The sequence below is a fragment of the Peromyscus leucopus genome, chromosome 4, assembly GCF_004664715.2.
Source record: "Peromyscus leucopus breed LL Stock chromosome 4, UCI_PerLeu_2.1, whole genome shotgun sequence".
In the NCBI taxonomy this organism is placed as follows: Eukaryota; Metazoa; Chordata; class Mammalia; order Rodentia; family Cricetidae; genus Peromyscus; species Peromyscus leucopus.
The window spans coordinates 35,427,559-36,580,991 of record NC_051066.1 but is presented as its reverse complement, the minus strand read 5'-3'; the positions used below and the strand labels follow the sequence as shown (position 1 = coordinate 36,580,991).

Here is a 1,153,433-nt window from a genome sequence, read left to right as displayed (position 1 = left end):
TTGAAAAACTAAAAACCACCCAACCAAACAAACAGAAAAGTTATATTTATTTATTTTTTTTTATTTAGGTGTGCATGTGCATGGAGGCTTATCATGAGCTTGAGGCCAGCCTTTGGGAGTCGGTTCCCTCTTACCATGTAGGTCTGAGGGATCACACTCAGGTCCTCAGGCTTGGCAGCAAGCACTTTTGTCCATGGAGCCATCTCAGCAGCCCCAAAGCTTTCTCTCCAACTTTTAAAATGTGTGTGTGTGTGTGTGTGTGTGTGTGCCATCTGTGTATGGAGTCACACGAGTACCACTGTCCTTGTGTGGTGTCAGAGGTCAGGCGACATCTTTGTGGAGTCAGGTCACAAGAGTTCTGGGATGAAACTTAAGTTGTCACGCTTGTGTTGCAAGCCCTTGACCCACTGGACCATCTCAGCAGCTCCTCCTCTTCCTCCTTCTCCCCTCCTCCTCCCTCTTCTTTTAATTCTTTCAAAATGTTGCTGTTTTATGTGTGTGGGTATTTTGGCCTCATGTGTGTCTGTGTACCACATTCATGCCTGGTGCCCAAGGAAGCAGCCAGATGAGGGCATCAGATCTCCTGGAACTGGAGTTGTGGATAGTTATAAAGCCCCCATGTGGGTGCTGGGAATAGAACTTAGGTCTTCTGAAAGAGCAGCTACTGCTCTTAACTGATGAGCCATCTCTCCAGGCTCTGATCTCTTTTTTCTAATGAAAATATCTTAATAGAATTGTAAGTGTGCACTTATGAGTCAGTCAGTCAGTCTGTGTGTGTGTGTGTGTGTGTGTGTGTGTGTGTGTGTGTAGACTCATGTACATGCATTTGGAAGCCAGAGGAGGATCCCTCTCTACTTTATTGGCATTATAGGGTCTGGCTGAATTGGAAGCTTATTATTTTTGCTAGGCTGGCTGGCCAGCGAGCTACCAGGATTCACCTATCTCTACCACACAATGCTGGGGTTCCAGGCATGTGCACCAATGCCTGGTTTTTTACAAGGGTACTAGGGATTTGAATTCAGATTCTCTGCTTGCACAGAAAGTGCTCTTAGCTAGAGATACTGATATTTGATATTATAATATTAATACTTATTTGATATTATAATATTAATAATTGTTCTGCTAAGGATTGAACCTAAGGGTTCACACTTTGTAAACACATACTTTGCCACTGAGCTATACCCAAGTCTTAATTTATATATCTATATATGTATGTATACATATATATTTGTATATATATATACATACATATACATACATATACACATGAATGTACATATATTTATGTATATGTTTCTTGAGACAAGGTTTTTCTGTGTAGCCTTGGCTGTCCTTGAACTTACCAAGATCCACTTGCCTCTCTCTCCTGAGTGCTGGGATTAAAGGCATGTGCCACCACTGCTCCGCTTATCTTTTTACTGATATAATTATATATAGAAAATTCAACTAAAGAAACATCACATTATAGATTGTCTTGCTATCATTATTCATTTCATTGTATGAAAATGATTTTACCACATATGGAGGGATTCATTAAAACTACTTCATCGCTGGTGTTAACCATGCTACATGGCTCAGTAAATATTTGGGTATCTCCAGACACCAGGAAGGAAATAGTAGCCTGTCTCTTAAAGTGAGTTCAAACTCTCTTACAGCTAGCAAGAATTCAACCGATTGTCTTTCCTCTTCGGTGCTATTTCAAAAATAATATTTCTTTCTTTTTTTTAAGGATTTATTTATTTGTTTGTTTGTTTAATATTCACTGGTGTTTTGCCTGTATATACTCTGTGTGAGGGTATCAGATCCCCCGGAAATGGAATTACAGGCAGTTGTGAGCTGCCAAGTGGGTGCTGGGACTTGAACCTGTGTTCTTTGGAAGAGCAGCCAGTGAGTGCTCTTAACTGCTAAGTCATCTCTCCAGCTCAAAAAAGCATATTTCTTAACAAAAAGGATGATGCCATTTTAAACCTCTTACGAATAAATACCACATGGTAATAAATAAAGGGACTGTGACAATGAGATGCATTAGATTTTTAAAGAACTAAAACAGTTTCGAAGGACAATTAATTTACCAAACCTATGAAATCTCAGGTCTTCCCCTCAACCAATTAGACATTATTTTTAGGTAAGGATAACTATTGACATGTTGTCTCCAATTTGTGTCTGCTTGTTAAGAAGCCGAAATAAATTTTATTCTTAAAGCGGATTGCTGCTTCGCAATTTCCAGAATACTGTTTCGCCGCATTGATTTGCGGAGGGCTGTGCCCCTTACCGGTCTACCCATGTCTCTGTACATTGTTTCTCTTATGCTGATATTTATTATAAACATGGGGATGGGTCCCAGCCTGGCTTGAGTTACTCCTCCAGCATTCTTTGGCCAGCTAAGCCCCTGAGCATGCTGGGACTTTTCTTCTAAGTTCAGGACAGAGACACCCAGTCAGCTTCTGATGGCATGGCGCATGTGCAGAAGCTGAGTACCAATTGGTGGCAGCAAGGAGCAGTTTTCTCTCCTAACTTTACTTTTCTTCCTAGCTCTTTTAATGCGCACTCTCTTTTTCTACGGAATTAGAATTATAAGCCAAGGTAGGGACCTAGCCACCTCATTGCCGTGACTAAATGCACTCATCATCGGTGGTTCTGGGTGGATTTGCCCCGAGGTCCATCGGCTTGGCTACTAATGACAAAGTAGGGCACTGATGTAAGTGGACTGTTTTCCATTTCCTCCTCCAGATTGCTTTTTCCCTTCCCCACATAGGGTTACAGGTTTAGCAAAATAAAAATACAAGGTGAAGAGTGAGGCAGGCTTGTCTGACCATTGCCTCCCTTTTATGACCCCCGAAGGCTGTCTGTGACCTTCTACCATGGCCATGGGTCCTGCGGGCAGCGGATCTCACAGCTACTCACTCTCAGTGCCCAGTGAGTACTTTCTACGCTACAGGTAATCCCAAGACACGTCACCATTCTTTCCTGGTTTTCTTTTAACCCTGCCCCGTACTGAAAATGGTCCCATCCTTCAATTCTCCTCGATGCCTATTAGGGAAGTGCCTCTTGCTTGTCAGGTCTCTAACTGACAGAGTGGTTCTGGCTACTGGCTACTGGTACAGCATGTTTTCTAAAAATACAAATTGTAAATTGAACTACAGAGCTATCAATTTATATATTCTGTGGCTGTGTGTTTATGTAACTTCGAGGATGCTTCAGTTTAGTTTGCAAATTAGGTCACTCCTAATATCTCTGGTTGGGAGGCCTTAGAAAGGCCTCTACTCTCTCACAATGAGACATCATTTTACAGTGAAGGTATCTTTCTCTCTTCCTTTTTTTCTTCCTTTCTTTGAAACAGAGTCTTGCTTTGTAGCTGTCTGGCCTGGAAATTGCTATGCAGACCAGGCTACCTTTGCATTTGTGACAATCTTCTGGACTCTGCCTCCCTAGTGCTGAGATTACCACACCCAGTTTTACAATAAAGATTTCTATGCATTTAACATCCTCCTCCCATTCTCTTCTTTGAATATATGTAATTGCTTGATATTTATGGCATCCTAGCCACTTAATTTATTGACCTTTCAAAAATGATGTACATATGTGTATATATGTACATATATTAATTTATTTATAAATTTTCTTTTCTTGTCCTGAGATCTTATATGAATATCACAATATAACACAATTCAAGTTTAAAAGTCCCACAGTCTTTAAACATTTCAACACATTAAAAGTCCAAGTTCTCTTAAAAAATCCCAAGACTACTGACTATGGGCTTCTGTAAAATCCAGAATAAGTTATATATGTTCTTATTCTGAGAGTGAAGAACCAGGACACCTTTATAATGAGATCAAAGCAAAACCCAAATCCAACAGTGTGCATAACTCAGTGTCCGACATTTGGGACCCAGTCATGATCTTCTGACTCCAAAAGGCTGGGCAGCTCCACTTCTCTGGCCCTGACGCCCAAAGCACCCAAAGCTTTCGTCACAGGCTCGGTCAGCCTCACCCCACACTTGCTGCTCTACTTCCTGAACATTCCATTGTCCTGGCACCTCCAATATGCTGTGCTCTCCACTGCAATCGAGGCTGCACCTTCACCAGCGGCCTCTCTCAGTCTCTCTGTACGGAGACTCTGATCTTGTTACACAGTGCCAAGCCTCAGCTGCTCTCCATGACCCCTTCATGCCTTCAAAACAAGTACCATGTGGGAGACTCTTACACATTATTTGCCAAGTTCTGTTGCCAGTTTGGTGTGCAGTCTTGGCCCCTCACCAGATAGAGTGTCTATGTGCTGACTTTGAGGAAAAACTTCCCAGAAGATTTTTCCTCAATGACGCTAGTTGGCCTCTTATTAATCACAGCTGATTTTTCAGCTCCAGCTAATGAGCATCCATTATTCCAGTAAAGAAAAGGCTTCACAGATCCTTAATTCAAATATATCGCATGAATGACATTGATGGAGTTTTTAAGGAACTCTCAAACTTCCTTCAGAAACTTCACAAGCGAGGCCTCATTCTCTCAGAGCTCTTTTCTTCCAGGCTCCCACAGAAACAGCTCGTTAAACTCTGAGAACTCAGTATCTTTTCCAGATCAAGGTTCCAAACACGTCCAAAATATTCCCCCAAAACAATGTAGTTAGGTCCCATCACAGTCGGACCTTTGCAGGCTGGAAGTCTGAGGTTGGATGCTAAAATGGCCAGATCCTGGGAAGAGCCGCTTCCAGGGTGCTAACTGCCAATTCCTGTTCTTAGGAACAAGGAGAAGGCGCAATCGAGCTCTTTGGAGCCTTTTCAAGAGAGCACTAATTCCATTATGAAGGCTCTACCCTCTCATCCCAATTCTCTCTCAAGGCTCTACTGACGTTGGGGGGGACATAGCTTCCACACATGAATTTGTGGAAACTCTGAACATTCAGTTCATCATAATGTCTGACAACCAGAGAAGAGCTGTACAGTACAGCACACACTTGTTTTACAGATAGTCATCTGTAAAGAGAAAAACAACCAACCAGGTTAGAAGTTGTTTCTCTCTTCAAAGAGTCTGTTTCTGGAGCCAATTGTTATCGTCATTGTTTGTTATTATAAGTTTCATAACATTATTTGACCATTCAAATCATGCCTGAGTAGTTTTTGATTACCTCAAATATTTTTACAACTAAGAGGAATTGTGTATGGGATGATTTAAAGCACATTCATGGGGAAGATTTTCTTAATTTTTCTTTAATAAGGCTGGGCCTGAAGAAATGTCTTGAAAAGATTTTACTTACTCGTATTGTGTTTGTATGCATGATGAGTGTTTGTGAGTATGGGTGCACACATGACAGCATGCATTAGTTGTCTCCCTTCGTCTTTCCTTGAGTTCCAAGGACTGAAATCGTTAGGTTTACTCAGCAAGTTCTTCATCCACTAAAGCCACCTCACCAGCCCTGATGCTAAGAAATCTAATCTAAAGGAATATCTTGATGCTAGATTACCTAATAGTTGGCATTATATTTTTCTTCAATTCAAATCACTAGGAACATTCAGGAATATACTTTATTATATTATTTAGAGAACAAAATATTTTTATAAATATAATAGGTCCTTTTGAAACAGCCTACAGAATCAGATAATTCTGTAATTTTATTTTACTGATTTCTGTGGGTTTTCATCATATTCTCTTGATAACCATCAAAAGAAAGGGCCATGGATTAATACTTTAAAAATTAATGAATAATCAGACATATCCTTTGGAGGTATTTAAATGTACTATGTCATATCATTTCCTCTGTCTAATCAGAGATGAAGCATTAATATCCAGTGATATATATATATATATATATGCTTGAATTTCTTTAAATTACCTTTCTGTAATCAGTGGTCTTAAAATAAATGTAGTTATACATCAGACAAACTGAAGGAATACAGCACAGTGGTTCTCTAGAAATTGGAACTGGGGAGTTTTTTTTTAAGTCTGTATGTATTTTCATTTTGTTTTGTTTGGATTTTTGAGACAAAGCCTTACTGTGTAGATCAAGTTGGCCTCAAACTTGTGCTTTGCCTCAGCCTCTGAGTGCAAGGATTACAGGCATATGCCACCATACCTGTGTAGCATGAATCTTAAAAGTTCTTATTAATGAAATCAAACCTGAGGCCAGTTATTGGGGTGAACACTGGAAGATCAGAGAGCCAGAACAAGCCACAGCTACCTCACCTCACCGGATCCTCAGCTGGTCTTGCTTCTTCAGACTGGAGGCCTCTGAGTCCTCATCCAGAATGGGTCTCAGCTGAATTGCTGCTCGATAGCCTGAATCCTTAACCAGGCCAAATGCTTAACCAGCCAAGTGCTTCTAGTTTCCTGTCCTCATACCTTATATGCCTTTCTTCTTTTTACCATCACTCCCTGGGATTAAAGGCGTGAGTCACCATGCTTGGCTGTATCCTTGAACACATGGATTTCTGCCTCTGGAATGCTAGGATTAAAGGCGTGTGCTATCACTGCCTATCCTCATGTTTAATATTGTGGCTGTTCTGTCTATGACCCCAGATAAGTTTATTAGGGTGCACAATATTTCAGGGAACACAATATCACCTCATACCTGGGCCTCTAAAGTATTTTCTAATACCCTATGATTGTTATCACTTTTGAGTGGGTGCATGTGCATAGGTGTGTCTATACACATGAAGGTTAGAAGTTGACATTGAGTCTCTTTTTCAATTGTTCTCCACTGTGTTCTTTGAGACAGGGTCATTCACTGAACCTAGAACTCACCAATTGGCTAGACTAGCTTTCCAGTGATCTAACCATCTCTGCCCCCACCCATCACTGGGATTATAGACATGTGCCATCATGCCTGGCCATCATGGATGCTGAGGACTGAACTTGAGTCCTCATGGTTGTTATGAAAAGCATTTTACTGACTAAGCCATTTTCCAAGCCCTCCAACTGTTAATCAATTTTATAATCACAATACATCCATATGTGTGTGTATGTCTATATTGTCAAATTAAAGAGGGAATCATGTCAGTAGACTCTATTTGGATAGGGTTCCCCTTTCTTCTTCTGTGCTAGGAGTTGGCTGTGTATGCATCTCTAGGCACATGGGCCTCCATCTCTGAGCTCTAGCTCCAGTACCTCTTACTATATAGTTCTTTACAGTGGTTTCACCACTGTGTGGATGCTGGGGACTGACTCTGGGTCCCCTGCAAAAGCGACACATTCTCTTAATCACTGAGCCATCTCTGCAGCCCCTCCTAAGGCTGTTTTGTTTACAAGAAAACACAGATAACATCTCCATCTTTGTGCCATTTTCCTTCTGACATGAAAATCAGCTTCCTTGAGAACAGCCTTCTCTCCTACAAGGATGACTGGACTAGTTCATTGATTTCTTTCTTTCTTTCTTTCTTTTTTTTTTTTTTTTTTTTTTTGGTCTCCAGGTCAAATAACAAAGGAGTTCTCTGCCAGATGCTCTTTGGTTTTGTGTTATTCTTCCTGTCCTTCATATACAGATGTGGCTAGCATGTGTATGCAGAAGACAAAGGTTCTGTAGGTAATTTGTGGCCAAGTCAGGATAGAACTGTTGATGTTCATTTCTCCGTCCCTGCCCCAAACAGCACAGGATACAGAAAATCCTTGGAGTCTCCTTGGACAATGCTAGCTAGATCTCCCCCTGATTTCCAGCCAGTGTATTAGCACGTCTCTTCAGCTTGGCCCTCCATGGCTGTGGTTCCACATGTGTAGAGCCAACCAGTTGCAGACAAAAAATATTCAGAGAAAAAAAATCGTGCCTATAGTAATCACATTCAGATTTTTCTTGTGCTGGTCTAAAAATAATGTGGAATAACAACTATTTACTCGCTATTTACCTGTTACTTGGTATTAAGTATCAGATGATCTAGAGATGACTCAGGCATATCTAACTTGTGGTCCACAGGCTACACGTGGCTAAGAACAGCAATGAATATGGCTCAACACAAAACTGTAAGCTTGCTTGTCCTAGTTAGGGTGTCTATTGCTGTGAAGAGACACCATGACCATGGCAACTCTTCTAGAGGAAACATTTCATTGGGGTGGCTCACTTACAGTTTTGGAGGTTCAGTCCATTATCATCATGGTGAGGAGCATGGCGGCATGCAGGCAGATGTGATGCTGGAGAAGTAGCCGAAAGTCCTCCATCTTGGAGGGAACAGAAAGTGGACTGAGATACTAGGTGATATCCTGAACATAGGAAACCTCAGAGCCCACCCCCACAGTGACACACTTCCTCTAACAAGGCCATACCCACTCGAATCAAGCCACACTTCCTAATAGTGCCACTCCCCATGAGATTATGGGGGCCAATTGCATTCAAAATACCACATTAGTAAAGATGTTGTGAGACGTATTTGCATGTTTTGATATTTGGTGTTTGGTTCTGGAGTATGAGTTTTCTAGATAAAAGCCTTGTGTTGCAATGGCAGGAAGGTGGACATATCTGATCGGGGAGGATGCTTATAGATTTGCTGCAAACACTGTGACATTTTATATGAGACCTTAATACCTATGGACTTGGGGTATCTGTGGGGTTTCTGGAACCAGTGGCCCATGGACACTGAGGGACATTTTATCATTCCCAAGGCTGGATATAATGGGCCTCTTCTTATCCGTCCTCACCCCACCTCCACCCAGGTTGGTTATCTGGGGACAAAGATAGTCAGAACAACTATGTCATCTCCAAAGCATTTTGCTATTGTCCCTCCCACTTCTCTTTGAAAGTTTGAGTAGTTTCCCATTTATGAGTAAGTGTGAGTGTGAGTGTGTGTGTGTGTGTGTGTGTGTGTGTGTGTGTGTGTATGCAAGTGTGCATGTACCATGACGCTCATGCAGAGATCAAAGGACAATTTCCAAGATTTTGCTCCCTTCCTCCACCATGCAGATACCAGGGACTAAACTCAGGTCGTTAGACTTGGCAGCAAGTGATTTTACCCCAGTGTTCTGTCCTGCTAGCCCTATTAGTCAGTTTTGTCCAGGGTCAATTTATGTGCAAGAAACTGACTCTTTGAAGGTATAAAATTCTCTTTAGCAAGTTTACATCCTTTTGTACCCAAACCTTTCTCTCCTCAGAGCCCCCAACCTGATCTATGTTTTGTCCTGTAGTATAACACTTTTCACACCACAGAAATGAAAGTGCACAAGCCGGGTATGGGGGCACATACCTTTAATCCCGGCACTCAGGAGGCAAAGGCAGGTGGGTTGCCGAGGGTAGCCTGGTCTATAGAGAGAGTTCCAGGGCAGCCAGGGGTACACAGGGAAACCTTGTCTTGGAAAAAAACAAAACAAAAACAAAAGAGGAAGCACACGTGAGGAAGGCAGGTTTCCTTCTCTTAGCACAACGGATTTGAAATATAGTCATGTCACTACAAGTATCAGTGGTTTACCCCTTCTTATTGCTAAGTCGTATTGCAGTTACAACACTGCCCAAATTATCAATACAAGTTGCTAGGCATTTGGGTTGTTCACAGTTTTTGGCAACTATGGTTAGAATTGCTATAAACACTTGGGTGCAGGTCCACCCATTTTTGTGTGAGCGTTGTGCAAGGCAATCTTCATTTCTCTTGGTTACTTACACAGGTATGGGGGCTTGAGGGCCCTAGGGTAGATATGCATTAACCTTTATTAGAAGCTTAGACTTTTTCCAAAGTGGAAGTACCACTTTGTATCCTCACCAGCAGTGTATGAATTCCAGGTGCTCTGAACCCTTCTCACCATTTGACGATGTTGATTTAAAGCTTGAGCCTTTCTGTTTTCATTTGCATGACTCTAAGGACTAGTGAGGCTGGGAATCTTTCCACATGTGTACATCCCTATCTTCTCTGCGGTGATGTATGCAAACTTGTTGCCTATTGAGAAAAGGAATTGAGGGGCTGGAGAGATGATTGATCCATCAGTTAAGAGCACATGTTGCTCTTGCAGTGGACTTGGGTTCAGGTCCCTGCACCCCACATGATGCCTCGCAACCATTGATAACTCCATTTCAAGGGAATCCAATACCCTCTTCTGACCTTCCCAGGAACCAGGCACAGATGTGGTACATAGACAGACACGCAGGCAAAACACTCATACACATAAAATAAAAAATATACCTAAATTAAAAATAAAGTGTTGTCTTATTGAGTTGCCCTGCTATTGGAAATAAAAGTTCTGAATAGAACTTATAGGGATGTGGTTGAACAGCTGGAATGATTGAAAAGGCCATTCCTCATGGGGGAAATATATATACCTATGTATGTATATTAGAGCACAGTACACCCGGGATGACATCCTTGGATTTTTGTATTGTTTCCTCAGTTTCACAATGCTCTAGGTAAGGGATGAGCAGTAGTGTGTTGAACCAGTCCCCTGTTGGTGGACATTTGAGTTGTTTATAATAATTTCCTTTTCCTCCTACAGTTGGGAATCAAATCCAATCATGTCTTTTTTTTTTTTAAAAAAAAAAAAAAAAGATAAACTTACTTTTATGTTATGCATGTTCATCCCCTGATGAAGAGGAAGGACATCAGATCCCCTAGAACTGGAATTAGGGATGGTTGTGAGCCACCATGTGGATGCTTGAAAACAAACCCAGGTCCTCTGCAAGAGCAGCTAGTACGCTTAACCACTGAGCCATCTCTCCAGCTCCTGGATTTCTATGTCTTAAACCATGGTCTTCACTCATACATAGCATCCCCTGTTCATCTTGATGCTACCAGAGGGCCATGTCTAAGTCCTATTTGTGAAACTAGAAACTTGATGTGTGGGACAGGAGAGATTAGGGCTATGATGGGGAAACTCTAACCTGGGTCTTCATAATGCAGGCTCTACCCGCCAAGAAAGAGCTGTGAAGGAGCCTTCAGCTCCGCTCCCCACAGGTCTCCACTGATGGTGGCATTCTTTGAGGGGAGGATTGTTGGTTTTGTTTTGTTTTGTTTTTGAGACAGGGTCTCACTATGTAGCTCTGGCTGTCCTAGAACTCACTATGTAGACCAGACTGGCCTTGAATTCACAGAGATCCTCTTGCCTTTGCCTTTCTGAGTGCTGGGATGGATGGAAGGCGTACAGCACCACACCTCGATGGTGACATTCTAAGCGCCTCCCCATCTTCTTCCCATTTTTTTTTCCTCCATGTATTTTACAGCTGATGTCTCTTGCTTATATCCACGCCTTGGCTTCTGATCTCTATCTACAGGGAGATCTGCATTTGAGTCTAACAGTTTATGGAGTTCGCTCTTAAGTTCCTCTTTTGATCATCGTTCACCCTCAGCTAATTTGCTCAAGGAAAGAGCAAACTCCCAGGAGGAGATTAGCAAGAAGGATCCATTTGGCTCTATCAAGTGAAGTGTTTCTGAACGTGATCGTTCACTTCTCACTCGAGGGGGCGTTTAGGATGGAGCAGCGACTTCTTTGATATTTGATATTTAACAAGCTCATTCTTTTTTCTTAGTTTTAAAGAGCTAGGATGACTTTAAACACTAATTTGAAGAAACAAGTTTCAAATGTTCAAGCATAGGAAGTTAACGCTGAAAAACAGCCCACAGCTTGCCTGCCGACCAGTTCTTAATTTAACCCCCACGGACCTTTGGTATTCTACACCTTTTCACTTCAGTTTTTCAACTCTGTACACAGGCTGAATGTCGCTCAGTGGCGAGGCAGTTACCTCGCAGGAGTCAGGGCTTGGCTTTGATCCCCAGCACCAGAATAAATAAAAAATAAAAACCAACACACTCACCCACTTTGGTAACTTGTGGGTTGATTGTATTTAGGGAAAAGTGAGCTCAGAGCCCTTCGGGCACACGGCCCTGGTTCACATCTCTGGCAGGGGTCATATTCAGCCTCGCTGTCAACAGAGTCCACCATATTTTTCTTTCCACATTGTTTATTTAAAGAACCATCATGAAGAATATCCATACGCCCAAGATGTAAACTCCACACGACGGCTTCGTTCGACTTGATGAAGATGTGCGCTTGGAGTCGCCTCTTCCCTCAGGCCTCACCTCTGCCCCGAGAGAATGTCAAACCCTGAAATTTATGGGAATTCTGACCTGTGGGGCCAGGAAGTGCACGGGACTGGAAAAGGTGGATAGGAGGGAGACCGGGCCCTGGTGGGGGTGGGATGTACCTGCAGCTCTGGTTTCCAAGCACTGTTTTTAAACTGCAGAAATGGGTCATTCTGGAAACAAACGTAGCACATAAATGTCTCTTTATTTAAAGGACTTATTTTCTTCCATACCATTTTAACTGAAGAAAGAAAAGAAAAAAAAAAAACATCGATACAATCAGATGAAAACTGTAAATACAAGCTGCACATATTCAGTCAGACAAAATGTTACAGTATATGATCTCTTTGGGGCTGAAATTTCTTGCAGAATTTTTTATTTCCAAAGATCAATCTTGCCTTCCCTGCTAAGCTACAAGGCAGAAGGCTGAAAGAGGCCTCAGAATAAAGCTCTGGATTTAAAAATATTTTTAAATGGCCTCATTGAGAAAATGTTTCAAGTGAGAGTCACCCTTGAATGAATGAATGAATGAATGCTGTATCAAATTATTGAGAGACAAAGAAGAGAAGCCATTTTCTCAGAACAAATGCAGTAGCTTTGTTCGGGAGACAAATCATTCTTGCAGCCTGTTTGGAAATGTCACTTTTAAGTCAATGAGAGTTGTGTTCCGATAAGAAGGGGATGTGAGACCCTATTATACTCACGAGGATGCTATGTTTTTTGCCTCTGAATAGTTTCCACAGTGCATGAAAATTCCTGTTTTGGGGTGGGTGGGTGGGGAAGTCTCTTTTATGTCCTAAACTGTTTTCAGGTTTTACAAAGTACTTCAGTTCCCACATTTAAAGGGCAGACATGACCACACTGGAACACCAGCCAGCTACAGAAAGAAGTTCTGGCTTTTTTAGACAAGCCTTTTGAACCCTTAACATGGCGAAAACAGAATCCTTGGCTTGCCCGGTTACTTGTCTCCTGGAAGCCATCCAGGGCTTACCATTTTCTCTGGCTCTTGGTGATACCCCCCCACTGGAGCTGGGGCCGGAATGGAGATACTCAGAGCAGTGATGGTGTGGAGCACAACATGACCTCTAGGCGTTTAGAGGTCAGATGGGACACAACTCCATGGGAAACTCAAGCCGTTGCCAAGAAGTGACCCGATTGGCTGGCAGCTGTGGGATTCTGGGCCAGCAAAAGCAGTATGGCCCTCTTGACTCGGTACATCCCCCAAATTATCAGTAAGCTCGCAAGATCAATTTGCTTTGTTGAAAACAATGTTCACTGTTTTCATTGCTCAAAGAGACTACAAGCTTGGCAACAGTTCCACCCCAGCATGCCCTTCAGGTAGATCTAGTAAAACGTGAAATAATCGGGGGCATTTTTATACGAGCTAGTCATGACCTTCAAAAAGACAAATCCCCTCTAGAGAAACAGGAAGTAAGCCTGCACCGAGCCCTGCGCCCCTGCTTAGCAGAGTCACCCTTGCTTAGGGACACGCAAGAGCCTGGCAGCAGAGGGCAGCTGAGGGAGGAGCAGACACTTTGATCAGTGAAAGTCAGTCACAAAACAGACAAGGAATGATGCTTGGGACTCAGCCTCTTCGGGGAAACTTGAAGATTTTGAATGATTTGATGGAAAAGATCTACTTCCCAAAAGAGAACAAGTTTGTTAGGAGCACAAGTCATTGTTGACAAAGACAAAGCTCTCCACATAGACCCTCCCATTCTGGTGTTCAGTCAAAGCGAAACTTTAGAGCGTAGTAAGAAAGCAACCGGTCTGTGGCCAGCCCAGAAGTCAGAACCAGAAAATACATTTCATGTTGCTGTTTCTCAATGTGCCTTTAAGGTTAGCAATAGTGTGAATGTAGCTCTACATTTTTGTCACAAATCTAATGATAATAATAATAATAGTAATAATAATAATTTCATTTGTTATTGTAAAAAGTATAATACAAAGTGTATAAATTATATTTTACTGTGTGTCAGGCACTGTGCTGATTGTGTGTACATTCACGACCCAAGCATTTGCTGCAGAGTTGATCCTGTTAACTCCGTTTTATAGATGGAGAAACTGAGCCCGAGAAGTTGCCCAAATGACCAAGCTGTTTGTCTTGGAGAAGGTAGTATTTGGGTCCAGGCAGTGTATCCTCTAGTGTGTTCAGCTTTCCTTAGAGTGAACTCAGAGTATGCTCACTGTTTTAGTTAAGTAGCGGAAGATTAATTTACAGATACACAGAGGGGTCAGGGCTGGAGAGATTACTCACTGGCTAAGAGCAACTGTTGCTCTTGCAGAGGACCCAGGTTCGATTCCCAGCACACAGGGCAACTTACAACTGTCTCTAATTCCAGTTCCAGGGGACCCATCATTTTCTTCTGGCCTCCTAGGATTCCATGGTGCAGACAAAACTCTAATGCAGAGACGGGGTTGGGGTGTGTGGGGGTAGGGAATGAAAAGTAAAAGAACTTCAGGGTGGTAACAGTGCTGTTAAGGGTAGATGAAGCTTAAATCTAGGCATACTGACCCTAGACTCATAGTGCCTAATGTCTACGGCTGTCCATCACGAAGAACACACACATTTCTCAGTTTTGAGGAAAAGCACTTCATTTTCATTTTGAGTTTTTAAAATGCGAGGCCTGAAATGTTTTACCTAAAATCCGAGTTATAATCAAGCTCTGGTTGCTTACCACCTTGAGACCCCCTCAAAGCCACTGCTACCTTGGAAGCTTGGGCTTCTGATTGGTCTGTACTACCCTCTAGTGGTTGCTAGAGAGCTGTTCAATGTGCTCTCTGATGACAAAGAAAAGCATCTTCAAGAAATTCCTTTTAAACCTGCAGAGCAAGCATGTGTGATTGCATTTGTGCTTTTAATAACATTTGGCTGAGAAAAATACACAAGGATTAAAAGCTACATGGATTTGGTATCTCTTATGAATGTGCTTTTATTTTCATTCATCTCAATAGTATATATATGTCTATGCACACATGCATGTGTGTATTGTGTGCTTATCTGTAGACAGTATGTGGGGGTGCATGGCTGGATATTGAAGCTCATACATTAGGCTTTCCCTTCAAGATCCTTTGGCTAGGTCAGCAAATACCCGCGTTGGACCACTCACAGCCCAAACACTATGCTTCAGCGTTTTTGACTGAAGAGTGCATGAAGGCATTGTGGAGAACACTATCAACCCTGCAGAATCAGGGCATCAGGAGATGGCTCTCATGAAAGATGCTGGTCCACTGTTGCCAGAAAAACTAGATGGAGCAACATTTGACTTGTTGGGTCATTTCCCTCCAGCCAGAGACTCGTTGTAAAGTCAGGTCCAGTCAAGATTTATTATCACTCAGCCATTTTCCCTGATTTTTGCATAAGAAGAACTTGGAATGTTTTAAGGGAATGCAGAAGGAATTTATGAGGAACTTCCCAGAGCAGAATCTTGAGGTTGGTTTGTTTGACAGCTGCATCCCATAGTAGCATTGTGGGTAGTGTCACAACCTCAGCCTCATTGGGAAGAGAGACTTTTGTGAATTTGTTAATCTCGTCTTGACGCTTACTTTTCTTTCTTTTTCCTTTTCTTTTCTTTTCTTTTCCTTTCTTCTTCTTCTTCTTCTTCTTCTTCTTCTTCTTCTTCTTCTTCTTCTTTTTCTTCTTCTTCTTCTCCTCCTCCTCCTCCTCCTCCTCCTCCTCCTCCTCCTCCTTCTTCTTTTTGGTTTTTCGAGACAGGATTTCTCTGTGTAGCTTTGAAGCCTGTCCTGGATCTTGCTCTGTAGACCAGACTGGTCTCAAACTCACAGAGATCCACCTGGCTCTGCCTCCTGAGTGCTGGGATTAAAGGCATGTGCCACCACTGCCCGGCAACTTTTCTTAACTATTTGTGTAGGTATTGTTTCATTGGAAAGCTTTGCTTCAAACTGGGTTAAAATATGCTTTGCTTGGTATGAATAAAGACAACCGTGTTTACCATCTGATGGTTGATTTGGGACAATTCTGTTTTTTTTTTTTTTTTAAATGATTGACATGTATATTTTATTTATTCTACATTTATCCAAATATGAAGATGAATAATATATTTAGTTTTAATGTATGCCTGTTTAACACACAGCAAAACCTTCTACACATAGTTGCAGCACCTTTTGAATTGATTTTTTTAGAAATCTGTTTTTTGTTTATTTGTGGTTTTTTTTTTGTTTGTTTTTTTTTGAGACAGGGTTTCTCTGTGTAGCTTTGCGCCTGTCCTGGATCTTGCTCTGTAGACCAGGCTGACCTTGAACTCATAGAGATCCACCTGCCTCTGCCTCCCGAGTGCTGGGATTAAAGCTGTGAGCCACCACCGCCTGGCCAGAAATATGTTTTTAATTGAAATAGAATTATATTATTTTCCCTCCACCCGGTCCCTCCTAGGTATCCTTCCTCCAACCTTTTTCAAGCCCCCCAGAGTTGATAGCTTCTTTTTCTTTTATTACTACTGTTGTATATGTATGTATGTGTGTGTACAAATATGCATAAGCACAACTTTCTGCGTCTGTTTTTGTTGAAGGTGTGCATATGGTTTCAGGGCTGATCACTCTGCAGTGGACAACCAATAGGGGGAACACCCCCGGGAGGGGCTAAGTCTCCTTCTCCTGGCAGTCACTAGTTGCCTGTAGTTTTTTGTTTGTCTGTCTGGGAGGTGGGACGTCATGGAATTCCCTCCCTTCTGTATTAATATGCCCGTTGGTGTCAGCGGCATTCCTGTCTTACGTATGCAGCCCTGAAGACTGCGTCACTGCAGACTTCCTGGAATCCTGGCTCTTACAATCTTTCCATTCCCTCTGCCATGGAGTTCCTCATAGATGTCAGAAGTGTGATGAGACGTATCCCTGGGGCTTGGGCTCCCCATGATCTGTTGATCTCTGCACGGTCCAGTTGTGGGTTTCTGTGATGGCCTCCACTTGTGTAAAGAGAGGCTTCTTCGATGAGGGGTGGTAGCTACACTCATAGCTGAGGGTCTGGATCTCAGATGAGAGAGAGTATAAGGCATTTGCTTTCTGGGTCTGGGTTAAGTGTTTCTGGAACTTAAATGAAAATACAACAAAACAAAGCTTTCGGGGCATGTTAAAAGCAGTTCTAAGAGGAAAGTTTCTAGATCTAAGTGCCTATATTACAAAAATCAGAATGAGCTAGGCAGTGGTGGCGCATGACTTTAATCCCAGCACTCGGGAGGCACAGCCAGGCAGATCTCTGTGAGTTCGAGGCCAGCCTGGTCTACAGAGCGAGGTCCAGGATAGCCTCCAAAGCTACACAGAGAAACCCTGTCTTGAAAAACAAAAAACAAACAAACAAACAAATCAGAATGAGCCAGGCAGTGATGGTTCATGCCTTTAATCCCAGCACTTGGGAAGCAGATGCAGGAGGACTTCTGTGAGTTCGAGGCTAGCCTGGTCTACAGAGGGAATTCCAGGACAGCCAGGGCTACACAAATGAGCACAAATAAATGACTTAATGATGCAACTCAAGAATTTGGAAAAACAAAAACATATCCAAACACAGTAGAAGGGAAGAAATAACACAAATTTAGGCAGAAATTAATGAAATTGAAACTAAGAAAACAATACAAAGAATCAGTGAACCTAAGACAATCAAGATAGACAGACCCTTGGTCCAATTAACTGAGAGAGAGAGAGAGAGAGAGAGAGAGAGAGAGAGAGAGAGAGAGAGAGAGACTCAAATTAAAAGCACCAGAAATGAACAGGGAAGCATTGCAAAAGACACTAAAGAATTAAAGACTATTATAAAGGTATACTTAAAAAACTCACACTCCATTAAATTGGAAAATCTAAAAGAACGATGAATTTTTTGGTTCATCCAAACTACCAAAGTTAAAACAAGAAGGACCAAAAACCTAAATAGACCCACAACAAGGAGGATACTGAAATAGTAATAAAGGCCTTCAGATTTTTGACAATCCTGGACAAGTTTGCCGGAGTTAAGCATTGAACGTAGAAAATGTGATGCTGTTCATGGCTGCTGTGACGGGCCAAATGTTGGTGTAAGTTCTTTCGCTTCTCTTAAGAAATGTAAACATATCACTGGATGGTGGTGGTGCACATCTTTAATACCAGCATTGGAGGGGAGGCAGAGGCAGGCAGATCTCTGTGAGTTGGGGCTAGCCTGGTCTATATAGTGAGTTCCAGGACAGCTAGGGCTATGTATTAAGAGCCTGTCTCAATGGTTCCGTTCCCCCGCCCTGCTGCCATCAAGATATTGTTTATTTTTTGTTATGTACTTTTTTATCTAAAAAATTTTTAAATTGTGTTGATTGGTGTACACATGTGAACACAGGTGTCTGTGGAGGCCAGAGGCACCAGATCCCGCCTTGAGCTGAGTTACAAGTCGTTCTGGTGGTGCCTAACGTTGAAACTGGGCGTTGATCCTCTATGTACCCTTAGCCACTAAGGTATCGTGTCAGCTCAGTGTAATTTTTTTTTTAAAGACAGGATTGCATTATGTGGCCCAGACTGGCCTTGAACTTCAGATCCATCTGGCATTGCCTTTGAAATACTGGGATTTCTGGCAAGTGCCATAACACCTAAACTATACTTAAAAACAAAAACAAAACAAGACAAAAAAAAAACCCCAAACAAACAAAAACCAAAACCCCCAAACCCCCAAACGCTAAACTTTTACTTTGTCCTTTTTCCACTTACTTTATTATTGTTAGGGCTCAGGCAGTGTACATATGCAGAAATGATGGTCTTGACTTAGCTCCTACTGAACTTCTGGTGGTTAGATCAAAGCAAGCATTCCTCAGGGGCTTGTGAGCCGGGTTCCCATCTGCCAAAAGGAATCTTTTCCTTGCCTCTAGCAGAACGGACACACGGCTCTCTGTTGACGTATACCTGGAGTTGCCTATCAAAGCACATGCAGACCTCCAGGCTCCCTCAGTCCCTACCTACAAGTATTTGTTATACACCCCAAAGCCTCCACACTAGCCTTCTGGCCCCTCTTACCTCTGCCACGAACTGCCAGGCCTGCTCCAGCTGGTGGGCTTCCCGCTCCCCAGGTGCTCATCTTCTTTGTAACCCACGTGATTTTTCCACGCCCCGCTTCCCTCGCCCTGGCCATGTCCAGTCTGCTTCTTTTTCTCTATGCTCTGGACTCTTCCAGAAGTCTCAGTTTGTTCTGTCTCTCTTGTCCACCCCCACCCCCAATCACGGAGCAGCCAATTTTGGTGGTTTCTTTACTACGCTCTCATACAATTATGTTGTTGACTTTGATGTCTGATGGAAGCCAGTATCTTGACCAAAAAGAGGCTAGAGAGATGGTTCAGGGGTTAAGAGCACTTGCTTCTCTTCCAGAGGACCAGGTTCAATTCCAAGTGCTCACAAGACACCTCACAACTCTGTAACTCCAGTCTCAGGGCATCTGATGCCCTCTCCCGGCATCCAGGGGTACTGCATGCATGTGGTTCACTGACACCCGCAGGCAAACACTAACATGCATAAAATAAAAAGAAATAGAATCTAAAAATCCAATCTTAGCAGCAGAGATGTCAGAGGTAAAGTTGATTTTGAAGTTTGTGGGGTCTGGTCTTAAGGTGGGTCTTTGAGTGTCCGGGCTTGACTGTTACTGGACCAAAGTTCATGATTTTATAGTCATTAGTGAATAAAGCAGAGTTAGGATTTTGACATGAGTCATCCAAAAGTAGACTGTTAAGCTGGGGATATAGGAGAGAGAGAGAGAGAGAGAGAGAGAGAGAGAGAGAGAGAGAGAGAGAGAGAGAGAAGCACTTGTCTATCATGAGCCAGGCCCAGGAACTCATCCTTTGTACTGTAAAACAAACAAACAAAAACCCCAACAAGTAAATAGTCATTGGATAACTGTAGTTGAGATCTCCGTTGCCATGGGGAAATGCTACTTCCTAGTGTCAGGAACTGAGTTCTATTCCTTACATGTGCTTGTTAAAGCTCTAATCTTCAACATGGAAGTGGAGTTTGGAAGGAATTAGGTTTAGATGAGGTCGTGTGGGTGGGGCCACCACCTTAGGGTTAGTGTCCTTAGAAGAAGAGGGCCTGACACCAAGAAAGGGCACTAGATGTCACAGGGAGGAGGCAGTCAACAGCAGGGCAGGAAGAAACCCCTTAGCAGGGACCACATCACTGGCACCTTCATCTAGAACCTGCTGGTCTCTAGAACCCTGAGAGAATGAGTGTGAGTCAAGCCACCCAGTCCAAAGTATTTGTCATAACAAGTCCACCCGACAAAGACACTCCGGTGAAGAGAAATTAAGTGTCTATTATTTGGATAGTTTTTTTTTATGTATATTCAACTTTACCTTCCTGATTAAGCATTTTCTGGAAAGGTAATGTCGTGTTAAGACAGATGACAGAAAGCTGTGTGGCAATAGGGTGGAAGGAGGGAGGAGAGGGGAATCTGAGGTTGGTATGTAAAATGAGTGGAAAATCTCTTAAAAAAACAAAAAGAGTGTGTGACAATATCAGTTCCCAGCATATCCAAAATCCGATACAAAACACTCCCTGTGTTCCTCTTCAGTTTGTCCTCAGTAGTTTCAGAAAATAATTTCAGTTGCATCGATTCATTCTGGTTATTCTATAGAGGCCTTCTAGAAAATAAACAAAATATATCTCCCAAATAAACAACAACAACAACAACAACAACAACAAAATGAGGCCTGACAGATGGCTGGCAGGTAAAGGTACCTGTGGCAACTCGAATTTGATCCTTAGGACCCATTTGGTGAAAGAAGAGAGCTGACGTCTGCAAACTGACCTCTGACCTCCACACACATACGCCCATTCCCTTCCCCACAACAAACAAACAAATAATTTTTTTTTTTTTTAAAAAAAGAACCCACAGCTGTAGGGATGGGAACAATGGGGCCATGTGACCTTGACCTCAAACCTACAAAAGGAAGTAAGATTCAATAAACAACTCGGAGACATTTTGAAAGACCCACTGGAGTTACCTGTGGTGGTGGCACGTGTCTGTGGTCCCAACTTTTAGGAAAGCTGAGACACAAGTCTCACTTGGATCAGAAGTTCAAAGCCAGCCCAGACAACATACTGAGGTTCTATCAACTTAGTAAGAGCTCATCTCAAAACAAAGCTGTACAAATAACAACGAACCAAAGATCCAAAGGAGTTATCCACCATGAAATGTTTTGCTGTGTTACTAACTTTTAAAAAACTGGACTTGGTATCACATGCCCCAAACTTCAGCCCTCGGGAGGCAGATGTAGAAATATTGTGAGTTCGAGGTCAGTGTGGGCTATAGGCAACACTTGGTCTCAAAACAATTTTAATTTGTACCCTTATATCCTGTGGTAGTTTGAATGTAATTGGCCCCCATGAGCTCATAGGGAGTGCATGACTTTGTTGGAGTAGATACGGCCTCGTTGGAGGAAGTGGGGTGGACTTTGAGGCTCAAGCCATACCTAGTTTCCGGTTCACTTCCTGTTGCCTGGGGGTCAAGATGTAAGACTTAGCTCCTTCTCCAGCACCAGGTCTGCCCGCATGCCATCATGTTGCACTATGATGATAACGGACTAAACCCCTGAAAAATGCAAGCCACCCCGATTAAATGTTTCTCCCTTAGAAGAGTTGCTGTGGTCATGGTGTCTCTTCATAGCAATAGAAACCCTAACTAAGGCATATCCATACTGGTATGATTTATAACAGCTGAAAGAGAGAAACCAAGAATCCACTGATATTTAAATGAATGAGTGAATATATGGATAACTTCGTTGCCATGTGCCAGAAAATTATCCTAATTTGTGCTCAAGTCTATAATAACCCTAGTATGAAGGATCACCCCTGGAGTTGTGGGGTGTATTCCAGTCACGGTATCTCTAAGAATCCCCAACAGAGACCAACACAAAAAGCACAGACCCAGCCTCTTTCCCACCTGTTCTGCTAGTAGTCTAGAGTACAGGGGCCCAGAAAATAAAATAAAATAAAATAAAATAAAATAAAGCGATTTTTTTTATATGACACAGAGACTTTGAATTACACAGGTTATAGCGGCGGGGGAGGCCTCCAAGTTAAAACGCCAAAGCCACACACAGGCTCCAAGGTGCCCAGCTGGCAACTGGGAAGGGAGCTTTGAGTCAGAAGTGGTGGGAGTGTTGTTAGGAAAGGACAGGGAGCTGCTGCTGGCAGGCTGTGGCCAGAGAAACAGGTTGTCACGTGGGCCTCTGCTCAGAAGTGGCTTTCCTAGTGGCTAGCAACGCCCAGGTTTCTAATTACTTCTGGGGTCACTTAGAGACAATTAGAAGCACGGAGGACCTGTGGCGCCCCCAGGTTCCAGCCTCTCGCTTCTCACATTAGACACCAGCGGAGCAAAGACGTCCAGAGCCACACGCGCTCACACACTGGCTGGTGCCCGGCTTTGATCTCCTGAGCACGTGCAGATGGAGAGGGTCCTCAAAGAGTGAAAGGGCGTCTGAGAGGGAAGACAGAAGATTCCAGAGGCAAGAGGGTCCATATCTCAGTTAATGTCATTTCCCTTTCCCACAATCTCTGTGCCCCAGGAAGGGGAAGGGGGAGAAGTACCAGAATATTGAGAAGCATATTAAAGTTTAAAAAGAAACCATAACTATGGGATAAGATTTGGCTTTGTTGTTGTTGTTGTTGTTGTTTTGTTTTTTGAGACAGGGTTTCTCTGTGTAGCTTTGGAGCTTATTCTGGAACTTGATCTACAGACCAGACTGGCCTCGAACTCACTCACAGAGATCCGTCTGGCTCTACCTCCTGAGTGCTGGGATTAAAGGTGTGAGCACCACCGGTGACCCGGCTAAGATTTGGCTTTTTACTCATTAATTTCCTACCTATAGTATGCTTGAAGATCATATATCTACTGAGGAAACGGATACAGGAACACGTGATTTATAGCAAAGCGTGTGCTGTGCTGTACTAGACTTAGGAATGTAGTACTGAGGGGACCTTAAGCAGGTGACCATATCTTCTTCCTATGAAGGACTTGGGGACATTTTTCTAGAGGGAAGGACATTAGAGCAGGTCTTGAAGGGTGAGGGAGAGTTTGGCAGGAGGGGAAGTCTGAAATTCTGGGTGCCCAAGGCAGCGTCTAGAGAGGGGATGATTTTAAGAGTGACGGGGACATTGTGTCTAGTACTCTGTGGGAGGTGACCCAGAGCAGGCCGAAGAGCTGTCCTTGCATCCTGTAGCAAACCAAGTCGACCCAGGATAGTAAGATGCCCGCCGCTTGTAGATGGTTCTGTGTTGAGGGGCATAAGCCTGACGAGGGCAAACGGCAGTGGGAGGGGGTGGAGGAGGGGACGCCAGGGAGGCAGGTGGCTGTTGCCGTCTGCAGGCTGTGCCTCAGCAGTGAAAGAACTTGCCAGGACAAGCTGGGCAGGGGGCGGGGCTGCTCAGCCTCACCTCCAGGCGCCATCTGTTCCCGCCCTCACAGGGCGCCTCCACCTCCAAGCCGGCAGAACTTGTGCTGTGACATTTGCAGCCATGGCCAAGGCTCCGAGTGCTCGTCACCAATGTCCACCCTGGCTGTGGGTCTGCGTGTGACACGTATATGGCTCTCTGGTTGAGTACTTCACTCTAGCAGGAAGGAGGCCGGGGAGGGAGGGGAAGGGACGGACCAGCTCCCTCTAATCCAGAGAAGAGCTGAGCGCTGGATACATGTCAAAGAAAAGCACCCAGTGAAGAGAAAAGGACTTGAATTTGGTAGCTGTTGGTGTAACCAAAGGCAATGGGTTCACATCTTGGTGAGTCCAAGGTCCAAACTGGCACAGCCAAGACTTAAAAGCAGAGGAAGGAGGTTACGGCAGCAGGCCAGGAGAGCCAGGGGTCATTTCCAAAGCAGAGCTCTCCTAGAGCATGTGAGCACATGGCTTTTACAGAGGAGTCTGTACGTATGACTCAGGGGTAGGCCCATTCCTGAACACGCTCAGTTTAAGAAGAAGGCTAGAGGCCGGGGAAGGCGGCTCAGCAGTTAAGAGCAAGTACTGCTTGCTCTTCCTGAGTCTCGTTCCCAGTACCCATGGCCTGTGGTTCACAGGTGCCTGTAACTCAAGATCTAGGGGGATCTGAAGCCTTTGGCTTCCATGGGCACCTGCTCTTGTATGCAGGCAAGCACACACACACACACACACACACACACACACACACACACACACACACACAAAATCTTAAAAAAGAGAGGGAAAATTAGTAGATACCTTTTTGGGCATACTTAATTCAGGATCATGGAGCACATGGTCAGAGGTTAAAAGAGTGGACAGAAAGGCTTCTGGGCATACTCAGTTTGCATCATGAAATTCTAGCTGGGAATAATTAAAAGGACACTCTAAAGTTGCATTAATATGGCAATGTGCCCCCCCAAATTGCCTGCCTCCATAACAGCTCATACTGATGAGTCTATCGGAGAGAGCTAAGGCTGAGGCAAAGGTCTTGTGGTTGGAGAATAGCCCTGACTCCAGGGGCCGAGCTGATGTGTTCAGTTCTTGGCTTTGGGGCTAATGGAACCCTGGCTTTAAGCAGTTGAGGATCTGAGGAGAGATTTTTCTTCTAGCCCCCATCTTGGCACAATGCTAGGTTCAATGATTGCTAAATGGTACCAAACACAAGTAGCCAACCCACTGATACCCTTCACTCCTGTTTCTCATTTCTCATGGTATTTATTATTCCAAAAATATTGCTTGTTTGTTTATATATTGAGATGCCAACCATATTTCTTAATGTAAAGAGTTCTATATGGCTTACATACTTTGTTTTAATTTTAAAAAACTCAGAGTGTTACACAAATCTTATTTGCTCATTGTGTGTGTGTTGGAGGCTTGTGTGTGGCTCTGTAGAAGTTGGCTCCTCCGTCTGTCGAGGCCAGGCCTCCCTTGTTTCCGCTCCACAGCGTACTCCAGGCCAGCTGGCCCATGAGCTTCCGGCCAGTTCTTTCTTTCATGGGGGGGAAAGCATGATGACAAGAGCTTGAGGTGCCTGGTCACCTTGCATCTGCACAAGGGAGACAATGAACGCTGATGCTTTACAGCCTTCTCCATTTTTTTTTAACCCTGTACCCCGGCCCATGGAATGGGGCCACCTATATTTGGGGTTGGACTTCCACTTCAATTAACCAGTGTAGAAACTCCCTCCCAGACATGCCCAGAGATTTGTCTCCTAGACGATTCTAGGTCTTGTCAAGCTGACAATATTAACCATCCTGATAACTTTTAATTTTCTAAGCTAAGCATTGTTTGGTGTTTTTTAAGCTTTTCTCACATGCTATGTAACTTTTAGAAGTTGGCAAGCCAGATGGCTGGTAGGTAAAGGTGCCCATGGCCAAGCCTAACAACCTGAGCTCTATCCCTGGGTCCCACACAACAGAAATCGAGAACTAACTCTAGCAGGTTGTCCTCTGACCTCCACATGTACATAATGGCACACGCATTCCACCCCCCCCCACAAACATGCACACCGGATAAGTGTAAAAAAACAACTAAAAACACCTGAAGTTAGGTATAATTTATAACTTTTAATGTATGATTTATAATGGACAGAGGTTTATTTTGGCTCAGTATTTTGATGTTAGAAGCTCCAAGATATTGTGACCACATGGGCCGCATGCCATTTCACCTCATAGAAAAGAAATGACTGTGTGCCAGTAGGGGACATGTGCAGGAGAGTACAGGGAGGGGTCCGGCTTGCCTTGTCTGGCCCACTCTTCTGGTTTCTAATCTGGTTCCACAAGAGCAAGCATTCTTGTGAGGGCCCATCATGGTGACCTATGTCTGTATTCCCAGCACTCGGGAGATTGATACAGGAGGGTCACAGTTTCAATGCCAGCCTTGGATACATAATGAGGACACTGTCTCAGAAAACAAAAATAACCAATCAACCAAATAAAAGACTCCTGTTAGACTGTATTCATCTGTTCTGAGAGTGGAGACCCTATGGCCGAATCACCTCTTAGAGACCCCACTTGTCAATGCTGCTAAATTGAGAATCAAAGTTACACATGAGTTTTGTTTTGTTTTTTTAACTTTCTTTTTACTTATTCTTTGTGTCTTTCACATCATGCATCTATATCCCATTCATCCCCCTGTCCCTTCATATCTGCCCTCTGCCCTTGCAACCTGGCCCTCAATAAAATAAAATAAAATAAATTTTAAGAAGAAAGTAAAAAGAAAGAAAAATAAAAAGAAAAATCTCTTCATGGAAGCTGAAGTGTGACAGTGAGTCACTCAATATATCCTTTTGTCCATATATCTTTACTTGCAAGTGTTCATTGCAAAGAGCCATTGGTTTGGTTCAAGGCCTCTGGTTTCTGCTTCACCACTGATGCTGGGCCCTCACTGGGACTTCTCTTGGGTATCCTTTTGTTGCCCTGTGTCATGGAGATCCTGCAGCTTTGGATCTGCAGGACCCGCCCCTTCATGTGCTCCAGCAGATTATCGATGGGGTGGATGTTGGGGTGGCTTAACTCATTAGCCCTAGTTCTGAGCCTGGGTAGTTGCAGGGTTGGTCAGCCTGCTGGCTCTCCTTTCTCCCCACTGCCAGGGTGAGCTCTCCAGCATGGCCCTGACTAGTTCACCCTATGCAACAGGGAGCAAGGGGTGGGACTGGTTCTCCTGTTCTCATGTCCTCAGGGCTGGCTCACTGATACCTGCACCATCAGGGCCAGTTCTACTCTGTTGCCCAGGTGAGGTGCAGGGGTCACTCTCCCACATGCTACAGGTAGTGAGGGGCAGGGACAGCTCTCCTGCTCTTATGACCTCAGGGTTAGCCCAACTGCCACAGGTGGAAAGGGGAGGGGGCAAAGCATCTCTCTTTCCCACACCACCCCTTGCCCCCCCCCCCCACTTCAACAGGGTCATCTCTACTGTGCTGCACAGGTGAGGTGCAGGGCCTGCTTTCCTGAGTGCTGCAGCTGGTAGGGGGGAGGGTGAGCTCCCTTGGCTGTTGCAGGTGGCAGGGATGAGGTGGGGAGGGTGTCTTTTCCTTGCCCTCACCACCACATGGCAGACAAAGGGGTTCAGGTCCAGCTCTCCCACCTTCAGAGCCAGCTCATTCGCCCATACCCCCTTGAACAGAGTCAGCTCTATTGTGCTACCCAGGCGAGGTGTAGGACCCCCTATCCTGGAGTGGGGCGGGGCCAGTTCTCCCTAGTGTTGCAGCCAGTGAGGGGCGGGGCCAACTCCGTGCATCCCTATCCTCTTGGCCTTTGGTGGTAACAGGAGTCACAGATATCAACACAGACCTCGGGGGCAGCAGGGCCATGGACCCAGACATGGCCATTGGTGACAGCCTAGGCCCGGACATCACAATGGCCCCAGGTGGCAAGCGGGTCACCCACCTTAGCCCACTCCTCACCTCCTTCACCTCTTAAGATCTGCCTCTCTCCACAGGACACGAACCATACCCCTTCATCAATCGCAAAGCTGCTGTAGGAGGCCTTACACAGGTTATAGTAGACTGGCAATTGTTTTTGTTGTTTTGTTTTTAATTCCCATGAGACAGTGGGATGCCGTGTATTTTTCATTCTCTTGATTTTTTGTGGCACAATGAACTTCTCAATTTAAGCATTTGTGAAATAGGGATAATTCTACCTCATGGAATTGTGATAAAGATTAAATGACTTATAGAAGCATAAGGAGCTTGGAACAATGATAATTACTATTATTACTGCCTCTTTTCTCTAACTTAGACATGACATTACAGTAATCTGTTGTGTCATTAATGTGCCTCTTCTTTTTGGATACAGGGTCTTTCTTTGTAGTTCTGGCTGTCCTGAACTCACTATGTAGACCCAGCTGGCCTTGAACTCACAGAGATCCTCAGGCCTCTGCCTCCCCAGTGCTGGGATTAAAGGCGTGTGCCACCATGCTCATGAATATGTCTTAACAAATTTTTAAATTTTTTTACTTGTTACTATTAGTGTGTATGTGGGTGTGTGAATGTGGTCATGTGTGTGCATGGAGAATGTGTGGTGGTCAGAACACAGCTTCAGGAGTCAATCCTCTACTTCCCTGTTGAGTTCTGTGGTTCAAACTCAGCCTGTCAGGCTTGGAGGCAGGCACCCTTGCCCAGTGAGCTGGCCCCTTTTATTTTACCTCGGTCCTGAGGATGACTCCAGGGCCTTGTACACACTAAGAAGCAAGCACTCTACCAGGAAGCTGTAGTCCAGACTGTTGACAAATTCCACAGTTGCCCTTGTCCTAAGTCTTTGCTTTCCCCCACTTTTGACTCTTAGTAACAAAGTGCACCAATATGGCCCTAATAGCTATTTAATATACCGAGACATTTTCATTCACAGATACAAGCCCATCAAATACCTACCACAATGATTTAATTTTTAATCATGCAACCAAAGGTTATATACCTTGAGTACGTCTATCTAAGGAGACCCTAAAGCACTTTTCATCATGGCTCCCCCTTTCCCCCACCTCTGATTTTCATTCCAGACCCTAACCCCCATGGCTTCTCCCTCTCCCTATACCAACCTGTCCAGATACTGTGGTCAGTACACGTGGAGCCCAGGCAAGGAGGAAACATAGGCCGGGTGGGCAGTTGGACCTTGGTACCTACAGAGACTATGCCATTGGAAAGTACTAGCTATCTCATTCAACCTCACGCCCTCCAGGGATCAGAGAAGAAAGAAACATTGAAATAGCAACCAGGAGTAAAGATAGAAACAGCAGGAGAAAGAATTGACAAGTTGAGCGGGAATCTGAGTCATGAGGGTGCAGTCACTAGATCAGAAACAGCAGATGCTCAGTTCTCATGGGCACCGTGAAACAGTGGAGTCAGAGAGCAGCTGATACATCCTGAACAGCCAAGAAACCTGTTCCAGTTCTCCTTGAGGCCAATGGCCCTGGTGATGACTCACTGTGATTGATGATGATGATGATGACATGATGATGATAATGTAAAAATATAAAACATGCAGTTTCATGTTGATGTGTGATTTAACATAATACTGTGTATACTTTTTTTCCTAAAGTGCTAGGACTTAAACCTAGGGCCTTGATGGAGGCAATTATTGTACCACTGAACTACACTCTCAACCCTACATGGATCTTAAGGGATAAGTTCTATGGATTTTGAAAAGCAAGTCTAGCCATATAAGACACGGGAAGTCATTTTCTCCACCTCAGAAAATGATGCCGTATCCCTTGCCAAGTGAATGTGCTTATTCTTACCGTTTGTATCGAATGCCCTTTTAAATCTGGCTGCTTTCGTTCAATAGGATAGCTACCTTTCTTCTTGTTCCTTGTAGGCATGGTTACCCTCCTTTCATCTGCTGATGGCTATTTGAGTTATTTCCACTTTAGAGCTTTTAAGAATAAGGCTATTAGATCCCATACGCGGTGGTGTGACAGAAATCAGAGGCCTCAAGCCACACCAATGACTCGCAATGAACTCTTTTACATAAAGATGAACGGACTAAAGGGTTAAACTGTGTGTCTCAACAGGCCACGCTACAGCGTCCATAACAAGATTCTTCTTTTGTTTTGTCTCTTTGTTTTCTCTTAAATTTGGTTTTGATTTGTGGGGAGGTTGGAAGAGCAGAGGGCCTAGCTGAGAAGGAGACAGGGAGATAAGCGGGATCAGAATGCATGATATGAAATGCCAGGGGCGTAGGATGTCTGGGAAAGCTGCAGGCACCGCATAGGGTGGACCAGGTTCCTTCTGGAAAGGTATTCGGATGTGAGGCTTGACCCAACCTGTTTTTTTTTCCTTTGAGATTCTTTGAATAGTCTCTCATTATGTAGCTCTCGCTGCCCTGGAACTCCTTATATTGACTAGGCTGGCCTTGAACTCGTGGAGAGCCACCTGCCTCTGCTGCAATGTCCAGCCTCCTATCATTTTCCTAAATCCTGCTCATAATTCGCTTCTAAAAACACCCTCTTCCTCTCAGGAAGCCTTCCCCACTCTGTTCTGTGGTATAGGCAGCCACATCATCCCTGCCAAGGATTCACACTCTTGGTGCTCTTAAGAACTTCCTGTATCCAGAAAAACAGCATCTGAACTTGTGCTATACAATCCTTTGCTGCAACTCGGTGATTTGAAAAGCCCAGTAGCGGGAATGCTTGAATGCACAGAAGGGCAACAAAGAATGTGATGTGTTTCCAATGGCTACCCTGGCACTAGAGCTTTTGAAGTTGGGGATACAAAAGGTTGAGGAATACCTGTGTCTGTGGGGGCCGGGGCATAACTGCATGCAGCCAAAGGCGTGAACTGAGCTTCCCAAAAACTCAAGGGAGAACTCATGGGTAAGAAGGCCCTGGGCAGCAGGAGAGCTTCAAGGTCCCTGAGCTGAGGAAGTTGTTTATGTGCAAAGGGCAAAGGGTAAAGGGAAGAAGATTCTAGAAGTACTGACAGGACAGTGGGTTTTGTTCTGGGCTCCTAACGAGCAGTATAGACACTAGGAGACGGTGTTTGTCTCATGTGAAGTGACTTGGTGTTTATCTTAGCTTGACTGGTCCCAAAGCTCGAACTTTCCAAGGCTTTGCAACCGCCTTGCGCTGTTTTTTTCTTCAAATCCTTATTCCTTTTCACTCATCCTTAAATCCCAACATTGAGAACCATAAATATCTATTCCTTTGGGCCTTCTGGCCTTCCTCTAGCATTATAATTCAATCATATAGATGAGTAAAAACATTCCTAAACCTTTTTTTCCCTGCCCTGGCATAGAATGAATAATGAGCATTTTATGAGTAATTGATCAAATTCTAATTCAGGAGCGAAAGCTAAATGTGTGGTACCGCAAAAAGAACGTGCATCTGAGAGACACTTAGCTGCTGTGTGACTTGAGGCAGGGAACTGCCTCATTCTGAGCCCTGGTCAACGGGGCTGATAACAATGTCTGATGGGAATGTCGCTCTGTATGCTGTGAATGTGTTGCTCTGATTTGGTTGATAAATAAAACGCCGATTGGCCAGTAGCCAGGCAGGAAGTATAGTATAGGCGGGACAAACAGAGAGGAGAATTCTGGGAAGAGGAAGGCTGAGTCAGGAGTCTCCAGCCAGACACAGAGGAAGCAAGACGTGAAGGCAGAATTGAGAAAAGGTACCAAGCCACGTGGCTAAACATAAATGAGAATTATGGGTTAGTTTAAATGTAAGAGCTTATCAGTACTAGGCTTGAGCTAATGGCCGAGCAGTTTTAATTAATGTAAGCCTCTGTGTGTTTACTTGGGTTCAAGGGGCCGCAGGGCCACAGGAGCTTGGCAGGACCAAGAAAACTTCAGCTACAAATGTCTGCCCTTTCTATTCACTGTCAGTCTTAAGTAAGTCATCAGAAGTACTTATACCGAGTCCCACTAGGCATCGAATAGCTCCCACTAAGCGTCAGTCTCTTCCCTCTCGGCCTCTCTCCCCATGGAAAGCGGCTTGCCTCACAGGACTGCCAGGAGAAAATACACCTGCAGATGTTTTGGAAGTGTGACGTGCCACTGCAGATGCTGCTGTTGTACAAAAGGGCATTCTATTTTCATATTTGAGTTAGTCACTCCTCTGTTCCAGACCTTCTGTAAAGTCTATACACAGCGTGACTGGCAAATCACTCTGGGCTCTCGAGCCATCTGGAAGGGAGAGGAACACAATGTAGCAGCAGGCCTCTGAGGTTTAAGTAGCAAAGAAAAGAACTCATTTATTTTATGTTACTTTCCTGACAAGGTCTCACTGTGTGACCCTGACTGGAATTGAAGTCATAATCCTCCTGCCTCAGCCTCCTGAATGCTGTGATTATGGACATGGACTGCCATGCCTAGCTCCCCAGAGTTTTGACTGGAACAAAAAGCCCTTGTTAGCCCCCTACAGAGAAGGAAATCTCAAGTACTATCTACAACATTCAGCTTGAAAATATATTAGCTAATGAAAAATTGGCTAAATGCTCTTGTCAAAGCTGTGAAAACTCAGGGACACATCGATCCTCAGCCACTGAACACCAACTTTCACATTATTGGCTTTGAAAATGCTCTCTGAAGACCGACAGTGGTGGCACACGCCTTTAATCTCAGCACTCAGGAGGTAGAGGCAGGTGATCTCTGAATTCAAGGCCAGCCTGGTCTACAGAGCTAGTTCCAGATCAGCCAGGACTACAAAGAAACCCTGTCTGTCTTTAAAACCAAAAAAAAAAAAAAAAAAAAAAAAAAAAAAAAAGGAAAAAAAAAAAAAAGAAAAAGAAAAGGAAAGCAGATGTTCCCTGAATTTGTAACCACCGCAGGATATTACAAAGGAAGGCCCAGCCAGGTGGTGCAATAGAAATAATATTCCAAAGTTAGGCTGTGGACACCACCTATAGAACAAAGACAGAGGTACCCTGGAATGGTATGTACATAGCACGTATGTGTGGGTTGCCAGGGAGGTAGGGATGCAGGCCTGTGATCTTGGGCATCCTTACTTCCTGTGAATTGTGACAGAGACTCCCATGGTGGAAGCTCTGAAAAAACACACAAAAGCCCCCTTCAGGGAAAAAAAAATCAGTTGCACTCAATGTCTTAGTCCATTTGCTGCTGCTCTAACAAAATATCGGAGACCTAGTAACTTAAAAAGTACAGTGGTAGTTATGGCTCATGGCTCTGGAATCCATGACTGGGTAGCTGGATCAGGTGTGGGCCTGGTGCTGACTCATAACATGGCAGAAAACTGAAGGGTGAGTGGAAGCCTGTATAAGAGACAGAGCACCAGGGGTGAGTACCTCATCACAACCTGCTCACTCCAAAATACACTCAGTCCTCCAAGAAAGGCTGTGACTCTCCTCAGGATCAAAACCACATCAAAACCTTCACCTCCTAAGACATCCACAGGAGCGGCCAAACTTCCAACAGGAGTTTCAGAATGGACTCTGAAACCATGTTGGAATCATAACATCAACCCATCAGCAAGAAGTGTGGAGAGTACCTCTTATTTTTTTGGTTTTTTGGAATAGGGTCTCATGTAGCCCAAGCTGGCCTTGAACTCACTGAGTAGCTGGGGCTGACCTTGAACTGATCCTCTTGCCTCCAGCTCCCAAGCACTGTTAGGTACTGTTTGGCCCCTCCCCTCCCCCAGTCTTCATCAGCTCAGGCCATCAAGCAGGGAGTGGGGTCATGGAGAAGTTGACAGTTCCCTTTCTCCACCACTAATCTCCTCGGGAGCCGCCCTAACCCTCAGGGTTTACGGTTTTTACCTGGGACCATACATTTGATACCTAAACCAGAGCTTGCTTGTGACCTAAGAAACAATTTCTCCCTGAGGACCTGAGTGCTCAGATAAGCATAGTCCTGCCTGAGGTTTTTGGCAATGCCAACTCCCTAGGGGTCAGTAGGAAATGTGTGGGAGTGTGTTTTGATTGTCACAATGGTTGGCGGGGAGGATGCGGCAAGTCTACATAGAGCAAAGGCCTGGGATGCTGAGCATCCTAGACTTCCCAGAATTGTCCTGTGTGAGATTTGAACAGCCCTACCCCCATGGAGCTGCACCCTCCGAGGCCAGGCCCTGAAAAGGACGACGGCAGCCCAAAGTAAAAGCATGTTTTGATTGTGTTCCATTTGTGCTTATCTACCATGTCCATGACACGGAGGTTGAAATTCCTGGGCTGACCTATGAACTCTTCCTGCTCCTCAGTTTTCCAGGCTGCGGGGATGAGGCAGAGGCAGAAGCAGGCTGTGAAAGCCAGGCAAGGGGCTCAGAAACCAAAGGCAGCCCTGAAAGACCTGGCCAGGCTTAAACCTGCTGGTGGTGATTGAAGTCTGGGACTGGCCGTAGACTGAGAAAACCCGGCTTCGGGCTGGTGTGGTCCACTGAGTCACCTGTTCCTAGTCTCTGAGGTCTCAGAATGAGCCAGCTCCCATAACAAGGTAGCTGTCTATGTTACTAAATTAAGATCCTGGACCGGACTAATAATACCTGATTATGCAGGTGGGCCAAGGACATCCACAGCGACCCTTATTACAGGGAGCGGAGAGGGTGGGAGCCCAGAAAAGGACATTCAAAGGCAGAAGCAGCAGTCGGAGAGGTGTGTTTTAAAGATGTACATGGCTTCTGGAAACTGGAAAAAAACGACCTTCAGAAAGGGGAATTGACCTGCCAACATCTTGGCTTTAGTTTCTGAGACCAACTGGGGGCTTCTGATCTCGTGTGTGTGTGTGTGTGTGTGTGTGTGTGTGTGTGTGTACACATGTGTGTGCACATGTGTGTATGTATTCATGTGTGTGTTCATACATGTGAGTATGTGTGTGTGTTAAGCCACCACATTTATGATAATCTGCCACAGCAGCACTAGGAGAGTACTAGAGGTACCTACCTGGTTTGAAGTGTGATGGAGTCTCCCTCCCTCCTCAGGGGGCCCTGGAGGGTCTCAGTGTGTCACTCCAGGGATCTCCAGCTACAGCATACACACAGTTTTGAAGTTTCCAAGGAGACAGTGAAGTAAGCCTGGCAGAATTCCTTCCTCAGCTCTCATCAGTCTGTAGCACACGACTTTATGATAGAAATGTATGTGTGTGGAGGACAAGAACCCAACAGAGCAAGAAAGGAGTCCTGTGCCATCCATGGTTTTCTCACACAATGTGGCTTCTCTGTCGCCATGGAAAATTAGGTGATACCTCTGTTACATCAGTTGCGGGCTTTCAAGGGTTTCCCTTACCTTACAAACTCCTACATGATCCAATGCTGGCCTCACAGATCTTGCAAAAGCCGTGACTAGCAGAGTAAAAACCAGAGAAATGAAATGGATGGTATTGATAAACAACACCTCCTTGGCCGAGGCAGACTGAGCATCTATGAGGCAGGAGCTCCGAGGGCCATTTTCCACACTGCCTGAGGCCCCGGATCACAGGCAGCATGGTCTCCCCTTCTTCCCCAGAACATACATAAATGTTTAGCTGCAAACTTCAGAACAGAATAAAGCCAGACCTTCAGTTCATTTGGGAAGAAAATTTCATAGCAGATACTTAGATCGTTAAAGAGAAAAGCCAGAGGAACGGCTTGTAAAACTGAAGATTATCGAGGAGTCAACACAAATTCTCTCAGGGCCTGGTCCTCCCCACCCTGCCACCCCCAGTAGGAAAAACAGTAATCTCTCCGAATTAGATAGAGAGATGGGGCAGTGAAGTCTGGCTCCCTGAAAAGGTCTGCTTTCTCTCAGGAATACTTAGTTTGGCACAGGGAAAATGAAAGCAAGATTAAAAAAAAAAAATCATTCCTGATTTCATTTTCTCTGGGAAGTTAAAAAAGACATTCGTGTTGAATAAAAGCTTTCTCTGCAACCTCATTCTGGATGGCAAGTGAAAATGTCCAGCATGGCCTTTCCAGCAGCTAGCTCATGCCCACCTTCAGCGATCTGGAGGCAAAACCTTCCATACATGACTTAGTCCCCATACATGACTAGATGAACGAGTGGAAAGAAGTTTAATTTATAGTGTGTGTGCAACAGGACACGGGGGCCCCCACTTTTCCTGCAGCATGTTGCGAGAGAAGTAGCTAATGTGTGTTTCCCAGCACATTTTACAAAGCTTCACTACATTAAGAAGCATGCACGCACGCACGCACGCAGAGCTCAATATTACATGGCTATCGGGCTACACTAGATGGAAGTCCAGCCTTGGGATTGAGACCGTCAGTAAACTGAATACGTTACACTGCGTGCCTAGCATCGGAAGGAAGGTTCTGTGGCTTCCCACTAAACTTTGGTATCTGACTGGCTGGTCCTTACTTCATCCTACAACCCGCTGCGTTCTGTGTGACCTTTGCAGCAAGCTTGTGTCCTTCTTTTCCCATCCAGCCGCCCATCTCTACGGCACAAGGCCAGAGCACAGAGCCCATCTCTAGGAATCTCTGACCATAGCTTTTTTTATACCATCCCTGGCTCTGTGACCGACCTCTGATTCCAGAGAGCACCCCTCCCAGCTCTGATGCCTCCATTCCTTTTCATCTTGCAGTATTCTCTGTTTCTTGGGTTATTCAGAAAGTCAGGGCCAGGCTAAATGCGGCAAGGCCCTGAAGAAGTTCTGTGTCTCTGGGGGAACTGAGAAAAGGCTTGTAAGAGAGTCCACTTTCTGAGTTGTGGCTTGTGATGTCTGCTTAGTGTTTTTAAAGAAGAGGCAAGGAGGTAGGGGACGGAGAATAGGATATGCTTTAATTTATTTTATTTTTGGGTGCCCGACATAATCTATGCCCCATGTATGGGTTTGGACTGTTCATTGGGTAACTGGAGTCTTCCCAATTCCCCCTTTCATTTGGGACCGGGTCTCATGTAACCGAGGCTGGCCTTGAACTTGCTTTGTAACCAAGGATAACCTTGAACTTCCGATCCTCCTGCCTTCCCCTCTCAAGGGTTAGCATCACTACCATGTGCCATCACCTTCAGTTTATGCGGTGCTGGGGACTGAACCCGGGGTCTTGTTCATGAGAGACAAGCATTCGTGGAAGTTAATCACCAGCGCTGGAACTGATCTTTCACAAGCATCCTTGGTGTCACTGCGCTCTTCTCCTGGCTCCCGGGGTGGGGGCTGGGGGTGGGGGAGAGGGAAGGGGGGCTTCCCCTCCCCCTCCCTCCAGCCAGGCAAAGCCCAGCACTGGTTTGGCTGCTCTCCAGTCAGTGGTCTCAGAATCGCCGCAGTGGGGTCGAAGCCTTTCTCGGACCCCTTCAGCCGCACAGGCTTACCTGAAGCCTCTGGTGACATCCTATAAGCCTTGGTCACATGGTCATTGCCGCAGAGACTGACCCTTTGCAGTTGGTATTCAAATGCAGCTTCTGGCAGGGCCACAGGGAGTCTGCTGGTCGCTGTTCTCTGATTGGCCACCCTTTCTCTCCTCGGCATAGCTCAGGCTTTCCTCTGGGGGAACCCTGCGCTCTGTCTCACAGAATTCCTTCTCAGGCAGGCTCTGATTGAGTTGGCTACTTCCTGTTGGAAGCCCGGGCTTCAAAACCTCGCTTCTGCTTCGTGCTTTTTTTAAGGCCTATTTTGTACATCACATTCGGTCAATAACGTTCCTTCTGTTTCTGAACTGTTTTCCCATGAAACAAGCTGAGGTGAGTTAAAAGATGCAGGACAGGGGGAAGAAGAGCTGGACACACACCTGTAATCTAGCTCTCCAGAGGCCGAGGGAAGAGGCTCACAAGTTCTAGGACAGCCTGGGTCACATGGGGAGACCCTGTCAACAACAACAACAACAACAACAACAACAACAACAACAACACCACAAAGCCCCGTGGTTACAGAGTAGTTTTAGAAAAATAAGTGTGCCCCACCTCTCACTTCCCTCGTGGGCCACCTCCACCACAGGCTGACAGGTCTCCTTTGGTTTCGCAGTAGGTGAAACAACATTTAACTGGTTGCCAATGCTTTTACTGGGACGATTTTATTTAAAAAGCTGTATTTCTGTCCCCTTTTAAAAAGCTTGACACTGGTCCAGGGCAATCACCAAGATCCACGTCAAGTAATTCTCTCCCCAGTTTGCTGGTGCCCCCTGCTGGTCGTTCTATATATAGCCACTTGGCTCAGTGATGGGGGGGGGGATTGTGAGGGAGGGGAGAACTTCACACTGAGTCTCAATTGTGTCCTTGGCTTACACGTTACCCTTGGCCTTTGCCCCCTCTTTATACCTCCACCTTCGCTGACATCAGTTCACGTCTCTCTCACCAGATGATCAGTCTCACTGAGAAAACCAAGGCCCTAGTTACTGAATGTTCCGTCCATCTCCAGCTTCCACACTTCTAGCTATATGTTCAAATCTTGCCTTCTCAGAGAATGGGACCCCCAGCTTTTAGTCAAAGGAACCTCTTCAGTCACACTGTTTAAAAACCCTTTTATTAAATATAATTACAGAAATGATACCATTTCAAATCATTTAACAAAAGTTAAAAATAAGTCACTTCCTCTACAAACCCACAAGGATAACACTGTCCCAAAACTTACACAATTAAATTACTGATAAATATTTCATAGATTCATTCCTTGTCTGTTTCCACAAGACACACTCACTAAGCAGATTTTTGTGCACAAAATTTGTTTTTCCAAAATTAAGATTGCACTGGGCAGTGGTGGCACAAACCTTTAATCCCAGCACTCTAGAGGTAGAGGTGGGCAGATCTCTGTGAGTTCAAGGCCAGCCTGGTCTACAGAGTGAGTTCCAGAACAGCTATTACACAGAGAAACCCTGTCTTGAAAAACCAACCAACCAACCAACCAACCAACCAACCAAATAAATAATAAAGATTGCATGCTATTGTATGTAATGAGTCTTTCTCTTTCCCACCAGCCAGCTTCCAAATTATGACATGGAAACTTATTATTAATTACAAATGCTTGCCTGATAGCTTAAGCTTGTTTCTAACTAGCTCTTATAACTTAAATGAACTCATTTCTATTAATTTACATGCTACTACTTGACTCACGGCTTGTTACCTCATATTCTATAGGTCATGATTCCTCTGCATCTGGCTGGCAACTCCACTCTTCTTCTTCCTAATGTTCTCTTTGCCCCAAAATTCTGCCCCGCTATTGGCCATTCAGCTTTTTATTAAACCAATCAGAGTAACACATATTAACAATGTATAAAAATATTATTCCACAACATTCCCCTCCCTTTTTGTTAATAAAAAGGAAAGGTTTTAACTCTAACATACTAAAACCATATACAATAAGAATAATTATCAAGTAAAAATTACATTTACAATGTCCAAATTTGTATTTGGCAAATTTAGAGAAAATACTTCATTATCTATCCTCTCTTGATGAATCAAAGTTTTGTACTAATTTATCTTCTATCACAACTAAGGAAAACTATAACTATCTAGTCTTTAATTCCATCAAAGACCCCAGAAGGATATAATACTACCTGAGTAAACAAGAAATGCAGAGAAAGCAATTTCCAAAACTATAGAAGTGACAGACATCTGGCTGCCTGGACAGTGACCCAAGATTCCTCTGCAATGTTGGGGGCATTCATCTTTGGCTTACAGCCCTAGAATACCTGACAGACTTTTCTGTGAAGCAGAAATTTTGAAGGAATGTCCTGCCTAGTCTTGGCAAAGTTCAGTAGTCACTTTCCTGTGTGTTCTGCTTGTCCATTTTGAACAGCATACTGTCAGCAGTTGAGGTAAGGAAGTTTCCTGTCCAAATGGCTAGGTTTTACCAAAAAAGAAAGCAAACTCCATATGGAGGTTCTTCGATGCCCATTATCCTTTTATGAAGTAGATTGGTGTGGCCAGGAACAGATATGTCTCACTGTCATGAAAAACTTTGTTATTAAAATTTTAAAATGCCAGCCGGGCGGTGGTGGCGCACGCCTTTAATCCCAGCACTCGGGAGGCAGAGCCAGGCGGATCTCTGTGAGTTCGAGGCCAGCCTGGGCTACAGAGTGAGTTCCAGGAAAGGCGCAAAGCTACACAGAGAAACCCTGTCTCGAAAAACCAAAAAAAAAAAAAAAAATTTAAAATGCCATATTCTGTAGGTCTCTCAAGTGTTTGAAGACCATCTATCTATCTGTTTAAAATGTGTCTCTGAAAATATACCTAACATGACTTTAAGTTTGTTATAGGTGACTAACTACTAACCTGTATTTCTTTATTATCCTAAATAGCTTCCAAGGACTAAGACTTTACATTACATTTATAAATGAGCTGCATAGGTACAATACCTTAAACAAGAAATAGAAACATATAATATGGTATAACAAAAATAACCTTAAATTTGTATCAATATACAAAAATATCTACATAAGAGTAGAAACATATATACAGTATAACAAAAATAACCTTAGATTTGTATCAATATAAAAAATCCATACTGGTTCGTTTCTCTTTTTCCTTGGACTGTCGCGGCTAGGTGGAGAAGACTTTAAAAACATACACACACACACACACACACACACACACACACACAAAACAAAAAAAAAACCAAACAAACAAAAAACCCCAAAAAACCCCAGGATTCTTCCCGGGCCTGAGAAGTAGATGATACCTAGATACAAAGGACAAGAAAGATGCTGGGCTTCGGACCGACACCGACTCCCCATGCCCGCCCGCAGCCGCCTTGTCATGCTGCCCAAAGTGGAGACGGAAGCTCCAGGACTGGCCCGATCGCATGGGGAAGAGGGACAGATGCCGGAAAACATGCAAGTGTCTCAATTTAAAATGGTGAATTACTCCTATGATGAAGATCTCGAAGAGCTATGTCCTGTGTGTGGCGATAAAGTATCCGGGTACCATTATGGTCTCCTTACCTGTGAAAGCTGCAAGGGTTTTTTTTTAAGCGAACAGTCCAAAACAATAAAAGGTACACATGTATAGAAAACCAGAACTGCCAAATTGACAAAACACAGAGAAAACGTTGTCCTTACTGTCGGTTACAAAAATGTCTAAGTGTTGGAATGAGGCTAGAAGCCGTAAGAGCGGACCGCATGCGAGGAGGCAGAAATAAGTTTGGGCCGATGTACAAGAGAGGGCCCTAAAGCAGCAGCAGACAGCCCTCATTCGAGCCAATGGACTTAAGCTGGAACCATGACTCAGGTGATGCAAGTGATGCCCTCGGACCTGACCATCTCCTCTGCCATTCGGAACATCCATTCCGCCTCCAAAGGCCTACCTCTGAACCATGCTGCCTTGCCTCCCACAGACTTTGACAGGAGTCCCTTTGTCACCTCCCCCATTAGCATGACAATGCCACCTCATGGCAGCCTGCAAGGTTACCAACCATATGGTCACTTTCCTAGCCGGGCCACCAAGTCTGAGTACCCAGATCCCTACACCAGTTCGCCTGAGTCAATGATGGGCTACTCCTACATGGATGGTTACCAGATAAGCTCCCCAGCCAGCATCCCGCACCTGATACTGGAACTTTTGAAGTGTGAGCCAGATGAGACTCAAATTCAAGTGAAAATCTCAGCTTACTTACAGCAGGAGCAGGAGAGCCGAGGCAAGCCCGACAAGCTGAACACATTTGGGCTCATGTGCAAAATGGCAGACCAGACCCTCTTCTCCATTGTTGAGTGGGCCAGGAGTAGCGTCTTCTTCAGAGACCTGAAGGTTGATGACCAAATGAAGCTGCTTCAGAACTGCTGGCGTGAGCTTTTGATCCTGGATCACATTTACCGGCAAGTGGTACATGGGAAGGAAGGGTCCCTCTTGCTGATTACTGGGCAACAAGTCGACTGCTCCAGCATAGCCTCACAAGCCGGAGTCACACTCACCAACCTCCTGAGTCATTCGCAGGAGCTAATCCTGAGACTTCGTTCTCTACAGTTGGATCATCGAGAGTTTGTATGTCCGAAGTTCCTAGAGCTGTTCAGCTTAGATGTCAAGAATCTTGAGAACTTCCAGCTTGTGGAAAATGTCCAGGAACAGGTGCACACTGCCTTGATGGACTACATGGTTTGTAACTACGCCCAGCAAACGGAGAAGTTCGGACAGCTGCTGCTTCGACTGCCGGAAATCCGGCACTCAACCTGCAGGCGGAAGAGTACCTCTACCGCAAGCACGTGAACGGGGATGTCCCCTACAATAACCTTCTCATCGAGGAGATGCTGCACGCAAAGAGAGCCTGAGGAGTGGCCACCCCTTGACGCTTGCTCTAGGAACAGAGAGACTGGAGGGAGAAGAAGAGGAGGAAGAAGACAACGTAATACTCTGAACTGCCCCAAGCAATGCTTAATCAAACGTGGTTTAAAGACACTGAATTTTAAAAAGCATAATAACCAAATACTTAATAGCAAATAAATGGAATGTCAGGGTATTTGTACTGCAAACTGTGAATCAAAGGCTTCACATCTCCAAAAGGATTCATATGAAAGACATTGTAATGGGGTGGGTTGAACTCACAGACGGAGTCCAATACCACATCAGAATAAAATGGACAGGACAATTCTTTTTTTTTTTTTTCTTTGAGACAGGGTTTCTCTGTGTAGCTTTGCGCCTTTCCTGGAGCTCACTTGGTAGTCCAGGCTGGCCTCGAACTCACAGAGATCCGCCTGGCTCTGCCTCCTGAGTGCTGGGATTAAAGGAGTGCGCCACCACCGACCGACTGACAATTCTTGTATATTTAAACTGATTTGTTATTAATAAATTCAGCAGTTGATCGGTGTTATTAATTGGACTTGTCCAGAATTCCTCCATGGTGAAGCTGAACATCTCTCAAAATAAGAATACACAGGCTGTGCCTTGGCAGCCCCTCTCCCCCGCCCAGAAGGCCCTACACCTTCTGACCCGTGAGCTCGGAAGCTGTACTAAGGACTTTGTTCAGCCACACCCAGTAGTAGTTCCACTAAATCATGAGTTCTGAATGTCTGTCTTAAACCTGCCAACAGCTAATAAGAACAATGTATAAATATGTCAGCTTGCCATTTTAAATATGTTCTGAAGTTGTTTTGTCCTGTGTTTGTAATTTAAAAAAAAAAAAGAGCAGACAGTATCCCTCCTCTATATAAGCATTAGTTAATAAATACGAAAGGAAATCAAATAAATTAAGCAAATACTCCTAGCAAAAAAAAATCCATACTAATGTAAAATATTTGGGACTACTGGTTGTTTAAAATTAGACTCAACAATTGTATAATTTTTATTTTTCTACTCAATGGTGGTTGAGTGCTTTTTGTATTAGTACATTTTTTTTTTACTGTAGTTCAAGTGTTCCATGATTAATTTACTTATTAAGACCATAGAAAATCGCAAAGTAGCATATTCTTACTAAAAGCAACTTAATTAAGTCACAGAGAAAAGAAACATGAAAATTCTTGCTGTTTTCCAAGGATCCATTTTCATGCCCGTTCTGACTTTTGAGATGGAATCTCATTGCCTTGCAGTCCAGGCTTGGCTCGAGTTCTCAATTATCTAGCCTCAGTCTCCTACACAACCGGAATTGCAAGTAAGCACCACCATACCTGGCTGTAAACTTTTTAAAAAATTAAAACCTGGCCGGGTGGCAGTGGTGCACGCCTTTAATCCCAGCACTTGGGAGGCAGAGCCAGCCTGGTTTACAGAGCAAGATCCAGGAGAGGCACAAAAACTACACAGAGAAACCCTGTCTCGAACCCCGCCCCCCCCCGGCCCTCCCCCCCCTCCGTCCCAAATTAAAATCTATAGAAGTAAAATTCATATTAGTAGCGTTCACCTTTTGGGGCATATAGTCTGTGAATCCGTAAAGTCCATGTATTTCCTAACCATTGTCACAGTTCAGAGATGGGCCATTTCCATCACTCCCAAACCCTTCTTGTTTTGCGACCACTTCTGGATCTTCCTACCTGGATGCTGGCCTTGGCAACCACTTATCTGTTTGCCGTTGTATAGATTTTTTTTGTTATTGTTATTGTTCTTTCCTCTACAGTGAGTCACTGACTATTATGGTCTAGATTTTATAGGTCATTGGAGACGTGCCCTTGAAGTTGGGACCCCTGCCGGTCCTCTTTCCCAGAGGTCAGGAGGTGAGTAGCTTCCTGGACCACACATACACCCTGTCGTATGAACTGTTCTACCACAGGCCCTAAGGCAACAGATCTAAGTGATCATGGATGGAGCCCTCTGAGACCATGAGGCAAATGCATCTCTCCTCTTTACAGCTTCATATGCTCAGGTGTTTTGTCACAGGGAGGGGAAGGTCACACTAATAGAATTTTATAGTCCGGAGCCTTTGGAGTGTGGCGTCTCTCACTTAACACAATGCACCTGAGATCTGTTCATGCTGGTGACTTATCAAATTCTTATTCTACCTAGCACGTGGAAACAGTTTTTATTCCCCTAAATGAGATTGGCTGCTTAGCTATTTTGTTTGTAAACTTAAATATTGTAAACTTACTTTCATGTAAGTTCTTCCATCTAGATCTAATTCTTTTTTATGAACTGCAACCCAGGATTTCATGATATGCTTAATTCGTTTAACTGTTTTTCTCTTAGTGGATCTTCAGGTTGGGTCCACCTTTCCACCGATCTAGGGAAGTGGAAAAGCGTGAAGAAGTGAGGTGCTGTTGACAGCTTCTTGAGTGTGTATGCAGATGAATTCTTAGAAGAACCGCTGAATCAAATGGTACATCAGAAATGTTGACAGACACTTACAGATTGCTCTCTAAGAATGTGCATGTTTACCCTCCACCAACCTCTCTCTTTCTGCATTACCTTACACCAGCAGATGCCCATCTCCCTAATTTCCATTGGTCTTACCAGCAGAATGAGGGGCTCTCATAAAAATATGCATTAGCCATTTGCTTTTCGTCTTCTGTGAATGCCAATTTTAGCTTTTACCCATTTGTCCATTGGGTTCTCACTTGCAGACAGGGATGGGAAGGAGTTTATGCATCGTATGACCTTTCCTGTGCTTTCTTGTTTGTGGACTCTTGGAGGCTTCATGTGTTCTTTATGTATTACGTTTGGAAACATTTTCACTTCAAACTTCTCTTTCCATTTTTTTCCAAGATAGGTTTTCTCTGTGTAGCCTTGACTGTCCTGTAACTTACTATGTAGACCAGACTGGATTTGAACTCAGAGATCCACCTGCCTCTACCTCCCAAGTGCTGGGATTAAAGGCACACAGTGCCATGCCCGGCTCTTCTTCTTCTTCTTTTTTTTTTAAATACAGGGTTTCAGTCCTGGCAGACCTGGAATTTGTATATATCCTAGGCTGACCTCAAACTCACAGTGATTTTCCTGCTTCTGCCTTAACAGAGCCAGGGTTGTGAATGTTGCCTTATATGGTAAATGGGAACTTTCAGATGTGACCAAGTTAAGGACTTGGGACAAGAATAAGCTTGGGATTATCTGCATGGACCCAAAGTAATCATAAGGCAGAGGGAGACTTGATTCCAAAGGGAGAAAGCACTGTGAAGCTGGGATAAGAAACCATGAGACTGACTTTGAAGATGGGAGAGGGGCCAGGGAGGCAGGATGCAGATGAGCTCTAGCAGGAGTAAAATGCAAAGACAGAATTCTCCCCAGTGACCCCTGGAAGGGGCTGGTCCTGCCGATTCCCCGACTGTAGCTCAATGAGACTGATTTTAGATGTGACTTTCGGAACTATGAGAGGATAAATTTGAGCACACTAAGCTTGGAGCCATTCACCACATCAGCAGTAAGAAGTGAATGCTGTGCTCACATTCTGTCTTTCAGACAAGAACTCTCCTCTGTCCATCAGAGCCATATCTACATCTGTTTGTTCTTGGATCCAGTGAGACCCAAACAGAGCTCAGGACCATCACCCTCTTCCTTTCTCATTTCTGATCTTCATTTAACGGAGCCACCATGTCCTGTGTCTCACAAGTGAGAACCAGGGTGTTCTGTGGGAGTCCAGCTCCCACTTTTTGAAGGGTTCTTAGGTGGAGGAGAGAGGGATAAGAAAAATATCAGATAGAAAGAGAGATCTAGATGACAAGAAGAAAAGACAGAGACACAGGGTAGCTTCAGGAGGGCCTGGGTCAATACCCAACAGCCTGGTCCTTTATTGAAAAGGGCTTTTTATAATATGCCAAGGGGAGAGGCAAAAGACCCCCCCACCCTGCAAGATCAAAGCACACCGTACTGCCAAGTGTAGACCCTTCCAAACACCTGGTAAACACTCCCTGTGGATAGATCATCTCATGCAGCCCTGCTGGGTAAAGCAAGCCCAGATTCTTTGACCTTCAATAAGTTCTCACTAGATAGCCTCTGTGGGTTCCCACAGTGTTCCTGACCTCCTCTTATCCACAGCCAGTAGTCCTGAGGCCTTGGAGTGTGAACTGCCCGATGCCTCCTCCAATATGCCTCTCTGTCTCTGACGTCCCTACGGTTCTTCTCTTACAGATTTAGTCTTCCATCAAATCCTACACATCCAAGCCTACACGAACCTTCTAGAAGGCCAAGCTGACCAAGATCCTTCCTGCAGACACTGCTCAGAGTGAGTCCAAGCTCCAGGGCAGGCCGTAGGATGTAATCCACACTGAAAGATATTTTGTTTGAGTATCTAGAGGCCAGAATCAATGTCTGTGGAAGCTCAGTGATTTGTCAAAGGCCCCCCTGAGTGTTTGCGGAATTGAACTAGGTTGTATTGCAGACAGCATGAAAGTGTTTCTTTTGGTGATAATATTTCTGACATTTAGAAACCTTCCTTTTGTAAATGTGATCTCCTTCAGCAGTACTAGGCTGTCGCCAAGAATAAGGATGAGCAGAAGCCCCAAGCAAATATTGTCTAAAATTTTAAGAAAAAATAATGGGAATGTTAATAAACACCGTGGTCAAACCATCTTCTCTGTGTGTTTTTATGAGAAGTATTTGAAGTTTTATGCTTCCTTGATGTTCAAAACGAGACAGTTTTTTTTTTTTTTTTGAACTGTTTGGACATTTTGAATTTGACCTTTGACAATCTTAGAAGGTGACTTTTCTAATCGTCTGTGAAGTGTAAGTACACCATGTAGTTTATTTAATTCACACTAAGGCTTCGGGTTGGGCGTCGTTTCTGAGTAAATGATAGAAGCCGTGAGTAGCATCTCTGTACTTAACCAACAGGGACAGCATCCTATGGTGACTGCAAAACAAAGAGCTGCCCAGGATGCTCTGCTGCTGCTTGTTTTTTGTATGACCAAGCCACACAGAGCTCTGTGTGCAGGGTGCTCAGTTTCTGAAGAAAAGGAAGGATGATGCAGTCTCACACGTGTACAAGTATCACTGGAAAAATAAATCAGAAATGAGCAAATATGGAGGCTGGTAGCATGTGAGAACGACCAGAGTAGATGGGGTGGAGGCCGAGTGCGGTTCTTTGTTACTTATAATATCTGGAATTTTGACTCACGTAGTATCAATTTAGAGTGACCATGAAAAGTACGTGCTGTTTCGGTGGTTCGGCGGGGAAAGGTGCTTGCTGCCAAGTCTGACAACCCGAGTTGATCCCTGAAACTCACATTTGAAGGAGAAAATCACTTCTCAAAAGTTTTCCTCTACCAGGAGGCAGAGACAGGCAGATCTCTGTGAGTTCGAGGCCAACCTGGTCTACAATGAGAATTCCAGGACAGCCAGGGTTGTTACGCAGAGAAACCTGTAGCACGAATCTGAAAAGGTCTTATTAATAGAAACAAACCTGGAGCCAGGTATTGGGGTGAATGCTGAAAATCAGAGAAGCAGAACAAGCCACAGCCACCTCACCTTGCCAATTCCTCAGCCCATCCTGTTTCCTCAGAATGGAAGCCTCTGAGTCCTCATCCACACTGGAAACAGCCAGGCATGGTGACTCACACCTTTAATCCCAGGAAGTAATGGCAGAAAGGTATGTAAGGCATGAAAACCAGGAACTAGAACTGGTTAAGCTTTTAGGCTTTTAGCAGCAGTTCAGCTGAGATCCATTTGGATGAGGACTCAGAGGATGGATCTCTGCCTCCAGAAGGCTAGGATTAAAGGTGTGAGTGCCACCATTTTCTGGCCTCTATGTCTGTCTAGTGGCTGTTCTGTTCTCTGAGCCCAGATAAATTTATTAGGGTGCACGATATATTGGGGAACACAATATATCACCACAGAAACCTTATCAAAAAACCAAAAAAAGAGTTGTCCTCTGACATCCACACATGTGTGCATGTACACACACACACACACACACACACACACACACACACACACACACATTAAAATGTTGGTCATTTGAAAACTAAGATAATGGAAGGTGTGGCCAGTAACAGTCCTCACATGCCATGTTACTGTTTAAGAAGCATCGGAGTATTCTTTGTTTCTGGCCTAGAGAGCCTTTTAAACAACTGACTTAGAAATGATTTCAACTTAAAAGAAAAACATAAAAATAAAAGCACAAAGAAGAACCGTGTCCCCTTTAGCAGACTCAACCCGCCGGCATTTTTCTTGTCTGAGTTGTTCTATCTGCCTCGCTTTCTCTCCAGACCCAGTTGCCTCTCGGGCCCATCTGGGATCTTGTTCTCCTACGTCTAAACGTTGATTATGTTTGGTATCTGTTGTTGTGACGAAACACCTAACAAAAAGCCACTTTGAGGCAGAGGGGTTTAATCTCGGCACGTGGTTTGAGGGGATACAGTTCATCCCGGCCGGGAAGTCATCATGATAAGACCCCAGGCAACTGGTCAAGAATCGGAGGATGATGAATGCAGGTGTTGGCGCCCTGTCTCCTTTTCAGTCAGTTTGGGACCCCGGGCCATGGAATGGTGCGGCTCAGGAAGGGTGAGATCTAGCCGATCCCTCAGACACACCTAGCGGCCAGTCTCTTCCAATGCTGTCAGCTGATAATCATTTTAAGTAGCACAGCGTCTCCTAAGGATGTAGCAATTGAACAGTTATCATCTTCAAGAGTTTATGGTTACTCACTGAGGGCAAGAGTCTTTTTGTTTAGGAAACAAATATTTCTAAACCAAAGACCCTTTGAAATATCTCTATTGTACAAAATGGCTGTGGAGCAATTTGCTACCACAGGTCAGGAGATCAATGAGATGTCACATGGAGCTTATTAAAGTCTTCAAATGGGTCCATTTGTTAGCGTCTCTTAGGTGTTTTTCCTCTTTCTTCCCTTTGCTCCAAACCAGGCCATTCATCTCACAAAGCCAGCAGCTCCCCTGCAGTTCTAAATGGAAAAGTCACATCGTAGTTCTGCAATGGAACTGGGGGGAGATTCTTCAATTACACTTTGTTTAAAAGTAATTAAATAAATGGTGCATTGTTTCAAGTGCGTCTGTTCCCCTCTGTTGAGTGCCACGGTCAGTGGTCGGTCTGGCCCCTGTTTCTTCCCACTCTGGCTGAGCTTGAGAAAGGGGAGACATGTGCAGCTGATGATGCCAGAAGCTGGAAGGAGCTGGGAGGGGTGCCTTTCCTTCCGAGGCTGCGTCAAGGACCCAGAGCCTCACCCAGCGGCTCCGACTCCCTGAGACAGTGCTATGCGGTCTGGTGTTTCAAACAATTTCAGAAACATTCCACAGATGCTTCAGTGCCAGATGCCATGTGGCTAAGTGGCTCTGCCGTTAATGGACACTGTTCCACAATCCTGTGGAGACGTGGTTGGGGCGCGGGTGACGTAAACCAGCCAGGCTGGACTTGTGACCTGCGTTGGCTTTCCCCTCTGACTCTGTTTCTGCCCACTCCCTCTGCTCTCTGTTCTCCTCAGAACAAACCTGAACTTGGCCAGACTGGTCGGGGATGTGCTTTGCCCTCATTAGTCAGGTCTTTGTGGACGGAGATTAGAGTTTTGAGCTAATTTCGACACTTGGAGGAAAATCATGATGTTTATTTGTTCAACTTTCTTTAGATTTTTTTTAAAAAAGATATTGGAGATTTAATGCTGGGCCTCAAGTATTTGAGGTAAGAACTCTAAAACAAAGCCATATCCCTAGCTTTTAAGAGCATTCATTTTGAGGCAGAATCCCACCAAGTTATCCAGGCCACACTTGACCTTTTGGTCTCTCAGGTAACTGGGATTATAGGCAAACCCTGCTTGGCAACAAACTCATGGTCTCGCATCTGCACTGCAGCCCCTCGCCAATTAAAAAAAATATTTATTTTTATATGAGTATGAATGTTTTGCCTGCATGCGAGTCGACACCACATCATGCAGTGCCTGTAGAGGCCAGAAGAGGGCGCCGCATCCCTGGAAGTGGAGTTAGAGCCGGCTGTGAGGCACCATGTGGGTGCTAGGAATTGACCTCGGCATCTCTGAAACAAAAATAAAATAATTTTCGGGCTGAGGAGATGACTGAGTGGATGAAAGAGCCTGCTACCAAGTCTGACAACCTGAATTTGATCCCTGGGACCCAAAGGTGGACGGAGAGAAGTGACTCCTGAAAGTTGTCCTCTGACTTCCATGTGTGCGCTGGAACATGTGTACCGCACCGTCCCCCCCCCCCCCCCCCCGCAAATAAGTGAATAGATAAATGTAACAGTTTTTAAAAAAACAATATAATCTAATTAATAAAATTGGTAAGTTTTCACAGACTTGTACATCTGCTAATCCTATCAATTTGAGAATATCCTCGACATCCCCAAAGATACCCCTTGCTGCTTAGGTCTAAAAATGGTACCTACCACTTCCCCGCCCCCAGCCACTACTCACTTGTTTCCTGCTTCTGTGGATCTGCCTGTTGTGGACATCTGGTTTAGATGTAATGCATGACTCCTTGTGGCTGGCATCCCGTGGGCAACAACATCATCTGTACATGTCGGTACTTCAGTTTTCTTTTGATTTGTTCATTTGGTGCTGGGATCATAGGTGGGTCCCTGTGTATACTAAGCAAGCCTATCCCCAAACTCTTCATTGGTTTTCATTGTCAAATAACATTCCACTGCAAGGAGAGACTACAGTTTCACTTACACATTCATCGCTTGATGGACGTACGAGATCTTTCCGATTTGGTGTCATGATGAATAGCACTATTGCGGACATTGGCGCACCGGTTTTCATATCTTGTCAGTTGCTGGTTTTTAAATATTAAATGTAATGTTACCATGACTATCTCGGTGAAAATATAATTTAGAAAAGTAGTGGGGAGATTTCCAGTCACAGAAAAAGAGCATAAGTAAAAGCCCCCAGGCGTGGCTGTTTTAAGTCATAGGTCCTTCGAGCAATCCCTTCCGCATTAAAACGGGGTACGGGAAATGTAGTGATCAGATCTAGTGGGGAGCCTCTGGCCCACAGTAATTTTCCAACATGTCTTAGGCACATCACATATCCTCCAAACCAAAGAGAGAAAGAGAGAAGGGTGGGTGGGAGAAGTTTCTTAGTGTCGTGGGCAACCGTTAATGTAGGGACTGGTTAGAGTGTGAGAAGTGACAGTTGATGGCCCAGTCCTAAGTGGGGTCCCTATATCCAGGCCTCCGCGGCTCAGGGTACGCTGTGGAAGAAGGATGGAGAGAAAGCAAGAGCTGGCTGGGGAGGAGTGTTGTGAATGGTTTCCAGACATGCCACGCCGTTGCACGCAGGAGCGCAGAGTCAGCTGTGGTTACCTGCACAAGGTAGGGCCCATCAGCAGTCTCTGGGGTGGGGGAGGGCCCGTGAGGCCCCACCTCGGTCGGTTGGCAGTTAACTATCCTGAGGAGAGGGAGTTATTTGCTTCTGGAGGTGTGGCTGCTGTAGGATGGCCGGCCTCCAGTCTCCTGTATCTGCAGCCAGCATGAATTTGATTCAGTGGGTTAAAAATAAGATATGACGGCGGGAGGGGGGATGTTTGCGGGGAGGCTGGGCATCGGGACAAGGGACTAGGGGAAGGTATGGATATGTCTACATGTGTGAAATTATCAATCAACCAATAAAGAATAAAAAACATAGTATGGGCCTTTCCTCTCTTTGGAAACATTATCACCAGGTCCATATGGCCCCTCACCAGGACACTTGGCCTTCCTTTCCAAGGTCTGCATTCAGCCAGACATGACACCTGCAGACCTGGGAGCATGCCCCTGCTTTGAAAGCCAGCTGGGTCAGGACCACTTGACCGTCTGTCCGTCTGTCCGCCAGACTGCTTGCTTCTTGTCAGCCCACAGCCAAGCTCAGCCCTCAGCTCCCTTGCACTCGCCGAGGCATTCAGTTAAACCCTCCATTATCTCTGCCTTTGGATGTCTCCTTATTCTGCCTGTCGTATCCATGCAGCAGTCTCCTGGGCCTCAGCTGTCAGAGGGAATGGTTTTGTTCCGGAGTGACCTTTTTCTGCTCTCCTTTCCCCGGATCTGTTTGCATCTGCTCTTTGATTTTGCTATTTCTGCCCCAGGGTCACCACCTTCATTTTCTGTCTTCGCGCTTCCCCTTAAATGCATTCGCAGCAATATCTGTTTTATTCGTGAAAGCCCCTGGCTAGAGTCCTTTGGAAAGCTCTCTTTATGACACTAAAAATGTTCCATTATTCGGCAGTCTTTAAAGGGGAGAAGGACTTCTCTTCTCCACATCCTTTCTCAATTTTCTATGCTTTAAGGAATTAATTTCGACCCCTGCTCTTGCATAAACAGGAGCGACACAATCTTTTGCTTTACATCTACTCTCTTAAATGGCACCTTTTGTTGTTATTTTGTATTTCACTTTACGAGCAAAGGTCTGGCTATGTAGCCCAGACTGACTTTGAATTTGCCATCCTCCTCCTGCACCTCTTGAATTCTGGGGTTACAGATGGGTGCTTTACCACATCTATTTTTTCTGGTCATTCCGTCCTTGAGTAACTAATGGACCCTTCTTAAAGAAGAAAAGGAAAAGAATTAAGTACTAAGAATGAAGAATTACCGAAGTGATTTTATTTATAATAAATGACAGATAAGATGCTGCCTACTGTGGGTCATTTCTTGACTTTAGCAAGGTTATGATGACTCAAGTCTCATGTTTCATATTCAAAGCCTTGTGAAATTTGCTCGTGAGGAAGATGTGCTGGGTCTTTTCTCATCAGTTTCTGGTAATCACAATAGTGGCATGTTGTACCCAGTGGGCTTGACAGCTCCAGAACCAATTTGTACCTGAGGTCCAGTGTCATTCTGGCTTATTGGATGGGCGTCTGGGTCACCCAAAATATGTTGTTATAATTACTGATTGTTTCGGGAGCCCTTGTGGGAAACATTACAATCTGTCGCTATACCTTGGAGTCTGATGCTGTCCGCTTTAATGCAGAGACCACCCTTTGTCTCCCTCTCCCCAGCTCATGCCTTTCGAGGTACCCAGGCAAGGAATCCTGTTCAAACCTCCCCTTTAACTTTCCAATGGCCCTTTGAGGGCTCACATCAGCGCATTGATCTTTTTTCCCACTCCTGTTCACTTTCATGGTCTTTCAACTCTTACCCTGCTCTTTTTAAACAAAACCCTGAAAGCCTGAACTTACACAGCTCTTGCCCTGTGGGGGAATTTGGTTATTTCCCCACCCAGTCTTTTCTCTCAAAGATTTCTTTCTTCAAATTCAGTTCTGTTTCTTGTCAAAATTATACCAGACCCTGTCTATTTGGAGATTCTTGGCTTCTTCTCTAGCTTTTGTTCTTATGGGATGGGAGAGACAGCTGTGGATTTAGGACTAAGGCATTCCCAGAGAAACTGCCCCCACCGAACCTCAGAGACTCTAATGACCTTCCGGCTTGTTTCCCTTTCAGGCCTTTGGTATTTCCTTGAATGTTTCCTGCGTTTTCTTCTGACTGCTCACTTCCCTTTGTTCAGGTTCTGCCACTTCACTTTTTCTAATGAATTTTTCATCATTTAGCCATTCTATCATATTTGGATGCAATGCTGACAGTTGATGTCAAACTTGTTGGGGCTGGGAAGCTATTTTGGGGTAAACCGACTCCCTGAAGTATCCAAGGAATAGCTGAATGGCTGAGTTGGGGGACAGCCAGCATGAAAAGATGGGTTTCCAGATCAAGGTGGTGGATGGGGACAGGAAGCAATGAACGAATTTATCAGAAATCAGAGGTGACTAGGACAGTGCAGCCACCGGGAATTGGCAGCCATCTTGAGGACGGTTTGAGCTCCCACTGCAGATGGGACGGGTGTGGGGGACCACAGGGGTAGATCTGAGGCAATCTTATCTAGTCAGAAGGAGGCAGAGACACCAGCTGATGCTACATGCACCATATGCACCAAATGCAAGGCTTGCCTTTGGGTCCTTCTGAAGAATGCAGCTCATACAGAGAGCCTTGTGAGTGTCTGTGGGGTAAAGGCAGTTTTATTTGCCATTCATTAACTTACTGTGGTTCTTGTTCTAGGTTTCTGAGTAGCCTCAGAGGTGGTTCTTAGATCATTTTCCTCAGTAAGGATTCGTTTTTCTCCAGCACTTTCTTTCCATCCCCCTTGTTAACTCGCTGCGACCTCTTGCTTACTCTGTTGCTCCTTCCGCTCCTCCTTCCTCTCCTCCTTCCGTCTGAGAGCCACCTCCTCCTCTGTATTCTCTCCTTGGCATCTCCAGTTTCACGGGCTCAGCTGTGTGTCTTTCTGTTTGCTTTGGCTCCTGTGGCCAGCGTAGCAAAGACAATTTTCATTTTATGGTCAAAGGTTCCTGGTGGCTTACAGAAACACTCTTTTATTCCACTGTATTTGGGAAAAGGCTGTCCAAGCATCAGGGAAGAGACAAAGAAATGGGGAGAAAGTAAGAGAGAAGAGAGAAAGGGAGGAGGCGCTCATCTTTTAGAAAGAATAGACTGAAACATTTCTAGGGGAAATTGCATATTTGGACCATGCTCTAAAATACCCCAGGAGGAGAGAGGGGAGGGAGGGAAGGAACTATGTCATGGTTAAACAGTATTGGTCACATTGTCAAGCTCTGTAATGAACACATACAGATTCAATAGCTGTATTGACCCCAGCTTTGAGGATGTTTGACATTTCATGATAAAAAAATGTAACTTGTGTTTTATTAACGTTTTGGACATGGGTTATTGGTCTCCACAGTCACCACAGTTTTGTTTTTTTTGACTGCATGTGACTCTCAGGTGACTTCTTAAACTCCATTCACAGCATCCTTTCCTAAAACATGTCTCAACTCTTGCTTCCTAGTGACTGATTGTCACGCCTCTGGCACTGTGGCAGGCACAGTGCCTGGCTCATCTTCGGAGCGCACTACCTAGCAGGTTTTATTGACTTGAAATGAGCTGAAGGAAAGTATCTGTCAGGAAATCCGTGGCCCATAGACACGCCTTCCCCACTGCCATGACTCTTTCTGGACCTGAGACAGCAGAAGCTCCTAAGGGAAGCCACAGCACATCTGTGCAGGGTTTTCCTCCCTGAGTGTGAGAGGAGACCCCTTGGCTTTCTGTATACATGGCCATATCACTATGAGATTTTCTCATAGATCTGGTCCTTTTTCTTCTGGTAATTCCCGTTTCCTTTCAGATCTAAAGGTCACATTAGACTTGCTGCTTCCAGTGATTTATAGTTAAATAACTCAGGTGTGGATGTAAATTAGTGTTTTTGTCTTCTCTGTATAGTATGCTTTGAACGTCCTCTATCTTAATACATCCTTCATCCCTGGACAGAGAGATTGATGCTCTTTTTCTCTTCTCACATCTGTTGGGTGCCTGGACCCATTTCATATCTTTGTCATTTCTCTTATGGTCCCAATGTTTCTCCCTTCAGACCCAAATCCTTGACACGCCCCCTGAATTCTTTCTGTTGGGATCCATCCTTTGTTTGAGGGGGTCCCTGCAGGTGTCACACAGAGAAATGAACTACATGAAGAGATAAGAATAAAAACCTGTTTCAGATTGACTTCGTCAACCTGGATCAGACTTCGTGAAGTCTAATAATAGGTGTTTTATTCCCAATGCATTGAAGCCCAGTATAATTTGAAAAAAGTTTCCTGGTATAATACAATCCTCATCACACAAGGAAGAACAATTATATCAAAACTCAACTCAGGGTACATGTCATTTCTTCCAAGAAGATGGGTTCTAGAGCTAGGCTACCTGTATGTACTAGCTTAAGGGCCTAAGGGTCTGGCCTGGTCTCAGTAACACAGATAGTGTAGAGGTCATTTGGGCCATTGGCCACCTCCAGTTCTGATTGTGGGAGCTTGGGGGAGCTTCTGGCTATAAGGGTCATTTAGATCACTAGCCATCTCCAGTTCTGGTTGTAAGAGCTTGCTATGGCCTAGAACAACAGACTGTCAATCACTTCCAGTTCTCAGCTTTCTGAGTTTCTCATCTGTTCCATTGGAAAGACAATCCTGTGTGCATAACAGTCCTGGTTTCTCTGGAGATCTGTGGGCTTCAAGGACCTTCGTGCTGTGCTCCCAACGGTTGTCCATCTCTTACTCGTCTCTTCTGGCAGCTTCTGCCTCACTTCCACGACCTTAAATAGCTTTTATGAATCTTAGGGGTCACTTTGTCTTCAAGGTTTCAACTAGGGAGACATGTATAATTGCATCCATTTGACAAGGGTCACAGAGGGTCAGTGGCGTGTTTAAGGTTTCAGAACCAGCAAGAGACAGAAATAGAACCCTGTCTCCTAAATCTTAGGATTTTCTGACAATAGCTCAGAGACCAGGGCTAAGCCTAGGTGGAGTAGTTAAAATTATTTTTTGGACTCATGCTGATATTGACTAAAAGCTTGATATTGTTTCCAATTAATTTTCTTATTCCTGAAAAAACCCTAACAAGCCAGAGGATGAAATAGGTTGATCTGTTCCATCACCCCATCTGAGTTTTACCAGGTGCCTTTGTTGTGGAATACTATTTTAAGGTGTGTTACTTTTGTTTATGTTGCATTTGTTTAACTCTGTGAAGCTGTGTTACTGCGCCTGTCTAAAACACCCGATGGTCTAATAAAGAACTCAACAGCCAATAGTGAGGCAGGAGTGAGAAATAGGCAGGACTGGCAGGCAGAGAGGATAAAGAGAAGGAGAAATCTGGGAGAAGGAACAAGAGAGAACTAGCCAGGGAAGGAGGAGGACTCCAGGGGCCAGCTACCCAACTACAGAAAGACCCAGAATTACTACAGAAAGAGTAAGATTTACAGAAGTAAGAGAATGGGAAAAGCCCAGAGAGAAAAGGTAGATGAGAACACTGACTCAGGGTAGTAGATGAAAAAGTTACATGTCCGCCAGGTGGTGGTGGTGCACACCTTTAATCCCAGCACTTGGGAGGCAGAGTCAGGCAGATCTCTGTGAGTTCAAGGCCAGCCTGGTCTACAGAGTGAGATCCAGGACCGGCACCAAAACTACACAGAGAAACCCTGTCTCGAAAACAAAAAACAAAAACAAAAAAAAAAGTTACATGTCCTGGATCCTTCTCTCTCTCGAATTACATACAATTCCAGAAGGATCCTGATACATAACAAAAGGAGCACAGGAATGTATTGGATTTATAATTTTGGAAGCTTTATTATCTGAACCAAAAAGGGAAGATACAAAAGTTGCTTTATTTACCAAGCAAAGGAGCAGACCTACATGGAAGTGTTGGCTATTTTTTTCTGAACTGTTAGATCATAGGAAGGTTGACCAGATGGCTGAGTTTTATATCCTGGTCCATCATTTTCGAGGCTGCTGGATAATGTAGGCCCTCTTCAGCGGAGCGGCCTTCTCCAGGGCAGGTGTGGGTTTTTGATGTGCTGTATGAACTGTTGCTGGAAATTTGTGGTTGAGCTAAAGGTGAAAAGGGAAGAAGAGATAAGCATATTGAATCCATTGAGTTATGAAATATTACAATAATAGAAAACAATACAGTTGGTTAAGTCACAGTTTTCTTTGCTTCTCTGTCGAGACCTTCCTTCCATAGTACTTCCAGTCTTCAGCCCACGGAAGTAAGAGTGTGGGTTACATTGTTGTTTCCTTCATTAGCTTTTAATTTTGTTTGTTTGTTTTTCGAGACAGGGTTTCTCTGTGTAGCCTTGAAGCCTGTCCTGGAACTCACTCTGTAGATCAGGCTAGCCTTGAATTCACAGAGATCTGCCTGGCTCTGCCTCCCGAGTGCTGGGATTAAAGGCGGTGCGCCACCACCGCCTGGCTAGCCTTTAACTTTTATAATCATAAGAACATATGACATATATAAGTAAAAGTCTAGGCTAGCTTTGAACTCGTGATCCTCCTGCCTTAGGCTTCAAAGGGCTGGGATGAAAAGCTTGTGCCATCACACCAGGCTATATATTTGTTTTGAGGTCCCATTTTGAAAAGCAGAACTGGTGACTCATATCTGTGCGAGTGCTCTGTAATATAGCAGTGATTCTAGCACTAGTGTATGTAATACATTCATTATAGTTGAAGAAGGATGTGGAGACATTAAGGAGAGGTTCTGAGGATGGGAAAATTCTTTAATCATCAAACAATCAGGAAAACGAGCCTTTGGAAGAAGTTAGAAAGTGTCAATTTATTCATTAGGGCAATGCATTTTAAAATATATATATATTTTTTTTTCCAGAAAAGAGTGTGATGGTGGCCATTCCACCTGGTTCAGATGACACAGCCTGGTAAAGGAACACTGAAGAGTAGCTTACTAGCTTCAGGTGAAAACAATTCTCGTTAGTTAGCTGTGAGGAAGTGCATTGAAATAAACACAGTCTGAAATTTTCTGACAGTGAAAGATATTTCCTATCAACCAAAGATCCCGTGGGATTTACATTCAGTGCAGCTTAAGATGGCGAGGGTTCAGAGCTGTGGGGTGATTTGCACCCCTTTCCTAGGAAGAGTTTGACTCAGTGACCTTTGGGTCTGTTCAGTGTTGGGTTACCAAGCTCATCAATATTCCCCAAAGTACCTCAAGACACCACTGTTAGCCAGCTGGGAAGTGGGCCTTGGCTCGCTAGGCATTTAATTTATCACTGTTGAATGTGAATGTCCTTGTTTTGACCCTCAAACTAAATAAGAGGGGAGACAGACTGTTAGGACTCTAAGCACACTGATTGGGTTCTTCTAAACTAGGGAAACATGTGCCTTCCATCTCTTCTCAAATACCCCTGGCCAAGCTATGATGAACAGTGACTTTCACTTGAAACTTGACTCTGAGAAGTCTCTTCTTGGTCATTAAATGCACATGTGTATACACACACACACACACACACACACACACACACACATACACACACACACACAGTATAGAATTATGAAAAATTCTTAGTGCTTTACTTATAAGTATTTTTCTATTTTTGTCTTTTACAACAAGCAGATACAGTATATACTAATTAACCCCAAGGATGGTCCCCTGCTAACATTCCAGCAGAAGGGATCAAAATAATTTAATATTGATTATAAGTGTTGCTTTAAAGTGTGAAAAGAATGGGGGACTTTTTTTTTAAAGTCAGAGAAATTATCATTTGTGTATATGTGTTTTGTACTACAGTAAGGGAGAATTTTATGTTTTGTTTTTCTTTTAACATTAGAGCCCAAAGGAAATTTCGGAGGTCACCGACTTTAGTGGTTTATTTCCAGAGTGGGCGTTTTTTTAGCTTCATCTAAAATAGATGGGTTTTTTCAGGTTGATTTTAAATCACACTAAAAAAAAAAGAAAAAAGAAAAAAATCACAGATAGGAAGGAGAATGTGGCAAGTTACTGAAGGTCAAATGTGGGGCCCAGGGTGAGGAAAGAAACAAATGCAGCCCCTGCTAGACCTGCTGTCCAGGCAATCAGTCAGGATGAGGAGGGCCAAGACAGGAAGATGGGACAGGAAGGGGAAAGCCACAGCTGTCATTGTTCTTCAGGTGTGAGAGGCGACAGGTGGAGCTAGGTAACCGGAAGGGAGGAACAGCTCCAGAGCACCTTGTTTCTTGACTTAGCAGGAATTTGTTAGTGGCCATGTCCTGGATGATCTCAAAGAGCTTAAAGGGCTCCATTTCTGGGGGTGGTTTTATAAACTGTGGTAACATATGATAGAAAATTGATCATTTTATCTATTTATGAGAGTGTTTTACTGTCCAATACCTTTAAATGTACTCCTATTGTTGTACCATCACCACTACTACTCATCTCTGGAACGTGGTCTCCAAGCTGAAACATGGCACCCATTGTCTTAGTTGACCAAAAGCAACTTGGGGAGGAAAGGATTTATTTCCTCGTACATCTCCAGGTAAGTCTATCACTGAGGGAAGTCAAGACAGGAACTCAAGCAGGGCAGGAACCTGGAGGCAGGAACTAAAGCATGTAGATGTAGCCAACCGTCTTATTAAAATAAGAAACACAGAACCAATGTAAAAGAGAAAGCTGAGAGGTCAGGGCTCAGAGCTAAAATCTTATCTCCTGTGGTGCTCCTACCTCCCCGAAAGAGAGCTACTTCCTGTGTGTATGTCTTTAAATAGTCTTTCTGTTCTGCCTTCTCATTGGTTGTAAACCCAAACACATGACTGCCTCGTCACTGCCTGTAAGTACAGCCCTCCCCGTCTTAAAGGCGTATGTCTCCAATGCTGGCTGTTTCCCTGAACACACAGAGATCTACCTAGCTCTTCTACCAAGTGCTGGGATTAAAGGCGTGCGCCACCACCGCCCGGCTTAGATATCTTTTATAAGTGGAATTCAGGCAGTATATTTCTCTTTACTTACTTCAGTTAACATGATATATTCAAGGTTCATTCATGTGATAGTCCTTGTCAAAATTTCCTTCCTTTAAATGTGAGCAATACTGCATTTTATACCACATTTTGGTTCTCCATTCATCAATCCATAGATATTTGGGGAGGGGTTGTTTCTACTTTCAGGCACTTGGGAATGATGATACAATGAACATTGGTGTACAAATGTCTGTTAAAGTCCTTGCTTTCAAGTTGTGTGTGTGTGTGTGTGTCTACCCCCCCCCCCGCCACCACACACAAAAAGAATTGTAAGAGAGAGGGAATATGAAGTTGGGTGGGAAAGGAGGAAGGGGAAGATCTGGGAGGAGCTGGGAGAAAGTAATGGATATGATAAAAACATACAACATAAAATTCTTTTTTTTTTTTTTGGTTTTTCGAGACAGGGTTTCTCTGTGTAGTTTTGTGCCTTTCCTGGATCTTGCTCTGTAGACCAGGCTGGCCTTGAACTCACAGAGATCCACCTGCATGAAATTCTTAAATGATACATTTTTAAAAAATAAAATAAATCTTGAGGAAAATTAGTTTAAAATTCTTAAAAATGCAGCAAGGAACTAAACAGAGAGTTCTCAAAAACTGAAATGTGAACAGCTGAGAAATATATATATATATTGTTTTTTGAGATAGAGTTTCTCTGTGTAATAGCTTTGGCTGTCCTAGAACTTGATTTGTAGATCAGGCTGGCCTGGAACTCACAGACCTCCACCTGCCTCTGCCTCCTGAATGCTAGGATTAAAGGTATGCCCCACCACCACCGGGAGAAATGTATTTTTAAATGTTCAATATTCTTAAGCCATCAGGGAAATGCAAATCAAAACTACTTTGAGACTTCATTTTACCACAGTTAGAATGGCTAAGGTTAAAAAATGACAAAAGAATCTGGTGTGGATGTGGGGAAAGCAGAACACTTGTCCAGTGTTCTTGTGGGAGGGTAAACTGGCGCAGCCACTATGGGAATCAGCGTGGAGGGTCCTCAACTATCTAGGTAAAGATCTACCACACAGCCCAGCTATACCATTCTTGGGCATATACCCAAAGGGCTCTGCAGTCTTCTACAGAGACACTTGCTCATCTATCCTCAATGGTGCTGTATTTACAATAGCAGGAAATGGAAAGAGCCTAGGTATCCATCCACTGGTGAATGAATAAGGACAGTGCAGTGCATTTACACAATGGAATATTATTCACCTCTTACAAATGAAATTAAGAAGTTCATAGATAAATTTATGGAGCTAGAAATAACCATCCTCAGTGAGGTAATCCAGACCTAGAAAGGCAAATGTCACATGTTTTCTCTCATATGTGCATGCTGGCTCTGAATCTTTAGAGATGTGTGTTTCATTTCTAATACCATTTAAATGTTAGGAAACTAGTATGGGGCCTGGAGGTGGTCTTTCAAGGGAGGGAACTAGAATACGGTGATATAAAGGATCAAGAGGAATAATGGAACAGGAAGGGTTAAATAGGATGGAGGATGGGAGGGCAGGGTAGGAGGGGAATTTAGAGAGTTATAACTAACACTAAAGAACTTTTGAAAAAGTTATATGGAAACTTGATGATGTAGAGTCTCATATATGTGTGTGTGTGTGTGTGTGTGTGTGTGTGTGTGTGTGTATAAAAGATACACCCCCCCCACACCTCCTACACATACAAAAAGAGTTGAGTATTCTGTAATAGGATGAGGGGAGCCAATGCCCCTACTAGACATTACAGACTAGCAAATAAAAAGCTGAGTGCCAAGAATGAGTAACCTATTTTAAGGTTCTTAAACAGTGGGGTCCCATAGGTCCCCAAATTGGCTATTGCCATTGCTCTTGGTTATCCCCCAGAACCTGATAGTAATCTCTATTGGTGAAGATACTATATGCTTGAGTCACAGAACGTGCAGAAGTCAGATGGTACTTACCTGGAAGCTTAGTCACTTTTGGCTGATTAAGCTTTCATAGTGCTTGAAGGTGATATACACACTACTGGAGAGGAGGAAGTAAACATCAGTCTTACCCAACTGTGAGCCCAGTGAGTCACTGTAATACCTGGCCTGGCAAGATATGCCCACTGGTGCTGTAGTGGCACAAAATGTCAGGGGAATGACCAAATACTTTCTGATTGAATTTAAGGCCTTCTCCACAAGGTGGAACCCAAGCCTAGCACCATTATCAGGGCCAAGAACCTGGGTCTAGCCAGCTTATATACCCTAGGGGGGAATTTACTACTATTATTCTCATAAACAGACACGGCATCAAAACAACTCCCAATGACTTACTGCTATATCCATATCTCAGAAAAGCTTCTTTCTTCAATTAATGGAGACCCACAACTAGTCAAGGTGCAGAGGAAAGAGACTGCAGCATGCTCAGTCCTATGAGAAAGCTACATCACACCCCCTCTTCCCAAGCAAGGCTCAGGCATCGTCGCGGAAGAAGGGGCGGAGGGAATGGTAAGGAAGCCAGAGGATGACGGAAGCGAAACAGCGATTTTCAAATACAGTGGGGCAGTCACACTGTGAACTCACAGCAATTGTGAAAGCATGCATAAGACTGGTACAAGTCTAAGCCAGAAAACAAATCCTAGCATGGACGGGGGAGGGAGACCTAAAGTTCTACCCCTACCTGAAGAGCAATTGATAGCTGCCGGAAGGAGGGTCAGTTTTCTTTAAGGGTGTGGTCTCTGGTAGGTTAACCATGCTCTAAGGGATGGGCCTACAGTCAAGAGTGTCTGGGCAGCACAAATTGGATTCCATGGGTTCAAAAAGACACAAAAATGGGTGGTTGGTGGGTGGGGGAGGATCTGAGAGGGGTTGGGGAAGGAGGGTGAGTATGATCAAAATGCACTGTATGAAATTCTCAGAGAATTAACATGACTAGTATTAAAAACAAAAACAATGAAAAACAATTGTTAAACTAAAAGTGTGTAGGTTTGGGGTGTGGACACCAGAGCTGCATGACAATTTTTAATAATACAATGACAGCGAGTTAAGTTCTCCTTTACATATGCCCATCCCCATCAGCAGGGACATTCTCACGTAGCAGTGACAATTGTGGTGCTGGGGCACACCTGTAATCCCAGCATTTGGGGTAGTGTCAAGAGGCTAGCCTGGGCTACAGAGACCATAAATAAAATGGTCAGTACCTAAGTGCAGGGTCTTTGCTATGGATTACATGTCATTGGAGGTACTGAGATTATAGTTTCAAAACTGAACTGGAAACCAATAGAAGCCAGTTTCTAGAATACAGTCTATAACCATCTATATTTTAGTCTAGCATCTTATCTTGGGAGAGTTCTAGAGTTTTAATCATTGGTCATCATAAAGTGACAGTGTTAGTAGAATGAAATTTGTTTCTTATCTGAGTCACTAAGGTACCTCACAGAACACAAGAGGAAGAACTCAAGGTTGAGTTGTGTGTGTGTATGCACGTGTGTGTTTCGTGTGTGTATCTCTGTGTGGTTTCTGTCTCATAACTTCATTACAGAGGTGACATCCTGGACATGAAAAACACATCAAGAGAAATTCCTGTGTTGAGAATTTTCCCTCCTTGTTGACACCTGTGAGTTCAAAACCCCTATTTTTAGTTTCAGGGAAAACAGCCTAAGAAGTCTGATCAAAGCTTGTCTGCCCGGAGCTCTGAAGTAAACTCTAGCTGGAAAGAGATGCAGAGCAGGTTCTGCTGTTGAGCTGAAGTGTGGTGGTCTGAGCGGATGCCAGCTCGTCCATCCATTTTCCTCGGCTGTTAAGTTCCAACTCCAATGTTGGTGCTTACATTTCCACACCCTATTAAGCAAAACACTTAAAGCCATCCACACACTCCACATCAGTGACATTCAAGGGCACTCCTATGGAGATGTTAATCTGCAGAACAAGAGGAACCCTCCTAATTTCACAGATGCCTTTGATAGTTCTCTTTCCTAGGATCCCATTTCACAGGCAGCTGGGCAACTTTGGCCAGTGGGTGACCCAATGCCTGGCAATTTGGAAAATGTCACCGAACTTTAATCAGACTCTAATATGGCACCTCTACATAACATAAATATTATTAATGTTTAACCAGATACCTTTGTGTGGTGACAACTCACTATCACCGCCCCCCCCTTAAAAAGAGAAACTTAAAAGCAATTATGTAACATCTCAAAAGTCCAATTGCCTTTGAAAGTGGCCAGTTGAAGATAGTCTTGACCATGTCTCCCAGATGTTAGCACAGAGAGCATCCATGTTACACAATGCCTTTCTACAGTGACATCAGGCAATGTGTGCTGCCACTGGACGGTGCGAGTATTCTGTGTAGGGGTGGAGAGGTGGGAAGGACTGACAGGAGAGGCAGAGAAGGAGGAGAAGCAGGGTGGGGGAAAAGAAAGGTCTATATGGGAAATCAGTGGGAGGAGAATGCCCAGGCTGCTCCTCATCTAAACTAACCCAGTCCCAGCCCTCTGGGGGAGTGTTTTCAATCTCCCAAGGCTTAAACCATAGATTAGTAGACAAATGACTTGAATGGTTGGTGAGGCCTTATGGGAAGTGGTTATCTTAGACTGTTATAGATCCAAAATCAAGATCATAAATACCAACCAGCAAGCCGGGTGGTGGTGGCGCACACCTTTAATCCCAGCACTTGGGAGGCAGAGGCAGGCGGATCTCTGTGAGTTCTAGGCCAGCCTGGTCTACAGAGCAAGTTCCAGGAAAGGCGCAAAGCTACACAGAGAAACTCTGTCTCGAAAAAACAATAAATAAATAAATAAATAAATAAATAAATAAATAAATAAATAAATAAATACCAACCAGCTGAAAAGTGAGAAAGGATGTTAGCAAATACAAAAAGCATGGCTCTCAATTGTGCTCCTGTACTGCTTCTGACCAGTCATTAGGTCTTCATGGTAGTGTGGCCGAGGAACCACTTTTCACACAAGGGGAAAACATCAAAAGAGGTGTAGATCTCTACTTTTTTGGTTTGGGACAGGGTCTGTCTATGTAGTCCTGACTGTCCTGGAACTGGCTATGTAGGCCAGGCTGGCCTTGAACTTATGGAGATCCACCTGCCTCTGCCTCCCACGTGCTGGGAATAAGCATGTGTGACATCACCACCTGCAGATTCCATTTTATCCTTACGTACCTGTGTGTGAGAGCGCAATGGAAGACAAGCGAGGCAGCGGCCTCAAAGGGATAGGCGGACTGTGGTCGAGGATATCTGATCCCCTCTCTGGTCTCTGTGTACATGCACATCTGCCCACACAGACAGACAGACAGACACACATATACACACATACACAGACAGACAGACACACATACACATATACACACAGATACACAGACAGACACACATACACATATACACACAGATACACAGACAGACAGACACACATACACATATATACACAGACACACAGACATAGGCAGGAAAACAGACAGACAGACAGACACACACACACACACACACACACAGGCATGGCTCTTTCTAGAACTGAGCTGATGCTTCCAAGATCCTGGTTTTGGCAACACAATGCTTCAGAGTATGGCCCCCTCGGCACACTGATACCTCACACTGGGAAAGCCTAGTAGGCAGCAGGTGCAGGAGGGGCTTCCACTAAAGTTGTCTTTCTGCCCAAAGGCCAGACCCCTTGGGACATTCTCTGTTGCTGTGAACCTCTCTCCCAGATATCTCTCAGCCGAGAAACTGATGCAGACCTCAGGAAGGGAGACCAGAGTTGACCACAGAGCAGACCTAGTGCAGGCTGTCAGCTGTTCTAGACTGTCCAGTCCTCTAAAAGTGATTTCTACTCGGAGTTGCTCACCTTCTCTGCTTCCTTCCCCTTTACGCTACAAGCGTGTGTGTGCTCCCGCTCTGTGCTGGGCTGTTGGCTAGTCACTTTTCTCATTTAGCTCCTGGGCATGCAATAAACTTCTAGGCCTTCCTCTGCTGATCATCACTGGTTTATTTCAGACTAAATGCTGATTCTCAGAAGTGTGGGAGAGACGTTGGAGTCGCCCTTACAATTGCAAGTCTTCATTAAACAGAGGCAAGCCTGTCCTGTTCCTTCAAGTTATGGGTGAGCAGAAGAAAGAGAGTGATTCTCTTTATCACCCTTAGGATAAATGCACTTGCTTCCTCAAACTGGAACAAGGGTGCACCAAGTTTTCCTACAGAGTTTGGTGGGATGGGGGGTGGGGCCGGGGAGCCCGGTTGGTGGGGGACACACACATGGATGGACAGACACACAAAGGATGGGGACAGGGATGGGACCACCCAGAGTCCCAAACTCCAAATTGCTGTTTGCCCAATATGACATTTTTGAGCTGTTTGACCTACTTGGGGGAAATTCAAGCTCTAGAAGGAAAAATAGTAGGGGTCACCATCTTTAGAAATGTGGTTTACTAGATGAACCCAGCTGGTGTCTGGCTGCCTTCAGCCCCCAACCTCTCAGTACTCCACTACCCACCATGGCCACAGATCAAGTATTTCCCATGGAGATGCTGAGGTACGGAGGAAGGCCAAAATGGCTGGAGTCTCGACACATGCGCTATCTCTGTAAACGATGCCAGTCTCTGAGAACTATCTGGGAGGGCAAGGAAAGTTCTGCACAGTCAGCATCATGGTTTGCACTTCATCCCTTACCTTGCTTTGAAATGATTTATTTAATAGACACTTTAGGGATTTGGGAGAAACAGCTCTTCTATTTAAACTATTTTATGTTTCTCTAAGTGAGAACAGATCGATTTCTTTCACAAGGACATCAGACTCACAGGCTGGAAAAATCTCAATTAGTCATCAGCCCGGCTCACAGGGGCCACTTGACCCACTGGGGAAATGCAGAGTGAGAGTGTTGTGTGAGTCGCCTCCTGGATGGCTCACCTTGTCCAGTGTGTCGTTCAGAGCATCCAACATCTGTATTTTGGCAGCATTTGAGATGGCACTGTGAAGATGAAAAGGAACTTTAAATAAGATCCGAAGCTCGGGGCTGGGAATGTAGCTCAGTGGTTGGCAGAGGGTGTACCTGGCACCCGCAGACCCTAGATTCAGTCCCCGGCACCGCCCCCGCAAAGTTACTTATTGGATTGGGGAGATGTTTTGGCCTAACTTTATAACATCAGGTCATGGTAGAAGAAGCAGGGAGGAAAACAGCCCCAGTGTTGGTAAGCTTCCAGGCTTTGTCTTAGGGTTTCAGTCACTGTGATAATCCATAAGCAACTTGGGGAGGAAAGGGTTAATTTCATCTTACACTTCCAGGTAACAGTCCGTCCCTGAGGGAAGTCAGGACAGAAACTCAGGCAGGGCAGGAACCTGGAGACAGGGACTGAGGCAGAGGCCGCGGAGGAATTGCGTACCGACTTGCTCCTCATGGCTTCCTTATCTTGTCTTCTTCTAGCACCCAGGACCAGTAGTGCAGGGAGGCACTGTCCACAGTGAGCTGGGCCATCCCATATCAGTCATCAGTCAAGAAAACGTTCCACAGGCTTGCTTACCAGCCTGTTGGGTGGGTGGGGTTTTCTCTACTGAGTTTTCCTCTTCCAAAATGACTCCAGCCTGTGTCAAGTGGACACCAAACTAGCCAGCACGTGGTGGCGATTTTCTTAAATAGGTGAATGGTGATTTCAAAATTTTGAGGCAGCTATTTTTTAATTCAGGGGATTTGCTTTGTCATAGAGCATGTTATGAAAAAGGCCAGATGAGGGGCAGTATTTTAAAGAGGTGGCCAGGTGGCTACAGAGAGGAGAATGGGTAGGATGTGATGGGAGAAACACTCCAGTCCGTGTCCCAGAACCAATATTCATCACGATGCTCACCTCTACCCAAGCCTGACTGCCTTCCCGGAAATTCTTGGGGCCTTGGTTTGTCCCCAAATAACTTGTGGAGGGAGAACTATAAGCGATCCCTACCTTGTTTTCTCCAGTCCTGTTTTTTTGGTGTGTCTTTCCAAAACGCCCATTTCTTGTTTTTTGGAAATTCGCATTCCTCCGGCTTTCACTGGAAACAATAAGCAGTGAGCACACGCACGTTAGAACAGCTTTGTTTTCAGACAGGACTCCCATCTAAGGAGAGCTTCCAAATTTCTACAGAAAAAACTTTTATCTAAGCAACAGAGTAAAAGAAAAATAAAACCTAAGGAAACCAGGGCAGGGAGGGGAAAGGCCCGGGGTTTGCTTTTTTTCTGCTCAGAGAGGTGGGATCGAGGTTGAAAGGGCAGAAGGTCACACCTTAGATTTAGGAAGAATAACAACACACTCCCTCAGGCATTTAGCTGAAAAACATTTTTTCTCTTGTTATCAAACCAATTACATTCTTCAAGATAGCAACCCATAATTACAATGTGACCCCTCTGTTTTCCCACAAGATTAAAGCTTTTGCATGGCTTGCACTTCTGTTTTTTCAACCGAAGTTTTCAAATGCCAGATTCTGAGAGATGAGCCAAATTCCAGGGTGCTGACAGACATTTAATTCAAACAAAGGGCTTTGAATTCCAGGGGATAGCCACCTTCATCTCAGACCCCAAATCTCCATGTTGGCTGAGCTCTGAGGTTCTAATGAGTAATTAAACTGTATTAATAGTCATGTCATTCAAGAGTTCAATTAGTGTTAATTAGGCTACAGACGACCTAAAAGCAATTCAAGTGTTTAACAATGTCAGCTGAAATCAGCTTTGGAAAAGGAACAACTCGCTTCAGATTGCAAGTCAAAACAAATGTTTTCCTCTTTTTTCAGAAAAATCACACATCTAAAATCTGACAAGCTCAGATGAGAAGTGGCTGGCTACCCGGATGTTGATTTGTTTGAACCTGATAATTCTCTTTGAGGAAACGCCACTTGGGCAGTTCTCTAAAACAAATTCCCATAAGGTGAAAAGTAAAGAAAACCTATTTTTCAAGCCTTTGTGTGCTGATTTTATCACTGTTCTTATAAATAGTAATACTTAAATCTTTTGATAGGGCCTACATGCAGAAGAAATCAAGAAACATGAAAAGATTTGTGAATCCCTGTCACCATCCCCTTCCAGCCTGAGGACAATCTCTCTGGACATTGCTAAATTCCAAGTTCCTAGTTCCTAGACTTCACCCACAGATGTTAAACACATTATTTGTTTTAAATGGTAACATAAGATACTAACTATTCCCTATTTGGTTCATCCTGCCCCCCCCCAACCATACATTTTATAGAATGTTCTACATTTCTTTATCGTTATCTGTCTTCTTCTCTTCCTCCTCCCAGCCCCCCCCCAAGACAAGGTTTCTCTATGTAGCCCAGGCTATCCCAGAACTTGCTCTGTAGACCAGGCTGGTCTCAAATTCAAGAGATCTGTCTGCTTCTGCCTCCCGAGTGCTGGGACTAAAACTGTGTGCCATAATGCTCTTTCTTCTTAATATCTTTTTGCAGTTCCATCATGAAAACCTTTTGTGTTTGCATAGCCACTTTCCTAATGCTAAAGCATCTCATGCACTTCTAATTCATAAACAACGCTGTAATGAGTATCCTTTTTATAATATAACTTCACACTAGCACACGGCTATCTGTAGGATGTATTTCTAGAAGTGACTTTGCTAGGTGCGTTTGGAATTTTGCTAAATCTTGCTGAACTGGCCCTCACAGAGGTTGCCTTAGTTTACAATCTCATCAGCTACAATGGCAGCGATTGTTTCTCCAGTCACAACGAGCTAGAAAATATTTTCTCTTATCAACCAGTAAGCTAAAAACTAGAACTATAATTATACACATATTGTCTTAGTTAGCTTTCTATTGCTGTGAAGAGACATCATGACTGTGGGAAGAAAACATTTAATTGGGGTGGCTTGCTGTAGCAAGCGTTTTGGTTGGGACCGTCAGCTCACAAATAATGACAGGAGACTTACTATTAATTATGAAATCTCGGCCTGTGCAGGGGAATCCATAAAAAGCGGCCACAGACTCCTCCCCCGTCTTCTTCTTTCTCTCTCTCCCTGCAGTCTCCATAGGCCTAAGCACATTCCCCTCTGTTCCTTCTCTTAATAAACTCTTATAGTGGGTTTTGTTGTGCCTCGTGGCTTTTCTTGCATGGTAAAAAGCACTGCTTAATGAATAGCATTGTGCCGCGTAAAACTACCATTGGTGCCGAGATGAAGCAGGGCCTCCCAGCACTCTGCATCCGGGACCCTGTACCAAGGTTTGTTTCATCTACGATCTACAATCTACAACTGCTTGCTTTTTCATTTGCCTGACCGTGGGACCACTTCACACAATACCGGCTGCTCCAGTTGGTGAGTTTGACCTTTCCAGTCCCTAGCCATTTCCCAGGACTGCAGCGTGAGATGTATTTCTTGCTATCAGACCCCAGGGGTGTCCTTGGGCTGCGCACACACCGACTAATTCTCTCTTGATGAAGCACTGATTGCTGTTGGACCCTCCGGAGGGGGGGGGGGGAGGGTTCCCTGTGCTACCTACGTATGCCCTGGCCCTTACCCTTCTCTTGACAAAGAATTGGGTCACTTGTGCCAATCCACAGATCCTTCCTTGATCTTGGGGACACCTGAGATTGTGGTCTTGGATCACATTTGTTTGTTTAGTAGTTTATTTTTTTCTCTCTGCCGCAGCTGTGGGAAATAAGGCTTTTTCCTCTTAGTCCCACTCCTCCTCTGAAAAATGCCTGAAGTATCCCTCAGACAACAATAAACATGGCCACATAACGGCTCCTTGGACCCCGATATTTCACAGGAATTATCTAACTTCTGCCAGAGAACGGTCAAATGAAGAGTTACTTTATCCCCAAGCTTGTTACCTAAGCTCTGAACCCTCCCTTTTTGATTCTTTCTCTCCTGCCCACATGCTCCTAGCCATTCAATCTGAACCCGAGGACTCTGTGACTCCAAAGAACCTCCGCCGCCGATCTGACCTCCGCTCCCAGTCTCCGGTATTGGGCGGGCCGCTCCAACCGCCCAACTCGTCTCCTGCCTCCACTCTTCCTGTCCCTCGTTCTCAAGCTGCCCTGAGCAGCACAGACTGGGCTAGGAGCAGGCTAGGATGCATGCAAATGAGTTTCACCAAACCAATGCGGCCCACCCACCTGGAGCTGAGGCGGTTCATGATCAGGACCCACACTGGGATTATAATAGCCTGGGTGGCTCTCGAGCTAGAGACCAGGTTATAACCTGCCTCCTGGCAGGTCTTCCTAAGGCTGCCCTCAAACTAGTAAGCTATAAAAAGCTAAAAAAAATGTAATTCAAGATAAGGAATAAAGTCTGTCTCATGTCTCCCAGAGCTTCCCTGACATCAGGGTTAAACTTAAGCATCTGGAGAGGGGTTCCTCCCACAGGCAGAGGTCTTAGCTGTGGCATTCAAGGTGTACCATGGGAGAGATGAGAAAGCCTGTAAACAGAAGTGCACACTGCTGTACACGATAGCTGACTGGCTGCCTGACGGCTTCCAGGTCTCTGTTTTAATTGTGGTTAAAAAAAAAAAAAAAAAAAAAAAAAAAAAAAAAAAAAAAAAAAAAAAAAGCCACTGGGCTCATGCGTGCCCTGCCCCATGAGGGCCACCAACTAGGCTTTGTCCAAAGTGCCACCAAGAGGACACTGGTCAGCTGACTGCCCCTGTGCACCTTGTGGCATGGGGACATCAAACAGAGACCACCCTTCCAGCTGATCTCCTAGGCTTGGCCATGGGCTCACAGGGAACCCAGGATAGCTAATCCACCGTCAGGGTGACCCATTTCTTTCCTTTTGGACACCGAACCACTTACTCAGTCCTGAGGGAGTTTTGGGGTCCCACCTCTCCTTCTCATTTCCCTGTTGTTAGAGTAGGGGCACAGCCTTACCTACCTCATCAGACCCCACCACTTAATTGTATTTTCAGGGGCATCCCTCTCCCCCCATGTTTCTAGTGGTGCTAACCTGCCCTGTGCCCCTAATGGACAAGATTTTCTAGCTAAGGCAAAAGCTTTTATTTCGTTTGTTCCTCCCATTTGCCTTACTCCAGACTCGTCAGCTTCAAGACACTCTCCTGTCTCTACTGACCCTATTCTGCTACATCAGCTTCCCTCTGGGTCTCTAATAACATATCCAAATCTCCTAATTAACTACTCAGCTACTTGTTACAGGACCACCATGGAGCCAGAGGCCAAGGACCATCAAGTATACCCAGGCAGTAAGAAGCAGTAACAGTCCAGAGGTATTTACACCCCCAGACTCAAAAGGGTCTTGACTCTGCTAAACTACTAAAGAAAACAGGTGCCTTGAGGTTTGTCTTAGATAAGGCTTATTTCAGGTAAAAATTAAAAGCATGTTCTAAATCTCTGTCTCTGTTTCTGTCTCGGTCTCTCTCTCTCATAGAGCACTAAACATTATAATATCATGGCTACCAGCTCAAGATTTTAAATTCCCTGTAGCTGCTTCTTAACATGTTTAAAAATTCTTCTGAGCTCCAGAGCCAGCTTGAATCCATCTGTACAGCCCCTTGTCAGACCCAAGCAGACACAGAGCCCTAAAACAGTGAAAGATGCTGGATGATTCCCAAAGCACCAGAGGACAATCCACTACCTCAGGATGTCTGGCTACCCCAAAAGCTCCCTCCCTTACCCTCAAGAGTTAACCAATGCCCACTGAATCAGCAAGAAGCAGTTTCAGGAGACACAGTGCCCCCATTCCCGTTCACCTGCCATTTTTTTTTTTATAATAAGCAAAGAGTCTGGAATGTTGCTACATGACCGTACATGCGCTGTCTAGTAGTCAAGCAAGAGCCTTAGTAATCCTGGGGACTTATGTCCTACGTAATCTGTGTGCTGCGTGGTCACATAATTTGCGCGCAGCGTGATCAAGTAATCTATGCGCATGCATGGCATAGCTATGTAGTGTGCACACATATGTGCGTGTGCAAGGGAATCCATGAAAAGCGGGTCACAGACTCCTTCCCCCTCTTCTTCTTCCTCTCTTTTCATGCACAATCTCCATAGGCCTAAGCACATTCCCCTCTGTTCCTTTTCTCTCTCTCTCTCATCGAGACAGGGTTTCTCTATGTAGTTTTGGTGCCGGTCCTGGATCTTGCTCTGTAGACCAGGCTGGCCTCGAACTCACAGAGATCCGCCTGTTTCTGCCTCCCGAGTGCTGGGATTAAAAGCCCTGCTCATAATAAACTCTTCTAGTGGGTTTTGTTGTGCCTCGTGACTTTTCTCGCATGGTAAACAGCACTGCTTAATGACTATCGTTGTGCCGCATAAAACTAACAAAGGGAGCATAGGAAGGAAATACTGGACAAAAGCAATACCGAAGAGAAAAAGAAAAAGAAAACCAGCTGGGCAAACTCCAAGCTTTGTATCTCCATGTCTGATGTTGAAACACTCTTTGGATCTCCAACTCTGTTCAGCTTTGTTGACTACAACATACTTTTTTCTCTTGGGCTGGTTCTATCCCACAGCTCTGGCATCTCTGTTAGGATACTGCCGCACTCCAGCTGCATGATCGCACATGTGCAGTTCAGGAGCTTGACAAGGGGTCTTGCGTCTTACGTCATCAGTGTGCACTGGTGATTACATAGGTGCAGCGTGATCATGGAATCTGTGCATGCATGGCGTAGCTCTGTAAGCCCGCCTGCACCTTAAAGAGCTGTGACTCAGACCTCACCCTCTTTCTGTGTTCTGTTTCCTCTTCCCCCACCATCTTTCTCTGCTTGTGCTCCTTCCCCAGGCCTGGTTCTCTTCCTCCTAATAAAGCTCTGATACTGGGTTCTGTCGTGACCATGACCTTTCCGTAGGGTAATCAACGCCGCTTATCATTCTTACACTAACATCTTGGGTTCTCCAAGGCAATCCAGGCTTCAACTTCATAGCTTCACACTACAGCCTCTCTACTAGGACTGCATTCAGGGACATCTTGACACATGATTGGCCTCAGCAGCATTTCTTAGGCACAGAGGCAATTTCTATAACCCGTTTCTTCTGTCCTTAACTCTAAAGTCAGAATCATGTGCCTGAAGTTGCCAAGTTTTCCTGCTTGCTGGGACTGGAACATGGCCCCCTTGTTCAATTACATCTTCACCAGCTTTCTGTTTACCACCCTTCACTGCCAAAGCCTGGCTGGTTTTGAGCTTGCTCTCTATATCAGGCTGGCCTCAAATTAAGAGATCTGCCAGCCTCTGTCTTCCAAGTGCTGGAATTAAAGGTGTTCACTGCCACACCCAGCTCTAAACTTTTCTTAAATCCTTTTCCACAAGTTGGAAACTCAGCTGGGTGAAATCTGCCTGCCTTTGCCTCCCAAATGCTAGGATTAAAGGCGTGTACCATCGCACCTGGCTCTAAGCTTTTCTTTAGTTCCTTTTCACTTGTTGGAAATTTAGCTGAGTAGAATCTTGCCCTGAGGTCCCTACTCCCTTTATTCCATTTCTTTTATCTCCTTGAACAGAGAATTTAGCTCTATTCTAATTCCTGGTGCTCTTTTTCTCCTCAAAATTTTCATTTTGTTAATTTACCTTGCTCAGCTTGCTCCTTTTCATTATTAATCTTCATTAGCCTTACCACTAATGACTATAGGACAGTCTATATTAGGCTGTTTTGAGATTTCTTCTGCTAATGGAATTAATCCGAAACTCTTCACCTTAGCCTCAGGCAGACTCTTTGGACAAGGGCAAAAGGCAGCCACTTTCTTCACCAAAATATCATAAGAAAGATCTCTAGGCAACATATTAAAGTTCTTCTTCTCTGAAACCTCTTGAATGAGTCCCCCATAGTTCAAATGACTCTTAGCACCTGTCTCCCATGCTCCTCCTAGTATGTTCCCTTAAGCAGTGCTTAAAGCATTCCACTGCTTTCCAAAACCAAAGTCCCAAAGTCCAAATTCCTCCAAGCAAACACATGGTCAGGCCTGTCACAGCAATACCCCACTTCAGGTTCCAACTTTTGTCTTAGTTAGGTTTCTATTACTCTGAAGAGACACCAGGACCACAGCAGCTCTTACAAAGAAAACATTTAATTGGGGTGGCTCACTTACAGTTTCAGAGGTTCAATCTATATCATCATAATAGGGAGGATGGCAGCATGCAGGCAGATGTGGTGCCGGAGCTGAGAGCCCTACATCTTGCAGGCAACAGGAAGTCAACTGACTGTCACACTGAGGGAAGCGTGAGCAAAAGAGACCTTAAATCCTGTCCCCACAGTGACACACTTCCTACAGCAAGGCCACAGCTCCTAATAGTGACACTCCCTTTGGGGGACATTTTCTTTAAAACCCCCCCCCCCCACATACACATACACACATACACACACACACACATACACACACACACACACGTGTGTATATGGGAGTATACAAGAGTATGTCAAAACATGTACATCTATGACTATTTCTGAACTTTCTGTTCCATTAATTTGTACAGATATCACTATAAGTGTATTAGTAGTTAAAGCATTTTAGTATACTCTAATAGTTTGTCTTGTTATATTTTATGTAAAAAATTATACTATCTATTGTTTATTTTTTACAAGAACTTAAACATTTGTCAATTCCCTATAAAACCTTGTTGATGTATTTTTTATTTATTTATTTTTTTAATTTACAAGGTATTTTTTTGAGATACAGTATTACTGTGTATCCCAGGGTTGTTTTGAACTTGTGAACTCTCCTGCTTTAGCCTCCCGAGAACTGAGATTACAGATGTATACCACCATACCTGGGTAAATTTATGGATGTTTTTAAAGGGGAAATTTGTATCCTTGTCCTCCTGGTGGCTCTGTATCTGAGGATGTGTGGGGTTTTCTATTGTTTGCCTCTTCTCAGACCCTTGGAAATTTGTCCAGACCAATTTTGTACATTTATGGTTAGGTTCATCCTTTATGAGCATTTTGTCCGTGTTGAGTTGATACTGCTATTGTAAATCAGGTCTAATCTTCATGCCCAAACTAAGAAGTTGAAGCTGAAAAAGTTAACTGAATATCAGTAAGCTTATCATAATTGATTTTATACTTAAGATGTAGCGAATTCTAGAATTGCTTATTATAGCTTTCTATAGATTCTCTAGGATTTTCCAGGTGAAAAACAGATGTAACTTATAAAGAATAATATGTCTCCTTTAGAAAAATGTTAAATAGTGGTGATTGTGAACATCTTACCTTTCTCATTTTTAAAGTCTAGTGTTTCCTTATTAAATTTAATATATTCTTTGGGTGGCCTTTTTCTATATATCTATCTATTTACATACATACACATATTATAAATCTTTCATTACATTTAGGGAATATCCTTCTATTATGATTCCATATCATTCTATTATTTGAATAGATATTGGATTTCAACACATGCATTTCAACATTTATGGATATGGTCATATGGGTTTTTTCCTTAACGTAGAGCACTGTTTTTGGCACTGCTAAGTTCATTTGAAAGGCCTCTGAGAGTCTCCAAGGGAGAGTCACTAGAAAGAGGGGAGGGAGTTGGGTTACAGCAAGAGCTGTGGAATCCAGTAAGACTACTCACTAGTGGGAGGTGAGGGTACCATCACCAAAGTTCTGAAGGGCTATGTGTCATGTTGGGGATCGTGGGAGTCATAAGGAAATGCTGTGCAAAGTAGGGCATCCCCACTGCCCCGAAGTCATGAGACTGCTGTGATTGGCCTATGGGTTGAGTTTGTCCTCCAAGGGAAAGTGGTCCTCAGTGTGGTGATAATGGAGGAGGAAATGACAAGTGGTAGGGCCTCCTGGGAGATCCTTAGGTCAGTTGGGATTGGCCCTTGGAAGGGATAAAGGGACCCCAGTCAATCTTCCTCTTGCCTTCTGTGGTTGATTCTATCCCTGTGGTACATTAGTCCTGCCTTCTACCATACAGTCCTCACCAGAGAGCCAGTCTCCAGAACTGGGAGCTAAAGAAGCCCATTTCACTCATAAAGTTAGCCTGTCGGAAGTATTTCATACTCATGGAGAGCAGACTAATAAAGTGACTGTGAGCTAAATGCCTAGTTCTCTTTCAGACTTGGTTTCCACCTCCCTCAAAAGGGAGTAAGTCCCACTGTTCAGAGGTACTCTTGAGAATAGAGATACATAAACCAGACAGGCAAAATGACTCAGTGGGTAAGGATGCTTGCCACCAAGCCTGATAACTTGAGTTTGGTCACCAGGACCCATATGGTAGAAAGAGAGAATGGACTCTTGTAGAGTGTCTTCTCACCTCCAGTGCGTGTGTGTGTGCTGGCAGGGGCGGGGGCAGGGGTGGGGTGGGGTGCATCACTCATACATATAAATAAATGTGAAGTTTTAAAAATGGAGAATACTGAAAAAAAGATATGCAAACCTTTGGTGCATGGTAGGCACTTGATGATTAGTAGTTGTTACTATTTAGATTTATTTTGGGTTGCTCCAGAAGGGAAGGGCAGAGTAAATATCAAATAAGGAAAGTGTCAGAATAGTTTGTGTTAGTGTGAAGCACGTTGGTGGTACAATGGTCAGTGCCCCTCAACATACTAGAGCAAGGGAAAGAGGTTCGCCTGCCATGAGCATCCTAGGAGGATTCGGGAGAACTTAGCAGAAATTGAGTCACACGGTCATTGTCAATGAGGTCCTTACTGTGATCCTCACCCTGCTAATCTACTGTGAAAAGAATATCCATCACTTGCCTCACTTTGGAAAGGGCATAAGCACTCAACAGAGAAACAAACACCAAAGAATAGTTTGGAAACCCACACTGCAAGAGTTCTTCATTTTCAAGAATAAAGCAAAGACATTTAGGGAAGACAGAAAATATCCCCATTCTGCGAGTGGATGTGCTGGTTTACAGAGTAAGGCCCTCACAAACTTGGGGTGAATGAACCAGTTGGAACCAGTTTATGGGAGGGTCATCTTCAAAGCTCTGCTGGAAACACTGGTCTCACAGGATCTAGACAAATCACCACTATAGCCCGTGACAATCACCCTGGCCTGTTCTTGATACGACGGATGACTGGAAGGTCTTTCCAAGGAGCCTGTGTCTAAATCAACCCTTTCAAACTTACATGCACCCCCACTTCAGCTTCATATCTGGACTGTATTTTCTCTAGAATATTTGTGTAAAAAACTAACTGCAGTTCAACAAAGTAAAATGTGACTGTGTTTACTATCTTAATGGAGAATAAATGCAAAGTTGAATATAAATACAGTAAGATTTTTCAGGACGTTTGATGAATAAAATGAACTAGAATCTACAGAAGTATAAAATGATGTTCTTTTGGGTTGTTTTGCTAGAAAACCAATGTTGATACAGGAGGACTGAAACTTTCCCTTCCTGTCTTGGGCTAGAGCTAAGTTCTTGTGGTAGATTTCATGGTTTGTAGGTTTTCAATGATGGACCTTATAGTTTCAAATTATGCATAATTTCCGGTTAAGATTTTTTCCCAGTATTTGGTAGAGAATAGTCAAGACGAAAACCAGCCTGTGAGAAAAATTAGCCCCTTTCCTTCCCTAGACCATGGGAATGTGTATATGAAAGCCAGAAAACATGAAGTTCGTGCCAACTCTGTTTTACGGCTGGAAACTTATTTGAAGATATAATTAAGAGGTCAGTGCTTACAGACTGCCCAGTGTACAGTCAGGGTTGACTCGTCAGCGAATTTTTGGTGGCCAATCAAGACCCCTGGAAAATTCTCAAGAGAAGAGACTTTTTTAGAATTAGAAAATTTTGTCACAAAGCCAATTATTTTCCAGTCTCAGGGCTGGGTGGCATTAGTAGAGTCTTTTTGCTGCTCTGCCTTTTAGTTTGCTCTTTTGTGATGCTTCTCTGCAGAGCGTCATTTATCTGTAAGGCTGCTGCCATGTCTAGAACTTTCTATGCTGTGCAGGTGCAAGGTTGACTCTGAGTGAAGGGCCGCTGCCCTTGCGGTCACCAGCCCCTTCTCCTCGCTGTTTTGGACAGTGGCTCTCATACACTTCTCTGTCCTTGCTACTCTGCACGAGTTAACCAGCTCGACTGAGAAAAATCAAGGCTTCATTTTGTTTAGTTTTCATGTTTTTTTTTTTTTTAAATTAATTTTTTTAGGACAGAATCTCACTGTCCTAAAAAAATTCTCTTCTCACAGAATCTCACCAGCTGGCCTGGAATTTTCTTTGTAGATCAAGCTGAGCCTGGATGCACAGAGATCTGCCCGCCTCTGCTTCCTGAGTGCTGGGTGTGCACCACTGTGCCTGGCCTATTTTTATTATTTTGATAGAATGTCTTTTATGTATTCTTTGACAAATATACATACATACATATATACATACATACACATATATATATGTATATACACACACAGTGTATCTCATACCCACCTCCAACTATTATAGCCTTTTTATGTGTATATGTCGTTATAGTGTGTCCTTATTAATCTCCCTCCTTCTCGGATCTATGCCGTCCCTCCCTGCCCTCCATTTTGGTTGTTTTAAATGACACTGGTCCTTAGGCAGTTGACCACCTCTGGGGTTCTTCATGATAACCCTTCCTCATAAACTTTTCTCTTTTCTTCACAAGCCAGAAAATGCCTCTTGCCATTCACAACTGACCCTCTGCACATTTCTGATTCCTTTGACTTAGTCAATTTAAGAAGTGCTGGACTGGAGATGACCTGAGGAGAGACTGTTAGTCTTCCTATTCATCTTGCATTTCACTTGCCTGGACCACCTCACAAAACTTTGGTATTGCAAGTCGGGTGGTGGTGGTGGCGGCGGCGGCGGCGGCGGCGGCGGCGGCGGCGGCGGCGGCGGCGGCGGCGGCGGCGGCGCACGCCTTTAATCCCAGCACTCGGGAGGCAGAGGCAGGCGGATCCCTGTGAGTTCGAGACCAGCCTGGTCTACAAAGCGAGTTCCAGGAAAGGCGCAAAGCTACACAATGAAACTCTGTCTCGGGGGGCGGGGGGGGGGGAAACACACTTTGGTATTGCTGATCATGTAATGGGGTTCTTCTAAAACTAAGAGAAAGGCAAATTGAAACAGCAGGAAATTCAAAGTTATGCTTCCCAGAGCCCAGGCTACTTCCTGGTTAACATTCTCTTGTCTTAGGGCATAAATGTAAAATCAACAGTGGTGTGATACAGTACATTAATACACGTAAAGGAAGCTCTCAGCACACATGCGAGTGGGGTGTGTGTGTTATGGCTGGCTGATTTCTGAGTGGTTTCATTCACAACTATGCTGGCAAGCACTGGTGTCCTTTCCCATCGCAATTGTTTTCTGTCCGGACTGCCGGTGAGGCTCCCACATCTGGGGGCCTTGGAGTCCAGAAGGATCATTCTGCATTCTGCTGACTACAGTGGGTTTTACGAGGCCTGCATTTTAAAGGGGTCAACATTCAAGTGTCAGGTCCTTTATATTCACAGTCTCTTCTCACCCACACAGTAGCCTTATCAGATTGATGTTATTTATTTTCCCTTTTCACAGGTGAGAAAACAGAGGCTCTGAGATGTAGATTGAAAGTGAAGTCCAAGCCCTACTCTGTCAGGTTCTAACCGCCACGCCTGACCTTCCCACCATATGGTACTAGCTTCCTGCTCTCAGACATCTGTATTTTGCTTCTAAATATCAGATGAAAATTTAATAGAATTTTTGGCATCTTATTAGTTTTGTTCCATAACTAAAAATTTGCATCATTGCAAACTGGTTCCTAAAATAAAAAATATGGAGAACCAGCTGAAGGGTGAAGTTTCTTTGTTCTCTTGAGCTCAGTGGGAAAGCAAGTCTGCCTGCATCTCCATTCCAATTATCCCAAACCTCTTATCTGCGGTGTCACAGTTCATAGTAATTCATTGTCATGCCAGAGGCATTGTGACATGCTTGATGGAGTCACGGTGTGCTGTGTACACAGAGTAATTAGCAATCATTAGTGACGGGGACAGGAAGTTCCGGCTGGTGGTGTTCAAACTTGCGCTTTTTAAATTGGCTTAAGCCAAAGGAATCATTTGTCTAAGTTTAACTTTGTGCATAAATGTACTGTAGCAAATCGGAGTTTTCAGCTGGAGCATTTTCTGAAAGACTGGCGTGGAGGAGCAGGAGAGCGGTGCATTTCTTTCCATCTGTGCAATGGGAGTTCCTGTCCTAACACCTGTATAGACAGCCCCCCCCCCGTTCGTTTGCATCAATACCTCTCCATTTTTAATGTAAAAAATTGCTAAATTCAACAAGTGTAGAATGTCAGTGGACTGACAAAAGAGATTGGACATGGTGTCTAGAGCAAGCCAGAAAACTCTCGTTCTACTGGGCTGCCTTCCAGAATGCCCTGGGTCTGGATCAGATCCCCACCCTCGCAAAGCCTGGGCCTGTCATACCTGCCTGCGGTGAGAGGCCGAGACCTCCTCTTAGAGGTAACAAAGAATTATACAAATAACTGGGTTTCTAAATGGAGACAGGCAAGCACAAAGCAGCCAAGCTTTTGAGATGTCAGGAGGAAAGGACAGCAGTTGGAAGGATGTAAAACTGACTAAAAATAGGCCTGTTCATGCCAGCCAAGCTATATAAACATATGCTTAGTTGCGGGAGAACCAGTGTCGATATCCCACAGAGTCGATGCGAATAGCATGAATTTAAAAACAGGAGACACTCTAGATGTTAGAGCCCCTCCAGTCCCTGGGTACTTACTTACTAAAGAGTGCTCCTCAGCTGGTGGCCTGATAGCATTGCCCAACCCCAAAGACTCCAGAAGCAGAAACGGGCACTGTTCTCTGCACGGAGTCGGTATGAAGTCAGCTAACCATGGGTGCCTTGCAGAATCTGAGTGTGAGAGGTGGAAAACGGAGTGGGGTTCCCCAAGGTGGTAACTCACTCAGGTGAGGGTGTGTCCCGGCTGATCTACAGCCGCAGAGGAGCTCAGGCTGCCGGAAGTGAGAGCACCAGTTGTGGGCTGACAACCTTGGCTCCGCTGAGGTGCTTCTGGGAGGACGGATGGGGGCGAGGGAGCAGCTGCGGGAGCCAGGTCAGGTGTGTGTGGGGGGACCTACCTGCTGGAGGGTGGCGCCCTTTCAGCGGCGACAGCGGGACTCGCACTTCGTTTGCCATAGTGCCTGTGTGCCTGTGCCTTCCTGGTGCTCTGGAGGCTGAGTGCCAGAGGCGGCCGCCTCACCTCACCTCACTAACGCTTTATAGCTGCAGGGGGCGGGGCCCCTTGAGGGCATTGCTGAGCAACAACCAGGCTCAGATGCCCTGGAACCTGAATCTTCTTGGCAAGCCTTCTCCTCTCTTCTTTGATTTGGGAAAGCAAGGTAGATGTCTACAGGGCAGAGGAGGAAGTGGAGAAGATAAAGCAACATCAACAATTCTCTCCAGAAAGTGTGAGGCTCTTTGTCACATACAGTCACGAAATGGTTGACAAGGCAGGGTCTTTGCTTCAAGACATCTGTGGTCTTTCCAAGAGAGCACTTTCCAAGTGAGCACTATGCCTTTTGGAGGGCTTCTCAGTGATGAGCATTCACACTAAGAAGATCATCGCAGGTGTGGGCAGAGGCTTCTGCGCAAGTATATCGATCATGCATTTCTTTTCTTCCTTATTTGGTTTTTCTTGGAAGGGAGTTAATATAAATATACCCCAAACAGAGAGGCTTAACTAAATTAAGATGTGGCCAAGAGAATGCTATGTAGTGCATATTCCAAATCGTGTTTCAAGTAATATTTAGCGATGAAAAATATTAGTGATGATACAGTAAACTGGTAGATGGAACTGATGGATAGAATTTTTGTTTATTGCTGTAGCTCCAGGGCCAACATTTAGCAGATGGTGCTTAAACAAACTGTTCTTCATCAAAAGCTGCTCCTTGGCTGGGTGTGGTGGCTCAAGCCTTTAATCCTAGCACTTGGTAGGCAGAGGCAGGTGGATCTCTGTGAGTTCAAGACCAGCCTGGTCTACAGAGTGAGTTCCAGGACAGCCAGGGCTGTGTAGAGAGACTGTCTTGAAAACAAAAATGAAGCAAACAAATACTGAAGAAAACCATGAAAAGGGAGAAAATGTTTATAGAGTACAATTTGGATGAAGTACCAGCATCTAGAATATAGAAATAATTTTTACAACAAAATCCACAGTGTAGAGGGTTCACACTGAGCACCTAAGAAGATGGTCAACTGCATTATCAGTTAGGGAAATGCAAATTAGAGTCTGCTGAAATATCACTACCCATGTGCTAGAATGTCTCACTAAAACCACTGAAATATCACCACTTATGTACTTATGTACACAATTGCAAAAAAAAATTTACAAAATATCCGTGAAGATGTTGGAGCAATAGGAGCTCTTATACAATGTTATAAGACTATAAAGAAGTAAGAATGTTAGAAGTCAGTTCAATATACTTAGCATATATAACCAATAATGCAATTGCTGGAAATTTTCCTAAGAGAAATAAAAACTTTCGTATACATAGAAACCTGTGTATAGATGTCGATAACAGTTCTTTTCAGAATTGGCAAAAGTTAAAAACAACCCCAAAGCCGCTTAATTATGGAGTGGACAAACAGCTTATGCTACATTCACAGAACAGAATACAAGTCAGTAACGGAAAAATATATCAAGAGGGACCCCCAAAAATGTTATGTTAAATGAAATATGCCAGACTAAAAAAAGTCAGGGCTGGAAGGATGGCTCAGCTGTTAAGACCGCTGCCTTTTAGAGGACTGGAGTTCTGTTCCCAGAGCTCACACCACGTGCCTCCGGTAACTCTAGCTCCAAGGGGTCTCACACCCTCTTCTGGTCTCTTTGGACACCCACTCTCACACACACTTGAATTAAAAAGAAATAATGCTAACGGAAGGGCTCATTGTCAGAGCACTTGCCTAGCATGTAGGTAGTAGACCTCTTCAACCCCTAGCATGGTGGAGAAGAAAGGGGGGGCTTCAGATACAGCAGCAGTAATCTAACCAGTGACTATGCAGGGGAGGCAAGATTAAACTACAAAGGAATGGGAAGGGACTTTGGGGGGTGGAACTATGCTGTATCTTGGTTATAGGGTGATTACGTGAATCACAGATCATGTATACCTTCTATAAAAGTGGTGAATACTGCTGCATGTGAAAAAACATCTCAATGAACAAAATATCTGCTTATTAAATAAGTTGATGGATGTGTAATATAAAATGTTAAGGGGTTATTTATAAGTAGTCTATCACCTGTTGATTTTTTTGAAAAAAATCTTCTTTAATTTTTTTATTAACTGTGTATGCAGGTGCTCACACACGTGTATGTGTGTTCGTTGGCATAAAATTATTGAAACATCATGTGTAGACTTGATTCTGCTTACAGGTATTTGTGATACACAATGGAATTCATGTTTAGACTTGGAACCCATCTCGGAAGAGATTTCATGTGTGGATTCCAAGATTTGAAAAAGCACAAACTAGACACTTTGGTTCCAAGCATCTCAGATAAAGGCTGTTCAGTCTGTAATGGGTCATAGGACCACTTGGTTTTTTCTTTACCCCTAAAACTCCAAGTTTATAACAGGACTGTAAAAGTGATCTATAAGAGAGTGTTATAACCCATGAAGAGACAAACCACCTGCTTACCTGTAGGAGGGGGAGGGGGAATGAGGCCACTGTGCATTGCCTTTCTGGTGGTCTCTTCCCACACCCTTGCCCATCTCTGCTCCTGCAGCATCAGGAGCCAAGAGTCTGTTCTGACCGCCTTGGTGCACAGTTAGCCCAGAGGTGGGGAGCTCTCAATGCCCATCTTTAGGTCAGTCATCTAAAGCCAAGGTCTGTTTTGCGAACCATGAATTAAGGGGAGTCAGCATTATTTGCTTTGGAAAAGGCTACTAAAACTTCTGTAAGGATGAAAGTCTTTCCAAAGAAGAGCAACATGTTATTACCCTGGGAGTTGGCTTATAAACCTCCTTTTTAAAGGAGGCCTTGGTGTGGGTGACTCGGGGGTGGGGGTGGGGGGAGGGAAGGGAGTGGTCCTGTTAGGACTAGATCGTTTGGAATTGTGCTTAGTAATGTTAAAAGCCTAGTAAAGTGGATTCTCACGACACAGAGGTTTCCAGACAGCCCTTTGACTTTTAAATGAAAGGCCTATATAACATTAATGACATTAATCAGGCTTCGAGTTCACTACAGCACTTTCTTCTCTTCATTTGGGTGTGGTGATGTTATTACATTTCTCATGCACTTTTATTTTCATTTTATTTTATTTTTAGCAGTGTGCATCTCATTTTTATGTTTTACTTTCTCCTCCCTAATGTTAGTTACATGGTGTATCTAATGCCAAGTTTTGAAAGTGTGAATAATCTGTGTCAGAAATCATAGGCAAGCAATACTCTTCCCAAGAGGGTGCTGACTCCCATGCTGGGGTGGTTTAGAGGGAAACCTCCTACAGATCTGGCCTCCTGTTAGGAACATTCCTGGGCTCCCAACACCTCTCTGTTTTTAGATGTCTCTCCTCCTAAACATTGGGATTTCCCTTCCCTCCAGACATAGTTTTTTTTTTTTAAATAATGAAATGAAAATGTAAGTTGACTGAAGTCATTATTTATTTTTGCTTGTGCAAACAGTAGTATATGTGTGTGTGAATGCACAGTGTATGCATGGAGATCAGAGGACAAGCTACGGGAGTCAGTTCCCTCCTTCACTGTGTGAATCCTGGGGAAGGACCTCAGGTTGTCAAAAGGGATTGAAGGTAAGCACCTTTGCCTGCCAGTCCCCAGAGAGACTTTTCATTCCTAATATTCTTTTTGTTTATTAATTGGTGTGTATGTGTGGCTGGAGTATGTGTGCATATGTGTGAATGTGCTTGTGTGACTGGCTAGGTATGGAGGCCAGAGTTGATGTATGGTGTATGGTGTCTTCCTCAGTTACTTTTCACTCTATCTATCTATCTATCTATCTATCTATCTATCTATCTATCTATTTATCTATCTATTTTTGGTTTTTTGAGACAGGGTTTCTTTGTGTAGCTTTTGAACCTGTCCTGGAACTTGCTCTGTAGACCAGGCTGGCCTCAAATTCACAGAGATCCACCTGCCTCTGCTCCCAAGTGCTGTCACCACTGATCAGCCTTATTTATTTTATTTTTAAAATGAAGAATATTAATTCATCATAGAGCTGGGTGGTGGTAACACATGCCTTTAATCCCAGCACTTGGGAGGCAGGTGAATCTCTGTGAGTTCGAGGCCAGCCTAGTCTACAGAGCAAGCTCCAGGACAGCCAAGGCTACACAGACAAACCCTGTCTTGAAAAACAAACAAACAAACAAAAATTTATCATAGAAAATATATGAAAACATTAATTTCTGCAGTCACCTTATGTTTTCCACATTCCGTAAGACAAAATGTCTTTATCCCACTTCATAGTCAGGAAAGAACAAGGCAAGATGGCAGAGAAATGGTTGAAAGCTTGAAATTAGTTTTTTTTATTGGCCCAGTCGTCATCATTGTGCAAGAATTTGAAACATCCATCAAGAGTCTGAGAAGTAATACTGGGAAATCTGTAGTGGGTAGCCATTCCAGCTTTGGTCTGGAAGTTCCAACCCCCATTGAGGCTTTGGTAACTGTCACACCTACAAGGCAGGGCCAAGAGAGGGCCCTGAAGACCCAGGATCCAGATGCGCCGCCCTCTCTTGTTTTCCTGGACCCTGGATGCTAGAGGTAGACCGAGGAGAGTTCTCCAGAGAACACTGCTGGACTGTGCTGCGTCTTTCCCAGAACCTGCAACCTCCCTATCCCTTCATTTGTAAGTTACACCACTAAATAAATCTCCCTTTTCACTATGTAAAGTGGCCTTGATAATTTTACCAATAGAAATCTGTATAACGCACCCAGACAAGACAGCCAAGGAATGGTACACACTGAGTAGTGGAGGGTACTTTGATACATCAAAGAGATGTGTGGCTCTTCCATGGGTAAGAGAGGCTCAGATACTAAAGACTGTGAAAAGGAGTTCAATGGCACAGATTGGGATGAGGGGAGAGGAGTAAAGAGATGGAGGGGTGGGGGGAGATGGGGAGGGAGAGCTTGAAAGACTCCAAGACACCAGCCTTTTAGAGACCGGTGTCTGACTTTTTTTTTCTTTTGTGACCCTGTTATCTGCTCCACTGGTGGCTCCCTCCAACTCCCCCCCCCCAACCCTTAGGTAGGCAGCCTGCCCTTCCTGTTAAAGGAAAATCTCCTGCTGGAAATGGACAAGTCAGGTAGATATTTGGGCTTTGTTTTTAGACTTTCTCTTATGCATGCTTTGGGTGGTGGGCTGCAGGGAGCAATTTTGTGGAGAAAACATCCTCCTAGTCCTTGGTTAAGAAGACTGTGGAGGTTTTTCTTGGTTTCACAGAAAGTCCAGTGTGGGTTTCTGAGCCTGGGAATCCTGGTTTCTGACTGGACCCCTTTCTCCTGCTGGGCGAGGAATCAACTGGGATATTCACTCACTGTTTTCTGTATGTCTGTACATCTCTTTATTGGCCAAACCCTGTGTTAATTAGTCATTCAACTGAGCATCTCCAAGATTGTTACATTTTTACTTAATTGAACAGTGTCTTAGTTATTGTTCTGTTGCTGTGACAAGACACCACGATCTAAGGCAACTCTTATAAAAGAAAGTATTTAATTGGGGGTTTGCTTATACTTCTGGAGGGTGGTCCATGATCATCATGGCAGGAAGCAGAAGACATGGTACTAGAATAGTAACTGAGAGGTTTGTATCCTGATCTACAGGCAGCAGGTAGATGGGGCGGGGCATGGGCTTGAAATCTCAAAGCCCACCCCCCAGTGACACACCTCCTCCAATGAGACTATATTTCCTCCAACAAGGCCATAGTTCCTAATCGTTCCCAAACAGTTCCACTAACTGGTAATTAAGCATTCAAATGTATGAGCCTTTGGAGGGCATTCTCATCGAAACCACCACAGGCAGGTAATACATTTGTATAATTTAAAACTCAGAGGATAAAACGGGGTTTATAGTAAAAAATCCACGTGCTCCTTACATTTATTCTTGTGTGCCTAACTTCTTTCTGCCCTTAGAATATCCCAAAGACAGTTCTCACCACACAATGGCTTCTCTGTGCCTCGGGTACTTCCCATCCTCCTGTTTCATAGATGGATTGAAATTTCCCAGTGTCTTCCTGTTGAAGATTTGTGTAGCATTTTCTATTCCAAAAACTGTTACAGTAAACAATTCCTTATAAATACAAATTAGACATTGCATATCATCCACAAGAAAAATTCCTAGGAGTCAATTTTGGGATCAAAAGACGTGTGTGTGGTTTCTTCAACATTGCTGGATTGCCCTCTATAGCTCAAAACCATTGAGCATCTTTTCCCTTAGTGCTGTGCCTGTATGTCAGTCTTTGTTCTCAACAGAGCTAAGGGAAAAACAAGCGCTTCATTTAATTTGCTTTTAGTTTGAATTTCTTTTTGTAGGAGTGAGTTTTTTTCATCTTTTCATTTTTCTTGTTGAGAATTTCATACTTGCATATAATGTGGATTTTTCATTCATTTGTTTTATTTAGGCTAGGTTTCAACTTTGTAGCCCCAGCTGGCCTGAAACTCACTATGGGAACCAGTTGGCTTCAGACTCACAGAAATCCACCTTCCTTTGCTTCCTGAGCGCTGGTGTAAAGGCTTGTGCTGGACCAGGCTCAGTCCCTAGAATGTGTTTTGATCAGATCCACTCTTCGAACCCCCCCCTTCCAATCCTTCTCCTACCCTCTTGCATCTGCCTGCCACTTTCCATTGCCAACTTCCTGTGCTTTGCTTTTAAATCCACCGAGTCTACTTAGTGCTGTCTGTAGACACGGGTGGAGGACCACCCACTGCAGTATGGGGAACCTCTCTGGAATCACAGAAGTGAGGCAAACTGACTGTCCACCAGCAGCCATCAGTTACCCATACCTTCTCAGCTAGGGGTGCTTTTTTTTCTTTTTCTTTTTGCCCTTCCCCTTTCCAAACATCTTAACACCTACCACTGTCTTCCTCCCTGGCTCCCAAACGCCTACAAAACTTTCTTCTGTCCTTGGTTGCAAAGATCTATGGCATTTATATACTTTCAATAATGATTATTGCCAATAATTTTCAAATGTTACTATGTCTTTATAAAAAAATGAGCCATCCTTAAAAATATTTTTGAAATTTATTTTTAAGTGTGTGTACGTGTGTGTGTGTGTGTGTGTGTGTGTGTGTGTGTGTGTGTGTGCATGCCTGTGTCTGTGTGTGGCTATGGCATGTAAGTGTAGTTACCATGGAGGCCAAAGGCTTCAGAGCCCCAGGGAGCCAGAGTCACAGGGCACTGTGAGATGCCTGACCTGGGTGCTGGGAACCAAACTTGCTCTTAACCACTGAGCTGTCCCCCAAGTCCCTAGGAGTCCGTATTTAATATCACTGAATATTCAGTCAGTATTTAGATTTGTCTGATTGTTTCATAACTTTCTGGTTATAGATGGCAGCTTGCTCACACCAGAAACCAAGCAGATGTATGCAATGTGTTTCTTTGATGAGTCCATTTATTCTTTTTGTTGTTGTTTTGTTTGTTTGTTTTCAAGGCAGGGTTTCTCTGTGTAGCCCTGGCTCTCATCCTGGAACCTGTTCTGTAGACCAGGCTAGCCTTGAACTCAGAGATCCCGCCTGTCTCTGCCTCTGGAGTGTTGAGATTAAAGGCATGTGCAACCACTGCCAGCTTATTTTTTCTTGTTTTGGGGTGCTCCAGATTGAACTCTGGGCCTCCTGAATGCAACATTTGCTTAGTTAATAACCTCAGCCACTGTTAAATCACAGTGAAATATGTTTGTGTCCTTCACTTTATTTTCTAAAAAATATTTTTGTGCCGGGTGGTGGTGGTGCACACCTTTGATTCCAGCACTCGGGAGGGAGAGGCAGGTGGATCTCTGTGAATTCCACGACAGCCAGGGCTGTTACACAAAGAAACCCTGTCTTGGAAAAGAAAAAAAAATTATTTTTTATTTATTTTTATTTTTTAGCAGTTTCTCATCGAAGGTCCTGGGTATTTAGTCCAGCAATTGCTACATTCAAATCTTGATGGGTTAGTTGCATTTGTTTGAATATGTTTTCTTGTTCTAGTCCATGCAGACTAGAGGCCGGATAGGTTTCGTGTTTGTTTCTTCCTTCCTTCCTTCCTTCCTTCCTTCCTTCCTTCCTTCCTTCCTTCCTTCCTTCCTTCCTTCCTTCCTCCCTCCCTCCCTCCCTCCCTCCCTCCCTCCCTCCCTCCCTTCCTTCCTCTCTTCCTTTTGGCAAGCATACATCAGCAGTGTTTTTGTACACTTCCTGTTGAGTCACATCTGGAGGCATATAAGTCTGGTTGTCGTTGTGTGCTGTTGTGGCTGACCGACCTGTCATCGTAGCTGACATAATGGTTTTTTTTTTTTTTTTTTTTTTTTTGGTTTTTTCGAGACAGGGTTTCTCTGTGTAGCTTTGCGCCTTTCCTGGAACTCACTTGGTAGCCCAGGCTGGCCTCGAACTCACAGAGATCCGCCTGGCTCTGCCTCCCGAGTGTTGGGATTAAAGGCGTGCGCCACCACCGCTACTGTTTTTAAAGAACGATGTCAGATGCAGAAAATGGTACTTGTCTCAATGTAGGAAACGAAGCGTCAAAGGAGAAATCCATAGCTTTGCTTTTGGGAAGGGAACATATGCAACATGAAGAGCAGACTTGTGCATTTAACACAGCAGAAGACTCACAGAGAAGAGCGTCTTTGTCCCCTGTTTAGGATTTTGCTGTCAGGTGTCTTGAGGAATAATTTGCAGGCTCACGATGACAAAATGTGTTTCAGGCACTTCTCTCTCCGCCTCTGCTTTTCCTTTCACTTAGAGTAAGTAATGGTTTATTTCATCCTCATATGTTTCACTTTTTAAAACGTTCCTGCTAGCTGCCTTTCAAACGTCAGTGAGAGTTTAGGGGCGTGGAAAGCATCCGGTAGGAGGCTGCGGCTGTGGTCTTGGTGATGATGAGCTTTGTGGATTTGCAGTTCCTTAATGCCTGCTGCTCTCTGTGTTTCCACATCTTTGTTTTTCTCTTCCCTCCATCCTCTCTAGCTGGTGATCAAGTCCCAGACTCCCACATGCCATCCGTCCGTCTGTGAGTTGCCCCTGTGCAGCCCACTCTGGTCAGCTGTGATGTTCTGAGAGCTTGATGAACTCAGGGACCTTGGGGTCTGAATCAACCCGTACGTCTTCCAGAAGCACTTGCTGAAAGGGAATCAAGTTTGTTTCATGTAACTTTACAGCTATGTTTCTTCTTAGACAAGTAGGCCAAGTGGTTTCTCAATGGGAAATTGCTTTCCCCAAACCATTGTACAGTGTCTGCGATGGCTTGTCTATTTAAGTGAATTGAATGTAGCTGAGCCGACATCTTGGGTAAGAGATAATTTCCCATTTTTTAAATAAAGGAGAAGCACAGCTCTGAATAATTATATCTTGTAAATCGTTTTTAAAATCCCGTCAATCCTTAGTCAATCCCATTTCAGCCTCTGTCTGCCTGGTGATCCCTAAAGATAGACTGATGAAAGTTCCCATAAATGGCCCTCTTTGGGCCTTCCTCCCTTTCCTGTGGGTATATAAGAAATTGAAAGCGTTTGTTATCAAGTGCGGATCCATCCTTGTGTGGGCTGGGGAGCAGACAGGCATGGAGAGGAGGCAACATGCTCTGTTCTCTCTTGTATGTCCTTCTGTGGGTGCTTGTGGGTCTGGCTACACAAATGGCCACTATTTCTTCATTGGTTGGAAAATAACTGAAAATGGAAAGATGCAGACTGCTCTGATTTCAGTGATGCTGTGTGGAGAACTTAGAAGAAAATACCCACTCTCTCAAGCTGCATATCAATAGCATTGGTTAGAAGCTTTAAACAATGTTATAAAACATTTTAAAAAATTGTTTTCAAAAACAGGGTTTCCTGGAACTTATGCAGGGACACTTGGCTTAGTCTGGGAGGAAGGGACTGGACCTCCCTGGACTGAGTCTACCAAGTTGATCACAGTCCTCGGGGGAGGACTTGTCCTGGAGGAGGTGGGAATGGAGGGTGGGCTGGGGGTAAGGGGAGGGCGTGGGAGGGGGGAGAATAGGGGAACCCATGGCTGATATGTAGAACTGAATGGTATTGTAAAATAAAAAATATATATCACAAAAAAAAAAACCAAAAAAAAAAACCAGGGTTTTACTATATACGTTAAGTATGTGTGGTTGGCCTGGAACTTGAGATCTTCTTCCTGAGTGCTGGAATTGCAGATATGCAGCTAAGATTTAAGTTTAATTAATTAATTAATTAGTTAATTAATTGATATTAAGTGTGTAAATGTGTGTGTGTATTTGCCTGTATGTGTGTCTATGCACCATGTACATGCCTGGTGCCTGTGGAGGCCAGAAAAGGAAACTGGAGTTATAGATGGCTGTGTGCTCTCATGTGCATAGCTGGGAATCGAACCTGGGTCCTCTGGAAAAACAGCCAGTGGTCTTAACCATGGAGCCATCTCTCCAGCCTCCCAGCTTTTAAGTTTTTATATCCCATTATTAATAGAGTTACTGAAGTATATCACCCAAGACTCTGATGTCTGGGAGAAAAAAGCTTTCAAACATCGATAATGATCAAACTTGCCTTCTTTCCCGCCTGATCACGATGATAAACTGAAGACAGAGATTGAGAAAACAGTCCTTTCCTTCAGCTCCCTGTAGCAGAATCTTAAATGGTCTTATTAAGAAAATCAAACCTGAGCCAGGTATTTGGGGTGAATGCTGGAAGATCAGAGAAGCAGAACAAGCCACAGCTAACACCTCACTTCGCCAGTCCCTCAGCTGGTCTTGTTTCCTCAGACTGGAAGCCTCTGAGTCTTTATCTGGAATGGATCTCAACTGAACTGCTGCTAAAAAGCCTAAGAGCTTAACCAGCTCTAGTTCCTGGTGCTCAGACCTTATATACCTTTCTGCTTCTTACCATCCCTTCCTAGGATTAAAGGCTCACTTCCTAGGATTAAAGGAGTGAGTCACCATGCCTGGCTGTTTCCAGTGTGGCTTTGAACTCACAGATCTCTGCCTCCCAAGTGATAGGATTAAAGGTGTGTGTGCCACCATTTTCTGGCCTCTATGTCTATCTAGTGGCTGTTCTGTCCTCTGACCCCAGATAAGTTTATTAGGATGTACAGTATATTGGGGAACACAATATCACCACAGCTCTCCATGCTTTGACACGGGCTGCCTCAGGGTTAACCTATGGAAGAATCCAGGTGGCAGAGAAAGACGTAGCTTGCACGAGCTAGCTTACAAAGGAAGACTGGACGCCTTGAGCTCCTGATGGGCTCACCATGCACAAGGAAAGCCTGAGCTGTACAAGCTTGGGGGAGCTGAGTACTTTATAAAGGTCTACCAGGTCCAGCTCCTGGGAGCCTAGGGCCTCAGGGTTCTTCCTTAGCTCCCTAGCCCACTCACTCTTGGGAGTGGTTTCCTTTCTTTATAAGCTGTCTTTATTTCTAACCATGTTTCCCTGGTGTAATCCTTTGTCCTGAGACACAGGAGCCAGGATTTGGGTGTCCTCTGAACTCAGATTCCGCAGCTTGAAAAAACATGTTTCTGTTTTTCCTTTTGCCTGATACCAGGCAGAAGCCTAAGTTTTCCCTGACACTCTGGGATATTTCTCTGATCTCCAGGCTTCAGAAGGCAGGTTTTCCCTAAGCCATGTTAAAGACATAGGTGAAATAATTATACTTTTAATGAGATACTATATATTTTCTTCCCAGAATTCCTGCCTCTTAACGAGGTCCCAACGGTTGCCATAAGTTTTGGTTGGGTTGGTTAGCTTGCGGTCCTGACTCACAACAGGTGTATATTCCCTCCCCTCCCCTCCCCTCCCCTCCCCTCCCCTCCCCTCCCCTCCCCTCCCTTCTTCTTCCCTCCCTTCCCTTCTCCTCCCCTCCCCTCCCCTCCCCACTTCTGTCATTTTCTTCTGGGTGCTGCCAGAGCCTCAGTATACCCTTCCTGGTCCTTTGGGTTTGTTTCCCCATGACTGCTTGCCCACCATGTGGCTGACCATTGTGCTGGTTTCCCATCTTCCTCCGCTGGGCAGCTGCTGAGATTCACAGCTTGTCTGACCTGGGGTTCTTTTTCTTTTAAACTAATAAAATTGTTCCCCCAGTTTCCATTTGATTCTGTTCTTAAATCCTTCTATTAATGAGACTAAGGACCCCAAGAGAGGACCTTGATTTCCCTGGTATCATGGGCAGAAATCAGAAGCCATGGGTCTTAAGATGTAGAACAGTCAAGAAAAGAGTTTTATCTCTGCCCCGTCAGCCACTCAGCGGACTTAGCACTGGCTAGCCTGCAACACCAGCTTTTCCATTTCTGCACACGTTTCTACCTTCCAGGATTGGGACTTACGAGAGTAGGATGTTTGTTATTCGGATCACATGGCATCGGGCTGGCACAAAATAAATGTATGTTATTGACAGTGCCGACAATTCTGGGACAGACAGCCGTGGGAAGCGTCTCAGTCTTAGATGTACGGCAGAAGTAGCAGTCAGTAGGAAGGCCAGCTGCACCCACTTCTAAAATGCACTCGAGAAAGGGAGGGTGACCCACGCTGGTCACTGAACAGTCTTCCTGACGGCAGTGAAAGGCGCGGTGGTGATCGATTGTGACAATCATCATTTGAAGGGCACCTTGCTGTCAGAACCTAGTCTAAGAAAACAGAAATGCCAAGAAAAGGAACCTTAAGCCTGTGAGCTATGGGGAAGGTTAGATACAGGGTGGCAAGCTAAGGATGGAAATGTCAGAAATTGGGCAGGAGAACAGGGTGTCACAGGAACGGCAGCAGCTAAGAATGCTTCACATAACGTGGAAATTGGAGGGGTACAGAATGAGGACGGAGAGGCAGGCTGCTTTCAAGGGCAAACCACCCAGAACAGTGGCCCCCTGGAAATGGTAGCATTCAGCATCCTGTGCTTCAGAGCCCACGGGAAGTCTTCAGAAAGGCAGCCATCTCCTGTGCCGTTCACCGCCTGCGCCCTTTCAATTTAAAACTGGAAATGGCAATAGGGCTTGTGTGTCTGTGTTCTCAAGTCCGGGAAGCTCATGCTTTGTGTCAGGCAGTAGAAAACAGAGCCTTCACGTCTCCAAGAACATTTCTTCTAAAAAAAAAAATAGCCTGCTGAAAATCAGGTTTTATTAAATTCTCTTGTATGATCCAAATGCATTCTGGTTTTTCTCCTCGCATGCCAGGTTCTGACTCATTTGGAGAGAAAAACAGCTCCATGTTAAGCATTTTTCCCAGTGTTTGCTATCCCATAGAGTCTGTATTTTGAAAGATTCTGTCAGCCAAACCTCACTTGAGACCAAGTCATATGTCCATCTTTCTTAATCAAATATCTAAAGCAAAGCTTTGCTTGGGGATTTACTGACTTCTGATAAAACTCTGGCCAACAGCTTGGAGTCTGGGGTAACCAGGTCAGAAAAAGATAGAGATATGCAGTAAAGACAGAACCAGACCTAAAATAAATAAATAAATAAATAAATAAATAAATAAATAAATAAATAAATAAACAAACAAACAAACAAACAAATAAATAAACCTCTAAATGGGTTACAGTGTGTTTAAAAATATACATAGACTTGAGAGAGAAGATAAGAAGGGTAGAGACAGTCATAGATCAAAAAATAATTTAAAAATAATGAAGTAAAGTTCTTAAAAAGAAATAGAGTAATAAAGAATATAATAAGCCTCGTAAAGATGGAAAATACAGAGAGTCTGAATTCTGTTTGTTATTGTGTTGTCTTTGAAGTTTTTGGCTGCTAAGAGACACTGGATTATGAAAACTGCTAGATTCAACCAACCTACACATTTTAAAAATATCTTGACTTCAAAAAAGTCAAAAGATATGTTACTTTGGAAAAGAGATTCTGCTTTTATTTCCAAAGAAAATAAAAGGCTGTGGCATATCTGACCTTGCAATTAGGTAATTCATTCAAAGTTAAAGAAAATCAGGTTTGATTGAGGAAGACTCCCTGAAATCCTAACTGCAGACATAAAGAAATAAAGCTAAAAACAAAAACAAAACTACAAGACACATGATGTATATTTTATCTGCTCAAACACATAACAAAAAATCATCTCTGGTTGAATTGTATACAATGCACAGTCTATGCTTTTATTCATGCAGATATGTATGATACTTTTAAAAGTTTATTTTCAGAGCGAGGAGACCAGACACAAAGGAAAATTGATGGCCCAGGTGACCCAACATTTCAATATGCCCCTGTTACAGTTTCCTCAGAATTCTGCATCCAGAACAGCTTCAAGACTGCCGGCTGAGATGATCCAGCCTCATAGAATATTTCTGTCAGGACTTGACCATAATCCTGAATTTTCTCAGGGTCCCCCAAAGATTACCAGTGCCCTCAATTAACAGGAAGTAGTCTACAGAACTATGCCCACATTCCTAAAAAATGGGTTATGGATGTTTATTATCATTTAAGGGGGGATGGTTACAAGTTGTTATTGGTAACGGTCAGGAAAAAGCTGGACAGAGGAGATTTGTAGATTATTGAACCCACTTTATTAAAAAATCTATTAATTTCAAAATATTTTACATTGGTATGGATTTTGATACAAATTTAAAATTAATATTGTTATACTGTATGTATACTCTTATTTAAGGTATTTTGTTTATGTAGCTCATTTTAAAATATAATGTATAATTAAGAAATACAGATTAATAGTCATCTATTATAGACAAACTTATAGTCATGTTAGGCATGTTTTCAAGGTCATACACAGATATATTTAGATAGATGGTCTTCAATCACTTTGAGGACCTATGAAATGTGGCACTTCATATGTTTAATTACCTAAGGCTTTTCAAGACAGTGAGGCATGTCTGATCCTAGCAGCACCAATTTACTTCAGAGTAGATAATGGGCACTGAAGAAACTCCACATAGAGTTTACTTTCTTTATGGCAAAAGCTAGTCACTGGGCTAAGAAACTACCCTTGCCTCAGTTGCTGATAGTTACTCTCCAAACTGGACCAGCAGGACTGCCAAACTGCCAAGACAATGTAGGACAGTCCTTCAAAATTCCCTGCTTCACAGGAAAGTCTGTCAGATATGCCAGGCCTGTAGGCCTGAGTTGGCCCTAACATTGCAGAGAAACCTAGGGTGACTTTCCAGGCAGCCTGATGTCCTTGCAATTAGGTAACATTTCATCCTTCTGGGGTCTTTGATGGAGCTGAAGACTAGATAGTTATAATTATAGTTTTCCTTAGTCATGATAATAAGCTAATTAGGATACAAAACTTTAGACTCACCAAGATAAGATAGATAAATTTTATCTAATTTTTGCCAAATGCAAATGGACTGGGCATTGTAATTCTTACCTGTATATATTTGTATATAGTTATTTTACTTAGTTTTTTGTATATAGTTTTACTATGTTTAAAATATTCTTTTTATTTAGACAAAAAGAGGGAAATGCTGTGGAATACTCCTTTATGCTTTATGAATATATGTCACTGTGATTGGTTTAATAAACAAACTGACTGGCCAGTAGCTGAACAAGATAAAGTCAGGTGAGAAAGCCAAACTGAGAGTGACGGCACGAAGAAGGCCAGAGTCAGAGGAGTTGCCAGCAGATGCACAGAAGCAAGATTAGCATGCCATGCTGAGAAAAGGTTCCAAGACATGTGGCAAAGCATAGATAGGAAATATGTGCTAATTTAAATTTAAATTTAGCTAGTAATAAGCCTGAGCTATTGGCCAAGCATTTGTAATTAATATAAGCCTCAATGTGTCAATTTGGAAGTGGATCCTGGGACGGGAAAACTGCCTACATGTGTAGCACGAATCTTTTATTTTTACTTTTTATTATTATTATTATTTAAGACCTTATTAACAGGTGCTTGCAGTTTGTTGAACTTTTTTTTGAAAAAATCAAGTTGTAAACTTTTATTACAAATTAAAAATGAAGTTCTTAAAAATCTCAACTTGACCAGATATGAAACAATTTAAAAACCATTAAAGGTGTATTGAGAAAAACCAGACCTTTTAAAAACAAAAACAAAAACAAAAAAACCCCACATTTGTCATTACCAAAAAGAGACATCTTTAGGTAAAAATAATAAAAACTCCATGCTGCATAGATAATGCAGATAGTTCTAGTGTATCTGGTCAATGGGCAAAAAGCAAGCACTTAAGGTCTTCAGCTCCAATCTTTTTATTTATTTATTTTTAAATTTTTATTTTTTTAAATTACACTCATGATATTCATTACTTACACTCATATTAATCACATTTGTGGTATTCATAGATTACATTTGCAGTATTCATTCAAATATATATATATGTATATATATATATATTATTTTAAATGTTGAATGTCATTTCTTGAAGGGGGTAGGAGGTTAAATACAGTCTTACAGCACAATGAGAGGACCCTGGAGGGCAGAAGTTCGCTACTGATGTTTTACAATCTTGCATCTAAGCTGTTAATGCCCATTATTCAGGATACACAGACAAGGAACTTCCCTTAAGCATTCAGGAGGGTAGAACCTGGCAGGGAATTAGCATTGGGAGGATATCAAGGTCAAGGTCTGCAAGTAAGGCAACAGTTACCCAAAACGGGGGCCAGGACCCTGCAGGTTCCCCTTTTATTAAAAAATGTCAGCTCCAATCTTTGTTCATTTCTGTTTGTTTGTTTGTTTTTGTTTTTCAAGACAGGGTTTCCCTGTGTAGCTTTGTGCCTTTCATGGACCTCACTCTGTAGCCCAGGCTGGCCTTGAACTCACAGAGATCCGCCTGTCTCAGCCTCCCGAGTGCTGGGATTAAAGGCGTGCACCGCTGCCGCTACCACCACCTGTCCTTTGTTCATTTCTTATTGCTGGAATTTCATATCATTTCTTCTTGTTGGATGACCAAACCGGATGATGGTAGAGATGGTAAGCCATTAAAAGGTCTTATTAATAAAAACAACCCTGGAGCCATGTATTGGAGTGAATTCTGAAAGATCAGTGAAACAGAACAAGCCACAGCCACCTCACCTCACCAATTCCTTAGCTGATCTCATTTCCTCAAATTGGAAGCCTCTGAGTCCTCATCCAAATGGATCTCAGCTGAACTGCTGCTCAAAAGCCTAAAAGCTTAACCAGGCTCTAGTTCCTGGTCGTCATACCTTATATACCTTTCTGCTTCCCACCATCCCTTCCTGGGATTAAAGGCATGTGTCACCAGGCCTGGCTGTTTTCAGTGTGGCTTTGAACTCACCGAGATCCAGAGGGATCTCTGCCTTTGGAATGTTAGGATTAAAGGTGTGTGTGCCACCATTTTTGGGCCTCTATATCTAGTGGCTATTCTGTTCTCTGACCCAGATAAGTTTATTATCATGCACAATATATTGGGGAACACAATATCACCACATACATGTGAGATGGCTCACTGGATAAATGTGCTTGCCACCAAGACTGATGGCTTGAGTTCAGTTCCTGGAACTTAAGCTGAAAGGAGAGAACCAACTCCAAAAGTTGTCCAAAAGTACACAGGCAGACACACACACACACACACACACACACACACACACACACACACACACACACACGACTATCACCACTACCACCAGCAGCAACAACAGGGACAAGAACAATAACTACAGTAAATGAGTGGTTGGATGAATGAATAAATAATTTTTTAGGGTCTTTCTTGGGGGCAAAAGCTGGTTGTGCTTATTTGCAGCACTTTATAAAGTTGGAGTTTCCTAATCTCCCATGTGAGTCAGGCCTACTGTGTGTGCAGTGTCCTCTAGAGCTGTTCCCTAGTCCCTTTGTGAGACTCACAGCAGGCATTTGAGTGACGGACTGCCCTAGGGTTACATTAATTACCAATGCTTGGCCAATAGCTCAGGCTTACTGAAATAGTCCTGAGAACCCTGGGATGGCTGGGCACCCTAACTCGGAAACTGGATTGTGTGTGAAGTTCATGTTGTCTGTGGTACCTTCATCTCTGAGTCAGTCTCGGGTCTTCTGCAGACAGGTATGAAGTCATGGATGGTTGGTTACTCTCCGTGTGCTAGGGTAAAACCTCAGACCCTTCCCAGTTCTGACAGAGAGCAGTTTGGTGGACATTTTCCTCAGCCTTCATTCCTTTAACTGTAAAGCACAGAGAACATCTGCCCTTCAAAGTTTGGGGACCGAAATGAATGGTGACTATAAATCTAAACGCCCAGTTCATACTCTACATCTCACTGGAAGCTGTCACCATGTCCCTGTATTCTTTATTAGACACAGTTGTTCTGATCTAATTGTCTCACTGGATGTGTTGTGTTGTGTGTGTGTGTGGCTTGTGGAATCCTTTTCATGTTTACATGGTAGAGAATAACAGATTTTAAAATGCTCAATTAAGCATTTCTATTATTTTTTTAAAGATTTATTTATTTATTACGTATACAGTGTTCTGTTTGCATGTATCCCTGCAGGCCAGAAGAGGGCACCAGATCTCATGACAGATGGTTGTGAGCCACGATGTGGGTGCTGGGAATTAAACTCAGGACCTCTGGAAGAACAGCCAGTGTTCTTAACTTCTGAGCCATCTCTCCAGCACCGATTATTTTCTTTACCAAAGTCAGATTGGATTCCTTAGCTGACTCTGGTTACTAATTAAAACATTCCCCAACTGTGATCCTACACAGTCATGGCATGGTTTTTAAAGTACATTTATCTACCAAAACAATATCATAAGGCATTTACCATCCTCCGTCGGTCCTTAGTGACCTCTGGTTTCCTCCTTAAGATCCCTGAGAAATAATAAAATCCCAGGTAAAACTCTTCAGAGATTCTTTGCATGTAGTGATGAGATGTATTTCACATCTACTGTAGAACAGAAGATAAATGTTGCATGCACGTCAGGTAATCTCTACTTCTGTGGAAAGCAATGCTGAAAAATAGCGTTTCTCGTCATTACCCGCATTGCCAGTGATTTTATAGATGTTGTTGTTAGAGCATGTGGTATATTTATGATCCTTTCTTCTAATAGTCAGAGTCAATTTTCTCTAAAAGACAAAAGCAGTGCATATTTCCTCAACTTGAAGGATCAGAATGTTAAACATCTTGGCAGTCTTGAGCGTGCAGAGGCCTGGGTAACATTCACATTCTGTGTGACAAAGGAATGTGACAGCCTTTTCATGGGTTATGGGCAAAGTACATTTAAACTGAGTGTGGTTATGAGGTGATTTGAAGCTGTCTAGGAAAATGAACCCACTTGGGACTTTGTGATTATACCTCAGTTAGCCAGCTCATTTATGCATGGTACGTCAAGAATGACAAGCAGAAAAGATGCCCAGCGCCTCTGCTTCTCCTCAGATGTGATGGGGTGCACAGAGCCCCTATATTATTCTATTTCTGTGCTGAAACCTATTTCCATTTCACTTGTGGGCTGAACTCATTTCTTGTTCCACAAATGTAACGTAAGACTCAATGTATTCCCTCTGAGGCCATCTGACTATTCCTTCTCAGCCGGCAACTGTCTGGGTAGTTCTCACCGAGCATGGGATTACGGTTTGGTGTTTATCCAGAAGAACTAGAAAACTTTCAATAATGTTGCCTAAAGGGGTCAATTAAATGTTTGTGTGATACAATATATAGAAACATGGTGTCCCTGTATCCCTCTCTGGCTTGAGTTGGAAATCCCTCAATGGCCTCCAACATTCTATTTGTTTCTTTCTATACATAACAAAGAAACTACACCCACTCATGGGATGACGATTAACACATTTGTAGTTTTTTCTAATTAACATAAATGGATGTTTTTACCAAATGTCTGTGAATCACATGGATGTCTGGTGCCTATGGAAGTCAGAAGAGGGGGTCAGATCCCCTGGAACTGGAGTTACAGTCAGTTGTGAGTACCCATTGGCTCCAAACCTGTTTTTCCTAACCCCAATCCTTGTCTTTAGAGCCTGTCCCTTCCATTCTGTAAAGGTTCCCTGAGGTGTTAGTATCATGCCTTCTTAGTGCTCTCTTCAAAGGCTTCAAGCCTGCCGACTCTGATATCAGTTCCTTTTGTGTCTCCCACCTTCCTCCAGTGTGGCCCTTCACAGCTTTGCAGGCCTAAGCCCTTCCCTACACCGCTGTTCACCTCAGCTCACAGTTTCTACAGCCATAGGAGACTACTCTAGACCAATGGCGACCTTTGTTGAATCCTGACCCTGTGACTAAAGTCACACCTGGAGGGACTACTGCCTTCTGCCTGAACCCTGGTGTTATCCATCATATTATTTTTCCTGGAGCTGCCCTAAGAAAGTGTCACACGTTGAGTGGCTTAAATAATCGAAATTTGTTGTCTCCTGAGGCTAGAAGTGTGTGAACCCAGTCTGCCAGCACACTATGACCTCTCTGATGGAGAGAGACAATGGTCTGTCTGTTCCAAGCTCTCTCTCAGCTTCTGGGACATCAAGAGTCCTTGACTTGCGGTTGGCCATCTCCTCTATCTCTTTAGATCATCCTCTTTTTCTGTGTATTTCCCTTTGTTTGAGGACAGGCTGAGAGGATTGAGGCTTATCTTAATTCTCTCATCATTCATCTATCCCATTTCCAAATTAGGTCACATTTGTAGGTGCCAGGAACACATTCCAAACCCATAATAGTCCCATGGTCTTTATTCTTCACACTTGTCTGCCAGAGAAGGACCAGAAAAGCCCATTAAGAAATTGATCTTGGGGCTGCGTGGTGGTGGTGTATGCCTTTAATCCCAGCACTCAGGAGGCAGAGGCAGGCAGATCTCTGTGAGTTCGAGGCCAACCTGGGCTACACAGTGAATTCCAGGAAAGGCAAAAAGCTACACAAAGAAACCCTGTCTCGAAAAACAAAAACAAAAACAAACAAACAAACAAACAAAAAAGAAAAAAGAAATTGATCTTGGCCAGGAGAGATGGCTTAGTGGTTAAGAGCACCTGCTGCTCTTGCAGAGGACCCAGGTTCAGTTTCCAGCACCCATGGGGGTGACTCATAACCATTTATAACTGTTTCCAGGAGATCCAACAATCTTATCTGGCCTCCATGGGTACCAGTCGTGCATTAGGTGGATGCATGCATACATAGTTTGAGGCAAACACTCATACACATGAAATAAAAAGAAATCTTAGAAAGAAAGGAAGGAAGGAGGGAGGGAAGGAAGGAAGGAAGAAAGAAAAAATGAAGGGAGGGAGGGAAGAAAGGAAGGAAGGAAGGGAGGAAGGAAGCAAGGAAGCAAGGAAGGAAGGAAGAAAAACTGATCTGAGGCTCATTCATGGGATGAGCCTGGGTGATAGGCTGGGGGTAGTCGAGGAGCCACAGCAATCTATGTGTCTTGAATTGCCTTTTTTTCCAAAAAGGAAATGTTTCTCCCGAGGCCTTGGCAACCTGAAAGTACTCCTCCAGCCCGTCACTCCCTCCTTCCCCCCTTTCTGATTTACACCAAAGTGCTTGCCAAGCCAACTGAAGTCCTGTGAGGTCAATGTCTGATTTATTCATGGGCATTAGGGGTATTGGACAGAGATCTTTTTTTTTTTTCCCAACACAGGCATTTCTGTATTTGTATTCAGGAATAAGCTGCAGTTTGTTTTGTTTTTAAAATATGTCCAGCTTTTGTCATATTAGAAATAGCCTGACTATCATTACTTTTATGATCAGTTCATAGGTCATTTTCTGTAAAATTTCAAGGTTAAAGGGAAATAAGCATAACAAACCGAAACCATGTATCAAATGAACTGCCACCCTGAGAAGCAGTTCTGGAATCCGGCCGCCTTCCGATCTCAGGAGCACGTCACAGATGCTCATGCGACAGTCTGGGAGGAACAGTTATCCCCGTTGTCACCTGCATCCAATTGTAGACTGAAAATTAAGATCTGAATTTGTTTATCGTTTGCAAGATGGTAAATACATTTCACTAATGGTTTGTAATTAAAATGGAAAATGCTACATACGACAGCGAGAATTGCTCTCCCTGTGGCATGCTTGAGTGCTGAAGCATTTGAATCACGCTCGAATCTTGTCACTGTCCGTTAAATTCACGGGGCAACAGGAGCCCAGGCTGAGCTTTCTAATTTTGGGACTTGGCAACTAGGAACAGCATCTCAGTGGTTTAGTTGGGATGGGGATGCCAGCTTCAGTAAGACCAGCCCGAACAGCATCTGCCACTCCATTTAGTGCTGACTCTGCTCAGTCTTTCTGTGGGTTTATTTGCCAAACCCATGGGGCAAATCTGAATGGAACTGGAAGCCATGCCCATAGCCTCTCCAGAGGGCTCAGCACTCTGAGATAATGACCTACTGATTTACCAAGGTGAGTGGCCAATGTGCAAACAACAGGTTGTTACCGTTCTTAAGACTGACCCAGGGTAAGTCATAAAGAAGTGACGGTATGTCCGAGTTTCCTGTGGGAACAGATTCAGGCGTAGATTAATGATTTTTGTCAGTGTGTACTGCTTTTCTAATCAAGTCTGAGCATGTCTCTCTGGTATTTTTAGACTTGGAGGATTTTTGCATTCCATTTTCCTTATTTATCTATAGTGATGGTATATGGCCTCACAGAAGAGTTCTGTGCTCATGAACTGAAATGTTCACACAAATATTGGAATATGGTATTTCCAGATGGCTAACCCAGAGACCCAGACATCCCAGTATGGACGGGGGTTCAGACAAATAGAGCAGAGGTGACTGTCCAAGAGGTGTGATGAATGACCTTGGGAAGAGGTAACGAGGAGGCTCACTTTATCGCTGACCTGAACCATCAAGAAGCAGGGGCTGTGGGGGAGTCCTCCTAAAACAGCAGAAGTCCCTGAGCACAGGCCATGGTACAGGGCCTGAAGTGTCGGCAGATGGGAGACGGAGACACAATCGTGCTCAAGGACACAGCTAAGCTTCTACCTACAGACCATGTCTGCACCGTGGTTTTGGCACTGTCTTAAATGTCTAGTCTCTGAGCAGGCTTTCCAGACTGCCTGACAATTTTGGATGCACACCTCCTAATCTTTAAGTAAAATTTCTCTTCTGTAAAAGTTGGTCATGGCGCTGGAGAGGTGGCTCAGAGGTTAAGAGCACTGGCTGTTCAGTTCTCTTAACCTCAAGATCCTGAGTTCAATTCCCAGCAACTACATGGTGGATCACAACCATCTGTAATGAGATCTGGTGCTCTCTTTGGCCTGCAGGGATAATGCAGACAGAATACTGAATACATAATAAATAAATAAATCTTTAAAAAAAAAAAAGTTGTTCAGGGTTGGTTTCTATTCCTCTCAGGTAAATATTAGATATTCTGATACCAAAACAAAAACTTGAACCCTGACAGTTGGTACAGAACCCACACTTAAGCTCTGTAGATGCCAACTGTACTGGAAGCTATCATCATGCTGACCAACAGACTATAGATGCCTTGCTGAAGTTTCTTGGAGATTATTGCACCAGATGGAACATTTTTTGAGAAATAAAAAGTTTTTTTTTTTTTTTTTAATAATTAAGTTGCTATTGTGGGCAAATGAAATGGTCTTTTTTACTTTTTTAAACCCTACTGAAGAATTGTACCTTTCTTCTTATGCTGTCAAAGTTAATGGGATCTTCTGAGAATTATATTTGTGTTTTAAGTCACAGATCTGAGAGACTCACTTCATTTATATGTTTCCCATATATGACAGTAAATTTTTTATATTCATTTGGTTGGGCTTAGGATTGTCTAGATACCTCATAGTCTTTCTATATTTGTCAAAGCGTCTCTGGAAGAGATTAAGCATTTAAATCAGTAGCCTGAGTAAAGATCAACCCTTTCTAACTGAACATCAATGCCTAATCATTTGGAAAATGGAATAGACCAGAAGGATAGAGAAAAAGGGACAAATTTTCTTTTTCTTCTTGAGCTGACACATCCCTTTTCCTGCCTGGGACACTGGAACTGTTGAGTCTTGAGTCTTCAGTGCTGTGGGATGTTCTGTATACTGTGAATGTGTTGCTCTGATTAGTTGATAAATAAAATGCTGATTAGCCAGTAGCCAGGCAGGAAGTATAGGCAGGATGAGCAGACAAGGAGAATTCTGGGAAGTGGAAGGCTGAGTCAGGAGATGTCAGCCCCGGCCATCAAGGGAGCAGCATGTAATGGCATAGAGGTAAAGCCACAGAACATGTGGCAACGTATAGATTTAAGTGTAAGAGCTAGTCAGTGGTAGGCCTGAGCTAATGGCTGAGCAGTTTTAATTAATATAAGTCTCTATGTGTTTACTTGGGTCTGAGCAGCTGCAGGACCAGGCAGGACACAAGAAAACATTCAGCTACACTTAAGACTTCAACTGATATAGTCCCCTCCTCAAAGTCTGCATAGGTTCTCAGATCTGCCTTCTGATACTGAATTCCACCATCAGCTTTCCTGGTTCTCCAGCCTGCAGATGGAGGACTGTAGGATGCACAGGCTTTGGTAATGGTGTGAGCCAAATGCCAAAATACATCTCTTAAATACATATAAGACTATATAGTTGCTGTTTCTCTGATAATCCTGGGTAGTATATCAAGATAATCAAGGTAAAGTCGGCAATACTCATTCTGTTAAATGGCTGTTTAATTTCTTCACTAGCAAATATTAATGTCCCATTTAAGAATCAGACTTTCCTAGAGGGATACTGCCTGTCTTCAAATACAAATCCAGAACTGTGTTAGATTCTGCTCACCAGGAACAATGAGCTGAAGAAAAACATAAAGCCATTAGGAAAATGTTGCATTCTTTTCAACAAGTCCATGAGTTGACAAACTGTGAAATTAATTGGTAATTGAGGAGATGTCCAAGATTAGTGGGGTTGAGGGAATCATACCTCAGAAGCATAAAGAGATACTTATTCTCTTCACTTCTGGTAGAGTATCCTTTGACAAGGGCATTTATTGCATTTCCTGAATTAAATGCATATGACAAGCTTGAGAGAAGGATGAAGCCACAAGGGACAATGGAAGCCACAAGAAAGCTCAAATGCTCTCTTAGAATGGGGAATATGGAGGGAGAATAAAGAGGAGACACACAGGGGAGAAAATCCATCATATAATAACACCACTGGGGGCAAAGCTAGAATGAGTCTTTAGGAAAAGAGAAAACCAAATGTGCTATTTCATTTGGCCTCTCTTTGAAAGTCATTAACTCTTTGTAAAGATCAAAAAATTACCTAGAGGGCAGTGGTTCTAGTGAAGGATCTCTAGTGAAGAATCTCTAATCTGTCTTTAGGTTGACATGGGGCAAAGGTGTAGCTGACAGGTGACTCACTGGTGGATGCCTTCTGTGCTTAAAAAAAAAAATCTGCTTGTTTTAAATCTGAGCAGAGAATTAGGAGAGGTAGGGAGGAAAGGAATGTCAGTGGGAGACTCCAACTCTCCAAGGGTTGACACTAATGACAAGAGGATCTCTTTAACTGTCAACTTGACCCAACCTATAAATTACTTGAGAGGAGAGCCTCAGATGAGAAATCCCCCACATCAAACTGGCCTGTGAGCACATGTGGAGGGGATTATTGTCATTATGAAAAAATAGAGGCGGGTCCTACCCCACTGAGGGCGGTGCGGTTCCCATGGTTTCTGCTGTCCTCCCTTGGCTGTGAATGAGTTCCTGGGTAGAGAAAATTCTGCCTGGAATAGCGAGCATGTCTGCCTTCAGGCTTCGGCTTGAGTTCCTGTCCCGACTTCCCTCAGTGATGATCTTCGACCTGGAAGTGTGAGCCAAATGAACCCTTTCATCCCTAGGTTGCTTTGGGCCAGAGTGTTTTATCACAGCAACTGAAGGGAGACTGGAGCAGGGGGCAACATGGTGGGAGATGGAAGGTTCCTCAAGAATCTGAGCACGGAGCCATGTCATCAAAACTCCAGCTCAGGACAGACACACAGTGACAAAGTGTGCCAGGGGAAGGGACACGTCCAGATGTCTGTGTGTGTGAGCCAGGCTTTTGTGTTCCTGACTGAGATACATGAGACAAGCAACTGTTGTAGCTGTGAGGTCATGTGACAGAAGCTACTTACTTCTGGTAGACAAGAAGCAGAGAGTGAGTCAGGAAGGACCCGGGAACAAAATCACTCCAAGGATCCATACCCAGTCACCTACTTACTCCAGCTAAATCCTACCTTCTTGGGTTTTCTACCATCCCCAAACTACTACTACATAGGGACCCAGCATGCAAAGCACAGCTCTATGGGAACCTTTAACATGTAAATCATCCTAACCTGTGTCACCAAGACTTGAATGGCTCATATCATGAGGGAAACATGAGGAAGAGAGCAACTAGGGAAGAAACCCACCTTGGGAAGATTTTTTTTCTAATTATGCCAAGTAGATCAATCAATCTTGTGATTATTCTTCTACTCCTTTGCCCCACACTCACTCTTAATACCTGCCCAATATCCAGACCAGAGAGTACAAACATTTGTGAGATTATTCTCAAAAAATTTTAACCAATTTTCTAATGCCAAAAATCTTCAGAGAAACTATAAGAGCATTTGTTTCTTATGATTTAAAACACGTCAAGAATGTGGATAATCTGCTGGCAATGTGGGGTGGGCAGGTCCTTAATCCCAGCATTTGGAAGGCTGAGGCAGGTGGATCTCTGTGAGTTCCAGGTGAGCCAGGACTACATAGTGAGACTCTGCTCACAGCAAATAAATAAATAAATAAATAAATAAATAAATAAATAAATAAGACTAATCTAATAATTAAAATTGATAATATCAATTGGATATTTATCTTATTATTCTTGACAGCATCTGAATATCACGAATTTACTAGAATTTGACCTCTGTAATAGATAACCTGGAATATGACAGTAATAGGGAAAATTCACATAAAACTGTGGCATAGCAGTGCTATGGTTTGAATGTCATCTAATTATTTAATCATGTTCCCAAAAGATTGGCTATGATTGAGAGCTTGGTTCTCAAAGTGACCCTATTCAAAGTGACAGAACCTTTGAGAAGTGGACCCTGCCAGGGGGTCCTTATATTTTGGAGATGTGACTTTGGAAGGGATTATGGGACTTCAGCATCACTCTCTTACTTCCTGTTTGGCATACCTTTACAATGTGCTACAAGAGGTACCAGAGCTGAATGGATGTAGGCACCATATCCTTGCACCTCTGGAACTGAACTAAGTAGACCCTTTATAGCAAAAACTTTAGCTGCCTCAGTATTTCATTATAGTAACATAAACCTGATTAATACAGGAAGCTCTTTGGTTCTTGGCACAGGAGGCCACTTCCAGATTTTGTTGGTGGTGGTTGTATGTAGTGGCAAAGGTAGTTCATATGAGACTTGCAGTTTCTCACTGAACTACATTTTACTTCTAGTTTTGGTTCATAATTGCTGAAGTGTGGCTTTTATTGTTAAGGTCCAAGATAGAATTCTGTCTAATGTTTCCACCTCTCAAGAAGTTTGGTGAAAGGCAGGAGAAAAGTGAAGGGCACACATTTCAGTTGTCTCTTAAGGAACCATTTGGAAATGTCCATGTAACCTTTCTTCTTTTACACCAATGGCCAGAACTTAGTTACTTGTTTATGTCTAGCTGCAAGGGATGCTGGGAATTGTAGTCATTATTCCTTGGCTAAGATAAGCTGAGGACACTCTGGAAGGGCAAACGCATATTGGAAATAACTGAACTTTCTGCTTCAACAAATGTATGTGATTTGCTCACTTTCCCATATCAAATGTCAGGACTAGAGAGAACTCAGCTCTCCTGGGTTCCCAGGTGGCAGATGGCATTTTTATTATAGCTTCTTATCTTTTCCACCTCTTAGTGCATATACCTCTATGACAAGCAGAAGCCTCTTGGGTGAGTTAGTGGGTTTGCTTAAAACATCATTTTCCTTTTTCTGTGTGAGTCATTCTGATGATCTATATGATACTGTATGTATGCTCTCTTGTCATACTTAACACCACATAACAGAATATTCTCAAATCACTAGAAATTGGGAGGTTGGGGACTCAGGTTGTTCCCTGGGTGACTAAGAAAGTACAGAGAAAGTGAGGAAGCAAACGAGAAAGGATTGGAGCTCACAGAGGATGCACAAGACAACCAGGAGAGGTGGAACTTGACAGACACTGAGATGGGACCCATGGATATGTCCTGTAACCAGGTGAAATATGTAGATAATAAAGGGAATTTTTCTGCTCATGGGGATTCCTCATGTAATATATTTTCTAAAGGTGAAAAAAAATTTATGATTAGTATGTTGTTGTTGTAGATAGCTTGAGAATAAAGATTGGAGTTTATCATTTAAACAGGGCATAATAACCATGGATTCTGATTTCCTTTCCCCAACTGCATTCTTGTGAACTAATAAGCAAAACTGAGACACCAATATTTGCAGAAAAATGATGCTCACCCTGCTTGATGTCATCCTTGAAATATAAAAAGGACCATTTTATTTTTCATTTTCTCTTTTTATTTGTTTGTTTGTCTTTGTGGGGGGGCAGGGTCTCAATATGTAGCCAGGCTAACCTTGAACTTGGGGCAATTCTTATGCCTCAGCCTCCTGAGTGGTAGAATTACAGATGTGCACCATATGCCGAGGTTTAAAAAGGACAATTGAAAACTAAGAATCTCTGAGTCCCTTTATAAAGCCAGGCCTCTAATTTTCCTTCACCGTAGAGGGCGTGTATGGAAACTTTCCCTAAAGGGTTTGTCTCTGTGATGAGAATTGCTGCTAGCTCTATACATCTTTCATCACGAAGAGGTACAAGGTGAGCTCTTGACTGGAGTGAATTCTATCTGGCTGAGTAACTGCTCCCATCCAGGGAGTCAGCACTAACCCAGGCAAGTAAAATTACTAGGAGCTTCATAGAGGACAATGGTGGGAGAAGCTAGTGAAGAGTCTGAAAGGAGGACCTGGAGGATTGGAGAAATGTTGCCAGCCTGACTCCATGGTGGACCATTTGGAAATCATAGGGAGTCTGAGAATGTAGCTAGATCCCAGCAGAGCAGGCCTGTGAAGGGAGGCTGCCTGGGAGATGCTGTTCAGTACGATTGTTGCTTCTGAAGGTTGCAGGCCAAGCATCCCAGGGTGGGCTGTAGGACACTGTTGGCCAGTGGTTGGGGCAGCTGTGCCACAATGCAGGCGGCAGTGAGCGTGGGCTGGGCACATGCCACTCTGTCCTTCTGTCCCTTTGGAGAGCAAGGGCTGCTCCTTTGTTTCCATCTTCCAACTTCTGCACAAATTCCCATTTTGGTCAAATCTCTCTGAGAACCCTAGGTGGCAAATGTACTTCCAGCTGAAGCAGCTTGACACAGAACACCTTCCCAGAGTGAAAGAGTAAAGGGGGGTGGGGAATCAAAGCTGGAACACTTAAAAAATGTGGGGAGCCAAGGAAACCCCGAGTAAATGTGTGCTTTTGAGATGAGCATGGCCATGTCAAGAACCCCAGAGCCTCATACCCATGGGAGTGGCAAAAACTTCTGATCTCAGTGTGAATGTTGACCATGTATATAGAGACTATCAACCACAGCTTCCTCCAAGATGTTTATGGCCCGAGACTGCTCCCTTACCAACTTCCTACTGAGAGGAGCTAAGCCTGCCTCCTTATTCAGCTGTACACAATGAACCTGTGTCCTTGTTCAGTGCACACAATGAACCCGCCTCCTTGTTCAGTGTACACAATGAACCCACCTCCTTGTTCAGTGTACACAATGAACCCCACCTCCTTATTCAGCTGTACACAATGAACCCGCTTCCTTGTTCAGTGTACACAATGAACCCGCCTCCTTGTTCAGTGTACACAATGAACCTGCCTCCTTGTTCAGATACATAAAATGCACATACAAGGGTCTGGGCTGCTGCTGCAGTTGGTGCCTCCATCAGAGGGGGGCACAGACCACCAGATCCCAGCTTTTCTGTACTTGTGCCTCTGTGCCCATCCTCAGCCCCTCATCTTGCTAGTTTGGCTAATCCCTGAAGACTTGCAGAGTATGGCAAAGAAAAGGTTAATGGCAACTGACCCCAGTTCACCAAGTTCACATATTTGCAAGAAGAACAAGAAATTTATTGAAAAATAACCATGTGTAAAACATTAGCTGATTGGGGTGGAGGATTTAGCTCAGTGGTAGAGTGCTTGCCTAGTAAGTGCTTGGGTTCAGTCCTCAGCTCTGAAAAACAAACAAACAAACAAAGAAACAAACAAACAAGACAATAATATCAGATGATAGCATTTATTGTATGAGTATGGAATAGCTGTATACGTTTGCCTTTTACATTTCCATTAAAGGATGAAGAGTGCTGCCCAGGCCAAGAACATTTGTCTGGCATGTGCAAAGCCCTGGGTCTGATTCCAACATCACAAAAATTAGATAATAAAAAGTAAATCCCATTATAGGGATGGTTTTGATTTCTAAATAGCTTCAGGGGGACCATCCAGGAAGATTAGTGGAAGTGCTGAATGCTCCTCTGGATTTGACAGAGTATCAAACGGAGGCTGCCATCTGAGGGTCACAAAGCATCCTACACCATTTGCCATTTACAAAGATGATTTATCCCAGGAGCAATCGCACTAATAGTTTCACACTTGGTGCTTATTAATGCTCATTACAGATGATTTCCCTTAGCTTCATTAAACTTTAATCTCAACTGTTTTCTGGCACATTAAAATATGTCAGACCAACAAAGGAAGACTAGCCACAGATTTAATTTTATGAAAAAAAAAAAAAAAAGGTCAGTGAATTAGATGGCTTTGAAGACCAGGCTGGCTTCAAACTCATTATGTGGTCAAGGATGACGTTAAGCTTCCCATACTCCTGCCTCCAGCTCCCAAGTAGTGATATTACAGGTGTGCAACAATGCCTGCTTCTCACAGTGCTGGGACTGGACTCAGGACTCCAGGCATGTTAGGCGCTCTATCAACCGAGCCATATCTCCAGCCCTGGAGACAGCCTTCTGCTGGACCAAACAAGAACAGTCAGTTAAGAGCTCCAAGAGGCCTCTTGGGTTTTTATTTTGGGGGCATTCAGATAACTTTGGAGAGTACAGGGGAGACTTTCAGCCATGGCACTGTGCATCCTCCCCTGCTCTGAGTAGGCTGGGAACCACTGGGAGATGGGTTCTCATCCACCAGCTATTCTTGGGACTGGCTCAGGGCTGAAGAGGGAGAACTCCCATTGTCTCTTGCTGGTCTTTCCACTCTCTTTCAGACACGCCTTCCCGTGGTGTCAGCTGTTCTCATTAATCTTTGGTTGCCCAAGGTCACTTACTGCTGTTTGTTCCTTAGGTCAGCTTTGATCAGGCAATGCTTTGTGCTTCAGACTTTCCATGGCCATTTTTTGGGCTCCTTTCCATCATTGCTTCGAGGTCTTTCTTCAGCTAATGGAGCAGCATTGCTAATAGGCTCAAAAATACCCACTCAGCAAAAATCTCTTTAATAATGCGGGCAACTGGGTGTGTCTGCTTTCCCAGATTTCTCTGCTGGCTCCAAATTAGGCCTTCTGATAGAAAGATAATTTAGACAGTCCTTTGGCTCTTTCCACTGGCCACCTACTCTGCCTACATGTGGGCTAAACCACAGATGCAAGTGTCTGGTTAATTATTAATGTGATTGATGGTTACCTATTGCCCAAACTCAAAGGTCATAAATGTTTCACATCTACGGACACTTAATAAATGCTTGTTGGCTGAACCAACCTTCACGGTGTCTTCGCCCAATGATTTTAATGTGTAGGTTACAGAGACAGGTGGACATCAGTATTTCAGCAGACACAATTTCAGTAGAGAAGCAGCAGAGCTGTGGGGGAAGAGTTAAAATCATGGAGAACAAAACCAGGTCTCCGAACAGATTAGCAGAGTAGACTGCAAAGACACCTGAAGTTGTAGGCCGGGTACGTTAGCATGCCTGAGTTTGGGGTAAGGTTTGGAAAAGGTGGGGAGTGGTTATTGGGGTCTGTCACAGGAAATGATAGAGAAGGCGAGGTGGCAGGCAATGCCAGAACAAAACAACTGATGAAAACCAACTCAACCAGTGCCTGGAGGCGTTCGAAGCATCTTAGGAGCACATCTTTTTGGAGTGTCTAGGATCTGTCACATTACCATCACAGGTCCATCAGCATCTCAGGCCTACAAGGTTCAGGTCCTATCTCTAGGAAACATGAGACATCATGGGCCTCTTCATATTGAATGAACACATTGTGCATTCTTCACTAAACTATCTGGGTAGGAAAAGAACTGATTTCAGTAACTGAGTCAGCTCAGGGTTCCATGTACAGGAGGAATTGAGAAATAGTATCTGGGTCTTTGGTTACTTGATTTGATCATACGGTGCAGCAGAGTAAGAAGCAGAGTTAGAGAGGGTCATGGTTTAGTTGACTAGTGTGCTTTAACTTTGGGCCACATACACCCTCTCTGAACCTCATCTTCCTCTTTTATATGATAGAAGCCTGACAATTCTACCTGCCTGCCAAGATCCTTGAGAAGGTCAAATCAGGTCCTATTTATGAGTGCTTGGTCTGGGCCAAGGAGATGACTCAGCCAATAAAGACATTTGTCTGTAGTCATACTTTTTTTTTTTTTGTAGGAACCACTGGCTCCCCAATAATGACACAGAGACTTATTAATTATAAAAGCTTGACTGATAGCTTAGGCTTGCTAAGTAGCTCTTCCAACTTAAATTAACCTATATTTATCAATCTATTTTTTTGTCTCATGGCTTTGTTACCTCTACTCTGGATTGCCCATGCTGCTTCCTGTCTGTCTGTCTGGTGACTTCCCACTTCTTCCTAGCATCCTGTGTACTTGAAAAATTCTGCTTAGCTATTGGCTGTTCAGCTTTTTATTAAACCAATCAGAATGACACATCTTCACAGTGTACAAAGATTATTCCATAACGTTTCTCCCCTTTTTGTCTAAATAAAAAGGAAAGTGTTTAACTCTAACACAGCAAAGCTATATATAATAAGAATAATTGTCAGGTAAGAATTATGTTTATAAGTTTAGTTCATTTGTATTCAGCAATTTTAGAGAAAATATGTTATTATTTATCTTATTTTGGTGAGTTCAAAGTTCTGTACTTAATTTATCTTCTATCCTAACTAAAGAAAACGATGACTATCTAATCTTCAACTCCATCAAAGTCCCCAGAAAGATATAATATTACCTTTGTAAACAGGAAGTACAGAGGAAGCGACTTCTAAAACTAAAATAAATGACAGAAACAGTTGGCTTCCTGGACAGTCACCCAAGTTTCCTCTGCAATGTTGGGGCATCTCTCTTTGGCCTACAGGCCCAGAATATCTGACAGACTTTTCTGTGAAGCAGGAATTCTTGAAGGATTGTCCCACCTTGTCTTGATAAAGTTCAGCAGTCGCTTTTCTTTGTGTCCTGTTGGTCCAGTTTGGACAGCATACTGTCAGCAGTCCAGGCAAGGGCAGTGTCCCACCCAAATGGCTAGCTTTTGTCATAGAAAAAGCAACTCCATATGGAGGTTCTTTGATGCCCATCATCCTTTTTTGAAGTAGTTTGGTGCTGCCAGGAGCAGACATGTCTCATTGTCAAGAAAAGCCTTATATTATTAAAACATTTTACATGCCATATTCTGTAGGTCTTTGAAGTGTTTGAAGATCATCTATCTATCTAAAATATATCTCTGTATGACCTTGAAAACATATCTAACATGACTATAAGTTTAATAGTTATATATGACTATTAACCTGCATTTATTTTCCTAAATAGCTTTCAAAGACTAAAACTTTTACAATACCTTAAACAAGAATAGAAACATACATCACAGTATAACAAAAATAACCTTAAAATGGTATCAATATACAAAAATCCATACCAATGTAAAATATTTGAGACTAGAGGTTGTTTAAAAGTAGACTCAACAATCCAATCCCTTGTCCCATCATTTCTATACTATATTCCCCCTTTTTCCTTTAGAAAGAGGCCCTTGAATCTAACTCCATTGTTTAGCATTTTTCCTGACCATGACCAATAACAACTTGTAACCAACCCCCGACCCCAAACAATGACAAACATCAAATGACCAAAACCCACTCACCCCCTCTCTTGGGAATGTGGGCATTGTGTTTTCTAGATTGCTTCCTGTTGTCTGGGGGTGCTGAAATCTTTAGGAGACTCTGGGAAAATTAGGATAATGGTCAAGTCCTGGGACAGTTAGCTGTATTATGTGTTGTCCAGTCTCTGTGCAATGGGAAAGGGTAAGGCTTATCTGAAGTCCTGGCTGTGGTAGTCCGTGAGGCTGGATCATCTCAGCCAGCAGCCTTGAAGTTGTTCTGGATGCAGAACTCTGAGGAAACTGTAGCAGAGGCACTCAGAGATGCTAGGTCACCTGGGCTACCAGTTTTCATTGGTGTCTGGCCCAATGACCAGAAAACACATAAACTTTCAAAGGTAATATATATATATATCTGCATTAACACAAGTATGGAATGTGTGGTATGCACAAATCAGTTAAATTTTTTATTCTATGTTTGAGCAGGTAAAAGGCACCTGTCAACTTTATAAGTCTGTTTGGACTGTATAATCAAACTGTAATATAAATCTCTATCCATGTCATATGAAAGGATGGCATGTAATAATAAGTTATAAAGATTCTGTAGCCAACAAGATTTATCATGTCTCATCCAGTCTCAGAGCTGTTTCCATGTTAAGGGATAAGCTTACACGTTATCTGTCCTGTAGTCATTTTTGGCTTCCTCCCCCATGTTCCTCCCCCCAGGAGGGAGCTCCCCCGCACTCAAATCTGTCTCTATTAATCTGGATAGAATCCACAGCCTTTAATTTCCTATGAAAACAAAAGCATAACCTTTCCCCAACACAACACATTGCCTGACTTCCACTTTGAAGTTAAGACATTTTAAAAATATATAGGTTGGTTTAATTTAGCAGTTCTCATAATCCAATGTTTCTCAGCAGCTATTGTTTTTTGTACATTAGCATTTTCTTAGGAATGGGTCCAATCCTTATCTCTCTCCTGCCTGGAGGAGGTGTTCTTCGGCAGAGCTGCTGGCCATGTAATACCACTGGATGTGCAAGAACCGACTGCTTTTCAAGTTTGGGCTTCTTCTCTCTGACAGCTGCAAAATCACACACGTAGGGTGGAATACATTGTTTCCAAACCCATCTTTACATCTTTTAAATTTTGTTCTTAGTGTCTTGATTGATTTTCCTAAACAGGAATCCTTTACCCTCACTTTTATACACTGTTGTCCTGCATAGTTACTCTGATTGTCCAGGGTCCTGCTGCCCTTCCTGAGGAAGCTCTCAGGAAGCAAACCTTACTGCTGATGGTCCTCCACAGGCTGGAAGGAGGCCACTTCCTCCGCTGAGAATCCATCTCACGGGGAGAAAGAAACCAGACCGAACATGCCTCCACCTCCTTTCAAAGCTTTAGACTTGATCACTGGCCTGCTTATTAATTCTCGGGGAGCTTAGATGGAGTGATGAGCTCGGGTTACACGAGGCAAACGGTGTCAATTCCCTGTGTGCACATGATGGAGTAACCCAGGCTTGGCTTTGTTTCTCAAGTGTCTTTGGAGCCAGTGACTCCCATGTTTACCACTGTCTTGACTCCTTTCTCCTACACACATTCTCCGGACAGGTTCCTGCCTGATGGACAGGTTCCTGCCTGATGGTGTGGGTAGGAAAGGGGTGCCGGGAGGGACACTGGAGCGGGCGCGGTCCTCTTGTTCAGCCACTCCTTAGGAACTTGTCCTGACTTGGTGCAGGGTAACTTCCTTACATTCATGATGCTTGACAGCGAGGTGCCCAGACCTTGGAATTCTGTTAAGGGGGCTGTTCTTCTACACTTGACTAAAACGTTTGATACCTCATTGGAAATTATTGTTTCCTGTTTTGGAAAAAAAGAAAAATCCTTTGTCACCTCAATGCCCAGCATGGTGTGTACACATACACACTTTAAGGAAACTAAAGACCCCAAATAGGCGATATTATGTATGCAGATATAGTATGTGCTTGTAGCTTGAGTTTTCCTGCCTGGCCCACAGTCAGGACAAATTTCTCTCACCTGCCAGTCCCACAGCCGCTCAGACCCAACCAAGTAAACACAGAGACTTATATTGCTTACAAACTGTATGGCCGTGGCAAGCTTCTTGCTAACTGTTCTTATAGCTTAAATTAATCCATTTCCATAAATCTATACCTTGCCATGTGGCTGGTGGCTTACCGGCATCTTCACATGCTGCTGGTCATGGCGGCGGCTGCAGTGTCTCTCCGCGTCAGCCTTCCACTTCCCAGAATTCTCCTCTCTCCTTGTCCCACCTACTTCCTGCCTGGCCACTGGCCAACCAGTGTTTTATTTATTGACCAATCAGAGAAATTTGACATACAGACCGTTCCACAGCATGTGCTTTTATCACTTATAATTAAAACCATAAAAAAAAAACTACATAAATTCAGTTCTTCTTTTGAGATAGGGACCAAAGGACTGGAAACCATGAAGCCAACCCAAACTAGGTCTGTTCTCAACAAGGCTAGAGACAGGGAGCTGGCGTGGGAGATGCCCTAGGATGAAGGAAGGGCTGGGTAAAGGTTGAGTAGATGAATGTTGCACTAACTGGGCTAGAATTCACTGTGTAAGCCAGGTTCGCTTTGAACTCTCAGCACTTCGGCTGCCTTAGCCTCTCAAGTGCGAGGATGACAGGCAGGAACAGTTACTAGGGGTGTGCTCAGATGAGGCTCTGTCCCTCAGCAGAACGGAGAACCCAGCTGAGAATCTCCTGTTCACTAACCCTGGGCCGTGACTCCCTGGCCATGCCCTCCATTCCCGCGTATGCCCACTGCAGAGTCTGTGATACCTTAGGTGACTGCAGAGGTCCAGACTGGGCTCCTGGCAAGGGGATGCAGGACAATGAAAAGCCCCAAAGGTCCCCTCAGTGAGCAGCGTGGTTTTGCTGACTGGTGTCTGCTTTGGCAACTGCAGTTAACTGTTTCTCTTAAATATGGTCCAGTATCAGCTGCCAGGCAGAATAGCCAACAGCTTGTCATTTGTCTGTGGCCCAGACATATGAAGGGGATCACACGCTGGAGGCTTCCTTCGTTTATTCCCACCTGTACTACGCAGGCCTTTTGTCACTTTTATTTTGGGCTTTGTTGTCCTATGTAACGGTTATAAAGGACCTCTGTGCTCTCTTTCTCTCTCTCTGACACATTCCTCTGTAAAATGGTCTTTGAACAATTTCTGGCATTTACAGAGGTTAATTCTCCTGACCAGTTCCCTTTCTTCTGAACAGCATTCTGTGATGGTGACTTCTAGACTTTTCCACGGTTCACCCTGACCTCTTCCAAGCCGCTGTCTGGTTACACCATCTTCCTTCTCCAAAATCCATCCCAGATCTCCTGACGCCTCATATCACAAATGTGAGGCTATTGTCTTTACCTGAAAGTGTAGATTTATTTTTTCACCATTTGACCAAAGACTCTGACAAATAATAGTGGGAAGGGTGATGAGGTCCCAAGGCTCATCAAGACTGGTCCCAAGACTGGGTTAGACATCCACCCTGATAGAGCCCTGTGACTCATTAGCCCTGGAAGAATGACATCGAGTGAGCAGTGATTGACAGAAAGAGCACTGAGTGACATGGCCATGTACCAGCGGTCCTCTCCGAGTGCATGCTTCTGTGTTAGGATAATGGCTCCTTACATGTGTCATGGGATTACCTTTTTATTCAGCTTCTGAATTTCTTATCTCTCACCGTCTGCTGAAGTTCACAGGTGCCCATCTCATTGGATCAAGAGCAGACCAGAGTTATGAAAAATTGATATTCTAGGACCATGTTTCTCAAATGGCAATGTATACATGAGCCAACCTGTTAACATGCTGATTCTCTCTCGGTAGGACTGGGTTGGGACCTAGAATTTCACGTTTCTTATACACTTGTATCAGTAAAACACCACAGATGAGTGACTTAAGTAACCGGGATTTACCTCCCTCCCAGTGCAGTGGGGAGTCCAAGTTCAAGGCCAGCTTCTGGTAAGGACACTCTTTGGGCGGCAGCAGATGGCCCTTCTGGCTGTGTCCTCACACGGCCTTTCTTCTGGGGAGGTATCAAGATGGAGGGTGTACCAGTACTCTTCCTCTTCTTACAAGATGCCAGTTCTCTTGGCGTCCCCATCCCTTGTCCTCACTTAACTTTAAGTAGTTGTGAAAGTTTTTTTCTCTAAAGACAGTTAAACTGGCTGTCCAGACTTCAATATGTCAGAGGTGGGTTTTGTTGTTGTTGTTTTGTTTTGTTTTTCTAGTAGGAAAGTGATACATTTTTTTTTTTAAGATTTATTTATTTACTTATTATGTACACAGAAGAGGGCACCAGATCTCATTACAGATGGTTGTGAGCCACCATGTGGGTGCTGGGAATTGAACTCAGGACCTCTGGAAGAGCAGTCAGTGCTCTTAACCTCTGAGCCATCTCTCCAGCCCGAAAGTGATACATTTTGTCCACCCCCTCCAACTCATCAGTGCTGAAGAAGCGAGCCACAATATAATGGAGTCCCAGGAGAAATACCATGCTGGGAACACAAAGGACTGGCCTAAGAGAAATGACCCACACCAGGAAACCAGGTGCTTTCCCAGTTTCAGTAGCCAGCCCACAGCTTAATCTATATATGCATATTTCCTGTGATGTCAAGGCCAGGTGGAGACAGATTGGGATGCTCTCTCTCTCTAGTTTTGGCCAAATGATAACTTGCTTTTTCAATTCTTGTGTATTTTATATTGTTTTTTTCTTAACACAGGCAAGTGGGGGGGGGATCCCTGTAATATTACTGTACAAACGATCAAATGAGTCCTTTCTATCAAATGCTGTAAAACTTGTGTTTAGCATGGGGAATTAAAATCTTCTATCTCCCCCACCTTGTAAGACTTTTATGTAAATGTTTTAATCCTCCCTACCTGGTAAAACCTTTGTTCACATAAAGGCCCACTGCCCTATCCTAGGAATTTGATGGCTTGATTCGGCCATTCCTTTCTCCTTCTTCCTTCATTGGCTCTATGCCAATTCTCACTAACCAACTGAACAAGACTGTGAGGTCAGACCCTAGCCATGGGGAGAAGACACAGCCATCACCTGAGTTAGAATCAAAACAAGGGGTTGGAGAGCTAGCTCAGAGGTTAAGAGCACTGGCTGCTCTTCTAGAGGTCCTGAGTTCAATTCCCAGCACCTACATGGTGGCTCACAAGCACCTCTTCTGGCATGCAGGTGTACATGTAGATAGAATAAAAACCAATGCACTTCCTGCCTCCGTGTTAGTTCTCCCCAAGAACACCTTGATCATGAGTGAAGTTTGCTTCGTCTAGACACTTCGGTTGGAATGGTGGTCTCTTTCTTTGGGACCCCCAACTCATTTCTAACACCAGAAGGACCCGGATGAGCAAGGCAAGGCACAGCAGGAACCCAGAACCCCATTTTCTGCACTCAGAAGGACCTATGTATGTGGTGGATTCTGCTGTGATTTCACTCTCTGGTGAACATTAAAGATATTTAGTGTCTCTAATTTGGCAGTTAGTAGCTATTTGGTCATTTTCTAGCTGGTTCAGGGATATTTTTCAAGTAGCTTCCCTTCAATTTTGAGAAGAAAACTTTTTGTAAAGGCTTCTCTAAATGCACCCTACAGCCTCAGCTTTGCTCTGGGGAAGCCAGCTGGTGACAGAAGATGGCCAACCCAGCCTCTCTGCTTTATGTTTTGTGCCTAGAGAGAAGCATAGGCTGTAGAGGGAGAAGGGACATCAAAAACCATTGCATCACACAGGGCACCATTTAATTTGCTAAACGGCTGCAGACCTACTATGGGATGAATTGTGTTTCTCCAAATTCACCCCTTCAAGTCCTATACCTCGTACTTATCATGTACTTACCATATTTGGAGATGAGGCCATTAGGGTGGGGTCCCGACCCAATGTCACTGGTACCTTTAGAGGAAAAGGAAGAGACACCAGGAAAACACTCACAGAGTCAAGGCTATGAGAACAGTGAGAAGGCAGTGTATGCAAATCAAGGAAAGAGGCCTCAGGAGAAACCAGGCCTGTTCACACAACTTTGATCTTGTCCTTCCAGCCTCCCAAACCATGAGAAAATAAATTTCTGTTGTATCCAGTCTGTGGCATCTGCAACAGCAGCCCTAGAAGACGGTACAAGCCCTAAACAGCTAGATTCCATTGCCTTTTGTGTTGACTCAAATGTTAATTTACTCAAAGGACATGTGCAAGGCTGAAATGACACTCACATGAAGAAAGTATCACCCCCTTGCCCTAGACTGCCAGTGGGGACAGACCAGTAAAAGACCAGGGCAGTTGGGGATGGGCTGAGGGAGGAGAGAGCCTGGTGTGCTTGGGAAACTTGGAGCCCTGATGCTCTGTCCTGCTGGGAGATCAAGTGCAATGACGGGGATGACTCATGATAAGGATGGAAGGTCCCTGGAGCCAGAGGGCAGGGTTTGGAGGCCAAGCTAAAAAGTGATGGGTTTTAGATGGTGTGGTGAAACTTGCATTCCATAGAGGGTTTATTAGTTGAATATGGCAAAGGATTAGAGCAGAGACAGGGGACCCAGATGGGGTACAGATGGAGAATAAGGATCCAGACAGGGTATAGACATAAGGATCCAGAGGGGGTAGAGATGGAGAGTAAGGATCCAGAGGCCTATGGATGGAGAGTAAGGACCCAGAGAGGATATGGATGGAGAGTAAGGATCCAAAGGGGATATGGATGGAGAGTAAGGACCCAGAGAGGATATGGATGGAGAGTAAGGACCCAAAGGGCGTATAGACAGAGAGAAAAGATGTGACGCGGCGGGGGGCGGGGGGGGGGTAATAGACAGACCCAGTATGAGGAGTAGGCTCACAAAAGCCAATAAAAGAGTCGGAGACAGCCCCTGCTCCCACTGTTAGGAGTTCCACAAGTAGACCAAACCACACAACTGTCACATATATGCAGAGTGCCTATGTCGGTCCCAGGCAGGCTCCCTGGTTGTCGGTTCAGTCTCTGTGAGCCCCTATGAGCTCAGATTAGTTGATTTTGTGGGTTTCTTGTGGTGTCCTTGACTCCTCTGGCTCCTACAATCTTTTCTCCCTCTTTTCTGCAGGATTTCCTGAGCTCCACCTAATGTTTGGCTGTGGGTCTGCATTGGCTTCCATCAGTTGATGGATGAAGTCTCTCTGATGACAATCGGTCTAGGCACCAGCCTCTGAGTATAGCAGAATATTGTTAGGCATCATTTCATTGACATTTTTCCCCCTCCAGTCATGTTTGCTTCTATCCTAGGTTTGGGTCATCCAGCCTGTGGGTCCTGGTGCTCCAGGCCATGTCAGGAGCGGGCTTACTGTCCTGGCATGGGTTTTAGGCTAGACCAGTCATTGGTTGGCCACTCCCTCAATCTCTAGGCCACCCTTACCCCAGCATACCCCATAGGTAGGACAGACTATAGGTCAAAGGTTGTGTGGCTGGGTTGGTTTCCCACTCCCTCTACTTGAAGCCTTGCCTGGTCACAGGAGATGGCCAATTCATGCTATGTATTTGCTATTCCTAGGAGTCTTAGCTGGGGTCATCCTTGTAGATTCCTGGGAGATTCCCTTGGGCCAGGTTTTTACCTGACCCTGAAATGCCCCTCCTTTCCAATAGTCTCTTTCAGTACCTTCCCCCTCCGCCAACCTAATCACTCATGTTCTTGAATTCTTTATATGTTTTGGAGATCCGCCCTCCGTCAGATGTGGGTTTGGTGAAGACCATTTCCCATTCTGTAGGCTGCTATTTTGTCCTATTGACGGTATCCTTTGCCTTACAGAGACTTTTAGTTTCACGAGGTCCCATTTATTAAGTCTTGATCTTAGTGTCTTCCCTGGAGTCCCTAGGACCAGCCTGGCCTTTGGTAAAGTTGCCGGGGCTGTGGGCCCTAGTGTGGAGCCTAGGGGAGGGGTGCAGTCTGGCAACTCCTATCGTTATTCAGTGCAAATGTTTAGAATTGCCTTTCACAGGATATATACTTAGTGAACATAAATCCACCATCTATTTGACTTTCTTGGCAAAAATATTTGCTGCTTTTGTTAGCGAGACAGGCTAACATTAGAAGGAAGAGCAGCAACCTTGGATTGCACTTGTTTTGGACTGGACACACATCCTTCTTCTGAGCATGCTCTTGGTAGCCTGAGACACTTACCTGTTAGTGCAGTGCACACACACACACACACACACACACACACACACACACACACACACACCTCTCTGAACAACTCGCCTAACAATCTTTTAGCGCCTAACTGCCACATGCTTCAAACAACTGGAATAAATTACTCCTCATAGAAGCCTCTTGTCATGCACCATTCCTCTTCGGACATGGCGGGGAACATGTCCTGAAACCCAGAGAGATGGTCCGATCTGGCCCGAACTGGTTTGAACTGGTTTGAACTGGTGCTGCAAGGCAAACTGTCCTCTAAGTGAACTTGCAGGGAGACTCCTGTTTCCCGCCCTGTGCCTCTGCATAATTGAACATGCAGAGGACTGCAATCGACTTCACTACAGGAAAGGACACGCACGCACGGGAAGCCTGGACTTATATAACCCAAACCTGTTAATCAAAACAGAACTGCCCAAGCCACACCACTTAGAAACCTAGCTCCGCCTTCTTTCAAAGCACAGTAAGAGAATTCCCGAGCAATCATCAGGGCCCTCCAGTGCTCTCACTCAGGTGGTCCGCTGTCATTCTTGACAGGGGTCTAATTTGTACTACTGCTTTGCTTTGAACAAAATGTCCCCATCCCTTGGTATATCTCTGTGTATACAAATAATGCTTTGCATAGGACACCAAACACCTGGAAATAACCAGCCCAGCTAGTGACTTTGGCCACCAGTAACAAGAGTCTTCTTCCAACCTCAGTCCCCATGTGACCCCTTCCCCTAGTATATAAGACAACTCAGGGCAGCCCCGCCCCATGTTGCTGGCTTTATATTACTTCTTTATTACTATGTTGTCTCAAATGGTCCCTTCTAGAATGACACCTGACAAGATCCCATTGTCCTGTCCCAGACACCTGTTGTCTAAAGCTTCACTCAAAAATTTTTTATTGAAAAGAAATTATTGGGATAAAATTCACATACTGGGCAGTGATGGCGACTACCTTTAATCCCAGCACTCAGGAGGCAGAGGCAGGCGGATCTATGAGTTCTAGGCCAGCCTGGTCTACTGAGTGAGTTCTGGGACAGTCAAGGCTACACAGAGAAACTCTGTTTTGAAAAACCAATAATAATAATAATAATAATAATAATAATAATAACAATATTTCACATAGCTTAGAATTTACCATTCTGAAGTAAAGAATTCCGTGGTCTATAACACACACAGTTACTACACTGCTGTCATCTCCCCCAAGTTCCCAAGCACCCCCAAATAAAGCTCATGCTCACTAAGCAGTCGGTCCCTATCCAACACTGCTTGCCGCTGGAAGTCTGGATTGTATCTGTATAATTTGCATATTCTTCATATATATCAGATTTTACAACGATGCCTTCGCCGCCATCATCTTTCCCTTAGCATGATATTTTCTAGGTTCACCCAAGTACTCTCTATAGGTCAGAACTATAGTTCAGAACTAAGGCTGAGGAATATTCCACTGAATGCATATCTGTAATTTGTTTCTCTCTCCACCGGTACCTAGCATTAGTGCTGTTTCTACCTCTTGACTCATGTGAATAGTTTTTCTGTGAATCTGCATCATCTAAGGCATTTTTTTTCCTGAGCGCCCATTTTCATTCCTTTTGGATTCTCTCTCCACTTTCTGCGGTTACAGTTGGCCACTCCAAGCTGTGTTGTTCTGGGGTGCAGGTAGGTATAGCACCAGCGCTGACCACATGTAGGTGACTGGTGTGAGAATGAGTAACTTGGAGGGCGCAATGGCTCCCCCTTGTGGTGAGCAGCAACAAGTCTGCATATTCCTGTCTTCCCCGGTAGTGTGCCAACATTAACAATTTATTGACTTTCTAGGGATGAACCCAAGACAAATAAGATACCAGGGGGGTAGGCATACTGAGATCTTTGTGCAAAAGAAGTGGGATAAGGTTACGTCTTTCTTTTATTGAAGAAACAAGGCAAATGACTCCAAATTCTCTTTTCTTTGTTATGCTTGGAGAAAAAGAAATATGGATGATGGAAACAGCGTTTGGTGTTGACTGAATGGCTTATCATGTGGAAAACATAGGACTCCTGGGTAATCTGTGCTTTTGGTGTGCTGTACCACGTGCTGGAGTGTGCCCATGAGTGCCCTGCAGGACTATATCCCATCTTTTCTCTTGTCTCTTTTTGTAAAGCTGAAAGAATCACACAGATCATTCTTCCTATCTGCCCGTGCCCCACTCACAACAGACGCCAGGAAGTCTCCCGGTCCAGCACAGCGAAGATACATAAAACTTCACCTGGTTCTCAGTAACTCTTGTGTCAGACTGCGCATGCTCTGAAGCTGTAGCTCTGCAATATTGCAGAAGAAAGAAATCTTGTCGGCAGGGATCAATACGTTTGTTCCCGGGCTCACATGAAAAACACGGGGAAGAGCGGCATCGTTATTTGGGTTTGATTTGGTCAGCTGGGTCCCATCCCCAGACAAAGAGCTAAGTAGTTGTCAGATGCGTCGGCAGCTTTCGGGCTCTAGTTCTGGCATTAGTTGAAAGGCTGTATGATCGGAGACGAGCATTTGACTGCAGTTTCTCTCAACTCAAGTTAATTTCACCGAAAAGAGGAGAGAGGGATGCGGTCTGCAGTCTGCGGTGAGGGACCAGGGAGCAAGGCCAGGTCTGCTTCAGGCTGTTCACCTGGACTCTGCCCCCGCCCCCGCCCCCGCCACTTCTCCGTGGAACCGAAATAACTACACCCAAGGAATGCCAGCAGCTTATCACATTCCTTTAAGATACAGATCTGTCCCTGAACCCCAAATGCCTCACTTCAGAGTTGGCGTGGACCACTGCCACGGTTCCTTACTGTTTCGTTACTGTGTGAGTGTAGGCATTCGAGCTGGGGTTACTAGGAAGTCTGGGTGTGGTTTCTAAACAACCGCCACCCCCAATTTCTTTCAGGCGCCAGAGATGGCACTAGGCCTTGTGTGCACTGTACGAGCAACCCTTCTCTAAGCTGCGCCCGGGAACCCTAGACATTGATTTCAACCTTGCTTGTGTCTATAACTGGCAATAATCTGGTTCAAATTGGTCTGACCCAGTTACCGGCCAGGCCCCCTTCCACCAATTCTGAGTCCCCAGGCTTCCCTCCTTGTATGATCTAGCCTGTTTTCAGTCTCGCTTCAATCCTGGAGCCGAGCTCCTCACGCAGTCCGGAACAATCCCACCAACTACCACCGAGTAGACTAACGCGGGGGTTGGGGAGGTAGGGAGGGAGCTTGCAGGCGGAGGAAGCGCAGCCCTCCTCCCTCTGCTTTTCTTGCATTTTCTTTCACCCTCTTCCATTTCGCAGGAAGCACTAAAAAACAAACCTTCTGTTCCAGTTTCTTATCAAATCTTTTCCCGCCCACCACAGCCTTCCCTTCCTGGGAGGAGCCCTGCGGGGTGAGTTTTCTTCTGCTCAGTACCCTGGCTATGGAAAGCCATTCAAGCGCTAGAAGGCTAAGTTCAGGACGACTTCCATAGACCCGCTAGGGTTTGTGAAAAGCTCCGAAGTCTATTTTTACACTCACGACCTATATTTGGTTTTCAACGAACGGTGGCTTCCACAGTGACAGTTTATTTGGTGTCCTCTTTTGGTCACACTTGACTCTGTCAGCGGGTTCCTGGCTGTCTTCTGGTTGGAACTTCCTGCGGATGACCACTAGAGGGCACATGATTTCCAGCTTACAAGGTGCTTTCCACAGCCAGTTTCTGGGGCTTTGCGGACCACAAGGACCAGTTTTTTGTTTAATTTGTTTGTTTTCCCCCAGAAGCAAGAGCGAGGCATTTGAAATCCCCTAGGTGCAGCTAAGACGTTCTCTATGGCGTTCGTCTGTGAAGTGCTGGCTGCGAGCCGCAGACTTTAGAAAAGAACTGAAGAAGGCGGCACCCACGAGTCATGCTTTTTCTACGTTTGCTGAAGAGGGTATACGTGTAGCTTGTATGTATCTATTCAGTTCACAGTAAGATGGTAATGCTTCCTGGGGTCTCTTCCTCTATGCCCAGGCTTCCAGCCAGCACAGTAAGCTAAGATGGGCAGCTGGCAACATCTCCTAAGTCAACGTGGACGGGTGCCAAGGCAAACTTGAGAAGAGAGTGGGCTAGGGAGACCGAGTGGCATGGAAATACCATTGGGTTAAAGTTCCCGGGAGCACTGTGGGGCTCCGATCTCAGACGTGGGGTAGTGTGGGCGCTGTACCCCAGTCAGAAGATATGGACAGCTACGGCACTGAGGAATTAAACAGACAAGATAAAAATCAATATGGATCCAAAGCGAAGACTGGTCAGCACAGGTCAAAATCAGGGTGCTGTCTTTTAAGGCAGCAGGTAGAAGGTCAATGGGAGGCAGCGGTTACATCTCAGCTGTGTAGTGTAGTGTTGCCTATTCCCTGCGAGGGTCTCAGTTCCGTTCCATACCCAGCGCGGCAAAGAGAGAAAATAGGAATTCAATGGGAAGTAGAAAAAGAAACGTAAAAATCCTGTGCTATGGGTAGACTGTCTGAACTAAGATACTAAAGATAGTCATTGATAACACAGTCAAATAGGACTCAGCGTTGGTACTTCCTAACTCTGGCCTTTGCTAGGATGCATGCTTTCCTCGTCTCTCATGGTGGAGCTCCCATGGCCCCCGTTACTGGGAAGATTCCACATGATGCGATGATACACATTAAAGGCAACCTTTACCTCTGTTCTTTCTTATTTAGTGTCTAGTGTACTTAGTGTGGAGGACTTGTTCATTCAAACACATGACCTAATGCCTGTAGTAGTTAGAAATGCACAGTTTTAGGAGACAGAAACCACTAGGTAACAAATCATAGGAAAAGGAATCCTGACTCTGAGTGAGCTGTTATCATATGAGATAACAGCCCTGTCATGATCCCGATAGCGTCACCAAAGTCATCTCACCCCAGGAGTCTAGGCGGGACAGCGACAGGGCTGATGGGTGTAGTCTTAGTGATGTCACCAGGGACTCAGGTCCTCTCCATACCTTGGTCTGTCATTCCCAGCAGGCTGACATTTATGCTGTGCCCCTGGTTTTGTGGCTGCCAGGAGCAGGTTTGGGCTCCTTTCTAGCAACTCCAGACTCTGTCCTAGAGTTACTCCAACAGACCTTCCCTGCTGTTGCTGATCACGGCCCATCCCTGTATCAGTGCCTTGGAAGGTAAATACTCTTCGGGGAAAAAGTTCCATGGAAGGTCTCAGGCGGGGCTCTGATCTCAGAGGTGGGGGTAGCATAGTGTGGGTGTTACAGTTTACTCAGGATTAGATGCAATTGAGAATTCACTCTGAGACACCTGCCCTGTAATCTTCTGGAGGTCTTGATACCAGAGAGAAGCCAGGGCTCAATTAGGTTAAATAAATAAGGAATGGCTTCTGTGCAGGCAAGAGTGAGTGTTTTCCACACCTTGTAGTTGCTGGACACACAGTAGTTAATGTGTCAGGAGCGCTGAAGAATGGGAGGTCGCAGGCAGGCAAATGTACACGAACCATATACAATGTATCGGTTCTTCAGGGAGAGCTGGAATACAGTAAATCCTAATGGGTGCTTAGGGCAGACTAACTGGAGGGCGGCTGTTTAGATGAGATCCGAAGGACGGACAGGGTTGGAAGAGCACAGCAGTACAAACAAAGCCTGGTTATAACATTCTCAGGCAACCAAAAGTTGGCCATGAGCAGCAAGCCGGGCATAGAGTGGGTTGGGTGGGCAGCAGGCACCAGCCATGAAGGCCTTGGCAACCACACTGGAGTTCTGTTGTGATGATAACATGTAGGTGCCTCTACAGCGACACCCTTCCAGATTTGCGAAGTAAAGTCAAGATAGTGGTTTTTATGTCACCTTGACACAAGCTGGAGTCATCTGAGAGGAGAGAACGTCAACGGAGAAAACGCCCCCTTCAGATCAGGCTGTGGGCAAGCCAAGCCTGTCATGCATTTTCTTAATTAGTGGTTGATGGAGGAGGGCCCTGGTCACTGTGAGTGGTGACCCCAGGGCTGGTGGTCCTAAGTGCTATAAGAAAGCAGGCTGAGCAAGCCATGTGGAGCAAGCCAGTAAGCAGCACTCCTCCATGGCCACTGCATCAGCTCCTGCCTCCGGGATCCTGCCCTGACTTAAATGATGGACTGTGATACGGGAAATAAACCCTCTCCTCCCCAAGCTGGTTTTTGTCATGATGTTTTATCCCAGCAATTGTAACCCTAACTAAAGATAGTGGCTGGCAAAAAGCACCTCAAGGTATGAGAAACAAGACAGATTCTAAGAGACCATGACTATAGTCAAGGCACTGTTTGCAAAGCTTTATGTATGCATTGCTGTGATTACCCATGATCCTCCAGGGCTGGTGCTATCATTCTTTTCCTTTTGCAGACAAGGACACTAAAGCACCCGTGCAGTGCTGCTGCTGGGTTGAACTGGGTCCCTTTAAGATGGAACGCGACTCCTAACCCTGGGTCCCTTAGTGTGTAACATGCATGAGATGAGGATGTAATGGCATGCCTGGCATTCTTGTCAGAAGGTGGCAGCAGAGATTGGGGTGCTCCACTCCAAGCTCAGGAATATTCCAGACTGTCTAGAATACACATGGGGCAGGGGTATAGAGAGTGTTTGCTGAATAACCATTGAAGGAACTATAGAGAGTGAGGAACTCCAGTGAGATTTGCCTTAGAGGTAGCCATCTTGACAACCTTGTTCTCCTGGTCACCCCAACAAATGACTACAACACCAAACTCCTCACAACATTTCTCCCTCATGTCCTAACTGACTGCAGTTTCCCATTGTCCCCTCCTACTCATGATCAACCAGAGGAAAAGGACACATCCCTTCAACAATGAGCTAAGTGTTCCTAGCAGCCCTGAGCCAGCTGCAGGGACATGTGTGACACTTGTGGATGCCCTGCGCTCTGGTCTATAGAATGCATGATAGCACTGTGCACAGAGCCTCATCTGCTAAGACCATGGTTCCATCTCATGGTGACTGATGGGATTAAACATGGTCTAGCTAATAGGAAGTCTCAAGGGGATTGATCATAAAGAAATGTAAAAATTTCCTTCACACCCAGACCATTGCCAGGTTAATGTCAATTTTCCTCCCTAGGTATAAGGATTGACTTAGACTTTTAAATGAGGAAGCTGGTTCAATCCTCTGTCCCAGCCAGCCTGAGAGCCACCAGGCCTTGCCCTTTCTCTGTGTGCGGTCTCATGGATGTTGGCTGCTCACAATGTAACAGGGTGCTGGCAGTTATCTAAAGGATAGCCAAGCTCATTTTCTGGTACAAAGAATTGGACATCCAGGAAAGACAGAGGACCAAGCAGCACAGAGGCAAAGTAACAAGTTTACCTCCTAAGGATGGGAGCGGCCTACGTCTGGACGTCCACTCAGTGGATGCTGGCTTAAGTAGTATTTTATAAGCCCGGGGATCTTACCCTGTTCCCTGTTGGTCTTGTTTAGATATCCACCATATAGTTTCCTGCTGTTTCTCTTCCTAATGCCTTCTGGGTACAAGAAGCTGCTATCTCAGGGAGACCATTTTTTATTTCCTCGTCTACCGATGTCTCTAACTCTCCTTCATCAGATTCAACACAGTGACATGGCTGTCATCTACATTTTGTTCTGGGGGACACGGTCTGGGAGAGGCAAGAGGAGGCCAGGTAGGATGCTCAACTATTTCAGTCTGCCAAGTTTCCACATGGAAAGTTTCTCGTCTGAGAGATCCCCAAGTCCTTTAGCAAGGCCACCCTAGCTTGTCCCTCCACCCTTGGGCAAGTGGCATGTATACACACACACACACACACACACACACACACACACACACACACATTCATACACTCAGATACTTTTAAACCTCTAACTAGATGCAGTATTCTAAGTTTGGGAACCAGCAGCACTTCCTAGGTGAAAGGCATGATGACGGATAGAATTCATCTGTTGCACACAAGAACGCGATTAGCAGACATTTTCAGTGGGGGATGCGGGACCTGTAACTTTATGTTAAATACAACACAGACACAGATAATCACATAAAACAAATGTAAAGTCTTAAGAATCGCTAACTAAGGGGGGCTGGAGCGATGACTCTGGAGTTAAGAGCACTGGCTGCTCTTCCAGAGGACCCTGAATCCATTCCAAGCACTCACGTGGTCGCTCACATTCATCTGTAACTCCAATCCCAGAGGATCTGATGCCCTCTTCTGGCCTCCTTGGACACTGTACACACATGGTTCATCGACACACATGCAGGCAAAACACCCCTGCACATAACAATAAACAACAAATTTGTAAGAATTCCTAAGTAGGAGGCCACGTCATAGCAGCATCTGTGCTGGCTGCCGGAACTCCAGCTGCTCCCTGAGGGCTCCCTCACTGCCCAGCTCTACCCTTCTTCTTCCCCATGGGTAGTCTAGTGTTTGAGTTTAGAAATAAGCTGTTTGGTTGCTTTCTTCATACAGTGAGTTGTGGTGTGGACTCGCCCATCACCACACTCAGAACCTCCTCTCGAAAACGGAGGGTTCCGCGTCTCCCTTCATTTCCTTCAATGCAGGAGAAAGAGAAAACACAAGCAGAACTTCTAAAGGAAAGGGCACATGTCAGGATTTACAAACAATGATGTCCCCACTGTGACTCTGCGCCCTGCAGCCTGGAAGGGGCGTATTGAGCTCCAGGTTGGTTGCTTAAAGAAATAGACAATAGTCACAGGCCATTAAGATCCCATCTGCTCCTCATGAAACAGGAAAGTCATTACTGCCGAGGCAGGGGTCTAATATCACCTGCGGCTTTCCAGCTCACACCTTGTAGCTTGAAGATGGGGCTCAACTCACCCCTCATTTTCTTAGTAGAGCAGTGTTTTTTACACCAACTCATGGCTCTGTTGTTTGAGACATTACTAATGCTGTTTGGAACACGGCCATGAAGAACACGGAATCTGAGTCTGTGGTTGTGGTGGTGTTAGATCCAGAAAGGGAGAGGCCAGGGAGTGTGGAAAAGGTCACTGGGACTTTGGACTTGAATCAGACAGGCTGAGAACATTCCTTCCTAGGGGATGGGGTGTGGAAGGGAAATGGGGCATAAAGGAGGAAATTATACACAGATAAGACAGGCATTTACAAGTCAAATCCAAGAAACACAATTTAAAATAAGCATGGTGTATGTTAGCCCTGGCTTCATCTGTAGAGGACAGAAAGTCACGAGTGGATTAGATGCCACGAAGGCTAAAGTTACTTCTGGAGTCATGGGCCAAGGGATGGCGTGCTGGTTCACAGGCCTGAAGAGCCTAGACTTCTACTTTTCTGCCTTGTTAATTATCAGTGAAGTAGCATTTTTCAAGGACACCTCATGGTCTCAGATGGACCCTGACATTCCAGGTACCACCTCCAAGCATTAGGCAGGCCACAAGAGGAAAAGGCCAACAGGGGTGTGCTTGTACCAAGTATTCTTTAACCAGCCTTCCCAGAATTTACGGCTTCTACTTCACTGAATGAGTCTGGCTGAATGCAAGCCTGAGAAATATCATCTTCTCTTGCTGGAATAAAACTGCTTCCTCGGGACGAGTATTCAGAGAGCCTGGATGGGGAGTGGGGTCAGGCCACAGGCAATCATTTCCATTTGAGTTGAGACAGTGGCGCACCTCATGATTACGGAGAGTCCACAACAGCACAATACTGGGGTTAACGTTCAGGAGTGACCATCTGCTGGCAATAATCTCGGCGACAGAGCAGGAAGCCTTTCTAGGAGGCTGCGCCTTCATCTGTAAAACGAGGAAAGTGCTGGAAGCTGCTGAGGTCTCTGGAGAGTCCGACACAGGCAGAATCAGGCACAGGGTGGGCGGCCAAACCCAGCAGCTACTGCTATGACCTGAACTTTAGGGCCTCGGAAAGCAAATTCTGACATATCAAAAAAAATTAAGGCCCATTAAGTAAGTCTGTCACTCAAACAGTGTGATGAAGGAGTTTCCAAACCTGTATTGATGGATGGCTTGAAAGGTTCCTTCATTTCCTTCCTCCCTTTTTCCTTTCTCCTTTCTCTTCCTCCCTCCCTCCCTGTCTCTCTCTTTCTTTTTTTCCTTTTTTGAGACAGGTTTTCTCTGTGTAGCCCTGGCTGTCTTGGAACTCACTCTATATTCCAGCTTGGACTTGAACTCAGAGATTTGCCTTCCTCTGTCTCCCCAGTGCTGTGACTAATGGCCACCAGCTCCCAGAGGGTCCCTGAATTTTCTTCCTTTTCTTTCCTTTCCTTTCCTTTCCTTTCCTTTCCTTTCCTTTCCTTTCCTTTCCTTTCCTTTCCTTTCCTTTCCTTTCCTTTCCTTTCCTTTCCTTTCCTTTCCTTTCCTTCTCTCTCTCTCTCTCTCTCTCTCTCTCTCTCTCTCTCTCTCTCTCTTTCTCTCTCCCTCTCTCTCTCTTTCTTTCTTTCTTTATTGGTTTTCAAGACAGGATTTCTCTGTGTAGCTCTTGGAGCCTGTCCTGGATCTCACTCTATAGACCAGGCTGGCCTCAAACTCACAGAGATCCACCTGCCTCTGTCTCCTGAGTGCTGGGATTAGAGGCATGTGCCACCACTGCCCTGCTGGGCCTCTGCATTTTCATGTGAAGGCTGTGACTAGTTTGGGAGGTCCCTAGGAACTGGGGGAGGAGGCTGTGGGCTCTCCCCAGACTACCTGCTGTCACATGGGAAGGGTGGAGGACAGAAGTTGGACATCCCAGTAGAGTATCTCACTCGGGGAGAGCTGCTTTCAGACCTGTCCCACATACCCCAGGCACACACCCTACTCTGCTGGGGGGGGGTCTCTGGTCTGGGAGAGGCAAGACAGCTGTTTGGTTCAACAAGATGAAGTAACCAATGTTAGTTCAAACTTTGAGAATTCGACTCTGAGCAATTCAAGCATAGCACAATTGGATGAAAAATTTCTGGTGATAATTAACTTAATCCTATGTGCACAATAAAGCTTATGACACAACTGCATTGAAACTCTTTATAAAGTACTTGTGACACCTTCCATAAAGATAGGTTCTATAGATCGATAAGTTCATGATAAGGGTCTGGGGGAGGATCCAGTGTGGTGTTGGCCACACAGATAGTGTGAAGGTGCTGTGGATATTGCTCTGTATAAATAAAATGCTGATTGGCCAGGCAGGAAGTATAGGCAGGACAAGCAGAGAAGAGAATTCTGGGAAGTGGAAGGCTGAGGTAGAGAGATGCTGCCAGCCGCCGCCATGAGAAGATGTTAAAATACCAGTAAGCCACGAGCCACATGGCAACTTATAGATAAATAGAAATGTGTTGATTTAAGATATAAGAACAGTTACCAAAAAGTCTGCCATGTCCATACAGTTTATAAGCAATATAAGTCTCTGTGTTTACTTGGTTGGGTCTGTGTAGCTACGGGACTGGTGGGTGAGAGAGATTTGTCCGTGGCCAGGCAGGACTGGAGAAAACTCCAGCTACATGAAGGTTACCAGGGTATTAACCACATTTACTCCCAGCCTTCTGAGTGGAAAACAAGTTACACATCTCTCTCTTTGAAGAGACAACCCCATGTGTTTAAGATTCTTGGTTCCCTAGTGCTTATCCATGAGGCCAAGGACCTCTGTGCCTCCCACATCTCACTTCCTTTTTATTTTTTAAAGAGGAAATTGTGGCGGTAATAGGGACTAAGGTTAAATGCGATGTCTGTATGGCTAGTCTAATTAGTACAGGCAAGCAGAAAGAATTCTAAGAAGAGCCAACAGAGGACTAAGGAAGGAGAAAGCCATCTTAACCATGATGGCCATTCAAAGGTCGGTTAAGAGACTTTATCTCCTTATACAGATCATTTATTTTTTTTTAAAAAAGATTTATTTATTTATTTTATTTTATACATGTGTTCTGCCTGCATATATGGAGTCAAATGCCCTGGAACTGGAGTTACAGATGGTTGTGAGGCACCGTGTGGGTGCCAGGGGTTGAACCTGGGTCCTCTGGAAGAGCAGCCAGTGCTTTTAGCTACTGAGTTATTTCTCCAGCCCCGCAGATTAATTTGACCATTGATAGCATGAGGGAAATCTGACACACTAAAGCAAAACATGCCAGGAAATTGTTGACACCCAAAATTATGCTTGAACAATGAATAGTCTATAGTAGATTATAGTATAGTAGCTCCATTTTTCTAATCTGTGGTTCTTAATTCTCCCATCTCTTGATTAATTTGTTAGTATTTTTGCTATAATGTTAGTAGTTTTACTAATCTATAGGCCATTTTTGAAACCTCTCTTTCTATTCCAGGAATCACTCCTGGGACTGGCAATGAAAGAACCTAAAGACAGTCCTTAGCATGGCAAAGCAGCAAAATAATGTCACCTATTACGGGTGGGTCTTTTATCCCCCCCCCCATGAAGGGCATTTGGGTTCTGCATCGACAAGCTGAGAATCAACATGTAATATAGTCAGTAAACATAACAGCCTCAGTTTGGGGTCGTAACATTGTGTCCTTCTTGTCTCCCCAAGCCATTGGCTTATTCTTCCTCTTGGGACATCTCTAGACGGCTTTGTCATCAATTTTCAGGTGATTTTCATGTCTGGTGGTCTCTGGGATGCTATCCTGGTCGGATATATTGGAAAAGGAGCCATCTGTGACTTTATTCATTTTCTGGAGAGATACAAACACAACTTCACCCTGATAGTACAAGACCATCAGGCCTTTGCATTGACTGCTTTCTAGATCTTTCCATGTAACACATACTTTAGGCTGTGTCTGCCTCCTTCAGGGCAACATGCTTTGGGGGCAGCAGCAGAAGTATTGTCCTTTAAAGTGACAGAAATGGAAGTTACATGGCTAAATGTAGCATGGCCTGTGGGGATTTAGGTGGGTGGATATACCCCCTTTCATTTTTAAAATTGCCACGTAAGTATTTGGTGGTGTCATTCCTACCAAATGACCCTGCGGATTGTAAGGGATTCCAGTAACTTGATTAACATTACATAAACTGTTGCTCATGCAAGCAGAACCGTTATCAGTTGTTAGTCCGAATGGGAGTCCTAGAAAGGAAATGCATATATAAAGTCAAGTTCCAGATATGACCCAACGATATTTTCCTGGAGTTCTGCAGCTGACTAGTTAGGGAGAGGCACTGTGTATATCTGCAGTGCACTCGGGGGACAGAGCTCTGAACACCCGACAGCAGAGAGAGAAGGCCCCAGACATAGACGGCCCTAGCTCCAGATGTCAAGCTGATGTGAGAACTACTCACTACTAATTATGCACCAGAAGCCTGGAATACCGTGTAAAATGCGTCTTCACTAGAGGACAGGCTCTTGTGAACCTCCTCTGACTTCCTCCCTTGCCAGAGTCTCATTATTTATGTGAGAGCAAGGATAGGCACAGAACTAGAGAACAAATAAACCTACTTAATGAACAATGGTCATTTATTTCTAAAGCTTTAAATGTAAGGCTATTTACATGAGATTTGGGATCTTCAAGGTTCAGGGCAATTTTAATTCTGAGCTCAAAAAGACTGTCCTACCAGATAGCTAGACACTCAGTAGTACCGGAGAAATAACCACAGGAAATCCTGAAGGAGAAAACAATTGGGTTTTCCCATGCAAGCTTGAAGTCTTATCTGGCTGATACCGTAAACAAAATCAAATGTGAACTCTATCAAGGCCTAAGAGTTCCACGGAGAAAGAACTCGCTGGGAGGTTCTAGTTCTTTCTACATTTCACAGACAGCCTGATGTAACAGATTCCCAGGCTGTATTAAAAATAATTTCAGGTGAAAACCTTAAGATGGTCTAATTCCTAATGATGGTTCTTCTGGTTTAACCCCTTCGGCCTCCAAAGGAACTTGAGAAACATGAAATCATGTTTGCATTCCTTGGCCACTGAATTATCCAGAGGAAATCATCTAAATAACTTCCTTGATTTCAATTCACCCCGTTTTCACTCTTCAGTCCCTCCCAAACCCTGCTCATACTGTTTTTTTTAACTTTTTTGTTATGTTGTACAAAACCACAAATTTTTAAAAAAATGAAGTGTTAATAATCATAAATACCAAGAAATCCGGGTGATGTTTGGGCTGTCAGTGACTGGAAGGCCTGAAATGAGAAAGTCTCCACTCTTGACGTAAAGGACAAGATAAAGTTCCTTACGTTGCTAATGCTTCAAGTGCACCATTGGATGGGTATGTCGTTGGACCAGACACCAGCAGAGAAAGAATCTCATCCGGTCTCTTAGGAACAGACAACCCATTACAGCATCCTCCTACCGGCACACACCTGAAACCACCTCACAATGAGTCCTGGCCTTCAGAGCCTCCGGAGGCCTGTCCAGCCTCATCCCTCTGTAGACGGACCTCCTCCTTACCAACATTTGTGCAGGGCCAGCCCTCTGTCATCTTTCTCAGTGTATAAGTTACCTTGTTATTGCTGTGATCCAGTACCTAAGAAAAACAGCTTCAAGGACGGGAGCTTTACTTGGGTCATGATTTCGGATGGTCATTGTGGTGGTGGGGGGGCGGGGAGGGGAGAAATTCAGCCACATGGAAGCAGGTCAGGAGTAGAGGGCGAGACAGGAGGTTTCCAGTGATAACAGACCCGCTAGGGCCTCTCACCAGCTAGGCCTCACCCCAACAATCTCTCAGAACACTGCCACCCCATGGAGACTAAACTTTCGAAATATGAGCCTTCGGGAGTGTTTCATAGTTAGTCTAGAACCCACAGGGATCCTTTAAAGCTGGGCCAGGAAATGCCAACTAAGGCCTGAGTTCTCTGCGCTCCAAACAATGGACTCTTCTGCCTGGAGACTTCTTCCCAGAATGCTGAATCCGTTTCCAGAATCACACCCAGTCAGAGAGTGTGGCCAGGGTGGGGCGCCAGCAAGGTTAAGTCAATTATGTTCTTTCTTCCCCATTTTGTTTACAGACGATGTGGAAAGGGAAGCCAGGTCTCTAGTGCTAAATTGGCCACTACGAAAATTACTTCGCTAAAGCAGACACCAAAAGACAACAAATTTGATTTTACTTGTGTGTGATACCTGGAATAGGCAAGTCCAGACAGACAGGAAGTGGAATCGAGGTCCCCAGACACTGGGGAGGGCAAAGCAAGGAATTGGGGGAATTGGTGTTTCATGGGGTAGAGTTTTTTGTTTGAAGTTAAGTGAAATCTCTGGGAACGGGTAGCCATGATGGTCACAGAGCATTGAGAATATACTGAATTCCTTTAAGCTGCACATCAAAAGAAAGTCGAAATGGTACTTTTTGTATTGCATTTACTTTGCTCTGGGAATGTAGACCAAGGAACATGTTGACTACTGGGCTTAGTCTTGTTTTTTCCTGAAACAGTGTCACTGCTGTGGGCGGCTCCTAACGTGAGTTGGGTAGAAAAGGCATAGTCCTGGGAGGGTGCCTCACGGAAAGGCCCCTTCAGTTATAAGCAATTGAGATCCATATAGGAAAATCACAGCTGAACGTGCCACTCAGCTGTGGGTGGACAACTCCTGCTCTGACAGTTCCCGGGTATGTGGGGGGGGGGCGGGTAAGGGTAAGGGTGGGGGTAGGTAGGGGTGGGAATGGGGACTGGAGGGTCCCACTTCATCACCTCATCATTGTTAAGTAGCTTCCTTGCTGAGAAAACATTAGAAAAAGTCTTTTGCTTTGGTACAGCTGGGACACACTGGGAAGGCCTGGGGGTGTAGCCTCCCCCACATCCAGGAGTGCTGAGAGGTGTATGTGGGATCACAGCACCCCAAATTTGGAAAGACAGGGACAAAATCTAGCATACTCTGAGTTGAGTCTTCTGGGAAACAATCAGGTTGACCATGGGATGAGTTTCAGACAGAGGCCTCTAGGTGGTGCACAGACCGTGATAAATGCCCGAAGAGGCAGCCCTTCATCTGGAATTGGAGCCTCGAGGCTCAGTTCAGATGCAAGGACTTTGTAATACGCTGCTCCCCACTCCAGCTGAGTGACACCCCAAAACCCCTTCTGAATAGTTTCAAAGATGGCAGCTTTGGTCATCTTGAGGACAGGGGTGGAGGAAGGAAGTCAATCTACCTGAGGATGCCATGGAGCCATGGTTGTGGCCCTCTACCAGGAGAGAGGCCAGGGATGTCCAAAAGCTCCCAGGAAAGGTATTGCCCAGGCTACAGTAACTCAGAGACAAAGGCCACCGGGCACTGGCTGAGCACCAGAGGAGAAGGGACAACTCTGTTATCTGTGAGGAGAGAGTGCCCTCCAGTCTGGAGTTCTGGAAGCAGTGGGTTTCTCCCCTCTTTTCAAATATGTGTGGCCTCAGTAAGAGCCACAAGAGAGCCGGGCACAGGATGGAGCTGTGGCTCAGAAGGCAGGACCAGCATGCAGGAAGACAGGGCTGGATGGCGTCTCAGCTCAGCAGGGCTGTTCTCACACACACAGCTGACACACACAGCTGCAGGCCCAGGCAGGGACAGCCTCCATGGTGGTCTGGAGAGTACTGAAAGCCACCGCTGTGAGGACAGAGAAAATGGGGCTCGTGCTCAGTCTGTGCCCGTGGGGACCCCACATTTCTCCATGGCAGCACACTGATGCCTGGGCTTTCAATTCTCCTTTGCAGAACGGGGCTGTTCAGGAATCTGTGCAAACAGAATCAGCCAGTTGGGTGGGTCAGACACATTTCCAGAGGCCCCCCCAAGGACTCATGTTTGACACAACCTGTGGTGAGGTAAACAAAGGCAGCAGAGATGGAGGTGGAGTTTTTCACCAGGACCCAATCAGCTCTGTCCCACCAGCAGCTCCCAAATATCTACACAGAGACTTAATATTAATTATAAATGCCTGGCTGATAGCTTAGGCTCATTTTTAGCTAGCTTTTACAACTTAAATTAACCCATTTCTATTCACCTATGTGCTGCACTGAGGCTTGTTTACCTCATCTATGAACTTCCCATGTTGCTTCTTCCACATCTGGCTGGAGACCTTTAGACTCTGCCCTCCTTCTTCCCAGCATTCTCTGCTGGGAAAATCTTGTGTAGCTATTGGCCAATCAGCTTTTTTTTTTTTTATTTTTTTATTTTTTGAGACAGGGCAGGGTTTCTCTGTGTAACAGCCTTGGCTGTCCTGCAACTTGCTCTATAGACCAGGCTGGCCCTGAACTCACAGAGATTCGCCCACCTCTGCCTCCTGAGTGCTGGGATTAAAAATATGCACCACCACTGCCCGGCTCTGGCTAACCAGCTTTTTTATTAACAATGAGAGCAACACATTTTCACAATGTACAAGAGGATTATTCCACAGCATAGAAACCTCTGCCTCAGGCCTCAAGAAGATAAAGTTTACAGGAAGAACCATCCAGTAGAGTCATCACTGACTTTTTGGTGCTATTATTAAAATTAAAAATAATTAAAATCAATAATTTAACTTCTAAGTCTTATTTGTCACATTTCAAGTGCTTAATAACTCTCCCCGGGGTGTGTGTCTGTGTGTGGCTACCTTGTGGGTAGTACAATAGTCACTGTCATTGTGGAACATTCTATTGGACAGCACTGTGGCACTGTGGCCACTATGGGATGATACAAGTCCGTTTATGAAGCTGACAAATAGCTAATAATGAATTAATAGGAGATAAGACTTCCCAGAGAGTTGTTGACGGTCATCTAACTCCTAGAGTTCCAAAGCATCCTGAGGATGTTCATGACTGAACTGCTCTGGAGTGGTGGTGGGTTGGTGGTAGGAGACAGAATTTATAGAAATTTAGAAGTGCACTCTCTAAACTGTGGTCCTCAAATGTGTGGGGCCTCGTTTCTGGATTCACCTCATCTGTGGTATTCTCCCCTATCTTCTGCTTCTGGGGGCCTGGGACTTACTGCATGGGTGTGGCCCAGGCAGGGCTAAGGATTTCCCAAATCGTATTTACTTCTCTTCCTTCTGAGAGGTGAGGACGAGGCAGCAGAATCATTTCCTCTCCCCGAATACTATCCCTGCTGCTTCCCAGCCCTGGTCATTCCAGGAGAGGATTCCACTCCTACCTCCAGGGGCGGGCCTAACTAGTCCAAGATAAATCCTTTGCCATCAGTAGGCTGAGCTCAGGGCCAATCATCATGGGATATGCTTCATACCACAGCAAGTCATTAAAATGACACATAAACCAGACCTGTAGCACAGGCCTCAAAAATCTAACCACGAGGAGGCTGAGGCAAGAGTATCTTGAGTTCAAGGCCTGCCTGAGGCTGCAACTCAATGATAAAATGCTTGCATGGCATGTGTGAGGCCTTGGAATAATACCCAGCACAGAAAGAAATATTTGTGACTTCTTTGGGCCACAGGGAACAAAAGGAAGGTGCCAAGGATTAGATTTCTGAGGCACAGTAGAGAGACAGAAGGCAGGAAGACAGGAGTCTGGCCTTCAACAGACGGGACTGTGCGTGTTAGTACACACAGTGAGGGCATTAACGTAAGGGCTGACAGAGGGAAAAGCGACGGTGACCCTTTACGGGGGCAGGGTGAGGGGATTGGGAATGAGGAAATTGTTGAGCCCTAGAGTCTACCAGCAGTCTATCCTGCATTCCCTCCTTCCTGGACAGGACAGACTTATCCTTTCTGGGATGGCCAATACAGCTGAGCAAGGTCATCTATAATCTGGTAGACTCCTGTTTTAGAAGAGATGCACTTTATCACCAAGGGCCCCGTGGAGTGGGGGGGAGTTCACCTCCCCTTGAGAGAGTGACTACAGGGAATGGCCTTCTTTCTCCCAACCTTGTTGGATGTGGGTCCAGGTCTTGGAAGTGTGTAGCCACTGAATACATGATGAGGCGGAGAGCCAAGATTCTCACTGAGAAGGGAGCAGGAGGGCCAGGCTGGGTTGCCTGGCTTCTGGGCCCAGTGCCCCAGGCTAGTTAACCCCTGATTGCTTCAGAATTGAGCCTGCTAGGCTTTTGTGAACCTCACATAATTATCTCCTGCAGATAGTAAACTTGGGCTGAGAGAATGTTGGGAACTTGCCCACAGGCAGTCACCAAGCCAGTAAAAGGCAGAGCCAGAACAGAAACATAGGTGTTTCCCGTCCCAAACACATGCTTTTTGCTTTCCACCAGGCTTGCAGGAACTGTGTCTGCATTTCAAAGGATCTGGGATGATGTTCTCACATATCAGAACAAAATCCAAGAATGATCTTTCCACAGCAGAGAAAATAGTATTTTACCTCAGATGTTTCTTGAGAACGTCTCGACAGCCTGGCTCTCGGCGGTATTTGCAAACCATAGGCAGACTTTAATATGTCTGTGGCAGCTACCTTCAGTGTGCCTTTCTCTTTCATGATTTTTCGTAGGGCTATTAGGAAAGTCTTCTGCCATTTTTGTCTTTTTTCTCTTCTCTCTCTCTCTCTCAAGAATGGGCTTGAAAATTCCAGAAAGAACTGATGAATCTCCATGAGGGCTGAACTAAATAGTTTGGCTCCTCCCAAGAACTCAGCAAACTGACCCCTGCAGCCAGACCTCACCTTTGTTTACTCCTTACAGGTGAAAGAACCCGCCATTGATGTCAGGAAGCTGTGGACTATGCCCAAGAAAAGGTTCTCCATCTTTCTGGATTCGGTTCCCATAACTGGGGGGCAGGGGTAGCTAGCTATAATCCTGTTCTCTTTGTTTCGTGGCTCCATCCCCCAGCAGTGCACTTGACCTTACCAGCTAATGAAGGTCACCTTTCCTGCAAATATCACGTTATATATTCCGGGCTCTGATCAACGGGGAGCTTTCCTAGCAGAAAGGTCACAGCAGAGAAGCATCATCCTTCCTGCTCCCTGGGCAACAGCACCAGAGGACAAGCCCTGAAAGGAAGGACTCACACGGGAAAGCCCTTTGGAACATGTGGGATTGCCACCCCCTACACTCTGCTGCAGAACTAAACAGGACCAGCCTTTGCCCTAAACAATGCCCCGGTTGGAAGGAGAGCTCACAAGGAAAGCCAACGCTCTAGAGAAATGCTTTTCTCAAGGCTCGCTTCTTGCCAATGTCAGCTGGCTTGGTGGCCCTGTCCATCGGCTGTAACCCCATGGCCCCATGGTTCACCGGAGAAAATATTTGCACCAAGAAATCATCAGTGGGTTTTATCAACTGAATGGAGAAACTGCAATTCTCCTTATGAGGAGTGGGCCCCCCCCCCACAGGCCAGGAGACTGAGGCAGGAGGATGGCAAGTTCAAGCCTTGCTTGGCTTATAGGGTGAGTTCAAGGCTATCCTGGGCAACTAAACAAGACTCTGTGTGAAAATTAAAAATTAAAAAAGACCTAGGGAAAGCTGGGCGGTAGTGGCACATGCCTTTAATCCCAGCACGGGTCTCTGTGAGTTTGAGACCAGCCTAGTCTGCAGAACAAGTCGCAGACAGCCAGAGCGACACAGAGAAATCCTGTCTCAAACCAAACCAAGCCAAACCAAACCAAACCCAAACCAAAAGGCCTAGGGAAGATAGCTGAGTGGCGTAGCTCAGCCTAGCATGTGGGACTCTAGGCTCAGTGGTCAGTGCTGCAAATAAAATGACATTCTTAATGAGACCAGTGCAGATGGAGTCACAGCCAGAGACAGCCAGATACCATGTGTGTGCTTGTGTATGTTTGCATGTGCTTGTGAGAGGGTGTGAGCATGTGCATTTGTGCTCTTTCTGGTGTGTGAGAAGAGATGTATCTGCAGTTGGTCAGGTGCAGATACATCACAGCCTCTGAGACAGTCCTCAGAAATGTCTTCCACCTCCCCCTCTCCCACCTCCAGGATCCCCAGTGAATGCCGACCCGGGGTGTTTGTGCAGCCCAGGACACGGCTCTTCCTGGGAGCTGTTTACCACAGTTCTGGATTCCTGGTACAGTCAGCTGCATCCACTTGATTCCATCTCAGGCTCTTTGTGCCCCGCTTCCCAGAGAAGCTATTTCCTGTTTGGCAGCATCTCATGGGTCAGGCTGTCCTTCACCAACTCCCCCATAGACACCCAGAGAGTAGCTGCACCCCCATCCTCTGACCTCATGAAGGGTTTTGCCACCCTCACTCTCTGAACCTGCCTTCCTCTGTCCTCTGTGAGCCTCTCTCGGCCTCTGCCCATAAGCCTTTGCTTTTCTGTTCGAACAAAGCCAGTTAACTCTTTCAAATGATCCTTCTTGTCAAGGCAAGAGCAGCAATTCCTAACAAAGCATATAATTAAATCCCCCAAGAACTCTACAGAAGAGGGCTGCTATGAGCACACACACACACACACACACACACACACACACACACACACACACGGAGAGAGGGTAATGGCTCTTCCCTTACAGTGAGAGTGTGCTTGGGATCGCACACAGATGGTGTCAACCGTGGTCAGATCAGGCAGTTCTGCTTCTCTTCTGAGGCCCAAATGCCAGGCGCAGAGAGGGGGCCTTAGCAGTCAACTGCTACTCAACTACCTAGTCCCTTGGCTGAGGGAGAGGTAAGGAAAGCCAAGAAGCTTAGCCCAAAGGGCACTGCAGTGGGCATGGGCAAGAGCAGAAGCTGGCTGGCCCGTGCGCTCCTTGGAGCTTGGATGGCCTCTGTTCCCTGCTTCCAGAGCTGTGCCTGTGGGCAGCAGAAACTAATGTTATCCCAGCTTCCAGGCATGTGAGGCTGATACTGCCTTCCTTCTTTGTTCTGTCAGCCGCATTACCTGCCTGGCAAATTCTAGTGGTTTTTGTGGGTCACTCAATCACATATTTATGATATTAATCACGAAGCCCCCTTGATGCCCAGTACCCAGACCATTCCTATCCTAACCATCTTTCTAGGCAGATGGGCCCTAGTTACCACTTCTCTCCAGTTGGAAGTTGTCAGGTGGCTCTGGACATCGGCCTTTCAGAATTACAGACTCACTTGGTGCCCTGTGTTTATGGTCAAGCTATGGAAAATTCTGGAAGAAGACCACAGAACTCACATCTCAACCCCTTCACTCACCGTGTGATCTCAGACGAGTTCCTCCATCTCTTTGTACTGCAGTTATATAAGGTGGGCATTATTTTAATAGCCACCCAATTGTCATAACTAGTACTAATAAATTAATAACTTGCTATATTCTAGAAAACATCAGCTATGCATGTCCTGTACCACAAACAACTTCCCAGAGAGTGATTGTCCCTAATTTCTTTGCTAGCTAACTCAAGGGCAAGTATTTGGGTAGCTTGTATCCTATAGCAGCAAGACTGATTCCCAAGGACACCTACCCTGCCCCTGATATTACCAGCATGGACAGTGGCACCCCTAAAGTAGGGTGGAGTTCCTCAGTCTCAAGGAGGCTGCTGCTTACTCATTAGCATGGAGGACTGGGTTGGAATGAGTCAAACACAGAGAAGTGGGTATGTGTTGAGCCTCACTGTAGCCTGGCCGGATGGTGTGCTCCTTGGGTCGTGGGTTGCCTTGTTTCCCTTCTGGTGAGAACTCGGCTGTCCTAGACATAAATGCTAATCGATTTCTTGGTTGCAGTGAAGGAGAGAACACATATTGGGGAGGAGTGCTGACCACTCATTCTAGTAGGTTCTACAGCACATGCCGTCTACTGACCTTCAGTGGAGACCAGCTGGTGAACTGTTCACCGGGCAGAGAGATGTCTTCCTTGTGAACCAAAATCATCTCCTTGTATCTGTAAAACTCTCCTTTGTTTAAAAGCTCCAGGGCCCGGGATAGAGGCCCTGTTGTGATAGAATCCCAGTTCCATTCCTCAAGGATTCGCCCCCTGCTTGAAGATTAGTACCTGGAGGAGTTAATTATCTGAGTATTCCAGGCCTGGAGCCAGAGGGTCAGTTAGTATAAGTCTGGTAGGACATCCAAAGTTTGCTTCTGGCATATTCTGCTCAGAGTATTTGTCTGAGCACTTCCTGGAGAAGGCAACTGCTGTGGGATGTTCTGTATGTCCTGTGGGAGCCCTTCTTGGGTTCTTTGTGGCGTTACCCAGCAGGTCCGTATAGAGGATGATTAGGACCATGGGCCTGAGTGCAGGTGTCTGAGATGGTCTGCACTTGGCTGTGCTGGGGGATGGTCTGTATGTCAAGTTGTTCTGATTGATCAATAAATAAAACCTGACCGGCTGTGGCTAGGCAGGAAGGATAGGCGGGACTAACAGAGAGGAGAAATAAAAGGACAGGAAGGCAGAAGGACTGACTGCCAGATGCCGCCATGACCAGCAGCATGTGAAGATGCCGGTAGGCCACCAGCCACGTGGCAAGGTATAGATTTATGGAAATGGACTAAATTAAGCTATAAGCACAGTTAGCAAGAAGCCTGCCACGGCCATACAGTTTGTAAGCAATATAAGTCTCTGTGTTTACTTGGTTGGGTCTGAGCGGCTGTGGGACTGGTGGGTGACAAAGATTTGTCCTGACTGTGGGCAAGGCAGGAAAACTCTAGAAACAGGCAACGCTTGGATAAGATGGATCAGATGAAAACTCTCCTCTCATTTTTCCTAGCTGAATTCAAACTCCACACTATTCTGCAGGGCCATCTTAGGGGATCATCATGCATCCAGGTTGAGGAGGGCAGAGCAGGCTGGCACTGGAGGCCCCCACGGCCAGGCAGGGATGCACACAGGTCATCAGCCCAGATCAGGAAGATCCCAGGGACTGTTGAGCCCAGCTGGACAGGTGAGTAGATTCAGCTTACAGAGCTCCAGTCCACCTTAAGGCTCAGAACTTGCTGGGGCAGCCTGGGCTCTGCTCAGCCTCCCCTGAGACCCCAAAACACAGTTCTCTGGACACAGTTTGCCACCCCTGAACATAAGTGAGAAAACATAACTGACCTGTTTCCATTCAGGCTCATTCTTGAGAACGGTCATGTGGTCAGCCAGCAGAGGGATCTCAGAAAGATGCCAGACCTGGAAACAGACTACCACTCCTATAGGTTGAGTCTAGCACTAAGAAATAAGAGTTCAAGTCAGGCATAGCGGTGGTGCATACCTTTAATCCTGGCACTTGGGAGGCAGAGGCAGGTGGATCTCTTTGAGTCAAGGCCAGCCTGGTCTACATAGTGAGTTCCGGGACATCCAAGCTACATTGTGAGATCCTGTCTTGAGAAACAGAACAAAACAAAACAAGAAAGAAAGGAACAATGTAACAAAACAAAAGGATAAACAAACAAAACAACAAAACTGGAGCAGAGTTCATCATCACAAAAATGCTATGAGGCCTGAGCCTGAAAACTAGCCCTGCACAGTCCTCTTCAATGGCCCTCATGACCTCACAGGAGGGGTGTTGTTGTTTTTTCTTTTTACTCTTTTGGCTCTTTTGGGGGGCCTGCCACCCAGTTCCCAAATAAATACATATGGAGGCTTGTTCTTACTTATAAATGCCTGGTCTTAGCTTGGCTTGTTTCTAGCTAGCTTTTCTTAAATTATCCCTTCCACCTTTTGCCTCTGGGCTTTTTCCTTTTCTTCCTTCCGTATATCTTACTTTCCTCTTACTCTATTGTAGCTGGAGTTTTCTTGCTTTGCCCACAGTCAGGACAAATATCTCTCACCTGCCAGTCCCACAGCTGCTCTGACCCAACCAAGTAAACACAGAGACTTATATTGTTTACAAACTGTATGGCCGTGGCAGGCTTCTTGCTAACTGTTCTTATAGCTTAAATTAATCCATTTCCATAAATCTATACCTTGCCACATGGCTCGTGGCTTACCGGCGTCTTCACATGCTGCTTGTCATGGCGGTGGCTGGCAGTGACTCCTTTCGCCTTCCCGTTCTTTCTTTTTTCCTCTCTGTTAGTCCCGCCTATACTTCCTGCCTAGCCACTGGCCAATCAGTGTTTTATTTATTGACCAATCAGAGCAATTTGACATACAGACCATCCCACAGCACTCTATGACTGGCTATGTGGCTGGGTGGCTGGCCCCTTGTGTCCTCCTCTTCTTGTTCTTCTGCTCCTTGATCTCTCTTGCTTCTTCTTTTTATTCTCTCCACCTGCCAGCCCCATCTACCCTTTCTCCTGTCTTGCTGTTATCATTCAGCTCTTTCTTAGACCATCAGGTGTTTTAGACAAGCACAGTAACAAAGCTTCACAGAGTCAAACAAATGCAACGTGAAAGAATACAAAACATCTTTGCATCATTAAACAAATATTCCGCAGCATAAACAAATGCAACACACCCCAGAACTAATATTCCACAGTAGAGGAGGAGCCTGGGGGACAGGGCTAGATCTTTGCTGCTCACAAGGAGCTCCATTGCCTCAGACCCTGCCAATGGCCAATGGCCAGTGAGGGCCAACACACCTGCTGTGCATTGCATTGCTTCTGCAGACAGACCGCAGAGGGCTGTGCTGTGAATCATGGGCTCTGGCAATCATGTCAGCTGAGGGAGCTGGGCTCCCGTCAGGTCCTCAGGCTGAAGAACATCTGCTGCTGCCTTTGTGAGCATGTCGAGAAGAGACAAGGCTTGTAATAGTGATTTGCAAAAACAGGTGGAGCGCTTTGAAGAAAAGCGGTGTACAAACTGAACAGCACAAACAGGAGTTGCTCTGCCTTCAAGCTCATCCAATCCTATCCCACCCCTGGCACCAGAGGCCATTTGAGGCCGAGGGCCGAGGGAAACACGAGTGTATCATCAGACTCACAAGACCTTAAGTTGACCCGCGGTGACCCTTCTGGACCATCTGTGCCGTCACTCAGCTCAGTTCCCCAGCCTTGTGCTGTCATGGGGGAGTGGAGCAAAGCCAAGCCACTTGTGTGCCATGTCAGGGTTAACTAGATAATGGTAATTGCCAGAGGTATTGGTGATGGGTGCTGTTGGACAAAAGAAGTTTCCATTACTTCTGCCATTTGTAGTTTCCCGCCATTTGTCTTTTTGGCGCAATATGTTCAGCACCATTACTTTTTGGAGGGTTGAGGTTGTGTCTCCAATTTATTCCTCTTCCCCATGGCCAACAGTTACTTTGAAGATACAGATGATGTGGTCCAACTCTGACCTATTTCCAGATGAGAATCCTGGAGCTTAAGTGATAGTCCAGGCTCGTTCCAAGTCCCCTAGCTAGCTGGAGCTGGAACCTGGGGGGGGGGGGGTCTGTGCCAAGTCCACGTTGGTTTGTCCATAGGAGGAAGGCTCGCTACAGTGCCTGCAAGCACAGTCAGGGAGATGTGAGAGGGTCTAACTCATGGGCACTGCCCCCCATAATGAGCCGTGGCTCGCTCCACCACAGAGAAACCCTGCGGCTGTCTCTGTGTGCGGTCACCAGTGTCTCTTCAGCAGCATGAGTGGGAGGCAAGCATTCAGACCACGAAAGGCCGCCACTTATGGGAAACACCATGGAGAGCATTCGTGTCAGTGTTTTTTATGAACTGCTTAAAGCATAGACTTGTGGCTCCTGGTGGGGGGGCTGCCCGTGGACGGTTCGCTGCTCCTCATCCAGAGGGGCCAGTGTGCCTCCCTGAGGCCCAGCTGTGACTGCCATCTACAGGGGAAGCTGGACAGCGGGGCTGGATGCACTAGGACAGGTATACAAAGCAGGCCGGCTGTGGAGCTGAGCTGCAGATCCGTAGTCTGTAATGCAAGCCGACAGCCATGCTGAGCTGCGGTCTGCAGTCTACAGCGCAAGCTGGACAGTGGGGCTAAGCTGCAGTCCTGCGGGTCTAGAAAGCAAGCTGGTAGCTTGGCAGGGGCAACACTAGCCGGCATGCGACAACCTAGGGGAGATGTCTGCAGTTTTCCATGAGCTGTTCAGTGCATACTATGGGACCTGTCTCCATGTGACTGAGGGAGCCCAGGGCTGCTCGCTGCTTTCCTTGGAGGTCAGCATGGTGCCTGATACCAAAGAAGAATGTCAGGGCCAGTGTGTCTGCACCTGTGTGATATACATACACACATGCTGGGCAACTCAGCATATCCCAGGGTGACAGCACCCATCTCCTGGGTGACTCTAGGTACCTGGTATCATGATGGAAAGGGTTGAAAAATCTATGGAGCCCATCAAGAACATTGCAGTGGATGGTTCTTTTCAATCTCTGTGTTGGGTTTTAATTACTGTTTAACAAAAATAACCCAGCCTGTCTGTAATCAGTAACCAGTGAGGTCAAGCATAGCCATCACAGAGACCTGTGGGAATGGATAGTGGATTTAATCATGAAAATGGCCTGGCTGTGCTCTCCACAGAGGGCCCAAATGATGCCTTGGATGGCTTTCATTCCTTGCCAAGACACCGTCTTCATTTCGGTGGTGAGCTTGCTGGCTGTGCGGGGCTGCTGTTTCTCAGTGTCTGTGGTGCCAGGGGACAGCGAGAGAGGCATAAATATTGAGTAACAAGCTCCGTGAGAGCAGAGGGGATCTCAAGAGAACTTGAGAGACGCTACAGGTGAATGGAGCTGTGTCTTCCATGTAAGGGCTGAGAGCCGAGGAAGCTGGGGAGGGATTGAAAGGGAACACACACCCCACACCTTTCTGGAATGAGCAAAGACTCCCTTCCATTTAGGCCAGCGTAGACCGGAGGTCTAAAGCAGAGGCGGGGCTGTCTAGAGAAGCAGATGAGGAAGGGGCCTGGGAGGGCAGAGGAAGCTGAGCTTTGACTTGAGGGGAGATGCTGGGTCCTGACTGGATGCCTGGTTCTAACTATGACAGATGAAGAATGGGGCCCAATTCAAGCGTCCACACTGCCCTTCGGCAGACCTGGGGTTGCCATGTGGATCCACACAGGTGGTGGACTTCAGCACAATGCTATCCACGGCGGCTGGCAACTAAGGAGCATGCTTGGCAATGAGCAGGAAAGCAGTGTGAGAAAATCACCTGGGGCTCTGGGGAAGGCTTCCATCCCTGCCGTGACCCTTCCTGTTTGTCAAGCCAGCCATCCAAGACAGTCCAGTTAACTGCTTCCTCTGTCCAGTCAGAGGTGACTTGGCTCCTGGGTCTCCTTCCGTACCCTGTCCCCCAGCCCCATGAGGACTCCGTGGTCACTAAAGACAGCCTCAACGCGTTCCTTTCTCTGTGTTCCTATGTGTGTGGCTTCACACATTGTGTGGCTTCTTGGCCAGGTGGAGAGCACATTCAGGTGAAGGGCTGGCTTGCATAGTTCTCTTTTCCCATCTGGCCCCTCTTCCTAGTGAGCTCTGTTTGAAGCCACACAACTCCTGCTCCTGGCCCATGCATGCTGGGAGAGGCTGGCCCCCTTCCTCCCCGTACAGACTGCACACACCTGCAAAGGACAGATGGAATGTTCTAACCACACCTTTTCCAACATTTCCCTGGAAGTCTCCAGCTTCCAGAACACGTATATATATACATATGTATACGTGTGTTGGACAAGTTTTGCCTACCTTAAGAACAAAGTACCTCAGCCGGGCGGTGGTGGCGCACGCCTTTAATTCCAGCACTCGGGAGGCAGAGGCAGGCGGATCTCTGTGAGTTCGAGGCCAGCCTGGGCTACCAAGTGAGCTCCAGGAAAGGCGCAAAGCTACACAGAGAAACCCTGTCTCGAAAAACCAAAAAAAAAAAAAAAAAAAAAAAAAGAACAAAGCACCTCTAGCTGGGCGGTGGCGGCGCATGCTCCCACCTCTGAAGGACCTGCGGGCACCACAGTGAGGTCTCGTCACACCTTCTGTGCGAGCTGCCATGTCTGACTGCCCCCCAGTAACAAGCACAACGGTGGAAGGAAAGCTATTGCCACCACTGGGGTCCCCTGTGTGGGACACATGTGCGACACAAAAATGTCAATTGTCTTTCTCGGCTAATCGCTCATATTAGAGATATACCTCGGGGCCCTCCCCTCACAGATCAACTTAATTACAGGCCCGAATGCCCACTTGGGTTGGGGAGCCACCTGGGAGCCTTGGATTTCAATAAAGTCCAAACTGCTTTGAAATCTAAATACTGCCAGCCTTCAATTATCCACGCCGAGGAAAGGGAGCATGGATAATCCCGAGCAGCAGATGATTAAAAAACCATTTCTTTTGGCTTTTGGGAAGTACCATATGCTCTTTGCAACAGAGCAGCAAACTTTCTTCTCCAGTGGCGTTTTGCACCGATTAATAATGCAGCAAACTTGCATTTCTCTGCATGCACCTGCTGATGGCAGGGTGACTTGCACGGACCGGGCTTCTCAGGAGCAGGCTGAATGGAGAGGGAGCTGGCATGATGGGGTGGGCGGGACTTGAAGCACTCAGCGAAAACCAAGTTCCGGTCCCTCTCTCTCAGAGAGAAGAGAACGCAGAAGGAGAAGCAACAAGTTAAATTCCAAACTCAGGGACTGAAGTCCCCCTGGGGCAGCACCTCGGGCTGGTTAACTGCTCCAGCTGATATCTGATCTGGTTGCCTCGGACATCAGTTCCCGCACCAGGACTCCTGTGTCTGTGGCACACCGTGGCTATCTGACTGTCTCCATCCCCTGGCTTGTGTGTCCCACCTGCCCGAAACTCCCTTTACCCTCTCATCCCGTGTGAGCTTCGTCTATTCTTTAAGACCCAACATGAGCCGGGTGGTGGTGGCACACGCCTTTAATCCCAGCACTCGGGAGGCAGAGCCAGGTGGATCTCTGTGAGTTCGAGGCCAGGCTGGGCTACCAAGTGAGTTCCAGGAAAGGCGCAAAGCTACACAGAGAAACCCTGTCTCGAACCCCCCCCCTCAAAAAAAAAAAAAAAAAAGACCCAACATGCTTTCCGCTTTCTTTACAAAGCCTTTCACTAAGCATGCCCAGGGGAAGCAGCTGTTTTCTTGTTTTCTTCCCATCTTCCTCTCTCCTTCTGACTGCCCAAGGCACTCTCTGACTTAGATGGAATACGAGCTTCCCAGCAGGGTAGGGAGGAGGAGGAGATGCATCAGACCTTTGAACATGTCTGCTCCGGGGTAGGTGCCCTTCTACACACAGATGGGAGGACACAGTCCCACAAGAAGATGTAAAGACACTGAGAAACACACCAGGGTTGTGACTATGTCTGCCATAACTCCCAAGGCATATTTTAGCCTTGGTTTGTTTGTTTCTTTTTGAGACAGGGTTTCAAAAAGACAGGGTTTGCGCAGCCCTGGCTGTCCTGGAACTCACTCTGCAGACCAGGCTGGCCTCGAACTCAGAGTTCCACCTGCTTCTGCCTCCTAAGTGCTGGAATTAAAGGTGTGTGCCACCAGTGGCAGGCTAATTTTAGCCTTTTTGGTTTAAAAAAAATTGTGTGTGTGTGTGTGTGCGTGCGCGCGCGCACGCGCGCACACACATGAGTAGAGGTCAGAGAAGAGCCCTGGCATTCCTCTACTTTTCCCTTGAGACAGGGTCTCTTGCTTCCTGCATCATATGCCAGGTTAGCCGGCCCACAAATTTCTAAAGATTTTCCTGTCATCGCTGCACATCTTGTCACGGGAGGGGGGCGGGTTGGGAGTGCACTGTGCATCATGACTGCAGAATAATTCAATAGATTATGTGCCTTGCTGGAGGGGCATGCCTTGAGTTTCACTGCCACTTAAGTGATTTCAAAAGATTACATTATGATTTGGCGTTGCAATGAAAATTGCTTTCAACATCAGCAAGCTTGGAAACAGCGAAAATTTGACATCAGCAAAACAAACATCTATTGGAGGAATACTCACACACACCCCCCCCCCCCCAGATTTGCTTGCAGAGAAGTGACCAGTTAGATCAACTGAGCTATAGCTTTATGGCCCAGGCTGGGTTCTGGGCTCAGTGGTGTCGGCCTCACCTGGGAGCTTGTGGGTTTCAGCCCCTAACCCAGACCTATGTTAACAAAATGGCCGGATGATGCGTATGAATATGAAATTTGAAAAGCTTAGCCTTATGGGATTTAAGGAGCATCCATATCCCAAGGGCTGTGGCTGAATTGTGTTTTGTTACCAAGATTATTGTCTGTTCCTGACTAGGCAAGAAGTTTACAGGAGAAGTATCAGCATCTCAGAAGGAAATATGAGTGCTAATAAAAAAGGATGTCACCAACTTCCTTGAAACCCAGAGGGCCCCCGCTGTGATGCCTGAAGAGTCACCCAGGAGTGAAAATGTGAAGAAGTTTGATGGAACACCTTCACCACCTCATCTCACTTGCTTTCCTTTTCAGAAGTGTGTAAGAATGATGCATAGTAACAAGATGTGCTTAAACAAATGGAAAAGTTCAAGAAGAAAAGGTATCTGGGAAAAGACGTCACATGGTTTACTAAGAGCACAGCCTGCCTGTGTTGTCCATGAGGTGACTGTATCTTATAAAGCATTTCAGACCTCACAAAACACAAAATCACAACGCCTCTCTAAATTACCCTTTGCCCAAGAGCTTAAGTTTCAGTGAGCATTGTCTCCATTCTGATGATTATTTACTACATCAAGATAGTCTACATAAAAATAAGTTTTGAAGCCAGGCAGTGGTGGCATATGCCTTTAATCTGAGGCAGGCGGATCTCTGTGAGTTCCAGGCCAGCCTGGTCTACAGACAGCCAGGGCTACACAGAAAAACCCTGCCTCAAAACAAAACAAAACAAAATCAAAAATAAACACAAACCAAAACAAGACAACAATGACAACATACATTTTAAGCTTTTGATTCTGCTTTTAAAAGATTTTTTAGGCCCGCCCACTCTGTCATTCATCTACCAAGAGAAGAACAGTTTGTTCCGGGTACTTTGGAGTTTGTTACCAACATATACCCGGGACCATTGTCTGTCACAAGTTATACACAAACTAGCATCTTAGAGAAAAACATGGGAAGGTTAAATAAGAGAGAAATATCAGATCAAAGATGAGAGTAAGGGGGCGTGGAGGGATGGCTCGGCAGTGAAGAGCCCTGGCTGCTCTTCCAGAGGTCCCAGGTTCAATTCCCAGTACTCACATGGCAGCTCACAATTGTCTGTAACTCCAGTTCCAAGGGATCTGACACCCCTGCACCAGTGCATGTAACATAAAACTTAAAATAAAATAAATAAATAAAAATGATGGGAGTGAGACTGGAAGATTTTGGTGTAGTCATATGTTATTTTATTTTTGAGACAGGGTCTCCCTATGTATTCCTGGCTGGTATGGAGCTCACTGTGTAGCCCAGGCTGGCCCTTGAATTCACACAGAGCTGCCTGTCTCTGCCTCCTGAGTATTGGGATTAAAGGACTGCACCACGGTGTCCATCCTAGACTGACATTTTGCTGTAGATTGTGGTGTGTTGGGGAGCAAACCCAGGGTTTCATTCATGCTAGCCAAGCGCTCTGCACTGACCTATATCCCTGTCTCCAGGCTGTCTTCAACAGCCTCACATCCCCTTTGCTATGGCAACCACAAAACTCTTCAAAGCCCTTAGTAGCTGTTGTCCTGTTTGTTTTTTTCTTCTTCATCTTCAATTGGACACAAGCTAGACTTACCTAGAAGAGGAACCTTAACTGAGACAATGCCTCCATCAGATGGCTTGTAGGCAAGTCTATAGGGCATTTTCTTGATTAACAATTGATGTGGGAGGGTCCAGCTCATTGGAGGTGATGCCACCCCTGGGCAGGTGGTCACAGGCTGTATAAAAAAGCAGGCTGAGCCAGCCAGGAGGGGCAAGTCAGTAAGCAGCATTCCTCCATGGTCTCTGATTCAGTCTTTCTAACAAAATTTCCTCCAAGTTCCTGCCCTGACTTCCCTGCACGAAGGACCATAATCTGTGAGTTGAGACAAACCCTTTCCTCCCAAGTCGCTTTCGGTCGTGGTGTTCATCGCAACAACAGAAAGCAAACAAGACCGCTGTTTTCAACGGCTACAACAGGCAGTAGCCTTATTTTTACAGATGAAGGAGATGATGCAGGGAAGACGAGGCAACTCCTCCAGAAAGACAAGGCTGGTCGGGATGTAGAGTCCCAGGAACATTGCCAATGTCCCTGTAAGGGCTGCCCTGCCGCTGTGGAATCCGCAGGCCGGGGTGGAAAAGCCTGGTGGTCTCCAGTGACAGACTATTTGAAAAGCATTGTTATCACCAGCCATCAATCACCAGTCCTCAGGTGAGTTATCCATGGTGCTGCCTGGGGCCTAATAATGCCCAAGGGTGGGAGCCCTTGCCCTTCACACTCAGGACTATTTGCTACCTGCTCTTCCCTGTGGAGAAGCCTCCAGTACCTCAGGTTTTCTCCCCATGCAAATTCCCATGTCTTGCTGTTTTTTTAGAACTCTTATTTCCTTTTAAGTTGAGTTCAGCTTTCACTGTGTGACCGGCCCCATGCCCAGCCTTGGGAATGCCATCTCATTACTGACCCTTGGCCATGCTTCCTGACCTCACTGGGATAAACCCAAGACTCTCCCTCTTTTCTAAATTAACTGAGAATGCTGGTCTCAGAAGTTAGCCCTCTTACTTTTAATCATTACTTAATGGTAATGGTCATCTTTGCTGACAAGGGAATCACCCAGGGCATTAAAAGCCCTCTGGGACTCAGGCTACATGTCCTGCCAAATGAATCTGAAAGTCTGTGATGGATTTCAAAGCCAGGAGATTTCAAACTTTGCAAGTGATCCCAATACTCAAAGGAACGCTCAGGGTAGTAAATCATGTTATTCACCTCCTCTGGCTTCTTCCTAGTGAAGTTTGAAAGCTTTTTATTCTTCTCACCTATACACAGCCACTTTTCAAAAACAACTTCTGATTTAAAAAAGAAAGAAAGAAAGAAAGCCAATACTTAGCATCCAGTCTCTAGTCTTTCTAATGCAGAGGAGCAAAGAGACGCCGCAAACCACTGGTAATCTTTCCAGGAGGCACCAAGTAGCACTGATGATCTGGAGGTACCCCAGCATCTTCTCCTCCTGTGTCTCTGGCGCATGCGTGTGCACCTCCTTGCGCAGTCCTTTTTAAAAGCCTCTTTTCTCAGCTGAACATCTTCTCAGCTGCTTTCGACCTCTTGCCGTTCCTTCTCCATCCTGACATCCGTATTTCAGGTAAATCAGTCTTTCCTGAGCCTTTCAACCTGACCTGTGAATTCCAAAGCCTCCTTTTATCCCAATGGCTGATTCCCTTCAGAAGCATTGAACATGCCCCTTCTGGAGTCCCAAATGGCTCTACCATCTGGCTGCCCAACTGTTCAAGTCAGATGTACCTGAGGTCACCTTAGGTTCCTCTAGCTCTCACATCTCATGTCTATCAAAGCATGTCCATTGTGCTTCATACATCTTTAAAATTCACATTGTACTCTCCATCCATGGTTTTGCTTCAATCTGGGCTACAGTCATTTGCTTCGACTGCTACAGTCTCTTTGTGTTCGCAGCACCCAGGTGATGCCAGAGAATCACCCCCATTGTCTTCAAAGTCCACAATCCTTATCACAGGACCCAATCCTTACCTAAGTAGTGCCTCCCCTATGCCCCCTACCCCCACCCTTTGTCCTGGTCCACAGCCTTTGAGATACAGGCTGCTCTCCTTTGTCCTGCCTAAAACACACATCGTTCCTTCTGGTGGATGCCTGCTCATGGTGTGTCTCTCACATGGCTCCCCGGAGAAGTCTTCCCTGACGCCCAAGAGCTGGATTAGATGCCCCTTCTGCTCCCCGAAAGCCCTCTTCTTTCTACAAAGCACCCGCCCCACACACAATGAATCACGTTGCTCTCTCTGTTTGGCTGCCTTGGATTTACTGTGGACCTGGGAGCCGTGTCCGTCCCACTCACCATCATGTCCCGGCCCAGGAACAGATACCGAACACACAAGTGGCCGAGTCCTGCCCTCTTTTTAGTGTGCTCTGCACTGTGCTCAGCGTGGCTGGGGGTCTGGGACCCTGAGATGAGGAGTTTCTCTTCTACCAATCCTTGCTACTTCTTCTCTCCCCTCTTCCTGGCTTTGCAGCATTCAATTCAAATGAGCGAAGTTGAATTTTGCATGAGCTTAGTTTTTTTTTTTCTTGGTGGAAACTGCTTATCTCTTCATTAATAATGGATACTATTGTAACCCAAGGCCCTGTAGCTTTTCAAGTAGAATCATGTTAATAAGTATCTGGTGTTAGCTTGCTAGCACTACCAACATCTCCAACACTTTAATATTGGTTTAAAAAATAAGGGCTGATAAATCACAGACAAGGGTGCACGCCTTGCAGTCTTTATTTCCAGGGGTTTTGTTTTTTTTCTTCAAAATGTAACTCTTTAGTCCCATGGATTTAGCTGGAGGTAACCGTCTGGGCATGCACCAGGTTTACAGTCTTAAGGATATGTAATTTGGGGGCCTTGACAAAAAATAATAAGCATACTACTTACAGGCTTTGGAAATAGTTATGCAAGCCTTCCCCTCTGAAAAGTCAGACTGCATCAGAGGAATCATCTGTCCATCTTCTGCCTTAGCATTTGTACCTAGGGAAGTTGAGGGCCAGAGTGACGGATCTCATTGAGGACTGTTGCCTGGCCTCTCCTTCTGTGGCTTGCTGGGGAGCTAGATGGATGAAAACACCAGTAACAAAGTTCACCCATGCCAAAACGCAGGGGCAAGAGAGAGAGGTCTAAAAGAAAGGGAGGGGATGGAGAGATGACTCAGTGGTTAAGAGCACTTACTGCTCTTGCAGAGGACTCAGGTTCTAGTCCTGGTGCCCACCTGGAGACCCCAAATTGCCTGGAACTCCAATTGCAGATGATCTTATGCCCTCTCCTGGCTACTGGGAGCTCCTGCATGCAGCTGGTGATCATACACTCAAGTAGGTGCACATACACACACACACACACACACACACACACACACACACACACACACACAATTTAAAAATCTTTAAAATGAAATAAAGAAATGTGTTTGATTCCACAAAAAATTTTACGAGGATTTTTTCCAATAAAGCCTGCTTCTGTTTGACAGTAGGAAGAGCCTTGAGTGAAAATTCGGGAGGAGCAGATCTTACACCACTGAACCACTGTAAAAATAAACCCGAGGGGACTGCAGAGACGGCTCAGTGGTTAACAGCACTGGCTGCTCTTCCAGAGGTTCTGAGTTCAATTCTCAGCAACCACATGGTGGCTCACAGCCATCTGTAATGAGATCTGGTGCCCTCTTCTGGTCTGCAGGCATTGCAGACAGAACACTGTATACCTAATAAAAAAATAAATACAGCTTGGGGGGGGGGAGTTAAAACCAGATCTGCAGACAGAACACTGTATACCTAATAAATAAATAAATAAATCTGGGGCAAGGGGTAAAAATCAGATCTGCTTAGAATTTTGAAGCCGACTAGTCTGCAGCCTGACAATGCATCTCCACCTCTGGGAGGTGGGGACAGAATCCAGAATGGGCTAGTGGTGTTGACAATGTAGTTAACTCTCCAGGCTTTTTGTTTGTTTGTTTTTTTGAGACAGGGTCTCTATTAGGAAGCTCTGGCTGTTTTGAAACTCATTGTGTAGAGCAGGCTGACCTCGAACTCACAGAGATTCACCTTCCTCTGCTTCCTGAGTACTGGGGTAAAGACATATACCACCTTGCCTGGCTCTCCAGTTTTCTATAGAGGAAAATAGGGGGCACGGCAAGGGGGAGGGGGGAAAGGGCAGTACAGGGGTTAATACAGTCAGTGTACTATATGACTGTATAAAAACATCAGAGTGAAACTCATTCTTTTGGGCAGTTAAGATGCCCTGTGCAAATGGGAGGGAAAGAAGGCAGGTAAGCAAATGCCAGTACATCGTTTAGCAATGGTGAGGGAGGAACCCAGTCCCCTGGAATGCTGGGGCAGAGGGCTGCTTCCGAGCCCTCCCCGCCTGAAAGCAGATTCAGTGGCAGTCCTTCGCTGCTGCACCTCTCTGGGGAAATCCCGGCCAGTCTACACCTGTTGCCGACTTTAGTTTGTCCGACAACTCTTACTTGTCTCCTCACTCCCCTAGATCACATCTCCTCAATCAGCTCTGAGGAATCCCCTCGTCCAGGGCAGAGGCGAGCTCCTCACTGAAGCAGAGTCCTTCTGATAAGATTTCAGGCTTGCACCTTGTCGTGGAGCTTGTCATCCTGTGAGCAGGACGGATAGGGACTTGGGTGTGGGCAGATGTGTGGCACAATGAAAAACTCCAGTTCCAGCTGTGTGCCTTAGGGAGGGGAGGCGGTAGGGCCCTGGCTTGCTGATGTATAAAGCCAGGATTTGCCCTCACAGTCTCACTGGCCCTTTGCATCTCCATCCTCCACAGATACCATGTAACATTTTAATCAGTATAAGGGAAGGTAGCCAGATGTCGTGGATTACACCAGAAATCCCAGGTTCTCCAAAGGCTATGGCAGGGCCATTGTGAGCTAACCTAGGCTCTAGAGCAAGACTCAGTCACCAAAACAAAACCCAAAGAAACAGAAACAAACTAAAACCAGCACCCCAGCCCCGCATGAAAAAACAAAGAGCCAAAGCCAAAGACAACAACGAAATAATGTAGAAAGTTCGCGTGCTTGGCAGGAATGCCTATTTGTTTCGTTACTGATGTCAAGATAAGCAGGTCTAGGTTGAACAGGGCACGCTGCTATGCCCGCAGTCCTGGCTATTTTAAAGGATGAACGCTGAGACACATCAAGTTGTGATAAACCGAGAGTCATCTGCTGCAAGTGATTCTGGGCCCGCGTTCACTGGCTGCTGACATTTGGGCCAGGCTTGTGGGCACAGGAAAGTGCTTGGCAAGGAAGCAGCAGGGAGCTGAGGGGACTGGCAGCCTCCACCCACCCTCTCTGAGGACCAGGGAAGAAGCAGAGGCAGGGCAGGAACTATGACGCCAGGAGGGGGCAGTAGGCTGGTCCTGAGAGAAGGAGGATCCCAAGGCATGCTGCCAATAGCCTAGGGGCCACTTGTAAGGTATTTCTCTAAAGCTCTAGCCCCTCACATATGATGGGAGAGCAGGGGGCAGCACTGAGCATCCTCTCCTCTGTAGACGAGGGAGCTGCCTCCTTTTCCACTTGGGTGCGAGCTGCTCCATTCCCTTATTGACCCACTGCCAGACCTTGGGCGCCTGAGATCACAATGGTTTCCCTGTGGATACCCCCAAGCTTGTGACCTCCAGAGTCAATGTTAGTCAGGCGATTGTCACACCAATCCTGTTCTATAAAGCTCTTTAAACAACTTGGACAATGGCAGGCCTGTCCCTCAGTTGGCTTCCCGGCTTTGAAAGACACTCTTGTTCAGGAAGAGCCCCCTAGAAGGCCCGGGGCACGGAGAGGGTCACCCCTGCTTTATGCAGTCTGGCTGCTAGCCCACACTGGCAGCCGGCACTGGGTGTGTGGCTGACTTGCTGAGAGGCTCCGGATGAGCCAAATGGCACAGTCCTTGAAGCCTATCCAGCTGATGTGGTACTATTGGAGGGAGGAGGGTGCCCCCTGACCTCTAATTTCTGAAGGCCAGAGCTGGTTCCTGGGGGAGGAAAAAGGCCAGGGCTGAAAGGGTCCAGTTGTCAGTACCTCAGCATTTCCCCGGCAGCGCAGAAGCCTTGTCCTAACCCCAGCTCAGCAAGCTGTGGATCACAGCAGAGATGCAGCCCTTGCCCCTGCTCGCCCCCTCCCTACAGGAAAGGGGAGGAGGATCCCGGTGGAGCGGCCCAGCTCAGGTACTGGGCAGGTTGGGAAATGTTGACATTCCTTATCTGTGTTTTGGTGCCAAACATTGTAGGCAGTACTACATTGATCTCCACGTTTAACCCCACACAGTGGACACTGCTGGAAGCAGGTACCCACACTTCAGGGTATGGAAAGGGGGTACAGGGAGGTGATGTCCAAGGCCATGTAGCCAGCAAGGGACAGGCTGGAGCTAGGTCTATCCTGCTTCACTTGGAGTCCTTCACCTTTACAGGGCTCTAGGACCTTCTTGGAATAAAGTGAGCTCTCACCCCGGCTCTCTGTCCTCCAGACCTGGGTCCTGTCATTGGGGCACAAGAGGTCAGAGTAGGAATATAGTCACTTCCTGCTTCTTATTCTTCCCCCAAGCATGGGACCGTGGTGTGCCTGGGTTCCTGTCTGTTCAGTCAGGATCTGTGAGATTGGGAAAGTGACCTCAGGATCCTGGCTACATCTCAGCCACCTTGACAAGTGGTTCAGTCTTGAGCCCAGTGCTCCCATGAAGAGAGGAACACTCACCCAGGCAGGATGGCAGTCATCCCCCTGTGCCGCCCACCCCACCCTCAAATCCTAGTATGTGATTTTCTCTAATTCTCTTCTCATTCCCCATATTGGCCTCACTCTCTGGGAATATGCTAACAGACAGGGTGCGTTATGGTCCCAGAACATACCCACTGGGGCCTGTGGCTATCATCTTGTAAAGTGAAAAGGGACTTTACAGCTGTGATTAAATTTGGGGTCTTAAGATGGAGACATTATCCTGAATTATCTGGTGGGGCACACATGTCCTGATGCTGGGAGAAACAACACACAGAGTGAAGAATGAGGCGTGGACTGGGCAGCAGCGGCCACAAGCCAAGAATGCTAGCAGCCACCAGAGCTTGAAGAGTCAAGAACAGACTCTCTCGAGAGCCTATAGACAGAGCAGAGGCTGTGACCCCTTGACTGTACCCAGCAGCGCTGCTGGTCAACATCTAACCCACAGAACTGTGAGAGAATACATCTCTGGGTTGATGTAAAGACGTTGTGTTAGAGTATGCATGCCTTAGTGAGGGTTTCTACTGCTGTGATGAAATACTGTGACCCAAAGCAACTTAGGGAGGAAAGGGCTTATTTCTTACAATTCTCAGGCCACAGTCCATCACGAGGGAAGTCAGGGCAGGAACTCAAAGCAGAAACCTAGAGGTGGGATTGGAAACAGGCCATGGAGGAATGCAGCTTACTAGCTTGCTCTTCACGGCTTGCTCAGCTTGCTTTCTTAAAACACTCAGGACTGCCTGCCCAGTACCCCCACTTCAGGGTACTTGCACCACCCACAGTAAGCTGGGCCCTTGCACTTCAATCATTAATAAAAACAAACAAGTAAACAAACCCCAATAGGCTTGCCCACAGGCTAATCTGGTAGGGCCATTTTCTCAATTGAGGGTCCTTCTTCCCAAATGACTCTTAGCTTGGGTCAAGTTGACATAAAACTAGGCAGCACAATATACACAAACGTCATGATGTTAATCATTTTGTAGGGTTTGGTGGTATTGAGTGCAAACATCATGATGTTAATCATTTTGTAGGGTTTGGTGGCATTAAGTACATGCTATTGTACTGATACTATTGCTATTCATCTTTAGACTTTTCTCACCATCCCCAAATTAAGCTCTGTACGCAATGATGAAGAATTCCACCTTTCCTCTAGCTCTGGGAAACTCTGGGCTACTTTCTCTCTCAACCCTGGCTACTCCAGTACCTCACAGAACTGGAATAATTCAACAATTGTCCCTTTGTGTCTAAGTTATTTCATTTACTATGATTTTAGTGTCCACAAGTTTTGCTCATGCCACAACATACATCAAAATTTCCTTCCTTTTAAAGCCTTAATTGTCTATATATACTACACTTTGTTTATCCATTCATCTTTTGATGGGTATTGAGCTTGCATACACCTTTTGGCCAATGTAAATAATGCAGGAAATTTGTGGTAATTTGTTCCAGAAGCTGTAGAAACTAAGAGAGTTAGTCACCTGACCTGAAGCCTTCCTGAATTCTTCACCAGAGGTCATGTGGGAGAGTAGCTTTTGCAGGGCACAGGCAGCTGACTCCTAGTTACAACTACCTGCAGGGGGTGGGGTGGGGTGGGGTGGGGAGAGTAGCAGTCTATAAAAACACAAAATTCCTAAATTTTACATAGGTCTTAAAAATCAGATTGTGCCTGGCAGTGGCGCACGCTTTAGTCCCAGCACTTGGGAGGCAGAGGCAGGTGGATTTCTGTGAGTCTGAGGCCAGCCTGCTCTACAGACAAAGGGAGTTCCAAGACAGCTGGGGCTGTTACACAGAGAAACCCTGTCTCGAAAAACCGAAAAAGAAAAAAGAAAAAAAGAATCAGATTGTTTCCAGATAGGGCAGAGAAGCTGTGTTTTCAAGATGTGTAGATTTCCAATACATTAGAGCATAAGAAAGAGTGAGTTAACATTCCCACATGAAGTGTTTTCGTGATTTGGGATGTGGTACCTAACCTAAAGGATGGGGCTAAGAATTTCTCTGAGCGTTCAAACCACTCATCGGAGTGGACAGATGACTGAAGTTGAATGTACTGTTTTCTGTTGGTCCAGAAGAAGAACAGAACTTCTGCGTAGGAAACAAAACGACACCCCCCCCAACACACACACACACACACACACACACACACACACACACACACACACACACACACGATGGTGAGATCCCCAGGCTTGAGTTGGATGCATGGTAAGTGCTAATGGAAAGAGTTAAATTGTGTGTGGAGATGAAGTTTTGTTGGATCAAGCCGGAGGAAGAGCTGAGCAGGCAGAAGACCAGAACAGCCAGAGTTGGCATGGTGTCTTGAGGGAGGCTGTGTGCAGCTTTGCCGTAAGGCACGGGGTGGGGTACACGGAAGACAGGTTAGGAGGACACTCCCAGGAAGCAGAGGCACCAACAGGCATGAATCTGCTCCTCTCCTTATACTGCACTTGTTCCTACCTCTGCAAACCCTGCAGCCAAATCTCTCTTTTGGCTCCTGAACAGAGGACTTTGCAGGAAAGAAGAACGTTCCATAGAAAATCTCAAGAAAGAGGAGTGTGGGGCACCGTGGGAGTTGAGTGCTGTGAGAAGCAGAAAACAAGGGAACCCCCCATCCTGGAACTTCTACAGTCAATGGAATGAAACTTTCCTCAGGGCCAAGGCTATTTTATTTGGTATTGTGGGAAAGGAAGGATGTAGACCCAGTGGAAGAATATGGTACATGGAGCGGACTTGTCTATCTGGAGGAGTGAGTCCATGAAGGATGCTAGGCATGTAGGCATCTGGAGCACTGTTTCTAGGCTAGCTAGCCCCACCCACATATGTCACTGAATTGAGTTTTCTGAGATCACAGCTGGAAAATCCTTGATGACAGATGACAGTGTGTGTGTGTGTGTGTGTGTGTGTGTGTGTGTGTGTGTGTGCATGTAAAAGAAGGTTCATCAAATTATTCAGAGATTAATAAAAGGTATTCTGACAATAAAAGACACACACTTTGCGATATTTTCCCTACTTCCTCTCAGGCCAAATGCTCAAGAATATGGAATTTAAATAATTGTTTGAAGTCAAATCAATTTGAAGAGGGAGAGTTGGAGGTTTATAGACTCCCCTGGTTGGCAACGGGTTGCTGATTAATGACGCCGAAGTCTGTAATTATCCTGCTGTCAGGAGGCCGAGCATCCTCAATAAATCCAGGCTCATCTGCCTTCCCAAGGCTCCAGAGGGGAGTTTCTTGATTTATTTCCCAATTGGCCCGTAGTCTCTTTACTGTACCTTAGGGAATGCTCAACTACTTAATGGCTTGAGAGGTCAATTTTCATATTGCTTCTATTGAGCAACCTAGAATGTAAATATCCTTGCCCATGACTGTGAGAACAGGAATTGGGCTTTCTTTCTTCTTGCCTTTGCTGTTCATTTCTCTTTCCCTAACTTACTGGTTTCATTAGAAACCCGGGTGTGGTAGATCAAAGCCAGCCTACCATCCCCTCCTGAGTCTTGGCCCTTTGATATGTGTCCTCCCCTGGGAATATGGAGTCTGTTTCTCTGTCATTGGAATCTGAACCAGCCTTGATATTGCAGCTGTGAGGATTTTGTGGAAGCGACTGTGTGCCACTTTTAAGGCTGGCCTTCAAGAGGCCTTTTATTTTTTCCCCCTCTGTGCAAGGACCCTGCCAGACTTGGTTTCCAATGAATCAGCCCATTGGCTAATGAGAGGCACGTGGCCTCTCCCTCCCTAACCGGCCCCCATCCCTAGAAGCAGAGCCTACAAGCCCTGAGCTCAGCATAGGCCAGAAGAACCACCCAGCAGAGCATGGCTTAAACCGTTGAATTGCTGAATGGGTCATGCACTAAATAAATTACTGTCTCAAGTTTGGTTTTCAGTGCGGTGTTATTAGGGCAATAGAGAAACAGTGTTGGGTGAGGCATAGATTTGGCCCATAAGGAACTCACCATCTGTTAAGGTGAACAGTCTGGTTTACATGTACTTCTAATGGGAAGTAACAAGAAGCAGTTCTTGTTGAACATCACCTGTGACCCTGTTGATAGGCATTTTATCTATATCACCTCCCTTAAACTTTGCTACAAGCCCGTGCAGCTGACCCTAGTACCACCCTTTATAGATGAGGACGCTAATGATGCTGCCTCTAACCAGCCCCTGGCTTCTGCCAGCCCTGATGCCCCTCTATAACTCACAACACAATTAAAGAATTAGAGGGAGGGACGTTCAGGAGTAGCCGGGAAAGCCTGCCTAGGGCATGGCCAGTTGGAGGGACCAGCAACCCGAGTTCGCAGGACACCAAGTCACTAGAGGATGGCGAGTGTGCTCAGGAACTGGAAGACACATGATAGTGATGGACTAGACTACCCACGGCTCACTTGGGGATGCAGGCCAAAGAAGACAGAACACAACTGGGGGTGGACAGGGGTGCATGGGACAGAACAAATTTTATTTACTTTGTACAACCAGAAACATTTCTCTGATTGAGTGTTCAGTGCTAGACTGTTGGAGAATTTCTGAATGCAATGGATTTAAAAATAGAACACACTATCTTAATAGGAAATCGAGTTTTCCTGTTGCTTGTTTGTAATGTTCTTCTAATGTGTTTGGTTGTTTAACTTTTATAATGCATTTATATGTTTGTCTGGGTATACTCACGTGTTTCTGTGTCAGTGGTGTGTGTGTGTGTGTGTGTGTGTGTGTGTGTGTGTGTGTGTGTGTGTGTGTTCAGAGGACATCTTGCAGAGTCTGTCCCCTCCTTCCACTATGAGGGTGTTCAGGGTCAAACTGAGTCAACCAGCTAGTCCAGCTTTCTTCTGAGGACTCAGCTGGGTGAAGGGGGGCATGCTGGGATACCCACAGTCTTGGGCGGCTCTTTACCCAGCTCCTCTAGCCAGAGTCCTCTCTCTCTGCAAGTGTCCACATGGGGACACAGAGCCACCACCACGTGGGTCTCTCCATTTGCACGACTCGGTTTAATCTGTGAGTTCCCTGAAGGAAGCAGCCAGGGCTGCTATGTTTACTGTTCCTTGCTGTGAGGGAGGTCAGAAGCAATAAAAATCAGTGGGTGTGGGCACAGAACCGTGTCTGGGCACTTCGTGTCTCCAGGAGTTAATTCCCAGCAGCCCGGACACCACCACCACCACCGCTGCCCCAGTTTTGCGCATGAGCAAGCAGACAGGAGGGGGCCGCCGCAGCTACGGCCTCACAGCTGGGAAAGAGTGGAGTGTGGCTTTGAACTGGACCATTTGGTTCTGAAGCCCGTGATCTTAAACTCTGCTCCAATAATCTGGTAATTAAACCAGGGAGACGATGACCCAGGGACAGGGGAGAGGGAGAGGGAGGAAGAAGGGTTGGCTTTTGGTCAGCGTCCTTCACCCTGTACTTTCGATGGAACACGGAACAGAGAAGGTTCCGCCGTGACATTCCAGTTCCTTCCTCTTGGCTCCACCCAAGGACAGGCTACAGCTGGGCTGTGCCCTGCCTAATGTCTCCCAAGTCAGCCTCCCAGGCTGCTCCAGGGGCCCAGGGTTCTCGGGCTGGTCCTGGACTGACCACAGAGACCGACTGCTGCCTGGGCCTGCTGTTTACGACACGCTGCGTGTTTTCCTGATGTTCCTTCCTATCCAGTCTGCCCGGCGTCCACATCTGATCCCTCAAGCCCATCTGGCCAAGCTGTAACAACGAATTCAAGATGAGAATAAACAGCCGGCGCTGTTTTCCTCTTACAGGTTGTAGCTGGCGTTTATAGCTACAGGAGCAGGCAGGTCTGGAGGCTGGGGACGTGTTTCAGATCTCGAAGCCTCAGTGTCCTTGGGGTCAGGAGTTGCTAAAACATAATAACTAGTTGCAGGGCCACATTGATTTCATTTCCCTGCAAAGCCGAGTGGTCAGACCGGCGATGGCAACCACAAAATTCCTTGCTGTCTCTCCTCATCTCCTCCCTCTAGGAAGAACTGCCCACTCCTCCGACTGTGTAGAGAAAAGGAAGGCTGAGGTAACCATGGAGGCAGATCAATAGCGTCTTTCAGACAGTCTCTTTGGGACAAATGCTTCACTTTTACAGTGTCATCCTGGGCCTCATTTTCTGTGGTGACCTTTTGCCCCCGTACTGAACTGTCCTCCAAACAAGAGTGAGCGGTCATTTCCTCCTCCGATTGCCGAGGTGCACAAGCGGACACATCTCTATTGTACAGTTCTGGAGTGGGGGCATGTTGCTCTTTTCTTCCCAGTAAATCCACTTGCGGAGCTCCCAGCCACTTCCCCTCTTGACGTGCCGGGGGCCTCCAGAGTGGCTAAAGGGGAAGTGAGGCCAGGGAGTAATTTTGATCCTCATCCTGTATTTAGGACTCGAGCTTCCTTTCACCTCCCTGGAGGTCCTGTTCTGGAAAACAACAGTTGTTTTCCATGGGACAAAAGCTTCTGGGAAGCCGGAAGGCTATCCCAGCAGAGCCCCGTGTGGGGAAATGAGCAGGGGGTAATCTGCTAGAAGCACCCTTGGGTGGTTTGGAGCAGGGAGGATTTAGGATACAGATCCTGGAAGCCTCGCACCAAAGGTCAGGGTACTCACACTCCTCTGGCAGGACAGAGCTCCAGCCTGGCACAGTGAGAACTCAGGCATTATGACAAGCCTTTTGGGTCAGTCTGGCTCTTGAAGGATACTAATTTTGTTGGACCATGTCACTCACAAAATGGAGACAGTAGTACTTCCCCCTTTTATCTTGTAGGGTCAGATATATATTATATAATATAATATATGATATATATTAAGATAAAGATTATTATATATATATACACATATATTTAAGGTAAAGGTTCAGAAGTTTCTAGAGTCAATAAAATGCATAGAATTCCCGTTTCTCTCAACCCTGCTGGGTATGCTCCATCAGGATGGAGTGCCCAGCCACCCCTTTCCAAAATGTAGTGAGATGCCAGTCCCCTCTCTTCCAGAGGCTAAGTCCTGAGCTAGTTCTCTGAATCATGGAGCTTCTGAGGTGGCTACTATGACAAGACATCATTAGAAGGCCTAAAGAAGAATCTTCTGTTTGCTTTCATTTGGGAAATCCTGGATTAAAAAGCTGGGCACGTTCTTTACTCAGAACATTAGCTATGGGGATTTCTTAGAGTTTGTCAGGGTGAGGACTGAATTCAGCCTTTCTGGGCACTGGAGAGGTGGTTCTGCTCTGAAGATCCTATACTGCTCTTGCAGAGGACCTGAGTTTGGGTCCTAGCAGCCATGTCAGGTGGTTCAGAATTGACTAGAACTCCAGCTCCAGGGGATTCGATGCCTTCTTCTGGACTCTGTGGGTACCTACACTCACATGTGCACACAGACATACATATACACATTATTTTAAAAAAAAAAAGATAGACAAATAAATTTTAGCCAGGTGTGGTGGTACATGCCTTTAATCCTAGCACTATGGAGGCAGAAGCAGACAGATCTTTATGAGTTCTAGGCCAGCCTAGTCTGCATAGTGAGTTTCAGGCCAGCCAGAGCTACACAGTGAGATCCTATCTTTTTTTTCTTTCAAATGTGGCTTTTCTGAAATATTTTTGTTCACAGAGGAATTTTTTTTTAATGGCACAACTGCTAAGATGTTTCAGAACAGTGTAACATTCTGGTGTTTATTTTTGTGTTTCCTGCTATACAAAAATATCTATAGTCTTTATTGATTTTGACTTAATAAGACTAAGTATGCTATTTTTATCGGCCTCATTAAAAGAATCTCCGAGTTGAAAACCATTCTTTTAGATGTCTACTTCAGGGAAGATGAAATAAAATATGCTTTTCCCTTACCCATCTCTCTTAATGCAATTTAAGCCGATGGACATTTGATCTGTTATGTAGCTACTTTCTCTGAATTGATACGTCCCTTCCTAGTAGGAGGAAGGAGTTTGGAGAAACTCACTGAACTTAGGATGCTCAGGAAGCTCATAAAACTTACAAGACCCAAGAAGCTCAGAAAGTCACAGGACTAATGGGATCCTGCCATGACGTGCTGTAGGCAGTAAGCCACTTCAGTGGGACTGCCTGCAAGTTGAACAGGAAGTTCCAGAGATGTCACTTTTTTTTTAATGAGTCCTGAAGCATGATAGGATGGGTTTTTCAGTGAAGGAGTCCAAGAGTCTATGTCTCCTATAAGTAACATCTCTCCCATGCTATTGAATTTGATGAATTTAACCCAGTCATCTTACTGGGTTACCAAATAGACTCGGGCAGAATTCTTTCTTTGGCCCCTTGAACCCTATTTGGGATGAATAGGCATCTTTCTTTCCACGTCTCCTTAGGAAATGTCCCACAATTATCTCATGTAGATGTAAGAGGACTCTGAACAGCAGAGACTGACTGAAGGCCAGACTTGAGGAGTGACGTGGGATGGGCTCTCTGGGCTGAGCTTGTGCCGCACATACCCTAGACGAGAGAGACACAGTGGCAAGTGAGAGCCAAACAGCCTTCACAGAGGCTTCTCCACTGCAGCCAAAGGCCTGAGAGAGTATCCTCCTCACAGGCTGGGTCTTTTGAACAGCAACAGCTTGACCCCAGCAGGGCAGTACAGGAAAACTGTGACCTATTTGCCAGCAAAGGCCAACTGAAGAGTCCAGACCTGTGCCCTCACAAAGCCTAAAAGGACCCTAGTGTCTCCCCAGAGTGGTGCCAGAGAAGACCATACAGGGAGCGAGAGTGTTTGCCCTTGATGTCTGGCAAAGGTACACCGTCACTCCAGAGTGTGAGTGGAAACTGCACAGGAAGTCTGGACTCTGACCCGACACAAGAGTGAAAATGTGTCCTCTGATCCTTTGCCTAGTGGACAGTTAGGACGTTTGCCCTCTCCCAGTGGTGATCAGAAGAATGAAGGGAAAATCAAGAAACTCTGAGAGAAAGGGAAATGGACAGAATTGATTGCAGGCAGATGTAGTCCCCAAACATGGCTAGAGGAAGCTTTCCACACAGAAAGGATCTCATTTTTTTTAAAAGAAGACATTTTGGAATATTAGGGAGGAAAGAATATAGGGTTGAGAAAATGAAGATAATTGATTGCAACAGGCTTTGCCCTTCTTCACAGTTTTCTAAGCTATAATGCTTGAAGTAAAAACCAAAACTGTTTAATATGATTCTGAATGTATATAGCAGAATCACTTAAGACAATAATATTTTATAAGAGGTAGTCATAAAGAAATGTAAAGGGGTACAATAGTTCTAAATTTTGTGTGTCCTGCTAAAATGGCACCAATAACCATAATAAATCATGTATATGTAATGCAATGCCTACAGTAACTGCTAAAATGCTATACCAAGACATAGATATTCTGAAAACAATACATAAATCCTAATGGAATTCTACAACATGTTCAAAGAATCCACTAGGAGGTAGGGAAAAAACCTGAGGGTCAATGAGATGGCTTAGCAGGTAAAGGCACTTGCCACCAAGCTTGATGACCCAAGTTTGTCCCTGAAGACCACATCCAAGGAGAGAATCAATTCCTGCAAACTGTCCTTTGATTGTCACACATGCATGATGGAATGTGCACACCCACACCCCTACCCAAAGGAATAAATAAATAAAATGAAAAAAATTTTAAAGAAAAAAATTGAAAACATGAGAACACATAGAAAAGAAGAAATAAAATGGCAGATGAAATCCTAGCATGGTAATAACTGTCAGTGATGTAAAATACCGAGGAAAAGTATTAGTGCATTAGTTACAGATGAGTGCATTGGTACTTTTCTGCTGCTGTGGTAAAACACCGTGACCAAAGACAACTTGTAGAAGAAGGGTTTATTTTGACTTATAGTCCTGGAGGGATAGAATCCATCATGGCAGGCACAGTGGCAGGGGCAGAAAGCCCAAGAGTTCACATCGTTAAAAGCAAGCAGAAAACAGAGAACTATCTAGAACCAGGATAAGGATGTATAGTCTCAAGCCCCACCCAGGGATTTATTTCTTCCAACAAGGCTACATCTCCTAAACCTAGCCACATAGCTCTACCAACTGAGAACCAAGTGTTCAAATACCTGTGCCTATGGGGGCATTTCTTATTCAAATCATCACAGCGAGTGAATAAAAGATAAACACTGCCTATCAAAACTTCTTGAAGTATCGCAATAAAGGCAATTTAAAAGTAAAAGAATAGAAACATTCTACACCCACTAGGATGCCCATTGCTCACACACACACACACACACACACACACACACACACACACACACAGTAGTCAACTGTAAGAAGAGATTCTGACCTGCTACAGCATGACTGGGACTTAAGTGAAACAAGCCAGTAATAAAAGGGCGAGTTCACTTACCAGAGGTGCCTACAGTAGTCAGACTCCTAGAAATGGAAAGTAGAACTGTGGTTGCCAGGGGCTGGGGAGAGAAGCAAAGGGCAGCCGTTGTTTAATGGGTTCAGAGTTTCAATTTGGAAACATGTGAAAGTTCTCCAGGAAGGTAGTTTGTGGTGATGGTTTCACACAGCGATGTGATCAAAGTGGCCAACAAGGAGCATGTGTGATATGAACATGAACCAAGGGGAACTACAGGGGCTCTATTAATAGGAAACAATGCAGATGTCAGAGAAAATAAAACACCAGAGAAACACAAGGACAGTATAATGTGGCCAGTTTTCCAATACAACATGATCATTCTAATCGTGCATATACAACAGAGACACACAGACAATAAAATCATCGCTGATGGAATAGAAATAGGAATGTCCACAGTTACAGGTGGAGACATCAACACCCCTCTCTCAGTAATTTCTTTAAATATCTAGAGAGAAAATTAGATAGGATATAAGAGCAATATTAATCAACAGGTGGTAACTGACATATAGAAACCTCCCCTCAACAAGAGCAGATTTCACACAGCTGCCCACAGCCCGTACACCAAAATAGACCATAGCCCAGGCTGAAACAAAACTTAACATACGTAAAAGAACAGAAACCATTCAGAGTGTGGCCACAGCAGAGTAAAATTAGAAATCAGTAGCAGAAAGGCAACTGAGAAACCTCAACACGTGGAAACTAAGCAACGCATTTCAAAGTAACCCATGGGCCAAAGAAAAGGTCTAGAGGGAAAGACAGATATCTCAGAGGGAGTGAAATAATGTCTCAGTTACTTTTCTACTGGTGTGATAAGGTACTGTGACCAAATCAACTTATAGGAGAAAGAGGGTTTTTTTTGGAGGGGAGAGCTCACAGTTTCCAAGGGTTAGAGTTCATGACCATCACGACAGGGAGAATGCACTAGAGCAGTGGGTGAGGGTTTACATCTTGAGATATAAGCATGAGGGAGACAGAGGAAAAGAGGGGGGAGGGAGGGAGGGAGGGAGGGAGGGAGGGAGAGAGAAAGAGAGAGAGAGCTAACTGGGAATGGTGTGTGCTTTTGAAACCTCAAAGCCCTTTTCCAGTGATCCATCTCCTTCCATAGGTCACATCTTCTAATTCTTCCCAAACAGTTCCACCAGCTGGAGACCAAGAATGGGGCCATTCTCATTTACACCACCACATATAGAGAACGCCGTGCTGACAAGAGCTTTAGAACACTAAATACATACATTGGAAACAAAGATAAGGGGGCTGGCAAGATGACTCGGTGGATAAAGGCATCCAGTGTGCAAGTCTAGAGACCCGAGTTCAATTCCGTGACCTCATATAAAGGTGGAAGGAGAGGACAGAGTCCTCAGAGTTGTCCTCTGGCCTCCATGTGAATGCCAGAGGACATGTCCCTCCTTAATAATTTGTTTTAGAAATAAATGAAATCTTCAATTAACGGTCTTAGCTGTTGTGAAGACACCTTAAGAATATAGACAAGGAAAAGAAGCAAACCAACGAAGACCCAAAGAAAACAGAAAGAAGGAAATAATGAAGTAACATCGGAAACTCATGAAATTAAAACACAAAAACGATCCAGAAACATCACTGAAACAGAGTTGGTGTTTTAAAAGAACAATAAAACTGACATTTTAAAAGCTTCATTTAGAAGGGCAGTTGAGATGGCTCAGTGGTTAGCAGCACTGTTGGCTCTTGCAGAGTACCTTGGTTTGGTTCCCAGCACCCACACAGGGCCTCACAAACACCTGTGACTCCAGTTCCAGGGGATCCAGCCTTGTAATATTGAGGGACTTGAATTTATAGTCAGACCTCCCCCACCTCAAAAAAAAAACTATCTCCAGGTCCAGGTAATTTTGCTGGGAAAGTCTATCAAATATTTAAGGAATTATTAACACCAGTTCTATACACCTTCTCTGCTAGAAAGCAAAGGGGAGGAGCAGTCTGAGCAGTTCATTTTATGAAGTGGGCGTGACTTTGATACCATGCTGTAAGGATTCACACCCCTAACTGAATGCTTAACAGAAAAAAATACCGACATTGTCAATGACAGGAGAGGGTGTAGAGAAATGAGGTCCCTCCTGGACTACTGAGAGGAGCACAACATGGGAGAGCCACAGTGGAAAGCAGTTTGGCAGCTTAAAGGCACACAAACACAGGGCTGGAGACATGGCTCAGCAGTTGGGAGCATTGGCTGCCCGTCTAGAGGACCTGGATTTAGTTCCCAGCATTCACAGGGCAGCTCACAGCTGTCTGTAATTCCAGTTCCAGTGGTTCCGATTCTCTCACACAGACATGCAGGCCAAACACCAATGCACATAAAAATAAACATTAAAAAAATTACTTTAAAGATAATGCAAACATACGACTACCATCGGAGCCAGCAATGACACTTGTGTTTAACCCAGAGGGATGATAATTTTACATCCAACCCTAACATACACATTCATAGCAGCTCTTCTGTAATACCCTTCCAATTGGAAACAGTCCAGATGCATAATGGATGAATAATTAAAATATGGTATATCTATATCATGGGGTACTATTCAACAATCAAAAGGAACAAATGATTGATAAAAATGGCAGCCTAGATCATCTCTAGACGATTAAGAAAGATAAGCAGGGGAAAGCAAGCTCCAGAAGTTATATTCTCAGGGACCCATTTATATGAAATGATATAATTATAGAAATAGATGATATACTAGTGGATGCTTAGAATTAAAAGGGGATGAGGTTGGTACAGAATGGTCAGCTTCAAAGAGCAGGTTGAGGTCACCCCACTGGTCAAGATACAAATTGTGTTGATGTCCTGGTGATGAGACTGTAGTATAATTTCATTATATTTTGTCATTGGGGAACTGGGTAAAGGATATACGAGGTATCTATCATTTCTCATAACTACATTTAGGTCAATAGTTATTTCAGTATAAAAAAATCTAATCAAAGACATCTATTCTGAGTTGATCATCATATCATATATCCATGCATGAAAAACATCACCCCATAAATATGTACAACCATATGTATCAATTGAAAATGAAATAAAACTTGAAATCATCCTACGTGGTTATTAGAAGAGAGCAGATAAAATTAAAATTCTCCATCTGCTTGGCATGATTGGCACTCACTCAGGGCTGGTGATTATCTCCAAGGCAACTTGCAGTGAGATGCTGAGCATCCTAGATGGCTTAGTAGAAGGGGCAGAGCATATAGAGGAGAATGGCCTTGAGGTTGACAACCTGGCTGTGGCTCTCAGTTCCTTGGTTACTTACTCTTAATAGCTTGTGATCAGGGGAAGTTAATGTGCATTGTTGTGGACACTGGTCAAGTGGAGATAACCACATCCTCCAAGATGCCGGGAATTGCAGGTAACAGCTCCTACACAAACATCACCAGCCCTTAGTCTGGGAAGGACGGATTCAGGCCAACTCCAGACTCTGGCATTGCTTGGACAGTGTGTATTCAGGAACCTCTGCAGCATAAAGTTAAAACAGTTATTAATGTAATTCAATGACCAGGTTCTAGCCTGCCATGGAGAAGAAGGGTATTTTTCTAAATGACCCAAGTAGCTTTTTGGCGAGGTGATCCCAGGACATAGTGAAAATGTGGTTATCTCAGAAACCAGAACTCCTTCAGAAGAGGCAGATAAAGGGATGATGCCGTGTGTGTGTGTGTGTGTGTGTGTGTGTGTGTGTGTGTGTGTGTGTTGCTTTTTTGAGGTGGGGTCTTGCTGTGTTCGTCAGGCAAGCCTTGTACTCACTATGTAAACTAAGTAAGCCTCACACTCACAGAAATCCTCCTGCTTCAGCCTTCCAAGAGCTGGGAGTAGGGGCATGCATCACCATACCCAGCTTTATTTTTCATTTTTCTTCAGTGGTCCGAATTGAACTTAGGGGCTCACATGTTTGGCAATTGCACTACCAAGAAAACAGGAGACATGTCCCTATCCCTTGAATCGTTTTTAAAAGCCAACTGTACATGACTGGCTGAGAAAATTGAGATACACTAATTTAATAGAATATGAAAGATGTTTCAGAAGACTTTTAATGTTTATAAATGTTCTCTTAATTTAATGAATGAGAAATGCAGATTTTCAAAGAGTAAATTAATAAGCTTCATGTTTTGCGAGCAGGCTTAGCTTTATCGAGTATTGAATAGATGTCCAAAGCATTCGTGTGCCCTTCTCCCCCACTACACTGTCCGGACATCCTTCATTACTGTCCACTGATGGACCAGCAACAATACCTCTCTATCAACTGAAGTCCATGGTTCATAGCGGGGTCCTTCATGCTATTCTATGGGTTTTGATCACTGTGGACTGTCACATAGTCACTATTACAGCACTGTGAGGAATACCTTGGCTCTCAAAATCCCCTCAAGTTTCCAGTTCCTTTGGATAAATATCTGGGCGTGTGATCACTGGATATTGGGGGAAGAATGTGTTAGCTTTGTAAGAAATTGCCAAGTCATCTTCTAGACGGCCGGCACCATTTTCTTCTTCCACCAGTGGGGCACGAAGTTTCCTGTTGTTTATAACTTCGGTGGCAGCTGTTGGTCTTGGCTCTTTTGGGAGGGGGGTTCCATTCTGATGGGTATGAAGTGGTATTTAACTGCAATTATCCTCCCATGCTAGCAGGGGAAATTCTGGAAAGTTAACCAGCGATTATGGCTGGGCAGGATTTTTCCAACTTGTTTTTGTTCTTGCTCTTATATGTATCCACAATAGTATTTATTGTACATTTAGTTGTAAAGGGTTGTTTCCTTACCTTTGGTTTTTGACAGTTTGAACACAGTGTTCTCGAGTGCAATTTTTGGAATTAATTTGCTTAGTATTCTCTGAGCTTCCTAGACCCATGTTCATTGACATTAATTTTAGGAAATCCTATTACTTCTGCTTCTGCAGCTGCTGCTCTTCCTCCACCTTCTCCTCCCTCTCCTCCTCCATCTCCTCCTTCAATTGCCGCTCCTCTCTTATTTTCCCTATAGTTCTTGTATATTCTGCTCAGGATTTTCTTGTTTTTACAGGCATATCATCAAGTTTACTACTTTTCCTTTAGTACTGTTTATCAAAAGCATTTTTATTCCTGTTACAGTCTTTTTTTAAAATCTCTGGTCTTTCTATTTTATTCTTTAAACTTTCATCTGTCTGCTTACCTTATCTACCTAGCTCACGCCCGTGGATAGCTTCTTCCCTAGGGGCTTTGCTGTAGAAAGATACTTTAGCTCTTTGGTCTGACTCAATGAGCTAGGCTACGCTGCTTCTTAGGTCTTCTTTAGCTGTTTCTTTTGCCTTTAGGATGCCTTGCGAGTTTTTGTTAAAAAGCTAGACTTGAGGCACTTGATAGAAGAAATGTGACCCGAGTGATGAGATGGTGAGGTGTGAGGGGAGAATCATCCTACAAAAGGAGGGTGAGGTGTGAGGCAGAATCCTAACCCGAAAATTAGTCTTGACCTTTTGATGAGCCAGTGCCCAGACACCCACCCCCCCAACACACACACACATTTTGGCGGGGCAGAACATGAGGAAGGGCCACACCCATTAGATGTCTCATTTCTCTCTTGTGGAGCTAGGTTGATGATTTTCCTTTGTCCCAGCAGGCCAGCCTCTGGGGAAGTCTGTTTTCTTGAAGGTGGGTCTTGCTAAGGGCAAAAACAGCTCTGTGCAGGGAGCATGAGGGGATTTTGTCTGATCTTCATCATAAGATCCTAGCTAAACTCCTAGAGACAAGCCCCCAAAGCAAGGAGGTCTAGGAATCTAGGCCCCCTGGAGTTTGCAGTTAGCTTTGCCTGCCTTTAGGCTGCAACAATCCGAGACCACAGCTAGCATCTTCACTGTAGAGACGGCTGCACATGAAGCTTCTCTCAGATTTTACTGTAAACTGTGATGCCCAGATCTGCTGTCCTGCCCTTCAGGATGGGGAATTGCTCATTTGTCCTCTTGGTTCTGTGACAGATCTGAGAAGAGCTGTTCATTCTGGTTTTCCAACCTTTTACCAGTTAGGATGGGGTAGCAGAGTCAAGTGGCAGAGCCATGAGAGGTACAAAGGGCTGTTGGGATGGCTGTGGACCTGCTGTTTCTTCAGCTCTCTACTTCAGGCCAGGTGACAAACAAGTCACTATGACTTTCCTTCTGGACAGCTGCCACCAGGTGAACTGAACAGAAAACCTCCTAGAGGGTGGGTCTCTTGGAGGGGTGGAAGGATTTCTAAAGCCAGCAGCCACTAGGTTTCTCTTTCTCTCTCTCTCTCTCTCTCTCTCTCTCTCTCTCTCTCTCTCTCTCTCTCTCTCTCTGCTCAGGAAACCTGCTGTCAGCCTGGTTTCCACAAGGGACAGACTTGGGAACAAGCCCTTGTCCCTTGCAAACTCTTTCACTGTCAAGGAAGATATTTGCCACGAGCTTAAAAACAAAACAATCTCGAAAAGTGAAGCAAATGAGCAGTCTGTGCCGGCTTGGGAAAAACATGCCTAGGGATGTTTTGACATGCTTAATCCTCCCGAGTTGCCGTGGCTCTTTCAACAGTACTTTAATTTCGTTGTCTTAAGAACACAGACTTGGAGAAAATTTAATTTAGACAAAGACTATCTAGGTGGTAACTCTGGATACACGGTGTTCAGGAGCAAGACAGATGGAGGCTGGGGATAAGGGCTGAGCTTCAGACCCAGCTGGCTCCCTGGCTGGTGGTGTCAAACCTTATAAGCCATGGTTTCCTGCTCTCTAAATTAGGGAACATAGCAGCCACCTCCTTGGGCGACAGTGTATAAACGACATGACACAAGAAACGCAGGGCATGGAAGAGGATTAATTAAAGCGGCTACCGTCTCGTTTCTTGGCCTTCTCTGGGGCCGTTTTCTAACACGGAGATCCAAAGGGAGAGGAGGGGAAGAGGAACAAGGAACTAACTACAAGATGAAACTTTCTTTCTCCTTCCCGGGTTCGGTTCCCCACTGCTGTCCGACGACCCGTCCCCCCAGGCTGTGCTGCCAAACCATTCTGTGATGCCCACCAGTCAAGAACGAGAGTGGGTTATGGTAGGTACGCCTGGTCCCTCCTCTGTGATGTTTGGACCACCAGCTACAAGGCTTGGAGGCCAAGGGTGAAATTAACTGAAGGTTTCTCCACTCTCACATCTTGGCCTTTGGGCTGAGATTGCTTGAAGGAAGGGTGAGAGGCTTGTGGCCATTTCTCCCCACCCCCGACTCTCTCCACGGTCCTTCCGTTGGTCTCTCCACCACGATGACCTCAAGAGAGTTGGTCTCCTAACGCCATACCCCTGTGGACAGTGCAGAAGGCCACTTGTGAGCCAATGTCATTTCTTCTGCTTCTACTGACAGCTTTCATACAAACTCACGGGGGTCCAAGGGAAGGGAACCTCAGGTCTGCCTTCCAGTGGGAGGTGTATATGAGCTTGTGGCCATGCTTTAAATGAAAACTACCGCTGATGTCATCGTGGGGGTTCACATCTGGAAGCCTAACCCTGGGGAGGCAGGAGGATGGCAAGTTTGAGGCCAGCCTGGCCTATATAACACGATCACATCTCAGAATAACAGCCACCAACAAAGACTATGAAGAACACAAAACATCGCCACCAAAAGTCCTGCCTCAGGTACCAGGGACTCCCGACAGACCCTGGCATTCCTCTTAGCTTCATTTGTCACGCTCTTTATGAGGAGAAAGGCTCTGTATAGGAGGAACACGGGAGGAGAAGGCCCCAGCATCAGGAACATCAGCCACAGAGAGCCGGAAGGGGCGGGGTCACCCTTTTTCTTTCCCCTCGCTTCCCTGCTGAGCTGCTGGGTGGGGTCTTGGGGAGTTTGCCACCACTCCCAGCCAAAAGGCCATTTCCTCCTAAGGTGTGGTGGCCTGAAAATTCACACTCAGCTTCAGAGGAGACCTTATTTGGTGTAGAATTTTCTTTTCTTTTGAACTATTTCGTACTTGTGTATCTGTGGTATAGGGTTTTTATAGATGTAATTAGGGGGAGAAATGAAATTATCCCTGATTTGTAGTTGTGACAAATCAGACTTCACAGGAAGAGGTGAGAACCCAGGGGAAGGCCACGGAAAATCAGCAGAGTAGGGGTGAGGCCACTTGCCTAGCATGTGGCAGGCCCTGGGTATAAGGATTCTATCCCTATTACATCATCAGCCTGCCACGGCGTCGTCCCAGACTAAAAAGCAGATGTGCCCCCCCTTCTCCTAATAAAGCTCTAAAAAGGTAACCATGGCTCGTGATTCTTCTGCCACCGCAGCATCCAGCGCCAGCCACGAGCGCCGCTCTACCCCTTCCCTGGGGTCTGTCCCCCACACTGTGCAAGGGACAGAGGCAGGTACTGATTTTTTTTTTCCCAAGACAGGGTTTCTCTGTGTAGCTTTGGTGCCTGTCCTGGAACTCGCTCTGTAGACCAGGCTGGCCTTGAACTCACAGAGATCCGCCTGCCTCTACCTCCCGAGTGCTGCTGGGATTAAAGGCGTGCACCACCACTGTCTGTCTAGGTTCTGATTTTTAATGCCATAAGCCAAGGAAAGCCTAGAGCCACTAAAAATTGTGAGAGGCAGGAAAAGGTCCTCTCCTAGATCCTTAATAGGATGGTGGCCTCGTGGCACCGCTGGCCTCTGCGGCTATGAGAAATAGACTCCTGCCTCAAGTCACCTAGCAGTTACCACAACCCTAGCAGCTGATGTGCTGGGCACATGGAAGAACTTCCTGACAGGACCTTCAGGTCCACCGAAGCCTTAGAGGGAAGGTGGTCACCTTGGCCAGGTCACCATTGCTATTTGGGGCCGGCTAATATTTTGTGCCCGCTGGCCTGGCATGTAGGATGTTCAGCAATACCCCTGGCATCTTCTGTCTAGGTGCTAGTACCCTGCCGCCCCAGATGTCACCCTAAGACAATATCTAGCTTTGTCAGATGTCCCCTAGGGAGGCAAAAACAGCTCCCTGGTGGAGAGCCACTGCGGGAGACAGGCAGGCTGTGACCATGGAGACAAGTGGTCTGAAGAACTAGAAACAGAAAAACAATCACGTTTCTGCCTTTGAGGTTGCTGGCAGGCTGGTGGGGTAAGGTAATAGATTGACGAGATGGTGCGTCGGTCGGCCCTTCTCCTGCAGATTGATTCCTCCCCTGTCCAGGACACTTTCTAGAGCTCATCTCCAGAGGGACTACAGGCTAGTTCAGAGGAAGTGTGAGCAATCAGCAGAGGGTAACGAGCAGGTGGCAGAAGCCAGAGGCCTTTTGCTATGGCACTTGCAGCGGCTGGGCTGGGGGGACTTTGGAATTCAGTCCCTGTGGCTGTGGCTTCTGGGGCTGGGACAGGGAGTCTCACATCACAGGCCTCACCTGCCTCTTGAGGATGCCTGTGGTAGACAGGGAGACAGGGGAGAGGGGGGCTGAGCACAGAGAGACAGGGGAGAGGGGGGCTGAGCACAGGGAGACAGGGGAGAGGGGGGGCTGAGCACAGGGAGACAGGGGAGAGGGGGGCTGAGCACAGGGAGACAGGGGAGAGGGGGGCTGAGCACAGGGAGACAGACAGGGGAGAGGGGGGCTGAGCACAGGGAGACAGGGGAGAGGGGGGAATGAGCACAGGGAGACAAGGGAGAGGGGGCTGAGCACAGGGAGACAGACAGGGGAGAGGGGGGCTGAGCACAGGGAGACAGGGGAGAGGGGGGAATGAGCACAGGGAGACAAGGGAGAGGGGGGCTGAGCACAGGGAGACAGACAGGGGGAGGGGGGCTGAGCACAGGGAGACAGGGGAGAGGGGGCTGAGCACAGGGAGACAGAGGAGAGGGGGCTGAGCACAGGGAGACAGGGGAGAGGGGGGCTGAGCACAGGTCTAGCTCATAGTGCTTAGGAGGAAGAGTCTGTTTAAAACGGGTTTAACATACCCATGGATTTCTTTCTCCCTTTAATCTTTTTACTATTTTATTTTATTTTGTGTGCAGATGTGCAGAGGTCAGAGGACAGCTTGCAGCAGTCACTTCTGTCTTTCCCTGACTTGGGCAGCAGGGACGGCGCTCAGGTGGTCAGGCGCTGTGGCTGGCACCTTTTCCTGAGCCACCTCACCGCCCCTCCCCGTTCATCTTGACGTCATCATTCCTTTCCCAGGGAGGCGACACATTCATTAATTGCACCGTGCAGCAGACTCTTTTATTAGTTGTGACAGGAGTCAGTGATGTGTAGCTATTGGAAACCAAGAGTGAGCTCAATGCCCACTGGACGCCATGGCTATGGCATTTACAGGAGATTCCCCAAGGAGAAAGACGTGAGACACCTGGGAGAGCCACAGAAGTGACCGGATCAAGCTAACAGAGAGAGCTGTGTGTTTTGATTTATCTTGTGTCCTTGGTCCTTTGAGATGTGCATCTGTTTGGCAAGGGCTGACAGCACAGGCCCACCCCACCTCACTGCCTGGCAGTGCTCAGTGTACCTCAGCCAGTCCTCAGGGTCCTGGTGGCCCCAGTGATGGTGAAGGGAATGTCACTCTAGACTTTACAGTCCTGGCTTTAGAGCTGGGCCCATCATCTCACACACATACACAGGCACGTTCGTAGCCTTCCCTGCCTCCGTTTACTAAAAAACCCACAGGAGCTCAAGTCACACAGGACCTCGAGTCCTGAACAACTGCAACCTCAGCCAGCTCTGCTCAGGTCTGGGGAGAAGCCGCTCCACATCTGTTGCCATAGACTATTCAGATCCCTGGAAGGGAGACCGAGGACCATGACTGTGTACAGGGCTGGGGCAGGAGGAGAAAGGCAGTCATAAGAGGCTCAGCAAAGTTGAATTCTGCCATATCCAGAACAGGATTGCAGCAAGTTATCGTAACATAAAGGATCAGACCCCAACTGCAACAGGTTCCCATTCTGCACGTCTTGCTTTTCTTTGCATTTTTGATTTTTATTGGCCAGGTCAGCTCTTTGTTCTGGAGTGACCATTAGCCCAGTGCAAACACAGTTTTGGAAGGTGCTGGTGCAGGGAGCGCCTCTCATGAGCTCAACTTGTGACTTGGTCACCCACATTTTATGAGAAGAGAATTACATAAAATAAAAATCTACCCTACACTTGTCTTAATTTGGGGGTCACCATCTACTCACTTGAAAACCTCATTTGTATCTTTGGGGTCACCATCTACTTGCTTTAAAACCTCATTTGTATCTTTCATCTTTGCGCGTTTTCTGGGCAGCATCCTGGGTGTTTCTTCAGAAATACTACTCACTTCACTAACTTGCCCTTTAACCGACTTAGATGCCAACAGCATTCATCTTTATATCTAAGAAATCTATTTAGATCTTTTACAAGCATGAACTGGTCATTTCTAAAGCGGCCTACTCCGTAACATATTAAATATGTCTTTGGAATTTTACCTGATAGTGGCATTGGACACAGTTTTGTGTGTGGTTTCTCAGTCAGAGTTCTGCTGACTCTGCTCTGAGAGGCTTATTCCCCTGTGCCTTTTCTAACTCGATCATGGAATTCATCTGTCTTTGAGAATCCTTTAAGTCTTGGATTAAAAGTGAGTCTTCCAAAAACTACACTTGTATTTGTCTTTTTATCCAGATTGTTAAATCTCTGGTGCCATCTTGTTTTTATTTAAAATTTGTTTACTTAATAAGCTTTTTAAAATGAAGTCGTATTCCCTATATAAATATCAAATAGTGTTATCTAAGCAAAAATTACTTATCCAGATCTCAGTTTCTATATAAATATCCAAGTTGTAAAGGAGGTCATATGTTTAGAAAATGTTGCTATTTAATTGATTACTGAAAGCCTTAGAGTTTAAAAACTCTTCCATATATATCATATACATAATCAGTAATTATTCATTTATTTCTTGTTATAGTCCTTCAAAATTGTATTTTAAATTGATACACAAAACAAAAAAATCACATACATAAATGGTACCATGTACTTTTTTGATATATGTATAAATAATGTTTAAATTAAGTTAAACATGTTTTTCTCTCAAACGTTTATATTCCTTTATGGTGAGAGTTTTCAAGATCATTCTAGTGTCTTTTTTTTTTTTAATTTTTTTTAGGGTTTAAAGAATAAATCAAGGCATGCAACTGTAAATCCAGGTAGCTTCCCAGAGGAGGAAGGTGGAGGAGAGGAAGAGAGAAGGCCATGCTTTTTAAAGAGCCATGTGGCAGAATGGGGGGAAAAAAGAGCGAGAAAGCCCAGAATGTCTATAGAAAGTAAGGCTTTTTTTCCCCTAAAATAAAGAGACAAGACAAGGAAAAATTACTCTTTACATATTACCCCAGGCACATGAACGTGGCTCCTTAAGCAACCGCCTCTCTGGTGTGTTTTAACACACAGTGCATCATTGTTATCCATCCTCACCTACTTTCAGTCCACATTTGTTCCCACCTACCTGTAACTTTAGACGCACTGGTGACCCTCTTCCCACCCACCCACTCCCTATACCACCAACCTCTAATAACCACCATGGTACTTTCAACTTCTATGAAATGAGACAATTTTTTTCTTTTTTAGATTTCATGTGAGTGAGATCACATGGTTCTTGTTTTTCTGTGCCCAGCTTATTTCACTTCTAAGCTCTTATGAATGACAAGACTTCATTCTTTTAATGGCCGGATACTAATCCATTGTATAATATTACATATTCTTTATTCATTCAACAGTTGGGGGACACTTGTTTCTACTTCTTGGCCATTGTGACCAGTGCTGCGATGAACATGGGAGGGCAGATGTCTATAACATACTGATTTCATTCCCTTCAGATACATATCCAGTAGGAGGATTGCAGAATCATATGCTATCCATTTTTAGTTTCCCAAGGAACTTTCAAATGTTTTCTATAATGGTTGCACTCATTTACATTCCTTCCAGCAATATGCAAGAGTGCCCCTTTCTCCATGCCTTCCCAGTAATTATCATCTTTGTTTTGTTCACAGGCATCCTCATTGGTATAAGGTGATAGCTCATTGTGGTTTTGATCAGTATTTCCCCAACGATTATAATAAATACAGTAAATGTGATACATCTTTTCTTACTGTCTGTTTCCATTTCTGTTCTGGCCATTCAAAAATGGCCAGTTATTTATTTTTATGCTATGAGATTTTGGAGTTCCTTATATGTTCCAGAAATACATATCCCAAATATTTCCTCCCATCTGTAGGCTGTCTCCTACTCTGCTAATTGCTTCCTTTACTGTGCGAAAAGCATTTTAGTGTGATGTGTTCATGTTTTCTGTTCAAGCTTTCATTTCTTGTGCTTTGGGGGTCTTGCCCAAAGAACCCTTGCCCATTCCAGTGTCCTGAAGCATTCCCCAGGCCTTTTCTTCTACTAATTTAATAGTTCTTAAGTGTAAGTCTTTAAGTTCAAGTTTGAGTTGAATTTTTGTAACTCCTTAGAGTCCAGTTTTATTCTTCTTCATATGGATTGTTAGCTTCTCCAGCAGTATTTATTTGTTGGAAAGATTGTTCTTTTTCAATGAATGTTCTTATCACCCTTTTTGGCCATGGATATGTAGATTTACTTGTAGGCTTTTATTCTGTTTCATTGGTCTGTTTCTGATAATATTGGGCAGACTTGTTACAATTTTTAGTATGTTCTGAAGTCAGCTAGTATAATGCTTCTCCCATTGACTATTTTTAAATTCAAGATTTATTTATTTACTATTTATTTATTTGTGTATGTATGGTCCCATGTAAATTTTAGAGTTGTTTGTTTCTAGTTCTGTGAAGAATTCCATTGGTATTTTGGTATGATTTGCATTGAATATGTACATCTCTTTGGATAGTATGATCATCTGGACAATGTTGATTCTTCCATCCATGAACATGGGTCATCTTTCTGTTGTTTTGTGTCTTATTCAATTTCTTTCATCAGTGTTTTATACTTTTCATGATAGAGAGCTTTTTACCATTTCTGTTAAATTTAAGTCCTAATATTTTTTTGCAGCTGTTGTGAGTGATACTGCTTTCTTGGTTTGTGTTTCAGGGAATTTATTGACACAGCAATGTTACTGATTTTGTATGTTGATTTTGGTCCTGAAACTTTGCTGGATTCCTATATCAGTTCTAATATTCTTTGGTGGAGTTTTGTGGGTTTTCTACCTATTAACCCATGTCATCTGTGACAGACTGACTTCCTGTTTTTCAGTTTGAATGCTCTTGATCTCTTCCTCTTGCCTAGTTGCCCTGGTGAGGATTTCAGGGACCATGTTGAGTGAAAGTAGAGGAAGTGATCCTCCTTGTCTTCTAGAACTAATCTCTCAGCTTTCCCCAATTCAGTGTGACATTAGCTGTTGGCCTCTTATGAATGGACTTCATATGGTGAAGTATATTCCTCCATACCTCATTTGTTCAGGATTTTTTCATCATAAACGGATGTTGATTTTACCCAGTATCTTTTCTGCATCTATTGAGATGAAACCATGGTTTTTGTCTTTCATTTCTGTTCATGTGTATTATGCTTATTGATTTGCACATATAGAAGTATCCTTCATCTCTAGGATGAATCTTATTGGGTCATGGCAAATATCTTTTCAATGTGTTAATGGTTTTGTTTGTGAATATTTTATGGTGGTTTTTCTGGAGCTATGTTTATCAGGTCATTGGCCTGTATATTTCTTCTGTATATGTTTCTTTATCTTGTTTTTGACATCAGGGTCAGGTTATCCTCATAGAATAGGTTTGGGATAATTTCTTATTCTTATTAGATGGGAGGCTTTTATTAGAATTCATTACTTCTTGTTTATATTATTTTGTTACTTGTTGGTTTCCTTCATTTCTTTCTATTTTTTTTTTAAGAGTCTCACACCATGTAACCAAGGTTGACCTTGAACTCACTATGTTGTATAGGCTGGCTTTGAACCCAACAGTTCTCTTGCCTCAGCCTCCCAAGTGCTAGGATTACAGGCCTGAGCCACCACAGCTCACCCAGGTTTTCTATTTCTTTATGATTCTGTTTGGAAAGGTGTATGTGTGTCTAGTTTACCCTTTCTTTTTTTTTTTTTTTTTCTTTTGGTTTTTTCGAGACAGGGTTTCTCTGCGTAGCTTTGCGCCTTTCCTGGAACTCACTTGGTAGCCCAGGCTGGCCTCGAACTCGCAGAGATCCGCCTGGCTCTGCCTCCCGAGTGCTGGGATTAAAGGCGTGCGCCACCACCGCCCGGCTAGTTTACCCTTTCTAACCATCTCTGACGATCCCAAGGGTTCCTGTGGTCAGCCATAACATCCCCCTCTGGTCTTCTGTCTCTGTTTCTTAGTTTAGATAAGTTTTTTTTCTCTTTTGTTTATATTTTTGGAGAGCCAGTTCTTCATTTTATTAATTTGGTTTTCCAGTTTTTGAGACAAAGTCTTGGTATATATAGCTGAGAATTCATAACAATTCTCCTGTCTCAGCCCCCCAAATGCTGGGATTGCAGGCACGAGGCACTGACTAGCTGATGGATTTTTTTTTCCCTTGTGACAATATCTTACTATGTAGCTCTGGCCAGCCTAAATTTGTTATGAAGACTAGGCTGACCTTGAACTCATAGAGATCTGCCTTGTTACAGAACATTTGTTTACACTGTGTGAAGATATGTAACTGTGATTTTCTTTTTTTCAAGACAGGGTTTCTCTGTGTAGCTTTGGTGCCTGTCTTGGGTCTCACTCTGTAGACCAGGCTGGCCTTGAACTCAGATCTGCCCAGTTCTGCCTCCCGAGTGCTGGGATTAAAGGTGTGTGCCACCACTGCCCAGCTGTGATCAGTTTAATAAAGAGCTGAATGGCCAATAGCTAGGCAGGACTTCTGGGCAGATTCTGCCAGCAGACTTGGAGCAAGTAAGATGTGCTATGCTGAGGAGAGGTAACCAAGCCATGTGGCAGAACATAGATTAAAAAAATATGAGTTAATTAAATTATAAGAGCTAGTTGAAAATAAGCCTAAGCCAAAGGCCAAGATTTCATAATTAATAGTAAGTCTCTGTGTCATTTGGGGGCTGGTGATCCAAACATAGTCTGGCAAGGAAGCTTGCTACACTGCCTGATTAGGCATGTACCTCCATTGCGTGCGCGTGCATGTGAGTGTGCGTGTGCATGAGAGAGAGAGAGAGAGAGAGAGAGAGAGAGAGAGAGAGAGAGAGAGAGAGAGAGAGAGATTTGTTATGTTACGTAGTTGAGGCTGGTCTTGAACCTATAAACCTCACACCTCATCTTCCAAGTTCTAGAATTACAGGTGTGTACCATCATGGCTGCATTTTGCATTGTTACTATTTTCGAATCTCTGTTTAACTTATTTCTGCTGTGATCTTTATTTACTTTTCCTGCTGCTGATTTGGCGGTTAGCTTGTTTCTGGTTCTCTTAAGCTGCAGTGATGGTTTATTTGTGCTCATTCCACTTTTCGGATGTGAGCCCCGATCACTATTCACTCCTCTCTTAGTGCCATCTTTGCTGTACTCTATAGGGTTCAGGACATTGCGTTTCTTTCGTTGTTTTAAGAAATTAATCTTTTTATTAATTTTATAGGTATAGGTGTTTTGTCTGCGTGGATGTCTATGAGCCATGTGTGGAAGCCAGAAGTGGGCATTGGATTCACTGCAGCTGGAGTTACAGACCATTGTGAGCTGCCATGTGGGTGCTGGGAATTGAACACAGGTCCTCTAGAAAAGCATTTTCTTTTAACATTCTCTTAACCACTGCAGCATCTCTCCAGCCCACAAGAAAATTTGATTTTATTTTTTGTTCATCCTTTCCTCGACACACTCACTGTTCAAAAGCAAGTTGTTTCATTTCCAATTATTCACGATTTCCAGGTTTTTCTCACTCTTTTTCTGCCTTTTTTTCATTATGGTCAGAAAGATATTTGGTGTGATTTTATTTTTTTAAAAAATAGGTTGAGTCTTGTTTTGTGGCCTGGAGAATGTTCCATGTTCTGATGAGGGGAAAAAATGTATCTGGCAGTTGTTGGATGGAATGTTCTTTAGATCTGGTGTAGGGAGCAGTTTCACCCTGCTGTTTGTCTGTTGGTTTTTATCTGGGTGATCTTTACTGAAAGTGTCCTGTTAAAGCCCCTAATGACGAATGTATGGGTGTCTGTTTCCCCCAGTTCTTACTAATGCTTTCTTTCTATGTGGGGAGCTTTGACACTGGCTGCATACCTCCTCAGAATTGCTATTCCACTTGCTGAATTTACTCTTTTGTCTCTGCAATGGCTTTCCTCGTTTCTTTGTATTGCTTTGATTTGAAGTGTGTTTCCTCTTGTATACTTGTGGAAGTATAGCTACTCCTGTTTTCTTGTGGGTTTTACGTGCGTGTAATTTATTATTCCATCTTTCATTTTCAGTCTAGGTGTGTCCTTAGAGGTGAGATCATGTAACCAAGCTCTATTAATAATGTAGATAGTCTTGTCCTTTTAGCCTTTCAGTCATGATGTCTGGAAATTTCTCCCTCCCTCCCTCCCTCCCTCCCTCCCTCCCTCTCTCCTTCCCTTCCTCCCTCCCCCCTTCCCTCCCTCCTTCCTTCCTTCCTTATTTTTTTTTTAATTGATGGAATCTTGCTGTGTGACCCAGGCTGGCCTCCAACTTTATACCACTCTTCTTGCTCAGGCCCCTGAGTGCTGATCACAGGTGGGGATCACTGTGTCTGACTTTCTCCTTCATTCTGTCTCAGGTGAGAATCTCATCCCTCTCTAGTGCTGTCTGAAGTTGCTCCTGAGATGTCCATGATCAGGCAGTTGGGACACCCTGTATGTTTACTCCAGTCTCTTGAAGCCTTGGGGCTCCTCTCCGACTCTTCACTCTTTTAAGGTCATTTCAATTTTCCCACGAGTGTTCTTCATTCTATTCATTCATTTCCCTTTCCCTTTCTCCTGTTACTGTGTTTTCAAATAGCATGTCTTTGAGCTCACAGCTTCTTCTGTTTGATGCCTTCGACTACACTTAAACTTTCCTTGACGAAATGTTGCAGCTCACGAACGTGTCTATTCCTTCTATTTTCATTTCTTTGTTAAAATTCTCAATTACAATGTTGAGACATTTCCCTGTGTTTTGCCAAAGCTCATCGAGTTACCTTAAAACAGTTGCTTTCATTTCTTGGGGAGTTTTCCCAGAATGAGTAGTCTGGTCAATTTCTGGCTTCTTATTTTGAGTATTCAGATTAAGTCCTAGTTTTCTGAAATTCCTGATGCTCCTGAAGGCTCTCCATGGGCTGTCACACAGCATTAAATAGTCAGGATTTATTCTGATCTTCACACTCCGGCTTTATTTGGGTCTGTTTTTCCAGAATTTCTAGGTCTGGTGCTTAGGCTTTCTGAGCCTGCAGTCATGTCCACTATTTCACCTGGACTGCTAGGAGTCCACTGCTGGCCAGCATCACTGCTTCAGTACTAGAGGGCAAGCCAAGTGTATTCCATTAAAACACACAATTGATACTAGGAGAGTGTTTAGGCATGGTGTACAATCCTAGTGCTCAGGGTGCTGATACAGTAGGAAGATACGTTTGAGGGCAGCCTGAGCTACATAGCAAGACCCTGCTCAAACCCTCTTCCCATGGTGGGAGAGAGAGAGAGACCTAGCAGAGTACCTGGGGAAGGCAGTTTGCTCCAAAAAGTCTCTTTCCGGGGTCAGGATGGGCCAAGACGCTTCATTCACAATTAATGGACTTATTGTTCAGCACTGTAGGATTCTGTCAGTCTCTGGGATGGATGGATAAGCTCTAGCTTCTATGCTATGTCACATGCATGCTATGTTCAGTAGTGCTACCAAGCTGTGGTGTATAGCCTGAACCAAGACTGACATAACGAAGGTGTGTGTGTGTGTGGGGGGATGCTAAGGATATCTGCTGTTGAGATGGTCTATTCCTCTGCTAACTGGAGTAGAAGTTGAGGAGACTGGGGCTGCATGCCATTACTTAGCACAGGAGCTGGTCCAGAGGTCTGGTTAGAATTGATGCAGCTGAAACTCAGGTCTATCCCGCTAGCGTACCAGCCTCCACCAGATGCCAGGTTCTGGGAGGGACAGAGAGTGTTCTCAGCCTTCCGGTTTAACTGGGTTGTGTTGGCTTACACATAAGTATTGGCCTGGGGAGAGGGAGTATGGAGCTTTGTCCAGCACCAGGCTTCATTATGGTGGGCCTGGAACTGTGGTTCAAATCTGAAACCCAAACTTACTTCTCTTTTGCCTTCTCCAAGTGAGAGGTGTTTCTCTCTGATCCAAGAGAGTGAAGATATGGGCATTTCTCTCCCTAGCCTTCTTCAGCACATGTTTTTATTTTGTTATACTAAAAGCAGGCACTATGGTCTCTTGTCTGGCTGATTTCCTGAGGTCTTGTGGGGGTATTTTGATGTGTGAACAGCTGTGTCACCCTATGTCTTTGGGAGATCATCGCTGGAGAACCATACTCATCTACCATCTTTCTTGGTTCCTATTTTTGTTTCACAAGAAACCACCAGACTATCTTTAATTTATTTTTACATTTTTATATATTTTCTGTGTATGCTGGGGAGGGTGCGAGGAGAGAGAGGCATGCCACAGAACATATGCAGAGGTCAGCTTGTGGAAGTCAATTCTCTTCTTCTACCATGTGGTGCTAGGGATGCACCTCAGGTTGCCAAGCTTGGTAGCAAGTATCCTTGCCCACTGAATCATCTCACCAGCTCCTGAACTAACTTTAAATCCACTGTAGCATTCTGCATCGATACTGGCAGTGAACAGGCATTCCGGTTCCTCCACACCCTCATCAGCATTTGGCGTCGTCAGTGTGGTCTTGGCTACTCTAACAACTGTGTAGTACTATCTCTCTGTTGTTGTAATTTGAAATCCCCAGATGGCATATAATGTCTTCTTTTCATACGCTTGCCTACCATCTCTGTATTTTTTTTTTTTTTGGTGAGGTGTATGAGGATTTTGCCCATTTTAAGATCATTTAAATTATTGTTGCATTTTAAAGAATTCTTTTTGATAATTCTTCTTAATAAGTTGTGCTGTCTACAGATATGTCTGTGACTGGTCTTCTGTTTTCTTGGTATTATCTCTTGAAGAATACAAATTTTTAATTTTAGGTCAACACATGACATGCACTAGCTTGGCAAATTCTCCAATTACTCACCGTACAGGGGATGAAACGAAACTCAAGTGGGCCATATCCTGTGTCCCAGGCCACCCTGTTAGACACTGACTGAGTCAGGATCTCTGTTCTACCCACTTAATTCCCAAAATCAAACCTTGCCCTCTCCATGTGAGAGGTATTTCCCTCTGTTCCAGGAGGGTGGAGATATGGGGAATTATCTCTCCAGCCTTCTTTGTTCCTGCTTTTCACTTTATTATACTAAAAGCAGCTCCACAAACTTCAGCCTCACAGACACAGAGTCTTACAGAGGGACCAGAGATCTAGCTGTAACTAGGGGATGAAGCAGGGTCCTTGGGAACTCCTTTTCTCTTACTTTGACCCAAGGGAGGAAATTTGCTTGCTGTGTGTGCGAGTTCACCTTGGGTCTCTCCACCTGTGTTTGCTTCTCGAGACCCTTTCTTCAATGGGTCTTAGGGAGCTGGCCCAGGGGAAGGGGCTCTGCACAGGGCAACTGGCACCATATGGCTTTTACACTCAGCTCTGTTGTTTTCCTTTCCCTGGGTTCAGGCTCCCTTTTGTGTCTAGGCTTCAACCTTCCACAGGGCAAAGATGAAAGACTGTTTCATCTTCTCCTATGTGTGAAGAGGAACAAAAGATGAATCTTCTCGGCTGCCTCATATCATGGAGCCATGGGAACTCTGCAGGAGAACAGAGCATGGATTATAGATAAAGCTTAAATCCATTTTTGCAGGAATTAGGCGGCTTACAAATGAAAGCAATATCTGTGTTTGGACAATGACTATCTTGGGGCCCAATGGCTTTAATGAAATTCTATAGATCAAAAATCTTTCGAATCCTCCGAGGCAGGAATAGACACGCTGACCTCTGCTCTGCTGGATCCCAGGGACCACAGTGGACAGTGACTGGGAGGGGTAAGGGAGGAATGCTAACTGGAGGTTGATGGACAGGCTGACCTCACAAGAGGTGCAGCCCCATCGTGGGGAGTTTATTAGGCTCAGGAGGGGGGAGATATCTTTGCCTCTACTTCTCTCGTGTATGTGCAAAGAGGGAAGGAAGTGGGCCAGTGGTTCTTAAAGGGTAGGATAGGTCCCTGGGATCCACAGACCCTTTCAGGGAGTCTCCAAAGTCAAAACTATTACCCTCTTGCCATTTTCCATTTTTACTTTATCCTCTCATGAGCACATAGTGGTGTTGTGTGGAGTCTCCATTGTTTGGAAGGAGTCTGGCGGAAGATCCAATTCAACTCCCCTCCCCTATCTCTTTCCCTAAACCCGCCCCTTCAAAGCCCTCCAAACACAGTCCTCCTCCAGAGAGGCTCAAGACCACTCCCACAGGGGATATAAGTGGCATCTCCGAAAACAGACATGTGTTTCTTCCGGTCTTGCATCCTAGTCTCCTCTCTGCAGGCCGGGAAATCGCGCCGGAGTGCTTTACCCATTAAACCTGGGCTTTCCAATTTGGTCTGATTGGTTTTGTTGCCACGGCGGAGAAGCCTTCAGGAGGCCTAAAACTTATCATCCATGACCTGTGATGTCACAATAGATAGCAGAAGTTGGAGAGAGAATCAGGCCAGACACGAATGAGATGCACAAAAACCAAACTAATCAAACCTTCTTACTGAATTTTAAATTACAGTTATTTTTCGTAACTTTATTTATTGTCAGTTTATTACAGTGGTGACTTATATACTGGGTGTAGTTTTATAAATGAATTTTTAAGTTTCAGAGTTTTAGCTTTTCTTCCTTTGCTTGCTTGGTTGAGAATCAAACCCAGTGCCTTGCATATGCGAGGCAAGCAGTCTCCTAGTAAGCTCTGCTGCCAGTCCCAGAGTTTCTATGTCTAATGTCATACATAGAAATACAGAGAACACTCATCCACAAGTATTCTCTGGGGTACTACTGAAGTTACCTCGCGTATGGCACACTCACGTCATTAATGTCTCTGGGCTAGATTATGTATCCTCACTTGACTGCTACAGAATAAATGAATGGGTTCCGATTTTTAGTTAGACTATTTAAAATTTCAAATTTAGTCTAAGAATGTATATTTTAATTAAATTCATACACTTGTAAGTGAAAAAAGAACTCTCACTTAGAGTCGGGGGAAATAACTTTTATATACTCATATTTCAGAAGTATTGTATGTCTGAATCCGGTTTTTACTGTGTCTTCTTAAAGCCTTCAATGCGAACTTTAAGGCATTGTGAATCTCTGTAGGAAAGACACCACATTACACTTTCTAGACTTATGTAGTCATAAGCCTTCTCTTAGGGATGTTGGATAGATCTAAGGGTGTAAGGAGCACACTTTGGGAAAATGCTGAACTTGGCAGAAGAATGAGCAGGTCTCCTGAGACACCGGCCACTGATTAGTATCCAGAGGTATATAAAAAAGTCTTGGTAATTACTTTTCTATTGCTCTGACAAAGTCATGACCAAAGCAACTTATAGAAGGAAGCATTTCATGTGGGGCTCATGGTTCCTGTGGGTGAGAGTGTCCATGACCATCATAGTGGCAGAGAACATGACAACAGGCAAGCATGATGCTGGAACTGGAGCTGAGAGCTTATATATGATCCAAAAGCATGAGGCAGAGAGAGAGAGAGAGAGAGAGAGAGAGAGTTAGTTCACTAACTAGGGATGTTATAGGCTTTTGAGACCCTACAGCCCATCCTCAGTGACACACCTCCTCCAACAAGGCCACACCTCTTAATCCTTTCTAAACAGTTCCACCAACTGGGGACCATGTATTCAGATAGATGAACCTATGAGAGTTATTCTCATTTAAACCACCACAGCAAGGGACCAACAGGGCTGGTTGTACCCTGTAGTAGTCTGTGAATGTGCAGGTGTGATTTCAGTGGGGAGTGATATAGACTAGGAAGCATCCACCCCAACCTGATGGTGAGTAGTGAAGCAGGGGGATGGACAGGATAGAGAGTAGATTCTGAAGCTTTGAAGGGAGACACAGACATGGAGGCTTTCTAGATTTGGTCCTAAGCGCAGGATCCTAGAGATGGTAGAGTAGAACTATCATGGGACATCATGCTATAAGGGTTGGGAAGCTCTGTTTGACCTATTACCTTGGAGGGAACATCATTGGTAATCCCATCTTGGCCAGAAGAGCATGGAACATCATAAAGCTGCTGACGGGTCTCCTTGATCCTCCTTTCTGGTGCTTGCCAGGAGGCTGGCAGTTGCTAACCTGATACGTAACACCCTGATGCTCTGTCACTGGGGTAGGTTTCTTAAATTCTCTTTGCTGGTCTTCTCACCTCTGAATGAAGTCAAGACAGCAGAATTTTCTTCTCACCACCCTGCTGAGGTAATCCATGTGAAGATCTTGTTTATTGTTTCTTGCAAGCCCCTGGGCTAGAGGGGAACCCCCTCCTTTGTGTTTTCTGCCCGCGTATAAAAACTGGTAGGCTGATAGAAACGTGCACGGAGAGGATGGCTGTGGGAGGCCCTCCCCTCTGATCCCTCTTGTGGACTCTGCTTGGTTGGGAAGTGTACTACCTAGTTTCAGGTCAATTTGACACAAGCTACAGTCCTCATAGAGAAGGGAACCTCAATTGAGAAAATGCCTCTGTAATACTAGGCTGTTGGCAAATCTGTAGGGCATTTGTTTGTTTGTTTGTTTGTTTGAGACAGGGTTTCTCTGTGTAGTTTTGGTGCCTGTCCTAGATCTTGCTCTGTAGACCAGGCTGGCCTCGAACTCACAGAGATCCTCCTGGCTCTGCCTCCTGAGTGCTGGGATTAAAGGCGTGTGCCACCACTGCCCGGCTGGGCATTTTCTTAAGTAGTGATTGATGGGAGAGAGTCCAGTCCAATGTGAGTGAAGCCACCTCTGGGCTGGTGGTCCTGGATTCTATAGAAGAGCAGACTGAGCAAGCCAGGAGGAACACTTCTTCACAACCTCTGATCCGCTCCTGCCTCTAGGTTCCTGCCCTGACTTTGATGATAAACAGTGATGTGGAAGTATAAGCGAAATAAAGCCTTTCCTCCTCAAGTTGTTTTTGGTCATGGTGTTTCATCATAGCAATAATAACCCTAACTAAGACAGAAGTTGGTACCAGGATCACGGGGTACTGCTATGACAGACCTGACCAGGTGTTTTTGGGAGGACTATGGAAGGACTTTGGAACTTTGGGCTGTGTGCTAATTTGAATGTAATTGACCCCCATAAGCTCATAGGGAGTGGCACTATTAGGAGGTATGGTCTTGTTGGAGGAAGTGTGTCATCGTGGGGGTGGGCTTTGAGGTTTCCTATGCTCAAGCCACGCCCAGTGCCACAGTTCACTTCCTGTTGTCTGTAGATCAAGATGTAGAACTCTTAAGTTCCTTCTCCAGCAACCATGTCTGCCTGCATGCTGCCATGTCCTATCATGATGCTAACAGACTAAACCCCTGAAACCGTAAGCCACAAAATTAAAATGTTTCCCTTTATAAGAGTTGCCATGGTCATGGTGTCTCTTCAAAGCAATCAAAACCTTAACTTAGACTGGAAAAGCCATTAGGTGTTTGAAGCTTCATGAGCTGCTGTGAGAACTTGGAAGATGAGAGGATAGAGGATAGCCTGAGAGCAGTATAGATGATGGAGGCTTTGCCTGTGAAGTTTCAGAGGGAAGCAGAGACTGTAGGGGCCATTTGATCTTTCAAACCAAGAACCTGTGCTTCTGGTCAGCTCAGGCTGAGGAATCAGATGTAATTAATAAGATACCAGAACCACTGAAGTAAATTGTTACTTTTCCGGGACTATGCATGCTGGTCAGCTGGAGCTGAGAAATTAGCAGCGATTAAGAAGAGACCAGCATCCACGAGGTGAACTCTGTAAGGTGTTTCTTCAGGGTCAGCACACAGAAGCTGTGTTCCAGAGGCCAGCAAGGTGATACCTCATGCCGGCAGCTGAACTTCATATTGTGAGTCACCCAGGTGGTACTGGTTATGAAGGCCATGGAGAGCAGCTGGGGCTTGGCACTGTGTGGCAGGACTGGAGTCCCTGAAGAGTGCCCAGGAGAGGCTGTTGGTGAAGTGCAGCCCAGTTGCAGCAGATTTCAGCATTTTGGTGATTCGAGTACCAAGGGCTGACCACCAAGGACACCAGAAGCAGTGGAGTAGATCCAGCCTGAGCCTAGGAGACAATCTGTGTGGGTTGCAGAGGGAAAAGAGCTGAAGACTTGACCTTTGGAGGAACCCATAGATGTGAGTGAAACTGAGTTATTTACACTGCTGCAATTTGGTTTACTTTGGTTTGATTGTGACTGTGGCCTGGTTCTTCTGTCTTAGAATAAGAAAACGTTTAACTTATTTTAATTTGACAGGAGCCCATAGTTGAGAGACCTTGAATTTTTAAAGAGATTTTGGGTTTTAGAGATTTTGAGCATTTTAGAGACTTTGAACTTTTAAGAGTTTGAATTTTTAAAGTGTGGGGGACATTTAAAAGTTGGATTGTTTTTATACAGTGATGTTGATATTAAGGTGTGATTTTGGGCATGAACAACAAAGGAAAGGTTATAGCTTAACAGTGATGTATTTGCATGTCTGGTTGACAAGGGGTCAATTGTGCTGGCTAGTTTTATGTCAAGTGGGCACAAGCTATAATCATCGGAGAGGAGGGAACCTCAATTCAGAAAATGCTGCCGTAAGATCAGCAAGCCTTTAGAGCATTTTCTTAATTAGTGATTGATGGGGGAGGGCCCAGCCCATCGTGGGTGGTTCTGTCTTTGGGCAGGTGGTCCTGGGTTCTATAAAAAAGCAAGCTGAACAAGCCGTGAGAGCGAACCAGGTAAGCAGTCCTCTTCCATGGCCTCTGCATCAGCCTCTGCTTCCAGATTCCTGCCCAGTTTGAGTCCCTGCCCTGCCTTTGCTTGGTGGACTGTGAATCAGGATATGTAAGTCAAGCTCTTTCCTCCCCACGTTGCTTTTGGTCACGGGGTTTCATCACGGCACTAATAACCCAAAACGGGAGGTCAGCTCAGACCCACACTGTGGCTTCGCTAGTCTCAGAGTCTACTTGGGGTTGGGAAGACAGAAGTGGGAAATCCACTTTTATTCTCAGGCTCAGTCATTCTACCCAGAGACTTCTCTGGAAGCTTTGGCCTGTGTGTCCCTTGCATCTAGATATTGTAGGAGACAGAGTTGAAGTGATTCTTTTTCACTTGGGTTTTTAAGAACCGTGACTCTCTTATCAGTCGGGATGCACACACCCACAGGCTTTAATCCTTCAATTGTTTGACCCACATTAGCAAGGTGGGATTTTTCCTTAGTATGTGCTAGCCCCAAGGCACTGGAGGCGAATCTCCCCTTCTTTCCCACTCCCAGGGAAGAAGTCTGCTTTCCCTTTAGATATCTAGTTTGGTCTGTGTGAGCTAAAGAGGCAGGCCACAGGTTCAAGTGTGCTGAGCTTTCTGAAGACTCAGGTACAGCCCTGTTCTCATCACATGGTGGGGGGTGCAGAGGGGTCCATGTGTTGGAAGATGTGTTGGCTGTCTTTGTTGTGAGATGGCTTGGGAAGATAGCTTAAATCAGAGCAAAACTCAGGCTTCTATAGATACCAGGGTGAGCTGAACTCATGCAACCAAGACGTCCAGCTGAATGACTTGAAGATCCCACCTTAAGAGATGGGTGTCAAGTGCTCTGGACTTCACCTGGCCAGCTGAGCCTGATATAGATATATAGGATATAGACATGATAGGATAAAAGGGTAGATTGTTGAACATACTTTCAAAGAGCAACAACTTGTTTGAAATGTTTTACATGGCTATGGATTTTAGTTTATTGATACAAATTTAAAGTTAATTTTGTTATACTATATGTATATTTTTACTCTTGTTTAAGGTATTATGTTTATACAACTCATTTAAATTGTAACAGAACAATTAGTCTTCTATGGTAGTCAAACTTATAGTCATGTTAAGTTTTCTAGGTATACATAGATATATTTCAGATAGATAGGTAATCTTCAAACACTTCAAAGACCTACAGAATATGGCATTTAAAATGTTTTAAAAAATGTAGACTTTCTGGACAGTGAGACATGTCTGCTCCTGGCAGCACTGATTTACTTCAGAGAGGAGGATGGGCATCAAAGACACTCTATATGGAGTTTATCTTCTTCTTGGCAAAAATAGCCATTTGGGCAAGAAACTGTTCTTGCCTGGACTGCTTGATTGACTGGACATGCAGGACCCATGGGAAGGTGACCACTGAACTTTGTTTGGCAAAATGATCCTTCAGGTTCCTGTTTCGCAGAGGAAACTGCCAGACATTCTACAAGACACAGAGAAAAGTCACTAAGAGACTCTAGGCCTGTGGATTGAAGACAGATGCCCCAACTTTACAAAGGAACTTTGGATGACTGTCTAGGCTGCCAGCTGTCTCTGTCTACTCTCGCAAGACTCCTGAAAGTTGCTTGCATCCTTCTCCCATTTCTCAGGTAATATTATATCTTTCTGAGGTCTTTGATGTAGTTGAAGACTAGATAGTTATAATTTCCTTAGTTATGATAAAAGATAAGTTAGATATGAAACCTTAGACTCACAAATATAGGATAGGATATCTTCTTTAATTTTGCCAAATACAAATAGACTAGACATTATAAATAGACTAGACAGTATAACTGTAATTCTTGCTTGATAATTGTTTTATTATCTGTAATTTTACTATGTGAAAGTTAAAACCTTCCTTTTTGAAAAAAGAAAAGGGGAAGTGCTGTGGATATCACTCTATACAAATAAAATGCTGATTGGCCAGTAGCCAGGCAGGAAGTATAGGCAGGACAAGCAGAGAAGAGAATTCTGGGAACAGGAAGGCTGAGTCAGAGAGACGCTGCCAGCCGCCACCATGAGTACCAACGTGTAAGATACTTGTAAGCTACGAGCCATGTGACAAGGTATAGATTTATAGAAATGGGTTAATTTAAGATATAAGAACAATTAGCAAGAAGCCTGCCATACAATTTGTAAGCAATATAAGTCTCCGTATGTTTACTCAGTTGGGTCTGAGCAGCTGTGGGACTGGTGGGTGAGAGAGATTTGTTCTGACCGTGGGCCAGGTAGGACTGGAGAAAACTCCAGCTACATGAGGCCTTGAACTTCCCTCAACTCATCAGCTGGCCTCTTCTGATACTGGAATGTGATGTGTCCCCACAGTTTCATGCTGGTCCACAGCTACTGGTTCTCTTTTGGGAGGTGTGACCAAGCTGGAGAAAGCAGGTCCCTGAGAGTGTGGCTTTGACTGTTCTACCTGTCCCTGGTCCTACCCACACCCTCTGCTTTCTGGTCACCATGAGGTGAAAGGCTTCCTCTGCCACATGAGTTTCACTCCTACAGTGTTTTTCCCAAGTGTATGGGGGTCAAGGACCATGGGCTGGATCATGTGAAACCACAAGATAAAAGGAACACCCTCTCCTGATGTTGTTGAAGACATTTGTTTATGACATACAAACGCCTGTCTAGTACACCTCCATGACCTTGGAAAAGCAGTGAAGAGTAAAAATGTCCGTGAAGAAGATAAGAAAGAGTATCTACATCTTCCAGAATGTCTGTAACATCCGAAATTCCTCTTTGGTGAATGAGCTGTTACCAGGGATGATCCTTTCCCATAACAGCTAGGCAGGCTAACCATACTTCTCCCAGTTGAGTTTGACAGCCCCATTCCCAAGCTGACCTTCCTAGTCTCCTGCCCGGGTCAACGTCCAGGTGAGCTGCTTCTGGAGGCCGACCTAGGGGCAGTGGATTGGACAGGGCACAGAAAGGTCTCTCTTTTAGAAGTCTTATGCTACAGATCTGTCTTACACAGGTCCCTTGCTGGTTTTCTTCTTAAAACCTGTTAACATGAGTTAATATGGTATTTTCCTAGTTAGCTTTACTAAGGCAATGTTCCAACTGGTTTGCATTCTTGAAGCCTCGTTAGGTTGGGAAGCTAAAGGAGACTCCTGTCTGATACGAGGGGTGGCCAAGGGTTTAGGTTGGCACTGACTTAGAAAACACAGGGTCCAAAGGTGACACTCTTCAGCTTCCCCAGGGGAAGGCTAACCAGGCAGAAAGTACAGACTTCAAACCTTGGTTGGCATGACCCTGAGGCACCTGTTACACATCTGAGGGCAACTTTCTCTACTCTCGTAACCATGCTGGGATTTTTGTAAGTGGAATAATGTGGTTCGAGCCCATGACATAGTCCTTGACACCTGAGAGCCTAGAAAACACTCAGTGAGTGGGTGCTGATATTTTTATGATTAGGAGACCAGCTGCCTGCCATTTATATCATCCTGACCTCCAAGCAGTGGCAGGAACCCGGTGTGGCTCCCTCCTGCCTCTCACTCTCTACCCTCCTCTTGAACTCAGTTCTCTGGGTTTCTCCTTTGTGCACACCCTGCCAGTCCCACAGGTCCCTTAGTGCCTTTGCTTTAAATAAAACCAACGTTTAATTCAAATTTCCCTGTCTTCTCTGAGGCTGTCCTTACAGCTCACCCCAGACTTGGCAGTAGGTCAAGGCTTGCACAGTCTCGAGGCAAAGATAAACTTATCAGCTTCCCAGCTCCCCACAATGTCTAGAATATTGTAGAAGGATTCGCCAGAAACAGAATTGAAGTGACTCTCCTGGGTGGCTGAGGACACAGGAACACACAGCCTCAGGCTTTAGGGGGTTACTCATGAGGTTCGGCACTGGCCACACATGATCCACCATTATATTTTGAAACAAGATCTCTCTATGTAGCCCTGGTTGTTCTGGAACTCCATACGTAGATGAGGCTGGCCTGAAACTCATAGAAATCCACCTGCCTCTGCCTTTCAAGTGCTGGGATTAAAGACGTGTGCCACCATACCCGGCTGTACCATTATTTTTATCTTTGCTGTGGAACCCTTCCTCAGATGACCTTTTATAGGCATGGGATGTGGAAGGGCCTACAGGATACAATGGATGAGGGGTCCAGGACCTTAACACCTGTGAGATTCCCCATGGTCAGAGACTGTATACCGCCATGAGGGTGGGGTTCCAAGTATGGATCTCTGATGGTCATTCATTTTCCTCCATTAACCTTTAAGCTATGAATTGCCTGGGGTTCATGCCTAAACTTGAGATTTTTCAAACCCAGTTTTGTTGTTTTTCATGTTTAGAAGAGATGGGCACAATGGCTTCTGCTCAATCATGGAACTGGTACAACACAGGTTGGACCTTCCATTCATAGGAAAAGAGTAACAGCAGTACAGAAATCACTTCATTGTGAGTAGAACTGGCAAGGGGCCCAGGTAGAAAACTTTCCCTTGTAGGTAGGGTGTCCAGTGAGATACATGGGTGGGGATTCCAGGGAAGTGATTTTAAAGAGCCTGACTCACCTGGCAAACTTGACTTTTTCAACTTGACACAGAAGGTGTCTGTTTTCGTTGGAGTTCCAGAAGCTGGAAGGGAGACATGAGGGTAAGGGTACATGGGGATAGCAGGACAGAACTTTGATCTATGCAGACACTGGTGGAGCCACCATATTAACTTTAGAATGCCTGGTCACCTCTGAATGTAGTGAAGACAAGACACAAAGGAAACACTTTACAACTTGTCTTGTAGAGCCAACCAGTTGCGTTAGCTTTCCACCACTGCGGCATACCTGTGATACATCAAGTTGAAATGAACAAAGAGGGTCTGGAGCGATGGCTCCAGAGGACCCCTGTCTGGCTGCTCACAGCTGCCTATAATATTAGCTCTAGGGGATCTGATGCCCTCTTCTGACCTCTGAAAGCACCTGCATACAGGTGGCGTGTGAGTGTGTGTATAAAAAATAAAATAAAGGAAAATATTTCTTTCTTGAAAAAGAAGGATTTATTTTGGTTTATAGTTTAAAGATTTTTGCCCACGGTCAGTCGGCTCTGTTGTCTAGTTTCTGGTGGGGATGGTGGCAATGCAGAGCATCTTGGGTGAGCTTATGGTAATGCGAACTCTTTACCTTATAGTGAACAAGAAGCAGAGACAGGGCTCTGGTCTCTCAACAGCCCCTTCAAGGTCACTCCCTTAGTGACATAACTTCTTCCTACTAGGCTCTATATAGAGGTTTTACCACTTAGGACTACAGGCTGGGGAGCAGGCTCTCCCCTCCGAGCCTTTGGAGAGCACTGAAGAGTAAAAACATAGCATTCTATCTCTGACCTCCCAAAGTGCATGCCTGTCTCATCCCATTTCTGAGAGTTCCCAGAGTCTTAACTGTTTCAGTATTGTTGAAAATCCCAAGTCTCAATTTTCTCCTGAAACTCGAGGCAAATGAGCTGGGAGTGCCTATAAGAAATACTAGTAACATACTCAAATATACAAAGGCATGGGGGGTGAGGGGGGATCTTCATTTCCAAGTGGAAGGAATAGGAAGATAGAAAGATTAGGCTGATTGATGCAAGGCCCAGCGAGGCCAGATCCAGCAATGCAAGACCAGGCAGGTCAAACATTAACTCCTGTAACCGTGTCTGGTGTCTGGGGCACAGAGTGGCACGATATGAGTACCAAATGGTTTCCACAGGCCTGTCCTCACAACCCTCCTGACTGAAGCCTTTATGGCCTATTTCTTGGGCCCCTTGCCCTGGCTGAGGCTTCCCTGGTCAGATGGTCCACATTCCTGCTATCTCTAACTTCCAGAGGTCTCCAACGCAGCTGCTTTCACTTCAGGCTCAGACTTTGCACTCTGGGGGCCTGCATGCAGCAGCAGCTCTGAACCTGAGACACAGGGCTTAGCCTCCAAGTCGTTCCTTTGAAACCTAGTATGCCTCCACTCCCCGAGGCCCTTGTATTCTGCAAGCCTGTAGGATCAACATCATTTGCATGCTGCCTGAGTTTGCTACTCCAGTGAGCAGCCACACAGCTGCAGTGCCTCCAGAGAAACCTGACGACTGCACATGGGGAAAATAAATCCCAAGGAAACTATCCAGGTAGCTCCATGCAGCAGGATGCTGCTGGGGTTTCTTTCAAGCTAATTCCTGAGCTACCCTTAGGCATCTGTCCTGTTCTCTAAATGCAAAGTGTGGTACATCTTTCTCTCTTAACATCATGCTTCCCCTTCCACCCCCTCCTAGGTTCACCCCCAAATTCCTGGTCCTTTTTCTTGAATTATATATATATATATATATATATATATATATATATATATATATATATATATATGAATAAGTATATGAATAACTTGCTGAGTCTGTAGTGCTGCTCGTATGTATATATTTGTATGTATATTATGTATATGTTTCTATGGCTGGCTACTTGGTATTAGCTAAGCTCAGGCTCATCCTTGAAGATTCATTCTCTCTCTCTCAGCGGTCTTTAATGAAGAGCCTGCAACTCTTTGTCTAGGGGCAGAGCCCGGTGAGACTTTCCCCCATCTGCACTGGTTGCATCCCTTCCTGTTATCTCAGACTTTAGGGCCATCAAAATTCAATGCTCTCCATTCGTCCTCAGAAACCTGGGCACACCTGAACACCGTCCTTCTCACTCCTGGAAAGGAGTATCAGCTCACCGGGATTGGTCTGGGACAGTCCCAGCCACTGAAGAATCCTAAAAAGAGACCCTAGAGGGCCTGCTTCCTCCCTGAAGTCATTTTTATTAGATTAGCACTGAGTGGGGATGGCAGCCTATCAAGGCACTGGGAGCCAAACACATTACATTTCATTGCCAGCAAACAAAGGCCCATTTCAGGGGTGTTGCCTTCTGGGGAGTAAACAGTTACAAGAGATTTGTGTGGGGAGCACTGGATATTTCCCCTCTGATTTCAGAATAATACCTGTGACCCCGCATAAGCTGTGATTAATTTTATTTTCTGAGCCAATGCATCGGTCAACTCTGGGACGAGCTCTCCATCTATGAATAGAGAGCAAAAGAGTGCATCATATCATTAAGTCTTTATCAAAATTCCCCTAACTGTTGGGTGGGAGTTTAATAATGAAAAAGCTAGTTATGGCTTATGCAAACGATTATGACAGTACAGAATGTTTTTCAGTGGTTTCAAGTTGGAATTAGGCAATGGCAGTAGGCACAAACAGCCACTTAGGGGACATGCCAGCTGCTTCTAGAGAAGCTGCTGACATAAAAACAGGGGAAGGCACTAAAACAGACACAATTCAAGTCATAATTTGCTTGCTAAAAATTTCCTTTTTGTGTCTGCAGCCTTTGAGGAGGGTCCTGAATGAGGGCATTCATAGTGTCAGCCAATCAGATCAAGCTGTCACAGGGTAAATCAAGATGGAGGTAAAACCAAGAGCTGGAGGGAGATGAAGAGGCCCAGGCTCTGCAGAGCTGTGTTCTCCAGGCTCGGAGGCCCAGTTCAGCTCTGGGCCTGCATCAGCAAAGGGTAACTAAAAAGCTCTGTCTGTTGAAGCTGCTCTGGAATCCCCAAGCTCCTCTACCTCCCACATCCTCTGAATTCCCTTTCCATTTGCACACCAATTAACAGTTCAGTTTGCTTCCTCCTCAACAAGGGTCTCCTTGACCAGAAGAAAAGCTCACCCTTGGTTTCCAAGTCTGTCAGAGAGCCCAAGGACTTCACTGATCTATTTGCTTTCTGACAACACCTCTTCCAAAAGGGCTCTCTCCCACACTCCTTCCCTTTGGTTGGGGGCACTCGAGGCAGATGGGGTGTTTATTTACACATCTCTTTGGATCATTAGGTAAAAGGGCTCCATGCTTCTCTCTCTTGGCAATGCTTTTAAACATAAGTCTGAGCCTTCTTAAATTACATTCTTGTCAACACACATAAATCTGTGCCATGGCAGCTTTGCCGAAAGCTGCCCCCATGCTGGTTTACACACACGTTTTCCAGAATTCTTTTTAAGTGTACCTTAGAAAGCAGCAGTTTTTTAAATGGGTTAGTGTACATAACAAAAAGATATTTTTGTCTAGAAGCTTTGCATGAGAAACTAAGTGGCTACTTTGTTAAGATTTGAAGTAAATTGCATTTTTCTTAGAAGAGACAAATAATTAAAACTTTAATTCATTGTCACTAAACCATGTCTCAGGCTATGTTATTTCTTTACTGACTATTGTTAATGTATTGGGGTAGCTTTATTAGCATATATTTGTACATAATGACAGGTTTCACTATAATGTTTTCATACATGTACACACTTTGGATCATATTCATTCTTCATTCTTCTCCTTGCCCCTTCCACTTCAGATCCTTCCTACACCCCCTCTCCCTTGTCCTCTGAGGTTCTTTTGGGGTGACTACTGACATCATCTGATACACTGAAATGTAGCTCTGATGTGTACATTCTGAAGTCTTACAGCACATATGTACCTGGGTAACTGGCATCCCAATCAAGACAGAGAACATTTCCATCATCCCAGAGAGCTCTTGCCCATTCCTACCTCTGTGGACAACGTGGATCTCAACCCTATTGCCTTAAGGGAGTTCTTCCTGTTTTTGCATGGGAATCACTCAGCATGTTCACTCTGCCAATCTCTTCCTTCTTTTGAACAACATGTTTTTTGGTTTTTGTCCAGGTCATATTTGTGGCTCATTGTTTATTGTAGACTAATATTTTATGATAACAAATGTATGTTGCAATTTTTCCCACTCTTGGATAAAATTTGTGTTTATCCATTCTGCTGGTGGATAGTTGTGTTGCCTCCAGTTTTTGGCTATTAGGAATAATGTTACTATAAACAGTGCTACTCAAAATAAATTGAATAAATGAATAGCAATGGCCAAGTTTTCAAATGTTTTTCTCTGTAATCCAGTTTGATCATGGAAACAAAGCCACAATCTCAAGGAGGGACAAGAGTGTTGATTTAAGGGTATCACTGAGGCCTCATGATGCTAGGATCACACGGTGACAGACTTTGTTTCAATGGGCCTTTGTTAATAGACATGTCTCTCTACAGAGAGAGTTCCCAGTCTAGCGGGAAGCATCGTTCATAGTGATCAGGACTCAACTTTCTTCCAGAGAGGCTCTTATGACATCATGGTGAACAAGACAGATTTGGGTACTTCTTACCTTTAATAGCTGTTCGTTTAAAATATTTAATGTTATTGTATATATTGTGTGTACACGTGTGAACAGGTGTGCCATGGCAGGCATGTGGCAGTCAGAAATCCTCTCCTTCTACCTCCATGTGAGATGGAACTCAGGTTGTCCATTTGCCTGGCAAGCACTTTATGTGCTGAACCAACCATCTTGTATGCCTTAAATATTCAATTTTTGGTTACTTTTAACTTATGGATAATAATAGTTTCCTTTGGTAAATTTAAGGTAGTGATGAACAATGTCTAATAGACAGTATGTAGGTGGAATTCACAGGCCTGAATTTGCCACCAGCATTTAGTTTAGACCACAGAGCTACCCCTGCTTTGGTCACTTACTGGTGTGACCTTTAGTAATTTACTCTCATTTGTTTCAGGGTTTATAATGTGGATACCATGCACTGGCTGTGAGGGTGAACTGAATATGCATGTGTAACCATCAGCACTTGGGGAATACTCAAAAACTTAGTACTTCTGAGCAAGAATCAGCAATCAGGTGGACAAACAATGGCCAGGGATTAATGATGGTGGTGCTGTGTGGTCATGATTTCCAATACTTAGGAGAAGCTCGTGTTCTTCGAAGGCTGTAACCTCAAACAAATGGGCATAGGCAAAAATATGCTCTAGGGGGCTAGAGAGCTGGCTCAGCAGTTAAAAGCACTTGTTCTTGCAAAGGACCTGGATCTGTTCCTAGCACCCACATAATGGCTCCCAGCCACCTGTAACTCTAGTTCCAAAGCATGTAATGCCTTCTCCTCACCTCTGTGGGTATTAGGCACATAACTGGCACACATACATACATGCTAGCTAAACACACACACACACACACACACACACACACACACACACACACACACACACACACACTCACACACTCACATATACATCAGCAGAAAAGTCTCATGGCTTTCCAAGTTTAAGATAGTTTTCTGTGACAATACTCTGCACTCACTGCTCTCTCCTAGGCAAACTCCATATCCTGACATCAAAGTCTAAATGCTTTGGCTGTAGGGCTGGACGGTGTCCAGGAAATGAAAGGTCTGTGCATGTCTGCACTGCACACCTACCCAGGGAGCTCGTGAGCAAGGACTGAGGCTTGGTCCATACCATGTGTTCTGTTGGTCATGGCCAGCTGGAACCTCACCTCGTGGAAGTTGCTCAGATGCCTTGAAGGTGGAGTCAGGTATAGAAGCCTTGGTCTAGCTTTCTGAACTTGGCTCTGTTCAGGTCTTGTTCTCAGCTGACCCTGGCTCTGCAGAACCACACACCTCTTGCTGTGGGCTGGTGCTCTTTGGTAATATCAGGACTGCTGCTTGACTCAACAGTTTTAGTAGGTTGTGTTTATTCTCACTCCTGAACGGGGTTAGCCTATCTTTATGATCAATGATGCAGGTTTCTGCCTGAAATTTCTTTTTTCAAGTCACGAGTTAAGAGATTTAAAGACCTCAGATCTTCTGCCCAGTTCTCACCACGGCTCCAATGCGTTCTTCCCAACTGTGATCTGCATTAGTTGCAATATGGTCTTAAGTGCCAAAATAGTCATTAAGAGAAATAGTTGCTGTCAGTCATCCCTGGAGGCTCCAGTTTTTCTGACTCTGAGCAAACGGCCTTCACTTAAACCTAGATACCAAGGAACTGGGTTCAGGAACGTGAGATCAAATAGGTGTGATTTCCAAAATCTCTGTCAGTTCCTCAGGCACATCCAGTGACCTCTGTCATATAGAAGGCTGTTTCCTCTGTCCAGCCAGGGCACATGCAGCAGAGAGCATGACTCTGTCAGCCGTCTTAGATGTCCTTTGGAAAGCCTAAAGCTCAGAAAGGCTCACCACTCATTTGTAGACTTCAGCTGTTTTCCTGCCTTGTGGGGCGTTTACCCACCACCCCCACAGTTCCCCAGAGTTTTCTTGAGTGCAATCAGCAGGAAATATTAGATAGAAGGATTTATTGTGGAGAATATTGCAGAGATAAACAGATAGAAAATAAAGGATAGCCTTGAGAGGGCCTGGAACCTATTCCAACGGGGGCCCGACTATCTCTGCCCCAGGGTTTTTATAGAGACACCAAGGGATGGAGCAAAAGACCTCCTCCCCCAGCACAGCCAAGTGCAGACCATCTCAGACACCTGCACTCAGGCCCATGGTCCTGATCATCTTCTATTCGGACCTGCTGGGTAAAGCCACGAGGAACCCGAGAATGGGCTCCCACACTGCCTACACTTGGACCTGTTTTACTTTGAATCCTAACCTCGAGCTGTTTTCCACTCAGGAAAATACTGTTTCTTGGGTCTCTTTCTATAGTCACAATGCTGTAGAGTAGCATTGGAACATGCCTACAGTGTCTGTAGGGATCCCCCAAGGCCATCTGTAATCCAACAAGTATTCAGCACACTAATTATTTAGAATTAGTGTTGGCTTATAACATGGATGCCAAGCAAACAAATGCCCAAGTGCCCATATGTAATGACTTATTTCCAGAAAATGATGTGGTAAGTGATCCTTGCCAATGTAGTGTGGCCGGGATGCCAGATGTAATTTCCCTTGGGGGAAAAGAGATGTTAAATACACCTAGAAGGCTGAAACAAAGCAAAACCTGCTAAAACTGTAGAGTGTATCAAATTAAAACAAATAAACAAAAACTCCAAGAAATACACAGACTAAGGTAAGTAAGGGAGCAGCCATATCTTCACACATCGTCCAGTGTGGCCCATCTCACAAGGGCCTTACTAAATCTATTTTCCATATCCCACCCAGAAAAAGGGGCCCAGAACACATTTTCCAGGATGAAATTTCCACATTTATTATTCTTCCATGTGCATAGAAAATGGCAGTGAAGTGTCCTGTGAAAGGCGGGATGAGCATGGCGTGGCTGTCACACTGAGGCCTGTGCTTCCGGTTCACTACACACTGAGGACAGGATGCCAGAGTTTGTTGTCAACTGGAATGAATAGTTCCTTGGGTTTCCCATTTGTGTTTCAGGCTGTCAGTTCTTCAAATCTCTTCTCAAATGACACACTGCATTACAAATGATGGCACTTAACCAATGTGGCATTTCCATATTTACACCAACAGAAGAAATTTTTACAAGACATAATAGCATACAATCTTGACATTTAGTAATAGCAATAAAACATGAAGGGCATCCATTTTATTATTTTTTTCTGTACAAACTATCTGAACATAACTTTATTCACATTAAAAAAATCATCTGTAATTTGATTTGACCTACACATACCCCATCTCGTTTCACCCATTTCTCAAACCTCTCGACACATCACCCACACCTTCACCACTAGAATCTACATGTAAATAGACCTAACACCTACACAGAGCTCAGAAAGTCCTCTCCCAAGGGTTTCCTCACTTCCCTGAAAATTCCTCAAAAAGAAAAAACAGACTCTTCACTCATTCCTTCCATGTCACTTTCACATTTCATCATCAAATCAGCAAGACGGACTTTTCACCTCAATCCAAGCAAAGTTAGAAAGACAGAGTTTCCAGGCAGGCGTCTTGATGCTACACCCAGGAGTCTGGGGACCCCGGGTACTGTTCGGCTCTGTAAGAAGGTCGTTTAGTGGAATAGAAGTCTACGTAATTTGTGGTTGATTTCAGTCCATACTGTGTTGAGTAATCAGTGGAAGCTGGAAAGTGAACTCGGTCATCAAAATAAGGGTCTTCATAGCTACGAGGAGACTGCAGGTACAATCGGTAGGCATCCAAGGTCTTCCTGGAGGAGTCATCTTGATAGTACAGCTGTTGGTGCTGCTGGCAAGATGGAAAGGCAAATAAGCGAGAGCATTTAAAAACACACATTGAAAGCACACTGATGCGGGCAAAGGGGAGAAGCTGTTTCAGGAGCACACCCATGTTTACTCACAGCAGGGAGGGTGTTCAATTATGTTTATAGGCAAGCTGGCTTTGTTTGCTCAAGTTCTGTCCTGGGGCCTCAGGAGAGCTTAGGCCCTCAGTGGGAGGTGGCATGGGATGTAGATTCGGACCAAAAGAGGAAGCAGCTTTTGCACAGGGAAGTTAAGCTTATCATGGAAATACCCGAGTGCTGGGGATTTGGTTTTAAATATTCAGATAACTGTAATTATAGGGTTGCATTTTAAAACATTTACTTCTTGATGAAGATTTGAATCCACCACTCAATTTTAAAAGACGTAATGTGGTTTGGTGAGTTCGGCTGTACAGTGTACTGTTAGAGGATGAGAAATCTCAAGGCAGGAAGATAAAAAATTAGCAGAGACTTGGGAACAAATACAATTCTGGAGGCAAGGCCTTCCACTAAGGTCCTCTGAAGAAGGCGAAGCAGCGTCACATGTGAGCACCCACACAGGGCGCCTGGTCCTCATTTCCCGTTCTGCTGTCTTAGCTTTGACCTCCCCAGGATGCCCTCAAATGATCCCAGCTCTTACGTGTGTCTTCATGTTGCCCAAATCCTCCCAACTCAGTAAGATGTAAGAATTTCCCATCTAGGTATTGGCATCTGACTTAAACTCAGTCTAACATCTTGGTATTTCAGAATTAAGAGTCTACGTGGCTAACTAGCTCCTCTTTCAAAGGCAGTTAGATTTCTCTTGACTTCAAAAGAAACAGCATAAGCTGGGTGTGGTGGTGCATGCCTGTAATCCTGCTTACTCCTGAGACTGAAAACGGAGGTTTGAGTTAGCTCAAAAGTTTGAGATCAGCAGGAACAACAGGAAGACCCAGCCACAAAACAAAATCACTCAAAACTAGATTATTGAGGGAAATTCCTTTTTTCCTATTAAATAAAGATTATGGTGTAGACGGGGGTCTTAGAACACCCTTATTTGGAAGGACACAATGTAGTTCTGGCTGGGAAACCCTCATTTTGTGGTTGAAAGGGGTGCACGTGGCTGTCTAGTCTTAGGGGACAGCTCGAGAAGGCCCTCCTGGAAGCAGAGTCCCCTCATAGATGGGCTGCAGACTCAGAGATTTTAAACCATGGAGCTTGGATGAGGAGGAAGTCACGGTGACGAAGGATGAAGTGTCCAGAGCGAACAGTGAGGTGTGCTCACCAACTCTGCCTCACCCAAAGATGGAAGAGACTTTCTAGGTTAACAGGAAGGGGGAACGTGGGAGAGGGAATCTACTGGACAAAGAGCGTGCACTAGAGCTTTCTCACATCCCCAGGGGCATGTGGCCCCAGAGCACTGATGGAAACAATTATCTAACCATGTGGGTCTGAGGAGCAAAGTCCCTCGGGGGAAGCTCCTGGGGCCTGCATTGAGGCCCAGCTCTCACCAGTGCCCCCTTCCTGTGTGGCTGCTAACCAGCCTTCCGGACAAACGACATTACAAATTCACCTGTAGCCGTCTATTTTGCTCTCTTGCTGGTGAGGAATAGGAACTGATGTAAATTGGTGAAGGTTTGCTGGAGCCTGTAAGAAAATAGTTTATTCAATTAAAACTAATGTTTATTACACTGGTCCACCAGGTTGTGTGGGTCCTGCCTTCCCTAGTGCCAGGGTAGGCAGAAGGGAAGCAGTCCAGACTCCCTGGATCTGGAGGGTACATCCTGGGCCTGGGAGGCTAGCGATGAAAACAGGCCAAGTGTGTGTGGCACAAGGAGCTTGTGAATGCAGAGCCCATCCATAGGGGGGCTGCCTCAAGCTCTGCTCAGTCTCGGGGGTTTCTATAGTTGCCTTTGAGCAGTAGCATGGCTCCCTGTGCTGGGCTGAGGAACATCACTCTTCCAGGGCCCTGAGCCACAGTGTGGATCAGAGAGACGGGAAATGTAACATTAGAATGCACTTCGTGCCTTCAGAGCAGCTGTGATTTAGAGCCCGGGGTCTGGAAAGGGCAGGCACAGGCATGTTCAAAGCAGCGAGCGACACAGAGGCCCAGACTTGGGTCTGCCATGGCTAAGTCTGTTGTAAATGGAAAAGCACTCGGTAATTCGGCAAGTGTCTTCAAGAGCCCAGAGCAGACTCCTGATGACATCACTAGCTGCCTTTCTAGCACTGCTAAAACTAGCAGAGGTTTTAATTGTTTTAATAAGGAAAATAAGGCACACTCCGAGCGAATTAAGTTCATCGAAGCAAGCAAAGATAAAGGGTGCATGCTCAAGAGGCGGCAGTCTTTCAAACGAAGCAGGCTGCTGCACAGCGGACGCCGCCTGCGCTTCGGTTTGTGCGCATGCTCCCTTCCGCAGAGAGCTTGGTATTCGAAATGTAGCATCTGCAATCTTCTGAGCTATTAATTGCCATGGCAACAATACTTGATTAGTAAATAGTCCTGTGAAATCACAATTTCAAAGACAACAGTACACTCAGACCCCTCCCCCAGCAGTAGTTAAACTGCCATCAGCTTTAATTGATTTCTTTTTAATAAATAGGTAGTTTCCCTTCCTCCCCCCACCTTTTTTTGAGGGAAAAGTACTTTTTGTTTTTCCAGTAGCTCATGACTTGTTCTGGAGTAGTTTTAATTTGCTAAATATGTGAGAATAGACCAATTACCTTTTGGGCTGGCAACTTTAAAATATTTTTATACACATCTTTCTGAATAGGATATAAAAATACTAACACTATAATACTATTTTTGGTCTTAAAAATAATTACACTTGAGGAAAATTAAAAGTTAGTCTACAATTCACTCAAACTGTTCCATGAAAACGTAAATGGACTCAATTGCTATTCGTGAGTCTGAGTTTAGAAATGGGTCGGTCTAGAGGGTACACGCAGCTCCCGCAAAGCTACATCGGGCGCTCGGTTCCGATGCATAGGGGACTCTTATAGAGCAGGAGGGGACAGGGGCAAAGGGAAGGGCACCTGGGGCGGCCAGAGCCGTCACTGGATCCAGCCTCCTTTTTATTCGTGGCCATCCCATCGCTCTATTAGCTTGACTTATTGAAAACAAGCAGAAAAGGCAACCATCCCGAAAGTAGTCGAGAAGGGACAGGGATATGCTTTGCTCGATCTAAGCAGAGGCTAGTTTCCAGGACACTGGCTGAGCGCACAGAAACGTGCTTCCTCCGGGTACTGTATCACACACCCCGCTGGGTCTTACCAGGGTACAGGCCTTTGTGTGTGGTGTCCCCTTGGCTATTGTAATACTGCATAGGTGGCTGGGTCCTATCGTATTCAGAGCGAGGGTCTCTGATTCCTAACAGTGCTGGTGAGGAAGAGGTGCTGCCAACTGAAGGGAGAGGCAAAGGAGGGAAGAGGGAAAGAGAGAAGTCAGATCGTCAGCTCCGGAAACCAAGTGCTCATTAGCATGCCACAGTCAAATCAGCTCTTAGAGCTGCTGAGGGGGAAGAGCGGCCAGACCCTGAGGACCATGAACACACCCTACATTCCCACACCAGCAAGGGTGACATCTGGGCACACCCCCGAGCTGCAGCCAGCTGTAGAGGCCCAGAGTAGAGGGTGGCAGGCAGCAGTGTGACTCAGAGACTTGACCTACCCTGGGAAACCGAGTGGAGTAAAGGCCAGGCAAGAATTACCTCTGCCTGATGATATCAGCATTTATATACAGATATTTGGGAACAGGCTTTATGGCCTGTTGTGACTTTTGATCATTTAAAATATATCTGTATGTGTCTAGCAGTGGCCAGCCTATAACATTTATAGTTCTCTTTATGGTGATCTAATGTCAGGAGATCATGTGACCCCTAGCCCAGATGACTTCTGATCCTAGCCTAGGCCACACATCTGATAATGACTAGCCATATACTGAAAGGGTCCCCTTTTGGACATTTTTTTTTTTTTTGGCCAGGAAGGAAGAATGAGGTGAGCATGCACAGCCAGGCCTCTGAGCTACTTCTAGCAGGACAGGAGAGACCAGCTTCCCTTTGGGATGACAGTACCAAGGCAGCGGCATGCCCAGAAGCAGATCCCTCCCCAGTGCTGATGATCAACCCTCAGACAGTTGACAGACAGGAGCGGCACACATTTTCCCTCTGAACAGAGTCTGGGGGCCACCGAGGGACTGGGGTGGGGGCCACTAGTACTTCCGCTTGTATGTTTAGGAGGTCCACCTGGCGGAGCTATGTGCTAACCTGTTTAAAAGGATTCTGAGCTTGCACCCCCCCCCCCCCCCCCGGCAGCCAACTCTACTGGCTTCCCTGACATCCCTATTCCTAAGTCCTCAGACACACTGAGCATTTTTTATAAGAAAACAGCATAAGGGCTTATCGGGGTGTCCAAAACAGGTGAAGTTCTTATTTAATGAAACAGCTCATAATTTTAAAGCAAGACATATCTATCACACACAGTAGGAATAGATAATGTTTGAAGCAAAAAACAAAGCACCAAACCAAACCACAACAAACTCCCAGCACAACTACAGACATTCAATTATGTGGCTAGAGCCCCGGGCATGGATATTAGTCTTTTTGTCCACATTTGTCCACATGAGCAATAGGACTGTCAGAAGCCGCACAGCTGACTACGACAGATAATGTATGTGCAGGAGTGTGTGATTTAAAGCCGAATCAAGGTAAGAAGCATCATTTTTCCTGTTTCATTCAGGTAAGAATGAAATCCACAGCCCTGGTGTGACTTGGCACTCACAAGGTTCCTTTACGTGTCATTTAGTGTGAAGCTCAAAGCGTTCATTCCATTAAGCTCAACTCTACTAACGGGTGGGCGGCACAGTGGCCGAGACCTCGGCTTAAAGTCCAAGGGACTTTCTAGAAAGCCACATTCTGAGGTGGGTGTGGGTGGGCGTGGGTCTGCAAAGCAGCCAGCAACATGCCGCGGCAAAGCTAGGATCCTGTTCCTGAGACGTTTCACCAAAAACTCCGGCGAAGCAGCATCCAGGTGCGGGGACAGGCCCGGAGCATTTTTTTTTTTTTTTAAAACGCACTGCAGCTGATGTGAGCTGCGTTCTGTTCAGATGGAAGAAAGTGGCTGTCAACAGTGCTGACGTGACAGGCTGAGTCAGCGCGTGCTCAGACCTCTTTCTCTCAGAACCATGCTCTGTCACACAAATGCCCACTGACCTGACTGAATGATGGGTGACATCTGTTGGTTGGTGGTGGACAGAGAAGGGTGTGATTTGAATCGGTCTCGCTCCAGCGTGGACACGGGTGTAATAAAATGGTTCTGATTCCACCCATCCTGCGGAGTTAGAAGAGAAAATGAAGAGCGGTGCGTCACTGCAGTGAGTGATTAGAATCGTGTGCTGTGAGGGATGCTCACGGCGGCACCACTGTTCTCGGGGGGTTACCTTTTTGTAAATGCTCCGGAGGTCCCGATACTGCCATAATGTATTTAAGACCTGGGCTGCCGCCTTCACCACTTTCAGCGAGGACCTAGGGAGAGATGGTGGGTGTGTGAGGATGGGTAGCACAGCCACTCACTGAGACACTCAGGCTGCAGACCAGCAGTCACAGGAGCAGGATGCAGTGTGTGCAGACAGCGGAATCCCGAGAAGGGCGAGGGTGCCTTCTCACCTTTGGAACACAGGGGGAGCCCCTGAAAGCTGTTACTCACACCTCCAATTCCTCTCATCCTCTTAAGCTCACAGCCTCCATATTATTGCCTCCAATGGTCAGGCCTCAACCTCATCCTCCATGAATAAGTAGGGGCCTGATTCTTGCCTACCTTTCCTTCCACTTGGCCTCCGAGTCACTGCACGCTCCTGGAGACTCATGGTCTGGCTACTCCTTTCTGGGGTCTTCATCTCCCTGACACCCGTCAAGCTTTACTTCTATTAATAAGTCACTCAGATGCTGCTGACTCCCAAGTGTCATTTTGCAGCTTGAGCGTAGGCCCTGCACACCCAGCCTGCAGCTCTCCCGCTGACCACACACTCACTGGATGTCCAATTCTCTCCCCAAGCATCCAAGTCCAGAGCACATTCGTGGTGGTCCTCCTGCAGGCTTCCCTGCCTTGGGATGACCTCTGTTGACAAAAACTTGGGAGTCAGTCACAACACTGCCCTTTCTTGCCACTCACTTATCTATCAGTAAATCCTGTTGTCTTTCAACCCTGCCAGAGATGCTGTCCTCTTCACTAGTCTTCAGTTTTTAGTCTGTGCGTGGGGGGGAAGGAGGTCATGCCGCTCTTTCCACAAGGGGAACGGACCGTGTCCTTCCCGTGCTCCTGCGCCCCAGTGGCTTTGATTTCATTCAGAGGCGGACACAACTGAGCCACCAGGACTTATTGCTTCTTGGTCCTATTGCTCTTTGCTCTCCCCTGTTCTCTCTCACACTGGCGCTGGCTCATCACACTGGATTCTGCTGTTCTTCTCCCCTGACACAGCTCTCTTGATGTGCCCTCTGCCCACAGGCTTCTGCCCCAGACAGCGGCACTGCCCATCCTCTCCCTCCCTTCTCTAGGTCTGTTCCCCATGGTCCCCACGAGGCCTTCCCTGGTTTTGTCGTTTGCCCCTGTAGGCACCATCTACCAAGCTCTGCTGCTGTGACTCACTGGGCACCTCGTCTGCCTTGGCCCTGGGAGGCTGTTCTGTGATGTGCTGTAAGCCTGGGGCTGAGAACAGCACCCCGACATGCAAGTAGGTGACAAATACGGGGAAGAACCGTGAGGAAGTGAAGTGCGGGGACACCAGCCACAACCTGATTTGGTTCAAGACTTTCTTCTCAAAAAAAGGACTTATTTATTTTTATTTACGTGTACGAGTGCTTTACATGTATATTTTTACATGTATATTATGTGTACCATGTACATGCCTGGTTCCTCAGAGCCCAGAAGAGGGTGCTGGAGACCAAACCCAGGACCTCTACAAGAGTAGCAAGTGCTCTTAACTGAGCCATCTTTCTACTCTGCCTGGGCCTAGACATTCTGAATCTTTGGCTTTCAACAGGAGGTTAGATTTACATACATATTTATGTGTATATTACCAACGCACACATTCATGCACACCTTGTCACTGGCTCAGCATCTCTACAAGGTAAACTTTCAAGAGTGCATAAGGTGATCATATGACCGTGTGTGTGTGTGTGTGTGTGTGTGTGTGTGTGTGTGTGTGTGTGTGTGTGTGTGTAGGCTGCAGAGGGAGCCAGAGGAATGGGACCTTAACTGCCTGAAAAGTTTCATTTTCTTAAAAGGAAAGGCAGGGTGCAGTGGCTTACTCTTGTAATCCTAGAACTCAGACGACTAAGGCAGGAGGACTGCTATGAGTTTGAGACCAGCCTGGACTACATAGTGAGTTCAAGGCCAGCCTGGGCTACAGGGTGGAGCCTTATCTGAAAGAAAAAATTATCAGAACAAACAAACAAACAAACAAACAAACAAATCGTATGCATTTGTTACTAATGAAATTTTAAAAAATGCAAGAAATAAGGCTGAAAGGCAATATTGTTTATGCTGACAGATGTGACTTCTAGTGGATAAAGCTATGGTTTCCTGCATTATTCCTATATTTTAAGAATTCCTTCAGAGGTATCACCTGAAAGACTAGATAAGCTGTAATGTGAATCCTAGCACTGCCATCCAGCTAATTAATAAACTGCCCCCCACACCACACACTCCCAGGGCCAAGCTTTCTTCTTGTTGTCAAGGATACAACAGCAGATAAAAGGACAAAGCCCCAGCCACTGCGGGAGCCAGGATGCTAGAGGAGGACTCCAACACCACACGAGGGGAGTCAGTGCCAGAGAGAGAATGCGGGGGTGGGGGGGTGTGTGGGGGGGTGTGTGAGAGCGGCTGCCGACCTACTGTTGGAGAAGGTACTGGAATTCCCACTTCCATTTGCTGACCTGACATGAAGACGAATTTAGTCACAGCTACAGCCCCGTGACAAGAAACCTCTGTTTGCACCCGTTCGTTCTGCCCACTTGGGCTGCCTCATCTGTTACTGTCACCCAGGAGCAAAGGCAGGAGTGTGACCAGGCCCAGACTCTGCACACTCGTGCAGAGTGGCGGGTTCCATGCTTCCTGGGCACTCGGCAGCAGAATCAATCTCACAAGTGAGGACTTAAAAAGACATTCTTGCAGAGCAGGACTTAGGCTTGACCGAGCTCAAGGTGCAGGCGGAAAGGTGCCCGAGACTGTGCCCGCCCTGGTGTGTGGTTCTTCTAGGAGCTGACGTGAACAAACGTGGCTTTAGAGGTGGCTGAAGCCCGGAGGTCGGGATCTCTCTGAAGTTCCTATGTACAAGTCCTAACTCTCAGTGTGCCAGTGCTGGGAGGTGTCACCAGGAAGTCTTCCGTGTGAGAACAAGGTCACTCTATAAAACCAGAAAGGGGCTCGCACCAGACATCACTCTATTGATGCCCTGATCCTGGATTTCACAGGTGCCAGAATTGTGGGAAATAAACTTCTATTTTTCATAAGCTTCCCAGCCCACAACATTTTGTTACAGTAGCCCTGAGTAGACTAAGTCAGAGAAGAGAGCAGGAGGAGTGAGGTACACTATATAATAAAGGGAATGCCAACCCATGACAAAAGGCACCTCTTCCCACCATCACAGGTCTTAGCCAATGTAGACTGCTTAGCTATTCAGCATGTGAGAAATACAGAAATGAATCCTTGAATTAGGCATGGATCCTCCACAAAGGCCCTCACCACAAGACAGTCCAAGAACCGAGGCACCGCACACTTGCCTGTCTCCTCTGCCTTTGGTTATGTTCACAAGCTTCTCTATCCCTCCTGAGTCAGCCAGCGCTTTGGCGTTCTCCATGTTTTTGCTGGTGACCTCATGAAGAGCACAGCAGATCGCTGCCACGGTCTCGTCGGACAGTATGCTGGGGCCGTTGCCACCGGGAAGCCGGTTGACCAGGTCTCTCATGGCGTATTTACCTGCAGGGTGCACAAGAAGAGGGTCAACTTTTCACAGGCACCGGCTTTTTGTTACTGATGTTGAAAATCCTGATAATCTGAAGGTTTAAAAAAAACTTCAAGAGACATGAATGGGGCAGTGGGGGGGGGGATGACAAACAAACAAACAAACAAACAAACAAAGCCCCACAGCAAGGAAGCAAAGCACAGATGTGACTTTGAGAGAAAGGTAACACTCACTGTCATGTCACTTGAACAAATGACTACTTTACAAACCATTACTGTCACTGGTGGAAAGAAGCATACATCAATGCTTAGATCCACTGGATGTCATCCCACATTCCACAGAAACGGTTCTACTGGAAGATTAGGGCAGGAGTTTTGTTCTTAGTTCCGGTATCAAATACTTCAATTTCTGATCAGTGCTTTTCAAAACACTTGGAATCTGGACTAAGGTTGCTAAAAATACTTCGCAAGAAATCTTCCTGGGTGAGTCTACCAAGTTCCCTGGGAACAGTCACATACTTTAACAAAGCTGAGGTTTAGCTCGGCTGGCCTGGTGTCAGCAGGTGACCATACACGAGGAAAAAAGTCTTCTAGTGAAATTCCAGGTATATCATCTCCCAGAGGTAACAAGTAATAATGAAGTGCACGAGGAGACAGAGCTGAGGGAGTCTCAGCCAGGGGAGCAATCCTTCAGAAACACCCAAAGAGAGATCTTCTCCAGCCTTTTCAATGTCAGTTACCAACTGACAAAGTGGGACAAATGCACTACAAACAAAAGAAATTAACCAAGGCGAAAGTAGGTATTTTCTTAGGGTCCCCACCACGCTAAGCAGGGTTTTCCTCAAAGGCTGTTTCTATGCCGTGGTGGAGGAGGCAGCAGGCGGGTCCTAACTGCACGCCCTGTCATTTCCTGCATCTCACAGGCCAGGCACTTAGAGCAGAGGTTGTATGAGTGGAGAAACAGCAGTGACTCTGGAGCCTAGGAGATAAACGTGCATCTTGAGGAGGGTGAGAAGTCAGCAGTGGTGATTTCTGAATACTCACAAATGGCCAGGATGTATGAGGTCATGTGATCAGCCACGTTTCTCAGCAGTAGAAACCCACTTGTGAGTATTAATCTTATAAGAAATCAGTGTAGGTGTAACTTCTAAGTCTAGTTGGGACTGCTCTGAAGGAAGTGTGGGAATTGGGCAGGGCTGAGCCGTAGACTTCCTCTCTGTGGGGCTGATCTGCTTCCAAGGAAAGGACACAGTCATCTGGACAGTAATAATTTAAAATGGCATTTCTGCCAGGCAAGCTGTGAAGGACTTTACCTGTAAGTCGCTGTACCCCGTTCAGTTTTCGATTACACCTTTTTTTGGCTGGACTAGGCTTGAACCTAGGGCCTGTGTATGCTATGCAAGCCATCTACCATGAAGCTCTATGGCATCCCTCTTTTTACGTTGAGACAGTCTCACTACTGTAGACTGACTTGAACCTACACTGTAGGCCAGGCTGGCTTTGAACTCATCTCTCTGCTTCAGCCTCCCAAGCAGCTGTGATTACTGGCTTGCCCCACCAGGCTAGGATCACAGCGAATCTTTTTTTGTTGTTTTTTGAGACAGGGTTTCTCTCTGTAGCCCTGGCTACCCTGGAACTCACTCTGGAGACTAGGCTGGCCTTGAACTCACAGATCTGCCTGCCTCTGCCTTCCAAGTGCTAGGATAAAAGGCATGCACCACCACCATTCGGCAATCATAGTTAATCTTAAACTAAATATTATTCTCATTTTTTCTCATGTTTTCTCTTACTCCACCCCCGACCCTCCCTCCCTATTCTAGCTTGTGTATTTTAATATAAATTGGGTCTAAGGTCACAAGAATCCATAAAAAAACAAATCCCCCCCCAAGGTACCACCCATGGGGCTGGCATGGAACTTGAGTCGATGTAGGGTACTGTCCTTTTTCTTACTTTCTCCAACAGTGACCCTGCAGGCATGCCAATTTCCTTTCAGACACGGGCAGAGAGGGAGCTGTGACCACCTAGAAGCAGGAACCGAGTAGCACTGGCGTTCATAGGCCACTCCGGGCTATGAGGTCAATGAACTGCAGGTTCAGAAGGGAGGGTCCAGTCCATGGAGTTCCCTTCTTTTTTTTCTGTTACCCCTCAAACTGTTTGGGGCAGAGCAGTGCTTAGAGACCAGCACGCTGCCTGGTGTGCAAAGCTGATGAACTCATTCTTGGCTCTATGTGCTGATGTACTCTCTCCGAGCCAAGAGCAAAGGCCTCCGAAACTACTGTGTCCTAGTGCCCAGTCCTTACCTCACCTCCATCCTGACTCAAACAGACTTGGGAGGGAAAGCTACATAGTATCCACACGGTTTCCTATTAGAAGATGCTAGTGTTGGTGAATGAGTAGGTATCAGCACCAACACTGGAGAAGGAAAAAATATTTTTTTCTTGTTCTTGCTGCTCAGGATATAACTTCTCTTAGGGACTAGAGACACCAAATTCATCAAGCAGTGCTGTTATGTACACCTGAAATCGCTGGAGATCGCTGGCTTTTCTCAAAATTTACCTTCTCAGATCCGTGTCTAATTAATGAGCCTGCCTCTTGTTGAAAAGGAATGGGTGAAGAGCAGGGCATCCAAATATGCCAGGAGTGGAGGAGGCGGCTCAGGTGTAGAGTTTTGTAACTGGCATGGCTCCTTCCTTTGCAGTACTGTGGCGGACCAGCCGCCACTTTTATGACCCAGGTACTCTTGAGTAGGGAGAAGTGAGAAATACTAGCTAGAAAGAGATACCTCGACGACGACGAGAGGAAAGACAGAAACGCAGGACAGCCTGGGGGGGGGGGCTGGGTCTCAACCCACCAGCCCCGAACTTTATTCCCAAGGGCTTTTTATCACAATGCCAAGGGGAGGAGCAAAGACCACCCCCTTGCGAGATACAGCCAAGTGCAGACCCTTCCAAACACCTGCACTCAGACCCGTGGTCCAATCATCCTCTTTAGGCAGCCCTGCTGGGCAAAGGCACCAGGAAACCCAGGTGGGCTCCAACACAGTGTTCATACCTATGAGCTCCTTGTTTCGAACATCCAACGCCATATTCCTCAAGGCGGTGGCCACGGAAGAGACAACTCTGTCATTATCCATCCTCAGCAGCTCAACAAGGATGGGGAGCCCTTTTTCTTTGCGGACAGCTGCCCGGATGTATGCTGCGAACTGGTGGACAGAATAAGGCATTAGTGACTAAAACGTGGAGACCCAGTCTCACAGGCTACTGCAATCTGAAAAGATAAACTCATAAATTAAATGTTTTCTCTCCAGTGGAGATTAAATCAGTGCCACGGTTTGGGAGAGAGACAGGCTAGGATGGCTGATTTAAAAAGAAATCTCCCAAGCCACCATCTGTGGAATTTCTGTGCAGGGCAGAGGACGCAGCAATTATTTTCCCTCTCCGATGAAGGAAACAGCCCGTTTTCTTTGCTGTTGGTCCCACACCAGGTCCAGAGGCTAGAAGTAGGGATGGCAAAGGCGTCCCCCCAGCATCCCTTAGGGAGGAGCCTGGCTCTGCTGAGCTAACTTATTTTTAGTACATGCTCCAACAATATCGGGGAGTTTGGTAACCAGTCAAAAAGATTGCTGGAAAGCTTTCTGTACTCAGGAGCAAGGGAATTCTCCACAGACACCAGGCACCATAATTGATAGCCACAGCAAAAGCAGGTTTGGGTGCAAAAGGCATTCTCACTCAACATTAACTGGCTACTTTTTGTGCACCCTGTGAACGGGAAAGCAATACTAAGTTTATTTAGAAACCACTTTAGAAACAACAACAAAGTAATGTTAGAAAATAGACCAGGAAAATTCAAATTAGTTGCTCAAGTCATATCTACTATTTTTCTACTGTGGTCAAAGCATGAAGACAGAGCTCCATTAGCTCTCTGCAATTACTGTTAGTGTTAAAATATATGATTGACTGCCCAGTTTCTTGAATTATCTTAATAATATACATAACAGGGAAAGATGCCTTTCAAAGATTCAATTAGCATTAATTGTATTAAATGATAACTTTTATTTGCCAAATCAAATGAAATCCTCAGGGAGGAAATACAGTACAAGCTTGCTACTGCAGAAAGCACTAGCGTAGTGTGATCAGCTTCCTGAACCTGCCGGAGCCACTGCTTCCTCTTTCCACTGAAGACGGCCTGGCCTGGACAGTGGGCCTTTCCCAAAACATCGGTTCCTTGCTTACTTATGAAGGCATGGCTAACTCGCTAACTCTAACTCTCTCTCTCTCTCTCTCTCTCTCTCTCATACACACACACACACACACACACACACACACACACACACACACACACACACACACGACCCACATGTATAAGAAATATGTATTTCTTAACTATTAATTATGTGCACGTGTATGCGAGTGCCCAAAAAGGCCAGAGGGCATCAGCCTCCCTGAGCTGGAGTTAAAGGCAGCTGTGAGCTTCCTGACACACCCTGACACACCCTCTGAAGCCCCCTTTATGGACAAACTCTAATCAAGTGTGTCCCTCCCACCACATGGACAGAAACCAATGTGGACAAGGAGGAAACATCCCACCTTCCAGTTGCCAGCAGAGAGGTTCTGGAGAGATCCGGCAGAGCCTTCCAAGGTGGCTGGGTTGGAACTTTCTGCTAACAGAGTCAGATAGGGTTTCACCACTGACGGGTGCCACAGCATCTCCACTCCTTTGGGGGACTTGGACAGTCCAGGGATAGGCCCGACTCCATCCCACTGAAAGACAGATGGTACACACGCAGTGAAAAGGAAGTGAACAAGACCCCTGACTGCTGGAAAGATTCATTTTGCTGGACTCAGCTAAGTAGCAACAATCTTTTCTGCCAACTATATGACTTCTCACTCTCCAATAGATATAACTGTAGAGAAATAAAATGCTAACTTGATCCTCTTGTGGAGTTCTCTTTTTCTTTTTCTTCTTCTTGCCCCAGCAGCTTGGTTCCGAGTCCTTGCTGGGAGATTCTTTTCCTAGTAAGTCATCCAGTTCATTGAGTCCGAGCAGCCGGGCCTGCGGGACTTCCAGCTCCAGCCGATATGACAGGTTCCTCAGGGTACACACACAGTTCTCCACTGTCTGAAAGCCAACACAGTGTGTAATTAAAAACATCACCCCAAACACTCTGGCACTGCATAGACTACCAGGAAACAGCGCTGTATTTCTGTGAACGTGACACAATCGAAGGGAAGAAGTCTGACTCTACAGTTTTGTGGGTCAGGGCGCAGCTGTAAACCGAAGATGTGCCTTTATACCGACCAAGACACGTCAGGCCTGTTCAGGGCCACACGGCACTCATGATGCTGTGGTCACACTCTGGCCCCTGTGCAGACCCTCAGCAGGACAACAGTGCCTCCGCCTCCCCGTCTGGGACCGGTCCGATCACCAGGCCTTATTTCTGCTGTTGCCTCAGTTTCTTATCTCCCATCTCTAAGGAATGCACTCATTTCTTCCTGTTGATATTTTGCCTTCTGCACTGGGTATTTTGTACTTTAAATCTTTAATTAGGGGCCAACTGTCACTTCAACTCAGATGTCTAAAAGTCAAGGTTGGAGCTGTTGAAGTTGGCCCACCTGGCAAGTTCTCCTTCGCAACTTGCTGTTTCTCTCAATTTCATCTTCAGGTCTTGTTCAAAGAGGCTCAAATAGACGCTTGGCTGTTACCTTGCCTCACTCACTACCCTCTTCTCCCTGAGCCTATCCTCTTCTCTCTCAGACTCAGTGACTCAAGATCTACCAATGGTTTCTCCTCACCCAGCCCATCCAAACGCCACATAGCATGCACACCTCAGAACTCCTGACGTTCTAGCTCTGTCTTCCACAGCCCCTGGGGCGGAACTTACTAGAGTGTCACAGAGGAAATAGGAGGGTACACAGAAGATTTGGGGTGGGGCTAGGGTGTATCTGTGGTGATCTGGTGTATATAATAATAATGGCAATAAAGCTTGCCAGAGGATCAGAGGACAGAGCCAGCCACTTGATTAGACATAGAGACCAGACAGTGGTGGCACATACCCTTAATCCTATCACTGGGGAGGCAGAGATCCACCTGGATCTCTGTGAGTTCAAGGCCACACTGGAAACAGAGCCAGGCAGTGGTGGCACACACCTTTAATCCTAGTACTGGGAAGCACACACACACACCTTTAATCCCAGGGCAGAGAAAGGTATGTAAGGTGTGAGGAGACAGGAACTTACTCTTTAGACTGAGGATTTCATAGAGGTAAGAACTTGTGGCTGGCTTGCTCTGCTTCTCTGATCTTTTAGCTTTCACCCTAATATCTGGCTCTGGGTTTTTTGTTTTTTCTTTTATTATATGACCTTTTAAGTTTTGTGTTACATGTATCTGTGTCTGGGAGTAGGAAATGTGGCATGGAAGAGAGCACAGGGTTATCACCTGAAAATGAGCACCTGGAAACCAGAGAAATTCTGGACCCGTGTGAGGTCCTTCACCAGTTACCAGGATTCCATGGTTCCAGGCCTGCTAAGTTGCCACATCCTTCCCAAATGGTAATGTTTAGAGAGACTGATCCTTTGGTCTGGAGAGCAGCTCCAGGCTCCAGGATTTCAGAGACTGACGGAATGCCAGTCGTGAGGCCGTGGCTGTCACCTGCCACCGGAGTGTAGGTGGCCAGGACACTGACCTTGCTGTCGTAGTCGGAAGTGTTCACGCACGTGTGGATCACATACAACAGCGAGTCCACCAGCCCCTCACAGGACCGCATCTGCTTCCGTGCTTCCTCCCCCGCAGAGCTGAGGTTCCTGAGTGGACGGAGACATGGAGGAACTGCTGAGACCATCCACTCACCCTTCAGCCATGAAGACTAACTGAATGATCCCCATCCGAGCGAGAACGGCAGCAGAGAGCAGCCACTGCAGTGACTTGAGAGACTTCCGAGCCTGAACTTGAACATCCGAAACATTCTCAACATTGGCCAGAACCCCATCCTACCCACAGACAGAGAACATGACATCTGAACTCTAACTGCATCAACCTCACAATTCCCTGAGGCCATTATTTACTGGCTATCTTCATCAGCTTCATCACAGGTAAGTGGAAGAAATAAAAATAGCTATCTGAGGGTTGTGATGAGGAAGAAATGAATTGTATATTAAAGCAAATAGAAATGTGTCAGGATGTGTCACTTATAGCGGCCATTGGTTTGGGGTCTGTTTTTCCTCTTAGGTTAGCCATTGTGTCTTTGTAGCCCTGTGCTTTTTACAGGGGTTTGTATGCAGCAGGAGGTCATTATATGTTTTCTTGGATGAACAGAGGAAACACATTACTTCTTGTACAAAAAGGTTATATAATCACATTTGATTATATTCAATATGCTACATGAGATGTAACCTTAAACCATCAACAAACTCAAACAGCCCCAAGTTTTAATCCTTTCAGTTTCAAAAACCCCAAACAAAAAAACTTAGTTATTTTGGGTTTCATTTATTTGAGGTCTTGTTTTTGTTTGCTTTTCTTTGCCTTCCTTCAAAAATGAATACCAGATTACAAGTCTCTATTTTTATGTTCCAATTACAACGGTTCTTAGGATATAACACTGAAGCAGGGCAAACTGGGAATTCGTAAAACTCAACTAGATGGCCTCCTGTGCACTGCCCACCAACACTGTCATTCAACAGCTGACCCCTTCCCTTTACCCCGGGCTTCCGCTTTCCTTGGTGGCCTCTTGTGACAGCGAACTCCCTTGGCCTTAGCTTTGGTTCCTTTGCTTTTATCTCCGCACTTTCCTGGGTGCCTCCCCCTCACCCCCGGTGTCTTTATTTCAACCGAGGGCCCATGATGACCAGATGTCTATCTTTGCCCGACCCTTGAGAACACATGTATCTGATTTATTGACATTACTAATTCACTTTCTCAAAATGGGCATGGCCATAATTCGTGGCAACTCCCCCACTTCCCTGATTCCTGCAGTACATTCATCTAGCAGGCCAGTCAAAGACTGAGGTGGAACCCTTACCCCACCTCCATCTCTTACTTCAACCCATTAGCAAGTCCTGTTAGCTCGTCTTCAAAAAGCAATTTATCTGTAGCCTCTGGCCCAGGCTTTGCCTGGAGCATGCCTGGACCACTCATCTCATTTCCATTTTTGCCTCCACTCAGTCTTCTACAGAACAGGAAAAGCCCTCCCCATCTCTCCCTGCTTTAAACTCTCCTGGCTTTTCATAGTAGGTGAAATAAAGGACAAGCTCCTTCCATTCGACAGAGATCTGACACCATCCATGGCCACTTGGCCCTTTGGTCATGGAGTTAGCTCATTGCTTTCCATTACCAGTGACTTGTCCTGACCCCTGCTCCTCAGATGAGCAGCTTCTGTGGTATTTCAGATATAGGCTGTGGTGGCTACTCTTGGTTGTCAACTTGTCTACATTTTGTATTAACTAAAGCCCAAATCACTGGGCACACTGTGAGGGGTTTTTCCTTGATTAAATGATTCTAATCTGGATCTTTAAGGTGGGAAGGGACCCCCACAGGGTTCACCAATAATTCTTACTTCACCACATTTTGTTATGGTGCCTACTGTCCTCGTCCTCTTCCTCATTTGTGTCTTCCTCACAGATGGGCTCAGTTGATCGTGTTCCGTGCTGGTTTGACACAGTGACGTTTACCCAGGACTATAGCAGGTCACACGAGAGCCAAGGCTGTACCCTGATCTGGGTACTCACTGCCTAATGGGTGAGCTGGGGGGGGGCAGGGGAGTCATACTTCCCTGGATCCTAGGGTGGAGGACGGGATGCTGTTTCCTGCTGACCACAGGCTACCAGACTCACCCAGGACCAGCCACACGAATGCCTTCTGTCACCGTGTAGAAGGCTTGGGGACAGTAGCACAGACCCTCTCCCTATGGTTCAGACTCTCTGCCCCAGAGGTGTTCAGATGTCTTATTTTTGTTTTTCTTTTCGGGGCTGGGACTTGAACTCAGGGCCCTGTGCACGCAACACTGTCACTTCTGTTCTGCAGACGAACCCTAAAGCTCTGCAGGTCACCCTGCCATTCTGCTAAGGCTTCTGTTTCATGTGCCTAGAGCAACAGGAGACTGGGGAACAGGGTCAAATGTGAGTGGAGAAGCAAACAAGGAGCCGTTCCACAAACAAACAAAAGAATCACAGATTTTATATGTTAAAGGTAATGACTCATGGAACAGCATTTGGGTCGACTTATTTATAGAACTCAAAAGTAATAGCTGGGTAAGTCACACATCTCTTTACTTCTCTTTAAAAGTAACACTACATACCTGAACTTTGGTGATCATAATTGGAACTGAAAGAAAAACCAGGCTACCCCAGGTCTGCAGTAAGCATGTGATAGTCAGAAAAAGGCTCCTATAGTAGAAAACGGTGGAACTGCTGCCGTGCCCTCAGAATAAATGGGCCTTTCTAAATAATTCACACAAGAGTCATATGCGAGACAGTTGCCTTGGGGCCACCAGCCTGTGCTCAGTGTTTCCTCACACAGTGACAAAGTTCACACTCTGCTATGAAGGAGAACCATCACCTCCAGGGGATGCTAGCTAGGTAGCGCCTTCTACAGTCAATTTACTTATGACACCCATTCTTTAATCACGTAATTAATTGGGAAGAAAGTACTTACCTCAGGCAACCTGTCGTGTTCCGCAGAACCAGCGAGGTCTGAAATTTAATTTTATGATCATCATCGAAGGAAGAGTTATTCCACCCAGAATGTGGAACGATCACAGTGTTCGTTAAGGTTGAGAGAGCATCTCGAATGATTGTCATCTTTACAGCATCACATGAGGATAAATTCCAAAGAACTCCTAAAAAGAGAAAGTTCAGGTGAACATTATCAGAGATTCTGCAGCTTTAAGACAGAAACAATCGGCTGGGCATTGGTGGTGCACGCCTTTAATCCCAGCACTCGGGAGGCAGAGGCAGGTGGATCTCAGTGAGTTCGAGGTCAGCCTGGTCTAGGTCAGCCTGGTCTACGGAGTGAGTGTCAGGACTGTTTCACAGAGAAACCCTGTCTTGAAAAACTAAAACAAAGAAAAAAGAAAGAAACAATCACACACGTGCTCTAGCTGCTCTGAACCTAACCTACTGGCTAGATCTATACCCCACCTTTGCAACTGGACTGGGATGGACCGGTGATAACGGCTGCACACACACACACACACATGCTGGCTTCTACCATGCATTCCAAAGTCTCAAGACTCACGGTCAAGTTCCATTAGACAACTGTGGGCTTTGCAAGGCGAAGTAACCTGTCCCAGGACAGGGAGGTAACCCCAGTACAGGCGTCATAGAGACAGCATGCCTGGGAGTTTCACAAAGCTCACTTTTCTTGCATTGTCCCTTACACTCAGTGGCTGATGTGACAAGCCTCTAGAATTTAAGACTTGGGCAAAATTTCTTGTTCTCAACAGATTGGCATATTTCTCATGAAGCCTCCTTTCCAGCATTTTCTCAATTCTCACTTCGTTAGCAGGAAGGAAGTCCAGCTTCCAGAGTTCCTGGAATACAGTGTAGTAGTACAGCATCATACAGTAGTAACCAGCTGTACGGAGGATCACCTTATCCGCTTTATTCTCTTCTTCAAAGAGTTTTACTGCCATGTGTCTGAGAAGTGTTATTGCCCTTCCTTTTTTTGATATAGGAGAAATTAATGGATGAAGTGCGTTAACTTATTGCAGTAACTCCTTATGATTCATACAGAAACGGGAACGAATCTGAGACGTCACCTACTCCAAAAGCATTTTTACGTCAACGTGCTTTCTTAAGTGAGGAGGAGGTGGAGGGGTGGCGCAGCTGACTTTTTTCACCCAGAAGTCTCTCAGCACCGCACACTCCTGATGTGTTTGTGACAAGCTTCTCCAGAGGCTTCACCGAACTGCCAGCACTGTACACTTGTGGGTCTGTGGAGAGCAGGGGCTGACAATGTCTGCCTTTGTGTGTGGGGGTGTGCTGGGCCTCTGAGCAGAACTGACCAAGCACGGGGCCAGACAGACAAGACTGGACACTGCTGCTCCAAATGCTGTGACCTAAGGAGCCAGCTCGGAGCCAACGTGAGCAGCCTTCTCTGGATGTAACGTACGGGGGGGGGGGGTAGCGAGCAGACAGTAGCCTTGTCTCTGTGGGAGGGGGAGAAAGCAAAGGACAGCTTTAGAGTAAAGACCCTGACCGTGCCCACGGGCTGCCTTCACTGCCGTCCATCCCTGTGCTGTGGAGATGTGGTCAGTGATGGAGACGGATGCTGTGGATGTTCTGCTCTGCCTCTGTGCCTGCTCCTCTCCTCTCCTCTCCCACTTGGTTTTCATTTCTAGACCTCATTCATTTGGTTTCTCGGCCCCCTTCCCCAAGGACTTTCACCCTTGGCCTTTCCCACCCCATTCTGAGCACAGCCCATTTAGTTGGACCCAGGTTAGTTCTTCTTTAAGGAGGGAGGGTTGGTATAAAAGGGAGATTTAGAAAATACAGAACCTGCTTTGTTTCTGAAAGCCGACTCTTCTCACTATGACCTTTGTTCACAAAACTGTATCGAGGCATATGGACACAAGGTCCCACTGAGAAGCCTCCATGATGTGCATGGTGCTTAGGAACAGAGCTTCAATTCCACTGTCAGAGTTACTCGGCCGTGTTTTGGAGTGATGGCTGGGTTCTGGGGGTCTGGCCAGATTGTCTTAGCTGGGAAAGAACTGACTGAGTGTGGCCATATATATCTTTGCTCCACAGTGGCTTTCACTGTCTATTTCTATTTCCTATGTAAAAGCTGAACATCTGAGGGAGAAACATTGGAAAACAATGATAGACAAGACCCAAGAGTGAATTATCGGTTGGTGCGTGCTGACCGAGGGACCAGAGAAAAGGAAGACGACAGAAGAGTGGCTTGAGGCACAGCAGGGTGGGGTCAGGGCTTTCAAAGTCCCTGCTAATGAAGCCATCGTGCTGAAGAGTGCTAGTGGTGACGAGCCAGGAGCTTCAGCCAGCTGCTGCTGCCGCACACAGCTGCCTGGCCATTGATGGGGAAAATGTTATTACCCAGAAACCACCCCTGCTGACAATTTGGGAGCATGTGATTTCCTAACCTGACTGCTGCAATTCTCTTTCTGTCAAAGCCTTTCACATTCCTCCCTTCACAAAATACAACTTCTGGGGACAGCTTCATTTTCCAATAAGCGGCTTCTTTCTTCACGGAATGAATGCAGTCCAGTCAAGTTAACTACAAGGCAGAGTTTATGCACAGCAACATCCACCATATCAGAGGCTGTAAGTATGAAATCAGATGTATGGCTGCCCCTCACTATCCATGGGGGCAGGGACTGACTCTAGGTCCCCTCTGTAGTTACCAAAGTGGGCAGATGCTCAGGTTCCTTGCAACAAAGTGGCATTGTAGTGTTTGCATATAATCTATGCTCATGTCTACTGTAAACGCTGCATCTCGCAGCGCAATACCCAATGCAATGCAAACTCTGTGTAAATATTTGCTGTGCTGTAATTTTTAGTTGAATTTTTTTGTTGTATTGTTGTCTCCTTAGTATTTTCCTGCTGCCAGTGGCTCTGTGGATGCTTCTTATAAACAGGAAGTTAGCTCTTTGTCTCTACAAGAAACTTAACAGCCTGCTCCAGAAACTTCAGGTGAAATTACAACCACAGAAGGGGGGCATTTGGGATGAGAAATTACCTTACGCTGGCTCCAAATCCCCCCCCCCCTGCTTTTTCTGCCTTCATTCCTAGGTACTCCTAAGCTTTATTTATGGCAAGAGGGTATCTTTTGTATTTCAGGAGTCTCCTGATTTTTCTTTTTCCCCCCCAAGGTCTCAGAATGGCCAGCAGACTCATCATTCTAGTTTGTCAGCAATCAGTTTGGGACTGACATCAGATAACTGTGTTCAAATTAACAAGAATAAACCCATCATCACCTGATTTATGGTGGCTTTATTTTCCATGTGCTTAGAGCTAAGCAACATGCATCCAACCAATTATCTTTCCCACTTGATAATTTTATAAATTTTATAAATGTGAAGTTCCTTAAAGGAAGATGAACATTTATACTTTTGAATTTATCTAGGCACATGGGGGCAGCTACCTACCTACCTACCTACCTACCTGTTCCCTTTCATGTTTTGTTACACACATGCAGGACAGTTGGTACCTGCACATACTTATTGATGGATTCATTTTACGTCTTACATTTGTTTATAAATTCCCCTTTTATTTCCTGCCTATTAGGCTTAGAGGACAGGAGTGTGACTTTTCTTGAAACAATATTTAGGAGTGCTTTTAAGGTCCACAGCTGCAGAGAAAGGGCCAGAACAGTGTTCCAGACCTTTATTAGAATCCACTGGTTTCTATAGGCCACCTTGCACACTGACACTACCATCCTGCTCTTCCACTCCCCAGCATCCAAAGACTAGGATTCCCATCCCTTAGAGTGTGAGGCAGAAAGGGACGGGGCTGTCAAAGCACAAAACGTCAAGTTGTTTAAAGACATGCAACCTTCCAGCAGATGAGCCGATTATGCTACCTATCTTTTGATTAACTGGGGTGACTGACTGGCCACAAAATGGATCTACCAGTGAAATGCAGGCTTTCATTTCTGCAACCCCAAAATTGGTCCTGTTTATTCATGACTTGAAAAAAGGAGATTTTGCCAAGTATGTAGTATTGAAAAGACCCACCCAGCAGCAGCTTTATGGCCCTATAGTTTGTGCTATACACCACGCATTAGATCACCCTCTAATTCTGCCCTTTACAAGTCACGCTGAGCCCATTTGCTGGACTGAACTAACTACTTCCAAGAAGGCTGAAGTAAATCTTCAGGCACTGGTTTTGATTTCTTACTCCCCAACTCCACAGTAGAGTTCAAAATGACTAGTTCTGGTCAACAAATACTAGATGAAAAAAGACTCAATGAGACATAAAAGCCTCAGAGAGGGCTTTTATGAATTTGGCTCTTCTACTCAAAGCAAACAGCACCATTCTTCCCATTGGCTAATGAATCCCTGGGCACACTCCACCTTGCTGGAGTAGTAATAAAACCATGCTCTCTCCAGTTTCTCTAGGGATCCAGGACAATGGGGAGACTCTTACAAGGGCTGTAAGTGATGAGTAGAACTTACAGCAGCTCCCAGATGTAGCAAGACCGAGGAGAACACAAAGAGCTGTGGGCCTAGCATTCTCCATCAAACATGGCACCTCCAGCTCCTACATCCTAGTACAAAATTACCTCAAAAATTACGGAGTGGCACATTCCATCACCTCCTTGTTCCCAAAGAAGTTAAACAATTAAAAGCAAGCTATAATTTGGTTTAGGAAGCTGGAGGTTTTATTTATTCAAAAGCAATTAGCTTTGTTCTGAGGACTGAGAATATACACATACAAATGGAATTTAGAAAGTATTAGGAATTTCCATGTGTATTACAGAAAACGCTGCTTATTCTCTACCACAGAAAAGGTTAGAGATAATCATGAATAACCAATAAGCAAAATTAAATGGTGCCATGGGAGATGAAAGTTTGTTTTCTTCACAAAGAGCGAATAAAGTAATTAAAATACCATTTCACATAAATCCTACACTGTAGAATTTTGAAAGCGCTCGTGTTTAAAGCTGGCTGCATAACTAATCTAATGCCTAACTGATAGTTTTATTATTCACATTAGAAGCTGATTTTGCTGATTAATTAAAATAATAACAACTACTTGAAAGTACAATTTTAAAGGAACATTAGAAACCAAATAACATTTGAAAAGTGCTTTCACTGTCGGAATGAATACAACAGCCAACGGACGTGCTTCTCTCTGGCCGCAAGGATCGTTTGATCCATTTATGTTTATATCGCATTCAGCTTATGCTCTTTCCAAATTATCAAAAATCAAGCACCTGCAGACACCGCCGAAGGAAAAAGCCTACGAAGTCCCAGCGCTCCTTACACGTCACTCGCTGTACCGTCTTCCTTCTCACGAGCGAGCATCATCTCCTCGGCTGTCTGTTTTGTTCATCTCTGCAGTGCCGGGGTGGGGATTGAACTTACGGTGTCATGCATGCGAGGCAGGTGCTCTACCTCTGAGCCATATTCCCAGCCCTGACATTCAGTTCTTAATATTCTTTGCTTCAGCACCTTTCTCAAGATGCCCACAAGGTCAATTGAACTACTCCAGCCTCAGAGATGAGGGTGAAGATGACTGATCTTCCTGTCCTGGGGCAGAAAGCACATCCTGCTGGGTCAGCCAGTGTGCCTGTGGTGCTTAACAGGAATGGCTGCCGTAGGCTCATCGATTTCAATGCTTCGTCACGGGGGAGTGGCATGACTAGGAGGTGTGGCCTTGTTGGAGGAAGTGTGTCATTGCAGGCGGGCTTAGAGGTTTCAAATGCTCAAGCCAGGCCCCATGTCTCTTTTCCTGCTGTGTGCCAATTTGGATGTAGAACTCTCAGCAACCTCTCTAGCTCCTATATGCCACCATGCTTCCCACCATGACAATAACGAACTAAGCCTGGGGACTATAAGTCTGCCCCAATTAAATGTTTTCCTTTATAAGAATTGCCATGGCCATGGTGTCTCTTTACAGCAATAGAAACCCTAACTAAGACAATGCCTTTGCTCCTGCTGCCTGGGGCAGCAACAGTGCCCAGTATAGACCACGCCCTCATTCCAACAATGTTTGCATCCATGGGCTTATGGGAACATGATGCTGTCCTATACACCCATCCTGGAAGCACTGTTGAAAACCAGTGGTGGGAACATAGTACAAATACAGTAGTACAAGGGTTTTAGACTGTGTGCAAGGTGTGCTGCATTGTGTATCATTGTAAAATAGTTTAAGATGTGTTACATTTGCTTATGCTGTGGAACATTGTTTAATGATGCAAAGTTGTGTTGCATTCCTTTACATTGCATTTGTTTAGCTCTGTGAAGCTGTGTTACTGTGCCTGTCTAAAACACCCGATTGGTCTAATAAAGAGCTGGACAGCCAATAGCAAGGTAGGAGAAAGGATAGGCGGGGCTGGCAGGCAGAATATATAGAGAAATCTGGGAAGAGAGAGATGAAGGAGAAAAGAAGGGGCCAGACACCCAGCCACACAGCCAGACATGGAATAAGAAGGAAGGAAAAGATATACATAAATAGAGAAAGGTAAAAGCCCAGAGGCAAAAGGTAGCCAGGATAATTTAAGAAAAGCTAGAAAGAAATAAACCAAGCTAAGGCCAGGCATTCATAAGAAAGAATAAGACTGGTGTGATTTATGTGGGAGCTGGGTGGTGGGCCCCCCAAAGAGCAAAAAAGTAAGAGTAAAAAATACCACACGTTGATGATAACCGAATATGAAGGAGGTCTCTAATCCAAGACCACAGCCTGCTCTGAGGGTGTACTCCCTATTATTTTGCAGCCAGCCTTTGGCTGAAATACTCAGAACCTGAGAAAGCCTCACCTCTTCCCTGTGGCTGCTCCTTAGGGTCTCCCCTTTGCTTCAGTGGGGCTCTTAATGATCCTCGGTGGCTTTTTGTTGGGAAAAAAGTCATAACGAGATGCTACAGTGAGTACTCAGCCACAATATAGCCACCTGCTACTGCCTGCCAGTCTTAAATCTACAAACCATAAACACTACCTACCTTTTAAATTTATACCATCTCCACTCAACCACCATAGAGGCTGAGTAACTAATATAAAAATCCACACTCTGAAATGCTTTAAAATCTGATTTCAGATTCAGGATGCTAAAGTAAAGTTCATGTAACTATTTTTAAAATTCTAGGAAATTCTTTAATTTGAAGCACTTCTGACCCCTAGAATTCCAGGGAAGGGATATCCAACTTGTATCCAACTTGTGCTGTCTAGCAGGGCAGCTCAGCCACAAGAGGCTAAGGAATCACTTGAAATGTGGCTAGTCCAGACTGATTTGTATAAAACATACACCAAATTATAAAGACTTGGTATAGAATCAATGCAAAATATCTCACAATTGATTTTCATATTGATGTAACATTGACAAATTCTCACTATTGGGTTGAATAAAATACATTACTAAAATTAATTCCACTGTCTTTGGGTTTGTCCTTTCTTAAGATGGCCACTGGAATACTTTAGAAGTGCGTGTGCAGCTCCGTCACGCTTCTTTTGGGTGCTGGAAGGTCCCTGGCGGAGTTGTACGTTCTCAGGAGGCCTTGTGACAATGTCGGAAGATCAGTGAGCACAGCCTGAATATGCCACCTACCAGGCACTCCACACACCTCCTCGCAAAACCACCAAGCACAGGTACCGTTCGCCACCAGGGACAAAAAGGTCCACAGAGGTGACATGCCTGGATCCTTGGGCCTGTACGGAGAGCTGACCACCTGGCTCCGAATCCCAATCTCACACAACACTGAGTTGCCTTCTCCCGGATGGTATTAAATTATGGGAGTTCCTGTCTGGTAGGCCTGGAGGTTACGGCACTGAGCTGTAGGAGGAAAGGGTATGGGTCAGAAAGAAAAGGGGTGTGAGCCCTTGGGAAGACTGTAACCATGAGGAAGAGCAAGAGGAGGAGCAAGGCTTGAGGCTGGGGATAGCCTGGAAGGTGGGCGGGCCAGACTGGGACTGACGGGTGGGAGATCAGAACTGCCGCCGCCGCCGCCGCCGGGGTTACTCCAGTGAGCCAGGTACCGCAGAGCCTATGGCATGGGACTCTGGTTTCTGGGTGAGGTAGTGAGGACCCAAAGGTGGGAGGAAGTAAGATAAAGAGTCAGCTGCGAGAACCTGGGGCTGGATGCAAGCTGCTGGTGGTGGGTAGATGAGCCGACAGCTTGCGTATGTGCCACACCACGGTGCTGTTGACAGAATAAGGAAGTTGAGGGGCAGGGAGGAGAGCCGACTGCTAGGAAAACGCCTGCCATTGCAGCTTCAGACCAACCGCTCAAGCTTTCTACCAGGACCACTCTGCCATCAGCAAATTATAAAAATGAAGTGGAATTGGAATAATGGGAAAGCAATTATTATGAGAGGGACAAAAGTACTGTCTTCAAGAATAGAAAAATGCCCTTCTGTGGATAACTTCTGAGGAAAAAATATCATGGTGGCATACAATAATTTCCAGGGTTCTGGAGGTGGGACACCGATGGGGAGGGCCCGAGGGCCCTACAGCAGGCTGCAGAGAGCTGCTCTTGGCCTAAAGGCGGGGCACGGGCCATGGTGTCTTTCTTCCTGACAGGCCTCCTGGGTGGGAATCCTTCTCTTGGCTCAGCTGGCTTTGGCATGGCTCTGCCTGCTCACCTCAGAGCTCTGTGGAATTTCCTGTACATTTGGTGCAGTCTCTGTCAGGTGTGGGAAAGCTCCCTCAGGTGTGGCGTTCACGGTGCAAAGGTGTCTGAGGGGAGGGAGCTTCCTAGAAGGCAGCTGTGGAGAACGCAACATGGGGCTGGCTATGGCCGCTGCCCAGGGGGGGCCCTGCCTACGCGCTCAGTCTGAAGGTACTTGCTTCTGCTGCTGAGAGTTGTTCCCACACGAAGGCCATGAGAGGGTTAGATCTTCGGTGTCTAGAAAACATAAGCATTGGCTTGTTTCTGTGATTTCCTAATCATAAAGGTTGATTTGCCAACACCGAAGGGATCCCTCTACGGGATGGCATTTGTATTTCAGCATGTTCTCTACTGAGGTAACTTTGCCACTTGGTAGGTATTTTGAAGGGATTAATGATACCACATGGTTATGTAGTTCAATGTTCCTGCGAGTGACATTTCTTCAGGAAATAAGCTTACAATCCAGGAAGGCTGAGAATTGCCCATGGGGGACACAGAGCTGGCTCCTTCTGCTGGAAGCGGGTACAAGGGGACAGGCTGAGTAAGGGAAACAAGAAAGGTCTGCTGAGGCAGAGCTGGCAGGGAGTGCAGTGGCCCCCATCTCCCACCCCTGTCCTACTGGTGACACTTTCAGATTCTGACAAAGAGTCTGGTCATTTACATGAACACGCAGATTTATCCAGAGTCACTTAAGACATATATTCTCCACCTGACTTGTGAGGGCAGGACACTGTTGCGTCTCTACCTCACTAAATCGTCCATCTAGCAGTCCGCTGCCGGCAGAGACAAGCAAGCAATTAAAGCTGTGAGCTGCAGGGCATCAGACCGAATCAGAGCCTTTGGAGGACTGAGGGGTGTGCTGTGGAGTCTCCACATGTGTGCCCACTCTCTTCATATTTATAAGCTGTCTAGGCCACTGAGGGAGTGCTCCATCGCAGGCCTCTCTTTTGCTGGGAAATTCTACTCTGACCAATGTTGGCTAACCAGGTTCTCCAAATGACTCTACTTTCCCACTTGACTGCCTCATTTTGCCGAGCACTCAGATGTCTACATCTGAAGACCTAGTCCATGGAGAAGGGTGCGTGAGACTCAGACTGTCACTTCTGACAGACTTAGAACACTGCAGCAAGCTGAAACGTTATGATGGTGTCGGGTTGCTAGCTTGACCTGACTGCACTGGTAGAGATCAAGGGTGATGCAGGGGAAAAGTCAAGTAGTTAGGATACTGAGATTCCTCCTGTTGGTACCCAGAATGAAGGGAAGTAGTTGAAACAGGCATGTGCATGCCCAGAGTTGCTTTTGTTTAGCACATCTCAGTGGCCTGTGCTGGGGGAAGGGAAGATTTTAGCCTGTGTGTTAGGAACTTGACCTCCCTGTGCCCTGAGTTTCTCGTCTGTGATGCAGGGTGAGCAGGTGCTCCTCTGTGGAATAGACATCTCTTCATGGCATTTTCTTGTTCTAAGTTCTTTATGAACTAAGAGCTGGCCCATCTATAATGAACTATTTTGGGATATTACCAATTAAACACACTTTTTTTGGGTGGTTATTTTTTCATTACAAATTTTCATGGCTTGAAATGAGGTAGAGAAAGAGGGAGGGTGGCCAGAGACTGATGATGAATGACTGTTATTATTACTTTAAGCAAACCAGGTGGTAAGAATTCTTACTAATTTGGGCTGGGAAGTGGGAAGGGCTGTTGCCAGATTTCTGAAAATAACACACAGCTCCTAATAGCTCAAGTGGTCCAGAAAAGCAAGACAGAAAGTAATGGACTGTCTCCTGTCTAGATCAGGTAACAAATGACTGCATAAAAAGCATATTAATGAGGTCAGGGAAACAAGAATCGAATTTTTCATCCTGCAATAATGTAGCTCTTTACACTATGAATGACCACCTCTTGCCAGGACCTACTGTTTGCTAAATCTTTGCCTGGCTCACCTGGTTTTCCTTAGCACAAAACTATCTTTAAAAAAAAAAAATTAACTTATCAGTTACTACACTTAAAGCAAATGCAAGGCATCTTTTTCAGAATAAAATTTCTTCACTTGTATAGTAAAAATTGCCAAACTAAAACAAAGAGGGCAAAGGGTGGTGGTGTGGGAACCACAGAGGCTCCCTAGTAAGGCCTTACTCAAGCTCAGAAAGTCTGAGTTTGCTTTGCCCAGCAGGGCTGCATAACAGGATGATTTGGCCAAAGGAGTGGATCCTAGGTGTTTTGAAGGGTCTATACTTGTTGGTACTTTATACCTCGACCTTGGAAGGGGGAGGTCTTTTGCTCCTCCCCTTGCTGATGGATAAAAGGCCCATTATGAATAAAGTCAAGGCGACTAGGTATTGACCCAGGGCCCTCCCGAAGCTATCCTGTGTCTTTGTCTGTATCATCGTCTCTGTCTATATTTCTATCTAATACTTTCTCATTCCTTCGTCCTTCCTCTAAGAACCCTTGGACAGGTCAGAGCTTGACTCCGACAGGGTAGACTTAGACTTAATAAATATGGAGTCAATGATGAGGGAGGGATGATGTGGATCATGTTCTGCACGGTGTCTGTAATGCATGGCTCAAATTTCAAAACCATCAGCATGGAAATATTCTACTAGCCATATGAGTGAATAATCACTTGCTAAATTGGAAAAAGTGAATACAGAAGTTATATGAACTCAGTCTATTAATACTGAAGAACAAAGGCTACTTTTTGGTATTTAACACTGGCATTAATAGGGAGGATTAATAACGTGACAGTGTTGGGACATCCAGTTCATTACAAAGCAGGCTTCCAGATTCTTTGCAATGTCTCCAATTTCTATAGTTTAAAATAGGATGTTTTCAGAAAGCCCAATAACTATAATCTCGTATTTCCTAGCTCAGAAACACAATTTAATAATCCTGAACAAATGGGCTGATAATACCATTTTTAGTGACAAGATGCTTCCACTTGTAATCACAGTTGGGGCCCAGAAGACATTGACTTGCTAGCCTGATAGAGGGGCAGCTAGACTTTGTACAGCTTTTGTGTTTAAGCACAGTAACAGCAAAAAGCCCCTCGGGGAAGGAAGATCCAGTCAACGCACCCTGCACACAGCAGAAAGTACCTGAAAAGCACAGTGTATTCCACCATGGAAAATGTTCAACACAATGAAGGAAACACAAGAGTCATGTTACATGTTAGAGAAGCATTTTAATTAGCAAAGACAGCCACACTGTCTTGAGAAAATAATCTTGGCAAAAAGTTTTGGTTTTTTCCCTTGAAAATGCAAAGGTGGCCAAAAAAATATACACCCTGGCAGTTACTACACTCAAAGCAAATGCAGACATCTTTTTCAGAATAGTTAAAATTTCTTCACTTGTATAGTAAAAATTGGCAAACTGAAACAAAGAAGATGGGGAGGCGTGACTTTAGACTTAATAACTAGGTTGAATCGCTTAATATTGTGAATAACAGAAGACCTACTTTCAAGTGAATAGTCCTTTCTTCAAATTATTAGTAGTTTGAATTCAACAGTTTATTGGCCTTAAAAATGATCACTGATGAACTCCTAGTCCACACCTGCACAGGCCAAACGTGAAGCCCGTAAAGCCACCGTCTCTGTGGACGGCACTGGCTGAATACTGAAAATCGGACAGATGACACTCTGTTCTCAGGGAGGGTTCTCTAGAACACGGGCAGCTGTGTTTCTTGGAGTGAGGGTAGTTCAGACCAATGGTTCCTGGTTAGGAGGGGACTGGGAGGCTGGTTGTAGGGCAGAACTGGTTTTTAGGGCTGTTCTTATGAGCTCCCCAGGGCTTGTGTCCTGTACCTTCTCAATCATAACAAATGTACTGTTGCTTTCGGGACAAGCTTGATGATGCCCAAGCTTGTGCCCGGAAGTTATGCAAGTTTCCTGTCCTGACCAATGCAAACACATAGTGGGGCTGAATGCGGAAGTGGTACAGACATTCACGTCTTGCTTGGGTGGCTGATCAGACAGGAGAAACTGGAGACCCCTTTCAACACCGCTGTGATTCTGCAGTTTAAAGAACTTGTAAATATTTGACTTGGAGAAGTGTTAATGAAAGGAGGATTTAAGGTCTCCTGAGGCTTCCTGCTAGATGACACACACGGTTTGCTTTTCTTACATTTCTTCTGAAACATCAGGTAAGTCTGGGTCTACCAAGTGTTACGACTGAGAAATGGAACAAGTAACTTTACTTTCTCCCTGGGTTTTGGGTTTTAACAAGTGTGTACCCATACCATGTCCACATATACACACATAAGCAAGTTCTCTAGATTCATAGTATGACTTGGTAGTTTCATATTAACCAGCCAATGTTTACACAGAAATCAAGCTGAGAACAATAGCTTTTGAGAACTAGAATATGTTTAAGTCCATATGAGATCTGAATGATACATTTTCATATTGAGCATTCCCTTTCCAATATTTTGAAAGGACCATCTTATAAGCAACCACTCCACTTAAAATTATTACTGGCTACAGTATATAGTTATAAAGTGAGTCTTGATTTCCTCTACCATATACATATGGTTGAAAAAAATGTTTCTTAAAACTCCAAAAAGTTTCTGGTAGAGGGTTCTAGAAGAAATATCAGAAGGTATTTGTAGTTTTATATTGGAAGATTCCATGAGGATATAGCTGTCTAAAATACACATTCACATTCCTCTCTTTAAGGCCAAGACCCATATTTAGAAAACCTTGTGTTTAAACAAACAGAAGAGTCCAACACTCAGGAGTGATGAAACATCTAAGTGGGCACTTGGGTTAATATGCCCCAGGCAAAAGGACAAGAGTTCTTCTCAAGTGCCGACTGCCTCTATTTCAGGTCAGTTTGACTTACTTTTTAGTAATAGAACACAGAAAAAGGCAATCACTGAACTTTCATGCACTTTTCTTCCTGTTTGGCATTAAATCTTATAAATCCTTTGAGGTCTGCTCAGGAAAGACAATATAACAATTCCATACAAGGAAAAACACAGCAATGAAAGTCCAGCAAGGCCTTATTTCTTCTATGAGAAACTATGAGAGAGGAACAGAAAAGAAAGCACACATCAGGGATGTCAGGATCATGCCAGGAAACATCCAGCTGGTTAAATAGGGGAACCGAGTGTGCATTCCTATGAACTGATACGCACATTAGCTACTACTGACACAATACCGCAATGTCTTCTGGGGACATGACCTCCTTCACAGCTGTGAGCTAGCCCACCCACCTGCCCAGTGCATCATCTACTTCAACACTGCTTCCAATGGCTTCTCAATGCTACTCTGCCAGGGCAGTCTCAAATGTTTCCAGCATTCCCTCTAGACAAGATTACATTCTCTACCCACCTGTAACAAGCTCCCTTACTTCTGCATCAATTGATTTTCTCAACAGTCGCAGCAAGGCAGGGATCCCACCGACATTCTTCATTGCTATTTTATTTTCATCCGTAGACTTGCCAAACACAAGGTTTCGGAGGGCACCACAAGCATTCTTCTGAACTTCCAAAACTCTGTGGTCCAAGAGGTCAACCAGATGCTTGATTCCCCCTAGCTTGTATACCTGGAATGAAAAAATCCCAGGCCTGAGGGATATGCAGTAAATTGATGGCTGCACAAGTCTGTTAGGGTGAGATCATGGGTCAGACACACTTGCTGAAAATTTGAAGGCTACTCGCTAAGATGGCGCTCCTTCCCTGTGCTCAGGCTTAAAGAGAAGGGAGATCTGGGGGACCGGCTGCTGCACACAGGCCACAGTCACATACCAGGGGTCTGCATCCACACCAGGCCTGACACTTCCACTGTATGAGTGTGTGGAGTGAATATACAGATGCAGCACCCAGACACTCAGAGCCAATGCAGGAATTGAGTTCTAGACCTGCTTCTTCAGGCTACTCTCTTCACACTCTTTTCCACTTGGAATTCTTTAGTATTTTACTTTATTATTCATGTCCACCTTTAGGTCTGAGGCTGTTATGTGGTTTTACAGATTGAGCAGGTAATAAATGTCATTGCAGGATAAGGCCTGAAATGTTAAAAAAAAAAAATCTGCATGCTCCAGAACACTAGCCAATAACCAGTAACTCACTGTTTCTATAAACACCAAAATACTTGTCTTGACCAGAGCCTCGTTGATAGATTATCTCCCCAGTTCAGTGAGTGCAGTAATTTTTAATCTAATAGATTCTTTGAAAATATTTCTAAAGCTCAGATTAAAGTGATCTTTGCTTCATGTTTGATAAATATGCTAACTAAGTGGATGAGCTCTGACAGGCTGAAAGCACTCCAGGCAGTCCACTCATCCCAGGTTTGCCTGAGAGGCGATGATGCAAGGCACAGTCAAGATGTAAAGGGTGTCTGGAATCTCTTCAAAAGGAAATTTTATTTTTTAATAGTTTTCATGGCGCTAAGTGTAGTCAGAAGATTTTCCTCTGTCCCGCCCAGTCTGCAGCCGCTCAGCCACAAGTAAACACACAGAGGCTTAATATTATTTTTAAACTATGGTAGACTGGGCGGGACACAGGAAAACTTTCGGCTACAGCTAAGGATTGAACTTAGGGCCTTGTAAGCACTTACCCTGTCACTGACAACACCCTCAAACCCTAGTCATTTTGTAATTACTTTTATGTTTTAAAAACTTTGCTATTACTTTATGTGCATGGGTGTTTTGTCTGCACGTATGTATGTGCAGCAGGTGTGTGCAGGACCCACAAAAGCAGAAGAGGGCATTGGGTCCTGCCTAACTGGTATTACAGATGGCTGTGAGCTGCCATGTGGGTGTTCAGAATCAAACCCGGGTCCTCTGGATGAGCAGCCAGTGCTCTTACCTGCTGAGCCATCTTTCCAGACCCCAAAACCCCAGTTATTTTTAAACAGCAAGCAAGCGAGCGAGCAGCTGCTGAGCGGAAGCCATAGTGTGCCCGCCCGCACCCATCATGGTGGGCTCTGGGTCTGGTACCTCCATCTTCACTTTGTTATCTCCGAAGCACAGGTGCTGCAGGTAGGCCGCGGCGTTGGCCTGGACGGATGGGAACTGGTGCTGCAGCATGTGAATGACTTCTGGCAGCTCGGGGTCGCGCCAGGCAAACTCCCTGCATGGAAGAGACACAGCTTCAGAAGGGAAGCTCTGGGTGGGACAAGCCGTTTCTGATAGGACGGAAGAGTTCAGCAGAGGCAGAAACCAGAAGTTACAAAAATCCTAACGCATCTATTTGGAAATGATTTCTCCCGATCATGTATACGGAGGCCCAAATGCTTAAGATCCCAAAGAAATCATGGCACACAGACACAGAGAGAGCGAAGGGAACAAAGGCAATTCTCGATATGGACAGCTTTTCCACTTCAGTGTTCCTCCTCTGGATTTTAATTTTATGCCTTTCTACCCATCTAAGAATGCAGCCGATGCCACACACAGGTAAACAACTGCAGTTTAGCTAAGTGAGATGTCATGCCCAAGGAAAGGAAGGCCTGATGGGAAAGGACAGAGCTGTACCAGCTGCTAATCACAGATAAGGTGGAAAATCACAGTGATTGTTCAGAAACTTAAATATTCATAGCTGCTCTTGATTACGAGACAGAAACACAGAGTAAGAAAAAAAAAGTATCCTGTCAGGAATGTTCTATCCAGGGAAAACCATTTCTGACACCCCCTGGCCTTTCTATTTTCAAGAAACTGTATTATTAGCAAGTAGTTTTTGGTATGTCAAGAATCAGGAGCACATATTCTGTGTCAGACACTATCCCAGATGTGACCTCTCTAGTGCCCCAAAGCCATGTGATGTGTGCAGAGGAGAGTCCAGCCAGCTGGGAACACACTGACGAGCAGCGACACCTGCACGTCCCCACCACCAAATGCAATGTCTTGTTGTTCTATAATAATGAGCGCACATTACACTTACTGCAGATTCTTTTAGACTTTGTTTTCAGGTAGCATCTCACTCTCCAGATTTTCTCATGTCTTTGCAACATGTCTATTTTACAAGGAGGACAGTTTTTTTTTTTTTTTTTTGGTAGAAAATGGTTCACAGAACAAATATGCAGGTGAAAGGATGCCATTAAACTTTAATGGAAATAATGAGCTCGGGCTAGAGAGATGGCTCAGTGGTTAAGAGCACCAGCCGCTCTTCAAGAGAGCCTGGGTTTAATTCCCAGCATCCTTGTGGCAGTTCACAACTGTCTGTAACTCCAGTTCCAGGGGAACTGATGCCCTCACACTGACATACATGCAGGCATAACACCAATGCACATAAAATAAATTTAAAAATTCCCATAAAAAAGAAAATAACGAATTTACACTAAGTTAATAAAAATTACTTTTCATATTAATAACCAATTGAGACTTCTATTGGTAGGTTTTTTTTTTTTTTTTGTACATGTTTGCTGATAGACATCATTGGTGGCAGCTTATTTGGAGGTAGCCCAGTTGTCCACCAGAGGGGCATAAATGAACTGTGAGGTAGCTGTATAATGGAATAATACCTGACAATAAAAAGGAGTTGACTGGTATACCCAGTAGTGTGCATGCACTGACCTTTCATTTTAAACAAAAGAAGTCAGATACCACAGTACATGATACAAGATGCCACTGGCAAAGCGAATCAGTGCCAACAGAAATCTGAGTATAACTGTCTCCAGAGCAAGCAGTGGTGTGGCAATGAACTGGAAATTATTAGAAAAAAAACTTTCTAGAACAATGGGGACACTTTAAATTATTCTTCCTCTAGACAGGGCCTTATACTCTAGCTCAGTCTGGCTTTAAGCTCAAGGCAAGTCCTCCTGCCTCAGCTTCCTTACTAGCTAGTTTATATATCCAAGAATGTCACTTGGGTAGGGAAGGCTCCAGGTATTAATTTTTCAGTCCTCTTTAAGGGGCCATTACATACCTCTGCATATGTACACATACCACTTATGCAAATGAACATTTGGTGCATCACTATTAAGTTATAGGAATCACCATGGCTGCTAAAGATCCAAATGCTCATTATGACATGGCCTTTGGACACAAGCTCCCATTCATAGCAAGGGCACAAGTTACCGTTTATCCAGTTTTCCTGCATCTGGCCCCATCTCTGCCTTGACTGCCCCCCTGAGGAGGCAAGTACTACTAAATCCCATGGGATACAGACAAGGAACTGGGGTAAGTGGAGGGTAGTGAGACCCCAATAGTCTATGTGTTCCTCCCTACAGCAAACAGAAAGTGAATGCAAGTTTTGCAGCTGGGAAATGCAGCATGGCCACATTTATATGGGAGATATCAATTAGAATGTGCTGGAATCAGAAAGGATTGGTGGTAAGACTATGCATACAGTTGCTCAAAACACAGACGCCTGTAAATTAAGTCTTTCCTCACCACCCACCCAATCTGTCAGTGGGCTCAGTTATCCATCCTTTCTATCTTTCCTAAACCATTTCAAGACTCCTAGATGTTCCCTCTGCTTCAAAAGCCACCTTTCCCAGATTCAGTCTTTGTCTGGCAGCCAGATTATCTAAAAAGCTTCCAGAACCCATGTGATGCTGGGTAGCTATGCCAGTCTGCTTGCACTCCAGCCTCAGAAGGTGGAGATGAGATCCCCACATCGAGCCGGCTAGCAGACTCATCACTGATAGCCTGCCTCCCTGAGCAAGGTAAAAGCCACTGAAGAGGATCCTGAACATCAACCTTCAGCCCTCCATGCACCCACACATATGCAGATACACACACACACGGGTATGCACCACACACACACACACACACACACACACACACACACACACACACACACACACGTATGCACACCACACACACAGACAGAAAGAAGAAAAAAAATCAAAAGAATTGGAGTTCTACTGCTTTGGCCAAATCCTTAGGGTCTCCAATCACTGTTATCTGGACATCAGCTGATTATCAGAGTGCAGTTCCCTTGTCTGGAAAGTAAGAACAAGAAACTGTTCTCTGGTTGCTTATGGGGATGGCTCTAACGGCTAAGCAGTGTACAGTCATTAACATTCCCCTCTGAAAAACGAGGACTTCCAAGGAGGAATATTTTCTGGAGCAGTCTCTTTTTTCTACATTCAACTGTGGTAACCATTTCTGATTACCCATGTAGGGTCTATTGTGTAAGACAGAGTTGTAATTGACGGAGTGCCAGGAGTGTGGCCTAATCTTTTCTGATAACTCACATTTATTGCAAACATATATTTTTCCCTCTTTAAATGGTACAGTGATGGTTAAGATTTCCTGACAAACCTGGGCGCCAGGAAGACCAGATATCAGAAGAGAAGCTTCCAGTAGGAATAGGGCAATGGTTGGCATCAACATCACCCTTGAATTAAGCTCAGCAGAAAATTTACCCTGGGAAAACTGCTACCAGTTTCTATGCTAACTGGATGGTATCACTGCAAAGATTTGCTTAATTACAACCTAAGCCTAGATTTTTCTTTTTTAGCTATGGTTCTGTATTTTGATGTCCCATAAACTACAACAAAACTGAGGTAAATGTGTGAGGGAACTGTTTATAGGCCCTGGATAGGTAACACAAGAATGAAATCCTTGAGAGGAGGCAAATACCCAAGGAATCCCACATACCTAGCTGTCTCCTTAGGAACATTTTCTGCACCATAGTGCAAGCGATTGAGACTCAAAGAGTACAGGATGGAGTTGCCGCACTGGGACAGGAGTAGTGGTGAGAACTGGAGGAGGGGGTGGACTGGAATCTGTTGGTACTAAAGAAGGTAGAGACAGGGCACTAGTGAGGCGAGGGCTGGGCAAGAGCAGGGCACTCAGACAGGACCGACCGCCTGGTGCAGTGACTACTGTATGACGGAGTTGATCACCCAGTAGGTGATACTGCACTCCAGACCTGTGGATTGCAAACGTGAGAACCACAGAACAAGCTCTCAGAGGCCATGTATGAGCAGCCCAGACCATGCCACAGAATAAGGTGGATACTCTAGGGCTGAAGCACATCGGAAACAAGACTTTTCAAAGGGCAAAACCAGTGTTGGCAGTGTTAAAAGCATCTACTGGTAACTTAGTTATCTGTCTGCCTCAAGAAACTTGCTGCCGTAGCAGGAGATCATCTAATCCAGGTTCCCTTGCTCACAAGAGGCAGCAGCTAATCAGAAATCACTGGAGATGATGGGACAAGGAACAACAGGAGAAACAGAACCAGAGGCAGCCCTGATCCTGGACCTTTCAGAGGAAGAACTTGGAGCAACTCCAGTTATGTTCAAAGATTAAAAAAAAAAAAAAAAAAGAAAAGAAAAAGAAAAGAGGAGCTGAGCGTGGTGGTGGAGCCCTGTGATCCCAGTGGATACAGGACTCTGCATGTTCCAGTGAGACTCTGTCACAAAAGCCACGCCACGCCACACCACACCACCACAAAGACAACTAGTGGATGAGTGAGTAGATGAGGACTCTTACCAGAGGCCTGGGAACTACAGAAAAAGACTGGGATGACTAAAAAAGGAAGGTGGTCCAAGTATTTGAAATTAAAAATAAAATGGCAATCAATGTATAGGTCAAACAGATACAAGACTACAGTAAAAAGCAGAGTACGCTAGAAGACAGACCCCTAGAAGCTATGTGGCTGAGGGAGCTTACTAACTTTCATGAACACAATGTGACTTTAATACATGTAACTAGAATCCCAGAAGGAGAAGAGGGAGTTTAGTGCAGAAAAGAATTTAAAGACATAAAAGCTGATTTTTTTCTAATTTTGGCAAAACCATCAATCTATATTCAAAGAATTTCACCCCAATCAGGTCAAATGCAGAGACCACACTTCAGCTCATCACAGTGAAATGCTGGAAGCTGAAGAGATCAACAAAGAAAGCTGAGAGGAAGCACATTACATAATGAGCAAAATACAAATAATTTCTTATTTCTCACCAAAAAACAACAGATGTCTGAAGACAATGAATAACACCTTTTAAAGTACTGAAAGAAAAAAAAAATCACACTTGTAAATCTTGAAGTTTATATGTGGCAAAAAATATCCTGAAATGTGAGACAAAAACATTGGAGATAAACTGAGGTTGAAAGAACTCAAAACAAATTCTTCAAGCTGATGGAAATAAGACAAGATGGAGACCCAGGGTTACAGGAAGACCTTCAGTGGTGAAGGTAAATATTTTAAAAAATTTGCTTTTATTTCTCTTCATTTCTTTCAAAGTGACCATTTTCAGAAATAACAGTACTGTGTATTATGTGGGTTCAAATGTATAAGACACAGGTCAGGGGTAGAGGAAGGGCCACCTGCCAAGCTGAAGTCCTGACTGAAGGAGCATGCCTTCCACAAGACATGTTCTCACACTGGTCTGCGCAGAAAAAACCATTTGTGTAACTAACAATGTCTGTTTCTAAGCTAAGATCCTTTCTTTTAAAGTCACAGCTGGGACTGGTAGTGAGTATCTGAAACCCTGGCATGAAGATACAGGTACATGAAGATACAGACTGAGGTAGGAAAATCAGGTAGCCAGCTTGAGCTACATGGCAAAAGCCTGCCTCAGAAAAGCAAAATACCAAACAAAATCATAAAAAAACAAAACAAAAACAAACCTAAAAAACAAAATCCTTACAGATTTCCTTTAATATAGTAAATGTTAATAACTTCCAGCCTCATGGAGAGTTCATCAGGCTAATTATGGAGTAAGAACAGTAGAGTTTGAGGTGAGAAAAATGTTAAAGTTGTTATTTTCACAACTGAGGAATAGCAGTTGTCATGAGCCTGTGATTCTCATCATCTGGATTCCAGGGTCAGGTACAGTAAATGTACCTGTTACTACAGGATGACTGCTCATCTTATGAATGGCTTATCAGAGAAGTTGCACACAATCAAAGCTTGCTGTAATAGTTTATACATTAGACTATGAAATGACCATAGCATCAACAGCAAAAGTACATTACCATACATGAAATTCTTGTTTATAGTGAATCAGTTCATATTAGAGGTCAAAGCTGGTGTCTTCAGGGGTACATCTTCAACTGGAAACTCTCATCACTCCTGACTGCTCTTACAGGTAGCTATTATTATCTTGCAGGTCCAGCTAGGGTATCAAATCACCTTGACTTCAGAATAACTTTGGGAAATTTTGTATGTGTTGGGAACCATAGAATTTTGTCATTCTGAAGATTTTAGAAAATGGAATAATATAAGAAAATTTCTGACAATTATATAGTTCTTTTTGAAAAATCCTTATGATAGCCGAAAATGTCAAACCAGGACTACAAAAACAAAATGTATGCCTAAGCCCAAAAGAATCTTAGGCATAAAAGCACACTTACAAAGTGGCTTCAATAAATCATTGGCTTCCCATCCACCTAAAGCACCTTTACTTACTCTAGTTAGTGACCAGAACCTCACTAATTTTAGTTCACAGTCATTAGAATACGTTGGTAGGTTGTTAAATTCAAAAAGATAATTATAACAACTTCCCAGTGAAACAACTGTGGGCGAAGAGTGAATGAAATCTTGCTAATAATATACGGCTTAAAATAATGCCAAAGTTACTTAAAACTTAGTAATGATTCCATTCTTTCAGAAATGAAAATTCTTTAGTCCTGAAACATATTTTCTGAATGTTTTAAGTGGCTTTCACTAAAGGAGGCCAATTTTTCAGACTCAATTATATTTACCATGGAAAATGTCATGTAAGTGGCCAAACAAAATAAAACAAGAACACATGCCCATTATCTCTCAAGTGTGTCTTGATTGTGTGATGACACAATGCGTTGTAAAGGACCTCATTCATAAAAGCTGTACCCAGCACTGACTAATACACCTGGAAATGTATACATCTCTTCTAATTTAGAACTAATAGATGAACTTTCTAAATGAGGCAGTCCAAGTGGGGAGGAGGATGGCCCTTCAGTTTTTTGTCAGGTCCTCCCAGGTAGTTGCCTGAGTAAAGTACCGTATGATGAATGCTACAAATAACCCCAGTGACCTGTGTGTTCTCTAAGTTATAATTAAAGTCTGGGAAGAGGCAAACCAGCTTCAAAACATAAAGTCAGCCTCAATGACCTACACAGGTGGAGTAACAGAACTAAGGTGTTTCTGATAGTACCACAGACTCGCCAGGTTAAAAGACAGAAGAGTGGAAACAGTTAGTGTGGTATGGAGTGTCGTGCAGAGTCCCTCTGGTACTTGCCTGGGGTCCTTCTGAATGCTGTCTATTGATGGGGATCTTGTGGCACCGTCATCCGCTGGCCCTGTGTGCTGCAGTCTGTTGTAATTGCATTCTTGGACTCGGTACTGTAGCGGCCTGTAGGGCTCTGCGTAGGTAGCTGCTATGTTTAGAGCATAGTTATTTCTTTGGTATGTAAGGGTGCTTCGTTGGCTGGATGTCCTTTGTAGATTTCCAACACCTACCACAAAGTCAACATTTTGAGAAAGATTAGTATGTTCTCCACAGAGGTGCACTTTTCAAACATACAATGTTTTTTTTGTTTTTTGTTTTTTTAACTTTTAAATATGATTAAACATTTGGCAATTACAGCAACTGTTTATTTTTAGATTTCATAAACCTAGCTTGCTGGCACTAAAAGAAGTCCCTAGAAAAGAGCCAGTGACGCCATGAATCTGCTTATAGGCCTGGTTATGTTAAGATTTAGGAACTTAAAACTACATGAAATTAGTCTCAGAAATGAATGGTGGTATATCATAATTTTAACTTAGTGCTTAAAAACAAGGTCTTTACTGAAATTTATAAATAAACCATCAAGTTTTTAAACATCCTACTTTACTTCTATACCTATGGTTCTTGGCAATACTGGAAAAAAATAATCTATGTCACAAGAAAGATGGATTTTAGTTCTACGGCTACTCCCAGAAATTCTTACGTGATATCACGTGCAAAGCGACTGTCTGCTGCACTGAAATTTCTCCCCAATAGTCCCATTGTTGAACCCAAGTCTTTCTGCAGTTAGAGAGGTTGTTCACCCTTTCTTTGTCCTCTTAAAGGAATTCCTCCTTACAGAGCCTAAGAACAAATGACCATTTCCTCACTAACAGCTACCAGAAGGAAAATTCTCCAGGAGGCCAGACTTTCCATTTCTGGTAAAGAAGCAATGTAGTTTTGTATTTGCTAGTTGACCTGGGAGGGGTCTTCCTGAGGTGTGCCTGTGAGGATCATCACCGCTAGCTGGACCTCCATGGGCATATCATGAATCTCTAAGATTTGGGGTTTTGGGACACTAGAAGCTGCCTTTGAGACTTCTCAAAAGCACCTTCTGGCAGTGCACACCACAAAGGCTATAGCTTCCGGCTTAGCAGAACCTGTGGTAAGAAAAAAGGGTAAGAATTGTGGTGCAGGGGTGTGAGACTCAGTAACCTGTTTATACAGGTTTCCACTGCATTCTGTCCAGGTCTGAGTCTCTCACAGATGCTGAGTATTCAGAGCAAACCCCATACTGAAAAAAAGAGCGAAGCCAAATCAGCTTCACCTCCAGGCTGACTAAATCAGCCATTAAGTCACTCAAGTGGATCATTTCAACACCTGGTTCAGGCAACAAAAATCACAAAGAAGTACTTCAGCAAATGGCTGCCTTTCTCTACCTAATATGCGTCTAACCCGAGGGAATCATATTTACAGCTTTCCAAATTCCTCCCTAAATTAACAGCACAATCACTAACTTCATTGATTAGATTACACCATGGTAAAAATACATTACCCCTAAGTACATGCTAAATGAACTTCTGTTTTACTGTTCATTCGTTGGCCGTCTCATCTGCTTATCTGACAACACAATGGGCACCACGATCTTCTTCTAATGGAGAACCCAATCTCAGTAAAATGCCTCCTCTGCTGGGCCAGGGAAATCAGGCGGGCAGCTGCCCGGGGCCCACCTGAGCCTGCGCGGTACAATGCCGTCTGCGAGCCTTGGAGTTCCACAGTTCCGTGGTTTGGGCTGCGGTACACTGGGCTGTAGAAGGTCCTCCCTTCGTATATAGGAGTGATATGCAAGTCAGGAGACACGGCTGAGCGAAGTTCTTGCCCAAGCTGACTGTGCTGGCTGGCATAGGAACTCCGTAAGCCTAGAGGGAGGAACATGGCCCCATCACAACTGAGACAATCACGGTGAGGTTGAAATCATTTACCCCAATTCCAGTCCCAACCAGACAGACAAGTGTTAGGTCTGAAGACGAAAACTACTGGAGTTTTATGGCCGTGCTTCTCAACCTTCCTAACGCTGTGACCCTTTAATATGGTGACATCCAACCATAAGATTACTCTTGCTACTTCATAACTGTAACTTTGTTACTGTTACGAATCGTAAATATCTGATATGTGACCCCAAAGAGACCCACAGGTTGAGAATTGTTCTATAGGGAGGAAGACCTGGTATGAAAGCGACTCTGGAAACCTTGTGTTTTTAAAAAGAAACTTTCTTGGTAGCAAGAGAGAAATTAATTTCCTAATAAAAATTTATTAAAGTTTGATTTGCTAAAACTCACTCTCCAACTATGGGTTACTTCATGACAGTGACCAAACAGAGAATGTCCCCTTCTGCCATGATTACCATTTAAAGATCACGGCGTCAGGCGCCGCCTAAGTGCTATTTGGTCAGTGGTGGACCGCCCGTCGGTGTTCCCATGAGACGGTAGGTAGCACATGGCGACACCATCATCAGCTCAGCTTGTGTGAGTATCCTCTACGTTTGTACAGAAACAAAACAGGCTGACACACCTCTTGCTGTAGCCTGCATGAAGGGAGCCACAGCTGTAGTAGCAGCGGTCTGGCTCCTCTTCTGCTGCCCAGACATGCTCCATCTCACCAGCAGGGAGAGTCTACTGTGCTTCACATGGCTGTATCCCAAAGCCTGAGACACTATTTATGTACTATGCTCATCAGTAAAGGCTGATGCGTAACAACTGTTTGAAATATATTTATTAATGTACATATGGGTTTTATCGGAAAATACTGGAAAGTTAATGGCACTAAAATCTAAATATTACCAGCAAACTAGTAACACTATGAAATACTATTAGTGATCACTATGTTCTTCTTTCTTAAAAAGCAAAACAAAATAAAACCCAAACTTGTTCTAACAGGAACTCAGCACTCTCATCCACCACCTTTCTAGTATAAAGGAAAATGCAAAGGTACTATCTAACATTGGATGATTTAAGATATTCTGATTCAGATTGCAATGTTTACACATGGGGCTCATGACAGAAAGGGGATTTCAAACACACATATTTTGTTTTTTAAGTTAAGTCAGTGCATTCTATATTATGCTGGTCACAAGTTTGTGATTTGTCATTATTAGTAAGTAAAATCTGTCACTTCATTAGGAATATTAACTAAGATTACCTTCCGATTATAAGCAAAAGTGAGTGAGCATATATTTGCTTTTGAAATGGCCAAAGGTAATATAGTAACTAGTTGTAAAAAGGATCATTCCCACCTCATTAGTTCAGTTAATCAAATCACAACTAAAAGCAAGTGGAGTGAGCCATTGAGATGTAAAGTTAAGAGCCCAAAGGGAAATGTGTATATCCTACAATGGAGACATCCATGCTTCACGGCCCAATGATAGAAAGCCTGCATACTCTACAGTATCATTTACTCAATCAAAAGTCTATTTGCAATCCCCAAACACCTTTTTGTTCATTTATTACAATGATGATTCCATGTGATTCAAAAATTTGTATTTAAAGCTTTAGAATAAACAAAATTTATTTTTCAAGCACTGATTTTTTTTTTCAAAATTTTCCAAACATAATTATACCAAAATTAGTGTTTTGGGTCACATATATTTTTCTGTGGTAGGAAATACATTTTATACTCATTATGATATCAATTAAATTAAAATCACAGCTGGACATGGTGGCTGTCCATGCACTTAATTCCAGCACTTGGAAGGCAGAGACAGGTGGATCTCTGTGAGTTTGAGGCCAGCCTGGTCTACATAGGGAGTTCCAGGTTAACCAGTGCTATGCAGAGACCCTGTATCCAATACAAAACAAAACAACAATAACAAAAAATTCACAATCACCAAATGAATCCATAAATTAGGGTTTACATTTAGAATCAGTGGTCAAGTAGACAGGAAATAAAAATTTCCTGAAAATCCTTTCTTTCACTCAGAAGTCTAAACTTATTTCCAGCAAACCCAGCAATGGAAGCCTAGTTCTTCCACATATGCTTTCTACATACATACATATATCAATCACTCTCCATTAGCTGGGAATTCTGCATGGCTCTTCCACACAAACCCAAGGGAGCACAAGTCCCCGGAGCCACTGATCTGCTGGGGTGCTGGGGTGGTGGGGGTGGGGGGGGCTTCATAACTGCCTCCAACATGACTTGGCTGCATGCTTCTCAGAGGTCCTCAGAAAACACTTATGTCAACCATACCCTTCTGATGGCAAAATGATAAAACAGGTCATTTCACAACCAGGAATTTCTCTGGGCTCAAATCAAATAAGAATTTGTTAAATGAGAAAAAGCTTACTAAGGTTCACATTTTCTAGAGGCCACAAGATAAAATGCATTAATTTTATCCTCAAAAAATATTAAAGATTTTAATAAAAAAGTCCCAAAAGCAAAGCAGCAAGAAATACAATGGAGAAACAATGTAACTTATCTCAAGTATAAAAACCTCTTATACATTTTAAAAATTACAGAAGGCCTGAGCCTGTGTTTTTATGATAAAATGGATAATAAACAAACTTTTAACCTTAGTTATAACCTAGTAATGGCCCCAGTTATACCGTCTTACCCACCAGATTGGCCCATTCGAGGTGACAGTATAAGGAGCCAAACTCAAATTACAGGTCAAAAAACCACAAATGCATGTAGTGGCGTTGGAGGCCAACTTGACAGTCTCTTTCGAGGTATACGCATACTTTGATAGAGCAATTCAGCTTTGACAAATAGACCCTATAGGTAGTACTGTACTGATTTATATGAAAGGATGTGTCCCTGACAATTAAATATAACAGACAAATACAAATTAATGGGGAAGCAATTAAACAAACCATACCACATATATAAAGGAGTATTGTGTATGTCCTAGAATGAGTGTGAGCTCTCAGACACACTGTGAGAAAAAAAGGCACAGAACACAGGTATGACAGAATATTCCTTGTGTAACATACTCTTCTCTAGGTCATGCACATGCACACTGAACTGGTACATGTGACTGGGTGAGGACAGGGGAAGACCTAGAGACTTCTGCTCTTCATTTCAACTTTTCCTGTATGGCTTTAAATTTTACCATTCTGTATATACCTTGTTTTAAAAAAATCTTTCTGGCAACACATAGGATTAAAGCTGGGGCTTTGCACATGACTAGACAAGCACTCTACCACCGCCCTCCATCCCCAGTCCCAAATACATACTTTTCAAAGAAAAATTCCTCTTACTAAAAAGAACAAAGTCATTACAGAATGTAGAAAATCTTTTATGAAAATCCCCTGAAGGGGACAGGTATAATGCCAGGAACCTGGTGTCTTTCTAATTTAATCCAAATGGCTTTAAAAGAAATTCATAAGGGCTTTGTGCATTTCCCATCAGGGTGCCTAAATCAAAACAGTAGGATATGGGATTCATATTCTAGTACACATAACTATAGCATTCCTCATGAGAAATTCAAATAGGTATTCTGATCCCATATTATAATGTATCATTATATTGTGATATATCAGTATATGATAAGGGTGCATGGAGGTAAGCCTAGATGTTCAAAACCAACCCCTCATTGTAATATAATACTAATAAAGAGCTTAGGGGTCTAATAAATTTTTAAAAAATTCAGTGTGTGTGTGTGCATGTGCTTTGTATTTATACTTTATATACCATAATATTTTGAGGGGAAAGATTAGATGCCTCACATAAGAGTTCTGTGTATATTTTATACAGTTTCATTATTAAAAGAACTAAAGCTTGAAAAATAAGTTAACCTTAAGTTTCCAGTATAACTTTTCAGATCAAACTCCCAGGCCTTTCTTCCCCTAACGATCATCATTTCCGTGTGAACATGGGAGGACTCACACCCTGGGCTTTGTACAATGCTCACCCATCCTCACCTGTCAAGCTGTCTGGCCGTGGTGGAACCATCCTCTCATAAATGTCATACTGCTGCTGTCCGAACTGGTCCATGTCATGAACAGTCCTTTGCAATGAAGGTCCCAGATGCTGTGGTACGGCGGTCATCCCCGAGCGTTTGGGGGATGATGACCCCACTTGGCCTTGGGATGGGGAAGCTACTCGAGTCTGGGCATCTGTCAGGGTCAGTGGGGACCCCACCCTGGCGGTGGTCTGGTATTGAGGGGCTGGTCCGTTAGGATTGGAGGTCTGTCGGGAGGTGACAGAGCCAACCCGGCGCACAGCTGTTGGGGAGGCGGGTCTCTGTGAGTATGGAGAGGCGGCCCGCTGAGCAGGGAGCGTGGTGGAGGAGTAAGCACTGGGGTTCAGAGGTCGGGAGTCGGTCACTGACGGAGAGCCAAATCCACTACCCAGAGAAGTTCTCAGTGACCCCCTTGAAGGAGACACGCCTGTGCTGGTGACATAAGAAGGAGACTGTGCTCTAGATGGAACTGAACTAACTCTTCGCATGGCCCGATTGGCTACTGATGGCTGATGAGAGGGGAGAAAAGAGAATGGGGTTTATCCAGGGTTTGGTGTCCATCATCACAGAAATAAAAACGCACAAAGCTCCCACAGAACGTGACCCACGAGTTCAGGCAGCTGAGCTTCTCCTCTGCATTGAGCGTTCGCGTAAGATCTTAGCTTTTGCTTCTGCTGTTTTTGGAGATGTAATTTGAATACTAAAACTAGTCAGTAGAAGAAATCTGAAGACATCTAATAGCTCTTTTTTTGTCTTTACATTTTTTTCATTTGTTGCCTCTGCATTTTCCAACACATGAAATGCTTTAACTCCAAGTGCTACTTGTGAACATGAAGGGCCCTGGGGCCATGTGCTTGTATCATTCTCTGCAAGTCAAACTGTGGCCAAGGCAATGCATTTTGTAGAAAACAAAAAACATATTTATTTCATCTCTCAGCCTAAATGTAGCGGAGGAGTATTTATGGATAGCTGGTCTTTATGAGTTGGCTCTGTTAAGTTGGGGGACGTGTTTTTTCCAGTGTCTAATACATGAACATGTGGATAGTGCCTGAGTCCAGCTCTCCTCTGATAATTTAGTTCAAGGAAGAGCCTGGCCAGACAGGTGTCCTAGCCAAATCCTTAGCTCTATTTTCTTTTGAGCTCGTCTGATATATGAGCCCTTATTTTTAGTTTAGCTGGTGGATTTAAAGAGATGCCAGTGAGACACCCGAGAATCTGTCCCAGTAGAAGCAATGCTCTAAGCCTTTGTTGCCTTTCTTGGTCTTAGCAAGCTGGAAAAGACTAGAATGGAAAATGAACATTTCTATCATGGAATAGTCTGCTATGAATCTGTAGACTTCTACACACAATGGTATCGGGCGCCCTTCTTGATGTTATACAACAATAAAGAAACTGGACAGGAGAAGTGGCTGAGGGAGTGGGCACGAGAGAAGGAGACGGGCTGAGGGATGAGAACCGGCCTTAGGGCTCTGGATGACAGGCCCTGCTCAGTTATTTCTGGAGTGCAGCTACCATCTACCTCTCCCCACTTTCAGTTGTGATGGTGAGGAAAGAAGCAGACTTCCTGCAGCCTCAGATGTCACAGCGAGCTGGCTGCTCAGACACCTCAGGTGGCCTTCAACTTCAGCACTTGGGGACAGCAGTGGTGGTGCTAAGGGGATGTGGGGAGGGAGGAATGTGGAAACTAAACAAGGCAATAGGACAGGGCTTACAAAGTTAGTGTACAGTTGGAGGGGTCAGATGTGTGCTTGGGTGCTAACAGTCTCAACAATGCACTGACCAATGGAAGGACACCCAACTTAGATGGCTAGATAATATGGTGTTCAGACTACATGCAAATTAAGTCACATAGACCTACTTGTAATACAGTGTTTCTGCACTAGGGACAAAATCAGCTTAATACAAATTTTTACTTTTTGAAAACGACATAATCATGACTAAGGATAAAACTGCAGTTACGGTAATTATACAAAAGACTAGAGTGCAGCTGGTGTGGAGAGCCCCAACGCAGATGACTATCCACAGGGGCTCACAACATACCTCCACCAGCTACCAAGTACATGCATGGAGAATGTGCAGGCCAGGAGCACAGCCTCGAGGAGCTGGCTACAAAGGTAAGAGCTACCTTTACGCTTAAACGCCAAACCCTTAACTTTTCCTAAACTGATGGGCAGAAATGCCCACAACTGTATGACAGCACTCTCCTGTAGTACTGGGAAGCTGGTCCTCTGTGGTGTGTCCTGCAGTGTTTCCTGGGCTGCACTGTGAGGAACAGAGCAACCACCCCACTTTTCTCATCTTTTTGCTACTTTTCAGCAACTAAAGGATTTCTATGGTACTTGGATAGAGTGCCAGCCCCACTGGCTACTATGACCCTTAATTCTTACATAGTCTGGTGGATGATGTGAATTAAGTGGCAACAAGGAAGCAAAGGAGCGTTCACAAACATGCATGCAATACTGTATTTCTGCCTACTGACTGAGTCCTAAGGCGACAGAGTGGATGGATGTGCCTCCACACAATGGCTCTCTAAGCTCATGGATCCAGGAAAAGAAACACGCTTTCAGTCAACAATTTTAGTGAAGGTGGGCACTTTTGCTAAGAGTAGACTTCATCCCATGTCATGGAGGTGGAGAATGGTTTTTTGTCCTCTGGGACTTTCTACAGCGCATTGTAGTGCTGGAATTGCTGAGGATTAGGATCCCCTCAGGAACTATGCCATCCTCACACTCCCTCTCGACTGCTCATATCAAATTTCTTGTTTCCAGGAGAATTACTCTACTGCATCTAGAAACTTATAAAAATTGATTAGTTAAAAGTAAATTAATTCAAACAAATACAATTTCAGGCTTTCTGTTTGAAATATCTTCAATACTGTAACTCCAACAGTATGCAGTGATTTGAGTGGCTTTTCAGTCTTTCAATTACACACGTTAGCTTTGCCCTTTGTAAGTGATGCCTATATCAGTTCCATAACTAAGAGCGTATTGCTAGATGTCTGACTTACCTGAACCAGTGTCTGTCCTTCAGCTCTCGACTTCCTCACCACGTGGTTACTTGTTGGTCCCGTGAATGGATGCTGTCTACTGTCTGCCTTGCTCACTGTTTGGTTGTTGTGGAAACTCCCTGCTTCCTGGTACCCACTGTCAGAATAAGAATTCATTTGGGTCGAACTTCTTGAGTTTCCCAACGATCCTGCAAGAATGAAACAGTGAGAATACCCTTATTATAACACTTCTGAGGCTCACTTTTAAAGTGAAAATATGAAAAGAAAATCTAGTGTTTAAAATAGAACACAACAGACCCTCACTTTCATGGAGAGACGTCTGTTCTGGTGAGTAGAGTGTCCCTTGTTCCTGCTCTGTCCTGATGAGATAGTTGTTGGGATGGACAGTGTCAGAAACTCTAGGTTTGCTTACACCAGTATTTGGCACATCTGTAAGAAAATAAGTTTATAGCTGAATTTAATGACATTACAGAAGAACTTGTTAAAAGGTACAGATACTTGCCAATAGCATCCCATAATCCATAGGTTACTAGAAGGCTCTGTTCACCTTAGTAGCACAGTTAGTGAATGTGCTCCCCACACTCAGTTTATTATTATTCTTTGCTCAGTTTCATGAATGTTGTTTGTTGTGGTTACAAGTCCCAAGTTAACTTATGTATTATATTACATCAAAATCTGAAAAATGTATCTGTCTCCCCTTGGAAAGCCCACCCTTCACAGCTTCCTCCAAATACATTCAGAGGTAAACGAAGAATGATGGCCAAATATTGGGGTGGGGTGGGGATATAGATCCGAACTGTTTAAAACAAAACATAAGATGGACTTACTTTATAGTTCTTGTTACTTATAGTCAAAAGAAGTCTGAAGTATTGAGTCACAAGTCACGGAGGCACTAACATCTTACCTACCTGTTTCTTTGTCCCTTTAGTTTTCCCCAGGGGAACCTATACAGGTCTAACCTGGTAACTATTTCTTCTAACCACCCTCTCTCCCATAGCTTGTTTTATTTTCTATAGAACCATTTGCTACCTTGACCTTAAATGACAATCACCATTACCCAAACCAACTCATCGGCGTCTCCATCCTAACCTGTTTTTTTAATGCTGTATTGAGGTGATATAGCTCACGCTGATTTTGCACACTACTCAGACACCCTCTTTCCTCTCAGACATGAAACATACATCTCTCCATGTTTGGGTTGTCGCCATTTGATCTCCGTTTTCAGATTTAACCTTTACGGAGCTAACACACATTTTCAGAAATGCTGCTTCACTTTCAAACATTTTAGCTAATTCTGAGTCACATTCTGAGCTCAAAATACAGCTCTAAGGATTTCAATGTCTTCACTAGGATTTCTTCCTTCTTGCCTAGGGATCTCGTATATGTGGCACTGTAGGAATACTCTTTAAAGTATGTAAGTTCAGGGAGGCAGAGTTTGGTCTCCTCGGCGCTGCTGCGTCCCCAGTGCCTTGGGTAGTACTTTGTACTCAGTGGGTGCTCAATAAGTATCTGTTGAACAAACTGAGTAGCAATAGCAGCTCTCCTTTACTGGGTACCGATTCAGAATACCGTGTTATACCTTTATTTATGCATTCAATAATTTGCTTAATTCAATCAATCAAGTTGATCTATGCAAAACAGAGTAAAATTTTCAGGTAACACTAGTCGAGCTGGTCTAGAGGAGCACATGAGAGAGAATTGGGAAATCCTAGTGCATTCTGAGCCTTTAACGTGATGTCAGATTCAGGTTGAAGTTGTTTCCTGGCCTGTGGGAAGAGATGCTGACATTCCTCACAGGGGCTTCTAACAGCCTGGGTTCTGATCCATCATTTGACAGTACATTTCTAGGCAGTAGAAATCTGTGACAGCTCTGAATTCTCAAGTCTGGAATTTTAATGTAAGATTTCAGCTGCATGTGGCCTCTCTGGTAGATGGTAAAACATCATCTGAGTCACTGCCGGGGAGTTAACATTGAAGTAACCTGCTTCATTTGTAATCTTCTACTAGGGGTTTCTAGAGTTCTGCACATGGTATATAGCAGTTCCTGAAGGAGTCTGTTAAGGCTTCATTAGCACATAGAGTATGCTGGGCTAGAAGAGTCACAGGGAACCAGAAGGACCACAGGCCCACAAGGGGCATTCACTCAGGCAGAGAACACTGGGCAGGCGAGGGGAAGAAGCAACAAAGCTGCCCCAGAGACCGTCGCTGCCCCAGACCGCGCGCGCGCGCGCGCACACACACCCACCCACACCAGAAACACATGCCAATCTTTAAAAGAAACAGACTTTAAGCACCTCCCCCACTCGTGTGTGTGTGTGTGTGTGTGTGTGTGTGTGTGTGTGTGTGTGTGTGTGTGTTACAAAGACTGAACCTAGGGCCCCACAGATGCTAGGCAAGTGCTTTCCCACTGAGCTGTATCCTCAGTCCTAGGTTTAGTTAAAGCCTGAAATGCCAATACATCAAGGAGTTGGGTTAGAAATACCAAGTGGTATGCAATGTCTCAGATGAAGAAGTTTCTTCACAGAAACCCAAAACACTCAAAGTTTGTATATGGTACCCTTAGAAAACACAGAGAGCCAAACCTACAACTATAGAGAGCTATTACCTAGAAAAAGAGAGAGTCACACCTTAAAATTTTTGAACCTGGGCTACTCTGTCTTTTTAGCCAATGGAATATAATATTATCTCAGAAACCATGAGACAAGCAGTTGAACCTTTCTTCATGAGACATATACAAGGCTAGGATGTAGTTCATTGGGCAAGCAATTGTCCAGCAAGCACAAAGTCATAGGTTCAATTCCCAGTACTGAGGAAAGAAAAAAAATTGAAATTAATCATGGACTGGGGAAATAGTTGAGAAAGTGTTTGCTTTGCAAGCTTGAGGGCCTGTTAATCCCCTAAACCACATGAAATGCCAGAGTGGCATCATGCACTTGTAACTGCAGCATTGGGGAGGGAGAGACAGGAGGATCCCTGAGGCTCCCCAGCCTGCCAGGTTATTAATTGGTGAGCACAAGGCTAATGAAAGACTGCCTCAAAGGAGGTGGTGGTCCTGAGGATGATAGCCAAAGCTGTGCTCTGCCACCACCCTCTGCCTCAACACACACATACAAACATATCTGCACATGTACTGGCACATACAAGTACTCAAATATGCCCATCCACATACACACATTAAAAATAAAACTTAAACAAATTGAGAGAAAATACAAAGGAGTATACTGATTTTACACTGGTCATACTAAAAATGATAACATACACACAAAAAAAACCCTAACACAATTAGTTAAAAATAGAAAAGCAAGTCAAACAACATTACTCTAAAAGTAACATTATCCATGTACCCTTGGAGTCTTATCCTCTGACTGCTTCTTCTGTTTTTCAATTCAGTGCCCTGGGAGCCAGCGGACAGAGAGCAAGGGGTCCTAGTAAGATGACTGGGTACTACAGTACCACACTGCCATGCTAGCAGAGTCTAAACAGGAGAGCTACGTAACTGGGTGTAGAGGAAAGAGGGGTTTTGTAGCCTATCTCTAAGCAAATATGCCAGGTAGAGTTGTGTCAACTTGATAAAAAGATCTATTTAATATGAACTATAAATCAATCAACCTTTATACTCTGCACAAGCTCCTCAGGCATTTTTCTCTTTCTGCGCAGCCCATCAGTAAGTGTCCATAAGACAACAGGTACTGAGATGCCTTCTGATTCATTACAACAAAGTCAAGTGGCTTCCAAAACTAGTTTTGCTATCATTCACTGTGTTTCCTTGAACATTTATTAGTTTACAAAGCACACACACAAATGCATGTACTTGTGGTCACAATGCACTAGATAATCAGAACACCAGTTTCCTAATTAATTGACAAAAATTTTCCTGATTTGAGAATGGTGAGGGCTGTAGCTATCAGTTATGTATTACTTATACAGTCTTACTTTACAACATAGCTTATGCAGATTGGAGGAAGGTACCATTCCAAATCAGAGAAACCAGAAGCATAAAGGGCAGCGTGAACCATCTTAGGACTAGTACTGTAACCTAGAATACATAGTTGGCAGGGCTGTGATTTTTATTTGGTCAGGATAGGAAATCAAAACATTTCAATGATGAATGGCATGTGAATGCTACTTTTAACTGCATCCTGAACAACATATTACTCAAAAGATATCACAGACATGTTTTCATGGGCATTTTCAAACATCAGTTAGCATCTTCCAAGAAAGTGTGTACCTAAAAATAGAGCCTGAACATTCTTTAAGGTACAATGGAATCTCCTTCTGAGCCTAAGAATGGAAGATACTGGAATCATGGTCCTTCCTGCCTGTCAAATTTCATCTGAATGCTCTAATTTTTTTAAAAAGATGATTAATTTGCATAAAGTTTCATCTATAAAAAATATTAGCAGGTTAAGGATAATAACAAAAAACTGACATGTTATTTACCTCACGAAGTTCCTAGTTAAAGATGGAATATAACATAGATTATTTTGTTTTCTGAAATATCCACCTCCAAATAGAACACACACACACACACACACACACACACACACACACACACACACACACGGAACATTTGCTTAGAGAAAGTCTTCATTAAAGAATCTGGAGTCATTAAAATGGCTCTGCTTTGTTAAGCCACACACCACGCTGTTAGACTGTATGAGGCGGGCGAGGGAGGTCTGCACTGTGTAAATCACCATGGCAACAGGAGCTCTCGCTCAGGGGAGATTTTTGGCATCTACAACACTGTAATGAGTCTTTCACAGCCCAGTACGCTGGAACCTCAGGCTGGGTTCTCCTTGCTGTTCTCCCAAGTCTTCCAAGTGGCTATGGGGTTTAGGAGATGGCAATATCTAACAGTTCCTTCCAACTGGGGCCTGTGAACTGAGGAACACAGCATGAATCTTCCTGATGGACCCTGAGGCTCTCACTCCTGAATCAACATCCTCAGATGCAAGAAGAATCTACTTTCTACAAGTGCAGAAATGCCTCAGAGGCCTTCTATGCTCAGAAGCAAAGTTCCAGGACAAGTTCTGAAAGTGGACCTAGGCCTGGTCCCAAAAGGATTCCTCCTATTTAGTACTTTGTGGTATGTATGATACATCCTTACAGCAGACAACCAGGAACAGAGGGAAGGAGATTGCTTGGAAATACTTTTGGAGTGAAAGTTCCAAACAGGGTGATAGAAACATGGAACACAGAAAGGTTGCCTGGCACTTGGAAAACAGGCAGGCTGATAATTTAAGAATATTAAAGATACATATGAGTTTGCTGACTCAGCTAAAAGTTACTGTGTACATATAAATACCCTTTCAAGGGTAGATTTTTTTTGGTTTTTTGAGACAGGGTTTCTCTGTGTAGCTTTGCGCCTTTTCCTGGAACTCACTTGGTAGCCCAGGCTGGCCTCGAACTCACAGAGATCTGCCTGGCTCTGCCTCCCGAGTGCTGGGATTACAGGCGTGCGCCACCACAGCCCGGCTCAAGGCTAGATTTTTAATGGAAGTACAGATTTGAGAGAAAGGGTTGAAGCCCATGTTTCATAAAATTATTCCTAGTCTGGTTTTCTTGACTATGTCTAAGTGCTGATGAATATTCATATCAGCTTTTAAATATTCATGACAGAGCTGAAATTTTGCTCATCTAGAAAATGTTATATGAAAAGCTCTGGGAGACAGAAAACCATTGATGAAGTGCCTTCTAGTTTACTTCCAAGTGCTCGCCCTGAAGTTCACGCTAACGGCTTGCCTGTCTGTGTCTCGGTTTGTGGCCAAAGCAAACTTTTTGTCTGCTCACTGATACGTTGATTTCCACAAAGACAAACTTGAAATGTGATTTAGTTCTGTGCAACACCAAGGAGATGCCTCACAATGAACACTTTCAATTACTGAATTTTATCCTAGAATGTGAAACCATTAAAACAATTCCAGGGAAAAAGAAGGAATAGGGGTTTCCATACATAACCATGGCAAAATGAGTGTTTATTAGCTATTTGTAGTCTGTGCAGGAATGAACACACAGGTGTTTTACCCGACAGAAGAACACATGCTTTGTTACTATAAAAAGCCAGCAAAAACAAGAAGAAATATAAAGTGGGAAAATAATGGGCCAGATACAAAGTTAACCGCTAGGCACTCTGAAATGTCCACGGGCCTTGGATTCATTTGGGGAAAGTTGAAGAAAAAATTAAGGAGCTGGGTATGGTAGTGCCTAACTATAACCTAGCACTTGGCAAGCTGAGGCAGGAGGATCACAAGTTTGAGGCCAGGTGGCTACAAAACCAGATAATCTCCACACAAAGCTTAAGGAATTCATGGTGATGTAAAAAGTTATTAACTTATGGGGAAATACAGCCAAGCACTTGAAGTCACTCTCATAATTTTTCATGGACAGATTTTATTTCTCTTGGAAAAAAACTCTCAAACATAGAAATGAGACAATCAGGAGGCTTGGTCATTATGAGGGCTGGCTGCTCTTGCTGAGGACTCTCAGTTTGGTTTCTGGCACCCATGACAGGAGGCTCACTATCACCTGCAAGTCCAGCTCCAGAGGATCTGACACCCTTCTCAGTTTCCTGTGGGCTCCTGCATCCATGCGCATACACACATGGTCAAACAAAATGTCTCGAAAGGAAGAAAGAAATGGGTATCGGAAATCAGGAAATAAGAAGATACTACAGATTGCTTTAGACCAGGCAGGCATGGTAGTGTACTAGGGATGGAAGCAGGACCTGTGTAGGGTCATCCTTAGCTACACAGGGAATTCCCAGCCAGCCTAGGCTACCTCAGCCCTCTTCTCTACAAACATAACAAAGCAAACACCCCTTAAGCTCTACTTAAGCTTTGCAAGGTGGCTCAGAAACAGTCAGATGAATGTCTGTTGAAGTAAACTTATAGTATTTTTATTTGGTGATGGCCCAAGGACAAACAATGATAATTCACAGTTCTGAAGCAGAAAGGCTGCTTTTCACTGTTCAGCACCATGTAGGGAATGGTTCTAGGATCTGTAGATGTAAGAACGTGTGGATGCTGAAGATGCTTATGTATTTCTCGTGTGTGTGTGTGTGTGTGTGTGTGTGTGTGTGTGTGTGTGTGTGTGTGAGAGAGAGAGAGAGAGAGAGAGAGAGAGAGAGGGAGAATCTCACACAGCAGTCCAATCTGGACCTTCATATAAAAATGAAGGGTAGTTGCATCTACACCCAACTTCCTATACACTTTATATTCAGACTACTTATCCTAAACAATAAGATGTAAATGTTAATCAAATTATTGTACTGAATTATTTAGAGATGACAAGGTGAAGTTCACACAGGCACAATCATCACAGCCTAAACATTATGCCCATGAACAACATGATTTCACAATTTTTCCATCTGCAATGGTTGGCTCTGTGGTGGTAATGGAGGATAGTACAAGTATTTTTGCTTAATAAATGTTCATTTAAAAATCTCAAATATGCAGAAAATATGAATTAAATTAATACCCACTTGCTGGAAAACTCATGTCATCTGTTCCACAATAAGTTTCTTTCTATGATTCATGGGTGAGAAAACCCTGTACAATACAGCCAACCTTTTCTGTCTTTTATTCAAGTCACTTTGATGTGTCATTTTAACCCCAATATTTCAAATGATTTATGTAAGGAATTTATAACACTTCTAATATCGTCCGTTTATCTTTTTCCTTTCTTTGTTATAGAATCTTAGTACCTCTTTTAGCAAATCATTCATCTCTAAATATTTCCATGTCCCTTTATAAAACCAGGACACTATACAACTGTAATTACTTCAAAGTCATATATTGACTTCACAATTAATTTTCCTGGTGTCTTGAAAGTGTTTTTGTTTAGCTGTCTGATACGAATCAGATCAAAAGAAGACTCTGTTTTATTGGTACAACTGTTACTTAAGCTCCTTAATGTAGAAAGGAATGATCACTGCTAATTTTCATGTCTTGTCTTATTGAGGAAACCCCAGCAATAAATTGGCTTCAAAGCCTGAAGATTATGGACACCTTGTTCCAAACCCAAATTTTGAATTTCACTGTGTGTGGTGAAGCCTGAGCACAGAGCTTAGAAGTCCTCCAGAAGATCTGATGTATAGAGAAGTTTGGGGCCATCTGGAGTGAGGGTTGGAACCCTAACTACTCCAACAATGGTAAAGAAGGTTGCTTTCTGTTTGTCTGAGTGGTGGCTATCACATTCATTTAAAGAAGAAAATATGTCTGATCTTTTGAGCCATGTATGAATCCAGAAGGAAGCAGAGCTGGCAGGACACAGTACAATAATTCAATTATTCCAAGGTCATGATGCTTTCCAGTGCCTGTACGAACCGATCAAATAATGACTGTCAGCTGTGTTTCCCTCTATGGAATGCTATGATTTACGAATATTTAATAATGAGTTCTTTAAATGATTTTATTCCTTTTAGTGTGCCTATAAATGGAATGATATGAGTATATTTAAAACAAAAGACTTTTCAAAATCTTATTTAAAAACGTAATAACTCACTGAAAATTTAAACATGCATCAAGATTTCCTTCCTGTACTCTGGTAATCCTGAGCACACGGAGATGGGGCTCTAGTTGGCATCTACAGAGGTAGAGACCATTAAGGATTTTTAACAGGCAAACTGCAATGTCAAAGTGTAGGCAGGTACTCCTGCCCTGGCAGGCCCAGTTCTAGAAATCTATCTGACAGAGACAACCAGATATGCTAAGGAGATCTTCACCCCTGTTTGTCCAAGTAAAAAACGGAAAGGAAAGGAAAGGAAAGGAAAGGAAAGGAAAGGAAAGGAAAGGAAAGGAGAAAGGAGAAAGGAGAAAGGAGAAAGGAGAAAGGAGAAAGGAGAAAGGAGAAAGGAGAAAGGAGAAAGGAGAAAGGAGAAAGGAGAAAGGAAAGGAAAGGAAAGGAAAGGAAAGGAAAGGAAAGGAAAGGAAAGGAAAGGAAAGGAAAGGAAAAAGGAAAGGAAAGGAAAAAGGAAAGGAGAGGAAAGGAGAGGAAAGGAGAGGAAAGGAGAAAGGAAAGGAGAAAGGAAAGGAGAAAGGAAAGGAGAAAGGAAAGGAGAAAGGAAAGGAGAAAGGAAAGGAGAAAGGAAAGGAGAAAGGAAAGGAGAAAGGAAAGGAGAAAGGAAAGGAGAAAGGAAAGGAAAAAGGAAAGGAAAAAGGAAAGGAAAGAAGATACCACTCAACTCTTAAAAAGACCAAAGTATATCTTTATATCCTTACATAGAAACACAAGTTTTACCAGGTTGATAAGGAGGAAGAGAAAGAGGAGGAACAGGAGAAGAAGAGGAGGAGGAGAAAGTCACAGGACAACAAATAGCATGTGGTAATTTGTGTGAAACAAACAAAATTCACATCTGTGCTCATTTACAGAAAAGAACACAATACACAGCAGCTATCAGTCCTCTCTGTGTGGGTCGACAGAGGGCTGTGCTACAGTATGGGAAGGTGTAGGGACGAAGCAAAGTCTTCCTTTACTACAGGTGTTTCTAGACGTTTAAGTTCTAACAAACAAACAAGCATTTACTTTTGTAACAGTTCCTTCTGTGTCCGTGACTAAGTCAGGCCCACACAAACAAAGGGAGTTCAAAATTTGGACTCCACGTTTGGGTTTTACAAGAAACTCTTATCCTCCTGGCATTTTGAAGAGAAATAGGAAGCTAGTGAATGTTAAATTTTGTCATTTGTACAGTTGATAGCCACAATAAATTACAATACCCAAGATCTTCAATAATACAGTAGTCATTTTACACATGAGCGCTGATCTAATAGTCCATTTGTTAGTATGGACAATATAACACCACTTCCTACTGTATTGCCACATTTCTACTGAGGCATAACTTGCTCCAATTTAAGCTCATGTGTTATCTCATGATGAACTAAAGCTTTTTTTGTGTTGCAAATTGCTTGTTCCAGATGGACAGAAAGAAAAATTGTCTTAAGTCTAGTTTCTCATTTATCTTCAGTATTTGTGTCTGGGGGCTTACACTCACTCTGGTGCCAAAACTTGTATCTATCCATTTTAGAAACAAACAAAAAAATCTCTCTACATATAAACAAAATGTAGAGCCTACCATTATAGTCTTAAACTTGGCAGAATACATTAACTTCTAATGTCACACAGGGCTGAAATCAGTGGACAACATTTATAAACCACGACATTTCAATATACTGAATATACAGTAAACGAATATAGTACTTTGAAAGTAAGTAATTGCTTTAAAATTTCTATTTGATTACAATCCTTTCCTGTCCCTTCCACATTTATTATCAAATATCAGAAGTCCTTACTACATAGAATTATTGTTTTCTCCCTACTCATTTGAATCTACAGGGCACATTTATGTAAAGCCTCGTGGGTAACTACAAGTTTCACCCATTTTATTATCTTGTGTAGTTTGTTGATTTGTTTTTTGAGAAACCCTAATCTTTTTGGCCTCTTGAATTTCTAATTTCTGAGTACCAATGCCCCGTCACTTACTTAATATTCATTAATCTTTTGAACACTTCTTTCTAGGAACCATGGTAGTGTTAAAATCAATGGGCCTGGCCAGGCCTGGTGGTTCAGGCCTGTAATCCCAGTTACTTGGAAGACTGAAGCAGAAGACCCTAAGTTCAAGGCTCTAGGCTACAGAGTGAGTCTGGGGTCAGCCTGAGTTGGCGGGTGGTAGAAGACTTGTCTTAGACTCACAAGGCCCTGGCTTCGATGCTCAATATGAAAAAAAAAAAAAAAAAAAAAAAAAGGGAAATCTCTTTGCCCCTAAACAAGAACAGTAAAACAATGGGTTTTACTGACTGTGGGGTGGGTGGAACAGATCAGTGCCTTTCAGCTCTGCAAGGTGGGTGTTTCCGGTCTAATCCAGTTTTCTGAGACAGATTCTTCCCATCCCCCCACTTCTCACACAGACCCTTTCAAACTGGCAACTTCTCAGATTATAGTGATTTTTTTTTTCTTCTGGAACAGAAAAACTGTGAAATTGTGATTTGTAGCAACTTACATTTCACAAGTCATGGCCAAAGCATGTAAGCAGCAACCAGTGAACGGCGACAAAAGAGCTAATCTTGTCATCTTGGCTTCATAAGCTTCTTTCTGATGGCCAGACACTGTTACAGTTGTCCATTAAAAAAAAAATACAGTTGATGTTTTACCCCTATAAAAACCCCCAAAGTTTCTTTTCATAACAGATATTCCACACACTGCATCTGCTGCGAGAGTCTATGTGCCCACGTCGGCTTTCTCACTCCTTTTGGCCCTTTATTATTATTAGTACGTGCTTTCTGATATTCTGACATTATTTTCTATTTCAATATATACTGTTTTAAATTTACCTCACTGTACAAGTATATAACATGTTCAGAGACATGCAAAGATAAATGACGAAACATGATACACTCATGAAACAGAAACAGAAGGCAGCATGGGAAGGCAGGCCGCCCTCTGAATGGTTAGAGCAGAACACAGGTTACTAGAAATGTGAGACTAAGAACAATACAAAGCAGAGACACAAAACAGTAAATTCTCCTCCCCATGAGAGACAAAAAGAAGTGTACCGATGTTTTATGAAGTGAAAATATGATGCTGGTGATGTGGAAAATGCAGAGTGATGGAGAGGGCAGCAGGCAAAGAGTTGAGGAAGCCCAGTGCTTCAGAGCAGCAGCATCGCTCTGTAGGGAAGTGGTACAGACCCACAGGATGCAAGGATTTGGTATTGCCATCTCTTCCTCATCCTTTGGGAAGTGCCTCTTTCCAAAAAGTCTACCATTCTTAGTGCAGGGTAAATACCACACATCATCTACCAAACACTGGACAAAACCAGATCTTCCTGAACTGAATCACGAAGAAATGGGAGTCTTTCTGCTTAGTGCACCCCAAGTTCTTCCTTAGATGCTGCAGTAAGTTGGCTATTTAAAAACAAAATTCAACAGCTGGGCTCAGGTTTGGCATTTCAACAGAAGGTAGCATCCTCAAGATCTCTCCCAGACATCAACGCTGTGCCTTGCTAACAATTCACCTTCTTCCTGGAAGGCTTTTAAGGGAATGAACTTTTCAAATCAAATCTGTAAAACTTTAAAGAGGGAGAAAAAAGCAGAAATTGTCTGCAAGTAAATGCAAAATATAAAGATGATGAGAACAGTAGCAGACCTTCAGCTACATTCATTCTGTGTAGTCCTTCCTTACAGAGGGAGCCAAGGAAGAGAATGAAGGTGTCTTTTATTGAGAACAAGCCAAAGACACAGCACGCTGAAGACCTTTGAAATATTTTCCACATGTCAAAGCCACCCCTGCTCATTCTGGGCAAGATTTTCACAGTACGTTCTGTTCTGTCTGGGCTTCTACATACACAGAATTAATACAATAAGGTTTACTACAGTAAAAAGAGCATCAAAACTGTCATTTTATTACAATTATTAATTTACACTTGAACTTGTAAAGGGCAGCTATTATCTACTAGAAAAAGGAGCATAAAAGGAATGGGATTTTACTTTTATTCATAAAGTCAATTTTCAATTTCCTGCCCTTGTAGCTTAGCTTACTGTCCTGGCCGCAGTTTAGATGCTGTAAGCATGGCTAAAAGTAGGCAAATATCAGAACAGCACGATGAATTCTGTGAGGCCAGGAGAAAGCACACGGACTGCTGCATTTACGGCTGTTAGAGCTGAAAGTGAAACCCACCCTGCAAAACAATAAATACATGAATATAAGGCCCGGATTGGAGTAAGAGCTTGGATTATGGGGCTCTAAGAAAAATAGGGGGCCAGGTCATTTGGGAGTTGAAGGGGGACCCAGCTGTGGCAAGGGCAACAGAATTGTTGCAGCTGTATCTTCCTGCTCCTGCTGTACTGGGGTGAGAGAGGGGTATGTGGGCAGCATTTAATTGTTATGTATTTAAATTAAATATATTTAATGCTTACACAGGCATATATTTTATGTATCCTTATATATTTTACATACAAGGAGATGACTGGAAAGCCTACTAGGGTGATGAAAAGTCAAAAAGGAAAACACACACACACACACACACACACACACACACACACACACACACACCTGTGCAAACTTTTTGAAAAACTTTAAGAAAAATGTCAAGCACATTAATGATTGTTTGCTACTTGCCTATGATACAAATCCTAAAGACGCTGACCTAAGTGTGGGGATGAGGGAAGAAGGAAGGGTCCAGGAGGTCCTAGATACTGCATTCTCATCATGTGCCTTCATCTTTCGGTACTGTGCATCACACACATAGGAGCACCCCACACCTGCCTGGTGTTGGTAGCTAACACTCTCTAGCTGCCTGCCCTCTCTAGCTCAGGACGGCAGGCAGCAGCGGCTGGGTGGGAGAGAATGGCAGAGGAGACAGGTGCTACTTCGTCTCAACTTCAGACAGCGTTTCTGCCACAGAGGGCATCTCCCTGGTTTCAAGGAATACCGAACAACTCCCTGTGCCAACTGTGGCAACTCTAAGACTCCGACAAGCCAAGCACCTCATTGCCCCCAGCCCTGGGAATGGTGGCAGACATTCAGCAGCATAAGTCTCTAGGATACTCCACTATCCAGCTGAATCTCTCAGCTCTTTCGACCTTACTTTCATAACTACTGGTTCTCTGCATCAAATTCCCTATATTGAACTAGCTGGCGAAGCTTCTGCTTTCCCAGCCAAAGTCTGATGCAGAGATACAGCTCTTATTGCTGGACCATAAAGAACTCTTACCCATCAAATAGTAACTCTCCAGCAGGAAAGAAGGGTACTGACTCTTAGGGAAATTTATATTTTTCCAGATACAAAAGACATTAGGGAGAAGATGTAAGAGGCTCAATTTCATAGACAGGTGCCATGAGGGAGAGAAACAGAACACAATCTTGTGAGAAAGCCACTTGGTTACATACATCAAAGACCTTAACAGCATAATACACCATACATACTTTTCTTCCTAAAAACCTAGTAGACATATTTTATATAGTTATATTATCAGTTATTTATAGTAAAACTCGGAACAAACTGTAATGTCCAATAATATAGATATGGAACATATTTATAGTTCTCCTTTCTGGGTCTCCCTGCCAATTACGGTAGTTATAGTCTCTGCTGCGATTCTCCATTAACTCTGAAGATCTGAAGAGGGCAAGGCTTCTGCTATAAACGCTGGCAACTGTGTGCTACACCCATTCAAGGCTCTCAAGAAATCCAAATCCTTATTATGCAATACTAAAGATGAATTCATAGAAGAATTTCAAACTCAATAATAGATACTTAGCATCTGGTGAGGCAGAGGCCAGCTTGTTCTACATAGAGAGTTCCAGGCCAACCAGGGATATACAGTGAGACCCTATCTTAAAAAACAAACAAACAAAAAACAGCAAATATAACCATGTAGCAATGTTCTCAAGTTTGCTGAAAGGGCAACTATGTACAACACACAGAAAAGCTGAGATGAGATTAATTATAAATAATTATTTTGTATTTCCCTACATTTTATAACATCATCCAATGGGTATGTGTACAGCACATTTAGAATTGGGAAGGAATTTTATAATAAAATAGATAGGAAGGCAGCTAGTAAGATTAAAGTACATTAATCTTTGCCATTTGCCACTGCTTGAAGAACAAAAACCAGAAACTAACCCAAGAAAAAACGATGCTGGCCATCACTGAAGAGCAAATAAAAAATGAGGAGATGCTACAACATATCCACTAAGATAGCTATGGGAAGAAAAGTACCAAGTGTGGGAGGGCTGGGGAAAGAAAGCCCTACACTCTGTTAGTAGGCAGAGGTCCAGCCACACTAGAAACCACTCTGCTGAGTGTGTAAAAGGTTCAGCTCTGAGTTACCAGCTGACCGAGTGGTTCTCTTCTTAGATACACATCTAGGTAAAAACACACACCCAGAACGTTTTATAAATATTCATAGCAATAGCCAAAAGGAGAAACAAATGCGTATCGACTCATGAATAGATAAAGAAAATGTTCTCCAATAACCCAGCATAAGATTATTTATCAATAAAAGGAACTGAGTACTTTGAAAATGTGATGCTAAGCTAAAGAAGTCTGTCATGATGGGCCACATCGCATAAACCCATTAACTGAAATGTCTAGAATAGGCTAATTCATAAAGAAAGAGAGTAGTAGTTTGGGGTAGAAAACAAAGCTGATGGATAAAATGTACGTGGCATCTTTACAGGCAATGCTAACACTCTGAAATTAATTGCGGTGATGAGTGCCGAATTCAAAAATATTGAAATGTGCAGTTTCAATGTGTAAATTGTAGGGCATATGGGTTATATCTCAATGAAGTTATTTTATATATATAAAGACAGAAAGAACTGCAAGGGAGACAATATGATCAGAGTCACAACAGACATGTTAAATTTGCAATAAAGGAAATCCCACAAATGCTGGGCATGGTGAATCCCAGCAGAAAGGGGCTGAGCAAACCAGCCTGGGCTATGACTCAGTGAGTTCCAGGACAGCCTGGGATACACAGAAAGTCTCTGTCTTAAAAAAAAAAATAAGAGGAGGAAGAGAAAGAGGAGGAGGAAGGCAGCAGTGGTCACTGGCAAGGACAACATTTACAATAGTGGTAATGTCCTGTTAGGTCACCAGGAGTGTCCAACCTTTTGACATTGCAACATGACACAGTCATCTACCAAGTTCATGATCAAAAGTATGCAACTGAGTTGAGAGAGAGAGAGAGAGAGAGAGAGAGAGAGAGAGAGAGAGAGAGAGAGAGAGAGAGAGAGAGAAGCAAACAAACCCAGAATTTCATAAATTTTTAAGTAAATTTCCAAGTTTCCTGGCCATTCTGGAGTGCATGGACTCACAGATTGTCTGCTGGACATGTCTTCAGTGTAAGGATCTCAAGGCACCGAGGAAAGCAGTTAAGAATCAAAATAAGCTCTTCAGAGTTAAAAAAAAAATCACGACATTTTGTAATTTTTTCTAAGTATACATTTTGTTTCTAAATTAACACATTTGCCCCTCTTTCACAGAGGGGCATCTTTAATATTTCCTAAGGACTGGGCATTTTCTAGGTCCTAGTGCAGAGAGGGAAAAGGAACTTCCCAAGGGCTCCAAATTTAGTTGTGAAGCTAATGTATATGCCCTCAAACCTTCCTGACATTTATTATTCATTCATCTATGCGTGTATTCATTCAGGCAGGTGAGCAGGGCAGACATGGTTCCTGCCTTTTGTGATGACCTGACATACTGTAACAAAGTAGGGGAAGAACACTGGTCCCAGCTGACGGCCTGGGCTCCTCGGCTTTCAGATCATCTCTGATTACCTCCCAGTAAGAGTGAGCAGGGCTGTCCTCAGGGTTCCAGCCTTGCTGTCACTGAGATGGTCTACAGCACGCTGGCTGCATGTCTGAACCATCTGATGAAACCTGAGTGTGTGGGGCTATCTGCTCAACAGGAGTGTCTTCACACTGGACTGTGGCTTACATTTACATTCATACCTAGTTACTAAATGTTCTCCTTTGCACCTTTTCCATTAAATCCAGCACGCCAACACCATAGTCCAAAGTGTCCCATCCTGAATTTCCCAGGCTCTCCATCCTGAATTTCCCAGATTTTCAATGAAGCCACCCTCCTACTCCGTGCCAGACCTTAAGGTTATCATTGTCTTCTGTCCACACCAAGCCAGTCTCCAAATTCTTAGTAATAGCCCAGTCCAGAGGTTCCCACACCAACTTGGGCAGTACATTTCCAGCTGGTCTTTCTTTGCTACATTTTCTTCTATCCAATCCATAACTATGCAGTTTCTCCCAGGGATACGTAAATGATTTACTCTTCTTAAAGGATTTTCAGGGTCTCTTCATAACTACTGAGAGACTCAATCTCCCTGCTGGTCCATTTCAGTCCTCTAACATCTACACATCATCTCCCTTTCCAAACTAGTTTCAAATATTCCCACACAATGCTGTACTGTGTGTTCTGTGTGGTAGGAATGAATGCCTCCTCTCCAGTCTGGTGGAGGAGAAGACCAGGTGGGCGTCAGGCTCATGCTTGCATAGCTATCTTGGAAGTGGTCTGTCCATCTGTGACACAAAGCGCCCCACCCGCGCATTTCCAAGGTAGCCGCATATTCTTTCATGGGGTATCTCTGCTTTTACTAACATGCTATACGCAGGTCGTGCAGGTAGGGAGCTTTCCCATTATCTGACACATCAACAGTTTGAACAAACAAGCACTGTGGAACAGCAATGTGAGGAACTCCGGGATTCCGTGGCGAAGGGCAGACAGGCTTAGATCCTGGGCATCTGGTGCTCTGGGTTTTCTTCAAGGCTAACTCTTGCTCACCATACAAAACTCCACATGGACCGAGTATGACCCTGGCAGTAGTGGCAGGTACTCTTTGTAATGGAATTCATCCTCCATGTGGCAAGTTTAGGGAACAGGATATACAAACTATATTAAAGTCTACCAGACTATGTTAGAGCAGCAGCTATTTTAAATGTGAGTATATAAAATGAACATTTCAAGCAACTCTAAGCATGTCAATGAAAACTTTGATGGATCCTTTTTGACAATAACCTTCCTGGTGTCCCCTCTGTCTCCTTGTGATGAAAAGCTTCAGACACACAGTTGATGGTAGGGGTGTTGCTGTGCAATGCTGTAACTTCCAATTGCTAAAGGATGAAGGTTATTAGAACCACAGCTTCAGAGCGAAGTTCAGTCTCAGTACTGCCAGAAGCTCTGCTGGCTTACTCCACCATGAGACAGGAGGTTAAAGAACAGGCGAAGGAGGAGTGAGGGACTTAGCTCCGTGGTCGAGTATTTACCCAGCATGCACAAGGCCGTGGGTTCAGTCCTAGCACAGGGCTTATGGGGTGGGTGCCAGCTAATAACTGCTTTTTTGTGTGTCTCTAAAACACAAAAACACTTTTTATATAATAATAATAATAATGATAATAATAATAATGATAATAATAATAATAAAAAGCATACCTGTTGATCTCCAAGGAAATGACTTTTCAGTTGAGCTGGAGAAAAAGAAAAAAAATTGGTTTTGTCATAGAATTTAACTGTGAGCTTATTTTTGCACACCAACACTTTATTTGCTGCATCTAATTATGTAAAAGTATAAAAATCTCAAATAAAATTCAAAATTACCCTTCTAAATTATTTTTTTAAACTGTATTTAACCTTCTGTATCAATTAGGGATGAACTGTATTGGAGATTAGGCAGATTAAAGAGAGATCAGAACAACTGAGCACATTAACAGAGCTGGTGTTTGCGACATTGAAACCACATGTGCAGCACATACATTTAACAAGACCCACGAGGCCACTAAAATGCTCAAAGGAAGCCACGAGAGACTCCAACAGACACGCAAGTTAGCAGGGGCATTCTCTGAATGGAAAGTTGTCTTATAAAAACCTAAACCACATTCTTAGACCAATACATTAAAAAAATGAGGACTTACAGGCCAGGGCAGTATTTGAGTTATAGAGTTTCCTTAACTTATAGCAGTGGTTCTCAACCTGTGGGCCACAACCCCTTTGGGGATTTTCAAAGGGATTGCTTAAGAACACTGGAAAACACAGATATTTACATTATGAATCATAATAGTAGCAAAATTACAGTTATAAAATAGAAATAAAAATAATTTTATGGCTGGGGGTCACCACTATATGAGGGACTATATTAAAGGGTCACAACATTAGGGAGGTTGAGAACCACTGGCTAGTAGTATATGTATTTAAAGAAATATTTTTGTGTGAAAATACATTTGTGTGCCTCCTTGTCCTTCTCTGCCATGTACCAATTAATACGAGACATTATGGCATTAGAGGACAGTGTGCTAGAACACAGACTAGAAGATTAAGTATTTGTCAAATGTAAATGAAAGCACTTAAGTTTTGATCTGTCTTGAATATATTATGTTCTGATTCCAAAGCCAGTGCTCCTAAACACCAAGACAGACAGACAGAACACACCCGCATACAGACACACACAGATACACAGACACAGACACACACAGACACACGATCCATACCACCTACAAAGAAGTCTAGAAAAGCTAAAAAGTAAAGTTATTCATTTGGGGTAAGAACACAGATTTTTTTCTTTTTCTTTTTGAATATTTGTGCTTTCTCTCTTTTTGCAAGTAGAATATAAACCCCAAATACTTTGGGGGAGCATTTAATAACTCATTAAAAATAGCTGTAACTCTAGGCTTAAAGAAGCAAACACTTCCCAAAAGGAAGGGCGTGGAGCTGACGAAAGGGCCAGTGCTGTCTGCCGCAGTTCCGTCCTCCTGTGTAACACCCCGACATCTCTCCCAAGGACTCAGGGGTCGATGGGATTTTTGCTGGGTGACAGTGTGTGTGATTTGCCCTTTTTCCACCACAGGCACAGCAGTTCACTTCGCAGGACCTGGACTCGGTTCTAAGCGGGGTAACCGCTCCCATGAATGGAGGCAATCAGCGAGTACTCATCTCGTCCGAGTTCCAGGAGTGTTGCTCCAGCTAATGTGCTCTTATGCCATTTCAAGGGCACAGCTTGGGGGTGGGGCACAGTGAGCAAATCTTAGTAAGGGCTGTTTGTCTTGCTTCTGTGGCAGGTCACCACACTGACCTTGAACTCAGAAAGTGGTTTCTTTCTTACAACAGGTTTCAGTTTCTTTGTATTTTTGTTATTTAATTTTACTCGTAAAATAATTAGTTTTCCAGACACTAGGACTGGTACTGCCTCACTGTGTAACTGCCAAAACAATCCCATTTTGTGTCAACATGAATGCACGCTGCCAACCAAACTGCCATGCAGAACTGCTTAGTAGAGGTCATGTATCTTGGGACTACCATGAAAGGTTATTAAGCTCTGGGTTTTCACTTGCATAACTTCAATGGAATGCTTGGTAATGTTTCCCATCTTTACAATTATTAACCTTATCACATCACTGATTAACCTTATCATGTCACTCTGGGCTGCTGCTCAGAGTAGCAGAGGCTGTGGCTGTCTGGCTCCTCTCTGGGCCTGGCTGGCACACAGGAGATGCTTCCGACAGTGCTTCTTCACAGAAAGTGAAAAGCCCAAGCAGCTCACTGTTCTGGGCAATGAGGTAAATACTGATGGAGAGCTATAACTTTGTTCAAGCTGATTAACTTTTTTCACCCTTTGTCATGAAGAGGCAGCTCTTTTGGGGGGCGGGGCAGCACAAAAATCAGGCAAATAGCATTTTTGCTGCTGAAAACGCCTTAGGTCTCCTAAATACAGCATGGTATCCCCCAAGTCAATGAGAATCTTCAGCTAAAATTACCTTCTTATTTCAATTTAAAGTAATATAAACAACTCATTAGGAAAGGCAGCTAACAATGAACATTAAAAATAAGCCAAGTTGCCAGAGTGTATTTGGAAGACCACATATTACCCAATTACCCTGACGATGCTGTGTAGGAAGTATGGTCTGTGCTCTTCAGAACAGTGTTCTCTTTAGAAAGAATTCGCTTTAACTGAGTCTCAAACTGTTCACTCTGGGACTCAAGGAATGAAGACTGAATAGATGGAATCTAAAACACAGCTCACTGTTTTAGAGCTGGTGGAGGCAGATCCACCATAGAGCCACCAGAGGCAGCTTCAGCCAAGAAGACAAGGCCTGCTTCCTTCTTTCTCTCCTCTCTCCCCACCATCTATTCCTAGAAACACTTCCCAACCGATGCTGGCTGTCTACCATGTGTCTGCAGGCACTGTGCCCACAAGACTCCACCCTGGCTCCCTTTCACGTCCCTTCTGAAGATGCCAAGCAGCTTGTGTTCTAGGATCTTCCACTGGAATGTGAAAGACATTTAAAACACAAGGATTGAGTCACCAACAAGAGTTTTATGTCAATAGGAAGATATCGTCACAATTTGGAATAACTTGATTATCAACCATTTACAATGGTTTACAATTCATGTGTTTAGAACTGTCCAGGTCGGATGAAAACAAAGAGAAACTTGCTGGCAAATTAACCAATCAAAGCTTTGCATTTTAAGTAAAATATTAGTTTTTTTTTTTTTAATTTTAGGCAGAGACTATGCATTTTTGTGCTACATAGAATATGCAGCAAATCACTGTAAAATTCTATACATGTGGAATTAGTTTTTATTCACAGATAAAAATGGCTATTTAGAGCTGTGTAGCGTGTTTGAAAATTCTCCTGAGTTTGGTCTTTTGACAGGAATTAGGACACTTGCCTGCTCATGCTCCCCCGACACCTGAGGACAGTCTAGGGGGTGGGTCACGGAAGTCATGTGAGAAGAAGGTGGTAGTGACCTGGGTACCTGCCACCACGGACACAGCCACGACAGTGTGCACTGTTCCCGGCCACCAGGACTCAGAATCTGGTGCAGGCGCCTTCCCAGTCTATGAACTGATACCTAGTCGTCTCTTCCTGATTATGCAAACCAGGGAGGAAGGTTGTTGGTAACGAAAGTCATGACTGGCTTATCGGAAGACTAACAAATACACACAGTCCTGTGAATTGCATCCAATATTTCCAATCACACTTCATGCTCAACATGTTTCAATTCTTTCCTGGAAAGTGAGTCCACTTTAGTTAGGACCGAGGAGTCTCTCAATCTGGAAAGCAGGAGTTATTGATTTCACTGCCTCGGGGCACGTGAGTCGCCTTCACTCTCACAAATGCCAGGGACAGAGGTTGGGCCTCCATCCTTTCTTCCCAGTTTGGCTGGAACATTCTTTCCATCTTTCTCCTAATCAGTCTTCATGGTTTTGATTTCTTATCCTTTCAGGCTCTCGTTCCTGCTGTTGCTACTGAGTTTCACTGGATGACAATAAATGGATGTTATTCTCCCAGTACTAAAGCACAAAGAGATCCACATAAGACAAAATTCGAACCTCCGAGGGTGGCACAGAAGGCCCCTGCCACCTGGCTCCTTTAGTTTGCCCTTTCCCACACAAACCTACATTCCAGGAACTTGAAAGCACTTGAACTTGCCTCCTATGCCAGGCTGCTTCACACTTTGAATGCTATTTTGGGGGAAGAATGTGCAGGAACAGTCTAAAAATTCTCTTAAGAATTGTCCAAATGCCAGGCTGCCGTGCAGGTACCCCGTGACTATGGATGGATGGACTATATCCAGGAAACTGAGCGCTCTAATTGAGTTTACCTTCACCTTGTGCCGCTTCCTACAGAATCAAGAACAGTCTCAGAAAATGCTCTACCTCTCCTGCCGACTCGGACACCACTGGCTGAGCCCTGGGGGGTCACGGTGAGAACAGAGTGGGGCCACCTAGTACCTCTGCCATGTCACTTCCCTCTCCCTCTCAGGCTGGCATCTGTCACTCAGATGCAAAGACCTTTCACCAATGGCTAACAAAGTCACCCACAGTTGCCCAATAGCAAATTAAATTTCACTCAGGTGAACTACTCCAGAAATTGTCTTGTCTGTAAATACCACACGGGCAGGTCCCACTGTCTAGACTGTCTGTCCACTCCTTGATGGTCTCCTCCTTGATGACAATTAAGATCGTTCAAGAATCGCCTTGATGCGAATTGACTCCTGTGCCTTCATATCAAGGCCTTGTCCACTCACCCACTTTGGTTTTGTACTTTTCATGATGGTAGTTGTGGCATTTGTTATGGGCTTCCATCACCACGTGACAGCTCTTCTTGGGGGAGAGACTGTGTCTCAATTCTAACCAGAATTGATAGGACACAGCAGTGCTTGCCAATCTCAATTCTTCTGCTTGCTTGGTGCTAAAGGTAAATTCTAATGGATTTTCCATCTTTTTTTTAAATAAGGGAGGCAGATTACTCATTTTATGACGCAGTGGGTTTCCTGAATGTTCTTGGTGTTTTGCTGAGAATACCACTTTTTAAATATAACACCTGTATAAAAGGAAAACCTAGGACTTGAAAACATTTGTCCTATTGTCAGGTGAAATTCCCCTGCCCCCGGACTCCCATCAGCCATGTCATGGGCTCACTTTATATTAATCCTTGGCATGTAAGAAGCAGGCCTCCATACTGCTACAAACCTCTGGTGTTCCAAGAAAAATCCACCAATAGGCTGTCCAGTTCATCTACTTTTGTTTTTCCAGTGCTGGGAGACAGGGCATTCATCTGTTGCTTTTCGGTAGACTGACTAGGAAATGCAGTCTCTACATTAGACTCACTCTCTGTCTGGGGGTATGAACAAGTAAACTTCAGACAAAATGAAACAATAAATCTTGACTGCTCTTCCCCAAAAACACCCAGGTAGCTCCCCTCCTGACACTAGGCTACCTGAGGAAAAATAGAAAAGCCAATAAATACAGTAGGTGACAAGGAGCTGTGCTGTGCCTACTTGTAGAACAAGGATGCTACAAGACAAACTGATACCGGGAACCCTAAGGAGCGCTGACCACCCTGGTTTAAAAAATTCATTAGCCAAGGCAGAAGGAATTTTTAGCAGCAGTCTGAAATTCTTGGCATTTAACTAAACTTTTGGGACTATCTTCCAAAGTTGCTTGATGTACATCTTCAGCCTCAACAAACAGACTCTTCTTCTTCTGTCTTATCGCTAGGGCAGGCTTAGACCTGGAGCCATGCGATTTCCTTCAATTCTCTCTTTACTAGAGACCAAGAACCATTCTTCCTGGCTTATGCAGTTAGCCATTAGTCCCCTCTGTTCCAGTAAGGAGAGAAAGTGAAAACAGTCATAATTCCAGATTAGTTATTTTGTATGTTATGAATTTGTCCTGAAGAATGGTACAGATTCATAAATCTATGAGACCTAACACATGAGACAGGGCAAAGGGTCTCTTCATAATTACTTCTGTGATCTGAGAGAGATGTTGCGGTTAAGGGTAGACTGCACTCCAGATGAAGAAGGATACCCTTCACCGAGGACACAGCAACTCCTGACAGCAGTCTTGAGCTATCCCCATGCGCAGACAAGTGTTTGCTTTGGTCCATGTCCACTCCAAATCCAGTCATGAGTATGAACCACAGAGGGGCAATGAGGTGGCTGGAGAGGGACATGCAGAGGAGAGAAGCCAAGGATTGTAGGAAAGCTGCAAAGGCCTGCAGCCTGACTCAGGTAGGTAGTTCCCTTTCAATGGCTCTTGACTTGAAAAACCTGTTCTGCTCTCAGAATGCACTTTCACAGTTCCAATATTTTTTTAAAAAAAATCACAAACGGCAGGGGTAGCAAAGTACCATGAAAGTACAGTCTTGATTTTCTGTGGTATTGTGTTCCCCCAAATATTGTTCACACTAATAAAGTTATCTGGGGTCAGAGACAGAACAGCCACAATATTAAACATAAAGGATAGGCAGTGGTAGTACATGCCTTTAATCCTAGCATTCCAGAGGCAGAAATCCATCTGTTCAAGGATGCAGCCAAGCATGGTGACTCAAGCCTTTAATCCCAGAAAGCCAGCCTTTAATCCAGGGAGTGATGGCAAAAAACAGAAAGATATACAAGGCATGGAGACCAGAAACTAGAAGCATTTGGCCTGGTTAAGCTTTCAGGTTTTGGAGCAACACAGTTCAGCTGAGATTCATTCTGGATGAGGACTCAGAGGCTTCCAGTCTGAGGAAACAAAACCAGCTGAGGAACTGGCAAGGTGAGATAGATGTGGTTTGTTCTGTCTCTCTGATCTACCAGCATTGACCCCAATAACTGGCCTCAGGTTTGTTTTACTAATAAGAACTTTGAAGATTCCTGCTACAGTTTTCTTTGGCTAGTAGGTTTGGTAAACTTAGTGGTCATCCACTGTTTCATTTCTATCCATGTGTTCTCTTACTTCTCGAGTTCATTCTATCTTAAACTCATGCTACATACTCTACTGTAGTTTTAGATCCCTTTATAATAGCTATCTAAAATACACTCCAGAAAAAGGTTATGATATTAATAAATAATATTACAACCAGTCTCCCAAAGAGAAAACGACTATTTGATGCACAGTGCAGACATTCAAGGTGGAGGAAACACGCAGAGCAACAGAGGCGAATACATTTTAGATGATGTTAAATATTCTTTGACAAAAGCGTTTTGTGTGAGTGCTTTGAATCTATGAATAAAAGATTCGGAAGACCATATGGGAAACGAAGATCAAAGAGGATGTGTTACTAGAGGAAAAGGAGACAAACAGTTCCCTGTGGCACCCCATAAATTACACAGGAAGTCAGACTTCTGCTGAGGCCCACCCCACAACAGGTGTCCTGATTAGTCCAAGAAATCCCGAGAGAAAGAGGGTTTCCTAACATCCCAGCTAACACTTGAAACACAAGCAAATGGAGGGAAACTAGTAAGAAGGTTTAACACAGGACTGGATATTCCTGCATTGGATTCAGCCATAGCCCAAGGTCCTATTCAGGCAAAGGTGTAGAAATTCAGGCAAAAATCCAGCTTAGGAATTGACAAGTGGATGGGCATTATCTGTGTTTATGGTCTGGAAAATCTGTTGATGCCCACTTCTGATGTATTCAAATGCTCCAAAGACGAGGACACAGAGAGGGGAAAAACTAAGGTCCAAGTAAAAATGATGTGTCCACATAAAAACGTCCTTTTCTTTTGGAGTCAAGACAATCCCAACCTCACAAGTTTAAAGTGGCAATGGTAAGGAGTGGGAAAAGAATGTTTTAAAAAGGAAGGAGGAAAACATTTCTACTTCTCTACATGAGATAAATACAAAGCAATTCAGGACTAATCTGTAGAGATCTAAGAAAAGCACTGATATCCACAAACCTTCCAGTTTATCAACAGAAAGCCTGTCTGATACACACAACTTCATTTTACATAGTCTTTAGCATTTTGAATGTTCGGGAGGACTGGCGAGGTTGCTAAACAGGTTAGGACACTTGGGCAAGCCTATCAACCTGTGCTCTAGTCCCAGAACCACAAAAGGTGGCAGAAAGAAAGCTGTTCTTTGATATTCAAATATGTGTCATGGCACGTGTGCCCATCCTACACATTATACATATACACAATAATAACAGAGAAAAAATGCATTGGAAAATCTACTTAATGTAAAAATTTATTCTAGGAGACAATTTTTCCTTCAATTGTATATATATATTATTGGTGTGGTGTGTGTGTGTGTGTGTGTGTGTGTGTGTGTGTGTGTGTGTGTACATGTACAAAGGCTAGAGGTTGATGTCTGGTGTCTTCCCTCTACTGTTCTCAACCTCAGTTTTTGGGACAAGGCTTCCTACTGATCCAACTACCCTGGCTGGCCAGCACATCCCTGCCTGAGACCCTCCGTCTCCTTTACTATGCTGGGATTACAAATGTCTACTGCAACACTCTGGGGACCTAAACTTGGGTCCTTACATCTGCACAGCAAACATTTTAATGACAGTCATAGCCTCAGCTTCTAAAAATTCATTTTTTAAAAGAATTCTAGTCTGCATTTTAAATATTTATTTTGCTAATAATTTAGCAGTTTAGACAGTCAACAGCAAATGACTGGGTCAGATATGGTGTTGCACGTCTCTAACTCCAATGCTGGGGGGGGGCTGCAGAGATATCATCTATGCAATGTGCATCTAAAAATAATTTCTGCCTACTGATTAGCCAGACCAGTAATTTTATCTTTATGAAGAGTGAAGGTTCTTTAACTTATAAAAGAAATTTTGTTCCAGTTATGAAAATAAAGAAGAGCACAGCATACTTTTAAATTTCTACTGTGCTCCAGTTTCTCGCTGTAATCACATTCTCAAATCTTGATTTATAGACCAGGGCCATAAGAAGCTCTTTTTGTGCTGAGGGAGGAATGAATTCACATGTGGGAGGAAGACAGATCTAGCATCATCAATAACTGTCTGGGGAAAGAACAGAGCCTGGAGACAGTCAATATCCAGCTACTGCTGCTCTACACAGCAACGTCTAAAACCCAGACGAGGGGCTTCAGAATGCTTAAAGGTCCTGGTTCATCTCAGTCTCAAATCCACCTGGCCACTTTCTCTTCTCTACTTACCACTGCCTCCCATACACACGCATAGGATTTCCAGCTACCAAATGGGGTGGCGGTGGGAGTGGGGGACAAGAGAATGGATCATTCTCGAAAGAGAGAGATGACTTGTAAAGCCCCTCAGGTGGCCAGCCCCTTCCAAAGCACAGACACAGGGAGTGCATGGTCAAGAATGTTTTCACCTCTGATGTGAATCCATAAAGCAATAACAATGCACAATGTGACAGAGCAGAGAGCTGACCAGCTTCATCTTTCCCCTTTACCATTCATGGCCACTGTAAGTCAACGTGACCCATAGGGAAGGCTTAAGGGAGATATGGAGCAAAGTGTAAATTATAATCTATAAAATTTAAAATCAGTGCTGGGAAGACTGTCAGGTAAAGCCACTTGCTGTCAAGCCTGATGACCAGAGATTGATTCCTAGGACCTACATGGTGGAAGAAGAGAGCTGACTTCCACAAGTTGTCCTCTGACCTCTATATTCACGCTGTGGAATGGGTACATGCCCTCAAACACATTTTTTTTTTTTTTAAATTTAAAGCCAGGCAGTGGTGGTGTATGCCTTTAATCCCAGCACTTGGGAAGTAGAGGCAGCTGGAACTCTGTGAGTTCAAGGCCAGCCTAGTCTACAGAGGAAGTTCTGGCACAGCCAGGGCTACACAGTGAAACCCTGTCTTGAAAACAAAAACAAAAAAAAAAACAAAGAATTTTTAAAAATCAGGGTTAATAAGCAGTCTGTCTTTAAACTTTCAGAAGAATTTAAATTTTGACTATGAAATCTTAAGAGTTTTAGGAAATTGCAATGTCTAATAAATATAACTATACTAATTTTATAAAAATGCAATACATTAGATCATAGGTGAGATGAAAAGAACAGGGAAGGAGATTGGAAAGAACGAGGAGGATGGGAGGCTAGTGTGGAGAAAGGGGTGGAGGAACAATTAATTAATACAGAGGTTTGAAAAAGCCATATGAAACCTACTACTTTACAAGCTACACACATGTACACACACATAAAAGACTTTAATTGGAGTTACCCTACACAGGGAACAATGCTTATATAAGCAATAAGACAGGGAAACCACATAGAAAATTAGTTCCAGGTGTTGGATGCTGTCTTTGTTGGAGATCAGTGTCCTAGAGAGCCCCAAACAATACCAGTTATGCGGCCACACAGGGTTCCCCAGCAGAACTCGATGGTAAGGCCCTGTTGTTGAGAACCCAGTTTTGGTCACAAGGCATGGAGAAATCAAGCTGGTAATGATCTGGAAGCTGCTTCTGTGTTGGTTAGCTTTCACAGCACCAGAGGGTGTCATTCAGGTTGCTGGTGGGACGCAATGGGAGATGTCATTAACAGCCATACCCAGCTGTAAACCTGGTGAGCTACAATAATGATAAGCATGGCAAGATACACCCCTGGGTACAATAGTGGCATGAATGTTAATAGGGCAGCCAACAACTTTCTGACAGAATTCAAGGCCAGTTCCACAGGAGGAAACAAATGTCTTGTACTGTAAATCCAGCCAAGAGTGGGAGCTCACAGGTCCCAGGCGTGAACCTACTATTATTATTTTGTTAAATGGACCTGCATCAAACTCTTCTAAACTCTCTACCCACAGCTTAGTGCAGCACACTGCATCAGAGAAGTTTCTCTGAGCAATAGATGGTGGTTAATGCAGAAACCTACAACTGGTCAGTCTGCACAGAAAAGGCATCTATGGGGTGCTTAGCCACGAATGAGGTATCTGTATCACATCCCCGCCTCTCAGGTCCCAGAGGCCAGCACAGATCTTAGAGGGGGCAGAAGTACTGTAAGAGCCAGAGGTCAAGGAGGACCGCAGCAAAAGCAAGCCTTCTGCTGCACTCATGAACTCACAGCAGCTGTGGTTGCCTGCAAAAACTCAAGCCTGTCAGCTTGGCAGCATGGATGGGAGTAGGACTTCTGAGTCCCCACCCCTGGTTGAGAAGCTATGGACAGCTGGCAGTTTCTGGGCAAGGGAGGGTCGGTTTTCTTTAAGGTGTGGCTCCTGGCAAGCAACTGGCTGCTTTGTCTCTAAAATTGCTGTTCTGTTGGAAATGATTTCACTCAATTTGTAGAATTCCTGACAGTCTGAATCTAATTAGCTCACCAGCCCAGTGCCATTTACCATGCTCTTCTGTCTCCTGTATTTCCCAGACTGGCATTTACATGTAGATGCTGGAGCAATTTTGGGCAAGCAGACACCATGGTGACTATTCTGTACTTTAGAATATGTCACACTGGACGAACAAGTCCAGACCTTTAGCAGTCTGCCCTTCGACGTTAGAGATGACGGAGACGTGACCTTAGAGCTCTCACACTGACTAGTTCACTGAGAAATGTGCCATCTCTCTGCTGGGAGCTTCAGCAACTACTGATGATCATTACATTCCTTACTTAGCTTGTGGTTGAGAAGAATCACAAAAGGTGATTTTTAACACGTAGACTTACTCTGAACGTACCACTCTTTAAAAAAAAATATCTGCCTTTGTATTTACATTTAGAAGACATACAGTGTGAGACCCTTTCATATCCTACTCAAAGATCTTCTGACTGAGAAGTATCACAACATGAGTGCTGTTCAGGAAGCAGACACGCTCTACATTCTGTTTCTCTTGTGGAGCAGCTCCGGTATCACACTTGGAAAATTAACTTGAATTTGTTGTCGCTCCAATAGCATAATTACTAATAATACAACTAACATTGGGATTAATAAATAATTGACCTAGGCTGTAGCAATGATCATAGGATCCCAAAACACTAGATACTGCTTGGATTTCAACTTAGAAAAAAGGCTGCAGGGTACCCACACACTCCATCCCGAAAGATAGTTTTGGTTGGATTACGAGCCACCTACCCATGCAAACCAAATGTTGTACCAAAGCTCTTGGTGGATGTTAAAATGTGCAACTGTTCAATACAAGATTTTTAGCTATGAAAATCTGTAGCCTACGGCTTTTCTTCCCTTCCATTTTGAAGCATTTTTCTCCCTGTTTAATTGCGGAGGGACACAAGCCTGGGATAGAAAAATCTATGCAAAACCATATTAGATTGATTTGTTATTAAGTAGATTGTGAAGCCCTGGGGGGGACAGCTATAGGAACAATTCAGACATCAGAGAGCTGGCAAATGGATCAGGATTGTTTCTTCTCCCCAGGCTGGCATGCCATGTTCATCTTTACGGCACGTTGATTAACTGCTGAGGAAGTGCTAATGGATGGCCCTCACTTTCAGGAAGACAATCACACTTTCAATTTTCTTTTCCAACTATCATTGCATTAGAGCGACGTTGAGCAGTTCTCTGAAGGGCCAAGGAAACAGCTTGCCACACACAGCACTTTGCTCTGGCTGCTAAGTTTAACAGCAACCATCTTTCAGTTCCTGAAGATCACAGTGATTCAAGGAAGGTATGCTGACATTGTCTCCCTACAACAGTCCACAGCACAAGCTGTGAAGGCTATTTTTCAAGGCTGTCTCCCAGAATTTCTGAGCTGGTACTTACACGGCTTCCTGTACCACAGCTGTGATAAACTAGCAGAAGCAACAATGGCCATGGCACTTTCAGGTGGGCAAGCACAGTGATGGAGGCCACGGATTTAATGGATTCCTCCTATATCAAGGGCAGCTATACAATACTCAAGTAGGAAGTGGAGGGGGTTAAGTCTTCCCTAACTACTTATTGGTACCCTTGTGAAAAATACTATTGTTAGGGGGAAACGGCATCTTAATGTTAGTCAGGTGTGCAATAATAATGAAAACCAAATCAAACCAAACCAGAAATCAAACTCTACTGAGCAATAATAGTAAGATAATGACTACATCTATCTCCTAATGCAACTGTCAATGCCATCTCTAAGAGCAGTTCTATGCTATTCTCTTCTCTACTGTATTACTATAAACAAACACCTTTTAAACCCAGGGATCTAATAGGCAAGGACAGAGCCTGGGTAGCCAGCGTACTCTGGTGAACACAGAACATAGTGTCTGCAGCCAGGCTAAGCACTGCAGTATTTGCATAGTGTTATCCAGTGATTGCCCTGCTAGATTGCTAGGTTTGTTATGTCAGGCTAGCTCCAGGTTCAGTGAGACAATCATAAGAGATAGCAGGCTATCTGATGTCTTCATCTGCCTACTGCACACACACAATCAATTCCAGATAAAGTGGGAATACAAACTTTAGAAGTATAGGAAACTTCTTTTGGGCTAGCAAGAAGTCTCAGGGAGTAAAAAAGTGTGGCTGCCCAGCCTGAAGACTCAAGGTCAGTAACTGCAGTGCACAGAGGAGGGGGAGAGCTGACTCCTGAAAGATGTTCTCGCATGTGGGAAAGTTGTTCTTGAACACGCATGCATGCACGCACGCATCATTCCACACACAACGTAAATACACAAATATAAACATGCCACTTCTAAGAGTGTGTGTTCTAGAGTCTCACACATGTGGAACAGAAGACACATTCAAACATGCTCAGGGTTGAGAGGAGTTTGATTCTGGAGGTGCTTATGTTAAGTAAACTAAGGCAGATGAACAAATACAAATACATCATGCTTTCACTTATATTTCAAAGCTAAAGTTTATTGAAAAGTAAGAAAAGGTGTGGGCAGGGTGGTACACACGGCAGTGTACAGATGTGGGATGCTGTGGGCAAGAGAGTGACGACCCTGGCTGACAATAACTAACTGCACATCTAAACGGTTAATAGAGAAGATATCTCCCCCAATAAATGGTGCGTGCCTAAGGTGACAGATAGCTATACCAATCAATCTAACCGGATCATTTCTGGAATATATAAACATATGGCATATATTATATGTTAAAGATAAAACAAATTAAAAAGGAATGTTCAGTTAAAAAAGACATGAACAGCTTAATACTGTGATATAGCAGTATAAAAAATAAAAATAAAAATAAAAATAAATCTACATGTTCCAGTGTGGATACATCTCAGGAAGAAAAGGCAAATGCAGAATTACATAGAATATACTATCTGCCAATTTTATGTGTGTGAGTGTTTTGACTGCATGTCTGGGTACCACATGGTGCCTGAGGAGGTCAGGTGTTTTGGATCCCAAGGAAATGAAGTTATGGAGGTTGTGAGTCACCATGTGGGTACTGGGAATTGAACCTGGGTCTTCTGGAAGACCACTAAATTAACCACTAAACTATCTCTCCAGTCCCCTAAACGTGCATATTTTAAAAGCAACAGAAAATTCACATATCTGTATGTGAATATGAAATATATTTAATATAAAAGTACACAAAGCCAGCACTTGGGAGGCAGAGGCAGGTAAATCTATGTGAGTTTGAGGCCAGCCTGGTCTACAAAGTGAGTTCCAGGACAGGCTCCAAGAGCTACACAGAGAAACCCTGTCTTGAAAAACCTAAAATAAAATAAAACAAAATAAAAAAGTACACAAAGTACCTTAGAAGACAACACACCAGTGGTTAGTTATAGGGAAAAGAGTGGACAAAGGAAACTTGCTGTGTGTAATATTTTTTCTTGTATATAAAAAAATGGAAGTCAATATAAAAATTCTCAGTAATTATGAATTCTGGGTATAAATATTCACATTTCCACATCACACTCTAGATCTGGGGCTGTTAGCACTTCTTAAAGATTACAAATACAGACAACTGCACAGTGAGGGCCAATAGACAACAGAGGGGATTTAGAGTACCATAGTGTTTCTAATGTGGTGAAATAATTACTAATTCCTATGTCAAAAGTAAAAATAAGATCTTTTTTCAGTAAGTACCCCGATATGCTATAGTCTCTATTTTGTAGTCTGTTTGAAAATACTTTAAAAATATATATATAGCTTAAAAAAACCCTAATGATTAAGAGGGAATGCTAACAATGTAATTCTTAGTTTGGTTCAATAACTCATTAATGTTAAATAATTTAGGACTAGTAATTATAGAATATGAATTATGAAAATTGCAGAAAATGAAATAATGTTATCTTAATTAAAACAGTTTCTTAAATTAGATAATAGCATGGTACATATATTTTACATGCATGGGTTTCTGAATTTGTAACAGGTATTTTCCTCTTCATTAATTAGAAAAAAAATTAATACAGCCGGACTGCTTCCATATTTAATCAAAAATACTAGAACTGTATTAGAATAATCTGAAACTTTCATGCTAACTATAAACAATCTGCATTTGTGGTTCCTCCCAGCTATACCACCCACTTAACATTTTTAACTGCTCAGTGTCAGCGATGGTAAATTCATTTTAGAATCGTGACACACTGATTAAAAGGCTTTGCTGTATAATGTTCTAGGTTCTTAACAGATTCTATTTCATGAGAAAACTATTTGGCTAACGAGTCCAATAACACTTGGTTGTGTTCTTAGTTAAGATGGGTGTCTAGGAACACTGCCTGCATATCCTTGGGCTTGTGCTCTGTAGTCCCATGGTCTAAGTTTCAATCAAATGTGTGCAACAGCCGTCACTTGGATATCTGTGCCCTAGATAAAATTCGCTTGTGGCTTCCGTGGCAATGAGAGGTAGTAATTAAAAATGCCTTCTGGAAAAATGGTGCTGAGCTAACTGCCCTAGAAAAATGACTTCTGAAAGGCTGAGGCCAGCCAGACCAGCCAGACTCATTTTCTACCCTTCCGACGTGGAATTCTCCATTGTTTATAGCAGAAGTTCTGTCATAAAAATTCAGTGTCACTAAATTTCCTCTGAAGAGTGTCTACATGATAAATATTCGCCGTGGAAATCCCAGAGTGTTTCTGAATTACATTCAAATATTAAGGAGTTTGTTCTTCATTTAGTCTGAATTAGAAATGAAGTCAGGGAGCTTCGATCTTTGACCATTAAGGGAGGCACCAGTGACCAGATCTAACAGGACACAAGGAAATGTACTGTAATAAGAATAGCTGTGCTGAAGTATCTTGATCTACTGTGCACAGATGGGGAGCTCAGCAATGAAGGAGGACGGCAGTAACAGAGGGCAGAGGGAAAAAAGTCCAGCAGCCTGAGGGAGCGAGAGGATGGACAGACAGACCCAGAGGAATCCCCTTGGGCTCACCAGTACCCTAACGCAAGGAAAGCTGAAGTAAACACCTTGGGCTTTCCCCTAAAAATTAAAGGCAGATCTCTTCACAATGGCCAATAATGAATGACAGGGAAGATGTGGTATGTCTGCATAATGCAGTATTATTTGGAAATAAAAAGGCACGCTATATACAAAATGGATGAACCTTGAACACATAAAATGAAGACACCGGATACAAAGGGCCAAACGTATATGGCATTATATATTAAATATACAGAACAGAGTCACAGCAACAGGAAAGAGCTCCCAGCACCGAGAGAAGGAAAGAGCGGGGCCGTAACACTAATGGGTGAACACCTTTATGAATGTACCAAACCCACTGATCTCTGTACTTTCAAAGTATGAATTTGAAGGTTATATGAAATTATCTCATTAAAACAACCACCTAGCAACAATAATAAAAATCCCTCAAGTTTTGAAGGCTAAAGCACTGAATGTCAAGGGGAAAGAACTCTATCAAACATCTTCTCAAAGTGGTAAATTGAGTAATAAATGTCAAGGAACAGACAATCTTTTCAAAGATTATCCATTTCAAAGAAGGCATTATTTGAGGCAGTTTATTTTACAATGATTTAAAAAAATAGTCACTGAAAAAGATCTGAACCATGAAGAAACCTTTTCGGGCACTGTCAGTTTCCAAACACTTTCAGAATTTTTAGTGCCATCAATGGAGGCCTGATGGGCATCCCTGATGACCCTATAAAATGCAAAACCATGAAACTTTTCCAGGGGTTCCATGGTCGTGGAGAATCATCTCTTTTCATTAGAAGCAAACAGCTCCTCTCCTAAGCGGCAATAAGAAGACAGTCAAGGCTGCACAACCTTTTGTGAAAACATCGAGAGTTCTACTTGACTGGGGCTTTAAACTAAGACGAGAGAGAAACTTTGGGGCTGGGACCAAACCCCCCTTTCCTTTCTGCAGCTGTAAGGACAAGGTTTTTCTGTCTGCAAGCTTTAAGATAGCAGCAGCCGCCAGTAAAGAGCCTGTGCTTCCAAATAAGATTAGTGCATTTGAACATCACATGAGAATATAAAAATCAGTAGTCTGTAACTATTAGCCTCTTTTTACTTCAATATTGATACAAATTGAGTACTTTCATCTTCAAAAATGAAACTGTTATTTATAAGGTAAAGTATAAGAAACAGTATAACAAAGCTTGCAAAGAAACACTTGGACCAACAAGAACTTACCTAGAAGTAACTGAGAAACAAAGACGGTAGTTACGGTGAGGTTCTGGGCAACAGAACAGTATCTCATGTCTGCTACCAGGAACAGTTTTCAAATCCTGCACCACAACTTAGAGAGTCTCAAGAATTCTAAGACTCACATGTTCAATGACTGACTTCTAGCCTAACTCTATTTTCTATTCTTGCCCAGTTTCATGACCCAGCGAGACGAGCAACTAGTGTGAGTTCCTTGCTTGAATGAGATGTGAGCACAGGCAGTCCTTGTGCTCCTGAAGGCTGCTTTCTACAGCTGGTAGGTAGGATTTCCCCTGGCCAGCTTTCCCTCACTGTCACCTGCTGCTGGAAGGCTGCAGGAATCTCGACCTGCTGCCAAATGAGCATCACTGAGCTCTAAGCTGTTGCTTCCCTGGGATTTTTTGGACAACTGGGGGCCATTAAAAGTTGGTCAACTAATAAGCCTGGCATACCAGAGTGCAACTTGAAGAATATGATGAAAAGTTACTCATGGGAAACACTTCCATTTAAAGAAAAAAATTGAAGAGGAAGAAATGTAGCAAGGTTTTAAAAGTAGTTGTCTCATTTTGGGGAGGATGATGAAAATACTCCTGGTGGATTGTGGAGGTGGCCATACAATTCTATGCCAATTGGGTCAGCTAGAAACCTTAAAGCTGTACTACAAAGGGGTGGATTTGCTGCAATTTATACTTCAATACACCTGACTTTAAAATATAGTAGTTATCTCTGAATGGCAAAATTATGGATTTTTCTCCTTATTTTTTCTTTGTACTTTTCAAATTGTCTAAAGTGATCATTATTTGACTCCAGTCAATAAAATAGAGAATGAGAATATGGTCTCTGTTACCCAATTCCCTCCACCCCTTTCCATGCTCTTGGGAACAAAGGAGGGCAGGTTCCAGGGTGAGTAGATAGGCGCAGAGTGCAGGTGGCAGTTTCTACTGCTACCTTAGCCAGTTAAACCTAATCTTAGCTTATGTGGGCACAATCCTCCACTGATGTCATTGTAGGGAGAAGTTGGCTGAATCCTATGTTTGTCAAAATCTGGAAGTGAAGTTTTACAGGACACATTTCTGCTAGCAGGCAGGGGTTATAGGATTCTCTGCATGGATAAGGGCTGTGGGGATGGCCTACCCATGTGGACATCAAGTAAAGTGAGAAATCCATGGGAGTCTGTTTAAAGACTACTAGGGAATTTATTAGGGTATAAATTGAGGAAATACATTCATGAATACAGAACTGAGTAAACAGCTGAAGTCATCCTCTGTTCTGACTGGGAGCAAATCCACCTGGCAGTCCGCTCACGCCAGGAAGCAAGAACCAGGGAGAAGGGGCCTCATGATCCCTCCCTTTCCTTTTATGAGGTCACATAGAAGCAGCACCTCCTTTGGGCCATATAGCCCAAGGTCATGGGCAGAAATGTAGTGATATTTGCTAATAAATTTCCTAATAAATTCCCTAATACTCCTTATGCAGACTCCTGTGGATTTCTTGCTTTTCCTGGTGCCCAGTGTGGGGCATAGGTAGTTTTAAAAAATAAAGTCTTTAAAGAGACAGTTAAGAATAATATGAAAGTTAAGCCATGTAAGGATGGAAATTACATAAAGAATCTGGATACTACATATTATTATATTGTTTTTGGGATTTTTAACTGCAGAAAAACATTTGATTGTGGGAGCTACTAAGTTAAACCAATATGCATATTTTAAAGGTATCTTGACTTCAAAATTTATGTCTAAGGATATGTTGCTTTGGAAAAGAGGTTCTGTTTTTGTTTCCACAGAAGATGAGAACCTGTGGATTGCTTCCAGGCTAATATGGCTTGACCAAGACCCCCTGAAAGGTCTCTGATGACAGCCATGGCCTAGGTGATCCAACATCCAAAACATCTTCAAAGCAACTGGCTGAGAGGATATAGCCTCAAAGACTACTACAGCCAAGATTTAACTATAATTCTTAATTTTCTCAGGGTCCCCACAAGATTGCCAGTACCCAATTAGCAGGAAGTAGTATGGGAAGCTATGCCCAAATTCTGAAAATATTGTTTATGAATGTTTATTTTTATTTAAAGCAGGTTGATTATAAATGTAATCTCTTTTTAAAGAAGAAAAGGGGATATAGATGAAAGGGTAGATTATTGAATCTACTTTTAAAGAGTAATAACTTGTTTGAAATGTTTTACATTACTATGGATTTTAGTTTATTGATACAAATTTAAAGTTAATTTTGTCATACTGTTTATGTATTTCTATTCTTGTTTAAGGTATTATGTTTATGCAATTCATTTAAAATTATAATGTATAATTAAATACAGATTAAGAGTCATCTGTATTTATAAGTTTTCTAGGTATATAGACATATTTCATTTAAGTAATATTCAAACACTTCAAATACCAATAGAATATGGCATTTAAATTTTTTTTTTTTTTTTTTTGGTTTTTCGAGACAGGGTTTCTCTGTGTAGCTTTGTGCCTTTCCGGGGACTCACTTGGTAGCCCAGGCTGGCCTCGAACTCACAGAGATCCACCTGCCTCTGCCTCCCGAGTGCTGGGATTAAAGGCGTGCGCCACCACCGCCTGGCTTAAAATGTTTTAAGAACTTAGACTTTTCTGGACATTGAGATATGTCTGTTCCTGGCAGCAACAATCTACTTCAGAGAAGATAATGGGCATCAAAGAAATTCCATATGGAGTTTGCTTTCATTATGACAAAAGTTAGCCATTTGGGTAAGAAACTGCCCTTGCTTGGGCTACTTGACAGTATGTTGTATAAACTGGATATGCAGGTCCCATAGGAAGGTGATTACTGAACTTTGCAAGGCAAGATGATCCTTTGGGTTCTTGCTTCACAGAAGAAACTGCCAAAAATTCTACAGGGCACAGGGAGTAGCGACTGATAATCTTTGCCAGAATGGGCAAATAGTCCTTAAAATTTCCTGTTTCACTGAAAGCTATGCTGGAGACTCTAAGCCTGTACGCTGAAGATAGATGCTTCAATGTTACAGAGGAACTTTGGATGACTGTCCAGGTCGCGAGATGTCTCTTGTTATTTCTAGAATTATGGAAGTTGCTTGCCAAGCACTTCCTGTTTACTCAGGTAATATATCCTTCTGGGGTCTTTGATGGAGGTGAAGACTAGTAATAATTATATTATAATATTAGTCATGATAAAAGACAGGTTAGATATAAAACTTTAGACTCACAAAAATAGGATAGATGATAGAATACTTTCTTTAATTTTGCCAAATACAAATAGACTAGATATTGTAACTGTAATTCTTGCTTGATAACTGTTTTATTATATATAACTGTACTATGTTAAAGTTAAAAACCTTTCTTTTTTATTAGACAGAAAAGGGGATGTGGGACGTTTTCTGTATGCTGTGGGATGTCTTTCTGTATGTTGTGAATATGTGTGGTTCCTGTTGGGTAATAAAGCTGTTTTGGCCTATGGCAAGAAAGCTTACAGCCAGGCGGGAAATCCAAGCAGAGATACAGGGAGAAGGACAGAGTTGAGAGAGACACCAGCCGCCACAAAAGGAGCAACAAGATGCCAGCAGACCTGTAATGCCTTGGCCATGTGGCAACACATATATTAATAAGAATGGGTTAATTTAAGATGAAAGAGTTAGCTATCAAGAAGCTAAAGCCATAGGCCATACAGTTTATAATTAATATAAGCCTCTGAGTAATTAGTTTATAAATGGCTGTGGAACCATGGGGCCAGTGGGACTGAGAAACTTCTGGTTACACATTTCTGTGTGACTCCTGTGTGCTGTGAGGCTTTCTTATGGCATGCCATGTTGTGCGTAGTGTAGTGTTTCCTGGGAGTCATTTCTGTCACTAATGTACATATAACACACCTGTTCAGTGAACTGCAAGACAGGACACCTCACATCTCAGCATCCCTCACCATCCATGACTCAAAAACTACGCAGACAGAAATAGTCATGGTAGGCTGCCTGCTTAGTGGACCTGAAAGCAATTCATCTATCTACATGTGCTAAGTATCACCCTGAGCCAAGCTGGATATCAGAATTGGCTCCCAGGGGAATTACTTTTAGCAAAGGTGCCATTTCATCTATCTATATTCCATTTAGCAATGAGAAATGGCCTTATGAGCTTGTTTGTGAAATATCTTGGCAGAGACCAGAGGGTCAAACAGTGTTTTCCTGATGTGACCACAAAGGAGAAACCACTGAAGTCTTGGTACCCAGGATGGGAGGATCCTCCTGAGCAGCCTGGTTCATTTCCCTCTTATACACTAACATTGTGACATTAATTAGAGATGTTTGTTCCCATTGTGTGCACACTTACATTAGGGCCGCTTCTGTCTCCTAGCATGGCTGCTAGTATGCTCATGGAAAAACTGGTTCTCAGCTCCACCACTGCATAATATGCTACATATACATTTTTTGGCTTGTTGTTCTATTTTAATCTTGGCTCCATCTTAATCTTTCTAAATTTTACTTCCCCTTTCCCCTAATCCTCACATTTTATTTTTAGTTTCTGTATTTTCAGATGCATTTGGATGAGATGAAATATTAACTAAACCAGCTACAGTGTACTCAGATTAAGTACCTTCACCCACTTTCAGGGCTTTTCAAGGTTGTAGTGATGATGTTTAGTCTCATCCACCATCTTTGCATACAGGTACCATCAAGTCCACATTAGGAGCCTTATAAGTGTATCAATACTGCTAATTTATATATGTTAGAATGCCAGAAAATAAAACAGATGGAAAACCATCAAATTAGCTTTTTACTGCCTTGTTTGGAACACTTCTTCTGGGGTGATCAATGGAAAATCTGAGCAATTTCACATGCGACTGTTTTAAAATTCTCAATGGGGCACACAGGAGATGAGGCTCAAGTGAGGGCCTGAGCTGTCACTGTTAGAACAGTGTCCCTTGGTAGGGCCTCACTGTGCCACCTCCTGTCTATTCACAGAGTGGGACAGAAATGGCCAAAACTGCGGGCAACTGACAAGTCAATAAAATATACTACTACTATTATTATTATTATTTTGCTGTATCTTTAGAAGACAAAAAACGTTAGACAGTTTTACAGATTACCTTATCTTTACTGAGAAATAAAAATCTTAAGGAAGATAACTGGTTATAAAATGCCTATTTTCCTGATTAAACTCATTTCACACAAAAATGGGGAAAAAGTCCCAAAGGAAAGCTTCCTGGTTTGAGCAGGGATTCTACTACAAGGTCCTTTGAGCAATCCAGGAGGCTGACAGCAAAGGGGATCTGAGTCTCAGAGCCAATTTCCGTTAGTATCTTTACACTATGGTTCCAAAGTGGACAGGAAGGGGACAGATGACATACAGGGGTAGAGTGTCTCTCACAGGACAACATAACACCACCATTCTCTTTTCTAATGTCTTTCTTTGAACGGCTCCAGACTGGCATGCAGAGATACTGGCCTCAGAGCTGAGCAGCTGTCTCCCACATTTGTGGGTCCTCTGGAAAGCACAAAGTTGTGAAATGTTGTGAAAAGTTGTGAAAATGGCAAACACCTAGGACACCAGGTGAGGAACTTGCAAAGCATCCTCTGATGAACTCCAAAGCTGCTGTTCCTAGGAAGGTCCATTATGCATTTAATGAGCATCTGGGTGGGAAATGGGCTGCTAAGCCACTAGTGTGCCATGGCTGGGCCTCACCACTTCACAATGGGCTAACACAGGCACAGAGAAACAGCTATGAGTTCGTTGGAGGGAAATGACTTGCCCTGAGGAACTTGGGAAAAGCTGTGGAAAGGGGTGAGTATTCAGCTGGGGCGTCAGGAACACAAAAGGATCTGACCTGAGATGAGACTTGAGTAAGTTCATGGAATGAAGAACCTTGTCCTAGTTGTAACTCTAAAGATCGTGTCACACATCTGGTTGGCTGCCTAGGTCCTTCTCATTCTGTTCTGCATTCACCATCACGGCACTCTATGGGTGTCAAATAAGGCTCCCCACAACCAAGGGCCAGCATTACCCGTATGACTGAATGAAGCCCCAGTGAGGTGCTGGCTTTGACAGTAGGCAGTGAGAAGCAAGCATGAAACACACACAAAATAGAAAATACAAACAACTGACGGTAATGTTACTCTTACCCACAATATATATTTTATAGATTTTAAATAAAATCTATTTGATTATATCGTTTGATTATATAGCCTTCATTAATTAATGTTTTAAAAATTAAAAGATTACTGGCCATGCATTTAACAAATACACTCTCACTCGACAGATGTTAACATTTTGTCATGTTTGATCCAGATGGTTCTGTTAAATACAATTTTACAGATTTGGCCAAAGTTTAGTTCTTGGTAACTTCTTCCTTCCTTCCTTTGAAAAGGTATTGCTATCGTAAGTTAGGGTTGTTCCAAAACACTGTTTATGATCTTTTATCCCATGAGTTCATAATGAACAATTTCAAGTGTTAATAATTGGCACAGGAAAAGGCTTTCTGAACAGAACACTAATAGCACAGGCACTAAGAACAACAATTAATAAATGGGACCTCATGTAACTAAAAGGCTTCTGCCCAGCAAAGGACATGTTATTTGGACAAAGTGGCAGCCTACAGAATGGGAAAACTTTTACCAGCTCAAAGCTTAGTGTTTCTTTCATTTTCTCTAGATATCAACTTTTATTATTGATAGGGAAATTACTTTTAGAAGTTTAACAGGATAAATCTGATTTTTTTTTTTTTGAGTTATCTATTGCCAGGGCAAGGTATCCTGCCCAGCCCTTCACATACTAGATTAATGTTCTTAATAATGTAAAATTCTGATTTTCTATTCATCTGGCCCTCCTTTTTTAAAAAACATACAGCATCATATTGCTGAATCTGAAGAATTTCCTTTTTAATACTAAAACTATTGATACCTTTAAAAAACTATTAAGTAGAATTACAGATAATTTTTGCTTTTATAATGTCCCCTTCTTTGGTAAATTATTTCATTGGTTACCAACGGGCATAATCTATAATATTTTAATATATTATGATATAATATATGCTATTATAATATAAATGCTATAATATATCATATTATATAATACTACAATATAGTAATAGTATATAATATAATATAATATATTATAGCATATATATTACACTATTTATACTATTACACCTTGCTTATGTATACATTTTCTTAGTATAAAAGACTACCTAGGCTAACAAGATGGCTCAGTGGTACCTGTCACCAGCCTAACAGCTTGAATTTGACCCCTGGGACACACATGGAAGAGTGAGAGAACCAATTCCTGCAAGCTGTTTTGTCCTCCACATGGGCACCATGACATGAGCACTCACATGTATACACACTCACACACACAAAATAAATAAACAAGCTGTAAAAAGGGGGAAAAAAAAGACTTCCCAGATACTTAAAAAAATACAATCACCTACTTTTCCACTATTGATTTTATTCAAATGTTTTACATCTTACACCAGCGTGCACATCTGTCAAGGCTGAGGCTGAAACATTCATGTAAATGAAGTCTAAGAGTTTAAACATCATACCAACCATTGACTAGAAAAGAGAAGTTACAGGCAGAATCTCATTCAGCAATAAGAGGTTGTCTCCACTGAGCTATAGAAGAAACTGAGGAGAATAATTCAGCAGTTAGAGATAACTGATGTGATTTGGGGTTGTAGTGCACAGGTCACATACACCAAGCTTAAAAATGCAAATGTTAAAAATAATGTATGCTTCTAGTGATACGTAACTTTTAAGAAACAGATCTACTGATAAGCAATGATTAACAAGTGGAGTATGTTAGTAATTTACACAGTAGTGATCTTTTTAAGGAGTAAAAGAGGCCATTTAAATAAAAAAAATTGTGATTAAATGTTGTTTTCAATTAAATGCTTAGTTTGTAATTACTATATTCGCCGTTAAAAATATGATCCTTTGGTACTTACCATATGAACACTTTGGATATCTCAGTGTAATTGTTGTATATATCAGTTTCACAGATTTTAGAAAAACTGAAAGTAAACTGAAGGCATTTCTAAAGGCCAGCTAGACCATACCACTTAGAAATATTTGTTAGTTTAAAAAGTCTATGCCATGTTGTCCAATTACCAGCACACTCTTTACCAAACAGCTAGCCACTAACTGTGACGTGTCCATGCAAGACATCCAGTGTCTGAAGGCCGCAGTCCTCTTTGGCTACATATCATATACTTCAGCACAGGACTGAAGGGCAATCAATACCGTCAGCAGCTTCTCACAAGCAAAATAAATAGACATTTTTGGTGTCAGGTTCAGAATGGAAGTTAACAGGTACAGGATTCTAACGGATCGGTCGCTGCAGCCCTGCTAATGTACTGAGACATGTAATTTGGATGCATAAAGATAGAGCCACTGGCCCTGTACCTGGTGCTGGCGATGCTTGGCGATTCTGCTCCAAGCCTACATCTTTCTAGCTGACTGGCAACAATCTGCCTTTCCACTTCCAGTTCTCGGGTGAGTCGTTGAAACTGAAGCTCCTGTGATTCAAGGAGATAAAAGGCATATAAGATGACCAGGTCTGCTGCTTAGAAGGATAAGAATTCATGTTTGTCACAGGAAACACAGGAACATACCCATCACATAAAGCTACAGTGAGGCATGTGCAGTTCGGGTCCTGAAGGGTATAAACAATTACCTGTGGATATGTGGGTGTCTGAGTTGAGAAAACTTATCAAGAGTATCAGCTCTTGTTTGGAACTGAAAACATGTAGATACTTATGTGCCCTTTGCTTTCAATTCTAGTTGAGGTTTTAACCAGAACTTTCGCAGAGTGCTACATTAAACTATGTGTGTGCAGACACCTTATCTGATGTTTATAAGTGAACAGACCAACCATCCGAGAGCTCCTCCTCCTCCTCCTCAATGCTAATTTTTATATCTTCCCTGCTGCACTGCATGTCAGGACCACACTAAAACCACAAATCTCCATGATGGGAATCACAGTACCATGTTCCATACAGGTCACTGCACCATGGAAATAAATGAACCTCCGGTGATTGTCTGGCTGTATTTATTCCATAATATAACCAAAAAGTTTGCTCTATTTACAATGTATTTATGTTGCTGCACTGCAGAAGGACACACACACACACACACACACACACACACACACACACACACAAATATGCTGTACTGTGGACTCTGAACTTGTACTGAGAAGTGGAAAAGATATCTAGAGAAATATTCTTTATGCTATCTCAGAAAAGCAAACCAATTTGATTATTAAGTGGTTATATTTTATTTGTGTCTCTGTTAGCTTGACTGGACTTGATAAACAGAGAGCACATCATGCTATCAAACACTAAAAGATCAAATCAGATACATTACTTACTAAAACTTTTTGTTAGAATTAACATCTGCAAAAATACACCAAGGTCTCATGCACCATAATATCTTCCTATAAGTCTACCCAACTGTAAGTAGTTTAATCTGACTATAACTGCTGATCAAAATAGCAGGCATGTGAAACACTAAAGGAATCATTAGGACTGTGTTAATACCTGTTTGTCATAAAAGTTACTTGAGCCTGTTAATTCTCTGCAGGGACTACTTGACAGCATTAGCTCTGTAAACTACATGGACTATTCTTAGAACAGATATATGTATTTTTAACTTTTGTAGCCTCTATTATAAAAACTTGAATATTAAAAAAGTCACACACCAAAATTAACCAGATCTAAAGTCCATATACAAGTCACTGAACTTCTATACAGTTGGAATAGGAATTTAGAATGGAAGCTACAGTTTCCCTTTCAATTTTTTTACTCAGTATTGAATATATTTATGCACTTATCCATATAAAAAAATCACGACAGAACTGAACTAGAAAACAATTATCTTTCATAACTTGTATCTGTTACCTGCTTTCAATCCTTCTACATCCTCCTATATGCTTTTTAATTTTCTTTACTCATGTTTACTGTACCCACATGTACATGATTTATACATACATAGATTCTTGTCTAGATTCTGCCTGAGAAAGAACATGATAGTTTTTATATCTTTCTGCAATTGTGTCACCTTGTGTAATATTATACATTTTAAGTTCATCCATTTCCATTCATTTGTTGACGGACAACTAGGTTGTCCAATTCTTTGTTATTGTGCATAAAGCAGCAGTAAACAAGGATAGATATCTCTATGGTGGAGTATGGAGGTCTCTGGGTAGATGCCCAGCTGGGTCACATAGTAGTTCTATTTTTAGGTTTTAGTATTTTTGTTTTTTTTTTGTTTTTTGTTTGTGTGTGTGTGTGTGTGTGTGTGTGTGTGTGTGTGCATGTGTAATCTCCAAACTGATTCCCACAATGGTTGTATTAATTTGCACTCCCACCAACAATGGATAAGGGGTCCTTTCTCTCCATATGTTCTCCACGATTTGCTGCCAGATTTGTTGATGATAGCCATGTTGATGAGGGTGAGATGCAATCTTAAAGTAGTTTTAATTTGTATTTCCCTGATGGCTAGGGATATTGAACACTGTGGCAATTTGTATTTTTAAAAACTGTCTATTCAGTTCATTTGTTGGTTGGAGATTTTATTTTATCTTGGTATTTAATTTCTGCAATTCTCTGTAAATCCTGGATATTAGCCCTTGTGTGCAGTGTAGCTGGTGAAGGATTTCTTCCATCCTGTGGACCACCTGTTTGTTGACTGTGCTCATGGCTTCTTTGAACTACCTCCAAAATTAAGGTGTTTGTTTGTTTGGTGTGTGTGTGTATGTATGCATGTGCATGCACATGGGAGTGGGGCAGGAGACAGAGTCTCACTATATCTTTAGGTAGCCTTGCCTGATCTGGAACTCAGAGAGATTATACCCCTGTCTTGGCCTCCCAAGTGCTCAGATTAAATGCAAGTGCTACCACAACCAGTTAAAATTAAGTATTTAAAAATGTATCTAACCAAAGATGTAGAGGAACTCTTGAAATCACAGAAGATACTAGACAACAGGAAAATATTTCATGTTTCTAGATAGGGAAAATTAATATTATGAAAATATCTATATTTTCTATATCTAAATACCAAAATTAATTTACATAATTAACACAATACCATTAAAATTTTCCAAGTCATATTTCAAAGGTTTAGAAAAAATAATATGGGAATTCATGTGGAGCCACAGAAGACCACAAACAGCCAAAGCAACCCTAAAGAGTAAGAACATTCTGGTGATATCACAACACTCACCCTCAAATTATACTATAGAGCTATAGTGGTGATCACAGCCGAGTACCAGCATAAAAGCAAATGGGTGGACCAATGGGATAGAACAGAGGAACTGGAAATAAAACAGCAAAGCTATGTCCATGTAATTTTTGACAAAAGAGTAAAAAATACCCTCTGGGGAGAGGGGAATAGCCATGTAACAAACAGTGTCTTTCTCCCCACAGGACAATGAAGTTAGAGCCTTATCTTTCTCACCTTGTACAACAATCAATCCCAAAGGGATCAAAGATCCAAATTTAAACCCTGAAACACAGAAACTTGGCAAGAACTTTTTAAACAGAACACCCACAGTTCGGGAACCAACCTCAAGTATCAACAGATGGGCCTGAGAAAAGTAATAGTTTCTGCGCAGACAAGGAAGCAGTCTTAGAATAGTTTTAGGAGCGATCCTCCACTGCTCATCACTTCCTGATACTGAGATGCTTTCCCAGTGAACTCGGTGGCGCGGGCTCACTGGATAAGGCACAGACCAACAGCAGCTGGTTACCAGTGCTGCACAGTGGCTCCGATGGGGGAGTGGGGCAGTGAGGACCGGACTGGTACACACTGTGCTGTTCTGTACCCGGCTATGGTAACCTTAGGAAGCAGCATCGCGCTCATCTCACAGTGTTTCAGGGTGTGTGTGTGTGTGTGTGTGTGTGTGTGTGTGTGTAGCAAGACTTCAAAGAAGAACACAGCCATGAGAAAAAAGTTCCTTTGACAGAAAAAATACAATCATGGTGGATCTTTGAATTGCCTTTGTGGAATCTTCTACAACCTCTGAAACCACCTTCCAAGGGACTGTAGAGAAAATTTCTACTGGAGTTAGGAACAAGACATAGTTCCTTGTAAGTCCTTCCTCATAGCCAGAGGCAAGTGACTTTGCCCTGGCCTAAGACATACTCAGGCCAGACAGTGACGCACATGCTCACCTGTGCCTGGCTCCAGGAAACAGGAGTCTCCTCTTCTCCCTCACCTCTGCCTACTTGCAGTACTTCCTGAACCAGGTCTCAAGGTCAAGTTCCTCACACAGAAACCACCTCCACACAAACTGTGTGTCTAGGCCTGGGGGCTGCATCAGCACTTTAGCTGACTAAGTTTGTAAACTGTTCTGGAAGCTGGGACTCAAGCTTTGCTCTCCTGTCTTCACTCTCAGTGTGAAAAGCCTCTAATAAACCCTGGCTGAACGCCTTTTCTGTTTCATCGGGAGCATTGGTCTGTGCGTCACCAGAGCACCTCAGAAACATCCACAGGTATGGAGTGCTTGGGAGGCCTAGGTACCTGTGCTAGAACTTCCTGTTGTCAATGTAAAAGCTGGGTAACTACTTTAACATCCTAATGAACAGAGCAAAGTCTCTATTATATCTCTACCAGTCCCAGAGTCCACACAACTGAACATCACTCACTAAATTATCAAAACCACCCTACTTATGGGTCTACATTCCTCACTAGCAGGACATCATCAGAGGGTTGAAGGCAGACTACCCAGAAGCTGGACAGCATGGATCTGCAACTGTTACTGAATAACTGGACATTTTCAGATAAAATACATGTTCGTTTTACCTAAGGATAAGTATTGCTTCTACAGAATGCAAGTCAAGCACCCTATGTAACGGGCACTTGGACGAGTGGGTTATAAGTATTTGATAATTGATAATGCTGTCCCTATTGCCTTCTCTGACTGACTGATGAGGAAGGTAGCATTATGTCGTCTTACACAAACACATCCAATGATTTCTAAAATAACACTCATTAAGATAATTAGACAGAGATATCATTTGTATATTTTATCCTCTAAACATAAAATTGTGACTGGTCCTTAAACAGTATTCTGAACGGGGGGGGGGGGGGGAAGAAATGAAGATGAAACCAACTTGTAGACCTATCATGTGACTATCCTCAGAGTCCAGCAAATAAAGCCACAACCTCATAGAGAAAGTAAAGGTACCGATATGCTATAAACGATAATCTGAGCATGCATTACAAGACTCTGCATCTAAACTTCACTGCAGCCATAAATATACTGATAAAGACCGAGGGAGCACTGGGCAATTGAAATTACGCTGCATTTCATGATGATGGTGGACAGGCCTGCCCAGTCCAAGCTTGCTTAGGAGCTACCAAGACACCAAGAAGCCCCTTGCTCACAGGCACACCCTCTGGCCAGGCAGCTGCTGACTAAAGAGGCCCTGGAAAGGCGGGGCCCAGAGAGGCTTCCTTCTGGGCATGGCTGCGGCCTTGCCAGTCTGCACTGAGGTCCATAGGCTTCCTGCCGTTCCAGCTGCTCATCCCCTCTGTACAGGCACTAATTTATGATAAATCTCTGCGCAGAAAACACTCCACGGGCCCCACCTTGGCTGGTCTCATGTTGGCTCCTTTTTCACAGTGATAGAAGTTTCTTTTCACTCAGTTTCTGGATATTGTGAGGTACACAGGGATACTTCAGGTACATAAGAAAAGTACAGATAATAAAGTAATCAACTTCTGTGGAAGTGAGTAACAAGTCAGTTATAACAAGTCTCACTGTTCTGCTATTACCTGCTTCAGCTGCCTTAAGAGGTAAAACGGTATCTCATGTTAAAGTACAATGATAGCCCCCGGTTTCCTTCTCTTGGATCTTCTCTCTTCACCCCTCTGTAAAAGGAATCAGTACCTTGGAGCTGATGTATATTATTCTCATGAATATTTATGTTATTGCTTCTACATATTTATATTTACGTAAATAGCATATGGTACAGTTCCTTTGCAGATCGCTTTTAATGTAGTAAGATTCTGAGTTATCAATATCAGTATGGGTAGCTCTTGCTCATTAATTTTCACTGTTCAATAATACCCCGTTTTATGATAACACCACACTTATTTATGCTCACATCATGATGGACCCATGAGTTGTTTCTGATTGCTTATGCAATTATAAACATTCTGTAAAACAAACATTCTTGATTAAACCTTGTGCATACGAGCCAGACTTCTCTAGAGCAGATACAGAAGGGTTATTTCTACATTTAAAGGTATACACATCATCAATTTTATTTCCTGATGACTACTAGATTATCTCCCAAAGTAGCTGAACTTCCACCTCAGCTGGCAGCATAGGTGAGTCCCAACCCCCCACTCACTGGTTGGATTTGGTCTCCTCCCTCCTTTTTCGGAGTCTACCTGTTTTATGCTTTAATATTATTTCTTAAAAAACCAACATTTACTTCCTAAGAGTACTGACCATTTAGTTTTTAAATTTCACAAGTACCAAACTCTCAGGGGGAAAATTTCTCCCTACTGCTACCACGCAGTCCTGCCTGTCTTCTATGGGAAACAGGCCTCCCATCACCCTGTGGTAAAGGACTCTTCACTCTCAGCAGCCCTCACAGGCAGGCAGCAGACAGCAACAAGCTCATAGCTTCCGGTGTCAGTCCATCATGGAGGGGAGGAGCAAGGCAGAAGAGCAGCCAGAAATCAGAGAAGAGGGACAGAGAGGGGTCAGGCATGAGCCACCCCAAGGATACCAATGACCTATTTCCTGCTGTTAGGTTCCACCTCAGGCTCCCAGAACCTCCCCAAACAGCAACCCCCAGCAGGGGCACGGAGCCCTCAGTGCAAGGACACACAGGGACATCTCATATTCAAGCCACAGCACCCACCTCTCTGGAGGCCACCTGCAGGGAGCATGTCAGTTTTACTGCTCAGCTGAGGACACATCCCTGTTTCAGTTTCTGTGGACCATCCTTCCTTCCTGTTCAGCTCAACAATGCCGTGGAAAGGCTTTGTTCAGTTATTTGCTTCATTCAGGTGAGAAACGGGTTCACATGTTGGGGCAACAGTATAGTCAAGGTTTTTCCCTTTATTTTTCTGAGCCGTAGCCAGGAAGAATTCCTTAGTATTAAATCTCCAGCGCCTTGTTTAGGTTTTGGTTCATACACTGGGTCTGTCCCAAAGAAAATATTTTCTATTTCTGAGATTTCTAGTTTTTTACCCCCTTTTAAATGTATCCATCTGTTCTTGTAAGTTCATGTCGCCTAAAATCTCTCTCTCTCCTCCTGTTCACCTTCCTCTTTAGGTTTACACCTTTGCCTAAACTCTCAGATTTGAGTTCTCTCCTTTCCTCCTCAAAACGATTTCTGTGTTTCTCTGAAGCGGCAACACCAGGAATTCTGTGCATCTGTGTACGAGGCCGGCACGCCCTGCTCTGGCTTCCAGAAGCATCCAGCAGTAGATGCCTCCACTCCCACCTCCCTTGATGAGCAGAAATAGCTGCACTGGGTTCTCAGCTTCAGAGGCTGGGGGGTTGGTCCTAAAATCAGGGCATCCTTCACCTCCTGGGGGTGCCCGCTCCCTCACCCCCATTGAATCCTCCCTGATGGCTGTAGTGCCACAGCTCCTGACCCTTTCCAACTGTGCCCCGTGGAAGCCTCATTCTGCTTTACAAATCTGCTTTACAAGCTGTTCATCTTTTACCCAGAATATTCCCCACCTCTGGGTTACTAAGAATACTCACCAGGCTTTTCACTGCAATGTAGTTCTTTCCTAAAAATACTTCTTTCTCCTACAACTCTCTCTGGTACAGACTATGCACTCCTCCACACCCGACACTGAGGTGCCTTCCAGAAGGGAGGGTGTTGGTTCTCCTGGCTCCTTTTGGGCTCTACTTATTAGCATAAAGTGTTCATAGTATTCCTCATCACCAGCACGTTATATAATGGTCCAGTCGTCAGACCTGGAAGCCATGCCTCTTTTACTCCCTTCTTTTCCCCACTGCTACAGGCTGAGATTTGCTGCGTGTGCCTCAAGGCTCCCTGGGCTTGGAGGCAGAAGCCTTTTGGCCTCTTCTGCATCACGGCCGTGTACGTACTCCTAGCTGTCTGCTGTTTCCACAGGAGACGCTCTAACGGTTACTATGAAGGTGGTGCTGACGGGGAAGAAAGAGCAGCAGGCCCTTCTGTTCAGGCAATGAAGTCTCCACAATTCTGGTTTCATATTTACAGGCACTGCCAGCTCTCTTCCAGGCTTAGTGGAGAGAGCGGCCCCTCCTGTCCAATGCTTCCCTCTCCAGGCCTCCTGGCCACCTCTAAGACCTTGCTCATCTCTCTCTGTCTATTCTTTAATATTTCTTTTCATGTAATACTGAGATTGGTCTTATCTGAAGACATAGCACCGTGACCACAGGCTTCCTCAATCTGTTTCCTTCTCTTGCGACCTATACTAGCCTTTCACTAATGATGCTTTACACTGTCTCCTTTTAACAATACAATACCATCCAAGACACTGAAGTCATTTTTCACCCTGGGTCCTAATTAGGCTTTTAAGATTCAAGGCACTAGGCAAGCTATGCCCCATTCTGATGACATTATATGAAGACACCCCCATTTTTCCTATATTCAAAAGATGAGTGAATTAGAATCATAATCTATCATTGTAGATACTGAGGTAGGAACAGAGAAGAGTTTTTAAACTGATCGTATGATATTGTTCACCAGCAGGCAGAAGACCCCTGGCAGGATCTCAAGTACTGCCACCAAAGACATTTGGTAAAATCTAAGTATTCTTTTCTAATCTACGTGGCACTAAAACCAAAGCATCCATATTTACAAAGGGTCCTTGGATTTCTCAGCCTCAAGATCTCAGCTAGTACCATAGAGGTAATCCAGTGTCCGAGTCACCCGTCACAGTTTAATGTCCATGTAGGAGTCCCTCAATCAATACATAATTAATTACAGAAGTAAGGAGGAACATAAGACCCATCCCCCTTATACTAACTAGCTCCTTCTGGATAAAAAAAGACTTGAAAAACTCACACTGTCTTTCTCAAATGAGAACCATCAGTGTTCCCCAGGATATTAATAGATATTCCCCTGGGAGTGAGGGGTAGGCACCTACATAAAACTGTTCATGGTTTTCTATACTTATAACTCAAGGCTCTTCCTTATTTGTTCCACACTCCTGAAACATGACACTCCTGTGAACGCCCACCATCCTCTCCTCATCCCACAGTACAGTCTTGGCCATGGCAGCTGTTCAATTCACTAATTCAAGAGTGAATTGAACATTTCATTCATCATTTTATGTAGCATGCAAAATTGGCTGCAAATTTTCTGAAATTTATTTATTTGTAAATATTTTATATAAAGGCCTGGATAATATCTTATAGACGACCCTTTTTGAGGTCCTTAAAGCATTTGAAACGCATCTCCTTTCAAACACAGCGAGACATTTGCACAAAAAGATCTGTGTACAAAACCATGTTCAGCTTTTAACTGACGTCACAGAGAGACGCAGACAGAGCTGGGACCAGACCTTACTTGCCCAACATTTCATCGACTCTTATCAAGTTAGCTGTGAGGTCTCACAGATAGTTTTGTGAACTTAATATAGAGTGCATAGTTTTAGAGGCGCTGTTCATTGTCCCCGCTTCTGCCCACTGCAATTACCGTTCTTTAACCATGCAATTCCCTCATCTCTCAGGCCAGCGCTACATCCTTTGCAAACCAGTTTTGAACACTGGTTTAACAGCCTAGGGGTACTGTCTGTCAGGTGCTGAACTAGCAGCAATGCCTTCTCACTCTCACGTGGCTCCCCTCCTAAAAAGGTACATATGTGCTATGTAAGAAGTGCGTGTACATACAAGAGTCAGGAATTCTGCTCAAGTCTTTCACGCTTTCAGGTCTGCCCAGCATGGTCAACAGTTTTGATATTTATAGAGTCCTGTTGTTAAAAACACAGTGAGGCAACATGACATGAGGATAGTGAGTACTTGGAGCCAGTGTGACCTAACACGTGACAATATTATCTTCTAGTACAGTAGTGGTTTGGTAGAATTGACGTCTAAACCATGTTGCTCTTTTCTTTCAAATGTAGTATCTTTATTATTTAACTATGTCTTTGGATTTCATATTGAGTAATTATGAACAACGGTAACTTCGCCTGACTTCCTACTACACATGTATTTTAAAACAATTAAGATGCCTGATGTACCTACCAGGTGTGGTGGCATACACCTTTAATCTGGCACTTGGGATGCAGAGGCAGGATTACCTCTATGAATCTGAGGTCAGCCTGGACAACATAGTGAGTTCCAGGCCAGCCAGAGTTACATGGTGAGACCCTGTCTCCAAAAACAAACACACACACACACAAACAAAAAAGATATATGACCATATCCTCTAATGTAAGACGGTTATCTGGGAGTGAGCTGACTGTACGGTCCAGGGTAATAATGCACATAGATCATCATTTGCTGAAATGGAAAACTACAAGGAATAAATGACCAATCTCCCATTTTCTCTATGGAGAGTATTTACTGAATACAGCCAAAAATATAAAAATGGTAAGAGAAAACAGTCTAAATCTAACCTTCCTTTATGAAATCTAACAAACAGCACCACAAAGTACGAGGCTAGTTTAAAAAAAATTTGGTTAGCAATGAAAAATTAATAGGAAAGAAGGGTAGCATCTATCCCAGGCGTGCATGCGAGAGTTGCTTCTGTGGGCGTTCCTTCTGCTCTAACAGAGTGTGAACATGGCAGTTCTGCTCTAGCCTTTGAAAACCTTTGTACAGGCTCGTTAGCGTTTTAAGTGATTAAAACGGTAGTGTTTTTTTTTTGTTTTTTGTTTTTTTTTGGTCTTTTTAACCTTGTCAATGTTTCATTTTATGCATGTAACTTCATTAGGAGTATCATTCATTTCTAAACTTTTAGAACTTACCTTGGCTTCTTCAGAAATGTGATTAAGAAAAATCAATGATCTACCCATAGCTATAAATTACCCTTCAAGGACCATTAGAGCGACAGGAGAGTCAGGCCCTATCTAGTGATGGCTTAAGTCCAGATGCCCGTTTCAGCCTTAACATCCCTCTGCCTTTTTTCCAAATGTGTGCTTTCTCCTCTGATACTCATTCCTTCTTGCTGTTAGCTACATAAAGAAGCCATTTTAACTCGACTTTTCATGCCCTTACAGAACATCTGCATGTTCCCTATGCATCTGATACAGTGGTTGAGCAGGGTTAAGGACGGACTCAGGGCAGAACACCCCTAACCCTGAGTTCGACTCACTGCAATCCTCTCCCATGAATAAACATTCCTTTTTTAAAACTCCTGTTAGGTCTACATGGCTAACAGTGTGGAGGAAAAAAAAAGAAAAAGTTCTTAGAAGTGGCAAATTTGACAAGATGCTGTATTAATTTCTCAGATAAATTTATGTGTCTGAATCTCTAAATTAACATATTGGATAGTTTTTTTTCATCTTGTATATAATATATGATCACTTATGAAGACATTTATTGGTTTATGTTTGGCACAGATGTACTCTGCAGTCATGAGTCCATATTTTCTGTTAACACAATATTACAAATGACAATGGGAGCTACTGGATGAGTGCTGACTGTAGCCAGGCATTCTGCATATACGCTGCTGTAATCCTGCTTAGTTACGTGTGCAGCCACATCACATGTCAAGGTCAGGACAATTTCTGAGAGTTGGTTCTCTACTTGCACCTTGTTGAGGTATTTCTTGCTTTTTCTGGCATGCTGCATACTTCAGAGTAGCTGGCTTAGCAAGCTTCTGGCTGATGTTCCTGTCTCCACTTCCCAGCTCACCTCAGGAGTACTGGGATTACAAACACATGGTACCTCACGTGGCTGTGTTTACATCAGCTCCAGGGACTGAACTAACGAATCAGCCGAGCCATCTTGCTGGCCCTCGTTTTTCTGAAGTTCTGAAGAAACACAAGCTGGTTCTGAGTGGGGCAGCTGTGGGTCACAAGAAGCGTGATAAGCAACTAGCTGAAGGCTACAGGGTTATGAGGTGAGGGGGTGGAGCGGGAACTCGACATTCTCGCTTTCTGTTACAGAAAGCTGAACATTTGAGCAAGAAGCTCATTCTATGCTCTATAAGGTTATATTTAGAAAGGTAATTAACTTTATTACTTCAAAACCTTCTCCACAAATCAAATAAAGTCCTAGAACTTAATAAGAAGCAAAGCGCCAGATGCCAAGTACACACGGGAACTTCCTGATGACAAGGTGCAACTGCACAGTGATAAAAGACTCGTGACATAATGGGAGCACAAGCTACTGGAGTACCTTGGTGTGTACACACACACACACACACACACACACACACACACACACACACACACACACACACACACGAAAAGAGCATGGCAAGTGTATACAAGAAAAAAAACATAACCATACAAAGACAACCTAGAGCATTTTTATAACCTTCTTTAGAAAAGGAACCTCAAAATGGTAAGGGAAACAGCTCTACACCTAGGCGAGCATGCAAGAGAGTCAGATAGAGGCTGGAGATGCAGGTTAGCGGGCAGCACTTGGCCAGCACTGCAGCTGTGGGACTTGGGGCTCCACATCCAGTGTCACAAAAGAAGCTCAAGGAAGAGAGACAGAGATGGAGGGAGAGATGGAGGCAGTAAGAAGAGAGGACAATGTTGCACGAATCCTAATTGGTCTTAGCCAGATATCAGGGTGAAAGCTGAAAGATTAGAGGAGACCAAGCCACAGCCACCACCTCTTAGCTCATCAACTCCTCAGCCTGAAAGAGAGTGAGTTCCTGTCTCCTCCTGTCTTATATTCCTTTCTCTGCCCAGCCATATCACTTCCTGTTTCAACCTTCCTAGTGCTGGGATTAAAGGTGTGTGATCCCAAGTACTGGGATTAAAGGTGTGTGCCACCACTGCCTGGCCCTGTTTCTTTTAGGTTGGCTTAATGTCATGTAGTCCGGTATGGCCTTGAACTCACAGAAATCCAGACGGATCTCTGCCTCTGCCTCCTGAGTGCTAGGATTAAAGGTGTGTGCCATGACTGCATGCCCTCTATGGCTCACTCTGTGGCTAGCTCTGTCCTCTGATCTTCAGGAGAGCTTGAGTTCCTAGATTACAAACACTATATCACCACAGGACAAGGGGAGTGGGTACAGCAGATAGGTAACCTAAAATAAAATATGAGCACTAATTAAAATATGGGGAAAACTGCTTGGATTCATTAGTAAGGAGAAATAAAATAACAATGGGATGCCATTTTTCATGACACTGGCAAACATTTTAAAATATGGTGCCATCCAGGGCTGGAGTGGAGCCAGGGAGCTGGACACCTGCACAAGCTGTTAGTCAGGGAGGTTTGTTATAAATCTCTGGGAAATCAATCTGATAATAACTATTAAGACAAAAAAAAATGCACATTTCTTGTGACCCTGCAATTGCACTTCTCAGTGTCAAGCCTGTGGAAGAAGCAGAACACACAGCATCATCTCCAGCATCACTGGCAAGGATGTCCACGCACACCCACGTATCAGCATTTTAATTACAGCAGTTCACACGGCAGCACACTATGTCATTGTTAAACAGAATGAGTTTATTAGTTATTTCTGACCTCCGAAGAACCGTTATGTGCGATTTTGTTGTTTTTTAAAGCCGATTGAAGAGCTGACTAAAACACAACAAATAAAGAACCCTGAGTCTGATTAGGTTTGTTTGAGCATGGAGGCAACTGGTAGATGGGCTACACAGATCAGCATGATTGCTCTGCTCAGGAGGGCAGGGCTGAGAATGGACAGAAGGCAATCTTCAGATTTTCATATGACTATTTGTTTCACACTACAGACAGCATTTGGCTCCTTTATATTAAAATCTTTTCATAAAAATAAAAATAACAGCCCGGTGATGGTGGTGCATGCCTTTAATTCCAGCACTTGGGAGGCAGAGGCAGGCAGATCTCTGTGAGTTCCAGGTCAGCCTGGTCTACAGAGTGAGTTCCATGACAGCCAGGACTACCCAGAGAAACTCTGTCTCAGAAATAAAATAAAATAAAATAATAAAATAAAATAAAAGCAATGAAGTGAACAAGCTAAAGAAACAGTGTTATTTGCATCTACCAGAACAGACCTTATTTAAGAGGAACATCCTAATTCCAGGAAAACAGTATTCTAATAGAAAGAACAAGTGTTATTTTCACTTTTTCAAAGGCCAATGGGGATTCCCGTAACACTCTAATAGCATGTTTTCACAGCTAACAACACTTGCTATCAGAACATGTTCAAATGGTAAGGTCAGAGAGAAGTACTGCAGGCACATGTGACTGGGTGGGAACCTCAATGAGTCAACTCCACACCACCTAAAAATACACTGGCCCCCATCAGCACATCAGTTTTGTTGAGGCTCTTATATAGGTCACCACACAATCATGGAAAGCTAGAAATAACCTACTAGCCATCAACAGAGACTGGTAAAACACTGATTAAATTAAAACTAGGGAACTTTAAAAAAGTTATACATATGCTTGAATATGAAAACATTTTCTTCATGTACATGTAAAAAACTTAGTTTGGGGGAATTTTTTAATATTTGAAAAAAGGAACAGTTATTTGTATAGTGATTTTTACATTCTAGCTCTTTTTCAAAAGACAGGATCCAAGATGGTGGATGACAAGCAGGTGTAGTCTGTTTGAGTCTCCAGGGAATAAACCAGGGAACTCTGGGTTGATCAGGATAGGTAACTGACATGTGAAAAATTCTAGTCTAGTAGCTAAATAGTTAACTTTCAAAAACAAAACAAGAAAGAACCAGAGTCCATCCTACAGGGATCGGCAAGGTCAGGGGAATTTCTTTGCCCCAGTAAGTGAATGACTGAGGCTAAACTTCAAATGGAGAGCCTCTAAAAACTGTCACTGAACTTAGAGAAGCAGACATGTTTAAGAACGGTAATAAAGCTGGGCGGTGGTGGCGCATGCCTTTAATCCCAGCACTTGGGAGGCAGAGGCAGGCAGGCAGATCTCTGTGAGTTCGAGGCCAGCCTGGGCTACTGAGTGAGTTCCAGGACAGGCTCCAAAGCTACACAGAGGAAACCCTGTCTCCAAAAAAAAAAAAAAAAAAAAAAAGCAGTAATAAATAAATAAATGAATAAAGAAATTAATGGAGGGAGGGAGGGGAGGAAGGAAGAGAGCTCAAAGTTGTCATACTGAGGAAAAAAACTTTGGCAGTAGAGTGGAACATTTTAAAGAAAAACTCCTGGTTGAGCCATTTGGTGGTGCCAGATCTTCCGTGATCCACCTCTGATTTACTTGACGAAGGACCAACCAGAGATTGAACAGCATTGAAATCCCAACTCCAGAGAGACGGCTGGGAGGTGGGCAAGCATCTATGACCTGGTTCCTGAGGGAACATCCCCTGATGGACGTGGCATCTGTGACTTGAGCATGCCCGGTACAGATCAGGGGGACAGCAGGCATAAATGAGACTGAGGGGGACCACAGAGAAATCTGAAGCTACAACCAGCAATACGAGAGCACATTCAGACCCTGCGTCTCCATCTAGAGCACACTGACGTGAGTATCAGTGTAGCAGGCCGGCTCTGTATACAACAGCCTCCACATATCCCTGTACTCCTGTGCACACCCACTCTCTGTCCCATTCATTGCTCTTTGAGAGGGGTGCACAAGGAACACAGCCCAGCCTCGCCTGCTGGTTTGTGTGTGTGTCTCAGCCTCCTTTTCTGCATTCTTTCCCTCACTTTTTCCACTCCACCTCAGCTAGAACTGTCTCATCTTGTCCTGTGGTCCCTCGTTTCCACTGTTTATTTACTTCTTCTTTCTCACCTTTCTGTATTTTCTTTCTGACCTTTCCCACTACTAATCAGTCTCACCTCCATTTTTTTCTTTCTCTCATACAGAAACTAATTTCTCAGTAAATACTATACTATCATGTTCCCATACTTCGCAAAGTGGTTAGGTTTAGGGGGTGGTTGACTAGTACTGTATGTTTATATGGGCCTAATCTCTGACAGTTACTGGTTGGAGGCATTATTCTAAATTCAGGGGACTAATAGGGAATAAGCCCAGCACCATGAACAATAGTTTAGCAGAGAGAAACAATGATTCAAGTCCACTATAACCCAGTTCTTACTGAATACTGCCTCCAACAAGTAACTAGAACATTCAGACGTGGCAAAGAGAAAAATTAAGAAGTTGAGGAAGAACACTTGGGATCCTTGGGACACTGTGAATACACCAAATTCATAAATCATGGGCAAAGGAGAATTCCACACTAAAGCATACAAAACAGTTTCAATAGAACCAGAGCAGAAAAATGTCTAAGTCTAGGGAAGCAGACACCCATCTAGCTTCAGGAGGCATTTAGAACACTTTAACAGACATGCCCAGAACTTTCTGAAATCATACTGTAGTCAAAACACTGGATATACAGAACAAAGAAAGTATATTGAAATCTACAAGACAGAAATGCCAAATAACACGTAGAGCCTGGCCCGTAAGAAAAACTGCACAGTTCTCAACAGTTCAATTTGTTCATGAGTCTGTTGAGTGGGTGTGTGTAGAGTGAATGTAGGTGTGTGTACGTGTAAGTGTATGTCAATGCAGTGGACAGAGGTCAGAAGATGGTGTCAGATACCCTGTAGCTAGAGTTACAGGCAGCTGTCTGATGTGGGGGAGGGGGAACCAAATTCAAGTCCTCTGATAACTGGAATACTACAAACACGCCCAATGAAAAAATAAGAGTAATTTAAAACACACGCGCACACACACACACACACACACACACACACCCCTAAACCTCCACGTGCACATCCCAACTCAAACACAAGAAACATAAAACATCAAATTGAAGTCTCTGCTTAAGAACAGCAAGTGCTCTTAACCACTGAGCCATCTCTCCAGCTCCTTCACAGTACTTTTTAAAGCCAAGAGTTTCAGAGTTTCAAACTCTGAAAGACAAATGTCACACAAGACTACTCATCCAGCAAAACTAAATCGGAAGTGTAAGAGAAAGAAAAACTTTCCATGATAAAAATAAACTAAAGTGCCGGCCGGTGGTGGTGGTGCACGCCTTTAATCCCAGCATTCTGGAGGCAGAGGCAGGCGGATCTCTGTGAGTTCGAGGCCAGCCTGGTCTACAGACTGAGTTCCAGGGCAAACTTCAAAGCTACAGAGAAACCCTGTCTCAAATAAACAAAACAAAACAAAACAAAGCAAAAAACCTAAAGAAATTGACAACCACTAACCCAGCTTTACCCAGGAGGTCACCCAAAGGAACCCTATGAACGGAAGAAATAGATAAATATACCTGCGAGGCTACAGGAAACAAACCACACCCAGAAGCCAGTGAAGAATCGGAAAATACTGACTATGACCTCCTCTCTCCCCTCAAGATCTCCAAACCCAACCCAACCTAACCAAACTAAACCAACTACCACCACCACCAACAACAAAAAATCAACAAAATGATAGGAAGCAACACACCTTTCAATAATAACTCTGAGTAGTAATCAAAAGATACCAGCTAGCAGATTGGATATAAAGGAACAGGATCAGTGTGCTGCCTCTAAGAAATGCATTTCACTGTCAAGACAGAGGCTATCTTATAGTGAGAAGGTAGAAAAGATACTCCAAACAAACAGATCTAAGAAAGAAATGGGCATCGCTGTTCTAATGTCGGTCAAACAGGGTCTAAACCAAAATCAGATATGGCAAAGGTGTAGTATATGTTATCTGACCACAGTGCGATAAAACAAGACATCAACAGCAAGAGAACTATGGAAAAACACACAAACTCATGGAGACTGACCAACACTACTGAATGATAAAAAGAACAGCACAGAAATCAAGATGGAAAAAAATTAAATTCTATCATCAAATGAAAAAGAAAGCACAATGTATCAAAACCTATGTGATATAATGAAGTCAGCTCTAAGAGGGAAGTTTATAGTTACAAATGTGCATATTAGAAACTCAGAAAAATCTCTAATATGTAACAATGACCTGAAGGCATGGAAAAAAAAAAAGCAAACTCTCATTCTACACAAACATCAACTCCAAATGGATCAAAGACATTAATGCAAGTCCTGAAACTGAAATTGCTTGAGTAAAAAGTAGGGAAAACATTTAAAGGCATAGGAAAAGACTTAAGATTGAGTTTATTTTTTAATAATGCATACACACACACATACATATATATATATTTATCAATATATGGGTATGTGCCCATGAGTACAGGTACTCATAGAGACCAGAGTCTTCAGACCCTCTGGAGGTTGAGTTACTGCTGTGAGACACCTGATGTGCATGCTGGGAACTAAACTTGGGTCCTCTTCAAGGAGAGTATGTATTCTTAACCACTGTGCCATATGCACCATCTCTTCAACCCCCAAGAACTTAAAGACTCTAATTGTTCAGAGAATTATACCAACAACTGACAAGAAGGGTCTTATGAAGTAATTTAAGTTTCTTTACCGCAAAGAAAACAGTTAATCAAGTTAAGAGATAATCTACAGGAGAAACGCTGCCAGCTATAAACCTAGACTGTGTAAGAATTTAAAAATCTGAAGGAGAATTCAAACAACCCAATCATTAAGTTCTCGAAAGATGGAATGGAAATGATCAGTAAATATATAACTTCTTAAAGAGTGTCTTAAGAATCAAGTTTCATAAAGGGCATGAAATATACAACAATGATAAATACTTTACACCTAGAAATATATGCTGGAACAATGGACTAATTTAATAATAGATCCCACTTTATATATTTCTCTTGGTGCTCCATTAGATAATTTAATAAAGACAATCTTTATAAAGATGCTGTTTGGCTCACTGTTTAATTGTAATTAATTTTATTTCACAAACTGGTAATAAGAATGAAATTGTTGTAACCCTCACCATTTACCATCTCTTGAACTTCTTCATCTTCTCAAATTGAAAGTACACTTTCATTAGAAAGGAATTCTATTCTCCCTACACCTTGCTTACAGGGAACCACCATTTTGCCTTTTATACAAAACTGAATCTCATGTAAGTGAAGTAATACAGTATTTGTGAGAGGCTCGAGGGATGGCTCATCAGTTAAGAGTACTGGCTGCTCTTCTAGAGGACTGGGGTTTGATTCCCAGCATCCACATGGCTGCTAAGAACTGTTCTTAACGCCAGTTCAAGGAGGATCTGACTCTCTCTTCTGGCTTCCACATTAATGCACACATGTGATACACAGACATACATGCAGGCAAAATACCCATTCACATAAAATAAAAACAAATCTCTTTTTAAAAAGGCATTTACCTTTTGTGACTGGCTTATTTTACTTAGCACAAAATCCTCAAGGTTGATTTGTTTAATTTTTTTCCTTTTAAGGATAATTAATATTTCCTTGTACATGGGGGAAAAGGAGAAGGAAATAAATACAAAAGAAGGGTCGGGGCATAAACTAAGTGAGGAAGTTTGAAAAATTTATAAGAAATTATACTATTAACTACCTAAAAATATCAGTAATATACATTAGACAGTGTAAAAATATACATGTAGAGTTTAAATGAAATTTTTACATCTGGGCTAACAATGTTCTCCCCAACAGCCATAGACACCAGGTATGAGAAGCTCACTTTTGGGTTGTTGGTCAGCGTTATACATGCATCATCCAAAACAGTATAGACTATTGCTATTGCCCTTGGTTTTGTCGTGTCCCCCGTACCCCCCACCCCGCGCCCTGAGTAAGGTAATTAAGTCTCTATTGTTGAAGATACCGCACACTTCGGTCACAGGGGCCAGAGGTCACTGAGCTGGAAGTGGCCTAAAACCCTCCTCCCCAAGGACTAGTTTTCATGGTACGAGAAGGTGCCATAAAAGCTTCCACAGGAGGGAAGCGACCAGCAATCCTAGCTAGTCATGACAGCTATGAGCTACATTAATAGCCAGCCTGGCAAGACAACGCTGAAGGTACAACAGTGGCATTCACGCTCTGGTACTGACCACCGTTCTCTAACTGCACTTCAGATGTGCTCAACGAGAAAGAAATCGTGACGGAGAGTGGAAACGTAGCCAACTACTCAGGGCCACAGAAGTCATGGAGGAGAACCTACAGCCACCACTTCTCCAAACCATTACAATCCCTAACTACATTCCAAATATTTAGACATGGATGGGTGGAGTCCTCTCCCCCTCTCTTTGCAATAGATGGAGATCATGAAAGAAAACCACAATCCATCAAAATACAGAGTTGGGGAGCCATATTATAGATATATCTACAACACAACTCCCCCACCTAACGATGAGAGATCAGTGTGGAAGAGGAGGCAGAAAGAATCTAAGAGCCGGAGGAACAGGGAGTTTGCTGGAAGAATGTATCTGCTAGAAATGGCAGAAGCAACAGTCATAAAATCCCACCAACATGGCTGCCTAAACATGAGGCGAACAAGGACAGCCAACAGGAGATAAGCCAAAGTGCACAGAGAAAAGTTCAGGAGGCTGCAACCTTACACAAAGAGCTTTCGGCGGCTAAAGAATGCTGAGGAGAGGAGAAACAACCTTCTCTAGGGCAGAGCGCACCAACTAGTTATCCAGTAGCACATGGTCAGCCCTGAACACGTATGTACAAATAACACTACATAGACTACCAGGATGTAGTCACGTATTTAGTAATATATATCTACACTTACACACATCTATGTATGTAACAATAACTAAAGAAAAAAAACAGGTCATGAATTTGAACAGAGCAAGAGGGAGGGAGTACAGGGGTGGCCTTGGAGGAAGGAAAGGGAATGAGGAAATGATGTAATTATATTATAATCTCAAAAAAATTATCTTAAAAATACCTACCACATTTTATCCATTCATTTATCAATGGGTACTTGCAGTGTTCCTACATATTTTTAAAAACCTAAATTCAATACAAAATTTAAGTCAAAACTACAGTGAAATGTGTTTTCAGATTCCATTTCTGTTTCTTTCTCTCCCAGACTACTGTTTATATCAAACCACTATTAATTTCAGACATTTTAGTGGTGAAAGGTCTTACCCACCAGGAGTAAGGCAGGACATGGCTCTCCTCTAGCCAGTCACTGTTGGCAGTTAAGGGCCTTTGTGAGCCGCGAGTACAGTGAGCAGCGAAGGGGGGGGGGGGGCAGAAAAAGCCCCAGGAGAGCACAGGAGTTGTGACCTTCATCGTTCAAGCAAAGGGCAGCAGAGCACCCCAGGAAGCCCACCTGGCGCCCCCAGAAGCAGAGTGCTCTAGGCTGGCAGGGATCGTAATCTGAGGAAATGACTCAAGATTGTAGAAAGAGAATTAAAGCTGAAAGGTTAAAATATAGTCCAATTTTCAGATGCCAAGTAAAATTAGCGCCCTGGAAAGTCAGAGAATATGAGAAAATTCAGGTTATAATGAGCGATTCCAGGGTTTGGCATCCATTTCCTGGTTGGTACAGGGTAAAGGGCAAATGCCTCGCTGGGGTGGAACATTTAAAGACACAAGTCAGTGTGTGACAACTTGACTGAACTTCCGGTCAGAGGCTAGCCCTAATATCCCAGGGTAAGAAGAGGCACACATTTTCTACAGAAGATGGGTAGTGGATACTTTAGGCATTCTGCACTACAGGATAGGTCTCTGTCAGGCAGTCATCTTTGTCCTGAGAGTGGGAAGGCAGAGGGTCACCCAGATGATGTGACCGTGCTACAAACGTTCTTTTCATTATTTTCAATCCTAAGAAAAATGGATAGAACATTCTCAGCTTAGCTTGCAGTCTGTCGAGTAACAGGTGAGGCTCAGATATGGTCTGCGGTCATAGTTAGCCAGCTCCAGTTTTCGAGTCTGAGCTTATTTATTATGTGGAAACATATAATTAGAGGTCAGTTAGAATTACGATGGAAGGGGACAACCTGGCTGCCTTTGTCAGTTACTAACGGTGCAATAATGGGCAACTCACTTTCCCATCTATCAGCCTGGGTTGGGTCATCTGTAAAATGGGCACAGCACACAGAGAGGAGTTGGTGTGAAGCCTTTAAGCAAACTGCAAAGTGTCATTCAAGTACCAAAGCTGTTGTCAAAGGGTGAAGACTTTAAGTAGAAAACAACTTTTTACAGATAGAACCTGGGCTCTTTTAATTGTTCTTATTGCATGTGTGAGAGCATGTGTGTGAGCATGCATGCAGGTGGAGAGCAGAGGATAACTTGTAAGAACTGCTTCTCTTCCCTCTATCATATGGGTCCTGGGGACTGAACTCAGGTCATCAGACTTGGAAATAAGCACCCTTATCAGATGAACCATCTTGCCAGCCCAGAATCCAGGCAAGCACTCCATCACAGATCTACATCCCAGGTCCATCCACTAATTGTTTAAGTATCTCTCTTAAGAGGAATTTAGGGATGGATGCCAAGTCCTAAGCCAAGAACATAATCAGGTGACTTGTCCTGTAGACAGATGTCTTGTATCCACCTTTACTCAGCATGCAGTTATGAGACCACTCACTTAGTAACTTACTTTTCACCTTCTGATCATATTCTGCTTCCAGTGGCCCTACTTTATCATTTTTTGTTCTTTCCTCCTAGTACTCAGATAAGGAGGATCCAATTTCATCAAGAAATCACAAGCAGAAAGTAATGTCTGAAGCACCACTCAAGACAAATGACTGAGACATGAGTGGTTGCTGCTCGACTCCATAACAATACTCCACTTGGTAGTGATTAAACTACAAAACAAGTGATCTAAATAAAACTAGGTGTCCTCATGACTCCCTCCTCCCCTAAGTTAAAAATTACAATTTCTCTATCTAGTCAGCCTGAATATATCAAATGGTAGTCCAGGGATAAGGATTAAATTTTGAAGTTTTTCTTTTATTGTTCAGGCAACCCAGGGTCTTTATTAACTGTGATCCATTATTTTATTCTATTAAGAAATTCTCTGTCTACTTTATTAAATACTGGAAAAACAACTTCTTTTGCACTTGCTTTGTGAAAAATTACTCTAGGCAACAGTTCTCAGGTTGGCGGCTCCTATCTCCTGTCAATGAATAGGAAAAGGTTGTTGGTTCTTAACTCTCCTCCTTCCCAGAAGCAGGAGAGACTGAAAAAGCAGAGGTCAGCCTCGAACCACATGCTCACTGTTAGTCTCACTGAGTGGTTCCTGAAGGTCGGAGTAGAGGCTAGCATGCTGGCTGGAGCCTTCCTCTGAGGTACAGCATCCTCAGGTCTAGATGCCTGTACATGTAACTATGGAGAAGGCAGGATCCTTTTGAAAAGAAAGGATAACACAGTCTACTATGGAGACTTTCAGCCTTTGAATGAGAGAAAAGACCGCACAGGGCAGGATACTGGATCACCATAATTCACTCGAGTCTCCAAGAGAGAAGAGTGGACCTGAGAACTGATTCAAGAGTCATAAAGTGATTAGGGATTTACAAGGCAACTTCTGCTTTTCATAGGAAGTATTCCAGGATATTTCTGCAGATCACACTGGTACTCTAACTCTAGAATCAAGGCGAGACATTCCACTCATGGGTGTTTGTCTATGTTCCTTCCCAGGAAGTGTGAAGGGGAAACCAAGGCATCAGTACACCAGGTGAAAATGTTCCCATTTATTTAGGAGGAGATTGCTTTCCTTCCACTGAAACACTGACTCTGTGACGCTCAGGCATCTGCTGAGGACCTTCCAAACTATTTCTAAGTCATAGAGCATCCACCTCCAGTCTCCCAGCATCATTTGTCTTCTCTTGAACGTCCATCACCAGTTCTAATCACTACCAGCCCTAACTGCCCAGGCTTCTGACTTCAAGATTGTTCCTGCTTCTCTTTCCAGACACACTTCTTGAAACGGCTCTTTGGGTCTCATCAGCTCTCCAACTCTGCCATATCTCTGCTACTACATCTTCTTCACTAACTGTTTTTTCCAGGTACCAACGCTCCATGTGTTAGTGCTTTAAGCCAGTGGGCACTATTTTCCGTGACCACCCTGAGTCTTTCAGCACGACTCACTCCCTGACATTCTCTTTCCTTCTTTGGGCTCATGGGAGCATGACCCTCTTCCTTAGCCAGTTTTCGCTGGATATGCTGTTTCCTCTTCTCTACCCCTTGCAAACAGTGGTGCTTCTAGTATTTAGTTCATGCCAGGGTTTCTCCATGGGTGATTTTATCAAGAGTGACGACATCAGCTGACATTTACTGAGCATATACTGTATGTCACCTTATTCTAAACCTTTAGATTTCACCTAGGAAGGCAGTGGCTTCTCAGTGACTGCATATGAGGAACAGTTACATTTATCCTTCGAAAGCGAGAGTGGCTCTGGGATTAAGTTACTTATCTCTGCTCATATGGCATACAGGGCCTTCGTTCCCTAAGATTCACCTGTGCACCTATGTTCTTCATGCTTCTGCTGCTCTGTGGCTTCGAGCAATCACTGTGTGGGTGGAAGCCTCTCAGGGACAACTTAAGCCTAGCTCTTCCGGTACACATTTGCATGTTTGGCTATCTAGTGGCACTCTAGAATGGCCTACCTGTAGGAAGTGACCCTTTTGGGGGCCACAGATCAGATCACATATCCTACATATCAGATATTTAAAACACTATTCATCACAGTAGTAAAATTACAGCTATAAAGTAGCAATGAAATAATTTTGTGGTCAGGGGTCACCACAACATAAGGAACTGTATTAAGGGGTCGCAGCATTAGGTAGATTGAGAACCACTGGGCTACACAATCTCAAATAAACACCTCTAGAATATGACTTATGTAATCAGTTACTTCCACCATCCCCATGTCACCTTAGAAACTCATCATCACACCCCACATAGGCTAAAGACGAACTCTTACTGCAGTGAGTCTAAGTTCACACTTTCATACACATCAGTGAATTATCTGTTGAAATAAGCAAATATAATAAAATTAAAACAAAGCAACCTAACAATACTGTTGTGAAGGCATAACCATTAAATGGTAAATAAAAATAATACATAATTAGGCAATTTGGGGCATTTACTCAGAATTGGACACAAAGTTGGCCTGAACAAGTATATAGCATGGTACATGATTACTAGATTTAAGAAGTGCAACATTATCTCTAGGCAGACAACTCCGGTTGCAGAAACCTTGCAAGCACACACGATGGACAATATACAGAACGACTTGAATGGTTTCGGGTTCATTACGCCACTCTTCCATAGAACTAAGATTATGTCTTCAATGCACCTCAGATAGCTAGTTTCTCTTACAGAACTGTGGTAGCAGAATCACAGGCTGCTACTCACTAGGAGTCACACACTGCACCAATGCTTCCTCCTCTGCTTGTTATATGTGGAGACAGCCAAGGCCTGATGAATGACTTCTATGTGTTAAGTTCTTATTAAGTTTCTACAACTTCCCCATGAGAATACATAATTCCCATCCCAGAGATGAGGACCATGAGTTTCTAAGGCTGCACACCCAAGAGAAGGCAGAACAGGAAAATAGAGCTAAGAGGTATAATTTCAGGGTTCTTTTAAATTTTATTTACATCATGTGTTTGTGTGTAAGCATGTGTGTGGAGGTCAGAGAACACTTGTGGGAGTTGGTTCTCACCTTCTATCATGTGAGCTCCAGGGAGCAAACTCAGGTCATCAGGCTTGGTGGTAGGTGCCCTTACCTGCTAAGCCATCTTGCCAGCCCTCCAGAGCTTTTTATCACTGCCAGTCTTACACCACAACTGCCAGAGCATGACAATAAAACTGACTTTTAAGTCATAGAGGAAGATAATAATCCCTCAGAACAGTAATTCTCAACCTGTGGGTCAGGACCCCTTTAGGGTCAATGACCCTTTCACAGGGGTCACCTAAGACGATCAGAAAACACAGATATTTACATTACAATTCATAACAGGAGCAAAATTACAGTAGTAAAATTGCAGTGAAAATCATTTTATGATTGGGGGTCACCACATGAGGAACTGTATCAAAGAGTCTTCACCATCAGGGAGGTTGAGAATCACCCTCTAATACAACTAAAGTCATCCTCCACCGGAAGTCTCACCTTGGGCTTATTTTGCTCTGCTGTGACTGCCCTCTCTAATTTCATAACTGTGGTTCATATCAAAATACAATGGTGCTAAAACGCGCGCATGCGCGCGCACACACATATACACACACACAGACACACACACACGTTCCTCATTTCCAGGGATGCAGGTGTGGACATAGAGAATCCAGCTAGCTGGTGTTAAGAAGCTGTCTCTTCCCACTAGGTAACAGTGTCTTCTAAGACACCCAGCTCATGCTATGGTGAGAGAGCAGAGTTGGCAGTGGCTCCTTACACTCCTGGGATCCCAACTAAGACTTCAGAAGAGCAAGCAAAATAGGAAGAGACTCATTGCTTTATTTATCTGGATTTCTCCATTCTAAAAATTCTCTGAGTTCTGTTTTTAAGCTCATTATTGTCAATGTATCTGATTGAGAAAGAAGCTAAACAAGGCTCAGGTGAGCCTGCACCATAGCAACAGGCCTGCCATGAATTCTTTGGGGAGCAGCATTTCACAGAAGTATGTGATTGCCTATTCACACTCTTGATTACAACACATCGAGCCATTAAACTAAATTGTAAGCCATTAGTATATTACAGGAACTCTGAAAAATAAACTACCCTGTGTGAAGATATTTTTCACACATACATTCACATCGAGATGTGTTTAATTGTTTGTAGCCCTGCTTCTCTTTTATTTAGAAAACAAGGGAACCATCTCAGCTATTTCAGAAGTTGACAATGTCACAGTGCACTAATGTGATAAATTTGGCATTGCCCTTTATCACTGGTAAACAGCAAATCTTCCTCCAGCTCCCACTTGGGGACAAAATATAAGTGGAATTCTTTTTAGAATTTGATCAGTGGTTGAAATGTATGCTGATTTAGGCCAAGAGTGTCAGTACAACCGAAACTCAACTTCGCTTCATTGTTCATGGACCATGTCTACTGACTTAGAGATGATGGAAGAGAGAATAAGCACTATACAGGAAGAGGCGTTTCTATCAGTGAACTGACAACTGTCAGCTTCTACACAAGCCAATCACAGTCAAAGGAGGGGCAGGGGCTAGGTAAGGATAGAGATGGCAGAGGCTCAACTCATCACAACTGTCAGTAAATCAACCCAAGGCAGATGTAAATTAGTGTAAGCTCTTATTACGACCCTTCTTCACTTACTCAGCATTTCCCATATTTGTGAGTTAGACAAAGTATAACGTTTTGGAAGTATTTAGATCAAAGGACAAAAAATCATTTATGTGACATAATCTTTATGCAACCAATTTTCAGTTAATTATACTAATAAACACAACCAATGGTGTGAATCTAATCCAAATTACTTACATTTGGATTTGTAATGCATGGTATGGCATTTCAGCAGCAGATCTGCTTTCCTAATTACATCCTGCTTTGTTAGCAAAGTTAGTTTACATTTCTTTAATATTATGTAAACAATGTGTGAAAGGTGGGGTTGGTTCCTAAAGCCTCTTGGGTAGAGGACAGTTTGCTCAGTTAAAAATCTAACTCCAGAGAAAAAAAGAACACAAGCAACAACAGACTGAACAATCTCAAATTCTAGTCACTTTATGGGCATTTCATATTTACATACGGTTGGCATGACTCACTTGGTAAAGGGTAATTTTGGCTGATACAGGAGCTGGCCTTAGAAAACTGGGAAGCCCAATATCACTTCACTGAATAAAAATGTGCTTGTGTTTAATTAACTGAATATGGCTTTTACAGGGGACCATCTCAGAATCTACTTATTCCATTACAAGACTCTACACTGTACCATGCATGCTAGAAAAGAGCAAACTGTCACGATTAAGGGAAGCACACAGAGCTGCAGCATGATGTGAGGCACTGTTACGGGTTTTGCATCTCCCATCATTAAACATTGTACCGGTGCTCTGGTTTTCCTCTGGGGACACCTGTAGACCAGGTGAGCTCAGTGTACTGAGATTATTGGTGGTCTCGGCACAGAGAAAGTGGTGAGACCGACAAGCACGATTTTTTAGTGAAGATGAAAAATTATTTTTGGATGGGTACCGAGAAAGTGAATATAAGAACAGGAGCTTGTGATCTGAAATACAAAAATGACGTTTAACAAGCCGGTGGCATAAGAAAGCTGAGGGACTAAAGGAGCTATCTAGGTAGACTGCTGACTGACCCAGAGGTGAACTAGTGAAGGTGGACATGAGTTTAGTCTTCAGTACCGGAAGTCTGGAGAGCGGCAGCACTGAGGAGGAGGAGGATGTAGTGCTACAACCAGTCATGGCCGTTTCGGAGAGGCCAAGACCTGAGCTGGGTCAGCAGCTGTGACCACTGGGAAGTCAGGAAGAATGCTGGCTCTCCACACTGACCTTAAGAGACCCACAGGTCACAAGATCACCAAGTGCCCCTACAAAGACCTAAAGGGATGATGAGGGGTCATCTCAGGGGACAGCCCGATTGCTGTAAGACCACGAATGGGGACGGGGACAATGCCCAGAGGTTATGAGTATGGAATAACAGCTGGCCAAGGAGAGAGAGTTCCAGAGGACGCAGGAGTTGGAGATGGTGACGGTGAAGGCTAGTCAGACTACACAGAGAATCTGTTAAGGATGAGAGGCGGCAACTGACATAATAACTGGACAGGTGTGGAAGTCTTGTGACTGGAATCCACACAGTGAGATGGGAGGAATTAGCTTGTAGTGTGTCAACCTTTGCAAGCAGCAGGTGTGCACAGTTATGCTCAGCTGTCCCGTCGGGGCGGGGAGGGGGGCCTCGAGGGTAGGACACTGCCAGCTTTACAGTCACCTGTCCTGCTGTGTCTGACCTGTCAGCATTAGTGGGACTTCACTCACAACGGGAAAGCGGGAGGTGAGCAGGTTTTGGAGCCAAAGGAAAACTCTGATGGTGCTGCTCCTGGCAGCCAGGGTCCATAGTTACTGTGCCCAATCACATCCCCCAGAGATTACCAAATAAATCACAACCAGAAGAAAGTGGAAAATCCAAGGAGGTAGAAATAGGAGATGTACACCCAAAGACAGGAAGAGAAAGGGTATAAGCCATGCCGGGCCTGAGTTCACCAATGAAACCAGTGCGGCCGAAGAAGAGAGAGGAGAGTAAAGAAAAGTCATGGGCCTGGTCACGGGGCTGGCAGAGGGTAAGGCAAGGACATTCAGAGGTCACAGGATGATCTGGGTAGAGGAGGTGCCCTGCCTAACTTCCTGTTTACCAGAATCCCTGTGCTGATAAGAGATATGGAAACCAGAAAAGGAAAATAAGACAAAACAAAACCACCAAAGAACAAAACCAAAGAAGCAAAGGAACATTAAGTCTCTTGTGATAGTCTCAGTAAAACAAGGATGGGGTGTACAGGGATGATGCTGAGAAGTAGAGAGCAGGTGGATTCTAGCCAAGCTTTAAAGACATAACCACATAAGCCTCTCTTTAGTTTAAGGAAAATATTTATTCCTTTCCCTTCTACACAGAGGGAAAGGTTGAAAGGTTAAAAAGGTATATTCGCCCTTATGTTTTAGCTTCAGGATCTCACGTGTTTGAAAAGATTTTAACTGAACATCCAGGTCTAATAGGATCCCCTTTTCTACAACCTCCATCCTTTTTCATAATGGTTCTTACCCAAATCATCCATTTATCTGTTTGTTTAGTGGTTGCCTCTCCTCACAAGATAATAAACCTAACACGGCCAAGAACTATGAAGGGAAACATGGAAAGGAAACCATTCTTCTGTCATTTCATGAGTCAGACCCTCAAATCTCAGCTTCTAGTTTCTGTAAACACTACAAGGGCAAGGAGCATGATTTTAGGTCACGAATACAGGCCAAGGAAGCATTTGTGAAAGATCATCCTAGGTGTATAAAAGGCCATGAATTTCCTCAAACTGCGTGAACTAAATGTGATGATGCATGCCAGCAGGTCCCAGCTACTCAGCAGCTTCGAGGGCTGTGCTAGGACCAATCACTGCAACATCAGGGTTTGGGAGCAGCCTGGCTAACACAGGCAGACCCAACTAACTACAGGATGGAAAGCAAGCAAACAACAAAAGCCAACCCACTCAAACAATGTATAAAACTTATAAGATAAAACAGTATCTATACATCAAAAACCAGGTATCAAAAACAAAACAAACAAAAAAACAGGTATCACATGCACAGGATGAATGTCTATAAAATTACCATTTTAAGAGAAGAAAACAATTGTAAAAGTACAGCCAACTGCTTCTTCAAAATGGTTTGATTTCTATAAATAACATGAGATTCCTGAAAATCAAATGAAACAGAAAATAAAACACATTTAATACGGTTAAGTGTAAAAGCTCACTGTATTATAAAAGGTCACTCTAATTACAATCACCCCAAATCTTACTATAAGCATGGTTCAAACTAAAAAACTTTATTATGTCAGTTCTGAAAGCCAGAAATTCAAAACCAATCTCACTGGGCAAAAATCCTGGTGTTAGCAGGGGCCTGTTCCTTGCCTCTGGCAGCTCCTGGTGGCTGCCATGTTGCTCAATGGCCTGCCTCCCGATGCCATTCTCCGTGGGCTCTTCCTTCACACTGCTTTCTCTACATGTATGCCAAGTCTCTCTGATTCTCTCTTAGGACACTTCCCATGACATTTGGGGCACACCCTACTAATTCAGGACAATTTCCTAATCTGAGTATCCTTTTTCTAAGTAAGAAAATATTGCAAATGACCAAAGGATGAGGGCTTGTCTTCCTTTATGGGAAGCAGAGGCAGAATATTCTGCTCACTGCAATCTATTCTGTATGCTCCAAGGATTTCTATCCATTCTACATGTAAAACAGTGTGGCCAATAACAACATCCAGAAAAGTTTCAACACAATACAGCATTAGCTGTATATTCCAAATCTCAACTTCAAAAACAAGAAAATCCATTTCTTTTGATAATATGAGGTCTCATTTCGTCAACTGTTAACCTTATTACCAAGCAAGTAATGTTCTATTGAGAAAGTCCCTGCCTTTGACTGTATCTTCAAGTCTTTTCCTTTTTCCTCTATTAGTTTACGAGTTTCTGATCTTACATTAAAGTCTTTGATCCATTAGGAGCTGATTTTTGCATAGGGTGCAACCTAAAAGACCATTCTGCATATGGAAAAGCAGTAAATCTGCTGTGTGTCTGTGTCCTGAAGGCGGAGAAGAAACTGCCTAGGAAAGATGATGACCAAGAGAGGCCAAGGAAATGGGAGGCAGGGAGGATTTAGAGGAGACTGGTCCACAAACACCATATGTGCATAAAACTTGGAAAAACAAAACAAAACAACAACCCTAGAATACGACACAAAATGAAACAAAAATCTCAGGTGTAAATTAAATTTGGACAACGACCCCTGGCAAGACCTAGGCTTAGGAAAATTCCTCTCCATCTGGTGATCTATAAATTCAAAGTAAATTATCTTCTTCCAAAAGACAACGCTGGGGCAGGCATGGGGTAGTAGTTCTGGGGGTCTCACTCCTGCAGGCAGACAACAGAAAAAGGAAAGGTCTCATCCATCCCAGGTGTTCTCTAAACGCAACAGGAAGGGTTTCAAGGTCTCGGAACTGCACTCGGGACCTCAGGCTTTACCCTGGAGTCAGGGTCTCCTTCCTCATATTTGCACAGGGTAATTTTTCATGAGCCATCTTCTGCCTGTGGATTGTGTAAGCCCCAGGGCATCTTACACTTCATCTTCTCTCTTCTTCTCAGTTCATGGGAGGTGGGGGGTGTGAGGGAGCATGGGGGGTGTCTGTGATGACAAACCATTCTCAAGAATCCTGTGGGGCCCCTGCAAATTGCTGCTATTAAAGGAGCAGGTCCTTCACACATCTTTCCTGGATAATTTGACTTCTGGTTTTGGCAGAGACAGCTGAAGGATCTGTTTGCAGTATGCCTCTGGCTGAACTAAAGAAATTCGGCTTTCTCCCTGAAGCATGTGCTTTCCCCACAGGGGATACAATCTTAGTGTAAAAGGACAGGCTGAGGATTCCCCAAATCAACTTGTAGTGTATTTTTGCTTTAATTTTCTTCACAATCAATGTTTTTCTTCTTGTATTTTATTTAAGAGCATCATGAAGAAGCCAGGCCACACTTTGCTTGGAATCCAATAAATTCTGGTCCATCTATTATATGCTTTCCATACAACTGTAGAAAACATTTCAGCTAATTTGATAACTATGACATATAAAAAGACGGGCTTTCACTCCTTCAGTTTTCAGTTACATATCTCAATAGTGAGCCTTAACGGGGCTATTTTTAATATGCACATGTTCATAAACACCTGTTTAAAGCAATCTCAGCTTTTGTTTAGCATGGCTCTTAAAATTCTTTGTGCCTATACCCATTATCCAGTTCCAAAGCAAATTACACCTTTTAAGATGTCTGTTACAGGAACATGACATCCCCTGGTCCCAAAGACTAGAAATTAGTCCCACTGGGCCAAAACCTAAGTTTAAGTTCTGCTTACACTCACTCACTCACAGACTTTAGGGAGAATTTTCCGTTATCCCTGACAGGTTCTTGCGGTACTTGTCTCTTGGGGCTCCCAGCCATGACACCCCAATCTCTGTTTCCATCTTTACATTGCCTTCTCCCAGTGTGACAGATCCCCGATCTTGGCCATTATATATATACTTGTGGTGGCATTTAGTACTCACTGGGGTAATCCAAGATAATCTCCCTATTTCAAGGTCCTGAAGTTAATTACACTCATAAAGACATCTCTGATAATATTTACTGGCCCCAGGCATTGAGATGCCTATGTAGTTGAATAAGAACCTTATTTACTTTACCAAAACCACAGTGCAGAGGTATAGTATATTAATTACTAACAGTTTATCATGATTATAAACAAATGTTGACACAGCTCTCTCAAAGTGACCATTTGTTATTTAGTCTTGCCATAAAATGCTACAAAATTACTTTGCTCTTATGTTAATGTGACACATTCGCTGAGTTCTCCATTTGCAAATAATTATAACTATAAATATAATTGTGAAATGAGGCTGACAGAACATTAAGTATAGTAAGCACTAGTGAATTAGCAAATGCAAGTAAGCGCAAAGATTAAAATATGCTTCTGCAATAAGTAAAGATACACAGGAACACTTACACTATGTCTTATAAAGCTGTTCTTACATTCTTGATCCACAGGGTAAGGAAGAGCAAGGGGACCCAGTTTCTCAAGGAGGAGCACTGGCTGAGGTGGTCTCGGTACAAGAGCAGGCAGCTAAGATCCTGAAAGGAAAATGGGCTTCCCCGAGAAGGGATGCTCCCAAACTCTATTTTACAAAGAAACCACATTCAGACATTGGCGATGCTGGGCAAATTAATGCACAACAACCTAGGAACCCGGAAGCAAAGCTAGTCTGGAGCCCTCTGCCTCCAGCTGAACACCTAAGGGAAATCACACCCCCTTTACTACTTGAATAGCTCTTGCCAGTTGACCCAGGGACCACAGCCTAGTGAGAATCTTCACACCAGGAGAGGCAAATGTTCTTTTCTATTTTCTCCTGGAGACCACGACTTTGAGTGGGGGCAAAAGAGTAGCAGGAGGGGTGGAAAGAGGAAAGAGAAGGGATAAGAAATGATATAATTATATTTTAATTTCAAAAAATTGAAAAAAAATTAAGTAGCTTTCTAACAATGGTAGAAACATTTATAGAGCTATGTAATCTAAAGCAATTGCTTCAGTTAGCATAGAGAAGCCAAATAAAAATATTAAGTGTTTCTAGAGTTCAAATTTCACATAAGGTTAAATTTAAATAAAATTCTACATGAATTCTGTTTTATATAAGTAAATATGGGTATTACTAGCCCAATCTTAAAATACTCCTGAAGCATAAAGTATTATTTTTATGATCTTGATTCTCAAAAAGATGAGTCAGGCCTGGCTTTATTAAAACTCCCAACACAGGCTCCTATAGAAAGTAATCCAGACAGCTAATCTGAACATTGTCTGCCATGCAAAAGACTTATGTGTAATTCCAGCCATTTATTTCATATACATACACATCAATAGAAAAACTCATGTTAAATTAAGCAAACCTAATATGAAGATCATATTTCAATAGCTTCATCAGCCTTTGAACAGACTCGAACTCTGTCCTTGCGCCTTGCTGGGTGAGCGACGGGTACTCTTCACCTGTCCCCGTGTTTCTGACTTCGGTCAGGTATTGCTTTGTAATGTCTGAATGCCTATGTTCAAGCCGCTCCTGGGTTTCACCTCAGCAGTCTGCTCTCTTCAGTTGTTTACAGTCTGGTGCAAGCCAAGCTTTACCATGGATTTTTCTTCCTTACCTCTTAAAGACATTTAAATCATTTTTTATACTAAAGTCAGCTTTATTAATATAAAGTAGACCCAATACACTGCACCCATGTGCAGGTGTTAGGTTTGATGAGTTTTACTAAACATCTATAACAACAAACGATAGCCAAATCCCATTGGGCTATTTCCATCGCTATCACATCCAACTGTCTTGGCTCCTCTCAAGGCCATCTCTCCCTAAACCCACACCTTGGCAAACAGATTCACTTTCTGTTATTAGAGATTTATTTTTGCTGAAGTTTTATCTGCACAGAATAATGCAGTAGGGCCTGACTTTCGTGGCAGTGGGTTTCTGAGACACATTCAGGTCAAGTTCATCAAAGGTTGGCTCTCTCACGTATTGAGTAGTGTGCACACAATGTAGTCTGCTTATGCAGTCACCTGCCACAGGTGTGGATGTGGTTTCTAGTGTGGCTGATACTTGTGAACAATGCTGTCCTTAACATTCATATGAACATATTTTTTCATTCTTTCTTAGGTTATGTCTAGGACAACTGTGTCACAGGCTAAATCTATGTTTAACAGAAAAGTTCCAAACTTTTCTCACATAGTTGGACATTTTATACCTATTACTAGCAAAAGAGGTTAAAACGGAAAAATCCTGAAACAAAGCAATAGATGGGATAATGAATTTGGACAGTGAGCTACAGTTTACCGACTTCTTTTTTTCCCTCTGTACAAAAACAAAACAAAACAAACAAACAAAAAACCTAAAACAACAACAACAACAACAAAAAACCCACTGGTTTTACTGTCCTTTAGAACCGTGATGTGCCTTCCATTTTGTTTTCTCTAAAATTTCAAAGGAAAGCTCCCTTCAGCATTAAGTGTGTAGGCTTCTCTTAATACACTTCATCCTGATTTGCTGAGACTTGAGGATAAATGGGTCTTGAATTTATAAGTTTCTTCATCTACTGCAATAATCACATACGTTTTCTCCTATTGATATGGTGAGTTCACACTGCTCATTTTTCAAACGTCAACCCAATCTTCTGTTCTCGGGAGCACCACAGCTGATGTTGAAGAATCCAGCCTGATCACATGTCATCAACTCCTCTTTACCAGGAGTACTGATGTGTGAAGAGTTCTTTCTTGTAAGGTTTCACTGTTTTGGTTCTGGGGTTAAGAGTTTGGCTCCCAGCTCCCACATCAGGCAGCTCACAACCACCTAACTCCAGCTGCAAGAGACACAACATCCTTTTCTGGCCTCCTTGAGCATCTGCACACAAATGCATATGCACATACATTCACATAAATAAAAATAAGTGTTTTTTAAAAAGATAAGTCATGTACATTTACTACACACATTTACTTTGTATGTTAAGACCTAGTTCACGTCTTCCTTTCCTTTGTTAGGCTGATTTTCTATGTCTAAATACCAAGAGAAAAATCAATTTCATCTTAAAAGTGGTTCTTTTGGCAACATTATTGAAATACTCCTACTTAATACTTATCATTTGAGAATGAGTTCAAAGGTCACACTAGAAAAAGTGACTCCAAAGGCCATTCTCTGAACTGCATGTCATACCACTCTGAGCGGACCTTGTGAGTGGGAGGCCACGGTTTGCTCGGGATCAAGCACCTCTTCTAAGATCAGTGTTCGGCAATACAGTGGACAGTTAGAAACAAGCCACCTGGCTCCTGCTTGCCTTAGGCCTTGTCAATCTAGCCTGTGTCACCTTTTCCTCCCTGAACACTGCTCCTCAGCCCTGCTGCAAAGCTCTGGGCCAAGTCTATTTCTGTCTCTGTGGGTTTAAACCGCACGCCCGGCTCCACCGATAACCTGTGCCCTCCTCGATGCTGCCCAGCTCACTTTGCTATATTTACCTCCTCTCCTGAACTGCACAGCTTGAAAGGAAATCTTTATCTCACAAGTGAAATTTGCCAGAACCTGACACCTCACTTGGGCTGCCTACTGTGATCTACATCATTTCTTGGCTCCCGCTCTAAGCTGCTACTTTCCCCAACCCAATCCCACATTTCTTTCTGCTTGGGATGACTTTGCGAGGACCATGAAAGCACGAGGTAGAGCCTACCCCTTTGCCATGCAGGCATCATCACCTGAGCACTTTCTTTCACAAGCACCCCAGATGAGCTACACAAGACACGGTGTTCACACCTTCAAAGAGAATGATGCACCACCGGAAGATATGCCGTATCTGAGCCAAAGAAGAGCAGGACAAAATAAACGGAGGAAGCGGCGCCTATGGCTAGGGAATCAAAAAATGATTACTATTTGACATTATCTTATTTCTATTTATACCATTCATGATACATTTTAAGCCAGGTTGGGGGGCACCTCCTCGGGAAGCTGAGGCAGGAGGGTCACTGACACCCAGTTACAGGTCATCTTCAATGGGCACTGCAGCTATCCTGTCCTACGCAGTAAAAGATTAAAAAAAAAAAAGTACAAGTACATTATATAGAATCCTCTACTTAAAATCCAATTCAAATAAAACATAGAAGAGTGGCATAAATTCAGTATACAATTTAAAATAATCTGACAGTCTAATACAGAGTTTGATAGGCGGTATCCAAATGTCGACATCTATTTGCAGATAGAATCTACTGAAGAGACACAATTCAAACTGAATTTAATTTTTTCAAGATTCAAATCAGCAAAACAAGCCAATGTCAGTATCTACCTCAGCTAAAAATATGATTCAAATTTTGCAGCACTGTCAAAGGTATTGCCTATAAACTTTCTTTGACTGATTATGAGAAATTGAACACATAGAGTAAAAATTGAGCCAGAGGAATTAAATGAAGAAAGCAATCATAACTCTTGGCATTTATGTAGGGATTTTGCCTTCATAGAATTTTCATAAACATTAAACTAATTAAATTATGCAATGCACTTGTGGAATCTCATCATGAGCTCATAACTAGGAAAAGTATGGCACCAGGCTTCAGTAGAACACAGTCCTGGGGGGGGTATATTTGCATATATATGCATTTGTGGGAATGATTATAATTATTCATTGATATGGACTAGAAAGTGTGAGTCTAAGTAAGTACAAAGATTAAGAAGTAAATGCAGGTAAGCCGAGGAAAATCCAAGCTTTTGCACCCGCTGAGACCCCACAAGTGGTACACTCCGTTACACAAAAAAGCAATAGGTTAGGGAGGCTTTTATCAGCATTCTGGAATACTTGACAAGGGTGCATGCCCTCCAGCACTTTATAACATAATACAACCAAGTTACTCATCCACATCTTAAAATTAAAAAGCTCTTTGCTCTCTCCACTTTTCAGACACAGTGACAGAAGACAGATCTGCTCATGGGAATGCATGAGGGGCATGGGGACAGAGAGAGAAAACAGCTCCCAGGACAGTGAGGGCCTAGATGTCTGGCAAGGAAACTGCATTCCCAATGGGAGGTGCAACTTCCCAAGCTTTAAAGATGATTGGAAGTACTGCCCAACTGGCTAGTGTTTGGTGTCTCCAAAGTATATGGGGGAAGATATGGGTTAGACTTGCTCACTTTTGTACTCTGGGCTTATGATGAGGGATGAATCTGGGTGCCCAGTGGCACTGTGCATTCATAGATGAAGGACAGAACCAGATCCCAGTCCTATGCATGAGAGGCCTTTGAGAGTAAAGCCTCCTGGTGGGACACTGGAGTTTCATGCACTCAGCTCCAGCTTCCCTAGAAGCATCTTCACTGCTGTGGCTCCCCATTTTCACCCACAGGTCAAGAGGGCTGTATACATGTACCTTCTGGCCTCCTGAAGTTTCTGCATGCTACGAACGCAAATCCCCAGACAGTTCTGTGAGTGACAAATGAGTGGAAGCTGCGGCGGCGGGAAACTTCCTGCATGGGCCTTGTTGGATACAAGCCCTTCTGGCTTCTAATGGCGTGTTGGATTCATACCACATGCACTGAAGAGTGCCCAGAGCGCAATCATCATTCTCGTCATTTCTCCATGTAGCCTGCCTAACAGCAGAATGAAGCAAATGTGACAGGAAATCTGAAGGTAGCTTGGAGGGATTAAGAAGAGAATGTTTACATGAAAGTAACAGATATCTAATTTGGAAGGATTTGAGGCCTAAATTACTCTGATCCTTATTTCTTAGTATAATACACCCCAAATGAAAATAACCATAGTCTCATTTTGCTGGTTATAATAGCATAACAATGCTTTGGGTAACAATTTTTACAAAATTATTTCTGGATTTCCAAGTGCTTTACATCTTGAGTCTTCGGATGCCCCTCTGTAATCAGCTAACTAACCCCCCCGCCCCCCAGTCCCGGCTGTTGTGGACCTTGCTCTGTAGATCAGGTGACTAAGACTTGTACCCGCCTTGTTGGACTGGCACACAGTCTGTATATGGCTAGGAGTGGTCTGCTCCAATGAAGCAGTGACCACGGCCAAGAAGACAGCTTTGTGACTGGTGGTGGGGTACAAGACAGAACCAGATCCTAGTTGTTTGAGTTCTGTAGCCCTCTACAGCCACTTACCCCACTTATATCTCAGTTCTCTCATATTCAGAAGTGCAGCAGTCATGATACCTAAGTTGCAAGATGATGGGAATTGGCTATATGTAGATTCAACACTAGTACAGTGATACCTGTTAGCATGGCCCCTTAACTTCTCAGGACTGTTAACTATACTGCTTTAAAAACATGGCGGCCTTGAGCTGCCAAGATGTCTGCTCAGTGAGTAAAGATGCTTTGCTTGCTGAACCTGATAACCTGAGTTGGATCCCCCAACTTTATGGTGGAAGAAGAGAACAGACTCCCAAGTCACAGTCTGACCTCTACATGGTAAATGCACATGTATGCGCTAACATACACACAGTATATCTTGCAAAACCACAGGCAACTAAATGGTAGATTTTAAGCTGTGGTACTAAGGTTACGTGAGGGTCTGAAGATTAAAGGCGGCATGCTTGTATCATTCAGTGTACTTTAATATGGTTCAAAGTGTTGGAACTATCAACGGTGCTGCATGTGTAAGTGCTACATGTGACTGCTTGACTATTTGGAGGTAGTTAATAGTCAAATATTCAAGTTATTTTATAGTTTTGCTCATACAGTAAAACTGGGCAATTTTTAAATTTAAGAACTTAAATATGATTTAGTCAACAAGTATTTTCGTACTCTTCTTTGAAAACACCAGGTATTCTACTGGGTATTAACAAAATGCTGAAGAAGATAGATGAGTTTTCTGCTTAAAGATCAAAATGTTTGAGGTTCAAAAACTTTTTCTATCTTATAGGCAGGACTAACAGAGAGGAGAATGGAGAGAACAGGAAGGCAGAGTGAGTTACTGCCATCCGTCACCAGGACAAGCAGCATGTGAAGATGCTGGTAAGCCACGAGCCATGTGGCAAGGTATACATATATAGAAATGGGTTAATTTAAGATGTAAGAACTAGATAGCTAGAAGCCTGAGCCATTAGGCCAAACAGTTTAAACAATATAAGTCTCTGTGTTGTCGGGTCTGAGCGGCTGTGGGACTGGCGGGTGACAGAGATTTGTCCTGACTGTAGGCAAGGCAGGAAAACTCTAGCTACACTACCTAACTAGAAGAGGAATATTTTAGTTTTGATTTCACTTTTAAATTTGCTCATTTCCAGTTATAAACTGCAGAGGAAATAATTTTCAGGCAATGGGGGAAATTGTGCTTAACAAGCTTACGAATGTAACTTGAGAGTCTGAGGAGTTTAGAGAGAAAACTGATAGTTGCTACAAAGACAAACTGAAATTGAAAACCCCGGATTACTATAATAATTTCCCCAAACACAGGAAGAAGAAAAAGAAACAAAACATTTAGGATCTCACTGCAACATTAATTACTTGGTATATTTAATAATTTCCATTATTATTTTACAAGGTGGTAAGAACATAGAAGTTCAATATAAAGACTTAGTTTATGACATTTATATTGGTATTTATAAGATGCAGGAAATTGCTATTTTAAAGCTTAATGATAAAGTTAACAAAAAATACTTTAGAAATGTATTAGGAACACAGGTAACAGATTACATTGAATCTTCTGTAGTACTTTCTTATTATATATGTATAAAATAAGCAAAACTGTTCCAAGGAAAAGGAGACTGAGAGTAAGGATTCTGATCTTGGTTCTTTATGGTCCGCTAAGCCAACATCAGCCCAGCCCACATCAAAACAGAGATGGCAGCATTAGCAGGGACTTCTCAACCTTCTGGGCCCAAAGCTGCTGGCTGGCGATAGCTGTTTCTGCTTGGCCCACGGCTGCTCACTGGAGCTGCAATTCTCAGTTTAGGAGCAGCCAGGACCAAGTTCTACTTGTGTGAAAAAGGAGCCTCTCCTAGCCATGCTCTTCCAAAGGAACGCTGTTGTGCTGCCCACGAGGTGGAACTGCCGAGAACTGGAAGCTGTCTGGGCCTCCTGGATGGCAGAGACAGCAGCGCTCCCCAAACGCGCTGCTCCCCGGACTGTTTGCAGGACTGATGATTATATTCCCATATTGTTTAGCCAAAGTACCAGGATGTCTCTCTGTTAATGGATGCAAAACTTAACAGCTTTCTGACAGGGAGGGCTGTGAGCGCCTGGCTACCTCACTCCTATTCCAAACTCAGACCCACCTGAGTGAGACTCCAACTGACACAGCAGACTTGACAGGTCTTCTGGACCATGTCCTCACGCACCACTTTCTTTTTTTTTCTCTCTCTCTCAAGTTGTCTAATACAGGCTACTTGTGGGGCTGAAGGAGACAGGTTTGGGGTTCATGAAGTCTTCCTGGAACTGAGCACTTGACCATGACTGGTTTCTAATCAGAACTGGAAGTTTAGTAATCAACAAATACCAACTGAGTACATATTATGAAGCAGATCCTATTTCAGGAAGAAATGCTTGTGTTGTGTGCAGGATAGTTTTGTCAACATGACACAAGCTAGTCATCTGAGAGGAGGAAACCTTGATAAAGAAGATGCCTCCATAAGATCAGGTTGTGGGCAAGCCTGGAGGGCATTTTCTTAGTGATTGATGGGGGAGGGCTCAATCCATTGTGGGTGGTGCCACCCTGTGCTCATGGCCCTGGGTTTTATAAGAAAGCAGGCTGAGCAAGCCAGGAGGAGCAAGCCAGGAAGCAGCATCTCTCATGCCTTAGCTCCTCCTGCCCCCAGGTTCCTGCCCAGCTTGAGTTCCTGTAGTGATTTGGAAGCATCAAGCTTCCTCCCCAACTTGCTTTGGGCATGGTGTTTCAATGCGGCAATGACAATCCTAAGACATGTTGTGTTTGTGATTTGTGTGGTGGTGGATGCAACTTAGTAAGACTCAAAATCCAAATTAAAAAAAGAATCATAAAAAGCTATATATAATGTCAATACTCAGTAAGAACACAGGCCAAGGATTACTATGCTGATCAGTTTTGTATTGATTTTATTTCTAATGTCTTTCCTTCTTCTGAGACAAGGTCTCACTATATAACTTAGGATGGCCTAGAACTTGGGACCCTCCTGTTATAGCCTCTCAAGTGCTGGGATTATAAGTCTGCATCCACCACTGGCTATAAAGATTTTCCCCCCACTGGCATTTAAGACATGCTATACAGATAGGAGCTTCTTAAACACATGTCACTGAGCACTTCTGGGCTTCTATTAAAACTGAAAATATTCAAACCTCAAGAAATCATTCCTCTTTGTAAACTTACATTAGCAAGTGAACAAACTGTTCAGTAAGGTGAGCCAAGATGTTGAAAGCTCAAGGTAGATTATTAACTATGTGTGTGGGTTTAGATAATGGCCATCAGGACTGTTGCAGCGAGCCACCCAACCTGTGATCTGAACCTAGCCCCATGGCAAGTGCTCACAGTCATTAAATAGTTAATGGCTTCTCAGAACACCTGCAGAACACTGGATGCATTTCAGGTGAGGGGTTCTAGGGCAGGATGGACAAGGGAAGTAAAGAACAATCTTAACTCAAAAACAGAAATGGAAGGGGTTCTAGGGCAGGATGGACAAGGGAAGTAAGGAACAATCTTAACTGAAAGACAGAAATGGAAGACTGGGAGGAAAGACCTTTCATAGATGGAGACGGAAAGAAACCTAATGTTCAGCAAGAAATAACCAGCAGCAGAGTAAACATCACCCCATACCAGGGCAAAGGTGCCTTCATTGTGCTCTAGCAATTTCAGGGACAATTACATTTGAGTGCCATCTTTATCATGAAAGCCCCCAATGAATGACAAAACGTCAGTGCTCATAAATACCCCAATAAGTGTGACAGCCCTTGCCGGGCGGTGGTGGCGCACGCCTTTAATCCCAGCACTTGGGAGGCAGAGGCAGGTGGATCTTTGTGAGTTCGAGGCCAGCCTGGGCTACCAAGTGAGTTCCAGGAAAGGCGCAAAGCTACATAGAGAAACCCTGTCTCAAAAAACCAAAAAAAAAAAAAAAAAAAAAAAAGTGTGACAGCCCTGTTCCTGAATGGTGACTTGACTACCTAGTTAACACCCAGCACCTGGTTAGCATTTCAAGTAGGGGATATGAGGCGGGTCCATGAACTGGGTAATACTGCTGCTGGTTGGACAGAAAGGATTCAAGCTATGAGAGGCAAAGGGGCTTACTCAGTATCATGAAGTGGTTTTCAGGAGTCTACATTAGGTTCCAGGTCTAATTGAATCCAGGGTCTGCATTCTCTCTGCTCTATCAAGATGTCCCTAAGTTTGCTAGGAAAGGACAGTGAAACCTGATGAGACTTTCTAGTCAGTCAGGACTTCCAATGATGAGTGTAAATAACAGTGAAAGCTGTACTGTGGTACAGAGGTGCTCAGGGCTTCCTGAAGCCCCTGGGTGCTGGGGTGGAGGGCAATGGGAAGGTTTGGGCTCATCAGAAACACCTACGAGAATTTTCAGCTCAAGGGCAGGAGCTATTTTCTCGGCTCAGTTCTTGGTAGCTTCCCTCGAAATGAGTTTTAGGCAGTCACCTGACATTAAGTATTCTGGGCTGTCAGGGTGCTTGCCTTTCCACCATGCCAATTCTAACCTGGAAGGGGAATCCAAACTAAGCGTGGAGCAGACAAAGCTTTCGCAGGGTGTCTAACAGCGTTCTACAAAGTTCATTTGGGGCACTCAGGGCACCAGCTGATGTTAACAGAACAGCAAACAAGCTTCGCATCTTGCAATGTTCACGCCCAATATATTCGGTTACTGTGCACTTCAAGTCTTCCTGGTTTAAAGGATTCTGTAACTAGACCTTTTTGCAAATAGAGCTGTATGAAAAGCAGTTCTATATTTTTTTTTGCATAATGCTAGCAATAAAATAAGATAGTCCTAATGACTACATTTGCCTTCTTCTGGGTAGAAATATATCAAAAGGGAAGATTTCGAATCTACCAGTCTGAGCTCTGCCAGTACTAATAAACCAGCCTGAGCGATTTCCCTTGGCTTGGAGTACAGCCAGGTTACAGAAGGCAAGAATAGATTAAGGGCATGCGCGATCACAGCAGTGACAAACTCTTGCCGGCTTCATAAAAGCACCAGTATTTCTTCAGGCGTAGATGTGACTCATGCCATATTTTCAATGAAATATGGCTGGAAGCATTTAAAAGCTGGAAAATATAATTCTGTCAGCACCAATACCTCCTCACTCCAAAAGAAAGTTGTGACATCATTTCAAAATATATTATAGCGTATGAACAGGTTGCTGTGTCGAATGGGCCAATGCCTGCACAAGCTGAAACCTGTGCGGTATGGTCCTAGTCAAGCTCCAGGGACTGCCATTTTACTTAGAAGAAGGGATCCATGGATTTCATTTGGGCCTTTTGAGACAGGGTCTCTGTAACCTAAGATGGACTCAAATTTGGGACAGTCTTCCTGCCTTAGTTTCCCTAGTGTTAGGATTACAGGGGGGAGCAATCAGAGCTAGCAAAATATTCTTATTTGAAGAAATCTCTTTTTATGTTAACCTATATAAGTTGGTGTCTCCAGTAGCAAGAGAAAATAAAGTATCAAGTATAAACCATGAAAAGAGATGTCTCCGTGTAACTTTTTTCAAACCAACTCTATTCTTTTCAGGGGAAGAAGACATCTTCCTTGCTTTCTTACCCCTTCTAGGTGGCAAATGATGTGATTAGTATATTTAACATTCACGTTTGGATTTTGTTCCAATCTATTTTCCATGAAACTTAAGTGTTTACAACACACAAGTACTTGATAAATACTGAAGTTCAGACACTACTCCAATCTGCAAAATACGACAGAGGGTCCCCCTTGGAGTTTATAGCTAGAGGTAGAGCATTAACAAAAATGAGGTTTTATACACGCTACCTTCCTTTCTTAGGATACTTTGTGTGCCTCCCTCCAAGATAAAGAGGAAATGCATCCGAAGAAGTTCTTAATGGAACTGAATATTTCCTATAAAAATTACCAAGGAGTCGAATTTGAAGAATTAGTTTACAGTTCAAATCCCACAGGTCTTGACCCACCTTGAGGACACAGGGTCCACCTAGCATGTGACTAAACCTCTGCATCTCCATGTCTGACACCCTTTGGCCAGGTCAGCTGGCCTTGTCTCTGAGTCTCTCTCAATCTGGATCCAGACCTTTCTTAAACTGCCCTGGGCTACAGCATGAATATGCTATTTCTACTACCTTTCTACACCCTGCCCCCTTTAAAGACAGAGTCTGCTGTAGCCTGGTTGACACCAAACTCGATACATAGGTGAGGGTGACCTAGAACTTCTGATCCTTCTGCCTCCATTTCCTGAGTGCTGCGACTACAAACATAGACTACTACCTGGTTTATGTATATACCATGCTCGTCTGCCACCACAGGCACACATTTTCTACTTTTATAGGAAGGACAATCAAGCTTCGTAACCACAATTCATCCAGAAAGGCTCCACATCTTGTAACCTTCACAAATTTATCTCGTTCCTTCTCTGTCAACCTTAGCCTACGGCATCTTTCAATTATTATTCTAATAATGTCCTTTAATCCTCACCAGTCATCTTATTTTTTAGCTTTAGAATTTTATAAAAAACAAAATGCTTTTTGTAGTAAGTATAGAAAACAAAGAGAAAAAGCATCTTAAGATGTGTGTTGTGTTTTATTGGTATATTCATGTAGAGACTATATACATGAATACGTATTTCTGAAGTAAAACTGATCATTCTGTATTTTAATGTTTCATTTTAATCCTAATTTTTCTCCCATACCATTAAAAATTTGTTATAATGTATTGCCAGTCACGTGCATGTAATACCATGCAATGTAATACAATTCTACCTGTACTAAACAATCATATCATTAATTTTTAGGCATTATAAATGCCATTGTGATTAACACCTTTATGCTAATATTCAACATTTTCTACAAACTATGGGATAACAGACATAACCATTTTTAAGGTCTTGACTGCTGATCACTGAGTGCTCTCCAATGTTTGTGTGCTGATTTCCATAGGTACCCATGGAATTATCATCACTGCCCTGCTCTCTGACCGAATTCACTGTTACCAGCACGATGGGTAGATACAATTTTAGAACTGAACAGTATCCCCATGGTTCCTACATTATTTCATGTGCATCTTTCTCATGAAGGTCTAACGTTTCCACTAATTCCTTTTCTATGACTTCCTCCTTGTCTATCACAAGCTTTCTGCTCTCCAGCTTTCCAGAATAGGTCTTCAGATACATTATTGCCCATGAGTCCTCCTACCCATCGTTCCTCCCTACCCATCCTTCTTTCTCCCCAAAGCCACTGAGAAGTTCAGTTGATTCTTGTGCTACATCTATGGAGCATGACTTCCCGAAAACTAATCTCAGGTTCCCTACTAACACTGTAGGTTTCTATGAGCTACTGAGCTTCCCTGCACATTGCTTTCCTGGTATCTAAATGGTGGTAGTAATAATAGTTATCTGTCTAATTAGGTGTTTTTAGTAACATGCAACAGAAAACACCCTGGCTAATTTAAGGATAAATATAAAAGGATACTAGATAGCTTAAGACTATGTAATTACCAACCAAATTTAGTAACATGGGCAATGCGTGGAACAAAGAAATTCAATGGCTCTAAAAACAGACAGATTTTCACTACATTAACTCAACAGGCAAGTTGGACGAGGTGGTGCACACTTTTAATCTCAGCACTCAGGTGGCAGAGGCGGGCAGATCTCTGTTTGTTCAAAGCCAGTGTGGTCTACATAGAGAGTTCCAGGACAGCAAGGGCTACAATCCTCCTGTACACAGCACGTCCTCTCACTAGACCCCGATTCCAGAGGCCATTTATTCTTCTGCCACACTGACATTAGTTAAAACTCTTTTGTATTTTTTTTCATCTGGTGCTGGCAGTAGTGACAGTAGTTCTAATAATAGCAGTGGTGGCAGTAGAGAGAAGAGACAGCAATCTATTCAGAAAGCTGGAGGCCAGCAGAGCAATGCAGGACTCTGTTCTCAGCACAGCACAGCTGGCCCAGATTACCGCTGAGCCTTCTTTTCCATCCCACTCCAGCGGTCACCTTGCAGCAGAAACCAAGCCTCCCGCTCTTCTCACAGCAAACAATTTGTGGGGTTTTCCTTGGTTTTTCCTCCCTTTACTCAACAAGTGTTCAAAGGCTTCTAAGGGAAACTAAAAGGTTTATCAAGTATTAAGGATTTGTTTTCAGCCGGGTAGTGGTGGTGCATGTCTTTATTCCCAGCACTCGGGAGGCAGAGGCAGGCAGATCTCTGTGAGTTCAAGGCCAGCCTGGTCTATACAGAGCAAGTTCCAAAACAGCCAGGGCTACATAGAGAAACTTGTCTTGAAAAGCCAAAAAAAAAAAAAAAAAAAAAAAAAAAAAAAAAATTGTTTTCATAAGAAACCATATTCAAAATGATAGTTTCACATCACAAAACACATTTCAAGTACAAGCCGTGTTGGTCCGGTCTGTACTGCAGATTCAATGAGCTCTGTAGAAGACTGCTCATGTGCCTCCCTCCAGCCTTCAAGGTGTCTAGCCAGTCAGCTTAGAATGGAGACAGCATTAGTAATTAGCACTTTTCCACAACAGTGACAATTCACTTCCCATTATCCTTTGCAAACTGAAATATAAGAAAGAAATATAGATCCTTCAGTCAAAGAACTTACATGCTATGTATTTTTAAAAGACCCAATATTCTTTAATAAGAATGGAAATGGTACAAAGCCCTGGGGAAGAGTCACAGCTTTAAAGCAGGAGACATGAGGTAGCCATAGTCCAGAAGGAAAAATGAAGGTGAGATTAATTTAATTCAGACCTTGAGGGAGAAAAAGACTTAATTTTTATTGTAAAAGAAGGCAATTTATGGCAATATTAACGGAGATGAAAACTCTTTGCTCACATCAACCCCCTGAGGGAAAACTGTTCACAGAGGGAAGACAATACGGAAGCACCAAGCAAGCACCAAGAGTCGGAGTGAACGTCTCCTGAAGGCTCAGCAGAAGGCTGGAGGCAGAGGCCAGGAGCCCTGGTCATGAAGGAACGGCGTTAGGAAAGTCGACAGATGAGGTACAGTGCTGTTCCTGTAGATTCCGTCCTATGGCGAACACTACTGATGACATGCTGCTTTATGGGAAGTTTTCTACAGAAAACTCAACAAAGGAGACCATGCCTAATTTGGTTTCTGGGAGTAGGATGGGGACGGGAGTGTGTTAGGGGTAGAATATGATTGGGATACACTACATACATGTCTGAAAATACTGTAACGGAACCCATTACTATGTATAATTAATAGTCTAATAAAATATTTTAAAACTAGTAGCTTAATAGTCTAAATATTGAAATGATTTGAACTATTACATAATTATCAAAGGAAAATTTATCTTTTCAAAAGCCAAAAGATTTCAATACCAAATATACTATCCTCTTTATAAATGCTAATGAAGTATGACTACTGAAGTATGATCATATTAGAAATAACTGTGTAGTATGCATTTGTCTTCAAGTTTCAATGAGTCATTTCAATTTGTTAACAAGCTGTTTCTGTTATATGTAACCCCTAAGCCCTAAAGCTTTGATGAATAAATTCAAAGATCCTACAAGTTAAGATAGATTTATCTTTAAACTGTTTGAAAAGCCTTTATGTTTTAAATGTTTTTCCTTAGTAATAGCTGAAACAAAATAATTATAACCTAAATTACTTTGCTAAGGTACAAGCAGATCTAATCACTCTGGAAAACAATATACCCATAAAACACACACAAATGAAGTAAGACCATCTGGACTAATCTCTGCAAAGTAGCAAAAATGGCAATCTAGAAAGCCAACATGGAAGCATGTTGACAGGCACCTTCAGAAAACTTATGCTTTGCCAAAGCTCTGAGGCGGCTTTGGGGCCCCACCTGAAGGGAAAGTATGTTTGTGAGATATTTTTCTGAGGAGTGATGGGAAAAACTACAAACCCGGTCACAGAGAATGAAACTCAGAGCTGAAGGATGCTGTCCATTCATCTCTTCAGGGCAGCAGTCAGTCACTTCAAATGTAGTAGTATCAAGTGTTCCCAAGCAGGGGGAAGTTATCCCAGGGATTAATTATTTAACTCTGAGAGGGAATTGTGAACTGGGTTATCAAACTGAAAGGAAAATTGTAACTTTAAGCATGAAAAGTCAAGGTTGCCTTTAAATGTTAACAAAGGAAAAGTACTCTATTACTTTCAAACATAAATGAAAAGTAATGCTGAAAAATTTAACATTAAAATAACTAAAGCAATAAATCTACAAATAACTGACAAGCTGTGTGTGTGTGTGTGTGTGTGTGTGTGTGTTATGTTTAAACTCAAGGGGAACCAGAGTGCACACTAGCAGATCTGTGGTCCAATTAGTTCAAGTGTCAATTACTCACAATAAAGTATACAATACTGTGTGTGCCTGCACATTCTTCTGAAAGGAATATATGAAACAGATGACTTGTACGGGTCTTCTTCCCAGCCTCCCTGTTTCCTTGACAAAGAGCTTTGCTCCTAGCAGGCTTGTGATAAATATTTTTAATTAATTGGAAGCAAAGCTAGCTAAGAGTGTGCATGTTTACCTTTTTTCAGCTCACGTACAAGTAAGTATGTTTAGACACCTCTCATACACTCTGTTGTATATTCGATCCTGCTCCATGCGAACAGCTGGATGGAGTCTGTCTAAACAAATTTCTACAGTTAAAGGGCACTGCCCCCAAACCCTAGTGTCAACATACCTAAAAGGTATTTTCAACTCAAACAGAACAAACATTCAGTTACTCGGAAGTATAACTCAGATCAGGTAGAACTGGGATTGTCATTGGGGTCCAGCTGATCACTCACAGGGCATCAGAAGATGGATGTACATGCTTGCTGCTACCTAACTCACAGACACTGTTCTCATCTGCATCCATGGCACACACAAAATGTCAAACTTCCATTGTTGACATGCAACTTCAGACTGATCTCTACAGAGTCAAGTGGGGGTGCTCAGAATTCTTGAATATAATGTCACAAGAGCTCTATCATTTAACCTCATTTTAACCTTATTTCTACAATATTAAGAAAAGCTATGCAATTTGATATCGTTCACAACACACACACACACACACACACACCACTCAGAGTAGATCCAGCCTTACCTTGTACTTCATGATGCAGCTCAGACATGGGAAACTGCAAGGTACAATCATTACAACTGCCAGGATCATTTAGTTAGCAATAGAAGAAATAAGCAAGTTTCTATAGAGAAAGTAAAAAGGCTGGACATTGCACTTACAGTAAGTATAGTGCTTTCGCTTAACCATAAACTCTGCAGCTGGAAGGAGAATGTTTGCTGCATGTGGCTTATGTGTGTCAGAGAAGACTACTCAGTGTAAATAAACTCAGGCTGCATAAAAGGAGGCTGCAGAGGCAGGTGTGGGGCAGTGCGGTTGTTTCAGTTTCAGAAGAATAAAGTAAATAATTGCGCTGGAGTTTGTTGAATTCTGGGCACTCTGCCATACAGGAAGGGCGTGTAGTTACTAAAGCTAGGATAGGCATGTAAAAATGAAGTAATAGCAATAGGACATGGTTGGGCTCCAAATCCCCTGGTTTTATCTTTAAATTTTAAGGATCCTTGGCTCTCATTTTATTCTTTGATATCTAACTACCACTTAAATAAATATGGGCATAATGAAGGTCTACTTATAATGTCCCCAAAAAGCCGGAACACGTTATCTTGAAAGATGGCATCTTCTTTGAGAGCACCATTCATGAGAAACAGAGAATCCTCACTCACTGGACATAACACAAATAGTGCCCAGGATACCCAATTTAGGAGCACACCAGAGCAAAGCTGCACATAGTACTTTAGTACCACACCTACTCTTTGTATCCTGTTTTGTGCCATTTGGATTCACCTCAATCTTAAATCTGGATTCTAAGTTTCTTAAGTCATTATCAAAAAAATTAGAGCTCCCAAGGTAAATAGGCAAATTCAAATAGAGACCTCATTCATTCACACAATTTACAACAGAAGATGAATGCATCTAATCAGAACACACACACACACACACACACACACACACACACACACACACACAGAGAGAGAGAGAGAGAGAGAGAGAGAGAGAGAGAGAGAGAGAGAGAGAGAGAGAGAGAGAGAGATCCTGAATCCTATATAAAACTGTGAAATTTATTTGTTAATCCTACCCATGATTGGCCATATTGGTTTTTATTTTAAAGAACATTTCTAAAACCAAGAGACAGAAGTTTATCTGTTATAAAAAGACAGTTCATTCTGCCAGTCACTTGCCAACATCCTGCGTATAGCCTGGTGCTCACTGCTTCCCTGAACCTTTGGAGAAGGAAGGCAATGGGCATCTCAACGTTGCAGGGAGAGGGAACAGTAGGGAGCTAGTGCCTCACCAAATCCCTCTACAGTCAACGTATGCTGTGTATTTCAAGGCTGAACCCATCATTTCAGTCTTGGGTTTTCACACAATGCAAGGCCCACTAAGGGCACCACATGTGGACACCTTTCTTCATCTAATGATAATACACAGTACATTAAGCTAGCTACTCAGCAGTACAAAGTTTGCCAGAGACCTAAACACTATTGGGATACAAACATCACTATCAGGATACAGGCTATCCCTCCTTGTCTCTGAAGTCATCTGGGACTCTTGGATTCTTATTGAGAGATGCTTAAACAGCAGAGCCTGCCTAAAGATGCTGTGATTATAGCCAACTGGTGGCTGGGACTCAACTGACACTTCCTGTGACTTCAGATTCAAGTCCACGGACCTCACTCCTGATAGTTATAGGAATTAACTTTTACTTCTCATAGAGCAGAATCCCCAAATCAAATCACAGCCCATCCTTTCATTATCTGTACTTATTTGTCCATTAATTTGGACACGTGGGAAACAAAAGCTGTAACATCTGTGTCAATGTCAGCCCATATGAAATAAACCTTTATAGTCAATTATGCAGATGGGTTTATTCCCGGATCAATATAGGTACAAGACAATCAAAACTGTCTCAAGAACAAGAATGCAGAGCTGAAGCTGTCTGGGAGACTGAGACTCTTGCTCACCATGTTTCTGTGAATTTGGCTACAGGTCATGTGTTCACAAAACAGTGAGTTGGTAATGAGGCTATCCCCCAGTACTGAACTCCTCTCTGGACAATCATTTATTGCAAGACTGATATAGTAGTGGGTGCTGGGAAGAGAAACTTGTAACACACACACACACACACACACACACACACACACACACACACACACACACAACACCACTCTGTCCTTAGGGAGCCAATTATGCAAGCCCAGAGCAGCACAGAATAGTCACGGTTGTGCCGTAAAGCATGAGGGATCAGGAGAGATGTGATTTCAGGCCGGCAGAACACATCTTCATAAAGGAGCTAGCCTTTGATCTGAAGTAGGTTCTTCCCATCTGCCAGGGGGAGGACTTTTCCTGGACCTTGCTGACATCTATGTTGAAAAGCTATCATTTCATAAAAGGAGAATGTAAATTCCAACCTGTGCCAGGGAGCAGTCACGTGGCACCTGTTGCCAGAGGACCCTAGAAAACACAGCCATTTGAGAGGGAGTTTTTTGTTTTTATGACACCTGGAAGCCAAGTCCAGATGTTTTAACTGACCGGTGGCCGTTGAGACACTACGGGCTGTTTGTTTGCCTATTTCCTGCCCTTCCATGTCCCATGAATTGCCCAAGAGGAGGACAAGTGAGGAATTCTAGTGGCTTATGATTTACTTTGCTGAAGAAGAATCTAGTCTTTTCCTCTCAAAATTTAGATGAGCATTAAAGGCTCTCATTTTACAATTCTTTCACCAACTGCCTTGATGGTATCAGTGTTTAAGGCTGTAATAAATCAACAGGTTAGTAATTTATTTTTACATGACCATATCTCATAATTTACACACGAAACTGTTTTTATTTGTGAAGCTACCATGGTGAAAATGTGAAAGCTTAAGGCCATCTGTTAAGTAAGATACTAGTAGAGCATAAATACTATTGACTGCCCAGACAGGGTTTTAGTCTGCTGGTACCAATAGCCAAAAGAAGGCTCAGAGTCCCCAAATATAGCAAAAGAAAAACCATCAGCTCCTCTTTGAAGCACTATATATAGAGAGGGGGTGGTGGTGGCCGCGGCGGTGGATGTGGTGGTGGAGGTGGAGGTGGTGGAGGTGGAGGTGGCGGAGGTGGAGGTGGCGGAGGTGGACGTGGTGGACGTGGTAGTAGAAGTGGTAGAGGTGGTGGTGGTGGCATCAGCCCTACCTAGTTCTGCTGTACCCATTTTATAGATGTGAATACTGTCGCTGTCATTATACTCATTCTATAGAGGGCATTGAGGTGTAGAGAGGCAAAGTAAAAACAAAAACAAAAACCACAACCTCAAGCAGAGAAGCCAGACAAGAAGGTGGAGCCATCTACCCAACCGCACTGGAAGTGTACTTTCTGAGAGGCCCTTTCTGAGATGCTGCCCATCCCTGGGGAACAGCAGAGCTGACCCCATCATCCACAGCTAGGATCAGGGCAAGGCAGCAAGGCTTTCTAAGTAATTAATTATATGTCCCATCTAAGAATATTGGTCTTTGATGCAGAATATTATCAGCAGCAATCATTTCACTGGTGTGTAACATGTAGGCTATGCATGTACTCTGACTAGAAGTTTAATATTTTACTTTGAATTAGAAAGTAATCAGCATTATTTATTCACATTTAGCTTTCCTGTGCTCTATCCCATCGGATAGGTGACAGGAAGTAGCATATTTCATGATCATATCAAGAAGCTTTTATTCAAGTATATGTTGCCTGGTTCTGAAAAATCTTATGGAAGATATAGCTAGCTATTTAAAACTAAGCATATATTTTATACATGAGACAGATAGGAAATGATTGAAATCCTGAGTGCTGAGCACTGACAGTTTTGAAAAGAAACTATGTAGGAAAACACAAATGTGTATTAATGAACTCAAACTCCTCAGGACATGAAAAGAAACAAAGATAGAGTGTGTCTTCCAAATAACTGAATTGTCTGGATGACATATGATAAGTCTTTCAATACACAGCACGTGCTACCCTTTGCTACCTGGAGAAATTGGAATTCTACTTGCAATATCACACAAAATATTCATTCAGACACAATGCATCACCAAAAGATACAATTTGAAAGTAATCTGAGGCCACCACAGAATTCTCTAGATGGAAAAGATCATAGTGGCTTTCCCTATTATCTTCAAGAGATCGGGTCTCTAGTTTCCAGGTAACAATGCAGAGTCTCTGCTGCTATGTTTAGTGCACGTGGTTTCCAGCTTTAGGTCAGTTCTGAGCATTTTCATCAATTTACCATGGCTCCATCATGACAGTGTAAATGCCTCCTCACCTTGCTGCTTCTTAGGTCAGATCCTGACAGCTCCCGAGGGCTACAGCGAGAGCCATTTCTCCTTCCTGAATGGCCCTGGGAGTTACAGTCTAGATAAAGAAAACATTCTGATGGGCCTTTCTCCTAGCGTAAGTTCTGGCCGCAATGGAGATGAAATCTAGGGTATCATGCATGTAAAACAAGCGCCCTCCCACCAAGCCACAGCACTAACCCTTTAAACTCTTGCTTTTGTGGGGTTTTAAAACTCCCAATTTCAGTAAGGAAAATATTTTGACATTCTGACTTGAATACTTTCTACAACTGTTGTTCTTAAAAACATAGCTCTAATGTCAGGTACGGAGTAATCCCATGCAGAGTTTCTAGTTAGGGCAAATGGTGAAGTAATGGGATGTTAATGTTCCCTCATTCTTTGTCATCATTAGTCTCTGTGCTGCAGACGCTGAGTTTGGAAAACACTATGGCATTCAGTTTGCTTCTCTTAATATAAAAAACATCCTGTATTTTAATTGTAAGATATTTTTTAAAGAACTAATATATTATTTGAGCAGAATAACCTTCATGGAGGGCACATGAATTCTTTTGGAGGCAGGTAGAAAACTATTCCTAGAGGATACATTTGCATGTACTTTATTAGGCCTTTAAATCTTAAAAATTAAATCTGAGAGCCCCAGTTTCTCTAAGCACTACAGATAAAACCTAACTGAGAAGGTCACTTGGGTTTAAAGGACAAAGTATTAGTGCCTTAAAAGTCAACATAAACACAAGATGGAAGCAAGTATGCACATGTGACAAATTTTAGAACATTAGCTCACAAAATGAATTACTTGGATTTAGACAAACAAACAAATACAACTTTTACCCCCCAAACCACAGAGACAATCCTAGTACCTATGTTAAAATGCTCAGAGTATCTAGACAGTACAGGCCAGAGTCCGGATGGACAGTCAGCATTGTGGAAGACGCCGTACACAGCTCTGCGCGCATGCACACACTCTGCAATGTGGGAGACAGACACCGATCACCATCAAGGTTGTCCTTACTTGCAGACGCACAAGTATCCTGCATGTTCCGATTCTGACTGGCAGCTGGAGCAGCTCTACATGCCAGTCATCCCAATGTACTCAGGGATGTAAACACCTTATAATTAGAAAACGTGAAGGCATCAAGGACGTTAGACAAATTGAAAACACATCCATAGATTAATTTTTAAAGGCATTGAAGAAATGTCATCGCAAATTTCAATGAAAGGGTGTACCTGCTCCTTCACGGAAGCTAGAATAGTGGTGGCTGTGGTCTCGGGTTCCATGCCTGGGCCAGTGGAGACAGCTTCCTGGTGGGTCTGTGGTTGCCCCTCCTCCACCAGTGAGGCCTGTTCAGGGGCGGGCATTCCTCCTGCAATCAAGCAGGCAAAGGGTTAACACTGCTTCCTGAGTGCCTCAGGGGGCTGGGATTTGCTGAGTCCCACTGTAGATGGTTCCTAAGAATTACAGTGGCCTTCTACACAATGACCACAACTCTGATGACAAAATAATAAATACTCGATAATATTTAAATATCATCATATAAAATGACATTTAAAGGGCTGGAGGAGGGCTCTTTAAATGACTTAATTTTCCAGGAAGTATGTGCACAAAGGACATCTACAAACATAAACTGACAGAAAAATACTTTACCAGTTGTAGAAGCTTAGACAATAGGCTTAAATAAAAGCATTTGAAACTCAAGAAAAGCTTGAAAGTTAACAAATGAAATTCTATGGTATTGAAAATAAATGTTATGCCTTAACAATTTCCAATGAGGACACCCAGGTAGGGCTCTCATGACTTGGTTTCCTTCAAGTAATCTTATCTCTCAAAGATGACATGGACTTGGGATATGTCAAAGCCCAAGGCCAGTGACAGAATAGGATCCTAGCAGGAAATGCAATGCCTCTCTTAAGACAACTCTGCCATGTTTAGCAGAACACATATAGACACTCTACAAGTTTAATTTAGGCAAATCCCACCAAACCCTAGAATGCCCAAGACCATACCCATTTAAATATGCTACTCCACCTAATATTGAGGTAGCATCATGAATATTTTTTGTCAACATCTTTCATAGTTTATTCTAAATATCACTCTGCAGTTTTATTTTAGTTTCCAACAAATCAACCTCTATGGTGTTCTTGTCTATCCTTTGATCTGGGAATTTCCCCCCATTCCCTTAACTTCCAATATTGGCTGCTCTTTTCCAAATAATCCTCTAAGTAAAAGGGGAGACTCAAATAACTAAACACAAGTTACTCCACTCTATCCCGACCTCTGGGTTAGCAGAGGGGTCTGGCTTCTGGGTTTCTGCTCATGGTCGTTCATTCTTGGAATATGTGTAGGCACAGGCAAACGAACATTGGGTCTGAGAGGGGCACCTGGGCATCTTCCCAAGCTGAAAGCCCAGCCCTGAGAACTCTTGGGCCTGCTCTAGCAGGTGTGCCCTCAGTTTCACAGTACATAAGCATCCGGTGGACCCCAATCCACAAGACGATCTTCCCCTGTAGGACTGGGAGGAGGGACTTCATTCTTGGATCAAGTGAGTCTAAGATCAAAGCCCGGGAACACTGAGGCAAAACATTATTCCTCAAGCCCAACATTCTTCAGTGATAAAAATGGATGTGCTAATTTTTATACAACACAACTCAATGAGTTTATGGCAATCTTTATCTTTTATAATGTGTTTATTGAGATGTAAAGTACATTCAAAATACTAGCTGGATGGAATTCTATTTTTACCAAGTGCTTATCAAAAATAACATCACCAGGTCTGTTGAAGAAAAAATTACCACACAGACAGCCTAGGGTAGCAGTCAGGGCAAGAAGAGAGATGAAAACATTCTGGCCACTGGGAGGAAAAAATCACACACCTTAAAATTAACAGATGGTTGTGAGGAACAAAAATGTTACTATGCAACAGTGAAACAAATAATGCCCAAACCCAAGAAATTTAAATGTCAAGAGTATAATATGAAACAACCAAGGTGTCAGAATGAAAAGATTTAAAAAAATCAGCAAGCAAAGAGTTTTAAAAAAAGCAAAGTATTCATTCTGTTATATGCAGGACACACTGAGTTTAAAGAAAGATACCAAATTATGTTACTTTATCTCTGGGAGTGGACTGTACTTTATTTTATAGTGTTTATTTTGCTGCTCATAATGACCCAGGCTTACTGAAATGTGATGAGCAGCCTCTTCAGAGCACAACCATGCTCGCTCACATGCTATGCAGGGTGGAAAGGGATTGTAGGTGGGAGGCAGTTATGGCTCATCATCTCACTGATGCAGCAAATTATGAATCAGAGAAGGCAAAGTCTAGCAAGAGACGAACGATGACACAACACTGAAGTCAATAGAGGCTCAAAGAGCGTGTCATGAAGGAAACTACTATACAATGGCTACAAGAACTTTCTTGGCAAGGTTATTTTACTTTGATTCCTCAATAACCAGGATGCAGTGTAAATGATCCTGGCCAGCTACCGGGTGGAGAACAGAGACATGTAGTCTTCTCTCTGTAACCACTCTCAAGTACTATAACCCAAAAGGAAGCCCACAGTTAGCAAGGTTCGTGTCCATTTTCTTATCATTCTTACAATCACAGATCCATTAATGAGTTAAAAATAAAGCTAAGTGAAGCTAGAGACAAAAGCTGACTCCTCTTTTTGCCAAGTCCAGAGATGAATATTTATAATGACGAGGGTCAAAGAATGCTAATAACTCTTTCCATTGGTAAGAGGGGAAAAAAACAAAACAATGAGCACGCATAGCTAAGAGACAGTGAGACACTACGCTGTGTTTTCCTCAGTGAGTGCCACTTGCCAGATCTGAGTGATCACATACTGCAGACCCGAGAACACTGAATCATTTTAGGGGCTTTCCAAAGAATCACGGAGGATGGAAGTTGGGCCAGGAAAATGAAAGAAGGAAATGCCATGCCTACATTTTTAGAAATGAGAAGGTAGGTTCCTCACATTACAGAGGAGAGAGAGAGAGATGTTGGGTGGGATTCTTCAAAGAATGTTCTCCAAGAGTGACTTAGAACTAAGAAGAGGTGTGTCAAAGAAGTCACGTTAAGCTTGTCTAATTTCCTTCCTTGGCAGTGTGACCATGGAAATGCAATGTGCCTAAATTCTAGTGAGGCATGCACAATGTTAAAAGTCCCCTGTGATACTATAATTAACATAGAAATGAGGCTGAAATAAGGGTAACTGCTGACTTGAATAGTCTATAAATACCTGAATGAAATGTTATCAATCTATTCTAATGCAATGCCAATATTCTGAACTTGGCCCAATTCTAATCAAAACTTTTAACAATTATATAAATAATATGCAGAGCATGTTGAAAATTTTCAATAACTAAGACGAGTATTGAATTTACCAAATAACAAAGCTAAATCACAAGCAAGAAAAGTATTATTCCATTGCATTAATGAGCTACCTCTAATTAGATAAAAATCAGCAGGGTAAATGTAAGGGCCTGTATGAAAGTCAGCTTGGCAACACACTGGTTAGCAGTGTATATACTTTAAGTTCAAAGGTGATAAATAGACCAAAAGCTAAGGTGATCTACATTGATTGGGAATTTAGAAAGTTGGAGGGGGGTCTAGTGGGCAAACTGGCCCCTATCCCAGCTTCAGACTTCCTGGGACATATTTACTTCCAGTTATAGATGGCACATTCACAGGACTGAAGGGTGAACCCATTCAGGAATTGTGAGTGGAGTACAAAAGGGATTCTGCCATTATTCCCAGTCACAGGAAGTGATGTGATGAACGACACAGGTCTTGTTCCTTATGAACTCCAAACTTCATAGAAGATACAGAACCGATACTCAGTAGAACGAGGAAAAAAAAGAAGGCTGACCCAAAGCTAAGGCCTGTGTAGACAAGCAGACCCTGTGACCCCGTGAAGGACCGCTATGGACAAAAACAGCTAAATACTTTAGGTGACAATCCTGAGCTAGACTAAAAATGGCTTTGCAACAAAAGTGTATTTTCCATATCCTACTTTTACACATGGAATCCAATTTAAATAATGGTTATATTGCTATGAATTAATGTTTGAAGACACAGGGGGAAACTCAGGAAGATCTTCCCTTTTGGAACTGTGGCTCAAATGTGCAAAGTTTTCAACCACTGACTTCCCCTGAAGATGATACTTCTCCATCATGAGAGGCCGGCAGCCCAAACATGGGTAACTGGGCAGGGATGCTAGCTGGAGAGGTGTTGCAGTACACACAGGAAACTGAGGCTGACACTAGACCAACTTCCACATTCCCTGTTGTTAGGAAGTCCCTTATGAGTCTTCAGACACTGTCAACTACACCACTGTCCCTTCCAAGAGATGCTGGAGACCAGGAAGAGCTTATGCAGGGGAATAACATCCTGCACCCAGGGCTCTTCCTGCCGCTGCCTTCAAGTTCAGGATTAGAGATGTGTGCTGCCATAGCTTGTAGGTAACACTGTTGGACTCCACTCTTTTGAGCTGCTGAAAACATTTTTTTTAAAGCAGCTGAGTAATTATGGGTTTTCAAGGTAAGATTTAGCCAAGACAAAGAAGTTTTACTGGAAAACTATTGGTTCAGTATGGCGTGTGTGTGTGTGTGTGTGTGTGTGTGTGTGTGTGTGTGTGTGTGTGCAGGACTGCACTCTCACACTGAACTCCAACTACTTAGTGGACATTTCTTTGTGCTCAAACTGGCAGGTCTTATATACTCTAGTATGATGGGTCAAGGCTTTTTTTGTAGTTTATAAATAAAATATATAGCCAGTTTATGACCCAGTACACATAATTCCCTTTATCACAGGTATTAATGCACAAAATCATCTCTGCTAAATTTATAAGATGGATATCAACTCAATACTAGATTTTCATCTTTATTCCCTCCTAATTGCCTCCCTGATAACTCTTAGTCAAAATATCCAAAGTATATATTTTTTTTTCACCAAACTAGTAAAAAGTTGGACTCTATATATAGCCCCGCCACTTCCTTTTTGAGATGGTAGTGTGGAATATAAGATATATTTTCTGACTTCATTTAGAACATTCAGGAAAACATGTTGACAAGAACCACAATACATTTATGTGAAAGTTCTCAAGATAAAATAAGTGATATTAAGAACAAATTAAGAATCCATGTGAACATTACAATCTGATTCAAAATATAAAAACACTAATGACACAGGATGATGAAAATGTTTAAGAACAAGGATGAAAAAAATGTTATAGTAAAAATAAGAAAAATTATTAATACTATGTAGTAAAGATAAGTTTCTCTTTGCTTTGTTTAGAATGAAACTGAGATAATATTGGAGAGGCAAGCCCAGCCCTAGGAAACTGAGTATGTGCCCACTGAGGTGACCATCTTCAGGACCATAGGGACTTAGGATGGCATCTGAAGTACTAGATAACTCCTCAGTTACAGTTTGAAACTATTCTGCAAATAGATGCCGTACCCAAACCTCCAATGTTTTAGAAGGATTACAGGGGGATAAATGCTAACCCACAATCACATGGTTCAGCCAAAAATATCTACTTATTGGCAAGAGATTGTATAGCACGACGGAGCTATATGCCAAGTTGTATAGTAATTCTAGAGAATAATCTATGCACACTGAAGTGTTTTGATCTATGAATTTTCTGATCAGGAGAGCACTGTAAGACATTTAAGCAAAAGACTTCAATAAGACCTTGCAAAGGGATGGTATCTAGATGGCTTGGTAGTGAAATTTTCAATTCTATTAGTAACTAGAAAATGTTCCTTAATAATGCAATGTGCTATCAATACATAACTACCACAAGAGCAAACACACTTGACTCCAAAGTTTGGCAAAGATGTGGGAAGGTAACTACCATGCACTGTTGTTAAGTATGTAAGCGGGCTTGCCATTTTGCGATACATATAAGCATTATCTACACACTGCTTACACAGACATCCCATACTTCAGTAATCCCATTCTTAATTAGGGAGAGACACTCTTGACCCTGAGAACCTGGAAAGATGGTCTAGTACTTTTAAAAAGCCATAAATTGCCAATAACCCAAGTAACCAGTATCAGTAGAATAAATAAATATATCATAGTATATTCATGTAATATTATTTCACTATAAGCCATAAATAAACCATGGCTCTATAAAACAAAAAATATCCTCCCAATTATAATGCCCAATGAAAGCAAACTTGCAAAAGAATATACAGTGGAAATTAATTTCTGCAAAGTTTAAAACAAGTAAAAAAAACATATTTCTTAGAGAACATAGTCATATGCATTCATAAGTAGCAAAAAAAAATGAACATCAAGAATATTAGAGCAGCCGCTGTCTCTTTGTAGATGGAGGGAGTGAAATCCCTCATGGGTCTGTGTTCTGCACTAGTGGCCTGACTGGAGAACTAATTATACAGAATGCACTGGCTTTTAATTATTCTTTTAATTGTATTTTTTTCTATTCATTCTTCTGTGGCCTTTAAAAAATTGAAATGAAAAAGGTTAAAGACTAACTGCATAGGGCTGGGGAGAGGGGTCAGCAGTTGAAAGTATTTGCTGTATAAATAAGATTAGAGTTCAGATACCCAAACCCTTGTAAATGCCAGGTGAACACTATAGTCCACCTGTAACTCTGACCTTGGAAAGCACAGACAGAGGTATTCCAGAAGCAGGAAAGCTAGCCAGCTTAGCCAGACTAGCTGAACTGGCAGCAAGCTCTGGATTTATTGAGAGATCTTGCCTAAAAGTATAATGCATAAGAATGACCAAGGAAGATTCCTGATAGCAACTTCAAGCTTTCAACATGCATGTGCACACACATTTTTTACTCATATACATGCAAACAAACATACACACACAAAGACAAAAGACTAACAGGACAGAGCCTATGATACTAGGTATGGCCCATAAATAGAAACACTGAATAGTTGCAAATTTATAAGGAACACAGTAAGAAACACTGAATAGTTGCAAATTTATAAGGAACACAGTAACACTTCCCAGATTAATAGCTACATGTATCCATTTTTAATTATTAAATTAATAAAAAAAAGAGACCTAAGTCACAAATATCTTGCCCCCAAATCCCGTATACTATTCAATAATGAGTAATTTCTGAAAGTGAAACACAGCTAGTAAGGAACAGAGTGAGCAGTGCTCACACCTGCCTGGCCATTCACATTGTCTGGTAGGGATGGGGCTGCCTGGTGCTGAACAATGCTGACCAAGCCCCTGGAACAACAGGACAATACTATGTTGTGGGATGTCTTTCTGTACGCTGTGAATAGTGTTGCTCTGATTGGTTGATAAATAAAGCTGCACTGGCCTATGACAGGGCAGGATAAGGTTAGGTGGTACATTCAGACTGAAGATGAGATGAAGAAGGGTGGAGTTGGGAGAGATGCCAACCCGATACCCAAGGAGCAACAAGATGCCAGCAGACCAGTAATGCCACAGCCACGCGGCAACATATAGATTAATGGAAATGAGTTAAGTTTTAGAGCTAGCTAGCAAGAAGCCATAGGCCATTCAGTTTGTAAATAATATAAGCCTCTGTGTTTACTTGGGACCAAGCAATAGTGGGACGTGGATGGGAGAGATTCGTCCCAACCGTGGGGCCAGTCAGGACCGGAGAAACTTATGGCTACAATGCTGCACAACTGTTCATAACATATAGGAATGTAATCTTGACAAACATGGATTACATTCAGCTGTTTTTCAACTCTTCTCCAAAACATCTTACTTTTTTGGAAGGAAAGAAAGGCCATTTCCTTTTGAGAGGTACTCCAGAGCCCAGGGGTTTTGTTTTGTAGTACAGGTGCCATACTGAGGGGGGGAAGAGAGGAAAGGGAGCTGTAATCGTCCAGAGTGGTGCCTAGAATTTAATGTACACAAAGTCAGGATGAGGTGATGCACAGATCAAGAGTGTGGTTGGAATTCTACAGGGAATGAGTAGCCTAAGAGGTAGGATGAGCACAAAGTACCCTCTTGTCTAGCTCACAGCTTGAACAGAGAGCAAAGAGGCATCCTCTCTCTTTTAAGATTAAAAAAGAAAGAAAGAAAAAAAGAAAGAAACCTAGTCAGTCTAGAAATTTCAAAAATGCCGTCAGTGTGCCAAAAATGCCAGAAAGATAACGGGTTCAGACCCACGGTAAAGCAACCAGAGGAAACCCAGCCACACGGCAGAGGCAGGCTGGGCATCTGGTGGGAACAGTAGACTTAAAGCCCAGCAGACAGCTGTCTCTAGCAGCAGAGCCTGGAGGACCAGGGAGAGGGTGCATTCAGGTGGGCAGCTACTGCAGGAAGTGTCCAAGCAGCTTCTGTACACAAAAGCTGACAGAAGCCTCAGCTGCTGAGGTCCAGGAAGAGCAATGTCCCTAACCAGAACACAGTAAAGAGCAGATGGCATTAACACTAACAGTGTTCATACTGAGAGCTGGGGGCGGGGAGGGGGCAGCCAGAGATGTTGAAGCAAATAAAGCTCCAGGTTAAAAGGAAGTAAATCTGGTTGATAGAATGAAGAGCAAAATAACATCAGAGAGGTTTTCATGATGAGATCACAAAATTCCTGGATTCCATAGATAAAGATCCAAAATACTATTTCAGAGGAAAAAAAAGGGAGGGAGGGAGGGAGGGAGGGAGGGAGGGAGGGAGGGAGGGAGAGAGACAGAGACAGACAGACAGACAGACAGACAGAATTAAGAATCAGTTTGGTAAGGAATTTGTTCTCAATTACAGAAAATACAGCAACATCTTACAAATATCCCAGGTATCGTGAAGGTAACAAAGGGACTGGCTCTCTTTTGGTTGCCTTTTGGGTTTTAGGTAGGGTCTCACTATGCAATCCAGGCTGGCCTCAAACTCATCAAACTTGAAGTTTGTTCAAAGGTGACACTGAATGTGAAATCCTCCTGCCTCGGCTTCCCGTGGACTGAGATTACAGATGTGCACCATCATACTCTGCTAAAATAAAGGCACTTTAGGAAATACCAGAACTCAGAATGTTAGAATAATCTTTAAAGGGAGTTCTGCCACCAAATCACTAATACAATGAAGGAAAATTTAGAACAAAAGAAATAAAATATTATTTATAGAGCAACACATAATCCATGAAACTAAATCTCAGAAGACTCAACTTCTCTGTGGTACCAACATGAAAGGCATGATAATGTGACAAAAATAAACTGTGCCAATGTCCTTACTTGGGGAAAGATTGAGACTTGGGTGAGTCTCTAAGGAGAGGCAGCCCTCAGCTAATCCTCTGCATCAGGACTTGTTGGATGAGCTGTTGAGATAATCGTTCTGCATACTGTGTGAAGATGTGCCTCTATTTAACCTCACCCACCTAAGGCACCTTCTGATTGGCTTAATAAAGAGCTGAATGGCCAATAGCTAGGCATGAAGAGGATAGGCAGGACTTCCAGGCAAAGATAGGAACTCTGGGAAATAATCTGAGGCAGGGTGGGGGTGGGGATTAACCAGCCAGATGCAGAGGAAGTAGTATGGTACTGAAAAGAGGTAATGAGCCACATGGCAGAATGTAGATTAACATAAACAGGTTAATTTAAGTTTTAAGAGCTAGTTGGGAACAAGTCTAAGCTAAGGCCAAGCTTTCATAACTAATAAGTCTCCGAATCATTATTTGGGAGCTATAAGTCCAAAGAAAGTCCGACTATATGAGCTGACTATATGAGGAGAAGTAGTATTAGCATTCAGACCCACTTCTTGGAATCCTGGCCAATCAGCAAATAATACCCTGGCCCGCCCAGCATCCTGACATCATCCTACCTTCCTGTTTCCTTTCTTAAAGACTTTTAAGAAAGGACTCCTCCCCCTTCATGTGCTCCCTCTCCCTCTCCCTCTCTCTCTCTCCCCCTTCTCACCACGAGGTAACGCGAGCCTCCCCACCTTTCCCTTCCCTTCCTATCTCTCTCCCCTCTCTCTTCCCCCCACCAAATAAAACTCTCCATTGAACCAGGCGGTGGCACACGCCTTTAATCCCAGCACTCGCGAGGCAGAGGCAGGTGGATCTCTGTGAGTTCTAGGCCATCCTGGTCTACAGAGAGAGATCCAGGAAAGGCGCAAAGCTACACAGAGAAACCCTGTCTCGAAAAACAAAACAAACAAACAAACAAAAAAACCCTCTCCATTGAGTACTGTATGCATGCCGTCTCTGTCTCTCACCCGCCTCACCCGCTGTGGGGCATCTTGGCTCTACCCACCAAGGCCTCTAACAGGTAGCCCTCGGCCCACCCGCTACATCAGGGTCTTGTCTATGACTTGCTTTGACCACAAGCACAAATGTGACTTTATTGAAATACCAGAGACTGCAACTGAGAGGGCCTAACAGCTCCTTCTCCCGGAAGTGTTAGTTCACTGTGCTGTGAGGGAGCCATCCCGGCCATCCCAGCCAAGAAGGCAGAACATGGAAGCCAGTCCATCTCAGACCATCATGACCTGACCAATTCAATGGCTTACTGCAGCAGCCTGCTGAGCCCAGCTAGGCAAGACCTACAGAGCAACCTCCTTGACAATGTGGAATGCTGAGAAAGAAAATGATTGCTGATGAAGCCACTGTCACACACTGAGTAAGTGTGACGAGCTGATACACCCACCAGGACCACACAGGAGAAGTAAAATACAATTGACGTATTTTAAATATCATAAGATTAAAAAGTGACATTTTATGTGCTGATTTTTTCTGAAAATATCATTTTATTTACGTTTCTGTTCTACTTTATATGTGACAACCATAAAGTAGATATTATTTAACTAATAAAGGTAAGATTCTGACCACCAATCTATTCCCAAATCAGTAAACCACTACAATAAAATGCAGCTCCAGCAAATGGGGAACTTGGTGTACACAGAGACCACGCAGGTACCACTGGGCCCAGGTGGGAAACAGCCCACTTAATTTTTTGTTTATTTTATTAAGCTTTTTCACTTAAACATTTGCCTTAGGTTTCGATTTTCTAATCTCCATAGACTGCTGCTTCATGTGACTGGCAATTCAAGGCATTGTAAGTCATATCAAACTCAATCTGTTTGAAGACTTGTGCTCTTCACCAATTTTTCATGTCTAATGACAGTATTAGTGAAGACTGAAGTGTAATGATATCGCTAGAAGGGCACATGTGGAGACTTAGAAATATGGTGATTGATACCTGAACTACTAAAGGCGATTAAAAAGAGAAACTGTTTGATTGCGGATTTGAGCACTTAATAATATTTATACAGGCGTATGGAATGTAAAAAAGCTTGAAATGCAGTAACAGCTTTCGTCTTCCTTATGGCTGTCTTCTTAACTGATGACTTGGCTTTTCTTCCCTCATAGACTACCTGAGTGCTTTTGCAGTGTCCTGCCTGACATTCCACAAAGTCTGCACTGAACTTCAATTTGTTCCACATTAATTCACCTATAATTCAAAATTCTCCAAGTATGAATCGTTTCTTGCTTCTCAAAATTAAGCTGCTACAGTTAGCAAATCTGGGTAGCACTGTGGGCATCTCCAAACTCTCTGCTACTCCACGTGATGATGGGGAAGCCTCCTGCACTGGCAGCCCCTGGGAGCACGTGAGAGGTGCACAATGCCCAGACTGTTGCAGAGGCTTCATGTGCATCTGGTGTTTGGTGTCTCAGAAAGTCTCAGAGTCATTAGTGTACGGCACCATGAAGACCCTGAGAAATCATAAAACTGATTTAATCTTGTACACCTCCCACCTACACCCAACCCTGTGCTTGGGGCTAAACCTAGGAACTTGCACATCTAAGGCACATGATCTACCACCAAATCCAACCCCAAGCCCTCCACCTCAATTTCCCATAAACCCCTACTTTCTCTTGAGGAATGTTCTGTCAACAGTCTAAGCCTGAGGAACACATGCTGGGAAATCCTTCCACACAACAACCATCATCAGCAACGAATTAATGTCATTAGAAAGACACAATGCTCCATCCTTCACAACTCAAATCTGACTCCAATAATAAAAACAGCAACTAAGTACTGTGCTTGCTAGTTCTTATGTCAACTTGACACACACTGGGGTCATCTGAGAAGAAGAAATCTTAACTGAGGAAATGCCCCCATCAGATTACTTGTACCAAGTCTTTGGGGGCATTTTCTTGATTAAAGATTGATTTGGGAGGGCTCAGGTCACTGTGGGTGGTACCACCCCTCGGTTAGTGGTCCTGGAGTGTGTAAGAAAGCAGGCTGAGCAAACCATGAGGAGCAAGCCAGTAAGCAGGTTTTCTCCATGGCCTCTGCTTCAGTTCCTGCCTCCACGTTCTTACCTGGAGTTCCTGCCCTGACTTCCTTTGATGATGCAGTGTGACCCGAGAGTTATAAGCTGACATAAACCTTTTCCTCTCCAAGTTGCTTTTGGTAATGGTGTTTATCTCAGCAACAGAAAGCAAATGAAGACAGTGCTTTAATAATGGATAGAAAAAGTTGCACTTTTTAAATTAATAGTAAAGGTTCCTGCCAACAGAATTAAGTGTGCATTTGTGTTTTCTTGGTTTGTAAGTGTAGGAATGAATGATTTTCTAGAAAAGAACCCGGTCTGATCCAGGGCTGCTTCAAGTTTTAATTATTTTTTTTCATGCACATTCATGTGGAATTAGGCTAGGAAGGCAACAGACATTAGTATGTGTTTGAGCAGATCAATTCCTCATCTGGGATACATTACGACCAGCTTAAACACGTCCAGTTTAAGGCCGACATTAAGCTGTAAGGCACTTTAGTAAATGTACAGGTAGAAAAGGGAAGCTGGCAGCTGTGCACTGGAAAATCATCAAACATTAATTACACGTATGTTTAATGTCTCTTTTAATAAATACTGATTTAAGTAACGATGCTTTTAATAATTTACAGCTTTTAAACTAGCTCTTGGGAGTAAAAGAGAAAACTATAAAAAAAAATACCAAAAGAAAAAAGCAGTATAATATAATAGCAACAACGCCTTTCTTTCTGCCCTGTCGTCAGCAGGCTGAATTAGAGGACAGACAGACAGGTTTCAGTCTCTTCCACTGCACGCTTAATGCCAGTTTTCAAGGAGCCAAGCGCATACTCACATATAACATAGCCAAACAGCTCTTTGAAGACAGTACACGAGAAAATATTGGTCTTTTAGACAAAACTTCTGGGACTTTGATGCTCACAGGCAGAGCAAGGATTCAGCTTCCCAGTGACACACTGCAGGTTCCTGAGGGCAGGGGCTGCTGCTCTTGGGGTTACCACTGCATGCCCAGCATCTGGGAAAGAGTCTGAAGCAAAGGAAGTGTTTAGTAAACAGGTGTCTATTGAACTGGAACAGGGAAAGAACGCTAACACATTCACATCTGCATGAAATTATCACACCGTGTTAGTGTCATGATGGTAAGATGTGAAGAGCCCCTGGTCTGGCAGGGAGGCAGGAATAAATAATGAGAAAAATGCAATGAAAAAATGCCTAAAAGCCGGGCGGTGGTGGCGCACGTCTTTAATCCCAGCACTTGGGAGGCAGAGTCAGGCGGATCTCTATGAGTTCAAGGCCAGCCTGGGCTACCAAGTGAGTCCCAGGAAAGGCACAAAGCTACACAGAGAAACCCTGTCTCGAAAAACCAAAAAAAAAAAAAAAAAAAAGAAAAAAGAAAAAAGAAAAAATGTCTAAAACACACCACAGCGGGAAGGAGATGAGACCAGTGTGACATGATGTAGAAAGGTCACCAGATGGAAATTACAGGACGACGAACACAGAGGTGGGAGCCTCCCAGTGTGTTTTGTGAAGAGAATGCTGAGTCTAAAGTGGGTGGAGCAGGAGGAGGAGGGGACAAGAAGGCAGCTCTGGAGATAGGAAGATGAAGGCGGCTAGTGGGCAAGGGAAGACAGGAATCACCCATGCGCAACCAAAGATGGTGCCCAGCGCTCAAGAGGAGTCAAATGACAGTGTGCCAGTACCCTGCGGAATGTGCCAATGACCTGAAGGGTAAAAGCCAAATGGCATCATCTTGGGAAGGGATGGAGAAAAGCCTGGAAGGCCTGTGAGAACTAAACAGCGACTGGGTAAAAAGCAGGGTTGGCCAGAGAGCCAAAGCCTACTCCAGTAAAGAGTTACTCTGTGTCCTTCCTACCCTGAGTCCGAGAGACACAATGACAGCTATAGTTCTTTAAGAGAACACTAAGGACATCACAACCATGTACAGGATAGCCACAGTTCTTTAGCTGTCTAAAAGAACCGGTAAGGAAATCACAATCACGTACACAGGTATTATCATCCTCTGCACCAACATCTTTATAGAAAGCATCCTGGCATGAGAGACAGGCTGAAAATTAGAAAAATCAGTAAAATAATGGCAGTCTTGGGTACAGCAGTCAACGCATTCTCCTCAGGAGCCCCACACTGTAAGATCAGAATAAAGGAACAGACTATACCATCCAGGCCAGAATCAGAACACAGCTATTATCCATCACACATGGCTCGTGTCAGAACGGGAGAATGAAGAGGTAGTCTAACATACAAGGAAAAAGCCTTGGGTTCCATCCTGTCTGGGTAAGTAAGAGTTTACAAGAAGGATCTTGATGCTTAAATGCAGGGGTGGTCCTAAGAGCTCTCCTGGCCTCCTCTGTACCAGCAGTCTAGGTTCACCAAGGCAACAGCTGCCTTGATCCCAACAGGCCTGCCCAACCAACACAGTAACCAGGTGATCATGAACTTGGATACTGTATGTCACTCTGTGTCTTAGAACTGTAACTGATGGGAGCTTTGGCACTGTGCTTTCCGGGAGGCCTTGTTCTCTGTATCTCTAGTTGTTCTCAGCATATCATCAGGTTGGGCATTTGTCCACTCCAATTCAGAAACTGACAGGAATGCCGTAGAATCACTAAGTACCAAAAGGTTAGCACCCACAAATAACACTTCTATGAAGTCACACTAAGTCCAGCATGTTCAAAACAGCTGCACACATACTCAAAATGTACAAAGCTACTATAGACAGAGAAAGTGCTTAGGCACACCGTGGCCTGTCCGTCAGAATCTGCCCATCCAGACAGCAGAGGCCTGAGAACATTCTACACATGAACTGTCCCATGAACCTCAACATCTGCCTGATAATGGCTGAGCTCATGCATGTGTGTTACCACAAATGCACTAAAGAAACTCTATCCTTTCTCAATTCACTGGCTTAAATAATCTTTTTGCAGAATATCACTCAGATCTATTTTTAACTTTTGCTTTCAAAAAATAACATTTAAGTTTTATGAAAAGTACAATTTCAAAAGCAAGAACCAGAATAATAGGGTTTTTTGTTTCTTTGTTTTTCAAGACAGGGTCTCACTATGTAGGCCTGGCTATGCTGGATCTCACTCTGTAGACCAGGCTGACCCTGAACTCCCAGACATCGGTCTGCCTCCACCTCCCAAGTGCTGGGATTAAAGGCATGCGCCACCACCACCCAGCTAGAGTTCCATATTTTATGTATGATGAAAAGAGCCCACTTTTGTACATTATCCCTATTTTGTACATTTGAACCAAATGCTCGTCTTCATCAAAATGCAGTATTTGAGTCTCGTCTGTACAATGTGCAGGAAACGCAATAGGAAACGCATAACACTGTCTACAAACCTGCGCCAAGGACCAGAAACATCCTTTCTACAGTGTGCACTGGAATACTCTTCAAAAACTAGGTTATAACTTAGACCATTCTTCTTTGGTTTTTATACAACTGATTTTAGCTATTTGTAAGACTATGTATGATTTCCCGAGGAGTTATTTTTCCTAAACATCCAAGATTTGATTTATGGTGAGATGGACATTTTTTGTGCAGAAGGTTCTGTGAAAATAAGACTGAAAAACAACACTGTTCTGTTTTGAAAGTATTTTTCTAACTTGCTCTCTTCCGTCCCTCCCTCCTCGCTCATACAGAACCTGTTTCCACTGGCCTGAAGGAATTCAGTCAGGTGACACAGGCCACTGCATCGATGCACACTTCTTCTAATGGGCACAACACTGTTTTAAGTTCTGGTAAATACAAATTATAAAATTGTGAATCCTAAATTAATAGAAAAAAAACACTTTTGATCAACATAATACAACATGCAATGAGAACAAAGGGCCCTGGGGAGGACGCACTGTGTCTACTGCTCACAGGGACTCAGCAGATTGCCACAGGGTCTGCCGACCTCAACGTGCTTCCTGCCAATCTCTAGGACTGTCCCTTCACCTGGCTCTGGCTCACTGGGCCCTTCTCTATCACTCTGTGATCTGTTGTATAACAGCGATTGGGCTGAAGTTTGAAGAATGAAGAACACGTGGGAAGCTGGCTATAGAGCTCTCCGGGGGATTACATGCTCACCATGTGCAAGGTCCTGGATTTGATCTTGGTATGCTGAAAAGACTCAGGGCAACAGGAGGGAGAAGAGGTGGAGAGAGAAAAAGGAAGCATGGGTGGTAGTAAAGAAACCACTAAAATCGAGGGCAAAAATTAGGTAATAACTTGGAAAGAATCCCTCTGCATCTCCTGGTCTCCAAGGTGGAATGCACGTGCTCACTTCCCTCTCAACATGGCCAATCTGTGGAGGTCAGTTCTCACAGCCTTCTGACAGCTAGGAGAGGTCAGGGAGGTAGATTCTACCCTTCCACACTCTAGCTCCCACCCAAGCTCTTGCTGGCATTTTAAAGTTCACACACAAGAGGAACTCCAAATTGATTGTCACCTGCATTACTGAGCCGTTTCTTTCTTCTACACACATCTATAAGCCCGTTCTGCTAAAGAAGTCATCTTTCAAGCAGCCAAAAATGGCCTTTAGTTTTGTGGGGAATGCCTTACCTCTCATCCAACCAACACAGTTTGCCTTTAATTATCACACAATGTTCATCTTTACCCATTTGCTTCTGCTCTTAAAATATTTCTTCATCTCCTCAGACTTCAGCTGAGACCAGGATCCCTGTCTTCTGTCTGTGTCTAACACATGTGCTGAGGAATTTAATGAAATGGCTGCTGACAGAACAGGCTTTACTATTTGAGGAACTGAAAATAGAAACCGACACTCCACTGTCTACCATGGGAAAATTTTCATATACTGAGTTGCTCATATTCAGACATACAGAACCACCGAACAACTTGCTGCCTTGAAGAAGGCTTTTGTTCATTACTTGGCACTAAAAATGTCAGAAAGAATCACATTTCACCTTTGATTATTCTAGTTGAGCAACTTGTCTCCTTTTAGATGAGAGTTTTGAGTGTCTTCAAGGAAGAATTCCGAGAAATAACCACAAGTCAAGGAAGCCGCATTCCATTACTAGGACATAATGCAACCCATGGCACAATGGAGTCACACTAGTCTTGCTACATTTTCACCTGCAGTGAGCTGCTTTAATAGGACCCTGTCAATCAAGGCTACCCTTGTAGCAACAATGCAAAAAAAAAAAAAAAAAAAGCTGTAATCAGAGTCTTGAGTATGCCTCAATATCCTAAAACATCTCTGACCAGATGAATAGAAAAATGGAAGGACTGCATTATTACATATATTAAAGACTTCATTGGCTACCACCAATAAAAACACATCTGTACCCTGATTTAATGAAGAGATCAAAAGCAGCACTTGGTTATTCTGAGATCATGGTTAAATACTCCAAAGACTTGATTATATTTACATCTCATAACTTCATTACTTTTAAATTTTTACTTAGTACTTGACTTACTGTATGCAAAGAAAATTTCAATCTAGTTAACTGAATTTATTACAAACTCATAATCTGTCATTGCAAATTCTAAATTAATGTGACATAATCAGATCTCAAAAAATGTTTTGAGTTTAACATTATGAGGGCCCTTATATTACTTTTGTATCATTTTAATTTTTCAGGGGAGGGGTGTTTATTAATGTGAAGATGATAAACTATAATTTGAAGTTCACTGACAAGTAGACATTTTCCTTAAATAGTGAAGGAACTCCAGTGCTCTCTGAAAAGTGAGGCATGCACAAGTTAGCATATGAATTACAGAGTATAAATAAATCACAATTAGTAAGTATTTAGAATCCTAATGGTGCGAAGAAAGAAAACATGTGTTAGATGGCTGTCCAATCCACTTTAGAATCTCTCCACAGTTAAGGTAATAGAAAAAAATACAAAGGTGTGATGCTCAATCAGCCTCGTAGAATTACAAAGACTGTCTAAAGTACCTTCTACTTTACCAATCTTCTTAGATGTATGTATGCTCACAACTCAGAAGGATTACAGCTACATACATAACTTGAACATCAGACACCATAATAAATAAGGCATTTAATTTACATTTGGTGCAAATGGAGCAATCTGGCACTTTGATGGGGCAGAAAAAGAAACCAAAAGGCAATCTGCTCACTTTATAGCTCAACAATTTTCTCTCCTGTCTGAGTCACTACACTACTGAGAACAGCTGGATCTCTCAGCATCAGTTTCCTACCTTCATGTCAATTATAAGATGTTGCAATTCCATGTTAGAATTGTCCTCAGGAATTAGGAATTGCTTCTGACTCTCCCTCATTGGCATCTTGATCTCCATTTTTAACATTTACAAAGATGGTCTCAGGGCTAAAATGCTCTTTGGGTGCACTGTTAGGAAAGGCAATGGCTACCCTGTGGCAGAGCCACACAAAGCACAGGTAGAGGAAGCCCACAGTAGGGGCGGGGCCAGGGATCCTTTGGTCACGGATGGGAGCTTACCACAGGGAAAAGCAGGTTTACACCCCATTGCATACACCCAGTAACTCAAGTTTGGAGAGATTTTTCATACTGCATGCCTCATTCAAGGAAGTTCTATGGATGCCAACACCCCAAACTTACTACTACTTTACTATAGTGCTTAAAGCAAGGCACTTGATTATATTTACATCTCATAACTTCATTACTTTTAAATTTTTACTTAGTACTTGACTTACTGCATGCAAAGAAAATTTCAATCTAGTTAACTGAGTTTATTACAAACTCTGCTCTTCCCATAGTGATGAATTCCCATGTAATTCACCATTAGGATTCTAAATACTTACTAACTGTCATTTATTTATTATACTCTGTAATTCCCAAAAGCTTATGGGAGACAGATACCAACACTTTCTTCACAGAAACCTAACAGGGGGAACCAAAATCTATGCCTCTGTCAAGACCTGCGATGATTCCTCAAGCTGTACGTTTTCAAAATGGGAAAGTGAAGGATGGCTAGGAAAGTGTCAGATCAAACATGTCAGAGTTAGATGGGGTATGCTCATGTGGTCATGATGGAGTCCAGTTTTGTTGGAGTAGCTGGTCTTCACCACTGTGACAGCCAAACCACCTGGTTTTACCTTTGGCTAACAGCTGCCACGAGCAGTGACTGAAACTACATCTTAAAAGAGCCACCCCACCCCACCTCAGACCTAAACAGTGGTCAAGTCCCGGAGGGAAACGCTGAGAAACAGTTGCATCTAGTTGTGTCTCTAGACTTGAATTTCCATTTCTTGATTTAGTATGTGAAACCAATCATTCACAGATCAATATACTGCCCCACTGAAGAACATGAAGAGACGACAATTAAACAAAAATGTAAAATGTGAAAGGGATGGGCATCTGACTTCGGTTTTCATAGTAAAAGAAAGAGCAAGAGTATCAAGGGTGGACAGGTTTGATGTTGATCAGGGAAATCGTCCCCCTGTCCCCAGGCTTGGATAACCCCACACTGCTATTCTGAAGCAGGGGTGTGAATTAAAAAGACTGTGCCCTCTAATGAAGTGGAATTGTAAAGAATAACCATAAAATAAACAGAGCTTTCTGAGCACACCTACAAAGTTTTGTTCTTGACTGCTTTTGATGACCTTCCCTAGGGAAAAACCAAATATTTTTAACCAGCAGTCATCTGGCTCGTCTGCGCTGAGAACATGCAGAATGAATGTCACACCTGTGGAAACTTCTTGGCAAAATTTCATGGACACACATTAGCTAAAGGGAAAAGTTCTACCCTAAAGTCCTTGCATACGCCCTTCAGGTTGCTAGACTACTCCAAACTTATAAAGTATTACAAAAGGGTTAGAAAGCAGGCATAAAGATAAAATTCAAAAAATTACTCAGATCTAGAAACAAACAAACAAAAGCCAAAATAAAAACCCTAAACCAAGGAAAGAGTATTTAAACCCAATAGACACTCTATCACCAAGAAAGGTCAGGTACTAATACAAGAGTAATTAAGAAGGCTCGAGGTGTCAGCCATTTATGGAAACATGTCTGTGGCTAAATTACACCACAGTAACAAAGTAAAGCTGCCCAGCTCTCTGAAATGGGAAATTCCCTTAAGACTATCAAAGTGGTAACTTTCCCTCCCTTCCTTCTTTCCTGAACACCTGTTTCCAAATAGCACTGAGACAAACACAGACATAAATGCACAATGGAGAAGTTCTTCCAGGACCACCTTTACTCTGTTCACCAGAATGAGGCCAGTCAGGGCGGCTTCCCAAAGCATGCAAGGCCATTCAAGGTCAAGGTCAAGGTCGCACAGCAGAGGAAAGTAGCTGAGACTCAGAGCAGGGACACAACACAGCTGGTCAGGCCCTGCAGCTGCGCTACCGGCACCCAAGGCAGGGCTCTTCCACTACACTGGGCAACAAAGTAACAGGATTCAAAAGGAAATGCAAGTCTGTGCCCATCTAACTTAAAGCCCTTGATCCTTATCCCCAGTCTTTTCAAGATTCACACTTCATAGGGCAGCTTGGAGCGCTAAGGTCGGGCTGAAGCTGGGGCCACCTGTACATTTCCTAAGTCCCTCAGGGGTCTCTCTGGAGAGATGAGCAGCCGAGATCAAGCCCAGCCTCCTGCACACTGGTACTTCCTCTGAATGCACCTGCTCTGGCTGCTCCAGGCCCCGCTGTGCCCCACCCCAGCTCGGTGTCCCCTACTTTGGAAGGATGAGGACGACCACCTGAGGGATATCCCGAAGCCTTCTCTCCCTCCCTACCCTGCACTCATCCTAACACTCTGGCCCCCTTATGTCTGTTCACCTCCTTCCTTTAGAATTAGGTTACCTGTAGAGAGGAGGCTGTTACCTGGTTTATCAAAGGCCAACAGCAGTTTCAGGCAACATGGTACAGGATAAAACCTGGCCCAGGACTCAGCTTCAGGGTCCTGATTCCTCTTGCCCCAAAATCTAGGCATTGGGGGGGGGGGCTTTCTAATTTTCCTAAAAAGTCTGCATTGGGAGCTGAGTGAACTGACACTTTGATTATGAATTCTTGTTAGACGCTAAGAGTCTGACTCTGGAGCCAAGAGCTCAGTTTCATGAAAGTCTCCTAGACATGAACAGAGTGTCCTCAGATAAACTCAGACTCAGGGTGCCCACAGCTGCACTCAATCTCCCTAAACCTGCCTGCTTAGAGCACCTTTCTCAATCGGGGTATTAGGCAAGACTAAAAGTTACCTAATTCAGTCTTGCAATGTCCCAGTCAAGCAAGCAGAATCAATCTATAACTACTTAATAAACTAAATCTGTGACATCACACTGGTCAGCACCAGGAAAGGGACTACTGTGACATCACACTGGTCAGCACCAGGAAAGGAACTAAGTCTGTGACATCACGCTGGTCAGCACCAGGAAAGGAACTAAATCTGTGACATCACACTGGTCAGCACCAGGAAAGGAACTAAGTCTGTGACATCACGCTGGTCAGCACCAGGAAAGGAACTAAGTCTGTGACATCACACTGATCAGCACCAGGAAAGGAACTAAGTCTGTGACATCATGCTGGTCAGCACCAGGAAAGGAACTAAGTTTGTGACATCATGCTGGTCAGCACCAGGAAAGGAACTAAGTCTGTGACATCACACTGATCAGCACCAGGAAAGGAACTAAATCTGTGACATCACACTGGTCAGCACCAGGAAAGGAACTGAGCTTCCCTTCCCTTCTACTTGAAAGTGCAAACTCTTCTCTCCATTTTCTCCTGGGAAGACTGACCTGTAGCTAGAGTTTTCCTGCCTTGCCCACAGTCAGGACAAATTTTTGTCACCCGCCAGTCCCACAGCCGCTCAGACCCGACCAAGTAAACACAGAGACTTATATTGCTTACAAACTGTATAGCTGTGGCGGGCTTCTTGCTAACTGTTCTTAAATTAACCCATTTCTATTCCAGCAACACTGACCTAAACAAGTAATTTGGTAATCTACAGTAACTCTTGTCTGCTATAAAATCAGCAGACCAACCATCAAACACAAAGATAAAAGATCATTGAAATGGTGATGTGATAAATGGAGCATTCCCAGTGACTCGTACAATGAACCTTTCTTTTCCTCCCTTCTCTTTTCTTTCCATTCATTTCCCCTTCTTTCTTTCCTTTCTTTCTTTTTCTTTCAAGACAGAGTCTCACTGTGCAGCTCTGGTGACCTGAAACTCTTAAGACCAAACTGGCCTCAGGCTAACAGAGACCCTCCTGCCTCTGCCCCGAGAGTGACAGGATTTAAGATGTACACCACCACGGCCAGCAACTTTCGCTATCATAAATGTTCTCCACCGAACTGAAATAGCTGGGAAAGTAACATTTTAAAGCTAGGTGAGCATGCTGGCTAGTTTTGTATCAACTTGTCACAAGCTAGAATCATATGTGGACAGAGGGAATCTTTATTGAGAGAACGCTTCCATATGATCGGCATGTAGACAAGCCTGTGGTGCATTTTCTTGGTTGGTGGTAGATATGGAGGGCGCAGCCCACTATGGGTGGTGGCACCCCTGGGCAGGTGGTCCTGGTACTATAAGGAAACAGACTGAGCAAGTCCTGAGAAGTAAGCCAGTAAGCAGCACTCCTCTTCAGTTTCTGCCTCCAGGTTCCTGCCTTGAGTTCTCCCAGAGAGTGGTCTGTGAGGTGGAACTATTAGCTGAAATAAATCCTTTCCTCCTCAACCTTTGTTCATGGTGTTTTCGAACAACAATAGAACTCTAAGACATACTGCGGCAAATTTGTTCACATTGACACTCTGAGACTGCCAATAAAGTTAAACCTTGAATCAGAGGGCGGAGTCAATGTTTAGCTCACCAGAATTAGCCATAAAGATGTTGGAGGACCCAGGGAGGCAGATAGAGAAATGCACAGGGAGCAGTAGGGAGGGATTTAGAGATTCAAGGGCTTTCTGATCTGGGAAACATGGAGAGTAGGGTCAGCTGATGGCTTCTCTGCTGCTCTTTCGATTTATTGGGTTTTCTGGCTCCTGGATTTTTATTAATAATAGAATAACTTAGATAAATGCATCAAAGACATGGTTGTTTTGGAATTGTAAAAATAATTGGAAATTCTTGTGAATTTGTAGGCAGAGCATGGACATAATACCTATTTCTGATAACACAGTAAAGGTTCTCACATCTATGACCCCAGTGTCGGGGCAGGGATGGAGGTAACAACCAGGTAGATTCTCAAAACTGGTCAGCCAGTCTAATCAATCTGTGAGTGCCAGGCTCAGTGAGAGACCCAATCTTAAAAGATGTGGCAGAGTACGATCAAGGATGCTTCTCATCTTCAGCATCTGTACACACACCAAAAGGAATAGAGGGGAGGGGAGAGAGACAAGGAAGGAGACTGACAAGTCTACAAGGCCAGCTTGAGTAAATGAACTCTAATCATCTCTAAAGGGACTAAAGTTACTACTCCTGATTCTAATAAGTAAGTAAGTGCTGCTAGCAAGTAAGTTCAGCAAAAGCTTAGTTCAAGCTTTAATTTCCCTCCAGTTCTTGCTGGGAGAAGGGCTAAAGCATCTACAGACACCGTCCTCAGGGCTATGAGCACGAAGAACACAGAAATGGCAACACTGGTAAGTCTACACTGCAAGAAAGGGAGCCACTTGTCGTTCACGCACTGAGCACCAACCAATCATCAGGCACTGGGCCATATATCTTTTAGGAACCTGTTTATGATGACTTCCTGGTTCTGATGCCAAATTCCATGACAAATGTGACTGGGAACGTTCCATTCACTGTCTGTCAAGTTATTAAAGAAGTGAGTTTGTGTTTGGGTATTTACCAGTTGACACCAGTCATTCTGTGAACACCATAGAGATTTTAAACATGGGTAAAAATGGTATTCCAAAAACAACAAGAAAGAGTGTGTTTAAAAGGCACTTAAAACTGGGCGAACGTTAGGATCTCTGGGAAACCTTTCCTGTGTTCCTGTATGTTTCAAACTCACCCTATCTGAAAACCACGTGAGTCCAAAGTCAGTGATTCTCAATAGTCTCCTGCAGCATCAGCAACAGCCCAGCCCCACCGCAACAGAAACTCCAAGTTCATGGCAAATGATTTAAGAACCATCCAGATGACTCTGACAGGCACTAACAGGGAGAGGCTGTCCTGAAGTACACGTCATAAGGTAATATACTAAAGTGCCATCATAACTATAAATATGAAAGTATGGTATGGATTTACATTTACAAAAGTTATAACAAAAACATCAAAGATCATTCTTCCTTAGCTACAGAAATAACTGTACACTTTGACATCCACAACAATTAACTAAGGGACATATAGTTTATTTATCTTGGGATAATAACAGTTTTAGAAAAACAAGTAAAATTACTTTGTACAGCTGCTAAAATATTCTAATTAACATTGTAATGTCCAAAATTTTGTCATAAAATTTCAATGAGATTAGAATAGTCTTAGTTTTCAAAAGTCCAACTTGGAAACTACAAGTAGATGCCTAATTACTAAAATAAGATTTGGGGCTCGGGAGGCGGCTCAGTCAGGAAAGCCCTTACCTCGAAAGTGTGAGCACCCGAGTTCAGATCCCCAGAACCCATGTAAAAAGCTGGGAGTCAGACAGCTATGCAGACGGCAGGGACGGACAGACCCCTGGAACCTACATGCCAGCTATGATGCCCATGCTGTCATGTTCCAGAACAATGAGAGGACAGATCGTCTCAAACATAAAGGTAGAAGGTCCCTGAGAACGGACACCATCTACACTCACAGGGAACGTGCACAAGTGTACACACACATGCATGCAAACACACACAGAAAATGACTAAACAAAATCCAAAGTTAAGTATACTTAATTATAATTTCGTTTTTTACTAAAAATATTCCTTGCCTTATGAGATTATGCATTGGATTCACCCATCACTCTAAGTTCTTCCAGGTGCATTAAAACATTTCTTTGTAAGTCCTTGGAGTTTTAGATCCCCAGAGAGGGAGGAAATTCAAGGTCAAAGGAGAAACAAAGGAATCTACCTGGCTGAGGTATTATCACTCAAACCCCAATATCGAACAAGCCGAAGACAACGCATTCTGGAATTCCTTCTACCGTGTCTTTTACACAAGGTGACACACATTCAGAAAATACTAGAAGCAGAGCGAGTACAGTTAACTTGTACTGCTTACATCAACTGACACATGTCTCTTCCAGGAGTGTTTCCAAGTCTGCACATGTGCTATGGCTCAAACTTTTAATTAGGCTGAAGAATTCCTACAAGAAGAGGTTCTAGCTAGATTTATGCAAAGCAGATGTGGCCAGCCAAGCTAAGCAAGTTATAAGATAGGCCTAAAGACTATAGCACTCCCCACCCAGAATTCCCACAGCATTCTTAAGTATATAAATAGCAGATCACAGAGCAGAAACTCTCAAGGATTTGTGCCAAAAGTTTATTTTAAAACAGGGTGCTTACTAGTCTATGCTTTTGCAAATGTCTACTTTTACTCTTAAAAAGACACCTCTAGTATGCTGTAGGGTTTCAACCAAATATACTCAAGCATTCTATATCACCACCATCTACATCACCACCATCTACATCACCACCATCTACATCACCACCATCTACATCACCACCATCTACATCACCACCATCTACATCACCACCATCTACATCACCACCATCTACATCACCACCATCTACATCACCACCATCTACATCACCACCATCTACATCACTGTGTTGTGGAATATTAGTTTGACTATGTAAAGATGTGTTGCATTTGTTTACAGAATATTTGTTTAACTATGTAAAGATGTGTTGCCTGCCTAAGGCACCGGATTGGTCTAATAAAAAAACTAAATGGCCAATAGCTAGGCAGGAGGCAGGCGAGACTTGTAGGCAGGGAGAGTACGTAGGAGGAGGAATCTAGGCTCAAGAGAGACAGAGGGCAAGAAAGGGGAAGAAAGAAAAAGATGCCAGGGAGACACCAGGGGCCAGCCAGACACAGAGGAAACAGAAAGGTAGGACATACAGAATGAAAGAAAGGTAAAAACAACAACAAACCCTAAGGCAAAAAACATAGATGAAGAGAATCAGGTTAAATTAAGTAAAAAGAGCTAGTGGAACAAGCCTAAACTAAGGCTGAGCATTCATGTTTAGTAAGTCTCCGTGTCTTTACTTGGGAGCTGGTTGGCAGCCCAAAGAAAATTCTAACTACATCACTGTTATCATGTGAGCTGGTACAAGTCTGTGAAACACCTTGGATATCCATCTGGGTATCTTCCTGAAGGATGGAGCTGTGGGTTTTATAGGAGGCTACTTGGGTTGTATGAGTGGGATGGGCCAGGAGGTAGAAGGAATCAAAAGTAATTGCAGTGATCTACACAGAGTGGGACCTGGGGAAGGAGGGGGGTTATCAGAAGCAAAGGGGGAGGAGGCTGATGGAGAATCTAATTGAATCTGAACATTCAAGGGATTTAACCAACTATTCAAAGGAAGGTTTTTAGGCCAGGCACTACTGTGGGAACGGGGGCTCTACCTTACTTCTGGGAGCCTATTGAGATGCTCTCCCCATTTAGTAATAGGAAGAGAGTCTCTAAGAATCTGAGAGTTCTTACAGACTTAAAGCTGGTTGTTATTGAAACTGGCATACCTACTGTGTCCAGTACCTTATTTCCAAATCACTATCAAGGTCCTTGCTTAGTTTTTGACATCAGCCAAGACCAGTTATAACAGTGTCTAAAATATGGTTGCTAATTTGCACTCATTAAATGCTTCCAGTGTCATAATCCTAGTATCAAGTGGATGATTTTCGCCAAATAAATAACTTTTGTTTTACTTTATTATATGTAGTTAAGTGCTTCCAGACCTCAAAAAAATCCTCAAAGAAGAATTTAATAGAGCACATTTGCTGCGGGGTATCTTTCTGTATGCTGTGAATATGTGTTGCTCTGTTTGGCTGATAAATGAAGCCATTTGGCCTATGGCAGGGCAGGATGGAGCTAGGCAGGATAATCAAAGGAGATAGTGAAAGGAGAAAGGAGAGGAGGGAGATGTCATCCTGCCTTCCAGGGAACAGCATGTAATGGCACACAGGTAAAGTCACAGAACACATGGCAACATAGAGATTAATAGAAATGGGCTGAGTTTAGTTATAAGAGCTAGCTAGCAAGAAGCTTGAGCCATAAGCCACGACATACAATTCACAGTTAATATAAGCCTCTGTGTGTTTATTTGCGTCTGGGTGGCTGTAGGACCTGGCGGGACACAGGAAACCTTCCTGTTACACACATTTGATGATGCTTAAACCTTATGCAGACACCACCCAATGCCAGCACACAAGACTCTTAAGGACATACTGAGGAAAGTCCCTGGGCCATGACAAATGACCCTGCATTTTCAACAATACTGTGTGATGAAAAGTAATGTGTCTTAGGCAAGAAAGCCTTCCCTAGGCAAACATCTGCATGATGTCACTGTCTGCTGGGAGAAAATAAAAACCAACCAAGTGCCAGCAAGGCAGCTCAGAGCCGAAAGCACTTGCTGCACTAGCCTGACCACTGGGTTCAAGCCCCAGAGCCTACAGTAGGAGAGAATCAACTCCGGAGCATTGTCCTCTGACCCCCCCATATGGACACTGACATCACGTGTATGAGACACAATAACAAACGAAGTTTAGGAAATGCGTCAAAACAGGCACAAATTAAAGTAACAACTAGGCTTTTCTCATAAAGCTACAGATTTTTGTTCTGCTGTCACTGAAGAGTTTAAATTTCCCTCTTCAACAAAACACTCAACATCGGATGTCGACACAGGAGTATGGACGTCCTGGGACACAGACAGCTCACAGGCCCTCCAGCAATGCTTGGGGCTCAGGCTTGGTGGGCTGCACCTGTGCCCTCGACGATGTCAGCAGGGAAGATGAGCAGCCGCTACAGAAGAACAAGCAGGAGGCTGTGAAGATGCGCTAGAGCACAACTCTGAGTAATGTGGCATCTGGGGGACGCTGAGAAACAGAAGCACGCAAACCACTTGGCATGGGGCTATTAGAAATGAAGCAGTTCATTTAAGTGACGTCAGTGGGTGCCCAGAAGAGGACGGCAAGGCAGAGCTGCAGGGCAACAATCAATGCTGGGCTTTGCTGTTGTTTTGTTTCATTACATGAAGGTTCTTGCTGGCAATGTTGGTGTCTGGTAATACATCTCAGAAGTCCAACAGGCCACTGGAGGCACAGCCCAGGGAGAAGCCCAGCAAATGGAAGCTTGCTGAAGGGAGAACAGTGCTTATGGAGAGCTGCTGAGCTGGACTCTTCCTTAGGGTGTTTCCAAGGTGAATTTTGTCCTCACTAAGTTCAGCCTCAAATCCATCTGTGTCCAGATCTAGAAGCCATTGGAAATATTCCTAGGTTTCCAACATCTCAGATAAAGCAATTACCCTGCAAAATGGCTCCTGGGATCAGCAGCAGAAACCAAGCAAGACAGCTGGGCATGAAGACTTGGGTCTGTCATAACCCCCTGGATCCAGGGACTAACTAGAAGTTTCTAACAGTCTAGTTGTCAGGGGGCTCATTTTTACTAGCCCACCTGCCCTTCCAGAATCCTTCCCCATGTTCAAGGCCCATGTTCTGGGTCAAATGGGTAGGAGAACTGTCACTGACTAGTTTAATGTCATAGGCTCTGACTTGGAGGTGCCTCCCCTGGGGACGAACGGAGGCCATTACCAACCATCTGCAGGCTTCTATTTTTCTGGGCATCGCTGTTAAGCTAAATAAGCACTGCATTTACTGTTGCTCAGGGAAACAAAATATCTGTAAACACAGAAAGAAAATCGTGTGCCTTTTCTTTATAGAACTTGGGTTTTTAACGAGGATGGGTTTCCTTTATTTTTTGCTATTATGCATGTTTACCAAAGAACAAAAACATATTTTTAAGGCAACAATGAAAATTTCTGCATGCTTAATAATAATGTTGACTGGTATAATTCAACAAGGTTGTCACTGCTGCAGTTATCTGGATAATCACTCTCTGCAGAAGCAACCAGACTGGCGAAGGCCTTCATATTCGCTTCTGTCATGAGTGTGTGCTGCATTGCGGTTAGGACATCCCCACTTCCCGCAGCAGAAAGAGAAATGATGCCAGTGCTAAAAAACAAGGTAATTAGAAAAAAAACACTCGAGATTAGCCAGCCCCGATTATTCATGAATGTACAATGCACTACATTACCTTACATACTGTCCGTGAGCTTGCCACCAACTTACCACTCAAGATGACTTTGCCTGCCTTCCCTCCCGTTAGCACGCTAGTTAGAACACCTCTGAGTTTCTGGGAGATTACTGTCTTACCTTCTGATATACATTGTTACCCATGGTTACCGCAATGAGAGGTTGAAAAGTCACTCTGGAGGGTGAGATGTCCAATTCATCCGTCCCTGTTCCTAAACTCATGTAGTTAGTAATACTCCCACATTCCTTTATTCAAGAAGTCTGAAACTAATTTATGAGCAAGGGCTGTTTTGGCTTGATCCAAGTATTGCCAGTATTTCTTTCCAGAAATAATTGACCTCATTTTAACTGGGTAGATGTAGAGTAATACAACACTATGATTTAGTACACACTATCACAGAGCCAAGCCGTCACACTTCCAAACCACAGTAAAATTCAGTGGTACTCTGCTCGGCCACCCACACCAACACAAATGTCCACCCAGACCAGGGGACTCGGGCCCAACTATCCCTTAGGGCTGTCAGAACAATGGTCTCAGTTATTCTAACTCAAGCAGGCACACACACTAAATGTTATCTCCCCACACTCAGCAGTTTCTCTCTAGACAGACAGAACTGGGCCAGTAAAGAATTACCCTCTATGAATGAGCAGGAAGAGTGCGCTAGGTGGGCCACAGGTAGTACTGGACAACACAAGGGGCCGAGCTGCAGGCCTTGCTCTGGGTTTTGAGGGGGAGATTCCTCTGGGACACTGGGCATTTGGGCTGACTGATGGACACCACGGGCAATGTTCCTATACTTGCAGGGTCACTGCAAAATGGGCCAGTTTTTCTGTCTAAAAATATCAGTACTCTGGGGGCTAATGCCAGAGGACTATGAATTCAAGGCCAGTATGGGCAATGCTACAAGTTCCAGGCCAGCCTGGGCTAGTGAGGTAGTCTCCCCAAACACAAAACTAAACCCAAAAAGAAGGCCAAATGGATTGAGTAGTTGTGTGTATTTAACATTAAGCTTCATCAATTCCCAGTTGATAAGCACGTGCAATGAAACTTTAGTTTTCTCCAAGGGAGTCTCACTGGGGAAACAAAGTACTCGTAAGGGCAGGCTGCATGTCCAGCAGGAGACGGCCGACAGAAAACCAACTCCACAGCTTCTATGGAGCTTCCTGGTCTCACAACATCAAGTTAGGGCTTTCCCTTTTTTCAATTTTATCTTACTACTTTTCATTTTTATTTTATTTCTTTATTATATTTATTTTATTATATTACATTTTTTCTTTAGGTCCTTGTATATATTATGGCTTCCAGTTTAGTGTTTTATGGGACTCCCGAGTGTGTGAATGAGTGGCTTTCTGTTTCTCGTGCCTTCTCTTGGGCTCTTTTCCTTCTGTATTATCCAATTCCAATGTGTTAGTTTTTGTTTACCTTAGGATATCATTTTACTTTATTATTATCCTTTAGAAGCCTGTTTGTTTTCTAACGGGGGACAGAAGGGGGTGAATCTGGATGGGAGTGGAGGTGGGCAGGAACTGGGAGGAGGAGAGGAGTGAGCAACGGTCAGAACATGTTACGTGAGGGGAAAAACTCTTCTTGATAAAAGTGAAAGAACGAAGTTTCATGAGCTGGACATGCTCACATATGCCTATAATCCTATCACTGCAGAGGAGGAGGCAGGAAGATCAGGAGTTCAAGACCACCCTGGCTGTATGATGGCCTATCCCAAACTAAACTAACTCCACAAGCTTTCCCCTTACCCAGCATGGCAAACTACTCAAACTGCAGGGAACCTGAAGTGATGCTGAGACACAACCCCTCCCTCCACTTGAATATCACAACAAGGATCCTTGACTGGAAGGCTTCGCACCGCATGCTTCTGACCTGCTGGGATTACAGAGCACTAGGCGGCTACTCCAGACCCACAGGCTGTGAGGGAGTTTTCTCTGTGCTGACACCACGACAGGCTACGAGGCACAAAGCTGTGCCTGGCACAACTTCAGCGGAGAACCGACTGGCGCAACAAGAGCATTTCTACCCTCCCAATGCTGGCAGAGTCCACTGTTCCATGAAGGCATGGAGCAGGATGTGTAACAGCAAAGCACGGAGTCAAGGGTAGTGGGCGGCGGAGCTTCTCTGCTGCCCAACTCCCTCAGTCGTTGAACAATGCAGCATCCTATCGATGGCTACCAGGTCACCACCAGCACAGTAAACTAGATTCCCACTAAGGGAATGCTAACAAGAAAAGTGATAACCAACCAACAAAACAAACCAACAAAACCTCGTATTTAACAACAGTTAACCTTTTCAGATAACCATGCAAAGCCAATAACATCATAAAATATTAAGTGTCTCACAAGACAAACTCATGTGACTTTTATACCTAGATACAATTGTGCTCATTTCAAGTCACTGCACAATTCTAATTTATATTTATATGCATTTAAAATTGTAAGAAAGGCCACTCAACTTTGAGTCCCTGGCCCCATCCTCACTAAAAGCCATCTCCCATTCCTCATTTGTATCTTTTGGCTTAGTAAGCTGAAAAGATGTCCCCCATCCCTCATATTCTTCCCTCATACTTTCTACCACATTCCAAATTAAGTATATAACATTGAGAATGAACCCCGAGCTCTCCCCTCCCTTCTGTTCATTGGCTTGTCTTTTCTGGTTGAGCGTTCAGTGAGTGAGCACTGCTGACCTGGTATTTTGTCAAACGGTAACTGTATTCTCTGTGAGATGCTGGCTTCCACCTTCATCACTGAAACGCTAATGCTACAACAGCAGCATCAGCAGCTGTCCACGGAATGCTTCCTGTGAGTCCGGCAGTGCTAAGCCCTGGGCCACTTTTATTACTTAACACCCAAGGCAAACTCAGTTACACATTATCTTTACTGCGCAGTTGAGAACACAGAGTCAGAGAAGGAAGTAACTTGCTTAAGGTCACACAGCCAGGAAGTGATGGGCTGACCCAAGGCTGTCTGCCTGATGCCCAAGCCCTAACCACCCCCCTCTCAGCTTCCAGGACAATAAGAGAGACTTTAAAACAAAACAACAAAACAAAACCAAAAATGCATACTTTTACAAAATTAAAAATGGAGGAAGAAAGATTTTAAGAGAGTTTAACTCCTCAACCAGTATTTATTTTCTCTGTGTGACTTATGATTTCTCTGCACTAGGCACGAAAAAGTAAATAACTAAAGAGGAAATGGAAGGGGAAAGGGAAAGGGAAGCTGGACGCGTAAACTATGCAAAAGGACAAGGGGAAAGCAAGGTCCTTCAAAAACACGGGGCTATAAATGAGGCCTGACAGACAGGGAGCCCCGCTGCGGCCATCTAAAAAGTTATGGCTTGAGTCAGACTTGCGGGTGTTCATGACCTCAGTGGACATTGCCAGGTTTGCAGCCAGGCTTAGTTACACAGTGAATACCAGGTGGTCAGAGCCACAGCAAGAAAAAATTACTACAAATGTAATTTAGAATCGAAGGTCTAGCTTATGACTGAGCACAGACTTAACACACACAAGGTTTGGTTCCTAGGATCCTCCAGCCAACATAAAATAAAATGAAAATCTGAAATGTCCTGACGCTAACATCTCTGACTTGGAGAAATAGCAAAGACAACTACCCACACCCCCTCTTCCTTCCAGCGCAGGAGTATGACTAGCCTAGAAGTCCATTGGAACTGTGGTTCCCAATACAACAACCATCAGAGACAGACTCCATCTACTTGGGTGTTCCCTGACAGCACACTGGAAGTGACAGGCCGAAAGAAAGTGTGTCTTTCTCAAGGTTCTTGGTACTTTCTGCCAACTTTCTCTAGGAGTTCATGTAACCTTCCAAGTTATCAACCCCACTGGCACGAGACTCCTTTAATCTTGCCACTCTAAGTCTGTGAAAATGGTCCTTCCTTACAGCTTTTCCTTTGACTACTCTTAAGGCAGAACATTTAAAGTGGCAATTTACTTTATCCCACTGGACATTTTCAAAAACCTCACAGCTAAGTACTGTCCTTTCTTCATGGATTTGAAAAGAAAAACAGGCTTAAGGTATTTCATATATCTGCCCAAACTCATTTAGCAAACAAACTGTAAAGCAATTTACCTGTATTTGTTTTCAGAGGTATTGTTATTCACAAATTAAGATAGCTAGTAAGTTAATTTTACTTATAATGAAAATCTTTAATACCTTGAAATGTCTTTGCAGTTGGTTTAGAAAAATTCTGTTTTTTTTTTTTTTTTTTTTGGTTTTTCAAGACAGGGTTTCTCTGTGTAGTTTTGGAGCCTTTCCTGGATCTCGCTCTGTAGACCAGGCTGGCCTCGAACTCACAAAGATCTGCCTGGCTCTGCCTCCTGAGTGCTGGGATTAAAGGCATGCGCCACCACCGCCCGGCTTAGAAAAATTCCTATTAAAAATCTAGATAAGAAATTAAATAATGAAAGTAATCTATTACCATATTAAAGTGTTTTTACTACCTGTGATTGCCTAGTTCATACATTTTGCTCCAAAAATAAATCCTAATGTTATTAATCATTACTTCAGACACATAGAACCTATAATTTGCTCATCTATTTTTACATAATTGAGACATTTTAAATTACTTTTCCATACTATTACAAATAACTATTGTTTGTGGAACATTTTGGCACAGTTCACACGTCAATTAGATGTCAGATAAGACTGTGCAAGGGTCACATTTGTTAGTGTGAGTTAGTCCTTCTGGTTTTATGCAGTCACCCCAAGGTGCACTGGCTCTCACAATGCACATAATGCAGACAATGCCTTCTTGTCCTCACGTGTTGAAGACAGGGAAATCTCAAGTGGTGTGATGGATGAACATCACCACCGAATCATGAGAAACATGCTAAGTGCAAACAGCTTTGTCCTCTTCATCCGTGAATCATGTAAAATTCCCAACTTCGAAAAAGAAAATGATCCAATATTTCTATAATAGCAAGAGTCTACCTACGTCCTAGGAAGTCTGAAAATGTCTGCTGTTTAAGTGAGTTCTGTACCCCTGGATTCTACTCCTTTCTTCCCCAAAGACCAAGAATTTAGCAATAAAGTCAATAATCCCACTGGAGAATGAAGAATTTTCTTAGCTAGGATTTTCATTGTTGTGATAAACACCATGACCAAAAGCAACTTGAGGGTTTATTTCATCTTACATGTCCAGGCAACAGTCCATCACTGAAGGAAGTCAGAACAGGCACTTAGACAGGGCAGGAACCTGGAGGCAGGAGCTTATAAAGAGGCCATGAAGGAGTGCTGCTTACTGGCTTGCTCAGTCTGCTTTCTTAAACACCCCAGGACCAGCGCCCAGGAGTGGCACCATGCATAGTGGGCAGGGCCCTTCCACATGAATCATCAATCAAGAAAATACCCAACAGATTTGCCTACAGGCAACCTGATAGAGAGGCCTTTTCTATTCCTCTTCCCAGATAACTCTCGTTTGTGCCAAGTTAACAACAAACAAACAACAACAACAAACAACCAGGACAAAGAGGAACGGGTCTGTCTGAGGTGAGGACATTACTACACAGAGAAACTGTCTCAAAAACCAAAAAGAAAGCACAGACTTCACTGAATAGCTGGTATGGTGATCTGGGGAAATAGGTTCACAGTGGCTGAAGGAGGAGGGTACAGGAAGATTTGGCCATAGAACAAAACAAAATGAAGAAAATGTGAAAATGAGAAAAGTATTTCCATTGCAGAGCAGGGAGCATTTGTACTAAAAATCAATTAATTAATCAATAAAAACTGAAAAAGACAAAAGACTGGCTTATTGTTCTATGTTATATAATCAAAACAATATTGTTAATATTCTGATCCGCCCCTTGAAATCCTGCCTCTCTGTACCACCCTGGTGTAAAAACTCCACCCTTCCTTCTCTCCTGCTCCTTCCCATGAGATGCGCACCCTTCACCCCCCCACCCCCCCACTTTCTCTCCCACCTCTCTCTTCTTCCCACCAAAATAACTCTCCACTGAGTGCTGTCTCCATGGCATCTCTGTCTCTCACCCGCCATGGGTCAACCTTGGCTCTACCCGCCGGGACCTCCTGCTTACAGTATCATAACAAATATAGACAGAAAGAAACGCTTAAGTAAAGAATTATGATGTATCAGTATTAGGGAGCCAACAGGAAATGGGATGTAAGGCAGACATTTCCACCTTTGTACCAAAAAGAGATTAAATTATTTAAATTTGATGCTTCAACAAATGACATAACCATGTAATTAGGAAATAAAGAGATGAGTATTGGAAAATTCAACTGAATAGCACTTGATCAAAAAAGAATGGAGTTAAAAGAACTGTTAAAATTTAGTATTATATGCCTTTCAGTAGTATTTTAATTACACACATATTCATTAAAATTTAAGCTTAATAACTGAAGTAATAGCCGATATTAAACACGAACAGTTCTGAAACTTATGGCATGCACAGACAGGAAACAAAAGCTATGTGTAAAGGCTATACTGACGCCATTGATCCCATTTTCATGAAGGAACCAAACAACAATGCTATTTTTAAGTAGTGAATTGCAGGGACTCCATCTTCCTCATTATTCCACATTTTCTGCTGTCAGCACATGCAACATTTTTATAAACAGAAAACACTCTGAAAGTAAGCAGAAGAAAAGGGGTCATCTAGAAACACATTCAAGAGAAGTAGGAAAAGAAAAAGGAAACAGAAACCTAATGTCCTAACCGGCAAAGTACAAAGGAAAGGAATTTCACCAAGGAGTGGGTGGTCTGAGGCCTTGCTGGAGGCTTTGTTCGAGGATAAACTAAGAGGTTCTCACAACTCTCTGGCAGGTGGGAGGGGCAGGGATGAGCCTGGAAAGAGGACTGGGGGGGGGGGGCTGAAGGACACTGAACAGGGGAGGGGCTCAGGGGCCAGTACAATCTATGAAGGTGAAGGTAGACTACTGATGTTACAATCTGTAGAGACAGAAGATGTCTAAGAAACCAGCAGAGAAAAAGTAACTAAGGATAAAGATGAGTTTCCAGTTGTGGCTTTTTGTTTTTTAGGAGAAAGTGTGAAAGCTTTGTAATTCAGAACTCTCCATGTAGTACTTCATACGGTTCTGTTTTGTTGGACTTCTGAAACAATGGCCATATGCTTCTGGTATAATTCCAATAGAAGCACTTATATTACTGAAAGGAATATCCCTTTGAAGGGTAGAAAAATATTTTTAAATTATGTCACAATGTTTGTTTTTCTGTTCAAGGGTGCTTTTTGAAAAATAACAAATTCATACACAAGACGCATAAAAGTAAATATGGATTGGAACAGGTTCGTGAGTAAATAGAACAGAGCAGGCCTTGCTGGGCCTGTGCATGCTGGCCTCTTCTTAGCCATCTGGGGCCATGGCAGACAGTGCAGTAAGATGATACAGGCTCGAAGTGGCAGAGAACTAAACTGTTCAGAGGGAAAACCACAAAGTAAAGAGAAGACAATTCTTAGCAGGGAGGAGTGGTAGCATGTGCCTAGTACGTACGGGGTGGGGGGTGGGGTGGGGTGGGGGGGGGTGGATATGCAGTCTCCAGGACTGCACAATCCAAAGAAAGAAAGTAAAAGAAAGTCCTGGAAAGCTCCTCAGAGACCCAGGAGGAGAGAAGACTATGAATTAAAACCTACTAGCCACCTCAAAGGGACAAAGTGGAAAGAAAAGGAAAAGATGATTTTTGAAAGTACATTCAATGAGTAAGTTTTCCATAGATGGAGTAAAATGCTTTAAATAAGGGCAAATACTGGGAACTTGCAGACGTCTCTAAAGTCAACATAACACCTGTGGAATCTATCAGAAAAGTGAGCAAAAGCCATGAACAAAAACGTACAGAAGATCCTCAAGAGATAACAAGAGGATGAAGAAATGTGGAACTTCATTAACAATCAAGGCAATATAAATGAAAAATGAGACCATTATACTTGGCAGATTGGTCAAAACATCCTAAGTGTTGTTGGAAGGGTACAGAAACACACAGACAACTCTGCCATTCTAGAGAGCCCAGGAAGTGCTCACATGAACTAAAGTATGCATTCTCTATAATCCAGCATATTTCCAATGAAACCCATCACACAGCTACCAAGAGGACAGCAGCCTTCTTGGCAGTGATTGGATGTGGAAACAATCTCAACATCCATGGCAGAAGCAGTAAAAAGCTAAAATTGCATGCACATGTATCTGAGAGACCAAAGTGTGGTCAGAAACAGTGAGTTAATATAGACAAAAAAGTTGGGATGAATTTTTGAAATAACCTGGTGAGTGGAAAACATTTACAGAATGAGAATGCCATCTATTTGGTAATTTACATACTATGAAACAGCTATCATACAAGAGTACACACTACTCCAGAAATGAAGAGATTACTGATTATTCTGAAAATTACTTAATGCATACCATCCAAGAGTATACACTACAAAGAAAAGCACTGAACATCAGAGCCAGCAGCTCCAAAGCTTCAGGAGATGCAAAGGACAAGGGTAAAAGAAGTCAACAGAGGGAACACTGGTGTAACCCTGACAAAGGGCCATCAACGGAGCTGGGAAATAACGCTTCCTAGAGTCCAACTAAACTGTCTACAAAATGAAACCAACAACAGGAACAGAGTTGGGAGAACCAGACAAGGAGACAGATTGAGCTCGCGCTCCCCTCAGGAAGGTTCCAGAAGCTGGAAACTATTCCCCACATGTCACTTCTTTACCCTGACTTGCGAGTTCCCATTCCTAAACTTCCGTGAGCTGACAAATCAGCTATTTTCACCACTTCAAGTCCAAAACACTTCTTAAAAATAGCATTAGAAGTAGAAATTGCCAGAGACGTTAGAAAGTATGAGAAAGATACACCATCTTCACTTATGTATCTTCTAACTCACAAAAGTCCAGTAAATGTAATTTTTCTTATAGCTATTATATTTGTTTTCTCTCCAAAAGCTTGGAGCTCAGTTTGCCTCTTCTGTCAAGCAGGCGCCAACCACAGCCTCATGAGAAAGACAGAGGGATGTCTAAAATCTCCACGCATCAGCATGATCACATTTGTACCCACTGATCTGCTGGCACAGGCACTGTTTATAAGACAAATTTACACATTTTTGGCTACAAACACCCCAATTTCACCCTTCAGAAAACCCTAGGTAGATGCCATCTGTTACCCAAAGATCTGCACACCTTAAAACTGGATGAAAATTTTCAAGTAATTGCCGCTGTTGGATCTAGCATTTCTAATCTCTTTTAAAAAGACAATGTGAGAATAAGACTTGCTTATTTTCTTTCTGATGACTGGGGGTTGAAGAAGACCGTCCACCCTGGTAACTGTTTTCTCAAGATGGAAACTTGGGGGGGGGGCGAGCAGGGGGGCTGTGCTCAGTGTTACTACAGAGCCTATTAGCAGGAGTCCGAACTCCCTCTACCCTACGATCATCCACTACCTTAAGTTTCCAAGGTTACCTTTGTGTTTTAAACATATATACCTTTGTTTTGTTTGACAAACACAGCTTTTAAAATTATTTACAGAGATCCCAAATGACAGGGGACAAAATAAAACCACACCAATCTAGTGGGGCCTAAGTTCAGCAAATGAGCACCATCTAGCATGTGATAGTCTGACAGTGAAGTAATCTTTGGACCAGCATGCGAAGGGCATCAGCACAAATCCACCCATCTGCATGGAGCTAAGCAGCTGCAGAGGCAGAAGAGTTTCAGGAAGACCTCCCATCAGTATTCTGTGTGCACTGTTAGATGCCAAGAACATTCAGAGCCCAGCGGATGCTTTTAGGTATCACACCAACCACACAGGAGGCCCGAGGTACATGCGGCACACTCGCTCCCCTCCAGCAGATTTGAAAGGAGTTGTAGACAGGTTTCAGTTTCAGAAATCTCTTAATTGGTAGGGGACACAAATTCAAAATGTCGACAATAAAACTAAAACTACTTCTTAAGTATGAAAAACAAAACTCTAGGAGGCTATTAATAGTATCTTTTAAAAAGCAGCCTAGGTATGCTGACACCCAGTGAAATAATATCAGAATGTTTTAAATATTACATTAATCATGATATATTAACAGCATGTGGTTTCTGGGAAAGGAGGGAATTTCTACTATGTGGAGGATTTTAGTTTTTGTTTTAAATAAAACTTTCTTAGCAAAATGCAAAATAGTTGGTCCCTGCAAGCAGTAAATATGAAGAGTTTTATAAGAATCTTCAACATCAACTCCATTCACGGTAGACATGAGAAAATAATGTTTGAGAAAGACGAAAGTCCTTTCGCGGGCTAGAAATGAAAACAAGCCTTCCTCCAAAGCCTCACTGCCTTGCTCATCCATTCCCATTTATTCCCACACACATCCTGGACAGCTTCTTTTTGAGCCAGAGTGGCCCTTCAGCCTTTCCTTGACTGACTGCGGGGAGGGGTTCTAAGATCTTGCATCAGAAAACCATCAATAACCACTGCTGGCATTGATGATCACTGAAACGTCCCAAAGGCTAGTAACACTGTTATCTCAAGTGGTCTAGCAGCCCTCTAAGGATATTCTAACCATCAGAACTGAACAAAGGGGGACAGGCGTAGCTCATGGAAGACTAGCTGTCCAGCTGCCAGAGGCCTACCTAGATTCCGATCCTTGGTACTAAGCATCTTCAATCCCCACCAAAGTGGCCAATAAATACAGGTAATGGTCAAGGGACAGGACTTCAAAAGCATCCCAGGAGGTGGGACCCCTCCAGCATTCTGGGGAAAAGGACAATGGGATATGACCGAGACAGGATGTGATGGTAAGTTAAATGTTGGTGATCGTTTCTTTGTGAGTGCTTCCTTACACAACTGAGAAGTGGTGGGATATTCGTGACACAACAAAATGGGAAAGGTACATGAGATACACACAAAATGCATGTGAACACACACACACATGAGTATAAGCTTCTAGAAAAGCTTAAGTAAATGGATAAGAACAAAGAATCAAGTGTGATAAAAAATGATGGTGTGGTGGTTTAAACATGAATGGCCCCCAGAGGCGCATATATTTAAATGCTTGGTCCCTAGTTGGTAGAATTATTTGGGAAGGATTAGAAAGTGTAGCCTTGTTGGAGGAGGTATGTCACTGCAGGTGAGCTTTGGGATTTTAAAAGCCCATGCCAGGCCCAGTGTCTGTTTGTCTGTCTGTCTGTCTGTCTCTGTCTCTCTCAGAGGGAAAGATGCTAAAAAAAATTCTAAGCCAGGTGGTGGTGGCACACGCCTGCAATCCCAGCACTCGGGGGGCAGAGGCTGGCGGATCTGAGTTCGAGGATAGTCTGGTCTACACAGTGAGTTCCAGGACAGTCAGGGCTACACTGAGAAACACTGGTTTGGGGGGGATTGGGGGAGACAGACAGACAGACAGAAAGAAAAAGAAAATTCTAATAAAAAAAGAGTTGTCTGGGAGTGCTGAAGGAGAGGATGCTGGGAGCACACAGCGGGCTCAACAAATCTTTGTTCTACTGTCTTATTCTAAAACCCATCCCCCATTGTTTTTATAATGTCTCATGAAAATATTAAACTTCATTTTAGCAAATGTAGTACAATACTTAGAAAAAAGTTAGCAGGTAGCAATAACAAATTCCTAGGGACAGAGAATCTGATTTTATATGTAATAATTTCATCACCATATTTATTCCACAAAGAATTTCTCTTACAAGACAGAGAAACCTATGAAGTCACCGTTTTCCGTCTGTTAGTCCACTGGCTACCAAGTGAGCCGTGACTACACAGTGCATCACAAGGACAAAGCAACCTCGTGCAGAACGTGGAGTGGCCTGAAGAAAGCAGGAGCAGCATCTGCAGCGGCAATCTGCATGTTTGCTTTGCAATACAGTCTACTTCAGCTTCACTTGAACAACTATGCAAACATCATGTTTAACAAACGCAAACTTCAAACTCACTGGTACTCTGTACACAGGGCACCTCCTGAGCTTAGGGCCATGGCAGCCAAGCAGACTTTTCCATAGAAGAAAATTAAGGTTTGGGTTCTGAATCAGTTTCCTCACTAGCTGCAAGATTGCAGCTCACCATCTTTCATGCATAAAACACTATAATTATAATTTTAGCTTCTTCCAAAGGGTATGGTGACGGTAACTAGTAGATGAAGAAATACACAGAATCACTGTACAGTTCACACAGCTGTGCTTTTAAAAATAAAGCCTTGTGTCCATTCAAAACACTGTATTCAGGCTCTTAAGAATCTGCTATGCTGCAGGGCAGTGGTGGTGCACGCCTTTGATCCCAGCACTCGGGAGGCAGAGGCAGGCTGATCTCTAAGTTCAAGGCCAGCCTGGTCTACAGAGTGAGTTCCAGGACAACAGAGAAACCATGTCTTGAAAAAAACAAAACAAAAACAAATCTGCTATGTCACATGCCAGTGATTTTTGTCCCATAACCCACAAGGCTGGTGTGAAAACCACTACTGAAGGTAGAATCATAATATGACACACTCCACCTTCTGATCACTTACTTCTGCCTTCTCTGTTTAACATCTGTGTATCTTATATGAGCATGCTCACTTCACATATTTCATAAGCATTGTCTGGTTAAGACAGGTAGAGGAGTTTGAAGCTATAGGGGAACATTTTATGTTGAAAATGTTTATGGAAGTCTGAAAGAAAGTATTCTCCACATCCACAGCCATTTATTCAACACATGACAATTAAGAATGGATTCACATGTTTTACTATTTGTAACCCAACTAGATGGACCTCATGTTCATAGCAATCAATATCCCAAGCACAATGGAATTATATAATTTATTCTATGCTTCACGACAATGGCCTATTGCCAGTGACACACATTAGTCTAGCTTTCAAGTAGCTTTCTAGACTGCTTTCCACATTCGGTTGCCATGGCACCAGCTCTAGTTTATCACGCTGTATTTATCCATTCTCTGCCTCACAGTTTCGTCAGGAAGAGCTGGACTTGAAACATGGGTCGATCTGTTCCAAACACCTCCCTCTCCTGTATGTCAGTCACTTGACCTTCCTTCCACAGCTTAATGAACCCAAAGTCTGCTCCAAAATCTGGATGATAACGGCAGGTTTGAAGGATCTCACAACCCTTCAACGCTCTCCTCATTATTCTTTAGCTTCACCCAAGCCTCAGAACCTCTCTGTCATTAGTCAGTCTTCAAAAGACCACACTGGACTTGATACAGTGAGAAAGTCAGCCTGTTGAAATTTCTGTACTTCATTGTAATTTATTACTATAATAATAATTTCACAAGAAAAAATTCTATTTTGCATAATATAATTTTGTCTAGTACTTTATATAATAAAATTCTCTCATATCTACATATATTCAAATAGGAAAAAATAGTTTCAGTTATAATCATCAAAACAGAAAGTTAGAAATTGGATTATAAAGGTGTCTTTGAAATAATGTTACTACAATTGCAAATTACATAATGTTAGATAATCCAATTCTTATCAAATTTAATTTCTGTAATTCTTTCATTTGAACTCTTTTCCCACTATTGTGGACCAAAAAGATTTAAATAATAATAAAATATTCACTGTGGTCAAAACCAGGATGTTCCTTTCCTCTGATTAAAACAAAACAAAAAAAAACTTCTGCTATTAAAAGGAGCTTTGAATCAATTAAAAAAACTCATTATAATATGACTTTAATTAAGTTACATATGCCAATGTACTTTATATTACTGACATTAAGAAAGGATGTCATTAAACCTAAGTGACACCTACTCTTAATTTTGTTTCTCATTAAAACAAATCTCTGGCTATGGAAGTTTTTCTGATAGTACATATAAATTTCAATAATGCTCCATCTTTTTAAGTTAACAATAAATGAAATGTTCAAGTAGTTTGCCTACAAAACATGGCTTGAGCCAAGTGTGGTGGTACAGGCCTATAAACCTAGCACTGGTGGCGTGGGATAATGCTTTTGTACACTGGTTTATTAAAATGCTGATTGGCCAGTAGCCAGGCAGGAAGTATAGGCAGGATAAACAGACAAGGAGAATTCTGGGAAGAGAAAGACTGAGTCAGGAGACGCCAGGCCGTGTCCAGGGAGCAGCATGTAACGGCACACAGGTAAAGCCATGGAACACATGGAGACATACAGATGAACAGAAATGGACTGAGTTTAAGTGTAAGAGCTAGTCCGTGGTAGACATGAGCTGATGGCCGAGCAGTTTAATTAACATGAGCCTCTGTGTGTTTATTTGGGTCTGAGTGGCCGTGGACCAGGTGGGACACAGGAGAACTTTCAGCTACACACTGGGACTAAGTTGGTGGGGGATGGCACACATGCAAGAAGATCACAAGCCAACCAGAGCTACATAGCAAAGACATCTCAAAGACAAACATGGGGTTGGAGAGATGGCTCAAAGGTTAAGAGCACTGACTGCTTCTCTAGGGAACCCAGGTTTGATTCCCAGCCCCCTCCTGCAGCTCCCAGCTGTCTGTAGTTTCAGTTCCAGGGGATCCAGCACCCTCACATAGACATGCATGCAGACAAAAACACCAATGCACATAAGATAAAATAAAATTTAATTAATTATTAAAAAGACAGACAAAAATAAAACAAAATGTCTTATATTCAAACCTAGTAATGGACTGTAACTATAGCTGAAAGTTTTCCTGTGTCCCACCTGGTCCAAGGTCAGGTCCCACAGTCGCTTGGACCCAAATAAACACACACAGTCTTATATTAATTAAAACTGCTTGGCTATTAGCTCAGGCTTCCCACTGACTAGCTCTTAGAGTTAAACTCAGCCCATTTCTGTTAATCTATATGTCACCACATTTTCCATGGCTTTACCTGTGTGCCATTACATACTGCTCCCTGGACGCGGCCTGGCGTCTCCTGACTCAGCCTTCCTCTTCCCAGAATTCTCCTTGTCTGCTTATCCTGCCTATACTTCCTGCCTGGCTACTGGCCAATCAATGTTTTATTTATCAACCAATCAGAGCAACACATTCACAGCATACAGAACATCCCACAGTAGGTAACCATTCATTTTCATTAACTGATTTAACAGATAGATTAACAACAGATAGACATGTCAGATGCTTGTAACTAAGCTCTAAAAATTCAATGACACAGTTTTTCCATGCAACTTAATCTTATAAGGAGACAGAGTTCAAATAATCTATAAACAAATTTGAAATTATGAACAGTGTGGTATTATTGGCCAAAGGGGAGCCTGTCTCGTGTAGTTGGTGGATGGCAAGGAGCATGGAGTATAAGGTTAAGATGGGACTGAATCCAGGGCTGCCACTTCCTAGCTATGTGCCCTGAGAGACTGACTTCTGTGGTTCTGCACTGCTATCTATAAAACATGATTAATAACACCTGGGTCATGGGACTGCTGCAGTTAACTGACATAAAATATGTGGAGTAGTACCTAGTACCTAGTAAGCATTCACTAAATAGTGGTTATTACTTTAAGGGAAACTGGAATTCAAGCCAGGCTGTCATTTTGGAACCTTTGCTTATAGAGAAAGGGGTCTCACATGGGTAGTAGAAGCCATGGTCAGCAGCCATGAGCCACTTAAACTCTTTTTTTTTTTTTTTTTTTAAGATCTGGCATTTGGAGAGAGGTGAGGTGCATGGAAAGCCTACAGAGAATGCTAGACTTATCTTATGTTCATGATGGCGACCAGGAGATGTTCACTAATACATACTCATTCTGACAAGTACATGTGGGCCAGCTGGTACCCTGCTGACTGACATTTTAACTGTTTCCAGAACCAGGCAATCTCCTGTTTACCACACGAACACATCTCTAAAGAACAGGTTCATGACTACATAACCACTTACAGGTCAGAGAATCCATTCATTACAAGTGTCTAACGTGCCATCTGGTACAGAGGTCGATTATCACCATCTCTGTCACAGGGGACACACCAGAGGTCTCCTTAGGTAAGGCCTACTGTGTGAAAGGCACTTGTGCAAATTCAACAGGAACTTGGCAAGTTAGTATTAGAAGTTTGGAGTGTACAAGTGAAGAAGAAACATTCCCGAAGAAATGCACTATACAGAAGATGGGAAGAAACCATCAACATCTCCCAGCTCACCAGCTGAGAGCAGCAATGGATGGTTGGACAGACCACAACCCTCTGAGTTCTCTGAAATGAGCAGATCTGATGCTGACTGGCTCAGGGTCACGAGGCTGGCTCCTACAATGCTTACTTTTAATGTCTGCAGATTCACTCTACAGGTTCCTCAGCCTGGCAATTAGAGAGGTTATCAAATGGAAAAACAGAAATGCCAACATTGATTTTCACTGACAATTTTTAAAATACTTGACAAACTATAAGGAAAACCAATACCTTTCAAATTACTTGTTTTTTTCACGTTAACTGTACTTTAAATACAGCAGAGCATAATTCCAGATTCGGGTTTTTGTTTGTTTGTTTGTTTTAAAGATGTTAGAACTGGGAGATAGTGGTGCACGCCTTTAATCCTAGCACTTGGGAGGCAGAAGCAGGAAGATCTCTGAGTTCAAGGCCAGATTGATCTACATAGTAAGTTAGGGAGTTCTAGGACAGCCAGGGATATGAAGAGAGACACCTGTCTCAAAAGGAAAGGGAGGGAGGAAAGAGAAACTAAAGAGAAATGTGACTTTCTTTGAACAACAAAAAAACTTTACATTGCACATAACTCTAAGGCCTGCTATAGGGCTAGGCATACTACTCAGCAGGACGGAGCTTATCTAGTATGCTCCCGGCCCTGAACCCAATTCCTGACACAGAAGAAGAATAAGAAAGATCATCTAGACAAAGGTGAAAAAAGACTGCTACAAATATCAAATCGGCAGAGACAGAGGAGAAGGACACTCACGGTAGTGTGCTATTCACAAGGGTGCACTGGGGCTCCCAAACTGGCCTCGGCCAAGTGTCTATGTCAAATTAAAAGGCTCTGCAGTGACTAAGGTTTTGTGTCTTGTTTCTTTTTTTAAGTGGGTCAGTGGTGGCGCACGCCTTTAATCCCAGTTCTTGGGAGGCAGACGCAGGTGGATCTCTGGGGTGGAGGCCAGCCTGGTCTACAGTACAAGTAGGACAGCCAGGGCTATGCAGAGAAACCTTGTCTTGGAAAAACAAAACAACAACAACAAAATTCTAAACCTTCAAAACAACATAAATCTTGATCAGCACTGTGGGAGCAGACTCCTGAGCTCTCAGAGGGCACACTTGTGCTTCCATGCTCCGCCCACCTCCCGCCCCTGGCCCAGGTGTGTCTCCTGAGCACTTGATGTTGTCTCTGGCTCTCAGGCAAAAGAAAAAACAAAAAACAAAACCAAAAACAAAAAAAACAGCCAGGCGGTGGTGGCACACACCTTTAATCCCAGCACTCGGGAGGCAGAGCCAGGTGGATCTTTGTGAGTTCGAGGCCAGCCTGGTCTACAGAGCAAGATCCAGGAAAGGCACAAAGCTACACAGAGAAACCCTGTCTCGAAAAACCAAAAACCAAAAACCAAAAACCAAAAACCAAAAACCAAAAACCAAAACCAAACAAAAGCTCTTTTTAAATTTTTTTTTAAAGATTTCTTTTATTTATGTGTGGTTTGTGTCTATGGATGTGGGTGCCCAGCAAGGCCAGGGGTGAACATTAAAAGCTGTAGAGTTGTTGTTTACAGACAACTGAGTCACCCAACCTGGGTGCTGAGAACTGAACTTGGGCCCTCTGAAAGAGCAATATGTGCCTGTAAAAACTGAAGCATCTCTCCAGCCCCAAGCTCTCTGTTTTAACTGAAATATTTGAATGTGACTACTGGGCTATCCTAAATTGTACAGATAATTTAAGTGACTGGCCATAGTTAACAAATCCATAGACTTTATTGATGTTACTCTACATAGGATATAGTAAAATATGACTAATATCAACAACAAATGTTTTCAAATCTCACACCAGAGATATCAGCTAATTTGGCAATATCACAATAATATATATGAGTGAATAATATTCATTTGCATAACCAGTTTTGTTGTCTTCATGTGCTGTGTGGCAGTCCATTCTTTACATATCTCTTACTCATATATTATTCTTCAGTCCTACAAACTTCTCTCCCTAAAAGTAACCATGGTGCTTGTAATAAGCCAGTTAAAAATGAGCACAGACTTTGAATAGCCCGTCTCTAAAGAAGATAAACAAATGTCCAAAGAGCACATGAAAAGATGTTTAAGTCTCCAGTCATTGGGGAAACATGAATGGAAACCACATAGTAGCCACCACTTATCGCCCATTAGCAAAGCTATAATTAAAGACAGAATTAAGTGTTGTGAGAAAAGAGAGGACCCCAACTCTGCTGCTGTTAAAGTAAAACTGTGCAATGGCTTTGAAACAATTTGGGAGTTCTAAAAGTTAAAGTTATGACATGAGCCAGCTACTCCTCTGGCTCTACGACCAGAAAAACTGACTACATTTTTTACAGAAAAACATATACAAATGCTCATGACGCCATTCCTCATGATAGTTCCAAACCAGAAACAAGACAAAGACAAGCTGACGAGCATGAGGCAGAACTGAGTAACGGTGTCAAAGGAAATGAAATGTGGATTTGCTACAAGACACATGACTCTTCAGAACACTGCTAGAAGCAGCCAGACATAGCCAGGCGTGGGAGGGCACACGTTTTGTCCCACCACTCAGAAGGTAGAAGAAGCCTGGTCTATGAACTCTAGGATGGCCAGGGCTACATAGAGAGACTGTCTTAAAAAACAAACAAACAAAACCTATAAAATAAATAATAAAAAGGAAAAGCAGCCAGATTCAAAAGGTGATATACTGTGTGACTGTGTATGTGAAATGTCTAAAACAAGCAAACCCACAGGACAAGTATGCAGTCAGTAGCCAGGGCCCTGAGAGGGAATGGGAATTTGCTGAGTGGGTGCATTCTGGAACTACACAGGGACGATGATCACACAACTTTGTGAACACACTGAAACCACTCAACTGCACTTTAAAAGGGTAAACTTGGGGATGAACGGTGTATCTTGATTGTAAACGGCAATTTCTCACTCAAATTCATTGTTCTGAAATTTTTATTAACTTCTTATATATAATTTGTTGCTAAATATCTTGAAGCTGGGACTATCCCTCAAAAGAAATTGACCATTTTAGCAAATGGTTTTTGTGTGAATGGATATATATGAAAACAAAAGTTCTATATGGGGAGGAAAACTTTGAGTTAATTATTACTTGAAACTAAGCATAAAAGAGCCATGTGACGGTGTGAGCTGGCACTGGCTTCTGAGCAGACAAAGGCGGATGCAGGGGAGTTGCTCTCTGTGGGACTTCTAAGGGCCCAGGCTCTCTTCCCTCTGAGATTGCAACCTTTAGTGAGGAAAGCACGAGAAAAACAGAAATTTACATTTCTCTCGTAGATGTTACAAGTACGAGTGGGAAAGGAACAGAGAAGAACACTGAGGTATAAAATTTAGATATATCTCTAAAGAGGAATCATAAATGCTTTAGGAAAACATTCCTATCAAGATCGGAAAAACATCTGCTCATCTGGGCTGTATGGAAATCCAGAGACTTTGCTTGCTTTTCATGATGTTATTTCTCTCTGTGCTGCCCTGGCTGTCCTAGAACTTGTTCTGTTGACCAGGCTGGCTATGAACTCAGAGATCCACCTGACTCTGCCTCCTGAGTGCTGGGATTAAAGGCTTACGCCACCACCACCCAGGGAAAATTCAGAGACTTTTAAACACATCTACCAAAGACATGGAACAGGCCTGGGGAAATGGATCAGTGGGCAAGCATGAGTGAGAGCCTGGTTCTGGATTCTCAGTACCCACAAAAGGCTGAGTTAGTGTCTGCAATCCCAAGGCAAGGAAGAGGAGGTCGAGCCAAGCAGATCCCTGAAGCTCACTGCCAGACAGTCTAGCTAATTGGAGAGCTCCAGGCTCATGAGAGCCTGTCTCCAAAAGCAAGGCTGCTCAATCATGAGGTGTGGAGTTCAGATCCCAGAGCCTAAGTCAGGCAACTCACAAACCCTGTAACTCCAGCTCTCAGAAACTGATGCCCTTTTCTGGCCTCTAGAGAGGCACATTCACACAGACACACATGTGAATGCACAGGTGTGTACGCCAACACACACACACACACACACACACACACACACACACTCTTTTTAAAAATAGAGTAGGAAGTGGTAGAGGAAGACATTGACATGTACTCCTGACCTTCACACACAGACACATGTATACACGTATATACCACACACAACAAGTTCCACAGAATACAATGTGCGTTAGGTTAATGAAGCTTTTTTTCCCCCTTAATACAGTTGTTATTAGATACACTCTTTACCAAATTGATAACGACATGAATCTCACTTGGGGTATGGAAATGACAATCTGGTTATACACGCTTAATAGGAATAGATCAAGGAAAAAAATGAAAAGTTAAAAACATGCTACACGAAGAAACCTAATATTTGATATTTAAATTGCAAGACAGCTAAAAAAAGACAGAAAACTGTGTTGCTTAAGTAATTCCTACTAATGGAAAAGTAAAAATAGTGGAAACTTCCTGGAGAATGAGGGCTTGGCGGCCCAACCTATGAAAGGAATGGGAGCAAGCCCCTGCCATGAACTATGGGGTGGGTAGGATTCCCTCATGAGTGGTGAGGGTGGCTGATGAGAGGGAGTCATGACCACAGCAAATGTTTAGTGAATCTAAAAGCCCGTGTTTATAGAAAAACACATGTGCAGCACATCCAGAACAAAATGAACATGATAAGCCTAACTTCAGAAATCGTAGACAACTATGCAAAATCTTAAAATATGACAAATGTTTTCAGGAGCATTCACTTATTGCTGTACTTTCCCAAGTTTGAAATACTCTAAAAACTCAATCATAAGTGTCCAATTTTACGTACCCTCAAATTCAAATATGGTTTTGAATATCCAACAAAATGTCTATGGAATCCACATTTTGGTCACACTGATGTAGGTAAACTTGGTAATAGCTAGGTGGCCCTATCAAGACTATTTAGGCAACTATTCAACAGAGAAAGGATGAGCAAGCCACTGCAAAGTTGAATGCTGGGCAGTAGGTGAGTGGCAGTGGACGGGCGGGCCGATGACCCATTTATCTTGAATTAGTACAGCACCAAGGCCAGCACTGCTCTGGGATGTTAATGGCTTTCAGCACAGGGACTTTAAAGACCTGGCACACTGCTGGCAGAGCGGAGTGTCTATAAAGTTCTGAGAGTCAAAGCCACAGCATGTCACCTGCTTTTGAATGTTTCACAACACAGTAACTCACCAGAGAGAGGAGGCCAGACACCAGCTTAAAGTGATTGCTGTTAAGATTCTGAAATAATTTTTCTCAATAATTATAAAAACAAGATGGTATCTGGAAGAAACTATAAATTCTACTGTACAACTTCTCTTCTTGTAACTAGCATGAAGTTAGTTTTAAGTTTCATACCACACCCTTAGCAAAAAAATAAAGTTGCAAATGTATGCTCTCCAAGGTTCCCAATCTATTTTAGGAGACTGAGAACGTTTCAGCTTGAACTGCGAATTTCTCTTTGGAACACAAGAGCTGAGTAGAATAAACTTTGTCTCTCTCCCAGTTACATGGATGAAGAATACTACACTTAACAGCTTACCTGCATCCCACAGAAGTCAGTCTCTATAGATGAGCAGGCTTTCCTTTAGGGACTCCTAAAATTTTGTTTATTTGTTTGTTTAGGGTGTACCGTGGCATTCACATGGAAGTCAGAGGACAACTTACAGGAGTTGGTTTCCTCCTTATACCATGTGGGTGATGGCAATGTCGTTCTGTATGCTGTGAATGTGTGTTGCTCTCATTTGGTTGATAAATAAAATTGATTGGCCAGTAGCCAGGCAGGAAGTATAGTATAGGCAGGATAAGGAGAGAGGAGAATTCTGGGAAGAGGAAGGCTGAGTCAGGAGACGCCAGGCTTCTGCAGCTTGACCTCCAGAGAATCAGGCCATAAGTAAGTTTGGTGCTACAGGAGCTGGTATTTCTGCTACAATCAAGTATTCCCTTTTGGATGAGCTTTTCCTTATTTGCAAAAGTCATACCTCTAATTGGGCTAGCCTAGGTAATCTCCTGGGTTTGGGGGTGGAGCATGAGTGTGAGATGGATTCCCATATAGATTAGCTGATGGACAACATATGTTGCCCAGGGAGCACTGTTATACATTCATTCTGGACCCACCTTGAGAAAGTTTCCGTCGGCCTTTAAAGAACTGGGACTAGACTATTTACTACTGTCAGAAAATTTTCCTCCTTGACTCGAACACTGACGAAGACATATTATAAATTCATTATACATACTCAAGCTTGTAGAATGCATTAGCTCCCACATACGTCTTACTCATCAGGCATAGGGCTACACAAGTAGACATTTACTTGGGGCACATTTTGCTCAAACTGTAAGGTAAAAGGTTTGGACTTGAAAGCTAGGGTATGGTGGTCATCATCAGTACTCCTACTTCTGAGGTACCTAACTACAGCACTTTAGGGATTTTGACAGTGCAATTACTAATGGCAGATCTTACTTTACTTGGACATTATGTCTAATAGACAACACCAAGTGCTTTTCATACAGAATTTGTTCCTACTCACTAACAAGTTCAGGATAGTTACCTAGGAAGGGAAGACTTTGCAATGGACAAATTATAGCAAAACAATGATCCAGTGCTTGACAACCATACAGATCTGGACAGTGTGAATTCATATAGAAAATATTTATATACAGTATAAGCAATCTGATACTCAGACTCTAGGAAGGTATGGCTGGCTGGCTTGTGTGAGTTCACTGTCCTCACAACGTAAGCAACTCAGCATTTCGCAGGACCACTCTGTATTCTACTAAGACTGTGGCAGCAGAGCTGGACTACATTTTAACTTTCAAATAGGTAGGGCAGCACAGCCGAGGACCCTTTTCCTTCTCATGTCCGACTCTTAGATTTAAGATATCATACCAGAAGCAGCAAACTGCTTGGAGCTCATTAAGAGAAGACAAACCGGACACAGATGTCTTTCATTCGCCCATCACACCCCCTCAGCAATGTCTTGTAGGCAACTCCTAGGGGCTCGTTTTGTTGATCGTCTCCCTAGTTGCTCTTCATGTCTGCTTGCTGACCCATCAACGCACACTAGACAGATGCTGTAGTACTAAGGCTAGCTACTTAAATGAATCGAAAGATTTTCCTAGGTTAGGGCATTTTATCAAAAGTTCAAGGCCACAGCAAGATCCAGTCTCAGACAAACAAATAACAACAACAACAACAACAAAAACAGTTAAAAAGTTTTAGATCAAGACAGTCTTTGGATGTTCTGGTGACGCGGGGAGAACATCTGAGTTCAGGACAAATCACTCTATTCCTATTACACCGAACACTTAGGTCACCAGGCCACTACTGGCTACTGTTTGCTCTTTGGCTAACAGTACATTTTAAATATGAAAAATACTGTGTGTTGGCTGTGGTGGTTCATGCCTCTAATACCAGCACTCAAGAGGCATAGTCAGGCGGATCTCTATGAACTAGAGGCCAGCCAGACTACGAAGAGACAATCTGGGAGGGATGGAGGGAGAGAGGGAGGGAGGGATTGTTACTCCATTTAAAAAATTGTTTTAATGTCAATTATTGGCTATATCTGGATTCCATAAAATTTGTGGATAGTTTATAGGGTTTTTGTTTTTCAATCCTTTCTTTAAAATGTAAAAATGCAAAGGGAATTCACACAGCTAAACCTAAGATGCAGTATAAAATAATCAATAGAATCAGAGATACAGTGCTAAGACGGATCAGTTAGTAAGAGTACTTTTTGCTTTCTCAGAAGACTCAAGTTTGATTCACAGAACCCACATCAGGCAGATCACAACCACCCATAACTCCTATACCCTCTTCTGGACTCTACAGGCACCCTCACATTTGTGGCACATATTCTCTCTCTCTCTCTCTCTCTCTCTCTCTCTCTCTCTCTCTCTCTCTCTCTCTCTCTCTCTCGCATGCGCGCGCGTGTGCACACACACACACAAATAAAAATAAATTTTACATAAATAAACTCAACAAAATAAAATGGCAGTTGGGCTGTAGTGGCGCAGGCCTTTAATCCCAGCACTTGGAAGGCAGAGGCAGGTGGATCTTTGAGTCTGAGGCCAACCTGGGCTACAGAGCGAGTTCCAGGACAGCCAGGGCTATAAAGAGAAACTGTGTCTCAAAAAACAATGAATGAATGAATGAATGAATGAATGAATGAATGAAACACAGAAAACACTGTCAAGATCAATACATCCTTTATAACTTGAATTTTGGGGATATTAACACGTTGACTGGCTAGGGATTCAGGCCACAGCTTAAGAACCACTATTTTTCCACTTCAAAGCTGCTTGAAGAACTCGATGGCACAATAATATAGTAGCCCAGACTACAAAGGTCAACAACATGGTTGTCACTGTTTCATGCTACTCAACCTACAGTTATGTCTACCATGTAGCTCTTCCGTGTAGGACCTAAGGCAAGGTCCACTGGAATAGCAAACTGACGAGTGAGACATGTGCTCTTCAGAGAGTAACTGAGGACCAAGGGACTCAGCTGAGAAAACTCACAGTTCCTCGAAAGGATGCCCTTGTGCACATACGCATAGAGAAAAACAGACCAGGCCTCCTGATAAAGGAATGCTCAAGATTCAGATCTTGTATCTGTGCCAAGCATTTGCTGAGTACTAACAACTAAAACAGAAGTCAGTTTTGTAACTTTTTAGATTTAGTAAGAAGACAACCCATACACAGCATCAAAACAAATAAACAAACTCAATAGAAGGATTTAAAATGAGGCCAGGGGGGCTTTCTGGAGCCCACTACCTATGGTGGGACACCTCGAACAGCCTTGAGATAGGGGGAGGAGCTTGGACCTGCCTCTACTAAATGTACCAGGCTCTGCGGACTCCCCATGGGAGGGCTTACCTTCTTATAGGAGGAATTGTGGGGGGATGAGTTGGAGGAGGAAGCCTGGAGGGGTGGGAGGAGGGAAGAGGGGGATCTGGGATTTGTATATAAGATGAACAAAAAATTTCTTAATAAAAAATAGGGAAAAAAATGAGGCCATAAGTTCAAATGCAAAGATGAGCTTCTTCAAAGAGGTATTAAAGGGATAGAAGAGGGAGCTGGGAAAATGGGGAACAGCAATTCTGTTCTGGCAGAGTTTGGTTCTAAAACCCATGTCAGGCGGCTCCCAGTTGCCTCCAGCTCCCGCAGACTCCAATACTTCTGCCTCCATGGGCAGCTGCACTTGTGTGTACACTGCCCACCCCACCCCCAGCTAAAAATAAATCTTTTTAAAAAGGTATGTAACAGTTCTTCTGTCAGAAAGAAAGATGGGCACAGCAGGGTAATACTTATTTGTAATCCTCCTTCTTGAGAGGCCAAGAGAGGAGGACCTCAAATTTGAGACTAGGTTAGGAAGTACAGCAAGCCTCTCCCTCAAAACAGCAAGAACAGTTGGAGGAGGGAGACGAGGGAGGGGTTGGTGGAATGCCTCCGGACATTAGTGAAAATCTAGTGCCTATGACATTTTCTATCAGCATTTCTAAGCCATCCCATTTTAAGAGCAATGAATCCAAGTGGTTACAAAAACTTCAAGACTCTGCTCTACCTTCCAGGAAGGCCACCAACCTATGTCATTCATCAAAGAACACTACCATGCATGGAGAAATCTCTCCGAGTCTTGAAAGTTAGGGAGGGAGAACTATGGCCAAGTCAAGGCTTTGGTAGACAAAGTGTTAAAACAGAGAAGTCCTGCGCATGCTCCTGGACAGTGTGAGGAAGACCAAACAACAGGACAGAAGGGTCAGAGAAGAGGATGGGTCATCAACCATGTGACTTTCTTTCTGAATGCTACATCAGTGTGGGTGCTTAGGCGTGCAAATTTAGGTTCTGCTTAAAATCAGGGGAAACCCCTACGTGAATAGATTCCCTGGATTAAAGTTAATATCAGATTTAATTTTTACAGTCAAGAACAATTAAACTGTCTGCTCATATTTTCTGGATCATGAGAGCTATTCACATTGAAATGTCTAACATTTTGCTCATTGTTTAAAAAAAAAGCCTTCAAGTGCTGACATGAAGGTATGTGCTTTATTTCTAAGTGTGCACACCACTGCAGTAACATGCTGGTGTGTGTGAGAGGAGACAGGCTGGAAGTGAAGCTGTTCCCCTCCGCTTGGTTTGACAGAGCATCGCATCCAACTTAAATATCAATGAATGCTTGTTGGAGTGTTCTTATTCACAGCTACAGAATCAGGGCAATGTCTTTCCTCCATTAACTGTCATTTATTGAACTAAGTATTATTTCAAAGAAAAGAAGAACTAGTCACTGCAAAGCAATTCCTATTTTAGCTACACCATTAAACTTAAAAAAGGCATGAAACGGTTTCTGATTATTGAAAAATTAAACATGCCTAAATTATCCAGTCTCATTCTACAGGTAGCCAACATTTAAAAAATCCCTTACGAAATGCTCCCAAGGAGGTGGACTGAAAAAACATTCTTCCTCAGCTCTTTTTCTGCTTCAGAAAGCTTCAAGCAGCTCAGCACAAGACTGGAAGTTAAAATGGACCAAAACAGGAGAATAAGTAATTTTCTTTAGCTGATGCTATCAGTCCAAATCGCTTTATAACCCAACTGAGATACCAGGACCTGAGCACTCTCAACCTGTACCTCCCTGTGGGAACAGCCATCACCTCACCTTTTGCAACCATTAAAAATAAGACTATATAGGGCTAAGGCAGAGATTGCTGTCACATTTTTCATGTTAGAAGCTTAAAATTTAAAATCCAAGTATTTGAGGCAACTCATACTGTATTTTGCATATCTTTTGCCATGAACCTAGTTTATGGAAATTTTAAAAGCAGGTATTTGTGTTTCTTATAAGGTCAGGATTAAAGAGAAAAACCAAGAGGAAGTAAGGTTCCTTCCCAGTGGCTGTAAAGCAGAGTGGCCCTCCGTGGACTGAATGAACTATGTGGGTACCTTGTTCTGTATCTAACAGTTTCCATGTGTGCTGAGCAGTATTGGCATCTTGCTTTCAAAAGTAAAACTGCAAGTTAGAGTCAGGACAATAATTTCCTCCTCCTCTTATGCCCAGAATCTTCAGTAATTTTTAACCAAAGCTCCTTGAAGACAAGTGCTCTGCCATTTCTGTCCCTGCAGGTCTCAGCAGAGAGACCTGTGCTGTGGTGGGAAGCAAGAAACTGGAAAACTCAAGGCCTGCCACACAGTAACCAGTGCTGAAGGTGCTGGAAGAGGGTGGACAGAGTCCTCCGCAGTTAAGAGCACCTGACCTTGCAGAGGACCCAGGTTCGAGTCCAGCACCCACATGGCAGTTCACAATCACCTGAAACTCCAGTTCTAGGGGATCTAATGATCTCTTCTGACCTCCATGGGCATCAGGCATGCACATGGTGCACATACATACATGTAAGCAAAACAATCACACACACACACACACACACACACACACACACACACAAAATAAAAAATAAGTCTGAAAAAAAATTAACAAGTTCTGGAAGGCCCACGCTCACTGGCTTCTTACATTTCCCAGCATTGAGACACCAATGACAAAGGCCGGCCATGTTCACAGGTGCGCCGGTTTCCCACCAATCAACGGGAACTGCTGCAAATGACAGAACTGACTGAAAGTGCCCAAGGCCCAACCTAAACAAAATAAAATACATAAGAAGCTTGATATTGAGGGTTGGCTCAGTGGTTAAGGGCACTGACTACTCTTCCAAAGGACTCAGGTTCAATTCCCAGCACCCTCATGGCAGCTCACAACTGTCTGTAACTCCAGCTCCAGGGGATTCGACACCCTCACAGAGATGTACATGCAGATAAAACACTAATGCACAAAATAACAATAAATAAATTATATTAAAAAAAAACCTTGATATCAATGAAAACAAGTACACACCACACATTCTTGTACATCCACAATCCATTCCTCAATTTACTACTTGACTTAGAGGAAGAATATGTGTATTTGACTTTACCCCCTAGGTCCAGGCACAAAGTATTGGAATTCCTGTAATTTTTCGGAGTCATACAGGTGACAGAAGGGAACATCTTTTCTTGTCGTCCATCATGGTCCCCCATTCACAGCAGAGAGCCTCTAAGTCCCTTAGGACCTCCAGAATAAGTGTCCATGATAACGTGTCCCGGAACTACAAGGCTATGCTACCTTGCTTGGTCTAAAAAGCATCTCTATTTTATTACCTGTAAATGGTCCCAGTTCCCCTGTATGCTACTTCCAATACAACTTTCTGCAACGTGTGGCCACGTTAAGGCTTCCAATCTGGCTTGTCTGAGTACAGGACCGCGTTCTCAATTTAAATAGCACATGAGGCCAGTGGCACCATATGGAACAGCACAGTTGGTAGCTTCAAAACACATATTTTTTCCTTTGTTAAAATTAAAATTTCAATAAATAAATGTGTTTGCTTTATGATTTATAGCTTTAACTCTCTGATCTAAGATAGTACAGTATAAAAATAAGAGGTGACTTGGCGAAGCAAACCCTGCTTATATTGTAACTATCTGTTGTGGGGTCTTTAAAACACCTCAGCATACACCAAAGACTGGCACATAATGGGCACTTAGCAAATGCCAAGGACGAAGGTGAGCCTGTGGCTTTGAGTCCATCTCAATTAGGTACTAACCTTGCCCTACAGACGCTATTTCTCCAGCCACCTCAACATGAAATGTGTCACTTGGGATGGAAAATGTGAAAGACAAGAACCAAGTCTTCCCCCAAAACACTTTCTACTTGAAGGGAACAGTGTGGGAGTCTGCCAGAGTCCAGTTCCAACCTGCTCCCACCTTATGAAGGGCTCTTGGGTGGAGGAGAGAGGAACGAGGAAATATTAGGTAGAAAGATAGAAAGAGACAATAAGAAAGACAGAGACACAGGAAAGCCCTGTGTCTTAGGGAGGGCCCTGGGTCAATATCCAGCTGCTCCATTTACTCAAAAGTGCTTTTTATAATACACCAAGGGGAGGGGCAAAGGACCTTCTCCCCTTGCAAGATCAAAGCACAAAGTACTGACAAGTGTAGACCCTTCCAAGCACCTGGTAAACACACCCCTGGCCAAATCATCTCCTTATGCAGCCCTGCTGGGTAAAGCAAACTCAGATTCTCTGACCCTGAATAAGGTCCCACTAGGAAGCCTCCGTGGGCCTCTACAAAATAGCTGAGAGAAGAGCTAACCAATAGAAACAAATGTCCAATATAACAACAAAAATTATCATGGAAGACTTATAATTAAAAGCCAGGGAATAAGGAGGAAAATTTTGCTAGAAATATGATTCTGTGGGTAGAGGTGCTTGCGCAAGCCTGATGACCTGAGTTCTACCCTCAGGCTAAACAGAAGAGGTGGGACTGGATTGAGATATTGGAGGATTAAGGATTTTTGCATGCTTGGTGTGTGTGTGTGGGGGGGGAGGATGGGAAACATTAAGTAGAAAGGAAGGTTCAAGATTGGAGTTATGACCAGGCATGGTGGCGCACAGCTTTAATCCCAGCACTAGGGAAGCAGAGGCAGGAGGATCGGTGTGAGTTCCAGGTCAGCCTGGTCTACACAGTGAGTTCCATGACAGCTAGAGCTACATAAAGACCCTGTCTCAACAGCAAGATTAGATTTTGACAATGAAGGGCCTCAAATGGCATTCTAGAAGTCTGAATAGGAACCTTCAGGATCACCAAGGAAGAGATACTGGAGCCTGAGGAAAGAGCAGTCTCCTAAATAAAGTACTTAATTATTCGCTCACAGCAAGCATCTGGTGCTTACTCTATGTCAGGAATACTGTTAGGTGAGAGAATTACAATGATGCCCGTGACACAGCCTTAACCCAGCCCTAACCCAGCGAGGCTAACAGAGCAGCCAGGAAACAGCAAAGAAAACAAAGACAACACAATGTGACAGGTGCTCTAACAGAGCTGGGCACGTGGTTGGCAAGCACAGAAGAAAGACTCACATCTGGAGCAGGGTGGAAGGAAAGGTTTCATGTTGGCAAGGGGAGGAAAAAAAGGTTACACTGAACAAATGTAGAAAAAGGAACTTTTTTTAAAAACAGCATTAGAGGATCATATTGTATAGCTACAATTTAGGATTGCTTATGGAGTCAATGTATATCTTTTCAGATCTGATTTCAGAAGGTTGAAATATTAATAATGAACATTTTTAAATGAACAGAAGCAATATAGAACAAAGAATAAAACCAGCTAAGTAATATGTATGATGTTACTTTAAATTATGAAATAAACACATTTGACCTCAAGGTAGAAAAAATATTAAAAAAAAAAAAAACCTTAATCAGACTAACATAACAACCATGAAGACTTTAGGTCAGAAATGACTTCAGCATTTTCCTCTAGCAGAAAGTGTACACAATAGCCATGCAAAACAATGATGGGAGTGTGGGGGGCAACAGAAACAATGCTTTAGAAAATGTTTCAGGAAAAGGGAAGAGTCCCACCCAGCTTTAAAAGCTTGACAACGGAGGTCATTCCAAACACACATGAGGGTACCATCTTCATTTTACATCCACACTGGTCAGGCCCATTAGCCTGGAGCATGAAAATGTCATATGTATGTATGTATGTATGTATGTATGTATGTATGTATGTACATACGTACGTATGTGTATGTACACGTTTTTGTGTGTATGTGGGTGTGCACATTTGTGCAAGTGTGTGGCGCCCAGGGGATAACCTCCAGTATCACTCTACAGGTACTTTCCCCATTGCTTTTGAGACAGGGTCTCTTACTAGCTTGGAGCTCACCGAAAAGGCCGAGCTCCCTTTTAGGTAGATTCTGAGGAACTAATCCAGGTCTTCATATTGACGAGGCCATCACCTTACCCATCAGGCCCTCCCTGCCCTCTCTATTTTATAAGAATATTATGCATCGTCACACATACTACAATTCTGAAAGAGCCAAAATTAACAATTGCATTAAAAATATAATATTGTTATAGGAAATTAAATACAGCTGCTGTCTAAAATAACATACAATATAACAGAACCAACCAAACAATCACGAAACCAAGCAACTATGAAACCTACTTAAAATCAACTGATGGCCTCTTGAAAAAATATGACAAACTCACAGGGAATAAGTTTACAAAACAATAGCAAGAGACATAATTTTAAAGACAAGGTTTTTTTTTTCCCCAGGGCTATAAATCCAATTTTTTTTTAAAAAAAAAAAACTTTCATTTTAACTCATCAAAACATCAGAGCTAACATATATGAGGTCTCATATAATTGAGTGTATAATTCTGGAGAGAAAACTTTAAAAATACATAATTTAATGAGACAGTTGTATTTATGGACTTCTTAGATAAACACAAACTCAAGTTTGTATTTATGGATACGAATATCAAAAGGACTGGAGCCACAGCTCATGGGCAGAGTGCTTGCGCAGCACACCCAAGGCCCAGAGAGAAAGGAAGAGGGCATCATCCCGTGAGATCATCTTTTAGTATCTATAACGCTTGGCTTGTAATTGCTATAAATTAGAACCTGCAAGTGAACATGCTGCACATTCGTGTCATGGAACACTGCTACACAGAAGAGAATGTTGCTGAATGAAGCAATCCTAATGAATCGCCAAAGAATTAGGCTAAGTGGGAAAAAATCCAAAATTAAATGCCCATTGACTGGACTTATAACATTCTTAACATGACGAAAATGATAGAAGTGAAAGCTGCCAGGTACTGAGGAGGGGGCACAGGTGAGGGGCATACCTGCAAGAGCGTAACACAAGAGGCTTTCTGGTGATGGGAATGTTTGGTGTCTTGACTGGGTCTATGTCAGCACTGGACTACAGTTTACCTATGCTAGGCACTGAGGAAACCCAGGTCAAGGCTGTACCAGAGTTTTCTGTATTGTTTCTCCTAAATGCATGTACATTCACAACGATCTCACAACTGAAATTTCAATTAAGGGCTGAGAAGATGGCTCAGTGAGTCTGATTGCCTAGAACCCAAAGGAAAAACCAAACAAAAACATGCTGTGGCAGGAGCCTTTGCAACCACGGTGCACCTCCGGGAAGACAGGAAATGGGCACAGCAGAATTCCCAGAAGCTCACGGGCCTGGCATGCACAGCTAAAAAGATGACAAAGAGCCCTCCTCTCAAACAAGGTGGAAGATGAGGACCAGCCAAAACCTGAGGGTGCCCTCTGACCCAAACACACACACACACACACACACACACACACACACACACACACACACACACACACGAGAAAAAAAGTTTTTTTCAATTTAATGAAAAGTATACTTTAGCTGGGTGGTGACACATAACTGTTACCAGCACTGCAGAGGGTAGGGCAGGAGAATATCAAGTTCAAGGTGGCCTGGGCTATATGCATTAAGACCTTGTAACAATAATAATAGGAGGAAGAGATGCCAGGTGGTGGTGGTGTACACCTTTAATCCCAACACTCAGAACCGAGAGGCAGGCGGATCTCTGAGTTCTAGGGCGGCCTGATCTACAGAGTGAGTTCCAGAGAGAAACCCTGTCTTAAAAACCAAAACAGGGGGAGGAGGAGGAAGAACTTATCCAAACTTTATTACAACAAATACCTGAGGAAAAGACAACAAGATGCATAAGAACATTTCCAATGACACTATTAAAGGTTTGGCTTGGTTTACTTTACCTACGTAGATTCTCATTCGGTTTACATAATCTTAGTGCCAATGATACTCTTGTGATTTAATAATATTTTTCCTTCTAAAAAAATCTGGACTTTATGTGCTTTTGTCTTTAATCCTTTAGCTACGCATTCAAAAGTTATTGCACGTTGAGCATTCCTTATCTGAAGATCTGAAATCCCAAATCCTCCAAACTCTGAATCCTTTGAGCATGATGTTAGCACCCAAAAGTTCTACGTTTAGAAAGCTGGAGAGATGGTACAACAGTTAAGAGAAGTCACTGCTCTTGCAGAGAGTAGGGTTCATTTCCCAACACCCACAGAGGATGGGTCACAACCACTTCTAACTCCAGTCCAGGCGTCCATCTCCCTCTTCTGGACTCAAAACACACCTGCACACACTCAATATACATACACTCAGGCACACACATACAAATAAAATGAATAAATCTTTTAAGTTCTGTTTCAAGACACACTGCACATGCATGTGAGATTGTCAAAGAATAAAATTTAAAATATTCTTTTATTTTATTTATTTATATTTATGTATGAGTGCTCTGCATGTATACCTGCATGCCAGAAGAGGGCATCTGATCCTAATATAGATGGTTGTGAGCCACCATGTGGTTGCTGGGAATTGAACTCAGAACCTCTGGAAGAGCAGTCAGTGCTCTTAACCTCTAAGCCATCTCTCCAGACCTAAAATATTCTTAATAATTGTTTAAAAGTTGCAGACTTTAGGTCGGACAGCAGTGGCACACACCTTTAACCCCAGCACTCGGGAGGCAGAGCCAGGCGAATCTCCATGAGTTTGAGGCCAGCCTGGTCTACAGAGCGAGATCCAGGACAGGCACCAAAACTACACAGAGAAACCCTGTCTCAAAAAGCAAAAACAAAACAAAACAAAACAAGGTGCAGGCTTTGGAACAATTTTTAGCTTGCACTTTCAGGTGTGGTGTTTTCCTAGTAAAGTCTATTCAGATATTACAAATACAACAAACTCTGAAATCTAAACACTTCTGGTCCCAAGCATTTCAGTTACGATCACAACCTATACTAAGTCACAAGAGACAAGCTATCAAGTTTGCTCAATATCAAATTTCCAAAACCCGACCAAGCTGGCCCTGGCACCTGACAGGTGCCTACTGATAGTTTCAGAAGAGCATTAAATGTCCACAGTTATAACCCAAACACTTAGAATCACATGAAGATGAATCAATCTGTGTGAATTTTTCTAATTAATTCTGTTACCAGGGAATTTGACAAATGAATTCTTTATCTAATAAATGGCTAGAAAAGAAATTTTTGAAAGAGGAAAAAAAAATTAAGGTTTTCATTGAAGCATCATGCACTATAAACACAGTTTACCAAAGCAACATGAAAAGGAATGGATTGTTGAACAGTGTAGGTAAATAACATTTCATAACTCATTCATTCATTCTTCATCCTGCAGGGCTCAAGACTAGTCACAGAAAGACCTGAATGCCTGCTGCTGAATAGTTCAGGGGGAAAGAACCTTTTGCCCACGAACTGACATATAGCCGCCACTAGATGATGCCCCAATAGGTGATATACAGGTTTAGTTAATGTATTGAAAATTGTTTTGTAAATTCTGAAGAATATTTTGGAAAACTGATACTTGACAATGTGTGATAGATTTCAGATTGACATTTTTATCTGCAAAGAGCTGAGCTGGACATTTCACAGCAAAGTTATTTTTCATCAGTCTCAAATTAATAGCCGTCCTTGTAAAGTCTAGGTGGCATTTCTGCTCACCTACTGCTGTATTAAAATGGTCCCTTGCTGCTTATTCAGTCGATGACAATAACTAGGAATTTTCCATCAGTGTTTCATTCTAAGAGTCAAGGTGGATTCTATGAGACTATTTATTCCAGCAAACGTCTTGAGAGACTTTAAATCATTCTCTTGTTTATGTGCAGCAATGGAAGAGACTATTATTAATAGTAAGTTCAGACTTATAAAGATTTATAAATTGCACACAAGATGAAAAAACAAAAACAAAAACTTTACTAAATTGGGCTTTTTTTTTTTTTTTTAGAAAATAAGAACTTACTAAATGGCAAGTCTTGAGTCATCAATTTCTCTGTGACAATTATGGTATTTTCACTATGGTTAATTATTTTACAGAAGCTATTGGGTAAATTGTTTCAAGAGATGCAATCAGATTCATGATGTCAGCCTGTTCTAACGTCACTATCTTACTGCAGGAAGGGGGTACCTTTGGGTTGAAGACTTTTACAAAGAAAGTCAATGACAATGGCCAACAAATCGGACTCCCGAGATTTGGAAAATTTATCAAGTAATAAACATGTAATCAAGCAGAAGTAAAAGCTAAATTCTAGTCACCTTACAGTTCATCCTTAACACCGATCAAACAATCTCACATATCTGTTTATAAACCAAGACTTCTAGGTTTGTCTTTGGTTCATGTTTCATGTGTCTATCTTCCCTAACCAGGCCAAAAAATTGTGAAGGATTTCTCAGACAGACTGTACCCAGCCCACGACACTCCCGTCTGCTGCCTGCCACTCCTGAGGTCCAGCACAATCTCACACAGCACACAACTAACGGGTGTTGACCAAAACAAAGGGCAACACATCACTTCCGGCCAGAAGCACCTTTCTAATATGAGTTATCCAAATTGGAGTAACTACATCTCACAATGGTAGGGCTCCAACAAATATCTGAACCATCATGTATCCGCAGTCTCTTTCTAATGAGTTATCCAATTTGCAGTAACTACATCTCACAATGGTAGGGCTCCAACAAATACCTGAACCATCAGGGATCCGCAGTCTCCTTGCTTGGCTCCCTGGTTGTACGCAGGGTTAAAAGTTACCTCTAACTCACCTTTGTCTCCTGGATGGTCAAGGGTCCAAGTGTCAGAAAACAAAGTTCTCTTCACTGCAAAGTAAATTCTTCTCAACTCCCATTTTACATGAGTATTTATGTACCTCACACCCAAGGGCATGCCCAAGTGTGTGCTTTGGTTATGACACTAAGAATTCATTTTGTAGTGCATATATTCCTGTATAATTCATTTTGCCCTTTGAAAACAACACGTTAAGGGAAATGGCCAACTTCAGTGCTTTTAAGCTATTACCTTAAAAAATGTATATACGTCAGTTCTTTAGGCCCCACCCCCAACCCACCACACCTTTGTGAAAGAGAGAAGGACAGGGGATAAGCTCTCTCCATTAAGTGAATTTTTTTCTTCTTACTGAAGAACCCAAAACTAAGTAAGGCCATCCAGTTGAAAGCCACCTTAATTTCTGAATGTTGATATACCATAAGGATTAAGAGTCGAATTTAAAGAGTCCACATTATATGAAACAGGGAACAGTAAGTCTCTATGATCATGAAGCATTCACAGAAAACATCTTTTCAGAGGAACAATTGTGTGCCCTGACTGCTGAATTTCCTTGAGGGCTAATCAAACCATCTGAGCAAATAATAAGAGGGACTTCCTCATGCCAGCAAGATTAGTTCACTACCCTTTGTTCCTCTAAGCTTCTATTACATGTCTGGAAAATTTGGTCTTAAAGCTCCAGTGTGCATGGGGGGGCTGGTGTTAACAAATGAGTCCTCAAGGGCAGGGCTGTGTGTGACAAAGTGTGCAGCATCCTAAGAGCTCGCTGCTCAGCTCCTGCTGGCTGCCACCTTGCTGAGCCTTCAGATCTTCATGCAGTCTCTATTACCACTGCCACACAACACATGCAACCCTCGATCCATGTACTCTGAACACCTGTGTCAACAGGAGCTGAGAATTTCAGGTATACAACTGCAATTCTGTCCCTTTATCCCAAAGCATAAATTGTAATATAATAAATTCTTAAGAAGACAGCACATTCTTGCTGAGGAAAAAAATGTAACAGAAAGAAAATGCTTAATGTTCTAAGAGCTGTGAAAATAAGTAACAGAAGCACACAAGAGACCACAGTCCAACTCCCTACTTTTCATAAATAAGAAAACTAATGCCCAGGGGTGTTAGTGACTAGCTCAGGGGACATACTTGCCTGGTAGCAGAGCCACAACCAGAACTCGGGTCTTTTGATATCTTTACAAACCACTATTTGTTGGTTTGCATAAGCTATCTTTCAAACTTTTTTAGTAGTTTATTTTTCCCTTTATCTACTTTGTATCCACAGTCATTTGTCTACAGCACTGAAGGCCAGTCAGTCATACAGTGGATGCTACGGAGGGTCTTAGAAAGAAGGATGCAGGCATTTCAGTGCTGAGCCAGGCCTTGTTGTATAGACTTCACAGGTATCAACATGTTTAATCTTCACAAGCACCATGAGGTGGGTACGTAGAGCACTCCATTTTACAGATAACCCAAATCAGACCGAAAGATTACCTGTAGTGTCAGAACTGAATAGCCGCTGGCTGTTAACAATGATGCATCACTTGGTGGTACTTTCATGAGCCTCACTCACTGTCAAGTCCTACAGTTAACCTTGAACTGAGCTGTGGGCTGCGGGTGAGACCTTGGAAACATTTATGATTCACCCTCTCTCCTCAATTCTCTCAATACTAATGAAAAAGAAAAAGCAAAATCAAACAAACAAAAGCCCCACAAAACTAGGGCCAGGAAAAAGGGGAGACGACCTAGCAAATAAAGCCACCTGCCAGCCGACTACATTCAATGCCCAAACTTACACAGTGAAACAGAAGTGATTCCTTCAAGATGTCCCTTGATGTCCACACATGTGGCACAATTCTGTACTCTTATACCACTACAGACACACACACACACACACACACACACACACACACACACACACACACAAATTTGTCATTAGCATGAAGGAAATTCTAATTTCAAAAGTGCCAGGCAGGCTGGGCATAGTGGTCATGCTTTCATCTCAGCACTTGGGAGGCAGAGGCAGTCAGAAGTCTGTGAGTTCCAGGCCATTCTGGTCGACACAGTAAGTTTGGGAAGAGCCAGAACTGCAGTGTGAGACCCTGTTAGGAGTGTGGGAAGCCGGGAAGAGCTGATGGGTGACTCACGCCTATAATCTCATTACTCTGAAGAGAGAGAATTGCCCTGAGCTTGAGACTAGCCTGAGCTATACAGTGAGTTCCAGGCGAACCTAGGCTTCAGTGTAAGATCACAACTCAGAAAAAAAAAAATCCCAAAATGGAGCCCTAACTTTCCTGTTGTTAAGATTTGGGATATGAAGGCCAACAAGAAGATCTATGTGCATGCATACTTAGGAAACTTGAAGTTTGGCTCATTGGTATCCAAGGAAGACAACGGCTCCCCCATGTTAGAGTTTGTCAAGGTTATCAAGCTTAGTGCTAGACCATCTCATTCTGCCTCCCAATTTATACCTCTCAAGTTTGGAATATAAGAAACAGTACATAATTGGTCAGATACCCAGGTTCCATCCACCTAGTGTTTCAAAGTTTGTGAAGTGTACTGTTGAGTGTCTATGAAAAATTGCATTCCAAGTTCCAAGACCAGGACCTAAAAGCCTCTACTGTACTTGGATAGCCCCAGGTGAACTACAACCACATTTTTATGCAACAGCATTTTATGACAAAACACCTACAACTCTAAATTCTATCCAGACACTAGGCACCACATCTACACTCTAGGTAAATGGCGTTAGTCACTTAAAAGGGCTTCCCCTCCTCCAACCAGACAAATGTTATGGTGCTGGTAGCCTAGGGCTGCAGGGAAGCCAGATTAGGGAAAACAGGCTCACTACCTAGGATATTAGCAGTCACTGAATTCATATGGAATACAGAGGCTAACTGTGCTGGCCAGTCTTTTATGTCAACTTGACACAGAAACTAGAGTCATCTGAAAGGCGGGAACCTCAATTGAGAAAATGCCTCCATAAGATCTGCCTGTATGATACTTTCTTCATTAGTGACCGATGGTGGGCCAGGGCTGCCCATTGTGGGTGGTACCATCCCTGGGCTGGTGGTCCAGAGTTCTGTAAGAAAGCAGGCTGAGCAAGCCAGGGGAAGCAAGCCAGCAAGCAGCACATCACACCCCCCATGGCTCTGTATCAGCTCCTACCTCCAGGTTCCTGCCATTTGAGTTCCTGTCCTGACTTCCTTCGATGATGGGTAGCAATATGGAAGCGTCAGCCAAATCAAACCTTTCCTCCCCAACTTGCCTTTTGGTCATGGTGTTTTGTTGCAGCAACAGAAACCCTAAGACACTAACAGTAGAAATCACTCACACTGTGGCTGTCACAGAAAAGACTTACTGGCCCCTCTGCTCTCCCTCTACATACTCCATTGACATCTCCGAGCTCCGTGAGGGCTAACTGTACAAAATCTATCTATCCAACCACGCACTATTCAGCACACCAAAAATGCTTCATATGATATGCCTAGGAGTTCTGAGACTTCCATATTTGACGTATTTTATACCATTAAAATTTTATAATCCAACCTGTATTGACAATTTATCATCAGCCATGAATCATTATGAGTCACATAATAAACTATGTCATCAAGGCTATGAATAATAAAATGATCAGCAATGTGATCAGCAATGTGGCCAACATTTATTAGTATATCGGGTAAAAGGAAATCCAAGCTATGAAAGGAAAAGAGGAAAGCAATTTAGCCAACGGACATGTGAAGCAGTTCTATGTGTAACTGAGAAGTACCCTCTTGTCACACCCCCAATTCAGTCACTGTAACAGAGTCCCAAGAGATGAAGATAATTCCACTGAATTATTAAGTGGCAATGTGAGAAGGCCGTCAGCGCGGTGAGACCATCACGTCCATAAGCTGTAGGTCTTGGCATCTTCAGGCCTGATCCCCTTACTCGGATCCTCACTCCTGGCATAAGGATGACCAGCGGATGGCTAGCACATCACTCCTTGCACCTACATGCAGCTTGATAGCCATGTGCCTTACAGTTTTACCTTTCTCTTGTACAACTATCTGTGGTTAAAGTTTGGCCACAGAACCGTCACTTAATTCTCCAAACACATCCTTGTCCATGGGTGTTCTGTTTCAGAGCCATCTTCCCCTCAGTGCAGAAAGCGAGCAACTTCCATATGGAAGAAGGAATCATCCCAGAAAGCTGAAGGCAATTTTCCAAAGTGACGTACAACTCCATGGCTGTTTGTTCTAGAACAAGCCTACAACAAACTCTACATTTCATCAATTAAAAAAGAGAGTTGTTTTCCACTTTAGACTAAAGCGACGAGTCACTTCTCAAAGTAAATTAAAAACATCAGAATATAGACCATTCTCAAAATATCTTGATTTTGAAAGGAGTCAGGTTAGGGTCACAGTGAGCCAGGTGGCTGGCATCATGCCAGTCATGAAAATCTATTTAAATAGATCTATGGATAATAACATGGGGGTGGGAGCTTTCTGTTTAAAAGATGACAACTAGATTTTTTTTAAATCAACTTAAGTAGTTTAATTTTTTTTATTTATTTTGCCAATTTGTACAGAGAATAAAATTGCAGTTATGATTTAATACAGACTTAATCTAAATGCTCCAGGTTATATGATTACTCAGGTTTTTATTAGATTGAAATTGGTAGTGGGTTCTTTAAATTTATGTTATGTCAGATCCATTCACGGGATTATCTTGGTTTATGGGGCCTGTAAATGCAGCAACAATGTGTATGACTTTCTCTCTGGCTCAGTAGCAGCTGCCTCCTTTCTCCAGGCCTGCCATCATGTCCCTGCTACCCCACCTCCCTTCAAAAACATCAGAGGAAAGAATCAGCACTGTACTCAATCTCTCCCATTTCAGAGTCTTTCCTGTGGCATTTACATGCCAAATGCAGCACCTTCTCCTTATATAATAGAAGGTAAAGACTTTGGCCAAAACAGTTTGATATTCCCAATGACTATAAATCATGAGCCCCCTCTTTTTAAGCCTTCCTAACCAACAGGATGTATTTCCACTGAAAGCCTGCTTTTACCTGAAGCAGGTGAAACTTAACTGCTCAATCAATCATGCTCATATACGCTCTGTATATTTGAACAAAATTTTCCATTTCTAATGCATCAGAGAAACTAAATTCCCTCTTATATTTTGGGGAGCAAGAGCAGGAATGGGCTTGGGGCCTCACGCACGCCAGCTGAGCTGCAGAATCTACCTCCCCCTTCTGCTTTAACTTTCTAATCTTGAAGTCAAATTAAACAAGCAAGAGTTAAATTGTTATAATGTACTGTTACATAATAAAAGTTTCCTGTAGGCATTTACAAACACTTCCCAAAATCCTCCACATTGTTACTGTAGGCGAATTAAACGTCTAAATTAGAAGGTTCACTGATTACAGACATACCTGAAAAACAATGTAGCGACTAGAAGACACAACCTTTCATTTCATCTCCCTTGGGTCTTAACTGAAATGCCTGCAGACTTTTCAATGCCCTTGATGCATGCAAAGTAGGGGTGGGAACACAGGAGATTGGTTGGACAATTGACTTCTAATTTTACTGAATCGGAAACAAAATAACCAAATGCAGAAGGTTTTATAGCACCTGCACCCTTCCAAGCAAACAGTGTGGAATGAAAAGTACACAAGGTATGCTTAGAAACAGCCAGAAACACTTCCTCCAGACCTTGTTCTTGCTTTCACGTTGCCATTTGCCACAACTGTTTCTCAGGTATCAGAAAGGAAGATACTTCCACGCAATGTACTCCATCCATAAAGAGATGAATTCTACTTTCTAAAAAACAAAAAACCTAAGCCCGGTTCTGAGAAAGCATATGTCAAAATATTGTCTTTCTGTATTAACTGACCAAAAATGTATACTAGCCATTATTAATTTTATACATATTTACCAATCTATAAAAGTTGTAGGATTGTGCTTTTTATTCAGTGAAACTCAGTGACAAAGAGAGAAGTGGCCCTTTCCACTAATTACATCTTGAAATATACATGACTGTGATGTCCCCGGGTTACTTGCAGTGGTAACTTACACGCCCCGAATTTCACTGTACCAGACGGTTCTATCTGTCCCATCGCTGGCCAAACACTGCTGCTCTGTTTCTATTCATTATGTATTATACGAGGCCTAAACACAGCCCAGTATGACGAGGGGAAATATTCCAACCCTTATGACAGCAGTGATGCACTCAAGATTTCTCACAGTACAGTCCGGACCTGGAGCACTAAAAGGCGTTTTCTGATACAGCTAAAATATGTTGGCTGCAAGCTCGTCACTCAAGAACATTTGGCCCTCTGTCTCTGCGGGTATTCGAAAACCCTAGTTTTAAAAAAAAAAAATGCGCTATCCAAACCTTGCAAAACCAAACTTGCCAAGAGCCTTGTGCAACGATCAATAACCTTGGGCTACACTGACACCCAAATTCACGGTCCTGGAAACCAATGCAGCAAAAACCCAGAACCATAGACTGGAGCCCCAAGAAACTACCGCGCTTCCCTCTCCGCCGCCCTCTGCCGCAGGGAGAGAAGCGGAGGCAGGAGATGAACGAGGCTCACCAGCTCTGAAGATGCTCCGTGACCTCTGGCTGCGCGGGGAAAGCAGGGCCGGGAAGGCGCTAGTGCGGCCGCGGCCCGTGCGGACTCTGTCCCTGGTGCATTCCTTGCATTCCAGCACAATCTGTCGCCAGCCTACGAGCTGGCAGCGCGCGTCGCCCGTTGGACACACACACACACCTGCCTATCGCGGCGCCCGGAGCAACCGCGGCGCCTCCGCTGCCTGCGCTCGCGGGGTGTCGCACTCAGCCACCACACCGCCAAATCTCAGCCCCGCCGCTGGTCCTCTCGTTTCCCAAGGAGCAGGAGGGGACAGGGACCCCCGATCCTCCGATGGGTGCAGCAGCCACGCTCCAACTCCTGGCAACGCGAGGAGGCAGGGCGGTGCGGGAGGGCGGCCCGTAGCCTTGGGGCTGGGGCGCCCGCGAGGGAGGAGCGTGCGGTTTGCTGCCGCGAGCTGGGAACCCTGAACCCGCCGGGCGGTCGCCACGAGCACCAGTGCGACTCCAAGGACCGGAGCGACACGCGGGGCGGGCGTGGGAGGCAGCGGTAAGCGGTTGCTTCTGAGGAACGAGGGACGGGGCGACAGACGGCCGGCCCCCGGCGCTACCGCGCGCGGGAGCCGCGGGGCTCAAGTTCGGGAAGCGGTGGCGCGGTGCCGGAGGAGAAGCGGCCGCACCGAGCGGTGCGGGGCAAAGTTGTGCGCCGCCGGGGGGGGGGGGAGGGGAGAGGCGGGCGGATGGCGGAGCACGCGGCGGGGACGGAGCCACCGGAGCCAGGGAGCCGCGGGGGGCGCCCGGCCGTCGCCAGGTCCCGGCTCGGCGCGCTCCGGGCAGCTCGTGCCCCGGAGCCCCGCGCCCTCCCCGCCAGCGCCGCGCACTTACTTTCCAGCTCAGGCGGAGGTCATCGTCGCTCCAGGAACCAGGGACATCCGCGCCGAAGGGTCGCCGCTGCGGCACCGGAGCAAACTGGCCGAAGTGCGGCAACCGCGCCGCTGCCCGCCCCTCCCTCCCCACCCGCCCCCTCCCCCGAAGAGGCTCTCCCACCACCCTGGTGGCGGCGGCAGCTCGCCTTTACCCCGTGCCCATAGTGCCGCCGCCGCCGCGGCCAGCGTCCACGCGCACCCAGCCCCGGAGCCACTCAGACTGCTCGGAGGCCGCCGCCCCGCCGCCAGCCCGCCCGCCCGCCCGGCCAGTGCCGGCACCCGGGAACGTCAGCACGCCGCCGTCCCCAGACAGGCTGCGCGCCCGCCCCATTGGGCGGAAGGAGAGGGCCGGCCCTCCCCATTGGCCCGGCCCTCATATTGAACGAGCCAATGGGAGCTGCGGTTTCAGGTCGCCATGGAGACCGATGCTGTTAAGAGCGAGAGGGCCAGGAGAAGGTGGGGAGTGAAGATGAAGGTGTCTGTGGCCTCCGGCGCGGGAGGGGGTGGGGGGAAGGAGTATTAGGGGATTCCCGAGCTAGCGCTCTGAAATCGGGCGGGTCTTGCTTTTGACTACTGCCAAGACTGTGCATGGTAGGGCTTGTCCCTGGCGTCAAAGGCAGAAACCACTGAGCCCCTGGACTTCGGCTTAGCATTGAGAGCTCAGGAGTGGGCGGTTCATTTTTCCTGCACCTGGGGAGCCTGCAAGGCTATGCCCTTTGACCTTTGACATCCGTGCAGCCTGGTGAGTTCCACTCCATTCCTTAAATCTCTGCTTTTTCCTGATGTCACAGGGCCACTTGAATTCTTCCAACCACTCCCCCTTCCCTGAGTCGAGTTTTTTTTTTTTTTTTGGTTCTTCAAGCCTATGACCCCTCCCAAGGGAAACAGGATTTCTTGCGCGTGGTATTTTGGTAAGGAAACTGGATGGGATCGACCCACAGCAGAATGAGTTCTATGCTTCCCAAAGCAGCAAGTCCCAGATCTCTGCTCCCCCCTCCCTCTTGTCCTGTGTGCTTTCTGCACTGAGCGTAGCAGGTGCACGCTCTTTCCAGTATTTCACGGGCTGGAGCAGTGCCAGAATCAATCCCGATGATTTTTGCAAAAGAAAAGAAGAAATAGGTTGCAAATGATGGATTTTTAATTTCTGACTACTTTCCAGATTATCTCTGAACTTGATAAAGAAATGATGAATTGGGACATGGAATCGGTACTCACGCAAAATCCTGACCTTTAGTAATGAGTGCTCTACTTTCATTTAAGTCATTTTGTGCTAGTTTGCTTGTACTAATTATTTTTGATGAGCGATGTTCATAATTAGATACTACCCATTAATCTGGAACTTATAGACACGATACTACTTTTAAACATATGTTTAAAAGATCCTCACTCTAGCACATAGCCACTGATATATTCATCTCCCTACTTTTGGTGACTTTGTTATTTCCATAATATCCTCTTTAGTTAAAAAAAATTATGTTTATGCTACTTCCTCTCAAAATAAGGGACTATATTAATTTTTTTCTCATATTGTGCGGGGGGGGGGGAAGCTGATAGGAAGTTTGAAATTGCAACTATTTTGTTGAAGGAAGCCGATGACTGTGTATGCAAGCTGTATGTATCTACCTTACATTCTGAATTATAAGTGGATGTTTTGTTTTGCTGTTGGTTTTTGCATTATAAAATATATCCTAAGAAATGTTAATATGGCACCTTGCTTGGGGGAAAAAATCTCCGTGGTACTTACTGTAAACTTGGATTTAATTGACAGTCCTATGCAGGGTTGAACTGTGGAACAAAAATGAGTAAATGTGAATATATCACTTAAATATTTTAGAATTAGGGTGGAGGCAGCAAGCAGTAAGGTTGGAGATATCTCATGGCTTGTTATTAGGAAAATTGGCTGCTTTTGAGGTTTTTTTTTTGTTTGTTTTGTTGTTGTTTGCTTAATATGTGTTTGATCATAGGAGAATAGAAAAAGGTAGAATCTGAAGGTTGATAAATAAGACATTTTAAATGTCTAGTCAAGATACCAATTTTTAAAAAAATTTTAAGGAATGAATGGAAGTTTTGCCTAATCAAAAGCAAAAATGGGTGTCTCACTTTTTTCCTTTGTAGAAAGAAGGAAAAAAGAACCAATTTTATTTCTACCCTAATAATCATTTTCTTTTGTATTTTTCTCAAAACATGTATCCGACAAGTATTTTCATATTGTTTTGATGTGTGTAATTTACATGTCATTTTCATTGTCAGTGATTAAAATCTGGCTGAAACCCAGCAGGAATAATGAATGTCCCTAAATCAGTTGTCATTCAACATTATTTTTTTTTCTTGTTATATTTAGTGGAAAAAAATTTTGAACTTTTATTGCTAAGCATTGCTGGTTAAAGCTAAGAAAACCCTTTGTTCCACTAAAAGTTGATGCTACTCAGAACCTACCTGGCTCCTACATTCCTTTCGCCCTCAGGGTGGTGATAACCTAGGAGCCTTCTAGAGAGCCCCTCTTACATCTGCCTCATTCTGATAGCAAGTCTGCACTGTACTGAGAATCCCTCCATTCTGCAAGGGATCCTACATAGGACTCCATCCACTCTGGGGATTTAGCAAGAGGCCCTTCAACTCACCTTTCTTAAACCCCAGTCTCAATTTTCACACCTTTGCCTCCATCAGCCCCTATTGAGAAGTGCCCTGACCCTCTGTTAGGCTCATACTCCAGCTGTGCTAATTAAACAGGATTTTTCTCTGTCCTTGGTGTCTTCTCAGATTCCCTTCTATACCCTCTCCTCCCAAGTTTCTCTCTTAGCCTCCCAAATATCTGGCCTTTAATGGAACTGTTTTTGCTTATCCCCCCTCTTTATCTGCTGGCCTTTCCTTTCACCAAGAAGCAGTACTGATGGGAGAGCACTTTTTCATCCCAGATGCTTTGACCCTTGAAATTGTTCTGAAGATGGTTCTGTCTGTCCACAAAATCGCGGCTCATTTGGCTGACTAAGTTCTCTCATATAACAATGTCTTTTGGACCGAGAGTGGGGTACAGCACTTGGGTACCAGAGGTGGTGGGGTCAGAAATTTATCCTCATCTTTGTGTACATGGCAAGTTTCAGGCCAACCTTGATTACATGAGGCTCTGTCTCAAAACAAACAAACAAAAATACAACTTTGCTTAAAACTTGGCAGGATTTGTTATCACTTGGGAAGGGAGTTTATATGTATATGTATATGTGTGTGTATATGTATGTATGTATATATATATATATATATATACAGTTTTTTTAAGTTTTTAATTTTTATGTGAATAAATTTATTCACTAGAAGACTGTCATATTCAAAGTCTTCTCACATTTAAAATGAGAAACACGAGGCAATAAGAGCTTCAGTAAACTGACCAATGTTACATCATCAATAAGCAATAAATCATGGCTATCCCTGACATGCTGATTATAGGGCTTAATTATTTTTTAAAATATGTTTTGTTTAAAACAATTTTTCAATTTAAATATATTTTGGTCATATTCTTCCCCTCCCTCAAGTCATTCCAAATCCTCTCCTCCTCCCTACCTACCCAACTTTCTTGAAAAACCAATACAACAAAACCCTCCCAAACCAATGAAACACCCCCCAAAAACCAAACCAAACCAACAGACAAAAGCCCTGTAACCAAATAAAAGCATACAAAAATACTGTGGAGTCTGTTATATGTGGTCAACAACTCCTGGACATGAGATCTGCCCTGAAGTGCTTGATATACCCAGTGTCACTCCATTGGAGAAAACTGATTTTCCTGCTCCCAGCAGGTATAAGTGACAATTCATTTGTTATCTTTATCCTAGTGGCTAGGTTTTCATTCATTCATTCATTTTTAAAAAAATATAACAGAATAAAATATAGTAAGATAAAACAAAAACTATCACAACTTGGGCAAGACAAACCAACAGAAGGAAAAGAGCCCAAGAGAAGGCACAAGAATCAGAGACCCCCTGCCCCACTCTGAACACTCAGGAATCCCAGAAAAACATAGTTGCCATGGTTGGAAGTCAGCTTCCTGTAAGGATGTGGGAAGACCTACCTACCTTGGGTGGGATCTGCCCCATTTCTGGGGCTGGACCCTGGATGAAATGGAAAGGGGAGATGAGCATCCCTTATGTTCTCTGCTCCCTGACTGGGTGTCATGGCAGCTGTGTGGAGCACCTGCTGCTGTGACTTCCCTGTGTTTGGGCAATAACCTGAGACTGTGCGCCTGAGTCACCCCTTCCCCCTCAGTTGCTTGTGTCAGGTATTTTATAACAGCAATAGAAAGGGAGCTGAGACATCCCCAATTCCAGGCTCTCCTAGGGGAGGGAACCTTTGTCAGCTAGCCTGAGGAGCCATAGAAATGCAAATGGCCTATTTGAGCAGAAGGAGCTGTGTGCAAACCGTCTAGGTCTGGCTGCTGGGTAGCCTTGGTGGAAAGAGGGGGCCTCTACTTAGGCTGATGGTGGACAAGGTTTACAAAGAATGAAGAGGTTGGGTGATACCCCAGGTTCAGAAGTAAACAGCAGAACACCAAGGAACTCTCCAGCCCCAGTGCAGAAAGTTGACCTGGCCCTTGCCAAGGCTGGGAAGATGGCAGTACTCTACGGGGTTTACCGTTTTCATGTTAGCTCAAGATGATTAGTGAAAAATTTCCTTTTGAAATATGGACATAGAAAGGAAGGACTAGAAGATGTCTCTCTCCAATATCTCTACAGTAGGTAGAAGCAGTGAAAACAAACTAAAAATACCCCAGCGCTGGTAGCTTCTATCATTGAAGAGGCCTGTTTACACACAAGCAGGCAGGTGGTGAATGAGGAAAAGCATGGCAGTGCTGAGCCCCGGGACAATGGTTATGGTTCAGAAATAGCTCAGGCGGTTCAGGATCGGCTATGCCTCACCTTCAGCCACATTGTCTGAAGCACGCAAGTCCTTCACCACCCTAAAGACCCAACCCAGTTTCCAAACCCTGTCCCCAACCACCAATCTCAGGCTGCCCTCTGCCTTCATATTATTGTGGCACTTGACATTTTACCTCCTGGTGTAGTTGTTTCTGTGCGAACATTCTCCCCAAGAGGATATGTTCCCTGGCATGTCCAAGACTATCCCTTGGAGTGCCTGGAGCCCCAGAAGTATGCCGCACAGTAAGAGAAGCATGTGTTCATTAATCATTATAGTCCTTACAGGAAGCTGATTTCCAGCTATGACAGATAGGAATCAGTAATGTCGGGAGGTAATTAGAAAAAGATGAAATTAAATATTCAATGTGGAAAATGAGAATCTGTGCAGAGTAGAGATTTCTCCTTTGTAGCCTTCAAAGACAGCAAAGCCCTGGAAACATGGGAACATTAGTGGAAACATGCATGAAAAGAAATGGATTTGTGTGCCTTCTTCACAATGAAGGCTGTAGAACTCTGTTTACAGGGAAAGCGATTGGAATGCAACTTTGCCAAGATGTTTGAATAAGAGTCACTTAAATTTTGTCTTCAGATGAAGCTCCAAAGTGATGCTGTCTCTCAAAACAAGATAAGATCATTAGAACTGAATAATTTCACAAAAATCAGAAAGCCGTCAGACATTTGGTATGTGTAACAGACATCTGTTGTGTGTGATGATCATCCTTCCTAGACCTATCCCCACAGCCTTTGAAGCAGACAGCCCTGCATGACTCATGAGCCTTTGTCCCCTCCTGGAAACAACCTTATGGAGTCCTAATTTAAGGTAGCCCAGCCACTGGCTGTTTACCTGTGACTGTAATGGCATCAGCCAGAGTATTCTGGAAATGCAGAACTTAGGCAGCAAGCAAGCTGCCTTGGCCCTGATGTTACCTCAGCTGCTATTGAAGGACACCCCCATTTGTTACCTCAAAATACCACTTTGGGGCTGGAGAGCTAGCTCAGTGGTTAAGAGCATTTACTGCTCTCACAGAGGACCTGAGTTCAGTTCCCAGCACCCATGTCTAACAGGTAAACCACACACAGTAACTCCAGCTCCAAGGGGTCAGACCTCTGGTCCCTGCAAGCACCGGAACTCACATACACATTCCAGCTCTGCTCCTGACATACACACACAGCCCTGCCTCTCCTGGAACTCGATTTATAGATCAGGCTGGCCTCGAACTCACAGAGATCTACTTGCTTCTGCCTCTCGAGTGCTGGAATTGAAGGCATGTGCCATCATGCCTGACTCCAATTCAATTCAATTCAATTCAATTCTTCTTCTTCTTCTTCTCCTCCTCCTCCTCCTCCTCCTCCTCCTCCTCCTCCTCCTCCTCCAAGCCACTTGAATATGAGCCTTCTGGTTCTGTGAGCAATGGCAGGGAGACCCAGTTCAACTGAGGCACCAGCAAACTAAGGTCCTCCTTTCCCATTAGAGACCTTCATGTAGGCAGCTAAACAAAAACGAACATGCCAGACTTCTGAGATGGATCAGCAGTGAGGGTACCTGCTACCAAGTCTGATGACCTGACTTCAGTGCTTCAAACTCACAGTGGGAGGAGGGACCCGATTCCTGGAAGGAATTCTTCTGACCTCTGCACTTGTGCCGTGACATGAAATGGTAATAAATAGGATATATATATATTAAAATACTCAAAGAAAAAAATGCGAAACAAAGATGCTGTGTCTAGCAAGACTGTCCTTCTAAACTGATTTCGACCATCCCCATAGATGGCCCTATATTGAGAATGTACTAATGCAACCCACAGAGCAACTAGCTTTGTGTGACATCAGAGCAAGAAAGGACAATCAGACAAGGACAGTCAGACAAGGGCAGGGAACCACTCAGCAGTCCGCTTTGGAAAGCAGAGTGCTGAAGTTTGGATCTGGACTATTGCCCCCAAGCCCCCTCTGTTACGGTCTGTTCCCAGAGGGCCATTGTTGCCCGGTGGTGGTCACATGCCTTTGAAGGGGGTCATAGAGTTGTGGAGCTCCAGTCTTCTAACTTTCCTAGCTTCCTGGCCTCCTCCTGTGCTCCCCACCATGACGCTGGCCCAGGCCCCAAGGCAATGGGGCCAGACCACTGTGGACTAAAAACATGAGCCAAAAAAAATTTTTTTTTCTCTTTAGAAGCTGATGATGTTAAATATTCATTGTGGCAACTGAAAGTTGATTAACATATAGCTCTTTACTCAGTGTCATCCTGGGATATCAAATGATCATTAACCATGAAGTGATTACAGATGATTACTAAATAGGAATTTGCTGTTACAAAAGGCTCTTTGAAGGTTTTTCCTAAAGTAAATAATCAGAAAATAAGACCCCCTTATATTCCTAACTCTAGGGCTCTCTCTCTCTCTCTGCTTCATCCGGATGAGAGTCTGAGAAGGGAGGAGTCAGTCAGTCACAAGCAAGAGCTCTCTCCACCCTGTCTTCTGACATGGGTCCTAGCTCTTACTCTCTCCCCAGGCCACCATTTCCTCTGCACACCTGCTCTCCCGACTTGGTCCTCCCAGGGCCCCTCCCTGTGAAGCTTGTCACAGCTTTGCACACCTGTGAAGGTGGACAGGGAGAATGAATGAACAGCATTGCCAGTACACGGCACTGGCATAGACCAGGAGTCAGAAACTGCCCTGCTTTCCTATAGGTCGGTACATTTTTTAAATGGCGGGGGTGGGGTGGGGTGGGGATGCGGGGGGTCAGTGAATGGATGCAGAAAAGCCAGTGATAAGAAGAACACATCCATTTGTAATAAACTGCTCAGTAAATTAGCAGTAGAAGGGAACTCCCTTCATTTCATAAGGAACATGTGTGAAAACCCATGGCCAACGCTGTGTTTATGATGAAAGACTAACTGGGTGCCCCTAAAACTGAGACACAGTATGTGCATCTCATCTTGAAAGCAAAGAAAAAAGGACTTAGTAACTGAATCAGAGAACCGAACAAGGACATTCACAGGCTTCCTTACTGTTGAGCACTGTGCTGAACATTCTACCCAGTGTAATGAGGAGGGAATAACAAGATCCAAAAATGGAAAAGGAAAGAAAGTAAAGCTACCTTCCTTTGTTCGCATATGCCATGGTCCTGTCTATAAAAGATCCTAAGGAATACACATGCATGTGCTAGAACGAATCAACAAAAATCAACAAAATCAACAGAAAATTCCACTCACAACATTATTATTCACAACAATAAAAATGCAATATTTGTGCAAACATTTTCAAAGTCAATTTGAATCTATAGATTCAATATGATCCCTGTCAAAATCCCAGCAAGCATTGTTGTAGCAATTGATCATCTTAAAATGGAAACACAAGAGAAACAAGACTCCCAAAACCAATTTCTGTGGAAAGAACAGAGTAATTACAATATTTAATTGTAAATCTTACTATAAAGCTGCAACAATAAATCCAATATTGGCATGATGCCCTGTAGATCGATGGGAAAGCAGGTCCAAAAATTAGCCCTTACCTTGTGGTCAGTTCCTTTCAACAAAGATGCCAAGGCAGATCAACGGGGAGAGTCTTTTCAAGAAATGCTGTTGAAATGATGATATTGACTGTCATCCATATGCACAGCAATGAGCCCAATTCTTAACTCACACTGGACAGAAAAAATGCAATATCCACCACACACCTACATGTGAGAGCTGGGGATTGTAAGGTTTCCAAGAGGAGAGTAGAAAATCTTTGTGACCTTGATTTTGGCAAAACTTCCCTGGTTATGTCTCCAAAATCATGAGCTATAAAAAAAAGAAGTTAATAAATTAGGTTTTATCAAAATGGCATCACTTTCCCTTCAGAAGACCGCAACAGGCCAGTAAGAATGTAAAGACAAATGCAGGACTGTGGGAGGGGTGGGCACATGGGAAAAAAAAAAATAAGCCAAGCAACTCAACTGGAAAATGGGGAGGCAGAGGCTGGAGAGATGGTCCAGTGGTTAGAGCACTGACTGCTCTTGTGGAGGACCCGTTTGCTTTCCAGCACTGGTATGAGGGAGCTCACAACTGTCTGTGACTCCAGCTCCAGGTGATGTGACAAATCAGGTTCTGAGGGCACAGGCACCGGGACACAATGCAAAGACAAACACACACACTTAAAGATAAAATCATCATTTTAAGTAGGAAGTATTTTAATAAACATATCACTAGTCCAGTATTCAAGTGACCAGTAAGCACATGAAGATATTCTCAGCATCAGGAAAATCATAATTAAAACCACAATGGAGTACCGGAGAGTGGTTATAAACTCCTAATTAGAAAGTAAAATGGCAAAACTATTTTGAAAAATGATGTGATGGTTTCTTAAATACATAAATGTAAGTTTATCATGTGACCTTTCAATTCTACTTTGGGAAAATCTATGTTATATAAGCATATGCATGAAAAATAATAATAGAAATTACTAGAGTGAAAATCTGGAAATAACCCAAGGATCCCTCAAATGATTATTGGCATAGTAGAATACTATTCTGCTATAAAAAGTATGAACTATGGATACATGCTAGATGGATAAACCTCTAAAACATGTTAAGAGGAAGCAAAGCCATGTAGAAAGGACACATGTGGTATGATGTCTATTACATAAAACTTCCACAAAGTTTAAAATCTATCATCAGTGATTACCCTTGGCCTGGTATGGAAGGACTGAGCAGGTTATGAGTGAAGGTTTTCTAGGGAGAGAAATATACCCAAACTGGAGAGTGATGATGTCTGTACAATGTATTTTTCTTTAAAAAAAAAAAAAACCTATATAGTTATAATGGATACATTTTTGTTGAATAAAATTATGACTCAATAAAGCTATTACAAATAAAACCTTCTCAATAATGACAAACACAACTTTAAAACTCCCTTATATGAACACAGTAAATCTGGAAGTAATTTTGTCATGATTGAAAAGCCTCCAAATGACATTTCACGGGATTTAGGTCTCATTTATTAAACATTAAAAAATACCAAAGAAAACTGATTCACATCAGGAAATCCAGGAATTTACTAGAGAAAAATATTAAACTACAAACATTGCATAATTGGTGAATGGAATTTAAATTTTGGCATCTTCATGGGGAATATGAAGCCAATATTGTAACTTTTCCATGTCTGCTTCTGTTTTAGCTGTTTATGTTCATTAAAGCAGGTATGGGAGAGAAGCTAATCTTGGGTTGAGAACCCTCCTGTTACCTAATCTCCTACCAAGATTTACAAGATAATGGTCTCTATCACAATGTCTCCCTAAAGTTTCTGTGAATTATCAACATTATTATACTTATCAATAATATATATTTTCCTATGTGTTTATTTTTCTATATTTGTACTTTCCAATATATATAATAGTAGGATGACATTAGCTTTAAAGAATTTACAGTAAGTGCTTTAGAAGTCATGTTGTTGTGTTTGATAACGGGCTTGTGTGGTGGGGCATGTTTGGTGTTCTAGCTTGCTTCTTGTTGCTGTGATAAAACACTAACCAAAATCAGCTTGGTGAGACAAGAGTTTATTTCATCTTAAAAGTTACAGTTTATTATCTAGAGAAGGTAAGGCAAGAATTCGAGGTAGGTGCTTGAAGCAGAAATCATGGAGGAGTACTGCTTCCTGGCTTGCTCCTTCTAGCTTGCTCAGCACCCTTCTTATAAGCCCAGGCTTACCTGCTTAGCGATGGCACCTCCCACAGTGATCTATACCCTCCCACATTTATTACCAATTAAGAAAATGACTCACAGACACAGACACAAGTCAATCTGATCTAGGCATTTTTCATTTGAGGTTCCCTCTTCCTAGGTGACTGTGGGTTCTATCAAGGTGATAGCTGAAGTTAACTAGGACATTTAAACACCTCAGCTTTATTGGAATATCTGTAGATAAACTTTTATTTTCCTGTTTTCATTTTCTAAGGTTTTTTTTTTCTAATTTTCTCTTTTGTGAGTCCCAAGAACTTGAGATAAGTCTCTAGTAAACTAAACTTTGATCTTACTCTTTTGCTTTCTGTTTGTCTTAATGAATGCTGAGATCTCCTGCCCTCACAGAGTCCCAGGTGAATCTCCAGTTCACCCATCACTCACCATTACAGTGCATGTTCCCTCCTGAGGACAGTCAAGGTGCCTGCGGTGCTGCTAGGGAAAGTGGTCGTCTTTGGATCCATCCTCATGTTGTAAATGTGAAACAGGAACAACAAAAATACACAATGAAGTAAACCAGAAGATTTCTGCACAGAAGAGAGATGACAAAAGAGAGACCCTGACCCCACACAAAATTAGTGCATTTATGGCCAAATAGAAATCCTCATTTTAGGAATTCTCCTAGGAGCCCTGGCATTGCCTCTTCCTGTAAGTGGCCTGAGGTGATTTGTAAAGATGGTCACTACTCTCTTGACCCAGAAAATCCTACAAAATCATGCAAATCAAGAGATTCAAATCTTCCTGTTCACTTTAAGAACACACAAGAAACTGCCCAGGCTATCAAGGGCACCATATCCGAAAAGCCACCAAGGATCTAAAAGATGTCACTTTAAAGGAGCAATGTGTGTCGTTCCAGAGGTATAATGGTGGAGTGGGTAGGTGCACCCAGGCCAAACAGCTGGACACAGGGCCAGTGGCCTAAAAAGAGTGCTGAATTTTGGCCGCACATGCTTAAAAATGCAGAGAGTAATGCTGAACTGAAGGGGTTAGATGTGGGTTCTTTAGTCATTGAACACATCCAGTGAACACAGCACTGAAGATGCCCGACGAATTTACAGAGCTCGTGGCGGGATTGACCCATACACGTGATTCCCCAGCCATGTTGAAAAGGAACAAACTGTTCGAAAGCTAGAAGGGGAGGTTGCTCAGAAGAAAAAGGTATCCCAGAAGCAGCTGAAGGAACAAAAACCTATGGCATGGGAATAAATTCGGCACAAATTAAATGCAGATAAAAGTAAAAATAAATAAACAAATCCTCAAAATCCTGTTTCCAATGACTTAGTGTGTGGCTTTGGAAAAGTCATCTACCGTTTGCCCGGCCTCTGTCACCTGTCCATGGAACGAGTCTCTCTAAACCGCCCCATTTCTTCTAAGCGTTAGTTACTAACTTTGCAGCGTTGTGTGACGTCTGAACTTCAGCACAAGGATGCTACTGAACTTGAGGGGTTAAGGCTCAGGTCCCACTTCACACCCATAGGTTTCCTCCTCCTGCTGTGGGTCTGCAGCGGGCTTGACCACAGCTCGCCTCTGCTTGGAAAGGCACACTGGTCTAATCAGCTTGCTCAACTTCTCCTCGATCTCCTTTTTGCATTAAGAAGGACCGGTCTTGTCAGTCTTATTGTAGGAATGCACCATGGTTGTCTTGGTCACATATGCTTACATCAGATATTCTAATTTGATATTATTCGATTATTTGGTTTTTTAAATTACACAGCTTCGGGACTAGGAGGAACGTTAGAGACTATAAATTAAAACTGCCCAAATAACCAGTACCTCAGACTTTCCGCCCAATCTTTTTGAACTCGCTGATGGATGAAATAAATATTAGTGATGTTCCTGTTCGCTGCATGTTTATAGATGTCTGATTAAGTTTTCTGAGACTAAAATAGTATAAAATCTGAAATGTTTGTAAGAACTGAATTATTGGAGATGGCTCATCCCTGTTACCCCAGCACTTTGGAACAGTGTGTCAGGTGTGTCAGGTGGCAACTTTGAGACCAGCCTAGGCCTACGTAGATAGATGCTATCTTTAAAAAAAAAATAAAAAGAAGGAAGAAATGAAGAACAACGTTAGAAAACAATTATGCAAAGATCCTAAGAACTCTCCTCCATGTATCACTAAATGACTACTCTGTGGATGCTTCTACACATCGGCTCTAGAGAGGAGAATAAATTGTTACTTTTTATATTTGGTCTTCAGATTATTTTTGTGTTCTAGAAATTGAGTTGTAACTTAGAGTACTTGTGTGCTTAAAGCTGCTAAGTTGTGTTTTACATGCCTGGTGAAGAGCACCAAACCCCAAGCCAGGCAGTCTGGCTACGTCCCGGCGGGCTAGTCTCGCTTTTTGGGATCTCAGACAAAGCATTTCATCTTTCTGACCCTGTATTTACTGATCTTTAAGTGGATTGGTCAGACTAAAACCATTTCTGGGCCCAGGTTAATTAGTGTGTCAAATGAAATACTGCATGACCTGACCCTAACTGTGTGGTTTTGGCTTTAGCAAGCATGCTGATCACGTTACTATAGCCTTCAAGTCTATTTTCACTTTGTTTTCCATTTTCTGCATAAGCTCTCTTCATCTAAACTCCTTCCTTTTTCCTTTGTCCAAGATATACCTGACACGTTTGCCTGTGTCCTGCCCTCCTTTCTGTAACTCTGTGGCCTTATCCTTACACAGGAGTATGGTTACTCCAAACAAAACAGGGGCTGGACAGATGGCTCAGGAGTTAAGAGTACTTGCTGCTCTTGCAGAGTACCCAAGTTTTCTTCTAGGCACCCGTGTCAGGTGGCCCACATCTGTCCAGAGCTCCAGCTTCAAGAGGTCTGACACCCTCTTCTGGCCACTGTGTGCAGCACATGCACACAGCGGCACACACGTATACACATAAACGAAAACAATGAAAATAAAATTTTGTGGGGTCCCACCTCTAGACAAAAAACTATAGGCAACTAGTTATGCAGAGAAAGGGAGAAGTAGTTCCCCCTAACTGGTTATCCAAGGCAAAGTAGTCAACTCTAAAAAATATAAACACAAACAGCAAAACAAAACATACTCAGCAGGTTGTATTTATATATAATGTATATAACAATAATAAAGAAAAATTTATCAATTTGAGAGTGGATGGGCACACTCTGAAGGGTGTGAAGGAGGGAATCTGAGAGAAGAAGGGAGAAAGTATTATAACTAAATTTTATTTATTTATTTATTTATTTATTTATTTATTTTTATTTTTTGGTTTTTCAAGACAGGGTTTCTCTGTGTAACTGCACTGGCTGTCCTGGAACTCTCTTTGCAGACCGGACTGGCCACGAACTCACAGAGATTCACCTGCATCTGCCTCCCAAGTGCTGGGATTAAAGGCATATGCCGCCAGTGCCTGGCATAATAACTAATCTTTAGTAAAGCAAAACTGCACTAAAATTCGTGAGCAAAGTTGGACAAGCCTATAATTCCCAGCACTGTGGAGGGCTGAGGCAAGAGACACTTAAGTTTGAGGCCAATCTGTACGTAGTCACTATGTCATAGTGAGTTATGGATAGCCTATGCTACACAGAGAGACCCCATCTCAAAAAATAAAAACAGAGAAATAGAAAGAAAGAGAGAGAGAGAGAGAGAGAGAGAGAGAGAGAGAGAGAGAGAGAGAGAGAGAGAGAGAGAGAGAGGAAGAAAGAAAAGGAAACTACCAGGGGTTAACAGAGGGAAAGTGCCCTGCCAGTTTCCTGTTCAGACACCCTCACCGGAGAAGCATGTTCCTTCTGAGTGGGCAGAGGCTGGTTATGTGGGCCATGGAGGAGACAGCCTGGGGTTGCCTCCCTCATGTCCTTCCACAGTTGAATCAGCTTGGATCTGTTTCCTCACCTGCAAAGGGGAAGAAATCATCACCCAAACATCACTGTAGAGATTAAGTGAGGCTTGTGTAGATCCTCACAGGACAGTGATGGCTTTGGTGCCGGTGAAGAAGATGGAGCTGGAGTGAGGGAGCAGCCTGGAGCAGAGGATGCTGTGCTAGCTCTGGGGCCTCTGAAACAGCCCCCTGTGCCCTACCTTCTGCTGTTTCTCCCCATGTCCCTACCCTGGGGTGTACATATTGGGTCAAACTCTGAAGGAGGAAATTAGCATGATTTGTGGGTGATGTCCTTTTCATTTAATTTGAAGCTACCTACAGCAAAATTTTCTCGCAAGTAACTTTTTTTTTTGGTTTTGTTTTCTACCATGCTTCCTAACTGGCATGCCATAATTATTATGCTCTAAGACATTAAAGGGGATAAAAGGCCCTGGAACAGTCCTTAGACAGCCATTTTATCTATCATTCCATTTGAAAAGCAGCGCACACAAAAATTTTTCTTAGCAAATGTTAATTGATGAAAACATTTCTGCACTAACATCTGAGGAAAGCAATATGTTCTTAGCTCTTTCAAAGCATAAAATAATCTAGCCACTCAGGAGAAAGCCAGTTATTTACTTTCTATACAACCTTTGTTTTTTACACCAAGGCTCTTTCATTCTCCATCAAAGCAAGTTTTTAAAAGCTGTCCCCCACCCCCACACACTGCTTTTTTTTTTTTTAATAAGGGAAAGCCAGCTGAATTATTTAGTAAGGTGCCAAGTGGGCACAAAGACTACTTTCCACTTCAATATTTAAACACATGGGGGTTTTCAGGGTAGTATTTACACACTTTCTAAAGTGTGCCATTATACCTAATGTTCTAAAGAATGAGCAAAACAAGTCACACACACACAAAGCACAGGAAAAGACTAGTCACTGACTAGTGTACCAGAGTTCTTTAGTTATTTATAGAATTATAATGTTGCGTGAACCTGCATCACGGGAGATCCTAAATCTGGATACATCAAGGAGAAGTTCACTTTTGTCAAACTCTCCCAGATGGAAACAAAGAAAAGAGTAAACACTATGATAAAGGGTCAGTTAGTACATAGACTTTATCATATAAATATTCTCTTGAAGCTGTAAAAAGAAATCCTACATCTCAACAAATGGAGAAATTAAAATTCCCAGGCTCTAAGATGCCATAAAACAATGACATCATGAGGTTTGTAGGCAAATAGATGGATCTAGAAAAAAATCATCCTGAATGAGGTAACCCAGACTCAGAAAGACAAATATGGTATGTACTCACTCATAGGAAGATGCTAGATGTGGAACAAGGATGACTGGACTGCTACTCACATCACCAGTGAGGCTACCTGGAAAACGGGACCCTAAAAAAAGACACGGAGAAATGGATGAGATCTACATGAACAGCCTGGTCATGAGTGGGAACAATGAAGGGCGACGGTCGAGGGAAAGAGAGTGGGAGATCCTAGCTGGATCATGAAAAGAGAGGGAGAACAAGGAATAGGAGACCATGGTAAATGAAGACCACATGAGAAGGTGAGAAGGGGAGGAAGCAGAGAGCTAGGGAGGCCCACGGAGATCCACAAAGATACCCCCGCAAAAGACTGCTGGCAATGGTCGCGAGACGGCTGGAACTGACCTACTCTGGTGATGGGATGGCCAGACACCCTGATAGTTGTGCCATAAACCCCATCCAAGGACTGAGGAATCTGAATGCAGACATCCACGGCTGGGCCCCTGGTGGAGCACTGGGAGTCTAATTAGTGAGAAAGAAGAGGGTTTATATGAGCGAGAATTGTTGAAGCCAAGGTTGGATAAAGCACCGGGACAAATAACCAAATGAATGGAAGCACAGGATCTATGAACCAAAGGCTGAGGGGCCCCCAACTGGATCAGGCCCCTGAATGCGTGAGACAGTCATTTGGCTTGATCTGTTTGGGAGGCAGCTGTGCATTGGTGCTGGGTCCTGGGCTCGTTGCATGAGTTGGCTGTTTGAATCCTGGGACTTATGCAGGGACACTTGGCTCGGTCTGGGAGGGGGGGAATGGACCTGCCTGGACTGAGTCTACCAGGTCGACCCCGGTCCTCAGGGGAGACCTTGATCTGGAGGAGGTGGGAATGGGGGGTGGGCTGGGGGGAGGGGGAGGAAGAGGGGGAGAACAGGGGAATCTGTGGCTATTATGTTGAACTGAATGGTGTTGTAAAATAATAATAAAAAAATGAATTGAAAAAAAAACAGATCTGCATATTTTTATTCAAATATAAATGTAAGGGGGAGACATACTGCATAATAATAGTAAAAACAAGACTCCACAGAGACAACTTACTGTAACGTATTGCCCAATCATTTAATTAAAGAAGTATCTTTTTATTTTATTTATTTATTTTTGATTTTTTTAAGACCAGGTTAGCCTTGAACTCAGTGATCCTCCTGCCTCTGCCTCCTGAGTGCTGGGATTACAGGCATGTGTCATTATGCCTGGCAAGTATCATTTATATGCCTGAGAAGTATCATTTATATTAACATTTTTGATGTGATGCTCAGTTAAGACATGCTATTGCAGCCGGTCCTGAGGCTCTACAAGTTTCTTTCATTCTGATGGCTGTTTAGATTTTTCATCTTTCACATTGGTGCATTGGCAGCTCTGGAAATAAAAAACCCATTTCCACAGCCCCAGAGGAGCCATGCCGACAATCTCCTTGGTGTGTTCAAACACAGGACTGTATGTGACCTCACTGGAACTATACTACTACCTCAAGATTTTGCTTTACAGGAGAAGAGGATAAGGGCCTAAAGAGTCATATAAACATGATCAAAGGACATTAGACATGTTTGGGAATTCTGCAATAAGACCCATTATTTTGTATAATTAATATACACAAATGAAAAACTATTTTGCTTGGGTTCTCTATGAAGTCAGTGGACTCTGTTCACACAGCCTAGACAGGCGGTTCTCATTGGATGTGTTGTACTTCTAAGACTCTTTATTCCTCTAAAGATTGACAGAACTGACTAATGTAATTATCTGGGCCTGAAATGTCCTCTTTGAACTTCTAAATAATTGAGTAATTAATTGAACAGATATTAGGCTAGTCAGATTTCTAGTCTTTCCAGAGTCCCTTTTGGTAATTTGTGTCATCTAGGCATTTATACATTTCATTCATGTTGCCAAATTTCTTGACACGAGTGTTTATATTTGGTAGTTGTGTGGTTTACCTTGAGTTATTTTACTTTTTTGGTTGATATTTGTGCTTATTGCTAAAGTGAGCTTTTTTAGCTCATTCATGGTTGGTCTTGCTATGTTTGGTTTGACAGTCTCTACCTTTTGTAGTGTTTATGTAACTTACCTTTAACATATATATCAGTATTGTTGCAGTTAACCCTGTATCTTACTTTTTAAAAACATATCACCTGCTTATTCTTTTTCTTTACTTTTTATTTCTCTTTTGAATTGAGCACCTTTATCCTATTTTATCTCTATTTTAAGAGATTCAGAATTACACTCTTGGTGGTTCCTTTATAATTTGTAATTTAATTTCTCTCAGTCTACAATAATATCTACCATAACTAATCTTTATCTACATATGATGTATCAATATATAATTTTCTTTGTAATATTATTTCCTCTTGAATAACTTTTAAAAAACATTTTCTATGGTACAGGTCTTTTGAAACAATTCATGTTTGTCTTTTTTAACATTTTATGATTTTAAATTACATATGTGCTCATATGGATGTGTACACATGAGTGCAGATGCCCAAGGCAGCCAGAGGCTTGCCCTGTGCCTGGAGGTGGAGCTACACCTGGTTATAAAGCTGCCTGGCTGGGGATTGGGAAGAGAACTTGGATCCTCTGTGAGAGTGGTGCTCTCCTAACCTCCAAGCCTCTCTCCAGCGCCTGGGTAGTAGTTCTTTTGGTGCACTTTACATAGTTTTTCTTTCACTACTCTTTTTTTTTTCAATCTTCCATCTCATCTGATGAAATTCCCATTTCACAGACTATAGTTTTTATCTCTTAAAAACTTCAACAATTCTTTATCTTTCTTTTCTCATTGTGTTAGTATTTTTTAAATCTTGGGAAGTTACAGCACTCATTACAACTGCTTTCAAGTTCTCTAGAAAGAATCTTAATGCTTTTTCTATTTTCTGATTTTTATCCAGTATATTGGTCAATATTTTCTGATTCTTGGTGGTTTTAGTGCTTTTTGAATTCATAAAAGACATCCAGAATGTTATGTTTTTTGAATGTCTAGATATTTGTTGTTATTGTTGTTGTTTTTATTTTTTGGAGACAAGGTTTCTTTGTGTATCCCTGACTTTCCTGGAACTCACTTGTAGACCAGGCTGGCCTCAAACTCACAAAGATTTGCCTGCTTCTGCGTTACAAGTTCTGAGATTAAAGGGATACACCACCAACACCTGGCAAGAAAATTCTGCCTATTTGAATAGCTGAAGTTTTTCTTTTTCTTTTTTAAAGATTTTATTTTATATGCATTAGTGTTTTGTCTGTGTGGTGGTGTTGGATCCCCTGGAATTATAATTATTGACAGTTGTGAGCTGCCATGTGGGTGCTGGGAACTGAATCCGGGTCCTCTGGAAGAGCAGCCAGTGCTCTTAAGCACTGAGCCACCTCTCCAGCCCCTTATTCTTTTTATTTTTATCTTCCATGTATATCTACATATTATGTGTATGCCTGTTGTCCACGGTGGTCAGAAGAGGGTGCTGGATCCCCTATTACAGATGATTGTGAGCAGCCTTGTGTGAGCTGGGAATTGAATCCTGGTCCTCTAGAGGACTAGTCAACCCTTCTAACTGCTGAGCCATCTCCAGTCTCCTCCACATTCTTTGTAATTAGTGTTGGTCCTGCCTCTAATCAGTGTTGACACTTATGGATAAAACTGTGGTTTGCTTTTAGATTTGATAGGATTCGCTGCCTGAGTAGTTTTTATTTTACTGAATGCTAGCCTTTTGAGTAAGGCGTAAACTTCTGGGGTCTCTGCTGATTGGGTGTGGTGAATAACAAAAACTTGCCATGCTGACCAGTAAGAAATCAAATAGTTCCCATCTCCATATAAACTCAAATAACTGCTCACCCCAGGGGGCACGTACTGTTTTCTTGATATACACAACTCCCAGAATTCAGCAAAGGCTCATAAAGACCCATATGTAGGTAGTGAATAGATCGAGTATATGTGTATGTGGTAATGAAGGAAAGGGAGAAGAAACGAGCAGGAGAAGTAGAAGGGACAGAAGGAGAGGAAGTGGGAAGGAAGGGCAGGGGGAAGGAAGGTCCGCAAACCGAGTCCCAGAGCTGATGCTCTGCCTTGCTCTCCGCTAATAAACGTTTGCTTCACAATTTCTGTCCTTAACCCTCTCTGCTCATCTCTGCCTCCTCAAGTCTATTAGGATTTGAAAACGACTTCTCTGTTGCAGGGTCTAGACCTTCTCACTGCAGAAATCCACGGCATCATGATTCACCCAGCTTGTTTCTTTCTCTTCAGTGACTAGGCATGTTCTCTCAGGTCACCAGTGTGTGATAACATGGGTTCATATTGTGTGTGCACACGCACGTGCATGTGTGCTCTCACACACACACAGCTAGGTGTTTACAGTGGAAGGGTTACATTGGTCCTTGATGTTCCATTGTGTCTAAAATCAGAAACCTGCTTAAATTCTCAATAGTGTCTTCACTGCCTTCATCTGTCTGAAAGTCACTCCAGCAGTTCACAGTTGTGAGCATATAAATGAGTGTCCATAGACAGTTTTGCTTCCTTTTTGAAGATTCTTTTCTTCTGCTGGTTTCTAGACTATCATACTAATATGATCTCTTTTGCCATTTCTTTTACAAATCCTTTTCAGCTCACCATCCTTTACCTGGGAATTATATCTTGGAATTTTTCAAGGCTTAACTGTAAGTAAGCTGTAAGTACACTTTCTTTTTATTTCATAGTCTCTCCTAAGAAATGCTACCCATAATACCCATAATGTCAGCCAGGGCCAGCAAACCTCTGTCCTGTCCTGCTCCTGCCTCAGCACATGTCTCTAAGGAGATTCAAAAGCAAGGTCACGAAATAACGGGACCCTCTCTGCTTCCCCGACACCTCCTTCCAAAATTCATCCTCCTCGAGGGCTTTGTTTCAATTAGCTGTTAGTGTCTTGCCCTTACATGGCTTGGATCCGGGGACCCTGACTTGGGAAGCTGATGGAATGAAATGATAAACACATAGAGAAGCTGTGACCAGGTGTGTAGCTAGAGTTTTTCTGGTCCTGCCTGGCCCACAGTCAGGACAAATCTCTCTAACCCGCCAGTCCCACAGCAGCTCAGACCCAACCAAGTAAACACACAGAGACTTTGGAGAATTTCTCTCCAGCTCCCGCCAAGCCCGTCAGCCCACTTATAAAATAAACACACAGACGCTTATATTATTTAAACTGTTTGGCCTAATGGCTCAGGCTTCTAGCTATCTAGTTCTTACACCTTAAATTAATCTATTTCTATAAATCTATACCTTGCCACGTGGCTCGTGGCTTACCGGCATCTTCACATGCTGCTTGTCATGGCGGTGGCTGGCAGTGTCTCCCTCCTCAGTCTTCCACTTCCCAGAATTCTCTCAATTCTCTTCTCTGTTAGTCCCACCTATACTTCCTGCCTGGCCACTGGCCAATCAGTGTTTTATTTATTGACCAATCAGAGCAATTTGACATACAGACCATCCCACAGAACAGGTGACCTAGGCTCTCGGATGGAGAAGCTGCAGCACCCAGAAGTTCAGAGTGTTTATTAAATACCATTGAACGGTAAGGCAGGGTTATTGTATACAACTGGCCAAGGAGGTGGGATTATTACATACAGATAAACAAGGAGGCAGGGTTATTATATACAGCTGGACAAGGAGGTGGGATTATTACATACAGATAAACAAGGAGGCAGAGTTATTATATACATCTGGACAAGGAGGTGGGATTATTACATACAGATAAACAAAGATGCAGGGTTATTGTATACAGATGGACAAGGAGGTGGGGTTATTACATACAGATAAACAAAGATGCAGGGTTATTGTATACAGCTGGACAAGGAGGTGGGGTTATTACATACAGATAAACAAGGAGGCAGGGTTATTATATACAGCTGGACAAAGAGGTGGGATTATTACATACAGATAAACAAGGAGGCAGGGTTATTGTATACAGATGGACAAGGAGGTAGGGTTATTACATCCAGATAAACAAGGAGGCAAAGTTATTGTAAACAGCTGGATAAGGAGACCAGTTTAGCTAATCTAAGCAGGAGCAGTCTCTGTAGGTAGTGGACTTCAGACGGTATACATCTGGAGGGAGAAAGCGGTGGATATTTGCTGTAGACACTGTCAGCATTCCCATCTGGACCCAAGGAAGGCTTTGTCAGCCCTCTGAGCATTACCCAAGGCAGCTTTGCCCATCCCATGGCTCCGAGGCATTGGTCCTTGACATTGTGGTGCCCCTGTCAACAACGCAGGTTCACTCAGGACTCTACTGGCTCCCTACATCCCTCCTTCCTTATTTCTTAAATGTTCAGGATACAGCATCACATTTAAGTCTAGGGGAGTTCACTGCAGTGTTGGACATTGGACTGTAAGGATGACAGGAAGGAAGATCCTAGCAGCCTCTGTACCCAACAGAAACACATGAGGATGGTTAGCAAGGTCAAGGGATTGATAAAGTTGCAGGAAGGATGTTCACTCGGCATTAACAAGAGCATAAGCTTATGCTTTTCTGGGATATGTAAGATTGGGCACATCCATGTGATCATTATCGTGGGTCCAAATATCCAGAGGGTGGGTCCTAACTATTTCCCCAATTGTCCCATCTAAATCACAAGGCAGTAACCACCCGGAATAATTTAACAGAGCCCACTGGGACTCCAGGAGGTTAGAGAAATGCACCCCACCCCATGGGAGACTGGGAGACCAGCTCCAACCTGCTCCCACCTATCGAAGGGTTCTTGGGTGGAGGAGAGGGGAATGAGAAAATATCAGATAGATAGATAGTCCTTATTGAGGAGAAAGATAGAGACACAGGATAGCTTCAGGAGGGCCTGAGTCAATACCCACCAGCCCAGAGCCTTATTCAAAGGGGCTTTTTATAATATGCCAAGGGGAGAGGCAAAAACCCTCCCCCTTGTAAGATCAAAGCACACCATACAGCCAAGTGTAGACCCTTTCAAACACCTGGTTAATATGCCTGTGGCCAAATGTCTCCGTACGCAGCCCTGCTGAGTAAAGCAAGCTCGGATTCTCTGACCATGAGTAAGGTCTCACTAGATAGCCTCTGTGGGCTTCCATGTTACCCCCCCCCCCATCAACAAAATAAGACAAAACCAAAACAAAGATTGAGAGACTCGGTATAAACAGATATGGGAGCATGTGACCAAACCACTGGGTGAAAAGCTTAGGCTAGGAGACATCTCTCTCAGCTGCTTCTACCAGCACGGATACACTTACAAACACACCAGAAAAATGGCTGCTGGATTATTTGCATTGGGTTCTTAAAACCAAACCAAACCAACCAACCAACCAGACAAAAAGCTAACATTTAAAGCCACCAAGATTTCCCCCCTTTGGCTGTGTGCCTTTTCCCAAATGATTCTATTATTCAGCGTTTGACCATTTTCTTGCCCTCAATGCACCAAAGCTGCTGTGGCACCCTGGACTTCATGGCTTCTGGGCTTGCAGTCCCGGGCTCTGGCCAGACAGGCTCAAAGTGCGGGCTGCTGGACAGGGTCACCTTGCCCAGTGTCTGCTTCAGCACACACAGCTGGCCAAGCAGGCGGGCCTACAGCCCAGCCAGGGCTTCACGACTGCACATCCCTCAACTGTGTGCTGCTTGGTTTTGGCCAAGTGTAACATGAAAGCCATTAAATAGAAAGGAAAAACAAAACAAAACCCAAAAAACAAAAAACCAAACCAAACCAAACCAAAAACCAAAAACCAACTAAACAGACAAACAAAAACACCCAGCAACATGCTTAGGTCCCTTGGCCATGTATTTCCCCCTTGGTTCTTCCTTCCTTCCTTCCTTCCTTCCTTCCTTCCTTCCTTCCTTCCTTCCTCCCTCCCTCCCTCCCTCCCTCCCTCCCTTCCTTCCTTCCTTCCTTCCTCCCTTTTCCTTTTTCTTTAAAATTTTCTTTTCAGGTAGCCAAATTCATTGCCCCACTGCCTGGAAAGCAAGGGCACCCCTCCCTAATACAGGCCAAGAACTGCTGAAGAAGCAATGAATGTCTCTGTCCATTTCTGTGATTTCTGTAATCTCCCCCAAAGCACCTCTATTTGTCCCATAGTTTACAGCTGACACTGAGAACTTCACCCCCTCCTTTACCTTTACGTTTATCCTCCTTCAGTTGTCTGCTCCTCTCAGGAGCCTCTCTCACCTGAGTACTGGAAGTTCACTGTTTGCTGTCTTCATTCCTTTCGGGGTGCCACGTTCTGCATGGCTTCAGGTACTGACCTAACTGGGGCTTTGAGGGAATGAAAAAGGACAGACTCACGGACATACATACTGACAAGCTGAGATCCAGTGGTCTGGGCTCTCTGATGGAGGAGTCACAGCCCCCCAGAAGCTCAGTCTGTTTATTATATACAGCTGAACTGGGCAGTGGGATTATTACAGAAAGATAAACAAGGAGGCCGCGTGGTCTCATACAGCTGAACAAGGAGTCGGGTTTAGCTAATCCAGGTAGATGCAGCACCTGTACAGTGCAGCATGTTCAGGCTGTCAGCATTGGGGGAAGAAAGCTATGGTGATAGCTTTTTCACGTACCGTCCACACATTTGCACATGGATCCAAGGAAGTCTTTGCCATCACTCTGAATCCTACCTGGGGAAGACTTTGTCCCTCTAGGGGGCTGAGGCATTGGTCTTTGATATGGCCATGTCCTTGCCAACAATACACATTCACTCAGGACTCCACTCACTCCCTACCTGTTAGCTATCTAGTTGTACTTCTAAGAAACCACAGGGAGATCGGGATAGTTTCTGCTTACTCCTCTACACTCTCTTAGGAGTAGTAAGTCCTGTAGTTTTTCTTCTTAAAAGTCTTTGACTCCATTTCTCATCATTGTCACTAAAATGTAATCTCACATCTATCCCCTCTAATAATACTCAGATATGTTCTTTCCAAAGTGAAGATCTGGGCATGCTACTTCCTTAAATCTACATGATGGAGTCTCTTGATTTTAGAATAGATTCTAATCCTAAGACCCGAAGGACTCTGAGTTTGTCGATTAACTACCCCTCTTGCTCTTCTGTGGACACAATATTCTTGACCCTTCCTCCAGCCCTGCTAATGTACCTTCAGTTCAGTTTTAAATGCCTGTTTCTGCTTGCACATGAATCTCTGAACATGCAATTTTGTTAGCATGAAATGCCATTTTTATCTTCAAATCATGCAAACCACTTCCAAGAATTAAACTCATCTCTTTCTCTTTTTAAATACAGGATTGTATGTAATTGTGTAAAATTGTTAGTGCTACTTTGTATAGGCAGACTTTCTCTGTGTCCCAGCAGCCACTCCCAAATAACCACACAGAGATGCATTTTTAATTATAAATGCTTGGCTTATAGCTCAGGCTTGTTACTAACTAGCTCTTACATTTTAAATTAACCCATATTTTTTATTTATGCTCTGCCATGTGGTGGTACCTTTCTTTTTTTTGGTATGGCAAGTTCATCTTGCTTCTCTTTGAGTCTCCTTCAGACTCTCCTCCTTCTTCCCAGCATTCTCTTAATCTGGCTCTCCTACCTAACCTTTTCCTGCCTAGCTATAGACCAGTCAGCTTCTTTATTAAACCAATCACAGTGACATATATTCACACCATGTAAAGGAATATTCTACGACTTTGTTCTCAGTAAAACTCAGACTTTCAGCACTAGGCACTATTTATATACTAATAATATTTTTGAATGCATGAATACTCAATGATTACCTTAAAAAACAAAATCATGAGCATAATAGATTCAAATGAAAATATTTGACTACTTTATTAAGGACCTAATGTGTATAATCACTTCATATATTCTGAATGACAGTTTTTTATGATCTCATTGTAAGAGAAAATTACTATTTATTTTGAAGAACACGAGTAAAATATTCACCTTATGGTTTCTGTTTATAATTTGTCTTTTAGGTGAAAAAAAGACTACTTTCAAAATATTTCAGCTTTAAACCATATACATATGTATTTTCACAAAGGATAAAAATAGCAACCAGTGTTTAATAAGGGAAGGGGATTGTAAAGGTAATTGTAATAACTATCCCCTTTCATGAACACATTTTTGATATATCTTGTTGATATATCTTGATATAATCAATATAATTGGGTGGCTTTTCTGTTGTTACTTCACATGCCCCTAGTACTGTGCTCAGTGCTTTAAAGTATCACCAATATGTAAGACAATATTCAGGTATTATGCACTCTATTCTACAAATGTGAGAGCCTGAGACTGTAATTCTCTACAAATATTAGAACAATTGAGATCAAGTCAATTATCATTTCTTACCATATTGTGATAAAAGTAGATATTAATACTAAGAAAACTTTGTAAACTATATAACTTCATGAAAACCGAACAATATGCTCTGAGCAAATAGTATAAACGTGAAAAGATTATGAAGAAAAATTTTAAATTTTCTTAAAATTAATGAAAATGGCTGGGCAATGGTGATATACACCTTTAATCCTAGTACTCAAGGGGCAGAGTGGTTCTCTGAGACAGGCAGACTGCTGAGTTCAAGGCTAGCCTAGTCTACAGAGTGAGTTCTAGGACAGCAGGACTACACAGAGAAACCTTATCTCAAAAAAAACCCATTAAAATGTATAATAATGAAATTGGAAACATACCCACACCTCTGGGGCAAGCCAAAAGCAGCAGTAGGAGAGATGCATACAGCAGCCACCATGTATACCACTAAATCAGAGCATCAACTGTATAAACTGTCAACTACCTCAGCTAACTAGGAGAGCCATAGAAACCAAACCTAGAATAATAGGAGGGATAATGAAGATCAGCACACATAGAGACTTTTAAAGGTATAAACGGGTAATTAAATGAGGAGTCTGCTTTTCTAAGACAATACAATTGACAAACCCTTAGCTAAATTAACAACAACAAGTGACTTAAATAAAGTGAGGGACAAGAATGGAGTCAGTACAACTGATAACCAAGAAACTGAACAGATTATAAAGGATTATCATGAACTGTGGACCAAAATTTGAGGACCTAAAAATCAACAAACCTTTGACACGTTAACCTTTAGCAAGATTGAATTTTTGGAGGTACAGAGACTGGCCAATAGGGAATAATGAGACAGAGCTAGCAATGAAGAGGCCCTCCCTCACTAAATAAAGGCCTATTCACAGAACATTGCACACTCATGAGAAATTTCTAAGTAGACAAACAATATCTAAGATGGCTCTACTACTGAGTTATCCCAGAGATTCTGAAATGGTTTAGACTGATTTCCAGGAGAGAATTTCTTTGGAATTCACTCTAAAAAGCCAGTGTTAGACTAACACTAAGAATGCTAAATGACACACGAAAGAGAGGAAACCACAGGTGAATATCACAGTGAACCTAGATGTAAAAATGCTAGTAGATGGAGCCAAGAGATGGCTCAGTGAGTAAGAACGCTTGCTACTCTCACAGAGGACCCAGGATTGGTTCCTGGAACACACTTGGCAGCTCACAAGCACCTGTAACTCCTGTTACAGGAATTCAAGACCATCTTCTGGCTCCTGCAGACACCAAGCATGCATGTGGTACACAGACATATATGTAAGCAAAACACTCAAGCACACAAAACAAAATAAAATCTTCAAAAAAATACTAGCAACTTGGATCCAGCAGCAAATTAGAAAAAATAGTATAGCATTTTCAAGTGATACTGAAGCCATGACATGCTGCACCTAAAGAAGGTTTCTAACACAGGGTGTAAGGAAAAGGCACCCACTTTCACTCACCCCTCTCCGTCAACATAGCCCTCAAATCCCACGCTGGAGCAACAAGGCCAAAGAAATATGATAAAGTGTTCCAACTTGAAAAGGAGACATAAACTGGTAATTTGCAGATGACATGAATGTATGTAGAAAAAATCCAAAAGCTCCTCCCAAAACCTCTTGGAATGGTAGTGAACCTAGTAAAGTGACAGGAAAGAAGTTCATAGAAAAATCAGCTGCATTCATACTTAACTATCCAGTAATAAATTATCCAGAATAAAATCACAAAATAACCTTATTTACAATAACTACAAAACTATAAAAAAATACTACCTAGCAATGAATTTAAATAGCTTTGGAAATCTCCACAGTGAAAATATAGGACATTTATTCTAAGAGATTAGATGAACTATCCCCCAAATGAAATGATGTCCCATGTTCATGGGTCAAAATAAATACCATTAAAATAGCCAGATCACCTAAGGAGATCTACAGATTGAAGGCAGCTCCATCAAAATACTGAAACGGAAAAAAAAAGCTTGGCTGGCTGCTGGTGGTGGTGGTGCATGCACACTTTTAATCCCAGCACTCAAGAGGTAGAGGATTTCTGTGAGTTGGAGGCCAGCCTGGTCCACACAGAGAGAGTTCCAGGATAGCCAGGGCTACACAGAGAAACCCTGTCTCAAATAACCACAAAAAAAAAGGCTCAAATTTGTTCTAATACTAAATAGCCAAAGTGATCTTGAGACAACACAACAAACAAGGCATTGCAGTGCTAACTGGAAAGTGTGATCCACACCATGGTAGTGTAAGAAGTGTGCCATGGGCAGAAAAGCAGCCTCACAGACCAGAGGAATGGACCCCAGAGCCCAGAAATACCTCCTCTATCTCCAGCTGACTGGTCTTCCACAAAGGTGCCCAGAACACACACTGGGGAAAGGATAGCATCTGAGAAGTAGTGCTGGGGAAACTAGGTAGGTACCTGCAGAAGATTGAAACTACATCCCCATCTCTCATCACATAAAAAAAAAAATCAAAACAGATGACATCTTGAATATAAAATCCAAAACTGGAACCACTGGAGGAAGTGATGAGGATTTTGTTGGCAAGACTAAAGCAAGGCCAACAAAGGCGAAGCAGACAAGTGAGATGCCATCACCTAAAAACATGCACCCCAAAGGAAACAAGACCTGGAGCAGACACCTGCCGAGTCAGCAGAGCATTTGCTGGCTGTATCACAGTTGAAGAACAGATTGATGACGTGGTGTCTATACGTGGTGGAATACTATGTAGACTCTGTAAGAGCTCAGATAACTCTAGAAAAAAAAATCATCAGCAGTGAGAACAGCAGAAACCAACCAAATAACCAGATTGAAAAACAGGCAGTAGACCTAAATAGACAGCTCTTCAAAGCAGATACACAATAGCTATGTGGAAATGTTCACCGTCACTAATCATGGAAACCCAAGTCAAAACCACAATGAGACATCATCTCATGCAGTTCAAATGACTGTTCTCCAGACCAAAGATAAGTGCTGTTTCAAATGCCAAGAAAAGGCAACTATTAACACTTCAGGTAGAAATATAAAATTAGTACTGCCATTATGGAAAATGGAGGAGCTTGGGGAAGTTTCTCCCCAAATTAAAAGTAAATTTTCTACCTCATCCAGCAGCCTCACTGGTGGATATATGGCCAACCAGAAATGAAGTCAGCATGGTCAAAGAGGTTCTACAACAGACACACTGACTGCAGCACTATTCACTATAGCCAAGTGCAGACAAGCAAGTGTCCATCAGCAGATCAACAGCCTAAAACTGTGTTATAGATACAAGGCACAATACTACGCAGCCTTGAAAAGTAAGAAATGTTGTCACTTATGACAATGAGGATGGAAGTAGAAGTTGTTCAGTAAGTACAGAAAGAAAAACCACCACATGACCTCTTCTATGTGGAATCTTGGAAATGATGTTTTCACAGATGTCACAAGTGGAATAGCAGTTACCAGAATGGAGTGGTAGAGGGAGAAGTAGTGAGAGGCTTGTTAGTGGGCATTATGTTATAGAAAGGAGAAATATGGTTTTGTGTTATATAAGACATAATAATATATATTTTTTAAAATGAGAAATTATGTGTGCATGTTTTCATTAAAAATTTTTTGAGACTATTACACACACAGAGAGAAAGATTTGAACATTAAACAATGTATACATGCACCAGATTTCACATAATTCTCCATAAATACATGAAATGTTCTTATGTCAATTAATAAAGAAAAGGAGTCGAGGAAATGGTTCAAATGGTAAAGTGCTTGTCCTGTAGGCATGAGCACCTGAGTTTAGTTTCCACAACCCATGTTAAAAAAAAAAAAATAACAAAAAACCAAATCCAGGAATGGTGCCATGTGCTTATGATCTGTGTGGTGAGGAGGCAGAGGCAGGCAGATCCTTGAGGTTTGTTTGCCAGCCAGCCTAACCAAACTGGTGAGTTGGATGCCAGTGAGACACTTGTCTCGCAAAAACAGGGTGGGGGCTCCTGAGGAATAGCATGGTTAGCCCCTGGCCTTCACGCACGTGTGCACAAATGTGTATACACATTCATGTGCACACATACACACAAATTAGAAAATGTGATGCATGCACACGATGGAACTGTTAAGAAAAGTGCAATCTTGACTTTTGCAGGGATATTAATAGAACTGGAAATCATTATGCAAAATGAAATAGGACCATTTCAGGGGGACGGACACCATATTTCACACTCAGAACATCAATTTTAAAATATTTGTGTCTGGGGATCATGAAACTAAAAAGGGGACAGAGAGAAGCAAGGAAGAGATCTCGCTGGAGGTGGGAGGCAGAGGGTGAGGGCTTAGTGTAAAAGGAAAGGGACACTAGTGGGGAAGAAAGGGAACCAGCCCCCGGGGGCGGGGGGGATAGGATGGGCGGAAGAACTCAGTGGGGGCGGGAACCTGACCCTGACGGCAGGAACTGATGTGGAAGTGAGGAAGAAATGCTGCCTACTGGCTTGCCCTTTCATGGCTTACTCAGCCGTCCTTCATAGAGCACCCAGGACCACCAGCCCGTGGTTGCTCCCACTGAAATGAGCTGAACCCTCTCCTGTCTCAGTCAGAAAAACACAAAAATGCCCCACAGATTCACCTACAGGCCAATCCTATTCGGGGCATTTTTCTCAAGATCCCTTCTTCCCAGATGACCCTAGCTTGTATCCAGTTGGTATAGAACTAGCCAGCACGGTATGCTAACCTAAAATACTATAATCAAAGGAAAATGTTGAGTGCCGTAGTCATCAAGTAACTTGTCAGAATCCAGGAGATTTCAAAGCCTGTTTGCTTTCTGCTCATCCCCATGAGCCACTTCCTCATTTTATCCTGAGAAAGTGAAAGTTGACTGTACACTTGTTTTTCCTTTGCCCCTTTCCTATGACATCACACTCAGTTTCAGTGTTTAAGTACATCTGCAGCTGCAGCCAGCATGTGCCATCAAACCCAAGCACGGGGTACTCTTGCCTTTTAAAAAAACAATCTCTTCAACATCAATGACCCATTCTTAATATAGCCTTCCCATAGTAATTAAATTTTCATAGAGCTGTTTGATGACTTTATTATTAGTTCTTTGGAAATCGATAGAATTATTTTGATTCTTGCTTATTTGCAAATCCTAAAACCTAAGCAGTTTAGCCTGTTAGCTCAATTAGAACATGGTCTTGGTATCGACCACCATGAGATTCTAATAACGGCTTGTATAAAATCCCTGACGAAAGCCCTACCTGATACTTCTCACTCAAGTTTGGGTGACTTCTCTAGTTGCATCAAGCAACACAAAAGTTTTGTTATGGTGCATCTATAATCTCTCCAGAATGAAGAGCAAACGAAAGAGGTGTTGTCCTAACACACTTTCCATTTAACCTTCCACGAGAGTGTTTCGGGGTGGGGTGGGGGAGTGCACATGTACTGTGTTTGTGAGCTCAGGTCCTCATGTGGAGGTCAGAGGAGGACCTTGGGGGTTAGTGCTCCCCTTCTGCTTTCTATTTGTTTGAGACAGGGTCTATTGTGTAGTGGATGCTTACACCAGGCTTGCTGACCCCCCAGTTTCTGCCCATTCTGTCACCACCTTCAGTTTCCTTATAGGAATACTGGCATTTCAGACACACACACTACCTCACTCAGCTAAATGTGGGTTCTGGAAGCCACACTCGGGTCCTTTGGCTTCTGTGGGAACTGCTTTGCTCCCTGAGCCCTCCTTAGTCCCTTTTGATTTTCTAACAGTTAAAAATGTGTTTCCCCCCTTTAGCATGCTTGCATGCATTCACTCAGTTGTTTGTTAGCAAGCATTTATGAAATAGTTCCTACTTGCAAGTCTTTCTGGAAGATACAGTGAGTAGGCCAGACAGAATATCATATAACTTCTCTTGTAGTGGGGAAAAGACAAAAATCCAATAGAATACTGAGAAATGCTGATAAAAGTGTAAGAGGTTTGTCCAATAAACAGTTTGGACGCAGATAATGCTATTATTTCTTTGGACAGGATTGTCACCTAAGGTCTTTTGGTAGACATGATATTTGGACCAAGACTTTGTGAGAGCCACGAGCCATTTGAAAGCCGCTCTCTAGATACCTGCACAAGTTGTAGGGGCAAAAGTGAATGCAGGAGCATCCTGGGAAGAATGAAGGCAGGGAATGAGTGGGGCAAGAGGCAGAACCCAGACATTGAGGGTTTCAGATGAACCGAACGTCGCCATCACTTTCTTTGAAAGGCCGTTGTTGACGTTATAGTTGCCTTCCAGTTAACTGTAGCTCACGGATGCTATTCGGCCTCAGAGAAAAGCCATGTATTATCATAAAATTGTAGAACTGAGAGATCCCTTGAAGATTACTGAGCCCAACCCTTTCATTTTAGAGACAAAATGAGAATTTGAGCCTGGAATGGCTAAGTGGCCTGTAGGAGGTTACTCAGTAGGGCAGAACAGCTAGGCTTTGAGCATTAATAGTACAGGGTCCAGTGTTCTTCCCAGAAAACCAGTTGTTTGTTTTCTCTTTTCTTTCTTTCTTTTTCTTTTTTCTTTTTTTTTTTTTTTTTTTTTGGTTTTCTGAAACAGGGTTTCTCTGTGTAACAGCTCTGGCTGTCCTGGAACTCAATTTGTAGATCAGACTGGCCTCAAACTCACAGAGATCCACCTGTGTCTACCTCCTGAGTGCTGGGATTAAAGGCGTGTGCCACCACCACTCAGCTAGAAAACCACTTTTTAGGAAACCATTTCCACTCATTTTTAAAGTCACAGTACTCTATGGCATGCCTGCTTCCCATTTGACTTTAAAGAAAACCAACTAACTGCAATTTACCCAACATTTAAGCAGAACTAATTGTTTCTGGTTTGGATTATGTATGGCCTTTCCTTTTGTTTTAATTGTTATCTACTTGCCCCCCCACACACACACACCCGTGGTGCTGGAAATCGAACTCAAGGTTGTGCAATTGATAAATACAAAATTAAGACTAAGATATGGTTTACAGATGGTATGGAGGCTCAAGCTTGGGTCATTCACGCTGTAGAGTCCCTTGAAGGATGGGCTCTTCCAACACACTTGAAAAATAGTAGGGACATTGTATTTGTATGGGTCAGATTTGAGAAGATATGATGAGTTTTTTTCTCCTCATTCATGTTTCCAGTTTTGAAAAATGATTATACCTTATTTATATAATGAAATATTTTAGATGTTATTCCTAATTCATTGACACTATTTTACTCTTAAAGCAAGTTGGAACTCTGTGTTTTGTGGGAATGGATTGTTTCACATTATAATGTCGTTGTTGTTGCTGCTATTTACAAAATGCTCTAGAAGTTTCCCTGCTTCCTCTACATAACTTGACCTGTATCAATGTATGACTTTTAGTCCGGGTCATACTGCCTCTATCCTTGTAACAACCTTGTTCTTCTCGGCCTCTTCTTTCACAGTTCTTTTGAAATTTCCTACCTGTTCGTTATACCTTGTTTTCACTAAGACTATTGTGAACATTTTGAATGAGACATCTTCTGTAGCTATTTCAAAGAGCAGACCAGGACTACAGTGGCAAATCTCAGCCCAAAGCCAAATCTTGACAGCAGTCTGTTCATATAAATGGCGTGTTTCTGGAACCCTGCTCTTTGGACCACATGTCATCTAGGGCTGCTTTGTTTTGAGACACAGTCTTATGGTGTAGCCCCGGCTGGCCTGAAACTTGCTACATAGATCAGGCTCACAGAAATCCACCTGCCTCTGTCCCCCGAGTCTTGGGATTAAAGGCAGGGGCCACTACACCCTACCTGTGGCTACTTTCATGCCATACAACAGGGTTAAGTAACAACAAAGACTAATGACCAGCAAAGACTATTTATTCCCAAGCCCTTTACAGGAAAAGTTTGCAAATACCTGACTTTATTTACACACACACACACACACACACACACACACACACACACACACACACCCCTACATGCACACAGAAGAAGAAAGAAATAGCTAGAGCAGAATAGCAACTTGAGGGAGACCTGTGCCTCACCTGTCCCTCCATGCTCACCCCAACCTAGAGCCAGGATAGTATATACTGGACAAATATTTGTGGAAGTAAGCCGATTGTGGTTTTATCTTTCATTAATTAAAAAAAAAAATGAAATAGTGAAACTTAAGAAGAGATTTCTTCCCAGTATGCTTTCACTCAAGTGGCCCCATGAATAAGCTAGCTGGGCAGCCCTTTAAAGTGACCAGTGCAGACAATCTCCCTAGGGTGATTTGTAACACATTAGAAAAACATCCTTCTTATGCAAAAATGATTAGCTTAATAGGATAATATGTCTGACCCCCCAGCTGCCCTTTTTAATGCTTTCGCTTTTTATGGGAAGGTCCCTTTAACAATTTCTTGACACTTTAGGCAAGATAGCTCATTAAATTCCTAGTCTCAAGTTCATTTTCCACAAATATGCTCAGTAAAAGTATTCTAGTACCTGGCTTAGAAAGATTATTTGTGCTGTATAATCTTGGAATCTGACATCTGAAATACAGAGTTAACTTTAATAGTTCTCACATTGCTATAAAACTAAAGCTGTGTTTAGGTACCATAGTTCATCAATTATTTTTATTACTCAAAATTTCATAAAGAAAGACATCCACCTTTAGGTACATGACAGCCCTGTTAAATTAGGGCAGGTAGTTCTCCTTTTAAAGAACAGTCTTTGTTATCTTTTTATTGTGTGTCTGTTGGCAGTTGGCTGTGAAGGCCAGAGGCCTTGGATCTCCTCAGACCTGGAGTCACAGGCAGTCGTGAACCACTTAGAGTAGGTTCTGGGAACAACTCAGGATCTCAGCAAGAGCAATATGTGCTTTTAACTGCTGAGCCATCTCTCTGGCCTCAGGTGTTTCTAATTTCTTCCTTTTTCATTCTTCCTCCCTCCTTTTCTTCCTTCCTTCCTTCCTTCCTTCCTTCCTTCCTTCCTTCCTTCCTTCCTTCCTTCCTTCCTTCCTTCCTTCCTTTCTTTTTATTCCTATGCAACATAGACTGATCTCAAATATACTGTGTAGCCTAGGCTGGCCTTAGACTCACAGCCTTCTTATCAGAGCCACCCAAGTACTAAGAATATAGGTGTGCACTACCATGCCTAGCCCCATGATTTCCAAGAAAGAACCAAAACCAAAACCAAAGCACAACTTTTATTGCAATTTTTATTTATTTATGTTTGTGCCGGTGGCAGGGTGGAGGGGGTGGGGTGGGGGGTTGGGGGATGGGAGGTGGGAGGGTGAGGGGGGGCACTGTGGAGGTCAGGTGACACCCTGTGTGAGTCAGTGCTTCTCTCTGGGGCAGGAATTGAATTTGTTTCCAGATTTGGTGGCTGGTGCTTTTACCTGCTGAGGCGTTTCCCTAGTCTTCCCTTTATAAGTTGTGTGTGTTTATCGAGGGCATCAGTGAGTAACAGCTTTGAAAATTGAACAAAATGTAACTTCTATTAATAAGAATACTCCGAGACCCTTCTTTTATAAAAAATTCCTAGACTTTTCATTTTGGAATTCTGATTGTGTACTTTGGGGTGAAGTATTAGACTCTTTCTTTTGAAAAATAACATCTCTAACTGGTGACTACTGTCACTGGATCATCATGTATTGCAAGCACATATCAAATTGTCACACAGTAACACATAAGTATGTCTAATTAAATTAATGATTAAAAAGGCAAATACAAAATTAAAATGTCAATGTGTAGTGGTTTATAGCATAAGAGAAATGTCCCAGCTCTGGGGAGACAGGGGCAGGAGAGTCCCTAGACTTTTCTGGCCAGCTAGTCTAGCTGGATGAGTGAGCTCCAGGCTCAGTCAGAGATCCCATCTCAGAAAAAAAAATAAAGTGAAAAGTGACCAAGGAAGGAATCTGATATTTGTCTCTGGCCTCAACATGCATGCACACACACATGTGCATATCCTTACACCACATGCAAGAAATCAGAATAATGCAAAATGATTGCTTTTCAGAAGCTTAAAGACTTTTAAGGGAGCACAGACAACAAAAAATTCACAAAACAATAAAGGAACAAAGAGAACTTATCAAGAGATAGAAATCATAAAGAAGAATCAGCTTATTGAGCTAAAGAATGCAATGAGTGAAAAAATAAAGTGAAATAAAGTGTCAACAGAGATTCAGCCTAGCAGAAGGAATCATCAGGGAAGTAAAGAGGGGTCAGTAACAATCATCCGGCCAGACAAAAAGAAAAAGAAGGAATCAAAGGTTTGAGCATTTATGGAATATTTCCAAACGAGTCAATGCAGATGTGTTAATTGTCAACTTGACAGACTTTAGGACCACTTGGTAGATGGGCCTCTGGAAGTGCCAGTGGGAGATTGCCTTGACTGTATTAATTGAGCCTATGCCTGGCACTGTTCCGTGGCTGGGGTCTGGCATTAAGTGGAGAAAGGAGGCTGAGCAGTACTTCCTGATTGGGCATGTCATGTGACCAGCGGTTTTAATCTCCTGTCTCAACCTCCCCGCTAGGATGAACTGTTCCCTTGAATTCTGAGTCAGCATAAACTTTCTCTTTGAGTTGCTTTTGTCAGGGTATTTCATTACAATGGCACAAAAAGGAACTGATATACAAACCAGTCAGTGAAGTGTGAGACTCACAGGAGGAGAAGAGAGACAGAGCATGCCCAAAACAAACAAACAAACAAACCTACTTAAGGAAATAATGTCTGAAAACTCCCCCAATCCGGGAGAAAATAAATAGGTTGACCGTAAAGAGGTCTACACAGAGACATGTTGTACTTTAATTGTTAAAATTCAGGCAAATTTTGAGGGGAAAAAAGTAAGTCACACTTTCAGGGAATTTCATTAGGTCACCAGTGGATTTCTCAGCAAAAACCTTGAAGTTAAGATCCATGTGATATATGTATAAAACCCTAAAGACTGAAGAATAACAACAACAACAACAACAACAACAACAACAAATGTGTTAGAACGGACAGGGAATTCAGTGACAATACAAAGCACTAAATCACTCAGTGATTGGTCTGCACACAAGCAAAAAATTAGCTAAAGAGAAAATTAAGAAAACACTCGCACTTATAATAGCAACAAAATGATAAAATGCTTAGGAATAGGCAACTGAAGGTATGGACGATTCATGCCCAACACTACAAAACACTGATGAAGAAACTAAAAGTCACAGAAAAGTGTGAAAGACATTGTGTATTTGGGGGCTGGAAGAACAATGTTTAATACACATACTTTCAACAGTGATTTATATGTTCAGTGCAATTGGTGTCAGAGTCTCTGGTCTGTTAAATAACAGAACTAGAAAATTTCTAAATTTTATGTAAAACTATAGACTGTCCCAAATAGTCAAAGAAATTGAACAGGATCAAAGAAAGAGTTTTTGGTTTCAAAATGTTACCAATCTATAGTACCCATGACAATATAATGCTATAACTCACACCGAGAGAGACCGATGGGACTGGTTAGAAATCCCAGAAACAAGTTCACATATCAGTGGTTGGAGGACCCGATGGAGAAAAAATACACTGAATGGGGAAATTATAATCTTTTGGGTAAACCATCCTGGGTAAACTGGTTATCCATCCATATAAGAATAACTCTGGATCCTCCTCCCACACTTTATACAAAATTCAACCCAGACTGGATTAAAGACTTGAGTGTGAGACCTGAAACTGTAAAGCTACCCAAAGAACAGGACAGAAACTTCTTGATGCTCTCCCAGGGAATGAATTGTTGGATGTGACACCAAACAGCAGAGGAAACCATTAACACAGTTTAAAAAGTCATGCATTCTTTATGTCTGATAAAGCATAGCAAGATATATGTGTGTGGAAGGGCTAGCCCAAGAGCCAACAAGGAACTCAGTTTAGAAATGTGCAAAGGACCTGGTAGACTTTTCTGTGGAGAAGAAATGCCAATTGTTGCCAGGGATTTGGCAAAGTGTTCAACGTGACTTATTAGCAGAGAAATGAGAGTCAAAATCACAAGGAAAATCATATGTGATTGATTGACCCAGAGAGTATGTTGGTATCAAAAAAACCAAGAGAGTAGTGTTGGTCATGCAGTGAAAAAAAGAAACCCTTGTACAGTGCTAACATGAATGTAAATTGTAAAGTTGTTATAGCAAATTAAAAATGAAACTACCCTATGCTCCAGTGATCAGGTGGCATTGTTTACAGTAGTGACACAATGTCTGAGACAAGTTACATTTCCATCGGTGGACGAAACAAAGTAAATATGCCATCTTCCTACACGCAATATTCTCATCCTTAAGGAAGAAGGAAGTTCTGTCATTTTTTCTGATACACAGAGAAGCCTGAGGACAGTATGGTAACCAACATTAGCCAGGCACAGGAAGACAGATTCTAGAGAGTACATTTATGTGGATCTGAAATAGTCGAACTCCTGGACTCAGAGAGTATGGCGGTTGCCAGGGGATAGAGGATAAGATGGGGAGATCTTGATTGAAGGGTGCCAAGCTTCAGTTATGTGTGACGGATAACTTTGGAGATATAATGTACAATGTGACTGAAGTTAGCAATACTGCCTAGCACATATGAAGCCTGCTAATATATATACATATATCACATCATAAAAATGGAGAAGTGGTTATATGAGGCATAGATATATTAATTAATTTGTTTGTGGCTATTTCTTGTTCTATACAAATATTCCATTGTGTATCTTTAATATTTGCAGAATTTGTTTGTTGATTGTACTTTGATAAAGCTATAAAAATACTCTCACATCATCTGAGTCACATAGCAAGTGGTCTGAATGGGGCCTGAGTACTTTGCTTGAGCCTATAATGTATGTGCTCCTCCCAGCAAGCCAGTTACTTAAAGTGATGGGTTTTTGTTTTTGATATTTTAGTCGATGTTTCCTTTTCTGTGTCTTAGGCCTATTTGGGTCAGAGATTCCCTCTGAGAAGTTGATGAAATCTGTGTAATCTCTCCCCAGGAAAAGTAACTCAAAAAATTGTTGCATATAATTACGAGGCTCTACAAACCTCGACATATGACGATGGACTCCAGCCATGGACCAGTTTAAGATCTATTCTTCAATTATGGCCTACTTAATTTTTAATATTGTTCTATATGTAGGTATCTTAACTTACTCTAACTTTTTTTCTATCCGATATTCTATTGCCCAAAACTTAATGACGTACTCACTGTCCTGACTCTGTATCTCTTTTTCCAGTGAACTGGGTCATATATTTTCAGTTTACTTAATATGTTCATTTAAAAAAAAAATCTTCTCGTGTGTTTTGACACAACTCTAGTTTTAAGGGGTGACGTTGATAGAAAATTATTTTTTAAAAAGTCGGTTTGTTTGTGGACTATCTGAGGGACAGAGATTCCTTGGTCAGGTTGTCCCCTCCTAGACACGTGATCTAAGAAAAAAGACATGTGGGGGAAAGAAGATGATGTGACCAGAAGCCTGCACTGAAATACTGGAGACAGACTGGAGTCAAGTGGGTGAGTTCAGAGAAAGCTGGTGCATGGCCACCATCCTTCCTTCCCTTGTTTTAGAAAAATGAAAATTCAAAGAGGGATATGAACAGCTTGGGTGACAGATGGTGGCAGACAGAGCCATTCCAACCCAAATTTGAGGATTGTATCAAAATCCTAGGCAGAAAAAAATCTTGTTTTCTTCAAGGTCCTAGGTGAGGTCAGAGAAGAAGAAAGAGAAAGAAATATTAAGAGGCATGGAGAGGGAGAGGAGAAGTTAGAGAGAAAGGGAGAAGGGGTGGGAAGGAGGGAGGCAGGGAAGCAGAGGTTCAGGAAATAGCCTTCTTACTAAGCAGGCAGATCTGCATGATCACCGCCACAGCGTACCCTGCCTACCTGGGGCTTCTCTCTACACGTGCATCTAATAATGTTTTTTTTTTTTTTTTTTTTTTTTGCATGTTGGTTTTGCTTTGTTCTGTTTTTGTTGTTGTTGTTGTTGTTGTTACTTGTTTATTTTTTTAGAGAGGTTATCATTGAATTTGGGCTAGCCCATACTCACTGTGTAGACCAAGCTGGCCTCAGTTTTGCTGTAGTCCCCTCTCCTCTGTCTCCTAAATGCTGCGATCACAGGCATGTGCCATCATGTCTGCCGGGTGTGTGCCATCATGTCTGCCGATAGTGGCTTTCTAAATGTTCTGACAGTTAACAATTTATGAATTACTGTGCAAGGGTTAGGGATGTATAAAATAAATGGACTAGTTTTGTACCTGTATGTCTTACCCTGCCTCAATCTCATACTCCCCCACAGGGCACTTTTGTTGGTATGCGAAGCAGATAGGTTATGCCTACCCCAGATCATGTGGCCTATTTAATCCCTGTGTCTGTCCTGACTTCAGCTGGACACATGTTCCACAGAGGCTCCTGTGCTAAAGGGTTGTCTCCTAGGTGATGTGGTCTTGGAGGTACAATGGACTTTCAATAGGCAGGACCTCATGGAGGTCCTTAGCATGTTGACAGTATGACTTTGAAGGGGATTGTGGAAAGTGGTCTTGCTCTCTCTTCCTGCCTCAGTTGTGAATAGTTTGCTCCACCATGAGGCTTCCTACAATGTTGGGTTTTGTGTCTAGAGTTCACTTAGCCAAGTAAATGTGAGTCTGGATAGGGAGTTTATGGGGCAGGCATGTTTGGGGAATAAGCGTGTGGAGAGATCAAGGATGCTGGTCCACATCACATAGAATCACCCCGCCAATCATTAAGGAGGGTTATGTTTTGGGGAAACTCCTCTCACATTCAGATACTAGTTTCTGTTTCTTTCCCCCAAAATTGTAAACATAGTTCTGGAAATCATATTATGCACATAATTCACATTCCTGTTTCATATGTTTATGAGTCCTAGCCTTAAAATAGCCTAGACCTACTTTAAATATTATGTCCAACCAATGTACTTATCCATTAAATACAATTAATGTAAACAATTAATTTTGATGGTTTCTACTATAACCGAACATCAAATACATAAATGAGATAAATCATTAGCTTTGGAGGAATTTATAAACCATGATTCAAATTTATTAAACTTTTTTTTTAAGATTTAAAGACTAAATTAATAGCCAACCCTTTAATACATTTTGTTCACTTAATTAAGCAGAAAATATTTCACGAATATTTTTGGAAATTCAGTAAAAACCTGGAGAGCAGGACTTGCTGACCTGGTATGAGCTGTGGAGTCTTTGTATCAGGGCAGACTGTCTTCAGGTTTGACCCAGTCCTTCATTTAAACAGACTGGACATTCACCATGTCGGAACTAATGTAGTTTATAACTGTAAAAAGTACAGAAATACGTACTTTCCCTATGTTTAAATTCCTTTTTATTGTTGACAGGTTCAAAGCAGTGTGGAGGGCTCTTAATTTTCTAAAAGATGGGCAATATAAAAATTCTTTAACTTTTGTAAAGATTGGTTTATGTTATTTTATGTGTATGGGTGTTTTGCCTGCCTGTATGTGCAACACATGCAGGCCTGGACCCCTGGGAGGCCAGAAGGGAAGAGTTGTTTCCAGGGAAACTGGAGCTACAGCTGCTTCTGAGCCATCATGTGGGTGCTGGGAACTGGACCTGGGTCCTCCGCAAGAGTAACAAGTGCTCTTAACCAATGAGCCATCTCTCCAGCTCCAAAACTCTTTAATTTTAAACTCTGTACTATGACATGATATAAACAAGTTTCATGATCACACCGTCCTTATTCCTTTCAGACCCAGTGGAATCACGTTTGGTTGTGTCTTCTTTATTCTTTCAGAATCTGTTAATGATATAAAATAAATACAGATTTTTATTCCCCACCCTCCCTTTACACAACAGAACAGTCTCCCCAGAGTTCTGTCCTTATTTTGACTTATTTTCCAGCTGGTAATTCTTTGCACAGAGAATGTGTGAAATTATCTACATAGATACAAAAGCTCCTTAAAGTTGCTGAAATTAATAATGTGCTTTTTCATTTAAATTTATGTTTAACTGATACATAAAAGCAACAACATTATTTATTAATGGGGTGCCATGTGCCGTTTCAGTGTATATAAATATTACATGATGTTTATGCATCAAGATAAATATATCTATCTCCTCAAACATTTATTACTTCTTTGTGGTAAAACATTCAAGACCTTTTCTTCTGGCTTTTGACATACACACCCTGCTCGAAGTAGCACACTAGAACTTTTTTTTTTTTTCTGGTAACAGAGTCACAGTATGTAGCCCAGGCTGGCCTGGAAGTCACCAGCCTTCTACCTCAGCCTCTGGGTGCTGGGGTTGCGTGTGCCACCATGGCTCCATGCCAGAGCTTCTTGGTCCAACCCAACCCAACTTTTCTCCTTGCTCCACCTCCCCACCCGCATGTCATGATAGTTCTACTCCCAACGTTTGTGATTTGTTTGTTTGTTTGTTCGTTTGTTTGAGGTGGAATCTTACTGTGTAGTCCTGGCTGGCAGGGGATCCACTCTGTAGACCAGGCTGGCCTGGAACTCAGAGATCTGCCTGCCTCTGCCTCACCATTGTTGGGATTAAAGGCATGTGCCACACTAGGCCCTTGAATTGGCTTTTTTATATTCCACGTGTGAGTGAACTCCTGTGGTACTTACTATCTCCCTGGGCTTGGCTTATTTCACTCGACATGGTGAATTCCAGTTCTGTCTCTTGTTGAAAATGGCAGTCATTACATTTTAAGGCTGAACAGTGTTTTAATTTGTGTATACAGCACAGCAATGTGTTTTAAAGATAACATTAATAGACAGCACTCTTAGGAGATCTCAGAATGACTACCTAATTTTCTGAAACACAATGCTTGGGTTCAGGACGTCAGAGAAAGAGCCTCATCTTCTAAGGTGACTAGAATGTTCTGGTGTGTTACTCACATCGCCGTACCTACCTGGTTTGATTATATGTGTTGGTCCTTCCCATGCCATGTTTGTTCCCAATTTTCAAATTAATTTCTCACATAAAATCACACTAGGAAACTGTGAACTGACCTAAGAAACAATTAAGAATGCCTTGTGATTAATGCAGGTTTGAAAACTTTTCAAAGTCTTACTGTGGTGTTGCAAGAGTTTGAGCTGTTTGAATTTGCCGTGCGAAATCAAGGCTGATGCCAATGTCTCTAGTATGGTCACATGATGAGCTGACTATGAAGCAGTGAGCTTCTGAGCTGCGTGAGCCCTTCCTGCCCCTCATTGTTTTCATTTCTCCCTGGTGATTATGAAGCTCTTCTATCCCCGCCACTAATTGCTATGAGATCCACCTCAGAAGTGCCCAAGATTACATGACAGATGCGCAGTTAGTCTTGAAAGGCGTTTTTCAGGGGTGATAATGATAGTCTTACCTTGTTGGCCTTGTGGTCTGCACCATGCGCTCTGCTAAGCTCCTTGTATATGGAGTTGATCTTATTCCTTATGTCTAGAATGACTTCCAGGAGGCAGTCAGCATTCTGATGCCACATTGTAAAACCAGCAGAAACTCAGAGAGGCTGTTCTTCCAAAGCCACACAACTCGTAAGTAGGGAACTTGAATTCAAGCTTCTTGGATCCACACAATAACTACTGTACATTGCTGTCAGGGGGACCAATCTGCAGCATTGATGCCCAAGCTATGTTGACAACATTTTGGTGAATATGGACCCCTGAGTTTCTTTGGGTTACATTTTTTCAGCTTATTCATCTATTGAATACATTACTTTATTTCTTAAAATAAATACTAAGATAAAACAATGATGTGTGTGTGTGTTGACACAACACCAATAATTTTGGCAGTATCGTTTTACAAAGGCTTTTAAAAGTTAGTATTAAATGCCATTTTTAATTGTTCAGCTTGGTGGGGTGCATGAGAGACAGTGGTTCACTGTTCCACTTTGGAAAAGCTGCTCTCTGTCAGGTTTGTGAACAGCTTCATTGTTTAGTTCACACAGAGGTCAGTAGTTCTAAAAATACACTTTTAATAGGTCATGCAATAGATGTTTTGTATGTGTTGTAGGGACTTGGCCTCGGGTGAGATGAGTGGTTTTGTGCCTTGTGAGTGAGTGAGTGTGTGTGTGTGTGTGTGTGTATGTCTGTGTCTGTGTTACCTGTGTGTGAGGTGTATCTTGTTTGAAAGCCCAAAGGCTTATAATTTTACAGACTAAATTCTTACATCTTTGTTTTGTGAAATGTCTATTATATATCATTGCATTTGACAGATGTTTTGGCTGTGGGACTTCAAAACATGGGCTTTTGGTCAGAATCGAAAGAAAATGGAGGTCTGTGGTCATTGTGTTTGATTAAAAGACGCCAGGCAATTGATTCCATTCAGGCTGGCGGCCTTTTCAGGTGACTTCAGTTTCTGTGTTGTCAACCTAGCTCAGCTTCTTGTCTGCCCTGGGAGACTGCTTCCCTGCTCTGGGTTCTCTTCTGGGCATGATGAAGTGTTAAGATTTGTTCATTTCAAAACAGACCATTTAAAAATGAAAAAGCCACATCGTTTGGCTCACTGGACTGGGCGCCTTAGCGACCGGGTCTCTTCTCAGCTGTAGAAAAATCTCTTAAAGCAAAATCACATGACCCACAAGAAAAAGCTATGACTTCAGTGTGAGGTGGTTTTATTCTGCTCCTGAGTCAGTACCAAAAGCAGGGCATTAACTGGAAGGAGTTTGGCAGAGCTTTTTAGTCAAAGGTCCAAGTTCTAAATCCTGGCAGAGAACATTCCTTTGAGTTAATTCTTCTATAACTTTTTAAAGTCTCCTTTTGACTATAACCCTTCATTTTCACCAGCAGAATTGAGATTAATACATCCACCGAGAGAGAGGAGGTATTTTAGATGAAGTTGTTATAAACTCTTATGGTTATGTTACCTCATCATTACCCTCAATTGCAGCCATATGGAATTTGGGGTGGTGGGAGTGGAATTAGGGTTGCCCTGATACAGCTGGGACTCGGTGGCTCCATGGCTGACATGGGAAACTGATCTTTTTAGCTATGTTGGTCTGGGTTTCCAAAAACTTGTGTGTGTCTGTGCAGAGGTGTGCACATGAGTGCAGATGCCCATGGGAGCCAGAGGCATCAGATCTCTAGAGCTGGAGTTACAGGCGGTTATGATCAGCCCAACGTGGGTACAAGGCGACAAATTCTTCAAGAGTGGTACGTGCTCTTAACCACTGAGCCATCCCTCCAGTCCCAGGACCAGGTTTTGACATACCTTTTCAGCGATTTTTTTTCTTTAAGTTCAACCAAGGCACCAAAAGCAAACAATGACAAAAGAGAACCTTCCTTAATTGAACAATGAGAATTATACAACAAATACCCAAAAAGGTTGGAAACTCCACTGTGACCAGTTTCTGGACGCGGTGCAGGGGACAGTGCCCCAGCCTCAGTTTCTGAAGAATTAAGCTCAAGCAATCTTGATCACTTAATTAGTTTTATACCTTTTGGCAACTGTAAAATAGGACAATAACACTTGCCTTGGATCAAGTGGTAACTATGCGAGTACTTTGTAAAAGACATGTTAGTGGAGTGGGTGAGTTGTCCTGTCTTGGGACGATCGGGGTACCCCCGTGAGGGGCCACAGAGGGTGGCATTCTCAGCCGCTCCTGGCTCATCCCTTGCTTTCAGCCTTTGCATTGGTTCTCTAGTTGGACCCGGGCTGCCCTGTGCTGGCCATAGCTCACACTCCCTGTCTGCAGCTCTTCATGGCCTTTGCTACGTGCTTTCCCAGAGAAGACAGTCTTGCCTTGCTTCGTCAGTCCCGCCTTGGAGTTACTCCTCCTCCACCCCGAGGTTTTCTAAGTTCGAGCCTTCAGAGGCTTACCTTCTTCCTGTCCGTTCCCTCTGCTGCCTGCCTTACCACCACAGTTCCTTGCGGGGATGTGGAGACCCCTTTTTGCCCTTTTCACCTGGCCTTGGGTGTGGATCTGCTCCGCTCGTGGTCTTGTTGTCCTTGACAATGGGAGCCTTCTTTCTTCATCGTGCAGAGCACGTCCCCTGTGCCCAATGCCAGCAGGAGATGGAGACCTGCCCGTTTTTGAAAGGCTCCCTGCTACAAGTGAACTTTGATTTCCAGTTTGAGAAAGCAGAAAGAAGACAGTCGTGTTTTTACCCTTTTCAGCTAATAATAATAACAGTAATAGTAATAATAATAATGATAATAATAGACATCAATAGTGGAAGTAGCTTCAGCACTGACTATATCAGCAACAATGCCCATAGCACTGTTCATTGTCATGGCAGTTACAATTTATTGACACTTTTTCCAACCACGCAAGACGATTTTTTAAATGCACACTGTATTATCTAGTCCTTAAGACAACTCTGTGGGATTACTGAGATTCTGTTTCTTATGCTGACTTGATAAAACTGAGGTTGAAGCAGTGGCGACACCAAACAACTAGAGACTCCGCACTGGATCCCGGGTGTGACGGGTTTCACACTCTGGAATACCCTGACCAGCTTGCAGGGCCGAGGCCTCTGTCTTGAATGCCTGCAGCAACCAGGGAAGAAATGAAAGCCAATGGACGGACAGGGCCGGCAAGACACCAGCCTGTGATGCCGGGAGCCTTCTCCTTAGTGTTGGGGGCTGTAAGGCAGGATGCCGACTCGGGGGGGTTGCAGAAAGAACACCTGTCCCATCTAAAAAGGATCACTGCTGGCCAGCATCCGATTTAAAAAGGTGGAGCTTCAGATTTTATTGTTCTTAATTTCCTAATTATTAAATATTGACTGGCATTTAATGCAAAATCTTTAGAACCCTAAACAAAACACTGTGAAGGTTGGAGTAATTATGTCTGGGAGCTGAGTTTGGTTTGGCTCATTACCCGTTTCGGGGTTAGGTCCTGCCATGTTTTACTGTTTCAGTGAGTAGTAGTAACATGGGTTGAGAAATGGATTCTTTCCTATTCACCAGCTCTTGGACCATTGTGAGCCACTCCATGAATTATTGCTTAGGCAAAGACTCTGGGCAAAGCCCATTTGATGACATATTACAGGAAAACTAGAAGAAGGGACAGCGGAGCAGTGAGTCAAAGCCCCTGCCGTGTGCCCCACACCTCACAAGCACCATTTAGCTTAATCCCCTTCGCATTCCCGTTAACACGGAAGGGAAAGAGATCCGAGTGGTTAAGAATGGCAGCAACAGCTTGCCCAAGACCTCTCTCCAGCTCACGTCCAGCGGCACATTGCTCTGCAGGCCTCATCTGGGTGTGGGGCAAGCTCCCTGTGCTCAGGGTGAGTTTCCAGTTTCAATGAAGAGGATCCCTCTAATCACAACGATGTCTGTACACTACCAGAACTCCTTCTCTTTTACACTATCCCCCAGCCTGAAATTCTAGCCTGAGGGATTCCTTTGTACTACTAGTCGTAGCCCCTGGGAAGATTCCACTGCAAGCATTCTTCTTTCAAAGGTGGACCGGGTTGCTCAGATTACCCCCTTCCAGAATCCAGTAGAAAGCATGGGAATTTTCCTGGACAGTGGGAGACAGAGACCATTCTGGGAAACATGAATCATGGCTCAGTCACGGTGGCTGGATGGTGGGACACAGAAATCCCAGAGCAGGTCTCTGCCTGCTGCTGGGGCAGGGTAGCGGGCGTGGAGCCTCTTACATACTTTGCCTTTGAAGTTTTTTATCATACGATAACCGATTTTTAGGAGAAGAACAAATGACAGTTTTGTTGTTAGAGTAGGGTAAGTGAAAGAATTTTAGTCATCAGAATGTGGCGGAAACAAGGTGGCCATGTTTACAGAGTGAAAGTCTGTGTGTGACGAGGCACTGACTGGCCGCCTGGCTCTCGAAGACCCCTTTGTGGGAACTGTGCCTTGGTCTTTCTCATATTTCTGAAGCGATGAGGACTTTGGGGTTTCCGAGGTCATTGTCCTCGGCAAAGGAGAGTGAGATGCCAGAAGCGTTTAGGTGGTTCACGGCAAAGACCCTCTGACCTGTGTGAAGCCTCAGTACTGACTGGATTTTATTACACAGCTTTGGCCCCAAACAGCCCCTAAATGCTTACCGTGCCAAGTCTGATAAGTTTCTCATGCCTGCGTGCAATGTGAATCCTGGCTCCCATAGTTCTGGAGATTCCAGGGAGCTCAATTTTCCTCTCCTTTCCTTTCACTTTGGAAATCCAGGATGAAAATTTTTGTTCTTCTGTTGTGGTTCAGATGCAACGTGGCATCATTAACTCAATTTCTTAATTACTGCTCAATGGAAATTGTTGTTTCACTTAAATAGTAAATTGTCTTTCTGCAATTCTTGAGTTTTCTAAGAATGTAAGAGTTTGAATGTACTTATATGTTGACATTACTAACCAGGATTTACCCTTGGTAAATAATCTCAAAATTGTGGCTACTGAGTGGAATCAGGCTCAGTGACGTGAGATGTGAGCATGCCCATTTGTGATTTACACAGCCCTCTCTGGTCAGTTCTCAGCGTCCCTTGTGGGAATGCTAGGAGGATTTTTGGTCATCAGTGGCCAAATAGCAATGAGATCTTTTAAAAATCAAGTGCGTTATGTGTTATGGTTTGAATATGGCCTCCAAAACTCAATGAGTCGAAAACTTAGTGCAACCTTGTTGACAGGTGAGACCCTTGGGAGGTACCTGGAGGCAGAGTCCCCACAAGAGCTCACAGATCAATATTGGCACACGGGTCAATATTTCAACTCTCTCTCTGGCAAGCTTACTGTGCCTCACCATGTGGCACCCTCTGCCATACCATTCAGAAGCCCCTCATCAGGTGTTAGCCCAGATGCTGGAGCCATATGCTTAGGTTTTCCAGCCACCAGAACCCCGAGTTAAATAAACCTCAATTCTCGATGAAGGACTCAACCCGTGATACTCAGTTCCCGTAGCAGAAAGATGAACCAAGCCCTTGTGGAATGACTCTGTTTGTCTAATCCACAGCCAGGTACTGGCAAAGGCTTTTTACGGGTGAACTGCTCTGTTCTTGTGATACACTTGGAGATAAGAACCATTTATTTAGTTCCCAAGAAAGCTGCCAGAAAGCAGTCTTTTGATATGACATGTCCCTCAGTGATTCCTCTTCCAAAGCCCGTCCATCTCTGTGATCTGCTTGCTCGCTTGCCAGCTCGTCGGTTTAACGTTGACTGCCCCTTCTCTGAATTGAAGACATCCGTGATCTTGGCATCAGCACGTTTCTGTCAAGCCTCCTTTTATCCATTTTCTTCTGTTTTTATCTAAGACTGCCCACCCCCCACCCCCAGCCTGCAGTCACGTGAGATTGCTGTTCTCTTCTAAACACATCATGCGGCTGTGCTTCCTGGATCTGAGCGTCTGTTTCCCAAGGTCTTCCCTCCCTGGTCTGTACGATTCAGGGCTCACCTCACAAGGCACCTGGCCCTTCCTTTTCCAGCTTGGCCTTCAACCAAGAGCAAAATTAGGCTGTTGATCTGGGGGCCCCAGTGGCACATTGTGTATCTCCTGAGAGTCATGACCGCTGGCTCACTCTGCAGCCCAGTGTTCTTCCTTGTGGAACAATCCAGGCACTGTTAGATTTTCTGTTTATCTCAAATCCACAGCAGTCTAAATACGTTTTTCTACTCTTTAATGAGTGAGTCATCCTGGCACTTTTACACACTTTTCCCATCATTCAGACCTCCTTCTGCACAGTCACTCACATTCAGCATTTTATGAAATGTTGTAGTTACCCTTCTCTGGTTTTAAGAGGATTTACAGGTGGTGTTGACTTCTTTAGAAACTACCTCCACAAGATGGAGAGGTGCCCCAAGTGCATCTGGACAAAGACTCCCTTAACTAATCTTAACTAATGCTTGTAGTATGAGTGCCAGGAGAGGTAAGGAAAAGTCGGAGCAAGATCCTGTTCTTGGTGGGGGCTTCATTTCCACAGTGTGGTGTGTGGCTGTGTGTAACCATGTGCAGCAAGCTGCCATCAGACCCACTGAAGACGAAAACAGTAACCACTACATATATGATGTCTTGTAGGAGATTTAAAAATCACCAGGTTCATTGGAGATGTAGATTTATACCGACTACTGCTACTTCAGAACATTGTTTTAAGGACTGAAGTTGTCCTGAGATAGCAGTGAATGTAATATAGAAGTAGTTTATGAATCGTGGACATTGTGACAGAATATGCCAAAACATGTCTTGTTGAGACTGTGTAATAACAACGCTGGGACGCACTGGTATGAAGTAGAGATCACGAGTCGGCTGCTGGGACGTGGGACCTGTGCTTCATTCCCACCAGCACAAGGAAGGACTGGGCAGGCCACCTGCTCAGCAGGCATTGGCTGAGTGGAGAAACCTGGGGACAACCACAGTAGCTCTGCAGAGAGAGCCCCCTGGAGTGACCTCACGGGATGGCTGAGGAACCGAGACCAGAGCCACCAGTGAGTCAGCGACAGGAAGTAGATTTTTGTCTGAGATGACAGACAAATTATGGCCCTGCACCGGCAATGTGTGTGGTGAGGTCATCACTTCAGTCTCGCAGGGAAAGAGTATCAGGTAGAGAAGAATCTGAAACCACCCTCCTTTTCCTTTACCCGCCAACTGCATCCTGATCTTCAAATCCCCACCCATGTCTCGTCGCTCCACACCTCTAGTTTTGTCTCTGTTGTGGAAATTCTGTTGCCTGGAAGGCTTCCCCGGGTCACTCTCTGTGTCTGCTCACTGCCCTGTAGTGACTGACTACCACTCTATTTACATACATACATACATACATACTGCAAGGCCATGTTTGATGTTGTTAACACAGCATCGTTTGAATTCACGCCATGACAATCGCATCAAGAAATTTCCTGATTAACTAGTGGTGGTGGTGGCGGCCTTTCATCCCAGCACTGGGAGGCAGAGGCAAGTGGATCTCTGTGAGTTCGAGGCCAGCCTGGTCTACATAGTGAGTTTCAGGACAATTGGGGCTTTAAATCCCCCACCCAAAATTTCATGCTCAATCTTAGTTATCTTATTATTTAATGATCTTTAGAAGTACTGGGTTCCTAATAGAGGGAGTCTCTGATCATTTTATTCATGAACAATGACATTAAGTGCTGAAATGAGCAATGTGGGGTAACAATAAACCGTGCTTTCGTAAGTAAAGAAAGAGCTTGCTCAATTTTTCCAGAGTGAAACCATTTGAGTAAGTAGTAGTATAGAATAAAGCCTCATTACTTCGGTAGTGAATGTTTAATTCATCTATGTCATTGTGATTAAATGTGCTCTAAGATTTTATAGTAGTTAAAACTGACCTAATATATTTTAAGACTAAGAATATAGACATTTCACAAATAATATTGATCTTTTAATTAAAGTTCATGATAAACATAGACTATTCTTTTTAAACACAAACATTTTTTATTGTATTTATTGAAGAAGAGCATAACAGTCATCAGTAACAAGGGGGAAGGTGCCATTCCTGCCCCCATGAAGGCAGGGGATGTGACCCTGGATCCCCTTCTGCAGCTCATGGAGCACCAGCAGGTACTAAGAATCCAATAAATCGTCATCAGATGACACCAGCCACATATTACACTGCCGCCTGCCCAGAAAACTAGTCTTGAATAATGGCCATTACTTGGGCAATAGCTTTCAGTTTGTGATGTGGGAAACCTCGGTGCTATATGGAGATGCTGAAGGATTCTGCAAACAGTAAATTACTTTCTGCCACATTTTTCATATTGCCTGGGCATGTTTGTAAGGATTCTCAGAGTGCAGTCCAGTTTAGGCAAAGTGAAAATGCACTGGTTGAAGAATACCAGGAAGGTAGGGAAGATGAGGAGGAGAAGAGGAGGAGGAAGGAGGAGGGGAGAGGAGAAGGAGGAAGAAGAGAAGGCGGAGGAGAGGCGGCAGCAGCCACTGCTGCCACCATCACCAAAGAAAGGGCAGGATCCAGCCTGGGTCTCAGCACATGGCACCCCCTCTGAGGTCCCCCAGCCATCCCTGGGAGAGAGGCTGCAAGTCAGTGTTAGTGGGAAGCATGCTTATGAAGCTTAGAACGGATCCAGGTAGACTGGCTTCAAGCTTTCTTGGGTCTTGAGTTGAAAATCTTGGAGAAGGAATTCGTTTACGAGAGCTTCACTGTTAAAAGAGTCCGAAACCTGTTTTCCTTCATTACTTTGCAGCACATCGCTCTCTCCGGACCCCACAAGTTTCCCCGTCTGGTCCTCCTCAGCACCATTGCCTCTGTTCGGAACTTGGACTCTTTGCCCAGTCTTTCCACTATTAACTCTCCCCTCAGGCCCCGTTGGCTCTGAGATTTCCCAGTCAGTGTGTTTGATAGGCCTGAGGGGCCTCCACTTGACCTTCATTGAATACTCCCTGCTGAGAGAATCCTCTTCCAACTTTCTGTCTGGGAGAAACTGTGCTTTATAGTGTATAAGTTTCTAGGCCATTAAATCGAAGCTATTTTTAAGCCTACTTTTTAAAAGGTTTTCATTTATGGACAAGAGGCAGTTACCTGATGTCTATTGTCCACCAAGCAGTATGGGAATGTAGTAGAAGTTCTTAAATTAACTTCTTTCACAAAGCAAACACCTTTAATCGTCAGATACCTCGAATGTTCTCAGGTACAACAGCTAAAAAAGAAATGTTGATCAGTAAGAGCCTCGGGGGCGTGGAAGCGTGGAATGCTAGGTACGGTTCTTTTTTCCTTCCTCAAGGCAGTCAGTTAAAGCTTCTAGGCTTCTAGTCCCCCGGCTGCAAAGGTAACCCCAGTCAGTAACATTGTGACCACAAGAGGGGCTAGCTCATTGCTCCTGACTACATCTTCAGTGCTAAATTAGAATGTGTGAGAAATGTTCTGGAGATAGTTTTTGTGTCCCCCACCCAACACACATATGACTTGAGATAGTCTTTCTATATTTTGGCACAAGCTTCTCTAAACTCCTATGCTCAAATGATGACCCACATCCCCCACCCCCCTCACCCCAGTGTCCTGAGCAGGTGGGACTCTAAGTGCAGTCAGTTGCAACAAGGTTGGGAGTATAATTTGAATCTTGAGAAAGTCATTACAAATAAAGCCAGAGGTCAGGACAAATTCTAGTCAAACATCAGTGGAAACATGTGGGCAGGGCTGTGGTCTTTTGGTCTTTTTGTTGTTCTTCTTCTTTGAGATAGGTTTTCTCTCTAGCCCTGGATGTCCTGGAACTCACTCTGTAGACCAGGCTGGCCTCGAACTCACAGAGATCTTTCTGCTTTTGCCTCCCAAGTGCTGGGACTAAAGGTGTGAGCCACCACTGGCCAGGGCTGTGGTCTTATTAGAGTTCTTCATGTAGATCTATGGTAAGATTATTTTAAAATGAAGAAAAAATGTTTAGTTTTAAAGACATGGATAAGTACTTTTGAAAGAGTTATGGTTTGACTTTGTTTATAAAGGGAGTGTAGAGGTTGGGAATTAAAGTTGATTTGAGATCAGATAAATTAACTTTACTAAACTCTTCTCATGTCCTACAGTAGATTAGTAGGAATTCTATCTAGCATATTTTTAAAGATTCTAGATATTCCTTCTTTCAAATAATTGAAAGGTTTGGTAGAAATAAAACTCATTAAAGGGCTATGTATTCTTTATGTTTCTTCAAGTTGTAGACAGAGTGAAAAACACAAGGCATTTCTTTCTCACAGTAGCAACCACCTATATATCCTTGGATACTTTCATATTTACCCTATATACTTTATGTATTTATTTGAAGACATATGAGAAATATCATAGAAATAATCTCATAAGCATTTATTTGCATTATTTTGAATTATATATATGTGTGTGTACATCTGAGTGTGAGTGTGAGCACACAAATGCAGATGGCCATCTCTTTAGACCCTTGAAGACACTTTAAATACTTGATCTGAATCCATGTGTAGAATTTTCATGCCACTTTTTGCACCTGTGAATTGTGGTGTCATTAGCAACCAATGATTCTATAGGTGATATGTCTACATCTTACTAAGTCAGTGGACTGTAACCTAGGATATAATTCAAATAAAACCTTTCCTTGAAAGTTGCTTTTGGTCATGGTATTTTATCACAGCAATTGAAACCACCCTAGTATACTAGCTTTGTTTCCTGGTTGGGCTGAGTGATAGCATCCAAATAACTCTGAGTGTACATACTACCCAGATCTTGTTTTCTAAATCCATTCCCCAAAGATCTGAAACACCTAGGAAAACTATTCAGTTCAAGATCATGACCAGAAAAGTCCAAAATGAACCTGGGAAGTTATGCTGTTCCAAGAAGCAAGGAAGCAATCAAGTAGCCATGAGTGTTCAGAACCACATATGCATTTTCATATTGCCGATATAGTTGTGATTTGAATTAATTACCCAATATTGATTATGACTAGCAAAAACTACAACAAGAATGCAGCAGATTGTTGAGGTAGGTATGGGTGAAAATTAAAGTTGCTTGAAGGTGGATGCCAACTGAATTTTCCTGGGACAATGGGGAAAGGTAAAATATGTGTGAGGAGAAGGGTGAGCATGAGTATAGCAATCCCAGAGAATGGACAATTTGCTGTCTTTAGGGACCGTGTTAGTTACTTTTCTGTTGGTGTGGTAGAACATCATGATTAAAGGTAATTCAAAGAAGAAAAAGTTGATTGTGGCTTATGGTTCCAGAGGGGTATGAGTCCATTATGGTGGGGAGGCCTGGCAGCAAGCAGTTGGCACAAGATGAATGGGAAACTGAGAGATCACATCTTCAACTTTAAGCGTGAAGCAGAGAAAAAGAGAAAAGAGGAAGTAAAGCGAGGCTATGGAATCTCAAAGCCTGCCCGTAGGGATTTACTTCCTTCAGCAAGGACAAACCTCCCAAACATCTCCAAACAGCATCACCAGCGGGAAAGCAGATGTTCAAGCACATGAACCGGTGGGGGACATTCTCATCAGTCTATTCCACCCCTGCCTCCCAGACGTCCATGGCCATCTCATGGCAAAATGAACTCAACCCAACTTCAAAAGTACTCAAAATCTTTCTCAGTTTCAACACTGTTTAAAGTCCTAAGTCTTTTTCTGAGACCCAACACAATCACTTCCAGTGAAACCTGTAAAATCAAAAGGCAGAGTATGTACTCGCAACATACAAGGGCACAGAATATGCCTTCCCATTCCCAAGATGGGAAAGAGGGCATAATGAGGACCTAGTGGGCCAAAGCAAGATTGAAATCCACTAGGGCAAATACCAAATCCGGCAGCTCCTTGTGTGCTGTCAAAGGGCTGACATGGCTCACCTCCCCCAGCCTGCTGCTCTTTCTTGGGGTGCCTTCCCTCCCTCTATGCAGCACTCCTTGGCACATGTCTCAAAGCTCTGGCATCTCCTACATCTTGGGGTCTCCACTGTAACTCAGGCTTTACTTGGACAGCGTCACACAAAGGCTTCTCAAGGCTTCCTGCCCTCTCAAAGCCTTCATGCGGGGACTCCCCTGACACGTGCGGCGTGGCCTCAGTGGCTGCGTGAGACAGCAGAGGAAGAGTCCATGACCCCTTCGGGCTTGCATCCTTCATGTCTCTAAAACTCAGCCCCTTGGATTGCATTTTCAACAGCATTTTTATTCACTTGCTTTCCAGCAGCAGGAAACTCCTGAGGTCCTCTTTGCCAAGGTGGAAGCTTAGCTGGGGGAGGTTTTGCCCCGAAGGCACTTTCCTTTGTTTAATTGCATAACAAGAGTCTCCTTAACTGTGTCAGTCTCTTAGCCAATTACAGCCTCTCTTTCAACACAAGCCTCAACAGCAACACTAAGCTTCCTAGTGTTCTTTTCCTATCCAAATGATACATTTTATATCTCTTTCTGTGCCACTTGCTCTTTCTCATTGTTGACCTGTATAATGGAAATCAGTTCCAACCATGCCTCAGACTCAATGTTTTGCTGTCCCCGCCCCCCCCCCCAATTAGTCCATTACTTTTTAATTTAGCTTCAGGCAAGTTCTTAAGGACAAGGACAGAAGACAACCAGATTCTTTAATGAGGCAGCACAGGAGTGGCTTCTAACCCAGTTACCACCTCACTCTCAGCATTACTGTTTTCTAGACTCCTATTAGAAAAGACGATGCTAAAAGCATTGTTTACAGCATTTAACAACAGTTTTTCTAGTTCAAAGTTAGTCTCCCATGTTTTCCTAAAAACCAACGTGATCATGTTCTTTACTGCAACAAACAGCCTACTCTCAGGTACCAACTTCTCTGTTAGTTACTTTTATGTTGCTGGGATAAAATACTGTGACCAAGACAACTTGAGGAAGAGAGGGTTTATTTTAACTTACAGCTCCAGGGGGGTAAGAGTCTATCACGGTGTGATAGGGAGGCCTGGCAGCAAGCAGCAGGCATGATGGCGTGAGAAGGAAGCTGTAAGATCGCATCTGCACCTGCAAGCACAAAGCAGGGAGAGCCGACTGGAAGTAAAGCGAGACTGTGAAATCTCAAAGCCCTCTTTCAAGACTGAGCTTCCTCCAGCAAGGCCATGCCCCTAAACCTTGCTAAACAATGCTGCCATCTGGGGAGCAAGTGATGAGATATGAGAACCCTGGAGGGCCATGTTTCATTCACACAACCATAGGAACAGGGAATTGATTTTTTAAGAATTGTGGCCGAAGTAGTATGAGATAGAAAAAATGAGCTTGGTTACCAGGATCTATGAAGAGATGGAGTTTCAAGTCTCTCTTTGTGGGTTGAAGGGGTCGTGAGAAAATTCCTTAGCCTGATCTTATATATGATTAATTTGCCTTCATGGTGTAAGTGGTGGTAGAGCTGAAGATGGCTAAGCATTGGTGTTTCTCGGGGATTTCTTTTTTTCATCCTTTGACTTTTTCTTTCTTTAACAAAATAAACATACTAGATAAAAGATCATCAGTGTGGTGACAAGAGTGAAGCCAGGACCCTAGTTTTGGCTGGGGAGTTGGTGCAGCGGGAAGAAGTATTTGCCAGCAAGCCTGGTGACCTTAGCTCAAGACCCCGGAACCGAGATGGCGGAAGGAGAGAGGTGACTCTCACAAGTGGTCCCTCAGCACATTGTACACACCCCACCCCACAGACATACAAGTTAAATAAATGAAAACAAACAAAGACCCCAAACCCAAACATTGAGTTGGACCGCTTCCTGAGTGTGACTCTGTAAATGAGTTATGTAAGCCCTCTGAGTGTCAGTTTTCTCACCTGTTCAGTGGGTCTGATTGCAGCTGTTGGACGGTGTGGTGTAAGCAATTGTGGACCTTCTAGTTCCCTTCTGCTTCTGCCCGCTCTACCACCAGTCCATTTTTTTATATCAGATGAACACTTCTGTTGTAGCTGAAGATAAATAAAGCTACCCTCTAAGATCTTGGCTGGGCACACTTTAACCACCAGCTTTTTGTAAATGGGACAGTAGATTTAGAGTGAAGAGCCAGCCGTTAGTCCCTGAGGGTCTTTGGAAGACACTGTAGTCAGGAAGGAAGGAGACAGTGCACGGCCTTCCTTTTCATGATGCCCTTGTTTGGCAGATGGGCAGCGCCAGACAGATGGCAACGGGTCATGCTCCTTTTCTTTTCAAGTGACTCTATCTTGCCAAAGGACACTTGCTGCTCTCTAAAGAGATGCCAGAAGGCTTGTTTGACCTATGGAAGTATGAAGAGGTGAAAATCCTCTGTAGGTACCATAGAAGCTTGACTAAATGTAGCCCAAAAGAGATAAAGGAACGCTGTTATCCAGTTGGCATTTGGACAGACTGACTGGACAAGTGATTTAGAGACCCCTCGCCTCTGCTGTAGCACCAGGCTGTCCCTCTCATGAAATGTTTTCAGAACCATGTCCTTTCTTGGATATTTTTTGTCAGGTTTCCTGATAGTCTATTGAATACCTGTGCCATACGATTTAATCAATCTCTAAAAGGAAATTCTTGGTTTAAAAGAGCGTTTATTAGCCAGGTGGTGGCTTACTCCTGCAGTCCCAGCACTTGGGAGACTAAGGAAGGAGGATAACAGAGAGTTTGGGCCAACGTAAGCTAAAAATGAACAAAAGGGGTGTTTATTATATGTTACACTATAATTAATATCCTGGTTCTTTTGGGTGTATACCTCTGACTGTAATGGTAGTATCGATTCCTGGAAATGGAATTACTGGGCTTTCATTATATACCACCCAACTATCTTCTAGGAGGTTCCACCAGTGGGTATTTCCTGTTTGGTGTCAACTGAGTATTATTTCATCGACTTTTGTCATTACCATGGCATGGCTATTTGAGAAAATTCCTTTGAGTTTTCATATAATAAGCAGTAACATTAGCTAGTGTATTTATATTTACAATGCCAGACACTATTCTAGCACTCTCTGTCTATGTAAGAGGCAGAATTCTAAGAGGACCTTCCACAGAAAACCTACCCCCAGCACACACACACCATGTGTAACTCTTGGGAGTGTAAATATGTTGCACTTTCTGTCTGCAGTACTGTTATCTTGTGGTGCCAAAGAGGCTTGGAGATGTAATTAAGGTTCCTGATAATGGACAGTTAAAATAAAATAGTCCTGATCTGATCACAAGAACAGTTTCCAAGTTCAGGGACTTGAGAAGAAATCAAGGGATTCTAAGGAGTTGGTGAGAGGGTGACTTTGCCTGGTTGCCTTGAAGATGGAGCCAGTCACATGGCAACAATGATAGCAAGCAGCCCACCGTCCCTGAGCTGACCCTGGCTTGTAATAAGCGAGTACATGAGAACTTCTGTCCTAACACCTCAGGTAATTGCATCTGACATGGACAGTTTTGCAAGTAGGTTTTTGCTCAAGAACAGTCTGGTTGTGGCTTTGGTTTCAGCAGTGCTCTGCTTCGAGCTAAGAGCTCAGCTGAGCTGTGCCGGACTTAAAAATTGCAGCACCATGAGCTTCAGGGACACTGATTTTACAAAACAGGGACACAGAAGCTGAGTGCAAGGAGATTCAGTGGCCACATTGGAGGTCTCTGAGCATCAAAATAAAGGTAGTAGTGTAACAGGCCCCCAGATCTTAGCACACCTGGCACCGTGATGGAAGTACCATTCAGGCCATAAAACTCATCATAGACAGCACCGCCTGCCAGAACAACAAAGAAAAGATCTAATCCATCAAAGTCCATAGTTCGGGAAAGGTCTCTAAATGGACTACCCTTGGTTTTTGGCTTATATAATTCTGCTTCTGGCTAACTGTTCTTGCTAGTTGAAGTATGTCAACCCAGGGTATGGCTTAGGTATGAGCTTAAAAGCTCACCCTAAGAAAGTTTGGGAGTATACTGGAATCCCAAACAGCCAATGTGGTTGGCTGCTGGCTAATGAAGACTTTCTTTCTTCTTTTTTTTTTTAAAATTAATTTTACATACCAACCACAGATTTTCCTTTCATCTCTCCTCCCATTCCCTTCTGCCTCTCCCCCACCACTGCCCACCATTCATCTCTACTTCAACAGGATAAGTTCTCTCATAGGGGGACAGCTGAGCCTGGTACATTCGGTTGAGGCAGGACCAAGCCCCTCTCCCCTGCATCAAGGGTGAGCAGGTGTCTGACCATAGGTAATGGGCTCCAGAAAGCCGGCTCATGCACCAGGGATAGATCCTGATCCCGCTGCCAAGGGGCCTCTCGAACAGACCAAGCTACACAACTGTCTCCCATATGCAGAGGGCCTAGTCCAGTCCTATGCAGGTTCCACAGCTGTCCCTCTAAAGTTCTTGAGTTCCTTTGAGTTTGGTTCAGTTGTCTCTGTAGATTTCCAGTAACTGATAGAAGCAGATACAGAGATTCACAACCAAGCACCAGGCTGAGCTCCAGGAGTCCAGTTGAAGAGAGGGAAGAGGGATTATATGAGCAAGGGAAGTCAAGATCATGATGGGGAAATGTACAGAGACAACTGAACCAAGTTCAAAGAAACTCACAAACTTTAATGAAGACTTTCTGTTGTCTTGAATTCATGTCCAAGTAGTCTTCTCTACTCAACAACAATAGCTGATGGTAACCTATTGGATACAGTGAATCTTGGTAATCAAATACATAAATTATATATCTAGTGGGTAAAACCTAATTTCAAAGTTACATCTCCATGAAACACTAATTGCCAACAAAAAGAGTAACTCTATGGTGGGATTTTTTTGGCAGAAACTGCTTTAATTAAATGCTGGAAGTGACACCAGGGACAAGCGGGAGTCACACTGCAATATGAAGAGCACATCCCTCCTGTCACAGACCTAACATGTATCCAATCACGAGGAAACCCCAAACAAACCCAGCTTGAAGGGCAATCACAGAGAAAACTGGCATGTAATCTGCAGAGTGTCGAGATCATCAATGTCACAGGCAGACGGAGCAGCAAGGCTGACGGAAGGCGGTTAAAGAGACAGGGCAGCTGAGCGCAGGGCTTGCTTCTGACCCGGGGCTCTCGCTGCGAAGGACGTTGCCAGAACAATGGGCAGAACTCTAAGGACAGCCGAGGCTAAGTTGATAGCGATATTATCGGTGTTAGGTCTGGCTGAGGGCTGTCTAGTGGCTACATGGAAGATGGTTTTGTTTGTAGGATGACATTCTCAAGAATGTAGGAGTGGCGGGTAAGGAGGGCAGCAACTTCCATGAAATCGAAGCCTCCCTCAGAAAATTGATTTCTTTCCACAGTGCTGGCAACTTTCCATCAAGTCAGTGATGCTTTCAAAATATAGAAGTTAGTTTAAAGTGAAACTTTAAGAGGAAACATTCTTTTTCTTTTTTTAAAAGAATGTGATAAATATAGAGCAAAAAAATTATTGGGTTTACATTGATTTTTTCCCCCCTGTGGCATTTTTTTATGTGTAGCTTTGCAGTCATTCACAAAGTATGTATACATATATTTACATATACATAGTAAATATACATGTGCATGTATTAGTGTTCTCCAGAGGAACAGAAGTTATAGAATGAGTCTTTATATGTATATAAATGGGATTTATTAGAATGACTTACAGGCTGTGGTTCAGCTAGTCCAACAATAGCTGTCTACAATGGAAGGTTCAAGAATCCGGTAGCTGTTCAGTCCATGAGGCTCTACGTCTCAGCTGATCTTTATGGTACACCGGAATCCCAAAGAGGTAGGCTCCAATGCCAGGGAAGGAATGGACTTGTGAGTGAGAGCAAGCAGGCAAAGAGATCAAGTTTCCTTCTCCCAAGCCCTCTATAGAGGCTGCCAGCAGGAGGTGTGGCCCAGATTTAAAAAAAAAAAAAAAATAGTGGATCTTCCTACCTCAAAAGATCTGGATTAAAAGTGACTCTTCCCATTCTGAATGATTTAATTAAGAAAAAATTCCTCACAGGTATACCCAGACTCCTGGGTTTTAGTTAATTCCAGATGTAGTCAAGTTGACAACCAAGAACACCAAGAATCACAAGTCCACCCATTGTCAACTTGACAAGTAATCATATCTCCTTATGTCATGCTTAACTTTTAAATGAAAACAATATCCAGGTCATAATTACACCTAACATGTATTTATCGCAGGTACAATCACAAGAACGTTATATATTTAATGAGGTCATAATTGTGCCGAACATGATATAACTATCCCTCATACAGCCACAAATGCATGATAAATTTTAGACTAAGTAACAATGTCTCTGGAGGGACAGTCTTTTAGTATCTCAAACTAAAATATGATAACCACTGGTATTCTCTTAACTGATGTTACATTGCACAATAAATAAGTTGAGGAAAGAAAACACAAATATCTGTACAAACACATTCTTAACTTGTGGTTGGCTCTATTGAATCACATGCCTCAAATTGAGTCACCCATGAGCCATGCTGTTAGAGCCAACATGCATTGTCTAGTTGACTAGGCCTGGTGACAGTGGTGGCAACAGGGCCTGTGGTTATTGGGTAAAGGGGGACAGGAAGGCCTGCTGGGAACACCGAAGATAGTCAGGAAGTCACTACATTTTTCACCAATGCAACACTAGGTAGCCGTATTTGCACATTAAAATCTTTCTTTAACAATTGTCCTACAAAAAAAATCCTAAAAATAGGATTATCATCCATGGTGATAACTTACTGGAAACTATGTAACCGGGTTGTTCTTTTGAAGCATGTGTGCATCCATTAACTTCTTTCTCTCTGGTAAAGATAGAGACGGTTAAGAAGTGACACCCAAGGACACACAGCAGACAAAAACTGTATACGGGTGGTGGGAGGGTTTTGATGAGTCTCCTCTCTGGCCAGTTAAGGAAGGGAGCCTTGTCTGCTCTCTTTCCCTGGCAGCAGCTGGGCCAGTTCCCTGACACAGGCTGGCAGCCCCCGCCCCGGAGCCCAGTGGAGCTCGGCAAGGCTTGTGCTGCTGCTGGGCCTTGCACCCTCCCCGTGGGTGCTTTCAGTTCGAAGCTCCCCCAGGAGACTGTGCAGGTGCCTCAGTGTGGACAGGAGCTGCTGGTCCGGGATCTGCATCTTACCCTTTCCAAGGCTCTTATGAGGACTGAATGAATCAGAAGACATGCTCTGAAGGGTGATGTAGATAACACCACTGTATCCTTTAATAGGCTGCCAGCAAAAGATGTAGCCCAGATTAAAGGAAGATCTTCCCACCTCAAAAGATCTGAGTTAAAGGCGTATCTTCCTACTTTAAAAGATCCAGATTAAAAGTGGTTTGCTTGGCAGTGGGGGAGCACGCCTTTAATCTTAGCACTTGGGAGGCAGAGGCAGGTGGGTCTCTAAGTTCAAGGCCAGCCTGGTCTACAGATCAAGTTTCAGGACAGTCAGGGCTAGGCAGAGAAACTCTGCATCAAAAAATGAGTGTGTGCATGTCCCACTTTGAATGATTTAAGTAAGAGGAAAAGATATATATTTATATGTGTGGTGTATAGGTTTGTGTGTGTCTGTGTGTGTACATCTGTGCTGGGGCCTTTGTGTGCATTCACCTGTGTGTGCATATGTGGAGGCCAGAGGTCTACAGAGGTGTCCTCCTATATCTTTTCACCATAGTTTTTTTGAGACAGGATTTCTCACTGGGCTAGAATGGCTGGCCAGCAAGCTTCCAGGGGATCACCTGTCTCTAATTCCTCCAGCCCTGTGTTATAGGTATACACTGCCATGCCCAGCTTTTACATGGATCCAGGGCCCTCATACTTGCATAGTAAGTACTTTGTCTAACAAGCCATCTCCCCCAGTCTAGATGTTTTTATACCCATTTTTATTAAATAAGAATATTCTTATTTTGTACCTTGCTTTATATTTTATATTTATGCAAAGCTATATGTCATCATTTAAACTTACTATAATATTAACAGGTTACGGTGACTTTTTTGAGTATGAAATATGTTGTGCTATTAGAGTGTGCAGATTTGGTTTCCAAAGTAGCTGAGTACTTTTCACCACGTTTATTAATTGTGTCGTATTATTATGTCAAATAAACCTCAGATGGCAGCTGGAAGTGAGCTCTGGTAGCAGTTAATTTAATTCTGAACTTGGAAGAAGAATGGTGTCTGTTGTTTACACACCTTGTGTCTTCTCACATTTCCCTTTGGACAGGACCAAGAGTATCATTTTCTAAATCCAAATAGCATTTGGAATGCTAATATTGGGTGATTTTTACCACACAATCTTCCTTGAATCCCCAGGAACTAAAAATCCAAGTGAATCTGTACCTGTACCTGATCTTATTCTACCACTGTGGGTGATGAATAAATAGCACATCCTCACTACTTATGGTTCTAGGGGTGGTGAGCCAGCATATCTGATGCCTGATGAGGGTGTGCTCTTCACTTTGAGAGCTATCCCATAATGATAGTAAAGGAAATCACATTCCTTTAGTCTCTTTCATGGGACTCTAATTTCAGTGCAGAGAGAGGAGTCTTTGCTACTTCATAGCTTCCTATAAGGTCCCTCCTACTAGCATAATCCGTTTTGAGCTGATGTCAGAATTCAGACCATAGCATCGAGGTCATCTTTAATGGACTGTTAGGAGTGTGTTTGCATGCGCCTTCTGATGATGACATGTGCACGTTTCTACTGAATATATGTAGGGTTAGAATAGCAAGGCAAAAAGCCAAACAATTTTCCTGAAGAAAATACACCAAATTACGCTCCTACTCACCATGTAAGTATTTGGTTCTTTTCTTTCTCTCTGTCACTGCGCATTTTCTTTTCAATTTTAGCTACCATTGTATGCTGATGGTGCTATCAAGTTGTGACTCAAGTTGGGTTTTCTTAACGAGTGAAGTCAAATGTCTTTTAGTACGTGAAGGTGTCTTCTTGTTGTGGACTGTCCAGATTTTCTACTCCACTTTTTATAGCTTGTCATCTTTTTTCTTTTTAATTTATATGTGTTTTTCAAATATACTTCTGACCCACACTTTTATAAGGAAAATGCTTGGACAGCAAGTACATTTCTTTAATGTTTAGGTTGCCAGTTGCCTTTTTATTTCCATGCAGAAGTTCTTAGTTTAATATTGCCCATTACCTTTTCACTTTGGGTTAGCATTTGGTAAAGAACTCTTTTCAACTCCAGGCTCCTGGATTTTTTTTTTTTTTTTTGAGGGGAGGGAGAGGATCTTAATCTCTTGTATCTCAGGCTGGCCTCAAATTCACTGTGTAGCTGAGGAAGACCTTGAATTTCTCGTCCTCCTGCCTCCCCAGTTCTGGAGTAATTCATACCATACCTGATTTTCTGTGTGCCAGGGATTGACTCCAGAACTTTATGCATGCTAGGCACTCAATTGACTGAAATACATCCCTGGCCTTTTGCAAGCACGGGTGTTCCCCTCCTACACATACCTCATCCTCTTTGTGTATACAGTCCTGACCTTGGATTCCCTACTCCTCTCCAAGTTTAGAGGCATACACCACCATGCTGATCTTTGTTATTTTGATTGGGCATATTGTAGTTAATCATTTTAATTTATCTCTAATTGACTGCTACCAACAAGTGGTAGTTATGCTAGTGTTTCATATTATTAACTATCATCGTATCTATCTATCTATCTATCTATCTATCTATCTATCTATCATCTATCTTATTTATTTATTTACTTACTTTTATCTATCTATCTATCTATTTATTTATTATCTGTTTATCTATCTATCTATCTATCTATCTATCTATCTATCTATCTATTTATTTATTTAAGGCAGGGTCTCACCATATAGCCATTCCTGGCCTCGAACTCACAGAGTTTCATCTGACCCTTGAGTAATGAGGTTAAAGATATGTGCCATCATTTCTGCCTTGAATCAAAATATTTTGGTGGTACGTTCATTTTTTCTTTTAGATTTCTTTTCATCTTATATATGTGAGCATTTTGGTTGCATGTAAGTCTGTGTACCACATAAGTGTCTGGTGCCCTTGGAGACCAGAAAAATGCATCAGATCACCTGACTGGAGGAGCTATAGATCATTATGAGCTGACTTGTGTGTGCTGTGTACAGAACCCAGGACCTCTGCAAGAGCAACAAGTGCCTTTACCCACTGAGCAAGTTCTCCAGCCCTTGATGGTGCATTTAAATTCAACAAGAAAATCCTATGTACTCACTGTCCCTGAGGTACATGATGACTGCCTCTTCTTATCCCCAATCCTACTCAACAGGAAACATCTACGAGATAGAAATGTATTATTCCTTTCCTCTCCCTAGCTTTAATAAAAACTTAGATTTTTCACAAAACAATTTGAAAATCATCATTGGGATGATGCAACGTGATTCTTTCACAAGAGATTATGACGTCAGAGATAGCTGAAGCATTATCACTTCCATCAAGGATAGGTTGAAACTACCTTGGAAAGGGGTGGAGTTAGGCCTCCCCTGACTACCTAACACCTCTCAGGACCTCTTACCTCCTCCAATCTCACGGAGGTACAGTGCTGCCCTGCCACACATCGATCAATAAGCAAGGATCTGTCTGGGGTACACGGCAAGTGTCTTACTGACGGTGACTAGCTAAGTAAACTACTAACAGCTTCAGAGTTAGCCCACCCTGCCTTCTCTCCGCCGCAAATTTGCCTTCAGAGAAGGAGGAGACAGGAGACTCTTGTTTTTAATGACCCAAACTTGAGGTGCCTGGAAAAAGGAAGCAGGAAGTAAGTGATTTTCTTTTTGTTCCTTTTTTGCTTTTCTGCTATCTTTTTCACTCTTTCCCTGTAAATATCATCTTAACACCTTTAATTGTGATATTTCTTTTCTTTTTTTTTTTTTTTTACTTATTAGCATAGGAGTCTTTTCAAATCTCAACTGGCAGTAACACAAAGTGAATAAACATCTCTTACCTATTGTAACTATTTCATTTATTCAAGATGTATTAGCATCGACCATATTGCAGCACCGTCATGAAGTTTCATAGTCTTTGTTGCTAAGATTGCTATTTTTTATTAAAATTAAACAACTTTCATATAATATTTTACAAGAAAATTGCTTCCTGTATAATTGATCCTTTGTGGAAAAACTATTCATTGTAGAGCATTACAAACCCACAGACATTCTTTTTTCCTTGCGTCTTTTTTTCTATTGCTTTTTAGCAGTTTAATTAAGTTGTGGAGTATTTTTTTTCTTTCTTCTTCCAGAACCACCCACACACCCTTTTACGCACTTTCCTCCAGCTATGTGGAAACTGAACATTCTACTCTAGTGGAGTTTTTAAATGGATTTTGCTAGTTGCTACTTTTGAAGTGCAATGACAGTGATATTTTCTAATACATCTATCTATATTGTGTCATTCTCTAAAACAACTTTTATGCTGCTTTAAATGGAGGGGCCCTTAAGGCTCTTTTCTGTGGAGGGTGCTTTATATTATCCCTGTATTTCAGCAGTTGAGAATTTTGTGTGGTTGGAAATGATATAACCTGAGCATAGAAACTTGGAGATTTATTTTTCTCATAATACCATGTCCAGAGGGACCAGTGCAGGTAAGTACAGCAGAATCTTGATGTCAATGGCCCAGCTTCCTTTTGGCTTGCTTCTCTGAGATTCTTATGTGTATTTTTCATGCAAATAGTCCCTCTACAGTTGTTTCTCCACATCTGGTTTTACACTTGCATTTCAGGCATGAAGAAGAGAAGGTCAGGGAAGTGTGTGTGTGTGTGTGTGTGTGTGTGTGTGTGTGTGTGTGTGTGTGTGTGTGTGTAGGCTGCAAATAAAGCAAATCTGGTACCTGATTTCTTACATCTCATTGCTTAAATCTCACTGGCTGGAACTCTACTGCATGCTCACATAGAGCCTCAAAAGAACAATATTCTAGCCTTGAACAAAACTGGGATCTGTTAGGAAGGAAGATGAAAGAGAAGCATGGATATTAGCCCATTTCAAACTTCAGATGGTAAAATTTTTCAGCAGTAATAGGGAAAAGCACATCAAAATTCCATTGAATTATTGAACTTCATAACCTTGCTTGTGGCCTTGGCATGAACAGTTTTCTTTTAATGAACAAGCTTGTAATCAAGAAAAAGAGCAATGCATTTGTGACAGCTACTCACAAGAAAAAGGACAGGGTTTTTAATCATTTGGTAAAGAAGGTGTCTGAAACAGTTTCTCTCGAGAATCACTTCAAATCTTTATTATAAAATTGTACGACTATGTAAAATTAAAAGTAAAGTTAACTAGCAATCTCAGGCTGGCTGTCACATCATTATTGCAACTTGATAGGACCGTGACACTCCAGGAAGGGGCTGGAGAAATGGCTTAGTGGTTATGAACATTGACCTTTTTTTCCAGAGGACCAGGTTCAATTCCCAGCACCCACATGGTGGTTTGCAGCCATCTGTAATTCCAGTTCCAGATGATCTGATGCCCTCTTCTGGCCTCCACAGGCACCACACATAACACACGTCGTACACAGACATACACTAGCAAAACACTCATACACATCAAATATATGATGCACCAGGAAGTGATCTGGGAGATTCAGAAATGGCCGACAGGTGACCAAGTTTGGGGGCTCTGACAAGTAGATGCCTAATGCAGTGATTAGGAGTGAGCAGGGATGTCTAAGTGGAACAGTGAAGGGAGGAGTCTCTACAGGGACCTGAATACAGTATTTCCCCCTAATCTAGTATGTGGTAGATTTCAGTGAACGTTGGAGTAAATTCATCAATAGGAGAAACAGTAGGGAAATACACAAGGTGCCACCATAGGACAGGGAGGGGAAAATCATCTGTCTGAACTAGAAAAGTCCCCAGTAGCATGCTTGAGGTGAGGCTGAGTATAAGCCAGAGAGGTAGCTTAGGGAAGGGTATTGCAAAGGCCAGTGATAGTGTGTGTGCAAAGGTAAGGGTGTGTGTGTGCAAAAGAGTTCTCAGATTCCTGTTGTGGAGAAAAAAAAATCCTAAAGAGCCAGTGGCTTCAATAACACAAACTATTTCCGTACCATTCTGCTGGTCTGGCCTCCAAAATGGGTTTCAGTGAGCAACATTAGGTTATCAGCAAGGATTTGGAATGTCTAGGGGAGAGAGAATGTATTTCCTTCAACTTTGCAGCCTCTAGGTTACCTGAGTTGGCCTGACCCCTCCACCCTCTAGACCTATGTGTGACATCTTCTTTCTGACCTATGCTTCTATCATCATGTGTCCATCTCTGCGAGGGGGGGGGAGGGGGGGAAGGAGGGGGCGCCCCCCTTATAAAGACCCTGTGACTACACCAGGCACTGGACAAGCCTGTGACTACACCAGGCACTGGACAAGCCTGTGACTACACCAGGCACTGGACAAGCCTGTGACTATACCAGGCACTGGACAAGCCTGTGACTATACCAGGCACTGGACAAGCCAGGATCCTCATTGCTCTCTGTTACCTCTTTTCCCCTTTGCCACGCAGTATGGCACAGCAAAGGCTCTGAGGGCTAGGTTCCACGTGGACATCTCTTGGGGCACCATCATTCTTTCATAGCATTGTGTGTTTGAGAATCTATCTTCATGGTTAGGGTAAAGGCAAACCAAGGGTCTATGTTCTTGTCATCTATGCTGAATTTGCGCTCCATCCTGGAAAGTAATACGAATCCACTTGGTAGGTGATGGATTTCTGGTCTGGATTTTCAAGACATTACTCAGTCAAGCAGTTATGTGATGGAAGCTGCTGCTTCCATCCATTCTCTTAAATGAGTGGAAGGGTATTGCAGAGATCTATCCAGAAGACTAGAGCAGTGAGTTCTGTGACGTGCGTCCTGCCAGAGACACAGGGAGTGAAAGGAATCGAGAAGGGACAGGTGAAGTTCTCAGAGCAGGTCCTGGTGCTTTGGAAAGTCCATTTCCAAATGTCGTCTGATGGTTAACAGTGTCACATGTGAGGATGTCCAAATGGCAGGTCAGGGAAGGAGGAGGAGTCCTGAGTCTCCATAGACAGCAGGCTCACAGACCGCCGCTCCCTTTCCATCATCCCCATGTCCAAGGGCAAAATTAGGAACGAAATTTCACTTTTGTTTTATTTTGAGATGATCTCATTATATAGCCCAGGCTGGGCTTGAATGTATCACCTTCTTGCATCAGCCTCATGAGTGCTGGGATTATGCTTACCACCATTGTCACGTGAAATTGTATTTTTTTTTTTAAATAATTACTTAAGTTTCTCAAGCTGATTTGCCAAAACTGAGACCCATCATGGTATCTTGTCAGAATGTCTAAGACTAACAGCACAAGCTGTATAAACTCAACCATTCCGCTCTTCCACCTTATAACACAGAGCATATTGCCTAAAGATAGGTGTATATTCCTTTTATCTTAGGCTATTATGATTATTGCAATAGCTTTGGGAATTATAAAGGGAGAAAAGGTCCTGAGGGACCCCATTTTGGCTACTCTCACTTTTTTTTTCCTGTGGAATTCTAGAGATTTGTAGAGACTGGCCCGTCTTGGCTCTTTCCCTGGGTTAACTGCCCTCTCTACCCAACTCTATTCTCCAACCTGGAAAAGCATTGGTATAATTAGGTTTGCATTTGAATCATTTTTAAAGCAAGGTTGATTTAGCCTCTTTGAACTATTGCAGACATAAAAATAAAGACATTTCCAAAAGGTTGAGTATATGTGGAATTTGCTTCATAAGCCAATGCTTATGAATTATGAGAGGGGCAGAGATTTTATAGATTTCTTGTCTGACTATTGATTTTATTTTGCAGTAAAAGGGCGGAATTAATTTTTTTCTAGAAAAATTTCTTTTTTGGGCTAACACAATGGCTCATTGGGCCAAAGCACCCCCTCACTTGTGAGCCTGATGGCCTGAGTTCAATTTCTGATAGTGGAAGCACACTGATTCTTGCACACTGCTCTCTGATCTCCACAAGTGCATGCTCACAGCATGCACAACTCATGCCCACCTACCTCACATACAAAATAAGTCAATTAATGCTTAAGAATTAAAATGTTCTCTCAGATGCTTGTTTTCAATATATTATTGAATATAGACATTTTATATTGATAAGGTTATATTTATTCATTTATTTTTATTAGGAATTTTTTTCATTCATTTTACACACCAATCAGAAACCCCCCTATTCCCTTTTTCCACCCCCAGCCTCCCCCTCCCAACCTACCCCTCTCTGCCCCCAACATGGCCATTAAGGTCCATGTAGATTTACGTACATGGGTAAAGTAACAGAATAACAAGGAAAGATGGTCAAGTTATATTGTTAAATGAAAACAAATTTATGCAACTGTGCATATGTCATTATTACATTTGTATGGAGATTACAATTGTACTTGTATGTGCATAGAAATACTTTGGAAATAATTTCTAAGGTTAAATATAACTGTATATCAGGGCTGAATAGAGCCAGACAGTTTTTTGTTATTGTTGTTTTTCAAGACAGAATTTCTCTGTGTAATGGTCCTGACTGTCCTGGGACTCCTTCTGTAGATCAGGCTGGCCTTGAACTCACAGATATCCACCTGCCTCTGCCTCCCTAGTGCTGGGATTGAAGGTATGAGTCACCACGACTTGGCTGCCAGAAGATTTTTAAAAAAGTAATTTTCTATGCAATTTGACATTATTTTAAGTAGTACCTTTATAGTTGGAAAAATAAATTAAGCTGTTTATTTGTCATTACAGAACATTAAAACTGACCAGGAGAATTTTTTTTTTTTTAAAGATTTATTTACTTATTTATTATGTATACAGTATTCTACCTGCATGCCCTGCAGGCCAGAAGAGGGCACCAGATCTCATTATAGATGGTTGTGAGCCACCATGTGGTTGCTGGGAATTGAACTCAGGACCTTTGGAAGAACAGCCAGTGCTCTTAACCTCTGAGCTATCTCTCCAGCCCCGAATTTTTTAATTCTAAGATTTGCAAACTATATTTTAGTATGCCCTGTCTTCTAGCAGAAAAGATTGTAATAAATAGCTCAATTTTGTTTCAGTGTAGCTAATAATACTCTTGCATATTTACAAGTTCATGTCTGAAAAGATTCTCAATATCATAAAATTTGGTTTCTTTTATAACTGCTAAAATAAAGAAACTGTGAGAGTTTTCCTAATATATGGTGAAATAACTATTAGCAGCTGTTGTGGAACAATCTTTTTGTACACTGTGAAGATGTGTTGCTCTCATTGGTTTAATAAAGAACTAAATGGCCAATAGCTAGGCAGGAAGAGGTTAGGTGGGACTTGTGGACAGAAAGAGAGAGAGAGAGAGAGACAGAGACAGAGAGAGAGACAGAGAGAGAGACAGAGAGACAGAGAGAGCGCTGAGGGATGAAAGAAGGGCGGAGTCACCAGGAGAATCAAGAAGAAGCAAAATGAACATGCCATGTTGAAAAAAAAATGTACAGAGATCCCCCGCGGCATCAGTGACCACAGGAGCCATATGCCCACTCTGCACTAATTGGGAACAGGTAAGGCCCAAATCTCTGGACTGGGCAGACCAGGTCATTAACCCCTAGACCCCAGGGGACCATTCTGTGCCCCTCCCCTCAGCCATTGGAGCCCCAGGGACCAGGCAGCTGCCTCTTCCTCCCCCACTAAGCCAACCATCCCCTGAGACACTAGTGACCACTGAAGACATATGCCCACCCTGCACCAATTGGGAACAGTGACCACCAGAGCTGTAAGACCTCTTCTGGACAAACTGTGAAGAAGAACAACCACAGGAGCCAGAGACCCAACCTGGACCAATTGGAAGAAGAATGACCTGGGGCCCCACCTGTTCAGATTAAAGGAAGAAATGGGTAGATGGGAGTGTAAGAACACATTAAATAGCATAAAAAGCAATACGGTACCATCAGAACCTAGTGATCCTGCAACAGCAAGACCTGAATATCCCAAAGCAGATGACCCAGAAGAAAATGACCTTAAAAACAACTTTATGCAGATGATAGAGGCCCTTAAAGAGGAAATGAAAAATTCACTTAAAGAAATGGAGGAAAGACCAACAAAAAATTGGAGGAAATCAATAAATCTCTTAAAGGAAACAGTTCAAGACTTGAAAATTGAAATAGAGGCAATAAAGAAAACACAAACTGAGGGAATTTAGGAAAAGGAAAATATGAGTAAACAAACAAACTACAGAGGCAAGCATAACCAATAGAACACAAGAAATGGGAGAGAGAATCTCAGGCGTTGGGGATGTGATAGAGAAAATAGATTCATCAGTCAAAGAAAATGATAAATCCAGAAAATTTTTAAGATGCAGGAAATCTGGGACACCATAAAAAGACCAAACCTAAGAATAATAGGGATAGAAGAAGGAGAAGAAATCCCGCTCAAAGGCACAGAAAATATATTCAACAAAATTATAGAAGAAAACTTTCTCAACCTAAAGAAAGACATGCCTATGAAAATATAGGAAAAACACAGAACACCAAATAGACAGGACTACACATAATAGTCAAAACACTAAGCATACAGAATAAAGAAAGAATATTAAGAACAGTAAAGGAAAAAGGTCAAGAAACATATAAAGGCAGACCTATCAGAATTACACCTGACTTTTCAATGGAAACTGTGAAAGCCAGGAGGTCCTGGACAGATGTTCTGCAGATAATAAGAAACCATGGATACCAGCCCAGACTACTATACCCAGCAAAGCTTTCAATCATTGTAGATGGAGAAAACAAGATATTTCATGACAAAACCAGATTTAAACATTACATATCCACAAATCCAGCCCTATAGAAATTACTAGAATGAAAACTCCCACCCAAGGGAGCTAGCTGCAACCATCAAAACACAGGCAACAGATAACCTCACATCAACAAATCCCAAAGAAGGGAAACACACACATACACACACACGCACACACACATGCACACGCACATGCACAACCACCAAAAAACCCAGGAATTAACAAACACTGGTCATTAATATACCTTAATATCAATGGACTCAATTCACCTATAAAAAGACACAGGCTAAAAGAATGGATATCAAAACAGGATCCATTCTTCTTCTGCAGACAAGAAACACACCTCAACCTCAACAACAGACATTACCTCAGAGTAAAGGGTTGGGAAAAACTTTCCAATCAAATGGACCTAAGAAACAAGCTGGTATAGCTATCCTAATATCTAAGAAAATAGACTTCAAACTAAAATCAATCAAAAGAGTTGAAGGGCATTTCATATTTCTCACAGGAAAAATCCACCAAGAGGAAGTCTCAATTCTGAACAGTTATACCCAAAATACAAGGGCACCTACATTTGTAAAAGAAACATTACTAAAGCTTAAACCACACACCAAACCCCACACACTAATAGTGGGAGACTTTAACACACCACTCTCACCACTGGACAGATCTGCCAGACAGAAACTTAACAGAGAAATAAGAGAACTGATAGATGTTATGACTCAAATGGACCTAACAGACATCTATAGAACATTCCACCCAAACACAAAAGAATATACATTCTTCTCAGCATCTCATGGAACCTTCTTCAAAGTTGACCACATACTCAGTAACAAATCTCAATAGATACAAACAAATTGGAATAACCCTCTGTATCTTATTGGACCACCACGTCTTAAAGGTAGAATTCAACAACAACACAAAATGGAGAAAGCCTACAAATTCATGGAAACTGAACAATGCTCAACTGAATAATCAATGGGTCAAGGAAGAAATAAAGAAAGAAATTAAAGACTTCCTAGAATTCAACAAAAATGAAGCACAACATACTCAAACTTATGGGACACTATGAAAGCACCGCTAAGAGGAAAGTTCAAAGCACTAAATGCCCACATAAAGAAGTTGGAGAAATCTCACACTGGCAACTTAACAGCACACCTGAAAGCTCTAGAACAAAAAGAAGCAAACTCACCCAGGAAGAGTAGAAGACAGAAAATAATCAAATTGAGGGCTGAAACCAATAAAATAGAAACAAAGAGAACAATACAAAGAATCAATGAAACAAAGAGTTGGTTCTTTGAGAAAATCAACAAGATAGACAAACCCTTATGCAAATTAACCAAAAGCAGAGAGAGAATATCCAAATTAACAAAATCAGAAATGAAAAGGGAGACATAACAACAGACACTGAGGAAATCCAGAGAATCATTAGGTCAAACTTTGAAAGCCTGTACTCCACAAAATTGGAAAATGCAAAAGAAATGGATAATTTTTTGAATAGGTACCACATACCAAAATTAAATCAAGATCAGATAAACAATTTAAGTAGACCTATAACAACTAAGGAAATAGAAGCAGTCATCAAAAGTCTCCCAAGCAAAAAAAGCCCAGGGTCAGATGGTTTCAGCACAGAATTCTACCCTAATTTCAAAGAAGAGCTAATACCAATACTCCTGAAATTGTTCCGAACAATAGAAACAGAAGGAACATTGCCAAACTCTTTTTATGAGGCTACAGTTACTCTGATACCCAAACCACATAAAGATGAAACTAGGAAAGAGAATTACAGACCAATCTCCCTCATGAACATTGATGCAAAAATTCTCAATAAAATACCAGCAAACCCAGTCCAAGAACAAACACACACACACACACACACACACACACACACACACACACATCATCCATCATGATCAGGTAGGCTTCATCCCAGGGATACATGGATAGTTCAGTATATGAAAATCTGTCAATGTAATCAATCCACCATCTAAACAAACTAAATGAAAAAAAAAAAAAACACAATCATCTCATTAGATGCTGAAAAAAGCCTTTGACAAAATCCAACACCCTTTCACGATAAAGGTCCTGGAGAGATCAGGAATACAAGGAACATACCTAAACATAATAAAGGCAACAAACATCAAATTAAATGGAGAGAAACTCAAAGCAATTCTATTAAAATCAGGAACAAGACAGGGCTGTCCACTCTCCCCATACTTATTCAATTCAGTACTCGAAGTTCTAGCTAGAGGAATAAGACAGCAAAAGGAAATCAAGGGGATGCAAACTGGAAAGGAAGAAGTCAATCTTTTCCCTATTTGCAGATGATATGATAGTATACATAAGTGACCCCAAAAATTCCACCAGATAACTCCTACAGCTGATAAACACATTCAACAATGTGGCAGGATACAAGATTAACTAAAAAAAATCAGTAGCCCTCCTATATAGAAATGATAAATGGGCTGAGAAAGAAATTAGAGAAATATCACCCTTTACAATAGCAACAAATAACATAAAATATCCTGGGATAACTCTAACCAAACAAATGAAAGACCTGTATGACAAGAACTTCAAATCTTTGAAGAAAGAAATTGAAGAAGATATCAGAAAATGGAAAGATCTCCCTTATTTGTGGATAGGTAGGGTCAAAATAGTAAAAATGGCAAATTTACCAAAAGCAATCTACAGATTCAATGCAATCCCCATCAAAATCCCAACTCAATTCTTCACAGACCTTGAAAGTACAATACTCAACTTCATATGGAAAAACAAAAAGAACTCAGGATAGCTAAAACAATCTTATACGATAAAGGAACTTCCAGAGGCATCACCATTCCTGACTTCAAGCTCTACTATAGAGCTATAATAACAAAAACAGCTTGGTATTGGCATAAAAACAGACATATTGATCAATGGAATTGAATTGAAGACCCTGACATTAATCCTCATACCTACAAAACCTGATTTTTGACAAAGAAACCAAAATTATACAATGGGAAAAAGAAAGCATCTTCAACAACTGGTGCTGGCATAACTGGATATCTACATGTAGAAGAATGCAAATAGATCCATATCTATCTCCATTCACAAAACTCAAGTCCAAATTGATCAAAGACCAAATAAATCCAGTTATACTAACTCTCATAGAAGAGAAAGTGGGAAATAGCCTTGAATGCATTGGCATGGGAGACTCCTAAATATAACACCAGTAGCACAGACACTGAGAGCAACAATTAATAAATAGGACCTCTTGAAACTTAGAAGCTTCTGTAAAGTGAAGGACACTGTCAATAAGACAAAATGGCAGCCTACAGAATGGGAAAAGATCTTTATCAACCCCACATCAGATAGAGGACTGATCTCTAAAATATATAAAGAACTCAAGAAACTAGACAGAAAAATATCAAATAATCCAATTAAAGAATGGGCTACAGAGCTAAACAGAGAATTCTCAACAGAAGGATCTCAAATAGCTGAAAGACATTTAAAGAAATGTTCAACATCCTTAGCCATCATGAAATGCAAACCAAATGACTCTGAGGTACCATCTTATGCTGTCATAATGGCTAAGATAAAAAATACACACATTCCCCAAGAGATGGATTATGGTGGGTTGTCATCATTTGGAGTGTGCGGGAGTGGGGGGAGGGGGGTGTTGCAAGTTGTTATTGATAATGGTCAGGAATAAAAAAGCTGAACAAAGGTGATTAGATTCAGGGATCTCATCCTGAAAAGAAAATGGGGGTGGGATATAGAAATGATAGAATAAAAGAGTAGAATAAAAGAGTTTTTATTTGTTTAAAGATTTCTTTGTTTTATGTATGAGTACTCTATATGAATGTATGACTTTATGCCAGAAGAGGGCATCAGAACCCATTATAGATGGTGTGAGCCAACATATGGGTGCTGGGAATTGGCCTCAGGACCTCTGGAAGAGCAGCCAGTGCTCTTAACCTCTGAGCCATCTCTCCAGCTCTCAAGAGTAGATTATTGAATCTACTTTTAAACTATAAAAGCAAATACTAGTCTTAAATATTTTACATTGGCATGGATTTTTGTATATTAATACAAATTAAGGTTATTTTTGTTATACTGTATATATGTTTCTACTCGTGTTTGAGATATTTTTGTATATTGATACAAATTCAAAGTTATTTTTATTATATTGTATATATACTCTTGTTTAGGGTATTTTTATACATTGATATAAATTTAAGTTTATATTTTTAGAACATACTGTGCATGTTTCTACTCTTGTTTGACATATTGTACCTATGCAGCTAATTTAACAATGTAATGTAAATTTTTAGTCCTTGAAAGTTATTATTACAAACTATTAAGGATAGTAAAGAAATTCAGGTTAGTAGCTATCCACCTATTACAATTAAACTTGTAATTATGTTAGGTATGTTTTCAAGGTCAAACAGAGATATAGTTTAGATAAACAGGTGGTCTTCAAATACTTCAGAGATCTACAGAATATGGCATTTAAGATGTGTTAATAACAAAGTTTCTCATGACAATGAGACACATCTACTTCTACAAATCTATTTCAGATGAGATGATGGACACCGAAGAACTTCTATATAGAGTTTGCTTTCTTTGTGGCAAAATTTAGCCACTGGGCAAGAATCTGCCCTTGCCTCAACTGCTGACAGTATGCTCTCCAAATTTGACAAGCAGGACACACAAAAAAGAAACTGAACTTTGCCAAGACAAGGCAGGATAGTCCTTCAAAATCATTCTTCACAGAAAAGTCTATCAGATATTCTAGGCTTGTAGGCTGAAAATGGATGCCCCAATGCCACAGAAGATTGTTGGATGACTGTCCAGGCAGCCAGCTCTTTCTACCATTTCTATAGTTTTGGAAGTTGTTTGCTCTGCACTTCCTGTTTAACTCAAGTAATATTTTATCCTTCTCTGGTCTCTGATGGCAATTGAAGACTAGATAGTTATAATTATGTTTTTCTTGTTACTAAATTCAGAAAAGAAACTCACAAAAGAGGTGTAAAGTGTATAAAGTTGAGAAACATAAAAGCTTAAATTGTTTAAGTTAAGAAAATGTTTGAAGTCTAAAAATAAAATAGTTTTGGGCTTATAATACAAATTAAGGATAGAAAGTAAATTAGTACAAAACATTAGATTCACAAATATAAAATAGATAATAGAGTTTTTTTCCTCTAAATTTGCTAAATACAAATGGACTAGATACTGTAACTGTAATTCTTACTTGAACTGTTTTTGTTGTATATAGTTTTACTATGTTAAAGTTAAAACTCTCCTTTTTAATTAGACAAAAGGGGGAAATGTTGTGAAACAATCTTTTTGTGTACTGTGAAGATGTGTTGCTCTCATTGGTTTAATAAAGAGCTAAATGATCAATAGCTGTACAGGAAGAGGTTTGGTAGGACATGTAGACAGGGAGAGAGCTAGGGAATGAAAGAAGGGTGGAGCCACCAGGAGATGTAGGGAGAAGAAAGATGAACATGTCATGTTGAAAAAAAATGTACCAAGCCATGTGGTAGTACATAGATAAAAAATATGGGTTAATATAAGTTGTAAGAGCTAGTTAGTAACAAACGTAAGTTATTGGCCAAGCATTTATAATTAATACATCTCTGTGTTGTTATTTGGGAGCTGGCTGGTGATACAGAATATTCCACCTACAAGCAGCTTAGCTTTTCTCTCTCTCTCTCTCTCTCTCTCTCTCTCTCTCTCTCTCTCTCTCTCTCTCTCTGTGTGTGTGTGTGAGAGAGAGAGAGAGAGAGAGGAAGAGAGAGAGAGAGAGAGAGAAAGACACAGAGACACAGAGACAGAGACAGAAAGATATTTCTTTTTGTGATAAAAGTTTAGAAATTGTGCTTAAGCAATAACAAAATCAAAATTAACTGCAACCCTACAGTCCAGAGATTACCGCTCTTAAATATGTGGCTAGTGTCCTTTCTGCTCAAATTTCCTGTTATTTCCTACAATGCATGTTGCAGTTTTTTAGAGGACAAATCCCATAAATTCCTTAAGCAGTTTGCTCTTGGTTGCCCTGTTTTGTTTATTTCTTAGAGTGAGGTCTTTCCCATTGTTCTTGAATTTACCCGTGAGGTGTTTGTTATGTAGTGGAGCAGTCTGATCATAATTAGTTCTAATCACTTCTCATTTTGGCTCCATTCGTTTTTCCAGGGCAGAAACTTTATCATGTGCAAACTAGAATGCACACTGTTCCATAATGCAATGAACATGCAGCCTTCTGCTTAGAATTTAAAAGGGGATTTTGGATATTAGAAAAAAATTACCACTCAGGCTAGATTCTAGCCATAATACTTAAACTAACACTTAAAACATTTTGAGAGATGTCACATGGAACAGATTATAATTTGATACCGCATCAAAGCTATTGTACTTTGATATCCATACAATAATAGTATGGATATGTAGATTAATCAGTTACCTATGAGGATGAGTTTCCTAAGATAACAAGGATTTTACCAAACACCCAAAGATTGTTATCAACTTAATAGAGCTAGAGATTTTCCAATTTTTATGTCTAAATAAAACTTTTTCTTCTTCAGTATATTAAAAGTTTTTCCTCTAGAAAACAGGTAAAAATAACCTTTAATATTGTAAAAAAATAACCTACTTCATTTTATAAATTATAACTCTGCTACTTATTTTTCTCATCTTTAGGGAGGTCCCAACTTTTCACCTACTCTGTAGAGATTTAGTTAAGCCCATATGCATTTGTTAATTTGTCTCTTTTTTAAACTTACTTTTTATTTATTCTTTGTGTCTTTCACATCATACATCTCGATCCTATTCATTTCCTGTCCCTTTGTATCCATCCTCTGCCTTTGTATCCTCCTCCTTCTCCCTGCCCCAAATAAAATAAAATAAAATTTAAGAGAAAAAGAAGGAAAAATCCCATGGAAGCTGTAGTGTGATACAGTGAGTCACGCAGTAACATCTTTTATTTATATATCTTTATGTGCAAGTGTTCATTGCAAAGAGTTGTTAGTCTAGTTTGAGGCCTTTGGTTTCTGCTTCACTATTAATGCTGGGCCCTCACTGGGACTCCTCTTGGATATCCTGTTGTTGCCTTGTGTTGTGGAGATGCTGCAATTTGAGTCCACAAGATCAGGCCCTTTGTGTGCTCCAGCAGAACATAGATGGGGTGGATGTTGGGGTGGGCCAACTCATAACCCTGGTTCTAGACCTGTGTAGTTGCAGGGTTGGTCAGCCAGCCAGCTCTCCCCCATCTTTACCACCAGGGTGAGCTTTCCAGCACTGCCCTGGCTAGTTCACCCTAGGCAGTAAACAGCAAGGGGCGGGGCCAGTTCTGCTTTCACGCCCTCAGGATTGACTTTCCCACACCTACACCACCAGGGCCAGCTCTACTGTGTTGCTCACTCAAGGTGCAGGGACCTTTCTCCCAAGTATGGCAGCTGGTGAGGGGCAGGGACAGCTCTCCCACTCTATCACCTCAGGGCCAGTTCTCCCACCTGCCATAGGTGGTGAGGGGGAGACTGTGGGAGGGTGTGGGAGGGTGTGGGAGGGTGTGGGAGGTGAGTATCTGAAGGTGCTGAGTTAATTTGTCTCTTTTAACAAAAGTTCAGATTCTCTACCAGATCTGTAAAACGGGACTTTATATTAAAATGTTTTTTTCAAATCTCTTGCCACTGAAAAACTATCATTACATTATAGTAATGTAATAGTATCATTATATTATACATTGTGTATAAAAGTATTCATCTTATATTCTAAGAAATGTTTCCTATATGCATTAATTTTAAATGTTTTCAGTAATCAATCTGTCTAGAAAGCTTAACATCTTAGCGTCATTCAAGCACGTTCTTAGCTGTCACATAATGAAAGCATGGAGGACTGTCTAAAACCAAGCACTCCTAAATGATTTAGCATGGGAGGTCCTGCTCAAGCAAGTTACTCACCCTAAAGCATTTAACCACAGGCTGAAGCAGTGGCTTTGGGTATTAAACGGCCTGGGTGGCGTGCACTTGTTTGGGAATCTGAAAGTGTTGCTTTGAGGGTCGCTTGACAATCCTTTATCTGGAGTACATGGGAACCGTGTATCTTGTCCTGAGGTTTTAAGAACTGTGTTATAGCAAACAGTCTCCGTAGTATTGAAAACCCTGATGGAGCTAGGGCGGTCTCTTACAATGAACTGTACCACAAGCTTTGCACAGTGTGTGAATGTCCACAGTGAATAGGGCAAACGCGCTTAGTTTACGCTTGCCACCCAACAGTTTCATCTCAGGTTGGGTTTGCTCACCATAGCAATAATGAATTAAGCCTTATTTCTAGAAAGCTTTATTATGCAAAGTAGCTCTGCTAGTCAATGGCTGTCAGATCTTTTTTGTGCTCCTGAATCTTAGGCACCCCAAATGCTAAAAGGAGAAGCTGGACCCAGTCAATTGTTTATAAAATTTCCAAATTCTAAATCTGAAAGTCTACTCCATTCTTTGACATAAGAAATACCACAAGTGGATATCAGCCCTCTGTCAGATGTGGGGTTGGTGAAGATCTTTTCCCATTCTGTAGGCTGTCGCTTTGTCTTGTTGATCATGTCTTTGCTCTACAAAAGCTTCTCAGTTTCAAGAGGTCCCATTGATTGATTGTTTCTTCCAGTGTCTGTGCTACTGGTGTCATATTTAGGAAGTGATCTCCTGTGCCAATGTGTTCAAGACTACTTCCTACTTTCTCTTCTATCAGGTTCAGAGTAACTGGATTTATGTTGAGGTCTTTGATCCACTTGGATAGCTGAGGAGCCCCCAACTGGATCAGGCCCTTTGGATAAGTGAGACAGTTGATTAGCTTGAACTGTTTGGGAGGGCCCGGGCAGTGGGACCCGGACCTGTCCTCAGTGCATGAGCTGGCTGTTTGGAGCCTGGGGCCTATGCAGGGACACTTTGCTAAGCCTGGGTGAAGGGAGGAGGGGACTGAGTCTACCAGGCTGAGCTGAATCCCCAGGGGAGTCCTTGCCCTGAAGGAGATGGGAATGGGGGGTGAGCTGGGGGGAGGGCAGGGGAGCAGGAAGGGGGAGGACAGGGGAATCCGTGGCTGATATGTAAAATTAAAATAAATTATAAAATAAAATTAAAAAAAAGAAATACTACAAGTGAATTCTTTTTTTTTGTAATTCTGAAATTTAATCATCCTTTAGAAGTGTACAATTGTATTGAAGAGCAAGTAGTAATTATGTCAAAAGATTCAAGTTTGTATGAATTCTGTATGGTTGGGCCAAGCTAGATTTCAAGTTCCTGAAAACAAATTGGCTTTTTTCTTACAACATTGATTTCTAGAGGTCATCCTAGGGTGAGATTTTTATACTCATACCTAACATTTGGGGCTGGTAGGATGGCTCAACAGGTGTGGACACTTGTTGTCCAGCCTGATGACCTAAGTTTGATCCTTGGAAATTACGTGGTGGAAGGAGAGAAACAAGTTATCCTCTGATTTCCACATGTGTATCATGGTACACACACGCTCACACACACACACACACACACACACACACACACACACACACACATCCATGTATCCATGCACATAAGCAAATAAGTAAATAAATGTAAAAATTAAGAAAACTTTGTGTAGGTGGCAAGGAACACTGTGTAGTTTGCATGTTTTTCCTTGGCAAACCGGAAGACCAGATTATACAAAACCAGGCCCTCGTAAACCAAAGTGGCTGAAAGGGAAATGAAAGACTCCTTTTGCTTCAGGTCCTGAAGCTTTGAATCTCAAAGCCAAGAAAAAGGAATTCCAAACCTAAAGGGGCCAAGCTGACCACTGAGAGAAAATTAATCCATGAACCAGAGGACTAGTGTGGTCTCCTAGACAGAGACTTAAGACAGTGTAGTTAGTTGGAAAATGCAGCGAAAACAATAGATGAGGCATGGGAAGCCCGAGCTAAGAGCCTCATGTAGGTTTGTTAAGGAGACTTGCCTATGTGCACATCTGGTACCTGTGTTAGACAATGAAAAGAAGTAATTGTTTGTCTTTTGGCATGGGATTCTCTTCGCTCTTCCTCCATTTTCTCTGGTCTTGCTTCTTGTTGCTTCTGTCACTGAACTTACCCAAAGGGCCTAAAGGACGCCTCCGTTTGTAGTTTCTGTCTGTAAGCTACTGTTTCAGCACATTAAAGGAAATCGAAAGTAATGATTGGGAAAGGGGAGCTACTGTGTGCTTAGAAATTATCATCGTTCTGCTGAGTGGCTAGAAGACATCCAGAACTTTTTATTCATGTCCTCACATAGAAATTGTTGAACACTTAGTGTACTTTGTGTAAGCACTGGAGGCACATGTCCTTGCTAAATTTTATTTCTGTGATCAAGAGCATGACCAAAGACTGGGGAGGAAGAGGTTGATTTGTCTTGCAGGACTATAGTCTATCCTCATCTAGGGAACTCAAGGCAGGAACATGGAGACAAGAACTGAGGCCATGGAGGAACACTCTTTACTGGCTTACTCCCCATGGCTTGCTCAGCTAGCTTTCTTGTACCACCTAGGACCACCTACCCAGAGGTAATACCACCCACCATGAGCTGGGCCCTTCCACATCAGTCACTAACCACAATTTCTCAGCAGAGGTTCCTCTTCCCAAATGACTCCAGCTTGAGTCAAGTTGACAAAAAAAAAAAAAAAAAAAGAACAAGGATGATATGTATTTATGACTTTCCTTGTTGCTATGATAAACTGTCTCACAAAAGCAGCTCAAGGGTTTGTTTTGGCTCACAGTTTGAGGGGTATAATCCATCACAGAGGGAAGGCATGGTGGTCGGAGCGTGAGGCAGGTGTCTGGTCATCTTGTGTCTACAATCAGAAAGCAAACAGAGATGAATGCTGGCATTCACACTCTGCCCTTTCCTTCTTATTCAGTGTGGGACTTTGGCCCATGGAATGGTGTCACCCACATGTTCCTTCTCAGTTAAACTTCTCTGGATAAACATTCTTACAGATATGTCCAGAGGTGTGTCTCCTAGGTTATTCTAAATTCAACCAAGTTGCCAGTGAAGAGTAACCTTTACAAGCTATAAGTGGGAATACGATGTAGTACGCATCATGTCTATCGAGGGAGATGAACATCAACTTAGTACTTATGCAAATGTGAGGACAGACAGGATGAGAGAAGCAAGAGGCATTCTCTAATTCAGATGGAGAGGTGTGGCTGTGTCATTCAAGCAGGAGGTGGCTTGATTCTTACAATGACGGTGGAAATGAGCAGATAGGATGCGGATTTCGGAAAAAGCTTATGGGATAAAATGTGAGTGTGAGCAGAGAGCAGCCTTAGGGAGGAGTGCCAGTATTATTAAAGCCTTAAAACACAATGTTTGTGGTCAAAGACCCATGAGAAATTACACACTGGAGTTTATAACCTTAGTCACAAAGCTGGTGGGCAATTTACACGTGATATGTTGGCAGGGTTTTCAAAAAGTCACGGACCTTTGCTATTTTCTCCTCCCTTTAAGATTTAGGCTACTGTAAATAGCAGTAGATGTGACTAGCTTCCCCTACTGTATGTGGAACAAAAATTTATGAACTGAGGGTGCTGTAACTCAACCCCATTTAATTAACCTGTCTGCTGTGGAGGTGAGTTTTCCTAGAGAGATGCCTGCTCACTTCAGTGCTGCGCAGATGGGTTCTCAGGAAGCAGGTGGTTCTGAGGCAGATTTGGGGGTGCAAGGTGTTTATCAGGACCCACACCTATGAAAGAAAGGGGGAGGAGCTGGGATGGAACAAGTGAAAACTAAGGCAACAGGAAGCTGTGAAGTACCTTTTCCACACGAGAGAGCATCATGTGTTGGGCCAAGCTGGCTTCATAACCTGCGTTGTTAGTCAGTGGCCAGGGTCTGTCTGTCCCCAGAAGGGTGTGCCTTCAGATGAGGCTGTTCTCTGCAGCCAGTTTCAACACTGAGGGAGGTGACAGCAGAGGCTGCCTGCAGACCGGGTTGCCACAGCGGTAAGTCACTCCTGGAAAAGGTTGGGAACCTGGCTGGGACACGTCCACGTTCTCCACACTATCGCAGTTCATTCTTCAACGGATGTGTTTCTTTCCAGGAATTCAAGACACACGCCCCTCCCTCACTACCAAGTATTTATCAGTTGGGGCAATGACATGAAGGAGGATTGGGGGGGGGGAGAGTAGGGGTGACCAAGAATAAGAATGGCACAGAGGAGGGCCTAGGAAGAAGGGTTAGTCAGTAAAGCGCTTCCACACAAGTCCGGGGACCCAGTTAGATCCCTAGTTCTTTAGCAAAGCTTGGTCCGGTTGTGTGTGCTTGATCTCAGTACGGGAAGGCAGAGACAGGCTGATCAGGGGTTGCCAGGCTCCCAGGGGAGACCCTGTTTTGAAAACCATGGAGGTTGGCCCTGGAGAAATGGCACCGGATGTTGACCTCTTGCCACCACTTGCACACACACGTGCACGTGCACGCCCATGTGTGCACCCTCGCTAGGTGCACACAGAGATGAGTGGCACAGAAAAATACTCTGGAATATAGAGTTCTGACAGCCACTCCCGGCTCTCACTTTTGAAATGAATTAAGTCAACACATCCTTAAAATATGAGAAAATCAGTCTGTGATGTTTAAATGGTCTCTTGTTCTTTGACAGCTACAGAAAACATGAATAAAAGAGATTGGCCATTCATGATGATTCAGAGAAATGACATCTCAGGTATCCCCCCCCCACTTCCATCTGTCCTTTTTGATTTATAGCATATCATGCAGTTTTAAAATGATACAAACTTAGAATGGTGATTTCTAAAATTTTAATAAGGAAAACTGGGTTTGCTTACACTGAGTGACTGGCCAGTTCTCTTACATGGGGTCTGCTTTAGTCACAGCTGTGGCCAGGACACCATTGCCTTTTTCCACTATGATTTCCTGAAGACATTTGGGATTCTCTCAGAGCAGATATCAGTTATTCATATTGATGCAAACAGGCACTTTTGTTAGAATTATTTGGTTTATTGTGATTTATGCTTTGGCCTCCTTAGTGGACCTCCTCCTGGAATTTATCAAGAAGGTTAATTTAGTCCATTAGGATATTGTATGTCGTTGGGTGGAGAGTACACAAATACTTTACGTAGTTAGAATCTTACTTGAGCTATTACATATTTAGTGTTAATTTAAGAAAAAAACATTTTTCAAATTTAACTTTTTGAGTTAGAAATTCATTGATGCTTCAGTATCTACGTGTGTAGTTTGATTAATAGAGACGTGGTGCTTAAATATTTACCATTGATGCTGCACATATTTTTAAAAAAATCTCTGAAATGCAAGTAAATTGAGGAGCCTCAGTTTCTAGCACTGGCAACATTGTATCCAGCTTACCCAGAGTTGTTCTTCCTGTCCCTTTCGGAAGCAGTGCTACATGAGGGCTGCTGCAGCCATGTTCCAAGAGGTTCTAGACCCTGAGGATTCAGTACATCTTGACTGTCGTAACCATCTTCTATTTGCTTTTAAAAATAGAGAGACGATCTAACCTCACTATTTTTCCCCTAAATAAATTTTGATTTTGAATGATGTGACACGATTTCTCTGTCATTTTTCTGTTTTTACAAAAAGCAGATAACCTGGCGCTCCATATGAAAGATGGGATGAGAAACTTCAGGTATAAGCCAGCAGACTACCAACAGTTACGTGCGTTAACCAAAGCCAGGAAGTTAGCGTCTGCTTCCGCAGAGCAGAAGGTTAGAGGCTTTTTTTTTTTTTAAATTAAGTTTGTTAAATTGAATTGTTAGGAGGGATGATTTATTTACATTGAAAATAGAAAACAAGCGACAGTCCAAATATTTTTTTGAACCCCCGACTACCAATGATAGTGAGCAGCAGCTAACGTCCATTGGATGTCCTGACAGTGATGTGACGTAATTTACACACATTACAAATTCTTAGTAACATCATTATGAAGTCTGGATTCAGCTTTATTTTTGGAAAGATGGTTATTTCCTTAGCTTTCAACAATTGTCAACTTGGTAAGAAAAGCAAAATATTCTGGCAAGTGACAGCCACGGTTTATTTCCTGGTCCAGTTCTCTTTCTCCAACACCGGATACATATGCCCTTGGGGACCAGAGAGATGGCTCAGTGGGTAAAGGTCCTTGATGTCAACCCTGACAGTCAGAGTTCATCCCCAGGACCCACATGGGGAAAGGAGAGAACCAGCTCTTTAGAGTGTCCTCTAACTTCATGTGCATGTTGTGGCATGTGTGTCCACATACATACACACAAAATAAATGTAAAAAAAATGCCCTTGGGTATTTTCTATTTTAGAATTTTCTTTATTTTTTCCCCCTCAAATATGTGTCCCATACCATGAAAGGGGTAACCTTGGCTAAATTTGAAGGGGCCACGTGCAAATGGTCATGCATAGTATTTTAGAGCTTTGAGTCTCTGAGGATTACTCAGGCAGTATACTTCTCTTTTGCAAAGAATAGAATTCATTAAAAATAGCATTTTGCGTTATTGTTGCTTGGTTGCATTGAAAAACCTGGTAAAGCAATACATCAATTTACAAGTTTTTATTTATATTTAAAGTTTTAGGATTTGGATGGTTTTGTGTGGCTTTTATTATTAATATTAATCTTTTAAAAAGGCAGTTCTTCCAAATGCAAAGCACACGTGACGCCTTCGTCTAGAGAAATTACACATCTCCATCAACTATGTCACGGCAAACTGAGGCAACTACTTAACAAGTGGGGCCTGGTTTTCTTGGCTCAGGTCAGCTGTGAACTGTTGTGATAGTAAGAAGACATTTCATGTAATTTCACAGAAAGGCTCCATGACTGTCTTCCTGGAAGAACTGTCTGTGGCTCGTGTTCTGAGACTTCACAGAGTTAAAATGTGCACCTACATACATACATGTATATATACACACACATGTACATACATATGTGCATGCATACACATTTAATATGTATTTCATTATCTTCCACTGTAAGAATGACTGTGAAATCCCATATTTGTTTATTTCCTCCTAACATTTGACCACATTATCTTTGTATTATTTCCTATATTATTGAATCACTGCAGACTAAAATGTTTAGCTTGCAGACCCATGTGACCAGCATAGTGTACTCCCTTGCCCTCATGAAAGGCACTGTTTGCTGGGATCAAGATGTGGTCTGTCAAATAAGCCTGGGAGTAAAGTTACATTAAATACAAGCTGCAATAAAACATACTTCCCATTGTATAGTAACCAGACCTGATCCTAAAGGAATGGTTGGGAAAGGCTTTTTCTTTCTTTCTTTTTTTTTTTAAAAGGAAACATCACTGGACTTGAGCTCTCAAGGTCAATTAAACATTAACTAAGCACATCTGGGGAGGCACCCCAGCATGGAAAGTGTTTGCCATACACACATGAGAACCTAGTCCTAACCCTCAGAAGCCACCTGGAAGTCAGACATGCCTCCTGAACCTGTCATCTCAGCCCTCCTACTGTGAGGTAGGAGGCAAAGAAAAGAGAATTCTTAGCCGATCACAGGCCAGCTAGCCTGCATAGGCAACACCAGACAAAAGATACTGTCTCCAAGAAGGTAGACGGCAAGGACAGACACTGTGGCTATCCCTTGTCCTCTACCATGCATGCATGCCTGCAATTGCACATGTGCATGGGGGCATGCATCTATTTTACACACACACACACACACACACACACACACACACACACACACACACACGGGGTGGGGGGAGAATTTTTAAAAACTAAGCAGTCTCAGGACCCAGGAAGCTGAGGCAGGAAGATTGTGGGTTTGAGGCAGCCTGGGTCACATAGCAAAATTCTGTCTCAAAATCAAAAATCAAACAACAATAGAACAAGTGGCAAGCACGAACGAATTGAGACTAGTCCAGCTGTGCGAACTGTGTCTTTAATTCTGTGATGCTGGAAATCCTGCTACCACGAAACCTTCCTACAGAGGCTTGTTCATGTGTTAGAATCCTCTACCACAGAGGATGAATTCCCATACGCTAAAATTAATGAATATTTTTACTGTGTTGATATCCACCAAGTTTCTTTCTGAAGTAAAAATACTACAACATATTCTCCACATCTTTGTCAATACGGGAATATTTATTTATAAATAAAAGAATATTCATTCCTATTTTTATCCATCCATCCATCCATCCATCCATCCATCCATCCATCCATTCATCCATCCATCCATCTACCTACTCATCCATTTGAGATGAATCACAAAATATATTTGGGTTGAATGTTGGTTAGTTAGCTGATTGTTAACTTCAGTATTTGGCCAAGGCTAATTTCTCTTTCGTGGTTGTTCCCTCTCAGAGGCCACACACACACTCAAGACTTTAATTATTCAAAGCTTATATTTTTAACATTAAGTACAAGATGAGAAATCTTTCTTCCGTGTCAGCTGCTCGATGTCATGTCAGGCCCCTGGATACGCCTCTCAGCTGCCATATCAGGTAGCATCACTGACCTTTTTGTTCATAGTAGAATGTAATCCCCAAAGAAGTTTTTTGGTTACATTTTTTGTAGAAATAATGGCACCTAAGAGTTGTCCATTTTTAGATTTCTTGAATTACTGAAAATGGCTTGCTCTGTAGTGATCATTCTGTTGAGTTTTTGATTCCATTTTGTAATCCCCACAGACTCATAATGCAAGGAAGCATCCCTTTAAAGCAATAATGTCTTGTCTGTTGTTTTGCATTTTGGTTAGTGAGAATGAACGTGTTTTGAGAACTATTACGTAATTTTCTAACACTTGGATTTCTCTTCATATAATTTATGTTTCTATTATATCAGATTAAGGAAGATGTGTTAGGAATGTATTATACATGAATTTTGGAACTTTTTAATTCTCATTCAATTTAGAGACTTTACATTGACATTTTGCTTTAATTTACTTTTAAAGATGTGAATAATTTCTAAATAGCATTTCCTTAAAAGACTCAGGGCTTAAATAGAATTAAATAGCTGGGAATTAAATAAAGCTCTTAAAATCTGTTTTTAACATTATAGATGTTTATGTGCCAAACAGCCTGTACTAACTAGTATTACCAATGTTATCTCTGTTAGTCTTGCTTATATTATTACTTACATTTTTATAAAATATGTACAGGTTCAAAGAGTAATTCTCTCTAATGTCGTATAGATAACAATTCACTCAGAATATTTGTATTAATCATGTCTATTTTCCTGTTCATTTTACTACTGTATGTGTTCAGTTTTTACAGGTGAGATTAACAATCTTAACAACCAATGTTAGTGGTGACAGCACTTTACTGGGGCGATATTAAATACACACAGAATGATAGGATGTTGACATGTAGACCCATAAGGAAAAATGGCACTTCAAGCTAGATCTGGACTGCTGGGCTGCAGGATGTTGTTACTGGCATAGGGGTGTGTGTTAGATGTGATGCTGTTCTATATAATCCCTGTATCACTGAGCATGACCAGTTTCTGATGCCAGGTGAGACTCTGAGGTGAACATCAAGCTTTCCAAAGACTGAGCTCTACTCTGAAGCCGCATAGTGGAGCTGGGCTGGAAACTGAGGCCAGTTTGTGCCGTACACTGTGTCTCCACTTGTGATTTATTAAGTTTAAAAGCAGTCCTCATAATTATTTTGACTTTCTTTGCTTAGGATGGATATTTCTTCTTGCTCATTTCCAATATCCTTCCACTAAGTCTTTCTAACCTTATTGAAAATTACACACATGAATACAGTTAGTTTGAATGGCATGCTGAGTCACTATGTGACATCATCCAGCTTCAAACAGGATCAGCTTTGGCCATGGCTTTGTTTATGATCCTACCACACCCTCCCCCATGCTAAACTATCCTGAAGCAAATCACTGTCATCATGATATTGCATGTATAAACATTTAGTAACTTACTCTAAAACATTAGAACTGAAAAGCCCTATCATACGACCACTATGTATGAAATGTTAATGTCTCAATAATTTGTTTTATCTAGTTAGTATTATTAAATTTCCTTGATTGCCTCAGAAGATTATTTCAAAATTTCCTCAAGTAGGCATCTGAACACAATCCAGACATTGCAATTCATTTTTGTAAATTTGCTTCATTTTGTTCCCTCCATGCTCTTGTAGTTTTATAATGTGTGTATTGAAGAAGCCACATTATTGGTCTTCTGGTTCCTCACAGTTTGAATTATGCCGACTGCATCATATTGTGTCATTAAACATGTTCCCCTTTTTGCATTTCCTGTACATTGGTAGTTGTATCTAGAGAACTGATCAGATTCAAGTTCAATTTGCTTTGGAAGGAACACTCACTGTTGGGACTCTTTGTTTCCCAGACTTTGCCTATTGTGAATGATTTTGTACACTTTTGCCAAGATGGTTTTCAGATATATTTCTATAAATGATGTTGCTAGGTCATAGTTAATCAATGAAAACATCTTATGGATAGCCATGTTCTCTTCTGTGGGGCTTGTATCATTTTCTATTCTCATCAGAATTAAGAGGGAGCATGTTTCACAAGAGCCTCGTGGACTGCTTTGTTAAATATCTGAGTCACTGCTAGCCTGACAGATGAGGAATTGCATCTTAGCATAGTTTTTTCCTTTGTGTTATGTTGACAGTTCTTTATTGCTAGAGCTCAAGGCACATCTCAGTGCATTTTGTCAAATGTACAAGCATGTGCACTGTAACTTCAGCTGTACTCTGCTTGCAGATGTTTATTTCTGAACGTGAACTCTCTGACCTATAGGTCTTTTGTAGTATTTCAAAAGGATTAATTGGGGTTTCATCTCTTAGATAATCATAATAAGTCAGATGCCGTAGACTTTTGTTTTCTGATCTTTTAATGAATTCATTATTTTTGATATTTTCTCACTCAAAGTATTTTAAATCATCAGCATTCTGCCTTAGTTATCACCCACCTTAAAATGATTTTTCCACAGCTTCTTGCCCAGGAAACTGAATTAAAATCACCTGGCAATTGCTGCTGATGAAGATACAACTTTAAATCTTTGGGCTCTTTTATAGGCTTTGTTTTTCTTCATTTGTGGCCTGGGGATAAAAGTAGAGTCAATGGCTGAATTTCCAAAAGAACAAAACAAAAAACAAAAATTAAGATGTTGTACTAAGTATTGAAAGTGTCTAGTCAAAAATAGCAGCTTGATTTTGGACTTTTATAGTCTATTTAATTGGTCTTTCCCGGGGCCCAAAGGCAACACATTGATTTTTTTTACCCTTAAGCTGTAAAAGATATGTTCACATCCTCCACCAATGTGTTTTAATTTTTTGTACAACATGGAGCAAATATGTCAAAGGAATCTAATTTTAAAACTGTGTCTGTTGCAAGAAACTTTAGAGACTGTTGTTGCTACAAATTTGAAGTAAGTTTTAGACATTCTTTTTTTTTTTTTTTTTGGTTTTTTTCGAGACAGGGTTTCTCTGCGTAGCTTTGCACCTTTCCTGGAGCTCACTTGGTAGCCCAGGCTGGCCTCGAACCCACAGAGATCCGCCTGGCTCTGCCTCTCGAGTGCTGGGATTAAAGGCATGCACCACCACTGCCCGGCCCAAGTTTTAGACATTCTTAACTCAAGTGCTACCGTGTCAGAACGTAGAAATACCCCATTCTTTCAGTTTTTCAATAGGTAGAAACTATGTTTTTACCATTGTCTCCTACCCAATTTTCCTTAAACTTCATAGTTATAATATTCTCAACAACTTCTGTGGAAAAGGTTTGACTTCATCTTTTTAAAGTCATTCTTTGGATTAATTTGTTTGCTCGTGTCCCTAATTTTGAATCAGAAACCAGAACAGCACAAAGATAAACTCAAGGTTAAAGTAATCAGTGAACAGCAGCTGAAAATAGCATGCATTATGAAGATCCCTTTTTGGAACTTGTCTTCTCCAGTTTTTATATCTTCATTATTGATATTTTACAGCTATTAAAGTACCGAAGTAGTTTAGTAGCAGAGGAGTTATGAAATGTGTATATTTTGTCGTTTCTGATTTGTACTTTCTGTTTTAAAGGTTTATTTGTTTTATTTGTAATTGTGTGTATACGTGTGTCCTTGTGGGTTTGTGCATATGAGTACAGGGCCCGCAGAGGCCAGAAGAGGTTGTCAGATCCCCTGGAGCTGGAGTTATAGGAGGTTGTGAGGCACCATGTAGGTGCTGGGAATCGAACCTAAGTCCTCTGCAAGAGCAGCCAGTACTCTCAACCACTGAGCCATCTCTCTAGCTTCGATTTGTACATTCATTCATATCTAAAAGTGTTAGTGTGAAATACAAAGTCCAGAGTACACATGGCTCTAAGCAGAGTCTAACCAAGAATGAGACACTGCTTGGGGCTGGAGTCAAGCAGCATTCACTGTTGGACGAGGGCTATGTAGATGGTAGAGGCAGAGGACTGAGAGGCACCGTAGAGGTGAACAACCGCAGAAGTCACTGCCACCCTCAGGTCAGGGCTGGAACAAAGAAGTAGTGTGGTACCGCATCCCATGGGCAACCTCAGAGCTGTTTGGAACCATGTCCAGGGAAAATTGAGTGCACTAGAGAACCCGAGAACCTTCTGAAAAGAGAGGGGTGGGTAATGTGTTGGCCTTGTCTCGTCTTCCACCCTCCAAACTTCCATAGCTGGCATCTTCCTTTGTCTGAACCCATCTAGAAGCCAGCTGAAAGGGGCATTTGAGAAAGAGGCTACTTTATGCCTGGGCAGAGATCAGGGAGATCTCTGCCTGACAGAACTTGACTGTAAAGTCCCCAAAGCATTTGTATGTGGCATGTTAAGAGGCCATGGAACTCCCAGCATACTACATTTAGTTAAAAGATTAAGTTTCTGTCTTCCATAATTTTTCAGTATTTCTCTGTTAAGTACTTTATAATAACTATTTGCCTAAGTCTGAAAAGTTTATTTATATAGCTGTGAAGTTGAATGATTGCAGTTGCATACTCCAGGTCCTGTTCTTGAGTACTGAAGCTGGGACTAAAGCCAGGTCCCCTAACAATGGATTTAATGAACCTTCCCCATCCTACAATGAGGGTTCAGATGAAATCCAACCCAACACCAAGGGCCTACGCCTGTGAGATTTACAAACTTTTATGGTTTTGACCAAATCCTCTGGCCTTTGGGCATCCTCATGTATAAAATGGGAATAATGCTACCTAAATACCTTGTAGGGAACGTGTGTCCAAAATGGGGACAAATGTATGGAAACTCCTGAAGTCTTCCTTGGGAATGAAGTGGGGTATTACTTATTTAATAAAAAGCAGTCTGGCACTGCTGGGGAGCAGGTTCAGCAGTCAAGACCACTCACTGCTATTCCAGGGGACCGACCTGGGTTTGGTTTCCAGGATCCAACTGGTGACTAACAACCATCAATCAGTAACTCTAGGGGATCTGACATCCTCTTCTGGCCTCTGGGCATACATGTGGTACATAGACATAAATGCAGGCAAAACACCCATTCACATAAAGTAACAATAAATATTTTAAAAATATAAGCAAAAAGTAAACAACAACAAAACAATAAAATAAACTAAAAACCACAAGAATTTCACCTTTTTTTTCTTACGTACCTTAAACAGGGTTCTCCAATTAGCCAGTATCCCAAGCCATGTTATCTTTCTTTTTATTGATATATTTTTTTTGAGACAGCCTCAAACTCTGTTTAGCTAAGGCTAGCCTTGAATTCATGATTCTCCTGCCTCATGGCCCGAGTGCTGGGATTATTGGCATGCACCACGGTGCACGACTCTCTTCTCCCTAGTATTTCATCCAGTACTCAGGTGGATTGTGTGTTAGAGGATGTACCAGTGATGACTGCAAAAACCAGGAAACCTTTCTTTTGTGGAAATACATTTCTAAAACATCATATCTTTAGTAATTCTCCAAGAAGTTCATGTTATTTGGAGCGTATTCACCATCTTACTCCTCCCCCCCAACTCTCCCCCGGATCTGGGAAAAAATTATTTTGTTTAAAAGTTCGAACACTGCTGCTCTTTTGTTCCTTCTCTAAACGCAGATCAGAAAAGCCGTGGAGACTTCCAAGGCAGCGAAAGAACAAATGTTGATCAAACAGCACAAACAAGTGTGGTGGCGGGAACAGGAGCGGCTGAACGGACTCAGGTGAGGCTGGGGTCCCCCCGGTCAGTGGGGATGTGTGTGGGCTCCTGGGCGTTCCCGTGATCCATTTACATCTATAGCGGCCCGTGTTAGTTAAGCCACACGGTCAAAGTTTAGAGTCGTTTGAATTGGAGTGACATTTTCTTAGCTTAGTCTGGAAGGCAGGGAGTGTGTTGATAGGTGTTTGCCTCCTGATGGGGTAAAGGACAGTCATGTCTACCCACCTCTCTCTCTCTCTCTCTCTCTCTCTCTCTCTCTCTCTCTCTCTCTCTCCCTCCCTCTCTCTCTCTCTCTCTCCCCATCCCTGGCCGGGCTGTGTGTGTGTACATATCACACGCCCACATTTGGCTTACATGCTTCTCCTCTATAAAGCAGGGGCTCCTCGGGGCAACCATCACAGTCATCTTTTCATAGTGGGTACACAGAAGAGGATTAATAAATGCTCTCAATACGAAGGAACTGAGGAGTTCAGGCTGCTCCGTGTTGGCTCGATGTCCCACCATGACTCACTCAGTTTTGATTTGGATCCTGTTACTATTTGTAGCAGTCAAAGATGAATTAAGAGAAAATAATAATTGGATATTTGATCTTAATTATAAGCTCTGCAAAAAATAATTTTCTTTTCAAAAGTAAAGGCCAAAAGAGAAAGCAGATGTCTTTCTCCCCATTTAAGACATACCCATTTGCTCTGACAATGTAGTATTTATAAACTATGCTTTTAAAAATGTTATTACATGTGCTCATTCTTAGGAAGACAGAACATTATTGTGATCTTGGTCTAAGTCAGGTTTCCAAATTTCATTCCCTTTGCTTCAGACTTGTGTGCTTTCACGTCACTAAGAGCTTGGTACTCTGTGCAGTGATCCCTGTATGAGAAGTGCAAGGTGCATGATTTATGTGGGGTTTAGATTATGATACAACTAAAAACAGGAAAATAAAATGCTATAAACTCCACAGTATACTTCAGCTATAAAAACCAAATCAGATACACTAAGCCCTTCAAATGTCACCTCTAATAGAGAAAAAAATATTCAAGGCCATTGGAAAAACATTTCTGAAAATTTGCATAACTTGAAATACAATAAAGTGGAAAGCCACTTGTTAGCTTTAATCATGGTGGTCCTTATGCAAGCATACATGAAGGAAGGCACTGGGAAGGATTTCCTTTTTCTCTTTCATTTTGTAAATCTTGGCCATTCTACATCCTCCCTAATGTGTGGACTGAGTTGATCTTGAGCCAGATAGATGAATTATATGCATAGCATTATGGGAATTCATTCTGTTGGCTGAGCTGGAAGGACAGAGATGTTGGAGGCAAGGAACTCTCCAGTGAGGATGAACCCACCGTCTGCAAACTTATAAGGACTAAACACTGAACACAAGTAAGAATGCTAACACCATTTTCTGTGTTCTTCTAGAATATAAGGTAATTTTAGTATGTATTCAGTGAAATTAAAAACTAATAGCAACAGGACCTTCTCTAATGGTAGGAAATGTCTAGATGTATGGGGCAAATTAGTAGTCTTTCAGTGCTGTATTTGTCTACCTCAGAAAATCTGCCTCGCATGCTACATGGCGCCTGTAATCGCAGTACTTAGGATGCTGAGGCAGGAGGATTGCCACAACTTCAAGGCTAGTCAGGGCTAAATAGCAACTTCCAGGTTTACCTGGACAGTAAGACCCTGTCTCAAAAAAATTAAAAAATACACACACACACACACACACACACACACACACACACACACACACACACACTATCTATACTCCCTTAATAAGGAAAAGATTCTTCTGCTTTACCCAAAGACCTCATTTAAGGACCTTAGACCTGCAGAAGGTGTGGGGTACAATGGTGTTTAACCTCTCCTTGGTAACTGAGTATGTACCAGACAACAAAGTTAATAGTTACTGTGCTTAGCCTCAGTCTGGAAAACAGCCATACCAAGTAGGTCTCATTGCTCCCCTGCTGCCGCTCAGACTCCTGCCTGGATTTAGAGGGTTAAAGTGTCTGCAAAAGGCAAACAAGCTAGCATGTGGGAAGCTGGCATTGAAATTGCTATTTGTTTCCTGTGTTCCATCGTCTTGGAGCTGACAAGCTTTTCTTTTTCCCAAAAGATTCCATTCACATCAAAGTAGATCTCATTCTCCAGCCTTGCTACTCAAAACCAAGGGAGGATGGGCTGGGAGATAGTTCAGTTGGTAAAGAGCTTGGGAGGGAGGCACAAGGACCTGAGTTCCGTCTCTAGTACCCACATGATAAAAAGCCTGGCATCATGGCCTATACATGTTCTAATGAGGTAGGGACAGGTGGATCCTTGGAGCTGGCTGGCCAGCAAGTCCAGCTGAGTTGGCAAGCTCCAGGTTGACTGAGAAACTCTATCTCAAAAAATAGGGTGGAGGGCTCGAGAGTTGACTGAGCTGTTGAGAGCACTTTTTGCTCTTGTTGAGGACCCAGGTTCGAATCCTAGAACCCACAGAGCATCTGACAACTGTCTGTAACTACAGGCCCAGGGAATCTGAAGCCTTCTTCTTATCTTTAATGGCACCAGACATGTATGAGGTGCACCTACATACCTGAAATCAGGGTGAATCTCATTCACGTAGGCAGAGTGCACATATATACATGTAAGCAGAACACTCAAGCACACAAAATAAGTAAATAAATCTCTGAAAATTAAAAACAATAGGGTGGAGAGTGATTGAAGAAGTCACCTAACATCAACCTCTGACCTCTGGTCTCTACTGTGCACACACACACACATACCCAAGTTAGGACCTTGAAATCTGTACTCAGAGAACTAGTTAAAACTTCCAAATACCAAGTTTGTTTAATATTTAAAGTTGTAAATTTTTATTTGAAATTTAGCAGGTTGACTGAAATCCTATTCCCCGTGGACTCTGCTCCAGGGTTCCCAGGAGCACGTGCGGCCCTTTCCTTCTGTGACACAGACTGAGCTTCGGTGTGATCATCTGTAGACGGTATACTGCTGTCTGCAGGGCAACTGTTTGTAGAAGGGCTAGCCTGATGAAGGGGGCACTGGAGTCTAGTGCACACCTCATCCTTGCCGGAGAGCCCAAAGTTCTGGGTGGAGGCTTGGTTCCCTCAGATCACCAAAGGAGCACCCAGCTCACTTTACAGGCAGTATAAGGACTCCAGGGGTTTCCTCAGCCCTCCTCCCCACAAACAGGAAGAGTGGTTGTCTGAGTGCTCTAAAGTGAATTCCGGTTTCTTCATGAAAATACACCCACCCCACCCCACCTCCATTCCCCCAAAAGAAAAAAATGTCAGGTGGTGGTGGAGCACACCTTTAATCTCAGCACTCGGGAGGCAGAGGCAGGGGGATCTCTGTGAGTTCCAGGCCAACCTGGTCTACAGAGTAAGTTTAAGGAGAGCCAAGGCTACACGAAGCAACAACCCTGTCTCAAAAAATAAAAAAACAAAAGAAAGAAAGAAAGAAAGAAAGAAAGAAAGAAAGAAAGAAAGAAAGAAAGAAAGAAAGAAAGAAAAGAAGAAAGAAAGGCAGACAGACAATGCACCCCCCGACACCCACACCCACACACAAACACACGTAACGGTTGCAGACAAACTCTTAGAAACAGGCTGGAGAACGGCTCAGTTGGTAGAATACTTGGCTAAACCCGCACAGGTGGCTGAGTTTGATCCCCAGAAACCAGGTTTAAAGAAAAGCTCAGAGTACAGCATGCACTTGTGATCCCAGGGCTGCAGAGGTGAGGGTGGCCGGATCCCTGGGCTCACCAGCCCTGGGCTCACTGGCCAGCTGGTCTAGCCCACTGAGTGACTTCCCAACCTGTGAGGGACACTGTGTCCAAATGGCAGACAAAGACTAAAGAAAGACACTTAAGGTTGACCTCTGGCCTCTTTGCACATACACCCAGACACATGAACATATGTACTCACATTTGCACACATATGCATACCCTCCCCCATTTCTGGAAAAAACTACCTGCTAGGAAATAGAGAAGTATCATTTACAGTAGTCCCTCACCTTTATTCACATACATGAATTAGCTTGAAAGGTGATGGCACATATACACGTGCACACTATCCAATATTACAATATGAATTATGAAAACCATTTGGAACTAGTGTAAAATATCAGCAGTAAGCAAAATAACCCCACAAAACTATAGCATGAATTGTTAAATATGTTGTTATTCCAATCATATAAAATGCAGGTAGCTCAAGACAGAAACCTGTTTGCAAAAATGAAAATAAGAAGCATATTAAAGTATTATAATTGCTAGTATTTTCCCATGCCATTTTAATATTAAAGTATGCATCAACAATAAATCTCTGATTTAGTTACATACACAAGGGGTAGAAAAATTGTGTTGAATGCCCACCTAGAGGTGAGTGTGGTTTTACTCTAGAGATGACCATGTCTTTAAAAATTTAGTAAAAGATTATAAGGATGTATTGATCATTACTGGATAAAAACAAAATATTCTTTTGTTCCCATTTGCCTGACCCAGACTCCCATCATCTGTGACCTTTACGTGGCCTCCTTGCAGGTCCAGGCTGACCTCTCTCCCCCTCTTCAGAGGCTGTTGCTACTACTCATCTCTAACCTACTGCCTTAGGAATCTTTCTGAGCTGAATCCTGAGCAGGTGGGGTGGCTTCCTGGTGCCCTGGGGTGCTAAGTGTGGCATGTTGCCAAGACCTGTAGGGGCCACTGCCCAGGCTCCTGCTATTGTTTCTGCCCATGTTAGCAACATGGCTTGAATAAATGAGCAGATGAACAAAACCAAATTTGATGGGCTGCTCCTACGCCACTTACATTGAAGCCTGCATGCATGATTATTATGGTGATATTTTATTTGTACTGAAATGTGATTTTATTTGTATGTTAATAAATAAAGTTGCCCGGGGGTCAGAGCTATTAGCAAGCCATAGCGAAAGCTGGGCAGTGGTGGTGCATGCCTTTAATCCCAGCACTTGGTAGGCAGAGCTAGGTAGATCTCTGTGTGTTTAAGGATACAGCCAGCATTGGAGACACACGCCTTTAATCTCAATACCAACCATAAAAGACCTGGAGGTCTGTACAGACAGGCAGTGACTAGGAGGTCATGTGGTTGGGTTTACAACCAATGAGAAGGCAGAACAGAAACTATAAAAAAAAGACAGACACAGGAAGTTGGTCTCTTTCGGAGAGGTACAGCGACAGTAAAGGGTAAGGTTTTTAGCTCTTAGCTATTGCTCTGACCTTTTGGCTTTCATCTCTGTATTGGTTCTGTGTTTCTTATTTAATAAGACGGTTGGTTACATCTACAGATTATGACTATAAAGAAATTGATTGAGATCATGTCTGTTTCAGATGTAAATTGGAGTCTGAAATAAAATCTTGTCTCAGTGAGGAGAGCATTGGAAATGAATGTTTTTGTGAGCTTATGAATTTTGGTGAGTTTTTTTTCTTTTGAACTTAAATACAAAGGGGAATTTTGTTTGGAACTATGAAAGCTGGCCACTCTCTACATGTTTTTTTAGTAATAACACCTGTCTGATTTTTCTCCTAAACAAATATGAAAAGTCTATAAACTAACAATCTGTCCTTTACTTAAAATAATAATATGTCTTCTTGATTCAATGTCACTTCACACAGAGCAGGAGCTGTCAGAACAATGGTGCACATATCTTAAAGCTGCGATCAACCCTATTCATCAACTGAGAGCAAACCTGAGGAGACAGCGCCACACTTCCCAGCATGCACCCTGCTGTAAGGGGTCTAATTCAGCAGTGGTTCTCGAAGAGGTCAGTATGTTGCCTTTTAAAAACATAATGTGGCTGGGCGGTGGTGGCGCACTCCTTTAATCCCAGCACTTGGGAGGCAGAGGCAGGTGGATCTCTGTGAGTTTGAGGCCAGCCTGGGCTACAGAGTGAGTTCTAGGACAGGTGCAAAGCTATACAGAGAAAACTTGTCTTAAAAAACAAACAAACAGAAAACATACATAATGTAGTACTGCATTTTTTTTTGTCCCAAATAGAACAGTTGAATCAAATACCTGCCTTGTATGTTCAAGTAGAGGGCTCCTCGCCATCTTGAACATGTGCTTGGATATGTGTACTTAACCCACATTTTAACTCATCCTCATGCCTTCATCCTTGCCCCTCCTCCCAGCCCATTTCGAGATCCTGCCCCAGTACAGGGAGATGAAATTGTCTGACAACTGACATTCCCCATGGGCTCTTCCTACTCATTAAACCCACCTGCAACCCACAGAATCTCCTTCCTTTTTCAATCACGTCTCTTACATGACATGGTCCCATCCCATATGAGTTTGGTCCCACAAAGGCTGACCTTTGTTTTGTGCCCTTCACATGTCAAACCTGCTTCTATCTCAGAGCCCTTAGGTGAGCTCTTTTCTCTGTCAGGCTCTGCCACCTTCTGTCCCTTAATTCTTTGTTGGCCAAATAAGTCTCGTCTCAGGTGTTCCTAACCACCACTCTGGGTTCACACCTATTTCCTTCTCTGCATGTCTCTTTTTTTGTTTGTTTGGTTTGGTTTTTCCAGACAGAGTTTCTCTGTGTAATTTTGGTGCCTGTCCTGGAACTCACTCTGTAGCCCAGGCTGGCCTTGAACTCACAGAGATCCATCTGCCTCTGCCTCCTGAGTGCTGGAGTTAAAGACATGCACCACCATCGCCTGACTCTGCATGCCTCTTTGTGTGCCTTTGCTTGCTAGTGTGTTGTGCTAGATGTGGGGTCTGAACTTGCATCTCTGCTTGTCAGCTGCTATGTTAAGTATAATATTACTCTGCTTTCACAGATAATAAAAAGCTTTAGCTATGCGTAGCTGTAGACTAGTAGCAAGGATTGTGGAGAGCAAAGGTGTAATGGAAGTTTTCCCATCAACAATTCCAAATGCAGAACAGGGCGGCTGTGACTATTACGTGGTGCGCCCAGTTTTGGTGATAGGTCTGGAATCCTCACTGAGGCTTGCTTGTTTGATGAGCCTCAGCTGGCTGGCAGCTCTTTTCTTCACAGATCTTCAAAAGGATTTTTCCCTCCTCTAATTTTTCACCACCTACTGGCTTCTGAGACTGTGTCTTTCAATAGAAATAACCTTGGGTGAATTGCAGTAATTTACACACTTCCTGTCTATGTGCCACATCCTCTAGGTTGACTTTGTCAAGAAACAATCCAAGGCTCTCTTTGCAAGACTTGATCAGGAGCGACAGGAAATAGAAAAAGACCTTTCAGACTGGAGTGTGAAGGTAAGTGTGATGCAACTTGTGATTGACTCTTTCAATCCATTTTTCATTTTTGTTAAATACAATTCCTTTCAGTTACTAGATTATTCTTCAGAAGAAAAGGCTAACCTGCTCAGTGAACAGCCCACGGAGTTAGAGACTTTGGAGTGCCCATACCCTGATCTGAAATCGTCCATCCTTACTGAGTTCTCAAACTTTACAGAGAAATATCAAAAGAAACTTAAAGACGTTGATCTGCAATTAGAAGACATACGCAGGTGATCAATATAACTCCTTGACTCCCGAATGCTGGCTTTGAGTTTGTGTTCACAGTCACTACACTTCTGATTTAGTGTCTTCTAGATGCATGTGATTGCAATATAGCCAATACAGTTTGGACCTAGTTTGTTGCATGAAAAGAATGGGCCGTGTTTGACTTTATTATCTTATTTTATTGTGGTGCTGGGGCTCTAACCCCGGGGCCTTGGACAAACTTGGTAAGTTCTGTACCACTGCACCACCCTCTGCCTTTGATTTCGGAGACATGTTTCACTCTGTAGCACGTGCGGCATGGAACTCACTTAGCCATGTCCTTTCCTCTCGTACCTACGTTCTGCTTCCTCAGCCTTCCAAGTGCTGGAGCTACAGACACGCACAATACACCCTGGAAAGAACATTGTGTGTTTATTTTGCTTTTTCTTGCTTTCAAAGTATTTCCTTGATATCAAGGCTTATAAGAGTTTTATTGAGCCTGGTGTAGTGGTGCACAACTTTAGTCCCAGCCCTCGGGAGACAGAGGCAGGTGCATGTCTGTTCCGGAAAACCAGAAAGCTCATAAATCCTAATAACAGCCTTTATTAATAATAACAATATTATCCACAATGCTTTTATAATATAAACAATGATGCGTTTCATTTGATGAATATTTATTTAAAAATTCTTAATTGACAGCGGTGTCTGTTGAGTCCTTTGAAAAGGTTCATGAAGGAGGTTCTAGATTAGTCTAGAAGATGGACCTACCTCATAGAATGCTGACAGTATTAGGGGAAAGAAATGTGTAGCTGTGCCCTAGCCAAATATGACAGACATGTAAACATTAATTGAAGAAAAGAGGAACAGTAAAGTCAAATGAGTTTTCGGGGCTGGTTTCTTGGAGGAGGAAAGCTAACTTGAATCTAGAGGTGGTTTGCCTCAGTCATCTGCTGCTATGCACATAAAGGCTATAAATAAGCTCTAATCAGCACACCGGATGACCTACTTAATCATAATACGAATTGAACTTCCAATTTATCAGGATCTCACTTTGCTTTAATAAGACTATTTTCCTTTTTGCTTCTAGTTACAGGGTGTTGGGAGGATTCTCATGGTCTGTGTATGTGCACATCTGTGGGAGTGGGTGCATACTTTATTTATTATTTATATTTAATTTCTTTCTTTCTTTCTTTTTTTGGTTTTTTGAATCAGAGTTTCACTATGTAGTTCTGGCTATCCTGGAACTCACTATGTAGATCAGGCTGATCTTGAACTCCTCACAGAGATCCACCTGTCTCTGCCTTTGTGTGTGTGTGTGTGTGTGATATTCTTTTTTTTTTTTTTTTTTTTTTTTTTTTTTTACAATACCATTCAGTTCTACATATCAGCCATGGGTTCCCCTATTCTCCCCCCTCCAACACCCTCCCCTTACCCCCAGCCTACCCCCCATTCCCACCGACTCCAGGGCAAATCCTCCCCCGAGGACTGAGATCAACCTGGTAGACTCAGTCCAGGCAGGTCCAGTCCCTTCCTCCCAGACTGAGCCAAGTGTCCCTGTATAGGCTCCAGGTTTCAAACAGCCAACTCATGCAATGAGCACAGGACTTGATCCCACTGCCTAGTTGCCTCCCAAACTGATCAAGCCAATCAACTGTCTCACCTATTCAGAGGGCCTGATCCAGCTGGGGGCCCCTCAGCCTTTGGTTCATAGTTCATGTGTTTCCATTCATTTGGCTTTTTTTTTCAATAATTGAGTAAAACCGAAATTTATTATAAGCCACAGTCGTCCTAGGGACCTCCATGATATATATATCCTCCATGGTTCTATGGGTTGTTGTCTGATTGTTCTTTATTTTATATCTAGAATCCACTTATGAGTGAGTACATACCATGACTGTCTTTCTGGGTTTGGGTTACCTCACTCAGGATGATTTTTTTCTAGTTCCATCCATTTGCCTGCAAATTTCATGCTTTCATTGTTTTTCTCTGCTGAGTAGTACTCCATTGTGTATATGTGTATCTTTGAAGTTAAGGTGTGTTTCTTGTATGCAGCAGATGGATGGGTCCTGTTTTCTTATTCATTCTGTTAGCCTGTGTCTTTTTATAGGTGGGTTGAGACCATTGATATTGATGGATATTAATGACCAGTGATTGTTAATTCCTGTTATTTTTTTGTGGTTGTGTTGTGTTGTCCTTCTTTGGTGTATGTTGGTGTGGGATTATCTATTGCTTGATTTTTCATGGATGTGTTTAGCTTCTTTGGGTTGGATTTTCCCTTCTAGTGCTTTCTGTAGGGCTGGGTTTGTGGACAGGTATTGATTAAATCTGGTTTTATCCTGAAATATTTTGTTTACTCCACCTATGGTTATTGAGAATTTTGCTGAGTATAATAGTCTGGGTTGGCATCCGTGGTCTCTTAGTGTCTGCATAAGATTTGTCCATGATCTTCTAGCTTTCATAGTCTCTATTGAGTAGTCTGGTGTTATTCTGATGGGTGTGCCTTTATATGTTACTTGGTCTTTTTCCTTTGTGGCTCTTAATATCTGTCTCTGCCTTTTGAGTGCTGGGATTAAAAGGCTCTGCTGCCATGCCTGGCTGAGTGTGTGCGTACTTTATAAGGATGATTTATAAGGATGATTTGTCCATATTATCATCTTTAGCCAGTGTGACTTGGCTTTCTTGTTGTTTGCAACTAAAAACTTTCCTAATTTGATTCAATTATTACGCAAATTCCATGCTTTAGGTTCACAATCCTCCCCAACCCTCCTTAACTCTTTGCTTTCAAACTTTACTTAATTGTTATTTAATAATTTATCTCTATATAGATTCTTGTTGCAACTTATTCAGTCACAAAATGAATCCCCTTCATCACAATAATTTCCACAGCTCAAGAACATGCCACACAAATGTACTTATATATGCACACATTGTTTCAATAGTGATATTTTGTTTGTGCTTTAACAAATACATCTTGCCTGGAGATCAGAGTGTGGAGCTAGCCACTAGTTAACTATAGAGGCCAGGCAGTGATTGGCACACACCTTTAATCCCAGCACTTGGGAGGCAGAGGCAGATGGATCTCTATGAGTTCAAGGCTACCCTGGGCTACACAAGATTGAGCCAGTTTAAAAGAGAAACAGAGCCAGGCAGTGGTGGCACACACCTTTGATTCCAGCTCTTGGAATCTCATGCCTTTTATCTCAGCACTAGGGAGGTGGAGACAGGAAGTGATAAGGCTGGGCAGAGAGAGGAATATAAGGCAGGAGGAGGCATGAGCTCAGGTCTCTTTTCAGGCTGAGGATTTCATAGAGGTAAGAACTCTAGTGGCTGGCTGCTCTGCTTCTCTGGTTTTTCAGCTTTTACCCCTGTATCTGACTCCAGGTTTTTATTAAGACCAATTAGGATCATGCTACAGTAGCTGACATGGATAAACTAACAGATTGTAGACAGCAGGAAGAGAGAGCCACTGGGCATGGCTTGGACTCCTGAAAGCCCACTCCCAGTGACACACTTTTCTCCAACAAAGCCACACCTCCTAGTCCCTGTCAAGTAGAACTACTCCCTAATGACCAAGCATTCAAATATATGAGCCTATGAGGGCCATTACTATGCAAACCACCATACTGTGATCAAGTTGGCAGCACACAGAGGTGTGGACATGGTTCATAAGGCAATTATGTCCCACAGTATTAGGAGCTGGTAAGCACTACAAAGGCATAGGTTAGAGTCAGAATATGCTGAAATTTTAGAAGGTAGATTGCTGTTCTGGAGTAAAAAAAAAAAAAATGGGGTCTACGTCTTAGTTGGATGGTGACCTTGATGTGAAATCATGAAGTGGGTTGAGAGAGCTGGTTATGCAGATGTTAGACATAAGAACATTGTAGCCCATGTCCAATGACTGTGTCTGACAAGGGTTCCATGTCCATGAACTCAGGGACAGATGAGCAGAGTGCTGGATGAGGTTCAAGAGGTAAGAGTGAATGATAAAATGTGTGTGTGTGTGTGTGTGTGTGTGTGTGTGTGTGTGTGTGTGTGTGTGTTTTGCTGGGAGTTCAACTCAAGTCCTCATGCCTACTCTGCCAGTGCTATACCATTGAACTCTATCCTCACTCAAGAAGTAGGGCATTTAGAAACATGTCCAACCTCATCTTTTACTGTGAATGACCTTGAAGCTCTTAGACCAGTGGTTCTTAACCTTCCTAGTGCTGCGACCCTTTAATACAGTTCCTCCTGTTGTGGTGACCCCACCCGTAAAATTATTTTCATTACTACTTCGTAACTGTAATTTCACTACTGTTATGAATAATAATGTAAATATCTGCTATGCAGGATATCTGATCTGCGACTCCTGTGAAAGGGTCTTTCATCCTACAAAGGGGTTGTGACCCACCAGCTGAGAACCACTCTCTTAGACGGTGTGGAGCAGAAGAGCACAGTGAGAAGACCCGGTCCATGTTGCAGCAGGATCACTTTGTCAATTCCTGTGCTTAATGATGGTGGGGGTGGGAGCACAAGGAAAGATTGGACACATAGACAGTTGTTAACCTGTTGCAAAATACAAGGCAAAGAGTGATAGATATCCAGTATCAACTCTGGCCTCCACGTGTATTCTCTTTATGTTGGGGGAATACTATGTGTCTCTTCAGAATTAACATTGAAGGAAAAAGTCATTAAAGTGAAATGAATATTTGTCTTCAAGGCTGTTTGGCATTAATTTTTTCTCTTCTTACTGGAAGCAAATCTTCAGGACAACCTGTGCTGGTTAGTGTTTTGTCACACACATTAGCAGATGAGGTGACAGTGGTCTTGATCTAGGTGATAGGAAATCTTGAGCTCTTGGATGCTATTTGAGGGTAGAGGCAAGGCATCTGCAGGTAGATTTTTTCCCAAGGGTCATGAAAGAAAGTGCCCAGAGAATGCAGCAGGAGTTTCCTACTGCACGTGTGTCTTGTTTGGATTGGGCATCTAAGAAGATGGTGTGGGCAGACTATAAGTGGGTGGCTTTGTCTTGGAGGGGGTGCTTGGGCATACTGAGTTTGGGGCATCCATATCAACATTTTGGGCTTTGTGTGTTCAGAGTCCAGGAAAAAGATCTGGGCTGGAGTTATACACTGAGTCATCAGCATGAGATTGGACATGGTCACCAAAGCAACAATTCAGGAAAGAAAAGAAGCCAACCCCTCATCCCAAGACATATGAGCAGGACAGTGTCAGAGAAAAGAAAAGATGGAGAAGAAAAAGATGGATGGATAGATAGATAGATAGATAGATAGAGAGATAGATAGATAGATAGATAGACAGATAGATGGATGGATAGGTAGATGGATAGATGGAGGGATAGGTAGGTAGATGGATAGATGGAGGGATAGATAGATAGATGGATGGATAGGTGAATAGATGGATAAAGAGAGATAGAGAGGGAAGACAGAGAAAGCAGCCTGTACTATCTGCAGAGGCAGTGATGACCTGCTGAATAAATGCTGTACATGTCAGTCAATGACTGATAGGTGTTTGGCTCTAAAAGGTGATTGTTGGTAGCAATTTTCATTGAAGAAGGGGAAGTAATTGGCTGGTTGGAGTGGGTTTGAGTGAGTGGGAGGGGAAGGATAGAAGAGAATGAATGTGGATGACTTGAGAGTTTTTTCTGCTTGTGTTTTTAATTTCATTTAAAATGGGAGCAATAGCAGTGAGCAATGTGTTTGATCCTCATGGGAATAATCTAGTAAGGGATAAGCTTTAGGGGAGATGGTGGGTAGGAGGAGGGAGAGAGTGAGACACACACACAGAAGAGGGAGAGAGAGACAGAGAGAGGAAGAAGGAGGAGGAGAAGAAAGGAGAGGGGGGAGAGAGAGTATAAATGTGGAGGCCATAGTTGATATTGGATATCTATCACTCTTTGCCTTTTATTTTGAGGAGAGAGAGAGAGAGAGAGAGAGAGAGAGAGAGAGAGAGAGAGAGAGAGAGAGAGAGAGGAGAGAGGTCCTGGGTTGTGAGGAGGCTTAACACAAATGATTTATGTACCATAGTGAGGTGGGGGCAGATGTGGCAGAGCATGTGATTCAGATGCTGGGTCATGAGATGTCACAGTAGCCTGAAACTTCAGTTGTCATTCTAAACACAAATGAGTCAGAAACTTATGAACCTCTCTACTTATCAAAGAAATGGAAAATAAAAAACTCAAATATTTACCTTGTAAGAATGGCCAAACATATCATAATTTTACCCAGGATTAAAAACAATATGAGGGAAATGGCTATTTACCTATGATTGGCCTATGATATTTTTCCAAGTCAGAAAATATTTTTCAAAGGTCACTATTGTAAGATGAATCTTAAAAGGTCTTATTAATAAAAAAAAAACCCAGAGTCAGATATTGGGGTGAAAGCTGAAAGATCAGAGAAGCAGAATAAGCCACAGCCAACCTCACCTTGACAACTCCTCAGCCAATCCTGTTTCCATGAATCCTCAGACTGAAAGCCTCTCTTTCAAGAGCAAGTGTTCTGGTTTCCTCTGACTCACAGCTTCTGAGTCCTCACCCCTGAGGGTCTTAGTTGAACTGCTGCTAAAATCCTTATACCTTTCTGCTTTCTACCATGACTTCCTGGGATTAAAGATGTGTGTCCTTCCCAATCAAAGACATGAGATCTCAAGTGCTGGGATTAATGGTGTGTGCCACCACGTCTGACTCTGTTCCCAGTGTGGCCTTGAACTCACAGAGATCCAGGTGGATCTCTGCCTCCCGAGTGTTAGGATTAAGGGTGTGTGCCACCACTGCCTGGCCTCTATGTCTAATCTAGTGGCTGTTCTGTTCAGTGATCCCCAGATAAGTTTTATTGGAGTGCACAATGTATCAACCACACACTATGGCACCAGGAATCTTTATATGAGGCCAGAAACATGGTTCAGACAGTAAAGTGACTGCCACATGAGCATGAGGACCTGAGTTCAGATCCCCAGCACCCACATAAAAAGGCAAATGGAGTGACGCATCTGACATCCTAGCACTGAGGAGGTGGAGGCTGCAGGATCCCTAGGGTCCACTGGCCAGCTCAAACAACTGGTGTGCTCCATGTTCAGTAAGAGAGACCTTGTCTCACAATATAAGGCGAAGAGTGGTAGATATCCAGCATCAACTCTGGCCTCCTCGTGCACCCTCAGACACAGACAGACACAGACAGACACACACTCTCTCTCTTAATATAAAGAGAATAAGATTTGTCTCATCAGAAATAATAATGAAAGACAAAATCACTAAAGTGAAATAAATACGTGACTTGAAGTATGTTCAGTATTAATTTTTCTCTTCCTACTGGTAACAAAATCTTTAAGACTACCTGTGTTGCTTAGTGTTTTGTCAACTTGGCATAAGCCAACATCATCTAGGGAAAGGAACCTTAACTGAGGAATTGCCACCATCACATTGGCCCGTGGGCATGTGATTGGGGGCATTTTCTTGATTAATGATGGATGTGGGAGGGCCTGCCTCACTGTGGGTAGTGCCACCCCTCAGCAGGAGATTCTGGGTGATAGAAGAAAGCAGGCTGAGCAAGCTGTGGAGAGCAAGCCAGTAAGCAGCACTCATCCATGGCCTCCACATCTGCTCCAGCCTCCAGCTTCTTTGTCTTCCCTTTATGATAGACTATAAATTGTGAGATGAAATCAACTTCTCCTTTCCCAAGTTGCTTCTGGCCATAGTGTTTACCACAGCCATAGAAAGCAAACTAAGACACTAACTGAATAGCCAACCACTAGGCAGCAATGGCATCTGGCCTGCTGAGTCCATGCGACACAGTCCCACGCTGCCTCTAATCCATAGGGATTTTTAATGACACAAATAGCTGTAATATGTGTTATGTAAGGAAAAAGCGGGCCACAAAGTAGGTTATATAATATAAATTCTCTTGGTGTTTCTAAAAGTATGACATCTACATCTATACAACTGCAGAAAAAAGACTGGGAACCCAGTCATTCAAATAATCAGTAACCATAGTCACCCCGGTTAGTGAAATTATAAACATTTTTGATATATTTGGTTCTTATTTTATAAGACAAATTATGGGTTTATAATTTTAAGTTAAAGGTTCAATAGATCATTGGTAATTAATGAGTACCTATTGCATGATATGACAAGTACCCGGGACATGAATCCTGAGTTTATCTCATTTTAATAGCTGTGTTTTGTCAAGTGAGGCACCCCTGTGTAAGCTTGGCACTCGGGAGGCAGAAACAGGAGGACTGTGAATTCGAGACCTGCCTGGACTACATAGCCAGACTCCATAATCAAGCCAGGGAAGACTCAAAGGAACAAACAAGAGAGCTGTTTGACCCATTAAAGTAACTGCAGAGGGCGATTTCCCTAGTTTGAGCCCTTCCTGACTCAGTGGTTGAGGTCCTTTCCGCCCATTAGTAAGAAAGCTATTTACACAGGCTAGGTCAACCAGCTCGTGTCCTAGATCAGTGCTGGTTAATGGAAATATGTGAGCCATGTATGTAATAAAAAATTTTAACCAGTTGTATTAAAAAGTTAAAAAGACAAAGATGACTCTTCCAAATATATTGTAACTAATATTTCTAATTACAACATACAACAAATATTTTAAAATTATGAATGAGCCATTGCACTCACTCCTTTTTAATAAAGTTTTTGAAACATGCTCATACTACAGAGCATGCCCGCACAGCCATGTCCAGCCTCACATGTGTCTGGAGGCTAGCATCTTGGATAGCACTGCTTTAAAGATTGGTCTAATCTACTAAAACACTCTATAAAAATGATCTGAGCACAATAGAGCCTCTCCCTCCGTCCATCGTGCCGGCAGAGTACTTTGGATTCTGCTTAGGCTGTGTGCCATTAAGAACACAAAGTCGAGTTTAATTGCTTGTTTTAGATTCTAAAGAGATTGTGGCTTTAATTTCCTCCTTTATATGAATTAATCATATAGATGAGACACAATTGTGTGATGGTCCATTTAGCTGTGTCAAATCCAAAGTCAATATGTAGACTACTATAGCAAGATAACAAGTAATTTATAATTTATTGTTGATAGGTATATTAAATTTTATACTGTTGGCTCATAATTAATATTCTGAGATCTGAATCTGAATACTGTTTAACAACGGGCCCTCACAAACATAGCCAATGCGCTAGTATCGTGTTTTTCGACTTAATTATTTCCATTTATCGTTTTTTTCTTGGTATCATTCAAGATAGTGCTTTAGCACTCTGTGAAAATTTCAGTTTGTGTATTTGTCTCTGAATTCAGAAATAATTATGTTTCAGAAAAAAATTAAAATAGAGATAAGCAAAGAAAACAAATGATACTAATCTCTAAATCTTGGAGTAAAATCTTTGTGTATTTCAGCTATCTGTGTGTTGTGGCTGAAAAGGGGAACTGTGCACAGAGCCACTGCTTCCTAGTTAATCCCCTCTCGCTGTGCCTTTGTTCAGTGGTGTTTACAGACTTTCTGCTGCAGTTTAACTCATCCACTAGATATCCTTTACATGCAATTTTTTTATTAGGTGCATACTAGGATAATGTGTGATTATATCATACAAATTGAACCAATTTCCCATTTTTGAGTAGTAGTTATTCTACATTTTGATGTTTGTTTAGAAATTTTGAAATGGACTGGTTTGTCACTGTATTTTTGTAAAATAATTCTGTGATTATTCTGTTTAGGGATTTTAAAAATAGACATTCTGAGTCAAAGGGTGTTAAGAATATGGTGACATTTCCTTCCAGAAAATCAACCTAAGTTATGCTTTGTTTTTCTTCTCCTTTTAGTTTTTGTTTGTTTATTTTTTAAGTTTTTGAGACAGAATATCATGTAGCCCAGGCTGGCCTCAAACTCATATGAGCTCAAGCTCCTGAATGAACCCCACCTCCAAAGTGCTGGAGTTCAGCCTTGTGCCGCCATGCCCAGCACAGATTGTATCAAGTTTCACTATTTGGTTCAGCTTCCAGACTCGGTGACGAGGCCTTGGATATTGCTATCCTGAGGGAACATCACCAGCATCCTGCTCGTGGTCTTTCTTTGTGTCCCCATGTTTACCAGCATACGGTACCTCTATCGATGTCCTTCAGTCAAAAGAGGGACACATACATTTCCCCTTGCATCAAAGCAAGCCGTATCCTCTATTGCTACTAAAGATGAACTGGGAAAGGCCGGCATCAGAAGACAACATGGCTGCAGAAGTTTAAACAAACAGATGCGTGTGTCTGTTGCCTGATGAAGACGAGAGAGACGAAAGCAAGGAGAGGAGCTTAACGGAGATGACATGGGCTCCCTGATGAATGAGGCCACAAGCTAAAACACTGCAGCTTTCATATACATGTAGAGTGCTTAGGTCAGTCCCATGCAGGCTCCCTAGTTGTCCATTCAGCAGGGGCTGTCTCCGACTCTTTTGCTGGCTTTTGGGTCCCTATTCTCATACTTGGTTGCCTTGCCCAGCCTTAATACAAGGGGAGGCGTTTAGTCTTACTACAACTTGGTATGCCATGTTTTGTTGATTTCCATGGGAGGCCTGCCCTTTTCTGAATAGAAATGGGGGAGGAGTGGATGGGAGGGGAGAAGAGAGGTGGGAAGGAGGGGAGAGGGGCTAGGAGGAGAGGAGGGATGGGAAACCTTGGTCAAGATGTAAAATAAATAAATAATCATTATAATAAAAAAATCTTCTAATTATATAAAACAAAACAAAAAAAGCTTTGCAGCTTAACCACCAGTGGGCATTTTGTCCTAAAAATGCGCTCCCAGAACTGTTGGGAAGGTTCAGTGCCTGAGCACGACCAGTCTCAAGTTCTGCGTGTGGACCTGTGTTGGTTGTGTGCCAAGAGAGACTGATAAAGGGAGAAGTTCTGAGGAAGCCGTATAAGTCTTTGCATCAAGGGTTTGTTAGTCCCGTTGGTTAGCTGCTGACCCAGGCAGCCAGCATTGGCCATTGCACTTCCCACTTTCCTTGGTGCATTCCCAGGGGAAACTCCCACACATTGCTGGTGTTTGCATCTGTTGAGGGATGGGTAGTCGTGGTAGACAATTTTCTTTTTGTCATATAGCTTTAGTAACATTGACTTTCATCAAAATTGCTAGTTTCTAACTCAATGTCATCTCATGCCAGAAACCACATTTGGCAGTTATTCAGCTTGCTTTGGGTTTGCTGCAGGAATAAAATATGTTTTGAATTATTTTTGCCTATGGCAGAATGCATCCTATCAAGAAAAATCATGAATCTCATTTTTAAAAATTTAAACATTTTTTTTTATTTATATGCACAGACGTGTGTGTGTGTGTGTGTGTGTGTGTGTGTGTGTGTGTGTTGTATGTGAATTCACTTGTGCATATGATGCCTGTGGAGGCAAGAATACAGCATCAGATCCCCCAGAGCTGGAGTTATAGGCAGTTGTGAGCTACTTGGCACGAGTGTTTAAAACTGAACTAGGGTCCTCTGCAAGAGCAGCAAATGCTTTTAACTGTTGAGTCAACTCTCTTGTCCGAGGGTCTAAGTTTTGTGGGATATGCCACAAAGTTCTCTTGGAGTTTCCTTTGTTTTAATTTTATTTATTTGCATGTTAGCAATTGTAAAATGTAAAAACAACATTTGTTATGTGTGGGTGGCCATGTCAGAGGAGCAATTGAAGTCCAGGTATCAACTCACCAGGAGGAAAGCCACTGGTGGGTGAATCTTGGATAGCCAAGGCTCCAAGACCACAGACTCCAGAATGCCTTTTGCTTCTTTCTGCTGTGCCTTTATGTGTTTGCCACTGCCATCTTTCTCTGGTATGTGGCATGGTGTGAATGGGTGTGGGGAGATCCCCCACTGCCTGTACTGTAGTATGTTTATCTCATGAAAACATCCTGTCCTACTGGGCATTTTTTTTTTTTTTTTTTTTTTTTTTTGGTTTTTCGAGACAGGGTTTCTCTGTGTAGCTTTGAGCCTTTCCTGGATCTCGCTGTGTAGACCAGGCTGGCCTCGAACTCACAAAGATCCGCCTACCTCTGCCTTCCGAGTGCTGGGATTAAAGGCATGCGCCACCACCGCCCGGCCTACTGGGCATTTTTACCTGTGGATTATTATGAAGATGATTTCTTCTTAGGTTCTACTGTCTTATTGATAATAATAATGTTAGTTTAAATAGAATTTTGATAATAAAAAAATAAAACAAGGAAGTGTCACATAGCTAGAACACATGAGTTTCTATTGGGGAGCCATATAGACTATGACTTAGGTTAATTATCAAGAAAAGCATTTGAGTACCAGTAGCCCAGATAATTTAAATTCTTCTAATCTTAATGTTGGGAGATGTGTTCACAGGTTTTGGGGTATATCATAGCTGAAGCAAACTTTGAAAATAACTTAAAGTTAGACTAAGATGTTTTTGTCAAATATCTGTGAGTTGAAAAACCCAAAAAGACAATCTGAAGTTTTAGAAAGTCACATAGTTGAGTGAAGAACTCTTTATGGTCAGGGAACAAGAACAAAGCAGCCCAATTATTTATTAGCTGTTGTGCATTTCTTGCTAAGATTGGTTGATGATGAAAGGTGACAATTAATTCCTTGTATTCATTTCTGCCCTCAATCTCCTGATATAAGAAACTATTGATGAGTGGGTATGTACCCTAAAGATTTAAAGTAGACCTGACTGATTCTTTTTCATATATAAAACCTTATATTTGTGATTCTTTTAAGGTTTTTTTTTATAAGATTACCTTTTGAGATAAGTAATAAAGTGATTGGCTCTTTCTTTGTAACTGCAAAATGCAGCCTGCCAGTAAAAGAATACCTTGCTTACTTACCTTGTATGTGTATGTGTGTGGGTGCACATGAGTGTAGGTGTTTGAAGAGGCCAGAAGAGGGCATGCAATCCCCTGGATTTGGGGTTACAGGTGGTTATTTACCTCATGTGGGTGCCCAGAACCAAGCTTGGTGCTTCAGCGGTAGTTAGCTCTTAGCCTGTGAGGCAGTTCTCTGGGCCCTCGGCAGTCTTTATTGTTAGCATCATTACTGTCTGTACTTGTCTGACAAAACAAAAAAAAAAACAGACTAACAAACAAACAAAGTCCCTTTCACTTCTAATTGACATGTAGCCAATTTATGTACATATTTATGCAATGTGAAACATTAACACACACATACTGTGTAATAATCAGATCAAGGTAAGTGGCATTTTTATCACTCTACACATTTATTCTTCTGAGTGTGGAGCAATAAAGTCCTCTCTCCTAGCAGTTTGAAATATTTGATTAATTGATGTCAATCATCCCTGCCCCATGCTGTTCTAAAAAATTAGAATTTATTCCTGTCCCAATTCACACCTACAACTGTCGGTCATCCTCTTACTCTGCTTTGTTTTCTCACATCCTCCCCGGCCCTGGTGGCCACTGCTCTACTCGCTGCTTCGTGGAGACAAACCTTTAGCTTTCACATGTAAGTGATAGCATGCAATGTTGGTCTCTTTGCGACTTAGCTATTTTGATCAGTATTCTCCTGAAAATGACAGAATTTCGGTGTTCAGTTTCGGTAGGTGTAGTACTGAGCTTCAGCTGTCAACTTGATCACCTCAGAGTCACCTCAGAAGAGGGAACCTCACTCAGCTCAAGGATTGCCTCAATCCCCTTGCCCTCTGGCTGTGTCTGTGAGTCACTTTCTTAGTGGCTAATTGATGTAGGAGGGTCCAGCCCACTGTGAGGGGGTCATCCCTAGGCAGGTAGGTGGGCCTCAGCTTTGAGGAAGCAAGCTGAGCAAGCCGAGGGAGTGAGCCAATACGCAGCTTTCCTCCATGGTTGCTGCTTCTGCCCATGCTTGGATCCTCACTTTCCTCATTGAAAGACTGTGGCCTGGAAGTGTTAGCCAAATTAACCTTGTCCTTCCCAAGTTGCTTTTGGTCATGGTGTTTATTACAGTCACAGAGAAGTAACCTAGGGCAAAAGGTTTACACATATGCATATCCAGACATTTAACTATTACTCCTAGATTTCCAGTTTATTTGTACATAGTCTTCTATTAGTTTTTTGTATTTCTTTGGTATTGGCTATTACTTTTTATATGTTTGATTTGCTTTGTTGGAATCCTCTCTTTTTCCTATAAAGAAAATTGTTAATTTTGCTTATCTTCCTTAATCTTTTGTAGTTTCATTTTGTCTTAGCTTCTTTTCTTTGTTTTTTTTCTGTCCTGACCTTTGTAATGTTTTTCTTTTTACTATTTTTGGATTTGGCTTGATTTTGAATTTCTTGTTCCTTGAGTTGGATCATTGGGTTATTTATTTGAAATCTTTCTAATTTTTAATCTAATTATGTTTGTTTCATTATAACTGGATGTTCCAGCATTAGATGTCAATATAGTTACAATTGGTATTTCCTTTGTTCCTTTATCACTAAATTGTGACAGTATTTTTCCCAAAATATTTAACTCAAAGTATTTATTTTATCTGTTACTTTGGGCTTCTATTTGCATGATACCTTTCCTGTTCTTTTACATTCAATTTCTATGTATCTTTACTGGCAAACTGAGTTCCATATAGCAAGTAACTGGGTCTTGTTTATTTTTCCCATGTAGCCAGTCTATGATGGTTTTAAAAAAAATATTTGCAGGTGTGTTTATCACATGAGTATACATGTTCATGTGTGCAAGCTGGTGTGTGTGTGTGTGTGTGTGTGTGTGTGTGTGTGTGTGTGTGTAGGCCAGAGGTTGACATTCAGTATCTTTCTCATTACTCTCCACATTATTATCATTATTTTTAAATATTTTATTTATTTTTCTATTTTATGTACACATTTGTCTGTGTGAGGGTGTCAGATCCCCTGGAACTGGAGTTATAGACAGTTGTGAGCTGCCATGTGGGTGCTGGGAATTGAACTCAGTATCTTCTGGAAGAGCAGCCAGTGCTCTGAACCACTGAGCCATCTCTCCAGTCCCCACATTATTTTTTTGAGACAGTGTCTTTCACTGAACCTGGTGCTCACTAAATTGGCTAGTCTGGCTGGCCAGGAAGCTAAGAACACACTTGTCTCTACTTCCACAGTGCACTATCATGCCTGGTGTTTTACATGGGTGTTAGGGATATGAACTCAGGTCATCTCCCCATCCCCAATCTATGTTTTTGAATAGGGTATTTTAATTTATTTACATTCAAGGTTATTTTTATTTTTGATAAATCCATTGTCATGTGATTTTAATATTTTTTTCTCAGGTTGTTTTGAAAATTTCTTCCTTTCTCTCTTGTTGATGTGTGCATCTCTTTTCAGAGTCGGTAGAGTTTGACTTTCTTCTCTTTTTCTCTTGTGTACCTCCTCGATTATTGAGTATTCAACATTCCATGCTTTCAGGATGGTAGCAAACATCCTTCATGTCTATGTAGGATCACCATAAGTGTGAACATCCTTCACATCTGCCTAGGATAACTTTTGGTGCGCCTTGTAAGGCCAGCCTGTCAGTGATGACTCTCCTTGGTGTTTGTTTCTGAAACACTACATTTCTCTTGTATTTCTGAAATTAGCTTTGCTGTGTACAGCATGCTGAATTGACTGCTTTTTGACCAGGGCATTGAATACTCATGCAGCTCCCTTGGCTTGTAAAGTTTCTGAGGAGAAGCTTCCTCTTAGTTTAATGAAGTTCTCTTAAGACTTTTCATATTTTCCTTACTGTTTTTAGAATCCTCTCTTCAGTATGTACTTAAAGAATGCATGTGCATATGTGCGTACATGCATGCATGTGTCTACACATTTGTGTGGAAGCTAAATGATGACCTCAATGTCATCCTTAGGAACACCGTCCACTTCTTTTGAGACAGACTTGATGGTGTTGAGCTTACAATTAAACCAGACTGGTTGACCACTGAACTCCCAGAATCCTCCTGTCACCACCTGCCTCCATCCAGTGCTGGGATTAGAAGTGAGTGTCCTCATGCCTGGCTTTTCATGTGGTGCTGGAGTCAAATTCAGATTGCCATGCTTGTTCAGCAGCCACTTCACTGAGCAAGTCGTCTCTCCAGCCCTGCCTTGTACTTCTGACAGTCTGTCCAGAATGTGTGCTCAGACAGTGTGCCTCTTGGTCAAAGCTAGTGGGGACCTCAGGAGATCCTCTGTGCCTTTCTCTCTCTTCTTCTCAAATACCCACAATGCAAAGGTTTGCTCACTTAATGGCCTCACACACATCTCAAAGGTCCTTTTCATTCTTTGTAATTTGCATTGCTTTTCTTCTTAAAGATGTGTCTGGATTATTTCAAAATGTCAGTCTTTTAAACTCAGAAACACTTTCTTCTGCTTGGCAACTTCTGCTGCTGAGGATATCAACTATATTTTGATTGTATTTATTGAGTCTTTAGCTCCAAGATTTCTAACTGATTCTTTTTGTATTATTTGAATTAAACATTGATAGAAATTGAATTTATATTGTGTATTGCATATTGTTTTGAAGTACATATACATTGTGGAGTACTTTAATACAGCTTATTAACAAATATATTATCTCACACGGTTGCTCTTTTTTATTTATTTTTGTAACTAGCATACGAAGTGTAGATTTCATTGTGGCATTTTCCTTCCTGACTGGTTCTTTCTTAGGCTACCTCTTTGCTGAGTGTCACATTCACATTATACCTTACTTTTGTAGTTTGTTGAATTGTCTGTATTTTGGAATCCTTTTCTGGCAGTTCTTTCTTATCTGTTGCTAGTGAGTCATTGTGTTCTTTTGAGATCTCCTGTGTGCCACTTTGTTAGTTCATATTTCTGTGTCCCCACATTAACAGCTGTGCATCTGACCAGCTGCTTCTACCGATGGTACAGAGTGACTTTGGTGGTAAGTCTTTCTCCTGATGGTGTTTCCTGGGGAGTTGATTGGACAGTCCGCCTTTGCATTGGCTTTGGTTTTAGTTGGTCACTTTAGTATAGTGTCTATGTAACTTCCTCAGCTCTCATCAATGCTGGTAATGTCTGCAGATGTCTCAGTGTCCAAGCTTGCAGCATATGTGGGATTTTGTCACCATCTGGGACATCCCTTTCTCTCAGTTGGGATGGGTTTATTGCCTGCACTGAGTATAATGGGTTGGGAGTGCCTATCAGTTTCTGTGGGTTGCAGGGATGTTGTCTCTTTAGTGACTCCATGTGTGTGGTGGCTTCATGCCTGGTACTGAGTCAAGGTGTCGTCAGTATCTGAAGCCTTCAGATATGATGAGAAGTAGAAGTCTAGTCAATAGTGGGTCAAAATAGGCTTTTTGGAATGACTCAAGCACATGAAATTTAATAGAATTCAGCCAGGATCAAACTGAATTTTCCCAGCTTAGTTCTTTTTGTTTTGTGAATAACCTGTTTTGCCTCACCTTTTAGAGAATCATAATCAAGTGATCAAATGCTATCTGTGGACCTCAGTATTTGGGGGTGGAGGAGAGGGAGTGGGGACTGAGTGTCACATGTCTCACTCTGCACACTGAAATCATGTTAGGTTAGAAGTGCTTGGTAAATGTGCAAACTGAGACAGCTGGGTGTGCTCTAAGGAAAATAAAAGTTGCAAAGCACTTTTAATTGTAAAATTTGGATAGACCAGTAAAATAGAAATGGTGAATACTGATGAACTATTTTTTTATTTGAGGTATTTTTTAATTAATTAATTTATTCTTACATGCATGGGTGTTTTGCCTGCACTTATATCTGTGCACCACATTCTTGCCTGGTGCCCACAGAGGCATCAAGAGGGCATCAGATCCTCTTGGCTTGGAGTTAAAAATGGTTGTGAGCTGCCACGTGGGTGCTAGGAATTGAACCTGGGTCTTCTGCAGTACTCTTAACTTCTGAGTCATCCATCTCTTGTGCACCTATCTGAGATATTTTTAATTGCAAAAGTTTAGGATACTTTTAGTGTTTTCTTTAGAAAACTTTAATCTAGATAAACTTTTTCTAGATAAGGATTTTTTTATTAACCATGTAACCTAATGTGTTTTGTTGCCATAATCAACAGGGAATTGGCTAACTTGAACAAGGACTTTGTAAGGTAAAAGCTAACACTGTCTTTGTTATTTTACACACCTGTTTTGTAATAAGAAAAAAAATAAAGGTTTGATTAGGAGAGATAAATATTCAAGTTTTAGTTTAGAAACACCTATATGTCGAATATTGTTTTATTTTAGAGGCTAAAAGGCCATGTTTCTAGAAACGGCTGCTTTGTTACTCTGAGGAAACTCTGCTATAACACTCACTCCTTTTGGATTTTACTGTGTCAGCTCCATCTCTGTCTCTCTCTCTGTCTCTCTCTCTCTCTGTGTATGTGTACACATTTGCATATATGTGTGTGTGCACATGCATGTGTAGGTCTGTATGCAGTGGTGAATCTTCTCCCTTTCCTCCCTAACAGCAGTCTACTGATTTGGGTGGTCATGCTGTTACCACTGCCCGTGTGAGTGTTTGCCTTAAGATTTAGGTTTGCTTCTCTGGAAACTGCTATAACTATTCTAGAAATGATAATATTATGATATTTAACATGCTGTTTCCTTTCAGCATGTTTTTTTTAAATTTTACTTTTCATGTACTAGAAAAATGATTTACAACTTGTGTAATTTCAGTAACTAGAGAAAGACAGTGGAGACGTGAAGTTTCTCAAACCAGCTGGAAGGTCAAGTGGATGTCATTGCTGTACGGGGCTTACTTCATTTGAAATATCTGGTTTAAATGTTTTATAGTCATCTCATACATTTAAGTGGTTTTTAATGTCATTAAAATAGCAACTAATTAATATATTCATGCAATTTATAAAAGTGAACCAAATGCCACAAATTCTTCTGCTGCTGTTGTGTTTATTTGTAACAGTGTGTGCTGCTTAATGTGTGCTTGTATTTGAAAAGCATTTCGGTAAATGTTAGCTGTTCACACATTGTGGACAGCTACAATCTTGCACCACTATTCAGTGGGAGAAACCATCAGAGTAATTAGTTTAAAATGACTTCTCCATTTATCAAACCATTCAAGCTGGTTTTGAAAATTATAGGTAATGTTCCTTGTAGATTATGTTAGACTGAGTTCTACAGAAACAAATCCAAGATGGGTCCCCAGAACAATGGCACTATTAGAGGATGCTCTAAGAAGGCTTGTGAGGGAGGCCAGGGTAGAGGAGGTCAGAATGCCTAGGCAGGAGGGCATGTTGGTGGAGGCTGACTGTGATGTCAGTTGAGCTAGACTGCTGCCAGAACTGGCCCCCTTGGAGGGAAATGACTGGGCTAACCTTGACCTATGTCTATCTTTCAACTGCTGTTTGTGGTTGACCTTGGAAACAGTATGGGATTGGAGTCTCAGAGTGAGGTGCTTCCGGTGTGGCCCAGGAACATTTTCCACAGAAGAGAAGGGTCTCTAGATGTCACCAGCCAAGACTTATGGCATCTTGGTGATGGCGATCCCTGCCTCCTAAGAAACAGCCACTATTGTATAGATGAGTAATAGTTTAAAAGGACAGAAACTTACTAGATAAAAATTCTGTCCCTTTCCCCTCTGGAGAATACCCCACATACATATGAACCAGATGGAAATTCAACTGTGTTCAAGGCCCTTTGACTTTAGAAATAGTTTAAAACATTAACAAGGTTGTGGACTTTAGTTCTGTTCTTCTATTGCTTGTGGGATAATACTGAAGAATTTCTCCTGCTAGCTGCTGCTAAAGTGCATCCACATTACCATGAATGAAAATGGTCCTTGAGAGGGGACCTGAGGCATTGTCCTTGACAACCCAAGGGCATTTTAAATGCCAAGTGCACTCAGAAAAGCTTTTCTCCTGGGTTAATTTTCCTACTTGAGATGTTTTATTTGCAGAAGTCTTTGGGTGTCTGCACATGCAGAACCAATCCAGTGGAACTAAAACACTCAGTGTATTCATGAATGAATTCATTTTACTATTTCTCCTGCATTAGGTTATTATGACACACTGAACAGTTCCCTTTTGGGGGATCACCTCCCACCCTCTCTTTCTTCCCTTTATGTAGTAGGTATAGAGAATTTTCTCTTTTGAAAATTTTTTTCTCATGCTCCTTATCAGTGTATTCAAAGAACTAGCTAACCTTGTATGAAGATAGTGGAATTCCTATTAGTTCCAGTCACTTAAACGGTGTCTTATTGTCTTAAAATGTCAAATATTTTTCAGAAGCAGAAAGACATCTGAAAAAATTGAATTGCCTAACTTAAGTTGTAAGATCATTGATACAGTAGAAATAAACAATGGCAATCTATCTGGATCGAAGAAATCTTTGTTACTATTAATACTTCCTCTGATTGCATCTGTATTTGATTATTCTAATTTACTTAACAGGAGTAATAATAACATGCAAATAAAATCAGGATATAAAGAGGCATTAATTCAGTTTGGAGTTCAAACTGACAAAGCAACTTTTCACTTTGCACAGGACTTTGCTAATACTTTCTGCAGACTGTGGATTAAACCAGTGCTTAGAAGTGCTGGGAAGGGACCAGGTGTGCTGGAACAGAGTGGACACATGACTAGGCAACTTGCAGGATCTTGTTTACAAGTGATTTCTTTATAAAGGTCCTTGCACCAAGCCGCATGATTTTGATTTCAACCCCTGAAGCCCCAATGGTAGAAGGAAAGAACTGACTCCTGTAAGATGTCCTACAACTTCCTGCATGCTCATGAATACACACACAAAATAAATGTAATGAAAACTCAATAAAAACCAAAGTTATTTATTTAGTCATCAGAAATGTAGCACCATTCTTTTTCTTTTCACTACCAATCTGTAGTATTATCCACAAAACATGAAGTAAAGAGAATAAAGTAAAAGATTATTTGACTTGCCTTGGAGCTCAAACCTCAAATAAATGCCACTCTCAATATGTCTTTATTTTCCTTGATGCAAAATGTTCATCTGTTTACATTTGGGTTTTTCTCCAGCATAGAAATGGAAACTTGGTTGAATAAGAAAAATTTCTTTTTAATCTTTATCCCTAATAACTATTTTCCAGTGTTTATCTATTTCATTCACTGGTGACGGTTTTTAAAATATTGCTAAAGGCAAAATAGAACAAATATTAAGAGAATATTGTGTCTCACCAACATCTTCAAGTTATGCTGGAACTCTGGAAGTATCAAACCAAAGACTGAAAAAATGCACTGTATGTGGGCTTAGTACTTCTCTGGAAAGCTCTCAGTGGTTAACACTAAGGAAAAATGCCTCAGCTGAGCATGTTGGTGCATTCCCATGGTCCTTCACCCCAGGGTGGTGAAGCTGGGGTTCTTTTGAGATCAGCCTGAACAACATAGTGAGACCTTGTCTTCAAAGAAAGCTTCATCTGTGATTATCGTCACTTGCTAATAGCTTGAACAGTTAGAAGTCCCTTAAACTCCATGGTTGTTTACCTCTGTGTTGTGACGTTTTTATTGCTTCCAGAAACTTTCAACTAAGTGAAGAAGAGCAGAGGATTTACCAGGCTGTCTTAGAGCAGTACCCTGGAAATCTCCTTGGCAGAAGGACTCTTTACTTGGACATGTTACAAAGATATTTTCCTCACAAACCTAGGCATCATTTGGTGAGTGCATCCTGATAATGAGTATGTATAGCCTATATGCCTGTGAGTTGCAGTGTTTAGTGGTCCACAATTAGTAAGACAAATACATGTCTGTTAAATAGTGGTGGTTTGAAGGAAAATGGCCCCCCAAAGGAGTGCTACTATTAGGAGGTGTGGCCTTGTTGGAGGAAGTGTGTCCCCACGGGGGAGGGCTTTGAGGTCTCTTTTTCTTAAGCTCCCCTCAGTGTGACAGTTAATCGACTTCCTGTTGCCTAAAAGACATAGCACTCCCAGCTCCAGCACCACGTCTGCCTGCATGCTGCCATGTTCTCCTTCATGATCATAATGGACTGAACCTCTGACACTTTAAGTGAGCCACCCCCAATTCAATGTTTTCTTTATAAGAGTTGCTATAGTCATGGTGTCTCTTCACAGCAATGAAAAACTCTAAGTAAGACACTAGTGCTCTGAGAATTCTTTATCCCCCCACTTTAGGAGATACTGTTACAGGGTGCAAACCTGTCTGTAAAGGCTGGGAGAAGACCAGGGCCAGTCCATTGTGCTCACCTGCCGGGACACCTTCGCCATGGTTTCCCAGCTCCGGACAGCCGTTTCACCCCTGGAGTTCACACCATCACGCACCTGCTCACTAGGGAGATTCTGCCCTCTCTGACCCTTGCCTGAAACTGGAATGGCCATCTTCTACCCACAGAGCCTGCCCCACATCAGTCCTAGGCCTGGGAAAACCAGCTTTACCTGGGAAACATTCCTAGTCTCCATCACCACAGCTCTGCCTGATTCCCACGTGGTCCCAAACACAAACGCCACTTCGGGGACCAAACACACACCTGCAGGTTACCTGAGAAGGAATTGGAACATTATTATTTCATTCTGTAGTGGGCATGACTACAACGGCAAGAACCTAGAAGTTACCATGTCCCCAATTAATTCAATATAACTTACCTTATAACACACATGTGCAGATTTAACTTTTAAATGGGCTGTGCTATGAAATATCACATGCTTTACTTTTGCAACTGTTTCAAATTAAGACGTGAATTGTATACACTCACATTCATTTGGCAATTACTTTCTGTCAGTCCTGTGCAAGTCCTTTAGTACACGAGACTATGGATGAAGTGCCACTGTCATCATTAATGCCTTGTGAAGAAACGGAAGTAAAGACCACACAGCTAGTCTGGCTATCACCTCCCATCCTTATCCTTCTCCATCCCACTCTCCACACCCATGTTGTAAATATCTATTTTTATTTATTTAATTTTTAGAGATTAAAAAAAACCCTTTTTATTCTTTGCATCTCGATCCCATTCATCTCTCCGTCCCTTCTATCACCCCTCTGCCCTTGCAGTCTCCCCCTCCCCAATAAAATAAAATACAATTTAAGAGAAAAGAAAAAGAAAAATCTCCCTGTGGAAGCTGTAGTGTGACATAGTAAGTCACACACTATACCCTTTAGTCCATATAGCTTTACTTGCAAATGTTCATTGCAAAGAGTCATTGATCTGGTTTGAGGCCTCTGGTTTTGGCTACACTATCAATACTGGGCCCTCACTGGGACTCCTCTTGGATATCCTGTTGTTCCGTGTTGTGGAGATCTTACAGCTTTGGATCTGCAAGACCAGCCCCTTCGTGTGCTCCCACAGATCATAGATGGGGTGGAGGTTGGGATAGGCCAACTCATAGGCCTGGTTCTGGGTCTAGGTGGTAGCTGAGGTGGTCAGCCCATCAGCTCTCCCACATCCTCACTACCACGGTGAGCTCTTTGGTACTGCCCTGGCTAGTTCACCCCATGCAGCAAGGAGCAAAGGGTGGGGCCAGTTCTCCTGCTTTCATGCTCTCAAGGTTGGCTTTCCCATACCCACGCCACCCGGCCTGCTCTACTGTGTCACCCAGGTGAGGTGCAGGGGCCATTCTTGGGGCTGGCTCACCCCACCCTCTGCCAACAGGGTCAGCTCTCCTGTGCTGCCCAAGTAAGGTGTAGGCCCTGCTCTTGGAGTGCTGCAGCTGGTGAGGGCCAGGTCAGCTTCCCCAGTTGTTGCAAGTGGCAAGCGGGGAAGAGGAGGACATCTTTCCCTTATGCACGCCACCGCATGGCAGACAAAGGGGGCAGGACTAGCTCTCTCACTCTCATGCCCTCAGGGCCACCTCATCTGTGGCCCCTTCAAACAGGGTCAGCTCTATTGTACTGCTCAGGCAAGGTGTAGAACCTGCTCTCCCAAGTGCTGCAGCCTGTGAGGGGCAGGACCAGCTCTGCGCAGTCCTATCCCCTTGGCCTTCGGCATTATTGGGAGTCACGGACATCCACACAGCCTGGAGCTGTGGCAGGGCCACAGACCCAGACATGGGCCTTGGCAGGAGCCTAGGCCCAGACATCACCATGGCCCTGGGTGGCAAGGAAGCTATCCACCTTAGCCTGCTCCTCACCTCCTTCACCTCTTCAGATCTACCTTTCCCCACAGGACATGAACTATTCTGTTTCTCTCTCTCTCTCTCCCATACCCCACCATATATTTGCTCACTATAATAGTGCTGGACTGTGGCAGGGCCAGCCCAGTAGGTGTTTTCTCCTCGCCACCCTGGGCAGGCTGCCCGGGGGCAGGCGTATGGGTCTCCTTCCCTCAATCAGTGTTAATGGTGCTGGGTCGGGTCCCCATGTAGTAAATATTTAATTCTGATCTTTAAGTAACTCATTAGAGATCTTCAAAAAGTTCTTAATTAATCAAATTAGAGGTTTCTTTTTATTCCCTATTAGTTCTATTTGCCTTTGCATCAAGTGTAACTGTAGATTTTTTATATTTTATTACTATTGATGTGATAAAGATTTTCACATTTACTTTCTACATTGGATTGATTACCATATATTTCTGCATGGTGTATGTTTCCTTTCCTTGATACTTGACAAATGTTAAGTATATTTTTAGCTTTATAGAACAAAACTAAGAAGTTTACAGAATGTGTTTTATATCTGGTTAAAGTGAGACCATGGCCTGCTTTATCATGCTCCTAATTAATTCCTCCTAAAGCATTGCTTTATGTGGGCATATCTTATCTTGCTTTTCCCCCCTAATGCCTGGCAACTTAAGGATCAAGTAATTTATCAGATTTAGAGGTGTGGGCCACACCAGAAAAGCAAAAACTCACTTCTAGCAGTGACTCATTTTCAGAATCTCCTGTAGGGATTTTAGACATGCCAGACTCCCCGTCTCTGCGATCCCCCGGGACTCTATGCTTCCCAAGGTTCCTGTTCACCATTGGAGGAAGAGACTGCTGCTGGTGTGAGAACCCATGTCCCTCCTGGGGCGTTGGGGGAGGCAGGACAGGTGTCATCACCAGAATCACTTTTAAGCATTTGAGCATTCTAGTGATTAAAGGCAAAACTGTGACTTTCTAAGATTATTGTGGCACTAAAAAAATATTTTATCGAAGTATGCCGTTTAACTGAAATATAATGTAATTGTTTAACATACCAACATTGATTTAAAAGTGGAACATTTAAAATTGCATATGGGAGACAGATTGCTCTCTGTTGAAACATTGCCATTTAGAATTTAGAGTCATCTTAGGGGCCACCTGGTCTGTTTCCATCCTACCAAGGAAACGGAGGACTTAGAAATCAAGTGGCGTTATCAGTTGCCAGTTAGGCACAGTCTCTGAAGACTCGAGCTTGTGTCTTACTCCTGGTTACGGTGAGGATGTTTGTCACTATTGTTCAAAATCATTGATTATAGTGAAGTTTATCCATTTCATAACAGTGACATAAAATCCAGGCCCATTTCAGAATAAGAACTAACTGCCGTCTGTTACCTTGTAGGTAGAACATGAGAAATACTCTGACCAGTATCACTTTGCTGGAGAGCAGAGAAGAATCCTGATAGACAATTGGGAAAAGAGTAGGAAAGACTTTATACAGAAAGCCATGTTGACCCTCCTTGAGGCCTGTGCAGCCCATGAAGTGGAGAGCATGCTGGCCAAGGACAGGAAGAGGCAGCAGGAACTGTGTGCTGATCTGAAAGCCAAGGTAAGGTCCTGCAATCGGTGCTTTGTTACCAGGGTGTACACTAAGACTCTACCAATGCCTTTCCTCCCAGCACTTGGGAGGCCAGCCTGATCTATCGAGTAACTTCTAGGACAGCCAGGACTACCCAGAGAAACACTGTCTGGAAAACCAAAAACCAAATCCAAAACAACAAACCAAAAAGTCTACTTCTGTTCAAATTCTACCTGAAGTTCACTTTCTCTGGAAAGGTCATTTTGATGAAAACTGTTGGTTTAAACCATAAGATATCGCACTTTATTTGGTAAAGAAAAAATGGCCAGCAACTAGCAGTTTCCTAAAGCTCAACCTAAGGTTACCGTAACAGGGTGTTAGTGGTGGAATTTTGATGGCGACATCGAACACCTGACACAGGTGCTGCCAGGTGTGACTAGATGGGACTGTCTGACACTGAGCCAGACTCCATGCACACGGAAGGGCTGAAAAGGCCAAGAAGACTCGTGGGGAACACGTGGGGGCAAGCTTGGCCGCCATGTGTGGCCCTCAGCAAGGGGTGAGGGTGTAGATGGGGCTTTGTTCCTCCTCTGAGCCACTGAGGGGGCTTCGGCAGGCGGGAGAGCTTGTGGTTGGAAGGATGGCTGTGAGTGTCTGCTGCACCCAGGCGAATACACAGATGCTGTCTCTGTATGAGAACTGAAGGCACTGGTTGCTGCTCTGCTGGAGAATCTGCACATTCCTCTGTAGTCACAGGGCCATTAAACAAATTGTGTTCCTGTGCAGCAAGATGTAGTCAGCTTGGTTTACTGCTAAGCAATAGAGGAGGGCACAACAAGAAATTTTATTCTCTTATTAGAAAAAAAAAAAATCAAACCTGTTGGATGCTGCAGTCTGGCTTCAGCCTGGGTTCAGGTCCTGAGACTGGGAAGGGGCATCTGGATGAAGAAATGAACTGTCCAACCACCAGATGACTTAGTTTCACACAGGTGGCTGGCCCTGAGTAGCTCTCTAGCCATCTTTATTTATATATCAAAAACAAGCATTTTCTCCCATACTAACAAACAAGTTTTTCCGAATCCTTCAACATTAATCTCTGGCAAAAACAAGTATGTTAAATATGGTTATTTTTTTAATCCCAAGCTGTATATCAAAACATCTTTAAACCAAAACCAACACTTATTATTTTGCTAGCTTGGCTGAATATCAAGCCAAGTATATCCTGTGTTTACAAAACTAAAAGGTGATTGACATAGGCACACATTTTCAAGAACAACAATCCTGTTCAAAACATATTTACAGAAATAGGGGTAATGTGACTCCAATCCTATCAGCGCTGAATCAGAACAGCTCCCGGGGTCTCAAATGACAGCTGGTACCCCCCAGACAAGAAACCAGAGAAGCATCAGCTCCCAAAGAATTTTAGGGGAAAATATTGGAGAAAAAAAAATGGGGTTCTGGGAATGATCACATCTGTCCCATGCATGACTGACAAAGCGACACTAAACACCACCAAGAGAATCATCAATATTATGAGAGGAGAGCATCCAGGCCACATGGTCCCAGAAGTATTTTGCGCTGTCCCGAAGTCCACTGGTCCTTGCCCAGTGAGACTATCCCCGTGGGCTTTGCCTTCTTTGGAGACCTGTTGGACAAACACTCATATACTGCTCCAAAATTAGTCCACACGGCTCCCAACAGGCAGTGATTACTATATCTAAAAACAAATGCCTGTTTGAAAACATTAGAGGAAACATGCTTGCTTGACATTTAAAAAGCAGGAAGAGTTCTTTTTCACACAGCACAAGTTTGGAACCTAAAAAAGTAGTTGCCTCCTCTAGATGGATCTACCTCCGGCTACAGAGTGGGCACATGTGTCTCATCCTTGGGGGCTGATAGAGAACACAGGGACAGGGGCTGGGACAAGTCCTTGCACTCCTAGCCTGGGTCTGTTCATGTTGTGAGCATTGCCATTAGCCCTTGATCTGTGCTGCGAGTGGTGTGCAGCCAGCCTCCTAAGTGAGCTATGGAATGAAGTTCATTTAATATACTCCATGCAAACACTGAGTATGATATAGCACATATAGAACAAATTTCTGTGGCTCAGAGACTTGCTCATGGCTCTTTTTAGTAAATATTGTCCCCTCACCCCCTCCTCTGACTTTATCTCCGTGGATGTGTGTTATCTACTATAGTGGCTTGATGCACATCTCACCAGTGAGGATACAGCATTTGCACTTCTTATGCTCATCATATCTGTTTAAACCCTGTTTCGTGTCAGAATAATTTGTTCTTTTTAGTGTTGCATAGTATTTCATTTTATACCCCTACAGTTTATTTATATGGTTTGCTGACTTTTGCTATTCTGAATGTAACTGGACATGCCTTCCTGAACAGACACGCTGACTTCTGTTGGGTTTGTGGGAATCGAATGGGTAGATCACAAGGTTTGAGTGGACGTAGCTTGAGTAAACAATGCTAAAATAGTTTCCCAAAGTGGCTAGAGAGATTTCCAGGCAACATCCTTCACCCCTAGCATGTTTTCACTAGCATTGCCTCAGCCAGTCTCGAGTTCCGTCTGGATAGTGAGGACCTCACTGTGTCTTTCACGTGCATTTCAGATAAAGACCGCAAATCTTTCCGATCACCGTCCAGCCAGTGAAGCTTCCCCTCAAGCCTCACCGGTTTCGTTCAGAGGTCCCCTGCTTTTCTGTTCCTCGTTGGATGCTCTTTACATATTCTCTACACACGTTCTGTTTCTTTTTCTTTTCTCCCAACCCACTGCTTCTCTCTGCACTCTTTGGCAGTGACCTTGGATGAGCAAAACTGTTAACGGTGTTTGGCCTCAGCAGTTCTCTCCTTTTTATCCTGCTGCTGATGCCTCTGTTCAGGTGTGGTGGTCCTTTCAAGACTGCTGTCCTTTGCTTATTGTGTGGTGGGGAGCTTTAGGCTTTCCTGTGACTCTGCCTCTGAGGGAACATTTTACTTCTCACTCTACCCCTTCCCCTGCACTAGGCTGTCACTTGACACTGGACACCAGCACCTGTAGGGAGGAGGTACTCTGCCTTCCTCATTCATCCACAGTCCTTGGGCCTTGGGGCTCAGGGCTCCCCAGTGTCCCGAGGACATGTTCCCCAAGACAAATTGTCTGATGCCTTTAATGGTTCTTGTGAGGGAGATAGTTTCCTGCCACGCCCAGAAGAGGATCTTTTCTTTCCATCTCCAGGGCGTCTGCTCTCCTGCTCTGTGGACTTGCTGCCCTTCCCTATGTCCCTGTACTATGTCCCCATCTTCAGTTCCTCCCTTGTGCACCTGCACTGCCACCAGAAGCCACCTTTCCCTGGAGGCCCTGGCCCCCATCTTTTTTCAAGCACTCTGAGATCCGCACAGAAGAGCCCGAGAGTGGGCACGAATTCCCCCGTGTCTGTCGCTTCTGCTGGCTCCATGCTTTCATGCTCTGCTAAATCATCAAAATGTGAAAACCATTACAATTTATCAATTCACTCCAGAGTTCTAGCTGCTGTCTTCCTGCTCCTGCACACAGTGGCCTCATCTTCCCAGGTGCTCTGCTGTAGGTGAGCCGCCTCTCATACCACGTGTGTTCTTAGTGGCCTCTGTCCTGACTGGGTTATCGCCCTGTGGGCTCTATACTGATGGGTCTGTGAAAAATTCGGATGTAGGTGAGTCAGCTTTTAAATTTTTTGCTGTGCAAGTAGGAGTGACATTTTTTTCAACTTCCTATACCTAAATGGAAGCTGGGAGGTCTTAATGAAATACCACTCATCAATTTTTTATGTGCCCCAGTTAGAGTGCTGGCTGGTTGTAAGAGGTCATTGTCAAGGGTATCTTGCCCAGGCAGGGTTTTTGTGCCTACATGGATCTCCACAAAAGGTGAAGAGGATCCCAAAACTAAGGTAGAATGGCAGTAAGTGGCAACCTGATAGAGCAGTCAGATGAAAAAGTGCACGGCCCAGTAGGGACATTTTTCTAGGGGCGGTCCAGCCAGCAAACACGGTGATGGAGTTGCTAGGCAGCCAGGGTCAGCATTAGCCGCCAGCTGGGTTTAGCTCTAACACGTCAGTGACGTCAGAGGACAGTGCTCTTCTCTCCCTGTCTTGCCTTTCCTCTTCCGTTGTCTTCCTGTGGGTCCTGGAGGTCAAAGGTTCCGGTATAAATGGAAAGAGAAGTCATTTTGTGATGACAGAGGAAAGGATCCTGATCTACAGGAACTGGACACTGACTTCAGAGAGTGTGTTTTTTGACTTATAGCCCCTGTTCTGCTGACCTTGAATCTGGTGATAGGAGAAATGGGGACTCGATGAGTCACAAAATGGGGTCTATAAGTCATAGAATGCTGCTTTGATTATTTCCCACACATCATCCTGTCAGTGTGTCATTAATCTACCGAGTGCTTCCTCCTCTCCACGGAGTCTTTCTGATAGTCTGCTCAGTCCCCAACTTCAGCTGACACGTGAAGGCGACCCTGCAGTGCCTGGCTGACTGGGAGACAGCACAGGTACCGTCTCCCAGAAGAGATGTGACCACAAAAGGTCACCAGGGGTTGGATTTGGTCTGAGTGTGTCCCCCAAGGGTTGTGTGCTGGGAGGTGGGCCTCTTGGGAGGTAGTTAGGTCGTGATGGGAGCACTGCCTGGGAAGGGATTGATGCTGTTCCCACCGTGTTCATTTGCTCACATGGGAATGTGCTGGTTTAAAGCAAGGCATGTGCCCTCTTGCATGTGGTTAGCTCTCTTTCTGCTTCTCCATCATAAAGTGGAGCCGCCAGATACCCTCACTAGGACACCGGCACCATGCTATTTGGACCCTCTAGCCATAAGCATTGTGAAACAAACAAAATTCTTCAGGACTTATTTCACTTCAGATGTTTTGCTATAACAACAGAAAACAGGCAAGGGTGAACGAATGCACCCTCCAAAGGGTAAGCGGGAATAAAAAGTAGAGGAATATGAACACAAAGCTGTGGTGAAGTAGGTTTTATTATCCTGCAGATATAGTGTTATCATCAGAATTTGCATTCCTAATGAGGGACTACGACTCAGTAAATAGCTGGGATGAAAATATATTATAAAAGGAAGGAGATAAATCTGTAAAGTGTACAGTTATTTACAATGTTCAATTATGCTTATGGATTTTGACATGGAAGAAACCTCGAGATTTATTCCTTCACCATCAGTTTTCACCCCTGAAAGCTGAGTCCTGAGAGATGAAGTGGCTGCCTCAGGTTCATACTAGCTCATTCAGCTTGAAACTCAGCACTGTCTGTCTCGGCCCCACGCAGGTTTGCATACTAGAACACCACAGAATAATAGAAGATATTTATTATTCTGTTGGCGCCAGGTGTGCTGTGCATTAGACCCACAGAATGTGGGAGAAAATATTACTTCATTGTATCATAAATTTGACCTTTCAAAAGCTAAAATAAACATTAATTAAACATTTAACCATAATTTTCTTCTCAGACTTAGAATTTAAAAGGTCTTTGGGGGAGTTAGATGATTTGTGTCTTAAGAAAAGTATTAAAGGAATTTTGGAATGCTGAATGCCTGCCTATTCTTTGTCCTTTTGGTGGTCTGTCAGTTACGGTTGCTGTAGCAAAGCAGAGCTGGTTAGGCCTCTCACTCTCGGGATGAGACAGGGCAGAAGCATGTGCTCACATCTCGTGCTCCCACAAACCCTGCAGTCCTTGTCCCGTGTCCAGCTCAGACCATCTTGTTCGTTCTACAGGCAAATCTTCCATCCGTCTGCAGAGCTCAACTGAGGATGCTTCCCAGAGATGTCTAGCCAGTGACTTTCTTTGCTTCCATGCTGAGTGACCATGTACTGCTGTGGAGAAGACAGCAGCACCCTCTAGACTCTCATACCACCTGGGAGGCTTGCTCCCCCTCCCCATTCCTTTTGTGACTATTGTAATGGCCACCTGCATTTGCCTAACACTATGCACCCTGATGCCCAGACTCAGTGACAGACAACCTCCTGGTTATCAAGAAAATTATATCATTGGGACATAAAATCACTCCTATTCATTCCCTCACACCATGTGTCTTTCTGCTCTTGATAGTGCCAGGCTTCCTGGCCAGGCTTCCCGTGGATGTTCCCAACAACGCCACCTGCATGTTCAGGTCCAATCCTCCCTAATGCTTTCTACTTTCCCCCCAGATACTGGAGCCTGCAGACTTTCTACTTCATGTTTTCTTGTTCTTTGATCTTAGTGCTTTCCTCAACTTATAGACCCTTTCCTCTCCAAGGAAACCTCTTGCTCTGTACTGAAGGAAGCCATCTCTGCCCTTCCATGTGAAAACAGTCTTCCTACAGCCTTCTTCCTGGACCTCTATAGTTTTCTGTTCAAGGTTACAAGTGACCCCGTGTGACCTAATCCGTTAGAGGTTTTCATCCCCGTGCTGTTCCTCTCCATGTGAACTGTCAACCACCCACTTTTCTCGTTCTCTACTCTCTTGAGTTCTGCTAAGAGGGTCCCATTGCTATGTCCCGTGTCTCCTCGTCCACACAGGTCTAAAGCCCTGCAGTCATTTGCGTGTCTTCCGTGGGCCATTGTTCTTCTTATTGTCTTTCACTGGCCACTCTTCTCTCAGATGCTTTGGCAAGCCCCAAATAACTCTCTCCTGACTCTGCCGAGTGACACACTGATTAGATTAATTTCAGAAATCTCCAGATGCCTCAAACCCAACATCAAAAATGGAAATCTTGAGTTTCCTGCAGTAAATTGTACTTTTTTTCTTGAACCTTGGCTTCATCTTCTCCCTCACTGTTATATTCACTTGATAATGTTGGGAGTTTGTCGGATTTAACCCTCTACCCTTTCCTCGCCATCCTTGGGCCCCGGGCTCAGTTCCTAAACTGTGTACTCTGACACTTGGGCTTGCTTTCTACTCTTTTGAAGTCTTTCCCTTAAGTAGGAGGCAGAATTCTGTCTAAAACTCAGTTCAGAGCCTGAGTGATAACATGGCCCTGTACCTTCCAGCTGTCAGAGGTGGTGGCACTCACAGTCCTTCTGCCGCTGTGAGGGCCGGATCGCCCTGGCCTGGCTCCAGAGCAAGACTTGTTCTCAACAACAGTGACAACGGAAAAGTAGTAGTCCAAGTAGGGGAGAAGGCGGAGGGGCACAGTGGGGGAGGGAAGTAAAAGGCTTTTGTTGTTGTTGTTGTTTCTTTTACAAAAAAGTCTTTTTTTTTTTTTTTTACCTTTGCTAATTTCTTAGTAGCTTGCCATGGCTTACAGTAATGGGCAAACTTCTTAATGGGTTTCCAGGTCTGCAGTAAATTGGACGAGGCTCCCTTCTTAGCTTCCTTTCCCGACACCCTCCACTCTACACTCTGCACGTGAGGAAGACCCGGCCACTGGAACTCACTTTCTTGCCTCCTGCTACCTCACCGAACACTGTTTTCTCCCCGAGCCCTGCACTTTCTCTGCTGCTGTTAGCTTTGCTGGCATATTTCTCCAGTCTCCTTTGCCTGGTTGTGTCTTGACCATCTCCAAGACTCAGCTCAAATGCTCGCTGCAGAAAGACTTCAGTGCGTCTATAATTAGATTTAATACATTCTCTGTTCTCTCCGGCCCCTGGTACCTAACTCGGGCTTGCCAGTGATTATGGTTATAGCACACTGAAAAATCCACGTCAGCAACGCAACTGCAAGCAACGCCCCATTTTCTTCATCTTGGTACTCTATAAACCTCTCCTCTCCCCCAATACATTTTCCAGTGTTTGGACTATGATAAGTCCTCCGTAAATTCTGCTGAAGTGATGTGTATAAGCTGCAGGCGTTTTTCTCCTTCTCAATACCTCCTGACATAGTGATGTTTCTATTACCGTCTTTCTACTTTATTTATGAGGAAGCTTGCTGTAGAAGTAAGTATATCATGTGCAAAGTCATTAGGAAGCAAAGTATAAGGCTTAATTATCAACACTGGATATGCTAAGATGTTAGATGTAGTTCTAAAAATAAATTTGGCTACCTATAAAGCTGGGGTATATGTCACATGTGAATCAAATCACCTGGCTCTTGGTTTTCTTCTTCTGATCTCATTTTCTGTGCCCCCATTTCCATTTCTAGTTGGCTGAATGACCTGAATATGAACCCCTAATAGTGATGGAAATGAGATCATGTGAATTAGACAATGGTTTTTTGAATAAGCACCATCTGAACTCACTCTCGATGATGGGGACCCCTCCTGACATCAGTTCTCTCTGTCACTTCCTCTTGCTCCAGCCTCCTTTTGTTGTTGGAGAATAGCCTTGGAACAGGGTTTCACCAATCAGAGCTGAAATACTCAAATCCAGATGGGGAGTTTTCTGAGTGTAATTCCAGGGGTGATGGATGACTATTGTGGGGCTGACTCTCATTCAAACTATAAAGACAAATTTGAAAGGTTTTATAGGTATTTGACAATTAATGCTTAGGTAAGATCTGTGAAATAAGATATATTCACCCTGCATTTCTTCATGAAACTATTTTCAATATGGAATGGAAAGGTATATCACATGATTGGAGGAGAACAGCATTGGCAAGAGAATCTGGGCTGCAAAGGGAGATGGTTTAAGGTGGTGAGGAATTTAAAGGTAAAGAACCTCTAAAGCGTAGATAGGGACAATTTTTAAACCTTTCCCACCCTGTAATCTCTGAATGTACAGGGGGGAATGCCAACAGACCAACAAAGAACAGATGCTAGATGGCTGGGAACTGAATCCTAGAGGTCACAGAACACAGTGCAGGTTCAGACTCAAAGTTCTAGCCCAGCCCAAGTAGTGATCAGGAAGCTGAGACTGTTAGCCAAAACCAGGGCTAGGCTGTGATTTTCAAAGCCACCTTTCTTCATGACTTACTTTTTCCAGCTAGAACCCACCTTCTAACAGTTCCATAACCTTCTAAAGCAGGATCATTGGTTGGGGACCAAGCATTCAAACACATGCTTGCAGAGACATTCACATTCAAAACACAGCACAGTATATGCAGGAACTGATCCTGCAGACACAAAAGACCCTACTTCAGATTACCTTTAGATAGAAGTGGTCCCCACAGCTTAGCTATCAGCCACTTGTCTAAATCACACACACACACACACACACACACACACACACACACACACACACACACCATATACAGGGCAAAGATGTGTTCATCACATAGTAATCCTAGTGTCCATAGATGTCATTTTCTTTTATTTAAATTTCTGGCATCATCTCAGGAAATACTGAGTAATAGAAGACATAGAGGTTGCATCTTATATGTTAGTTATCCATACATAATATACTTTGTTGGTCAGAGCAGGGAAAAAAGACAATAATCGGAGAATGTAGATGTCCAGTGTATCACATGAATTAAAGATTAAACAGTTTTTGCTGACTTAAGACATTTACTTAGTGATGCCTTGGCATGATTGACTGTGCCATGTACCATCTGCATAATTGGTGTTAGCCTGGCGTTCTTTCCTGTGGGCTCTACAGTAGGGAGGCATTCATAGAGAAGTTCCCTGTGGGGAGTGTGTATATGCAACATTGAGAGAGGCAAGGGAGCTCCTAGGAACCCTCAGACCAATGCCAGAAACTCTTTCTTTGGTCATAGCAGTAGATTGCAGTTCCTATATGCAGTTGTTTTGCACTGTCTGTGGGTCTTGGCAGGTAGCTAATTAAAATTCCACAGGGTTTGAATACTTGGTGAATCTACATACTATTTCCAATTAAAATATTACAAGTCATCCAACTCTTAAAATGCCTTAGTTTTAAAAGCCGATTTGTCTGCCTTGGGTCTAGTTGATAAAGTTTAAAAGAGGCTGTACCTTTTAATGTTCTTTATGATGAGAGCCTTATATCTCAGTGGCAAGTCATAACAATATCTCACAAGATGTTTTGCAAATGAAGATACTTGGTCTGGAATATAGATGTTTGTATCTTACTGTGACTGTGTGCAATAAAAAATAAGTCAGCCATAATATCAACTTCTGGATAATTAAAGAGGGGAGTCACAACTCAAAGTTGGAAAGTCAGGGCTTTAGAAATACCTGTGGGGGGAAAAATACATGGCAATTTAAAGAGAACCATAAACATGTCTGAGGGAACAGAATAGTATATACAGAAATAAATCCATACATCATAGCCCAGTCAGTTTTGAGCAAAGATATAAAGTTAATTAATCTGAAGTGGACAATTGTTGTGAACCATTGACTATCCACATTACACACAAATACCCTCAATTCCTCTCTTACCCTTTACAAAACATGATTCAAGGATCATAAACCTACATGTAAAGACAACATGGAGGGAAATTTTTACAATGTGAAGTTGGAAAAAGATATTCTAGACGTGATACCTGATGTATTATCTCTAAAAGAAAAAAAAATGATTAATTAGATACCTCCCAAACAATCAAAAGACACAAACAAGACAATAAAAACACAGGGTAATCAATGAAAGAATATATTTGTATATTTAATGTCTAATGAAAAAATAAGCTATATTATTTATAAAGAAGTCTCAAATATTAATGATAAAATTCTTTTTTCTTTTTTGGTTTTTTTGAGACAGGATTTCTCTATGTAGTTTTGGTGCCTGTCCTGGATCTCACTCTGTAGACCAGGCTGGCCTTGAACTCACAGAGATCCACCTGGCTCTGCCTCCTAAGTGCTGGGATTAAAGGCATGCACCACCACTGTCCATCATAAAAATAATTTGTTGTGGATATCGCTCTATATAAATAAAACACTGATTGGCCAGTGACTAGGCAGGAAGTATAGGTGGGACAAGGAGAGAGGAGAAATGGGGGAACAGGAAGAAGGAGGGGGAGACACTGCCAGCCACCACCAGGACAAGCAACATGTAAAGATGCTGGTAAGCCACGAGCCACGTGGCAAGGTATAGATTTATAGAAATGGGTTAATTTAAGATATATAAGAACAGTTAGCAAAAAGCCTGCCACAGCCATACAGTTTATAAGTAATATAAGTGTCTGAGTGATTATTTTATACATGGGTTGTGGGACTGCAGGGCTTGGTGGGACTTGGAGAGAAGCTTTCCAGCAACAATAATTCATTTTTAATGTGTATGTATTGTGTTATGTTTTTGCAGTATGAATGCATGTTTGTATGTATAGAGGTGTACAAGTGTACATGCACATATATTTGCAGGCATGGAGAGGCCTGAGGCTGATTCTAAAAGTCTTCTTTAATTGCTTTCCATAAATTCAACGAGACAGGATGTCACTTGAACCCAAGCTCACTTATGTGACTAGTCTGGCTAGCCAGCTTGCTCTGGAGATCTTGTGCCTGTGTTCTGAAAGCTGGAGTTATAGGTAGGGTACCATGGCCCCCCAGCATTTACATAGGCTCTGGGAATCCAAACTCTGGTTATCATGCTTGTGTGGCACTTATGTCCACTGCTGGTTTCTCTCTAAACATCCAAAAGGAGGAGAGCATTTTTAATTCATCTTTGGACCTCTGATGGCTGATCCCCATCCTAATCCATAGGGTACTTAGTAAACACCACCATTAACCTGTACGACGGGAGCAATTTTGTCATTATGCTCTCTGATAGTTTACTTGTGTTTCACATCACTCATATCTTTGATGTTCATAATTAAGCAAATTGCATTGTAAAATCTGTTGATAGCATTAGCTTCACTGAATAGTTGTACATGAGGCAGTTCCCACTATTTTCATAATGCCAGGGCTCTCTGTGTGATTTAGCATGTGTGTGCGCGTGACAGAAAATCTCTCTCTCTCTCTCTCTCTCTCTCTCTCTCTCTCTCTCTCTCTCTCTCTCTCTCTCTCAGGTTTTCTGTCATTAGGAACTCAGAGGACAGATCTGCCTTTTGCTGTCTCTGTGTTATTACACACACACACACACACACACACACACACACACACACACACACACACAGGTTTTCTGTCATTAGGAACTCAAAGACAGATCTGCCTTTTGCTGTCTCTGTGTTATTACACACACACACACACACACACACACACACACACACACACACACACACACGGGTTTTCATTAGGAACTCAGAGGACAGATCTGCCTTTTGCAGTTGCCCTATTACTCTGGCATCATCATAATGGGGAGTCATTAGGCACTGAGTGAGGGGATAATTGTGTAGAAAGATTCAAGTCCTGACTCCTTGCTTTTACCCCAGAGAGCATGGGGAAGCTTTCATCAAAAGCATCTTGAAATAGTATTGATGGTTTGCAAATGTGCAGACAAGGATTGTCTTTTAATGTATCGTTTATTTTCATAGACCTCCCTGGGCAACAAAAAAGAAAATAAACCCATCATTTATTAGAGAAAAATCTCTGTTTCTATTTCAGTGATGTTCAAGTATATCCTGCCTAGTGGAGCATCCAGCACCCTGAGCAGGGTCCTCTTGGTGTTGGCTATCAGGCTGGTTGTAGCCAAAATGATTTCAGTTAGAGTATTTTCCTATGGACTCCTTGAGGAACACTCCCCCCCCCATTTTGAAAACATCTAAAATAATCATTTGAGTCTTTCCTGGATGTATTGTCTTGTAACCATTTGGCTGTAGTGGCTTGATGCAAATTCTCCTTCCGGGAGTGAGAAAGGCAGACTAGGAAAGGAATAAAGTTAAAGACAACAGCAACAAAACCCCGAGAAAATGATGTGTCAGTGCCTGAGGCATTTGTAATAAAGAGAATCAAGTTTCCGGGCATGAAAGAACCACAGGAGACAGTTCAAATGATTCTTCTGGGCTCTTTGCCTAGTTCTTTACTTTCACAAGAATGGGATTTGTAAAAGGTACACACTGAATGCCTGAGTACTTCAAAGCAGCTACGTTGCTTATTGCTAATAATATACTTTCTGATTTTTACGAAATTATGTTTCTTTGACACAATGCAAGTCATTCATTCCCTCATTCAACAACAGGCTTTTGTGTACTGCCCCCCATGAGTCAGGCACTGTTATAGGTAGAAGGCATTAAGAGATGAATGTAACATCCTTAGGGAGCTCATCTTCCTGCAGAAGAGACAAGGGACATGGATACAGTCAGCTTGCAATGTGGTAAATCCCGTGGGAGAGAGTTGGTAAAAACTGTAGGAGAAAGGAAGGAGTCTACAGGAGGGATGAGTTGTAGTGGTCAACACGGAGGAGGCCACCAAGTAAGCAACAGCCCCCAAAATGGTGTCAGCCTTGTAAAGTAGGCATGGGAGGCCGTTCTAGACACTGGGAATTCATAGTCAATCTTTCATAAACAATGTGTTGGGGTACAAAGCCAGTTTGATATTTCTTCATAATTTATAGGTCGAAGAGTATGGAAAGACAAGCTAAAGAGCTGCTTGATCTTGTAGGGCCTTGTGAGCAATGTCAAGGAGACAGCGTTTTAGTGTATGATTTGATGGGGAGCTGTTAGGTTTTGGTGGAGAAGGGACAAGCTTTAAGATATCCGATAACTGGGGTTGGTGAGAATAAAGATGAATTTTATGAAAAGATATCTATGGGCAGCTGAGTATCCGTTGCTACAGTCTAAGTGAGGGGTGGTGGGCATCTGAACTACAGCGACAATAACAGAGAGAGGAAGGGGCAGCGAGTTTTCAGGAAATGACAGCAAGTACAGGAATGGGTGAGGAAGGAGGAGACAAAGGTGCCATGTTTCTGTTGTCATTACTGTGTGGATGAAGAGGGCGGAAGGATGGGTGAATTTGTTCATTCAGTGACTAGTTAGTGAGTGCTGATTTTTCTGTGAAGAACATAGGAAAGAATTCAAAATCCCAAACCTCGTGGATCTTACCTGCTGGAAATTTGAGTGACATGTAAGATGAATAAGCAATATCTATACCTAAGAGCAAGGGAGAAAACACCACATCAGGAAAAGTACACAAGGACTGGACGGGGAGGAGTTTAGTAATTTACAGACTGGAGAACCTTTTTAAGACACTGACAGCAGGAAATCTTGGAAAAGGAAAGAAGGAAGCCCCGAGGGGAAATGCTGTCTACACAGAAGAAGATGCAAACACAAAGGTCTTGCCTGTTGTGTTTAGGAAGTGTGTAGGCACCATTGTTCTCTATGGTTAGTGCTTTTGTATTTTGTGCAAGAAATCCTTTCTTACCTGTAAGTCCGAGAGCCCATCTTCTTTTTAATCTTCTAGAAGTTTTGCTGCTTGCCTTTGATACTCAGCCTGTGATCTACTTGAACATTTTCTTAGTGCAATAAAATAAAGGCCCAGTTTTACTTTTTATCATAAGGATGCCCAGTTGTCCCAGCAGCTTATTCTGTCCTTTCTCACTGTCCTGTGGTTCCATCTGCACCAAAAGGGAAATGACTATAAATGTGTGGATCTATTTCCAGACCCTCCATGCTGTTTCATTTGTCTATATGTAATCATGGGCCAGTGCTTTCCTGTCTTAATTCCCGTAGCTTTATAATTAGTCTTGATTTATTGTAGAGCAAGCCTTCTTGCCTTGTTAGTCTTACTAATTCCTTTGTCTTTGTATTACAGGCTATCAATTGTGGTGATGTATTGTGCCCCCAATATATTGTGCACTCTAATAAAGTTTATCTGAGGATCAGAGGAAAAAATCCAGCCGCTATAGTAAACATAGAGGTCAGGCATTGGTAGCACATGCCTTTAATCACTCTGGAGGCAGAGATCCAGATGGATCTCTGTGAGTCCAAGGCCACCCTGGGAACAGAGCCAGGTGTGGTGGTACATACCTTTAATCCCAGCACTAACCATAAAAGTCTGGAGGTTTGTACAGACAGACAGGAAGTGACAGAGCTGGGCAGGAAGAGGAAGTGATATATCTGGGTGGAGAGAGGAAATGAGATGACAGAACAGAAAGGCATATAAGCATGCTTAGACAGGAAGTAGGTCTCTTTGGATATTGAGGTGTTGGTGAGGTGAGGTTGTCTGTCGCTTGTCCTATTTCTCCGATCTCTCAGTTTTTCACCCCAATATCTGGCTTTGGGTTTATTATTAATAACATCGTTTAGAAATTCATCTTACAATCAATTCTTTTTAACTATTTATACTTTAAATTATTTTATTAATTATTTGAGAATTTAATACAATATATTTTGATTAGATCACTTCCTCTCCCAACTCCTTTCAGATCTACTCTCATTCCCCACCCCCAATTTTGTGTCTTCACTTTTGTTATAAAGCCCATCAAGTCCAATTTGTGCTGATCATGTTCTCTTGGACATGTGGTTGTCCAGTGGGATATGCTTGACCTACCAGGGGCCACACCTTAAAGAAAATGGGCTCTCTCCTTTGCAGCAGCTATTAATTATCAATATATCCTCAGCTGGAGGTGGAGTTTCATGCTCACCTCCACCCTCCATGTTGGGATTTTTGTCTGGCTTCCGTGTGAGCAGTCTTGAGTATGCTGTCATATCTACAGAGTTCGTATGTGCGACTGCTCTGCTGTGTCCAGAAAATATAGTTCCCTTGTAGTCATGCACCACCTCTAGCTCTTACAGTCTTTCCACTTCCTCTGCCATGATCATCCCTGACCCTTGGCAGAAGGGTGCATGTTAAACTGTTTGGGGCTGAGCATTCCCCAATCTCCTATTCTCTGTACCTCGACTAGCTGTGGACCTCTGTGTTAATTGCCATCGACAGCAAAAGGAAGCTTCTTTGATGAGGACTGCGAGATTAACTGATCTATGGGTATAATAAGTCATTTATAATATGATACCCATTTATCAGAATACTAGTAGTGTGTTCTCACTTATGGCCCATGACATGCCCAGCCACAACTTGTTGGTCCCAATAATGGTGCCAGGTATGGCTTTTATCTTATGGAGTACGGTGTAAATCTAATCACAAAGTGGTTGATTACTCCTTTAACATTTGTACAGGCTATCAGTTCTTTTTTTGTTTGTTTGGTTTTTGCTTTTATGTTTTTCAAGACAGGGTTTCTCTGTGCAACAGCCCTGGCTGTCCTGGAACTCACTTTATAGACCAGGCTGGCCATGAACTCATGGAGATCCACCAGCCTCTGCCTCTGGAGTGCTAGGATTACAGGCACACGCCACCGCACATGGCTCAGGCTATCATTTCTTTATTCACTTGTTTCTAACCTGCTACTGAGCTTAGCTGCTTTTTTCTTTTAAAAAGTCTTAAGCATTTCTATAACCATATATCAGCTATACATGATAATGGGTTTCCTTATAATATTTCACACACACACATAATGTATTTTTAGCATTTATTTTTATATATGTATGTGTATGTGATATGTGTGAGGGTGTGCCTCTGCATGCTGGGAGTCATAGAACAATCTCAGCTGTCAATCCTTATTCTCACTTTTATGTGGGTGCCAGGGATCTGGACACAGGCTTTCTAACAAATGCCTTTACCCACTGGGCCATCTCTCCAGCCCTGTATAATAATTTTGACCATATTCACTCCCATTGCCTTCTGTTTCCCCCTTCCATGCTCACCAATCCTCTTCTCTCTGACTAGTGCCCTTTCTGTGAGGAGACACCACAACTATTGTAAAGGAAAATATTTAATTGGGTAGCTTACACTTCAGAGCTTTAGTCCATTATCATCATAGTAGGACATGGTGACATCCAGGCAGACATGGTGCTGTAGATGGAGCCGAGAGTCCTATATGTTGACCATTAGGTAACAGGAAGTGGTCTGAGACACTGGACATTGCTTGAGCATATATGAGACTTCAAAGTGACACACTTCCTCCAGCAAGGCCACACCTCCTAATGATGCCACTCCCTATGAGATTATGGGGGCCAATTGCATTTAAACTACCATGCCTCCTCGCCCCTCTCTGTGTGTCCAGGGATTTAAATTTGGATTGCTCATATGAACATGGATGAGGGGTTATTTCTAGGAGCCTGGGTAATTTACCAGTGGTTATACCACTAAGAAAATGTTCTCGCTCCCACAGCATCCTTTAACTGCCCTTAGTTCCTCAGAGAGAGGTTGTACTTCATGAGACCTCTCCCAGGCTATCATTAACTGCCTACAAATCCTCATGGAGGGGTGAGACCTCATAAGTCCCTCCCCCACCTACAATAAAATGTTGATGGGCCCCGTAAAGGAATCACAGCTGTTGTGAGTTCATGGGCGGAACAGCCTTCTCATGTCAGAAAGTGTTATATAACTCGCATCCCTTCATCTGGCTCTTACCTTCTTCTGCCTCCTTTTCTTGTGGTGTTCCCTTCCCTGAGCCTGAGGGCAAGTGCCGTAGATACCCTTTCTGGCTGAGCACTCAGCAAACACTTCTTCCCAGCACTTTGACTAGTTGTGAGTCCCTGTAGTAACTGCTATTCTGACCCAAACTGACATTAATACTAACTTATAGCCATAAACATAAACATTTAGAAGGCAGTTTAATGGGCACATTGCATCCATTTAGAAAAAGAATAGCAGTAACTTACCCACTAGAGCTTGGTACTTCTCCTGCTGTGGCTTTTGACTACGTTTATAGTACCAGGCATGAATCACCTCCTGTGGAACGGGTCTCAGATTTTATTAGAAAGCAACTGGTTATCTCTTGGACTGGTTTGAGTGAGAGTAGTTCCCTTTAGGTTCATATATTTGAATGCTTGGTTCCTGGTTGGTAGACTATTTAGGGGAAATTAGGAAGTGCCGCCTTGTTGGAGGAGGTATGTCACTGGAGATGGGCTTTGAGGTTTTAAAAGTCCATGCTAGGCCCAGGCTTGCTCTCTCTTTCTCTGCCTCCTACCTGTGGATCAGTATGTAAGCTCTCAGTTATTGTTCCAGTGCCATGCCTGCCTGTCTGCCATGATGATCAGAGACTAACCCTATGAAACTGTGAGAAAGTCCCCAATTAAATGCTTTCTTTTATACATTGTCTTGGTTATTGTGGTGGGCTTTTTTTGTTTTTTGTTTGTTTGTTTGTTTTGGTTTTTTGAGACAGGGTTTCTCTGTGTAGTTTTGGTGCCTGTGCCAGATCTCAATCTGTAGACCAGGCTGGCCTCAAACTCACAGAGATCCACCTGCCTCTGCCTCTTGAGTGCTGGGATTAAAGGCATGCACCACCACCACCCAGCCATTGTGGTGGTTTGAATAGGTATGGTTCCCATAGACTCATGTGTTTGAATGCATGGCTTATAGGGAATAGCACTATTAGAAGGTGTGGCCTTGTTGAAGGAAGTGTGTCACTGTGGGGGTGGTCTCATATGCCCAAGTTATGCCCAGTGTGGGGCACAGTTTACTTCCTGCTGCCTGTGGATCGGGATGTGGAACTCTCAGCTCTTTCTCCAGCACCTTGTCTGCCTGCATGTTGCTATGCTTCTCTCCATGATGATAATGGACTAAACCTCTGAAACTATAAGACAGTTCCAATTAAATGTTTTTCTTTGTAAGAGTTGCCATTGGTCATGGAGTATTTACATCAATAGAAATCCTAAGACAGAAGTTGGTAACCAGGGACTGGGTTATTGCTGTGATAGGCCTGACTATATTTTTGTTTGGAGGAACATAGACTTTGGGACTATGGATTAGAAAAGCAGTTGAATGCTTTAAGTGGGGTTTAATGGGCCATCCTAATAGGAATATGGAAGACAGTGGTATTGAGAGTGATTTGAACTGTGGGGGTCTGGTTCAAGAAGTTTTAGAGAAGAATGCTAGTATGTGGACTAGAGATGAGTCTTGTGATATTTTGGTGAAGAATGTGACTGTTTTTTGTCCTTATCAGAAGAGTCTGCCTGAGGCTTAAATGAAGAGATATGGATTAATTCCATTAGCAGAGGAAATCTCAAAACAGCCTGGCATTGACTCTGTTGTGTGGTTATTAGTGTTAACTCTAATGAATATTTATAACGAAAAGAAGCAAGCTGAGAAAGGAAAAATATAAAAGGTACAATTTGAGGAGAAAAGGAGTACCAGGAAGTGGATTGGAAGTAAGTCCTGTATTCAAGTAGATAAACAGATTAAGAAATGGAGTAAAGGGAGTGGTGACCTCAGGGCAAGATCCCAACTAGTTAAGTTTCCAACTTGTGAAAAGGAATTAAAGAAAAACTTGAAACTGTATATGGTTGTGCACAGCTTTAATTCTGGTACTCCAGAGGCAGAGGTTGGTGGATCTCTGAGTTTGAGGCCAGCCTGGTCTACAGATCCAGTTTCAGGTCATCCAAGCTTAGACAGTGAAGGAAACCACCGAAAACAGAAAGCTGGTGAAGATGTAATTGAACCAGAGGTCATGTTCCAGCACCAGCAAGCAGTAGAACTTGGCAGCTTTGGCCATGTGGTTCTGGCTTTAGAGTCAAGGATAGAGCAAAGGGGTTATGGCATTTTCCTTTGTGACTAAGGAAAGATGCTGAGCATGTGTCAGGGGTGTCTCTGAATGGAGGCCTAGAAAGGCCATTGCATGAAGCTGTGAAGTTGAAGCCTGGATACCTTGGAGAACCCAAGATGTTGGAGATACCAGAGCCATGAGATACCTGCCTAGGAGAGCTGCCAACAGGGAGTGGTACCAGCCCAAGGAAAAGAAGTGTGTTGCAGTCAACAAAGCTGAAAGGAATTGTAGATCTGAAGAGTGTTTTGACATCAGACATGGAGAAGATGCAGAGTTTAGAGTTCCCCCAGCTCGTTTTCTGCTTTGCTTTGGCCCAGTGTTTCCTCACTATGCTCCCTTCCCTACCTTTTGGAATGGTTATGTATATCCTGTACCTTTACATGTTGGAAGTATGTCATCTGCTTTTTGATTTTGTTTTTATAGGGAATTACAGTTAAGAGAATCTTAATTGCATGAATCTCAGAAGAGACTTTTAGCTTTGGACTTTATAACATTGTTGAGACTGAAAGGCTATGGGGACTTTTGAAGGTGGACTAAGTTCATTTTTCATTATGTGGTTACAAGCCAATGGGAGCTGGGGAGCGGAATGTGGTGGTTTGAATAGGTATATCCCCCACACACTTGTATGTTTGAATGCTTAACCTATTGGGAGTGTCACTGTTAGAAGGTATGGCCTTGTTGGAGAGGCTATAACCTTGTTGGAGGAAGTGTCACTGTGGAGGCAAGCTTTGATGTCTCATATGCTCAAACTATGCCCAGTGTGGGACACAGTTCACTTCCTGTTGCCTGTGGATCAAGATGTAGAACTCTCAGCTCCTTCTCCAGTACCACGTCTGCCTGCATGCTGCCACGCCTCTCATCATGATGTTAATGGACTAGACCCCTGAGACTGTAAGCTATCCCCAATTAAATGTTTTCCTTCATAAGAGTTGCCATTGGTCATGTGTCTCTTTACAGCAATAGAAACCTTAACTAAGACAGTCATGGTGTCTCTTCACAGCAATGAAACAGTAAGTAAGACCCCTCTTAACAGTCATCCCGCTATTGCAGTGGTGGCTACATCTTGCATGTCAGGTCATTGGTGTCCACAGCTCAGTAAGACTGTTGATGACCTTTCTCCCCAGCAGTCTCAGAGCAGCACCTTCTGGTACTACAAAAGCTAGCCGACAGGGAAGCAGTTTCCAAGTCAGTTTTAGCTTGATTTATCTATGTCCTCCAACCAAAGCATGTGATATCTTCAGCAATAAGGCTTTATCTTCTAGTGCTGAGGGACTACCAAGAGCAGTGATAACGTCTTGTGTTGTTTTGCTGGCTTAAGAGGCCTCCCTGACTAATAACTCATGGGACTTAGCTCACCCCTGGCAATGAGATTTTTGTTTAATAACCCATGTGTGCTGGAAGCAGCTTTATCTACTCACACAGAGTACCTCTGTTAAAAGCCTTAAAACTTTTTATTAGTGTATATTCATTGAGCAAAGTGATGAGCTTCATAATGGCATTTTTATTCTTCATGTGTGCCTTTCCTCCTACAATTTTAAATTCCTTGCTTGAAATTCCAAGTTGAACTTGTATCTCTATGATCGTAGTATATATTTTTGCTTAATAAACTGTTTCTGGTAATTTTCACAGATAACTTTTTGTCCTTGCTGAGTCTGTCTTATAGCATGTATTTTTATGCATCCCATGCTCTGGCTATTTGATAGTTACTGAATTAAATACTTCTGGAAATAACCTGATACCAGATGATGGCATCCTCTTCCCAGGAACATGTTCCTTCTTTCATATGCATGAAAACATTAAAAGCCCGGGACCAAAGCTTGAAAATAACTTTTTTTTCTAGGCGAAGTCTCATTGTGTTGCCCAGACTAGGCTTTAAGTGTCAAAGATTTCTGAATCACTTAAATTATTCAAGATCCCAGCCCAGGGGTCATTTTGCTCAGACTTCACCTTTGTGAACCAGGGCTCTGTACCTTGTTCTAGGCTTACTGATCTATAGTTGCTTCTAACAAAAATTCTTCTGTGGTAAAACCAGGTCTGCTGGAGCAGCTATTCAAAAGTTGGTCCTACCCAATCTTTCTGAGAGATGTTCTTCCTCCTGTCAGTGGGTGACTGAACATGTGCTCACTGCTCAGCTTATGACAAAGGCTAGAGCTTCGAGAAACCATCTAGTCCCAATTCCATTTATCACAGGTAATGGCCTAATATCTTGTTAGTGGTTGGTATTGGTGATTTTAAAAAATATGACTGGCCATTTTTTTTTAGCCATTCAGAAGAACGTCCATCAGTCATTATTGATTCCATTTTCAAATAACTTTAATTATATTTTAAGAAAGAAAATCATTACTACCTGCAGACTGTCTATGGATTCAGTCATGATGGTATACCCTAGTGATTGAAGTTGTAACTATTTGAGCAGTGGGTAGACCACTGATGCTGGTTAGACTAACTTGGCTGCAGGTACCTTTAAATTTGTTGATATTGAACAAATTACCCAAACCTCTAAGCCTTGGCTGCTTTTGAATAAAATAGAGAATAAACACAAAAGCCTCATCCCACTGCGTTGTATTAAATGAGGCCATGTGTAGAAATCACATAGTACCATCCCTGGCATTTAGCAAACACCTCATAGCATTCAGTCAGTACTTTCTCTATTTGAAAACCATTGGGGAAAATGTCAGTAGTAGACAGCTGGTGAAGATTTGCCAGGTTACCATGGCCAAAATGAAGTCCAAGCCCTTTGTGACTTCTGACCAAAGCAAGAACTGCAAATGGCATTTCTTCCTCTTCTTCCTCTTCTTCTTAAATTTATTATTATGATTATGTGCAGTGCTGTTTTGCCTGCATATATGTCTGCGTGAGGTGGTCAAGTCTCCTGGAACCGGAGTTACAGACAGTTGTGAGCCACCATGTGGGTGCTGGGAATTGAACCTGGATCCTTTGGAAGAGCAGTCAATGCTCTTAACCACTGAACCATCTCTCCAGCCCTTTCTTTTTGTTTGTTTTTGTTTTGAGACAGGGTTTCTCTGTGTAGCCTTGGTGTCCTAGAACTTGCTCTGTAGACCAGGCTGGCCTCAAACTCACCGAGATCCACCTGCCTCTGCCTCCCCAGTCTGAGATTAAAGGTGTGCACTACCACCCAGCTGCAAACAGCATTTCAATGCACCTACTCATATTTGGAGAAAGATCGTGTTTCTTCCTCTTTCCAAAGAGCTGAAACAGAAGTACAATGTTTGATCTACGTCCGTTCAAAAGGATGATGAAGTTCAGGGTGACTGGGGACACCATAAAGGCAAAAAGATTTGCAAAGCGGTCCAGGAGTCCAGGAAGACATATCTTCACTGAGTAGGTGCAGGGAGAAAAGGCTATTGGCACAACTGTCCACGTGGGCATCTACCCCAGCAAAGTGGACCACAGAAAAAAATCCTGGAGAGGAAAGCCACATCTTGGCAAGCAGTAAAGAAGGGCAAATATAAGAAAGAAACAGTTGAGGAGATGCTGGAGTAGAAGAGTCTCAATCCAGCATGCACAACTTTCATTTAAGACCACATAAGTGATTAAGAAAATATCAACAATATATTTAGCTCAATTATTATTCTCAATTATGGTAAAACATTAGCCTAACTTGGGATATATTTTTGGTACCTATGGAACTATGAGTATCATGAATGGTAGTTATTACCTGAAGGAAATACAGAGTGATTTAATATAATTCCCCAAATTGTTAAAAAGGACTTTTACAAAATGACCAAGGCTACTGTGAATAGTTACTCAGCTTGTGCTCTGCCCAATGTTCACATGCACATGGCATCACTCACCTGAGTTGTACCACGAATTCATCTGTCCTGAGTAACTGTGTGCAGTGACCCTGGCAATGCTCTTCAATTGTGACATATTTAATACATTTTCAATATTAATTTGCGAGTCATAATTGGATTTAAAGCTATAATTAAATTAGTCTTAATAATTTTGTTTTGTGAGAGAATCTCTTAAATAGTAGTTTCTGCCATAGCATTAACTGTCTGTGTTGTTGTGGATAGATCACAATATCCCAAGGCCCCAACTTCTTCATCTGTCCAAGAAGAGAGCTGGACTAAATTATCTCCATCTCTAAAATTCTGTGATTTGCCTGTAAAATGCAATTTTAGTATCTCTCTAGTAGATTTGCATGTGTGACTGAATTTCTTGTGTTAGCCGGGCAGTTTGCAATTTGTATTTATAGGCTGGTAATTAGCATGAAGCATCATACTTTTTCCATCTGTCATATTAACAAAGTATACATATTGTCTAACCAACGTAACCTTTAAATAATGGTGCTCAGTATGACCTTACTGACGCGTTCACTGCCTATCCCAGAGCCATGGTTCTCTGTGTATAAATAACCACATTCGATGCCTTCTTAGTTCACACTTCAGATGGCTGAAAGGAAAGTCCTCACCAGTGACAATGGAAATGCCATTGTGGATATCTGAATGGAGTCTCAGCTCACCTAACACAACCTGTGTGGCTAGTTTTACAGTTGCCTTCAAAATGTAATGTTGCAGCTTTGAATGCAAACCCAATACGTTCATGTTTGCCTCATTCTGAACTAATCAGATTCTTAAAAGGCTTCAAGTCAAATATTCACTTTGAAAATTAATACCAGCATTTTGAGAAAATTGATTAAATAAAGTAGTTTTACTTTGGGGAGAGGAGAAGTGAGAGGGGGCAAAGAGAACAAGAAGAGAGCGCGAGAGCAAGCAAGAGAAGCATTATGACAATTCTTTTATTTTAAAGTGAATAGAGAGAGGCTCAGACCACCAACTCCTTGGTTACTGCAGGTGCTGCTGCAGATGTATACAGGGATGCTGTCCAGAACTTCCGTTGCGAGGAAGCCCTCGTCACGATGTATCATTTTTTAGAGTCATCAGGACTGCTTATACTTTTCTGAAGCAGTAATAGTTTCTCCAAGGATTTTTTTTTTTTCAATTTAAAATTTCCCCATTAAGAATCTTTTACAAAATATATTGAATAAATATAACCAACTGCAACTCTGACTTCCAGCTGTTGTCAGAGATCTCCAAAGAATATACTTTGATTATAAAATGAGATTGACAGGGACCGAAGGATCAAGAGCATTCCAACAAGCCACTGAACTGTTAAGTCCCTTTGTTCACACATTCCCTAGTGTGCAGCCACAGTAAAGTTTTACTATTGAAGGGTTCTTTGTACTCCTTTTGAGGAAAGAAACACCTAATTGCTTCCTAGAAGCAAATGCACGGTATCCACACAGGTACTCTGGATGCAAACCTATTATATTGTCCACATTCAAACAATGCAGCAATCACAGTTCAGTTAACTTCCTTTACTTTGGAAAAAAAATGCTGTAACATATATCCCTCTGTCATTGATGCTATTGTATGAAAGAGGACAATTTAATATATGTGAGAAACAGATAAGGTCATTGAGTCACAGAAAACTGACCAGCCAGAAATGCTGGAGTTCATGGGCATTTTTCTTAGGACTGGAATTCATTTTGCCCATTCTTGACAGTGACATTTCTCAAGTGTACAGGATTGCTTGTGGGGAGGTGGGGATAAAGAATACTACTACCCAGGGAAAATGAGCAAATGTGTTCATTCCTTCTCCTCTTTTTCCCCTCCAGCAGCTGCTGAGGTAAAATGAGTTGGCCTTGTTCATTCTCAGCTGCACATGGATTTGTGGCTACCCTTTCTGCTAACTTTTGTAGATTATGTAAACCCACTGGACTCCGACCTAGTCCTTTCTTGAACTCCTCTCGTCGTGGCTTGTTTTGGACCTTCCATGATCCACTCCTTCTCTAGTCTACATCTGCTTGTCTAACTCACTTGAGCTACAGTCAAATTCTCCCACGGTGGGTCCCCCCAACACCAACCTCGTGATCCAACATCCATATTCAAACAGCTACCAGAATAAGCAACCTGAGACCACCCCTCTGACCCTGTTGTTGCTACCCTGCTCAAAAGATTGCTAAACAACTTCTCATGACCTTGGCAGTGGTTGTCAATTCCTTCAGACCCTGTGTCCCTGATTTATAACAAATACTCTACAAAACTTTATCTACACTCTCAAAATGAAAGCCATAGAAAACATATGTAAAGTATACATGTGATTTGAATATTAAATCAATGTAAAGTAAAAAAAGAAATAAAACTGTAACACCAAGTATAAAATAATACGTATTTGATTGTGCAGATGTTTGGATGTGACACCATCAGAAAACATGCTTGCATCTCTGTGTGGGGTGACAGTGGCTGTGATGGCTGCAGGTATAGAAGGACTTGGGGACTTGTACTCACAATTCAAGCCATTGAGTAGTATCACTGCTAGTGACATAATTTTGCAAAATGGAAAATACCAGGGACGAGATCTGTAACACTCTTTCCAAACTTTAAACGTGAATCACTTGGAAATCTGAGATTATGCATTTCCTTCAAGCTCATAAATGATGCATAGGTCCACACACTATGTGTTGAATCATTAGGCCCCAAACTAGAGGCATTGTTTGTATCCAGAAACAATGGGATCTACTGAAAAATAGTAAAATCTTGAAGTTCATGTAATACTTGTGGCCTGGAGTTATCTGTAACTGAAGTAACTTCTGTCCTGGCACACTGCCATGGATTTAGCAGCCTTAGTGGCCTGGAAGCCCAGAACAGCAGCCAGGAAACTACCTAGAATACACAGCATTGCCTCTGAGGAGATGGTGGCAGAGGTTTGACTCCTCTTCAAAGGACTGATAATCTTTTGAGGAAGTGCAATGGTCTTCATCGGATATAATATAGCAAGGGCCATCCTGCTGAACCTAAACTGAACCTACAATCCCAGGCTTCTTACCTCTCAAGCATTTGGGTGCCTCAGACAGTAGAGAGATAACGGTAGAGGAGCAATACAGTGACTCAAGTCTTTCGTCAGGAAGTCGAGTGTGTATGACTCATGCATGTAAGGAACCCAGACTCAGGGTGGATCAGAAGCCAGGAGGGAACTCAGTACAGGGCTGGCTAGCCATTCCAGGTGTGATGGCTTTGTGAGAGAAGGACATGGTATTCAGAGAGTTCTATGGAGAGATGCTAGAGATGCAGCCGATGTGAAGAGAGATGGCAGATGCTCCCAGGTCTGCTGAGAGAGAGAAGCAAAGGCCCGTTAGACACATATTTATTCCTATATCATCTATTAAGCCCCAGAAACACTTGAACAACCCTTTTGGTGAGAGTTAAGTGAGTGTGATAGAGGATACATTGGCCCACGGAGCTGATGTGACTTTGTGTGTAGTCACAGGTATAGAAGCCCGAGACATTGAGTGTAAACTGGTAGCTACCATAAAACACCTCCACTGCTGTCCCCTAGCACCTGTCCACCTGTCACCACAGTAATGAACCCATCTAACTCTTCCTCACCTTTATTTTGACAGCACCTATCGCAGGTCTGTAGGACTCTTATGAAAAATTCCCTCTCAACCATTGCCAGGTGCACACCTCCAGCCATAATTTGTGGTACAGGAAGTACATTTTCACTCGGCCTGTTTTTATAGTAGGTTATCCACTTCTCACATTTTCCACTCCCTTCTGAAGTCAGGATGTCACATTAGAAGAAAGAATGAATCCATCTTTCATGCCACTAAGGCTTTGAATCTTTATTTTGACAAATAATTAGCACTTACACTTACAGGTTAGTGTGGTGTATGTAGACATTGTAGAATGATTAATTTAAGCTAATAAACACAACTGTTACTTCAGCTACTTATTGCAAGTCTTTGGTTTCTGCAGGTACCTTTTAAGGCTAAAGGGATGCATTATGAATTGCACTGTTTCCTGCCTTCCCACTGAGTGGGCAGAAGTCTGAGTACGGACAGAGCAGATTCTAGGGCAGTTTCCCTTGAACTTCTGCTCAGTGTTCCAGAAGAGTCCTAACTCCCACACCAGGCTTTATATCGACTGCTGTGGCCTCTGCGTTAAGACTCTGTACATGGACTCTGTGTCTGCAGCAGGGGAATCTGTCCCTTTGTTTGGAGTTCTAGGTATACCCCACCCGCCCAGGAAGAGTGCCACCTGTGACAGTCGTGCTTATAGTGTGTCCTACCGACGTCAAAGATAAGAATCACCAGAGTACTGGCAGTCCTTGTGTACTTTTTCTTACTTGTTTTCATTCAGATCTTTTATTCTATTTCTCCAATAGCCGTTCTTCACCTTCTATGAACCAGTGATGCAGACAAGGAAGTCTGCCCCCTCTGTCAAGGAGGCCAGTTTGCATACAGTACCTAGTTATCAGTCACTGTCCCCAGCACTTTCTCTGCCTGTCCCTGAGATTTTCCCAAGATTATTATTCTATCTGAAACTGAGTTAGAGCCTTTTGATTTCTCTCCAGAAACTCCTGCTGTAAGTATGGAACCATCTTTGAATGCCATCTTTCAACCTGCCCAGCTCCTTTCATGTCTTCTCAGTGATGACTTGTAATTGGCCCTGATGTTAGGCAGCCAAGCATCAGACTTGCGTCTTCACTGGAGGAAAAAGAGTACAAAGATCAATAAGTCTAGCTCGAGGTCCTGTAAAGAGGCACAGAGGATGCAAGATGCCTGAGATTTCCAAGCTGAAGTACCAAGGGAAATGAAGAAACCAGAAGAGGGATTTACCTTTGTGACAAAATAAGCACATTTGGTTTTAAAAGTTATTATTTAAATGATAGATATACCCCTAACTTAAAATATGAAACATTTTCATCTCATTGGAATTCAGCATAATAAAAATGGATATATTGCCAGCTACTCAGATAATGGTGAATTATTATCTGAGAGATTTAGAGAATACAAATAAAATTCTCAGTGTAGCTAAAAATTGGCTTCATTAATCCCATTAGATGGTGAAAGTGAAGGTGATATTGATTAAATTGAAACAATGAGTGGGTTTATTTCATGCAGGCAGTGGCACTTAATCATTATAAACATTAAGGATATATTTGTATAATTTTCTTTTATGTACTTTTTTTTTGAAGTCACATTCCACTTAGATTGCTCCTTTTCCTCAGGAGTGTTTTGCCAGCACTTACCTGTGAAGCCTCTTAGCTGTCCTCTGATAGGATGCACATAGGTAGCTTCTGTCTACTCATCAGTTTTCAGAATAAGAAAAATGTCCCCCTCTGCAAAATGCCTGTACACATAATCAGTATATATGTAGCAGAAGATATGTGCCCAAGAGTTGAGTTGGAAACTTGGGAAATGCATCATCTTGAATAGATCAACTGTATTTGTCAGGGTTCTCTAGAGGAACAGAGCTTATAGCTTGAATCTCTCTCTCTCTCTCTCTCATATATATATATATATATATGTATTATATATATGTATTACATATATATGTATTATATATATATGTATTACATATATATATATATATGTATTATATTTATATGTATAAAGGGCATTTATTAGAATGACTGACAGGCTGTGGTCCAGCTAATCCACTAATGGCTGTCTACCAACAGAAGGTACAATAATTCAGGAGTTGTTCAGTCTATAAGGCTACATATCTCAGCTGGTCTTCAATATAAGGCAGAATGTTGAAGAAGTAGGCTCTAATGCCAGTGAAGGAGTGGACTTGCCAGTGAGAGTGAGAGCAAGCAGACAACACGCTTCCATCTTTTATATAGGCTGGCAGCAGAAGGCGTGGCCCAGATTAAAGGTGGATCTTCCCATCTCAAAAGTTCTGGATTAAATGTATACTTTCCCACCTCAAAGATCTGAATTAGAAGAGGGTCTTCTCACTTAAATGCTTTAATTAAGAAAAAAAATCCCTCACAGGTGTGACTGGTCCCTTGGATTTTAGTTAATTCCAGATGTAGTCAACAACCAAGAACAGCTGTCACGCCAGCTTTCGTGTGCTTGCTAACAAAGGCTACGTCATTGCGGCAAGCCAGAAATGGACTCTGCTGTCCAAGTGGCAACAACCCAAACGTTTTTTTTCCAGCAGATCACTCTATCTGGACAGCTTCTGAGAGGGTAGACTTCATCTGCACCATCTGGCCAAAGCTTTAGTGGCTGGAGTGATCAGGATCCTGTGAACGAACAGGCTATCACTCTCCTTTGCTGTTTGCCCTACCCCTACAGAGTGCCAAGATCACTGTTGCTCAGGTCCTCTCCCCAGACCTGCTGTGAACCCTTGTGGACAACAGCACTTTCTTCCATTAACACTGACCCCTGTGCAAGCCACCCCAGTCTTGTATGAATTCCATGAGGCTGCGTTACAAAATGTATAAGTGAAATAAAGCAGTGCAGACACACAGATTACTTTACTCTTCATGAACTAACTTTTAAGCAAGTTGATCTTACTGCTTTCGATAAATCCAAAATATTATAGTCACGTGTCTTCTTGTGATTCTAACTAAAGAGACTTGTTTTTGAAAAAAAAAAAGCCCACAATTTAGCTTCACTGAAGATATTAAAAATAATAGTCACCAAAAGAGGGGGGGCAATTTGTCCTTCTGTCCCTCTAGTGTAGGTTCTATGCTCTGGTAGTCACTTTCCCTTAAAACTAAAGTGCTTCCAAAGGTGACTTCTGAATTTTTCCTAAAACAAAGTCCAGTTAAGCACTCACATACGGGTAATTGAATTTGGAAAATGATCTCAAGGAAGAAAAACAAGGCTTTGAAAGAGTCAGACAAAGGGGAAAAGGCCATTTCCTGGATGTGTTTTTTGCTCGTCTTTTTTGGGAACAACAATGAGGATGCTGTGAGGAGCCCCAGAGAGCATGCTCCAAAACTGTTCTTCCAAAGGATGAATGAGAAGGGGGTACCCACCAGATTCCATCCAACACTGGCTGTGTATCTCTCTTGTTTTTCTAAATGTGTGCATCTGTTAGAATGAACATTCTCCTGCAAACATTTCACATGGGGCCAAGAGGACAGGAAACCTGGGAGCAGAAGGTGAGAGGTAGAGGGTGCAAGTGCAGTGAGATCGAGCTGCTGCTGGGGCATGCCTGTGAGCAGCTGGTGACCACAACAGCCGGAGGTTTGGTCAAGGCCAAAGCGTGCATGGAAAGGTGTTCAGCTGGTCAAAAGGAAGTCAGCGTCACCATTCGATACCACCTACACTCAGTAGTAAGGTTTTTACCAAAAAGAAATGAGATGGTCTGGTTCCCACACAATCGCAGGTCTGAGCTGCTGAACCAGCCATCTCCAACAGGCACAGTGATAGAAGGTTTTAGAATGGCCTCTCTTGTGTAGTTGAATCTGAGTACCACTGAATAGCAACTCCCTCCAATCTTATCAGCTATCACTCTTTCATTCTCTCATGGGAATGTTCCAGAAGCACCTATACATTGGTTGGGGGACTGCAGGCTTGAGACTTCCATCTTAGGCGGGCTGTGGCTTCATTTCGACACCGGAACGGACTCAATGCCTCTGCAAATCTGCACAGTTACCAGATCCTGAGAGATGCGCTGTTGGAAGGGTCTCATTTGACTATCGTTCAGTCAGCGAATCTAGTCAGCAGGTCTCAGATTTTGGTTTTTTTTTTTTTTTTTTTTTCGGGTTTTGTTGTGAACCTGAATATTTTTATCTGTTTCTTGAATTTCTAAGAAATATGTTATAATACCCACTTCATAAGTCATAGGTCCAATTAGAAGGTGCTTTAGAAAATCTTAACGTAATTGGAAAATATATTACTTAGGAAAAATGTATTACTCTAGTAGTTGCCAATGAAAACCCATTAATTAAAAATAGAGAAGACAGGAGATAAGTGCTGGTGAGGATACAGAGGGAAGGGGGCTCTGTGAGCCGCTGAGAATGTGAATGGCTGCGGACCCTAATGAAAAGGATACGGAGGTTCCATAAAGAATTAAAACTACCGTCCAACCATCCCTTTACTTCATGTTTTCCCAAGGAAATGAAGCCAACAAGGCTTCAGCATTCCCATGTTCATTTCAGCATTTTTAAAATAGCTCTGATATAGTGATAATGCAAGGGTTGCCAAGAGGGGTGTGTGTGTGTGTGTGTGTGTGTGTGTGTGTGTGTGTGTGTGTGTGTGTGTGTGTGTGTGATGTAATCCAGACACAGTGAAATATTTAGCCAAGAAAAGAAAGCAACCATAGCATCTTTGACAACGTGGATGAACCTTGTGGGCAGTGTACTCAGTAAATTAAGTCAGACAGAGGATCTCCACCACTTTGCTGACACCGCTTACAAGTATGATTTCACGTTGAAAAGGAAGCAGCAGGTAGAAATGCAGTTAGGAGGTGGAGGAGGGACTTTTTGCTCAAGGTAAACCTTTCAGCTGTAGGATCAAGAAATTCAGACTTAACATACAGCATGGTGACCACAGTTAGTAAAACTGAGTTGTATACTTGAAATCGGCTTAAATGTTCTCTCTACAAAACCAGACCAAACCAGGGAACCACGATTTAATTAACTTAATTGTTATGAGCATTTCACACAATATTTGGCTGTCAAGTAATCACAGTGTGGGGCTGAAGAGGGTAAGAACATTCTTGCAGAACACCCAGGTTTGGTTCCCAGCACCACATGGCAACTCACAGCCATCCAAACTCTGGTTCTGGAGAGTCCAGTGCCTTCTTTTGACCTCCTCAGGCAGCAGGGACCCAGCTGGTGTACACACACACACACACACACACACACACACACACACACACACGCACGCGCGCAGGCAAAACACTCATACACTTGCTGCTTATCTTTGTTCTCACATGGCAACATCCGACCAGGCTCAAAGGTGGATATATACCTACTGCCTTTAGGTGGGGCATGCTGGATGTGCACCCTGTGCTAGTCACTACTTACTGTGGGGTATGTGAACCCGTGCAAAGGCTGAGGATAGAATAGTATTGTGATCTTCTTTTTCACTATAGAAGGTTCAACGTAAAATTTGAGAGGGGGAGCCTGTTGGGAAGCCATCATTAGATTAGTAAAGAGATGATGAACATTTACTTGAATGTTATGCTTTTTAGTTGATTGTGATTTCTGTGACACAGGATTGGGGGCTGGATGTAAAAGACACCAGAAAGGGTTGCTCTTGACTTAGACAACTGGGTGACCTGTGATACTACCAACTTAGTTAGATCATGCAGGTTCTGAGGGAGGGACTGTGGTTCTGTTCTGAATTTGTGGCTTTTAGATATCTGCTTGAGCCTCACAGTTAGTTGGATACCTGAAATTAGAGCCTCAGACTTGGGAGCTCTGAGCCCGTTTGTGGTACTGGAGTCCCCGTGTGTTGAGTGATAAGGAGTGGACAAAAAGAGAAGACCATGGAGATGCCAGAGGACCCATGGAGAATGCGGTCTGGCTAGCTAGTGGAGTTGTACAGTTGGTATTAGTTCTGACATGTTCCTAACTCTAAAAAATATGTTCTAATTTGATTATGAGTTAGAATCATTCTCTTGTTAATTTCGCAGACTATACCCTACTTTATAAACAAATGACAATACCAATCAGGATTCCAGCTCCTGCCTATGTGATCTATGAGATGAGTATAGAGGATTAGATGCATGGGAAAACTAGAATACCACAACTCACTAGACACTTTGGAAAATACAAAGATATTTTCAATGTTAAAGAAAGCCAAGCCATTTGCACTTAAAAATGTATAGAATTACTAGGCAGTCGCATTAGCTCTGCTATGACAGATAGCATCTTCTTTTTTTCTGGCTGAGAATAATCATGAGTAAGCAAATAGGGAGCCTTGAAAGACAAAATTCAGATTTCTAAATCTCTCAACATAAGTGGCAATTAGAGTCACACCATCATGCTTTATGTGTTCAGTTTAATATGGTTTTATGGATTAGGACAAAGTAGTCTCCTTGGCTGAACAGTATGGAATTTTCTGTGCGGGCTCATATCTATTCCTCTGAGAAACATAAGCAGAGTGTTGGGGAAGTTGGAAGAATGTGTAAATGGGCTTCAGCGGAGTTGTCATTAACAAGTAAAATTGTCTGAATCTCCAACATAAAATGAATGGATTCCACATTGTTTAGTGTTTATCTGCTCAGAACATTCATTTTCGAGGTTTACTATGACTTTATGGGAAAGAATAAGATTCCCTATTTCTATGGACACATTGTAATTCCACCACGGCCTCCTGCCTCTTTCTTAATGTCCTTTTGGAAGAAATTCAGTCTGGGGGAGTTTAGCCTCTCACAAACGCTCAGGTAATGGGTGTGCTAAACTCCCATTAGCATTTTGGTGATAATCTGAGGCAGGCCTCTATGCATAATTATAATTGGCCATTAATTTTGTGGTTTATACTTCATCTTCCTCTCTTCTCTCCCTCCCTCCACTCCCCCCACCCTGTTTGGAAGATACTGCCCCCCCCCATTGTACTCTGGCTGTTCTCTCTAGAAAAAGGCATCAGGCAGTGCACAAATATCTAATGTTTATTACTGAGTAAGACAAGTGAAAGGGCCCTGCTGATGATAACGAAGTCACTTTCCTTTATGGTTTTCCCCAGTTAATATTCTTGTGATCTCTGTTTGACTTCTCTGCTTGGCCTCCTACAGAGGTGAGATGTAATGAGTTTCTCATTCGAAGAGTCTGAAGTCCTGCTATGATCCTTAGATCAGCTTCTGTTAATTCTGTGCTCTGTCTAGGAAGAAGTAGGCAGAAAGGGAAAGAATATTGTCACCAAAGGTGTTCTTTTAGGGTCTTTGTAAGGTAGGGAGTCCATAAACTGTAATCACTTTTACACACTCCATAATCGCTTTCTTCAATTTCCATTCTTGCCAGTGTCCTCCATTTCACAGCTTCAAAATGGTCTTGCTCCCTAAAAAGGAGTGCCCCCACGTTTACTGATCTATGAGAACTTCTCTTGAGGTCCTGTTCATTAAAATAATAACTGTAGTGGAAATGCAGACTGTTGAGGTGTGTGTTTATGTTAACATAGACCTGTGAATTTAAAATCATTTACTGATGCTGAATTACAGCTATGGAACTTTCACCTTCTCCCTCTAGGCATTCCAGTCCCCTAGTTACAAGAAAGTTTTTAGGTAGCTTCTTCTCAACAGTCCATTTCTCTTGCATTAGTTAACTGAATGCCTTGTTAGGCAAATGTCCTAAGTATGTTATTAGTACTTCACTTTTTTTTTTTTTTTTTTTTTTTTTTTTTTTTTTGGTTTTTCGAGACAGGGTTTCTCTGTGTAGCTTTGCGCCTTTCCTGGGACTTACTTGGTAGTCCAGGCTGGCCTTGAACTCACAGAGATCCGCCTGCCTCTGCCTCCCGAGTGCTGGGATTAAAGGCGTGCGCCACCACCGCCCGGTAGTACTTCACTTTTAACTGTAGCCAAAGGAGAAAGCTCAGAGCCAGAGTCAAAGTGAGGTCATAGGTTCTAGGGTTAGGTTTCTCTGTCATGCAGCTGTGATGCAGAATTCAATTTGGGGCTGGGCAGAAAATTATCTTACTTTTTTAAAGGATGTCTTTAAGATCACATAGATATTTAAGAGTAAATTTTATTGAGTTATATTTTAAAATTTGGCATGGATGTTGTGTTGGTTAGTTTTTTGTTAACTTGAAACAAGTCAGGGTCTCCAGGGAAGAGGGAACTTTATTTGAAAATGCCTCCATCAGATTGCCTGTAGGCAAGCATGTGAGGCATTTTCTTAATTAGTGATTGATATGGGAGTACTCAGCCCACTGTGGGTGGAGCCACCCTTGGAGAGGCAGTTTTAGAGTTTGTAAGAAAGCAAACTGAACAAGCCATGGTGAGCAAGTTAGTAAGCAGCACTCCTCTGTGGATTCAGCATCAGTTCCTGCTTTGACTACTCACAGAGATGGACTCTTACCTGGAAGTATAAGCTGGAATCTTTCATCTCCAAGTTGCTTTCAGTCATGGTCTTTGACACAGAAATAGAAAACTACATAAATATTGTTTCCAGAACATGGGGGGTGTATAATACAATTGTGATGTATGCATATGACATTATTCATGAACAAACTTTTTATAAAAGATAATAAATTACTCATTATATTTGAAGCACCTCCACTAAATATTTGCTATTTTAGGCAATGTGACAATTTTTCATGAAAACATAAAAGAGAACAAATTGGTGTCCCCCTACCCACGAGGGATGAGGGATATGGCTTTACACATATATATCATAAATGCATATATATATATATATATATATATATATATATATATATATATTACCAATCACAGAGGGAAGGTGGTAGAATCCTTTAGAGAAGTGAGGACTATTTGAAGATTTTAGGTCATTGGGCATACTTGAGACAGAATGTGGCATTTTGGTCTCTTACTATGTTTGTTTTGCTTCCTGGTGGCCCTGAGATGAGCTGCTTGGCTGAACCATGCACTCCCCTTCATGACCCATGGCTTTCACTGGAGCAATGGGATCAAGTGAACATGGGCTGAAACTTCTGAGACTGAGCAAAACATATGTTTCTTCTTTCTTGGTTCACTATATGAAAGACTGTGCTATAGTAACAGAAAGCTGATGATATAATTCTACTCACAGTGTATGGAACATGAACTGTAGTCTTAATGTGGAAACTATTGAACAAAGGAAAAGAAAGGGAGAAAAGGAGTAAAGTTTGACCAAATGTGTAGTTTGAAGGTGTCTTCTCTGGCTTCAGTACAGTGGGAGTAGCAAGAATGGAGTCCGGGAAGTTCTCACACCGTGGGGCTGGTGACTGCTGAGGTGGTTGGGGAGATCAGTCAGTGTAGCCAACAAGATTTGTGTATCTGGAAATGAGGGGCCCACAATGCTGAGGTAATTCCTGAGTTTTGGGCTTATGCAAGTGGATGGTATTTGCAAGTGTGCATTATTATTGCTCCACTTTAGATTAACCTGAAGTTCAAAATGGTTAAACATCATGCTCCAGGGAACCCATTAATAAGTCACAAAGGCACAACTCAAGCTCTACTTTATGACTTCAAATCCTCATTTCTCCAGTCAGTACTGTGCTTCAGAATTGATTTCAGAAGGACTGTGCTCAATGCTGTCGGCATGATAGCTTTTTCTTTAGACCATGGAGCCATAGCATCTTAGCCTTGGGAAGCATTATAGTGAGTTCCTAGGGTTTCCAAGCTCTTTTGGCCATGACCCATAGTGAGAAGAATATTACACCACAAATGAATACACATATAATGGAAACAAAATTTTCTTAGAAATACTACCACTGCATATCTTGAGGCGTGCTGTTTTCTTCTGTTTCCACTTACATAAAAATGCTAGCTGCTATTCACAACATTGATTTTATAATACAAATTATAACCTATTTGAAAAAACACTGAACTGGTCCTTTTAAATTTTAGAAGAATTGGAAAGTGATTTTTTTTTTAAAAAAGAGAAACTATTACTGATTTTTTCCTCTCTCTTTTTTATAAATTGAAAATAAATTTGTTCATACACTATGTTCTAATCATGATTTTCCCTTCCTCATCTCCTCCCAGATCCTCCCAACCTCCCTACCCATCCAAATCCACATCTTCTTTCTCTCTCTCTTTAGAAAACTAACAGGTAAATAAAATGAGAAAACAAACCAGAATGAAATAAAACAAACAGAAAACAAAGCACAGACATGAGAAACACACACACACACACACACACACACACACACACACACACACACACAAAACAAAAAAAACAAAAAAACCCTCCCCAAATACCATTGAGTTTGTTTTGTGTTGGTCATCTATGTCTGGGCATTGGGCCTGCCCTTAAGTATGGTTTGTATATCCAGTGGGACTCCATTAGAGAAAACTAATTTGTCCTTTGTGAACACTTGATGTTTGGAAATAGCTTCTGAGTTAGGGATGGGGTTCATGTCCACTTCCCCTCTCAGAGTTGTGGGCCTCCTGGCTTGGACCTGTGCATGCTGCCACAGCCATTATGAGTTCACGTGTGCCTCAGCCCTGCTGTGTCTAGAAGGCACCCCTTCCTTGGTGTCTTCCATCTTCTCTGGCTCCTACAATCTTTCTGCCTCCTCTTCTGAATAGCTCTCTGAGTGTTCCAAGGTCTCTCACTCTCTGCACATTGTCCAGTTGTGGATCTCTGTGTTATTTCTCATCTCCTGTAGGAGGGAGCGTCTCTGATGATGGCTGAGCAAGACTATGAACCATGAGTACAATAGAATGTGGTCAGGAGTCATTTCATTGCAGTGTTCATTTAGCAGAACAATTAATGTTTGGTTTTCTCTTAGTTCTCGAGTTCTCAGCCACTTGAACAGTGTCAGGCATGGGTTCCATCTCACAGAGTAGACCTTAAATCCAATCAGAGAGATTGGTCACTCCCACAACTTTAGTGCCAATATTTTGTGCACTAATGTATCAGGCAGACGAGTCACCATTGTAGACTGACGGGCTTGTAGCTGGGTTCATGTTTATTTTTCTCCTCTGGTAGCATGCAAAGTACCTTCCAGTACCAAGAACACTAGTCAGTAGGGATGAAGGCTCTAGTTAGGCACCAATATGATGCATCCCTGTTCAATGAGACATGTAGGTGTTGTCTCCTGCAATAGAGACTCATCACCAGTTTGTGGAGAGCAACCAATAGCCTTGGCAATTACCTGAGTTGTTTGGAGGTTTTCATGAGGTCCTTTGGCCAACATCTCAGATATAACCCATTTCTGGAAGTTTTACTTGGTGGCAAAATATGTCTTGTTGGGACTTTGTCTCCTTCATTATTTGGTGATTCTATTTAGATTTCTTTTTACATCCATACTCACCCTCACATGTTTCGTGTGTGTGTGTGTGTGTGTGTGTGTGTGTGTGTGTGTGTGTGTGTGTGTGTAGCTTCTACTGTAGCAGGTTTCCTCATGATGTCTCAAATGGCCCTTAGTGTAATCTGTACCTCCCTGTATTCTCTTTCTCATTTCCCTCTTCATTTAACACAACCATTCCAGTGCCCCTCCCACACCCTGTACCATCTCTCTATAACTATTTATTCTCTTTCTCCTTGCTTGGGGGATCCTTCCCTCCCCCCTAGTCCTTTACTCTATGCCTAACCTCTGTTTATACAGATTGTAGAATGCCTATCGAAAGTTTAAAAGCTAATATTCACATTGAAAAGTGATCTTCTAAGACTTAGCAGTCAATAGGCAAGTGAGTTTCTGATTCTAAATCACTCTATTAGACAACAGGGCTCTATCAGCTTCATATATAAAATTGACTGATAGGTTTGTAAATTTTGTCCTTGTAAAACAAACAGACAAACAAACAACCCAATTGTTGATTATTTTCTGCTTATTGGCATTTAGTTTGTTTCTTTTTGGGAAGTCCTGTTTTATACTAAGGTAAGGCCATCCAGGATGCAATTAAGTCAAGAGTTACATTTTGTTTGAAAAGTAATGGATATGGAACAGTCAAGATAATAAAGAGAGTACAATCTCTGGGAGTCTGAAAAAGACTAATAAAAAGCCATAGAAAATGGAAAGCACTTATCAAGGAGGGGTGATAAAAATGCACTTATGAAGTTACCCGAGAATCCAGAGGATAATTGTGAGGCAAAGAGGACAAGCCAAGTAGAGAATAGAAAGCCTTAATAACATCCACGATCATAGGACCATTTCTCGAGTCACGTTAAACAGAAATGGGACACATATGATAGAAAAGCCTAGGCCCGAAGCACTGAAAAATGGTGGAACATTTGGGAAGAATTTTAATGGAGCTCTCAAAGTATTAAAGGTTTAATAAAATGAAAATTTGACATTTATTCAGCCGAACTGAATTTGGAAGCTTATAGTAACATAAAGGGAAAAGAGAAAGGATTTCTGCGCTGCCTTTTATGCATGTACTCCAACCTTCGAAGAAATATGAGATGGGCATGGAAAATCCTGACAAAGTTTCTAGATACTTTTCCCATTAGGCAAGCACTGATGAAATCCAGGAAGCATGGGCACAGGCACGACTTGGGAAAATCTTGGGTCCCCCCCCCCAATGGAGGCATCAGAAAGTGGAGCACGAGATACGAAACTCTCTGTAGCCAATCCTAAGGCAGACACAAATTGTCATTATCTTACTTCTAAGCATATATTAGGAACATGGCCCATGTGGCACAACACTCTAAGAACACTTGCCAACTCCTCCCTTCCCCCGCCCCCCATGCCATGTAAACTCCGGACAACTTAACAACACAAATTTACACCAGTTCTTAAGAAATTGGGAGCCCATGCAGAGGATTTGATCCATGTTGTATAGAAGAGTGACAAGATGCCTGAGACATAGAGAAGCATCTGGTCTGGATGTGGTGAGTTAGAGCTTCCCAGGAGAGAATGAATCCATGCCTTTACTTAAGTAGGGTAAGGAAGAGGTAGGCAGATGAAGGATAAAGGGCAGGCTTGAGAATTTTAGGATTATATCACATCACAGAATGCCCTAAAAAGCATAGCATAGGCCAAGCATACTATAAGCCCCGGCAAATGTAATTTTTAATGTTTTATTATTATCAGTTATGGGTACTGGTCAGACAGGACCTTTTTGATTTCTCCCCCCAAATAACTACAGCTTACATATGCTTTCATAAGTGTGGCTGATGTAACATTAATGTTTAATTATCTCTAATTGTTTAAAAGGCTTATAAAATACTGATGTTTCTCACTGCTATTCATTATGTTTGAAAATTAAGCTGCCGAGTATGTCATATATTGTGACCTTTCTATATTAGGGGGCTGTGAAATCGAATCAGAATAATAAGAACTGTTGAGGTCACCCAATTCTTTCCCTCCTTTAACATGCGAAAACTTTGAGAAGCCTTTGTTCAAAATAGTACTATTGTTGGTTAGTTGCAGAGAAGCGATGGAAATGTCTGGGTTCAATATTCATTTTTCTCTATACAGTATCGACATAACGGATTTGTTTTTTAAAGCCCACAACTTTGATGTAAAAATGTGTTAACATTGTTACCTTGACATTAATTCCAGTGATTGCCTTTGAAGTGTTCAGGGCTTATTTTTTTTTTTTAATTTTTCTCTCTAAGAATGTATGTGCATATTAACTTCATTTTAACCATTTATTTCACTTTACAGCAAGAGTGAGGAATACATGCTAAGCATTCATTTTAAGTCCTGAAGGTATTTGTGGCAGATGAACACACTCTTGGTGCTATTTGTCCTCTCTTGGGCTAATACCTCATTTAGAGATGGCATACATGGCAGGGATATTAAAGCATTAACTAAAGATCTGGAAAAAAAATGTCCTATAGTTAATAATGTGAATAACGCTTTTCTTAAAACGTGCACCTGGCTACCAGGGAGGCAATGTTCTTTCATGGTTATTATTGTCACGCGGTTATGTTCACATGCTCTGTTTAGAGCTGTGTAATTAGCAGAGCCCTTAAAATGAAATTGCCAGAATGTTCTTCCGAGCTGTTCTTCCTTTCACTCAGCATCATTCAGAAGGCTTCTGGGCTTTTTTCCGCCTATTGTGCTGCTATTGATTCCTCTGCCCACCTGCCAGCTTTCTTATTATTAGACCGATCAGAAAAATCTAGCAATGGGTTGTCTTTCTCTCCACATCCAACTCTCTTTTCCTGAGGATCCATTGGGTAAGATTCCCCCCCCCCACGCGTGGTACCCTTTCTCCCCGCTCTTCACCTTATGCACTGTGATTTGAAAAGCCCCATTTGACTGTACCCGTTGTTACCGAGCCTGAGCCTGACTCCCATTGTCAAGATCACACAAGTCTGTCTTCAATCATCATGTCTCTGGGTACAATTATAATCACAAACAATGTTATGAATTACTGACTTCAGGTAAACGTCGGAGGCCCCTGGCAGTTGCAGCGCTTCCAATATGAAGTGGAAGCAGCTTGGTTCCTGAAGGCTCATGTCTTACTCTAGGTTCCCTGGCCCCATTGCTTCTTTTATCTCTTGCTCATGTGTTATCTGACATATGGAAGCCACTGGTTTGTGATTGTTGGACTGCCTGTAGTTTCACAATCCTGTCCTACAATCTATCTGCAGCCTTAAAAAAAAAATCAACATACTTTATCTTTTCCAGAGAACAGAAGAGGGATGTTTTATATTGCAAGTGCCAGAAAATGGCAGCTTAGGCAAATTGTTGGGCAAACTGTTTAGTTTAATTTGATTAATTACATATAAGGTCATTATTAAGTACCTATTATGCACCGGTATCGGCTTGACAGTATAGAGTGGAGGCAAGTGTATGAAATATGTTCTAAGTGGAAACAATATGTTTAGTATAATTAGTGAGCAGTTATGGCATGGTACATGAAGTAAGAGACAGAGGTGTATGTGTTGGAGAATGTTTGTTGAAAGCTGTGAGTCATGATTTGGGCCTCAGCTGAGTGATAAGCATCTTATGAAATAGAGGGAAAATAAAGACATTCCAAGTAGGGAGTATTTGTATCTATCACTCCTTGAAGTTAAGAATAAGAATGAGTTGGGGGCTTAAGAGATGGCTCAGTGGTGAAGAGCAATGGCTGCTCTTCTAAAGGCCCTGTGTTCAATTCCCAGGATTTCCATGGCTTCTTATAACTGTCTGTAACTCCAGTTTCAGGAGATCCTATGCCCTCTTCTGGCTGCTCTAGGTATCAGGCATGCACATGGTGGACATACACACATACAGGCAAAACACTTATACAGATTAAATAAAATAACTTAAATAAAGAGTTGGTGTCAACATACAATTAAAAAGAATAATAATAAGAATGGCCATTTGAGGCAGAGTCAAGGAACAAGCTTACCTAGAGGTTATATATAAACAAGATTAATGTGGGGTTATGAGTGAGAAAGTCAACTTAATCAATTGACATCACCCTCATGAACCTTCCAGTCTTGTTCAATACATTTGGCTAAAAGATTTTGAGTGAACTAGATAATTACAACCAATCTCAAATGGTTTTAAAATTTATTTATCATAATCTCATCTAAGCTTTTATATATATATATATATATAATCACTAAACTACATATAAATATAAAGTCATCATGTTATATATATATCAACAAAGATTGTTGTGAAATAAAAAGTAACAATTATATTGTTGGGTTTACACAAGAAAAACAATCCATACTCCAGGGAGACTTGTAGTCCCACTGACAGAAGCAGGTATTTGAGGAAAGACATGTACTCTGGTCTTAGTGTGAAGCTTTTGCAAGACCACAGGCCCCAAGTTTAACTTTTGAAGTCTGGATCCTAAAAGCAAGAGCAAATAGGAGTCTTTAAGAATTTATGTAGAGTTGCATTACAGGCAGAAAGAGCTGATGATGATTTTGCAGTCAGCCTCCCCAAGAGATGACTTCACAGAACTGTCTTAAATAATCAAATGGAGGTTAAGACTGGAGGTGAAAGGGCACAGAGTGGAATGGATAAGGGTCAGGGAGAGACAAACATGCAGTGTTGAAGGTGCAGGAGAGCTATGCCATGGCATGCAAAGGAAAGGATCTTTTCTTGGCCAGGATGGTCAATAGGTGGAGGAGAGAACAGAATTATCCCTTTGAGTGTTCAGGAGGGAGACTGTTGGTAACAGTTGTCAGGACTCTTGATTTTGTTTGTAGAAGTTGCAGATAAAAGACTTAAAGGCAAGGTATGCAGCAGGATTCAGACACCAGGAGGTGTTCTAGGTCCCAGGTCCAAAGAACTGGGCCTTGCTGATTAGAGATAGGTGACACTGTACTTGCAAACCAGTAGGTGGTGTTTTCTTTCTTATCTTCATAGACATGGCAAGATATGTTTTTAGAAAACTAAAAATTTGAAGTTAATATAAAATATTTAAAGAGCTAAATGATTTAGAGGCACTTTAATCATATTTGGGTGACATTATTTTTCAATTTTTAATTTTGTGTGTTATTAATGAATGATGCTTGAATCAAATACTTGCAAAATTATGTATTACTTTTTGTAAGTGGAGTTTTGCACACTTGTGCATTTTTCCTCACTTCTTTGTCAGCCACATGTGTACAGGATCAGAAAAAAAGTTTGATTTTATTTTTCTTTAGTCTGATTTGTTTTTTGTTTATAGAACATATATGTATGTAAAAATATGTACCCAGCTTAGAAAGGCTGTATTAACTTTACCCAACTTAGAAAGGTTAGAATAACTTTTTAAAAATCTTTCAAAATAATATTGAGAGGCTCTTTTATCATGTGGGCAAACCTCTTTCCAATAGTCTCTCTTTGCATAGACACACAGATAATTTATGCTAATGAGATCATACTATAAATGTGGTTTTACATTGTTTTTTGCATCTAAAATATTATAGAAATCTTCATATCAACAAATACAGAAATTTAGCATCTTTTCTCAATCATAGGTATTGTATGAATGTACCAAAGTTGGTTTCAGCTAACTTCTATTGCTGGGCATTTAGACTTTCCCCTAATTTCCTGTTTTAAACTCTGCTGCAGAGAGCATTTCTAAGGTACATTTTTGTGAACTTGTCTAGTTGATGGTTATGTTGTTTTTTTGATTTCTGTTGCTGTGATAAAGCACCAGGACCAGAAGCAACAGAGTGAGGCAAGAGTTTATTTCAGCCTACAGCGGGTAGTTGATCGCGAAGGGAAGTCAGGTCAGAAACTCAAGCGGGAACGTGGCGGCAGGAACTGAAGCAGAGGCCATGGAGGAATGCTGCTCATTAGTTAGCTTTCTGTGGCTTTACTCAGCCAGCTTTCTTATAGAACCCAGGACTACCTGCCCAGAGCTGACACTGCTGATAGCCTGAGGGTGAGCTGGACTCTCCCACATCAATGTCCCACAGACTAGTCCCCAGGAAATCTGATGGAGACATTGTCTCAATTAGGGTTCCCTCTTTCCAGATGACTCCAGCTTGTGTCACGTTGACACAAACAAACAAACAAACAAACAAGCAAACACCCTAACCAGTACAATGGGTTTTGGATAATTTCCTGGAAGCAGGGATAATGAATGAAAGGCTATGTGTATTTTGTATCGTGATATGTATTTACATATTGATGAAAGCGATGAAAAATATTTGTCTACCAGTAACATATCCATATTCATACCCAGGAAGTTCTTTTCTGTGTTTTCATCTTAATTTATGCTCACTTTCCATGCTTATAAAATAAGGAAACTGAAATCTGTCAGTACTTCTTAAACCTTTTAAAGTCTTAGGACTAATTCTAGAGTTGGGGTGGTGGTTGTACATGTGAGTGGATGAATGTGTCCACGTGTGCATGTGTGTGTATGGATGCATGTCCATGCATGTGTAGAGGCCTGTGATCAGTATTGGGTATCTTCCTTGATTGCTCTCTCTCCCTTACCGTTTAAATTCCATTTTCATTTCTTTTGTGTTGTCTATGTGAGTGGGCACACTTGTGCCACAGCATTTGTATGGAGGTCAGAGGAAAACTTACAGGAATGGAACCTACTTCTCTCACCCATGTGGGGACTGATCTCAGGTCATCAGGCTTGGCAGCACACACCTTTACCTGCTGAGTCATCTCAATAGCTCCAGCTACCATATATATATATATATATATATATATATATATATATATATATATATATATTTACATTCTGACTGAAGTTTCCCTTCCCTCCTCTCCTCCCAATCCTTCCAGGAGCCGCTTTCTGTCCTCACCTCCCAATCCACTCTTCCTCCATTTCTGTTCAGGAAAGAGTAGGTCTCCCATGGGTATCAACAAAACATGGCATATCAAATGGTAGTAAGACTAAGCACCTTGCCACGCATTAAGGCTGGGCCAGGCCACCCAGTATGAGGAATAGGTTCCCAAAAGCCAGCAAAAGAGTCGGAGACATCTCCTGCTTCCAATGTTAGGAGTCCCACAAGAAGACCAAGCTACACAGCTGTCACATACATGCAGAGGGCCTAGGTCAGTCCTACACAGGCTCCCTGGTTGTCGGTTACGTCTCTGTGAGTCCCTATGAGCCTAGAATAGTAGGTTCTGTGGGGTTTCTTCATGTGTCTTTGACCCCTCTCGCCCCTACAATCCTTTCTCCCCCTCTTCTGCAGGATTCCCAGAACTCCACCTAATGTTTGGCTGTGGGTCTGTGCATCTATTTCCATCAGTTGCTGGATGAAGCCTCTCTGATAACAATTGGTGTAGGAGCCAATCTCTGAGTATAGTGGAATATCGTTAGGCATCATTACGTTGACCTCTTTTATTTTTTTCTCCAGTCATGTTTGGTTCTATCCTAGGTCTCTGGGTCATCCAACCTGTGGGTCTTGGTGTTCCAGGCAGTGTCAAGGGTGGGCTTACTCTCCTGGCCTAGAATTTTTTGGAAGTCACAGATTCTTTGCAGGAAAATCATAAACTTTTATGACTTTCTGAGTTCAGCTAAGGAGTGTCTGAGTGAGTTATTTTAAAGTTGCTGTTTTCTATACCAGCTTGCACACATATCATATCCTCATATGCACATAAAATTTATATGTACGTTTGGAAAAACTTGATCTCCTTGACACAGAAACTTGTCCCATGTGAAATCCTGTGTTAGCCTTCTCATTTTCTTCCTTCTCCTCCTCTTCCCCCTTCTTTTATTTCTTCTTCTTCCAGTGTTTCCTCCGTCTTCGGGACCCCTGACTGGTTAGTGCATAGCTATTGAAATGAAGGATTTCTATGTGTTTCAGGTTTCTCAATGGCGAGCCCATCAGGAAGAGCTAGCAAGACTGGAAATGGAAATTTCAGTCAGAAGAAGAGAAAGGGAAGAGGAGAAAGAGAAACTATGGAAAAAGAAGGAATTGCTACAAAGGGAAGAGGCAAAGATAAAGGTATAAAACCTCCTGTTTCCCTGGATGTGGGAGTGGGGCCTTACGTGCTTGGTCGGGCTTTGGTTCTCTTTGGTGTTTGACACAGAACTCTCCCAGGCTGTTCTGGGAATATTTGTGAGAATCGAGCAAAGTCTTGCTTTATATATGACTGGCACAGATTTGCAAGCACGGAAGAGAACCTGTCTTGTTGCCTTGCAGACAAGGTATCTGTGACTAAGTTCATTCTATATTGGGGGGGGGGAGGCAAATTTTGCAGCTATTCTTATTCTTAAGTCTTGTACTAAGGAGAGACATTGGGAAGCTTCCAGTGTACTGGGAGAGCATTTTGGTTTATGGTAATGTGGCAAATGATAGTTTGAAATGTACTTGCTGGCAGAATATATTGTACCAGGGACAGTATACAACTCATGGAGTGCCAAAAGGCCCTTACAGACTTCACTTCCTGACTTATTATTTGTTAGATTTTTTTTCCAGTTATACAAATTTACCATTCTTCTTTGGAGCAAATGCTTGTTTCTAAATCTTAAAAATACTCACCAAAATCTCATCCACACTCCTAAAGTGTGCTGCTGCTCTGTAGAGCATAGAAAGGCTGGTAGGTTGGTTTCATTATTTTATTACAGAATTTAGACATTTTGTCTATTGCTACAATAAAAATTCCAGAATTTGCAGTAAAGATATTTAGTCAAAAACGTTATTAGCGTTATCAAGCAACATTTTAAGGAACTGCTGACTCTGGAAATCATTCACAGAAAGTGGTTACCTCGTGACCACCGCAATGGAAGGAAATCGATTCACTGGCAGACCTCCTGCGGTCTTTCTTATGAGGGCCCAGAAAGTTCACCTGGATTGACTTGATCGGCATGATGTGAAAAATGACTTTTTTAAAAAAAGTTGCTTATAATGCTAAGAATGACTGATTGACTCATGGCCACTGGTGGACTACCCTTTGCTCTTGCAACCATGGTTAAGTCTGGGAAGCCCTTGTTGAGGAGCGTTTCCTTCAGAGTTCAGTACTGGGGGAGGAAGGCACTATGGACTTTGAGACTCTAAGCCAGCTTGGCTGGATTGCTGATCTGTCACTTGTCATTGATCTTGACTTGTGCCATGCCCTTTCACCCGAAAGCTGAGTGAAGTGGAAAGCAGCACATGTCCAAAGTGACACCCTGAAGGTTCTGGGCCACTTGACAAAGTCAGCTGCAAGGGATCAGTCTTCACAGCTTTTATATGTTTTAATTAAAAATTGAATTCTATTTATTCTCGCAAAAAAGTAAATTGGGTGGTTTTATCAGGCCCACATGAAGAAAGATGATTTTTTAAAAGGAATAACTGCACAAACATCAATAATTACTAAATATTGATAGTGTTAGTGAACTGTGTATCTTTGTGGGGCAACTAAACGATTATTTGCTATCATGAAAGTCCAGTATTTGATGTATGTATCCATAGTTTTGTCTTCTATCTAGGGTGCTTTCATAGCATTTCTTCCCTTTAAGTATGACCACAGAAAGCATTGTATATCTAAGCATTTGTTACATGTAGTAGCTCCTTCAGTATCATGGAAAGAGCCTTAAGTAAAGTGCTATTTTCCTAAAGGTTTACAAAGACCAAGACAAATAAAATAAGTCAATTATTGATCATGGGAGGGAGCACACTGAATTGTGGAAGTTAGATTCAGGTTGGGCAGTTGGCATGGATACTCAGGAGAGGATGGTAGGACAGTATTCACCGTTTTCTTTACAGTCATGACATAAAATCTCTAGAAGGGAAAGAAATGAGTTTTAGAAGGTGAGAAAGAAAGACTTGATGAGTTTTCAGGAAGGAATGATCTTGGCTTCAGAAACACCAAAGCAAGTGAGCAAACAAACACAGAAAGGGTAATGGATGATTGACAGCTGTGGTGGCCAGGGTGACGGCAGGATCAGTAAAGCCTAAGGCAAGAAGGCATGATGGAGATCAAGGAGACTTTCAGTGACATTAGTTGCAACATCCTTCCCACATTTTAGAGTGCAAGCCCTAACCTATACCTAGGAGCATGAAGGAAGTAGATGCTGAAAAGAAGTCAAGATGTCCATATGCTTAGTGCATTTGGGGCTCCAGCTGCATTCCATTAAGGTACCTGCAGGGTCTTACTCAGTGTTTTGCATAATGATGAGGGGCATGTAGAAAATGCAAGACTAAGATCTTGTGGCGACCTTGCTGTGTTTTTGATACTCTGAGATTTGATTTCAACACCTAGAAATTGTATAGGACCAATGTATCTGGTTTATTTCACTTATTCTCTTTTCAATAATATTTTTTTCATTTAGGGAATACTTTTAAAATACAAAGATTAATATATTAGTATCCATCATGTAACTGTGAGAATTTTAATATGCTTTACATTATTTCACATTTTCAAAAAGAGCAAGCAGAGTATCAGAAAGTTGAAGTCCTTTCCTGAGGCCTTAGTCAGCACCTTCCTCACTTGTTCCTGTCATCCCAGAATAATATTATAGCTGTTAAAACATTTTAACGTGTAAGCTATGATTTAATTTTTTTTTCCCACGGGCACTACCATTCTGCAACACTCCTTTTCCCCTCCCAGCTTGTGTTTTAAATCAGTCCTGTGTTAACAGTGTGGGGTAGAGCTGTTTTTTTTTTTTTAATTGATGGTTAGTATTCCACAGTAGACAGAGCTGCTGGTTTCCCCATCTTCCCCATTGGATTTCAGCTCAGTCTGCAAAGGTTCACTGTTCTGTTTGACATGCACATGTAGCAGCCAGGCCCACATCCTTTGGCCTAAGCAGAGCTTTCTCTAGGTGCTTCTAGGAGTGAAATGACTATGTGGTTAGGATCAACATATTTCAATTTTATATGATTTCTAAACTTTATATGGTTATCATAATTGTTTTTAGAATTCTGCCAATCTGATAAATGTGAAAAGCATCTCATTAGTGTTTTAATTTGTATTTCTGTGGTTGTTTCTGAGACTGAATATCTTCTTATGTTTACTGGGAAGTTTTCTCTTTTATAGATTTCTTTTTTTTTTTTTTGCTTTTTTTTTTTTTTTTAAAGATTTATTTATTATGTATACAGTATTCTGCCTGCGTTTATCCTTGCAGGTCAGAAGAGGGCACCAGATCTCATTACAGATGGTTGTGAGCCACCATGTGGTTGCTGGGAATTGAACTCAGGACCTCTGGAAGAACAGTCAGTGCTCTTAACCTCTGAGCCATCTCTCCAGCCCCTTGTAGATTTCTTATTTGTACTTCTTTTCTATTTTTCTATTTGTTTATTAATCTATAGCTGGGGCTTATAATTATAGGATGCAACATCTTAATCAGCTATTGGAGTTACAGGTATTTCCCCCCCCCCCTGGTCATTTGCCTTTTAATATTGCCCAAAGTTTCTACAGTTTCACAGACATTTTAAGTGATTAAAGAAGGAAGGCGGTTACGTTTTCTTTGTGAATTGTGCCTTCCTTTCTGAACTGAGATCCAGTAATGACACCACCTCTGAAGACAGCTCTTATTTTTGCCTCTGCGGAGGGCTATGTACATTTTACTGCCTCAGAATCAGCTTCTGTGTTATTGTCTGGACCTGGGACACGATGCTGTGAGCCTGTGTGAATGTCAGGGTTCTCATGCATGACACTAGCTTAGCATTCTGCAGTGACCCCTTTGATCCGCTGGTGCCCAAGCATAAGTAGTCCTAGAGCCACATCATCGTGTGATGATCCCTGCCCTGGTGTCTGGTCAAGTTCTGTGTCTTGGTCCCAGCTCCTAGCAAGGTGAAAGGCCAGTTGTGAGCTACTCAGTCCCTTGTTAGGGTCTGGTCTTCCTCTGACTTCAGCTGCATCTCCTTGGTCTGACTTAGAAGTCCATCTTTCTATTAAACCCTGGGGCAGTGCCTGTGTGTATATGCCTCTCTCTCTCTCTCTCTCTCTCTCTCTCTCTCTCTCTCTCTCTCTCTCTCTCTCTCTCTCTCTCTCTCTCTGTGTGTGTGTGTGTGTGTGTTATGTGTGATTTTGTTCAGCATTTCTACATATTTAAGGTTGGAGAGTTCCTTTATCAGCAGGCACCCTGATCAAAAGTTCTGGCTATCTTTGTTAATTGCAAACTTATATTCTCTTTGCCTTAACTATTTTCTATGCTAGAAGCAAACAGATAATCTCCTACAGGTGATAATCCTGCAGACAGTGTCCTCTGACTGAGACACTCTGCTCTCCTAGGCGGTTCTCCTCCATTCTCCCACTGCACTTTTGCTCCTGACTCTACTTACTCCTAAAGAAGCAGGAGAGGAGCCAGAGAAGCTCTGCCATGCAGAAGACCTCACTGGAGGATGTCTGGACAAGATGCCCTCTTATTCCCGGTGCTTTTTCCCTACAATTTATCTCTCAGGGCTCGTTTGCTAAGAGAAGATTTCAGCTCTAAAGTTTACTCTTCTTATAGGTGCCCAGCACCCTAGATTCCCTCTTCTCCCTGGCTTAAAACTCCAGTTGGATAGAATATTCATACTTTTCGTGTTTTTATCTCAAGATTCAAGGAAGATGTTGATTAGCTGAGATTAGCTAAATTGCTAACTGGTAGGTAATTTTCACAATTTGAATGAGCAGAGGACTATTGTAAAAAACGAAACTGTGCTAGATGGACCTTAAACTGACTGATATGTAGTATTGTTCTCTGTACCACCCTTTTGCTGTATGTGGCTCTTAGGAAGGTGTGAAAATATCATAAAAATTGCTCTGTATCATAGGATTCTAGGAGGTTCATTATTGTGGGATGCCAAGTCTAGGATTCAATGGACTCCAAGGCAAGAGTACTTCCAGCTTTTCTCCCAGGATGGAGATTGTGATTATGGCTCATATACTAGAGACATAATGTTAGTTCCAAAGGTGAGAGGAGGAAGACCACTAACCCAAATCACCATGGCCAAATTAATTAAAACAAGCAATTAATTAAAGCCAGAGGTTTCTCTCCTGCCTGCCTGTTCCCAAATACCCAGCAACCGCTTCCCAAATAATTGACTCAGAGGCTTAATATTACTTATAAATGTTTGACCAGTAGCTTAGGCTTATTACCAACTAGATCTTACACTTAAATTAACCCATAATTCTTATATATGTCTAGTCACGTGGCTTGGTACCTTTTCTCAGTTGAACATTCTCATCTTGCTTCCTCTTCATCTGGCTGGTGACACCTGACTCCACTCTTCTTCTTCCCAGAATTCTCCTAGTCTGGTCACCCTGCCTATACTTCCTGCATGGCCAATCAGCATTTTATTTAATCAGTTTCAGTGACAAATATTTATAGTGTACAAGAGAATTATTCCACAGCACAAGCTTTTTAATTCATGTACACGGGCTGCCTTCCCCGAAGGCAGGGTTTGGAATTCAGCATTGGTTGTGAGGAAGACAAGGCTTTTATAGCTCAGGGGTAGGGGGTTTCCAAATGGGGAATTTGGTGGGCAAAATAGTAGGGGTTACAGGGGCAGAGCATAAGCATAACAAGTTAGTCCTACACTAACAAGGCTCCTGAAACAAGGATGGGCATGACAAGTAGTCATAGCAACAGGTAGTCACAAGAAGGAAGTCATATAACCTTTTGACACAAAGGTAGGGTTACAAGATGGTTATAAACAATTTTTAAACAAAGACATAATTGCCATTCCTGGAACAGGCAGTCCAAAACAATTTGTAGTTAAGGTTACACCTGGGTATGCATAGCCCAGTCCTTGAGAAACAGAGGTTTAATCATAAACAGGAATGAACCTAGTTTGTCTTTACTATAAGATGACATTTAAGCCTAAGATGGAGGTGGGCTGGTTCTTCAATATGTCTTCCTTGGCGCAGTGTTTTACAGTTCTCTGAAAACTTCTGGCCAACTCCTAATGCAGCACTGCAAGCAACTGAATTGGGGGCATGACTAGGGAGAGAAGGATGCCCCCAGTGGGTATTTAATATTCAGTCTTCTCTCAAAGATATTTTAGGGAGAGATCTGCCATTTTGTGAATGCTCAGGTTCATGTGACATCAATTCAGTAAATGCCCAAAGTCACAGCTTCCTTCAGTGGGATGTTAGCACTGGAGTGTTCTGGCAAAGACCCAGAATCACACGTACCCTGCAGATCCCCACGGGGGAGGAGACAGTGTGGAACCAAAGGGCCTAGGCTCTCTAGCACTGATGGTGAAAATGGAGTGCAGGTTAGATGGCTGGGACAATTCTTTTGCTCAGAAGATTCTAGAAGCTGCATTCTCCCGAGAGAAGTGATAGTTCATGTCAAAGCTGTTCTCCCATGTGGGAATTTGTGGGTTCATATGAGAGAAAAATTTCATAAAAATGTTAAAGTCTCTTTTGAGGTACTATATAACTTGATAGTGGACTATCAAGTCTTTAGACACTGATCTAAAAAGCTGTGGGAGAAAAAGAAGAGGTGGACACAGAGTATTGATAAAACTTCAGCTCTTTACATGTAAACCCTGCTTCTTTAGGACCATTAAGATTTAGAGGAGCCAGCAAGTACATCCGACCAAGCTGACTTGAAAGATGTCCCCTGAGATGCCCTCCCCAACCTACTATGTGCCCTTCCACACCAGAAGTGGAGGTAACACGGAATTTCCTCCCAGACTGAGCGTAGATCAGATAGCACAGGTGACTGTAAAACAGAGCCATTATCAGAATGACCCAATCACAGGAGCCCTTTAGAGAAGAGGGCTGGTGGGTTGCCCAGGGTGGCTAGAGGTTTGGAGGACAAGAAGGACACAACCTGCCATTGATGGCCAAAAGACCGTGGGAGCCATCAGGCAGGGAGCATGGGAAGCCTTGCAGAACTGAACCAGTGAAGCAATGCAAAGCTCGAAGTCACAGTCCTGTGACCATAAGGAACTTAATTCTGTCAAAAACAAGAATTAGGTTGGAAGCAAATTTTTCTCCAGATGAGAATTCTGTTTTGCCCAAACTTTGGATTTCAGAATTATAACTTCAAAAGCAGAACTCCACTGTGTGGGACTTCTGAATTACTGAATTCTAAGCTAAAAAAAGAGTCTTGTGTTATACTGCCAAATCTGTTGTAATATTTATATAGTAATTAAACAAAACAGAACACTAAAGTGGGTTTTGGTATCTGGAATACCAAGCATGTAGAAATGGATTTGGAATTGGGAGTGGGGAAAAGCCAGAAGAATTTCAAGGATATCATTTTGAGGTTGATTAATATAAAAAGACTAGATTACCTTCAATAAACCATTAGTATAAATATCAGATGTTACAGTCATGCCTGATGAGCACTCTAGGAAAAGTGGCGAGCAGTATTGGGAACAGGAGAAAGGCTGGTTACCATTAGGAGGTGCTAGAACTTGGGGAGCTTTAGGCTGCACAGAGAAGAAATTCCTGAGTAATGAGCTTCATAGATCTGAGAATTTTTCAAGACATTGAAGGTGCTGTCTAGATTCTTTTTGCTGCTTATAGTTAAATGGAGAAGATAGATTTTGAAGAACTGTTCAACAAAAAGGATGCAGACTTGATGGTTAGGAAAACTATCAACCAGTTAAGAGACTTCCTCTTGATGGACAGCGTAGATAGTGGACTACATTTATGACTATATAATCCTTTACTGAAGCCTTCAAAAGAGCAAAAGGTCAGCATTTAAAAGTCCTTCCCTTGGATCTTTTGAAACTAGAAAGATTTGGGGAGTTTAAGGGTGAAGTCTCTCAGCCACTCCCACAGACCAAAACAGTGAGAGGATTATCTAAGAAGATTGTGCATGTGGCTTTTGTCTAATACATGGGTATCCTGTGAAATACACATAGGGTCTAGAGACAATATCTAAAATAGGGCAGCATGGAAAGGGGGTACCACATACCCAGAATCCTACTGGGGAAAAGCAGGATGACAAAGTGTTTCACCTGGCACCGTTACCCTGTGCTACCACCCATAATAAAGGGGTGGGGATGACTCCCAGTGTGGAATCTTGAGCTTGGAGGGCTGAATTAAACAGTGTAGGTATTAGAGGCTAAGCTTGGCACCTACAGTTTCATGGCATTCCAGATACTTCCTTCGTGGCTCAGACTTCATCCAGGATCAGGAGAGATTAAGATTCCTTGTATCTCCCTGCATGAGGACAGGCTGGAACGGGGACTGCAGACAGGGCATGAGAAGTGCTTCCCGAAGACAAGTGGCATTTTGAGACTAAGCTGTAATCATGTCTTCATTTTGACCTTGAACTTTTTTGGGCGGTGGGGAATGAGTTCTAGCTACTCGAGGACTAGAAGATGAGCATTCCCTAACAAGACTTTGTATTAGTTTGATATCCCAAGGCAGGCCCATGACTCTGAACTAGAGTTTAACTAAGGATGGAGAACAGTCCAAAGACACTTCTGTTTTCATCATATATCGGCTATAGCTCTATGGCACATGGGCCATGCCATTGAGAAAGGAACCCGAACACATACCCATTCAAAGATACTGAAGGAGATCTAAAGAGATTCAGTTCCAAATGAAGACAGAGACGAGCCATTGTGGAAAGAGAAATCAACGAACGGCAAACTGGGTAGCAAATGCGAAGGGCCCCAAACTCAATGAGCCTATTAGAAGTGGGGCAAGGCTCCAAGTACACTGGGCGCATAGGCTTTTTCTTTTCCTTGCTCAGATCTGGCCGAAGTTCAGAGGTGTCACTTGCTAATTGTGTGACTGTGAAGAAAATTGTTTTTATCTCCTGGGTTTCAGTGTTTGTGTTTATTTGTATAATACTGAAAAAGTTGAGACAAAACTTAGGAAGCAGTTAACACACTACTGTAACCCAGAAAGAGTCCTATAAGTAATATAGTAATTACTAATATTAATATTATTGTAGTGGGCTGGCCAAGTGGAAGGTAGCTAGAAACACACCATGGGATCAAATCGGACATTTCAAATAGGAATCAGCTATTTATAACTAGAGGCAATAGTATTAAGCCAGATTCAGAAACCAGAGTCATGGGCACAGTCCATTTTATCTTTTCCTGGTTGTTCTTAGCTGGTGAGAGAATACCCCTCAAAGGGACATGACTTGATCAACATTGGTGGCTGCATAACTGGTTTTTAGTACCAGAAAGATGAAACATTCTGCTGAGAACATAGAGCATGCAGCTAACTGTGATTCACTCTAAACTGCAGGACCATTGACTCACTAGTTCATCCCCTGGGTCTGGGTGGCGATCAACTGCAAAATACACACAGTTCCTTAGCACACAGTTCAAAAAGATAATATGTACTCCATTTCTCATTAGCTTTATGACTTGCTGACTTTATTGTAAATTATACACATAAGCCTTCTGCCGGGTTCTGGTTTGAAATCTCAAGGTCTCCTTTAAGGACGTAGTGTGTCTCACAGTAGCGCCTTTACTTTTCCTTGAGCACAGACACTGTTGCTCTCCCTCGGAGTGTGGTGGGCTGCCTTTGCCTTCTCTCTACCTATCTGCCTCGTATATGGGGAAGTGATATGGGCTCCTAGTAAGATAGAGGACAGTGAGAGGGTGTAAGTCCAATGGTCCAGATGGGTTGATTCTCTAGCCACTTACTTATTGTGTGCCAAGCGCCTTTCAATGTGGTACATCTTACATCCCAGTTATTCAGTTGGCAAATTTCCTGCCATTGTAAGCAGATCCTCCAATATAAATTGTCCCTCTTCGGTAGTTTGTAAAGGTTGTGCTTACCTGCCCTGCCACAGAGAGAGTGTGCAATTCTTGCTATGTCAATAGAAGCTCCTAGCAGTAATACAGGAAGATTTGAGTTTCCAAGTTTATCAGGATAATAAAAGTGTTAATCGAGAAAAGCAAAAACTACAAAATAGGGTAAATTAGTTAACTTGAGTATGACTACACACAATGAATTAAATAGTTCCATATATATATATGTATATGTATATATATACACACACAAACACACACACATATATATTGTATATGCTCACATTGATAGACACAAAAATATATCTCTATATGTATTTCTCATGCAACCTTAAGAGTAACTCCCGGCCCCTTCAAGGAGCACTGATGATTCTCTTAGCTCAGGGCCATTGGGAGGGGCCTTTGTTCTCATCAATGCCTACATTGCCTCCTCTTTCATTTCTTGGCCTTGCAGCATCATGCCATGGCTATCTGTCCCCACTCTGGCCCCTGCTGGTCTGATTGCTTCCCCGTATGAATGCCTCCATGCTAGCAGCATTATTAGTTTAGCTGTAGTTGATCAAAGTTCAGGTCTTGAAATAAACTTTTTGCCCTGGCTGACTGCAGCAGGGCTCCGCAACTCTCTTCCTATTAATCTTCCTCTTTTAGTTTAGGCCCTTAATTGCTATTGCCTGCATTTGTGCACCACAGGAACTGTGGGATATGGACCTGTCCTCTGCAATTTCCTTCAGATTCCTGTGACTGATTGCCTCTCATCCCCATGAAGTGCTCTGATGTTGAGGAAGGAGGGTAAAGACGATTACAAGGCTTTAGGGAGTGGGAAAAGGAACCTTTTGAAATCATAGTGGTGCTTGGAAAACAGACTTTCAGAGATGGTATCTGGCCAGTCTGGCCAGGATCCTCTGTTTCCTCTGGGTCCTTTCCCATTATGACTGACACTCTCCCCCAACCCGTGTAACACAGAGAGCAAGGCTACCTTTGAGGAGGGAGGGAAAGATATCTAACTGGATTGCAGCTACAATAAAATGGTAGAGGATGAAAATACTGTCAATGTATGTAATATTTCACTTGTGCTAGCTGAGACATCCACACAGAAGCACTATGGTGACACTTAGCAATATGGTGACTTTCAGATAATTAAAAACTGGCTTTCAGCACCTTTCATGTTTTCAGAAAACAGATACCACAGTGAGAGCTTAGCCATGGCCTTTGGGGACCTTGGAAACATGTCTTAGATTCCCTCCAAACACAAAACCTGACCTCACTCTCATGAGAGATTCTTTGCAAATGAACCATCTGCATGAAAACTAAGTCCCAGTGGAGCTGAAGAGCTGAGGAGCTGAGGAGCTGAGGAGCTGATGAGCAGCCTCTAGAGCTATTCCCGTTGGCTGTTCTCCGGTCCTCTCAGCTGGTAACTTGTAGGTATGGGGGTTTGCAGTTTGGGGGGGTGTTTTATTTTATTTATTGTTCTTCTAAAAAATAGTTTTGTTTGTGTGTATGTGTACATGAGAGAGGGGGGAGAGAGAGAGAAAGAGAAAGAGAAAGAGACAGAGAGACAGACCGAGGGACTGAAAGAAAAAGAGAATGAGAGAGAGAGAATGTCAGAGAGAGAGAGAATGTCAGAGAGAGAGAGAGAGAGAGAGAATGTCACCTAGGTGTGGGTGCCCATGAAGGCCTGAAGAGAGCAGCAGACCCCCTAGTCTTGGAGTTACAGGTGGTTGGGAGCTGCCTAGCGTGGGTGCTGGGAACTGAACCGAGACCTTCTGCAAGAACAGTATATATGCTTAACCACAGATCCACCTCTCCAGGCCCCTTTTTATGATTCTTTTTAATTTTAGAATCTGATGAAGTCAGCTGAATATCAGAGTTAAAGGAACGTAATGGATAAATTGTCATTTAACAATGATTGGATAAGGAGAAGATAGTAAATATTTTATGCACAAAGAACTCAAAATGAAACTGGGATTCCAACTTTCTCTTATGAAAATTTAATATCAGTCCTCTAGGTAGTGTTTTATGGGTAGAGAAGTTAATGTTGAGCAGGACATTTAATTAACTGAAAGAAATAAATCATCTAATGTAAAAATGCTCCCACTGTTCTTTGGTTTGTCATTAAAATTTAGAAATGAACCTAAGGAAGCTTATTAAGTGAACCGATTCGGCCCTGTTTACATGAGACTGAGTAAGTTGAAGCCAGTTCTCAGAATAAAGTTCACAAGTGACAGGAATTGTACGATGACTACCCAGGGATGACCAACGGTAAGCCATCTTGGTTGTTCTCAACTGTCTCTTTAAAATGGAAACTTCAGGGTTTCAGAGAAGGTTCACTGTGTAACGGTGCTTGTTATTCAACGCAAGGGCCTGAGTTTGATCTCCAACTTACACACAAAAAGCTGAGCATGGTTGTGCGCACCTGTCACCCCAGTAGAGGTTTGCAGCAGATTCCATAGAGCTGGTTTCCAGCCATGGGGGGCCAACTGATGTGGGTGCTGAAAACCAGACTGCAACAACAAGCTGTCGTAACCACTGGGCAATCTCTACAGCCCTATAGCTTCTTCCTAAGAAGAAAAAAGCATAATGGGGCCTTCATATGTGTGTGTGTGTGTGTGTGTGTGTGTGTGTGTGTGTGTGTGTGTGTGTGTTTATTATTTTTTTTCTTAGACAGGGTTCTCTATGTAGCCCTGGCTGTCCTGGAACTCACTCTGTAGACTAGGCTTGCCTCAAACTCACAGAGATCTGCCTGCCTCTGCCTCCTAACTGTTGGGATTAAAGCCGTACACACTGCCCAGCAAGGGACCTTACTATCTTTTGTGATGATATAATTTTAGGAAAAAGTCATATTAAAAAAGGCTAGGATGACCAAGGGCCAGACTTATTCGTTTTTTGCACAAGCTTTCCCAGTTAGCAGCTTTAGACAGAGAAATGTAAGAATTAACTTCAGGTGCCCTGTTTGGCTATATTTTCTGCTGAGTCTTGATTTTTCATAATGATCTGATATAATTAATGAACATTTGTACACTGTTTGCAGTGTTCAGTGAGCATCTGTGTTCATTTTAATCTTCTTAACAACTCTGATGGACAGATAGCCTTGTAATCCTCACTTTGTAACTGACAATAGAAGTCATAATGTCCCCAAAGTCACAGAGCTGTGAAGCGATATGACTAGGATTTGGCCCTATATGGGTTGGTTCTGGTTTATCCCTTTTTTTTTTTTTTTTTTTTTTTTTTTGATTTTTCGAGACAGGGTTTCTCTGTGTAGCTTTGTGCCTTTCCTGCAACTCACTTTGTAGACCAGGCTGGCCTCAAACTCACAGAGATCTGCCTGTCTCTGCCTCCCAAGTGCTGGGATTAAAGACATGAGCCACCACCACTGGCCCCTGGTTTATTCTTTAAATGCTGCTGTACTATTTGTGCTGTCCTTGGTGTGATTGCTACTTGTCATTAATTTTGAGATGAATCCATTTTGAGAAACCTCAGTTTCCTGAACCCTCAATATCAAAGTCTTGGACTTGGAGTTATCTTTTCCCAGTCCTCCTACCCTTGTTCACATAAATCTGTTTAGCAGATAAGAAATGGGTAATATGAAAACTCTTTAGTAGTACCAATTTGCTTTTATGTTTTTAAAGTGCCCCAAACTGACAATGTCTATTTCCATATTCTTAAGAGTTATGATTTCTCTGAGTTAATGAGGTCCTGTAATTAAATGCTCCATAAGAAATCAGATAATCAGCCAGACAGTGGTGGCACATGCCTTTAATCCCAGCACTGGGGAAGCAAAGGCAGGAGGATCTTTGTGAGTTCAAGGCCAGCCTGGTCTACAAAGTGAACTCTAGGACAGCCAGGGCTATACAGAAAAACCCTGTCTTGAAAAACCAAAAAAGAAAAAAAGAGAGATAATTATGATAAAATTATGTTGCAAGCTGATTTTAAAACTCAGTTTTCATTTCCTCTTTGTTATCATGTTTTGAGGGGGTTAAGTAAGATGAAGGAAGTTGCCATAACTGCATTCTTCTTTTTAACCTATTGACATTAATTTCACAAGAGAGTTTCCACAGGTTTCTAGGATCAAGTCTACCAACCCATCAGAGACCATACCCATGACCCTGATACCCCTCTCCTCATAATGCTGAAGAGTCCAAGGCCAGTCCTATGATCTGTGCATTGAATCTTATCACTTTTCCTACTCAAGATTGCCCCAATCTTTGTCCCCCCCCCCATCTTCCAGATCTCTTCTTAATTCATGCCATAATGTCTTCCATCTAACAAATCCTCTTTCTTGGTCCCGTCCCTCTTCAGACAGTACCATCATTCCACATCCTGACCTCAGTGTCCACCTTTCCCCCTCCAATGCTCTTCTTAAATTTTATCTTAATTTATCAACACATAAAAACATACATATTTATATTAGATTGTGTGATATTTTGGTATGTGTGTGCAGTGTATGGTGCTTAAATCAGAGTGAATGTATCTATGTCCTGTAACAGTTATCTTTTTCATGGTGAAGCATTTAAAATTCTTTCCACAAGCATTTTAAAAATACACAATACATGGGTATTGTCTGCAGTCAGCCCTACTGTGTGACAGTAGACGAGAATTTCTTAAGCTTCTCTAGCTATAGTTTATCACTCAGTGCTTACCTTTTCCCTGTCCTATGTCCCCCCAGCCTGTAGTAACCACTGCAACTTCTGTGAGATCAGCATTTTCACTTCCACATGAGTGAAATCATGTGCTGCTTGACTTCCTGTGCTGGCTTGTTTCATTCATGATGACCTAGAGTACCATGATTGACAAGAGTTCAACTCTTGTAATTTGTGTTCTCATTTCTTAACTGCTTATGAGTTGATGGGCACTTGGGTTGCTTCCATTTCTTCACGGATGCAAATAAATAGTGCCTCAGTAAATATGGAAACACAAACACAATATGTCTCGTCACATTACCTTAATTTTCTTTGGCGATGTCCCCGGTATTAGGATTGATGGACTATGGGTGATTCTTTGTTAACTTTTAAAAGACCTTCCATACTGTCCTCCAAGATTTGCCTCCTCACCAAGTGTGCATGTGTTTGCTTTTCTGTAATCCTCTCCAGCACTTCTTAACCTTTTCCTGTTTCACAGCAATCATTCCAACAGGAGTGAGGTCATGTGCAGGGTTATTGTGATTTGTATTTCTCTGATGATTAGTGATGTGGGACACTTTTCTCTTTACTCCTGTGCTCTTGAACCATTGCGCCCTTCAACTTCAGCAACCCTGCACTTGGCAAGCTTGTGCTTGACCTCCATGTTCCACTGACTGATCCCAGCGGTCAGTTCTTAGTTCTCATCTTCCTGGAACTGTAATGACAGAACTGGTCACAGCCTTGTCTTTGGAAAATGATTTGATTTACTTCCGGGAAGCCATTCCACCACAGTGGGACTTTCTTCTCAGTCAACTTGGGTGAGTTTTCCTCATTCTTCTATTTCTTAGACTTTGGATTGTGTTGGAGGCTTAGTCATCTAAGTTTGTATATTGTCTAGTAGATCTCAACAAACTTAATATAACTTCACATCATCTATATGCTGAGTAGTACTGCTAATAGCCCTTTTGAAGTCTACACTTCATACCCATACTATACTTACATACCAACTCTCTCAAATCTAAATGCCAAAGCTGTGGTTCTGCATTCCCTCCAGACCTAACACCATCCTTTTCTCCTGTTCTCAATGCAGATGGAATCTGCTCTCTCAGTGCTCCGCCCAACAGTCTTGGAGTCACTGTTGATTCATTTTTTCCCTTCATACATTTACCTTCTGACATAGGTAGAAGCTCTGTCTTTAAAATCAAGTAGAAGCATTGTGTCAGCCTCCGGGTATCCCAGTTAGCTCCTCCACTCCTCCTCTTCCTATCTCAATATTCCACACCCACGTTCTTTTATACAAAGCAGTCATGCTGATCTTTGTAAAACTCACTTCAGATTATATCACTCCTCTGACAAAAAATGCACCAATGGAGTGCTCATCCATGTAAAATAAAAGTTCACCACACTCAAAGGCCCTGCCTGATCTTCCTCCCTGCACTGACTCAGTGTGGGTTGTATCTCATCTCCCACCCCTTCCCACCTGCTTCTATTCCAGCTGCAACTATCTGCTTCCTCCTCCATGAGCATACCTCCTTAGCATCTGTCTCCCAGCCTTCTGCACTGGTGTTTCCCTGTGCCTACAACTCTCCTCCTCTTCCAAGATGTCTGCACAACCCACTTCTCAGTTCAGTGAAGGACTCAAACAAACTTCATGCTAGTGAGAACATCCTTGGTGACCCCCTTTCCCATTGCCATCTATCATACTGTCCTAGTTTTTTCCTCAGCATTTATCACACCTGGCACACACACACACACACACACACACACACACACACACACACACACCTTCACATAATGCACACTCATGAGAAATGGGAATTTGTTTTTGTTTTTTGTTTTTTTTTTTTTTTCATTTATTTCCAATGCATGATACCAGGAACTCACAGAGTATTGGTTGAGTGAGTATGTTTGCTGCATACGCCACATACAACCACTTAGCTGTACACAACATATGCATTGATGTTGAAGCAGAGAGGAAGCTGTGACAGTCCCAGGGGCCCTAATACATTGGATGACCTTGGGCGCATTATGCAGCCTGTGTGGGATTCTGCCCTCTCAGTTGTAAAATGAAGTGTTTGGATTAAATGTTCACAAAAATCACCTGAGCTCTAAGAAGTCATGATTGAATGCCTCTGAGGCCTGATTACTTTTTACTCTCCCTCACGCTTCATGTCTTGAAATACAACATCCTTAGTATATAAACTCCCTTCCTAATGAATAGTGAAAACAGAGAAATTAAACAAGATTATAGGCCAATTCATATTAGTGATGTCAACATACGACATGATCATTATGTAATATTGCTCATCCTGAAAACAAACTTTTCTCCTAAAGAAGCCATGACAGTTATTTTTAAATCCACCTGGCATTTCAATTAAGAGTGAGATAACTAATGTGTTTACCCCAGAATACTTTCTTGGCTCATCTTATTATGTGGACATAGGATACATCACAACAGAAAGCAGCTTATTACCCATTTGTGTGGGAAGCTCTGCTATGAAGGAGTGGCCAAAGTGAGTGCCGCCTAAAATGTTACTTCTGCATGCACGTAGGTATCAACTACCTCTAAATACTTATAGTCAAAAAATTAATATCTCCACCCTTCATTCAGTGGCTCTTGGGTTTTTCGGTGTGTCTTTCCTGGCCTCTGGCTTCTGGCTGCATTCAGTAAAAGTGCAAGATGAGAGACTGGAATGAAGCAGGATGGTGATCCCCACCCCCAGCCTCTTGCTCTGTTGGGTTGTGCTTGACTATCGTTCTGTCTACCAAAGGTCTCTGCTCTGTCTGCTGCCCCTCCCACAATGCTGTCTCTGGTCTACAGGTGGCGAAGCAGCTCAGTGCTGCTCAACTCCTCACTGCCTGAATCTCAACTCTCCTTTTCCCCTTCAACTTTCCTTTTAGCACATCTTTTCCTGTTTATCCTGATTTTTTTGTGCCATGTGTTTATTTGTAAGAGTTATTTTTATGAGAAATCAGTAAGAGAATAAGAGTCAAGAAATTAAAGGGATAGGAATATAGTTAGGTCAGCAAATGAAAAGTAAAGAGAGATTTCGTTCCCATTTGCTACTAATGGGTATCATACCAGTATATCAGGAGTTGGACCATATATTGAAAGAAAAAATGACCTATCCTATAGGCAGTGTTTTTAATAGAAGTTTTGTATGAGGCCTTTATAAAGCCTAAATTGAATCATGATTCCATGAAACATTTCTAAAGAACATGAACATGATGCCATATGCAAGCTGGCAGAAAGGGATAGTGTTATACAACTATAGACAGGATTAATCCTCTATACACTATCCTGTGGTTGGGCTTGATACAAGAAGATAGTTTGAGAACTTCAGGAAAGAATAATAGCCATGCTCTGTGGATGCACTTCCTAAAAATGTGCTTTCTTTGCCTAAATTTAAAAAGCAAACTTTTGTAATAACAAAGTATTTTTTGTCTGTTGTGAAAATACAGACAATCGTACAAAATACTATGAAAAACACCCCAAACCTGCATCACTCCCAAAAGAAAGTTTTTAATAGCAGTGGCCTTAAACATTTCTTCATATGTACATGTTTGTTTTTTAAATCACTATTTTCCTTACTTGTCAGTATCTGTGTATTTCCCCCTTTTCCTATGTAGGATTTTTATTGCTTGTGTGGTGTTTCATCAAATAGTTCATTTGATAATCTAGCAGTTTGGGATATTTCTCTTATTGCCATTCTTTTCATTCTTTTAAGGCTCTAATGAACATGCCTTTATATAAGGTATGTTTTTTTTAGTAATTAAAGTCTCTGAGCATTTTCTTGTTATTAAAAAAATGTAATTATTTATGTATGTGTGCACATATATGCACACATGTTTGTATTACATAGCACACATGTACAGATCCCATGCATTCTGTGGCACCCAGGTGGAGGTCCAATGACAACTGACTTATGGGGACTGGTTCTCTTTTTTCATTGTGAGGAACTCAGGTCATCAGGTGGCAATTGCTCTCATCCACTGAGCCTTCTTGCTGGCCTGTTCCCCTATTCATAGTCTTTATTATCCTGTCATTCAGGAGAAAATGTATGTTAGTTCATTCTCTTACTAGCCAGGGCTGAACTTGTTTATCAGTTTGTAACTCGATGTCTGAAACAGTCAAGTTTAGGGGCAAGGGAACGTATCAGAAATATGAGCAATATGGCCAGAAAGATATCCCTGAAGTTCAAATAACCATGTAGTATAGTCATAAAACTGACTTCCTTTTCAGAGCTTTTGCACAATGAAGGCCTTGAGAATTAATCACTGGAACCCCTTAAAATTTAAATTCAGGTTTAGTAAGGTGTATACGTATATGTTTGTGTGCGGGCATGCGCATGGGTAAACACGGGTGCCTGGTGAGTCCGGAAGAGGATGTCAGATGCCTGGCACCAGTGTTAAAAGTGGTCACGAGCCACTGGGCATGAGTGCTGGTAAGTAAGCCAGGACCCTCTGTTGAGAGCAGCAAGCACTCCTCACTGCTGGGCCTTCCGACTCTCCAACCTGAGGCTAGTTTTTTCAGTTTGGAAATTGATGTCAGTCAGTAAACTCACAGAGATGTTCAAGTACGAAGCACAGGAGAGATGACATTGACTGAAACATTTTGAGAGTAAGAGTGGCTAAGAGTTCACCTCTGGCATCTGATAGCTTGATTTGGCTCTCCCGAGCAATTTGACGCAGAGAAGTACCAGGCATGTGCAATCTTGGGATGAAATACCATGCCCCGTGACATTATAAATCAGTTTAGTGACTGGTACATTGCATTGTTATTGTCTATTCAGGTATATTGGGATTTATATAAGCAAAACCCAGAACAGCATTTTCTTCAATGCCTCCTGTCTGCATAATATTTCATTGCATCAATTCAGCAGATGAGTTGTTGTGGAATGTTATTTTAAGTTTATAAAGATGTGCTACATTTGTTTATGCTGCAGAATATTGCTTTAACTGTGTGGAGGTATGTTGCATTTGTTTATGCTACATTTGTTATGTAAAGATGTGTTACATTCGTTTGTGCTGCGTTTGTTTAATTATGTAAAGATGTGTTGCATTTATTTCACCTTGTCTGCCTAAGGCACCAAACGGTCTAATGAAAACCTGAACGGCCAATAGCTAGGCAGGAGAGGGATAGGCAGGGCTGGCGGGCAGGGAGAATAAGGAGGAGGGAAAATCTAGGCTCAAGAGAGAAAAAGGGGGAAAGAAAGAGGGAGAAAGAGATGGAGACGCCTGGGGCCAGAAGTCAGGCAGACATGAGAAGCAGTGAAAGTGGGGCATACAGAAGGAAAGAAAGGTAAAAGGCCCACGGCAAAACGTAGATGAAGAGAAACAGGTGAAGATGTGAGAGCTAACGGGACAAGCATAAGCTAAGGCTGAGCATTCATAACTAATCAGTCTCAGTGTCATGATTTTCGAGCTGGTTTGTGGCCCCAAAGAAAAAGAGAGTCTGGTACAATGAGTTTTTATTTCCCTCCTGAAAGATGACACTGGATACAAAAATGTCACTGTATAAGAAACGTCTCTTGTCTTTCAGGAGGTCATACAATTATGTGTCAAAGCAGAGGTGGTTGTACTATTATGTTTGTTAAATTAACAGGAAAAATAAAGTAGAAAATGAACATATTTTTTCGATGTCCAGTCGTGTTTTTATATATGACAATGCTACATTTTTATATGGGCTGCATTTTGCAGGCCAAAAGGAGAAAGGCTGGCTGTAAGTTGAAAGGAGCTATCTAAATAAATTAGAAACCAGAAGATGAAATCACAGTTTGCTTTGTCTTAATGCTTTGTTGGGAAAGAGACTGAATATTTTAACCTTTGTGTATCATACTGTCTGTGTGTCTGGTTAAGTGTTATGACCTCCTGCTGCAAAATTATTAAAGTTCTGGCAATAATAACTTGGGAACACTGTGCAGAAGTCTGTTTGTTCAAAGATTCAATATCACACAGATAGCTTGAAATTAGAGGCCAACCCTTTTCCTATGATAATGCTTTCATTCTGAGCTTCTGCTTTCTATCTGTAAGTAAGAAAGTCTTATTTCATGGTAAATTTAATGGCTGTTTGACACTCGTCTATGTTTTTTAAGGGTAAACTCTGATGTATGCTTAGAGCATAAACATCATGCTTTCTAGTCGGCTTGTTAATAAGAAACAAATTGTTTTGAAGATGGCTAAAGTGAGATAGGATATAAAAATGATCTAAATGCTCTGGAAAAATAGTATTACATTTTGGTACATAAATCTATGCAGAGACTATTTTCCTTGGTTTGTTCACGCTTTCACTGGTGTAAGTCTACTAAATTGATGGAGATGTGGGACTGTGGATCCGCATCTTGCATCCAGGGCAAATCAGCATCCAAAAGAGGAGAGCAGGACAATGAGAGCTCGTTTTATTTTGTTAGAAACTTCACGTCCAAGTAAGAACTTGACATTTAATTTATCACTTATATTAACTGTCTGAACAGCCATCACTGTAATGTTTTAAAGATTACATAAGAAGTCTAAAACTCAGTGCACTTAGGTTCTGTGTCTCAACAAATATCTCAAAGGTCTAGTTAAACGTCCTTAGCCAGGATTTTAATTTGAAGCTCACAGAGCCAATAATTCCCGACCCACACTTTCTGCTCCTATTAATTGATGAGACGTGAATGGAACTTTCCTTGGGGAAGTACTTAGTTCAGACTTCACCATCTTACAAATAAAACTGCTGGCCCAGTTCCCATCCACAACTGTTATTCTTGGGCCAGAGACCAGGAGAAATGTCCACTCATCTAACTGTGACCATCTAAACTCTAGTATATGTCAGACACAATATAAGGTACTAGGAATACAATGATAAATAGCAGAGGTCCATACGGAAAATGCTATGCCAAGAAAACATAAATAATGTTCTAACAGGCACACCTCGCCATCGCTGGAAGAGGAGAAAGGAAGAATGGTTAAGAAGGCAGTGCTGAAGGATAAGTCCTAAAAGAGGGCCAAGAAGGGTTTCCCAATCAAAAAGGCAAGGCAGCACAATCCCAGGCAATAGCAAAGGCTCCTTAGACCATGAACAATCTCAGCAAGTGCTATGTAAAAGAACCAAGGAGAGAAGCTTAATAAATAATAAGCAAATGGTCCTTGCTGCAGGGGATGGAGCTAGGCTTGATCTAGTCTTGACAACATAATGAGATGCCACAGTGGAGGTGAGAAGGTGAGCCATTCTCCAGGGAAAAGTGTGAAAATGAAGATGTAAATAAGGTCGGCATCTTTTCTCCCTAGTCTCGGACATCAGATATTTTCCCACAAATAGATGCTTCATTTGAGCCTCCAGGACTGAGTTCTCCCTGCGGCAATTCACACCTCCAGATGTCCGTTGTCTCCACTTAGAGCTGTTCCAGGAATGTCAGGAGCTACATGCCCCAAAGTGACCTTCTGCTTGTCCTTCTTTTCCAAGCCTGTTATGAACCCACTCCTCCATCTCAGTTACTGATGCTTCAGTCTCACAGTTGTGAAAGCAAAATGCTGGGGCTCTTTGCTTGCTCTTTATCCCAGGCCTTGAATGTGCAAATCTCCGCGACAAGCATGCTGACCCCACACTCAAGCACGCCTCACCCCTACACTGCACCCGGTTCCTAGTCTGAGTGGCCACCCGAGCCTCGCATTTCCATTTGATCTCCTTACTCCTTGGCCCCTCTGCTCTCCACTCTCCATTGAACAGGCTGAGCCATCCGTCTACATCCAGAGTCACACCTTGTCACTACTTGACTGAAATTCTGAATCCTGGCCTGCTCATCTAGACGCCTAGCAGCTCTCCAGTTTGGCCTCTTGTATTGATTTACCCACCAATTCTAGTCTTCAAGATTTAACCACCAATTCTAGTCTTCTAGATTTACCCACCAATTCTAGTCTTATAGATTTAACCACCAATTCTAGTCTTCTAGATTAACCCCTGAATTCTAGTCTTCTAGATTTACCTGCCAATTCTAGTTTTCTGGATTTACCCAGCAATTCTAGTTCAGTCTCCTCTCAATTCCCAGAACATGAGAGTTCTTTCCTGGCCAATGCTACTGAACCCATGGCTTCCTCTTCCTCCACTGGTCTCTCTTTCCTCCATGGCCATCTCACTTTCTTCTTTTCCTCAAATGTACTGTTGAAGGCATCTGAAAATGCCATCTAATAAAGCCACCTGAACTATTCTGAATTATCACCCTATTATTTCCTTTTTAGGAATTAACAGGATATACAATGACTTGTTCATTCGTTTATTTCTTTATTTTGTCTCTCCTCTATGAAGTCCCAATTTTATGACAAATGCTATAAATACTATATCCTAAGTAAATAGTACAGTATATGGCTCCAGGCGTGTCTTTAATAAATATTTATTGAACAAATGAATACCAAAGCCAATAATGTTTTAACAATAGACATAAAGGTTAATAGAAACATACAGAAATACCAATTATTGATAAAATAAGACTCAAGATGATTGTTTGACTTGATTCTTTGTAAGTCACTAGTAAAGGCAATGAATTTGCCTGGATTATTACTGATATATTTGGATTTACTACTGGCCTATAATTGCTCTGCCTTTCCCTGTTGCTTGGTAAATTCCTCCTCTTTAGAAGGCAGAGATAAGAACGCTGTGAGTGGGGGATAGTATAGATGTAAAGGTGGAACACAGTAAACAGTCTCAGGTGCTTTAACGGAAAAGAACCTTGAATGACACGCCACTACCACCTTGGTGGTTTAAAAGAAGTCTTTCTTTGGATTTTTTAACTGGAGAGAGATGTGTTGGACGGCAGAGAAGGAAGCAGCGCACAGAGCACTGAGGCGGGATGAAGAGAGGGACAGAGGGTGGAGTAGGGAGATTTCAGAACGGAGGGCTACTCCTGGGGTCAGGTCTTTCTGGGTCTCTAGAGCACATGCTTATGAGCACTGAAGGAAGGACAGCCCTTTCTCTCCATGGGGTACGGAGGAAGGTTAGAGCCTCCATCTTTCCTGTGAAAAGTGAGAAGGCAGTGGTGGGGAACGTGTCTTGGAGTGCCATTGACAAATTGGGAGCTGCTGACCAAGCACTGATTTAAAAAAATAATCGTCGCTGAGGGTCGCACCAAAGCCATGAATTTGCTACCTGTCCATACGATTGTATCATTAATCAAATGGTTATTAAGTACATGCTATGTTCTAGAAGACACTCGGAAGTGCCAAGATTAGGAAATCACATGTTTTGCCATCAAGTGGGAGAGAGGATGTACTACTTAGCAAAGCCTCATGTTGAGGGCCAAACACTAAACTGTACTGGGTCAGAACCCAGAGGATAAAGGTGGAGAGGAGCCAATTCTTGTCAGAGAGTCTATTGCTGTATAATTTAAGGGGTAGAACACCAACGATAATCGAACGCTGAAGCAGGACACAGTTCTTTAGAAGAACTGTAAGAATAACAGCTTGAACGGAAATTCAGATGCTGCCTAGACAGGCAGAGGTAGCTTTGGGGTTATTCTTGACACGGACCTGGAGGTAACCTGGAAGTCCACACCTAGCACTGACAAGAACAGTCAAAAGGTGCTGTATTCAGACAATACAAATATGGAAAATAGAAGGAATTATGTGTGAGAAATATGTGATGGTGTTCTTAAAGTTGTAGTTAATAACAAATGAAAAGCACTCCCCAGAATGCCATGTCGGAGAGTGAGCAGTTCTTCCAAGGGTTGTAGTTATAGCAAGGAAGAGGTGCTCTGAAGTGTGAAGCTGTGAGGATCCTTTCAGCTTGTGGCCTTGAGTCTCCGGGTGCCCAGGTCAGGATTAAGCACTGTGAATGACTGTATCAGGAAGGGGACAGAGGGAGAAAGGAGAGAGGCAGGAAGAGAGGGGGCCAGTAGAAGAGAAGAAAGAACAGAGGCATGGAGGGGTTCTGGAGGAATGAAGGGAGGACAGGAGGGGCATCATACTCCGATCTGCACAAGGCAACATGCCAAGTAATGTCGGGGATGAGAGGGTTACAGCAGCCTGTCTGCAGGAGGAGCCATGGTCTTCCTTCCAGGCCAATGCCAAGAGTAAGCACAAGTCACAGGGTTGGTATGGCCCAGGAGAAAGTTCTCTTTCATCTTATAGATGTGCTTTTCAAATTTGGTTTTGAAGTAGCAGCACCACCTTGATAATGAGAGACATTTATTGTAAAACAGAACAGAACAAAAAACCCTATAAGATAATACAAAAGAATATGAAGATCTCTTATACTTGCAATGGAGATGATGGAACTATTATCCTGCCCGGCATGTAGGGATTCCTGGCATTCATCAGGAGGATTGTACTCACCCTGCCGACCCCTCTCTCTCCATCTTTGTTGTGGGCATCTTTTTGGTTTCTCTCTTTAAACTCTGACTTGAGTCATGTCGAGCGGGTACCACCTTACACCAGGTCCTCCTGCAGCTGCAGCATTTCTCTGGCTGTGGCCAGGAGCTTCAGCTGCCTCTTGAGAGGCTCCCAGGGCAGAGACCATGCTGCTAGGGCCAGCTGTGAAAGCACTTAGTTTTTCATATCCAAACTCGGAAGAGGAAGTGCCCCCCTGGAGGTGAGGCTAGCCAGTCGCCCTGCAGACTGCTGCCTGTCACCACTGAAGTGCCACCGTCTTTCACTAGCAAGACCCAGTGTCTTGAGCCCGCAACATGGCAGCCCAGAGTAGCAGAAGAGGCTTTCATTAACTTGAGTGGCCTAAGCACACTGTGGAACCAGAGATGGTTTCGGCTCCCTGCAAATAGCGCTTGTAGTTGGCTTCCATCGAGAGAAGAAAACCGGGCTCAGGAAGAGCGATGCTTTCCACCTTCCTGAACCTGGTGAGCACGACCTTGATTTTACCACATAGGTCGAGACTGCTCTTTACCACAACCGTGTTAATTCATTCTTTCCCTCCTTCCTCCCACCCATCTCCTGCCACTTCCCCGGGAGCATAAAGCTTTCTATATCCTGCTGTCCATTAGCATAAATAAACCCATGCTTTTAAGGTAAAAATAGTTTTAATGCTATATTTGCTAAAGACTGCATTACCATAAGAGGATAAAAATACTCCTGGGTAACAGGTAGGTCATATTCTTCAGAGGCAGTAACACATTTCTTTTTTTGTGGTTCCCTGAAAGTCGATGATTTCAGCCATAGATTAAAACCTGGGTCTCAGCACACATTATATTTCCACTTCAGAAACTGTTAAGCCAGGAGTGTTTCAGAGACTCATACCTTTGTGTGTTCATTTATTTTTTTTTCTGTTGCCAATATTTTATAGGAAGTTCTAAAGCAAAACCAAAAAAAAAAAAAAAGAAAAAAGAAAAGAAAGGAAGAAAGAAAGAGAAAACAGATGAAATGCCGTTTCAATCTGCTCTTTACTGTATAAGCAACTGCATAATGTTATGCCCCTCCTCCATTTTATCCAGCGTTAATTTAAATTTGATGTAACATTTCTATGACAGATAAGGAAATACTGGGCTAAGAAACAGCAGAAGTGGCAAGACATGGAAATGAGAGACCTCCAGCGTCTAGAGGAGCTGAAGACATTAATGGCTGAACAGTCCGTGAAAGACAGAGAAAGGTAAGGGAGGGGCTTGAGACTGCCATAGTGGGCTGAAAGCGCCTTCTGCAATACGGTAGGATAAACGCTATCAGAGCGAGCATCTTTCACACCGAATGTTGCCATTCAATATTTATATCTACAAATGGATAAAATGATTTCTATAATATAGTTTAAACTCTCACTTTCATACTTAAAGCACCAGTTTTCCATTTTGTTCCTTTGATGACTTCCTAGTTAAAGATCTCACAGAGGGTTTTCTGGCAACTGATTGCCCACTGTGTGCATGAAATGCTACTGGCGGCTGCTGTGAATTAATATTTTGACCCAGGAGGAGGAAGCCATTATTTTAATAAGAAAGGGGTCCACTTACTGTGACTGAGGCTGGGAAAGACAATCTACAATTATACAGAGCTGTGTGGATGTTCCAATGAACTCACTAAAGTCATATATGAAAATGTGCCCTAGAATTTCCTGCAATTATGTAACTGCAGAGCTGAGGACATTGGAGATAATGAGCTCGTCTTCTTATTTTATGTGTTACACCGAGAGATTAAAACAATGTTTTTTAAAGATTACTGTGTTGGGGCGGAAAAGAAAACAGTAAAAATCCTAGTAATCTGGAAAGGAAAATCCAAAAATAAAGAGATATATTCTCTATCAGGAAACCTGTTACATAAAGGGATCAAGCAGACACTAAGGAAGTCTCTCAGGCTGAGGGAGAGTTCCTATGGAAGAAACAAGTTAGAATTAGAACTGTCTTCAGAGTTACAGGTGTTTATTGTCTCAACCAGCTCCTGGGTTATCATTACATTGTTTTCCGGGTATCTCAGTACTTTAGAGTTGAGTATGGAACCAAAAATACAGCAAAGCCTGAACTCAAGGTCAGGAGGTCAAACAACCAAAAAGCAAACAGCAAGTGAGGCCAAGATACAAGTGGTTACCAGAGGACAGACCATGCTGCAGCCCAGAAAGAAGTAGATAGGAGCCCCGCGACAGCTGTGCTCCAAAGGGCACTGCAAAGACCGTGGTCAGGAGGCTGGCCGGGCCATTTAAGTTCCCCCAGGAAAAGAAAGAGAGCCACAGGAACTTAAGGGGTGGGAAAAGCAGAACAGATGTGGAGTTCCAGCATTTGGAACATGCTTCTAATAGAACATCTCTCATAGCAGGGAGCTTCTCTGATTACAGAACCATTTTCAGTCTTTTGCTTCCTGTCCTAGTAATTATCAAGATTAGCTGATTCAGAGCTTCCGTTGAAAAGAAGAAAAAGCAAATCAGATTAGTGTGTATTACATAACAGGAAAAAATAGCCATATTACAGCACAGCAAAAAGGACCGAGGACCAGGAGCTGTAGCTCAGGGTTTTATTCTTAACTCAACTTTGAATAGTGTATGACCTTGGGAACATCAGTTGTTTACCTTCCCCAAGGCTCTGTCTTGTCCACTGGAAAACGTCTGAAGGCTAGAAAGCTGATCACTTTTAAGAGTTTGTGATATATACACATCAACTCCTTTGATGGAATAATGCAGATTTAAATCATTGTGGAGCCAATCCTTGCATACCAATGGGCAAATCACCAAGGAAGGGCATGGTGATTAAATGTGGTATATCCAAGCCATAATTCCCCACAAAAACACTGTGATGCTGTGTGGGCTGGGGATGTAGCGCCACTGGAAGAAGGCTTGAGTGGCAGCCACAGAGAACCCAGGTGTGGTGGCGCATGCCTGTGATCTCAGCACTTGAGATGGAGACAGGAGGATCAGAAGTTCAAGGTCACCCTTAGCTACATAGCAAGTTCAAGACCAGCCTAGGATAGAATACCTGTTTTAAAAAAAGTGATGTAGATAGAAATATAGTTCTCATTCTGTGTTTTGAGATGCAGTCTAACATGTAAAAAGCTTTCACTTCTGACACTGACCAGAAGCTATATTCATCTGTAACCACTCTGGCACTAACAAATTTGGTAGATAGGTTAAAACATTTTTTTCTTTAATAACATAATACAATAAAAGTCATGTTTGATGTTTTAACCTAAGGCACTTTCTTCACATCAGATTAAGAAGACCTAAAATATTAGCTTCCAGATTTACCATCAGGGTATGCAGACGTGCCCCCAAGAGTCTGAAAACTCTGCTCATTTATCTATTTCTGCTTTGAATATGGAAGGTGAAGGTTCATGAAAATAACACATTCATCAATAAATTGATGGGTAGAGAATATGAAACTTTCCTTTCTGTGGTTAAAAATAGTGGCATGTTGAAGGTTTCATGCGGCTTGACATAACAAAAAGACAATCACAACCCCATCTCATTATATTCAAATTATTTTGTCAACATTTCCACTAACATTCTATATTTCAAATACCCAATTTTCAACGTGTTCTTGAGCATGAGAGAGAAGATTCCAGAAATGGGCTGTTGCCAGTAGAGGCTTGGCTTTGTCTTTTACAGCTGTATGAAGTCTGGGTAAACTAGTGTCTCTGTGCTTTAGTTTGTCATTTTTACAATGAATATATAGATAGCATCTACTTCAAATGATTACAAGTATCAAATATATAGTGAATGTAACTCACTGCCTGGAACATAGTAAAAATATTCTATATAAGTGATTTCCATGAACTGACCTTTATTATGACAAGATGCTTCTAATGCATTTTTGTCAAAATATTTAAATTTTAAACTATTTTTACAACGTAGTAATAAAGCCATTGTTACAGATATGAAACCATTTATATTAATGCAAGCTGCTGTTTGATGCCTGTGCTCATGTAATGTCTTATTTGGAATCCATTGCTATTATCAACTGTTTAACAAAGTACATAGGTATTGTCTATATGTACCTAGACAAAGATACAAGGGTAAGAAAACCAAACAAATCTTCACCGAAATGCAAAATATAGTACCATTGTATTAGTCAGCTAGAGGTGCCATAAAAAACGGTTTGAAAATCTGAAATTTATTTTCTTAGTTCTGGAGGTTAGAAACCCAAATGGGACAGGGTTCTGATGAGGATTCCCTCCCTGGCCTTCAGAGAGCAGCCATCCCATGGAGACTCACTTCACTGGCTGGGAGAGACAAGTTCTCTGATGTCTTCTATAAGGGCGCCAATGCTCTTGTAAAAGGCTTCACCTTTTTCCAGAGCCACTGGGAATGAAGGTGTGCACATATGAAAGGGGCAGACATGTGCACTGTAACCATCTGGAAGAAAACGAAATGTTTGTCTGTCTGAAGATTGTCTGTTAACTTAACTCTGTCTGGTGGCCGCTAGCAAAGAATATCATTGGAGCAATTAGAAAAGGTGCCCGGGTCTGACAGTGACGTGAAGTCAGCCTCTGCCGCAGAGGAACAAACTAGAAAAACATTCTCCTCCTGAACCATGCATGGCACACAAAGACAAAACCTGGCACAACCTTCAAAATAATGCATGGTAACCCTCAAAACAAAACCCTACCTAATCTTTAAAAAGAGAGAATATGCTATTCACTCCTCTTCTAAAAATTAGCCATGTAGCCATCTGGGATTTGTATTCATCAACGATGTGAACTGACTGTCTGACTTCCTTTATTTCCCCCCTAATTTGATGGCTAACTATCTCAGAACCAATTGCTAATGATTCATCCTTATCCTTTGATTGGATATGCTGCTTTTATTATATATCACATTTCTAATTATACTTTTATATCCATATGGACTCTTAATTAGATTAAATAAAAGCTGATCTCTATTTATGCTTCCACATGGACACCATGCTGTTCAATCACTCTCCTGTGCTGTCTAGTAGGACAAGAATTCTCAAAAATAACTACTCTTATGTCAGTTTTCTTTTACAAATTCTGTTGACCTTTTACATTAAAATAATGTTAAGGAAAGCTGATATATATACAAAATTTAATCTCCAATCTAGAAACATGCTGCCCAAATAGCATTCTAGTCTCTTCTTTCTTCACATAGATTTTTTTTTCCAGTGAAAGTTTAGAAATTATCTTCATTGAGGTAGAAATTTGTGACCAAGAAGGTAATTTCAAGTTCCTTTTAGATGAGAAAAAAAGTCTGCATTAAGATGGTAGCTATAGGGTGCAGAGGTGTGAAGCCTAGGATGTTTATGAAGCATTGAAATGAATTAACTTCGGAAACTCATGTCATTGAAGATGAAGTTGGAGGAAGAAACCTGACCTTGAGTATAGCTGAAGTTGTTTTGTTGTTCTTTTAATATCATGTATTTATTCTTTGACAACTTTATATATGCCATACAATCTGCCTTGATTATACCCACCCCAACTATCTCCTCTCACTCCCCACTCCCCACCATGGCCTCTTAATCTCTCTGTCTCTGTCTGTCTGTCTCTGTCTGTCTGTCTCTGTCTCTGTCTCTGTCTGTCTGTCTCTCTCTCTCTCTCTCTCTCTCTCTCTCATGTGTGTGTGTGTTTTGTTCCTCAGTAAGAGTAGTTTGTTCATCTGTTGACTGATCTTGTTGAATCTATCTTCTGGTCTTAGGTGGCTAAGAGGTTTTGTTTATTTAGTTTTTTATTTATTGGCTTTTGTTTTTTGGGGTTTTCTTGTTGTTTTGTTTTGTTTTTGCCCCTTGAGTTGAAAGCTTTAGTTATTCTGTTTGCAATTTCTTATTTTACAATCGATTTTTTTTTGCCTGTAATCTTTCTTGTGTATCTTAGGCCAACGTTCTGTAAGATATGAAATGATATTTTTCACTCTCTTATTTCTAAGTAGCTTTCTTTTTATTTTGACTCATCCGACAATAAACCAGTGGCTATTGGGATACTTTTGCACTTTCCATGTCCTTTCATAAAAAGATGCAAATTTCTGGTATGCTGTATTGGAAGCCACTAAACCCAGCTATATTTTTAAAAACATTTAACTGAAGAACAACAGTTTATGTATCACAAAAGTCCCTTGTTCTAAGTGTGCCTCAGTGGTCTTTCAGTAAGTTTATAGGGTTGTGTCACCATGGTGACAGTTAGCTTGTCAGTAATTTCCAACATGCCATAAAGATCTGCTCACTTCCTTTAGTGCCTGTCTCTCCTCCAGTCCCAAACAACCACTAGTCTATTTCCGCCACAATAGAGTTGCCTTTCGTGGACACTTCAGACAAATGGAATGCATCTGGGTTCTTTCCCTTAGCATAATGTCTTTGAGGTCCGTCTGTGTATCATCAATTTCTCCTTTTTATTGCTGAATATTATATTACTTTGAGTCTACTTTCTAACTGTTTTTCAGCGCAATATATTTTCCCACTGATAACAAATAAACATTAACATAAGTATTATTTTTAAAATCATTGCTCAAAACTTGTATGTAATATGATATCAGCTCCTAACAAACCAACTGCTCCCCCACTGGTTCCTCCTTAACTCCATTTGAAGAGCGGGTCCTCGATTTCTCAATAACTGATCTCCATTTCTTCATTAGGCCCCCTGATATAGGGTAGCGAAGAGAAAAGGAAGCTTTTCCATTAAAGCTACCTCCAGGGCTGGGAGGTGGTTCAGTGGGTAGAGGGTCAGCTGCATGAGTGTGAACACCCGGGGTTAGATCTCTGGAACCCCCTTTAACGTCAAACGCTTTACATCTGCAAAGCCAGTAGTCAAGAGAGAGGCAGGACACTAGAGCCGACCCTGTTGTCAGGGTCACAGGTGAGTCAACCTTGAGGCATGAGAGCAGGAGAATTCCCCCTACCCCCTCCGGCTCCCCCCACCCCCGTGCCCCCATATGCCCCCTACAGCAACCTGGAGGGCTCTGCACCTTGCCTGGTCAAAACATCTGGGGATCAGAGAACAGAACAGCCACTATATTAAACATAGAGGTCAGGCAGTGGCAGCACACACCTTTAATCCTAGCCTTCTGGAGGCAGAGATCCATGTGGATCTCTGTGAGTTCAAGGCCACATGGGAAACAGCCAGGCATGGTGACACACACCTTTAATCCCAGAAAGTGATGGCAGGAAGCAGAAAGGTATATAAGGCATGAGGACCAGGTACTAGAGGCTTTTAAGCTTTTAGGCTTTTAGCAGCAGTTCAGCTAAGATCCATTCGGGTGAGGACTCAGAGGCTTCCAGTTTGAGGGAACAGGATTGGCTGAAAAGTTGGCGAGGTGAGGTTAGCTGTGGCTTATTCTGCTTCTCTGACCTTTCAGAATTCACCCCAATACCTGGTTCCCCTGAGTTTTTTATTTAATAAGACCATTTAGAAATTCGTGTTACACTGACCCCAGTAATGACTGTGAGGGTAAGCTAGTGAGCTGACCAGCCTACCTACCACCCAGGCCAGGAACCAGGGCTATGAGTTGGTCTACGCTAATATCCGCCAAATCTATGAACTGTTGGAGCATGTGCAGGGGATGAACCTATGGATCCAAAACAGCAGGATCTCTAACAACAGGATATCCAAGGGGAGTCTCAGTGAGATCCCATTATCAGTGGTGTAGTAGAAACCAGAGGCCTTGACAATAAGATTCTTCTTCTTCTGTAGCTAGAGTTTTCCTGCCTGGCCCACAGTCAGGACAAATCTCTCTCACCCGCCAGTCCCACAGCTGCTCAGACCCAACCAAGTAAACACAGAGACTTATATTGCTTACAAACTGTATGGCCGTGGCAGGCTTCTTGCTAACTGTTCTTATAGCTTAAATTAACCCATTTCTATAAATCTATACCTTGCCATGTCTTCACATGCTGCTTGTCCTGGCGGCGGCTGGCAGTGATTCCATCTGCCTTCCTGTTCTTTCTTTTCTCCTCTCCGTTAGTCCTGCCTATACTTCCTGCCTAGCCACTGGCCAGTCAGTGTTTTACTTATTGACCAATCAGAGCAACAGATTTGACATGCAGACCATCCCACAGCCGCCGCCTTCTTCTTCTTCTTCTTCTTCTTCTTCTTCTTCTTCTTCTTCTTCTTCTTCTTCTTCTTCTTCTTCTTCTTCTTTTCTGCTTCTTCTTCTTTTCTTCTTCTCCTCCTCCTCCTCCTCCTCCTCCTCTTCTTCTTCTTCTTCTTTCTTCTTCTTCTTCCCCTTCCCCTTCTCTTCCCTCTGATTTCTACAAGTGCACATGTTAACCACACATCTGCATCCATGTATAAGTGTGCACACACACGTATATTTTTTAAGAAGTATCTCAAATTCTCATTACAGAACAATGTCATTTAAGATGATATCTTTTGGGGGGAATACTAACTATGATACCTATTGGCAATGAAGCGGCCTCCTCCAAATGTAGTGACTGACTGACATATGTTCTGACTCTCCTTATTACCTCAATGGCCAACCTCTTTCTAGGGTGCAAAACAGTGGTGTATATGTAATCAAAATGTTCTGGTGTCCACTTAAAAATATGAGAAAAAGCATGTGGAATTGATTTTAATAATATATTCCACTTAATTCAATAACTACCCCCAAACATTGTAGTTCCAATACATCACCAATAAAAAACTCACTAATGAGCTATTTTACAGCCTTTTCCTCATCTTAAGTATTTAACATCTGGTGTGCATTTTATACTTTGAGCATACTTAAATTTAAACCAGTCACATTTCAGCTGCAGAACAGCCTCTGCCACCTGTGACTGCCATTGGATTGGAAGACGACATTGCAGTCAAACTTGGCCGTCTCCTGGTGGAGGAGAGCTGGGTGGCAGCAGCCGGCAGAGCACCTGCCTTAGAGAACTGACATTCGACTTGGTACACACTTTGAACTTTGGTTTACTCATCCTTCTGCATCTTTCTGGGTCTCCACTGCCCTTGCCATGATGCCCTTTGTGTCTTTTGTCTCAGTCCCCACAGAATCTGCTGGCAACATAACCAGTCTCCCTCATCCTTAATGTGCAGACTCACACCTATGACCACAGTCCATGCATGGAGGTCACCTGTGGTCCTGACGGTCCCCTCTCAGTTCTTTCTCCTTCCAGAATCTGCCAGTTCCGTTTTTTTTTTTTTTTCTTTCAGAAACTGGCTTGTGCTTCTACTAAGACCTTCTTCAAACCATGAGAAGTAAATGCTTTCCCATGCTCTCTGGACAACTCACCCTGTTCCTGTGTTGTGTAGGCATAGTGCATGCAAAATGCAGGGCTTCCCTGGAGTTGCTTTATTCTAGAGAAGTGAGAAATGGGTTTTCCATACCAGCATTTTTCCCCCACCATCCCAGCCAGGTTCACTAAGGAGCAGGATGTGGATCTGGTATGGAAACTGTTTGACATTGCTCTTTCAATAGTGGGATGGCTGATGGGAAGTGTTTCCAGGAAAAATCAATATGTGAAGTTAATACTTTTAAAATGTTTAATATATATTTAAAAAGAAAGCGCCTCAGGTACTTTCTAGGACACTCCCAAGCCCCTTGTCTTTCTGGGACTCTCTAGCTGCCCATACATCTGGCAAGACCCCTGCTCCTCTTGGCTTTTTTCCTTCAGACACCTCAAACCTGGGACTCCTTGCCACTCAGTAGCTAGGAAGAGCCCTGCTCCCCCATGGAATACCCCAAGTCTGCCATCTTCCCAGGACATCTTTCCTACTTGCAGGACTCATGTCACTCAGTTTTCAGGTAGAGCCTCCACTCTCTCCTCAGGGCGCTCCATCTCCTCTACCCCAGGACTCGCACAAGCCTCCTTGTGGGAATCTGCCTCTTACTTTGCAGGTGGAACCAAAATCATCCTTTCTCTTTGGCATTCTAAGCTCACCATCTGAGGACCCGTATCCACTGTCTGCTCACCCTGCAGAGGGCGTCCTTACCTACCCTACCCTCTAGCACCTTATCCATACCATCTGAAAATCTATGCTGGACCTGTATCCATTGCCTATATCATCCAAGGATCTGTGTCCATTGTCTGCTCACTCTACAGAGGGAGTCCTCACCTGCTCTGTTCTCCAGCACCTCATCCACACCATCAGAAAATCTATGCTCTCAGAAACTACCCCTTCCCCTAGCTGAGCTGGAGTCAACCCAGAGACTCCATCTGTGAATCAGAACAGAGTGGTCACAGCTTGAGTTTCAAGCATCTCCTAGCTGATCCAAAACCAAGCAAATCAAGATAACAGCAGGCACAGATCCAAACTCCCACTCAATACAGGTGAACTAAAAACACTTGTCAAGAGTCACAGCCAACAGCTTAAGTCTAGATTCTCAAGTTATCACAAAAGACAAGCAATGCAAAAAACAAAAACAAAAAAAACCCCAAGACCATCCATTTTCCCAGATCACTAGTTCTTTAATAACTGTGAGAACAACTTAGACGAAACATAGCACACAGAATTCAAAAGAACAATTATGAACATAATCAAAGAGATTGAGCATGAATCAATGCCTGAATGAACTTAAAGAGGACAGGAAGAAAATCCTGATTGAAGCCCAAGAAAACAAAACACAAAGAGCAGCTGAAAGAAATAAGAAGGGCAATTTAGGATATGAAAATATAATTCAAAAGAGAGATAGAAATGCTAAAGGAAACCCAAAGTGAAATGCAGCTGGAAATGAAAAATTCAACAAGTATAATAATAAAAAATCAGTGAAAACATCAGAGGAAAGCTTATTAACAGAATGGATCACATGAAAAATAGGAATATGGGGAGATAGAGCCTGAAGATAAGGTAAAGAATTGGATCATTCAATGAAAGAAAATGATATATTTTTAATGCTTGCAATGACTATGCAATATCTGAGACACCATGAAAATATCAATGCTATGAGATTATAGGCATAGAAAGAGGAGACAAAACCCAGGTCAAAGGCACAGAAAATGTCTTTAAAAAATCATAGAAGAAAATTTCTTAAGTATAGGGAAAGAGAGGTACAAGAGGCATGGAGATGCCAAATAGACAGAAACAGAAAGCAACTCTTAATGAAATATTATAACTAAAACGCTAACTATACAAAACAGCAAAAGGCTATTGGAACTTACAAGAAAGAGGTCTGAGTCATGTGTAAAGGTGGGCCCATCTGAATAACAGCTTATTTCTCAATGGAAACTTTAATTAAAGCCAGAAGGTTTTAAGACTTGGAGCAATGTGCTTCAAATTCTGAAAAGACCTCAGAGGCCATCTCATAGTATTTTACCTTGCAAAATTATCTGTCATAAGTGAGGGAGAAAGAAAACCCTTTCCATGATAAACAAACTAAAGAAACTTCGACCACTAAGCCAACTCTGCAATGGAATACTAGAAAGGATACTTCCGACTGAAAAGAAAGACTGTCATCTATAACAGATTATAGGGAAAAAAAAAGAAATGATACCAGGATAGCTGTTATGAAAAGTACAGTGAAGCAAACAAATACCACAAGTAAAAATAACAGCAATTAATGCACATCTTTCAATAATAACTTGGAATAATAATAGCCTCAATTTTGCCGTCTAAAGATACAAGCTAGTCTCCTAGATTAGGAAACAGAGTCCATCTTTTTGTTGTTCACAAAAATTACACCTCACCTTCAAGGCTAAAAACAGTACCTTAGAGTGAGAAGATGAAAATGAGTATTGTAAGCTGACAGTGCCATGGTAGGTATTGCCAATCTAACAACCAACAAAACAGACTTCAAGCCAAAACTAATTAGAAGAGATAAAGAGGGTGTCTTAGTTAGGGTTTTCTATTGCTGTGAAAAGACACCGGGACCATGGCAACTCTTATAATGAAACATTTAATTGAGGGGGGCTTGCTTACACTTTCAGAGGTTCAGTCCATTGTCATCATGGCAGGGAGCAGGCAGACGTGCTGGAGGAATAGCTGAGAGTTATTGTGAAATATTATTTTTAAAGTACGTTGCATTTTTTCCTACTACTTTTGTTAGCAATGCAAAGATGTGTTACATTTGTTTGATTAAGTAAAATTAATCTGTGAGCAGGAGGCTGAGTCAGCAAGTAGTTGACAGGAAGTGGTAGGGAGGAGCCATGTGTAGGTAGCTAGGATTCTTCAGTGGGGGCTGAGTGAAAGGACACTGGGTTCTTTGGAAGATGCCTGCAAAGGGAGAAGGTGAGCTACTTGGTGAGCCTCTCTGAGGAGCAGAATTCCACCTCAACCTTTGGATCTTGAATTCTTTAGCGGGATAGAGATGTAGATAAAGTTTCCCTTAGTAGCTTTGAAAGAGTTGGTGCTGAGGGAATTCTATTCCCTCAGGCTGCAGCCTTCGAGGTAGAACCACTGCTGGCAGTGACAATTACTATCATTGATTAGGACAGCAGTTGCTTAGGACAACAGTTGTATAAGGGCAGTCACTGTAATTTAAAAAACAACAACAAAAACAAACAAACAAACAAACAAAGTCAACAACAGAGAGCCCTACATCTTTCAGGCAACAGGAAATTGACTGACTTACTGGGCAGTATCCTGAGCATAGGAAACCTCAAGGCCCGCGCCCACAGTGACACACTTCTTCCAACAGGGCCATACCCACCCCAACAAAGCCACACCTCTTAATAGCGCCATTCCCTGTGAAAGTACAGCCAACTACATTCAAACTACTTCAGAGGGACACTTGACTCTGATCCAGGGAACAATCCCCCAAATGGACATTGCAATTCTAAACATATACATACCAAACTCAGGTGCACCAATATTCATAAAACAAATACTACTTGACATTAAAGCACAGATTAAACCCAAAACACTAATAGTAGGCGATTTCAATAGTCCACTTTCACCAGTGGACAGATCATGTAAACAATAAACAGAGAAACATCAGAGTTAAATGACATCACAAACCAAATACACCTAACAGAAATCTACAAAATATTCTACCCAGACACGACAGAATTCACATTATTCTCAGCAGCCCATTGAAGTTTCTTTAAAATAGACTGCACACTGGGTCACAAAGGCAAATCTTATCAAGTTTAGAAAAATGGTGTAAGTGTGTGAATTACATCTGACCACAAGAGAATGGAGCTGAAGACCCTTGGCAAAAGAAACTCCTCAGACTCGTGAAAACACAGACTCAAGGGGGCTATAATCAACATACTGTTGACTGACAGATGGGTCCTTGAATATGTGAAGAAGGAAATTTGAAAAATCTCTGAAAAAAATGAAAACATACAAAAAAGCTCTGAGATACAATCAAACAGCCCTAACAGAGGCACTCATAGCTCTAGGAGCTCACATTGAAGGTCTGAAGAACTCAAGTAACAGTGGAGCACTGAAAGAGTATGGGAGAACCGGAACAAACCAAACCGCAAAGCAGTAGATGTAAAATATGACAAAGACCAGGGTAGAAATGAATGTGAAATAGAAGCTCTAATAATCAGTGAAACAAGCCGGGCAGTGGTGGCACACGTCTTTAATCCCAGCCCTAGGGAGGCAGAGACAGGCGGATCTCTGTGAGTTCGAAGCCAGCCTGGTCTACAGAGCAAGTTCCAGAACAACCAGAGTTACATAGTGAGACCCTGTCTCAAAACAACAACAAGAAGAAAGAATCAGTGAAACTAAGAATTGGTACTTTGAGAAGACAAACAGTTGATAAATCCTTATTCAAATTAACCAAAAAAAGAAGGAAGACTCAAATTAATAAAGTGAGAAATGAACAGGGAAACATCCCACAGGTTCCAATCATATTTAGCCTCAAGGTCATACTTTAAAACCTCTATTCTACTAAGTTGGAAAACCTAGACGAACACATGAATTTCTGGATGCTGCTAACCCACAAAGTTAAACCAAGATGAGATCAATAATTTACTAGGTCTGTTATAAACAAGGAAATTGAAGTTGTAAATTTAAAGAAAAATCTTCCAGCTAAAGAAGTCCAGGTCCAGATGGATCCACAACAGAATTCTACCACATATTTAAACAACTACAACCAATACCTCCAAATCCTTTTAGGAAGCCAATATCCACGTTATGTTAAAATCAGGTAAAAATGGAATGACAAAAGATAACTATGGACCACATTCCTGATGAATACAGGTTAAAATAATCTCAATAAATACTTGAAAACTGAATTTACATACAAACACATTAAATATCTCCTTCAACGTGATGAAGTTGAATTTATCTCAGAGATGCAGGAATTGTTCAGTATACATAAATCAATAAATGTAATACATCATCTCCAGGGACTTAAATCCAGAAATCATATGATCATCTCCATAGATGCACCAAAGGCCCTTGACAAAATCCAATATCCCTTCATGATAAAAGTCCTAGACAGTATGGTTGAAGAGAACATACCTCAACATAAAAACAGCTACATATGACAAACCCATGGGCTATATATGACAAATATCATGCTATTTGGAGAAAACCTTGAAGCAATCCTATTAAAATCAGGAACAAGACAGGGCTGCCTGCTATCTCCACCTCTATTCTATGTAATGTTCAAAGTCTTAGCTAGAAAAATAAGGCAAGAGTAGAAGATTACAGGGACCCAATAGGGAAAGAAGCAGAGGGTCCCTGTTTGGAGACAATAATTCTACACACAGGAGATGCTAAGGACTGCCAGAAAAACCCTAGGACTGACTAACACTTCATTAGAGTGCCAGGGCCCAAAGCTGACATACTGAAGTCAGTACTCCTGACAAATACACTGAGAGAGAAATCAGGGAAATAATACCATGCACAATACGCTTAAAAACAAAAGGTAATACAATGCAATGTCAAAGAAAAATACCAGTTCAGACATGTGTTAAATAGAGGAGGATGCCTTTCATTTAGTAGGTAACAGAAACAGGAGTCCTCAGCGTGGACATGAATATAAACATTTCCATTTTAATTAATTAATTTTTTGAGACAGTTTCTTTGTGTAACAGTGCTGGCTGCCCTGGAACTCTGTAGACCAGGCTAGCCTCACACTCACAGAGATCCGCCTGCCTCTGCCTTCCCAGTGCTGGGATTAAAGGCGTGCGCCACCACCGCCTCTGTTTTTTTTTTTTTTTTTAACAAGATGCTCATTCCTCACATTGTCGAATTTCTCTAACTCTATCGCTGCCACGATGACCAGTCCCTAGCAGCTCAGGGCTTGAGGGGGAACCTGGGGAGTCAGCCGTCAATGAAGGGAAAAAATACCTCCCCCCTCAGGTTCTTTCTATTTTCTTCTGTCTCAATTCTTTTTTTTTTTTCTTTTCTTACCTCTACCTAGATGTGTCCCTTCTGTCTGTCTTGACGTCTTCCTTCTAACTTATCTTCTGCATCTTTTCTGGTGTTTTCCTTTTCTCATTCTTGATGTTTTCCTTCTAACTAACTTTATTTTTTCCCTTACAGTTTATATACCGCAGCAAAATCTTGCAAGCAATATAAAAATTACAATGTGGTTACATTCTATTTTTTTTCAAGTGAATGATTACAATGAATACAAGTAAAAAAAAAACAGCATGTTTTCCATATTCCTTATATGATTAAACACTCTACATATTAAAGGTGAAAAACAAGTTGTCCCAAGAACCCATATCCATTCATGGCCAAGCAACTTGTTATAGATTAACAGAATGTAAACAAGCAAGGTTTTTTTTTTTCAGCCAGTTCTTTTGCTGGCAGGCTGTATTTTGTGGTTACAAAGAAAGGACCAATTATTTTATTACTTATCTCAAAAGCTAATCTTATAGGGAATCTTAAAAGAATCACAAACCTAAACTTTTATATATGAAAAACAACCAGTGAGCTTCTACTTTAAATCCTCAGGGTGCACACCCACTCACCAACAGTTTTTTTTATATCGGGACGCTGAGGGCAGAAATGGGTGCAAAGAGTTTAATCATCACCTTAATCACCAACCCATCCTAGCAAGAAAGGTACATCAGCTAAGAATAATTGGGCTGCGTTGTTGTTCTCTGGCCCTAATGAGTCCCTCACCCAACTATGTGCCTTCTAAACTTTAGATTGTTTTCTTTTTAACCTCAAAACCATTAGCAAACATCTTAACCTAACCTTGTGTCATATTTAAAGCTTTGTTTCAGCTATGATACACTCAGAAACCTGTAAACACATCTCCCAACATTAAGATTAAAGATCTTCAGCTGGCTGGGCTTCTGGGCCTCAGTTGTTTTTCTTAATCATTAACCTAAGCCACAGTCTATGTGGCTCCTCAATAGAAATTCCTGTGTTCTAGCCGTGTGACACTTCCTTGTTTTATTTTTCTACCCTCTGTAACGCCTGTTTTATCAGGAGTGGAGACAATATTTTATCCTATCTTTACCTATATTAATTTGCCCACTAAGCTAACCTCTATCATAATCCCTTACTTTATTTATTAAAGACCCTCAATCATCAAAATCCTATTTAAACTGACACTATTATTCTTTAAAATCATTGCTTCAGTTAAACAGTACAGCTTAGGAGGAAATCGTCTCCATAAGAATCCACAGGTGAAAATGCGCAGTAGAACGGGCTATTTCCAAGAGTGCACTAAGGGCAGTGGAGATCTCCCCACGCCCCTTCACTCCAGGCCAGAGACCAGAGAAAAATGGCAGCGGCAAACACAGCAGTAGCAGGAGACATTCCAGGGCTGAGCCCATCAGGGCCTTGCCTATCCGAGGTTCACCCATCAGAGCTTTGCTTCTGGGTGGGCCCATCCCCTGAAGTCGACTGCCACCTGCTGCTCTCCTGACATGGCCACCAGCAAAACTACCTACTCTCCAGGACCTTTTCTAGCCATCTTAGTCCTTGTCATTTGGCTTCTTAATAGTTTTTCCTCAAATCATCTTTCCCACCCACGGCTAGAAGCCCCCTCCAGCTTCTTTTCCATGTCCTTTCTCTTTCTCCATGTGGGTCTCGGAATGTTCTGTTTCTACATCCTTCTTCGGTAACCTTGGTAGGCAGCTGTCACAGCCCCCCCCCCCACGTCACCTCAGTGTGCAGCTCTATGTGGCTGCAGTGGCCCTTTGTCGCTTCTGATTTTGTTATTGGGATAATCTTCTGTTTATCCTGTCTTCAGAACTTCACTGGGGATTCTCTGTGTGGAACAGGGAGGAGGAGGAAGTGAGGATACCTAAATGGTCACACCTCATTTGTTACATTCCCTTAGCACCATCACTTCCCGTGGTTATTAAAAATTGCAGTGTAACAAAAATTAGACTATCCTTCCATACAGACGGGCTTCTGTCCCTTGTCGTTATAAATCTTGTAGATGTTTGGTAAAATCTTCAGTCTCTGGCTGGCTCAGCAGTTGAAGGTACTTGCTGCCAAGGCTGACAACCGGAGTTCAGTCCCCACACCCCACGTGGTGGAGGAAGGGAAATGGTTCCCACAAATTGTTCTCTGATCTCCACACGCATGCTGTGGTGTACATGTCCGTACAAATACACACGCACTCACACACACACACACACACACACACACACACACACACACACACACACACTAATGTAAAAGAATGTCAACCCCCGTGTTGACTAGTCCTCAACTTGACACAGGCTGAAGTCATCCTAGAGGAGAGAACCTAGTTAAGAGGATGCCTCCATAAGATCAGGCTGTAGTCAAGCCTGGAAGGCATTTTCTTAATTAGTAATTGATGGGGGAGGGCCCAGACCGTTGTGGGTGGTGCCATCCCAGGGCAAGTGGTCCTGGGTTCTTTAAGCAAGCAAGCTGAGTAAGCCAGGGGAAGCAAGCCAGTAAGCAGCTCTCCTCCACGGCCTCTGCACCAGCTCCTGCCTCCAGGATCCTGCCCTGTTGGAGTTCCTGTCCTGACTTCTTCAATGATGAACAACAATGTGGAAGAATAAGCCAAATCAAACCTTCCCTCCACAAGCTGCTCTGGCCTTGGTGTTTCATCATAGCGATAGAAACCCTGAGACAACCCCCTAACTTTTCTTCAGCCCCTTCCTCTTGTAGCTATCATATGATTTCCTTTAATATTTTTCAATTACTTTTTTTTAAAGATTTATTTATTTATTTATTATGTATACAATGTTCTGTCTGCATGTTTGTCTGCAGGCCAGAAGAGGGCACCAGATCTCATTACAGATGGTTGTGAGCCACCATGTGGTTGCTGGGAATTGAACTCAGGACCTCTGGAAGAGCAGTCAGTGTTCTTAACCTCTGAATGTAATTCTAAATTAAATTTCGTTTCTGTGTATCCATATGTGTGCACACAAGTGTGGAAGTCAGAGGACAATTAGTGGGAGTTGATTTTCTCCTTCCAACATGTGGATCCTGGGACTCGAGCTCAGGTCTTCAGTTGCAGGCAGGCATCTTTACCCACTGTGGCATCTTCCAAACAAATGTAATTTCAACCTTTTGCTTATTTATTTTCATTGCTGTGTCTTATGATTTCATTAATAAACAGCCTTTCTCATCTTACCTCTTTGCAGTAATTTTATGCATTAATTTTTAACTGTATTTACTTATAAGGTAATTAAAAGACTTTCCAGAAGCAGCTTCACTTAATCAGCTCCTCTGGCTGTCACACTGTAAACAGAAACTGAAGCTGAGCAAGACAACAAATGGACATTGAGATTCTAAGAACTTTATTAGTCAGGGATAATGTCAGCAGAGCAGCATTAGAATTACCTGAGGGCTCCTGAATGTCCCGATGCTCCTACCAGACCCAAATCAGCTAAATTAGTAACAGTTTTTTCCTTTCTGTGTGTGCATTGATGTGTGCGCAGGTGAGCATGTATGTGAGTGCATATTCATGTAGAGGCAAGAGGTCAACCTCTATGGTTGTCCCTCAGGTGTTCTGTTCATTTTCTCCTGCCTGGTTTTTTTTTTTTTTTTTTTTTTTTTTTTTTTTTTTTTTTTTTTTTTTTTTTTTTTTTTTGGTTTTTCGAGACAGGGTTTCTCTTGTGTAGCTTTGCGCCTTTCCTGGAACTCACTTGGTAGCCCAGGCTGGCCTCGAACTCACAGAGATCCGCCTGCCTCTGCCTCCCGAGTGCTGGGATTAAAGGCGTGCGCCACCACCGCCCGGCACCTGCCTGTTTTGAGACATGGTCTCACTGACTGGAACTCTCCAGAAGGCTGGGCTAGCTGGCCAGTGGGCCCCAGGGCTTTGCCTGTCTCTGCCTTTTCCACACTGGGGTGGCAAGTGCACACTGTTGTGCCTGACATTGTTTTCCCACGGATTCTGGGCATTGAACTCAAATGCTCACACTTGCAAAGCAAGCATTTTCGTCACTGGGCTATCTCCCCAGCCCCAAATCAATAATTCCGAGAGGAGGATTTTGACACCAGTACTAAAAAGAAACCTCGGAGGATGCATTAGTGCCTTTTCTATTGCTGCAATAAAACACCATGACCAAGGCAACGTTTAGAAGGCTTGATTTGGACTTATGGTTCCACAGAGTCAGAGTCTGAGCAAAGGCAGCCGGCAGCAGGCTTGAGAGCTGGAGCAGCGGAAGTTGGGGACTCACATCTTGAAACTAAAGAAGGAAACAGAGAGAACAAATTAGAAAGGAAGCAAGTCTTTAAACCTTCGAAGGCCATCTCCAGTGATACACTTCTTCCAGCAAAAGCCACAGGTCCCAAGCCTTCCCACACAGTGCCACCCACTGGGGACCAAGCATTCAAATGCCCCAGGCTGTATGGAGGGCATTCTTTGGCGAACTATCACATAAGGGTTTCTGAAGTCTTAGTGAGTTTTATCCACACGTCTAGTATGGACCCTAAATTATTTATTGGGTTCTTTTTTAACATTTAAAAATTATGTGCATATGAATGCAGATGCTGGGCCAGAGCAGAAGAGAACATCAGATCTTGGAGTTGGAGTTGCAAGAAGTTGTGAGCCACCGCTGTGCACGCTGGGAACTGAACCTCAGTCCTCTATGGGATCAGCAAATGCTCTTAAGCACTGAGCCATTTCTCCAGAGCTTCTGTTGTACAGGTTCTCAACCTGTGGGTCACGGCCATATCAGATTCCCTGAATATCAGATATCTGTATCACAATTTGTAACAGTGGCAAAAACACAGTTAGGAAGTAGCAATGAACATAATTTTATGGTTGGGGGTCACCACCGCATAGGAAACTGTATTAAAGGATCACAGCATTAGGAAGACTGAGGACCACTGCTCTATTGGGACCTTGAGGAGATCCTGCTTTGTCTGTGTACTGAGAATACCGAGAATGTCTCTTGCAGATACTTTCACTGAAATATTTTAGCCAAGTGAGGTACAAAAGACTCTCAGTTCTAGAGATTTGCTTTAGCACAAGTGTCCTATGCTGTCCTCCAAGTACCCAGATGTGTGTGTCTGTGTGTCTGTGTGTGCTGGGTTTAAAAAAGAAAATGTTGCTTTCTACAGTTTGAATGACAGTTGTTAGTCAGTCGCCCCTCCCCGCAAATAATAGCATTTTCCTGTGTTGTAAAACAGAAAACATTTGAAGTTCAAGATGTCAGTGACCATTTGGGAAGAAAGAGCCCAGCACCAGCTGCCGTGCTCACACTAAATTGGCTCTGCTAATCCAGTGTGTGTTTTGGGGTGCTTGCCAACATCAGGAAATTGACAGTTTGTTGCATTTTCTAAGTGGGAAAAAGCATATGTTTTTCTCTATAGTAGAAAGTTCTTCTTTATAATGTGCACATTTTGGCATGTGGTATTGGATGGTATTGAGGGCCGTGTCTAGGCATCTTAAAGGAAATGTTTAGCAAAGTGACTTAGCCCCAAGTTTGGCAAACATTTGCTATGTTTTTTTGCTTCTCAGCAAGAGATTTCCCCAAATTAGTGGAAATGCTCTTGTTCATTAAATCTCTGTCAAGCAAATCCCCATATAAGTGGATGTGCCAAATGATGGCGACCAGGGATCTCTGGGAACCAGTAAACAAATGCACTTCTTAGTAAAGCTATCTGCTTTGCTCTTAAAATGAATGTGGGAAATGCTTTGCAAATCAGCATTAGTTTAGAAGACTGGTATCATTTCTTGGCCTTTGGGTTCAGTGGTTCTCAACCTTCCTAATACTGTGACCCTTTAATACAGTTCCTCATGTTGGTGACCTCCAACCGTAAAATTATGTTTGTTGCTATTTCATAACTATAATTTTGCTAATGTTATGAATCATAATGTAATTATTTTTTGAGATAGACATTTGCCAAAGGGATCTCAACCCACAGGTTGAAAACCACTGAGCTAATTATAGAAGCCAGAAAGAGGCCTCAATGATAGTCAACATGTTGTCTCCTATCCACTGAGGAAATTTTGAAAGAGATGGTGGAGATGGAGGTGGTGGATGTGGTGGCGGTGGTGGTGGTGGTACAATTCTTATAACCTATTCATAAGGATAAGGTCACCACTTATGAGCTATGTGGGAATGCTCAGATACTGTGGCAAGGACAGGAATGAACTTGGTTTAATTGTAGTAGTTCCAGAATACAGATTAACTGGGTAAGCATGATTGACAGAACTAAGATATTAATGAACAGAGGAAAGAGTGGCCATTCTAATGGGAAAACCAGGCAAGCTGGGGCCAGTGGGCAGACGGAGCACCAGCTGGGAAGATGGCACAGCTGAGGGGCATTTGAAAGGTCTGCGACCAGGATTTTTTTGGTAAAATATGCAGGTCCAGCTGCTTATCTCTGGCCCCTTTTGGATGGCAGGCAACTGAGAGTGTCTTTTGTTTAGTCATTTGGGCTGTTTTGACTTTATTGTTTATAACTTTGACCTGGGATTTTAGAAATCATAGCCATTAAAAAGACAACTGGGTTTCTGCTACATGACAAGCTGATCTGCTACAGTAACTTGTTCCGACCATAAAGTGGAATATTACTAGGTATGTGTTTGGTGGAGGGTAGGCAATATTTGGAAGTGCTTTATAATGTGTTTTAATATAAAACGAACATAAGTGTATTTCCTTAACAGCCATTGTTTTTGCTTCATATGGCTACATCAATGATATTTCCACAGATGCTCTCATTTCAAATAGGACATATAGCTGCCTTTTGAGAGTTGTTTATCCTAAATTCCTTTGCCCAGAAACAACAACAAAATTTAAGGCAGTGTTTGGTTCTGTAATTCATGCTGGCCTCAAACTTTTTCCCCCCTGCCTCGGCCTCTGAAGTGCTAGGCCAACAACCATGCACCAGCACTCTTAGCTCAGAACATTAAAAATGTTTTTTATTAATTCTTTGAAAATGTCATACAATGCATTTTGATCATATTTATTCCCCTCCCCCAACTCCTTCAACCTCCTTACCCCATCCCTGCCCATTTAACTTCATATTCACCCTGCCCTATCCCCAACCCAACGAGTTCACTTTGGGTCAGCCAACTCCTTCTGAGCATGGATTCTGCACTGGAGTGTGGTTTCGCCAGGAAAACCAACTCTCCTCGCACCAATCAAATGCCAATAGCTCCTTAGCTCGGGGTGGGAGGGACATTACCAGCACAAACACTTTTACCTTGGTTCATAATTTGTGATACAGATGTTTGAAAGTTTCTCTTTGTACTGTGCTTATTTTGAAACTGTATCTTCTTTCTCCCACTCAGTGTTCACACCACTATGGAGAGATACTTTGCTGGCCCTCCCCTGAGGCAAAGGGACCCTGTGCCCTGCTGTGCCCCCACAGTATCAAACATGAGAGAAATACAGGCAATCACCATATACCTTATTGATGTCTTAGCTCAGGAGTATCAATATCTGACACTGTGGACATCGACTTTAGGGATATTTTTACAAAGCTGCAGGGCCAGAGGGCAGAAACTTAGCAGGTGTTGTTAAGGTGTAAAGCCAGCATTGGGAAAAGGGTAACAACACTTTTCACCAAATGCCACTGTTGTGCTGGATACAAGTTTACAGCACCACGCACTTGACGCTTATCACTTGAAACTACCACAGCCCAGTCCCCTCCCTTCCCCCTGCAAACTAATATTAAGAATTAAATGGTCAGTGAAGGAGTGTGCTTGCAATCTGGCTCATTTTTTTCATGTACTTTATTAAGTATTTTATTGAGTCATTTAGAAAGACTCCTAGAAAGCATGCAGTCCAACCCCTTTGTGTTAACCAAGGTCCTGGTATGGAAACAACAGATTATTTCTACTTGAAATTTGTGGTAAAAAATGTTGAATGGAAGGCCATTTGGTTAGCTCTCAGATTCCTCAGGAAGGCTGCAGACCTAGGCTAGAAAGTTGTTGGGAATACAGATTGGGACAGCGACAGGAATAACTCAGCTCTCTCTGCAGATTATCCCAGCTGGTCCAGCCACTGAGCCACTGATCATGGGATGTCTAGCCTGCCCCTTCCTTGGCTGCCTCCTGACTCTGGGCACATATGCTGGCTGTACCTCTTTTGTTCATAGTCATGCCCTGCAGCCACTCGGGTGCTTAACAAACTCCCCATCTTCCTTGGGCAATGGGCCTCCAAGCTGTGGTGGTTAATATTAATGGTCAACTTGACAGAATCTAGAATCAACTAGGAGACAAAACTCTGGGCATGTCTCAGAGGACTGTGTTAAGTGAAGTGGCATGGCCTGCTCTGCAGGTGAACAGCACCATTTCATGCACTGGAGTCTTGAGTGGATAAAAAGGAGAAAAGGAGCCACATACTACCAAGTTGCTCTCTCTGCTTCTTGAGTGTGAATTCAACATTCCCGGCTGTCGCACACTTCTGCCACCATGGCTTCCCCCATGAGGATGGGTTATACCCTCAAACCATGAGCCAAAACAAACCTTTCCTTAAAGAATAAACTCAAGATCCATTTGCTTTTGGGATACCATCTTTCAAGGACTCCAATTTGCAAAAAGGCTCGTTAAGGAAGGGAATGGCTCAGTTGCCTTTAGCCTACTGGCTATGGGTGGGTTAGGACTTCTGTTGGTCTTTTCTGTGTTAAACACACAGATTGCAAGCCCATCGCCACTTTGAGATCTTTGGCAGCAGTTAACTCTGCAGCTCACACACAATTGAGCCTGTATGATAATGAGTATTCAGAGATGGGTAATGCCTGGGGGGCACTCACCAACCTAAGACAGAGTGCCTGTATGGCCTGGGCAGGCATCTCCATGACGGGTAAGGTGACCTGCTGATGTCCCATGCAACCTAAGTCAGAAGCTCATTTTCTAGTAAAAGGGGGACCTGTAGGGTCATGGCCCCCGTTTTGGGTAACTGTTGCCTTGCTTGCTGACCTTGATCTTGATATCCTCCGTATGCTAATTCCCTGCCGGGTTCTACCCTCCTGAATGCTTAAGGGAAGTTCCTTGTCTGTGTATCCTGCATAATGGGCATTAACAGCTTAGGTGCAAGATTGTAAAACATCAGTAGCGAACTTCTGCCCTCTGGGGTTCTCCCATTGTGCTGTAAGCCTGTATTTAAGACTTCCTCCCTCCTTCAATAAATGGCATGGGGGGGGGGGAAGCATGTATGCTAGAGATTTAACTATAGTCCCTATCCTGGCACAGCAAACATGCTTACCCTTTCCATGTGCCTTTCTCCATTTTCAAAAGCTATGCTGAAATTGTTAAATAATTCTTCCAATGGTGTATTTTTTTTTAGTTGTTTCCAGTTTGGGGCTGTTCTGAATAAAGCTGTTATAAACAATTAAAAAAAAAAAGAATATATATCCCATTCTGCAGGTCCGGGAAGTTTCTCTAAAATAGTCCACATCCTGGGATACAAAACCTATCTAAACAAATACAGAGAGTTTGGAATAACTCCCTGTATTCTATATGACCACAAAGCAATAAAGCTTGAAATCAATCACAAAAGAATCTCTAGAAATTACATAAACTCATTGAGCTGGATAGCTTTATGTCAACTTCATACAAGCTAAAATCATCTGAGAGGAGGAAACCTCAATTACAAAAATGCCTGTAGGCAAGCTTACATGTAGAGCATTTTCTTAATTAATGATTGATGGGGGAGCACCTACCCATTGTGGGTGGGGCCATCTTTAGGTTAGTGGTCCTGGGTTCTATAACAAAGTAGGCTGGGTAAGCTGGAGGGAGCAAGCCAGTAAGCAGCACTCCTCCATTGCCTCTGGATCAGCTCCTGTCTTTGGGTTTCAGCTCTGTTTGAGTTCTGGTCCTGACTTGTGTGGTATTTTGATCACACTCTGACAATAGAGTTTGCTTTGAGTCAGAGGGAGGAGCTAGCCACTAGCTGACCAAAGTTAACCATAGAGGTTTCTGAGGACCGAGGAGGTCAGACAGGAGACAGGAAGTAGTAAGGCAGGGCTGAGAGAGGATCTCAGCCTTTTTGGATGGAGGAATGGAAGAGATAGGTGGTCACTGGTGGCTTCTCCGCCACTTCTCTGATCATTCAAGTTCTTCCCCAACTATGTGACTCCCAACTTTTTTTTATTGATAAGGAATAATTAGGTAAATGCTATACTGTCTTCCTTTGATGATGAACTGTGATGGGGAAGGATAAAATGAATACAAACCCTTTCCTCTCCAGCTTGCTTTTTGGTAATGGTGTTTCATTGCAGCAACAGAAACCCTAAGTAAGACACTCATGGAGATTAAATGAAACATTACTGAATGATGAATGGGTCAAAGGAAAAAAAGTCAAGAAGAAAAAAAAATCCCAGCTAGAACTGAAAATTAAAGCATGGCACACAAAAACCTCTCAGACACATTGAAGGCAATCCAAAGAGAAATTTATAGCTCTAAGCACCTACATTAAAAATCAGAAAGAGAACAGATTCTGTAGATGTCTGTTAGGTCCATTGGATGTATGATACCATTTAGTTCTGATTTTTTTTTGTTCATAGTTTTTGTTTAGATGGCCTGCCTGTTGGAGAAAGTGGCATATTGAAACTACCGACTGATACCGAGTCAGGGCTAATCTGGGTCTTGAAGTCCAGTTGTTGACTTCTTATGAAATGGGTGCGCCAGGGTTTGGTGCACCTATGTTCAGGATTCTAATGTCTTCTTGGCTAATTGGTCCCTTGGTCAGAATGAAGTGTCTTCCTTTGGCTCTTCTGAAAGTTTTGGGTTGAGGTCGATTTTGTCAGATACTAAGGTAGTGACACCTTTTGTTTTCTGTTGTGCTTGGAATACTTTTTTAATTTTTCCAGTCTAAGATTTTTGCCTATATTTAAAGGTAGGATGAGTGTCTTGTAGACAACAGAAAGATGGATTTATTTTGTAATCCATTCGACTAACCTGTGTTTTAGTTGAAGCTATTGATATTTAAAGTCATTATTGAAAGATGTATTTTTTTCATTTTGCATAATTATAGTTTCATTTGTTTGTTTTCTTTCTGTAATTCTTGGCTCTCCTCCTTCAGTCTAAAATGTTGCTTATGAGGCCCAATCATAAACCTGTAATTATTTTATAAAAGAAATAGCACACCTTGCAGAGACATGAGTGCACTGCACATCAGAGGGGTTTTAAAAGCAAACATAAAAGTTTTGACATGCTCAAGAGAACATTCAGGTCACCCAGAATACACCGGAGCATTGGGGATTCCACTGTGTCCCATGTCTGCTGCTGTTGCTCTTGGCTTTGTGGGACCAGAGTGCAGCTTTCTATGATTACACTCACTCCTGTTCCAAACTGTCGGGTTTTTCAACTCACACACTGAGCTGATGGGCAAGATGTCACCAAATGCTGAGTTTGCTGCCTCCCAATATAAACACTGTCACCCAGTGCTATGACTGACTTAAGGTGGAAGTGAGATAAATACTCTTTGAACAAAAAGCCTATGGATCTGGGCTGAACTCTCTACCTTCCATTGCCCTGCTTCCCCTCCCTCTGGCTTGGCTCCAGCTGCTGCTCCTGGGACACTCCCTGTGGCCATTATCAATTTGAATGGAAAGGAACCCAGAAGAGCTGAGGTGAAGCTCACACTTGTCAGGTCTTCACGGTCCTCCTTATCTACATGTCCTGTTAGCCATCGGCCTCCTGGGCTTCCCACATGGCTTGTCTACCACTTTAAACTCTGCCCTAGATGGAGCTATCCTCCCGCCCGCCCACCAGCCTGTTCTCCAGTGTCTCCTTCTCTCTAAATAATGCCCCTTGCTCAGTCAGAGGCCTGGGAGGAAGGCGAGGCCTTCTCTTTCTTCCTCTCTGTGCCATGACCAAGGTCTTATTAAATCCAGGGAATTTGTATTGTAAATGTTGATCTTCTTCACTCTGAACCTGACCACTCACTGTCCAGCCCCCCTGAACACAGCTGCCTGGCCTCAGTCTTGTTCCCAGCAAACACACCCGGCTACATCATTCTTCATGCTCATGCTGAATCTGCCGAGGTGACTTTTCTTCGCCCTTTGGTGAAGTTCAGATTCTTCAAGGATGCTAGTGCATTGGCCCTGACTGGACTTAGCCTTGCTCAGCAATCCCGTGCTCTGCAGCTACTGTGCTCCACTGGACCCCCAGAAGTTCGAAGAGCTTTCTTGCCTCTGCTGTGTCTACTTCCATCGTGTGAGTCCCAAGAATCGAACTCACGTTATCAGACTTGAATGCAAGTGTCTTTACCTGCTAAGCCATCTCACCAGACTTCTGATAGGTCTTTTATCAGGGGCACTCATTGCTGACTCCTACCCTTTATCACATCCCTCCTGCTTTGAGAGGTCCTCTGCTGGGAGCCTGTGGAGATAAACTGTTGCCACATTACAAACCATCATATGACTTACTAGCGCAAACAATACTGATGTTCTCATGCTCATGGGTTCAATGGGTCATACATTTAGACTAGGCATGGAAAGGATGCCTATTCTGTTCCATATCGTTCGGCATTTCACCTGGGAAGATGTGAATGGCTGGAAGTAAGTCCAGTGGCTGGGATGAGTAAAGGATCCGATGGATGATGGCTTCTTTTAGTTGGGCTGTTAATCTAAAAAATGGAGTGTAACTGGTGTTACAGTTTGCATTTTGGAGTTTACCCCAAAAGCCCATGTGTTGAAGACTTGATCCCCAGCTCATTCACTGTTGGGGGATGATGGAACTTCTCAGAAATGGGGCCTAACAGAAGAAGTCGGATAACTGTGGCATTTCATTGAAGCAGACATCAACTTGTCTAATCTCAGTCTCCCTCCCTCCCTCTCTCCCTCTCTCCCTCCTCTGCCTTCTCTCTGTGTCTCCCCCACCACATTGTCCCTGTCAGGATGTTCTGCCTCACCTCAGACTTAAAGTCATAGGCCTGGAAGCCCCAGGAGCCGTAAACCAGAATAAATCCTTTAAAGTTGATTATCTTAGGTATTTTATCACAGCGACACAGGAACTGTCACCTTGAGTAATGTATAGACCTTCCCATGCTGTATGGCTTCTTCAAAGCAAGGTACCCTCAGGGAAGCTGGACTTTCTCCATGATGCCTCAGGGTTCCATGGGCTCATTTTCCATGAAGGAAGGTAGAACCCGTGGCTTTCATGACACAGCCTTAGAAACCTCATAGTGTAACTTCTATTTATTCATTGGCAAAGTAGTTAAAAAGCCTATTCAAAGATAAGGGAAGGAGATTTTGAACCAAACTTTCAAAAGGCAGATCTGATCAAAGAATTTGTGACCATCTTTAAACATAACCACAGTGTCCTTGACCTGTTCACTCTTAACACACTTTTTAAAACTACTTGTTAAACTTCTAACTCCAATAAATTCTGTGAGAGTAGGTTTGTGTCAGTCTTTGTCCCCATGAGTTTCTGTCTGGCATGGCGTAGGGAGCCCATTCTCAGTAGATAGTTGTTAAGGAAGAAACCAAATAACTAGGGTATGCCACTATAGCCAAACAGCTGGGCCTGGCCTGGTGCTGTTGAATGAAACCTACTTGTCTTCATTCTGGTTAAATTGGAGGAATAAGAAATTGCCTTACTCTTTTGATTATGTGTGTTTGTCGTTTATTCTGAACAAAGAATGCCATGTCCAAATACTTGAGCTGAAGCATGAGAAGTTCTAGCTCTTGAAAGTCAATGGTTTTTGTGTTCCAATCCCCTCTACTTCCTCTCCAGTTTGTGTTCATCCATCCCAGGCATGTGCACATCTCTTGTGGTGAATTCCTGGGTTCTAGAGTACATAGATAGATTTTCTTTTCCTTTTCTTATTTCTCTCCTTTTTGATAATAAGCCCAAGTCTGTCTTCAGTAGTTTAATGCACTATAATTCTCCTTCTATTGCTTGATACCAAATAAAACAAATTGAACCTTTTTTCCATTGGAAACCACTTAAATATTGAGGGTGGCTATACCCCCTCCCTGTATCCATCCCCATCCCTCAAAGCCTTTCTTCTATGAGAATTTCTTACATAGAGTATGTTTTAGCTCATTTGCTATTTATCATGGAGAAAGCTCAGGAGGAAAACCATCCCTGACCAAAGCAGCCCAGCATGATGAGTCATGTCCCTTATGGCTCAGGAGCTTTGGAGAAGCATTATTACAGGATGTGGATTATTGTTAAGTAAAATGTATTAAGCAATTTGTATCAACATGCAATGTACATTTATTTAAATAATACAAGTTTATATGTAAAAGCAAGTCAATTTTCTTATATAGACATATAAATATTAGCTTGACCTGTCAAGGTAAAGGCACCAAAGTACCAACAGTGGGTACAATGGCTTCTCCACAGCTCTCAGTGGTTGTTGGGCGCACAGACCAAGGTTCTGGTTATTGTCTCCCTTACAACTCCTGTTAACCACCTTAATGGCAGACTAGGAGCCAGCCTCTTTATACAGAACAGCTCATGAGCTTCCTTAAGCTTAGGGCTTCAGGATGCAATTCCTACTGTCTGTTCAGTGGCTAAGGAGCATAGTGCTTCTCAGATCCATCACCCATCCAGAGGAACCTCGATTCTTCACTACGGTCAACTGAGGCATCCAGTATCAAAATGGAGCTGTGCTTCTCTTGCTTTCCAGTTGGACTGTCTCCTGCCCTTTGTATTGCTTGCACGCTAGGAAGCTAAGAATGGTTTTAGCATTTTCAAATGATTAAAGATTTTTTTTAATACAAAATTAAGATTTCTGTGTCATAACTCAAGTTCTATTGGAGCAGATCCAAGCTTAATCATTTGTCTCTAGCTCCTTTTGTGTGTTGTAATGATTGATTTTAATTAATGTACCAGAGATTGTGTAGTCCACAGGCTTGAAGTGTTTATTATCTGGCCCCTTACAGCACAAAATTAGCGTTCCCATGGTCTAGCAGAATGGTAGAAAAGGTAGAGGCTCGATACTGCTGCTTAAGGCCAAGTAGTCTCTCTTTTCCTGTGGTCTGAATTTTATGTTGTTTTTGTTTTGTTCTGTTTCATTTTCATTGGCGTATCTTCTTGCACATGGCCCTGGGTTACATTACAATGTTTTCACAGAAGTACACAATAGAGTTTGAACATATTCACCCCGACTCTCTTCCTTCATCCTTATCAGCCCCCTCCCACTAGTCTCTTTCTCTCTGAGATAATGTCCACTTCTGCTTTCATGCCATACATGATTGTATGCATCCAAATAAAATCTAGGGGCCACAAAGGAGGGCAAATATGGTATTTGTCTTCCTGAGACTGAGTTAACTCACTTAACATGATAATCTCTAGTTGCATCCACTTTCTCACAAGTAACATGACATCATCCTGTGGAGCGGGCCTGCCTTAAGACAAATCGGATATTGGTTGGTTACTCCCACAAGTGTTATGCCACATTGCATTGGCATGTCTGACAGATGGGACACCATTGTATATTAAAGGGTTTGCAGCTGGATTATTAGTGTTTATGTTTCTCTTTTGGTAGTGTGCAGAGTAAATTCCCTGTTCCAAAGATGCTATCCCATAGGGTGAAGGCTCTTCGTAGGCACCAGCTTGACTTCTCTGTGTTCAGTGAGTTGTGGAGGTGTTACATTCAGCAATAAGGCCTTATCATCAGTTTGTGGAGAGCAACCTATAGTATTGGCAACAGCCTGGTTTGTTTGTCCCATGAGACCCCTTTGGACAACAACTCAATTAGATGTAACCCTTTCCTGTACCGGAAGCTCCATTTAGTGACAAGAGATGTCTAGTTGGGGCTCTGTCTCCCCTGTTATTTGGTGATTTCATTTAGATCACACACACACACACACACACACACACACACACACACACACACACACACACACTGAAACTTCTATTATATCAGGTTTCCATACCACCCCTCAAATGTCCTTTAATATTAGGTGTCTCTCCCCATATTTCTCCCTTATCTCTCACTCTTCTTCCCCTCCCCGACTTGATCCTCCTATTCCAGCCTCCCTTCATCCATCCATAACTATCCTATTTCCCTTTCCTAGGGAGATCTATCTCCCCACCACACACATACAAAGTCCCTTACTCTATAACTGAGCTCTGTGGTTCTACAGATTGTAGCTTGGTTATCATTGACCTAAGAGCTAATAGCCACATATAGGCAAATACATACCATATTTGTCTTCCTGGGTCTGGATTACTTCACTCAGAAAGATTTTTTTCTAGTTCTACCCATTTACCATGATTTCATTCTTTTAAATGGATGAGTAATACTATATTGTATAACTGTACCACATTTTATTTATCCATTTATCTGTTGAAGGACATCTAGGTTGTTTCCCATTTCTGACTATTATGAATAGAGCAGCAATGAACATGGTTGAACAAGTAAGTGTCTCTGTGGTAGAATGAAGCATCTTTTGGGTATGTGCCCAAGAGTGGTATAGCTGGATCTTAAGGTAGATCAATTCTCATCTTCCTGAGGTATCACCCCACTGATTTCCTGTGGCTGTACAGTTTGCACTCCCAGCAGCAATGAAGGGGTATTCCCCTTACTCCACATCCTTATCAGCGTGAGCTGTCACTTGTTTTATTGATCTTAGCCATTCTGATGGGTGTAAGATAAAATTTCAAAGTAGTTTTGATTTTCATCTCCCTGATGGCTAAGGGTGTTGAACACTTCTTTAAGTGTTTCTCAGTCATTTGAGTTTCCTCTATTGAGAATTCTCTGTTTAGATCTATACCCAATTTTTAATTGAGTTATTTTCTTGATATCTAGTTTTTTTTTTTTTTTTTACTTCTTTATATATTTTGGGTACTAGTCCACTATTGAATGTAGAGTTGCTAAAAAAATATCTTTTCCCAATCTGCAGGCTGCTGCTTTGTCTCTTTGTGTGGTGCCCTTTGCCTTACAGAAGCTATTCAGTTACATGAGGCCCCATTTATTAATTGTTGATCTTAGTGCCTGTGCTAATGTTGGTCTGTTCAGAAAGTCTTTTTCTAGTGTAACATGTTCAAGGCTATTCCCCACTTTCTCTTCTATTAGGTTCAGTATGTTTGGTTTTAGGTTGAGGGTTTACATCAGTGGTTCTTAACCTATGGGTCATGACCTTTTTGGGGATCAAATGACCCTTTCACAGGGGTGGCTAACACCATTGTAATATAGATATTTAAATTATAATTCATAATAGTAGCAAAATTACAGTTATGAAGTAGCATCAAAAATAATTTTATGGTTGGGGTCACCACAACATGAGGAGCTGTGTTAAAGGGTTGTAACATTAGGAAGATTGAGAATCACTGCTTTAGAATCATTTTTAGTTCAGTTTTGTACAGGGTCATAAGGATGGATCTGTTTGCATTCTTCTACATGCAGCCATTCAATTTCATCAGCACCAGTTGTTGAAGATGCTGTCTTCTTTCCAGTCTGTTTTTCTAGCTTTTTTAAAAATCAAAACTGAGGTGTCTATAGGTGTGTGGATTTATGTTTAGGTCTTCAATTCTATTCTACTGATTAACATATCTGTTTTTGTGCCGGGCCGTGCTGATTTTATTACTCTAGCTCTCTAGTACAACTTGAGATCAGGGATGGTGATATCTCCAGCAGTTCTTTCATTATTCACAATTGTTTTAGCTATCCTCATTTTTTTCATGTTTCCATCTGAAGCTGAAAATTGTCTTCTTTAAATGTGTGAATTGTGTAGGCATTTTGATGAGAATTGCATTGAATCTGTGGATGGCTTTTGGTAGGATGGTCATCATTTTAAATATATTAATCCTACTCTTCCATGAGCATGAGAGATCTTTCTATCTTTGATACCTTTTTCAATTTATTTCTTCAGTATCTTAAAGTTTTTTTTTATCATATAAGTCTTTCATTTGCTTGCTTAGAGTTATCCCAAGAGATTTTATACTAAAGGCTATTGTGAAAGATGTTGTTTCCCTGATTTCTTTCTCAGACATTTGTATATAGGAAGGCTACTGTTTTGTGAGTTTATTTTTATCTAGCTAGTTTGCTAAAAATGTTTACCTGTAGGAGTTTCCTGATGGAATTTTGAGAGTCTCTTATGTATATTATCATATCCTCTGCAAATAAAGATACTTTGACTTCTTCCTTTCTAATTTGCCTCCCTTGATCTTCAGGTGTTCTACTGCTCTAGCTAAGACTTCAAGCACTGTGTTGATTAGGTATGGAGAGAGTGGACAGCCTTGTCTTATCCCTGATTTTAGTGGAATCCTTTAGAATTTCTCTCCACATAATTTGATGCTAACTATGGGCTTGCAGTAAATTGCCTTTATTATGTTGAGGAATGTCTTTTGTATCTCTAATCTCTCCAGGACTTTATCATGGAAGGGCACTGGATTTTGTCAAAGTCCTTTTCTGTATCTAATGGGATGGTCATGTGCTTTTTTTCTTTCAGTTTGTTTATATGATGAATTATATTTATCGATTTACATAGGATAAACCATCCCTATGTCTCTAGGATGAAACCTACTTGGTCATGGTGGACGATCTTTTTGATGTGTTGTTGGATTTGGTTTGCAAATGTTTTACTGAGTATTTTTGCATTTATGTTTATACAGAAATTTGTCTGTAATTCTCTTTTTTGTTGAGTCTTTATGTGGTTTGGGTTTCAGGGTAACTGTGGCCTTATAAAATGAACTGGGCAAAGTCCCTTCTGTTTCTACTTTGTGGAATCCTTAGGAAGACTGTTGGTATTAACTCTTCTTTGAAAGTCTGGTGGAATTCTGTGCTAAAAACCATCTGGCACTAGGCTTTTTTTGGTTAGTAGACTTGCAACTGCTGCTTCAATTTCATTAGGGGTTATATGTCTGTTTAAATTGCTTATCTGGTCTTGATTTAACTTTGGTAAATCGTATATATAGAGAAAATTATCCATCTCTTTTAGATTTTCAGTTAGGTGGAATATAACTTTTAAAATTATGTCCTTATGACTCTCTGGATTTCCTTGGTGTCTGTTGTTATGCCCCCCTTTATCTCTAATTCTGTTAATTTGGATATTCTCTCTCTGCCTTTTAATTAATTTGGCTAAGGATTTTTTCAATCTTGTTGATTTCCTTGAAGAATCAACTCTTTGTTTCATTGATTCTTTGTATTGTTTCGTTTGCTTGTTTCTGTCTTATTGTTTTCAGCCCTGAGTTTGATTATTTCTCATCTACTCCTTTTGGGTAAGATTTCTTCATTTTGTTCCTAGAGTTTTCAGATGTACTGTTAAGTTACTCAAGTGAGATGTCTTCAGTTTTTTAATGCAGGTACTTAGTGCTATGGACTTGCCTCTCAGAACCACCTTCACTGTGTCTCATAAGTTTGGAGATGTTGTGGATTCATTTTCATTCAATTCTAGAAAGTCTCTGACTTCTTTAATTCCTGTCTTGACCCATTTTTTGTTCAGTTGTGAGTTGTGCAGTTTTCATGAGTTTGTTATCTTTCTGTTGTTGTTGATTCCAGCTTTAACTCATGGTAGTCTGTGGTTGATATATTGTGCGCCCCAATAAACTTATCTGGAGGTCAGAGAACAGAACAGCTATAATATTAAACATAGAGGTTAGGCAGTGGTAGCACATGCCTTTAATCCTAGCATTCTCTGTGAATTCAAAGCCACACTGGAAACAACCAGGCATGGTGACTCACTCCTTTAATCCCAGGAAATGATGGCAGAAAGCAGAAAGGTATATAAGGCGTGAGGACCAGGAACTAGAGCTGGTTAAGCTTTCAGGCTGTGAGTAGCAGTTCAGCTGAGATTCATTCTGAATGAGGACTGAGAAGCTTTCAGTCTGAGGAAACAGAATCAGCTGAGGAATTGGCAAGGTGAGGTGGCTGTGGCTTGTTCTGCTTCTCTGATCTTCCAGCATTCACCCCAATACCTGGCCCTGGATTTGTTTTTATTAATAAGACCATTTAAAATTCATGCTACAGTGGTCTGATAGGATGCAGGGAGTTAGTACAGTTTTCTTATATCTGTTGAGACTTGCTTTGTGTTTGAGTAGGTGGTCAATTTTGGAGTAAGTTTCATAAGATTCAGAGAAGAAGGTATATTCTTTTGTGTTTGGGTGGAATGTTTTGTAAATATCTGTTAGGTCCATTTGGTTTATAATGTCAGTTAGCTCCAGAATTTTTCTGTTTAGTTTTTGTCTGGATGATCTGTCCGTTGGCGGGAGTCAGGTATTGAAGTTTCCCACTATTAATGTGTGAGGCTTAATGTGTGCTTTAAACTGTAGGAGTGTTTCTTTTATGAACTTGGGTGCCCTTGTGTTTGGTGCATAGATGTTAATTGCAATGTCCTCTTGGTGATTTTTCCTTTGATGAGTGTGTAGTGTTCTTCCCTATCTCTTCTGATTAATTTTGGTTTGGAATCTATTTTGTCAGTCTCTTAGAGTCTGTAGAACATCTGTCCAAGTTTCTTTGGCCTTTAGTGTCTCCACTGAGAAGTTGGGTGTTATTCTGATAGGTCTGTCTCTATATACTACTAGGTTTTTTTTCCCTTGAAGCTTTTTAATATTCTTTCTTTGTTCTGTACGTTTAGTGTTTGATTATTATTTGCTGAGGGAACTTCCTGGTCCAGTCTATTTGGTGTTCTGTATGCTTCTTTTTTCTTTTCCCTTGGTAATCATCTTCTTTAGAGTAGGGAAATTTTCTTCTATGATTTTGTTGAAAATATTTTTCTGTGCCTTTGATCCATGTTTCTTCTCCCTCCTCTATTCCTATTATTCTTAGATTTAGTTTTTTCATTATATCTCAGATTTCTTGGATGTTTTGTACCATGATTTTTTTAGATTTAACTGTTTTTATTATACCAAGGCTACATGCTATCCTGGCTGGCATGGTCTGCAGGTTTCCAGGGAATGCTAATTATTCTCACATTCTTAAGCTCAACCAGCCACTAGATGATTTGGAGGAAGGGAAACTGGGAATTCTTGGCATCCCACTAAAGCTAATGTATATTCCATTCCACTGCATTCCTTGTCTGTTCCTTCCACAGTGAAGCACACAGCACAGAGCTCTGGGTATGATCTGGTCCTTCTGCCAAGGAAGGCAGAACTAGAAGCTTTGGGCCCAAATGCACATGTTAACTAGTAAAAGGAAAGTGTCATGTGGGCACTTTTAGAAGTAATTTTAGAAATTCAGGTTGACTCAGTAGCCATATTTTTCTTTCTCTTCTTATCTATCCATTCATATTCTATTTTGATAAAGTCTCAAGAAGAGTCGTAAGCACAATACAAGAATTTCTATCAAAATTCACCATTTGTTAATATTTTTGCCCTATACCATTACTTCGATGGGAGTTGGCTAAGAAAAGGCCATTATGAGGATGTACAAAATACTATCTTTGGTTTTTTTTTTTTTTTTTTTTTTTTTTTTTGTGTGTGTGTGTGTGTGTGTGTGTAAGTATACACATGTGAGTACAGCATACATATACATGCCTGTGTGGATGTGCAGAGGCTAGAGGTGGGAGGTGGCTGCCTCGTTCTGCCTTTCTGTCTTCCTTTGAGACAGGGTCTCTCACTGAACCTGTAGCAGCCGCTGGGCCATCTCCAGTGCTGGAGTTGCATGTATGAGCATGCCTGGCTTTGCATGTGGGTAATGAGATCTGAACTTAGGTTGTCATGCTTGCATGGCAAGCATTCTCACCCATGGAGTCAGCTCACGTTGTTAGTGAGAGAGGACTAGGTAATTAGTTAGGTTAGTTGAGAGTGTTAGGTTCCAAACCTGAGACAAATGGCCAGGTGCCCACTTAGCATATCAAAGCAGCCGCTGACAGCCAGGTTCTCCCTGCATCTAGGCCCTACCTGTTACAGGGTCCTCCTGTCTGGCATACCCTGCCCCCCACCCTAAACTTCTTCAGCCCAGAAGCTACGCTGCCCTTCACCTATCTTCCTTTCCCTATATTATCAACAATTTTGGTCGCCCAGCCTTTTTGTCTGCTCTTTGGGTCCCTGGCTGCAGCCTTGGTCCCTATCTCTTCACTCTCCTTCCCCCCCTCTCCTCACATGGCTCAGGGTCATGTCTACTCTTGATTCTCCCTGACGTCCCTGCCTCTGACTATGCTCACCCACATATCTATAATAAACTTTCTCCACCATCACACCTTGGAGCAGTCATGTTTTTTCCCTTTTTTTATGTATGTATGTATGTATGTATGCATGTATGTATGTATGTATGTATTTATTTATTTATTTTTCATTCAGAGAGGAGTTATAAGACACATTCTTATGGCAATAATAAATTTTTTGGGGGGTGGGGGAGTGGTTTGTCCTGTAGCTAGAGTTTTCCTGCCTGGCCCACAGTCAGGACAAATCTCTATCACCCGCCAGTCCCACAGCCGCTCAGACCCAACCAAGTAAACACAGAGACTTATATTGCTTACAAACTGTATGGCCGTGGCAGGCTTTTTGGTAACTGTTCTTGTATCTTAAATTAATCCATTTCTATTAATCTATAAGTTGCCACGTGGCTTGTGGCTTACCGGTATCTTAACATCTTCTCATGGCTGCGGCTCACAGTGTCTCCCCACCTCAGCCTTGCTGTTCCCAGAATTCTCTTCTCTGCTTGTCCTGCCTATTCTTCCTGCCTAGCTACTGGCCAATCAGTGTTTTATTTATTAACCAATCAGAGCAACATACTTAACATACAGAACATCTCACAGCATTTGTCCTTTTTTGTTTGTGCATTTGCTTTTGTTTGTTTGTTTGTTTGTTTGAGACACAGTTTCTCTGTGTAGACTTGGCTGTTCTGGAATGAGCTCTGTAGACCAGGCTGGCCTTGAACTCACAGAGATCCATCTGCCTCTGCCTCTGCTGGGATTAAAGGTGTGTGCTACCACTGCCTGGCAAGAAAAATTTGAATATGGAGCTTATATGATGGTTCAGCAGGTAAAGGCTCTTGCCACCAAGAATGACCACATGAATCCCTTGGCATCTTTCCTGGAGAGGGACAGAACTGACCCTAACAACAAGATGTTCTCTGACTGGCACATACTCACTGTGTCATGCCTGTGACTGCATATACACCCATAAACAATAGAAATAAATGCATGTAATTTCAAAAAGAGAAAAACTTAAATATGGACTACTAGAGAGAAATCCTAAGCTTTGCTCATTAAATAACACTAGTATTGGTAAATTGAAATAATTTATCCTTGTAGGAAGATAAAACCTAGAAATGAACATATTATTGCTAACAAGATGAGCATTAAGTATAAAGGTAAAGATACTAATGCAAAAAAACAAAAATTTCAAGGTAATATGGAAACTTAAGAGCTTTTAACTAATTTTTTCTCTAGAAAGTGATACTGTAGAGACCTTGAAATAGTGACACCCTAGTATCAATGAGTGCATTTAGTGTCTAGAGATGGATTTCTAATTATTATCTAATAAATCTTGTACAGTGAGTAATAAATCTAGAAAATGACAACTTCTATTTTTTTAAACGTGTTTTAATTTTGTGTTGGGTGCATTTGTGTGTGTGTGTGTGTGTGTGTGTGTGTGTGTGTGTGTGTGTGTTGAGTGTAGATGTCAGAGGACAACTTCCATGTCAGTCCTTGACTTCCACCTTGTTGGAGGCAGAGTGTCTCTGTTTGTCTCTGTGCTGTGGACTGCAGACTAGCTGGCCCTCCAGAGATAGCACCCTATTTCTGCCTTCCATTCCTCTGTAGCAGCCCTGGGGTCACAGGCATGCTTTACACAGGGGTCCAGGCATCTAAAGTCTGGTGCAGCAAGCTCTTCTACCTGCAGGGACATCTTACCAGCCCCAGTTTTTAATTCTCAACGTGGCAGTTCAGACAAATACCAGTGGATGACAGACACTTTAAATGAACAATTTGGAGGAGAAACTGGATATTATACAGAGCCAACTATAACAAAAAAAAAAAAATACCAATGACAAGGAAAACAATGACTTTCACAGTGGAGAAATCTGACCATCAGTGCCTTGGCTAGGCAACTGAGCAGCAAACAGCGTCAGTAGCAGTGGGGGAGGGGACAGCCTGACACCACATCCTGTGACATGGTACACTACAAAGCACATTTCTTCTGTGTCAAACTGTTTTACCTTAACCTAAACGACTTTCTAGTATACAAGTTGACAATGTTTTGGTTTGGTGCATGGTGGGAAAAGATTGTAAATACTTTAGGCTTTGTGGATGATACTTTATTCCAATTGGTCAATTTGCTGTCACGGGGCAAAGGCGCCGTGACAGCATGTAAGTAAATGGGTGTGGCTTTGCTCCAATAGAACCGTGCTTACAAAAGCAATCATTGGATCAGCTCTGGCCCTCAGGTCAGCTTTGTTTATTAATCTGTCAGCCCTATTTGGATCTCAGTTGCCTGTCTACAGGTAGTTAAGGGGAACGGGGATCCAAAGGAAATGAATACTGAGGAAATACTGCACATATTTCAAAAAACTCAGTGGTACTGTTCAGATTCAAACTAGGTGGTGCAGGAACCCAGCTGCTTACAGTCAACACTAAGCACCGCCTCCCCAGCCATGTCCTAGTCTCCCTTTCCCACCGGGATGCACCGTCACCACCAGCATCACCGGCTACACCCCCAACCCTCCTAAGCTGCTCTTCAAAGCCTCCTGACATAAAGTCAATCCTATTTTCCTCTGAACTTTTAATAAAAATCATGTAGAAAACAGCTTTGTGAGAAAAGGTTGAGAAAAAGATACCCGTCTGTAATCACAGCTTTTACTTGAAGAAGGAGTTGTATCATTGACCCTTTTATTTTCAAAGGAAAAGACTTTTCTTGTTCCTCATAACAGTCTATGTTAACCATATTTCTACTAATAACTGTCATAAGATAATCTTTGTTATTTACCTACAATTTTCGTGTGACACAAGACTTGGAGTTAAAAACCTCCATTTATTTCAGAAAACATCATGTAGAAGTAACTAAGGCCTGTTATAGGGAAACAATTTAAGGAATGAGGCTATAGCTTGGTGATACAGCACTTACCCAGGAAAAAAAAAAATTAAAAGAACTTATAATGTAACAATTGATTTTAAATTAATATCAACATATGTCTTTAAAAGTTATGAGTTAGTTCCTTTCCATGCCTAAAGTTTCATCATATATCTTAGAGCAAACTAATCAAAGCAATAAGAGCTCTTCATGGACCTAGAGTGTTTCTGAATCTGTATCTCATTGCTGCCTCCCCACACTGTTCTCTGAAAGCCAATGCACAACTGTGGAGTAGCCTTCTGTAGCCCAGTCAACCTACTGACTTCCAGGTTCTGCCTCTGAGTTTCCATTCTTGATCTGGGCTCCTCTCTTAAGAAGTCATTTTTGTGAGGATAAAGCTGGTTCCAAATCAAGGTTTCTTTGATATTTTTTTTTTCTCATCTCAATGAAAGTTTTTGCCTGCTCTTACTCCTTAGGGAGTCGATAGCCTTGAATGTTAACAGGCTTCTCTGTTCTTTTCAACAACAACAACAACAACAAAAAAAAAAAGAAAAAAAAAAACATAAAGTTTGCATTGCTGGTGACATGCAAATAAAACCTAGGATCAATTTAAACCAAGTTCATGGTTAGTTATTCTACCCCTCAGACCGACTTACAGGATAGTAGTTCTAAATGGTCATTTGTAAATAGAAATAAAAGCTCAAAGTCATAACAAGTATTACTTCCTGAAGCTATCTTCCAAAAAGTCAGTGATGCTCTCCTCTCTCTTCAGATTGTAAAAATCTTAGTCTTTTACCAAAAGTCTGATGAAATCCCATTCACCACTAGGACAGAAAGCCAAGGCGTGGACTAGCACCTGTCTAAAATCATCACTAATGGACATCTGGGGGACTCTGATTCCCAGTGTGGCTCGGAAAACAATGATTCTAATGGCTGCAGAGTTGGGCCATTAAGAGGAGCAGAGTTGATAGACCACCTCTAATAAGGGAGCAGATGGGTGGTTAATTGCTAGATCCATCAACCAATTTCATTTGTAAACTTGATAGTTATTATTGAGAGTCTTAGGATACTGCCAAGAACAAGAACACATATCCCTGTCCTCAAGATCCCCTTGGCCTAGTGAGAGGTTGAGATACATTTGGTAAGGACAAGTATCAGATGCTGTGTGGATGGCACTTAACCAGGCAGAGTGTGGCAGAGATGATTTAGAAGACTAAAGGAATGCTGAATATCCTTCTGACTAGATGTCTGTGGCGCTTTAGAGAAAGTTGAAAACAAAAATCCTGGTTTAGAGAAGGATTTGTTGAAAGAGAAGAGACTGATAAGTAAAGGCCAAGTTATGGAAGTCCCTTGGATGCCTTAAATCTGGGAAATTCTGATAGGGTAAATTCTGATGACTTTGACTAGTTACATACTAATAGTTTGTTTAAGCAATTAATGAATGAACATAGTAGCTTATATTTTTATATTTTAAGAGTAATAACTTATTTACAATACATTATAGAGATTGAACTGGTTCTATGATATTAGAAGAACCTTGTGTAGAAATTGTACTGTCAACTGGAGTGGTAGTAAGAATAGGAGTATATTGTGGAGTATTAGTTGAAGATGTCTTACATTTGTTTATACCATGGAACATTTGTTTAATGATGCAAAGATGTGTTCCATTCTTTTATGTTGCATTTGTTTAACTCTGTGAAGCTGTGTTACTTTGCTTGTCTAAAACACCTGATTGTTTAATACAGAGCCGAATGGCCAATAGCGAGGCAGGAGAAAGGATAGGCAGGGCTGGCAGGCAGAGAGAATAAATAAGAGAACTCTGGGAAAAGAGAATGACCAGGAAGTGAGAAAAGGAGGAGAGGAAGACATCAGGGTCCAGTCACACAGCCACACAGCCAGCCATGAAGTAAGAAGTAAAGAAAGGTATATAGAATAGAGAAAGATAAAAGCCCAGAGGCAGAAGAGACGGGATAATAAGAAAAGCTAGCTAGAAACGAGCCAAGCTCAGGCCAGGCATTCATAAGTAAGAATAACACTCTGCATATTTATTTGGGAGCTGGATGGTGGGCCCCCAAAGAGTAAAGAGTAAAAACAACCAATAACAGGAGTGCAATTGCTGTAGGAAGGTCTACATGTTAATACTGAAGTAGATTCAAGTGGGATTAGACACACTGACAGATGGGTGAGTTGTCAGGGGAAGCAATTTATGTGAGGCTATGGATTGTTAGTCAGCCTAAGGAACTCAGGAACATCACTAGAACAAAATTTTATCATGAATCTCAAGTATTCTATCCTTATCCTGTGGTAATACAAACTCACTGCTTTGGGTAGCCTGAATAAAGACGATCTTCAGTTGAATTTGGAACTTTGACTCCAGGGCTGTAGAGTCTGCTCAGTCGGTAAAGTGCCTGTCACACACGTGCAGGGCCCTGTGAGCTAAGAGCCTTAGCACCCACACAAAAAGCCAGGTGCCATGGCACATAAAATCCCAGAGCTGGAGAGAGAGATGGGAGGATCCATGATAGCTGAATCCATGAGTTCCGAGTTCAGTTCGAGACCATGACTAGGAAATCAGGTGGAGAATGAGGGAGACGCCCAGTGTTGACCTCTGATCTACAAATGCAAAAGCACATATATGCATGCACACCCACATGCACACTCACATGCACACCCACATGCACAAACACACACTCAAAATAATATGCATGCATGTATACCAACAAAGAAAGAAAGAAAGAAATACAGTCTTTAGTCTATATCTATTCGTAGAGCAAATTCAGCTACCCTATATTTTACTGACTATGTGGGGGTTAATTTTTAGTAATAAGACTCTCTACCTTCAAATTAAGATTCTGGACACCACTGATTAAGATAGTTGATTTAAAATGTAAGAGAAAAAAATCTGAAGACAATTTTCTTTTACTAAATTCCTCTAACGTTCTTTTGATGAAATGCTGTAAGTTGAATCCTTTTCGGCTTACTCACGCTGGAAACAGAACAATGATTCCTCTGTAGAAAGTTCCCAATCGCTCTCTGGGATCTTGCAGTGTGCCATTAGCCTTATCATTGCTATGTAAGGAGTCCTACTTTCTTCAGATTTCCTGAGTCAGTTTTCTGCTCTTGTAATCATGTCTGCTGACCTCCTCGGGAATTCCTTCTTCAGAACTCAAGTATTGATTCCAAGACACACAATGGTCTTCCTCTCTCAAGTTTTAGTGGATGCTAAGCTGGACTTACAGTTATTTTAAGTTAGTCAACCGAAAGTAACAATGCAGCTACTGTGTAGAACACAGAGGTGCACACAGGTGCAAACACACGTGCAGATGCACACCCAGCAGGCACACAGGTACAAATTCATGCAGATGCACACCCAGCAGGCACACAGGTGCAAACTCATGAAGATGCACACCCAGCAGGCACACAGGTGCAAACTCATGAAGATGCACACCCAGCAGGCACACAAGTTCGAACACACGTGCAGATGCACACGTATCTAAAATACAAAATTTCTGTAAGAGAATGAAAACGTATTTTCCTTTATTTCTACTTTGTGTGCATGGATGTTTTTGCCTGTGTGTACGTCTGTGCACCTCAGGCATACAATGCCCGTGGAGTCCATAATAAGGTGTTGAACCTCCTGGAGGTACAGACAGTTGTAAGTTTCCATGTGGGTGCTGAGAATCAAACCCTAGTCCTCTGGAAGAACGGCCAGTGTTCATAACTACTGAGCATATGTAAAAGGGGGGGGGGAAGATGTAAAAGCCCCTGTAAACGTTTTTAGCCTCAGCTTCAAGAGGAAGTCCACTAAGTGAGTCGGTGTGAGCTGTATGTAGGTCACTGTTGTGGATATAGGTCACATTTCCACAGGCCTTGGCTTGAGGCGTGTTGGACTACATAGAAGGAGAGCAGGTTGTGAGAAGTGGAAGAGTTTGAAGCAAGACTGGGAAATTTAACCCCTAACTATAGCATCCTTTTGTGGCTTTCCGGCTCCGTGCTAAGTCGGTTCATAGGCAACAGTGTACTGGTATATATTTACCAACCGGTCAGGCCTAGGAGTGAAGTCAGGCCTAATTGGTAGTTTGTACCAATTTCAGCAGTGCAGACACCTCTGCCATAGCCTATTTTAAATGGCTAACTGGATGTCACTGAACAGTTTGTAAGAGGTGGGCAATTGTATACTATTTCATTTCATTTTTACCATACTGCTTTAATAATAAGCATCATTAACCTCAGAGATGGATAATGTGAAAATTAATAAAATAATCAGGAAGTGATGGGTTTTGAGTTTTTGATACCTTTTTAAAAATAGTCTATTTCATTGTAAATTTATATAAATTTAATGTGCAATAATGGGCGTGTTTAAGAACTGGCTTGCATTTGTCCTAACATTTAAGGGGTGGTGCCCTCTAGCTGATCTGGGGCTCTTACAAACGTCTGTGTCCCTAGGCTCCCTAGCAAAAGGAAGCAGTAACTGAGTTCCCGAGGAAAGCCTGGTGAGCTCCTGCGCATCGCCACTGAAGGGCGGGCGAGCGTCAGGACCCGATGTGCCCTTACCGGCCGTGCTGTCTCCCCAGTGCACTCCCCCAGATGCCGAAGTCGGGTTGCTGTGCTCAGCAGAGAGTTTACACTTGTCCTAGCTTGTGGGGCCACTTTGCAGAAAACTGGGTGACAGCTGGTGCACTTTGAGGTCTTGAGTAGTGAACTGAAGAGGCTGGGAATGGAGGCGATGCCTCTACCGTGGCCACTGCCTAGCGCAGATAGCTTTGGAAGCCAAGTAAGTCCCGAGATGTGCTGAACATGACCTTTAAAAAGTGATTTACTGGGTAATCTACGACCAAAAGAAGAGGCTCCGAGCTGGGGATGAGAGGCGCTTCTCAAGGAGGCAGCACATATTTTTGACAAGAGTTTTACAATCTCTAGGAAAAGCTTGGCAATAGACACCATCCTCAATTTTAAGAGACAGGCAGAAGCTCTCAGGAAGCAATAACGGGTAGGAAGGACAGAACTACTTGGTGTTTATATCAGCTACTTTTCTTGTCACTGTCACCAAATGCTTTGCAGCCTAAGGAGTGGAGAATTTGGTTTGTTTTGCTTTGAGAGAATGTAAGTCCATCATGTTGAGGAGGGCACAGTGGGACCAGATGTCCATGGTGGGACCATATCTCCACGGTGGGACCATATCTCCATGGTGGTAGGAGTGTGAGGTCCTTGCTCATCTCTCAACAGATATGGAGCAGAGAAAGAAGGCCAGCTTTCTCTTTTTTTCCCCTTTTTATTTCAGTTAGGGACCCCTGCCTAAACAATGGTGCCACCCACATTCAGGCCAGATCTTAACCAATCAGTCAATCCTCTTTGGACACACCCAAAGGTATACTTCACTCAATGATCTAGGCATTTCTTAATCCAGGCAGGTTGACAATGAGATTTAACCATCACACTAGTAAATCAATGTTAAATGATGGTGAGTCTCCAGAGCTGTAACTGGAAGGCTGATAGATATAGCACAGGAATTAGGGCTGTAGCTTCCTATGAAATTATCAAATGTGGGAAGCACCTCTGAAGACAATCAGTCAATGAATATTTTAGAAAGTAGAAAATAACAAAGGTTATAGTAGACCGTGTCTTAGAACACTTGGAGAATATGACATCATAAAGCTGTACCTCAAATTTGGAGAATAAGTCAGTAAATATCAATCAATTGTAAATAGTGACAATGAACAAAGAACAGATCATTCTTCCTATGGGTACATAAAGAACATGGTAGAAGGAGGATTTCACACATGCCCAGGACCAGCAATATAATGGATCCCAGTCAAAACAAATTGAAACCTTAGTACACACAGGCCTATCAATGTGAGCTTGGGAGGCCCCAGCAGCTTTGGGGACATATCCAACTATCTTGAGTGTATTCCAGGAACTGAAACAGAGGGGATGACATGGGGTGTGTATTAGTTACTTTCCTATTGCTGTGACACAACACCCTGACCAAGGTGTTTGGGCTTACAGTTCCAGAAGGTTAGTGTCCATCATCATTATCATCATCATCATCATCATCATCATCATCATCAAGGCAGGGAGTGTGGCAGCAGACAGGCACGGAGGCTGGAGCAGAAGCTGAGAGCTTACATCTTGAACTGAAACCAGGAAGCAGAGAGAGCAAACTAGAAATGGTACGAGTCTATAAACCTTACTTCCTGCCTCCAGTGACACAGTTTCTCCAACAAAGCCACACCTCCTAAGCCTCCCCAAACAGTGCCACCAACTGGGGGCCAACCATTCAAATGCTGCAGACTATGGGGGACATGTCATTCAAACTCCCACAGGATGCTAGAAGAAGAAGAGCTTTCAGTCAGAAGAGGTCAAACACCTGGGGTCACTATCAAACAGGCTCTGGATCAGGCATCCTAGAGCATTACTGGCACAGGGAAACCCAGCAAGGAATAGTGCAGTATCCAAGGCACTAGTCATTAGAATAATTTCTAACTCTATGGTGCCAAGTTCCCCTGCATTTCTTATACAACAAGCTACAATCCCAGGAAGGCAAAAAATTCCACACTACAGCACATGGCCTGGCCCTCCCCACAGAGAGCCGAGGGTAGACCCAAGGGACTGTGTTTTACAAATAGATTTTAGTGAGGTTGGCTTACCGCCCACTTTCTGAGACGTACAATATAATAAAGCCCAGGCCCCTGCTGATGAGCCAGGTCTGGAAACGCTTGTGTTGAACAGGCACCATTGTGGCAGTCCCACCTGGCGAGCAAGCGCTGACCCCTGTGAGGAGCAAACTCCCGGCCTGCCTGCGACAATTAACTTGTGGCAGTTGCCTGGAAACGTCTCTTCCTTTTCCTCGGTTCTGGTAACTTTGATTTTTAATTCTGCTATGTTCCCTTATGCTTAGCACTATATGTATCATTCCAAATATTTTTTGGAAATAAATAAAAAAAAAATAACTGAATCTTTTTCACATCTAGTCTAAAGAGAAAGCAAATGGCAGTGCTGAAGTATTAGTTGAGTGGTAAATTATTTTTATAGCATACATACATACATATATATATGAGAATATCTTTGAAATTAAGTTTTTAACACACATAGGCAATTTAAGACACATGCTACTTCTTATATACTCAATAAGCATGTGCATTTGAAGCATTCCTATAAACACTCAACTGTTTGCATTTATAATGTGCTTTATTAACTGAAGAGGAAGCAGTCTTAAGTTTCCATCAAATGTGCAGAGAATGCTTCTCTTTGCTAAGCCTTTGTGGCTCTTTAATCTTACGGCATTTTCAAATCCCACAAACAGGAAGGGTTACCCTCACCGGGCGAATGTGTGTGGGCTTGAAAGCTGTAAATGTTTTAAAAGACCTAGGCTCTTTGAGGCTTGTTTTCCACTCACACTCAGAGGTTTTGGTTAATCAAAGCATACTCCACAAAGCCTCCCTTCCTAGGACGTCCACAAGTGACCTCACGCTGGAGCAGGCTCAGATAGGGTTTCCTCCAATCGTGGTGGTGAATGGTCTATTTTCGGAAAGGCTTGTTTCTGTCCCCTTTGATGCTACTTTGGCGTATGCTTGTTCTAAAGCACGGAGCTGGAGCTGTCTACACAGGATGTTTCTGTCTAAAGAGCATACCCAAGGAGGAAATATGGTCTGTGTCTGGCTAAAGTGATAAAAATTTTCTAAGCCCAGGATCTCAGCAGAGGAGAGATTTGCTGATGACAGTCTTCAGGCAACCAGGGATATGGTCTCAGAAAGGTGTATATCCAAAAGGAGACCTTCAGGAACATTCCTGTTGGAAATCACAGGGTACATTCTTTGTTTTCTTGAGATGACTGGTCACATTGTATTCACAGTCAGGAATCAAGCAGACAGTAGAGAGAAAGGTAGCTAGGCTCTCAAACCTCAAGACCCCCCTTCCCAGAATCCATTCAGCAAAGCTTCCTATCTAAAGGTTCCACAGCCTTTCCAAACAGTACTTTTAGCTGGGGACTAAATGTTCAAACACGTGAGCCTATGGGAGGGCATGTCACACCCAGACCACAGCACACAGAGTTTGCCAGATATGAACGTGGTCTCTGAAAAAGGACAATTAATATTATAATGCAGAGCTGGCAAAATGGCTCAGTGGCTGATGATGCAGCCCGAGTTCAATCTGTGGAACCCACATAAAGGTAGAAGGGGCAAACCAATGTCACAGAGTTGTTCTCTGAATCCCTGCATGTGCACCGTGGCATGGGCACCCACACACAGAAAGATTATACTTTGGAGTCTGTTGAGAGCTCATTACCCTTCACACCTACGACAAGGCTGGCTTCACCTCCAAGAATTAGAATCATGGCCTTTACCTTTGCTCAGTCCCAGGCAATGGGACCAATTGCCCAGCAGCTTAGGTGAGAGCAAACCCCGCCCCCTTTCAGGAGTAGCACTGATACCCCCTTTTCAGCTTAACCAGTAGACCTCACTGTTTACAGGGGTCATATTTAAGCTCCATGGCGGGCCAGGTCAGTGTTCTCTGGTCCTGATCACTGCAGTCTTTGGAAAGGGAGATGACGTCTTCTCTAAGAAGCCGTTCAAGTTGTCACTGAGCTCTGTGAAGAATGTGGACAAGGAGGCACAGCCTATTTCTTGTTGCCTTTTGTCAGCTATATCAAAATAGATCAATGTTTGGCTATTCATTAAAATAAAATTTTGTTAGCTTTCACTGTCTTGTTTATGCCAGCAACTTGCATGAGAATACCTTCTCTACGTGTTTTCCAGGTCCCCCTTTCCATATTTACTCCCCTCTTAGGGGTTTGATTAAAATTCTGACATAGCATTACATTTTACAGGTTGTGTATTATTGGAAGCCAGTTTTATTATATTCCCCTGGTCTATGATGCTTCTCCAGAAGCTCCTCCATTTCCTTTGAGAGCTATCCCAAGAGATGCCCTGTGGAAGACGAGTGAGGACATATCCCACTTCATATAGGAAAGGAAATCACAGGATTTCTGCAGCCTTATTTCTGCTCACTCCCAATCATGCTCAATGCTAGGGTTACCTTGGCAGGAAGCCAGGGCCACTGCTTTTGTCTTTTGCTAAAGAAAAAAAAATGACCATTTATCCCAAGGCTTAGTCTGGAAGGCTGGGTCTTCAGGCAGAGAGAAGCCTGTGGAGGGAGGCACAGTGAGGACAGAGCCACTGAAGAAGCTGGCTGACGTTCTAGCGGCAGCAGGAGTACGTCAGCTTTGAAGGCGATAAGCGAAAAGTGCCCTAGGAAAGCCATAACCAATATTAGTGTATTTCATTGTTTTCTAAAAGTGTGTTTCAAATGGCTAAACAAAAAGGTTTGTGTGTGTGTGTGTGTGTGTGTGTATGGAGACTCGAGGACAACCTCAGATGTTATTTCTCAAGTGCAACCGCAAGTGTGTGTGTGCATGATTTATATGTATATGTGTGTGTGTGTGTGTGTGTGTGTGTGATGTTGTTAGGTTTCTTCTTCTATTTCGCCCTTTATTTTTTGGAGACAATGTCTCTCACTAAATCTAGAGGTCACCAAGATTGACCACCAAGGATCCTCCAGTGCCTCCCCGACACATCGCAGCACTAGGACAGTAGGGCTCTAAGTGCATGCCACCATGCCCAGCTTTTTTTGCATGAGTCCAAAGAAATGTAAACCTAGGCCCCTGTGTTTGCAAGGCAAGCACTTTACCAAGTGAGCTGTTGTCCCAGGCCTCACCAAAGAGTTCTGACGAAGCAAACACTTTATATTATTCTTACAGTGGAAAGAAGAAAGGTTACTTTAAAAAAGAAAAAGAAAAAAAAAAAAGGAGGAAAAGCAGCAACCTTCCCCAAGGTGTTTATGAAAGAAAATTTTTATGCATTTGTGTTTAGTTGTTGTTTGGGTCTGGTTTGGTTTTTTCGCCTCAAATGTTAAAGCTGTTTGTTGAGCCTCTTTGCCGATCATTTCCTAGGCTGAAAGAAAATCAACGTTGACTGCATTGCCGTGGGCAGCTGAATCACTATAAAAAAATCTCTGGTCCTTTTGATGTTTGCCATCTGAGAAACGTGGGAAGGAAGAAAGAGAAGGGGAGGGGGTTTAAAGCAGTGTTGAGAAGCCAGCCTTTAGGACTCTTGTTTACTTAAATCATTCGCTGGAGGGTAAGGGTTGGGCTGCTTTTGTTGTCTCGGGACTGCATCTCCCAACATGCCGGTGAAGTCTGGACTCCAAGCTCCAGCTCCAGCTCCAGCCTCATGGTGCAGTGTCTACCTTAGAAACGCAGGGAGCAGCTACAGCCTGTTATCACAAGGAGTAAAAGGAGATAAGACTCAGCCAGGGACTGGAATTTGATAGCATGGTAGCATATTTTATTAGCATGGTTTGTGTAAGTTCTGTGCTTACAAAACACATCTTCTGGATCTTTTGTCATCAAAAAATGTTACGTCTCTTCTGGGGCTTCTTCTAAAGCAGTGGTTCTCAACCTTCCTAATGCTGCGACCGTTTAATAGAGTTCCTCCTGTTGTGGTGACCTCTGACCATAAAATTATTTCATTGCTACTTCCTAACTGTAATTTTGCTACCGATATGAATCGTAGTGTAAATATCTGATACGCAGGATAGCTGATATGGTTGTGACCCGCAGGTTGAGAACCACTGCTCTAAAGCATTTTCCAATGAAACTAACTGCTCATTTTTATACTTTTCTTTTTTTGCCTTTAAAAACATTGTTGTTGTTGTTTTCTGTACAAGTGAAAGTGGAAGAACTTAGAGAAAAGCGTCTATTTTTTAAGCAAGCCTGCATCATGAATTCCCTCCTCCTCCTCCTCCTCCTCCTCCTCCTCCTCCTCCTCCTCCTCCTCCTCCTTCTTATTTTTTTGGTTTTTCGAGATAGGGTTTCTCTGCGTAGTTTTGGTGCCTGTCCTGGATTTTGCTCTGTAGACCAGGTTAGCCTCGAACTCAGACATCCACCTGGTTCTGCCTTCCAAGAGTGCTGGGATTAAAGGCATGTGCCACCACTGCTTGACATGATTTTCCTTCTTATACATCCATTAAAATGGCCATTTGTCATCTTAAAGATTTTTAAAAACTCAATTGCCTATTAATCATGAAGCTAAACCAAGTCAAGTCTGCCATCAACCCATTCATGAGTTTGAGACCCACTGTGCAAATTTTCTCATGGTTCCAGGAAGTGCTACCTCCTGTGTGTCCTTCTCAAAATCCAGTGTTAGGCTCCACCATTGCCCACTTGGTGGGTATTTCCTTCCCCTGGCTCTGGTGCAGCTGTGTGTTTGTGTATGGCTATGACCAAATGCCCAGCAGGAGGAAACTTGAGAAGGATTTACTTGGTTTACTATACCAGGCTTTTTTTTTGGGGGGGGGGCACCAACCAGCTCCCAACTCATGACACAGAGATTTGTTATTAGTTTTGAATGCTCAGCTTAGCTTAGGCATGTCTTTTGGCTAGATCTTTTAATTAAATTAACCTGTTTCTATTCTTCTACATTTTGCCTCGGGGCATTGTTGCCTTTCTTCTGTATATCTGACTTTCACTACTTCTCTATGTCTGTCTGTCTGTCTGTCTGGTGGCTGCCTGGCTTCTTGTCCTGGGCATGTCCCTCTTTGTCTCTTCCTTCTCTCATTCTTCCTTTTCTTCTTTTTGAGTCTAGATTTCTTCTCCTTTTTATTCTTTCTGCCTGCTAGCCCCACCTATCCTTTCTCTACTTAGCTATTGGCCGTTCAGCTCTTCATCAGACCAATCAGACAGGCAAGGTGAAATAGAAGCAGCAATCCTTTACATAATTAAACACACACCCTTACACCATTAAACAAATGCAGCATAAACAAAAGCAACACACCTTTACACAGTTCAGGTAATATTCTGCAGCAAAAACAAATGTAACACATCTTTGCCCAGTTAAAATAACATTCTGCAGCAGTTTACAGCTCAAGAGGCTTCTGTTCATCAGGGCAGGAAAGGCAATATTGGTACTATTTGACTCCTGGCTGCAGCAGCAGGAGAGTGAGGCTGCTTGTTCACATCTGAGTGGATCAGGAAGCAGAAAGAAGGAAATGCCTGCCCTTAGTTCATTTCCTGTTTGTCCTAGTTTATTCAGTTAGGAACTCCAGCCCCTGGGATTATATCACCCCTATTTTAGAAGGATTTTACCTTTTCAGTTAATCCTCTCTGGAAACATACTCACAGATATACCCAAAGGCATGCCCAGTGCTGTAGGCATTTCATAATTCAGTTGAGTTGGTGCTAAAAAAAATTTAACCATCACTTCAGGGTTTTTTAATTTGCTTTGCAGAAATAGGATTGTTGCACATATTTGTGTTGTACATAGTGCTTTCATATGCAAGTGTTCAGTAAATGAATTTGTATCAGCAATAAGGCTCACAGGGACTTGCCTGAGTGGGCTTTTAGCTTTCAGTTTATGACAAAGGAAAAACAGTGTGTCAACTGATGGCTGCAATGCTCCCCCCACTCCCAGTCTTAGTGAGTCTGTCAAGTTTGGCTTTTAACTTTCCTGATTGTTCAAAGAAATCAGATATGAGGTTTGTTCTCCTTCAATTCCCCTTCTCGCCCAACTCCTCAAATGATTAAATATCTTACAGAACCATACTTACTTTATAGGTATAAATGGGATGTATATGTTTAACATATCAATAATTTTGTCAATTCCTGTTTCCTGGGGTAGTTGGTAGGATGTTTTGCATTGATGTTTCACTTCATTCACCATTTATTCTGCCTTTCATTCAGTGATGTTTCTCTTCATTCTGTCATTCATTCAGTGGTGTTTCTCTTTTATGTTTTATATACTTTGTTAGTTGTCGGAGGTACCAAGGAATTTCAGGCATAGTCACTGTGTGAAGGAAATACAATATAGTAGTGAAGAAAGGCACCCAAAACCACAGTGCGTGCCAGTAAGGGGATATGTGAAAACTCCTGCTGCCTCATTAAAGGCAAGTAACACTCCCCAAACTGGAGTCTACTGAAAATTTTTCTGTTATCAAATAAGTTTGGACAATAAGCACATTAAGCTTAAGCCTTCCTCTCGAAGGTTCCTTATATACGCCCCCAAAGTACTGTAAATAATATGCACAACTCTTCTCTGAAGACACCTTTTTACTTCGTTTTAGGTTTTCCCAAACTTATTTGCACACATATATTACGGTCCACATGCTAATATTCAATGGGATATTTACATTCCATGAGTTTGGAAAATGAACCAGTAGGTACCACATCCTTGCATAGCTTGGATCTGGAAACCCTGACTCGGGCCAATGAGGAGATGAAGAAATGACAGACATATAGCTACAGAAAAGGGGATCAGGTGGTCTGGACTCTCTGATGGAGAAACCACAGCATGCTGGAAACCCAGCATGTTTATTATACACAGTTACATGGAGGGGCGGAGTTGTTGTGTACAGCTCAACAAGGAGATGGCATTACTAACGGAAATAAACAAGAATCAGGGTTATTCTATATGACTGAACTAGGAGGCAGGTTTAGCTGATCTCAGTAGAAGCAATCTCTGCAGGGGAAGAGTTTTCAGGCCATAAACATCCAGGGATAAAGCTAGGGCAGAAATTTTGTGCACACACTCAACATGGGCAGACAGACCAGAAAAAAAGCTTTGGCATCACCTCTCTCAGATTCACTGGAGAAAGCCTTTGTCGTGCCTATGGGACTGAGACATTGGGGTCCTTGACATGGCCATGCCTGTGTAAAACAATACACATTCACTCAGGACTTAACTTACTCCCTAAAAGTTACCACCGAGTGCAGCTGGTTGTATGCTGTTCTACTATAGAGATTAAAAGATACATGTTCTCTTTTTTTCACAGATTGTGAGAGTCCAGCTCCCACCTTTTGAAGGGTTCTTAGGAGAAAGAGAGAGGAATATGAAAATATTAGATTGAAAGAAAGACCTAGCCAATGAGAAGAAAGACAAAAACACAGGATAGTTTTGGGAGGGCCTGGATCAATACCCAGAAGCCTTGAAGGTTTATTCAAAAGGCTTTTTATAACATGCCAAGGGGAGAGGCAAAAGACCTCCCTTTTGCAAGATCAAAGCACACTCTACAGCCAAGTGTAGACATTTCTAAACAACTGGGAAACACACCCATGAATAAATCATCTCCTTATGCAGTCCTGCTGGGTAAAGCAAGCCCAGATTCTCAGACCTTGAGTAAGTTCTCACTAGATATTCTCTGTGGGCTCCCTCAGGTTCCCTTTCTTAATAATAATATAAATGGCCCCTCAAACTCCTCAGGTGGGCTGTGTCTTAGGTTGCTTTCATCACTAAACAGCCTTACCCATCATCGAGATACACTTTCTGCCAAGTTTACTCTCTCTTAGGTTGACAGCTAGCAAGAAGGACTTACCTGTCTCTGACTACCAGGCTCTGGCAGGGGAGGGGAAAAGAGCTTGACTCTATGAAGCTCTGAAGCCATTTTTCCACTAAGAGCTTGCAAATAGCTGGATTGATCATAGCAATACTCCTACTCCTTATGGCTGCTATGCCTCCTAGTAAAGTAGTAGATGATGATAAATATGGAATCGCCTTTTTGAATGGGTCTAAGATGTCTATAGTGGTCTTAGCTACACCAAGCCCTTTTTTAAACCAATAAATTCTTGATGCAACCACATCAAATAAATCAATAAACTTCTGATACAACTGCATCAAATCTAAGAACTCCTTAGCATCATCATACCATGGTTCATCAATATCAACAGGTTAACATAATTTTAGCATGAATATTATTATACATAATTACAATTCTCACAAACTTACATCCAAAAGCAAACTCTCAATAGAACTATTTACATTTTACAAACTTTAGCAAACATCCAAAAGCAATTTCTTAATAGAACTATTTATATTTTTGCTAACAAAACATAGGATACATTAACACAAGTTAAAATTAAACTACTGTAGTGACAAGAAAATGTTTTTCTTTTCAAAAAAATTAAAATTAAAGAGACTGAGGTATATTAACTCCCCTTTTCTTTATAATTTTTTTTGGGGGGGGGTTTTTTCGAGACAGGGTTTCTCTGTGTAGCTTTGCGCCTTTCCTGGAACTCACTTGGTAGCCCAGGCTGGCCTCGAACTCACAGAGATCTGCCTGCCTCTGCCTCCCGAGTGCTGGGATTAAAGGCATGCGCCACCACCGCCCGGCTTTCTTTATAATTTTTAAAGCTGCATCTTGAGCCTGGGTAGAAAAAAACCTAAACTTCTCCATTTCTATACAAACAGTTCATGAGTCACCACAGTTAATAAAACACATATGCATACACAAAACAATATCACAATTGATAGAGTCTATATGTGTAAATAAAGTCAAAATTGTACCATTGAAATTGAATCACTCCAGTCCATCCCATTTTTTAAGTCTGAAATTTTCAAAAAGAAAGTTCTGGTACCAATCTTAATGTTTCACTGAGAGCATTCTGATACTAGTCTTAAAGTTCCAAATACGAAGAAACCCACAACCAAATTTGTGTTGCAGTTCCTCTGAATGTAACAAGCCAGCTCAAAGTAAAAGTACAGTCCCTACACTTTTACTCTCAGCTACAGCTGTGCTCTGCAGTCTGTAGCCTTCCTAGGCAATCTGCTCCAGGGTGAAAGCTGTTAGCTGGCCAGTGCAGAGTCCTCTCAAAAGAGACCTTCTTACAGCCAGCAAACAGAGACTACATGGCTTTAGCTGCTAGCTCCTCCGTTCAGGTTTTTACAATACCAGTCCTCAGGCCCAAGGGCTCTCAACCATCTCCCCCCACATGGGCTCAAGGGAGTAACCCAGCCACTATGAGCTGTGGCTTCCTCAGGTCCCATTACCTGCTCTGCCGGTGGCCTTGCATGCAGCACTCAGAGTCCAGGAAACCTCTGTGAGCAGCTCTGCTTGCAGAGCTGATTGCTGCACTCAGGGCAGTTCCACCTCACTCTGCTGCTGAGATCTCAGGCTGGCCTGTTTTTCAGTGTGTCTCAACCATTCAGCTTGGAGTGCTGCTGCTGCACCCTGCTGCTAGGGACTCAAATCCTGTACATTTCATTACAGGGAGGATTTCAAAACCTCTGCTACTCTTTCCATGCCAAGGCTCATCCCACCTCAGGTGTCCTATCAGCCAGCAGCTTCCCTTGGGTCCTGAACCATCTCTGCCACAGTTCTGCCCTTGGGGATGCTGCCTGGACTCTGCAGGGATCCCTGCTCACCTCTGGTCATGGTAATCAGGCCTACCTCAGTGTCCTCGAAATGCACACATGCAGACTCAGAGTCTTCCTTCCCTCTACCCTCTTCTTCCTTTCCAGCATCTGGCTGTGCATTGATAAAGGTTTCCTCCATGTGGATGGAATGGGCATTAGGAAGAAGAGGAGGCCTGGTTACAAGCAGTTCCAGGTTCAGATCTTTCTAGCATAGTGATCTCAGAGGGGAAAGATTTTCTTTTCCGGTATCCACAATATAAATAGCAAAGATTCTGATTGTCTCAGCTGAAGTCACATGCTTACTTAGAGCCAACCACAGTGGTTATCTCCATAATATATTATTACTATTATTAACCATATCTGATCACAGGTAAATCCTTATTCTCAGGAAGGGGAGATATTCTCTGAATTAGTCCCTCAAAAGATATACATGGGATAAAAAGATGCAATTCAGCAAGGGAGGATTGATAGTAGTTGGTTAGTATGTTGGTTATTTTTCTGTTGCTGTGATAAGACACTCTAACCAAGGCAACTTATAGAAGAGTTTCTTTGGGGATTACAGCTGCAGAGAGTTAGAGGCCGTGGTGGTAAAGTAGAAGTAGTATGTGGTGGTATTGTGTTCCCCGAAATATTGTGCATGCTAATTAACTTTTCTGGGGTCAGAGAACAGAACAGCCACTAAATATAGAGGCTAGAAAATGGTGGCACACACGCCTTTAATCCTATCACTTGGAAGGCAGAGATCCATCCAGATATCTGTGAGTTTAAAGCCACACTGGAAACAGCCAGGCATGATGACTCATGCCTTTAATCCCAGGAAGTGAGCCTTTAATCCCAGGAAGTGATGGCAGGAAGCAGAAAGGTATATAAGGCATGAGGACCAGGAACTTAGAGGCTGGTTAAGTTTTTAGGCTTTTTAGCAGCAGTTTAGCTGAGATTCATTCTGGATGAGGACTCAGAGGCTTCCAGTCTGAGGAAATAGGATCAGCTGAGGAATTGGCAAGGTGAGGTGGCTGTGGCCTTTTCTGCTTCTCTGATCTTCCAGCATTCACCTCAATACCTGGCTCCTGGGTTTGATTTTATTAATAAGAACTTTTAAGATTCCTGCTGCAGCAGTAGGTGACAGGCAGCTGAAGTAGCATCTGAGAGCTCACATCTTGAACCATGACCAGGAGGTAGAAAACACACTGAGAATGGCACAAGTGTTTTAAAACCATGAAGCCCATCTCCAGTACTTACCTCCTCCAACAAAGTCACACCTCCTAATCCTTCCCAAACAGTTCTACTGACTGCGGACCATGTCCTTAAACATATGAGCCTAGGTGGGACATTTTCATTCAAACCATCACAATGACCAACACATCTTAAGGAATAAGTAGTTTATTTTGCCTTTTGGCTCCAGAGGAAGAAGAGTCCATCAACAATGGTGGGAAAGCATGGCAGCAAGCTGCAGTCATGGCAGTGAGAATGAGGGAAGCTAGCTCAAAGGTCACATCTTCATCTGGAAGCACAAAACAAAGGAAACAAATTGGAAATAGACCTAGGCTTAAGATCTCAAAGACTCCCCTCCCCCAGCCAGTGGCGATTTTTTTCCAGTAAGACTGTTCCTTCTAAACCTCTCCAAATAGCTCTACCAACTGGGCCCCACACATTCAAATATCCGAGCCTCTGGGAGACAATTCTCAACCTCCACAGTAAATGTAAGAGAGATTCAAAACAACAGATGTCTACCACAGCGCCGTTTAATTATTAACTTCTAGATTTGGCCATAATAGGCAGTTGGCTCTGGTTTTCAATTTCTGTTAGAAGGAGAGGACTAAAAAGTCAACTATTTTAATATTTAAGTCATTATTTTTAGAAGACATCTCTAACTTATAAGGTAGTTTCTAGTTAATGAATCTAAACAGGAAGCCACCTCAGTCATTTCCTTAAGCATATAAGACTTTCTTAGCCCCAAGACGTCATATTGCTCAAAGTAATACATTCTGTGAGTGATTTTCTTAGGTTTTTAAGTAGCTAAAATGACTCTACTATGAATATTTTAGGTTGAAAGTTTTGACATTCAAGTTATAAGGTATTCTTAGCACTGCAAATTTAACTGTCTGTCCTTAGCTCTAGTGATCCCCAGATAATTGATTGTACAGAATCTTGGCTCTATCCAAGCTGCATGGGGCTCACCTCTCAGGGGCTGTCAAGAGGCCTTTGGGTTTCTGTTTAGACTTGTCCTGAGTTGGTTCCTAGGTTTATACAAGGTGATGTCAGTGGGTTATGCCAACTCTGCTCACTGCCCGGAAGTCAGTAGCTCTGCATTTAGCCCTCAGTGTAGCACAGTTGTTCTTGGGGGATTTGTCTGAGAGTAATCCTGAACTTACAGGAAGAAAGGAAAAAAGATCAAAGGATTTGCAGCTTTGAAGGAGAGGAAAGTTTAAGGCTTTCGGTGAGCTAGCTACATTTGGAGTCCAGTTTCTGAGTTTTTGTTTATTTGTCTGTTTTTGTTTTTGTTTTTTTTTTTTAATTGAGAAAATAAGAATTCATGCTGGAGCCTTGGGTGGACAGATGCAAAGGAGCCAGTGATAGAGTTTTGGGGGAGCAGCCAAAATGAGAGGACACATTCTAGGAGAGAGGTGGCCATCAGTATGGACATTGCAAATAGGTCTCAAAGGAAGAAGCTCTGAAAGAGACCCCTGAGTCAACAACTGGGAGTCTGTGGTAACATTGACGAGAGCCGTTTCCAGAAAGTGGAGTGAGCAGAGGCCAGACTGCAGCCAGCATGGACCAAATGAAGAAAGAACGAAAGAACGGCACATAGAACAGCCTCTTCAGCTACAAAACAGTTCTGTAGAAAGAATAAAGAGAGGAAGGTGGCGTCAGACAAGGGAGTCGGAGCCGATAGATACATTTCTCACCCCACCTGAAGAACTTGTGTGTGAGGGAGAAGACCGTGAACTGAGTGGTTAGAGGTGGAGACTGAAACTAAAGCGAGGAAGAAGTCCATTTCTGGAGCATGATCCTGGGGACAACAGCTAAGCTTCTGGTAACGAGAGCCTGGGCTCATGGAGGAGATGGGGGAAGATGAACCTTGGCAAAGTCATCAGGACAGGGCATGAGAAAGGAATGCCAAAGGCCTTTCCAGTGAAGCAGGGGCTGAGGTTTTCTCTGCTCTGGAGGGGAATTACTTACACATGAACTAAGAAAGGTGAATGCCAAAACAGATGGAGTAAACAGAATGTTCATGGAATGTGTTGAATATCCTGTAAAGCTCTCAATCAATATATAATACATGCAGCAAAGAATTGGGGCTGGGAATTGGCGGGGTAGATATCCAAAGAAAAGAAAGCAAGCTAATCGATGGATGTTGGTGACCCTGGGGCTTTGGTTCCAAAGCCAGGAAGACAACGCAATAAAACCTGGGAGAAAAAGCAGAGAGAGAATTAAATTACTGTGAACTTTAGGAGAGAGAGGCTTAGCCTTGTGTCTGGTACACAGGACCCAATGAACAACGTTGAGAAATGCAAAATTTGCTGAGCTAAAGCTACAGGTAGGGTAAGACCATTTAAAAGCAAGTGGGAAGCTGCTAGCTGGTCCACACAAATGAACCCCCAGGGCTTTCTGCAGCCTTTCTCAGCAGGTAACAGTGAGCTGAAAAGTTGGTGTCATCAACAGCGTCTCCCATGGCAACAGTCCTAACTGATGTTGAGCTCCAAGTTGGTCCAAGGAAGTAGGTTGTGGAGGAAGTTGGGCCATTGGGAAAGAAAAGGTTGTTGGTTACAGTTTCAAAGAACTGTTCTTCAGTGGTGGATGTGAGCTGGATATCCAGTATGTGAGCCCAAGGACCATGGCAGAGAGGGGGCCATGTAACTGTAAAGTCGGTGGGGAAATCTCTGAGATTGTCATTGGGGATCAAAGCAATCAGTTCCCCTAGGTAGCCTCCATTTCAGGGGCTGCCACAAAGGAAGTATTGTCATCTGGAAGTACTGGTTTTCAACTGAGGATAATTGTAGGTAGGGGCAATTAAGAGTGGGGTCATGGAATGTGCTCCAGCGGAGGATATTTTATTGTCAAGTGTGTTAAGATTTCTGGTACATGATTACTAGGGAAAAATCTTCTTTTTGTCAGTTTTATTATTATTTTAAAATCTCTGCAGATACCACAGTTTATATTCCCTACTCCCACTCATAATATTATTGGCAAGGAGTTGTGTAGGAAAAACTTCGAGGATATGTAAAGATCTCAAATGGATTACAGAAAGTCACATAGAAACAGTTAGAAATGGTTTTAGAGATGGGTAACTAAACAGTGGCAGAATTGGCCTGTTGGACTCACATGGGGAAAGGCCAATGTGTCATTTACAACACCCTTCCTGGGTCCCTCTGGTCACACCTTGTCCTCCTTGCTCTCAATCCTGCATTCCCAGGTCAAGTCCGTATTTCATCTCAAGGTGATTTGGGCATCTGGCTTAGAACTGACGATAACCAACAGGAAATGGACCTCACTTTCATTTGTGGGTTTTGCTGCTGGTGATAAAATACCTGTCTTTTTGTGGTTCAAATGACTGTTCTCAGGGAAGGGAAGGCAGCTCCTGCCTCCTCTTTCAGGTGGAGATGCTTTGACTTCCTTCCTTCTGCCTTGAGTTCACTGAACAGATTCTAACACGAGCCTGAGGTTTTCAGCTGTCATGGAGATATGTTTTGTTCATCTGAGGGGAAAACAAGCTTTGTAACAACCACTGTTAAGACTGCCCATCAACAACACCGACCCAAGCCTCAGAAGGCTGTGGTCACCCAGGGAGCCTGCCATCCTTATGTTTTGGGGACACAGGCAGGTAGGAGAGGGCAGGGCTGAATGCCAACAGCACCATCAGACATTTCCAGTTTGGATTAAACCCGAAGTATGTAACTGTGATGTATAGCACACAGACAGAAATAAGCCCTGCCTAGGTAGTAATTTGTACCTGGTTTTGTCTTGATAACAATAGTCAGGTAAAGTCCCTTTAATGTATATATTTATCTATGTTGTAGTTCTCAGAATGTGGTCCCCAGGCCAGCAGTATCAGTATCATTCAGAAACATACTGAAAATGCTGATTTCAATGGCAGGCTCTACTCACTATCCTTGAGTCAGAGGCCCAGGGGCAACCTCCAGGTGATTACTCTAGGCTCAGGCTGAGCTGCCTGCCATTGTCCTCAGCCTGGGCTCTTGTTCATTAGCACCGCTGGGAGAAGGTCTAACCAAGTAATAGTGTTCGGGCCTCACCGGCAGGATTTGATGGAATTGGTAGTGCCCTGGCATCCATTTATGATGAGTTGCAGTGGTTCTAATTATGGTCACAGCTATGAACCATTGTCCCATAGTGATTCAAGAAATGGCTCTCCAACCCAGGATGTGATGATCCAAAACCAACTTATTGAGAACAACGTGGCCCTTGCCAGAGTGCCGACTTAGTCATCTATATACAAAGCAAACCACAAATCATGTGAAACATCACGGCGTGGGAACATTTCTTTTCCTTTTCTCCACTGCTGTATCCTGAACACCTGAAGCAGTGTTTGGCACTGAGGAGGTGGGAAGATGGCAGTGTTGATGAATTGCATTGATACTGAGCCAGGGGTTGGGTTCCAGGAGTCTCACAAGGGAACAAGCTGGAAGAACGGCCTCTGTTTGGGGCGGGCCTGGTTCGTCTGTTCCTGGTTACAGAAGTGCTCTGAGTCCTCTTTGTTCCTGCCTCATGCACATCTGTACCAGGATGTCACCACCTTGAGTCAGGACTCCCATAACTACTGGGGGGGTCCGTCTCTGCTGACACTCTTCCCGGAGATGAGTGGACCCGATTTCCCCTCCTGTGGGGCTGGAGGAGTGAAGCCTGGTGCTGCCATCCAGAGCTTCAGTGCTTGCCCTGGACAGACTCCTATTTGGAAGGGTTCCTGACTCACCTCTGTTTTTATTTACACACCATTCCCTGGGTACCCTCCAGCTAACGGGGGTTCTCCTCCATTTGGTGGGAAGAATAATCTTTCGAGTGAGGTATAGTTGATTTCCCAACAGGTAAACACCCATTCCCCAAGACGCTGCTGCTGCTGCAGTACCTTTGGTGGGGCGGCCTCGGCAGGCACCTGTCTGACACTACCATGTTGAATGCTCATGTTCATGGCTTCAGCTCTGTGAAGGAAGTTTGTTTAAAAACAGTTTACTTCAGCAGAACAAATCATTTACCCGGCACTCTGGAGCGGGAAAGTTGTGTTGGTTACTGTACCCTAACTAAATCTCCACCCCTCTGCTCTATTTTATCTACTGCTTATGTTGTCCTATGAGATTGTTTTGTTTCTTTTTTTTAAGATTAATTTATTTGTTACATATACAATGTTCTGTCCGCATATATTTCTGCACGCCAGAATAGGGCACCAGATCTCATTATAGATGGATGTGAGCCACCATGTGGTTGCTGGGAATTGAACTCAGGACCTCTGGAAGAGCTGCCAGGGCTCTGAACCTCTGAGTCATCTCGCCAGCCCCTGTTCTTGTTTCGTAATTGAAGTGCTTGCCGCTGTGCGCCCTTCTTGGCAAGCCTTACCCCCTTGTCTGCCATAGGTGTTTAGAGTGCAGTTACCCCCTGATTCCAGACAGGAGGAAGTCCTAGATTTTCACATAGAAGCTTGCCTCAGTCTTCCTGAGGGCTCACTGACACCAGGTGTTGCTGTGCTTTGAGATCCACTCACTTCTTAGAGTGCAGTGCCTAGGCAAGTCTCCTCAATGACACACGGATTCTCTCCTTCTACAGGAAAGCTTACCATCCCTCCAACCTCTCAAGGGCCTGGAAGCTCACAGTCCTTCTCAGATTATTGTTAATGCTCGGCCTGACTCGGCTGCAGCTGTTGCTTGTGAACAATACGACGCTTCTCCTCCCCCAAGAGAAGCTGTGAATGCCTCTTTTGCGGCACTTTCCACCTTTGTGGACTCAGGGAGCGTAAAATAGAGTGAGAAATGAATGCAAGGCTCCTGTTTGGGGATTCAGTGCACAGCTTCAAACTATTGAGTTTAGCCATTTCCTGACATTGACTTTCATAGCAACAGTTTAATTTGGAGAAAATCTGCTACCTCAAATGACTAAAAGTATTTATGTGGAAAATTTTCCAAATGATTGGCTTTACTGTGTTGCCATTTTCTTTCCCCATGAATATGTGAGTGTTTGGCTTTCTCCCAAGAGTTCTTTTCTGCATCACTTCTCTTCAGGAAATAGACAGCTTTCTCTCCAGAGCAGAAGTAGCGCCAGGAGTCTTTGACTTTTAAGCAAAGTATTGTTTGAATTGGAGCTATAGCATCTGTGAAAATTTAGACTCACTGTGTTGCCCATGCCCTTGAATTTTCTCAGGTTAAGGTCACCTGAATAACCTTGAGTATATTTCCTGTGGGCTGGGCCTCGGTGGCCAGCTCCTGCTTTCTGTGGCCCCGCCCCGTGTCTGGCTCTCAACTGCATCAGTCTTACTAAAAGGCTTTCTCCACTGTGCCTCCTTCTTTCCTTCCCTGCTAAGTCTTCAGCCACCTCACCACTGTCCACTCTTGCCAACATCACCAGTGACTCCCCATAATCCAATGCAATAACAGCTTTGAATTATAATCAATCTTTCTGTAGCATTTGCCATTTTAGATCTCATTTTCCTTGCCTTCTTGGGACTGTTTATTCTTATTTCCTTAAATAGTTTCCTCTTTCTTTTTCCCTTTCTTAAGTGTTGTTTCCTTGGAAATCAGTCCTAATCTATTTCTTTCTTTCTTTCTTTTTAAATTCTTTCTATGTACTCCAGAGGCAGAGCCAGGCGGATCTCTGTGAGTTCGAGGCCAGCCTGGGTTACAGAGTGAGTTCCAGGAAAGGCTACAAAGCTAAAAAGAGAAACCCTGTCTCAAAAAAAATTTTTTCTAACTTTATTTATTTACATATATATATTTTAATGTATGATTGTTCTGCAGGTATACCTGCATGCCAGAAGATGGTATCAGATCCCATTATAGATGGTGTGAGCCACCATGTGGTTGCTGGGGATTAGACTCAGGACCTCTGGAAGAGCAGCCAGTGCTCTTAAATTCGAGGCCATCTCTCCAGCCCCTACACTTATCCCAGAGGGCGGCCATCTTCCCTGTGACTCTAGTTCCAATCTGCTACTGATAGAGTTTCCCCATCCTTCTGTAGCCCTGGTCCGAGAACCAGTTCTGTGCTAGATCTGAACCTTGATCCCTGTTTCTCATTTAAGCTTCCAGTCTCAGGGCAAGACACTCTTATTTATTGTGACACTGTAATTTCTTCCTTTCTTTGCCCTTTCAAAACAATACTTTCTCTTCTATTTTATTTCTTCCAGGTCTCAAATCCGTGTCTTCTCTGACCTTCTGCCGCATCTCGTTTTCCTCTCATAGGATGAGAAACTACCAGCTCTGAGCTAGCTTGCTCTGCTTGGCCCCTCTGTCATCTGTCTTGCATGACAAGGGTTCTGCTTGGCCCAGTTCTCTGAGCAAGGTCTCTCCTGCCGCCTGCCCACAAAGCCCCACAGTGTGGCTGTGTCACCCCGTCAGCCCGAGTTCGTGTCATCCCTCACCCTGCTGTGTTTGTATTTTGTCTCACTGGATCTCTCTTCAGTTCCTCAGACCCACCATGGTTTCTCATCTCTGGACTTCCACATGGTAACTTCCTTCTTTAGAGTCCACTCTTTCTGTTTTCTCCCCCTTGGCTGGAAGGGATTCCTCTTTTGAGTCTCAGGTTCAGAATACTTCTCAGACATGCTCCCAAGTCTGGCAAAGATATCTCCCCCAATGGCTTTCTGCCTCACTGTCCCCTCAAAGCAGCCCCTTCCCAGCCCCATCTCACAGTGGCCCGTCTTGAAACTTCTGTCGGAGTGATGGCTGTGTGGAGACAGGAGCGTATCTCCATGTTGACTTGTCACTGTATATGCCTAATGCGATATTTGATTCATGGCTGGCAGTGAGCTCAATAAATATCTATCAAGTGAAAAATGAGCCTCGGAATGAACTGTAAGCCAGCCTTGTTCATGATACAGGCATAAATAAATGCCATGGTCTCATTTGCAGTTTCTTCCTCACTAGTCAAGCTCCCCTGGCAGGAACGACTATTCCTTTCCCCACAAAGCAGACAAAAACTTTGTTGCAGACAAAGCAACCTATATATCCCACAGGAGGAGAAACTTTCCAAGGTTCTGAGAATTAGCATATGGTAATTGGCAAGTCCCAGGGTATCTTTTAATTGAACCTTCGCAGAAGTTCACTTAGCTCGCACTCAGCGCTTAAATTGAGTAGAACCTCATTAAGGAGGTTGTGTCGTGTCATGCCTTAGTGAAAATGGAGAGAATGGGAAATACAGCTTCCGACAAGGGGCGAGGGGAGAGAGGGGGCCTGCTGATCTGTGGCCCTTGAGTCCACAGGTTGGGTTGGTCCTGACTGCTGATGCAGAAGAGCGTGATAGTGTGGCCATGACCTTCAAAGGAGTCGAGGATTGCCTTCTCAGGCGTTGTTGAGACTTTTCTGGTTCACATGCTTCCCTTCTGTCCTCTCCCCGTGCTTCTCCCCTCTTGCCCTTTGTGAGCCAGCAGAATGTGAAGAGCATCTCTTCCAGGAGCGCATCTGAGGAGACGGTATGACGGCCAGCCTCAGGCCACCCCAGCTCCCCTGTACTTCTCTGCTACCATTTACTCACTCTGTCCCATGCTCTCGGTGATGGGGATAGGACAAGAAAGGTGCCCATTCTTTAGGGCCAACCTCACACTGTCCCGTCCTCTCCTCCTTACATGCCTTGCCTTTCCAAGTCCTCATCCTCAGGACCCAGCTCAAATGTTCCTCCTCCATGAAGCCTTTGTTACAATCTGAGCAGGACCTCAACAATCCAACAAGTGGCCATCTCACTTTTCTCCAACTCCAGGGGACCATATTTGTACCTCCCTGTAAACTCCATGTTTGGTTCTTAGGCCCGTCTTGTTTCTATGTTAACTTAGAAACATCTAAGGAAGACTTGTTCTCAGCATGCCCACACTGTCTTGCACAGGAGGTGTTTAGGGCAATCGGTGTAGGAGGAGAGATCCAGGGAGGAGGACAGCGCAGAGGTTAATTGCAGAGGGTGGGAGGGTGGAGGCTAAGCTTGGGTGCTGAGAACAGTCATCCTGGGTTATGTTTCTGCTCTGCTACTTAATGAGCATGAGACTTTGGACAAATTATACCATTTGTCTGAGCTTCCATTTCTGTATCTCTAAAAGACAAAATTATACATACAAAATTATACCCCTACGTGTGATTGTTGTGAAGCCTAAAAAGGAAATCATAAAGCACTTAGTACAAGACCTTTGCCTCGTGAGCACTCAGAGAACATCAGAACCTACGACGTGGAAGGTCTAGCGAAAATGCCACCGTAGAAAATACTGCTGTGTATAGTAAGGGCAAAGGGCATTTGTGACTAATGCGACAAAGCCAGTTAGATGTAAGCTGTCACTAGAAGAAGACCAGCATGGCTCAGGCCTCCTGAGAGCTCAGGTGCCTGCTCTGTGAAATGGTGAATCTCCTCTCTCTAAGTCAATAGAATCGCTTTGACAAGAAGACAGCAATAATCGAGGCCACTCCAATACAGGCAGCAGAGAGGACTAGGTGAGCTCCTGGCGCTGGGCTATGTTTTCACGGCTGATGATGATCTGAAAGGAGATGGAAGACGGATGCTGAAGGGGAAAAGCCATGTTTTTGCTGCCATCTACAGATGTCAGAGTGCAATTTTTCAAGTTTCTTCACATGTCCACAAGCCCGCTTCACTGAGCCACACTGCATATGAAGTGCAGTGTAATAATAACTTAGATAATTCAAGTACATTGTCACAGTAATTCTTTTGCCCTGCTTTCTATAAGTATGCTCATTTAGTCAGGGATACAACCCATAACTCAAGTTGGGTTCAAGCTTGTCATCAGAAGGCTGTGTCATACATAACTCAGGGTTGGGTGGTGGTTACTCAGGGCACTGGAGCTGTGGCTTTGGCAGCTAGCTGACAGGGTCAGAGTTTAAAATGGTTACAGCGAACACAGAGCTCAGCTGGATTTCACTCCAGGCTTCCCTGTATCTCTCTGGTTACTAGAATCACTGTGCATTGCCTCTTATTGTTTGGATATGGGAAATCAAAACAAGTGAAAACTGGTGGGAAGGATGTCCTCTCCGAGAGGTCTCTCGTCGATCTCTTATCTGTCTGTGCACTGGATGAGTTAATTATGGCACACCTGTCTGTCCCATGTCTCTTTTCCTAAGGGTTAAATACAGACAAGAATTGCTGGAGAAGCGTTTGATGGAGAGAAAAAACATGGCCCTTCAAGAAGTTCAGGAAGAAGAAGAGAGAGAGAGGCGGCTGGAAGCCCTTCGAAAACAGGTGTTTTCAATTTGGAAATTTTAATTTTTTTTAATGTTTCTAAGTGTGCTAATGATATTATTACTGGGACTTACTTCATGACATCTGCTATATAAAATGTAACTTTTCCAAACTGGGACATGGTTTTCATTCCCAGGAGCCAGTTAGGTTTATGTTGAACCAGATCCAGCTTCTTAATATATTTAAAGAGGTTTATCAGGAGCATTTAAAAAGCTCTCCCAAGATCTAAATGTGTCCATATCTCCTCTAGTTCATTAACCAAACAGTATCTGTTTGCAGCAGTGAAACTCAGTTTCCAGTCAAAGGACTGTCCTCAAAAATGTGGAAGAGCAAGCTAATCCACTGGAGAGTGGAAACCTTTGCTTGGAAAAATCCCATAGTCAACAAGCCTGTTCAGTACCACTTTACAAAAAACCCTTTTGTATAGAAATAAAAACCTCTAGTGCCTTGCCTAATAAAAGTAGGCAAAAGCAAATGAAAGTAGATGACGGTCCATGGCAAACACAGGGATTTAAGAGACTGGGAAATGTGAGTTGGTTCCTCTGGTAATTTTTCTAAACTTTGACCTGATAACTGCACAGCCTAACCAATGGGAAGTAAATGTGTAGTTTCCTTTCTACGTGAGTAGAGATCCTACAGAGCCATGGATGAGACTTGACCTTGGGTCTCCTTCAACCCTGGGACAGCTGGCTAAGTACTCAATGGCAGGAAAAACTTAATCTGCCTTGCTTCCATTTCCTCGTCTGGAAAATGGGAATAATAATGGCTGTACCTGCCCAGTTGGTTGTAGCAATTGGAGATGAAATTTGTGAGTGCTTACTGACTGCAAAGCCCTGTTCCAATGCTCTCAGGTGAAACTTGGCTTAACCTCCTCAGCATCCCTGTGAGGAAAGTCTTTTTAATACCTCTATGTGGTAAAAGAGGAAATCGAGAGGTCATATAGCTAGTAAGTGTCAACTGGGACTCCTCTGAGACGGCTCTCACGTCCTCATCCTCTTCAATAAAATGACCTGTAGAGATGAATTCAAAGTATAAGAAGATAAACTCTGTACTAGATCTGAAAAAAACAAACAAACAAATTATTCAATCATTAGCAAAGAATTACGTACTGTGGCTTCCTGAAGACAGACTTACTGCCACAATTACTGAATACATTCTTGTTATAAATATAACTTCGAAAACTACAGAGTCCATGTGAGCAGAATTCCTTCTATCCAGTAGTTCTTTGAAGGAAGAAGCTTTCTGTTTCCATCACTTGTAATCAGTGTTTAGAGTTGTAGTATAAGGCATTTGAGCTAGGAAACCTATAATAATTAAATTACATTTGACTCTGGTCATTTTATTACAGTTTTGAAATGGCACTAACATATCATTTACTTCATCTGAATTCTTGACTTGCAGAATTAACAAGCCAGTGTTAGTAAGGGTGCATATGATTGACAATATTAGTGGCTTCTTTTCATTAAGATTTGGGTCAGAACTGTTATTACTATATAGGACAATGACTTTGTGTTAAAATCACTCTGCAATTTTACAACACAAAGGTAACTTGTTGTCTCTACTAGTCCCATGGAGTCCACTTGCCTACTCCGATGGAAGTTCACCCAGCTTGTCTAGTAATGAGGCCACAATTGACTTCACCAGAAAGCCTCGTGGTATTGGTACTTATAGCCATAGCTCAATAGCTGCGTCATTTTCAATGACGGAATACACAGGTTTTCTATGTAGGATTCCATTTGACTTTCATCAGCAGATAAATTTGTATCTGAAATCAGTCACAATCGTGACTATTGAATCATTAGCAAATGATCATACTCTTTAAATACCTTGTTTGGCATGCGTTTTGGCTCCCTTGTAAGTCTCTGGGACTGGCCTGGACTTAACGTTCCTTTGCTCTTTCCTCTACAGTTTTATATTTCATTAACACTTCTTTAACAGTCATAACACAAACCTGTAATCCTACCCAGAAGCCCTTACTTGTCCCCTCCTCTGAGTGGCTGTGCTTTCTCTTCTCTCAGGTTGCTGTTGTTGTTCAATCTGATCCAGTCAGAATGATGTCAGATACCATGGCATGGAAAGCTAGGACAGGCACTGAACGTGAAGATGAATTTATCCTGCAAAAGCCACTTTTTACACTGACCACATACAATGAGCAGCAGGTAATGATGGGGACGAGCAGGATTGGTGCAAACTCCATGCAGAGAGTGGGAAGAATTGCTGAAGTGTGTGCTTTGAGTTCCAAATTATTTTCAAGATTTATATTTAAATGCCCTATATATTAGCATATTTTTACTTTTAAATGATAATACACAATTACTGTATGAATCTAAATGTTATAGAATTGTGACATAAAACAAAACAGTTTAAAATCATGTCTATTGCTAAAAAATTAGAGTGAGTGAACCAAAAGCTGAGGGGCCCCCAGCTGGATCAGGCCCTCTGAATAGGTGTGACAGTTGATTGGCTTGATCAATTTGGGAGGCAACTAGGCAGTGGGACCAAGTCCTGTGCTCATTGCATGAGTTGGCTGTTTGAAATCTGGAGCTTTATGCAGGGACACTTGGCTCAGTCTGGGAGGAAGGGACTGGACCTGCCTGGACTGAGTCTACCAGGTTGATCGCAGTCCTTAGGGGAGGATTTGCCCTGGAGGAGGTGGGAATGGGGGGTGAGCTGGGGGTAAGGGGAGGGTGTGGGAGGGGGGAGAATAGGGGAACCCATGGCTGATATGTAGAACTGAATGGTATTGTAAAATAAAATAAATAAAATTAAAAAAAATTAGAGTGTTTTATTCAAAAGTCATTGATATAAAAAAGGTTATTTGTTGTTCCAATTTTAAATGGTCTTATTAATAATAAAAAAAAAAAACCTGGAGCCAGATATTGGGGTGAAAGCTGAAAGATCAGAGAAGCAGAGCAAGCCACAGCCAACTTCACCCCTCCAACTCCTAGCCGATCCTGTTCCCATGAATCCTCAGACTGAAAGCCTCTGAGTCCTCACCTTTTGGGTCTCAGCTGAACTGCCTTCGTTCCTGTTTCCTCACGCCTTATATACCTTTCTCTGCCCTGCTGTCACTTCCTGGGATTAAAGGCATGTGTGTTTCTAAGTACTGGGGTTAAAGTTGTGTGCCACCATTGCCTGGCTGGGTTTCCAGTGTGGCCTTGAACCCACAGAGATCTGGATGGATCTCTGTCTCCCAAGTGATAGGATTAAGAGTGTGTGCCACCACTGTCTGGCCTCTGTCTAATCTAGTGGCTGGCTCTGTCCTCTGATCCTCAGGCAAGCTTTATTAGGGTACACAATTTATCACCATAGTTCTTGATATTGTTTTACAGTTCAAAGATTTCTCTATTGTTGTAATAAGAATTTGTATCTAAATTTATGGCATAAATCCATTAAATAAGCAACAGATGAGACTGACAGGCAGTAGGGAAGACAGCTGTCCCAAGTTATGTTCCTAGAGCTAAGGAGAAAACATCTTCTGTGGAAACACCCTCGAGGGATCACGAGGCTGTGGGTAGCAGCTTAGACGTTGTGTTAGCTGTGGATGGAACTGAGAAGGAAGATTCAAAAGGACTTTTAGCAGAAGGAGGGTGAAAAGAGGACATATTATGAATGAATGGATATCACCAAAATTAAGGGGGAAACAAGTCATGCATTTTACAGACCTAGAGAGAAAAAAGCCCACATCTCAAGACACCTGCTGCCAAATGAGTCCACAGTGCCCCTCCTGTGTGCTGCACATGTGATAGTGAAGAGTAAGGTGAAAATTTCGTTCACCGGTAATCAAACAGGCGTTTATGAGATTGATAGCTATAGTGTGGTTCTGCGTGAGATTCCTGATAGAGCTCTGGGCTATATCCCAAATGGGCCAGGCTCTTCCTTCCTGGAGAAAGGAAAGAGAGGGGCCAGGCCAAGAAGGAGAGTATTGTATACAGAAGTAATGCGCAAGGGTAAGGCCAGTTCTGTGCTGCATGTGGAGAGAGAATGGTCAACTCTGCCTGGCAGGTTAGCGACATGGAGATCTAAACTTGAAGATTTGGGACAGTAGTTGCTAAATTCATTCAAGATGATTTACAATTTAAAGGGGGAAGCTGGGCGGTGGTGGCGCATGCCTTTAATCCCAGCACTTGGGAGGCAGAGGCAGGCAGATCTCTGTGAGTTCGAGGCCAGCCTGGACTACAGAGTGAGTTCCAGGAAAGGCGCAAAGCTACACAAAAGAAACCCTGTCTTGAAAAACAAAACAACAACAACAATTTAAGGGGGAAAATGTTAGTGTGCATAGCGAGAGTTCCTTATAAGAGCATGTGGGTATATCTCCAGAACCAGCAGCCAAAGTGGGGAGGCAACTGCACCCTAAGTGGACTAAACTCAGAGGAAGGTAAAGTCCTAGGGAGCTGGACCAAGCCACCAGGGTTCCCCAGGGAGAGGGAAAGGAGGCCCTTCCTTGAATGGGGGCAGAGGCACAGGCTAAGTGCTGAAACACGAGAGCAGAAACGGGCTAGGGCCCCACTGCGGCACACAATAAGCCTTTCTCCTCGGACATCTGACCTTGATCCTGTGCGCAGACATGACATTTTAAAGCAGGTTAAGTTAAATAATGACATTTGTATTTTATCCTTGTATCCTGAATGGGAAATTGATGGGTGTTGGGGTAGAGGGGTGGATGTGGTGGTGAAAGAGTCAGGAACAGCTCTGGCTGGAGAGAGGGAGAGGATGAAGCAAGTGAGGATGATTGCAAGCCAGACAAGTACCACCGTGAAAAGCCGGCATTGGGGATTCAAAGCCACACCCTCGATTTATTGGTTATGTGCACTTGCCTAAACTATTAACATCTTTATGTTTGTTTTCTTCATCCTTAAAATAATTACTTGCAAAGTTCTTGTGAGAATTAGAAATAATAAATATCAACTGCCTAGATTATTGCCTGGTATTCAGCAGTAATTCAACAGATTATTGCCATTTTGCGGATCTGCCGTTAACCATGTAAGAATACAGAAGGGGAAACAGGGTCTGGGAAGAATTAGTTTTGTTCATGTCCTCTTTAGGGTGAAGAGATGTAAAGCATGCTTTTGAGAAACTGATTACTGGCCTCTGGGGAGGAGAAACCTCCTCTCTTCATTTACTTTTTACTAAAAACAGATGAATAATGAACAATATTAAAGCTTCACAGCTCTGGAGCTGAAGAAAAAGGTGACTCCTGGGCAGAATTTGGGAGGCAGCGGCACACAGATCACAGAGGGAATGTGACTCCTTGAAAGTGAGTGGGAATAAATGGGGACCGAAGAGGAAAGGCCTGGGTCCTAGGTTCAAACACTTGCCTCTCCGACAAGGACCTTTGGGTTGTTCCTGGCCTCCCACCCATCACTACCCCAGGCCTGCTTCTGATTGGTTGCCATTCCTTCTTCTTTTCGGAGTATTTCTCACAGTTGGTTCTTCTCTGCTTCCGGACACACTTAGGTACTTCTTACTTCATGTCTGGCCAGTCACAGTAGACTCCTGATGCCACCTCCCTCCATCTCTTCTTTCCCTACCACCTCAGTTTATTCTGACTTTATGATCAGATCCATCTTCTTATGTAGCTGCACTTTCATACTAAATGCAGAAACAGACACCACAGCTCCAGCTAGGACAGACTTCAAGACTTTGAAATCCACACCCCAGGCTGAGTATCCTCTCTAGACAGAGCTCCTCAGTGGCACAGTATTCTGTCCAAACTCCCCTGGTCCCAAAATTGACCTGCTTCATATCCACATTTGTATATGAGGCCTCCCTGTCTGATGAGATCTCTCTTGCTCCCTCTCTAATTTAAAGAAGATTAAGTCAGATTTCAAAGTTGTCCAGTTGTTTCTTACCTGAGGCCATCCTCATGGAAGCAGTACTCCACACACCTCCATGTTTTACCACATGAGGCAGTCACAGGTCATCTGTGCACATCTTATCACGTCCACTCATCCAGAACTCACCAAGGAGGCTATATTCAAAAGCTTATGACCTTATCATTTTGTGGGGGGATTGAACTTCCAATTTAGGTAAGATGCCTCATTGGATATAAATCCACAGGTGGTCACCTCTTATACTGACAAAGAATGAGATGACATTTAAGATTCATAGGAAGAGAACTAAGGTCCAACAAAGTATAAATGAGAACAGAAGTTAAGCTATTAATTAACATGGGATGGGCGGGGCATTTTTCCAGTTCTGTTTGAAACAGAAATTCAGCCTCAGATCCCCCTTTTCAAGGAGTGACCATGTGTTTATGCATAATTTACACATTTCTAAATGATAGTAAAGTTGGAGTGGCTGTTAGGAGATATTCAGGGGGCTGGAGAGATGGCTTAGTGGTTTGGAGCACTTGGGGCTTTTGCAAGGGGCCTGGGTTTGGCTCCCAACATCCACCTAGCAACTCACAACTCTGAACAACTCTAGTTCTAGGAGTTAATATTGCCAAATTCACCAGGATCATGGGGTGTTCATTACCTATGCTGTCTCTTGGGAAGCTGTATTTTGGAGGTTGTTTTCCCCATAAACACGATATTCAAATAATTACAAATTCCATAGCTACACATTCTTTCTGCTTGTTATTTTACAATTTGACTTTTGGTTATGGCAGCTTCATTAACTAAATTACCACTCCCTCTTCCAGCCTCTATAAGCACTACACACCCATATGTACATATACATGCATGCAGACACACACTCATACACTTAATATGTTTTTTAATGATAGCTTCTTAAAAATATATTCTGAAGATTAATATTATTTATTAAAGTAGATTTATTTTATAATGCTTTATTTATGTGATTCTAGCCTGCAATAAATAATAATAGTATTGAACTAAGTTTCTTTTATCTCATTATTTAATAATTTTAATATATTGTATTTGATTAATGTAGTATATAATATTGGATGTAGCCTATGTTGGAAATAAGTAATGCACTGGAAAGTGATAATATCAAAAATCGTTTGGATATTTTTAATAAAAACTCTGCAGTTGCAGAATTAGCAAAATTTATTGTCATCTAACCATCTACCTTAAAAAATATGCAACTTGGGAAAATATGAAAATTAGTGATAGAATTCACTTCAGCTAAGTGAGTTGTTGTTTATTTATCTGCAGATAACTTCCGATCCTAGACTTCGATTTGAGTTAGCGCTTCGAGAAGCTGGACTCCATAAGACACTGTACGCCAAAGAGATGCTACCAAAAATCAGTCCCCAGAAGCCTCCAAGGAAGGACACAGAGTCTACTGTATTCAAACTCTAGAGGGCATGCGCAAACATTATATGGACATGGATAATGATTATCACCACGTCTCAATGTTTAAAACCCACCAGACACATAAATCATAGCATTTATAAACAACTTTGCCTTTTTTCACTCTTCAAAGTTTTATGCACTATTCTATTTTTCTTTAAGTAACATGTGCTATTACCAAACTCTCCAAAACTATGGGACTTTGGTATACATGTTGTCATTTGGTAGGGTGTTATTTTGGTGGGGTTTTTTTTTTTCCTATAAAGGGGAGCTCAAAATAACTATTTGTAGGAATTATATGTTTCATAGCTCCACTTTTTTTTTTTGGAAATTTGTTATTTCACCATTTGACTTTTAATTATGGAAGCTTCACTATCACTAATATGTCTATTGTTTTTTGGTTTATTGTAAAGGAGGGGATTGAGCATTCTCTATATTTAGGAACCAGCTTGGTACATCATGCTTACTACAAGCCAGTCATCTGAACAATCTCCGTTTGCAAATTTTCCTGCAGAAGACAGTGGAAGTGGTGTCTCCATCATGGGAATACCGATTTTGTCTGGGAAGGCATGACTGTGTGGTTGTTTAGGAGGAAAAACTGAAATTTTATGATACTTGAAATATTATCAAAAGTTCCAAATTACCCAAGAAATACCTAGATGATTTTCTTGAAGAGAAAGTATCGAAGAGAAGTATTTCATATAAAACTTACCCATAAATTTTTGGCTATTTCTAAAAAGCAAAATGTGTTGTTGAAACTTCCAGTGGCTAGTAGTAGTAAGAAGACTAACCGCTTTCTTTGTCTTTATTGCCGTTCCATGTATTTCTCATCCACCTCTAGCCATGGGGTTGTTGTCTGTAGGTAGTTCTGAGAATGCTCTGAGACCACAAAATCCAGGGCTGAAGACGAGGCTCAGTTAGTAGAGAGCATGCCTATACTGCCTGAAGCCCTGACTTCCAGCTGTTGCTAGAGTTTTCCGCCTTGCCCACAGTCAGGACAAATCTTTGTCACCCGCCAGTCCCACAGCCGCTCAGACCCAACCAAGTAAACACAGAGACTTATATTGCATACAAACTGTATGGCCGTGGCAGGCTTCTTGCTAACTGTGCTTATAGCTTAAATTAGTCCATTTCCATAAATCTATACCTTGCCACGTGGCTGGTGGCCTACTGGCATCTTCACATGCTGCTGGTCATGGCGGCGGCTGCAGTGTCTCTTGCTTTCCTGTTCTTTTATTTCTCCTCTCTGCTAGTCCCGCCTATACATCCTGCCTAGCCACGACCAATCAGGTTTTATTTATTGATCAATCAGAACAACTTGACATACAGACCATCCCCCAGCACAGCCAAGTGCAGACCATCTCAGACACCTGCACTCAGGCCCATGGTCCTAATCATCCTCTATGCAGACCTGCTGGGTAACGCCACAAAGAACCCAAGAAGGGCTCCCACAGGACATACAGAACATCCCACAGCATCCAGCACCCTATAAACTGGATGTGGTAGCACACACCTGTAATTCCAGCATCAGAAGATGGGAAGCAGGAGAATCAGCAGTTCAAGGTCATCCTTGGCTATATAGTGAGTTTACAGCCAGCCTGTAACACAGGAGACCCTGTTGAAAAAAAGAGGAAGAGAGGCAAGAGCAGGGGAGGGAGGGGAGGGGAGAGAGAGAGAGAAAAGCAGGGAGAGAAAAGAAATAAAAACCAGTCTGACTGATACTCTTCATGAGCTCCCCAAGCATCATGAGTGTAAGTAAAATCAACCCAACCTGTCAGGATACATTGCCTTTATAAGAGGTTCTATAGGGGAAAAATCTTATCCATATCCCACAATTCATCCCAATGACTCCCTGCTACAGCTCTTTGCATCATTATAATATCTCATCAAAAAGTGGAGAGAACCTTAGGAAGAGGTGGAGAGTGGTGGGCATGGATTTGTCCTGGGGACTTTTCTAGGGGTCAAAAATGTTATTTTATGGGGCTCTGACTATAAACCCATGGAAACCTGCTGTAACAGAAAACAGGAAGATGTGGATGTTACTGAGCCTGTGGATCCCTACAGATGTGGACAGCCATACCAGAGTCCTGGGATCACGTTCAAACACTACTGAAATATTTATTCTTTTTAAACTCTCTTAACTAAAGACTTTTAGCTGGTGCTGCCTTCTTAGTATGTAGCACTGCCATTCTGAGAAACAGGAAGATGTCAAATGGTGTTGTTGTGAGGAGGACTGAGTTGTGATCCGGGCAGCAGTCTAGCCATTGGTTGTGCCCAGATTCAGACTCTAACAATTTTCTTTATTTTCTAAAAAATTGTATTAATAGTAGCTATTAATCACTATGTATAAACTGGATGCTTAGCATCAATATGTGCTTTCCATATTATGTTTGATCATCATTACAGCCTTATGATATGGCTCTTGTCATTTTAAAGATCTAGAAATACAAAAAAAATCTAGAAATGAGTTCAGAGAGATGAAATAATATACATTTATCAGTTGTCTTCAAACAGAGACATTAAATTTATGTAGTGAGTCCTGGCCATTTTTAAGTAAAATGTAAGAAAGTCATCTGAAGTTTAAATGATTAATGAACACACAAAAAGATAAAAATGCTTATTCAGACCCCCAGTGAAAGACTGGTACCCACCCACCAGATGATCAGCATTGCCAATGGATGTAGTAGCCACAGGAAAATGGGACGACCGCATGTGGTGGCACAGGTCTGTAATCCCAGCATTTGGAAAGGGGAGGCAGCAGGGTCAGGTAATGGGATAAATCCTCAGAGTCTATTTGATAGTCAAAGGAATTTATCTGGGGGTTAACTCACAACCAGAGTAAAGGAGTTGGTTGCAGAATCCTGGAGGGGTGGGGCACGGTGGAACGTGGTTCTCTGGAGAGCTCTGCCTTGATCCGCATCAGCATGCAAGACCACGAGGTAGGGAAGACAAGAGATCATGTACAAGCATCCCAGGTCTTAAGGATCCCTGGTGGCCACGCCCAAGAAGCAAGTACCTAGCAGCTACTAGTGGTGGTGCTTCAGGGCATGGCACAAACAACCCCCCACTACAGTCAGGAATTTGGGGTCACCCTCAGCTATATAGGTGGAGGCTAACCTGGGCTACATGATACAATGTCTCCAAAGCCAAAAGGGCACAAAACAGCTCTGCGGTGGAACACACCTGTAATGGGAGCACGGGGCAGGTAGACGCAGGAGAATCAGAAGTTCAAGGCTAGTCTCTGGTATATAGAAGTAAATCAGACACTGTTCAAAAAAAGAAAGGAAAAGAAGATAGGAAGCCTGTGTGAGCGTGGACTGGAGAGCTTGCCTGCTGAGGTCGTGGTTTTTATACATTTGATTCAGCAACTCTCCTCGTAGATGTGTGCTCTTGAGAGTCCACTGTGTCAGTGTGGGGGGTGGCAGAAACTGGGGTTAAGAAAGAAAAACAAAATAAATTTCATCAGCAGCAAACTGGACAGACATAAAAATCATGGTATATTCATTTATGGAATTACATATCACAAAGGAAATGGGGGGATTTTATCGATATGGACATTATATTTACCAAAAGGGGTGAAGTGTCATATTTCATTTCTCTAAAGAACAAAAACCTGCCAAGATAATCTGTATTGCTTATGGATACATGGGAGGCAAAACAGTAGAGAAAAGCGAGAAAATAAAAATCAAGATGAGGATTACCTTGGGTGGCCAGGGAGACAGGCAGGATTGAAGACCCACAAGCTCCTGCAAGTGTTGTATTGTTTAACCAGGGGTGTGGCTACAGAACGTTTCTGATCATTTTCAGGTCCATGTGCATATTTTACATACAGTTACATGCCAAGTAAATTCCACAAAAATAAAAAAGGAATATAAGAAAGCAAATAATTAAAAGCATAATCTGTTAATGTACATGTGCATCAACAGTAGCCTTTTCAGTTAAGGTCTGGTATAATAGCCCCAATCTGCACACATTTCTGAGGTAAGGAAGATCTGTCCCTTGTTGGGAGTCTTGCTTCTCTTGACATATTATAGAATTCCCTTGATGTTCTTGCTCCACAGTCCAGTGCCCTGGTACACTTTGGTTCTTACTGGTCTAGTTTTCCTGATGGCTTGAAAAAGAAAAAAAGGAATATGTACCAAGAACACCAAGCATTATATTCATGTGCACTCATACATGTGTGTTTGTGTGTGCATCTGTGTGTGTGTGGTGTGTGTGTGTGTGTGTGGTGGGTTATAACAATAACAAAAATGTATTTCTTGGTAGTGTTCCAAAACTAAATGAGACTGTGCTGGAGAGATGGCTCAGCAGTTAAGAGCATGTGCTGCTCTTGCAGAGGATCTGAGTTCGGTTCCCAGCACCCATGTCCGGCAGCTCATAACTATCTGTAGCTCCAGCTCCAGGAGATCTAACGATGTCCTCTTCTGGCCTCTGTGGGCATCTATACTCAAATTCGTGCCTGAACATGAGCAGGTGCATAAACACACACACACACACACACACACGCACGCACACACGCACGCACGCACGCACATACTTTAAAATAAATAAATCTTAAAGAAAGAAAGAAAAAGAAAGAAAGAGAGAGAGAGAGAGAGAGAGAGAAGAAAGAAAGAAAGAAAGAAAGAAAGAAAGAAAGAAAGAAAGAAAGAAAGAAAGAAAAAGAAAGAAAGATAGAAAGAAAGCAAGCAAGCAAGCAAGCACTACCTTCAATCCCATTGTTACTAAATGGTGCCATCTGATTCGTCTCCCAGTTTCTGAGGGCAGTGGACTGCCTCTATCTGGAGGAAGACTGTGTTGTCCGTCTTGTAGGAAGCCCTTCCCCCATGAACCCACAGTCTAGGCTCCCCTTTTACTTCCTCTTGTGGAGGGAGTTGCTGTCCTGTGAGTTTTGGGTTCCCTTCCTTCTCAACACTACAAGAACTTTGTTGTTGATACTTATTTTCTTTCTTTCATCTTTAAGCCTACCTTGAATACACAAATATGGTGGAATACATTCCAGCATTAGAATAAATGTCTGTCAACCCTATGTTGTCTTCTAATGACCCAGCTGTTCCTTGCCTCTTCTCAAAAGAACATCTTTAAAGAGTTGCCAGTAGCCAATGCCTCTCCTGTCTTCCCATTGCGCACGCGCTCTCTCTCTCTCTCTCTCATTCGGATTCAGCCTTGTCCTGTTCTCATACTGTTCTTAGCAAGATCACCAAGGAGCTCCATGCTGGCAAATGATGGTCTTTGATCTCTCTCCCACTGACTTGGTAGCAGCTTTTGGTCCAGGCAACAGCAGCCCCACCTTGGAACATGTTCTTTTGGTTTCTGTACTCCTTCTGCTTTACTGCCTGCTCCTTTGGCTGCATCTCAGTTTCCTTGGCCAACTCCCCCATTCTTATCCAGCTCTACATGTGGGACTATGTCAGGACTGTGCCCTTTGGTCTATTGCTCTTTATGGTTGTCACCCCTGGGGTCATTCTTAAACCTTCCAGGTTTACTTTTAATTGGTTTTGGGGGTGTCTTTTAATGTACAGCCTTTACTTTCTTTTCTTCTTCACCTCTTGCAATCTATTTATTGAAGATGAGCATCTATATATAATGTTTCATATACCAGACTTTGCCCTTCACACTCCCAACTCCTCTCCACTTTCTGTCCTTTGTATTTGCTATGGATTGTTAGTTGAGTCTAGCTTTATCAGATAAGGTTCTGATTCTTCTTTATGTCCCTCCCACACTGCTTCCCCGGGTGATATATTCTCATCCATCCATTGGTGGGTTGAGCATTTGGATGTTTTGGGAAATGTTTACTACTGCTAACTCTCTGTTCTTAGAGTCATTAACTAAGAGCTACAGATTAATACACCGTGAGGTTAGTTTCTGTCAACCTAACACAAATCTAGACACTCCTGGCAAGACAGAACCTCAAACTGAGAAGTTGCTTCCATCAGATCTGCTTGTGAGTATGTCTGTGGGGCATTTTATTGATTGGTAGTTGACGTAGAAGGGTCCCGCCCACTGTGGACAATATGTGGGCCTGGTCTATGTGAGAACGGTAGCTAAGAAGGCTAGAAGGGAGCAAGCCAGTAGGCAGCATTCCTCTGTGGTTTCTGCTTCAGGCTCCTGCCTGGAGTTCTTGGATGATGGACTGGTTGTAAGATGAAATACATCCTTTCCTTCCCCAATAACACAGTGGGGGCACATCCTCAGATATAACCCAGTCTTCTTCCTTTATTGCTAAGAACCTTAGCTAGAGAAAAGGGCTTTTTTTCTTCTCCTGGTATTTAGTGGTGTAAGAGAAGAAGCCAAACTGTTTGTTTGCTTCTTAATGGTTTTTTAAAGTAGTGAATTGGTTTTCTGACAACCTCCAAAGATGATTGATTTTATTGTATCTTTCTGGTCATGGATTTTAATGTGTTCAGCCTTATAATCTATCAGAGCCATTCTTTTTCCTGTTCCAATTATCCCCTTCTTGACCAGTGTCTCAGTAGGTCTGACTAAACAACCTGACAGACTCCATACCCTGTGCTCTTCCAGTTTCTACTGCTCTGTACAAACTCGTTGATTTTTATCTTCCATCGCTCTACTGGTTTGATTTGTTACAGACTCCAGAGTCTGTATTAATCTCTTATCACTCTATAGCAAGTTACCGTAAAGTTAGAGGCTCATGCCGTTCAGTGTAGTCATAGTTTTGGATATCTGAAATCAGAATTGGATCTGTAATCTAAAATCAAGCTGTGAGCAGAGCAACGCTGCTCTCTGGGGCTCGAGCGCAGAATCTCTTTTTGCGCTTCTAGAGCCTGCCCATCATCCTTGGCTTGGGTCCCCTTCAATTGTCTTCAAACAGGAGGTGACAGGTGTAGTTTATCCCACACTGCATATTTTACATGCCTCTCCTACCTCTCTACCACTAGTAAGGAGTCTTGCAATGGCTATGAACTCATACTAGTGTGGCCCAGCGCCTAAGGTCGAATGACTGGTAATCTTGATGCCATTTGCTGTTTAACCGAGCCACAGGTTCGGGGCCTAGGAGATGGGATCTCTGGAGTCATTTTTTACTTGCCACAAGGTGTTTGATACTCTGCAGTCAGTAGCTAGTTGAGGCCACGGTCATCTCAAGGCTCAGCTTGCTTAGATGATCACTCACTGACAGCTGGCAGAAGATGCCGTCTACTGGCTAGGAGCTCAGCTGAGCCTGACACTGAACCAGATCCAAATGCTTTCCACAGGAGCTGGGTTCCGGAAGAAACAGAGACGCCAAGCATGTGAAAGCTCCGAGGCCTGGGAAGCGCTGCTGGAACTGATGTCTGTCTCAGTCCTCCTCCAAGCAGTCATAGTGCTCTCCCTGATGGAACGGGGCTGAGAAATGAGCTCCTTCTCCGTGATGTGTGGTGATGGCTGGCCTCCACTGTAGAAGAGGTGTGTGAATTAGGAGATATTTCACTGCCATCTTTCAAAATCGGTCACTTTTGCCATTGGACAGAACAGAACAAGCTAGGCTCCTTCACACTTACTCTTCGGGCCCGGAGTCAGAATTTTCTCTAACAAGCTCAGCATCCCAGTGTCCCAGGGATGGAAATAGTATGTCAAAACCCCAGTATGGATGCCCAGGTTCCATATTGCTAGTAGATTTGCCTTTTATTCTAGGCCTTTTCTGTGAGCATTGCTAGAATATACATTTGTGTGCATACATGTACATCTACATAGGCACACACACACACACACACACACACACACACACACACACACACACACACAGAGGCCCATATGTAAAGTCCCATATATTAGTTCATTCTGTTATCTCTCATTCAAATTCCATGGGGTTTTTGCTTCATGTCTTCCACTTTCATTTGTATTTTCTTTTTTCCTTACTGAGGATTCTGGTGCTCCTCGATAAGAAGTCAAAATATGACACCATTACTCATTGTATTATCCCACAATTTATGCACATAACAGTCAAGATAAAATACCAATATGACAAAAACAACAATGAATTCTTTAGCTATGTACATCATACTCTTTCTCCTTTTCTTATAAATCCATTGTATCTTTGTTGTCAGGGATGATATAAATAATATATATTTTTCACTAGCCCCTAATTTCTTTTCTAAAATTTTTTCTTCACAAATTCATGTGTGGATACAATGAAATATGAGCATATATACCTCTATTTCCCCTTCAACTCCACTTCCTACTCTCCCAGCCCCACATATTTCTTCCAGCTTCATGTCCTCTCTTTTTACTAAATAACCTGCTAAGGGGCTGGAGACCCAGGTTTGATTCCCAGCTCCCACTTGGCAGCTCACAACTGTTTATGACTCCAGTTCCAGGGGTTCTGATTCCCTCTGCTGTCTTTTGAGGGCACCAGACACACAAGTGGTGCACAGACATACATGCGGGCAAAACATCCATACACATAAAATACAATTTTTAAAAATTATATAAAAAAAACTCAGTCCAACTAGTGTTGACCATATGTTCATGGGTGCGGGGCCATCCTCTATCAGTGGCCATACACCCCAAAAGAGTGATTCTCCCTGGACTGCCCAGAGCTCCTCAGTTAGGGCTGGAGAATCCTGCTACAGTTCTAGCTGACTTGATCTTGTGCAGGTCACCATAGCAACTGCGATTCAGGAGTGCAGTCGCCGTGTCATGATGGCAGCCTTCCACAGCAGCCCTCTCTAGTCTCCAGCTCTCACAGTTTCTCCACCTCTTCTTCAGTGTCCCATGAGCTTTGGCACAGAGGTTGGTGAGGTGTCCCATTTAGGCTGACCGCTCACAGTCACTTAGTTCTCAGCCCGATGACCAGTTCTGTATCTCAGCACTGGCTGCTGCCTTCTGCAAAAAGGAGCTTCTGTGATGAAGGCTGAGAGCAGCCCGGGTCTATAGGTATAAACATGGATATTCAGAAGGCAGTTGACAACAGGGCCATTTAACACCACAGCAAGAGTAAATCTACCTCGGGTTGAGACTGCGCTTTCCTCTCACTGTGTAAGTCAGCGTGTTTTGCTGATGTCCAAGGGCTTTGTATTAACTTTCCATTTGTCATTTTGGTGGCCTGTATCCCATTTTAGGGAAGATTCCTTTGGAGCTGCTTGTGGAAACCATATTTTGAGTGTATTAATAACACTGTTGGAGGCCTTTATAGTTGCAAATCGGTTTTTCCAGGAAGAAAATGCCATATTTACATTTTCTTCCCTAAGCATAAATGTCAGGAGGCCAGTTGTAAATGGTTTTCTTTGCCTGACAATTTACTTTGTTTCTCTGCCTGACTGCACAAAGCAGTTCCTGCCTTCCTTATGATGTAATAGTCACTGGAATTCTGCTGATGTCAGTCACCCTGGCTGGCCACAGTCAGCAAAACCAGTTCCCTCTTATGACACAGATTCAGATTTATTCCAGGAATTGCTTATAAATGCTACTTCCTCAGTATTTGTCGCATTATTAAGATTTTCGGTTTTCTCCAGGGCCTCTCTCTTACTGTGCTATTCTGGTCAGTTTTCTCTTAGTCGCCTAGGTCCTTTGATCTCGTTTCTTGATATTTTCTCAAGTTTAAGAAACTTTTTGCTTGGAAATAGTGTGAACTCTACAAAAAAGCTAAAAACCAAGAAGTAATATCTTTAAGAGTCATGCACTGGCCGGGCGGTGGTGGCGCACGCCTTTAATCCCAGCACTCGGGAGGCAGAGGCAGGCGGATCTCTGTGAGTTCGAGGCCAGCCTGGGCTACCAAGTGAGTTCCAGGAAAGGCTCAAAGCTACACAGAGAAACTCTGTCTCGAAAAACCAAAAAAAAAAAAAAAAAAAAAAAAAAAAAGAGTCATGCACTGTTTCACATTCAAGGTGCTCTATCATGTTTGTGTTCCTACTACACACACACACGTGTGGACACACATACACATATACACACATGCACACACATACATACACACATACTCATGTACCCATATATGCACATATATTCATGAACACACATATTCTCTCTCTCTCTCTCTCTCTCTCTCTCACACACACACACACACACACACACACACACACACACACACACACACACGCCCTTTTTTCCCTGACCATTTGAGAGTAAGTTTTCTGTCCTATCAGTCTATGTCTACTTACTAAGGGTAAGAATGTTAGTTTCTCCAAGCACAGAGGAGGAGCCAAGGACAGTGAAATGTATTGCTGCTATAACACCTCCCCATCTAGTCTCCATGTTTCCGCTTTGTCCTCAGAACCATTTATAGCCTTTGTAGCCTCTCCCCTCACATCAGGACCAGTTAGAAGGTGGCCATTGATTTGCACTGATGGTTTTTTAAGCCAGCTCCTTTAATCTGGTCCATCGCTCTAGCTTTGTCTTTCATGACATTGGCTTTTTATTTGTGGTAAATATATGCAATGTGAAGGTTACTGTGTTAGCCAATTATAAATGTGCACTTGAGGGCATTGGGCTTATTCATGTTATTACTCAAACACCACTGCCACCCATCTCTAGCACTGTGTCATTTCATCCTGAAACTCTGTGCCCACTTCAGCCACCTGTGGTGGTATTGTGTTCCCCAAAATATTGTGCACCCTAATAAACTTATCTGGGGTCAGAGAACAGAACAGCCACTAGATATAGAGGCCAGAAAATGGTGGCACAGACACCTTTAATCCTAGCATTCCAGAGGCAGAGATCCATTTGGATCTCTGAGTTCAAAGCCACACTGGAAACAGCCAGGCATGGTGACACACACCTTTAATCCCAGGGAGTGATGGTAGGAAGGTATACAAGGCGTGAGGACCAGGAACTAGACCTGGTTAAGTTTTTAGGCTTTTGAGCACAGTTCAGCTGAGAGGCATCCAGTCTGAGGAAATAGGATCAGCTGAGGAATTGGCAAGGTGAGGTGGCTGTGGCTTGTTCTGCTTCTCTAATCTTTCAGCATTCACCCCAATACCTGGCCTCAGGTTTGATTTTATTAATAAGACCTTTTAAGATTTGTGCTACAGCCACTGGCAGCCAATATTCTAGTTTTTAGCCCTCATCTCATAGGTCATCTGCATCTCATAGGTCATCTGCATCATGCATGAATCAGAACTGTATTCTTTTTTTAAGGCTGAATAATATTCTATTGCATGTATATTACATTTTGCATAGAGCTATTATAAATATTGATATATAGCTAGTTGTCTGTTTCAATCCCTGCTTTCAGTTCTTTTGAGACTATACCCATGAGTGTTGATAGATGATGTACTACTTTTACATCTACTGTTTGAAAAATTAACATGTTTCTTTCCCACTGTGCCCTCAACATTTTTCAGTCCCAGCAACAATGCTCACAAGTTCCATTTTTTTCATATCCTTCACATCACATGTTATTCTACCCTCTTCCCCCGCCCTTTTTTAAACAATAGCCATCCTGGTGGGTGTGCATTGGTATACTGACGCTTCATTGTGATTTCAACTTGCATTTCCTTCATTAATAACACCGAGAATCTTTTCAGGTACTTCCTGTTCATTTGTAAATCTCCATTGAAGAAATACATATTCAAGTCATTTATGCATTTGTAAATTAGACCATTTGTCTGGCATTGTTGTCCAATGTAGTAGTAGGAGACATTTCCATTTTCTAGACATGAATCCTTTATCAGATAAATGGTCTGCAAATATTTTTTCCAGTTCCTTGCGTCTTAGATTTTTACCTTGCTGGTTTAGCTGTTTTTTGATGATGCTCAAGTTGTTCCTTCCCTTCCTTCCTTGCTTCCTTCCTCCCTCCCTCCCTCCCTCCCTCCCCCCCTTTCTCCCTCCCCCCTCCTTCCCTCCCTCCCTGCCCCTTCCTCCTTCCCTTCTTTCCCTCCTTTGTTGCTTGTGTATTTTTGTGTCACATGTCACAAATCCTTACCAAATTCAATGTCACAATACTGTCTCCCTATTTTCTTCTAAGGGTTTTATAGTTTCAGCACGTTTATATCTTTAGTCCATTTAGAGTTGGGTTATTTTTTATATGCTGAAGGTGAGAGTGCATTGTTTTACAGGTGACTGCCCAGTTTTCCCAGAACTGTTTGTTGAGAATGTTGTCCTTATTCCATTGATGTCTCTTAGCTACCTTGTCAAAAATCATTTGTCGTGTACATGAGGGTGGTTTTTTTGCAGGCTAATTATGCATTCTTTTTCACTTGTTTCATGTATCTCTCTGTAGGCCAGCATCACATTGTTGGATTGCTCTCACTTTGTGTTTTGAGATCAGGAATTGTGATACTCCCAACATGTAGCAGGGTCCTTGCTGTTGTTCCCTTTGGGGGTGGGGGCCAAGTAGGTGCAAGTCAAACCACATAGACTCTGGGAGAATGTGAAAACAACAAGCTCAGTTTATTCAGGAAGAGGCAAGCCTTTATATACCCTCCACCCCACCCTTGGGGGAGGTCTGATGAATATGCATCAGCTGGTGTGACATGGCTGCCTCTCATTGGTCCAGGTCATCTCCAGATCATGTTTCAGCTGCTGTTGCTAAGACCATCAGGCAGACCCAGGCTGGCTCTCAGAAAGTATCTTTTTCACTTGTTTGAGCCATCTGGCCCTCAAGCCCGTGAGGGATAAGTTATCCCACACCAACACTGTTAATTTTCTAGGTTGTTTTGATTACTAGTAATGAGTTTTTCACTTACAGCCTTTATTGTATCTTAGACGTTTCTTTCTATTCTTACTGTTTTTTTTAAACTATGAAACAATGTTGAACTTTGTTAAATGCCATTTCTGTATCAATTTAGTTATGTATTTTTCTTTTTTGTTCTAAAATATGCTGTATTACATTGATTGTTTTTTATATCCAAGAAGAAATTCTACTTTGATGGCTTACACTTTTAATATACTGATGAATTCAGTTTGCTGGGCTTTTCTTTTTTAAACAGGGAATATCATTTTTGAATTGTCCATTTTGTTGGGGGAAATGTTCATTTTTCATTTTGAATTTTCTTGTTTTGGTTCTGCCCTCTTACCTGGAGACTCCACCAGAACCTTGTTGGGGACCCAGCTTTGCTCCTTCCCGGGGAACTTCTCAGCCCTCCCTGCTAGCCCACCCTATTCCTTTTGTCAGCCCCCATACCTAGAAATGCTTTCCACCTAGGACCCCCAGTGGCCACACTGGGCTGGGATTTCCACTCAGGTGGGTGATTTTCTCTTTTGTTCCTGTCCCCCATCACTACCTCACCTGTCTTACCCTAAGCCTTGTAGCGGACTGTGGTGGTATAGTGTTCCCCAATATATTGTGCACCCTGATAAAGTTTATCTGAGGATCAGAAGAAAAAGCCAGGCACTATAGTAAACATGGAGGTCAGGCAGTGGTAGCACATGCCTTTAATCCTGTCACTCAGGAGGCAGAGATCTGTCTGGATCTCTGTGAGTTCAAGGCCACTCTGGGAACAGAGCCAGGCATGGTGGCACACGCCTTTAATCCCACCACTAACTATAGAGGTCTGGAGGTCTGTACAGACAGACAGAAAGTGATGTAGCTGGGCGGAGAGAGGAAGTGAGATGCAGAATAGAAAGGCATATAGGCATGGGTATACAGGAGTAGCTTTCTTTGGCTGAAGATCTCCAAGTGGTAAGAATGTGGCTGCTTCTTTCTGCTTTTCTGACCTCTTGGTTTTAACAGCAATATCTAACTCCGGGTTTATTATTAATAAGACCGTTTAGCAATTCTTCTTACAGCGGACTGCTTGCAGGTGGCCCTCATCCCACTCTACCTCCATGCCCTCCTCCCACTCTACATCTATGCCCTCCTCCCACTCTGCATCCATTCCCTCCTCCCACTCTGCATCCATTCCCTCCTCCCACTCTACCTCCATTCCCTCCTCCTACTCTACCTCCATTCCCTCTTCCCACTCTACCTCCATTCCCTCCTCCTACTCTACACCCATGCCCTCCTCCTTCCCCAGCTCTACATTAATATGGGAAGCATCCCACTGATAGATGGTATTTGTCTGCCTAGCCAAACCATTCTCACAATCAATAAATATCCTACATCACACATCCATGTCTCAGAACAAGAGGCTCATTTTCCACGGTAGCTTGTGACATAGTGTCTCATTTTCAGAGACTAATTGAGGACTTCATAAAAGACCTGAATGACAAAGTGAGGATGTCTTTTGATAGGTGTGGTGATGTAGGCCTTCAGCTTTGGGGGGTGATAATTCTGCAGTCTGTGGTTCCTAGTACTCAGGTCAGTGGGTGTAAGCAAAGGCTTGTAGGACTAGCCGGGGACCAGTGAGTCTATGCTGGAGCAGTCTCCTGATGCAGGTTGAGCATCTTTCTTGTTTGGAAAGCCCTAAACACTGATTCTGTGACCTTCACAGAAATTTTGGAAACGTTCACACCCTTTAAAGCTTGTCTTCTTGCTTAAAGGAACTCAAGTGGGCTTCACTGTTTGCTGCCATTGATGCAATGGGCCAGGGTCTTTTCCTAGCTTTTCTAATGTACCAACCACAGCCTGAGACCTCTGTAGATAATCCTGTCATCTTGATAGCTCATCTACTCACCTGCCGTTTCCACTCTTCACAAAATAGAAGGGAAAATTCCAGTTTTCCTAGGATCACCATAATTGCTGAGTACTGATTTTCATAGCAATAATTTCTACTATAAGAAGAACCAACTGTAAGATTATTTTATTCCCCACTAAAGAGCACAGCTCACTTTCCATTATCCAAAGTTCTATTATTGGTATATAGTACTATTGCAGTAACAATCATAGAACCAATGTGACTTCTGTCTGGCATGTGTTTGCATCATTTTCTCTTGTGGGTTCATACTTCCTTGGTTTTATATCAGCCTCACTAAAACAGTTCCATTATTTCTTTTCCTCACAGGCAAAATATGAAAATAAAGAAAAATTTAAGGAAATTTGAGAAAAGCTGGAAACATTTTGCCAAAGAAGCGATGGAAGAAAATTTAAGAAATGACATTTGAAAAGACCTCAGTCAAACCCCAGAAATAATAATATTTGATCAACTAAGAGAAAAACACACAGAATTCTGCTGTTTTGTTTGTGCCCCCTGTTGTGTTTGTGTGGGAGAACGGCTGCGAGGTTGTGGATGCATTTGAGAATGGACACTGAGTAGATGGCCGACAAACCATGCAGAGGTCCCAAGGGAGCAACTCACAGGAACTAAGATGGTAAGTGCTGAGTGACCAGTCCACTTTGATCTTAACACAGGACGATAGTGTGTCTGCACGCTGCTGGACTCTGTAGAATCAGAGGCATCTTCCAGTCCTTAGGGAAAACAGAATACCAACTCTCTGCTGCTTTTATAATTTTTAATCTCCAGGAAGATGATTTGAAACTTTCGCATCAATTCTTCATAAACTAATAAATGCCTGCATTTACCTTCAACAGTACTTATGTACAAGCTGATTCATAATTCTATTTAAATGCTTTCATCTTAACCATTTTGTTTATAGTTTATTGAAGTTAGGCATTTTTTTCTGTTTAAAATTTTAATGTATTTTTTCAGATATTTGTCACTATCTGGTTTTATCAATTTAGATTCTGATTTTATGTTACTTTGTGGACATTATTTCTTTCTGAATCCTTGAAAATTTGAGACCGTCAGTTATATGCTATATCAAGGGCATGCCCGAGGAGCTTGTGGGTTCTTGTACCTCCCATGGCTCATGCTGGTGTTAAGCCTGTCAAGGTTCCAATGTCCACCAGAGCTATCTGTACTTCATGTTTCTCTTCTCTGATTACCAGGACCTTCTGGCCATGCTTAGCTTTGCAGCCTGTGGGCTTGGCAATTTCTCTTGCCCTCACATGCTCCCCAGATTGTACCCCCTGGACTGTCCAGTGTCATAGCTGTTGGTCTCTCCCAATTGTGTTGTAACTGTGGGAAGCAACCAGAGCACTGATACCTATCTGCATAGGCAAAGGATTGGTCCAAATCCTTTCAAGACATTGGAAATATTAATCACCCTGCTAGAGGGATCCAGCTAAGAACGCCATGTGACCACTGCTACTAGTTTCAAGTTCTACAACATTTAACTCTGGGAGTGTATTCAGAAGTTGATCTGTCCACTCAGAAGGGGCCAGTGCCACCAAATTCAGTCCATCTCAGTCGGTGGTATCTGTCCCAGGTGTGTACCAATGGGGTAAATTTTACTAATGCACTCTAGTGCCTGGGACAAACCACCAGCCACCTGCCAGCCTCCGTGGGCCTGCCCAGTCTTCACAGCTGTCTGCCAGGACTGCCTCTTGCAGCCTGGAGCTTTGGAAGGTTGAATTCAGGCTTCCAGGTTTGTGATTGTGCCCTCTCCTTAGGCCCCCCAGGATAGTTCAGTTTCAGACAATAGCTTTTCTTTCAAGATGGCACCCAATCTCTGCATGTCAAGTCAGAGAGAGACAGAATGGGATTGCTCTCCACTGCTGGTTGGGTCAGCTGCTGGAAGAAGCGCTGTCTGGGCAAAACTTACAGCTGGCTTTGAGGCTTGTGGAGGCTGGTGGCTTCTCCTGTGGGTAGGACTGCCAGTCTCTTTGCATCAGGGTCTCCTGGCTTACTTTCTGGAGGACTCTTGGTTCCCTTCCCCACGGGGGTGCTACACAGAGGGAACTGTGTGTAGCCGTTCATTTTAGTTTCCTGCGCACGCTGTTAAACCCATCTGTTTTCCCCCACTCTTCTGTTATCATTGCCATTGTGACTTTCTGAAACACTTCCTCTCATCTTGATTTTGGAAGAGTCTATTTTGTTTGGTCCTGACTCTTCAGCTCCACCACAGCACACAGAGTCAGCCTCCAGGCTATCAGCCTTCCAGAAAGTTCCCCCACCCAATACAACATTTCTTTAAGATTAGATTTCTTAGGGACATTTTTCATTAGCTATTTTTCCCTGCATGTAGTGGCTGTGTGTCTGTGAGTCTGTGTGTGTATGCTGTGCGTACATGTTCATGTGGGCTTGTGTATGTGCGTGTGTTGGCATGCACGGGCAAGGGTGCATTTGTGTATGGAGGCCAGAGAGTCAATGTTAGGCTCTCTTGTGTAATCGCTCTCCACCTTAGTTTTTGAGACAGGCTCTCTCACTGAATCTGGAGCTCAGGGATTTGACCAGCCAGCCTAGCCAATGAGCTCCAAGCATGGCCCTGTCTCTGACTCCCAAGAACTGGGATTGAGTGCACGTCACTATGGCTGGATTTTTATGGGTTGGGGACCTGAATTCAGTTTCTCGGGCTTACACAGCGAACCCTTCACCCACTAAGCCATACCCCAGCTTTTTAGTGACCAATATTGTAGATCTCTGCGGCCATCATTGGTGTTTCGATGCGCAATGACATCTTGCAATGTTCAAATGAGGGTCAGCATTGCTATGTCCTCAGACATGGTCAACTTGGTCATGAAAACAGTAAAAGCACTTTTTCCTTTCTTGCTTCTTTGAAATGCATAGTCCATAGTCAGGGTCTAAAGTCACTCCACTGTGATAAACCCATGTTTATAATGATACCATAGCCCTCACTAATTTTATCAAATATCTTTTTTCCCAGAGAATTTTTTATTTTATATGTAGGAAAGTTTAGTTGTCTTATTTCCCTTCTATTTTACACATTTCCCCTGATATGCCAATATTGCTTAGTACCACATATGCTTAAAATTCTTAATATTTATAAACAATTTAAAAAACAATTTGCACTCACTTCTTTGACATTTTCTAAACACTGTGTTAATCTGTACTGCTTACCTTCACAGTATATTTAAAGCAAAGCCTTGCCAAAACTGCCTCATTATTGAACTATTCCAAACTTGGTGTGTAAGGACTATTTTCAAATCACTCTCCTCTTGTGGCTGATTAAAATGAAATAATACCTGACTTGGAAGTGGAAATGAACGGCTGTCAGAGGGACACCGAGCAGCACTCGAACCTCGTCTCTGTGACTCCTTCAGAAATGGCTGGCTCTCTTCCATCTCTGCTGCTTCTTGAGATTTGCCTTTGTCCTCTTCTCCCTGTACCTCAGATGCTCCCAGCTCGATTCTACCCATTACCAATGCCTGTTTTGGTTGTGTCTACTATGATTTTTAACTTACTTCTCAAATAGTCTTTAAGACTACAAATTTTATAATTTTGAAATTTCATTTAGAAATGAAGTTTGGTCCTTGGATTAGTGTAATACTTAAGACCCTCTATGATGGGGAAACACAAACAGAATACAAACAAACAAAAAAACAAGAACATAAAAACCTGTGTGCCAGTAATAATTCTGTGACTAGAGGTCAGTTACTTGACCTCTCTGGTCCCATTTCTTCATCTACACATGGGAAGACTGTCTCACGTACACCAAGAACCATGTGGTTGTGGAGACTAAATGTGTTACCTCTTCAGTGGTGTAGAATGCTCTTCAACACACGTTGCTGGGCTGCGGGGACCACCAATATCATGTGTCAGCTTGGGGCTTTTCCACTTCCTATTCTGTGTTTCAGTGGCTTTAGCCATTTGAAAGCTTTTCCCTGGCAGTCGATTTCTGGGTCCCATTTTAGAACCCTGGGCCTGTCTCACCTCCAGTGAAGCCTCTTGTATTGGGGGATCCCCTTCCACTTCAGTGTGTCTGCATTGCATTTTGTTGTACCAGAGAAGCCAAGGGTGTTGCTGCCTTAAAACTACATTTTTCTGTCTGTATTTTACAGTGGGAGCCCCTGAAATATAAATTCAAACCCCAAGCCTAACTTAGGACACTGAGCTGAGTTTTGTGAGGGAATTCCATCTCCCTTCTGGTCACTGGGCAGAGACAAACTGCTAGCAAAAATACCCTCAGGCCTCAGCACTGTCTTTAAATCTCCCCCATGCATCTTGCATACTTTGATGCACATCCAAAAACATTTCCTGTGGCTTTTGTACATGTTCTTAGGATCCACCGTGCAGGACTCCTGTGAACTTTGTCCTTCTTATGATACCATTTCATACCTGTCTTCTTCCATGGTGACTCCCCCTTCCTCTCAACATCCCCGCCCCGCCCCTTCTTTTTCTTCATACTGGTTTCTTTCCTCCTCTGCTGGTGCATTTAGTCCCACTGACTCTCATATAAAATGACAACCAAAGAAGAGAAATAGTATTATCAGGTGGCTTTCTACCATCATTGAGACCGAAAGTATTTATACCAAGGACAATACATATTGGGCTGGTGCGGGGAAATTTCTTTTTAAACCTGAAGACTTTGATCCTGTAGAAATCTTCTCCGATGCTTTTCTTTTTCTGTTTTCTCTGTGAGTCATTTAGATTTAATCATCCCCTCTGATAGCTGCTGACGAGTTAGTCATATTGTCTCACAGGATCCCTGACTCTGATGAATTGTGCCTTGAAAAATGACTTTGGTCAGATACATTCTATTAAGCCAGGGTGCCGGGGCTGGCTGATGTGAATGAAGCTTGAGACTCCTTGCAGACATCTTCCTGTATCAGATGTAGACACTGGCCCACTCTCCCTGCTGGGACTCAGCCTGTTTGTTCTGGTTCCACCCCAAGCAACCTTCTCAGAGCCTTTTGTTCAAGTCAGGCAGAAATGCCAACCCCTAGGTGTGAAAGTCAGGCCACTAACGTGAAATTTCTCCCTAAAAATGGGTAAAGCTAGTGGTTAGTGTTGTAACAAAAAAAAAAAAAAAAAAAAAAAAAAAAAAAAAAAAAAAAACAACCCAAAAAAAAAAAAAAAAAAAAAAAAACAGAAAAAAAAATACCAAACAGATTGAACCTTTTACTCTTAGTGATATATATTTCCATTATGTACATGTGCATATATGTGTGTATAAAACATTTACCATTCAACTCTTTCTGCATGGACATTCACATTCATTTCCAACCATCATCACCACCTCTAGAACTCATTTATGACTTCAAAATGAAAAATATGTATTTGTTCAACAAAAATTTCCCTTTCCTCTTTCCCTCAGACCCCGACACCACCATTCTACCTCCTTTTTTCTCTGAATTTATTACTCTAGGAATTTCATATATCAATGGAATCACAAACTATTCATCCTTTGGTGACTGGCTTATTTCACTTAGCATAATGTCCTAGCGGTCCAGCCATGTTACAGGACACATCAGAAGTTCACTGAGACTTCACGTTTAATGAGCTGAGCTTTATACATACATCTTTTGGGAATCTAGTTTCGTGTCAGCAAAATTGCTGTTGGACTTTTCATCACCTCGATGCTGATGTCATCCCTGGCATCTCTCATTCATCAGCCTTTTAAATGCTACTCTCTCCCACAACTGCCATCTATCTCTGTCACCTATGAACCCTCCTGAGCCTTTCGGCAAAAGGAAACTTTGGAAATGACTTTCAACTTCGCATGAAAAAGAAATTTTTATTCTGACATATAGAAACTGACTTAATTTTTTAAAGGACATTTTAAAAAAATTATTTATTACAAATACAATGCTCTGCCTGCATGTATGCCTGCACGCCAGAAGAGGGCACCAGATCTCATTATAGATGGTTGTGAGCCACCATGTGGTTGCTGGGAATTGAACTCATGACCTCTGGAAGAACAGCCAGTGTTCTTAACCTCTGAAGAACACCACCTGAGTCCCAGAAACTGGCTTACAAAGTGAAAATTTGAAGGCATTTGCCCTGGTGTGTGTGTGTGTGTGTGTGTGTGTGTGTGTGTGTGTGTGTGTGTGTGTGTGACTAATGCAATAACAGCAGCAATAATGAATTTGGAGATCTCGTTTATCCTTTTCTCTCTTTGGGTATTATGTGATGTAGGCGGCCCAGTCTTAGTCCCCTGAACTCAGGCATATTTTCTTGCTGCAGGTCCCTACCTCACTCTCAATCGCCTTCCTCCTACCTCCCCTAACGGACATCTGACTGCTTCTCCTACACATCTGTCAGCAGCCTCCCTTTGCTGACACAGTAAGTCCAATCTCCTTGTCGTGGTTTCTAGAGCATACAACACAAATTACCTGCCCAGATCCAGCCAGGAAGAAGTCTTCATCACATTAGGCACAGTCTTTTTCCTGTTTCATGCTTGCCAGCTGCTGACAGCATCTTGCACAGAGTTCTCACCAAAATTCACCCTTAAGTAAAGTTCACCTCAGATGTCCACTTTGTCCAAGAAGCCGTTTCAAGTCTCCCTACTCTACGTGGTCACCCCTCTTGTTGCCCTCTCAAAACATGTTCGTTTCTGTTTCTCCTTTGGAGTCTATGCTACTTCCCTCTGAATTACAGTGACTCAAGTGCCAGCCTTGGTGCTTCAAGCATATGGGGCTGTTAAATGCTTAAGGAAGCAATCGTCTTCTAGTCTCGTGACACCTAGCCTGGTGACTTACATGAAGTGGGTTCTTCATAAATGTGTTTGTTTGTTCTGCCTGTTGCTTGCTTGGAGTCCACACCCCTGAAACCTTGGAACAGTCATAGAAACCATTCTATTTGGCACGAGCCTTCTGGAATCTCAGTGGAAAGAAGGCAGATAGTTAGCACTGACAGCGGACCCGCCCGTGAGGTGCAGGCAACAGGTCTGAGCAGGTGGGCGGTGCTCACTGCTGACTATTTACCCCAAGCGAGCCCTGCTTAACAGTCCCGATGCTCCTATTCTATTCTTGCTTTTGTGGGTTGTAATGGTGGCGGGGAGTAAGGTGAGGGTGGAATATAACTCCGGAAAGGCTTTTCTCTTAGGTGAAAAATAAAGTGATTTTTGAGATAAAAGTGTAACCTATATTTTTAAAGATCTGTTCATTCTGGTCTAATGGGAGATGGGTTAAGATTGGAGGACTTAGATCATTTTTATTCCTCTGGAATAGCTACAGTGCTTCAAATGTTGACAATTAGGCTGCTATAGAAGACAACACGTCTTCCTGGAAAATTTTAAATTCTGAAAAAAAAACAGGCACAACCCTAAATTACTACCTTTTGGCAGAGTAATTCTAGGCCAATTCTCCACAAAATATATGATCTTGGTTTCAAGGTTGTTCATCTAATGAATTTTAAAATTACTTTATGCTCATAAGATATTATTAATATCACATTTAATGTTGCAGAAGGAAAAGCAGTTAAATGGTGGGGTTTGTTCTCAAGGGAAAATTGCTATGCTCAGTTTGTAGAAAAATAAATGTTTAATCAATTCTATATTGAATGACACCGATTAAAAGGAGTACATCAGAATGGGGGAATCACTGGGAAGTAAATAATGAAGCAGATTGCAAATTATAACTTTTTCCACATAATTCATTTTAGGAGACATTCTGATGAGGATACTGTTATTATTTTAGGATTCTTAAAAGATGGAGAAAGTCCTAAAGGACTGAAAGATGTGTTTGTGTGTTTGTGTGTTTGTGTGTGTGTGTGTACATGTGTGTATATGTGTATAAACATAAATACCATTTTTAAAGGGAACTAAAGGAAACCTGATCAGCAAGAGTAGTTTGTTTATCTCTAATTTGATATAAGGATTGTAGACCAGATTTTCAAACTACTTATGCTATGTCCAGAGGCATGCTAGATCCTGGAGAGGAACAGTGTGGTTTTATGAAACTCAGTATGTGTTGAACAATTTTAATCTCTTTCTATGACAAAAGACAGGACCTATGGCTTGAAGGCAAGCAATGGAGTCCATTTATCTTTCACTCAAATTTTCATTTCTACCTGACATGTGATGCCTGTTAGCAAAATGAGTTGAGCACCATGTTTCTACAGCTGCAGCCCTTGTACAGGTCATAAGACTTCTTAAATGCAGGCATATATTCTTCTAGAAAGGGTTATCTCTTTAGGTAGTCCAGTTATTTAAAAGCCATTGACTTAAAGATATGTGTAGCAGGAATCTTAGAGAGTCTTATTAATAAAATCAAACCTGAGGCCAGTTATTGGGGTGAACACTGGAAGATCAGAGATACAGAACAAGCCACAGCTACCTCATCTCCCCGGATTCTCAGCTGGTCTTGCTTCCTCAGACTGGAGGCCTCTGAGTCCTCATCCAGAATGAGTCTCAGCTGAACTGCTGCTCAAAAGACTGAAGCTTAACCAGCCAAATGCTTCTAGTTTCTGGTCCTCACGCTTTATATACCTTTCTGCTTCCTACCACCACTCCCTGGGATTAAAGGGGTGATGAGTCACCATGCCTGTCTATATCCTTGAACTCAGGGATTTCTGCCTCTGGAATGCTAGGATTAAAGGCGTGTGCTACCACTGCCTATCTTTTATGTTTAATGTTGTGGCTGCTCTGTCTCTGACCCCAGATAAGTTTATTAGCATGCACAATATTTGGGGGAATACAATACCACAGATATATATGATTCTTATATTATTAATATATTATGTACAGCAAATAACACATATACATGCTTAACATCCAGATTTCCTGTGTACCAGTTAGTGGCTAGAAGAGAAAATGATTAAGACACTATTCCTGGCATTGAGGAGTTGCTTTTCTGGCAACTACTCTAGCGGAGAATGGTCAAAGGCATTTAGCAGTTCAGCTGGAGGGGCACCTGCAGGACACACTCTCCGAAATCAAGGGCTGTCTTCCCAGCCACATTTTACTGCAGACCTGCCCAGTCCTGCTCTCAATGAGTCCTTTTGAGTTGATCTGAAGCGAGGCCTCAGGCAGTGCTTTTGAAGGTTTTCCTGGCAATCCTAATATGCCCCAGTGTTGAGAACCGCATGACGGTGTTCTGGAGCAAACCGATAAATGCCCACATGCTGCTCAGTGCAGCGAGAGTTTTTAAGGGTAGTACTCTGGCAGAAATACATCCCTCATTTGACAAACATTCATTTGCGCACCTAGCATTGACAGACGATGTTCAGGTGTGTGGAGACAGACGGTAGGACAGTAAATAAAGCAGATGTGGTCTTTGCCCTCAAGAGTCTTACCGTCTAGGCACTAAGTATTCATTAAACAGCGACCCAAAATCACAACAAAATCTCCATCTAGGATGAGGACTTTGAAGTAGTAGAGGGTGCTGTGGAAAGCAGTGCTGTGCGGACTTGCCTAGAGGCTCAGGAGGAAGGGAACCTTGAGTTCTGATTTTATCCAGGAGCAGGAGTTGAAGTAGGGCCTATCTGTTGTGAGTATGCAACTGAGCTTCCAGAATAGAAGCCTGGCTATTGAGAGTGAGCCCCCTGTGGCTGGAGTTTTCTCCAGTCCTGCCCAGCCCCATGGACCTCACAACCGCTTATAGAATAATCACTCAGAAGCCCATATTAATTGAACTGCTCGGCCATTAGCTCAGGCCCACCACTGTCTAGCTCTTACGCTTAAACTCAGCCCATTTCTATTCATCTATACCTTGTCACGTGGCTCGTGGCTTACCGGTAATGTACATCTTGCTACTCATCGCGGCAGCTGGCAGCATCTCCTGACTCAGCCTTCTTCCATCCAGTCTCCTCCTCTCTCCTTGTCCCACCTACACTATCCTTCCTGCCTGGCTACTGGCCAATCAGCGTTTTTATTTATCAATCAATCATAGCAATATATATTCACAGTATACAGGACATCCCACAGCAGACCCCAGCACACCCAAGGCAGAAAGTGGTATCTGGACTTGGAGCAGTGGGGGCGGTGTGGAAAGGGGGCCAGATTGAGGAATGATGCAGGAGAGTCCATTCATCCGACTCCTTGACTGAACCACAGAGGAAGGAAGGCAGACTCCTCAAAGTAGTTTTGCAGATATCTGACCAGACACTATTTGCTGACATAGGAACTACCGGTGAGGTGAACAGTCGCACAGCCTTGGTCAGGAAGCAACAGGGAGATTGGGTAGTAATGGTTTCATTCATCTATTTCTCAGCATCTCCCCTTCTCAAAGCAAAGCAGAAAGCAAACAAGATTTTCAAGGGCAGCCAGATAAAAGTTCAAACCAAAAAAAGCTTATTGAACTGCTTTGAAGTGGTTTCCACTTAAGGAAATAGGAAGTAAAGTAAAAAATCTGGCTAGCGAGGAGATACTCTCCTGCCTCGCCCTTTGCTTTTGTAGTTCAGATGTTCGTGTTTGATGGTCATTTATTGGGAGACCTGGAAAGTTGCGCCCCAAGCATTTCTGCTTCCAAAAGAAGTTCACAACCAAAGCACCTTTTAGGGGATCCTTTATTGCTGCTGCTTAAAAGAGAAAACCATTCTTGTCTCGGGCACTGGCCAGTTCAGACTCAGCTAGCCTGGAGCCTGCTGATTCCAGCAGGGAATCCTGCCTTGTGTGGTCCAGGATCCAAATACTGCATGCATGGTGGGGGTTAAATTTTATTTGTTCCAGAGCCATATAAATATATATACACAACATTACATACTATACAAGTTTGCAAGGCCTCCTCCACTCTTACTGCATCAGTCTCTCCGGTTCCTAAATGTTCAGAAGAACCTTAGAGGGGGGATGAATTCGTGGAGCCTCTGCTGTATGACCTCTTGGGGTCAACCGGGGAGGCATATGTGCAGGCTCTGAACCAAACCTGCCTCGAAGTTACGCAGAGGGATTCTTTCACCATCTTGATTTCGAGTTTCAATTTGGTTAACTAATTCTTCAGTTATCCAGTTCATATTGAAACAACAACAATAAATACAGCTTTCCCATGACATATTTTCTTATAGGAAAAAACGATTGCTAGAAGGTAATTTAGTCACTTCTGATTTCTGAAGAGAAAGGGGCTTTGCATTTGAAAAAAAAAAATGTGTGATCTCAAGCTGTTGCGTTTTGTGAAAATCACAAATGGAGGCATTCAAAAACTTCTAATTCCATTCTGTGTGTGCCCTGAAGTTGTGTAGGGATAGAAAAAAAGCATGGCCATATTTCCCCAAGGATAATTCTTCCATACAGACTAATATTACAATGACACATTTTTGTAAATATTTGGAATGTGCATGATCGGTTTTTGTCACTTGTCCAACACCTAGACGTGCTGACAACATCCTAACACACACTTCTGGATCTGCTTCAGCAAGCAACTGGTAACCATCTCCAAATGGCTGCTCTGTTTTGATGTAAGCTTGATTAATGCTGCATATGAAACTCCAAATGTCACAATTCATGAGTTTAAAATACTAATTATTACAAGGCTTTAGTTAACTGGTTCTAAAAAGGAATTTGAACTTAACTTCACATGGGTATTAAGTTCTCTTACAATAAGTTCAACTTTGAGATAAAGGAGTTCACAAAATCTTTTATGATTTTAGCCCAAGGATGAGGATTGCATAAGAATGTTATAGACAACACACGGCTTCGGCACCACAACTCTATCATCTACCAGCTCACAGGAGATGGGTGGGACATCTGGCTACAAAGTCCAAGCTGTTTTTTGATGAAATTGGAGATTAGGAGCTGTGGCCGTTGCTGGTACTCCACCAGGACATCATGGGACAAATTGATTTGGTCACTCTCGAGTCTGTCAAGAAGTGTCACGCAGACCACGGCAGCTAGTAAAGCAAGCCACATGGTTAGCAATGCAAACAGGCTTATCTGTTCTACAGGATATTAGCCTAAAGCGCTAACATTCACAACATGCACATTTTAAATTGTTCCCCTGTAACGTAGACGTAATCTGCTGTAGCCTCTAGTTTTCTCTATCCTTCCTTCCTTCCTTCTTTCCTTCCTTCCTTCCTTCCTTCCTTCCTTCCTTCCTTCCTTCCTTCCTTCCTTCCTTCCTTCCTTCCTTCCTTCCTGCCTGCCTGCCTTCCTTCACAGACTCATCTAAATCAGCTAATTGAAAATGTTGAGAGCTCTCTTTCCTCTGTGTGTACTAGATTAAGGAAAGCATTATATTCAGAAAAGAACAAGAAAAAAGATCTTTGTATCCAAGGCACACAAACCTCTGGACTTTCAATTGCACTTGCCAGTCAGTGCTGAGAGAAGATGCCTCCTCTTTGAGGATACATCTGAAATGACCTTTATTCCTGGGTGTAGTATATGAATGTGCTTGAGGTGAGTACAATGAACTAACTATGGGATACTGGCAGAAAATACCCACAAAGGTAAACACTGATTCTGATGAACTTTGAGATCTTAAATACATTAGCATTTAATTTTCCAAAGGATGAGGGAAATCTTGTGTTGGAAAACAAAACCATAACAATGTGTGGGAAAGAACACAATATGCTTTAGAAGGCAAAGTTCTCATTTTTTTAACCCAGGGGAAGTATCTTTGATTTGTCCTATTAGGAAGATCCAGACAGAAAAAAAAAATGGATACTCTATCAATTCTTTGTTATCAATTTCATATCAAGTCTCTGATTCCAAGGAATGAGCTTACTTGTGCTGGAATCAGTGTCGAGCACTTAGGATGACCGCAAACAGTGCGGTAATCTCCGTCAGCATCGAAAACTGCATTATTGCAAAGGGGGTCAACTCTGTGGACACTGGCAACCTGGGTGGGCACGGAAATAGAGCTGGGAATACATGGTTCTTGACTCTCTGCTTCAGGCTTCATTGGGGGAATGTGGATTTAGGAAGACGTATGCTGTAATCACAGAGTTCATGCTATCTTTTAAATTTTCACTTTTCATTGATAAGTGATACTTATATATATTTAGAGGTACAGTGAAATATTTCAATAGGTATATGCACTATAGAAAGACTTAGTCAGTCTAACTAAAATGTGCATCCTCTCATACACTTATTTTTCATAATAACAATTAAAATTGACTCATTTAGAAATTTAGACATATAAATTATTATCAACAGTACTCATTAGGACATTAAAATGTATTCCTCTATCTAACTACAACTTTGTGCCCTTTGGCCAACATGTCCACACTTCCTACCCCACCAACCCTCCACTCCCCAGCCTCTTGTAGCCATGATTCTAATCTCTCTTCCTATGAGTAGGAATGGGATTGTACAGGATCACTTGCCATGCTTGGCTTATTTCACTTAGCACGATGTGTGCAGTGTTTATTTGCACTGTCATAAACACCCAAATCTCCTTCTTTATAAGACAGAAGTGTCCCATTTTATGTATGCATCATATTTTGTTCATCCGGTCATCACTAGCAAACACTTCAGTTGCTTTTATAATGGTGGCTGTTGTGAGTGATGCTGTAGTGAATTCTAGTGATGGCATGTCTTCCACATACTGATTTCAAATTTTTAACTTATATATTCAGAGGTGAGATTTTCAGACACTCTGGTAGCTCTGTTTTCAGTCTGAGACCTTTATCCAGTTTCCCAAGATGGTGATGCTGATTCATATCTCTATCACCAGCATAATAGGGGTCCTTTTTTTTAACCTCCTTACTAACACTTGTACTTGTTTGCCTTTCCATAGACAATAGGTGATCAATGATCATTGGGCTACTTGTTTCCCTCCTGTTAAATTCTCTGAATTCCTTATGTATTTTGGATATAAACATCTTACTATTCAACTTGCAAATATTTTCCAGTTCGTGTATTTTTTTGTTCGGTTTAGTACTTGTCACATGCCAGGCATTATGATATCATAATTCAAGCAGCCATGTCATGAACGAGGTAGTATTTTGTTCCCTTAGAAAGATGATGAGATGAAGGCTTAGGTTAAACAAATGGCCCATTATGATGTAACTGCTAAGTAAGTAGTCAGCATCTGCTTCTCTCCTGACCTGCTACATGGTGAACTGTTACTACTTGCCCTGGTCTGCCCATCAAGATGACACTTATAATCATGTAAAAATCAATAGAAATATTCAACTGGAGAATAGTTGGGTATTTCATCACCTAGGACCTTATTTACTCAAAACTCACTCACTTGGTTGTAAAGCAACCTGGCTGGACAGGTAAACGAAGTGGGAGAATGAACATCTTCCTGGCTTTTCAAGTTAATGAGCTGCCAGTCTGTGAAGTGTGATGTGGCTGGCAGATGCAGGGAACATTGAAAGCCCAGCTCCAATCCCTCACTTGGCAGACGGATAAAAGGAAACTGGTGCTCTGTATTCTCCACAGCTCGGGCACCGAGAGGACTGTTTCCCTTGGATTTCAAGGGTAAGGTCAAATCCAGAGAGAGCAAGTAACAGCAATTTTGGCTTTGCTTTCTCCACCCTGGAGAGCCCTAACAAGCTTCACATTATGATCTTGTCACCTAACTATTTCCATGAACAAATAAAAGGGACTAATTACCCAGAACAACCTGTCAAAACGAAGCTTGTAGCTCTGCTGCCATAATCCTTAGATTAGGCATGAAGGGGAGCTCATGGGGCCAGAGGGACACTTAATGACCTAGCTGTCACCAAGAACGTTGCCCGCCACCTGACCCAGGCAGAGTGTAGCGGGAACACACAGGTCGAAGGCAGAGCTTACTGTATCCTGAGCCTTGTCATAATGCCTAGCAATTCTCAGCCCTTTGGTATCATTTATGGCTGCCTAGAGAAGCTGATGAAAGTTGCCACTGTGTCTTTTTCACATAAAAAAAATGACATGTATTTCTATGCACACAAAATATCTGTGGATAATTTTAGGGAACCATCTGTCTAGAGCTCACACAGTAAATCCTTTAGATTGCACGAAGCTCTCTGGTCTGCCGTGTCCGCGGCCTTTCCCTGGTTCAGATCAAACCTCCAGCAAGGTTTTTGCATTAATCAGGGGCAAAGCTAACAGGGCTGGGAGCCAACACCCATGTACACAGCAGAAACCAAAGGAGCTGGCTGTTGGAAAACAGCAAAGGTTAGTGTTACAGCTCCCCACCTGGCTCATCTGTCTGCTTCTCTAATCCCTTCTCCTTATCCCGACTGCAAACCCCACCTCCCCACCCCTCACCCCCGCTTTCTGCCACTCAATCTTCTGTTGTTGAGTGTTTGAGTCTATACAGCCAACACTCTTGTCCTGGTCTGCCTGCTGAGGAAGGCACTAGAATCACAACATCATTGGTCTTAGACTTTTCACTTCCTGTGTCGTCTTTGAGACCTTGATCTCAGGCTGTTGGTGGCCTATCACAAAGCAAGTGGAGAAGTTCACATTCAGAGGGGCCAGCAGGACTGGGATATACAAATAACCAATTCCTATAGGGTCATGTTTCTCAAAACTTGGGCCACCTGCTACCTGTATCCAGAGACCACGGATAATTCAGGTTCTCATGCTACATCCCAGACACCCGGAACCAGAGTGAGGGTGGAGTGAGGGGGTGGGGGAGGTAGTAAATACTTGTAGAAAGCAGATCTTTTTCAATGAACTCTGTGAAAATGACTTTAAAGACTTTCAACTCCATTCCTGAATCAAACCAAGTTATCACGAAGGCACATACCTGGACCCTAATTCTTTCGGTCAACAAAGGCATGCTGAATTTACTGGAAGTGAGCTTCCACAGTACATTCTTTGATTGTCCTGTATCTCTTACAAAAGGGTTATTAAAGATACTTCCTGTGACAGCATAACTGACGAGTTCACTTACTTAGTATTTGGATAAAGTTTAACATTTGAATCAAGTTTTGCCAAAACAAACCAAAAGAGGAAAACACCTCAAATGCTTTCTTTCATTATATAATGAGTGGAAAAACACGACTTGTTTTCATTTCTGCCTAAGAAGCCCAGAGCTCAGTCCAGGTATTTACATTTAGCATTGGATTCCCGGGTAGTGTCTTTGATATTGAGGCCCCTAGGAGTATGTCCACTCACTTACATAACCACCTCTTATTCTTTTCGCCTTGTTTTAAATACTATTTGAATCTCCCTGATCCATTGGGAGCGATCACTAGTATTTTCTCCAATACCGGTGTGCACACATTATTTTTCAGTAGTAACTGCAGTTCGTGACACTGTATGAAGAAAGCAAGAGCCAGGAGGCAGTGACGTCAGATCAATTCCTTCCTTGTTCTTGCTTAGCTGTGTCTCCATAGGCTGCTCAGCTATTCTCTCTAGAGCTGGCTTCATCCTCTCAGAAAAGGATGTCTTTTGGGGCCTCCCAGGCCTCCTGGTTTCTACTGTGGGCCTCACATCATCTTATCAGCAGGAAGACCATGTTGTCATCCCTGAAGAGGCCTAGCAGGGATGCTGGGGCCTTGATCTGCTGGATGCTGGACCATGAAACAAAGATGACTTGGGAAGATAGGCAATGGAATCTGATGCTAGTCCTGGTCCCTGGTCCTGGGGTCACAACAGAGAGGGTATGTTGGCAATGTTGAGACGTTAGGATTAGAATTAAAGTCAGTCCATCAAAAGTATACTGGCTTGGGGCTGGAGAAATGGCTCAGAGGTTAAGAGCACTGACTGCTCTTCCAGAGGTCCTGAGTTCAATTCCCAGCAACCACATGGTGGCTCACAACCATCTGTAATGAGATCTGGTGCCCTCTTCTGGCCTGCAGTCATACATGCTGTATATATAATAAATAAATAAATCTTTAAAAAAAAAAGTATACTGACTTTAGTTCAAAATATGTCCAAGTATTTCAGAGTAAGTTATTTTTTCTTAATCTTGTCTTTGTCAAATTTACAAGCCAAAAAAAAAAAAAACCCAGCTAAATGTTATCATTTAAAATGTTTCATCTCTGAGATGATGGATATGCTAATTAGCCCAATTTGCTCGCTGTACGGGCCATACACATATTGAAACTTGCAGTTATTATTCAAGGAGAAAAGTACTGCAAGGTGTGGTGTGGTGACACTCATCTGAAACTACAGAATTCTGGAGGCTGAGGCAAGCAGTCAAGACCAGCCTGAGCCCTATGACATCACCTCACCATCACCCCGGCAAACAAAGTGATGAATTACCTACTTATTTACACCAGACTTTTCGGATGTGAAAGTTGAATTGTCGTGGCAAAATCTTGGCTATGCCCTACTACTCAGTGCCCGAGTGAGTTCTCGTTTGATTCCTGCACTTACTCTTGGGACCACCCAGTCCTTATGGTCTGCTAGCTGAAGTATGACAATGATCTGTTGTTCACAGTGTCTGCAGCACAAAACTGGTCTCGGATTTTGAATGGTGCGCATGTGGGTTCTCTGGTCCAGAGACCCCAGCCTTGTGTTTTTATGGAAAGGCTGCTGCCAGAAGCAGCAGTGTTCCTGGAGCAAATGGCCTGCGTCACACAGAGCTGAGGTGAAATTCCAGAGAAGGCGGGACAGTTAACAAACCCCGAGCTACTGTTTCTCTTGTGAAGGTATGGAGAGCTGCAAGCGGTTACCAAATACCCTTGTGGAACAATTTTTCAAAAACCTGATTTACTTCTGTTTGGGGATTAAGAAATACTACAGCTACAAACCCAAAATAACCATTAATTTTGTGGTAACATCTTTTGGGCTTTATCAATGGTCACCATGCAGGTCCCAGACACCAAGATTCTTCATTGCTGGGAACACCCACCAAAGAATTTAAAAAACTGAAGATTAGTTTCTGTTTCCTTTTATCGAACAGTTTCAAAGCAATTCTCTAAAGAATGAAGACCTCCCTAAGTTACAAGTAGCTGTCAAAAGAAATAACATGGAATTATTCCTTTACTCTAAAGAAAAGCCACTGTGATTTGCAGACAACTAAAGGCATTGAGAAGAACTTGAGCAGAGCCTAATCTTAGGCAAATATTAGATTTTATATATTGCTGTGCAATCTTGTGTCAAAACGCAGTTCTGTCTTTAAAAAACTGGAGGATGGCTGAATATATTTATCACAAGTTCACAACCCAAGAGGGTGACATAAATTTCCCTTTAAGAGAGGGACAGATATGCCCCGGATGCATCGACTCAGCATCCTGTTGATTTTCTGTTGTCCGCTTTTGCATTATTCTGAAGGCACAGCTTTCTGATACTGGGTGATTTGAAGTCCACTGTCTCCTTACTTGAATCTTTGTTAAGGTGGCACTGGATCCCTGTTCCACTTGTCTGGGACAATGAACAAAAGAGCAGCAGTGACAGATGGGTTTGGGTGGCCCTATTCCAGGCCACCTACAAATAACAGCAGATTCCGGGACTGCAGGTTTACATAAATCTAACAGCAAAGGGAACTCTTGGCTCCCATCCTTCAAACAGCTCTGCACTGCTGATGTGACTCGTGAATGGAGGGTCTGGCTTTCCATGGCCATTTTCCAAGGTCAAGTAGAGTCTCATTGTCATTCTTTATATTCACTCACTCAGCAGATATTTATTGAGTTCCCATGCGGCAGACATTATTCTAGGTGTTGGGCAACAGAGCAATGACAAAGTCCTCGTTCTTCTGGTGCTGCATCACAGCAGAGAGAATGAATGTCACCTTTATGCACGGTACTGATTTGTTTTTGTCACTTGAAACAAACTAGAGTCAGCTGGGAAGAGGGACCCTCTGTCGAGGAATCGTCTCCATCACATTGGCCTATGGTAGGCCTGTGTGGCATTTTCTTGATTAATTATTGATGTGGGAGGATCCAGCTCACTGGGGGCAGTACCATCCATAAGCAGGTGGTCCTGGGTTGGATAAGAAAGCAGGCTGAGCAAGCCATGGAGAGCCAGCCAGTGAGCATCACAGGGCTTGACTTCCCTCCGTGATGGACTGTGATGTGGAAGTGTAAACCAAATAAACCTTTTCCTCCCCAAGTTGCTTTTCATTAGAATGTGTATCACAGCAACAGAAAGCAAATTAGAGCATGTATTAATCTAAAGCAATGCATAAGTTAATATATAAGCAAGCCAGAAATACAGCTAATAGTGTTGAATATGCAACAGAGAAGTGAAAGAAATGATCTAAATATGAGTCATTGGGCTTGGGTACACATACAATGGTCCCCTGGGAGGCCAAGTCTCACATTCATTGTGAAGATAAGTGGTGAGTTACAGGGAGGGACACAAGCCCTCCCTGGGCCAGGCAGATGCAGAAATCATCCGTTTCTGCTGGGGTTCCAACTCTGCCACTGAATCCTCTGAGTTAGAACTGTGGCTCCTAAATTAAGAGCCATGTTAATGCATGGTATTACCCCAAGGAAGAAACTCTGTATCTGTTCTCACATGGTTGTGAATTCCCGTTGGTTGTTCAGTTGGCTTGTGAATATAAAGACAGAAAGGGCCATGTAAAAAGACAGAGAAGGCAACCACGGGACTAGGGTGGGCTGGGCTGGTAGTAACTGTGGAGCAGAGTCAATGTCTTGAGAGCCAGAAGCCCATGGGTTCTGGGCTCTGGGGTCAGGTGAGACTTCTCCATGCTACTTGCCATTCATGTCCTTCCTGGTTTTCTGCTAGAGCAGCAGCCTGTGAATGCACCCGCAGCCCTTCCCCCAAAGCTTTCCTGGCTCACAGAGTGGGTTGGTAAATGCACTAAAGTAAAGAAGCGCTGCGTGACAGTATCGAAGCTTCACCCCTGGGAAGGGGTGATGGAGGAAACATTATGAAGTGGCCATGAAACGTGGTGACATGATAGCAATCTGTACATGGGCCTTTCGTCCGGCCCTTGATAGTTGATCTTCCACAGCCAACATACCAGAAATCCACTTTTTCAAACAGTGATGTCTTGGGGAGATGAGCAGCCCCCACGACCGTGAAGAAATTTGGACAGTAATCCCTGGATGAACTACAGAATTGAAGAGCTGCAGAGCTGCGGATGAAGCATGTTGACAGCCAAAAGAGGTCTGCATGATGAAAGGGAGGCTGCAGCAGTGTCTAGGAAGAGGGAGACCTGCAGGGACGCTGACACTAGAAGCCAGAAACTTCAGCAGCAGCAGAGATAACAACGATGCAGAAAGAGAGAGGGAGGCAGGTTATGAAGGAGGGCTATCTGCGAGTGGAGGGAGAGCAAGCTCATGAAATCGGCAGCGAGGACAAAAAGGCTCTCGAGAGGAGAGCTTCCCTCAGGTCTCTGCAGGAGTCTCAACAGACAAAGACAGATGCCCAGGATTCACAAGACGACAGTGTTCCCTGGGGGCCAGTAGACAGCTTTTGCAAAAAGAACTCAGGGTCTTCACCACACTTCCACCTGGCAGCCTGTTGGCTTAGCATTTTACGTTGGACTATATTGGTTACCAAAATCTGCTCATTTACATATTTGCAGAGATATGAGTTAAGTGGTTACTTGTTTCCATAATAAAGAAACCCCAGAAGGCCTCTCTAGGAGTAAAAATCTTCTGCATTGCTGCTCAAGTGAGGTCAAACTGCCCTGCTCTTGCTAATTTGTTTAGGGGAAAGCAGGGGCAATGGTTTCTCTGAAAATGAGCTTTCTCGATGAGCGTAAATCGGGTGGGCTGGCGTCTGGGAAGATGGCTCAGTGGTTAAAGCCCTTGCTGTGTGAACCTGACTAATGCCTGGTAAACGTGTAGCCCCACCTGTAATTCACATGAAAGTGGAACAATGAAAAAGCACAAGGAAGAATCTGTGGTTTTTTACCCATGTAGTACCGGGATTGTCATGTACATGTATTCTGAGGTAAGAGTGGTTAGGGAGAAACTTAATTTCTTAATTAATCTCCTTATAGAATCTCTTTTCTTCCAAAGTCCATTGTCAGAAATGTCACCACATGTACAGTGTTTATAACGTGAATATGAAAATGTATTGACTATAAGAACAAATGTTAGAATTCAGGGGTTTTTTTTTTTGTGTGTGAAGTTTTTAACCTCTGGACAGCAGAGACTATATTCTGTGACATCACTGATCCTCTTTGGAGTCTTCCTCATGTTCCTAACTTTTAACTTAGGTCTCATCCTGGCTGTGTTTATGCTTCTTGCATCTCATCAACTGTATTCGCTTCAAATGCCATCTTTACACCATCAACATAGAAGTTTACCTCTCCAGTCCAAACGATGCCACCAAATCCTCACCTAAACATGTTCTGTCCCTGTTGAGACAAGCTCACTCTTTTAATTATCCCTAGGGTTGGCCTGTCTCCTGAAACCCACACTGAACTGTCAGCCGCTCTTGCTGGGTTTCTCTTTTGAACCCGGGCAGAGCCTGACTGCATCTCACTGCCCTGCACTATCACCTTGGCCTTGAAGCTTTGCTGGAAGCTGCTCCAGCCTTTTTACTCCTCATCTCGCTTCCGCTCTGGCCCCACTAGCTTCTACCCAACTCGGAATCCAGAGAAAGTCTATCCAAACTTCTCTACTCAGAGTTCCCCGGCGCCTCCCCATTTCCAGACAGAAAGTCAAAGTTTCAGCAGTGATCACACAACCTGGCCGTCTCCCCCACATCTCCCACCTCCCATCATCCCTCCCGGCGCTTGCCTCCACCTGTTCTGCAGCACACCTGCGTGCTCCTGCTATATTTAGCTTTCCATTTACACTTTCCGAGCGAGCTTCCCAGGTTCCTGTGTGGCCTTTCCCAAATGGTACCTTCTCCTCCTACCTTTTCCTGACCATGCTAGTTAAAATTATGACTGATTGACTATTTTAGGCACCTCTCATTTGCATCCTGTCCTAACAAATTCACTTATGATAGAAAATAGCAGCCACTACCAAGATAGAGAACAATGAACTTGCAGTTGAGTCCTTAGCTACATCATCACCCAGCACATGCCCTCAAAATTCTGATTCTTGAGCTTTGTTTCCTCATGATGGGAGCAATGTCCTACCTGCTCACAATGAACTATGAGATAATGTATATCATGAATAATTTTAAGGCATGCATTCAACACAAAATAAAATATATCTGGGCCCCCTTTCCTTCTCCTGAAGAATGAACATAAGACGCCTTTGTGAAAGAGGAGAGGGGTCCTTGGCATTCACAAGAAGCTTACCTCTCAGACCACACAGTTCACACATGGCTGCGAACACCGTCGACTCCATCTCGATGTTCCTGACGCCAGCTTTGTGTGCTCTCCTCAAGTAGTCTAGCTTTTTTTCTTGCGAAAAGGAACATAACGCTCCATCTAGGCGGCCCTGGCCTGAAAAAGGACGGAGTGACTTAGTGGCTGATGTCTCACCTCAGCGGCAGGGGCATCATCAGGAGACTGTCCAAGGGGGCAGTGCTCTGCATCTGTCTCCACCTCTTGAGTGGTGGTCCTCTGGGGAGTTAACCTGGCTGCTGAATCTTTCTTCCAAAGGACTGTAGAGCGTGGCTGCACCTGGCTCAAATCTCACAGAAAGGGTGGAATGTCTGTACAGGAAGGATTGCCCCAGTTCTGAAGGACAGTGGGGACATCAGGAATAGGGTGAGGGAGGTCACAGAGGAAGTTGTCCTCTGAGGAGAAACTCACTTCCCCAGTAACGGGAAACAGGCCAGGTGGAGACACGGGGTGGTGATGGTGGGGGCTTCATACCTCAGCGACACTCCTCAGGGAAATGATTTGGACCCTGCCACTCTCCATAGCCCCACCAGGGCCAGTCACAGGCAATTGGTGTGTCCTTTGTCCCTGGCACACCTCTCAGGCTTCATGATAACCCTTCATTGAGTTTTCCCTTCCAGATTGTTCCTATTATTTCTGGTTTACTTAACTTCAGATTTTACCGGTTGACCAGTGGGGACAGAAGGAGGTGGAGAAGAGTTGGATGTTACCTACCTCCCCCCACCCCTGCCACTGTGTGTGCATCCCAGCTGTTCCCACCCAGCAGTACCCGGATGGAAGCCAGTTGCCATCGATCACTCGACAGTCCTGCCTGAATCCTTTTATCTCCTTAGCTCCTGTTCTCTGTGGCTTCTCTCCTGTCAGGCAGCTCTTCCCTGTCCCTTCTGTCCTCTTTGGTGCTGCCTGCCAACACTCCTAACAGTGTTATTTAGGTTGAGTCAAACCCACATGGCCCAGAAGCCAGGGGTAATGCCAATGGGAGGGTCTGCCTAGACCAATCGGAGTTGCCTCACTTCGCCTACTGTAAGTAGCCCCAGATGTTGGCCAGGGCTGTCCAGGGATGTCACATAGATAATATTTTGTACTTCTTAATGCTACTTTATGTCATGTCAAGAAGCAAGACAGCTGAATTTTCATACGAGAAGCTCCAGAAATTACAAACGTTGGCAAAATAATTCGCATTTGAAACAGTACCTCACGGGCCAATGGAAGCACCGACCCCGCCTGGCTTCTGCTTATGATCTGTGACTTGAACATGTGGGTGAGTGACCCTCTAAATGAAGGGCCTGAGAATCAGTGTCCTAGAACAGTCTCAATCTGTCCATGTGCCACCCTGTCTGGTGTATAAACACTTCAAACACTTTTACTGACCTGAGCAAATGCAGACAGAATAACACCTATCCCCATGCATGGCTTTTAGATTCTTAAATATATAAACTGTGACCTAGAGAAAAGTAAAAGAAATTGCTAGTGTAATCTTAAGATTAACTATGATTATTCTATGAACAAAACTACAGCGCAAGGTTTGCTGAAAGCCCAGCGTGTACTGTGATAACCAGGGCAATGTAGATTCTTCCGTAATGAGCAGTCTGTCCTTGGAGGTTGTGGTGTCTTGCTTCTCTTTTGCCTTGCCCCTCATCCCTTGGAACAAGAGTTGCTATTTGGCAATGGCCTTCGACTTAACTCTAAACTAGGTGTGGAGACCCTTTACTCTTGGCTGTGGGATACAGGCTCCGCTCTGAGAGCGCCACCTCCCCACAGGATCTGTTTAATCGAACCTTTCTCCCCATTTCCTGCTCTTATTCCTTGCCTGAGGTTCAGGTGAAGGACAGAAGCATAGAGCTGGCATACTCTTCTGTCTTAGAGTCAACAATTTAAGTAAAAGTCACAAGCGGAGAGAAGATGCTGTCAATATCACTAAGTTGCATTTTAGAATCCCAACTGATAGAGGGTTAAACCCATCTTGATATAAACTCATCTGCATGTTTCTCAGCTGCTTACAAAGCCCTCGTGTTGCTACACTTTAGGAAGCAACATGGCTATTTGCTTCCCCCTTGAAGATCCACACTATTAATTTGCTAGCCTGCAGTTTTAATATAAATTGTGGGTTTGTGTAACAAGCTGCTGGTGTTTTTCTGCTGCCTTCATGGTGTGGAAAGGATTCTCACCTTCATAGAAATCGTTGGTACACATCGTGTGTCCAATGAGGGTCGGGAAGTTGGGGATCTCTCTGCTACAGTTGAGCAAATCAGCAGCCAGCTCCTTGTCAAGTTCAGTGCTTCGGGTCACCACGTTGTCCAAGATGATCTGCTCAAACCGAGGCTTGAAGAAAGGATCTACAGCCGTGTCTGTTATTACAACAGACCCCGGGGCAATCCCTGCAACGGGGAATAAAGGGACCCCAGAAGATTGCTCAGAGTTGACTTCTGTGACATGTAGGATGTAACCTGTTCTGTCAACAGTAATTAATGCTGCTTGTTAATGACTCCCCTGCTTTCATCTTTCAAAACATTTTTTTTTTCTGAGTGCAATCAAATAACCATTAGGATAGGCATTTTCATTGGCTGTCTGTCCAGATTCGCATTTACAGTGTGGTGGGGTTTAGATTTCAAGACAAACATGACTCTTGGACATGCAAATTACTGCCAGGCTTTGGGCTCAAATTTGAATAAATTAGGCCAGGAATAAAGTCAATGAGCCTGCCAGCAAGTAGCTTTCATAAAGTGATGTGACTTCTTGATATTTAATCTTCCTGCAGACTCCTCCATTACTATCATTTCTTGGCCGCTCTCTCCTCTCTTCCTTCAGATTCTCATCACAGACCCTCCTTTTTCTCCTGACTCTATGCAAATTAGGTCTCTTGGCTGACCTTCCATTGGTGAGAATCTGGCTTGCTCAAGGGGCCTGGACCCGCTGAGATGCCATTTGCTGCCCACTCTCCCTGCCTGGGTACATTCTTGTTCTCCCAACTCTCTTTCATTACACTGACGCCCGTGTTCCTCGGCTGTCCTCTGGGGTCACTCCCTTCCGAAAGTCTGAGCCACGGAGGGAGAATCAATGAAATAAGCATAAATAAGTAAAAGGGAACAAATACAGACAAAACAAATACAGTTTTCTGGGACCTTCCAGGACCCAGCTTTTGATTTACCCTGATTTCTACTGACAACCTGAGGAAGAAGGTGTGTCTAGATGGTACCTTGAGCAGTCTCTGAACACTCATCATTTGTTTGTCTCATTCTCTAATGGAATACCAGCTGTATCTAGTCAAGAACAGTGTTGGTTCATCGCTCTCTCCCCAGGTCTGGTGCTGAACCTCTCTTTCCCCGCATGAGTATTCAGTAGGAATCTGGTCAGTGAGGATACGCTTCTGTAAAGATGGCACACAACACAGGCCTGCAAACTCTGGTCCACAGGCCACATGCCACCTGTCTTAGTAAAGGAAGCTTTGTTGCATCGTGATCCCACATTCATTTATATACCATCCTTGCTGTATCTGAGGTATTAAGATGTGGCATTAAGAAGTCGCAACAGGAAGTACACAGTTTGCAAAGCCTGGTACTTTTATTATCTGGCACTTTACAGGAAATGTTTTAACCACCCTGGATATGGAGTACAGACCCACGCTAGTTCAGTAAGTTCCAATATGACAAACTAGATTTAATTACAGAACACTTTAAATTTCTATCTAGAGAATAATAAAGATACCCTGACAAAAGCAGAGAGACCAGGTTTATGAGGTTTACAACTGCAGGTTAGAATCCACCATTGTGAGGAAGTTAAGGCAGGAAGAAGCAGCAGCCAGTATCATGCCCAGTCCGAAGCAGGGGGAAATTGAGTGCACATGGACCTGCTTGCTGTGCTCAATCCCATTCCCCTACACTTACACAATTCAGGACACCTACCTAAGGTCACAACCCACCGATGAAGCTGATCAAGACATTCTCCAAACAGATACACCCCCCAGGCCAACCCAAGGGAGGCAATCCCTCTCTGAGACTCTTCCCAGGGGATGCTGGGTTGTGTCGAGTTGACAGTTGAAGCTGAACATCACAGTAGCCTTGAAAATACAGCTCTGATTGGTCAGATACATTTTAAGTAAGCCAAGCAAGGGACTCTACATTGTTTAGAATGTCCTGAGACATTGAAAAGGAAGTTGAAAATGTGTTTCCTCACACTGTCTTAACAAGTAGCTGTATTGAAGAGGCATTTATAGCATTTTTGGACAAAAATGCTTTTCAATGGTGTATCTTTCCCTTATCAAAGTATTTCTCAGTTAAGGAATTATTGTATCAGTAAAAGAATAAGTAATATCTGCATTTTCCATCTTCAAATACAGTGTTGCTTCAAATAAAGCAGATGAACCTTAGTTAGAGCATTAGTAATGAAGATGCAACTCTGAAATGAAGCTGTTTGCATCTGTACAATGGTTTAATTTGCCTCTGTTTCCAGGCCTCCATCGTGATGTTGGTACCATCTTGTTGTAGTCTGTACCAGGCTATCATGAAACACGAGACCATGATCATGATTTGGATGGTCACTGGAGTGACTTGCTGGAGACTCATTCATGTCAAGTGGCAGTTGCAGCAGTCAGGAGGACAGAATGTGTATCCCACAGACCAAGAATTACAAGCAGCCTTAATAATGGTATCCATGCCTTTGCCAGGCATGCTGTTCCCTAAAACTGATTATTTGGGGTGCTGTTGAATAAACCACTGTCTAAAAGGATGTCTAATCAACACTGATTGCTTACCTTCTCCATTTCCATTCTCAAGAGCACCATAAATGGGTTTTTTGTCCACATACAAGGGGCCTTGGCTGACTTTTTTCTGAGATTATGGCTCTGGAAAGGCTGTGGTCCTTTTTAACTTGCTTGATCTTAGTGAGAGGCATCTGTGAAGCATGCCACTTCTCTAGTCCTTTGAGGCTTTTTGAGATCTCTTCTTGCTCCAAAATGCTTACTGGAGCAATGCTAAGGGGTTTGTCTTTTAAAAGCTCCCTCACTATTATGTAACCATGTAGTCCTGCCACTCTGTCTACCAAACCTTTCCATTTAGAATGGTGTGTCTGCATTTGCATGTCCTGACATGGTAAAATGACATCCTGACAAGATCTGCTTCTTAAGGAATGACAGAAGTGAGGCAGGGAGGCTCTTGGATGAACTTAAGTAGCCACAGACCTTCCCTGAAAGCCCACGTGGTCCTTTTTGCTATGCAGTTGAGTAAAAGACACAATCAAGAAAAGAACAGTAGCCACTAAGAAGAGCCAAAAGTGATATTTTCTTAGTTGCTATAAGGCCTGACCCCTGGCAGATGAAACAGGTGAATCCTTGTCATTTTCTTTACCTGAACATCCTTATTCCTGTCACATAAATTCCTCTGGCTCAAAGTTTTTTGTCAACTTGACTCAAACTGAAGTCACCTGGGAAGAGGGAACCTCAACTGAGGAACACCTTCCATAAGAATGGCCTAGCAGCATCTCACCATGGCCTCAGCTTCAGGTTCTGCCTCCAGGTTCCTGCCTGGAGTTCTTGTCTTGGCTTTCGTCAATGATGGACTGTGAGCTGTAAGCCATATAAGCCCTGTCCTCTGAATGTTGATTGAGGCCACAGTCTTTTATCACAGCAGCAAAGAAACAAACTTCTAGAACATACCATAAAACCATACTTTCTAATAATTCTACTCTTCTTTATATGAACAAAAGTAGAATTATACATATATGAGAGAGAGAGAGAACGAGAGAAGGAGGAGGAGGAAGAGGAGGAGGAAGAGGAAGAGGAGGAGGAGGAGGAGGAGGAGGAGGAGTTAAATCCTCAAGTCTAGTCTCCCAGTACTTTGCAGCCCATCTGGATTTCTGTTGGGCTCTAAATATGTCGGTGTGCTTTGCGTTAACACAGGGATGCATGAAGAATCTCAGGTTTAATGGTAGAAAACAGTCCATCTCACCAATTCCCCCCGACGTTCCGATTCTGATGATGGTGACGTCACAGCAGCGTGCATGGTGGAGTAACTTGATGAGTTCGTGGAGCATGATAGAAATGGAGGGGATGCCCATCCCATGCTGTTGAGAGAGGGGAGAGTCATTATACATCTCACACATGCATAAGTGAGCGGGACTCATTTTTTCTTCTTTACAAGTTAACAGCTCTTGTATACATTTACATAATCATTAAGACTGTGCCAATGCTTGGGAAAACATAAGCCATCTCTAAGTGATGCCTACATGGCATGTTGATGGATATGTCCATCTGTGAGGACTAGAGAGAGGCATCCTGCTGCCAGTTAAACTGAGCCCCTCACTGTCAAGAGCAGAGGTGGGGTGGCGGAGGGCACAGGTGTGCCGGGACGGTGTCAGCTCTCGTCTCCCTGTGAGGTTCTTTTCAGTGAACTCGTGTGAAGAGGGTGCCTCCCCCAAACACAACTGTCATGAAGCTGAGGAAACACAGTTTGGGCAGCCATTCCCCCCGTCTTACTTCACCCTAGTGAGGGAAATAGAGACGAACTTCGTCGTTCAAATGTAGCCTCGCTCGTTTGCTGTTACTTCCATGTGAGTTCAGAAGGACTCTAAGGAGAATGCGGCTTCAATTCCCACTCAGGAGTTTGAAGCATATGTTGAACACATGAATAGGTTTAAATTGCTGTAGATCCTGACTGCAGCCTTGTTTAATTCATTATTTATATCAAAACAATCACAGTCACCAAACTGGGGGTCAATCAACACAGGCTAGAGAATTTAGCCATTTCGGGTGATTCCGTTATGTCTAACAAATCTTCAGAAAGATCTTCCATGCTGTAGCCTGTAGAAACTGGAGCTGCGTTTTAGTAGTGGCTACTTTACTTCTCACATGATGGCGGGGTATTGATCCATGAGCACAGAGACTTTGGAAAACCACTGGAGCTGTGATCTCAATGTTCTCAACCTGCACTCCCTCTCCTTCCTATTACCAAGAATATTAAACTGTGGAAACTGAGGGCCTCTGGGGTCACTGTTGCTTCTCCATTCAATATGCCCTGGTTTCTGAAAGCTCGTGAGCCTCCTGGATCCAGGAATCAAGTCTGTATTGATTTGTGTGCTCAAGATTAACAAGTTTGGGGCCCTGGCGCTGGCTCCGCAGTGATTTAATAAACTAACATTTGCTTCAACTGGAAATTAGAGGCTGAGCTATTATTTCATCTATTAGGTTCCCTGTAAGCCAGTCATTTGTTAACTTTAGGATCAGTATTTATTTTTCACTATGATGACAAAATTATAAATGAATCTTGCTCTTTCTCTCTCCTCTCGCTCTCTCCCAGTATCTACAGGAGATTTGCGGAGAGATCTCTATTGGGAACCCCATGCCTACCTAGTATTCTAAGTAGCTAGCCTTGACCATTTGGGCCGTGTTCCCTGATAGGACACCAGGTTACCTCTGGCTTTGCCTTATGATGAAGCTTTTTCTGATCATTTAGAGTAGTTTCACTTTTTGGATAAATTTTATTTTTTTCTTTTTCCATTTACTGTACAAAATAGAACAAATAATTATAGTTCAAAGGATTTTAACTGAAAAATTAACAGGACAACATCAGAGAACATTTAGCTTCTTCTAAGGCAGATAGTCTATCATTTTTTTTACTTAATTAACAAATTAATAAATTAATAGATTCTGCCATTAGAAACCAAAAAAGGTCTCAGTCACTCTTGGCCTAGAGGGAAGATCAACTTCACCACCACAATGGTATTTTATGTTTTCTTTTGTTACTCAACATTCCCAGTTCTCTTACATTCCATCACTGAGTAATCTGAGGGATCAATGAATCATGACTGCTCCCCAATATAAAGGGCATTTACAACTGAGGTCTTCAGAATTGTCACATCTATGTAGGACTTACTCACTGTCCCCAGCGTATGCCCCTTAAGAGGACTACCATATCCAAATACACACAGACTCAGAGTCTGTGTATGGAGGACTACCTCAGGGAGAGTGAGTGGCTGTGTAAGACGCCCTTCTAAAGGTTTGCCACCGATGGGAACTGCTCTGAGAATCATTCTGCTTTCAGTTCATCTTTAGACAGACTGTGTCCAGAACAGCTATCAGAAAAGCAAGGAGAGCACGTCACAAGAGCTCCGTGGAAATGCACTTGCAGCTTTTTAGCAAGTTTACTCCTGACAAATCCTAACGATACTGAGAATTGGCCTCTATGACAAGCTCAATGTTCCTAAAGCTGGGTAAAGGACAGAAGAAAGAAAATGGCTGGCAAAGGAAGCATGTTAATCAATCAAGAATAGAAAGATGGGTGAGCCTTGAAGACCTTTGTCCTTGCCTCAAATAGTTAAGTAGCAAGTGTAAAGACAAGGGGTGACCCTGCATGTTTGGTCTTGCCCTGAAACCCTTTTCCGGTTGGGTCAATCTCTTCATGTGCATTCCTTGTGTAAGAAATCAAGGCAGAAGTGGGGGGAGAACTATGTCGGGATGGTCCCGGCTTGGGGTCCAGCCTGCAAAGGCTGGTTGGCCTGCAGCTTTTCCGTACTTACACTGATGGAGAGCACAGGGCCTGTTTTGAACATGCAGTATCTGTCTGTCCCTGCACAGATGTCTTCAATGTCTTCTCCATCCCCTTCCAACTGGAGTTCCTTGTGCATAAACTGTGCAAATGCTTTCATTCTGTTGGGGCTCCCACCGACGCAGACAAACTGTCAAAGAAGAGAAACAGGTGCCTACCATCATCACTATGATAAGAGCAAGGATCAGCATTCCGTTCTAAAGCTTTTATTTTGTTGTACAGTTAGTTTACTTCTGAGCATGTGTAGACATCCTGGATTGTGTTCAAATTTGGCTCATTCACATCATTAACCTGAAAGACGGTAGCTAAGTCCAATGAGTTATGTACTAACCTAGTGAAGAAAACCATACGTGTTGACATTGTTCAAGGAGGTCTTTCCTGATGGCTGGCATCTTCACCGATATAATCACCCTTGTGGTGGGCACTCACACTACAGATGTTTAGTGCCAAGTACTGATGATGTGGAACATAAGCGAGGGAAAAGCAAAGGGGCAGCTCCCAGTTTCACTGTGTTTTCTGATTGTCTACCCTGACCATAAGCTTTTACTTTAAATGCATTGTGATCACTTCAAGCTTGACAGGACTCATCTCAAGACTTTTCTGCTCTTGACTGAGAAAAACTCACCAGGGGCAGGACTTGTTATTGTAAGTTCAGAACTTGACTGTGGTATTTCATCCACTCCACTAATTTGTTTTTGTGTCTATCTTATTATCTGACTTTAGGGTAGATGTTGCAATCAAAGATTGTCATATCTAATAAAATATGGTGTTCATTGGCAGTTAGGCAAGGTAATACATGCCTACAAGCAGCATTCTGAGGGTTAGAGAATTATGAGTTTGAGAATAGCCTTGACTGCATAGTACATTTGGACTGGACTACATAGTAAGACTCTGTCTCAAAAGAAAATTATAATTGCTCATGTCACAACATGTTGAAGATATATCAACCCCAAGGACAGGAGAATATGCTAGAGAGAGGGGAGAGAGTGGCCTGTTGCTGGCCTACATGAGTAGGCAACCAAGTGAGCACCAGGCAGGTGTCAGAAACAGAGGATGAACGAGTGTTTGAAGCCAGGATGAAGCAGAGCACACAGAAGGTGGTCAGGCAGACAGCTGCTCAGAAATAAAAGCCACGCAGTGTGGTCCAAGTGTGGTGGGATATAGTGTAAGAGATGTGGTGTGTGTTGTGGTGTATACAGTGTAGAGTATGTGGTGTGGTGTATATATGGTGTGGTATAAGAGGTATGGTGTGTAGTATGGTGTAAGAAGTATGGTGTGTGTGGTGTGGTGTATGTAGTATGGTTAAGAGGTGTGGTGTATGTGGTGTGGTGTATGTAGTATGGTTAAGAGGTGTGGTGTATGTGGTGTGGTATAAGAGGTGTGGTATATGCGGTGTGGCATATACAGTGTGGTTTATGGAGTGAAGCCCAGAAAGCAAATGCCAAAAAATGCTGGAAAGCCACAAGGTGGATGTAGTAGGCAAACTTGGCTCATCGTTGATTAAGTAACTTGCTCAGTGAGACATGAAACCATTGTATTCCTCAGGCCATCGTTTTCGGTGCTCTCAGGTTTAATCAGGATGAAGTGGGATTGAATATTAAAAAGGAGCGTGCATGGATGCAGGCACCTTCTCAGTGATCACAAATGTGGACTTCTGCTTTTAATATCAGGTGACACTGCCCCGACCTGCCTTTTGAGATCATGCCTCTCTACTGCAGAATTCAGTAAAGACGAAGTTGACTGAGTTTTCTGGGAGGGAAAAGACATTTAGTGGTGCCTGACTGATATGGGCAGCATTGGGCGGAGGAACCAAGGCAGACTAGCAAGGACCTTCCCAGGACATCTGAAGAATTCCTGAGGCTGTAGAGTGGGCATCCTCCGCTCACGAGATCAACAGAAGTATTGGGTGGTCTGACTGCATGATGCCTCCTGTTTTCACTTAACAATAATTCCTGGGCAGCATAATCACTCTCAATCACAGGACATAATTACTCATTTTGTCTGGGTACTCTGTGTGTCATCTTTTCTGGAATGTCCTGGGAGTTTTTCTGAACAGCGCATGGGAGTCAGCCACCAAGGATATGGACAAGAGAGCAAGGCAGACCATTGTTAAAAGTGAGCTTCGATTACTATTGATTATTTATGGACTTTCCTCCTTTCTTGTTATAAGTAGTTAAGCACTTTCTTGCTATGAGTAAGTCAAACTTTAAGTATAAGGAGGTCCCTTTTTTTATACACAAAATACAGTAGTTTGAAAATAACTTCACTGTGTGGTGCCAGTACATCTAAATTACAACAATTCGGATTGACCATAAAACCAAAACAGATGTTAGAACAGTTTGCGGTTTGTGTTCTGCTTTGAACTGTAGATGTTGCAGTAATCAACAGGAATTTCTGCATATTTCTGAAGACATAAAGATGACAGGTGTGGACAGGAGCAGTTTGGTTCCTGACGCTTACTCCTAAGTCAGACTCACTGAGCATCAGCTGCAGATACAGTGACCAGCTTGGCTGCTTTAATAAGAAGTAACATCCTACTGAAGACCACCGGCCAGCCTCGGCCTCCAGTGACTTATGTTCCAAACAAAATGATCTCCAACCAGGATTTATCAAAGAAGGTAGAAATACATTGGGCAAGAATTAGAAGCATTATAAAAGTATGTTCAGGACTTTGCCTAATGATTTCCAGAACAAACTCACTTTCCAACGTCCTCAGTAGCTTAAAAGATTTTGCTATGCTACATTAATGTAGAGCATAAATGCAGATTATGTCTTTTGTGTATTAAAAAGGACTGTAAACATTTTGAATGCATATTGTGAAGTCTTATGAAGCAATGGTTTTCTATGTTACTTAAAATTCTGAAGATATCATGCATTTCAGAAGCATGGCCCAGAGCTTCCTGAGCTGGGGCTGATCTGAATGGCCGCTATCTGAAGATGAGCATTCATAGTACCAGCAGACACCATGCAAACTTCTAAAGGAGGGGGGTGACCAACAATCCTACCTAGCTATGATGCCCGTGAACCACATCAGTGGCAAGTATGGCATGGTATTAAGGGTACAGTAGTGGTACACATGCCTTGGCAGTTACCAACAGCTCTCTAATTGGACTTAAGGCCCACTGAACAAGAGTGAAAACATTTGTGCTACTGGAAACCCAGCTAACTACTCAGAGCTCAGAAAGTCATAGTTATTGGAGGAGAATCTACAACCACTAATTTACTAAACTAGCAAAATCCCTAACAACAATCTGCAAACATTTGTCCTTATAGCCACCGATAAATGTAGTCTTTACCCATCCTCAAGAAAACTTCTCTTTGCAATAGATGGAGACACTACAGAGAACCACAACCAGTCAAAAGGCAGAGTTGTGGAACCAAGTCCCAGTGGATACATCTACAAAGCATTCCTGTATCTAAGGCTCAGGGAACATTGTAGAGTAGATAGTGGAAAGATCGCAAGAGCCAGAGGATCAGGGAGTTTGTCGGGAGACTGTATCTCCCAGTAACATCAAAAGCTGCACTCATAAAGTCTCACTGACATGACCACCCAAATGTGAGGTGAGCAAGAACAGCACCAATGGGCATGTAAAATGGATGGAGAAAAGCCCATGAGGCCTCAGTCCTACACAAACAACAGGCAACCAAGGAAAGCTGGGAGAAGGAGAGGTGTTTTTCCTCAGGGAAGAGTACCAAATGATTGCCAGTGCAAATAATCAGTCCTAAAAATACATATACAATCAACATTATATGAACTGAACCAGATAATATTAGGAATGTATATGTCTATACATATACATATATGCATGCAATATCAATGAAAATCTGAGGCAATGAATTTGAAGGAAAGTAGAGAGGGCATATGGGAGGGTTTGGAGAGAGGAAAAGAAAGGGAGAAATAAGCCGGGCGGAGGTGGCACACACCTTTAATCCCAGCACTCGGGAGGCAGAGCCAGGCGAATCTTTGTGAGTTCGAGTCCAGCCTGGCCTACAAAGTGAGATCCAGGACAGGCTCCAAAGCTACACAGAAAAACCCTGTCTCAGAAAAAAAAGAAAGGAAGGGAGAAATGTAATTACATTATAGTTTCAAAACTAAAAATAAATGTAAAATGCTTGGATGAATTAGAGGGTGCCAGCTAGTGATTTTTATAAAAGATATCTGTAAAGACATGATAAAATATCTATTTGGATATTGAATTTGAAAAACATCTTTCTAGCACCTCTACCACATTTTTCAATTGTTTCCATCTCCAGTGAGTATGGCAGAGACGGACGAGATACATGCCAAGACTCTTTCCTCTTCTTTCTAGGCTCACAGTTCATGTTGACTTCCCAGGCCCTTTTCCAGGTGGACAAGGCCATATGCCTGAGTTCAAGCCACTAGAATGTGAGCAAAAGGGAAGTGTCCCACTTCCGGCCTAGAGCACAGATGCACCCCACCCCCATCCCACAAGGAGGATGTATTGTACCTACTTCTACCATCTGCTAGATGGAGGTACACACCCAGGAACTGGGCCTCCAGACCAACATTCTGCCTGGCCAGCCATCTGCCAGATGCACCTGCTTGATGCTTGTTATGAATTAAAGGCCAACTTATATTGTATTAGGTCACTGAGAGTATGTAGTACCATGTAGGAAAATCCTTCAAAATATAGGAAAGATCTGAAGGAATGTGGGGGACTGTCAGAGTCATTCAGATTTGTTTTTTCTGCCCATTTGTTTGTTTGTTTAAAACAGGATCCATGTAATCCAGATTGGTTTTGAACTCACTATGAAGGCAAGGTTGGCCTGAACTTTTGACCCACATGCTTACATCTCCCATGTGCTTTGGTTGAAGGCATGCACCACCATACCCAGTTCATTCAGATTTAAATGGTATACCCTACCATCTTCTTTCCCATTGAAGTTCCTATTGATAATAATTATCACCATCTTTTGTGAATTTTTAGGTATTGGTGGGTTATGTCCCTGCCTTGTAGTCAGAATTGCTGACTTGAGACTTAAGGGAGTCAAGAAATGAAACCTACAATGTCCTCACTCTGAGGTAAGAGAGCAGTGGATGAAGGTACATTTCTGAGGAGGTAATCTATAACAAGACAGCTGATTTTTCTTCTGCTCCCAACATTCTGGTTTGGTTATGATTATGATTCTGTTCTGATCCTAAATCTAAACACACTTTTGCCTCTTTTCCTTCAAAATGGGGCTATGCTTGGCGTTGCTCTCTGAAGAGACAAAACTATTTGAAATGGAGCATGTCTGTGATCCAGCTGACTATACTGGTGGGGGGAAGTAGCTAAGTGGTTCTGAGAAGCAGAGTGTGGCTGGAGTGTTGATAGAAACCCAGCCAGGTAGAGAAGTGGGAACATGAAGGCCCAATTTTGAGACCAACAAAGATGAGTCCATATGCACTCAAGTGTTTGCAGACATAATATGTGTGATTCTCATCTCTACAACAAAGTCATCAATCCCATAATTTACCAATAATGAGGAGAGTAACAAATTCAGTGTGTGTGCGCGTGTGTGTGTGCGCGCGCACGTGTATTTCAAGAACCAGAAACCATTTCATCAGGGGAACCTGGGTTTACCCTCAGCTTGTTCAACGTACTGGCTGTGTTGTGCCTTCCACAGATAGATAAATATAACAGGTGGGGCTTTTTGTTGTTGTTTGTTTTTGTTTTGTTTTTCCCCAGAGACAGGGTTTCTCTGTGTGAAAGCCCTGGCTATCCTGGAACTCACTCTTTAGACCAGGCTGGCCTCGAACTCACAGAGACAACAGATGTGTTTTAGCACCACATATACATTGAGCTCTAGTGTACTCCTCTGTATGGGGAAGGTAATATCTAGTTTCTAATGTAACCAAAGCCAGACTTTAACTGCTGACCTTCTGCCTACACATCCCATGTGCTTTGATTATAGACACACAGGTAGAAGAAAGGAAGGAAGAGCCTCCATGGTGGGGACTGGGTAGGATCATATACAAAGAAGGCAGTCCATGAATAGTAGGGGAGAGACAGACACTTAGACACACACACACACACACACACACACACACACACACACACACACACACAAAACAGGCTATTCGAAACATGTCCTATCTTTTTAATGTGTACCTTCATTGGTTGATTATGGCAATCCTCCTATTCCAAACAATCATTCTTAAATAAAGGTCTTGGGAAAATCACTGTGAGTCATAAACCTCACACCTAACATTTTAATCCATGTACAACCCAGTTAATGAGTACCAAAGTTGACTTGATCAAAGATTCCTGGAGCCTCAATATCAGACTCGGTAGAAGCGACAGAGGTTGCATTAAAAAGATGAAGCAGCAAAAGGAGGTAGGCTGCACAAAGGCGGGGAGCTGTAGTCTGGAGAAGAATGGAGACACAGGCTGAGCTACTGCCTGGACACCCGCCCACGCTCACACGCTCCGTTATAGATGGAGGGAGGAAGCCGCTGAGCACAAACTGACAATGGATATCAGAGCCATCCTTCCTTCCTCCCTCCCTCCCTCCCTTCTTCCCCCTTCCTTTCTTCATCTGTCTACACTCATCCTCTTTATCATCTTTTTTCACATTCCTCTCCATTTAATTTTTGGGAATTCTGATGTCCTGTAACTCAGAATCCACCTGGTCCAGTGAATAAAATCCCTGGGAACTCGCAGAAGAACTTGGTCTAAGCACCAGCACCTCCACTCAGCGGTAACTTTAACTTCCTCTGATTTCTGTGAGTTCATTCCCACTGACCATATCTGTGAATCATCCTAAACTAATGTACCTACATGTGAAAAATCCTTACAAGATATAATATCCACTTGACTCCTGTTTCTAATCGGAAACATTTACTACAAAAATTAGGAATAAGTTTATATAATTTATAACACACCTCTTGAACCCATGAACAGTAGATTTCAAACAAAATGGAATAATATGGAAAATATTATTGTGTGTTATATTAATTATTATATTATAATAATATGGAAAATAGTAATAACATAATGTTATACAAGAGAATACAGGATGGCAAAGACAGAGTCTCATTTATCCCAGGCTGGCCCTGAATTTGCTACATAACCAAAGATGACCTTGAGTGTGAACGTCTGATCCTCCTGCCTGAACCTCCTAAATTCTGGGAATACAGGCTTGCACCACTACACCAGTCTATGCCCTCAGTCTCATTATAAACATTTTAATAATTTTTCATTAAAAAGGAATGGAAGAGGCAATGTGAAGTTAATATGCTCAAAACACATTATGTGTTTGTAAGAAAGTGTCCTTATGTAACCTAGTACCTAGTATAATAAAGATATGCCAATAGAAAAAGTGAAGGAATGAATAAATGAAATTAAAGAAAAGAAAGTGCCCAGATGGTGTCCTGGTCTAGGAAGTAGGGTTATAAGTTATATTTTTAAAAACAGAATGTTCTTTTCTATGTCTTCCTAATTTTAAATAAGGAGCAAGAATTGCTTTTACAATCTATTTATAAGATAAAATAAGTAACATAGTAATATGATTCTCCCATTATTATTCTATAAACAACTTTTTCATGAAATATTGCTTATAAGAAAAATCTTAATGATACAAAATATGGACAATGGTCATTTTTTTGAGAAGAGAATAATAGAGCATTGTTAGTCTTGAATTCTGTTATGATTTTAAGATGAGAATTAGTGAGGTTCAGCAATAAATGTAGATGTTAAGTTATGAACTGAATCTGTTAAGACATGATGAATTCTGAATAGCCACAGCATCATCAATAAAATTATATTTATCTCTAGGGACCAGAGCATCCAAGTAATCATGTTAGCACTGGATTTAGTTTGGAACCCTTTACATCTTGTTAGGGTGAAAATGGTTGTTCCAAATTAGAGTGAGTGCATATGCTCTTGGGACATCTGACTTGTCTCTAGTCAAGGCTGTGAAGTTTATTAAGGAGAAGATAAGAAAGAAAAAAATGGCAAAGGAAATACAGTCATTTTCCTGACATTCAAAATATTTTTACCTTTACATCCCCAAACATTGCTGGAAGGTTGTGTGTTTTGGTTCCTAAATCCAAGTGATAGAGAATATCTTCATCCATAGCATCCAGGTAAGGATTCTTAACATATACAGACCGTTTTCTAGGGAAAAAACACATATACACACAAAGAAGATGTCAGCACCCTGAGATGGGATAACAGACTACACCTGTGATCACCACTAACACAACTACTGCACACAAACCTCTCGTAATTAAATCCGGCACACTATGGCTAATATTCGTTTAAAATTATTGTGTACCACACTTAGAACTAAGCATGAAAATTATCCCACACCAGGAAACTGATGAGATAAATGCATTAACTCACATAATATCATAACTGTGTTGTGGAATAATCTTTTTTGTACAATGTGAAGATCTGTCACTCTGGTTGGTTTAATAAAAAGCTGAAAGGTGAGGCGTGATTTAGTAAAAAGCTAGGCAGGATTTCCAGGCACACAGGATGCTGGGAAGAAGAAGAAGAAGAAAAAGGAGAGTCGCCAACCAGAAGCAGAGGGAGCAAGACATGCAGGAGGAGAGGTAAATGGCCTGAATCACAGGGCAACAACTAGATGAATAGAAATGGGTTAATTTAGCCGCTAAAATAGCTCAGTTGGGAGAGCATTATACTGGAGAAATGGGTTAATTTAAGTTGTAAGAGCTAGTTAGAAACAAGCCTAAGCTATCAGCTGAGCTTTCATAATTAATAAGTCTCCTTGTTGTGATTTGGGTGCTGGCTGGTGGGACAGAAAAATCTGCCTCCAAGATGAGTAACATTAATAACCCAACTTACATATGAAGACACCGAGACTGTTGCTCACTCCCATGTAACTAGAAAATCTACAGGCATCTCTACTCAGTTCACTCTGTCCCTAATTGTCATCCTCTTACTTTGAGGCTCCATAATATAGGGACGTGGCTCTCAGACCACCTTGGTTCTCATGCTAGATCAGCCGGACACACATTTATTGTGTAAGCAAGCTAACTGTGTCCTTCCATTCCCTCATCTGTGAAGTAGGAATGGTGAAAACTGCCACTTGGCAAGCTGGTGAGCCCTGAATTTCCTAATTATAAGGCATTGAGACATACAGTGAAAAACACTGAACCAGATGCGCGCACACACGCACGCACACACCCTCATCATTATACTGTGAGGCTTACACGGAACACCCATCCTAGTCATGCACGGTTGCCAGGCCCCTGCTCCCTCTCACACTGCACCCTGCACACACAGCAACTGCATGCTTCCCTAGCCGTGCCCCACATGCTCCAGTGAGGAGACATCTCTCAGCACTGCATCTCCATCTCTGCACACTTCTCTGCTTCCCTCTCAACTTCCCTGGTGTGTATGTTTGTGTCTGGGTGGACTTAGGTAAACAAAATCCTGTGGTCTCTTTCACGGGCCAGCATTTCTTAGCATTTCTTATATTTTTGGTTGTGAGCCTAGCCTTTAAGGGCTGAGCCATCTCTCCAGCCCACCGGCCAGCATTTCTTACAAGTAACCATGAAGAATTGCCTGGATGGATCTTCTTTCAATAATCTGCCCCCTCCCCAATCTCTGTCTCTGTCTCTCTCTCTCTCTTTCTGTTCCCCCTGGCTCCCTGTGTGTATACACTTCTTTTTGACACTGGTCTATGGAAACACTTTGAGTATCTGCCATTGAGAAGACAACCTTCCACGATGTATGTATGACTTCATTTCTACCTAAGGCCACTGACCCAGCCCCCATCACTGGCTGGGTCACCAGGCAGGCCTTCCTTTCTCATTGGACAAGTCCATGTCATACAAGGCAGTAAGCTGCCCCTGAGCCTGGGCCCTTAATTCATTCTAACTTATGCTTAGAAAGCACACTCTTTACAGCCTTCAGTTACTTTATCATAATGTGTGCCTTCGGTTATCAGTGATAACAAAGTAACTGTCCCATGCCACAGTGGATCAAGACATCTTATCCAGAATCATCTGGAAATTCTTGGGTCCTCCCACTGCCCTCTAAACACTTTAAACATTCTCAGCAAGCCTCGTGACCTCATACATCTCCAGTGACTCTAATCTGATCCGAGTTATGCTTTAAAAACCACCAAGGGGAAAACACTGGTGACCGGGCCAAAATTAATTGGATGCTCCGAAAGCCCTGCTTTTTTTAAATGATGCCAATTAATGAGCTGCCATGGTGGAAGCTCCTGCTGTAAGCCTTTGCTCGTGAACTCTTCCTTCCACTTCCCTTTCATTTTTCACTTATCAGAATCCCATTCATTCCTCAAGGCCAGCTCGAACACATCTTCTGGGGGAGTGTTCTGAGCAGTCTTTATCCCTAATCAATATCTTTCCCTTCACCATGTTCCTAACACATCTATTTTGTGCTGATGCTCTTAAAATGGAGTTAATTTTCTGTCTCCTCAGAAAGATTGTAAATTCCTTGAAGCGAGTTGTCTAATGCATCTTTCTTTAATCTCTAAGACTTAACAAATCCTGTTAACCTAAATTTAACTGTTCAGAAAGTGGAACAAAATACTACTAGTTTTTTTCCTCCTTAAAAACATTAGAAGTAACAGGTTCTTAATTAGCTTGTGAGTCATATCTCGTTTGGGGTGGGGGATGAAGAGAACTTCATGGAGTTGCTGTACTGTCACTTCAGAACAAGCTCCTGCATCCGAAGCAGGACAGATGACCTCCTTGCTGCAGCTACGAGGAGAAAGTTCCACCCCCCCCACCCCCAACCCCCACCCCACTCCTCTGCGCTATGCAGAATTGCTGAGTCAAGCTTCAGCAGCATCACAGCCTAGCTCAGGAAGCTGGTTAGAAAGGCAAACCACGTTTCCACCCCAGAACCATTGACTCAAAACCTGCATTTTAATAACCCCTAGTAATTCACATGCACACGAGAGTACGAGAAACACCACCACTCACTTTCTCTTCCAAATTCAATTTTAGTTTTTATTTCATTCTGCCAAAGCTGATTTCATTCATGATCATAAGATTTTCCTTTGGATTTCCTACTGAGTCTACAGACCATAACACTAAGAGACATACTCATTCATCTGCAGCGACTCTTTAACTGCTCATCAGAATCACTGGGGGAACTTTAAAGCCTACTGGAGTCTGATATTGATGGAGATTCTTGTCTCCTGGCCCACAGAAAAGCACGTCTAAGACAATTATTCTGTCAGCAACCAAAGAAGGCTTTTTGGCCATTTGAATCTTTTCTGGTTGCATACAAATGGATTGTTTAAGATTGTTCTATTTTTGTGAAGAAGGACATTAGAATCTCGATTTGAATTATGTTGAATCTGTAGGCCACTTTGTGTAGTATGAATAATTCACCAGTATCAAGTCTTCTTGTCTACAAACGTGAGCTATCCACTCATCTATTTATGCCTTCTATGTTGTCTTGAATTTCTTTCACCAACATTCTATGGTTTTCAGTATACAAATCTTTTCAGTATACAGTCTTTTACTCTGCTTAGTTGAGATTGTTTCATTAAGTTCATTTCCAGGTAGTTTCATGTTAGTATATGGAAACAATGTTAATCTTCTCTTGCTGAGTTGATAACCTACCACTTCACCAAATTTATCAGTTCTAATAGGTGTTTGGATTTTTGTTGTTTGATGTGTGTGTGTGTGTGTGTGTGTGTGTGTGTGTATGTGTGTGTGTGTTCTCAGTGTCTTTAAAATAACAAAGCTAGATACATTACAATCTTGAGTGGAAATACAAAGTATGAGGCAGTGTACACCTATAACATGGAGCTAAATTCTAACCACACATTGAAATCACTAGCTGGACTTTAAAGAGTGCTCATACCTTGGCCCCTTCTTAGGATTTCTGATTCAATTTGTCAAGGACACCTGGCCTTAGAGCTTCTAAAACTACTGACCTCCACCTTTTCTGTATTCAAGAAGAAAAATCTCAAGAAACATAGTCATTAATTACATTCTCTTGTATGATATTTGTTATAATAGTCCCCTAACCAGTGGTTCTCAACTTGTGGGTTGCAACCCCCATAGGGTTGCATAGCAGATATTTGCATTATGATTCATAACAGTAACAAAATTACAACTATGAAGTGGTAATGAAATGATTTTATGGTTGGGGGTTACAACAACATGAGGAACTGTATTAAAGGATCACAGCATTAGAAAGACTGAGGACCACTGTCTTAACACACTTTGGAGGTATCCTTTAGATTTCCTTGATGTCTGGGTTGCTCATTAGGGAAGGTGAGAGAGAATGATCCTAAGTTCGAGGCCACCTTAGGCTACATAGAAGGTTTTAAGCCAGCCTGTGCCAAATAAAACCCACAAATGACTGCAATCAAATCAGTGTGACACAGGGACATCAATGAAGGAGCCAAGATGGTAGACCCAGGAACAGAGCCAGTTATTGATGGACAGCTGGTATTTGACAAGGCCGCCAAGAACACACAATGAAGAAAGGAAAAGCTTTTCAGTAAGTGGTGTTGAGAAAACCTGATCTCCACCTGCAAAAGAATGAAACTGAATTTGATCGTGCACTGTGTCCAAATGTCAACTCAGAATAGGCAGCAGCTGCGCTTGTTAAGACCTGAAACCGTGTCACGGAAAACCACAGAGACTCCATGTTTGTTTGGGAAGTGGTCACTCAGGTAGTTTAGAAAGTGGTCACTCTTTTTTTTTTTTTTCCAAATGAGGTATGACTCACAATAAAAGGCAAAACAAACAAACAAATGAACAAATGGGGTTGTACCTAACTAAAACCTCCTGCCTAGCAAAGGAAACAACCATAGTGAAGACACAACCCAGGGGCTGGGAGAAAGTATTTGCAAACTAAACATCTGACAGGAGCCCTTTATCCAAGTTCAATAACTCAGTAGCAAGGGAGCAAAATATGGTTAAGCATAGCCCAAAGATTTGGACATTCTCGAAGATTCAAAAAGTCGACAAGTATATTTTAAAGTTTTCAATATTGATATTCATTAGGGAAATGAAAATTAAAAACAATGAGCTGTCTCTTCACACATCAATGTCCACTGATAACAGATGCTGACGAGGTCTAGAGACAAGAGAAACTTTGTATATTATTGGTGGAAGTGTAAATTAATATGGCTAGTCTGGGAAAAAATCATGGGGGCAAATATCATATGGTACAGAAATTTCACTTTTTGTTATGTGTACAAAAGAATTGAGATTGGTGTGTCAGAGTAATACCTATACTCCATGTTTATTATAGCACTATTTCTAATAGTGATATATATATATATAGTTACTTACATTTTTATATGTATTGTGAATATGTCTATAAATATATTTTATATTATATAAATATATGTATAATGCATATGTTTATAAATATATTTATAATATATTCAAAATGGAATACTATTCAGACTTTCTCACAATTATTTATTTGTGGGTGTGGGTGTGAATGTGTATGTATGACAGCACATGTAGGAAGTCCCAGGACAACTTGTGGGAGCCGTTTCTCTCTTTCCATGATGTGAGTCCTAGAGACCCGACTCAGGTCATCAGGCTTGGTGTCGAGTGTTTATTTCCCCCCTGAGCCATCTCACTGGGCTCTCAGCTTTTCTAAAGAAGAACACCCTGTCATTTCTGACATGGATAGAACTGGAAGTATGCTAAGCATAAAATTAGCCCAGAAAGACAAACAATGCCACCTCTCTCTATGTGGACTCTAAATGTTGATCTCACTAAAACACAGAGAAGCGGGTGGACATCAAAGGTTGGGCACTAGGGAGGTATGGGGAAGAGATGGTTAAAGGGAACACAGACACAGTTACATGGGAAAAAACTGTTCCTAATCACTAAGAAAGCTTAGCAATCTACACCGCCTTGCCTGGTAACCACAGGGAACACATAAAGATTTCAAAATTGCTGTGAAATAAATTTTGATCATTCTTACTACCAAACAATGAGAAACTGGTGAGGGGTGGATATTTTAGCTAGATCAATAGGATTTTCTACAATGCATACGTAGCTGGAAATCTCTGGCTGGACTGAGGATACAGTCATTAGCAGAGTTCTTATCTAGTATTGATGAGGCCTTGAGTTCAGTTCCTAACACTGCAAGCCAACCGAACACACAAACACACAAACAAAAGCCCACCAACACATTGTGCCCACAAATATATGTCAATTACCACTTTCAACTAAAAACAAATAAATGAATATTTACAAAATTTTTACAAAATTGAGAAAAGGCTTGCCTGAGACTTCATGCCAAATTCAAACCTGTATGAAGCTGGCTTTTCCAATGTGTCGCTCTTTCTAAAATCTCTAGCTGCTACTAAATAGCCCCCCACACAGTGTTTCCTCCTCAAAACCTTTTTTAAAGCCCATCTTCACACATTTTCCTAACTTGTGCTCTAAATATTGGTCACCAAAGAAAAACGCTACCTGGGAGGTTTTCCATTTTCCTTTGCCTTCATTTGCATACCTCTCTCATTTCTGAAGGAAAGAAGGTGGCAGGAGGGGTCTGTGTGAGCCTGGGAATGGAGCACTGTGGGTATGCTGACATCACGACAAGACATTTCCCATAATTCTTAGCAAATCAGAGGGAACTTGCAAAAATTCCTTAAGCCTCACGAAGACTAATGCGCTATTATGTCCTGTTAACCTGAGGCAGAAGTTAGAGTTTAATTTGCAGGCAGCTTAGGCAGATTTGTGTCCACTTTTGAGATGAATAGTATCTGAATGGTATTTCAGAAGTTGATTCTATGTCATGTCCGTCCATCACAAAGCGTATGAAATGACCCCATGACACACTCAACACAGTTAAAATGCCATAGGCATTGTGGGAACCTTTCGTTATTTCTCAGGTATAGCCTGTGGTCCTGGAATTAAATGCTGAGTTCACTGCACAGTGAATTCCAGGCTGTACTTTGAATTTGTCTGCTCCCGTGGGTTTTTGTGTGTTCTTTTGACCTATTTTCTTTTTCTTTCTTTTTTTATTTATTATTACTATGCGTATTATTCATTATATATATTTTTTATAAAATCGTGTGGAGGTGGACATGGCAGGAGGCACATGTGGAGGTCACAGGATAACTTGGTGGAATCATTTTTCTTCCACCTTTGCGTGGATGCTGGGGAGTGAATTCTGGTGGCCAAGCTTGCTCTTGTCCATCCCACCAACCTCCACTCTATGTTCTTACATGAACCAACTTGCCAACTCTGCGAGAATCAAAGAATAAAAATTTTCAGTGCTTTTGTGTGGGTTTGTATTATGGACAGTATTCCAATTATTTAATCCCCACTGTGAAAAGATGTATAAAACTCCAGGCACTTAAAATAAAACCTAAGGGACACTCACCTGCCCGAAACAAGAAAAGATCAAAATTACTCACCCCTCATAGGCATTCTTGTCCGGTCTCATGGGTCTATTAGAAGCAGGTGAAATGGAAGCCATATTCTGCGGTTCACAGATATCAGGAAATAGCAATATTAGGGACCGCTGTTAAATTACAGATCTAATCACAGCAGCACAGCTCCAAGTCAGATTAGCAGCTTCCCTTCAAACTCAGGTTTTCTTCTGAAATTTTCCTCTAAAATCTTCCTTAGCATCTTAAACTTCTCTGCCAATTTCAAAACACCATCCCTGGATGGCCTTTTATATGATACCCTCGCTGACAGCGCATCATTCCCCAAGAAGATAGGCTCCTTGGGAAGGTGTGGCATCCTTTCTCTTTAACCAGGTTGGTTAACTCGTTAGCTTTGATCACTGCACCTCTCCATGGCATCTGACCTCGGGCCCAAAGTAGGGCTGACGTGACACACCAACTTATTTGCTTAGAAACAACTGTATAGGAACACAAGCCTGCTTTGGGCTTCCATGCCAACCGCATCAAAAATGTGTCCAGCACACGTGAGAACTTTCAGTTCTCAAATATTTCGTTTTTCCATCCTTTCCCACTACTTGCCAGTTTGTTTTTGTTCTTTGTGGTTACTAGTTAGGAACACATCCAAAGTCAGGACCTCAGAAAGCCCCTTTGTAGGGACTTTGCCCTCTGAGTTCATACGGGAGGTCTGATGATTCAACAAAGCTGCTTTCCTAGGGCCTCTTCATTGAACTAAATACAAGGTTGACGCCAACGTCCACTAAACCATGCTTCTCAGTGCCAATGCAGGTAGAATAAAGAATGATAGCTTAATAGTTTCAGAAAAGATAGTGTCCTTCTGTTTTTAGGGAAATCTGTTCATCGGTAGCCCGCTATGACTGTGCGGACCTATACTCCCAGCACTTAGGAGTCCGGACAGAAGGATGGCTCGAAGCTTGGTGGCAGCCTGGTCTACAGAGTTCCACAGTGTGTGTAGAAAGCAATCCCTGCTTCAGGAAGAAGAAGGAGTGAAAAGAAGGAAGGGAAGGAAAGAAGGGAGAGAGGAGGGAGGGAAAGAGGCAGGGAGGGAATGGGTGAGAGAAAGAACGGATTCCCTGTGTGCTGGTGCATTTCACTCAGGAGTGAGGAAATCCACTCCACCATGACCCTTCCTCTCACGGTTCCTATGGGAACCAGCTGACATTCTGTATGGGGCAGAGCTTCAAGAACATGAGTATCGTGGGTTTTCAGCAAATCAGAACTTAAAATATTCCTAAGAGCCAAGTAGAAGATATGTGGCGTTTCCTGATGTGTGTGGATTTCTCTTTAAGAATGTGTATTACAGCCAAGAAGCAAATAGCCTGGATCCTTCTTTCTTTTTTTTCTTCTTCTTTTTTTAAAATCCAATTAACATTTTTTTTATTTATTTTTCATACCAACTACAGTTTCTCCTCCCTCCTCTCCCCCTAGTCTCCCCTCCACCTCCCATCTACACACTTCCCCATCCACTTCTCCTCATCTCCATTCAGAAAGGGGCAGGCCTCCCACGGACTTGAAAAAAGCATGGCACATCAGGTTGAGGCAGGACCAAGCTCCTCCCCGCCTGCATCAAGGCTCGGCAAGGTAATCCAGCATAGGGGAAAGGTTCCCAAAAGCCAGCTAAGTACCAGGGACAGGTCCTGATCTCACTGCTAGGAGCCTTGCAAACACACCAAGTTACACAACTGTCACATGCAGGCTCCCTAACTGTTGATCCAGAGTCCATGAGCTCTCACGCGCTCAGGTCAGCTGTCTCTGTGGGTTTCCCCATCATGACCTTAAATCCCCTGACTCCTACAATTCCTCCTTTTTTTTTTTTTTTTTCAGCATGACTCCCGGAGCTCAGCCCAGTGCTTGGCTGTGGATCTCTGCATCCGCTTCCGTCAGTTCCAGTTCTAGCTCTTTCATGGCAATTAGGATAGCCACCAATCTGATTATAGTAGATGGCCAGTTCAGGCAAACTCCCCACCACTGCTAGGGGTGTTAGCTGGGGTCATCCTTGTGGATTCCTGGGAGTTTCCCTGGCACCAGGTTTCTCCCTAACCCTGAAATGCACCCCCATCAACACATCTTTCCTTACTTCTCCCCCCTCCGCCCTGCCCCCAACCCACTCCCTCAAGCCCCAATTCCCCTACTGCTACCCCCAGTTTACCCAGAAGATCTATTTTCCCTTCCCAGGGAAATCCATGCATCCCTCTTTGGGCCCTCCTCGTTATCTAGCCTCTCTGGAGCTGTGGATTGCAGTCTGGCTATCCTTTAGTTTACTCCAAATATCCACTTATGAGTGAGTACATACTGTGTTTGTCTTTCTGGGTCTGGGTTACTTCACTCAGAATGATTTTTTCTAGTTCCATTCATTTGCCTGCAAATTTCATGAGGTCATTGTTTTTTACAGCTAAGTAATACTCCATCATGTGAATGTACCACATTTTCCTTATCCATCCTTCGGTTGAGGGGCATCTAGGTATTCTGGCTATTACAAACAATGCTGTTATGAACATAGTTGTTCATACCTTGTGGTATGATTGAGCATCCTTGGGTATATGCCCAAGATTGGTATAGCTGGGTCTCGATGTAGATTGATTCCTGATTTTCTGAGAAACCACTATATTGATTTCCAAAGTGGTTGTACAAGTTTGTACTCCTACCAGCAGTGGAGAAGTGTTCCCCTTTCTCCACATCCTCTCCAGCATGAGCTGTCTTCAGTGTTTTTGATCTTAGCCATCCTGACAGGTGCTAAGATGGTATTTCAGAGTTGTTTTGATTTGCATTTCCCTGATGACTAAGGATGTTGAACAATTCCTTGAATGCTTTTTGGTCATTTGAGATTCTTCTGTTGAGAATTATTCGTTTAAACCTGTACCCCACTTTTAAAATTGGATTAGTTGAAATTTTGATGTTTAGTTTCTTGAGTTCTTTATATATTTTGGAGATAAGCCCTCTGTTGGATGTGGGGTTGGTGAAGATTTTTTTTCCCATTCTGCAGGCTGCCATTTTGTCTTACTGACAGTGTCCTTAGCCTTACAGAAACTTTTCAGTTTCAGGAGGTCCCATTTATTAATTGTCGATCTCAGTGTCTATGCTACTGGTGTTACATTCAGGAAGTAGTCTTCTCTTCTATCAGGTTCAATGTAACTGGATTTATATTGTGGTCTTTGATCAATTTGGACTTGAGTTTTGTGCAGGGCAATAGATATGGATCTATTTGCATTCTTCTACATGTAGATATCCAGTTATGCCAGCACCATTTGTTGAAGATGTTTTCTTTTTTTCATTGTATAATTTTGGCTTCTTTGTCAAAAATCAGGTGTTCAGAGGTGTATGGATTTATATCAGGGTCTTCAATTTGATTCCATTGATCCACATGTGTTTTATGCCAATACCAAGCTGTTTTTATTACTATAGCTCCGTAGTAGAGCTTGAAGTCATGGGTGGTGATACCTCCAGAAGTTCTTTTATTGTACAGGATGATTTTGACTATCCTGGTTTTTTTGTTTTTCCATATGTAGTTGAGTATTATTCTTTTGAGGTCTGTGAAGAATTGTTTTGGGATTTTGATGGGAATTGCATTTTGAATCTGAAGATTTCTTTTGATAAGATTGCCATTTAATCCTATCTATCCATGAACATGGGAGATCTTTCCATTTTCTGATATCTTCTTCAATTTCTTTCTTCAAAGACTTAAAGTTCTTGTCATACAGGTCTTTCACTTGTTTGGTTAGAGTTACCCCAAGATATTTTATATTATTTGTGGCTGTTGTAAAGGGTGATGTTTCTCTGATTTCTTTCTTGGTCCATTTATCATTTGTACATAGGAGAGCTACTGATTTTTTTTTTTTAGTTAATCTTATATCCTGCCATATTAATGAAGGTGTTTATCAGCTGTAGGAGTTTACTGGTAGAATTTTTGGGGTCACTTATGTATATCATCATAATGTCTACAAATAGAGAAGTTTGACTTCTTCCTTCCCAGTTTGTATCCCCTTGATCTCCCTTTGTTGTCTTATTGCTGTAGCTAGATCTTCAAGTACTATATTGAATAGATATGGGGAGAGTGGACAGCCTTGTCTTGTTCCTGATTTTAGTGGAATCACTTTGAGTTTCTCTCCATTTAATTTGATGTTGCCTGTTGGCTTGCTGTAAATTGCCCTTATTATGTTTAGGTATATTCTTTGTATCCCTGATCTCTCCAAGTCCTTTATCATGAAGGGGTGTTGTTTTTGTCAAAGGCTTTTTCAGTATCAAATGAGATGATCATGTGGTCTTTTTCTTTTAGTTTATTTATATGATGGATTATATTGACAGATTTTTGTATATTTAACCATCCCTGTATCTCTGGGATGAAGCCTATTTGATCATGGTGGTTGATTTTTTTTTATGTGTTCTTGGATTTGGTTTTTCAGTATTTTATTGAGAATTTTTGCATCAATGTTCATGAAGGAGATTAGTCTGTAATTCTCTTTCTTTGTTGCATCTTTATGTGGTTTGGGTATCAGGGTAAGTGTAGCCTCATAAAAAGAATTTGACAATGTTCCTTCTATTTCTGTTATGTGGAACAATTTGAAGAGTATTGATATTAGCTCTTCTTTGAAATTCTGGACTGAAACCCTCTGGCCCTGGGATTTTTTTTTTTTTTTTTTGGTTGGGAGACTTTTAATAACTACTTCTATTTCTTTAGAGGTTATAGGTATATTTAAATTGTTTATCTGGTCTTGATTAATTTTGAATATCCGGGATCTTAACTTAAGATGAAAACTATTTTGTGAAAGTCCTCAAAACTTTTTTTTTGTTGCTTCTTTTGGTTCATGGTAGACAGCCAACAAAGTTTTCAGAATGTGAAGGCAAATGTATTTTGGGGAATAACCAAAGTAACATAAGCCCTGCCATGGCCACTGCCCACCAGGCATTTATAATTTTACCCAAATTTTCCAAGAACCATTTTGAAAGTTATCTTAGAAAAGGTAATGATAGCTATGAGACAAAATAAACCCGTTGTCTTGGAACTTGGGACCTTAGCTCCTTGCTGTAGCTTATAATTATTTGTACATCTCAAGCCTCTGACACTGCAAACTAGTATCCCAGCTGTTCTTTCCCAACAGTCATTGACAACATTGAGACTCTAATGTCCACTGATTGTCAGCCAGCCCTTCATTTAGTTTTACATATGCCATATCTCTTCATTTATCTTTAGGGGATAATGAGGAAGACCACCAAATTACACTTGGCATTTACCACTGCTTCTGACGGGTGAAAGCATTAGCTAATTAGCCATTATGTGATTAATTACCTCTGTGAACCAATTAGGGTAATTAACATGTCTATCTCCAGTGCAGATTCTGTCAACCAGTGATCCTGGTCACTAATAATGTCAGATAGAACAAGCTAAAGTATAAGTGCTCCATTATAACAACTCTCCTCTGTGCCTGGTCATTGAGATCAGTAGTCAGCATGTAAGGGGGTTTAGAACAGACTTGGAGAGTCTGTGAAAGGACAGTATCAACTGATGTCTTTTGAGAAATCGGAAGTTATTCTCTCCTGATCAGTAGTCATCATGTAAGGGGGTTTAGAACAGACTTGGAGAGTCTGTGAAAGGACAGTATCAACTGATGTCTTTTGAGAAATGGGAAGTTATTCTCTCCTGATTTCAGTCTTCTATAGACTAATTCATACTCTGATAGTGCGCTGTGACCTGAAGGCCCGTCAGTCTAACAGGAAGGGGAAAGTTTTGTTTTTGGAAGGCATGCAAGAGGTCAACTCGGGCACGGCCCTGGTGTTGTGCAAACACAGGCCATGTTCCAGCAAAGCCTTGACGCCTTACAGCATGGATCAGGAAGGTCCTGCATTAGCTCCACCGGAGTCCGCTCTGTGGTGTCTGAGCTGCAGCGGACACTTCTGCCAGCCTTCCTCCACAGTGCTATGCCAGCCCCTGGAAATCCTCCATCCTAAACTGTTTCCTCCCAGGCTTAGTTCAGCCTCCGGACCCCGGATGTTCAGCTGGCTGACTTCCGTCTCTCCTCAGTAGCTGCAGTTTCTACAGAGTCTAGGAGACGTACATGTGTGGAGTTAAAATCCTGCTGATCCACCTTCTAAGGCAGTGTTCTGTCACCCTGAAAAGGAGTTTGCTTTTCAAACTCTGATAACACTGTTAGTGCTATATGGTTTTTATGTCTAAGTATCTGCAACAGAACAGCTCTACTAGTGACTTTGTGTGTGTGTGTGTGGGGGGGCTCTAGTATTTTAAAAGTCAAGTGCCAAAATACATGCCGCTGACTATAATCCACTTTCAATAATCACACCTTATAATGGCCACCTTAACTCTTTTAGTAATATGTTTTTACTGTGCTATGAGTCACACTCGTCAGGATGCTTCCCAAGGTGCCCAGCCTGGTTGTGCAGGTAGATGGTAGGCTTCAGCAAGTTACCCTGTCTTCGAAATAACACCCCCGACATGCACGAATAAGCTTGTAGGCTTGCCCTCATAATGGCAATGGGCAGTACTCCAATCCTGCTTTCCTTCGTCAGGAGGAGTGGCTAAGGGCAGGCACGGGGCAGCCGTGGGAACGTCCCCTTTCAAACCAGATTCCCCAACTGATCGTGAATGGTTAAAGGAGCTCTAAAACTGTTTTAGTCTATCCACTCTGGGGCTGCACAGTTTGTTTACATTTCCCCCCTTTCATTCAGTAATAGTAACTGAGTACATACTGTGCCCAAGATGCCCGGGAAATGCTACTGATAAAGGCATGAGTAAGGCGGTTCTTACTTCTCTGCTTTCTTTGGCAAAAACAGTTGCAATCCATGAACAGAGAAGACAGGCATTTCTGCCTTTCTCGAGCTGGCCTTCCTGATGTCACAACACATGGGGTGGCTGTGTCTGCAGCAGCTTCTCCTTGTGTCAAGCGGTAAAGCTTTCTCGATCTTTGGATCTGCCTTTCCTTCTTCATCCGTGGTTCTCTCCCGTATATCGTGGATGCATTGCAGCCTAATGCTGTGACTTTTTTTTCCCTTAAAAACTCCAGAAACCCCATTAGTTAGTGCTACCCGGTTTTCATGCCCAAGCATTTGCTACAGAACAGCACTGGTGACCTTTTTAAAAAAATCAAATTTCAAAAATTAAATGCCAAAACAAGGTTTCACTGATTATAATACACTTGCAATAGTCACACTTAATGAATGGATGCCTTAACTCCTTTAATAATACATTTTCTCTGTGCTGGAAGCAAAGCCTCCCAAAGATCCCTTATCTTCTACTACCCATTTAGTCTTTCTCGCCATTTCCCATCCTCCTGGAAGTCAGGGAAGTGACTTTCAACTTCCTGTTCACTTTCTTTAAGAGAAATGCTAGTACATCTGGCTTCCCCCTGACACTACTCCACTATTGCTGGAGTCCATAGAGGTTTCCTAGTGAGAGCTGAGCTTGCTTTTCCCAGGCGGGCTGCATACGGAGAATGATTGACCATGTGCGTGGTTACCAGGTGTTTGGAAGGGTCTGCATTTGGCTGTGCTAGAGGGAGGTCTTTTGCCTCACCCTTTGGCATTCCTTTAAAAGCCCTTTAGCAGAGACAGAAGGCAGCGGTGGATTAGGATCCAGGCCCTCCCGAGGCTAACCTGTGTTTATGTCTCTGTCTCTGTCTCTGTCTGTCTCTCTCTCCTCTATGTGTCTATCTAAATCTCTTATCCCTCACTCCTCAAGAGTACCCTGAGGGGGGGGGAGTGGGAGCTGGTCTCCCACACACTATTAATGTCACTTCAAGATGACAATAATTGAGTGATGTGGGTATGAAGGAGTTTCCTTGATTTCTTGTAATGAAGAAGAGGGCTCTTTTACCATTCTTTGATCTCTTTTTGGTCAGGTGGCATGTCAAAGGTTGTTTGTGGCTTTTGTGAGGAATCTGGGGCTACTTAGATGTAGTCTATGGGTTCTGAGAGACAGCTAGGCTCTCTAGCCTTAGTGCAGTGGTTCCCAACCTTCATAATGCTGCAACCCTTGACCCCCAACCATAAAATTATTTTTGTTGCTACTTCATAATTGTAATTTTGCTACTGTTATGAATCATAATATAAATATCTGCCATGCAGGATATCTGATATGTGACCCCTGTGAAAGGGCCATTCAACCCCCCAAAGGGGTCTCACCCCATGGGTTGAGAACCACTACCTTAGTGGCCCATGGAGCTTTTCCTAAATGTGCTGGCTGTGGCTTGGATGCAGTGGAGAGCTTCTCCTTGCCTTGAAGCCTCTTCAGAGCCAGGTGGAAGGATTCAGGCCCCTGCTCTAGGCTTCGTGGGCTGAGGTCTGGCTCCATGGATGTGTAGTTATTTCCTCTCCATTAACATTCATCCCCTAGAGTGAGCAGTAACTCCTGTGTTTCTCCGTTTGCTTTCTTTTGAACTAGAAGGTGAGCTCCCCCTCGACTTCTTTTTTTCCTGCCTGTGTGTTTCCACTGCCATATCCTGAATTCTCTCTACTTTCTAGTTAGTAATCTCCAGTTTCAAGTCCACTAGACCTTGGTTTTGATGTGTTGATAGAAGGACAACAATGCTTAAAATTCTTGGTTTTTTTTGTATATCACCCTACTAGAGGCTCAAAAGTCCCACTCAAAGAATCCCAATTCTCTCCTGCAATTCCCACAAATGGAAATATGGACAGGAAAAGGGGCATTGCTGTGGTTTGAGCTGGAAATGCCTTCAACAGGTTCATGATTTGAATGTGCAGTTTGGGGAGGGTCTGCTAACAGGGAGAGGGGCTTCACTGGTGGAAGTAAACCCAACTCAAGCTCTGATATCTGCCTCCATCTCTGATTTGTTGGGACATAAACAGGCCTCTGCTACAAATTATGGGTGCTATGGGCTGTGCTGCTCCACAATGCCTTCCAGGGACACGGACTCAAACTCTCTGAAACTGTAAGCCTCAATGAATCACTCCTCTGTGATTCTGCGCTATTGTAGTCACAGTCACACAAAGTCATTAACACAACCGTGCACACAGAAAGAAAAAAATCTTAGTGATGTTTCAAATTGATCACATCCATTATAGTTACTGTCAGACAAAGAATTACACACCTGGTTGTTGGCACACTTTCTCTGTCCTGCCAGTCAGCTCTGTCCCAAATGACCACACAGATACTTATTATTAGTTACAAGTGATTGGCTGATAGCTTAGGCTTGTTACTAACTAGCTTTTACAACTTAAATTAACACATATTTCTTATCTGTGCTCTACCCCTCGGTGGTATCTTTTTTCAGCACAGTATATTCATCTCCTGCTTCCTCTGCATCTAGCTGGTGACTCCACCCTTCATTTCAGTTTGGGTCTCCCACCTAAACCTCCTGCCTTGCTATTGGACAGTCAGCTCTTTATAAAACCAATTAGAGTAATACATATGTATAGTGTGTAAAAGGATTATTCCATAGCACTGGTAAATAAAAGCATCATGCAACCATTCTTCAAGGTGCTCGTCTCTCTGCTGTTTTGTAACAATGCAAGGTTGTCTGTGTTTGACTTCTGAGCAAGGCCTTGCAGGGTGGTGGTAGATGAAGCCTTTACCATGAGAAAGTTATTAGGAGAGTGGTCTTGTGGAGGCCAACCCATGTTGGGGCTCTGGGGAGGATTCCAGCACCTCTCAATCCTCTCACAAGATGTCAACCTGTCAATGATGCTAGACTCATAGTCATGTTGGAAAAGTCTTCATAATTCTGTTTGTGATTAAGAAATAAAAAATAATGATAGGGGTGGATGGTGGTAGCAATCTCCTTTAATCCCAGCACTTGGGAGGCAGAGGCAGGCAGATCTCTGTGAGTTCAAGGCTAGCCTGGTCTGCAAAGTTAGTTCTAGGATAGCCAGGGCTACGCAGAGAAGCTCTGTCTCTGAAAAACAAACAAACAAACAAACAAACCAAAACAGTGATAGATTTTTTTCAAGACTCATAGAATACTGACATTTAAAATCTCTATGAAGTTATAAAGTACAGGTTTCCTTTAGGACATAACACTTCTTGATTTATAAAATTTCATTTTTCTAGAATTATATTCATATATTATATCTATAAATAATGGATCTTCCTTGGGACAAGGGTGTAAACCAGTAAATAAATGAACAAGTTTCAGAGGTCGGAGAGATGGCTCAGTGATGGAGATCACTGGCTGCTCTTGCAAAGGACCCGAGTTCAGTTCCCAATGTCCACATGGTAGCTCACAACCATCTGTAACTCCAGTTCCAGGGGACCCAATCTTCTTGTCTGACCTCTGTAGATACAGATAAACATGGTTCACATATATACATGCACACAGGCAAACAATCACACACAAATAAATCTAAAGCATCTAAAAAAATGACAAGTTTCAAGTCATGTGAACACTGATGTATAAGAATGGCTTGACTATCACCAACCATCCAACAGAAGTTGTTTCCAGGTATGTGGAGACTCCGCATGGGAAGTGTCATACCTGCCACCTGGTAGAAGCACGTCCTCTATCCTACATGTGTGTTATGACTTGAAAATGAATCATCACCCACAAGTCCATGTTTTAACACTTGGTCCCCAGCTAATGACACTATTTTGAAGGACTACTGAACATTTAGGAGGTGGGCCTCTCTGGTGAAGGGAAGCCATTAGAGGGGTGACTTTCTGAGTTCTGGTCTGTCTTGATGGGAACGGCCTCCAGCATTCTCTCCCACAACCATAAACTAAGTTGCCGCTCCATGCCATTGCTGCCACGATACCCCCAAACTCTTGGAAACCATGAGCCCACACAGATCTTTGTCCCTCTTGTTATTTTAGTCTGGCATTGTGATCACAGTGACACAAAAGAGACAAATATAGAAATCTGGGACCAAAGAAGTGGTTTTTATTGTCGTGAGGAAGCCTAACCATGTGGTTTTTAGACCTTTAGAACTAACTCTTGAGAATCTGAAGTTTGGGGATGCAAACCAGGGAACCCTTAGAATGCTGTTATCAAAGATTAATGGGCAGTTATTGAAGCTCATAGTATCAGATTGCTGAAAATGTGGGCAGTGAGGGCCACGTTCAAAAGACTTCAGATGCAAAGGACTCCATTGGGAACTGGACTAGTGGACATTTGCATTCCATTCTGGAAACTATTTGTCTATATTGTCTATATTCTAACATTTTGAGTGAGGCTGAACTCAAAGGTAAATACTTTGGTGAAGGCAATCTCAAGGCAGCACAGAGTGCAATCTATGACCTAGGTATTTGTGACTACTTTAAAGTAAATTTATGGTGAAACTTTGGAACAAAATGTGGAGGAGAAAAATATTTTTTAAAAGAGTCAGGGGTTAGATGAATGTCACGAGCGACAATCCAGGTGATTTGCCCTGAAACGGTAGGAAACATGCTCTAAGCACATTTAAGGAAGTGGCAAGACTCTTGAGAGACCCAGCCACCCAGGCATTCAGTGACCCACTGCAGCCATGCTTCAAGAGAATCCTGCTATTGTTCCAGCTAGTAGTGACTTCGTGTTGGCCACATGGGACTGCTTTTTTTTTTAAACATTCAGAACTGAGAATTACTTGGTCATGGAGGCTTGCACCAAGATCTTTAAGGAAAATCTATTCCAGACAAGGCACACAGGCTCAGATTCCCAGCAGGAAGAGCCTGGGAGGCTGCTGCTGCATACAGATGTAAGGGTGAATCCCAGGCTGCAGTGGAGATACCAAGAAGTTGGAGGTGCCAGGAGGGTAGAACATCTGCTGAGAACTCCAGAAACTGGGCGGAGTCAGCCCACCAGAAAGGCCGTGTGGACTGCAAGCAGCTAGGCTACAGGGTCATTCAAGCCCATTGGAGCTCACGTCACATCTTCACATTCCCAGCATGACAGTCAGGAAAGCTCCAGGATTTAACGCTTCCCCTTTTACGTTTTGGCCTTGTGTTGGTCTAGCCTTTCCTTGCTAGTCTCCTGTTCCTTCATTTTAGAATAGAAAAGGTCACTCCATGTCATTGTATATTGGAAAAATACGTCTCTCTAGTTTACACAGGCTCACTGATACAGTGTTTTTCTTGAACCTTAGAAAAAAATTGAACTCTGACATTTAAACAGTGTTGAAACTGTTAAAATTACGGGGCCTCTTTAAGCTGTATTGTGAAGGGCCTGCCCCCACCTTTTACAGGGTTCCAATGAGGAGGAGAGAGGCATAAGGAATTAGTAGACAGAAAGATAGCAGAGAGGGGACAGACAGAAACACAAGATAGCTTTGGGAGGACCTGGGTCAAAATTCACCGGCCCAGAACTTTATTCAAAAGGGCTTTTTCTAACAATGCCAAAGGTCAAGGCAAAAGACCTCCCCCTGCTAGATACAGCCAAGTGTAGACCCTTCCAAACACCTGGTACCCAGGCCTGTGGTCTAATCATCCTCTTCTGCAGTCCTGCTGGTAAAGCAAGCTCAGATCTCACTAGGAAACCTCTGTGGGCTCCCTCATTGTATTTAAGTGCTTTTTAAAAATCATTATTATTATTATTAAATTTATTCATTTATTTTACATTAGGATTGAAGTTTTCCCTCCCTCCTCTCTTCTCATTCCCTCCTCCTACCTCCCCCATCCACTCCTCCTCTGTCTCCATTCAGAAAGGGGCAGGCTTCCCATGCAGCACAGCCTATCAAGTTGGGAAGGACCGAGCTCCTCCCCCTGTACTAAGAGGCTGGGCAAGGCAACCCAGTATGAGAAATAGGTTCCTGAAAGCCAGCCAAAGCGTTAGGGACAGGCTCTGCTTCCACCCCCAGGAGTCTCCCAAGTAGATCAGGCTAGACAACTGTCACATGTATATAGAGGGCCCAGGTCAGTCTCATGCAGGCTCCCCAGCTGTCAGTCCAGAGTCTGTGAGTTCCTATGAGTCCAGGTTAGTAGTTTCTAAGAGTTCCCTTGTGATGACCTTGACCCCCTGACTCATACAATCCTTCCTCCTGCTCTTCAACAGGATTCCTGAACTCGGCCCAGGGCTTGGCTGTGGATCTCTGAATATGTTTCCATCAGTCGCTGGATGAAGGCTCTTTGATGGTAATTGGGTAGTTAATATCTGATTACAGGTGATGGCCAGTTCAGGCTACCTATCTACTATTGCTAGGAGTCTCAGCTAGGGTCATCCTTTATATTATGGGAGTCTTTGAAGACCAGGAAAGGGATATTTTGTTTTGAATCTAAAATGTTCTTTACAGACTCATGTATTTTTTAATTAGTTTTTCATGTATGAGTGCTCTGTCTGCATATATACCTGCATGCCAGAAGAGGACATCAGATTCCATTATAGATGGTTGTGAGCCACCTTGTGGCTGCTGGGAATTGAACTCAGGATCTTTGGAAGAGCAGTCAGTGCTCTTAACCACTGAGCCATCTCTCCAGCCTCCCCTCCCCAGGCTCGTGATTTAAATGCTTGGTCTCCAAGCTAGTGCTGCTTTTTCTTGTGGGGGTGGGGTATGGAGCTTTCAGTTGGGGAGGCCTAGCTGGCAGAAGCAGATCACTGGGGATGGACCGTTGAAGGTCACATAGCCTGGCCCAGGTCCTGCTCTGCTTTCCTCTTCGTGGACCGTTTTGAGCAACCTGTGCAAAGTGCTTTCACCATCGTGAATGAAGCCTTTGTTTTTCCTACCGTGATTCACGGAAACTGTGAGCAGACTAAAGCACTTCCATTCGTAAGCTGTTTATATCAGATGCTGTGGTCAGACTGATGAAAACCACAGTTGATTATGCTTAGAGTTGAGAAGGGAGAGGAAAGCCTTGTTCTAGCATCATCCAAATGAACATAGTGTGATTCCCAACTACCCTGGCTTCTTTGCCGGCTTTCCTTACTGGGAATCACAAGTTCAGAGTGAGGCAAAATTTGAAATATCTTGTGTTCAGGGCTGGAAAGACAGCTTAGCAGTTAAGAGCACTTGCTATGTTTGAAGAAGACCCAGATTCAGTTCCCAGCATCCACACAGTAGTTCACAACCATTTGTAATTCCAGTTCCAGACATCTGACGCCCTCAGGCGGCCTCTGTGAGCACAGGACACTGCATTTGCATTCAGGCAAACATTCGTGCATAGTAAATATATATATATTTTTAAATTCCTGTGCTCTAATGGACCATTAAATGCACACACAGTAGCACAGAAAACGGGCAGACAGCTCAAAAGGCGGTATCACCAGAACCCCATCTATCATGGTCAACAGAGTGACCTTTTAAGACTGAAAACGCTGGCCTTCAGAACAGACTGGGCTTTCGTGTTTCCAGGCTGTTCTGTTCTCACGTTCTGAGAAAGGAAGTATGAGGCACAGGGTATGAAAGATTAAAAAAAAAAAAAAAAAAAAAAAAGTTAATCTGCCTGAAACAAGCATGGTATTTGAAATCAATAGCGGTAGGGAATCAAATTTTAAAGCTTTTTACTAAGCTCAAAATGACCACTTTCAAAAATAATAACCACATTCAATCTAGAATGGAAATCTGAAGGACTAGGGAGGGTGCCTGCCTCAGATCCCCCTGGGCTGGGCTGGGGCCTGGGCTGGGCTGGGGCCTGGGCGGTTTCTATGCCATCTCTCACTTAATCCTCATAACAGCCCTGTGAAATAACTATTACTATTTTTCCAGCTTTCAGATAGGAAGCTGAAGCTAGGAGGTGCTGAATGAGGCGATGGAACTCCCGTAATAATACAAATCACAGAAGCCCCGCCCACTCTGTCGGTAACAATCTGTCAAGGACAGCAGACCAAAGACTCTGCAAACGACAGGAATTTATTTACTCAGGGTCCTCAAGGTGAAGTAGGATCTGTTGTGGGAACCCATTCTGCTGATGGCTTTGGGGGTGCAAACCCTAGGGCGTGGCTTTCCCTCTGCCGAAGTGGCCCTTTAAGAGCTGAGGGAGTCCAGGGGTGAGCTCTCCCATGGGTGGTGAAGCACTGTGTGATTGTCCCCAGCTTTCCAGGGACTCTGCATCTGGATTTACCATATCCTGTGTTCATGAGTGTACTTCTCCATTTCGTTCTTAATAAAACCCTGACACCCAGACTCTCGTGGATTTCGCTTACAAGGATCTGAATTCTGGGTTAGTCTTTGCAGCATTTTACCCTGGGAGTCACAAGAATTTCCTCAACTCACAGAAAAAGAAGCCATGGCTGGGCCATTGTGGATATGTGTCCTCCGGGCACTGAGGAAACAAACGGTCCCATTAAAAGGAAGGCCCGGTAGGAAAGCTGACTTCAAAATCAGCTTATCGCCAGATTTTAAATTGACCTTCGATTTAAAATCCAGGCACCTGATGTTTAACTCGTGTCTGGAGCACACTTCCTGAGATTTCGTGTCAAAAGCCAGGCCTGGTTCAATACACCACCTGCGGCATGTTCTGTTCTCTGCGGGACACTGACAGGTGAGTCGGAGACACACAGCCAGAGGCTGTTTCTGTGACCTCCTCACCAGCTTGCTGGCTGTCCTCACCTTTCCAGTGACCCGAGCCCCTGTTTGTTTTCAGCGATGCGTGCAGGAACATTCAGTGTCCTGGGCAGGCAGCCTCAGGCTGGGAAGAAACCTGTGAGTCCGTAAGGCTGGTGACTGAACTCTGCAAGGACAGGGGGCGAACTTTCTTAGGACTCAAGGCGGCGGTAACCACAAACACATAATTCAGATTTGCGCTGCTACTGCCCAATGCGGCTAGCACTGTGGGGTTATGACATTCCAAAGCCAATTGATTCTAGTTTGGGTTTGAGAACAACGTGTTTTATGGCATTCCCTCAGCACTAGTGAGTGCAACATGTTGGCTAAACGTTAACTCTTTTCTAAGGAGGGCAAGTCCTTCTTACCCAACCATGGCTGAGCTCCCGTTTCTCCCAGTGCTCTCTCTGCCTTAGTTACGTCATGACCTTTCACAGCTGGCTTTTTAGCTCTTCCCCTTGGTTTGCATTTTATTTTCTGTTCTTTCGATAATTATTGGTGCTCCTATTGTGCATTTCCACATTGCAAAAGTCCAGCTCTAAAAGATGTAAAACACAAAGAAATAGATATTTAATAGTTGTCTGTGTAGTTAGCGCACAAATTATATCTTGTTAACAGTCTGCCCTACGTGATGAAAGATTTATTTTTCAAAAGAAAGATTTTTTTCACAGCTCTCACTGCATTCCCTACTGAAGATGAGTTTTACACGTTCCCTGAAAGGACCCTTGTTCCATAGAGGGGAGGTTAGTAGGCATCCCTATGAGAGGAGACTGGAAATTACTTGTCAGTATTTACTTTTAACTTATGATGAGGTTGAAGATACTGTGTACATATTATATATTAACTATAATGTTTTAGACAACATTACAGATGTTACTATATACTATATATTATATATAGCATTTATATCAGACTGTAGATTGAGTATCTCTTATCCCAAAGTCTAGAGAGCAGAATTATTTCAGAATTTGAACCTCTTTCATGCTTTAAAGTCTTTATATATGAATAGTGAGATATCTCGGGTGTAGAACTCAAATACAAATATAAATTTGACTGATGTTTCATATACACCTAAGCTGACCATGCCTTTAGTCAACATTTTCAGTAATTTACACATGAAACAAAACATGTATACACTGACCCATCAGAGGTTAGATATGCAACTTAGCATGTGCAGACTGACATGTCAACAGTTAAAAAGTTACAGACTTTGGAGCATTTCAGACTTAGTATGTTTGAGCTAGAGATGCATGTATGTGCATGCATACGCAAGTATATGTGGGTGTAAATGTGTATGTATATACATGTGCTCTACTCTTGGTTCTTTTTGCTGCACTGACCTTTTCTTCCAAACATGCATATTTATACATAAGTACATGCACATATATATGTGTATATAAACATCTTTGTGTGTGTACATGAGTTGCTCTATTACATATGATCGTAGATTGACATTCCATCAATTTAAATTATGACACTACCCTACACAATAATTTACTAAGTTACATTTGTACCAATCATGCATGGTTTTCTATTTTCCCATATGCTTGCCACTAAATCTCATGTCATTAGCCACATAATTGTCTTGCCAATATGGCTGTTGTAAATGGCATATTCTGTGTTTCCTTGACTGATACTGAGGTTAAACATTATAAATGTCTGGTATGTAGCTGAGTTCCTTCTTCTGTGATTTACCTAGTCATAGTCTCTGTTTATCTTTCGGGTTTTTATCTTTGGCCTACTCATTTGTAATTCTCCATGTAGGCTGGATACTAATCTTTTGTAGGGTGTGTATTTTGTTCTTTATGTTCAATTGTTTTCTGTCATGTTTTAGGAACTTATCCAATGAACAATATAGAAATCTAAAAATACTACCTTTGTGCTAGGTGTGGATGGAGGCACACACCTTTAATCCTAGCTCTCAGGAGGCAGAGGCGAAGTGAATCTATGAATTTGAGACCACCTTGCTCTCCATAGTAAACTCCAGGATAGCAAGGGCTAGGTCATAGCAAGACCCTGTCACATGAAAACAAAAACTCTATCTTTTATCTGCACTTAATATATTCAAAAATAATATGATGCTAGTTGTAATGGCATGGACTGCAATCCCAACACTTGGGAAGCTGAAGTACAGAAGTCACAAGTTCAAGGCCAGCCTTGGACATCTAGCTATCCTCTATCTATGGATGGATCTATCTATCATCTATCTATCTATCTATATCTATCTATCATCTATCACCTATCTATCTACCTACCTATCATCTATGTAGCTATCTAGCTATCACCTATCTATCTATGGTTCTATCGTCTGTCTGTCTATCTATATATAGATAGAGATTGATTTAGGATAAGTGTGGAAATAGTAAATGCATGAGATACAGACATGAGACAAGGAAGGGGGATTTTAAAAATGGAAAACTAAGGCTAAAGAGAAGAAAGGAGAATAAGGAAAGTGGAGAATAATCTTTGGAGGAAAAGAAAAAAGAGAAAGAAAATTTAAAAAGGAAATATTTTACAATCATGAAAAAAGCTCAAACACAAAATTAGTAAATGTCAGGAGTAAAATAAAAATGTGAATTTTTTAAAACTAGTAAGATTAGATCAAAATACTACTAAATTTATAGGAGGCAAAGAGAAAACATAGGGACAAAACAAAAAAGAAACTAATGAAAAGAAAATGAATTGCCTAAAACATACAAGGAAATGTGTAAATAGATTAAATGAACAAATGAAGATGAACAACAAAATCATAAAAACTGTAAAGTTCAATGCAGTAAAAATTCGGCTAGATATTTAGGGAAAAAATGAAGTGTCAGAGCAGTTTCTTTGTCCTCCAGAGTTGGAGGCTGGCAACTATGGAGTTGATGGTCAGCTGAACTTGTGGACCCGTCTTTCCTTTGGTTTTTGTTGTTGATGAGTCTGCGTCTGCCACTGCTGTCTTCACAGGGGCAGGTTTCCCTCTTCGTGTATCAGGGGCATCTTCTGTCCACAGTCAGCTTTGCGGTCTGTGGCTGCACAGAATCTCTTAGGCTCCCCATGCTGTCCTTTCTCCTGGGATGGCTAATGTTTAGCTGAGGGGTGTCTCCCAGTGTGTTGGGAATGTGAAAAGCCAGACTAGCACTAAGATCAGCAACACCAGAGGACCTGCCCCCATACTTGGACCTCATAGGGGTTAGTAACCCTGCTGAGGTGATGCCATCTCTTCGGAATCCTTGAGCTTAATGGCAGTGAAGGACAGATAGACTAGAGACCTGATGTGCCTCCCGGCCTCAGGCTCAGAGCTATCAAACTCCAGGTTTATTCTCAGCTTATGAGAGCTATTCCCAGACACCAAGAGCAAGGATAGCTCTCCTATGCACTTCCAAGCCTGATCTGCCAGCTCCTGAATAATGACACAGCGACTTTTTATTAATTATGAAAGCTTGGCCTTAGCTTAGGCTTGTTCCTAACTAGCTCTGATAACTTAAATAAACCCATTTATATTAATCTACGTTCTGCCACATACCTCATTAGTTCTCCTCAGTATCGTACATCCGACTTCCTCCACATCTGGCTGGTGAATCTCCTGCCTCAGATTCTTTCCCAGAGTTCCTGTCTCTCCCCAGAAGTCCTGCCTATCCTCTCCTGCCTAGCTCTTGGACATTCAGCTCTTTTTTAAGCCAATCAGAGGGTGTCTTAGACAGGTGAGATAAAACAGAGACATCATCACACAATGTATAAAAAGATTTCCCTAACAACCACACCCTTGAGCTTGTCAATATCCAACTTCTGGCTCCCTACATTGCCTCTCCAAGCCTTCTCTCACAGCAGGACAGACTGAGGTTCTCAGACTCGTGGATGTTCCCTGATACCCAGTCTCTGGAGTTGTCCAGTTTTCATAATAGATTCTCACTTAATATGGTGCCCAGCCAGGGCTCTGACCATGCCATCTACTGGAACAGGAGTGTCTCTCTGCAGCTAACCTGTCTGCCAGGAGCTTTGCTCTACCACCCAAAACCACAACCAGATTCGAGGCCAAAGAGCCTGAGGGCTTGTCCAGAGGGGAGGACTGCCTGCCTGTCATCTGCCGAACTTTCTGGATTTGGCTTCTGACCCTCCTTCTCCTATCAAAGAACTAAGGGACTAGGGCAGTGCTTGGCTTTTGCTCTGTGCCCCGTGACTTTGTTTTTGCGGCCATCCAAGGTTGCCTAGCTTCCTTTGTGGATTTTCAAAGATTCTATTCTATTCTATTTTGGCCTTTGGGATCAAGTCTATATTTTCCCATTCTGTCTCTTTTTTGAGCTCACACAGCAGCTGCCTCCTGCCTGCCCTCTTCCTGGAGGTCTTCCAGCATTGGGAGTAGATATCTAGTAGGTTACTTCAGTCTGTCCCTTTAGTGTTGTATCTTTCATATATTGTTTGCCTCTTTGCCACAAGCTGAGGAAATTCCCCAGATCCTTCATCTTTGCTCATTTTCCAGCGGTGAGTAACTGTGTCTGTAACCTCGCTGTGCCAAATTGCAGCCATGCTCTCGGTGATTCACTCTTCTGTTAATCCACACTTTATTCCAGTTAATTATGTGATGTCCTACAAAGCCCTCTTATAAATGGGTGTCCTGCCCTGCCCCTTTGGATTATGTCATCAATTTCAAAAGCATGATGGACAGTGCATAGATGAGGTGAAGAAGCCTCAGGGCAGCACATAGATTATTAGAAATGGGTTAATTTAAGATTTTTTTTTAAAAGCTAGCTAGAAACAAGCCTAGGCTAGTGCCTAGTATTCATAATTAATAATAAGTCTCCATGCTATGATTTAGGGGCTGGCAGTCCAAGATAGCTGGCTACACTCCACTCTAGCCCACCTGTTGTTGCCACTATCTCCCAACAGAGCCACAGGAGAGTGACAAAGCCTTTAATCCATGAGAATCCAGGAAATACTCCAAATCAAACCAAATTGGCTCAGCTCTCACAGCTTTGCCTTTTACTGGTGGTGACCCTGGTAGCACCGGGAACCCCTTCTATAAAACCTCAACTGCTGATTGGGAAGATTTCCCAGTTTGGCTGGTGGGGGTGGGGGGAGGACCCCACTGTGGTGGAGGCAGCTCCTGGGGGTGTTTATAATCACAGCAGCGGCTCCAGTCTGATGATGGAGACGTCGGTGTGTCTGATGGTAGAAGAGGTTTGCTGGGGTGTTGACCAGGTCCATTCATGGGTTAGAGAAGCAGCAGATGGAGGGACAAAATATGCCCGTTCCCTTTAGTTCTCTGCCCACCACCAGCCTCACGCTGACATGGCTTCTAGAGCACCATTTTACTGGATGTCCCCTGTTTATAATTTAAACATAGATATTTCCTAACTTTTCTCAGACCATTTAGCTACCTGGTTGTGCTTGTTTCTCTCTCTCTCTACACACACACACACACACACACACACACACACACACGTACACGTACACGTGCACATACACACACGTACACGCGCACATACACACACACATATGTACACTCGCACATACACACACATGTACACACGTACACGTGCACAGACACACACACACACACACACACACACACACACACACACACACACACACACACATACACACGGTGGGGGAGCAGGGATTTGCGTCCTGGTTTTAGCTGTAATGTTTGTATGACTCTCATCTATTTCCTTCATGGGAATCCAGCACACAGTGGCTTGTGAAGTCTTCTAGGCATTAGCTTTTGCTGAAGGCTGAGTACCCCTCCCTTGCACTAATGTCATCGTCTGAAAACTTGAGCACAATGCAGCCCCGTCAATTGTCCTTCTGTAACCCCACAGGGCTGTTTACTCCGGGGACACCCTGCAAACTATTTGTCAACCAATATCTGCTGATAAATTTTTTTTGCATTTCAAGACTGGTTGTTGGGATGTTTAAGCCACTGTAGCTAAAATGCCCAAAATGTCCAAGACCCTAGCTTAATGGGGGTTCTTGTGACCCACCACCACTTCCTGCTGGGCAAAGGCAAGTGTGCCCATCCTGCAGCCTGCAGAAACCTGGTGTGAAGACTCAAGTCTAACTCCCCTGGGTTGCGGAAGCATCAGCTCATGTGACTGGTTAGTCCTCATGTCCGATAATATCCTTAAGGCAAACTCCCATGAAGCTCTACTCTGCACTGCTTGTGTTTGTTAAGACACTTGTCTGAGTGACTCACTTATGTTATGCTGCTGCTGTGCATGTTCTGTTTGATAAGCAAAAATAATCCTGCAGAAAAATAGTAAACTTTTAAACCGATTTGGTGTTCAGGAAGAAGAACGCTATCCAGTATAAAGAATGTGATTCAGAATACAAGATTTTTCTTTAAGATAGCCTTGACTCTTATCAAGCATTAAAAACTTGTACTATCTTTGTTGGCCACTAAAAGAATTGATGTGAGGAGGCTTCGGCATGTATGAGCATCTTATTCCGGAACCAGCACCTGGCATGTTTCTGCTGTATTGTAGGATCCAGAATTTAATTTAATTTATGGAATGTAACAGTTTCCAACTGTCCTGGTCACTCTTGAACCTTGTCTGTTACTCGTGTGGAGGGTGACAGCAATGTAAACAACCTTCAGAATAGATTTTTTTTCTTACAAATTTTACTTGAAAATACTTTAAAATAAATGCCTTTAAGGCATTATTTGGAAATCCTAAAAATATGTTTGTAACAAATTGAGGCAAACAACTTGAATTTTTGATCAACTTTCCTCCCCTCCACTCCACTCTCCTCCCTTTCCCTCCCCTTCTCTCCCCTTCCCCCTCCTCCCCTCCCCTCCCTTCTCCTCTTATCTCCTCCCCTCCCCTCCCTTCCCCTCCCTTCCCCTCCTCTCCCCTCTCCTCAGAGCTTTCTGTGGTGAGAAGAGGTCCAGGGTAACAAAACCTAGAGAGGCTTCTTCTAACCATCTACTTGATTGCCTCAATCCCTTCTTCATCCCCACCCGGTCTGATGGGTAAAACACAAGACAGCTAGCATTATGGTAAAAGTCATAATTCTGTTTTAAGGCAGAAAAATCATTGCCAAGCTTTAGTCAGTCCTAATTTGAGCTGAGCTAGCTAGGAAAGAGAACTATAAATTCAATAAATTCAAAGAGAGTAGAGCATCGAGACATAAAATTGGGCCGACAATGTAGCAAATGATGCATTGTCCTTGAGTATAATCTGCATATCAATAAATGGAAAGCAATTGTATCCAGAGAGAGACCACACTCCTGCCTCCAGAAGCAGCAGGAAAGAGCAAACACAACTCTAACACAGGTCTGTGTGTTGCTTCATTTCACAATGACAGACAAAGCCCAGCTAAGGAAGCAGGTTGGTCAACTGAAAAGATAATTCTTTTTAAGCCAAATGGACCCATGTGTTATTGGGCAATCTCATTGTTGTTCCACACTTTAATTTTTTTCCTGTAAATTGAAAATAAAGACCATTACTACACAGGAGAAAATATATCCGACATATCTGTTTTATAAGAACAAAATAAAGTATATCAACTTTTACCCCAATATCATTTGCTATCTTTTATTAAAATTTATTTTCAATTGTGTGTGTGCACATGCACACAATTTGAGTGCAGGTGTAATATGAATTGCTAAACGGTCTTAGTAATAAAAAAATAGGGGGGAGCTAGATATTGGGGTGAAAGCTGAAAGATCAGAGAAACAGAACAAGCCAGCCACGGTCTTGCCTCTATGAAATCCTCAGCCTCAAGAGAGTGAGTTTCTGTTTCCTCACTCCTTATATACATTTCTCTGACCAGACATCACTACCTGGGATTAAAGGTGTGTGTGCTTCCCAAGCAAAAGCATGAGATCTCAAGTGCTGGGATTAAAGGTGTGTGCTGCCACTCCCTGGCTCTGTTTCCAGTGTGGCCTTGAACTCACAGACATCCAGACCGATCTGCCTCCTGCATGATAGGATTAATGGTGTGTGCCACCACTGTCAGGCCTCTATGTCTAATCTAGTGGTTGGCTCTGTCCTCTGATCCCCAGGCAAGTTTATTAGGGTACACAATATATAACTACATGCAGGTGTCCATGGAATCTAGAAGATGGAGTAGGTTCCCCTGGAGCTGGAGTTACAGGTGGCTGTGAGCCATCTGTTGTGGGTGCTGGGACTTGAACTCAGTCCCTTTGGAAGAACAGCGAGAGCTCTTAGCCACTGGTCCACCACTCCTCCATCATTTAGTGTCTTAGCATAGGCTTTTGTTTAAAACTACAGAACATGCAAGGGAAGAAATGTGAGCACCTCTGTGGGTCATAGAACCCAATCGCTTCAATAAGGGTTCCCAACAAGAGAGAGTCCCAGACTGTTGAGGGTTAAGGGGATGCTTATGTGGTCGTGTGGACCTCAGCCCGAGTCAGATGTCAGTCACAGAAGGTGACTGCCTGGGAAGCCTATGGCTCTGGGGATACAGGAGTCTGAATACAGCTAACTTTCTGCTTATCCACAATGACCATGCAAAGGAACATTGAAGGAGGTAGCATGAAGCCCATCTTCTCTAGACTCATTCAAACACATCCTGCACTATCCTGGGAAATACCAACAATGACAGGTCAGAGAGAAGCGCCAGAAAAGGATTTTTAAATCTTTCTTTCTTAAAACGAATGTGGGGGAATGTGGTGAGACAAATAATTAAATGACAAGGGATGGGTTTATCATGGCTTCTTCTCCTCCTCCTCCTCCTCCCCTCTTCCTCCTCCCCCTACCCCCTCCTCCTCCTCCTTCTTCTTGTTTTGAGAAAGGATCTTGGTAGGAATCCTAAAGTGACCTCAAACTGAACATCTTCATGCCTCTGCCTCCTAGATGCTGGGATTACGGGTGTGTGCTGTTATGTTCAAGTGATTTGTTATGATTTAATGATCTTTTCATTTACCTTGTTCTGGTGATAATGATAGGAACTTCACATATGTGAGACTCCATCCCCTTAATAAATGACCCTATAATGGAGATATTTTAAATGTACAGCAATGTCCACTTATCCTCTAGGTCAGATGGGTGGTACACAGTACATATCGTGACTTTGTGAGACTGAAGTCCACAGTTGCCAACCTTTGCTCCTCCTAGCCAAGAAGCATACCTAGGACCTAACGTGAATATCTAATGGGGCCTATGCACATAACTACTAAAGTAATATTTTTTTCTAAATAAATTCAGTGTAGTAGCAAGGAGAGAACATTGGATTGGAGTCAGCACCAGGGTTCTGGCCCCAACTCCATATTTAGTGCACCCATATTTAACTGGATGCTCAATTATGAGGAAATCATACACTTCTTTCATGTCCCCAGATGTCTCCTCTATTAAGTGAAGGTGGGTGACTAATACTTCATTCAAGCCCAGAGGCCTGAACATAGATTTGAAGTCCTGTCTGATTTCCATGTGGGCACAGGCAGAGGTGGCTTGCTCGACCGGGCACAAAGGCTCTAGATACATGACACCATCATAAGCGGTGGAGCTGCTGGCAGCTCTGGATGGTTCAGTTTGAGTCCATCATGAGCCAGACATTTGAACAAGGAGTTCAAAGCCAAGATTGGACTGGAATGGGAGATTAGGGTAATGAGAATTTGGCTAGTGAGAAGGGTGGAGCACCCTGAACACGGAAATGGTAGATTTCTAAGCACTAGCCCGGGCTGAGATTGTACATCTGAGACAGTGCTCCTTAACCCTGAGATCCAGACTGCAGGGGACTGGGTCATGAGGGTGGCGCCTTCATGCTCAAGATTAATGCCTTTGCTAAGGAAGCCCAGAGAGCTTTCTGTCTGCCATTTGAGGGTACAAGAAGTCAGCAGTGTGCCCCCTGGCATTGTATGAGTCCACTGGAACCCAGTCATGTTGGCCTACTGGTCCCAGACTTCCAGCCCTAAGAGCTGTGAGAAATAAGTCCCTGTTGATTATAAGCTAGCTATTCTGAGGCACTTTGTCAGGGCGCCCTGAACGGATGGAGCCACTGCTGAAGGGTGTGACTGTGGCTAACAAACGACAGTGACGTCATCGGTGACTCATCAGTAGGGCTTGCTGGAAGTTCTAGCTTGTCAGGGGAGCTACCCAAAGGGAGATGTCTCAATAGAGATTTTTTTTTTTTCCTGTAAAAGTTTCCCAGGGGTTCCTGGGAAAGTAACCAGCCTCGGTGCACTGCTGGAGCTGGGCATCAAGGAGCTGAGTAGACTGCAGGAGGGTGGTTTCCTGCAGAGTGACTAATGCTAGGGGAGCATTAGTAAGAGAAGCTCTGGACCCATAGGAGCCAAATGCTACAAAAGCTGCTCATGGTGCAGGGGCAATGGGTGTAATCCTTTAGTCCCCAGCAAAAGGAAAAAAAGTGGGTGAGGGCAGAAAAAAGGGCAAGAAACCCTGCTCAGTAATATCTCTTTAGCACCCTCTACTGGCAAATTCAAACAATGTGCCAAAATAAAAACAAAAAACAAACAAAACAAAAACCAAAACCCAAAACACCAAAAGGGCTCAACTTCACTTTGCAGAGAGCACACAAAAAGGTTGATTTGGAATTGAGAGGCAATGAATCAATAACATATGCAGAAGGATCTCAAACGCTGTCTCCTAAGAGGAAAGGTCTAAATTCATAGACTGTATCATTCTATCATTTATCCCAGAGGCAACCACCCAAAAGCCTGCTGACTGCACCCAGGCTCCATGAATAGCTGTGTAACTTTGAATGGGCTTAAGGGAAGCCATGCACATCGGTTCACCACAGTGAATAACTGTAGGCCAGCTTCTCTCACAGAGATGTCAGGTCCTTGGAAAGTAAGTGTCCGCGTCTGTGGTCCCTCAATTACTCATTCATAATGTTTTAGAAATGACAAGGCTCAGAGAAATTGAACAATATGCTTAAACTGGCCAATTCTGTCCCTACACCACCTCTGCTAGTCAAATAAAACACAAAGTGGAGGTAATGGTGTTGTCTTTTCTGCTGATTTCTCTCAAATTTTGCTTTTGGATTTGGGCTGCTTGTATTGCAGAGGCTTTGCTCATTTGCATAACATCAGGAGTTTATTGGAAGAAATATCTTCAGGTAATCCTCCATGGCAAGAAAATAACTCAGAGCTGATCAAGTCTCACTTGTCCTCGGGTTAACTACTGTGATATTTAGTGTGCCCTAAATTAAAATCCCATTCAAAATCCCTCCAACACAACCAGCACATCGCCATCTGTAATTACTACTGCAAAACCATTTACTTGATTCTGCTTCTCCCTCTCTGCATCTTCAGGACCATTACTTTCCACAAGATGAGGTTGTAGAGATTTCTATCACTTTCCCAGAATAGGAAATCTATGCTACTTCCATTAAGTAACTAAATGTTAGCCCATTTCCAATTCTTAAATAATTTCTTAAGGAAGAAAGTTTGATCTCAAAGTCTCTGCAGCATTGCTGATAGTGTTGATAGTAGCAATCAATGCGTTGGCAAGGTTAATGATGTGCATTTATGTGTAGTGGTTCATTTAAAATAAATAATCAGGCATTTTACTCACTACCATCTCTTTATTTCTAAGAAAGAAGCCTGATTTAAGACACACTACGATTTAAAGAGGCCATGGTAAAACATATTTTGAAAATATTGCAATTAATTACAAACATAACTTGATCCCAAGTATTTATTTAAAAACTGAAGAATACAAAAAATTTAAAAAGGCAAAGTAAAAGGAAGTTTGGGGTTCTTTTTGGCACTCTGTTTGTTTAAGTGGGTAATACAAGCTGATAAGAGTGACATACAGCCCCACCCAGCTGCTTAGGAGGCTGAAGCAGGAAGATGGCTTGGTCCTTCAGTTGAGAACTGCTGGGCAAAACAGGAAGGCTCTGTAGGGAGCAGAGGAAACCCCGAATGAGTAGGGCATAAATTGAGTGTGTATTGTTGACATGGGCACAATGTGGTAAGTGCTCCAAGGCCTCAGCACACAGTGGTGGCAAGCCTTACCTGGGTGAGGGATGCTAAAACTTTCCCTAGGAGTCTGTATGAGTGTGTATGAATGATTGCTCAGTGTGTGAAAAGACCAGAAACTGCAGCTTCTTCCTCTTGGATGTTTACAGCCTGAGACTGCTTACCTACAGAAACTAGCTAAACCACCCTGGATCCCCCAACTCCCAACACCCCCAACCAGGCTGTACCTAGTAAACACACTGAGGTTCCGGGTGGCCCCTGTGGTCGCAGTTAGAGAACTCCACCTGATCCAGCTTTATTGTATGTGTTTCTGTGTGCCTGTTCTTTCTTCCTTCTCTCAATGTCCACAGTCAGGGTTCCAGAACCAAGCCACACAGGCTCAGCAAAAATTTGTCTTTAAAGAATAACCTGGAATTTAGAGGTCACAGCACATGGGTCTGCCATTCACCTCTTTCATTTGGGGTTTTCAATCCATGTCCCTGGCATGGTTCATCAAGGGAAATGAGAAGGGATTCCCTACCTCCTTCTCTCTCTATCCCCCTCCCTCTCTTCCTCCATCCCTCACTCCATGCCCCCTAAGGTCATCTTGTAGATCAAGCTGGCCTTGAGTTCTCAATCCTCCTGCTTCCGCTTCCTGGGTGCTAGCGTAATTCTGTTAATGAAGAAGATTGGTTGGTTTGCAAGCACTGAAGTTACACTACAAGGTATAAGCTGATTCTCTCATGCATTCCAACACAGCTGAGTACCTGCAGTGGCAAGAGCAGGGAGTCACGTGGGGAGATGGGGCATGAGCTAATGAAGTCGTCATCGAGTGTGGCTTATGGAAAACTTGGAGAGACAGATGTAGCAGCGAAGAGGACAGGATGCAGGTGCAGGAGGGTGAGTGACATTACTCTGCAGGAGGTCATCAGGAAACGTGCTCCACAAGAGGCAATGGTTCAGAGAAGATGCAAATTATTCAAAAGAAAGCTGCATTTCTTCTGCAAGTACTCTGATCTGGTGAGCCACTGGAAGCAGATTTGAAGGCGTGACCGTGGAGCGATGCTGGCCCGCTTGGGGGTGGAAGGGGAGAAACGGAAGGTGGGGGAGGGGGACTTTCTTACAATGGACAGAGCACTTGAAACATGTCTGGCACCCGACAAATGTGCGTTGAGTCAGAGCATAGTCAAGCTTTTAACCTCATATAAATCGAGTTAATGCAGCAGTTCTATCAGGGATAGTATTTGAGAATGCCAGTATGATGGACCTCCCTTATAGTTAAGCTGCTTTCTATCTCTGTGCTTCATCCATCTGAGAGTCCTCAGAAGGGAGAGGGATCGATGCTGTCCAGGGGAGAGGAAGAGCATATTATAAGAGGAGTCTCGGCTGTATGAGAAAGAAGGGAGCGCCTGCCCGCTCACTGGCCTGTGGAAAAAAGCTGCGGAGTTTGCTTCTTATATACTACCCCCGGGTCACGTGTTAGGTCTGCAAAGCCCTGACAGAGATGGAAGAATCTGGATTCTCCGACATCACTTCATGTTTTCCCCATCTACCTCAGGAAAGCTGTGTGCTCACAGGCCAGAATTGGTGCACTGGGACAATACAAACATACCATGCAGGGTGGAGCCATTTTTAGACGGACCAAGAAGAAGGGGAAAGGAATTCAGAAAGTCAACCCCCAAACTGAGGAGAGTAGCTCATGCTTATAATCCCAGTACTCAGGATGCTGGGGTGAGTCGACAGTCATGGGTTCCGATCCAGATCTGCCCCCGGTGTAAGACCCTGTATCAAAACAAAACAAAAACCAATCCCAAATAAATTTCCCCAAAGCAGACTGTTTATATGGAAAAGACAACAGCTTTGGGAGCTGTAGATGACCCCAGCACCTCCACTCACTAGGCTCCCACTACCTCAGCTGAGGGAGTAAACCCAGAAGTTCAAATCCATTGTTTAAAAAAAAAAAAGTCTTAATACCTTTGTGCCCCTAAGCAATGGTAAAAATAAGCAAATGCTGTTGTGCAATACTTTCTTACAAGGTGAAGGCCGGGGGAAAAACAGAAACATTTGTGCTCTTCCTTTCCAGGAGTTCAGGTTGTGGCTAATTCATCCCTACCACCACAGCAACCCAGTGCCTGAAGCTGTGCGGTGTGGCATTGCAGGTAGAGAACTCAGAGGGAAAAACCCAGGCTCTGGCTCTGTGGCCTCTGAAACACTCTAGGGCCCAGTGATGTCAACTGTCGGAGAACAAGATGAATTGTGTGACCTGACTTCCTTAACCAGCTTAGAGATAATCACTTTATAACTCATCTAAAAGACATCTAGTTTGAACACATCCTGAAAGGATAATTAATATAGTGAGCCCAAACGCATGCCAATGAATAGAGTATCAGGCCAATCAAAAGAACCAGCGATCCTTAGGACTGGGACAGGAAATACAGAATGTGAGCTTTGCATTGCATACAAGTATTGCATCGTACCAGAAATCAGGACATGCCCCCCCACCCCCAAAGTCAATGGTTCGCATTCATCTGCTGGAACCACCAGGATAAAATACCACAGACTTCGTGACAAATAGAAGCTTCCTTCTCCCAGCTCAGGAGCCTAGAAGTCCAAGAAGAGGTGCTGTCATGGTGGAAGCCACCTGCTCATCATATGCTCACAGGCCTTTCCTCTATGCTCACACACAGACACAGGGCTGGGGGAGAGCCAGGTGGGAGCATGTGTCCATGTTTCCCCTGAGAAGACACCAGAGCCAGAAGATTAAAGCCCCACTCTAACAAACCCGCTTAACTTTCCTTATCTGCTAAAGGTCTTTTCTCTACTGGTGTCCCCACCCCACCCTGGGTTTAAAACTTTAACACACGACTTTCAGGACATTTGTGTCTATAATGTGATTTCACCAAAGGAACGCAAGACTCCATTTAAAGAACTCCCAGTAATAAAGCCAGAAGGATTTGCCAACAGGATGAATAAATATAATGGATAATAACCCAAATATAAAATAAAAACCCTACCAGTTCATACTGATACACATAAGTGACTGGATAATTTAGTAATAGGTATAAGAGACAGATCTTCATGCAAACGAATCCCAGGTAACTTATATAGTAACACACACACACACACACACACACACACACACACATACATATGTGTATATGTATTGCCCCCACAGAACTAGAGCACAATTCCCCCATTCTCCCACTGCTTCACAGTGGGCTGTGTGTATTAACTTCCTTTCAACTTGCACAATGTGAAAAGAAAGAAAAAGAATAACTCCACAGTGTAGAAATCTAGCAAACACATCAGAGGACCAAGGTTAAGGTCATGTTATAGCCTAAGATAATGCTGAACCTATCACCTTGGTGGTCTTCTTTCCAGTGACACATTGCCCTAGTCAGATCTTGAGTAAAGCACCTAATAGTGGTATGCTCTTCAAAACATCTTGCCATCAAGTCTGGAGTCATCAAAAGACAAAGTCTAAGAAATCACAAAGCTAAGCTGGGTGGTGGTGGTGCACGTCTTTAATCCCAGCACTTTGGGAAGCAGAGCCAGGAGGATCTCTGTGAGTTCAAGAAATCACAAAGTCAAGAAGAGCCTAAGGGCATATGATATCTGAACATGATATGATATGCTGAGCAAGATCTGTTATGAGTTCAATCATGTTTCCTTAAGAAAAGGTAGACATGCTTTTAAAATAGTCCTAATGGTCAAAACTTCAGAATATGATCTTACCAGAAATAAAGTCAGTGCAATGTCATTGGTTAAGGTGAGGTCATACCAGAGTAGGATAAATCCCCAGGATATTATGACTGGTCTCCTTATAAGAAGATGGCCATGAGACTGAGGAGGTGATTCAGTGGGTAAAGTGCTTGCTAAGCTACCCAGGCATGAGGACCTGAGTTCAAATCCCCAGAACCTACACAAAAGGTAGGTGTGGTGTCACACATCTGCAACCCCCGTGCTGGAAGAGCCGCGACAGGCAGGCCCACTGAGCTTGCTGGCCAGTCAGTGTTCCCTACATAGTGACCTCCAGGGTTAGAGATCACCTCTCCAAAAGTAATGTGTAGAACCACAAAGGAAGTGTCAATCCCAAAGATGCAAGGGGAAAGACCACAGACCCAAATCATCATGTCCAAATTAATTAAAACAAGCAGTTAATTAAAGCAAGCTTTTTAAATTTGAGTACATGGGTTGTCTTTCCCCAAAAGTGAGGTTCAAGAGATCAGCATTGGATGTAAGGATGTCAAGGTGATTATAGTTCAAGGGTACAGGGTTTCCAAATGGGTGATTTGGTGGGCAAAATAGGTGGGGTTATAAGAGCAGATCATAAGCATAACAAGTTAGTCATAAAGACCTGAAAGAAAGACAATGATTGCAAGATGGTCATAACAAGGTAGTCATAACAACCTTGAAACAGAGGTAGGGTTGCAATATGGTTATAATAACAAAGATGGGGTTGGCATTTTCTGGAACAGGCAGCACAGAACCACTTGTAGTTAAGGTCATAGGTGGGGCAGAGCCCAGATCTTGAGGAAACAGGTTTAGTCATAACCAGGAATGAACCTAGTTTGTCTTTACTACAAGATGCCTTCTAAGCCTAAGATAGAGGCAGGCTGGGTCTTCAGAAGACACCTGATATTGGCCTCCGGTCTTCACACATGTGCACACATGAACAAGCACACATGTCTACACATACATACTTACACAAGTACCCCCACACATAATAAATACGATAACAGCAGAACATCCAAGAGGAGTTTCCTTGAGTGTCCAAGGGATGGTGTGCCAGAGGCCTTGAACCAGACCAATGACTCATTACAAGGAACATTTTTTGAGTGGAGCTGATTTGGACAAAAGGGTGTACTTCATGACACACTGCAGCTCCCGACGCCACTAGGATGAATGAAGAGGTGTTGGAAAGACAGAGGAGATAGGTCTTTTGTTGTTGTTGTTTATTTCATTAGTTTTGGGGGGTTCTTTTGGGGAGCATGCTGCTGAGGTGAAGGGCAGGACATGAAGAGACTGGGAGGTGAGCGGGATTGGGGTGCATGATGTGAAACTCCCAAGGAATTATGTTATAAATAAATAAACCAATAAGTTGACATCCATGTAAAGATGCCTTTTGGCAATGAAGGTGAAGACTGGGATTTAAGTTATGCAGCTGTAAGCTAAGTCCACCAAAACTACCAGGAAATCACCAGATGGGAGGATGAGAAAAATAAGGTCTCCCTGTAGGTTTTAGCAGAAACACCCCTTAATGACCCTTAGATTTCGGGCTTCTGTTCCTCCACTGTGATGCAAGACATTTCTAATCTTTGAAAACACCTAATTTATGGAATTTTTTTAATGGTAGCTCTAGAAAACAAAGGCATGATTCCATAACAGGAGAAAAGCAGATGTTAAGTAAATCCGTGCATTAATGAACAGTATGGCAATCTGAATAAACAGTGAGTGGGTTGTTTAAATGTGTCACTATTTGGGGGTGAGTTGTAATAATAAGTGAGAGGACCTTTAAAAGTGTGTTTCTGATGCAGATGTTAGAGGAGGCAGCCTTGAGGGCATCTAACCTGAGCTGAGGTGTGAAGACAGTGTGTCGGGGGAAGCTTATGAGCTAAGGTCTTGTGTTGGCGATGAACACAGAGAGCAAGAGCCTGGACACTTACCATGACTAGGGCAGACTGAGCACGCTGCACTGTGTAAGATGTAAGAGAGATGTTGCAGCTCGGCCTCACAGTGCCTGGAATCCGGGCCAGTGGACTTTGTTTCTCCCTAATAGCAATTGGAAACTTTTCTTTCTTTCTTTTTTTTCTTTTTTTTTTTAAAAAAGCATTTGTGGGAAGGATAGAGGGACATGATTGTCAGTTCTGAATGTTTAAACTGTCTTTCTAGCTGCAGTGTGGAGAAGGAATTGGCAGGCTGCTAAGAAGGCTGTTGGAGTGGGAGGCTAGTGGTTGCCGGACACAGTGGGGATAGTAGAGGCAATGTGAAAGAGTAGTTAGACCTGAGATGTACAGAAGTCAAAACTGAAGGGCTGTGGGGATGAACATGTGGGTAGGGAATGAAAGAGAGTTCAATGAAAACTCCTGGATGTTGGGCTTGACAAACTGGATGGATGGAGATGTCATTCACTGAGAAACATGAGAAACTTCAAAGACTGCTGGGACAGACTCCTTGCCATGTCTGTTTGGTGTCTTTTGTTTGTTTCTGGAGGCAGGGTCTCAAATACATGGTGACCTTTGCCTCCCTCCCTTCAAGTACCACAACACGTGGCAGGTCTTGCCATTTCTACAATACGCTGTGATATTTCACACCTTGATGTCTCCTGGCATCCTGGAGGAAGCATTTGGAACCTTACCTCTTGCCATGTGTTATGTTGTATTTAATAGCACAAGGCCCAATGCCAACACTTAGGACATCTACAAAGTTCAAGGGTACGTTCCTGAGGACTGACCCCACATCTAATAGCAGCTTCAGGTTCAGGAGGTTCCCCAAACTACCCTCTGTTTTCTCTGGTTTGGCTTTCATCCGGAGGCACAGGATGTGGTGACAGTGACAGTTCTTATGGTTAGTTTATTGCAGGTGAGGGATACAGACTATGGACCATCAGAAGCCCGTAGTCAGCATCTAGAAAACACAAATACACAGCTTCTGTGGCCCTCTCCATGTGGCTTCTGAACACAGAGCTCTCCACACATCAGAACTCATGGGAAATTGCAAGCAGAAATCTCATCTGAGCCTCCATGCTTCATTAGGACCCATTGCATAGGCATGGCTAACTGGCATAAAATTATTTCAGTCTCTCGGTCCCCTGCTATCTTGTGGCCAAAAGCTTTCATTCTAAGGCACATTGTTGGTCTTTCTGGCATTTTTAGGCCTACTCTTTACCTCTCTGAATATAGCCAACCTCTTTAAATCACATTGTCAGACTCCCCAGCATGAGCAAAAGTTACCAGGCAAACAAAGATACCACCATCAGGAAAACACTCAAAAGGCCCAGAAACTTCTTTCAAGAAGTAACACAAGGGATAGATCTTTAATTTAGTCAAGACCAAATTCTGTCCCACTCACAGGTATATGGTAGATTCTCAAACGTCAATAAAATAGTGAAGAAATAAAAGGTTACCTGGATTACCACAATTGCCGGCCACATGTAATACCACTCTAAACTACAAACTCCTAGAGAGTCGCCTCCATTTCCTCCACCTGAGGTCCACCATGGTGTCACATAAAATGCATTATCCAGAGCCATGTCTACAACATCAAGATTCACGAGGGCCAAAAAAAGCCAGCAGCAATCTAAGTGTCCCTTGACTGACAAAGGGATGAATAAAATGTAACTTACATGACAATGGAATCCTATTTAGGCTTAAAAGGGAAGGCTATTTCAATACACACTACAACATGGATGGATGTCTTCAAGGAATATTCTTTAAAGATATTAAATAAGTGGGAAAAAAACAGTCATAAAAGGAAAAATATTTAAGATTCCTTTTCTGGGGGCTGAAGAGATGGCTCAGTGCTTAAGAGCACTGACTACTCTTCCATGGGACCCAGGTTCAATTCCCAGCACCCACACGGCAGCTCACAACTGTCTGTAACTCCAGTTCCAGGGGACCCAACACCCATGGCAAAACACCAATGCATATTTAAAAAAAAAAAAAAAGATTCCGTTTCTGTGTGGTTTGTCAGTAGTCCAACTAATGGGACGTGGAATGGTGACTGTCCAGGGCTGGAGAGAGTTGATGTTTCATGGACACGGAATTCAGATTTACAAGATAAAAGGGTTTCTGGAAGAAGATGGTGATGACTGTTCACACTGTGTACTTAATGCCACACTTAGAAGTGGTTAAGAGGGGGCAGGCAGGATGGCTCAGTAGATCAAAACACTTTCCTCCAAGCCTGATGACTCAAGTTCTGTCCCAGGGGCTCACATCGTGGATGGGAAGGCAACCCCTACAAGTTGCCCTCTGACCTCCATATCCACCCCATGGCATGCACATATGCCCTGCCATGATTAGTCAATCTATTAATAAGATAAATGCAATTTTTACAGTTGTTAAGGTGGTAAATTTTATGGGTTTATATTATAGCAGATATTTTTATTAGAAAAAATGTATTGGCCCAACATAACTAACTTACAATACTGTCCCTTCACATACAAATCATTGGGTCTTCATGGGGATGAGAACCGATTAAAAATGTAGGGATGTTTGCGGAGAGGAGTGTAAACAGTGCATGGGAGAGAGAAAGGACTCGCAACCCTGTGCAGCAGGTTACCCAGGGAGCCCACCCCACGCCGGTCCCTCACCCAGTCTCGGCATCTGAGTGCTACTGCTGTCTTTTCTCAGCCAAGCTCTTCCCTGTGGCCAGGGGGGGACGTCCCCCCACCCCATTTCAGCACAATCTCATAATACCAGAGGGAAATGGCTTTCATTAGACAGAGCCCATGATTCTTCAGCATAGGACCAAGGGATATAACATTTCATTTCCAGTCACCCTTGTGCTGCAACGGAATGTGAAGATTTTATGTGGAAGAAAGAAAGGAAAGGAAGGAAGAAAGGAAGGAAGGAAGGAAACAGAAATCTGAGAACCGATCCTTATTGTTGTCAAGGCTGCATTTTTCCTTTTTGCTCCTTTGGTAAATATGTAGATTTTTCACTCACAGAAGTCATGACTATTTCTCTGTCAGAGTGAATTGTAAAAAACGTTTGAAACAGTCAGTCACACTACCCTGCCAGTCCTGTTAAACAGAACCTTCTCCTTGAAATCATCCTGCATTGCTTTCTTCGCTGCTCTGTCCTCTGATGAGAAGATCTAGACTCTGTCCGTGATTTCCGTGGTGATTTACATGAGAGCTGTCTCCCATGGGCTCCGGTATTCGAATGTTTGATCCCAGTTGGTGTTTGGGGAGGTTAAAGAGGTGCGGCCTTGCTGAAGGAAGTAGTTCACTGGTTGTGGGCTCTGAGAGCTGAAACCCTCACCCTACGTCCAGTTCGGTTTCTCTGCTTCTGACTTGCACGGAAGCAAGTGAATTTTCAGCTTCCTGCGCTGGCCTCCATACCTTGCTTCTGTGATGGACTCTTATCTCTCTGGAGTCGTTAGCCCAAATAAACGCTCCCTTCTCTAAGTTTCCTTGGTCGCAACAACACGCAGCAACAGAAAGGTAACTAATACACCTTCCTTCTAAAGCCGAATTGCAAAAGATCACAGTCCCATCTTACAGCCAAGTAATGTGAACGGCTGGGGCAATCTGGGGCAGAATGCTCTGATTTCTGGATAACTAGCTTTGGAACATCTCTGGCTGACTCTCGAATGTGTTGATAGTTCTAGCAAAGATCAAATACTCACCATAGGGTGATCTTTTACCAAAACCAAAAACCACATCCGTTCATTTATTTGTTCGCTTGGTGTGCAAATGGCTATGGGATGGAACTCGTGCCAGTCAAGGTCCTCTAGAGGAACAGACCCAAAGAAATGAACACGTATATATGAATGTATTAACTCAGTGTACAATAAAATAATTCCCGCAGCTGAATCACATCAGAGAGGCTGGCAATCTGGTAGTTAATCAGTCCTTGAGGCTGGGTGACTCAGCAGTCAGAGCGGTCCCACAGTGGCTCTCTCTCACTGAGGAGGTCGACAACTCTCTAGTCACACAAGGCTGGGTACCTCAGTGGTCCCAATCTGATGCCAAAACCTGGAAGTTCCTGGAATGCCACTGGTCCTTAGTCCACCATGGAAGCCTGGGAACGCTGGTTCTGTATCACTGAAGGAATTAGCTGCATCAGCAAGAGGATAAGCCAGCTCAGCAGCAAGAGGGAAGGCTAGGCCAGCAAAGAGTGAGATACCTTCTTTCTGCCATGCTCCTTTTCATCTGGACCGCTACCAGAAGGTACCACCCACAGTTGCTGTGGGTCTTCCCACACCACTTCAGGCAATCAGGACAGTTCTTCAGTTGAGACTTCCTACACAGATCATCCTAATTTGTGGCAAGCTGATGTTAAAACAAACCCTTACTAGTACTCAAAAAGGTTCTGCACATGGGCCTTTATGAAAAGTCAGACTCTTGAATCTGAACTCTGAATATCTGTGACCCTGGTTGTCTCTAAATCTGTTTTCTTCATCTATGAAGAGGGGAGAGTCAAAATCGTACAGCCTCAGTCAATCTTTGAGAATTGGGGCTATAAAGGATGAGATAAGGTAATGAAGTACTTAGCAAACTGAGCAATGCATGAGAAAGTCTTCATGTATACTAGATAATGTTATAAAAATACGTAAAGCACAACCCTGCTCTCAGGGTTCTGTCAGAGAATACATCTTTCTCGTGTATTTTGAGAATCAGAGAATTTAAAAGGTAGTTGGAAACTGGAGAGATGGCTCACCACATAAGAGCATTTGCTGCTTTTCCAGAGGGTGGGAGTTCCCAGCACCTATGTTGGTTGGTTCACAACTTCCTGTAACTGCAGCTCCAGGGTATCTGATGCCTGCTTCAGGCCTCTGCACACACACACACACACACACACACACACACACACACACACACACGTCATATATACACAGATACAGACATATAAATTTAAAATATTTTTCCTCCTATTCTAGTTTCTTCTTTATCTCTTTATAGCACTATATTATATGTCTCCTCCCTTGAATTATTTGAGGAGTGGAGGGCAGATTAAAGGAGGAAATATGGAGAATGACTAACTCTAGAAGCCTTTTGAAAAACCATGTGTAAACTTACTACTGTAGACATTTCCTAAAGTATTTAAACATATGAAAGGAATTTAAATGGAGCTACCATATAACAGGGAAGGCAATGCCCCAACTAGACATCTTATGCAACCAAGTAAAGCCCCTAGTACCAGGAATGGGTTACATCTTGTTGAGTTGTCAGCCAAAGGGGCCTCATAGACAATACCCCCAAATCACAAGCTATTGTTAATGATAGCAATTACACCCCACAACCTATAGTAAGGTCCTAATGTTGAAGACTACACTTACTTTGTCATCAAATATGAAGAAATTGAGCTGGTGGTATCCATCTAGAAGCTTCACCCCTACTGACTAACATTTAGGGTGCTGGAAGGTACTCTGTGTGCTCCTAGAGGAGAAATGTAACCATAAATATCATCTACATATAAATCCTGTGACCTACAGCAAGCAACCTGCCTGAAAGGTGTGCTGGTACAAAAGTGGTACACATGTTATGGGAGTAACCAACCACTTTTCAAAAAAAAAAAAATTGGATTCAGGCCCACTCCATGAGATAGAAGCCATACTGGAAACTTCTAAAGCAGCCAAAAATCTGAAAATGGATAGGTTGTAGCCATAGGGGAGAACTTACTACTATCATTCTACTAAATGAGCATAGTGACAAAATGACCCCTGGTGACATATTGATATACCCATAGGTTAGGGCATCACTCAGCCCTTAACAGAGAAGCTCTTGCTTACAGTAGATGGTAATTAACACAAAGACCACAGCTGGACAATATGCAGAGAATGAAAGACTTTGGAGCACAATAGACCTAACTAGATGTCTTTATTAAGTCCCTCCCCTAAAGACTCAGGGATCTTTGTGGAAGAAGAGGTAGGAAGATTATAAAAGCTAGAGATAGTAGATGATCCCAAGGAAATAGCATCTTCCAGACACAATATAGCTGATACACATATGAACTCGTAGAAACTGTGACAGTACACACAAGACCTGCACAAGTTCAGGCCAGAAAAAATCCCAGCATAGAGAAGGAGAAGTAGGCACAAAGACTCACCTCCAACCAAGAATTTATTTACAATTGATATCTGCTGGGAGAGGAAAAATAAGTTCTCTCCAACAGTGATACTGGGTATATCAACTACACTCTAAAGCCTCCCCAACACCTAGAAATAGTTGGCCAACACAAGATGGACTCCATGTTTTTCTGTGCATGTTCTTTGTTTTTTTTTTTCTGAGAAAAAGAAAGAATATGAAGTTGGATGGATCTGGGGGAAGAACTGAGAGGAGTTGGGGAAGAGGAAAGAATACAATCAAATACATTGTGAAATAAAATGTGAAAAAAATCTAACTATTGGCAAACTGCCCTAGAATTAGTATCTGTCCTGGTTTGGTTGCTGTGATTAAAACACACACACACACACACACACACACACACACACACACACACACACACACAAAACAGACAAACAAAACAAAACAAAAAAAACCTGACCAAAAGCAACTTGCAGAGGAAAAGGTTTATTTGGCTTTTAGGTTACAAACCATCATTGAGGGAAGTCAAGGCTTGAAGCAGAAATCAAAAGAGGAATGCTATCACTGACTTGCTCCCTTTGGCTTGTTTAGTTACCTTTCTTACAAAGCCTAAGACCATCTTCCTGAGAAGGACACCACCCACAGTGGGCTGGGCCCTCCTACATCAGTTAGCAATCAAGAGAATGGCCCACAGACACTCCCACAGGCCAGGCTATTGGAGGCAGTTCCTCAGTTGAGATTCCCTCCTCCCAGGTTATATCTAATTTTGTGTCAAGCAGACAAAAACTAACCAGTGTAGTATCCAAGACACCTATCAGCCTCTCCTCTCTACATCCTGTCCATCCTCTACTGGAGAGTCATTAAATTCCTGCTTATTTACCACTTCAGGGGCACCATGGTCCTAATACACCAGTTGTTCCCCATAGTAAAAAGTTTGAGGAAGGGTTTTAAGAGCCTTCCTTCCAATCAGGGACCTGCACATCACAGTTCTAAGGATAAATATGACCCGTTGTTTGTCTTGTGTAGTTAAGCTTACTGGAACAGAGACAAATCCATTTATCAGTACATTTTCATGGTAGTCTGTATAGGACAGTGGCAGAGTTCACAGTTGGAAGACTTTAAGCCTACCAAATTTGAAATATTTGCTATTTAGAACTCTCTAGAAAATACCAGTTCCTGTTCTAGCTGAGGCTAATATTGATGGTAAGGACTGGGACTATAGCTCAGTTGATAGAACACTGGTCTGGCATGCACAGGGCTCTGGGTCCAGTCCCCTGTGGTGTGATCTAATGATGACAACAGCATGACAATGAGGATATGCCAGAAGTCAGCCATTTACTAAGCACAATAATTTACAATATCTTATAAACAGTGGTCAGCTCTGTGAAGCATTCAGATAAAGGCATAGAGGCGCAAAGATCCAAGTAACCCGATGCAAGTAGCAGAGTTAAGGCCATCACTACACTTGTTCCCGGCTATGTTCTTCAGTACGCACACAAGGAGTGATCTCTGTGAGTATCCAGGACACTGTCCATTCAGAGCACAAGATCTGCCTTCTCTAGGCAATGGCCAGTACAGGTGAGAGGAACCCTCAACACTGTCCTTATTTATTGAAAGTTCATCACATATATACTTTTTCCAGGCTTACCAACGGTATCCAGACTGTCACACTTTGTACTATTATGTCATCCAATAAAAGGAGTGAGAAGGGTTATTTCCCCGCCAGGAGGAGTCCTCACACTTCATTGGATTCTAGACTTATTGATAGATTCTAGTTTCCCTGTTACCTATCCCTTCACTTGTAAGTTACCCCACAAAATAAACCTCCCTTTTAACTATGTGGAGTTGCCTTAATATTTTAACCAATAAAATCTGATTGTTAGAGTTGATGGAGGTGTTCATCTCTTACCATATTATAAAAAACAAAACTAAGTCAGAGCTGTGCATGAGAAAGACTCTAAGCCAAATTAACCATCCATTGAGAACAACCAGGCCCTGCTCAGTCTTCAGACCCTTGGTAGCTATGCTTGTAACAAATGCTTCAGTGCATCTCTTAGTGCCTTGAAAATGCAGAAAGGAAGGAATAATATGTTTACTGTGTCTGGTCAGAATTTGGGCATAGAAAATCTCATCCATAAAGGTGTGTCTTGCTTATGAATGTCTTTAACCAAATAACATGTCTGCATCTAGAATAAGGCATAAAACCTCTCCCCTCTGCTGTTGCCTGTTATTTTGAATATTTTAAGGAAACGAACGAAAGGGGAAAAAAACTGAGAAAATCAGAGAGATTGACTATTAGAAATCAAACAATGGATCACTGGGGTGACAGAAAAAGCCGAGAACCAAGGGGACTTTTCTTTCAAACATTGCAACAGCCCATGTTAGTTCAGATTAATAAAATCACATCCAGTCATTTTGTTCAAGCCTTTTCCAAAGGAAAATTGTCAGCAGGATTTGGGCTTTAAACAAATATTGAATTTGAATTCTAATGTGTGTTCGTAAGAAACTAATGCGAAACGTTTACAAAAGTCCTCTCCCTGGGTACTACTCCCCATTCCTCTCAGAATCCCAAATGAAAGCTGACTAACTGTTCTACTACAGACTAAGGTCTTTGAAGTGGTCTTTGACCCCGACCCTGTGACGTCATTAAACCGCCTACGCTCCTTGCCACCTGTGGAGACTATTTGCCTGATTGCTACAACCTGTTCTCTTCCAACGTGATTTCCACGCACCTGTCATCCACAAAAGAGAAACGGGCTAATGCATCACTCCGGGATGGAAAGGAGGCTGAAAACTCATCGTCAGCTGCTAATAAATGCCAACCCACAGCAGAGGTTGAGGTTCATGAAAACAAATCAGGAGAAAACACGTCACAAGGCCCTTTGCCGTGTACCCGAGAACAACACAACATAGATTAAAAGAGAGACTGTGGCCAGAACAGGGACGGTTTGGTTTCCTTGGGCTTTGAGAATGCCACCCCCAGTTACTCAAATCCCTAGTCTTTCTATTTCTGTCCCAGAGCCCGCCATCAGAGAGATGGATGTTGAATCAGTCTCCCATGCTTTGCTTTTACACTCTGTGTGTCTCTTTCTGGAGACATGGACCCAGAGCCAACCGTTATTTTCAAATGTAGTTCCTTCGTAAAAATCATCTAGTGAGGCCCCAGTAGACTCAAACAGTTAAGAAACAGTGTTGGCGTAAGTGAGTATGATGTCCTGAGGTGCACCAGAGACCCCTAAATTGTCAGAGTTCATGGCAAAATGCGACTGCTTGGAGATAGAGCGGACAAAGAAAAGAGAGCCAAGAACACATCGATTCTCTCCTTGTTTAACTGGGAGAGGGCCATGGTGGGTGTCATCTAGCTTTTCTTGGGAAGACATGAAATTCAAGAGAGAGCATCAGCGACAGATCAGGGTAACAATGGCAGTCGGTCTAGCTTGGTGAACCGGTGAGCTACCGAAAGAAGCGTGGGCAATGCATAGATAGCTACACTACCAAAGAAAATTTCTCCTTCCCATACCCTGTTCCCCGCCCACCCTCAGCAGCTGCTAAACACTTGGATATACTGGGGAGTGTTAAGGCTTAGGGTGCGGCTAGTAAGCGCCCTCCTCTCTAACAGAATGTTAATCAGTTTTGTGTGCTCTTGTGTTGATACTCAGAACTGCTGAGCGTTTAAGAGGACAGAGTTCCGTAACAGGTTGAAACTGGAGCACTGGACAGTGTGACTTTTGACTTCCTCCTTTTCCAGCCGCACAAATGGTAGGTCTCAGAAAAGAACGAATACAATTAAAGACAGAAACAGTCCCCGTCTATGGTTAGTGATTTGTGACTCTTCAAAATGAAATGCTTTAAGCACTTATTTTGCTCAGGAGGAAGACTAGGCTACAGGAGGGGAGAGATGAGAGGCAAGGTCTGTGGAGAACTCTCAGTCTCTTATTTTTCTGAACAACACTGTTCTTTCCATGTCCATGTGGGTCCCACTCAGCAAATGAAAACTCCCCCTAAAAGTTCATTGTTCCAAGGGCCTGCCCAATGGTCAGCCTCCCGTGGGCCTGCCCCAGCTAAGGCTTCAAGCCTACATATTCCCTCCAGCCAGAGTGCATCCCATGAGCAGATCATGCAAATCTGGACTCTTCCTTGTTCCATGGCCACTCTTGCTTTGTGTCCTGTATAGATTAGGTGTTGAGGAGCTGCCAAGAGACCTAACCTAACCCCTCTCTGGCTGAATATCTAGCTATGGCTCTCAGAGGCCCCAGCCTTTCATTTGCCCCTGACTCAATTCTGGACTCAGTTTCCCCTGTGGACCTCCTCTCCATTTAGCACTTAAGGTTTTCTGGGAACTTAAGTCCTACAAAGAAGCAAAAGCCCTAATGAATTAGCCCTGAGGTAGGAGAGACCTTTGCTTGAACGTAGGGAAGGTGGCAAGGAAGCTTTGTACCTGAGGAAGCAGCCTGGGCCTGCTCTGGGCCACTTGTTCCATCAAACAGCTGCTGCCAGCTGCCCCTGGCCTATAGTTACTCCATCTTAGAAAGCAACAAGGGCTTCTGCCTTCCCACATCCCTACCAAATGGTACCATTCCTCCCCGCAAATAGTACTCATCATGTTTTTGTGATGTATACGTGTGTGTGTGTGTGTGTGTGTGTGTGTGTGTGTGTGTGTGTTTGTGTGTGTGTGTGTGTGTGTGTGTGTATGACAGAGGGAGGGAGGGAGAGAGAGAGAGGGAGAGAGAGAGAGAGAGAGGTGGCATGTATCATATATGGAATATGTATGTATGTATATCATAGAAAATATGCGATGCTTTGTCTCTTCCCTCACTGCACCTTTAGACCTCTTTTTTCTCATAATCTCTCTTCCACCTTAATATTATGATAAACATATTACACATGCATATATATACATACATACACATACACATATATTCTGCATGCAACAGAAAATGTGATTGCATAACATGATGGCCTTCATTTCCATCACTTTTCTTGTGAAACACATCATTTCATTATTCATTATGGCTGGAGGCCACCTTGTGTGTATGTATCCCATTGTGTTTATCCATTCATCAGCTACTGGTGAACATCTAGGCTAGAACAATGTCTTGCAATTGTGAATTACATAGTAATAAATATAGGTATGAAATATCCCTTTTGTGTGTTGATCTAGAGTCCTTCAATTATATGCTCAGAAATGATGTAGCTGGGTCACAGGGTAGACCTATTTTTAATCTTTGAGGGTCTGTATTCTGATTTTCATAGCGGCTGTACCACTTTACACCCCCACCCACAGTACAGAGGTCCCTTTTCCCCACATCCTCGCCAACATTTATTATCTATCATTTATTGTCTTTGATGATAATTACTCTGACTAGGGTAAAATAGGATCCCTGATGTGGTTTAAATTTGCATTTCTCTGATAGCTAAGGGTGTTGGCTATTTTTTCAAATAATGGTTGACGTTTTTATTTCTTCTGTTGAGGACTGTCTGTTCAATTAATCGCTCCACTTATCGATCAGATAATTTGAGTTCTTTATAGAATTCGGATGGCAATCAGACGTGTGCTTGACAGAGTTTCTCCCGTTTTGACTGCTTTCTTGCCACAGAGTCATTCCCTTTGTTGTGCAGAAGCCTTTGAATTTCATGTTACTCCATTTTTCAATTCTTCCTAAGCGACTGGGGTCCTTTTCAAAAATCTCTTGCCTGTGTCTATAACTTGAAGTGCTTTGCTTATGTTTTCTCTTGCACATTCTGAGTTTCAGTTCTTACGTAAAGATCTTTGTCCCGCTGGGTTGTGTACAGAATGAGTCCCTTTAGTTTCATTTTTCCAACTGCAGAATTCCTGGAGGGTTTTTTTTTTCAGCACTATTTTTGAAGGTCTCTTCTCCAATGTATGTGTTTGACAGCCGTGTCAAAGATTGAGGTGACTGTAGCTGTGTGGGCTTATTTCTGGACCCTCCATTCCGTTTCATTGGCGCATGACTGACTTTCAGGTCAACACCGTGCTGACTTGGGTGCTATGGCTCGGAGGTGTAACTTGAGATTGGTGACGGCAGTGCTTCCAGTGCTGCTCCATTTGGAAATGCTTTGGTTAGTCCAGGTCCTTCGCGTTTCCATACACATTTGAAGATGTTTATTTTTCTGCTTTGGGAAAGACGGTCATCCAAATTTTTGGAAGTGTGCCTTGGATTTGTGGATGGCTTTTTGGTAACACAACCATTCTCATGATATTAATCCTGCTAATCTATGAGCATGGGAAGCCTTTCTATCACCTAGTGTCTTCTTCATTTCTTTCTTTAGTATTTTAAAGTTTACATTGTAGAGGGCCTTCACCTATTTGGTTAGGCTTATTCTTAGAATTTGTTTTTTTAAAGTAATGTGAATGAGATTTTTTTCCCCTTTTTTCTTCTTTTATTGAAAATAGATTCTTTTTTCATACAATATGTCTTTATTATAGTTTCCCCTCCCTCTACTCCTCTCAGTTTCTCCCCACCTCCCCTCCCCTTCGGATCTATTCCCTTCCTGTCTCTTGTTAGAAAAGAATAGGCTTGTAAGAGATAACAACCAAACATGACAAAATAAAGTACAATAAGATAAAGCAAAAACTATCACATTCAAGTTGGACATGATGACTTCCAACAGAAGGGAAAGAGTCCCAAGAGTGGACATAGGAGTCAGAGACCACTTGTTCTCACAGTGAGAAGTCCTGTAAAAACACTAAGCTAATAGCTATAAAACATACACAGAGGACCTGGTGCAGACCTGTGTAGGCCCTGTCCTTGCTGCTCAGTCTCTCTGAGCTCATATGCACCTTGCTTAGTTGATTCAGAGGGTCTTGTTCTCCTGGTATCTTCCATCCCCTCTGGCTCCTACAATCTTCCACCTCCTCTTCTTAGGAAAGATTTGATGGAGACCTCCCATTTAGACTCTCTCTCTGCATAATGTCTGGCTACGGGTCTCTGCATCTGTTTCCATCTGCTGTTGGAGGAAGGCTCTCTACTGATGACTGGATAAGGCACAGATCTATGAGTAGAGCAGAATATCATTAAGAATCATGTTATTGTTGTTGTTTTATGTTTATTTTTGACCAGCCATGTTTGGCTTTACTCTAGGTCTTTGAGCTATCTAGTTCCTGGTTTATGCTTATCCAAGCAGTGTCAGGTATGAGTTCCTTCTCATGGAGTAGTAGGTCTTAAGTCAAAGCAGACATTGGTTGGTTACTCTCGCATGTTCTGTGTCACCATTGTCCCAGCATATTTTCAGGCAGGACAGATTGTAGGTCAAAGGTTTTGTGGCTGGGATGGTGTCCACGTGTCTCTTTCAGTAGCCTGCAGAGTACCTTCCTCCACCAAAGAGACTGACACATATCGGTGAGGGCTCCATGCAAGCACCAGCTCAACTTCTCCATGCTCAGTGAGTTGTGTGGGTGTTCGCTTCAGCAATGAGACCTTGTTGTCAGTTATGGGATAGCAGTCTTTTGTTTTAGCAACAGCCTGGGTTGTTTGGGGATTTTCATGAGACCCCCCTTCACCAACAAGTCAATTGAATGCACCCTAGTCCCATCACTGGAAGCCTCACCTTGGCTACAAAAGATGGTCAGTTGAGACTCCACATCCCCTATGTGGGAATCTCAATTAGGATCATCATAGATTCTAGGAAGTTTCCACTGCACTGGGTTTCCATGCCACACATCCCAAATGTCCCCCAATTCCAGTGGTCTCCCCCCCCACTCTCTCCCTCCACCCCATCTCCCCTGCAACCTGATCTCCCCACTCCCTCCCTCCAGTCCACCTATAAAATCTATTCTATTTTCTTCTCCCAGGAAGATCCCTGCATCCACCCCCCAAGACCCTTCCTCTTTATGCAAATCAAAACTGCTTTGAGATTCCATCTTACACCTGTCAGAATGGCTAAGATCAATAGCACATGTTATAGCTCATGTTATCGAGGATGTGGAACTAGGGGAACACCCCTCCACTGCTGATGGGAGTGCAAACTTGTACAGCCACTATGAAATAAATATCGCAGCTCCACAGAAAATTGGGAATCCATCTACCTTAAAACCCAGCTATACCACTTTTGGGCATATATCCAAAGGATGCTCCATCCTACCACAAGGACACTTACTCACCCATGTTCATAGCAGTTTTATTCATAATAGCCAGACACTGGAAACAACTTAGATGTCCCTCAACAGAATAATGGATAAAGAAAATGTGGTTCATTTTCATAATGGAGTTATATTCAGATCTTTAAAATGATATTGTGAAAATGCAGACAAATGGATGAAACAAACAAACAAACAAACAAACATTCTGAGTAGGTAACCCAGACCCAGAAAGATAACTATGGTATATATTCACTTATAGGTGGATATTAGCCACTAAGTAAATACTAACCAAGTTATACTCCAAAGACCCACAGAGATGAATGAGATTATTTTCCCTGCTTTATTTTTAGTAAGTTCACTATTGGTATGTAGGAAAACCATTGATTTTTGTTTGTTTATTTTGTATACTGCCACTTTGCTAAAAAGTATTTGTTAAACATAAGCATTTTCTTGTGGTGCCTCTAGAGGTTTTTTAAGCATATGATCATGTCACCTCCAAATAGCAATAATTTGACATAATTTGTATGTGTGTGGGCACACCACACACACACACACACACACACACACACACACACACACACACACACCAAATAAATTAATCTTAACCTATTTTAAAAGGCTTATTCTTCATCTATTAAAATTATCATGCAGTTTCTGCCCTTAAGTTTATATATTAGAGCTCTAGTGTTGGCCTGACACATATCATTATGGTCATAAGTGCCAAGGCTGCGTGCCTCTACGTGTTGTTTGCAAGTAAACAATGGTCCACACACTCTGAGGCACAAATTTTAAATAATTTATTTGTCCCAATAAATAATTATGTAAGGAAATGTATCAAACCCTCCCAGACACATGACGTGTGACTCAGCCACTCACTTCAGGGTATGAAAGGAGCTGACCCATCTCCTGCTGACTGGCTGTGATCATCCAATAGGAAAATGGCCCCAGTGACAGACCACTGCTCCTGAGCTCAAACTCACATACGGTTTCTTCTACCCGCGATTCACAGCCTCCTTCAAACTGACACTCAAAACTGCCTGCACCAGACCTCTATTCTGTGGTTTGTAGAGTCTGTTCAGTCCGCTATAGGGACTTGCTCTAGCATCAGGATCAGCTCTCTGCCTTCCCCGTGGAGAGTCTGAGCATAGCCATCTAACCCTGCAGCCTCATTAACCCTTTCTTATTCTATAACATGTGGTGTGTGTGTGTGTGTGTGTGTGTGTGTGTGTGTGTGTGTATGTGTGTGTGTGTGTGTGTGTGCAGTATAATGGGTGGTCTGCAAGTTAATATTAGCAATTAAATTGGAATGAAAGAACAAATCTGTGATCGCTAATGGACACAAGCATTAAAAAAAAGTCATGTACTTAGTGAATTACGGTCAACAAAGAGGACATAACTTACGAATTTCTTATTATTCAATAAATTCTAGAACTGTGTAAGTACACAAGTGTGTCTGTCCTACCAGAGCTCACAGCAAACACGTGGTATCTGATCATCCCATACTTGTTGCAAGCCAATGAATTAATGGTTGCACCACTGTGGCACAGAATAGAGCAGAACAGGTGTCCCCTGTCCGCCAGTGTAATTCAAGCTAGATTAATTTATAATTCGATGCTATTTTGTTTAGGTTTTCAAATATTTCATCTTATGTGGAAGTGCACTTTTCCACACTGACGTGTGTGGGAGACCAGCTCCCACATTTATTTACCACAGGGCCTCTAGAGGAGGGAGGGATAAGAGACTTAGATAGAAATAGAGGGGAGAGAAACAGATAGAAACACAGGATAGCCTCGGGTGGGCCTGGATCCTTATCCACCAGCCTGGAACTTTATTCAAAAGGGCTTTTTATAGCAATGCCAAAGAGCAAGGCAAAAAGAACTCCCCCTGCTAGATACAAACAAGTGTAGACCCTTCCAGATACCTGGCACTCAGGCCCGTGGTCCAATCAACCTCCTATGCAGTCCTGCTGGGTAAAGCCACTAGGAAACCCCAGTGGGCTCCAACAGACATGGACAGTGGCATGGAGAAAGTGGGGTGGGAATGGAAGAGGCTCTGGCACCCTCCAAAGGACCATGGGCATTCCTGAACCACTCTAGTCACAGTCAAAATGCAGGTAAGCAGCTGTAGTCTCTGCCAGTCACCGGCAGCCCCGTGTGAGCAGAAACACCAAGGCCTTGCCTCTGCTCTCAGCACTAAGGACACCAAGGATAGTGGGGCTGAGAGAGGTTCCCCCCCTGCTCTCAGCTCCCATCCCAGGGCTTCCTGTCTGCAGGCAGCAGCCTCGGCCTGGATGGCAGTGTCACCTCAATGCACCAGACTAGGCTGAGCTAAGCTGACTCCAACAGGAATGATACCAAGGAAATGAGTTGGCAGAGCTGACTAAGAAAGAAGAGCACCCCAGGAAGTTTCTTGCCAGAGCAGAAGACAGAATGACTTGGAGTCTGGTGTTAGTGAAGACCACAGAGGCAGCACATTGTTCTGGACCTGTGGAATGCCAATTAAGCAGTAAACATGCACTCTTATCTTTATGCCCTAGAGACTGTGTTGGATGGTTTTTAAATGTCAACTTGTCTCCAAATAGGATCATCTGAAAGTTTCAATTGAAGAATGGTCTAGATTAGGTTGGCTTATGAATATGTCTATAGGGAATTGTCGTGATTGTTAATTGATATAGGAAGACCCATCCTGAATGTGGGTGGCATTATTTCATGGGCTTGGTTCTGAACTATACAAGATAGGTAGAAAGCTAGATAAGAGTAAGCAAGCCAGAAGACAGCATTGGTGTTTTCATTACCTCCTGCTCTTGACAACAGACATTACACCACTAGACACTTGAGTTCTTGTTTAACTTCCCCTCAGTAATGAACTGTAACAGAAGTGTGAGCCAAATAAACCCTTTTCTTCCCCAAGTTGCTCTTGGTCAGGGTGTTTATCACAGTAGTGCAGAGGCCATCCACACAATCTCCAGTAAAACCGCAGAGTAGAACGGAGAAGGAAGGACGAGACTGGAGAGCCTGCAGAAGGACAGGACCAATAAGACCTTCACTGCCAGAGAGAAAGCTTCCCATCTTAGTATGGAGGCCTGTGGGTCTCCACCACACTGTGCCAGCCACCCCGTACATGCAGAATGGCAGGAGGAGGCAGCTGGAGCTGGAGAACAAGGTAAAGCGAGAGACACAGCATCGGGGCTGTAGACCATGGTTCTATGGGAGCCGTGAAAGCCAAGACTGCAGAGGCAGGAGAGTAATGAGGAGCACAAAGGGGGGGTGGTGCTGCTGGGTGAGGACTCAGTGAGTGAAGAACCTGATGCACCAGCATGAGGTAGCAGGGAGTTGATGTGATCAAAACACAGGAAACGTTAAGCATGAAAACATTGTAATAAAACCATTGCTGTGTAGTTATGTACAAATAATATATGCCAACAAAAACAAACAACCTACAAGTGAAGGCTAAGCTTTTTAAAGGGAGGGGACTGGTTTTACCGGTTATACCCTTAAAGATTTTTTAAATTATATCACATCCGCTTAAGCTGAGATTTCTAAGGACCTCATTTTAAGGACCTAATCTTGGACATCTACTGGTTGACATCTCCCCCCGAAAGTCAACAGATTACAAACACCTGTTAACATTCCTACTGAGAGAAGGAGGGCGGATTCTGTGCCTTCCTATTTTCACTGGAATCTGTCACATTCATGCTGTTGGCTTTGAGTCAAGAGCAGGACTGAAGTTTAAAATTGACACCAGATTCAAATCCTTGTAGCAAGTGCTCATCTGGGTACTGTCTTGTGTGTGAGAAAGGGCAGTTTTAAACTCTGCTGCGTTACACAAAAGGACAAGCCAGAAGCCACCTCCACCACACACAGTGGCTTTGGGTTGGCTTGTAGAAGCACACAGACTGCCTAGAAAGGGCTTTACTGTTGATTCTTCATAAGGGCCCCCCAATCCCCGTTTGTGATGGTATGGGGCACGGTTCTAAGGTGTGAAGATGCAACGGTTGCTTTGGGGTGCGATGTAGCTTGGAATAAGTGCGTCATTGTAAACCAACTTACACCATCAACCGGAAGTCTCAGAGGTGCCGAGAACAATGACAACCGACTTACAGACTTATCACCCTAACAGACCACAAAATGACGACTCTTCTGAGGAGAACAAAACTTTTCACTGCTGTGTGTTAATGTATGTGAATTCCTTGAGAAAACAAATTCTACTCGTGCGCAATACATAATGGCAAGATTTTATTTACTGTGATGTTTTAGTGGTTTTATAAATGAAATTATGATTAAGAAAAAGTGACTCATCCCCGATTCCTCATACTGCTCATTTCAGGTGGGAGAAAATTACAATTTTGGAGTCTATCGGAATGGTTCTAGCCAAGGACTGTGTCAAAATAGAATACTTCCAGATAGTTCTTAGCTCCCATTTGGCTACAACTTCAAACACTAAACTCATAAAGAATTGGCTGTTCTATCAATGCATACACCTCTGACTCTTTCCTAAAAACTCCCTTGTCTAGATAGAACTCTACTCTACCATAAAGTCAGATTCCAGGCCAAACCAGATAGGGGAAGGAAAACAAAGCAGGAGTGATCGGGGCAGTGGGACCCCGGGGTGTCTCTGATGGAGCAGTGGGCCCCTGGGGTGTCTCTGATGGGGCAGTGGGCCCCTGGGGTGTTTCTGATGGGGCAGTGGGACCCTGGGGTGTCTCTGATGGGGCAGTGGGATTCTGGGGTGTCTCTGATGGAGCAGTGGGCCCCTGGGGTGTCTCTGATGGGGCAGTGGGACTCTGGGGTGTCTCTGATGGGGCAGTAGGACCCTGGGGTGTCTCTGATGGAGCAGTGGGATTCTGGGGTGTCTCTGATGGGGCAGTGGGCCCCTGGGGTGCCTCTGATGGAGCAGTGGGATTCTGGAGTGTCTCTGATGGGGCAGTGGGACCCTGGGGTGTCTCTGATGGGGCAGTGGGACTCTGGGGTGTCTCTGATGGGGCAGTAGGACCCTGGGGTGTCTCTGATGGAGCAGTGGGATTCTGGGGTGTCTCTGATGGGGCAGTGGGCCCCTGGGGTGTCTCTGATGGGCCAGTGGGATTCTGGGGTGTCTCTGATGGGCCAGTGGGCCCCTGGGGTGTCTCTGATGGAGCAGTGGGATTCTGGGGTGTCTCTGATGGGGCAGTGGGCCCCTGGGGTGTCTCTGATGGGGCAGTGGGCCCCTGGGGTGTCTCTGATGGGGCAGTGGGACTCTGGGGTGTCTCTGATGGGGCAGTGGGACTCTGGAGTGTCTCAGACTGGGGAGATCTGGAGCACACTAACCCAGAGCAAGGCCGGTGTTTAGCAGTGTGAAATGAAGTTGTAGGTGGAGTTTGAAAGAACAGTTAGTCAGAAAGTTGGCTGGGAAGTCCAGCTGGATCCTATCCAAGTGTGGTTAGCAGAGAGTGGAAACTCTGAGCAAGTACACACTGCCACGGTGGGATAACGAAGTAGTTAAAATGCTATCCCAGCACTCAGAGAAACACAGACTCTTCATTTGACGACAGATACTTTGATCTTCGTCCTGTCCATTGAGTAACAAAAGAAACAACAAAAAACAAAATGCAGGCCCTTTCTTAGTTTGAAGCAATAATTTTGACATCCTTTCGGATATGATTAATAGTGTTTTAGACTTTTTTCTCTTTTTCTGTTACAACATAGCATCTGAGACTTTGGGGCAAATGGAACTGGCGCACCCTTGTGTTTTGAGAGGGAACAGTCTCAAAACTGAAACAGTAGCCTTTGTCTCCTCCACTCTCCACAACCACCTGTCCTTCAAATCCAGGTCACAGCTGGCCCCATGGACACAGCTGTACTGGCAGCTGGTATCACTTGATGCGGCCACTTGTGGCTTGGACAGGGGCTGGTGACTCTCCTTGGCTCATGCAGCCCCATGCCATTTGGCTGAATGAGTAGATCTGTCCTAAGGGTCTGTGACATTCGTTTCCCTCGGCATCAGAATCCCCGTGTCCCCCAGACTTTGGGGTGCCTTCACTCTGAATAGTCATCACTGGAGCGCCAAAAGCAGCATGGAAGAACTAAGGCGCCGGGAGGTCTGTCTTATCCCCACGAGGCACCAGGCTACTGTGATAAGGAGAACAGCATAGAACATGATGAGAAATGTTCACTTTCCTGAGTCCTTCCTGTGTTTCTGAGTCCTTGCTGTGGAATACAGAACGTCTCTGTGCTCCTTGAGGATCCAAACTACCTGAATGCTACTAAAGCCACCCACTGCCCTTGAATTTTGACCTTGGGGTGGCATGGGGAAACCCAGTGTCTCCTTTCTTTACTGCCTCTCTTTTACAAGTCATTCTGGAGAAAGGGGGACTTTCCCTCTTGTCCCCTGAAATAGAGAATCCCTCTACCAGCACTAGCGAAACCATGTGACTTTACCATGCTAGATACATCATTTCTGCACTGTAGGGGGAGTTGTCATGTGACCCATCCACATTAGTTTCTGCAAATCTAAGATGGATTTAGAACATGATGAGAAATGTCCACTTTCCTGAGTCCTTCCTGGGTTTCTGAGTCCTTGATGTGGAAAAAAAATTTTTTTTTTCTTGCCATTCCAATTATTTTCTTACAGGACAAGGTGTAAAAGGTGTTATGATAGGACTTTCAGGAGGCCCTGGTGGGTGGAGCCAAGGTGCCCCACGGCAGGTGAGAGACAGAGATGCCATGCAGACAGCACTCAAAGAAGAGTTTTGTTTGGTGGGAAAAGAGCGAGGGGAGAGAGAAAGAGGAAGGGGGGAGGGAGAGAGAGAGAACCTCGTAGGAACAGACAGAAAGAGAAAGAGAGAGGGGTGGCTCAATGGTCCCTGACTACTCTTCCTGAGGACCTGGGTTCGATCCCCAGCACCCACATGGCAGCTCACAGCCGTTTGTATGCAGGGGATCAGACACACCCTCTTCTGACCTCTTCAAGCAGTACATACATGTGATACACAGAGAGAGAGAGAGAGGAGGAGTTTTCTCTTTAAGTGGGCTTTATGTCAGAACGCACAGTCAGGGCAGGTCCCCAAGGGGCAGACCAGAATCCCTCAGACCTTCGTAGGCCCCCAGACCTTAGTGCCGTTCAGGCCTGGAACCTAGTGTGTAGACAGCAACGCTTACCAAATTCTGGGCAAGTCCCTAAACGTGCCCACCTTGCTTTTTGGCTTCTGTAGCTCTGTAGTTCCTATCAACTGAGGTGTGTCAACCCAGGATGTGGCCGACAAAGGCCCAGAACTGTACTGGGTTCCTGAACAGCCCATGTAGTCACTGGCAAGCTAATGGAGACTTTCTATTGGCTTGAACCAGGTCCAAGCAGTCTTCTCTGGTGGGTACTTTTCACAACAAAAGGTATTTCATGGCTTAGCCTCAGAGGTAAAGGCTTCAAAGAATATTCTTTGAGAGGGAAACAAAACAGATTACTTTAATATTTGCAAAATATCCTCATTATATGCTAGAAAATATAAAGTATATTTAAAAGGGGGCAGGCACCAGCAGGAGAGGACCGGATGCACATTGCAAAGTGAAGGCTGTGATTGACGATCACCAAATGTAGCACACACACACACACCCAACCTGCTACAGCCATTTGGCCACAGGGGAGCCTCTGTGAGGACTCCACTTGGTAGTCTCTTTGGCTTGTTCTCAGTTCCCGGGCTTGTGTACGATCTTTAATTACTGGATTATTTTCAGTGCAGTTCTTTTCCTTAAAGCCAAAATATGAGAGTTAATGGAAGCACTCTGTTAAGACTCACGTCCCATAATGGACTCTTTGTGCACATACACATAACTAATGCTTTTTTCTTGTTCCTGTAATCCCTCTCTAAACAACCTTCCACTCTAGGACAGTTCCCAGCTGCCACACCCCAGATTACCTGGGTGTCCTGAGTCTTCCCGAAAGCCTGCCTCCAGCGCGTCCTCTCCTGCACACACTCGCTCCTCCCTCTCCCCTAGTCTGTCAGTTTGGACTTCTGTCAGGGCATTTTCTGAGCCTGCCCGTTCAAAGAAATCTAACTTCCCTGCTTTCCTCGGCAGGGCCTCTTCTCCAGGGAAGCTGATAGCCAAACTGGCTTTTTAAACAGCCGCAACAGCCCAGACCTTCACTTCCGTTTCCTGCCTGCCCCGGGATGATTTGTGCTGCGTCCACTTTCTGCCGCCAGTCTAAACCCAACCCACCTTCCCAAATGTACCTCAACTCCTCCTAAGTCACTAGTCACTCCAGGCCACACCACACCACACCACTTCAGAACTTCCGGGTAGCATCAATGTTGCTATTTTATTGCCCAAGTGCTTGCCTGGGATAGCTCATCTGCTCTTCATTCTGTCCCTGCAAAGCAGGCTCGGCGAAGTGAAGTGCACACTGGACGTGAGGACTGCGAACTTCCAAGTGATCCGCAACTTTGCTCCGCATTCAGGCCGAGAAGCAAAATGTGCGGTTCACCACGTCTTCTAAAGCAGAGGGTCTCAACCTTCCTAACTCTGTGACCCTTTAATCCAGCTCCTCATGCTGTGGTGACCCCCAACCAAAAAAATTATTTCTGTTGCTACTCCATATTTGTATTTTTGCCGCCGTTATGAGTAAGTAGCATAAATATTTTTTGGAGCTAGCGGTTTGCCCGGGGGTCAGGACCCACAGGTTGAGAATCATTGTTTTAGTGTCAAGCGTCTTCACCTTACTTCCGGCCTGCCTGGCAAAGCCATATGGGGCCAGGACTGTGAGCTCTGTGTTCTCTGCACGCTCTCCTAGGCAAGCACACCATCCTTGAATGATGCCTCCCTGCCCCGAATGGTCTTTCCCATGGTGTCACTCTTCTGTCAGCTGCCTGGTGTCATGGGTCTTGTATTTAAGTTTACTCACTCAGCATCCATAGCTGCGCTTGTCTCTCCTTCCAGGAATCTTCAGTGAACGCTTGGATGGCTGAGACGCCACCAGCCTGAGCAGGAGGCGTGGGGCTGCCCATCTGCAGCATTTGATTGGGATGTCCCACCTCCTGACACCCTTTTGTGAGGCCAGGGGTACACAACACTCCTAAGTTCACCTTCCAGATACTACAGAGTATTGTGGCCTGCTGGAGGCATTCTCTGGGCCAGCTCTTGGAGCACTGGAGTTTTGGGCAGTGTGGAAAAGAGCCCCCCTAAGATCTCTGACTAAATGCTCCTCAGCCCTGTGATTTATTTAGAGAGAAGCCAGTTGTGCTGGCTAGAACAGAGAGATGTGTAGTGTGGAAGCAGATGTTAAACATTAGAGCTTATACGTTCAAAGAGGATGTGCCCAAGGAGATCTCTCTGCCTGGTCCTAAATGACAGGCTCCGAGCATTTAGCGCTACCTTAGGAAAGTGGTGAATCGAGGCTTCGTGGAGGATGTTTGGGAGCTTCGAGGGCACAGGCCTGGCAGGGAAGGCTCTGCAGGGCTGCTGTGCTGTGAGAAGACTTCAGCTGGAAGCCACTCGTTTCCTGCCAGGGCCTGCAAACAGTATGGCACCCTCTCCCACTCCTGCCAGCACAGCAGAGACTCCAGGGCATCCAGCCCGCCGCCCTTCTCTCCCCGCTCCTTCCTTTATTGTTCTGGCTAAGGAGAAAAGGACCTTCTAAATGTCCCCTGAATTCCTCACAGCTCAAGCTTCCTGTCATAGCACATTCGGCTTTCAGAACCTGGGAGCAACTTGGTCATTGTTGGCATGATGGAGTCATTGAAGTATCCCCTGAAAAGTCCTGCTGGTTCCTGGCTTCTTCATGTACCCACTGCTGGTTGAGGAAACCTAACAGAAACACTGTGAAATCCCAGCTGCTCCTACCTCTCCTTCCCTGGCAAGTGGAGCTTGTTCGAGATGGAGGAAGGTGGCTTTTGTGATGATAAATACCATTGCACTCCCCATTCCAGACGTGTTCAGGCATACTATGGGTTACGATCAGCCCTCAGGAAAAGAAAGGTCAGTCTGTCCTAGCTTGTTTATGTCTTTACACTAACCATGCGCCTCTCCTGCCTGTGTTGGGTCAGAAGATCTGCACATGTCTACAGCTGTCATGGACAGAGCATTCCACACACGGCAGTTAACCCTTCCTGCAAGAAGGGAGCCTACCTCCGCGACTGACCCACGTGAGCCAACTTCAGAGTGCTGCTGGACCTGGTTTGCTATCTGATGAGGGAGGGAGGGAGAAGGGAGGCTGCACCGCTCTGCTCTAAGAAAGTGTGGTTCCTGAAAATTCAGATAGAAAGTCAGATTAAATCAGGATTCGGTAGGCTTTTCATCTTACTTGAGAAAAAGCAAAAGATGTCTTAAAATAGTATCTCCTCTCCAAGGGCAGGTGAAAGATGGCCTGATTCATAGGAACGTCATTCCCAATCAGTTTCTGGGGAACCAGATCGGACCCAGCTTCAATGGAAATGGTGGAGAAGGCCCTTACATGTCTATACTGTTATAAGATGATCCACTGGGTATGCAGTAATTCTCAGGGCAGGAAAAGACTCACTGAGTGCCTGACCATTCAGATAATTAGTTCCCATTCAGCCATAACTTCTCAAATATTGGCAGCAAGATCTTTGCTGGATACTCCCATCAGGCGACTAATACAATGCAAATCAAATGCAGATCGACTGAAATGGAGTGAAACTGCCTACCCTGCAACAGATACAGGCTTTCATCTGAATGGGACAGGGACATAATTTGAGCTTCATAAAAGGGTGCTTTAAATATCAGAGAACTAGAAGATATCAATGGAGAAGCGAGAAACAGTATTTTTAGAACTTTCCCCCCCAAAAAAAGACCCTCAATACCTATAGGTAAAAGGGTCTTTACTAAGGCCATCTGTGCCCTGCTCTAAGTTACTCCATATTGTGTAAAATGGTGACTTTTCTAGGCAGTGCCTTGCCCTGAGACACTCCATTTTACAAGCATCTTTGACTCCATTTTGAGTGCAGACTCAGAGGCAGGAAGACTATGAGCCTTGGTGGGCACGTAAACAAACAGCACCACCCACAAGGACTGGACTGGCATATAAACTATTTCTAAAAGTTAAAAAGGATACTGCCATGTAGGGAGTGTAGACACTCACAGAGTTTTCCTAGTGAGAACTTGCTCAGGGTCCGAGAATTTAAGCTTGCTTTACCCAGCGGGGCTGCATAAGGGGATGATTTGACCACGGGCCTGGTTACCAGGTATTTGGAAGAGTCTGCACTTGGCTGTGTGGTGCGCTTTGATCTAGCAAAGGGGAGGTCTTTTGCCCTGCCCCTTGGCATTGTTATAAAAAACCCTTTTGAGGAGGCAGAAGGGACAGCTGGGTTTTGATCCAGGTACTCCCGAAGCTATCCTGTGTTTCTTTCTTTCTCCTCTTCACTATCTTTCTACCTAAAACTTTCTTATCCCTCTCTCCCCCTCATAAGAACCCTTTTAAAAGGTGGGAGCTGCCTTCCCACAAGGGAGCAGATGAAGTCCTGAGTAAAATGTGTATTATTGGCAAAAAAATTGGCCATGTCAAGGACCCTGATGCCTCAGGCCCTTGGGAATAGCAAGACCCACTCCAGGCTAGGCTCTAAGGAATACCAAAAAGCCTTCCTCTGGATGAACAGATGAGCTCTAACTAGAACAAGTGTGTGCTGAAAATACCAACTGTAGCTTTCTCCTCCAGGATGACGGCCTGCCTAGAGACTTCCTGTCTGGATTAGCTAATCTGCCTCTCCCCGGCTTCATTGGTGTTGTATACAGTAAACTTGCAGAATTTCCAGGCTGCTGGTAGTGTATCTGGATCGGAGTGCACGCCCATCCCCCATCCCAGCTTTCTCTGTATGACCGTCATCTCATTTTCTCCTTCCCGTCGCTCCAGCTAGGTCATTCCCTAAACCATGCGGGTCACAGCACTGCCCTACAAATTTAACAAAATAATTGGGAATGGTAGGAACATGGGGCATATTAAAATCATAGAAACTCTAGGCCTGAGAACTTATTGATCCCATCAGCTCAAAGGAAGGGTGCCGCACCCTCACCTAGACCCCAGAAAGTGGAGAACACCTGACATTGTGACAGTGACGGCCCCTCTCGCCTGCCATCTGACCGTTCACGTCAGGGAACTCAGGCAGAGAGCCCCTAACCGTCAGGGGTTCAGTACAGCCCACTGGAGTGGCCTCCTCTTCATCCCTGTTCTTCCGTCCAGACTCCTCGGGTCTGCTGTGCACAGCTGTAGCCTTTGCAGCCCCGGACCTGCCTTCCGCACCTCGCCGGACCCCAAAGCTTGACTCCTCAGTGTCTCCAGACAGTTTCTTCTCTTATTCCCACACAAGCTCTTTTCTAATCCTGCCAGCCTTCCTTCCTGTTTCTCAGTCCTCTATGGAACTCCTTGAACTCTGTCCTGGCCTCGCTAAGCCTCTATAACCATTCTGTAGCCTATATACATACATACACATAGATAGATGCGTTTACTTGGTGATGTGCAGCCGTATGGTCTGAGAGTTACTATATTAGTAATTAGGATAGGAATAAAAGAATGCGTGTTTGCCTCAGCCAGCTATCAGGACAAACTGCTGCCAATGAAACTCATCTTATGAATAAGAAATTATATTGCTAAGCAATTTAGTGACTAACCCTTGGCCATATGTCTAAGTATATTAATTCTACTTCAACACAGACTTTGTGACCCCACCCCACCCCCCACCCCCATACTAAGGTTTATCCTCCTGCATGGGCAAGTTTCTTCACAGATAAAAATAGTAAAGCATGATATAGCCAATGTTACCAGCACTAAAAACGTCTAAGGGAGTTTTAGGAGTCAGGTTCTGTTGCAGCTTTCTTGGGAGGAGGGAGGGAAGTGCCTGTTAGATTAAAAACTATGTTTAATTCATTCTAGACTGAGTGTCATTTTGGCCTGTCACCTGTGACTCCAGCAGGGCATGTATTTGTCTTCAGTGACCCATTTAGCCCAAGTTTCACAGTGATTAAGCTCTAAGCAAATACAGACACAGGTAAGACAGAAGGAGCACTCAGATGTGGGAAGCCTAGACATACCCCGCACAGTGAAGCCACACAGAGCACCCGGCCCTGTGTGCTGTCTATTTTTATCAGCCTATGTCTATTTCTGGCTTCTTTTTTTCTCTCTCCTTGCCTTTGCAATACTAGATGTATGCACCAAAAAAAAAAAAATGTAGATATTTATCCAGAAATTGGTACTTTACTACTGATGAGTTGATACAAACAATATAGCTAGAACCATTATAATGTTAAGTGAGTTTTGAACAAATAGAGTTAGAAATCCAATTATCTTCCCATAGAAAGCTTTTGTGTGCAGCCATTGTTAAATAAAGAAGGGAAGCCAGGGGGAGAGTTAGAGCAGCAATTTCTCCTGCCTGTAAAAGGACATCAGAGAGTTTTGCCCTGCACATACATTAATCCGCTCATAATGGCCACCCCCCTGCTGCCAGCCAACGAAGATCATTTTTAACTCCTGCTGTACTCTGGTTCCTGGAGGCTTTCTTTTGGGAGAGGAGCTGAAAGCCAGGAGCATGGGATGTGAGTGAAACATGAAAGATCAAACACAGAGCCCTGCGCACAAAACTAACTTCCAGAACCAAGTTCCAGCAGCCCTCCCTTGGGACCCCAGGTTAGGACCCTCAGGGTTTACTAGAAATGAGAAAAAACAGGAATTATCGCGCTGGTCCCAGTTTGACTGACCTTTAATTGGACTTAGGCCAGGGTCTCTCAAAGTTTTCGAGAGGCCTGAATTACACTGGGATCTGGTTTCAAACTGCAAATTCTCATGCATAGATTTGTAGTGGGGTCTGAGGGTCTGCCTTTCCTAAAACACGGGAGGAGATAGATGCCCTTGCCGTGAGTCCACGAAGTCAGAGTGGCAAGACTCTCAACCTGAGCATTGGGTGGGGAACCATCTTCTGCTTGGTTTTCAAGGACAGCCATTAACATTCCAGTCAGGAGGAAGTTTTGGAATCCCCTGCCCTTTTAATAGCAAACACTAGCCATGTGACCTTGGTGGGAAGGGACTTGTTTTCCTTTAAAAGTTGGTTATGAGGAGAAATTGCATTTACTTCGGTGCTATTTGCTCATCATCTGCTCCATCAGCACCAACTAAACTCACCCAGCCTCCTGCTTTCATTTTACAAATGTGAAGTCACCACGAGGTGAAGAATCCAGCTCAGTGTGGCACAGCTTGGCCAGAGCCCAAGCTTAACCGGAAACATGATCTCCTGAGGACCCGTAGGCCACTTGCTTGGTTACATCATAGCCCATTACTACTAACTGGGAAGCTGATCCCAGCATTCAACCAGGCCCCTGCCCTCCCCTAGCCTCTGAAACCCACAGAGGGCCAGTGGCTAAACCATACCCCCAAATATTTTTGCTACAGCTGGTCCTGACAGGCCGAGCCTTCTTCCATTAATCATGAAGATTACCCAGATAATTGACATAATTGGGGACACAGAGTATCTGAGTGAAACCAGAAAGAATGGATTAGATCTCCTGGTACAGCCTTGAGATTCCTGCTGTTCTCAAGGGGAAAAAAAATCCCTCCCCTGGGGAAAATTATGGGCGGCCCAATGGAACCTTTGATGTGGTCTACGAATAACACTAGTTGTGATGACCTAGTCCCCAAGGACAAGACTAAATCTTGTCAAAAGGTTGGACACACACGGCTGTCTCTCTTTTTCTGTCATATTTTATAGAAACCCTCACTAAAGTTTTTAATGTCCACAGTTGACTGTGATGTCTTTGGGGAGGTCAGAAAGCAGTGTAAATAAAAAAATGCCCTCCTGAGGTGCTTTGCAAATGGGCATCGGCTTACAGGCAGTTCCAGCTCCAGGGGAAGAGCAGCGCAAACTCTTTCCTTTCTCTGCAGTAAATGAATGCAATGACTGCTTTCTACAGCAGGCCGAGATAGGAATAACTGAACTGGAAAAAATATTAGCTGTCTGTCTGTCAGTCTGTCTGTCTGCTGCTGCTGCATAATACAAAGTACACATCACTCTAGTATCTGCCTAGTGAAAACATACAAAACACCAGCACCTGTCGGCAAAGGTCGCTGCCGTGGTGCAGGTGGTCCTTGTTGGTGGGATCAGAATGGAGCTGTCCACGCAGTTCATTAATTGCCACTGTTAGTATCTACTCACTCTCAAGACACAAACCTGCTTAACGAGACTGCCCCACATGCTTTTAGTACAAGGGGCAGATTTCTTCTGTTTCTGCATGTACTGGAGCCATTTCGGCAATCTGGTAGGTAAAAGGCCTAGGAAGTGGGCGCTGTTGATATAACGTGAAATCACATGTCCTGGGCAGCTTCAAATTTGGGAATCGGAAAATAAGACGGTTCTGGAGACTGGTGATGGGACACAAAGCCTTTTTTCTTTTAAGTGGCTATTGACATTCTAATCTGAGCTGAGACAGAAAAGGAACAAAGCAAAACCACGTTTATCCATGGTGGGTACATTCTTGGATGCCTTAGTTTCATGAGAACTTTAGGTCATGTGGACTTGTAATCCCAAATCAGAGCCATCTAAGATGTGACTGGAAGATGCTTTGGGTGCATTCACTGTGTGCTGGGATCAGATATTTTCTCGTCCCTTGCTACAGATTCAATTATATCTCCAACTCCTCACCAAAATTGAAAGTGTCAAAGTCCCAGTCTCTCAGAATGACTTTATTTGGAAACAGGGCCATCACATGGTAGTTACCTATCCCATGGGTAATCAACAGCTACCATGAGGTCATACTGAAGTATGGTATGCTCTGTTTCTAATACAATTGAAATTACTAATGAAAAGATGGCCATATGAAGAATCTCTCTCTCTCTCTCTCTCTCTCTCTCTCTCTCTCTCTCTCTCTCTCTCTCTCTCACACACACACACACACACACACACACACACACACACACACACACACACAGAGGCCACCATTTAAAAACATGGGTGACTGAAATGACCGGACTATAGGCTAAGGGATTATTGGATGGCACAGAAGCTAGAAGAGGAATAAGGAACAGGGATACCTCCAAAGGAAGCCAGCCTTGCACTTCTGATCTTGGGAATGGTAAGAGCACACACTTCTGGTTTTGATGCTACCCTGTGTATGGTACTTTATTACCATATCCCTATCTATACTGTGCCCGCCTTATAACGGCCACCACATTTCCATTCTTTATGTCAGGTCAGAGCCCTCAGATATGGGAATAAATATAGATGCAAGGAAATAAATGGGCTTGAAAATGGAAAACATTTCCAGCTCCAGATCGACTTTAGACAGAGCCAATGTTTTGCTGGAGACGTGTCATTTTTTTTTTTAAACACACAGACCTTGGGGTCTCCTTGACTGCCTATCTGGTGCCCGTCAAGCATAATGCAAAGCACATTTGGAAATGGGAAATTTTGACTGCACCTCCTTCAAGCATTCACCGTTCTTTGATTCATTCAATGAATATTTATCTTCTGCCCAGGGACAGGACACTGGCATGTTGAGAACTTAAAAATAGCTGGTCTTATCTCCCTTTGCCTTCCCACAAGCATTTATATTCACAGTATCAGTGTCAAAAATCTATAGTTGATTGATTTGGAAGTCGTGTGTTTCTCTAAGCCTTCCTTTTACCTGCTTATGAACCGAAAATCTGACAACACTTCCGCTCAGAGTCTTTCCATAGAACTGTACCTTGGAGTGGTGTGTGCTAGAATGTAGCTTTCACCTGGCATGGCACATTTGAACAATTGCTTTCAGTGTTAAATAAGAACACCTCTGGGCCCACCCATCCCATTCCTAGAGTACCAAATGGCGGGATTGAAATGTTTGGCAAATCACCTATCATCAATAGATAGATGGATTACACTCCTCTGGTTTTAAGACACCCATAACACCCCTAGTATTGCCCAGGTAGACTATAATGGGCCACCCAGACCATAGCCTGTGCCCACATGGTGTTGGAGGGACAACGCATCATGAGCCTGTGAACAGGGAAGAGTCCTCTGATTGGAACCAGCATAATAGGGAAGGGTTGCATGTTGATCAACAACTAAAAACCAGAGCTACATCAAGGTCCTGATCTCCCTGAATTCAGGCCCTCAGTTTTATTATATCTCTATGTGTCTTCTAAAGTTTCCTGTATGGCCTCTGAAAATAGCAGTCTTCTGATAAATGTTGTTCAAAGAGACATCATTAAGCAAACAATCCTTCTCCGTATCTCCCCATCTCATCTTCCTGATCACCATTGAGGTGAGGACAGAAGAGGGTCCCTGTGAAAGCGCAAGTGACTCCAGGCTTCCAGTGTGCACAACGTGAACTGATGGGCAGCTGCCTCTGTGCAGAATGGAGTGTCCAGGGCGGGGGTGTGGGGGTGTGGTGGGAATCAAACAGTCCAGGACTCTCTCCAGTGACCTCCGTTTGAGATGTCCATCACATGGAGGGGAAGTCTTAAGGCTGGTTTGAAGAAGCTTCTCCTTAGAGAAGGGCAGAACCAGACTGTGCCCTGTGACAAAGGAGCAGACCTGACGAGTCACCATCAGTCACCGCCATTCTCAGCCCTCACTGTGAGTTTTTCAGCCCGGGTTCACAATAATTAGGCTCATGGTAAATCTCAGTTTTCTTTAGGAAGAAGACTTTAATTCAACTTCCAAATCTCTTCTGTGGGAGCCTGGTCACTCTAGGCCTTTCTGTCAGACACACGGGCCCTCAGGTTGTTTCCAATAACCGGATTTGGGAAGCATACACAGGATCATCCAGCCAAGCTTCTTAGAATGCACTGACCCCTGCTGGACACCTTCCTCTCTTCTGGAAGCCGCTGAGCTGAAGTCAGGCTCTCTCTTGAGGTAGATGGAAGCAGAACTTGGCTTCTGAGCTGGGATGGCCTGCTGGCCTCTTGTCCGTGGAGAAAAGACTTGTATTTGTGCCAAGTTCAAATACAAAGGCCTTCATGGCGCAGGCAGGAGTGCCAGGCAGAGCAGCTCTGCCCTGGAGGCTGGAACTGGAGACCTTGGTCAAGCTTCTGCATTGCTATGTTGTACTTTTTTTTTTTTCTTTCATAAAGGCACAACAACGTAAGTCTGGACTTGAAATCAGAGCCTGAAGCTTACCCTAGTCTCTGGTTCCCAGGACTAGGAGTTGCTGCATGAGAGGGTCTGTGTTGGCTTGGGGCAAATCGTGGAGGAAGGAAAGGCAACCCTGTATTCATTCTCTGCTTTTTCTGCTTAAACGTTGGTTGCCTTTGGTTGCGGTCTGCAGCTCCTCCTGCTTTCTGGGTGGTACACCGCTATTAATAGATTGGGATGGAGCAGTAAATAGGATTGATTGCATCCCGGGGAAACTGCATTTTGAAAGAGAACCTGAGGGTGAGATTTACGCTAAAATCCAGTCAATTCACCCTAGTAGTGCTGTTTGTTAATCCCGAGAACAGGGCTTATGAGGAAGCTGCTTCAGAAAGGTGGCTTCTAAGTCCTCTTAGACAATAATGTGCAGAGAAGATTTTGTATGGAGCAAGTTGGTTTTTGCTGCCATCTTACCCAAGAGTTTGCCATGAAAGCATGGGAGCCCTCTGCCAGACAGCCCACACCCGGCTTCCTCTCTTCCTCTCCTCATTTCTAGGGAAGAGGTGCTGTGTGACCACAGCTGCTCTGTGGCTCACGGCAGACCCCGTGTCCTGAATCTGCTGCTCAGCGTCCCCTGTCTATACCACCCATCCTGTCGGGAGTCACATCAAAGGCCTGCAGCCCATCCCAACATCCCTCCCAGGGAGCCCTGCTAAGGCCAGGGGAAAGTGTTTGGGGGAGGCAGCTGCAGAGGTCAGCAGCCCTCACTGTAGCCAGTGCTGAGAAAAGAAGACCTGGCTGGGATGGGTGAGCTGTACTCCTCCATACAGGCCAGGACACAGCCTGCCCAGGCCACCCTTAAATGGAGATCACCTTCATTTCAGGCAAGAACCACCAACCTCACAGTCCCCATCACCAACCCCCCTGGGTCCCCTTCCCTTCTCCACAATGCTTCAGGCCAGAGTGTAGGGAGAGCGCTGAGATTTAAGTTCTAATCGCCAGATGTTGCCTCCACTTGCTGTTCTAAATGACCTCTGGCCTGCTGGAGGTGATTATACAGTAGGCTTTATGGGCTTAGGGACTGGGAGGTTGACACCGGCAAACACCAAAAAGAATGTGCTGTTTCCCTTAAAAGCCTGTTAGGAACAGAAGCTGCAGTGATGAGAAAGGTCGATGAGAAAGGTCGGGAAAGTGCTATAGCACACTCGCCCCTGCGCTAACTCCTGCTCTCTCTGTGGCTCTTCCTACAGCAATGTGTGCTGCTGCCGGTCCAATACAAAGGGCGTTGCTGACAGTAACTTGAAACTGGACGAGAGTTCAGAGATTCTGGAATCCGGCCTTCATGTGACCTCTAATCCCCGTAAGACCCTTCTGATTGTTCCCCTCTCTTTCCAGGCATGCTTGTTCTAGTACAGTTCCTTGTTCACAGGGATCCACAGCCCCAACGGCAGCCCAAGAGTCATGCTGTCTGCCAATCTTCGCCTCACCCCTGCTTGGCTCCAGCCCTGTCCCACCTGCCGAGGAAGCCTCTCCCCTCCGCCGTCCCCTTCCCCAGCGACTGCTCTCGGCACCTCTCCTGTCCAGTGCCGTGTATCTCCTTAAATTGTTGCCTATATTTTTATAGCCTTTCTTGAAAAGGAAGCATCTTCATCCACCACAGAATTCTAATTTTAAGGAGGTCAAAACGGGGCAAGCGATGGAGCTTAGTGCTGGAGCATTTGCTGGGATGCCCAAGACTCTAGGCGAGATCCCCGGCACCGGAAAACTTTACAAACGGAAACAGAGCCAGAGAGAAGGCTTGGAGGGAAAGGGACCTGCCATCAACCCTGACTGCCTGGAGTTCGTTCCCAGGGCCCACATGGCAGAAGGAGAGAGCCTCCTCCGGCAAGTTGTCCTCTGACCTCCACATGCACACCATCATCCTCGGTCATGTACACACACACACACACACACACACACACACACACACACAAAAGAAAACAAAATGATCCAATCTTACGTCTCTTTTCTTCTGGGGGAAGGTAGGACCCTCAAGGGTCAGCACTCTGTCATGTGCCTGTTAGACTCAAAGCCACAGCTGTGTACGCAGGCATCCAGTGGAGACTCCCAGGGGACCTTCCTGAATGTTCCTCACTCAGACCTCCCATAAACACCCCTGTCACTCCCTCCGAGCCAACTCCAACATGGAATGACTCTATATTCTGTTCATTGCTTTTCTCCCTCTACTAAGGCAAACATGCAGCTTCTAGCTCTTCAGTTTGAAATTAGCATCGTCTTTTCCCAGCTGATGATTCTCTCCCTGTATTCCACATCACTACAGTTTCTGTATTGGCACCTTGCCAGCAGTGCTTCTCCTGGGCTCCTGTATGGCTTCCAGTGTCATTCTTTTTTGTTTGTTTGTTTTTCGAGACAGGGTTTCTCTGTGTAGCTTTGCGCCTTTCCTGGAACTCGCTTTGTAGCCCAGGCTGGCCTCGAACTCACAGAGATCCACCTGCCTCTGCCTCCCGAGTGCTGGGATTAAAGGCATGTGCCACCACTGCCCGGCTTCCAGTGTCTTCTTAAGAAGTGCTGGTGGAGCCAGGTGTGGTGGCGCACGCCTTTAATCCCACCACTCGGGAGGCAGAGGCAGGTGGATCTCTGTGAGTTCGAGGCCAGCCTGGTCTACAAAGTGAGTTCCAGAACTGCACACAAAATGTGACCACAAGCAGGTATGTCTAGAGAGTGGCAGCTTTGGCTGGTATAGCTAGGGTTGGAGCAAGTTCTACAAATGAGAGTAGAAACATATATACAGTATGTTGTAACAGAAATAACCCTAGAGGCTGCAGAGATGGCTCAGCGGTTTAGAGCACTGACTGTTCTTCAGAGGACCTGTGTTCAATCCCAACACCAACATGGCAGCTCACAACTGCCTGTAACTCCAGTTCCAGGAGACTTGACACCCTCACACAGACATATATGCAGAAAAAACACTAATGCTCATAGAATAAAAATAAATAAATGTTTTTTAAAAAAAGCCTTAAATCCATATCAATATATAAAAATTCATACCAATATAAAATATTTGAGACTGGTAGTTGCTTTTTTAGTTTAAAAGTAGATTAAATAATCTACCTTTTATCCTATCATTCCTATATCCCACCCTTTTTTCTTTGCATCCCTTACCCCCTCTTTTTCCCCCAAATGGAATAGAAAGATGATAGAGGAAAGAAAAAGACAGAAAGAAATCCCTTCTGCTTTAACACAAGTATGGAATGTGCAGTGTGCCTAAGTCAGCCGAAGAAAATTTTCTGTTCTGTGTTTGAGGTGGTAAAGGTATGTGTCAACTATGTAAGTCTGTTTGGACTGCATAACCAAACTGTCATGAGGACTCTGTAGCCAGCGAGATTTATCAGTCTCGGGGCTGTTCCCATGCAGAGGAATCAGCATATATGTCACCCTTCTTGTAGTTTTTCTTGGTTTCTTTCTTCATGTCTGCAGCCAAGATTTTCAGGAGGTCTCCCCTGGTCTAAGAAGATCTTTATTACTTTTGAAGAAATCCATAGCCTTTCATTTCCTGTGGAAACAAAGGCCTAACCTTTCACCCAATGCAATACATTTCTTGACTTTCATTCTGAAGTTAAGACATCCTTAAGATATATAGGATAGTTCAATTCAGCAGGTTTTTTTTCCCCCACAGTCCAATGTCTCTCAGAAGTTGTTGTTTTTTGCTCATTAGCATTTTAAAAATTTAAGTTAATAAAACACTATCTAGGGGCCCTGTGTTATGGTATTTTCCATCCTTACTTGGCATATTTTTTTTTATATTACTTTACTCTTTCTTTAAAGACTTCATTTTATTATTGTCAAACTTTTTTTCTATGATTCTCTATACCCATTTTCTTTTCTTTCTTCAGCACTTAAGCATGTTTTCAAGCATACTATAGCTATTCAGAGATTTTCTCCATCTGGACCTGACTTTCTGCATACCTGCAACTGTTCTCTCAACCCATGAGCCAAGCCTTAAAGGGCGGTCTCATGCAGCAAGCATTCATAAGCCTGCCAGAGAGTCTGCAGCATCTGCCCACTGTGGCTCTGGGAAAATGTTCCTTTTGCCCTTCTGTGCATCTGCAGAATCCTTCCACTGCTCTGATTATAACATGACACTGGCAGCTGGCTCTGCCCCCTTCAGGTAGGTCCAACAGGCTACCCTACTAGTTCTGGGCTGCAGCTGCTGCTTGCTCTTTCTTCCATGAAAACCAAGCCTCAAGCCAGCAGGGATCTGCCAAGAGCTGTGCCTACCTACCCCAGTTCTGGGAAGTTTCTGGGCCTGTGCTGTGGCAGGTGTTTACACCTAGTCTCCCAGCCAGTAGCACGCTGGCTGTTCACAGGCACCACTTCAATGCTTGGCTGCATAGTAGGGCCTCTTAAAAGAGCCACGCCTCTGTACACCACAAACACCAGGACTGCCTAAAAGACTGTGGCTGCTAGGAAGTCACATCTGGCTCCATGTCTGCAAATTTTCTCAGCTTTCTCAGGCCCTATGCTTGAATATGTGTGCCTCCACATTGGGCATTTATATTAATCTATGCTCTGCCACATGGCTCATTACCTGTCCTTAGCACAATATGTCAGACTTCTCTGTGTTTGGCTGGCAAATCTCCTGCCTCAGATTTTTTTCCCCAGCATTCCCCCCCCCTCTCTCTCTCTCTCTCCAGAAGTCTCAGCTATCCTCTCCTGCCTAGTTATTGGCTATTTAGCTCTTTATTGAACCAATCAGAAGGTGCCTTAGGCAGGTGAGGAAGGACAGAAACACATCTTCACACAGTGTACAAAAAGATTCTCCCACTACTGGCAATGGTCGAGAGACACCCCGAACTGAGCTACTCTGGTGATAGAATGGCCAAACACCCTAATTGTCATGCTAGAAACCTCATCCAACAACAGAGGGAACTGGATGCAGAGATCCATGGCCAGGCCCCAAGTGGAGCTCCAGGAGTCCAATTGGCGAGAAAGAGGAGGGTTTATATGAACGAGAATTGTTGAGACCAAGATTGGAAAAAGCACAGGGACAAATAGCCAAACAAATGGAAACACATGAACTATGAACCAATAGCTAAGGAACCCCCAACTGGATCAGGCCCTCTGAATAGGTGAGACAGTTGATTGGCTTGATCTGGTTGGGAGGCATGCAGGCAGTGGTACCGGGTCCTGGGCTCATTGCATGAGTTAGCTGTTTGAAACCTGGGGCTTATGCAGGGTCGCTAGGCTCGGCCTGGGAGGAGGGGACTGGACCTGCCTGAACTGAATCTACAGGTTGAACTCAATCCCCAGGGAAGTCTTTGCCCTGGAGGAGGTAGGAATGGGGGGTGAGCTGGGGGCAAGTCCGGGGAGGGGGGGGGGAAATCCATGACTGATATGTAAAATTAAATTAAATTACAAAATAAAATAAAAAAAGAGTGTCAATATAAACACTGTACATGCATATGTAAATCAATGTTTCTCATTCCTAAGGCTGTGATTCTTTAATACAGTTTCTCATGTTGTGGTAATCTACAACCATAAAACTATTTTGTTGCTACTTCATAACTGTAATTTTCTACTGTTATGAATTGTAATATAAATACTTAATATGCAGGATATCTGATATGTGACCTCCAAACAGGTTGCAACCTATACATCAAAAATTACTGACATAAATAAAGCAAATACAATAAATAAAATGGCAAAAAATAATGGATTATGAAGTCAATGCAAACGTGTATTAACAAAATACAATCTTGAACATAAAAAAAAAGATTCTCCCAACTTAGGTAAGGATATGGTGGGTCAGGCCCAAGTCCAGATGTATTAACAGGTACATGGCAAATAGCTGAGTAAGCAGTATCAGCAGGAGGGGACAGAACTGTATCGAGTAGTCCTTGGTCCTTGACACACATCATGTTGGTGTGGGACCATGCCACTGCCATGTTAGGTGCCTGTCACTTTATAGGGTCCAGAAGAGGGAGTCACACCTTTTCCCGCTTCTGATCTATATGTTAAATTCTTGGGCCTGTTTTTCCTGACACAATTGCCAATGCCCATGTGCCCCACAGTTTCAGTTCTTCCCAATAGACTTGAAATCTGCCTGCCATTCTATTCACGAGACAAAGTCATTTATCAGTCTGTGTCGGACGTGTGGTACCCAAGGGATGCTGCAGTTTCTGGGTCCAGCCAGGGGCTGAAGTCACCCTTCTCCCTCAAAATGAAGTCAATTTTATTTTTAGTAAAATGGAGTTTCCCAGGGCAATGCACAGCCTGAAAACTCACTGTTTGATACAAAACAGAGTTAACTTATAATAGGTATAACCTGATCTCAACAGGCCACCTGCGACTACTACCAGACCATGTCTTCCCTCTTCAGTGGCTTGACAGACACACTGTTGACCTCACATACTATAATGTATGGGGTTTTAACTCCAAACCATATGTTTCCAGAGCAAATGGAACAATGTCCACTGATGTCCTGTAGGTTCAGAATGTGACCCCTTATTTTCTCCTGTGGTCTGTGTTTTTTAGTTCAGATTTAACGATTTGAGGCACCATTCTCAGGAATAATTACTGAATCTGTACCAAATTTCTCTACCGCTTTAAAAGCTTGGTTCTGGGCTGGAGAGATGGCTCAGTGACGAAAAGCACTGGCTGCTTTTCCAGAAGCCCCACATACTGGTTCACAGCCCTCTGTAATTCCGATACCAGTGGGTCTGACGCCCTCTTCTGGCCTCTGTGGGCCCTGCACACAGCACACAGACAAACACAGGCAACACACCAATACACATTAGAATAAATACATAAAAATTAAAATCTCAGTTCTATGGGCGACTCTATAAAAATGTAAAACTATCAGTATGTGACTAATTCAAGGGTAATAAATCTTCTCCAAACAGCATTTTGTAGTTTGGATGGTTTGTTTTGCTTTGTTGAGTTTTTTTGTCCTTTGAGGTGGGGTCTCATGTAACACAGGCCGGGCGCCGACTCCACTGGATCTTGCCAAATAACCCTGAACTGCTGATGCCCCTGTTCCCACCTCTCAAGTACTGAGATTAGAGGTTTTCGTTGCCACACATGGTTCTGTGGGGTTTTCTTTTCTCTTAAAAACAAACAAACAAACAAAACAAATGGGATGACCTAGAATCCTTAGTAAGGTAACTCAGATGCAAAAAAAAAAAAAAAAAAAAAAAAAAAAAAAAAAAGACAAATATTGTGTGTTTTCTCTTATATGCAGATGTTAGCTTTTAAGCTTTAATGTGTGTGTTACAATCTGAATAACCACAGGGTTAAATTCCTAATGAGGGAGCAAGGCGGGAGAGAGGAACTCCCGAGGAAGGGAAATACAGTGCTGTGGGGAGATAAAGGGGAGCTAGAACAGGAGAATTAAACAGGGAGGGGTGGGAGAGTAGGGTAAATGAAGGAACATGTGGGAGGGACAACCAACGCTAAAGGCCATTGGGAAAGCCTGACGGAATCTACTCCTGCAGAAGCTTCCTAAAATATATACATATATGGAAGAAATCCAATGGCGTCACCAAATAATAGGGGATACAACACCTCAAACAGACATCTTAAGGCACCAAATAAAATCTCCAGTGCCTTATTGAACTGTTGGCCAAAGGTGTCCCATGGGACTCCCTGAACATCACAGGCTATTGCCAAGACTGTTGGTTGTTCCCTACAACCTGATGGTAAGACCCTCTTGCTGAAGATATCACCTAGCTTATGTCAATGAAAATGGAGAAGTTGAGCTGCTGCCCAAAGAGAAGTTCCACCCCTACTGACTAGTGTTCCTGATGCTGAAAGATGCGTGATACCAAGACTGTAAGAGCCAGAAGTGACGGGTAGCTCCAAGGGAACAACTGTGTCTTCCAGACACAAGGCTGATGCACATATGAACTTACATAGACAGTAGCAGCACACAAGACCTCCACAGGTTCAAGCCAGATGGGGTCCCCGCACTGAGAGGGGGAAACGGACATGGGTCTAGGTCTCACTTGCAACCAAAAAAGATAGTGTAATTGATACACACTGGCAAAGAGAAATCTCCGATGGAGTTTCACTGGGTATAGCTACTACACTCCAGGGCAGGCCCAGGAGTACACAAAATGAACTCGTTGGAATTTTTGTGGTTTTTTTTGATTCATTCTGTTTGTTTTGAATTTTTTGTCTTATTGGTAATTTGCCATTTTGTTTTTGATCTTCATTTTTGTATTATTGTGGGATTTTTATTATTGTTGTTGTTTCTTATTTCTTGTTTTTGTTTCATGTTTTGTTTTGTTTTTTTTGAGAGAGAGAGAACAAACTTTGGAGGATCTGGGAAGAGTTAGGGGGAGGGGAGATGATCATAATATATTATATGAAAATTTTTAATTAAATAAATATTTTTTAAAAAAATCTTGGAATGATCTAGAATATGACAAACTTCATGAGGACTTAAATAATATCGATATTCATGACAATGTATTTTTACATCTATGTTACTTTCCCTTCGAGGAAAAGACTTTGAGGGAAAGCTTGTGTAGTGAGTAAGTAGGTCCTAGCTCACACACACACACACACACACACACACACACACACACACACACTTTCTGCAGTAATCGTCAGCCAACAGTATGCCCTTTCATTCTCAGCAGTAAAACCTTTTGGACAGTATGCCCTGGTCACTCGATGATGTGCTTCGAGTCTCTGGCTTGCTCAGATGGTGTTCAGCATGTTGTCTTGTGAGTCTAGTGTCTACACGGTAGCCAGACAGGACTCTGGTCTGGTGGCTGGAAATCAAAGAGGTGCAGCCAGGCATGCAAAGTGGCATTAAATGTCCAGGAGGGGCTGGAGCGATGGTTTGTGGTTAAGAGCACGGGCTGCTTTGCCAGAGAACTTGGGTTCAATTGCCAGCACCCACATGGGAGCTCGCTCCAGTTCCAGGAGAGCCAATAACCCTGGGGGCAGTGCACACACATGGTGCACAGATACACGCAGGCAAAATGCCCATACACATCAAATAAATACAAATTAAATGACAAAGATTCTGAAAATTTGACTGCCTATCCACACCGTATCTTCTTCAAAGGAAGCATTACTATAAAAAAAAAAATCACTGTTGCTTGGAAGTCTAAATGTAAGAAAATTAATTGTGCTTGATCTGCAAATGGTGAGCTTAGTTTAAATTAGGTATTTAATTTAATGTTCCTAAACATTAGTTATTACTTGTTTTATGGCTGAACTCCTATTCTTTAAGGCAGAATCACATCTGATGACTGTAGATAGGATTTCTGGCCCACAGAAAAGGGAATTTCCAGGTGGAGGGGTGGTCCTGGGAGAGTACACACATTCATGCTAAGAATCAAAGCAACAATAACTTCCTTATTTTTATCAAATTAATTAACTAATTAATTAACTTTTTGAGGTAGGGTCTCATAGTCCAGGCTGATCTCAGCTCACTATGTAGCTGAGATTGACCTTACTGTCCAAGTGGTCCTGTGTCCACCTCTTCAGTGCTGGGATTACAGGATATGCTACCATGCAGTCTTAGTTAGGATTTCCATTGCTGTGAAGAGACGCCATTGTAGATGAATTTTAAAAGGTCTTATTAAATAAAAACAAACCCAGGGGCCAGATATTGGGGTGAATGCTGAAAGACCAAAGAAATAGAACAAGCCACAGCCAACCTGGCCTCATCAATTCCTCAGCTGATCCTATTTCCTCAGACTGGAAGGAAGCCTCTGAATCCTCATCTGAATGGATCTCAGTTGAACTGCTGCTAACAGCCTAAAAGCTTAACCAGGCTCTAGTTCCTGGTCCTCACGCCTTATATACCTTTCTGCTTTCTGCCATCACTTCCTGGGATTAAAGGCGTGAATCACCATGCCTGGCTGTTTCCAGTGTAGCTTTGAACTCACAGAGATCCACATGGATCTCAGCCTCTGGAATGTTAGAATTAAAGGTGTGTGTGCCACCATTTTCTGGCCTCTATGTCTGTCCAGTGGCTGTTCTGTTCTCTGACCCCAGATAAGTTTATTAGAGTGCACAATATATTAGGGAACATAATATCGCCACACACCATGACCACAGCAACTCTTATAAGGGAAACATTTAATTGGGGCTGGCTTACACTTTCAGAGATTCAGTCCATTATCATGGCAGGGAGCATGGCGGCATACAGGCAGATGTGGTGCTGGCTACTTTTTGATTGGAAGGCGCTAGGAGGTGCACTCAGACACCGGGTGGTGTCTTCAGCATGGGAGACCTCAAAACCCACCCCCATAGTGACACACTTCCTCCAACAAGACCGAACCCACTCCAACAAAGCCACACCTCCTAATAGTGCCACTCCCTATAAGCTTATGGGGGCCAATTACATTCAAACTGTCACACACGCCACACTGGGATTGTGGAATATGCTGCCGTGCTGAACTCAAAACAGTTGCTTTTAACGCACCAAGTCGTCTCTCTGTGCTTCTCCATTCCTGGCCCCGAGAGTGTAAGTCCATTGACCCAAGTCCGAGAGACAAGTCCGTGAAGAAAAGGCTTCTGTCCCACTCAGTGTGAGATAGGGTTTTCATTTAGAAGTCATTAAATAAACCTCTTGCTTTTATGTGCCCTGCTGCATTTTGCATTAAGCATGGCTCAGCAGGGGCATGGCCGTTGGCAAGGTGTGAGACCTCTGTGTGTCCATGTGGATGAAGCCCACGTCCCCAGAGCTGTGGGTAAAACAATGAAAACGGTCTTGTCCATGGGCGGCCTATGGAGTAGCCCCGTTCCTCACAGTGGCCGTATCTCCTCCAATCACCTAACAGCACAGGGAAGGCTCTCACAGGATAGGGCAGAGAGACCTGGTGCACAGGGAGCCCCCCCCCCCCCCCCCCCGCACTCCTTGCTGCCCACGTTCTCCTCTGTGTTTCCCTAGTGGGATGGAGTGACAGCCGGCCCTCAAAATGACCAGTACCCTCCGGGGGGTTCCCAGGCTCCACAATGCTCTACATCTCTGTCAAAGCCAAAGGCATCTTCTAGAAAGAAGGCAGGCTGCATGCCAAGGGCAACAAACGCCCCAAAAGATGAGTCGAAATGCTGTCCCTCTCACCCTGCAGAATTACCACTTTGAGACAAAGAGCATGATGGGAAAATAAGAGAAGGATAAAGATGAAGGCTTCAGTCCCCAAGGCCTCATGTCCATCTTCACCACCTTCTGTAGTGGGTAGCCGTTCCAGCTTTTATCTGGAAGCTCCAGCCCCCATTGAGGCTTCGGTAACTGTCACACCTACAAGGGTGGCGCACGCCTTTAATCCCAGCACTCGGGAGGCAGAGGCAGGCGGATCTCTGTGAGTTCGAGGCCAGCCTGGACTACAGCGTGAGTTCCAGGAAAGGCACAGAGAAACCCTGGAGAGAGAGAGAGAGAGAGAGAGAGAGAGAGAGAGAGAGAGAGAGGAGGGGGAGGGGGAGGGGAGGGGGAGGGGAAGGGAAGAGAGAGAAGGGGGAAGGGGGAAGGGGAGGGGAGGGGAGGGGAGGGAGGGGAGGGGAGGGGAGGGAAGAGGACCCCTGAAGACCCAAGATCCAGATACGCCTCCGGCCTCTTGGTTCCTGGCCCCTGGACGCTGGAGGTAGACCGAGCAGAATTCTCCAGAGAACACGCCGGACTGCGCTACACCTTTCCCAAACCCTGTTACCTATCCCTTCACTTGTAAGTTACCCCACAAAATAAACCTCCCTTTTAACTACTGAGAGCGTAGGATATAAGCCAGCTTCCCATGTGCCCCAGGGTAGTGAGGACGCGGTTTTCATCTCTCTAGGCACTCTTGTCTGCGTTTCCAGCCTTTCCACGAGTGATAGTGCCCTTGGCCTTACTGTCAACCCCAACTGCACTAGGCACGCTTTCCAGCACCGTGACAAATACCTTAGAGAAACAGTTTACAGCTGGGAAGGGTTTCTTCAGCTCCCTGTTTCGAAGGCTTCCACCCACCATGGTGGGGAGGACCGGTGGGGAGGAGGGGCTCAGCTCTTGGCAGCAGAGGAAGAAGGCCTGGGAGGGTGGGCTAAGGCCTGGGAGGGTGGGCTAAGGCCTGGGAGGGTGGGCTAAGGCCTGGGAGGGTGGGCTAAGGCCTGGGAGGGTGAGCTAAGGCCTGGGAGGGTGGGCTAAGATCCGTGAGAGAGAGTGAAGGCCTGGGAGGGTGGGCTAAGGCCTGTAAGAATGGGCTAAGGCCTGTAGGGGAGAACTAAGGCCTGTAAGGGAGAGCTAAGGCCTGTAAGGGAGAGCTAAGGCCTGTGAAGGAGAGCTAAGGCCTGTGAGAGTGGGCTAAGGCCTGGGAGGGAGAGCTAAGATCCCTGAGGGAGAGCTAAGGCCTGTGAGGGTGGACGAAGGCCTATGCAGACAGGCTTTCTCCCTTTCTAATCAGTCTAAGCCCCAGCCTGTGGACTGGGGCCACCCACATTCAGCACTAGCTCCCTCTCCTTGAGGCCCCTGGAGACACCTTCACAGCCACCCAAGAGGTGTGCTTTACAAACTGCCTCTTCAAAATCCAATCAGGTTAAGACCTGGCTGATTTCTCAGCCTCCCAGAGGCACAAAGCTGTGAGGACACCCTATGATGTCTCAAGACTCCCCCTCACCCTGTTCCCAGCCTGCTTGGCCTCCCTCTCCTGTCACTGCCCTCCAGGACAACAGGGAGTCCATGGACTTCGGCCTCACAGTCTTCCTCTGTGGCATTCAGGACTTTGACCTTGGTTTTCTTCTTCCTTATCTGGTCCTGAGCACAGACCAAAAGAAAAAGAAATTTTACCAGATGCTACTGATTGGAGTTAAATGACCAGATCACACCTGCTGGTTCTCCAGAAAGTCAGGCTTTTGGAATGCTTTTTACAATACTGCCTTTGAGTGACTTTTTTTTTTTTTATTTTACAAAGGCCATTTCTCAAATTTTTATCTTTTCTCTGAATCTACTGTAGATATCTCACTAAATTCCTCCATCTAGACTATGACATTTGATGGAAATTTAAGTTTGAAGTCTCTCCCAGCAAATAATTTCCTTTCCCATCCTCTTAAAATTAACGCATACTGAACAACGAATAGGAGACCATGGTAAATGAAGACCACATGAGAAGGGGAGGAAGCAGAGAGCTAGGGAGGCCCACGGAGATCCACAAAGATACCGCCAGAAAAGACTGCTGGCAATGGACGAGAGACGGCAGGAACTGACCTACTCCGGTGATGGGATGGCCAGACACCCTGTTAGTTGTGCCATAAACCCCATCCAAGGAAGGTCTGAGGAATCTGGATGCAGACATCCATGGCTGGGCCCCTGGTGGAGCACTGGGAGTCTAATTAGTGAGAAAGAAGAGGGTTTATATGAGCGAGAATTGTTGAAGCCAGGGTTGGATAAAGCACAGGGACAAATAGCCAAACGAATGGAAGCACAGGATCTATGGACCAAAGGCTGAGGGGCCCCCAACTGCATCAGGCCCCCTGAACGGGTGAGACAGTCATTTGGCTTGATCTGTTTGGGAGGCAGCCGTGTGTTGGTGCCGGGTCCTGTTGCATGAGTTGGCTGTTTGAATCCTGGGACATATGCAGGGACACTTGGCTCGGTCTGGGAGGGGGGGACTGGTCCTGGCTGGACTGAGTCTACCAGGTCGATCCCGGTCCTCAGGGGAGACCTTGATCTGGAGGAGGTGGGAATGGGGGGTGGGATGGGGGGAGGGGGAGGGGGGCGAGAGTGGGAGAACAGGGGAATCTGTGGCTATTATGTTGAACTAAATGATGTTGTAAAATAAATTTACTTAAAATAAAAAAAAAAAAAAAAAAAAAAATTAACGCATACTTTTAAAACTGACCTTTATATTGAGTCGCTAAACTGATGGGAGCTGCACAGAGCTTCAATTTTATGCAGAAGGGCGCCACCTCGTGGCCACTGTGGAAACTGCCACTAAGACCTTTGCTTTTTTTCCCCCCATAGGTTTTGGGACTCCTGCTTATTAAATTAAATGAACTCCAATATCATCTTTTCCCCCATGTACTTCACATCCCCTCCCCTCCACAGGTGAGCTTGCATAGATTTCCTGGAAGTTTCAGTAAAGGGACCTGAGTGGCCTCAGTGGTTACTCAAAGCTAGTCACAAAGGTCACAAAGGTCAGTTGTGTTCCCCACAACCCTGGATTCCTCTTCTCCCCTAAAATGTTACAACATGAATAGATAGAATGCCTCTATCAGCATTCCTGAGGAATTGTAGGTTTCCAGGGTTCCCTCCAAGACTTAAGAAACTGAAGGTCTGAAGAGAGGCCCTGAGGTCAGCATTTTGAACAACTCCTAAGGTGATTTATCACTCACATTAACATGCTAACAATATTGTGTTCCCATCTACCAGTGGAGAAATTAGAGTCCTAACATGCTAAGTGGGTTGGGCCCTGAGCAGTTTCCCTCCAGATCCTGGGAGGGAGAGTCCGAACTGAAGAAGACATTCTCTTTTTGTTTGTTTTTCGAGACAGAGTTTCTCTGTGTAGCTTTGCGCCTTTTCCTGGAACTCACTTAGTAGTCCAGGCTGGCCTCACAGAGATCTGCCATTTTTAAAGACCACTGCACACCCAGACATTTGTGCTTCAACAAAGGGGACAGACACCACAACAGGCCATGGTGACCACTGCCGTCGGCTAATCCCTGTAAACAACAAGTCACCCTGAACGAAGAGGATGACCACCCATGAGGGACACTTCTGTCCCACACAGAAGGCAGAAAAGAGAAATCAGAGCCAGAAGAGCAGGCAGCCACCTCCCACCACCATCCATTGTCCTGCCCTAGACACTGAAGTCCTAAAGGCATGGCTGTGGGAACCTGTTTTCAGGCCCCTCGTGGCTTTACCCAGCAGGTCTGCATAGAGGATGATCAGGACCACGGGCCTGAGTGCAGGTGTCTGAGATGGTCTGCACTTGGCTGTGCTGGGGGAGGAGGTCTTTTGCTCCACCCCTTGGTGTCTCTATAAATACCCTGGGGCAGAGACAGTCGGGGCCTGTTGGAATAGGTTCCAGGCCCTCTGGAGACTATCCTGTATTTTCTATCTTTTTATCCCCACATTCTAAATCCTTCTATCTAATATTTCCTGCTGCTCACACTCAAGAAAACTCTGGGGAGCTGTGGGGTTGGTGGGTAAACGCCCCACACATGGGCTAGTGCCAAGGCCTAATCAGGGGGGCAGGGGGGCTTCCAGCCTGGTTCCCTGTTGACCAGCCGTGTGGATGTGTTCATAATGTCAGGGACGCACAATGACCCACACTTAGCATTTCCCCAAGTCTAAAGCTCTGTGATTTCAATGTGAGCTGCAGCTAGAGAAAAGGTCGGGACCTCATGAATCCTGTGTTCTAAGCTTAAGACTCTGCCCTTGACATTTGTCAAGTCTTGAATGTCACAAGAAGAAATGAGATCCTTTGCCTCATGTTTGGACAGAATAAAATCCAGCTGGGCTGAGAGACCTCCAGTCCCCACTCAATAGTCCCACAACCTCCCCCACCTCCCCCATCCTACCCCACTGTTCTCCGAAGACTCCAGCTCAGCCATCATCACTGACTCCTGAACCCGCCCTTTGCCTAACCAGGCCCCTGACTTCCGGATCTTTTCTGGTCACAAGAGCTTATCTAGACTGAGTCTTCACCCAGAACATTCCTGCTTCTCTAAGGTCACAGCCCCAAAGTGTGATTCCTCTGTGACTCCATCATTCCCTGTGACAGTGTGCTCAGTTCCTAACGAGCGCCATTAGAATTGTCTTGCTTTGTCTGCATGGCCTTAGAGATAACACCTGTGTCTGCCATTTAATGAATAGTCCATCCACGATTCCTTGAGTGAGCGACACCCGCAGTGAAGAAACTGAGTGGCTGCATTGGCATGACCTCTAGAACATGACTCTTGTGAAAGCTGGTACTATTTCCAGAAACTTTTGTCTAGAAAGCTGTAATACCAAATACATTTCAAACACTACACACACACACACACACACACACACACACACACACACACACACACACAGAGTTCTTTACTGCACATAGCAGGCTAAACATTTTGAAGCCACTTATGTAAGAAAAGTCATCCCTGGACACTTCATTGATTCCATTCAAAACAATAAGTAGCTCTCGTTATGGTCTGACTTCCATTCGCTGGAATGTGGAGAGTGACCATGTGCGAGCAGACAGTATGGCTGTTTTTTGAGATCAGTATGTTGTTTAGTTGTTTGAAATGGTAAGTATTGGATCTTATCTGCTTTAATTACGCTCAGAACAGGCAAAACCCTCCACAGAGATTTATAGCTTAGAAATGTTTATTCCCACGGGACCTCTGTCTGTTTCCCATGTTGTCCATGACTGTACACACATCCTCTGATGTTGTCCCTTCTCTCTCTATCAAGCTGAGGAAGCCATTTGCTAAGAGTTAGTAGGAAATGCATGATAAAAGCAAACTGAAACTCTGGAGTTTCTAAAGGCCAAGGTTAGCAAATGTACCGAAATATCTCTATAAATAAATATGTAAATATATAAATCACAAGGGGGAGTGGGAAGATAATCCTTAAAGACCAAAGGAAAGAAAATGACAATACCACTGCAAGCACATGGGATGCATGAGCACATGTTTCTCCTCTGTCCTCTTCTGCTCAGATGAGAGTGCCATGTTAGACCCCCTGGCTTGGCCATGGTGGTGGCCCCCGTCTGTTGACAGCATCTGAGAATGTGTCACTTCCTGTTGGGCAAGGGTCCCCTGCAGTCTGTATTCCTGGATTCCAATGTTAGACCTGCAGTGAAACCAGCCAACACCTGCTCAGCATGGCTCGGTGTTTACATAAACTTGATGTTGACGCTCAAAAACTAGGAAACTTGTTTCTGAAATTTGAGTGGCTGCATTTTCTTGGAAAATCAAAATATGTAACAGTGTAAACCTGTTGACCTTCTTCTTCTTTTTTTTTAACTGTTGCTGCCTTTTAAGCCACAGCTGTCCTAATCAGCAACTGCAACCCCACAGATACCAGCATGGGTTTGGCTGCAAAGGCCACAGCCTGAGGGGATTCTGTTCCCTCAGGCACCCACCGACTCTTTCAAAGCTATCAAGGGAAATTATCTAAATCTCTGTCCCTCTAAAGAACTCCAGATTCAAAGGTTGAGGTGGAATTCTGCTCCTCAAGTGGCTCGCCTCCTCCCCTTGCTCATGCCCCCCCCAAAAGCCCCTCACCTCTACTTAAAAGCCTTCCCCTCACCCCTACTTAAAAGCCCCTCTCCTCCATCTCCTCCATGATGTCCTCCATCATGATGACAATGGACTGAACCTCTGAAACTGTAAGTGAGCCACCCCAATTAGATGTTTTTTCTTTTATAAGAGCTGCTGCGGTCATGGTGTCTCTTTACAGCAATAAAACCCCTAAGAGAACATTCTTCACTTTTTTTTCTCACGTAGCCCAGACTATCGGTGAACTTGCGATGTAGCTGAGACTCGCCTTGAACTTGTGAATTTTCTACCTCTGTTTTCACGATGCAGGAATGACAGGCAGATGCCACCATGGCAGCTATGCTTTAGGTTTTTGAAGCTATGCGTGCACCCCCATTTTCCATTTTGCTCCCGACTTTCCCAGAGTTAAGAACCATTTTCCTGCCGGGCGGTGGTGGCGCACACCTTTAATCCCAGCATGCTGGAGGCAGAGGCAGGCAGCTCTCCGTGAGTTCAAAGCCAGCCTGGTCTACGGAGTGAATCCCAGGACATCTGGGGCTATACAGAGAAAGCCTGCCTTGAAAACAAACAAAGAATCACTTCCCTATAATCACATATCTACCAAAAATGAAGAAAAGATGGACAGGGCTTAGTCATGAAACTTTCCTCTAGTATCCTCAGGGTCGCAGACTCAACATAGGTTAAATAGAAAAAAAATGTGGAAAAGCGGAAAGCAAAGCCCATGAGTCTTGGAATCTTACGAGAGCTGATGTGCTTACCCACACTGTATCACTGGTGTCTAGCCCCCCAGGGGCTGTGTCCAGCTTCTTGACTGTCCCGCCTGCAGGGCTACAACGGGTTCTCAACCACCCTAAGGAGGGAATGTAGGGACAGGAGATACAAAGGAAAAGACACCAAGTCTAGATTCTGGTCAAGGTGCCACTTTATTTCTCTTCCAGAAGGGTTTATATAGTTCCGCAGGGTGGGGGGAGCAAGAAGCTGTCATCTGCATAAGGTGGGGCAAGCTAACAGGATGTTTGTATAGGATGTTTACAGGGTGAAAGGGTCAAGGGCTCTGACTCAATGTCCTGTTGCTAGGCAACCTGACTGTAAGCTGATCTAGTTCCCTGTCTTATTGGGGGTCTGTATTTTTCCACTAACTAGAGATTCTGTCCTTGTCCCTGACACTTGACCATTAATATAGCCTGGCCGTGGACCAACTGAAGTGATTGCCTACTAACTATTCCTAGGCCTGAGCATGAGTGTTTGCACCTGGAGCCTGACGTCCCAGCTCCACAAAACTTCCCCAGCTAGCCAATGTCAGTCCCCAGGTAGAAAGAGCAGAGGTAGCAGATGCTAGACTCTTTGGAGTCTTAGAGACTCTTGACTCTTAAACTATCCCAAGGAAGCCAGACTTGGTAGTGCACTTTTTTTTTTTTCTTTTTGGTTTTTCGAGACAGGGTTTCTCTGTGTAGATTTGCGCCTTTCCTGGAACTCACTTTGTAGCCCAGGCTGGCCTCGAACTCACAGAGATCCGCCTGGCTCTGCCTCCTGAGTGCTGAGATTAAAGGAGTGCGCTGCTGCTGCTGCTGCCGCCGCCGCCGCCGCCGCCGCCGCCGCCGCCGCTGCCACCACCACCCGCCCGGTAGTGCACTTTTAATCCCAGCACTCAAGAGAAAGAAGCAGGCGGATCTCTTGAGGTCAAGCCAGCCTGGTCTACAGAGTGAGTCCCAAGCCAATATAGAGCTATCCAGTGAGATGATGCCTGAATAATGCATCCCGAGGAACTAGAGGAAGATCCATAGTTCCCCTTCTGTTCTTCCTCTTCAGCAAGGAAGCCAGGGTGCAGGCGACATGCTGCTGGCTAGGATGTGAACCGACAGAGTTGGGAGTGGTACTCTTCACAGAGGCCTTGGACCCTGCTCAGAGGTCCTCGCAGTAGCCCTTCTGAGAAAAGAGCGATGAATCTAATTCTGCAAAGGAAGCAGGGGACCTGACTGGAGTTCCTCCAGACTCTGAAGTCCCTCTCTCTTCAACAGAGGGGAATTTCTGGGAGTTCTCCAGCAAGCACTTAACAAGTTTGAGCTAACAAGTGTTGGTTAATGCACCAGTGTTTGAATAGAGCAAGCCCAGGCCTTTGAAGTAACTACGATTTCTAATCAGCAGTCTCCCCGGCCTTCATGCTAACAGGAGGGAGCACGTTCATGCATGCACTTGGGTATTATAAGGAAGCTGGGTGTTTTACGGTAACAAATGCTTTATTTTAAGTCATTTTTTAAAAAATTATAATGGTGCAAAAATTAACTTCTTTCTTTTGGTAGCTAGTTCTATGAATTTTAACACATGTATGATTTGTATAACCTCCTTTAGGGATCAGATCCATCACTCCAAAAAGCTCCTTCATGCCCTTTGAAATGGTCTCAGAAATAATTAGAGTGGTGTACACATAAATTGAAAGCCACGGGGATATTTACAAAATGAATTATGCATTTTATTCACAGGGCATTTGGATGGAATTTCTCTGTGCCTGTTACAGGATTGTTCCGTTCCACTTTGGAGGATATAAATTGTCACAAAATAACATTCAAGTGGAACCCCACATACTGTGTGTGTTAAACTGCAGGCTAATCTTTCTGGTCTTATTTTTTATTTATTTAAGACATGTACATTTAATGCAAATGTCTTCAGAGTACGTACGTTTAGGAAGAAGAAACAGAGAAAGGCAGAGAGCGACTTGTTGGTGGTTCCTGGAGAAATGTGCAGGAACTTGACAAAATCAGAGAATTGCAAGTCTGGGATGAAATTTGCTAAGACATTACAAGCACCTCCCTATCTTAATTAGCTTCCTTTTGTGAGCATTTAGTTCTCCATCTGTGGGAATGGCTCTCCGACAGGCCTAGGTCAGCTTGCACAGTCATCTGGATGGATATAGGAAGGGGCCTACAATTCTCTGTGCAATAGATGGTGTTCCCTTTCAAGGCTTATTTCAGTCTAACTGTGCCTACCGACGTTAGACTCAGTTACTTCGTGAGTCAGAAATTGTTGAGTTTGGGAGAAAACAGCCTCTCTATCTCTATCTCCACAAAGGAGAGATGTAAGGATCAGGAAGGCTTAGGTGTTGTCCAAAGAGGTAAATTTAATAGTTTAAATATGTTGTCCTATTATTCACAAGGTAGTTCTGAGTCACCTTTGCCATAAAAATGGAGCATATTTTTACAGTAAAGTTAGGGCACACTCCATAAAAGTTTTATGACTCACTTACCAGGGAAGAGCCTTATATTTCAAGATGAAGAAGTAAGTTCTGGTTATTTAGCATGAGAGGCAGGAACCCCTGTATCGACTGATGTTGTGTTCTATATTTCATTACTGCCTTTATGCTTTTTTAAATACCAAGAGAATAAAGTTTATTTAAAATGTCACACTTCGCAAGCCACACATTACCTACAGAGACCATCCCAAGAGCACAGTCATCGCTGTCCTTACTGCCCTAGGTTAGTGATAGACCCTCTGCCACAAAATCTTGACTCATTAACATACTGAAAAGCTTAACAGCCAGCCACTCAATGGGCAGTTACAGAATCTCATCATTCAATCCTTCTGGACTCTTCTCTGAGGGAACCATGGGAGAGGATTGCCCTCAGGAAAAGGGTGAGCTCGCTTTGGCTATTGGAAATCCCCCATTGCCTGAAGGAATTCTTGCGGCGCGCTCCTCGACCAGCGAGGAAGAACGACCACCATGCGAGGATTCTTCTCAGAACACACTTTATTGGAGCGCCTCTTGGTTAAGGGAGAGCGGGAGGTGAGGGGCCCCGAGGACTAAACTGCAGCTGCTTATATAGGGAATCAGGCAAACGTGCCGTACTGTGATTGGGTCCCGCCAGAATGCCAGCACGGGGAGCCACGGGATAGGCTGAGGACATAAGGCCAATTACCATACTCGTGCATCATAGCCAAATATGGAGTTGTTTACAGCTAGGCTACCAGGAAGCCAGCGCCATCTTTGAATGGCGGCTCCCTACATCTCCCCCCTCTTTATTAAGCAGCAGGAGAGAGTATAGGTCTGATTTCTGCAACACAAGTATTTCATCCGATCAGGTCCCCACCTCATGATGTGTTGACCGATCGAGGATGAGTTAACTGTGCATAACTGCCTGCATACCTTCCCGTGTGCAATGGACCCACCAGTCCCTGGGGTGCAAAGGCTATGCATGTAACAGTTGTCCACATACCTTCCCATGTGCAATGGACTAACCAGTCCTAAGGGTGCAAAGGCTATGTGAACCCATACGCAGTCAGACTTGCTCTCCTTGAAGGAAGGAAAATGTCCTACACTTCAAGTGCAGTGCCCGAGCCTGGCATCCTGTGCTTAATTGTCCACACACCTTCCGGAGTGCAATGGACTAACCAGTCCCAGGGGTGCAAAGGCTGTGTGGATATTAGGTAAAGCCAGATCTGGGGGGAGGAGCCACATTCCAAAGCGGCTAATGCTTGAGTGATAATGACCTTGTCCTTTTTAGTACGTGCTTGCAAACGGCAGACCAACCACAGACAAAACACGCATCCTCCAAGGCAGCATGCCAAAAATATACCCTACCCCCACCCATTCTTTAAACAGGGAAAAGGTAGATGCAATCCAGGAGGACAGTCCCTCTGCCATGCTGAGATCCACTCGGGTGGAGTTGATGATCACCACCGCCACTCTCAGTTTTTCCAAGGTCTCTTCAAATTCTCTGGACCAATTTCCTATAAGATAACTGGACAATTGTTTAGACAAATTTGCTGCTCAGGAACCATTCTGAAACTGCACGCTAGTGACACAAACCAGGCATTCTCCACTCATAGCCCAATTGGGCCAGCTGCCAAAGGATGTCAACTTGTTCTTGTACCAAGTCAATGCGCTGGTTAAGCACCATAAGGCCACCTTTTAACTGTGCATTTAGGGAAGTAGAGGTATGAAGGATGGTTTGGAGCCATTAACTCCTTCCACCTGAAGAGGCTGAAATGGCCAAGCTTGCATCTCTGGAGACAGGGACCAGCTGCAGCAGTTTGAACCTCCACTGCAAAGGTGATGCCTAGCACCTGGCCCCCAGCCAGCACAAGGATTCCCCATAACCTCTCTGAGAATGATTAGAATAACAAGTAATGTGTGAACACCATAATTCCCTCCTTGGAGCATAATTAAAGGAGCTACGTCAGAGCAGCTACCATTAATACCATTTATTTGTTGATAAACCTCAATAGGATATGCCATCTGATTTACAGTCCATTGTCCTTGACCCAGTAGCATGTCAACCGTCCACTATGGTAGATTATTCTGAAGATTAATTCTAGCTTGTACCTGGGCTTTATCTGTAATTATAGATTTGAAATCCAGATACTGTCCTGTAGTTAAACATGCTCTGGCTATTTCGAACCAATCTGTTGGAGTCATAGCCTGAGTAGTGAGCCTAGTCAATAATGTTAAGGTATAACTGGCTGTTACTCCGTAGGCTCGAGCAGCCTCTACCAGGTCTTTTAATTGTTTATAAGGCACAGGTTCATGATATCTGTTGTTTGTCTGCGGATCTTCAAAGACTGGAAACGCGGACGCTAGCCGCGCCCAGGTGTCTCTCCTGATAAAATGACAACCTCCACCTGTTTGCAGGCACGAAGGTGTTGCCGAGGGTGGATGTGGTCCCGAAGGCGCCGTTGGTTCCACATTCACCCCAGCAGAAACATTATAAGGAGGAGGTCGCTGCCGCCCATATCTCTCTTTTTTATATTCAGCGGCAGCTTCCTCTAAATTTTCCTCCTCATCTGGATCCAATTCATTGTCAGCCTCTTTAGGCCTACTTAAGTTCTCCCCTTTAAAGTCTAATTCTGATAGACTATCCTGGTGCTTAATTAACGCCTTGTGTCCCTTTTTAATGATTTCCACATTGCGTTCTTCCTTGAGACATGCATATATGAAACAGCAAAGAAGAGCAACAATTGTCATAGGAATGAACATAAAAGCAAGCACAAACGGATTAATCCCAGCCATCAGCATACCTGGAGAACTTACCGACGTCATCGCCGTTCCTGGCGACTTACCAACGTCACTACCGTTCCTAGAGAACTCACCTACGTCCTCGCCGTTCCTGGCGAACTTACCGACGTCACCGCTCCATGTGCTGAGTTCTGAATCCTCCTCGACCCCTCACCTGGTGTCCAAAGTTTCCTTCCCGTCCCGGGTTTCGGCACCAGTTTCCTTCCCGGGTTTCGGCACCAGTTGCGGCGCGCTCCTCGACCAGCGAGGAAGAACGACCACCATGCGAGGATTCTTCTCAGAACACACTTTATTGGAGCGCCTCTTGGTTAAGGGAGAGCGGGAGGTGAGGGGCCCCGAGGACTAAACTGCAGCTGCTTATATAGGGAATCAGGCAAACGTGCCGTACTGTGATTGGGTCCCGCCAGAATGCCAGCACGGGGAGCCACGGGATAGGCTGAGGACATAAGGCCAATTACCATACTCGTGCATCATAGCCAAATATGGAGTTGTTTACAGCTAGGCTACCAGGAAGCCAGCGCCATCTTTGAATGGCGGCTCCCTACAAATTCTGAGTTCAGGACTGATGGAAGAGGGGAAAGCAGGCTGACCAAGACCCCAGGCCCCAATATTTGTTTTCTGAACTCGGGTTTTTAAAATAAAATGGCAGAAGCACACCAGACTACTTAAAGTTTGCAAGCATGTTCTTGTCGAGGCGAATCACCAGGAAACTTTTGCACATGACAAAATATTTAAAAGACAACTTAATCCCTGATGAATATTCAATAAAACCCAAAGATGCTATCAGAGAGCTTTAGACGAAGGATTGACTTAAAAAACCCTTTTTCTCAATTGAAATCAAGAAAAATAAGTATTTGTTGTTTTTAAACCTTTTTTTTTTTTAAACAAAGCAAAACACAAGTGTTAGTGAAGATGTGAGAAAAAACTAGAATCCTTGCACACTGACGGTGGGATGGTAAAACTGTAAAACTGCTACAAGAAGTGGGTAATCACACCTCAGAGCGTTGGAACGAGAGTTGCCACAGCATCAGCAGTGACTGAAACCTCTCTCTTGTTTATAACAACACTAGTCACTGCAGACAAGGGATGAGAGCAACACAATCCAGAAATGAATGAGTGACCTCAAGGTGGAGTGTGTGGGTATGTGGGTGTGTACGTGGGTATGTGTTTGTGTGTGTATGTATGTGTGTGTGTCTAGTGTATGTGTGTATGTGTTTGTACGTGTATGTGTGTGTATATGATTGGGTGTGTATGTATGTGTATGTGTCTATATGTGTGTATATGTGGGTATTTATGTATGTATGTGTCTATATGTGTGTGTATATATGTGTGTATGTGTTTATGTGTATGTGGGGGGGTATGTATGTGTGTGTATGAAAAGTATTCAGTCTTGAAGAAGAAGGAAATTCTATCACATACTGTAGCACAAATGAGTCTTGACGATACCATGTTAAGTGAAATAAATCCACCATGAAAAAACAAATGTTGTATGATTAGTTACATAAATACCTAAAGGGGCTAAATTCATAGAAATGCAAAGTAGAATGAGTTTTGCCAAGAGCTGGGACTGCTGTGGAGAGGCTAATGGAGAATTGTTTAATGGGTATAGAATTGTAGTTTTATAAAATAAAAATTTATGGAGAACTTGGACAACAACATGAATACACTTAACAAAACTCTACACTTTAAGATGGTGTCTTAGTTAGGGTTTCTGTTGCTGTGAAGAGACACCATGACCACAGCAGCTCTTATAAAGGGAAATACTTAACTGAAGTGGTGGCTTGAAGTTCAGAGTTTCAGTTCATTATCACCATGGTGGGGAGCATGGTGACATGCACGCAGACATGGTGCTGGCTACATTATGATCAGAAGGCAACAGGAAGTGGACTGTAGCACTGGGCATGGCTTGAGCATATATGAGACCTCAAAGCCACAGTGACACACCTACTCCAACAAAGCCACACCTCCTAATAGTGCCACTCCCTATGAGCTTATGGGGGCCAATTACATTCAAACTACCCCAGATTGAATTTTATAAAAATGTTATGTGTGAGTGCTTTGACTGCACGCATATATGTGTGCCATGCACACACAGTGTCCTCAGAGGTCAGAAGAGGGTGTAGAGCCCCTGGAACTAGTTCTGGATGACTGTGAGCCATGATGTGGATACTGAGAACAGAACCTAGGTCCTCTACAAGAGCAGCAAGTGTTCTTAGCTGCTGAGACATCTCTCTAGCCCCAAGATGCTTAAAATTTCTATTATTTTTGTTAATCAAGTTTTTAATGACTATAATGAAAATTAATCAAACCATGCTCAGAATATTCCTAAGGAGTACAAGTGCAGGTAATTTTAATATACACAGTGTCATAGGGCTATGTTTTAAACCCCTACGAGTCAACATGGCTGAGTATTCAAAGATAAGGTATCAACATAAAACCCAAGAATTCATTTGGAATGGAAATATCACGTCTTAAAGTAACTGGTAACTGAAGGATTACCTGGAGCCAGCTCTTCTTAAAAAACGTAATGCTTTGGGTGTGTGGGGTTGGGGTGTGGTGTGGTAGAAGATGGTGAGATCCTGATGCGTGTGGGGGAGAGCTGGTCTGGGTTTTCAATGGTGGAGAACACTGGTATTACTCAGTAGCAAATCAGAGAGGATTCATGTCTTCTGTCTCATTTCCTGGTTTATGCTGTGCAGCAGCAATTTGCTCACCATGGTCGTGATGAGACATAACTGTGTAGCAAAAAGGAACGTTATTATCAAAAATACATTTCTCGAGTGTCGTGGAAAGGTTTGGATTTAACCGTGGTTTCTAATGAGTGGGGGAACTGTTGGGAACGAAGTAGCAAAGCGTGGCTTTAGCTTGAATTCCAGCAAAGCCCTAACAAATGTCCACCCTTCCAGGCTGCTCCCACAGCAAGGCCCCTTCTGCAGACTCGTGGCTGAGGCAACTCTGTGGGCTGTGGTAGATGCCGCTGCAGTCGGAAAGCTCCCCTGGTTAACATCCCCAGTGGATTCGGCCAGCCCTACCTTGGTTTGCTCTTGTCTGGCTCTAATGAAGGCAGCAGTGAGCCTTTGGAGACCACTTGCCAGCCTAGAACTGGGCCTTGGAGCTGCGAGGCAGATGTGTGGTAAATACCACTGTCACCACAGCCAAGTGCACAGCACATTTTCCAGTGTGAATACCATGCTGGAGACAGAACATTACTTAGCAGCGGGTGGGCAACTCATTCCTAACAGCTCAGTCCCTCCCAGGGAGGGACCCTGAGGAAGCTGGATTCTGCTGCAGCTGTGGGAGGAAGCGGCTTTCTGGTAGCTGCTGGGAGTAGACAGTGGGGGAAGCAAAGACAGTCTCTTGGGAAGCAACTGTTTGTGATTTTACAGTGTAAACAACGGAAAACAAACCCCCTGGGTCCGTGTGTACAGACAAGCTGTATAAGGCTTTCTTGTCTGCCTGGGCTAGCTCGTTCATTGCTCAGGCTTTACCAAATGCTTAAAGGTGGCTTCATCTGTATATGTAATGACATCAGGGCTTCTCCCTCTCAGGAAAAACAAGGAATGTTTGTCAAGTAAGTGCTTCTCGCCATCTGGGAGCCTTCCATCTCTTCCTGGTGGGTTGTTCAAATGATACCAGTAGTGACGCATCTGGGGGGTGTTTTTATTTTTTCCAAAGTGTGTGTGTGTGTGTGTGTGTGTGTGTGAGAGAGAGAGAGAGAGAGAGAGACAGACAGACAGACAGACAGACAGACAGACAGACAGACCCGATGATATGCCACCTTCTTGCTTCACAGTCCCCCTTTCAGCTTGGCCTGTTCCTGTTCGTATCTGTCACACAATATAGCATCTGTATTTCCTCAGCCAAACAGGCCTCAAACATCAGGGGATCCAGGAGAAAGTCCAACTGCATGTCACACATCATAGACCAATCTATGTAAACATTATAATACCCCCTGAAACATGGGTACCGTGTGTCCATGTCAGATTCCCGAGCCAAGATTTTTGCATAAAAATCCATTAAAATCGTATAGGCATGTCTGTAGTTTTGGATATACTTAAAAAAAAAAAGTCTGCATTTCTAACTTAAGTAGTGGCTTAAGTGAGAAATGTCTACCATGAGCTCTATCAAGTATTTGAACGTCTGATCCCCAGTTGGCGGAGCTGTTTGGGTTATGAAACTTAAGAGCCTTTCTAGTAGTTCATCCCTGATGGCAGGCTTTGAGAATTTATTGCCCTGACCTGCTTCCAACCTCACTCATCTATGGGCTTTTGTGGAAAGTTGTGAGCCTACTCTTCACTCTTGCATGATGGAGAAAATTAGACTAGGGAGCCTATGGAGAAAATTAGACTAGGGAGTCAGTCCTGTTTGTGCCTATCTTTGTGAAAACGCAACGGATGGAACGTGGAAAATTGAGGACCAACCACAAGATGGCGCTGTTATGCAGATGAAGTCCAAGTGTATGTGGGCTGGGAGAAGATGCTGTGTTCCAACATCGAGGGCAGAAAACTGACATCTCGCTCAAAGATAAAGAAAATATTTTAGGAGTATGTATGCTCCAAACTTTTCATAAAGTCAAAGTGGTGTTCATAACAGATTCCAAAATTACTCTTGAACAATCTAGCAATTCCCTTCTGGGAAAATAACACAAAACTATGACATGAGAAATTTCCCTCTCAGAGACTCTGCCCACATTGAAGTAGCTTCTTTGTCTTTTTCTTTGGCTTTAAAGCGTTCATTTTTCCGTATTTTCAGTGAAATGCCATGACATAAAAGAGAAGTGCATTTATTTATTTACTTGCAGACTTCTATGTCCGCTGTGTTCCATTTCAAACACAAATGAATGGCACTAGGTATTTTCCATCAGCATCCCTTTGTTGCCTGGTGGCTTCTCTCTCAATCTAAACTAAATCACTTTCGCTGCCCTGTTGGACTCCTCGGGGGCATCTCTGGAAGATCTTGGCAATGCATGACTAATAGATAGCCTAAGGTGGCCAAGCTCTTAGGAAATCCGGACAAGGCAACTAGAAGATGAGTCCAAATGTGTCTTGTCTTCTCCAAGACTACAATGTAGGCTAGAGCCAGGTGATCACAGCTCCCACGAGGTGAAGAGTGCCAATCTCCTGGAGATGCACAGAGCTGCCCGTCTGCTCTTTCCACCACACTATGCAGCCTGCATGTCACTAACTCAAAACCCAGAGCATCCTGTTGAGAAATGGAAACCTAAAAATAGACCTGCAAAGAGTACAGTACAGCACTGTGCCCTTGGCTTGAAAATCAGCCCGGCACTGTGACAAGAAAGGCCTTTTCTATGAAGATTGTGTTCGTAAAAAGCCATATTTCATCTTCATCCTGACTCCAAGGAAAAGCATGCTCGGAAAATGTGCATCTTGGCCGTCCTTCAATTGTAAGATCATTGTGTTTGGCTCTGGTCGTTCCGGACGTTAGATATCTTTGTAAAGTTTCTTCCTGAAATCCCTCTAACAAAATGTTAAAGGTTAAAGATTAGATTAATAGCTATATTTAAGCAAATCTGCTATTACAGTATGTATCTGACGTTCGATGATATTTGGCAAAAATTCAAGGACAAGGTGGGAAAATGCTGCATTCACTATTTTCTTGAGAATGTATGTGCTTTCTAATTTACTATAATAAATGATGACATTTCTAAGGAATTTTGGCCCAGAGGACCAACTAAATAATATATATTTTTTAATTTTTAGCAATTAAATCCAAATTTAATTGTCCATGATTTCATGAATATATTGGTTATAATATTTAGTGTTTGTAGTAGCAAAGAATGTTGTAGGAACTTCATATTATGTATTTTGTACACATTGCAAGGCTAGATCCTATACTGGTAAAAAAAGCTATTTTAAAGACCTTATAAACCTTGGTAACTTTTTAAGAACAGCTGCCTCCAATTAAATAACAAATACTTTTCAAAGACTCCTTCAGGTTCAATGTTCCTTCAGTGGACTGCAAAGTCTGGAAAAATGGACTTCATTAAGAAGCACAGAGTCCCTGAAAGGATGCTTGAAATGGTATTTAATACCTGTAAAGAGAGGAACAATCATCGGTTTAAAATTTCACCATAAAGATTAGTAAATAACACTGATTACAGGTCTCATTCAGACGGAAAATAATGGACGCAGAATGAAGGGAGAATAATGATCCAAATTGCTCTTGATCTCTCCGAGTTGTGCCTATTGATTGGCCTGGAAGTAACAGTGCTAATCATAGGTGAGACGTCCAAATGCTGTAAAAAGTCATTAGCCCCGCGAGCACAGGATACCCATTCCTTTGTCCTTGTACAGTACTTTGTTGAGGAAAATCTGCAAACAACTGGGCATTTAAGATAAATTCCAGGGTTGATTCCCTCTCAGCTCTTCTGGGTAACTCATAAAAAGCCATTTATGTCCTCCTTCTGATGCAGCGAATGTGTTTTGAACGCTTACTGTATGCCTGGCACACAAGAGGAACAAATAGAATTCAGCCTTCTCAGAGGTAATTATTGACCTCGCATTGGCTTTTTTCTAATAAGCTCAAAAGTAATGGGTTTTGCAAAATGGTAAATTTACACTTTGGATTGACTTTTCCAGAACATTCTGGCAATGTTTCAAGAACAAAGTCGTAAGGAATAAATACATTAAAAGCACACAAAGTCACTTCAAAAGTCTTAAGGAAAGCTTTTGACAGAATCTGAATTGTGAGTGTTTTCACTTCCCATTAACTTCTGTTGAGACCCAAGTAGAGCTTCCGGTCTTTTAAATTCATTTTGAGGCTGCAACTAAATTCTTAGAAGTTGATCGCTCCTATTTTAATTTCAACAGCCGCACATAAACATCTTACGAATGAAAATAAGAGTGGAAAACTCACACGCTAACCAATGTATTGACCAAGAAATGAGCCCGTGTTATAGTTTGCCAGGTGGGGGCAGCAGAGAGCACTTGCGATGACAGCTGAGGACCTCAGTGGACCAGGTGGTTGCCAGGAAACCTTCAGGGCACCTGAGAACTGAGGACGCTCCATCTGTCCAGGGAAAGTTTCCTGAATGGAAAGGCTGGCAGTAGGAAACACAAGCCAGAAGAAACAAGCAGAGGAGACGAGAAAAATAAACACAATGAGGAGAGAAGTCACAAACCCTGACTGTAAATAGGTCACCTCAAAGAAAGGACTTAATTGCTCACACTTTGTGCTTTTCAAGTGTAAAGTGAATATAGTGATGTTAGCGCCTCACAGAATCATCATCACGAGGCTATGACGTGATGCGTGTGAAGGGCTCAGTGCATAGCCCATCCTTTCACAGGAAGGGCGGAACAAACCCGATATTATTGCTTCCTGCTACTGCGGAGAGGTTGATAAAGGGGGCCCGAAGTGCCAGCCTCAGAGAAGAAAGCAAACAAGAACCCATGACCCTCGTACACCCCTGTAGTGAAGACAAGACAGCCGGACAAAGGGAACCGCACTGAGGAGCAATCAGATGGCTCTCCGTAGCTCAGAGTCTGTCTCCTGGGAGTATCCATCTACCGTCTTCTGTCTAAAAGATAAGCTGCCATGAATCCCGTCACTTGGAGGGCGGAGGTGGAAAGCAGCTCTTGTGTTCTTTCCAAATAAGACCCAGTGGTCTGACCATCTTGATTTCGGAGCAAGAGTGGGAATTCCAAAGGGGGGGGGGCTTCTTCAGCTGCAGAGTAGTGTACCCCCTCGAGGTTGTTACCTTGTTGGCCGAAAGAACCAGTTCTTGAGAGGTTTTTGTTGCTGTGTGGTTTTTTTGTTTGTTTGTTTGCTTGCTTGTTTGCTTGCTTGTTTGGTTGGGTTTTTTGTTTGTTTGTTTGTTTTTTGGCTTTGGACCCTTTTGTTTGTAAAGCTGTGGAGTAAATATCTCCTGTTCTTGAAGAAGATGGTAATGTTCCCATAGGTCTAAATACAGGCTTCCTTCTGCAAGGGGTTAAGTGCCTGGCTTTACAGTGGGCACTTCAGGCACACACACACACACACACACACACACACACACACACACACACACTGCCGCTGAAGAGCCTCGACACTGGGGAGAACTCTTTGGAGTGTGGGCTAACAGCTTTTGCTGGCCAGTGTGGTGGCTGTTGTTCCCTGGGTGGAGTCTTCCTAGAGTAGAAGATGAGCCCACTTTAGGAACTGGGAGGTCCGAGGCTTCTTTGCATCATGAAGACTCATGGATTGTGCCTGAGCTAGAGGCTTGCAAGGAACTAGGAGTCTGGGGTAGAACCTGAGGTGCCTCTGGCCCTGTAGAGGCTTTCAGGGGCTATGCTGCCAACCTGAAGCTGTTTAGAGCCACCTGAGAGTGTGCCAGCATCACTGTAGCATCAAACACTCAAGGTGATTCCTTTAGCTCTTGGTAGAGTTTTTATTACATAGCATGGCTACCCATTTCCAATAAATGGCACCACTACCTAAATTCACAGAAATATTCATCCTGAAAGGTCACCCATTCATTTTACTCATTCTTTGACTCCATCGAGTGCTACCAATTCTGCTTCCAAACAGGCCAGGCTGGCTTCTCCAAACCTTGAGTGACAGTTGGACCTGCCCTGCAGATGTGCTCCTGATACCCACTCCTTACAGAGAAGCCTGAGAATCTTTCTTAAAATATCAACTAAGCCTAGTGATTCTCCTGTCTGCAACTTTTCAGTGCCCTCAGGATAAAGACTGAAGTAGAAATATTAGCCAGGCATAGTAGCTCATAACTATAATCCCAGGACTCTGGGAGGCAGAAGCAGGAAGATTGACTGCCTGGGCTGTGTAGTAGGATCGATCAGTTAGCAGGTAAAGGCGCTTGCTACCAAGTATAAGGACTTGAGTTGGATCTCTGGAGCCACATGATGGAAGGAGAGAACCAATTCCACACATATGCCATAGTGGCCCCTCTCAGCTCCAGTTAATAAATAAATGTAATAAAAAGTCTTCCTGAAATATTCAACAGCCTACACAGCCAAGTCTGTACTTAGTGGGCTGTGGAGAACTCAGTGAGAGCCTGACCCCTGGAAAGAACAATCTAGAAAAATCCTATGAGAGGGCTGAGTGCCCATTCATGTCCTGAGCTTCTGAGTAGGGGAAAAACAACAACAGAGTAAGTCCGGCATGGGACACACCTATAATCCCTTCCCCAGGATGCTGAGGCTGGAGGACCATGAGTTGGAGGCTAGTCTGGGCTATCTAGTAAGGTACTAGAAGCAGGGAGGAAGAGAGAGAAGAGGATGGAGAAAGAGCGAGTGTGACAGGTTTGGGGGAGGGGTCATCCTGAGGAAACCCAGTAGAAGTAGGGACTTCCTGTTCCTTCAGGCAAGATGGCACCAGGGGACAGGTGACTTGGGTGTGAGAGCCTGGTGAGAAGGTGGCACCAGGGGCATCCCCACCCTGCCGAACGAAGCGGTTTCAGTATAAAGCAGAGCAACCCCGCTTCTCTTGCCTGTAAAATCAAGAAGCGAGAATTGTACTGCTGACGTAGGACAGCGGTTTCTCTTTCTCAGGCACCCGCTAAGGGGCTGCTTTACACCACGCGCTTCATTACAATCGCCTTGTAATTATGACCTTATTTTTGATATATGAAAACCAGGGCTCAAGGTGATTGAAAGTCAAATGGCTAATAAGGCAGCATTTCCGTTCTTTATGCAGAAAAGGGATAGATAGGGTGTGTGGTTTGTCATCAGGTCAGGCGGCATATAAAGGGAGGAATTTCTTATCTGTCCCACGCCATTCGGGTGCCAGAGCTCCCTACAGGGAGGGACTGTTTGGTTCACGACCACCTCAGTAGCATAGCTAGTAGTGTCTGGCCATGGCAGACTTTAAGCAGGGATTTTTTTTTTTTACATAAATGGAAAAAAGTAACGGTTGACAGCTATTTTATTACTCAGTATTTTGATTCAGAGATTTACAAAAGTTGGAAAGATCAGTGTGGATACCCTTATGTCCATAGATTTGGTGTTGGATAGATTTTCTTATTCTATCCACTTCCAAGCGCTGCTACTAAAATACAACTGTGCCTTATTCAACCAGAGGTTTCCATTAGCAACAAGAATTAATTAAATTATGAGTCATCAGCAGATGACACTAATGCAGATTATCCCCCTACGATTCTTTTTTTTTCTAATTATAAAGTGATATAGTAAAAGACACATGCTAGATTTATTAATTTTAAAAAGCCAAGTATGTACTGTTGTGAAAAGGCTTGTTTTTGGTCAAAACAAGATGTAGGATAGAACTTGGTATGTTTTCTCCCAAAGGATAGTAATGCTCTGCAGAGTTTATGTGTACCTTATACCTGCCTGTGTATTGTCTCATTTAATGATTTTAACAATACCATATGGTTATATTATACCCTCAATTAAATAGTATTATTTCTCCCATATTCTCTTTTGAGACAATCTGGAACGTAGAGAAATGTTACAACATGCAAATGCGCACACACACCCCCACACCCGTGTGTATATGGTCTACATTTACTTCTGTATCGGTATATGTTGAAAGCCTGTTGCACCAATACCCACCATGCCAATCCTATACCACTGACTTTCAGCCATCTCTCTTTACATGGATGACTCCCTCACCAGCTCCTGCCTCCACTGTCCTCATATCTTTGCTTATGGGGTTGGCCCCTGTAGTAACAATCTCCAGTTGTCTCCACCTCACCCTCCCAGTAGGGATGTCCTTCTCCTCCTCTAGTCCCAACAGTTCCCATCAGATACTTCTGTCTCCCTGGCAAGCTCTGACGCGAGATGCCAGGACAGAGCCCCTCCTTCCCTTACACCAAGACCTTTCTGCACCCCTTGGGATGAGACCCTTCACCAACACATGCCAACCCTCTCACAGGACCATTCTCCTGTCATTCGGCATTACTCACCAGAAGCAGCTCTTAGCTGGGTCTGGTGCCGTGGGCATGTGGTTCCAGCTAAGTTCAAGGTCCACTTGGGTTACAGACTGAGTCCAAAATCAGCCCAGAGCATATCTCAAAGTAAAACGTCAAAAGAACACTAGGGGTATAACTCAGTGGTGGGGTGCCTGTCTAGCATGCAGGAGACCCTAAGTTGAATGCCAAGTACAGAAAAGGAGAAAGGAAGGGGCTGCAGAGTTTAAATCCACATCAAAGCCAGTAGGTTAGCCCCTTTGGATATCCATGAAAAATGACTAGCCGGTTAGATCAAAGGCACTGATAGCCTTGTAGCCTGTCATTTGCCTAAGAAGGAAGAATAAAACATGAAAGAAAAAAATTGGAATAGGCTGTTTGTTCGGTGAGCTTGGTAGGAGGGTGAAGAGGGGGTTGGGGGGAGGGGGTAACAAACTTGTAGCCTAAGGACTTGAATTCTGTCCCCAGGACTCACATTGTAGAAGGAGAGAATCAACTCCTGGAAGTTGTTCTCTCTCTCTCTCTCTCTCTCTCTCTCTCTCTCTCTCTCTCTCTCTCTTTCTCTCTCTCTCCTCTCTCTCTCTCTCAAACTCACACACACACACACACACACACACACACACACACACACACGAATAAATAAACAAATGAAAATTTTGTTTAAAAAAAAAAAGAGAGATCGCACTGGGAGGAAGCTGTTTCTGAACTGAACCCCAAGCTACAGAGTCACCACTGATGTCACCACAGTGCTCCCAGCTAATAACCGGCTGCCCCGGCACTGTCGGGAAGTGCAAACAGCTCAGCGTTCCAATGCTTCTATTTTTTTCCATCATCTCAAAGCAGCAGAGTGGAGAGTACTGCTCTCCAAAGACAAAGGCGTTGGAGAGACAGCTCACTGCAGCCCAGGCTGGGGGCCGAGGCACACACTGCACAGGGATTCTCCTTCTGCAGTATTAGCAAATAGATCCAAAATACCCAAACCTCTGCGCCCATCACTTGGGTGAAATCCCTCACCAATCTCCAGCTCAGCACATCTCCAGCTCTCCGCTTTCCTCATTTACCTTGGCTATGCAGCTTCCAAATGAAAACAAAGGCAGATTTAAAGAAACTTGTTTTCCTCCAAGGAAAACAGCCATGTTAATCAGTCATGTGGCCCTGATTCATTCACCTTGCCAAAGGTAGACCATGGCATGCTCTCTCTCCCCTGGGAAGGCTTGCCTAAGGATCCCAGGTTCAAAGTTTATCTAGTACTGCTCATGTTCCATTTTCTAATTACTTCACTCTTCTTTATCCTCACTTTTTTCTTTCTTTTCAAGACAGGGTTTCTGCCTTGGCTGTGCTGGAATTTGCTCTGTAGACCAGGCTGGCCTTGAACTCACAGAGATACACCTGCCTCTGCCTTGAGAATGCTGGGATTAAAGGTGTGCGCCACCGCCGGCTGGCTTGTCCTCACTTTTTATCAGTCTATTTTTCCTTAACCCAGCAGTTCTCAATCTGTAGGTCACAACCCCTTTAGAGGGTTGAACGACCCTTTCACAGGGGTCACATATCAGATATCATGCATATCAGATATTTACATTACAATTCATAACAGTAGCAAAATTATTTATGAAGTATCAACGAAAATAATTCCGTGGTTAGGGGTCACCAGAACATGAGGAACTGTATTGAAGGATCACAGCATCAGGAAGGTTGAGAACCACTGCCTCGACCTCTTTTTACTTCATCATTTTCTTTTCTTACCTGCTGTCCATCTTCGCCATCCTCACTCCTTCTTTCAGCTTTCCTTCTAAGCACTTTGCCAAAAGAGGTGCAGTTTTGTAGCTTTGGATCGTGCTGAACGGCTAGTCAGTCACTGCAGGTCCCAGATACCTCCTGTCCTTCCTACAGGAGAGAAGAGCTCCCTTTTCTTACTGCCGATCTCTCCAAGCAACCAATAGTCAAGCTGCCCCCTTCAGAGTCCCACCAGATTTAGGACCCACTCAAGGGGCACAATGAAAAACCAGAACCCCCTAGAACAAGGCTGCAGATGCCTAGGCACAGCCAGGACGTTCTTTCTTAAATACCACACTGGAGCGGTCGTCTTTCGGCCCTTTTCACATAGAGACGTTCAGAGTTTCCACCTCCAAGAGTGGGGAGTCCTGAACACACACAGGCTGTGTGAGCCCAGGGATCAGCTCTCAGGCTCTAGGAAAAGCATCTAGGAAAAGATTAAAGGGGGCTTTAGTCTCCCAGTTCTGAAGAGGGCTCAGTACTTTGCATTTGTCCTCGGAGTCCACTCTCTTCCTTTCCATGCCCTTCTCTGTCCCCAGATAAGACACTGACCGATTGCATAGTGAATCAAGCTTCTTTGCTTTGTGGGCTTCCCACTGGAGTCACCGAGGGGACACAGAGATGAGGGAGAGCACAGGGTAGAGAGGCCAGGGTGTTTAACCAACTCTTTCTCCCTCTTTCTTTCTGTATCTATCCTCTCTATCTCTCAGGTCCCTACTGGTGACCAGCCATCCCCATCCTGCCAGGTGGCCCTCTCTTTTTACCTCCTGTCATCATTCTGTCCTTGGTCCCATCAATCATTGTGTAATCATTGTACCTGGCTATCACCCGGGACACCTCACACCCCTTGTGATTGCTATAACCTATCAACCCCTTCATCAATAATCCCTTTATTAAACCCTCCTCAAATTACCCAATTCAAGTGGACCATCTTTCCTGCGGCTAATCTAAGCCTATATAAGATCCCTGCTTAACAGGTAAGGCAGAAGAATGGATATTTGAGAAACTGCAACAGTGAGTGATCAAGAACTCAACTGATTACAGGCTGCAGCCCATTGGTGAGAAATCTAGCCGCTCTTGGCACAGAAAGATGAATGAGAAACTTATTTATTGCGGACTGGTGCCACAAAAGAGTAAGTGGACTCAATGGCCACCAGAGGTGCTAAGCTCAGATGATTGGCACTATCATGGCATTTACTGGGCCATTATTATGATATAGACACCTAACAAAAGCATTATCACGTTTTAGATTATTTTCCCTACTTTCTAGTAGGCAAACTAGGAGAACTAGGTTGGTTATCGGTTTTTGTCTTCCCAACATTTCTCCCTCAAAATGGTCTTTTCCTGAAAGAACCTCGTTTGACGTAATTGAAGGTGTCCAACCCTGGTCTTGCCTGTCATAACTCTCTTCACTCTCATCTACGATGTTTGGTCCTATGATGGACACATCACCCAAACAGGCAGTAAATCTTTCATGGGTTTTGACATATGGATCTAGGGAACACTCTAGATGGATGGTGACCTAATATCTAAGGCTTTGTTCCATTCTTGGAGGAAACCCTTTCCAGTAAAACATTACATTGCTCCAACCAAAGAGATCCAGTGACAAGAGATGGGGCAAACAAAGGTGAGAGGAAGAGAGAACAAGATAACCCATCACTCCCGCACCTGCTGTCTCCCAAATCGGTTCTGACCCTGGGATTTACAGTTCTTGTGAGCTAATGTGCCTTTCTTCTTGTTTAATGTTAATTGAGATTCTGTCCATTTGTAATTTTTACAAGTCTTGTAGATTAAGGCTTGCTTACAGAAATCCTTCACCTGAGCAGCAACCAGCCCACATATGGAGAAGACTGCCCAAGTTTTAGGGACAGAACCACGGTGAAAATGGATGTGTTCATTTGGTCTCCATCCCTTTCTTGTCCAACTCCTGAAATCCTGGGACTCTGCAAAGGGACAAACAGGGATTGATTAAATGGCTGGCAACCCTACAGAATTTTAGATCAGGGTCTGGTCACAGGAAAGACAAAGGCAGGATTAGGGGGTTGGAACTTTCCACTATCCTCTTAGCTTCTGGGAGAGTAAAAGAGCGAAAGTTTAAGTAGATTGTCAATGCCAATGATTTAAATAACATGCCCAGCTAATGAAGTTTCCAATAAAGTTAAAAAAAAAAAGACAGATTTTGGAAGCTGAGCACTGGGGCATCTTACAAAATGAGAGCCCAGAAAGGGCTAGATGTGCCGTAATCCTAACTGACATACCAACCTAAATGTTTGCAAAACTTTTTTTATGGTTTTATTTATTTTTATTTAACAAGTATGAGTGTTTGGCTTGCATGTATGGGAGTGTATGCAGTGACCTGGGAGGCCAGAAGAGGCCTAGAGTTGGAGTTATGGTTCATTGTGAGCCATCCTGTGGGTGCTGGGAACTGAACTCTGATCTTCTGCAAGATAAATGTGTTCTACTGAGGTTTAGTGGCTACTCTAGCAAATTACTTGTCCTGAGGAGGGACCCTTGTAAAAATCTTGAGTTTAGGGAGCAGTGTGAGAGGACAGAGCATTCAATGTGTGAGATCTGATATTGGGAAGATATTGTGGGAATTGAGTTGAACCAGGGTGTAATCCAGTTGGCATCCACTGCAGAACTGCTTGCTTGGTGTGCAGGAGAGAAAACCCCCACATTTGTTGGTGTTAGTGATGTGTGTTGTAAGAATACTGGGGGGGAAATTGGGGTTATTTTCCCCACTTAATCACTGGAAAGCAGCTTCTAAGGTCTCTTCCCTCACAGAGATCCATCCAAAGGCTGTTGGCAATCCCATGGACAAGAGTGAAAACTTCTTGTAATTCATGAAACGTTGGGAAGAGTCCTCAGACATGCACTACTACATTAGAGGCAGGGGAGTGGAGGCCCAATCAGTCTTATACTTTGTAACCCTGAACAACAACATCACAAAAGCCAACCCCTGAAATAATCAAAACGTTTCCAAGGGAATGAGCTATGTGACAAGAACAAAGTTCATGTATGTGTATAGAAATGCAAAAATATGCAGCTCCTAAAAAAGTGAAGTTCGGAGCCGGTTGGTATTTAATGAAAAATTACTAAGCATGCATAAGGTCAGAGAATATGTTCCATAGTGATGTATGTAGAAAAACACATTAAAAGTAGCCTAGAATGGTACAATAGGGGAGCCAGCAGGCGAGCTGATTAGAACACGTGTCCAAGGGCTAGGAAGACAGCTCAGGTGATTCAAGCCTGGCACACAAGTGTGAGGACCTCAGTGTGAGATTCAGCACTCATGGGAAAAGTTAGTGTGATAGACACGTATTTGTAACCCCAGTGTTGAAGAAGCAGGAACAGGTATACTGGAATTTGCTGGCCAAATTGACAAAACCCAGGCCCCAATCCCAAAATAATGAGGTAGATATTTTCTGAGGAAGGAAAGCTAAGGTTGGCCTCTGACCTCCAAATGCATGTACACAAATATGTGTGAGTCCTTATACATGTGAACATGTCTGTACACACACACACAACACACACACAAACACATTATATTCAAGAAAATACAGAAAACTGTAAGCATGTTAGAGACAGACAAAATTGACCACAATCACACTTAGGAAGTTGGAAAGTACAATATGTGCCATTAAAACATATACTGCCGGGCGGTGGTGGCTGGCGCACACCTTTAATCCCAGCACTTGGGAGGCAGAGGCAGGCGGATCTCTGTGAGTTCGAGGCCAACCTAGTCTCCAAAGTGAGTTCCAGGAAAGGCATAAAGCTACACAGAGAAACCCTGTCTCAAAACACACACACACACACACACACACACACACACACACACACACACAAAAAAAAAAAAAAAAAAAAAACCTGGATCTGGATCTGATTAAGAGCAGATTGGGGGGGGGGGGATGGAGAGATAGCTCAGTGGTAAAGAACATTGGCTGGTCTTGCAGAGGACCTAAATTCTGTTCCCATCACTTACATGGCAGCTTACAATCATGCTTAATTTCAAGTTTAGGGGATTCAGTGTCATCTTCTGGCCTTGACAGGCACTAGGCACATGTGTGATACCCATTCATGTAAGCAAACACTCATACACATACAATAAAAACAAGGGAATCTTTTTTGTAAAAGATAACACTCTCTTAATTAGCACATATACTGAAAGTGTAACAGTACAGAGAGGGTTAGTGTGCTCTTTTAAAGGATGACATTGGGAGTTCAAGAAGCAGTCTACATTTTGATACATTTATGATACAACCCCTACACCTGAGATTCAGAAAACATCTCAGAAGAGGGGACAGAAAGATTGTAAGAGCCAGAGTACCAAGACATCTGCTGGGAAACAGTGTCTTCTACACACAGCAGGGAAGCTGCATCCATGAAAACTCAGTGATGTGCACAATGACCTACACAAGACAATTTCTGCACAGTGGCAGCACCAGTTGACATCCTAATGTGGGTGGGGAAATCCCACAAGGCCCCACTCTTTCGTGGAGAACTACAACCAATTATGGCTGCAGAGAAAGGGAGAATTGGTTGCAGCTGGAAGTTTCTCTGGTCCCATCTGACCCCTGCAGTCCTATAGCCACTTATAAAATAATCACTCAGAGGCTTAATATTAATTATAAACTGTATGGCCTATGGCTCCAACTTGTTGCTAGTTAGCTCTTATAACTTAATTCAACCCATTTCTATTAATCTATGTATTGCCACACATTCCATGGCTTTACCTGTGTTTCATTACATGTTGCTCCTTGGACAGTAGGTTGGTGTCTCCCTGACTCCACCCTTCTTCTCTCTGTCTTTCTGCTTGGATTTCCTGCCTGTCTCTAAGCTGCCTTGTCATAGGCCAAAGCTGTTTTATTTATTAGCCAATGAGAGCAACACATATATTCACAGCATACAGAAAGATATCCCATAGCATTTCCCTTTTTTTGTCTAATCAAAAAGGAAGGCTTGAATTTTAAAATAGTAAAATTATATATAACAAAACAATTATAAGCAAGAATTATATTTATAATATCTAGTCTATTTGTATTTAGCAAAATTAAAGAAAATATCTATCCTATTTTTGTGAGTCTAAAGTTTTATATCTAATTTACCTCTTATCATGACTAAGGAAAACTATAATTATAACTATCTAGTCTTTAACTCCATCAAAGACCCCAGAGGGATATAATATTATCTGAGTAACAGGAAGTGCATGGCAAACAACTTCCATAATGCTAGAAATGACAGAGACATCTGGCTACCTCGACAGTCATCAGAAGTTCCTCTGTAATGTTGAGACACATATCTTCAGCCTATAGGTCTAGAGTCTCTGGCATAGCTTTCAGTGAAGCAGGAAATTTTAGGGATTGTTCCACCCATTCTAGAAAACTTCATCAGTCGTTTCTTCCCATGTTCCTGTAGAATCAGGAACCTGAAGGACCATCTCGCCTTGCAAGTTCAGTGGTCATCTTCCTATGGGCCCTGCATGTCCAGTTTATACATCATCCTGTCAAGCAGTTGAGGCAAGAGCACTTTTTTGCCCGGTGGCTAATTTTTGCCATAAGGAAAGCAAATTCCATAATGAGTTTCTTTGGTGCTCATCATCCTTTTTGAAGTAGATTGGTGCTGCCAGGAACAGGCGTGTCTTATTGTCCAGAAAAATCTAAGTTTTAAAAACATTTTTAAATGCCATATTCTGCAGGTCTTTGAAGTGTTTGAAGATATCTAATTGAAATATATCTTTGTATATCTAAAAAATTTATTTAACAAGGCTATAAGTTTGATTTTCATAGATTACTATAATCTGTATTTCTTTTTTTTTTTTTTTTTTTTGGTTTTTTGAGACAGGGTTTCTCTGTGTAGCTTTGCGCCTTTCCTGGAACTCACTTGGTAGCCCAGGCTGGCCTCGAACTCACAGAGATCCGCCTGGCTCTGCCTCCCGAGTGCTGGGATTAAAGGCGTGCGCCACCACCGCCCGGCTAATCTGTATTTCTTAATGATACATTACAATTTTAAATGAATTGCATAAACATAATAACTTAAACAAGAATAGAAATATACATAGAGTATAACAAAATTGACTTTAAATTTGTATTAGTAAATCAAAATCCATATCAATGTAAAGTATTTTGAAATTAACAGTTGTTTTTTGGATTAAAGTAGATTCAATAATCTACCTTTTTCTCATGATTTTTATATCCTATCTCCCTTTCTTCTTTTAGAAAGAGATTGACTATGACCAAAAACAACTTGTAACCAAACCCCTAAACAAAGACAAACGTCCATAATCCATTTTGGGGGGAATGTGGAGTAGTTTTCTAGGCTATTTCCTGCTGATAGTGGTGTTGTTAATCTGTCCTGACTGGAGTAGTCTGTGAGGCTGGATCATCTCAACCAGTTATCTTGAAGCAATTCTGGATGTTTGATCATCTGGAGACCTCTCAGGGGGGTCTTCCTTGATGAAACCATATTAACCTGGAAGGAATCCATAGCTTCTCATCTTTTGTGGAAACAAAAATAGAACCCTTTTCCAAAGCAACATATCCTTAGACCCAAAGTTTGAAGTCAAGATACCTTTAAAATATATATATTGGTTTAACTCAACAATGTTTATAATCAAATGTCTCTTTCTAGTTAAAAATCCCAAAGACAGCATAATCCAGATTCTCTGTGTAATTTCCATCTTTATGTGGCTTATTATATTTTTTATATATTATTTTATTTTTTAAGACTTTGTTTTATTTTTATGATTATCTATAGCCTTTCTCTTCTCTCTCTCAAGCCTATGTATCTTTTTATATATAATGTAAACTGTTTAGAGTTTATTCCATCTGAATCTGTCTTATTGTGTATCTATAATCCCTTTTTGGCCAGGAGAGATTTTAAACTGTTAAACTGAATGGCTAGGATGTAAGTGGTAGCCCTGGCTGCTGATTCCTCCCCCAACCAGCTTCCCAACATGGCAGAGGTAAGTTTACCACCAGCTCTGGGAGCCATGCTCATCGCCAACTCTGGGGAGCAGTCTATGCCTCCATCAAGCAGTGTAAAGCCTAAAAATCTGTTTGTTTGTTTTTTTTTTTTTTTTTTTTTTTTTTTTTGTCTATATTAGCAAAAGCCAACCTCACCATGCCATGCACAGCACAGCTTAGAGACATCTCTGTGTACTGCAGTGGGAGTTATCGATGCTGTGCTCAAGCTCAAATGCTGCAGCATCTCTGCACCATGGCCCTCATGAGAGACATGAACTAGGAAGCTGCTCTTATCTACATTTATAATCTCTTCTTAAGCTTTCTTAGGTTTTAGGTGGAAACTCTTGCCCCATGTTGGATGCCAATTGTAGCTGGAAGTTTCTCCAATCATACCCGGCCCCAAGGTCCTGCAGCTGCTTATACAATAATCACTCAGAGACTTAATATTAATTACAAATCGTATGGCCTATGGCTCAAGTTTCTTGCTAGCTAGCTCTTATAACTTAACTCATTTCTTTTAATTTATGTATCGCCATGCCACATGTTCCATAGCTTTATATGTGTTTCATTACATGTTGCTCCTTGGACAGTGGGCTGATGTCTCCCCAACTCTGCCCTTCTCTTTGTTTCTTTGCTTGGATTTCCCACCTGCTTCTAAGCTGCCTTGCCTCAGACCAAAGCTGCTTTATTTATTAGCTAATGTGAGCAACATATATATTCCTAGCATACAGAAAGATATCCTATAACAATCAGTCTTCCTCAAGGACAAGCCCCTGATAGGTTATCCTATCCCAAGTAGTCAGCAATAAACACACATACACATGAGCAACATCATGAGAAAGCCAGGTATGGTGGTACACACCTTTAGTCCCAGCACTGAGACTCAGCAGGCAGATCTCTGTGAGTTCCAGGCCAGCCTGGTCTACATAGCAAGTTCCAGGAAATCCAAGGCTCATATAGAGACCCTATCTCAAAAAAACTAAAGTAGATAATAAATAAAAGAAAGTAGATTAGGTACTACAGAAAAAGAAAGACAGCCAACAAACAAAATATTAGTGAATTGTAAGGCATGTCATTAGAAACTGTCCAAAATGAAAGACAGAGAAAAATAACAAACAAACAACCAAAACACAATAGAGCATTAATGAACTGTCAGCAGCCTTGAGTAGCCCAACTATATATGCTGTTATCACTGTAAAGAGGGAAAACGGAGGATGGAAAACAAAATAAAGAACCAACAACTGAAACTTTTCTAAATGAGTTGGAGAACATAGAGATCTGGGAGACTCAATAAACCCTCAATAGTTTATATGAGCAAACCACACCAAACACGTGGTAATCATTCTGGGGTGGGGCTCCTCTCTCTGGGCAGCATTGTAATGGTCACACAACCTTCAAAGAAGAGGGAGCATGGAGCAGTTTAAGGATGCAAGCCAAAATCTCAGTTATCTTCTGCACCTTTTAGCAGAGTGTTCGGGAGAGGAACAGGAAGTAGGCTGCACATGATAAACCCAGTACAACATCATTATTTCTCTAAGCCTATAAACTGTGTCTCTATACAAAACCATGGGAACTCTAGTATACATTCTTCATGAAATGTAGGCTATCTTTAAATCCAAGTTTTAGTGAAGGATTGGAACTAAATTTGAACATACAATCCAGAATTTCTAGTGAGTACTCCAAAACAATGAATTCAGTCAAGTCTACAATGTTGTGTCCACGTTGGACAAATAGCCTCAGAATGTACTCCCACGTGTGTTCTCCATGTTTCTGTTGCTGTGCATCATTACCAATGTCTTTAAATTCTTGTGACATGTATGTTATTTCATACAAGGTCATGGTGTGTGTTTATCCATTAGGAAGATTGGAAGCTTTGATTCAATCCAAGTGGTAAGGGGCAAAAAAAAAAAAAAAAAAAAAAAAAAAAAAAGAGTGATTGTGGTGGTCTGAAGGCCAAAAGATACGACTTTCAAGGTTTTTTTTTTCCCCAGGTGAGGATTTTGCTAACAAGAATGAAATTGCCATAACGTACATGTCATATCACATGACCAATACCTGGGCTAAAGACTCAGTATCAAGTGGGAAACAGCAGCCTGAATGAGTGGAGTTCTGTCTTGCAACATGTTATATGTGCTTTGAATTAGAGGCCATTACATGGTGTCATCCTCTCTATTACCAAAATGTATGGGTTTGTGAATAAAAGAGTGGGAGAAAAACTATCTTTAAAAACAAGTTCAGGGCTGGGCAGTGGTGGCGCACGCCTTTAATCCCAGCACTCGGGAGGCAGAGGCAGGCTGATCTCTGTGAGTTTGAGGCCAGCCTAGGAACTCACAGTGAGTTCCAGGACAGGCTCCAAAGCTACACAAAGAAAGTCTGTCTTGAAAAACAAAAACAACAACAAAAAATAAGTTCAGAACTAGCTACATGGCTCAGTGAGTGAAGGCACTTGCTTCTAAGCCTCATAGCCTGGGTTCAATCCCCAGAATCCACACTGTAGAAGGAGAGAAAAAAAAATGTACAAACTGTCCTCTTACTTCCACAGGTACACTGTAATAACCATGCCCCCTACATACAAAACTGACCAATAAATGCAACAAAAAGATTTAAATTAATTCAAAATTTTACACAGAAAAAGGATCTTACAATCTAGAAATAGCTATTTCCAGCCCTTAGTCTAATTTCCTCTCCACTTTTATTAGGCAATAGAGCAGTTAAAACTATGGATATTCAATTTTAGGTAACTAAAATGTTAGAACTTTTATACAGTGTTCTACAGCATCTTATAAAATGATAACCTCATGATAAAAGGAATGAGCAAAGACTACCCAAATGAGCAGCAGAGTGTCACGCACATGTCAACACAAGACCACATATATAAAAAATTATATAAACAAATGTAAAAAATATTTTAATAAAATAAAGAGTGCTAGAGAGATGGTTCAGCAGTTAAGAGCACTCGCTGCTCTTTCAGAGGGCCCAAGTTCAATTTCAGTACCAATGTTGGGTGGCTCACAATCACCTGTAATTCCCCTTTCCAGAGGTTCTGAAGGCACCTGCACACATTTAGCATACACTCACACAGACCTATACACATAAATTAATGTGTGGGTGTGTATGTCCTTTGGGCAGAATACTTCAATTTAGCTTAAGAAAACAATCAGATTTTTAAGTAACAGTGTAGCTTATAGAAAAAATTGCTAAAAAGAAAAACAAAACAAAACAAAACAAAACCCAAACAAACAAAAAAGAAACCACTAAACTTCTTTTTCAAAACTATTAATGCTCAGTGTAAGCAGGAAGTTTTCAGACTGAAACGCAGGACGCCCATCATCCAGTTGTTTCCATATTATAGCCTTGCATGTGTGCTATGGAAGGAGGGGACAAGTTTAGGGCTCTCGCTTTGCGTGTTTTCCTTTGTCTTCCCTCTACTCTTTAACAGTTTTCTTCTATTGTGAGACAGGCTGGTCTTCAGCTAGTCATCATTCCCCTTCTGCCTCCCAAGAGTTAGTATTACAGGCATGCATCACCCCACCCAGACATGCAGACACACACACACACACACACACACACACACACACACACACACACACACAAACACACACGGACACGCACACACGCACACGCACACACGCACACATGCATGCACAGACATCCTTCTTAGAGGAACAGAGTATTGAACTACCCTTAAGATTACGGATTAAATAAGGTGGTTAAATAAGGTGACTGACAGGTCCCTTGTTGAGCTGTGCACATGGCATGCGCTGCATTGCTGTCCTTAATAGTCTAGAGCAGCTGTTGGCCTGTCAGTGGATATACGGCTGCAAAAAAGTTGGGATATTGAACCAATATGTGTTCCATCACCCCTTACTTATTTGTGCCAATTGATGGGAGCTGAAATATGGAAAACATCAGCAAGATAATAGTAGATTAATTTATGCTTGGACTTGGAATAGAATCAGACACATGTGCTTGGATGCGAATGTACTCACCCCCCATAAGCCTCTGGGCTTTATCCTCACCACTTCTTGGCTTAGATCCTCTATGCAGCCTGGGGCCATCAAGGCAGTACTGGAGAAGTCCCTGGAAACCAAAGACCATGTGAGGCAAGAGTTTTCAGTGACAGAAACTTGGCTCTGTATCATGGATATGTACACATACAAATATAGAACCACCCATAAATAATTAGTAATATACTAGTATTCAACCCAGAGAAGTCAATTTTCCATGGCTCTTTGGCTAAAGCTAGGTTTTCATTTGTGTGGAATCCTTCAGAGTTAGTAGAAAACAGTGACTGAGCTCATGGAAAAAAAAATATGTCTTGCTCAACTGGCTACATGGTTTAAAGGATATGGGGCAAAGTGAGACTGCGAGCCTTTTGTTTTCAAATTATTGCTGGTATGGTAACACATGCCTGGAATCCTTGCACTCGAAAGGAGGAGGCCGAGAGAGCAGGTCATTCTTTGCTACATTACAAGTTCAGGGCCAGCCTGGGCTAGATGAGAACCGACCTCATAAAAACAAAATGAAACCACCACAACAAAGAATTTATTTCAGGATCGTGACAACGGAACATTAAGTTCAGGGCTCTGTAAGTGCCAGGTCAACTGCACATGAAGCCAGGCTGGGGCTGGGTCGGGTACACACAGTACCAAATCCTGTTTTTCATTTGCAAGCTGGCTATCTTGGAAAAGCCACTTAAACTCCAAGTTTCACTTTTGTTATCCATAAAACTGTGGTAACTTGGTGTGGCGGCACATGTTGGTAATCCTAGCACTTAGAAGCTGAGGCAGAAGGGTCACTGCAAGTTCAGTGCTGGCCTGGGCCACAAAGTGATTTTAAAGCTAGCGTGGGACACAGTCAAGCTCTGTGAGTAAGCATATTTAAAATATAGTAGGACCATGATCATAGTGAAGCCCTCCAAAAGGTCTTCCAGATTAGAAAGCACACTAGGGGCGCCTACACGGTACCGAGCTTTTGAGATGGTCTTTCTTCTCTCTGCTACATTTTGCAGTTAGAGTTCATGACCAAACAATGAAGACTTGGAGGTCTCTCCCTAATTTCAACGATCCTCAAAAAAACCAAAGTTAAAATGCCTATTTGAGATATGCGGACCTTTGGTATCGAGGTTTTTATCGGCCCGTTGAAGGCTTGCCACACCTCTCTCTCCCTCATCAAAATTCAAATGAAAATGTGTGATCGTTTTCTCGTTTCCTTAAGGAGCAGAGGTTATATTAGGGGGGCTGGAGAGATGGCTCAGAGGTTAAGAGCGCTGGCTGCTCTTCCAGGGGTCCTGAGTTCAATTCCCAACCACCACAAGGTGGCTCACAACCACATATAGTGAGATCTGGTGCCCTCTTCTGGTGTGCAGGCATACAAGCAAGTAGAACACTGTATACAAAATAAATAAATAAATAAATAAATAAATAAATAAATAAATAAATAAATAATTTAAAAACAGTGTGTTTTGAGTGAGTGAGAGAGAGAGAGAGAGAGAGAGAGAGAGAGAGAGAGAGAGAGAGAGAGAGAGATATTATATTAGGCCCAGGTGACACAAAAAATGCCTCTTTGTGCTGGATGCTGTGCTAAATAGCCTGTTGGAATACTCCTGTTACGAGAACACACTCCTGATGTTTCATGCCCCTGAGGGTGTGTGTAAGACTCCTGGGTATTTTCTAACACTACTGGATACCTCAACCTCCTCACCTTCCTTCACTGGGGAGGAGTGATGTCTTCCTCATCCGCAAGTTCTGAAGCAACAGTATTTGCAATGCAAGCCCTTTATAAAACAAGTCTTCTTCCAAGATGTTAGGTATGCTATAAGCTTAGTATCAAGGGCTTTGGCTGTGAGGGGATGGATTACTCAGGACTATCTGTGCTTTGGGTATTTGGCTTCAGGCGACTGAAGCCAGCCGATGTCCATGTCATGAATGCCAACAGTCTCCAGTGGGCCTTACTCTTGTCTGTTTCTTAATTGGTTCAGAACTTGGGTGTGGAGAGCATGTGTTAATCATGAGGCTACCCAAGGGTCCCTGTACAGTCCACAGAGTCACCTCCTTTAAAGTATGTAACCACGATGTGACCTTAACATTTTACCACCCTGTTTGTACAGATAAGGAAGTAGCACAATCCAGATCCAAATGGATTTCCGTGCTGCCAAAGATGGTGCCCTGAAAGGCTCCCATTTTGCTTCCACATGAAAGTTTAATAGTAAATGGATAAGAACATTCAAAATTTGGGTTGATGTTGAAAAGAAAGTTAACACAGTATTATATCCACTATACTTACATTCTGTTTGGCAGAGAAGTAAGCCAGGCTAAACTTAAATTCAACACATGCTGAATTTTATTTTAGGGAGAACAGGCTGCAACCACAATAAAGAACTGTATTTGCAGCTGACAGCAGTACCCATGTGACTCCATAGATCTCACACTACAATCTGAAGAGTACATTTTGTGATCTGCAAGATCTGAGGCATAAGCAATGGAGAGGGTGTTTCTAGAGGTTTCCAATCAACCACCACAGAAGCAGCAAGTTTTATTGTTCTTACAATGGGGTGTTACTCTGTAGCTTTGACGGACCTAGAACTCACTGCGTAGCACAGGCTGACTTTAATCTTGAGGCAATCCCCCTGCTTCATCCTCCTGAGTGCTGGGATTACAGGCATGAGCTGCCACAAGTAGCTAAAAACTCATAATTTCTTAAGATTGTTCTTTCATCTTCTCTCTGCAGGTAGAAGAAATCTCATTCAAAGTAAGTTTGCTCTGCTTTGAGCACCTGAATATTTTCAACCTTCTGTGACTTCCTCTATACTCTTTCTGGGGAAGGTTTGACTTCCTCATGCCTTTGTAGGAAAGGAACTCAGACATATAAGAAATCTGACTGCTTATTCATAGCCATGTGAAGGATGAATTCTGCCTACTCTTGTGCCTTCATGTGAGTATGTAAATGAGACATCAAAATTTAAAAAATAGCCACCAACCATGTGTAATCTTAGCATTCAGGAGGCCGAGGGAGGAGGATCATGAGTTTGAAGGCAGCCCTGGCCATGTAGTAAGACAGTCTTAAAAAAAAAATAAGTTGTTGAGGCAGAGAAATGGCTGCATGGTTAAGAGCACTGGCTGCTCTTGTAGAAGACCCAGATTCGATTCCCAGCACCCACATGGCCTCTCACCACCATCTGTATCTCCAATTCCAGGGTATTCAATGTCTTCTTTCAGCCTCCATGGGCACCAGGCACACAAGTGCTACACAGACATGCCTACAGACAATACACCCAGACATACATACAGTACATTTCTTTCTTTAAGTTGCTAAATCTTACATCCATGACTCAAATACTTGCCCCTATATCCCCAGCATTACCATTCTTACCTTCTGTTAAAACTCCTCCCACAACCTGATCCAATTGCACCCACTCTCCCAGTCACAAAAAGTCAACATTGCACGATGTCCTTTCCGTCATATCCAGATATGTCTGTCATGTTTGTCTAAACCTGATTCAGTACACCATGTCTCCACAAAGGAAAATACACACAAAATCGTCACAAGCATGTAACTACTGTTTGTGACAGATTTACCATCTTTCCCAGCCACATTGCCTAGCTTGTTTCAATATGATGCTAAACATTCCTGGTTAATTGACTTTTGAATATCCTATCAAAAAACTGCCATTGGAACCAACACCAAGGAAACAGGATGATAAATATGACTGTACTTCCTGTCACTGCTTTCCAAATATACATTCTTAAATCCACCCTAGTAGAACTTCAAGACATGCCTCATAGCAACTGTTGGCTCCTTTGTAGACTGGGTGAATGATGGCAAGCATGAGCCATCTTGGTGTGGGAAAAACAATTGATATAGCTTTGACATCACTGTCTACCAGAGGGCTTGTGTTTTTTACTGGTAGCAACCCACAAGAAGTTCTAGAAAATGGTTATAAATTCTAACCATGGAGTTTAGTCAATGTGATGGCATATCTCGGTTGTCAGCTTAGCTGCATCTGGAATGAACTAGAAACACAAGCTGCTAGGCATCCCTGTGAGGGATGCTCAAGATCAGGTTATTTGAAGTGGGAAGACCCACCCTAAATGGGAGCGGTACCTTCTGGTGGCAGCCCAGATACAAGGCACAGAGGAAGGAACCTTTGCTTTCTATCTGCTTGCCCTTCCCCTCAGTAGCAAGTCCGTCTAGCCTGCTGCTGTGACAGCCCTTCACCGATATTAGAACCAACTCCTTTGGGATTCTAATAAAGACAGAAGACAAGCAGCTCTCCACAAATTCTCCAGGCATTCAACATTAGATGGAGACCAATAGAACAACCAGCCTCATGGACTGAACAATTGCCAGATTCTTGCCCTCTCCAGTGTGAGAAGCCATTGTTGGGCTACCTAGACTACAATATCCTAAAAGCCAATTTAATAAATCCCCCTTTAATATAGATCCATTCTATCAGTTATGCTCTTTGGCCAATGTTGTCAGCATGCTTACAGAAAAACAAAACAAAACAAAACAAAAAAACAGTTTCTACACAACCTGGTGACAGAGAATATTTTGCCCATTTTCTAAAACTATAGAAAATCAACTTGAGGTTCAGAAAGATCAATGACTTCTTCAAGATCATGTCAAGTGTAATGGAGTTAGCTTCAAGATATAATTTTGAATCCAAATTCCTCTTGGCAATTTGATAGTAAAAGGTGTTTAATTTCTAAATTTTCTAGAACATGTGATATAAAGAATCCAGAAAGTTGGGCACCAAATGCTTGCCTTGGGTCAGAGACTCCCATCTGGCTCCAGGCTGACTCCCACAGCACATTCCAGGCTGGTTACCCTATCCAGAGGACTTCCTGCCTTCACCCCATCCCCACTCCCCAACATACACCCATGGCACCCTTCACCCGCTGCTTAGACAGTTAGAAGTAGACAGGATGGTTGTGGTGATGACAGACGCTTCTAAGTCAGCTTCAAATGTCCCTTTATTTTTTTTTTAAATTTTTTTTTTTATTTTTTTGAGACAGGGTTTCTCTGTGTAGCTTTGCGCCTCTCCTGGAACTCACTTGGTAGCCCAGGCTGGCCTCGAACTCACAGAGATCCGCCGGGCTCTGCCTCCCGAGTGCTGGGATTAAAGGCGAGCGTCACCACTGCCCGGCTTCTCTCTCAAATGCCCTTTGAATGAATGCAATCTCAAGCATACTTGTGATTTAAAAAAAAATCGATCACAGACTTAACTCTGGGGGTCTTTTGTTTTAGAAAAACGTGTTTTGGAATGAGCAGCTCATGCAAGTGGAGAAGTGGGGCCAGATCCGAAGGGGCAAAGGGGAGCGGACCTGGGGCCTGACTGCACACCACAAGTCCAATCAGAGCCAACGCAAACCAGAGCTTTGAGAGTCCAACAGCTCTGACGCCATACCTGGGACTTGGATTCCTGGGGAGGAGGCAGAGCACTGAGAGGTGTTTGGGAACAGGTGAGCACAAGCAGGACTGGTGTGTCAGAGCCTGTGGCTCCTAGTTCATCTCTGAGGTGGTTCGATGCCTGCAGTGAGCTCCCTTTTATTCTTCATTTCTGAAACCAACGAACACTGCCCCTTAGAGAGAACACAGGGAACTTGCCACAATCGGATTTCATGGCAACCTCAGTTATCAACATACCCCAAGGACGCGCAACATACCCCAAGGACGCGCAACATACATGTCCCAGTTAGGATTCAGGAGCAACATCCATGTCCCAGTTAGGCTTCAGGACTCTGTTAATACTCTCTTACGTGTGTCATCCATTAAAAGTTTCACTGAAGGGTAAGTGGAATTAAATACATGGCTAAACTATTACCTGGAAATAAACACCTCATAATTATCCAGAGAAAGACATGTCAGCCATCCTTGTTAAGTCTTAGTATAACAGCATGTCTCCTCTGCAGGATAGCAAGAGTTTATAGTCAGTTGAAGGCCAGAACGTAGCGCTAAGGGCTTCCGGGTACCCTGTAGGTGTCCTGCCAGGCTCCTCGGGGTCCTACAGGAACTTCTCACTGGTGCTCACGGGAAGCACCAGGGAACAGATGCACTCCAGTTTGTGACAGGAGAACAGCCTGCGGATTCCGCCTACTCCCTCCAGTCCATCTGGGAGGTGGGTGAGACCCAGAGCCCACAGAGAGGGGGCTCTCCTGGGAATCCCTCGGGGTACCATGGCTATTGGTGCTCTATTTTCAGTAGATGGCACTGTGTCTGTGGGGATAAGCCTGGGGGAGCCGAGATGGGAAGTCTAATTGTTTCTAGAGAAAGCGTCACATTCCCTGTGAGAACGCATGGTATTTTTGCCTCGGTAACATGATAACACAAATTCTATTCAGTATTCACGTTAGCACTCCCCTTTGGAGCACAAGGAACTCTGTGATTTATTATGCTGGCTCAGACTCGGGGCTGTGGTGGCGCCCAGGGCCATCCTATGAGGGATGGAGTTGGGATAAGAATAAATCACTCTGAACGTTCACCTACTTTATCACCAGCACACACATCAGCACCTGTACTCCATCTGTGCCCCGAATCCCCACCTGGAGCAATGGCGCTCCCTCTCAATGCCAGGCAGGGAGGCTCGGCACCCAGAAGTCCAGACTCCAGTCACGTGGCAGACAGAGCAGCCCTGGTATAGTGTTGGTTCTGTGGAACAGATATTGTCAGCTGCCTGCATCCCCTATCCTTGCTGAGAGACACCTTAATGCTTTTTTCCTTTTCTGGGTATTTGCAGAAAAATAAACGCCAGTCACAGAACAAATCTATTTTATTTTAAACCACTGGTAAGCTTTTAATTGGGATGAGAAAGTCTTGCTATTCAGAAAATGACCTATAGACACAGCATAGAAACCAGAGTAGGTGTGAACCAAGCAGGATGCTGCAGAACACATATTCATTTCTGTACCCTGAAGATGGAGATGATGCTCCCACTTCAGGTTTATGTTTTACCCACTCTGAAATAGGCCTTCTGTTACCTGTAGCCAAAAATCACCCAGAAAGTACAACCTACATATCCCCTAGCTATGGATGACTAGAAAAAGATGAAAGTATGGTGACTGCCATTAACATCCCTTACCATCACTACCATCGCCCCATGACACCTATATTAGATCATGTCTGTGATGCCAGAACCTTCCCGGCTGTCTGGGTAAGACACCACTTTCTCCCATTGCCTCAGAAACCACACTGCACCGCTTCTCTTCCATTTCTTCAATATTTTCTATGGAAATGGAAAGTTTCTATTGCACCAGTTTAAACACTAAGTCTTTCCTGTAAAAGTTCACAAAGCATCCTTTGTCAACTACAGTCTGCTTTGGCTTGGATGCTGCTTCATTGTTTGTGTAGCAGGGTTGTGGGAGGTCCTGAGGTCAACAGAAAGGAGCTCTTGAGATTGAACTTGGAAAAGCTGGAGGAGATTTGACAGGGGCTGGGGGAGCTGGATATCCTAGTTGACCCAACATAGTAAACTATCAGTTCAATGACAGTATATGCAAGACAACCTTCCACACATCTTTAAGACAGAAAGACAGGCAGACAGACAGATACATGAATGCATATATACATGCATATATACATACATATACACATACATACATGGCTGCCCCCTTTTTTTATCCCCTTTCAAACACCACACAAAATAGCCCTTATGGCCAACACTAACTACAAAAACCACTACACTATCTCTGATTTGGTTCATGAATAAAAACAAAAAACAATATAAATGAGTTCCTGAAACACTTATGGGAAATTAATAGGTTACTAGAAGAAAGATATCTATACGTATTGAGATAAGATTGGATGCTTCTAGAACCTAACAAGAAAGATGGACACCAGGTAGATACAAGAATAAATGTAAGTTAAGACCATGAACTTTAATTAACAACATTTTTGTGATGTAGACCGGAGGAAGGATTGCTTGTACAGCTCTTCAGAAGCACAAACTATAACCAAAAAGGATAAAAGTAGGTCCATTTCATTCTATGTAGATTGAGGATTTCTACTGAGTAAAACATACTTTGAAAAAGTTAGCAGATGAATGTGGTGGTTTGAATGAGAATTAATAAGTGTCTGTTCTATGACCCTGAAGCACAGCCCTAGAGATGTAGCAGGTTAATTGCTCTACCTGCCTATGACCTTGAAGTACATGCCCATGGGGCATGGCCCCTCGGCTACCCTTAAGACCTGAGATGCACATGCACAGCTCTCTTCTCCCCTCGTGGGCTTGGGAACCACGTGAGACTGTGCCCCAGCATTCCAGAACCTGCAACAATTCTGTTCTGCACAATCAGTTTTTCTCCCCTAATACATTCCTTTGCCCTTCAAGCAGACTCCGTGGATTTCTCACATTAGAGAATGGCTCCCATAAACTCATGTTTGAATACTTGGTCCCCAGTTGGTGGAATTCTTTGGGAAGGATTGGAAGGTGTGGCCTTCATAGAGTGGGTGTAGAGTGTTTATGTGCTACTGTGGAGGAAAGGGTCCAACCTCAGGGGAAGAGGGCACCAGTGGTATGAGATGACCCGTGGACTCAACGTCGTCAGGTCTACTGCTGCCCCTCTACTGCAGTCCCCCTTGGACACAGTTATTCAAAATTCTTTCTCGCAGTGAAACAGGAAGTGAGTCCCCCAGAGAGCAATGGTGCTGAGGCCATGTAGATAGGAAAAGCAAACTTGATCCAGCATATGTGTTCATTCTTGAGGCCTCTGACTTTTCCAGGTAAGAAATGACTCAAGATCATTAACTTGCCACTAAACCATTTTCTCGAGGACAGTACAATATCAGGTCTTCAGCACTGTATCAGCTGCTGGCAGGTTGGGTATTTGATGGCAGCTGCAGCTAAATCAACCTGATTTGCTAGAGCCCATGCTACTTGGGCCAATGTACAGTACTGTCTCTCTTACTGTGGCCACCTGCTCCTTTACCCTCTGAGCAGGGCTGAGAGCAAATGACGCAAACTTGGTGGGAGAGATGGGAAGACAGGATCTGAAGGGCTCATTGTTATTCATGGGCTGTATCTTATCATGTAGTATATTGCCACATTGTATGCCTGGTCATGGATCTTTCTAATGGTGCAGGACTGCAGTCTGCCTAGGCAGCCGAGCTATGTGCACTGTCACTTGCTTACAAGGGGGCCTTCCTCTGTGATGGATGCTCTGTGCCTCCAGGCCACGTATTCACACTTAAGATAACGAAGATTTTGCTCACTTCCTTCCCATTCTCATTTGGCTAGCTGCCTCCTTGTTTCATTCTTCCAGTCTTCCTCTTCTATGACCTTTGCCCCTGAGGCTGGATCTCTTCTAATATCAAGATACTTATCTTATTTTAAAATTTTATTTATGTTACACACCTACCACAGTTTCCCTTCTTCTTCTCCTCTCATTCCTTCCCCCCAATGTCCCCTCTGCACCCACAATCCACTCTTCTATTTCTGTTCAGAAAGGGGCAGACCTCCCATAGGTATCTACAAAGCATAGTATATCCAGTTGCAGCAAGACTAAACACCTCCCCTTGTATTAAGACTGAGCAAGGCACCCAGTATGAGTACTGAATTCCCAAAAGCCAGACGAAGAATTAGACAGCCCATGCTCCCCCTATAAGGAGTCCCACAAGTAGACCAAGCTACACAACTGTCACATATATGCAGAGGGCCTAGGTCAGTCCCATGTGGGCTCCCTGGTTGTTGGTTCAGTCTCTGTGAGCCCCTGTAAGCCCAGGTTAGGTTTCTGTGGGTTTTCTTGTGGTGTCTTTGGCCTCTGTGGTATCCTGTGGTTTGTACAATCCTTCCTCCCTCTCTTCAGCAGGATTCCCAAACTCGGCCTAATGTTTGGCTGTGGGTCCGCATCTGTTTCCATTGGATGAAGCCTCTCTGATGACTATTGGGCTAGCACCAATCTGTGGATATAGTGGAATATTGTTAGACATCTTCACATTGACATTTTTTTTTTCCCCAGTCATGTTTGGTTCTATCCTAGGTCTCTGGGCCATCCAGCCTCTGAGTTCTGGTACTCCAGGCAGTGTCATAGGTGGGTTCACTCTTGTAGTACGAGTCTCAGGCTGGACCAATCATTGGTTGGCCACTCCCACAATCTCTGTGCCACCCTGACCCCAGCACATCCCATAGCAGAAAAGACTGTAGGTCAAAGATTATGTGGCTGAGTTAGCATCCCAATCCCTCCAACAAAAGTCTTGCCTGGACACAGAAGATGACTAGTTCAGGCCATGTATCCTCTATTGCTAGGAGTCTAAGCTGGGGTCACCCTTGTGGATTACTGGGAGTTTTCCTTGTACCGAGTTTTTACCTGACCCATAAATCCACCTCCCCATACAATGTTTGTCTTTCTGAGTCTGAGTTACCTCACTAAGGATGATTTTTTTCTAGTTCCATCCATTTGCCTGCAAATTTCATGATGTTACTATTTTTAACAGCTGAGTAATACTCCATTGTGTAAATGTAAAACATTTTCTTTACCCATTCTTCAGTTGAGGGACATCTAGGTTGTTTCTAGGTTCTGGCTATTACAAATAAAGCTGATATGAACATAGCTGAGCAAGTGTCCTTGTGATCCGGTAGAGTGTCCTTTAGGTATATGCTCAAGAGTGGTATAGCTGGGTCTTGAGGTAGATCAGTTCCCAATTTCCTGAGAAACCACCATATTGATTTCCAAAATGGAACTCTGCACGCCCCCCCAGCAATGGAGGGGTATTCCCCTTGCTCCATATCCTCTCCAGCATAAGTTGTCACTTGTGCTTTTGATCTTAGCCATTCTGACAGGTGTAAGACAAAATCTCAGAGTCTTTTGATTTGTGTTTCCCTGATGGCTAAAGTTGTTGAACATTTCTTTAATATTCTTCTATTGAGAATTCTCTGTTTAGATTGGTATCCCATTTTTTATTGGATTATTTTGTTTTTCAATATCTAGTTTCTTAAGTTCTTTATATAATTTGGACATCAGCCCTTTGTTGGATGTGGGGTTGGTGAAGATCTTTCCCCATTCTGTAGGCTGCTATTTTGTCCTATTAATAGTGTCCTTTGACTTACAGAAGCCTTTCAGTTTCATGAGGTCCCATTTATTAACTGTCTATCTTAGTGTCTGCACTATTAGTATTCCATTCAGGAAGTTGCCCCCTGTGCCAATGCATTCAAGACTATTCTTCATTTTCTCTTCTATCTGGTTCAGTGTATCTGGATTTATGTTGAGTTCTTTTATTCACTTTGACCTGAGTTTTGTGCAGAGTGATACATATCTGTCTCTGCATTCTTCTACATGTGGACATACAGTTAGACCAGCACCATTTGTTGAAGACGCTTTTTTCCATCTATAAATTTAGCTTCTTTGTAAAAAAATCAAGTGTCTATAGGTGTGTGGATTTATGTCTGAGTCTTCATTTCAATTCCATTGACTCACCTGTCTGTTTTTATGCTAATATCATGCAGCTTTAATTACTATTGCTCTGTAGTAGAGCTTGAAATCAGGGATAGTTATATCTCCAGGAGTTCTTTTATTGTACAGGATTGTTTTAGCTATCCTGGGATTTTTGCTTTTCCATATAAAGTTGAGTATTTTTTTTTCAAGGTCTGTAAAGAATTACGTTGGGGTATTAATGCGGATTGCACTGAATCTGCAGATTGCTTTTGGTAAGGTGGCCATTTTTGCTATGTTAATCCTACTGGTCCATGAGCATGGAGATATTTCCATTTTCTGATGTCTTCCCCAATTTCTTTCTTCAAAGACTTGAAGTTATGGTCATACAGGTCTTTCACTTGCTTGGTTAGAGTTACAACAAGATAGTTTATATTATTTATGACTATTGTGAAGGGTGTTGTTTTACTGATTTCCTTCTCAGTCCATTAATTATTTGGAAATAGAAAGACTATTGATTTTATTTTTAGTTAATCTTGTATCCAGTCACTTCACTAAAGGTGTTTATCAGCTATTGTAGCATGAATCTTAACAGGTCTTATTAATAAAATCAAACCTGAGGCCAGTTATTAGGGTGAATGCTGGAAGATCAGAGAAGCAGAATAAGCCACAGCTACCTCACCTCGCCAGTTCCTCAGCTGATCCTATTTCCTCAGACTGGAAGCCTCTTTTTCCAAATGAATCTCAGCTGAACTGCTTCTCAAAAGCCTGAATGTGTAACCAGCCTAGTTTCTGGTTTTCACACCTTATATACCTTTCTCCTTTCTGCCCTCACTTCCTGGGATTAAAGGCTCACTTTCTGGGATTAAAGGCGTGTGTCACCATCCCTGGCTGTTTCCCATGTGGCCTTGAACTCACAGAGATTCAGCCGGATTTCTGTCTCTGGAATGCTAGGATTAAAGGCTTGAGTGGCACCATTTTCTAGCCTCTCTATCTAGTGGCTGTTCTGTTCTCTGACCTCAGATAAGTTTATTAGAATTACTATTCAATATAGTACTTGAAGTGCTAGCTAGAGCAGTAAGGCAACTAAAGGTGATCAAGGGGATTCAAATTAGAAAGGAAGAAAGCAAAGTATCATTATTCACAGACGAAATGATAGTATATATAAGTGACCCAAAAAATTCTACCAGGGAACTCCTACAGCTTGTGGTGGTAATTTGTTCCCCAAAATATTATGCACCAGATCTCATTATAGATGGTTGTGAGCCACCATGTGGTTGCTGGGAATTGAACTGAGGACCTCTGGGAGAGCAGTCAGTGCTCTTAACCTCTGAGCCATCTCTCCAGTCCTGTATATTGCTCTTATTATGTTTAGGTATGTTCCTTGTATCCCTGGTCTCTTCAAGACTTTAATCATGTCAAAGGCTTTTTCGTCAGCTGAGGAGATGCTCATGTGGTTTTTTTTCTTTCAGTTTGTTTATATAGTGGGTTGCATTGACAGATTTTCAAATTTTGAAGCATTCTAGCATCTCTGGGATGAAGCCTAATCTATCATGGTGTATGATCTTTTTGATATGTCCTTGGTTTCATTTTGCAAGTATTTTATTGAGTGTTTTTCATCAGTGTTCAGGAGGGGAATTAACCTGTAATTCTTTGTTGAGTCTTTTTGTGGTTTAGATATCAGAGTGACTATGGCCTCCTAAAAAGAGTTTGGCAATGTTCCTTCTGTTTCTATTTTGTGGAATAATTTAAAGAATATTGGTATTGGCTCTTCTTTGAAAGTCTGGTAGAATTTTGTGCTGAAACCATCTGGTCTGGTTTTGTTGTTGTTTGGTTGGTTGGTTTTGTTTGTTTGTTTTTGGTTGGAAGCCTTTTAATGACTACTATTTCCTTGGGGGAGGGGAGCATTAGGTATATTTAAGTTGTTTATCTGGTCTTGATTTAATTTTGGTATGTGGTACCTATCCAGAAATTTGTCCATTTCTTTTAGATTTTTTCAATTCTGTGGAGTACAGGTTTTTGAAGTATGACCTAATGATTCTCTGCATTTCCTCAATGTCTGTTGTTATGTCTCCCTTTTCATTTCTGATTTTGTTAATTTGGATATTCTCTCTCTGCCTTTTGGTTAGTTTGGATAAGAGTTTGTTGATGTTTTTCAAAGAACTAACTCTCTGTCTCACTGGTTCTTTGTACTGTTCTCTTTGTTTCTATTTTACTGATTTCAGCTCTCAATTTGATTATTTTCTGCCATCTACTCCTCTTGGGTGAGTTTGCTTCTTCTTGTCCTAGAGCTTTCAGGTGTGCTGTTAAGTTGCTAGTGTCAGATTTCTCCAAATTCTTTAAGCACTTAAAGTTATGAGCTTTCCTCTTAGCACTGCTTTCATTGTGTCCTACAAGTCTGGGGATGTTGTGCCTTCATTTTCATTGATTCTTTGTTTCTTCCTTGACCTAGTGGTAATTCAGTAGAGAGTTGTTCAGTTTCCATGAGTTTGTAAGCTTTCTATTATTTCTGTTGTTGTTGAACTCCAGTTTTAATCCATGATAATCTGATAAGATACAGGGGGGTTGTATCATTGTATCATAGGGTTTTCATTGCTGTGAAGAGGTTTTCATTGCTGTGAAGAGACACCATGACCACAGCAAATCTTTTTTTATTTTTTTTTATTTTATACAAGAGATTTTCTAGCCATGTGATACATCAGCCACAGATTCCCCTCTCCTCCCGCCTCCCACCCCCCAGCCTTCCCCTGCCAATCCACCCTCCATTCCCACCTCCTCCAAGGCAGAGGTTCAGTCCATTATCATCATGGTGGGGACCATGGCAGTGTTCAGGCAGATGTGGTGCTGGCTAATTCTTGATATGAAGGCCACAGGAAATCAAACTGAGACACTGGGCAGTATCCTCAGCATAGGAAACCTCAAAGCCCACCCCTACAATGTCATGCTTCTGCCAACAAGGCCATACCCACTCCCACAAAGCCACACCTCTTAATAGTGCCACTCCTTATGAGATTATGAGAGCCAATTACATTCAAACTACCACAGGGTTATTCCATTTTTTTTTTAATCTATTGAGATTTGCTTTGTGGTCAAGTATATGGTCAATTTTGGAGACGATTCCGTGAAGTGCTGAGAATTAGGTATATTCTTTTGTGTTTGGGTGAAATATTCAATAGATATCTGTTAGGTCCATTTGAGTCATAATGTCTGTTAGTTTGATTATTTCTCTATTTAGTTTCTGTCTGGACAACCTGTTCATGGTGAGAGTTGGGTAGTCTCCCACTATTAATGTGTGGAGCTCAATGTGTGATTCAAACTTTAGAAATGTTTCTTTTACAAATGTGGATGCCCTTGTATTTGGGGCATAGATTTCAGAATTGAGACAACATTTTAGTAGAGTTTTCTTTTGATGAATATGAAATGTCCTTCTCCATCTCTTTTGATTAATTTTGGTTTGAAGTCTATTTTTCTAGATACTAGGATAGTTATATCAGCTTGCTTTTTAGGATTAGGAAAACTTTTTCCAACCATTTACTCTGAGGTAATGCCTATCTTTGATGCTGAGGTGTGTTTCTTGTATGCAGCAGAAGGATGGATCCTCTTCTCATATCCATTTTGTTACCCTGTGTCTTTTTAATTGGCAAATTGTGTCCATTGATATTGAGAGATATTAGTGACCAGTGATTGTTAATTCCTGTTATTTTGTTGTTGGTGGTGATAGTGTGTGTGTGTGTGTGTGTGTGTGTGTGTGTGTGTGTGTGTGTGTATTTCTCTTCTTTAGATTCTGTACCTTTATAGACATTTTTCTTCTTTCAGTTGGGGAAATTTTCTTCTATGTTTTTGTTGAATACATTTTCTGGCTTTTTGAGCTGGGATTCTTCTCCTTCTACTATTCCTATTATTCTTAGTTTGGTCTTTTCATGGTGTCCCAGGTTTTCTGGATGTTTTGTGTTAAGAATTCTTTAGACTTAACATTTTCTTTGGCCTATCAATCTATTCCCTCTATTGAGTCTTCAATGCCTGAGGGTCTGCTATCACTTATATTCTGTTGTTGATGCTTGCATCTGTAGTTCCAGTTCACTTACTCAGATTTTACATTTCCAGAATTCCCTCAATTTGTGTTTTCTTTATTGCTTCTATTTCTAGTTTCAGGTCTTGAACAATTTCTTTCACCTGCTTGTTTTTTCTTGGCTTTCTTGGTATTCTTTAAGGGATTTATCAATTTCCTCTAATTTTTTGTTTGTCTTTCCCTCAATTTCTTTAAAGGATTTTTTTCATTCCTTCTTTAAGGACCTCTACCATCTTCATAAAGTTATTTTTAAGGCCATTTTCTTGTGCTTCAGCAGCGTTGGAATGTTCAGGTCTTCCTGTCAGAATAACTGGGTTCTGGTGGTGCCATATTGTACTTTCTGTTATTGTGTTCTTCCACTGGCATTTAGGCTTCTGGATTTGGGGTGATTAGGTCTAGGTGTTGGTTGCTGCATTTCTCTTTGTTGGATGGATGTTTTGTTCTTCGGTTTCTGTTTCCTCTCTGGTCTTGTGGCCTAAGTGGCCAAGGGTTCTGGTGACTGGCAAGTCTTCAGGTCCAATAGGATGTCTCCATTGGGTTTTGGGGGGGCGGGGCAAAGGTCCCTAGATCTAGCCTGGCCTCTGGTAAAGCCAACATCTTTTTCCAAAGTTGTAGAATATGGAGCCCAGGGAGGGGGTGCTGTCTGAAGTTATTGGACAGGCTTTAAGGAGTATTAATAGGCATTGGGCAGTGTCTTATCTGGGGTCCCTAGGACCAGCTTGGCCTCTGGTAAAGCTGCTAGGGCTGTGGGCTAGGGTATGGAGCCCAGGGGAGGGGGTGCCATTGGGGCATGTTGGGCTGGCTTTAGGGGGTGTTAGCAGGCTGTGGGTGGTGTTTCCCATGGGATTCCCTCTGTGAGCCAAAGACAGAATTACTGGTGCACAATGGCCAAGCCTGGGGGTCTGGGCCATGTGCCATCTTGCTATGGTATTTCTCTCGTGCGTTGTTTTTCTGGTAATAAACTCCTGTAGGTCTCCAGCAACTCAGCCCACGAGGACAGCTCTGAAAGCAGAGTTACTTGGTATCTTGTGGTCAGGCCTTTCATGTCTACTATGGCCCAGCAGTATGCTAACAGCTTAAGGCTTTGTGTGTGTGTGTGTGTGTGTGTGTGTGTGTGTGTGTGTGTGTGATATATGTAAAATTCTTCTCTCTTCAGAATCATAGGAGCTTGCACTGTTCCACTGTATCTCTTCCTGTCATTAGTATCTCTAGTAGTCTAGGACTTCAGGGTCTTATGACCCAAGCAGCCATGCTGTGAGCACTGTAGCCAGAGTTTTCTGCAGAGCTCTCCTGTATTGGGGACTTTGTCAATGGCAGAAAGATGTCTTGGCACCTGGCACATGGACTAGAGACTTTTCCCAACACAGACTGTGCTGTCCCTGGAATTGATGCCGGGTCTAGGGCTTCCTGTGCTAAGGGGGAAGCTAGAGGTGGTGGTTCATCTTTGAGTTTCGAGGTACATCCTGGCACACTGAGACTTCAGAACTCTTGTAACAGCAAGGGAGTGTTGGAACTGTAATATCTTTAGTCCTTTAGAGTTTCGCTCTGTGTCATCTGGTATGTATGCGTCTTAGGAAGCTCTCTAGTGCACTAGTCACTTTTTATTCATTAGCCCAATTACAGAATATCATTGATGTAATCGATCATTGTGAAGTCCTGTGAGACATGCAGATGGTTCAGAACTCTTTGGATTATATCACCACAGGGTGGGGGTGGGCAGGAGAGTTAGCATAGCTTTGGGACGAAAGTGTATATCATCCCATGTACATGCAAACTCTTCCTCATCAAATTTTCTGGTGCCAAATTAGTGGCATAGACCATGCACTTGAGATTGTATTAATTTACTTTCATGAAGATATTAATCATATCTAACACTGTGGCTGCAGGTCAGGCCCTTTGACTACCTCTGTTATTCGTTCGGCTCACATCTAAGTGGCTTCTGGCCATTCTATGCCATTACCTAGCTGATGTTAAGTCCCAACATCTCTATTGAGATTATGTCTGTAATGGTCTTGCCTACCATTAGCCTTGTCTTAAAAAGGAAATCTACCCCTAAACTTTCAAGTACACCTTTCACCCAAGCATTACTTATAAGCTTAGTAATAACACATCTATGGGCCCTTCCTGTGCGTGGCTTGGCACATAAGCATCTGGTGACTCTTCCAGCACTACACAGGTATCCACTTCAGAAGTCACACTTCCCAGAGCCTTTGAAGCCTTTTTTCCACTCTGCACTACCAAAATTATGGCATCTCAGCTTTATTCAGTTTGGGCCATCATTTATTTCCAAGCCTCTCAGATCTACACTAGCTGTGCATGCATATGACCTCTCTGAATCCTTGAAAGGATGCTGAATCTGTAGTTTGAGAGAGTATGTCAACCCAGTATATATATCCAGAGAGTACACCAATCCTACCCAATATTTTTCTAGCCTGCTTAATGGGACACTCACAAACTCCAGACTTAAACACTGCTTCATAGCTCCTGTTAATACATTGAATTAAATTTGACAACTTCTTGGGCTCTAGAATGTCATCCCCTTCTTATCAAAGGTCCAACATGTCCCCAGCGGTGTTACATTGGAAATGACACCGAGCTATAAGTCTAGTAGCTGAGAAAACACAAAGTTGCATGCATATGGAAGGGGAGTGGATTTGGGAGGAATTGGAAGAGGTTGAATAATATGAAAACATATTGTATGAAATTCGCAATTGACTAATTCTTAAAAATGAGAAAAACACACACACACACACTTCAGTGCAACTAAAGAAGTTTCTAGAAGAAAATGTCAGACTTTTCACACTGATAAAGTATAGGAAAGAAAGAGAAATCCGGGAGTGCCCCAATAGTAACTACACCCAACATGGAGTGAGGAACCTGACTAAATTGTATATGCAAATACTTTTCTAGCATTTAAAAATAGTAGAAAAAGGAGAAGTGTTGTTGGGTTGTCTGGAAAGAATTGGGAGGAGGAAAAGGTATCATCAGTGTCCTTGATTGTCTTTTGTGAGTCTTACCTCACTTGACCCATCCCAAGGGGAGAGTAGAAAACAATGAAGGCCACTGAGTGCTTATGCTTCCAGACCCTCAGTCACCCATGAGAAGGTACAGGGAGGGAAGGAAGCTTTACTATTGATGTCAACCTCAGTAGCTCCTTTACAGCTTTGGGAACCACAACTCTTGAAGACCTAGGACTCTGGGAACTTGCCCCTAAAGGGTCATACGTGCCAAGAGAGTATGGGAGGGACACCAGGAGCTGGTGATAATAGACAGTAACAGCTCTTCTCAGCTCTTGAAAACATTAGTAAAGCAGGGAAGAGTTGAATAATCTATACAAATCAAATTAAGTTTCTTTCTGCTCCAGCTGTTGCTTGTACGGGTTTTCAATACACTTGACCGAGTTATTCAGGATAATATGTGTATCCATTTCCTGTGGCTGCTATAACAAGTCATCATGCACTTCACAGCTCCAAACAGTGGAAAGTTATTCACTCGGAGTTCTGAAGATCGGAGATCCAAGAATCTACTTGTGAGTAGGTTGCAGCCTCTGTGAGTATTTCAGAGGAGTGTTCCTTGACTCTGTCATTTTCTAGTGGCTGTCAGTCTCCTTGAATCATGGCCAGATCACAACTACTGTACTTTTGTCTTCGCGTTGTCTTCTCCATGTGGGAATAAAATCTTCCTTTGCCCCATTTTTTAAAAATTTTTACATTTTATATAGGATCTCACTATGAACCCCAAGCCACCCTGCAGTTCCCAATCCTCCTTGTCTGCTTTCTATAAAGATACTTCTCAACTAGGCATGGTGTTGAACATCTGTCATCCCAGCAGTCAAGAGTCTAAGACAGTCTAAGTACAGCAGGGGTTAGATAGGAAGATGTTATGTTAAGACAGACAGATGTCATCACTATCTGATTCTTATCCTCTCTGAAGATAGGGGTAAGCAACAGGCTGTTCCATGCAGTTGACTTCTCAGCAATAAACAGGAATTTGCTTAACTCTGTGGGACTCAGGTAAATAGTCCAATTGCAGTAATGAGAACAGGTAACACTGACTAATAATTTATTAGTTTTACTGGAATGTGCTCATTACTTCACATGTACTGTCTTGTCCAATTCTCAGTGCAAGCTTTTGAGGTGGATTTATTCATTCAGGCTCCTTGGTTGCACCCTACACAAACAAACAAGAGATTTGTTGGAAGGCATCTGGGCTGACTCACCAATCAGAAGAACTGGGCAAACAGGGCTGGGGAAGGCAAGAAGTCAGCTTTGAGGAGAGCAGTCACAGTTCTGGGTGCCTCTCTGGGTCTATGGTCCCATCTGTGGATAACTACGGAAACCAGCCTTACACAGTTGTGCAGCCTCTTTCATTATTTTAATCACTGGACTTGCTTCAGATGTACAGCTACCCTGGTATAGGGTACAGGGGGGACAGATGCAAATTACTTTAAAAAAATGAGGAAGACAAATAATGTGACTATTACTTCATAAATGATACTATCCTCATTTTACAGATAGGAGGCTTGGATTTCGAAGAAATTTACAACTTAGAAAGTATTAAATTTTTATTTGAGCCCAATCTTGCCTACCCCAGAGCCTATACTCTCTCTTTTTTTAAAATTTTTTATTGATTCTTTGTGGATTTCACGTTATGCATCTTGATCTCACTCATATCTCCGTCCCTTTGAATCTGCCCCATGCCCTTGCAACCTCCCCCAAACCCAAAATAAAACAAAATAAAATTTAAAAGAAAAAGAAAAGGAATGTCTCATCATGGACGCTGTGGTGTGACACAGTGAGTTACACAGTATAATCTTTGGTTCATACATCTTTACCTGGAAGTGTTCGTTGCAATGAATCATTGGTCTGGTTTGAGGCCTTTGGTTTCACTATTGACATTGAACCCTCACTGGGTCTCCTCTTGGATATACTGTTGTCGTCCTGTGTCATGGAGATCCTGCAGCTTTGAGAGTGCAGGACCCGCCCCTTCACACGCTCCAGCAGATCACAGATGGGGTGGATGTTGGGATGGGTCAACTTATAGCGTGGTTCTGGGCCTGGGTGATTGCTGGGTTGGTCAGCCCACTGGCTCTCCCTCATCCTCAACACCAGGGTGAGCTCTCCAGCACTGCCCAGGCTAGTTCACCCTATGTAGTAAGCAGCAAGGGGCGGGGCCAGTTCTCCCACACCCACGCCACCAGGGCCAGCTCTACTGTGTTGCCCAGGTGAGGTGCAGGGGCCACTATCCAGAGGGCTACAGCTGGTGAAAGGCAGGGGCAGCTCTCTCCAGAGCCTGTATTTTTTTTTAAAGTAAATTTATTTATTTGTTTATTTTATTCTTAACCCCCATGATTGACAGACACGCTGGGATCACAGAATGGACTAAGAATATCTCCCTAAAATAAGAGATCTGTTCCAGACAAAGGTAGGGAAAGCCTGGCAGGTAGGAAATTTCTCAGATGACACACAGCACATTGCATGACCCAGAGAATCGAGCCTCATCCAAGCCTTGCCTTTCTCTGCCAGCCAGAAGTTCAAGCTGAACCTCTGTCTATAGGAGAAAGTAAAAATGTACAGGAAAACACTTTCTATAAGTCAGTCTACAAAAAAAGTCTGAGGCACCCATCTCCTAAACTCCCTGGCAGCCTGTAACACCATCCCCCTGAACCTCATTTGCTCTAAAATTTTGAAACTTGTTGAATAAAAAGCTTTCTGCCTGATTCTTACACACATTAAGAATTTGGTCAATACGAGAGTCTATAGAATGAAAGCAATTTCGGAACGCTAATGCAAATAGATTTAGAAGTGGCAGAAATAAACCAGCCTTGTGGTCTGTAAATTGGTCATAAGATACCACCCCACAGTACTCTTCTGCAGCTTAAGAGGGACCATAGAAGTGAAGCCTGTAGCAAGTCATTATTAGTCATGTTTGATGCCTCCCTTTTCCTTCAGCCCTGTCTGTGGAATTAGGATGAAGATCCAGAATCTAGGAAGAGATATCTTTGGGCTTCTGTGGGGAGTTTTCTAACAGCTGAAGACCCTCCACAGTCCCGTGATTTCTCCCTGCCATGACTGAACACTTGTGTTGCCCCCAGGTTCCTATGATGGAGATCAGAACTTATGGATTCACACAGGGGAAGCTCTGAGGAAGAGTTTTCTTAAAGATAGAGACAGCCGCGGGCTTGCTCTCTCAGTGGGAGGACATGGGAAAGGCATCCAGCTGCTGTGCAGCATCAGGAGAGCCCTCACCAGCAACTTACCCGTGGGAACCCTGCTCTTAAACGTCACAGGCTTCAAAACTACAAGAGAAAACGTTTCTGTCATTGGCGCACACAGACCATGCTATTAGGTTGTGGGGGCTGCAGCAGAAAGGAGTCTTCCTCTCTGTAGTCATTAAAACAAGCTGACAACCATCTCTCTCAGACACAGGTTTTCTGTAGGAGGAGAAAGAAAACCATCCCTCAACCAGGGTGTCCAAACTTCAAGTCACCTGAGGTGCTCTTATGTACTGATGCCAAAACAAAACAATAAACCTAAGCCTAAACTCCCTCTCAGAGCAACTGATTTGGTTTCCTGCGTGTATTCTCCTTAAAAGTTGTGTACCAGGTTTTAATTTGTGGCAGAGGTAAAGTAGAGAACTACTTCCTTGGAAGATCTGAGGCCCTTCTGGCTGTTATTAAGAGTTTATGGGACTTTGTATCCGGTGACATAAGGCAACATGCCTAGTTAATCCTGGTTGTCTGACTAGATTGAGAGACACCCACAGATAGGGTGAAGCATCCTTCTGGGTGTGTCTGTGGGATGTTTCCAGAAACAATTAGCAAATGGGTGAGTGTTCAATCTTAGGGGGAAGACCTGTCCTGAGTGTGAGCAACCTCAGACCAACAGTCTGGTGGCCAGGATGGGACAAAAAAAAAAAAAAAACAGGAAAGGGGGTAAGTCTGCAAATAAGCTTGGCACTGTCTCAGCTGTGGTTTTTGCTACCATCCTCCAAAAAACATCAAAGTCTAGATTCTTCAGCCTTTGACTGTAGACTCTCAGTCGTTGCTCTCCAGGAGCTCCCAGGCGTTCAGCCATAAACTGGCTTGTGTAATTAGCCTCTGGTTCTGGGGCTTCCAGCTGGTCGGACTAAGCGGCTACCGGTTTTCCCAGATCTACTGCCTACAGATGACCAATGAAGGACTCTTCAGCCTCTGTTTGTGAGAGGCAACCTAATAAATCCTCCCATAATTATACGTGCTTTATTGTTTCTGTTTCTCTGGAGAACCCGGACTCAGACAGGGCATGTGTGTCATGAGCCCGCTCTTGAAAGTATGAAAGAGGGGAAGTCCACAGTGTGGAGTCAAGTTCCCACGATTCGATAAGCAAGCTAATCATTTTCGCTATAATGTCTCTTTTGAGTGTGACCTTTGGAATTATAGAATAATGTGCAATCCACATTTAGTTGTGTTTTGGACATCTGTTATATTTGCCGACCCACTGCGATGGCTTGAAACACGAACACTTGAGGAGATGGTACTTAGAAATGGGGCCTGTGGAAGATAATTAGATTTAGAGAATGCTATCAAAGTGGGGAATTTCTTGATGGGACTAGTGTCCTTATGAAAATTAGAAGAGACCCCAGAGCTCTCTTAGCCTTGAGGACACAGCTCCATGGTGACTGGTGAAGCTAGCCTTCAGCAGAACTCAGCTGAGCTGGTGTCTTTTGAATTTTGAAGATGCACAACCATGAGGAAAATCTCTGTTTAAGCAACTCTGCTTCTGGAATATTGTTGTGGGAGCTCAAGCCAGGAAATCAGCCAGCAAATTCTCCCCTTGTTTTAGGAGGAGATTTTCTTCTAGGAGACTTTCCTTTAGATTTTAGGTAGTCTTAATGGGACTGCCAATCACATTCCCCCACCCCGTATCACCTGAACTAAGCAGATGAATTATACCAGTCTCTTTAGAGAGAATGGCACTCCCTGGCTTTAGTGTTTTGTTTAATTCTGTGAGCTCCGTAGTTTCCTTCCAATAAATCCCCCCTTTCTGCCCAGCTGAGTCAGAGCTTCCATGAGCTGCTTGCAAAACTCGTTCAGAAATTGGTACCTAGAAGTGGGCGCTCCAAGCTGGGGACATAGCAGAATTAGGCAGGTGCAGGGCAGCAAGAAGTGTGCATTTCAGCTGAGAAGCCTGAAGCCAGCTGAAACCAGCTGCTTTTCTAGAATGCCTCTTTTTGTTTGTTTGTTTGTTTGTAACTATATTTTTCCCTTTTTGCTCAACCTAGTTCTGATTAATATAAATTACTTATGCAAATACAAGGCAGTGCACAGGTAAGACATTTCTTTTCCTAGGAGTTGGTTTTTTGTGTTATGTGTTTTTTTGGATTGTTGGGCTGAGTGAGGTTCTTGCTGGGTCCTTGCCTTGGAGCATTTTTTTTTTTTTAACCTATTAGAGTAGCCTCAGGGAGCCAATACCTGGCTGCAAACCAAGCCTTTTGTTTTTACAGCCTTCATGCCAATAAATGAGAATTGGAAATTTAGGGTAGAGAAAAGTAGCCAACCAACCCCCTCCTTTGCAAGACCATTGTACTAGAGTCTATAGAATTGAAGAGCGAGAGTGCAGAAGGCGGGCATAATAATAGGAATGATTACCGTTTATTAAGCCCTTACTATGCGCCAGACATTGGACGATTATGTCATTTAATCCTAGAAAAGCAATAGTATTGTGTTTGGTTTTGCTTTATGTTGTCTCTAAGGTTGAGCTGCAGGCACAGAACTGAAGTGATTCAATCAGTCATGCTTTTCTGTTCCTGGCATGATATAATCATCTGTCTAGACATGACCCCTGTTTTTTTTTTTAAATCTTTATCCATTATTCCCAGTGTAGCTACTGTGTCCTTCCGATCTATTTTCCATAGACTTACAGATCCATAAAAGTACGTAGTACAGTCTGCTTTGACAGCGTGTGTAAATGGATCATACTGCACTTCTCACTGGGCAATTTGCTTTTCTTTTCCTTTCATCAGACATATTTTCTGAGGTCCATCCATGCTGCTCGAGAGAGAGCCAGCTCTTCGGTTAAGCTGCTCGCCTGCACACTGCATATCAATTACTATACTCACGTGTATATTTTTTTCTGATGGATGTCTACACTGCTTCTAATTTTCTCTTATTGAAAAAGTGTTTCAGTGAATGATTGGATACAGTCTCTCGGTGTATGGCTCAAGAGTCTTTCTGAGATTTACCTAGGATTCTTGAGTCTTAGACAATATGTATTTTCAATTTTAATAAATTCTGCCAAATTGCTCTTCAAGGTAGCTTTCCTAATTTACTAGCTTCCATCCACAGTCTAGAAGAGTTCTTAAAATAGACACTATTATCTCCGTTTTGCAAATAAACTGACTCGGGAAATACATAAATGCTTGAAGTTAAATAGCACTGCTAACTGAACTCCCGTGTAAGGAACTTCAGAGCTACAATCTACAGCTCATTAGCAGTTGCGAATCCGTTAGCAGCAGGAGAAACCAGTTGCCTACAGCTTGTGCAGGTTAGGCTTCCCCATCTCACTAGCCCGCCCACGGGGGGGGGGGGGGGGGGGGGGGAGGCTTCCCAGAGCAGGCCAGCTGACTAACTGTGTCAGCAACAGTTGAACACCTTCGCTTTCTACCCAGTCACCCAAGGCAGAGACCTGCAAAGGATCGTGATGCTTTCGTGCCCTTCCCATAGAATAGCTAGCTCTCCAGTGTGTCTGCTTCCCTACATCTCCGGTACAACCCTGATCAAAAACTGTTAGTTAAGTGTCTGCCTATGGCCTTTCCTTATGGGCATCTGGGACTGTGTTCAAAATGCAGACTCCCACTCAGGCTCTGCCTACTGCCCTGCTAGCACAGAATCCACATTTGAATGATGTCCCCAACAAGTCATAGGATTTAAGAACTTCTTGTTATGACTTTTGACAGAGCCTATTAACTGTTTTTCCTGTATCCAACCTTGCGCTCTGTCTACAACTTACTTTCCTTCTTTTGTGTGTGTATAAGTGCAAGTGTGCGTGTGTGGCTGTGTACATATGAAGGTCAGAGGACAACTTCCTGGGATTTATCAGACTCAGGGATCAAGTTAAGGTCATCAGGCCTGTGTGAATGAAGTCCCAGCCCATAAGCCTCTTTCTTCTAAATAAGAGACAGAGAGAGAGAGAGAGAGAGAGAGAGAGAGAGAGAGAGAGAGAGAGAAGAGAAGAGAAGAGAAGAGAAGAGAAGAGAAGAGAAGAGAAGAGAAGAAAAGAGAAGAGAGTTCAATGTATGGACTTTGATTCTCTCCTCCTACCATGACGGTCTTGGGGATTGAACTCAGGTCCTCAGGCTTAGAGGCAGAACTTTTACCCCTAGAGCCATCTTTCTGGCCCTGAAACGCTTGAGGTTACAAACCTCTGAAGTGACTTCCTCATTGAAGGCCCCAGAAGCAAAGACTTACAGAAAGTAATTCGTAAATTCCCCAGCTGTCTGGCTCAGGCCCATGCTGTCCTCCTTCGCCTCGGTATAACCCTTTCTAATTCCTAGTCCAGGCCAGGCTTTCCCCGAGGGCCTTTTCTCTTGTTTCTTTCTTCTTCACAAGTAGAATTATGGAATGAGATCAACCACTCTCTTGTTAAGCCTTTGTCAAACACGGAGCACCGTGTACCTTCTAACATTTCTCACAGTTGTCTTTATATAATAATAATTGTCTCCTTATTCAATATCAGTCTTTCCAGTTCATCCAAAGGGTCCAGATTTTACATCTGGGCTGTGCAGTTACCCCCTTCCAGCACCCACCACAGTGCTGGATACACAGTAGTCCATCAATCTGTGTCTTTTGATTTAATGAATATCAGTGTTGTCCTGGCTCAGTGTGGCCCCGCTTTCCAAGTTCAACTGGAGCCAAGAATCTGAAAATACTGCAGAGCTGCAAGGAAGTAAAATGTGACCACCAGCGAGCGAATGGGGATGGAAATGTCCAGTTCTGACAGCTGCAACCCTTGTACATGCCGGAAGGAGAACAGAAGCAGTCTGAGCTCCCTGGGTGATGATAAATGTTCTGTCCTTAGGCCAGTGCCCTCCTCCTCAATACACTCCCAAATTGACCTCTGGCAGGACTCTTGTTTAGTGGGAGGTCTCTGCTAACCCCTACTGAATAAGGGTATGAGTGCTTTTGCTCTATGCTCTTTGTTTTCTGGGCAGGAAAAGTCTGGAGGCAGCAGAGTGAGGCTCAGTGATACAATTGCCTTTCCTTTCAAATGCTAAAAAGGGCTTTGCTCCTGGGTTAGTATAATCTGAGAGTTGTGGCAGTGATCCATTCCCTTTTCTTTTTGCATCCCATCTCCTACAGGCTAAGGGTAACTTTTGCAATGAATAGAAAACCAGAGCTGTGTAAATGTCCTCAACAAGTCAACATTACCCTCCAAGCATCTCCCTGAGGTGAGCCAATGTAGCTAAATGGGGGGGGGGATAGGGAGGGGTGGCGGGGAGACAGGGGGCGTGCAGGGAGACACCTCCAAGTGAAACACTGGATTACAGCAAATTTCATAGACCTAAAGCTAGCCCAGAGACCCTAGAACTTCTGGCACTGGCCAGATGGGAAGCCAGATGAATCCTAGAGGTTGAGTTTCTGGAGAAGGCATGCTATCAAATCAAAGACTCCTGACCGACTCTCTGCAAGTGTACATCTTGGTTGGTGAAGGAGTGATTTTTTTTTTCTATTTTTGGATGGCTCTCCACATTAAAAAAAAAAAAAAAACCATAAAACTATGAATAAAGTCAAGTATTAGACTTTTGGGAAGCTCTAGTGAAATTGAAGGTGTACCTTGGCTGTGAGATATGTCTGTATCTATTCACTCTTAACCGGAGGCACCAGAAAAGCAGAGGATTCAAAATCCTTGGACATGTGACTTATCACCTAAAGCCTTAATTGGGCAATTTATAAAATGGGATCTTAATCCCTCCCCCCCACAGATAGCTTAAAGTCAAACACATGAGTCAATGGTAGAGACAGGAGTACTGTATGGGGGGAGTCCAGTAGAAAAGCTGTGCACATCTGTCCTGGGAGTAGACAGACCACTCTGGGCTCACTTCTCTTTAGTGGCTAACTGTTGTAGAATATTATTTTAAGATGTGTTACATTTATTTATGCTATGGAACATTTGTTTAATGATGCAGAGATGTGTTGCATTCTTTTGCATTGCATTTCTTTAACTCTGTGAAGCTGTGTTACTTTGCCTGTCTAAAACACTTGATTAGTCTAATAAAGAGCTGAGTGGCCAATAGCTAGGCAGGAGAGGGATAGGTAGGGCTGGCAGGCAGAGATAATGAGTAGGAGGGAAGATCTAAGAGCCAGAGAAAGAGGAGGCCTCTAGGGGCCAGCCGCCTAGCCACCTAGCCACCTAGACAGACATGGAATAAGAAGGAAAGAAAAGATATACAGAAATAGAGATACAAGGTAAAAGCCCAGAGGCAAAAGATAGATGGGATAATTTAAGAAAAGCTGGCAAGAAACAAGCCAAGCTAAGGCAGGGCATTTATAAGTAAGAATTAAGTCTCTGTGTGTGATTATATGGGAGCTGGGTGACAGGCCCCCAAAAGAGCAAAGGGCCAAAGAGTCAAAAACTACCAACATCAGCTAACTTTGCTGTTCTGGGTTTCTTACAGGTGTGTCTGCAATCCTTCTGGAATATTTTTTATTACTTAGAAACTTAAAGAAGAGTTCCTTATGGGTACTGGAACATGCAAGTATAGTCCCACCTACTCCATCTGGAGGCCAAGTTAGAGATCTGTTACATCCATGAGTTCAAGGTCAGCCTGGGCAATAAAGCAAAACCTATTACAAAAGAAAAGGAAGGAAGGAAGGAAGGAAGGAAGGGAGGGAGGGAGGGAGGGAGGGAGGAACTGTAAGTGATAGCTGATATCAGTATTTAAGACAAGCTTATATATTTAAGTTTTTTTGTTTTATTCGTTTTCTTGGATTTTTCCCCCTTGATTTACTCCCCCACCCTCCCTTGCCCCCCTTTTATTAAACATGGGTTCTTTCTCATACAATATCACCTGCATAAAGTTTCCTCTCCCTCTACTATTCCTGGTTCCTCCTTACCTCCTTTCCTATCTGCATCCACTCGCTTTCTGTCTTGTTAGAAATAACAACAAAATATACCAAAATAAAATATAATAAAACAAAAATCATCACATTGAAGTTGGACAAGGCCAGCCAACAGAAAAAATAAAAGAGCGCCAGGAGAAGGCACAAGAATCAGAGACCCACTCGTTTACACATTCAGAGTCCCATGAAAGAAGTAAACTAAAAGCTACAGTGTGTATGCAGAAGACTTGGTGTTGTGTTCATGCTGCTTCAGTCTCTGTGAGTTCATGTGAGCTTTGCTCAATTGTTTTAGAGGCCCTATTCTCCTAGTGTCCTCTTTCCCCTCTGTCTCCCTCACTTCTTCCGCCTCCTCTTCTTCAGGGTTCCCTGAGCTCTGAGGGGAGGGGTTTAAAAGAGATATCTCATTTAGAGTTGTGGTTTCCAAGGACTCTCTCTCTCTGCGTAATGTCTTGTTGTGGGTCTCTGTAACTGTTCTTATCTGCTGTAGGAGGAAGCCTCTCTGATCTATGAGTATAGCAGAATATCATTAGGAGTCATTTTATTGTTATTTATTTATTTTATATTTTATGTGCATTGATGCTTTGTCATGGGTGTTGGGTCCCCAGGAACTGGAATTACAGATAGCTGTGAACTGTCATGTGGATGCTGGGAATTGAACCAAGGTCTTCTATAAGAGCAGTCAGTGTTCTCAACTGCTGAGCCATCTCCAGCTGTTTTTTTTTTTTGTTTTTTCCCCAGTGGTACTTGGTTTGATTCTAGGTGTCTGGGCTGTCTAGACTCTTGTTCTTGGTCACCTAAGCAGTGTCAGAAATGGGTTCCTTCTCATGGAGTGAGCCATAAGTCAACCCACAAGGTGTGCTGCCATTGACCTAACATATTTTTCAGGCAAAACAGATTGTAGATCAAAAGTTTTGTGATTAGGTTGATGTTTACTTTTCTCTTTTGGTGGCCGGCAGAGTACCTTTTCATGTCATAGACACTAGAACATGGGGGTAAAGGTTCTATGGAGACACCAGCTTGACCTCTCCATGTTCAATGAGTTGTGTAGGTGTTATCTTTAGCAGTGAGGCCTTGCTGTCAGTTTGTGAAGGGCAATTTACTGTCTTGGAAACAGCCTGGGTTATTTTGGGATGTTAATATCACAGATGCAAGGAGAAAGACCATTGACCCAAGTCATGGCTAAATTAATTAAAGCAAGTGTTTTTATTCATGTACACGGGCAGTCTCTTCCTAAGGCAGGGTTCAAGAGATCAGCATTGGACATGGGAAAGATAAGGATTTTATAGTTCAGGAGTAGGAGTTTCCCAAATGGGGGATTTGGCAGACAAAGAGGCAGGATTACAGAAGCAGAACATAAGCAAAACAAGTCAGTTATAACAACCTCCTGAAACAAAGACATGGTTGCAAGGTGGTCATAACAAGGTAGTCATAAAAGCTTCTTGAAACAAAGGTGTGGTTTTCATTTCCTGGAACTGTTAATATAGAATCATTAGTAGTTAAGGTTACAGCTGGGGCATATAGCCCAATCCTTGAAACAGATTTAATCATAAGCAGGAATGAATCTAGTTTGTTTTTACAATAAGATGGCTTTCAAGCCCAAAGTGGAGGCAGGCTAGTTTATCAGTTTTCATAGGACCCCTTTGGCTATCAACTCAACTGGATGAAACCCTGTCCCAGCACTGGACGCTTCATTGGTGACAAAAGGTGATGGTAAAGATTCTGTCTCCCTTGCTATTTGGAGACTTCATAAGGATTGTCTTTGTATATTATAGGAAGTTTCCACTGCACTAAGTTTCCATACTGACCCTCGAATGCTTTTTATTTCTAGCTGTCTCTCCCCTCATTCCCTCTCTCAATCCCATGACCCACCCCTTCCCACCTGATTCTCCTGTTCTTGTTCCCTCACCCTCCTTCAGTCCATCCATAAAGTCTATTCTCTTTTCCCTCCAGGGAGATCCATATGTCCCCCAATAGTCCATTCTTTCATGCCTAACCTCTCTGGGTCTATGGATTGTAGCTTGGTTATCATTTATTTAATGGCTAATATCCAGATAGAAGTGAACACATACTATATTTATTTTTCTAGATCTGGGTTACCTTACTCAGGATGTTTTTTATTTTTTAGTTCCATCCATTTGCCTTCAAATTTCATAATGTCACTTTTTTTTTCCTCAAAGAGCAGAGTTATACTCCATGGTGTAAATGTACCACATTTTCTTTATCCACTTTTATGTTGAGGGACATCTAGGTTGTTTCCAATTTTTGGCTATTATGAATAAAGCAGCAATGAACGTGGTTGAGCAAGTGTCTCTGTGGTAGGATGAAGCCTCCTTTGTGTCAATGCCCAAGTATGGTATAGCTGGATCTTGAAGTAGGTGGATTCCCATTTTTCTGAGAAACTGCCATACTGATTTCCATGGTGGCTTTACAAGTTTCCATCCCCACCAACAATGAAGGAGAGTTTCCCTTGCTCCACATCCTAGCCAGCATGATCTATTACTTGCATTATTGATGTTAGCCATTCTGACAGATGTAAGATGGAATCTCAAATTAGTTTTGATTTGCATTTCCCTGATGGCTAAGATTGTTGAACATTTAAGTTTTTCTCAGCTATTTGAGTTTCCTCTATTGAAAATTCTCTCTTTAGATCCGTACCCATTTTTTAAATTGGATTTTTTTGTTTTGTTTTTGTTTTTGATATCCAGTATCTGAATTCTTTATATATTTTGGGTGTTAGCCCTCTATTGGATGTAGAGTTGGTGAAAATCTCTTCCTATTCTGTAGGTTGCCACTTTGTCCTAATAATGGTGTCCTTAGCCTTCAGTTTCATAGGGTCCCATTTGTAAATTACTGATCTTCGTGCCTCGAGCTATTGGTGTTCTGTTCAGGAAGTCTTCTCCTGTGCCAATGAGTTCAAGGCTGTTCCCCACTTTCACTTCTACCAGGTTCAATGTACCTGGTCATGTGTTGAGGTCTTTGATCCATTTGGAGTTGAGTTTTATGCAGAGTGATAGGTATGGCTCTATTTGCATTCTTCTACATGTAGACACCCAGTTGATTTTCTTTTTAAACCAGTCCAAGACTGTTTTTCTATTCTCCTCATTTGGTTTATTTAGTTTGATTTGATGTCTAATTTTCTACCACTGGGCAAAAGGCAGTACAAAAATCAGTTTGCAAGACATGGAGTCCTGAGCTTAGAGTAAGTCAAAATCCCACCAGTAAAATCCCACCAAAATCCCAAGGATGAGTGGGAAAGGAAGGAAGAATGGGGTGTCAGAATATAGCTCTAAGCTCAGGGGTGCTGGGCTTTGTTGGGAGACATCTTACCTTGGAATGTGTTGTTGTTTGTTTTTGCTCTTTTTTTGGGGGTAGCACCCAGCTCCCAAATAAATTTCACACAAAGGCTTATACTTATGAACGCCTGGCCTTAGCTTGGCTTTTGTCTTGCCAGCTTTCCTTAACTTATATTATCCCATCTACCTTTTGCCTCTGGGCTTTCCTATTTTCTTACTTCTGTAAATCTTACTCTTACTCTGTGGCTTGCTATGTAGCTGGGTGGCTGGTCCCTGGTGTCCTCCTCCTTCTCTGGCTAGTTCATCCCCTCCTCCTCCATCTCCTCTGTTCTCCCAGATTTCTCCTCCTATTTATTCTCTCTGCCTACCAGGCCCGCCTATCCTTTCTCCTGCCTCACTATTAGCCATTCAGTTCCTTATTAGACCACTCAAGGTGTTTTAGACAGGCAAAGTAACACAGCTTCACAGAGTTAAACAAATGCAACATAAACAAAAGTAACACACCTTAAAATAATATTCTACTACAGCTCTACATTCAATTTTGTCAGCTGCAATGTTTAGCCCACAGCTATATTCCCTTGAACGTCCTAAATCTCCACTTGCCTCATCTATAAACTGGGATATTTCTAGGACTTCCCTGAGTTTCACTGTGAGAATTAAATGAGAAGTACCTCGCAGAGTGCTAGGAGCAGTCAGGGAGCAGTCAGGGAGCACGTCGAGCCATTGGTAAATGTTTGTTATACTAAGAGCTCCCCTCTGTGAAGTCCATAGTGAGTTTTACATGTGGCACCTCATGTTCATGAGGCTTTGAATGATCTCCCTAAGATGGAGAAATGAGAGTAGATGAAGCTAGTTTTATGGAGTCTCCACGTACTGCTTTTACCAAGGATTCGGAAGATAAGTGCCTATGTCTAGATGACGAACCATGAGGGGAAAAAGTGTCTCAGACACTCACTGTAATAGTACTCTTTTCAGTGTATGAGAGCTTGCGTATATCCCCAGGTTTTGTTACTGTGTTATCCAGTAGTGAATGTGCCCATGTTAGCTTTGCTTGTTTATGGTGATAAGGATCGAACACAGCTGCGCACCTGTTAGGCAAGAGCTCTACCCATTGAGCTTCCCCGACCCCCAGCCTGCTAGCACTGCAGTATGAGCCGGATTATATAGAGACATGAGCTATGAAGTTTTCGTTGTAGTGTCCATGGCCATCACTTAAGATACTGTCTAGATATTTAACACATCCAGCTAAGAAGGCCACCTTGTTTCCAACTGGAGAAAACCACTTGGCAACTGCATATTGCATTTAATCCAAGTTTTGAGTGGACGTACTTTGTAGAGCACATTACAGGGAGGCTAGGAGGACCTGCTTTGGGGAATCCCCTGGTCTGAAATGTAGTGAAAGTGGGTCCTTCATTTGGTGTGGAGGACCTTAGTGCAGATGCAGCATCAGCAGGGCAGCTATGGGATGCTAGACAAATGACCCCTCTATGAAGTGGGGCCACTATGAATAATGCCTTTATTAACGTTGCCAATTGTTGCTTGGGTTTTTAAGATTTATTTTATTTTTAACTATGTGTTTATGGGGGAGGCAGAGTATATGCACATGAGTCCAGGTGCTTGTGGAGGCCACAGGCATCAGAGTCTCCTGGAGCTCGAGGTACAGGTAATTGTGAGTCACACAACTCGGGTGCTAGGAACGGAACTCCTCTGCAAAAGTAGTATGTTCTCTTAAGCAATGAGCTATCTCTCCAGACCCTTGTTATTTTGGTGGGGAATAGAAAATAGGATGGTATAAGTTGGACAAATCACAAAAAAAGTTACATGTACCTCTCCCCCCCCCCCCTCTGTGTGTGTGTGTGTGTATTCTGAAAGTCTAGAAGGTTGTTGATATTTGTTTACAAATGGGAACAGGGATTTTGTATTTACTCCCACATCTTTGAATTTTAAAAATTATGTTTAACTAAATGTATTTATTCATTTGCGTGTGAGAGAGGTAGACAAGCATGCCACGGAGAGCATGTGAACCAGAGGACAACCTCTAATAGTTGCTTCTCTCCATTATGTGGATCCCAAAGATTGAACTTAAGTTGTCAGGCTTGGTGCCAAACACCTTTATCCATGGAGGCATCTTTCTGGTCCTTGGCATTATTTTTATAATAAACATATATTAAATAATTTTATTTTGATAAGTTTCTTTAAAAAGGAGCATGGAATACCTGTGCTAGTGAGGTTTTTTTTTTTTTTTTTTTTTTGGTTTTTTTTGTTGAGTTTTTCTTTTCAAAAGTCGCAGCTTGGTCAAGTTGGCTGCATTTTAAACACATCCCATTCTCAGACACCCCAGAGCTCGTCTCTAATACACTGCAAGATCATTTGGAAATCCTGCAGACCTATTCCTTTTACAAACCTATGGGTTGAGCCGGGGATGGTGGCTCTTGCTGAAATCCGGTACTTGTGGGAGCTGAGGCAGGAAGATTGCTGTGAGCATGAAGTCAGTTTGAACTGCAGAGTAAGACCCTGTCTCAGAAATAAAACGACAATAACAGCTGCTGTGGCCTGGACTGGAGGCTGTACTCAGAGAATGCTATTATGCTATCCCCAGCACTAACGTCTTATTTCCAATTTAAACAAAAATCAAAATATGAACTAATTTTCAGGTTTTATTGGTTTGGTTTTAAGAGATCTTTACCCTCACATAAGGAAGAAATACCTGATTTGATGGAAAAATAACCAGTTTCACACCATTAATTATCAAGATGTGTAATCAAAAGGGACCCAATGTGAATAGAGAACCAATGAGTTCCTCAAATCCAAAGCTTTAACACCTCAGAAATTAGCTGTTCCTCATGAAGGGTTAAGTGTCCAAAAGGAGTTGCCTTTAGGAAAGCAACAATCTGTTGTTTTACCCCGGTGTCTGCCCTGCTCCCTTGGAAGCCTGCTTGTCCTCTCATCCCTGAGACCGATGACACACACAGCTTCCTCCTAAGAGCAGGTCTTCTCTAGCAGACTCCTCTTTGGAGCGCTCTGCTTCCCCAGTTCTCTCACTCTGTTAGTGCCTCTGCACGTGGTTCCTAAAGGCTTTCCCTGGACTCAGCCCTGTTCCTGAATGGAAAGCTTTTCAGTGACCAATTAGTTCAGTCCTGGTGGTTCGTTGTTAGGATTTCAACTCCCAACACCCAAAGCCTAATGAGTCTTCCTTTCATTGTGTTCCTGTAAAATATTGTTCTTCACCGGCACTTGGAAGGCAGAGCCAGGCGGATCTCTGTGAGTTTGAGGCCAGTCTCCAGGACAGGCACCAAAACTACACAGAGAAACCCTGTCTTGAAAAACAAAACAAAATAAAACCTATTCTTCCCAGTCAACCACAGCCAGGTAGCCTGCCATTTCTTAAATGCTCCCTTCTCTGAGCCCCACAGTCGTGCATGGTCTTACACTTCTGTTGCCTCCTTTCCTTATTTTCTTTTATTTTAGACGGGGTCTATTAATCACAGCTGGGATGCAAACTCACTATGTAGCCAAGGATAACCCTGAACTTCTGATCTTCCTGCCTCTACCTCCAGAGTGCTAGGATTACAGGTTCATGCTATGGTGCCTGATTTGTGCAGTGGTGGAGACTTCATGCCTTCTCATCAGCACTCTACCAAACTGAGCTGCCTCTCCAGCCACGCCCTTTTTTCTTTTAAGATGTATTTCTTTTATGTGTATATGTGAGTACCTGCATGAAAGTATGTGTACTGCCGATGTGCTTGGTGATAGTAGAGGCCAGAAAATGGTAACTGGTACCCTAGAACCATAGTTACCAGCTTCACAAGAGCTCTGGGGGAAGAAACCTGGGTCTTGGCTGAAGCAGAGTCCTCTGCAAGAGCAGCATGTGCTCTTAACTGCTGAGCCATCTCTCCGGCCACATCCCTTCCTTCCTTCCCAGTCTGCTTGTCCCTCCCTGGATCAGGCTCTTCCTTTCCAGAAAAGAGAGACAAGTTAAGAGGAAGTCAAAGAGACACTCACAGGAGACACCTACGTGTCTAAAAAGATACTGTTTTCAGCGGAAAAGCAAAGGGGCAACATCTCTGGAAGCAGATATGCCTAATACCATAAAAGGTGAGAACTGGGGCTGGACAGATGGCTCAGTGATTAAGAGCACTGGCTTCTCCCCCAAAGGACCCAGGTTCAATTCTTAGCACCCACATGGAAGCTTACAACTGTCTATAACTCCTATTCCAGGGGACCCTCACATAGACATACATGCAGATAAAACACCAATGCACATAAAATAAAAATAAATAAATTATACATATATATGTGAGGATTGGGTGGGGCTTGTGTGTTATATATGGGAACTCCTACTGGACTGGAAAGATTTGACAAGGGGTAAGGGTGCTTGCCACCAAGCCTGATGACCTGAGTTCCATTCTAGAAACCCATACAGGAGGTAGAAACTGGTCTGCTAGGACAGGTATTCCAAAGCAGCAGTCCTGAGAGTCCTTGCTGGAGGCCAGGAATTGCTGAAGAGAGTCCTGCCTCCCAATTCTTGATTATCTCAGAAATGAGACCTCTGTCTAAAGGCTGTATGTGGCCACGTGGGGGAAAGTAGCCAAAGGCCCCAGGACTAACCAGTTCGCTCCCTCCCCATGCCTATGGAGGAAGTCCTTTGTAAAGGCCCTGACCAGCAGCTCAGTGATACCCTATTTCCTGTGGCCTCTCCTGATACATAGGGACTCTTCCCCGCAACAACTATGAATCTATAATATACTTCTTCAAACTCAGCCTCTATGGTCCAAAATTTCATCCTTCAAATTTGAGCGACCAGAATTCAAAAGCCACTGGCTCAGGGACTGACTTTCCCCCAAGAAAGCCACTGTGACCAACTGCCACAAATTATCCTCTGATCTCTGCTTGTGTACCATAAATGACACCCCCCCACACACACACACAGGTTAGTTTTCATAGGTCTAATCGTCCCAGGATGACTTTGAATTCCATTCTCTAAGCCAGAGTAGTACTCTTAACTAGAAAGAAATGGTCACAAAGCCATCATGAGGACCAAGAGAACAAATGTTAGTTTTGACAACAGAATCCATGCCCTCGGAACCCACTGCTTCAGGAACCAGTTGTCTGTGGGAGGAGGAGAGGGACACGAGCTGCTAGAGGTGACTGAGTTCTGTAGCCCTGGTATTAGGAAGCATGGAGAACCATAAAGGAAAGTGGGAGTCAGTATGTATTTGTGAATGACAGTCCACTTACACCTGAGGTGTCGGGGTGATATGTCAATGGCATGTGTGGGTGCAGAGTCCAAAATGCGCCATCATTTCTGTGAGGAGGTTCCCCCAGGCACATAGCCCCAGGTCCTTGTTGGATAAAACGGCTTTTATTTATCAGTCACACAGCAGCATGAAGACAATTTGCCTGCCATGCGAGCCCTGCCACAATCTACCTTCACCGTGTGACTGTCCCATTCCATCTGCTAATATTTTTATTTCCCAAGCCTTGGTCTGAGACACACTGATTGTTTCCAATTCTTCCTCCTCTGTGATGACTCGTCATCTCTTAGGTACTGGGCTGTCTTTACATCTGGGACTTCGACACATATTCTTTCTCCCCTGCTGGTTTCTACAGATTAATAATAACTGTTTCCCAAAGGACATTTGTCTCCAGTCTGTCCTGTAGCAACCCATTCTGTCTATCAAGTTACCCTTCTCCAAACCCAAAATTCACTGCTCACTCCTTTTCTCATCAACCAGCATGAACCCGCTGTGGTCCACAAGAGAGTTCAAATCCTTTTCTACTCAGCACTGGGAGCACATTGTCCTCTGAGCCTTGTCCATTTCCTGTACTCTTAAAAGAGCGTCTAGATAGTAGGACACAGGCTATGAAGGGAAGAATGGGAAAATGTGAGGGCAACTTTATCTGGGGGAGGGGCAACAGAAGGCAATATGGAGGAAGAGGAAGGGAAGAGGAGTGAAAACCACTAAGGATATTTGAAAAAGCCATAGGGAAACATTATTTTATGTTAACTTCAAAGTACATATACTACATACAAGCATATATATCTAATAATATAAGCAATTTAAAATTATGCCACTCAGGATGACACTGCCTCGCCGAAGAGCCATAGACTAACAAAACCTCTAGTGCCAGGCATGGGAAATCTCCCTTCCAGCTGTTGACCAGGGAAATCCAAGAGACTCCCCAAATGATACAGGCCACTACCTTGCCCTTGGTTGCCTTCAGAACTTGAAGGTAAGATCCTATTACTGAAGATTCCACATACTCAGACAGAGGACTTGGAGACACCAGCTGGCACTGACCAGGGAGTCTCCTCCCTGAGGATTGGCTCTCACTGCATCTGAAGATGCTGTGCAAGCTGCCAAGAGGAAAAAAGCAATCCCTATTCCTGCCCAACAGTAAATCCTGTGAACCACAACCATAACCAGCCTGGCAAGGTATACTCAAGGGTGCAATAGGGACACTTATATTTTGGTGATAGGCAAAAGTCACATAATTGGACCTAAGGCCTGCCTGCTCAACAAGGGGGATATCATGCCTGGTACTGTAAACCTAACCAACTACCCATGGCTAGTGAGGTCATGAAGCCTAGAGGCAAATCGACCACTGCCATTTCTCTTAACCAGTGTCATTCCCAACAGCTTTCTAAATACCTCGTCTTGCATCCACAGATAAGTGTAGCTCTTACCCTCCAGCAAAGAAGCTTCTTTTGCAGCAGACAGAAACAGAAATCTAGAACCAGTCAAAATGTGTTTGACCACGGGTCAGCCCAATTTGATACATCTGCAACACAACCCCTACACTCAAGGCTAAGAGAACATTGCAGCAAATAGCAGCAAGATCATAAAAGCCAGGGGTCCAGTGTGTTGGCTGTGAGATAGTGTCTTCTCTATGTGCCCATGAAATCTTAACAGTATGGTCACCCAAATAAGAGCTGCACAATGACAGTTGCCATCAAAACATGGTCACAAGGACCCATGCCTAGATGCAACGCTAGAGGCAACTCATGGCTGTTGAGAGAGAGAGAATCCAGGGACAAGTCCCCTGATAAGTTATCCTATCTCAAGTGGTGAACCCTAAGCCCCTAGACATATAAGCAGCACTAAATGTACTTGGCAGGTTGCATCTGTATATACATATGAATACATACATAACAATAATACTGAAAAAAGAAAAAGTCATGAATTTAGTAGGAGTCAGGAGGACATGGGTGGAGTTGGGAGCTGGGAGAGGATGGGGAAGAAATTATGTAAATTTAATGTACTTAAGTATTGTATGTAATTCTCAACATCACTATTTTAAAACAAAGAAATAAGTGTATCTGGAGAGTAGAAGATAATTTTACAGAAATTTCTTGAAATGAAAGAGGAGAAGTCCTGGGTATTTGGACACAGCTCTGGATGGGAGGGACTTCACAGGACACACCCACCCTGCCTCACTAGTCAGATCTAAGCACAGACCCAAAGACTCTATAGGTGAAATAAAAAAGAACCGGAGAAAGTAGGAAGGAAAGGAAACTAAAGGGAGGTGTGTGGGATTAGCCACAAATGATATAACTTCAGGGATCAGCCTTTATAAATGTGCAAGGAATTGTCTTTGAGCTCAGGGCACAAACCTGGCACTGGTTCCCTTTGTTTCCAAGCACCCAGTGCAAAGGCAGGCACAGGAACAGTCCTAAACGAATTGCTGGCAATCTACTTTCTGTTTTTCTTAAGAGAGTCTCATACTGTAGCTCCGGCTGGCCTGAACTCACTCTGTCACTATGTGGTCGGTCCAGGCTGGCCTCAAACTCATGGCAGTCCTTGCCTTAGCTTCCCAAGTGGTGGGATTATGAGGGTGAGAGCCACCATATCCTTCTTGGTCTCACTTTCTCAGATTAAGGGAAGGCATCGCATTATATCTTGCATCCACCAAGACTCATGCTTTCTCTACGCCTTTTTCTAAGATGTTGAGAACACTGAAGGACACACACACACACACACACACACACACACACACACACACACACACTGTCTTAAGAATATAGTATATAATGGGGGAAATCGAGTGTATCCAATGTATTCCTATCTGTTAGAACATTTCCAGAATTCTACTTGACTCTCTGTCTCCTTTCCAGTGACGAACTACTCCCATCATGGGCTCTCCAGCCAGAATTATTCACTGGAGGCCGTGGCCCTTACCGTACCACACCAGGGAGATCATCTTACTGGCCCTCTCCAGAAGCTATTACTCCATGCTAGTTGCTAATGAAGTTCATTCTCTCTGCCTCCACCTCTTCTCCATCTTGCCAGACCATTTGGAATTCTAATCCTGTCCTGGATGCTCGCCTTCCGAGCTGACGATGGGTGTCATCTGCTAGCAGCATGCTATCATCTGTCAGCCCTCGCAGCTTATTTTCCGTTCTACCCATGTAAATCATTGATGAAATATCAAAGAATCTGCCCCCAGAATGGCATCCAGAGGACAGTTTCTAACAAACATGGGCGTCGTTGATAATGAACTCGCAAACCCACCCACCCCAAAGCCACCTTTCCCCAGTGTGTTCCTAGTGTGGTGTGAGGAATACGATCAGAAGTCTTTGTGGGGCCAAATGGCAACAGAAAAGTTTCAGAGAAAACTCACTTTCCCATTGCCCATTTTCCTGCCAGGCATTTGGCATATGCTAAGTAGTGGACCCTCCCGCACCTCTCGAAGGCAGCATGGTAGAGACAGAGGCTGGCCATTGGTCTTGAGGTTAGACCCACTTATGTGGAACTTCCACTCCTTCACTTTCTAACTATGAACTTGGCAAAGGACTGAGTGTCTGTGCCTTAGTTTTAGAACAAAATTCATTTCAGAGGACTGTCTAGAAGACTCTACCGCATGGGAAGTCCTTACCCTGGGCCTGGTACACACTGAAGCCTCGTCGACCTGGCTGTTAGCAGTACACATTAAAGTAAAGGAAGCTGGGGCTAGAGAGATGAAGAGCTAAGTTCTGTTCCCAGCACCCACATCCAGTTCCAGAGGATCCAATGCTCTCTTCAGACCTCCAAGGACATACACAAAGTATTTTTAAACATTTACTTATTTGTTATTTGTATGGATTTGGGTGTTTCACCTGCATGTACATCTGTGTACCATGTGCATGCAGCACCCACAGAGGTCAGAAGAGGGTGTTGAATCCTGTGGGACTAGTCCCAGACAGCTGTGGGCCTCCATATGGGTCCTCTGACAGAACAGCCGAATGCTCGTAACTGCCGAGCCATTTCTCCAGTCCCCAAACACAGAAAACTGAGGTGGAGGAAGGTGGGGCTGGTGTGTGGTAGAATCTAGAGACCCGGTGATACCCGACTTGGACCGCTAAGTTCTTTCCTGTTTATTCTGCAGTCTTGGTGTGCACACTCGTTCATGCAGGACGCCCATGAACACACACAACATGAAGAAGCACCAGTCCCGACGATTGATCTAGGGCCCCCAGCACTTGATCAGTCACCAAGCCATGTGCCTAGCACCTGCTCCACAGAGCGTTAATGTTATATTCCACACATTTTCAGAGACTCGGAAACTCTTCCCATTGCAAGTAAACATAATTGAAAGCAATGTTTCTTTGTTGAGGGATATTTGTATTTTACAAGACAAAAAATGTCAACCTGTGTTTTAAATAAAAATCATGGGGCAGGCTATGGTGGCACACACCTTTAACCCCAGAACTTGGGAGGTAGAGGCAGGCAGATCTCTGTGAATTCGAGGCTAGCCTGGTCTACTGAGTGAGTTCCAGGACAGCCAGGGCTACATAGAGAAATCTTGTCTCAAAAAACCAAAAAGAAAAAAAAAAAACATAAAATAATGGGCTTTAAAGCCCTCTAGGACTGACTGATAATGAAGGATTTTTTTAAATTTGTTTCTGGCTTTGTGGAATTCTTTTGGTTTGTTTGGGGAGGGTTTTTTGTTTGTTTTTGGCATTTTTGAGATAGGCTTGGAAGAACTCACTATGTAGAGTAGGCTAAACTCAAAGTGACAGGGATCTGCCTGCCCCCGCCTACCAAGATATGAGATTGTGGGCCTGTGCCACCTTGCCTGGGTATTTCTCCCTTTTCTCAACTTAATTTATCTTAATGAAGTAAGTCTTAAGTGCCCAAAGGGAAAACATAGACAACCCTGTAAACTGTGGAGGAGTATCATCACCTGTCACGAAAGGCCAGGGCTGGTCACTGTTTATTAACATTATTGTTCTCTTAGTGGAGTCTTCCCATGTCACATGGCTCCATATATGTCTTTTCTGTGGCCTGCTTTTCTCATTTAATAGTAGTAAATGGTTAGCTTCTCCCATAACATTGTTTAATAAGTTTTTAATATCTGTAAAACCTGAAAGGAAAAAAAAAACATCAATAAGTACCATAAATAACAAATCCCCTATTGTTGGACATTTAGGTTGATTCTATCATTTCTGTGACTATTATAAATAAAACTGTCATGAAGAGTCTTGTATCACGCTGTTGCATAATTCTCTCACTCTGTACATATCCTTCTTATCCCTGACAGATGGCCGGCCAGCCTCTGTTTGATCACTTCCAGTAACAGGGGGCTCACTTCTTTGCCAGACAGCTCATTCCATTTATGGACAACTCTAATTGTTAGAAAGTTCTTTATTTTTAACCCAAATCTGTTCCTCTTAACTTACACTCATTGATTCTAGTTCTGCGATCTGGAATTACCCAAAGCAATCTTTTCCTTTTTGCACTTGGCATCCCATCAAATACTTGAAGAAAACCATAATGAAACTCCCTAAATAGTCTCTTCTTGAAGATAAATACCCATGCTTATGAGCTTTAAAATTAAAAAAAAAAAAGTTGAATTAGTAATGGGAGGTGGTCCCTAAGCAAGATGTAAATTTTTTTATAATTTATTTCCTTTTTGTTTTGGCCTCCTGGAAGCTCGGTCTAATGGGTTACCCCATTATTATAGCATTAGAACCCTTTCCTTACATGTGTATATTCTATCTTCTCACCTAGGTCTAATTGTCTTATTCCACCTATATTTTCCCAGGCTATAATTTTTTCCTTCAAAGCTGAGTTATTTTCTGAGTTATGTCTCTGTAGGCTCCTGCAAGTCATTGGTGGTGCAATGTCTATTTTCAATCATATACATTTCTCCATTTCAGCCACTCTGTATGAAGTCTGCTGACCAGTGTGTCAGTCTCTCTCTCCTATTAGCATGTCTGCTTGGCTTTTTGCTCTCTAAAGCTGTTTTCAGTCCCTGCCCCTGTTCCCAGGTAGAGAAGCTAAAGGGAGGGATGATACTGAAAAATGTCTCAGCCACTTGGTGGGCAGCTGAAGCAGGAGGGTAGTGAGTTTGAGGCCAGCTTGGGCTCATAGCAAACCCTATCTCAACAAAAATCAAAATGCAACTTAGTCCTTTTGAATCACTTGGAGCTTCTATCAAATGTTTGGTGTCTTTTCTGTCACTCAGAGGCCTGGTCCTCTGTCCTTTGAAGACATTAGAGCTCACATCTCCATGATGGTACCAAACCTTCTGCTCCCAGTAAGAGACAGGTAATCCTCCCACAGCACCTGTAGATGACCTAGATCACTGGCTCCCTCCCCTGAGATGGGAGGTGAAGAGAGGAGATACTTGAACCCCAGGACCGTGGCTTTAGGACAGAGGTTACAAAGAAGAAGCTGGACAGGAGCCGAGTGGCCAAGGCTACTTATTCCTGAAATAGAGGCCTACGTAAGCTTCTGAGTCGCTTTCCTCATAGGGTTCTGCCTCCTCTGGGCTGTGGAACCCTTTTTTCCTGAACCAGGTCTGAAAAGGGATTGGAGGTGCACACTTGAGGCTCTCTTTAAGGGTCAGACCTCAAAATGGTAGATATGACTTCAGCCAGAGTTAGTGATTCAGGGTCAGTTTTCTTACTCCATGTGGATGCAAAGGTATCGGAAGGAAGTGGATGTAACAGGAGGAAAAAATAGCCTCTTCCCATTCCAGACCCCACCTTCAAAAAGCCCACCAAGCAGTGGCTCCTCCCCTAGAGCTGCTCAGACAATGCCTACAGGGTATTTAATGTCCAGCCCACAGACTTGCCACATGGCTTCTCCTCTTCCCCTGGGACCTGCTCCAATTAAAACCTGGATTTTAATTTGGCCTGATGTAATTTATTGCAACAGCAGAGAAACCCAATATTGGGGTACAGGAACCGTTCAGATCACACATAGTCAACAGAAGCCTAGCTAGAGTTCTCCGTATCCATAGAGCCATGTCTGCTGAGGTCTTGCTTATTCTGTTGAAAGGCATGGATGGCACATCAAACTCTAATTCTTCTCTCAGGGAAAGATCTACAGTGCAGATCTTCAAGTCATCATGTTGCCCAAGTCCATGGATTCTCTGGTCATCATGAGCATTGGACCCAAGATTGCCACAGATTAAAAGATTTGAGAATGACACTATTTACAATTTTTAAAACCCCTTTAGACTTCAAATCCTCGCACTTTGCTTCCAGTTTCTGTGATTACAGGTGTGTGCCACACCATGCTCAGCCTTTTCAAAAAGTTTTTCATGTTCATTGTATTAGGAGCTAACCTTTTTAGCATCGTTTTCATCATGAGATTAAACCATCCTCACTGATGATGTGCAAGGTACACAAAGCACACGGGGTGAGATGGGGCTGTTTGTACGGCTGCTGGGCTGGGCTCAGTCATACTCTTTGAAGAAACAGTGGTTCAGAGTCAAATACCTCAGGAGAACGGCCAATTAATTCTTACCACATGTCCCCCAATTTCTCCCAGATAGTTGAAAATAAGCTACCAATGCCATGGTTTGTTTTAGTTGCCCGGTATTGGACAACTATTAGTAAGCATTCATCTGGTGGTTTCCATGTGTTCGAGTCTTAGGACCTTGAGAGTCACATGATATGAGGTTAAAGGAAAATCAAATTCCCTTTTACCACTACAGGAAGCAATCCAGTGCTCTGGTTAATTAGACCACCATCATTGAGGTGACCTCTTCTGAGAAGTGTTTCCTTAGGGTCAGCACACAGAAGATATGGGACAGAGAGGGACAAGGCTTTCTCTCAAGTTATAGGCTGAACTTGGTGATGTGTTAGAATCTCTCATGTGGTACTGTTGGTTTGGCAGCATGAAAGCTATATATAGCATTGAATGGGTCATAGAGCCTCTGGTGAAGGTACAGCCTCAGTTGTTGTAGAAACCCCAGCAGATTAGAGATGCCAGGACCATGGGCTGACAACGAAGAACAGCATCAGCTGTAGAGTGGAGCTGACCCCAGACTGCTGGAAAAGCTGTGTGTTCTGTGGCTTGCAGAGTCAGAGGAGTGGAGCTGCCTTAGAGCTGTGGAGCCCAGGTCATGATCCCCAGATGATAGACATTGAGCTACAGGATTCGTTTTACATCTGAAGACACTGGTTATCCTTTTTTTCTTTCCTTGTCTTTGTGTGTGTGTGTGTGTGTGTGTGTGTGTGTGTGTGTGTGTGTGTGTGTGTGTATGTGTGTGTGTCACTATGCCCTGGTTCTTCCCTCTTGGAATAAGGAAGTATGTAACTTTTTTTTATTTTCCAGAAGCCCACAGTTAAAAGACTTGAGACTTTTAAAGAGAAATGGAAATTTTAAGTGTTGAAAATTTTAGACTGTGGTGCTTCTAAAGTTATAGGATGTATATTTAATATTGTGTTACTAGCATGAGGTCTTGGGGATAAACAAGAAAAGAAAGACAATGGTTTAATAGCGATTTTGTTTGTTTGTTTCATTGTTTTTTGTTTTTGAGTCAGGGTTTTTCTGTGTAGTCTTGGCTGTCCTAGAACTTTCTCTGTAGACCTGGCTGACTGAGCACTCAGAGCTCTGCCTGCCTCTGCCTCCTGAGTGCTGGGATTAAAAGTGTACACCACCACCACCTGGCCTAACAGTGATATCTTTGTGTGTCAGATTAACAAGGGGTCAGTTGTATTGGTTGTTTTTTGTCGATTTGACACAAACTAGAGTCATCTGTGAAGAGGGAGCCTCATTTGAGGAATTGCCTCTCTCAGTTGTCCTGTATGCTTGTCTGTGGGGCATTTTATTAATTATTAATTTATTATTGATATAAGAGGGCAAAGTCCACTGTGGGTGGTGCCACCCCTGGGCAGGCAGTCCTGGGCTGTGTGAGAAAACAAACTGAGCAAGCCATGGATAGTAATCCAGTAAATAGCATTCCTCCATGGTCTCTACTGGAGTTCCGGCCCTGGCTTCCCTTTGTGATAGACTGTAACCTGTGAACCACATAAATGCTTTCCTCTCCGTGTCGATGGTGTTTATCACAGCAGCAGAAAGCAAAGCAGGGCACTAAGAAAAATTCGAGCTCAGAGGAGTGTCTCCAAAGAAGTGGGGAAGGGGCCTAACAACCTAAGTTATCCGATCCCCCAACCTACATAAAAGCCAGATGTGGTGGCTTGGGTCTGTAATCATAGACCCAGCACTCCTATGCAGAAAGGGAAAGCAGAGATGGGCGAATGGGCTGGTTTGATGCAGACAGAGTGAAGTTGCAGGAACAGCTGGAGAGATCTTGCTTCACAAGCAAAGTGGAAGAGAACCGACTCCCGAAGCGTTGTTGCTGGACCTCCACACACCTGCTGTTGTTTGTGTGTGCGCAGGCGCATGCGCGCGCGCACACACACACATGCACACGCACGCGCGCACACACACGTGTACACATACACACACGCACGTACACACATGTGCACACGTATACACACACACAGAGTCCTTTATTTTTTTTTAATGGAACAGAATCAGATTTACAAAAAAGATGGGAAATAAGTGGGAATAAAGAAAACTACAAACGTGTAATTCAGACGTCAATTCTTTGCAGTACTCATCTAGATTTTTCTAATCAACAGAAAACATAACTTTCTAAAAAAAAAAATAACAACCATTTCATATTCTGAAGAATTTGTTCAAAATAAGCCATACTTGGACTGGAGAGATGGCTCAGAAGTTAAGAACACTGGCTGTTCTTCCAGAGGTCCTGAGTTCAATTCTCAGCACCCACATCGTGGCTCACAACCATCTGTAATGAGATCTGGCGCCCTCTTCTGGCCTGCAGGGATACATGCAAACAGAACACTGTATACATAATAAATAAATCTTTAAAAAAAAAAAAAAAAAAAAGCCATACTTTTGAGCCAAACGAGTCAAGCTCCTTTCCTGTCTTTCTTTCCTTAGACCATTAAACTGGCCCATGAGAGAACTGTCATAGACCTGCTTTTTCTGGAATATACTGAAGGTCTCAATAATAACATATTTTGATAACAGTGGAAGCTGTTGAACAATCAGACTTAGCGTGTTGATTGTGATGGTGCCTTGGGAAGTGTCAATTAATGACAAACTGCTCTTCATGTCTAACTTGTGATGTCATGGATAAATAAACGCAGGGTGAGCCGAAGAGAGAAAAATCCCTCCTCTTTGTTTTGACAAAACTGATAGGACACTTTAGCTTGTTCTGTGTCCACAGTCTGGCTCCTAGTATTTGCTAATATTCTGACCCTCACAGCATTAGGCTCTGTCTCCTGTCACAGGCACGGTGGGTCACCAATGACCCCCGTCTCAGGGGCAGCCTGGTGCCTGGTAGAGGAGAATGTGTCTGAGTCTCACACAGAGAAAATTACAGAGAAGAATGCTAAGAGAATTTGCTGGGGCATTTTTAGTTCCTGCTCCAAACTTCGCTAGTCACCAAGCAGTTTCCAGGCGGAAGGAGTGTCTTAGAGGTGGCAGAAGTTACGATCCTGACATTTTTGGAAAGGTGGAAGTTATTATGGGTCAAATTTGAAATGCACAGACGTGGATGCAGGGATTGCTTCTAGCAGTGATGTAACCTGGAGTCTTCTATTCTTGGTGCTCTTTGGTCAAATTTTGGTATTTGGTGCATAGAAAATATGGAAGGAATATGCGTGTGTGCGTGCGTGCGTGCGTGCGTATTCCTTTGTGGTTGATACAAAAATGAAAATGACAACTGGCACAATAAATGATGGAACAAAATCTTAGCAGATTCCAACTAAACTAAGCATAAGGACAAGTGCCTGTACTCCGAGCACTTAAGTTGCAGAGGCAGGAGGATTAGGAGTTCACAGTCATCCTCAGCTACATAGAAAACTGGAGACCCACATGGACTACACGACACCCTATCCTAAAAATTCAAAGTGAGGGCGGGGATATAGCTTAGTGGCAGAGTCTTTCCTGGCTTGTGCAAGGCCACGAGTTCAGCCGCTAGCACCACAAAGAGGAAAATACAGGAACAAAACAAAACATTTAAACTCAGGGCAACCGAAGGCTGGTATCTCCTAGATACACTTGAACGACATTAACTATTACCTTATTTAGGTTAAAAAGAACAACTCTATATATCACACGATTGCAGGGATACAGGGTGGAGAAAAATCAGTCTTGGCAACAACGTATATAAAAGTATTCCAGGAGTTTTAATTACCAGAACTCGGTGGAAGTCAACTGTTATACATCATCTGCTAAAAATATTAATGCAGTGTCTGGCTGCATGTGCTCAACTATTGTTTAGCATGCATTTCCTGGCAGGTCCTGTGCTGGGTCCTGTAGTTAATGGTGGACGATGGTGGCTGGTGTAATCTGCCCAGTTAAAGGCACATACTTTAGGAGGAACATTGGTTGGACATGGTAAGGCATACCTGTAATGGCAGTACTCAGTGGGCTGAGGAAGAAAGACTGATGTGAGGCCATGGCCAGCAAGAGCTATATTCTATGTCTCAAAAAATATATTCAAAATTAAAGTAAGAACAATCTTATTAAACTAGAGAATTGGCAGCTGGGGACCAAGTCCAGTTTTCTTGGGGTCATAAGACAGCTTATCTTAACCAGTAGGAACAGTATTTGAGTGTTTTATTGGTAAAGATTATTTTATTTGGATTTGAAAGATGCATGCATAACTAACAAACAACAGGAAAATTAGGATCTTTTATGGCATTAAGGAGAAAAGACAGTGAGGCTAAGACAATTGGAGCCAAGCGGCCATCTCTCTACTCTTCTTTGTGTTCTTCTTCCCTCTAGAACCTATAGGTAAACTATTCCTTCGGTCTGGTTCCTGTGTGCTTATGAGGTGACTTCTACCAACACTGGAGACATCAACCTTCCTTATTAGGAAATCTTTCCCCCATGGCACATAATTGTAGCCCCAATACTTGGAAGGCTGAGGAAAGAGGATTGGGGCTTGTGGGACAGCCCAAACTTCACAGCAAGACCATCTTCCCTTCGACCTTTGAACAATAGGGGTGGCGTCACGCTGATGAGGTTAGTTCTTAGCTGTAAAATAATGCAGGCACAGATTGGCTGAGGCCCAATTGGTGCAACCAGTTGCTTGCAAGGGGATTGTCATTGCCATGATTGCCTTGAGTTGAGGATTTGGTTGGCTTCCTGAGGCATTTGGGCCTCAGTGTGGAAGAGCAGATGACTTCTGTATGTAACATTTGGGTTCTGTTTGAAGGTAAGAAAACAGTGAGGATGGATGCTTAGTAGACAACTCTGAGAGAAGGAAGGGCCTCCTTTGTAGGTGGCTGTGAGGGAAGAGACACTGGGGACATTTCCTTTCACCTCTCTCAGTGGGAGAGCCTTCCTTTTCTAAGTGTCAGATAAAATTCATACTCTGACCCCTTGTACGATGGTCAAGAGTCATTTGCCTTGTTTCTCCAGCTGTGACTCCACCACATACATTCTGTTAAGTTGGGGACAATAGGAAGGCACACTAGGAAGTCAAGGTCCACACTGTACCCTTCAGCCTACGTTTACTGGAAATGGATCTGCCCTTTAGCTTTTCATCTGTTAGCTTCCTGTGCCTAATTGATCTGTAGCTGGTGATGGAAAAGGCTATCAACCTTAAAAAAACCTCAGCAAGAATGCCCTGCCTTTGGAAGTCTTCACGACCAGAATAGATGGACTCTCTCAAGTCTGCTTTCAAATGGAATTGTGGCTGAGCATGATGGCCCAAGCCTGCAGACTCCGCTGCTGGGGTGGCTGAAGCAAATGATTGCCTGATTCTAGGAGCTTGAATCCAGCCTCCGCAAGCTAGTAAGAGGGAACAGTGTTGGGACTGTGTCTTCTGAGGACTCTCCGACCATACATCTTGTCTAAGGATCTGACTGTGAGGAGCAAGAGACTCAATCAATGCTGTCCCATAGATATCCCATGATCATTGGAAGCATTTTTACATCTCACCACCTAATAAAGACACTTGTAGCCACATGTAGACATTTGAAACATGGCTTGCCTGATGGAATAGTATTTTGAATATTTTTTATTCGATATGAAATAATTTTAAAGTAAGGGTGAAACAGGCATGTATATTGCACAGTGTTATATTTCCTGCATTCTGGTCTCCACACTGTGCTGTGAGAGGCTGGTGGTGCTCTCCACTTTTGTTTCTCTGAATACTCAATAGTTTTGTAGCCAAGCCTGGTGGAGTACCCTGTGCAAGACTATGTGTTCTCATAGCACATTAGGAGCTTCTGGGGAACATGACATAAATAGATTGCAGGGTCTTTGCCCTTAAGGAACTTCCTGTGTAGTAACCAGCTTTTGCTGCGTGTCTTCCAGTTTCTGCCAAGCCTGAAAGTGTTAGTTCCATGTTAAAGGGGGGAAATTAGCAATAATTAGGAGAGATGATGCTTGGCAGGGGCTTTTTTATCTCAAGGCTACCAGATTTTGTTCATGGAATTTGAGAACATGAGTGATTTGCATATGTTGCATAAATTTGCATCTTGTATTCAAGAGACCTGACTCCAAGTCTATGAAGTACAATTTAATTAATTAGTGGAACCTACTATAGTTGTATTCAAAGCAGGATTCAGGGCTTCACCCCCAGGAACTAGCTAGTAACTGACAACAATTCAGAAAACTCCAGACCAAGACAGGACCAGGACACACACACACACACACACACACACACACACACACACACACACACACACACGCACACACACACACACACCCTGGGGGGAAAGAGAGTCATAGCCAATGGGGAAGGATTTGTACCAGGAGCTTGGGTCACCCCAATCCCTGTTCTCTATGCATTTTTGTGTATTGGATGTGTTATTTCCAACGAACAGCACTGGGTAAAACTCAGTAGTATTCATTTGTGCTTTTTGCTACTGTCTGTCTTTGGTATCTTCCACCCACTTCTTGCCTTGCTCCTTTGGAGACAGCTGAAGCCTGCATGGGTGTTATCAGATAGTTTGAAAGAGGAAAGATGAGTAAAAGAGAGAGAGGGTGCCTTGTGAGAGGAGGATGGTTCACTCTCACCTCCCCACTCTTACAGCCTCACCTCTCTTTCCTCTACTAAACACCCTCTTAAAAAAATCTATGCTGGTCTCTTTTCAGGGCTCTGACATAATGTTCAATAACTCAGATCCTTGTTTTTGAGGAGCATAATGCTGGAGCCGGAACTGAGCATGCTGGATGGGCAGGAACTGAAGGTTCATCTGCGAAGATAGCTACACTGTGCTCCTGTGGAGGGATGGAAGATTTCATAGTGGGGCAGTTCTAAGCCTGCAGCTTAGAACAGGGCAGGCAGGAAGAGATCTCTCCGACAGCATACTCCAAGTAGTTACCAGTGTGTTGGGGTGCGGTGAGGGGTGGGGGACAGGTAGAGTCACAAAATGAGACCAGTACACAGGTGCCAGTCACATTGCTCAAAGAGGAAAGGTTATGTGAATGCAGCCATGTATTTTCTGTCACCTAACCCGGAAATGGAAACACAACAGACACTCCAGCAGAAGGGCAGGTTGACCTTTCCGCTAGAACAAAGGCATCTGTTCCGAGCATCTGCTGACCTGGTTAGCTATGGGCCTGTTCCCAGCACTTCCTACTTTCTAGAACATGGGTTCTGTTTTGTTTTGTTTTCCAAGACAGAGTTTCTCTGTGTAGCCCTCGCTGTTCTGGAACTCACTTTGTAGACTAGGTTGACCTCAAATTCAGGAACCACGTGTCTCTGCCTCCTCAGTGCTGGGATTAAAGGTGTGTGCTTAGAATATGGGTTCTTTAATGAACCCACGTTGACTAGACACTTGTGCCACATCTGCCATGTTGCTGCCTTTAACCAAAAACAGTGTCTGCCTGCAGGGCAGCCCAAAGAGCTGAGTCTGAGTTGGAGAATTGCCCCAAGTAACAGAGCTAGCCATGCTAAAGTTTCCTCGGAGACCCTTTTGAGTCTATTTATTCATTGGAGAACCACAGAAGCAGATGTGGAACCTACTTACAGGAATGCTGGATGCTCATCTGGAAGCCCCAGTGTGACTAATATACAAGCCATGCTCTATGGCACAGGCTGACCATCCTAGCTACTCTGGAGGTTGAGTCAGGAGGATCACAAGTTTGACACCTTGCCTATAGAATGATGCTAGGCCATCCTGGGGGATTTAGTGAGCCCTCATATAAAAATAAAAGGTAAAAAAGAGAGCTAGGTGTGTAAAGAGCTGTAGAGCACTTACAAGCACACACAAGGTTCAAGGTTCAATTCCTAGTACCACAAACAACAACAACAACAAAAACCCCATATTTATCTTAGATTAATTCTATGGTATATTACAGCTTTAAAATATTTTCATGTTCATTAAAATGTTATCAAGTGATGCCCTAGTAAACAGTTCACAATTAATTTCTCCAGGAAAGGAAAAGGACTTCATTTAAATCACCTGCCAATTTCCATGGTGTAAGAACTCCTACTGTGATCACTTCCAGCTACCATGTAATTCCAGTGAACAGGAGTTAGAAAAATGAGACCAGTAGGTTTGAACAAGCTGAGGAGCATGGTCATTGTCATGCTCTATGTGCCTCCCATTCCTTTGATTTTTTTTCCCCTCAACATTATGGTCTTTGAGATTCCCTCGTGTTGATACACACATTTCTAGGGTTTTTTGTTTGTTTGTTTACTTCCATGACTGCCTTGCACTGCTTATATGAGGGAACTAAATTTTATTTTTCCCTTTCTTTTTGATGGATATTTTGATGTCCCCAACTGGTTTACTCTTTAAAATCATGTGAGGGAGTGGAGAGAGATGGCTCAGCACTTAAGAGCACTGGCTGCTCTTCCAGAGGACCTGGGTTCAATTTGTAGCGCTCATATGTTGGCTCACAATCATCTGTAACTCCAGTCCTAGGGGATCTGACATCCTCTTCCATGCTTCTAGAGCACTGTACTCGGAAATGAGCAATCGAAACACTCATAGAATAAAATGTAAAAAAAAAAAAAAAAGTTTTTATAAAAACATGTGGACCGTGGATGCAGCTCAGTTGGTAGAGTTCATGCCCATTATTCAGGAAGCCTAGGGTTTATTCCCTAAAGACCAAGGTCATCTTTGGTGACATGGTGAATTTGAGGACAGCTTGGGCCAGACATGTCTCTGTCTCAATTAAACACACACACACACACACACACACACACACACACACACACACACACACAGAGAGAGAGAGAGAGAGAGAGAGAGAGAGAGAGAGAGAGAGAGAGAGAGAGAGAGAGAGAGAGTGAGTAACCATCATTTTTGGTGTTTCTTAGTACTTGAATAGAAAAGACATTTCAATTTAAATGGAATTTCTTGGTATTTAATATGAAGTTTCGGCAGGACTACATTTTGCTTTATCCTTCTAAGTAGTTGTGCTGTTCACTTGCTCACTACTTATGTATGTGTGTTACCATTCCCAGCACTTTCCACGACTCAGTTTTTGAAATAGTGTTTTTATTTATTCTTTGAGGAGTCCATACATTTATACAATGTATTTTGATCATATACATCTACCACTACTTCCCTCAAGTGTTCTCCACTCCATCATCCTCCCAACTTCATGTTCTTCTTTTTCATTATTAATAACTTTTTGAGCCCAATTAGTGCTTCCTACATGTGTATGGGTATGGGACCCATCCACTGGGACATGGGAAACCCACCAGTCACCGTGTTCCTAAAGGGAAATAATGCCCCCCACCCTCAGCAGCCATCACCTTCCAACAGCTCCTTGCAAAAGGTGGTGCATGGGGTCCCCTTTCCAACCTGTGCTGGAAGTCTGACTGGCTTGATCTTGTTGTGTGATATTTTGATCGTGTTCTGAAAAATAAAGCTTGCTTGGAATCAGAGAGCGACGCTAGCCACTAGCCGACCACAATTAACCACAGAGGTTTTGGAGGATTGTAGACAGATAGGACAGGAAGTAGTAAGGTGGGATAGAGAGGGATCTCGGCCCTTGTGAAGGATGGGACGGAAAAGGTAGGAGAGGACTGGTGGCTTCTATGCTTCTCTAATCCTTCAGGTTCTTACCCCGATATCTGACTCCTGAATTTTTATTGATAAAGAATATTTAGATTAACCCTTCATGATCTTCATGACCAGAACTACAACTGCTCTGAACGATGTGTGTAACAGCCATATCATGTCCAGAAATCAGTATTTCACAGCTCTCCTCTCCATCTGCCAGTTTTTACATTCTTTCTGCCCATCATCCATGATGCTCCCCGAGCCTAGGGTGGGAATTGGTTCCTACAGAATTCCCATTCACAAATGAGCACCCAGAGCTACTTACATTCAGCATTTTCACCAATTACGAGTCTCTGAATGAACTACTAGTCACTGCAAGATGGAGCTTCTCTGACCAAAGCTGAGTAGCACAAATTTATAGGTATAATCATACAAATTAGAAAGTAGTTTGACAGCATGACCATTTAGCAAAACAACAACAATTGGCTCTCCTTAGAGCCTATGATCTCCCCTGTCATGGGCTTTTGACAGAATTACAGTACCAGGCATGACATTCCTCTTGTGGAGCAGGCTTCGTCTTCAATCAGAAAGCAATTGGTTACTCTTATAACTGTCATATCACTACTGCGCCCATGGACAAACACATCCTGCTAGGCAAGGTTCAGCATTGGGTGAAATATTGCTTTATTTCTCCTCCAATAGCCTGCATAGCACCTTCTGACATTTTGTAAGCTAGCCAGCAGGGAGACGGTGTCCTGGTCAACTGAGGTTGATTTCTCTATGTGCTACTTTGTTCTTGTTTTGTTTTGTATTGAGACAAGGTTTCTCTGTGTAGCTCTGGCTGTCCTGGAACTTGCTCTGTAGACCAGGCTGATCTCAAACTTATAGATCTGCTTGCCTCTGCCTCCCAAGTGCTGGATTAAAGGCACACTCCACCACGACCCTGCTCTATTCCTTCTTTTAACTGTGACTGATACTATGACAAGAGTCACTGTGGCTGTATTTAGAGAGGTATAATGATGGTACTAGATTGGTATCTTCACAAGAAGAGGAAGCATGCTCCCTGCTTGTGCATGAATGTAAGACTGTGACCAAGTACCCCGAGACTGCCATCTACCAGCAGGGCAGTAGTCCTCACCAGAACCTGCTTAAAAACAAAATTTTCTAGCATGTTGCCTTCAGCATTATGGCAAAGTAGATATCTTTTATTAAAATCACCTTCTCTGTGAGAACTTGACATGGTAACCAGACAAAATTATAACAGATATTATAATGTTGAGATTAAATAAATGTGGCTTTCTTCTATTTTAGAGACATTGCTTCCTTCTAGCCAAGGCTTGCCTCTTACCTAGATCTGAGAAACTGCCATACTGGCTTCTTGCTCAATTACCCATCTGATTGAGCTTAGTTCCACCTTATTTCTTCCCAGTTGCTCTCTTCAGGCTACTTTCTCAGTTCCCCCAAACTCACCGGGCTCCTCAGGACCTCCACTCAAGGAGCTCTACTTGCTCAGAATAATCTGCCTTCTTCCTTGGGGATGACAAAATCCTACCCATGAAGAAAATGCAACTCCAATTCTAAGCTGTATGATTTAAGACTCCTAGTCCAAATCAAAGGACACCCAGACCAAACTTCTGCAGACACAACAAAAGCACTTGCCTTGACTGCGTCACAGATCCAAGCAATGCCATTCGGTTCCCTTGTCATGGCCAGTGCCACTTCCCAGGGATTGTATCTTTGTACCTTCCTACAGACATCCTTCCTCTTCCCCTAAAGTTCCCACCATAAGGCCACAGACAACTCGTAAGAAGATTCCCTGGTGTGCTTCTTTCTCCTGCCCCTCACTTTCAGTGTGGAGGAATGGAAGAACGTCAGTTGGGCTGATTTGAAGAAGTTCCTCCCTTTGGTCAGTCATTGTAGCAGAAAGTACTGGCTACTGGCGTAGCCAAGCTTAGAGAAAGAGGAAGGCTGAGTCTTAGGACTAGCTAACCCATTACAAATACACAGAGCATGGAAGTTCAATTCCCTTCACTACAGTCTGGAGGTAGGCATTTTTCTGTAATTTATACATTGACTCCTAATCCTAACATCATAGTGTGCAGATGTGGGTACTTTGAAAGATGACTTGGTTATGAGGGCTTTACCCTCGTAAATGGAATTAACTCTTCTAATGAAGGCAGAGAGTGCTCACCTGTCACTTCTGCCACGTGAGGACACATCTAGAGGGCACCATTCTATGAAGCAGGCAGCAAGTTCTGCCCAAGCATCTAATTTGCTTGGGTCTTGACCCTAGGAGTCCCAGCTGCTAAAACCATAAGGTACATCTGTATGCTGCTTATAAATTGCCCAGTCTGAAGTACTTTGCTAAGGCACCCCCAAACAAACTAAAACACCCCAAAAGAAAGACTATAAAGAGACAACCCAGTGTCTCATGTACACTATGTATGCATTAAGTTGCCCTTTCTCCAGTCTTCAGGGCTCCTCTCCACAACTGAACTGTCTCTAGAACCTCTCACTCCATTTCCAAGGACCTTGTGTTTGGTGCTATTCTCCTTAAAGCTGGCGATCCATCCGGTCTTCATTTGCCATGTGTCTGTCACAGTTACCAGACTGTGTGCATGGATCAGGAATCTAATAAAGGCTTCCTAACTCTTGGGCCCTGTGTCCTGCTATTTTCAATGGAGTAGATCTTTTAAATACATTTCTATTGACTTGATCATAGGGTTCTTACTTGTCTAACTGTTTATTGCTTTTTTTTGGTTTGTTTTTTTAGTGACAGTCTATCTTGGTTACCATATCTATTGTGATGAAATACCATGACCATAGAAAGCTATAGGAAGAAGAGTTTATCTGAGCTCAGAGCTCCAGAGGGATAAGACTCCTTCAAAGCAGGGAAGCCTGACAGGAAGTGGCAGGCATGAGAGTGCACACTGTCAACTGCAAGAGTGAGACAAGGCGAGCAAACTGGAAGGGGGTCAGGCTATGAAGTCACAAAGCCCTCCCCTAGCAAGGCACTTCCTAAAGCAAGGCTGTACCTTTTCATACGGTACCACCAAGTGGGGTGGCCAAAGTGTTCACATGCCTGAGCCTCTAAGGGGTATGGCTCATTCAGACCACCACAGGGTCTCACTATGGAACCCTGGCTGGCCTGGAACTCACTATGTTAGACCATGTTGGCCTTGGAACTCAAAGAGCTTTGTCTGCCCATGCCTCCCCAGTACTGGGATCAAAAGATGCATCACCATGACTGTGTTCTTCTCTCAGATGACAATTTTTACATTCTGGTGATATCTTGAACATGAAACCATGGTTTAACCTGTTCATGACATGTTCACAGTACATTGCAATTTACAACATGCTGTCACATTGTGTGGTTTTCATATGTGCTAAAGAGAAAGGCACGATTTCCATTGCATAGATAAGGAAATGGAGGTGAGGTGTGGTTCGTTGGCTTAAACAAGGCTGGCTGCAAAGTAGCACAGGCTAGCCCTAACCTTTGGGGTTTTGCTTTTCCATCCCGGCCCAATGAGAGTGGCGAAGCGCTAAGGATGGAGTGGTGAGACACTCCCCCGGAAATGGCGCCTTGGGGAGCTGCCTCCGTGAAGCTCTGGTGTCTCTTCCAACCATGGATGAGAGTTCCATGAATGGGCCTGCCCGTGGAACCTACATGCCTGGAACACATGTTTGAAGCCTGGAACCGAGGCATCTTTGTGGCCCCGAGTGTTACGAAGGAGAGATTCAGCCTACGTTTAAATGCCAGATGACAGAAGCAAGTGGCCAAGCAGTGCGGGCATCTCTGCCAAGTTGGAATGGGAGCAAGTGTGACTAAGCCAATAGGACTAGAGGTGGCAAACAATTCATGTCTGGTTGGAATCAAGCACTGTGTTGGCAATAACACTCCCAGAACAAGCAAGGGTGACCATAAGCCCCCGTTCCAAGGAGCCCTGTAAAGGAATGAGCTGCCTGCTCAGCTGTGACTTCATGGGAATCCACCAGTGGCACTCCCCTTGAACAATCATGGCCACGATGGCGGTGGTGTCACGGCCTGACCTCCCCTGCCTGCTGCTAGCCCAGCAGCAGCTTGTAAAGACAGAACTTCAGGGCCCAGACGTCTTGTTTCTGTTGCTTCTGCCAGAGCGTTGCTCCAGCGGAGGTTTGCATTGTGTTATAATCACACGGTTTGCAAAGTGATAGTTACGAGTCTGTTAGCATTTCCACCCCAAACCTCGCATTTTCAGCTGCTCACAGTGACTCAAATATAAGAATTCTCTTTAGGCTGAAATTTGGCACACAGGGTCTCAGGCCCAGCTGGGGAGCAATTTCAACCTTTTTTTGGGACCGGATTTCAATAACATCCATTTGGCTGTTTTTGAATAACAGCAAAAGTACAACAGAAGAGAAGTTAGTGGGTTTTTTTTTTTTTTTTTTTTTTTTTTTTTTTTTTTTTTTTTTTTTTTTTTTTTTTTTTTTTTTTTAGTGCAAAATGTCACCATTATGTGCCTGCAGAAATGGTATGGGGTGGGGACCCCCACCCTATGGAATCCCAGCAACCTAGCAGGTGATTAGCCTCTGAGTGGCCTGAGTATGTACACTATTTTCTTAAATATATATTTAAAAAAAAAACCAACCTCTAGTCTGTTATTCAGAACAGAGGAGAGATTTTGTTTAATAACATATTGTGGTTTTGAAAAGCAAAGTTGACTCGGGAACAATGACATACACTGGTGGATATTGAGTGTCTCCTACACCCACTCCACAGTGCCACCCAGGCGACAGCAAATTGTAGGATGCAACTGAGTTCCCAAATGGAAAGGAAAAGCTGGCAAACAAGCCCTGGAGCGGGAGAGAGGGAGGGGGAGACATCCCCACGGCTACAAAGATGACAAGAGCCCAGGGACCTGAGACCTCGTGCTTTCTTCCAGCAGGAAGAAGATACCAGAACTGGGATCCTCTCTCTACATCCCCACTCACTCGTAACAGTGAATCAAGCTACAAAGGACAGATTCCTGAAAGGCAAAATAATAAAGAGCTTGGTTTGATTTTTTTTAAATAAACTATTTCGGGGGGGGGGAGAGGATAGAAAACATGGTAACATGGTGGATATATGTAATCCCAGCACTTGGGAGGCTGATGCAGGAGGATCACAAGTTTGAGATTCTGCCTCAACAAAACAAGACAATAATGAGCCATAGAAAATAATACCACACTTGTGTATTCACCACCTGGAATACAAAACAAGACATTCCAAACACAATTGAAGTCCTTTGTGTGTCAACTTCATTGACAATTCCTTGTCTTTTCATGTAAAACTTTATTACTGCTTTCCCGATGTAGGATATTATTCTAATTTTATTTCATGGAACTTACGATTCCTCCTCTTCCTCCTCTATTATTAAAGTTTATCTACATCCTGTTTGATTTCTGCCATTTCTTGTCAGAAGACCCCAGGTTCCACTCTGAACTAATCACCTGTGCCACAGCTGCAGCCCAGGACCGAACAGCACATTTCCTGTCTGAAGGCAAATTGAGACAATCTTCCTCAACCCCTGTCAAAATGATATTCCAAAATGCCTCAGGGACTTCTGTCTATTGCATTACAGGGATGGGTAGCAAGAGTCTCCGCTCTCTAGTTTTTTGTATGCTTTCAGCCACATTAAACTGTTTCTTTCGGCCGCTTAGGAAGCCACTGCTGATCACCTTTCCATGACCTCTAGGTCCCTTTGACAATAGAAGGCAAGACATAAGACTTACCATCACCTCAACTCCCTGTGAGCCATGATCAGTCTGTTCTGGTCTCCTAGTAATGGCCTCAGGGACTACTTCTAACTAGACGGTAAATAGAGTGGTTTGCGGGCTGGGGAGATAGCTTGGTGCTTGTTTTACAAGCATGAGGACTGAAATTCACATCCCCTGAACTTGTGCAAATGCTTGGTGGGCACGAAGGCCCACGTGTAATTCCAGTATTCCAGTGCTCAGAAGCGGAGACAGGCCATCCTTGGAACAAGGTGGCTAGTTAGACTAATCTGCATTTGCACGCTGTGGTTCAACTGAGAGACCCTGCCTCAAAGAATAAAGTGACTGTGATCAAGGAAGACTCCTAGTCCTCAACCCAGGGCCACACATGTGTACACACATGCATTTGTACCATAATGTACATAGGCACCTGTACACATGCAAATACACATATTCATATGCATGCACACTACACACGAATACACAGGACAGAAAAGGGGTTGGGGATTTTGTTGTTGCTGGGTTTTGTTTGCTTGTTTGTTTCATTTTGTTTTGTTAACAACTTCATCAAGTCCAATATTTGGAGTTATGTCTGACTGAAAAGCAAATTATTCTCACCTCTTTCTGGATCACAGGCCTTTCTTTTATTGTATTTTCTTTTCTTTTCTTTTTTTTCAGGCCCAGGTGCTTTAGGAAACCAGTCTCTTTCTAAGCCTCAGGCTACAAGCAGTACTTCATAGTGTTTAAAAGCCTAGGTTCAAAAGCCAAGGTGCAGTGACTCATATCAGTAATCTCAGCACTTGAGAACTTGAAGCAAGAGTTTTGTGAGTTCGAGGCCAGTCTGAGCTACACAATGAGTCTAGATTCAGGGCTGCTTTTTTGGAACCAGTGTGGTAGTGCATGGCTGTAATCTCAGCGCTTAAGAGGTGGAGGCAGGAAGAGCAGCAGCTCCAGGTTGTCCTCAGCTAGTTAGGTATTTAGGAAGTTTGAGGTCAGCCTGTGCTACATATGACCCAGTCTTAAAAATATTTCTCCCCACAGGCTGGAGTGACAGCTCAGGGAAGAGCCAAGAGCACATATTGTTCTTACAAGGACCCGGCATACACACATCAGGTGGTTCACAACTGCCTGGATCTCTAGTTCCAGGGAATCCAACACCCTCTGCAGGCACCTGAATCCACATGGTGCACACCAACTCATTCAGATAATTTAAAAGAATATTTTAAAAGCTTTTAAAAAGTTTCCTTTGTTGACTGCTTGTACAACCTTAGATGAATCACTAGAACAGTCTTCATCAGTTTCATAGTTATAGCTAAAGAATGTGTAAGATGCCCCAGAGCTGGAGGTATAGGCCGTCGTGAGCCACCCAGGACGGGTACTGGGAAGTAAACTCAGGACCAGGGGAAGAGACTGAGTGCTCTTAACAGCATCAAGCCACCGCTCCAGCTCCATGGGGTTATTTTAATGTTGCTGAGTCACTGAATTCACCAGGACACAATCACTGAATTCACCAGGACACAATATAAACCTCCTGAAGGCAGTGACTATCATCCGCTCCATTCACACAAACATCCCTAGGATGTTAGCATGTTAGAGGGCACTTGGCATGGCACACACCAGTGTGGTCAATATGGGTTTAGTTAAATTGCCTGAATGTCAAGTAGGCCTCTGTGTGTGTGTGTGTGTGTGTGTGTGTGTGTGTGTGAGAGAGAGAGAGAGAGAGAGAGAGAGAGAGAGAGAGAGAGAGAGAGAGAGAGAGAGAGAGAGAGAGGTATATCCTGTTACTTGTCACCAACATCACCTTGGCAGACAACACATCTTAAACTGCCCCCTGCCCACACACCCAGGCGAACATCATTGTGACGGGGTTAGCACAATGGGACCCTATGGCTCCAGTTAATTCTTTCAGAGGTGGACTCTTGGCATGAACCAAGCCTATCTTAATATTTTGAGGAATTGGAACTGGGTTTAAGAATGGTTAGATGCAACCTCCCAGATACATGGTAGCTCTGTCGGGTGCCCTTGTGAGCCGCTCCCACAGCAGGTGAATGAGGGGAGAATGAAGCTGAAGGATTGCAGAAACAGACCAAGGACAAGCCCAGTGGCACCAGGGTGACAAGCTCCTGCTTTGCCGTTCTCGGCCACGGAAGAATGCAGATTGTCTTGTAATGAAGCCTCTTTCTTCCTGACATCATTCTGAACAAGGAGGGAGATTCTTAGAGACCTTTTGTTTTTGTGTTGGTTCTAATTATAGCTGTGTATTCTAGGCAAACCACACCTTACTTGCTATAAGTATACTATGTATCTATAAAAATAAGCACTTTTAGTGTGGTTTAAAAAAAAAAAAAAACATGGAGGGCCGGGCGGTGGTGGCACACGCCTTTAATCCCAGCACTTGGGAAACAGAGGCAGGTGGATCTCTGTGAGTTCTAGGCCAGCCTGGGCTACCAAGTGAGTTCCAGGAAAGGCGCAAAGCTACACAGAGAAACCCTGTCTCAAAAAACCAAAAAAAAAAATTAAAAAAAAATAAAATAAAAAAAACATGGAGGGACAATTCCAACCAAATACACAACTGTGAAAGCTTTGGACACTTACGTGGGGAACAGACTGTAGGAGCCTAGAGGTCTCCAGTCTACCTGTACCCTGCGCTTGGCAGCCATTTCTAATCCCATCCTCTTCCGGCTTCTCTTCCAAACTAGCTTCGAATGAACTTCCAGTTTGCTTTCTGTTTCTCTTTGAGGTTTGTATGTTCAACTCTAAGAATGAGTTATCCCTATCAGCCTAAAGCTGGCTGGACTCCACATCTGAAAGGTTTTAGTAGCACAAGGGGATGAACTGGTTTAAGGCCACGTCTGATGGCCATTGTACAACTGTCTGCACACCTGCAGGTCCTGGCATGCCCTTCTATCACCATCTGCTTTCTATTGCATGCTGTCATAGGTCTGGTGACCGCATCTGTTTGAAGTTTGTCCGTAGGACTCCGAACATGGATCAGTATGTGGCTTGGAACAAGGAAATAGTTCGGTTCAGCAAAGCGTACTCAAGAAGTACTGATGAATGGAAATGTTGGAAGAGATGTGCACTCAGGTAAAGGGATTGCTTCCATATTTACCTCTTAGCTAGGGATTATTTTAAATGTTCCCACACCCAACTGCCTTCTCAGTGCTTTGAGCAGAGACCTGCGCATAATGGTAAGTTCCTTGTACCTGTCACTCAGTTGAGTTAGCTGTTTCCATATTAATAGGATTTTGTGCTAGCTATTAAGAATTGTTCACTGTGCGTTCCTCTTCCAACATGTCTTCCTCCACTTTCTGTAACACACACACACACACACACACACACACACACACACACACACACACACACTCGTTCATTTGAAAAATTGAGCCTTGAGGCTTCTGTCTACTTGGCCAGCATCTTCAAGGTCACTGATGTTACTTCTTGTCTCTGCTGTGTGGGAGCCAGAGAGTGAGTCATCAGGGTGAATACTGCCTCTGTAATACTACCAGATTGTGTTTGTCTCCACTTCAAAGCTCCTCACTTTAACAGAATAGTATTTCTCCATCCCGCCCACCCAAACAGCAGTCTGGATGCTGAGAGGCAGCAGTTACATGAACAACACTGTTCTTCCCTCAGTGCCCCCCTCCCCCACCTCAGAACACAAGCAAGACCTTTAGGGAAGCTGTGAGGCCTCCAACCAGACAGGTTTCAACTAGAGAGCACAGCTGGGCAACTCATTTAACTCTCCCTCCCTCTGTCCCTCCCTCCCTCCCTCCCTCCCTCCCTCCCTCTCTCCCTCCCTCCCTTTCTCCTCCCCCTTTCCTTTTTTTCTCCTCCCCTCTCTCACTTTTCTCACCTGATGCTCTAATTATGCCTTTCTTGACCAGTCTTAATCATTCCTTGTTTCTTTAGGTCTTAACTGTCTTTTCTTTTCCATTCACAAAAGAGTTTATGATTTTGAGTTTTCTGAGATATAAGAGATAGACTGCGGGGGTGGGTGTTGTGAGTGGGGCACTTTAGACTCAGAATCTAGAGAGACAGAGGGAGAGGGAGAGAACAAGACACACACACACACACACACACACACACACACACACACACACACACACACACTCTTTCCCACTTCCACAGTGTCGTCATGAGCTCGCCTGTATTATACTCATATGACCTTGGCTGGTCTAGTGTACCCGCTGCCCAGTGGCTGCCATGGTGGAACAGCCAAGGGGACCAACCCTGAGCACCCAGCCACAGCGTTAAGTTCTTCATATCCATATGTCAACTCACAATGACTAAAAGAAGCAGCACTAACTTGGTTTCGAGACAAGGTTTTGCTATGGGATGGTATCTAAATCAGGCTGGCCTTGAACCTATGATCTCTCTGCCTTGGTCTCTGGGTCACAGAGATTACAGTTGTGAACTATCAAGTAGTCTCACTCGCCTACAAGTAAGACGAGGTTCAAAGATTTGAAATAGCTTGCCCAAGGTGACAGGCAGTGGCAGACATGAGGAAAATGATCATGTAGGTGGCAGGATCACGCCTTCTGCTGCTGTTATTGTTGTGAGTGCTGAGTGAGAGATCGGACATGAATCAGTCTTTATTTCCCATGGTTTTCATGCCCTGGATTCTTGATTTCAATGTATGGAATACATTGAAAGAGTATGATTTTTCTCTGATCATTCTTACGTTACTTTAGCCCAGAGCAACTTCTGGTTGTTGCCAGTGGTGTTTGGACTTATCTTCCCTGCGCTAACACAACACATCTTAGAACTTCTGCCAACCTTCATTCACGTCCTGGGTGTGCTAATCAAGTGTCCTCCTCCGGGCCTAGAATAATGATGTAATTTACCATCCATGCTGAGGCACTTGAGGGGAGAAAGGAACATTATTAATAACCATGTTGAGCCTACCAGGATGCATGGTCATCTTCTTCGGACAAACTATAATGAAGCTAATGTCTCCTGCAGACTAGGAGGCTGCTTATAATCTCATCCTGTGCAAAACCAGAGAACAGAGGTTGTAGGGGACAGATATGCTACTGGCCAGACTCCAGCCTTTGTCACACTGGCCACTGCTACATAGGCAGGCCTGGCTGTGTGTGGCAAAAGCAGGAAGGTAGAAAACCCAGGAGGACTCCTTGGAGTATTCATCTTCCCATTCCATAGTCGCCCATCAAGCTGGGTGTCACTGTGCATGCCTGGAATCCCAATAGTCCTAAAACTGGGGCAGGAGAGTAGCTAGTTAGAGGCCAGCCTGGGCTACATAGCAAAACCACGGCCATCACCAGCCCTCCCACCCACCCCCCATCCCCAAAAAAAAGTAGGAAAGAAAGAATCACTGGTCATTTTTAAATTTAAGTAAGAATTTTACATTTTATGTATTACTAATGAGGTGGGAGTGTGTCTGGCATGAGTGTGGAGGTGAAAGGGCAATGCATGAACCTGGAGTTGGTTCCCCCCCCTCCACCTTACATGGCTCTGGGGGTTAAACTCTGGTCGCCATTGCCTGTGAAGCAAGTGCCTTTACCTGCTGAGCCATTGAGTCACCCCTCAACAGTCATTTCCCATGACATGTATTTATCCATTGGGGGCAGGTGTGCACATGTGTAGAGGTCAGAGAACAACTTGCCGAGGCTGGTTCTCTCTTCCCACTCCGTGGGTCCGAGGGTTGAACCCAGGGTTTCAGGCTTGGCGGCAGGCACTCTGACGGCCCCAGCCATCCTGCTGGCCCAAACCATTTTTATTATAACTGTGGATCCCAGCTCTACTCTAGATATGCTGAAAATATCCTCTGAGGCAGGCTTGGGTAACTAACTGCATTTTAAATGCCCCTGTTAAAAAAAAATTCATCTCTTTATCAAACTGACACCAAATATTTGCACACTCCCCCTACACTGAGAGGTACAGTTCAAAGGAGGTTCCTGCTGGAGTCAATTGTCCAACTGTTTGCGGCATTAGGATTTCTTCAGAGATGCTATCTCTGTGGCCTTAGTCACTCACTAGTTGAATCAAATAATCAAAACCACATGAACCTTTTCTCTTTTTATTTTTTTTTGGGGGGGCTGGGTTGCTGTGGATTGAGCCAGAGATGACACACATTAAGTATATGCTTCTCCATAGAGTGACACTCTAGTATCTTAAACTATGTTAACCTTGTAATTACTCCTAGCATAAATCCTTAGAGATTCTTAGCCATGAATATATATACATATATGCATATACATATATGTATATATACACATATGGCTAAGAATATATTCTTAGCATCTTACATTGGATTAAGAAAAGAGAACATTTCAAGTGCTTTCTGATCATCACAGTAATAACATTTGCCATAAACTGAGCAACATACATGTCAGTTATTTGCATACAATACCCCAAATATCTAAAGCCTGTAAGAAGGCGAGCGACTTCTGCTTTACACATGGGGAATCCCCAGCTCAGAGAAGTTGGGTGACCTGCCTGAGGCCGTTCAGCTTGTGACTGGCAGAGTTTGAACTGTTTGGGGGAACGCGTAAGCACTCCGCGAATACTGAAAAATACTTACTGGAAGGCCACATCAGGCATGTGAGCCAGTATGACCTTTTCCGCACAAGTCCTAGACACAGCGAGACCTGAAAGGTGGCGTTGAGATGTGCAGGGGCCATTCTTTGAGAGAGACAGGCTGCGTGGTGCCAGTTCCCGGTTCCCATGTGGGATCGCTCGGGGTGCCGCTCAGCATTTTGCAGGCTAGCCTTGGGATTGATTTCTCTTTTGCTGGCTGAGCTGCGGCCCCACTCTTGATTCCTATTTTCAAGGCAGCACAAGCGCAGCCAATGTTCTCTAATTGCACCCCCCCCCCTGCAGTGCGCCTGCTCCTTCTGAGCTCCGCGGGCTGCTTCCATACGCAGCTCTTGTGGGGAAGGGCTGGTGGCAGCTGCAAGTTGGTGTGTGACACATTGAGTAGTCATATTTCTCTTCTCTGTGGCCCTCCAAAGCCCTTTCCAACATAACTTTTCCCCATCTGTTCTCGTTTGCACTGCATAATAGGGGACAGGTTTTGGAACTTGGGATTCAAAAAAAAAATTAAGAGAAAATAAAAAATGAGATGGAATTTGAGTAGAAAGAAACTCATTGGCTTCCCACCCCACCCCCCTTTCCTCAATTGCTGGGATCATTACCAGAGTATTAAATCGATCAAGTTTTTGTCTAGTTGATTCCTTTTACGTGGTAGTGAGAGAGAGAGAGAGAGAGAGAGAGAGAGAGAGAGAGAGAGAGAGAGAGAGAGAGAGTTCTCAAATTGCTTTCAATTGTCTGCATAGCAATAAGACAGGCAAGCATGGCCGAGCCGGGACACATTCAGCCTTGCCCATAACCTGGCTTAACTTTCCTCATATTTGTTCAGCTTCTTTAATAAGTGCATTAATTGGCTCATGCCCCAGGTTCCTCCTCTGAACAATGGATGCCAGATGGGGAGCTTAGAATATCTACAACCATTTTCAGAAGCACCACAAGACCACCTCTGTGTTCTGCATGATCTGGGAAACAATACAAACACCACATTTCCACATTTCACCACAATACATTTTTCTTCTATAAACGGGGCAGGGGCGGGGGGAATGCCAGGAGTACAATATACTCCCAATTTCACAGATATCTTGCTTAGGCTGTAGCTAACATAGGCATTTAAGTTTGAAGAGTGAACACATTTAAGGAAGACTATTCAGTAAACAAGAAACATGAATTTGACAAAACAAAAAGAGTACAAGACAGTCTGCTTAGGAAGCAATTAGGGGCTGGGGATGGAGCGCGGTGGGGAGAGTGCTTGTCTCTCATGCATGAAGTTCATCCCCAATACTACAAAAAATAAAATAAAACAAAACAAAATAAAATAAAATATCCACACATGCTAGTGATGCCTGTAATCCCAGCTTGAAAGGTAGAGACCAGGGGATCAGAAGTAAAAGGTCATCCTGGATGACATAGCAAGTTGGAGGCTAACCTGGGCTACATGAGCAGAGTGGTGTTCCTTTTATCCTTTTCTTATGGTCTTTGGGAAAGTTTTATTACTGAGTCAGCCTTAAGTTCCCAGTGTGACATTAGTCATAGACCTTAGGTCACTGGTTCAGCAGGGGTTTATAGCTCTTTGCGGAGGAGTGCAGTCTTCTTCGACAATCTGATGAAAGGTCATGTATTTCCTTGGGAAAATAGAGATTCTCATGCTCCCACAAACTTCCACAGAAGTTCTGGGTCCCCAAGACAATTCAGCACCCATCCATAGACACCTGGGGGACCAGAGAGCATGCATTTACGGTCGTGTCTGCCTGCTTCTCTTCTATTCTCGTAGGTTCGTAGGTCAGTCAGTAGTTGAGTCTTTGAGCCACGTTTTCTATGTTTCTGTAAGGAACACCACCTGCAGATGCAGGGAAACATCAACCCAGCTTGCTGTCTCTGCTGATGAGACCATACACACCACGTTTACTTCCCAGCCTCCCCCATCCCATGGTTAGATTTTTCCAGGTCAACTCCTCATTGCTTGGGATGTTCAGCTCCCTACTCCATCAATGTAGAAACTGTGAACGCTACCCATTCCTCTTGTGCCAGTTACTGATTCATCCAGAGACTGGCACCTGCCACAGACAGACCCGTTAGCATCCCTGTTTTGTGTACCAGAACCTCAGAAAAGAAGTTCAAGGTGTGAGCCAGGATAGACTTCTCATTTGTTAATTCTGTACAGAAGAGCCGGGCACACACGTGGTTCAATGATACAGATCCCCTCAGCAATTTCTGGAGAGGTAAATATTATTTTTCTAATCTCCTCTGCATCCTCTCTCCATGTTCCCCAAAATTCTCAACTACTTTTTCCCACGTGCTCTTATTTATGATAGAAGAGTGATGATAGTCAGAATAATTATTTTTCCTTAACCTAAAGCCACACAATTACTAAATAAAGGAATTTTGTTGCTTTTGGTGTTGGCCATTGAGACAGGAGCTTAGACTCACTGTGTAGCTGAGAACGACCTCAAACTCCAGATGCTCCTGTCCTTCCAAGCAACAGACTTACAGCACCACACCCAGCACAGAGGAATAACGATAAACAGACATATTTACTGAAAACATCCCAGGCACTGGACCATATTGCTGGAAGTTAGATGCATGATCTCATTTCATAATCCCACCTCCCTCCTGAGGCAGGTAGAATTATCTACTTCACTGTGCAGATAAGGAAATTGTTGCATAAATGGAAAGTTCTGGAACCAGCTGCAGCTTCACTAACTATTCTTTTTTTTTTTTATCTGTAAAAAAAAATTGGTTTACTTGACTTATTTTTGGTTGTTGATTCTGGTGCAGGGATTTGCTGTGTAGTCCATGTGGCCTCAAATTTACCCTCAGCCTCCCCAATGCTGGGGTTCTAAGAGGCCAAGTGTGGCCTCTTCCATTTTGAACAGCTAATTTATTACATAGTCTGTAACTCTGTTCAAAATATTAGAACGAGGCCCAGAGAGATAGTTTAGAGGTTAAGAGCACTTGCTGCTCTTTCGGAGGACCTAGGCTTGGTTCCCAGCACCCACATGGCAGCTCAAACCACCTGTAATTCCAGTTCCATGAACTCCAATCTTCTGGCCTCAGCAGGCACCTGAATCTATGTGGTGCACATAAATTCATTCAGGCACACCCTCCAGTTCTAGGGGAGACGTTGCCCTCTTCTGACCTCTGCTGGCACCAGGCACACATGTGATGTGCTTACATGTATGTAGGCAGGCAAAACACTCACACATGTAAAATATATTAAATAGATATTTTTTTAAAAGCATTAACACATGTCACCTTCCTCTTTCTTTCCTGTTGTGTCCTTGTTCCCACCCCACGGCTGGGGATTTCCATGCAGTGATAACAGCCAATATAGATGTGCTGACTTCCTTTTACTGTTTCTTCTTTTTGCTGAAACTATGTGGCAGAGTGTTTTCTTGTCCTTACGGGGATCTTTTTTGTTTTATTTGCCAGTATAGTGAGAAGCTCACCTTGTATAATACGTTATGAACTTCCTTGTTGCGGTTTTCAAATGCTCTGTTGTCCAGTGTAGGGATGTATCATAATTTACTGACAAAGTATGTCATCCTGCTGAACATTTAGGTCATTTCCATGTTTTTCTTTTCTGTTTAGCGCTGCAGCAAGAACTTTGCACATACCATCTTACAATTAAATGTCTGTGGACATTTAACTATATTTAACGGATATGAAGTGTCTACAGAATAGAGCTGCAAGCTTAAGTGTGTGTGCATTCATAATTTTGCAAGAACATTTCAGGTTGCCCTCCACAGTCTTTGGACCCCCTTCCACACTGACCGCAATACGAGAGAGCAATGCAATGTTCTTTGTTACTTCAGGCTCTCCTACTCACATCTAAAAGAGCTATCTTCTCAAAAGTATCTCAGAGATGATTTATGAAAAAGAAATACAGAAGCTGGGGATGTAGCTCATGAGTACAGCACTTGCCTAGCAAAACCCAAGGCCCGCAGCTCAGTCCCAACCAACACACATACACAGAGATGTGCACACACACACACACACACACACACACACACACACACACACACATCCTCACACACAGATGTGCACACACACTCAGACACATACTCACACAGATGTGTACACACACATACACACACACACACACTCACACATATGTTGACACAATTTGTTCTTTCCTTCCCTTCCTCTCTGCTTGTATAGTTTAATTTGCCTCTGTTGTATATTTTTCCCCTCCTTTGCTTAGAGCTCCCCCTACCTTCCAAAGAAAGCCGAGGGCTGAGGTTTACGAGCTTGGATCACTGAGCCAATCTGCCCTGCTTAAGGGCTCAACCATCAGGTGGTTGACCTCCAAGCCATGTACACTAACCTTTTCTATGGGTCTTTTAATAACACTTGCCTATTCTCCGTGACAGCAGCTCCCACTGGATAGACCCACCACAAAGTTCCCAGCTCCATCCTTCCTAATAGTACCCACACATAGCCCAACCCTTTACCGATTCTCCTCATCCTTTTTCTTTCTTTCCTTCTTCCTTTCTTTCCTTCCTTCCTTCCTCCCTCCCTCCCTCCCTCCCTCCCTCCCTTCCTTCCTTCCTTCTCTCCTTCATGTAGACCAGACTGGCCTTGAAGTCAAAGTGATCTCACCAGCCTATGAGTCACCAGCCTGGCCCTTCAGATTCTTTGGGAGGCTAACAGCTGGGGAAGTCTAAAACAGCCCCTCCTCGACTAGTGGTAGACGTCTCTCGGATCAACAGAAACAAGTCTTGGAGAACCCTTGTGTTCATGTGCATTACAGATTTACAAAACACCCAAAAGAAACAACACTCTTTCTTAAAATATCAACATGGCCCGGCATGGTGGTGGCACAAGCCTATAGTCAGGAGGCTGTGGCAGGAGGATGTCTGTGAGTTCTAGGCTGGTGGAGAAGGGGAGGGGTCCACATAATGAGACCTTGTCTCAAAAGAGGGGGCAGACAAGATGATGTTATTAGCAGTGACCAAAATTTGATGAATCTGTCTGAATGCTGTCCTTTATGATCAATTCCATAAAAAATCTAAAGGACAAACAGAGGCGTCCCTCACTTCTTCACACCCTTCTCTTGGTGGTTTCTATACCAGTTGTTCAGTCGGGAAGAACCAGGAGCAGTCTCCTCTTTGTAAAGATGAAGCTTTGTCTTCTAGACAACTTCAGTTTAGTTCTGAAACTTTCAAATGTGGTTTTGCAGGCTTCTGTGAGTCAACTGCTACTGAATCACACAAAGAGGGCCTTTATTAATAAGCATATTCTGTTCATTGTGGAGAAAATGAATGCCTCAGAATAATTCGCCAAATATTTAAAGAGAAAACAAAAACCAGTGCGGTAAACAGATGGGGACGTGATGAGCTGTCTAGGTAATTGGTTGTTTCTGTGCACCTGGTTCCAAAGACAATATTTAATGTGTAATCTGTTTCATCTGCTCAGGGAAGTGAGTGTAACTCTACCCTCTGGATCACATCTGCATTAAAATGAGGGGAGGCAGTGTCTCATTGCAGTGCGTGGAAATTTATGCACATGAGTTGTCTTTTACATGGAGACAGCAATTATACCCCTAGAAATGCAGTCTGTGGGAGAAAATGACATATTCGAGGCTGGGGAACAAAAGCCTAATGCTAAGGGGACATTAACAAGGTTGGGAACCCCCTCTCAACAATTAACATGATCATTTACAAAATCTGCAGTCTATAAAATTATTTTTAAAACATGTTTTTCAAAACAATGTGGGTTTTTTTAACTTTCCTAAAAAAATTCATTAGCAATCATACAGAATCTGTTTAACTACTCCACAGCAACAAATATTTTAAACTCTCATCAGATATATCTAATGATTAAAAAACACTAAGAAGTGGTAGATGACCATTGGCTTAACAGCCCCGAATGGACCAGAGGCGTGGGGGGGGAGGGTCTGGTGTGGGGGTGTGCCTAAGAATTGTTTACCCTCGTGTCAGAAAGTTGTGTTTGAAAACAGCAATCCTTAGGTGGATTCATACAGAAAGGAGGGAGGGAGGAAGGGAGGGAAGAAGGATGGAAAGCAAAAAGAAGGAAGGAAAGCAATGATAAGTACTAGCTAATTTTAAAAAATCATTTGTTGGGTGATACTGCCGAAGTAAAAAAAGGCACTGAAGCGGGTTCAAGTTGTTGCCCCTCCCATCCTCTCTGGAGACTTCACAGGACAGCAAGGAAGGTTGTGCGGTCTGTCCCCACTGCCCAGGTTCCTGCAGCAGCAGGGGACAGATGTGGAGTGAGACATCAGAATTAACATATGAAAGAACCCAGTCAACAAAAAAAGACTGGGAGTTCTCCACCTGTGCTACCTATAACAAACAGAGCGTGTATAAAGAAGGGCAGAGATAAACAGGTGGGAAGGGTGGATGCTGTGTACATGATCTATAAAGGGTCCTGTGACTCCTGGTCCAGCGCTTTTTTAGGGGATAGGGTTTCTGTGTAGCCTTGGCTGTCCTAGAACTTGCTCTGTAGACCAGGTTGGTCTTGAACTCCTAGAGATCTGTCTGCCTCTGCCCCCGAAGTGCCAGGATAAAAGGCATGTGCCACCGACCCCCAGCTGGTTGGTCCAGTGCTTCCAGAGCTATGCCTTGTCCCAGCTCACCAGCCCACTTTCATTCTCTGGAGTGTCTTCTTTAGTAATAAACTTTTTGTAGTACCTCATCATGTGCTCCTGCTCGTCTTTTTCTTGGGACACAAGCACCTGGACATCTCAACAGATGCCCTTCCCCACTATGAGTGCGCCTAAAACATCGCTAACATCCTGCTTCCTGGGCATATAGAAAAAACACATTTCACATACCACCTGTTTTTCAGCTATGGCTTATATCACCAACAAATTATATTCCTATTAGACTAAGACAGAGCACCATGCGTCAACACTGCCTACCAATTGCTTTACAAGTTCTCAGGTTTTTAATGCTTGACCTTAACATTTAGTACATTTGTATCTGCTAGTAAGCTGTAGTAATTTTTTTTTTTTTTTTTTGGTTTTTCGAGACAGGGTTTCTCTGTGTAGCTTTGCGCCTTTCCTGGAACTCACTTGGTAGCCCAGGCTGGCCTCAAACTCACAGAGATCTGCCTGCCTCTGCCTCCCGAGTGCTGGGATTAAACACGTGTGCCACCACCACCCGGCTCTGTAGTAATTTGTATGTACATAATTTTTTATTAGTTTTTTTTCCAAAATATGAGTGAACACACTACTTTTCTTACTTTTATATGAAGCTTTTCATTTCAATTTAGGAAAGCATGATTTAGAACTAATATTTTTACATTTACATTTTTAGAATGTATGTGTGTATCTGAAACTTTTATTGAACAGAAACATTAACATTACCAGTTTCTTTTCTTTTTTCTTTTCTTCATTTTTTCTGAGACAGTCTCACTATGTAGCCCTAGCTGGAATTCATTATATAGATCAAGCTGGCCTAGATTTACCCAACAGAGTTGGGTAGATCTACCCACAGAGATCTACTCAACTCTGCTGGGATTACACTTGTACCACCATGCCCAGCTTCTTCTTTTCTAAGCCTCAATTTCTTGAAAAGAAAAAAAAAAGGTAGAGGTTACATTAATTAGTTCTAAACGTTTGTCATTATCTTGTTCCAAGGGTCTCATAGTGATGATAATGATACAACTTTTGCTTTATTCTGGAAAATCAAGTATCTAATTAAGACTGTTCTGGGTATCGTTACAATGCCCAGCACCTAAATGGATGAGAGCCACGTGGAAGCAGAGGACTGTTTGTGGAAAATCCTCTTATTTTTAATGGTTTCTGAGACAGGGTCTCACACGGCCCAATGAACCTCCAACTAGCTATGCGGCTTAGAAAGGGGGCCTTGAGGTCCTCATCCTCTTGCGGCCCCCTCCCAGGAGCTGGGATCTCTGGCATGTGTCACTACTCTAGGTTCTGAACCCTTGACTTGTCACCAAATCTACACTTAATTTGTCAACAGGAATCACAAGCCCTTCTTAACAGCGAGGTAGCTTCTCCAATGGAATGCACATTAGAGCATGTGAGAGGTGCCAGGGAACAATTTTTGGATGGTCATTTTCTTGAGTAAATTACTTTTTCCTTTTCCTTTTCACCAAATACGCAGGACTGATCACTGCTTCCCCTTTGCTGTAAGGGCATCTTTTCCCATCCCCAGCCTTTTTTCCATTATAAAGAGAATTCGATGCTTTTAGAGTTCAGGTCTTGAAATACTGGCTCCTTACAGGTCAATAACATCTTCAGCTGTTAGAGTGAGGTACTTGCTTCCTCCATTCCAGACCGGGTCCCCCGGGTGGTGCACTAGAAGGAACTGAGTCAACATACTCATCAGTTTAAAAACTCAGATTTGTCAAAGAGAAAATGGAATTGAGATTGGTGCATTTCCTATTTGGCTACCATTTGGTTCAAGACTGGGGTTATATAGAGATGACTGAATTTAATTGAATACAGTTTATCTAGCTACTTAAGAAAACCAAAGATCATTTAATACTTTTTTAAATTGTTTGTAGTAGGTAGAATTTTAGAAATTGCAATAAAGTAAGCATATGGTTGCTTTATTCAAATGCAAGGAACTTTGCAACTGGTCTTCTTCCTTATCCCTTGAAGTTTCTTCAACAATAGAAAATACTCCTCCAAAGAAGTTGAGCAGTCCAGCTCTGAGGAGAGAGCTAATATTCAAATGTTATTGATAGATAAGATTATCTACCTTGTTTTTACTTAGCAAGCAACGCCCCCCCCCCAATAGTCTTAATAAAACTAATGTCAATACTGCCACAGAATAAGCAGAGGTCACTAATAGAAAGAAAACTAGAAAACTACAAAATGATGTATGGACAAAGTCCAGAGTCATTAAAAATTATCAAATGGGCTCAAGCGAAAACAAATTTTGGGGGATGTTTGTGGTGCTGGGGATTGAGTCTCACGCTTCACAGAGGCAGGTAGGTGCTCAACCACTCCACTACAAAACCAGATCAAAACATTAACTTTAAAAGTTCCCTATTGGGCTGGGTGGGGGTGGCCCATGTCTTTAATCCCAGCACTCAGGAGGCAGAAGCAGGTGGGTGTCTGTGAGTTCAATGTCAGCCTGGTCTACAGAGTTCTGGGACAGGCTCCAAAGTTACACAGAGAAACCCTATCTCAAAAAAATAAAAAAAAAACAAAACAAACAAAAAAGAAGAAAAGAAACAACAAAAAAACAAAACAAAACAAAACAAAACCAAAACAACAACAACAACAAGCCCAAATTCCCAATTGGCAAGGACAGGACAGGGTTGGAGACAGTGTAACAAAGTGTGGTGAAGACACCTGTAATTCCAGCATTTGGGAGTCAGAGACAGGAAGATTACTGAAAGTTTGAGTCCAGCTTGTTCCACAGAGTGAGTAATGAGCCAGTCAGGGCTATATAGTGAGAACCTGTCTGAAAAGAAAAGAAAACAAAACAAAACACAAACACGTTAATGGAAAGGACTCAGATACTTAGCAATTAGAAATATGATCAGGATTTCTACTTGGGATTCTATCCTAAAGAAATAATAAGATGTGACCACAAGTTGTGTATAGCCACAGATCTTAATCACATTCTCAGAGAATACCCAATGACTTGGAAAAATACTCAGAATACAACCAAGAAAGTAAAAGAAACTATGTATTCTTATATATAATATGTGACTATTAATACAAAAGACTCAGTCAAAATTATCCCAAATATTTACTTAAACTGTATGTAGCCAAATAATCTTACCTTCTTTGAAATACTCTTTTTTTTGCAACTGGAGATATGGCTTGGAGGTTTAGAACCCTGGCTGCTTTTCCAGAGACCCCCGGTTTGATCCCCAGCACCCACATGCTGGCTTACAACCAACTATAATGCCAGTTCCAGGAAATCCAACACCCTCTTTTAGCCTCTGCAGATATTGTATGCATTAGATATACAGATACACATGCACACAAAATAAAATAGTAAAAAAAAATGCTTTTCTCTATGTTTATTTTTAAAGTATATGACATTATTTTTACTTTTAATTTCCAACAAATTTGCTTATTCTTATGAATAACTATTGTGAAAAAATAAAGATATAAACCAAGAATAAAAGGTACACAGTTGGAGACCACTGGTATATACAGGGTTGCACTTTGCAGCAATGAAGATCATTTAAAATTGGTCTGCAGTGATGATTGCTCAAGTCTGTGAAAGAAACCTTTAAATTGCACACTTGAAATGGGTAATGTGTATAGTATGAAAATTATAGTTCAAGGAGTCTGGAAAGATGGCTCAGTGGGGAAGAGTATGTGTGGCTCATCCAGAGGACTGAAGTTAGATTTCGAGCACCCACGTCAGGCAGCCTGTAACTGCCTACATGGGTGTAACTACACAATGCCTGTAACTCCAGCTCCAGGGAATCCAATGCCTCTGACTTCTGTGGGCTTCCGCACATATGTACATATGCCTCCACACAAACACACATACATGGTTTAAAATAAAATAAACCTTTTAAGGGAATTATAGCCCAAGAACATTTCTATTAAGAAGCAGAGTTTGGGGCTGGGCATAGAGGCACATGCTTTTAATCCCAGCATTTGGGAGTCGGTGAATTTGAGGCCAGCCAAGGCTACATAGTGAGTCCTTGTCATAATAAACAAAACAAACAAAAGGTAGGGTTTGGAGCATATGCTGCTCTGTAGCTGAGTGCTTACCCAGCATGCCCAAGACCCTGCCTGGATTCAATCTGCAGTGCATGTACTTGTGTGCATATGCCCAAACATATGTGTACTTTATGTACACACAAGGTACAAAGATTACCTGCACTGACATAATCTCAAGATTATCACTGTTAGCATCTTTATCATAACCCTCTAAACTCATTTCTGCACAGCATATATGGTAGTTGTTTTTTTTTTTTTTAAAATTGGGTCATAACACAGAGAGAACTGACTGAGAGACTCTAGGCCTGTAGGCTGAAGAATGGATGCCCCAACATTGTAGAAGAACTTTGGGTAACTGTCCTGGTAGCCAGCTGTCTCTGTCATTCCAGATTTTTTAAAGTTGCTTACATTGCTCTGTTTACTTAGGTAATATCATATCCTTCTGAGGTCTTTGATGTAGTTGAAGACTAGTTAGTTATAATTATGGTTTTCCTTGGTTATAAGAGATAGGTAGATATGAAACCTTAGACTCACAAATATAGGATAAGATACCTGCTTTAATTTTACCAAATACAAATAGACTAGATATTATAACTATAAAAAAAATGGGTCATAGAATGCATACCACTTAAAACATTTTTAATTACAACATGTATAATTTCATAATCAGAAAGTAAAACTGGATCAGAGGGTGTTTAGGAGAACCAAATTTTAGTCCCAGTCTCACCTTAAATAGTTGTGAAACCTTGAAAAGCTGTGTGTTTTGGGGACTAACTTTTCCAAAGATAATAGGCCGGGATGTGACCACAGTGAGATCTCTGAAAGCTTCCAAGCCCCCTAACAGGATGTCAGTGAAAATAATCTTGGGAGTAACAATTTTATTGTAACAGAAAAGACTGTTTATCAAAGGGTGACTAGTGAGCATCCAGATACATTGTGACATTAATTAAAAACAAAAAGCATAGAAGAGCGTATACTATGTTACCAGTTGTGACAAAGCAAAAGAAAACACATGTAATTGTTCCTATTTCTAGAACATTTCTGAAAGGATACATGGCAGCTAGCAATGAGAGGAAACTGGTTCTTTGGGCTTCTTCTCTGCAGTCTGTCCTTTTGTCCTTGTGTACTTTATGACATTCATTTGTCCATGTGTTTGGTGTTGGGATTGAACTCAAGGCTTTGAACAAGAGCAAGACAATCCCAGCCCCTGGAATGATTTTTTTTAAACACCACCAACAAAACCACATTAAGACGAAAATCATGGTGACAAGGAATAGGAATGTCTTGTGTAGAGCTCCAGAACTCACTTTCGGGTGTGAACCCATTGCATCACTTCCCTTCCTATGACTGGTGAGACCCACATGATCTGGACTTGGTCAGGCCACCGAAGACCCCTGGGGCCATTTCCACCAGCCCACTGGGTTCAAGAGGCTTTCTGTGAGTTTCTGGAAATCTTGAGCTCTTTACTCTCAGAAAGGTCAAATGCAGGATTTCAACTAAAGTCTGGGATTTCAGAATTGAGAGGTCTCCAAGATGCAGCCCAGCCCTGGCTCCACACCAGAGAAGAATGGAGGCTCTGAAATCTGAAGTTACTTGCATAAGGTCACATGGCTAGTTCTTCACTATATGTAATTAACCTTAGTAGCTGCTCTCTGGAGTTTCATTATAAAAAAGTAGGTTAATAAAAAGGAAGTGCCTGCATTTTAGATATGGTTAGAATTGGGGCCACATTAGGCCTTAGAAAATTAATTTGATTTCTTATCTATGACAATGTCTTCACAGTGCAAACGCTCAGAGAAAAATCAGGAAAAGGAATATTCTCTAAAAATGAAAAGCCACCTTGATTCAGAGTTCTACCACAGTGAAATATGAAATGTATTTGTTTAATTTGATGAGGAAATTGATTTGATCTTCCTAACCACATTTATTTGAGGGACTCAAGGGACTGGCTTTTGAAGCCCACATCTAGACAATGAAGCAACATTAACCATAGTTAAGTAAGTTAAAAACTCTAGGAACTTCAGACCTGGGACCTCAATTGAGACTGAGTGAACCTAGCCTTCAAGGATACAAAAGAGTCAGTCAGGAAGAGTCTGAAATGCCAGCAGGGAGGCACATCCTTGGGAAACAATTTCTTTCTCAAAGAAAGACACTTACAAGTGGGAACACACACACACACACACACACACACACACACACACACACGTACACGTACGCGCACGCGCGCACACACACACACACACATACACATACACGCACACGCACGCACACACACACACACACACATACACATACACGCACACGCACGCACACACACACACACACACACACACACACACACACACACTCACACACACCCCAAAGCTGAATCCTTCTCAGTGCCGCACCTCCCACTTCACAAATACAAATCCATATGCATTCCTCACCAGTAAGATTCCATGACTGTCAGATCCTTTGAAAAATATGTGCATTTCTATTTTTATAATGTTTATTATTTCTGCTTATTAAAGTAATGCTATAGAATGACTGGAACACAGAGAGCTGGAAAGGGAGATCAGTGAGCGCATTTCTGATGTGCAGAAGGTGTTGTCTCCACATTGTGAGACGCGGACTCTGTAGCCCAGGCTTGCCTGCCACTCACTAGGTAGCCCCAACTGACCTCAAACTTGCAGCAATTCTGCTTCAGAGAGAAAGAGACACAGGGAGAAAAGAGTGTGGGGGTGGGGGAGGAAGGGAGGGAGGGAGGAAGAGAGAGAGGCACTCAATTTTTTGAAATATTTTTTCCTAGAATTGAGTGTGTGTGTGTGTGTGTGTGTGTGTGTGTGTTGATAGTGTCTTCCCCTGTTGCTTTCTACTGTAATTGTTGTTGTTGTTATTATTATTAATGAGACAGGGTCTCTCTATGTAATACTGGCTGTCTTGAAGCTTACTATGGATACCAGGCTGGCGTCAGATTCACAAGAACAGTCTGCCTCTGCCTCCCTAGTGTTGGGATTAAAGGTGTGTGCCATCACCCACAACACACAATTTTGGAACTGGGATCTCCCTGAATCCCAAATTCACATATTGGCTAGACTGGCTGACCAATGAGCTCCAGTGATCTTCCTGTCTCTGCTGGACCAGCGCTGGGGTTCCAGGGCCAGGTTCTTGATTTGATGCTGGGTTCTGAACTTAGGTCCTCATGCTTGCTCAGGAAACTACCCGCTGGGCCATCTCCCTCTTGCTCTGTTGTCCTTGGGTCTCTGTGAGAGGGAGAGGCACTTATGGAGGAGTTATGGAGTCAAAATGCTAGCTCTGCGGTATATTTTCAATTTAGAACTTATTGTTGGCATCTCCAAAGTTACAAGATGATGGTTATCCTCTTATGCAAATCCTTCTGGGTTTGATGCTTATTATTTTCTTAGTATAAATTCTTGAGGTAGAACTATAGTGTCAAAGGGTATAAATATTCTTAAGATGTTGATACATATCACCTAATTATCTTTTATAAATTGTTTTCCAGTTTGTAATTTCCTCAGCAACTGTGTCCTTTATTAAATCAATTTTGCCAACAGAAACATGCTTAATTACTGACAAAGATTGTGAAATAATTGCATGGGCTATTTTATTTGTATTTCCTTTTCTTCAGTATTCATTTATTCACTTATTCATTCACATTTAGTTATTTGTTTGTTTACTTTGAGACAGATTCTGCCAATGTAGTCCTGGAATTCCTTATGTAGACCAGGCTGGCCTTGAACTCACGGAGATCCTATCTCTGTCTCCCAAGTGACAGGATTAAAGGTATGCATCACTATGCCTGGTTCATTTTTTCTTCAGTTTCTCCAATTCTTAAAGGATAGACATTTTTGATTCTCACATATAATCATTTTGATTTTCATCACATTTGACTTTTAATTAAAGGGTCTATTTTGTTGATTTTAAGTTTTTTGTACATTAAAATTTTCAATCCCTTTGAATATGTGTTGTGAATAATTTCATTCTGTTTCCCCCTTATTTGATTATTCTTTGAACATTTTTGGGAAAAGTTTTACATGGTCAATTCAAATCAATTATCACTTATTCTATGTTTTCTATTTAGAAAGTAATTTTCTTTCTAAAAACAAGAATTTATTTACTCCTCTTTCAATTAATTCATGATTTAAAACAATTTAACTCTTATCTTGGTGGTGCTATGCAAGTGACTGGGAAAAAGGCTGAAGTAGTGGGTCCCTTGAGCTCTGAAGTTCTAGACCAACCTCCCCCTAACACACACACACACACACACACACACACACACACACACTATATATATATATATATACACTATATACATACATACATACATACATATATATATATTCCTTATATAAATATATAAATAGTTCAGAACTGATGTGAGCGGACACTAACAGAATTTTTCCAAAGTGCCTCAACATGGTTTCATAAACAATCCTTCCCCCAAGACTTTGCAACACTTTTTACCACAGTTGACCTCAGTTTATACACTGGTATGTGAGGAGGGACTGACTACATCAATGCCCAGCTTGAATAATGGACAGCCTCTGGATGTCCTGTGTGGTACCCACACTTCACTGAGTGCAGTAGCTGGCCAATAAATTCTCATATGAAATACACAAGTAATGAGTCACAGGTACACCTGAAAAATTTAAACAAACAAACAAACAACAAACAAACAAAACCCCAATGTTCTTGATGATTTTCACCGATTCCAATGTTCTTGACTATTTTTCACTGTTTCCATTTGGGAAGAAAGGTGCTAAGTCTGCCATTTTTAGTGGTCATTTTACCTTGAGTTTCTCTTCTATCTCACACTATTATGATCAAGTCATTTCCATCCTTAGATCATCATAGATTAGTTTTGTGGGTTTTTTTTTTTTTTTGGTCACTAAGACTAAATTTCATATCTCAAGGCCTTTTAGTTCATCATTCTCCAAAAATAGTTATGATGAACTGGGTCAGTTTTTCCTCACACTTGAATGATGTACAGACACCTTTAAAAGGCAAGAAAATGCCTATGGACTGCCAATTATACTATTTTTATTAAGATGTCACGGTCATTAGAGGTACATAACAAAATGGCTGTGATGTGGAATATGCACGATACTAATTAATTTTTAATATGACTTTCTTTTCAAACATTGTACTTACAGCAAAGACACAGATCTCCTGGATTAGAACTTGGTGTTGGGGCAGAAGAGCAAATGCCTTTATTCACGTCTGGCAACAGAAGCTAGAGACTGATTTCACTGTAAACCACATGGAACCCTCAACCCTCTTTCTCTAGGCCCTGTGAATGCTCACCCAGATCCCATTGCTCAATTTGAATGGGAATAGTCACTAACCTGGATGTCAGCTAATCTGCATATGTTTGAGACCATCATGTACCTATGGAACCAAAGGAAACCTGGGCGAATTATAAGCCCACTTAAAACACTTAAAATCACTTTCTTTAATGATAACATTTTGTTGAGCAGAAATGTCTATCCCCGTCACGAACATCATACCATTGCCTGAGAGGAGGAAGTGGTTTTTGTTTGCTTTTCTTTTTAGTTGTCTATCAGGACTTCATAGACCCAACACTGATTGAACAGACTATCAGAATCTGCTCATTGCTTCAACCATTAGCCTTGATTTTTCTTCTAGAATCTTTTAGAAGTTGAGCTGCAGCACACTATCAGGATCTCTCCCAACAATCCCAGTCCTGGAGCATGTTGCCAATACTATTTGAGAGAATTTGTTTTGGGAAGTTGGTAAGCCTAACAAAACTGATGTCTGCTTGATGCATTTAAATAAAACATGTTCTTTTATCCCATCATAAAATGTAAACTCTGGAACCAACAGAAAATGGCTTCAAGATACAAACGACTCAATTCAGATATCTAAATATTTTAAATGAAAAAAATTAAAAACATTACAATTTCTGGCATGTATTCCTAACAACTCTGGGTGTAAAAAGGATGTGGTTATTATTTGTAGGATTAAAAGCTTAACTATAAAAGTGAAGCTGTCTGCAAAATTTTATGGAATAAATCCCCCACATTTTATAGAAAAATAGCATACAGGACTCTTTGGTTGCTTAAGACCCTATTTCCTAATAGTTTTTGAAATCTGTTGACTTTTAGAAATGAACATGTTGATCTGGGCGTAAAGGAGGAGGATATGCAGAAAACAGAGGAGATGCCAATTCACAATGCAGCAGGCAGTTAATTAAGAGGAGTCAGGCTCCCTGAAACATATGACTGAGATTGGAGAAGCTTAGACTGACAGAAGATGTATTTCCTCCAAGTTACTTTAAGGGTGTGATTTTTTTTTTTCCACCAGGGTTAAATCAGTGGGTTGGCTTCTGGGATGGAGGTAGTAATTCTCAACAGGACAATTTTGTAATCCAGAGACATCTGGTTGTCACTATTGTGATGGGAGAGTTGTCCTATGGAATCTAGTGAGTAGCAGTCAAGGGTACTGCTAAATATATTTCAACATGTAGAATGGCAAATCAATTATCCAGCTCAAAGTACCAATAGTGCCAAAGTTGAGAAATCCTGGAATAAGGTTCCTAAGCCAGAGGGCTGCACCCTATGTGCACAGGGCTTGTGTGAAAAGCTGTATTCCAGTCTGTCCTCTTATCTTACACATATGCATGCACACACAAAGCACAGTACAAGGCCACAGGTACTACACGGAGTCCTCCCATATAGCCTCTTAGAACACCAGGGAGTCACAGGAGAGCTGACAGAAGGTTCTGCACTGAGCTAGTCACAGTAAGAACACATATGACAGTAGCTGTCCAAAGTAGGTCAAGCCTCCTCAATTCACCTATCTACCTTTTGGCAAGCCTTTATTAAACATCCACACATATCACCCCACCAGGTATGATGATATATACGGCAAACACAATCAAACCTGGTGCCTGACCTCATGGAGGGGACTATAAGTGTTTGGAGGGCTGTAAGCATACAACAGCTTGAAGAGGAAGCTGTACCACAGCCTCCCAAGACGGCCCACCATTTTCCCCTCTTAGGTTAAACGTGTGTCCAAGGTCAAAAACAGTGAGCAGCAAAGGCTGATACTTCAGCTGTCACCGAGGGCTCTGTTGTATTGTTTCATTGAGCAGGGGTAGGGATTGGTACTCTCGCCTTGATCTGACCTGGAGTTTCCTCTCCTGATCTCCACCAAATATAACTACAAGGCCCTTCCAATGAACATCCAAACACAAAAGAACCACCGAGCTTCTTGTCTTTTTGCTTAGACAACACCTGGAGGCTATTTTCTAGCTGCTCCTGGTGCATATGCCTGTGTTGCTAGCTCCACTGCAAACTCCTGCAGAGGCCAGATCTTCCATCTCCTTTGCAACCTTGTGCAGTGCTGCAGCCAGCGACCCAGTAAATGCCCTCTGCATGAAGGGACCTGCAGGGATAAAAAATACTTTATGGTTTTCCCATTTATTGGTGTCACGATTTTACTTTGCTTTGTGATAGGATTGTACATTATAAGCTTCTAAAGGGCAGAGAAAACGGCTTGGTGCTTCCACACACTAAGCGGGCACCATGCAAAATTTGATCCTTGCATGCCTTTTTTTTTTTGATGCTCCGGATAATATTAGCACACTGGGGTGTTTTTGTGTATCTAAGGACCGAGGTTGTCAGCCTCTCTGCGGCGGGGAATGTTCCATCCTTCCTACTGTAAGCTCCCATGGCGCCTAGGACAGGGCGGGTGGGATTATTGCAGAAGCCCCCTTCCCCTTCCGACTTGCTTATTTTTATTACCAAGGAAGCAGACTGCGAAAATGGCAAACGCTTGCATAACCCCAGACCCTGCGAGGAAATGAGCAGAGTGGAAAGGGAAGGGGATCAGCAGGCAGGACAGCGATGGCCTGGCCAAGGCGGAGCATTGAACATCCACCCCTCTGCCAGACGCGCAGGGTTGGAGATGAGTGCCGGAGCCCCCGCAGTCCCCGGCTAGGCTGCCTGCCGCTCACCCGCCCCGCGCCCCGGGAGCTGTCCAGACGGCCCCGCCCGCGCCTACCTGGCCGCTCCCCGCGCCGCGCCGCGCTCCTCCCCCCGCGTCCCGCCAGCCCTGCTCGTAGCAGCCCTCAGCCCGGGCGGCTCGAGGGGTCGGGGGTCGGGGCGGCGAGCGGGCGCGGCTAAGCTGGCGGGCTCCCCGGGGCCGGGCGCCTGCAGGGGGCGCGAGGAGCGCCCCGCCCCGCCGCCGGCCCTCTCCCTCCCGGCTCCCTGGATCCGCGCCGGGAGGAAATGATGTGTTGCTGCCTGGTTAATCACAGCTCCAGACACTCATTGGCCGAGCGCTCCGCAGCCACTTCCTCCTCCTCCTCCTCCCGCTCCTCCCGCTCCAGCTCCCGGTCGCCGCCGCCGCCGCCGCCGCCCCAAGCGCTGGGGGAACTTTGCCGCCGCCGGCTCCCCGCCGCCCCGGCCGAGCCCCGCGTCGCCGCAAGTTTCCTCCGCCCTCCTCCCGCCCTCCGCCTCCCGCCCCGCGCCAGTCGTCTTCCCGGCTCCAGCCCGGTGCCTGCCTCCAGCCTGCGCCCCGGCTCCGTGGCCGCCTGCCTCCCGCCCGTGCCGCGTCGCGCTGCGCTCCGCCGCCGCCGGGGCCACCCGCCCGCGGCCCGCGGAGTTCCGGGCTCCTCGCCGGCTGCAGCGCCCCGCCCCGCCCCGCGCCTCCCGCGCCGCCCTGCAGCGCCCCGCCGCCTCGCGTTCTCCGCCTCCCCGGGTTCAGCACCCGGCCGCCGCTGGACCAGAGGTGAGGACAGGTCGCCGGCCGCGCCGCCGGAACCGGGAGAACCGAAGGAGGAGGGAACCTAGCCGGAGGCGAAGCCGGGATCGGGGGTGGAGGGTGGGCGTCTCGGTGCCTCCCCCTCGCTTTCATTCTTTCTCCGGCAAGCTGCGTGCCCTCTCGACAGGGGGAAGCCGCGGCGGAACGAAACTGTCTTGCTTAGGGCCTCGGCTGCGGGTGGGATCCGGGGAGGGCAGAGGCTTGGAGCTGGGGGGCTCGGGTGTGCGTAGGGTGAACTCCTGCAGGGTGTGCTCCTCGGACTTATAAATCGATCTGGCCTCCCAGCCCCGGGCTCACCTTCCAAGCTGAGCTTGGCAGACTAAAGAGATTGGCGAGTCACCCCCACCCTCAAAATATCCATCCCTTCCAAGAGGAATTTTCTGCTGGAGAGACAGCCAATAAACTCTGTTCAACTCCCTCCCTCCCTCTGTCCTTCCTAGCTGCAGTTTCAAAAAGCTTCAAAGCCAGGAATGTGGGATTCATCTTCCGATCCCCAGAAGGCAGATGTGGTTACAGATGTTGCACGGTACTTTGCCAAGTTTAAAACCCTTCCTTCAACACTAACCAAAACAGCGAGGCTAGAACCTTGGGCACTCTGGGGGAGAATTGTGGGCCTCTGGGGCCACTGCATGCATGGACTTCCGTCTGGTTCAGAGACTGGCTTGGCTCTGTCCAGTTTGTGCCAGATACATCTCTCAGCCTTACCTACCTCCCTTTACCCCTGAAGTTCTGAACAACCTTTGCATGGCAGAAGAGCCGTGGAGGAAGCTTCTTGGGGGTGTGTGTGTGGGGGGGAACCCATCCATTTTGTAGCAGAAGAAAAGTATTGGTAAAAAGTTGTCATTAATTTGGTGTTTGGAGGGAGGCAGACTGTAATGCAGTGGATTTGTTCTCTTTATTGGCTTTTCTTCTTTGCGGTTTTTGCGAATGGTGTGAGATGATGGGAAACGTCTCTGGTCCCATACATGTTTAATGAAATTGCATATGTTTGTATTTATGTTTGCATAGGTATATAATTTTGGGGGGAAGAAAAATCCCCAAATGGAGACATAACCCAGTGATTTTAAAGAAACCTGTTCCTGAGAGGCAGACTGCTCTGACAGCCCAAGGGAGGCGGTGGTAAAAAATAGACACCACCTCCCTTTTCCCCAAAAAATTCTTCCTGGAAAGGTGGTGTTAAGAAACTTCAGAGATGGGCTGATCCAAGTGGCGGGCCTTAAATGGAAACACTATAGTATGTCCTGGCACTAGCCTCTGGAGGTGGGTTGCTGGCCAGGGGCCCAGGCTTGGGCAGGCGGCAGACACTAGACTTGTGCTGACCTCAGACACTGCCTTTCCACACAGCTCTACAGTTGGCACACTGCTTAAGTAGGAAACCCAGGCCTCACCCATGTCACTCATGGAGACAGTGCGGTCACAAGGTTATTTTAAGTCTGGATAGGGTCTGGATTACCATCCTACGATCAACTCCCTTGTTTTGGGATTTGGTTACTTTTGTTTTCTGTCCTGGGGTTGATGAACGGAGGTGTTCTGAGCTGAGAGCCCTGGGTTGCTGTCCTTTTGTAATGGGTCAGAGCATCTCTGCTGCCGTGGTATATGTGAACCCTGAAAGGTGATGAGTGATGGTGAGATAAACCCTGGCTAGACGGCAAAGATCAAGGGCCGGCATGGGCATGCACCGCCTTTGTGTTCTCTCTGCAACTGTGTTGCTGAGTTTTGCTTGAAACAGAGAGTGGTTTTAGATCAAACTTGAGCGAGATAATAGTCTTAACAACTTTTGCACGTTGGACTAGAGTGATCACTTGAATCTGAATAAATTTCTTGTAATTGCTAAGTAATTACGGAGAATATTAAGGATGCGGAGTTAAAAATGCCATATTCAGGAATGTAATGCGTTTCAGGAGTGAGGAACTTAATTTGATTAATAGCATTGTAATGAGTGCCCTCCCCTCCAAACTGGTAATTTACCAAGTTTTCTTCCTGTACTCAAGCAACGGGGACGGGTGACCGTGACTGAATTGGTAAATAGAGGATCTCTTACTCAAACTTCTTGTCTTCTCAAGGTTGGACTGTGGACTTGGTCATGATAGGCTTCTAGGTATTCCTTAAGGTTGGATGGAGTACTCAGCAGAGCCGAGGCAGTGACAGGACCGAAATGGATTTGAAAAATGATCTTACTCTCCAAGGTCACAAAGTAAAGAAGGAATCAATGCTGGGACCTGATCGCTCCTCTGTGGCTCAGCTTGGCTCCTTGGCTCCTTATATCGTGATTCATTTACGTGTGATCAGATCTCATGTCCAGCTCATTAGGAGTTGTGGAGAGGCAAAGCATCCGTGGGGGCCAAACCCTTTGATGTGTTCAGGTAGTGATAGGATGATTGGATGTGCTGAGTATGAGCCACGCAGCATGCCCCGCCTCCTCGTGAACACGTTGCACATTTTAACACGTGCTCTTCTCCGGTAGGAAACTGAGGCTCGGCAGATTACGGCTGTGGAGTTAGTATTTGACTTAGGCTTCAGTGGGGCTTCAGAACACATGTCTCAGGCTTTTGTTGCCAGTGATCGCCGCCAAACTTGCTTGCAGCAGCTCAGTCTCACTTACCTTTAATTATTGCATGCTGTGCTTCTTCTGTTATTTATTTTTATTTTATGTTTATGGGTGTTTGGCCTGCATGTATGTCTGTATACCTCATGCAGTGTCTGTGCAGGCCAGAAGAGGGTGTTGAATCCCCTGGAACTGGAGTTATAGACTCTTGCTAGCTGCCGTGTAGATGCTGGGAATTGAACCTGGGTCCTCTGGAAGATCAGCCAGTGTTCTTACCCTCTAAGCCATCTCTCCAGCCCCTTTTAATATTTTTCTTAAAAGAAAAAAATCCAGTAATTTAAAAACACCATCTTTTAAGAATCAGCAGCTTATTGGTTAAAAAACAAGGATATCATGAAGATAGAATCTTATTTATACCTAACCCTCAAGTGCAGGATAGTTACTATCTGGTATGTGTGTGCTGCAGGGGCCTGGGATAAGGACGAAGAAGGTCACACTATTGGTGACATTCAGATTTTTTGATTAGGTATTGAGTTCATGGGTGCTGATTTTAGTTTTACACTTTATAAGCTACATACATGATACAGTTTTTTTTTTCTATGAAATGATGAAGAAAATTAAACATAGTAATTAGCATAATGATTACTTGGGGGGGGGATATTTCACTGCACTTTGCTGACTGTAGCCCATAACTTGCCGCCTTGCATGAAGGAGACACCTTTACTATTGGCTGGTTGACAAAACCATGGATAATCACTTTAGAGCTGATGCACCGCGTAGGGCTGAGATATTGCCCCTTCTCTGTTTTCTGCTCCTCACACTCTCATTCCCCATCTCTCGAGTGCAGGGACAGCTTGGGCTTTGCTGGGAGGCATGGCTGTACAGCAGCTGGCACCCTTCAGTGTCACCTTGTTTTGTATATCTAGTCGCGGGGATGGGGCACAGGATGCAGTCACAAAGCATTTACGCGCTTTTGTGTTTTTAGTGCGGCGGTGAGATGACCACTCAGGACTGGAGGTGCTTTTAAGTTAGAGCAGTGCCTGGGTAAAGTGTTAACAACGTTAAGCTGGGAAGGCTGGGAAACGAAGCCATCTGAGATTTTAATTGGAATCCACAGTCTCCTGTGTTGTTTTCCCAAGCAAGTTTTGGGCACTGTGGCTTTATTCCTGGAAATGAGGATTTGGAATTAGGTTTCCTGGTACAGAATGCCTTCTTTGATCTTTTGGAATGAAGACTTGGTGTCCTGCACCTGCCCCCCCCCCTTCTAGCTCAGAAGATCCAAAGTGAAGATTGACCTCTTTTTTTTTAAAAAAGCCATTGGTGATAGACTGCATGTGCGTGTCCTGCTAGTTTATGAATCAGAAACCCGGGGGACTGGAGAGATGGCTCAGCAATTAAGAGCACTGACTGCTTTTCCAGAGGATCTGGGTTCAATTCCCAGCATCCACATGGCAGGTCACAACTGTCTGTAACTCTAGTTCCAGGGGACCCAACACCCATGGCAAAACAGCAACACACACACACACACACACACACACACACACACACACACACACACACACAGAGTCAGAAGCCCCAAACTAGGATTTATCTGTTGCAAAAGACAGTATAATTGAAGACTCTGTTGGAGAGGGCTTCCTGGAATTGGTTCGGTTGGTGCACCCTGGCTTTTAGTTGAGATGGAAGGTGGTTTTGTACCCCCCCCCCAAACTAACTAATAAGAGACCCACCAGGAAAAAAAGAAAAAGGGAGGCATCGGATGTAGCCTAGTGCTTCAAGCCCCTGCTTGAACTAGCGTAGGGGCAGGGAGAAGAAAAGAGCTTCTCTGATAAAAATGAGCACATCCACCTCCCCTAATACTCACAACCACTCTCCCAGGCAGGGGTGGGAATCTGAGCTTGTTTGTGAGAATCTTCCCTGATCCTGAGAGCTTTGTTTGCCAAAGTTTCCACTGCTTCATTGTTTGACTTTGGGGTTTTCGGTCTCAGACCAACATTCCACTTTGCCCATTAGGGGTTGCTTCACTGTTTACTCTGGGTGTTTGGCCTTTATTTCAGTGACTGGGAAAGTCATTTCAGATTTCTCTCTTTCTAAGTTTTGTGGCGATACATGTAGTAGCTGAAGGTTATTTGGGGGCATAGGGTGAAGTCAGGGGCCATAGCACAGATGTCCTGATGGGTCTCAGAGGCCAGCTCTCCACCCACTCGAAGGCCCGACCTTGACTGATCTGGCCCTCTCTCACCTTTCCCTTTCTTTGGGGAAAGCCAGACCCCTCAGGGGTCAGAGAAATCCCATTGCAAGGGAGAATGCGTCTGCTTTGCTCAGCCCTATCATCTTCTACCATTGTATCAGCTCCACTCCTCCCCTTGAGTCTCGATTCATCTCTTCAAGTTATAGAGCTGACAGTTATTCATCTTTCCTTTTATTCTTTCCATGTGATTCATTCCCTTTCACTGACTTCAAACCTTCTCAGTTGTCTCACTGGCTGCTCTGAAGGCAAGAACTGTGTCTTACTTATCTTTTGCATACCTTGTATATCTAACCCAATACTAGACCATAAAACCAACACTTTTTTTTGGATAAATTTTAAAGAATTATTTTAGTTTTACTTATGTATTTGTGAGTTTGTGTGAATGGCTGTGTGTATGTGCACATGAGTGCAGGTGCCTTCGAAGTCCAGAAGAGGGCAGCAGATCCTCTGGAGCTGGATTACAGATGGTTGTGGGCTGTCTAATGTGGATGCTGGGAACCAACTTTGGGTCTTGTATAAGAGCACTATGTGCTTTTAACTGTTGAGTCTCTCTCTAGCAACAGTGATTTTTTTTTTTAAATTCTGAGAGAGTGAATGGTTGACTGCATGTTATGGATGTAAAGGGACTCTGTCATTTAAGAAAAGGGGACAGCACAGAGAAGATAACAAACTTGATACCAGGTCCCTAAGCATGGATGGGAAACAGGTAGAAGACATACTAGAGGAAGAAACTTCATTTAGTACCCCTGTCCTGTTTTTATCTCTGTGCTGATAATTGAACCCAGTGCCTCACTCCTGATAATGTGCTCTATGGCCAATTCCCCCTTTTTACACTTGGCTGCAGCTTGTACTTAGTAAATTCAGGAAATGTTTATTTATTTATTTTTAAATTTTTTCTTTTCCTTTTTTTTTTTTTTTTTTTTTTTTTTTTGCTTTTTCGAGGTAGGGTTTCTCTGTGTAGCTTTGGTGCCTGTCCTGGATCTCTCACTCTGTAGACCAGGCTGGCCTCAAACTCACAGGGATCTGCCTGGCTCTGCCTCTTGAGTGCTGGGATTAAAGTTGTGCACAACCACCCCCTGACAGGGAGACACTTTTATTTTGGGGAAGAATATTTTAACTCATTTTTTTGTTTCCATCATAGCAAAGAATCCTGCATTAATGTGGGGCTCAAATGCTTGGTTAATTTGAGCCCTTTGTTCTGATTTTCTCTTGTGGCAAGTGTGCCTTCCTAAAGAATGGACAGTAAAGACAGAATACTAGTCAATGCTTATGTCAGAGGTGAAAGAATGTGGACAGGCCAGGTGGTGGTGGCGCACACCTTTAATCCCAGCACTTGGGAGGCAGAGGCAGGTGGATCTCTTGTTTGAGGCCAGTCTGGTCTACAAAGCGAGTTCCAGGAAAGGCGCAAAGCTACACAGAGAAACCCTGTCTTAAAAAAAAAGGGCAATGAAAAGAATGTGGACAACCTTTTTGGAAAATGTGTAGTGTCCAAAGTAAACTCCTCTTTACCACATTTTAAGGGCTGAATTTGGTGAACATAACCACAAGGAACTGTTCAGCCTGAACACTTGTTGACTGGGCAGTTTGGTGACCCATGAAAGCCAGTATTGGCCATTCATGGTTACAGTGCAGCATGGCTGCCATTGAAAAACAAGATTGCTCTAGGTTTAGCTGATAGAAGAGCTGTTGATTGTGTGTATGTGCACATGAGTGCAGATGCCTTCGACGTCCAGAAGAGGGCATCAGATCCTCTGGAGCTGGATTACAGATGGTTGTGGGCTGTCTAATGTGGATGCTGGTAACCCACTTTGGGTCCTGTGTAAGAGCACTACATGCTCTTAGCTGCTGAGTCTCTCTCTAGCAACTGTGTTTTTTTTTTTTTTTTTTTTAAACGCTGAGAGAATCAATGGATAAACTGCATGTTGTAGATGTAAAGGGACTCTGTCATTTAAGAAAAGGGGAAAGCACAGAGAAAATAACAAACTTATAAACCATATAAACTTATAAAACCTTGAGTTTTGTAAGAAATAGACTGATGGAATAAAGGAAGGTGTGGGGGTTGATGGTGCTGAGGCTGGGATGGGAGAGGGGATACTGTTTGGAGTGTGCAGCCTGTGGGTAATGTGTGATGAAAGGAACGTGAGAAGTGTTTTGGAATACCCAGGTTCTGACTCTTACTCACTTGCCGCTCTTTCAGTGAAAGTATCATGTGGTCAGCTACTGTCCGGAGACAATGCTGCTTATCAGTGGATGTTACCAAGAATGCCGGGGCACTTGAGTTGTATCTCTTTCCTTGGTTCCAGGGACTTAGACGAGACAGCTAGGCCTAGGAATAGAGAGGTAGGGGGAAAAGGGACAGGTGGTTGGTTATACATTTTTTCAAAGAAGAAAAATGGTGAGGGACAAGTGGACTCAATATTTTTCATGTGGTTTTTCAACGGGAAGAATCTGAGCCGTTGTGGGCAACAGGGGCTGGAAGAAGTATCTTCCGAGTATGGTCCAAGAGAAGTGGAGCAGCTCGTTCTGGAGATGGAACATTAGGTAAACATGAATGCCCAGTGTCAGTGTTTTCCAAAGACTCTTGACTCCCAGAGAGACATTTTCCATTATGGTCTGGTACACACACACTTGCACACATGCATATTAGAAATGAGGTTGAATTACAGGTTTCACTAGACTATATTGTAATGCTTTCTAATTTCTATTCAATTTTTATTTAAAAATTCTGATCTCTATCTACTAAATTGATTTCAAAACTTGCTAATGGTTCCTAATCAGCAGTTAGAAAAAAAAAAAAAGTGTTCTGTTCCAGGTATTGTGGAAATTAGCCTTAATTTGTTTATTGAATAGTTGCTAATCTGAATGAGTATTTTGTCAGTTTTTTTTTTTTTTGGCATGAATTTTAGTCATTCTACAGAAAGCCTCCACTTCTATCCTTCTCCCACCAATTTCTTTTCTTAGTGCAAGAATTTTTGCCTTTCTTTCAAATCAGATGGAAAGGACTAATGTGGGCCTTGCTGAGCCCCACCAGCATCGGAGATGGGACTGATTAATTCGAACTGTGCAGGAGCCCTCGGCTCTCTGTTTATGGAGGTCATATTTGAATTAGGTGGTTGCTTTCTGTTAAGAGGCAAGCAGGAGCATCCACCTGCTCACACCGGAAACATGGGAATGAAGTTTGGACAATGACTCCATGTATTACTCAGAAGTGAAAAAAATGAGAGGTTAGCTGCTGGTATAAACCATCCATCCATGGTCGTTATCTTTACTAGGAAAATCTTCCTGCATTCTGGCTCCTTCTTTTGCCTCTTTGCTCTCCATTTACTGCGTGTTCCTCAAGTCTCCCTGTACTTGGGCTGAGCCTGAAACTCAGTAAAACCAATTAGATGTGAAGGAATTCTTGAGGGGAATCACACATCTACTGTAAGAAGCAGAGTGCTAACTATCTTGGTCAGAAGGTGTGGAGAGACAAGATCAACCCAACACCATTACGGAGGTGGCTGTTTGGCTAGCCTCGGACAGTGGTGTCATTTTGATGTTATCATCATGGCAGGTATGTGTGTAGTTGTGAGATGGGCAGGATTCCGAAAATAGGGAATGGTGTTAGTCAGTAGGAGGTAGTAGGTTTTCTGTAGGAGCCAGGTTGAACACGGGGTTGACTGGACACATTTTCAATCACTGGATCGGGTTTTACGTCTTGAGATGCTGTATCTCAGGAGAACATCCAGGACCTGGGAAAACAGCAAGGTACAGTCCCTGTAACGTACCTTGACGGGGTGGAGTATGCAAGGTGAGAACCAGAGAAAGAAGTAAGAAAGGGTAACATGGTACCTTGTGGTTTCCTGGGATGCTGGATAGATGGCTAAGATAATGCATGGAAAGCAGGCCTTGGGCTGTGGATATGGTAGAGTTGATAGTGTTATCTAACATGTACCAAAAACCCCTGGGTTTGACCTCTGACACTTATTCCAGCACTTGAGAGGTGGAGGAGGACCAGAAGTTCGAGTCATCCTCAACCACATAGGGAGTTTGATGCCAGCCTAGGATACATGAAACTCTGTCTTCAGAAGCTAAAAGGAATCTGGCCTTAAGCAAGCCATACTGTGTCAGCTCATTGAAAACTCAAAGCCACTTGAAATCCCTTCTCCTGCTAGCCCCACTCTGCAGAAGAAGGGACTGAAACCCACGGGACACATGGCAGGCCTGAGGTCACACATCTGAGCTTGAACCCAGGCTATCCAGGTCACCATGATTTTTGTTGCAGGTAAAACTAGAAGTAGAAACTGATAGTCCTCAGGTTAGTGCGCCTCGGAGACATGTCGTGGTTGCTACTGTATTTTAAACATTTCTTAGAAGGTTACCATTATTGAAAATGAGGACATTTCCCATTAAAATAGCCCAACTTCCATTTGTTCTTATGACCTAAAATACTGCTAACACCTTGACCCTGTTCCTGGAGGAAGCTGCGAAAGCCACTTGTCGTTGTCTGAAGGGATATGGGGTCTGAGTTTGCCTCTGTCTCAGCTCACCCCATTTTCTCCGAGACCCTGACATCTGCTAAAACTTCTTATATCCCTTTCGTGTGCTGCGTTTTTAAGACCCCTCCCTAACCTGCATGGTTCCTCCTACACACCAATTGCACTGTCCCTGTAGCTGTGTGAACTTGAGATCCCCACTCTGTCAGCCTCTAGATGATTTGTTTAGTAGTGAGGGTTTATTTCCCAGAAGCCAGGAGGAAACAGTCATACTAGATGGAAGAGGTTTTTGGTTTGGGGCTGGAGACAGAGTTTGTTGAATAACTCACTTGTGATGGGAAGGAGGGTGGGGTCTGAGTAAAAGTATCTGACTTACGGAAAGTGCATGGCTGGGGTAATGGTGCTGATCTTAAAAGAAAGTGTAAACAAGAGTAGCTTGTTTGGAATGGGTCGAGGTGCTGGTGGAGCAAGGGCATGGTGGAGGGTTTACTTCAGCCCTGCGAGAAGGTAAGGATCTAGCACTAGAATCCTGGAGGTGAGGGTTTGGGGCTTTGGCTTTTATTTTGCTTGGATCTGTATCCCTGCTTGGTGAGAGGATGAATGTGGGGGCGGTTCCTTTTGGGAATGGGGAGAAGTGGCCCCAGGTGTCCACCACAAAATGAACCCCCGGGGCAAACAGTTCAGAGTTTCTTATTGACTTTTTGGGGTCAAGCGTCATGCCTCCCAGATGAATTAAATGTTTATTCTAATGAAGGAATAAACTCCACAGTTCCACTTTGCAACATGGGAAACTGATAAGCATCTTTTCATAGACTCAGAGGCAGGTGGCCGCTGTCTTTGATGGATGATACCTGTACGTTACACGTGTGCTTTCCTTAGGTGAAACTGATTCTGTGACTTTCAAGTTTTAATTTAAAAATATTTATTTATCTTTGTATCATAGGTCATAGAAGAAGAGCTTATTGAGTCTCAAGATGGGGAAAAGTGCTAGAGGGTAATGACTGTCTGCTGAGGTTTTATTCTGGCTTCTAGCTAGGAATGGAATGTCCTTTAACAAATCCAGGTGAATCCATCCCTCCACCTCCGCTCTGTTTGCTTCAGATTCCATCCAGTTTACTGTTTCTTAATTAGCTGGGTCCACCTCCGTTACAGGGTCTTCTCCACCTAGCTGCCTTTTGATCCCCAAAGGTCTGGACATTTTATGAGCAGGTGGGGTGACTCTGGCTCAGATGTGGGTGCTGCTCATGGAAACCTTTCAGGAATTTGCCTCTTCTCATAGACACTCAACTCCTTTTGGGGACATACAGCTCTGATTTAAAAAAATTAAGTTAACCTTTTTATTTTTAACTTACATGTATCTTTACCTCACATGTGCACATTACAGGTGTACCTGTACATACACGTGTTTCCTTGGGTTTGGGTCATACTTACGTTTTGGTAGTTTATGTTGTGAATGGAATGCATGTACATGCTACAAAGCATGAAGGAAAGGAGAATCCAGCAAAAAGTACTTTTTGTACCTCTACCTCCTGTTTTCCCTTATTGAAGGAAAGGTATTCAGAGGAATTGTTGGGGGGAGTACAGCTCAATTCAAGAGTACTTGTCTAGCGTAGGGAAGACCCCAGCTTTAATCCCCAGGACCCAAAAGAAGAAGAAAAAAAAAAAACCCAAGTTATCTATTCTCTCAGTGATAACATTCAATTACATTTACAGTCAAATCTTAATGGTGGCTTGTTTATTGGAGACAGAATCTTGCCGGGGCTCCCAGAATGGCTTGGAGTCATTTTGCAGGAGCCTCCTAGGTAGCAGGAACTCCAGGTGTCCACCACCAATCTGACTCGGAATGTTTTTTGTGTCTCTGTGTGTTGTTCCTTGCAGGCATTTCAATTCTCTACCTGTTTTTGTTTCGTTTGTTCGTTTTTGTTTACTTAACAAGTCTTGGAAAGCTTCCTCAATTAGTATGAACAAAGTAGCCGCTTATTTTATTTGCCTTTTCCGGCTTGCAGTGCTGAGGATTGAACCCTCGCTCACCCTGTGTGTGCTAGGTGAACATGTCTCTGCGCTACACCTCTCGCCCAGCCTCCTGCTTTGGAACGCCTTGGATTATGTACTGTGATTTATGTGATTTTGCTTCAGACAACATTGTGCATTGTGGTATTGCAGTGACTGAGTTTACGTATGCAGAACTGCAGTGACTGTTTATGTATGCAGTATTGCATTGACTGTGTTTATGTGTGCAATTGTCCCCCATTATCCATGGCTTTTGCTCCCCGCTTTCAGTTGTCAGTGCTTGACTGTGGTCTGAAAATATTTCATGGAAGGTTCCAGAAATAAGTTTGTAAATTTAAAATGACTTTTATTATACCATATTATTTTAATTATTTTGTTTTATTATTAGTGTTAATCTTTTCTTCTGTGTGGTCTGTAAATTGCACTTTATCATGGGCATGTACGTACTAGAGAGAACTGGAGTTTGCGTAGTTTCAGTACTCTCCATGGAAAGTGCCCATGGGGTGTCTTGGAAGGTACCCCCTTGAGGGTGGGGAGCACCACTGTGTACTGACCATCTGTGTCTGGATAGCTTGATTTACTAATTCCTTTCCTAGACAAACGGGAATAAGTAGCAAAGATTGCTATTTGCTTTGTAAATTTCATATAGTTGCAGCACGAGTCAGGCTTTTCGTCTGTGTTTGTGAAGCACAATGCATGGCCAGAATGGAGGGTCCAAGGACCCACCCTGTCTGCTTTCGCTGAAAGCCAGCTCTGTGGTCAGAGAAAGTCATTTTATTTTCAGTGTTTTCCTGTCTGTCAAGGAAGGCAGAGGCTTGGTTCTTCCTACCGTTAAATAATTCTCTAGTCTCTCTTTTTTGGTCTTTCCAGTAAATGGAGTCTGGTGATTTTTTTTTTTTTTCCCCTATGTAAGTTCTAGTCTGTGAATAACTGTGGGCTTTGGAAGCCTTGCAAACCACAGCTTTACTTTGATTGTTTTAAAGCATGTCTGCCTATGCTTTATGTTAAAAGCAGAGCTTATATGGCTGATGGCTGAATTTTTTAAAAAAATATTGTGAGTGATAAGTAAGCATTTAGTGACCAAGAAACTCATATAGTCAGCTTTTTATTATTGATCACGAGTAGAGACAATGGATTTTTATACTTAGAGAAAAAGTTTCATTTTTAATAGCTTTAAAAAAAAAAAGCAATGGGCGGGTGATGAACAGTCTATAAGAAACAGCAGAATTTTATTCATGATTATGGAGCAGACTAGAGGAGATTGCTTTTGATCATTTTGTAAGATGAAAAAGGTAAAATAAGATTTATTGTTGAAGGATTTAGTCTGCTTTCTTTTTCTTTGTGGTGCTGGGACTAGAACCCAGGGCCTGTGTAAACCAGGAAGAGCTCCATGGCTGAAGTACAGCTGTAGGGTTTAGGACAGTCGCTGTGTTTAATAATGTCACTGACTCCTTTGCACTTACCAAACTAGATATATCTAAAATTTTAAACACATATAACATGATATAAAATTCGTATTTGTTCTCTGTACTGAATTTCCCCTTTAGGATTGATTCCTGCAGCCAAGCGTCACATTTGATTTTTTCATTTGATCCACTTGGAATTTTTGGATTGCTAGTATAAACTTTTTTCTAGAACATTTTTGAGCCCTTGATTGCTTTTTTTTTTTTTTTTGCATTTACTAAACCTCTTTCCATATACAATAAGTTTTATTTATATTCGTAAAATTGAATCATATGCAATCACTAAAACTATGACTTTAGATGAATATTCATGGATACATCATACATTTTTTGGGGGAGATAGGGTCTCTTTATGTAGTCTTAGCAGGCCTGGAACTTGCAGGGATCTTCCTGCCTCTGCCTCCAGTGCTGGGGGTATCGGTATTTGCCATCATGGCCAGCTACGGATCATAGCTTGGATTTTCCTTAGTACCTTTTAGATTTCTGGTTCTGAAGCTGTGACATAAAGGGGGAAAAGAGCTAGTAGGGAGTACACTGTCACAGTGGCAGCAGGCACCTCAGTGCTGTGGGTCCTGGTGATTGTGAAGAGACCGTCTTTAAACACAAGTGAGTGGGGTAAACACTAGAGCGTTGTGTTACCTCTATACGGTAGCATTGACGGTGGCCACCTTCCTTGTAATGACGGTTCTCAATGCTGTGGCTTTTGCTCCTCTAGAGATGGCTTTATAACCTATCTCTAGTAGGTATGCCTATGTGAGGATTAAGCTACGATCTGGGAAGTTACACTTTGGAGAAGCTGGCTCTAATTTCACATCGTGCAAGGGCATTAGATTGGTACAAGTGTCTAATTGTAATTATTGACACATTTCTAATGCTGTTTCAAGCGTGACACGTCACCCATGATTTTGACAGCTCTGACTGCCTTGAGCCTGCCATGATGCTCTGCATAGAGGTTTGTTTAGACTTCACATTGTGGGAAGGATTCTTGGTGAAGTGGATGCAGGGGACTTAGAGGTGGATGTGCTCCGTGTCCCCACTGTGATCATCGATTTTTGGTATGTTAAATGGTAATCTGACGGGTATCTAGGTTTACTTCTCAAGAATCTTGGGAGTTTCATCTTATTTTTTGGATATTGTAGGGAGAAAAAAAGCAAGAGAGATGTCATCCTGTTTTGATTTGATTCCTCCAAGGTGACAGAGACTCTGCTCCTGCTGAGGGTCCTAATCATTATCTCTAGATCAGTAGACTTTCCTTATAGGATGGTCTTTTCTCCCTTTTTGTTTTCCATTTATTTGTTATTGTTGTTTGAGACATTATCTCCCGTAGCCTAGGCTAGCCTCCAATTCTTTGTAGTCGAGGACCTTGAATGACCGATCCTCCAGATTTTTCCTGGGTTCAGGCAATTTATCATCCTTCCGCTTCAGCCTCTAGAGTGTTGGGATTATGGGCATGCTCCCATATGCCATGGCCGCTTGCCCTCTGTTTTCCTGTCCTTCTCTTTGTTTCTTCACCCACTCTGTCCCTTTCCATTCTCTTTCCCTTCTACCTTTCCGTCCTCCACTTCTCTCCCTTTGTGCTGGAGGCAGAACCCAGGGCCTCGTTCACCGGAAGTGGGTGCTCGGCCACTGAGCTATACCCCCAGTCTCAGCATTGTGTTTTAAATTTCCTTGGGGGATCCTCTTTTTCGGGTGTTATCACTGAGCATGTTGACACAAAGGCGCTTGGAAAGCTCAGCCTGGGAGAGGCAGGCAGACACGTAGCACAGATACAACAGAGGAGTATGGCACAAGGCTTTAAATGGGAAGTAATGCTGGGGTGCCCACCATTGCTTAGGAGGGCTTCAGGGGTCGTCATCTTCCAGGGCAGTGATGCTTGTGAGCTGCTTGTGAAGGTTCCACAGCAAGTTCTCAGGGAGACAAGAGCCATCCAGGCAGAGGCTTTCAGGAGGGGCAGCATCAGCATCCTTTAAAAACAAACATAAGCAGAACCCCTTGTCTAGTGAGTACTAGTGGGAGCAGAGACTGAGGAGCAGTGGTGTTGTTAGAAACACAGGCCTAGGCCTACTGTGAACCCTGCTGAACTGGACCCAGCTGCTTCTTCTCACTGCTTCTAGAAATCTGAGATCGAATGAGCAGGCAGCAAGTAGTAAAAGGCAAGAGATCTGGGAAAGGATCAACCACCTGCAACCCAGTATTGATTTTGACTTTCTTTTTAAAGTATGGGTTGATAATGCAGAAATAATAGCAGACTCACATTTTCTAAATGCTGTGTGTGAGTGTGTGTAAGCCAGAGAGGTCAGTATAGAGTATCTTTTGTCCATCACTCTCTACCTTTATTTTTTTGAGACAGGGCCTCTCATTGAACCTAAAGTGCCTTGAGTCTGGCTGGCCCATGAGCTTCAGCACCTTCTGTTCCTGAGCCCCAAAGCTGGGATTAAAGGCATGTGTTACCATGCCTGGTTCTTACTTGGGTTCTTGGGATCCGAACTCAGGTCCCTGTGCTTGTGTCGTACACTTTACTGACCGAGGCCCTCTCCCCAACCCCCACAAATGTTTCTTGAAACCTCGATCAGGGGGCAAGCTGGCTCAGCAGGTGAAGGCAGCCCTAGGGACTTGAGTTCAGTCTCTGGACCACATGTGGAGAGGGAACTCAATCAGCCTAGTTGTCCCCGACCCCCACATGTATGCTGAGACATATCCCCCATGTGCACATACAGTAGAAATAAATTTAAAAAAAAAATTAAAGAAAAACCGGGAACTTAAACCACACCGAGGGAGTTCCACTAAAAGGTCCCCAAATAAGTGTGGGAAACACATTGTCTCAGACAGGGTAGAAGGTACACTGAGAGTTCTGAAGTGTCTGTGATGAGGAAAATCATTAACTTAATCACTTCTACCGGGACATCCCTGGGGTCTTCCAAATTTATTCCGCAGAGGAACCCAGTGCAGCTGTTAACACCCCAGGCTTAGCGGACTGCCTTCTGCTGAGCACTTTCTGGGAAAGCCAGCATTGCGTCTCAGGCTCTCAACACTGCCTTATCTGTGTGGGGAGGCCAGCTGTCTGGGCTCGCCTGGGAATCGGGGATGTCCTGGGATATGGGACTTCTAGTATTGAGGTCCCGAGCCAAAGCTGCTGCTCAGTTTGTTTACCATACATAGGAATTTTCATTCTTTTTTTTTTTTTTTCCCCTTAAATCCCAGTCCCAGCCACGTTCTGATGGAGTGGTTCCCAGTCTTGTTTGCGTCCCCGTGTCCCATCCCAGTTGCTGAGCTTGTGACTAAATTGGTCTGGGATACTATGGGATGCTTCAAAGGTCCCCAAGTTATCCTATCATGTATGAAAGTTGTTCAAAGCAATTAAATGTGTGGAAATGCGGTCTTGATGTGCCGCTTATGGATTTATTTTAATATGCAATAGGAAAGAACATTATCCATTAAAAAGAAAAGAGCCGAAATGCCACTTAGCAGCCTGCCAGGGGAACAGCAGTCCTCCATGCTCTACACTGTAGGAACACTCAAGGAAGAATGGCTGGCTGGAAGGGCAGTGAGGAACTCGGGACTCTACTTGACGAGGGGGTGTGCTTTAGAGGTTTTTAAGGCTGTTTGGAATGCTGAACTGATGAGAGATGACATCAGACAGGGAAGGAGGGACCTGGGAGGGGACACAGTCCAGGGTAATTAGCTGTAGGTGAATACTGGAAGGTAACTTGGCTTCGGGGCACTTGGTGGAACTGTCTAGACCCAACAGCTCAGAGGACAGCAGCTGGCCGGGGACAGATAAGCACTTACACCTGGTGCAGGCAGCAGGGCAGTTGGCCGCCAGGAGAACCACATGCCGCAGGGGAAAGGTCGGAGAGTCGCTCTACCCTGGGGGCTGGCATGAGGGTCTGGAGAAGAGCTGTGTGGGGACAAATGGGAGGTGGCTGGTACACTAGGGAGGGTGCTTGCAGATGCCCGTCTAAGCCCATGCTTGAGAGTTCAAGGAGCTAGTTTGGGCTGGTCATTTACGAGGTCCTTAGCGTTCTTTCTGTGCACTCAAGGTGAAGTCAGGTTGTAATGGGTTGGGAAGGAGGAGGTGGCTCACTGGAGCTATAAGGACTTTTCTAGAAGTTTTTACTAAAGAAAGGGCCTGGGATGATACTAGACTTTAGGAGATAAGTCCTGGCCTGATGATTAGACAGACACCTGCGTGTTCACAGAGGCTATTCCATGAGTAAACATACAAGGGATGGTCAGATACTCACAGGAGGCGACAGAGCCGCCCAGGGCTCCATGAAGTTGTTTTGTGATATAGCCAGCTCACAGCTTTTGTGTCCCCCCCTTTCCCTGAAGCCTCTCTTGTCATTTCCTGGACACAACAATTGAAAGGTCAGAATTTATGTGTTTATAAATGTCTTTAAGGATTCTTTTTATGGTAGCGATAAGATAGTATGTGATAAGAGTCCACCTTTGGTCCGTCGCTCACTTCTGAGCTTACATAGAGCATGACATTGGTGACCCTCTCAGGAACCTTGTGCAGGAAGCCGGGCTGACGGTAGGGTTATAACACTTTTCAGGGAAGGAATGCCTTGGAGTTTATATAGAGTAAGGACTTGATAATTTTCGGGATGGGGCCAGGATGGAAACCCAACTTCTGGTATGGTATTTTTTCCATTCTATTGATAGGGAGTATGTTTTAAATTTTTGTTTTCTGTTTCCAGTGTTTATAGTTGAGGGTTTTTTTGTTTTTTTTTTTTACTAAATTATTCATTCACTGCTGTTCTGGGACCTTGGGTGGTGGTTGTCATGGTGGCTGGAGGGGGACTTCCCATTCATAAGATGTTTCCCATTACCTTTGAGTGATAGAGTTTCAGGAGTAAGCCATCAGGATTGACAGAGGTATCATGCGTACATCATGTAGCTTGAACCTGTGTCATAAATAGACTATGCAATCATCTTGAGTTCTTTTGTCTTGCGTGTTTTGTAAGCATTTAAACTAAACCTGCCCTTTCTCACCCTGTTTTGGCATCCCCTCTTCAGATGCCTTTGATTTATGAGGAAGTTGTGCCCTAATAAACCCGGTATAGGTCCAAAATTCCAAAGCCAAAATGCATTGTAACCTGGTGACAGCTTAGCCTAGCCACACGTTATTCTACAGAACATCAGGTGTTTGCCCCGAAGCCTGAGGCTGAGAAGGGAAAGGAGTATCTTACCTATTATTAGTCTTGGGAAAGATCAAAATCCACATTAAAAACAAAAACAATAAAACCATTTGGGTTGTGTGTGTGTGTGTGTGTGTGTGTGTGTGTGTGTGTGTCTACTTGCTTCCAATGCACATTTGTAGAGACAACTTTTGGGATTTGGGTTTCTCTTTCAACTGTGGGTTTCAGGGATTGAACTCAGGCCATCAGACTTTGCTGCTAGTGCCCTTACCCATTGGGCCATTTTACTAATCCCCCAATTTCACATCTTTTTCTTTTCTTTTCTCTTCTTTTCTTTTCTTTTCTTTTCTTTTCTTTTCTCCTCTTCCTCTTTTCCTTCCTTGCACTCCTTTTCCTTCCTTCCTTCCTTCCTTCCTTCCTTCCTTCCTTCCTTTCTTGCAGAATCTCTCTTTTGCTGTCTCTCTCTCTGTGTGTGTGTGTCTCTCTCTTTCTCTTTCTCTGTAGTCCTGGCTTTCTTGGAGCTTGTTGTGTAGACCAGGCTAGCCTTAAACTCACAGAGACCCACCTGCCTCCACCTCCTGAGAACTGGAATTAAAGGCCTGTGCCACCATGTCTGGCTTCTCTTCTCATCTCTCTCTCCCTCTCCTTTTTTTTTAAATTTTAATTTTTTAAATGTTGCTTTTTTGAGACAAGATGTTATTATGTAGCTCTTTGTAGACCAGGCTGGCCTTGAACAGACAGAAATCAGGCTGCCTCTGCCTCCCAAGTGCTGGGTTAAAGTTGTGCACCACCATGCCTGGCCTCACGTTGAAAGAAACATTTATTATTCTGTGTATGTGATGTATGGGTAGATGTGTACATGCCATGGCAGGGTTGTGGAGTTCAGAAGATAACGCTGTGGAGTCAACTTTCCACCTGTAATGTGGATTCCAGAGATGGAACCTGGATTACCAGGCATATCAGGCAAGTGCCTTTACCCAGTGGCTCCTAGATTCCCTTTTCTAAATATGGGTTATAGGATCTATGAAATGGGTACATGCGTTTCAACCTATTGTAAGGTTAAAAAAATCACTAAGTCGAGCCATCATAAACCAGACTGTGTTCTAATCCTTTGTGGAGAGGCTGCCTCCGTGTGAGAGCCTCTCATGAGCTGTGGAGCAGGGACAAGCACAGAGATGAATCAAAACCCCTCAAGGAGCTAACAGTCTAGAAAAACCTATCTTGTCCAATAACCACTTACAGGGCAGGTCGTGCACACTCTGGGGACACGCTGAGAACCGAGGGGCTTGTTACTGCGCTACACTTTCTCCTTTTTGATCGCAGCAAACCACTGTCCAGCTTTTATCCATTTATTTATATTTTCTGACGAGTCATTAAATCTACAACATTAGGATTTGGAGAAAGGGAATGATGATTAGAGAATAAAGAAATGGAATCAGTGATTTAGAATAAGAGGCCGTCGTTTGGTTAGTGAGGGGTTTTGACTGAGCAGCAAGCAGTTGAAAGTAGGAAAGAGTCACTCGGGAGGATGGGAAGACGCAGAGGAGCCCAGCAGTGGGGCCTGCGGATGAGGTGGGAGGGATTCAACCCAGTGTCTTAGAGGGGAAGACTGGAGGCCTTTCTCCAGCCTTAATTACAGCCACAGGATGACAAAAGCTTATGGTATGTTTTTCTGTCTCTGCTAAGGACTGGTAGAGTGTAGTCTCTTTTGTGTAATTCAGTTTGCCCTGCAGTTTTATTTTATTTTTTTTATTTCTTAGGGTATCCTGGGCTGAAGAAAAGTCATAAAAATTGGACTCTTTTTCTTGTGTTTATATTAAAATTTTAGGCTGTTTCATTATGAAGGAAGGAACGTTTTAGTCATCCAAGAGATTGAAGAGGCTGAGTTAATGTTTGGTCATCAGAAGATGTAGCATTAAGAGCTTATTTCTTTTGGGAGGACCAAAGGGCAAAACATGAGTCAGACAAACTATTAAGTCATTTCTCTCCACTCGATTTGGCTACCCTCCTGCTAAAAGACCAGAGACCCAGCAAGAACAGCTCAGAAGGTGATGCCTGCTGCTGTTTGGAGTGGACTTTACTGTATGGGAAGCCCTTTCCCTAGAGTACCCACGGTGGCCCACCCACAGCTATGATTCTTAAGAAGCTGGCATTTTATTTATTTATTTTTTCACACTGTTAGCTCGAACTGGCCTAAAACTCATAAAATAACCCCAACCTAGCTTTGAACCTAAGCTACGCTCCTGCCTCAGCCTCCCTGCTGCTGGCGTTCCAGGCACGAGCCTCCATGCCTTAAAGTTGGCATGTCTGATGATGAGGGTACATGTGAGTTGTTCACCTAGGGAACATGCTATAGTTGTTCATGCTATAGGGAACATGCTATAGTGGTACATGCTATAGTTCATGCTATAATTGTACATGCTATAGTTCTTCGTGCCTTAGGGAACATGCTATAGTTGTATATGCTATAGGGAGCATACTCCAGTTGGTTTGAAACCTCAAAGTGCCATTTATGGTTCTGACTGGGTAGTTTTCTCCCTTGTGATGGGCCATTAGAAGGTGCTGGACTAGAACACCGGGAGAGTGGAAGTGTGTTTCGGATAAAGACGCTTTTTGGTGAATTTCATGCTTGTTAGTTCTGTGGCAGAATCCTTGATCTTCTCTGTGCCTGATGGTGGTCCCTTGGTGAATTCTGGTATTTAATTTTTAGTAGCTCAGTCTGGCCTGGAACGTACTACGTATATCAGGAGGCTGGCTTTGGAATGACAGAGGTCCACCTGCCTCTGCATCCTGGGTGTCGGGATTCAAGTTGTGTGTTACCACACCTGGAGGTAATGTTCCATTTTGATGGAGATAGAAACAGTGACCAAATATTTGTGTAAATCCGGGAGAGGTAATTAGAAATATGTGTCTGAAAGAGGAGAATACAATGTTAAGAACAAAAAAAAAATGCCTCTGTCTTTATTTTAGGGTTTGTTTGATTCAGGTTCTTGCCTTTTAACCTTTTCTTTTGTCTTTGAATGCTAACTATGTTTCAGGTTCTGTGTTAATGACACAAGGCCCGGAGGTGCTGTTCCCGGCTTCAAGAGAATTCACAGCTTAGAGGGAGCCACACGAATAGGTGGCTGGGTTCAGCTTGGCAACTACAGAAGGTGTGCAGTGTTCAGCAGAGATGGGGGGTGGGGGACACCTCCTTGCTTTTGGGAAAGCATGTAGGCAAGGTCTTGATAAGGGGAGTTATTAAGGTAGTAAGACTTTGAGTGGCGAGTTTGCCTGGTGATGTAAGGAAGGGTACTACTTTAGCATGGAGAACATTCCACACCGAAGTTGAGGGCATTGGAACCAAACGTGGTGCATACCGGGAACTTCAGGTAGTTCAGTTAAACAATAGCTTGGTGTGTGCACCCTAATGGTGTTGCTGGGATGTAGGGCTGAAGAGGCAAGGAGGGGATCCCATCACCAAGACTGCTTACTGTTTGCCGAACAATTCAGACATCATTCTCAAACTGTCTTCCTGTTGATGAACTGTAGGCAGGAAAGAGATTTGATGAGATGTGAATTTTGGAATGATCACTAGCAACAATTTTGAGGTTGGCCTTTTAGAATCTTATCTTTAGCAGGCACAGTGGGACACATCTGTAATCCCAGCCCACGGGAGGTTGAGGCAGGAGGACTGATATCTGTAGGTGAGTCTGGCCTCCAGAGAGAGAGGCCTTGTCTCTTTTCACTTTAAGGAAGCTCTTCATGGCTTCTCTCAGCCACCCAAATTGGCAGTCTGTATTCCCGAGGTTTGAGGCCATCAGTGAGGAATATGGAAAGGCTCCTTGAACAGAACCTCAGGACAAGAGCTGCAGAGCTGTTCAGATAACAGAGATGGCCGGGCAGCCCGAGATGCCACCCAGCTGCTCTGAGCTGCCTGGAGTCGGAGGCTTACGAATTGTTTCTGTAATGTCATTTTTACCTCCACATTTGTTTTCTGTAGCCCAGACTGCTCTATTTGAGAGGGTCACATTGTCCTACTCACTGGCCACCAGCAGAAATCTGAAATATGTCACGAGTGCTGCTGCGCAGTCCAGCTTTCCTTGCCCTCTGATTGCCGCTGGTCTTTTATTCCCTACCAGGGGTAGGACCGGTTTTCGCTGATTTCTTAGTTTAGGCCTGTCCATATCAATAGACGTCTATTTTTTTTGTGTGTGTGTGACTCATATCCATCATTTTAAGAAAGATTTGAGTTCTAATCATTACCCTTGTGGTAATTTGAAGGTAATTGGCCCCCATAAGCCCAAAGGGAGTGGCACTATTAGGAGGCGTGACTTCGTTGGACCACATGTGGTCTTGTTGGAGGAAGTGTCCCACTGTGGGAGTGGGCTGTGGTCTTCTGTCCTCAAGCTGCTCCCAGTCAGATAGACCATTTTCCTGTTGCCTACAAGATGTAGCCAGCACCATGTCTGCCTGCACACTGCTGTGCTCCCCGCCATGATGATAATGGACAGAACCTCTGAACTCAGTCAAATGTTTTCCTTTATAAGAGTGGCCGTGGTCATGGTGTCTCTTCCCAGCAGCAGAAACCCTAAGACAGCTCTTGGGGTGGAAACTTAGCTGGTATGTTTCTGCAACGTTCTGTCCATGTTAAATCACAAATATTAAATAAGAGACTTTGTTATATGCTTTTCTAGAGTGAGATGTCTGCATTCCCTTGACTTGCCAATGTGGGGATCTTTCTGGAGAAGGAAACTCTTCACTCTTGTTTGGCCTCATGTTACTATTAAAGCTCCTACAGAGCCACTCTATAAGTGTTTGAGATCTGCCCCCAAATCTTGCTGGGACTTTGCTTTGCTGTCTAGAGAGTCTAGGAATTGTCATTTTAGTTGTTCTGAAGCATCTAGTGTCAGATCAGTTTGGATGTTTCATTGTTGACATCTATTTCTCCAAATTTTGCAATTTTCTGAAATTACTGTCTCTTCTTTTGGAACTTCCATTTTTAAAGATTTTTTTTTTTTCTGAATGTTCATTGTTCAGTAAGGTAGCTGCCAACTCCACTCTGCATAGAAGAGATGTTGCTGTCTCTAACGAATCTACTGACTTCAAACTGAAAGCCGTTGCAGGAAATGCTGACCCGTGGAGCAGAAGGTGAAGGCCGACTATTCCGGGACTTAAGAGCAGAGCGTATAGAAGCAAAAATGGCCACAATTTAAGCTGTTAGACTTGCTCATTTACACATGTGTGTTTGTGGCACGTGTCTTCTGCTAACAGTGAAAATGAAGTAAATGTGAATACATTCATGTGTAGAATACTTTGTATAATTGTGAGTAGTGTGCCAAGAGTGACTTGAGTTTTGAAAGAAAGAAAAAAAGCCCCTTAAATTGGCAGCTTTGACATGTGATTCTTGTGCTGCTAACCTTTGTAGGTTATCCAATACTGTACGATGTTTGTCCGCTCCTCCCGGTGTCTGAGTGTTCTCCACAAACGCTCCTAAGTTAAAAAGATAAGCACAGCAGTGAGTAACGAGTAGTATTAGAGATATTTTCAAAGTAATTTATGATTTCCATGAGTTCCATTGTTTCGTGTTTTGTTCTAGAAGATGACTGTTTGGAATCTAGAAACAGCGTTCTTAGTGCTTCTTATTCGAAAGCACCATTTGTTTCTCGCCTGTAAAACAATAGGGACAGAAATGGAGATGTAAGCGTTTTAGGGAATGTTACAGTAATTTGGCTTCACCATAACTGAACACGTTAGTGGATTCTGTCACAGGACAAGGTGTTTTGAAGAAAGCCTTGGTCTATCATGGGTGGGAAGTTTAGTTGGACAAGCTCTAGTTTAGGTGAGAGTGATTGATTGCTCTGGTCTAGGAGGGACTAGGCTTGAGCTTTGAGAAGAGGCTCTGATTGGAGTCTGGATAAACTCAGAGGGTAGAGCAGTGAGGAACCACTACAGGAATAGATTATTCTAGATTATCTTTTCCCTTCTCGTAATTTGTTTGTGAAGTAGTTAAGGTTAGGAAAACCATAGCTGATGTTGCTTATCTTTGCCAGATCTTTCTTCAGCTTGCAAGGAATGCTTCTTCTACACTGTTGTTCATATAATCTTTCTAATCAGCTCACATGAATCCTTGAGGAGCCTATGAGCTAACTTTTATTTATTTATTTATTTATTTATTTATTTATTTATTTATTTATATTTTTATTTGATACAGGGTTTCGCTGTGCAGCTTTGGAGCCTGTCCTGGAACTCATTTTGTAGACCAGGCTGGCCTTGAACTCAGAGATCCTCCTGCCTCTGCCTCTGAGTGCTGGGATTAAAAGGCACCACCACCGCCCGGCTGAGCTAATCATTTTTATTGTATATAGAAAAAACTTTTAAACTGCTCAGGTTGACTTTTAAGATAGGGGGCATTTCCTTTCAAACTCTCTACATCCTGGTACACCCAGATAATGTCTCCCTTAGACTGTCACAGTCCCAGCCAACTCATTTTTGTATAAAATCTAGCTAATATCCATTTGCTGATGCTTGCTGTCAGTGAGTCAGATCTGTGTTGTACACAGCAAGGGCATCTTTTCTCCGGCTCACATCTGGAGCAGCAGCTGGGAGCATTTGGGGACTTGTTCCCTCTGACAGTTCATTTTCCCATCCCTCACGTCTGGCGGCTGATGTTGTCAAGTGAAAGCTCGGTTGGGACGGTGGACTGAAACACTTACCTGTGGTGTCTCCACCCAGGCTGTTTGAGCATCCCCAGAACACAGCATCCCAGAGCAGGTGTCTCAAGAGACAGAAAATGGAAGCCACACATTTCTTAAGACCTGGTCCTGGAAACGACTACTGCCACTTCCACCACATTGTATTTGTTGGGCTGTCGTACAGTCTGGATTCCAGGGGAGAGGGTATTGCCCCACCTTGGTGGGAAGGAAGTAGAGACTTTGGGCACATGCTTTAATGGTCACAGTCAAGTTTTCTGCTCTCTTCTATACCCTAGGTCAGTTGTTCGGCCTCTCTGCCCCTTGTCTCCTTCTTTGTCCCAACGCCATCTCTTTCTCCACAAAGCTCCTGACTAAAATCAGTTTATCCTGCTTATGTGTCCTACATCATTACTTGTAGCTGTTTTTAGTAGATGCCCGTCTTTGAACGGAAGAGCTGGGTCTCATGTATCTTTGCATACCTCTCAGCAGGTAAGTTCCTTGAGAGGAGCCTTCAATGTCAAAGCAGGTCTCGGGTGAGAGCCAGATGGGTTGGGAGTTAGCAGTGGTTAAGAGGGGAATTGTAAGGAACAAATCAAAGGCTTCCCAATGGAATGCAGATTGTTCCTGATGTTGAATTTTAAAGCTTTAAAAAAATTGTCTCTCCATCATAAAGCAGTTATAAAGCGAAAGTTCTAAGCCTCCCCTCCCCCCACATTCTCAGAAAACTAAACGAGAGTAGAGTAGGTTGGGTTTTTTGTTATTAACTATCTTTTTGCCAGGGTCAGTTTTTGACCTTGACATTCAGGCCTTGCTGTTTATTTCTTATTATTGGTTTTAATCCATTACTGGGTCAATTTAGTGAGTAACACCCAAGATTATAAATAAAAGGGAACAGAAGCTTTGGATAAAAATTCATGTCTTGCAAGGATAAGATTTATTTCATGAAATTTTCAGTTTTAGTTTTATACATGCATTGCTAGTAATGAGCTGAAATGTAAAATGTATTTTCTATTTTAATTAGCGATAAAGTTTATCAGAGGCCTTATGTATATAAATGCCTTGTAAACTCTGATCTTACGGTTTATTTCTTTTTCTTTAATTCTTTCACAGTCCTTTCCTAGGGGTTTACCTATCGTCCACTTCTGATGAGCCAACATGCATTTTTTTCCCTCAATCTTTTTTTTTTTTCTTTCTGTTTTAGCCAACCTTCCTCCACCCAATTTCTTTGTAGGTTTGGCAAGCACGTGCCTGTAATCCCAGCCTTTGTAGAGACAGAAGGATCAGGAGTTCGAGGCTAGTGTGGATTACACAAGACCAAAAATGACCTAATTTTTCAGTTTGGCATATGCTGCCGTTTTTCTTCCCTTTTGAAAACTTTAAAAAGCCTCCCATTCTCCTACCTGGCTGGGCTGACTCTCCAGGGGAGACCTTGCCTTGGAGGAGGTGGGAATGGGGGGTGGATTGGGGGGAAGGCGTGGGGTGGGGGGGTGGGGGAGGAGGGAGGACAGGGGAATCCTTGGCTGATATATAAAATTAAATTAATTATAAAATAAAAAATATTTAAAAAGAAAGTAAATAATAATAATAATAGCTTCCCATTCTCAAGATAAAAGGAGGATTTAGCTTATTCTCTTTTTCTGTAAGTCCTTGTGAATGTGTTTGTGTGTTTGCAGGGTGAGTGTGCATGTATGTACTTGTTTGTGTGGAGTTCAGAGGACAATCCTGGGGGTTGTTCCTCAGGTCAGGACGCCCCTCCTCTGAGACAGCCTCTCCTGTGCCTCACTAGGAACTGTCCTCACTTCCCCAGAGCTGGGATTACAAACCTGTGTGACCACAGCTGGTCTTTTAAAAAACAAACAAACAAACAAACAAACAAACCAGAACAAAACAATCAAACAGAAAGTATGGGTTCTGGGATCCCATTCCGGTTCTCATGCCCACAGGCCAAGCGCTTCCCTGACCGAAGGCTCTCTCAGCCCCCTGTGGTATTTCTTACTGAAGCAGAGGACCCGCAGGGTGACGTGTGCAACATCTTCGCATACAACTCAGTGAGTTTTTGTACCTGCATTTGTCTATGTTTGCATTGAAGAGGGAGACAGGTTATTCTTAGGTCCTTTCCAGAGCAAGATAGATGTGTGACTAGATGAGCAGACATTCTCTGCTTGTTTTCTTTACCATGTTTAGTGGTGTTTCCACCCCGCCTGTAGGTTTTCTGTAATTTCAGTTATTGCATGTCATCTAAAGCCCACCCCCCCCACCCCCCGACAGTAGTACAGTGAAAAGTCCTGGAAAGAAACAATTCTTGAATCTTAAATTGTTTGTTTTTCCTGACGGTATGATAAGAGCACATGTTAGACCGTCCATCCCTTTTGGGATTAGCATTGCTCCTCTGTGCAGTTTTAGGGCAGTATATGCCTCTTGCCTGTTAGTCAGTTAGTAACCATCACAGTTAGCAGATTGATCCTCTGTGGGTGGGGTCTCAGAAACTCCTACTATTTAACAATGGCCCTAAGAACAAGAGTAATCATGCTGACACTTTTACTATCATACCTTTCTGTTATTAGTTATCGTTGGTAACCCATTACCATGTTTAAAATTTACCAGTTAAGCTTTTTGTAGGTATGTAAAGGAGGAGGTGGAAACAGGTGTATGTGGGTGTTGGTGCACTGTTCATAATTTTGGGTATCCTGCTGGGGATCTGGAATTACTCTTGGAGGAGGGAGGACCATGATAATTATATTTAGGTGTGTGTGTGTGTGTGTGTGTGTGTGTGTGTGTGTGTGTGTATGTATGTATGTGTATGTGTGTGTATATGTATGTATGTATGTATGTGTGTGTGTATGTGTGTGTATATATGTATGTATGTGTGTGTATGTATGTATGTGTGTGTGTGTGTGTGTGTGTGTGTGTGTGTGTGTGTGTGTTCGTTCCATGGAGCTCCTGGCGGTTAGAGGACATTGAGTGTTGGTTCTTCTCTTCCACCTTGCTGGAAACCAGTGTCTGTTGTGGGCTGCTGCGTATGCCAAGCTAGCTGGCTGGAAGGCTTCCTCCTCCTTCTGCCTTCCCTCCTGCAATAGGAGTACTGGGATCATGGACTCAATGTCTGGTTTACATGGTTTCTGGGATCCAAACTGAGGTCCTGACGCTTGATTCACACACTGAGCCATTCTCAGGAGCTGCGCTGGAGAGCGCTTAGTTTTTCCAAGGCCAAGAGATCTCCAGCAACTGAGTTGGGAAGTGTTAGTCATGGAGGTCGGGTGGTGACTGTCAACTGGTGCCGAGTTAACTAGGACCAGGAGAGCTAAGGGGTGGAGGGAAAAGGAGAATCATTTCAGGAAGAATTTAGAGAAGAAGAGCTTCCTGGAATTTCAGAACAGAAACATAAAAATTAATTTGCTATTGCTGCTCTGCCAGGTTATGGCGCTTTAAATCTCAAAAACACAAGTTTATTCCCTTTACAGTTTTGGGAGAACTTGCTTCCTGGGGTTTGTGGCCCCTTCTGTCTGTGAAGGGCATTGTTTCCAGTCTCTGCCCTGGGTCTCATCACTTTCTCCTTGGAGTTAAAATCCTCCCTGTCTCCCTCTTAAGGGAAGCTTGTGGTTATATTTAGGACCCACCAGGATAATCTAGGATAATCAGCTCACCTCCAAATCCTTATTTAATTGCATCTGCAGAGTCCCCTGTCACGTATGGCAGACACTCGCAGGTTCTGGAGATAAAGATGTGGACACCCCAGGTTTTGTTTTTCAAGAATTTTTCTTGACAAAGGTAAGGGCTATCAGGTATTCCAAGCTAGCCCGCTCTCCTTTTTTTTTTTTTTTTTTTTTTTTTTTTTTTTTAATATTAGATTGATATTCCTACCACAGCACATGGTGGATCTCTTTTCTTGTAGGAGCATGTCTAGTGAGTTCCCATTAGCTAATAAAACTAGTAGGGTCAGGATTGACTTTCAGGCTGCTGTTGAGCCCAAGAACGTTTTGAGCTTTTGTGTCTTCCTTTCATGTCTGCTGCAGCAAGCAGCTGGCTCTCCTCATCGGTTCTTCCCTGGCCAGCTTGGCTCTTCCTTGGCTGTTTCTTCTTCCTCTGGCTTACAGGGCCCCCATCCTCTTCTTTCCCCAGCGGCCATTTTCCTGGCTATCTCTTACTGGTTTCCTAGGGCAAACTCATGACTCCTGGTGCCGGCAATGAATCCTATCACAGTTGTAGAAGTCCGAAGTGTGAAGTCAGGGTTCCAACAGGGCTCTCTCTGTGCTCCCGGTGCCTGGAGGGGAGATTCCTTTCTTGTTCTTTCCAGCTCCATCCACTTCTGTTTGGTCTGGGATTGGCTAACTCCAGTCGTGCCCCCCCCCCCCCATCTTCCCAGGATCTTTTGGTCTCTCCCTGCATCGTCTGTAAGGACACTGTCATTGGACTTAAGGCACACGCAGATAATCCAGGATGATCTCATCCTGAGATCCTTAGCCTAATTAGTGTAATTAATTTGTAAAGACCCTATTCCAAATGAGCTCTGTGCAAGTCAGGCCTGTTGTGGCTGTGGCAAGTAGCTGAGAGCAATAAGTTCAAGGAAGCATGGTTTCCTCGGGCTCCTGTTTGCAGAAGTTGATGACCAGTTAGTTCTAGGCTCAGTTTCTACCCTTCCAGGATAATGGCATCAGACTGTGAATCCCTCAGTGGGTTAATCCAACCAGAGTATTTGTGGTACAGTCACACCTCAAAACTTTGAACCACCATCTGGGGGACCCAGTCTTGAACACACGAACCTTCAGGGAGATCCTTCCACAAATGTTAATGAAGACATATTGCATGCTCATGAAGGAAATGGACATGATGGCTAGGTGACTCTAAGGAACCCACCCACACCACCTTTGTCCACAGTCATACATTGTTTCTTTGATTGGCATACCTGCCCAACTTTTTTTTTTTTTTTTTTATTGTTTTGTTCTGTTATCATCTTGTCTTGTTCCTTTTTGGTAGGAGCAAAGGAGTTGCCCTTTGTATCTCTGGACCTTTCACTGAGTGTCTGAAAAGGGAACAGAGGTGACACCACAGGGTGAGCAGAGGAAAGTCTGGTAGCCTGGCTGGGGTGGCGGCTTTGGAGGCCTGCTGGATGAGGCTTTTGAGGCCCCTTGGCATGTTGGGTCATGTCAATGTTACTTGAGAATTTGTCATACCTGTCTCTGGGAAGTCTTTATTTTCACTGGAATCATCCTTTCTGGTGGAGTTTAGCTTCATTCCCCCTCAGTGCTGGCTGGGATTGTAGGATTTGCCATCCTGCCTACCATCCCCAGAAAATGCTGGCTGGTACCTGAACCCAATTTCCTGCGGTGCAGTGGAGGCTGGAATCAGGGAGGGCAGCCCGGCACCCACAGGAGATGGGTGCTTAGTGCCATCTACTTGGCCTCTCTGGGTGCCCAGCTGCTGTGGGTAGCTTGCTTGTGAGCATGAGTCTTTGGCTGTTTTCCTAATTACACTCTTGCTTTCTTTGGTTTAATTGTAAGGTTACCAGATAGCTTTTTTTTTTTTTCCGTTTCCTTTTGTCCCAGACTTACTTTGATTGGATGCTGTCATTCTAATCCTCTTAAAGTGATGCTGTGACTTTTTTGAACAAAGCATTTAAAGGTGATTAATTTTAGTCTTGTTTGTACTTCCAAGCTGGTATCGAGTGATCAACTTCATTTTAAGTCTCGCTGTAATCCATAAAGCCAGTGATTGCTAAAAGTCCTTGTAATGGAACCATAACTTGGAGTGACAGTGGTCGGTCACTATGGACATGTCCATAAGGTGCATGCCAATCCTGTGCCATGGTGTCACAGTGGAGAAGGGATGCAGAGGCTGTAATACAGTGGATAACATGGCCTGTAGTTTTGGGCAGCGTGGAGCTGGGTGTGCTGGTCTACCACACCTTAGAGTTGTGATGTTAGAGAAGTTATATAACATCTGCAAACCTGAAGTATTTCTCATCTGTAAAAAGAAGATAACTCATGTATCATGGTGCATATTGGGAGAATTACATCTAATAACTTGCAGGTAAATCACTAGCACAACGATGCTTGGTACCTGAAAGTATTTGGAATATTGTGTTTACCAGTATTTACTATATAGGAGAAACTGAGGCAGGAGTAATGATTTAGGAATGTTATAAACTGCCTGCAGTGAGACTCTGAGTTAGGTGGTGCTGTATTGGATATGCCAGTCATGACAGCAGTGGCTGTAGGTGTATATCTTGTTACTTTGCAGAAAGAGAAGGGCATAACCAGCTCCCTCACTGATCTGACCTGTTTGTTACACTGGAGCTCTTTGAAACTACGTTTGCCCTTAGCACAGGGCATCTTCAAACTCAATGGACTATCCAGTTTAGAAGTGGTTTGATGAGCATCAAACTCCTCCCATCCCTTTCCTCTGCTCCTCTCTTTTTATGTGGTACTGGAGCTCAAACTCAGGACATTGTGCCTGCTAGGCAAGTGCATTGCCACTGAACTGTATTCTTAGCCCAAAATTCATATTTTTAAGGAATGACTGTTGAAGCCTGAGGTTTATTCTGTATTGTGGGGCTTCTATAACAGTGATGTGATTAAGTACAGTGTCTTTTGAACTAGGAAATCTGGAGTTCATACCATGGGTCTCAAGTAACAGATAAAAGGTACAACAGACCCTGCCCAGGGTGAACATTTTAATTAACATGTTTCCGTGTATCATATCATTTCTTCTTAGCCTTAGCCTCTGTGTATCATATCATTTCTGCTTTTTTACTGGGAGTGGGAGGAGAGTATGGGTGAAGCTTATCTGTTGTAGAATATTATTTTAAAATGTGTTACATTTGTTTATGCTGTGGAACATTTGTTGAATGATGCAAAGGTGTGTTGCATTTTTTTTATGTTGCATTTGTTTAACTCTGTAAAGCTGTGTTACTTTGCCTGTCAAAAACACCTGATTGGTCTAATAAAAAGCTGAACGGCCAATAGCGAGGCAGGAAAAAGGATAGGTGGGGTTGGCGGGCAGAGAGAATAAATAGGAGGAGAAAAGCTGGGAAGAAAGGATCTAGGAGCGAGAGAAAGAGGAAGGGAGGGCATCAGGGGCTAGCCAGTAAGAAAGTAAGAAAGAAAGAAAGAAAGAAAGAAAGAAAGAAAGAAAGAAAGAAAGAAAGAAAGAAAGAAAGAAAGAAAGGAAGAAAGACAGAAAGACATACAGAAATAGAAAAAGGTAAAAGCCCAGAGGCAAAAGATAGATGGGATAATTTAAGTTAAGAAAAGCTGGCTAGAAATAAGCTAAGCTAAGACCGGGCATTTATAAGTAAGAATAAGACTCCGTGTGTGATTTATTTTGGAGCTGGGTGTTGCCCCCCCCCCCCAAAAGAGCCAAAGACAAAAGAGAAAAGAGTTAAAAAAAACCAATAACACTTATCATGGTCTGACCTTGACCCTTGATATTATTGGCTGTTGATGACTTTGCCTGGCTTGGAAGTTGAGGAGTTTTTAATTAGTCTTGTATGCTCTTCTGTGGAAAGGGTATTCTCAGACTTGGGGTCTTTCACAGGAATAATGTGGTTAGGTGGATGAATTACCTTCTGTATGGAGTTTCGTGCCCTGTACATTTGCTGTTACAACTCTAATGTCTGACACTGCCCACCACGGACACTCCCAGCATCCTGGTGGAAAAATGCCTGACCGTGGGTAAGAAAGACAGTGAACTCATTGGGCCTGGAATATGCTCTGTACCCTGTGGCGTTTATTTCTAGTAAGACCTTTGCTAGGGTCAGGAAGTTGGTTGAGGAGATCTGTCCACATTTTGGAGCACCAGCCAAGTATTCAGAACTTTTGCGGGTCCTCGTCAGGAGTGTTGCCTTTGGTTCTGTATTGTGTGGGTTCTGTTTAGAATAAGGAATGTTTCTCTAGAATGGTTCCTCCTCAAGTCAAATCAACTCTGGGGCTCTGTGATTGTCTTAAAGGAGAAAGGCAAGGTAGCTCTTCCCCTCCCGGTGGCACCGCACATCTTTATATTGTATATTTTAGTCTCAGCCCCAAATTGAGACTTAAAAAAAAAAAATCACTTCCAGCTCTAGCATTATTTCGTTTTGATCTTTGGTGATCAGAAGCCAAGGATGGACAAGATGGGGGTGACGGGGTGAGACATAAGGCCTTCTGTAGTTCTGAGTAAGCTGTGTGTGTACATTTCCTATTTTTGCTCTGCCTGGTTGCGTGTGCTGACTTTTCTTGGGGGAAAGTCCTGGCTGCATTTCTGTCACCAACAGGAGAGAGAGAGGGAGAGAGAGAGAGGGAGAGGGAGAGGAGAGGAGAGGAGAGGAGAGGAGAGAGAGAGAGAGAGAGAGAGAGAGAGAGAGAGAGAGAGAGAGAGAGAGAGCCAGGAGGATATTTATAGTTCGAAGTCAAATGTCTGGGAGTCCACCCTGGTTCTGCGTATGCCTTCTGTCTGACAGTTCTGGGTGTTCTTGACCTGGACCCTGCCCTTGTTGGCCAGACAGCAGTTAATGATAAAGCGGGTGGCTACAGGATGCAGCGAGTGGTGGCCTTGGCAGCTCATGGCATGTAGGTGCATGTGCTGTGACCAACTTTGCATCCAGCAAAGAAGAGTGGTCCTCTCTACTGCTCTGCTCCTGCCTTCTGTGGAGTCCTAGCCTTCCTTCTAGCTGTACTCATGACATAGAATTGTTTTTTTTTTTTTTTTTTTTTGTTTTGTTTTGTTTTAGATAGGATTTTATTTTGTAGACCAGGCTGACTTTAAACTCATGACATCTCTTCTGCCTTAGACAGGATTGCAGACTTAGGCCGCTACACTAGGTTCCATTTCATTGTTTTTCTGCCTCTTCTGCTGTGCTAAGATGTACACCACCAAAGGAAAATGCAGATCATGAGCTTACCTTGCTCATCTCTCCAGGAATTCAGGTCAGACGTCTAGACCTGCTTTACAGAATGGCCTGAATTAGGCCACACTTCCCATTTCCAGCTTATAGAAGCATAAGGGCTACCAGGAACATTTGATTTTTTTTTTTTTTCCTGATTTTCATGGAAAGGTGTGCACTTGGATGCTGTTAGAGGCCACGAGGTGTGCATGCTTACTTTGCATTTGTAAGCCCAGGGAAAGTGACATTGAATGGCTGCTGCATTGATCTGGGCCAACTAGTGCTCCAGCAGTGTTCCTGGGAACTTGTCCCTGTCTCTTGTCACCCCCCACCCCCCAGCCACCCAGATTCATCCTGTGTGAGCTCCATTTTCAGGCAAGATTTTCCTTTTATGATAGCAGGATGGCTGTGTCATATTCTCCGACATCCATGCATACTGAGAAAACCAAACTTTCTTTTCTAGTTTTTCTAGTAAAGATCTCAGAGTCACTGTGGCTGGGTCAGTCTAGGTCACATCTCACCCTCAAATCCAGTTCAGTGTGTAGTCTACCCATCTTCAGCATGGATTTAGAAAAAGGATCGTTTGGTATCCCAGGTCAGATTCAGGGGTTGTTACTGGAAAAGCTGGGGTGCAGGTTGGAGAGCTGGAGAGGAATGATTCCATAGAGCACATGTTGAGGCCCTTCTTTATTATGAATGACCAGAATTTTTGGGTCGCTTCCATTTTGTTGGCTTTCAAGAAGCAGTGACCCTGTTCTGTCTTCTGAGTAAGTCTAGCTTTCCCCAGAATCAGGGAGCTAGGGCCGGTGCTGCTGTGCTGGGGTGATCACTTCAGGGTATCAAAGGATGCTGTGCTAGGTGGCGGTATGCTATGACGTAGCTTGGTGAGCGCTCACACCTTCTCTGTCCATCAAAGATGACTGCGAGATGGCCGTTCCCCACAGGTTTTGTTTGTCTCTGAAAAACACATGTTCCATTTCTATCTGGCCATTCAGATTCGTTTCTGGTGACTGTCTTGTCAGCTTGGGACTCGGGATCATGGAGGACAGGCTGTGTTTTGGCAGCACTTCAAGCCTGGAGCAGCATCCTGTAGCCAGCACCATAAGCTGTATAATTTGTCCACGGAGGCCTGTGCATTATAGAGATGAAAATTCCTTCCCTGACAGCATTCATTGCTTAGCATGCAGCAGTTCGGCTGTCAGAAACAGCTGGCCCTGCAGGGTGGGACAATAGAAAGGCGAGACCAGAGAGAGGCCAGTGCTTACTCTAGTCTCCCACTGTGAGAGGATCAAGTTACCTTATGGAGAGTGTCATTAGGCACAGCTTCTAGGAGCACCCGCCTGTAGCTCAGAGGCTTAGTTGACTTTCTTTCTTTTTTCCCTCTCTCCTGATTGGCACAATAAGAACAAATTAAAAGTGAACGGTTAACTTTTGCTGACACTCAGATGTTCAGTTTTGGGGTAATGAGCATTCCTGAGGAAGTAAACATTTCTGACCTTACATGGCTGTCAGTAGTGCTTTACTAGAAACAGTGGAATGGGGGAAGGGCGGGAGGGATTGCTCTGCACCTGGATGTTGGACCTCTTACATTTTTAGGTTCAGGGTTACTTAGCATCAGGGTTGAAGGGACCTGGGTCCCCATGAGCCTTGTTAAAGCCTTCAGGAGAGAGCAGGGTGTGCATGCTTTCCCGAGAGCAAGGTAGAGGCAAGGGGCCAGGAGCTGAGTGCCTGGAAGCTCCTCTACCAATGTGAACTGGAGCGTGGGTGGCTTTGTGGGCTTTCCCGTCTGGACTTGATGCCTCAGAGCGTGGTCTCACCAAAAGGCGCACTTCAGCAGCAGAAGAGCTAGTGGCCTGTGACACAAGGACTATTATCTGACTTTAATGGTGCCATTAATGAACAGGTTTTCCTGTTCATTCCTATGTTAGTGATGGACGCACTGTGATAGCTTATAAATTTTGATCTTTGCATTTACCCTTTCTCAGAAAACGACTTAAATAATATTCTAAATATTACTCTTATTTTAAATTGGACATCCTAGTAAGGAAATTTCCCAGTGCATAATTTTTCTTTCCATTTCTTTCTTCTTGTTTGTTTGTTTGTTTGTTTTAAGAAAAGCTACATGTCAAAATGGCAATACTCTTGCTACAGTTTAAAGTGACACTGTGGCTGGTCTCTTCCCTTTTTTTGAGACCAACAGCATTTCAGAGGTTCAGGGTGGCTCAAGAGAAGTTTGCCTGTCGGAATTTGTTGGTCTTTCAGTGTGGCCAGAGCGGTACTTTTTCCACCTTTTGCTCTGTAGCTGTTTCCTTTTTACGTGGTAGAAGCCGGAGTTTCCCAGATGTTGTTGGATTAAAGAACGTGTGGGGGAGTGGGGGGAAGCTTTCTTAATGATAAACAGAGTCAGACTGGCTGGTTCTGTACTGACAGGAAAAAGGAGAGATAAAAACTCCATTAATGGTGTGTGCACTGTCTAAGTAGCCAATAAAACAATGCTGTCCTCACTGGAAGCCAGTCCCAGATTGGCAGTGCGACGTGCCAACTGCTGGAGAGGACAGCTGCAGAGAGGGCGGAAGGATTCCCAGCCAGCGGCCTCGGTCACTGATTGGCCGGGGGGCGGTTCTTTTGTTCCGCTCCTCCTCCTCTTCCCTTTCCTGCTCCTTCCTTCCCTCTCCATCCTCCCCAGTCCTCCCTCCTCCATTCTCCCCACCCCTCCTTCTTTGCACAATTTCCCCTCTTAAGGTGCACTGGTCCAGAAACTGAACCACATCTGATTAAAACTTAATGGTTACCTGTAGAAAAAAGTTGGCTGGCAGTTAACAAACTATTTGTCCGAATTAGTTCAAATTTGGGACCCTAGAAATGGATATAAATGCTATTGAAAAGTTATGCTCCCCAGAGTTTGCTGGAAGAGTCACCGCAACACTGTCCACCTTGTGTCCCCTTCCCAGTATGTTCGAATCCCCAGGTTCAAAGCAAACAGTGCAAAACCTATTGTCTCAATGATGATGTGGTTAATAGGTAAAGGTGCTGATCCCCAAGCCGGATTACTTGATTTGTATTGTGGGCTCCCACATGATGGAAGGAGAGAACCAGACCTCAGAAGTTGTCCTCTGACCTCTGTATGTGTGTTGTGGCATCACATAGGCCTGTGTACAAGTGATGTGTGCATGCGCATACACACACACACACACACACAAATGTAATAATTAACAACAACAACAACACCTATTGCATGTTCTAGAAGATAGCAGAATGATGTCAAAGGTTGGTCTCGTCAGCACTCATTCAGTGTTCTTCCTTAGTCTCTTCACAGAGAGATGCCTTGCCACACTGGGCTCTGTGCAGACGGGAACATTCTTTCTCAAAAGCCGTAGGTTTCCGAGGGAGGAAAGGAAAATTGTACTGAGTAGAGCAGACAGTCATATCTCTTCAAAAGAGGTGACTGACTATCAGTTCCTTGTAGGTTTCCAATCTAGGTTAATTTGCCCCTTTTGTTTCTGTTTTTGAAGGCACTGGGGAAGTTGGCACCCTTAGCCTCATTTTGTAGGCGAAAGGAACATAAAGTTTGAGGAACAAACTCCCTGTCACAGAGTCTCCTCTTCCTGTTCATGGCAACATCTGGAAGGAAACATGTTGTTGTCCACAGTGGGATATTTATGACACACAGTCGAAGTGCACATCCAGAAGAGGTAGATGGTCCCCTGCATTCTGCCTTGGCCTGGAGACCCAGGCCCCAAGAGTTTAAGCCTCTCTGTTGTTGAAGGATGGTAGTTATTTCTGATGGACAGAGCCAGGAGTGAGGAGAACAGAGAGTGTACCCTAAGCATTCTCACAAAGATGAATCTGTTCTTGTAAATGTTTTCATTTAATTGGTGCGTGCGTGCATGTGTGTGTGTGTGTGTGTGTGTGTGTGTGTGTGTGTTTGTATACACACGCATGCATGAGTGTGTGCGTACATCTTGGTCACAGTGCACTTGTGACAGTTTGTAGGCATTGGTTCTGTCCTTCCATCATGTGGGTCCCAGGGACTAAACTCGGGTTGTCAAGGTTGGTGACAAGCTCCCTTTTCCAGATGAGCCCTCTGGCTAGTATTGGGAGGGATAGATCTTGAGAAAACTACCTGGTGATATGCTCACCTGGTAATGAGGCTTATTCATTTATCCCCATGGAATATCAGGCAGAAGGAGACTTGGATATGAGGGAGGGACAATTAAGGAATACTTTCAAGTGTAGTCCGCCTTTCTTTCTTGGAAACTGCTTTCTGACTGTGAGCTATCCCCAAGGTGCCTGGCTGTAAACCTCCTGCTCAGAGGCCACTCCCAGGCTATACCAATGGGCCTAGCATTGCCAAGCATGATTTTATCTTTTGACTCCAGATGGCAAAATAAGATCTATGAACAAACTGCTCTTTTAGACAGGACCTTTATGTTAGGCATCTTTGGAAAAGTATGCAACTTTTTCCTGCTGCAGCTTTTATTTAGATGGCAAATGAAAGGGAAATGTGACCCCTTGGTGATTAATATTAGGTAGTGAATGGATTTTGACCTGTCTCCATAGCTTTTTAATGCAGATAGTCTTTTTCTAAATGTCAGGACATCACTGTTTCCTATTGTTTAAAGGGCTTGAGTGAATTCTAGTTGGGACACTTTGCCTTTCCTCTTTATACTTCATGGAAGTTTAAATGGGTCCAGAGTGTTGTTGGTGGATGGGTGTGTCCATAGTGATGAAGAATGGTAATGTGTGTTGAAGACCTGATTGGCTGGGTGGTGGGGATACGGTTTCAGTTTTCTGTTTGCTAGCTGATGCTGGGGGATGTGAGTAGGACCACACATGCAGTGGCTGTTAATATGAAGGTTTGCCTTTGTCCTTCCAGTAAACACCCCAGGTTGAGGGATCATTGCTTTTACCATTGTTTTCAGCCTGCCTGTGGGGCAGAGCTAGGTTGCAGTCCATTGTGAGGATTGCCAGGTAATTTATTATTCATTGTGGAAGTAAAGATGATCAGGGCTGATTCAGCACCAGCTTTCCTGTACCTTCTGCTGTGTCTTTCAGAGTGGGAGAAGTCAGGAGATACAGGTTGGAGGAACTGCTGTTTTTTTTTTTTTTTTAAGTTGGTGAAAGTAAAATCTATTAAGGAAAGGAAGGAAGTGAGGGTTATAAAAGTCAGGGTTATGGTCACAAGAGTGTCAGTAATAGTCCATCACTTGCCTTAAAATGGTGCTTCCTTCTACCAGGCTCTGTTCTGAGTGCTTTATATGTATCAGCTCATATAATTCTTCTAATAACTCTGCCAGGCAGGCACAAGTTTTAATTTAATTTTGCAGATGAAGAAAATGAGGAGCAGGTAGTTAGTGTCTATGGCCTTGAAGGTAGCAAATGACGAGGCTGGAATTCTCAGTCAGGCTGTCTGGTTCTTCAGGCTGGGTTCTTAACCAGTGTCCCGGAGGAGGCAGATTGTTACTGAGGAGTGTGCAGCCTGCTAGCCACTTCCTTGAAAAACAAAACAAAACATGAGGATCTTACTGTGTGCTCACATGGTGGGAACTGAAAGGCAGCCCCAGGGAGCCTCATTAACACCCCCCCACCCCACCCCAACATTGATCCTGTGAGACCCTGCACTCTGGGCTTACTTGCTTTTCCCAGGCCTGACTCCTAATATCACCTTGTTGGTGATTAGATTTTGGCATGTACATTTTCTGGAGGCCACAAACCTTCAGACCATGCCATTGACTGAAAAAAAAAATCATAGTTCAGTGTGTGTGTGTGTTGTTGCATGTGTGTGTATGTGTAGTTATATCTGTATCCATGAATTCATGTTTTCTTGTGATTGGGTGTATGAGATCTTAGATTCCTTTACCATTCTTGGTATTTGATGATGGACATCACCGCTAGGAAACATTCCCATGCTTCTAGAGAACTTACTCATGTATTTTCAGTGCAGACTGGACGCTACTTCTGTGGAACACTCACATTTATTTACCTCTTTCTTTAGACAAACGAACAAACACAGACACACGTTAAAGGTTGGATTTGTCTTTGCCCAAGGTATTAGGAGTTGACTTTAACTCAGAAGTAGAACATAGGGTATATTTTTTTGGTATGTGTGATTAGAAAAGTCCATCCAAAATCATATTTAAAATCAAAGTTTCCAGACACGTCTGTGGCCCACTCTTCATGTGTCCAAAGTGCATAACAATGGGAGGAAGCCTCATGGTATGTTAAGCCGGCTTAGGGCTGGTGATAAGTTCTGAGAGACTCAGTGGAACCGGCAGTCTGTGTTGTCTTCAAATAAGTCTGGCTGCAGGTCAGTGTTGGCACAAGCAAGGACAGCCTTGCAACTCCGTTATTTCCTTTCTGTATCCACCCTACTCTTATGTCCTATCTTCTTTAAAGATTTAACTATGTGTATGTGTGTATGCCTGAGTATGTGTATGAGTATGGGTGTGTGCCTCTGGAACTCAGATTAATTACAGGAAGTTGTGAGCTGCTCAGCATGGGTGCTGGGAACCAAACTCGGGTCCTCTGCCGGAGCAGTACGAACTCTGAATCACTGAGCATCTCTCTAGCCCCTCACATCCTATCATAATTAGATATTCTGTGGGCATCTGGGATTGGAGGACCTGGGAAGCCAAGACGTGATGCTAGTTTGTTGGTACATGCTCTCTGTTGGAACTTTACCGAGAGCATTAGCACCTGGGGAAACATTGGGGTGATAGGTCACTTCTAGCTTTTCTTGAATTAAAATATTATATTTTGTCTTATAGTTTTGAAGATTGAACCCGCCAGGCCTTTGCATGTACTGGGCAAATGCTGTCATTGAGCTACATCCCACCCTTTGCATTTCTTTTTAAACTCATGTGTAGCATAAAGTTCACACACACACACACACACACACACACACACACACACACACACACACACACACACAGACATGTTTGTGTCTTAAGGTTACTATTGCTGTGATGGAACACCATGACTGAAAGCAACTGAGGGAGGAAAGGGATTTTTTGGCTTACATATCCTGACTCCTAGTCAATTGAGGGAGGCCAAGGCAGGAATTCAAACTGGTCAGGAACCTAGAGGCACAAGCTGATGCAGAGGCCATAGATGGGTGTTGCTGACAGGCTTGTCCCTCATGGCTTACTCCGCCCGATTTCCTATGGAACCCAGCACAACCTGCCCAAGGGTGGCCCTACCCACAACGGGATGGACCTTCCAGTATCAATCACTAATTAAGAAAATGCTCTATTGGCTTGCCTTCAGTCCGATTTTAGGGAAGCATTTTCTCAATTGAGGTTCCTTCCTCTCAGACGACACTAGCTTGTGGCAAGTTGACATAAAAACTAGCCAGTATATACAGACACATATAGTGTTTGTTTGTTGGTGTTTGCTTTTGTAATCATTGGACAGAGCACATTTTAGTTAAGGATGATATTAAAACCTTTGTGGCAGGCGATCTCAGTACTTGAGAGGCTGTAACAGGAGGATTGCATGACTAAGACCAGCCATGGCCACACAGCAAGTTCAAGGACAGCCCAAGATACAGAGTGAATGACTGTCTCAAACAACCAAGCAATCAATCGAACCCAACACTCTGAATTAGTTTCTGAACTGGGTGGGCAGCACTTGCCTGGTATGCATAAGGCCCTGGGTAAATTTCTCATTTACATTAGTGATTCTGTCACCTTTGGGAACTGGGTTATCGATGGTAAATATAGATCGTTCCTATTAATTGTCAGGTAAGATGCGTCTTCAGAGATGTGATCTCGCAAATGACCGGAAGGATTTCAGGATTTCAGCTGGTGCTGATGTAAATTAACCACAGGTGTGGAAGCTGGAGGCTCATGATGAAGAGTGTGAATGTGATCAATGGCAGGCACGTTTCATTTTATAAAATGAATCTATCAAAATGGATCTGGGTGCCAAACTGTCCTAATTAATAATAACCCCAAATCAAGAGCCCTGTAATTCTGTTAGTGGACCGAATGCTTAATGATATGAGATTAAAGTGTGGAAGGAAAAAAAAAAAAATCTGTGCTTTGTGGTTACTGATATAAAATTGCTTGAGCTATGGAAGCCGGGTATTCAAGGAGCAAAGATAAATGTAGTCTTGATAATAGCATGTATTTTGGAAATAGTCCCATCTCTAGCCTCTTACCCACATCACCTCCCCTCTAAAGTATCATTGGAAGAGGGGTTTCTCCCAATTCTGGTAGTTGAGCTACAGGCCTGACTCTTCTCCACTCCACCCCTCCTTTTAGTGGTCTCCCAATAACTCATGAGTCCTTTCTTAGATGCTGTTCCATGTTAATTACTCCAGCCCACAGCCCCCCTCAGATCCACAGTTATACACAGCAGGGCATGCACTCAGGGCAGGGGAAAACTGTAAGGAGCACACCCTTGTTACGTGATGTGTAGTCAACTTTCCTTTGCTGTGACAAAATGCCCGAGATAGTCAATGTTACAAGAGGAAAGGCTTATTTGCCTCAGAGTTTCATTCTGTGCTTGTTTAGACTTGTCCTCGCATTATGATGGGAACACAGGGATTTGAAGACGCCTGTTTGCCTCTGGTGTTGGGGTGTGGGAGAAATAAAGGTCTCAATATCCCCTTCAAAGACATGCCCCAACCACCTAATTTCCTTCCACTTGGCCTTCTCTACCGAAGATTCCACCAACCCTAAGTAGGGCCACAGACTGGCAACCAGGTTTTTAATCCATGGGGTGTTGAGGAGCATATTTACAACCCATAATATAATCAGAGGGAGAACACAACCTTTCTCACTGCAGCCCCTTTCTTCACTTTGACTGCAAGTGTCTGGAAAGAGGCCAATGAGAGACAGCCCGGATGCAGGAACTGTATGGGGCATGGCTCCAAGTGACCGACTCAAGAATAATTTTCTGGGAAAAAAAAATTAGCATTTTTCTTGTAAGATGAAGCATCTCCTTTCATAATTTTACTGACAGTATCTTAGTTTCCAGTAATAGTGCATTTGTTAGCATGATGTCTGCGTGTTGCTCGCCAGTCCTGCCTTCGGTGATTTAGAAAACAGATTATGTTCTACTAGAATGCACACTAGTTCTTTGTTCTCCAGTGGGAGTACAAAGCTATGGGTGAGTGTATATGTTTTGTGTTCTCCTTTTTGTATAAAGTAAGAACTCTTTGTGGCTCACTGTTAGTAACTTAGCATTGGGACTGGGTATCTATGTATCTATTTATGTATCTACTTATGTATCTGTCTAGATGTGTAGGTATGCATGTATTGCTTTGACTTAAAAGGGGAGACAACACTATAAGTGGATTCCAATAGACCTACCTCCTTCTTACTGTTATCATTATTTTTTTTTATTGTTTATATTCTGGGAGGTTTCCTCATGCTTCGAATCCAGTATGGAGATGTACCAGTTCATTCATCAACATTTATTGGGGAACTGTCATTTATCAAGATGGCCCCTGATGTTTCACTGGTTAAAAAATACTACTTATCGTTGATGAGTCTACAAACCTACTGGTGGAAATAGATGAAAACAGTGAAAGGTTGAAAGCCTTCCTGGGTGCCGCGGTAGTTGAGTTTGAGAGTGCCGGGTGAGAAGCATGGAACTCAGATGGCTTGTGGGTTTGGGCTTCAGGACGTGATGCTGAAGCTGATCATGAACCAGAGGAGTATGCCAGATTTCCAGCAAAGAGTCATTTCAGGCAGACATCCACCGAGGTGGTGAAGAGAGTGATGACGTCTAGCTTTCGGGTGCTGCGTGTATTATACCCCGTGGGGGACCATATCTGGTAGGCATCCAGTTTTTCTTTGGATTTTGTTGTTCACTTACCCCTCAATTGGTAAACAAATTAAATTCCAAGCAAACCTTTGAGTTAAGAACTGCTAAGTTACATGAAAAATGCTCTTACCTTTTTTTTTTTTGAATGAGTGTGTTGGGTGCCATCACCCACAAGCACTTGTCTGCCCTCTGTATGGTGAGACGGGCGTAGTGGAGAAGATAGCAAAACCATCTTTAATTAAAGAGTATCCCTTTAAGTGTAATTCTTAAAGAATCCTGCTGGCAGTATTGAAAGAAATATCTTACATAGACAGGCTTTGAGCTCGTGGGGAAGGTCCTGCAGTTTGTAGTCATGGACAGTGGGTATCAGAGAGGGTAAGTGACTTCCCTATATCACACAGCACAGGCTCGGAGGAACACTGGTTCATTGGTGCAGTGCTTTCTCCAACAGACCTTGTTTAGACCTGTGTAATCTGGTACAGATGGTAGGCCTTCCTAAGGAGCGCTCTGGTGCTTACCAACACCATTAGTGGTCGGTGCAGAGTCGATCCTTGATTTTTATTTTCTGTAAACTCGCCATACAGAGGGCGGACAAGTGCTTGTGGGTGATTTGGGTTGGGAAGGATATGACCCAATTATAAAAACCTATGACCAGTAAGCGAGCCAGCACGCCAGTAATCCTAGCACTTGGGAAGCTGGAGGAGCCAGGGATTGAGGCCAGCCTGGACGATGTAGTAGGATGCCTTCTCAAAACAACAAGCCAAACAAAATGATGTGTATGAGCTTATATTTCTCCTTGTTTTGTTTATTTTTGAGAGAGTGGTTCGTTTCATAGACCAAGCTAGCCAAGTCGGGAGGTAATCTTTCTGCTTTAGCAGTTTAGGGATCATGAGTGTGTGACGCCACACCTGGCTTTGAGGCTATTCAAGAGGCTTGCAGGGAGGTTGTTTAGATCATCCCTTACAGGACTGGCAACTACTTACAAAGTATACAGCTCGTCTGACACAGTTACAAAGTAGTGAACACGCACCGAAAGCAAGGTTGCATAAATCCTCATTCATATCTTATTTTTAACTTGATTGGACTTCCTCCTGCCCCACCCAGTCTCATGTTCTTGGCATAGGGTCAGTTGCCTTAGTAGCCTGGGGGATGTCTATATGCTTGTGGGCAGATAATAATTCCAACAAAACAAATGGGATAGAGTGTTGAACTGTTCTTCCGTTTATTCTTGTTGAAGCTTCGTTAGGGAAGCGACCTGATGAACATTTTATTTAGGTTAGTAACTGACATTCATGTGATAAAGGGGTCTAGGAATCCTTGGTTCTTTATTCCTGCTTTGCTCAGGGTGGAAACTTGCCTGCCACACAGTGGCTCTAAGTATAAGTTTGTCATTGTTAGTGCATTTGTTTTTTCTGTAATTTAAATTTCTTCCATTCCATATAGATTTTAATCTAGTGCCATGTTAGACTAGGCATTGGAGATACAAACAAGATGTTGGATGCATTCTGGAGTGTCTCCCTGGGAAGCTTTGCTGAGAGGTCTGTATAGTGAGGTACATAGACCTTAGCACCCCAGAATAAAGCTGAGGAGATACAAAATGCCAGACACCTCATTATAAAACCAGAAAATCTGGTCCTGGCCCAGTGGGTGGCATCACTTCGAACTCTTTGTGAAGGTGTTTTGAGATCAGGAGCTGATGAAAGCCTGGATGGTGTTATGTGTGAAGGTAATCATCAAGGATTACCATGTTCCGGTGAGTCAACAGTTAAAACATGGGCACCTTGTGGTGGGGGAGTGTGATGCTGGGGTGGGATGCACACACGAAAGCTGCACCCGACAGTCTGAAGAGGAACCTGCTTACTGTTCATTCATGTCTGGTTCCGTTCAGAGGTGGCGGGTTGGGAGCATGCACATGTGTGTGCAGACACACACACTCAAAAAATAGACACCACTAGGCACAGCTAAAAGGAGAGGTCAGGGATAGGGAAGAAACGAAAAGAAGGAGTTGAGTGGGCTGTCTGTGAGGGGTGTCTTTCTGTCTTCACTGAACTCATGCCTCCTCTCTAGTGAGGAGTTAATAGTGGAGTGGGGGCAGGGTACCATTTTAGTTTCTAATCTTTGTTGTTAGGATTTCATATGTGTATGAATGTTTTGCCTGCATACATGTTTGTGTACCATGTGTATGTCTGGTGTCCATGGAGGCCAGAAGTGGATGTTGGATCCCCTGGAACAGGAGTTATGGATGGCTGTGAGCTGCCATGTGAGTGCTGGGAACTGAACCAGGGTCCTTTGGGAGATCAGACAAGCGCTCTTAACCACTGAGCCATCTCTCCAGCCCTGGTTTGTAGCCTTTTTATTTAAGATGTTTAGAGTTTTTTTGTTTTTTGGTTTTTTTGTTTGTTTGTTTGTTTTTTAAGCTTCTGCCAGTGGACATTGGGCTCTTAATCTTTCATGTCCCTCTTTTCTGGTTTTTATGTGGAATCCTTTATAATACCTACTTAAAAAGTAGCAATCGTGGATCAAAGCGGTCAGAACTTCGACTTCTCATGATCAACTGCAGTCATCCTCATTGTGGCCTGTTTTCACTCCTTCAATATTGAGTTTATATAAACCGATTGTAATGAGCCACTGGATGCCATAGCCTTCCAGGGTGGCCTCTCTGCAGGGAAGTCACGATGCTGGTTCTGCCTGTAGGAGAGTGCTGCTCGAACTGTTGAGTTGGATCACGTGACACGTGCTTGGCAGGGCTGAGCCTCAATCCAGGGCTCTGGTGCAAGCCTGGAACTCTACTCCGGCCTGCTGCCTTTGTTCTCTCGAGTTTCATCCTTGAACCTCTTTATGTTCCTGGCACAAATAAATGGGTCTTTGGTTGGACAAATAAAAAGGATTTTGATGGACCGCCAAACCACTTCAGTGGAGAGTTTGGAGGTTACAAAATCTGAGCAGGTTATCTTCAGAAGTGTAGTCTGGTACTTAATTACACTTAGTAATTAAGTAATCCACCATGAGTCCCTCTCCTCAGCCAAATTATACATTAAATTCTAGAGGGGAGTCTCTCTGGTAGTTGGGCCTTAAATCAGGTTCCTGGGAGTGTACAATCTCCCTTGTATCTTCTCTTTGACTGGTCCTTAGGCTGGGGACAGACTTACGTGTTTTACCTTAAAGCACCCTGGAGATTCTATTTTATTTTGTATACTGGCTCTCCCTGACACTTTTCTTCTTCATCTCTTAAAAATCTAATGTTTGCTTCCTACTCGTATGTAGATGTATGCCAGGAGGGAGGGTAGTGCTTCTGTGATTGACTTCTTTCCTGAGACTTCTTGGATAGTATACTGTATCTGTTTTTCTAAAACCTAAGAAAAACCACTTAGCAAGGGAGTGGAAAATACATTATAATTCTTATACAAGAGTTACAAGAGTCAACACAGAGGCACTAGCAGATAAAAGGAATCTGCTGATGTCAATGTGAAAGCTAGACTCAAGGTGTCCGGTGGGTTGAGGGATAGGCTAGATTGACATTTCATGGAGTCAAAGCAGGAGAGGCATGTGGGAGAGAATTGGTCACGATTGCTTGTAGCTGTTGCTGTGTTATAAATGTGTGTTTGTGGCCCAGCCTGCTTGTCTTGGTGAGTCATCCTTGCAAATAAAATCAGTTTATATGCATAGCATACTGTATACAAATCCTAAGTGTAGCATTCCAAGAAATAAGTTTCAGAAGCAAAATACATCTTTAACTTGGCAGTTTCAACATTCAGTTATGCGTACTACTGTTAACGTAGCTCGTGGATTTGAATGTAGGTTATTGTATGGGTCAACAAACTTTTTCTCTGGAGGGCTAAATAGTAAATATTTTAGGCCTTGCAAGCATACGGACTCTGTCACAACTATCAACTCTGCCATTTCAGTGTGAAGGCAGCCAACACACTATATGTAAAATGAACACATGTGTCTGTTCCAGTAAAACTCTTATTTATAAAAGCAGACTGTGGGCTGCATTTTGCTTGCTATTGGAATGCTATTCAGTAATGTTTGCAGGTGTCCTCCAGACTTTAATATTTGTTATAGACCATAATTCTTTGCAAATATCACCACGTACATTGTCTTATTTAACAGTGTTTCTACCTGTCCATGAGAAGTAAAGTTTAGATCTTCTCCCTTCCTCCTCCTCCTCTTCTTCTTTTCCTTCTTCTCCTTCTCCTCCTTCTTTTTCTTCCTGTTCCTCTCCTTCTCCTCCTCCTTCTTCCTGTTCCTCTTCTTCTCTTCCTCCTCCTTTTCCCCCTTCTCTCTCATCTTATCATCATCATCATCATCACCGTTACTCATTATTATTACTGAGATTGGTCCATATTGTGTTTTTCAAGCTGGTCTTCAATCCCTGGCTCAGGCTCCCCTCCTTTCTTAGCCTCTGAAGTAGCTGAGATGACCCAAGAGTATGCAACCATATCTGGTTTGTTGAGAAATTTTTAAGAATGATTTTTTTTAACCTCTAGAGAAATTTTTGGAAATAGCCATATTTCCTCCACAAACCCATAGATGAACTTTGTTAGGGTTTTGAAAGCTCCCAGAGTCCGGGCGTCATTGTCCTGTTCTGTATTTCACTTCTTGATTTGTCAGCAGTGGCATTCCCGGTGATTGGTCACTCTCCCTGCCCTTCTCAGTCCTCCAGGGCTGTTGCTGTTCAGAACATGTGTCTTACCTTTTCTTTTTCCATTGAGCTGTCGGGAATTTTAGGAACTGGCTAAGGTCCTCCTGCCCTCCTCACCTCTATCCAGAATGAATTCTGCTAGTAATGGTAGACCAAGACCTGTCTTTCTCTCACATCCAAGTAGCTGGAATAGGTGGTTTTTGAAGGATTATTGAAGGCTATACCAGTGAGTTATTTACCCTTGTAGTACCATGCAAATGACTGATGCTATTATTTGGAGTTGGTATGTTTTCTAGTTTTCCTGCCAGGATACTTCACCAAGTTTGGAAAGGGGGCCTAAAAAAATCACCGCTGAACACTCATTTCTATACATAGAATCAAGAGACAGTTTAACAGTGGCAATTAAGGGCATAAACTTTTGGAGTCAGAAAAATATGGCTTCTGGTTTTACCACTTATTAAAATATGACCAACTTACTTACAGTTGTCTGAACATAATTTTTTTTTATATATAGAAGAGGAATCATACTCTTGTTAACATCTGTTATAGTTGATAGGATTAAGTTGGATAACATAAATACTTTGGTTGACTAATGTCAGAGATGAGTGATTCCTAGCAGCTTTCCAAGGTGAAAGCTATTTATATTTCCTGTTTCATGGAGAAAAAAAAACCTGACAGAGGTTAAATGATGAATGAAGGTCACATGTAGTAAGTTGGGAAACTCAGCCTGCCTACTTCCAAGTCCATGTTCTTATATGCTACCCTGCTTCTTCAGGTTGGTTTAATGAATGCGGTCACTTATTTGGGTAATATAGCTGGGTGGGTAGAATGCACAGGTATGAGACTGTTTTAGGAAAGACAGAAATTCTCAATGTTTGCAAGCCACAGTTACTAGAAGCCAAGGATTATAGTTTTAACTAAAAAGTTGAGACTTGTCCTGATTTTGTTTTTCTGTTTTTTCGTTTCTATAGTGAGTCCCAAGAATTGTAAGTTCTTTGTGTATTAGCCTGTTCTCAGGTGCTATTGCTGAGGACCTGTCATGCACCTTTAAACTTCAGTACGGCAAACATATGCCTGTTATAAGTACCTAACGATGGAATTGGAATGTTGGATTGGATTGCTCTCTCCCCCTTTGTGGTTATCCTCTCCTCCTTCACAGAAACATGTCTTAGAATTTATGGGTTAGGTTTTCACATGGCTTGGTTAGCTGCCAGTGGTTAAAACTCCATAGCCAAACAAATACGTTGGCCAAACTTTTAAGAACTATACTTAGGTCTCAATAAAAGTCTAGTTCAAGTTGTTGCAGTTTGTTATCCAATTATCTTATAGCACTGATTATAATTAGTACATAAGTCTTCAGTTTGTATTATATTTTCAATGACTAGGGGTTTTGAATATAGCTGTTTTTCTTTCCTGTCATTTCTGCCCAGGTTGCTCACTGAGAGGAAGATTGTTTGTAGGCAAATAGGCTCTAAATAGTACATTTGAAGGGTTGGGTATTTGGAATTTGCTCAACATTTGAACCTTTCATTTATCACCCTTTTTAATCTTTTTTAACTTTTATCAATTTAGTTTTTTTTAGATGTATTTCTTTTATTTCATGTGTGTGAATGTTTTGTCTGCATGTATGTGTGTGTACCACCTGTGTGCCTGGTGTGTGTGGATGTCAAAGAAGGCATTGGAGCCCCTGAAACAGGAGTTACAGGTGGTTATAAACAATCATCCGGGTGCTGGGAACTGAACCCTCCCTGGTCTTCTACAAGAGCAACAAGTGCTCCTAACTACTGAGCCATCTCTCCAGCTCCCTTACCAGATATTTTTCATATAGTACCTCCCAGTTTTTGACTACAGTCTATGGGTCTTTAGATAGCCCAGTACATTTGGCAATAAATGTTAAATTATACTTAAATAAATTTAATTTGGTTTTTCATCCTGTAACTTTTGAGCACTAACAGTGAAGGAAGAATGGAACAGAAGAATAATGTGTAATCTGCACCTGGTTTTAAATGGGATTTGGGACAAATCCACTTTACAGTACAGGACTAGGCACCAGATTGAGACCTATAGAATATAAATACCAAGGAATTAGAATGAGAAAGACCTGGAACATGTAATAATAGGCCGAGAAGTCCTAACACAGGCAGGGAATGTGAACATTGTTAAAGAATGGTAAGGAATTCCATGTGGGAAAGACAGGTCGTAGAGGTTGTACTTTTTTAAACAGAAAATTATGAGGGCAAATAAATAAATAAATAATTACCAGCACCAGATTAGGTTTACTTCCTTGTTGATCTAAACCTCCCACCGATACAGCAGCACCCATGTTCTTTGTAGTCTGACAGTTTCGTACTACCCCACTCCTAAAACACAAGCACCCACAGCAACCTTTCCGCGAACCCATTGTATTTCCCTGGCACCAGAAGCCCAGAGAAGCACCAGCACTTCAAGCATTTCGACAGTTCGTGGAAACTCAAAGGTCTGTGGAGTATTTTACAGGCGCCCACTTGAGCGACCATCACCCTGACTTTGCCACATGGTTGTTGGGAATGGCTGATCTACAGGGATTTTTTTTTTTTTTTTTACTGTGTCTTAGTTTAGGTGTGCCGTTTGTGTGTCTAGATTTTCTTTTCAAGTTGATTGGGACCCTCGGTTTAAGCTGAAGTGAGGCCTGGTGTAATAGCATCTGGGAGACTTTTCTGTTGAATTTCAGGGTAGATGGAAGGTTTTCTTTTCCACATGGTTATTTAGGAATGTAGATTTGTTTTCTACTGAGATTTATTTACACAAGTGCTTTCTTGGCATAGTGTTCCTTCAGGTCAAAAATGGGGAGCTTTTTTTTTTTTTTTTTCTGAGAGGAGTGGGGTGGGGTCTGGTACTTTGGCTAAGGATTTGAGTGGGAAAGTTTGATTCTAATAAAAATTTCCTCTTCCGTGAGCAAATGTTGATGTTTTTCCCTTTCCCGAAGGAAAAGGGAGTTCGGGTGGTTTTTGTTTCTTTGTTGGTTATCTGGGGCCTCTTCCCTTCCGTTTTGTGGGCAGTCCCACCATTGTTCTGGGAGTCTTTGAACTACATTATCTGCTACTAAGAGTGCTGCTTGAATATGGAGCAAACCCAGCAGTTTCTCAGTAGTTCTTCAAGAATTAGTTAATCCACTGTACTGTTGTCTTCCGGAGGGACCATCGTTCTGGGGAGGCAGACTTCATTCATCCTTTATACTGCGCAGACTGTTTTTTTTTTAAGTGCATAAAATAATATTCATAGCCATTTTTTTTGTTTGAGATTTCTCGTGATGGTTGAGAGTATGTGGCATATGGGCTTTAAAGCAATTTGACTTTGAATTACTAACCTCTTACTGGGTTTGTGTCGCTTATAAAAACATTTAAAGAGCAGTGCTGCTCTCTGACCTCAACACATGCGTATTAGCATTTCAGGTTTTCCATCCTTGCTGCCCTTGCTAATGGGCTGTCACTGTATGGGCCCAGTGGAGAAGCCTGTCAAGTATACCTCCGTTAGCCCACATCGTCAGAAATGCAGCCTCTCTGCTTAGCAGCCTTTTCTCTTCTTTCCCTCTGCAGCCCCGAGTGCGGCGTGTGAGCTTATCTGGCCATAGCGAGCCTGCTGGGGGCACATACAGTTTCAGAAGACTTCAGGAGCTCCTCTCCCACTGTCCTCTCCCTTTGAGCAGTGAGTGCCTCTCTGGAGGAGGACCTGGGTTGGGTGTACCCAGGACCTGGCTTTAACTGTAGCCTTGCAAGGCTGTCCCTGGACCTCACGGCACCGTGTTACCAGCCGTCCAGCCTTTCCACAAATCGCCTCTTTTAATGCTGTTTGGCACAGATCAAATCGACAGGGTAAGTTCTCTGCCACAATGTTGATTTCGTTGTTTTGCACGAATCTAATACATGAAAGTTCAGGGCAGCTGGCTAGTTCTTAGTTCTTGCATGGCCTGAATAGCAAGGGTTTTGCTGGGCTACATCTTGCCATTCCTTAACTTTGGGCAAGCTGTTCCAATGCTACCAGCATGTCCCTACATAGAAAATGCTTCCACTCTCCTTTCCCACTACGGGGTTTGCTTCTTCCTTTCTCCCCCTTTTCCTCACATGAACTTATTTATTCAGAGACATGTTTTATGTACAAAACACACATATCAACTGTTTTAAAAAAACGATAAAACGTAATTAGACATTGTGGCTTGCAACTTGCTTCTCTCCACACTTGATATATTGTGGGATTTAATTTCAGTGTAAGTAATCCTTCTTTAGTGTCCTTTATATGAAGTAACATGGTAATAACCAACCCTCCTCCAGTGAGGAGTTAGCCTATAATTTAAAGGGGGTGGGGGAAGGCAGACCTCTCACCTTAGGGAACTGGTTGTTGATACTGGGCTCTTAGGGTTATGACTTTGTATTTTCAGGGCAGGTGAAGGTATGATGTTGCATTGGTTTTTTCATTTTCTGACAGCTAGTAGTTTGTGAATTCTGGCTTCCAGCCTTTGAGGTTCTTGAGATACTCTCCTGCCGGGGCAAGGTGGTGTGAGGCTGAGTTAGTTTTAAAAGGGAGTAATGAATAACAGGGGTGGTGTGGAGACTTTTGTTTTGTTTATTTATTTATTTGCAGGGTGGAGGAGACGGCGGCTAGAGTTAATCACTAACTTTGTCAGTCTCAATTATGAAAGCGTGTGAAAATGATTGGGCTCAGTTGTTTCTCAGTGTGGCCAAGAGTGAGAATCATTAGAGGAACTTTCAGATGCCTTTCTTTGAGAATGAATATTTGTATTTTTTTAAATTATTGTATAAAGTATTTATGTTTTAGAAAGTTAGTATAATCGATGCATACAGGTTTTTCTTTTAATTTTTTAATGATTTATTTGTTTTTATTTTATATGCATTGGTGTTTTGCCTACATGTCTCTGTGAGGGTCTCAGATCTCCTGGAACTGGAGTTACAGACAGTTGTAAGTTACCATGTGGGTGGTGGGAATTGAACTCAGGACCTCTGAAAGAGCAGCCAGTGCTCTTAACCGCTGAGCCATCTCTCCAGCTCCTCAATGCATACAAGTTTTAAAAAGCACAAAAGGAAGTGTGGGTTGAGAAATAAGTCTCTTCTTTGGTTTGCAGAGAACCCACTTAATCTTCTAGCTCCCCACTGTTATTATCTTCTGAAGTTTTCTTTCAGTGAGTACATAACGCACGCGCGCGCACACACACACACGCACGCATATGTAAACGGTAGGCTTTTTCTGACAATGGTAATGATGTTAGTTTTGCGTTGAAGGGATGGCTCCATGTGTATATTAGTGCTATGTTTCTTTACAGTCGGTGTGTGGTTGTCCCTTGGAGGAGGACTGTCGTGGACTTAGCCAGTCCTATGTTGATGCATACACAGGTTCTGTCCACCTTTTATGCTCGTGAACAAGGCTTCAGGAAATGGCCTCGTGCGTGGTCTCAGACGTGAGCACGTGCAGCTCTAGGACCCGTGGCCAGCAACACTGCTGCATCAAAGAGCATGCACATCTTCATCTTGGTCGCCGTTTGTTGCCGGTTGTTCTGCTCCTACTGGGGAGTTTGAGGTGCGAACACCGCTTCCCCACACCTCTGCCAGCCACCGTGTAACTGACAAACCGATAGGTGCACATGTCAGCTTAGCATCTCCGTCATTTCCATTCTTCTCATTTCAGTTACCTCCGAGCGTCGTCCCTGAGGTTTAAAAGCCGTTTATGTTCCTGGCGCTGTTCCCTCTCAGTTTGCGTCTTTTGTCCATTATCCTGTTAGGCTCTTGATTTTTTTTTTTTTTTTTTTTGTTATCAAAATGCTGGGTTCTTACAAAAATAACAGATTTGAACCATCAGTTCACAGCTTCCCTTTCTCCCCTCCTTGTAGTTTGTACTGTCTGTATCTTTCTTTGGTCATTTGCATAAAGTTAAATTGTTTTGTTTTTCTGATTATTAAACATTCTATGTAGTTAAATGTATTCATTCAACAAATATTTATTGAATGTCTTTCACATATTAAGAGCTTATTCTAAGTACCCAGCTGTACAGAAGAAGAGAAAACAGACTCCAGTTTTGCTCAGTGAAGCTTGGATTCTAGTTGGAGGACGTAGTTAATAAAACATGAAGAGATTGGTGGAAACAACTGTACAGTCGGTCATTTTGTGGCTCCAGACGTTTGTATCAGTGAAGACAGGCCTCTGAGTGGCAGCCGACAAGACCCCTGTTCTGGTTCCAGCTGGTGTGATATGGTTCTGTTTTTAAGAGTTGAATCTGTGTTCCAATTGGAATGCTAGGGATAATCCACCTTAATTTTCCTCTAGGTGCTCCATTAATTAGTGTAAGGCTGACCTGCTGTAACCAAGGGACTGAAATACGCTGTGGTTCAAAGGACATAGACATTGACTTTTTCCCCTCACTCAACCGTCCCAGTGAGAGCTAAACAGCTGGGTGGAACAGCCCATTTCCACCTGACATTGTGTAAGCAGGGTTCTTTCTGTCCCATTGGTCGGGAGCTTCACTGCGGTTATTATCTGTATGGTCTTATCGGGTCCTGTCAGTGGCAAGAACAAAGTTCAGGGCAAGTGTTAGAGCTTCTAGGCATCGCTGCAGCTTATGCGGTCCGTGAGAAGAACTTCGTCCTGTGGGCACATCCAGCTGCAGGGGAGCAGGGCAGCATGGTCTCTGCCTGTCACCCGCTTCCCAAGGAGAAGAGAAGGAGATTTTAGAGGGAAATCAGCAACCACCTCATTAGCTCCATCGTTCCAGTGCCCCCCTTTTACTAGCTCTCATTCCTTGGCTTTCTGGCAGAGTGGTACTGTAGTCAATTTATTAAATAGTTCCATTTTTTTTCCACTGTTTATTTTCTCTGAAATTTTACGCCCCTCCTCCCCTTTTTTGACATGGTCTAACCGTAGTGGTTCCAGGCTGCCCTTGAACTTGAGACCTTTCAACCTCAGCCTCCTTACTGCAAGGAATATAGGCCTGCATCACCTGCTTTCCTTTGCCATATGAGTTTCCATATATATATTCTGGAATTCTCTATTTCTGAGAATCCATGTCGTTTCATTAATTTGTCTGTCTACACAAATATGAGAACTCAGAACCATAATGTACTTTCTTGGGTATGGAGTCTCCCTGTCTTATTTCATTTTACAGGATTTTCATATTTATTCTTTTGTTTGGCTTATGCATTTTCAAAATAACAAACCCCACAGGAGAGTCACATCTAGTCACCATATCCCCCACACAAGAAAGAAAGCTGCTGCTATCCTTGGGGTTTGGTGTCAGCTTTGCTAGCCAGGGCTCCTATGTTTAAGGTGTTAATTGTGATGATCATGTTGCATAGCTACTTGGGGAAAAACTGCTCTGGAGGCTGGTCCTTCTGTGCCCTTTGACACCAGGAACTGACTTCACTGAAGCAGGTAGGAGGAGTAGGGACCGACTTATATGGCACTGACATGGTGTTAATTTTATTTTAATAAGTGGTTTCTGCTTATAACAAGGAAACCAGTTACTTATTCTTCTATTGAAAATAAACTTAGATCTTGTCCCCCCCCCCCGCCCTCCCCCACCAAAAAAAACCCTCAAAAAACCAACAACCAAATACCTTTCGGTTGAAGGTAAAGAAAATATGTTTCAGTAACGTGGACTTGATTGGACCACACAAGCCTGGGCAGAACTTTGCATACTGCATATAATGCACCTTTCTTGTTATTGTGTGCGTATGAATATGGGGTATGTGTGTAAAACAGCACATATCCAACCTTGAGCTTGACTTTTTTTTTTTTTAACTGTAAAACTATTTTACTCTTGAAGCATTGCTGTGTGATAAAACTTGCCCCAGTAAGAGGAACACACACAAGACTATCCACCCCAGACATGGATCCCACAACAGACCAAGGTTATGGATATCACCAAAGTCCAGCTTGGTGAACCAGTAGGTTTTATTGGGGTTACTTACAGGAGTATGGTGAGGGGTTACTTACAGGGGCAGAAATGTCTCCAAGACAGCTCCATCACCAAGGTCCACCCCAGCATGGATGACAGCTCACAAATCTGGAAGCTGGAGCACACTGCACAGCCTGCTGGCAGCTTAGCAGGTTGGAGAGTGTCCTTTCCATGGGACTCTGGTCGACACCTCTTCCAGGCAGCCTGGCAGGTTTCTGCTTTTCCAGGCAGCTGATCTGGTCTCAGTGCAGCTCTGCTCATCTGAGAGTTGTCTTGGCAGCCCTGCCTCCTTCCATCGAAGAGGCACTCTCCGCTTTTATGGCTTACTCTGTTAGGGAGCGGCCGAGTGAAGCTGATCAGTTTCAGGGACTTCCTGAAGCTGTTTTGAGTTCTTTACTTTCCTGCTTAAGGAGCATCCATGCAAGGTGGAATGTTTCAATCTCAGAGGAAGCTGTTACACAACAAGCATATCTAGATTAGTTAATTCTGATCAAGTGAGACTTTTGTGACCTCCGCACAGGCCAAGCACATTAGTTGGTGAACGGTGCAAAAATTGTTTCCTTGGCTTTCTCTATGGTTTTATCACGGCGGCAGGATCTGTACCTAGCAGTATGGTTTGGTTTGGCCCCTCCTTCTCCTGTCTGGTAAGGTTCTCAAACTTCAGAATTTCCCCACAGGCCAGTTCTTTCTCTATGGATCTGTTGAAGAACCTAGCCACTGCACTGCTAGTTTCTTTCTGGATAGGATTTGATGACTGCATCTTCTTGCCTTGTTCTTTCAGTTGGAAGTGACATCTTAATACCACAATCTGCTAGTGATGCCCATTGCTACTGGATAGCCTTGTTTTGAAGCTGTTTTTTGTGGGCAGGACCTGGGATCATGATAAAATGTTTATTGTAATTATTTCCAATTTAAATTCAATTTCAGTAGTTTTTCCTGTTTCTGTTACACATATATCTTCTTTGTTCCACATAGAGAGGACTCTGGTTTATAGGAACACTGAGGAGTGAAAATATCAGCATAGATACTCATTTGATCAATACTAGACATACAACATTACCAGTATACCTCAGTGCTATCACTACACCCCTACTTCCCATTCTCAAAAATGAATAGCCCCCTTCTATGTGTGCTCTTCCTGGTCTTCCTCCTTTCCTTGTGGAGAGATTGTTTATCATAGACAATTTACCAGAATTAAACACTGATTTGATTTTAGATGTATTGGAATAATTTCAACTTTGTTAGATGAGATGCTGGGCTTGTAGATATATTTAGAAGCAGCCATAACTCTTAGGGAGCTAGTGGGAGAGACGATATAATGCTTGGGGTTCTCATTCGAACACCCCAAGAAGAAAGTAGAAGAACAGAGGAAGTCAGATTCCATATCTTTGGAACTAGAGAGTAGGCTGCTGCTTGTTTTAAAATTTTATTTATTTATTTATTTATTTATTTATTTATTTATTTATTTATTTATTTATTTATGTGTGGGGGTGGTCAGGGGGTAGCCATTGTTTTTCATAACAAATAGAATTAATTGCTTTCTGCCCTCTAGGCTTTCTAGCTCTATGTGCATGGGTCATCATCTATTTTTAAAAATTCTCCTTACTGAATACAGTACTCTTAATTTTACTTTGAACATTGCTGTGTTTAGGTCTGTGAGTGGTTTTGGTTGGATGGCTAGTCTTTTGGTTAGATCTGTTTTCACGTCTCTTTCCCATGCAGTGTGCATCCAGAAGTCCCCACTCTCTCACACCCCCCCCCCATTTCCCAACACCTCCTTGTTTTCTGTTGTGGTTACTTGGATGATAACCAGTTCAGCTTGTGCTCTGACCCTGGTACAGGGCTCCTTTGCTTTCTCATGACCATATTTATACTTTTGACGGATATATTTAAATGAACAGCTGTGCATTTGTTGAGTCATACCACAATTATCTGATTCTGCTGTAGCTGCTTGACTGGCAAAAGCATATTTCAAGCTAAATTGTGAGAGAATTCCATTAATCACTGCCTCTTGGGGGTGGGGAATGGAGAAAGACCACTGTGAAAAGTCCTTTTAAAGATTAATTAGTGATTCCGTTATTTAGAGTACGTTGAGCTAGCTGCAACTTAATGTGTCACTTACAGAAACTGTACAAAGGTGTAAATAACTATAAAAGGCTTAGCAGTATCAGCCTTGTAGGCAAACTTCTCTGAAATAACCGTTGTGCGGGCAACTGCTTACCACTGCTGGTCTCTTCAAATAGATGCGTCCTAGAGGGGTTCCTTTTGTGTGGGGATCAGGGTTCTCCCCTCAGTGCTTGAATTCATTGGCCAAGTGTTTGGTTTTAAGCTTCCTGAACAGATTACATCGAATACAGAAGATGTCACGTCTTTCTTTTCTCTCTTCTCAAATGTACTAATTGCAACTGTAACCTCTGATCCAGTCTCTGGCTTCCACCAGCCAGCTCCGTTTTCGTCTTGACACCTCCCCGCGGCTCTTTCTGAGGTTATTAATAGGCATGGAGGCATAGCTTTCTGAATAGTGTCAATAACTGTTAGAAGACTTGGGGGAGATAATATGTCAATTTCTGGACTTGTAGGAGCTGTGTTTTCAAGCTACCAGAGTTGTCTCCGAGTCACTAGAGATGGCTCTGGGGCCTATCAGCTGGTGTCTGCAGTGAGAGATCCAAGCAGGCTTTTCCAAACGGGCTATTGTCCACCAGGCGCTGTCTGGTGCGCCCAGCGTCTGCCAGCGCCTTTCTGTCTGGCTGCTTCTCTTGGACAGTACTCTGGAAAGCTGGAATCCAAGTTAAAAGTGATCTCTTTCAATTTATCTCAAATACTCAGTCGCTTCTCGATTAAATTGAGCTCACAGAGCCCCTCGCGCTCCCAAGTCGCTTCCTTGCCAAGCAGTATCGGACTAACACCTCACCTTCCTTTCCCCACCCGAACCAAATGCCACGTAGACTAATGATTACAACTCATGTTTCAGTTGATCTTGAGAACCTGGTTCCTGCAGGGGGATGTCCCCATGCAGGATCGGAGTCAAGCGACTTACTGGAGTTTGTATGGAGTGTTGGGGAGGTGGGCACAGTGAAAATAAAATAATATTGCTCCAAATTAAATGCATCGGGGCAGGGATGGCTAGGGCATGTAACACAGAGGGCTGAGTAGGAAGCTCCACCACAGGAGTGGATTTGGAGTGTGAGGGACCCAAGTGTGAGCGGGAAGGTGGAGCAGAAAGAATATAAAAGGTGTTTTTTCTCGCCTCCACAGAAATATACTGTAGTGAGAGAGGAGGGAGGGGAGGAAGAGGGAGGGAGGGAGAAAGGGATGGCAACGGATAGACATGGAGGGATGGAGGGGATGGGAGGAGAGAGGGGAGGGAGAGAGAGTATGATTTTGAACTGTGTTCCCTCCCACACCTAATACCCATTGCACCACCAGTACTGACAGTCGATCCTGCTAACTTTAAAATATCTCCAGGTTCTTGGCTTATGTCTACTACAAGCCCTTAGGAAGCTGAGTCAGGAGGACCACAAGTTCAAGGACCGCTTCCTCTATGAGATCAGTACCAGGCCAGCTGGGACTATTAGATCTTGTCTCACAAAGCCAAGCAAGAAAGTGAGCTGTAGAGTCAGGGCAGTCGTGTGCGGCAGTAGGTGTGTAGAATACCGTTTGTCCACTTGTTGGTGGGATGGAAAGGTCTCACAGTGAGAACTAAGAAAGAGACTGCGTCTAGCTGAGAACGAGGGGTGGAAACGGGATTTTAAATGGACCCAGAGATCCAGATGTAAAAGGAAATAAGGAAGCCCTTCTTACCCTTAGATAACAGAAGAAAAGTTCCAATACACTTTTCAGACTAAAGGGAGAGGGGGTGGGGCCCCAGAAAGCAGCGAGAATGATGAGAATGACGTAGAACAGGTAGGAGGTGATAGCATGTGTAATCCAGAAGGAGGGGAAACGAGGATAGAAAACACATTCTCCATGACCAAAGAAAACCTGGCTTTGGGGGCCTGGAGGGATAGCTCAGTGCCTGCTTTGGAAGCCTAACACCTCGGCTTGAAATCCCCACACCCCAGGGAAAGCCAGGAGCAGTGCGGTCTCTAAGCCCAGCCCTGAGGTGGGGCTGAGGCAGGCAGATCCCTGGGGCTTGGCAGCCAGCCAGCCAAACCCAGGCTTCAGGCTCAAAGAACTTGTCTTGGAAAATAAAGTGGGGCGCTATCAAGGAAGATAACCAGTGCCGGCATCTGGCTTCCATGGGCATGTGCGCACACATGTCCATGTTCACCCACATGCGTGTCTTCACACAGCCCCAGGACCATGTACATGTGTCTTACATACAAATAAAATCGGAAAGAAAAAAAAATAAGACTTGGGCTTGAGATATCAGGAAGGCGTGCAGCAGGAAACCTAAATGCTGACTCGCGGGGACAGCTGAGTTTCATTTGCGTCAGGGAGAGCAAAGTCAGTTTTGTTCTGTGAACAAGTGAAGTCAAGTTAAAGGTGAAGTGGTAAAATAAAAGCTAATTCTTTGTTCCGTGGCAGCCTATGCTAAACCCTTCATTTAGTGCCCTTCAATTACCACCCCCTCCCCAATTCGCAGATTATATTTTAGCCCCCTTTTTCCTCTCCCAGGGCTGTGTCTGGAGTACATCTGCCACAGCTGGGACGTTCATAGGGTAACGAACGCCTTCAAAACCCCTTCTTTCCTGAAATGATCTGTAATTATTTCCTCTCACCACAGGATGAGCGGATCCAGGGTCTGGTTTTCCCTTCTATAGGACTTGTCCAAGGAGCCATTTGAATTCGTCTGCCCCAAAGGGTCAAGTTACATGCTAATATTCTGAAGGTAGCACCCTACCAGAACCCCTCCAGCAGCAGTGGATTCTGTTATATAAAACCGAGCTCTGGCAACGTCCACATTGCCGGTTCAGAGTGTGGTGTGAGAAATATTTAACAGGCCATTTGTGAACTGAGGAAAAGACCCTGACTTAACTTATATGGTATGTTATCTCCAGTCTTGCCTCTCTTTGCAGGCATTACTGACAGCTCATGTCTCTTTCACCCCTCCCAAAGGCCCGAGTGTTTTGGAGGAAGCTGCCCTTGGCTAGCTCCTTCTCTATTGGGCCGTGGTGCCTATTTTTTGTTTTTTGTTTTTTTTTCCGAGACAGGGTTTTTCTGTGTAGATTTGTGCCTTTCCTGGAACTGACTCTGTAGCCCAGGCTGGCCTTGAACTCACAGAGATCTCTCTGCCTCTGGCTCCCGAGTGCTGGGATTAAAGGTGTGCGCCACCACTGCCTGGCCATGGTGCCTATTTTTACGTTATCCAATTGGCCAGAATGGTTGGGTTTTGTCCTAGATGGAGGTTGTTATAAGTATGCCTTCCTTCAAAGTTTCATTTAAAAATATGTATTACTGGATTTACTTTGTCCTCAAATAAACCTTATACTAATTTCCATATTTATTTTGAGGTGTGAATTATGAGAGAATTGATGAATGAATTAAGGGTGGACGGGAACATGAACACACTTGCAAGAAAGTCTTGTTTTTCCCAAATAGCTTCTTTGACATTGTGATTTTTCTTCTGGGAGTCGGTGTGGGGGGGCTGAGGGGGGATTGTTAGAGGTTACAGAGTATGTGAAACTAATTTTGACTGTAGAGGAATGGAAGGAGGGCATCATTGAAAGGTGACTCAAATCACCATGAGTAAAAGATTGTTCTCCAAGGGAAAGTTGAAGATGGATGAAGCTCAGATTGATTAGTTTGGATCAAATGTTGATGGTAAACCTGAGTTGATGATTAGTCTCTGGTAGGTTGGCCCTTTCAGGATGGCGATTAAGTCAGGATAGTGACTGGTCAAATGCTTTCAGGTTTCAGCTCATGTGCTTGGGATAGTCACTTGTATCCATCTATTTTCTTATTTGTAAAATAGGATTACTGTGACTATTGTGTTTTAAGAAGAAATTCATGCCTATTTATTTCTAAACACAGTGCCAGGCAGATTACCTGGGTGCGCCACTACTGTAGGACAATGACATGACGTTGACTTATCAGTATCTTTCTTTGCTCGCCCCAGCTTTTTGTGTTCTGTAGATTTTATTTTAATTAATTAACTCTTATATTATAGAAGGAACAATAAAAAAATCCTGAAAACACATGTAGTGATGGAAAAGTCATCACTGAATAGTAGTGAAGGAGCCCTTTAGAGTGGTAGACAGTAAAGATGCCTTCATATGGATGGTATAAAAGTCATTCAAAGCAGGGAGGAGTGATTATTGACTGTGTTTCAAGACTATTTTTTAACTCAAAGATTGTTAAAAATAAAACAGTGTCAAGAATTCCCATTTCAGTAAGGCTCAGTGAGTCAGAAATGGGCCAACCAAATGAATTTGGGCAGGCAGGGCAGAGAAAAGAAACTTTCATTGGATTTTATGATTATTTTCCTCTTATGGAAAGCAAATTGCATACTATGTAGAAGTCCAGATTGTAGGAACATCCTTTATTGCCTACCATAGTTTTAAATTATTTTGCCTAACATGAGTTCTGAAAGTTGAATACAATGGTCCATTATGCATTGATTATTCTGTGGCCAGTACCAAATGATATTTTTGATAGTAGATTTCAGAGGATTTGTGGTTTTTCTCCCCCAACCCAAGATATAACATTTTGAAGAACAAAAGAACTACTGAACTTGATCTGAACCCACACATGTTAGAAATTGAGGGAAACACTAACTCTTTAGCTGCTGTCACCCAGATCTAGAAATGGAGTATGAAATGTACCATGGTATTTGGAAAGTAGTTCTGTTCTGCCCCGCGATTGTCTGTTTTTAAGGTAGATAGCATGGCAATATTCTCCCTCCCCAAGGATAGGCCTGAGGTATTGTAAGAGATGGCACTGTAAGAGGCTCTCCTTACTTCTGCCTGAAGCATTAAGAGTAATTGCGCCGGGCAGTAGTGGCGCACGCCTTTAAACCCAGCACTTGGGAGGCAGAGTCAGGCGGATCTCTGTGAGTTTGAGGCCAGCCTGGGCTACAGAGCGAGATCCAGGACAGGCATCAAAACTACACAGGGAAACCCTGTCTCAAAAACAAAAAAACAAAACAAAAAAAGAATAGTTACTAGCAATCGAGGAACTGAACCAAGAGGAGCAGGGGGAAATATATACACCAGAGGCAAAAATGTATACTCTGAACCTTGTGGTAGTGTTTATCATCTCCAGTAATCTTTCATTTTTTGCTTAGGGATTTTGGCAGTTGGACAAAAAGGAGATGAGCAGTGTGAGTACCTTCTTAGCATTGTAACACTCACCCCTCTCTTATAAACCTTTAGTTGTCTATATAAAACATTATTCATATATTAAAGGATGTCTAATGCATTCCTCCTAGGCTGTTAGAGTTCTCTGATGTTGGAATGGCTCCCAGGATCTTTGACACTCCACAGCGTCTCTGTCAGGTGTCGGGCGGGTGCTCAGTCCAGAATACCTGGAGCTGTTGCTGATGTCGTGGCAAAGGAGAGTGGCTTTTACAGAGCGAGGCAGGGACTTTTGAAGACATTTTTCCAGGTTCTGCAATGTTCTTCAGATCTAGTGTTGGGTCCAGGCTGGGTTTTCTGTGCGTATGTTAACCAGCAACATGCTCTAACAAATGGGCTGTAGAATCATGGGTAGGATCAAGGCGTCTTCCAAGCCAAACATAGAGATGTGTTCAATGTAAAACAATGCCATTTTCTTTCTGTGTACATGTTCTGTAAAAATAAAATAATACTTTTTTCAAATTGGTCCTTTTTTAAAATCTGGTAAATTTTTTTTTTTAAAAAATGTGAATAAAATATATATTGGTTTTTCGAGACAGGGTTTCTCTGTGTAGCTTTGTGCCTTTCCTGGGACTCACTTGGTAGCCCAGGCTGGCCTCGAACTCACAGAGATCCGCCTGCCTCTGCCTCCCGAGTGCTGGGATTAAAGGCGTGCACCACCACCGCCCGGCGTGAATATAATATTTTATAAATTATGCTTTACTTCTTTTTTTTTTTTTTTTTTTTTTTTTTTTTAAAGATAGGGTTTCTCTGTGTAGCCCTGGCTATCCTAGAACTTGCTCTGAGACTAGGCTGGCCTTGAACTCACAAAAATCTGCCTGCCTCTGCCTCCTAAGTGCTGGGATTAGAGGAGCGTGCCACCACTGCCCAGCGTGTTTTGCTTTCTAATATAGTAAATATCAGTAGATAAAGCCCACATACCAGTTACTCAGCAGTTTTCAAGGAGCATAAAGAGGCCCAAGATCAGTCAACTGGCAAAGCACTTGAGGAATCCCTGAGCTCGGGGTTACTGAATTCTTACCACTTCCCTTCTCTGTGACCAAGAGCAAAGGAATTGAAAGTTTACTTAAAAACAAAACAAAACAAAAGCACCATACTTTCTTTTCTGCATGTTTTAAAAGTAGAAATAGATACTTTGTGCTTTAGGTCAGTACTTTAATAAATTGATCTTTTGTTTGTTTTGAGATAAGCCCAGGCTGGCCTGGAATTTGCTGGGTAGCCCAGACTGGTCACCTGTCTTAGCCTACCACATGCTGGTAGTGCCAGGATTCTATATGTGTACCATTCCAGGCTTGATGTTTCTTTTTTTTTTTTCTTTCCTGGAACTCGCTTTGGAGACCAGGCTGGCCTCGAACTCACAGAGATCCACCTGCCTCTGCCTCCCGAGTGCTGGGGCCAAAGGCGTGGGTCACCACCGCCCGGTTTGATGTTTCCTATAATTAAATGTCATCAGGAGATCCATACTCAGTTCTCTTTTTTTATGCTTCCTCCCTTCTTTGGAGTGTAATTTGTGGTAGGCAATTAGTAGGCAGGTGAAGCAAATGGCAGCCAGCAAGTGTTGCTGACTCTTTTCTTCTCCAGTGGTTCTTTTTCTTTTTCTCTTTCTTTCTTTCTTTCTTTCTTTCTTTCTTTCTTTCTTTCTTTCTTTCTTTCTTTCTTTCTTTCTTTCTTTCTTTCTTTCTTTCTTTCTTTCTTTCTTTCTTTCTTTCTTTCTCTCTCTCTCTCTCTCTCTCTCTCTCTCCCTCCCTCCCTCCCTCCCTCTCTCCCTCCCTCCCTCCCTCCCTTTCTCTCTCTCCCTCTCTCTCTCTCTCTCTCTCTCTCTCTCCCTCCCTCCCTTCCTTTCTTTCTTTTATGTGATTTGAGTTGCTATTAATTTATAGATTAGCTTGAGGGACTAAATTTATAATTTTTTTGCCTTTTACAAGCTTAAATCAGCTTATGATGATAATCTGCAAATATCACGGCACATATAGGCTTTTGTTGGTTTTTGACATGGAAAATATGGCAGAGATGATTTGTTCTGAGTTTTTTAAATTATGAGAACATTGTTTATGTTGAAGTGTGTTAACTGTTGACTAAAGTCTTGCAGAGATGATGTGTTTTTTAAATCTTCCCTGCCCTTTATAGGAGTGTGTGATGGGAGTGGTACTAATTCTTTGTAATTCAAAGTTAAATCGAGTGTGTTAAGCTGGAGAGAATTGTAACAAGTATTAAGTGAGCACCTACTTGGCTCAGTTTTAACGAACATGATGCAATTGTACATTCGGCTACTGGAGTTTGGTAAGGGAGACACGGCTGAAAAGTACAATAGGTGGGAACATATCATTAATGATTGTGTTTCATAGGTAGGAAAATCAAGAGTGTAAGGAAAAAGTGCTGGAGGATTTAGGCCAGGAGTGACATTTCTGTGGAGACTTGAAGGATGAGCAGCAATTTCACCAGGTCAGGGCCTTGAAAGAAGAGCCCTGCCCCGGGGAGTATGATAATGTACCAAGCTCAAGAGCTGGGCAGTAGAGCTTGGAAGAATGGGGTGTGAGTGCTGAGGGGGGCAGGGCAAGGGACGGATGATGGCAGAGTACAGAAGGCGAGGTGACAGTGGAGCTGAAGAGGGGCTCGGGAGACTTAGAGGGCCTGAGCGTGGTTCTCATTCTTACCTTGCTCTTCAGCCTTCCTAGGGTTCTCAAACTTTCTTCTGATTTCTAGCTTAAGTCCCCAAGATATACAAGACGTGCACCTCCCAATGTGTATTAATATAAACTGTGAAATATGTGATATAGAATATATACATCAATCAACTTTCACATGGGAACAAACTACCCGATATAAGAGACCAGGGTTTCGCTTGTCAAATGGAGAGGTTTGGTGTGGGCGGTATGTATTGCCTTTATACCTCTAATGGGGTGCTAGATGGTAGTGGCAGAAAGATGGTGGAGGCCAAAAAGCAAAGGAAGAACGGAAGGGTTGGGGCCGTATAACCTCCTTTGAGGGCATGTCTGCAATAATCTTAGGACCCCTCCTACACCCTACCTCTTAAAGGGACCACTGTCTACCAATTAGTGCCAGCCTGAGGACCATGCCTACACTATAGTAATACATCAAACAGGAACTTAAAGACATTATACATTTGCTAATGGTGGAATCATATTATCAATGACAATCTCAAGATACTAAACCTCATGTTTATTACACAAGACGGGACACAAAAGTCCATTTTTTTTTTCATATATCTTAAAAATGTGTATTTGAGGAGACTACTTCATGTCAGGGTGACCTGAATTTTGTTGCTGTTCTCCAGTAAAGTGGTGAAGGAGGAACCACTAGGAATATGTGATGTCATGGCCTGTATTTTCATGCTCTTCTCTGGTGCTTGTATCACTAATGTAATTAATCTCTAGTTTCTTCGCTGACACTAGAGTGCTTGTCGTTTGGGGAGGGTTTATTTCATGATTGCAAACCAGTGTAGCCCGTGAGTCCGTTTGAAAAGCTCCTGTGAGCTTTGTCAGGCACTCTTGACTACCCTTTCGTGAACAGTCTCTCTGAAAGGTACCCCTTTTGCTTCCTGGACTGTCTTAAAGAACAGAGAAGGATGCCAAGCAAAGCTGGCAGTTATTTACTACTTTAGTATATGAGAATTATGGTATGAAAGCAGGCTTTGAGTATTGTCATTCTCCAGCTCAAGGAGTTCCTTTGTGTGTCTCTTAGATGCATGGAACCACATTGGAGTTGAATGTGCTACGACTGCGGACTGCGAGAAACACAATTCTAGGTATTAGAGCAGCGATGGGGGGGTGAAGTCACTTCAGGTGGAGAGGACTTTTGCAAGCATTGATCTCTTTCCTGCTATCACAGGACAATAGCTTAGGTCACATAATCTGCGAGAAAAATTGTATTGAATGATTGATTGTATGTAAGTATATATAGGTTTTAGTTTGATCTTGTTATATGACCCAAACTAACTCTGAACTTGCCATTCTCCTGCCTCTGGCTCCCAAATAATTCCTCTTGTGTATTATATACTTTAAAAAAAATTTGCTTTTAGGTTGGTCATACTGGTGCTTGCCTCTAAGCTCAGTTTCAGGAGGCAGAAGCACACCCCTCCCCCTAGTCTGGAGAGCCCAATCGCATGTTAAAGCATGTGCTCGGCGCCTAAAGGTCTTCATACTGCAGCATAATGCAGCAGAGAATGTTGCAGTGAGGCAGAGTAAGAGCGTTCACTTAGGTTTCTCTTCCTCTTCCGAGAAAGCGAACAATGCCATCCTTTGGACTTTATCACCACCACCCTCCGTGTGTGTGTGTGTGTGTGTGTGTGTGTGTGTGTGTGTGTGTGTGTGTGTGTGTGTGTGTGTGTGTGTAGCCCTAACTGTCTTTGTAGACCAGGCTGGCCTTGAATTCAGGGATTTTTCCCTGGTTCTGTCTCCCAAGTGCTGATACTAAAGGCATGTACCACCATGCCTGGCCCTTCATTTAATCTTAACTGTGTCTTCCCCCCTACCTCTCCACCTAAGCTTTTCTCTGAACACAGTTAACGGAGTGTGGTGAATAAACAGATCACCAAGGAAAAGGATGATTTAAGATGAGCTGGTGGGCTCAGTCAGGAGAGTGCTTACTGTCCCGGCGTGAGGACCCAAGTTTGATCCCTGGCTCCCACATAGGAAACTGGGCATGGTAGTTTATACTTATAACCACAGTGCTGGGGAGGGCAGAGATGCTTGTGTTCGTGGACTCATTGGTCAGAGAGGCTCAATTCATCAGTGAGCTCCATGTCTCAGTTCTGAAGAATGACACTCAAGGTTGACCTCCAGGCATTGCAATGACCCGCACACACATGCCCACACACGTGAATACACATACGAACCCACCCCACCCACATACACACATGTGCACGCTCTCCACAGGCACTCGGGAGATAATCTGCTGGCTTCTGTCACTTGTGACGGTGTAAGCATGACAGCACACTGGCCTGTTCATGGAAGAGCTGTACAGTGTTCCTAATGTCACTGTCCAGGAAATTGCACCAAATCAGACTCTCATTAGATCCCTGATACTTGCAGGAATTAATTCAAATAAGGTTCTTAACTCAGAATTGAACTGCTGCCAATGTAGTTCTAGGTCAGCGCCAATTTGAAGTTTCTATCAATTGTCTTATTTTTTTTTCTCCATGGACATTTCCTATCCTGTAAATTAACATTATTTCTTATTTTGAAAGTATTCCTGTCTTAATTATGTCTAGCCTCTTAACATTTTAGCCTTTTAAAATCCAACAAAAAATCCATTATTTGTTTTCCTCTTGAATGTTCTGATGGTCTACATTCAACCTCCAAACCTTTAAAGAAGTAAGGCTCAGACACAGTGACCCGCCTGGAATTATCCAATCTCCTATCTTTAACATCATATTAGAGTCATGATCTTGGGCCTCCCAGTCTTTTACTGTAATGCCAATGTCATGTTCAATGAGGTAGGGTAAAATTCCAACCTAGAGTCTTTCAGAATGTTTTATCTTCCACTGTATGCCCTTTATTTTCTTACTGAGTTCTTCATTAGCAGGGTAGGCTCAGAGACACAGCCTTAACGAGGTCACTGGCCAGAGGGAAATCTTAAGTCCTTTGAAGATTTGTTCAGATCCGTGAAAAGAGAATATTCAAATGTGCAAAACACCAAGGCATTCTGTGTTGGGTTTATTTGAAGGGCCCTCAGTGACATTTGGAGATGATATGTCTGATTTACTGTCATCCTGTGGCTAATTTTTTGTCTCACTTAAATTTCTTCTTTTTCCTTCCACAGTTATACAATGGTAGATGGAGTAATGATCCTTCCTGTGCTGATGGTGATGGCTTTTCCTTCCCCGAGTTTGGAAGGTACGTGACATACAGCTGTTTGGTTAGGATAATGTACTATGTATTCTTTGGCTTATTGTAAAACATTTGGTCCTTAATCCTGTCAGACTTAACACACCCTTTGTATAATAAATATCTGGCAATGTCCCTTGATTCCTTTAATGTGCAGTTTTGATACATATTGTATCTTGATTTGTGTTTTTAAAGTTTTTAAAGATTCCATGTAGTACCCTACCAGAAATAAATATGAAGATGAAATGAAGACAGTTGTACAGTTAACAATAAAGTAGTACATGTAAACATATGTACTCTATGCTGTCAGTCATGCCTGAGCACAGTAGATGTTATGAAGTATGGTACTCTCTATTATCTGTGTATTTACTTTCTACTGTCTTTGATGCCCATGGTAAATGTGATCAAAATGTTAACCGGAAGTTGTAGAATAAACAATTTCTAAGTTTTAACTAACCATCAATATGTTTATTATAGTATAGTATTATTCTCTTTTATCACTGACTGTGCCTAATTTTTAAACGTATTTATTCTGTGTGTGCACGCATGTACGTGTGTGAGTGAGCCTGCAGTGGCGTGTGTGGAGGTCGGAGGACAGCTTTTGGGAATCAGTTCTCTTTGTCCACCCAGTGGTTCTGGGGATTGAACTCAAGTTGTTTGGCTTTGCGTTTATCTACACAGCCACTCTTCCAGTCCCTGCTGTGACGGGCGTTACAGAATGTAGGGTGGGGTGGGGTGGAGGAGAAGTGGTATGTTGAGAGTTTGGTGCTGGCCACACTTTTAGGTGTAAGGAAGGGGGGTACTCTAATGTTACACACACCTGTGTATACTCAGCCGTCTACCTAAAAAAATAGGGGTCTACTGTTATATTGTGTTGTCTTGGTGTTGGAATTACATATGCTCCACCTTCAGTGGTTGAATTTTCTGAATAATGAAAAATTTTGGTAGAATGCCAACAAAACAGAGACCTGTGGCCCCTTTGAAAGTTTTGTTTATCTGCAGCGAGCCACAGTGTGTCAAAGCTCGGTGCTGTGGCAGGAGGGGAGGGTCTAGCGAGTGGCCTTCCGATTATTGGGGGGGGTTGCCCTCCAAGAGGTTTGTGGGGCCCGGCCCTTTCTCTTTCTTTCACATCTGATTGTGAGGTAAAGAGTCTTTCTCTGCTCCCTGTTCCTGAGACACTGCTATATGTTGTGTTCATGGTTTGCAAAACTCCGGTGGCAGTCATTCATGGACTGTCACCTTCACTGCCGCCAACCCCAGCAGCCCTTTCCTGTTATTAATTTGATTACCTCAGGGATTTGCTGCAGTTACGGAAAGCTGACTGGAACACCTGCAGTTTATACAGTAGTTTTACTTGGGGGAAATTTTAATATCCATCAAGATAGTGTAAGACATACTTTATGTTTTTATGAATAACAGGTTGATATTAGGTTTGGTTAATTGTACAGATTATTTAGGTTAATGAATGTGTTGAGGCATACTCAGGACTTGTCAGGAGAAAACAAATATGGAGCCACATGCATATCATCCCAGCAATTAGTAGGTGAAGGTAGGAGGATTAGAACTTGAAGGTTACCATTGGCCACATAGTGAACTGGAGACCAGCCTAGGTTACAGAAAGCTTTGCCTCAAAACAACAAGAAGCTTACTTTGTCTTTGTCCTTGTCTCTTTGGGCTTCTGTAACAAAATACCACAGACTGGATACCTTATAAGCAGCAGACATTTATTGCTTAGAGTTCTCAGTCTGGGAAGGCCAAGTTCAAGGTGCTGGGTGGGAGATGTGCTGTCCGGTGAGGACTCAGTATTCATAGGTGGCCCCTTCTCACTGTGTCCTATGATGGAAAGGCTAGCTATCTCATCTAGGAGGGTACTGTCCTGGTTTCGTTTCTGTTGCAGTGATAAGATACCTTGACAAAAGCAACATGAAGTAAGTAAGGCAGGGTTTATATTCATGTGCAATTCCAGGTTAGAGTCCATCTCAGGAGGGAAGACAGCAGGAACTGGAAACAGCTGTTCTGTGACCTCCACAGTCGAGAGCAGAGGGGAATGAATGCATGAATGCCCCCTTGCTTGCTTGCTCTGCTCTGCTCTGGTTTTTCTCCTCTTACATAATTCAGGTTTCCCTGTCCAGGGAATGGCGCTGCCCACAGTAGGCTTAAAATAGTCGCCCTCAGACATGCTCAGAGGCTAACTCATTGTAGACAATCCTTCACTGAGACTCTTCCTGGGTCACAAGCTAGCCATCATAGGTACACAATGAGGCTCTTTGCTCATGTCCTCTTACTCTACCTACCTTCTTCTACTACCGTTACCATGGATTTTGATGGGGATACAAACATGCACACACAGCAGGAAAAAAAATTGAGCCCATGACATAATCAGGCATTCCAAAGCCTTGGGCCTCTCTGGCCCCTTTATACTTTTTTTTTTTTTTTTTTTTTTTTGGTTTTTCGAGACAGGGTTTCTTTGTGTAGCTTTGTGCCTTTCCTGGAACTCACTTGGTAGCCCAGGCTGGCCTCGAACTCACAGAGATCCGCCTGCCTCTGCCTCCCGAGTACTGGGATTAAAGGCGTGCGCCTCCACCACCCAGCGCCCCTTTATACTTTTTATTGATTTGTTTTTTCCCTACCTTGTTCCAAAGTTTCTTAGGAGTGGAACTTCTCTTTCTGAGAGCTACAGACAGCTGACTAAGAAAGAAAAAAGTAAAAGTTAATCCTAATTCTGTACAATTGTATAAAGTCCTGCCTTTCCATGTGGCTATGTGTGTGGTGATGTATTGTGTACCCTAATAAACTTTGCCTGAAGGTCAGAGAACAGAACCAGCCACTAGATTGAACATAGAGGCCAGGCAGTGGTGACACACACCTTTAATCCTAGCACTCATGAGGCAGAGATCCGTCTGATTCTCTGAATTCAAAGCCACCCTGGACTACATGAGATTGACTCAGTCTAGGAGAGAAACAGAGCACACACCTTTAATCCCATTACTGGGAAGGACACACGCCTTTAATCCCAGAAAGTGATGCTGGGCATGGAAAGGTATATAAGGCGTGAGGAGACAGGAACTAATGGCTTTTCGGCAGAAGCGTCCCTTTCAGCTAGAGGCTTTTTCGGCTGGAGCCTTTCCGGTAAGGACTCAGAGGATATCAGTCAGAGGATTTGTGGAACTGGTGAGGTGAGACATGGAAGTGGCTTCTTTCTTTGTCTCTATGATCTTTCAGCATTTACCCCAATATCTGGTTCTGGGTTTTTTATTATCAGACCTTTAGAAATTCGAGCAATATGTGTAAATGTATTCCAACTACAAATCATAAACTCTAGCTCAGTACGCATTGGAAGATGTCTGTTTTGTCCAAGTTCCTCCAGGAAGAGCAGTGCTTAGAGTAGTTCTTAGTTTTGTTGTGATCAGACGAGATACAAGGCTCATGCCCCTGTTATGAGTTCTTTGGGATATAGGGGTCTACTTTATATAATTGATAAACTTCCAAGGAGGCAAATAATTAAACTGGTTAGTGGTGCCAACTCTGCATAAAAGTCAGTACTCTGTCCTAGGAGTTATTTTGTTGAACTTTAGACTTACCTTGTTGGATCTGTTCCTACTCATCCATCCATCTATCTATCTATCTATCTATCTATCTATCTATCTATCTATCTATCTATCTATCCATCTTCTCTCCATCCATCCATTTCTCCATCCAAGTCTTCTCTCTCTGTCTCCATGTGTCTCTGTCTGTCTGTCTCGGTGTCTGTCTGTCTCTCTCTCTGTCTCCATCCCTCACTCCTTCCCTTTCTCCCTCCATTGTCCTCTTTGGGAGCTACAAATCCACTACATGTAGCATTGGAATGTTTAGGTAATAATCAAGGAGGTCTCTGAGTGTAAGATACAAGCTGGGTTTTGAGGGCAATAAAAACATTGCTTCTTTTTACAGTGAGAACATTTAGATTAGTATTACTAAGGTGGCTCTTATTTTGTTTTTGTTGAACACTGCCGCTGTAGCCTAGTCTGGATATCTGGAGTCTGTCTAGACAGCTCTCAGCAATGAAAGTTGTTAAAAACTTTGCAGTGCTCGGTACGTGTGGCAGGTGGTGCCCCAGAGGATCTTGTCCTGCTGGTGTTCGAGGCCTTCATAGGAGGGCGTGGACTCTTGTTAAAGCCGGAAGTCTGGGTTGAGTTAGCATTGCTCTTCAGCTGGACATTTCTGAGGAGCTGTATCTTGGTCCTGCTTTAAAATTACTTACTCAGTGCTTTAATGCCCACTACTAAAAAAGTCTTAAGAATCTTGGAAACTAAGTCCTCTCCAAATTCTTCCTTTCCATATTCTATTAAGCAGTGCTTTCTGGTTTCAGTTAATATCACAGTGGACCTGTGATGGAAGCGAGATAGGAGAGAAAAGGAGAACAGAATAGAGGTAGAGTCGGAAAGAGCCGAGAGAGAGGGAAGAAAAACCGAGCGAAGAGAGAGGGAGGAAAGGGGCCCTTGGGCAGCAGTGTTAAGAACCTTGTTCTGGATTTGATTTTTCTCCCTGTCTAGCACTTAAGCTGTGCAGGGCCCAACAAACATTCTCTTCATTTTTAATATTTAGTGAAATTTATATAAGTTGGATCATACTATTTAGGATTTCCTGTACATTGTATTTTCATTCTCATAGTTTCTGAATTCTGTACACATTTATTTACATTTCCCTAAATGGCTCATTTCATCACATTTCACCACATTCCTTTCTTTCTTTACTGGTGTTTATACATAGTGATTGGTTTCACGAAGACATCTCCATGCAAGTGTATCATGTGGTTTGGCCATATTCATCTCCCTGTCTCCTCTTTCTTCCCCATCCCATTCATTCCCCCAGACAGGCAAATGATTGAATACTAGGAACAGATAACAAAACCCATTGTTCTGAGTTGATAAGGAAATGGATTGCCACTAAGAGTTTACTATTTAATAGACCACCACTACTATAATTCAGATATGGACCTGAATGTGGGATGCTGTCCTTCCCCCCTTAACATTCTATGAGTACCCTAAGTTGGAGTGTTCTTGTCGCATTTGTGGTTGGCTTGGTTGGGTGCTGGTCACCATCTTTCCTCTTTATGACTTAACTTTGTTACCTGTCAGTAGTATATTCTATAAAAGGGACTTTTGCTTTGTATGTATTTAATAAGAATTAAAAAAAAAAAAACTGCTTACAATACAGTTAACAATTGTAAAGTAAAATTTAGGTACAAAATGCTTAATTGAAAGAGATAAATAATAGGAAAGATAATAAAAGTTTGATGCTGAGCTTTGTAGATTACATGTTGAAAAGAAAATAGACTCCCATTTAATATATACTGAGTGGCAGAAGCCATCTAGTAACTATGTCCTGCTTAGGCCTCCCGGTGATCTTGGGGCACATGTAAAAGTCACGGGCATTTTGTTGTAATAGAATTCGATGTATAGACTTAGTCCACAAAAGAAACCAAGGCCACTTGGTGGCATGCACCTGTGCTCCTATTCGGGACACTGAGGGGAGAGAATAGCTTGAGCCCAAGAGTTCAAGACCAGCCAGGGCAACACAGGGACACTACTACAAGCAAGCTACAAGCAAGCAAAGATGGGAGAAGATTGGTCAGTGGATCCTATGGTACAGTTACACGGGAGAAGTAAATTCTGATGTGCCATTGAAAAGTAGGTGGGCCGTTGATAATGATAACATAGTCTACATTTCAAACCTAGGAGAAAGAATTTTGAATGTTGGATTTTTTTAAATCACAAAGAAATAATAAATATTTGAGACATTAGATATATTTACTCTGATCTGAACATTATCTAGTGAGTGTTCAATTATACCAAAACAACACACAGTACAAGTAGATAGGTACAGTTTTCATGTGCCAGCTCTCCTCTTATCTCTTTGTTTCTTAAATGTTTTTTATTTTTCCTGTCTCACTTCTTTCCATATCCTCTCTTCCATGGTGCTGGAGACCAAATGTTTGTGTTTCTTCAGTGTTGATTAGAAACTGTGCTAACAGTTCAGCATTGGGTTGAAAGCAGTGATTGAGATAGCATTTGAATGTACTTCAGAATACTCCCCAAGTTCTGTGGAACTAATCAGGGAAACAAAATGAGGGTTCCTTTTCCCATCCAAATATGGAAACTTAGAAAATGCCGTTTATTATAGAAAATGTTGATCCCAATGACGAGAATAAGATGACTACCACAATTTAAAGCCAAAATTGAAGCAAGCTTTAATTAAATACTGCCTGTGTGGATGGGCTTAGACCAGGTCCATACCCAGGTTTCCAGGAAATGGCCCCGAATCATGTTTTGTAAGGGCTTGAGAAGGAAAACCCATAATTCATTGCATTTCCCGTCAGGTCCAATCAGAGGCGAGCATATGTCCTGCTGTACCTGCAGCCTATATCCAATCAGAAGCAAGTGTGTATCCTGATGTATTTCCAGCCTGTGAATCTCCCACCCACATGTGATCAAGCACATCCTTGCAGATAGGTCAGACTTGTGAAGGGCAGTGAAAAGCATGTGGCTTGTTATCTCCCATAAACTAGAGCCTCCAGCATTTCAGAAAGTATCTGTCCTTGAGCAAGAGGCTTGCAGATCAGAGGCATTTTTGTTTCATGGATCTCTTAGGCATAGTAATTAAAACTTAAAATATGACTTTGGCTCTCACACTACTTTTAGACAATTATAGGTAACATTGGATATTTAATATGTTCCAGTTATTGCGTTTACTGCTTTATGTTATTTCTCATATTAATTATTATTTATTTTTCGTAACCCTCCCCTAGTAAGACAGGGGTATTTTTTTTTTTTGGGGGGGGGGCTACCTTTAGACTGGTTAAAGCTCCTGATGGTACACAGCCAACCAAGGCCTGCTATGAGAAACAATGCACTCGAGATTCAGCCTTTAATCCTCTTCAAAATTGTATATTGTTGCTGTAAGTTAGTGTAAGTTAGTGGCATCCATCTGCATTCATCTCTTCTATGGTGCATGCTGGGATCCAGCTCGATGCAGTTTGTTGGAGAGGGTGAGAAGAGAGCCTGGGCAAGTGATGAGGCCCCTTCACCTGGGTTTGTGTTTTCCAGGTCTCTTGTCTGGCCTGTGGGTAATCATCTCTCATTTTCATTATCTGTACAACTCTAGCTGCAGGAAGAGTTTTGTTTGCTCTCACAGAGAAGAGCACTCGAGTCCTAATTACCTGTATATTCTTGCCTTTCCTTCCCACTAATAAGACTAATCACGCTCAAACACTGCTATTATGCCACCAGGGAGAAGGTGGAGTCTGCGAGTTGGGCTCTTCTTTTGTCTCAGTGTGCGTTTGCAGGTGGAAACCATGACATGGAGATGAAAAACGGGGCACTGCTCTTTTGGAAGTATTTCAAAGCTGAGACAACCCCCAGTTTAGTGAATTGACACACCACAGTTAGATCTGAGGGCAGCAAGGAAGTCTGGGCTCGGGCACCGTTTTGTGGCAGAGTTTGGCCTTACATTATTTTCTGTGTTGACGGGATTGTAGACTTTCCAGAGCCATCACCACTCAGACTTTCCAGCCCAATTACCCAATGAAGGAGGGAAGTGGGTAAGCTCAATAGACTTTTGTTAGGGTCCACAAAGGTGCCCCTCTTTGCCAGTGGGGGAAGAATAGAAGGAACCTTTCTTTGAATTTCTTGTTATTGAGGCCTCAGGAAGTTCTTGAAGGGGTGACTGAATGTAAAAGCAATGTCTCAGTATTGAGTCTGTTGCTCTCATTTCTTGTTACTGTCACTTACCCCTTCGTTCCCAATGAAGTCTTTTGCTTCACCATATCATGACATGAGTTTCTTAAAGGAAAGATGTGGGATGCCCTGGGCCTCTTGCCACGAGCAGGACCTAAAATGCGGCGACTCTCTGAGGAAGCCGCACATTCTCCCAGGATTGCTTCTGTTTTTTATCGCGTTTTCTTTGGTAACAAAGTGATTGTCTAGGAACTTGTTGCAAGGTGAGCGGCTTGACAAAGGTCTCTTTCAGCCGCTCCTTCCTGGGAAGTGTTTGCTCCTGCCATAAACTACAGCCACGTCTGTTTATTTAAGTGGAGAGTTTAGGGGCACAGGGGGTTAGTGCTCACCCAAACTAAAGATCAAACAAAATTAAGAGTTGAGCAAATGGGCAACCAAGTTCCCTATGCAGGCAAATGAGGTGATTTTGCTTGTGGTCAACTGTGGTCCATAGGGCAGCAGTGGCCAAGCCTTCTCTGTTGTGAAGATGACCTCTGGATCGAGAGCAGAAATACCATTTTCTCTGTAGAAAAACTAGTGACCCAGGAGGCCCTGTCAGGTCTCAGGTGCACGACTTTTACTTTTGAGGAAAAGAAAACCCATTTAGAAATTAATTTGCAACTCTTAAAGCACTGCTAACTGCCCTCCGGAACTTCCCCCTGCAGCCTGGGCTGACCCCAGGCAAGCTTCCATAGATAATGATTATTCCTAATAGTCTTAATTACCCAGAACTCAAGTCAATCCAAAATCCTGCTAGACACAAGGCCATGTTTTCCAGGTCCTCATTATGACTCATGGCAAGAAACCTTTGGAGTAGGACCCAGGGCAAGCATCAAGACCCACACATCTGAAAAGATAGCATCAGGAAACAGTGGTTACTTGTCTTCTTCTTCTCCCTATTCAGTCCATTATTTTTCACACACACACACACACACACACACACACACACACACACACACACAAAAAAAAAAAGACAAAAAAACAAACAAAAAAAAACAACAACAAAAAAACCCCAAAGAACCTCCTTTGCCTTTGCTGCCCAGTAATGGGTCAGAGCCACAGCTTTAAAGGGGAAAAGCCCAGTGAACTCCCCCAAAGTTCTCTGCCCAGTTCTGCTGAACCCCAGGTAGAAGACTTGACTCCCAGCTTTAGCCGCCGCCGCCAAAGCTGTTCTAGAATCGTCAATTGATTTATTATTTATTTTTACAGCTTCCTCCTCTGTCTGCAAGCCACTGACTTAACAGGAAGAGGGAAGTTTACATTTACACCTTTTCAGCCTGGGTCACAGCACTGGGACAGCAGTGGCCTGATTCTAATCGGCTGAACCTGAGCCCAGGAGCAGTGTCCTCCAGAGCTGGTTGATGCCACAGTGAATGCTCTTGTGGGTTAGTGCAGCGCATGGACTTGCCGGGATATGTGTCCTTTTGGGGGATAGGAGGGAAAGAAGAAATGAGACTAAGGCAGGGGGATGTCTCTCTTGGGAATGTGGTGATGAAATTCACCTTACACAGCAGCAGCTCTCCAGTAGCTTTTATTCGAATGATGGTTTGGGTGGGAGGGAGAGTGGAGATGGCTCCTTCTCTCCGCCCTCCCTTGTTTTGCCTTCTGAATTCCAGGACCTACTCTAGGACAGATTGACAACCACTGAGAGCCACAGATGTATTCAGAGAAGTTGTGAAGAATAGAAAATGACAGCAATCCACAGTTCGGGTTTGAATTTGACTCTTGTGAAATGTAAGACACTGCAGAATGCCCTGGAGCATTCTAGTCATGCCTTCCCTTCCTCTTGACTTTATGTCCTAGTTAAATGCACATTTTCATTTTTGCAGGTTAGGATAATGTTTGAAAGTCTGATGGTATCAGTTAAAATAAATCCGAAGGGAAGGTTCTTGACTGGATATAGGAATCTCGTATAGGGATCAGGAAAGAGACATGGCCCATCATCATCATTAAGCCAGCTTCCTTTTTATTGTGCATCTGTGTGAGTCTGTGTTCTTTATCGCATTGTACAATGAAAGCAGTCCCTGCTTGCACCTTGTTGCAAGGAGCCATGGGAAATGCATGCAGTAGGTTGTTCACAGAGTAAGCCTTAGACCAAGAAGCTGAGGGTTGGTCATGTTCACTGTGTTACCGCTAGTGCCTAAGACATTGCCTCGTCTATTGTGGTTTGAGTAAGAATGGCCCCCATAGACTCATATATTTGAATGCTTAGTCACCAGGGAGTGGCAGTATTTGAGAAGGATTAGGAGGTGTGGCCTTGTTGGAGGAAGTGTGTCTTTGGGGGTGGGCTTTGAGATTTCAAAAGCCCATGCCCAGCTCATTCTCTCTTTACATCTCTGGATCAGGATGTAACTTCCAGCGACTGCTCTAGAGCATTGAGTGCCACCGTGCTTCCTCCATGCCCTCGACACAATGATAATGGACTGTGTAAGCAAGCCCCCAATTAAATGCTTCTTTTATAAGAGTTGCCTTGGTCATGGTGTCCCTTCACAGCAATAGAACAGTGACTAAAATATCTATCATTAGTGCTCAGTAAATATTTGACAAATGAATAAATAATGTTGGCTGTAATCATAGCTTCTGAAATATAAAAAAAACGGTAGCATGATAAGAACCAAAGGGACTGGTCTGAGCTGTGGAGATGATAGACGGGCACACACATCCTTTCAAGACCTTTATTTTGAGTTTAGAACAAGAATAGGTTAAGATCCTTCAGTCTGTAGTTACTGTAAGTATCAGCTGTGAACACAGCCATATCTGTGATGTAGTTATAGGTAAGAGGTGGGTTTTAGTGTTCAGGAATCACAACCCAGTGGGGTAAACTCGAGGCTACAACACAACCCTAGTACTCTGCTTACAGAGGTTTTTCACCTCACAGACATTGGGGTTGGCAGTGCAGGGAGGAAGGGCTGGAAGAATGAATAGGCATTGAACCAGCAAGGAAGGCATTCAAGAGGGCATTTTAGGCAGGAGATGGGTGGAGCCCAGAGAAGAGCAAGCATGGGGGAGGGGGAGAGATGAGAGGGGCACTGAAAGTCAGGGGAGGGATTACTCAGGATCCAGAGCCTTGTGCCTAAGGTGTTTGCCATATACTCTGAAGGCAGTGGTGAGTTACAGAACAGGTCCATGGGGGCAGATCATAGACCACGGCAAGACGAGAAGAATAAGTAAAAAGGAGTCCTCTCACGGTTAATAAAAATCACTCATTTCTTTATTATTTTGCACATGTGCTTGTATGTGTGTGCACATGCCCTTGCACACCCTGGTGTGCATATGGAGATCAGAGGACAACTTTGGGCAGTAAGTTCTTCCTTCCACCTTTATGTAGGTTCCAGGGATCGAACTTGGGTCCTTAGGCTTCCGCTGTTAATCTCCATTGTCTCCTGCCCACCCTTGCAGTTTTGAGGCACGCCAATCCACATGCTGTACTTTTAAACGCCTCCCCAATGAACACAACCAAGTATGGGCAACTGAGAAAGACTTAAATTCCGAAAGCAAAGCTTCATTACAGGTAGCTCGTCAATAATAAAATGATGATGGTACAACAATAATCATCTAATCATTCCCCAGTCTTTTTTTTTTTTTTAATGAGAACAAGTCTGGGCTGCTGACTCTTCTAGCAACTTTTGCAGGACATTTAAACCCTTCTGAGCTGGCCCTTTGTTCCCAGGTTGCTATGGAGCGTCAATAAGCGCAGCTCAGAATAACCCAGACAGTGAAGTGAGAGGTACAGCTTGCTCAATGGCATGCCGGCTGGCCAGGTTACACTGTTTTCCTTGCTCTCGTCTTGGGAGGAGCACTGGGCAGCTGGTTGGCTTGGCAGCTGGGCAAGGTGCATGTCTGTTGGCTGCCTCGAGTTTGAACCGCAACCAAGACTTGCCTCCCTCCTGAGCATGTGCAGGACCCGGCAGCTGATAGCATCTGAAAATAGTTCACTGCGCACCTGTCCCTTGTACACCAGTGCCTGGCTGGCTGCCATTTAGGACAGTGTGGACTCACTTGGTAGACAGGTGAGGTGCTGAGCAGATTTTAATGGTTTGTAGGAAGATCTGGGGACTTCGGCTCTACTTAAAGAATGAAAAGAACAAAACAAAACAAAAAAGCAGGCAAGCAAGCAATATGTTTTGAGCAGGTTCATTCTGGACTTGTGGTTGTTGGGGTCTCGGTGGGCATCTATGCCAAGTATGTGCCTGAAGCCTCCATGTCAGTCTCTTTGCTCAGCTAAATAGTGAGTGGCCTGATAGACTATGGTGTGAGCGTCTCTTAGAAGGAAAAACAGGCATAATTTCTGCTTTAGAAAGCGAAACATTGAGTTAACCTGTTTTATTTCATCTCATACCCACTCTTCAATTCCCAGTGGTTGCCAGTGGATGGCTCCTATGACGTGTTTCCCTTGTTAAGCTGTTATTTCTCAGTAGTGGGATTGTGGGCTCTTGTATTTACAGAATGGAACCACAGTATGCTGAGTGCTGTTTACCTCTCAAAATTCCTTCCAGTTCCTTCTGGGCTTTCATTTCTTCAGTGGCCTTGGCACGCTGGCGAGGATGGCAGCAGGCTCTGCAAGGAAATACTTCTGAAATGACTGGTGGTGTTGGAGCTACTATTTAAAGTGACCCTTCATAGATACCTGGGTTATCTTTAGGCCATCAGTGATCCGGGGCTGCAAGAGCCAAAGGGAGTCTTCGGAAACTCTTGCCTGTTGTGTTTAGATATTCTTGCCCCTCAGCCAGAGGCCTCGTGACACATCTCAGATTTAGCCGGTGTTCTTCTGCCAAGGTCCAGGATGATTGTAGAAGCTAGGGATGGCTCAGCATGCTGCAGGGATTGAGAGAGGATTGAAAGAGCAGTCTTCTGCACAGCCATGAGAAAGGCTTTCCTTTTCCACATTGAGTGTAGGTACCTGGGACCTTTCTGTGGGCTAGCACTAAAAAGATGCTCAAAATGGCCCAAACTCCACCTTCCTGTGGTGACTCTAGTGTCTTTAATCTGTGGCTCATAAATCAGTTTTCTCCAGTGTGTTGAGTTCTTCTTGTTCATTTGAATTAGACGGGTAGGGAAGAAGTTCCTGAGGTTGCACAGGTCCTCACCCTGATGCACGAGGCAGACTTGTGCAGCCAGCAGCATGGGGTCATGTCTCCATCAGCTGGCAATGGAACACTGAACCATATCAGCCCTTAGCAATGAATTGGAAAATTGGGTGGGATGCGGCAGTAATAGTATCAGAAGTTTGGACCGTGCCCCAGCCCTTTCTCCTTTTCATAACTGTCAATCAGAAGGAAGTCTTGAATTCATTGTTTCCTTTGCTTCTTTGGGATGGGTGGGGTAGGGAGCAAGGGAGGATAGTTGAGTAATTCAAGACATTTTACTTTTACCTTTGATGCATCAGCAGGCCTCCTCTGAGACTGTTGTTAAGCAAACTACAGTCCCACACAATGTTGGAAGGGTTTATCTCTGGTTAAAACACCCCTGAAGGATGAAAGGATGGGCTAGCAGTTTCCTGTGATTTCTAAATGGACAAGTCTGGAGGAGATCTGGCTCCTGGGTCTCTAAAGAAGGTTAGCATGGGGCACAGAGAGAGGGAGAGCAAGCACAGAGGTAGCCGCTGGGCTCTTCAGTCCCTCCTTCATTGGCTGGCTCGCATGGCATTCCCTGTTTAAGGTTTTCTTTCAAACTGAAAATTTCAGTTTAGAACGGGGGGGGGGGGGGGGCGCGGGGGGACGGGCGGGACCTCAGAAGCAAGTCGCCGGAAATAGGAGACGAAACAGGAGTGGCCGGCACCTCTCCCTGCACTACCACAGCATCTAGGCTGAGATGGAGGCATCCCCAGCCCCCTGCCCCTCCTTCCTTCCAAATCCTAAGAGAACAACTTCTCCGAACCATTCATAATTCCCCGGGACCGTCGCCTTCTTCCTCCAGGCTCTGTCATGCCCTCTAAACTGGAGCTTTGTTCAGACATTGGCTTGTGTGGAGCAACAGTGATATATTTGGCCTGTGAAAATATTCCTTCCAACATAATTCCCTTCAGGCCTGTAGCCCTTTGTTCTGTGAAGCATTGCTCCAACAGGCTTGCAGACACAGTGAAGAGGTCATTATTCTGTTATTTTCTTCCGGGTTGAGGAGTTGCCTCCTAGACTGGGTGCCTATGTTAGAGCCAAGTCTGGGGCTTTCGGAGGGTCATAAGAAACAAGGAAAAGGCCGGCCAATGCTGTCTACGGCTACTACCCATAGTATTCCTTAATCTCTTAGTCACTTGAACACAGGCCGAGCTTTTGACTTTGAAGCAGAAGGTGTAGCTGCTGCAATAGGCTTAATTTGTGGGGATTATTTCAGAGACACAGTCAGCCCAGGCACGAAATAAACAGATGGCAACCTCCCTGCCGAACTCCCTCCACCCACCCCACCCCCCAGCTTCAGCAGATCAAATGCAGGATGACTTAGGGCTCCTCATTACCTGCAGCAAAGCATGAAAGGGAAAGTGAGAACTCACTCTTCCTTCCTCATTCTCTACTGAACTTGACATGAGAGGTGTGTGTGTGGGGGGATGGCCTCAAAGACCAGGGGTAGATTTGTTCTGCTGGGCAGACAGGGGCTGTATGGATCACTCCAAACTGATTGGCCTTGAACGTGCTTCCTGTGTTAATGACCTTGATCAAGGGAGCATCCTAGCAGCCTAGAATCCATTGAACAGCCAGCCAAAGGAAGACCACCCACGAAGCCCAGCTGTTTTATGAGTGTGTGCGTTAAAGAGTTCCTTATTTAAGGCATGCTTGCATTTTACTTCTGGCCTCTGATAAACAAACAAGCTCACACACACAAAAAGCTTACATTCTCATAGAAAGTACTGATTTTTCCACACATTGGGAGCCTGAGTAGTGAGCAGATATGATGGTGCAATGGGCCCCTCTAGGAGGAAATGATTTGCATGGACATGCCGGCAGGTGACTAAGCCTTGCCTGAAGATCAGTGCTGACATTTGAAGATTTTATGGGCTCAGTCTGCTCTGAAAAACCAGCATCAGGTCTCTTCCCATCCCTGACTGTTTTCTGTGAATGGAAAAATTCATGCCGAAGCAAATACCCATCAGGTTGGTCCTGCCAAGTACAGAGGTTGCTGCTGGTAGGTATAGGTCCCATCATCCTCCTGTTGTTGACCATCAGAGCACAGGGCTGGGGAGCCATCAGTTCTGGAAGATTCAAGTGCTAGGCTCTAGCAGGCAAGGCGAGATCCACTAAGTAGATTCAGTGCTATCAGGGTGGGAATAAACATCCAATATGGAGGGGTTCCATAAAGAAAGGATCTGAGACCCTGCCCTGTAGCAGGAAGAGGCTTCCTGAGGACTCCCCGAGTTCTGAAGAGGGCAGGGTGAAGAGCTGTGTGAGTCAGACTGTAGTCTGTCTTGCAAATGATAGAAACCAAAGACCATCAGCCTGTGTGGTTGCATGAATAGGCACGCCACTCATGGAGTTAGAGAACACTCAGGAGGGATGTGTTTGGAGTAGCTACATCCCCAGTTCCAAGGCTTGGGCTTTCATGTTGCCATTCTATTGTAGAGTCTTTTTTGACTCCCTCTTTTCTCTCATAGCTCTTGAAATCTGTCTGTTTCTTGGCTTTGCAACTTTATTAAGTATCAGTATCTCTGATTAAAAAAGAAAAAAGGAGTAAGCTGTGGATTTCCCCATAGGACTGTGTAGACTGAGAGAGCATTTGGGCCCCTGGTGTATTTTAGCCCAAACATATACACCCTGCCTTCTTGCCAAAGGATCAAGTGCCCTTCAGTAGACATTCCGGATGGACCTTTTGTGTTTCTGTCTGAGGAGCAGGCTTGCTGGCATCGAAACCTGGCATTGCAAAACCCTTCCTTAAGCCTTTGTTTAATGCCAGAGATCTCAAATGCTTGCAGATTCTGGAGAGGTGCCAAGCAGTGCTCCCAGATTAGGAGACGGGTGGAAGGCCTCCCCTAATCTATAAACCTAATATAAACTGCCATTTCAAATGAGTGAATCGTTTGGACTGCTGGAAGGAGGCCAAGGATGTTTGCAGTTCCCTTTTTAGCTTATACAAGTTCTGCACTATTGGGTTTTTGTAATCACCTTCTAATTGCTACATTATTATTTACGCTGCTTTGAGGTAAGCCCGTTAAAAACTCAGCCTGTCCCCTTTTTGCTGACCCTTAGCTACAGGATAGTTTACTTGCAGCATTTTCTCATCTATCTTGTATCAAAGATCTTAGTGGGCTTTTATGCACCATGTAGAAGGGAAGTCTATTCGAATGCCGTAAGCATTACACGATACACCAGTAGGCAGGCGGAGACAGGCAAGCCTGCGGTATTGTGAAGTCCCAGTTCAACAGAAATGTGAACAATTTTACTGGGAAGCACAAGATTGTCCCAAGCTAGCAACAGTTTGAAAAAGTCCCTGCTGCTCTTTGCTTTGCCTCTTCCATTGTGGGTCTGGAGTCATCTAGTAGGTGTGTCCAGACAGTGAGCTGAGCCTTGCCCAGAACAAGAAAAACCTTTCTAAAGATTTGGCGGCTCTGCCCTCTTGGGGACTCCCTGCGTGTGCCTCTGGCTTGCAGAACACCCCGATCCGGTGCCACTCCGGTGGCTTCTCCCTTGATAGGAAGCAGCCATCCTTTGTGGTCAGAATTTTCCAGTCTGTTCCCAGCCAGCTCCAGCTGTGAGCGTTTTCACACGGCCCGGGGTCTGGTGATGCAAAGAGCAAAGAGTAAACGGAGCCAGCCATAACACTGAGTAATGCCAGGAGGTGCCTTCTAGAACAAACAATGTGGGTGAGCTGTGCAGAGAGGGAATACCTCTGGCTTGACATTTAAATTACTGAATTATTTAAATGAATGTCGATTAGGTGGAGTAGGCTTGCTGCCTTCTGCCGGGGCACTTCCTGGTTATTCGCACAGGCAGGTGTAAAGACTTTATTCACTTTAGATATCACACTTCCTGTTGCCCCGTGGAGGAGGAGCAGCGTATGACACTTATTATCCTGTATTGATATCACAGTCTGAGAGGTTAGGAACCCACCCATTCTTATATCTAACCCTAAAAGGTATTCACCAGCCCAACACCCAGCCCAAATAAAATATCACAGGCCCACACATGTTATGGTGAATGTTAAATTTGACCAGACTGAAAAAGTGAGTCATGGGCATTTTGAGGCTTGCTGTATTCCTAAGAATTGTGGATATTAACATCTAAATGTGTTCTGCCTTCCTTTTAGCCTTTGTTGAATTAGTAATCCTAATTCAGAAAATCGCTTTGACTTCTCTTCAAACTAACCCAGACTGCCATCTTACATTATGAATTTAAGGTCCTCATTAATAGTGTGTGTGTGTGTGTGTGTGTGTGTGTGTGTGTGTGTGTGTAAAATAAGTGCATAAAGGATTTACTAATTAGTTTTATGGGAATGTACCAATTAAATAAATGAAATGTTGAGAGGAAAGCATTAGAAAACCAGATCTGATGAAGGTTTTGTACTCTGGCTCCTGGTTCCGTATCAAAGATGGAGTTAGTTATTATATACTTTTAACAGCCACTCTCCATTGGCCTTTTCCCCTTGGTCCTGAGTATGGAGAGCAAGGATATGTAAACCATGTGTTTTGATATTTGATTAAAAAGAACCACCAACAGAAAAGCGGTCAGTAGCTCTTATTTCTGTCTATACAACTGCAAGAAGTATGTAGAAGGTTGAAGGAGATGTAATTGAGACCGCAGGAGTAAGAGCTGATCAAGGCTGGTGCCGTTTCATGCCTGTGCACAAGGCAGAAGTGGGCTCAGTGAGTTGAATTTCACTAAATGGTAAAATTACTTGAGGTTTCTTGCTTCTGGTAAAACTCTTTAGGTTATAGTCCAAACATCTGTCAGACTATATATCCTGTCAAAAACCAGAGACGTTGGGAAAGTAGTGTTTCTTCCTATGTCTGGCTATAGAGTTTAATTTCAGGTACCACTTTGCAAACAGCTCACACAAGAAACATACTATTAGAACCACAAAGTGTGAATCTTTGATATCTTGGACTGAACATTTATTTGTTTGTTGGTTTTGCCTCTTTGTTTATTGTGATGCTGTAGATCAGGGGTTCTTCACCAGTGGGTTGCGGCCCCATTGGGGGTCGAATGACCCACTCACAAGGGTCACCTAAGACCATCAGAAAACACAGATATTTACATTATGATTCATAACAGTAGCAAAATTACAGTTATGAAGTAGCAATGAAAATAATTTTATGATTGGGGGTCAACACAGCATGGGGAACTGTATTAAAGGGTCGCAGTGTTAGGAAGGTTGAGAACCGCTGCTGTAGATAAACCTGGGCACCTTATCCACGCACCATGCGCTTCTCTGTGAGCTGTAGCCCCATACTCTGACCACCTGTTCCATAGGCTCGGTGATGAATGCCATCTTTACAGTTTGCTGTCGTTCATGGTGCAGTATGTTGACTAACTGATATTTGATGATCCATCGTCAGTCTGTGAATAGCCACTCCTTTATTTTGTTTTTCATTTGACCTCTTCTTCGAGACACTGACTCTTCATCCCCCAACCCAGTATCGGCAGATACACTTTTCAATGTATTAGGTATTTTCTTGGATAAATATGATTAAAAATTATCTACAATTAAAATGTTTGTGTTTTAAATTTGTATCCGTTGCCTTATTTCAGTCTCTAAAATACAGCCATTTAATTCCTGTTTCAGGTCACACACAAATCAATATGACACCATTAACTTCCCACATAACTCTCCTCCCCCATCCAGTTCCTTCTCCAGAACCATCACCTGTTGGGCAGCATGGTTGGCAGTTCTGAGCCCAGCTTCATGCCATTCAAGAGTGGCAGGCATGTCTAGACGCCCTAGACATACTATCTTTCAGCTCTCTTTTGGCCAGTGCAAACTTTTTTCTGGATTGTGTCTCTATATATGTATATAGATATATACATATATGTGATTTTTATTCTCATAGAAATAGATAGGTGCAGGGATATTGCTTAGATCTCTCTAGGCAGGGAAAATAAAGACCCGCTCTTTGCTCATTAAAGTTTTACTCATTAAAAGTGTCTGAAGGCTCTTGATTCTCAGGGCTTAGACTGGTGACACACATAGCACCAGCAGAGGCTATTTCGGATTTTCTGCTTTCAGGCATGTCTTTGCTTTTGGATGAGCCCCTTGTGGTTTTCAAAAGAACTAGCAAGTCAATTATAAACAGAAGGCCGTGTCTGTGTGTCTGCATGGACTTACGCTGTGGGATGCAGCACCCACATGACAGCGGGCAGTGAACTATATTTCCACTTCTTTGAAGAGGGAAGAAGAAAGATTTAAAAACACATTTTTCTTTTTGATATAACCCACATCTCTATACACACCCACACAAATCTGTGTAAATGAACTTGACATTTTCAAAGACCTGACTTTAAGGTCTTCTCTTAAAAGCACAGCCACCCGACCTCCTTTTCTTTTTCTTTTCTTTCCTTTTTTTGTTTTCTTTCTTTCTTTTCCCTTTTTGTTTTCCTTATAAAGAAAATGGCAGTTATCTCACAGACCTGCTGTTGAGAGTTCAAGGATCAGAGGGGAGCTCTCTGGGCCACAGACCTTGGGAGAGACTTGCTCCGGAGGCCGGATTTCCTTGAACAGGGCTTTGGTGACAGTGGCCTTGGCTAACTAAGGAAAAGCCGTTAGGACTGGACTGTACAAGTTCTGTCTTCACTTGCCCCCCCCCGGCTGGCTGAAAGTGTTGGAAGCAGCAAGTCTGAACTAATCATCCTGATGAGGGAGAAGGAAAGAGTGATGTGAAAATGGAGCTGTAAATAAGTGTTTTCAGAAAGACAACTGGGAGGTCTGATGAAGTGGGCCTCCCTCGTGATAAAGTTCTGTCTCACTTTGTTTTGCATCTCCGTGGAGTCCCCGGGAACTGCCTGGACCCTGGTCATATCTGTTACCTAATTGTTTAAATATCATCACCCTCCCTTTATTTGTGCTCTCAGCCTGAGTATTTGATGCCAGGGTTTGCCCCCACTTATTCCCTACCGGTAGACAGTTCTGAAGAATTGCTAATTACAACTTTAACCCATGCACAGACTCCAGTGTTATCATAGTGTATCCAGTTATCATATCCAGTGTGGTCTAGCATCTAGCTGAAAAGGTTGAGAACTTGGATTTGTAGCTATAGACTCTTCTACAAGTAAGTGTGTTCTGAAGCACTCAAGTCCCGAAGCAATGCTTGCTTAGGGGGGCAGAGCTGGCAGGAACTGGTGCTAACAGTTGCCATATATTTATTTAGGAACCTTTTGGGAGGCAGGTATAAAATAAAGGTGATGAATAGTATGTTCCTATCAGATATTTTGTTTCGATGCTGAAACTGGGGATATGAGAGAGGGGTTCCACGTCAGGAGTCTGGGCAGCCTGTTACCAGTCTCTGTCCTAGCATGTTCTTAAGGAGGCTGCACAGCCTAGACAGATGTGCTCGTAGGCTGAGATGTGATTATTATTTGGTTGAGTGACAGTCGTGGAGTGTAGACATCCATCAGTGGTGATGACTCTGTGATTAGATTTGGGGTGATCGTAGGGAAACCTGATTTTTTCCTCTGAAAAGGATGTAGCGTACACAAGTGAATTGTTTTTCCTTCTTCCCTCTCCTTTGCAGATGAGAAGCCCAAAGTCAACTCGAAACTTTACATGTGTGTTTGTGAGGGCCTCTCCTGTGGGAACGAGGACCACTGTGAGGGCCAGCAGTGTTTTTCATCTCTGAGCATCAACGATGGCTTCCACGTCTACCAGAAGGGCTGCTTTCAGGTTTATGAGCAGGGGAAGATGACGTGTAAGACCCCTCCATCACCTGGCCAAGCTGTGGAATGTTGCCAAGGGGATTGGTGTAACAGGAACATCACAGCTCAGCTGCCCACTAAAGGTTCCCATGGCTTCTTCTATTTCTAGATCAAGGGGTTTTGTTAATGTTGACCCAAGTCTGTGTGGGTTAAGGATCTGTGTGGCTAGGAGCCTTCCTCCTACACCCTGAACCAGAGCTGATGGTCCATGGAAGGTCAGTCTGGGTGAGGAAGAGAAAGGCCTTTGGAATCTAAAAGGAGAATGAGCATTTTGCATAAAGTGGGTGATGTGACATTCATCAAGAGGACAGATTTAGGGGACAATTTTGCTGACCAGAGGTCACCATGAACAGGTGTATGGCTTTCTGTTAAGGGGGGAATAGTGACTTTCATTATACCTTAAGTAATTCTGCCTAGTGAACATTCATCTCTAGGTCATGTGTGTTACCTGGTACCTGCATGGCATGCCTTTCCCTTGTTAAGTAGACAATAAAGAAAAGCTTGCTAATGTCTTCCAATTATGATTCCTGGCCATCTGAACGGAAGTCATATGCAATTGTGCATGAGCCTTGTAGTTATGGAATTTCCCCTCATGCATTTCCTATGAATTTCATATCCTTTGGAAAATGGTGTCCCTCAGAAACTGTTTTCTCATATAGTGAACTCTAAGCAGCTGTATCAAGTTGCTGTCAAGATTAATGTAGGCCCACTCCAAGCCAAATTTATTCCCTTAATATAGAGTACCTCTTAATAGGTTTAATTATATGATTTTGTACTTGTGGAAGTAGGAAAATACAAATGGGGTAAGAGGCTGCTCTGAGCCCCCACTGCCAGGAAGGAGGCAGGAGGCAGAAAACCAAAAAGCTGATAGGTCATGGGCAGTTTTTAAGTCACTGTGACCTGCTTAGAGCAGGTAGAAAAGACTTCATTCTGATAGGAAAGTAGGGTTGAATAACACAGATTTGAGAAAAGGATCAAATATTGAAGTAGTTAAACTCAGAGGTTATTTCCTTATGCTCGGTGTGTTAAATTTTTACTAACGGAATAGATGGACAAGAAGAAATCTCTACATCCACCCAAAAACTATGTCAACAGGGTGAAGATCCTGATAAGCACATATTGCTACACATTAAGTTTTATACACTCATGTATATACTTATTTGTGTGTTTGTGTGTGCATGTCTTCTTAACAAGGGAAAGGCATTCCATGCAGGTACCAGGCAACGCACATGACCTTCTCACTGGGATATTACAGTGGAATGGCTGTCTTTCAGGGCTTGATTATAATGCATCTTTACATAGGAAATCCAAGTTAATAAGAGTAACATCAAGACTTCTGTGGCTTTTGTATTGTAGAAGCTCTTAAACAGCCTCGCATTAATACAGTTGATTCTCTGTGGAATCCTTTCTAAACTCCAGTTCTGTTTAATTGAATGATCATTTAAATAAATGGCTGGGTCATTGGCTGGATGTTAGGAAGTATTTTAGTTGTAAAAATTGTTTTGATTTATGAATATTGTTTGGTCAGGGTCAGGAACCACTTGTTATGATATTGGCAAATAATAAGGAAATGGTGATCCCGACCCCCACTTACCATTTTCTTTCCATTCTCCAGGGAAATCCTTCCCTGGATCACAGAACTTCCATCTCGAAGTCGGCCTTATTATCCTCTCCGTGGTGTTTGCAGTATGTCTTTTAGCTTGCCTCCTTGGAGTTGCTCTCAGGAAGTTTAAAAGACGCAACCAAGAACGCCTCAACCCCAGAGATGTGGAATATGGTACCATCGAAGGGCTTATCACCACCAATGTTGGGGACAGCACTTTAGCGGTGAGTTTGTGACCCCAGAGGGATGTCTGAGAACAGCTGAGATGGAGATGGACACTTTCTTACTTTGAGTGTGGCAAGCCAACAGTGAACTGACAGTTCAGACATGCTATGTGACTAACTAGTCACTGGACTTCTGTTCAAGCATGTGTGAGCACCTGGTTGGCTCCTGTACATAAGAACATCCATTCAAACAGACACTTCAAGAATGGGCTTGGAGATTCTACTTTAGTAGATTCTTGGAGGTGACTTTTCTTTGGGGAATGTGAGGAAAAGGGACAAAGAATGGTTGATGGGACTGGAGTTTTGGAGGGCTTGGAATGGCCTTACTCAGTTACTCTATTTGTAACAACAAAAGTGTATTTTTTTTAAAGGAAGCATCTTCTCATTAATATTAAAAAAAATCTTTTTTCCCTTTAGATGATTTGAATACCCCATAATTTAGAAACTTGACATCTCCAGAAGTGGCCATTAAGATTTTGATGCTCTAGTACTGCCCCCTTGTGGAACGTAGTCAGCTGACTGAACCAATGTCCTCCAGTAGAAATGTGTAGCACATACAGAATTTAAAATGCCTTAGTAGCCTCCTTTACAAGTAAAGAGGGGAGGGGAAGCAAAACATATATAATTTTTATCATTTCAATGTACAATAAAAATATTGGTATTTTGCATAAGTTTTCACAGTCATTTACAGGGTGCATCATTCTAGGCCCTTCATTGTTTACTTCTTCAGCATAGAAGGCACTGTATACATTTGAAAATTTCTCCCTGACCAGGGAGGTGGCCCAGAGGGTAAAGATGTTCACTGCTGAGCCCAATGACCTAAATTCAATCCCCAGGAGTCGCATGGGAGAAAACTGACTCCCACAAGCTGTCCTCTGAGTTCCAAACGTGCCGTGGCAAGGCTGCTCCCCCTCCCCAATAAATAAGTAAATAAATAAATGCAGTAAACATTTAAAGTTACCCATACATTTGAAAACTATAGTGTTACATTCAAAGTGGATGTCTTCCTTTAGTTACTCTTCTAAACTTTTAGTTAAGTCGGGGAAGTAGGTCACTTACCATAAGCAGCCTACTACAGAGTGCAAAAGACTAAAGTAACAACACTCTCCATGGATACTACATGGGTTCTCTGAAAAAGACACCGATTCGTGGGTGTGAGGTGCCAATGACACAGCCACGCCAGCTTCTTCCTTGTCATAATCCAGTGCGTTGCAAGTCAATCAAGTTATCTTTGTAGTGTGATTCAGAGCTGCCGAATGCTATGCTCCTGTCTCTTACCAGATCGTCATGCATGAAGGCTGGCTCTAGGACAGGACAAGTCTGCAAGTGCTCAGGAGTTCTGTCATTAGGATTGCTCTACCACATTCTTTTTTTTTTTTTTTTTTTTTGGTTTGCTGGAAGAGATGTACCCTAGGTGGTGGCCATCTTTAGCTCATGTGCTCCACCTGCCCAGCCATTAGACCTACCTGTAATCAGGTGCCAGAACACTGCTGATGCTGGATGTAGTCTGGGAACCACCATGCCCTGCTGCCTGCACCATCAGTGTTATGTATAAAAAAGGAGCAAGTTATCCTTGGGTACCTCCTTTTACTCACCTATTTGAATTACAGTGTAGTGGAACTGGAAGAGGGTACTTTTTTTCTCATTCAATACTTGCTCCGAAGGTGTTCTGAGGTTTAGGGGAAAGCAGATGGGTTTATGGGGTTTGTAGCAGGAAGGCATGAAGATGATTCCAGACCAAGCTTCAGCAAAGCAAGATTCTAAGGCAGATCAGTCAGAACTTTGTTCCTCGGAGCTGCTACCATGTCTAATTACCAAGGGCAGTAATTGGAATGTCTAGTGTAAATTACTGTTTAAATAGCTTTTAGGATTTTGAAATAGGAATGAAAGCCTGTGCCAAAACAGACTTCTCAACACAACCCAGCCACGTCAGCTGACAGAATGTCACGCTATAATGATATAGCACGGAATAAGCAGTTGTCCTTATTTGCTTATGTAAACGGTGTGTTCATTTCTGTGATTTGACGAAGTGTAAGCTCGCTGAAGCTCGCCCACGGCAGTGAGTCTTTGGTTGACCTCCCCACACCCTTAAATCTGTGAACTTAATTAGAACCCAAGCTGTGCATCACGAAAAAGCAGTAGCTTAATATTCAGCATTGTTTTTCTCAAAAATAATTGAATACATGGAAACAGACAAACACGGCAAGAGAGAATTGTTGGGGAGGCATGAACCCTATTTCATCTACATTCATTTTCTTCTTGATTATCCTTTTGTGGCTTTTAAGGGTCCTGGATTTCTTCTGTTGATCTTCAGCTTTTGGTAATTTTACTGATCCACAGTATTTTACAGTAGTGCTCCATGGAAGAGAGAGAAGATGAAACTCACAGAAGTCTATGTGTTGCTTGACTAGGCTGCTTATGTGTTGGGAAAGGAGGAGCTTTGGGCAGGGTTAACTGGATGATATTGCAGCTGCCCCCCCCCACCATGTCTAATGTCAGTCTATGTATTAGACATGATCCAGGCCTTTGCTAAAACTATTAAGGCAAACTTTATGAATGAACTAACTGGTAATCTTTTGCCAGCATACTCATTGGGAAAAATCAATTTGCAATTCTGGCTTTACGTTTTAAATGAAATATTGTTTTACTTTTCTTCCTTTCTAATTTGTAATTCACATTAGGAAATGCTAAGTAGGTGTTAATTTAGTGACCCTTTTGTTCATCTATTACCTGAAAAAAAGAACCTTCATCTAGAGAAATACCTACGCACGTACCTATAAGTACCAATTTGAAGATCTACATACTATTAGAATCTTTCCATTACACTTGGGTGCTCATATTCCTAATTTGTTTGCTTCTAATTAGACATCTTTGATTTATTTGGCAAATAAAGTAGATCATTCAGTAGATATTTAGTGAGCATAGCAGAATATCATAGTTAATACACAGCTCTTAATGTTGAAGCATCCCCCCCCCAACCCCATTCTTCTTGCTGTTTTTCGTGCTCAGTCCTTTGAACTTTCTAATGTGCTCATTAACTTTGCTCAGCTTCCTTTCTCATGTATTTGATGAAAAAACTCCAGGGCTTATCCATCTTGCAAACCTGCCTTCTTTGGTTTACTTTTTAATTTTCCTGAGGCACACAACCAGTCTTTTCAGGGGAGATTTTTTGAGGCAGTATAATGGGTCACATGACCAGAGTTACTGGAAACCATGTTGGTTATTGTGGTATGTGTCCTGGAACTCCACAGCAAGGACTGTAGCTCAGTAATTTCTTTTTCTCCTTGTTTCCCATTACAGGAATTACTGGATCACTCGTGTACATCGGGAAGTGGTTCTGGTCTTCCTTTTCTGGTTCAGAGAACTGTGGCTCGCCAGATTACCCTGTTGGAGTGTGTTGGTAATTCTTCGTTTCCCTTCCTTTTGGGAAATAGACAGCGTCAGTCATGATTCTAGAAGTAGGATGGGGCTTGGAAAAGTCGGCTTCTTGCTGCTGCTGCTGCTTCCTCATTTGCGCAGGAGGTGCCACGCCACCCTGTGGTTGTTCAGCTTGGGAGCGGGAGAGAGACAGCCATGGGGGTCTGTGTTCTCCGTGACTCATCTGGGAGAACTTGTTGAAGTTCTGGGAAGGGGGTCATCACTAAGTAGTACAGACAATGCCTAGTCTGAGTGACTCAAAGAGGCTGTGTTGTCCAGCGACTGAATGATCTGAGGTAATAGGCTTCTGTTAGGAAGGTTTTTCTCTGTAGTTTCTCCGCCCTTTCTACTGCCCCTCCCTCTAAAAATAATGATGAGTACATCTGGTTACTGTGTGCCAATTAGAAACCAAAAACTTAGTACAATATACTTTTAAAAACTAGAGTGAATTTTACTGTTTCCTGATTAAATCCTTATTACCAAGAGCTACATATATTTTTATAGCCTTTCATTTTCTCCCTACAACATATTTTAGGTTGGTGGATTGTTTCTGAAAAATTTGTGTCCCTTTATTCATTAAAAAAATTTTGATCTGTTGTTATTGCATGTGTGTATACTGTGTATGAGTGTGGGTTGTTCATGCCACGGCACATGTGGAAGTTAGAGGACGGTGCTGTGGAGTCGGTTGTCACCTTGTACTTTTATATGGGTTCTGGGGATTGAACTCAGATCATCAGACTTGCGTGGCAAGGGCTTTCCCCATCGAACCCTCTCACTGGCCCTCCTTCCTTCTTTTCATGAGGGCACACACCTTTTCTAGTATTGGGACTTGTCAGAAGTCCTTTAAAAAGCTGTGCGGTAGTCAGCTGGGCTGATGGATTAGCGAAAATGCGTGTAAAGGACTTAGCACATATTCTTCTGCCTTCAGAATTGGCAGAATGAATGCCCAGGAATTGTGGATTTCTGAGTCAAGCATGGTTGTTTATTATTATTATTATTATTATTATTATTATTAATAGCCTCATGAATTTTGTGGAGATGGTACAGAATGCCTTGTTTGTTTTACAGACAAGGTCTCTTGGCCCAGGCAGACCTAGAACTCAGTATCCAGCCAAAGATGGCCTTCCACTCCTGATCTTCTCCTCTATCTCTTGAGTCCTGCCTGCCATTATTATAGGCATACATCCTATGGCCAGATGCATTTTTAAAGTCCTGATTATCAGGGCTGAGGGGATGGCTCAGTCAATAAATGTTCTTGGACCAACGTGAGAACTTGATTGTGATCCCCAGGACCTATATAAAAAAGGTGCCACAGTGGGATGTGTCTATAGTCCCAGCACTGGATATGCAGAAACAGGAAGATGTGTGGAGTTTGCTGGCCAGCCAGTCTAGCTGGATCTGTGAGCTTGAGGTTTGTTGAGAGACCGCATCTCAAAAAATTAAGGGATTGAAGAAAATAAGGTCTTTGTGTTTTACTTGTTTCATGTGGAGGGTGGATAGTTGTGGCTAGCATGATAGGTTTCCAGCTCCTCATTGAGATGGTGTGCAGGAATGGCTTGGCATTGTCTCTGCACTCCTTCTGGTGCTCGGCCTTTTGAGGTGGAGGCTGAGCTTCTGCCCTCTGACGCTTTGTTTGGGGGACGTGTCTGACTGTTATGAGTTGCCCCGCCCACTACCTGCTATATGAAGGAGGAATGCCCTCACTCTGTAGTAAGATCTGGGTAGGCAGCGCTGCTTGCCCGAGACGCACAGGTGACAGTCTGGGGCTGTGTCGCCTTTCCTCCTGGTCCGCCTGCACTTACTGTGCCTATTTCCACTGTATGCAGCTCTACCACAGCTGACTGAAACTAGAAGAAGTTGGGGGGAAACGCCCAGGTGTACTCATTACCAACAACCAGAATTGTCTTCTTGTACTAATTAGCATCCTGTTTGTTAATGAGCAAGGATGCCTAGGTAGCCGTATGAGGCAGGGAAGGGACCATGCACCTGCCTCTCCTGCCTTTGTCCACTTGATCCAACACTCATCACTCATGGATAGTCCCATGTGCCACGCTTGGTCCTCAGAGATTGGCTCCAGAGTCCAGTTGCTCCTCTGGACTGGGTACAGTTTTTGACTCTCTCCATGTTCTTCCGCATTTTTGAGCTAGTGTAGATTCAATTATTGCACTTTGTTGGGTTGACATTGAAGACCGATGGATGCAGTGCCTCTTCAGGAGTTTGGAGTTTGTGTTTGGATGGTATAGCTTTGAGGAGAAAGGTGGATAGGTAGACGATCACTTTAGTTCAAGAGCCCGGGGAGTTGACCGTGTTAGTCCTTTCCATGTTGTGCTGTCCAAATTTGAAGGCCCTGGGCATCCTCTTCATGGCCTTTCTGGCCAGGAACTTTTGGGAAACTGCCACTATTTTGACAACCATTAAAATCAATTTCTGATTTGATTTTTTTCCAACTACCAGACCGTATATGCCTTATATTTTATTTTCTTAATTAAAGAAAAAAAGATTCGCGACAACAAACAACTCTGTGTCCACAGTTTTGGGGGACATTTGTCTTTCCTTTCCAGTGAAACAGTGACTACAGAGAGAAAGTAAAAATACAACATGGAGCAAAGGCAGGAAAGGCTTGGCATTTATTTTCCACTTTTATAGCTCCTGGCTTTGTAGCATCTCAACACTAGTCCTCTTCTGGACCAGAAATGCTAAGTCATGCCTGTGGCGTGATTAAAGTGACTGGTAAACTAGATAGACTGTGTGTGATTCTTGACAGGGGCCCACAATGCACTCCAGCCAATCTTAGCACCCCTTTAGAATAGTCATTGCTATTCGATAGGGTTATCGCTTCTTGTCAAGGAACCTCAATTGGGTGGCCATCCATGTTGCCATATCACCAGCAGAGCTGGATGGTACCCTGGGTGTCACACCTGGGAAGCAGGCATTCTGTCGCCAAGTCACATCCCCAGCCCTCAGTGGTTTGTCGGATGTTTCAGGTGTGACTTGGACACACCTGCTTTCTTTCTATGTTTAGGTTCTCGTTGGCTGAGTTTTCCAGCAGAGGGACTGTTCTCATGGGGTGTGCATGCAGGTGGGCACGGCAGCTGCCTACCACAGCCCTGAGATCGTGCGGTTGCCGTGTGCCTGCGCTGAAAGGTTCACGGCCCTGTAGTTTCATCTCCACTGCGTTGCCTGCCATCCCGGCTATTACAACCCCATGTTGACCCCCATAGTTTGGAGATTGTGACCTCCTCTTTCTGACCTCTTTAGTCATCCTTACCTATAATTAAAGACATGGTTGGAAGGGGGATATGTCCCTGATAAGCATGTGGCTATTGCATGGAGGGAGGGGGCATGCATCGGAGAGGTCAGATCCCAGCTAAGTCACCCCATTTTCTAAAATATGTTCTTCAAGCGACTTTAAAAAACACTCCACTGCTTCATGTGTATGGGTGTTTTGCCTGCACGTATGCCTGTGCATCACAAGTATGCCTAGTGTCTGAGGATTCCCTGGAACTGAAGTCATAGATGGTTGTGTGCTACCTCGTGGGTTCTGGGAATTCAATCTGGGCCCTCTGGAAGAGCATCCAGTGCTCTTGACCACAGAGCCAGTTCTTCAGCCCCCAGGTGACGTTTTAAAAAGACTTCATTTATTAGTATTGTATGTGTCTGTTTATGGTGCACATATGTGAATGTGTATGCCAGCGACGACTTTGTGGAGTCAGTTCTCTGGCTCCACTTTTATATAGATTCTAAGGGTTAAACTCAGGCTCGCACTCAGCAAGTCTATTTACCTGCTAAGCCATCTCTCTGGCTCCAGAATGTTCCACGCTCTTTCTAGTGTAGTCCCCATGTGACATCACTGGGGCCCGTCTAAACAGACATCCATGACCAGTGTCAGAAATCAGAGCTGTTCTGGCATTGCATGTTGATGAATTTGAAAATCTGTGTTTGAAATATATCCTCCTCCAAGAAACCCTTTAAAGGTGGTGGTGGCGGCAGCAGCGGCGGTGGTGGCGGCGCAGAACCACCTCCCGCCAGCACCATAGTTTGTCGTTGATCTTTAGGACCTCAAACTGTCCTTCTGTGGGGGGAAAATGGCAAAAGCACATTGAGATGTTTGTGCTTAGAAATGCCTGTGAGGGTCCAGTGTAAAGCAAGGGAACCAGAGAAGCCATTCAGTTATTTGGCTACATAACCCCTGCCCTTTGGCTTTTGGTACCATATTGCAATCTAAGTTTGAAATTGTGCTATCTTTCCTGTGTTTTCAAAAACTATATGCCAAAGGTTTCTAGCCTTTTGACATTGTGACTTTACATTGTCATCTGCAAATGTGCTGGGCTGCCTGCATGGCTAGCCTGGGACACACCTGAGACACCCTTCAGGACGGCAGGTTCAATATAAATGTGCAGCTGCTTAGGGTCAGCTAATTGTGTGGCACTGACTGGAAGGCAGTTTCCTGTCACAGTGGGGTGGACAGGGAAAGGCAGGGCCTACCTTATTTTTGTACATCTTTGTAGATAAAGTATTCACACTCCCAAATTGAGTTTGCCCAGCAACTAATGAGAGGGGTCAAGAGTTTCCGGCATTAGGCGCAGTGTTTACTACAAGGAGTTGTCTGGTCTGACCATGTATCCTTCTGTATATTAGAAACAGAAAAAAAAATCTCAGCGTCACACAAAGAAACACATGACCAAAGCAAAAATTATCGGCAGCAAGGCAGTCTTTTGGCAAAAAGGGTCTACCAGAACCCAAACCCAGCTAGTGAATCCATGGGCCAAATCGGCCTCCATGACGTAGGTGGTGACTTCGTTTCATCCCTTCGGTGGGGGCCCAACTTCCCAATCTGACCTGACTGGTTAGTCTGCAGAGAGGAGGGGGAGAGGTTCAGAATAAAAAGACACTGTCAGGTTGATTGCGTTATATAGGAAAAACAGAAACAAAAGCGTTCCTCACATACTTCGTCTGTTTTACTGTCCACAGGGAAGGGCCGCTATGGAGAAGTTTGGAGGGGCAGCTGGCAAGGAGAAAACGTTGCCGTAAAGATCTTCTCCTCCCGCGATGAGAAATCGTGGTTCAGGGAAACAGAATTGTACAACACTGTGATGCTGAGGCATGAAAACATTTTAGGTAAGTATGGATAAGCTTTCATTAACTGATCTCGATGGAGAAAAATGCCTGCCCTGGCTCTCTCCCATTTCACAGATGTCTAGAGTCTCTTCCAGAAAACGATATAGTGACCCTCAGCATGTATAGACTATTTAATTTTTTAACAGATACATTTTTTAATTTAAGTCTGCACATAAGTTATAAATTCCCTGCCCGGTGAAAGGAAATCTGTGGCAAGGCCTTCTTGCTCCTATATCTGCAGATGTATTTAAACAACAAAAACTAGTTCTACATTGTTCATTTCAAGGCTTGTGGGGTGGTTCTGCCTGCCCCACCCTTCCTGAATATTTATTACTGGAATCAAACTAAGAAAGGCCTTTGGATCCCTTCCTAGAGATTCACAGCTCCCAGGGATGCCGTAATTAGATGCACATTCCCTCAAACTAGGCATCATTTTTAAAAGACCAGATTTACAGAGGGATTCGGCATACATTCTAATTTGAAAACTCCTCGCATACTTCTGGGACTCACAAAGTACAGATGAATTTTCATCATCTTATCACTAAAGCTTAGCAACACTTCGGAAACATGTGCAGTGCCCACTACAGTCCTGCTATAGCAGAGGAGAGGGCCCATTGGTTTCTCTATTTCCAAAGGCTTGAAGTGTGTTTCCATTAATACACATGTATGGTGAAAGCTGCCTAGAGTGAGTCTTCAGAAATAGAAGAGAAATCTGGGGAGAACTGAACTGTATGCTGTAGTGTTGGCCACTGTGTGGCTATTGGAGTATGTCTGGGCCTCGTATATTACACATTGTACCTCTATTCCATTCTATCAATCTAGTATTTAAATGTGACCCCGGTTGTTGGTGACTGTCCAAAGGTAGGATGGCTGTCCAAAGCTTTGCTTCGACAGCGTGATGGTGGCATTCAGTCTCAGGAACATTTAAAAGTGTCTTTGAGGATCTGGAGAGATGGGTTAGCATTTAAAATCACTGGTTGTTCTTGCAGAAGTCCTGGGTTCTATTCCTCACACCCATAGGGCAACAGTTGTGACTCTTGTTCCGGGGGATCTGATGACCTCTTCTGGCCTCTGTGGCCATTGTATGCACACGGTACACACACAGACATGTAAGCAAAACAGCCATGCGCGCGCGCGCACACACACACACACACACACACACACACACACACACACACAAATTAAATAATTCAAATGTGTCTTTGATTGCTCCCAAATTGGGCCTATAGTTCTGGTGACTTCTAGTCCTGACTTTCATAATTCCCTAGTTGTCAGTTCCAAGGAGTCTTTTGAGCTTCAGTTACAAATACGTCTATATCTGGCTACAACTAGTATTTTCCTTTCTGTGGGACTGTGACAAACAGGTGGCTTTGATCTTGTTTGCATTGTTCTTGACTATCTGCTGTCTCCTTTCCATCCTCTAACCCCCATTTTCTCCATCCAAATGTCTCGGTCTCGGCCAGTTTCTCTGCCCAGACTCCCCTGTGCCTTTGCGCACACCCTCTGCTGGTAACCTACCACTCACTGCCTGGGATGCATTCTGGGGTCTGTGTGTAATAGCTGTGATGATAACTCTAACAACAGAGCCAGGGATAACAGTGGGGAGTGACTGTGTCATGAGTTCTGCTGGAATTGCTTCGTGTGTGCACTCTTGGGTAATCCTCCCTGCAGCCTTAGAGAGTAGGTCGTCTTATTTCCCCAGTTTTAACTAGCCAAAGCTACTGAGGAGAGGCGAAATGTTAGAGCTTAGGAGCTTAACCCTTTACCATAGTTCCCTGCTGTGGCCTGCAGCCTGTGGGGTAGTCATGACACATTGCCCTGGAGTCCTGTCTTAGATTACAGAGTCAGGGTAGGAGGTGGACATTCACTTGTACTCAAATTTGCCTTGAGGTTCCCAATCTTCCTTCTGCCCCTGGAGCAGACTGAAACTGAGCAACAGTCAGAGTTGGTTGTGTTAGGAGCTTTGGTGTACAACAGAGACTTGCCTTACATAGTAGGTAGAGTCACTATTAATGGGAAGATGCATGTCCTCTCCTAAGAAGCATCTGTGGTCTGAAACCTTTTGAAGGAAGGGCATAGCCATGCATCCCCGCTCAGGCTTCTGGTGCTCACATACTCATTGTGCAAAATCTCTGGGATACTGTGCCCTCCAGTGTCTTAGCCACTGTGTTGTCTTCTGAGGGTGGGAATCCTTCCCATAGTGTTTACATTCATTCCTAGTACTCAGCGCTGTGTCCAGCACATGGTAACACCCAGGAAATAGTGACGAGGTTGGGTTTAATCGCAAGAGGAATTTGAAAGGTGTGTTTGCAGTATGGTTCACATATGTGAAGTGCTGGAGTCCCTTACGGTGACTACATTGTCTGTTTTTCTTACTTGGTTATATGTGGAAATTCTGGCATATTCTAAATTCCTGAGATTGCTCTCCCTCACCCTAATCACAGTGATATGGACATATGGTCTTTTTAGTTGACAAGGCTCACAGAAATAAACATTTAATTAAATTAAACTTTTAGCCAGAGCTGTGGAGATGGCTCTGTTGGTAAAGTGTGTGCTGCATAAACATGAGGCCCTGAGTTCGGATCCCCAGCACCCACATAACATCGCACATAGGAGTGACATAGGCCTGTAACTCCAGCGCTGGTGGACTGAGAGTGGGGACAAGTAGATCCCTGGAACTCTTTGGCCCATCCTAACTTAGCTAATCGGTGAGCCCCAGGTTCACAGAGAGAACTCTTCTCAAAAAACCAGGTGGACAGTGATCAGAAAACAATATGGGTGTAGATTTCTGACTCCCACATGTGTGCACATATAAATATACACACACAACCCTGTACATCACACACACACACACACACACACACACACACACGCACGCACGCACGCACGCACGCACACGCATGAATGCACATACACACAGACATACCATTTCACCCTTGCCCTACCAGTTTTCTGGGCATACTTTGTTTTCTATGATCATTTTGTTTTCTGTCAAAAGAGTATGTTGGATTTCAGATAGGCACCCTTCCTTCTCATGTTTTAATTTACTTATTGTGTTTACAGAGTCTGGCTACATTGCCCAGATGGTCTTGAACTCCTGGGTTCATGAAGTCCTCGGTCCTCAGCCCCCTGAATCAGTGGGTGGAGAGGTTTGTCCCACATTGTACCTGACTTGCATATTATGTTTTCAGGATCTGATTATGATTCTCCTCCCCAGGAGTATTGCTAAGTCTAGATCCCCAAAGCATGTAGTTGAATTCAACTTATTCTTTGTACGCATGCACACTCTCGTGTAAAAGTGGGGGCCCTTGTTTGTCCCCTTAGTTAAACCTGTGGGCTAGCTTGAATTTCAGACCTTCGTCCTGCTGTATCTGGTGAGGAAGAGAACAGATGTAGCTAATGCAGCTCGCCATGAGATGGTGGAAGCTGGCTTTTGCTCTGGGGAGTAACACTTCCCTGATCTAAGGACTGTTAGAGGCCCACTGCAGCTGCTAATCAAAACTGCATTTCTGAGCATTCACTGCCTTATCTCTATACCTAAGGAGGACGATTAGCATGGAGCTCTATTCCAAGTCTTACATCACACTCCTTTAAAAAGATATGTGATATTGATCACTTTATGCCTTAGTTTTTAGACAGGGGCTAATGTATCTGAGGCTAGCCTCAAACTCACTATGTAGCCAAGGGGGATCTTGAATTTCTGGTCCCCCTGCTTCCACCTCTCCAGGCTTAGAATGATAGCTAGAAGTACCACCATGCCTGGTCTGTGTAGAGCTGGGGAAACAACTCTGGGTTTCTTGTGTACTAGGCAAGCCCTGGAGCATCCACATCACCGGTCCTGCTTTATGTAGTTTTAAGCATAAAATTGAGTAGCATTGAAGTTGGATGGCTGTGCAGTGATCACCGTCATCCTGCTCCATAACTGCCTCGTGCTCTTGTGTCTTATGTGATGGGCTGCTGAGATGGCTCAGTGCTTGCTATCAAACCTGAGTTTGCCTTGAGTTCAATCCCTGGGATCCCCGTGGTAGGAGAGAACAGATTTCCACATGTTGTTCTTTGACCACGTGCATGTGTACATGTGCGTAAAACCGGCAAAGTAAATAAGAATAAATATAATAAAAATAAATGTAGTTTAAAATGTAAAGCACTACTAAGGGCCTGGGGAGATGTCTCAGTAGGTAAAGTTGCTATTTTGCAGGATTGACAGCCTGAGTTTGGACTCCCAGAACCCATAAAGTAATGCTGTAGTGCAAGCATTTTATAATCCCAGCGTACCCCTACTTGGAGACTGGAGATGGAGACAGGAGAATTGCTAGAAGCCCAGGGGCCAGCTAGCGTTGTATACACAGCAGTGAACAGCAAGAGAAACCAGGTCTCAAAGAAGGTGAAAAGCAAGTGCTGACAGCTAAGATTGTTCTGTGACCTGCACACATGAACCCTTACACACGTATGCCCTCACACCATGAACACATCCATGCACGCATGCACGTGTACGCACAGACACCCACACAAGAGTACTGTTGACTACTTGATGTCACTATTTCTTGAGACTACTGGGGAGGGAAGCAAACTCTTTCTGAAAATATAAAATGCAAATGTTCTTCATACATATGATGTGCTTGGCATCGCATTAAGCATCTTGGATGCGCTGCCTTTTGTTACCATGTCCGTTTAGGATGTGTTGTTTTCCTGCTCTCTTTTAACCAAGGAGAGCAAGGTGGAGAGTCTATGAGACACGATCATGATCGCCCAGCTCAAGGATGGTAGAGCCAGGATGTCAGGCAGTGGTATAGATTTAGGGTCCAACCATCTCAACACCTCACATCGGTCACCTCTGCTGGTTTCTTAGCATTGCCACTGAAAACTTCACAGATCTTAGATCATTCTTTGATCACGTCTAGTACTTGAAGAGCCTGGGAGGATGGCTGTGACAGTATTTGGTCTAACCATCCTCTCCCTGTGTTACGAACACATCCAGTGGGTGTATCAGAGTCCCCACCTTGAGGCACCTGCTCGGCTTTTATTACTAATGGGCTGCTCTGGACTCCAAACACAAACATCCCATAATAGTACTCCAGCACTGAGAATCGAATGTACTTATATAAACTTGAGAGGGAAACAGTTGGAAAAAAAAAATCCCGTTCATTTCAAAGTTTTTTTTTCCTGGTTTGGAACATAAGGAATGGGACAAACAAAATCCTTCTTCAAGATCTAAGAGTCAGAGGGACGGTGAGAACAAAAGAACTCGCTTATTATATATGATTATTGTTTTCTCAGGGGAAGAAATCAGTGTGGGCTACTGCACAGGTGTATGTTAGCAGCTTGGTTTCTTTGCAGTTGTACCTTCCAGTTTGGGATCTTTATTTGGGGGAAGGTTAGTGAACATTAATAAGAGTTCCTCAAGTGTGCTTCGAATGTATACAAAAGGAGCTTCATGTCTCTCTGCATCTACCAGCGTCTCATTTCTCGTCAAGACATTTGTCCCCTCTGGATGCAAGCCTATTCCAGTATCTACTCTGATTTTTTTTTAATTATTTACTTTAGGAAAAAATTATTTAAACACTGCAGCAGGTACAGCAGGCATGGCAGTAACAGAATGCCTGTCTGCTCTGAGCTATCAGGGTTCAGGGTGCTGGACTCATGGTGCTGGGTCAGGACTGGATGCCGGGAAGGCAGGCATCCAGGTTCCAGGTTTGTAGGGTCTTAGGGTACTATTTCGAATAGCAAAGGGTTTGAAAATTTCATTATGGGTGAGCACCAAAGTATAAGTGTCATGTGATTCTTCACACCATGTATTAGTTTTTAAAAGGATTTCTTATAGCAGAAACTGGCAGGGGGGCACTTGGCTGTTCTTTAGCACTGCCCCTTTCAGGCGTAGATGCTATTCTTTGTTGCTTTTGTGATGGTTAATTCATTTTTGTTCTAGAGTAGATCTGTTCTGTGACGATTTGGAGTCCTCAGAGTTACAAGGTGGAGTGCCCACTGTGAAAATTCTGTCCTCTTTTGCAGGTTTCATCGCTTCAGACATGACGTCCAGACACTCCAGTACGCAGCTGTGGCTCATCACACATTACCATGAAATGGGGTCTTTGTATGACTACCTTCAGCTCACCACTCTGGATACAGTTAGCTGCCTTCGGATCGTGCTGTCCATAGCTAGTGGGCTTGCGCATTTGCACATAGAGATATTTGGGACCCAAGGGAAGTCAGCTATTGCCCACCGAGACCTAAAGAGCAAAAACATCCTGGTGAAGAAGAATGGACAGTGCTGCATAGCGGATTTGGGTAAACCTGAAAAAACATTCTTAGGGACTTCATTTACTGTGGGTGTACTCCAGATTACTAAAGGTGTTTAGCCAGATTGTACCCGTTTCTCCTCCTAACATGGTAAACTGAAAATTTCAAACCTTAAGGAAATCCGAATGCCATTATAACCAGCAGCTGTGTGTGTATGTACCACTTGCGTCTCCCTGTTAACATTTTGTAGTTCTTCTAATCCTTACATTCATTCGTCTATCCATCAGCTCTTGTTTGAACATCATAAAGCAAGTTGCAGACAAAAGAATTCTTTTCTCTGACAACTTCACCATTCAAACTAATATACCATTAAGTGCCTTGTTTGTCCATTCATTTTTCCCCCCCTTTCAGGTACTATTTACACATTATGAAATACCCAAATCTTATATTTTCAGAGTCTTGACAAGAGCTGTAAACCCCAAGTCTCTGCTGACACTTTCCTATTGTTTTTTAGAGAGCTCAGTCCCTACCCCACCACCCTCCTCAGCAACGACTACTCTTACATTCTGATTTCATGAACTTTTGCGTGAGAGTGGGTGTAGAACTAACTAGCTCAAGGAGTGGTTTGTCTTGAAAATGGTTTCCGAAGTCATTCTTCTGTAGCCAAGGCAAAATTATCAAGTGGAGAAAGTGTTCCGTGAGGTAACTCAACCTTTGCAGAGTTGGAGCATCGCCACCCTCCAGGATTTCGGGTCTGCTAATGGCACTCCAGTTGTCCTACAGATGAGACCGCCTTCACGGCTGGTAGCAATCCTGCGAAAATGACATCTGTCCTAAACCCCTAGAGTTGCGGCTGTGGCGTTGTGCTAATAAGAACTGAGTGATGCTGTTTATTCCTTCTAATAGACTATTGAGATTCCGCATTCTGATAAAGGTTTAGACAGAATTATCTTTAATTGCGTATTAAGATTAATTTACTTTGGTTTGATTTTAAAAACAGAGAGTCTGAGATGTTAGGAAAATTAGTTTCCTTTGATTCCCTTTCGAGTCTTTTTTTTGTTTGTTTCTTTTTTTTGTTTTGTCAAGACAGAGTTTCTCTGTGTAGCTTTGTGCCTTTCCTGGGTCTCGCTCTGTAGACCAGGCTGGCCTCGAACTCACAGAGATCCGCCTGCCTCTGCCTCCTGAGTGCTGGGATTAAAGGTGTGCGAAACCACTGCCCGGCACTTTAGAATCTTTCCTTGCGTGTTGAGGCTTTTTTTTTTTTTTTTTTTTTACGGTGTTTCACAAGGGGATGGGTGTGGTCCCTAAGTTGTGTGCAGCCATTTGAGGCGTGAGGAAGAAATTTGGAGTCAGGGTGATTTGTGTGCAAGTTCTGTCACTTACTCTGCAGTTTTGCATGTGTGTTTACTAATGTGTTCACCTGGCTCCAGTGCTGACACTGCTTACACTCTGTCCAAGGGTCCAAGGGTCTTAGCCAAGGGGGATCTAGTGCTTCATGCTGCCATGCTCTGGACTTGTGCATCACTGGCGCCTTCACAAGAAGTGTTCATGTTTTATTCATGTAACTCAACCCCAGACATTCCCCCTCACAGGATTATGATAGGGTTCAGGCGTTGTGAGAAAGAAGAAAGGATTCAGGTGAGGGCTGCTGTTATAATATAGCAGGGCAGCTCTTGGCTTTGGTTTATGGGACTTGGTCAGGAGGGAGATGGAGTATTCTGTCCAGCTTATTAATGGTTCAGCCATATTTCTTTTGGTATGAGCCCCCCAGTTAGGTATATTAGTTGCTGTAAAAACCCATGCTACCGAGTCACTGCAGACCAGTAATGTTGTATACAAAACAACATTTTTAGGATGTAAGTTGCATATAATTTTTCATGGTTTACCCTGAAATTAAGGATCACTCATCAGAGACAGTGTTCTGTTAAAAGGACTATAGCTGATTGATTTTTCTAACTTTTTGTTATTGAAAACATTTAAGCATGTAAGTTTTTAATTAATTTTTTCTTTTTAAAAATAAACTTTATTACTAAAAATACTTGCAAAAAAGTGATAACATCACATAAAAAGTTTAAAGGAATATTTTTTGTTTTAGTTTTGCTTTGTTTTTCAAGACAGGGTTTCTCTGTGTAGCCCTCGCTGTTTTGGAACTCACTCTGTAGACCAGGCTGGCTTCAAACTCAGAGATCCGCCTCCCTCTGCCTCCTGAGTGCTGGGATTACAGGCGTGCACCACTGCTGCCCAGTTTGAAGGAATATTATAATGATTTTCAGAGTCAAAATTGAAAATTTTGTTACATTTTCCTTCTGTGGTTGTATATTTTTTACTAATTTTGGGGTGTGTGACAGGTATTATAATACTTTATTACTAAATATATCAAAATTTACCCCTCCCCCACATCAAAATATATCATTTCCAAGACCACAGTTTAATCTCATCTAAAAATCACAGAAGTCTGACTATGTAGCCCAGACTGGCCTGGACACTCTGTTAGCCTAGCCTGGAATCCTCCTGCCTCAGCCCCTGAATGCTAGAGTATCACAGGTACAGTGTGCCACCATATTGTTGCCTTTTGGCTTTTTCAAGTAACAATTCAGTCAAGGTTTACAAACGGCATGCTTTTCTTTATCGTGATCATTACCCTCGAGGAGGTAAGGGATTCTCTGTAAAACTGAGCACCTCGCATCTTTGGGAGGTTTTTGTTGTAGTTTGCCTGTTTTCTTTTCTTTTTCTGGCAGTGTCTTACTATTTAGGCCCAGCTGAGCTGGAACTCACTGGCCTTGAGGCTTGTGGAAATTCTCCTGCCTCTGCCTCCCAAGTGCTGGGATTGTAGGTGTACACTGACAAGCCCTAGTCCTTTGAAGCCTTTGCTGTGGCCAAAGGAGTCAGTTCCAACATGGTGCAGTTACATGGCTCTTAGCAGCCAGCTTCAGTGCCCTGCACGGAGGCCTCTCCATGGGGCTGTTTACTGGCATTGAGTGTAATGAATGAGCCAAAGAAAACAGTCAGGAAAACTTTTATTCTGCCTCTCGGGCCCTCGTTTTTAAGATACATGAGGTCACTTTTGCCATTAATCTAACCCCAACTTCTGGACAAAACTAAAGCCAGCCCAGCTGGCATGGCATGCCTGTTTCAGCCATACCTTTACAGCGTGCTGATGTTTGGAGTGTGGTTCCAGGAATGGCAGAGGAGCATGTTTAATTTGATGAATGTTCACAAGAGCCAAAACAGAGAAAGAGGAGCCACTCTGCTTTAGATGAAGGGAGGTGCTAAAATCTTTGCTAACCATGAAGGGTAAGATGGCATGCTCTCTGGCCTCGTATGGAGTCATGCCTTCAAAGCTTTGACCTGAAGAACTCATTCACTACAGAGAGCGGCAGGGATTTCCAAGGCACCTTAGGACTGCAAAGCTTCCCAGGGCATTTTGGTCCTGCTTGGCACTTCCCATTATATGGAGTTTTATGGCAGTCATTTTTAAGATGGTCTATTTATGCATCAATAAATAAGTCTGTCCTCAGATAAGCCGTGCACAAATCTGTCTTTCCTCAGTGACTAGCGGGGAGTGGCAGGTCTCTCTAATTGACTGAGGAATTCAGAAATGAGCCGTGGTTGAAGTGCTTTGGAACCACTTAGTGAGAGAGAGATGCACTTTGAGTCAAGGTTCAGCTTATTGCCGTCTGTTCCCATGATTCCAGGGAAGGCCCATGGGTTCAGCCAACCTGATTGCTCTGATAAGTGGCTGTCCCTATGGGGGAACAGCAGAACCAGTTGTAGCTTGCCCTTTATAGCACAATAAATTACCTCAGGTTTTCAGTCTCACAGTGTCCAAAATTTGTGCTTGGAGACAAGTGGGAGAAGCGGTGGTGTTTGAGAGTTTAATCTGCTGATTTTTAAGCTACCTTGAAGTTCATATAGAATGTGTGTGAGCTTGTTTTTCCATGGGCTTCGAACATGGCCTTATATTACTTTAGTGTTTTGGTCTGCATTTACAAAAAAAACATATCTCCTAGAGCTTCATATATTAACTTGATACTTTAATAATCTTCCTGAAATTAGTTCTTTTTCCTGCTCTCACACCCAAAGTTACAAGAAATCTGGGGATATTCCAGGCATTCTAGGTGTCGCACCAGTGACACAATACCACTAGAGGGCGCTTTTGATTGGGGTTGTTTTAAATTCCTTCAGCTGCCCTGTAGGAGAGAGACTGTAGCTAATCCCAGTGCTGTCTTTTCCCCTTTAGGTCTGGCAGTCATGCATTCCCAGAGCACCAATCAGCTTGACGTGGGAAACAACCCCCGTGTGGGGACCAAGCGCTACATGGCTCCTGAAGTTCTAGATGAAACCATCCAAGTGGATTGCTTTGATTCTTACAAGAGGGTCGATATTTGGGCCTTTGGCCTTGTTCTGTGGGAAGTGGCCAGGCGGATGGTGAGCAATGGTAAGTGTGTGACATTGTCCGTGGTCCCTTGGTGCCACATGATTAAAAGGCCCCGGGGGAATATGGCAGCCTCATGGTTCCTCGAATCAAGTCCTACTTGCCTGATGGTGGGGTTAAGTGTGTAATGGCATTGTGTTTGAATTCAAGAGAGGAGACAGCGACTGAAGGACAGTTTGGGGAACAGCGTAATTTTTTTTTCTGGGTTTCCATTTGGGTCTCTTGCTCCTTTCTTCCCTTCCGGCTATGACTTCCTGTTTGACTTTCTTCTCATGGTCCTTCTTCCCTGTTTGTTCCTCCAGAAGCTAGATCTAACTGAAGAGCAGGGTGCAGCTCCTGGGGAAGCATCTTGCTGCTGTGGAATTCTTACCATTGGATTCTTGAGAAAAGTCCGTTTCCACATTTGGAAGGCATTCCTTTTATAAGAAACATTCAGCACTTTCTGAATGAATCGAATTTAAGCTCAAGTACCACAGATGGGTGGCTTTTATTGATCTGTTTGGTTTTATAAAATGGTGATGTCTTATGATAGGAAAGTGTTTCCCTGTCTTCCTTCCCTCCCTCCCTCCCTCCCTCCGTCCCTCCCTCCCTCCCTCCCTTTCTTCTCTTTCTGACAGGGACTCATTATGTAGGCCGGACTAGCCTGGAACTCACAGATCTGCCTGCCCCTCCTCCCAGGTTCTAGGATTCAAGGTGTGCCCTCCCAGGCTTGACCTACTTGTCACCGTGTTTGGGCCTGTCCCTCTCACAGCTCGCTCCCCCTCATGTCCACTGGGTACTTAAGTGAACCTCACATAATGGAATTTTGTATTGCTTTAAGAAGCACTAATTTTTATTCTGTCTGCTTAGGCGTCTCCTAACAACACAGAATGATCTTCATAGCAGAATCCCTTGAATCAACTTGATGAACTTCACATATCTAGAAAATATATCTCTGAAATTATCCCATAAAAAGAGACAGAAATGATGTTTCAAGTTTTTTTTTTTAGACAAGGTTTCTCCATGTAATTTTGGTGCCTGTCCTGGATCTCGCTCTGTAGACCAGGCTGGCCTTGAACTCAGAGAGATCCTCCTGGCTCTGCCTCCCAAGTGCTGGGATTAAAGGCGTGTGCCACAGCCTCCTGGTGATGTTTTGAGTTTTATGCAGTTTCCGAAAGCCATTTTACCTTCCTGTGAACCACTGGGATCCCAGTTCTGAAGTCTTCTAGAAATAAGACATGAAATCTAAATCTGCTACATCCGCCATCCACTCACGGGTAGTTTTTTCTAAGGACTGAGATTTGTGGAGTAGTTATAATTTTTTTTTTTTTTTTTTTTTTGTGAGTAACAGAGTCAGAGATTAAGACGCTTTGTGGAGGAAATGGAGTTGAGTAATTTGATACAGTTTCAGTGGGCAATAGCTGGAGTTAGTATGCCTTCATGATCAGGTTTTCTGTGACGTTAGTGTGCCCGTTTTGAACATACCCTCTAAGGACATTATGGCAAGTGTTTCAGATTAAACATCTGTGGACTGTAACTTGACAGTTCTTTTTTAGGGAGCCACGGACATTTTCTGGTAATTATTTCCCAATCCACCGCCTTTCAGTTAGTGCCATCAAAGCTCTCGAGAGCGGTTTGCGACAGAGAGATTGCCTAGCTGGTTTATAAAGTTCTGAACTTTGCCCGAGGTTGCACACGGACTTTATTTCCTCACCTCTCCCCAGTCATTTGTGAGTGCCTTGGAACTGACGGGGGAAATGTCAGATTCCGCTCAGGCTTTTTGATTGTTTGTTTGTTTGGAGACAGGGTTTCTCTGTGTAGCTCTGACTGTCCTGGAACTCACTCTGTAGACCAGACTGGCCTTGAACTCACAGCCAATCCACCTGCCTCTGCTTCCCAAGTGCTGGAATTAAAGGCATGAGCCACTACTGCCAACTAGCTTAGTCTGTCTTAACAAGATCACTTTTTGGTACTAGAATAAGCAGTGTGATGGGGAACTTCTCCCAGGAAGAGGAAGCTGGTGTCAGTAGGCCAGCACAGTGGCTGCTTCCCAGCTTCGGGTGTACAGCCCGGAGCCAATCAGGCTGCTAGGCAGGAATGTGTGGTGTGGGCTTTGTAAGAATGTGTCACCAGTGTGCCCTGTGTGTGTGTCACAGGCATCAACCCAAATGGCTTGAAAGATCAGCTGTGATTAATAGTAGTCAGTTTGAAGTTAGAGTCATCTGCTTAAAATTCAGCCAAACAAATGTTAGTTTGCCTGCTAGATCCTGTGATTAAGGTTATTTTTGGGAAGAAAAAAAAAAAAAAGCAAAAAAAACTGTGGCTGGGAGGGGATGAGAGAATGTTTTGGTTGTTTTTGTGATTTATTGGTCTCTTCTTTGCATCATGGTTTAGGCGTCTAGCTATTTCCCAAGCTGCTGTGGGTTGAGCTTCTGTTCTGTGATGTGATTTTTTTTTTTTTAAAGGGGCAATAAGGGTATCTTGTCTGTCATGTTAAAGCAAATGTTACTTTCTGGCAATGACTCACTCAATCTTTTCCTTTTTCTCTGGTCCCTCTTCTCCCATGAACATTCACATGCGCACACACACACACACACACACACACACACACATTTGTTTTAATTCAGGCTTGAAACTAATCAATGCTTCTTGAATACCTGTTTTATTTTAACTACGCTAGCCCCAGACAGGAAAAGCGAGAAGAAAGAAAAGCAGGAGACATGCTGCTCTCCTACCCTCGCTCCCACATTGCTGTTCCCCATTCCCTTCTCCGGGGCTACTCTGTTTAATGTGCTTGTTATCGTCTTTCTTGTATGTGACTCTTAATCTCCGCTGTTATTTTAAATGGTCACATGATAGTTTATTAATGTAACCATTCCCAGGTTGTTAGACATCCTGTGTCTCCCATTTGAGGCCTATAGTAGACATTTTTGTGCATGTAACTTTTCATTTGGGGAATTTAATTCCTCATCTTAAAAGAAGTGGACTTAATAGGTCAGAATATGGATGTTTTTATGGCTTGGCACACATTGCCAAATTACTTTCCAGAAGGGTTGTCCTAATTTACAATATTTCCTTCACCCCAGGGTACAATGTTCCTATTTCACTTTCTTACCACCTTTAGGAACTGTCATTAAAATAATATATATTTTTTGAAATTATTGTGTATAAAATCTACCTCATTTAAATATATGAACATCTCATATTAAGTCGGGTTATTATAATTATATATCCTTTGAATTTCAGAGTCTATTATAAAAATTGATGACCATATAGTTCTGTTGGAGCAGTGATCCTCAAGTGAACCATGAGCATAAAAATATGTCATATTTTGTACTTTTATTGGAATTTTACATTTATTTCCTACTAGTAATAAACCTCATGCTGTTTCTGTATAGGAAATGAATCTTCAGTCCATTTTCACGGTCAAGAATTTCTCAGTAGGATCCTTTGGAATTTATTGGTGGTGTGACTTTGGCACTGAATTTGGAATTGTTAGGGAAGAACAGGGATTTCCTACCTGTCCTGTGTGGGTTTCTGTATGAACTAAAGGCAGGGGTTTGCCTGGAGAACGAATGAAGGCCGGAGTAGGCATCAGAATCAACGCCAGCTCTTGCTGAGACACCCCTGGGCTTCAGCCCCAGAATTCCAAATCAGGGGTTCGAAGTTGGAGAATGTGACGTCCAGATTTTGAATATGCACGTCTGACTAGGGACTTCCCGAGGAGGCAGAGGGAACAATGCCAGCAAGCGTCTGTAACCTAGAGGGCAAGGTGATGTACCTCTGTGGCCTTGGGTGGCTTCATAGCGTCCTGTTGTGTGTTTGGCTCTGTCTTCCGATGCCTGGAACCAGGGCTCTCAGGCGTGATACACAGAGGCCTATGTAGGTGGAGCCCCTAGAGCCCCGTCCCTGGTTCTGGGCCCACTGGGATGGGAGAATCAATAATACCCCGGCTCTCATATTATACTATGACACTATCATTTAGATTGGTTTCACCATTGGAAAAATATTGATGGTAGTACCCACTTGCAAAGGTCATGGCAGGTAAATGAGACCATGTCAATTAAGCAGCTATTATTTGCCTGCTGCATAGGGAGTACATTGGCTGCCATTTTCTGGCTCCTTTCTTTTGGAAATAGGAGGTTTCCAGGAGCTTCCAGATCTTTCCCACCTCTCCCTGTCTTCCCATCTCCCTCTCCTGTGTTGCATGTGTTTCCCATTTCCCTGCCTATGGGCAGGCTCCGGGAAAATACTCTTATTTTCCTGACTTTAATTATTTTGTGATAAATCCGTGTTCAGATGTGCCAGAAACGATTGTATCACAGGGAAAAAAAAAATATCTTTGCTGGCCAAGCTGCATCTCTCATGGGGTGGGGACTGGGAAACACTTGTTAGAGTGAACGTATGTTTGGCACGTGTAGTTTGGGAAGCTTCTTCTAATGAGTCCTTGAGTTTGCCAGAGAGCCGCATGGGCTTCTGTTCCTAAGCACAATGGCTCGTGGATGGGAGCCATGGCCACGCTGGATGTCCAGCATGCTTCATGATGTGAATTCACCACCTCAGTGCGGACTAAGGTTTGAACAGATGAATCGGCCTAGGGAGAATGTTCGTATTTGTTAAACTAATTTGAAAGTTTTTATTTAGTCGTTCACTTTGACCTTTAGGGAAGTGACTGGGCATAGTGGAGGCGAGGTGGGAGGAAGGATTATTCTTGTTCTTTCCGTTTCCTGGAATTTCATATCCCCGATTCGGAGTTACTAAGCAGAGGAGGACCATTAGTTGGCCTCATGCTGAAATAACTCGGAGGCATCAGAACTTTATGAGAAGTTGTTTGGTGTCCTCCTTACTTCCTCTAAGACAAATATTTGCATCTTTCGTAACAGTGCCAGCCTTTAGCCCATGGCCCCTCTGCTCAAGAGGCTTCCACAGTTCCAAGATGCTCCAGCTCTGTGGTGCTTCTGTTTCTCTAGGTTTGAGAGTGGGATAGGCAGCTCCTGCTGGGGAGTGACCGTGAAGCTGTCTTAGACTGCCCCCGCCCCCTCTGACATCTTAAGATAACATTGCTTAATATTTTAGCCGTGCCTGACTATGTAGTACTCTGTTAGAGGCTGTTGACTTTTGCTTCTGACCTCCACGAGACTGGGTTTTGTCTTCGGTGCACATGGTTCCATATGCCATGAATTGCAGGGGAGGCGACAGGTGATGGCACAGCTGTCACAGGGTTCCTTTACCTAGCGTTGAGCAGAGCTGGGCTTCCCTGCCTGCCTGCCTGCCTTCCGAACTGTCGGCTGTGGGTTCCTGGTCCCCTGTCTCCAAGACTCAGGTCCACAATCCATTAACTACAATGGAGAGATCCTCGGAGCTCTGGATCCAAAACTTCTTCCTTGCTTACTTGGCATGACGCAGGGCTGAGAGGGCCAGGGCTAGCATCCTTCCGTACGACTAGCCTTATCCGTGTACGCGTTAGTCATCTTTTATATGTGCCATGGTATTAAATTATTTTGGCATTGTGCTGTGAGGCATGGTAGATAAAGTAACACAAATACTGAATGTCCTTCTGTGAACCTCATCACACCAGGATTCATCCATATACATACTCTTTCACGATTTTTTTTTTTTTGCGTATCCAAATGCAACTTCTACCAGTGTCATGTAATTTTTTTTTGCTTCATACTGACTCTCTCCTCTCCTCTCCTCTCCTCTCCTCTCCTCTCCTCTCCTCTCCTCTCCTCTCCTCTCCTCTCCTCTCCTCTCCTCTCTTCTCCTCTCCTCTCCTCTCCTCCCCTCCCCTCCCCTCCCCGCCTTTCCCCTCCCCTCTCCTGTTCTCCCCTCCCCTCCTCTCTTCTTCTCTTCTCCCCTCCTTCCCTCCTCTTTCTATCACCTCCCCTCTCCCCCTCCCTCCCTCCTCCCTTCCCTCCCTCCCTCCCTTCCTCCCTCCCTCCTCACTTTGGTTGCCCAGAGTGACCTGGAACTAGCTATGTGAACCAGATAAACTATGCAGACTACCCTCTGTGTGGGCGTGGCCTAAGGCCTCCAGGACTGCGTCTCCAGGGAGCGTTTGTTTTGGGACACAGCCGTACTGATGTGTTGTGGGTGTTGCTGTTGATTTGCACCTGATCTTTTGATGTGTATTTTAAAGATTGGTAAAACTATGGCATGAGAGCTGAGCATGCAGCATATTAGAGCTAGGGAATGTTGGGAAAGATAGATTTGCCCCAAAGAACGGAAAAGTTTCCATTAGACATATGCACCCCCGCCGGGCAGGGCCGCAACACACCAACACCAATTATACAAATGAATTGCACATGCCCAAAGCTGTGGCGGAAGAAGTTATGAATAATCTCTCTGACTTTTTTCCTGTGTCCCTTTGAGTCAGCAGCAGCCTTAATGGGAAGGCCACGGCTGACTGGCTGACTGTTCTTTCTTTGACAACCGTCTGATGTCACCTCTTCTCTGAATCCCTCTTCTCGTTTGCTGTTTGTACCACTCATGTGGCACTTGAAGTATTTTGTGTATCTGTTCTTATATTGTTTGTTTTGAGACAGGGTCTCACTGTGTAGCCCTGGCTAGCTACAACAGCTAGCCTCGAGCACAGAGATGGGCTGCCTCTGCCTCCAGAGTGCTGGGATTAGAGGCCTGCACTTTTACTTGTTTTCCTCAATTCTTGGTATCCTCTCTGCTGGGTCAGGGTTTGGCAAAGCTCATCCAGTGCCGCCTCTGTGGGACTTACAGTTCACTTTTTTGCTCGGCCAAGCAGATTGTTACATTCAGACAGAAGGTGAGGAACAGCTGTAAGTCAGTCCGTCTGTATCTAGCAACTTAAGACATGGCACATTCTGAATGCACAGCCCACCCACCACCCCAGCCTTATCCTTTCTTCCTACCACATACACCAGTTCCACTCACAGGGGACTCCTCTCATCTCTCCAGTGTGGGAGGCTCTTTCTAATTCTTCTCCTTCCTCCATAAACCCCTTCCATCTGGAAAATACCCTCTCCTTGGTAGTTTTTCTTTTCCTGGCCCCTGCTCTTCCTCCCAAATGACTCATCCTTGCCCTGCCCCACCCCCCACCCCCGGCCCTGGGTTCTGGAACTTCTTTGCATCCATGACACCGAGTTTCTAGAAACTACTTAGGAAACCACACAGTGTTTTTCTCTGAGCTCCAGCTATCCCATTGCTCCTGTCTTTAATATTAGTTCATGATTATCTTCTCAAAGGTTTTTCCCCCATGATTTTGTCATTCATCACTAGTACTACATCTTTTTCATTTCTGTATCCCTACCTCTGGGCTCAGTCTCTGATACACAGTGAAAGGAATCAAATGACTATTGAATCAATTTAGGAGCTAACACATAAACATGAGAGAATTTCTCCCTTCCAAGTAAAAGTAAATAGTGGTGTGAAAGGTTGAGGGAGCTGGGGAGACAGGGCAGTGCTTGTGTGAGGACGTGAGTTCCATCCCAGGAAGCAACGTGGAGAAGTTGGGCATGGTGGCACGTGTTTGTAATCCCAGTGCTGGGAGGCGGAGACGAGGATGTCTCTGGAGCCTGCTGTCCAGCCAGCCTAGTCCACTGATCAAGCTTCCGGCCAGTGAGAGACCCCTTCTCAAATAAAACAAAACAAAACAAAAAGGTAGATGGCACCCAAAGAATGTTGACTGGGGTTGACTTCCAGCTCAATACAAACACCCCTCTCCTCCCCTCCACATGAACACATTCATATGCACACAGACATACCAACAAACAACAGTTTTGAGGTATTTTTGTACAAGACTTATATTATCTAAGAGAAAAAGAGATACTAGTCCTGTGATGTACTAGATGGGTGATTTTCCTTGGCATTTAACCCAGCATTCCATTCATAATCGATATAAAGCACTTTTGGTCAATAGAAAAAAAAAATGACTTTTCTTGACCAAAGTGAGTTTCCTCCAAAAGAATGCTGCAGGTTAATCCCAGAGTATTTTTTTAAAATTAATTCTTTTTGAGGAGCATAGCCAGAGTCAGATGGAAATCATGAGTCTAAGCCAATGGCTGAAGAAAGAGAGGCATGACTTAGTGTTCCATTTCCAATTTACAATGAATTAAGTGGTCTTTGTTTGAAAACATCAATTCCTTTTGTTAACACATGACAACATTTAGTAAGGTCAAGCTATGAAAATTAGAAACACAAGGGGACTAGGGTTTTGTATAGCAATGTGCACTATTGGGCTAGGTCTTGTGTTTTAAATATACAACTATGTTTGGGGTGTGTGTGTGTGTGTGTGAGAGAGAGAGAGAGAGAGAGAGAGAGAGAGAGAGAGAGAGAGAGAGAGAGAGAGAGAGAGAGAGAGAAAGGGAGAGAGGGAGGGAGGGAGGGAGAGAGAGAGAGAGAGAGAGAGCACCTTTATATTACTCCTCATATCCACATAACCTTTTTTCTGGGAACTAAACAATTTGCCCCAAATAGCAGGTGATTCTGTTACATTTTTAAAGAATTAAGCCAGCCTACCAAATGTATCCCCATGGATAAATGGAGAGATGGTGAATAGCATCTTGCTTTCTGTTTCCTGTGAATGAATGTGGCCCCACAAAAGATGGAAGTTCTTTTTTAGCTTGATGTTCAGTTGTGTTTGGGGTGGTTTCTCCAAGTACTGAAGAGTGAAGACATTTTTGTTTGAATGTATTCAGGGATCCTTACAAGAGAAGTAGGTAAGATTTGGAGACGGTTGTAGCCGCCTCCTGTGAGCAATGGTTTATGCCTATTAAGAGCAATTGCTGTTTGCCCAGAAAGGTTTTAATTTGGATCCACATCGCAGATGCAGTTATACAACGTGGATGTTATTTAGAATTAACCAAGTGTCAACTAAAATTTTTAAGATACAGTTTCGACTAGTTTCCATTTTAAAAATAAACTCTGGAGTTTGTGAGGTTTAGAAACCATGTAGTATTTCTAGAGCAGATGCTCCTCATCTCTGATCTTCTGCATAAGTGGTTTGTATTTGTGTGAAATTGGTGCGCGTGGATTCTCACTAACCTCTGCGACAAATGAAAAGGGGATTGAAGCTTTTTTAGGGGGCTTGCGAAGACTGGAAATGCTTAATTATACCTTTTACTCCCAGCCTCCTTCTGTCCTCTGCAACAGCCCCCTGTGTGTCTAGGAATAGAACTAAGTTACATGCACAAAGGAAGGGGGCCAGCAGCCGAGTTAGTCACTGACCGCATTGTTGATGAGGGGAACCAAGTAGTCATTTCCCTGGCTTCCTGGCTGGAAGAGGACGGTCACTTTGCTAAGTCCATCTGGTGAAGTTTTCAGTTGCTTTGTGGAATTCATGGTCTTTGTTAGAAGACAGGTAGTGATAGTAACTGCAGGAGCCACCAAACAGATGCTTGTCTGTCTGGTAGTTTGAGGACATGCCTGTGTGTAGCGTGAGTGACTGGAGAAACGAGGACCTCAGGTCACATTATTTGCATGTCCCTGAGGGGAGGGATTACTTTGAAAGCAATGAGTTTTTTGACAAAATAATTTTATAATAAAAAGGTGATTTGGGTGATGGTCTTGATTTGTTTTTTTAACCTCTAGTTGTTTGCAGATACTTTAAAAAAAAGATTTTAAAATTTAATTTTGTATGTATGAGTGTTTTGCCTACATGTGCGTGCGTGTGTGCGCATGATGCCCATGGAGGGCAGAAGAGGGTGTAGAGCCCCGGAAATGGAAATTACAGATGGTTATGAGCTCTTTGTAGACATTGTTGGAGGAGTTTGTTAGTACTTGCAATCTCACGAGAGGACTTTAAGCCTTTGTCTTATGCTTCTGATTTCCTGCCGGTTATATATTTATTGCCTTGTTCTCAACTTACTTTAGGACCTGCCTGTGGCTTCCAAAGCCATCTTGACATAGGCGAAAGGTGACTGGTACTTTATCCTGTCACTGTATAACTCATGGCCGTGACACAGAGCAGTGAAACCCAGGGGGGATGTGTACTCTCCTGCTAACCCACATAATTTCCATCTTGTTGTACGCAGGTATAGTGGAAGATTACAAACCACCATTCTATGATGTCGTTCCCAATGACCCAAGTTTTGAAGATATGAGGAAAGTTGTCTGTGTGGATCAACAGAGGCCAAACATACCCAACAGATGGTTCTCAGACCCAGTAAGCACACTCTGTTATTAGTTTTAGAGTTCATCCCAGCAAGTGTTAGCTTCCTGGCTCTTAGCATGTACGTGGTGCATCTATTCTCTTCCTACACAGTTTTATGTAGGTTCCTATAGCTTAATTGCATCATCTGGTAGATGTTGCTAATGAGTGACAATAGTCACGTAAGTGTCCATGTGTGAGTGACCAGTGTCGAGAACGAGATCACTCATACCATTGCCCTAAAGCGGCAGTGGTATTTGTAAACCAAGAGACTGAGTGATGGTGATTAACTCTTGACCATCTCTGCTTACACCTGAGATTCTAGAAGCAGGCTGCTCCATGCTGAGGAGCCTGAAATGTTGTTCATAAGTAGTAGCACATCCAAGACCACTCCTAAGATTCCACTCTTATCTCTGAGTTAATAACATTCCTTTTAGCAGCCATAAAATCCAAGGTCTCTGACTGGGCCCATGGCATTTGCCTAATAAAGTAAGCTGGTAGTAATAGTATTCCAAAAGAAGTTCATGGAACGCCAAGTGGCTTCTTCATTGGTGGCTAAGGCCTTGAGTGCTTGCTTAAAGAAGATGACTATAGCATGACCAGCTTCTCAAGACCTGCAAGGTTCTTCAGAACAGTTTGACACTGGGTATCTGCCCAGTCTCCAGGACCACTAAAAAACCAGTTTGTGTGATGTTTCTTTTCTCTCCTCAGACATTAACATCTTTGGCGAAGCTGATGAAAGAATGCTGGTATCAGAATCCATCTGCAAGACTCACAGCTCTGCGTATCAAAAAGACTTTGACCAAAATCGATAATTCCCTAGACAAATTAAAAACTGACTGTTGACATTTTTCACGGTGTCAAGAAGGAAGAGTCAACACTGTCATTGTCCAGCTGGGACCTAATGCTGGCCTGACCAGTTGTCAAAACAGAACCATCGGTCTCCCTCCCGAAGTGGCTGCTTTGACAAAAGCAGATGTCTTTCCCAGCCATGTTCCGGGGAGACCCTGAAACCACCCTAACCTCGCTCAAAAACTGTGACCTGGGCACGTGGCGAACGGTTCCCACCACAGAGACTAATGGTGGGCAGAGACGGTCGCAAAGGGAGGGGACTGGAGGAACACAGAGAGATCCTGCAAGAGATCTGGGCATTAAGACAGTGGCTTTGCATATCTCTCACGGGTCTCCTAGACACTCCCCACGGGAAACTCAAGGAGGTGGTGAATTCTTAATCAGCAATATTGGCTGCACTGCTCCTCTGTGTTGCACTAGGAATTCTGTGCATTCCTTTCTTGCACTGTTACCCTTAATTTTAAAGACCCAACTTGCCAAAACATCGGCTGCGTATTCCACTGGTCTGTCTTTGGATAATAGGAATTCAATTTGGCAAAACAAAAAATGTAATGTTAGGCTCTGCTGCATTTTACACACGTGCTGATGTTTACAACGATGCAAACATTAGGAATTGTTTATACACAACTTTGCAAATTATTTATTACTTGTGCACTTAGCAGTTTTTACAAAACTGCTTCATGCATATGTTAAAGCTTATTTTTATGTGGTCTTATGATTTTATTACTGAAATGTTTTTAACACTAGACTCTGAAATGGACATTTTCTTTTATTATCAGTTAAATTCACATTTTAAGTGCTTCACATTTTTTTATGTGTGTAGACTGTAACTTTCTTTTCAGTTCGTATGCAGAACGTATTTAGTCATTACCCATGCGACACCACCCAATATATTACTGATTTAGAAGCAAAGATTTCAGTAGAATTTTAGTCCCAAACGCTGTGGGGGGAAAATGCATCTTCTTCGGAATTATCCATTATGTGCATTTAAACTCTGCCAGAAAAAAATAACTATTTTGTTTTAATCTACTTTTTGTATCTAGTAGTTATTTGTATAAATTAAATAAACTGTTTTCAAGTCAAATGGTGATTTTTTTTTTTTTAATGTATGGAAAAGATCTGTGCAATCTAATGTGCTTTCTTTGGGGAGTAGTAGAGACACAAATCTAATTTGAAAATTGAATTTGCTTTTTGAGGGGAGTAAGGAATCTGGGTATCTGAGGGGCTAGCTCACAGTTTGAATTTGAGATCCCCCCATTCTTTTATACTGGGGTTCTTTTCCTCAGCCTCCCGAATTTAAAGTATGTACAGAGACCTCTCTACTTGCCCTTCCCACCCGGGGCTGTGACTCTGAAAAGGAGGACAGCTGTTGTACAGTGCAGGATCCCAGTGCATACAGAGCCTTATACACCACAGTGCTTGGAAGTCTGCCCTTCACTTTTCTTTCTGTCTACAACAGCATGGAAGGTAGGATTTAGAGTAAGCCACAAAAGGGGGTGGGGACTCCTGAAGGTCTTCTGTAGGTAGTTAGTAAGTTTGTTAGCATACATTTATGAGGTATATAGTAGAATCACATTCAACTTGTTTTAGGTGAAAATGAACATTTTAATTCAAGTTACACACTGCATAAAATTTCCTATCTTAACGTATGCAGATCAGAGACATTCAGCACATCTACGGTTAGGTCATCATTTCCACAGTCCATCCATAGAACTTGTCCCTTCTCATGAAACGGAACTCTGTATCTATTAAATGCTAACTTCCTCATTCTCCTCTCCTCATCATTTCTGACATCGTCATGCATCATCATGTGGCATCATGCGGCTTTCCCTCTCCATGAATCTGACCACTTCATGTTCTTCACATAAGGGGGATCATGCAGTATTTGTTCTTTAGTGAAAATGGACTTACTTTACTTACCACAGCAAATTCAAGTCTTATCCATATAGCATATGTCTGAACTTCTTTTTTTTTTCAGGCAGAATAATATTCTGTGAGTGTATATACAACATCTTGTTTATTTGGCATCTATTGCCAAAAACTCCCAGTTTTTGGTTATTGAATGACCGAAAGATAGCTGCCATGAATACCAGTAGATATGTATCTCTTTGAGTTCTTGCTTTCGATTCTTTTGCCTGTATACTCAGAAGCTAAATAGAATCACTTTATTTTTATTAAGATTTTGACTACTTACAAAAAAGTAGGCAGTTTAATGAATGTAAACAAATGTTTATGAATTGTTGGCAACCATGGGAACAGAACCCCATTGAGCAGCAGGATATTGTCAGCTCCAGGAAGATGCTTTCCTGCTCACATCTTGTTCCTCAGCCACAATGCTGCTCTCCTGACCATCAATAGCGAAGGACAGATTCGGTTGTTATAAACATAGTACAAGTAGACACATACTTCACCTGTGTGGGAAGGAGTGGGGTCACCAGATGAAGGAGTCTGGCAAATAGATGCTACTGATCTATTAACAGGGCTGTTCGGTGTGTATTCTCATCCGTGTTCTGTTTATTCTACATTGTCACCCGTTCCTTGGGATTTTCTGTTCCACTTTCAGTCATTCTGGTAGGTGTTGTACACGTATCTCAGGAAAACAAAGAAACAAAGGGCAGGGGAAGAGGAAGTAAAGGATGGTTTAAATGGCTCTTGCCATTCTCCTGGAGCAGAAAAGGTCTCAGTTCGCACCTGCTAAGTGTGAGATGTAAATGTAGGTCACTTACATTGCAACCTGGACTTGGATGATAACCAGTGATGTCTTGGTACCCACCCACTGAGCCTGGCTGCTTCCAATCTACTTTTGTAGGCTAGTATGTTCTATTTGGGTCTTAGAATGGCTTATTTGGAAGCAATTTTGATTCCATCTGATTTCCCCCTTAATGATTTTGAATTTTCTTTTAAAAAGCACATCTATGTATTTATCTATGTATCTGTATCTATATATGTATCTCTCATGCGTCTGTCTGTCTGTCTGTCATCTTTGGATTTGTTTTAGGGGTATGCATGTGCCATAGTGCATGTGTGGAGGTCAGAGGATAATCTGTGGGAATCACTTCTTTCCCTCTGGGTGGGCCTCAGAGATGAAGCTCTAGCTGTCAGTCTTGGTGGCAGGCACCTTTACTTCCTCAGTCAACTCACTGGCCCCTGAATTGGAATTTTAACCTCACGATTTAAAAAGAGAATTGTTTTTTTTTTTACTTTATGTATATAAGTGTTTTGTCTGCATCTGTGTCTATAACCACAAGTGTGAAGTGACTGTGGAGACCTGAAGATTATGTCATATTCCCTGTGAGTGGAGTTTCAGAGGGTTGAGTCACCGTGCGGGTACTGGGATTTAAACCCAGGTTGTCTGGCAGAGCAGCCAGGGCTCTTGGCCATCTCTCCAGCCTGAGATTTGTACTGGTTTTTAATGAATCATTGATGCATGAGGTGAGAAGAAACCTAACAGCCCTCTGGAAAAGCAGGTCAGTGTGGATTCACCTCCATGCCCAAGCAGGAAGCTGAGGTCCTAAGGGGGTCTGTTGCTGAACCAGGACCGAATATTTAATTCTAAGGTCAGAGTTGACCCTCTGGCCACAGATCAGTCCTCCAAGGTGACTTCTCCTCACACTGACACTGGGCCACTTTCCCTAGCTGCAGAGCTCTTGGGGGAGAACACATTTATTTTTCTCAGGTTGTTTTCAGAACAGGTCCCTTGATGTTTAGATCAAGGAGATGTGTTTAAAAAATGTTGTGGGTGTATGGGTGTGTATGTGGATAGCCATGTGTCACCGTGTGCATGTGGAGGTCTGAGGACAATCTGTAGGAGTCAGCTCTCTCTTACCACGTGAATCTTAGGTATCAACTCAAAGTCAGGTTGTCAGCCTTGGTGGCCAAGCCCCTCTGAGTCCCATCTCACTGGCACTGGGGAGATTTTTTATTTCTGAAGATCTGCAAGAAACTCAGGTGGATTCCCCACAAATTCTCTTCCACGGGCATTGTACCTGATGGGAAGATACTGTTGCCTACCCCTTTTATGTGCTGGTTTGTGAGGTTGGGGCTAGAGCTAAGTCCACCTGCTTAGCAATGACGTGAGAAATGATTAGAGGAAGCCTGCGGGGCAGGAGAAAGCAGGATGTCCACCAATCTGCATCCTGCTCAGTCAGCAGCCCCAGCCCTACTTCATGATGACAATCCTTTCCAAAATGGCACTGTTTCTTGGTCCAGTCTGCAGTTGTCTTACTATTGCCGAAGCAGCCTTCTGTGTCCCTCCCTCTCTCTCTCTACTACCAAGAAGCCAGGGCTGCTCCTCAGAAGGCCTGACCCCCGGCAGGGTCCTCAGATGTCAGTGCCCTCTCCGGTGTTCTCTTTTCAACTTGGGCACTCTAGAGCAATCCCACCCTCCTACCTTTGTTCCCCTGCCTCCTCTGGGTGCTTCCTACACGTGAACTTTAATATATTTTTGGCCTTTCCCCAATTACTAGCTGCCAGACCCAGCTAAGCATTCTCCAAATGCTCTGAAACAGAATCAAGAACCCTGTAGTCCCTGACTTGCCATTGGACTGATACCACCACTGTCCTGTGACCTCTTTCTAGCCACATTATAAGGCAGCAGCATAGGTTTTATGGTCCCAATTAGCAGGTTAGAAAAGTGAGGCAGTAATCTGATTATTCAACTAATTAGTACTAGAATTAAGATTATTCTTTTTTTTAAATTTTAAGTATTTTTTATTACAAAATTTTCTATTCATTTTATATACCAACAACAGATCCCCACCCCTCTATCTTCACACCTCTCCAGTCTTCTCCCTCCATCCCAACCCCCCTTCCCACCTCCTCCAAGGCAAGGCCTCCTGTGGGGAGACAGTAGAGCCTGGTACATTCAGTTGAGGCAGGTCCACAGCACCAAGGCTGTGTAAATTGTCCTACCATAGACAGTGGGCTCCAAAAGCCCATTCATGTCCTAGGAATGGATCCTGATCCCACTGCCAGGGGGCCCCTTAAGCAGATCAAGCTACATAACTGTCTTGCCTATACAGAGGGCCTAGTCCAGGTCCCATGGATGCCCCACAGCTGTTGGTCCACAGTTCACGAAAGCTTTTAAGCCAGAGCAGTGTCAGTTACCTGTGACTCCATCTCTGCTCCACCCTCACCTCCCAGTTTACATCCCTCCTTCCCTAAGGGAAGGACTCAGAAAGAATCAGTCATCTTGTCTTATCTCTTCATGTGTTTATATTCCACAGGAAGATCAAATGAACCTGTTGGACTGTCCTTTGTATTCCTAGAATGTTAGCATCTCCACTCTGGGTCTGGTTTTCCTCTTTCTTTGTCTAAATCAGTAATACTTTTTGCTACATAAATTGGAGACCCCCGAAGGACTCCTTGTCATTACACATCTGTATCATGATGAATATTTTGGCTTTGAAGCTTCTGCCACCACCACCCCACCCCTCACCACCAGAAAAGTTCCCACCTCATAGTCTGCCACTGTCAAGGATCCTGGACGCAGTATTTCAAAGCCTAAGTAATTTGCACATTTCAGGAAGTGACTGGCCATGCAATACCATCCTTCTCTATGTAGAGTTCATCTTGAAGTGTCCACCATATGAATCTCTTAAGACCCTGTCACCTCTAGCAAATAGTTAAGGACTCCTGAGTAGTCACTGTATGCGGTCCTTTGCTCTCAGGTGAGCAGGTATGCCTCATAGACACACTAGCAGGGAGGTGCACTATATTTTTATCTGCTATTTTAGAGATCCTCAGGCTAATGGAGGTTGTGACTCAGTTTCCCCTTGTTCAGTTTCAACATTATAAGAAATAAATTAAAATCTACATGTCAGTTATAAAAAAAAATACTCAGAAAAAATCTCTCCCAGATATACTAAAATATTTCACATGATTATCTTTGAGTAGCGGTGTTTGGAGTTATTTTTTCATATTTATTATTTTAATATACATGTGTATATATGTGCGTGTATGTGTGCATATGGGTGTCTGTACACATAGGTCTGTATGTGTGACAATCAAAGTTAATGTCAGGTGTTTTTCTTGGTCACTCTCCACAGAGTTTTTGAGGCAGAGTCTCTTGTGGCCTGGAGTTCATTAATTAGGGGTCCTGGCCAGTAAGCTCCAGGCATTTGCCTGTAAATCACCCTGCTCCAGCACTGGGGTTACAGATACACACCAGCTTTTATATGGGTGCTGGGGATCAAACTCAGGTCCACATGCTTGCATGGAGAGCATTTTCCCACTGAACCATCTCCCTAGGTACCTTTATGTAATGAGAAACTTCTTTGGAATGTTAAAGACAAAGCAGTTTTGTTCTGGTTTGGGAGGCCAGGCCATTCTGTTAATTACCAACTGACTTGTGGGGTTGCTGATAATTACTTTTGTCAATTTACAATTTTAATACTTTCTAAGTTATTGTCTAAAAAGGCAGCTAGCTCTGCAGTTACAATAGGAAGCAGCAGTCCCCTGATATTTCTCTGTCTCACTTCCTCCTCCTCCTCATGGCAACCCCTTTTACTTTTTCAAGTCTTCGCCTTTGCTTTGAAACAGCATAATTATCTTTCTATTTCTTGTTTTTGTTTTCAGTTCCAGACTTTATTTATTCACTTCTATTCAAGAAGGGAATGTAGCTTTTACCAGCTTTTTCTCACGCTCACCTTGCATGTGTTGATACCTCTTTCCTCTTTGTAGTCATTCATTGGTTTAATACATATTTATCAAATGCCCAGTATATGCCTAACTGATAGCCATGCAAGTGTGTGTGTATGTGTGTGTGTGTGTGTGTGTGTGTGCGTGCGTGTGTGTGTGTGTGTGTGTGTGTGTGTGTGTAACCAGTGAACTAACAAACAGAAACCTCTTTTCATTCACAGTATTTTAGAATATAATTTTGAGTGAAATCAGTGCCCATTGCTTTTTTACTTCATTTCTCTTCTCGTACAGAATTTGCTTTCCCTAAAGTAAATGGGGTGTGTGTGTGTGTGTGTGTGTGTGTGTGTGTGTGTGTGTGTGTGTGTGTGTTGGGGGTGCACAGACTCAAACTCTGGGGTTTGAACTTAGGACCCCATATGTTAGTCAAGCACTCCATTGCTAAGTCATATCCTCTGATCTGGATGGATTTCTTCTCTCTTCTCATTTATGAAGTTTTGATATACTGTCATTCACTCCTCTCTAGCCATCCATTCAAGTCAGCATTCTGCTTCTCCAGAAGGTTCAAATTCTCTTGCAGCATGCTGTCATTCTCCAGGCTGCACTGGCGGCTGTGTACACCTGTTACTGCTCTCCTCCGGGCTCTCCCTTCTTAACTAACTGGTCCTTTCTTGTATAGGTTGCCACTCTCTTCTTTATCATTTGTTAATTTAGCTAAAATGTATCTTCCTATGATTTCCTGAGAAAGAATCTGTGGGGAGTGCAGTATTTCAGACCTTTTAGATCTGGAAATCTCTTTGTCTTCATGCACGCCCCATTAAGAGTTCGGGATTATAACACTCCAGATTGCTTCAGTCTTTGGGCGTGGGAATATACTACATACAGTATGTAAGTATATATAATACACTGTGTCATCCTACCTTTTCTGTTGATGCTGAGAAAGTTTGTGTCATCTGAGTATAAATCCTTTACATAGTTTTTCTCAGAATTTTTTAAAGATGTCTTCCTTGTCTCTATGGTTGTTTCTATCTTGAGTTTTTATAATTTACAGATTGGGCCTTCTTAGCTCATCTTCTGACTTAAAAACATTCCTTTTCTGCTCTTTTCTAGACCTAGGCCTGTAAATATGACATGAAGAACATTGAGCCCAAGAACAGACGCCTTGGTGATGAGCCCAGGCTTGTGACTTCGCAGCTGTTTAATGAAGGACTAGTCACTTCCTCCTGCTCTAGTTGCTCCTGTTAAGAGAGGGCATGTTTTGTTATGATGATTAAATAAACCAGTACTTACTGTTTCCTCAGTTATACTTTCCAACATTTGTATTGCATTTCCCATTTCTCAGCAATATGTTGTACATTCAGAAAGTGGGCAGCTCCTTAAAAGTCAATTTAAGTATAAAAATATATAGTATGCCTCATCAAGCACAGCCCTTGTTGGGTTAGTCAGAATAATTCTAAGCATGTTAAATTTGTGCTGCCCATGAGTCTTTCCTGGGCTCCTGTTTTTGTCTGGTTTGATGTGATCCACCAAGAAAAGGGGCTCTGGATTTGGCTATTTCCCTGTTAGCCAGAGGAAACTGGGGATGAGCTTCAACCTTTTGGTAGTCATTTTAGACGTGAACAGAGGCATTCTTTCCATTGTGTTCGTCAGTATTTTCACCTGGCATCCTTCCCTTTTCACCTTTCACATTTGTTGTGGTGTGGATCTTTTGATGAATTTGAAGAGCTTTTGTATGTCTGGAGAAGTCTTTGCTTCTCTGAGCTTAGCGTTCTCAGTTGGCAATTTTAAGTACTTTTAAGATCTCATTCTACTATTTTCCTATTTGTATTGTTCCCTGGGAGAGATCCACTGTCATTTTGTCCTTGCACTGTGTGTAATGTTCTTTTCATTCCTCAGGATGCTCGGGTTGTACATACATTATTTTAGGCTGCTGAAGTCCCACAGATCATTGGTGGATACCATGTTTCTTTACTTCTCTGTTTTACTTCGGATGATTTCTATTCTGGGCTCTTCAGATTCATTAATCTTTTCTACAATGCTTGGTGGGTCACTAATCCCTCAAACCCATTTTTCATCTCACATGTTGAAATTTTTTTAGTCTGCATGGCTCAGTGTAAGCATTTTAAAAAGTATCTCTGACTTTAATTACAGTGATTGGCAATACTGAATACAGTTCGGATAATCGCTTTAATGCCCTTACCTGATGATATTTACATCTGTGTCAGTCATAGATTCGATTTGTTTCAGTTAGTTTTTCTTCTCATTGGAGGTCATAGTTCCTTGGCTCTCCAAAAACCTGGTAGTTTTTATTTTTATTTTTTATTAGATTCCAGACATTGTGAAATTTACTTTACTGGCTGTCAGATATTTGTGTTCCTGTAAATATCCTTAAATGTTGTTCTAGGATACAGTCACTTGGAAACAGTTTATTTATTTATTTATTTATTTATTTTGCCTTTTATTGAGTTGTTTTAATTAATTCAAAGTGATACAGAATTCAGAGTACAACACAGATGAAACAACTCTGGTAGGATTTCAGACTGGGTTTACTTTAAATTCACAGCTGAGGGCTGGAGAGATGGCTCTGAAGTTAAGAGCACTGACTGCTCTTCCAGAGGTCCTGAGTTCAATTCCCAGCAACCACATGGTGGCTCACAACCATCTGTAATAAGATCTGGTGCCCTCTTCTGGTCTGCAGGGATATATGTAGGCAGAACACTGTATACATAATAAATAAATAAATAAATCTTATAAATAAATAAATACACAGCTGAGGTAGGAATTGCTGAATACTAGAGACAATGAGCCATTGTATTTATTATTATTATTATTATTATGATGATGATGATGATTATTATTATTATTTTACAAAAGTTTATTACAATGTACAACAGGCTCCGGGATAACACTTCATTTTGATTATAGGTGGCAAAGATGTTATGGCAGGGAATCCAGATGTTTAACAGGCTCCAGGGTAACACTTCATTCTAGCTGTAGGTGGCAAAGATGTTATGGCAGGGAATCCAGATATTTAAATAGAAATGGAAGAGGGTCACCCTCATCTCAGATATGAGGAACAGCTTACTCTTTGCCAGATTTCTTAATTCCACCTGTGGCCAGGGGTCCCTTGCCCGCGGCGTTGGCTTTTAGCTCCTTGGGTTTCTTCTGTTCCTCTTTTTGTTCCTGTTTGAAAGCCTCATCTTCCTTGTCCATCTTTTTGGCCTGCTTCTTGGGCTGTTTCAGAGGCTTCTTTTTGCCACCTTCGAGGCCCGACATTGGAAACAGTTTATTCTTTGTGGTTCTTGATTTTCATGGTTTTAGGTGGGGCTGGAGCAGGCATAGCCTAGGCCTGGTTAATCCTCACTACCGAGTGAAGGTTCTCCCATGTACTTTACCAAACAACCAGGACTTAGGTGTTTTTCCAACTAGTTTGGGGAAAACAAGCACTGTTCTTGGCCCAGTGTAAAGACCAAAACAGTGGCCTTCCATTTTTTTTTTAATTAATTTTACATTATCCTTTCTCCATTTGCCGGTGGCTTCTTCACACCGACTGTTATTCATACAGTCACAGGCTTTTGCTTCCTGATGCTCTTGCTTGAAACCCTTCTGCTTCATATGACATATTGAAGAATTTCCACCTTTTATTGCTAAGTGATTACTTTTCAGATCTTGAGTAGATGCTTTAAGGCAGCGGTTCTCAGATTGTGCTATTTACATCAGTAACACGGACCGGAACTGGGAACTTGTTACACATCGAGTTTACCAGTGTAGACCTCAGACTATAGAATTAGACACTCTGGGTGGGAGATACAATAAAGAGCCAGTAACTGTATTTTAACAAGCCTCTAGGGTAAATTCAGTAAGCGCTAATTTTTGAAAACCCAATGTCTTAGAACCCACAGATTGAGAATCTAGTTGGAGGAACCAAAGGAAACACTGCCAACTGTCTTTGAATCCCCCTAAGCAGGCAGCTGTCAATCTCACAGGTCTAGGTTGACCTAATCCAATGAAGATGCGCTACTCAAGATGAGGGCCACAGAGGGAATCGTTTCTGCTTTTCCTCTGGAACCCTTCATGGTTGGGAAAATTCACTACAAATCCATTCTTCCCTTGTAGAGGTGAGAGTTTGGGAGTTGAGACTAAGCCAGGAGCTGGCAGTAACTAATCTTAATATGTATGAGACCATGTCCTCAGCTTTCAGGACTTCTTGGTCCCTGATACCATGTCTGGTAAACAAGTTGTTGGCTCCAGCAAGGCGGCAGAAACTTGGCAATATCAAAAAAAGAAGAAAGGAGTTCCATGTCGTAGGGCTGCATGCATCAGAGGAGAGTTGCAACAGCATTGGGCAAATGCATTTATTTTGAGAAAAACACCCTTTCAAGAGCAGTGGGTCAGGCTCCCCAAAGGGCAGATTTGTCCAAAGAAGTCAATCTGGCTATCTGCTCTGTTTCCCTTGACGACACAATGCCCCACCTCTCTGTCTGCTCCTCAGCTATAGAACATAGAAAAGGAGACAAAAGTTGTCTTGTCGCTTGCTGTGTTTTTCTAAGTAGATTTTCTTACCACAGTCCAAACTTACTCAAATTTAAGTAATTGGTCTCTTCCTGAATACACTCCAATTTGAAAAACATGTAGATCCATAGCCTGAGAAATCCATTCAGTAGTGCAAAATTGTGATGCAGTCTGTTGATGGTCTGAGTCAAGCAGGTGCTATCAAAACACGTGTAATTGAATTTTTTTGAAAAAGATGATTTTGTACTGGCAAGACAGTAGACAGACTTAATACCTGGAATATTATTAGTACAGCTGAATGCTGTCCCGGTAACACAATTTTTCCAAGGTTAGGAGTACTCAGGGTAGTTTAAATAGGTGCCACGGCTTCTTTGTCTATGTATCTCTTCATTGGCCCAGCTGAAATTGGTCCATAAATTTCTTCTTTAGTACCATTTGCTGATTTACTCAAGAGTCAAGCCTGTAGGAAACGCCAAGAAACATCAGACAACTTTTTCAAAGACAGCCATGCCAAGATGTAGCGTGCCCTCCGCATTTCAGGAGTTTTGGGACAGGACCCTCACCCATGTCCAGGTGCATACAGTCCCTGGCATTTCAGCATGGTCAGTGCCCTCGGTGATGGTCCCTGTCACCAAATCTGCCTCAGACTTCTGTCTCCACATTCCCTCACTTAACCAGCACAAATACCGACTTCCTTGGAGTGAGTCCTGTTTAAAAAGTCCTTCTAGTCAACTTCAAAAGTCATTTGCTCTATGTTAGCACTTTTAAGAGCTTAACACTAATTCATTTAGTTCCTTGAGAGAGTCATTACTGATCCTGCCTACAGATAAGAGGATTGAGATGTTGAGACCAGGATCCTCTGTATCCTCACCTTCATGGCAGTCTCCTCTAGCTTTGTCCTGTGTGTATCTTCTCATGACATGGCTTTATAGTTCCCATGCTGGAAGCACTTTCGCTGCCTGTCCAGCAGAGAAGCTGCCCCTACCTGGTGTGAGCCTTTTTGCCCTTGGGTGGGTTGTTTGAGCATCTTCATAGCAGGTATCACTTCACACATACTTGATAGTTAATAAATAGTGGTTGTCTCCCATCCCTTCTCAGTGCACTCAGAATGGTAATGTCATAAATGCAGCTGGACCTTACCTCAGAGCTCCTTCCTAGGGGCTCTTCCATTCTGCCATGTTTCTGTTGTCATTGTTGGTGTGATTTTTGCTGCTGGGAATTGAACCCAGAGTCTTGCACAAAGCTGACAAGCATCTTACCACTCTCATCCAAAACACTGGGGCTTTTCCAACTAGAGAGGCAAAGAGTAACCTAAAGCCTTGGTTTGGGAACACACTCAGTAGTGCATGTGCAAATACATTCTAGCTTATTGAATTATGATGACCTTGGCTTGGAGAAATGTTCCTGTTTTTTCAAACCATGTGAGGACTCTGGGTTGCTGTGTAAAACTGATCAAATTTGAAAGCACTGTGCAGACCCCAGAAAAATCTGAAGTTGAGAATTTCTCTGTGAATTTTGCATGGTTTGCTTTAGAGGGAACCGAGTAAACGTTTTGTTATGGTTTGTTTAACATCCAGAGACACACAGATTACATACTAAAACTCAAAAGACAGGGGTCGGGATGGCATCCAGAAAGGGGCCCAAACAAGTGAAGTTTAAGCGAAGATTTCAAAGAGAGGTGACAGGTGAGAAAAGGTGGAGACAGTGAAAACAAACATCTCTAGGCTAACATGGAAGGTGCTAGCCAAAATTCTTGGCACTACCCAAAGATGCCTCTTATTAAATTTGTTCTTCCCTGAAAACGGCAGTTCCTAAGATAGATCGAAGGGGTTGGGTGGCTTTGTCATCATGCACCAGAATGACAGGGTGGTAACATCGTCAGTTTGGAGTGTGATAAATGCCTTGAGAGCTTTTTGGAGAATCTGCTGAGTCATGAACATGTTTTCTAGAGACTCTTCTGATGGGAGTCACACCCATAATCTCTATTAATGTTTGCCATGAGATCACACACAGTCAGGAAGGACTTTTTTTTTCATAAAAGGAAGGCTTCAGAAATATCATATACATATAAATGTTTTGGAGGAGGGCATTATTTCAGCAACATGTGTAGCAATTATTGACTTGTTGACCATTTCTTCAGTTCATAAGTAAAGTATTCACAAGCAATTTTTTTTGCTGAGGAATAGTGGATGAAAGGGAGTAGAAACTGTGAGGTCTACCTTTTCACAACTATTTGACTGACTTGAAGAGAGAAGAGCCAGCTACAAGGGAGCACACTGAAGTGCAAAGTGAGGAGAGGAGCTGGAGATGTGAGCAGGCGTGCTGACATTTGACTGAGAGTCTCTGCCAATGTCTCCCCACAGACTTACTGTTCACTTGAAGTTTCTCATAATGCAAAATGCAAAGGAAGATTTCTCCCCTCATGCTTTAGTATTCAACAGGATAGAAGCTTTGCTCACTTCTACTAGCTATAAAGCTTTGAAGTGACCATGTAGCATCAGTCTCAGGCTGTGCCCCCAATTGTGATCATAATACTTAAGGGCAGGACATTTGATGTGGACAAACACTAAAAATGAAAATTACAAACAAATAAAAACCAGAATGACTCCACACTTTGGAAGAAGGAGTGCACATTCAGACAGGCAATAGCATTAAAAATGAAGCCTTCAGTTACCATGTGTGAGATGAACTATAGCAATTTTTTTCTGTATCTATAGCTATGACTACATAGGAAACATAAAAACATATGTGAATTTTTAATTTCTCTTCCCATCTATATTCTAGCTCACAAAAATATAAGTGGAAGCTAATTTTTATGTTTTGACAGCCTCTTGCCAATGTTATCCTTAAGGCTTTATGCAGCGGGGATTTAAAGTTGCCTAAGAAGTTATTTTGGATTTAGATTTAAAGCCAAGTCCAGTGTGAAAATATAAGGATGTGGTGGCCAATTGTTTATTTGCCCCATGTGACTGGCAAGCAGCACCTTAACATCCTAATCCACAGAACTGTAGACAGCATTGGGTTGCATGGCCAAGAGACCTTGTGCAGGTGGAATTACAGTAGCTAATCAGCTGAATTTAAAGCTGGGAGCTTATCATGCCTTGTATAATCACTGAGTGCTTCACACAGTTGAAGAGAGATGGAGAAGAGCAGGGGTAGATGAGCTGATGGGAAAAGATGACAGAAGAGGTCCTGTAGCTGGAGGGCTTCTCTCCAGGTTCCCCAAGCCCCGCAGTCCCACAATCCACTTATAAAATAATCACTCAGACGCTTATATCACTTATAAACTGTATGGCCGTGGCAGGCTTCTTGCTAACTGTTCTTTTATCTTAAATTAACCCATTTTTATAAATCTATACCTTGCCACGTGGCTGGTGGCTTACCAGAGTCTTTACATGCTGCTTGTCCTGGTGGTGGCTGCAGTGTCTCTCTCCTCAGCCTTCCGCTTCCCAGAATTCTCCTCTCTCCTTGTCCCACCTACTTCCTGCCTGGCAACCTACTTCCTGCCTGGTCACTGGCCATCAGTGTTTCACTTATATAGAGCAATATCCACAGCAGGGTCCATTGAGACTAGCTTTGGGGGTGGGGGCCAGGGACTGCTGGAAGTTGTTACAGACAGAGAAATAACTTCCTTTATGGTAGAGCCTCCAGGGAGGACTGCAAGATGGCTAACACTTCATTAACTGGATTTGGGCTTCTGAACTCGTTTAGAGGGTATTGCAAGCACATGCATGTGTACGTGTGTGTATGTGTGTGTGTGGATGTGTGCATGCTTGTATTTGTGTGTGTATATGAGAGTGTGTGTGAGCAAGTGTATGTGTGTGTGAGTGTGTGTGTATGTGTGCATGTGTGTGAGAGAGATAGAGGTAGATAGATAGATAGATAGATAGATAGATAGATAGATAGAAAGATAGATAGATAGATAGATAGATAGATAGATAGATAGAGCGAGCAGGTGCCCTTGGAGACCAGAAGAGTGTCAGATCCCCCAAACCTGGAGTTAGAGACAGTTGTCAGCTTCTGACGAAGGTACTGGAAGCTGAACTTGAGTTCTCTGACAAAGCAGCACACACTCTTAATCTTTGACCAACTCTCCAGCCTCCTCTATCTCAATTTTTGTTACATATTTATTTATTTATTTATTTATTTATTTATTTTTATTTATTTATTTGTTTGTTTGTTTTGTGGGGGAGCAGGGAGAGGAGGTTGAGCCACAGCTCACATATGTACAGGAGTCAGTTTTCTCCTGTCATGTGGGTGCCAGAGATTTAAGTCTAAGATGTCCGGTTTGGTGGCAGGTACCTTTCTACAGAGCCATCTCTCTTGCCCCGATCTTTGGAACTCTTGGCACATTTATGTTGTTTAAGCCCTCAACGTTGTTGTTACTTGTTATGACAATAACTAGGAAACCAGTTCACCTTGAAATTAGCCTATTTTGTCAAATTAATCCTCTTTCCGTTTGCTAACGAAATCCATTTGAGAGTTTTAAGGCTTCTGCATTTGACTATGAGAGTTGCCTTGTCCGTAATTACCCTTGGGCAGTAGACATCTGAAAACAAGGTGCAGTATTTAAAGCCAGTTTTCTACAATCACACACTGGGCAGCATGGGGAGGAGCACTTAGGAGAAGGAAAGAAGTCCACCCTCTAGGCACAGTAGTTTTCTGGGAGAGAGCAAGTCGAGTGAGTAAGCTTCCAAACGAGGCAAACTACATACGCTAGACCTATGTGATGTACAGATGGAGACCCCAGCTGCCCCCCAGTTCTCCATCTGTGCATCACAGATATTCTTCATACATTGCTTAGTTGAGGAGACTGGAGAAACCGATAATGAGGATTTATGGAGCCAGGTAACAGAGAGGGAAACCAGATAAAGGGCACTGAAGGTATGTATGTATACAAAAATGTACTCCAGCCTTTAGCTGAATAATGATTTGCAAATGAATAGAATAAAATTCTGTGAGGCTGGACAGTATGAACATCTCAGGAATAAGCAATCTTAAAGGATGCAATGGTTGAGGTCTTGGTTGGAGGCTTGGTTGGTGATGGGACCTTGAGACAAGGCTTAATGGGAAGTGTTAAGATCACTAGAGGTACGGCCTCAGGTGGGCCCTTAGTTGTTATTTGTTTTCCTGTCTTGTGCTATGACTGTGATGCCATCCTCTTTGAGGCCCTTCTTGGAGCTGGACTGATGCTGGTGTCATGCCTTTGAGTCTCCAAAAATGTGAATGAAATATACACCTGCCCATTGTAAAGCCACGTAGCCTCAGATACTTGTTATAATACAGTAAGATGGGTCAGGCCAAGTGATTTCCTAAGCTTGCACAGGCATGAAAGTTGCTGCAAGAGTGATGGAACCTCAGTGACTACATGGGACATTTCAGAGCAACTTGAGACAGGCTATGCTATAGTAACCAGGCTGTAACAACCTGAGAACCATGGCTCTCATAGGTCTAAACAATAAAAACCAATTCCCTAAATCACAAAGTGGTTCACAAAAAAAGTTAAGATGTAGATCAAGATCCAAACTGATTTAAACTAATGTAACAAAATACATGCTCAGCAATGTAACATCTACAAAATCCAGTATGTAATAAAAATAGAAATATCTACACACCTGAAGAAAGAGAGGATAAAGAAAAATAGAGCCTCAAAAGGGGATGGAAGGAGGAAACAGTGAGCCAAGGATATACATACATCTGCTTTCAATATGATTAGTATGTTCATTGATTTCCAAGAAATTATAAATTTAATGTAAACATGGAGGCGAGATAGGATAAGAACTAAATAAAAATCTTTGAGTTGGAAGTTACAATTAATAATGGGAATTCTCACTGCTTAAAATGTCAGCAGATTAAAGACTGCTGTTCAAAAAGGTCAATGATCTTGAAGACCTGGCAATAAAAATTACTCAAAATGAATTCTGGAAGGGGAAAAACTAGAATCAGTGAGAACACTGCTGTAATTTGGGGATGGTAATCACAGATATTACACCAGAAAAACTGGAGTTTCAGTGAGAGGAGTGGTAGAAATGCACTTGAAGGACTAATGTGTAAAAGTATTCCAAAACAAGGAATGTCATTTTCACATATATTTAAGGATCCTGCCCCACAAAGTCTAAGAAACTAACCACAAATAAAACCCCATAAACATTAAGAAAATGACACCCAGATTACCACTAACAAGTTAGCAAGGTTTGAAAATAGGGAAACTATATCCAAAACAGTCCAGGGAAAGAGACATATGTATTGAGGAATCAAAGATGATAGGAAAATATACTTCTCATTAGAAATGATGAGAGTCAGAGCCATTGGAATGACATTTTTAAGTACTGAAACTAAAACTGTCAACCTAAAATTTTATGCACTGTGAAAATATCCTATAAAAATGAGGTTAAAATAAGGCTTTTTCAAATAAACTAAAGCTGAAAGAACTCACCCTAAACAATTCCCACTGGAGAAAAGAAGTTAAAGGAATCTTGGGCCAAAGGAAATCACACTTGATGAGAACTTGGACATACACAGGTATGGAAGCTAAGAAAGTAAGGATGTTCATAGATGTAAATGACTTCTTTCTCATTTCACATTATGGTTTTACAACTATTAGAAAAGGTAAATTTCAGGATGAGGAATTTATCCAGAGCTAAAGATACACTATTTATAGAGTCAGTTCATCGGGAAAATATAATCTCTAAAACCCATATGTATGGACCTAATAACAGAGGCTGAAGTGATTGAAAGGAGATATAAAGTCACCTACAGTTGTAGTTGTGAATTTCAATATATTTCCCCCCACCTTTCAGTGATGAGTTAGAAGCTGGTACCTCAGGCATGTTAAGCAAATTAGCAATTGAGTTCTGTCCTCCTCTCTGTAATGTCAAGGACAAGTAGAGGTAAGCATGATTTAAGCAAATATGTAGAAAGAAAGCAAACAACAACCAAAATGAAAACACTTGACTCAGGGCTTGGGACAGTAGCTCAGTGGTGCAGTACTTGCCTAACATGTCAAGGCCCTGGGTTAAACTCTAGAACTACAATTAAGCAACCAAAAAACTTCATTTACAAACATAGATAATATATTGGGCTGTAACAGAGGCTAAAATAATTACATATGGTAATCCAAACGAAGGTAGAAAAAGTGAATCAAGAACAAGTAAAAAAAATAGAAAAATGGTACAGTACATTAAATATAAATGATCTAAACATTCCAGTTAAAAAGCATAATTGAACTACATTGCCTGTGACAAACTTATTCAAAACTTATTTTGAATAAGATAGGCAAAAGTACAGAAAAAGATAAATCTTCCAAATCCTAGTTGGAAGACCTGGGCTGGTGAGATGGGTAAGGGAATAAAAACACTTGCTGCCAATGCTGACAAATGGAATTTGATCTCTGGAAAGTATATTGTAGATGGAGGGACTGACTCTTGTAAGTTGCCCTCTAACATCCATGAATTCATTATGGTAACACATTTACACACACACACACACACACACACACACACACACACACACACACACTCACACACACATACTCACAGACATAGGTGGTAACAAAACAAAACACACATCTAATTAGAGGAATTCTGTTATGGTCAATGTATACATCTAGCTACAGCATTCATTAAAACTCACTTTAAAATGCTGGGGCTAGAGAGATGGCTTAGCAATTAAGAATACTTACTATTCTTCCAGAGGACCTGAATATGTTTTTAACATCTAAATCAGGCAGTTAACTATTGCCTGTAACTCTAGCTCCAGGGAATCCAATACTTTTCCTGGGTGCTTGCACACATGTGATGTACATTCAATCACAAATACACATACATGCACAAGCACACACATACAAAACTCTTTAAACATTATTTTAAAATCAGATAATGCATAAACAAGTAAACTCATTTTTCTCTTTACTGTTCAACTTGGAGGAAGCTTTCCTCTTTAGTTAGTTAAGGGATGTGAGGGGCTACTCATCAACTCTTTGAAGTTTCAACTTCAAGACCAAATCTTAGAATAGTATTGTTTGCAGCAGTTCTTCAAATATTTAGAAACATCTGGGGACCTATTTTATCAAAGGGTGAAATTAATCCAGGTGGAAATTAATCCACTAAGAGCTTCCATTTATCAAATTTTACATTTTCTCTTGCAATATGTTCTTTATATATATATATTATTTTACAATACCATTCAGTTCTACATATCAGCCATGGGTTTCCCCTATTCTCCCCCCTCCCACCCCCTCCTCTTACCCCCAGCCTACCCCCCATTCCCACCACCTCCAGGACTGCGATCAACCTGGTAGACTCAGTCCAGGCAGGTCCAGTCCCTTCCTCCCAGACTGAGCCAAGTGTCCCTGCATAAGCTCCAGGTTTCAAACAGCCAACTCATGCAATGAGCACAGGACTTGGTCCCACTGCCTAGTTGCCTCCCAAACTGATCAAGCCAATCAACTGTCTCACCTATTCAGAGGGCCTGATCCAGCTGGGGCCCCTCAGCCTTTGGTTCATAGTTCATGTGTTTCCATTCATTTGGCTATTTTTTTCAATAATTGAGTAAAACTGAAATTTATTATAAGCCACAGTCGTCCTAGGGACCTCCATGCTATATATATATAGCCTCTATGGTTCTATGGGTTGTGGTCTGATTGTTCTTTATTTTATATCTAGAATCCACCTATGAGTGAGTACATACCATGACTGTCTTTCTGGGTTTGGGTTACCTCACTCAGGATGATTTTTTCTAGTTCCATCCATTTGCCTGAAAATTTCATGCTTTCATTGTTTTTCTCTGCTGAGTAGTACTCCATTGTGTATATGTACCACATTTTTTTCATCCATTCTTCTGTTGATGGGCATCTAGGTTGTTTCCAGGTTCTGGCTATTACAAATAGTGCTGCTATGAACATAGCTGAGCATGTATCTTTATGGTATGAATCAGCATTCCTTGGGTATATGCCCAAGAGTGGCATGGCTGGGTCTTGAGGTAGTTCAATTCCTAATTTTCTGAGAAACCGCCATACTGATTTCCACAGTGGTTGTACAAGTTTACATTCCCACCAACAGTGGAGGAGTGTTCCCTTTGCTCCACATCCTCTCCAACATTGGTTGTCATTGGTGTTTTTGATCATAGCCATTCTAACAGGTGTAAGGTGGTATCTCAGAGTCATTTTGATTTGCATTTCTCTGATGATTAAGGATGTTGAGCATTTCTTTAAATGTCTTTCAGCCATTTGTAGTTCTTGTTTTGTGAACTCTCTGTTTAGCTTTTGCAGGGCAAAAGACACAGTCAATAAGACAAAAAGACAGCCAACAGAATGGGAAAAGATCTTCACCAACCCATCATCTGACAGCGGATTGATCTCCACAATATATAAAGAACTCAAGAAACTAGACATCAAAGTACTGAACAGTCCAATTAAAAAGTGAGCTAAAGAGCAATATGTTCTTTTTTTATGTACCGATTTTCAGTCTAGTGCATTTTTCCTTTATAATTTAATTCTTTAAAAATTGAATTTATTTTCCCATATGTAGTCACGCTAAGATGTAAAGCTATATCCAAAATATGATGTCTAGAAGAATAAGATTTTTAGCTGGATGGACAAGGTAAAAACAACATAAAAATGACATTGGCATTAAGAAGCCATGACTCAGCTGGTGGTCATCATCTATCTTCCTTCTAAGTGTGTAAGACCTTTGTGGGGTAGATTAAAATAAATATTTCCTTTTTGCTTGATGAAGACGAGAAAGTCCTTTAAAATGCAGATGAAGATACTTAAATATTATTTTTATTATATGATTTAAGCCCTTTGGGCTCATAGTCATTTTTGTTAGACTGTATAATACTTAATGGACAAATATAAAAGAAGTAAATAAAAAGCACTAAGTCCTTGGCATCCATCGTCTCTTTTCCTCTTTCTCTGACAGCCTTACAGTCTAGAGGGTATCATGCGTAGAAACAAAGCCTAGAATCCTTAACAGTGAGGGGAACCCGAAGCTGCTCAAACTTCATAGGGTTTGATGGGGGAGGGTAGAGCTCTTTGGAAGAATGGAGAGGTGGCTTTTTCTGGCCTGGTGTCACGCAATTAAGTTCGAATTAGTGCAGCCATGCTAGTCCTTCCTGGCATCACCTGTCATCTCTGTCATCTAAAGGCATCACCTGTCAGGCTCTATACCATTTAGTCAGCCTCCAGCTTAGTGAGTGCTGTGTGAATTGATGATGCCTCCGAAGAACCCGGATTGTAGCATTTACTCATTTTTATGACACGGATACTCCTACCAGAGCAGGTTCCAAAATGCCAGTGAAAGCACAGACAGCAAACTGGGGAGGAGATGTTTACCGACGATTCCAGCACGGCGCTGAATTTTAGGTAAACTGATTTTACAGCTGAGGATGGACACGCTGGCCCAAAGGCCTAGTGACGGAACGGGTCATTCATCAGCTCTCACCAGAAGAGATGTCTTGTTTCAGAGATGAACAGTAGTGCAATGCAGAAGACCCAAAGAGGAGCAAGACAACTCCAGACCAAGTCCTGGATGCCCCAAAGTCCAGCTATTCCTAAATTTGTATCTCTAATTCATAAAGAATTATGAATTAGAAGTTCTAAACTCACTAAAACATTTTCTTTGATACCTGTAATGAGGACTGTCGACTTAACATACGCTTTTTGTTCCGTACTTACTCTAGCTCTGGCCCTGAAATAATGGCTGGAATACATAGTGGACAAAGCCCCTGTGCTTTTACCCAGCTCAGAACACAGTAAGGGAAACCTTTCATATTTATGATTGGAAATAGTACTATAAAAGAGAGAGGACACAACTGATCCAGCAAAGGACTGGCTCTTCTGATGAAGGAGGGGCCAGCTGGTGTGAGCTAAGTCTTTCTCCTAACCAAGCTTGATTTTCTACACTGTCTGTGGTTCTGGCTTTGTAGATAGAATTCTGCACACATTTGATAGTATAGTAGCTTCACACAGCACTCTCTTGGCTCAGACTTCTCCTGGTTTGTAAGAGCCTAGTTGCTGTTTGGGACTATAAGTGAGTTTCTTGGAAGTAATTTAATATGCTCTAAAAAAGAGTGGCACACTCCACTTGAACCTTTAGGCTTCTCTAGTGAGATGTCCCAAGGACATGTTTTGGATAAGCCATTTGTCTGCAAATGACTCCTTTTAGATAGAAAATTGGGTCAGCTATTTTTCTATCTATGATATTTATTCGACCATTAGTGGGCTAATCTGAAGAAGGACAGAGAAAAGGTAGCTTGCAAAAAGCAAGCCTACTAGGGGAATGGATGAGAAAAGAGGACCTAGGGTACAGCAAGATCCAGGAAGAACAGAGTTCCAGGGGTGTGGGATTTATCTGTGCCTGTGCCATGCTGTGTGCTTATAAACGGGTGTGCATACATACATCCAGGAGGGTTCCCGAGCAGGGGTGAGTAGGCAGGTATTTGAGTGGAGGAATTGAAGGAAGAAAACAATGATGATGGTTTAGCAGGAGGCCAGTATTTATTGCTGAAACATCAATTTTGGTGTTAACCATTAAACAATTACACAACACTTGGCAATTTACAAAGCCCTGTTCAATAAGTTACATAATTTCATCCTAGCTATGGACTTAGCGTCCTTGTACGTTAGTTAACGTGGTGGTTGTAAGCTCTTAGTTACTGAGGAAGAGAGTGAGGTTCAGAGTCTTCAAATGTCTTCTTTCAGAATCACAGAGTTGTGCAGATACCCAGGCTAGACCAGGAGTAGACAAGCTACAGATTGCGGGTCTTGTGTGGCAAATGGTCTCATTTTTGTAAATGAGGCTTTGTTGGGACACAAGCACAGCAAATTATAAACTATTGTCTCTGTTTTTGTTGTATAAAAGCTGAATTGATTGGTCAAATCAGGAGTCTCAGGTAGAATACATATTCTCCAAATTTAACCAAACCAAACCACTCACAACACCAAAAAGGCACTGACAACCACAGATAGCACTGTGACGCCCTTGTCAGTCTGATGACAGTCTCTGTCTGACCCCAAACTCACCAGGGCATTGCAGGGTCGTGTGCCCTTGTGCAAAGCCAGGATCAGAATAGAACACATGCTTCTCTCCTTTCTCCACGAGGCCAAGATATGGTTGGTTTAGTGCTCCTAACAGAGAGGGGAGTGATGTCCCATCAGAATCTACACCTCCTTCACAGTCCTAGCTCAGAGCCTCATGAACAGTGAATGTCTGGTGAGTGTTCCTATTGAATTCATCAAGCTAAACTTGCCCCGAGGACATCACGGTTCTCCTTCTACACCAGAATCTCTGCAAAGGATCATGGAAGTTCTCCTCAGGTGCTACAGACTTTTCAATGTGTCTTCTTTTTGGTCGTCCAGGAAAGAACACAGGCTAGTGCTTCATGGGTATGTCATGTGGTAGTCATAGCATGAAATGAATTCGTAGCTAACTTTTAAAAACCGGAAATATTTTCCATAAAAACTCAAATATCAACCTTTGCTTGAAGATTTGGAAAAATCTGAAATATCACATGGTTATGTATGTTTGAGAAAGCAGCAACTCTCCTGCTTTAAGGTATATTTATATTCTCCAGTTCCTGGGGAAGCCAGGCAGGAACAGGAATGATTTCATTGGATAAAAATGAGCCTGGTGACTGGTAGACTGCAGGGAGAGTTTCTGCTCAAATCCTATCTGTCTATAATTCATATGCAGCCAACAAATGCTCTTTGAGACTGTAGGTCTAGAGCTAGTATATACTGTTTTTCATGGGAAGTTTCAAATCCAAAATTTATGTTTGAATTTTCACATTTAAAACATAGGATGGTGAAGAAAATAAAAATAAATATAGGATATTAACTTTTTGATAATTTCTCTATGGGTAAAGTAAAGCATGTGTAAGATCTAGTTCTATCTTGTGGCCTGTATAAGGCTATCCTGTGCATTCATCCACTGGTGACTCTATTTAGCGCTAAATGGGAAAGGCACAGTTGGATACAGGCATTTTGGAAATGAAATCGCTTTGATGTTCATCTCCGCCTGTTTTGTAAATTGGAAAAGAAACATTAGTTCAGAGACTTATTTCTCAAATTGATTTAGTTTTACTTTTATTTTGGGTATATCTGAGTTTTTGTTTGCATGTATAGATGCACACCGTATGCATAACCGATGCCCCAGAAGCCAGAAGAGGGAGTTGGATTCCCTCAAACTGGAGTTACAGAAGGTTGTGAGCTGTCGTGTGGGTTCTGGAGCCAAATCTGGATCCTCTGGAACATCAGCCATGTGCTCTTAACTGCTGAGACATCTCTCTCCAGTCTTAACATCTGGATTTAAGAAAGTCACCAAGTAATGCATTGCAGAGCTTAGTATCCACTGCTCCTAAGTCTCACACCATCCCAGCCCCCTATCATGGAGTTGGATCTTGCCTGTTTTATTCCAGCTCCCGAGTTCCACTCAGAACAATGTTCCAGCCCCAGACGATAGATTTCTCTATAAGCTCAACTTATGCAAATAAACACATTTTTAAAATAAAAGGCTGGTATTTCTCAAATGGGTTATTTTTATCAAATGGAAAAAAATTAAACATCTGCATAACATGTTGAGTTCTACTATGTCAATCAAATACCATGGTTCATTATTCTCTTGCCTTTTCATCTCAGTAAACAAACAAAACAAAATAAGTGATTTTTACAAGTGGTAGAGAAATACAACACAACCGGTGGCAGTTTTGTAGACTCTGGTGAGGTCATCTGTCATGATTCTGTCAGCCACAGCCTCCCTCCCTTCTAATGTTTGTTGCGGAAACAGAAGACCTTCTTGTGGTTGAGGGAACTGGGTGCGGTCGAGGACGCTGTGTGGAAATCCAGTTACATAATTAGTTTTTGTGTATGCAGTGGTGTATAGTGTACATATGTACATGTGCGTGTTTGTGCATGTATGTGGTAGTGTGAGTTCATGTGGAGGCCAGAGGTTGATATCAGGTGTCTTCTTCCGCTACTGCTCTCTCCTCTACCTTTTGGTGGGAGGTCTCTCACTGAACCCAGAGCTCACCAAATGACTGGTCTGGTTGGCTGATAAGCTCTGAGGATCAGCTTGTCTCTGACCCCGGCACTAAGGTTACAGATGTTCATGACCGCACTTGGCTTGGAGGGGAGCAAGGCTGGAGATTGAACTCACGTCCTTATGCTTATGTGGCAGATCTTTTAGTGACTGAGTCATTTCCCCAGGCAACTTAAAAAAGATAAGCCAAAGCTTTTTAGCTCACCTTAAATCACTTCTTGTCTGGAACAGACTTTTCTACAAGATAAACCTCCCATGCTCTCATACAACACAGGTCTTCAAGTTTGAAACCTCATCCCTGGCTGTCTTAGTGACTTTTCTATTGCTGTGATAAGACACCACGACCAAAGCAACTTATAAAAGAGTTTAATATGGTTTCAGATGCCACAGCAAAGGCATGGCGGCAGAAGCAGTGGGGAGCTCACATCTTGATCCAGAGAGGGGGAGAGAGAGAGAGAGAGAGAGAGAGAGAGAGAGAGAGAGAGAGAGAGAGAGAGAGAGAGAGAGAGAGAGAGCAGGGGAGGGGGGATGGCATGGACTTTCAAAACCTCAAAGCCACTCTTCCCCATGACATATCTCCTCCCAAATAGAATTATTGATTTGACTTTTATTTTTTCTTTCGACTGATGATGGCATACTCGTTCACTAGCTCCCTTCCTCCTCGCTATCGTACAAACTAACCCGAATCCTTTGCGCCCAAACACAGTAACTTAGCGTTACCTCCTTTGGCTGGAAAAATGAATTTAGATATGGAACTCCAAGAGTTGTGTACATGCAGGGACAAAAAAATCATCTACCCATGCTTCTTAGGTACAGAATCACCATTAGGTATGATCCTTTAGTACAAGGTACGAAAAGTTAAATTAATTAAATATTCAACAGTGATTTACTGCCATATACAAATTCCTTTTTTTTTTTCAATTTTATTTTATGTGCATTACTATTTTGCGATGGGTTTTGGGTCCCTTGGAACTGGAGTTACAGACTGAGCTGCCATGTGGGTGCTGGGAACTGAACTTGGGACCTGTGGAAGAGCAGTCAGTGCTCTTCCATTGAGCCATCTCTCCAGCTTCATCAGCACCCAATATAGGAAGACCACTGGGCTTCAGGAAGTGGCCGGGGGCCCCGACCACCTGCCAGGCCTTTGTCTCTTGTGGCAGCATCTCTCTGAGCTTTCTCTCTCCTCCTCCAGCTCTCCTACTTCATCTGACCACAGAGGGGCAGTGAGCACCTTAGCATCTCCACCGAGAGATCATCGTTTTCCTCACTTGTCAATGCTCCCTTGATGCTTTAGTTACACATTTGCATTCCAGAAGACAGCATCAGATGGGTCCCTGTCTGGTGCAATTTACTACAAGCAATGTCCGAGTCCTGCTGAACAAACGTGACTGTAGTTCAAGTCAAGGAGCTTTCTCAGGACAGTGTGGGATAACGCAGTTTGTGAGCAGGGACTATAACCTAAATGGTGAGCTATTTAAATGATCTTACATGAAAAATGAGATTCATCCAATAGATAGTATGTGCTCCCCACAGTTTGATATCTGCTTACTAACATCATAATTTGTCCCCCACTTTAAACTACTGACTATCCCATTGAATATATTTTCACATGAAATTTAAGGAACCGTGTTATTCTACATCTTAAGTGATTTCCCAAAGTCATGGGTTTAATGGATTTTATTTTTATAATTATCTATCTATCTATCTATCTATCTATCTATCTATCATCTGTCTGTCTGTCTATCTATTTGTCTATCACTAAATGAAGCTGTGAAAATATGAAGTTTACAAATGGCCCATTTTTGGACATATTCCTACACAATCTGCACAGCCTTTAACTAAAGCATCTTGTTCATCCAGTCCATCTTTAGCCCTTTCCTTATATTGCAACCACAGTTATCCTTTAGACACACAAATGTGATCAAATCACCTTCCCCAAATCAAACCATGTTAGTGAACTTTCCTTGTTCAGTGAGTGCCAAATATAACCAATCAGGGTTCAGGCAAGACCTCGGAGCTATCCTGGGCTCATTTTCTTCCTTCCCTAGATTTACTTATTTCTACCTTGAAATACACTGAACACCTGGCTACTTCTCACTACTGCAGTCTCCCTATCCAAGCCACCATCATTTTTATCCGGCTAATTATAATAACTTCCTACCCATGTTCCCTCTTTCTTTACCTTCTTACAGTCTGTACTCACAGAAGTGAGGAGGAGCATCTTGAAGACTAGGTCAGGTTGTTTTGTCCATTATGTTCTAGCAGTCGGATGACTTCCCAGTCTCTCCAGAGTGAATATCTTCAAGCTCCCAAGTGCCTCCATGCTGCTTCATCTAAGATCCTTTGCAGATTTTTTTTTTTTTTTTTTTTGAAAAATAAGTGTGCACAGGCCCATGTCTTAGGAATAGACCTTCAGCCAATTGACTTCCCAACTCTGGTATTTTTCTCTGTACGTTTTGCAAGCAGTGAGACAGGGCATGCAATGCCTATTTCAGGTTTCCCTTTTAGTTCTTCTCTTGTCTTTGTTGGAGGAAAGCGTAGCCAGTCTTAGTACTTGCTTTCTGGTGTAAGTGAATGAAATCTAGGGAACTCAGAGTTGCTTCCTACACACTCGGCAAACTAAACTCTTTGCTTTCTTCTTGAGCTTGGGTAATTTTGTCCACAATGTTTACTCTCTGGGTCCTTTGTCTCCACTCTTCTTGCTCTCTGATTGCTTCTCCGGGGATGGCAGCTGCTGTGACTCTGCCTTCACCAAGGAGGACGGTAGGATGAGTTACAGTAGTGCCATGCCACAGTCTTGCCTAGGCCCGTCTCTTCCCGTGAGACTGTCCTGCCTCCTGACCATGTTCTGGCTCATTTCCTCATCCATTTCAGCAGAGGAATATTGAGAACACTGCTTCAAGAGGCTCATGGGACCAAAGAAAGACCTGTGCTCCCATGTTAGTGACGCAGACTCCAGGAAAACATTTCAGAGAAGACTGTTCCAACTAACTCTTCTAGTGACTGAGTGGAAGTCTTTGTTTTTGTTTTATTTCTAAGCAGTGCAGAATTAGCTGAAAGGGAATTTACCCATTCCAAGTCTCAAAGCCTGTGAAGAAAGGGACTGAATCCCTGAGTAGTTGACTGATGTAAGATCACAGAGCTACGACAGAGAACTGAGAATAAAATCCTGGTCTGACTCCTCATCTACTGTGCTCACAGGCACACGTAGGTTCCTAGGAGACTCAGGGACCTAACATCAGTTATCTAAGTTGACGAGGTGGGCATGACTAAGTTAATGCAAATTAGCCCTCCCACCACTGAATTCAGTACTGAGTTTCAAGGCCCCACATTACAGCGTGGGGTGTTCAATTATCTCTATTTTTAAGCATTCAAGAGTCAGATTGTGTTATAGACCAATCTAGGATAGTGAAGGCAGGGGATCAGCACCCCGAACCCTATCATCTCACATAGAAGCCAAACTCACACTGTTGTCTTTCCTGGTAACTCTTTCAGATGTTTATCCCTTTAGAGTTTAAAGCCAACCAACAGTACTCCCATGGGCAAGGTGATTGGTTCGAGTCCAAGTGGGTCAGAACAGATTGCCTGAGGAAAAATTTGTGTTTAGTCAGAAGGTTCTTGTTTCAAACAGAAGAAGAGTAACCTGAGGACTTTGGTGGGTGGCTTTAGTTTGAGAAGGAGCTGTGGTACGCTAGGTGGCACCTGATCAAGGGTATTTATAGCATGTCACTGAAACCTCCTTAGTGTCTTTTTGATGTGAAGAGAGACACAGTGTGTGGGGGTTAAGAAACTAGGTCCTTCTCAAACTACTAGCTATGTGTTCTAAGGCTAGAAGCTAACTCACTTCCAGCCTTCCCTGAAGTGATGTCAAATGAAGATTTAAAGATGGCATCCACCTCAATAGTCATTGTGAGTTTTGAGTGAGTTATAACACGTATTGAACCTTTGACCATACTGTAAGTAAAACATTGGCAACAACTTTGTCATTTTGCTCCTGATGGGATGTCTGTTCCTTCTCTTAGCACAAATCATTTCAGTGAAGGGTGGGTGATCTCATGGAAAGGACCCCTCTTACCAAGACTGACAGGACAGCAGTTGCCACAGTGTATGGAGGAGGGGAATTCTGTCTCTACAATCCATTCCTTTTTACGTTGGGTAAAATGATTATTTTTCCATTCAAATAGTTCCCTGTAGGTTTAATATCATGACAGGCACAGTGGATCCTTCTTCAAAGAAGGATTTGTTATCCACTATAAGAAACTGGCTTCCAGATGTCAATCTTAGCTTGCAGCTATCCACCCAAGTCTATGCTTCCTGGGGACCCCATATTTAGGGATCAAAGCATTGCCAGAAGACCCAACCACTGTGCTCAACACAGGACTCCAATGGTCCCATCCTTTACAGCAAGCCCTTCACCACTGGCAATGACATGCTTGGCCTGCACTGCCATTTCCTTTTTCTCTGTGTCCTTCCTTCAAGGCTGAACTCTTACAGACCTACCCTCTCCAGATTGACTTGCAAAAGATGGTTCTAACATGCAGAAAGCATTTGGGAGCCAATGGGCGGGAGGAGGGGGATGGAAAGTTCTTTCATCTCTCAAGGACTCTGTTTCCATATCAATAAAGTAAAGATGGTTAACTTGAACTTGCAACAGGGCTGTGGATGTTAAGGGAAATTGTGATATGCCATTGTTGCTAGCAAGCATGTAATGGTGCAAGGCTTTCTCCATTTTAACTTCTTGTCTTCAAGTTTTTGAAACTTTTCCTTTGTTTAACTTGTTCACAAGTTCTCTTATGTTATGGGTTCCTTTCCTTCTTCCTTCCCTGTCTTTTTTTTTTTTCAGAGTCTCACTCTGTAGTCTTGGTTGGCTTGGAGCTCACTATGTAGACCAGGCTGGCCTTTAACTCACAGAGATCCACCTACAAGGAGCTTTGTGTTCCTTTTAAATGCCGCCCCTGGCCTTTCTCATTCTCTTCATCGCTTTTTTAAAAATTGCATACACTGGTGCTTGAGTGGGCAATGAGCTTTAAAAAATATGTACACGTGTGGATCTATCACTATCAAGATAGAGATCAGTAACTTCAGCCAAAGGGGCGGGGGGGGGGGGGGTGCTGTAGTAACTCTGCCCAGTCAAACCCCTCCCCCGCCCCCCGCCCCACTACCCCAGCAGAGGTAAGCACTGATTTCCTTTCTATCACAATGCTTTGGATTTGTCTTAGTAGGGTTTCCTATGAATGTAACTCTGAAGGGTGTGCTTGCTTTCTGCCTGGCTTCTTTCTCTCACCAGAATGTTGCAGTGATTATCCAGGTTGTTACTCCCTTCCATCCCTCTGCAATATTCTATTGTATGAATGCATTACGATTTGTTTCTTCATTTACCAGGTGTTAGACATTTGGTTGCTTCCAATTTGGGGCTATCCTGAATAAATCCAGTATGAACATTTGTGTGTAAGTCCTTGTGTGGCTACATATCTTGTTTTTGGTAGGGGGGCTAAATGTGTAGGTGTGTAATTACTGAGTCATATGTTAAACGTATGGTTAACTTTGTAAGAGAATGCCAGTATGTGTTACATTGCACTCCAAAGTACCCATGTTTCAGTTTGTCCAGACCTTTCCCAGCATTCCACATTGTCAGTCTTTTTTTTCCTTTATCTTAACCAGCCTAGTAAGTACTAAAGTGAAAGTGTTTCATTGTGATTTCAATTTACATTTACCTCAAGAAAAGTAATGTCACACATCTTTTACTCTTTCTTTTTCTCAGACAGGGTCTTCCAGTATAGTCCAGGCTGACTTCAAACTCTCAATCTTGCTGCCTCAATCTGCCAAGTTCTGGGAGTGTAGGCGCTTACCACTACATCTGGTCCATTGTTTCGGTCCTTAATGGCCTTCAGTACATCTTTTGTGGAAGTTTTAAAATAACTTGCCCATTTTAAATTGTGTGACTTTCTTCTTATTGTGTGATACAAGCTTGATACATATTTTAGGGACTATTCTCAAGTGTACATACTGCGACTGTTTTCTCCTGATTTGCATCTCGCCTTATTTTCTTTCTCAGAAATAAGTCAACTGTTGGTAAGGATAAGTTCGTTACATTTGCTGTCTTGCCCACCCTTGATTTCTTATTTCAGAAATCATTGTCTAAAACTGCACAGAGGCTCTTGTAGATTCTTTTTCTAGAAATGGTTTTTAGTTTGAAGTTCTGTGTTTAGGTATAGAATCCTCTTAAATGAATCTTCCAAAGGCTGTGACATGAGTCTCATTTTCCCATAATCATCCCAATGTCCAGTATTATTGTAGTAATGTCTTTCCCTCCCTAGAATTACTTTGGTATCTTTGTCAAAGTCAAATCTTATTTGTACCTCTTTTATATGAAACGTCTATCTTTATGTCCACAAAAGTATTTTATTGCTGTAACTTTGCAATAAGTCTTATGTTTTGTTTTTCTTTTTCAGAATTGTGCCTCCCCTACTCCGTATCCATTATGATCCCATGTGAATTTTCAATTCTGCTTGATAATTTCTGTAAAAATCCCTGTTGTGATTTTGATTCAGACCACACTGAATCTATTTGGAGAGAAATGACACTTTAATAATTTTTGTCTTACTATCCATGACCATTATATAGATGGCTAATCTTGATCGTTAGCTTGATTGGTTTGACAAGGGAAAGACTAATGAAACATACCTCTGGGCCCAGACAAAACTGAAAGGAAGAAAAGATAAAACTAGTGAGTGCAGGCATTCTCTCGTTGCTTCCTGGCTGTCATAATGTGCGTTTCTCTCTTCCAACATGAACTGCCCACATGAAGAGCTGCAACCACATGGTAAAAAGACCCTTTCCAGCCTTACATCACTTCATTTCAGAATTCTGTCACAGCAATGAAAACAATGATAGATAGTATCTTTCTGTTATTTAAACCTTAATTTTAAAGTATAATTTAATCTTTAGCATAAACACTGTGTGCATTTTTTATAAAGTTATTCTTAAATGTTTTATTTCCTATTTTAAAGTATTTTTCTAAAATTCATGACCCAATGATTTATTTTACATATATACAAACACAATTGATTTTTGTATCTTTCCCAAGATCTTGCCTAAATTCACTTACTTACAATATACTTTTAATGTAAAATTTTAGCATATATATGACAGTTATGCATGTGCAAACAGGACATGTTTTCATCTTTTCTGATATGTATGTTTTAATTTCTTTTGTCCTTTTTTTTTTTCTATTGACTCGTTTAAGATCTTTAGTATAATTGAAGAGAACTGGTAGAAGTGAGTATCCTCCTTTATTCCTGATCTGAATGTGAGAACATTCATTCTTTCACATTTAAATTAACTGTTGTTGTTTCTAAGTGTCTTTTGTTAGACTCAGGGAATCCTTATTTTGTTGCTAATTTGCTAAAGTATCCAAAATTAGTACTAAGATTTGCAAATATTTTTCCACATATTGCTATGATCATACAATTTTTCTCTTTATTTTATTAATATGAGTTATATCGATTGATTTAAAAAGTATTTTACATCTATTTTTATGTGCTATTTCCTTATGTTTATCTGTGCATCACATGTATACAGTGCCCGTGGAGGCCAGAAGAAGGCGTCTGGAGCCCCTGGGACTGGAGTTTCACAAGGTTGTGAGTGCCATGAGGGTACAGGAAATCAGATCCAGGTCCTCTGGAAGAGTGGCCAATACTCTCAACCACTGAGGGCTCCTCTCCAGCCCTCCTCAATTCATATTTTAAATACTGAATCAGCTTCGCAGTTCTGCAGTAAGGCCTTGTGCCCATGGTGCATTATTCCAGCTAAATATTGTGGGTTTCATGTTTTATAATGTTTTGGTAAAGATTACTTATTTGTTTATTTATGCTGAGATCAAGCCCATATGTTTGGCAAGTTTTCTACCACTGAGTTATATGCCCAGCGCCATCTCTGTAATTTCTAGTTTTATTGTTACACACTAACCTCTCTCCTGTTTTACATGATTGATTTTTTTCAGTATTTGTAATTTATTATTGACTCCGAACACTGTAATATTAATGCTAGATTTTTGTATATTTCTTTGAAGAGTATCTGTTGGGTTTTGGTCTGGCAGTCATTTAGGTTATTAGTAGAATAGTTAGATTTGTCTTTTAAGGCTAATTAAAAAAAAAAGATTTGTTATTTCAGTTATACCAGGGCCCAGCCAGGTAGCAAGGTGGAAAATATTACACTGAGTGAGGTAACCCTGACTCAGAAAACTCTGGAGGACCTGAACTGGATCTGACTTGAAAACTTCCTCCATGAGGACTAGCCATCTTAGTGCTTAGATGCCATTCAAGCCTCCTAAGGAGGGAAATGTATGCCGGTTTTGTCTGCATTCCATCTATGCATGCCAAGTTTCTGTTTCTTTTTCCCCTCTTCCCTTCCTCCCCTTTGATCTCTCCTATGCATTCTACCCCCTGCTCTCTCTTGAAACTATGGCCTCTCTTTCTTTAAATGCTATTGTTCATGTGGATGCATAAACGTACAAATACAACTATTAATAGGCATTACATCTGGGCAGGACTATTGGTTGCTTCCATAATTTGGAAGTTTGAGTATCATACATATACAGCTCCTTGAACTCTGAAGTTGAAATCATGTACATACAAGTAACACTAAAGGGACTCTGCTGGTTGTATTTACATATTTATGCATCTATGTGAACAATAAGGTTTAAAGAAAAAGAAGCCATGATTTCAAGAGGGAGCAAGGGGCAGAATTCACAGGAGGTATCAAAGGGAGGAAAAGGAAGAGGGAAAAAAGAAAAAGAAATTTGGCATGCATAGATGTAATACAGACAAAACTGGCATACATTCTGTATCTTTAAAAAATTAAATGCTGATTAAAAATAAAGATGAAATTAAATACCCAATACATGGAAGAGCAGTTCATATTTGTGAATTTGTTGAACTGATAATTAAATACATCAACTTGAAAAATTTGTTATCATTTCAAATTATGTGTCTGCCTGTGGGTAAAGGCATGTGAGTGCAGGTGTCTACAGGAGCCAGAGGTATAGGATTCCCCTGAACTAGAGTTACAGGCAGTTGTGCCAGGCATGGGTGTTGGGAACGGAATTGAGATCTTGGGTAAGATCTATGTGCTCTCTTAACCAGTGAATCATCACTCCAGCCGTGTTCTAAAATGATATCCAGTGCAGGATTCAGTTTATGGCTAGATGGGTACCAACACTGATGTTGACCCTTGTTCCTTCTCTACTGAATGCCTTTGCTGTTTAAGGAGTTCTCACTCTGGCATGAGCTACAGCTCTCCCCAGCCATGTGCATGCTGCATGGGTCATTTATCTTATGGTTCTGGAAATTGTCCTAGTTTCAGAAGCTGGCTGTTGCTCAGATGTGGGCAAAAATTTACCCAATGTATGTGCAGAAAGATATTTGACTAAAGGCTGCAGAGAAGTCCTATATTGCAGAAGCTCTTTGTCTTTTGGCCACTGTTCTTTGTACATTCTAACTCTTTCAGGTCCTTGGCCACTGCTCTTCATACATTCTATCTCTTTCAGGTCCTTGGCCATTGCTCTTTGTACATTCTAACTCTTTCAGGTCCTTGGCCACTGTTCTTTGTACATTCTAACTCTTTCAGGTCCTTGAACTCTGAACCTGTACTGTGTCATTTCCACTCAGGGAGATGGCTGAGATCTCTCACATCCCCCTTTCTGCATGGAGTTTTGGAAAGAATCCCTGGGCAGAATTCCCTCACTCACCCAGTGCTTACTGAGCCTGCTTTTCATATCTCAAGCCTGGCAGCTCTCTGCTACCTGTTGGGTCTGGAAACCGTTGTTTCGTGTTTTTTTGTTCACTACTGGAGTTGACTGTGGTCTGCTAGTGAGTTCAAACTTTCTTTCTTCCCAGTGGCCAGAAACAGAAGTACTATCCTAATTTCCATAAGTATGCTGTTAATCCCACAGGTCAAGAATAAGACCACTATCACAGTTTAATTTGAAGCAAGCTTTAATTGAATACTGGCCAGATTGATAGGTTCTCTGGCCAGGTCCATCTCTGGTTTCTCAGAAAATGTCCTTGAGTCACATTTTGAAGGGATTTAAAAAGGCAAAACTCATAATTCACTGCATTTCCCACAAGGTCCAACCAGGAGCAAGCATACATCCTGATGTACTTCTTGCCTGCACATCTCCCACCTACATCCAATCAGGGGCAAGCATACATCCCGACATATTTCCTGCCCACGTACCTCCTGCCCACGTGTGATCAAGCACACTCTGTGCAGATGGGCAAAACACATTTGTTTAGGGGAGTAAAAACATGTGGCTTGTTATCTCCCATAAACAATAGCCTCCAGCATTTTAGGAACTATCTGTCCTTGGGCAAGAAGCTTGCAGATCAGAGGCATTTTTGTTTCATGGATCTCTTAGGCATAGTAATTAAAACTTAAAATGTAACTTTGGCTTTCAAATACATGTACATAATTTAGGAAGGGAAATAGTACCATTGAATTCTCACAAGACCAAAACCAGACTATACAACCCAATGACTTTATTAACCATATTGCTCATATTCAAAGACAACTACTTTTTTAATTTTTTGAATTTCATACATGAGAACTGTATTTACACTGTTTCTGCTCTCTCTCTCTCCCATTCTGCTCCTGCTGGGTCCCCTGACTCCTCTTCTCAAATTCATAACCTCTAATCAACACACACACACACACACACACACACACACACACACACACACACACACCTTGCTAAGCCCATTTAACTTTGCTTGTATGCATATATTTTTAGGTCTGACCACTTGGGATTGGAAAACTCATCATCAGGGGACTCATCCATGGAGGAGATCAGCCCCCCTTTTCTGAGCAGCTATTAATTGCCTGTAGCTCTTCACTTAGGCATGGCGCCTTGTGAGATTTCCCCATTTACACTGGCATATCATCTGGTGATGTCATTGTGCGGTCTTGTTTAGGTGACCATGTCGCTGTGATTTCATGGCTGCAGCCTCTCTGTCACATACAGAAATCATGGTCTTAGAGAAGACGCCCTGGTCCTCTGGCTCTTACAGTCTTTCTACCCTCTCCTAGGTGATGTTCCCTGAGCCTTAGGTGTAGGTACTGTATTGCAGATCAATCAGTTGGGGTTGGGCCTCCCAGAGGCTGTTGTTCTCTGTATTTGGACCAGCAGTGGATTCTGTAATGGTCTCCATCCACTGCAAGGACAAGGTTCTTTGATGATGGATGAGCTCCACTTACCTGTCAATATAAGGATACACATTTAGAATGCAGTTAGGAATTACACTGTTTAGGAAAGTGTCAGTAATAGGTTCTTCTCTGAAGTTCACCACCTCACCAGTTACCAGTAGTTGGCTTCTTTTATGGTACCAGGCATGAATTCCCTCCCAATGAGGCAGCCTTAAGTCCAATTAGATAATTGTTAATCATTCCTAAGATATAAGGGCAAAAAAATGACTTTTAATATAAATAATATGCTTGTGTTATTGTATCATATGAATGTTGTTTATACCTTGTTCTTAACATATACTGTTATTTTTATTTATTGCATGTATTTTCAAGCCTTTATGGACTTAATTAATTTCTTGTGTTTTTGTCTGTTTTTTTTTTTAAGTAAATTTATTTTACAACATCATTTAGTTCAACATAATAGCCACAGATTCCCCTGTTCTCCCACTCTCGCCCCCTTCCCCCTCCCCCCATCCCACCCCCCATTCCCACCTCCTCCAGATCAAGGTCTCCCCCGAGGACCGGGATCAACCTGGTAGACTCAGTCCAGCCAGGACCAGTCCCCCCCTCCCAGACCGAGCCAAGTGTCCCTGCATATGTCCCAGGATTCAAACAGCCAACTCATGCAACAAGCCCAGGACCCGGCACCAACACACGGCTGCCTCCCAAACAGATCAAGCCAAATGACTGTCTCACCCGTTCAGGGGGCCTGATGCAGTTGGGGCCCCTCAGCCTTTGGTTCATAGATCCTGTGCTTCCATTCGTTTGGCTATTTGTCCCTGTGCTTTATCCAACCCTGGCTTCAACAATTCTCGCTCATATAAACCCTCTTCTTTCTCACTAATTAGACTCCCAGTGCTCCACCAGGGGCCCAGCCGTGGATGTCTGCATCCAGATTCCTCAGACCTTCCTTGGATGGGGTTTATGGCACAACTAACAGGGTGTCTGGCCATCCCATCACCGGAGTAGGTCAGTTCCTGCCGTCTCTCGTCCATTGCCAGCAGTCTTTTCTGGCGGTATCTTTGTGGATCTCCGTGGGCCTCCCTAGCTCTCTGCTTCCTCCCCTTCTCATGTGGTCTTCATTTACCATGGTCTCCTATTTGTTGTTCTCCCTCTCTTTTCTTGATCCAGCTAGGATCTCCCACTCTCTTTCCCTCGACCGTCGCTCTTCATTGTTCCCACTCATGACCAGGCTGTTCATGTAGATCTCATCCATTTCTCCATGTCTTTTTTGGGGTCCCGTTTTCCAGGTAGCCTCACTGGTGATGTGAGTAGCAGTTCAGTCATCCTTGTTCCACATCTAGTATCTTCCTATGAGTGGGTACATACCATATTTGTCTTTCTGAGTCTGGGTCACCTCACTCAGGATGATTTTTTCTAGATCCATCCATTTGTCTGCAAACCGTATGATGTCATTGTTTTTCTCTGCTGAGTAGTATTCCATTGTGTATATGTGCCACAATTTATTTATCCATTCTTCAGTTGAAGGGCATCTAGGTTGTTTCCAGGTTTTGGCTATTACAAACAATGCTGATATGAACATAGCTGAGCAAGTGCTCTTGTGGTATGATTGAGCATTTCTTGGGTATATGCCCAAAAGTGGTATAGCTGGATCTTGGGGGAGATTGATTCCCAATTTTCTAAGAAAGCGCCATATTGATTTCCAAAGTGGTTGTACAAGCTTGCATTCCCACCAGCAGTGGAGGAGAGTTCCTCTAGCTCCACAACCTCTCCAGCATAAAGTGTCTTCAGTGTTTTTGATCTTAGCCATTCTGACAGGCGTAAGGTGGTATCTCAGAGTTGTTTTGATTTGCATTTCCCTGATGATTAGGGATGTTGAGCAATTCCTTAAATGTCTTTCAGCCATTTGGGTTTCCTCTGTTGAGAATTCTCTGTTTAATTCTAAAGCCCATTTCTCAATTGGACTGTTGGTCGTTTTGATGTCTAATTTCTTGAGTTCCTTATATATTCTGGATATCAGTCCTTTGTCACCTGTGGGGTTGGTGAAGATCTTTTCCCATTCAGTAGGCTGTCGCTTTGCCTTGTTGACCGTATCCTTTGCTCTACAAAAGCTTCTCAGTTTCAGGAGGTCCCATTGATTGATTGTTTGTCTCAGTGTCTGCGCTACTGGTGTTATATTTAGGAAGTGATCTCCTATGCCAATGCGTTCAAGATTACTTCCTACTTTCTCTTCTAGCAGGTTTAGAGTAGCTGGATTTATGTTGAGGTCTTTGATCCACTTGGACTTAAGTTTTGTGCACGGTGACAGATATGGATCTATTTGCAGCCTTCTACACGTTGATATCCAGTTATGCCAGCACCATTTGTTGAAGATGCTTTCTTTTTTCCATTGTACAGTTTTGGCTTCTTTGTCAAAAATTATATGTCCATAGGTGTGTGGGTTAATGTCAGGGTCTTCAATTCGATTCCATTGGTCCACATGTCGGTTTTTATGCCAATACCAAGCTGTTTTTATTACTGTAGCTCTATAGTAGAGCTTGAAGTTAGGGATTGTGATGCCTCCAGAAGTTGTTTTATTGTACAGGTTTCTTTTAGCTATTCTGGGTTTTTTGTTTTTCCATATGAAGTTGAGTATTATTCTTTCCAGGTCTGTGAAGAATTGTGTTGGTATTTTGATGGGGATTGCATTGAATCTGTATATTGCTTTTGGTAAGATTGCCATTTTTACTATGTTAACCCTGCCTATCCATGAGTATGGGAGATCTTTCCATTTTCTGACATCTTCTTCAATTTCTTTTTTCAGGGACTTAAAGTTCTTGTCATATAGGTCCTTCACTTGCTTGGTTAGTGTTACCCCAAGGTATTTTATGTCATTTTTGGCTATTGTAAAGGGTGATGTATCTCTAATTGCCTTCTCATCTTCTTTGTCCATTGTATATAGGAAGGCTACTGATTTTTTTGAGTTGATCTTGTATCCTGCTATGTTGCTGAAGGTGTTTATAAGCTTTATCAATTCCTGGGTGGAATCTTTGGGGTCACTCAAGTATACTATCATGTCATCTGCAAATAAGGAAAGCTTGACTTCTTCCTTTCCAATTTGTATCCCCTTGATCTCCTTATGTTGTCTTATTGCTCTGGCTAGAACTTCAAGTACTATATTGAATAAGTATGGGGAGAGTGGACAGCCTTGCCTCGTTCCTGATTTTAGTGGAATTGCTTTGAGTTTCTCTCCATTTAATTTGATGTTGGCTGTTGGTTTGCTATATATTGCCTTTATTATGTTTAGGTATGTTCCCCGTATTCCTGATCGCTCCAAGACTTTTATCATGAAGGGGTGCTGGATTTTGTCAAATGCCTTTTCTGCATCTAGTGAGATGATCATGTGGTTTTTTTCTTTGAGTTTGTTTATATGGTGTATTACGTTGATGGACTTTCGTATGTTGAACCACCCTTGCATCCCTGGGATGAAGCCTACTTGATCATGGTGGATAATTGTTCTGATGTGTTCTTGGAGTCTGTTTGCCAATATTTTATTGAGTATTTTTGCATCAATGTTCATGAGGGAAATCGGTCTGTAGTTCTCTTTCTTTGTTGCATCCTTGTTTGGTTTAGGAATCAGGGTAATTGTAGCCTCATAAAAGGAGTTTGGTAATGTTCCTTCTGTTTCTATTATGTGGAACAATTTAGAGAGTATTGGTATTAACTCTTCTTTGAAGATCTGGTAGAATTCTGCGCTGAAACCATCTGGTCCTGGGCTTTTTTTGGTTGGGAGACTTTTAATGACTGTTTCTATTTCCTTAGGGGTTATTGGGCTATTTAAATAGTTTATCTGGTCTTGATTTAACTTAGGTATGTGGTACTTATCCAGAAAAATGTCCATTTCTTTTAGGTTTTCCAGTTTTGTGGAGTAGAGGTTTTTGAAATATGACCTTATAATTCTCTGGATTTCCTCAATGTCTGTTGTTATGTCCCCCTTTTCATTTCTGATTTTGTTGATTTGGATTCTCTCTCTCTGTCTTTTGGTTAGTTTGGATAAGGGCTTGTCTATCTTGTTGATTTTCTCAAAGAACCAACTCTTTGTTTCATTAATTTTTTGTATTATTCTCTTAGTTTCTAATTTATTAATTTCCCCTCTCACTTTGATAATTTCCTGGCGTCTATTCTTCCTGGGAGACTTTGCTTCTTCTTGTTCTAGAGCTTTCAGGTGTGCTGTTAAGTCACTAGTGTGAGATTTCTCCAACTTCTTTATGTGTGCATTTAGTGCTATGAATTTCCCTCTTAGCACTGCTTTCATTGTGTCCCATAAGTTTGGGTATGTGGTGTCTTCATTTTCATTGATCTCTAGGAAGTCTTTAATTTCTTTCTTTATTTCTTCCTTAACCCATTGGTGATTTAGTTGAGCATTATTCATTTTCCATGAGAAAGTAGGTTTTCTGTAGTTTTTGTTGTTGTTGAGATCTAACTTTAACCCATGGTGGTCTGATAGAACACAGGCGGTTATTCTAATTGTTTTGTATCTGTTGAGATATGCTTTGTGGCCAAGTATGTGGTCAATTTTAGAGAAAGTTCCATGGGGTGCTGAGAAGAATGTATATTCTTTCTTGTTAGGATGGAATGTTCTGTAGATATCTATTAGGTCCAATTGGGTCATGATATCAGTTAAGTCCTTTATTTCTCTGTTAAGTTTCGATTTGGGAGATCTGTCCAGTGGTGAAAGTGGGGTGTTGAGATCTCCCACTATTAATGTGTGGGGTTTTATATGTGGTTTAAGCTTTAGTAATGTTTCTTTTACATATGTGGGTGCCCTTGTGTTTGGGGCATAAATGTTCAGAATTGAAACTTCATCTTGGTGGATCTTTCCTGTGATGAATATGTAATGTCCTTCTTTATCTCTTTTGATTGATTTTAGTTTGAAGTCTATTTTGTTGGATATCAGTATGGCTACCCCTGCTTGTTTCTTAAGACCATTTGATTGGAAAGTCTTTTCCCAGCCTTTTATTCTTAGGTAGTGTCTGTCTTTGAATTTGAGATGTGTTTCTTGTATGCAGCAGAAAGTTGGGTTCTGCTTTCGTATCCATTCTGTGAGTCTATGTCTTTTTATAGGTGAATTAAGTCCGTTGATATTAAGGGATATTAACGACCAGTGATTGTTCATCCCTGTCATTTTTGGTGGTAGTGTGTGTGTACTTCCCTTCTTTGGGGTTTACTGTTGTGGCTTTATCTATTGCCTGTGTTTTCGAGTGTGTATCTGACTTCCTTCGGTTGGAATTTTCCTTCTAGTGCTTTCTGTAGGGCTGGGTTTGTGGATAGGTATTGTTTAAATCTGGCTTTGTCTTCTAATGTCTTGTTCCTTCCGTCTATGATGATTGAAAGTTTTGCTGGGTATATTAGTCTGGGCTGACATCCATGGTTTCTTAGTGTCTGCATTACATCTGTCCAGGTCCTTCTGGCTTTCAAAGTCTCCATTGAGAAATCGGGTGTTATTCTGATGGGTTTACCTTTATAGGTCACTTGGCCTTTTTCCTTGGCTGCTCTTAATATTCTTTCTTTATTCTGTACATTTAGTTGTTTAATTATTATGTGTCGAGGGGACTTTTTTTGGGGGTCTAGTCTGTTTGGTGTTCTATAGGCTTCTTGTATCTTCATAGGCATTTCCTTCTTTAAGTTGGGAAAGTTTTCTTCTATAATTTTGTTGAATATATTTTCTGTGCCTTTGAGTTGGTATTCTTCACCTTCTTCTATCCCTATAATTCGTAGGTTTGGTCTTTTCATGGTGTCCCAGATTTCTTGGACATTTTGGTTCATGACTTTGTTGGCTTTAGTGTTTCCTTCGACTGATGAAACTATTTCTTCTACTGTATCTTCAATGCCAGAAATCCTCTCTTCCACCTCTTGCATTCTGTTGGTTATACTTGCATCCGAAGTTCCTGATCTTTTACTCAGGGTTTCTATTTCCAGCATTCCCTCTGTTTGTGTCTTCTTTATTTTTTCAATTTCCTTTTTCAGTTCTTGGACTGTTTCCTTTGTTTGTTTCATTGCTTTTTCATGATTTTCTTTCAGTGCTTTATTGTTTTCTTCCAGGACTTTAATGTTTTCTTCCAGGACTTTATTATTTTCTTGGAGGGCTTTATTGTTTTCTTCTAATTTGTTTGCTCTTTCCTCTAGTTGTTTATAGCATTCTTCCAATTTCCTTGTCTTTTCCTCTACACAAGTCTCTACCTTCTTCATGAAGTTACTCATAAGGCTACTTTCTTCTGCTTCTTCCAATTTTTGGTGTTCAGGTCTAGATGTTGGAGGCGGGCTAGGTTCTGGTGATGCTGTATTGCTCTTCATTTTGCTGTATGTACTTCTGCCTTGACGTCTGCCCATCTCCTTGTGGTTCTTTCTTCGTCTTATCAGTGTACTTGTTTCAGAAAGAGCTGACAGATTCAGGAAGACTTTCTCTTTTGTCCAAAAGGGAGTTCTCTTGTCCAACTCTCTGGTCCAGAAGGGAAGTCCGGGGCGGGCTCTGGTCCAGAAGGGAAGTCGGGGGCAGGCTGGGAGCTGGGGGCCGGTCTCTAAGTCTCAGGAAGTGGCTGGAGTCGCAGGCAGATGGGCGTGGGGGCGGGGCGCGGAGATTGCAGGGGCTGCCGGGGGGCTTGGAAAAGGGGATCCCTCCCGATGGGGCTAGAAGGGGAGCTGTCCGGTGGCCAGAACCTGGTGCCAAGTTGGGCAGGTCTTCCCGGAGTGGCTGGTGTCCAGGGATGGGGTCAGGGTTGGATCCGGGTACTCACCTCTGGACCAGAAGGGAAGTCGGGGGCAGGCTGGGAGCTGGGGGCCGGTCTCTAAGTCTCAAGAAGTGGCTGGAGTCGCGGGCAGATGGGCGTGGGGGCAGGGCGCGGAGATTGCAGGGGCTGCCGGGGGGCTTGGAAAAGGGGATCCTTCCCGGTGGGGCTAGAAGGGGAGCTGCCCGGTAGCCAGAACCTGGTGCCAAGTTGGGCAGGTCTTCCCGGAGTGGCTGGTGTCCAGGGATTGGGTCCGGGTTGGACCCGGGTACTCACCTCTGGACCAGAAGGGAAGTCGGGGGCAGGCTGGGAGCTGGGGGCCGGTCTCTAAGTCCGTTTTTGTCTGTTTTTATAGACAAGGTCTCACAATGTTGCTCAGACTAGCCTGGATTCTCCTATAGTAGCTTCACAGTTCTAGGATTATAGACAGGTAATTTGTTAATTTTCTAGCCCTAGAATAGGTAGTCTCTGAAACTTCTTCTGGAAACTTATTTCTTTTTTGTAATATTCATATGCTGAAAGTATTCTATCTCGATCATCTTACTGAAGAAGTTTCTAGAGTCTGAAAGTCTTTAGCTCTTCTGGCCATGTTCCCTGTGGTCATCTCTCTCTTTTAGGGAGATTTTTACTTTGCTCATCTCTTGGGTTAGACTTCCTGCATACTGTATTTTATTGTTGGCTTACCACTTCATTTTTACTGTTTGAAATTCTCTGTAACTTCTTGAGAAAGAATATTAGAAGCCATTTTGTCTTTTTCTGTTATTTACTTTTGGTTGAGTTGCATGCTTCTGTTTGCTACTTTGATTCATAGTTTATTATGCATTTGAGGGGAGATGTCAGGGATGAGGTGGGGGTGGTATAACATCTCTTCAAAGTTTGACCTAAACTCCAGGAGGGCATATGTGTGGGCATTAAACATGATTGGCGCCATCCATTTCCTCAACATCCTCAGGGTATGCATTGTTGGTGTGAGGTTGGATGCATATGAAGTACAGGAAAGCCAAAGCTAGTTACCATTGCTGTAGCTGAAATAACAGAAGGTCTGGTAGGGAAACTGGGAGGCAGAAGATCTGATGTGATGTCAGAGGCATCTGACACTTGCTTCTTTCCAGCTAAGCTTCTGGTAAGTCCATTTATTCCAGGAAATGATGCTGTTCCATTTTATAAGACTTTTCTCCCTTTGTTTCTGGTTTCTCTTTCAGGAACACCTGTTAATCAGATTTTCAGTAACTTAGACTCTGAAGTATTCTTAAGTTTTTTCTTCTGTGTTTCCATATGATGTTATTTTGCTTTACTTTGGGGAAGACATTTTTCTCAACTTTATCTTCTGATTCTTTTGACTTTTTAATTTTGAATACTATACAATTTTCCAAAGGATTTGTGCATGAATGTAAGTAAGTACATGTGTATGTACTTGCATACACCCTGTTTTGTCTAGTCATTGTAATATTGTCTTTAAATTCTCTTGATATTAATAACAGCTCCTGCATTGTTTTGTTGGATTTTTTCTATGAAAATACATTTTTAGTGTCCTCTCTACTTTATCTTGTCTTTTTATCTTTGAGCTCTGTCTTCATCTAAGAATTGTCCTCCAGATATTTGCTGATTATTTGTTAGAATGGAAAGGAGAACAGAAAGCACTCTGGGTTTGGGTGAGCCATGCAATTAAAGAGTTTCCAAAGTCATTAGGTTGAAGAATTTCTCCTTGGCTTGTCCAATTCCTTGGAAACACTCTTGCAGTCTTTTATCTAAAGGGTACAAACCGGGTTGCCAATGCTAATGATTCCATGTAGAGCAAAGGCAAGGTACACATTTAATATACAAATTTTACAGTCTTCCTAGGGGGAGGGAGTGAGACATCCTGTGTCAATTATGTCTGGGGTCTCCCAGCCAGAGACCACATATTTTATCATCTCCAGAGAATGAATTCTAATCTCACAAGAGACGGAAGGAATCACAGAGGTGAAGTTTCTTAAGCAGACTTAAAACCATGCTTCCTGATTTCACCCTATCTCCATGCCTCTGTTAGTGGTGCCTCTTGCCAATGATTCCTGAGGTTCAGGGGTTTCCACCATGTAAAATGAGTCATTGCTTAGCTCCTACCACTGCCAGTTTAGACTCTAGCTTCATTGGTTTGCTAAGTTACCCATCTGTTTTCCAGCTTCCAAAAACTTGTGCCTGGGACTGCTTCTGTTCTTTCTGTGGTATCTTTCTCCAAATCTCTTTTGCATGGAATATAAACAGATACTTGAAGATCTGCTTTTCCTTCCAGCCTACCAAATATAGATATTGACCAAATTAAGGCTCCTGGCATCCCACTATTCCCTGTGCTCTGAAAAATTCAGATCCCCTCAATGTGTGCATCGCATAATAACATTTGTGTCTTTTAATGTGTCAACTTTGGCTTACTGTGGGGTTATGAAACACTCCACAGTTAGTACAGTGTATAAGAGAAAATCTCATTCATAATTTTTACTTTCTCCCAGTACAGTATAATAGAACTACAAGCTCTGGAGCTGATTCAACTCTTCATTCCCACTGAGCTCAACGTGTAAGCAAAAGAAACAAGCTCAAAACGTTATCAGAAATTTATTTATTCTTTGGAGCTCAAAAAACAGTGGTACTGCCTTATCAACTCCCCAAATATAAGTGGCAAGGAGAATTTATATTCCAAGTGGTTATCTTAAGATACTATGATGGTTTGAATGAGAATGGCCCCCATGGACTCATAGGTTTGAATGCTTGTTCACCAGTTGATAGAATTATTTGGGAAGGATTAGGAGGTGTGGTCTTGTTGGAGGAGGTATGCCACTAGATGTGGGCTTTGACTTTCTAATAGCCACATTTCAATTTAGTTCTCTCTGCCTCTTGCTTGTGGATCAAGCTCTCAGCTACTACTCTAGTGCCATTCCTGCCTCCCTGCTGCCATGCTTCCTGCCATGATGGCTGAGGACTCTAATCCTCTGAAATTCTAAGCCCCAAATAAAGTCTTTCATCTATAAGTTGCCTTAGTAATGGTGTCTTATCACAGGAATAAAAAGGCAACCAGGACAGACACTGAAATAGATTGTGTCATACACACACACACACACACACACACACACACACACACACACACACATACACACACATACACACACACACACACTCCATTTGGTTCTATTATGCAGTTAGGTTGAACCAGAGACATTTCTGGAAGGTTTTAGCATGTAGAGTGATATGAGGTGGACTATCAGATTAGGTATACATCATTCACCAGAATACTCTCTACCCCCAAGGTTATCCCAGCTTTATGGCACAGAAGTAAATGTGTGAGCAATTGCCTAGAGTGCACTGTTCAGGAGGATGTGTGCTGAGTCAGAAGTGCTGAGTCTACAGAATTTTAGGCTGGAGCCCAATGTTCCAACAGCAATGAACTGTTTTGTACCCAGAATCTGTTTTAGTAATTACTCTGCAGTTGCTGCTTCTAATGAAACTCCAGAATCACAATGAATCACCAAGGTAATCTATAGGAAAAATCAGTACTTTGCACAACAACTCAGACATTCCAGAGGAAAAGATTTGTGAGACAGGAAGGTGTTCTGTTCTGAGCTTTTGGAGGCCCAAACAAGTATGATCCAGAATCCCTTTTCTATAGAACTTAGCCAGAGAGAAAAGGCATTGACTGCCACTTCTTAGTTTGGAGGAGGAGGATACATGCTGTGTCACTGGTAAAGATATTAATGGCTTTAAAAGTAACACAGAGGAGGTGCAAGGAGTTTATTTAAGGGGAAAATGGAGTCACCAAAGAGGAGGAGGAACCAAGAAAAGCGGTTCTTGCTCTTGTTTCTAGGTTCATCTTGGGTCATAGTAACTTAGGAGAGTAGTTCAGAGGGAGTTGAGTTGGAAAACAGGGGCAGTTATAGGGTCACAAATAGCTTTAGGCAGTTTAGGCATACATTATCCAATAACATATTTTATTTATAATAGTAGTTTATAGGTAAGTCCACATTATCCAGGTATCTTTTGGTGACAGAAATCCTTCTTAAGATACTTTATGCTGTGACTGACAACAATCATTGGTGAGTCATATATGGATGGATCTAGAAGCTGAGACAATCAGCAGGATTTTTTTTCTATCCTTTGGCCCTGTTTTTTGCTTTGGTAATGCTTTCTTCATGTGGTGAGAATTAGCATCAGTTCATGTTTTGTGTGGTCCATACAGCTTTCCATCCCAAATTAAAGAACCTCTGTCTTAGTGCCCATAAGAAGTAGCTGAGAGACGCCAATTACCTACTTTGTGGGCAAGACATGATGGACACAAGATTACTGATTTTAATTACACTGGATAATGGAAGAACAATTGCTCATAGCAAAGTGCATTGGTATGGGAGAGACAAGAAGTATGCTTACAGTTCCCAAAGAATTTACTTTAGCTCAAAACAAATATGTCTGTTCTCTGAATATCAAGTGTATGATAAAGGTATTGGCATGGGTAAAAAGAGGGATGAATTTGGAGGCATTGCTTGTGATATAAGAATTACCCCATCAGCATTTCCCATTACCGACCACTGTACTCATGAGATACATTACCGTAGTTGGAATTTTCTTTGGGCTGCCAATCAGCTTCCAAACAAAGACATGGAGAATTATTATTAGTTATGAATGCTTGCTCTTAACGTAGGCTTATTTCTAGCTAACTTTTTATAAAACTTAAAATAACCCATTTATATTAATCTATGTGCTACCCTGAGGCTTGTTTAACTCATCTACACATTGTCCATCCTGTTTTACTGCTTCCTCTGAGTCTGTCTGTCTGGCTGCTGGCTGACTGGCCCCTGGCTGGCTCCACTTTTCTCTCTGCACACCAACTTCACCTACCCTGCCTCTGCCTAGCTCTTGACTGTTCAGCTTTTTGTTAGAACAATCAGGTGCCTTAAGCAGGCAAGGTGAAACATCAACATGTCTTTACATAGTTAAAAAAATGTAGCATAAACAAAAACAATACACCTTTACACAATTAAACAATGCAACACATCTTTACAAAGTTAAACAATTATTTTGCAACATAAACAAATGTAACTCATCTTTACTTAGTCACAAAAATATTCTATTCCACAACACATTTTTTGGAGACTCATTTCTAATTAAGAGAGTGAAGACCGCATAGGTTCAATAAATAGGATTTCAGAAGTCTTCATTGGTTCTTCTACTATTCATTTTTTTCTGAAAAAAAATCAGTTATTTTGGAATGTATAAATTTTACAGATTAATTTGTGGAGATTTAAAGTGTTTTTTTTTTGTGTGTGTGTGTGCGTGTGTCTGTGTGGTTTGTGTGTGCGGTGGTTGAATAAGAATATTTGAATATTTGAATATTCTCCCTTTCCTTGAATCTATCAATAGTAAGCAGTTCACCAGTGAGAGGTAGAAGCCCAGATCTCTTCTCCCATCCATATCTCACTACAGATAGGCCCATTCTTGTACAGATTCAGTGTAGGCGTCTATAGTGGCTGTGAATTTATGACTGTAATGGCTGTTCATTGCCCAAGAGATGATATTTCTTCCTGTCCCCTGACTCCTACATCTTCTTAGAGGGGATAGTATAACTGTTTTGTTTAGGGGTGAGCATGGCATAATAGCATAATCACCTATTCCCAGCATGTAGTGCAGCCCTAAGTCTCTGCTTTCACCACTATTCACTGGAAATAAAGATTTCTCTAGGGCTGAGGTAGTGTTTATCTATTGGTATATGTGCTAATATTTAGAAGGCAGTGTGACAGTATGACAATTTGCTAAATATAAGTTTTTCAGACCACTCCCAGGGCCTATTATTTTTTCCCTATGACAGGTTTTTATCAGGTTTACAGTACTAGACATGAATTCTTTCCTGTGGAGTGGAAGTCAAATCCAAGCAGAGAGCAACTGGTTACTCCAACATCAGTAACACCACCACTATTGCACAAGTGTGCATACCTTATCTGGCAGACTGGTCTTAAAGATAGTAGGATTCACAACTGGGTAGGACTGTTGATACATTTTCTTCCCCCAGAAGTCTGCCTAATAAGCACTTTTTAAAAAGATGTTCCCCATCATTATCCATCAGGGAAATGTATATTAACAATTTTGAGATTCCATTTTATCCTAGTTAGAATGGACATTATCAAGCAATCACATGGCAACAAGTAATAATGCGCATATGGGGAAAGAAGAACTCTTATTCTCATTCACTGTTATAAATGCAAACTAGTAGCCACTAAAGAAACCAGTATGGAGTTTCCTCAAAAAGATAGAGGTAGAACTACCATATACCCAGTGATTCCACTCTTGGGTGTGTGTGTGTGTGTGTGTGTGTGTGTGTATGTAGAGATACTTTCTCATCAATATCCATTGCTGCTTTATTCATAATAGCTAGAAAACTGAATTAACCTAGATGTTCATCAGATGACACATGGATCAGGAAATTGTGGTACACAATAGAATTTTAGTTAGCTGTGAAGTAAAGTGAAATTATGAAATGTGAAGGTAAATGAATGGAAATGGAATGAGGTAACCTGGGCAGAGAAAACCAGATATCACATTTTCTCCTTTATGGATAGATCCTAGCCTCAGATCTCTATTTTTTTTTTTTATTGAAAATATATTTTTTTCATATAATATATTCTGATTACAGTTTCCCTCTCCCAACTCTTCCCAGGTCATCCCCATTGCACCCAATCAATACTCTTTCTTTCTCTCTCTGTAGAAAACAAGCATCTAAGAATAAAAAATAAGATAAAATAAAAATAATTAATCAGAATCAGAAAAAACAAACAAACAGAAGAAAAAGAGTAAAAGGAAAAGCACAAAAATGTATACACACACACACATTTGGACACACAGAAATTCCATAAAGACACAAAATTGGAAGCCATAATATATATGCAAAAGACTTGTAAGGGGAAAAAAAAAAGAACCTCCAAAAATGTCATTGAGTTTTGTTTTGTTAAGAGTGGTTTGAATAGCCAGTGAGATTCAGTTGGAGGGAACTTACTTTTCCTTTGTGAGGGGTTAGGAATTGGAGATAGCTTTTGTGTTAGGGATGGGGGCTTGTGTCCACTCTCCTTCTCACTGCTGGGGTCCCATTTACCTTAGACCCATGTAGGCCCTGTGCATGCTGCCAGAGTCTCTGTGAGTCTGTGTGTGCATTGGTCCTGCTCTGGTGTCCTCCATCTACTCTGGCAGGCAAAGACCCACAAATGGAAATGTGCAGAGAACCATAGACCTTGGGACACGCATCCTTAAATGCTGTGTCTCCATCAAATCCCCCCCGCAGAGAGGAAATCAAAATTAGACCTCTAATTTTGGATGTTTAGCTTGGCGTATCTGCAGAAGCCAGGAAACTAGGAAGATGCCATTGGGAATGGGGGGGGGGAGTAGTAGAACACAGGTAACATGAAAGTAGGGAGGGAGAATACTGGCGTTTAAGGAGGGAGAGGGTGAATGGGTATTTAAAAAACTGTATGGATGGGGCTGGAGAGATGGCTCAGAGGTTAAGAGCACTGGCTGCTCTTCCAGAGGTCCTGAGTTCAATTCCCAGCAACCACATGGTGGTTCACAACCATCTGTAATGAGATCTGGTGCCCTCTTCTGGCCTGCAGGCAGACATATATAATAAATAAATAAATTAGAAAAAAAACTGTATGGAAAACTGTTATTACCAAGTTAGAAAATACAATTCATGACAATAAAAGAAGACTTTGAAGGGAGCCACCACGCGTGGCTGGAGAAAAGCTGTCCCCCAAAGATGTGAAAGAGGAATGAGGATGTGCAGTATCTGGGCAGAGGACCAAGGGTGAGGAAAACTTCAAGGTCTGGGGACAAAGAATGACCTTGGTAACTGAAAAACTTTCTAGACTTAGTTTTAAAGGTTTAGGTTATAAGATGGAAGGTAGGGGTGGTGAAGAATGGATGTGATTAGGAAAACATGAATTAGTTGGGTAGGTTGGTACTGCCAGAGAAACTACGCACATCAAAATACTGCCAAGGCACCCAGTCACTTAGTTGTGATTTGTCTTGTGCAATGCAGTGAGAAGGATCCAGAAGCTGCAGGGGTGGCTAAGGGGTGGTCCAGTGGATAAACTGCTTGTCTCCCTAGTGTATAGGACTGGAGTTCTCATTCTCAGCACTGACGTTAAAACTCTAGGCAGGCATGGCAGCCCTCTGAGAATCCCAGTGCTCTCAGAGGAATTACCAGATCAAGCCGGCTGGATAGAGTGGATGACCCAGTGAGCTCCTTCAGCAAGAGACCCCAGGAAATAAAGTGAGAAGTAGTGGAGGAAGACACCCAGTGCCAACCTCTGACCTATAAATGTACATGCACACATGTACATGCACACCTATACACATGTGCACAACAAACATGCAAAACACACCACACACAGATGTGTGTGTGTGAGTGTGAGAGAGAGAAATGAGAGAGAGAGAGAGAGAGAGAGAGAGAGAGAGAGAGAGAGAGAGAGAGAGGAAAGAGAAAAGACAGCTTTTGGCTCCATTCAGGATAGTACTCGATAGTGCTGGATGAACTCAGTACTCATTCTCCCAAGAGCATTCCGGGGAACAGTCTGAGGAAGCATTCAGATCTCACACCTGAACATAAATGTTTAGATGCTGTGTGAGGCAGGAAATAAGAATAATGAAATGTTTTACTCTGCCAAGTATCGTGGGAATTGAAATAAGACACGCATTATAAATTGCTTAAGATAATTGTTTGGGGGTGAGAGTAGAGTTTAGGGAGATGGATAGAAAAATACACTCACAGGATTACATTAGTGACCTCAGAAATCACCTGGGAGTTTTTTGTTTTGGGAAGGATTTGCATTTAGCAACCAAATAAATGCAAGGATCACGAGAGCAGCCTGTTAATTAGCAATCAGTCTTCCTGATCTCACGTTCATTCTGTGAGTTTCAGCTGCCACTCAATCAGTTGAAGGATGCTCCTTTATATATGAGATATCACAAAGTTTCCAAGCACCTCCAATGGTGTTTTCTCCTTTCAGTAATCAAATCTTTAGTGAGAATTTGCTGTGCACCGGGTGTGTCAGGCTACAGGATACCAGGCTGGTCTTCACGTTTCCTCTGTGTGTAGAGTCAGATGCACAGCCACTCTTACAAAAAGGCAGTGCAGTAAACTGTCCTATGAGCTCAAGCACCAAGAGGCAGGAGACAATCACCTTGCCTCAGGATCTACTGGATTATCCACAGAGGAAGGGCTGTTTGGGATGGACTTCCAGGGCTAACTAAATGCTGTTGATTTCAGAATTCCTTCTGATTCACCTGTGGTGTTTATTTGCCATATATTTACAGTATTTATAAAGTGCCAATTCTACAGTCTTAGTGTAAAGAGAAACAGAAGATATGATCTTTCTTGTTTTCACGAAGATAAAAGCAGCCTGACTGGGAGATACACAGATCAAGCAGAGAGCGTGGAGCAGAGGATAAGGTTGGATATGAAGAGCCTGTCAGGACCCTCTTCAGGAGCCTGGAGACAATGTCGATCTGACAACACATTCATGTCTGTTCTGTTAACCTGGATTTCAAAATAAACCTCTTTTTTTTTTTTTTTTTTTTTAGATGTGGTATTGCACAATGGTAGAAATGGAGTTTTGGAGCTAGCCTACCTAGATTTCATATAAATTGAACAATGTCTTAATTATTTTTTGTCTTTGTTATGGCAAGAGTATCCACTTCCCAGGTAACTGTAGGATGGACTGTGTTTGTCTGTGTTGAATTTCACCTTCCCTAACATATAGCAAGCACACCTCCTTTTTCTCTCCTCCCTCTCTTCCTCTTTCTTTGCTGGGGATGGAACCGTGAGCCTCACACATGCTAAGTGGCTCCTCTCCCATTACACTCCCAGCCCACTATTATTTATTTATTTTTTTTTGGAAGACTAAGAAATACATCCCATTACTATCCTTATTTAGGTTCTGCATGTGTAGCAGGTTTCTAGTGAAAGGAAGTTAGGTCATCGGGGCATGCCATTGACGGAGACATGGGCAACCCATTCTATTCCACCTCCCTCTCCTCTCTCCTGTCCCTCCCATGTCCCTTGCATGAATGGTTTGCCCGAAAGTATGACTGTATATCACATCAGTGCCTGGTGTCTGTGGGCCAGAAGAGGGCATCCGATCTCCTGAATCTAAAGCAAAGGTTTTGAGATACCATGTGGATGCTGGGAACTGAACCAGGGTCCTCTGTAAGAGTAACAAGTGCTCTTAATCACTGAGCCATCTTAATCCTACTGCAGCAATGGGAAACTGAGTGACAAACTTTGTACTGAGAAGTGGTTCATTGCTTACTGTCCCTGATGATGTGGTTCAAAAGCCTTTGAGGTTTGTTTTTTGTTTGTTTGTTCTTACTGGAAATATAGGTAGAAACTAAAACACTCACCAAGAGCTGTTCTGACCAGTCCGCTTTTCTTCTTTTTAAAAATAATTTTGAGATAATTAACTGAGAAAGATGCATTGCTCTCATGTATACAGATTGAATTTTTTTTAATCTACAAGGACGAAACACTCAGATCACAACTTTCATTCTACACTAGAAAATTTCAAGGCCATCCTTAACATTGTACATCACTCACTCTGGGTCCCAATAAATTTAGTATTGTTTTCTCTTGGCTTTTAGCCGAGTGTTCCCCATTAATACCTGCCTTTCAAGGTATGAATTTTACAAAGTAATGACTCTCTCAGGTAGGATAGATGATTCAGTCTTAGCATATTTTCCCGATGCATGACTATTAAATCAATCCAACTCATTCCATACCCAGGCCTCACCCCTGTAGGGTGGCATGGGCATACATCTTAAATTTGAACTGTAGTATATACTAAGAGAACAACAAGACTGAGTTCTCAGAGGAGATGGCCCAGATCAATTAAATTTACATAATGCTGTGGATTTCGTGCTGAGTTTCTCTTGTGCATTAGTGTACAAAAAATACCAAGAAGTCCTGTGGAAAAGAAACCTATCAATGGAATGTTACTTACTCAGAGGAGCTCAACCCCAAAATGTTGTTTTCCTTAAACAAACAAACAAACAAACAGACAAAAACTTTCATCTCCAGTTTAACATTTGGAAAGTTGTGAGTTGTACTCCTTATTTTGCTCCCAAACTGTCTGTTCCTCTCTCAACTTTTCCAGCTTAGAATAAATGCTTTCCTAATTGTCTAAGTTCAACATCTAGAAACTTCTGTTTCTTTCCTCCTGTGGTTCAGAACTTGACTCTTTCCTAAAGGTCCAGGTGTTAGTTTTGGTTTCCAGATTGGATTCGTTGGGAAGTGAGGCCAGGAGGAAGTCTCTCTATCCATTGCAGTGTGCGAGCACAGTCTCTTCTCTCTCTCCTTCACTTTCTGTTTAGGACAGTGCGCTGTTTTCTTCTGCTTTGCAGGCTTGCCGTGATCTGCCGCTGTGTCACAAGTCCAGAGCAGAGGGGCCAACTGATCATGTGCGGGAAGCCTTAAAACTGTGAACAAAAATAAACTTTCTCTTTTTATAAAGTGGTTACCTCAGGCATTTTGTCATAGTGACAGAATGGTAGCTGACTTGAACAATTTCCCGAATAAAAGCTCTCACAAAAACGCTACTGATTCATCAAACTCCTCTGGATGTCTCAGGTCATCAGGTATTCTATTCACAACCAAAGCACTTTAAAAACATCTGTGGATCTCTCTTGAACCTTAGAAAGGTGCTTACTTGTGAAGGTAAGACAGATATCAATGCTCTTCATTGCTTCCATATGTTTGTTTATTCTCATTACAGATGGCTGTGAGCCACCATGTGGTTGCTGGGAATTGAACTCAGGACCTCTGGAAGCACAGTCAGTGCTCTTAACCTCTGAGCCATCTCTCCAGCCTCTGCCTCTTTCAGCAAATCCTACCGGCATGTGCCGCCACCACCACCGGCTGGGTGGAAGAAGTAAGGGCTGAGTCTGAGAGCTCTCCATCCATAATTTGAATGGTTCACAGTTTTATATTCACTTTCAACCACGTTTTCAGGATCTGCTTGTTGAATGGCTTCTTCAAAGAACTCCTCCAAAGTTGGCATATATTCTCTTGTCTCTGACTTACAGGCTTCCATCTTATCAGGACAGAGATTCCAAAGCCTTGTTAGCTCCTCATTTCCAGTCAGGATTTTCTTGTTGGGTCCTTTGCCTAAGAAGTCTTCTGGGGCTGCTCTCTTCTGCACCACTCTTGTGGGCTTGGTGTCTGGTGCTCTTTCTTTCACAAAACCCGGGCAGCCTTCATTTTTCCATGAGTTCCAGTTTTCTTCAGTGTTTAATATATGCTCTACCATCTTTGAAAATCTTTCTCCATGGGGCGGGGGGTTCCGATAGAGTTTCCACCTAAAAACCAGAGAAAGAAGATTCTAAAACGAAGCTAAAAACAGCTTGTTAGTTGTTTCTCTCAAGTTAGCGGCAGCCTGCAGATTTAAGCTACTATAGCGGGTTCCTGGTGTGCGAGCTTGACAGGGCAGTATGGCAGGAAGGAAGTATCTCCAAGCCGCAAATTACCCTGCTGTTGTGTGGTGGATTTAGTCTTTGCTAGTACAAAACAAACAAACAAAAAAAAAACAAACAAAAACAACAACAACAACAACAAAAAAAGCCCAGATAACTGTTCTATCATATGTAATTTTACTATGTTAAAGTTAAAACCTTCCTTTTTGAAAAAAAAAGAAAAGGGAAAGTGCTGTGGATATCGCTCTGTATAAATAAAATGTTGGTTGGCCAGTAGCCAGGCAGGAAGTATAGGTGGGACAAGCAGAGAAGAGAATTCTGGGAACAGGATGCTGCCAGCCACTGCCATGAGTACCAACATGTAAGATACTGGTAAGCCACGAGCCATGTGGCAAGGTATAGATTTGTAGAAATGGGTTGATTTAAGATAAAAGAACTAGATAGCTAGAAGCCTGCCATGGCCATACAGTTTGTAAGCAATATAAGTCTCTGTGTGTTTACTTGGTTGGATCTGAGCAGCTGTGGGACTGGCGGGTGAGAGAGATTTGTCCTGACTGTGGGCCAGGCAGAACCAGGAAAACTATAGCAACAGTTTATATTTCTGTTTATTGTATCAGTTATAAATTCTCAAATTGGAGGTGGGGGGGCGGTCAAAGAGATCCCTAAAATGCAGTAGATTAAATAAAATTGCTCTTTTATTCCTCTTTCCTGTAATCTGATAACCTGATTTATCTTCTCTGTGGAGTTATTCAGGGATCCATGTGTCTTTTTGTTGTTTCTCTGCCAGATGTTGGAACATGGTCCTCATTGGCATGGCCGCAGCAGAGTCATGGTCACATCAGATTTCCAGCTTGGATAATAGAAAAATAAAAACCAGGAAAGTCATGCCATAGAGGTCTATCCAAACTTGGTCAGTCACTTGCTCCGATCTGGCTGTGATTAAGTCAATCAGGCACTATCTTGGCCATCTTCTTGGCCAAGTGTACAGGAAGAAGAGTCAATAGATCTCAGGGTGGTTAGTACTCTGCCATCATATTTTCATTCTGGCCACAAAACATTTTCTCATTCATACATTCAGATCCTCAGTATCTATTTATTACAATTGTTTATTCAATCAGTATGTTTTTTTCAGCACCTATTCTGACTTATTCCTAATGGACAACATGTCACTGTCACTACAGAACTGAACAAATGGTGACAGTTTTCAGACCTTAACAAGTTTGAGAGAAATATTTGTGGAATGGAGACTATTTAATATTTTCATCAGTGAAGTTATTTCTGTGGGAAAACTCATCTTCTTAGTACAGCAAGAGAGACAGCTACTAGCTTTCAAAGACTCTTAGGATGAGCTTGCTGATTGGGTATATAGAGGTGGAGTCATTCCCCTGCATCTGTGAGGGACTGGATCCAGGACCCAAGGTTGCTCTGCAACATTGGGGCATCCATCTTTGGCCTACAGGCCTAGAATATCTAACAGACTTTTTCTGTGAAGCAGAAATTTTGAAGGACTGCCCTACCTTGTCTTGGTAAAGTTCAGCAGTCACCTTCTTTTGTGTCCTGTTCCTCCAGTTTAGACAGCATACTGTCAGCAGCTTTGAAATTGTTCTGGATGTAGAATATTGAGAAAACTGCAACAGAGGCATTTTGAGAGGTTAGATCACCTGGGCTACTTCTTTTTCATTGATGTCTGGTCCTTTTTTTCTGAAAACACACAAACTTTTAAAGATAATATACATATCTGCATTAACATAAGCATGGAATGTGTGGTGTGTGTAAGTCAGCTAAAGATGATTTTTGCTTTTTGTTTTATGTTTGAGCAGGTAAAAGACGCATGTTAACTTTATAAGTTTGTTTGGACTGTATAACCAAACTGTAGTATGTCTCCATCCATGTTATGTGAAAGGATGGCATGTAATAATAAGTCATGAGGACTCTATAGACAACAAGATTTATCATGTCTCATCCAGTCTCAGAGCTGTTCCCATGTAGAAGAATCAGCATATATATCACCTGTCCTGTAGTCTTTCTTGGTTTCTTTTTTTATGTATGTAAGCCAAGATTTTCAGGAGGCCTCCCTCAAGCAAATCTGATCCTTATCAATTTTGAAGAGAACCATAACTTTTGTTTTCTGTGGAAACAAAGGTATAACCTCTTCCTCAACACAACATATTTTCTGACTTCCATTTTCAACTTAAGACATTCTTAAAATATATAGGTTGGTTTAGTTTAGCAGTTTTCATAATCCAATGGCTCTCAGAAGCTATTGTTTTTTGTACATTGGCATTTAGAAAATTCAAAGTCAACAAAGCACCACACAGGATCCAGACATGCTGCATATTTCCTATCTTTATGTGGCTAATTTTTTATATTACTTTACTCTTTCTTTAAAAACTTTCCATTATTATTTTTGAATTACTTTTTTTCTATGACTGTCTATACTCAATTTCTTTTCTTTCAGCATCTAAGCACATTTTTAAACATACTGTACCTTTTTAGAGGTTTTCTGTGTCTGGACCTGGCTTTACTAAGTGCCTGCAGCATTCTCTGACCTTGCCACAAATCTTAAACTGTCATGTCAGCTATGGTGTGGCTCAGCTTAGTGTATAGTGCTGGCACATGGCACTGGCTGACTCTGTATGCTGAGCATCAGCCTGCCTGAGAGACTGCAGGACTAGGAATTCACATCTGGCTCCCTGTCCAGAAATTTTCTTAGTTTTTTTTTTTCAACCAGTCCCTGTGTTTTGGATATTCAAGTCACCACATTGGACGCTATATGTAACAAGCATTTCTCTGACCCACCAGGCAGCTCCCAAATAATAAGATTTATTATTAATTATAAAAGCTCAGTCTTAGCTTAGGCTTGTCTCACTAGCTCTTATATATTAAATTAACCCATTTATTTTTTATTTATTTATTTATTTTTTTTGGTTTTTCGAGACAGGGTTTCTCTGTGTAGCTTTGCGCCTTTCCTGGGACTCACTTGGTAGCCCAGGCTGGCCTCGAACTCACAGAGATCCGCCTGGCTCTGCCTCCGGAGTGCTGGGATTAAAGGCGTACGCCACCACCGCCGTGCTAAATTAACCCATTTATTTTAATCTACATTCTGTCACATGTCTTGTTACCTCATCTCTCTGTACTACCCATCCTGCTTCCTGGCATCTGGCTGGTGACTCTGCCTTCTTCTTTCCAGAGTTCTTTCTCTGCCTGGAAGTCTTTTCTATACCACCCACCTAGCTATTGGCCCCTCAGCTTTTCATTACACCAATCACAGCAATGCATTTCATACAGTGTACAAATATCCCACAACACTGTTGTTCACACCATTTTCTCCCCCTAGGTCACCATTTATCTTCTTTCAACCCTGGACAATGGCTAGTCTCTTTTCAAGTCATAGCTTTGTTCTATTGTATCTCTGTTTTACCATTACTTGGGACATTGGTACATATCAATACTTAAATGTCACCACAATACCATAAACTCCGAGGGAGCTATGCTTTTAATATTTTTAAAGAGTTATTAATTTTTATGTATGTATGGGTGTTTACCTGAATGTATGTCTGTGTGCCATGTGTATACTGGGAGCCTGTGGAGGCTAGAAGAAGGCACCAGATCCCCTGAAACTGGAGTTACAGATGGTGGTGAGTTACTACGTAGATGCTAGGAATAGAACCCAGGTCCTCTGCAATAGTAGCAAGTGCTCTTAACCTCTGAGTCATCTTTTCACCCTCTGGAAACTATTTCTTGTTCACATTTTCCCTAGAAATTCCTGCTTGTCCATCAAACAAGCATAAAACCAAAAGCCCAATTCCTGTGTTCCTTAGAATTCTAGAGAAAACTTAAGATGAGTGTAACAGAAGTTCTATGTGCAGTTGTGAAGTAGGGTACGTGACTGGTGCCTTTGCACTTCTCTGGCTGGTGCTCTGGTATCTCTGTGGCTGGTGTCCCCACACCTACCTCTGTGCCTGGTGCCACCACACCTCTGTGGTGGATGCCCTTGCACCTCTGTTTCTTATGTTCTCTCAGTCTAGAGCATGAGCTGAACTTCTCTATGTGATTTCAAATTTTTCACAGACAGTCAAGCCACGCTTTTGTTTGCTGGATATATTTTTCAGTATATGGCAAGGTGTCTTAGAGTCTCTGTTGCTGTGATATAATGCCACGAACAAAAGCGACTTGGAGGGGGAAAGGCCTTATTTCAGCTTCTATTTCCACATCACAGTCCCTCACTGAGGGAAGTCAGGAGCCTGCAGGCAAGAACTGATGCAGAGACCATGGAGGAATGCTGCTTACAGGCTTGTTTCTCATGACTTCCACAGCCTGCCTTCCTGTAGTACTATGGACCACCAGCCCAAGAATGGTACTGCCCATAGTGAACTGGCCCCTCCCACATAAATCATGCAAAAAATATCTATAGGCTAATCCGGAGGCGGGGTATGTTCTCAAATGAGGTTCCCTTTTCCCAAATGTGTAGCTTGTGTGAGATTGACATAAAATTAGCTAGCACACATGATAGTTCAGAGATTTGCACACTAAGACCTGCAGATAAAATGTGACCTATTATTGACTTTGTAAATAAAAGCTTATTGGAACACAGCTATGTCCATTCATTGACATGGTGTCTATGGATACCTTCTTGCTTTTTTTTGAGTAGTTGTAATAAAGACTCGGTGGCTCACAAAACCTAAACTATTTATAATCTGGCCCTTCACAGTAAAATTTGCTTACCATTTAGTCCTTAGTACCAATGCATAAGACATTGGGAGGAATTTAGAAGCTTGCAGCTCCAAATGTGGTCAGTGAACCAGCAGCATCAGCATTAAGGCATCTGGTATGGTTATAGGAATCTTGAGTCTAGCCTAGAGCCTCTGATTTAGAATACGTCTTCTGATAAGATCCCTAGGTGACTCATATGTATTAAAGTTGAAGAAACCCTGATCTAGATAGCTCTAAACCAGTGGTTCTCAACCTGTGAGTCACAAACCCCTTAGAGATCGCATATTGGATATTCTGCATATTAGATATTTACATTGTGATTCATAACAGTAGCAAAATTACAGTTATGAAGTAGCAACTAAATAATTTTATGGTTGGGGTCACCACAACATGAAGGACTGTATTAAAGGGCCGCAGCCTCAGGGAGGTTGAGGACCACTGCTGTAGAGGTTGAGGAAGAGCTCCACTCAGACTCACTCTGAGTACACAGAACTTTAGATGCATGAATTTCAGGAGTATTGGTTGTGCTAACAAGCCATGTGTCTGCATTCCAGTGAATAAAATTATAATGATGGCATACTTTTACTCCAGAACCCCAGCCTAATGAAGATTCATAGAGTTATGGGAATTGATGGGGTGAATATTTGGGGGCACAGACTCTAAGTACTGCTCAAATCACCATGTTTGGGAGTCATACACTTTATGAATGCAGCTGACCTTGAGCTCTTTTTTTTTTTCTTTTTGTGAGCTTGAGAATGGATCCAGGAGACTCAGTAAGGCAACAGAGAAGCAACTGCTGCCTTCTGACATGTCTCAGTGGTCCATTTTGTTGCAGGGGTAGCACTGTCGCTCTTTCTTTGTTTACCACCTCGTTTCTGAGTTCTTATCTCCAAAAGCTACAGATGGTGTTAACAGCTTCGAGGAGGGGAGATGAGGTCAATTTTTCAGAAACAGTCATTTGCCATCTCTTGTTTTGTTTGGGGTGCTATAAATAAAAAAGTCACCCAAAACAAGGCTACTTTTTTTTTTTTCTTTTGAAACATCATCCTGGAGATGGTTCCTGGAATCCTGTAAGAATCATACTAAGACATAGATATTATGAGAGTTTGAACACAGGAAATAAGTTAATTGGTGTCATAGCTTGCATGTAAATACAACTATGGTCTATGGAATTCTCTGTAAATCATTCAGGCCAAGAAGTGGAGAAAGTCTCCAGCAGCACAGGATGTGTCTCTTCAGAACAGCAGATGTATTTATCCTTCCAAAACAATCCACAATAAAGCCTGGAGTCAAGGCTATAGACTGCTTTCTTGCTGTGGCAACCTGGAAAATCGAATAAATCTTGCTGCTGGCCTCATCACCGTAACCTATTAGGGCAGAGAAGACACAGGAAGCTGGTTTGCTTGTCTCTTGTGTTGCTGTTGCTTTCTCACTGACCTTGGTCTCAGGACTATGTCTATAGAGAACAAATAATAACTTTGATTGATATAATTTATCTCCTTTTTCCATTCCGTGAAACATGCTCAGATGAATCAGTTACTATAAACATTAAAAGAAGAGAGAAGGATGGAGGTAGGGAGGGAAGGAGGGAGGGAGGTGGGGGGGTAGTCTCTCAGTTGGATTCGAGATGCAGGCCCAATGTAGTTTGTAGACCTACGTTTCTCTCCCTCCCCAGTAACCTCCAAATGGTTGTGTATCTCACAACTTAGGAGTAGAGGATGGAGGGAACAGGCAAGCACACTTAGACTTCTAGGTGCTGGAGGATGTTCTTACCCAATTCTTTGTATTTGTGATGCATTCGACATGTGTGGAGAATGAAGACTATGAGTAACTGCTCTCCAGATGGAGAATGAATTCCCCTTCCCCTGCTGTGGTGGGCTGTACTGATCTAAATAAGTTCTGTGAATTGAGAAAGGCATCCTCCTTGCTTGCCAACTTGCTCCGTCTAAAGAATGAGGGATTCTTGGCCAGCGAGAGTTCCAGCACACCTTCTGAGGGCCATGTGCCACATTGTCAGTTGATTCGGTTTCTGCTTATCACCTACAGGGTCGGCATAATTGTACTGCCCATACAGATGAGGAGACTTGACAAGTGACAGGTTCATGTTCTGTCTCATCACTGCACCCTGCTGCATTGTTTTTATGAGGGAGCTATGAAGGTCTCATTTATCTACCCATTGTCATCAAGCAAGCATTAAGACAATGAATACGTAATGAACCACACACAGCATTCAGTGTTGAGGATACAGAGGTAAATGAGTCACTGTGTCTGTTCTCGTGGGACTCTGCCAAAGAGGAAGAAACAGATTTTGCTTTTGTTATGAATTTGAATTGTTTCTTTCCCCCAATGCTTCCACTTGGCCTTAAGAGTGTACTTGTTATACGGCCTGTGCCAAGTAGGCCCTACATGAAGTTAGCTCAGGCAGAGCCTTTGCTCTTTGCATGTTTACACTTCTTGACAGACATAATAGACCTACGGAGATGACTAAATAACCAGATGGGTGATGACAAATGTGCTCATTAACTCCAACAACCCACTCATTCAAGAATTTCAAAATCTGGAAAATAACATCAATCCAATAAGTAAAAATGAGCCTCTGAAGACTCCAAATAGTGACTGAAGAGAAGGCCTGAGGCTTGGTGCTTTCCTGTAGGAAACCGTTGCAGCCCTGTGTCTGAGCCAATGCACTCCTAGCTCACACAGGATTCTAGTGCTCTTGGATATCTGCTGGAAACTTACAACACATTTAAAAAAGGACCTGTCTGTTCCTTGGGCACTGCCCAAAGGAAGAGATTCGGTTTCCCATAAAACCATATTAGTAGAAAAGTACCTGAACTGGCAAGTGGGATAGGGAACATTTAGAAGCACAAGGAATATTTTTTAAAGTACTTGATTTGGTTTGTTCTTGAAGAGCATGATTAAGCTTAATAGTCTTTTCTCAAAAATCGCTATTTGTTTTTTACTGAATACCACCATGTCCCTCAGCCTTTGTTCTCTTCTCTTTCAATCCCATTATTCTGAGCTCGGACAATCTATAGTGTACTGATAATGGGTGGGTCCCATCAACTACCAACTACAGAGTTCCTATAATCAAGAGAATGGCTTTTAATCTTGTGTTCCTTCAGTTTCATGAAGATGCGGACTAGCGGTGTCAAGTCCCTAGCTGGAGGCTCTCCATTTTTCAGCAAGCTCACTCTTCCTGGAGGCCTGCCTAAGGTGCTAGTGTCCTTAGTCACTGGATTGTGTATGTTTGAAAACAGCTACACTCAGTGGAAAGCAGGCCATCTGAACTGGAAGGAAAACCTGTATACATACTGAACCCAGGCAAGGAACTATGGGCCACGGGGATTGATGGAGAACCACTTCCAGGTGACTGATGTCAGGCAGTTCATAGACCAGAGAATGGCCTTTTATTACAGGAAGATGTGACTAAGTGTTCTTCAGAGAGGATTTGTGAAGTACTATCTGATGATAGCTCTGTTCTTCAGCAGGCAGTGGTTGGGGATCCGGGTAGAGCAACTGCCTGAAGGACTTCATTTTGACAGTTGGACATTGAAAATAATTATGATATGTTCTCTATTTTAAAAAGTGGATTTTCAAATCTAGAGTAGAGCTGTCTATTATGTATCTTTGCTTTTCTTTGAACCACTTAGGGAAGGGGTGTGTAGTGTTCTAGTCACTTTTCCAAGTTTCTTGTTGAAAGGCTAAGGCTGGGGCACAGTGATAGAATACTTGCCTAGCTGTGTAAGGCCCTGAATTTGATTACCAGCACTGAGAAGAGGAGGAGGAAGAGGGAGAGAGTAAGGGAATCCAGACACAGAGAATTCCAGAAAATGTACAAGGGTAACAGAATTGGGCACAGTATAGGAAGCTGGATGTACGATGTAAATCTCTCTTCCTCTGGGTTTCAAGGAATTGAATCTAGACCCAGCTACATGCTAGCAAGCATCTGCTACACCCTCAGTCTAATGCAGATCTCTTGTATTTTTGTAACTCATCTGAATGAGTGGGCCCCTATCCAAAAATTAGCACTTTATGAACAAATGACTGAGAATCACCCATCTGTAGGTCAGGATGTCACTGAGAATAGTCTCTTAAATAGTCTTGGAGAGTGCTGTCTTAGGTTTGGTGAGGTCTCAGGGCAGTTTTAATTTTGAAAAAAAAAAAAAAAAAGAATTTCCTGAAAGAGCTTTGATAGGAGTTCATATTTTGTGACTTCCAGACCAGTGATCTTTCTAATAGATTATCCCTTCCTCAGCAACATACTCTTCTCCAGAATGTCTACCTCAAAAGGAAAAAACAGTAGAAATGGAAGGTTTTCACTACTAGAAATAAAATGTTGATTAAAGATAGACATATTTCTTGATTTTAAGTCAAATGTAAAAATTATAATATTTTATATTTATTGCAATTCATGAGACTCTGTCAGCTAGATTATTGTATAAGTGCCATGTGACAGTTGTCCACCATCTTGTAAGTCCTTAGGTTCTTCTTTTTTTAAAAACATTTATTTTATTTATTATGTATACAGTGTTCTGCCTGCATATATGTCTGCATGCCAGAAGAGGACATCAGATCTCATTACAGATGGTTGTGAGCCACCATGTGGTTGCTGGGAATTGAACTCAGGACCTTTGGAAGAGCAGTCAATGCTCTTAACCTCTGAGACATCTCTTCAGGCTCCTTAGGTTATTCTTATACCTATTATCCTAACATCATTTTGAAAAGAAACTTGCTGAGCTCCATTGCAAACAGTATGGACTCATACTATTTAACATCAGTGTTGGGCAGTACTTCATTAACTTTGCATAAGACTTGATTTGTTTTCATCCATCCTGGGGGGGCGGATTCCATTGTCATTCTTGACTAGTTTCTTAGACATATATCTGATAAGTAAATGGCTCTTTTTGAATATTTAAAATGCCCTGTTAGAGAGCATCTGCTAAATACAACTTTTATTTGTGTACATTTGAAAACACATGGATACATGTCTTTAATGGGCTCAAAATAGCTAGCATTCCAGTAAAGAAGGAAGTGAAATATTCTGACATTTTAGACTTCCCAATGATATTCAGTTGTGAAACTGTAGAACATGGTCCTTCCTATAAGCTCTCTTAATTACTAAACAGAATTTAGTTAGAATGAATTAATTTTAATCTTTCTCTGTGGTGAGGAATTTAGATTATGAAGTACCCAAAGGAATTCATTATGAGGCAGTTTTGCTTGTAAGCAGGGCATCAATCTACCTATTTTGCTTTTGAGCAAGATTCAAACTTATGGGTAAAACATTCCCTTGGGTTAAGGCAGATGTCTTGAGAAGTTTCGTTAATAACTATTTAGAGTAACTGTTTATGATTCATGAGCTACAAATGCTTATTTTCCCGTGGTTCACTAGACCAGCTGTAAACTGGCCTGACACACGGCTTCAAAAGAATAAATGCATAGAAAAAAAATCCCAAGTTAGAATGTGGTTTTCTTAAGTTGAAATCTGTGCTGTTTTTAGAGTCAATCAAGTGTCTTTTATTTTAAGCTTCTGACCAACTATTTCTTTTCAATGGAGGTCTAAACTCTGATTGTACATTAATTTCAGCATATTAATTTGAACATATGGTAGACAAGTAAATATTTCTGTTATTTTGTATGTGTCTTGGAATATTTGCCTATATTATTTTAAGTAGATAGCATGCATCTCTGGGAAGCAGAGACAAAAATAGTAAAACAATGTTATGTAACCCAAAGTTTCTAACTTCTCCGTGATGGCCTCAATGACTTAAAATATGAACATTGTGTATCTTTAATCATGAGTATGGCATATAATCTTATAAAATTTAATTGATACAGAAGTGGATTTAAAAAGAGTGCACACTTCACCCTTTATGTCTCATCCATAATGTATTCCAGTACCTCTTTCACAAATCTACCTACTTATGTACATATATACACATACATGTACCTTTTGTTTTGGAACCATTGAGATCAAAGTATGTGTACTATACAGTAGCTACTTTTCTTAGTCTTGCCTGTGCATATACATATAGAAAGACTGAACAATATTTAGTAGTCATTAATTATTCCAAGTGTCACCTCAAGAATAATTTCTTTGTTGATTTATGTTGAAGCTGTCTACAACATTTTTTTTCATATGAAAATGTACTTCCTGACTCCTACAGCTAATAAACACCTTGAGCAATGTGTCAGGATACAAGATTAACTAAAAAAAAATCAGTAGCTCTCCTATATATAAATGATACACAGGTTGAAAAAAAAACAAGAGAAACAACACCCTTTACAATAGCTACAAATAATATAAAATATCTTGGGGTAACTCTAACCAAATAAGTGAAAGACTTGTATGACAAGAACTTTAAGTCTTTGAAGAAAGAAACTGAAGAAGATATCAGAAAATGGAAAGATCTCCCATGTTCATGGATAGGTAGGATTAACATAGTAAAAATGGCAATCTTACCAAAAGCAATCTACAGATTCAATGCAATCCCCATCAAAATCTCAACACAACTCTTCACAGACCTGGAAAGAACAATACTCAACTTCATATGGAAAAACAAAAAACCTAAGATAGCTAAAACAATTCTGTGCAAAAAAGGAACTTCCAGAAGCTCTACTGTAGAGCTACAGTAATAAAAACAGCTTGGTATTGGCATAAAACAGACATATGGATCAATGGAATCGAATTGAAGACCCTGATATAAATCCACACACCTATGAATACATGATTTTTGACAAAGAAGCCAAATTTATACAATGGAAAAAAAGAAAGCATCTTCAACAAATGGTGCTGGCATAACTGGAGGTGGGCATATAGAAAAATGCAAATAGATCCATATCTATCACCCTGCACAAAACTAAAACCCAAGTGGATCAAAGACCTCAACATAAATCCAGTTACACTGAACCTGATAGAAGAGAAAGTGGGAAGTAGCCTTGAATGTATTGGAGACTACTTCCTAAATATAACACCAGTAGCAGAGGCACTGAGATCAACAATTAATAAATGGCTCCTTCTGAAACTGAAAAGCTTCTGTAAGGCTAAGGACACTGTAAATAAGACAAAACAACAGCCTACAGAATGGGAAAAGATCTTCACAAACCCCACATCTGACAGAGGGCTGATCTCCAAAATACATAAAGAACTAAAAGAAAAAAAAAAAGACATCAAAATACCAAATAATCCAATTTTAAAATGGTGTATGAATCTAAACAGAAAATTCTCAATGGAAGAATCTCAAATGGCTGAAATATACTTAAAGAATTGTTCAACATCCTTAGTCATCAGGGAAATGCAAGTTAAAATGACTTTGA

The 1,153,433-nt window shown here is 43.0% G+C and overlaps 6 protein-coding genes, 1 long non-coding RNA gene and 2 pseudogenes across 28 annotated transcripts; 4 read left to right on the top strand and 5 right to left on the bottom strand.

The window, feature by feature from the left end:
* Nucleotides 1-39,850: 39,850 nt before the first annotated feature.
* LOC114703907 lies at nt 39,851-41,466 on the top strand (annotated as a pseudogene).
* Nucleotides 41,467-56,626: 15,160 nt separating this feature from the next.
* On the bottom strand, nt 56,627-81,819 carry Dapl1 (death associated protein like 1). 2 transcript variants are annotated; one of them, XM_037204804.1, is made up of 4 exons: nt 81,322-81,494; nt 67,679-67,766; nt 66,654-66,714; nt 56,627-56,907 (listed from the first exon to the last, which is right to left on the bottom strand). In XM_037204804.1, coding segments are annotated over exons 1-4 (264 nt in total). In that variant the 5' UTR covers nt 81,323-81,494; the 3' UTR covers nt 56,627-56,793. The 2 variants fall into 2 exon arrangements, with proteins under 2 accessions (XP_037060699.1, XP_028740916.1); XM_028885083.2 differs by lacking the exon at nt 81,322-81,494 and adding an exon at nt 81,681-81,819 and having other exon boundaries at nt 56,666-56,907.
* Nucleotides 81,820-210,758: 128,939 nt separating this feature from the next.
* Pkp4 (plakophilin 4) lies at nt 210,759-432,995 on the bottom strand. 15 transcript variants are annotated; one of them, XM_028872524.2, is made up of 23 exons: nt 432,718-432,994; nt 360,551-360,687; nt 360,336-360,432; nt 305,588-305,700; nt 279,954-279,988; nt 262,310-262,441; nt 262,013-262,200; nt 258,965-259,514; nt 254,777-254,965; nt 253,080-253,296; nt 245,908-246,040; nt 244,299-244,512; nt 230,345-230,528; nt 227,382-227,499; nt 225,626-225,817; nt 225,286-225,459; nt 223,751-223,901; nt 220,519-220,714; nt 217,179-217,263; nt 216,952-217,069; nt 215,016-215,144; nt 213,315-213,388; nt 210,759-211,746 (listed from the first exon to the last, which is right to left on the bottom strand). In XM_028872524.2, exons 7-23 carry the CDS (start codon nt 262,166-262,168, stop codon nt 211,501-211,503), a joined length of 3,126 nt encoding a protein of 1,041 aa, XP_028728357.1. In that variant the 5' UTR covers nt 262,169-262,200; nt 262,310-262,441; nt 279,954-279,988; nt 305,588-305,700; nt 360,336-360,432; nt 360,551-360,687; nt 432,718-432,994; the 3' UTR covers nt 210,759-211,500. The 15 variants fall into 15 exon arrangements, with proteins under 15 accessions (XP_028728357.1, XP_028728429.1, XP_028728617.1 ...); XM_028872596.2 differs by lacking the exon at nt 432,718-432,994 and adding an exon at nt 431,837-432,508; XM_028872784.2 differs by lacking the exon at nt 360,336-360,432 and having other exon boundaries at nt 258,965-259,437; nt 432,718-432,972.
* A 45-nt stretch (nt 432,996-433,040) lies between these two features.
* Nucleotides 433,041-706,247, top strand: Ccdc148 (coiled-coil domain containing 148). Of its 5 annotated transcripts, none has more exons than XM_037204799.1 (14): nt 433,041-433,500; nt 453,096-453,158; nt 527,621-527,724; nt 533,056-533,138; nt 533,341-533,489; nt 534,857-534,952; nt 535,025-535,206; nt 556,555-556,693; nt 560,505-560,711; nt 606,488-606,628; nt 632,340-632,458; nt 698,766-698,883; nt 700,902-701,042; nt 706,002-706,247. In XM_037204799.1, exons 3-14 carry the CDS (start codon nt 527,663-527,665, stop codon nt 706,146-706,148), a joined length of 1,584 nt encoding a protein of 527 aa, XP_037060694.1. In that variant the 5' UTR covers nt 433,041-433,500; nt 453,096-453,158; nt 527,621-527,662; the 3' UTR covers nt 706,149-706,247. The 5 variants fall into 5 exon arrangements, with proteins under 5 accessions (XP_037060694.1, XP_037060695.1, XP_037060693.1 ...); XM_037204798.1 differs by lacking the exons at nt 433,041-433,500; nt 453,096-453,158 and adding exons at nt 517,621-518,320; nt 519,217-519,338; XM_037204797.1 differs by lacking the exons at nt 433,041-433,500; nt 453,096-453,158 and adding exons at nt 517,621-518,320; nt 519,214-519,338.
* LOC114702214 lies at nt 433,174-446,508 on the top strand (annotated as a pseudogene).
* Nucleotides 706,248-731,125: 24,878 nt separating the features above from the next.
* Upp2 (uridine phosphorylase 2) lies at nt 731,126-766,880 on the bottom strand. 2 transcript variants are annotated; one of them, XM_028873234.2, is made up of 7 exons: nt 766,569-766,880; nt 759,214-759,331; nt 751,183-751,341; nt 748,617-748,731; nt 744,843-745,052; nt 742,627-742,773; nt 731,126-732,460 (listed from the first exon to the last, which is right to left on the bottom strand). In XM_028873234.2, the coding sequence occupies exons 1-7, from the start codon at nt 766,628-766,630 to the stop codon at nt 732,288-732,290; spliced, it is 984 nt and encodes a 327-aa protein (XP_028729067.1). In that variant the 5' UTR covers nt 766,631-766,880; the 3' UTR covers nt 731,126-732,287. The 2 variants fall into 2 exon arrangements, with proteins under 2 accessions (XP_028729067.1, XP_037060691.1); XM_037204796.1 differs by lacking the exon at nt 759,214-759,331 and having other exon boundaries at nt 766,569-766,649.
* A 193,497-nt stretch (nt 766,881-960,377) lies between these two features.
* On the bottom strand, nt 960,378-963,886 carry LOC114695835. Its single transcript, XR_003734927.2, has 2 exons — nt 963,535-963,886; nt 960,378-962,916 (listed from the first exon to the last, which is right to left on the bottom strand). It is a non-coding gene; the product is annotated as an uncharacterized LOC114695835 (long non-coding RNA).
* Nucleotides 963,887-964,169: 283 nt separating this feature from the next.
* Nucleotides 964,170-1,086,863, top strand: Acvr1 (activin A receptor type 1). 2 transcript variants are annotated; one of them, XM_037204795.1, is made up of 11 exons: nt 964,170-964,263; nt 1,015,707-1,015,982; nt 1,033,146-1,033,219; nt 1,053,614-1,053,877; nt 1,055,410-1,055,621; nt 1,058,922-1,059,021; nt 1,064,010-1,064,156; nt 1,070,166-1,070,441; nt 1,074,634-1,074,831; nt 1,084,812-1,084,942; nt 1,085,639-1,086,863. In XM_037204795.1, exons 3-11 carry the CDS (start codon nt 1,033,153-1,033,155, stop codon nt 1,085,771-1,085,773), a joined length of 1,530 nt encoding a protein of 509 aa, XP_037060690.1. In that variant the 5' UTR covers nt 964,170-964,263; nt 1,015,707-1,015,982; nt 1,033,146-1,033,152; the 3' UTR covers nt 1,085,774-1,086,863. The 2 variants fall into 2 exon arrangements, with proteins under 2 accessions (XP_037060690.1, XP_028728974.1); XM_028873141.2 differs by lacking the exon at nt 1,015,707-1,015,982 and having other exon boundaries at nt 964,178-964,263.
* An 8,633-nt stretch (nt 1,086,864-1,095,496) lies between these two features.
* On the bottom strand, nt 1,095,497-1,095,691 carry LOC114704083 (translation machinery-associated protein 7-like). Its single transcript, XM_037204380.1, has one exon. It carries the CDS (start codon nt 1,095,689-1,095,691, stop codon nt 1,095,497-1,095,499), a length of 195 nt encoding a protein of 64 aa, XP_037060275.1.
* Nucleotides 1,095,692-1,153,433: the final 57,742 nt, after the last annotated feature.

Excerpts from the sequence above, each read along its gene's own strand:
- Dapl1 (XM_028885083.2), bottom strand. The coding sequence starts at position 81,738 with ATGGCAAACGAAGTGCGAGTCCCGCTGTCGCCGCTGAAAGGGCGCCAC. Across the intron at positions 66,715-67,678 it reads ACAGGACTGGAGAAAACAAG|TGCCATCTCAAATGCTGCCA; the intron begins GTAGGGATCGCT and ends TCATCTTCACAG. Across the intron at positions 56,908-66,653 it reads TGAACGACACACTGGACAAG|CTCAACCACAAATTTCCAGC; the intron begins GTGAGCCATCCA and ends TTTCACCTTTAG.
- Pkp4 (XM_028872009.2), bottom strand. The coding sequence starts at position 360,682 with ATGCCCGCCCCTGAACAGGCCTCACTGGTGGAGGAGGGGCAACCACAG. Across the intron at positions 305,701-360,550 it reads TAGCTTCCGTGAAGGAGCAG|GAGCTTCAGTTTCAACGACT; the intron begins GTACACCCTTTC and ends CTTGAATCACAG. Across the intron at positions 262,442-279,953 it reads ATTTCCTTGGAGATCAACAG|ATGTGCCAAATACTGGTGTA; the intron begins GTATGCTTTTTA and ends ATTTTCTTACAG.
- Ccdc148 (XM_037204797.1), top strand. The coding sequence starts at position 518,236 with ATGGTCTCTTGTTCTTTGACAGCTACAGAAAACATGAATAAAAGAGAT. Across the intron at positions 606,629-632,339 it reads GGGAAGAGGCAAAGATAAAG|ATAAGGAAATACTGGGCTAA; the intron begins GTATAAAACCTC and ends TTTCTATGACAG. Across the intron at positions 632,459-698,765 it reads TCCGTGAAAGACAGAGAAAG|GGTTAAATACAGACAAGAAT; the intron begins GTAAGGGAGGGG and ends TCTTTTCCTAAG.
- Upp2 (XM_028873234.2), bottom strand. The coding sequence starts at position 766,630 with ATGGCTTCCATTTCACCTGCTTCTAATAGACCCATGAGACCGGACAAG. Across the intron at positions 748,732-751,182 it reads GCCCTGTGCTCTCCATCAGT|CATGGGATGGGCATCCCCTC; the intron begins GTAAGTACGGAA and ends CTCTCTCAACAG. Across the intron at positions 745,053-748,616 it reads CGGAACGTCGGGGGGAATTG|GGATTGCCCCGGGGTCTGTT; the intron begins GTGAGATGGACT and ends TCCCCGTTGCAG.
- Acvr1 (XM_037204795.1), top strand. The coding sequence starts at position 1,033,153 with ATGGTAGATGGAGTAATGATCCTTCCTGTGCTGATGGTGATGGCTTTT. Across the intron at positions 1,053,878-1,055,409 it reads AGCTCAGCTGCCCACTAAAG|GGAAATCCTTCCCTGGATCA; the intron begins GTTCCCATGGCT and ends TCCATTCTCCAG. Across the intron at positions 1,064,157-1,070,165 it reads GAGGCATGAAAACATTTTAG|GTTTCATCGCTTCAGACATG; the intron begins GTAAGTATGGAT and ends CCTCTTTTGCAG.
- LOC114704083 (XM_037204380.1), bottom strand. The coding sequence starts at position 1,095,691 with ATGTCGGGCCTCGAAGGTGGCAAAAAGAAGCCTCTGAAACAGCCCAAG.